Genomic DNA, 991,228 nt, shown 5'->3' on the forward strand with positions numbered 1-991,228 from the left:
CACACAACAATTGCTTTTCCCATCCAGCAAAAACAAAAGGTATATAACTTTCCCATATACTTGCTTTTTCTTTCTTTTGCTGTTCATCTGTAATTCACTCCTGAGCTGTGTACAGGAAGCTCAGTAGTTCGTTCTGCTAGCATTACTTTGGAGCCCATAGAGCTGCATTAGATGGCCATCTTAGGCTTGGAACATCACTACTGCCCACAATGCAACAGGAGGGTTTTCTCACTCTCCTCTTCCAGCTGGACGATATGCCCCTTATCAGTATTCATTCATTCATTCATTATAAATTGCCGCCCACTGTAACCCCACAGTCAATTGCAAGGCTAGCACCTTATGCTCCTAATAACCCAATCCCCGCTGGCATTCTTTATACTACTATAGTATGTAGAGTGGTCTTCAAACTGTGTGTCCCCAGAGCTGGCAAAACTACAACTCCCATCATGCCTGGACAATCAAAGGCTGTTCGGTCATGCTGGGAGTTGTAGTCTTGCCACGGCTGGAGACACATAGCTTGGAGACCACTGTAGATGCAATACTAGCATAAAGTATGCCAGCTGGGATCAGGTTATTCAGAGCAGATCCTGATCCCCTGCCAGTGTTCTTCATGCTAATATAGCATGTAAATATTGCCCGCTGTGTGCTCCCCCACCAATAAATGTATTTATTGTTGAAAAACACAAAGGGTTCCCTGTATTTTATTCTCAGCCAGATACCAACCAAGCAGCAACATCCTGACATTACTAGGGCGGGTAAGGACCATTATTACTGGCCCTCCACAGCCTAAAGAATGCCAGCCTGTTACCGCCTAGGCCCAGGAGCACCATATTTGATGCTCCGGGCCTGTTGGTACCAGCTCTTGCCCTGGGGCGGTGGGTACCAGGGTAATAATTGGGGTTAGCGCTAGCTGCTTTTGGGGCTAACGCTAAGCCCTGGCTTAGTAATGGATTCCGTCTATAAGACAGCTTCCACTACTAAGCCTGTAAAAAAAAAAAATACACAACACGTTTTAAACATTTTTAATTCCTAAAACACTCCCCCACAAGCCCTCTTTAACCATTTTATTATAGAAAAATATGGCTATTGCAGTAATTTTTCTCTGCTATTCTCCTGACGGGCATCACACTGCTTTGTCTTAACGGCAGTGTGAAAGTTACGGTTTGCTAGTGTAGCTTAGATCCATTGTCTATTAGAGTCTAAGGCTACTTTCACACTGCTGTTATAACACTGCAGTGTGATGCCTGGAGAATAGCAGGAGAAAAATTTCTGCAATAGCCGTCTTTTTCTCCCACTATTCAATGCCAATGGCGCCCGGCGGACCCTATTATAGTCAATGGGATCCATCAGGATACATTGTTGCTTCTTGTGCTCCAGTCTTGCTAACGTCCTTCAAAAGGTTAAAAAAAAAATGCAAGTATGATGGCCGTTAGCGACTGAGCACAAGGGCAGTGTGAAAAGGGCCTAACTATGATGTGATAGAGAAGAGCTGCAGTGTAAAGCAGTCGGGGGAGGCAGGACAATAGTTTGAGCATCTGATGGGACAGCAAGTGGATTTCAGACTACACCAATGTTTCCCAACAGGGTGCCTCCAGCTGTTGCAAAACTACAAATCCCAGCATGTTCGGAAAGGCTGTCCAGGCATGCTGGGAGTAGTAGTTTTGCCACTGTTGGAGACACAGTTTGGAAAACACTATTACATGTTTACTACAATAAACAACGCTGGTATCGCTATGATGAAGCTGCAAGATTCTCCACCTGCACTCAACATATTACAGCAGTGGTTTCCAAACAGTGTATCTCCAGCCATGGCAAAACTTGCAGCTTGCATTTCTATTGGACCAGGGGAGGGTGGGGAGAGGGACCTCATTAGGATGTGAGGGGATATGCATATGGAAGGGAGTGGGGTGATACTTTATTATAATTTCCTCAGTGTGGAGAGCAGGGGGAGGGCAGCAGCTTACAGGAATTAGGAGAGGAGGATCGAGGGAAATGTAGTCTTTTATGAGTCTGCTTCTGCCTCCTTCTTTGGAAGGCAATTACAGGAAAACTGCTGAACTGATTTTGACCAAAGACATCTTGCTGGATAGGTCTTTACAAGATCGATCAGATAGGTGAAGTTATTTTTTTAAGTATCAGTGCTGCATATCTCCTTTAAGACATCTGTTAAACATAGCCAAATGCACTCAGTACTTATAGCAGTTGTATGAAAAGATCACTTGCCACCTCACTTGCCAAGATGCTGTGTTTGGATTGTCAGCCATTTTACCCCTTAAGGACCAAGCCCATTTTCACCTTAACCCCTACAGGACCCATGACATACCGGTACATCATGAGTCTGCTCCCGTTCTATTACGCGGGCCACAGCGTGTCATAGCGAGTCGGGCCCGGCCTCTAACAATGGCCAGGATTCATGGCTAATAGCGCAGCATTGATCGCGGTGCTGGGCGCTATTAACCCTTTAGACATGGCGTTCAAAGTTGAACACCGCATCTAAAGTGAAAGTAAATCATTGCCGGTTGGCTCAGGGGGCTTTTCAGGATGTCCACAGCGAAATCACGGCATCCCGAACAGTTGTGACACAGCAGGAGGGTCCCTTACCTTGCCTCCTGGTGTCCGATCGCCGAATGACTGCTCAGTGCCTGAGATGTTTGGGACACTGGATGATTGTGACCTGTGCCATTAAAATGATTAAGATCAGTTCTAGCATCAGTTTCCCTCAGGCACATGCCGGCTGGAACCTATCCCGGACTGGTATATGTGAACCCAGCCTTACTGAATACAGATAAGCTGCAATACCAGACACAGCCATAGAAAAGAGTAGTTGTGTTTCTGAAAAAAAAAATGTGATTCTTTTCTGTAATTACACAAACCTCTTTAAACACCTATGATCTTAATTTTATGAGATAAAAAAAAAAAAACTGCCTTTTCTGGAAATGGTGCCATGGGTTTAATGCACATACTTTAAGGATCTTTGCCATATCAACAGTTGCAATACAATAAATCAGAAATTAGTTTAGCTGTATACATTAATAATTTTACTACAAAGCAGTAATGCAAATGCAGAAGCAATATAGAACACTGCTCAATGGTATTAATCAAATTATCATTGTAAACATTTTTTTTTAAACATAATATTTTAAGGGTTAATTGGAGAGTAACTTTCGGTGTTCCACATGGAACATTATTATAGATGAATGGACCACACAGGCTGTTTATGTACAGATGTGATCTGAGCTAATGAACCCCAGGACTAACTCCCATGTTGAGGACACAATAGATGTATTCATTTGGGCAGTGGCAACTACTAAACATCTTTGATAACAGGGATTTGTAACTACGGAACCATGTTTATCATGAGACAACAATTCTGATGCACATTCCTATAAATATGGAAACCAACTGTGCAGTAATTCTGTACCCCACCAATTATTTTTCCCATTCCTCTATTCCCAATGGATTTCAGATATGTAGAAAGAACACTGCAAGATTCACAATAGTTATAGTGTATCTAGTACTTCTAGCATTATAGAAAGTTGTTGTCAGAAAAAGACCACATGATCCATCTAATCTGATCTTCTCCCATTTAATGTTTATTTTTGGATACAAACATGCTTCAATGCACTTACTGTAGATTTAGTTGGAAGGTGGGCGTCCAAATTGACTGGTATTGTACATCCTAAAGGCGTTTCAAGCATTTATCTTAACACTTGTAAAACTAAAGACATGAAAAGTATATGGCCACATTGCAGTTCCTAACTTTCAGCTGCAGAGGGCATTGTTGCCTCAGCAGTTCAGCAGCATGCACTTATACTCTGAACTTCAGTAGAACAGTAGCTAGGGATGAGCGAATTGAATCTGACGAATGCAAATTCGTAACAAATTTCAGGAAAATTTTATTTGCAATGAATCCGAATATGGCCACGACCCAGGCTCCAGGGCATCTAAAATGGTCGACATGGGGCAAGGAATCCTAGGAAGGTGGGAACAAGGGTCGGCAGGATGACCCTGAATCACATGCAGCATGCAGCCTATGAGCAGCCAGCCACCCCTGTGATCTTACAGCCCTATATAAAATCGCCAGCCATCTTGTGGCCAGTCATATCAGCGTTCTATTACAGAGAGAGAGGGACAGACAACAGTGTTTGTTGCAGAGAAAAGCATTTTTACAGCAGCGATTCACCTCCCAGTCACATCAGCATTCTGTTGCAGAGAGGGACAGAGAGCAGTGTTTTGTGCAGAAAAGCTTTATTACAGCCGCGATTCACCTCAAGCCAAAATCCAGCCTAGAAGCACTGATAGGGAAGGGAGTGGGATTGAGAGAGTGCAATTTTGGGTGTAGTACACAGCGACTGCGTACTGCAGCACGGGTGTGTACAACAACTGAAAAGCTAACAGTAGCCAGCCAGTTAGGGTGAGCAGGGCACTAAAAGCATATTGTCCTCTATTAAATGTAACCTGTGCATACATCTAAGTGGTGTACCATTTTGTTCCTGTTAAAGTCTTAAGGGCTTAGATACTATGAAAGGCCAGGCAAAAGTACACACCTGCTGGTTTTGTAGACAAGTACTGTTTTAAGCGTAGTGGAGCGTATTGTACTCCCCTCATATACGCACTAAGTATGTCAGGCAGAGAAGTGCCAAAATGTGCACAGAGGAGTGGCAGAGGCCTAAATACATCAGGCAGAGGTCGCAGCAGACTAGGCACGAGTGGCAGCAGGGGTCGCAGCAAGAGGCCTGAGCTCCCATTATCAGCTAGCGATCATGTCTAGACCAGCAACCCATGTGCTATCATCGATTGGTTATCGATTGGTCATCCACTTCATCACAAGTGACATCTGACACCCCCCAGTCAACAGTCGGTGGGTTCCTCAGACACAGCCCTCAGTTGACACAGCCCGGGAGCAGTCCCTGTCCTCCCATTGCCTCTGTCCTATGCTTTTCCTTCCCCCACAGAAGTATCTTATGCTGTGGGTTCAGCTCCACTATTTAGTGAGGATGATCTACTAGAGGACAATCAGCAGCTACTGCCCAGCCAAGAAGTGGAGGAGACATCAGTGATGAGGAGAGTGGCGTGGGAGTTGGTGTTGCGAGCGTTCAGGTTCCTGAAGCAGACACTGTTGAGGAACCTGAGGAGGACATCAGTGTTGTGCAGACACAACTCAATGATGATGAAGCCGATGGCACTTGGGAGCCAGGTGCAGAAGGGGCTTCATCATCATCAGGAGAAGAGGGTTGCAGGTTGCCTGTGAGGCAGCAGCTGAACCAGCAAGGTGGTAGCATGGTTGGCAGTCAGCATGGTGGCAGAAGTGTAAAATCTGGAGCCAAACGTGCCCAGGGCAACCTACCTTCCCGCAAGGTCGTGGAACAGGTGATCCTGGAGTCGGCGACAGCAGCGGTCAATCAGTGCAGACTGTTGGTGGGAAAATCAGCTACTCGGCGGTGTGGCAGTTCTCCATTGGGCATCCGGAGGATATTAACCTGGCCACGTGCAAGATGTGTTGGCAGAAGGTGAAGCGTGGCCAGGGTCCCAATGTTGGCACCACGGCCCTGCGTCAACATATGCAGCGTCACCATAAAGCGGCCTGGGAGAACTGTGGCTCCGATGTAGTCGTCCAATCTGCTGCATCACCCAGTGGCACGCCACTCCCTGTTTCAGCCAGCCAAAGCGTGACCACCGCAGCCGAAGGAAGCTGTGTGTCATACCCATCTTCTGTTGCTACAGATGCTCCTGCTGCGAGTCAGTGATTCCGCCAGCAATCCATCGGCAAAGCCATGTCCAAGAGACAACAGTATGCACCCACTCATCCAACAGCGCAGAAGCTGAATGTGTTCCTGTCCATGTTGCTGGTGCTGCAGTCCCTCCCTTTTCAAGTGGTGCACTCTGCACCTTTCAGAGAACTGATGGCTTGTGCCGAGCCGAGGTGGAGAGTCCCAAGTAGTCATTTCTTTGCGAAGAAGGCAGTACCAGCCCTGCACAATTTTGTGGAACCAAAGGTGAGCCAGTCCTTGAGCTTGTCAGTGTGTACCAAAGTGCATGTTAGCGACGATACATGTCAGGGACAATACATGTCCTTTATGGCCCACTGGGTGAATGTGGTTCCTGCACAGCCACAACACCTGTGGGCAGGTCACACCGCTTCTGCCTCCACGCTCTCAGGCCGTTGGTCCTGTGACAGTGTGCAACTCCACCTCCTCATCCTTAATCGTGTTCTCAGCCTCCACTGCACGGAGTGCATGGACTGCACTCAGTGCCCCTCCAGCATACTATGAGTGCAGGGCACGGCGGTGTCACGCTGTTCTTCAAATGATTTGCCTTGGCAAACGGAGTCACACAGGGGCAGAACTGCTAAAAGTCATTCATCAAGAAATCGAATCATGGCTTACACCATGAAAACTAGAAATGGGAACCATGGTGACCGACAACAGGAAGAACATCTTGTCTGTGCTGAGACAAGGAAGCCTGAGACGTGCGCCTTGCATGGCACACCTGTTCAATCTGGTTGTCAAGTGGTTCCTGAAGTGTTCCCCCCATCTGCAAGACATCCTAACAATGGGAAGGAAACTTTGCATGCACTTCAGCCACTCGTACACCGCAAAGCACACCGTCCTTGAGCTGCAGCGTCAGAACGGCATCCCCCAACATAGTCTGATTTGCAACGTTTCCACATGATGGAATTCTACCCTCCATATGTTTGACCGACTACACAAACAGAGAAAAGCCATCACTGATTTCTTGATGATCCAAGCGGATAGGGGGACTCCCCTGTGTAACTTCAATGTCAACCAGTGGAAGCTCATACGGGACGCCTGCCGTTTGCTATGGCCCATTGAGGAAGCCACCTTATTAGTCAGTCGCTGTACCCACTGTAAAAAAAAAAAAGGGCTGCATAGTCTAATATGCACGGGCCTATTTTTGCTCCCAGTCCAGTCCTGAAAGTAAGTGTATTACAGGAATTTCCCAACCTTTATCTCTACAGTTGTTTCAAAACTACAGTTCCCATCATGCTCTTCTGTCTGCATCATGGCAGTTGTAGTTTTGCAACAGCTTGAGAGTTCATATGAGGGGAGTGGGTACCTCATTCATTGTTTTAAGGGACACAGAGGTATAATTCGCTTCAGGGCACAGTGGCAATATAATATTTGGGGGCCCAGCATGTGTTAGTTTTATACTCAGGGGCACAGTGTGAGGCATCATTATAATTAGGGGCACAATTTGTGGCAGTATTATACTCATGGACAGGTGTGTGGCAGCATTATATTAGGGGCAGGTGTGTGGCAGTATTATATCAGGGACATAGTGTTTGACATAATTCTATTTAAGGTATACAGCATGTGGCAGTATTATATTTAGGGGCACAGTGTGGCAGTATTATACCAGGGGCACAGTGTGTGGTAGTATTATACCAGAGGCATAGTGTGTGGCAGTATTATACCAGGGACATAGTGTGGGGCAGTATAATACCAAGGGCACGGTGTGTGGCAGTTGAAGAACGATGATGACTTATTAAGTACTAGTTATGTTGTACAAAAGGCATTGCCTATTTCTGCCATTGCACTGTGGCCGCTAGCTGTGAACCAGGTCTTAGCTCTTTGTGAGTGATGGGAGGTTAATACACATACATTATAATAAACTTCACTTTTTTAGCTTTCTTAGACTTGTCCGAGTATTTTTTTTTATTTCTGTTTGTGAAAAATAGTGTAAACAAAATGTGGATTACATGAGATTTGTTAAAGGGGTTGTGTAGTTCTTTCCAGTCTCATCACAGTGCTCTCTGCTGACACCCCTGTCCATGTCAGGAACTGTCCAGAGTAGGAGCAAATCCCCATAGCAAACCTCTCCTGCTCTGGACAGTGACAAAGAGGTGTCAGCAGAGAACACTGTGGTCAGACTGAAAAAAACAACAACAAAGAACTCAACTTCCTCTGGAACATACAGCAGCTGATAAGTACTGGAAGGATTAAGATTTTTAAATAGAACTGATTTACAAATCTGTTTAACTTTCTGGAACCAGTTGATTTGAAAAAAAAAAAATGTTTTCCACTTTACAGTGTAAAAAGCCTTTTTCTGATTATCAGGATGCAGAGAACTTGCTGGGGGTCATACGGTTGCAAAGGATGAGGCAGAGATGGAGTCAGGAACACAGGACATTGCACACTAACAGTAACACCTTCACTTTGGGACTCCAGTGAACCTGTCGTTCAGGCAAACGTGGAGCAGATGTGGCTGCTTTAAAAAAAATGTTGCACAAAAGTGGTTGGCTTAGTGACAGCTTTTAGGTACGTACACTGGATCTTTCACCCCTTGCTGTAAAATGCCATTTATAAACGGCGCTGCATCACGGCAGGGTTATAAAGCAAGCTCAGGAGCTGAGCTTGCATCATACCCGCACGGTCCCAGCTGGTATCAGCAGCCAGGACCCGTGGCATTAACTCTTTAGATCAAAGTTGATCGCCACGTCTAAAGTGAAAGTGAAAGCTTCCCGAAAGCTCAGTCGGGTTGATCGGTACCACAAAATTCCAAAGTTCAAAATAGCTTATTTTTTGGTCACTTTTTATACCATAACATTTTTTATAAAAAGCGATCAAAAAGTCTGATCAAAATGGTACCAATAAAAACTTAAGATCATGATGCAAAAAATGAGCCCTCATACTACCCCGTAAGCAGAAAAATAAAAAAGTTATAAGGTTCAGAAGATGACAATTTTAAACAAATTCATTTTCGTGCATGTAGTTATGATTTTTTTTCCAGAAGTACGACAAAATCAAACCTATATAGGTAGGGTATCTTTTTAATCGTATGGACCTACAGAATAAAGAGAAGGTGTCATTTATACCGAAAAATGTACTGCGTAGATATGGAAGCCCCCAAAAGTTACAAAATGGGTTTTTTTCTTCAATTTTGTCGCACAATTATTATTATTTTTTTGTTTTGTATTAGATTTTTGGGTAAAATGACTGATGTCATTATAACGTAGAATTGGGTACAAAGCTCTTAAAGCAGCAGCCATAGCTCTTAAATTGGTCCACAGCTCCTGAGTGAGTGTTCAGGGCAGGCAGAAAGCCCTGGGGACAGCCAGCCCACTGTACATTTGCTTAGTCTATCCAATGGCTGGTCCAGACCTGGTTGGAGGACTGTGATGAAGAGCTGAGAAAAAAATGCTTGTAGATACCAAATCAACCCAGCAGGAGGGTAGTATGAAGTGACCTCAACATAGTCCTTAAAGGGTAGCTCCCACCATCCAATTTTTTTTTTTTTGCTAGCCCGTCCCCCCCCCCCCCCCGCTACGGCACTAGCCCGTTCCCTCCTACCCCGCCCCCCCCCCCGCCCCGCATACCCCGTTCCCTCATTACACTTGCAGTTACTGCAGAGTCCGGCAGCAGGCGTGCAGGGACAGCGGCGGCAACGAGGCGGCGGTGGCGATGTGCGGGAGGAGTGGCCTCCCAGCCAGTGGCCGGGGAGCCAATGCGCTCGCTCCCGCCTGTCTGATTGACAGGCAGGGAGCGAGTGCAGCCTAACTGAAAAAGGACTGATTGCCACTCCAAAATCAGTCCTTTTTCAGTAGCCGGTTTTTAAATGTAAATTAGACCTTTTTAATGAAAAAAATAATAATAAAAGTATATTAGAGATATGTTGTAGTACATAAGTACTACAACATATCAAAAAATAAAGTTGGTGACAGTGCCCATTTAATGTCTTGGAAGCACCTCTCTTTCTCTGGTGTTCACATCATAGTCATTACTAAAGCCTATGCACATAAGGTGTACCCTGGAGGGAAACCATAAAAATTTTTTTTTTAAATCAACTGGTGCCAAAAAGTTAAACAAATTGGTAAATTACTTCTATTCAAAACTTGCAATCCTTCCAGTACTTATACTGGAAGTACTTAAGTATATAGTCATGGGTATCATTTTAATCGTATTGACCCACAAAATAAAGAACATATGTCATTTTTACTGTAAATTGTAGGGCGTGAAAACACGAACTTTCAAAATTTGCTAAATTGCTGTTTCCTTTTTAATTTCCCCACACAATTAGTATTTTTTTGGTTGCACCATACATTTTATGGTAAAATGAGTGATGTCATTACGCAGGACAACTGGTCACTCAAAAAACAAGCCCTCATACTGGTCTGTGGGTGAAAATATAAAAGAGTTATAATTTTTAGAAGACAAGGAGGAAAAAAGAAAATGCAAAAATAAAAATGGCCTTGTCCTTAAGGTTAAAATGGGCTTGGTTCTTAAGGGGTTAATACGTAAAAATTATTGTTGTTAATCTAAGAAAATAAAGAGGGTATTTGAAAGTGAGCAGTTATTTGCCAATAGAAAAGTAATTTAAAATATTTTAACCCCTTAAGGACACAGCCCATTTTGGCCTTAAAGGGGTATTCCAGGAAAAAACTTTTTTTATATCATCTGGCTCCAGAAAGTTAGACAGATTTGTAAATTACTTCTATAAAAAAAAAATCTTAATCCTTTCATCAGCTGCTGAAGTTGAGTTGTTGTTTTCTGTCTGGCAACAATGCTCTCGGGTGACATCTCTGTCTGTCTCGGGAACTGCACAGAGTAGAATAGGTTTGCTATGGGGATTTGCTTCTAAACTGGGCGGTTCCCAAGACACGTTCCCAAGAGCACTTAGACAGAAAAGAACAACTCAACTTCAGAAGCTCATAATTACTGAAAGGATGAAGATTTTTTAATAGAAGTAATTTACAAATCTGTTTAACTTTCTGAAGCCAGTTGATATATATAAAAAAAGTTTTTCCTGGATAACCCCTTTAAGGACACAGCCAATTTTATTTTTGCAATTTATTTTTTTTCCTCCTCTCTTTCTAAAATCCATAACTCTTTTATATTTCCGTTCATGTTTTTTGCGTGACCAGTTGTACTTTGTAATGACATCACTCATTTTACCCTAAAATGTATGGTAAACCAAAAAAAACTTTTTTTGTGTAAGGAAATTTAAACAAAAATCATAATTTAGCAAATTTAGGGGGGGGGGGGTGTCGTTTTCACACTGTACACTTTACGGTAAAAATTACATGTTTTCTTTATCCTCTGGGTCAATATGATTAAAATGATTCCCATGGTTACATATTATTCTATTATGGTACTGCTTTTAAAAAATGGAAATAATTGCCCTATTTTTACCACCTTTATTTTTAGCATATAAGTGACTTTCTGATCACTTTTTATGAAAAAGTTTGATGTGACAAAAAAGCTGAAATTCAGGACTTTTTTTTTTTTTACGGTTACATTGTTTGCTGTACGGGATCATTAAAGCGTACCTGTCATAGTGCAAAAAAAAGTGATATGTTACTCAGGGCCCAATCCTGATCATGTGCATATAATTTTTATGTGTCTCGGACCTAAATATCCAGAGATATAAGCATTTATCTGCTGGTGAGTTACTTTTTCATTGTGCAGGCTGGAGGGGGTGTGTCAGTCTGTCTCCCTCACAGGAGCAAGCCTGGGCAGTCAGCCAATCAGTACTCTCTACTCTGTAACCCTTTCCTCTCTGGTTTTATGCTGTGTGATGTTACACAGAGAAAGATACTTGGAGCTTGCCTGCAGTAATCAGAAGTCATTATGGTGAATCCATAACAGGATAAAATGTATAAATATAAGAATAGATCTTTATAAAATTAGTGCAAGGATTTTTTTAGATAAAAGTACAGCATTTTTATGAATGCATAGCTGTCACTATGTGTGTCATTCATCTTTCACAGACTCCTGAATATTTGATCAACTCCTTTGTCATTCAGGAGTCTGAGAAAGCTTTGACTACTTCAGCATGCTGGGAGTTGTAGTTTAGTAACAACTGAAGCTGCAATAATAACTGTGTTAGAGCAGTGTTGCCTCCAGCTGTTTTAAAACTACAGCTCCCAGCATGTCCATACATCCTTTATCTGTAGTTTTGCATACACAATAGAAATCTCCTATACTGGATACCGGTATGCTTTACAGCCGGTATCCAGTATGCTGTAAAATCTAGACTAGTCTGTCTGGCTAAAAGACAGGCGACCCCTAGTGGTGGCTATTTTGAGCTTGTATTTCAGGTGAAAATTAAAAAAAAAATGTAACAGGTGTATATTGTGAAATGTCATATTATAATGAGTCTTGTAATATATGAAAAGTTTTTAACAATAACAGTGCCTTTAAACTTTTTTAGTCCCCATAGGGGACTATTTATAGCAATAATTAGATTGCTTATACTGTTCAGTGCTTTGCATAGGGCATAGCACTGATCAGTATTATCAGCGACCTTCTGCTTTGGTCTGCTGGAAGGCAGATCAGTGGAGAAGACCCCGGGAGACGGACGGAGGCAGGTGAGGGGAACTCCATCCGCCATCTTGGCTGCTCTGATCCCCACGTCAGTGCAGTGGGCGATCAGATCAGCCATTTTAAGTGTCACACTGCCGCAGATGCCGTGATCTGTATTCATCATGGCATCTGAGGGGTTAATGGCATACATCAGCACGATCGAACACTTAATACTCGGTTTCCACACAGATTATGGTAAAGGACTCTTGTAACAAGAACTGACTAAGCAGAGTGGACACCTTTTACATTTTTAACCAGAAGATGGTTTAACCCCTTAAGGACCAGGCCAATTTTCACTGTAGGACCAGAACGTTTTTTTGCACATCTGACCACTTTCACTTTAAGCATTAATAACTCTGGGATGCTTTTACCTTTCATTCTGATTCCGAGATTGGTTTTACGTGACATATTCTACTTAATGTTAGTGGTAAATTTCTGTAGATACTTGTATCATTTCTTGGTGAAAAATCCCAAATTTGATGAAAAAATGTAAAAGTTTGCATTTTTCTAACTTTGAAGCTCTCTGCTTGTAAGAAAAATAGACATTCCAAATAAATTATCTTTTGATTCACATATACAATATGTCTACTTTATGTTTGCATCATAAAGTTTACATGTTTTTACTTTTGGAAGACATCAGAGGGCTTCAAAGTAAGCAGCAATTTTCCACTTTTTCACAACATTTTCAAAAGCGGAATATTTCAGGGACCAGTTCAGTTTTGAAGTGGATTTGAAGGGCCTTCATATTAGAAATACCCCACAAATGACTCCATTATAAAAACTTCACCCCCCCAAAGTATTCAAAATGACATTCATTAAGTGTGTTAACCCTTTAGGTGTTTCACAGGAACAGCAGCAAAGTGAAGGAGAAAATTCTAAATCTAAATTTATTACGCTCGCATGTTCTTGTAGACCCAGTTTCTGAATTTTTACAAGGGGTAAAAGGAGAGAAATCTTCCTAAAATTTGTAACCCAATTTCTCTCGAGTAAGGGAATACCTCATATGTGTATGTCAAGTGTTCGGCTCAGAGGGGAGCCAGGACAGCAAAAAAAAAAAACACATGGGATACTATTTTGGAAACTACACCCATAAAGGAACGTAACAAGGGGTCCAGTGAGCCTTAACACCCCACAGGTGTTTGACGACTTTTCGTTAAAGTTGGATGTGTAAATGATTTTGGTTTTTTTCACTAAAATTTGACATTTTTACAAGGGGTAATAGGAGAAAATGCTCCCTGAGTATGGAAATGAAGAGGAGTATGAAGAGTATGAAGAGTATGAAGAGGAGTCCCATTTGACTTTTGGAAAGCAAATTTTGCTTAAAGTGTTTTTGGGGGACATGTTCCATTTAGGAAGCCCCAATGGTGCCAGGACAGCAAAAAAAAAAAAAAAAAAAAAAAAAACACATGGCATACTATTTTGGAAACTAAACCCCTCAAGGAACATAACAAGTAGTACAGTGAGCCTTAACACCTCACAGGTGTTTGACGGCTTTTCGTTAAAGTTGGATGTGTAGCTGATTTTTTTTTTCACTAAAATGCTGGTTTTCCACCAAATTTTACATTTTTAGAAGGGGTAATAGGAGAAAATGCCCACCAAAATTTGTAATCCCACCTCTTCTGTGTATGGAAATACCCCATGTGTGGACGTCAAATGCACTGCGGGAGCACTACAATGCTCAGTAGAGAAGGAGTCACATTTGCAAATTTTGCTGAAATGGGTGGGGGGGGGGGGGCATGTCGCATTTAGGAAGCCCCTATGGCACGGGACTCACCCTTGGGTATATTTGTCTGGATAAAATTTAGAGGGAGGCCTCTCTGGTTTTTCCGCACTGTCCCACAAGCGGACGTGGATCTGGCAGCAAGGGATGTGAACAGAGGGATGCTGGTATAAAAGTTGTCCACGTACACGTGGTAACCCTTATCCAGCAATGGGTGCACAAGGTCCCAAAGGATTTTCCCGCTAACACCCAGAGTGGGGGAACAATCTGGGGGTTCAATACGGGTATCTCATCCCTCATATACTCTAAACTTGAAAGTGTACCCGGAGGTACCCTCACAAAGTTTATAGAGCTTCGCGCCCGCTTCAAGGGAATATAATGGCGGAAGATGAGTCTCCCCTCTAAACTGATAAGAGACTCATCGACCGAGAGCTCCCTGAGGGGTACGTAGGCCTCCAAAAATTTGGAACCAAAGTGATCGATGACCGGCCTCACTTTGTAAAGCCGGTCATAGGTGGGATCACCTCGGGTCTAATTATCAGTGTAATGGAGGCATTTCCAAATGGCCTCAAACCACCTCTGTGCCATGACCATATTGTAAAGCGGGGACGTTGTGTGTGATTGTGGGGGGGGTGAGTATGTAGTGTGTGTGCTTGGTGTAATTGAAACTGTATGGGGGGAAAAAAAGCGCTGCGGCCCAAAAAAAATGGGGGGGGGGGGGGGCAAATGCAGCTCCCTGAACCCCTAATAGGGCTGGGGTCATGCTAAAAAAAATTGTGGCGGACACTTTAGGTCCTATTAGGGGGTCGGGGGGGGGGGGGGTTTTTAAAAACTTTTTTTACCCTATTTTTTTTTTTTTACTTTAACCCTACCTGTCCCTTGCTGTATTCTTTCCCTGCTCTAACAAGGGGTCTTCATCAGTTAGGGGCTCCGATCTTCACAGGGGGGGGGGGTCCCTGGCTCCTTCTCGCAGCTCTGCCCGCTGAATGAACTCAGGGGGCTAGCAGAGCCACGAGAAGGGGCCACTAACCCCTCCCCTGCCGGCTGCTATTGGCCGGACGATCTCAGCGATCCTGGGGGGGTGATGAAAATCGCCACCTCCCCATAGATACAGTGGGTGATAGGGGGTGTATCCTACACCTCCGATCACCATGCATCTCCGGGTCAGCGGGTCACCCGCATCACCGGAATCTCACCGGAATCTCACCGGAATGCCCCCCTGGGCATTTGCACGGGGTGCCTGCTGATCGATATCAGCAGTCACCCTGGTCCGGTACCCGCCCAGCGAACGGCACGGACCAAAATTCCCACCGGCGTACAGGTACGCCCTTGGTCCTTAAGTACCAGGGAGCAAAGGCGTACCTGTACTCCCTTGGTCCTTAAGTGGTTAATAATAAATGCTACTAATATGTAAAGTATATGAACAAATATTTTACTGAATGTTTTTTCTATTTCTTCCTGCATTGTGTTATGCCTATGTACAGTTATATCATAGTGATCATATAGATGCAATTGTGGTGGCCCAGTACGGGAGGTGCTACCCCGTACCCTTGCTGCCCTGTCCGGCAGCCTCCTTCAGTGTCCCCTGGGCTCCCTTGTACTTCTTTCCCCCTGTACATATGTTCTGCATTGTAATGTATTATAAAATGTCTTGTGGCTTTAAGAGTCCACGAGGACTTCTCTGTTCTTTGTTGTCTATGGACATTATCTCCATCCTCCTCTCCCGTTTCTGTTTCAATTGGTGTGCCAGCTTTTGATGTTCTGATCCATGACTTCTCGTCAATCTGGCAAAAGACTCGGCAATTTTTGTCTCAAGCCTCCTCTCGCATGAAAACCCAGGCCAATAAAAAAAAATCTCCTCCGTCTTTTTCTCCCTGTGATAAAGTTTGGTTATCCTTCAAGTACATTTGTTTCAAAATTCCCAGTTACAAGTTGGGTCCTCGCTTCCTGGGTCCGTTCGAGGACCTGCAAAGAATTAAGCCAGTCTCATATTAACTCCGTTTGCCACCTTCACTTCGTGTTCAAAACTCCTTCCATGTGTCAATCCTCAAGCCTCTGGTAATTAACCGTTTTTCTCAAAAGAACACTACTTCCCGTTTATGGTTCCTCAGATGTGTTTCAGGTTAAGGAGATCTTGGCCACGAAGACGGTGCAAGGTAAGAAATTCTTTTTAGTCAACTGGAAGGGATTTGGTCCTGAGTAGAGATCCTGGGAGCCAGAGGAAAACATCCTGGATTGTGGTCTCCTCAAACGTATTCTCAGCCCCAAAAGGAGTGGGAGACCAAAGGGCGGGGAGGGTACTGTGACAACTTGCGCTCCAGCCACTCATTCTGGCCGTGATTGCATTGTACCCTTCTCGTCCCCAGCTGGCGGGGCAGGGATTTGCATTGCGGGATGCACCCCCATGCAAATCCCAGCCCATCACTCCCCTCTGTCCTCTGCTGCTTCCTCTCAGCTCCAGCATGCGTGCCACCGCCTCCTTGGGCGCGCGTGCTGGAGCTCTAAGATTTAACGGTCCAGTGCGCCCGTAATTATCCGTTGCACCTGTCACACTGTTATAAGTTTCTGCACCTCCCACTTACCCCTGCCGGATCTTTGTTGCCATAGTGCCTTAGAGAAAGCATTCCTGTGAGTTGCCCTGCTGTTTTCTGATCTCATTGTTCCGTGACCTGACCTTGCTTCTTTGCCGCCTGCCTACTGACCTCCTTCTACGTCCTGACTATGCTCCTGTGCCGCCTGCCCTGACCTTCTGATATCCTGACCTCAAGTTGTTGTATCCTACCTGTGCCTCAAACCTCCTCAGCGGCCTGTGGGGTCGAGTTGTGCCAGGAGTAGAGACCTGGGTGCCGCTGCAAGTCCATCCCGCTTTGCGGCGGGCTCTGGTAAAAATCAATGGCACCTTAGACCCCGCATTCCTGGTACGGCCCGTGTCTTCTGCCACACAGGTCCAGCGGATCCACTACCACAAGTGTTCCTGTCTACTGAACCGTGAGTGTCACAGTGGACATCCACCAACCATCCACTACTCCATCCATCTGGACCATTCAGGGTTGCATGGCACTCATGAGTGAACCGGACTGTTTGAAAATTAGTCTTCATGTATTTTTCTGCCCAATGCAGCCGTTTCTGCTTGTGAGCATTGGTTAGTGGTGGCCGAATAGAAGGTTTATGCACAGTTGCAAGATTCTGGAGGTCTCTACACCAGAGGCACCAGCAGCTTCAACTATCTGTTTGCTGCTATGTAATGGTATTTTAGCAGCTGCTCTCTTGATCCGATGCATGGATCTGGAAGAAATATTCCTCAATGTGCCTTTATCTGCAAGAACCCATCTGTGCTCTGAATCAGCCACAAATCTCTTAATAGTGCAATGATCACACTTAAGTTTTCGTGAAATATCTAATGTTTTCATACCTCGTCCAAGGCAATTAACTATTTCACACTTTTCGGCAGCAGAGAGATCCTTTTTCTTCCCCATATTGCTTGAAAATTGTGCTCTGCTTAATAGTAGTTTTTACTTAAATAGGGCTCACCTGGAAATCTAATTATCACAGGTGTCCGAGATTATTTTCAGTGATCAATCTACTGAACCTGGATGGTCCAGATGGATGGAGTAGTGGATGGTTGGTGGACTGGAACACTCACGGTTCAGTAGACTGTTCACTGAAAACCGTTAGAGCCCTGAGACACAAAGTATTTTTTTTTACTTCATACTTTTATTGAAGAACCTATTATTTTTTTCCCCCTTTTTAAAGGTTATACTATGCTGCAATACATTTGTACTGCCGCACATTATGACCTGATGAGCTGCACACAATACAGCCTGTGCGATTCAGCCTGTGGCTGGATCTCACAGGCTTCTGTAGCAGGCAGACAGGAGGTTATCATCTGACCTCCTGCTGCTGTAGCAACCAACAAGGACCCGCGATCATATTGTGGCGCCGCCGTTGGTGAACAGGGGGAGCTCCCCCTGTCAGCACCATAGATGCCGTAATCAGGATTGATCACGGCATTTATGGGGTTAATGCTGCCGGGACCGGTGCGATCGCAGCCCCGGCAGCTGCGGGTCCCACCACCGAGTCACACCACCAATCTTCTGAGCGTGGCAGAGCAGGAGTTCGTCAGGACATATGCATATGTCCCAGCGCGTGAACATGTTGGGTGCTGGGACGTATGCATACGTCCTATAGTGGGAAGGGGTTAAGCCATAGTTGGTTGCATGGTCGCATGGTAGGACCCATGAGGTAAGGAGCACATTTGACTTTCAAGACATCATTTTAGCCCGAATAAATTATAGGCCGTGCTTCATGCCTGCAATGGTTTCTAATTGCCAGAACAATACCGCACCCCCAGAAACGCAGTATGGATGGGGCCTTCGTAAAATAATATTTTATAAAATGTATATATATCTATAAATTTTTTTATTTACAAGTGTTTAATTTTACTGTTAACTGATCTGAAGACAGATGTGCGTTCCTTTGTCAGGTCTCCCAGCAGCCAGCTCCCAGAAGCTATGAGCTGTGACTGTACAGGTTAAACTGCTGAGATCAAAGTTTACTTCAGTCCCAACAGTGCGGCAGAGCCCTGGATGTGTATGATAATTGAGCTTCTTCCACCATTTCGTGGGTACACTGGGCAGTATCTACGAGATCACCATGACATATATACCTGTCATGGTGCGGCACTGTACATCCACCCATGACATGTAAACACGTCAGGGGCGTACCTAGAGCATTTGGCACCCGGGGCGGACCCTTTGTTTGGCACCCCCCCCCCCCACACACACACACACGCACCTCCCCTTAATTACACCCCCTCCCCCCAGGGGCGGACTGATAACACTCGGACCAAAAAAAAGGCAAGGGCCCCTGCTAGGCTCTGCAGCTCGTCAATCTTCTGCCACGCTCCTATTCCACCCAAATCCCACGCACAATACATTTTTATTTATATACCGTATTTATCAGCGTATAACACACACTGGCATATAACACCGCGCCCCCATTTTAACAGGGGAATTCAAGTAAAAAAAATAAAATGTTAAATGAGTGACTTGGACTAAATGCCACATCATCCCCCCAACTTTGTTTTCTTCTGCACCTCAGTTTGGTCCCATCCCCTCCAGTTCCACATCATTCCTTCCCTTTTATCAGTCCCTGTGCCACATTTAACCCCTCTCATCGCCACCCCCCATGTCTCATCATCCCCCCATGTCTCATCATTTCCCCCTGTCATAGACCACCACTAGCCATACAGACATTAAGCATTTAGTGCCTTCCCCACCATCATTTCCCCGTGTCTCATCATGTCCCTCATCATTCCCCCCTCATCATCCCCCCCACCCTGTCTCATCATCCCCCACCCTGTCTCATCATGTCCCCCATCATTCCCCCCTCATCATCCCCCCCACCCTGTCTCATCGTCCCCCACCTGGTCTCATCATGTCCCTCATCATTCCCCCTCATCATCCCCCCACCCTGTCTCATCATCCCCCACCCGGTCTCATCATGTCCCTCCTCATTCCCCCCTCATCATTCCCCCACCCTGTCTCATCATGTCCCCCATCATTCCCCCTCATCATCCCTCCACCCTGTCTCATCATGTCCCTCATCATTCCCCCCTCATCATCCCTCCACCCTGCCTCATCATCCCCCCTCATCATTTCCCCCTGTCTCATCCCCCCATCATTCCCCCCCCCCTCATCATTTCCCCCTGTCTCATCATCCCCCCATCATGTTCCTCCTATGGCATCCAGTGGTCTTCAACCTGCGGACCTCCAGATGTTGCAAAACTACAACTCCCAGGATGCCCGGACAGCCAACTGCTGTCCGGGCATGCTGGTAGTTGTAGTTTTGCAACATCTGGAGGTCCGCAGGTTGAAGACCACTCTTCCCCTTTCCTTACTTGTCTGCGCTTCGGCTGTCTTGCAGGCTGCGGGGTCAGTGAAGCAGATGAGTTATGTCCTCTCCCGGCTTCTCTGTGTGGCATCACGGATGTCACTTTTCGGCGGCGACTACAGGAAATGAAAAGTGACATCAGTGATGCCGCACAGAGAAGCCGGCAGAGGACTTAACTCATCTGCTTCACTGACCCCGCAAGACCCTCCGCCTGACCTGACCTGCCGAAGCGCACCCAGGTAAGTAAAATAAACGAAACTATAAAAAGCAGGAAAAAGGAGAATGATGAGGGAGGTTCTCCCGCACTATACACAGGTAACGGGGGATAGTGCGGGAGACGCTGATTAAAAGGAAGGGCAGATCCGGACAAGGTAGGGCTAATTTTAATCAGCGTCTCCTGCACTATCCACCACACCAGTACCTGTGGATAGTGCAGGAGAAAACAAGTGACAGAGCAGGGAGGATATGCCGCTGGTCACTGACTTAAAGTGGCCGTGGCCATGCTGTTAATACTTAACAAGCAGACGCTGCTGCGGCCGCTTTAAATCAGTGACCAGAAGACTCATCGGCGTATAACACGCAGGCAGACTTTTTGCCTTAAATGTAAGTTTTAAAAGTGCGTGTTATATGCCGATAAATACGGTATGTAAGAAACACTTTAAAGTAGGTAAATTTCAATGACCAATAATACTGGTATACAAGAAGTAAATATATGCCACCACACAATAACTGAATAATACCGCCATACTGTACTGAATAAAATCACTATACACAGACCAGTATACTATAAAGAATCTGTATACAATATAAGTGATTATATACAGGACCATATGGTGGTAGATATCATCTGTACACAGGATGTGTATTCCATATAAGTGATCACAGTTACATTTTGGGACTCACAATTACGTCTTTTCTGATCAGCGGCGTCCTCTATCCTTTTCTTCTCCTTCCGGATAAGACCGCCATGTGGATTTCTTAACATCTGCAGGAAAAACATGTCTGACTCTGCATTTTTTAGTGCCCTCCCCTCCTATACACAATCTGCCCATCTATAGGCCCACAAACTGTAATAGTGCCCTCCTTGGTGTCCTGCACAGTAAAAGGGCAGGTAGGTAGGTAGCCAGGTAACCCCCTCTTTCTCATAGGTATATGCAGAGTTACACCCCCCCTCTTTCCCATAGGTATATGCACAGTTACACCCCCTCTCTTTCCCATAGGTACATGCAGAGCTACGCTACACCCCCTCTTTCCCATAGGTATATGCAGAGTTACACCCCCCTCTTTCCCATAGGTATATTCAGAGCTACACCCCCCTCTTCCCCATAGGTATATACAGAGCACCCCCCCTCTCCCTCCCTTTCCCATAGGTATATACAGAGCACCCCCCTCTCCCTCCCTTTCCCATAGGTATATACAGAGCACCCCCCCTCCCTCCCTTTCCCATAGGTATATACAGAGCACCCCCCCTCTCCCTCCCTTTCCCATAGGTATATACAGAGCACCCCCCTCTCACTCCCTTTCCCATAGGTATATACAGAGCACCCCCCCTCCCTCCCTTTCCCATAGGTATATACAGAGCACCCCACCCCCTCTCCCTCCCTTTCCCATAGGTATATACAGAGCACCCCCCCCTCTCCCATAGGTATATACAGAGCACCCCCTCTCCCTCCCTTTCCCATAGGTATATACAGAGCACCCCCTCCCACTCCCCCCTCTCCCATAGGTATATACAGAGCACCCCCTCTCCCTCCCTTTCCCATAGGTATATACAGAGCACCCCCCCCTCTCCCTCCCTTTCCCATAGGTATATACAGAGCACCCCCCCTCTCCCTCCCTTTCCCATAGGTATATACAGAGCACCCCCCCACTCTCTCCCTTTCCCATAGGTATATAGAGAGCACCCCCCCTCTCCCTCCCTTTCCCATAGGTATACACAGAGCACCCCCTCACTCCCTCCCTTCCCCATAGGTATATACAGAGCACCCCCCCCTTCCCCATAGGTATATAAAGAGCAGCACCCCCTCACTCCCCCCCTTCCCTATAGGTATATACAGAGCACCCCCCCTTCCCCATAGGTATATAAAGAGCAGCACCCCCCCCCCTTCCCTATAGGTATATACAGAGCACCCCCCCCCCCTTCCCTAGGCAGGGTTAAAAAATAAATGAAAAAGGATGCTCACCTGATGTCCCACGCAGCGATCTCCTCAGCTGCAGGGCCTGCGTCTTCTCCCCTCCACAGTACAGGCGCCGATGAGTGATGTCACCGGCGCCTGTATTGCATGCTGCGTGGGGGCGGAGGTTACGTCTCCTCTGTGTGAGCTTCAGATGCGGCTCACACAGAGGGGACGCCTTCTCCTGTATGTGCGTGTATCGCACTTACAGGAGAAGGCACCGCTGTCTGCTGGGGATCTGGGATGAGTGTCCCAGATCCTCAGTAGTTGCGGCGGCGGGTCAGTCCGCCCCTCCCCCCCCCCCCCTTGGTACGCCACTGATACACGTAATAGATCTTAAAGGGGTTAAATATAAAGAAAGAAGCAGATGAGAAAAAGAAAGTCTGGAGCTTCTCCACTTTTCAAATCTATTAGTACATCTATTAAAAACCTGCATGTTTGAACACACTCTTATAGTATCACTGTCCCTTCAGCTGAGGATAATTTCAAAGATAAAACAAAATAGTTTACTCTATTGTATACTATAAGCATATTGCAGTATAATCAGTCCTCTGAATACATATATTCTATAAAAGGTTTCATGATTATATGGAACTTATTAAGTTAATTCAAGGAAAAAAAGATGCAATTAAATGATTTGTTTACCAGATTCCTCAACTGCCTCGTGCTGGAGTAGAAAGCAGTAGAAAGCATTTTTGGTGTATACTTTTCACATGCCCCAAGGGAAGTGGTTGTGGAATAAAATTTAGAAAGTGGTTGTAAAAATGTGTGGTTTTATCTTAACCTTAAAAACATCTCAGGTTATTGGGATTAGCCATTGCCACTTTCTTGCATGCCTTCAATTAGCTGCATAAAAGCAAAAGCCACAGCTTTAGGACTGAAAATAGATGGACTGAAGTGACGCAGATTCCACTAGATGAAAGAGCAGATTCCAGAAGGGTAATTAAAAGCAACTGAGAAACTAGTATTCAATACAACGTTTACTCACCTGAACAAATAAACCGAGAACTGTAACGGGGCTTTAATACTGAGATGTGGGAACGAGGCAAAGGGTTTTACTCAGGTCACAGGAAGGCCCAGTTATACAAGAACACTAAATCTGTTTGTTTCTACACTGCTTTGAGTCAGTGGGAGTTCAGCCAGTGAGATGAGGCCAATATCATTGAGGGGGTTATTCTATAAAAGTGAGTGGTTGGAAGCTGTTTTCAACTGTCTATTCAATTTTTTTTACATTCTTTATGCAATAAAGAAAATGTAAGAAAATAAGGGTGTAAAAAGGTGGCACCAGAATGTGGCATCAGTCCTACATACCCAATAACACACAGAACATACAGATTACAATATTGTAGAAAATGGAGAATGGAGTCCAGCTCAGTTGCAAGTAAAATCCAATTTATTGGCATACACATGCAGGAACAGAAGGGGTTACGCGTTTCAAGCGCTAAAAGCGCTCTTAATCATCCGCCATATACAAAGGAAACATGGGTATATATAGGCGGAGTAATGGCAATCGATCACAGGTCAGGGTACCGGATGCCATTAACTCCTTACACATCTTTCAACATGATAAAAAGAAAAGAAATATCTCACAATATATGTTACAAAACAGGCAATAAAAATCATAGAAAATAGTGAGAATTTAGACATGGGTAAAAAGCAATGTCTGGATGTATGCTAAATAGGGAGAACAAGAGGTATATAAATATTTGTAGTGTGAATTGCGTATACACCTGAATTACACAAGACCCTTCAAATCCACTTCAAACCTGAACTGGTCCCTGAAAAATTGTGAGTTTGAAAATTTTGTGAAAAATTGGAAAATTGCTGCTGAACTTTGAAGCCCTCTGGTGTCTTCCAAAAGTCAATTTTATGATGCAAACATAAAGTAGACATATTGTATATGTGAATCAAAAAAAAAAATTCTTTGGAATATCCATTTTCCTTACAAGCAGAGAGCTTCAAAGTTAGAAAAATGCTAAATATTTAATTTTTTCATCAAATTTGGGGATTTGTCACAAAGAAAGGATGAAAGTTACCACAAAAATTTACTCCTATGTTAAAGTAGATTATGTCACGAAAAAACATTCTCAGAATCAGAATGATAAGTAAAAGCATTCCAGAGTTATTAATGTTTAAAGTGACAGTGGTCAGATTTGCAAAAAAGGGCTTCGTCCTAGAGGTGAAAATGGGCTCTGTCCTTAAGGAGTTAAGGGGTTAAACCCCACGGGCATTTGACAGATCTTTGGAACAGTGGGCTGTGCAAATGAAAAATTTTCATTTTTCATTTTGACAGACCACTGTTCAAAAAAATCTATCAGACACCTGTGAGATGTAAATGCTTACTGCACCTCTTATTAGGGGTGTAGTTTCTAAAATGGGGTCACATGTGGGGGGGGGGGGTTCACTGTTCTGGCACCATGGAGGCCTAAACGCACATGACCTTCAATTTCAGCCAGATTCTCTCTCCAAAAGCCCAATGGTGCTCCTCCTCTTCTGAGCCCTGTAGTTCACCTGCAAAGCACTTTACATCCACATGTGGGGTATTTTCTGACTCTTTTTCTGGCTTTTTCTCCTATTACCCCTTGTGAAAATCATAAAATTGGGGTAACAACAGCATTTTAGGGAAAAAAAATATACATTTTTTTTATTTTCACCTCCAACTTTAACTAAAATTTGTCAAACACCTGTGGGATGTTAAGGCTCATTATACCCCTTGTTACTTTACGTGAGGGGTGTAGTTTTCAAAATGGGGGTCACATATGGGTGTTTTTTATGTTTATGTCAGAACTGCTGTAACTACCAGCCACCCCTGCGCAAATCACCAATTTAGGCCTCAAATGTATATGGTACACTCTGTTTACACTAACATGCTGGTGTAGACCCAAAATTTACCTTTTCTTAAGGGGTAAAAGAAGAGAAAAAATATGTAAACCAAAACTCTTGCCTTGAAATATGAGAGTAAGTTTGCTCTGTGCAGTGATGACAGCAGGGTGCCGCAACCGAGATCACGGGGGTCCTTTGGAGAGGGGATAAGATGTCTTGGTGCGTAGTACCCCTTTAAGAGGGAAAAACATGATATATATTTAACCCCAACCCAAATGTACCTTATTTTTATTTTCTACCTAAGGTACATAAAGACCGGAAAAAAAAACACCTGGTAGTCCGATAGTTGCCAGATGTTTATCTGAATATATAGACCATCAGTTAAAGAAATGTGTGGTGTCTTTACCAGCATACCTCAGAAATAAAAGGGCATTTATTAACCCTATTGAAAGATATCATACTGGAAGAGGACTATATGTGGGCAACACTAGATGTTGCTTCATTGTATAGTAACATACCACATGACAGAGGAGTGGAAGCTGTGTGATCTTTTTTAGTGGAAGATCCCTTGATGCCCATACATCAGAGGAACTTCATTTTGGAGGCCATTAAAGGAGTAGTCCAGTGTTGAAAAACATCCCCTATCCCGAGGATAGGGGATAAGTTTCAGATCGCGGGGAGTCCGACCACTGGGGGCCCCGTGATCTCCTGTACGGGGCCCTGGCTCGCTGGCCAGATTGCACGTGTTGACCACCAGACGAAGGGGCAGCCGACACGCCCCCTCAAAAAAAGCGCTATGGCAGAGCCAGAGATTGCCAAAGGCAGCGCTGCATCAGTCCCCCCAAAAATTTGAGTTCCTGGATTTAAATATCTATATTCAGGATGGCTGTTTGCATACTGCCACCTATTTTAAGGAGGTGGATGCAAACAGATACCTTGACTTTAACAGTTGCCATCTGAAATAATGGAAGAAGAACATTCCATTCGGTCAAATGAAAAGAATCCGAAGGAATTGTTCTTCCACACAAAAATGCCAGCAATAACTAGATAACCTGGAGGATCGTTTTAAACAAAAAGGGTATCCCAAACCCCTTATACAAGGAGCACGCCAGAGAGTGGACGAATTAGAGTGCTTGCTTGAAAAATAATAAACTGGGTAATGCTGAGGGTGGTTATAATGATGAATTTGATTCTGTTTTTCTAACTAGGTATAACACTTCACACACCAATATTTTTTTGAATTTTTTTTTATTTTTTTGTATAGGTAATATCACCAGCTCATATTATTGTGCCATGATTACTGGCACCATATGTAGTCCCCCAGTTATTCTTCTTTAGTTTGTTTTTCCGTGTCCTGTGCAGTATTTCTTCCAGAAGTCCACTTGATGGCCCACATGGTGGTCTACACCCCGAAGTCATCAATTTTTACTCTAAGAGAGAGTGTGCAGCTGTTTCTGGAGACGGTCAACAATAACCTCTGCATGGTGGAATAATAGGTCACGATGTTTATCAGGATCAGTAGAAGCATCACCCACTCGATGATTATGATGGGGATTTCACGGATCTCGTCCCAGTCTTCATCATTATAGAATAATTCCTTTAATGTTTCATATCCAAAATAGAAAATTGTGCAGACAAAAGTCAGGCCACAGCAGGTGCATCTACTATGGTGGATGACTTTGTTTGCTCCTGGTAATTTATACATCTGGATGGACTGCCCAAGGTAGTATAAGGCTTCACATGTAATTGAAATTATCATGCTGACAAAGTGTATCCTGGGATATTCTTTGGAGGAAAATACATGCATGACAGCTGTGCCAAAACAGGAGGCCCACACAATGGCCAGCAGGATCCTCTGGATCAGGACCTGATGACCCCTGAACCCTTCAGTATGCATAACCATATACTTATAAATAAGAAAGGTTAGTACCAAAGTGCCAATGGACGTCCCTATGAATCCAATTCTGAATAATATGCTTTCGGGAAAGAAATTTCCCACGTCACTGTGAAGGAAAAGAAACCAATGTTATTATGGATATTTCCTCACTCCCAACCCATGAAATAAGAATCATGTGCTTGTTTATCTTATCAGTGGTGAGGTTGCATGGCTGAGGACGACCGTCATGATGTAGCTGGTGGCAAGCCAGGCCGCACACCAAAACACCAACAGGAGGGGGACGAACCCCAAACCTTTTAGCTCCATTTCAGACAAGTAGAAGAAGAAGACGCTAAACTCACTAATCTCACTAATCTCACTGTAACAATCTACAGACTGAAGGCTCGGGCGGCTGTCAGTGGAATGTCAGGACTCCAGCTGTCTATGACATCACATGGGACATGTCAGAATGACTGCTTGTTTCTTGGAGCTGTGATGATTTAGTATCTGCTATAGACAGAACCTGATGTTTTTACTATGGACCTTACAGACCCCAGAACCCAAGTAATTAGTGCAGGGGCTCCATTTTGATCATCTCATATTTCACATTATTTGAGTTCCAGGGCTCAGATACATTTGCACCCTCTATAGCAGTGGTCTTCAAGCTGTAAATCCCCAACCGCTGCAGAACCACAACTCCCAGCATGCCCAGACAGCAACTTCGCATAAACTTTTCTTATATATAGAATCCCTGAAATCTCCAAGGATAAGCCTCTAAGGGTCTTGTTCCATCTTAATGTTATACCTTTTTTCAATAACATCGATGATTCCAAAATGTATGAATATAGGAATAATTCCATATAATATACAAAAAGTTAGCATCCTCCATCTGACATTTTGGACAGTTTGCATCCTGTCTGAGGCCCATACGCTTCAATCCCCATGGAGTACATCCTATACAAAATCTTAGACTGTACCATTGCATGGGCCTTACTATATGATGTAAAGTTCAAGTTTACAAAGGCTCTGCCCAATGAATCTGAATGTAAACCCCCCCCCCCAAGTCCCTTTCCCATCTACCCTTGATAGCATCAACATTTTATAAATTTTTGGCATGGGTGTAGGGACAGGGGGCCCTCTCATTAATTCAACAAGGGGATGTGAATGTACTCTCCTCAACTCTCCTTTTATTGATTTATGATCTGCGTTACTTATTTGTAAAAAAAACAATGTTTCTGATTGTCTGCCACCCCATACTTATGGGCTATCTCTTCAAACGACTTTATTTGACCTAAAGCGTATAATTGATTTACATAAATAAGCCCCTTTTCATCCAAAAGAGTGAATCTTTAAGTTTAAGGAATTCTTTAAGTGCTTTATTCGACCATAATGAAGTAAAGTCAAAACTCCATGTGATTTAAAAAAAAATGTAAGTTCCTCCCATATTTTATTATATAGATATGCATGGGTGTAGTGAGTATCCCAGCTTCCAAAATCTCAAAAATATCCTTATAACGACCCATTAGGGTATGTTCACACTACAGTGTGTGAACGGAATCTCCGCTGGCTGAATTCAGCGAGCGGAGATTCAGACTGGCAGCGGCGGTAGGACTGGGCGGCACTGAGCCGTCGCCATTGACAGCTATGCAGCCGCTGAAATTCCGCAGTGTGAATGGGTCTCGTGGAGACCCATTCACACTAATGTTAAGTTCCCACCGCGTAATTCGGCTCGCGGAATTCCACCCGTGGAACTCTGCGGGAATTCCGTAGTGTGAACATACCCTTAGAGAGAAAAAATAGGACTACATTTTCCCTCCTTCTCATAATAGTCTGCAATTTAAGTGCTAAAAAGTACCTAAAAAAAAATAAAAAAGTGCCCAACCCCCATCGTGCTCAGCTAACGTTAAAGAAACATATTTCATTCGCGTGCTTTCCTGCCCCAAAGTAGTGAATTTAATAAAGAAATAAGAGCTTGGGACCATTTTTCTGATATCCATACAGTATAGAAACATAGAATGTGTCGGCAGATAAGAACCATTTGGCCTATCTAGTCTGCCCAATAATCTGAATCCTATTAATAGTCACTGGGACACCACAAAAAAGCACTGAAAACATACAGATATAAGTATCTCAGATAATAGAGATAGAGAAAAATATGTAGTAGTATGCATCGCCAAACAAATACATATTCACAAAATAAACTAGAATAAATGGGTATAAATATCCTACATAAATGCAATAGTTTAAAGGGGTACTCCGGTGGTCAACGTGTTTTTCCATTTTTGACTTACCCTATCTGTTTTGTTTCATTTCTATTCTTGTTGTTTAGGTGACTCTATTTCCGTTCTTTGTTGTCTTTTTATCCCCCACTTTGTTTTCCTATCTTTGCTTCTATTTCCTGTTTCTTGCTGTGCTGAAAACTACAAATCCCAGCATGCCATCTGCCTTGTTGGTTTGGGGCGGTTCCTTTTTTTTTTTGTCTGTTTGTTCCGCCCTTTACCCATCCTACTATTTTCCCGGGTCAGCCCCCTTATACACAGCACACTAACATATCCCTGGTTGGGATACACTGTCATACACACACAATAGGGACTACAACTCCCAGCATGTGTCATTCAGGAGTCTTCAGTCTGTGGTATAACACCAGCATGCTGCCTCTGTAGTCTTCTGGGGGTTGTAGTTCACCACACCTCTGTAGGGCATACACCAGTGTTTCCCAACCAGGGTGCCTCCAGGTGTTGCAAAACTACAACTCTCAGCATGCCCTCACAGCCTTTGGGCATGCTAGGAGTTGTAGTTTTGCAACAGCTGGAGGCACACTGGTTGGGAAACACTGGTGTAACATGATGTGTATGCTGAATAGGCTAGAACAGTGTTTCCCAACCAGTGTGCCTCCAGCTGTTGCAAATCTACAACTCCCAGCATGCCAAAGTCTGTCAGGACATGCTGGGAGTTGTACATTTGCAACAGCTGGAGGCACACTGGTTTGTAAACACAATCACACACACACACACACATAACAGGGACTACAACTCCCAGCATGTGTCATTCAGGAGTCCCCCCCCCTCCCCCTTCACATATAGAGATCATTCCCAGTATGAGATTTATTCCCCTGCAGTCCATACATCCCCAGCCCATGCACCTTATCATCCTCCCCTTCAGATAACACTTATCTTCTCTGTGTTCCTTCTCCTGTGCAGACCTGCATCTTCAGAAGACAAAGCAGGGGGAGGGGAGGTGAGAAGCTGTGTACTCAGCTGGATGAGATGAGGGGGCGTGGCTTGTTTCTCATGCAGACAGAGAAAAAAAAAAGCTATGACATGTTGTCCACCTCAGACTCAGAACATGGCCGACTGTGGACAACAGTAAAAGAAAACCCTCTGAACTACAGAACTTGCTGCCCAACAAACAGGTAAGAAAAAAACATACATGCTGCCAAAACATATAACACATGTATATTGCAAAAAAACTAAACTTACAAAGAAGATGCCATATAATCAAAAAAATTTACCACCGGAGTACCCCATTAAGTGAAAATGTAATTGCTTGGTGATCGTGGTAGGTCCAGGGGGCTATTCTAAAAAATATTCAAAAATTAATAATAAAGAATTACATCTTGACGTTTATTTAAGCCTGATGGAACACGGGTAGAAAGCTTGAGAATCCAAAAATTTCTCGGTTCAAAAGCTTTCACCTGTGATCACCACCTCTTTTAGAAGGATTAACACATTCTATAGCATTGCAATGAAGGGAAGAAAAACTGCCATCATGTACCTCAGCACAATGTTTAGAAACTGACGAAAAATTTCTAGATAAAAAATGAGGTATGTCAGACAGGTGTTTACGCAATCTCACTTTCAGTGCATTTGTTGTACATCCGACATATTGCATATTAAAATATTGGTTCATTCAGCAGAGCTTACAAAATCCCATAATACGTAAGATATATACAGTATATATATATATATATATATATATATATATATATATATGTATATATATATATATATATATATATGTAACCAAAGAATAAGTTGGCCAGCACTATTGATTCCAAACTATTATACGGACCTGGCTTACAGGTGCAGGCTGCTGGGCTAAATATACAGCAGCAGGAGAATACAGCAGCACACTGCTAGCACAAAGATATAGATAAAACATGAGTATATAGATGAAACATGAGTATATAGATAAAACATGAAAAGCTATAAAGCTGTAGTGCAACAAATGAAAATATGAAATTATGAAATTATGAAACAGTAAGGTACTTAGCTTGCAAATTTGGCGGCCAAATAGCTTGGACCCCACCCACCTCTATCAGGTGTATATAAGGTGCCTTGGATGTTTCAGATCCTGCAATGCCTGCTGAACTGTTCACACAGAGGCATACTCATAGTGTAGGGTCCGTCTCAAAATGAGGTCACCTTACCGTGGTGGGACGGTCCAAGATATTTGGCCACCAAATTTGCAAGCTAAGTACCTCACTGTTTCATAATTTCATATTTTAATTTATTGCATTACAGCTGTATAGCTTTTAATGTTTTATCTATATACTCATGTTTCATCTATATACTCATGTTTTATCTATATCTTTGTGCTAGCAGTGTGCTGCTGTATTCTCCTGTTGCTGTACATTTAGCCCAGCAGCCTGCACCTGTAAGCCAGGTCCATATAATAGTTTGGAATCAATAGTGCTGGCCAACTTATTCTTTGGTTGTATTACACATATGGGGGAGTTGCTACCTCCATGTTGGCTCTTGCACCCCACCCACCTCTATCAGGTGTATATAAGGTGCCTTGGATGTTTCAGATCCTGCAATGCCTGCTGAACTGATCATACAGAGGCATATTCATAGTCTAGGGTCCATCCCAAAATGAGGTCACCTTACCGCGGTGGGACGGTCCAAGCTATTTGGCCGCCAAATTTGCAAGCTAAGTACCTCACTGTTTCATAATTTCATATTTTCATTTGTTGCACTACAGCTGTATAGCTTTTCATGTTTTATCTATATACTCATGTTTCATGTTTCATCTATATACTCATGTTTTATCTATATCTTTGTGCTAGCAGTGTGCTGCTGTATTCTCCTATTGCTGTGTGTATATATATAAATATATATATATATATATATATATATATATATATATATATGTATATAGGAATGCTCTTTAACCCCTTAGGGACCTATTTTTACCTCAATGACTCAGCAAATTTTCGTTTTTGCATTTTCGCTTATTCCTCCTTCCTTTTTAAAAATCCTAATGCTTTAAATTTTGCACCTACAGACCCATATAAGGGCTTGTTTTTTGCATCACCAATTGTACTTTGCAATGACATCACTTATTTTATAATATAACCTGCGGTGAAACCAAAAACAAATTATTTGTGGGGTGAAATAAAATAGAAAATGCCATTTTGTAACTTTTGGGGGGTCCTGTTTCTATACAGTCCAATTTATGGTAAAAATTACCGTATTTTTCGCCGTATAAGATGCACTTTTTCTTCCCAAAACTGGGGGGAAAAAGTCGGTGCGTCTTATACGGCGAATACACCCCTATCACGGCGGTCCCTGCGGCCATCAACGGCCGGGACCCGCGGCTAATACAGGACATCACCGATCGCGGTGATGCCCTGTATTAACCCTTCAGACGCGGCGATCAAAGCTGACCGCCGCGTCTGAAGGGGAAGTGACACTAACCCGGCTGTTTGGTCGGGCTGTTCGGGACCGCCGCGATTTCACCGCGGCGGTCTCGAACAGCCCGACTGAATAGCCGCTTTAGTGCTTACAGGACACCGGGGGGGACCTTACCTACCTCCTCGGTGTCTTCTCCGTTCAGGGATCCCCTGTATGGCCGGCGCTCTCCTTCCTCGTCATCACGTCGTCGTGCGTAACAACGTGATGGCGGCGACGGAGAGCGAGGATACCCGGCCGGCAGCAGAGACGTTCCGGAGCGACGGGGACACGGCAACAGCGATGGAGCGACATCCAGGGCAGCGGTGACGGGTCCGGAGCGGCGGGGACACGTGAGTATTACCTCCTCCTGCAGTGGTCTTCAATCTGCGGACCTCCAGATGTTGCAAAACTACAACTCCCAGCATGCCCGGACAGCCAACGGCTGTCCGGGCATGCTGGGAGTTGTAGTTTTGCAACATCTGGAGGTCCGCAGGTTGAAGACCACTATTGGGTTAAAAATCTTTATTTTTTTAGATTTTGTCTCTAAAAATTGGGTGCGTCTTATACGCCGGTGCGTCCTATAGGACGAAAAATACGGTACACCTTATCTTTATTCTGTAGGTCCATACAGTTACAAGGATACCCAATTTATATAGGTTTTATGTTATTTAAAAAAAATTATAAACTACATGACCAAAATTAGTATGTTTAAAATTGGCATATTATGACCTATGAGGGCTAATTTTTTGCACCATCATCTCTAGTTTCTATAGGTACTATTGTTGTTTTGATGGGACTTTTGATCGCTTTTTATTAATATTTTTATGGTATATCAAGTGACCAAAAATGCACAATTTTGGACTTTGGTATTTTTTTACATGTACGCCATCAACTATGTGGTTTAGCTAACCTAATATTTTAATAGTTCAGACATTTACACACGCGGCGATACCTCATATGATTATTTTTATTCTTCATTACATTATTTTATTTTAAAAAAAAATGGGGGGGGGGAAGGGGCTGATTTAAACTTTTAATAGGGAAGAGGTTAATGAACTTTTATTTTTTTTTTTAAATGTACCGTATATACTCGAGTATAAGCCGAGTTTTTCAGCACGATTTTTGGTGCTGAAAACGCCCCCCTTGGCTTATACTCGAGTGAACTCTCCATCTGTCAATCCAGCCATCGGCTGTCCGGGCATGCTGGGTGTTGTAGTTTTGAAACCGCTGGAGGTCTGCAGGTTGAAGACCAATGCGGGCTTCGTCATCATCCAGCCCCCCCCTTTTGTTTTGTACTCACCTCCCCTCGGTGGGAAGTTAGGGTGAGCTGGTCCGGGCCATCTATGCTGCAGGGACCATCCGGTGGGGACAGTTAGTCATTGCGGGCTGTCCGTTTTCACCGGGGGGGGCCTCTTCTCCATGCTTCGGGCCCGGCCCCAGAGTAGTGACATTGCCTTGACGACGACGCACAGGGACGTTCATGCGCAACGTCCCTGTGCGTCATCGTCAAGGCAACGTCACTACTCCGGGCCTGAAGCGCGGAGAAGAGGCCCCCCCCCCCGGTGAAAATGGACAGCCCGCAATGACAAACCATCCCCACCGGACAATCCCTGCAGCATAGATGGCCTGGACCAGCTCACCCTAACTTCCTGCCGAGGGGAGGTGAGTACAAAACAAAAGGGGGGGGGGGGCGGATGATGACGAAGGCTGTCCGGGCATGCTGGGAGTTGTAGTTTTGCAACATCTGGTGGTCCGCAGGTTGAAGACCACTGATGAAGGGATTGACAGGCAGTGATGATGAAGGGGGGGGGATGATGACGAAGGCCGCAGTGGTCTTCAACCTGTGACCTCCAGAGGATTCAAAACTACAACTCCCAGCATGCCTGGACAGCCGATGGCCCTGCATTCTCAAGAGGTAAATTTACCAACATATTCAATGGAACAAATAATTTTCACATAAAAAAATTATAATTTCCAAATGAAACAAAAAAAAATCCACAAACAACCCTACCACTTCTACTTCCTGCACTTTATTTTTTGCTATATCTTATGAAATTTTAATTCAAATAAACCACAAATGCTTCTGGTATGAATATAATTAAACAAGTGCTCTATGAATCCAAAACTGAGTCCCACATTTTTGTGGCACTAGTCTTTATTAATATTTCACTTTTTAAGTACCCTCACTAACAAGTTAACAAGTGTCTTTAAGTGTCTTTAAAGAATTAAAGGTTTTTTTCTAGTAACACAAAAATTTAGCAACCCCATAAAGGAGAATTCCAACCAGATGAATTTACATTCATATAGCTGCACATGTTTAAGGTACATAACTTTGTAATGCACAAGTGTTATCTTTTCTGAGCACATACCATGTTTCTCTCAGCTTTTCCCCCAGGTAAAGAGTCCAGTAGTTCTCATCACACATAATGACTGTTGAGCACCAGTTTGCTTGGCCCGACATGTCACTTTGTAACATTATGTGGTGCCAAGGGGGGGAGGGGGGTGCAAGAAATACCTGATCATTTTGGGATGCCAGGGCACCGTTAGCCTATACACAGTCTGAGGTTGGAGACAGCTTCTCCTGGGCCAGACACGGGGAGTAAAGAAACACACCGATGTCGAGTTATGGATAACTGACTTTTACTGAGCAGGGTGCAGATGTTATTATATCAGACAGTATGGAGCAGAGTGATGGGGATACAGTGTAACCCTTTGGGAGCTATGTTGCCCTGCTGGGACTTATGGTGTTTTTCACCCAATTGATTAATACTGACATGATATGAGACTGAAGATTCTCCAGGCCGGCTAGGGTTCTGACAAGGTCCTGTTACTTTCTCCGTCAGGGCTTGGCTATCCACTGTACAGAGGATCACTTGCAGAATGGCTGGATAGGATTCCTAAAGAGATTTGTTCTTTGACTTCCCTCTGAGCTTCTCCACACACCACTTCACTTTGTTACCACACTTGTACACTCCTTACTCCTGAACTTAACTGAGGAAATTCCTCCCCCCACTACACTATATACTATTGAATTAAGGGGTTCCCATTGGGTAGGCAGAGTCACATGGCTTACACTGCTCCTCTGCTCTTAAAGGTACAATAAAGATAAATAATATATCTTACAGTGCATATAAGTAATGTCAAGAAACGTAATAAAATATAGGATAAAGTGCTTAAACAGAGTAAATAGAATGGACAGTCACTTAGGCTCATCACCTGTGCCCGAGGAGATCCACAGCCCACAGGACAGCCTTTGGTGCAAGAACACCACAATTACACTCCCTTCTCCTCAGCTCAGAGTGCCAGAGCTACAGTATGCAGAGTGTAATTGTCATTGATTGACTGAGGTACACACAGCTCCCTCATCTAAATTCACTGCTTACTGTATTTACTGCTTCTCTAACCATGGGACCTGCTCAGCTTTCTCTCATGGCAGCTGCTCCCTGCAGCTCACAGGAAACAAGCGAAGGAGCTAATAGTCTTTGTAGGCTTTTGAAACAAATCAGCTGGTGTATAGTGAATTCAAAAAGTCTTTAGACAGTTTCACTTTTTTCACATTCTGTTATGTTAAGGACTTGTGGTAAAATAAAAAATTAAAATTCCGTAAAATTATTCTTCAAAAAAAGAACTAAAATTTCACATGAAAGTACATACCATATAGTCACCTAACAGGAGGTTCCTGAGCGGGACCGCCCTTTTTAGGGCGGCCACCCCGCCTAGGCTTTAGGGTTAAAGAATAGGGCAATTTAGGGACAGTGTAGATCCTTTAGGCCCACGCCTTGTTCCCGCCCCCCCCCCCCCACTATAGGGACCCCCTTGGTTAGGGACTGTCCCACCTACTACCGTTCACCCTGTTCAGTTTGGGCTTTTGTGGAGATGGGGGTGAACTATAACTATCCATCCCCCCCCCATCCCTACAATACCTTCCACTTTTACTCAGGACTGTATCTGTATACATACCCTGCCGTTGGTTTTAATACACCCCTTACTCATGACAGACTTAGGCGCCTCTCTCTACTGTACTAATGTTGCACTAAATGCACAATGTTGACAGCTACATTTACATAAAAGTAACTTTATCTCAGATGAATTGTCGCAGCTTATTTCCCTTTTTAAAAAACTGGGGTTGGTTGCGACAATTTAGTAATGTATTAATAATCTCAGTGCCCATGAATGTAGAAATTGGTGCACGGCTAAACGGCCTATAAGCCCTAACTTTAAAATCGTCATAATCCGGAACGGAGGCTTCAGAATGAATGCCACTGTATATCCTTATTGGACACGCCCCCTCTGTTCAGCGCGTCACAGAGAACGGGCGCAGTGGCGCGCATATAACCTCCGGCCCTTGCCGGAAGTGACGACAGACGCCGACAGTTCACACACCGGAGTGAACAGAGCTGGATGGAGCCAGCTCCCTGCGCCACAGCAGGTTGTCGCGCCCGCCCCGCAAACCAGGGATCCGTGAGTAAACTTTGGATCAATGATGATATGTGATCCAGACTTTCTCCTGCAGGGCGCAACCTTGAATAGTGTATTTTTGCTTTTCTTACAGGTGGACCAACGGATAGAGTCCTGGCTTATAACACAGGGACAGAGTCTTGTTATTTATATATACCTGCTGCTTTTCCCTATAGGATTTATAGTGATATGAGAGTATTGTTATTGCAGATATATGACCTGTTGCCTACGCCAAGGACCTCTTTAATACTTCCTTTGATTTGATATACCGATTGTATATACATAATACCTGTCAATCTGACTTCTTTGTACATATTATATGCCTCCCTGAGGACGCCATATAAATTTATGGCAGAAACGCGTCGGTGGTATAATATAATAGTGGTATGATATGCTGCTAACTTTGGTAACCTATAGTTACTAAGTAGCTGTGGCACAGTTTGAGCGTCTCCTCCGATCCTGGAAGGTTACTGCTCCTGATGGTCTACATCTATTCTATTTTTTAATGGTGTTGGAATCAAACACGTTTTTTTTTGGGTGACTTTTAAATGACCCAAATAAAAGTTAATTTTTATGCACTACCCTGAACACTTATACTTTTTCTGTTCTTTTGACATATTCGAATGCTGGGTGGAATTACGCTTAAGCGTGGTCTGACGTGGGACCTAACATATTTACGTCTAGTTGATTAACCATGATTGGAGTCAGATTAGACATGATTTGAAAAGGTACACTCCTGTATACAGTATATAAGCTCTCACCATTGACAATGCATATCAGAGCAAAAATCAAGCCATGAAGGATAAAAGTACTGCCTGTAGAGCTCAGAGACTGCATTATTTGGATAGGAGGTTGGAATCGAAAAGTCCCTCTTTAGGCACTGCTTCTCCCAACGAAATTGATAAAACAGATATTCATTAAGATTCTGTTTATTGATAATAAAACCAATGACGCGTTTCGGGTTGAAAACCCTTCCTCAGATTGGCATAACGGGAACAGTACATAGACAGGTGTATATATACATAATAAAAAAACGCCAAAGATTAGGTGGGTGGGGCTAAAAGGGGGAGGGGTGACCGATCCAGGTAAATCACATGATTAGGACCAGTGTATAGAAAAAAAGGGGGAAAGGATTGGGAAATCTAGTATAAAGATATCATTTTTGATAACATGATTAAAATATGGTGTTTAGGAAATGACCAACTAGGACATTTCTATTAAAAAAGAAGGGGAAGTGAAAATCATGCAGTTCATAACGGTAAGAACAGGAGAACGAAACTGAGGCTCGCACCGCACTGTAGTGAGGTAAACTTGTCAAGGTGTGCGATGATGAGGCTTGCGCGCAATCTGAGGTGATGTAGGTACACATCAGGAAACTCCTCCAGGATGTGAATGGATGGAGTTGGCACGTGATGTACAACTTCATTATTCTCCCGGAGTGACTCGGCTTTCCTGGATTCGGATAATGCTAGCGAAAGGAAACATTCAAAGGTAAGCTCAACAATTTTTGCGTTTGATCAGCGTGAGGTAATATGAAGGGAGTGGTAAATATCAAAAGTATAAACTAACTTGAGGTTTAGTCAAGATACTAAATTCTTGAAAATATTTGGGCGGATCAACAGAAGCATTAACGGGAAATGCATAGCGGAGGTGTGTATTTAAAAAGGACATTATACTTACAATACCAGAGTGTACCACAGATGTGTGGTGGAAACACTATGTAGAAAGGAAACAACAAGAAGCAAAAGTGTTTATAATTAATTAAAACTGAGATTAAGAGTATCGGTAAGCTGTGAATTCGAAATGTTAAATAAGACAAAGGTGTGAGACCTGAGTGTGGCAATAATATATAGTTAGCAACACTATGTATTAAAATATAATATATATATATATATATATATATATATATATATATATATAATATAAAAAAATGTGTAGAAAATGTAAATATATATATAGCATAAATAAATATATGGGTATATATATTGGTAAAAATAAAGATATATTTATCTTTGGTATATAGTAAAAATATATAGTATATAATAATATAAAAAATAGTATAATGGTAAATAGAAAATTAAGTATGAATATTTAAAATTGTATAACCATTTATAAGAAAAATATTTATGTGACACATTCTATACAGTGGCGTCTCCAGCATTCAAATTTAGGGGGGGCACATGGGGGGCCAGTGACAAAAGTGGGGGGGCAATTTTAAAATGTGTGTATGTGTATATATATATATATATATATATATATATATATATATATATACACACACACACACATATATATATATATAGATATATATATATATATATATATATATATATATAAACACACAATGATTTTTTTTCCGTTTTTGCCATAGATTTTTGGGTAAATGGTGGCGCAAAAAATAAGCCATCATATGGACTTTTAGGTGCAAAATTGAAAGGGTTATGATTTTTAAAAGGTAAGGAGGAAAAAACAAAAGTACAAAAACGGAAAAACGCTCGGACCTTAAGGCGTTAAAACTTTTGGACACTACCATCAACTTTGATAGCGGCATCTAAAGTGTTAATGCCAGACATCAGCCTGATTGGTGATGTCTGGCATTAGCCGAGGGTTCTAGCTAATGATTTATACAACACAATGGGAGCAGGCACTACACATACGCCTTGTGTCCTTAGGTCTCATTTACACGGAGGGATCCCCAGCATATTTTACGCTGCGGATCCCCCGACAATGCACACATCGCGGCTGCTCTCGGCCTAGTTCAGAGAGCAGGAGGAGCGGCCATGATGTGCGCGAGTATATACATCAAAGCGTGTCTGCTCGTAGTGGTGGATTGCCATTATGAGCAGGCACAGATAGAGGCAGCACTGTAGGGTCCATTGTCGGCGGATCCGCAGCGTAAAATACACTGTGGATCCACCCCTGAATGAGCCCTTAGGATACGCTAACATGTACAGGATCTGCTGCATATTTTCTGCAGCTGATTTTGCTACCTATTGAAGCTAATGGGTTGCAAAATCAGCTGCACAAAATATGCAGCAAAAATATGCAGCAGATCCTGTACATGTGAATGTATCCTTGAGGGGTTAATGAGGGGTTAATGTGTTCACATAATGTCCTTCCAGAGGGGTCACTTTCCCTCCTCCAGTGTCCACAGGTCTCCAACAGGTCACATTACCAGAACAATTTATGGAAAAATCGCGGCAAAAATTGCGCAGTTTTACCGCGATTTACGAAAAATCGCGGTAAAAGCGCGCAATTTTTGCCGCGATTTTTCCCAAAAATTGTTGAGATAATGTGGCCTGTTGGTGACCTGTGGACACTGGAGGAGGGAAAGTGACCCCTCTGGACTGCTACTATACACATCACCCAGCCCCAGGTTATACTGCTGATCAGGGGGGAGAGAGGGAGGACACGGGAAGTCACTCACCTCACATGAAGCGGCCGCTCTGCTGTGTGACCTGTCACCTCTCGGCCCGTCCTCTCCTGTGCTGGGGGCGGAGCCATCAATGTATCGGGACATCCCTATTTATTTTAAATTGGGGGGGCCCAAGGGGGGCACGGCCTGATCTAGGGGGGGCCATGGCCCCCTCTGGCCCCCCCCCCTAGCGACGCCACTTATCCGGAATCCCTTCGATCGGGGTAACCGAAAATTCTTTAAAACAGCTCTTATGTTGAGTCGTAGCGTGCCGGGATATGCTATGCAGGACGAAATTATTGACAACATTACTTCTGTGCTTATTTATTCTGTTCCGTAGGCATTGCGATGTGCGGCCGATATATTGTAGTCCGCAAGTACATTCAATTAAATACACTACGAAAGATGACCCACAGTCCAAGAATGTTGCTATTTTATATTCTTGTGCCGTAATATTGGAATGAAACATTTTCTTATGGGTAATAGACATGCAACATTTGCATCTGGATTGGCCGCATTTGTATGCACCTTTCAAGATCTCTTTGGAAAAAATTATTCCGGGACTAATAGAGTCTTTTATGGGGTTGTTTGTGGAATTTTTGAAGTGACTGGGGGCCAAAATATTTTTTAGTGTACAAGCCCTTTTGCATGTGATCCGGGGTCTTTTAGGAATGATAGAACGCAGGTAATTGTCCTGCAGCAATATATGCCAGTATCTAAAATTTGTTTAATTTTGGCATGGTCACTAGAAAAGGTGGTTATGAGGTTGCATTGCCAGTCAGTTGTAGGATTCGCCTGTTTTTTATGTTTTTTAGAGGCAAGGCATGCGTCTTGTGTAAGAAGGCTTGTCTTGTTTCTAGATGTTGCAATTAATGATTTGGGGTATTTTGTGGCTTTAAATCTTTCTGCTATGACAGTGCTTTGCTTATTGTAATCATTGAGGGTCGTACAGTTGTGCCGGATCCTTTTGAATTGTCCGTATGGAATATTAGCCAACTATTTCTTGTAATGATTACTTTTAAAATGCAAATAGCTGTTGCTGTTAACTTGTTTAAAAAAAAGATTTTGTTATAATTTGTTTATCTGGGGTATGTGTAACAACTACGTCTAAAAACTCCACATTATTTATAAAAACAGATTAGGTGAATGTGAGGCCCCAATTATTAGAGTTAATATGTGTAAGAAAGTTATCTAAAAGTAAAGTAGAGCCTTTCCACACAATAAAAATGTCATCAATGAAGTGTTAAAATAACAAAACATTTTTAAAAGTGGTTGTTTAAAAATGCCATTTTCTTCAAACAGTCCAACAAATAAATTTTGAAAACTTGGGGCGAATCTCGTCCCCATCGCCGTAACCCCATGCTTTTCATAAATGACTTGGTTGAATTCAAAGTAATTATGTTTTAAAATGAATAAAATCGCTTCCAAAATAAAATTCCTTTGTAAAACAGGCATGTTTGTATCCAAAGTGAGTACCCAGGTCATGATTGATGACAGTGTATAATGAATTGACATCCATTGCAACAAAAACACAGTTTTGTTCCCATTTTACTTGTTTGATAACTTGGATAAATTCTGCTGTGTCTTTCAGATGAGATGGTAACGAGATCACATGTTTCTGTAACAGTATATCTACATAATGTGAAAGATTACTTGACAGTGAATTTATACCCAAAATAATGGGTTTGTCTGGTGGTTTAGTAATGTTCTTGTGTATCTTGGGGAGAAAATAAAATATTGGTAATGATGGTTCTTTAATTAAAATATAGTTCATTACTTGTTTGGTTAAAATCCCCTTCTCATATCCTGAGAGAAGTAATTTTCTGAGCAGTGATGAGTATTCCTGAGTCGGATTATAGTTTAATGGTTTATAAAAACTATTGTCCGACACTAGTCTCTCAGCCTCAGCTATATGATCAGTTTGATTCATAAGTGTCAGAATCCAGGCTGACGGATGGTGAGGACACTGGAGGTGGATCCTCTGTGCCAGAGAGGTGATGGCGTGGGCCATACCAGGGGAACGGAGTCTAAGGGGTAACTGGTATTCACCAGAGCCCGCCGCAAAGCGGGATGGACTTGCTGCGGCAGGTAACCCCCAGGCCATTCCCCCCGGTAGCGAATCAACCCCTCTGGCGGCTGAGATGACGAGGTACAAAAGGACAAGGCAAGGCAAGGTCAGGCGTAGCAGAAGGTCAAGGGCAGGCGGCAAGGATCGTAGTCAGGGGCAACAGCAAAGGTTCTGGAAACACAGGCAAAGGACACACTGGAAACGCTTTCTCTAGGCACTAGGCAACAAGATCCGGCAAGGAGAGGAAGGGGAAGTGGGTTTATATGGGAATGGCAGTGATTAAACTTGATTGGGCCAGGCACCAATCAGTGGTGCACTGGCCCTTTAAATTTCAGAGAGCCAGCGGACGCCCCCTAGAGAGCGGGGCCGTGCGCCGGGATGGGACAGAGGAAGGACAGGGCAGGTGAGAAGTGATATGGGATGCGATCCGTGAGCGGGCACGTCCGTCCCGCGGATCGCATCCCCTCCGGTGACAGGGTAGCAGCGCTCTCGGTCAGCAGCGCCGACCGGAGCGCTGCAAGCAAAGTGATGCCGCGAGCACTCCGGGGAGGCAGCGGGACCCGGAGTGCTTGGCGTTACAATAATTACTATGCCTCCACCCTTATCAGCAGGCTTGATTACTATGTCTGCATTTTTAGCCAGGGATTTTAGTGCTCTTATTTCCAATTTAGTAAGATTTGAATTAGGGGAAATACAGGTTTCTTGTGTAAGTTTATCTATATATGCTAAAGCCAGATAATAAAATGTATCTAAAAAAATTACCCCTATGGTGAATCGGGTTAAAATCAGACTTTGGCTTGAGGTGGGTAGGAATGGGGGGTGGAATAATAGAATTAACAAAGTCGGAGGTAGTCGGAAGCATGTTGTGTGATGACATTGGCAGATCGGTGTCCTTTATTGCAAAGTGTCTCTTAATGGTGAGTTTTCTCACCCATCTGTTAACATCCCAAAATAAATCAAAATCCTTACTTTTATTCACTTCAAAAATTCCACAAACAACCCCATAAAACACGCTATTAGTCCCAGAATTGCATTTTAAAAGTAATCATTACAAGAATTGATTGACTAATGTGCCATACGGACAATTCAAAAGGATCCGGCGCAACTGTACGACCCTCGAGGATTACAATAAGCAAAGCACTGTCATAGTAGAAAGATGGAAAGCCAAAAAATACCCCAAATCATTAATTGCAACATCTAGAAACAGGGCAAGCCAGATGCAAATGTTGCATGTCTATTACCCATAAGAAAACAACATTTTGTTCCAATATTACGGCACAAGAATATAAAATAACAACATTCTTGAACTGTGGGTCATCTTTTGTAGTGTATTTAATTGAATGTACTTGCGGACTACAATATATCGGCCGCACATCGCAATGCCTACGGAACAGAATAAATAAGCACAGAATTAATGTTGTCAATAATTTCGCCCTACATAGCATATCCCGGCACGCTACGACTCAACATAAGAGCTGTTTTAAAGAATTTTCGGTTACCCTGACCGAAGGGATTCCTGAGTGTCCCAATAGATTCGAAAAACTTAGACAAAGAGACATATTGGATATTCAAACTACAGTGCCTAACTCCATCAGGCCTTAATGAATATATAGAATGTGTCACATAAATATTTTTCATATAAATGGTTATACAATTTTAAATATTCATACTTAATTTTCTATATACCATTATACAAAGTTTTTAAACTATTATATACTATATATTTTTTTACTATATATCAAATATTAATATATCTTTATTTTTACCAATATATATACCCATATATTTATTTATGCTATATTTATATATATATATACATTTTCTACACATTTTTTATATCATATTATATACATATTTTTTTTTATATTATATTGTATAATATAGTGTTGCTAACTATATATTATTGCCACACTCAGGTCTCACACCTTTGTCTTATTTAACATTTCGAACTCACAGCTTACTGATACTCTTAATCTCAGTTTTAATTAATTATAAACACTTTTGCTTCTTGTTGTTTCCTTTCTACATAGTGTTTCCACCACACATCTGTGGTACACCCTGGTATTGTAAGTATAATGTCCTTTTTAAATACACACCTCCGCTATGCATTTCCCGTTAATGCTTCTGTTGATCCGCCCAAATATTTTCAAGAATTTAGTATTTTGACTAAACCACAAGTTAGTTTATACTTTTACCTCTCCCTTAATATTACCTCACGCTGATCAAATGCAAAAATTGTTGAGCTTACCTTTGAATATTTCCTTTCGCTAGCATTATCCGAATCCAGGAAAGCCGAGTCACTCCGGGAGAATAATGAAGTTGTACATCACGTGCCAACTCCATCCATTCACATCCTGGAGGAGTTTCCTGATGTGTACCTACTGTCACGATTCGGCTGGCTGGAGGTGGATCCTCTGTGCCAGAGAGGGATTGGCGTGGACCGTGCTGGTGGACCGGTTCTAAGTTGCTACTGGTATTCACCAGAGCCCGCCGCAAAGCGGGATGGTCTTGCAGCGGCGGTAGCAACCAGGTCGTATCCACCAGCAACGGCTCAACCTCTCTGACTGCTGAAGATAGGCGCGGTACAAGGGAGTAGACAAGAGCAAGGTCGGACGTAGCAGAAGGTCAGGGCAGGCAGCAAGGATCGTAGTCAGGGGCAACGGCAGGAGGTCTGGAACACAGGCTAGGAACACACAAGGAAACGCTTTCACTGGCACAATGGCAACAATGATCCGGCGAGGGAGTGCAGGGGAAGTGAGGTATAAATAGGGAGTGCACAGGTGAACACACTAATTAAGCCTGCTGCGCCAATCAGTGGCGCAGTGGCCCTTTAAATAGCAGAGACCCGGCGCGCGCCCTAAGGAGCGGGGCCGCGCGCGCCGGGACAAGACTGACGGAGAGCGAGTCAGGTACGGGAGCCGGGATGCGCATCGCGATCGGGCGCCTCCTGCATCGCGAATCGCATCCCGGCTGAGAGAGGTATTGCAGCGCACCCGGTCAGCAGGTCTGACCGGGGCGCTGCAAATGCGAGGATGTTGCGAGCGCTCCGGGGAGGAGCGGGGACCCGGAGCGCTCGGCGTAACAGTACCCCCCCCCTTGGGTCTCCCCCTCTTCTTGGAGCCTGAGAACCTGAGGACAAGACTTTTGTCTAGGATGTTGTCCTCAGGTTCCCAGGATCTCTCTTCTGGGCCACAGCCTTCCCAATCCACCCAAAAAATGTTTTTTCCTCTGACCGTCTTGAAGCCAGAATCTCCTTCACGGAGAAGACGTCAGAAGAACCGGAAACAGGAGTGGGAGAAACAAGTTTGGGAGAGAAGCGGTTAATGATGAGTGGTTTAAGGAGAGAGACATGGAAGGCATTGGGAATACGAAGAGAAGGAGGAAGAAGGAGTTTGTAAGAGACAGGGTTAATCTGGCACAAGAGTTTGAAAGGACCAAGATAGCGTGGTCCCAGTTTGTAACTGGGGACACGAAAGCGGACATATTTAGCGGAGAGCCATACCTTGTCTCCGGGAGCAAAAATGGGGGGAGTTCTTCTTTTCTTATCGGCAAATCTTTTCATCCGGGATGAAGCCTGTAAAAGAGAATTTTGGGTCTCTTTCCATATGGTGGAAAGATCACGAGTCACTTCATCCACAGCGGGCAAACCAGAGGGCAAGGGGGTAGGGAGGGGGGGAAGAGGGTGACGGCCGTACACCACGAAAAATGGGGACTTAGCAGAAGATTCGGAGATTCTGAAGTTGTATGAGAATTCGGCCCATGGTAGAAGATCTGCCCAGTCATCCTGGCGGGAGGAAACAAAATGCCGTAAATAGTCACCCAGGACCTGATTAATTCTTTCTACTTGCCCATTGGATTGGGGATGATAAGAAGAAGAGAAGTTTAATTTAATCTTGAGCTGTTTACAGAGGGCCCTCCAGAATTTAGACACGAATTGGACGCCTCTATCCGAGACGATCTGCGTGGGCAAACCGTGAAGACGAAAAATGTGTACAAAAAATTGTTTTGCCAACTGAGGCGCTGAAGGAAGACCAGGAAGAGGAATAAAATGTGCCATCTTGGAAAATCGATCAACGACCACCCAAACAACTGTGTTGCCACGGGATGGGGGTAAGTCTGTAATAAAGTCCATACCAATCAGTGACCAAGGCTGTTCGGGGACAGGCAGAGGATGAAGGAGACCAGCAGGCATCTGGCGAGGAGTCTTATCCCGGGCACAGACAGTACAGGCCCGCACAAAATCAACAACATCCGTCTCCAGAGTCGGCCACCAATAAAAACGAGAGATGAGTTGCAAGGATTTTTTGATACCCGCATGGCCTGCGAGGTGGGAGGAGTGTCCCCATTTGAGAATCCCGAGACGCTGACGTGGAGAAACGAAGGTCTTCCCTGGAGGAGTTTGCCTGATGGAGGCTGGAGAAGTGGAGATCAGACAGTCATGAGGAATGATGTGTTGCGGAGAGAGCTCTACTTCCGAGGCATCCGAGGAACGAGAGAGGGCATCGGCCCTAATGTTCTTGTCGGCAGGGCGAAAATGAATTTCAAAGTTAAAACGGGCAAAGAACAACGACCACCTGGCCTGGCGAGGGTTCAGCCATTGGGCAGACTGGAGATAGGAGAGATTCTTGTGATCAGTGTATATGATAACTGGAAATTTTGATCCCTCCAGCAGATGCCTCCATTCCTCAAGCGCCAATTTAATGGCCAGTAGTTCTCGATCCCCGATGGAGTAGTTTCTCTCCGCCGGAGAGAAGGTCCTAGAAAAAAAACCACAAGTAACAGCATGCCCGGAAGAATTTTTTTGTAGAAGGACAGCTCCAGCTCCCACTGAGGAGGCATCTACCTCCAATAGGAAGGGTTTAGATGGGTCAGGTCTGGAGAGCACGGGAGCAGAAGAAAAGGCAGACTTGAGATGTTTAAATGCGTCTTCCGCTTGGGGAGACCAGGACTTGGGATTGGCATTTTTCTTGGTTAAAGCCACGATAGGAGCCACAATAGTGGAAAAGTGTGGAATAAATTGTCTGTAATAATTGGCGAACCCCAAAAAACGTTGGATAGCACGGAGTCCGGAGAGGCGTGGCCAATCTAAGACGGCAGAGAGTTTATCTGGGTCCATTTGTAGTCCCTGGCCAGAGACCAAGTATCCTAGGAAAGGAAGAGATTGACATTCAAACAGACATTTCTCCATTTTGGCATAAAGTTGATTGTCTCGAAGTCTCTGAAGAACCATGCGGACATGCTGGCGGTGTTCTTCTAAGTTGGCAGAAAAAATCAGAATGTCGTCCAGATAAACCACAACACAGGAATATAAGAGATCACGAAAAATTTCATTAACAAAGTCTTGGAAGACGGCAGGGGCGTTGCACAGGCCAAAGGGCATGACCAGATACTCAAAGTGTCCATCTCTGGTGTTAAATGCAGTCTTCCATTCGTCCCCCTCCCTGATGCGGATGAGATTATAAGCACCTCTTAAGTCCAGTTTGGTAAAGATGTGGGCACCTTGTAGGCGATCAAAGAGTTCCGAGATAAGAGGTAGGGGGTAGCGGTTCTTTACCGTGATTTTATTAAGTCCGTGGTAATCAATGCAAGGACGTAGGGAGCCATCTTTTTTGGACACAAAAAAAAATCCAGCTCCGGCAGGAGAGGAGGATTTGCGGATAAACCCCTTTTTTAAATTTTCCTGGATGTACTCTGACATGGCAAGAGTCTCTGGAGCAGACAGAGGATAGATTCTGCCCCGGGGTGGAGTAGTACCCGGGAGGAGGTCAATAGGACAGTCATAAGGCCTGTGAGGAGGTAAAGTCTCAGCTTGCTTTTTGCAAAACACGTCAGCATAGTCCATATAAGCCTTAGGAAGACCGGTTACAGGGGGAACCACAGGGTCACGGCAGGGAGTACTGGGAACCGGTTTAAGACAGTCCTTGAGACAAGAAGTACCCCAGTTCTTGATTTCTCCTGTGGACCAATCAAGGGTTGGGGAATGGCGTTGAAGCCACGGTAATCCAAGAAGAATTTCGGAAGTGCAGTTGGAGAGGACCAAAAATTCAATTTTTTCGTGATGAGGTCCGATGCACATTAGGAGAGGTTCCGTGCGGTAACGCACGGTACAGTCCAATCTTTCATTGTTAACAGAATTGATGTAGCGGGGTCTGGCGAGACTGGTCACCGGGATGTTGAACCTGTTGATGAGAGAGGCCAAAATAAAATTTCCTGCAGATCCGGAATCCAAGAAGGCCATAGTGGAGAAGGAGAAGGTAGAGGAAGATATCCGCACAGGCACAGTAAGGCGTGGAGAAGCAGAGTTGACATCAAGAACTGTCTCACCTTTGTGCGGAGTCAGCGTACGTCTTTCCAGGCGGGGAGGACGGATAGGACAATGCTTCAAGAAGTGTTCGGTACCGGCACAGTACAGGCACAGATTCTCCATGCGGCGTCGTGTCCTCTCTTGAGGTGTCAAGCGAGACCGGTCAACTTGCATAGCCTCCACGGCGGGAGGCACAGGAACGGATTGCAGAGGACCAGAGGAGAGAGGAGCCGGGGAGAAAAAACGCCTCGTGCGAACAAAGTCCATATCCTGGCGGAGCTCCTGACGCCTTTCGGAAAAACGCATGTCAATGCGGGTGGCCAGATGAATAAGTTCATGCAGGTTAGCAGGAATTTCTCGTGCGGCCAGCACATCTTTAATGTTGCTGGATAGGCCTTTTTTAAAGGTCGCGCAGAGGGCCTCATTATTCCAGGATAATTCGGAGGCAAGAGTACGGAATTGGATGACGTACTCGCCAACAGAAGAATTACCCTGGACCAGGTTCAGCAGGACAGTCTCAGCAGAAGAGGCTCGGGCAGGTTCCTCAAAGACACTTCGAATCTCCGTGAAGAAGGAGTGTACAGAGGCAGTGACGGGGTCATTGCGGTCCCAGAGCGGTGTGGCCCATGACAGAGCTTTCCCAGACAGAAGGCTGACTACGAAAGCCACCTTAGACCTTTCAGTAGGAAACTGGTCCGACATCATCTCCAAGTGCAGGGAACATTGCGAAAGAAAGCCACGGCAAAACTTAGAGTCCCCATCAAATTTATCCGGCAAGGATAATCGTAAGCCGGAAGCGGCCACTCGCTGCGGAGGAGGTGCAGGAGCTGGCGGAGGAGATGATTGCTGAAGCTGTGGTAGTAGCTGCTGTAGCATCACGGTCAGTTGAGACAGCTGGTGGCCTTGTTGCGCTATCTGTTGCGACTGCTGGGCGACCACCGTGGTGAGGTCGGCGACAACTGGCAGTGGGACTTCAGCGGGATCCATGGCCGGATCTACTGTCACGATTCGGCTGGCTGGAGGTGGATCCTCTGTGCCAGAGAGGGATTGGCGTGGACCGTGCTGGTGGACCGGTTCTAAGTTGCTACTGGTATTCACCAGAGCCCGCCGCAAAGCGGGATGGTCTTGCAGCGGCGGTAGCAACCAGGTCGTATCCACCAGCAACGGCTCAACCTCTCTGACTGCTGAAGATAGGCGCGGTACAAGGGAGTAGACAAGAGCATGGTCGGACGTAGCAGAAGGTCAGGGCAGGCAGCAAGGATCGTAGTCAGGGGCAACGGCAGGAGGTCTGGAACACAGGCTAGGAACACACAAGGAAACGCTTTCACTGGCACAATGGCAACAATGATCCGGCGAGGGAGTGCAGGGGAAGTGAGGTATAAATAGGGAGTGCACAGGTGAACACACTAATTAAGCCTGCTGCGCCAATCAGTGGCGCAGTGGCCCTTTAAATAGCAGAGACCCGGCGCGCGCGCGCCCTAAGGAGCGGGGCCGCGCGCGCCGGGACAAGACTGATGGAGAGCGAGTCAGGTACGGGAGCCGGGATGCGCATCGCGAGCGGGCGCCTCCCGCATCGCGAATCGCATCCCGGCTGAGAGAGGTATTGCAGCGCACCCGGTCAGCAGGTCTGACCGGGGCGCTGCAAATGCGAGGATGTTGCGAGCGCTCCGGGGAGGAGCGGGGACCCGGAGCGCTCGGCGTAACACCTACATCACCTCAGATTGCGCGCAAGCCTCATCATCGCACACCTTGACAAGTTTACCTCACTACAGTGCGGTGCGAGCCTCAGTTTCGTTCTCCTGTTCTTACCGTTATGAACTGCATGATTTTCACTTCCTCTGAAAGGCTTCTTTTTTAATAGAAATGTCCTAGTTGGTCATTTCCTAAGCACCATATTTTAATCATGTTATCAAAAATGATATCTTTATGCTAGATTTCCCAATCCTTTTCCCCCTTTTTTTCTATACACCGGTCCTAATCATGTGATTTACCTGGATCTGTAACCCCTCCCCCTTTTAGCCCCACCCACCTAATCTTTGGTGGTTTTTTCATTATTTATATATACCTGTCTATGTACTGTTCACGTTATGCCAATCTGAGGAAGGGTTTTCAACCCGAAATGCGTCATTGGTTTTATTATCAATAAAAAGAATCTTAATGAACATCTGTTTTATCGATTTCGTTGGGAGAAGCAGCGCCTAAATAGGGACTTTTCCATTCAAACCTCCTATACTTCTTGCATCGCAGCACTCCCGGATCTCCATTCTTAAAACCCCATACCTAAACCGTCGGGGTGATATGCGCATACTTATTGCGCTCAAGGTGAGCACAATACCTACCTATATTATTTAAATCTTTGCATATTGAGGATAACGCACTTGGCACCTTGTGTTGTGTTCTTTTTATCTCCCGTTTCCATTAGCATTGTATGGAGAAACAGATCTGAGGAAGGGTACAAAAACATTTCTTCTGCCCTAAAAGTTTCCAAGAGCAGAGTGGCCTTCTTAATTCTTCAATAAAATGAGTTTAGAATTACCAGGATTCTTCCTAGAACTGGCCATCCCACCAAACTAAGTAATTAGTTTAGGAGGGCCTTACTAAGAGAGGTGGCAACGAACCCAAAGGTCACTCTAGCTGAGCTCCAAAGATTCTGAGTGCACATTGGACAAACTCCTAAAAGGTCAACCATCACTGAAGCACTCCACCAACCTGGACTTTATGGAAGAGCAGCCATGTCATGGTGATGTCAGGCACATTAGGCACATTACCGATGCAGTGGGGAAGATTGTAGCGGTGGCCCTGGATGTGACAAGACTAAAGGGGTATTACCTTTTTTTACATTATTAGAAACCTAAGGGGTTGCCCAATTACTGGGCAAGTCCTTTCACCCCTTTTGCGTTTTTATGTTTTCCTGTACACCTTCTAAAAACCATACCTTCCTTTTTATCCATCAACAAAGCTTTTTTTTTCAACAAAGTTTTTTTTTTGTTGTTTTGCAGGACTAATTGTACTTTTTTAATGACACCTTTTATTTACCATAAAATGTATGGCAACACAAACCAATTATTTTGCTACTTTTACGCCATGCAAATAACAGTAAAGCTGACATGTTATCTGCATTCTGTGGGTTAGTACAATTTCAATGAAACCCAATTGATATAGTGTTTGGTATTTTTTTTTTTAATTTGTAAGATCAATTCAATTCATAACATAGACTTATAGGGCCAGTGTGCACTCCTTATTGGATTCCTAGCCAATTCCTGCCAGGCACCGCATGTAAAAGAGCACTCCTTCCTTCCTGTGGTGCCTGAGCAACATTGTAGTTTACTACAGTGAAGGTCCCTGTCTGCTGTGCTCCAGTATCTGCTGACTACTTTATTTCAGTGTTCCAGTTTGCTGCACTTGAACTTTCCTGCTCTGCTGTTGTTACAGCACCTGCCTGCTAAAGTCACCTAATTCAGCTCTGCTGCGTCAGACGCCTTCTATTGCATCTGCCTGCCCCACTCTGCAAGTTTGACCAGCAGCGACGTGTGGCACAGTGGGTCCACACCTGTGGGGTGTGACATACAGTAGTCCCTCAAGTTACATTATCCTGTTCCATTGGCACCGTGATGAACATTGTACATTGAAAACATTGTATCTTGAGATCAAAACTTTATGGAAAACTGGTGATTGCTTCCAAGTTCTTTAAAATGTCAACCTAAAATAAGAAAAAATCTATATTAAAGAAAATTGACAAGATAACTAATACAAATTATGCAAGTCCTTACATATAAAAGTCTAAAATAGCTACTAGAAGCTGTAAATCATTTTATACATGCAGGGCAGGAGCTTCTTCAGGATCCTATACAGTATGCACAGCATAGCAGTCATACAAAATGGAGCCACCTCATAGTCGTGGCACAGGTTAAGAGCAGTACAATACTGTACTATACTGTTGGGAGGGGCTACTAGGCAGCAAATCAGTTCATACACTTCAATAATACAGGGGTTCTACCAGTTGAATTCCCACTCTGTATGGTCAGATCTTTCAGCCATTCACACAAGCCACTGTTCCGAACTGTTTCTGGCATTGAATTTTGAGTATGGTTTCAAGTTACAATGGACCAGGAAAGACAATTGTGAGAATATTGTAATATTCCTCTATCCTTTTTGGAAAACTCTCTCCTCTTGAAGGTTAAGATAATGTGGACAAATGTACTATCTCAGCAGGACAAAACTAGAATAAGGACAGCAACTTATTGGTACATGTGGTACAGATGACTCTGTTTAAGGCCAAGCCATAACTACTCCAGTCTTCCCAACAAGAGCTGAGTTGAGAGACATGTGGCTTTGGCAAAGGCCATGCCAGAACAAACTAGAACAGTTTTAAGAAGAAGATTGTCTGGCACAGAAACCCTTGCGAAGAATGGATGCTCTACTAAATTAAATCCAGTGCAAAACAACATACCATGTTGCAGTCTCTTATCCCCAATATTCCGGTATTTATATCTGTATCTGTATTTATATCTGAGTCTGTAACATGGTTGGATAATTAAAGGGGTTGTGCGCTGCCCTGACTTTCGGAGCTCCGCTCACAGCGTCCGGAAGTTCATTACTCCGAACGCTGTGTTATGCCCGGCCCCTCGTGACGTCTCGCCTGCCCCCTCGTGACAGCGCCCCCTTCCCATAGACTTTCGTTGAGGGGGCGGGCGAGATGTAACGAGGGGCCGGGCGTGACGTCACGCCCGGCGGACGCGAACACGGAAGCCCGCACACTGTGTTCGGAGTAATGAACTTCCGGACGCTGTGAGCGGAGCTCCGAAAGTCAGGGCAGCTCACAACCCCTTTAAGAATTACTCATTTCTTACAGCTGACATCACATCATTGTATTGATTATACCTCACAGCTTAGCAGCTGTAGCCCTGGCTTGGTACCCCGGTGGAATGGATCGTGGAATGTCTTCAGAAGGTGCCCCTGGCTGTTGATGGGGTAAAATTTACTTTTGGTTTTGACATCTAGATGTATCCCAGGTAATAATACCTCTTCCATCTCTGGAGTGGGTTTTTTGGTGGCCAGTGCAAAATGACGTTGTAACGTCAGGCATCTTGTGAACCCACGTAGGTCCAAAAATAGCCCAAATTTGTCAAGGTTATTGTGAGGTCAGTAGGACAGACCCTTTTGCAGGAGCAGGTTTTCACCAGAATTCAGAATGTGACTGGATAAATTAAAAATCTTGATTGTTGATCCAGTCTCTGAACTGTTGGCTAGGTCTATTGTGGGGAGGGCACCACTGTTTCTTTAGGATTTTTGCATCCTGTTCTTCTGACTCCTCCCCTTCTGCCTCTTCTAATTTTCCTCTTTGGGTCTTTTTTGGGAAGAAGTTCATAATTTTCATCTTCACCAGGGTCCTGTGTCTCATGTCTAAAAAATAACGTTCATTTCTATGGGGGGATAGTGGTGCCGGTGATAGAGCGATAAAGTCCTTTTCAGTATTGGAGGTGTGGTGTCCTCCGGGACGTGATTTATGGGATCTCCGATCAAGGAGAACCCACCAACAAGACAGGCTGGTTCAAATGACAATCCCGGTGGCACCAGTCCTCTGGAAATTAGTATCTCTCTCTTAACAGTGCATAACTCACCCCTGAACCATGCTCTGGAACCTGCCACAGTGATTGACAACACATCAGCTGGAGGTGTGGCATCGGTGCCCTTTCTGAAGCCACTCACTTCCAATTGCGTAGTCAGAGAAGCTACTGTGCACTACGCACCCATCCCATCAACTGTCTCTTTGAGTCCGTTCTCCAATAAATCACGTCCAGGAGGACACCACACCTGCAATACTGAAAAGGACTTTATCGCTCTATCACCAGCACCACTATCCCCCCACAGAAATGAGCGTTATTTTTTAGACATGAGACACAGGACCCTGGTGAAGATGAAAATTACGAACTTCTTCCCAAAAAAGACCCAAAGAAGAAAATTAGAAGAGGCAGAAGGGGAGGAGTCAGAAGAACAGGATGCAAAAATCCTAAAGAAACAGTGGTCCGCTCCCCCGCAATAGACCAGGCCAACAGTTCAGAGACTGGATCAACAATCAAGATTTTTAATTTATCCAGTCACATTCTGAATTCTGGTGAAAACCTGCTCCTGCAAAAGGGTCTGTCCTACTGCCCTCACAATAACCTTGACAAATTTGGGCTATTTTTGGACATACATGGGTTCACAAGACGCCTGACATTACAACGTCATTTTGCACTGGCCACAAAAAATCCCACTCCAGAGATGAAAGAGATATTATTACCTGGGATACATCCAGATGTAAAAACCAAAAGTAAATTTTACCCCATCAATAGCCAGGGGCACCTTCTGAGTACATTCCATGATCTGGTTGCTAATGAGTTTCAGATCCTGCCAGATAAGACCCCCTGTGTATCCCAGGAGGGAAAACTGACCCCAGTGGAAAACAGAGCCCTAAAATCCCTGAAAGAAAACACTAACATCGTGATCCACTCAGCGGATAAAGGAGGGGGGATTGTAATACAGGATCTGGAGGATTATCATAAGGAGGCAATGAACATCATGGGAGACACTACATACTACCGACAAGTACAGGGAGACCCCTTTCCAGAGCTGCAACAAAAAATATCCATCCTGGTGAATGAAGGTCTAAAAAAGAAGGTGATCACTAAGAAGGAGAGGAAATTCCTACTCATACCCAGCCCCAGTGTACCATACTACTACCACCTACCCAAGGTACGCAAGAACAAGCAATGCCCCCCGGGGAGACCGATTATCTCGGGAATTAATAGCGCTACCAGCAATATGTCTCAATACCTAGACCTCATATTGCAGCCCTATGTCAAAAAGCTGCCCAGCTACCTGAAGAACTCGGACGATTTGATCACCATCCTAAAGAGCCAGGTATGGGAGGACGATGTGGTGCTGGTGACAATGGATGTCACAGCGCTCTATACCAACATCAGGCACGACCTGGGCCTGGCAAGTACTCTAACACATCTGGAAGGGGACACATGGATTCCCCCTGCACAGGTTTCATTTCTTATGGAGTGTCTCCAGATGATATTGGAAAATAACTTTTTTACATATGACGGCAGGACATACCACCAGACGAGAGGCACAGCGATGGGGACCCGTGTGGCCCCCTCCTATGCTAACCTCTTTATGGGGTGCTTCGAGGGAAGCTTCATTACCCCAACCCCCTCTTTTCCAAACACGTGTCTAAATACCGGAGGTATATAGACAAGCTCTTCTTTCTTTGGAAGGGGGATATTGATTCTATCTCCACCCTAGTGCAGCAAATCAACGAAAACACCTGGGGTATCAAACTGACCCCCAATATCTCCAGAACATCCATAGAGTTCCTGGATTTACGGATAACTCACACTGAGAACCGGATTATTACTCCACGTTTTTTAAACCAGTGGATTCAAATAGTTATATTCCTTTCCAGAGCGGACATCACAAGAAATGGAAACGTAATATTCCATACGACCAATTCCGCAGGATCAGAAAAAATTGTGTCGAAGAAGAAACATTCAAAGAACAAGCAGAAATCCTGAAAGGTCGCTTCCACGAAAAGGGCTATGCCGAACAGCTGGTTAGGGATGCATACCAGAGAACCCTCAAGTTGACTCAGGAAGATTGCTCCTCTGCTTGGGTGGCTTCCCCGGGACCAGCAGCGATGGATCTTGGTGCCTCCCCAGTTCACCCCTTGGAAACAAAGGAGAATGAAACTACACCAGCACCCAGATCTCCTGGCCCCAGAAAAAGGAAACAGGCAAAGTCAGACAGAAGTAATCCAACATTGAATTTTATTACCACATACTCTCGATGTCACAGAATTATACAACAAATCATCAACAAACACTGGAATGTTCTGAAATCAGATCCTCATCTCTTTGGAATAATTCCAGATAAACCAAGGTTTACGTATCGTAGGGCTCCTACTTTACGCAACCTGATCGCCTCTAGCCGTGGTAAGAAGTAGAAGAAACATCTAACTAAAGGGGGTACCTTCAACACCATGACCACGAAGAATGGAGCCTTTAAATGTGGCCATCCCAGATGTTTATGCTGCACTACCATCTGCCATAAGCAATCAACCATTATGAGCCCAGCCACAGGTGCCACATTCCACCTTAAATCCCGCATGACCTGTCAATCATCTTACGTGGTCTACCAGATAAATTGTATGTGTGGCAAGCAATACATTGGCCGGACCACACAACCCCTACACATACGTTTGAACCAGCACAGGACAAATATAAGAAAAGGTTTTCTCCTCCACAGCTTATCCAGACATATCAGTATCCATCACAAGGACATCCCTAAACCAATTACCATCATACCAATTGAGCAGATCCCCACTGGTGCAGACAACAGGTCTGGGATACTGAATAAAAAATAAATCGTTCTGGATTTACTCCCACCAGATGCTTCACCCCAGGGGTTTGAACGAGGCAACTGAGCTCATCTGCTAATATCCAGCTACAGACATTATTACTCTCCTTATGTCTGTCCCTCTGCTAAACCTACACACCCACCTTAAATTATCTGGATTAAATAGGGGGGCTTGGATTGCCGGCTCCTATGTCTCCCATTCAGAGGTTTGTCCCTGCCGTGCCTGAACAGCGGCGCAGCGCTCATACTACTGGCATCTCCTGTGTACACTGTCGTACAGCACCACTGCCCAGTATGCGGTGCATGAAAATATACAAGGTATAGAATGTATCCTATTTTGTTTCCCGAACAGGGCCTTTGTAACATTCTGTGCCCCACATGTTTGTATCGCTTACGATCCTTATATATTATATATGTATTTGTCTGCTATTTTTTGCATTATTGTGCATTTCGTGATTACGAGCACCTATTTTTGTGGGCTTTTTCCCTCTAAAACACAAGCCCTACCCCCCAGCCCTTACGACTAGACCTGAGGAAGAGGGGAGCGTGTCCCCTCGCAACGCGTAGTCCCTGCTTTATTCCAAATAAAGTGTATCTTTTACTTCCACACGGCGCCTGACTTAATTTCCTCATATATATATATATATAATTGTTACGCCTAGCGCTCCGGGTCCCCGCTCCTCCCCGGAGCGCTCACGGCGTCTTTCTCCCTGCAGCTCCCCGGTCGGTCCCGCTGACCGGGAGCGCTGCACTGTCATGGCCGTTGGGGATGCGATTCGCACAGCGGGACGCGCCCGCTCGCGAATCGCATCCCAGGTCACTTACCCGTTCCCGACCCCTGCTGTCATGTGCTGGCGCGCGCGGCTCCGCTCTCTAGGGCGCGCGCGCGCCAGCTCCCTGAGACTTAAAGGGCCAGTGCACCAATGATTGGTGCCTGGCCCAATTAGTTTAATTGGCTTCCACCTGGTCCCTGACTATATCTGACCTCCTCCCATGCACTTCCTGGCCGGATCTTGTTGCCCTTGTGCCTAGTGAAAGCGTATTGTGTGTCTAAAGCCTGTGTACCAGAACTTCTGCTATCCACCCTGACTACGAACCTTGCCGCCTGCCCCCGACCTTCTGCTACGTCCGACCTTGCTGCTGTCTACTCCCTTGTACCTGGCCTATCATCAGCAGTCAGAGAGGTGACCCGTTGCTAGTGGATACGACCTGGTCACTACCGCCGCAGCAAGACCATCCCGCTTTGCGGCGGGCTCTGGTGAAAACCAGTAGTGACTTAGAACCGGTCCACTAGCGCGGTCCTCGCCTATCCCTCTCTGGCACAGAGGATCCACTACCTGCCAGCCGGCATCGTGACAGTAGATCCGGCCATGGATCCCGCTGACGTCCCTCTGCCTTATATCTCTGATATCACCACGGTGGTCGCCCAGCAATCCCGACAGATCGCCCATCTAACCCACCAGCTGTCGGAAGTATTCACCATTGTGCACCAACTTCAGTCGCAACTTCAGCAGCAATCATCTCCTCAGCCAGCTCCTGCACCCCTTCCGCAGCGAGTGGCCACTCCTAGCCTCCGCCTGTCCTTGCCGGACAAATTTAATGGGGACTCTAAGTTTTGCCGTGGCTTTCTTTCGCAATGTTCTCTGCACTTGGAGATGATGTCGGACCAGTTTCCTACTGAAAGGTCTAAGGTGGCTTTCGTAGTCAGCCTTCTGTCTGGAAAAGCTCTGTCATGGGCCACACCGCTCTGGGACCGCAATGACCCCGTCACACTGCCTCTGTACACTCCTTCTTCTCGGAAATTCGAAGTGTCTTTGAGGAACCTGCCCGAGCCTCTTCTGCTGAGACTGCCCTGCTGAACCTGGTCCAGGGTAATTCTTCCGTTGGCGAGTACGCCATACAATTCCGTACTCTTGCTTCTGAACTTTCCTGGAATAATGAGGCCCTCTGCGCGACCTTTAAAAAAGGCCTATCCAGCAACATTAAAGATGTTCTGGCCGCACGAGAAACTCCTGCTAACCTGCATGAACTCATTCATCTAGCCACGCGCATTGACATGCGTTTTTCTGAGAGACATCAAGAGCTCCGCCAGGAAAAAGACTTAGATCTCTGGACACCTCTCCCACAGTCTCCACTGCAATCTGCGCCTAGGCCTCCCGCCGAGGAAGCCATGCAAGTGGATCGGTCTCGCCTGACCCTGGAAGAGAGGAATCGCCGTAAGGAAGAGAATCTTTGTCTGTACTGTTCCAGTACCGAACATTTTTTGGTGGATTGCCCTATCCGTCCTCCACGTCTGGGAAACGCACGCTCGCACCCAGCTCTCGTGGGTGTGGCGTCTCTGGATGCTAAGTCGGCTTCTCCACGTCTCACGGTGCCTGTACGGATTTCTACTTCAGCCAGCTCTTCCCTCTCAGCCGTGGCCTGCCTGGACTCTGGTGCTTCTGGGAATTTTATTCGGGAGTCCTTGGTGAATAAATTCCGCATTCCGATGACCCGTCTTGTCAAGCCACTCCACATTTCCGCGGTCAACGGAGCCAGGTTAGATTGCACCGTGCGTTACCGCACGGAGCCCCTCCTAATGTGCATCGGACCTCATCACGAGAAAATTGAATTTTTGGTCCTTCCCAATTGCACTTCCGAAATTCTCCTTGGACTACCCTGGCTTCTACACCATTCCCCAACCCTGGACTGGTCCACTGGGGAGATCAAGAGTTGGGGTCCCTCTTGTTCCAAGGACTGCCTTAAACCGGTTCCCAATACTCCCTGCCGTGACCCTGTGGTTCCTCCTGTATCCGGTCCCCCTAAAGTCGTTAGGGACTCTGCCTGCCACAGAAAATGCCTCTCCCCCCCTCCCAGTCCCTTCAGGCAAGCCTCTGTGTCCCCTCATGGCTCCCGTCCTTGTGTCTCCCTGCCCCGTGCCAAGCTTCACCCTCTGCCCTCCCTCCCCATTCCTACTCCTGCTGTACTGCCTGCCATTGAGGAAACCATCCATTCCTTCCCGGTGTCCTCATCCCAGGGGAGGCAGTCACCGGACAAAAAAAAGGGGAGACCTAAGGGGGGGGTACTGTTACGCCTAGCGCTCCGGGTCCCCGCTCCTCCCCGGAGCGCTCACGGCGTCTTTCTCCCTGCAGCTCCCCGGTCGGTCCCGCTGACCGGGAGCGCTGCACTGTCATGGCCGTTGGGGATGCGATTCGCACAGCGGGACGCGCCCGCTCGCGAATCGCATCCCAGGTCACTTACCCGTTCCCGTCCCCTGCTGTCATGTGCTGGCGCGCGCGGCTCCGCTCTCTAGGGCGCGCGCGCGCCAGCTCCCTGAGACTTAAAGGGCCAGTGCACCAATGATTGGTGCCTGGCCCAATTAGTTTAATTGGCTTCCACCTGGTCCCTGACTATATCTGACCTCCTCCCATGCACTTCCTGGCCGGATCTTGTTGCCCTTGTGCCTAGTGAAAGCGTATTGTGTGTCTAAAGCCTGTGTACCAGAACTTCTGCTATCCACCCTGACTACGAACCTTGCCGCCTGCCCCCGACCTTCTGCTACGTCCGACCTTGCTTCTGTCTACTCCCTTGTACCTGGCCTATCATCAGCAGTCAGAGAGGTGACCCGTTGCTAGTGGATACGACCTGGTCACTACCGCCGCAGCAAGACCATCCCGCTTTGCGGCGGGCTCTGGTGAAAACCAGTAGTGACTTAGAACCGGTCCACTAGCGCGGTCCTCGCCTATCCCTCTCTGGCACAGAGGATCCACTACCTGCCAGCCGGCATCGTGACAATAATCTTTGGTGTACTTTATAAATATACATGTTCACAGGTATAGGAGGCGTGTTCTCTTTTGTATATATGAACGCATCATACTTGTAGTATTCGGTTTTTGAAGGTAGATGCATCCACATACTACATGTATATATTGTTATATCTGTTCAATATTTATCTACTGCCAGAATATACATTTATGAGATTTTTTATATGTGCCTCATTTAGCAGGTGACGTAACCATAATCTATACATGCGGCCATTTAGTGCACTATTCTTAGTGATTGTTTCTATTTGTATTTTTATGTGTATTATGCATTATATGGTGTTGTGTTGCTTATTTGCAGGTACAGGGAGTGTGGAGATCCAATAGGTATTACCTATGAGCATATTGCACTAATTGGAATCCACCCCTTCTCCTATTCCACACCTATTTATAAGATTCTGTGTCAAATGTTTAGTTGTATGAGTAAGGCCTCCTGTATCACCCTATGATGTCCTGTTGTTTTGCATCGGATTTTATTTTTCCTTAAGGACCACAGGTTTTTCCGTTTTTGCACTTTCATCTTTTCCCCCTCACCTTTTAAAAATCATAACCCTTTCAATTTTGCACATAAAAATCCATATGATGGCTTATTTTTTGAGCCACCAATTCTACTTTACAGAGACATCAGTCATTTTACCCAAAAATCTACGGCAAAACAGGAAAAAATCATTGTGCGACGAAATTGAAGAAAAACGCCATTTTGTAACTTTTGGGGGGCTTCCGTTTCTACGCAGTAAATTTTTCAGTAACAATGACACCTTATCTTTATTCTGTAGGTCCATATGATTAAAATGATACCCTACTTATATAGGTTTGATTTTGTTGTACTTCTGCTCATTTTTTGTGCCGTGATCTGAAGTTTTTAGCGGTACCATTTTTGAATCGATCGGACGTTTTGATCGCTTTTTATTCATTTTTTCATGATATAAAAAGTGAACAAATTCGTTATTTTGGATTTGGAATTTTTTTGCGCATATGCCATTTACCGTGTGGCTTAATTAATGATTTGGACTTTTATTAGGGAAAGGGTTAAATGACATTTATTTCCTTTTTTTGCACTTTTTTGCAGTATTATAGCTCTCATAGGGGGCTATAACACTGCACACACTGATCTTATACACTGTTAAAGGGGTACTCCGGTGCTTAGACATCTTATCCCCTATCCAAAGGAGGGGGATAAGATGCCTGATCGTGGGAGTCCAGCCACTGGGGACCCCCGTGATCTTGCACGCAGCACCCCGTTTGTAATCTGTCCCCGGAGCGTGTTCGCTCCGGGTCTGATTACCGGCGTCAACAGGGTGGGCGGCATGTGGCGTCACGCCTCCGCCCCGTGTGACGTCACACTCCGCCCCTCAATGCAAGCCTACGGGAGGGGGCGTGATAGCTGCCACGCCCCCTCCCATAGACTTGCAGTGAGGGGCGGAGCGTGACATCACACCGGGGCAGAGGCGTGACGTCACACACCGCCCGCCCTGTAGTCGCCGGCAATCAGATCCCAGAGCGAACACACTCCGGGGACTGATTACAAACGGGGTGCTGCGTGCAAGATCACGGGGTCCCCAGCGACTCCTGCGATCAGGCATCTTATGCCTGATGTGGTATCGCCGCGTGTGTAATGTACAAACTATAAAAATGTATTGTTAATTAAACTGCATGGTCAATGGCATACACGTAAAAATAATTCCAATGTCCAAAATAGCGTATTTTTTTAACTTTTTATACCATTAAAAAATGAATAAAAAGAAATCAAAAAGTCTGATCAAAACAAAAATGGTACCAATAAAAACTTCAGGTCACGGCGCAAAAAAAAATGCGCCTACATACATCCCCATATGTGGAAAAATAAAAAAGTTATAGGGGTCAGAACAGGACATTTTTAAACGTATAAATTTTCCTGCATGTAGTTATGATTTTTTCCAGAAGTACGACAAAATCAAACCTATATAATTAGGGTATCATTTTAACTGTATAGACCTACAGAATAATGATAAGGTGTCATTTTTACAGAAAAATGCACTGCGTAGAAACGGAAGCCCCCAAAATTACAAAATAGCGTTTTTCTTCAATTTTGTCGCAAAATAAGTTCTTTTTCCGTTTTGCTGTGTATTATTGGGTAAAATGACTAATGTCACTGCAAAGTAGAATCGGTGGTGCAAAAATGAGCCATAATATGGATTTTTAGGTGCAAAATTGAAAGGGTTATGATTTTTAAAAGGTGAGGAGGAAAAAACAAAAATGAAAAAAAATTTAAAACACTGAGTCCTTAAGGGGTTAAACTTCAGAATTTACCGTATATACTCGAGTATAAGCCGACCCGAGTATAAGCCGAGACCCCTAATTTCAACCCAAAATCCCAGGAAAAGTTATTGACTCGAGTATAAGCCTAGGGTGGGAAATACCTCATCCCCCCCTGTCATCATCCAGACCCGTCATTAACATCCTCATCATCATCCCCTTGTCATCATCCCACACATCCCCCCTTCATCATCCTCTTATCATCCCACACATACCCCCTTCATCATCCCCTTATCATCCCACACATCCCCCCTTCATCATCCCCTTGTCATCATCCCACACATCCCCCCTTCATCATCCCCTTATCATCCCGCACATCCCCCCTTCATCATCCCCTTATCATCCCGCACATCCCCCCTTCATCATCCCCTTATCATCCCGCACATCCCCCCTTCATCATCCCCTTATCATCCCACACCCCCCCCTTCATCATCCCCACCCCCCTTCATCATCCCCACACCCCCCCTTCATCATCCTCTTCTCATCATTCGCCCTCAGTGGTCTTCAACCTGCGGACCTCCAGAGGTTTCAAAACTACAACTCCCAGCAAGCCCGGGCAGCCATCGGCTGTCCGGGCTTGCTGGGAGTTGTAGTTTTGAAACCTCCGGAGGTCCGCAGGTTGAAGACCACTGCGGCCTTCAACATCATCCAGCCCCCTCTCACCCCCTTTAGTTCTGAGTACTCACCTCCGCTCGGCGCTGGTCCGGTCCTGCAGGGCTGTCCGGTGAGGAGGTGGTCCGGTGGGGAGGTGGTCCGGGCTGCTATCTTCACCGGGGGCGCCTCTTCTCCGCGCTTCCGGCCCGGAATAGAGGCGTTGCCTTGACAATGACGCAGAAGCACCTATGCGTCGTTGTCACGGCAACGTGACTATTCTGAGGCCGGGCCCGAAGCGCTTAGAAGAGGCCTCCCCGGTGAAGATAGCAGCCCGGAACCAGTATCCCACCGGACCACCTCCTCACCGGACAGTCCTGCAGGACCGGACCAGCGCCGAGCGGAGGTGAGTACTCAGAACTAAAGGGGGTGAGAGGGGGCTGGATGATGTTGAAGGCCGCAGTGGTCTTCAACCTGCGGACCTCCGGAGGTTTCAAAACTACAACTCCCAGCAAGCCCGGACAGCCGATGGCTGCCCGGGCTTGCTGGGAGTTGTAGTTTTGAAACCTCTGGAGGTCCGCAGGTTGAAGACCACTGCGGGTGGGGGAGTTCACTCGAGTATAAGCCGAGGGGGGTGTTTTCAGCACGAAAAATCGTGCTGAAAAACTCGGCCTATACTCGAGTATATACGGTAATATAAATCTTAAATTTAAATTTAAAAATATTTATGTAATCTTTTCAAGACTGAGGCCCTATGGTCGTTGACGTCATATATTACCTGTGGAATTACCACAAGAATCCAATGAAAGAGCTTGGAGCAATAACAATGAACCATAACTGATTAAATGAAACATTCGCATGTTCACAGTCAGGGGGGGGCAGAGAGGCAGGGGCTTGAACAGGGGCCAGCTCGATACTCTCCAGAATGGGTACTCACAATTTTTTTTTTTATAAATTCAAATTAAATAAAATTAAAATTTCATAAAAAGATCTCTTTATTCTTTTTAACTTTGACGCCATATGGTCTCCCTGCTGCCACATCCATACACTCTGCGACAGTGATTCTAATAGCGATGCCTGTAATCTGCATGTTATACTGTATAACAGTATTATTTTACTAACACAGCACACTCCCTATGCGTTTTAGGACAAGGCAAAGGGTTCTACACCCCTTTCGAGGCTATATGGTCTCCTCATGCTTCCACCACCTCCAGGCTGTGTCATTCAGCCACTATATGGTCTCCTCGTGCTGCAGCAAACTCCAGGCTGTGTCATTCAGGCACTATATGCTATATGCTTCTGCCACCTCCAGGCTGTGTCATTCAGCCACTATATGGTCTCCTCATGCTGCCACCACCTCCGCGCTGTGTCATTCAGCCACTATATGTTCTCCTCATGCTGCTGCCACCTCCACACTGTGTCATTCAGCCACTATATGGTCTCCTCATGCTGATTCCACCTCCAGGCTCTGTCATTGTGCCGCCATATGGTCTCCTCATGCTGATGCTGCCACCTCCAGGCTCTCCCATTGTGCTTCTCTATGTTCTCCTCATACTGATGCCACCTCCAGGCTCTGTCATTGTGCTGCTCTGCGACAGTGATTCTAATAGCAACCCCTCTTATCTGCATGTCATACTGAAAAACAGTATTATTTCACTAACCAAGCACACACCCTATGCGTGTTACAGCAAGGCATAGGTGTTCTGCACCCCTATTGAGGCTATCTGTAGGCCAGAAATAGCTGTTTTTAATAGCAATTCATTGCGAATAAATTTGGACCGAAACAAATTTTTTCGGAAAATTCGGAGAATCGTGTAGATGTAGAAAAAGTTGTGGAAAAATGCTTCACTTACACCTACAATGATAAATACCCCCAATATCCTCTGGTACCGGACCACATGTCTCAAAAACAAATTGGCTAGAGTCTTGGCTGATGGAAGCTTCTTCAAAGGAACAAGATGACACTGTTTACTGTACCTGTCCACCACTACCACCACCCACAAAACAGTTTTGCCCTCAGATGGAGGAAGATCTTTCATGAAATTAATCAATATATGTGCTCATGCCTGCCTCTTACAGATTCTTCACACAGACTGCTTCCTGTACCTCTCAACCTCTTACAGGCTGTTCCTCCCTGTTTCCTTGCACTGAACACAAAGTTAAGTGCAGGGAGGAGATAGAGGGGACTGTGTAGTTGTAACAGCCAAACAGTTGGCTCTATGTTTGAGCAAAAATCTGCCCAATCATTAAAGATGTTTTCCTGGAATTGGCATTTATCACCTATTGACTGACACCTGTAGGACCCTTAACAATTAGGAGAACGGTGTGTTTTCTGTTTATATGGGGTGGAAGTTGAGCATGCATGCTGCTGCTTCTTGCAATTTGTATGGGATTGCCAAAAATAGCAGAGTTCTTTATTTGAGATGGAATGGAATGCTGCATGAGACATAGTACCCCTATGTAATGTCCATTTATTTGTTTTTGTGTTTTTTATGTCTTGGGGTCTGTTCAGACATTAGTTTTTGTCTGTCTGGGGAATAGTTAATTCTCAGAGCCAATTTTGCAACTTGTGTCTGGCTTTAAAACCCTTGCTCTGCTGGTGATTTGAGCAATTCTGACAATGTCTGCTTAATCATTCACCTTGTCTTTATATTGTAATATTTCTGAGTTTTTAACTATGGTTAATAGTCCTGTTTTGTTATGAATTTTAGTCTGTAGTGCATTTGTCAGTTTTTAGGATTATTGCATGTCCGTTCTGCTTTTGTCTTGTATCTTAGTCTGTGTTTACACTGTGAGTATTCTTACCTGTTTCTCTCCACATTGTGCAGTTTGATTTTGTGGAGCCTGTTCAGACTCAGTTTTTCAGTCTAGGGTTCCGTGTTTTATATTTCTGTTTTCTGCTAGGTCAGTATCCTGATCAAACGGTGGGGTGTGCCCTGCTGGCTAGTAGTCTATCTGGAGTTAGTATTGTTGTCCCTCCGAGTGGGGAGTCTAGTTTGTTTTTTGTATGTGTCCAGAGTGTATTGCTTATCTTTAGAGTTTATAGTACATGCACTGATCATAGAGTACATGATCACTGATCTAGTGTTTCCTGTGTGCTTTACGATTGGTCTATAGTGTCATATGTGCTTACTCACTGATCTGTGTCCTCTGAACTTATTCTATTTATGTTAGTTATCTGAGCTCAGTGTGAACAGTGTTCTATGTTCCTGATCAGTTTGGTGTTTAACATTCAATTCTTCCGTTCATCCCCTACATCTCCTGGATTCTGCTGCATACTTGTTCCACACCTAGTCTTGTTCATTTAATCATGCCTGCTATTTATCTGTATTCTGGTTTATGGACTGTTCGTTAGTACACTGCATCTTGCCCTGTTTGTGAGTTTAGATTTTGTCTGGTGTATCTTGTTGTTTGGTAGTTTTCCCATTCTGTTTCTGGTCTGTCACCAACTATGTATATTGTTATTTGTTTTTACATCCACTGCACTTCAGCACAGGTAGGGACCGGCACTGTTGTCAATCTGCTGTTTACGGCGGATGGGCAAGTAGGCAGGGAGAGTGTTGTTAGGGACAGCTTAGGGCTCACTCTTCCTTTCCCCCCAGTCGGTCATGACACCCTACCCTTAAGATCAAAGGTTCCTAGTGGTTATGCTAAAATGGCGTGTTGTATTTTTAGTGTTGGGGTACAGCTACAAATAAGCAGTCACTCATGATGCCCGGGTAGTGTTAACTACATTGCTCCAAGGTACAGCAGTTCTCCTGGGCCAAGTGCTGGAGAATAACACCACCAAATGCAGGGTTATGAAAAACTGTATTTTACTGAGGTCCAGGATAGATGTTGTAATCGTTAACAATGCTGATCAGAGCAGGGAAAATGCAGAGTAACTCTATGGATCTGTTTGCCTTGCTGGTACTTGCAGTACTTTTCACTTGGCTGAATTTTAGTTACTGTAAACTTTAGACTTTGACAAGAATGGTACCTATAAAAACTACAGTTCACAGCACAAAACAATTTGCCTTCTTACAGCCCAGTATACAGAAGAAGAAAAAATGTTATAGGGGTTAAAATTGTGCAATTTAAAGAATGTATATTCTGTAAAAAATAAAAAAAGGTTAGACTTTTTTCAAAGTAGAAATATTTTAGAAAACCATTTAAAAATTGGTATTGTTTTAATCACATTAACCCACAAAATAAAGAGAACATGTAAGCTCTATCATAAGGTGCACTGCAAAAAAAAAAAAAAATCCCATAAGTCTCAAAAAATTCTGATTTTCCCCCACAAACAGTAATGTTTTTGTATTGCTGTACCTTTATGTAGTAGAATAAAAGGTGTCATTACAAAGTACAATTGGTCCTGCAAAAACAAGGCCCCACATGGTTCCATGGATGGAATAATAAAATATTTATGGCTCTTAAAAGGAGAAAAAAAATGAAAACGCAAGAATGAAAATTAAAAGAGTAATGTCTCATAAAAGGTGATGAGGAAAAAAAGAGAACACAAAATGAAAATTGTGTCTTTAAGGCCAAAGTGGGTTGTGACCTTAAAGGGCTCAAATAAAGACTTATGATTTTCTACAGTGGAGATGTTGTATATTGTATATCCAATAGAGTGGAGATGTTGTATTGGATATTGTATAAAAGTATACAATATGGTGCAACCTGCCCTTCAAAAAAGAATGCCTTGTACAGCCATGTCAAAAAAAAATGGAAAAGTAACTGTAATAACTGCCAGAACACAGTGAGGAAAAACAGAAAGATTGTTAAGGGTCCCCAAGGCCACAATTGGCCAATTCCTCAAGGTTAATGAAGTTTTTCTTTTTTGCAATATAATTACAATGGCAGCTTTAGAGCCCAGCTGCTTCTTTGTCACGGTAAATATAGTAAATGTATTCCTCCATATTTGATTCCTTATTTGGAAGGAAGTAGGCCAATTTCTGTGATTATTGGCAATAAGTGTTAAAACAAGACTCTGAGGAGTGAAAATGTGTAAATCACCCTCCAGTTGGTGAACTAAATAGCTTGTGCTTACATTAGGAACTATTGTTATAAGGCCTCTAACAAAGCAAACCCATGGCTTAGTCCCAACTCACATATTAGGCACTACACAGCCACTGAGTTAAGAGAAGCGTCAGTCTTCTGCTCCTAATTTAATAGGACAAAGAGATGTGTGTGACGGTCTAGGTCACTAGGAGTTCAGTCATTTTTACATCAGAGCACATGCAGTGAAATATCTGATTGCACTAATAGCTTTCATTACTTTTAACATGTATTCACTTAGCCAAACAGGTGAAACTGATTTGTGCCAGGTTTTACAAGCCCAGGGGCTGAGATAGAGATGAGGTTTTGCTGTGACAAGCTCGAGCTTCTTCTGGTTCCCATCCCAGTTTGATATTTGTGAGAAATTCAATTTGAGAAAGCACCCTTTTCAACTTTCAGGCTAACTAGGATGCTGGAATCAAAACCAGATGTACTTATCAAGGCTAAAAATAACAAATATGCTGGAGGACCACCAGAGCAAGGGATAGAAGGAATCTCATGAAATTCTAGAACAATACATAATAATGTTCAGCAAACCACTAAGTCTAAAGTGAGACAGTTTTTTTTTTCCCCCTTTCTGAAATTCTGAATAGTATCACAATATTGTGCAGCCGTTATTTGAGATTGTTTAAGTGAAACCAAAGCCCGTCTGTTCTCCTCTTGTGCTCTCTTGCTCCCTTACAGGGCAGCCAAAGACAGGTCTGTCCAAGTGTGCCCATAGCAGGGGATGGTTTGTTTTGGCAAAAGGAGCAGGTGCCTTCCAAGTTCCAAGATCTGAAGTGTCAGCAGTGACCTCAGGTCTTGGGTGGCCAGCTTCACGCTTTCATTTCCCCCCTGTCAGCCGATACTTCTGCCACCCACATACAATGGAGAATTTTAACAAGTTCAGAGTCCACAAAAATTATGCATTTTTGCTTGCCGCCCATGATTTTGTTACTTTTTAATTGTTTAGTGTAGATAATAGAATATCTATGCACAAATAAAAGAACAACAGGAAAAAAAAAATATTTTATTTTTATTTTGTTTTTATATTCTTCTCATATGGAAATTAAACAAATGCATGGTTTGTGGCTAAGGAAAATAATAGCCTGAAGGAAATGATGTATGTATTGCTATTGGTCGAGAGATCCAATAATTTAGATATGGCAAGAATTATGCTGTAGGGGGGCTTCTTGCATTAAAGGTCTTTGGAAGAGAACACAAGGGTTTTCAGTCAAAGTCAAATTTCCTGAAAAACTTGTGGTTTTGAGCAACCGCTGTACTGAGATTACTTTGTAATATCCTAAAAAGAATTGTCAATTAAAGTAATTTGGAAAGATATGAGTCTCATTTCTCAAAACTGTCTAAAAGAAAAACTATGTCGACCATTTACAGTTTTTCTTGAGGGGAACCTGTCATCAGTTTTATGCTGCCCAAACCACAGGCAGCATGAAACTGGTGCAGGCAGCGCTATGCTCGGACACGATAAATTACTTTTATATGCTCAAGTGTTTCATAGTTTAAAAATACCACGAGATCTGGTTGTGTTTTTTGCAGCTGCTTTTTACCCCTTAGGGCTGAATGACGTGTCTCTGTCTATGCAAGGATAAAGGGAGAGACATGTCACTCAGGCCACTCCTCATGAGTACTTACCAGGGTTCTGTCGGCATTTCTAAACTATGATTACTCTGATACGCCTGAATGTTTTTTTCAGAGCTGCTTTTTTTTTCAGGGCTGATTTTGTTTTTCCCCCATTGAAGTAAATGGGTGCTGCAAACAGCTCTTCTTTTGGAGCCGATTTTGTGATGTATTTTCAGCACAGTTTCTGAACGTATTCCTGTGAAGTAAGTTGGAGCTGAGAACGGGATTTCTTTTCAGGACTTCTTTTGCAGCATTTTTCTTAAACTCTGTGAACATAGTCTTTTACTGAGTGAATATTGCCCTATACTGAGTGAATATAGCCTTATACTGTGTGAATATGGCCTTATAATGAACAAATAAATCCTAACGGAAAGATTTTCATCTATTTGAAAAAATAACAGTGACTAAAATGAGCACCAAAAATACAGGGTGGGCCATTTATATGGATACACCTTAATAAAATGGGAATGGTTGGTGATATTAACTTCCTGTTTGTGGCACATTAGTATATGTGAAGGGGGAAACTTTTCAAGATGGGTGGTGACCATGGCGGCCATTTTAAAGTCGGACATTTTGAATCCAACTTTTGTTTTTTCAATAGGAAGAGGGTCATGTGACACATCAAACTTATTGGGAATTTCACAAGAAAAACAATGATGTGCTTGGTTTTAATGTAACTTTATTCTTTCATGAGTTATTTACAAGTTTCTGACCACTTATAAAATGTGTTCAATGTGCTGCCCATTGTGTTGGATTGTCAATGCAACCCTCTTCTCCCACTCTTCACACACTGATAGCAACACCGCAGGAGAAATGCTAGCACAGGCTTCCAGTATCCGTAGTTTCAGGTGCTGCAGAATGGGCAAAACAAAAATTGGAACAGGACCCTCAGTTTACGCAGAAGATTTTGTTCAGTGATGAGGCAAACTTTTATGTGAATGGTGAAGTTAACAAACAAAACCACTGCTATTGGTCTGACACTAACCCACATTGGATAGATCCCTCCAAGACGGTTGGAACACAAAAATTTATGGTATGGTGTGGTATATGGGGTACAAAGATAGTGGAGCCATTCTTCATCAATGGAAACCTCAAGGCCACTGGATATGCGAAATTGCTACATGATGATGTGTTTCCCTCTTTATGCACTGAAGCTGGCATGTTCCCTATGTTTTTCCAGCAAGATGGTGCACCACCACATTATGGGTGTCAAGTCCGAGCATTCCTAGATGAACAGTTTCCTGGAAAGTGGATTGGTCGTCGTGGGCCAGTTGAATGGCCCCCAAGGTCTCCCGATCTGACCCCCTTAGACTTTTATCTTTGGGGTTATCTGAAGGCAATAGTCTATGCTGTGAAGATACGAGATGTGCAGCACCTGAAACTACAGATACTGGAAGCCTGTGCTAGCATTTCTCCTGCGGTGTTGCTATCAGTGTGTGAAGAGTGGGAGACAATCCAACACAATGGGCAGCACATTGAACACATTTTATAATGGTCAGAAACTTGTAAATAACTCATGAAAGAAAAATGTTACGTTAAAACCAATAAGTTTGATGTGTCACATGACCCTCTTCCTATTGAAAAAACAAAAGTTGGATTCAAAATGGCCGCCTTCCCCCCTCACATATACTTATGTGCCACAAACAGGAAGTTAATATCACCAACCATTCCCATTTTATTAAGGTGTATCCATATAAATGGCCCACCCTGTACATTCTGTGAGCATAGCCTAAGGATCCCAGAACAGAGGTAAGTCAAAAATTATCAATATATTCTGTACAATATATTAAGCTGGATACAACATTCTCCATTAAAACCAAATGTCACATTTCTTTTGGCGCTCAGAGTACTTTTCAGTGCTGAAGTAAATTAGTGTGGGTTAGTGAGTAAAGGACGGGAGTTGCAACTTTTGTGCGACTTTCAGAGAAAAATTGCACATCATGAATCGATCACCACTGCATAAAACCAGTCTAAAGCACTACACATGGTAGTTCACTTTCAGATATGATCTATTGCAAAAGTCGCACAAAAGTCGCAGGAGAAGTGACATTTGATGCGATAATTTTAGACCTAAAAAGCTTGATGAATTCCCTTCCATGTAACTAAGTTACTATAACTATTTTGCTTCTGTCAGTCATCTGTCATGTGAACATACCCTCAGATGTGTTTACAGGGGTTATCCAGGAACAGAAAAACAGAGCTAATTTCTTTCAAAAACAGCTCTACATCTGTCCCCAGGTTATGTGTGGTATTACAAGTTGGCTTCAGTCACTTCAATGGAACTGAGCTGCAGAATCACACCAAACCTGGAGACAGACAGAAAGAAATTAGCTTTTGAAAGAAATTAGCTCTGTTTTTCTATTCCTGGATAAACCCTTTAACTCTTTGAAGGATAGTACGCTATAAGTTAAAGTATACCTGTTGTTTTTAGGTAACTTTTTACAGAATATGTGGTAATTTCTGTAAATATAGAAGATAACCTCTTTATGGCAGCACATCCACAGAATTGGCAGCAGCAGTATGGAGGAAATAATAGAGCGTTTCTGAGCTGTGAATCAAGCACTGGGGAGAGATCTAATACTCATAGTAAGCTTCTGTACTCTCTGCAGCCTCCCTGTCTGCCTCCTGCTCTCTAGCAACCCTCCCTCTTCTCTCCTCATTTCTCCTTAGACTTCTATGAGCAGCATGTAGCTGACACCCCAGGATAGACTTTTTTTTTAGAATAAGTAATGGGAGTGGGGGTGGGGGGGGGCACAAAATTAGCGTGAAACATGGAGAAATTCATTTTTTGTCATGACAGATATTACAAAGTTTCCTATACTCTATTGTACTGCAAATTTTGTTGAAATGACAGAGACCTGTACAGTGAGTGCTTGTAGATGTGTGGACTGTTTTTGCAGTGCACTTAACTAACTTGTTGTTAGTGAAGAATGATGATTAATCAGATGCATCCAAGTCACGGCATAATCATGACACTTTGCATTTAGGTATTTCCTTTAATCATAGGACCTAAACGACACAGGACACTCATGTACTCTCTTGCCAACTGTCACGATTCGGCTTACAGGTTGTGGATCCACTGTGTCAGCGAGGGATTGGTGTGGACCGTGCTGGTGGACCGGTTCTAAGAGGCTACTGGTGTTCACCAGAGCCCGCCGCAAAGCGGGATGGTCTTGCTGCGGCAGTAGCAACCAGGTCGTATCCACTAGCAACGGCTCAACCTCGCTGACTGCTGAGAAGGCGTGGGACAGAAGGACTAGGCAGAGGCAAGGTCAGACGTAGCAGAAGGTCGGGGCAGGCGGCAAGGTTCGTAGTCAAGATGGATAGCAAGAGTTCAGGTAACACAGGCTTGGACAACACTAAACGCTTTCACTGGCACAAGGCAACAAGATCCGGCAAGGGAGTGCAGGGGCAGTGAGCAGATATAGCCAGGGAGCAGGTGGAAGCCAATTAAGCTAATTGGGCCAGGCACCAATCATTGGTGCACTGGCCCTTTAAGTCTCAGAGAGCTGGCGCGCGCACGCCCTAGAGAGCGGAGCCGCACGCGCCAGCACATGACAGCAGGGGACCGGGCAAGTAAGTGACTTGGGATGCGATTCGAGAGCGGGCGCGTCCCGCTGTGCGAATCGCATCCCCGACGGCCATGTCAGTACAGCGCTCCCGGTCAGCGGGAGTGACCGGGGCGCTGCAGGGAGAGAGACGCCGTGAGCGCTCCGGGGAGGAGCAGGGACCCGGAGCGCTCGGCGTAACAGTACCCCCCCCCCTTAGGTCTCCCCCTTTTTTTGTCCGACAACTGCTTAACCTGGGACGAGGACACCGGGAGTGAATGGAGGGTTTCCTCAAAGGCAGGCAGTACAGCAGGAGTGGGAATGGGGAGGGAGGGCAGAGGGTGAAGCTTGGCACGGGGCAGGGTGACACAAGGACGGGGGCCATGAGGAGGCACTGAGGCTTGCCTGACAGGACTGGGAGGGGGGGAGAGGCATCTCTTGTGGCAAGCAGAGTCCCAGTTCTTGATCTCCCCGGTGGTCCAGTCAAGGGTGGGAGAATGAAGCTGGAGCCATGGCAGACCGAGGAGGACCTCAGAGGTGCAGTTGGGGAGGACGAAAAATTCAATCCTTTCGTGGTGGGGTCCAATGCACATTAAGAGGGGTTTTGTGCGGTAACGCACGGTGCAATCCAATCTAACTCCGTTGACCGCGGAAATGTAGAGCGGCTTGACGAGACGGGTCACCGGGATGCAGAACTTATTCACCAAAGACTCCAAAATGAAATTCCCAGAGGCACCAGAGTCCAAGCAGGCCACGGCTGAGAGGGAGGAGTTGGCTGAAGGAGAAATCCGCACGGGCACCGTGAGACGTGGAGAAGCAGACTTTGAACCAAGAGATGCCACACCCACGTGAGCTGGGTGCGTGCGTGCGTTTCCCAGACGTGGAGGACGAATAGGGCAATCCACCAAGAAATGCTCGGTACTGGCACAGTACAGACAAAGATTTTCTTCCCTACGGCGATTCCTCTCTTCCTGGGTCAGGCGAGACCGATCCACTTGCATGGCCTCCTCGGCGGGAGGCCCAGGCGTAGATTGCAAAGGATGCTGTGGGAGAGGTGCCCAGAGATCTAAGTCTTTTTCCTGGCAGGGCTCCTGATGTCTCTCAGAAAAACGCATGTCAATGCAGGTGGCCAAATGGATAAGTTCTTGCAGGTTGGCAGGAATCTCTCGTGCGGCCAGCACATCCTTGATGCAACTGGATAGGCCTTTTTTAAAGGTCGCGCAGAGAGCCTCGTTATTCCATGATAATTCGGAAGCAAGAGAACGAAATTGGATGGCGTACTCGCCCACTGAAGAATTACCCTGGACCAGGTTCAGCAGGGCAGTCTCGGCAGAAGAAGCTCGGGCTGGTTCCTCGAAGACACTACGGACTTCAGCGAAGAAGGACTGGACTGTGGCTGTAGCAGGATCATTGCGGTCCCAGAGCGGTGTGGCCCAAGACAAGGCCTTTCCTGAAAGAAGGCTCACTACGAACGCCACCTTAGACCGTTCTGTAGGAAACAAGTGTCACGATGCCGGCTGGCAGGTAGTGGATCCTCTGTGCCAGAGAGGGATTGGCGTGGACCGTGCTAGTGGATCGGTTCTAAGTCACTACTGGTTTTCACCAGAGCCCGCCGCAAAGCGGGATGGTCTTGCTGCGGCGGTAGTGACCAGGTCGTATCCACTAGCAACGGCTCACCTCTCTGGCTGCTGAAGATAGGCGCGGTACAAGGGAGTAGACAGAAGCAAGGTCGGACGTAGCAGAAGGTCGGGGCAGGCAGCAAGGATCGTAGTCAGGGGCAACGGCAGGAGGTCTGGAACACAGGCTAGGAACACACAAGGAAACGCTTTCACTGGCACGATGGCAACAAGATCCGGCAAGGAAGTGCAGGGGAAGTGAGGTGATATAGGGAAGTGCACAGGTGAAGACACTAATTGGAATCACTGCGCCAATCAGCGGCGCAGTGGCCCTTTAAATCGCAAAGACCCGGCGCGCGCGCGCCCTAGGGAGCGGGGCCGCGCGCGCCGGGACAGGACCGAGGGAGAGCGAGTCAGGTACGGGAGCCGGGGTGCGCATCGCGAGCGGGCGCTACCCGCATCGCGAATCGCATCCCGGCTGGAAGCGGAATCGCAGCGCCCCGGGTCAGTGGATCTGACCGGAGCGCTGCAGCGGGAAGAGTGTAGCGAGCGCTCCGGGGAGGAGCGGGGACCCGGAGCGCTCGGCGTAACAGTACCCCCCCCCTTGGGTCTCCCCCTCTTCTTAGAGCCTGAGAACCTGAGGAGCAGACTTTTGTCTAGGATGTTGTCCTCAGGTTCCCAGGATCTCTCTTCAGGACCACAACCCTCCCAGTCCACTAAAAAAAAAGTTTTCCCTCTGACCTTTTTAGAAGCTAAGATCTCTTTGACAGAGAAGATGTCCGAGGAGCCGGAAACAGGAGTGGGAGGAACAGATTTGGGAGAAAAACGGTTGAGGATGAGTGGTTTAAGAAGAGAAACGTGAAAGGCATTAGGGATACGAAGAGAAGGAGGAAGAAGAAGTTTGTAAGAGACAGGATTAATTTGACACAAAATTTTGAAAGGACCAAGATAGCGTGGTCCCAACTTGTAGCTAGGGACACGGAAGCGGACATATTTAGCGGAGAGCCATACCTTGTCTCCAGGGGAAAAAACGGGAGGAGCTCTTCTTTTCTTATCCGCGAACTTCTTCATGCGTGATGAAGCCTGTAAGAGAGAATTTTGGGTCTCTCTCCATATGATGGAAAGGTCACGAGAAATTTCATCCACAGCGGGCAGACCAGAGGGCAAGGGGGTAGGGAGGGGGGGAAGAGGGTGACGGCCGTACACCACGAAAAATGGGGATTTGGAGGAAGATTCAGAGACTCTGAAGTTATACGAGAATTCGGCCCATGGAAGGAGATCTGCCCAGTCATCCTGGCGGGAGGAAACAAAATGTCGCAAATAATCACCCAAGACCTGGTTAATTCTTTCTACTTGTCCATTGGACTGGGGATGATATGCAGAAGAAAAATTTAATTTAATCTTGAGTTGTTTACAGAGAGCCCTCCAGAATTTAGACACGAATTGGACGCCTCTATCCGAGACGATCTGCGTAGGCAACCCGTGAAGACGAAAAATGTGTACAAAAAATTGTTTAGCCAACTGAGGCGCTGAAGGAAGACCAGGAAGAGGGATGAAATGTGCCATTTTGGAGAATCGATCAACGACCACCCAAATAACAGTGTTGCCACGGGAAGGGGGTAAATCAGTAATAAAATCCATACCAATCAGAGACCAAGGCTGTTCGGGGACAGGCAGGGGATGAAGAAAACCAGCGGGCTTCTGGCGAGGAGTCTTATCCCGGGCACAGATAGTGCAGGCTCGCACAAAGTCCACAACATCCGTCTCCAGAGTCGGCCACCAATAGAAGCGGGAGATGAGTTGCACAGATTTCTTGATGCCCACATGACCTGCGAGATGGGAGGAGTGACCCCATTTGAGGATTCCGAGGCGTTGGCGTGGAGAAACAAAGGTCTTTCCTGGAGGAGTTTGCCTGATGGAGGCTGGAGAAGTGGAGATCAGGCAGTCAGGTGGAATGATGTGTTGCGGAGAGAGTTCAACTTCTGAGGCATCCGAGGAACGAGAGAGAGCATCGGCCCTAACGTTCTTATCGGCAGGACGAAAGTGAATCTCAAAATTAAATCGGGCAAAGAACAGAGACCACCGGGCCTGGCGAGGATTCAGCCGTTGGGCAGACTGGAGGTAGGAGAGGTTCTTGTGGTCGGTGTAAATAATAACTGGAAATCTTGATCCCTCCAGCAGATGCCTCCATTCCTCAAGTGCTAATTTAATGGCTAGAAGCTCTCGATCCCCGATGGAGTAGTTCCTCTCCGCCGGAGAGAAGGTCCTAGAAAAAAAACCACAAGTGACAGCATGCCCGGAAGAATTTTTTTGTAGAAGAACAGCTCCAGCTCCCACTGAGGAGGCATCAACCTCCAATAGGAAGGGTTTGGAAGGGTCAGGTCTGGAGAGCACGGGAGCCGAAGAAAAGGCAGACTTGAGTCGTTTAAAGGCGTCTTCCGCTTGAGGAGGCCAAGACTTGGGATCGGCATTTTTTTTGGTTAAAGCCACGATAGGAGCCACAACGGTAGAAAAATGTGGAATAAATTGCCTGTAATAATTGGCGAACCCCAAAAAGCGTTGGATAGCACGGAGTCCGGAGGGGCGTGGCCAATCTAAGACGGCAGAGAGTTTGTCTGGATCCATTTGTAGTCCCTGGCCAGAGACCAAATATCCTAGAAAAGGAATAGATTGGCATTCAAACAGACATTTCTCAATTTTGGCATAGAGTTGATTGTCACGAAGTCTCTGAAGAACCATACGGACATGCTGGCGGTGTTCTTCTAGATTGGCAGAAAAAATTAGGATATCGTCCAGATATACAACAACACAGGAGTATAACAGATCACGAAAAATTTCATTAACAAAGTCTTGGAAGACAGCAGGGGCGTTGCACAGGCCAAAGGGCATGACCAGATACTCAAAGTGTCCATCTCTGGTGTTAAATGCCGTTTTCCACTCATCCCCCTCTCTGATGCGGATGAGGTTATAGGCACCTCTTAAGTCCAGTTTAGTAAAGATGTGGGCACCTTGGAGGCGATCAAAGAGTTCAGAGATGAGGGGTAGGGGGTAGCGGTTCTTAACCGTGATTTTATTAAGACCGCGGTAGTCAATGCAAGGACGTAGGGAGCCATCTTTTTTGGACACAAAGAAAAATCCGGCTCCGGCAGGAGAGGAGGATTTACGGATAAAGCCCTTTTTTAAATTTTCCTGGACGTATTCAGACATGGCAAGAGTCTCTGGGGCAGAGAGAGGATAAATTCTGCCCCGGGGTGGAGTAGTGCCCGGGAGGAGGTCGATAGGACAATCATAAGGCCTGTGAGGAGGTAGAGTCTCAGCTTGTTTTTTGCAGAAAACATCCGCGAAGTCCATATAGGCCTTAGGGAGACCGGTTACTGGAGGAACCACAGAGTCACGGCAAGGGTTACTGGGAACCGGTTTTAGACAGTCCTTGGAACAAGAGGGCCCCCAACTCTTGATCTCCCCAGTGGACCAATCCAGGGTTGGGGAATGAAGTTGAAGCCAGGGAAGTCCAAGGAGAATTTCCGAGGTGCAATTGGGGAGGACCAAAAGTTCAATCCTCTCGTGATGAGATCCGATGCTCATTAGAAGGGGTTCCGTGCGGAAACGTATGGTACAGTCCAATCTTTCATTGTTTACACAATTGATGTAAAGGGGTCTGGCGAGACTGGTCACTGGGATGTTGAACCTGTTGACGAGAGAGGCCAAAATAAAATTTCCTGCAGATCCAGAGTCCAAGAAGGCCACAGTAGAGAAGGAAAAGGCAGAGGCAGACATCCGCACAGGCACAGTAAGACGTGGAGAAGCAGAGTAGACATCAAGGACTGTCTCACCCTTGTGCGGAGTCAGCGTACGTCTTTCCAGGCGGGGAGGACGGATAGGACAATCCCTCAGGAAGTGTTCGGTACTAGCACAGTACAGGCAGAGGTTCTCCATGCGGCGTCGTGTCCTCTCTTGAGGTGTCAGGCGAGACCGGTCGACCTGCATAGCCTCCACGGCGGGAGGCACAGGAACGGATTGCAGGGGACCAGAGGAGAGAGGAGCCGAGGAGAAGAAACGCCTCGTGCGAACAGAGTCCATATCTTGGCGGAGCTCCTGACGCCTTTCGGAAAAACGCATGTCAATGCGAGTGGCTAGGTGAATGAGTTCATGTAGATTAGCAGGAATTTCTCGTGCGGCCAGAACATCTTTAATGTTGCTGGATAGGCCTTTTTTAAAGGTCGCGCAGAGGGCCTCATTATTCCAGGATAATTCTGAAGCAAGAGTACGGAATTGTACGGCATACTCGCCAACGGAAGAATTACCCTGGACCAGGTTCAACAGGGCAGTCTCAGCAGAAGAGGCTCGGGCAGGTTCCTCAAAGACACTTCGGATTTCCGAGAAGAAGGAGTGTACAGAGGCAGTGACGGGGTCATTGCGGTCCCAGAGCGGTGTGGCCCAAGACAGGGCTTTTCCAGACAGAAGGCTGACTACGAAAGCCACCTTAGACCTTTCAGTGGGAAACAGGTCCGACATCATCTCCAGATGCAGGGAACATTGGGAAAGAAAGCCACGGCAAAACTTAGAGTCCCCATCAAATTTATCCGGCAAGGATAGGCGTAGACCAGGAGCGGCCACTCGCTGCGGAGGAGGTGCAGGAGCTGGCGGAGGAGATGACTGCTGAAGCTGTGGTAGTAACTGCTGTAGCATAACGGTCAGTTGAGACAGCTGTTGGCCTTGTTGCGCTATCTGTTGTGACTGCTGGGCGACCACCGTGGTAAGGTCAGCGACAACTGGCAGAGGAACTTCAGCGGGATCCATGGCCGGATCTACTGTCACGATGCCGGCTGGCAGGTAGTGGATCCTCTGTGCCAGAGAGGGATTGGCGTGGACCGTGCTAGTGGATCGGTTCTAAGTCACTACTGGTTTTCACCAGAGCCCGCCGCAAAGCGGGATGGTCTTGCTGCGGCGGTAGTGACCAGGTCGTATCCACTAGCAACGGCTCACCTCTCTGGCTGCTGAAGATAGGCGCGGTACAAGGGAGTAGACAGAAGCAAGGTCGGACGTAGCAGAAGGTCGGGGCAGGCAGCAAGGATCGTAGTCAGGGGCAACGGCAGGAGGTCTGGAACACAGGCTAGGAACACACAAGGAAACGCTTTCACTGGCACGATGGCAACAAGATCCGGCAAGGAAGTGCAGGGGAAGTGAGGTGATATAGGGAAGTGCACAGGTGAAGACACTAATTGGAATCACTGCGCCAATCAGCGGCGCAGTGGCCCTTTAAATCGCAAAGACCCGGCGCGCGCGCGCCCTAGGGAGCGGGGCCGCGCGCGCCGGGACAGGACCGAGGGAGAGCGAGTCAGGTACGGGAGCCGGGGTGCGCATCGCGAGCGGGCGCTACCCGCATCGCGAATCGCATCCCGGCTGGAAGCGGAATCGCAGCGCCCCGGGTCAGTGGATCTGACCGGAGCGCTGCAGCGGGAAGAGTGTAGCGAGCGCTCCGGGGAGGAGCGGGGACCCGGAGCGCTCGGCGTAACAACAAGTCTGACAACATCTCCATATGCAGGGAACATTGAGACAAAAATCCACGGCAGAGTCTAGAGTCCCCATCAAATTTGTCCGGCAGGGACAAGCGGAGGCTAGGAGCGGCCACTCGCTGCGGAGGAGGTGCAGGAGCTGGCGGAGGAGATGGTTGCTGCTGTAGCAGAGGCAGAAGTTGCTGTAACATGGCGGTCAACTGTGACAGCTGCTGTCCTTGTTGGGCAATCTGCTGCGATTGCTGAGCGACCACCGTGGGAAGGTCAGTGAGACTTGGCAGCGGCACCTCAGCGGGATCCATGGCCGGATCTACTGTCACGATTCGGCTTACAGGTTGTGGATCCACTGTGTCAGCGAGGGATTGGCGTGGACCGTGCTGGTGGACCGGTTCTAAGAGGCTACTGGTGTTCACCAGAGCCCGCCGCAAAGCGGGATGGTCTTGCTGCGGCAGTAGCAACCAGGTCGTATCCACTAGCAACGGCTCAACCTCGATGACTGCTGAGAAGGCGTGGGACAGAAGGACTAGGCAGAGGCAAGGTCAGACGTAGCAGAAGGTCGGGGCAGGCGGCAAGGTTCGTAGTCAAGATGGATAGCAAGAGTTCAGGTAACACAGGCTTGGACAACACTAAACGCTTTCACTGGCACAAGGCAACAAGATCCGGCAAGGGAGTGCAGGGGCAGTGAGCAGATATAGCCAGGGAGCAAGTGGAAGCCAATTAAGCTAATTGGGCCAGGCACCAATCATTGGTGCACTGGCCCTTTAAGTCTCAGAGAGCTGGCGCGCGCGCCCTAGAGAGCGGAGCCGCGCGCGCCAGCACATGACAGCAGGGGACCGGGACGGGTAAGTGACTTGGGATGCGATTCGCGAGCGGGCGCGTCCCGCTGTGCGAATCGCATCCCCGACGGCCATGTCAGTACAGCGCTCCCGGTCAGCGGGAGTGACCGGGGCGCTGCAGGGAGAGAGACGCCGTGAGCGCTCCGGGGAGGAGCAGGGACCCGGAGCGCTCGGCGTAACACCAACTAATAGGTAACAAACATATAAATCCTGCAGTAGTTACTGTCTATGAAACAAGTGCAGCAATTGTGCTCGCTTCATAAATGGTGAGTAACAGCTGTTATCAGCAGCCTGGAATCACTGTTAATAGCGATCACACTGATGTACCTCACCAACCCTTTAGATGGCATTATCAATGGAGATCATGGCATCTAAAGGCTAAAGTAGGTTCGTTAGTAGGCAGGGAAATGGGAGTGGGTGATAATAGTGTGCACTCCTTCCCTTCCCAGTCGTGACATTTTAGCAGGCCCATATACTGCATTTGCCTTGTTCCTTTGGTGGAGCAAATGCAAGGCTTGACTCAGCTTGTCCATGATTTAGCTGAAAGACTTCAGTAATATGAGTCATCTCAGTCTCAGTCAGTATTAGTCCAGATCTTGACTCAGAGGTTACAAGATCAGAAGCAGTTAGTTTAGAGCTTGCTAGCCAAAATTCAGGAGCTGGAGTCTGCCTGAACTCAGGTGTCTTCTGTTCCTGCTTCAGTTACTGTGGAGCCACAAGTTGAACTCCCTGGCCGATTTTCTGGTAATCACAAGATGTTCAAAAACTTTTGTGAGAGCTGCAAATTGTACTTCAGGTTAAGGCCTTAAACATCTGGTACTGAGGTCCAAAGAGTGGGTATCATTATGTCTCTTTTGCAGGGGGATCCCCAGGAATGGGTATTTTCCAGAATTCCTCCAGAATTGTCCTCAGTGGATGCCTTATTTGCGGGTTGGGTCTCTTGTACGCTGAACCGGACCATGCTGCATATGCTGAGAGTCAACTGTGTACAGCAAGGTTGCAGACCAGTAGAGGAGTACTGTGCAGATTTTAGAAAGTGGTGCGTTGCTTCCAACTGGAATACTCCTGCCTTGATTTGTCAGCTTTGATTGGGATTATCTGATACCTAAAAAGACATGCTGGTGACTTACCCCTCTCCTGACACCCTTTACCAAGCCATGACGTCAGCTGTCCTTTTAGATAGATGTCTATGTGAGCGCAATCGAGAGTGTGACTCTTTACCTGTCTATAATAACTGACATGTGCCTGAGGTGCCCATGCAAATAGGGTCAATTCGTGCCCCAGAGGAGCACAGAAGGTTTAGTAAACTAAACAGCCTGTGTTTTTACTGTGGGGAGAATACACACTTTATTGCCTCCTGTGTCAAGCATCCAGGTCCAAGTGGCAATCGTGGAGACCACTTGGGTGCACAGGTATGTCATGCCTCTCAGAGAGCTACGCATGGCAGAGTTCTTCTCGGGGGCATGGTTCCATCTAGTGTACAATCTGACTTAACATCTAAGAGTATTGTAAAGCCTGCTTTGCATCAGTCTCTGACTGAATTGGTGTCATGTGACACCATGGGCAATAAGAGTGTGGAGAGTACTCCTTTTGGCTTGCAGTCAGAGGGAAGTAGTGAGATTCTGGAGGATGACTATGAGGACACCATTGAGTGGTGTGATTTGGAGGATGAAGATACAGATGAGGACATTGATGGTCCATCTGTGTCCAAGTCAAGACCTCTTTACTCTCAGGTTGTGAAGGGTCCGGTGGCCCCTCCTAAAAGGGGGGGGGGTACTGTCAGAACCTATAGGGTTAAAAGGTTCTGACAGGTTCTTTGTTCTTTTTTGTTGCTGGGTTACGCCCGACTGTCTGGACTGGTCAGCTGACCTTGATTGGAGCACCTGCTCTGGCTCCATATAGGCTGGCAGTCTACTCCCAGTCTTTGCCTGCTAAAGAGCTCAGTTTGTACTCCTAGCTAGCTTTCTACTGTTTCTGTAATATCTGTCATTTTGACCCTTTGGCTCCACTCTCTGACTCTTCTCTGGTATTTGCGATTTTGTCCTTTGACAGCTCCTGGTTTTTGACACGGATAGTGGGCTTTGACTAATTGTGAGTGTGTTAGGTTTGCTTCTGTTAATCTGTCTGCTCCCTACTGTACCTTGACCTGTGTCTGTATTTTATTATTTTGATAGTTGACTCCCCTCACTTGTCTAGTCACTGTGGCTAAGGACCCATTGTCTAGGGTGGGTACGTAAATAGGCAGGTATAGGAGAGTGGCGAGACTAGTGTGCACTCCTTACCTGCCCAGTCGTGACAATATATTTTACTTATTTATATATATATATATATATGTATATGTATGTGTGTGTGTGTGTGTGTGTAAAAGCCCCTCCCTTAATACAAAAATAGAAATTTTCCAAAGTGTCTAAATATTTTTAAATATGTACAAGTGTACACACCTCTTACATCTTGTAAATTTTCATGAGCAGCTCATATCCTTAAAGCAAGAGTAGGGCACTAATCCCATGGCATTAATTGGGGAACCCAACCCTAAATCAGTCCTCAGTGTACTTATACCTATATTTAATTTTTTAAAAATGGCCCCTGAAAATCCCACCACTAAGGGTCCCCATACCTACTGGGACACTAACCAGTTCTGCAGCAGCATCAGGCCAGTCTATGAGTAATGGACAAGAGATGACTCATGAACAAGGCTGCAGACACATCAATCCCCTTTTACCACAAGGGAGGGAAATGCCCTCTTCCCCTGAGATGATTTCTAACACTGTGAGCTAATGAGAAGAGGTATTTTTATAATAAATATAGGTGATAGAGGCCTAAGGTAAGTAACACATTCATTCTTTTTTTTAATTTTATTTTATTATTTTTTTTTTGGGATCAGACAGGCATGCTTTAAAACAAGTATAAGATGAAAAGAAAAGTGAATATATAGTTAAAAAATACTATAATAACCCATTGATTAAGAGAGAAGTTTATTGTTGTAAAAACATTGGGAGGAATTTATCAAAACCTGTCCAGAAGAAAAGTTGCTGAGTTTTCCATAGCAAACAATCAGATTGCTTCTTCATTTTTGAAAAGGCCTGTGAAAAATGAAAGAAGCAATCTGATTGGTTGCTATGTGCAACTGCACCAATCTCCCTCTACACGGGTCTTCCCCATTATATTTTGATATAAGTTTAAATTACCCGTTTTCATGGATCTGTGGGTGAAGAACCATTATTTCTCTGAAGGTATCTGTTACGCCTAGCGCTCCGGGTCCCCGCTCCTCCCCGGAGCGCTCGCCACATCCTCGCTACTGCAGCGCCCCGGTCAGATCTACTGACCGAGTGCGCTGCGATACCGCCTCCAGCCGGGATACGATTCGCGATGCGGGTGGCGCCCGCTCGCGATGCGCACCCCGGCTCCCGTACCTGACTCGCTCTGCGTCGGTCCTGTCCCGGCGCGCGCGGCCCCGCTCCCTAGGGCGCGCGCGTGCCGGGTCTCTGCGATTTAAAGGGCCACTGCGCCGCTGATTGGCGCAGTTGGTCTAATTAGTGTGTTCACCTGTGCACTCCCTATGTATACCTCACTTCCCCTGCACTCCCTCGCGGGATCTTGTTGCCATTGTGCCAGTGAAAGCGTTTCCCAGTGTGTTCCTAGCCTGTGTTCCAGACCTCCTGCCGTTGCCCCTGACTACGATCCTTGCTGCCTGCCCCGACCTTCTGCTACGTCCGACCTTGCTCTTGTCTACTCCCTTGTACCGCGCCTATCTTCAGCAGTCAGAGAGATTGAGCCGTTGCTAGTGGATACGACCTGGTTGCTACCGCCGCTGCAAGACCATCCCGCTTTGCGGCGGGCTCTGGTGAAAACCAGTAGTAACTTAGAACCGGTCCACTAGCACGGTCCACGCCAATCCCTCTCTGGCACAGAGGATCCACCTCCTGCCAGCCGAATCGTGACAGTAGATCCGGCCATGGATCCCGCTGAAGTTCCACTGCCAGTTGTCGCCGACCTCACCACGGTGGTCGCCCAGCAGTCGCAACAGATAGCGCAACAAGGCCACCAGCTGTCTCAACTGACCGTGATGCTACAGCAGCTACTATCACAGCTTCAGCAATCATCTCCTCAGCCAGCTCCTGCACCTCCTCCGCAGCGAGTGGCCGCTTCCGGCCTACGACTTTCCTTGCCGGATAAATTTGATGGGGACTCTAAGTTTTGCCGTGGCTTTCTTTCACAATGTTCCCTGCACTTGGAGATGATGTCGGACCAGTTTCCTACTGAAAGGTCTAAGGTGGCTTTCGTAGTCAGCCTTCTGTCTGGGAAAGCTCTGTCATGGGCCACACCGCTCTGGGACCGCAATGACCCCGTCACTGCCTCTGTACACTCCTTCTTCTCGGAAATTCGAAGTGTCTTTGAGGAACCTGCCCGAGCCTCTTCTGCTGAGACTGCCCTGCTGAACCTGGTCCAGGGTAATTCCTCCGTTGGCGAGTACGCCATCCAATTCCGTACTCTTGCTTCCGAATTATCCTGGAATAATGAGGCCCTCTGCGCGACCTTTAAAAAAGGCCTATCCAGCAACATTAAAGATGTTCTGGCCGCACGAGAAATTCCTGCTAACCTACATGAACTCATTCATCTTGCCACTCGCATTGACATGCGTTTTTCCGAAAGGCGTCAGGAGCTCCGCCAGGATATGGACTTTGTTCGCACGAGGCGTTTTTTCTCCCCGGCTCCTCTCTCCTCTGGTCCTCTGCAATCCGTTCCTGTGCCTCCCGCCGTGGAGGCTATGCAAGTTGACCGGTCTCGCTTGACTCCTCAAGAGAGGACACGACGCCGCATGGAGAATCTTTGCCTGTACTGTGCCGGTACCGAACACTTCCTGAAGGATTGTCCTATCCGTCCTCCCCGCCTGGAAAGACGTACGCTGACTCCGCACAAAGGTGACACAGTTCTTGATGTCAACTCTGCTTCTCCATGCCTTACTGTGCCTGTGCGGATATCTGCCTCTACCTTCTCCTTCTCTACTAAGGCCTTCTTGGATTCCGGATCCGCAGGAAATTTTATTTTGGCCTCTCTCATCAACAGGTTCAACATCCCTGTGACCAGTCTCGCCAGACCCCTCTACATCAATTGTGTTAACAATGAAAGATTGGACTGTGCCGTGCGTTACCGCACGGAACCCCTCCTAATGTGCATCGGACCTCATCACGAAAAAATTGAGTTTTTGGTCCTCTCCAATTGCACTTCCGAAATTCTCCTTGGACTACCGTGGCTTCAACGCCATTCCCCAACCCTTGATTGGTCCACAGGAGAGATCAAGAGCTGGGGTACTTCTTGTTTCAAGGACTGTCTTAAACCGGTTCCCAGTACTCCCTGCCGTGACCCTGTGGTTCCTCCTGTAACCGGTCTCCCTAAGGCTTATATGGACTATGCTGACGTATTTTGCAAAAAACAAGCTGAGACTTTACCTCCTCACAGGCCTTATGACTGTCCTATTGACCTCCTCCCGGGTACTACTCCACCCCGGGGCAGAATTTATCCTCTGTCCGCCCCAGAGACTCTTGCTATGTCTGAATACATCCAGGAAAATCTAAAAAAGGGGTTTATCCGCAAATCCTCCTCTCCTGCCGGAGCTGGATTTTTCTTTGTGTCCAAAAATGATGGCTCCCTACGTCCTTGCATTGATTACCGCGGACTTAATAAAATCACGGTAAAGAACCGCTACCCCCTACCTCTTATCTCAGAACTCTTTGATCGCCTTCAAGGTGCCCACATCTTTACCAAACTGGACTTAAGAGGTGCTTATAATCTTATCCGCATCAGGGAGGGGGACGAATGGAAAACTGCATTTAACACCAGAGATGGACACTTTGAGTATCTAGTCATGCCCTTTGGCCTGTGCAACGCCCCTGCCGTCTTCCAAGATTTTGTTAATGAAATTTTTCGTGATCTTTTATATTCCTGTGTTGTTGTGTATCTGGACGAGATTCTGATTTTTTCTGCCAACTTAGAAGAACATCGCCAGCATGTCCGCATGGTTCTTCAGAGACTTCGAGACAATCAACTTTATGCCAAAATGGAGAAATGTCTGTTTGAATGTCAATCTCTTCCTTTCCTAGGATACTTGGTCTCTGGCCAGGGACTACAAATGGACCCAGATAAACTCTCTGCCGTCTTAGATTGGCCACGCCCCTCCGGACTCCGTGCTATCCAACGTTTTTTGGGGTTTGCCAATTATTACAGACAATTTATTCCACATTTTTCCACTATTGTGGCTCCTATCGTGGCTTTAACCAAGAAGAATGCCAATCCTAAGTCCTGGTCTCCCCAAGCGGAAGACGCATTTAAACGGCTCAAGTCTGCCTTTTCTTCTGCTCCCGTGCTCTCCAGACCTAACCCATCTAAACCCTTCCTATTGGAGGTTGATGCCTCCTCAGTGGGAGCTGGAGCGGTTCTTCTACAAAAAGACTCTTCCGGGCATGCTGTTACTTGTGGTTTTTTTTCTAGGACCTTCTCTCCGGCGGAGAGGAACTACTCCATCGGGGATCGAGAACTACTGGCCATTAAATTGGCACTTGAGGAATGGAGGCATCTGCTGGAGGGATCAAAATTTCCAGTTATCATTTACACCGATCACAAGAATCTCTCCTATCTCCAGTCTGCCCAACGGCTGAATCCTCGCCAGGCCAGGTGGTCTTTGTTCTTTGCCCGTTTTAACTTTGAAATTCATTTTCGCCCTGCCGACAAGAACATTAGGGCCAATGCTCCCTCTCGTTCCTCGGATGCCTCGGAAGTAGAGGTCTCTCCGCAACACATCATTCCTCCTGACTGTCTGATCTCCACTTCTCCAGCCTCCATCAGGCAAACTCCTCCAGGGAAGACCTTCGTTTCTCCATGCCAACGTCTCGGGATTCTCAAATGGGGTCACTCCTCCCACCTCGCTGGCCATGCAGGCATCAAAAAGTCCTTGCAACTCATCTCTCGCTTCTATTGGTGGCCGACTCTGGAGACGGATGTTGTTGATTTTGTGCGGGCCTGTACTGTCTGTGCCCGGGATAAGACTCCTCGCCAGAGGCCTGCTGGTCTCCTTCATCCTCTACCTGTCCCCGATCAGCCTTGGTCTCTGATTGGTATGGATTTTATTACAGACTTACCCCCATCCCGTGGTCCTGAAGAGAGATCCTGGGAACCTGAGGACAACATCCTTGACAAAAGTCTGGTCCTCAGGTTCTCAGGCCCCAAGAAGAGGGGGAGACCCAAGGGGGGGGGGTACTGTTACGCCTAGCGCTCCGGGTCCCCGCTCCTCCCCGGAGCGCTCGCCACATCCTCGCTACTGCAGCGCCCCGGTCAGATCTACTGACCGGGTGCGCTGCGATACCGCCTCCAGCCGGGATACGATTCGCGATGCGGGTGGCGCCCGCTCGCGATGCGCACCCCGGCTCCCGTACCTGACTCGCTCTCCGTCGGTCCTGTCCCGGCGCGCGCGGCCCCGCTCCCTAGGGCCCGCGCGCGCCGGGTCTCTGCGATTTAAAGGGCCACTGCGCCGCTGATTGGCGCAGTTGGTCTAATTAGTGTGTTCACCTGTGCACTCCCTATGTATACCTCACTTCCCCTGCACTCCCTCGCGGGATCTTGTTGCCATTGTGCCAGTGAAAGCGTTTCCCAGTGTGTTCCTAGCCTGTGTTCCAGACCTCCTGCCGTTGCCCCTGACTACGATCCTTGCTGCCTGCCCCGACCTTCTGCTACGTCCGACCTTGCTCTTGTCTACTCCCTTGTACCGCGCCTATCTTCAGCAGTCAGAGAGGTTGAGCCGTTGCTAGTGGATATGACCTGGTTACTACCGCCGCTGCAAGACCATCCCGCTTTGCGGCGGGCTCTGGTGAAAACCAGTAGTAACTTAGAACCGGTCCACTAGCACGGTCCACGCCAATCCCTCTCTGGCACAGAGGATCCACCTCCTGCCAGCCGAATCGTGACAGTATCACATACACAAGCATACAATGATAATGTCTCAGTTAGGAATGCCAATCTGAGATATCCAAGGCATAATAAATAATGAATAGAAAGGGTAAAAGTTCTTTCAGCTCACTTCCTCCACGGTCTGCACGGACTTGAGCCCGGCCTGGCTTGGTACTTGTGCGTAAATGAAGAAAGAGTAGTCCAGCATTGCCTTAAAACGTAGATCCTTTATTAGACTTTTCTTTAAAAATGCAGAGCACACACCATTCACCTTCACCTGGTCAGCAAACCTCCCCTATGGACGCGTTTCGAACGCATGCGCGTTCTTGATCACCACACCACCTGTGTGCTCCCTACCTCCTAAATACTTGATTTAGTAGGGGAGAAGCACCCGTTTGGCGAAGACTTGCATGAAAACACCCTTTGTGTGCCTTAAAACTTCACTCAAAAACAGGTAACATTAAGATTACGATTGCATGAAAAACTATGTTATTTTCATTCATTTACACTATGTGCAATTCCGTGGCCTTGATGCCACGTGACTTTTGCACTAGCGGAAAATTCAGCAAGGAGTCGCTACATGTGAACAGCTTCCAACATTGGTGTGCATTTTTTAATATAATTTGATTTAATTTAGTTTAAGGTGCATGTTGTGTTCACAGGGAGGACTTACATGCTGTTACAGTGTTCTTTTAGCTATTGGGAGCAGATTGTGGCATTAATGGGAAGTTGTATAGCAAAAATCTTATAGTGCAACATCAGTTCTTTGCGTATGTTCAAACCGTGCGGACTCCTGGTGCATAAAGTGTACTGCCAGAAGGCCTCCCGGCTGAACAATTTCCTTTGTGTATCGCCACCTCTTACAGGTTTTTTAACCCTCTCTATACCATATGCTACGAAACTGCTTACGCTTCCGTTGTGAGCTTGTGAGAAATGCAGAGATGCACCGGATTTATTTCTATTACTTTCAGTTTTGTCCGCGTCGTATAAATGTTCGCGGATCCTGACTTTTAATGGTCGTGAGGTGCATCCTACATATCTCAAGCTACAAACGGTGCATTCTATTACATAAACAACATTTGTTGCATTACAATTTATGTATTGCTTGATACTGAACCATTGATTTTCCATATTGCCAGCAAAATCTTTGCACACTTTAGCGAAATCACATAGTTTGCAGCGATTGGCTCCAAACTTGTAGAAGCCCTTGTTCCGCAGCCACGTATTTACACCCTGCGTTTCCGAAACCACCAGACTAGGTGATAAACTGTCTTTTAAAATGCGAGCCTTTTTTGGGACTACGGCCACCCCTTGTGCCAGGAGACCTGCCAGGATTTCATCATCTTTCATAAGATACAAATGTTTGTGGATTAACTCTTTGATGTGTTTGAAATAGGGATTGTACGTGATGGCAAGAACTGGTTTTTGTGTTGTGTTACGTTTTCTATTAGATTTTTTCTTGTTGTTGCTGGTCACTAGGTTATCTCGGCTTTTATTTTCTACAATGTTCATGGCCCTACTAAATTGTTTGTGAGTGTACCCCCTTTTGAGCAACCTGTTCTCCAATTGTTTTGCCTCCTCTAAAAATGTGGAATGTGATGTGCAGTTGCGTTTCAACCTAATCAACTCTCCTACTGGGATGGCTCTTATGGTTTGAATGGGATGGTTGCTGTTGGCTCGTAAGATTGTGTTTCCTGAGATGGGCTTACGATATGTACAGCTTTGTATTGGTTGTCCTGGGATGCCTGTGAGTTGCAAATCCAGGAAATTAACAGTAACTAAATCTACATGTTGTGTGAATTTTAAATTAAACTGGTTGTTGTTAAGGTATTCCATGTACAGTGGTATGCAAGAGGTGAAGATCCCCGGGGCTCCGGTTCACGTGTAAAAAAGGTGTGTTCGAGCGCTCACTCCTGTAGAATAGCTTGGCTGGGATCGTGGCAGTAAGAAGTAGCCGGACACGGTTAAAGATATAATAACCGGATTTTATTTGTATAGATCACAGATAACGCGTTTCGAGGGGTGGGACCCCCTCTTCATCAGATCAATGATCATTGATCTGATGAAGAGGGGGTCCCACCCCTCGAAACGCGTTATCTGTGATCTATACAAATAAAATCCGGTTATTATATCTTTAACCGTGTCCGGCTACTTCTTACTGCCACGATCCCAGCCAAGCTATTCTACAGGAGTGAGCGCTCGAACACACCTTTTTTACACGTGAACCGGAGCCCCGGGGATCTTCACCTCTTGCATTCTCCAGACGTCCAGGAATCCCAGGACGCCACGGTGTGAGCTGCACCCCCTGATTTCACTATTCCCTTTGCAACGGGATACAAGCGCGATATGGTGTTGTGCCCACTGCACAACACCAGAAGGTGAGCAAGTTTTTTTCACCTCTTTGTCTTTGTTATATCTGAAAACTTTTACGGCACATTGTTGCGCTTCCCTTTTGTGTTTCCAATTTTTTCTGCATATCGAGCATGTACAGTGGTATGGAAGACATATCACCCCTCCAAATGAGAAGATCATCTATGAATCTTCCATACCACTGCACATGGGTGGCAAATGGATTGTGATGGAGAAGATGGTGATTTCTTCCCAGAATGACATTGTAAGGTTTGCCAATGAGGGAAAATGTCTCGCCCCCATTGACACTCCACTCCGCTGAATGAAATGTTGGTTGTCAAAACTGAAAAAGTTATGTGACATTAGAAACCATGTGACCTGCTTGATAAATTCGCAAAGATCACTTGTGTAGTTGCTGTGGCAGTCTAAGTGGTGCTCTAAGGCCTGCATGGCTACTGGCCATGGTATGCAGGTGTATAGTGACACAACGTCGCAAGTGATCCAACACCATCCAGACTGCCACTGCAAACCACACAAATCTCACAACACATCCCTCGAATCCTGCAGGTATTCTGGCACACGGCGAACAAGTGGCTGCAACATTTGGTCCAGCCAGAGAGATAATCTCTCTAGTAAGGAGCCCCAGCTGGATACTATAGGACGCATAGGGGGCGGTATGACCCCCTTATGCGTTTTGGGCAGGGTATACAAGAAAGGCATGACTGGGTTAATCTTAATGTTATCTGTTTTTGAGTGAAGTTTTAAGGCACACAAAGGGTGTTTTCATGCAAGTCTTCGCCAAACGGGTGCTCCTCCCCTCCTGAATCCAGTATTTAGGAGGTAGTGAGCACACAGGTGGTGTGGTGATCAAGAACCGCATGCGTTCGAAACGCGTCCATAGGGGAGGTTTGCTGACCAGTTGAAGGTGAATGGTGTGTGCTCTGCATTTTTAAAGAAAAGTCTAATAAAGGATCTACGTTTTAAGGCACTGCTGGACTACTCTTTCTTCATTTACGCACATAATAAATAATACTTTAGATTTTTTAATGCTTGTTCAGTTATTTTAGATGACATCATTACTGTCTGAACCCATTTGTAGATAATGATGGTAAAGTATGCAATCCCTTTATACTGATTATCCAGAATTATTTTCTGGCCACCCCTCATGAAAATAAAGCCTTAATTAATTTCCCACAACTTTCCTGAAATCTCTCCTGACATCAAAAACACTTGATGGTTGGTTGCAAGTCTGTAGAATAATAATGTATATATTCTTCTGGCATTTTTCATAGATTGATTAATGGGCTTTCATTTTCTTACAGCTAAAGAAGTAATATTTAGAGTGGTCTTGGTAAAGAGAGTCTACAGAACGTCTTCAAATTCTCCACAGGCGTATTTATGGAAAATGTTACAGAAAGTATAAACAAAACCACAATCAGTGTCCACTAAATGTTACATTTATTGCAATCAGTAAGTTTGATAGCTATTACAGTAAGGAATTCTAGAACACACATTACAAGCTGGGTATAAATAATGCTAAGTAATATAAGGAGGAGACGGAGCACGGAAACAGCGTCATTTTGTATATCGGCGGCTGTGTGTCTCAGAACAGTAGCGGCTCTTTAGATCATAATTATAGGTTAACCAACATTATGTCCAACTGATTGATAACACCCAGGATTTACATGCGACAGAAACCACTATATTATGGGCAATAACCACATTCCGGAGAATAATCAGCAGATGATGAGTTACTTAAGCCCTTAAAGACGCATGGATTTTTCATTTTTGCGCTTTTGCTTTCTCCTCCTAGCCTTCTAATAGCCATAACACTTTCAATTTTCCAAGTACAGACCCATATGAGGACTTGTTTTTTACACCATTAATTGTCATTTTTGCAACAACAAAAAACTATGGTGAAACAAAAAAAAAATTGCTGGTAAAACTGAAGAAAAAACTACATTTTGCAACTTTTGGGGGCTTCCATTTCTATATAGTGCACATTTAGGTGAAAATGACATATTATAACATTTTCTTTTTTCTGTAGGTCCAAATTATTACAACGATACCCAAATGATAAAGGTTTTGTTTTATTTTACTACTTTTAAATATTTATACCTTTTATATTTTTCCATTTATGGAGCTATTTGATGGCTCATTTTGTGCCCTGTGGTCTGTTGTTTTTATTGATACTGTTTTTGTTTTGATGGGATTTTTTTAATCACTTTTTATTATTGTTTTTCTGGTATATGAAGTGACCAAAAACACGCAACTGGACCTATTTTACTTTTTATTTTGGGGGGGGTAAAACAATTGACCATCTGGTTTAACCTTTTAAGGACGCAGGGCGTACCTGTATGCCCTGCGCCCTAACCCGCGGGTCAGTCCCGGCGGCTAATGAAAGCCGGGACCCTGGGCTAATAGCGTGCAGCACCGATCATTGTGCTGTGTGCTACTAACCCTTTAGACACAGCGTTCAAAGTTGATTGCCGCGTCTAAAGCAACAAAAATACACTCTCGGCAGCTCAGTCGGGCTGATTGGGACCATCGCGGTGAAATCGCGATGTCCCGATCAGCTAGAACATGAGCGGAGGGTCTGTTACCTGCCTCCAGCGCATCCAATCGGTGTATTTTTGGTCACTTTTTATATCATGAAAAAATGTATAAAAAGCGATGAAAAAGTCCGCTCAATACAAAAAAGGTACCACTAAAAACTTCAGATCACGGCACACAAAATGAGCCCCATACCACTCCGTACATGGAAAAATAAAAAAGTTAAAGGGGTTAAAAATGACAATTTTAGGCATATTCGTTTTCGTGCACATAGTTATGATTTTTTCCAGAAGACAAAATCAAACCTATATAAGTAGGGTATCATTTTAATCGTATGGACCTACAGAATAAAGAAAAGGTGCCACTTTTACCAAAAATGCACTGCGTAGAAACGGAAGCCCCCAAAAGTTACAAAATGCCATTTTTTAGCACAATGATTTTTTTTTCCGTTTCTCCATGAATTTTTGGTAAAATGACTAATGTCACTGCAAAGTAGAATTGGTGGTGCAAAATTTAAGCCATAATATGGAACTTTAGGTGCAAAAATGAAAGGGTTATGATTTATAAAAGGTAAGGAGTGAAAAATTAAAGTGCAAAAACTGAAAAACTTAAGGGGTTAAACAACATGATGTTTTAATTTTTCAGACATTTACCACATAATAGCATATACGTTTATATTTACTTTGTTTACATATTGATCAGTGTTATTGGCGCTCCATTGCTCTATTGCTACAGGCTACTGAGTCTGTCTGCAGCTTTGGAGCACGGATCAAACGGCAGGGAAGCTGATAAGAGACGTCCTTACACCTGATCGGGACCCCGCAATTCCACAGCGGGTGTCCCAATCATCTACCCTGAGTTGCCGGGAATTGTTTTCGGGGACTTCTAGGTGCCCCTATCAACTTTGATTGTGCCCTCTAAAGGGTTGATTCCAGGCATTGGCCCAATTGGTGATGTCTGGCATCAGCCACAGGTCGTGGCTGCTGTAGCAAGAACCAACAGGTATAAAGCATGCTCTGCTCCTTAACGTGCTTCATAGAATGGGAGCGGGCGTAGGATGTACAAATACGACAACACTTGTGTAACTAACTTTTATGATTTTAAAGATTGCATTAATAAGACCTTTCTTTTTTCCAATATGCAAGGTATTTTTAAGTACATGGTATACTCACTAAAACTTCAGTCAGTACTTAAAGCATACCTGTCAGATTCCCCCCAAAAAAAAATTAAATGTATGTTACTCAGTATCTAATCCTGACCATGTACATTTGTATGCCTCTATCACCTATATTTATTATAAAAATGCCTCTTTTTAGTAGCTCACAGTTTTAGAAATCCTCTCGGGGAAGGAGGTGTCTCCCTCTCTTGTGGTGGTGGGAGGTGATTGGTGTGTCTGCTTATGCAGTCTCGTCTATGAGTCATCTCTTGCCTCATTGACAAGCTGATGCTGCTGCAGGACTGATCAGTGTCCAAGTAGGTATGGAGACCCCTGGTGGTGGGATTTTCAAGAGCTTTTTTCTTCATTAAATATTAAAATAAATTAAACAATCATATTACAGAAAGTCTTTAGTTTTTATCAGTAACAACATATAAAAGGTTTTTGGATCTGACAGTGCCCCTTTTAAGGTAACATTTTGGTAAAAGTTTGTAAAGTAAAAATCTGTAGGCCTTTATCATTTGTTTATTATATATTTCCTGTACACAAATCTGCCATAACATTAATCTCACCGATGTTATATTGTGAATGTCCAACTTGAGCCCCCTCAAAAAAACAGGACTCCACATGACCTGAAGCTCTAAAGGTGTCCTATGGTATCAAACACCAATACATTAGCAGCAGATCCTTTAAGCCCTGTAACTTTAAAGGTTGGGCATAGATTGAGAAGCCGCCAGGCGCATTCCAACATAGCCATGATGACAGACACTTTCCCTGGCACAAAACTGCTCCTCACGTGGGGGGGTATGGTAGGCAACCAATTAGGAGACAGGAGCACCAAGTCAATCAGGTGCAGTGCTAAAACTCACACCTTCAGATTTTGTACTGCTCTTCTCTCCCTGTTCTAACCCCCTGGCCTGTTTTTGGACTTACCTTTCGGCTTTTTAATTCTGTCCTACTTGTATCTGTCTGGTTCTAATCCAGTTTGTCTTCTATCCCTCTAGAGGCCCATTCCCTTAGTCAGAGCAGGGACCAACACCCAGTTGGGGCCACTGTTAAGGGCAAATTATTCAAAAAGGTAGGGACCATGGCTGTGGTGAAAGTGGGGCTGCACTGTTGCCTCCTCAACATTACAAAATTCCCAAATTTCATAACCTTACAAGTAAATTTCACAACTATATATACCTACAATATATGAGACAAAGAACAACACCATAATATAATTCATAAAAACATATACACATAAGACACAGCAGTGAGTAATAATTTGCTTTGTGAGAAAGCAGGGCAAAATGGCTTGAGGAGTGGGGGGTAAGGACTATGTTGTCATCACTCACATAGATACCTACTTGCATAAGGTAGGTATCCTGTATATTTGTCTTTGCTTGGCATGATTTGTATATTATGGATAGCTTGTGAAGGTAGTGTTGGCATTTGAGAGATCATAATACATTTAGTACTGCTCATACTTGATATTTGGTGGAACATGTGTTCATGCTATACAGTATTTATTTATACACTAGGCACATTTTTACAACTAAGTGTTGCAAGTCAATAGTAATAATAACTGAGCCAGTATGTTGCCCATGTCTGAAGTCCTTCTTGACAAGATTGTTGTTTTACATGTGAATACATTTATATATATATATATATATATATATATATATATATATATATATATACATATATTTCTCAATGAATTAAAAATATGTGTAAAGAAAAGTTCACATTGCATTTTGATTAAACCCTCAGTGTATATGCCAGTAAAGCCTCCCATGAGATATGTCTCATGTACTATAGACTTTCTTAACCCAGACATATACAAAAATATTGGATTGGTATAATATATGGGCCTGCATATTAAACTTGACATCATGTGCAGTTATTATATTACTGTTCTGCAGTTTTCCCTCTAAGCTGTGCTTTCTGAAATGGAGAATGAGATCAGTAGCTGCTTTATCTGTCTGCAAGTTTTGGAATTGTGACTTTTATAATTTTCACAAAACAAAGAAAAATGCAGTGATACAAGGGTAACATGATGCACCCATAGTGAGCAGCACAAAAACATAACATATAAAATGATAGTTTTTTTTTATTTTACTTGTTAACCAAATGCCCCCATTATTCCTTGTTTTAAACTGTCAATAAAAAAATAAAAAAAACATTTGGCATTACATAGAGACATGTCAAACGGGGAAGGTAATTGGTCCCATAGAGAACCAAACATGGCATAAAGAGAAAAGGTGTGTTGAGACTGGCCAGAGCACGCACACAATGTGGGAGATTTATCAAAACCTGTGTAGAGGAAGAGTTGTGCAGTTGCCCATAGCAACCAATCAGATTGCTTCTTTTATTTAAAAAAAAAATGAAAGAAGAAATCTGATTGGTTGGACTAGAAGGAGGGCAGGTAGAAAGTGGTGGAGCTAGTTTGCCTTCCAACACATTTATTTTTTTTTTACTTCTTTTTATTCCCAAATTTCATATTTTGGTCATTTTGTGTGCTCTAAAAATTTTTTTTTAAAAGCGATCAAAAAGTCCAATCAAAACAAAAAGATCACGGAAAAATTTCAGAGTAATAGGGGTTGGAAGAGGACATTTTTAAACATGTTAATTCATGTACAAAAAGTTATAATTTTTTAAAAAGAAGTAAAACAAAATAAAACTGAAAAGTCCTCTTCGTAGAATCAGAAGCCCCCAGAAGTCACAATATGGGGGGGAGTGTTTCAATTTTTCCCCACAAATATTGTCATTACAAAGCCCTCATATGGGTCTGTAGGTGGAAAATTTAAAGCGTTGTGATTTGTTGAAGGTGAGATGGAAAAAACAAAAGTGCAAAAATGAAAAAACACAATGTCCTGAAGGGGTTAAGAAACTAGGCACTGCACATCACCTGGCCAATATCATCCCTACAGTGAAGTCTGATGATGCAACATTATTTTGCAGAACAGGTTTTTAGCAACATTAACCAGGAGAATGATAAGGATCAAGAATAAAAGATGAAAAATGCAAAGTACAGAGATAACCTTGATGGAAACATGTTCCAGATCACTCTTTTCCCTTACACTGGGGGGGGGGGGGAAGATTCACATTCCTATAGAACAAATCTTAAGCAAATAGCCAAGTAAAGTCTATGTATGTGCTTGAATAGCCTAGCCAGAGACTATGAAGAGACCTATCAATGTATTGGGGGAGATTTATCAAGGGATTTAGAGTTTTGTTTTTATTTTTTTTGCTTACAAAAGTGTGGTGCACCACGGGGTGTGAAGGTAATGGTGTATGGGGCAGATGTTGTAGCCCAGGGGAAGATGTTGTAGCCCAGGGGCAGATGGTGTTAACCCCTAAATGTTCGTAATGCCAGGGCATGGTTTTACCGATAACCACCCGAACGGTAGCACAGCTAGTCCTAGTTAGGCAGTGCAAATAAGAGTCCATTGCCAGGTCAGGGTTAACGGTAGCTTTACTGAGGTAGACAGATGGTACAGTCTTTACAGCTAAGCCAGGATCCCAGAGAGGTGACCAGTAACACAGGGGACCTCGCAGCTTGCTGGGACTTGCAGTGACTTGGACAGACTTAAGGACAGCCATGCTGACTATAAAAGACTTGACTTGACTGAAGATAGTGACAGCAGACAGAGGTGACTTGACTTACTGACTTGTGGGATGCATATCCCGTACTAGGACATCACAAAAGTTGCAAAAAAAAAAAAAAAAACAATCAGCCCTACCTAAGAAATTTTCAGTTTTCACTTTGCAGTTGTCAGAATTTAACATTGCGAAAGTCACACGTAAGCAAATACAAATTGCAAACCCCCTTCAGACCTGTCTTACAAACTTGCCTTTGATAGCAATTTTTAAAAAGTCACACAAAAAGTCGCAACTACGACTTTTGTGCGACTTTTTGTGCAGCTCCGCTTCCTGGCCATCCGCTCGCATCTATCACCCACCTGTTAGCTGTTGCAGAACTACAACTCCCAGCATGTCCTTACAGTGAGGACATGCTGGGAGTTATAGTTACAACAGCTTGCGGGTGGGTGGTAGGTATGGGAGGGTGGCCGGGGAGTAGAGCCGGCCGACACGAATATAAAATTACAGTATTGTAATTTCATATTTCACAGGCTAGACCTGTGATTGGTCCAGACATCCTGCCCAATCACAGCTGCCAGCAGGAAATATGAAGTTACAGTGCCGTAACTTCATTTCTCCCACTGGGAAGCCAAGGAGTGGAGCACAATGCAGCCCGTTTCCCTGGCTTCCTTGTCACCCCTCGCGCTGCTCTACTACAACTCCCAGCATGTCCTTACAGTAAGGACATGCAGGGAGTTGTAGTGGTACATCACGGGCAGGCAGAAGATGTGCGGGCAGGTGACAAGCTTGTCACCCACCCGCACATCTTCCTCCCGCCCACACCACACAACTACAACTTCCAGCATGCCCTTACTGTAAGGACATTCTGGGAGTTGTAGTCCTGTGGCGGGGGCCGGGTGATAAACTTGTCACCCGCCCCCGCTGCACGACTACAACTCCCATGACAAGCACATCTCTCGCCTGCCTGTGTCACAAGACTACCTACAACTCCCAGCATGTCCTTACTGTAAAGGCATGCTGGGAGTTGTAGTCATGTGGTGGGGCAGGTGACAAGCTTGTCACCCGTGCGCACATCTCCCGCCCACGCTGCAAGACTACAACTCCCAGCATGTCCTTACTGCAAGGGCATGCTTGGAGTTGTAGTCGTGCGGCGTGGGCAGCAGAAGATGTGCGAGCGGGAGACAAGCTTCCCTGACTTGCTTGTCACCCACCTGCACATTTCCCACCAGCCCGTCCTTGCAGGACTACAACTCCCAGCTTGCCTCTAAAGTGAGGACATGCTGGTAGTTGTAGTCGTGCTGTGCAGGCAGGTGATGATAAATGTACTAACCTATTTTCCATGTTTCTTTTCATTTCAGATCTGTGTATCCTGTGGACTACTTCGGATTCGGTGGACTACTGCGATGACCAGCGTTGTTTTTTTTGTATAATGTTAATAAAATGATAACGAGGGCTTGTTGGGGAGTGGTTTTTTTTCAAATAATTTTTCTTTTTTAAAAACGTTTTTTTTATTTTTTTATTTACCTTACAGGCTTAGTAGTGGAAGTTGTCTTATAGACGGAATCCATTACTAAGCTGGGGCTTAGCGTTAGCCCTAAAAACAGCTAGCACTGACCCTCAATTATTACCCCGGTACCCTCCGCCACAGGGGTGCTGGGAAGAGCCGGTACCAACATTCCCTGAGTGAAAAAATGGCGCTCCTGGGCCTGGGCGGTAATAGGCTGGCGTTATTTAGGCTGGGGAAGGCCAGTAACAATGGTCCAAGTGGTAAAAAAATTTAATAAACACACACGTAATAAACACACAAATGTAATAAACACACACTGACGAAATGCATTGGTGTGAGACGTATGTTGGGGTAAGTGCAGGTGGTGTATGGCTCTGCATTGGTTACCCCCTCTGATCTGTCTTCTATGTTCATCCAACATCTTGAGCTTTCTTACTGAGGTTGTCTGTATCCCTGTTCCATGGTTGCACTTATTAATGTAGTTTATGCATGCTATTATATTATTTTGTATACCAATGTTTAAGTCTACATTTCCCTGCTGTTTATCCAGCTATGTGCACTGTGCGCCTTTCATATTGTCTTAACATTTCTTTTTTAAATGGATTACCAATAAAGTTTTGTACATTTCTGTATACTTGCTGTTGCTGATCAATTTTTTTTGGGTGGTGGTTATCCTTATGGTTTCTCAGCAACATACCCCTACTTAGTTTTTCATTTTGTGATAACATATAAGAAAAACAAAGCAAGAAAAAAAATGCCTGTAGAACTCGCTTACCATATCAACAATGATAAATGTCCCTGTATGTGTTTATTTATTGGTGACACGTGCTTGAATAGACTTGTGGGAAAATGTCAGTCGGGGACCTCTTCATCACAGATAGAGGATAACTAAACCCCATGGGTGTTAAATGTACTCAGAAATGCTAAAATCATCAAGAAGGATCTTGGGAAACCCAAACTCATCTTCATATATTTAACTTCTATAAATAGCATAAACAACAAAGAATTAGTTTTTTGAACACTTCTGGGTGTATAATATAGATTTTTTTGCTGTCGATCACAAAAAATCACTTTAGACTTAAGCTATTTTACTGTCATATTTAAGTCTATTATTACTACACTCACTGCATACAATGCCTTTTGAAGTTCAGGACATGCACTCACTGCAGGTTGGGTAACTTTTGTGGAACTGATACAGCTTGAGCAAATCTAGGCTGGCTAGATGCTGCCTGGAAAGGCTATAACAGTGGCCTGCATATGCAGATAGTACATATTACATTAATATCAGCTTGCATTTATTTTATTGCGATTGTTTTATGTCATAGCATTGCCTTATGTACGTTATAAGTTATACACTCAGGACGATTGATGATAGCAGAAATATTTTGCCAATGTCACAACACGGTGATATATTCTTCTACATTTGTGGCAAGTACATGCCTGTAAGATGCTCAGTGATGGGACTTGTTAATAAAGCATATGAACTGTACGTTGGTTGTATTATTAGTGATTAAGACAAGGCCTGGGCTCCAATCTTAGAGACAGGCCTGGACTGGAAACAAAAATAGGCCCGGGCATTTTAGACTATGCAGCCCATTTTTTATGGGGTCCGACTACTGTAACCACAGTTTGTGGTACAGTTTTACCTATCATCACCTAGTTAGACACAGTACACTTGTATAGTGACTCACACAGGACTGCTCTGCCACCTTTCCTTTTCTCCGTTATCTGGTCCAGACACCATGACTTCTTCCAGCTATATCTTCCCTCTGCAGCGTGTGATGTCCAGACATAATTGGTTACTGACTTTGTCAGCAGATCCTCATTCTGTATATAAAAACAATAATCATTATAAACCTGCCAGATACCGTAGTGCCCCTTGAATATAACCCTGCCAAACATTTTGCCCCTGAAAATACTGCAACACACTGGCCCTGATTTACTAAGAGTGTTGTGTAGTTTTCTTTGGGGATTTTAATTCCCTACAATTTCTTTTTCCACAGTATTTACAAAGATTTCCCAATTTACTTTTTTTTTTTTTTACACATGACCCGATCTGTGGGGTTTTCCTCAGCTCAAATCCACCACATTTTATGTGGAAACCTTAGTAAATATGTTGGTTTTTTGTGAAAATGTCAGGCATACGCTCCTTTTGGTAGCCACATCTCTTTCCACAGCTGCCACGCCCCTTTTTCTGGTTTTCTCAGTAAAATAGAGAGTTGGTCAGTTTTTTTCCAATTCTGGCGCAAATTATGTCACAGACCAAATTTCTGTTGCAATGCACCAGAATCTGGCGCACAACCCGGCAAAACATGTAGGGTTTACCCTTTTACTGTCCTCCTTCAGACCTCTCTGCTACCTCCTCCCCCCAGACCCCTCTGCCCCCCTCTCAGACTCCTATCTCCTCTCCCAGGATCCTTAGTCAACCCCTAGATTCCTCAGTCACCTCAGACCCCTCAGTCCTGCTCCAGAATCCTCACTCGCCTCAGTCCTTCTCCTGACCCCTCAGTCACCTCAGTGTCCTCAGACCCCCTCAGTCCTTCTTCAGACTCCTCTGTTCCCTCCAGATTACTCTGTGCTCCTCCAGCCTCTCAGTCACCCTCAGACCCCTTAGTCCTCCTCATCAACCCCCTGTCCCCTCCTCCAGACCTCTTTGTCCTTCTTCTTCAATCTCCTCTGATCCCCCACATATCATTCTCTGTCACTTTCTAGAGGCAATGTGGGCGCAGTAGTTGGCACATCTGATTACTGGCATGGTGCAACTGAGTATCATCTGGTCCGGCGGATGATCTCCTCCTGTTCGGAGCAGCCAGAAAAGGGACCAAAGAGCAGACATGCCTAAGCCCAGCACGCTCGCTCCCAGCTGCCTTTGCTACTTTTTAACCAGCTGCCTTTGCTACTTTTTGCTACTTACGAATGCCCTGATGCCCTGGTACTTAAGGACCCAGGCCGGACCAGGATGACTGCTAATATCTATCAGCAGGCACCCCATGCAAACCCCTGGGTGGTGATCACCGCAAATCGCTGGTCAATTGAGACCGGTGATTTGCGGTGATTCCAGGTCAATCGGGTCTCTGGTGACCCAGAAAAAAAGGGTGAATGGGGCTGTCAAGGCATCCTGGGAGTTTTGCAACAGCTGGAGGCACCCTGTTTGGGAAACACTGCTGTAGGGTATTTTAGTGATGGATGCAAATCCTCAAAAAAGGCCTCAAATGAGCATGGCTCTCTCACTTCGGAGCCCTGTCGTATTTCAAGGCAACAGTTTAGTGCCACATATGGGGTATTACCCGTATTCAGGAGAAATTGTGTTACACATTTTGTGGGGCTTTTTCTCCTTTTACCCCTTATGAAAAGGTAAAGTTGGGGTCTACACCAGCATGTTAGTATAATTTTTTTTTATTTTTTACACTAACATGCTGGTGTTGCCCCATACTTTTAATTTTCACAAGCAGTAAAAGGAAAAAAAGACCCTCAAAATTTGTAATGCAATTTCTTCTGAGTACGGAACTACCCCATTTGTGGGTGTAAAGTGATCTGCAGGCGCACAACATGGCTCAGAAGTGAGAGCGTGTCATATACATTTGAGGTCTAAATTTGCACAGGGGTGGCTGATTTTACAGCGGTTCTGACATAAACGCAAAACAATAAATACCCACATGTGACCCCATTTTGGAAACTACACCCCTCACGGAACATAACAAGGGGTAAAGTGAGCCTTAACACCCCACAGGTGTTTGATGAATTTTCGTTAAAGTTGGATGTGAAAATGGAAAAAAAAATCACGAAAATGCTAGTGTTACCCTACATTTTTCATTTTCACAAGGGAGAATAGGAAAAAAGCCCCCCAAAATTTGTAGCCCCATTTCTTCTGAGTAAGAACATACCTCGTATGTGGATGTAAAGTGCACTGAGGGCAAACTACAATGCTTAGAAGAGAAGGAGCGCCATTGGGCTTTTGGAGAGAGAATGTGTCCGAAATTGAAGGCCATGTGTGTTTACAAAGCCCCCATAGTGCCAGAACAATGGACCGCCCCCCACATGTGACCCCATATTGGAAACTTCACCCCTCACAGAATTTAATATGGGGTGCAGTGAGCATTTACACCCCACAGGTGTCTGACAGATTTTAGCAACAGTGGTCCGTGAAAATGAAAAATTACCTTTTTTTATTTGCACAGCTCACTGTTCCAAAGATCTGTCAAACACCAGTGGGGTGTAAATGTTCACTGCACCCCTTATTAAATTCTGTGAGGGGTGTAGTTTCCAAAATGGGGTCACATGTGGGGGGGGGAGGGGTCCACTGTTCAGGCACTATGGGGACTTTATAAACACACATGGCCTTCAATTTCAGACACATTCTGTAACACCAGCATTTTAGTGAAAGAAATCATCTTTATCACTTTCATGTCAAACTATAGCGGAAATCTGTCAAACACCTGTAGCGTGTTAAGGCTCACTGTACCCCTTGTTACGTTCCTTGAGGGGTGTAGTTTCCAAAATAGTATGCCATGTGTTGTTTTTTTTTTGTTTTTTTTCTGTTCTGGCACCATTGGGGCTTCCTAAATGTGACATGCCTCCAAAAAAACATTTCAGCAAAATTTGCTTTCCAAAAGCCAAATGTGACTCCTTCTCTTCTGAGCATTGTAGTTCGCCCGTAGTGCATTTGACGTCCACACATGGGGTATTTCCATACTCAGAAGGGATGGGGTTACAAATTTTGGGGGGCATTTTCTATTACCCCTTGTAAAAATTTAAAATTTGGGGGGAAACCAGCATTTTAGTGAAAAAAAATAATTAATTTACACATCCGATTCCGACCCTGTGGCTTGTTAAGTCACACTGTACCCCTTGTTATGTTTCTTGAGGGGTGTAGTTTCCAAATAAGTATGCCCTGTTGTTGTTTTTTTTGCTGTTCTGGCACCGTAGGGGCTTCCTAAATGGGACATGCCCCCCAAAAACCATTTCAGAAAAACTCACTCTCCAAAATCCCATTGTTGCTCCTTCTCTTCGGAGCCCTCTACTGCGCCCGCCGAACACTTTACATACACATATGAGGTATTTCCTTACTCGAGATAAATTGAGTTACAAATTTTGGGGGGCTTTTTCTCCTTTTACTTCTTGTAAACTTTCAAAAACGGGGTCTACAAAAACATGTGAGTGTAAAAAATGTAAGATTTTGAATTTTCTCCTTCACTTTGCTGCTATTCCTGTGAAACACCTAAACACTTTCACCTTCTGAATATCATTTTGAATACTTTGAGGGGTGCAGTTTTTATAATGGCGTCATTTATGGGGTATTTCTAATATGAAGGCCCTTCAAATCCACTTCAAAACTGAACTGGTCCCTGGAAAATTCAGATTTTGAATTTTTTTTTGAAAAATTGGAAAATTGCTGCTGAACTTTGAAGCCCTCTGATGTCTTTCAAAAGTAAAAACATGTCAACTTTATGATGAAAATATAAAGTAGACATATTGTATATGTGAATCAATATATAGTTTATTTGGAATGTCTATTTTCCCTATAAGCAGAGAGTTTCAAAGTAAAAAAAAAATGCAACATTTTCAAATTTTTCACCAAGAAATTATGCAAGTATCGACAAAAATTTACCACTGACATAAAGTAGAATATGTCATGAAAAAACATTCTTGGAATCAGAATGAAAAGTAAAAGCATCCCAGAGTTATTAATGCTTAAAGTGACAGATGTGCAAAAAATGCCCAGGTCCTTAAGGTGAAAATGGGCTGGACTCTAAGGGGTTAAGTGGCCCTGCCTTGGTTAAATGAACTTAGGGCCGGAGAAACGGCCAAGAGAGAGCACCCCTCCTGCACAACTATGCCATGCAAACACATGCACCAGATATACAGTCATGGCCGCAAATGTTGACCCCCTTGAAATTTTTCAAGAAAATGAAGTGTTTCTCACAGAAAAGGATTGCAGTAAAACATGTTTTGTTATACACATGTTTATTCCCTTTGTGTGTATTGGAACTAAACCAAAAAAGGGAGGGAAAAAAAGCTAATTGGACATAAGGTCACACCAAACTCCAAAAATGGTCTGGACAAAATTATTGGCACCCTTTCAAAATTGTGAATACATAAAATTTCTTCAAGCATGTGATGCTCTTTTAAACTCACCTGGGGCAAGTAACAGGTGTGGGCAATAAAAAAAAAATCACACCTGAAAGCAGATAAAAAGGAGAGAAGTTCACTTAGACTTTGCATTGTGCGTCTGTGTGTGCCACACTAAGCATGGACAACAGAAAGAGGAGAAGAGAATGGTCTGAGGACTTGAGAACCAAAATTGTAGCTAATCTCCTTGGGCATGAAATGTGTCAACCCAGGATAGTCCGGATGGTGGATAATCAGCCCTAACAAAGTTCCAAAGATATTCAAGCTGTCCTGCAGGCTCAGGGAGCATCAGTGTCAGCGCGAACTATCCGACGACCTTTAAATGAAATGAAACACTGTGGCAGGATACCCAGGAGGACCCCACTCCTGGCACAGAGACATAAAAAAGCACGACTACATTTTGCCAAAATTAACTTGAGTAAGCCAAAATCCTTCTGGGAAAATGTCTTGTGGACAGATGAGACCAAGATAGAGCTTTTTGGTAAAGCACATCATTCTACTGTTTACCGAAAACGAAATGAGGCCTACAAAGAAAGGAACACAGAACCTACAGTGAAATATGGTGGAGGTTCAATGATGTTTTGGGGTTGTTTTGCTGTCTCTGGCACTGGGTGTCTTGAATGTGCAAGGAATCATGAAATTTATTTTTTCAAAATGGTGTGCAACCAAATATTAAGTTAAGGGTGCCAATAATTTTGTCTGTACAGTACGACCCAAAACCCATTGGTAATCCTCAGATTTCCTGATGCCTTGCACACATTCAAGACACCCAGTGCCAGAGGCACCAAAACAACCCCAAAACATCATTGAACCTCCACCATATTTCACTGTAGGTACTGTGTTCTTTTCTTTGTAGGCCTCATTCTGTTTTTGGTAAACAGTACAATTATGTGCTTTACCAAAAAGCTCTATCTTGGTCTCATCTGTCCACAAGATATTTCCCCAGAAGGATTTTGGCTTACTCAAGTTCATTTTGGCAAAATGTAGTCTTGCTTGTTTATGTCTCTGTGTCAGCAGTGGGGTCCTCCTGGGTCTCCTGCCATAGCGTTTCATTTCATTTAAATGTTGATGGATAGTTCACGCTGACAGTGATGGTCCCTGAGCCTGCAGGAAAGCTTGAATATCTTTGGAACTTATTTGGGGCTGCTTACCCACCATCCGGACTATCCTGCGTTGACACCTTTCATCAATTTTTCTCTTCCGTACACAGCCAGGGAGATTAGCTACAATTTTGATTCTCAAGTCCTTAGACAGTTCTCTTCTCCTCTTTCTGTTGTCCATGCTTAGTGTGGCACACACAGAGACACAATGCAAAGACTAAGAGAACTTTTCTCCTTTTTATCTGCTTTCAGGTGTGTTTTTTATATTGCCCACACCTGTTACTTGCCCCAGGTGAGTTTAAAGGAGCATCAATTGCTTGAAACAATCTTATTTTTGCACAAATTTGAAAGAGTGCCAATAATTTTGTCCAGCCCATTTTTGGAGTTTGGTGTGACATTATGTCCAATTAGCTTTTTCTCCTTCCTTTTTTGGTTTAGTTCCAATACACAAAAATGGAATAAACATGTGTATAGCAAAACATGTGTTACTGCAATCCTTTTCTGTGAGAAATACTTAACTTTCTAGAAAAATTTCAGGGGTGCCAACATTTACGTCTGACATTACATTTATTCCCCACTATGGGGACCGTGTGCTTGCGAGTGTCATAAGCTGAGCACAGCAGCTGGCATCTCATACAGATCCCCCCCGCAAGTGCACAGTCCTCATAGCGGGGAATCAATTACATTACAGCCGCAGTGCGAATAGCATTGCAGCCGCAGAGCTTCAGCTATCACAGCAGGAGACATCCTTTTGCTGTGGTAGCCAAACTCACACTGAAGGGAACAAAGTTTGAGACAGCATATTTGTGGTCACGTGACACGTGCACATACACACTCTCCCTCTAAGCCCCCCAGGAACCAATGGTAGGGGGCAGGTGTGCACGTGTCAACCAATGGAGCTGTCTTAGTCCAGCAATGGAAAGTGCTGAGTCATGTAAAACATTCCACAGCAAAACACCAAATATGGCACTACTCCGCCTATGGTTTCAAGAAGCCTATGCCAATGTGATTAAAACTGGTGAATTCTTAGGGTATGTTCACAGAGGCATTTAAGTGTCTTTAAAGTTATTGGGAACTTCAGGGGTTAAAACTACCTCTTATAGTAGAGCTTTCTGTAGAAATGTATCTGTATAATGTAGGGACCTGCCAGGCGGCTGTCCTGCATTTATCTCCTGTGGAGTGTTCTTTATCCATTACAGTACTTACGCAATACATTTCCGTTTTAAATTATTTTTATTGGAATTTTTCACATAAAAAAATTATCAAACATAACAAAAAAGCATGTCAATCGTAAATAACAAGAGTTACTGTATATTTAAATATTGCCTATTAGTTCATAGGAAATATGATTGTGTAGAAATAACTAAAAGAAATATAAGAAATAAGAGAATACACAGCCTCTCTTATGCTTTTAAAAGGCACAGGACTGGTTTATACTAGTCAACAGATTGTTTCATTAGAATATCTAGAAAAAAAAGTCTGCATGTTTATTTTTGTTGGCTGTTTAAATCACAATAATGTGAAAAGTCCCTATGACTATCATGGCAGAGCAATGAGATCAGATCCATTAGGCAACACATGCCAATAGATTGTACATTTTTTTTTCTTTTACAAGCTAAAAATAAAAGTCCCTAACATGTATGTGTCAGAGGCCTGATTATATTGAAATAACGCTAAAATGGCTCTCTCTGATTCTTTAGCATTAATTCTATGATAAAACGTTCATAAGTGAAAGAGTAGTCTGCTTCAATCTTAGGAAAATAAGTTCTTGTGTGTCTAACACCATACATGCATGAAAGATGTTGTAGAACACTTGCTCAGCCTGCACCTTCACCCCTTCCCATCCCACCAACACCCCCATGAACAACTGTTTGTCAGAAGAAAACCCCTCTAAGACACTGTGGTATAGGGTGTGATGCAGGGCAGATGGAATTACCCTAGAGGTATTAACCCCGTGTATTTGTGACACCAGGGCATGGTTTATCCTCAATACCACACGAAGGTATACCGCTGGATCCTGGGCTAGGCACAGGGGACAATAATGACTCCGACGCCAACTTACGGACAATGGTAGCTTTACTGAGTGACAGATAATACAATCTATACAGTGTAGCCAGGCCCCAGAGGTGACCAGTGACTTCAGAGACCTTAAGGACTTTCTGGATCTTGCAGTGGTTTTGGACAATATAGTGCAGGCCACGTTGACTTGACAATAGATTAAAGTGACTGACTTGACTTGACTGGAGACAGACTAAGCTGTGACTTTAGCTTACTTGTAGACTTCTAGCTTGTGGCTCCAGACTTGACTTGAGGCCTCCTATGACTCCAGACACACTCTTAGGCTCGACTGCACCTCAGCAAAGATTCCTCCAAGCAAAGACTCAAGAGACCCCTCCCAGGGCTTTTATGGGGGAGACTTTGGTGGGGTGGTCACCCTTAAGTCACCTGGTCACTGATACCTCCTGGGTAACAATCACATGACAACTGGTGATCACATGTTAACCTTTCATAAAGATACAACAGCAGGGGTACGGGGTAACAACTCCTGTACTGGGCCACCACAACACCATTGTCAGTACTTACAGTATTTTGCATGGAATCAGACATGCTGAAATCCAGCATTAATGATCCATAAAAATAGAAATGGAGCAAAAGTTACTACTGTATGCTAACAATGATAATACAAGTGATGCACTAGATGACTATTTATTATATTTAAAGGAGTATGTATAATCCTTCCAAATATGAAATGAAGACTAAACTAAAATAATAAATTTAATTAAATAAATTAAGAAAATTGAGCATTAGTAAGGTCTTTGATCTGAGACCTGAATTAATGGAATGATAAAGGATGGTGCTTGAGAATACATCTAGAGTTCCTCATCAGCTACCTGATATTCTCATGGCTCAGACTCTCAATAAATAAAAGAGCATTATTAATAGTAAAGGAATATTCCCATTACAAGAAGTTATCTCCTATCCCCATTATAGAGGAGAACAAGATATATGTTGGGGGCCTCACTGTTTGGACCCCAATATTATGAAAAAAGAAGTTAAATGTCTGCCAGAATGAATGGAGCACACTGCTCATAAGAGCCCAGCAATAAATTCACTCTCCATGGGGCTTCCAAACATTGCCAAGCACTGAGCTCAGCAATGCTCGGATGCCTCATAGAGAATGAATGGAGTGTTGGCCACATATGTGCGGTGCACTCCATTCATTCCAAGGTGAATTTTCTCCCCATTCTTAGAATCAGTGGGGTCCCAGCGGTTGGATTACCACCCTTGTTTGCATAGGGGATACAGTGTTGATACATAAATACCCCTTAAGCATGCATAATCTTCAGCCAACCCTGGTGGGACTCACAGTCATGCTATGTACCTGTATACCCTTTGACACCTTTTCACAGAAAGTCTTTAAAGCAATAAACACCTCTTTAGGTGGAGGGTTCCCTAACCCTCAAAGGGGGCTTCCTCCAAGTAACCATTTATAAAATATCAATTTGATATGCCACACACATCTTAGGGAGTCCAGCCAATTTCCTAGTCCAGATAACTGTTCTAGGGCACTATGCATGTGATCAGGCGTTAACATATATAACATCACACAAAAGTATAATAAGCATGAAGGAAGTATATGGCACAATGGCAGGGAGAGAGGACCCTGTCTGTGAGGCCTTACAAGGATTTGCAAACAGTCATGGTTGGATCCTACCAATAAGGCATTTATGGTATATATGTAATTCTGATTATAGGGTTACTTACTTTTATCGCTAAGAAAATCCACATTGGTAACTATGTTGTAAGATTTTGACTGTAAAAAGAAAGTGCAGTTTAGAAAATAATGTAATGATTGTCCCTACTGTTCATATGTTTATCATGTGAATATCTACCATCTACACCTGTTTTATATATGATGCTGGGAAAGCTTGACCTTTTCTAGACTCTACCATCTGGATCCCAGTGGCTTCTTATTTTCCATGAGAATCTACTATGCCTTACAGGTATATTTATATTAAAACATTTGTCTGACGGGTGACATAAGACTGGGTCCATCTTGAGAACATCTAACAGCCTTAGCTCCTGCTGTTTCCCATTCCCCTCCAGAAAATCATTCCAGATGAAATGGTGGGAGGTAGAACACAAAGGTAGAGTCAGGTGTCTGGACTTGCTGGGGGCTGATACTTGATGCCAGTGTACAGTATGTAACTCTGTGTCCAATGTATTTTTGCAGCTGAGAGCACAGTTTGCAGTCTTAGTTCAATTAGACAAAAATGAATAGCCAAAGATGACCTTTCCTGCCTCACAAGGGGAGATGGGAGGGGAAATGTAAAATGTTACATTGCAGAATATTACAAGTTCTCCAGGCGAGAACAGAGGTCACAAGAGATCAGGAAGCAAGAAAATGAGTTATACCAAAATGTTAATATTTTAACTATAAACATGGCAGTAAACATAGAAACACTAATCATAAAATATTATCTATACAAATAAATATTATGCAATATAGTATATATTTTTATTCTTTATATAGTGCATATAGTAACAAATTATTATTCAGATCATTATGCAAGTAGTATTCAGAAATTTCTTGTATCATGGATTTTTCACAAAGAGGGGAACATTTACTAACCCAATGTGTAGAATTATATTATAGTACATTCTATGGGTGTATGCATATATTATAGGGTTTTATATGTCAGATAAATACTACTGCATTTAAAGCAAACAGCTACTTTTTCAAGGGAAAACTGGGGCCAGACAAACATTTCCCCTGAGCTGGCCTGCCCCAAATCCTGATAAACAGCCACACTTTCACAGCGTATAAAATGGATGCGATTACAAGGCTACCCTATTTCCACTTACCCAATTTGGCACTTGTTACAAATTGAGACTGAAACACCCTTAACATAGTGACAAAAAATAGAAAAAAAATGTGTAGCTCACAACCGCACTCAATGTAGATAGTTCTTCACAGGCAGACAGACTCATATGAGGTGAAGGGGAGCATGGATCCCAGAGCGGGCCGCATCCCGTACGATCAGTAGTAAAAAAGGAATGTATGACATCCAGCTCTCCCATAGTTAGTTAATTATGGGATAGCTGAATGTCATCCATTCCTTTTTACTACTACACCCTTAAGATAGTCCACTTACCTTAGACACACAGCCCCCTGCCACCACTTTTTGAATATGGACAATGGCTGAGATTTGTCAAAACCTTTGTAGAGGGACCTGGTAGCTAGCTATGTAGGTAGGTAGCTATGTAGGTAAGCAGCCAGGAAGGTAGCTATGTAGGTAGGTAGAAAGCTATGTAGCTAGGTAGGTAGGTAGCCAGCTATACAGGTAGGTAGCTATATAGGTAGGTTGGTTGGCAGGTAGCTAGGTAGGTAGCTATGTAGCCAGTCACTAACCCCCACCCCCAGATTCCAGGATGTGTACGAAAACAGCTGAAAGCAACATTCACTCACCTGGGCCTGGGGATTAGGGACAAGTGTCCTGGATTCCCATTAACAATGTGAGCACCTGTGCTTGACCCTGTTCCCCTGTACGTACCCTGTGCCCCTGTTGCCAACACCCCCATGCCCGCACAAGTTGCACTCACTTCATTGAAGGTGAGTGACTGCTGCTATCAGCCACCATGCAGATGTCCATCATTAAATTAATTAAGTGATCAATAGCAATCTGGGCACTTAAAGAGTACCTGTCATCAATCCATATTTTCTAATCTAACTCAGATTATATTCCCTAACTACTCCTAACACCCCTACTGCCCTTAAAAAAAACAATTTTCGAGCTTTAAAAAGCTCGACCTTTCCCCTTGCTCACATTGTGTGATCTGCCAGCAGGAGAGAGTGAGAGTTTCCCAGCAGAGGCAATGTCACTGAAGCCTAGGAGAGCTGTGCCTCACCATGCCCCACACGCACTTCCTGAGTTTGGTCTCCTGCCAGGCTGGGAAGAGACCGAACTAACTGTTTGACTTGCGTCAGGGAACAGAATAGAGCCACCTAGTGGTCGTTTTTTCACATTAAAAACATATAAAGGTTGAGAATTTTAACAGAAAGTAAATAGCAAAGTGACTTATAATTACATATGGAACAATATATAAAAAGTTTAGTTTGATAAAAGGTACTCTTTCACCCATTTTTTTGCCCTATAATGTCTTGGGGGGAATACATGAACAGAAAATAGCATATATTTACGTAATTTCAAGTTAACCGTCCTTGTAGGGAGCGCAGGAGCGGCATTCTCTTCAGACATATTGAGAAATGGCTGGTATAAGCGACACATTGCAAAGTAGCAGAATTGTGTTTTCAACTATTTCTAACTATATGCACTAACTTGGCTCTGTCTACAGAAAAAAAAAATATGGCAAGAAGACATGGTTCCCCATTTACTGCCGACTAGAAGCTTGAGCCTGTTAGAATCCCAACCTCAACATCCCTACTTTGTATGGCACCTAAAACGTATAGCTTTAATTGAATATAATATAATAAAGTGGATTTTAATCATTGGCCATTAATTATTTTTTAAAGCCTTGTGTTCGTTGTCAGAGCTTTTTTTCTAGGAATTGTAAAACTACTCAGTGTGATGCAGAGTATGCTAAAACTGGTGTACACTTACACCAGATGGAACTAGGGAGAGCCAAATGTATTACAAACTCACTATAAACCCATTATGTATACATGAGGTAACCTGACCATTATTTGCTTCAATTTCTCTTTATAAGTCTTATAAATAGCCCACTGAATGAGGGAATATATTGCATGAAGGGAATATAAATGCTTATATATTTTCAAAAAGTCAGAAATCTATATGCACAATTCATCTTACATTTTCATTAATACGTGAATTGTACCTGGCATCCTGCAGCTGAACAAACTTACAATGCACACTTTCTAATGATTTGATACATTATATAACAAGAGCGCCTTTATGAAAAAGGTGAAGCTGCCAGCGTATTATTTCTCAGAACTAGTGCAGCTTGTATTCAGAACGACAGCATTATGTAGCGGCAAATCATATATTATAATGTATAGAAATCTTATTTATAATTTGTTGTCTGCTGATAGTTGACAGCAGACTCTAGAGTATATACAATACAGTTTATTTTCTAAAGATTAGACCACCAAAGGCTGCTGGAAACATTATAGCATTCTTTTTATACAGTTGGGTCCAGAAGTACTGTATTTAGAGAGTGACTTTAATTTTCAGAATGTAGCCTCTGTACAGCACCACAATGAATCTGAAACAAAGATAGACATATGTTATTTCAGTTTTAATTAAGGTTTTCATCAATAAAATTGCAGCCATCTTTACATAGTCCATCCATTTTCATTGGCTTAAAGGGGTTCTATGGAAGGAAAAATTGGGAAAATGTAAAATTTTAAACCAACTGGTTCCATAAAGTAATACAGATTTGTAAATTTCTTCTATTCTAAAATATTAATCCTTCCAGTACTTATCAGCTGCTGTAAACTACAGAGGAAGTTGTGTAGTTCTTTCTAGTCGGATCACAGTGCTTTTTGCATTTTTAGCTTTTCCTTCTCCCTTGTAACTTTTTTACAGAGCCATATGAGGGCTTGCTTTTTGCAGGATCAATTGTACTTTGTAACCACATCCTTTTCATAATGTTGTACTACTTTAAAACTTTGGATGGATGAAAGTTGATGAAAGTTTTGAGAGATTTCACTGATGCATTTATAAAAAAAAATACACTGCATGAACATAGTAGTCTTAAATAGTTATTGAAATCACTATTTTATAACCTATATAATTGTTTTACTTTTCTGTCTACAGAGCTATATGGGGCTCATAATTTGTTCCATAATTATACTTTTTGATCTCTTTTTATTTCATTTTTTTGTTGAATGTGATGTGACCAAAGAGGTGAAATTTTGAACTTGAAATTTTACATCTATGTCATTTGTCATAAGATTTCCATTACATTATAATTTCATGGTTCAGACATTTCCACATATGGAGATAACAAATATTTTTTGGGTTTTTTTTGTCAAAATTTTTTATTTGAAAAACAGGAAAAGGGGTTAATAGAAGTTTTACAATTTTTTAAATGTTTGTTAAAACTTTCCTTTTTTAGACTTTTTAAATTCCCCTAGGGAACGTTTATAAATAATTATGCAATTGCTTAATAACCCCTTAAGGACAATAGATGTAAATGTGCATCCTAATGTGCTGTGGTCGCGTCATCAGCAGCCAGGGAACCGCCGGTAATGGCGGACATCAGTGATCATGCTGATGTCCGCCATTAACCCCTCAGATACCATGATCAATACAGATCACAGCATCTGCGGAAGTGCAGCGATTGTAATGGTTGATCTAATCGCCAGCGGGACAGCCGCGGGGATCAGATCAGCCAAGATGGTGGACGGAGGTCCCCTCACCTGCCTTCACTGCTCTCCCGAAGTCTTCTGCTCTGATCTGCCTTCCAGCAGACTAGAGCAGAAGGTCGCTGATAATACTGATCAGTGTAATGCCTATGCATAGCACTGAACAGTATTACCAATCTAATGATTGCTATAGTTAGCCCACTATGGAGACATAATGAGTTTTAAAAAAAAATTAAAAGGTAAAAAAATAAAAAAAAGTGAAAAATCCAATAAAAATTTTAATCATCCCTTTTCCCCATTTTACTCAAAAAAGTGTAAAATATAATATGTTAACCGGTTGCCGTCTAAGGACGAGCCGGCTCGTCCTGAGAGGCAACCGTTGTATGACGCGTGCTCCCGACTCGAGCCCACGTCATACCAGCCGGCCCCATCTGATTACCCCCCCGCAGCGCAATCGCGGGGGGGACGATCCGCTGCAGAGGTAGTCAGAGGGCTTACCTCTCGTCCTATCCTTTCCTATAAAAAAAAAAAAACATTAACTCTTTCCTTATTAAAAGTTTAAATTACCCCCCTTTTTCCCAAATTCCATATAAAAAAAATATATCTATGATAAAAATAAACATGTGGTATCTCCATGTGAGTAAATGTCTGAACTATAAAAATATATTGTTAATTAAACCACACGTTTTTTTCAACCATACGGTGTATGCGCAAAAAAAATCCAAAATAGAGTATTTTTGGTCCCTTTTTATACCATTAAAATTTTTTTTAAAAAAGCGATCAAAAAGTCTGATCAATACAAAAATGGTACCGCTAAAAATTTCAGATCACGGTGCAAAAAATTAGCCCTCATAGCGCCCTGTACACGTAAAGATAAAAAAGTTATAGGGGTCAGAAGATGACAATTTTAAAAGTATTAATTTTCGTGCATGTAGTTATGATTTTTTACAGAAGTAAGACTAAATCAAACCTATATAAGTAGGGTATCATTTTAATCGTATGGACCTACTGAATAAAGAGGTGTCATTTTTACCGAAAAATTTACTGCGTAGTCCCCCATAATGATATTTTTTTTTTTTGTTGCGCTGTAGATTTTTGGGTAAAATGACTGATGTCATTTCAAAGTAGAATTGGTGGCGCAAAAAATAAGCCATCAAATGGATTTATAGGTGCAAAATTGAAAGGGTTATGATTTTTAAAATGTAAGGAGGAAAAAACAAAAGTACAAAAATGAAAAAAACATTGCGTCCTTAAGGGGTTAAACATATTTGATATTGCCATGTGCATAAATGTCCGATCTATCAAAATATAATGTTAATGATTCCGTACGGTGAACGGCGTAAACGTAAAAAAAAGGCTAAATTTGCTGCATGAAGAAAATGAAGAAAATAAATGTCATTGGTCATTGGTCAATGCAAGCCTACGGGAGGGGGCGTGATAGCTGTCACGCCCCTTCCCGTAGGCTTGCATTGAGGGGCGGCGCGTGAAGTCACACGGGGGTGGAGGCGTGACATCAAACGCCGCCAGCCGTGTGATCGCCGGTAATCAGAGCCAGAGCGAACACGCTCCGGGGACTGATTACAAACGGGGTGCTGCATGCAAGATCCCAGGGGTCCCCAGTGGCGAGACTCCCGTGATCAGGCATCTTATCCCCTATCCTTTGGATAGGGGATAAGATGTCTTAACACCGGAGTACCACTTTAACCCCTTAAGGACCCAGCCCAAATATACCTTAAGGGCCCGGCCATTTTTTGAACATCTGACCACTGTCACTTCAAGCATTAATAACTCTGGGATGCTTTTACCTTTCATTCTGATTCCAAGACTGTTTTTTTTGTGACATATTCTACTTTATGTTAGTGGTAAAATTTTGTCAATACTTTTATCATTTCTTGGTGAAAAATTCCAAAATTTTATCACAAAATTGAAAATGTTGAATTTTTTTTACTTTGAAGCTTTCTGCTTATAAGGAAAATGGATATTCCAAATAAATTATACACTGATTCACATATACAATATGTCTACTTTATGACTGCATCATAAAATTTACGTGTTTTTACATTGGAAGACATCAGAGGGCTTCAAAGTTCAGCAGCAATTTTCCAATTTTTCACAAAATTTTCAAAATCGGAATTTCTCAGGGACCAGTTCAGTTTTTAAGTGGATTTGAAGGGCCTTCATATTAGAAATACCCCACAAATGACCCAATTATAAAAACTGCACCCCTCAAAGTATCCAAAATGACATTCAGGTGTTTCACAGGAATAGCAGCAAAATGAAGGAGAAAATTACAAATCTTCATGTTCTTGTAGACCCAGTTTTTTAATTTATACAAGTGGTAATAGGAGAAAAAGCCCCCAAAATTTGCAACCTAATTTCTCTCGAGTAAGGAAATACTTCATATGTGTATGTCAAGTGTTCGGCGGGCACAGTAGAGGGCTCAGAAGGGAAGGAGCAACAATGGGATTTTGGAGAGTGAATTTTTCTGAAATGGTTTTTGGGGGGCATGTCACATTTAGAAAGCCCCTATGGTGCCGGAACAGCAGAAAACCCCACATGGCATATTTTTACAAAGGGTAATGGGAGAAAATGCCCCCACAAATTTGTAACCCCATCTTTTCTGAGTATGGAAATACCCCATGTTAGGACGTAAAATGCTCTGCTGGCGAACTACAATGCTCAGAAGAGAAGGAGTCACATTTGGCTTTTTGAAAGCAACTTTTGCTGAAATGTTTTTTTGGGGGCATGTCGCATTTAGGAAGCCCCTGTGGTGCCAGAAAAGTAAAAAATACCCACATGGCATACTATTTTGGAAACTACACCCCTCAAGGAATGTAACAAGGCATACAGTGAGCCTTAACTACCCACAAGTGTTTGACGACTTTTTGTTAAAGTTGGATGTGTAAATTAAAAAAACTTTTTTTTTACTAAAATGCATTTTTTTCCCTAAATTTGACATTTTTACAAGGGCTAATAGTAGAAAACGACCCCCAAAATTTGTAACCCCATTTCTTCTGAGTATGGAAATACCCCATGTGTTGACGTCAAGTGCTCTGCTGGCGAACTACAATGCTCAGAAGAGGAGGAGCGCCATTGAGCTTTTGGAAAGAGAATTCGTTTGGAATGGTAGTCAGGGGCCATGTGCGTTTACAAAGCCCCCCGTGGTGCCAGAACAGTGGACCCCCCCACATGTGACCCCATTTTGGAAACTACGCCCCTCACAGAATTTAGAATTTAGAATCACAGAATGCAGTGAGTATTTACACCCCACTGGCGTTTGAAAGATCTTTGGAACAGTGGGCTGTGCAAATGAAATCTGTCAGACACCTGTGGGGCGTAAATTCTCACTGTACCTCTTATTACATTACATGAGGGGTGTAGTTTCCAAAATGGGGTCACATGTGTCGGGGGTCCATTGTTCTGGCACTATGGGGGCTTTGTAAACACACGTGGCCTTCAATTCCGGACAAATTTTCTCTTCAAAATCCCAATGGCGCTCCTTCTCTTCTGAGCATTGTAGTTCACCCGCAGAGCACTTTACATTCACATATGGGGTATGTTCTTACTCAGAAGAGATGGGGTTACAAATTTTGGGGGGCTTTTTTCCTATTTCCCTTGTGAAAATGAAAAATTTAGGGTAACACCAGCATTTTAGTGAAAAAAAAATGTTTTTCATTTTCCCATCTAACTTTAATGAAAATTCGTCAAACACCTGTGGGGTGTTAAGGCTCACTATACCCCTTGTCACGTTCCGTGAGGGGTGTAGTTTCCAAAATGGGGTCACATGTGGGTATTTATTTTTTTGCGTTTATGTCAGAACCGCTGTAAAATCAGCCACCCCTGTGCAAATCACCAATTTAGGCCTCAAATGTACATGGTGCGCTCTCACTCCTGAGCCTTGTTGTGTGTCCGCAGAGCATTTTACGCTTACATATGGGGTATTTCCGTACTCAGGAGAAATTGCGTTACACATTTTGGGGGTATTTTTTTCCTTTTACCGCTTGTGAAAATAAAAAGTATGGGGCAACACCAGCATGTTAGTGTATTTTTTTTTTTTTTTTTTTTTTTTACACTAACAGGCTGGTGTAGCCCCCAACTTTTCCTTTTCATAAGGGGTAAAAGGAGAAAAAGCCCCCCAAAATTTGTAGTGCAATTTCTCCCGAGTACAGAAATACCCCATGTGTCCCTAAACTGTTTCCTTGAAATACAACAGAGCTCCGAAGTGAGAGAGCGCCATGCGCATTTGAGGACTTGATTAGGGATTGTATAGGGGTGGACATAGGGGTATTCTACGCCAGTGATTCCCAAACAGGGTGCCTCCAGCTGTTGCTAAACTCCCAACATGCCTGGACAGTCAGTGGCTGTCCAGAAATGCTGGGAGTTGTTGTTTTGCAACAGCTGGAGGCTCCGTTTTGGAAACACTGCCGTACAAGACGTTTCTAATTTTTATTGGGGGGGGGGGGGCAGTGTAAGGGGGTGTATATGTTGTGTTTTACCCTTTATTATGTGGTAGTGTAGTGTAGTGTTTTTAGGGTACTTTCGCACTGTCGGGTTATGGTGAGTTTCCAGCTAGGAGTTTGCGCTGTGGCGAAAAATTTGCTGCAGCCCGAACTTGAAGCAGGAAATTTACTGTAAACCTGTCTGTGTGAATGAACCCTGTACATTCACATGGGGGGGGGGGGGGAAACCTCCAGCTGTTTCAAAACTACAACTCCCAGCATTACTGACAGACCGTGCATGCTGGGAGTTGTACTTTTGCTACAGCTGGAGGCACATTGGTTGGAAAACCTTCAGTTATTTTCTGTTACCTAACTCAGTATTTTCCAACCAGTGTGCCTCCAGCTGTTGCAAAACTACAACTCCCAGCTTGTACTAATCACCGAAGGGCATGCTGGGAGATGTAGTTATGCAACAGCTGGAGGTACCCAACTACAATTCCCAGCATGCTGAGACAGCTGTTTGCTGTCTGGGCATGCTGGGATTTGCAGTTTTGCAACATCTGGAGGGCTACAGTTTTTAGACCAGTGCACAGTGATCTCCAAACTGTGGACCTCCAGATGTTGCAAAACTACAAATCCCAGCATGCCCAGACAGCAAACAGCTATGTGGGCATGCTAGGAGTTGTAGTTTTGCAAGATCTGGAGGGATATAGTTTACAGACCACTGTATAGTGGTCTCAAACTGCAGCCCTCCAGCTGTTGCAAAACTACATATTCCAGCATGCCCAAACAGCTTTCTGGGTATGCTGGGAGTTGTAGTTTTGCAACATCTGGAGGGCTAGAGTTTAGAGACCACAGTGTCAGACTGTAGCCCTCCAGATCAACTTACCGGCTTCCGTAGGATCCCGGGAGCCGTCCTCTTCTGACGCACGTCACGACGCCCGCCGATTACCGTCGCCGGAGCCTTCGGATTGGTAAGTAGACGTTGGTACCCGGTCCCCTTCGGTTCCCCATTCTGCCCCGCCTATTGTGGGTGGGCAAGACGGGGAAAACGAAAGTTAACCACCCCGCCACCGATCTGCTATTGGTCATCACCTCTGACGATCAATAGCAGACCAATAGCAAGGATAGGAGGGGTGGTACCCCTGCCAGCTCACTCCTATGCCTTCAGGGGGATCGTGGCTGTCTTAGACAACCGCGTTCCCCCATATATTCTAGGTCACCGGGTCACCATAGACCCGTATGACCCGGAGTCGGCGCAAATTGCAAGTGTAAATTCACTTGCGATTTGCGCCGATCACCGACGGGGGGGGGGGCTGATGACCCCCTGGGCATTTGCGCGGGGTGCCTGCTGATTGTTATCAGCAGTCACCCCGGTCTGGTCCCCGCCCGGCGCGCGGCAGGGACCGAAATTCCCACGGGCGTATGGATACGCCCTGGGTCCTTAAGTACCAGGACGTCAAGGCATATCCATACGCCCTAGGTCCTTAAGTGGTTAAGGAGTAAAACAAAATACTTACAGGTATGCTTTTTTTCTTCTATAACAATAATGACTAATTCATAGAATTACACCCTTTGGCTGAACAACCTACAAAAGTTTTTTTTTTTTTTTTGACAATTGTGTAGCAGTGTTTAAAGGAGTAGTCCAGTGGTGAAAAACGTGTCCCTATCCTAAGCATAGGGGATAAGTTTCAGATTGCGGGGGGTCCGATCGCTGGGGCCCCCTGTGATCTCCTGTGCGGGGCCCCGACAGCCCACGGGAAGGGGGCTTGTTGACCACCGCACGAAGTGGCGCTGACACGCCCCCTCAATACAACTCTATGGCAGAGCCGGAGCGCTGCCTTCAGCAATCTCCGGCTCTGCCATAGAGTTGTATTGAGGGGGCGTGTCGGCCGCTGCTTCATGCAGTGGTCAACACGCGCTATTTGGCCAGCGAGCAGGGGTCCCATACAGAGAGATCACGGGGGGCCCCAGCGGTCGGACCCCCCATGATCTGAAACTTGTCCCCTATCCTTAGAATAGGGGATACATTTTTCACCACTGGACTACTCCTTTAATACTGAATGAGAAGCTGAGAGTGAGTACATACTGTATAGACATATTCTGTGCTTAGCCAGATAAGAGATTAGCCCCATGGCAGCTAATATGGCCAACTGGAAGTGGTTTCTTCTTGTGTTAGAAACTAAAGTCAAGAGAAGTCTGGAGAGCAAACATCTGAGTTTACAACAGTTGTTTGAAAAATTAGTGTGTTTTTTGTAATGTCTAATATTCATCTTTATTAAGTACCCTCAGAAAGGTAAAGTGCAGTGAAATATGTTGGCACTACATAAATAAATATTATTATTATTTCTACAAAAGATATAGACAAGAACTTAGCAGCAGCTCTAGGATAACAATAGAATGCTGGCTACACCAGCAAACAATACCGTGTAAACAAACTGAATAGGAAGTAACTTCTTGGGGATGCACCAGTCCACACCAACAACCAGACACCAATAAAATCTAGCATGGATCCATTCCTCCATCCAAACCCAAACCTGCTGCCAGAAACACTTAAATCAAAGCTGCCAGAAACACTTAAATCAAAACACAAGAGATAATGACATGGTGAGTGTAAATCCTCCATGTGTAACAACAACACAAATTCTACACACAATTACGACACATAAAGATTCAGAAACCGTGCCATTTTAAAGTTTTACAATTTATAGTGAATAAATATCTTAGACATTTGTTTCCTATGGAACCTTTATAGGAAGTTCTTTGCATTTTATGAATGGTAAATGTCCATTTACTCCAGTTATTAAATAAAGCATACTAAAATTTACTGTAACCATGAAGATAGGAAGTCATTAAAGGAGAGATGTTATGCTGTATTTTAGTTGACTTATTCTTTAACACTACTGGGAGCTCATTAGCAACTAGGAAAACATCAAAACGTGAGAGGTGTAGAGAAATAAATCTACCATGTTAAGAGCAGAAAGAGAGGTAATGTAAGGTAATCCAGATGTAGTTTTCATAAATGTTTTCCAGACTTGTTCAATAAACAGGAGTACCCAATGGATGGATTCATGTTGTAGAGATGGTTCAAACAATCTGGAAAGTGAAGCAATGCATTAGGTAAACAATTTTGCACTGCTGTAACTGCCTTTTGCCTACTATATAGATAGATAGATAGTAGTGTTGAGCGTGAATATTAACAATGCTAATTTTTACAGCAAACATCGGCATTTTGCGATTTTGCGAACATTCAGACTATAGTGATATATATTCATAATTATGAATAATATTTTTTGCGAATATGTGAATTTATGTGAATTCATGCAAATATTCGCCAATATGGGAATATGCAAATATTCACGACTATCGGCACTTCCAGTCAGACTACACTGATCCCTCTCTTCTTTTAGGTTAAAGATATAATTGCGCATGCGCACTGTGCAAATTTCATGCAAATTTTCGCATGGAAAAAAAACAAAAACAACAAGCGAATATGCGAATTTTGCAAACATAGGACGAATATTCGTCCATATATTTGAGAAATATCGCAAATTTGAATATGGCCCCTGCCACTCAGCACTAATAGATAGATAGATAGATAGATAGATAGACATGTGTAATGAACTTAAAGGGGTTATCCAGTATTAGAAAAAAAATAGCTTACTTTCTTTCAGAAACAGTACCACTCTTGTCCTAATTTTGTGAGTGGTATAGGTCTATTAAAGTGAATGAAGACGAGTTGTAATACCACACACTGACCATGAAGACAGGTGTGGCGTTTTTGGAAGAAAGCAGCTTGTTTTTCAAATTTTGGGTAACCCCTTAAGGACATGCGCCGTAAATGTATGGTGCTGCATAGCACCTCTTAGCGATCGTGCTGATGTCTGCCATTAACCCCTTAGGTGCCGTGATCAATACAGATCACAGCATCTGCGGCACTTATAATGGCTGATCTGATCGCCTGCGGCACGCCTTTTTGTCACATCAAACTGCAATTTTTTTTTTTATAAAAAGCGATCAAAAAGTCACATATACGCAAATCTGGTACCAAAACAAACGACAGATCATGGCGCAAGAAAATGAGCTGTCACAAATCCCTGAATACTGTAAAATAAGAAAGTTAGAGGTGGTCAAAATAGGGCAATTTTAAACATACTGATTTTGTAAAAAAAAAGTTTGCGATTTTTTAAAAGCAGTATAATAATAGAAAATTATGTAACCATGGGTATCATTTTAATCGTATTGACCCAGAGAATTAAGAAAACATGTATTTTTTACCATAAAGTGTAATCGCGAAAACGAAGCCCCAAATTAGCAAAATTATGATTTTCGTTTAAATTTCCTTACACAAAAAAAATGGGTATGAGTTTACCATACATTTAAGGGTAAAATGATTGATGACATTACAAAGTACAAACGGTCATGCAAAAAACAAGCCCTCATATGGGTCTAGAAATGAAAATATAAAAGAGTTATGAATTTTAGAAGGCGAGGAGGAAAAAACAAAAATGCAAAAATTAAATTGGCTGCGTCCTTAAGTTGAAAATGGGCTGAGTCCTTAAGGGGTTAAAGTGGTACTCCGGTGGAAAGCATTTTATTTATTTTTTTTCATATTAACTGGTGCCAGAAAGTTAAACAGATTTGTAAATGACTTCTATTAAAAAAATCTTAACCCTTCCAATACTTATCAGCTGCTGTATACTACAGAGGAAGTTGAGTTTTTCTTTTCTGTCTGACCACAGTGTTCTCTGCTGACACCTCTGTCCATGTCAGGAACTGCCAGAGTAGGAGAGGTTTTCTATGGGGATTTGCCCCTACTTTGGATAGTTCCTGACATGAACAGAGATGTCAGCAGAGAGCACTGTGGTCAGACTGAAAAGAACTACACAACTTCCTCTGGAGCATAAAGCAGCTGAAAAGTACTGGAAGGATTAAGATTTTTGAATAGAAGTAATTTACAAATCTGTTTAACTTTCTGGCACCAGCTGTTTTGGAAAAAAAATGTATTTTCCACTGGAGTACCCCTTTAACTGTCACTTTGAAAGGCTTCTGGCATGTTATAGTAACAGGGTCAAAAGTTTTGCTTAATGGGGAGCCAAATGTTCTTACCCCCATCAATCACTGAAAAAGCAAAAGGGGCAGAAGTACCTAGCTAAATACTGTGCCCCTTTGGCTGTGATTATCTTTGTTTTGCACTCCTTGGAGGCATACTATGTTCTGATGTAGCGGATTTGTTGTAATATTTTCCATGCCTAATTCATGATTCTGTAGAATGTGTACAGATTCTTAGAAACTCCTTTAGATGGATGGAACAATTTCAGCAGAAAATCTATGGCCCAGATTTCCTATTGTAAATGTGGCGAAATTGTCATATGCATTATGTAGACAAGTAAATGATGAAGCACTCACCTAAAAACTGCAATAAAAAGGCTTTATTCGGGATACCTCAGTACGAACAAACAGAGACAGTTACACAGGCAGCAGAGTGGAACAGGTAAGCCGGGCTCGAATAAGTTCCGTAGTGCATGAAACATGTTGCCCCTTTGAGCATCCCCCGCCTCACCTGTTCCACTCATCTCTGTGTACCTGTCTCTGTTTGTTCGTATGGAGGAATCCCAAAAAAAGCCTGAAGTTTTTATTGCAGTTTTGGGTGAGTGCTTCATCATTTACTTGTCTACATAGTGGATATGAACTTACCTGCTTTTGAATGGAGATGAGTAGTGTTGAGCGGCATAGGCCATATTCGAATTCGCGAATATATGGACGAATATTCATCATATTCGCGAATATTCGCATATTCGTAATATTCTCGTTTTATTTTCGCATATGTGAATATTCGCGTGTGCGAAAATTCGTATATACGAAAATTCGCATATACAAAATTAGCATAAGTGAAAGTTCGCATATGCGAAAAGTAGCATGTACAGATTTTCGCATATGCGAAAATTCGCACACCAGTCTCACACAGTACTATTAGAGCCTTCTTACACCACATAAGCTGGAAGCAGAGAGGGATGATCACTGTGATGTGTACTGTGGAAAAAAAAAACAAAAAAAAACCGAATATTCGTAATTACGAATATATAGCGCTATATTCGCGAATATTCGCGAATTTGCGAATATTTGCGAATTCGCGAATATGCGATATTCGCAAATAAAATTCGTATTGCGAATATTCGCGAGCAACACTAGAGATGAGCACCGCAGCCCTGTGTTTGATCAGCTACATGTATCTTTACTGATAATGTGGTATTATCTGCATAACTAGATTCTATGGACCTGGAGGTCTAAACAGTAGTGCCAGACTTTCATTCTGTCTTTTTGTGCATTGGAATCTCACATAACTTGCACCAAAAAATCTGGCTTACATGCTATGCACCATATTTACTATGTGTTTTAGACACTTTTCCAGCAGCATTCAACAAAGCAGGCATGGCTCCTGCAAAAGGGGTGTTGGTTTTGGCAAGATGCGACATAGTGCAACAAAATTGCACAACAGTTCTGGTGCAAAGATTCTGGCACTGTTTAGGACCACTAATAGTATAAACTTAGACTTAATGTGCCAGATATATTAAACAGCCTGAGCATATTTAATACATTTGGCACCTTCTTAAATGGGTACTTACTTAAATGGGTAATTAAAAATCTTAATCATTCCAGTACTTATAAGCTGCTGTATGCTGCAAAGGATGTTATGTAGTCAGGAACTTTCCAGAGCAGGAGAGATTCAATATAAAGCTTTGCCCCTGCTTTGGATAGTTACTGACACGGACAGAGGTGGCAGCAGAGAGCACTGTGGTCAGACTGGAAAGAACTACACAACTTCCTTTATAGCATACAGCAGCTGATAAGTACTCGAAGGCTAAAGATTTTGAAATAGAAATTATTTACAAATCTTTTTAACTTTCTGGCACCAGTTTATTTAAAGAAAAAATTCCTCCAGAGTACCCCTTTAAATGGTCTAGTCCAAATATGCACTAAGAATCAGACATGTCAGTAGATCTTGACCTGTATGTAAGTGTAACCCTAAATATCCTCTACACATTCCCTTATGAATAGCTCGGAACAATAAAAAAAAGAATAGCTTTTAAAGATTTGGACATCTTCATGTAGGAATCCATTAACAGAATATAGCTTTCTATTACTGCTATAAACAGTGAGTACAAGTAGGTCTGTTTGTAATTATATTTCCATAATATGTTTTTTTTCCATTATCTTTGAAAGTCAAGGAACTAGAATAGCAGTTTCATTTTTTACTTCATTTTTTTTACATTTCATTTTTTATAAAACATTTTTCTCACAATCTTTAAGAACTGTCGTCTGTGTCAATATTCCCCTCTACTCCCAAATATGATGTAAAGATGGCAGACTAAAAGAGAGAAATAACTAATTTTGCCTGTTAAGTCCAGGGTGCATTTCATTTTTACAACTTGTATGTATCCTAGCTTGTGTTGCTGCTTAGAAACGATGTGTGAAGTTGCTGAATTTCTTCTTTCTTCTGCCAATATTTTTGTATGAAATAGATTAAGAAGTGCCTAACATCCCGCTGACCCTTAATACCACATTCTGATTCCTTGTTTGCTGCTGGGCCTTAAATGAGGCTCTATATTTTGCCCTTGAGCTTTCGTGACACAAGTACCTGATCATAAATTTTTACAACCACATTCCACCACGGATTTTTTTTTCACCATTTTTCTATTACGCAGTAACTAGATAATGCTTTGCTTTCTTTAGCCTTATGCTTGTGGGATCTTTATTGCAGATGCTGGTGATATGTAAAGTCTTTTGAAATAATTACTGTGTGGAGCATAGCTGAGCCCCAGTCTTTCTCAAATGTCTATTTTGCCTTTAACAGTTTTAGTACTAAGCCAGAATATTTGAAAGAACAGTCATACTCTGTCATTTATTTATTGGTGCATGTTTCCATTAGCCTTGAGAAAGTTGGGAATATCTCTGGAAGTTGCAAGACACCATATAACATCATTTGGTTGGTGCAATGTTGCTTTTTAAGGTGTCCTAAGTGCTTATATCATAAAGGCTATGTCATTGTAGTGCAGTCAATAGCTCTTTAGGAAATATTACTATTAATGAGAGTTTTACAGTAAAGAAGCACAGGGAATAATATACGTCACACATTGGCCACCGTTGATGTACATCCGAAAGCACAAGTTGATGATCGAGTCAGTATTTTACCCCTAAAGTTAGAGAAATCATTGATTGTTCAAGACCACAAAATTCAATAAGTGAAACAAATGTAAAAAACTTTACACAGAGTACAGTCCATAGTCAACAGATCAGAATAAGCATGTTATATATAAACTGGATAGCCAATGATGAACCTATATTTTAACCCCCTAAGGACTCAGGGTTTTTCAGTTTTTGCACTTTCGTTTTTTCCTCCTTACCTTTTAAAAATCAAAACCCTTTCAATTTTCCACCTAAAAATCCATATTATGGCTTATTTTTTGCGTCGCCAATTCTACTTTGCAGTGACATTAGAAAAAATCATAACTACATGCAGGAAAATGTGTATGTTTAAAAATGTCATCTTCTGACCCCTATAACTTTTTTATTTTTCCACGTACAGGGCGGTATGGAGGACTCATTTTTTGCGCCGTGATCTGAAGTTTTTATTTGTATGATTTTTGTTTTGATTGGACTTTTTGATCACTTTTTATTCATTTTTTAATGGTATAAAAAGTGACCAAAATAAATTTTTTTGGACTTTGGAATTTTTTTAAGCGCACGCCATTAACCGTGCGGTTTAATTAATGATATATTTTTATAGTTCGGACATTTACGCACGCGGTGATACCACATATGTTTATAGGTCCATAGGGACCTATAACACTGCACACACTGATCTCCTATGCTGATCACTGGCGTGTATTAACACGCCTGTGATCAGCATTATCGGCGCTTGACTGCTCCTGCCTGGATCTCAGGCACGGAGCAGTCATTCGTCGATCGGACACCAAGGAGGCAGGTAAGGGCCCTCCCGGTGTCCGATCAGCTGTTCGGGACGCCGCAATTTCACCGCGGCGGTCCCAAACAGCCCGACTGAGCAGCCGGGTCACTTTCAGTTTCGCGATCGGTGATGTGTGGTATTAGCCGCGGGTCCCGGCCATTGATGAGCGCCGGGACCGACGCGATATGATGCGGGATCGGGGGCGATCCCGCTTCATATCGCCGGAGCCGGCGCAGGACGTAAATATACGTCCTGCGTCGTTAAGGGGTTAAAAGATTACTATTGTTTCAAAAAACTTTTGGATGGTTCTCCGACACGTTTGGAGCAATCCTGCTGCTGAGTTTCTTCAAAAAGTGTGAAAGCGTACATACAGCCGTGGCTGTAAATGTTGGCACCCCTGAAATTTTTCAAGAATATGAAGTATTTCTCACAGAAAAGGATTGCAGTAACACGTTTTGCTATACACGTTTATTCCCTTTGTGTATTGGAACTAAACCAAAAAAGGGAGGAAAAAAGCAAATTGGACATAATGTCACACCAAACTCCAAAAATGGGCTACACAAAATTATTGGCACCCTTTACTTAATATTTGGTTGCACACCCTTTGGAAAAAAAACTGAAATGGCTTCCTATAACCATCAATAAGCTTCTCACACCTCTCAAGTCCTCTTATTGGAAGGGTGCCTTTTCCCAAAAGCAATTTTAAGATCTCTCCACAGGTGTTCAATGGGATTTAGATCTGGACTCATTGCTGGCCACTTCAGAACTCTCCAGCGCTTTGTTGCCATCCATTTCTGGGTGATTTTTGACATATGTTTGGGGTCATTGTCCTGCATTGACCCAAGATCTCGGACGCAAACCCAGCTTTCTGACACTGGGCTGTACAGTGCGACCCAAAATCCGTTGGTAATCCTCAGATTTCATCATGTCTTGCACACATTCAAGGCACACGGTGCCAGATGCAGCAAAACAACCCCAGAATATCATTGAACCTCCACCATATTTCACTGTAGATACTGTGTTCTTTTCTTTGTAGGCCTCATTCTGTTTTCGGTAACCAGTAGAATGATGTGCTTTACCAAAAAGCTCTATCATGGTCTTATCTTTCCACAAGACTTTTTCCCAGAAGAATTTTGGCTTACTCAAGTTCATTTTGGCAAAATGTAGTCTTGCTTTTTAATGTCTCTGTGTCAGCAGTGGGGTCCTCCTGGGTCTCCTGCAATAGCGTTTAATTTCATTTAAATGTTGACGGATAGTTTGAGCTAACACTGATGCTCCCTGAGCCTGCAGGACAGCTTGAATATCTTTGGAACTTGTTTGGGGCTGCTTATCCACTATGTGGACTATCCTGCATTGACACCTTTCATCATTTTTTCTCTTTCGTCCACGCCCAGGGAGATTAGCTACAGTGCAATGGGTTGCATACTTCTTGATAATGTTGCGCACTGTGGACAAAGGCAAATCTAGATCTCTGGAGATGGACTTGTCACCTTGAGATTGTTGATATTTTTCCACAATTTTGGTTCTCAAGTCCTCAGACAGCTCTCTTCTCCCCTTTCTGTTGTCCATGCTTAGTGTGGCACACACAGACACAAAATGCAAAGACTAAGTGAACTTCTCTCCTTTTTATCTGCTTTCAGGTAACATTTTTATATTGCCCGTGCCTGTTACTTGCCCCAGGTGAGTTTAAAGGAGCATCTCATGCTTGTAAGAATGTTACTTTTCCACAATTTTGAAAGGGTGTCAATAATTTTGTCCAGCCCATTTTTGGAGTTTGGTGTGACATTATGTCCAATTAGGTTTGTTTCCTCCCTTTTTTGGTTTAGTTTTAATACACACAAAGGGAATAAACATGTGTATAGCAAAATGTGTGTAACTGTAATCCTTTTCTGTGAGAAATACTTACTTTTCTTGAAAAATTTCAGGGGTGCCAACATTTACGGCCATGACTGTAGAATAATTGATGCAATTTTAAAGGCAAAGATTGGACGCAACAAATGTTGATTTGATTCCAATTTTTTTCTTCTTTCCATTTACTTGGTATTTTGTTAACTAAATTATTTACACTTCTATTTTTGATTCTTACTACACAGCATTTCCACATCTGCCTAAATTTTTTGCACAGTACTGTATCACAAATAATGGTCACTAGATGTCATATTTGAAATCCAGAAGGCATTTTTACACCAGCATAGAGCAATTGGCATTTGCCTCATTTTTTGCCTTTCTATAGGTCAATCATACTCCAAAGTAAAGCAATGGTCTAAAAAAAAAAAAAAAGTATGTTTTTTTCTTTCTCTTGCCCATCCTTGCTGCTTGGCAAAATGGATCAGCTACATGATTATATTAATTATTATTATCTCTTACCTAGCTAAGATAACCTTTAAAGAGGTACTCCAGGGAAGTATATTTATGGAAAAAAAAGCTCCAAAGCCACACACTTCCTGGATATGTTCCCTGTAAACTATCCTGCCTGATATATATGGCTTCTGCTGCCTCTGTTGTTTTCTCTGGCTGCTTGATATTCTTTACCATGCTTCTCTCCCCTTGCTTCATCTCCTAGCAATCATTGCAGCTTTGCTTTGCCAGAACCCATGCTCCTGCTCGGCGCAGGATTGAGAGGTTCAGTGTCTGATTGGCTGAGGCTGCACACTCTTCCCAGTTCTCTGCACTAAAGAGAGCATGACTCATCACTGTAGGGCAGAAACCACATGGCTTGTGTCTCACCATTTCAAATCCCATAGAAAACCTCTTCTGCTCCAGACAGTTCCTGACACAGAAAGAGGTGGCAGCATAGAGCACTGTGGTCAGACTGGAAAGAACTACACAACTTTCTCTATAGTATAAAGCAGCTGATAAGTACTGAAGGGACTAAGATTTTTAAATAGAAGTAAATTACAAAACTGTTTAACTTTCTGGCACCAGTTGATTTGGAAAAAAAAAAAATTCCCACCAAAGTACACTTTTAAAGATTCTGTAGGATAAATTTAGTATGGAAGGGACATTTAGGTAATCTAAGCATGACTCTGAACTAAAGGACAAGTGACCACAAAGTCTCCAAAATATCCTTAGTTCTAGACACTAAAACTAGGGTAAAAGTCATTTCAGATCACATGATTTACTGTTTTGCAGCCATGAGCCAATGTCATTTAGAGTTATATTATTTAATAACCAATCAAGGTTTCATTGAGGGTGTGAGCTTTTATTGCACTTAGATACCAATATCTTTTTGTTTATTAATTATAATATTCATGCTTCCTTAATAAATACAAAGCAGAATATATGTCACAGCAAGCGCTCCGTTCCCGCACCCTGACCATGAGCGCCCACTGTCTCCCGCTCCTGCTGGGACCGCGATTCGCTGCCCGGCTCTCTGCTTCCCCGCGCACATGCCCCCGCCTCCTAGGGGGCGCGTGGTACCTTCTCTAGATTTAAAGGGCCAGTGCCCCACTAATTGGTGTCTGGTCCATCCCATATGTTATTTAACCCCTTAAGGATCAAGCCCATTTACACCTTAAGGACCAGGCCAATTTTATTTTTGCATTTTCGTTTTTTTCCTCCTTGCCTTCTAAAATCCATAACTATTTCATATTTCCATCTACAGACCCATATAAGGGCTTGTTTTTTGCATGACCAATTGTACTTTTCAATGAAACCTCTCATTTTACCATAAAATGTACGGCAAACCCAATAAATATTTTTTTAGGGAGGAAATTTTAATGAAAACCACAATTTTGCACATTTTGGAGTGTTTCGTTTTCACACTGTACAATTTATGGTAAAAATGACATGTGTTCTTTATTCTGTGGGTCAATACTATTACATTGATACCCATGGCTAGATACTTTTATATTTTCATCTGAACTTTTTATCGATACCAAATCTGTATATATAAAACTTTTATATAATTTTTTATTATATATTTTTTATAATATGACAAAAAAAAAGCAGCATTTTTGGACTTTTTAACATTTTTTACGTTTACGCCGTTCACCGTACGGGATCATTAACATTATATTTTGATAGGTCGGACATTTACACACACGGCGATACCAAACATGTTTATAAAAAAAAACAGATTTTACGCTTTTTAGGGGGAAAATGGGAAAAACTGACAATTTTTATTTTTATTGGGGGAGGGGATTTTTCACTTTTTATTTTTTACATTTTTCAACTTTTTATTTTTACACTTTTTATGTCCCTATAGGGGACTATCTATAGCAATCATATGATTGCTAATACTGTTCAGTGCTATGCATAGGACATAACACTGATCAGTATTATCGGTCATCTTCTGCTCTGGTCTGCTCAATCTCAGATTAGAGCAGGAGACGCCAGGAGATGGACAGAGGCAGGTGAGGGGACCTCCGTCTGCCATTACAGATGATTGGATCGCCGCTGCAGCGCTGTGGGCGATCCGATCATCTATTTTATTATGCACATTGCTGCAGATGCTGTTATCTGTACAGATCACAGCATCTGAGGGGTTAATGGCGGACATCCGCACGACTGCGGATGTCGGCCATTACCGGCGGGTCCCCGGCTGCTGACCTGCCATGTATGACTCGAGCACCGCTCCGATGCTTGTGGTCATACACAGGACGTAAATGTACGTCCTGGTGCGCGAAGTACCGCCAAACCAGGACGTACATTTACGTCTGTGGTCGTTAAGCCAGCTCAGTGACACCTTAAACTCCGCTCCCCGATATGGTCCGAGCCATCACCACATGGGTTAGTAGGATCCACATCCAGCATCGTAACAATATATTAATATTCTCAATAATTTGTTATTGGACAAAAACAGCTAAATGTATTTGGATTTAAAAAGGGAACTGGGTGGACATCTGATCATAAAGCAGAACATGGCAGGTTGACAGACTGGGGGAACCATAGTATAAGGTAGCTTGCATCAGGCTTGAGTTGGTAATCCACATTGTTGACCTTATAATCATGCACATCAGCATGGCAAAGGAAGTTGGAAAAGGAATATATATATATGTATATATTATTGATAAAGGATTTATAAAAGGGTATCCTAATGATAAAGGATACCGCCAATGATAAAGGGGATATAAGGAACGTATATAATACTAATATAGGATATATAAATATTGTATACTATTCCTCCTTCCTTCCTTTTCTAAGTGTTAATAACTTACTCTAGTTTCCCTTTGTAGATTGTACGGTTTAAGTAATTCCCAACACAGGGTCAATAATACAAAGGTTTATTCACTAATACAGTATATAACTTTAGCTAACATATATACATATCCGTATAATATCAATGTATCTCCGTGTTTACAACAATGGCTAAGACACTTCAACACATTAACATTATACTATCACAATTTAACCCAATACAATATCTTACCCGCCCACCTAATTACACACCAATACACAAGCACTCAATCCAGAACAGCTTTCTGTCCCTAGGGCTATAGGAGTTAGTGATCGTAATGAGAGGGTCAATGAACAGGGATGGAAAGGGTTAATGCAGAGTCTTGGTAGAGAAAAGTGGAAAGGAATTAGTGCTTGGGATTGGAGGGTAAAGGATTAGACTATGGAAGCCAAGAGAGAGTGGAGGTTACTAAGAGAGAGAAGTTGGGGCAAAGGTAGAGGAGGAAAGAGGGTGCCCAGGATTATACTTAGCAGGTGTTGGGAGATGAGGCAGGACAGTAGTCTATCTTTCTTGGGCCTGGATCCTCACTGCCTCATGGAGTTGCTCCCCGTGTTGGTGACTGCCTCTCAGGAACACTTCCTCCCTCTCATCCAGCTTGGTATATATATCTAACATTATACAATGTCCTAAGACCCTCCTATCTGGCCAGATATCCCCAGGCACCAACACAGGTTTGGTGGGCACATACCAGAGACAATGCCACCTGTGCTTTGGCCTCACTATGACCTGGCTAGATATCCCAAGGCTACCATGATATGTGTATGGAACAGGTTAGGTGGGCCCATTCCAGAATGTTATACAACATCCCAAAATATGCCCCTGGTCTAATGGCCATTATATTGTGTTTTATGACATGCCCCAAGTAATGTAAGAATCATTCCTGTTTGTACCACATTTCTATAGACATTCTTATAAAGGTCATTTATAGGGCATAGGCTGATGTGAGATAGATCGATATAAATATGATTATATGACTCTTCCCTTCACAATTGTGTATACCCTGAGTAGTCCCCCTGATGCTCTTTCTTTTTTTCCCGACCTGATGCTTGAAAATAAGGCCAAAAAGCTCAGTCTTGGTTTTACCAGACCAGTGAATCTTGTTTCTCACAGTCTTAAAGAGTACCTGTCACAAAAATGTTTAAATATTGTTCCTTATGTAATTATAAGACCCTTTGCTATTTATTTGCAACCAAACGGGCACTAGGTGACTCTGTCCTGTTTCCTGCACCAGTCAAACAGTTAGTTTGGTCTCCTCTTAGCATGGCAAGAAACAAAACTCAGGAAGTTTGTGTGGGGCATGGCGAGGCACAGCTCTCGCAGGCTTCAGTGATGACATGCCTGCTGGGGAACGTCCAATTTCTCCTGCTGGGAGAAGCTTGATGAGAGCACATGCATGGTTGACAGTCGAGGTCATACACTGGAGAAGCAGCAAGGGACAGAGGGATCAAACAGAAGCAAGGTCAGGATAAGCAGCTCAGGTACATAGATCAGCAGGACAGATAACAGACACCTTCCCTAGCACAAAACTACATTACTGCTCAGGCAACAGAGAACAGATGGAACTGTGTTATCTAGCCTGGGAAGGGAATCAGGAGAGTGTGCTGGTTCTATAAGAGGTGGCTTGAGAATGCACCTCTATGGGACATGCCAAAAACTGTCACAGCATACAAGCAGGAGGGAAGACTATCCAAAGCTTACAGTGAAGCAGCGGTACATTCCACACTGGAGCAGATGCCAACAACCGGTATTACACACATGATCTTTGGAGCTTAGCCAACCTTATATAGACAGAGGTGTGTCTTTTCAAATTATGTCAAATCAACTGAGTTTACCACAGATAACTCCCATCAAGATGTAGAAACATCCTAAAGATGGTCAAAAGAAATTGGAGGCCCCCCAAAGCTAACTTTTAAGTGTCACAGCGAACGGTTTAAATACTTATGTTCTCAACTCAACTACAAAAATAGCCAAATGACACACACCCTGTGACATACATAAACGTCAAATGTCTGTACAGTGTAAAGTGCCTCTGAGGAGCATAATTAACCTGTATTTCATTTTAACACTTTTTTTAACCCAGTCAACAACAAGTTTTAAGGGCTCAGATGAGCAAAACCAGCCAGCCAATGGAGAAATGTAACATCACTCCACTAGGTATGTTTTTATCTTCTATGTTAAGAGTTAGAAGCTCTGGTTTAAAATTCAACAGGTTAATTCAATTGTAGAGATTCCCAGGCTCCAGTTAAATATAATACACATGAGAGTAGCAGCTCCGGACCCACAAGACTCTGATGCTGGGATTGCATTTTGTTTGTGCTTTATTATATGCATTACTTACTATTCCATATATTTTCTTCATTTTCCACAGTTTAGATTTCATTATCTCTACATAAAAATATAAAGGATTGCTTGGAAAACCAGCAGGGGTATGGCATCTGGAAAAAGAGGCCTACCACTATTTCAGACTAACCTTATTAAACCTTCATTTCAGAAATGCATTTACTACTCATCATTATTCACTTGGAGAATGTAAAAATGCACAGCTTATTCATGTTGTATGAAAAATGTTATTTTAGAAGGTGCTAAAAAGCTGGTTTTAAGCTTTAAAATCTGACAAGCATGATATCCATAGCAAAGTTGAGCCCACTGTGTTTTTGAGTAAGCCAAATACATTACAGACAGACTGGTGATATATAACAGGTCACTACGAGGTTTCCATGACAATGCCGTGCTGTTCTAAGTAACGCATTTACTGGATATCAATTTCTACTTCAGACTATTTTTCATTAGGATACATGTTATATTTCATTATAAAGTACCATGCCACACTGAGGAACGTTAACTTAAAGACACTCTTGCAGTAAGATTCATACTTTGTTTCCATGGTGACCTTGTGTATTTTGGCAGACTTTAATATTCTAACAAGTAGCTAAAATAGTAATTCGACCTCCGCAAACCATTGCTACATTTAAACGTTTAATATTACAAATCCAAACAGTAAAATGTGCCCAGGAATATTGTAGGGTATTACAAGTTAAAATACTTGTGGTGTCAAACCTCAGAGAAGTACAAAAGAATGCAACATTATAAGATACATTTTCTATTCATCGACAATTATGAGATTTAAAACTTATTTTTATATTCTCTACTATATTATTTGGTGAACAACAAATTAAGCATTTGCTGGTTATGGATATGACCTGTACATGGTGACAGCTGTATTACAAAAAACAGATGGTACAGCACCTCAACCTAAGAACACATACATTTGGAATGTTGGGACTTTAGAAAGGCTTATTATTGTAAACCAGTTTGGGAAATGTAAAAAGATTAATCAATACAAAGTTATTCAGCTGGCAAATTATCAAAATTAAATAACAAAATATTTGGTGGATTTTACCAAACAATGGGGGAGATTTATCAAAACCTGTCCAGAGAAAAAGCTGCTGAGTTGCCCATATCAACCAATCAGATTAACGGACGTTATTTTGTGACGGAAGATAGTAAAGGAAGAAATACTGCATGCACTATTTCTTCCATTCATTCTCCCGTCACAAAAGAACGTCCGTTACTCATACCGGACTATAACGGATTAAAACCGATAATGTAAAAATCCCATAGACTATAATGGGATTTTCTAACGGACGTATGGGATTTTCTAACGGATGTTTAATGGCCGATTTTCAAGGTTTTCATAACGGAACATCAAACGGATCTTTGAAACGGATTAATGTTATAGTGTGAAAGCAGCCTTACCTGTAAATGCTTTATAGAAAAAAATAAACTTGTTAAAAGGATACATACATCATTTTACAGTTCATGTCTAAATATATTCCATACAGAGCTACTTTGCAAACACTATGTAACATGCCGTGGTAAGAACATCAGTATGTTGGATGTATTATAGCTTATGGAAAAGGCAGTTGTCATGGTAAATTTGGGCCAAAGGGTGCCTTGATACATTTCTGGAGTGTAATAATACTACAGGTTATAGTTACTAGATTTTGGAGAAGTGTTGTTAATCCAGGGATTTATTCTAATTGCCAAATTTGGAGTTGTGAAGAACTCTTTCACCATAAAATGGGCCTATTGGTACCCTTAATCTGCCCCAAAGGTTAAAGGATAGGGAATAAGTTTCAGATCGCGGGGGGGTCCGACTGCTGGGGCCCCCCATGATCTCCTTTCGGGGCCCCAGCAGCCCGCGGGAAGGGGGCGTATTGACCATTGCACAAAACGGCGGCTGACACCCCCCCTCAATACAGCGCTATTGCTGAGTTAGAGATTGCGCAAGGCTAGCGGTGATGGTGTATTACATTCACTAGGCTGGGTGCTCTGCACCCGATCCAGTGAATTAGGATGGCTGCCCAGGCGTGAGTGGCAATGCTGTAAGCATCAATGCTCACCATGTTAACTAAGCCAGGTGTTCGGCACTATGACTATGAAGTTAAAGGGGTATTCCAGGAAAAAACTTTTTTTTTATATATCAACTGGCTCCAGAAAGTTAAACAGATTTGTAAATTCGTAAAGTACTTATGAGCTTCTGAAGTTAGGGTTGTTCTTTTCTGTCTAAATCCTCTCTGATGACACCTGTCTCGGGAAACGCCCAGTTTAGAAGCAAATCCCCATAGCAAGCTTCTTCTAAACTGGGCGTTTCCCGAGACAGGTGTCATCAGAGAGGATTTAGACAGAAAAGAACAACCTTAACTTCAGAAGCTCATAAGTACTGAAAGTAATTTACAAATCTAATATAGATACAATGGAGAGGCTCCTGTCTGTCTGACCGTCACTGAAGACCCGAGCAACCCAACAAACACCTATACCTAAGGTGTATAAAATAGGGAAAATATGTTGAAAGAAAATGGGGCTCAAAGGTCAAAGATATTTGGTTTAAAATAATAATTAATATTTATTAGTATAGAATAATAATAGATTAAATAGGGAATGTACAGGGCCCTTGTACTCCCCTAATTAATTTCAATTAATGCAAAATAATAAAATATAATGAAAACAACAATGAATATATCAACTATAAAAATATTCTGCGACTTGAGCCTTTAATATCTGTATAGCAATCTAATAATCCTGTGGAACAACAATTTTCAATGCAAATGTTCATTCAATTTTTCCTGTTCTCAGTGATCTTCAATATAAGGCAGATACAATGTAGCAGCTACAGATATACAGTTAATCAATTGATGCAATGGTATTGTATCTATCCAGACAGTGATAACCCGATCCAACCGATGCAATGTAGCGCTTGGTGATCAGTAGCAAGTTGATTAACAGTCACTCAAGATCACTCCTTATGAATCTCTGTGTATATCACACATTAAAAAGTCATATTAAATTTAGGATTTTCCTAGTTTGACGACGGAGAATATGGATTTTATAAAGACAGGAGACGAGTATCAAATGCATTATCCTTCTTTATTCAGCCCAATAGCAGAAAGAAATGCAATGTAATGTAATAACAAAAGAAAAAAGGGGTAGTGCTGGTCACCCAGCAACCATCTACACCCCCTTTACATTCCAACCAATCCTATTCCGACTTGCTCCATATTAACCGAATCCAGCTCCACCTCCTCCTCTTTCTTTATGCAGCTATCCCACCGGAACCAAACTGCAGTCTAGGAGAAGGCCAAAACCGTCCGAAACAGCAAACACGAATCCCACGGCGGATCCAACCAGCAACAAATTCAGGAACTTGTCCCCACTTAGGAACCGCTGGAACGCGAACTATCCACCGACCTCCCACGAACAGAGAGGTCCGAAAACCGGATCAACAGATAACTTATCCACTGGTACTTGATCGGGTGCAACGTTCAATACCCTAGAAAAGAAAACAAAACCATGACAGCGATGGAGATAGGGAGGGTTGATACTCGCTTCCTGTCTTTATAAAATCCATATTTTCCGTCGTCATACTAGGAAAATCCTAAATTTTATGGCAGACAGGAGGCTCGTATCAAATGCATGTTCAAAGCAAATAACAGCAATATCACACAACAAAATTACAACACTGACATAGAAACATGACTCTCTGTTCGAAAGTAAAACGTGCAAAACGTGTTTTCCGAAGACCAGTCTGCTGCCTTCAAAATGTCTGACAGAGAGCCTCCTGCCTGAGCCACCTTGGTAGCCATGGCTCCTCTAGAAGAATGAGCTTTAAAGATCGAGACATCAATCCCAGCCAGGACCATTGTTTGGCGAACCCAACGCAGTTGTGACGTGATAAGCTCATAGGCCTTAAGACACCGCACCACACACAACTTAGGGTGTCCCGGAAAACTCAGATAGAAAACCGTTCTCAGATCGGTCTTCGTCCGTCGTGAAATGGAAAAGAGTACACCCAGGGGCGTAAACTGCCTCCTCGATATATCCAATGCCTGAACATCCGACACGCGTTTGATAGAGATCAAACACAACAACATGGTCAGTTTAAATGATAGAAGCTTAAGAGGTAATTCCTCATTATCCTCCCAAGAAGAAAACATACGAAAAATCAAGGAGACATCCCAAGTAGATCGATACCTAGGTGTAGGAGGACGCTTAAAGCGAATGCCTCGCAAAAGACGGCACACCAACGGGTGTCTACCCAACGTCCCTCCCTCTATTTGGGAATGACGAGAAGAAATCGCGGACCTATAAACATTAATAGTCCCATAAGCCTTCCCGGTGTCAAAAGCCTCCGCCAAAAAATTCAAGACTCCGGACACAGGGGAATGAATGGGATCCATCTGCCGTTGTGAGCACCAATGAACCCATAATCCCCAGGCAGATCTGTAAGCCGATCTGGTACCTGGAGCCCATGCATCTCGCATGAGGTCTCTAGCTGACTGTGAAATTTCGACACCAAGTTCAATGTCTTGCATGGGAACGAATACGGATTTCTTGTGTTTTATCAAGAACCCCAGATCTGTGAGAAGGGAACTTGTCCATTCCACGTGTAGTATCACCTGTTGAGGGGATTGAGCCATGATCAATATATCGTCGAGATATATGATAAGTCTCACTCCCCGACTTCTGAGAAGAGCCATAACCGGCCTTAGAAGTTTGGTGAAACACCACGGGGCAGACGAGAGTCCGAATGAAAGACATGTGAACTCCCACTTTTCGTCATCCCAGAGGAACTGCAGATACTGCTGGGAAGAAGGGTGAATCGGTACCGTGAGGTACGTGTCTTTTAAATCGATCTTCGCCAGCCAGTCATCGGGAAGGAGAGAATCCCTGAGTAGATGTCTGCCCTCCATCTTGAAGTGGCGATACGACACATACTCGTTGAGATCTCTTAGATTTATGACGGGCCTGTGGCCTCCGTCCTTTTTCTTCACCAAGAAAAGGTTGCTGAGGAAACCCGGCTTGTCCATAGGTACCCGGGCGATGGCGTTTTTGTTTTGCAGGTCCGCGACCTCCTTGCAGATCAGAGCTCTGTCTGCTACTGAGAAGCAAATTTGTGTCGGCCATCTGGACTGCACTGGTGCAGACACGAGGTCTATCACGTATCCCGAGACCACCTGCAGCACCCATGGGTCTGAAGAAATCATGGACCAATGGTGGATAAAATACCTCAGTCTGCCCCCCACAGGGGCCGAACAAGAACTCTGAACAGTCCAACCCACCTGTGTTCCTGCCTCTGGAGAAACCTCTGTAACTGCCACATGCCCTCCAGGGCCTTCCTCGGGTGGGATAAAAGGGGTTGGTGGCCATGGGTGCAGCAACTGCCTGTGGTTGAGGTCTGTCCTGCACATACTGTACGGAGGGTCTAGCATAGGGTCGAGAATAGGCACCCCTGCCGGAAGGTCGACCCTTTCCCCTTCCCCTGCCGAAAACCTTAGCAGATTTCTTTAGCGAGGACTGAGCCTTATCCAGGCTGGAGAATAACCCTACGAACTTATTAATGTTCTTGATTAGGGAATCCCCAAACAGAAGGCCCTCAGCGGATGGGCCCGGCTCCTCGGTAGCCAGATGAGTCAGCTGAGGATCAAGACTCATCAGTATAGAGCGACGTCTTTCAGCCGACATTGCTGAATTTGCGTTGCCCAACAGGCACGTGGCCCTCAAGGCCAAGTTCCTGAGGACTCCAGCGTCCACCGATCCGCCCGTCGCCACAGCCTGTTCAGCCAAGTTTAGAATCTTGGTAAGGGGTCCCAAGACGTCCAACAACTTGTCCTGCACGGACATGAAGGACCTGAACAGACCCGTCTTCGGGTTCTTACCCGATTTAATTAAGTACTTAAGTATTGGGTCCAATTCAGGAGTAACTGCAACCCTGTTGGCCACCGACGGCCGAGGACATTCCGATCTTAGTTTTCTACGGTTGCCTCGATCTCAGGGCTTCCGCAGCCACGCCTCCACATATTTAGCCACCTGCGGTAGCAGGGACCATTCTCCAGACCTCGGGTGTTTGATGTCATCAGGGTCGAAAAATGGTACCCCTAGGGAGTCCAATATGGCGTGCGGACTGTCTGTAGTAGCAGAAGACCCCGAAGGATCACACTCCACCTCATCGCCTACCTCCCCTTCTTCGCTGGCGCTAGAAGAGGGTATCGATATTTCATAATCCGCCTCAGACTCCACCTCCGATTCGTCCACATAGGAATCGGGTTTCGTCCTCTTAGCAGAGCGGGTTGCCCGGAGATCATGCTCTTCCTCCCGGGTGGAGGGTCTTAAACCCGATTTCGGGTTGGCGCCCACATGTGAAGGGCCGCCTGATATTTTTTGGCTATCTCCCACCGTCTGTTGTGTTGTGGGAGAGGTCATTTGATCTGAACAATAGTGGCGTTTCCTGTCAGATTTGCCGGATTTCTGAGGCTCAGAAACCGGATTAGGTACGGGTGCCATGGACGGCAGATCCGTGTAGGCCAATACAGCCTCTTGGCGGGATTGAGACACCGCCAGAGAAATAGAGTTAGAAATATTTTCATTCATAACCGCCATGGCGGACGTAAGAGCAGAATGAATGGACTGGTGCACTAGCTGATGAATCTCAGCAGCGGACATAGAGTCGGGTGTATGTGCAGGGCTGGGGCCATCCCCCAAGGTCACCTCCAACTTTTTGTCAGTCATATTGCCACTGAGATAGGAAAATACAGTACAGTACGGGTCTGTGAAGAGAGGGAAAAAAGGGGGGACGGGACCGTAAATAACTGTTTACTTCACAAGCAATACACAGGAATCGCAGGCTTGCCGTACAGACAGCTGCAGCACAAGCACACAGCAGGCTAATAAAAAACTGCCCCCAGAACCTGAGGAACAGCCGACACAGCTATACAGATAGACAGCTGTAAATCGGCGAACCAGCAGGGACACAGCTCTGTCAGCGGCTGCTGAGACACTCGCGCAGCCGTGTGCAGGTCCGGTCGTAATCAGCGATACAAACACTGAGGAACGTTCCGCTGCTGAAGAAAAAAAACGAGGATGGTTTTGAAACGCGTCCAGCGATCATAAATATGCGATATTGAGCCTGACGATATAGAACACTTGCCTGACATTAACAGTGATCATCCGACAGATCCAAGACATCTATTACAGTGCGCCATCTCCCGAGCGCGCGACCTGTGCACGAGAAACGCCGCCGGGTTATTCACTTTGTATACCGCATACAGCCGTTACATTAATTGCAAGTAAGAAGCCGTTCGGGCCATCTACAATAAGGACTTTGTGCCTGCTGACCGCCACCATTCCCAGCTGGTCCGACTAAGGGACTCCGCTTGACAGCGCTGCAGTCCCCCCAATTGGGGCACACCACCAAGTGCTGCTTACTTAGGAGTTGGCCGAGACTCCAGCAGTGCGATCCCTGACTGAGGCAAGGCACCGGGCGAAAGATCCTATACAGCCGGCATATAGGACTACACTTAAGGGAGATCCGTGGTACCCCGGGAGTGGTGAGCATTTTATGGAGTTTATTGCAAATTGGCTGATTTAATATGACTTTTTAATGTGTGATATACACAGAGATTCATAAGGAGTGATCTTGAGTGACTGTTAATCAACTTGCTACTGATCACCAAGCGCTACATTGCATCGGTTGGATCGGGTTATCACTGTCTGGATAGATACAATACCATTGCATCAATTGATTAACTGTATATCTGTAGCTGCTACATTGTATCTGCCTTATATTGAAGATCACTGAGAACAGGAACAATTGAATGAACATTTGCATTGAAAATTGTTGTTCCACAGGATTATTAGATTGCTATACAGATATTACAGGCTCAAGTCGCAGAATATTTTTATAGTTGATATATTCATTGTTGTTTTCATTTTATTTTATAATTTTGTATTAATTTAAATTAATTAGGGGAGTACAAGGGCCCTGTACAATCCTATTTAATCTATTATTATTCTATACTAATAAATAGGAATTATTATTTTAAACCAAATATCTTTGACCTTTGAGCCCCATTTTCTCTTAACATAATTTACAAATCTGTTTAACTTTCTGGAGCCAGTTGATATATATAAAAAAGTTTTTTTCCTGGAATACCCCTTTAATGTTTTTGGAGGCCTGGAGGTAAGCAGTGATGCTGTATGCTTTGCCCATCACTTCACTCGCTGGGCCAGGCATTCAGAACTGATTCCACAATTCAGAATTTTAAGAGAAAAGCAAGGCATACAATTGTGTCTGCTTCACTGCTTATATAGGAACAAGGGGGAGATTGATCAGGACCTGTGATGAGGAAATGCTGACCAGTTGCCCATAGCAACCAGATTTCTTTTTTTCAGAGGCCTTTTCAAAAATGAAAGTCACAATCTGATTGGTTGCTAAAGTTTTGAATAATATGTGAAAGAAATAGTGCACTGCCATTGAAGATGGTGGCTACATCTGTACTCTAAAACTGTCCACAGACATGAGATTTTTGAGCAACAGCTGGATGATCAATTGATAATTTTATCTGATTCCAGGAGAAAGGATGCAGTAAAATATGATCAGAAGCAGGGAATGCCAGGAATATTACATTTGTATTGTTTAGTTCTCAGATCAATCATACATGTTTTAGCTATCAGCTGAAAAAAATCTTAGCATATTATGTTCATAAAGTCAACATTGCCAATGAATGGCTGGTAACTGGGGAAACAGGAAGATCTGTTGAATTAGATCTTTTATTTCTATACATTTTATGCATTTATAACTACGAGGAGTCTGCAGTCAAATAATATTTACTTAAAGTGGTTTTCCAAGAACAGTAAAACTAATTCTTTCCCAAAACAGCACCACCCCTGTCCTTTGTTGTGTGGTATTACAGCTTGGCTCCATTCACTTTACTGAAACACCACACACAACCTGAGGACAGGGGTGGTGCTGTTTTTGGAAGAAATCAGCTCTATTTTTCCAGTTATAGATAACCTCTTTAACCCCTTAAGGACTTAAGGACCAAGACCATTTTGACCTTAAGGACCAGCCCAATTTTATTTTTGCCTTTTTTGTTTTTTCCTCCTCGCCTTCTAAAATCCACGACTCTTTTATATTTCCATCTACAGACCAATATAAGGGCTTGTTTTTTGCTTAACCAATTGTACTTTGTAATGAAACCTCTCATTTTACCAAACAATGTACGGCGAACCCAAATCATTTTTTTAGGGAGGAAATTTTAATGAAAACCACACTTTGGAGGGTTTCGTTTTCAGACTGTACACTTTCCGGTAAAAATGACATGTGTTCTTTAGTTTCTGCGTCAATATCACTAAAATGATACATATGGCTAGATACTTTTCTATTTTTGTACTGCTTAAAAAAATCTCAAACTTTTTGTACAAAATCAGTAATATAAAATCGTCCTATTTTGACCCCCTATAGCTTTTTCATTCTGTTTATGGAGTGGTATGAGGGCTCCTTTTTTGTGCAGTCATCTTTACTTTTTGAGGGTAAAATGGGAAAAAGGGGACAATTTTCGTTTTTATTGGAGGAGGGGATTTTTCACTTTTTTTTACGCCATTTTCACATTTTTTTTCTACACTTTTTATGTCTCCATAGGTGACTATCAATAACAATCAGTTGATTGCTAATACTGTTCAGTGCTATGCATAGGACATAGCACTGATAAGTATTATCGGCTATCTTCTGCTCTGGTCTGCTCGATCTCAGACCAAAGCAGAAGATGCCATGAGACGGCCGGAGGCAGGTGAGGGGACCTCCAGCCGCCATTACAGATTATCGCATCGCTGGGGTCGATCCGATAATCTATTTTAACATGCACATTGTCGCAGATGCCGTGATCTGTATTGATCATGGCATCTGAGGGGTTAATGGAGGACATCCGCATGATCGCGGACCTGGAATAGACTTGCAACTTTTTGTTAGGAATTTGCAACTTGTTTTTGTCTACTTGCGACTTTCGCACATCATAAATACCTGACCACTGCAAAGTGAAAACTGAAATTTGCTTAGGTAAGGCTGTTTGTAACTCTTTGCTTTCCCACAAAAGTCTGACCCCTTTCTGTCATAGTTAGCATTAACCTATTACCAATTTGTGATACACTAGCTGTTCTGTGAGATCACATTAGACAGGCTGATTTTGGGCACCCATAAATCTGTACATTGCTTTCCTTTCCTTGGACCGTTTTTGGTAGATACTAACCACCACATATTGAAAACATTCCTATAAGAATTACTTTTTTGGAAATACTATGACCCAGTTTGTTAACCATGAGGCTCTGGACCTTGTGGAAGTCCTTCAGATTCTTATGCTTGCTTGTTCTTCCTGCTTTAAACACAAGAACTGACTTTTCAATGGCTGCCTAATATACCTCAACCCTTGACAGGTGCACAGTGTTATTATGTTATTCACTTCAACTGTTCAATTTAACATATTTAGCACTATATATATATATATATATATATATATATATATACACACACACATATATATATATACACACACACACACACATATATATATATATATATATATATATATATATATATATATATATATATGGCTGCCTAATATACCTCAACCCTTGACAGGTGCACAGAGTTATGATGTTATTCACTTCAACTGTTCAATTTAACATATATAGCATTATATATATATGTATATATATATATATATAAATATATATATATATATATATATATATATATACACCGTATTTATCGGCGTATAACACGCACTTTTTAGGCTAAACATTTTTTAGGGGGAGAGAAGCGGCGCCGACAGCCAGGGGGAGAGAAGGGGCAGTGGCACCCATTGCCGTTGCCATTGCCTCCCCCCATCCCCGGTTGCATAATTACCTGTTGCTGGGGTCGGGGTCCGCGCTTCTTCAGGCCTCCGGTGTGCGTCCCCTGCGTCGTTGCTATGCGCTGCGTGGTGCAGTGCATAGCAACGACGCAGGGGACGCACACCGGAGGCCTGAAGCAGCACGGACCCCGGCAACAGGTAATTATGCAACAGGGGATGGGGGGAGACAACAGGGCAGCGGCGCCGGCAATATGTGCCGCTGCCCCTTCTCTCCCCCTGGCTATCGGCGCCGATAGTCAGGGGGACAGAACGGGCAGCGGCGCCGATAGCCAGAGGGAGAGAAGGGCCGGCAGCAGGGCTCTAGACCCCAAGAAAGGCAGGGGGAGAGAAGCCGGCAGCGACGGCCTCTCTCCCCCTGCCTTTCTTGGGGGTGTATCGGGGTATACACGCGCACACACGCACCCTCATTTTACCATGGATATTTGGGTAAAAAACTTTTTTTACCCAAATATCCTTGGTAAAATGAGGGTGCGTTTTATAGGCCGGTGCGTGGTATACCCCGATAAATACGGTATATATATATATATATATATATATATATATATATATATATATACTCTATTGATTTACTTATACTTTTATGATATATCCCACAAGTTGACTTGTTCACGATACTTTGTTCTGCTCAATATTAAAATAATGGCTGAGTAAACATTGGAGTCTCTCTCATACCATTAGTGAAACAACTAGCAGAGAATTCTCTGTCGTCTGTGGGGTCTGTCACAGGGTATGAGAACTGGCACAGATCAGACTGTGGCATTCTGTCAGAGCTCAAGATTGATTACCCTGCCTATGGATCCAACTCTGTGTTCATGTTCATGTCTCACCATAACGGTCACAGGAATAGAATTTCTGTCTGTAAATTGTCCAATCATGTTCATTGCTCCAGTGTCCTGGGTGCTAATCTTGCTGTGAACTGGAGTGATAATTTGTTTTAAAGAAACCCAGAACTGCATGAATCACCTCTGCATAAATCTGCCATTCTTTAATAGGGGAAATATGCTTTTTTCTGTCTTTCGTAAGAGAAGTTCAAAATAGCTCATGTTCTCATGACAAATATCTCAAATACGACAGCAACAAACTTTCAATTTTTTTTTAAATTTTGCTTGGAATGCAACAACTTCTATGAGTATCTCAAAACACTGCATGGCTCACATGTTACTTTTTATTACATATACGTATGAAATGTACTTTATTAAATGTTTTTATATTATTACATACAAATTAGATTTTTACTATCCCATATATCATGACAGGCTTTATGAAATTAATTTTATATGAAAAGGCAGATGTTACAATAACAAATAATGTTTCACTGGATGCATTAACCCCTTAAACCCTTGAGGACCAAGCCCATTTTGACCTTAAATGGTAACTCTCAATAAAACTAATTTTGCTATTGCACTCCTTATGGTAAATAAAATATATTTCTAATATACTTTATTTTAAAAAATATGAAATTTTCTATGTTTTATTTGTGCTTAAAAAAACTCAAGTGCACATTTTCCCCCATCTCATACACAAACTTTGGACCCCCCTCCTCTGCACTCCAGGCTTCACTTCCTGTGTTTTGGCTTCTGTCCAAAGTCTGTGTATGAGATGGGGGAAAATGTGCACTTGAGCTTTTTTAAGCACAAATAAAACATAGAAAAATAAAAAATTTTAAACAAAGTATATTATAATTTTTTTAAATTAACCATAAGGAGTGCAATAGCAAAAATCAGTTTTAATGAGAGTGACTATTTAAGGACCAGGCCAATTTTATTTTTGCATTTTCATTTTTTTTCCTTCTCGTCTTCTAAAAATCGTAACTCTTTTTATATTTGCATCCACAGACTAGGGTGAGGGCTTGTTTTTTACGCAACCAGTTGTCCTGCGTAGTGACATCACTCATTTTAACATAAAATGTATGGCGCAACCAAAAAACATACTATTTGTGTGGGGAAATTAAAAAGAAAACCGCAATTTTGCTAATTTTTGAAGGTTTCGTTTTCATGCCATACAATGTACACTAAAAATGACATATGTTCTTTATTCTGTGGGTCAAGACGATTAAACATGTGCAGACTACAATGGTGCAGACTACAATGGTGATGAGAGGTGCAGGGGAAGAGGTGCTTGGGGTGTTATAGGGGTGATGAGAGGCGCATGGGGAGGTTATGGGGGTGATGAGGTGCATGGGGAGGTTATGGGGGTGATGAGAGGGGGGTTATGGGGGTGATGAGAGATGCAGGGGGGTTATGGGGGTAATGAGAGGTGCAGGGGGGTGTTATGGGGTTGATGAGGTGCATGGGGGGTTATGGGGGTGATGAGAGGGGGGGGTTATGGGGGTAATGAGAGGTGCAGGGGGTGTTATGGGGGTGATGAGGTGCATGGGGAGGTTATGGGGTGATGAGAGGGGGTATTTTGGGGGTGATGAGAGGTGCAGGGGGTGTTATGGGGGTGATGAGAGATGCAGGGGGTTATGGGGGTGATGAGAGATGCAGGGGGTTATGGGGGTGATGAGAAGGGGGGTGATGAGAGATGCAGGGGGGTTATGGGGGTGATGAGAGATGCAGGGGGGTTATGGGGGTGATGAGAGATGCAGGGAGGGTTATGGGGGTGGTGAGAGGTGCAGGGGGGGTTATGGGGGTGATGAGAGGGGGGGTTATGGGGGTGATGAGAGGGGGGGTTATGGGGGTGATGAGAGGTGCAGGGGGTGTTATACGGGTGGTGAGAGATGCAGGGGGGGTTATAGTAGTGATGAGGAGAGATGCGGGGGTTATAGTAGTGATGAGGAGAGGTGCGGGGGGGTTATAGTAGTGATGAGGAGAGGTGCAGGGGGGTTATAGTAGTGATGAGGAGAGGTGCGGAGGGGTTATAGTAGTGATGAGGAGAGGTGCGGGGGGTTATAGTAGTGATGAGGAGAGGTGCGGGGGGGTTTATAGTAGTGATGAGGAGAGGTGTGGTGGGTGGGTTATAGTAGTGATGAGGAGAGGTGCGGGGGGTTATAGTAGTGATGAGGAAAGGTGTGGGGGGGGGGTTATAGTAGTAATGAGGAGAGGTGCAGGGTTGGTTATAGTAGTGATGAGGAGAGGTGCGGGGGGGTTATAATAGTGATGAGGAGAGGTGCGGGGGGGGGTTATAGTAGTGATGAGGAGAGGTGCGGGGATGGTTATAGTAGTGATGAGGAGAGATGCGGGGGTTATAGTAGTGATGAGGAGAGGTGCGGGGGGGTTATAGTAGTGATGAGGAGAGGTGCAGGGGGGGTTATAGTAGTGATGAGGAGAGGTGCGGAGGGGTTATAGTAGTGATGAGGAGAGGTGCGGGGGGTTATAGTAGTGATGAGGAGAGGTGCGGGGGGGTTTATAGTAGTGATGAGGAGAGGTGCGGTGGGTGGGTTATAGTAGTGATGAGGAGAGGTGCGGGGGTTTATAGTAGTGATGAGGAAAGGTGTGGGGGGGTTATAGTAGTAATGAGGAGAGGTGCAGGGTTGGTTATAGTAGTGATGAGGAGAGGTGCGGGGGGTTATAATAGTGATGAGGAGAGGTGCGGGGGGGGGTTATAGTAGTGATGAGGAGAGGTGCGGGGATGGTTATAGTAGTGATGAGGAGAGGTGTGGGGGGTTTATAGTAGGGATGAGGAGAGGTGCGGGGGTTATAGTAGTGATGAGGAGAGGTGCGGTGGGTGGGTTATAGTAGTGATGAGGAGAGGTGCGGGGGGGGGTTATAGTAGTGATGAGGAGAGGTGCGGGGGGTTATAGTAGTGATGAGGAGAGGGGCAGGGGGTTGTAGGGATGAGAGGTGCGGGGGGGTTATAGTAGTGATGAGGAGAGGTGCAGGGGGTTGTAGTGATGAGAGGTGCGGGGGGTTATAGTAGTGATGAGGAGAGCTGCGGGGGGTTATAGTAGTGATGAGGAGAGCTGCGGGGGGTTATAGTAGTGATGAGGAGAGGTTTGGCAGGGGTTCTGGGGGTGATGAGGACACAAAGGATAAGAGGTATTATATTTAGTTGGTATAGTGTGTGGCAGGATTATATTTAGTGGGTACAGTGTATAGCAGTATTATATTCAGGGTACAGTGTATAGCAGTATTATAGTCAGGGTACAGTGTGTGGCAGGATTATATTCAGGGTACAGTGTGTGGCAGGATTATATTCAGGGCACAGTGTATAGCAGTATTATATTCAGAGTACAGTGTATAGCAGTATTATATTCAGGGTACGGTGTGTGGCAGGATTATATTTAGTGGGCACAGTGTATAGCAGTATTATATTCAGGGTACAGTGTGTGGCAGTATTATATTTACTGGGTACAGTGTGTGGCAGTATTATATTCAGGGTACAGTGTGTGGCAGTATTATATTCAGGGTACAGTGTGTGGCAGGATTATATTCAGGGTACAGTGTGTGGCAGTATTATATTTAGTGGGTACAGTGTTTGGCAGTATTATATTCAGGTTACAGTGTGTGGCAGGATTATATTTAGTGGATACAGTGTATAGCAGTATTATATTTAGTGGGTACAGTGTATAGCAGTATTATATTAAGGGTACAGTGTGTGGCAGGATTATATTTAGTGGGAACAGTGTGTGGCAGTATTATATTCAGGATACAGTGTGTGGCAGTATTATATTCAGGTTACAGTGTCTGGCAGTATTATATTCAGGGTACAGTGTGGGGCAGTATTATATTTAGTGGGTACAGTGTATAGTAGTATTAGATTCAGGGTACATTGTATGGCAGTATTATATTCAGGGTACAGTGTGTGGCAGTATTATATTCAGGGTACAGTGTGTGGCGGGATTATATTTAGTGGGTACAGTGTATGGCAGTATTATATTCAGGGTACAGTGTGGGGCAGTATTTTATTTAGGGTACACTTTCTGGTAAGGTTATAATGATTACTGTCTTCATGCAGAGGATGAGGATCTGCTGACAGTGAGGAGCCAATGATGTCTGGATATCCGACTCTGCAGAGAAGATGGAGCTGGAGGAAGACCTTGTCTCTGGACCAGATGAAGAAAAAAAGATAACAGAGAAGATATCACTCAAGTCAGAAGACGTCACTCAGGTCACTGATATCATTGTGTATTCGTTCACAATAGAAGTGGTGCGGCACTGCTAATGGTGTCCTGGGGTGTGAGACGGCAGATTGATGCTAGTGTAGCTATATTGCTGGAGGTGGTGCTCAGATAAAGCAAGCAGTATACAGATCAGTCCGTAAGGAAAAGAAGATATCGGCACTCACCAATTCAGCTTGCAAGTCTTCTTTATTGAAGCATACTTACATAAAGGGTACAGAAGAGAAGGGTAGTGGGGGGATAGTGAATGGCCATTCACTATCCCCCCCCACTACCCTTCTCTTCTGTACCCTTTATGTAAGTATGCTTCAATAAAGAAGACTTGCAAGCTGAATTGGTGAGTGCCGATATCTTCTTTTCCTTACGGACTGATCATTGTGTATTCCCCTGACTGTCCCATCAGAGCTGTAGTCACTTGTAAGTTCTGCAGTGATGATGGGTAAAACTGTGTCCAATCTGTGTCTCTCCAGCTGTTACAAAACTACAACTCCCTTTGCCTGAGGCTCTCCAGAATGAAGGGAGTTTTAGCTTTCCAACAGCTGGAGAACCATTACAACCCCCCCAGCAGTTTGCCAGAAGCTGATGTTTGTACCCCGCAGGAAGCCGTGGCCGGCACCCCCCCTCCATGAATGCTCTAATCTAATTAGGAATATATATCTAGAAGATAAAATAAAATTGGGGGCAGGCCACGGGGGTTTGGGGGGGGGGGGGCCCAGGCCTTGAGTTGTGTAAGGGGCCCTGAAATTTCTGATGGCAGCCCTGGACATAGCACTGATCAGTGTTATCGGTCATCTTCTGCTCTGGTCTGCTCGATCTCAGACCAGAGCAGAAGACCCGTGGAAGGCAGCAGAGGCAGGTAAGGGGACCTCTGTGCACCATTCTGGATGATCGGATTGTGAACAGTTGTCCTGCATAGTGACACCACAAATTTTACCATAAAATGTATGGCACAACCAAAAAAAAATACTATTTGTGTGGGGAAATTAAAAAGAAAATCGCAATTTTCTAATTTTTGAAGGTTTTGTTTTCACGCCATACAATGTACACTAAAAATGACATATGTTCTTTATTCTGTGGGTCAAGATGATTAAAATGATACCCATGATTGCGTACCTTTCTATTATTGTTGCACTTTAAAAAAATCGCAAACTTTGTAATCAAATTAGTATGTTTAAAATCCTTCTATTTTGACGACCTATAACTTTTTCATTTTTCCATATAAGCGGCTGTATGAGGGCTCATTTTTCGCGCTATGATCTGTACTTTTTATTGATACCACATTTGTATATAAAAAACTTTAAATAATTTTTTTAAATACATTTTTTTTGTTTTTTTTACGTTCACGACATTCACCGTACGGCATCAATAACATTATATTTTAATAGTTCTGACAATACCAAATAGTTCTGACAATGTTCGCGGCAATACCAAATATGTGTATCAATTTTTTTTTTTTACACTTTATGGGGGTAAAAACAGGAAAAAAAGGACATTTTAAATTTTTATTGGCAAGGGGATTTTAAATTTTTTTTTACTTTTTAACTTTTTTTTTTACACTTTAATAGTCCCCATAGGGGACTATTTATAGCACTCCTTTGATTGCTAATACTGTTCAGTGCTACGCAAAGGGCATAGCACTGATCAGTGTTATCAGTCATCTTCTGCTCTGGTCTGCTCGATCTCAGACCAGAGTAGAAGACCCGTGGAAGGCGGCAGAGGCAGGTAAGGGGACCTCTGTGCACCGTTCTGGGTGATCCGATTATCCATATTTCTGACCACACTCCCGCAGATGCCATGCTCTGCCATCTGAGGGGTTGATGGCAGACATCCGCGCAATCGTGGATGTTGGCGATTACCGGCGGGTCCCCGGCTTCGATCAGCAGACGGGACCAGCTGTGCATGATCCGAGCATAGCTCTGATGCTCGCGGTCATGTACAGGACGTAAATATACGTCCTGGTGTGCATCACCTGGACTTAAATACCGCATCACCAGGATGTAAATTTACGTCCTTGGTTGTTAAGGGGTTAAGGACTCAGGGTATTTCCACTTTTGTGCTTTCCACCTACAGACCCATATGAGGACTTGTTTTATGCGCTACCAATTTTACTTTGTAATGACAGTCATTTTGCCAAAAAATCTACGGCGAAACCCAAAAGAAATTATTTGTGGGTGAAAATTGAAAAAAAACACGCAATTTTTTACATTTTGGGGGCTTCCGCTTCTACGCCGTGCACTTTACCGTAAAAATGACACCTTCTATTTATTCTGTAGTTCCATACGATTCAAATGATACCCAACTTATATAGGTTTGATTTTGTTTTACTACTGTTAATTTATAAGTTTTTGCACGAAAATTAGTATGTTTAAAAATGTCCTCTTCTGACCCCTATAGCTTTTTTATTTTTCCGAATACGGGGCGGTTAGGGGCTCATTTTTTGCACTGTCATCTGAAGTTTTTATTGGTACCATTTTTGTTTTGATGGGACTTTTTTAAATCTCTTTTTATAAAAAATTTTAGGGTATACAAAGTGGCCAAAAATATGCTATTTCGGACTTTGGAATTTTTTTTTCGTGTACGCCATTGACCATGCAGTTTAATTAATGTTATATTTTTATATTCTTAGTTATACTTTTATTAGGAAAGGGGTTGAATCACATTTGTTAAATCACATTTGCTTGTTTTTTTACTTTTTGTTTTTTATACACATTTTTAGCCCCCATAGGGGACTATAACATGCAATCTTCTGATTGCATACACTGTTCAATACTATGCCATAGTATAGCATTGATCCGTGTTATTGGCGGTCTGCTGCTCCAGCCTGGATCTCAGGCATAGAGCAATAGAGCGAAGAACGGAAAGCGAGGTGGAAGGTAGGGACCCTCCTCGCATCCTCTCAGCTGATCGGGACACTGAGCAACACTGAGTTGCCGGGAAGCATTTTTTGTTTTTCATTTTAGATGCGGCAATCAACTTTGAGGGCCACGTCTAAGGGGTTAATACCGGACATCACCACGATCGATGATGTCTGGTGTTAGCCAAGGGTCCCAGCCATTGATAGCTGCCGGAACTGACCCGCTATGATGCAGGGTAAGCTCGTGACCCCTTGTCATAGCAGTGAAGTGGGCGCAGGGCGTATAGGTACGCCCTGCATCCTTAAGAGGTTAAACATTTAAAATAATCATTTGATGAAAAACCAAATCATAAACTGAAAAAATGCAATCTAAAGGTATGTTCAGACTACGTAATTTGGACGAGCAAAGATTCCATCAGGGGGCCGCTGCCGAAATACTTTGGCGGTAGGACCGCGTGGCACTGCGCCCTCACCATTGCTGGCTAAGCAGTGCTCACGGACTTCTGCGCAAAGAATGAATAAAGAAAGCAAAGAAATAAAGAATTGTCCGTTGCTGAAATTCTGTAGTGTGAACAGATCTGCAGAAGATGAAGAGATGTGAGGAGTTCACATCACAGAATTCCGACGTGCAATTCAGTGAGCGGACTTCCACGCTAATTACTCAGTGTGAAAATACCCTTATGCTTAAAGAAGTTTTCCGAGATTTTATTTTATGTATGTTTTAACCCCTTAAGGACCAAGCCCATTTTGACCATAAGGACCAGATCATTTTTTGCACATCTGACCACTGTCACTTTAAGCATTAATAACTCTGGGATGCTTTTACTTATGAATTTGATTCTGAGATAGTTTTTTCATTATATATTCTACTTTATTATAGAGGAAAATTTTCATTGATACTTGCATCATTTCTTGGTGAAAAATACATGAAAAAATTGAAAATTTAGCATTTTTCTAAATTTGAAGCTCTCTGCTTGTGAGGAAAATAGACATACCAAATAAATTATATATTGATTCACATATAAAATATGTCTACTTTATTTTTGCATCATAAAGTTTCTAAGTTTTTACTTTTTGAAGACATCAGAGGGCTTCAAAGTTCAGCAGCAATTTTCCAATTTTTCACAAAATTTTCAAAATCGGAAGTTTTCAGAGACCAGTTCAGAAGTGGATTTGAGGGGTCTTCATATTAGAAATATCCCATAAATGACCCTAGTATAAAAACTTCACCCCTCAAAGTATAAAAAAGGATATTCAGAATGTTTATTAACCCTTTAGGTGTTTCACAGGAATAGCAGCAGGTGTAAAGGAGAAAATTCAAAATCTCAATTTTTTACACTAAAATGTCCTTGTAGACCAAGTTTTTTTATTTTTACAAGGGGTAAAAGGAGAAAATGCCCTCCAAAATGTGTAACCCAATTTCTCTTGAGTAAGGAAATACCTCATATGTGGATGTAAAGTGCTCTGTGGGTGCACTAGAGGGCTCAGAAGCGAAGGAACGACAATGGGATTTTGGATAGTGAATTTTGCTGAAATGGTTTTTAGGGGGCATGTCGCATATGGTTCCATAACATAAAAAAACAAAAACAAACATGGCATACTATTTTGGAAACTACACCCCTCAAGGCATGTAACAAGGGGTACAGTGAGCCTTAACACCCCACAGGTGTTTGATGACTTTTTGTTAAAGTCGGATGTGTAAATGGAAAAAAAAATTCCACTAAAATGCAGTTTTTTCCCCCCCAAATTTTACATTTTTACAAGAGATAATAGGAGAAAATGCCCTCCCAAATTTTTTACCCCGTTTCTTCTGAGTATGGAAATATCCCATACAGTGGGTATCAAAAGTTTGGGCACCCCAGGTAAAATTTGTATTAATGTGCATAAAGAAGCCAAGGAAAGATGGCATCAAATTACAGATTAGACATTCTTATAATATGTCAACAAAAGTAAGATTTTATTTACATCATTTACACTTTCAAAATAACAGAAAACATAAAAATGTCACCTGCAAAAGTTTGGGCACGCTGCAGAGTTAATATCTTGTACTGCCCCCTTTGGCAAGTATCACAGCTTGTAAACGCTTTTTGTAGCCAGCCAAGAGTCTTTCAATTCTTGTTTGAGGTATCTTTGCCCATTCTTCCTAACAAAAGTCTTCCAGTTCTTTGACATTTCTGGGCTGTCTGTCATGCACTGCTCTTTTAAGGTCTATCCATAGATTTTCAATTATGTTGAGGTCAGGAGATTGTGAAGGCCATGGCAAAACCTTCAGTTTACGCCTCTTGATGTAATCCCCCGTGGATTTCGAGGTGTGTTTATGATCGTTATCCATTTGTAGAAGCCATCCTCCCTTTAACTTCAGCTTTTTCACAGATGGCATCAAGTTAGCATACAAAATTAGCTGAAATTTTATTGAATCCATTTTTCCTTCTACTCATGAGATGTTCCCTGTGCCACTGGCTGCAATACAACCCCAAAGCATGATTGATCCACCCCCATGCTTAACAGTTGAACAGAGGTTCTTTTCATTAAATTCTGTTCCCCTTCTTCTCCAAATGAACCTTTGCTCATTCCAGCCAAAAAGTTAAATTTTAACCTCATCGGTCCACAGAACTTGTTTCCAAAATGCATCAGGCTTCTCTATATGTTCATTTCCAAAGTTCAAACGCTGATTTTTGTGGTGAGGACGTAGAAGAGATTTTCTTCTGATGACTCTTCCATGAAGACCATATTTGTATAAGTATCTCTTTATAGTGGAATAGTGTACCACAACTCCAGTGTCTGCCAGATCTTTCTGTAGGGATTGTGCAGTCAAACGTGGGTTTTGAATAGTTTTTCTCACAATCCTGCAAGCTGTTCTGTCTGATATTTTTCTTGGTCTTCCAGATCTTGAAAGTTCCACTGTTCCTGATGACTGCCATTTCTTAATTACATTCTGAACAGAGGATATTGACATCTGAAAACGTTTTGCTATCTTCTTATAGCCTTCTCCAGCTTTGTGAGCGTCAACTATTTTCAGTTTCAGATTTCTAGACAACTACTTAGAATAACCCATGGTGCTTATTGTTGGGGCAAGGTCAGATGAGTATGGGCATTTAAAAACTTTGAGATTGACATCACCTGGTCTTCCCAGATGATGATTGAGAACAAGCCATGACACTGGCAGGTCTCAGCTTTGCAAAGGGGGCAGTGCATGCTATAAATTCTGCAGGGTGCCCAAACTTTTGCAGACGCCATTTTTTTGTTTTCTGTTATTTTGACTAAAATCTAACTTTTGTTGACATATTATAAGAATGTCTAATCTGTGATTTGATGCCTTTTGGAGATTTTTATGCACATTAATACAAATTTTTACTTGGGGTGCCCAAACTTTTGATCCCCACTGTATGTGGATGTAAAGTGCTCTACAGGGTGAACTACAATGCTCAGAAGAGAAGGAGCACCACTTGGCTTTTGGAGAGGGAATTTGTTTGGAATGGAAGTCGGGGGGCCATGTGCGTTTACAACGCCCCCGTCCTACCAGAACAATGGACCCTATTTCGGAAACTACACTCCTCATCGAATGTAATAAGGGGTGCAGTAAGCATTTGCACCCCACTGTCCTTTGACAGATGTTTGGAACAGTGGGCTGTGCAAATGAAAATTTAATTTTTCATTTTTATGGACGACTGTTAAAAAAATCTGTTACCCCTTGTGAAAATGAAAAATAATGAATAAATGATAACATTTACATTTTCACGTCCAACTTTAACGAAAATTCGTCAAACACCTGTGGGGTGTTAAGGTTCACTGTACCCCTTGTTATGTTCCGTGAGGGGTGTAGTTTCCAAAATGGGGTCACATGTGGGTGTTTTTATTTATTTTTTATTGCGTTTATGTCAGGACCGCTATAACGATCAGCCACCCCTGTGCAAATCACCTCAGATGTACATGGCGCTCTCACTCCTGAGGCATGTTGTGTGTCCGCAGAGCATTTTATGTCCACATATGGGGTATTTCTATAAAGAATAAGAAATTGCGTTACAAATTTTGGGGGTCTTTTTTTCATTTTACCTCTTGTGAAAATAAAAAGTATGGGGCAACACTGCCTTGTTAGTGTAAATTTTTTTTTTTTTCAATAACAGGCTGGAGTAGACCCCAACTTTACCTTTTCATAAGGGGTAAAAGGAGAAAAAGCCCCCCAAAATTTGTAACGCAATTTGTAACCCAAGAGGACATAGTTTAATATTAGAGGGGCAAAGGTTTAAAAGTAATATTAGGAAGTATTACTTTACTGAGAGTAGTGGATGAGAATAGTGGATGCATGGAATAGCCTTCCTGCAGAGATGGTCGCTGCAAATACAGTGAAGGAGTTTAACCCCTTAAGGACGCCGGGCGTATCCATATGCCCCCGTTTTAAAGTCCTTAAGGACTTAGGGAATATGGGTACGCCTGTGGCAATTTTGGTCCCCGCCGTTCGTCGGGCAAAAAAGGGTGAATGGGGCTGTCCGAGACAGCCCCATTCACCCTTACCCAGCAGGAGTGAGGTGGCACTGGTGCCGCCTAACGATCACGTGATTGATCGGTCGGAACGACCGACCAATCACGAACCAGCTGGGCGGTGATCGGGGCGCCGGTTGGGGCCGGCAGGGGTCTCCTACCTTGCCCTGGTCCGGCAGGGTCCCCTCTGGTGTGGTGGCGGCAACAGGAGCAGAAGGATCCGTGGCAGCGGCGGTCCCGGCGGCAGGATACAGCAGGAGGTGAGGCCTTTTCACCTCCTGCTGTTGCTTAGCAACAACTCTCGGCATGCAAAGCCAAATGGCATGCTGGGAGTTGTAGTTATGCAACAACTGGAGATCCAACTACAACTCCCAGCATGCCCTTTGGTAGTCTGTGCATACTGGGGGTTGTAGTTATGCAACAGCAGGGGCACATTTATTCTATGAAAAAGTGTGCATCCAGCTGTTGCATAACTATAACTCCCAACATGCACAGACTACCAAAGGGCATGCTGTAAGTTGTAGCAGTGTGCCTCCAGCTGTGGCAAAACTACAACTCTCACCATGCCGTTCGAATTTCAATGCATGCTGATTGTTGCAGTTTTGCAACAGCTGGAGACACATTGGTTGTGAAACAGAGTTTGTTACCTAACTGTTACCTAAAAGTGTTTTGCAACCAGTGTGCCTCCAGCTGTTGCAAAAATACAACTCCCAGCATGCACTGAGAGACTGTACATGCTGGGAGGCACACTGGTTGCGAAACACTGAGTTAAGTAACAAACTCTCAGTGTTTCGCAACCAATGTGCCTCCAGCTGTTGCATAACTACAACTCCAGCATGTATGGTCTGTCAATGCATGCTGGGAGTTGTAGTTTTGCAACAGCTGGAGGTTTCCCCACCCCATGTGAATGTACAGGGTACATTCACACGGGTGGGTTTACAGCGAGTTTTTGCTGCAAATTTTCCGCCGCAGCTCAAACTCCCAGCAAGAAACTCACTGTAAACCCACCCATGTGAAAACCCACCCGTGTGAATCAATGGCTGTCCGGCAATACTAGGAGTTGTTTTGCAAAAGCTGGAGGTTCCATTTTGGAAACATTGTCATACAAGAATTTTTTTTATTATTATTTGGGGGGGGGGCGACGACTGTGTAGGGGTATATGTAGTGTTTTACCCTTTATCATGTGTTAGTGTAGTGTTTTTAGGGTACATTCACATGGGCGGGGGTTTACGGCGAGTTTCCCGCTGGGAGTTTGAGCGCAGCGGAAAATTTGCTGCATCTCAAACTTGCAGCTAGAAACTCACTATAAACCCCTGCCCGTGTGAATGTACCCTGTACATTCACATGGGTGGGGAGCCTCCGGCTGTTGCAAAACTACCATTACCAGCATGTCCTTTGGCTGACCATCCATGCTGGGGGTTATAGTTATGCAACAGTTGCAATGTATATAAAAGACAGGCGGGCTCAGCATCATATAGAAAGGGGTGCTATTAAGCGTACCAAACAACAATTACTATACCAAAAAAGAAAAAGAAATACGCAATATAATGCACACTCACGGTAGCTATAATCCAAAAAATATCATACAGTCCTGTCCCCACAACACTGATATTATGTATACAACCTGAGTATCCTTCATATATAGCACAGGGGACTAGCAGTGGAGGACAATAGATGGAGTCGTACGGCAGGTGCCCCCCTAGAGACTCCCCGCGTTCCGTTGCCCGTCAGCAACTTCCTCACCCCTGAGAGTTGGGAGTTTTAGTTATGCAACAACTGGAGGAGAACAGTTTGGAGACTACTGTGTAGTAGTGTCAAAACTGTAGCACTCCAGATGTTACAGAACTACAACTCCCAGCATGCGTGTACTGTCTGGGCATGCTGAGAGTTGTAGTTTTGCAACATCTGGAAGGGCTACAGTTTGGATACCACTGCACAGTGGTCTCCAAACTGTGGCCCTCCAGATGTTGCAAAACTACAACTCCCAGCATGTGCAGACAGCCTTTGGCAACTCCTAGAAGGCAACAGTGAAGATCACTTACCACTAATCTTCACTGCTGCCTCCGCCTCCTTACTGCCGCCGATCCCGCCACAATCGCCGGTCCCGCCGCCTCATCCTCCTGCACTCCGGTACTTGCCGCCATCTCCCCCCACTCTGTTCGACATCCAGGGGCGGACAGAGCGGGGATGTCAACTTTTATCCCCCCCGCCCCCAACTGCCATTGGTCGGTTAGTCATAACAGACCAATGACAGGGCATAGGAGTAGGTGCAACCCTGCCACCTCGCTCCGATGCCTCAGGATGATCGAAGCAGCTCCGATCCTCCCTATTTCCCGGGCTATCGGATCACCAGAGACCCGATCAGCCCGGAATCCCCGCAAGTGGCATGTCATTGGTCAGTCACTTACTGACTGGCCAATGACAACGATCAGCAGCAGGGGACCATTCTGATTGGTCCACAACCACATAGTTACATCGGTCAGCTGTGATGACATTTCTATCACCATGCCATGGTACATGGTGATAGAAAATGTATTGGACGTTTATGAACGTCCATTTACGTTAAGTGACAGGAAAAATGGACGTTCATAAACGTCCATTTGCAGGAAGGGGTTAATAGCAAGGCCAGATTTAGCCCCAAAATTAGAGATCAGGGACATGATAGGACCTATGGAGTGGTCATAATCTCTTGTATATAGAAGTAGGTCATCTGCATATAATGAAACTCTCTCCTCGACATCCCCCATGAAAAGCCCACAAAGTCCCCCGAGTAGTGCAGCAGAGAGGCCAGTGGCTCAATTGTTATGGCAAAGCGCAGGGGTGATAAAGGGCACCACTGCCTGGTTCCTCTGCCAAGAGCAAAACGTGTGTATAACTCCCCATTTGCCCTGACTCTGGCCTTCAGCGCACATAAAGTAGGCACATCTAGTACCCATAACCGCCCAGAGGAACTCCTACTTGACGCTGTCAGCATCAAGTGAGATGACCATTATGCTCCACTAGTGAACCACCAATGACCCATAGGACGGCTGTTTAAATACTGCTATCAGCTTTGACAACTGCAGCTAAATGGTTAATAGCCAACTTCTATCTGAGAACGTTCTGTGATGGCTATTAGAGTATGGAATCGGCTTAAACCCTGAGCCCTCTTCATACACCCTTATCAGCTCCATGAAGTAATAGATTATTAAGGGGTTAAGGTTTAGGTGTAATGTTTGAGAAATCTTTTTCCCTATAATGGACATTAATAAGAAGATTAATGGGAAGATATAACCGGTTCATAGGAAAAGTGGCACAGTTGCTCCTAAAATGAGCCATTATGTCATTAAAAAGTTTTAAAACATTACACACTTTTTTGTAAAGTAAAAAGGGTAAATGTGGTAATTTCCGACTGCTGGGACCCCTCAGCAATCTCCTGCACAAGGCAACGGCTCTCCTCATGCAAATCGTTGCCGACATGAGACCTGGATATACAGCACATGTGTATCTCCTGCTCTTCTATAGAAATGAATGGAGGGGGGTGTTGACCACCACTTTGTGCCGTGACCAACCAACACTGCTCTGCACAGAGCGGAGAGCTGGGACACCCAATAGGAGATCACAGGGGGGTCCCATCAGTCGGACCACCGCAATCAGACACAGATAAGTTGTTAAGTACTGAAGTTCCCCTTTAAGATCTGAGGTGGCTTTGAGAGATCTGTATATAAAATTTCCCAAAGATCTCCCCATTTTAAAATGTGCACTCAAAAATGATTTATTCACCTTTTTTAATTTTTTGACAATATATTTCTAGGGTAAAATGAAGGTGGTCATTACTAAGTACAATTGTTCCTGCAAAAAACAAGCCCTCATATAGTTCTGTAAATGGAAAAGTTATATTTCTTAGAAGGAGGGGAGGAAAAAATAAAAATGCTAATATTTAAATTTCCTGGGTCATCACAGCATAGAAAAGAATCAGCAGGTGTGTGTATCGCCTTTATTTAATTTATAAATCACTTGTTTGGCTTTTACAAATGCAAGCTTTTAGGGGAAAAACGTGTTTCAAAAAATAAATGTTTCTGTTAAATTTCTCTTTATTATTCCGTTTGCTCACAGTTAATCTCCAAGTTGGTCAGCCACACCATATCATTTTCTGTCCTCGATGGAATCACGCATGGATTTCCGTAACATTTTCATTTTGGTAAACCAAAATAAAGCAGCTAGAGAAATATATATACATGTGGAAGACCATAATATTATTATTATTGCATTTTTTCAGAAATGGTTATGAAATGTTTATATTCACACACACACACAATTGCTTGCTAAAACTGGGAAGCGTGGGCACCAGATGTGTCCAATTATATCTATATATGTGGTCCTCAGGTATGCCAGCAGCAGGGACTGGCTCTTTGTTCCATAGCTTGCAGCAGGCGGCTACCACACTTTTGAGCCCTGCCAAACCTTACCACATGGAAATGTACTAAATGGAATGGCCAGAGTAAAACAGGAAAGTTACTTAAGCTCATAAAGTCTTATTATAGTAATGATGATTTAAGTACTGACCAACTACAGTTTTTTCTTTCTTCTCCCTCTTTTTCTTGATGTGCGTTTGGTACGCACGACCAATGAGGCTCATAAATATGAGGTAAGAGGGTTAAAGGAGAACCGTTATAAGGATTTAATACTGACCATATAAATCAACACAGTGTGGTTTGTTCACATGCCACGATTGCCTGTATGATCTTCATAAGATATCACTCGTGTGTGTCTTACATCAATAATACAGTTGTATAGTTTTCAATGTAAAAATAAAGGGAATGTCTGGGAATAGAAAAAGTTGTCTTCTATTCATTGTACCAGAGTAATTTTAACAGTATGCATATTACAAATTGTTGTAGGTTAAATATAATTTAAATATATGTAATATGAAGGTTATTAAATATAAAGGGGGAGATTTATCAAAACCTGTCCAGAGGAAAATTGCTGAGTTGCCCATAGCAACCTATTAAACAGCTTCTTTCATTTTCAGAGGCCTTTTCAGAAATGAAAGAAGCGATCTGATTGGTTGTTATGGGCAACTCAGCAACTTTTCCTCTAGACAGGTTTTGATAAATCTCCTCAAAAGTGCTTATAAATTTTGGGGTACGTTCACAAAGAAAGAAACTCCACTAGGATATTCTGGTACAGTAGAAAAGTACACACTGAAGAATTTCTGGAATTTAAAAATCCAGACTTTGCCCAAAAAAAAAAAATATGAATATGTTCACTCAATCTCAATGCAGACAGTCCGCACAGTCCTAGCGTCAAAAAATTTAATTGGTGCTAATTGCTAAATATCTCTGGGCAGACATTCTGTAATGTAAATGTGCCCATATTGACCGAGTGCTCTAATGATTCTAAAGACACATGTAGAATAAAGCTGGCCACACATAAGATGGTTACCTGCCCTGACCTCTTTATAATTATGTTTATTTTTAAAAGGGGATGGGTAAAAGCTTCTGTCAGGCAAAAATAGATTAACTCTTGAGTCTCGCAAAAAAAAAAAAAAAATTTTAAACTACACTGCTCAAATTTTTATATATATATATATATATATATATATATATATATACACACACACACATATATATATATATATATATATATATATATATATATAAATTAAGGGAACACTTAAAGGGGTACTCCAGTGGAATTTTTTTTTTTTAATGAACTGATGCCAGAAAGTTAAACAGATATGTAAATTACTTTTATTAAAAAATCTTAATCCTTCCAGTACTTATTAGCTGCTGAATACTACAGAGGAAATTCTTTTCTTTTTGGAACACAGTGATCTCTGCTAACATCTCTGTCTGTTTTAGGAACTGTCCAGAGCAGCATATGTTTTCTATGGGGATTTTCTCCTACTCTGGACAGTTCTTAAAATAGACAGAGATGTCAGCAAAGAGCTTTGTGTTCCAAAAAGAAAGGAATTTCGTCTGTAGTATTCAGCAGCTAATAAGTACTAGAATGATTAAGATTTAATAGAAGCAATTTATAAATCTGTTTAACTTTCTGGCACCAGTTGATAAAAATGAATAAATAAATAAAAGTTTTCCACTGGAGAACCCTTAACGTATGGGTACGTCATGACACCCTTGTACTTAAGGACCCATGACGTACGCGTACGTCATGGAGCATTCCGGCCCCCGTCACGCGCCGGGCGGGGATCGGACCGGGATGCCTGCTGAAATCATTCAGCAGGCATCCCGTGCAAACGCCCAGGGGGGTCATCAGACCCCCCCATGTCGGCGATCGTGGAAAATCACAAGTGAATTCACACTTGCGATTTGCGCGATTCCGGGTCATTCCGGGTCTATGGTGACCCGAAATATAAGGGGAATCGCGGGTGTCTATGACACCTATGATCCTCCTGAAGGGATAGGAGTGAGGTGGCAGCGGTGCCACCCCTACTATCCCTGCTATTAATCGCCAGAAGTGACGACCAACAGCAGATCGGGGGCGGGGGGGGGGGTTAACTTTCATTTTCCCCGTCCTGCCCACCCACAATAGGCGGGACAGAACGGGGAAACCGAAGAGGACCGACGGTAGAAGATCCACTTACCCATCCGGAGGCAGCGGGCACCGGAGATCGGCGGGCGACGATGTCAAGCGGCTGGATCCTACGGAAGCCGGTGAGTTGCCTAGCAACATCTGGAGGGTACAGTTTGAGACCACTAAACAGTGGTCTCTAACTGTAGCCCTCCAGATGATACAAAACTACAACTCCCAGCATGCCCAGACAGCTGTTTGGGCATGCTGGAATATGTCATTTTGCAACAGCTGGAGGGCTACAGTTTGAGACCACTATACAGTGGTCTCTAAACTGTATCCCTCCAGATTTTGCAAAACTACAACTCCTAGCATGCCCAAACAGCTGTTTGCTGTCTGGGCATGCTGGGATTTGTAGTTTTGCAACATCTGGAGGGGCACAGTTTGGAGATCACTGTGCAGTGTTCTCTAAAACTGTAGCCCTCCAGATGTTGCAAAACTGCAAATCCCAACATGCCCAAACAGCTGTTTCGGCATGCTGGGAGTTGTAGTTGCGTACCACCAGCATGCCCTTCGGTGATCAGTACATGCTGGGAGTTGTAGTTTTGCAACAGCTGGAGGTGCACTGGTTGGAAAATACTGAGTTAGGTAACAGAACCTAACTGAAGGTTTTCCAACCAGTGTGACTCCAGCTGTTTCAAAAGTACAACTCCCAGCATACACGGTCTGTCAGTACATGCTGGGAGTTGTAGTTTTGAAACAGCTGGAGGTTTGCCCCCCCCCCCCACCACACAGGCATGTTTACAGTAAGTTTCCTGCTTTAAGTTTGGGCAGCGGCAAATTTTTCGCCACAGCGCAAACTCCTAGCGGGAAACTCCCCGTAAAAGACCAGTGCGAATGTACCCTAAAAACACTACACTACACTAGCACAAAATAAAGGGTAAAACACTACATATACACCCCCTTATACTGCCCCCCCACCCCCCCCCCCCCCCAATAAAAATGAAAAACGTATTGTATGGCAGTGTTTCCAAAACGGAGCCTCCAGCTGTTGCAAAACAACAACTCCCAGCATTTCCAGACAGCCACTGACTGTCAAGGCATGCTAGGAATTTAGCAACAGCTGGAGGCACCCTGTTTGGGAATCACTGGTGTAGAATACCCCTATGTCCACCCCTATGCAATCCCTAATTTAGTCCTCAAATGCGCATGGAGCTCTTTCACTTCGGAGGCCTGTCGTATTTCAAGGAAACAGTTTAGGGCCACATATGGGGTATTTCCGAACTTGGGAGAAATTGCACTACAAATTTTGGGGGCTTTTTCTCCTTTTACCCCTTATGAAAAGGAAAACTAGGGGGCTACACCAGCTTGTTAGTGTAAAAAAATAAAAATTTTACACTAACATGCTGGTGTTGCCCCATACTTTTTATTTTCACAAGCGTTAAAAGGAAAAAAGACCCCCAAAATTTCTAACGCATTTTCTCCTGAGTACGGAAATACCCCATATGTGGGCGTAAAATGCTCTGCGGGTGCACAACAAGGCTCAGGAGTGAGAGTGCACTATGTACATTTGAGGCCTAAATTGGTGATTTGGGTGGCTGATTTTACAGCGGTTCTGACATAAACGCAAAAAAATAAATACCCACATGTGACCCCATTTTGGAAACTACACACCTCACGGAACGTTACAAGGGGTATAGTGTGCCTTAACAACCCCCACAGGTGTTTAATGAAAATTTTCAAAGTTGGATGGAAAAATGAAAAAAAACTAAACATTTTCCACTAAAATGCTGGTGTTACCCTTAATTTTTCATTTTCACAAGGGAAAATAGGAAAAAAAAGCCCCCCAAAATTTATAACCTCATTTCTTCTGAGTAAGAACTTACCCCATAGTGCCAGAACAATGGACCCCCCCCCCCCCACATGTGACCCCATTTTGGAAAATACACCCCTCACGTAATGTAATAGGGGGTACAGTGAGCTTTTTCACCCCACAGGTGTCTGAGAGATTTTTGGAACAGTGGTCCGTGAAAATGAAAAATTTTATTTTTAATTTGCACAGCCCACTGTTCCAAAGATCTGTCAAATGCCAGTGGGGTGTAAATACTCACTGAACCCCTTATTAAATTCTGTGAGGGGTGTAGTTTCCAAAATAGGGTCACATGTGGGGGGGTCAACTGTTCTGGCAGCACGGGGGACTTTGTAAACGCATATGGCCCCTGACTTCCATTCCAAACTATTTTTTTCCCAAAAGCTCAATGGCGCTCCTTCTCTTCTGAGCATTGTAGTGCGCCAGCAGAGCACTTGACGTCCACACATGGGGTATTTCCATACTCAGAAGAGATGGGGTTACAAATTTTGTCCTATTATCCCTCGTAAAAAATTTAAATTTGAGGGAAAACTAGCATTTTAGTGAAAAAATAAATCATTTACACATCCAAATTCAACGAAAAGTCGTCAAACACCTGTGGGGTGTTAAGGCTCACTGGACCCCTTGTTATGTGACTTGAGGGGTGTAGTTTCCAAAATAGTATGCCATGTTTTTTTTTTTGTTTTTTTTTTTGCTGTCCTGGCACCTTTGGGGCTTCTTAAATGTGACAAGCCCCCCAAAAACCATTTCAGCAAAATTTGCTTTTCAAATACCAGATGTGACTCCTTCTCTTCTGAGCATTGTAGTTAGCCTGCAAAGCACTTTACATCCTAAAATGGGGTATTTCAATGCTCAGAAGAGATGGGGTTACACATTTTGGGGGGCATTTTGTCCTATTATGCCTTGTAAAAAATTTAAATTTGAGGGAAAACTAGCATTTTAGTGAAAAAAAAAATCATTTACACATTCAAATTTAATGAAAAGTCATCAAACACCTGTGGGGTGTTAAGGCTCACTGGACCCCTTGTTACGTGCCTCGAAGGGTGTAGTTTCCAAAATAGTATGCCATGTGTTTTTTTTATTTAATTTTTTTGCTGTTCTGGCACCATAGGGGCTTCCTAAATGTGACATGCCCCCCAAAAACCATTTCAGAAAAACTCACTCTCCAAAATCCCACTGTCACTCCTTCCCTTCTGAGCCCTCCTACTGCGCCCGCCGAACACTTGACATACACATATGAGATATTTTCTTACTCAAGAGAAATTGGACAGGTAAAGAAGAAAGCGTAGTGGCACTCAACAGGTAGGTTACTTCATAGGTAGCTTTATTCCATAAGAAGGTGCATTGACATGGGCGGCATCAGGTCCAGCCGGACCGGGACGCCAGTGCGTTCGCTTGCTGGGTTACAATTGTTTCATGCTTGCGCGCTTCAACAGACCCTCCCTCTCACCGCTTCCCTCACCTGTATATGAACACCTACAACAGGCGACGTCAGAGGTGGGAGGGATTACAACAAGCATCAGTTTAAAACCAGTTACAAAAAAACTACATTTAAAACCAACATACAGTTACAAGAAGGTGCCCAAGTCTATTCTGTCATTAAGACCTACATTATCCTGTGCCCGTGTTTTTAAAATCCAACGGGCCTCCACTTCACGTAACTCTTTAACAATATTCACTCCTTTTCGCAGGGTTAACCGTTTGATTCCTGTAAATTTTAACACACTTGTGTTTCCATCATGGTCTTTTTTAACGTGCTCAATAAGGCGCGGGGACCCTTTACCTGAATTTACAGACCAGACGTGCTCTCTGAACCGAGTGTTCATGGCACGTATGGTACTCCCAATATAGAACTTACCGCACGTACATATGATTGCGTACACCACATAACTGGTTCTGCAACATATGTACTCGGTTATCTCTTTGGTTACCCCGCCCACTGTCACATTTTCTCCGGATGAAAACTGAGGACACCATTTACATCTCTTACATTGAAAATTACCTTTAGCTGACATTTTCTTTAACCAATTTTCAGAACTCACTTCTTTAAACTTACTGCTGACTAATTCATCCTTTAAATTCTTCGTTCTTTTGAACGTCACTAATGGTCTTTGTAATCTGACAGCTCCTAACTGGATGCTGATGCTTGTTGTAATCCCTCCCACCTCTGACGTCGCCTGTTGTAGGTGTTCATATACAGGTGAGGGAAGCGGTGAGAGGGAGGGTCTGTTGAAGTGCGCAAGCGTGAAACAATTGCAACCCAGCAAGCGAACGCACTGGCGTCCCGGTCCGCCTGGACCTGATGCCGCCCATGTCAATGCACCTTCTTATGGAATAAAGCTATTTATGAAGTAACCTACCTGGTGAGTGCCACTACGCTTTCTTCTTTACCTGTATGATTTTGGACAGTCTGTACTTCCAAGTAGTTGAGCACCTCCATACGCAGTCCCCCTTGCGAATCACTTCCGATCAACACAGAGAGAGATAGAGCAGTGCCGATCAGCTGTTTCTACCTACCAGAACTTGTGCATGAATCTTGTTTCTCTTTGATCTGAGCATGCTCGTAACAGCCTTGTCTGTTAACCCTCTGCTGAACAAATGGAAGTTGCTAATGCAAGACCGCAGGGCGGCAGGACGCCAGTGCGTTTTTTCAACAGTGCAATGAAAGAGACCCGTGCCAATTCATGAGTACTAAAACTCTTGAATTCAAGATCACAGTTCTCTACGAAAAGGAGACACGTTTATTCTGGACTCTTAGCTCCTTAAATTCGTACCGCGAAAGCGGGCGTGTACCACGTGGTATAAGAGGCTACAAAGAAGCATCCCAATTCACAGATGATGCTGCTTTTATGACCAGATGGGATGAGCTCCATAAAATGTACTCAATGAATATGTTAATACTCATCTTGGAACGTAACACAGAGGAGTACGCATCCGTGACGGCTGAACTGACTCGATTAAAGGCGGAATTACAAACTCGCTTATCTACTGCGGCTTATGAAGACTTTTCTAAAAAAAAAAACAGAGAAGAAACTGATTGTCCTACAAAAGACCATTAAAGAAATTAAGCGGGACAAGTTCCTACGGGATCGGGAGGACTATGAGTCTAATAACATCTTCATCAAAAAAGGAAAAACCCAAAAAAAGAAAAGTGGGAAAAATACGATCAAAAAGAAATTAAATAAAAAATTTCCCGACTCATGGACAACTGAGTCGGATTCAAGTACCACAGATGAGTCCGACTTATCCATAGGGAATCTGAATATCAAGTCTCCAAAAAACGGGGAAGGACTGTCGCATCCACAAAGAAAAAAAAGAACAAGAAGGGGCGGAAGGAGTAGCAAAATTCAAAACGAAACAAAAACGGAAGAGAGTGTCATGGCAAAATTAAATAATGACAAAGAATTTATAATAGATTCACATACTCTTTCTTCCGCTAGCAATAGTAATAAAGATGCACCAGCAGTAATTAACCTGTCAGATGTTAATTTAGATCCTTCTGTAGCTTCTCTATTGTCCAAAGGCTTAAATTATTGTGTCAGTGAGCTATTTCATTTTGAAGACTTCGAAATTGATCTATTCAAATGTGTCAGGAAACTCAATTTGAAAAAATTATTTTCCCAACAGGTGAATGCACAACCAACTAGCCAGACTAGGAAAGAAGGGGAAATCCCTGTTGTTGTAGGACCACTAGGTTTTAGCATGCCCGGTAAACTGTCAGACACAGATAGGGAGTGTGTATATACCTTGCTAGAACTGCTAGATGTAAGCTGCTTAGATCCAACGGAATTTGAATATCAGGATTTTAGAGGTGGCAATAAATCGAAATTTTGCCCCCCCCCCCCTTGATACCTGGAACCAGTTTGGATCAATTCAAGGAACGAGTCCTCGCTGATGTAAGGGCATTGGTATACCCACAGGCATCCCCCAATTTGACAATAGAGGAGCGTAAAGCTCTTCAATGGTTAAAAATGCAAGGCAATTTGATAATAAAAAAAGCCGATAAAGGGGGGAATGTAGTGGTGATGTCAAGATCCTACTACATACAGGAGGCAACTCGACAACTAGGGGATACTGATACTTATCAGAAACTTAAAAATGATCCAATTCCCCATCTTAAGTCCAAACTGCAGTCATTCTTGCGAAAGCAAGTGGAGTCCGGTGTACTTTCTGAGAAACTGGCTGAGCGGTTATTCCCTGATGAAGTAAAAGACCCGAACTGGTATTTCCTGCCCAAAATTCATAAGACCCTGGAGAACCCACCCAGGAGACCTATAGTCTCCGGGGTGGGTTCTCTAACTGAGTCTTTGTCCAAATATTTGGATTGGTTGCTGCGCCCCTTATTAAAAGATGTGCCTTCTCTAGTGAAAGATACCAACAACTTTTTGGCTGCTCTGGGTGACATCCCCTGGCGAGAGGGACTCCTTTTAACATCTATAGACGTGGAGTCCCTTTACACCCGTATACCGCAGGGGGATGGAACCGAATGCATCCGAAAAGTCTTGGAAAATACAGACAAGAGTAATAGGTACATCAACTTTGTCTGTGAAGCACTTACATTTGTTCTAGGGAATAATGTATTTAAGTTTGGCGAGCAATGGTTCGCACAAAAACGGGGAGTAGCAATGGGCACGCCAGTAGCGTGTACTTTCGCTAATTTGTTCCTGGTCCATTTTGAGGACAGATTTGTATTCTCCACACAAAACAAATATTTAAAATACATTCGATGTTACCTGCGGTTCGTAGATGATATTTTCATGTTGTGGGAGGGCACACAGTCTGACTTCGAAGAATTTGTGACATGCCTAAATCGCAACGACATGAATATGCGATTTACGTCTAAATGTAGTGACACTGAACTTGAGTTTCTGGATTGTAAGGTGGTGGTAGAAAACTGTCAATTAGTTACAAAAGGTTATAGAAAAGAAACTGCAACCAATTCAATATTACATTTTGACAGCTACCACCCCGTTCACACCAGAAAAGCTACCCCTTATGGGCAACTATTGCGTTTGAAACGGATCAATAGCTCCCCAGAGGCGTTTGAAGAACAAGCTACTGCTCTGATGCAGAGATTGTCGCTAAGAGGATACCCGAGGGAAGTCCTCTGCGATGCGCTGGATAGAGCAAAAAAAGTAACTAGAAATGATCTGCTCAAGGGTAGCAAGAATAAGAAAAATTATAGAAAGGGTAATGCTGATAAAACTAGTGAAAAGTTTTGTTTTTCATTCAAATATAGCCCCCTGTCAGATTTAATTAGAAGTTCGATCCCAAAAAATTGGAGCTTGATCGAAAGAGACCCACAGTTAGGAGCTGTCAGATTACAAAGACCATTAGTGAAGTTCAAAAGAACGAAGAATTTAAAGGATGAATTAGTCAGCAGTAAGTTTAAAGAAATGAGTTCTGAAAATTGGTTAAAGAAAATGTCAGCTAAAGGTAATTTTCAGTGTAAGAGATGTAAATGGTGTCCTCAGTTTTCATCCGGAAAAAATGTGACAGTGGGCGGGGTAACCAAAGAGATAACCGAGTACATATGTTGCAGAACCAGTTATGTGGTGTACGCAATCATATGTACGTGCGGTAAGTTCTATATTGGGAGTACCATACGTGCCATGAACACTCGGTTCAGAGAGCACGTCTGGTCTGTAAATTCAGGTAAAGGGTCCCCGCGCCTTATTGAGCACGTTAAAAAAGACCATGATGGAAACACAAGTGTGTTAAAATTTACAGGGATCAAACGGTTAACCCCGCGAAAAGGAGTGAATATTGTTAAAGAGTTACGTGAAGTGGAGGCCAGTTGGATTTTAAAAACACGGGAACAGGATAATGTAGGTCTTAATGACAGAATAGACTTGGGCACCTTCTTGTAACTGTATGTTGGTTTTAAATGTAGTTTTTTTGTAACTGGTTTTAAACTGATGCTTGTTGTAATCCCTCCCACCTCTGACGTCGCCTGTTGTAGGTGTTCATATACAGGTGAGGGAAGCGGTGAGAGGGAGGGTCTGTTGAAGCGCGCAAGCGTGAAACAATTGTAACCCAGCAAGTGAACGCACTGGCGTCCCGGTCCGGCTGGACCTGATGCCGCCCATGTCAATGCACCTTCTTATGGAATAAAGCTACCTATGAAGTAACCTACCTGGTGAGTGCCACTACGCTTTCTTCTTTACCTGTATGATTTTGGACAGTCTGTACTTCCAAGTAGTGAAATCCAAGTAGTGAAATCTGTGAAATCACACTGTCCACTCAGGAAGAAACACTGATTGACAATCAATTTCACATGCTGTTGTGCAAATGGAACAGACAACAGGTGGAAATTATAGGCAATTAGCAAGACACCCCCAATAAAGAAGTGGTTCTGCAGGTGGTGACCACAGACCACTTCTCAGTTCCTATGCTTCCTGGCTGATGTCTTGGTCACTTTTTAATGCTGGCGGTGCTTTCACTCTAGTGTTAGCATGAAACAGAGTCAACAACCCACACAAGTGGCTCAGGAAGTGCAGCTCATCCAGGATGGCACATCAATGCGAGCTGTGGCAAGAAGGTTTGCTGTGTCTGTCAGCATAGTGTCCAGAGCATGGAGGCGCTACCAGGAGACAGGCCAGTACATCAGGAGACGTGGAGGAGGCAAACAACCCAGCAGCAGGACCGCTACCTCCGCCTTTGTGCAAGGAGGAGCAGGAGGAGCACTGCCAGAACCCTGCAAAATGACCTCCAGCAGGCCACAAATGTGCATGTGTCATGACTCAAACAGTCAGAAACAGACTTCATGAGGGTGGTATGAGGGCCCAACGTCCATAGCCCAACACTGTGCAGGACTTTTGGCTTATGCCAAAGAACACCAAGATTGGCAAATTTGCCACTGGCGCCCTGTGCTCTTCAAAGATGAAAGCAGGTTCACACTGAGTACATGTGACAGACGTGAGAGTCTGGAGACGCCGTGGAGAACGTTCTGCTGCCTGCAACATCCTCCAGCATGACTGGTTTGGTGGTGGGTCAGTAATGGTGTGGGGTGGCATTTCTTTGGGGGGCCGCACAGCCCTCCATGTGCTTGCCAGAGATAGCCTGACTTCCATTAGGTACTGAAATGAGATACTCAGACCCCTTGTGAGACCATATGCTGGTGCGGTTGGCCCTGGGTTTCTCCTCATGCAGGACAATGTTAGACCTTATGTGGCTGGACTGTGACAGCAGTTCCTGCAAAAGGAAGGCATTGATGCTATGGACTGGCCTGCCCGTTCCCCAGACCTGAATCCAATTGAGCACACATGGGACATCATGTCTCGCTCCATCCACCAACACCACAGACTGTCCAGGAGTTGGCGGATGGTTTAGTCCAGGTCTGGTAGGACATCCCAGGCACATGCCCAGGCATTTTAGTGAGGTCATACGGGCACGTGGAGGCCACACACACTACTGAGCCTCAGTTTGACTCATTTTAACCCCTTAAGGACTCAGCCCATTTGGGCCTTAACACCTTAAGGACCGGGGGTTTTTCCGTTTTTGCATTTTTGTTTTTTGCTCCTTGCCTTTAAAAAATCATAACTCTTTCAATTTTACACCTAAAAATCCATATGATGGCTTATTTTTTGCGCCACCAATTCTACTTTGTAATGACGTCAGTCATTTTTCCCAAAAATCTACGGTGAAACAGGAAAAAAAATCATTGTGCGACAAAATTTGAAAAAAAAAACGCTGTTTTGTAATTTTGGGGGCTTCCGTTTCTACGTAGTACATTTTTCGGTAAAAATTACACCTGATATTTATTCTGTAGGTCCATATGATTAAAATGATACCCTACTTATATAGGTTTGATTTTGTCGGACTTCTGGAAAAAATCATAACTACATGCAGGAAAATTAATACGTTTAAAATTGTCATCTTCTGACCCCTATAACTTTTTTATTTTTCCGTGTATGGGGCGGTATGAGGGCTCATTTTTTGCACCGTGATCTGAAGTTTTTAACGGTACCATGTTTGCATTGATAGGACTTATTGATCATTTTTAAATGATATAAAAAGTGACCAAAAATGCACTATTTTGGACTTCGGAATTTTTTTGCGCGCACGCCATTGACCGAGCGGTTTAATTAATGATATATTTTTATAATTCGGACATTTCTGCACGCGGTTATACCATATATGTTTATTTTTATTTACACTGTGTTTTTTTTTTATTGGAAAAGGGGGGTGATTCAAACTTTTAATAGGGGAGGAGTTAAATGATCTTTATTCACTTTTTTTTTTTTCAATTTTTTTTGCAGTGTTATAGGTCCCATAGGGACCTATAACACTGCACACACTGATCTTCATCATTGATCACTGGCTTCTCATAAGAAACCAGTGATCAACGATTCTGCCGCATGACTGCTCATGCCTGGATCTCAGGCACTGAGCAGTCATTCGGCGATCGAACAGCGAGGAGGCAGGAAGGGGCCCTCCCGCTGTCCTCTCAGCTGTTCGGGATGCCGCGATTAGCCGCGGCTATCCCGAACAGGCCGACTGAGCTAGCCGTCCACTTTCACTTTCACTTTTAGCCGCGCGGCTCAGCTCTGAGCGCGCGGCTAAAGGGTTAATAGTGCGCGGCGCCACGATCGGCACTGCGCACTGTTAGAGGCGGGTCCCGGCTTCACTATGACGCCGGGCCCGCCGTGATATGACGCGGGGTTACTGTGTAACCCCGCGTTATATCAGGAGAGCAGGACCAAGGACGTACCAGTACGTCCTTGGTCCTTAAGGGGTTAAGGACTCAGACAATTTTATTTTTACGTTTTTGTTTTTTCATTTTTTTTACTTTTACACTTTAATAGTCCCCATAGGGGACTATTTATAGCAATCATTCGATTGCTAATACTGTTCAGTGCTATGCATAGGACATAGCACTGATCCGTGTTATCGGTCATCTTCTGCTCTGGTCTGCTCAATCTCAGACCAGAGCAGAATACCTTTGAAGGCAGTGGAGGCAGGTGAGGGGACCACCGTCTGCCGTTCTGGATGATCCGATCGCCGCGGCAGCGTTGCGGGCGATCCGATCATCCATTTTAGTGACCGCAGTGCTGCAGATGCCGTGATCTGTATTGATCACGGTATCTGAGGGGTTAATGGCGGACATCCTCGCGATCGCAGATGTCGGCCATTACTGGCAGGTCCCGGCTGCTTTCAGCAGCCGGGCCCTGCGGCGCATGACCCGAGAATCACTCCGATGCTCGCGGTTAAGTTTAGGACGTAAATGTAAGTCCTGGTGCGTTAAGTACCAGCTCACCAGGACGTACATTTACGGTACATCCGGGTTAAGGACATTACATCAAAATTGGATCAGCCTGTAGTGTGGTTTTCCACTTTGATTTTGAGTGTGACTCCATATCCAGACTTTTATGGGTTGATAAATTTGATTTCCATTGATAATTTGTGTGTGATTTTGTTGTCAGCACATTCAACTATGTAAAGATGAAAGTATTTCATATGATTAGTTCATTCATTCAGATCTAGGATGTGTTAACTTAGTGTTCCCTTTGTGTTTTTGAGCAGTGTACATTCACCCCACTGGATTCAATGAAATTTGTGTGAGTATTCTGTTGTATACATCAATATACCATTACGTTGGTTTGCCAATGTATACCCAGGGAACACCATCCATGAGGTGAGTTGAGCCTCTTGTCTCACATTGCCCTCCCCAGGACTGCAGGACATGTCCCTGCAAATAGATCTGCGGCTAGGGATGAATGTACATTGTGGTGTACATTCATCACTGAGCAAAGATCTATGCAGCAGGGCACTCAACTTATCTGTAGGTCCTCAACACAGTGTGGAGCAGCATGTCTGCTCAGAGGAAGGGGAAACAGAAAAGTATGTAGTGTGTGTCAGGGATGTATGCTTGTGGAAAATGAGAATTTAAGACAAAAGAGAAACTGTATTTGTTGACCAATCACAGATTAGCTTCTATTTTGTATTCTGCCCTTAAAAAATGAAAGCCAAGATGTTATTGGTTGTTATGGGCAACAGAGAAATTTTTTGATTGTGTGTTAGTGGTGTGTGTGATGTACAGTATATGTAGTGTATGTATATTGTGTGTTGGTGCATGCCTGTAGATAACTATATGTACATATAGATAGGTAATCTGTGTTACCAGCAAGTGTCAGGCAGGGCCGGACTGGGTGTGAAAACCAGCCCTGGAAAAAATTACATACCAGCCCCATAGTGTTGCGTCATTATACCAGCACGTCGTCATTTTCTTGTTCATAAAAGTTAAAATCATGCATTTTAAAGCATATTAGTTTCCCCCACATTAGGTGCAGTATAGTTCCCCCCACATTAGGTGCAGTATAGTTCCCCCCCATATTAGGTGCAGTATAGTTCCCCCACATTAGGTGCAGTATAGTTCCTCCACATTAGGTGCAGTATAGTTCACCCCACATTAGGTGCAGTGTAGTTCCCCCACATTAGGTGCAGTATAGTTCACCCCACATTAGGTGCAGTATAGTTCACCCCACATTAGGTGCAGTATAGTTCCCCAACATTAGGTGCACTAAAGCTCCCCACATTAGGTGCAGTATAGTTCCCCCACATTAGGTGCAGTACAGTTCCCCCCACATTAGGTGCAGTATAGTTCCCCACATTAGGGGCAGTCACTGAGGACAAGCAGGGCTCTGTACACTGAGGACAAGCAGGGCTCTGTACACTGAGGACAAGCAGGGCTCTGTACACTGAGGACAAGCAAGGCTCTGTACACTGAGGACAAGCAGGGCTCTGTACACTGAGGACAAGCAGGGCTCTGTACACTGAGGACAAGCAGGGCTCTGTACACTGAGGACAAGCAGGGCTCTGTACACTGAGGACAAGCGGGGCTCTGTACACTGAGGACAAGCGGGGCTCTGTACACTGAGGACAAGCGGGGCTCTGTACACGGAGGACAAGCAGGGCTCTGTACACTGAGGACAAGCGGGGCTCTGTACACTGAGGACAAGCAGGGCTCTGTACACTGAGGACAAGCAGGGCTCTGTACACTGAGGACAAGCAGGGCTCTGTACACTGAGGACAAGCAGGGCTCTGTACACTGAAGACAAGCAGGACTCTGTACACTGAAGACAAGCAGGGCTCTGTACACTGAAGACAAGCAGGGCTCTGTACACTGAGGACAAGCAGGGCTCTGTATACTGAGATCAAGCAGTGCTCTGTATACTGAGATCAAGCAGTGCTCTGTACACTGAGGACAAGCAGGGCTCTGTACACTAAGGACAAGCAGGGCCCTGTACACTGAGGACAAGCAGGGCTCTGTACACTGAGGACAGCCCCCCCCCAATCCTCAAGTAGAAAAACAAATCCACCCCCCCCCCCCCCCCCGCCCACATCTCCCACCTGCCAGCTAGCTGTTGGAAGACTAAACTCCCAGCATGCTCTTATAGTGAGGGCATGCTAGGAGTTGTAGTTCTACTAGCTAGCCAGTGGGAGGTAGATGCGGGCAGATGGTCGGGGAGCGGACCTCACAAAAAGTTGTACAAAAAGTAGCAGTTTGCGACTTTTTGTGCACCTTTTTTTTTTAAATGCTACAGCACGTCTTGTAAGCCAGGTCTGACCTGGCTTAAATTTGAGACTTTTTTTAAGGGGGTTTGGACTGGGACCAAAAATACACTCTGACATTTAAGAATAAGCAGTCCATTTTTTTTTTTGGTGGGACCTCCACCAATCACCTCGCTTCAAGTTGCTCTCCAGCTGTTGCAAAGCTACAACTCCCATCATGTCTGGAGCCTCAGTTATTATGGTATGCAGTTTTGTAACAGCTGAAGGCCACAGATTGGAGTACAGTGTCCCCATCATCACTGCAGAACTTACAAATTAAAGCAGTGATGGGACAGTCAGGAGAATACACAATGATATCACTGACCTGAGTGATGTCTTCTTTGTTGTCGTTCCTTTTCCTCTGGTCCAGATATTTCCTCTGGTCTTCTTCCAGCTCCATCTTCTCTGCAGAGTCTGAGGCCCAAACTTCATTGTCTCCTCACTATGTCAGCAGATCCTCATCCTCTGTATGATGACAATAATCATTATAATACTGCCAGATACTGTGCCCTAAATAAAATACTGCCACACACTGCACCCACTGAATGTAATACTGCCACACACTGTACCCACTGAATATAATACAGCCATACACTGTGCCCTGAATATAATACTGCCACACACTGTACCCACTGAATATAATACTGCCATACACTGAGCCCTGAATATAATACTGCCATACACTGCGCCCTGAATATAATACTGCCATACACTGCGCCCTGAATATAATACTGCCATACACTGCGCCCTGAATATAATACTGCCATACACTGTGCCCTGAATATAATAATGCCATGCACTGTGCCCTGAATATAATAATGCCATGCACTGTGCCCTGAATATAATACTGCCATACACTGAGTCATGAATATAATACTGCCATACACTGCGCCCTGAATATAATACTGCCATACACTGCTCCCTGAATATAATACTGCCATACACTGAGCCCTGAATATAATACTGCCATACACTGCACCCTGAATATAATACAGTCATTCACTGTGCTCTGAATACTGCCATACACTGCGCCCTGAATATAATACTGCCATACACTGCGCCCTGAATATAATACTGCCATACACTGCACCCTGAATATAATACTGCCATACACTGCGCCCTGAATATAATACTGCCATACACTGCACCCTGAATATAATACAGCCATACACTGTGCTCTGAATACTGCCATACACTGCGCCCTGAATATAATACTGCCATACACTGCGCCCTGAATATAATACTGCCATACACTGCGCCCTGAATATAATACTACCATGCACTGCGCCCTAAACATAATACTGCCATTAGTCTTTGGATTAGCCTTTGGATAGGAGATAAGTTATAGATTGCGGGGGGTCCAAGCATTGGGGGGGAGATCTCCTGCACGGGGGCCCAGTCATTATGCCAGAAGCCGACGTCTGACCCCACAGGAAGCCGTGGTCGGCACGCTCCCTCCATGTATCTCTAAGGAGTATACGGAGTGGTGTGTTGGCCGGCACTTTGTGCGGGGTCAGCATACCTCTTTTCCAGCTGACTGCAAAGGCCCGTACTGGAGATGGCGGGGGTCCCAGTGCTTGGACCCCCCCACAATCTATAACTTATCCCATATTCTTTGGACCCCGCATCTATCAATCATGCATATACACCTCCCCCTTATCCTTGGTTTCCTCCGCCTCACACCTCCCCAAACCCCCCCATCCTTGTTAATCCTCACCAACACCCCCCAGCCTCCCCCCCTTCAATCATAAATATATACCCCTCCCCTCATCATTGATCCTAACCCCCAGCCTCCCCCCCCATTAATCATAAATATACACCCCCCCCTCATCCTTGGTCCTAACCCCCCAGCCCCCCCCATCAGTCATAAATATACCCCCCCCCCCCTCATCCTTGGTCCTAACCCTCCAGCCTCCCATCAATCATAAATAAACACCCTCCCCTCATCCTTGGTCCTAACCCCCCAGCCTCCCCCCCATTAATCATAAATATACACCCCCCCCTCATCCTTGGTCCTAACCCCCCAGCCTCCCCCCCATCAATCATAAATATACACCCCCCCTCCTCATCCTTGGTCCTAACCCCCAAGCCTCCCCCCCCCATCAATCACAAATATACACCCCCCCTCCTCATCCTTGGTCCTAACCCCCTAGCCTCCCCCCATCAATCATAATTATACACCCCTTCCTCCTTGTTCGTCACCCCCAGCCTCCCCCCCCCCATCAATAATACATATACAACACCCCCCCTCTCCTCAGTCTTACCTTAATCACACGCAGATCCGTCCCGTGCTCGGCAGCAGTTCCGGGCTCCCAGCTTAACGGCGTGAAGACGCAGGGGGAATGACGTCGCACGTGACTCCCCTGCGCTCCCAGGGCTGGACAGGGTGGCAGACAGAGCGGGCGGACACAGACCGGAGCAGGCAGCAAATTTTCAGCCCCCCCCCGGACTGCGGACCTGGCCGCCCCTAAGCAGGCGCTTGGTCCGCCTAGTTATAGAGCCGGGCCTGCAGGCGGACTATGCGGCCGCCTGTGCAGCCCGCTGGTTCTATTTTCATGTAGGGGCCTGGAGCCCCTACGTTAATCCGGCCCCAAAGCGGCCCCAGGCCCAGCGGCCCACCGGGATAGATCCCGGTATCCCGGTAGGCCAGTCCGGGCCTGGTGTCTGGGACTGCTCCATAGTTGCTGCACAGGGGACTTCCGGCAGTGTATTTATGTAAGTGTCTGTAAGAGCATTTGTATATACATTTTACATGGAAATTCTCTCCATTATCAATCTGCCGTATCTGGAAAGGATGCACTGTTTTTACTTTTCCTCTCGAAAAGCAGAAGAATTGGTGTCCCCTGTGTGTACAAACATAGTGTCAACTTTAACCCCTTAAGGACTCAGCCCATTTTGGCCTTAAGGACTCAGACAATTTAATTTTTAAGTTTTCATTTTTTCCTCCTCGCCTTCTAAAAATCATAACTCTTTTATATTTTCATCCACAGACTAGTATGAGGGCTTGTTTTTTGCGCGACCAGTTGTCCTTTGTAATGACATCACTCATTATATCATAAAATGTATGGCGCAACCAAAAAACACTATTTTTGTGGGGAAATTAAAACGAAAAACGCAATTTTGCTAATTTTGGAAGGTTTTGTTTTCACATCGTACAATTTATGGTAAAAATGACGTGTGTTCTTTATTCTGAGGGTCAATACAATTAAAATGATACCCATTATTATATACTTTTATATTATTGTTGCGCTTAAAAAAAATCACAAACTTTTTAACCAAATTAGTACGTTTATAAGCCCTTTATTTTGATGACCTCTAACTTTTTTATTTTTCCGTATAAGTGGCGGTATGGGGGCTCATTTTTTGCGCCATGATCTGTACTTTTTTTTGATACCACATTTGCATATAAAAAACTTTTAATACATTTTTTATAATTTTTTTTTAATAAAATGTATTAAAAAAGTAGGAATTTTGGACTTTTTAAAAAAAAATTTCGTTCACGCCGTTCACCGTACGGGATCATTAACATTTTATTTTAATAGTTCGGACATTTACGCACACGGCGATACCAAATATGTCTATAAAAAATGTTTTTTACGCTTTTTGGGGGTAAAATAGGAAAAAACGGACGTTTTACTTTTTTATTGGGGGAGGGGATTTTTCACTTTTTTTTTACTTTTACTTTTACATTTTTTTACATTTTTTTTTTACACTTGAATAGTCGCCATAGGGGACTATTCATAGCAATACCATGATTGCTAATACTGATCTGTTCTATGTATAGGACATAGAACAGATCAGTATTATCGGTCATCTCCTGCTCTGGTCTGCTCGATCACAGACCAGAGCAGGAGACGCCGGGAGCCGCACGGAGGAAGGTGAGGGGACCTCCGTGCGGCGTTATGAATGATCGGATCCCCGCAGCAGCGCTGCGGGCGATCCGATCGTTCATTTAAATCGCGAACTGCCGCAGATGCCGGGATCTGTATTGATCCCGGCACCTGAGGGGTTAATGGCGGACGCCCGCGAGATCGCGGGCGTCGGCCATTGCCGGCGGGTCCCTGGCTGCGATCAGCAGCCGGGATCAGCCGCGCATGACACGGGCATCGCTCCGATGCCCGCGGTTATGCTTAGGACGTAAATGTACGTCCTGGTGCATTAAGTACCACCTCACCAGGACGTACATTTACGTCCTGCATCCTTAAGGGGTTAAGGAGTACCTATCATCAACTAAACTGTCCCTAATCCCCCCCCCCCCCCCATCTGACCCTGACACTCACTAATGCTATCCTTGTCTTATTTTCTACTTAAAAATGCTCATAAATACCTTTTTTCCCCCACTAAGGCTGCTCATTTCTTCTGCTGTGAGCAAGGGGGAGTGGCCGGCAGGCACAATGCCCTCTGAAGCCTGGCCGGGCTCTCTCTCTTTCTCTCTCTATATATATATATATATATATATATATATATATATATATATATATATATATATTAGTGTTTCACAGCCTCCAGCTGTTGCAAAACTACTACTAGCAGCAGGAGGCACCCTATTTGTGAAACGCTAATGTTCAAACGTATGCCCATCACTTACTTGGATTAAGAAGATCTCAGATCACAGAAAAGGAAGGCAGACCAGATCCTCATTCAGAGCAGCGCTGCACTGACATATTGCCAGCGTGCGTCGGCTCTCCTCAGACAGTAGGAGCCTGATGACGCAGCCGGACATGTCAGGAGTGCTCTCTGCTCTGCAGCGCGCACAGTGCAAGCTTTTTCCTGTCTGATTGACAGGCAGGGAGCAGCGCTGTGCGCTTAATGTGGCCCGGCCGCAGTCTGAGATTTCTGACTCATGCCAGGCCAGGCCAGGCATGAGTGCAAAATCTATAAAAGATTATCTAGCGAGACCCCCTGGTGGATTTTCAAACATAAATTTCTCAATAAAATATAATTTATTTTTATATATGCATTTAGGAAAGTGTCCCAAATGCATTAATGTAAAACATATCAAACGTTTTGTTCATGATAGTTACTCTTTAACCCCTTAAGGACACATGACGTTCTCATACGTCTCCATTTCCATTTCCATCTGGAGCGGAGCCAGTGCCCGATGCCTGCTGAAATCGTTCAGCAGGCATCGGGGCATATCGCCCAGGGGGGTCATGATGACCCCCCATGTCGGCGATGGCCGCACATCGCTGGACAATTCAGTCCAGCGATCTGCGGCGGATTCCGGGTCAATCGGGTCTCCAGTGACCCGGTGACCCGGAATTATTGGCTGATCGGGGCACTCTCTGAACAGCCAGAGCCAGCAGGGGTGAAGTCGCACTGGTGCCACCTCACGATCGCCCTGATTCGTCGGCCGGATTACCGGCCGACCAATCAGGGCGCCTGCTGCGGGTGTCACTCCCGCAACCCGCTCCGCCCCTCTTCCGGAGGACGTGAGCGGGTGCGGGACGTGCACCCCGGGTGCTGGGGACCCCGATCCCCGGCGATAATGTTGGGATCGGGGCCCCAGGAGCAGCGGCGGCGGCGACGTCGAGGAACTGACCTGATGCGGCTGGATCGTTGGAGGTGAGTGACAGCCTCCTGCTGTTGCTTAGCAACAGCTCCCAGCATGCAAAAAGGGCATGCTGGGAGCTGTAGTTATGCAACAGCAGGAGGCAGACCACCACAACTTCCAGCATTCCCTTATGGGCATGCTGGGACTTGTAGTTTTGCAACAGCTGGAGGCACATTCTTTCTATGGAAAAGTGTATCAAAAAGATGGACCTCAAGTCCGGGATGAGCAAATAGGATTAATGTATATATTAAAACATAACGTTTAATTCTATCTAATAAAATAATATATTAAATTCTATGGTCAATAGAAATCGAACTAGGCAGCTCTGGGTTCTGCAGGGCCCAGCCAGCCCAGGGCTGCCACCCACTTGGGGTATGTATATAGCAAGAACCACAACAAGTAGGACTATGATGCGAAATGCCAACGCGTTTCTGCCAGTTTGTATTCACTGGCGTCCTCAGGGCATCAAGAAATTATCTAACACAATTGACCATTGGTTAAGAATATATAAAGGTCAGCATAATTCTAAACATCAATATTTATGCCACCTCAGGGCATCAAGAAATTATCTAACACAGTTGACCATTGGTTAAGAATATATAAAGGTCTCTCTGATTCTAAACATCAATATTTATGCCAGCAGTTGTGGCTTGGTCATGTATACTGTGACAATCGATTCAATTAGACCAGAGACTCTGCAAGAAAATATTTATATGCTTTCCCTAGTTTACTCCTGCAAGGTGAAACAGCATGACAGGTTCCTGCAAAGAAAAATAGGGGGACAAAGGGAGAAGTCTAGCCCTATTAATGGTCTCTGTTTCGGTCTTCTCCCTGTAAGAAAGATAATCCACATTTACTAATTGATCCTGTGAAGAAAAGGCACTAGAGCTGTACACAAACAGGTCCAGTCCTACTCACGGTTTTGAAGTGTCACAGCAGCATACGACGCTGTCCTGCTGATCAGCAGGACGCCTGTTTCGGCATCTCTCATCTAGTGCGGTGAGTTGGCGTCTGACGTCACGTCCGCCCGCTCTGCCTTTATACAGCGCGAGACGCCGCGCCTCCCATGACGCGACCTGGGAGGCGCGGTCCGGCTCTGCCTATCCGCGCTGCCACAACAGAAAGCACGCGGGCGGGGCGGCAAATGTAAACAAACTAACGGGGTTATCTGGCAGATAGACTCCGACAGGATACTAACGCTGGCTCGTGGTATAGAGATTATTAGGTAAGTAAGCTAGGATGTATATCGGTCATTTAGATGAGACAGATAAATAATTAAGATAGATCCTAAACATATCCACAAAGGGGATGTATTGGATTAGCATATATTAAGCATATATGCTAGAAATACCTCAGGCACAGCCACTGGCAAGCCCTAGGACACGCGGCGCAAATAGAAAAAATTATTATGAAATGGGGGCAGAACCCCAAGGGTTATCGTATATTACTCAGGAGAATACTCCGAGGTGGCAATTAGGAAGGGGGGGGGGATCCCTAAATGGTAAGGGAGGGGTAATAGCGGGGCCCTAAGGAGCCTATCATGGTCCTGGAAGGCCCTACACTGCCAGCCCTAAGCCTAGGCGGGGAAATCCGCATGTCTCGAACAGTTCCTCCTGAGGCGGAGAAACTGCCCCTTGGGAATCCCCCTTTTAAGGGGGGCTGGGTGGCAGCTCTCCCACCTCAGGAGGCTGTTCGTCGACGTTGGTTTGCGGTATATGGTGCTCTGTAGGGAGAGATCACTGTCTATCAGTATTTTGATATCAAGAAAGGCCAGTTCTTTGGTCTGGGTTTCATAGGTGAAAAACAAGCCCAGATTGTTCTTATTGATCTCTCTCACTAGTAAGTCGAACTCTTCCTCAGTACCATTCCATAAAACAAAAATGGAAAATGGAAAATGGAAAAGTGTACCTTCAGCTGTTGTATAACTACAACTCCCAGCTTGCACAATCAGCTAAAGTGCATGCTGGGAGTTGTAGTGGTGCATCTGGTGGTTGCATAACTACAACTCCCAGCATGCCCGTTGGCTGTCTGACTGCTGAGAGTTGTAGTTTTGCAACAGCTGAAGGCACACTGAGTTAAGTAGCAAACCAGTGTGTCTCCAGCTGTTGCATAACTACAATCCCCAGCATCCCCAGCCAAAGTAGTATGCCTCCAGCTGTTGCATAACTACAAGACCCAGCATGCCCTTCTGCTGTCCGTACATGCTGGGGGTTGTAGCTTTTGCAACAGCTGAAGGCACACCAAACTCTGTGTTTCACAACCAGTGTGCCTCCAGCTGTTGCAAAACTACAACTCCCAGCATGCACTGATAGACCGTACATGCTGGGAGTTGTAGTTTTGTAACAGCTGGATGTCCCCCCCCCCCCCCCAATGTGAATGTACACTCACATGGGCGGAGGATTGCAGTAAGTATCCGGCTGCAAGTTTGAGGTGCGGCAAATTTTCTGCTGCAGCTCAAACTGCCAGCGAGAAACTACTGTGAACCCCCCGCCCGTGCGACTGTACCCTAAAAACACTACACTAACACACAATAAAATAAAAGTAAAAGCACTACATATACACATACCCCTACACAGCCCCCCTCCCCTCCCCAATAAAAATGAAAAACATCTGGTACGCCACTGTTTTCAAAACGGAGCCTCCAGCGGTTGCAAAACTACAACTCCCAGCATGCACTGATAGACCGTACATGCTGGGAGTTGTAGTTTTGCAACAGCTGGATGTTCCCCCCCCCCCCCCCCCCCAATGTAAATGTACAGGGTACACTCACATGGGCGGAGGATTACAGTAAGTATCCGGCTGCAAGTTTGAGCTGCGTCAAATTTTCTGCCGTAGCTCAAACTGCCAGCGAGAAACTACTGTGAACGCCCGCCCATGTGACTGTACCCTAAAAACACTACACTACACTAAATAAAATAAAAGTAAAAAACACTACATATACACATACCCCTATACAACCCCCCTCCCCTCCCCACTAAAAATGAAAAACGTCTGGTACGCCACTGTTTCCAAAACGGAGCCTCCAGCTGTTGCAAAACAACTACTCCCAGTATTGCCAGATAGCCGTTGACTGTCTAGGCATGCTGGGAGTTTTACAACAGCTGGAGGCACCCTGTTTGGGAATCACTGGCGTAGAATACCCCTATGTCCACCCCTATGCAAGTCCCTAATTTAGGCCTCAAATGCGCATGGCGCTCTCACTTTGGAGCCCTGTCGTATTTCAAGGCAACAGTTTAGGGCCACATATGGGGTAATGCCGTACTCAGGAGAAATTGGGTTACAAATTTTGGGGGGTATTTTCTGCTATTACCCTTTTTAAAAATGTAAAAATTTTGGGAAACCAAGCATTTTAGGTAAAAAAAATATATATTTTTTTACATATGCAAAAGTCGTGAAACACCTGTAGGGTATTAAGGTTCACATTACCCCTTGTTACTTTCCCCGAGGGGTCTAGTTTCCAAAATGGTATGCCATGTGTTTTTTTTTTTGCTGTTCTGGCACCATAGGGGCTTCCTAAATGCGGCATGCCCCCAGAGCAAAATTTGCTTTCAAAAAGTCAAATGTGACTCCTTCTCTTCTGAGACCTGTAGTGCGCCAGCAGAGCACTTTTCATCCCCATATGCGGTGTTTTCTGAATCGGGAGAAATTGGGCTTCAAATTTTGGGGGGTATTTTCTGCTATTACCCTTTTTAAAATTGTAAAAATTTTGGGAAACCAAGCATTTTAGGTAAAAATTTTTTTTTTTTTTTACATATGCAAAAGTCGTGAATCACCTGTGGGGTATTAAGGTTCACATTACCCCTTGTTACGTTCCCCCAGGGGTCTAGTTTCCAAAATGGTATGCCATGGTTTTTTTTTTTGCTGTCCTGGCACCATAGGGGCTTCCTAAAGGTGACATGCCCCCCAAAAACCATTTGTCGCTCCTTCCCTTCTGAGCCCTCTACTGCGCCCGCCGAACAATTAACATAGACATATGAGGTATGTCCTTACTCGAGAGAAATTGGGTTTCAAATACAAGTAAAAATATTCTCCTTTTTACCCCTTGCAAAAATTCAAAAATTGGGTCTACAAGAACATGCGAGTGTAAAAAATGAAGATTTAGAATTTTCTCCTTCACTTTGCTGCTATTCCTGTGAAACACCTAAAGGGTTAATACACTTACTGAATGTCATTTTGAATACTTTGGGGGTGTAGTTTTTATAATGGGGTCTTTTATGGGGTATTTCTAATATGAAGACCCTTCAAATCCACTTCAAAACTGAACTGGTCCCTGAAAAATAGTGAGTTTGAAAATTTTGTGAAAAATTTCTAAATTGCTGCTGAACTTTGAAGCCCTCTGGTGTCTTCCAAAAGTAAAAACTCATAAATTTTATGATGCAGACATATTGTATATGTGAACCCCCAAAAAATATATTTGGAATATCCATTTTCCTTACAAGCAGAGAGCTTCAAAGTTAGAAAAATGCAAAATTTTCATTTTTTTCCATCAAATTTTGGGATTTTTCACCAAGAAAGGATGCAAGTTACCATAAAATTTTACCACTGAGTTAAAGTAGAATATGTCACGAAAAAACAATCTCAGAATCAGAATGAGAACTAAAAGCATTTCAGAGTTATTAATGTTTAAAGTGACAATGGTCAGAATTGCAAAAAACGCTCCGGTCCTTAAGGTGTAAAATGGCCTGGTCCTTAAGGGGTTAAATGTGTGTTTAACCTTAGTCAAGCAGATAAACACTTCTATAGTATCAGTGCCTTTCACTCAAAATCATTAAATATTCTAATAGTTTTCTACAGGGATTTAGCACAATTCATCCCTTCTGAACGGACTATCCCTTAAAATGGGCACTGTCAGATACAAAAACTTTATATATGTTGTACATCTTGGCAAAACATTAACCTTTCTAATGTAATACTTGGGAAACTTTTATTTTCTTTTTATAGAAATCATGGCTTATATAATCATGGTTTTGCCCAAGTTGAAGCACAGGCATGGACAAAGTCCAATAAGTGAGGATGGGCTAGCACTCCTCTGTCTGATAAGACAGGAGAGAGCACAGAGGAGTCCTATCAGACAGGAGAGAGCACAGAGGAGTCCTATCAGACAGGAGAGAGCACAGAGGAGTCTTATCAGACCGGAGAGAGCACAGCAGAGTCCTATCAGACAGGAGAGAGCACAGAGGAGTCCTATCAGACAGGAGAGAGCACAGAGGAGTCCTATCAGACAGGAGAGAGCACAGAGGAGTCCTATCAGACAGGAGAGAGCACAGAGGAGTCCTATCAGACAGGAGAGAGCACAGAGGAGTCCTATCAGGCAGAAGAGAGCACAGAGGAGTCCTATCAGGCAGAAGAGAGCACAGAGGAGTCCTATCAGACCGGAGAGAGCACAGCAGAGTCCTATCAGACCGGAGAGAGCACAGCAGAGTCCTATCAGACAGGAGAGAGCACAGAGGAGTCCTATCAGACAGGAGAGAGCACAGAGGAGTCCTATCAGACAGGAGAGAGCACAGAGGAGTCCTATCAGACAGGAGAGAGCACAGAGGAGTCCTATCAGACCGGAGAGAGCACAGCAAAGTCCTATCAGACAGGAGAGAGCACAGAGGAGTCCTATCAGACAGGAGAGAGCACAGAGGTGTCCTATCAGACAGGAGAGAGCACAGCAGAGTCCTATTAGACAGGAGAGAGCACAGAGGAGTCCTATCAGACAGGAGAGAGCACAGAGGAGTCCTATCAGACAGGAGAGAGCACAGAAGAGTCCTATCAGACAGGAGAGAGCACAGAAGAGTCCTATCAGACAGGAAAGGGCCTAGAGGAGTGCTATCAGACAGGAGAGAGCACAGAGGAGTGCTATCAGAAAGGGGAGAGCACAGAGGAGTCCTATCAGACAGGAGAGCACACAGTGAAGTTCTATCAGACAGGAGAGAGCACAGAGGAGTCCTATCAGACAGAGGAGTACTATCAGACAGGAGAGAGCACAGAGGAGTCCTATCAGACAGGAGAGAGCACAGAGGAGTGATAGCCCACCCTCACTTACTGGACTTTGCCCATGTCTGTACTTCAGTTTGGAGACAAAGCCAGGGCCAGATTAACGTAGGGGCGGATGAAGCGGCAGCTCCAGGCCCCTGCATTAAAATAGGCCTGGCAGCCTGCACAAACGGCCCACACAGACCGACCGGCGCCCACGACAACAATGTTAACATGGCCCGTGGGCCACTGCGGCCTGCCGAGGACATTTTCGCGCCTGCCGCCACTGCCTAAGGACATCCCTGTGTCCAAAAAGATGTTTCTGCGGCCCCGCATTTACTTTAAAAACGCAAGGACCGCCAGGAGGTAGCCCACGCAGGGACGTCACTGACGTCCTGTGCGTGCGCCCATAGCAACGGAGCACGGAGGAGCGGAGCAGCGATCAGGACGTGCGCTGGCCAGCATGGTGAGTGTTACCAGCGGCACGTCAGCTTCGGTGCTCCGACCACCACTCCTCCGGTCCCGGGACGGGACCTACTGCTATGGCCAGACCGGAGGAGTGGTGGTCAGAGCACTGAAGTGGGGCAGTACACAGGCATACAGCCTCCAGCCATACACTGTATATGGCTGGAGGCTGTATGTCTGTGGGGGAATAAACTGCACCTAATGTGGGGAACTATACTGCCAAACTAATGTGGGGGAACTATACTGCACCTAATGTGGGGGAACTATACTGCACCTAATGTGGGGGAACTATACTGCACCTAATGTGGGGGAACTATGCTGCACCTAATGTGGGGGAACTATACTGCACCTAATGTGGGGGAACTATACTGCACCTAATGTGGGGAACTATACTGCCAACCTAATGTGGGGAACTATACTGCCAACCTAATGTGGGGGAACTATACTGCACCTAATGTGGGGGAACTATACTGCACCTAATGTGGGGGAACTATACTGCACCTAATGTGGGGGAACTATACTGCACCTAATTTGGGAGACTATACTGCACCTAATGTGGGAGACTATACTGCACCTAATGTGGGGGAACTATACTGCACCTAATGTGGGGGGAACTATACTGCACCTAATGTGGGGGGAACTATACTGCACCTAATGTTGGGGGGGACTATACTGCACCTAATGTTGGGGGGGGTCTATACTGCACCTAATGTGGGGGGAACTATACTGCACCTAATGTGAGGTGAACTATACTGCACCTAATGTGGGGGAACTATAGTGCACCTAATGTGGGGGGAACTATAGTGCACCTAATGTGGGGGGAACTATAGTGCACCTAATGTGGGGGGAACTATAGTGCACCTTATGTGGGGGGAACTATACTGCCAACCTAATGTGGGGGGAACTAAAGTACACCTAATGTGGGGGGGGGGAACTATAGTGCACCTAATGTGGGGGGGGGAACTATAGTGCAACCAATGTGGGGGGGAACTATAGTGCACCTAATGTGGGGGGAACTATAGTGCACCTAATGTGGGGAACTATACTGCCAACCTAACGTGGGGGGAACTATACTGCCAACCTAATGTGGGGGGAACTATACTGCCAACCTAATGTGGGGGGAACTATACTGCCAACCTAATGTGGGGGGAACTATACTGCCAACCTAATGTGGGGGGAACTATACTGCCAACCTAATGTGGGGGAACTATACTGCACCTAATGTGGGGGAACTATACTGCACCTAATGTGGGGGAACTATACTGCACCTAATGTGGGGGAACTATACTGCACCTAATGTGGTAGAACTATACTGCACCTAATGTGGGGGAACTATACTGCACCTAATTTGGGAGACTATACTGCACCTAATGTGGGAGACTATACTGCACCTAATGTGGGGGAACTATACTGCACCTAATGTGGGGGGAACTATACTGCACCTAATGTGGGGGGAACTATACTGCACCTAATGTTGGGGGGGACTATACTGCACCTAATGTTGGGGGGGGGGTCTATACTGCACCTAATGTGGGGGGAACTATACTGCACCTAATGTGAGGTGAACTATACTGCACCTAATGTGGGGGAACTATAGTGCACCTAATGTGGGGGGAACTATAGTGCACCTAATGTGGGGGGAACTATAGTGCACCTAATGTGGGGGGAACTATAGTGCACCTAATGTGGGGGGAACTATAGTGCACCTTATGTGGGGGGAACTATACTGCCAACCTAATGTGGGGGGAACTAAAGTACACCTAATGTGGGGGGGGGAACTATAGTGCACCTAATGTGGGGGGGGGAACTATAGTGCAACCAATGTGGGGGGGAACTATAGTGCACCTAATGTGGGGGGAACTATAGTGCACCTAATGTGGGGAACTATACTGCCAACCTAATGTGGGGGGAACTATACTGCCAACCTAATGTGGGGGGAACTATACTGCCAACCTAATGTGGGGGGAACTATACTGCCAACCTAATGTGGGGGGAACTATACTGCCAACCTAATGTGGGGGGGAACTATACTGCCAACCTAATGTGGGGGGGAACTATACTGCCAACCTAATGTGGGGGGAACTATACTGCCAACCTAATGTGGGGGGAACTATACTGCCAAACTAATGTGGGGGGAACTATACTGCCATCCTAATGTGGGGGGAACTATACTGCCAACCTAATGTGGGGGGAACTATACGGCCAACCTAATGTGGGGGGAATTATACTGCCAACCTAATGTGGGGGGAACTATACTGCCAACCTAATGTGGGGGGAACTATACTGCCAACCTAATGTGGGGGGAACTATACTGCCAACCTAATGTGGGGGGAACTATACTGCCAACCTAATGTGGGCAGAACTATACTGCCAACCTAATGTGGGCAGAACTATACTGCCAACCTAATGTGGGGGGGGGGGACTATACTGCCAACCTAATGTGGGAGAACTATACTGCACCTAATGTGGTGGAACTATACTGCTGACCTAATGTGGAAGAACTATACTGCCGACCTAATGTGGAGGAACTACAACCTAATATGGGGGAACTATACTGCCAACCTAATGTGGGGGAACTATATTGCCAACTTAATGTGGGGGGAACTATACTGCACCTAATGTGGGGGAACTATACTGCACCTATTGTGGGGGAACTTTACTGCACCTAATGTGGGGGAACTATAGTGCACCTAATGTGGGGGAACTATACTGCACCTAATGTGGAAGAACTATACTGCACCTAATGTGGGGAACTATACTGCCGACCTAATGTGGGGGAACTACAACCTAATGTGGGGGAACTATACTGCCAACCTAATGTGGGGGGAACTATACTGCCAACCTAATGTGGGGGAACTACAACCTAATGTGGGAGGATCTATACTGCCTACCTAATGTGCAGGGAACTGTGCTGCGTACTTAAAGGGGTAGTCCACTTATCAGATATATAAGTGTGCATAGGAATTTGTTCATATTTTATTTTATTTTTTAACTATAGTCCGGCCCTCCAACGGTCTGAGGGACAGTGAACTGCGGGGCCATCACGGGGACGCGGCGACAGCGATGGAGGGCGACATCCAGAGCAGCGGTGACTAGCGGTGGCGGTCCGGAGCGGCGGGGAAAGGTGAGTACAACTTCCTATTCTTTACATATAAAATGTTTTTGAATCTGACTGCCCATTTAAGGCTTAGGTTCATACTGCATATAATTTGGCTTGTATTTTAATTTATGCGTGATTTTCCCAGAAGGACGCAGGGTTTTTCCGTTTTTGCATTTTTCCTTTTTTCCTCATCACCTTCTAAAAATCATAACGCTTACAATTTTGCCCCTAAAATTCCATATTATGGTTTATTTTTTGCGCCACCAATTCTTTTTTGTAATGACATCAGTCATTTTACCAAAATATCCACAGCGAAGCGGGAAAGAAATTCATTGTGCGACAAAATTGAAGAAAAAATTCCATTTTGTAATTTTGGGGGCTTCCGTTTCTACGCAGTGCATTTTTCGGTCAAAATGACATCTTAGTATTATTCTGTAGGTCCATACAGTTAAAATGATACCCTACTTATATAGGTTTGATTTCGTATTACTTCTAAAAAAAAATCATACCTACATGCAAGAAAATGTATGCGTGTAAAATTGTCATCTTCTGACCCCTATAACTTTTATTTTTCTTTTTCCGCGTACGGGCCGGTATGAGGGCTCATTTTTTGCGCTGAAGTTTTTATCGGTACCATTTTTATATTGATCAGACTTTTTGATCGCTTTTTATTCATTTATCATGATATAAAAAGTGATGCTATTTTATAGCTCTGACATTTCCACACGCGGCGATACCACATGTTTATTTTTATTTACACAGTTTTTTTTTTTTATGGGAAAAGGGGGGGTGATTCTTACTTTTATTAGGGAAGAGGTTAAATGATCTTTAATAACTTTTTTTTCACACTTTTTTTTTTTGCAGTGTTATAGCCCTCCCCCCCCCCCTCCCCTAGTGGTTATTACACTGCTCACACTGATCTGCTACACAGATCATTGCCGTGCATTGACACGGCAAAGATCAGTGTTATCGGCGGTCGATTGGTCAAGCCTGGATTTCAGGCTTTGAGCAATCAATTGCCGATCGGACACGACGGAGGCAGGTAAGGGGACTTCCGCTTGCGTTCTAGCTGATCGGGACATCACAATTTCCCCGTGATGGTCCCGATCAGCCCGACTGAGCTGCCAGGAAGCTTTTACTTTAATTTTAGATGCGGCGATAAACTTTGAATGCCGCGTCTAAAGGGTTAATAGCGCACGGCACAACGATCGGTGCCGCACGCTATTAGCCCAGGGTCCCGGCTTTTATTAGTCGCCGGGACCGACCCGGTATGACCCCGCCGTGACCCCGCATTATATACTGGGACCGGGCGCAGGGCGTACAGGTACGACCTGCGTCATTAAGAGGTTAAGGGGGTACTCTGGTGAAAAACAGGGGTACTCCGGTGAAAAAAAAATTTCAGCTCAACTGGTGCCAGAAAGTTAAACAGATTTGTAAATTACTTCCTTTTAAAAATCTTAATCCTTTTATTACTTATCAGCAGCTGTATGTTCCACAGGAAGTAGTTTTTTCTCTGGAGTTTTTTCAGTCTGACCACCGTGCTCTCTGCTGACACCTCTGTCCGTATCATGAACTGTCCAGAGTAGGATAGGTTTGCTATGGGGATTTGCTTGTACTCTGGACAGGTCAGACTGAAAAAAACTCAAGAAAGAAAAACTTCTTGTGGAGCATACAGCAGCTGATAAGTACTGGAAGGATTAACATTTTTAAATAGAAGTAATTTACAAATCTGTTTAACTTTCTGGCACCAGTTGATTTGAAAAAAAAAATTTGTTTTCCACCAGAGTACCTCTTTAACAAATAAGGTCACATAACACACACAAAAGACACAATAAAAAAATAATACCAACCACCAAAAACAGCACATCTACAAAAACCTTTCACAGTGTATACCAGGTCTAACATAGGTGCATGTTTGTGACTACTTAGGCCACACACTGTAAAAGGAAAACTGTCAAACACAGAGTGTGCAAAGTATGGCAACCAGGTGCTCTACAAATATTGATGCAGCAATAATGTTATAATAAGATGACTAAGGACTGACAGAATGGGTCTGAAATGCGTCAGGGATAATCTTCTGTGTTTTAAACATGAACTTTTACATCTGGACCAATAAATGCTGGTGGTATTTACAGATACAGCAAGTGTTGGACAACATTATTAATATTTAAATTACATTTTGTGGACTGCTTGTAAAATAAAATAGCAGTAGAAAAATATATGTTGAGTGTGCCCAGCCTAAATTTAAAAGCAGCAATGTTTTCCTTATATATATGCCTGTGTTTAATACTTTCAACAGCAGGTGGCACTGTAAATATCAGGCCATAACAAAGTCCTTTGCTTATCCTCCATATGTAAAAATATTCTTTATATGCTGTATGTTTGAAATGTCGGATAATGCATGTCTGACATATTTTCACATGGAATTTCAATAGGTCAGTTATTGTTTATTTCTGTGGGCAATAGTTGCATCTCCCATCTGTTTGCTTCTTAAGAGTATGTCTTGTCTTCTTCTGCTTCTCCTATCCTCCTCATTTACAATAAGAACACGGGGGGGAGATTTATCAAAACCTGTCCAGAGAAAAAGTTGCTGAGTTGCCCATAGCAACCAATCCGATTGCTTCTTTCATTTTTAAAGAGGCTCTGAAAAATGAAAGAAGCGATCTGATTGGTTACTATGGGCAACTCAGCAACTTTTCCTCTGGACAGGTTTTGATAAATCTCCCCCATGGTGCTTTCCCCCCTGCTTGTACCACACTGACAGCCTTCTTCTGTAGAGTAACCTGAGCTGCTGTTTAGTAAGAGGTACAAGCAGGATGCTCCTCACTTTTCTCATTAAAAGTTTTTTACTTCAATAAGAACAAAAATAAACAGACAATAAGAATAGCATATACAGTTGATATACAAGATAGACAAGGGCCTAAAACACAAAGAATTAGAATTTGCGGTACAAGCAAAGTGCAATAAGAAAACAAACTGCCCAGAGGTCAGGAAGGAGGGGCTACCATGACGGAAGCCCTGCATGCAAAATGGCAATCATGAAAACTGAGGGATCAAATACATAGCAAAACATGCCCTGACTAAGTAAAAGTGATTGTACAGTGAAAAAAAAGAAGGATCTAAATGTCTGAAATAAATGAGACAAACTGACTGGACAAACATACGAGTTGGGGACAAAACAAGGAGAGGGAGAGAGGAGAAGGGGAGATAAGAGATGAGAGAGGGGAAGGGGAGGGGGAATGGGAGATTAACGGGGGTAAAGGGGCGGGAAAGGGCAACCCTGGGGCCGCTGGAGTTCCAGGGTAAGAGAGTGTCCGGTAACCCGGGGAGGCCTGGAAGGACATCCATGGAAGCCATGTTCTACCACAGCGATCAGTTTTTGCTGGTGTCAAGGCAATCATTTCCTCTATGCGCTGCAATCATTTCCTCTATGTGCTACTTCGGCAAGCCACTCTCCAATAATGGGAGGATAAAGTGACTGCCACCTATAGGAAATTACGGCATTGGCTGCTTGCAGCAAATGGCACAGCAAGTACATCTTAAAGGTGACATAAATAGCAAGGTTGCCTTTGGTGATCTCGGAAGCATCGTTCCCTTAACTTCACGAATGATACCAGGTGGAACCTGGTACCAAGAATTTTGTAGTTGGTTTTCTTAAGATCTATTGCAATCACTGATTTATAGGAGAGGAAGAAACATTTCTGCCATTGAGCAGGGGTAAATTGTGTATTCAGCTCTTCCTCCCAGGCCGCACAGAATGGGGCAGGGCAGAAGAGCTGTTAGGCTGGGTTCACACCACGTTTTTCAAATACGGTAACCTTATACGGTTTTCCGCAAAAAAACGTATACGACCGTATCCGAAACCGTATGCATAGAGAATGCATTGTAAACCGTATTCCAAATGTTGTGTACGGTTGCATACGTTTTGCCTTGGATACGGTTTTGCCGATTTTTGAACCGTAGGCAAAAACGCTGTGGACCACGTTTTTGCTTCCGGTTGGAAAACCGTATGCGAACCGTATGCGGTTCTTTTAACATTGTTGTCTATGAGAACCGTACACAGAATTTCAGAATACGGTTGCACACGGTTTTTCTAATCCGTTTTTGGAGTTGACACATGCGCAGATTGGAATTTCAATAGAACAATAATAACTTTATTAAATTGCTGGAAAATTTATTCCAACAAAATAGCAAAACCCTTGGCAAAAACTGATGCAAACGGATAGAACCGTAGGGGGAAAAACCGTATACGTTTTAATTTGGAGTCATACGGTTGTATACAGTTGCATACGGTTTTTGACATACGTTTTTTAGCGGAAAACCGTATACGGTAACCGTATTTGAAAAACGTGGTGTGAACCCAGCCTTAGACAACATCACCCTATGAAGGAAACTGATTGCATGTGGAGGGGAAGGAGGTGCGAGACATAATGCTTAAAAGGGGGTAAAACTACGGTGTAGTTTGCTACGAGATTTAACAAAAGCGTAAAAATGTTGCAGCTGAACAAATTCATAGGGTTAGCGGGTTCTGGACATATAAACCATGTCCAAAATTATTTTTCAAATTCTATTTAATTGGCAAAAATATTAAATATTTAGTTTTTTAATTTTAACTCATGGATGGCATTGTTTCTCAGGGCTCTTTTGATCACTGAAAACAATCTCTGACACCTGTGATAATTAGATTGAGCCCAATTTCGGGAAAAAGGTGGGTATGGGGAAGAAAAAAGAATCTCTCTGCTGCCGAAAAGAGTGAAATAGTTCAATCCCTTCAACAAGGTATGAAAACATTAGATATTTCATGAAAACTTAAACTTGAGCATCGCACTATTAAGAGATTAATGGCTTATTTAAAACACAGATGGGTTCGTGCAGATAAAGGCACACTGAGGAACATTTCAGTCAGATCCATGCATTGGATCAAGAGAGCAGTTGCTAAGATACCATTACATTAGGGCTGCACGATATGGGGGAAATGAGCGATTGCGATTTTGGGTCTAAATATTGCGATGCGATATAATAAAAAAAAATTTGTGAAATCCCCCCATTTCATGTCCATTCGCCTCCATTGAACATCTATCCACCCATTTTATGCCCACCGCCTATTTCACATCTCCCCCTTGTCACATTCTCTTCCCCCGTCACATTCCCCCCTTGTGACATTCTCCTCCCCCTTGTCACACCCCCCTGTCACATTCTTCTCCCCCTTGTCACATCCTCGCCCCCCCACATTCTCCTCCCCTTGTCACATCCCCCCCTTGTCACATTCTCCTCCTATGTCACATCCCCCCATGTCACATTCTCCCCCCCTTGTCACATCACCCCCTTCCGTCACATTCCCCCCCTTGTCAAATTCTCTTCCCCCTGTCACATTTTCCTCCCCCTTGTCACATTCTCCCCGCCTTGTCACATTCCCCCCACCTTGTCACATTCCCCCCTGTCACATTCCCCCCCTCCCCTCCTGTCACATTTCCCCATCCCCTTTTCACATTCCCCCCATCCCCTTGTCACATTCCCCCCTTGTCACATTCCCCCCTCCCCTCACATTCCCCCCTTGTCACATTCCCCCCCCCTTCTGTCACATTCCCCCCCCCCCCCCTTCTGTCACATTCCCCGCCCCCCTTCTCCTGTCACATTCTTGTACTGCAGCAAAATACACTGAGTTTCCCGGGCTGATTTCAAATCTTCTGCGGGACCCGGGAAACCTAGTGTATTACTGCAGTACAAGACCTCTCTCCATCAGCTAATCACTGGCTTGACAGGTGACACCACTGCGGCCAGTGATTGGCTGAAAAGGGAAAGGTCCTACTGTACTAAGAGAGGACACCTCGGAGCGCACGGAGGCGAATCTGCAGTGACTGGGACTAGGTAGGCAGAAGTTTTTTTTTATTTTTCTCCCTGCGCCCCTTAGCTCAGTTTTTTTCTAGCAGGGTGCCTCCAGCTGTTGTGAAACTACTACTCCCAGCATGCCGGACAGCCTTTGCCAGTTCGGGCATGCTAAGAGTTGTAGTTTTGCAACAACTGGAGGCGCCCTGGTTGGAAAACACTGACTTTTAGTATTGCAATTAGTTTTTACCTGCTCTGGCCGGCCCCCGCCATGGGAGCCAGCCCGAGCTGATAATCGCATGTTTTCTCGGGGGGCCTTATCATCATATCGCAATAATCGCGATTCGATTGCTTTTGCGATATATCGTGCAGCCCTACATTACATAGCAGCAAACAGATATTTGAAGCTGGCAATGAAAGAAGGTAAATGGCACTCACCAGTGTCGTAGTATAACAGACTTGTTTATTCCATAAAGTGCAGCATAATAACAGACAAGGCAAGGGAGGACTTGGACGCCGTCCACGTAGCGGTGATAGCTATTTCGTGTGCGAGGCACACTTCCTCAGACCACTGAGTGGTCTGAGGAAGTGTGCCTCGCACACGAAATAGCTATCACCGCTACGTGGACGGCGTCCAAGTCCTCCCTTGCCTTGTCTGTTATTATGCTGCACTTTATGGAATAAACAAGTCTGTTATACTACGACACTGGTGAGTGCCATTTACCTTCTTTCATTGCTGCATTCATATGGACTGTTTTCAAATAAATTGAGCACCCCAGGTCGGATTCACTGCAGTTGCTACCTTCAACACAGGTGCATATGAACTTGCCAAAAGCCACAATAAGCAGTGCTGTGCCGAACGCTATTCCTGCATTTACCAGATATTTGAAGCTGCTGGTGCCTCTGGAGTCCCACAAACATCAAGGTGCAGAGTCTTCCAGAGTCTTGCAACTGTGCATAACCCTTCTATTCGGCCACCACTAACCGATGCTCACAAGCAGAAATGGCTGCAATGGGCAGAAAAATACATTTAGACTAATTTTCAAACAGTCCTGTTCACTTATCAGTGCCGTGCAACCCTGGATGGTCCAGATGGAGGGAGTAGTGGATGGTTGGTGGACAGCCACCCTGTTCCAACAAGGCTGCAATGCCAGCAAGGCGGTAGTGGAGTCATGTTTTGGGCCAGAATCATGGGCAGAGAGCTGGTCGGCCCTTTTAGGGTCCCCGAAGGTGTAAAGATGACCTCTGCAAAGTATGTGGAGTTTCTTACTGACCACTTTCTTCCCTGGTACAGAAGGAAGAACTCTGCTTTCCATAATAAAATAGTTTTCATGCATGACAATGCATCATCTCATGCTGCATAGAATACCTCTGCATCAATGGCTGCTATGGGGATAAAAGGAGAGAAATTCATGGTGTGGCCTCCATCCTCCCATGACCTCAATCCTATTGAGAACCTTTGGAGCATCCTCAAGCAAAAGATCTGAGGGTGGGAGTCAGTTTACATCCAAAAAGCACTCTTGGAGGCTATTCTGACATCTTGAAACAAATTCAAGCAGAAACTGTCCAAAAACTCACAAGTTCAATGGATGCCAGACTTGTGAAGCTGCTATAAAAAAAAAGGGGTCCTATGTCAAAATGTAACGTGACCTGTTAAAATGTTTAAATTTACAATGCCATTAAAACTAATTTTTGATATTGCAATCCTTAAGGTAAATAAAAAATCTGTATACTTTGTTAAAAAAACAAAACAAAAACAAAAAAAAGTTTTCTATGTTTTATTTGTGTTTAAAAAAGCTTCCACTAGGTGTCTCCTTACTTGTCCAGAGCACATTTCCCCACCATCTATTGCACAGACATTGGACTCCTGCTGGCCTGGCAGAAGTCCAAAATCAGGAAATGCTAAGGGGGGGGGGGGTGCAGCCAATCACAGCTCAACAGCTCATCTCACACTGAAAGTGTTTTTATTAGAAAAATACAAAACTTAACAAATACAAAAAAAAAAAAGCTTAACCAGCTATAACATAAATCAAAAACAAAACCCTGCCTAACCTGCCAGCCCAGCTTTTCAAAACGAAAACAAAATTACACTGACACACATACCGAAAATGAACATAAAGATAGCACAACTTGGCTTATAAAAATATAAACATAAAATTTAGCACTACCCGGCTGTAACTCAAAAACCATCCATACTCGGGAAACACAATAAGAAAACAAAAACAGAAAACATAACTGCAAAAAAAATAAAAAAAATAAAACACATATCAACACAACAACTGGTCCGACTGCCATAACTATAATGCTAATAATATGAAACAATATAGATACAAAACAATATACAAAACAATATAGATACAACATCCCATGAATAGAAATAAATACAATATAGTATATAAACATAAATAAATGCACTCTACAGAAAACCTACAAAATCAACAGAAAACCCTAGGAAAAGATGCAACCCCACCCTCAGAAAATCCCTCAAAGGACTGTCTTACCTCCTCTTCCTCCAGGAGGGATAAATTCAGCTTCCAATAACCTTTATCCATCCGGGGGGTCTCTGAAACATTCAAGGAAAACAAAAATTATACAGATGGACATTTATCAACGGGTTTAGTCAGGTTTTTTTTACTATAATTGTCGCAAAACTGTCGCAACTGCAACTACGTGTGTTTTTGTGCGCCAATTTGCATAAAGAACAAGAAAAGCAAGAAAATTCAAACTTGCTTACGTAGTAAATTTTTCAAAATGGATTTGCTTTAGTCCGGTATTTATCAACTGCGACAGTCGCAACTGCGCAAAAAAAAGTCGCAACAAGGTTAAAAATTGACTAAATTTACTCCAGCTCAAACATGGAGCAGAAAAAGCTGCTACGAAAGTCAAAATTGCTTACGTGAAAGAAAATTATCAACAGGCTGAAACCAGTTAAATAAGTCACACATAAGCAAAAAAAAAAAAAAAAAAAAAAAACAAAATTAAAAGGAAGTTAGGAAAAATTACAAAAAAAAAAAAAGAATACATAAGCAAACATTGATAAATGTCCCTCACAGTGGTCTGAGAACTCCACCTCAACCACAGACACTGCGGAAGAGACAGCTTCCTCCTTTAAGCAAAACTGTCTAACCTAGACCTGCAGCTAACTCAATGAAAGGTGAAGCCCGCGTGGCCTGAGGGGCTCCGGATGTGGGCATCCTCTAGGCGAGCTTCCCTAACCATATTATTAATGGCCACACATGCATAAGTCAGCAGATTATTGGAACCTCTCCTATCTTGGGACCCAGTGACATTATTGAAGTCCCCTCCAAAAATCACTTGCCGACTCATAAAAAGAAAGGGCTTAATCTTCATAAAGAGATCTTTACGGCCCCACCTGGTTTGTGGGGCATAGATGTTAATGAGCCGGAGCTCTTGTCCCTTCATGAAGACATCTAAGATCAGGCCCCTCCCCATTTCTAATTCAATTACCTGTCGGCATTCAACAGGAGTGGTAAAAAGGACTGCCACCCAACTATACGGTTCAGCCGCAAGAGACCAGTGGGAGGGACCGCGCCTCCACTCTCTTCTGGCTTTTACCAGAGAGGCTAGATCTGACAACCTGGTCTCCTGTAAAAAGAAAATGTCAGCTTTAACGCGGCAGAGAAAATCAAATGCTGCAAATCTAGCTGTATCTGACTTTATGCTGGCACAATTAATATATGTCAGAATCAATGGGGAGAGTGCCGCCATACAGGATGATTAGACTGCCACACTCTTTACTTTTGCTTTCCCTTCTTTTTAGCCCCCTCATCCCCTGAAGACGACGAGAAGTCAGGACCACTTGGACCTTTTTTTGGACTCAGATTGGTCCATATGGTCCCCGTCTCCGTCCAACCCCGGTCTAGCCCTGCCCTCCGAGGAAGGTGCCTCGACAGGACAGGGCCCAGTTCCCCCCCAGAGTCTCTTTCTCCCTAGGCACCCCACCCTCACCTTCCCCCTCCAAGGAGGGGGAGGAGATGGGATCGAGGATGAGGTACCGGTTTGACAGGTCAATCAGAGGGGGGCAGTCAGGCTTCCGTTTTGGACCTGGCCCGTAGTACAAGGAACAGAGGGCTCAGACCTCTTCTTTATTCTTTTTCTTTTGCCCTTATCTTTCTTTTTGGGCCTCTCCCCGCTCTCCTCATCCACACTTTCATAGTGGGAAGAATCAGAAGGGTCAGCCATATTGCCGTCCTCTCTGCTCAGCCTCCTGATCTCCTCATCCAGCATGTTCTCCTCCAGGGCTTCAGAGGTTACAGGGCCAGCTTCAGGAACAGGGGCTGAAGCTACCCCCGCCACCTGGGCACTCTCCAGCTCCCTACCCCTTCTACGATTTTCCTCCCGCCTTAGTTTGGCTGGGCCCTTTTTCCTCCTCACAAGCCCTGTTGCACCCCCATCCCTGCCCATAACCTCCCCAGCCGAGGCAACTTCACAGCTCTCCTCAGCGGGAGCGGCCGCTGCACGGGGGAAGGCGCTAGGACAGCGGATAAAAGGGTGCCCAAGGACACCACACAGGTGGCACTGGATCTGCCTACAGGATGTGGCCAGATGACCCACCCCACCACACAAAGCGCAGACCTGTACAGTACAGGCTGCGCTAAAGTGGGTGGGGCTGCCACACCTGTGACAGACCTTAGGCTGCCCCTGGTAGAAGACCTGGATCCTATCACGTCCAAGGAAGGCGGCTAACGGAATGTGGGCAACCGTACTCCCTGAACGCTTGAGTTTGACGGAAAAGGTCCAGGCCCCAAACCAGATCCCGTGCTCATCCAAGTTTTTCTTGGGCATGTCCGTCACATCCCCATACCATCAGAGCCAGATCATGATGGCATAACAAGAAAGTGACTTGTTACGGGTCAAAACGGTCACTTTCTTGACCGGGCTCGTTCTTTGCCACTTCGTAGTTTGACCAGAAGAGTTTAAGACCCTCTGGCCGAACGAAACTGACATCAAACTCGGACGAACCATAGGGGTGAATCAGGGCAAAGATGTCACTCGCCCTTAATTCAATCTGAAGGAGGAGCTCAACCACTTTAGCGCGAGGTGGACACGAATTCTCGCCCCTCCAAATCAGACGGACCACATTCCTACGGTTATTGTCCTGCCCAGGTGTCGGAAGGGACCAGACCACCTCCCCATTCTGCTCTCGGAAAGCCCCCAAACCATGCCTCTCTATCCAGAAAGACAGGTCCACCTCACTCCTCCCCTCTACCTGGATCGACCTGTCACCCTTGCGCTGTTGCAAATGGCCCCCAGAAACGGACGGAGATGGGGACCAGACCCAGAATCATAATACCACCATTCACACCACGACTTCATCATCTTTCTTCCCATTCATACCACCACTCTCACCATCTTTCACTCCCCTGACACTCCCACATGCACTCCTCTCATCCACAGCACTACTACACCCATCATTCCCACATCCCACATTCTTAGGGTCCTGTCAAACATATCCTGGGCTGGCTGGAACTTGTAGTATAGGTGGTTTTATAATGTTCTTTGCTGGCTTAGCTCCTGCTGGGGTTGATGCTAACGGCTCCTCCCCCATGTTCGATGTCCCTTCTGGAGTCTGAAGCTGCCCCACTGGGCGCACCCCAGCTCCACCCATACTCTCTGACACGCAGGGAATCCCCACCATGCCAGCTTTGCCCATCCGCATGGGCTCTGCAGCGGACTCAGATGCCCGGACACTCCTCCCCATAACAGAGAAGTGCCCCGCAGCGCCCACTGAACATATAGTACTCGGAGGACCGCCCCCTGAGCACACAGACCAACCTCCCCCCTCACAGGGGAGTGCCCCGCAATGCCGGTAATGCCCACAGTACTCGGGGAACTGCCCCCCAAGCACACGGACATGCCACTCTCCTTCACCAGCACCCGGACACTCCCCCTCCCTCAGGGAACCGCTCCCCGAGCAAACAGCAGCATAGCTCGCCTCTGGTGCTTGGACACGCCCCCCGCAACCCTGGGGCGATCCCACAGCACTAGAGCCACCCATCACAAGCCCGACAGGATGAGCTGGCTTTATAGCGTCCTCAGCCATCTTGGACACCATGCTATACCCCCCTTGCTGGCCTCGGTCCACGACAGGAACGAGATCTGGCAGTTTGGGGAGCCCAGCAGCCTGAACCAACTTCATAGCTGGCCCAGACTGCTTGAAAGGATGAAAGACAAAAGACACAGTTTCCTGAACTTTCTGCTTCTTCTTTTTCCTTTTTCTTTTTCTTACTAAATCATGCTTGCCAAGATCTTCACCAAAGGCAAAATCCTCCAAGCGGGTGGTGGATGACTCTTGCAGCACAATAGCTCTCAGCAAACCCCCACTAGCCGGGTCCTCTTCACAACTATCCTCCATCTCAACATCACTGGGAGGTAACACCACTTGATAGGGCTCAGGGTAGCTATCTTGGGGGGGCTGCACTAGGGGCGACATCCCCCTCACTCTCCAAAGCTTCATTAACACTAACACTGACTCTCCGTCACCTTCCTCCTCACTGCTGTCCTCACGGCTGTCTGCACATGATTGCATCTCTTTAAAACTGTCGTCATTAGATAGTTTTTCTTTAACTCCTTAAGGACAAGGCCCATTTTGGTCTTAAAGGGGTTATCCAGGAAAAAACTTTTTTTTATATATCAACTGGCTCCAGAAAGTTAAACAGATTTGTAAATTACTTCTATAAAAAAAACTTCATCCTTTCAGTACTTATGAGCTTCTGAAGTTAAGGTTGTTCTTTCCTGTCTAAGTGCTCTCTGATGACACGTGTCTCGGGAACCGCCCAGTTTAGAAGAGGTTTGCTATGGGGATTTTCTTCTAAACTGAGCGGTTCCCGAGACACGTGTCATCAGAGAGTACTTAGACAGAAAAGAACAACCTTAACTTCAGAAGCTCATAAGTACTGAAAGGATTAAGATTTTTTAATAGAAGTAATTTACAAATATGTTTAACTCTCTGGAGCCAATTGATATATAAAAAAAATGTTTTTTTCCTGGAATACCCCTTTAACCCCTTAAGGACGCAGGACGTAAATGTACGTCCTGTGAGGTGGTACTTAACGCATCAGGACGTACATTTACGTCCTATGCATAACCGCGGGCATCAGAGCGATGCCCGTGTCATGCGCGGCTGATCCCGGCTGCTGATCGCAGCCAGGGACCCGCCGGCAATGGCCGACGCCCGCGATCTCGCGGGCGTCCGCCATTAACCCCTCAGGTGCCGGGATCAATACAGATCCTGGCATCTGCGGCAGTTTGCGATTTGAATGAATGATCGGATCGCCCGCAGCGCTGCTGCGGGGATCCGATCATTCATAACGCCGCACGGAGGTCCCCTCTCCTTCCTCCGTGCGGCTCCCGGTGTCTCCTGCTCTGGTCTGTGATCGAGCAGACCAGAGCAGAAGATGACCGATAATACTGATCTGTTCTATGTCCTATACATAGAACAGATCAGTATTAGCAATCATGGTATTGCTATGAATAGTCCCCTATGGGGACTATTCAAGTGTAAAAAAAAATGTAAAAAAAAATAAAAGTAAAAGTAAAAAAAAAGTGAAAAATCCCCTCCCCCAATAAAAAAGTAAAACGTCCGTTTTTTCCTATTTTACCCCCAAAAAGCGTAAATTTTTTTATAGACATATTTGGTATCGCCGCGTGCGTAAATGTCCGAACTATTAAAATAAAATGTTAATGATCCCGTACGGTGAACGGCGTGAACGAAAAAAAAAAAAAAGTCCAAAATTCCTACTTTTGTAATGCATTTTATTTTAAAAAAAATTATAAAAAATTAATTAAAAGTTTTTCATATGCAAATGTGGTATCAAAAAAAAGTACAGATCATGGTGCAAAAAATGAGCCCCCATACCGCCGCTTATACGGAAAAATAAAAAAGTTAGAGGTCATCAAAATAAAGGGATTATAAACGTACTAATTTGGTTAAAAAGTTTGTGATTTTTTTTAAGCGCAACAATAATAGAAAAGTACGTAATAATGGGTATCATTTTAATCGTATTGACCCTCAGAATAAAGAACACACGTCATTTTTACCATAAATTGTACGGCGTGAAAACGAAACCTTTCAAAATTAGCAAAATTGCGTTTTTCGTTTTAATTTCCCCACAAAAATAGTGTTTTTTGGTTGCGCCATACATTTTATGATATAATGAGTGTTATCATTACAAAGGACAACTGGTCGCGCAAAAAACAAGCCCTCATACTAGTCTGTGGATGAAAATATAAAAGAGTTATGATTTTTAGAAGGCGAGGAGGAAAAAATGAAAACGTAAAAATTTAATTGTCTGAGTCCTTAAGGCCAAAATGGGTTGAGTCCTTAAGGGGTTAAGGACCAGACCAATTTTATTTTTGCATTTTCGTTTTTCCCTCCTCGCCGTCTAAAAATCATAACTCTTTTATATTTCCATCCACAGACCCATATGAGAGCTTGTTTTTTGTGTCACCAATTGTACTTTGTAATTACATCACTTATTTTACCATAAAATTTACGGCGCAACCATGAGAGAAAATTGAAAAGAATTTAACAAATTTTGGAAGATTTTGTTTTCATGCTCTACACTTTCTGGTAAAAATGACATTGTTTCTTTATTCTGTGGGTCAATGCGATTAAAATGATACCCATGGTTATATGCTTTTCTATAACTGTACCGCTTAAAAAAATCTCAAACCATTTTAACAAAATTAGTATGTGTGAAATAGCCCTATTTTGACCACCTATAACTTTCAAATTTTTCCGTATATGGGGCGGTATTTAATTTTATCACTACCACGCTTAGGTTTTACTTTTTATAAACTTTTTATTCATTTTTTGGAATAAAATGTGACAAAAAAGCAGCAATTGTGGACTTTTATTTCTTTACGTTTACGCCGTTCACCGTACAGGATAATTAACAATATATTTGAATTGTTCAGACTTTTATGCACGCAGCAATACCAAATATGTGTATTAATATTTTCTTTACGCTTTTTTGGGGGTAAAATGGGAAAAACTGACGTTTAACTTTTTTATTGGGGGAGGGGATTTTTCAAATTTTTTTATTTTACATTTTTTTACTTTTATTTTTTACACTTTAATAGTCCCCGTAGGGGACTATTTATAGCAATCATTTGATTGCTAATACTGTTCAGTACTATGCATAGAGCATAGCACTGATCAGTGTTATTGGTGATCTGCTCGTCTGCTCGATCTCAGACCAGAGCAGAAGACCCCGGAAGACAAGTGAGGGGACCTCCGGCTGCCATGCTGGATGATCGGATCCTCGCAGCAGCGCAGTGGGCGATACGATCATCCATTCAAAGTACTGCACTGACGCAGATTCCGCGATCTGTATTGGTGACGGCATCTGAGGGGTTAATGGTGGACATCCGTGCGATCGCGGATGTCCGCCATTACCAGCAGGTCCCTGGCTGCTAATAGCAGCCGGGACCTGCCGCGCATGACACGAGCACCGGTCCGGTGCTAGCGGTTATGGCGCCGCGTAAATGTACGTCAAGTTCGTTAAGTACCACGTCACCATGTTGTACATTTACGTCCATTGTCGTTAAGGGGTTAAAGATTCCTGCACCCCCAGCGATGTTCCTTCTGGCCTCCTCCACCTCAGCAACCTCTACCTTCAGAGCCTACACCTGAGCAGTAAACTTCTGCCTCTTATCTGCAGAGGCATGGTCAGCCTGGTAGTGTGAAAACTTCAGGTCTTCCCTCAGGCTCCTTTCTGCCCAACTCTTCATACTCTGCCATCTTGGCCTGGATTCGTGACCCATACATTGCCAGAGACTCCCTTGGACCCCGAACACCCCATTGCTGGGGTTCAGGGGTAGCAGACGGTCCGCTATTCTTGGCTGTAGCCTTGCCTCCTTCGGGTTTGGACGGAGGAGCGGGCTCCGCATTGCTGAAGGCCCTGCTGGAAAACCTCGCCCCGACCTTGGAAACAGCTGTAGATACTGTCTTCCCCCCTCTTGCCAGCCGAGAACGAGAGGTAGAAGCCCGGGGCTCCATGCAGGAAAGCCCTCCACAGGAGCCTGCCACACTCCTGGGAAAGGCTGATGAAACACCTGCTCTGCTCTTCTCTGCTTGAAGTCTGTGGAGCTCAAACAGGGATACACCCACACGCTGCACACACTGAACTGCTCTGGGCTGTGTGTAGTAGAGTGAGGGAGGACGTTCTCCCCTGTATGGCTCCAGATGATGTCAGAACTGCCGGGGAATGCCCCTTCCCAGTCCGTGAATCTGACTGAGTAGAAAATACAGAGCAAGGTGGGGGGGGGGGGGGGGGGGGGAGGGGGGTCTTCATGATGGGGACAGTGAACTGGGAGGATTATAAAATGTAATACATAAATTTAGGTGCACTACTGTGGTAGATCTAGACAGTAACAAATGACTAACCCTTAAAGTGATGTTAAAATTGAGACATTACCAAAGGCCAGTGGGCAATTACAGCGGCATTAGGTTAAGCACACATACAGTGGGAGGAGGGTGGAAGGCTATGAGCTCCACCCAAGTAGGCTGATATGATGCCGACCTCACAGGTGCACCAAAATGCTGCCTATAATAGTTTGCATTAGATTTTGAATTTATACACCTCCAAATACAAGATTTGAACAACAAGAAAAAAAAGTTTAAAATGGCTGGAAATGCTCAACCCCAAATGCAGTTGTGTATTTATGCTGGGGGAGGAGATCCTGCTCCTGTGATCCGTTGCTATGGGAAATCCCCAGAATAAAATGCATACAATGGGGATGCTTGCAGCAGACTACAAGTGCCACAATGGCATCCTACACCCGGTGAAAAGTGTGGATGTGTAACATAGAATAATACATAAATTTAGGTGCACTACTGTGGTAGACATAGACAGTAACATGCCACTGACTGTCCAGGCATGCTGGGAGTTTAGCAACAGCTGGAGGCACCCTGTTTGAGAATCACTGGCATAGAATACCCCTATGTCCACGCCTATGCAATCCCTAATTTAGCCCTGTCGTATTTCAAGGAAACAGTTTAGGGCCACATATGGGGTATTTCCGTACTCGGGAGAAATTGCACTACAAATTTTGGGGGGCATTTTCTCCCTTTACCCCTTATGTAAAGGAAAAGTTGGGGGCTACACCAGCCTGTTTGTGTAAAAAAAAAATTACACTAACATGCTGGTGGTGCCCCATACTTTTTATTTTCACAAGCGGTAAAAGGAAAAAAAGACCCTGAAAATTTGTAACGCAATTTCTCCTGAGTATGGAAATACCCCATATGTGGGCGTAAAATGCTCTGCGGGCGCACAACAAGGCTCAGGAGTGAGAGCGCACTATGTACATTTGAGGCCTAAATTGGTGATTTGTACAGGAGTGGCTGATTTTACAGCGGTTCTGACATAAACGCAAAAAAAGAAATATCCACATGTGACCCCATTTTGGAAACTACACCCTCACAGAATGTAACCAGGGGTATAGTGAGCCTTAACACCCCACAGGTGTTTGACAAATTTTCGTTAAAGTTGAATGGGAAAATGAAAAAAAAAAGTTTTTTCACAAAAATGCTGGTGTTACCCTACATTTTTCATTTTCACAAGGGAAAATAGGAAAAAAGCCCCCCAAATTTTTTAACCCCATTTCTTCTGAGTAAGAACATACCCCATATGTGGATGTAAAGTGCTCTGCGGGTGCACTACAATGCTCAGAAGAGAAGGAGCGCCATTGGGCTTTTGAAGAGAAAATTTGTCCGGAATTGAAGGCCACGTGTGTTTACAAAGCCCCCATAGTGCCAGAACAATGGACCCCCCACATGTGACCCATTTTGGAAACTACACCCCTCATGTAATGTAATAAGGGGTACAGTGAGCATTTATGCCCCACAGGTGTCTGACAGATTTTTGGAACAGTGGAAAATGAATATATGTAATCTTTCATTTGCACGGCCCACTGTTCCAAAGTTCTGTCAAACACCAGTGGAGTGTACATACTCACTGCACCCCTTATTAAATTCTGTAAGGGGTGTAGTTTCCAAAATGGGGTCACGTGTGGGGAGGTCCACTGTTCTGGCAGCACAGGGGGCTTTGTTAACGCACATGGCCCCCGACTTCTATTCCAAACAAATTCACTCTCCAAATGCTCAATGGTCCTCCTTCTCTTCTGAGCATTGTAGTTCACCAGCAGAGCACTTGACGTCCACACATGGGGTATTTCCATACTCAGAAGAAATGGGGTTACAAATATTGGGGTCAGTTTCTCCTATTACCCCTTGTAAAATTTGGGGAAAAACCTGCATTTTAGTGAAACATTTTTTTTTTTTCCATTTACACATCCAACTTTAACAAAAAGTCGTGAAACACCTGTGAGGTGTTAAGGCTCACTGTACCCCTTGTTACGTTCCTTGAGAGGTGTCGTTTTCAAAATAGTATGCCATGTGTTTTTTGTTTTTTTTACTGTGCTGGCACCATTGGGGCTTCCTAAATGCGACATGCCCACCAAAAACCATTTCAACAAAATTTGCTTTCCAAAAGCCAAATGTGACTCCTCCTTTTCTGAGCATTGTAGTTCGGTCTCAGAGCACTTTACGTCCTAACATGGGGTATTTCCATACTCAGAAGAGATGGGGTTACAAATTTTGGGGGGCATTTTTTCCCATTACCTTTTGTAAAAATGGTAAATTTGGAAAAAAAAAATAGTGAAAGTTTTTTTCATTTACACATCCGACTTTAACGTAAAGTCGTCAAACACCTGTGGGGTGTTAAGGCTCACTGGACCCCTTGTTACGTGCCTTGAGGGGTGTAGTTTCCAAAAGGGCATGCCATGTGGGGGGGGGGGGGTTCTGCTGTCCTGGCACCATCGGGGCTTCCTAAATGTGACATGTCCTCCAAAAACCATTTCAGAAAAACTCACTCTCCAAAATCCCATTGTCGCTCCTTCCCTTCTGAGCCCTCTAGAGCACCCGCCGAACACTTGACATACACATATGAGGTATTTCCGAGACAAATTGGGTTACAAATTTTATGAAGATTTCTCTCCTTTTACCCCTTGTTAAAATTCAAAAACTGGGTCTACAAGAACATGCGAGTGTAAAAAATGAAGATTTTGAATTTTCCCCTTCACTTTGCTGCTATTCCTGCGAAACATATAAAGGGTTAACACACTTACTGAATGTCATTTTGAATACTTTGAGGTGTGCAGTTTTTATAATGGTGTAATTTGTGTGGTATTTCTAATATGAAGGTCCTTCAAATACACTTCAAAACTGAACTGGTTCCTGAAAAATTCTGAATTTGAAAATTGCTGCTGAACTTTGAAGCCCTCTGATGTCTTCCAAAAGTATAAACAAGTCAACTTTATGATGCCAACATAAAGTAGACATATTTTATATGTGAATCAATATTTGGAATGTCTATTTTCCTTACAAGCAGAGAGCTTCAAAGTTTGGAAAATGCTAAATTTTAAATTTTTTCATCAAATTTTGGAATTTTTTACCAAGAAATGATGCAATTATCAATGAAAATTTACCACTAACATAAAGTAGAATATGTCACGAAAAAACTATCTCAGAATCAGAATGAAAGTCAAAAGCATCCTACAGTTATTAATGCTTAAAGTGACAGTGATCAGATGTGCAAAAAATGGCCGGGTCCTACACTGAAAATTGTCTGGGTCCTTAAGAGGTTAAGGCGAAAATGGGCTTGGCTCTTAAGGGGTTAAGACAAGAGCCCTATTGGAGAAAAACACCCTGTAGGACACATTTGGTGGCTTTACATTTTACTATATGGAAAGTAGTATCGGACATGTGGTCATGGATAAAATTGGGCTCCTTACTTTTAAATCCGACAGAATCTGTCATACTGTTATCTCACTCCTCCAAGAATCCTGCACCCAAAGTCCTGAGTACTTTCATAAACAATATTTTCTACATTCTTCAAGAAACATTCAGAAATATGATTTTAAAGGAGTTTCTCAACTTGAAAAGTTATCTTGCATCCACAGGATAGAGGATTACAATTTGAACGTGGTTGATCCAACCTCAAGAATCAGGAGCCGAGCCTCCCGTTAAAATGAAGCAGTGGGTCACACATGTACTTCACTTCTTCCTTCAGTCTCTATGGAAGCAACAGACACAGCCATATGCTGTACTCAGTTTTCTCCAGCAGCTACCATAGAGAATGAATTAAGTTGCTCCACTTTAATGGAAGACATAGGTTCTTGATCTCGAAGGGATCTCAACAGTCATAAATGTACATCCCGGTGCTTAACATCCAGTACGTGAAGCAAGCACAGGATTAATAAACATATTTAGTATCGCTGCATGCATAAATGCCCAAATGGGGTAAACATTTTAAAAAACTTCAAAAATGTATGCTTTTTCGCAATAACACATTCCAAAAATTTTTCATAATAAGTAATAAGCAAGTCACATACAGTGGGGCAAAAAAGTATTTAGTCAGCCAACTATTGTGGTGCAAGTTCTTCCAGTTATAAAGATGAGAGAGGCCTGTAATTTTTATCATAGGTATACCTCAACTATGAGAGACATAATGACAAAAGAAAACCCATGAAATCCCATTGTCTGATTTTTAAAGAATTTATTAGCAAATTATGGTGGAAAATAAGTATTTGGTCAATAACAAAAGTTCATCTCAATACTTTCTTATATACCCTTTGTTGGCAATGACAGAGGTCAAACGTTTTCTGTAAGTCTTCACAAGGTTTTCACACACTGTTTCTGGTATTTTAGCCCATATCTCCATGCAGATCTCCTCTAGAGCAGTGATGTTTTCGGGCTGTCAATGGGCAACACAGACTTTCAACTCCCTCTAAAGGTTTTCTATGGGGTTGAGATCTGGAGACTGGCTAGGCCATTCCAGGACCTTGAAATGCTTCTTACGAAGCCACTCCTTCGTTGCCCAGGTGGTGTGTTTGGGATCATTGTCATGCTGAAAGACCCAGCCACGTTTCATCTTCAATGCCCTTGCTGATGGAAGGAGGTTTTTCCTCAAAATCTCAGTATACGTGGCCCCATTCATTTTCTTTTACACGGATCAGTCGTCCTGGTCCCTTTGCTGAAAAATACCCCCAAAGCATGATGTTTCCATCCCCATGCTTCACAGTAGGTATGGTGTTCTTTGGATGCAACTCAGCATTCTTTCTCCTACAAACACAACGAGTTGTGTTTTTACCAAAAAGTTCTATTTTGATTTCATCTGACCGTATGACATTCTCACAATCCTCTACTGGATCATCCAAATGCTCTCTAGCAAACTTCATATGGGCCCGGACATGTAGTGGCTTAAGCAGGGGGACACATCTTGCACTGCATGATTTGAGTTCCTGGTGGCGTAGTGCGTTACTGATGGTATCCTTTGTTACTTTTGGTCCCAGCGCTCTAGAAATCATTCACTAGGTCCCCCCGGGTAGTTATAAAATTTTTGCTCACCGTTCTTGTGATCATTTTTGCACCACAGGGTGAGATCTTGCGTAGAGCCCCAGATCGAGGGAGATTATAAGTGGACTTGTATGTCTTCCATTTTCTAATAATTGCTCCAACAGTTGATTTCTTCACACCAAGCTGCTTGCCTATTGCAGATTCAGTCTTCCCAGCCTGGTGCAGGTCTACAATTTTGTTTCTGGTGTCCTTCGACAGCTCTTTGGTCTTGGCCATAGTGGAGTTTGGAGTGTGACTGTTTGTGGTTGTGGACAGGTGTCTTTTATACTGATAACAAGTTCAAACAGGTGCCATTAATACAGGTAACCAGTATAGGAGGAGACTCTTAAAGAAGAAGTTACAGGTCTGTGAGAGACAGAAATCTTGCTTGTTTGTAGGTGACCAAATACTTATGTTCCACCATAATTTGCAAATAAATTATTTAAAAATCAGACAGTGATTTTATGGATTTTTTTTCATTATGTCTCTCATAGTTTAAGCATACCTATGATGAAAATTACAGGCCTCGCCCATCTTTTTAAGTGGGAGAACTTGCACAATACGTGGCTAACTAAAACATTTTTGGCCCCACTGTATACACTAAACACAATCAAAAAATCAGCCCCCAAACAGTCCTGTATACAGAAAAATGAGAAAATTATAGGTGGTCAAAAAAGGGCATTTGAGTTTTTTAAAGCATTACAATAATTTTAACCCCTTAAGGACCAGGCCATTTTATACCTGAAGGACCGGAGCGTTTTTTGCAATTCTGACCACTGTCATTTTAAACATTAATAACTCTGGAATGCTTTTAGTTATCATTCTGATTCCGAGATTGTTTTTTGTGACATATTCTACTTTAACTTAGTGGTAAAATTTTATGGTAACTTGCATCCTTTCTTGGTGAAAAATCCCCAAATTTGATGAAAAAAATGAAAATTTTGCATTTTTCTAACTTTGAAGCTCTCTGCTTGTAAGGAAAATGGATATTCAAAATATATATTTTTTGAGTTCACATATACAATATGTCTACTTTATGTTCGCATCATAAAATTAATGAGTTTTTACTTTTGGAAGACACCAGAGGGCTTCAAAGTTCAGCAGCAATTTTGAAATTTTTCACAAAATTTTCAAACTCACTATTTTTCAGGGACCAGTTCAGTTTTGAAGTGGATTTGAAGGGTCTTCATATTAGAAATACCCCATAAAAGACCCCATTATAAAAACTACACCCCCCAAAGTATTCAAAATGACATTCAGTAAGTGTATTAACCCTTTAGGTGTTTCACAGGAATAGCAGCAAAGTGAAGGAGAAAATTCAAAATCTTCATTTTTTACACTCGCATGTTCTTGTAGACCCAATTTTTGCATTTTTGCAAGGGGTAAAAAGGAGAACATTTTTACTTGTATTTGAAACCCAATTTCTCTCGAGTAAGCACATACCTCATATGTCTATGTTAATTGTTCAGCGGGCGCAGTAGAGGGCTCAGAAGGGAAGGAGTGACAAATGGTTTTTGGGGGGCATGCCGCATTTAGGAAGCCCCTATGGTGCCAGGACAGCAAAAAAAAAAAAAAAACACATGGCATACCATTTTGGAAACTAGACCCCTCGGGGAACGTAACAAGGGGTAATTTGAACCTTGGTTTGAATGCTTGGTTTCCCAAAATTTTTACAATTTTAAAAAGGGTAATAGCAGAAAATACCCCCCATAATTTGAAGCCCAATTTCTCCCGATTCAAAAAACACCCCATATGGGGGTGAAAAGTGCTCTGCTGGCACACTACAGGTCTCAGAAGAGAAGGAGTCACATTTGGCTTTTTGAAAGCGAATTTTGCTCTGGGGGCATGCCGCATTTAGGAAGCCCCTATGGTGCCAGAACAGCAAAAAAAAAAACACATGGCATACCATTTTGGAAACTAGACCCCTCGGGGAACGTAACAAGGGGTAATTTGAACCTTAATACCCTACAGGTGTTTCACGACTTTTGCATATGTAAAAAAATATATATATTTTTTTACCTAAAATGCTTGTTTTCCCAAAAATTTTACATTTTTTAAAAGGGTAATAGCATAAAATACCCCCCAAAATTTGTAACTCAATTTCTCCCGAGTACGGTGATACCCCATATGTGACCCTAAACTGTTGCCTTGAAATACGACAGGGCTCCAAAGTGAGAGCGCCATGCGCATTTGAGGCCTAAATTAGGGATTGCATAGGGGTGGACATAGGGGTATTCTACGCCAGTGATTCCCAAACAGGGTGCCTCCAGCTGTTGTAAAACTCCCAGCATGCCTAGACAGTCAACGGCTATCTGGCAATACTGGGAGTAGTTGTTTTGCAACAGCTGGAGGCTCCGTTTTGGAAACAGTGGCGTACCAGACGTTTTTCATTTTTATTGGGGAGGGGAGGGGGGCTGTGTAGGGGTATGTGTATATGTAGTGTTTTTTACTTTTTATTTTATTGTGTGTTAGTGTAGTGTAGTGTTTTTAGGGTACAGTCGCACGGGCGGGGGGTTCACAGTAGTTTCTCGCTGGCAGTTTGAGCTGCGGCAGAAATTTTGCCGGACCTCAAACTTGCAGCCGGATACTTACTGTAATCCTCCGCCCATGTGAGTGTACCCTGTACATTCACATTGGGGGGGGGGGGGGAACATCCAGCTGTTGCAAAACTACAACTCCCAGCATGTACGGTGTATCAGTGCATGCTGGGAGTTGTAGTTTTGCAACAGCTGGAGGCACACTGGTTGTGAAACACCGAGTTTGGTAACAAACTCAGTGTTTTGCAACCAGTGTGCCTTCAGCTGTTGCAAAAGCTACAACCCCCAGCATGTACGGACAGCGGAAGGGCATGCTGGGTGTTGTAGTTATGCAACAGCTGGAGGCATACTATTTTGGCTGGGGATGCTGGGGATTGTAGTTATGCAACAGCTGGAGACACACTGGTTTGCTACTTAACTCAGTGTGCCTTCAGCTGTTGCAAAACTACAACTCTCAGCAGTCACTGACAGCCAACGGGCATGCTGGGAGTTGTAGTTATGCAACCACCAGATGCACCACTACAACTCCCAGCATGCACTTTAGCTGATTGTGCAAGCTGGGAGTTGTAGTTATACAACAGCTGAAGGTACACTTTTCCATAGAAAGAATGTGCCTCCAGCTGTTGCAAAACTAAAAGTCCCAGCATGCCCATAAGGGAATGCTGGGAGTTGTGGTGGTCTGCCTCCTGCTGTTGCATAACTACAGCTCCCAGCATGCCCTTTTTGCATGCTGGGAGCTGTTGCTAAGCAACAGCAGGAGGCTGTCACTCACCTCCAACGATCCTCGCCGCACAGGTCAGTCCCTCGTCGTCGCCGCCGCCGCTGCTCCTGGGGCCCCGATCCCAACATGGACGCCGGGGATCGGGGTCCCCAGCACCCGGGGTGCACGTCCCACACCCGCTCATGTCCTCCGGAAGAGGGGCGGAGCGGGTTGCGGGAGTGACACCCGCAGCAGGCGCCCTGATTGGTCGGCCGGTAATCCGGCCGACGAATCAGGGCGATCGTGAGGTGGCACCAGTGCCACCTCAACCCTGCTGGGTCTGGCTGTTCGGGATCAGCCAGTAATTCCGGGTCATCGGGTCACTGGAGACCCGATTGACCCGGAATCCGCCGCAGATCGCTGGACTGAATTGTCCAGCGATCTGCGGCCATTGCCGACATGGGGTGTCATAATGACCCCCCTGGGCGATATGCCCCGATGCCTGCTGAACGATTTCAGCAGGCATCGGGCACCGGCCACCGGCTCCGCTCCAGATGGTTGGGGGGGGGGGGGGCGGTAAAACACATGACGTTCTCATACGTCATGTGTCCTTAAGGACTCGGAAATGGAGACGTATGAGAACGTCATGTGTCCTTAAGGGGTTAAATTATCTAAACACATATGGACCCACAGAATAAAGAAAATATGTCATTTCTACCCTAAAGTGTACAGCTTCAAAACAAAACCCTCCAAAATTAGCAAATTTGCAGTTTTCTTTTCAGTTTTTCCACACACCTAATTTATTTTTGTTTTGCCATACATATTATGTTAAAATGGGAGGTGTCATTACAAATTACAATAGGTAGCACAAAAAACCAAGCCCTCATAGGGATCTGTGGATGGAAAAATAAAAAAGAGTTATGGCTCTTAGGAGAGGAGAAAAAAAACTAAAATGCAAAAATAAAATGGGATGGGTCCTTAAATGGGCACTGTCATTAAAATAATTGTTTTGCATATGATACAGCAGGTAAAATAAAAAAGATTTATAATTTACTCCATTCCTGGAGATCAAACTCAGGAAGTGCAGTCTGGCCATAGGCAGTGAATAGCACTCACTCTCCTTGCCTGTGTATGAAAAGTTTGAATAACCCCCTCCTTTTCTTACTTTTTAAATAAAATTGTGTAAAAAAAACCCACATACATAGGTGGTATTGCCACATGCGTAAATGTCCAAACTATTAAAATATAATGTTAATTAAACCACATGGTCAAATGACATACTTGTAAAAAAACATACTAAAGTCCAGAATTGCATATTTTTGGTTACTTGAATAAAAAGTGATTAAGCAGTCACATCAAAACAAGTATTGTATCGATATAAAACACAGATCATGACGCAAAAAATTTGCCCTCATACAGCCCGCTATACAAAAAATGTATTAGAGTTATAGGGGTGAGAATATGGTAGTTTTAATTACACAAATTTTCATACAAAATAAAGTAGTAAAATAAAACAAAATCTATACAAATTGGGTATCATTTTAATTGTACGTGTAGTATGGGGTGTGATGAAGCAGATGGAATTACCCTAGGGGAAGATGCAAAGGCAGAAAGAAAAAGATGGGCACTCTCTGGTGCAAAATGGTCGGAACCCACCACTTCGTGGTTGGTGCATCCTGGGGTATGTTGCTCTGCTTATGGTGGCAACAACAAACAGCAACATACCCCAGGACGCACCAACTTGATTTTTTTGTGGACCTGAGGAAGGCGCGTGCCTGCGCCGAAAGGCGTTGTCCGAAATCTTTTAATTTCATCCTGTGCTATCGTGGTGTTCTTAGTCCCGTCATCAGCAGAAGCGCTCCATCCTTTTCCCTCCTTTTTCTCTATTCACTCCGCTCCTAGGGGCAGATGGCATTAACTCCTTGTATTTGTGACACCAGGGCATGGTTTATCCTTAATACCAACCGAAGGTATACCGCTGGATCCTGAGCTAGGCACGGGGGCAATAATGACTCTGACGCCAAGTTACGGACAATGGTAGCTTTACTGAGTGACAGATGGTACAGTCTATACAGTGTAGCCGGGCCCACGGAGGTGACCAGTGACTTCAGAGACCTTAAAGGCTTGCTGGGACTTGCAGTAGTTTTGGACAATTTAGTGCAGGCCATGTTGACTTAACAATAGATGACAGTGACTGACTTGACTGGAGACAGACTAAGCTGTGACTTTAGCTTACTTGTAGACTTGTAGCTGGTGGCTGCAGACTTGACTTGAAGCCTCCTATGACTCCAGACACACTCTTAGGCTCGACTGCACCTCAGCAAAGACTCAGGAACTAAGAGCAAGAAGAGACTCCTCCCAGGGCTTTTAATGGGGGAGATTCTGGTGAGGTCCCATTGGTCACCCTTAAGTCACCTGGTCCCCGATACCTCCTGGGTAACAATCACATGAAAACTCACATAACAACTGGTGATCACATGTTAACCTTTTTTAAAGATACAAGATTCTTGTACACATAACATAGGGGATAATATACAATTACAATAGAACAGATGCAAGGGGGGCCCAAATGTTGATAGAATTCTTCATTGCCTTGTCTACGGTTAAGTTTACTGTAGAGGATTTTCTACTGTAGAATCGAATTTACTAACTCCGTTTTTTTGTGTGCAAAGAATGCGCAAATGGCATTTAATTGCGCAAATATACACCACTTCGGAGGACAAGTACCAAAGTGTCTATTTTTGGCACAGTAAGGACTGCTACTCCCATCATGGACAGACTCTGCCCATGATGGGAGTTGTAGTCCAGGGGCTGAGGTGCAGATCGCAGCAGGTCATTATTGTTACGCCGAGCGCTCCGGGTCCCTGCTCCTCCCCGGAGCGCTCACGGCGTCTCTCTCCCTGCAGCGCCCTGGTCGGTCCCGCTGACCGGGAGCGCTGCACTGATATGGCCGTCGGGGATGCGATTCGCACAGCGGGACGCGCCCGCTCGCGAATCGCATCCCAAGTCACTTACCCGTCCCGGTCCCCTGCTGTCATGTGCTGGCGCGCGCGGCTCCGCTCTCTAGGGCGCGCGCGCGCCAGCTTTCTGAGACTTAAAGGGCCAGTGCACCAATGATTGGTGCCTGGCCCAATTAGCTTAATTGGCTTCCACCTGCTCCCTGGCTATATCACATCACTTCCCCTGCACTCCCTGGCCGGATCTTGTTGCCTTGTGCCAGTGAAAGCGTTTAGTGTTGTCCAAAGCCTGTGTTACCTGAACTCCTGCTATCCATCTTGACTACGAACCTTGCCGCCTGCCCCGACCTTCTGCTACGTCTGACCTTGCCTCTGCCTAGTCCTTCTGTCCCACGCCTTCTCAGCAGTCAGCGAGGTTGAGCCGTTGCTAGTGGATACGACCTGGTTGCTACTGCCGCAGCAAGACCATCCCGCTTTGCGGCGGGCTCTGGTGAACACCAGTAGCCTCTTAGAACCGGTCCACCAGCACGGTCCACGCCAATCCCTCGCTGACACAGAGGATCCACTACCTGTAAGCCGAATCGTGACAGTAGATCCGGCCATGGATCCCGCTGAGGTACCGCTGCCAAGTCTCGCTGACCTTACCACGGTGGTCGCTCAGCAATCGCAGCAGATTGCCCAACAAGGACAGCAGCTGTCGCAGTTGACCGCCACGTTACAGCAACTTCTGCCTCTGCTACAGCAGCAACCATCTCCTCCGCCAGCTCCTGCACCTCCTCCGCAGCGAGTGGCCGCTCCTAGCCTCTGCTTGTCCCTGCCGGACAAATTTGATGGGGACTCTAGACTCTGCCGTGGATTTCTGTCTCAATGTTCCCTGCATATGGAGATGTTGTCGGACTTGTTTCCTACAGAACGGTCTAAGGTGGCGATCGTAGTGAGCCTTCTTTCAGGAAAGGCCTTGTCTTGGGCCACACCGCTCTGGGACCGCAATGATCCTGCCACAGCCACAGTCCAGTCCTTCTTCGCTGAAGTCCGTAGTGTCTTCGAGGAACCAGCCCGAGCTTCTTCTGCCGAGACTGCCCTGCTGAACCTGGTCCAGGGTAATTCTTCAGTGGGCGAGTACGCCATCCAATTTCGTACTCTTGCTTCCGAATTATCATGGAATAACGAGGCTCTCTGCGCGACCTTTAAAAAAGGCCTATCCAGTAGCATCAAGGATGTGCTGGCCGCACGAGAGATTCCTGCCAACCTGCAAGAACTTATCCATTTGGCCACCCGCATTGACATGCGTTTTTCTGAGAGACATCAGGAGCTCCGCCAGGAAAAAAACTTAGATCTCTGGGCACCTCTCCCACAGCATCCTTTGCAATCTACGCCTGGGCCTCCCGCCGAGGAGGCCATGCAAGTGGATCGGTCTCGCCTGACCCAGGAAGAGAGGAGTCGCCGTAGGGAAGAAAATCTTTGTCTGTACTGTGCCAGTACCGAGCATTTCTTGGTGGATTGCCCTATTCGTCCTCCACGTCTGGGAAACGCACGCACGCACCCAGCTCACGTGGGTGTGGCGTCTCTTGGTTCAAACTCTGCTTCTCCACGTCTCACGGTGCCCGTGCGGATTTCTCCTTCAGCCAATTCCTCCCTCTCAGCCGTGGCCTGCTTGGACTCTGGTAATTTCATTTTGGAGTCTTTGGTGAATAAGTTCTGCATCCCGGTGACTCGTCTCGTCAAGCCGCTCTACATTTCCGCGGTCAACGGAGTTAGATTGGATTGCACCGTGCGTTACCGCACAAAACCCCTTTTAATGTGCATTGGACCCCACCATGAAAGGATTGAATTTTTAGTCCTCCCCAACTGCACCTCTGAGGTCCTCCTCGGTCTGCCATGGCTCCAGCTTCATTCTCCCACCCTTGACTGGACCACCGGGGAGATCAAGAACTGGGACTCTGCTTGCCACAAGAAATGCCTCTCCCCCCTCCCAGTCCCGTCAGGCAAGCCTCAGTGCCTCCTCATGGCCCCCGTCCTGGTGTTTCCCTGCCCCGTGCCAAGCTTCACCCTCTGCCCTCCCTCCCCATTCCCACTCCTGCTGTACTGCCTGCCGTTGAGGAAACCCTCCATTCTTTCCCGGTGTCCTCGTCCCAGGTAAAGCAGTTGTCGGACAAAAAAAGGGGGAGACCTAAGGGGGGGGGGTACTGTTACGCCGAGCGCTCCGGGTCCCTGCTCCTCCCCGGAGCGCTCACGGCGTCTCTCTCCCTGCAGCGCCCCGGTTGGTCCCGCTGACCGGGAGCGCTGCACTGATATGGCCGTCGGGGATGCGATTCGCACAGCGGGACGCGCCCGCTCGCGAATCGCATCCCAAGTCACTTACCCGTCCCGGTCTCCTGCTGTCATGTGCTGGCGCACGCGGCTCCACTCTCTAGGGCGCGCGCCCAATTAGCTTAATTGGCTTCCACCTGCTCCCTGCCGGATCTTGTTGCCTTGTGCCAGTGAAAGCGTTTAGTGTTGTCCAAAGCCTGTGTTACCTGAACTCCTGCTATCCATCTTGACTACGAACCTTGCCGCCTGCCCCGACCTTCTGCTACGTCTGACCTTGCCTCTGCCTAGTCCTTCTGTCCCACGCCTTCTCAGCAGTCAGCGAGGTTGAGCCGTTGCTAGTGGATACGACCTGGTTGCTACTGCCGCAGCAAGACCATCCCGCTTTGCGACGGGCTCTGGTGAACACCAGTAGCCTCTTAGAACCGGTCCACCAGCACGGTCCACGCCAATCCCTCGCTGACACAGAGGATCCACTACCTGTAAGCCGAATCGTGACAATTATCCAGAGACCCGCTGCGATCCGCAATTAACTGTAAAAGCCGGCGGTACATGCGGCTCCACTGCGTTGCTGCTGGCTCTTATAAAACACTACCGGAACACGGGAGCTCTGATTGGTGAAAAGCTATTAAAAATACTATCACAGACTGATTTGATATTTACCTCAGAAGCTACTCTCAAATCATAAATTCAAAGAAACAAAATAGCTAAAATTAATCTTATTACAAAAATACAAAAACACAGACACTAAAGTTAAAAATAAGTACCGGTTACAAACAACACTAAAGATACTGGTAAGGTCAATCCCTGTATATACATCTATACCCAACACGTTTCCCCATATTCAAATGTTTAACCATGGTTCATCAGGGGTTAAACAAGAAAAATGTATATATGTACTTAGACCGTCTACAATAGTTACAAGGTATATATCACTCACTTCCACTATGGAAAAGGAGGACAAGCAATTGTGGCGGCACAAAACGTAAGCATAGATAAAAAGCACATAGAGTTGGACTAGACAATACAATACATTGATTTTTCAAAGGATTGTGGTCCAAGTTGTCTCTCAATGTTGATTCAATAAATCTTTCGGCCTTAATGTAATAAAGTGGTCCCACTTCCCTGGAAAGGATGTTTTTATAGATGTACAATTGAGAGGGGTATTGATGTAAAAATCCTCCACCTCACAGGAAAAAAGAATCTATAAAGAATCTCAAATATCCATCCCTTATGGTAAGGAGACAATAGATACCATCAATTCAAATATAGATATACCGATCAAATCGCCACCAGGTCAATATAATAAATTTGTAAGTCGGGATCACTAGAGATAGTATGTATATTACATAAGGGATCACAAGTTGAATCCACAACACGGTATCAATTAGGGATCGACCAATATAGTTTTTTTAGGGCCAATACCGATAATCGGTGGAGGTTAGGGCCGATAGCCGATAACTTATACCGATATTCCGGTATAAGTTATCGGCTATTTATCCCCCCGCGACACCGCTGCAGATCATTGATTTAAAGCGGGCGCTTTAAATCAATGCACTGCAGTGGCTTTTGCGGTGCCATAGGCTGCCGCCACCCGCTTCTCCCCCTACCTGTCAGGGTGGTCCGGGCCATCCATCCTTCCTGTAGTGTCCGGCAGGCATTCCGGATGGAGGGTGAACCTGTCCGGGCTGTCCTTCTCAGGGGTCCTCTTCTCCACTCCGGGCAGGCTCCAGCCTAGTAACGCAGCATAGACGCCGCTGCGCAGCGACGCACCTGACATCACGGCGTAGCGGCGTCTCTGCAGCGTACTAGGCTTGAGCCTGCCCAGAGTGGAGAAGAGGACCCCCCCGGAGAAGGACAGCCCGGACCGGTTCACCCTCCACCCGGAATGCCGCCGGACATTACAGGAAGGATGGATGGCCCGGACCACCCCCATTACGGGTAAGTAAAAAAAAATTTATTGACTCAGAGGGTGGCGGTATAGCGGTATGGGCAGAAATCCATACCGTGGGAGAAAAAAAAACGGTATCCGGTTCATACCGGTATACCGCCCAGCACTACGGTTGGGGGTGTGACGCGGTGCGGTTGGGTCGGGGGGGGGGGGGGGGCGGTCGTGGTGCGGAGGGTTGGGGGGGGGCGGTCGCGGTGCGGTGGGGGCGGTGCGGGGGGCAGGGCATTATCGGCTTATCGGCAAGGTAATTGCCGATACCGATAATGCCCATAATCGTGATTATCGGCCGATAATATCGGCCATACCGATAATCGGTCGATCCCTAGTATCAATGAACCCTAAAATAGTAATTGGAGGAAACAGAGTCCAAGGATAAAGTAGCTCTGACAGAATGAAGCCCCTTCAAAGGATCCACCACTATGGCCATCAATATCAGTGCCACACAGGTTCTAGTAACTCGACCGCCGTCACATATGACCACCTCCCGGTACACTTTGCAGTATCAGCCAGATACCAACCAAGCAGCAACAGCCTGACGTTATCAGGGAGGGCAAGGACCATTGTTACTGGTCCTCCCCCGCCTAAATAACGACAGCCTGTTACAGCATAGGCCCAGGAGCACCATTTTTGACGCTCCGGGCTTGTTGCTACCCGCTCTTTCCGGAACCCCTGTGACGGTGGGTACAGGGGTAATAATGGGGGGACAGCGTTAGCTGATTTGGGGGATAACGCTAAGCCGTCACATATGACCACCTCCCGGTACACTTTGCAGTATCAGCCAGATACCAACAAGCAGCAACAGCCTGACGTTATCAGGGTGGGCAAGGACCATTGTTACTGGTCCTCCCCCGCCTAAATAACGACAGCCTGTTACAGCATAGGCCCAGGAGCACCATTTTTGACGCTCCGGGCTTGTTGGTTCCCGCTCTTATCGGAACCCCTGTTGAAGGGGTTACTGTATTGTATGTATCCATCACACAGTGTCTTTATCCTGTCAGCATTTAATGTTATCTCTTTGCTCGGAATGTAGCCGCGAAGGTTAATTAACCATATTAGTACTTCCTATTCTTACATGTGTTATGGCTTTCTCGATCATCTGTCTCTCCCATGAATTCTCTCAGAAACCTCCGTATACCTAATATTATAGGCTAGAGATTATACCAAATATTTGAGTGACGGAAGGAGGGGCGCAACCCTATATTATGTGCTTACGGACTACTGAATAAACTAGAGTGAATTTGACCAGACAAACTGTTGTTACGTATTATTTCTGGTAGATTCATTCTCCTGGATCCAGATAAAGACTTAAATCAAGCTAACCACCGAAGTTCGGTACCAGGGGTACTTAGATAAGATCAGATTTCCTTACAATCTGGGGGCTCGTTCGGGATCGAGAAAGTCATCCCCGGATCCGTATGAGGGATATCTGTTTTATCCTCTGGCTGATCCGAGGGCACTGACAGCGTCTCGATCCAAGTAAGTAGAAACTTCGGGGGGTTGCTGTGTCTGGGACACAGAGTGTCAGGGACACAATAGACAAAGGCTCAGGGAGTCATAGGTGATTATAAGAGGTGCTCCGGGAGCCCCATATCACCTTAGTCAGAGATAAGTGCACTTAAAACTAAAAGAAGCTGTTCAGGGAACAGAAGGTTACAAGCTTGATTTAACTCTTATATATATATGTAGTTTGTAATAATAAGAAATTTTAGAAGTGATAAGATCATTTGTTTGTGTGAGACATTGACCGGGTGGTAAGTGTACGGTCAAATCTCACTGTGATTTTTTTTGTACTAACATCATTGACTGTGTAAAATTGCATGCGTTGTGGAGAGCTGCAAGACGCCCCACCCCTCTGGCTAGGAGAGAATCTGTTGACCCAGAGACCGGTGAATGCAAGTGGTGGCTCAAAACAGCACTAGTCGATAGGGGTTTTGGGAGAGTGAGCAAACATTAAGACACGAGTCCACTGATCAGTTGACAGGAATTGTCGGAGCCTTTGCGGTTCAGTACAGCCAGTCCTGACAGTGATTGTATGATCGCACTCCAAAACCAAACATACTAACATGGGAGCAAAAGGCTCTAAAACTAAGTACCCTAAACCAGAGCCAGGGGAAACTTGCAAATGTTATGTAGCCCGTGTTAGTCCAAAAAAACTATTACCTGATCAATCCATGGGTAGACGATTTAGCAGGCTGGACTGAGGTAATGGATGCTGCAGATCCATTCCCCAGAGACGGTGACAATAGTGTGTATCATATGGATATGGTCAAAGGACTATGTCTGGGCGATAAGGCAGCCTGGCCGCATTTCGATGCGGACCCTTCCTGGGACATGGATTATATGTCCAAGGGAGGGGAACAGTGGCTAGAAATAGCCCCCCATTGGTATGATGCAGGTAATAAGAAAAGGAATAAGAACTACAGCTGTCCCAAAGATGATAGGTCCCTTCATGAGATAGAACGGGAAATAAGTTTGAAAGGGAGAGACCAGAAATTTCCACCACCACCCCCTTCACCGTATAACAGACCCCCTCCAGTAGTGCCTCAGTACCCAGTGTTGACTCCAGATGAAGAAGATGCAGTCACAGCAGTCATAACTAGGAGAGCTCCCCAGCCACAACCTTTAGCAGAATTAGCATGAGAGAAGGGAGCTGCAGGAAGAGATAAGGACGCTGGTGCTCAAGGAGTTACTAGTGGGGGAGTCCAGACCCGCAGTATGTCTGATAAACAAGAAGCAAGTGAAGAAGTTAAAATGTTTTCCCCTTTTCTAACAGCAGGACAGCATCTTATAAAAAAGCCCATAGATCTAGAGACCATTGACAGGGAATACATTACAGATCACACTTTCAGCATTATACCTGAGTGTCCCATGAGTCTTCTTGGGAGAGATCTGTTTGTAAAGCTGGGATTGCAGCTCACAGTTGAAAACAACGGTATCAGTATATACTCTGATGCTTTGCCCATTGTAACTCCACTGATTTTTAGAAACATACAGGAACACCCAGAGCCAGGGGACATAGACCCATCACTGTGGGCAAATGGGGACTATGACACAGGGCTCATTGATTGTACACCATACAAAGCTACCCTAAGGGAAGGCAGTACACCTGTATATCAGAAACAATACCCCCTTTCTAGAGAATAACTTGATGGACTTAGGCCAATGATAGAAGAATTCCTTAAAAAAGGAATCCTGGAAGAGGTGATTTCACCCTACAGCACGCCCGTCAATCCAGTGACAAAGGCAGATGGTACTACCCGCTTTGTACAGGATTTGAGGGCAATAAACAACATCATTGTGCCTATTGCTCCTATTGTCCCAGATGTCAATTCACTTCTTTCTGCCATTCCTGCAGACGCTGTCTATTTCAGTGCGATAGATCTGAAGAATGCTTTCTTTTCTATCCCAGTTGATAAGGTGACCAGACCACTTTTTGCTTTTTCCTTTGACGGACGTCAACTGACCTGGTGCAGAATGCCCCAGGGATATGCTGATTCACGTGTTGTGTACAGCATAGTCCTCCAAGCCACATTAAAACCATGGTACTCCCCCAAGGTTCTGTGCTGCTGCAATATGTCGATGATTTGTTGTTATGTAGCATGTCAGCGGAGGCCAGCATTTAGGATGGTTTATCACTGTTACAATGGTTATCAGGATGTGGTCACAAAGTGGCACTTAAGAAAATGCAATGGTGTAAAACGCAGGTGAAATATTTAGGGTTTGTCCTCACGAAGGGAGAAAGGAGAATCAGCACAGAAAGGGTCAAGTCTATTGCGGGCCTGGTCACCCCGCACACCAAGAAAGAAATGCTTTCCTTCCTTGGTATGATAAACTACTGTAGACAATGGATCCCTGATTGCTCCTACTATGACAATGTTCTGAGGCAAGCCACTCTGGAACAGAGTCCAGATTTGGTGAAATGGTCTCCTGGAATGTATGATGCATTTGATTATTTGAAATGTTCGCTCATGTCGAGTCCGGGGCTTGGCCTCCCTGACTATAAAATGCCTTTTCACATGTTTGCACACCAAAATTGTAAAACCATGGCGGGGTTACTGACACAAGAACATGGAGGCAAGTTACGTCCTTGTGCATTTTTCTCAAAGGTGATGTCCACCTCTGTACAGGGGATGCCGGCATGTCTGCGTTCCCTTGCAGACTGTGCAATGATGGTAGAACTGACAACTCCTATTACCCTGGGGACACTTGACCTTCCTGCACAACACACATGATGTTGTAGGCTTACTCAAAGGTGTACATACACAGCATATGTCAGCACAAAGATTGGTGCTATCCAATTTTGCAGAAAAATCCAAAAACAGGATTGATCTGCAAAGAGGGGAAGCTGTGCATACCAAAACACAATGCATCTGTCTTCATTGCACATTTTTATACAGTTTCAGCTCTGCTAATCCTACATTCCTCACACTGCTTCACATGCTTTTCCATTCTCAACCTTGAGTCTCTCTACTGATGTTTCCACGTCACTGATGCCAAGCAGTTAGTCACAGACTACATACACAGATGCATAACATGTTTGAGAAACAATCCTAACAACCCATTGATAATTCCTCACCAACACCTTGACTAACCCACTACACCATTTACTCACTTGCAGGTGGATTACACGCATATACCTAAAACAAAAGGGAAACAGGAATATGCATTAGTGATAGTGGACATGTTCTCCAGATGGCCAGAAGTCTTTCCTACAAAATCAGAGGATGCTAAAACTACAGCCAAAATCCTGACCCAACAGATAGTCCCAAGGTGGGGCCGTCCTCTGGTCATTGAATCAGACCGTGGGCCGGCCTTTACCTCAAAGCTCAACAAGGAGATAGTAAGACTGTTACAGGTGGAGTGGAAATTCCATTTTCCATATCACCCAGAGACTTCAAGGGTCGTGGAACGGATGAACAGAACAGTGAAAGACAAACTTAGGAAGGCCACTGCTGGAACATTCGAAAAATGGAAACAAATCCTGCCCATAATACTTGCAGAGATCAGAATGACACCTAATAAGAAGCTAGGGTTGTCACCATTTGAAATTCTAATGGGTAGGCCCTTCCCTACACCCTGGGCACAGCGCCCCCTAGTGATACAGGAAGGGGATTTGGACCTGATCAGAGATGAGTATGTTATTAATCTGATCAAGGTCCTCAGTAAAACTGAAGAAAAAGTTGCTTGTAAATCTCCCTCTCTTCCACAGGAACCAACTCACCCATTCCGGGTAGGAGACCAGGTGATTGTCAAGGGCCTCCAGAAGGGAAAGAAGCCAGGGAGCTTCATCTACGGACAACCCACCGAGGTAGTCTCCATCACCAAAACAGCGGTCCTCACTGAGCAGTCACCCACCTGGATCCATGCCACAAGGATCAAGCTGTTAAAGAAAAGAGAGGTACTAACGGAGGCAGACAGCCTTGACCTCGAAAAAGGCGGAAAAGGGGTAAAAACGGGGGCAGACAGTCCTGACCCCCAACTAGGCGAAGAAGGGGTACAAACGGGGGCAGACAGCCCTGACCCCCAACTAAGCGAAGGTCTCCATGAGTTCTGGCAGTTAATTTCTAATAATGACACTGATTGCGGAACCTGGAAAATGAAATACCCTTTGCTAACAGAGACCCCACACTCAGGGGCAGGTATACACATATACCCAGGGAATTACACATGCTATAGGGGAGAAAAGGAAGGTGTCAATAGAAAGAACTTTACAAAGGGATATTGTGCTAGTTATAGCTCTGTAGAAGTGTCACTCACTCAGAACCAAGTTTTTTCAATAGGTGACATTTACTGGATCTGTAGCGATGGTAAAGTAAGGTTCAAGCTAGAGGGCAAGTGGAAAGGAGAGTGTGTTCTAGCTAAAGCCATTATGAACATTCACATATTCACAGAAGGGGGAGAACACGTAAATTCTGCCACAAAAAGGATAAAGAGGTCAACACCTGCAGGTAGCTTCGATCCACATGTATACATAGACACAATAGGGGTCCCAAGAGGGGTCCCTGATGAGTTCAAAGCCAGGAATCAAGTAATTGCGGTCTTTGAATCTATCCTTTCTATAATCACTGTGAACAAAAATGTAGACTGGATTAATTACTTTTACTATAAACAACAAAGGTTTGTAAACTACACAAGGGATGTGTTACGAGGTGTTGCAGAGCAGCTCCAAGCTGATTCAATTATGGCATTTCAGAACAGAATGGTCTTAGATATGATTCTGGCAGAAAAAGGTGGGGTGTGCAAAGTGCTTGTGGATCCTACATCATGCTGCACCTTCATACCTAACAACACTGGTCCCAATGGTAAAGTAACTATTGCAATACAAAAGTTAGAGGACCTGTCTAAAAAAGAACTCAGGTATTACAGATCCCTGGGATCAAAATTTTGGATGGTTTACTAACTGGAAACATAATTAACACAATTAGCTATTATAATTTTGGTAATCATTATAGTTATTGCTGCATTTTCTCTATGTGTGATACCATGTATTAGGAGGTTGCTAGAAAAGGGAGTCGCCAATGCCACGGCCACATTTTACCAGGCCATGCCCTCATTGGCTAATGAAGACACTACACCCAGTGGATACATGCAATACCTAAAACTCTACATAGAAAGGAAGGTAAAAAAAGGAGAACCGTATAGTATAAAATAATATAAGGTTCTAAGAGGGGATTGAAGGGGTTACTGTATTGTATGTATCCATCACACAGTGTCTTTATCCTGTCAGCATTTAATGTTATCTCTTTGCTCGGAATGTAGCCGCGAAGGTTAATTAACCATATTAGTACTTCCTATTCTTACATGTGTTATGGCTTTCTCGATCATCTGTCTCTCCCATGAATTCTCTCAGAAACCTCTGTATACCTAATATTATAGGCTAGAGATTATACCAAATATTTGAGTGACGGAAGGAGGGGTGCAACCCTATATTATGTGCTTACGGACTACTGAATAAACTAGAGTGAATTTGACCAGACAAACTGTTGTTACGTATTATTTCTGGTAGATTCATTCTCCTGGATCCAGATAAAGACTTAAATCAAGCTAACCACCGAAGTTCGGTACCAGGGGTACTTAGATAAGATCAGATCTCCTTACACCTGTGACGGTGGGTACAGGGGTAATAATGGGGGGATAGCGTTAGCTGATTTGGGGGATAACGCTAAGCCCCGGCCTAGTAATAGATTCTGTCTACAAGATGCCTTCCACTACTTAGCCTGAAAATTCAATTCTAAAAAACACAACACATTGAAAAAAAAAAACACTCCCCCACAGCCCTCGATAACCTGTTCATCGTCGCAATCCACCAAATCTGACATGGTCCTCCGCATTCATGTATCTAGTACATTTTTTTGCTTCCACACACCAGCAAAAACGCAAGAAAAAAACGCAGGAAAAACTGACAAACGCAGGAAAAAGCTGGGACAGTTTTTCTGGCGTTTTTGCTGATGGACAAAAAGCCTCAATGGAATCCTGGCCTCAAAGCAATAGAACAAAACCCTATGTCCTCTTTTCCTGTGAGGTAGAGAAGGAGTGCACGGTAGAGCGAGGGGGGGGGGGGGGCGTTTTATATTTGCATAAGATTTATCAAAAGAGTGCACAGCTTTTGTAAATTCTGAGCAAGACTGTAAATTAGACAAGAAGTATAAAAGGGGTAGATCTGTGTCTACAATAGACACCTAATGATAAATCTCCCCCAATGTGTCTTTTTTACTGAAAAGTGCACTACGTAGAAACTGTAGTCCACAAATTAAAAAAAAAAAGGCTTTTTTTTATTTTTCAATTTTGCCCCACAAATATAATTTTTGGTTTCACCATAGATTTTGTGTTAAAATTAGTGATGTTATTACAAAGTAAAATTGGTGGCACAAAAAACAAGCCTTTGTATAGGTCTGTATGTGCAAAACTGAAAGTGTTATTGCTGAATTCCTTAAAGGGGTACTCCACTGTAAACATCTTATCCACAATCCAAAGTATAGGGGATAAGATGTTAGATCGCGGGGTCCCGACACAGGGGACCCCCCGCGATCTCCACTGTGGCACCCTTGTCATTTGACGCAGAGTGACCTCCACTCCGTGCCTGATGACTGGCGATGCCGGCTGCCATGTCCCCTCCATTCACATCTATGGGAAGAGGCGTGATGACTATCTACTAGCCGTCACACCCCCTCCCATAGACATGAATGGAGGTGTAGTGGTGTGACATCACGAATATTACAGATGCCGCCGCTGCTGGCCCTGAAATCGTGGGGGTCCCCAGATGCGGTACCCCTATGATCTAACATCTTATCCCCCTATCCTTTGGATAAGAAATAAGATGTTTACAGAGGAGTACCACTTCCACCTAGTTGCCATCCCATCGGTTAAAAACACATGATGTAAATTTCACCATGATAAAAAAGGTTCACATAAGTCATATATTTTTTGCTCATTCGTAGTATCTATTTTTATAACTTGTATGAAAATCTTATGTAGTTTTAGGTTAAATCTATGCAGAAATATATACAGAGACATAAATTTAGACAAGTCCTTCCTTGTGTCAATGTGGGCCGCAGTGCCCTGCTACAGCCACAGATTGGTCGAGTGGGCAGGTCCTTGTACCAACTGTAAAGGCCTTATTGCCTGTAGATCATCTACAAGCTCTTCCTTTCTATGCAAATGGAACCTATGGCATACCTTTTGGTATGTCACTTAAGGCCATGTTCACATGACAGAAATTCCGCAGCAGCAGAGTCCCATTGATTTAAATGGGATTCTATTGCACTGTTCACATGGCACAATTATCGTGCCAGATGTTTCTGGTGTGGAAATTCAGATTCTGGCGTCTTCAGACAGAATAGACATGTCTATTCTTTCTGTGGACTCCACAAGGAAATTCATTGCCATCTATGATGGCGCATTTTCTAGCAGTCCAAGTGCCAACATGTTCTGCCAATGCTCCCATGTGCACTGTGTGAACATAGCCTAAGGGCTAATTTATTAATTCACTTGCAACATGATATTTATTTTGTTATAACAATGACTTCCTGGGAAAAACTACTATTTTAAATGTGGCAAAAAACCTTAAAACTCAAAATGTATACGAGAGAGACATGTCAAAGATTGTGACCGCTCAGAGTCTAAGGCTAGATTCAGACTACGGAATCTCCGGGCAGAAAATTTCTGCCCGGAGATTCCGAGTGCGGCCAGCGCTGACTGAATCAGTCAGCGCTAGGACCACGCGGACACGGCAGTCTCCAATAGACTGCAATGTGTTCCGCGCGGATTTCCACCTGAAGAAAGAGCAACGCCTTTCTTCAGGTGGAAATTTCCAAGCGGAAGTTCCGTTTACAAATTCCGCCTCACAAATTCCAAAGTGTGAATTTGTTAACGGAAAACCACTCACTATACTATACATTTTAGCAAGTGGAATTTCCGCCTGCAATTTCAAAGAGAAATTGCAGGCGGAAATTCCGTAGTCTGAACCTAGCCTAAGAGTTCAGACCCCCGATTGACCTCTAGATATTGTCAGGAGAAGCATGTGTTAGTGCGCTTCACTCACCTGCTAGCTGTGATCTCTATCCAGCAGCACTAGAGGGGCTCCGTTATAAGGGTTAATGAACAAAGTTTGAATAAAATGAATTCAAAACACACCTTACTCAGTGCGATTAGGGACCCCTCAAGCATCATTCAAATGATCTGTAACCCAAAAGCTGTCATCCAAATGGTGCCTGTCACTGGAAAGGGAGATGGTGCAACTAATCTAGGCAGCTAGCCTGGCAGCCTCACACATCACACCATCCCTATTGCCACATTTTTCTTTAGCTGTTGGATCATATACAGACAACAACATTCTTGTTGTTTTCAACAGATAGGACATGTGGAGCACAAGTTCCTATTGATCATGACTGAAGTAAAATAAGGTTGGCAAGTAGAACAAGTGAGACAGCCAGACTAGCCCCCCAGATTTGCCTTTAGATTCCCCTTACTGGTGCAACTGTTGCCATCTGGAAGTTCTTTATGAAGTATCGGTGGTATGTGTATATAGCACAAAGAACCAGATGGTTGCCCTGCTTGCCCTCACAACCCTTCCAAATATCAGTACTAAATTTTACAAAGAAGAGTAGTGATTTTTTTGAAATATTAACTTGCATTTAAAGAACTTGTCAATGTGAAAAGCCTAATAAAACTCAAGCCTAACTGAAAAAGCTTTAGCAGCACCAAATTCTGTATAATTTTCCTTTGATTCTTGTCCAGCTAGTTTTAAGCCAGACATTATAAAAAAAAGTTCCACCTGTGCAAAGAGCAGGTGTTCATACGTCATCTAAGCTCACAGGTCAGCAGATTACAGGCACATGACATCAGTGTGCATTCAGACTAAGTTGCAGGTTAAAGGAAATTCATTAACCATGACCAGGATACAATTCCTGCGCAGATGATATGCAATCCTGGTGCAATGCGGAGAAAGGCTTGAAAAGGCAAACAAATATAAAATCCTACAATATACTGTATAACAGTAATACTGTATAAGATTATATAGACTTAAATCAAATACAATTCATGGCTACAGCATGTTCTTAACATTTGCATTTGCTAGGGCTATAGAAGTCTTGCAAAAGGAAGTGTTGGTACACAACACTGACAGATTAAAGGGGTACTACCGTGCTGACAACTTATCCCCTATCTAAAGGATAGGGGATAAGTTGCCTGATCGCGCGGGATCCCGCAGCAGGGGACCCCCGCGATCTCGCACGCAGCACCCCGCTTTCATCAGGTCCTGGAGCAAACATCGCTCCGGGTCTGATGACTGCCGATCACGGGGCCGGAGTATAGTGATGTCACGGCTCCACCCCCTCAATGTAAGTCTATGGCAGGGGGCGAGACAGCTGTCTCACCCCTGCCATAGACTTGCATTGAGGGGGCGGAGCTGTGACGTCACGATCACCGGCCCCGTCATCAGACCCCATCGCTCCGAGGCCTGATGAGAGCGGGGTGCTGTGTGCGATCCTTTAGATAGGGGATAAGTTGTCAGCATGGTAGTACCCCTTTAAGGCCACATTTATGCTGCTTTGTACACATGTCAGATATATACAGTCGTATGCAAAAGTTTAGGCACCACTGACAATTTCCATGTTTTTCATTCATAAATAATTAGATGTTTGGATCAGCAATAAAATTTTGAGCTATCAAATATCTGAAAGACACAGTAATATTACACTAGTTAAATGGCGGTTTTCACGGCGGGGTTTGGGAGAGCGGGATGTGCGGCAGCCGTAACACACATACTGTTTTCTCCACAAGGTGCCTCCAGTTGTTTCTCCACTACAACTCCCAGCATGCCCTGACAGCCAAAAGATGTCAGGGCAAGCTGGGAGTTGTAGTGGTGAAACAGATGGAGGCACCCTGTATAAGTGAACTAAGGGCGGAAGTGTCGGCCCCAGTAGGCATCAGTGACGTCGCGCCTGCTGGGGAAGTCTGTCTGGTAGTGAGCACACTACCAGGCAGACAAAAAGGCATTTTTAATATAGCAAAAAAAAAATCTAAAAGGCAGGGAGGGGGTTAGGGATAGATGGGCAATAGGCGGGGACAGAATTTTTTTTTTTTAAAAGAATGGTGGGAGCTACTCTTTAACCCCTTAAGGACCCGAGGTTTTTCCATTTTTGCATTTTCGTTTTTTCCTCCTTACCTTTAAAAAATCATAACTTTCAATTTTGCACCTAAAAATCCATATGATGGCTCATATTTTGCGCCACCAATTCTACTTTGTAATGATGTCAGTCATTTTACTCAAAAATCTACGACGAAACGGAAAAATAAAATCATTGTGAGACAAAATTGAAAAAAAAAAAACGCCATTTTGTAAATTTTGGGGGCTTCCGTTTCTACACAGTACATTTTTTGGTAAAAATGATACCTTATCTTTATTCTGTAGGTCCATACGATTAAAATGATACCCTACTTTTTGTCGTACGTCTGGAAAAATCATAACTATATGCTGGAAAAAGTATACGTTTAATATTGTCATATTCTGACCCCTATAACTTTTTTATTTTTCCACGTATGGGGCGGTATGAGGGCAAATTTTTTGCGCTTTTTATTCATTTTTTTCATGACATAAAAAGTGACCAAAAATGCACTATTTTGGACTTTGGAATTTTTTTGCGGGTACGCCATTGACCGTGCGGTTTAATTAACAATATATTTTTATAATTCAGACATTTCCGCATGCGGCGATACCACACGTTTATTTTTATTTACACAGTTTTTTTTTTTTATGGGAAAAGGGGGGGTAATTCAAACTTTTATTAGGGGAGGTGTTAAATGATCTTTATTCACTTTTTTTTTTGCAATGTTATAGCTCCCATAGGGGCTATAACACTGCACACACTGATCTTTTACATTGATCACTGGTTTCTCAAAAGAAACCACTGATCGATGATTCTGCCGCTTGACTGCTCATGCCTGGATCTCAGGCACTGAGCAGTCATTGGGCGATCGGACAGCGAGGAGGCAGGTACTGATCCTCCGGCTGTCATGTAAGCTCTTCGGGATGCTGCTATTTGGCCGCGGCGATCCCGAACAGCTCCCTGAGCTAACCGGCATGGTTTCACTTTCACTTTAGACGCGGCGTTCAACTTTGAATGCCGCGTCTAAAGGGTTAATAGCGAGCGGCACCACGATCAATGCCACGCGCTATTAGCCACGGGTCCCGGCCGTTGTTAGAGGCGTTATAGATCGGGAGCGGACTCATGACGTATGCGTACGCCATGGGTCCTTAAGAGGTAAATGAACTGGTGCCAGAAAGTTAAACAAATTTGTAAATTACTTCTATTAAAAAATCTTAATCCTTTTAGTACTTTTTAGCAGCTGTATGCTACAGAGGAAATCTTTACTTTTTGAATTTCTTTTTTGTGTTGTCCGCAGTGCTCTCTGCTGACACCTCTGTCTGTGTCAGGAACTGTCCAGAGCAGCATAGGTTTGCTATGGGGATTTTCTCCTGCTCTGGACAGTTCCGGATACACAAAAACACAACAAATAACACAAAAAATGTATTAAAAAAATATTTCCCTCTGTAGCAAACAGCTGCTGAAAAGTACTGAAAGGATTAAGATTTTTTAATAGAAGTAATTTACAAATCTGTTTAACTTTCTGGCACCAGTTCATAAAAAAAAAAAAAGTTTGCCACCGGAGTACCCCTTTAACTCCTTAACCCCTTAAGGACCGGGGTTTTTTCCATTTTTGCATTTTCGTTTTTTTGCTCCTTGCCTTTAAAAAATCATAACTCTTTCAATTTTGCACCTAAAAATCCATATGATTGCTTATTTTTTGCGCCACCAATTCTACTTTGTAATGACGTCAGTCATTTTGCCCAAAAATCTACGGTGAAACGGAAAAAAAATAATTGTGCGACAAAATTGAAAAAAAAAAAAACGCTGTTTTGTAACTTTTGGGGGCTTCCGTTTTTACGTAGTACATTTTTCGGTAAAAATTACATCTTATCTTTATTCTGTAGGTCCATACGATTAAAATGATACCCTACTTATATAGGTTTGATTTTGTCGTACTTCTGGAAAAAATCATAACTACATGCAGGAAAATTAATACGTTTAAAATTGTCATCTTCTGACCCCTATAACTTTTTTATTTTTTCGTGTATGGGGCGGTATGAGGGCTAATTTTTTGCGCCGTGATCTGAAGTTTTTAACGGTACCATTTTTGCATTGATAGGACTTATTGATCGCTTTTTATTCATTTTTAAATGATATAAAAAGTGACCAAAAATGCACTATTTTGGAATTTTTTGCACGTACGCCATTGACCGAGCGGTTTAATTAACGATATATTTTTTATAACTGGGACATTTCCGCACGCGGCGATACCATATATGTTTATTTTTATTTACACAGTTTTTTTTTTTTATGGGAAAAGGGGGGTGATTCGAACTTTTAATAGGGGAGGGGTTAAATGATCTTTATTCACTTTTTTTTTTGCAGTGTTATAGGTCCCATAGGGACCTATAACACTGCACACACTGATCTTTCACATTGATCACTGGTTTCTCATAGGAAACCAGTGATCGATGATTCTGCCGCTTGACTGCTCATGCCTGGATCTCAGGCACTGAGCAGTCATTCGGCGATCGGACAGCGAGGAGGCAGGTAGGGGCCCTCCCGCTGTCCTGTAAGCTGTTCGGGATGCCGCGATTTCGCCACGGCTATCCTGGACAGCCCACTGAGCTAACCGTCAGTCTTTACTTTCACTTTTAGCTCAGCTCTGAGCACGCGGCTAAAGGGTTAATAGCGCGCGGCGCCGCACGCTATTAGCGGTGGGTCCCGGCTTCACTATGACGCCGGGCCTGCCGTGATATGATGCGGGGTTACCGTGTAACCCCGCGTTATATCATGGAAGCAGGACCAACGACGTACCAGTACGTCCTTGGTCCTTAAGGGGTTAAGGACTTAGGACATATGAGTACGTCCTAAGTCCGGTCCCTGTATATAACGAGGGGTCCCGGCGGGATGGTCCCGGCGCCTATTCACAGCTAATAGCGCCCGGCTGCGATTGTTCGGCTATGTGCTATTAACCCTTCCGATGCGGCGCTCAAAGCTGAGCGCCGCATCGAAAGTGAAAGTATGGTAAATACTTCCTGGCTGCTCAGTCGGGCTGATCGGGGTCATCGCGATAAAAATCGCGATGCCCTGATCAGCTACCCGGAGAGAAGAAGGTCCCTACCTTCTTCCGTCGGCGTCCCGACTCTGATTGATTGCTCCATGCCTGAGTTACAGGCTGGTGCAATCAACTGCCGATTACACAGCTTGTTGCCATGCAACGGCAAGGCAACAATCTGTGTATGCAATCAGCCATTGCAAGCTCATTGGTCCCTATAGGAGCTATGAGTTCGCAAAAAAAAAAGTGTAAAAAAAAAAAGTAAACCCTTTAAGGTATTTCCTTCTGAATTAAAAGTTTAAATCACTCAGCATTTCCTAGTAACAAAATAAAAAAGTGTAAATAAAAATAAACATATGTGGTATCACTGCGTGCGGAAATGTCCGAATTATAAAAATATACCACTTTTATAACCGCACATTCAATGGCGTACGCGCAAAAAAATTCCAAAGTCCAAAATAGCACATTTGTGATCACTTTTTATACCACAAATAAGTGAATAAAAACACAGAAAAATAAAAAAGTTATAGGGCTCAGAAAATGACAATTTTAACCCCTTAAGGACCCAGCCATTTTACACCTTAGGACCCGGCCATTTTTTGCACATCTGACCACTGTCACTTTAAACATTAATAACTCTGGAATGCTTTTAATTATCATTCTAATTCCGAGATAGTTTTTTCGTGACATATTCTACTTTAACATAGTGGTAAAATTTTTTGGTAACTTGCATCCTTTCTTGGTGAAGAATCCCAAAATGTGATGAAAAATTTGAAAATTTTGCATTTTTCGAACTTTGAAGCTCCCTGCTTGTAAGGAAAATGGATATTCCAAATAAATTTTTTTATTCACATATACAATATGTCCACTTTATGTTTGCATCATAAAATTGACAAGTTTTTACTTTTGAAAGACACCAGAGGGCTTCAAAGTTCAGCAGCAATTTTCCTATTTTAAAAAAATTTCCAAAATCACAATTTTTCAGGGACCAGTTCAGGTTTGAAGTGGATTTGAAGGGTCTTCATCTTAGAAATACCCCACAAATGACCCCATTATCAAAACTGCACCCCCAAAGTATTCAAAATGACATTCAGTCAGCATTTTAACCCTTTAGGTGTTTCACAGGAATAGCAGCAAAGTGAAGGAGAAAATTCAAAATCTTCATTTTTTACACTCGCATGTTCTTGTAGACCCAATTTTTGAATTTTTACAAGGGGTAAAAGGAGAAAATGTATACTTCTTTTTGTAGCCCAATTTCTCTTGAGTAAGCACATACCTCATATGCCTATGTTAAGTGTTCGGCGGGCGCAGTAGAGGGCTCAGAAGCGAAGGAGCGACAAGGGGATTTTGGAGAGTACATTTTTCTGAAATGGTTTTTGGGGGGCATGTTGCATTTAGGAAGCCCCTATGGTGCCAGAACAGGAAAAAAAAAACACAAGGCATACCATTTTGAAAACTAGACCCCTTGAGGAACGTAACAAGGAATAAAGTGAGCCTTAATACCCCACAGGTGTTTCACGACTTTTGCATATGTAAACATTTTTTACAAAATTTCACTAAAATGTGTGTCTCCCCCCCAAATTTCACATTTTTGCAAGGGTTAATAGCAGAAAATACCCCCCCAAAATTTGTAACCCCATCTCTTCTGAGTATGGAGGTACCCCATAAGTTGACCTGAAGTGCACTACGGGCGAACTACAATGCTCAGAAGAGAAGGAGTCATATTTGGCTTTTTGAGAGCAAATTTTGCTCGGGGGCATGTCGCATTTAGGAAGCCCCTATGGTGCCAGGACAGCAAAAAATACCCACATGCCATACCATTTTGGAAACTAGACCCCTTGAGGAACATAACAAGGAATAAAGTGAGCCTTAATACCCCACAGGGGTTTCACAACTTTTGCATACGTAAAAAAAAAAATTCACTAAAATGTATGTTTCCCCCCCAAATTTCACATTTTTGCAAGGGTTAATAGCAGAAAATACCCCCCAAAATTTGTAACCCCATCTCTTCTGAGTATGGAGGTACCCCATAAGTTGACCTGAAGCGCACTACGGGCGAACTACAATGCTCAGAAGAGAAGGAGTCATATTTGGCTTTTGGAGAGAAAATTTTGCTCGGGGGGCATGTCGCATTTAGGAAGCCCCTATGGTGCCAGGACAGCAATATAACCCCCACATGGCATACCATTTTGGAAACAAGACCCCTTGAGGAATGTAACAAGGAGTACAGTGAGCATTTACCCCCCACTGGTGTCTGTAGGTTTTTTGGAACAGTGGGCTGTACAAAATTTTTAATTTGCACAGCCCACTGTTCCAAAGATGTCAGACACCAGTGGGGTTTAAATTTGCACTGCTCCCATCATTACATTCCGTGAGGGGTGTAGTTTCCGAAATGGGGTCACGAAGTGGGGTTTTGTTTTTTTTGCGTTTGTCAAAACCGCTGTAACAATCTGAAGGGCCAGATGTTACAGAACTACAACTCTCAGCATGCCTGGACAGTAAGGGCATGCTGAGGATGTGTAGTTTTGCAACATCTGGAAGGGCACAGTGGTCCCAAAACTGCGGACCTCCAGATGTTGCAAAACTGCAACTTCCAGCATGCCCAGACGCCAAGGGCTGTCTGGGCATGCTGGGAGTTGTAGTATACAGGGTCCCAATACAGCCATGCATGTCGCTTTACGGCGACGTGCATTGCTGCAAAGGGCCCGACTGCAGCTGAAGATCCACTCACCTTTCGCCGCCGCCTTCATCGCCGGGATCCGGGTCTTCAGGGACGAGGTAAGTACCGGGGCCGGGCCCCAGCACTCCCCCGCCACGTCCTCCGGTCTTCCTCCCGTCCTCTCCGGACTTCCCGGGGCTGGGCAGGGCGGGAGGAAGTAACCCCCCCCCCCCCCTGCGATTGGTCGGTTAGCCAACCGACGGATCGCAGGGGATAGGAGGAGGTGGCAGGCTTGCCACCTCGCTCCTAGCCTCCAGCATGGTCCTGGCTGTCTGTGACAGCCGGGATCATGCAAAATTACCGGGCGGTCGGGTCCCAGAGACCCGATCAGCCCGGTATTGCCGCAGATCGTAGGGGCGATTTCCCTTGCGATTTGCGACGATCGCCGACATGGGGGACCTACATGGCTCCCCTCGGCGTTTGCCCTGGATCCCTGCTGAAGGATTTCAGCAGGGATCCGCTTCCGACCTCCGCTGGGTGAGCGGCAGAGACCAGGAAAAGACCATGACGTATGCATACGTCATGGGTCCTTAAGGGGTTAAACGTATAAATTTTCCTGCATGTATTTATGATTTTTTTCTGAAGTAATACAAAATCAAACCTATACAAGTAGGGTATCATTTTAACCGTATGGACCTATAGAATAAAGATGAGGTGTAATTTTTACCGAAAAATGTACTGCGTAGAAACGGAAGCCCCCAAAATTAACAAAATGGCATTTTTTCTTCAAGTTTGTCGCACAATGATTATTTTTTCCGTTTCGCCGTGGATTTTTCGGTAAAATGACTAATGTCATTGTAAAGTAGAATTGGTGGCGCAAAAAATAAGCCATAACACAGATTTTTAGGTGCAAAATTTAAAGGGTTATGATTTTTTAAAGGCAAAGAGGAAAAAACGAAAATGCAAAAACGTGAAATCGCTCAGTCCTTAAGGCGCCACCAATTCTACTTTGCAGTGACATCAGTCATTTTACCAGAAAATTTACGGCGAAACGGGAAAAAAAATCATTGTGAGACAAAATTGAAAAAAATAACCGCCATTTTGTAACTTTTGGGGGCTTCTGTTTCTACGCAGTAAATTTTTTGGTAAAAATGGACACATTATCTTTATTCTGTAGGTCCATACGATTAAAATGGTACCCTACTTATATCGGTTTGATTTTGTCGTACTTCTGAAAAAAATCATAACTACATGCAGGAAAATGTATACGTTTAAAATTGTCATCTTCTGACCCCTATAACTTTTTTATTTTACCGCATATGGGTCGGTATGAGGGCTCATTTTTTGCGCCGTGATCTGAAGTTTTTATCGGTACCCTTTTTGTATTGATCGGACTTGTTGATCACTTTTCATAAATTTTTCATGATATAAAAAGTGCCCAAAAATACACTATATTGGACTTTGGAATATTTGTGGTCACGCCATTGACCGTGCGGTTTAATTAACGATTTCTTTTTATAATTCGGACATTTCTGCACGTGACTATACCACATTTTTATTTACACAGTTTTTTTTTTAAATGGGAAAAGGGGGGTGATTCAAACTTTTAATAGGGGAGGTGTTAAATGATCTTTATTCACTTTTTTTTTGCAGTGTTATAGCTCCCACTGCACACACTGATCTTTTACATTGATCACTGGTTTCTCATAGGAAACCAGTGATCGATGATTCTGCCGCTTGACTGCTCATGCCTGGATCTCAGGCACTGAGCACTCATTCGGCGATCGGACACCAGGAGGCAAGGTAGGAGACCCTCCTCGTGTCTAACAGCTGTTCGGGACGCGGCGATCCCAAACAGCTCCCTGAGCTAACTGGCATGGTTTCACTTTAGACGCAGCGTTCAACTTTGAACGCCGCGTCTAAAGGGTTAGTAACGCGTGGCACCGCGATCACTGCCGCGCTATTAGCCACGGGTCCCGGCCATTGTTAGAGGCCGGGCCTGACCCACTATGACGTGGCCCTGCGTTATAGAAAGGGAAAGGACTCAGGACGTACCAGTACTTCCTTGGTCCTTAAGAGGTTAAATGAGGTTTATTGGATGACCAGAAAATCTGACAGGTGCATAAATTTGGGCACCCTTGTCAATCATCGTGCTGATGTCAACCATTAACTCCTCAGATGCCATGATCAATATTGATCATGGCATCTGCAGCGGTTCCGATGGATAAACTGATTGCCCGCTGCGGGGATCACATCAGCCAACATAATGGATGGAGATCTCCTAAGGCTATGTTCGGACAGAAAATCTCCATACGGACATTCTAAAAACTGTGGGAATGCCCGTCTGAGAGATTCATTCTTTTTGCTGACACGGAAATTCAGCTGTGTGCACAGCGTAGCAGATCCTGGCTCTGGAATCACCGAGCAGAATTCCGCACAGAAATTCTGAGGTGTAAATATAGCCTTACCTTCCCCCTCCCTCAAAAAATTTCCCTCTTTAAAAAATAAAATAAAAATGATGTACTTGATTTCGCTGTGTGCGGATCTATTATGATCTATTAAAATATTATGTTAATGATCCCGTACGATAAACGGCGTAAATGTAAAAAAATTGTCTAAAATTGCTGCTTTTAGGTCACATCACAGAAAAAAGTCATGTATGCAAAAAAGGTACCAATGAAAACTACAGATCATAGCACAAACAATAAGCCCTTATAAACCCCCATATACGGAAATGTAGAGTTAGAAGGGTCAGAATAGGGCAAAACATGCTAATTTTGTTTAAAAAGTAATTTTTTAACCTCTTAACGACGCAGGACGTATATTTACGTCCTGCGCCGGCTCCCGCGATATGAAGCGGGATCGCGCCGCGATCCCGCATCATATCGTGTCGGTCCCGGCGCTCATCAACGGCTGGGACCCGCGGCTAATACCACACATCGCCGATCGCGGCGATGTGCGGTATTAACCCTTTAGAAGCGGCGGTCAAAGCTGACCGCCGCTTCTAAAGCGAAAATGACCCGGCTGCTCAGTCGGGCTATTCGGGACCGTCGCGGTGAAATCGCGACTTCCCGAACAGCTGACCGGACACCGGGAGGGCCCTTACCTGCCTCCTCGGTGTCCGATCGGCGAATGACTGCTCCGTGCCTGAGATCCAGGCAGGAGCAGTCGAGCGCCGATAACACTGATCACAGGCGTGTTAATACACGCCTGTGATCTGTGTAGAAGATCAGTGTGTGCAGTGTTATAGGTCCCTATGGGACCTATAACACTGCAAAAAAAATGTAAAAAAAAGTGTTAATAAAAGGTCATTTAACCCCTTCCCTAATAAAAGTTTGAATCACCCCCCTTTTCCCATAAAAAAAATAAAACAGTGTAAAAAAAAAAAATATAAACATATGTGGTATCACCACGTGCGTAAATGTCCGAACTATGAAAATATATAATTAATTAAACCGCACGGTCAATGGCGCACGCGCAAAAAAATTCCAAAGTCCAAAAAAGCGTATTTTGGTCACTTTTTATACCATTAAAAAATGAATAAAAAGTGATCACAAAGTCCGATCAAAACAAAAATCATACCGATAAAAACTTCAGATCACGGCGCAAAAAATGAGTCCTCATACCGCCCTGTACGTGGAAAAATAAAAAAGTTATAGGGGTCAGAAGATGACATTTTTAAACATATTAATTTTCCTGCATGTAGTTATGATTTTTTCCAGAAGTGCGACAAAATCAAACCTATATAAGTAGGGTATCATTTTAACCGTATGGACCTACAGAATAATGATATGGTGTAATTTTTACCGAAATATGCACTGCGTAGAAACGGAAGCTCCCAAAAGTTACAAAATTGCATTTTTTCTTCGATTTTGTCGCACAATGATTTTTTTTTCCGTTTCGACGTGCATTTTTGGGTAAAATGACTAATGTCACTGCAAAGTAGAATTGGCGATGCAAAAAATAAGCCATAATATGGATTTTTTGGTGGAAAATTGAAAGGGTTATGATTTTTAAAAGGTAAGGAGGAAAAAATTAAAGTGCAAAAACGGAAAAACCCTGAGTCCTTAACCCCTTAAGGACCAATGACGTACCGGTACGTCCTTGGTCCTGCTCTCTTGATATAACGCGGGGTTACACAGTAACCCCGCGTCATATCACGGCGGGCCCGGCATCATAGTGAAGCCGGGACCCGCCTCTAATAGCGCGCAACGCCGATTGCGGCGCCGCGCGCTATTAACCCTTTAGCCGCGCGCTCAGAGCTGAGCCGCGTGGCTAAAAGCGAAACCGAAAGTGGCCGGCTAGCTCAGTCGGGCTGTTCGGGATAGCCGCGGCTAATCGCGGCATCCCAAACAGCTGACAGGACAGCTGGAGGGCCCCTACCTGCCTCTTCACTGTCCGATCGCCGAATGACTGCTCAGTACCTGAGATCCAGGCATGAGCAGTCATGCGGCAGAATCGTTGATCACTGGTTTCTTATGAGAAACCAGTGATCAATGATTAAGATCAGTGTGTGCAGTGTTATAGATCCCTATGGGACCTATAACACTGCAAAAAAAAAGTAAAAAAAAAAGTGAATAAAGATCATTTAACTCCTCCCCTATTAAAAGTTTGAATCACCCCCCTTTTCCAATTAAAAAAAAACATAGTGTAAATAAAAATAAACATATATGGTATCACCGCGTGCGGAAATGTCCCAATTATAAAAATATATCATTAATTAAACCGCTCGGTCAATGGCGTGCGCGCAAAAAAATTCAAAAGTCCAAAATAGTGCATTTTTGGTCACTTTTTATATCATTTAAAAATGAATAAAAAGCGATCAATAAGTCCTATCAATGCAAAAATGGTACCGTTAAAAACTTCAGATCACGGCGCAAAAAATTAGCCCTCATACCACCCCATACACGGAAAAAGAAAAAAGTTGTAGGGGTCAGAAGATGACAATTTTAAACGTATTAATTTTCCTGCATGTAGTTATGATTTTTTCCATAAGTCCGACAAAATCAAACCTATATAAGTAGGGTATCATTTTAATCATATGGACCTACAGAATAAAGATAAGGGGTCATTTTTACTGAAAAATGTACTACGTAGAAACGGAAGCCCCCAAAAGTTACAAAATGGCGTTTTTTTTTTCAATTTTGTCGCACAATGATTTTTTTTCCGTTTCACCGTAGATTTTGGGGCAAAATGACTGACGTCATTACAAAGTAGAATTGGTGGCGCAAAAAATAAGCCATCATATGGATTTTTAGGTGAAAAATTGAAAGAGTTATGATTTTTTAAAGGCAAGGAGCAAAAAACGAAAATGCAAAAACGGAAAAAACCCCGGTCCTTAAGGGGTTAAAGTAGTACAGTAATAGTAAAGCATGTAAACATGGGTATAATTTTAATTGTACTCCAGAGAACAAAAGGCAAGCAGCACCAGCAACTTATATCTGAATCCACCTATGGACCAAGGGCAGCTGTGGGGGTCTGAGTTCAACAACCCGCGGCGATGCTAGGACGGAAGGTAAGTTTCAGTAAATAGTACGATCAAAGAAAAAACAAATCCTGCACATCGCACAGTACGGGTATCGCGGCCTCAGATTCCGGACCTCCATCCGAGGAGGTCCGGAATCCGAGGCCGCGATACCCGTACTGTGCGGTGAGTGCAGGATTTGTTTTCTTTGATCATATAATTTTAATTGTATTGACCCATAGAATAAATAAAACATTGTATTTTTATCGTAAAGTGTACAGCGTAAAAAAGGAAACCCAAAATTGCATTTTTCTTTTCAATTTCCCCACAGCATATTTTTTCTTCTTCTTTTTTTTGGGTTGTGTCATAGATTTTATAGTAAAATAAAAATACCTTGTGATCTATGTATTACTGTGATGAGTCTTTCTGAATTTCTCTGAGAGGCTGGGGGTGTTTCCCTTGGAGTATGATATGCTCCTCTCTCCCCCTCCCCTGTCATGAGGTCTGCACAAACATTTTTTTTTACTCGTTTTATTGAAGATTGAATAAAGCATATACAAAAGCTCCACGCAGTGGTCAATTGCATGACAGTATAATGGAATATATAGAAAAACAGAAAATGTACAGTCACACAGGATCACGGAGATTCATCATCCTGTCAGTGTAGAGCAACAGCAGCATAGAAAAACCCAACCAATTAACACAGAACAAAACTAAAAGCACTACCACATAATGAAACAAATCATGAGCAGGGACCCGTTGCATAGATCAGCTACTGTAAAAACGAAGGGTTAGGGAAGGAACCTCAAAAACCTGTTGATTTCCCATAGCAATGGAGAACAGGGTGGCAGGAAGAAAGCAGAGTTACAGAAAGGAGAGGAGAACAGAGATATAGAAAGGAAAAAAAGGGGGTTAGAAGGGAGAACCAAGAGCACCAGAGGACAGTAAAGAAGTGAATGCTGAGGGGGAGTATCTGGTAAGGGGAGAGTTACACCAGGTGTCCCATACCTTGAGGAACTTGTCAGGGCATTTCCTATGTTTAAAGACCAACTGTTCATAAGGGAGGAAAGCATTAGGTGGGCGGGGGTCCATCCAGCGCAGAGCTACTGCCATTCTGGTTAAAAACAAGGTCTCCCTAAGAAAAATCCTCATGTGATGTTGCCATGATTCCTCAGGGAGCAGACCAAACAGGCATATCAAAGGATCCATAGGGATTGGGAGAGAAAGAAGAGAGGATAAGAAATCTACAATTTCGTGCCAGTATGTCTGCAGAAGGGGGCATATCCATATCATATGCCAGAAGTCAGCCTTAGGCGAATGACATCTGTGGCAGGCATTGGAAGACATCTGTCCCATTTTATGTAAACGTATCGGAGTAAGATGGTGGATGATATAAAGTTGAATCAATTTATTATTAGCAGCTGGAGAAACTGTTAAGTGAGAGGATAAAACCTCCAACCAGTCCTTCTCCATGAGTGAAGGGACGCATGCCTTCCAATAGGCCTCTGCCGAGTCAGTAATGTTCGCAATTTTGGACCTAGTGAGATGCGTGTAAAGCACGGAAATTAACCCCTTATTGGCTTTCTCTGGTCCCAGGGAGAATGCCAATAAGGAGATATGTCGATATGGGTGGTCTCTGGGAGGCGAATTGAGCAGTCAAGGCGTGTCTCAGCTGTAGATATCTGCAAAAGGCCTCCCGTGGGACCCCATAGTCAGTTTGGAGTTGAGTAAACTATTTCAAAACGTTCTGCTGATACAGGTCCCCCACCCCATGAGTCAACCAAAAGGGAGGATCCAAAGCCTCCGTCTGGTGGGGGAAATGATGGTTGTGCCAGAGGGGCAGGTCATCTTTTATGTCAGTGAATGAGGTAAGTGTTTGCGCCTGACACCAGACCTGCAGTGCCAACTTATGTAGGGGAAGGAGTTTACGTGTGCGGGGGGGGGGGCACCTTCCAAAAAGGAGCGCATGGAAGTGAGCCCCAAAAAGGAAGCAAGGTGGAGCTCTGCGCACGGCGAGGTGTCCGAAGAGACCCAATGCTGAAGATAACGCAGTTGGCCTGCCAAGTAATACAATTTAAAGTCAGGGAGAGCAGACCCTCCGAGATCCTTAGGTATCTGTAGGGTGGAAAGATTAAGTTTGGACTTGCCGGAACCCCAAATGTAAGAGGGAAGTAGAGAGTCAAGAGATTTAAAAAAGGACATAGGGACAGGATTGGAAGAGTGTTCCAAAATATATAGTATTTTGGGGAGGACAATCATCTTTACTAAATTCACTCTACCCGGGACCACCAGAGGGAGAGCCCCCCAAACCTGAAACTTACATTTAACATAATTCAGAAGGGCCATAACATTAACCCGAAGAGGTTCCCTGTTCATGACAATACCCAAATATTTAAATTGGGACACTACAGGCAAACCACATAGAGTGGAGGGGCCAGGTCGCTGCCGGAGAGGCATTAAAAGTAGATTTCGCCCAATTAATGCGGAGGCCATGAAAATTCCCAAATCTATCACAGAAATAGCATAAGGGAATGTGTCACTAGGCCTAGACATGAACAGAACCATTTCGTCGGCATATAAGCCGAGGCGGTCCTCCCTCCCGTCTATAGTAATGCCATGGTAAAACGGATCCTGGCAAATGAGAAGGGCCAAGGGCTCCACCGCCACCGCAAAAAGAAGCGGCGACAGAGGACACCCCTGTCGAGTTCCCCTACCCAAGGCAAACTGTTCCGAAAGAAGGCCATTAACAAGTACACAAGCCCGGGGAGAGGAATACAAAATGAACACCCATTTGATGAAACGGGGACCAAAGCCAAAACGTGCTAGGACTTCCGCAAGATAAACCCATTCTACAGAAACAAAGGCCTTGACAGCATCAAGAGAGGCCAAGGCCCAATCCTCATTCAGGGCTCCTCCAATTTGGATCGCGACCTGGACCCTCCGGATATTCTCAGAGGTAGATTTACCGGGCATAAAGCCCGTCTGGTCCCCATGTATAATAGAAAGTATAACTTTGTTCAACCTAGTTGCAAGAATTTTCGTGAGAATCTTATAATCAACATTGACCAAAGAGATGGGTCTATAAGAACCACACTCAAGGGGGTCCTTATCAGGTTTCAAAAGTACCACCACATTAGCATCATATAAAGAAGATGTAAGGTGTCCGGGCTCAGAGGCATAATCATACATGGCTTTTAAAAGGCAATTGTAAAAGAGAAACGTACCGGGAATAAACCTCTACTGGCAAGCCGTCAGGGCCGGGCGCCTTACCATTCTGCACATCACCAATAGCATCAGATATCTCTTCCACCATAATAGGAAAGTCCAAGAGGGAGACCGAATCAGCGGCCAACACCGGGAAATGAATTGTGTCTAGAAAGCAGGTCAATTCCTCTGAAGAGTATCGCACCTGAGAGGCATATAGGGTGGAATAGAATTGGGCAAAGCGCTGAGCGAGGTGGGTTAACAGTTTACTGGACTGGTTACCATTAGAGATGAGCGAATTTACAGTAAATTCGATTCGTCGGGAGCTTCTCGGCTCGGCAGTTGATGACTTTTCCTGCATAAATTAGTTCAGCTTTCAGGTGCTCCGGTGGGCTGGAAAAGGTGGATACAGTCCTAGGAAAGAGTCTCCTAGGACTGTATCCACCTTTTCCAGCCCACGGGAGCACCTGAAAGCTGAACTAATTTATGCAGGAAAAGTCATCAACTGCCGAGCCGAGAAGCTCCCGACGAATCGAATTTACTGTAAATTCGCTCATCTCTAGTTACCATGCTCAAAATAGAATTGTTTAGAAAAGAATAATTTATGAATAATTTTTTCATTAATATGAAGCATATACTGGCGACCAGTAGTAAGCCAGGCATGCTTATTCGCCTATGTAGGATCAGCTACATATGCAGCTTCTAACTCAGAACTGGTGCGGGCCAGCTCCGTCTCCCAAACAGCAGTCTCCTTTTTTATATAGGAAATAGTGGATTTTAAGCAACCCCGGAGATAAGCCTTTAGTGTGTCCCATAGGAGAGCAGCAGGCCCTGAGGGTTGATTAATAGCAAGAAACGTTTGAAGTTGATCAGGTATCCGATCATGCGTGCCAATCAACTGTAACCAAAAGGGATGGACCTTCCACCTGCAAGTATAGGTCTCCTGGGACAACGATATCTCCACCAACAAAGGAGAATGGTCGGAGATAGCTCGGGCCTCAAGAGAGGTATGCGTGACTAAAGCATAAAAGGAGGAATTACAAAATGCCAGGTCGATACATGAAAGGGAATTACTTCCAACTGAGAAACATGAATATTGTAGAAGGGTGAAGGGGGGAGAGGGAGAAAGTACTCATCAGCGGCTCAGGAATCTCAGGAAGACTGGTGGAGCATCATCAGTAGAAGGCCTCAGAGTCGAGGGTATCCCCACTGTCTGCGCACCCAATCAGCAGCTTCTCCCGGATCACTGAAGAAGAGGGTACGGTCGCCATCAACAAGACGTAATCTAGCCGGATAAGCCATAGAGTAGGAGATCCCGAGGTCCCGCAGCTTTCTTTTCACCTCCACAAAAGGTAGCTCTGCAACGTTGCAAATCTGCTGAGAAATCGTGAAAAATGGAAATCTTGGCATACAGTTAAATTAGGCAACTCACAGTTAACATCTTTTTTCATCAGCATCATCCACTTTCCTTTTCTTGTCCTCCATGACGGCTTCTTCCAGCCAAAACACATCTCTTCTGCATTTGCAGTACAAATCTTAGGATCCACTTTTTCCAGTGTCCTCCCCTCAATCTCCTCTGTTTTAGGCTCTGAAGCTGTTATAATGCCCCCCTTGGTGTCCTGCACAGTAAAGGTTGGTAGAATTATAGGTACCCCATTAAGTGGGTAAATCCTCCTGCCACAGTAGGCAGGAATATAGTCAGGTAGGTAAATATGTTGGTAAGCAGGGAGCAAGGTAGGAAGCTAGCTTGGAAGGTAAATAGGTATGTAGCTGGGTAGGTAGGTAGCTATACAAACACTTTGGGGAACCAACAAGTCTACAGTTTGAATTTAACCAGAGCCTTTGTTCTTGGTGCTGCAATCGTGGAAATGTTTGCATTGTGAATCTGTGAATCTCTTCAGATGGTCGTCTGCACAGTGGACAGTTCCAGTGTTATCTTCCACACTTCTCCCTATGTAGGTAAGCAGCTGTGTAGATACGTAGGTAGCTTGGTACATAAGTAAACCAACTTCCGCCTACGATTATATTACGCAGGCACCCAGGGAGTATGCCCGCACCATACCGGACAGCCCTCAGATGATTGCTGTACCTGTGACTGCCGCTAACATCCGGCATAGCATGCGGGCAGCTATTAACCCTTTAGAGCGCTGCTGTCAGAGCTGACAGCGTCGTCTAAAGGGACCTTTTAGCCATCCTTGGTGGTCTAGTGGGGTGATCGCCCCGTGAAGTGCAATTGCGCGCTGGGGAGGGGGGAGGGTGTGTGTGCTTGTCTTGGGGGGGTCGGTGTGATCCACTGTGGAGGTAGCTGGAGAGCTTACCTCTCATCCCATTGGCTACCGTTAATGTTTACTTGATCAACCAAATGAGCACAAATCACACAGATCAATTAGATGTTAGCGGTCAGAAAATAAAAAAAAAATTAAAATTTGTAAAATATGCCAGAAAATTCGGTATTGCTGTAATCACAAGGTGAAGTGCGTAACAAAGAAAAAACCCAAAATTGAAGTTTTCATTTTCAATTTCACCTCACAAATAATTTTTTTTCCCCGAGCACAACTTATGTCAAAATGAAATCTCTCATTACAAAAAACAATAGGTCCCGCAAAAAAAGATGCCCTCATATGGGTCTGTAGATGGAAAAATTAAGAGTTATGGCTATTATAGGGCAAGGAGGAAAAAACAAAAATACAAAAAACAAATAAATAAACTAATAAAGACCTTATTTATGTACCATTTTTGTTGAAATTGTTTTGTGTACCAGGACAAGTGAATTTTCATGAAAGAAAAAGATTGTGCTCCATTTTAGTCCTTTGGACAAGTATTTTTTTTATTTGAACACCCCTGTGGGTATGTAGGTAGGTAGCCAGATAAGCTGCTATGTAAATAGGTAGGTAGCAAGGTACATAGGTAAGTATGTGGGTTGGTATGTAGCTAGGTAGGTAGCCAGGTAAATAGCGATGTTGGTTTGGTAGCCAGGTAGATAGTATTGTTGGTTAGGTAAAGGTAGGTAGTACTGTTGGTTAGGTATATGTAGACAGGTAGGTAGTATTGTTGGTTAGGAATAGGCAGCCAGGCAGATAGTAATGTTGATTAGGTGTCGGTAGGTAGCATTGTTGTTAGGTATGGGTAGTATTAAGGATTAGGTACAGGCAGCCAGGTAGGTAGTATTAAAGGGGTACTCCGCCAGAAAACATCTTATCCTCAGCAGCGGGACCCCAGTGATCTCCGTTGCGGCACCCCAGTTATCCATTGCACGGAGCAAACTCTGCTCCATGCTAGATGATTGGCATCTATAGTTGCCACACCCCCTCCATTCATGTCGATTGGGAGGAGGCGTGACGGCTACGTACTAGCCATCACACCCCCTCCCATAGACATGAATGGAGGGGGTGTGGCGGCTGTAGTTGCCAGTCATCCGACACAGAAGCTCCAAGATTCCGTGTTCCAGACGCTGCCGGAGATAGCAGGGCTCCCCAGCGACGGGACCCCCATGATCAGACATCTTATCCCGTATCCTTTGGATAAGGTTTTTTTTCGGCGGAGTATCCCTTTAAGGGTTAGGTATAGGTAGCAAGGTAGGTAGTATTAAAGGTTAGGTTAAGATTGCAAGGCAGGTGGTATTAAGGGTTACGTAAAGTATTAAAGGAGTACTCCGGTGCACACTTTTTTCATGTTATCCCGTCCGGGCTGCAAAATAAAAGAAAACACACTTTATCTTACCTGCCAACGAGCCCCCGGAGCTACGGTACAGGTGTTCGGTCCCCGGGCTGTATTCTTTTTACTTCCGGTTAGCCCAACACGTCACACAGAGCTTCAGCCTATCACTGGCCGAGGCGGGACATTGCTGCGGCTAGTGATAGGCTGAAGCTCCATGTGACGTGTCGGGCTAACCGGAAGCAAGAAGAATACAGCCCGGGGACCGAACACGTGTACCGGAGCTCCGGGGGCTCGTTGGCAGGTAAGATAAAGTGTGTTTTCTTTTATTTTGCAGCCCGGACGGGATAACATGAAAAAAGTGTGCACCGGAGCACTCCTTTAAGGGTTACGTAAAGGTAGCCAGCCATTCAAACCCACCACCTCCCTGGCCCTCCATTTGCAGAACGCAGAGAAAAAAAACAAAAAAAACCTTATGCTTACCTAAACATGGTCCCACAGTTCCTCCACAGGCTGTCTGCGTCCCCCTGCCTCCACACTGGAGGCGCCAATGAGTGATGTCATCGAGGCCTGCACTGCGTTGAGGTCTCTTCTCTGTGTAGGCCACAGATGACTGGGGCTCAGACTGAGAAGAGGCATAGTAGGAATGCCGCTCAGGAGATTGAGCTTTTAGTGTCCTATTCACCATTAGGGAAGGAGTGGTGGTTCTGTACCTATGCTTTGGTGGCCTGTGCCCTCTCTGGGCATGCGCCGGAGTCGCCATCGCGTAGGTACACCACTATACACAACTGCACTTTTTGTGAAGTAGCATAGGAGGAGAAATCATGCAACGTGTAGGATTTATTGTTTTTTGTTGACATGCACCATATTTATCAAGCTCCCTGTAATAGTATGATAACTAAAATAAATTAATTCAAAACACAATTTCAAAAGACAACTATGATAAATGTCCTGTTTTCCCGGCAGCCGCTAAACACAACGGGTCCAGAAAGGGACCAGCACAGAATGAAGACGGACAGGAAACGCTGGGGACCCGGTACATGCGCCTCAACGTTCCATCTACAACAAACAGCTCTGTACCCCTCTCCACTGCACTAGCGCCTCCAACATACCACGACGATAACTTCCCGCGCTCCAGGAGAGGCTACACACTGGCGCCACGTGACTACACATGGTCATGTGATCTTCTGACGTAAGGAGGTCCTTGCAGCGAAAGGGGAACTAGAGCTCCCGGATGTCACACTGCTGAGCATCCATCTGCTGAACTGACGCTGCACACCTCGCCGGCCGCTCTGCTGCACTCAGTAATGACCGCCATGCACTGCCAATAAAAACTGCTGCTAGGCGGGGGACATACGGGTCACTCGTGTCCTGGACCAATGCTGTGCACTATACAGATGGGACCGGCTAGCCTAGTGTTTCCTGCGTGCCTCCAGCTGTTGTAAAACTCCAACTGCCAGTATGCTGGGAGTTGTAGTTTCGCAACAGCTGGAGGCACACTGGTTGGGAAACACTAGGCTAGTCTATACTACAGACTGCATATAGGACCTATTATTCTACATTATATACATGAGACCAGCTTGTCTATACTACAGACTGCATATAGGACCTATTACTCTACATATGACCATCTACTATTCTATATTATACATTGTATACATGTGACCACCTATTCTATATTATATACATTGTATACATGTGACCACCTATTCTATATTATATACTATGCAGTACATGTGACCACCTATTATTCTATATTATACATTGCATACATGTGACCACCTATTCTATATTATATACTATGCAGTACATGTGACCACCTATTATTCTATATTATACATTGCATACATGTGACCACCTATTCTATATTATATACTATGCAGTACATGTGACCATCTATTATTCTATATTATATACTGTGCAATACATGTGACCATCTATTATTCTATATCATACACTGTATACATGTGACCACCTATTATTCTGTATTATACACTGTATACATGTGACCATCTACGACTCTATATTATACATTGTATACATGTGACCATCTATTCTATATTATATACTGTGCAATACATGTGACCACCTATTATTCAATATTATATACTGTGCAATACATGTGACCATCTATTAGTCTATATCATACACTGTATACATGTGACCACCTATTATTCTGTATTATACACTGTATACATGAGACCATCTACGACTCTATATTATACATTGTATACATGTGACCATCTATTCTATATTATATACTGTGCAATACATGTGACCACCTATTATTCAATATTATATACTGTGCAATACATGTGACCATCTATTATTCTATATCATAAACTGTATACATGTGACCACCTATTATTCTGTATTATACACTGTATACATGAGACCACCTATTACTCTATATTATACACTGTATACATGAGACCACCTATTACTCTATATACACTGTATACATGAGACCACCTATTATTCTATATTATATACTTAGCAATACATGTGACCACCTATTACTCTATATTATACACTGTATACATGAGACCACCTATTATTCTATATTATATACTTAGCAGTACATGAGACCACCTATTATTCTATATTATACATTGCATACATGAGACCACCTATTACTCTATATTATACACTGTATACATGAGACCACCTATTATTCTATATTATATACTTAGCAGTACATGAGACCACCTATTATTCTATATTATACATTGCATACATGAGACCACCTATTACTCTATATTATACACTGTATACATGAGACCACCTATTACTCTATATTATACACTGTATACATGAGACCACCTATTATTCTATATTATATACTTAGCAATACATGAGACCACCTATTATTCTATATTATATACTTAGCAGTACATGAGACCACCTATTATTCTATATTATACATTGCATACATGAGACCACCTATTACTCTATATTATACACTGTATACATGAGACTACCTATTACTCTATATTATACACTGTATACATGAGACCACCTATTACTCTATATTATACACTGTATACATGAGACCACCTATTACTCTATATTATACACTGTATACATGAGACCACCTATTATTCTATATTATATACTTAGCAGTACATGAGACCACCTATTATTCTATATTATACATTGCATACATGAGACCACCTATTACTCTATATTATACACTGTATACATGAGACCACCTATTACTCTATATTATACACTGTATACATGAGACCACCTATTATTCTATATTATATACTTAGCAGTACATGAGACCACCTATTATTCTATATTATACATTGCATACATGAGACCACCTATTACTCTATATTATACACTGTATACATGAGACTACCTATTACTCTATATTATACACTGTATACATGAGACCACCTATTACTCTATATTATACACTGTATACATGAGACCACCTATTACTCTATATTATACACTGTATACATGAGACCACCTATTATTCTATATTATATACTTAGCAGTACATGAGACCACCTATTATTCTATATTCGCTTGTTGCCTTATAACTTGTATCTGCTTTAGGGACCAGGCTGTAGCTGATGCACCTGCAGTCTACATCCTCCACCCCTCCCCTCCTATCTGTCACATTCTCATTGTACAGGGACACTTTTTTTTCTTGCCCAGAAGGGTGTTCCTTATGACGTAGGACGGCTTCTTCCTCTTCAAACTTTCCTTTACACTTTGAATCTCCGAGCAGCTGCAGTGCCTCTCATCTTACCTGTTGTTTCCTTCTCCATTTAGTGTGACTTGGCTGCATTGAGAGCACTCACCTCTTAGCTGAAAGCATGGCACTCAACGTAGGAAATGGATCCAAGACTCCCACAGATAACGACAAGGCCAGAAAAGTGGCCCTTATCACAGGCATCACCGGACAGGTAAGGTTTCTATGGTTACCCACCTGACCTCTCAGTTCATTGTTTGCTTGGTGCTATGCCAGACATCTACAGTCTGTGGTTATTATCTCCAGTACTTGTGTAGGGTACCATAAAAGGTACATGCACAGTAAACAACTGTAGAGTAATACCATTTTCACTGGTTATGGATATCAAAGGGTTAAATGGGCACTGTCACCAACTTTTTTTTTTTTTTGATATGTTGTAGTACTTATGTACTACATCGTAGCTCTAATATACTTTAATAATTTTTTTTATTTTTTATTAACATACTGTATTTTACATTTGAAAACCGGCCACTAGGGGGTCTCCCTCCTAGTGGCCGGCTGCAGCCTGGCGTGACGTCATGTCTGAATTTGGACCGATGCCGGCCGGGCAATCGGTCCTAATTCATTCAGGCTGCGCTCGCTCCCGGCCTGTCAATCAGACAGGCGGGAGCGAGCGCTGAGAACAGAAGAAGCGCGCATTGGCTCCCCTGCGCCCGGGCCTCGCAAGCCGACCCCACCTCCTGGCATCCCGTCGATGCTGCCGGACTGTCCTGCAGTTTTGTATGAGGGGGGGGGGTGTATTATAGAGTTGATTGGCGCGGGGTTGGGTGTATTACAGCGTTGATTGTTTATTGTTAGGGGGGGGGGGGAGTGTATTATAGAGTTGATAGTTGATTGTCGCGGGGGGGGGGCGTGTATTATAGAGTTGATTGCCGCGGCCATGGAAGGATATTGTTTTTAACACAGGGTGCCTCCAATTGCTTCACCACTACAACTCCCAGCATGCCCTGACAGCCAATAGATGTCAGGGAAAGCTGGGAGTGGTAGTGGTGAAACAGCTGGATGCATCCTGTGTAGATGAACTAAGGGCGAAAGTGTTGACCCGAGCAGACATCAGTGACGTAGTGCCTGCTGGGGAAGTCTGCCTGGTAGTGAGCACACTACCAGGCAGACAAAAAAAGCATTTTTAATATAGTTTAAAAAAAAAATTAAAGGCAGGGAGGGGGTTAGGGATAGAAGGGCAATAGGCAGGGACAGAAAAAAAAAAAAAAAGGATGATGGGAGCTACCCTTTAAGCATTGTAACATTTCATCCCCTCTCAAATATGATCTAATGCAAATTGGTGCTTACACTCACCTGCTAACAGTTATTAGTCTTGGTTCACACAGCGCAGTTTTCTTGTGTTTTGGTGAAAAATATTACCAAAACACAAGACCATTTTTATTATAAAAATACATCTTTTCCTTAGCGCAAACTGTTAGAAATTCTCTCAGAGGAAGGGGGCGTAAAATTACGCCCTGAGTCCCGGTCCTGCGATATAACGCGGGGTCACACGGTGACCTCGCATCATACCGCGGCGGGCCCGGCGTCATAGTGAAGCCGGGACCCGCCGCTAATAGTGCGCGGCACTGATCGCTGTGGTGTCGCCGTGTGCGGAAATGTCAGAATTATAAAAATATACCACTTTTTTAACCGCACGTTCAATGGCGTACGCGCAAAACAATTCCAAAGTCCAAAATCGCGCATTTTTGATCACTTTTTATACCACAAAAAAGTAAATAAATAAGTGAATAAAAAGTGATCAAAAAGTCTGATCAGAACAAAAATGGTACAGCTAAAAACTTCAGTTCACGGCGCAAAAAATTACCCCTCATAGCGCCCTGAACACAGAAAAATAAAAAAAGTTATAGGGCTCAGAAAATGACAATTTTAAACGTATAAATTTTCCTGCATGTATTCATGATTTTTTTTCTGAAGTGATACAAAATCAAACCTATACAAGTAGGGTATCATTTTAACCGTATGGACCTACAGAATAAAGATAAAGTGTCATTTTTGCCGAAAAATGTACTGCGTAAAAACGGAAGCCCCCAAAACTTATAAAATAGTGTTTTTTCATCAATTTTGTCGCACATTGATTTTTTTTTCCCGTTTTAACCTTAGATTTTTGGGTAAAATGACTAATGTCATTACAAAGTAGAATTAGTGACGCAAAAAATAAGCCATCATATAGAATTTTAGGTGAAAATTAAGAGTTATGATTTTTTAAAGTTAAGGAGGAAAAATTGAAAATGAAAAAACGGAAAAAGCACGGGTCCTTAAAGGGTTAAACAACCATATTACAAGTCTTTAATTTTTATCAGTAACAACATATGAAAAGTTTTTGGGTCTGACAGTGCCCATTTAACCCCTAAATGACATAGGACGTAAATGTACGTCCTGGTGCCCTGGTACTTAACACACCAGGACGTACATTTACATCCTGTACATGACCACGAGCACCGAAATGGTGCTCATGTCATGCACGGCAGGTCCCTGCTGCTATCAGCAGCCCCAGGGACCTGCTGGTAATGGCGCACATCACCGCAAACCCCTCAGATGCTGTGATCAATACAGATCATGGCATCTGCAGCAGTGCGGTAACTAAAACAGATGATCGGATCGCCAGCGGCTGAATTAATCTTTTGTGCAGCTGTTTAAATTATCTCTGAAGGCTGCACGTTGTCCTGCGTAAATAGGGGCTGGCAATGATAACTATAATTGGCCGCATGATTGATAACATCGATCAGCGAGTTTGGCACTCATTATCCAAGAAATCCTTTTATATTTTAGGTAACCAAAATAATGGGTGTATTTGCTAATGTAATCTTGACTGTTTGTTCTTGGGTTTTGTGTCGCACGCTTCATGCGCCAGAGTTTGCAGCCAAAAAAATCTGACTAACTCTCTATTTTACTCAGAAAACCTAAAAAAAGGGCATGACCTCTAAAGAAAGGGTGTGACAGGCAAAAAGTGGCGTTTCACTGACCTAAAATATGGTGAATTTGAGCTCAGGAAAATTTGACAGCTCAGAGCAGTTTTAAAAAAAGCAAAACAAAGGAAAACATTAGACAATGTACCTGTTGGAAATCAAACCACAAAAAAAAAAACTACACTCTACTTTCAGTAAATCAGGGCCAATGTGTTTTCCCATACAGTGCTTGATACTGTCAACATAGGCATAAAAAAGTAACCAGTGGCAACATGAAATCACAGCCTTAGGCCATGTTCACACACAGGCCATTTTGATCATTTTTGTAGCTGTTAAAAAAATTGAAATTTTTGGGATTTTTGTTTAACATTTTACAAATTATTATTATTTTTTACCCAAAATCTGAGTAAAATAAAGGGCATTCAGATTAATTTATTGGCCAGTTTTCCAGTGACTACAATGAAACATGTTATTATAAGAAATATCTGGGGAATTTTTTGTTGCATAAACATGCAGTTTTTCAGGGCTACAAAAAAATGTCTAGTTTTACTGTGTGTGTATGTGGCCCCAGGATGCCCTTAAAAGCTAGAGGCCACAGCTAGAGTTCACTAAATAAATACTGTAGCTGCACCTGGTGTTGCCATTGTCTCAAGAAGCAAGGGACAGATTTATTAAATGAGCTTTTCTTTGCTGCCCATAGCAACCAATCAGAGCTCTGCTTTCATTTCTCATATTGCTCTGGTAAAATGAAGGCTGAACTGTAAATGGGCAACAAAGAGAATTTTACAGCGTGGTAAGTCAATCCAAGTCCAGGTAGTGCTCAACAATTTTTAGGATCACTAGTAGAGATGAGCGAACTTACAGTAAATTCGATTCGTCACGAACTTCTCAGCTCGGCAGTTGATGACTTTTCCTGAATAAATTAGTTCAGCTTTCCGGTGCTCCGGTGGGCTGGAAAAGGTAGATACAGTCCTAAAAGACTCTTTCCTAGGACTGTATCCACCTTTTCCAGCCCACCAGAGCACCGGAAAGCTGAACTAATTTATGCAGGAAAAGTCAGCAACCGCCGAGCCGAGAAGTTTGTGACGAATCGAATTTACTGTAAGTTCGCTCACTAGCACTGTGTGTAAGAGCGCCCTTAGGATATGTTTCACTGTGCAGCTATTGCCTGCGGACAAAACACAGCCTGCATGGGATGGCCAGTGGAACATGATGTTGGGCATGGAAAAATATGTATGAGTGGCTTTCGACCTGTATTGTGATAATGGACCCAGATAAGTCTGATTTGTCGAAAAACTGATCACAAAGTGAACCTTGTTGGTACCCCTTGAAAAAAGTTGTAATTTGTGGGGAAACCTGTGGCAATAGATATTCAGTTCCTTGCAGCAACACCACACAGGAAGCATTAAAGCCCTATCAAATGAATGACTTGTATGTGTGATACGGGACAGGCTCCTTTTTCTGATCTGCATTGTGGATGTGTAATACCAAAATACTATTCTCATAGCTTGCTATTGGCTAATACCAGGGATTTCTCAACCACTTTAAGGGATCCTGTTATCATTTATATGCTGCCTGAACCACAAGTCATTGGGGTGGTTCCAAGCAGCTTCTCCCTTCCTTACCAGCCTAGTACACAGCCGACATGAATGGAGGGGGCGTGGTGTGACGTCACGAACACGGAAGCCCCAAGCTTCCATGTACAGAACGCTGCGGTGCCGGCTCGGAGATCATGGGAGGTCCCAGTGGCCAGACCCCCCGCAATCAGACATCTTGTCCCCTATCTGACATCTGGGTCCAAATAGGGTATACAGACAGAAATACTCCTAAATAGACAATCCTTTTCAATAGCGTAAATGACAGAATATGTACTTCTCAAACGAGACATTGTCCACATGTACAGATTCATACAATATCCCATATCTGTATTGGTGTTCATATCTCTTGCATGTGACCTAGTGAATGAAATTGTGTTCACCTTTTAAAACATAGAAAATAATTTTCCTGAATAAGGTGATTGATCTGTTTGTCGATGGTATCGGGCTACTTAGTCACCTCAGCAAAGTCATTAATGCCATGACCTACATGCTTAAAAGGTCAGGTTAACCCATTAACACTGTTCTGAATCACAAGACAAGAAGAAAGAAAAGAAACAGGGCAAGTTTGGCCACACATGTATGCAGATAGATAAATTTCTCCCATTGTCTATCTAACAACACTTTCTTGACGTAAATTGGGCCAAAAAAGTAGTAGTGCATTTAGACAAGTTTATCAAAATTTGACACCAGAAAGAATGCCTTCATTTCTGTCCCAAAAGGGGGTGTCCATGTAATGTCTAGATTTAAGACACATTAATCATCTAGTGAAAGTTCAGATGTCTCAATTTTTCTCCCAATGTAGACTGTAATGAAAATGGTCAAAAAGGTTTATGCAGTTAGACAGATTTCTGATGTATCTGATTGGAGAGTATGGCACAGTTATTAAGTGCCCGTCACCAGAATAATAAATAAGTTTAAAATGAGGACAGACAGGCCCAGATTTACTAAAACTGTATAATTCTTAGACATTTTAAACTTAGACTAGTTCGTCTGAGAATGTGCCATGTTTATCACAGTGTATCATACTGTTTGATAAATCTGCCGTATTCTTAAACTGTCAGAACCAACTATTAGCTGGCATTTAATGGTGAAAAGTGTCACCTCTTAAGCAACACTTTATTTATTAAGCTACAACCATTTCGGACATTGGAGAAAAATGTACTCATAATAATAGTTTGTAAGGTCGAAATAAGACAAGAGTCCATGAAGTTCAACCTAAAACCCTACTGTGTTGATCCAGAGAAAAGCAAAATCCCCCCATTTGGCTGAAGCCAATTGCTCCATGACAGAGGAAAAATTCCTTCCCGACCCCAATATGGCGATCAGAATTAATCCCCGGATCAACATTCTATCCCCATAAATCTAGTATCCATAACCTGCAATGTTATTACTCTCTAGAAAAACATCTAGGGCCCTCTTTGAACTTGTTTATTGAGTCAGACATTGCAACATCATGTGGCAGAGTTCCATAATCTCACTGCTCTTACAGTAAAGAATCTCTGTATGTGATGATGGGGAAACCTTCTTTCTTCTAGATGTAGAGGATGCCCCCTTATCATGCTTACCAGCCTAGATATAAGAAAGTCTTTAGAAAGATCTCTGTACTGTCCATTCATATATTTGTACATTGTAATCAGATCGCCCCAGGACGTCTTTTCTCTAAACTACATAACCCCAAGCTTGATTACCTGTCTTGGTACTGTAATCCTCCCAAGCCATTAATTACCTCTGCACACTCTCCAGTTCGGCCATGTTCTTTTTATATACAGGTGCCCAGAATTGGACACAATAGTCCAAATGCGGCACTAGTCCCCCCAATATTTCCTGCATACAGTAAAAGCACAACAGCTAATATGAGATCTTTACAATCACGTATTAACAGTTCTTTTACTCTGGCATTTACATTTGAAGAATCCCAAATGGAAACCACTCTTTTGACTAGTTCTGGACAAATCTTAGCTCAGTTGAAGAGCTATAAACCTTTGGTGACAATGCCAAATGTTCTTCAATGTGTGTCTGTCATTTATCAGTCACTAGACCTGTCTGGTTCCTATCTGTTGTAGATGTGTTATATATCCCCTATTCCTTTGAAGCTGTGGCTATGTGACAGGTAAAGGCAACCAGCAGGATTGCTCCAGGTAGCATAGCACAGAGAACATATGCAGTACTGGTAAAAAAAATAAAGAAAACGTTGACTACCACAAAGGGTTGTCCCATCTGGGCATCTCATGTTGGTAAGTCCTATAGGGCATGTGGACATCATATAAGGGGATGGGGGTATCTCTCACTCTGCAACAGTAGTTACCACTTTAGTGGTCTTTGCATGTCTTTGTATTAAATAGCCGGTCTTTCGTTTGACTGCAGGGAAGTGTATGGTTGCCTATGGCTTCCCTTGGCAATTACAACTAATCACCGGGATACCATTTTAAATTCCATGCATTTTGTCACCACAGCAGGATGATATTTAAGCCACAGACATAGAACTGAGACTAAAATCACCAACTGCAGCAATATTGAGTCATCCATAGTAATTTTACACCATTACTATGTTGTTGCCCTGTAATGACAATAAGATATAGTGGGGAACCCAGATCCTGGCAATGGAAGTATGGTATTGTTTTTCTATTTTATTTATTTATTTTTACATTATTCATTTATTTAACCCTAGTCTTAACCTGTTAAAGACCAAAATATGATCCTTTTTTAAGTCCTTTTTTTTCCTCTTCCTCCTCTCCTTTTTAGGCTGCTTTCACACTATAAAATTAATCCGTTAAAAGACCCGTTATAAACGTCCATTAGAAAAACTTTAAAAACGGATATTAAACATCCGTTACAAAATCCCATTCAAGTCTATGGGATTTTTTGATTATCCGTTATGACCCGTTATGGCCCGTCATGAATAACGGACGTTAGTTGTGACAGAAGAAAAAACGGCACATGCACTAATTTTTTCTTCCGTCACAAGAAAGGGGTAGATCAAAGGCCGTTATTTTTAAAGGGGTACTCCGGTGAAAACCTTTTTTCTTTTAAATCAACTGGTGGCAGAAAGTTAAACATATTTGTAAATTACTTCTATTAAAAAATCTTAATCCTTCCTGTACTTATTAGCTGATGAATACTTCAGAGGAAATTATTTTCTTTTTGGAATGCTCTCTGATGACATCACGAACACAGTTCTCTCTGCTGACGTTATTATAATAATATTAACACTTTATTTATTGTTGTCCTTAGTGGGATTTGAACCCAAGTCCCCAGCACTGCAAGGCAGCAGTGCTAACCACTGAGCCACCATGCTGCCCTTAGCATACATCTGCTATGCATGGTTGCTAAAATGGACAGAGATGTCAGCAGAGAGCACTGTGCTCGTGATGTCATCAGTGTTCCAAAAAGAAAGAAATTTCCTCTGTAGCATTCAGAAGCTAATAAGTACTGGAAGGATTAAGATTTTTTAATAGAAGTAATTTACAAATATGTTTAACTTTCTGCCACCAATTGATTTAAAAGAAAAAAGGTTTTCACCGGAGTACCCCTTTAACATTGAAGGCTATGGCTGATGGATGATCCTTTATGTCATCCGTTTGCACCCAGTTTATAATGTCTGTTATTACTTCTGAGCATGCTCAGAAGAGGTGACATCAGCAGACTCCTGCAGTGCTGAGGGAGGACTACTACTCCCATCATGGAACAGACTTGTTTCCATGATTGGTGTAGTAATTCCCTGTATGCGGGAGTCTGCCGGTGGCTGGGGAGGCAACATTAGTGTTTGTACCACAACCCCATCACCCCCATCATGGAACAGACTCTGTTCCATGATTGGGGTTGTAGTACAGGGGCTGAGGGATGAGACCTGATGCGATTAGAAGTTATGAGGGATGTTATAACGGGTCTTAACGGATGAATGTGCCCGATATTTTGACGGACATTATTCAGCCGTCAGCACCCGTTATTTCCTCCGTTATTATACATCCGTTTTTACACAGAAAATGAATGTTTAATAACAGATGAATGCTCTTAGTGTGAAAGGAGCCTTAGGGTCCATACGTAACCCTTTATTCTATCTAAAGAGCACTGCAAGGGCTTGTTTTTTTTATTTTTATTTTTATTTTGCAGGGCCAACTGTACTTTTTAATGACACCCTTCACTTAACCACAAAGTGTAATATGAGGGGGGAAAAAATTTGTGGAATGAAACTGATGGAAAAAAAAATTCAACTGTGTGGTAAAACGTTTAACTTTATTCTGCAGGTCAGTTAGATTATAGCAATGCCTACTTTATTTAGTTTTTGTTAGGCACTTCTAAAATATAACAAGTTTTATTTTGCATGGCCATTATCTTACTCCTCAAGTGTTATGTTTCTAAAAATACAGGTGATCAGGGATGGCTCACAATATTTGCCAATTGATTATAAAGCCGAATGAGTACAGTATCCACCTATACCCTCAGGCATAAAAGAAAAGCAAACAAAATACAGTAGTTCTAGAACTCAAGGCTTATTTAATATTGGAATATAAAGATTAAAAACTATGCATTATGTTATTCATTCTTTCATATAAAAAAAATCATTATTTCAAAGGGTTTTTCTCACATCAACTAAACTTGAAGGGCACATCAAGTAACATATTTTTGCAAAGTTATTATTTTAGCAATTTTGTTTCCTCTTGATGTTTCTGCTCCTTTCCTTACCTTGTCGACAGCTTGTTGCCTAGGATGTAGATCACCACTCCACTCTAGAAGAGGTGGGTAGGCTATTGTGTGTGTGTGTGTGTGTGTGTGTATATGTATGTGTGTGTATATATATATATATATATATATATATATATATATATATATATATATATACATACATACATACATACAGTGGGGCTAAAAAATTGTCAGCCACCAATTGTGCAAGTTCTCCAACTTAAAAAGATGAGAGGCTTGTAATTTTCATCATAGGTATACCTCAACTATGAGAAACATAATAAGAAAATAAATCCATGAAATCACAGTCTGATTTTTAAAGAATTTATTTGCAAATTATGGTGAAAAATAAGCATTTGGTCACCTACAAACAAGCAAGATTTCTGGCTGTCACAGACCTGTAACTTCTTTAAGAGTCTCCTCTGTCCTCCACTCGTTACCTGTATTCATGGCACCTGTTTGAACTTATCAGTATAAAAGACACCTGTCCACACCAGAAACAAAATTGTAGACCTGCACCAGACTGGGAAGACTGAATCTGCTATAGGCAAGCAGCTTGGGGTGATGAAATCAACTGTGGGAGCAATTATTAGAAAATGGAAGGCCTACAAGACCACTGATAATCTCCCTTGATCTGGGGCTCCATTCAAGATGTCACTCTGTGGTGTCGAAATGATCACAAGAACGGTGAGCAAAAATCCCAGAACCACACGGGGGACCAAGTGAATGACCTGCAAGAGAGCTGGTACCAAAGTAACAAAGGCTACCATCAGTAACACACTACGCCACCAGGGACTCAAATCATGCAGTGCCAGATGTGTCCCCGTGCTTAAGCCAGTACATATCTGGGCCCATCTGAAGTTTGCTAGAGAGCATTTGGCTGATCCAGAAGAGGACTGAGCTAATGTCATATGGTCAAATAAAACCAAAGTAGAACTTAAGTAAAAACTCAGCTTGTTGTGTTTGGAGGAGAAAGAATGCTGAGTTGCATCCAAAGAACACCATACCTACTGTGAAGCATGGTGTGGAAACATCATGCTTTGGGGCTGTTTTTCTGCAAAGGGACCAGGATGACTGATCCGTGTAAAGGAAAGAATAAATACGGCCATGTATCTTGAAATTTTGAGGGCATTGAAGATGAAACGTGGTTGGGTCTTTCAGCATGACAATGATCCCAAACACACCGCCCGGGCAGCGAAGGAGTCCTGGAGTGACCTAGCCAGTCTCCAGATGAACATACCCTTATGCCTGAGAGCATTTGGCTGATCCAGAATGAACATACCCTTTGCTAGAGAGCATTTGGCTGATCCAGAAGAGGACTGAGCTAATGTCATATGGTCAAATAAAACCAAAGTAGAACTTAAGTAAAAACTCAGCTTGTTGTGTTTGGAGGAGAAAGAATGCTGAGTTGCATCCAAAGAACACCATACCTACTGTGAAGCATGGTGTGGAAACATCATGCTTTGGGGCTGTTTTTCTGCAAAGGGACCAGGATGACTGATCCGTGTAAAGGAAAGAATAAATACGGCCATGTATCTTGAAATTTTGAGGGCATTGAAGATGAAACGTGGTTGGGTCTTTCAGCATGACAATGATCCCAAACACACCGCCCGGGCAGCGAAGGAGTCCTGGAGTGACCTAGCCAGTCTCCAGATCTCAACCCCATAGAAAACCTTTGGAGGGAGTTGAAAGTCTGTGTTGCCCAGCAACAGCCTCAAAACATCACTGCTCTAGAGGAGATCTGCATGGAGAAATGGGCCAAAATACCAGCAACAGTGTGTGAAAACCTTGTGAAGACCTACAGAAAATGTTTGACCTCTATCATTGCCAAAAAAGAGTACGTAAAGTATTGAAATTAACTTTTGTCATTGACCTAATACTTATTTTCCACCATCATTTGCAAATAAATTCTTTAAAAATCAGGCAATGTGATTTTATGGATTTTTTTTCTCATTAAGTCTCTCATAGTTGAGGTATACCTATGATGAAAATTACAGGCCTCTCTCTCATCTTCTTAAGTGGGAGAACTTGCACAATTGGTGGCTGACTAAATACTTTTTTACCCCACTGTGTGTGTATATACTTATACATATATAGTCCAAACAAGAAGCGGCACTCCAAAGTACAAGAAATAAGTGACTTTATTCTCAAGGCTTGAGAAAGGCCTCATGGTGAGGCTGAAATGTCACTGAAGGAGGGTTTTGGAGTTTAAACCCGTTGAAGATGAGCACCCACCTAGGACTCAAAGTCCCTGCTCTACAGTGCTTGCCCTCTTCCCTATTTTTGCTATATATATATATATATATATATATATATATATATATATATAGAAGGAGGCAGATTTGCCACATGAATGTATGTGCATGAATATTTAACTTGACCTGCAAGTTTAGCTATGTTAGGTAAGATAGAATACCCCATTTGTCAATAAAAAAAGTTCCAAATAATGAATATATTAGAAAAAAACAGATATAGATAATTTCTAGCATTTCAGAGTAAAATACAAATTACTACAGATATTTCATATATAATAACAAAAGAGCTCCCAGTCCATTATAACTGGTATCAGTGTATACAGAATAGTTCATATATGGCCATAATAGTTGAATAATTGCTCCCAATGGTATATTACCCTGTGTAGTTGTTGTCAGATAGGGTTAAAAGTCAATAGGATCTACTAATAGCCAAACACAGACAAAAAGCACAAGCATAATTGCAAAAGGACGTTAGTGTACCGCTCACCACTTCTGAAGTTCGAGATACGACCCTTACTCTTGTCCCTGTGTTGAGACACGTGCACATGTGTAGTAGCAGGCATAAGGGTATGTTCATACAGGCGGGTTTGCAACGAGGCAAATTTTTTGGCCCTCTCCTTCATGAGGCTTCCCACCCTTCCTCTTTCTGAGGAATTAGGTTTTTGCGGTTATACAGTCTGGCTGGCGCTATGTCCGAACCCAGAACTAACCCACCCTATAGACATGGCCCTGGTCACCTATTATGCCTGTTTAACGTGCAACACTAAACTGCTCTGTGGTTTTGCAGAACCCAATTGTTCTGCCTGCACCACTATGCGTCCTGGACCTTTTGGTATATCTGCCCAGGACATTCCCCCAATTGTGGCCGCTCTCATAAGTGTCCTAGGGGTTTCTCCTCTGGTTCATCTCCAGAGTCTGGAAGCAAGCATAGGCGCTCTCCTCATAGGTATCGCCACTCTTCCTCTGCACCCCGAACCAGGGGTTGCTTTCCTGGTCGCAGCTCTGGGTCTCCAGATCTCCGTACCAGGTCAGTTTTGCCTTCTTCCAAGGCTGCCTCCACCCGCTCCAACTCTCCTGGGGAACTGAAAGATGAGGCTTCAGGTTCTGCCTCTGACTCAGAGGACTGAACAGACATGGCCGGCATGGTGGACACCTTGGTCTCGGCCATAAGGGACACATTTCATCTAAAGGACCCAGGAACTTCGGACGCAGCTCCAGAAGTCTCCTTTCACCACTCCCATCCCTCTCCTAAGGTGTTCAGCTCTCACGCTGAATTTGTTACCTTACTGGAAACGGCATGGAAGCATCCTGACAAGCGCTTTCAAGGAACCAAGGCGTTTCAAGCTCAATTTCCCTTTGCCCAGGAATTTATTGTAAAGTGGACATCTCCACCAGCTGTGGATCCACCTGTATCCCGCCTCTCTAAAGCAACTACTCTGCCTTTGGCAGATGCGGCTTCTTTCAAGGACCCGGCGTATAAGCGGATTGAAAATCTAGCAAAATTTCACTTTTGAAGCAGCAGGTTCATCCTTACTTCCTGCCTTTGCTTTTGCTGGGGTATCAAAAGCCCTTTCTGTCTGGGCTTCCCAACTCCGCCAGAACATTCTATCTGGGTCACCTGCGGAGGAACTGGCGGACCTTGCACTTCAACTCTTTAATGCTGGGGACTACTTGTGCTTTGCTTCTATGCAATTGGCCCGTGGTACGGCTTTTGCCAAAGATAATCTGGTGGCTCTTCCTAGTTCCATGTGGCTCAAGGCCTGGAACGCTGGTGCCACTTCTAAGAAATCTCTCACGGAGCTTCCTTTTACTGATTCTCGACTGTTTGGAAAACGCCTTGATGAGATTATCTCAGAGGCGACTGGCGGTAAGTGTTCTTTATTGCCACTAAATGAATCTCGCAGTACCGACTCCCGAAGGAAGTCAACCTCTTTTCGTTCCTTTCGGACCTATGGTTCCAATAGGATGACCGGACCGGCACCATCTAGGGACAAGAAGGTCCCTTCTTTAAGGCCCATCTCTCCTGGAAATAAGATAATCACTCCAGCCGTTTCGGCCTGAAGGGTCGCCCCACCCGTAGATTTATCTCAGGTGGAAGGACGTTTGTCACTCATCCAGGGAGCCTGGTCTGCTCACCTGCAGGACTCTTGGGTGAGAGATGTTTTTATCATCAAAGCTCCTCCAGCAGAGCCTTTTTCAGGTTTCTATTCCAACCTGTTTGGGGTCCCTAAAAAATGGCGGTTCGGTCCACCCGATCATGGATCTGAAGCGCCTCCACCGCCACCTACTTCTCCTTCATTTTCGTATGGAGTTCCTCCGTTTGGTGGTGGTGTCCATGGATCAAGGGGAGTTTCTTTCCTTGGTAGACATCTGTGATGCATACCTCCACATTCCTATTTTTCCAGCACATCAGCGATATCTTCGCTTTGCTCTCCTGGAGGGCCATTTTCAGTTTGTGGCTCTTTCCTTCAGACTAACTGCTGCTCCAGAGGGTCTTCACCAAGGTCCTGGCGTCAGTGATTGCCATTCTGCGAGCACGGGATGTGTCAGTCATCCCCTACCTGGATGACATCCTGGTCAAAGGCGCCAACCTGGGCCCAGAATCAGGAGAGTCTCCGCCTCACTCTACAGACCCTGTCGGCTGGTTAATCAGAATAAGCCTTCTCTTCTCCCTCTCAGTCCCTAATTTTCCTGGGACTGCAATTTGGTTCGGCGTCCGCCCTGATTTTTCTTCCGCCGGACGAGCGCCTGGCCCTATTATCAGGGGTTCGGAGTCTCCGATGTCCTTTTCCCGTTTCCATTCGGGTCTGCATACAAGTCCTGGGTCGAATGGTGGCAGCTATGGAAGCTTTCCTTATGCCCAGTTTCATTTTTGACCTCTTCAGAATTCTCTTTTTTTTCCCGAATGGACAAATCTCCACTGACCCTCCATTGGAGAATCTTTCTCCCTCCCAAGACTCGCCAGTCCCTCCTGTGGTGGCTTTGGTCCTCTCTTCTTCATCAGGGAAAATCCTTCTGCCCCTCTACTGGCAGGCCATCTTGACGGATGCCAGTCTCATCAGTTGTGAAGGAGTTTTCAGAGATCGGACGGTTGCAGTCTGAGATCATGTCTCATGGAGCTATACAGTGCTTCCACATCGATGGATGCAAAGATGGTGTCTGCATCCACCGATATGCCATCGAGTTTTAACAGGAGGTTTGCCGTGTCCCGTATATATGAGGGAAGAGAAAGAACGAATGGGCGTAATATTCTGTCCAGATAGACTCCAACATTTTGGGTCAAACGTCCCACTCCTGACACTATGGGTCTCCCTTTCAAAGGGGAGAGCCCCTTGTGTATCTTTCTCTTGATGACAAAATTTTTTTTTCCATTTTATTTTTCTCACAAAGAGGGAGATATCCTTTACCCAAGAGAGAGAATCAAAATTGGTAGTGGGTACGAAGGAGAGACCCCTTTTTAGGACACTCATATGTGAGCCAGAGAGAGTCATTTTGGATAGATTTATTACTTCCGTTGATCTGCCCCCCATCTCTTCTGACTCCTGTTCCTCAGACTGTAATCGCTGAGGGGGGGTGGGGGGGGGTGGCTGTTGATAAAAAAAAAACCGGCTCCCCTCTGCCTCTTGGTCGTCTCCCTCTCCTATATCTTCCCCGGTAGGGGCGATATTTACCTCTTCTTTTTTTTTTTTTTTCTCCCCCTGGTTCTCTATCTGTGTCCGAGCCCTCTACCTCCGAAGAGGAGATCTCTATATCCTTCTCTCTTGCTTCTTTACTCAAAAATGTATAGGCCCTCCTTTCCTTAAATCCTTGTAGATCCCTACATAACTGTTGATGCTTCCTGTCCTTGAGTCAGAACTGAAACCTCTCAATGGTAGCCTGTAAAATAGATTCCTTTTTGACAAATTGTGGGTCGGATTTGAGTTTCACCGCCTGCTCCCGGAGATCTTCTAGTTTTCTTGCTTTAGTTTCCCAAGATGTTCTTTCTTCCTCTAGGAGTAATGTCATAAATCTCAGGGAGCTGGCGATGGCCTCCTTTTCCCACTTTGCCTTGTTTTATATCATTCTCAAGTGATTTGATTTCCCACCAGGATAAAATATAATCCTTATATTCAATCAATCCTTATATTCGTCAATTCTCTAAATAGGCTTTTTAAGTTGGTGCTTATGGGTCGTTGTGTATATTCCCGCTCGGAGAAAACTTCTCCAGCCTCCGAGACCCAGCTGTCCACATCAAGGGCGCTTGCCAAAAAACTCGCCATTAGGCGCTATATGCTGATTCAGCAATAAACACAAATAGATAGCTTACTATAGTCACTACAGGCTATCTTGTTTCCCCCATATATCAAATATCAAAACAGTAAACAGGGGTATGACTTACATGTATAAAATGCTGTTTTATTGGTTATATTCTTATTAAAAACAAACATATAACCCCTTAGACAGAACAAAAAATATATTCACCTGTGACCGCATATGGGAATGAGATATTCACAGAGAATAGAAAACATAAAGTAATACTGATAACATCCACCTCCTTACAATATTGCACCTCAGTTGGTCACTTTCACAGTCTCCAGATAGTGACCTATTGCACATAAAATTATATTGCTCTTATACTATATTGCACATACCTTTAAGCCTACCAAGTCAGTTCGAACCTTAAGATTGGAGATATCATACAGGCAGGGACAGCTGATGTATCCTGTCCCTACACTCCCTGTCTGTCCCGAATGTGTAGTGCAGGTATGGCCCTAGTATAACCTTCCCCTTACTGTCTGGCACGTAACCATACAACTAATAAGGACGACCCCTGTGCCCCAGGACCCTCACCCTACACTGGTACAGTCCTGATAAGTGTATACAGTTTAAGGGAAAAACAAAGTGCAAGTGCTAAGGTGCAAATATAAAGTCACAATTCACATTGATATATAGAAAAACCGCATGTAGTACAACATGACCTTATCTCCTACGTGGCGTTTCGCTTCCATGCAGCTCGTCAGGGAGATCTGCTCTCAGGTAAACATGTCCATGCAGGGTGGAGTGAAAAGGGAAACAAAAAAGGACAAGGTGCGCTCCTAGTGCAATAAGTTTTAAAACGGTAAGCCCCAGGGTAAAGTAAGATGTGAGATTACCAGATAGTGTTGTGCTGAGGGCACAACACCTGTAGAGGCCTGTAGACCCGCTTGAGACGATGAGGGTGACCGCTGCTCCGGATCCTTTCTGAGTGACCATAAGTCCTCAGCAGAAAAGGCAAAATTTTGGCATCTGGATGCCGTAAAACAAAGGATATAGTCCAGGCGCTGGTCCTCACAATGGATGGTGTCAGGAGTCAGGTTTAGGTAAAATCAAGGTTCCTTTATTGCTAAATAAATAATAGCAATAAAGGAACCTTGATTTTACCTAAACCTGACTCCTGACACCATCCATTGTGAGGACCAGCGCCTGGACTATATCCTTTGTTTTACGGCATCCAGATGCCAAAATTTTGCCATGCAGGGTGGAGTGGCTATGGCAACTATTTTCCCCCTTCGCTGTCTTTTTAAATCTCATTTTTAAATACTGTTTATTCCATGTGTTATGGGATGCAAAGCAACAAAAACACCAGTTCCGTTTACTTTTTTTTTTTAGTTTTTTTTATAAATATATTTTTATGTATTTCATTGTGCAGGATTAAGTTATAGTTTACTAGTACAGACATTTCTACAAGCGACAATACCAATTATGTTAAAGCGGACCTTTTGGTGTTTAAACAAAGGCCATGGGGGAGATTTATCAAAGCCTATGGTGCAGTCACCCATAGTAATCAATTAGATTGTTTCTTTCATTTTTAAAAAGGCCTTAGAAAAACTAGAAAATGTAAGAAGCAATCTGGTTGCTGTGGGCAACTTCTCCACTTTTAATTGACACCTCCACTCCGGTGGAAAACTATTTTTTTTTCTAATCATCTGGTGGTAAAAGTTAAATAGATTTGTAAAAATCTTATTCCTTCCAGTACTTATTTGTGGTGCATTAGACTGATGAATGACAGCCATGGGAAGGCATAGAGAAGTTTAAGAGTTATGGTATATTCAGACATTTGGAAATTACCAAAGATTTACCATACAACACGCAAATGGGGATATCAAACCTTATCTACACATAGGAGGAAAAAGTCTATGTGAAAATGTAAGCATTCTGCGACTGTCAAGAAATCTTGCTCGTTTTCCCTGTGGATTTCTTCCCTTTTAATTTTCACAGGTTGAAAATTGCAGCAACATCTGCAGCAGGAAAAGTCTGTAAAAGAAAATGTGTAAATAATTGTGTTGTCTTACTGATTGAAAAAGCTTTTAATATATGCAAATAAATAGACTCTTAGGGAATCTTCAGGTCAAGTTAAACCTTCAGCTAAGTGCTCCATCTAGAGGTAGTTAGTGGTATAACATTTGGAATGTGCTGCTTATGTTCTCAATGACAAGAAGTTAAGTTGTTGAAGAAATCGATATTCTGTATAAATACCGTACATACTTACAATACTGGACTATAGCCATGCTGAAGATATAACTGCACTTGTACTTTTAGTGTTTTTATTTTTATTTCCTGGTTTATCCTTTTAAAGGTATACTTGTAGAATAATACATTAAAATATAGCAATTCTTTTAGATACGTTTATGTTTGGAATAACTCCCTTTAGGAGCCAGAGTATTTGCAATGGAAGTAGTTTTTAGCAGTCATTCTGTGTTATTGGCACATCAGAATCCAGCTGTAAATGAAGCAGAGGTATGGAAATCTGCTTAGATGCTTAGAACATGTGAATATTGGCTCAGAGATTTAGCATTCTCAAGATTCAGGAAAGCTAGTACGGTCTAAAAATTGCTGATATTTGTAGTTTGATCAGTAGTTAACATAATTGGTCCTGGGTAAATGGGAATTTAAAGGGGTATTCCAGGAAAAAACTTTTTTCAATTTTTATTTTTTATTTATTTTTTTTATATCAACTGGCTCCAGAAAGTTAAAAAGATTTGTAAATTACTTCTATTAAAAAATCTTAATCCTTCCAATAATTATCAGTTGCTGAAGTGGAGTTGTTGTTTTCTGTCTGGCAACAGTGCTCTCTGCTGACATCTCTGCTTGTCTCTGGAACTGCACAGAGTAGAAGAGGTTTGCTATGGGGATTTGCTTCTACTCTGGACAGGTTTCATCAAAGAACCCTTAGAAAGAAAAGAACAACTCAACTTCAGCAGCTCATAAGTACTGAAAGGATTAAGATTTTTATTAGAAGTTATTTACAATTCTGTTTAACTTTCTGGAGCCAGTTGAGATATATATATATATATATATATATATATATATATATATTTATTTATATTAAAAAAAAGTTTTTTTTCCTGGAGAAACCCTTAACGACCACTGACGTAAATGTACGTCCTGGTTTGGTGGGACTTTGCACACCAGGACGTACATTTACGTCTTGTGTATGACTGAGCATCGGAATGGTGCTCGTGTCATACACGGTAGTTTCTGGCTGTTAGCAGCAGCCGGGGACCCGCCGATAATTGCCGACATCCGTGATCGTTTGGATGTCCGCCATTAACCCCTCAGATGCTGTGATCAATACAGATTCATGGCGGCAGGAGGTCCCCTCACCTGGCTCCGGCCGTCTCCCGGGGTCTTCTGCTCTGGTCTGAGATCAAGCAAACCAGAGCAGAAGATCACCGATAATACTGATCGGTGCTATGTCCTATGCATAGCACTGAACAGTATTAGCAATCAAATGATTGCTATAGATAGTCCCCTATGGGGACATAAAAAGTGTAAAAAAAAAATAAAAAAAAGGGAAAAATCCCATTCCCCAATAAAAATAAAAATTGTCAGTTTTTCCCATTTTACCCCCAAAAAGCATAAACATTTTTTTTAATAAACATATTTGTTATTGCCGCGTGCGTAAATGTCCAAACTATCAAAATATAATGTTAATGATCCCGTACGGTGAATGGCGTAAACGTAAATTTTTTTTAAGAAGCCAAAAATGCAGCTTTTTTGTCACATTTTATTCTAAAAAAAATTAATAAAAAATTATCTAAAAGTTTTATATATGCAAATGTGGTATCAATAAAAATTACAGATGATGGTGCAAAAAATGAGCCCTCATACCGCCCTATATATGGAAAAATGAAAAAGTTATAGGTGGTCAAAATAGGGCGATTTTAGATTTTAGATTACTGATTTTGTACAAAAAGTTTTAGATTTTTTTTTTTTAAGCGGTACAAAAATATAAAAGTATCTAGCCATGGGTATCATTTTTATCGTATTGACCCACAGAATAAAGAACACATGTCATTTTTACCGTAAAGTGTATAGTGTGAAAACACAACTCTCCAAAATGTGCAAAATTGTGGTTTTCATTTAAATTTCCTCCCTAAAAAAAACAATTTGGGGGTTCGCCGTACATTTTATGGTTTAATGAAAGGTTTCATTGCAAAGAACAATTGGTCACGCAAAAAAACAAGCCCTTATATGGGTCTGTAGAGGGAAATATAAAATAGTTATGGATTTTAGAAGGCGAGGAGGAAAAAACAAAAATGCAAAAATAAGGTTAAAATGGGCTTGGTCCTTAAGGGGATAAGGACATCAGTTTAACCCTTTCACTGCTAAGGCTGTATAGTAATAATAATGATAATAATAATACACAGTAGACAGTTGGCCATTTATGCTGAAATCAGCAGGTTTTCACAAGATTTATCTAATACAAATGGGGGTCTTTATTGTAAAGCATGAGTGTGAGGGCGTAACTGCAAGTGACATCAGTGACCCTAGAGCTGAAGGTAGGAACCTTTCTTCATGTTAGCACCCCATCCCCATTTGTTATGTTTTGTAATCCACAAAATTAAAGTTTTCCCCCATCATTCTGCATTAATATCCCATTATGAAAAAACTGAATTTAAAGGAAATCTGTCATCAGAATCACCCGCACTAAACCTGTTACACAGGCTTGTAGTGCGGGTGATCCTGATTAAAATGCTTCTTACCTCATTAAACATGGTTCAGCGGTTCGTCAGATATCTTTAGTTTTATGTTATTCCCTGGCTTGTGACTCAGTGGGAGGTCCGCATCAGCGCGGACTCGGCTATACGTCATTTTAGCCGGGCGGATCGGGCGCCCGGCTCATGAATATTCATGAATGTATCATCGCAGACTAACTCCTTGTTTTTGGTCATGTGGGGAGCGCCGCGCATGCGCCGCGTTCTGTACACCCGGAAGCGGCGCTCTCCCCCCGGCTTCACTCGAGCAGAGGCCCAGTACAAGTAAGAAGACGGCCTGGATGAGCGAAAAGCCGGGGGTGGGAGGAAGGGAGGGACGGAGGGTGTTTTTATGCACAAACTGATGGCACATGCAGGATATATATAGATATATATGTGTGCATACATTCATGCGTGCATATATATATATATATATATGTGTGTGTGTGTGCATATATTCATGTTTGCATACATATATATATATATATATATATATATATGTGTGTGTGCATATATTCATGTGTGCAAACATATATAAATATATATGCATATATTCATGTGTGCATACGTGTGTGTGTGTTTGTGTGTGTATATATATATATATATATATATATATATATATATATGCTTATATTCATGTGTGCAAATATATATATATATATATATATACACATGTGTGTATGTGTGTGTATATATGTGTTCATATATATATATGTGAATATATTAATGTTTGCATACATATATATATGTGTGTGTGCATATATTCATATGTGCATACATGTATATGTGTATATATATATGCATATATTCATGTGTGCATACGTGTGTGTGTGTGTGTGTGTGTATGTATATATATATATATATATACACACACACACACACACGTATGCACACATGAATATATGCATATATATTTATATATATTTGCACACATGAACATATGTACACACACATATATATATATATATATATATATATATATACATACACACACACACACACACACACACACACACACACACACATGTATGCACACATGAATATATGCACATCTATATACATATATATGTGCATATGAATGTATGCAAGTATATATGTATATATGCACACACATGAATATATACACACACATATATGCACATATATATATATATATACATGTGTTTGTGTGTGTGTATATATATATATATATATATATATATATTCACACACACATAAATTTATTTGTACATGCATATATATCGTTATATATATGCGTATATACTAGGGATCGACCGATATCGTTTTTTTAAGGCCGATACCGATAATCGGTGGAGGTTCGGGCCGATAGCCGATAACTTATACCGATATTCCGGTATAAGTTATCGGCTATTTATCCCCCCTCAACACCGCTGCAGGTCATTGATTTAAAGCGGGCGCTTTAAATCAACGCACTGCAGTGGCTTTTGCGGTGCCATAGGACGCCGCCGCCACCACCACCCGCTTCTTTCCCCTACCTGTCAGTGTGGTCCGGGCCATCCATTCTTCTTTCCTGTAGTTCCGGGTGAAGGGTGCACCGGTCCGGGCTGTCCTCCTTCTCCGGCGGTCATCTTCTCCACTCCGGGCAGGCTCCGGCCTAGTATGCTTCATAGACGCCGCTGCGCAGTGACGCCCGTGCACAGCGACGCACCTGACATCACTGCGTAGCGGCGTCTATGCAGCGTACTAGGCCGGAGCCTTCCCGGAGTGGAGAAGAGGACCCCCGGAGAAGGACAGCCCGTACCGGTGCACCCTCCACCCGGAATGGCACCGGACACTACAGGAAGGAAGGATGGATGGCCCGGACCACCCCCAAGTTTATTTATTTTTTATTGACTCGGAGGGTGGGGGAGGGGACCGACCGGTATAGCGGTATGGGCAAAAATCCATACCGGTATACCGCCCAGCACTACGGTGGGGGTGCGACGCGGTGGGTCGGGGGGGGGGTGGTCGCGGTGCGGCGGGTCGGGAGGGGGCGGTCGCGGTGGGGGCGGTGCGGGGGGTTTGGGGCATTATCGGCTTATCGGCAAGGTAATTGCCGATACCGATAATGCCCAAAATCGTGATTATCGGCCGATAATATCGGCCATACCGATAATCGGTCGATCCCTAGTTTATACATATGAGTATACATATGCGTGTATATATATTTATATATAATATTATATATGCGCACATGTATCTGCACACATATACATATATACTTTAAAAAAAAAAATTTTTCTTTATGTATAAAATATATCAATGTAATTATTGAAATGTGTATATATTTATCTGTATTTTTAAATAAAAATCTACCGTATATACTTGAGTATAAGCCGAGTTTTTCAGCACGATTTTTTGTGCTGAAAACACCCCCCTCAGCTTAAACTCGAGTGAACTCTCGGCCCTCAGTGGTCTTCAACCTGCGGACCTCCAGATGTTTCAAAACTACAACTCCCAGCAAGCCCGGACAGCCATCGGCTGTCCGTGCTTGCTGGGAGTTGTAGTTTTGAAACCTCTGGAGGTCCGCAGGTTGAAGACCACTGCGGCCTTCGACATCATCCAGCCCCCTCTCACCCCCTTTAGTTCTGTACTCACCTCCGCTCGGCGGGACGTTAGGGTGCGCTGGTCTGGTGCTCCAGGACGGTCCGGTGGGGAGGTCGTCCGGTGGGATAGTGGTTCCGGGCTGCCATCTTCACCGGGGGGCCTCTTCTCCGCGCTTCGGGCCCGGTCCCGGAATACTCACGTTGCCTTGACAACGACGCAGAGGTACGTTCATTACTAACGTCCCTCTGCGTCGTGGTCAAGGCAACGCCTCTATTCTGGGCCCGAAGCGCGGAGAAGAGGCCCCCCGGTGATGATAGCAGCCCGGAACCACTATCCCACCGGACGACCTCCCCACCGGACAGTCCTGCAGCACCGGACCAGCGCACGCTAACGTCCCGAGGTGAGTACAGAACTAAAGGGGGTGAGAGGGGGCTGGATGATGTCGAAGGCCGCAGTGGTCTTCAACCTGCGGACCTCCAGAGGTTTCAAAACTAAAACTCCCAGCCATCGGCTGTCCGGGCTTGCTGGGAGTTGTAGTTTTGAAACCTCTGGAGGTCCGCAGGTTGAAGACCACTGTATCAGACATTGACAAGCGGTGATGATGAAGGGGGGGCTGATGACATGTGGTGATGATGAAGGGGGGGTGTGGGATGATGACAAGGGGATGATGAAGGGGGTGGGGATGATGACAAGGGGATGATGAAGGGGGTGTGGGATGATGACATGGGGATGATGAAGGGGGGATGATGACGAGGGTGATGATGACAGGTGGTGATGATGATGATGATGATGAGGAGGGTGTTGATGACAGGGATTTTGGGGTAAAATTAGGGGCCTCGGCTTATATTCGGGTCGGCTTATACTCGAGTATATACGGTATATTATATAGAAACTTTATTATATACACGTATCGGTATCTGCCTATTTGTGTGGAAGTATGTCTGTTTGTCTGTGTATGCGTATGTATGTATGTATGTGTGTATGTATATATATATATATATATATATATATATAGATAACATCATAAATAATATTTTTAGTATGAGCATAGATTGGGTGGATGATGGGAGTGAGTACAGAGGGACGATGTGGTTAGTATGCGATATGTGAGGATGATGGGAGTGAGTACAGAGGGACGATGTGGGTAGTATGCGATATGTGAGGATGATGGGAGTGAGTACAGAGGGACGGTGTGGGTAGTATGCGATATGTGAGGATGATGGGAGTGAGTACAGAGGGACGGTGTGGGGGTAGTATGCGATATGTGAGGATGATGGGAGTGAGTACAGTGGGACAGTGTGGGTAGTATGCGATATGTGAGGATGATGGGAGTGAGTACAGAGGGACGGTGTGGGTAGTATGCGATATGTGAGGATGATGGGAGTGAGTACAGTGGGACGGTGTGTGTAGTATGCGATATGTGAGGATGATGGGAGTGAGTACAGAGGGACGGTGTGGGTAGTATGTGATATGTGAGGATGATGGGAGTGAGTACAGAGGGACGATGTGGGTAGTATGCGATATGTGAGGATGATGGGAGTGAGTACAGAGGGACGGTGGGGGTAGTATGCGATATGTGAGGATGATGGGAGTGAGTACAGAGGGATGGTGTGGGTAGTATGCGATATGTGAGGATGATGGGAGTGAGTACAGAGGGACGGTGTGGGTAGTATGCGATATGTGAGGATGATGGGAGTGAGTACAGAGGGACGGTGGGGGTAGTATGCGATATGTGAGGATGATGGGAGTGAGTACAGAGGGACGGTGTGGGGGTAGTATGCGATATGTGAGGATGATGGGATTGAGTACAGAGGGACGGTGTGGGTAGTATGCGATATGTGAGGATGATGGGATTGAGTACAGAGGGACGGTGTGGGTAGTATGCGATATGTGAGGATGATGGGAGTGAGTACAGAGGGACGGTGGGGGTAGTATGCGATATGTGAGGATGATGGGAGTGAGTACAGAGGGACGTGTGGGTAGTATGCGATATGTGAGGATGATGGGAGTGAGTACAGAGGAACGGTGTGGGTAGTATGCGATATGTGAGGATGATGGGAGTGAGTACAGAGGGACGTGTGGGTAGTATGCGATATGTGAGGATGATGGGAGTGAGTACAGAGGGACGTGTGGGTAGTATGCGATATGTGAGGATGATGGGAGTGAGTACAGAGGAACGGTGTGGGTAGTATGCGATATGTGAGGATGATGGGAGTGAGTACAGAGGGACGGTGGGGGTAGTATGCGATATGTGAGGATGATGGGAGTGAGTACAGAGGGACGGTGGGGGTAGTATGCGATATGTGAGGATGATGGGAGTGAGTACAGAGGGACGGTGTGGGGGTAGTATGCGATATGTGAGGATGATGGGAGTGAGTACAGAGGGACGGTGTGGGTAGTATGCGATATGTGAGGATGATGGGAGTGAGTACAGAGGGACGATGTGGGTAGTATGCGATATGTGAGGATGATGGGAGTGAGTACAGAGGGACGGTGTGGGTAGTATGCGATATGTGAGGATGATGGGAGTGAGTATAGAGGGACGGTGTGGGTAGTATGCGATATGTGAGGATGATGGGAGTGAGTACAGAGGGACGGTGTGGGTAGTATGCGATATGTGAGGATGATGGGATTGAGTACAGAGGGACGGTGTGGGTAGTATGCGATATGTGAGGATGATGGGAGTGAGTACAGAGGAACGGTGTGGGTAGTATGCGATATGTGAGGATGATGGCAGTGAGTACAGAGGGACGGTGTGGGTAGTATGCGATATGTGAGGATGATGGGAGTGAGTACAGAGGGACGATGTGGGTAGTATGCGATATGTGAGGATGATGGGAGTGAGTACAGAGGGACGGTGTGGGTAGTATGCGATATGTGAGGATGATGGGAGTGAGTACAGAGGGACGGTGGGGGTAGTATGCGATATGTGAGGATGATGGGAGTGAGTACAGAGGGACGGTGTGGGTAGTATGCGATATGTGAGGATGATGGGAGTGAGTACAGAGGGACGGTGTGGGTAGTATGCGATATGTGAGGATGATGGGAGTGAGTACAGAAGGACGGTGGGGGTAGTATGCGATATGTGAGGATGATGGGAGTGAGTACAGAGGGACGGTGGGGGTAGTATGCGATATGTGAGGATGATGGGAGTGAGTACAGATGGACGGTGTGGGTAGTATGCGATATGTGAGGATGATGGGAGTGAGTACAGAGGGACGATGTGGGTAGTATGCGATATGTGAGGATGATGGTAGTGAGTACAGAGGGACGGTGTGGGTAGTATGCGATATGTGAGGATGATGGGAATGAGTACAGAGGGACGGTGTGGGTAGTATGCGATATGTGAGGATGATGGGAGTGAGTACAGAGGGACGGTGTGGGTAGTATGCGATATGTGAGGATGATGGGAGTGAGTACAGAGGGACGGTGTGGGTAGTATGCGATATGTGAGGATGATGGGAGTGAGTACAGAGGGACGGTGTGGGTAGTATGCGATATGTGAGGATGATGGGAGTGAGTACAGAGGGACGGTGTGGGGGTAGTATGCGATATGTGAGGATGATGGGAGTGAGTACAGAGGGACGATGTGGGTAGTATGCGATATGTGAGGATGATGGGAGTGAGTACAGAGGGACGGTGTGGGTAGTATGCGATATGTGAGGATGATGGGAGTGAGTACAGAGGGACGATGTGGGTAGTATGCGATATGTGAGGATGATGGGAGTGAGTACAGAGGACATGTGGGTAGTATGCGATATGTGAGTATGATGGGAGTGAGTATAGAGGGACGGTGTGGGTAGTATGCGATATGTGAGGATGATGGGAGTGAGTACAGAGGGACGGTGGGGGTAGTATGCGATATGTGAGGATGATGGGAGTGAGTACAGAGGGACGGTGTGGGTAGTATGCGATATGTGAGGATGATGGGAGTGAGTACAGAAGGACGGTGGGGGTAGTATGCGATATGTGAGGATGATGGGAGTGAGTACAGAGGGACGGTGGGGGTAGTATGTGATATGTGAGGATGATGGGAGTGAGTACAGAGGGACGGTGTGGGGGTAGTATGCGATATGTGAGGATGATGGGAGTGAGTACAGAGGGACGGTGTGGGGGTAGTATGCGATATGTGAGGATGATGGGAGTGAGTACAGAAGGACGGTGGGGGTAGTATGCGATATGTGAGGATGATGGGAGTGAGTACAGAGGGACGGTGGGGGTAGTATGTGATATGTGAGGATGATGGGAGTGAGTACAGAGGGACGGTGTGGGGGTAGTATGCGATATGTGAGGATGATGGGAGTGAGTACAGAGGGACGGTGTGGGGGTAGTATGCGATATGTGAGGATGATGGGAGTGAGTACAGAGGGACGGTGTGGGGGTAGTATGCTATATGTGAGGATGATGGGAGTGCGGCGCTCCCCACGTGACCAAAAACAAGGAGTTAGACTGCGATGATACATTCATGAATATTCATGAGCCAAGCGGCCGCTTCTCCCAGCTAAAATTACGTATAGCTGAGTCCGTGCTGATGCTGCGGACCTCCCACTGAGCCCCAAGCCAGGGAATAACATAAAATTAAAGATAAAGATATCTGACAAACCGCTGCACAGTTTTTAATGAGGTAAGAAGCGTTTTAATCAGGATCACCCGCACTACAAGCCTGTGTAACAGGTTTAGTGCGGGTAATTCTGATGACAGATTTCCTTTAAGACATTTTTGCAAATATATTAAAAAGGAAAACAAAAATTGCAATGACATAAGTATTCATACCCTTTTTTATTACTTAGTTGAAACTCCTTTGACAATGATCACAGCCTCCAGCCTTTTTGAGTATGATGTCAAAAGGTTTGCTCACCTGGGTTTGAGGATTTTTTGTCATTCTTCTCTACAATCCTCTCAAGCTCTGTTAGGTTAGATGAGGCTGCAGGTGGGCAGACATTTTCAGGCTCAAGGATATGTACATAGTTGTCCCTAAGCCACTTCCATATTGTCTTGGCCCTGTGCTTAGTGTGGTTGTGGTGTTGGAAGGTGAACCTAGAGTTAGACCTAGAGCACTCTGGATCAGGTTTTCATTAAGAATATATCTCATTCAGCTTTCCCTTAACCCTGAACATTTTACCTGTGTCAGCCATTTAAAATGTTCCTACAGCAAGAAGCTGCCGCCACCGCACTTGTCTGTATGGTATGATTGATATTGGTCAGGTAATGAGCAGTATATGGCTTTCCCCATACATAGAATTGAGGCCAGAAACTTTAACTTTTTATCAGATTTTATCAGAACAGAGAATCTTGTTTCTCATAGTCTGAGAGCCCTTAAGGTTCTTTTTATTTTTTTTTATTATTTTTTTTTGCCAACTTAGGCAGGCTTTTATGAGTATTTTACTGAGGAGAGGCTTACATAAGCCCAGATTGTGGAGTGCTGCATGGATGGTTGACCTTCTGGAGGTTTCTCCCATCAGCACTTTCCACACCCCATATGCTAAATAGGGATGATGATAATTGATGATAATTTGATGCCATTTACTTTTACTTTTTTGCTCTTGATATGCTAAATAATCAATTAATTCACAACTGAGTGATCTCCATTAAACAGTTTTAGGGTACGTTCACGTGCATATTTTTACTGCAGACTTCAAATATGCTGATGCAGATCTGCAGCAGAAAATACGGACCCATAGGGTACGTTCACACATGCATATTTTGCTGCTGATTTTCTGCAGTGGATTTTGCTACCCATTAAAGTCAATGGGGAGCTAAATCAGCTGCAGAAAGTCTTTTGCAAAACATGTATGTGTGAACGTACTCTTAAAGCGGCTCCAGCAGCATAATGTTGTTAGTTGGTGCAAGTTTAGTTAAAGAAGTAGTCCGGCGCGCACTTTTCTCATTTTATCCCATCCGGGCTGCAAAATAAAAGAAAACAAACTTTCTCTTACCTGCCAATGAGCCCCCGGTACACTCCGGTACAGGTGTTTGGTCACCGGGCTGTTTGCTTCTTACTTCCTGTTAGCCCGGCACGTCACACGGAGCTTCAGTCTATCACCGGCCGCAGCGATGTCCCGCCTTGGCTGGTGATAGGCTGAAGCTCCTTGTGACGTGCCGGGCTAACAGGAAGTAAGAAGCAAACACTGTACTGGAGTGTACTGGAGCTCCGGGGGCTCGTTGGCAGGTAAGAGAACGTTTATCTTTTTTTTTTTTTTTGCAGCCCGGACCGGATAAAATTAGAAAATTGCGTGCCGGACTTCTCCTTTAAGTCAACAGCCTGCAGAGAGAGAACTGAAGTGCTGAGACGCAGCTGGGAAAGCATTGGACCTGATATAGCAGTGTTTTCTGACATGAAAGAAAGGTGAAGCAGATTAGGTCAATATAAAAATAGCTTCTGCTATACTTTAGTTATGGCGGACGGGTGAGTGGCTAGGGTCCCACCCCATTGTGAATTTTTAGTGATCAGAAGACATGGTATTCGTATTTTGTGCCTTAATATTTTTGATAAGATATAGTTTTATAAAGCACTCAACTTGACTAAAGGATAATGTTAACTGAAGTAGATGAAATAGCAAAGTCTGTGACTCTGAGGAATATGATAAAATAAAGCTAGAACCAATTCACTGGTAACTGAGAAACAAATGTATTTTAAAACACTGGAGCATTTTCCTGGCAGCATTTTATGCCAGTTTTATTTCTTCTTCTGCTCCATTGGCTGAGCAGCTGAAAGTACTGTAATAACCGGAAACCAGGGCATTTATGATCAAGTTCCTGTTATTGACTTGCTTGAAAGAAATGCCAAGATTTTGCAGACGCAGCACAGTAGACTCACTGTAGGAGCAATGTGTAAATGTTGTTTGGTTGCCTAAACTATTTCTTCCTATTAAATTAGACCAATCTGGATATTTATATCAAAAACAAAATATATTGATGGTTAATCGACTGCTTTCAGATAAAATTACTCTCCTTCTGAAAGGTTTAATATTATTAATATACCGTAATTACAATTATTCTATAGATATTTTTTCAACCACTGTTTCCCACTGCCCTTGTGGTAATATATTTTTAAATAATGTCAAACCCCCCCCCCCCAAACACACACCCCATTTTTACAGCTTCCAAACCCTGCCACTTAAAGGGGTACTCCCCTATTCTTTGGATAGGGGATAAGATGTCTGATCATGGGGGTTCGGCCGCTGGGACCCCTACGATCTTTGTGCAAACACCCAGCATTCTGAACATTAGACATTACCGGAGGGGGTGGGACATAACGTCACGACCATGGCTGCCTGAACCCAGCGTTCTGAACATTATGTTCAGAATGCCGGGTGCTTGCACAGAGATTGTGGAGGGTCCCAATGGCCGGACCCCTGCGATCAGACATCTTATCACCTATCCTTTGGATAGGGGATAAGAAATCAAGGGTGCCTCCTGGAAGTCCTCTGAGGCCTATGTTGGTTAAATTGTTGCACTACCGTGGCAGGGATATGCCTGGCCAGGGAACAACAACCTCTCACTATGGATGGACAAACCTTGCCTGATTATTCTGCGGAGGTCTAAAAGCGGAGGGCCACCTTCATGGCCGTTAAGAGGCGGCTGAGAGCTTTGGATGTCTCCTACTCAATGCTATATCATGCTCGCCTCCATGTGGTCGCTCTGGGGACCACACATTTCTTTGATGGGGCGGATGCGGCCGCCAGATGGCTGGACTCAAATGAATCGCAAATTTGCCGGCGGGCTCGCCAGGGCTCTCTGTGCCCTGTCCCGGAATTACTTAGGTTACCGTTGTAGTGTGAGACTATCTTACTATTGATGCATTTATATGCTAATTGGGGGCCAATTTTGTACAGATTTTTGCTATGTTACTGTCCTGTGGTGGTGGGGGGTTATTTTTACTGCCACACCTACACTGTATTACATTTTAGTATTTTAGTACTACACTGTTTTTATTTTAAGGGGTGTACCTACTTAGTGAAAATTGCAGAAGTGTGCTTGTAGGCGTATGCGTTTATCTCTCGTATGTTTTGCTATCTGCTGATCTCACTTACTTCGTTGTGTTCATCTTTTTTCTTCTCCTTGGATGCCTTCTTGAACGTTTCCTTGTGTGTGTATCAATGCCCCTATGTGCCGCATGCCACGGCGTCTTGGGTATGTGAGTTGGGGTTCTGTTGTTTGTTTTGTTTGTGTTTTGTCCACCATAATGTGTCCTGGGTGTTTTCCTTCTATTTGGCTTCTGTGTGCACGTTTTTCCGTTTGGGTATCACTTGGTGTCCCTGTATTTGTGGCAGCTTCATTTGGGTTATAGCTTGGTATGGCGTGCTTTAACTTATTGAGCTGGAATGTGCAGGACATGGGTGAACCTTCTAAAAGATATGCAGTTTTCAACTCTGTGAGGCACCTCCATCCTGCAATTGTCTGTCTCATGGAGACTCATTTAACAGTCCAGACCACCTCCGTGCTCCATAAGGTGTGGGTTGGCCACTCGTTCCATTCTACTTTCTCCTCTTATGCTGGGGGGGGGTCAGCATCCTAGTTCATAAAGCTATTCCGTTTAAGGTCTTATCTACTTCCATTCACCCAGAAGGCTGATTTGTTAGATGTCTCACCAACTGTTGACTATAGTGGGCGTTTATATCCCCCCCATATTATGGGGTCATTCTACAACGTATTCTGACTATAATCTCTGGGTTCCTTGCTGCCCTGGTGTTACTCTGTGGGGGATTTAATACATTTCTGGATACCTCCCTGGATAAATTTTGGAGTGCGTGGTCCTCTCCTCCATCTAGGCCTACGGGCTTGGCATGGTTCTTGGGGAAGTGGGTTTGATAGACCTGTGGCACCATCGCAATCCCTCCTTACTCCAGTTCTTCTGCTATTCCTCTTCTTATGGGACACTCTCCAGGATAGGATAAATATGGCTCTTGGGGATACTGATATGGCTAGTATATGGTATGGGAGGTGGAATATCTGGCTAGGGGTTTGTCGGATCATTCTCCTGTTGGATTGAAAGTTCAGGTAGTGGATTGTGTTGGGGGCTCACCTGCCATGGAGGCCGAATCCGTTCTGGCTTTAATTGTTATGTACCTCGGAGATAGTTGCTACTGAGTTGCATGAGTATATCTCTCTTAATGCTGGTTCGGCGTCAGTCTCTGTGGTTGGCAAATCCCTCAAGGCGTTTTTGCGGGGTCTCTTTATTAGGGACATCAGTATCCATAAAACCATGACTAGGGAAAAGGAGGAGCACCTGCAGCAGGCGGTGGTGAATGCAGAAAGTGGATATGTACTTGTCCCATCTGATGCCTCACGACTTGTATGGGTACGTGCTCAGACAGTGTATAAGCAGTATCTTGAGGAAACGGCTGATCATAAGCATTTCTTTGTTGGACAGCATTACTTTTGACAGTGAGGATGGCACGGGTAAGCTACTTGCTTCTATCCCTAGAGCCCAGCAAGGGGTGGCTTACATTGGTTGCCTTCATGATGCTCTTAAACGAGAGAGAGGTTACTAATGATGGGGGTATTTTAACCCCTTGGGGACGGAGTATATAGCACTTTATAAATAATAACCAGACCCTTGTTCATAAATGATATTTAAGACCAATTATTTATTGGTATGCATTAACATTTTTAAACCAAATTGTGATATCCACTCGTGATCACCAAAAATTACCAAAAATAATGAGGCGATGGATCGCTAATTAATAAATACCTGCTATATCATGTAGCAAATAGAGTCAATATTGACTATTGTTTGCGGCAATCACTTGAAAGTTGAGAAAGTGACGTATCACTGTCCCCCAGGCTGCACAGACAGAAGGGACGTCACACTTCCATTCCTCAGTTTGCCAACAAAAGACGGTGTGGTACACATATTTGTAACACAACGCCCTGTTACATAGATAACAATGTCTAGTACTTGGCAACTCTGGGTTAAACTCTCCAATTATTCAGGTATAAATCATCCATATTCACCTCGTGCAGAATAATGTGAGAAAGAAAACGATAAAATCCACATTACAGTTTATGATCCATTAGTTGCGACGCGTTTCTCCCCTAGATGACAGGATTTATCAAGGAACATAGAGGAAGAGTCCCATAGATAAGGACTAGTGTCAGGAGTTACAACTGGCTCAAAGTCAGCATTGGTCTACCTCACTCCTAAAGACTGTCTGAAAGATAAACAATGGCGCCCGATAAGGGCTGTGGGACACAGAGCCCATTTTGACCCTAAGGACAGGAGCATTTTTTTGCAATTCTGACCACTGTCACTTTAAGCATTAATAACTCTGGGATGCTTTTACTTTTGAATTTGATTCAGAGATTGTTTTTTTGTGACATATTGTACTTTGTTAGTGGTAAATAATTGTCAATACTTGCATAATTTCTTGGTGAAAAATGTAAAAATTTCATGAAAATTTTGCATTTTTCTAACTTTGAAACTCTGCTTGTAAGGAAAATAGAAATTCCAATTAAATCATATCTTGATTCACATGTACATGTATTCACATGTATATCTACTTTATGTTGGCATAATAAAGTTGACATGTTTTTACTTTTTGAAGACATTAGAGGGCTTCAAAGAAGAGCAGCAATTTTCCAAATTTTCATGAAAAATAGATTTTTTCAGGAACCAGTTAAGTTTGAAGTGGATTTGAGGAACCTTTCTGTAAGAAACCCCCCATTATGGACCCCAGTATGAAAAGTGCACCCCTCAAAGTATTCTAAATTACATTCAGAAAGTTTAACCCTTTAGGTGTTTCACAGGAATAGCAGCAAAGTGGAGAAAAAAAATCTAAATCTACATTTTTTTACACTAACATGTTCTTGTAGACACATTTTTATACTTTTTACAAGGGGTAAAAGGTGAAAAAGACTCCTAAAATTTGTAGACTAATTTCTCTCGAGTATGGCAATACTTCATATGTGGATGTTAAGTGCTCTGCGGAACCACAACATGGCTCAGAAGGGAAGAAGCAGCTTTGCGATTTTGGAGAGAGAATTTAGCTGGAATGGTTTTTGGGGGACATGTCGCATTTAGGTAGCCCCCATGGTGCCAGAACAGCAAAAAAAAAATACATGGCATACTGTTTTGGAAACTACATCCCTCAAGGAACGTAACAAGGGATATATTGAGCCTAAACACTTCCCAGGTGTTTGATGACTTTTCGTTATATTTTGACATGAAAATTAAAAAATTTGATTTTAAACACTAAAATGCTGGTGTCCTGCAAATTTTTCATTTTCAAAAGGGTTACTCAGAGAAAAATCACACCAAAATTTTAAGCCCAATTTCTCCCGAATAAGGAAATACCCCATACGTGAATGTAAATTGCTCTGCAAACGCACTACAGATTACAGGTCTCAGAAGAGAAGGAGCGCCATTTGGCTTTTGTAGAGTGAATTTGGCTAGAATTGAAGTTGGGGGCCATGTGCATTTAGAAAGCCCCCATTGTGCCAGAACAGCGGAAACCCCCCCACATGTGAAACCATTTTAGAAACTACACCCCTCAAGGAACGTAATTAGCATTACAGTAAGAACTTACACCTCACAGGTTTATTGAACAGTGGGTTGTGAAAGTTAAAACTTTGATTAACACAAAAATTCTGGTGTTAACCCAAATTTTTCATTTTAACAAGGTGTATTTGAACAAAAATCCCCCCAAAAATTGTAGCACAATGTCTCATGAATAAGTAAATACCTCATATGTGGATGTAAATTGCTTGGCGAGCGCACTACAGGTTTCAGAAGAGAAGGAGCGCTGTTTGGCTTCTGGAGAGATAATTTCGCTGGAATTGTAATTGGGGGCCATGTGCATTTTCAAAACCCCCATGGTGGCAGAACAGAGGATTCCCCCCCCCCCCCCCCCCAACTGTGCCATCTTTTTAGAAATTACACCCCTTAAGGAACGTAGCAAGTGGTACAGTAAGTATTTACAACTCACAGGTTTTTTGAACAGTGGGCCGTAATAATAAATAATCTGATTTTTAACTCCTAAAAGGACGTAGGGCGTACCTGTACGCCCTACGCCCGGTCCCGGTGTTTAAAACGGGGTCATGCCGTTCACACCGGGTCGGTCCTGGCTGCTAATCATAGCCGGGACCCTGGGCTAAAAGTGCGCGGCATCGATCGTTGTGCCGCACGCTGTTAACCCTTCAGACGCGGCGATCAAAGTTGACCGCCCCATCTGAAAACACAAGTAAATGCTTCCCGGCAGCTCAGTCGGGTTGATCGAGACATCGCGATAAAATCGCGATGTGCCGATCAGCTGGGACGCAGGCGGAGGTCTCCTTACCTCACTCTGCGGCGTCCGATCGTCGATTCATTGCTCCAAGCCTGAGCTACAGGCTTGAGCAATCAAGCCCCTATCTGACTTATCAGTGCAAAGCTATGGCTTTGCAGGGATCGGCATAGGAGATCAGTGTGTGCAGTGCTATAGCTCCCTATGGGAGCTATAGCACTACAAAAAAAAAAGGGAAAAAAAAAAAGTTAACAAAGGTCATTTAACCCCTTCCCTAATAAAAGTTTGAATAACCCCCTTTTTCCCCATAAAAAAAACTGTGTAAATAAAAATAAACATATGTGGTATCGCCGCGTGTGAAAATGTCCGAACTATAAAAATATATAGTTAATTAAATCAATGGCGTGCACGCAAAAAATTCCAAAGTCCAAAATAGTGTATTTTTGGTCACTTTTTATATCATGAAAAAATTAATAAAAAGTGATCAAAAAGTCCGATCAATACAAAAATGGTACCGATAAAAACTTCAGCACACGGTGCAAAAAATGAGCCCTCATACCGGCCCGTACGCAGAAAAATAAAAAAGTTATAGGGGTTAGAAGATGAGAATTTTTAACATATACATTTTCCTGCATGTAGTAATGTTTTTGTTCCGAAGTACGACAATATCCAACCTATATAAGTAGGGTATCATTTTAACCATATGGACCTACAGAATAAAGATAAGGTGTTATTTTTACCGAAAAATGCACTGCGTAGAAACGGGAGCCCCCAAAAGTTACAAAATGACATTTTTTCTTCTATTTTGTCGCACAATAAATTTTCTTTCCGTTTCGCCGTGGATATTTGGGTAAAATTACTAATGTCACTGCAAAGTAGAAATGGTGGCGCAAAAAAATAAGCCATCATATGGAATTTTATGTGCAAAATTGAAAGCGTTATGATTTTTAGAAGGTGATGAGGAAAAAATAAAAATGCAAAAGCTGAAAAACCCTGCGTCCTTAAGGGGTTAATAGTGAATAGCTACTGTTGCACAAAATATTTCATTTTTAACTGGGATTATAGGAGAAAAAGCCCCCCAAAATTTGGAGCCCAATTTCTCCTGTGTAAGTAAATACCACATATTTAGATGTGACATGCTGTGTGGGTGCACAACAGGGCTAAGTAGTGAGAGAGCCTCGAGCACCTTTGAGGCCTAAGGTAGGGATTTGCCCTGCAATGCAGAGGTTCTGACCTAAAATAAAAAACCCAGCAAGTGACCTGAATTTTGAAATGACACCCCTCAAGGAACATAACAAGGGGTACAGTGAGTATTTACACCTCATAGGTTTTTGGATCAGTGGGCTGTTAAACTGAAAAATGTGTTATTTTTCACAAAAATGCTGTTGTTAATCGGAGAAAAATCTCCCAAAATTTTTAACCAAATTTCGCCTGAGTAAAAAAAATACCCCATATGTGGACTTAAGATGCTGTGCGGGCACATAACATGGCTTAAGACTCATAGAGCAATGTATGCATTTGTGGCCTATGGCATATCAGTAGCTGACGGTTACATACATTCAGAGGAAAGTAAAAGAAAGGAACACCCACATGTGACACCATTACAGAAAGTACACCACCTGAGGAACCTTTATAGAGGTAAAGTAGAGATTTGGAACGGTCAGGTGTTTCTTAATTTATTTTCCAGGTATGGATGAAATGTATTTTTGGAAAAATTTTAATAAAAATTTTCCAACTGATATGCTATCTGTGTTCGGAGTATGATGATCCAGAGCATAGGCAGAAGTAAAACGTGTGCCCGCCACAAACCCTATGCTCTGCTTCATCATTATGGGAATGTTTTTTTTGGGTGGCCATCCCTAAACGGTTACCTGAAAATGTGCACACTGCTCAGGGGAGGAGAGAGCTCTGCGCATTTGAGGCCTGACAGTTACATACATTCAGAGGAGAATAAAAAAAAAAAACAGCCACATCTGACACCATTTTGAACTGACAGGCGTTTCCTAGATTTATTTTCTAGGAATGGATGAAGTGTATTTTTTTGAAAAATGAGAATTGCAATTTTCATAATGATTTGCAAATTGGGTACCCAGAATGATGCCCCAGAGTATAGCCAAACGTTAAAATTATGCCCGCCCCAAACCCTATACTCTGATTCATCATTCTGGGAATGTGATGTGTGGCCGTCCCTATTTTGTTACCTCAAATGTGCACACCGCTCAGGTGTAGAGAGAGAGAGCTGCACATTTGAGGCAACCTGAAAACCCCCGATGGAAATTACTCTGATACATGAACCAATACCACCAGAGGTCTTATCAGGGCTATTATGTTATTGGGTTTGTTTTTTCTTTTGGGAGGTTAGAATGTACTGTGGACAGGTACATTAGGGTCAAATCAAGGGGAATTAAAATGGGGAAAGATGATTTTAAAATATAGTGCTCCGTGGAAGTGTGATACTCCCTGAAGCAATTTTTAATGCAGAGGCCCGAATGATCGGGGCAAGTGTTGCATTGAGTGGTGGTGTCCTAATGTATCCCCCTCCTGCTACACATTCTGCATTTTTTTCTGGGATTGTCCCTTCTTTCCAGTGTGGGGGACCTCACCTGGAAAGTGTTGGCCTGGGACGATCCTGGCACCTCCTGTTCCAGAAGTGCTCGGGGCTGCTCCCCCCTGACCGCCAAAGATCAGTGACTTTATGAGCACTTTCTGGAACTTGAGAAATCTCACTGTGTTGCCAGCACTCCAATATAGTACAAATGCATTGTACATGGCAACCTGGACCATGTAGATTGCAACCTTTTTGTACCATGCCCGGGTTTTGTGCGTGGCATCATATGGCTTGAGGACTTGATCAGAGAGATCAACTCCCCTCATATACTGATTGTAGCCCACGATACAATCAGGCTTGATGATCGGTGCCGCGGACAGGGGTGCTGCTGTTCCCATGAATTGTGTTGAGCATAAGGGCATCCCTCTTGTCCTTATAACTGACCAGCAACAGGTTTTCATGGGTAAGGGCATGGAACTCACCCCTGGAGATTGGTGCCTGGAAGGGATAGGTTGGGAGGTCTCTCTGATTTTTCCGCACAGACCCACAAGCGGACGTAGATCTGACTGCGAGGGATTTGAACAGAGGGATACTAATGTAAAAGTTATCTATGTAAAGGTGGTAAAACTTATCTAGTAGTGGGTGCAAAAGGTCCCACACAAGTTTCCTGCTGACACTCAGAATGGGGGATATTCTGGGGGTTCAATACGGAATTTTCGACCCTCTAACCCTGTAAGTGTACCCGGAGGTACTCTCACAGAGTTTATAGAGTTTCACGTCATATCTCGCCTGCTTGGATGGGATGTATTGGTGTAACATGAGTCTCCCCTTAAAACTGGTAAGAGACTCATCAATTGAGACCTCCCTTTGGGGAACGTAGGCCTCCAAATACTTGGCCGCAAAGTGATTTATGACTGGCCGTATCTTGTACAGTTGGTCATAGGCACAATCAGCTTGTGGGGGACATGCTGCATTGTCATTGAAATTTCTTTTCTGTATAGCCTCAAAACTTTCCCGTGCCATGGCCATACTGTAGAGCAGGGTCGGGTAAAGGACATCCCAGCTCCAGTACTGCCTGACGCTTGGTTTTTTGACTAGGCCCATATGTAGCACGAGGCCCCAAAAGGTCCTCATTTCAGCTGCCTCGACGGTGTGCCATCCATTGGGCCTAGCCAAAATCTAGCCCGGGTGAGCGGCAACAAACTGTTGGGCGTACAGGTTTGTCTGTGTCACCATCATGTTGACAAAGTAGTCACTGAAATAATGACTAAAAAAGTCTATTTCAGTGAACCCGGCGATGTCAATTTGGATTCCTGGGTTGCCAACACACCCAGAAATCACGGGCTCAAAGTTCTCTGGGGTAGTCCAGACAGGTTCACCGTTAGAGGGTACCGGTGGACTTTCTTGGTGGGCCAGCATACTAGTACTGGTGACAGGATCGCTAGTACTAGTATGGGGCACAGGGTCAGTTGCATGGGTGGGTTGTGGTCTCGCACGGCAGTGTCTCCGCCGCCTTGGGGGCTCATTATCAGAACTTGATGATGAGGAGAGCAAGGAAGAGACCAGGAAAGTGGGGTCTTCCTCGCCCACACTGGCTCTTTCAGAGTCGGAGGCAAGTAAAGCATAAGCCTCCTCTGCTGAAAACGCCCTGCGAGCCATTGCCTAACATATATGGGGGGGGGGGGGGAGTGTATATGTGTGTGTGTGTGTGAGTGTTTTACTTTGTGTGTGTGTGTGTGTGTGTGTGGGGGGGGGGGGGGGGGGGTTCTACTGTATACCAAACCTGACGAAGAAAAAAAGGGTGTGCTTCTAACGCAAAAAATCCTGCGCCAGAGAGCATATACCTGATCAGTTGTGTGTGCCATTGATTAGGGCTCAGTGGCGACAGGGGGTGCAGAAGACACAAAAAAAAGGGGGGGGGGAGGGGAAGTGGAATAAAAAAAAAGCACCTGCCTGAACCCTTAAAAAAAACTGTTATATATTACGGTCACCGGTCAGGGCAGGTGCACACAGGGCTACGGTTGGTCCACACAGCGCGGACCTACTGCTGGTGGCACGAACCGCAAATCCCCAAAAAAGGTGCTAAAAAAGAAAACAAAAAGCTTATTAACCCCCAAAAAACGCAGTGGGTGGGCGATTTGCTAACAGTGACTGAACGCTCTTTATAGGGAAGAGGGTCCATACAAAGTTAGCGAATAAGGGGGAAAAAGAAGCTTACACCCCAGAAAAAATATATGCGGGTAAGCCGCAGCACCCTTGTAAGACGCTCTCAGCCGGGACTTTTTTTTTACTTATAGGAAGATGTCCCTGCCTACCAACACTATCCCTAGTCACGATTTTGGACATTATCGGTATCGTCAATTACCTTGCCGATATGCCGATGATGCCCCCGCCCCCGGCCAGAGACAACCGCCGCCGCTGCCCCATTGCCTCCTCCATCCCCAGTTTTATAATTACCTGTTCCCGGGGTCCGCGCTACTTATGGCTTCTGCGGCATCCTATACTGCTATATTGCTATGCATATTCGTGAATAAACACTTAAGGTGATTTTGCATCCATCCATGTGTGCCTGGATTTCATCTACCTATTTTGTGGTTGAACTCAGGACCGGCAGGGGGAGAGAAGCGGGCGGCGGCGGTCTCTGGCCAGAGGATAGGCAGGGGGGGCAGCAGCGGTGGTGATTGGACTCAGGAGGAACCCAGGACAGGCAGGGGGAGAGAAGCGGGTGGCGGCGGCGGTCTCTGGCCCCGCAAAAGCTGCTGCAGTTTGATTTAAAGCGCCCGCTTTAAATCATTGGTCTCCTGCTGCTTCTGTGGGTCCGGGGTGGGGGGGAGGGGAGGGTGGTCGAGGTGAGAAATAGGGGATAACTTAGACCGGAATATCGGCTATAAGTTATCGGCTATCTGCCTCAAAGTTCACAGATTATCGGTATCGGCCCTAAAAAATCAAGATCGGTCGATCCCTAATAATAGCATCCAAAATCTGTCAGGGGATGAAGGTGTGGGGGAAACCGCTTTTTCCTGCAGAGAATGCAGATAGTCTGAATAAAAGTAAGACTAGCTGTGAACATAAAGAGCCAAAATTAGTACAAGATAATACTGTTTGAAGCCATTGGAATGTAGAAAGTGCAGGTTTTTATTTGTCCACAGATGTTTTTTTTTACCTTCATTAAAAAAAGGAATGGGAGAATCCAGGAATATTTACCTACCAAGAGCATTAAAAAAAATAAAAATACTTGTTTGACTCTACCCATATTGCTAAATGGGACAAGCCACCCAAAATTGATGTGACAATTGGCAAGGTGTCTAGAAAGGGAGCCTTGCCATTTTGTGCACACTTAAGCACCCAATGGATAAGAAATCTGAAAGCTTTCTTGAAAAGGCCTGGGAGGTGTCCACAGCAGCATTTTAAGGCCCCTTACACAATGCCATTGCTCCCCGGCGAGAACGGCTGTCAAAGCTTCTTTCTTTTTCTTTTTTTTCCTGACTTTAACAGCCGTTCTCATGACTGAAAGCAAAGTCAAACAATGGGTCCTAGAGGCTCCCATTTACTATTATGGAGGTCACATGGCGCCGTTATGAATAGCTGGAGAAAAAGACGGCACATGCAGTAATTTTTCTCCCACTATTCTGCCCAACTCTTCAGGCAACCATCACACTGCCGTGCACTAACGGCAGTGTGAAAGAAGCCTAAGTCACATGTAGAGCCTGCTGTGAATAGATCAGCTAACAGTTATCATCCAAAACAACCACGTGATCAGTTACTGAATTCTCAGCCTTACTCACGCGGCTTACATGCCGGCTGCCAGAACACTCAGCCTGGACCTTCTAACTGTACTTCTTACTGGTGTCATGTCTTCAGCATGACAATGGAGGAAGCTAATTCTAAGGGTGTAATACAGTGTCACACTGTCACATTTAGCACCTGTCCTAACAGCATTCTATTGTTTTTATATGTGGTGGGGTATCATGTTATCAATGCAACAGGACCACCTATAGGCCCAGTATATTGTGGCATCTCTGGGTCATTGTAACCAAATGCCAATGGAAAGGAACCCTACTTATTTTCCCCAGCGATCTCCCCTGATGACGTCACCACCTCCGTAGACAGAAACGTGTATACAGTACAGTCTCTCAGTTTAGGTGGTTGTTTCTTGGAGTGTGTTTGCTATCATATAACATGCTCAAGGATATGTAGAATCTGACATTTTGGCTGTATACCATTCTTCAATGAGTGGGCGGCACAAAGGTTCACGTGAAATCACATTACTGATAACGTATAATTAACTATTTTATTGTTTATTAAAAGCTAAGTTTTAACAAGTACTTTTCTGTCACTTAGCCATTAGTTTGTATATTTTGGGCAATATTCCTAGCTGGAAGAGTCTACATTCAATCCCACTGAAAGGTTACACTTCCACTGCTTTTTTACCAGCTATGACTAAATCCCCCCTTGAGGAGGGGGTGGTTGGGGCTAAGAGGGTGCCCCACTTTGTCCACATGGTGCTTTGGGTGGTTCTACGCTGCCTTTTTGCTACTTGGCTTGCTTATGATACCCTGGACTTGCCCATTCTGCTGTCCTATTTGAAATTGTTTCTCGAAGTGGATAGGCTGGATGCAGAGAGACAGAAGACCTCGAGCACTAAAAGATTTTTTTCGAAGTAGTACACTTTAATTGTGACTGACTTTAAAGGCCCAGAGGATTTCCGATGTCGCTTGCCCTTTTAGTGCTGCGAAATGGTATAATATTGAGGCTGTGAGGGGTTCCTTAACCCCTCAAGGACGCAGTCCATTTGGGCCTTAAGGACGCAGACAATTTAATTAAGTTTTTGTTTTTTCCTCCTCGCCTTCAAAAAATCATAACTCTTTTATATTTTCATCCACAGACTAGTATGAGGGCTTGTTTTTTGCGCGACCAGTTGTCCGTTGTAATGCCATCACTTACTTTACCATAAAATGTATGGCGCAAAATGTATGGTGAAATTCAAAAGAAAACCGCAATTTTGCTAATTTTGGAAGGTTTTGTTTTCAAGTTTTCTTTATTCTTTGGGTCAATACGATTAAAATGATACCCATGATAACATACTTTTCTATTACTGTTGCGCTTAAAAAAAAATCGCAAACTTTTTAACCAAATTAGTACGTTTAAACTCCCCCTATTTTGAAGACCTATAACTTTTTCATTTTTCTGTGTAAGCGGTGGTATGAGGGCTCATTTTTTGCGCCATGATCTGTACTTTTTATTGATACCATATTTGCTTATATAGAACTTTTAATCAATTTTTTATACATTTTTTGGGGAATAAAATGTTATAAAAAGCATCTATTTTGGACTTTTTTTATTTTTACGTTCACGCCGTTCACCGTAAGGTATCAATAACATTTTATTTTAATAGTTCAGATATTTACGCACACAGCGATATCAAATATGTATATAAAATATTTTTTTAACACTTTTTGGGGGTGAAATAGGGAAAATGGGACAATTTACCTTTTTATTGGGGGAGGGGTTTTTTCACATTTTGAAAAAAACTTTTTTTACTTTTATTTTTACACTTTAATAGTCCCCATAGGGGACTATTTATAGCAATCACTCGATTGCTAATACTGTTCAGTGCTATGTATAGGACATAGCACTGATCAGCGTTATCGGTCATCTTCTGCTCTGGTCTGTGGGAAGGAAGATCAGAGCAGAAGACGCCAGGAAGGGAGCGAAGCAAGGTGAGGGGACCTCCGTCTGCCGTGCTGGATGATCGGATCGCCACAGCAATGCTATGTATATGTTAGTGGCCACTCTTTTAACAACACGTGCCAATACAGATACCGCCTTTTTGTTATTGTGCCTGGTATTGTTCAACATGCTCTTCTATGGCCTTTGTTTTGCATATATATGTAATTTTATTTTTTGGTGTATATATTATATACACAAAATATATTTATAGCTCTTAAAACATCACTTTTTGTAGCAGTTACATTAGCACATAGGATAGGGAAGTTGGAAGCTCTGTCTATACACAGACCTATACAGCTCTGCTTTGCCAGCCCCCCATCCTTCTGTTATGAGCAGCAGAGAGAGGTTCAGTGTCTGATTGACTGAGGCTTCACACACCTCCCAGTTCTTAGCACTAAATAAAACTTGACTCATCAGTGCAGGGTAGAAACCACATGGTCTGTGTCTCTCAGGATGGTGGGGGCCAAAAGGATGGGCTATGAGTTTACCCTGGAGTACCACTTTAAGACAGATCCAGCATTGATTCCCAAGGTTGTGTCTATATTTCATTTGTCACAGAATGTTGTATTACTGTCTTTTGTACTCATCCATCTATTGATGGGGAAAAGCTTTTTCTCAATCATTAGTTAAATTATTTAGGCAAGCCATAAATCTGGCTTATGCCTCATCAGGGCTTGTTCCCCTTTTTGATCTCAGGGCTCACCCCACTAGGTCAGTGGCCTCTTCTTAAGCTGGGAGGAGAGGAGCCTCTGTGGATCAGATTTGCATGGTGGCTACCTGGTAGTCCCCTCATACTTTTTTTTCCCATTACTACAGGGTAGATGCTGGGAATTCTTATTCTCTGTTCTTTTGGCTGTAAAAGCGTACGAACTTTAATCCCAACCTAAGGTCTATCTCTGATATTTTTCTCAGGTGGTTTTGTAAAAAGGGAAAGGGAAAGCCGGTAATTATCTGTGATTATGTTTTCCCAAGCCATGCCAGCATTGGGGGCATTCCCAACCTATGTTCTTCTGTGTTATAATTTATTTCAGAGCACTGGTGTTGGGTTCACCTTTAGGAGTTATATTTTGACTTTGTAAGGTGTAAGTTCCTTATATTATGTTATGTAATATATTTACTAATCTGTAAGGAAGGTTCTGGTTCGGAGGCTGGAAGAAGGTACTTCCTTTCCTATCCCTAAGGGCAGAGACCCTCTCTAATGTGATTCTGATAATGAAAGTACATTAGGGAATTGCTTTATACTACTGCAGATTTTTATATGGTCATGAAATAGAGACATTCTTGTTTTAGTATTTGCTGTTCTAGCGTATTTAATCTCTTAAGAAAAACTGATGTAAATGTAGTTCCTGATGCACGCAGGAGCTGCACTCACTTCTTGCATAGCTAATAGTACCTGAGGACCAGCTGGTAATTGATCAATATGATCATGGCAATACAGTGCTTTAAATGACTGATCAGATCGTCCACGGCACGACTGCAGATCAGATCCCCTCACCTGTCTCCTGCTGTCATCACAGGGTGGTCTTCTCTGGTCTGCTAGAAGGTAGACCAGAGAATAAGATCATCGATAATACTGATAATAGCAATTGTTAGCACTGAACAGTATCTACAATCTAACGATTGCTATAAATAGTTCCCTATGGGGACATAAAAAGTGTTTAATAAAAAAAGTGTAAAAAAATGTTTATGATCCCGTTCAATGAACAGTGTAAACATAAAAAAAAAAGACCAAAATTGCTGCTTTTTTGTTACACATACGCAAATGTTGTACCAAAGACTACAGGTCACCCTGCATAAAAGGAGCCCTCTCACAGTCCATATACGGAAAAATTAACAAGTTAGATGTGGTCAAAATAGGGCAATTTTAAACTTCCTTTTTTTTTTACGAAATACACATGTAACCTTGGGTATAATTTTGATTCTATTGACCCACAGAATAAAGAAGACATGAAATTTTTACCGTAAAATGTACAGTGGGAAAATCAAACCCTCAAAAGTTAGCAAAACTGTTTTTTTGCTATACAGTTAATGGTAAAATAAGGGATATAGTTTTTAGTTTTTTTCGCTATACATTTCATGGTAAAATAAGTGATATCATTACAAAATATTTTGCCGCCTATGGAAATTCCGGCCGGAGATTCTTCTATGTGAAACCGGCCTCAGGATAAATTTACATGTGGTGGATTCACTGGAAAATATACCTGTTTTTTTGTTTTTTAGCAGGTATGTGGATGAGATTCTTACACATTTTCCCACATAATGCCTAACTTTTCCACTTGAAATTAATCTGCGGATATAAAAGCTCACAGCTGTTAACTTCTAATGACATTTTTAGAAGATTTCACCCCTTCAAGAGGACCTGTGTCATAACCCATCTGGTTACCACTGTTAAAGTATTTTTACTGCTTGTCACGGCCAGCATAGGTTTGAGATCCAGGGGGTATCTCTTCATGACTGTTTAAAAGCTAAGTTATTGCTTGTTCACCCCAATTTGCAGGTATCCACAGTTTGGTAATTTGTTAGACAAAGGTTTTGCTTCAAGAAAGCACCATATTCTTGATGGCCAAGTTTCTTATTAATGTTAAAGTCCAGTATATCCTGTGTGTGGGCGGTATTAATTTTGGCAGTAAATACTAAGACATTAAACCCTAGAACCTAGACATAGAAATATTTTCTCCCCCGAATAACCATCTATTATCTAAGGTTTAGTAGAGTAGTTAAATATCCTATGCCAAAACAATTTTCTTCAGAAATGTGATAAAATAGAGTAAACTTTGGTTGGCCAGTTTCATTTTTTTTCTGATTTCCTGACTGAAATAATCTTGTGCCAAAGGGCACAAACCACTGTTTGAGTAACGTGTGTTTTTGTAATTTATTTGAGAAAAAAAAAATCTTGCCATAAAGAAAAAAAATAAAATAAAAATCATTGTGCCACATGCCACACAAGAAAAGGTTCATTTCTTTCATTGAAAGGTAATTTGGCAAATAGGCTATAAGCCAAAATGCTGCATGTGCCATTTAATTCAACTCTTCTCTGGCTATCCATAAAATGTTCACTTTCCAGCCAACGCAGAAGGAAAATCTCAGTTGTGGCATAAATATAGCACCTTCCCTAATGCAAGAGAGAACGTTTACAGCACATAGTAAATTAGATCGAATAAATATTTCTGTAACCATGAACTGAGAGAGTGAAAATAAAATTACGGTATGAGAATATATAGAAAACTGCTTGTTAAGAGCACCATTTTGTCACAGTTGAAGGGAAAACCTATTCCTATTTACAGGTTTAGGGTTGTGAATAAAAACACTGTGCAGTGTCCAAAACTGCACAATAAAACAATTTCTGCTCTACATATTGTTTAATAGAAGTTGAAATGGGCTTGCTGTGCTCTAAATTGGGTGTCTAGACAGGCTTGTATTGACTTGCATGCTATGGAAACCAGCTTTCCCTTTGAGCATATAGCTGAGATGTTTCAGGTAGGATGGCGTAACTTTCAAGCAGTATTATGTGCAGGTAGCTGCTGAAATCTACTGGGACCCTAAAAGTGCCAAACTGCAAGAGGTTTCTTAATCTGCACTGCATATAAACCCATCAAGCAAAAGCTCTTTGTTTTGATTTTTAGTCTCGTACATCAGATGCTACGTGTTATGTTTCTTTCTTGGAACACAAATCAAGATGCAATGTTTTGCCAACAACTACATTTTGGTAAAAAGAATAATGTGGTCATAGGCAGAATTTGATGTGTCCCATATTAAATGTGAATGCTGAGTAACTGCTTTTTAAAATCACTCATCCGAAACACAGCTGCGTTAGTAAAGAAAACTAGAAAGGGTGCCACAATTGGCGAGCGGAGGAGAGAAGGTAGTTGGCTGCTCTCCGTGAGAGGTAAACTGTTTCCTAGTGCCCAGCTTCAGTCAAGAAGAAAGCTATAAAATTCAAAGCCACGGAAAACATATCACCTTCACAAAGGATGCTTTTCAGACGTCCACTCTGTGATACAACTTGGGTGAGGATATATTTGTCACTGGGGGCACTTGCTTTATCTATACTCTGGTTAACAGATAAAGGCCGCCTGTACCACATCCAGGACAAAGTGTACAGTGCATACAGAGTGCATCTCTACATCTGTAGGATCCAGCTTGTCTGTAAATTATATAGGATGAATCATTAATTTCATAGTAATAATGACTTTCCTCAGTGAATAAATAAACCGTAAACATCTAGCCACACCATTAGAGCTTATTCCATATCCACAGGATTAGTGTATGATCATGGTGGGTCCAACCGCAGATGCCCATTGCGATATGGCAGAATGGAGCAGCAGTCACATCTGTGGGCTACCAAAGACAGACAAGTGCATTGCCCCCTTATCTGTGTACTGTGCTGCTGCTAATGTGTTGTTGCCAGATGCCACAGGACACCTTCAGATGTCTTGTGGAGTCCATATCTCAGTGGATCAGAACTGTTTTTGAGGTACATGTGGTCCTACACACTATTTGGCAGGGGGTTTTAATTCTAGGGCTGTTTGGCATATATATATATATATATATATATATATATATACAGTCCATATAAAGCAGCACATCCAGTTTTGGGTGAGGTGGGTGCAGGCACAGTTGAACCTCGGTGCTCTGGTTCCTCTTGATAGTTAAAGTATGACGGCAGCACACCAAAGTAGTGAATCAATAAAGTGTTACTTTATTCCAGGGATATAGAGACAACGTTTCAGCGGTCTCTCACCGCCATTTTCAAGACTTGAAAATGGCGGTGAGAGACCGCTGAAACGTTGTCTCTATATCCCTGGAATAAAGTAACACTTTATTGATTCACTACTTTGGTGTGCTGCCGTCATACTTTAACTATATATATATATATATATATATATATATAATATGTCTGTGTGTATATGTATCCTGATAGCGGTTGTCTTGGGCTATAAACTTTCGGGAGATTTGAACAAATATTCTACTGCCGAAAGCACATTTGCAACTATGATTGAAGGCTGTTTTGAAGAGGACCTGTGGCCAAACAAAATAATGAAATTTCATATTAGTAAATAGCTTAGAGTCTCCTGACCACACACCTTTTTAGGCGGCATTCACATTACGTTTGCAGCCTACGTCTGCCGGCTGGGAAATTTAAAAACCGGGAGCTCCAGTGTCCCAGCTGGACCGGCGCCAAAACCCATTCACTTTAATGAGCCAACCGCAGTCAGTGACTCTGGTATGCAAATGTTTGTCCGGTTTTGTGTCCGGACCTAAAACCGTAGTACACTATGATTTTAGGTCCAGTCACAAAACTGGGTATGGGGCAAAAATGATCAGTATCTGACTCCGGTCGGCTCAATAAAGTGAATGAGAAGCTTCGCGGGTTCGGTTGGGATACGGTTTTGAAATCTCCCAGCCGGTCCCAGCAACCGTGTTACGCCGAGCGCTCCGGGTCCCTGCTCCTCCCGGAGCGCTCGCAGCGTTCCTCTCTCTCTGCAGCGCCCCGGTCAGACCCCCTGACCGGGAGCGCTGCACTGACACTGCTGGCGGGGATGCGATTCGCATAGCGGGACACGCCCGCTCGCGAATCGCATCCCAAGTCTCTAACCTGTCCCGGTCCCCGGCTGTCCCATCCTGGCGCACGCGGCTCCGCTCCTTAGGGCGCGCGCGCGCCAGCTCTCTAAGATTTAAAGGGCCAGTGCACCAATGATTGGTGCCTGGCCCAATCTGTCTAATTAGCCTCCACCTGCTCCCTGTCTACTTAACCTCACTTCCCCTTCACTTCCTTGCCGGATCTTGTTGCCTTTGTGCCAGAGAAAGCGTTTACAGTGTTTGCCTTACCAGTGTACCTGACCTTGCTATTGCTATCGACTACGAACCTTGCCGCCTGCCCCGACCTTCTGCTACGTCTGACCTTGCCTCTGCCTAGTCCTTCTGTCCCACGCCTTCTCAGCAGTTAGCTAGGTTGAGCCGTTGCCGGTGGATACGACCTGGTTGCTACCGCCGCAGCAAGACCATCCCGCTTTGCGGCGGGCTCTGGTGAATACCAGTAGCAACCTAGAACCTGTCCACTGACACGGTCCACGCCAATCCCTTGCTGACACAGAGGATCCACATCCAGCCTGCCGAATCCTAACAAACCGTAGGCTGCAAACGTAGTGTGAATGCAGCCTAAAAAGGTGTGTGGTCAGGGCACTCTAAGCTATTTACTGACACAGTCCTCTTCAAAACAGCCTTAAATCATAGGCTGCAAACATAGTGTGAATGCAGCCTTACAGTTTCTTAATACACCCTTTCGTTCTCAAGATGTGAAGGTTCATAATTTGTAACACAATTGTAACCATATACCTCAAGGGGAATACCAGGGTTACTGGTACATGATATAATGTAGATATATTAATATTAATATATTAGGCTGTGCTTCAATTATTGGATTTTACTAAAATTTGCATATGTATAAAATTTGCACCTCCTGTCACAGGGCGCTTGTGGCAGGAATAAATGCACAATTATAAAGATATTGGGGGAGATTTATCAAAGCATTTAGTAGATTTTTTTTTACTTAAAATTGTCACAAAAAAAGTCCCAAGTGCGACTACTGTCTTTTTTCGGGGACTTTTTGATTGTGCAGTGTCCTAAGCAAAAAAAAAAAAATCTTGCTTACCCAAGCAAAAAGTGATTTTTGACTTGCATAGGTCAGAGATTTATCAAGCGCGAAAGTCACAAAAAAGTCGCATGGCATGAAAAAACCTACTAAATTTACTCCAGCTCAGACATGGAGCAGAAAAAGCCACTATCAAAGTAAAAAAAAAAAAAATAATTGCTTACATGAAAGAAATTTACCAACAGACTGAAACCAGTTGATAAATACATTGCACATAAGCAAAAAAAATAACTAAGAAAAGGAATACATAAGCAAACATTGATAAATGTCCCCCATTATAAATAAAATGACAAAAATGAAAAGGACATATAAAAAAATATGATGGACAGTCAATTCTTTAAATCCAGCATATGTATAAGGATATAGGGGGACATTTATCAAAGCATTTCGTAGGTTTTTTTTTGCTTAAAATTGTCGCAAAAAAGTTGCACGTGCGCCTACGCTCTTTTTCCTTCGACTTTTTGCATGTTCAGTGTCCTAAGAAAAAAAAAAATTCTTGCTTACCAAAACAAAAAGTGATTTTTGACTTGCAGTGGTCAGAGATTTATCAAGTGCGAAAGTCGCAAAAAAGTCGCATTGCATGAAAAAACGTACTAAATTTACTCCAGCTCAGACATGGAGCAGAAAAAGCCACTACCAAAGCAAAAAAAAAAAAAAAAAAGAATTGCTTATGTGAAAGAAATTTACCAACAGGCTGAAAGCAGATGATAAATACGTCACACATAAGCAAAAAAATTGTAAGAAAAAAATAACAAAAAAAAGGAATACATAAGCAAACATTGATACATGTCCCTCATATAGTTCTGTAGAGATTATCTCAATATACAGTTCATATGCAGGGATTTCCCCTATAGATGATATCAATAAATATCTGCCGGTATTACCTGCAAAGTCGGACGCCCAGTAAGGAGTGCTGTTGCTGATGATTTGGTCAGGCACGCTGTATGAATAGCGCTGGCAGGCACATCTGCAGTTGGTTTGGATGCACCGGACCCCGTATAAACCGCAGATAGTTGGAATAGATGAAACTGTGCAAAGCGAGAGGAGCGCGGGCAGGCACTAATGTTCCGGCTGGGTCCAGTAAAAGATACGATGCAGATCGTAGAAAGCGCTGGCAGGTGCTGACACTCCGGCTTTTATTCATATGCCAATTTTAGTAAAATCCAATAATTGAAGCACGGTCTAATATATTATCTACATTTTACCATTTACCAGTAATCCTGGTATTCCCCTTGAGGTATATGATTACAATTATGTTACTATTTTCTATTTAACACCTAAGGTATAGGTGTAAAACCATAGTACACCTCAGAGAATTAATTGTAAGCTTCACTTCCCCAAAAAAATCTTTTCTAAGGTTCATAATTTGTCTGACAATTTAGGGTATCATTTAGAAGGGCGCGAACTTAATTTTAATGATGGGAGTGAATATCAGGTGATGGATGGGGTTATGCATTGAAGGGTGTGTATTAGGCAGGCATGCCCCTCAATGTAAAACATTCATGCCCCCTGACTGAATTGCTAAAAGAAATCAGAAATAAAGCGCTCCATGGTGTAATAAAAGAGAGACTTGTATGGTGAATGTGCAATAGGCAAGGAGCTCACCTGGTTATGTTGTGTAACCTCATACACAACAATGGTGAGCGCGTATAGTATCCGCAGCCAGCCGGGCTGATCAATGCAGAGTGTGGGAAAGGCTTCGATGGAATACCGGCTTTCGGGTGGCGCAGGACACAGATAGGAGCATAAAGTAAGAAGCAAAGTAGTTTATTCTCCCAACATGCAACGCGTTTCACTGCTACAGCAGCTTCATCAGGCATAACAAGGAACATGTGAGAGGTGAATTTATCCAGACAGTGAAAATATACGTAAGGGAATGGGTGGGAACAGGGAGTAATGACTGGGGGAGGGGGAAGAGGGAGCAGGGAATGTATCCTCACTGCTGGGCAAATTACACCATACAGAAAGATATTATAAAAAGACATATATAGAAATTACAGAATTCATGTATAAAAATTCATAAAAACATGATAAAAAATCATTATAAAAATATATGCATACAGGTATAATAAAATACAAAAATGGTGAATGAGAATAGAGAACTGAAAGGTTAGCGAGCGTTCTCTATAGTCTCATTCAGACCATGCGCTATTAAAGTGGAGAGTGTATATATCCAATATGATTTGCGGTTAATTAAATACTGAAAGCGGTTTGATCTATTGGATGGAATCGATTCTAAAATAATTAAACGTAAAGAAGACATATCACTTTTGTGCACTAAAGTGAAATGACGTGAGAAGCTATGGAGTGTGAATTTGTTCCTAATATTAGATCGATGTTTTGACATGCGGCAACGTACTGTTTGGATCGTGCGTCCGATATATTGAATATTACTGCTACATGATAGCAGATATATAGCATATTGGGTACTGCAATTCAAGTTTTCTTTAATATTAAAACATTTTTTTGTATAAAAAGAATGAAATTTATCGACAAATGGATCCATCATGCTACAACATAAGCAGCGGGTTTTATTACATGGTGAACAGCCCATAGTGGGGGATAAAGGTATAGTGCTAATTGGTAAGGAATTTTTTTATCTGTTGGGAGCAAGTAAGTTTTGGAGGTTTTTGGATCTCCTGTATGGGATACCTGGTTTAGAGGGGAATATATCCTAGAGTATCGGATCACTCCGAATAATATGCCAATTACGTTTTAAAATATTGTGCATCTCAGGGGCCGCTCTATTATAACCAGTGATGAAATTATATTTGAACTGATTACTTTCTTTTTTCTGTGGTATAGTAGTAGTGAGATTTTTCTGGGTTTTATTTTTAACTTTGTGGTATGCTTGTGTTAATAATGAATTTGGATAGCCTTTTAATAGAAATCTTTGTTTTAATATTTGTGCCTGTAAAGAAAAATCACGGTCAGTGGTGCAATTTTTGCGAATTCGAAGGTATTGTCCATAAGGGACTCCTCTCAACCAACTGGGGTAGTCTAAAAAACTATTAACATCTACGGTTTTGAAGTGGGTTTTGGTGTGTATTTGACCTGTAGAATTGGTGATTTCTAAATCTAGAAAATTAATAGTTATAGGGGAAAAATTAATAGTGAATTGTAAACCCCAAGTATTGGAATTAAGATGGTTAACAAAATCATGAGCTTGTTTTTCTGTGCCTGTCCAAATGAAAAATAAATCATCAATGAAACACCGAAAAAATAAAATAAAACAAAGATTTCTATTAAATGGCTATCCAAATTCATTATTAACACAAGTATACCACAAAGTTAAAAATAAAACCCAGAAAAATCTCACTACTACTATACCTCAGAAAAAAGAAAATAATCAGTTCAAATATAATTTCATCACTGGTTATAATAGAGCGGCCCCTGTGATGCACAATATTTTAAAACGTAATTGGCATATTATTCGGAGTGATCCGATACTCTAGGATATATTCCCCTCTAAACCAGGTATCCCATACAGGAGATCCCAAAACCTCCAAAACTTACTTGCTCCCAACAGATAAAAAAATTCCTTACCAATTAGCACTATACCTTTATCCCCCACTATGGGCTGTTCACCATGTAATAAAACCCGCTGCTTATGTTGTAGCATGATGGATCCATTTGTCGATAAATTTCATTCTTTTTATACAAAAAAATGTTTTAATATTAAAGAAAACTTGAATTGCAGTACCCAATATGCTATATATCTGCTATCATGTAGCTGTAATATTCAATATATCGGACGCACGATCCAAACAGTACGTTCCCCCATGTCAAAACATCTAATATTAGGAACAAATTCACACTCCATAGCGTCTCATGTCATTTCACTTTAGTACACAAAAGTGATATGTCTTCTTTACGTTTAATTATTTTAGAATCGATTCCATCTACTAGATCAAACCGCTTTCAGTATTTAATTAACCGCAAATCATATTGGATATATACACTCTCCACTTTAATAGCGCATGGTCTGAATGAGACTATAGAGAACGCTTGCTAACCTTTCAGTTCTCTATTCTCATTCACCATTTTTGTATTTTATTATACCTGTATGCATATATTTTTATAATGATTTTTTATCATGTTTTTGTGAATTTTTATACATGAATTCTGGAATAATATCTTTCTGTATGGTGTAATTTGCCGCCCAGCAGTGAGGATACATTCCCTGCTCCCTCTTCCCCCTCTCCCAGTCATTACTCCCTGTTCCCACCCATTCCCTTACGTATCTTTTCACTGTCTGGATAAATTCACCTCTCACATGTTCCTTGTTATGCCTGATGAAGCTGCTGTAGCAGTGAAATGCGTTGCATGTTGAGAGAATAAACTACTTTGCATCTTACTTTATGCTCCTATCTGTGTCCTGCGCCACCCGAAAGCCGGTATTCCATCGAAGCCTATCCCCACACTCTCCCTTGACTGAATTGTCAGACAAACCATAAACCCTCATATATGGGGAACAGTAGGGTATATCAAGAAACTGCAAAAAGGTGTTTGACCAGGGTACCCTAAGCTATTTAATGACAATTTTGAGTTAAGCTCAGGTCCTTTTTAACTGGTTAAGCATTGACTTTACAGGGAAGTTACCTCCAATAAGTGGCAGCAGAGAGAAAACTCCTCCTATTGGATGAGAGCTACTATGTATACTCTTTTGTAGGAAACATTGCATGTTCTATAGAATTCCTTGGCGATCACCTCAAGGAGATCTACTCTGTGTGGAACATGCTTCAGCTGAGCTGCAGAGCGGTGAAAAGGCTCTGGTGATAACTATAGTGGTGCGATTTCATTTTAATGTAAGAATTCATTTCACTTTGAAAAAAGCTTTGACAGCACTTTATTGAAAAAAAAAAAAGATGTGCTAAGCTTTTGTAACAGTTTATCCACAATACTTTTAGATGATATTTTGATTTGTATGTTCTATTCTACATGACTTCTACTTGTCCCAGGACTGCACGTTGGGTCTGTTATCTGTATACACGGGGCTGGTAATTGTTCCAGACATTTCTAACGTGTGGATTTTGTGCGTTAATCACAAGGTCTTGGGGTTGTAGTAATATGGTGCTGCCAGATTAATTTGGCTTGGCTTTATGACTGCTGATGTGTAAGGTCCCATGGGTGTACATGCAGATTTATCTTTCCTTGTGCCCTCACCCTACACTGCGCATTGTTTGCGTCACAGTTATCCCTATATTCATAAAGTAAGAGGGGGTTATGAACATATAAACTTTTTTTTTTTTTATGATTTGTAGAAGTGACCACATCTGTTTCTGATTAACAAGAAGCTATAAAATGTAACTGCTGCAATGAAATGTGCGGAGGAATCGGCATTGTGTACATCTGTCTCACTTGGAAGTCATCTGGTTTGTAGCCGCTGTTTGCTCCACCTTTTTTTTTTTTTCACCTTGAAATCTACATCTTCACATCCTCAGTGCTTCATTGCAAACTACTTTTTTTTTCTTTGCATTAAGAACAAACTACATCTTCTGTGTTCCGATTCCGCTTTTTGATTGTTAATTTCCTTTCTTGCACTGTAACCTTCCAGCATAAAAGGTAAGCTTTGCTGTTTACTCTTGGGATTTTGTCAACAGATGTCTGTTCTCCATGTCTCCAGGCTGTTTGGTTACACCTTGTACCTGCTGTATGCCTGTTGACTAATAAAGAAAATTCCCACTAGCTATGGGAGTTTAAGAATACTGTGAAACCTCAAAATAATGTATAGCTGGCTATATATGCACCTGTTTCAAGCATTGGAGGCTGCACTATAGGCTTAGGCACAAATTACATTGATGTATATTTTGCTTCCAACCATGACTAGCTGTTTTGTGGTAAAATTCCAAAAACCTGAAGGCATACACAATAGGCACAGAAACACTTGTATGGCTATAAGGGCTCATGCCCCTGCAATTATACATCTTATCCCCTATTCTTTGGATAGGGGATAACATGTATAAAGCCGGAATACCCCTTTAAAGAAGACCTGCAGCCAACTCCAAAAAATGCGATTTTGCCATCAATACATAAATTAAAGGTGCCCTGGTTATGTACTTTTTTTTTTTTTTTTTTTTTACTGTTTCTTAATCTGTCCTCCACATCAAAAAACCCTCCCCATGTTTGACAATCCAGGAAGTCAGTCAGTCAGATAGGTGGAACTAACTTTTTTTTAATAATGGGAGTGATTATCAAGGTGGAATATGTAGTCATGGGGTGTGTATTACGCATTCTCACCAAACAGTGTAAAACATTCACACTCCCTGACTGTATAATCTCACCCATATCCGATATGGTTCACACCTTTCTGACTGCTTTTCTGAATGGTCAGAAACACTATAAGCTCTCATATCTTGGGAATGTGAGGCCGTATCAAGAAACTGCAAAAAGGTGTGTGTACAAGGCTCCCTAAGCTAGTGATTGGAAAGTTTTGTTTTTTTTTTTTTATTGGCCAGAGGTACGGTACTCTATAACCTAAGCTCAGTAGTTACATAGATATTTATGTAAGATGTTTTGCAAGGACTTTAATTTCTTAGGATATTTGACCCTTTGAGTTTAAAGGGTCATACACTCTAAAATGACATATTACTTTAAGAGGTTTTTCAGGCAAGAATGATTGATGGCCTATCCTTAGGATAGGCCATTAAAGGGGTATTCCGGCTTTATACATCTTATCCCCTATCCAAAGGAGAGGGGATAAGATGTATGATCGCAGGGTACAAATAGTGAAATTTATGAAAACTGTCTTTTTTGACCAAGACAACTTACATATAGGGGCTCTGAGTGCATGCTATGTGAAGCAGTTTTTGTTTTGTTTTTTAGATAGTTTTCTTAAACTACCTGCAAATATGGCAAACAACATTTAAGCCGTTTTTGCACAAATTTTGGTGTATTTTGTTTTTTTATTCTCCAAAATAAATATGTGATGTATTCCTTTTTACTGGTCTTAATATGATCCTTTTCTTATCTTCCCCTATCCCTTGCTGCTGCCTTTCCTTTCTTGACACACAGGAAATGCCAATTGTGAGTTGACCATATAAGGAAAACAATAAAAAACCTGCGCTCAGAAGCATTGGTTAAAATAAAGTATAAAAGGGGGAAGTAATATATCAGAACTCACTCCACTTTGGGGGGACTGTACTTAACTTCCAGGGGCCCCTTCCCGTTCAGCAATCACAGAATCCACACCACTGGCTTTCTTGGATCCACATGAGCGTTTGGTCTGATGTATAACCATAAGATTTATTGTATAAAGTACATTACAAAAAGAGAGAGGCATTAGCAACGCGTTTCTGAGGATATGGCAAACTTCCCCCTTCCGCAGGCTTAGTTAAAATAATCATTAAACAGCACATTTATACTTACTGACTCATTGTTCCTCCCTTCCCTTTTTCTGTCCGCCCATGCTTGTTTAGGGCGGGTGTAAACAAATGCCATGTGTTCACTGGCTTGTAGTGACGTCATGTCCGTTCAACTGGCTTTCAAAAGGTCTTCTAACACGTATCGGCAACGTTGTCAGTCCCAGTTTCCGGTGTTCCGACACGTGAGGACCAGGACATTACTTCCTGCAGCTGGAACGCACAAGCATATCACGGAACCCATCCCCCAATATGGGTCGCAAGTCCTCTTATTCTGTGCTCCCAGCCTCCGGAACTGTGCATGTCACATTAAAAAAATCCCAACGCATATATGTGACATAAATATATATATCACCTATGTGTATATATCCAAAGTCTCCATTCTTCACACTAGGAATAGTAGGAGCAATGTGTCCTTACAAACAACCCTACAATAATCATAATTATGAATAAATATATATATAGTCATATAAAATTGTGAAAACATTTAATTGTGAAAAGAAAAAAATAGAAGTAATAATTATAGTAACAATAATGATATGAATACAAATTATTTATATTATATAACAATCTAATTAAGATGTACTGGAAATTCTAAAACCCAGACTCCAAGGACTCATTGAGGCCATATGGAGCTAAAGTGTTTAATCGGTATATCTAGTACATCTCTCTGTGGCATAATCGGGTGTAATTCCCATATGTAATGGATTCTATAGGGGTAATTTTTAATCCATTTGGGTTGCCCCTATGGCACTGAGAAAAGTGCCTGGAGACACTATGCAACTCATACTTGTTATTAATGATGGATCAGTGTTTATTGAGTCTTTGCCTGATCTGATTAATGGTCCGGCCTATATCTGAGTCCACAGGGACATTCTAATAAATACATTTAATATTTAGACTGACAATTAAAATAATGGCTAATTTTATAGGGTTGGGTCTCTCCCTCTATATAGATCTGAGTGGTTTTGTGGGCCATGTAGATGCAGCACTTACACCGGACAGAACCACACCTATACACCCCCTTTATATTGGTAAAACTAGATTTTATAATTTTCTTCTGTCTATGAGGCACCGACGTAGTTATCAAGTTCTTCAAAGTACGGGCTCTCCTAAAGTTACATGTAGGTTTATTACTAATATTCTTACCCAAGATGGGATCACTGAGGAGGATATTCCAACTTTTTTTTCTAAAATCTTCTGAATATCAGAATTAAATGTATTATAATTAGTGAGGAAGGCTGTATCGTAAGATCCTTTCTCTCTCGGTTTCTGTATAGTATTATACGATCTATCAAGACAATCCTTTTGTGTCATATTCTCAACTTTTCTTTGGGCTCCTTCGATTAAGGAACGCGGGTATTTGTAAGTTGTGAGTTGTGGCAGGCCACCACTGCAGACAATGATTGGCTGAGCAGGCTTTTCCTATATAACGAGCTAAGCACCAAGATCTGCATTGGTTGGGGATCAGGGAAGGGTAAATAAGGTTATGTTCACACAGCAAAATTTTTGAAATATTGATTCACATATACAATATGTCTACTTTTATGTTTGCATCATAAAGTTGACATGTTTTTACTTTTGGAAGACATCAGAGGACTTCAAAGTTCAGCAGCAATTTTCCAATTTTAAATTTTTTTTTCAAAATCAGAATTTTTCAGAGACCAGTTCAGTTTTGAAGTGAATTTGAAGGGCCTTCATATTAGAAATACCCCATAATTGACCCCATTATAAAAACTGCACCCCTCAAAGTATTCAAAATGACATTCAGAAAGTGTGTTTCACAGGAATAGCAGCAAAGTGAAGGAGAAAATTCTAAATCTTAATTTTTTTTACACTCGCATGTTCTTGTAGACCCAGTTTTTGAATTTTTACAAGGGGTAAAAGGAGAGAAATCTTCCTAAAATGTGTAACCCAATTTCTCTTGAGTACGGAAATACCTCATATGTGTACGTAAAGTGCTCTGTGGCTGCTCTAGAGTGCTCAGAAGGGAAGGAGCGACAATGGAATTTTGGAGAGTAAGTTTTTCTGAAATGGTTTAGGAAGCCCCTATGGTTCCAGAACAGTAAAAAAAAACAAATGGCATACTATTTTGGAAACTACACCTCTCAAGGCACGTAACAAGGGGTGCGGTGAGCCTTACCTCCCCATAGGCATTTGACGACTTTTCGTTAAAGTTGGTTATGTAAATTATATATATTTTTTCACTAAAATTGTGTTTTTCCCCCAAATATTTTTTTTTACAAGGGTTAATAGGAGAAAACGCCCCCCAGAATGTGTAACCCCATGTGTGGACATTAAGTGCACTGCGGGCACACTAAAATGCTCAGAAGAGTAGGAGTCACATTTGGCTTTTGGAAAGCAAGTTTTGCTGAAATGTTTTTTGGGGGCATGTTGCATTTAGGAAGCTCCTATGGTGCCAGAACAGCAAAAAAATAAAAAAAAATAAAAAAAAATCATTTTCACATCCAACTTTAACAAAAATTCTTTAACCCCTTAAGGACTCAGGGTTTTTCCGTTTTTGCACTTTCGTTTTTTCCTCCTTACCTTTTAAAAATCATAACCCTTTCAATTTTCCACCTAAAAATCCATATTATGGCTTATTTTTTGCGTCGCCAATTCTACTTTGCAGTGACATTAGTCATTTTACCCAAAAATGCACGGCGAAGCGGAAAAGAAAATCATTGTGCGACAAAATCGAAGAAAAAACGCCATTTTGTAACTTTTGGGGGCTTCCGTTTCTACGCAGTGCATATTTAGGTAAAAATTACACCTTATCATTATTCTGTAGGTCCATATGGTTAAAATGATACCCTACTTATATAGGTTTGATTTTGTCGCACTTCTGGAAAAAATCATAACTACATGCAGGAAAATTTATATGTTTAAAAATGTCATCTTCTGACCCCTATAACTTTTTAATTTTTCCACGTACAGGGCGGTATGAGGACTCGTTTTTTGCGCCGTGATCTGAAGTTTTTATCAGTATGATTTTTGATCACTTTTTATTTATTTTTTAATGGTATAAAAAGTGACCAAAATAAGCTTTTTTGGACTTTGGAATTTTTTTGCGCGTACGCCATTGACCGTGCGGATTAATTAATGGTATATTTTTATAGTTCGGACATTTACGCACGCGGCGATACCACATATGTTTATTTTTTATTTTTATTTTACACTGTTTTATTTTTTTTATGGGAAAAGGGGGGTGATTCAAACTTTTATTAGGGAAGGGGTTAAATGACCTTTATTAACACTTTTAAAAAAAAATTTTTTTGCAGTGTTATAGGTCCCATAGGGACCTATAACACTGCACACACTGATCTCCTATTCTGATCACTGGCGTGTATTAACACGCCTGTGATCAGCGTTATCGGCGCTTGGCTGCTCCTGCCTGGATCTCAGGCACGGAGCAGTCATTCGCCGATCGGACACAGAGGAGGCAGGTAAGGGCCCTCCCGGTGTCCTGTCAGCTGTTCGGGACGCCGCGATTGCACCGCGGCGGTCCCGAACAGCCCGACTGAGCCGGATCACTTTCAGTTTCACTTTAGAAGCGGCGGTCAGCTTTGACCGCCGCTTCTAAAGGGTTAATACCGCACATCACCACGATCGGCGATGTGTGGTATTAGCTGCGGGTCCCGGCCGTTGATGAGCGCCGGGACCGACGCGATATGATGCGGGATCGCAGCGCGATCCCGCTTCATATCGCGGGAGCCGGCGCAGGACGTAAATATACGTCCTGCGTCGTTAAGGAGTTAAACACCTTTGGGGTGTTGAGGCTCACTATACCCCTAGTTACATGTGGGTGTTTTTATATATTTTTTTGCGTTTGTAACGCTGTAACAATCAGCCCCCCCTGTGCAAATCACCTCAAATGTACATGGCGCTCTCACTCCTGAGCCTTGTTGTGCGCTCGCAGACTATTTTACGTCCACATATGGGGTATGTCCATACTTGGGAGGAATTGTGTTACATATTTTGGGGGTCTTTTTTTTCCCTTTTACCTCTTGTGAAAATGAAAAGTATGGGGCAACACCAGCATGTTAGTATAAAAAGTTAAATTTTTTTTACAATAACATGCTGGATTAGACCCCAACTTTACCTTTTCATAAGGGGTGAAAGGAGAAAAAGCCCTCTAAAAATTTGTAAGGAAAGTACTCCCAAGTACGGGAATACCCCATATGTGGCACTAAACTGTTGCCTTGAAATAAGACAGGGTTCCGAAGTGAGAGAGCGCCATGCTTGTTTGAGGCCTAATATAGGGATTTGCATAGAGACGGACCCGTAAGAAAGAATTCTACTTGCCTCTGATACCAAAATTACCCTACGGCAGTGTTTTCCAAACAGGGTGCCTCCAGCTGTTGCAAAACTCAATGGCTGTCCGGCAATAATGGGAGTTGTTTGGCAAAAGCTGGAGGCTTCGTTTTGGAAACTGTGCCGTACCATACGTTTTTCATTTTTATTGGTTGGGGGGCTGTGTAACTGTGTAGGGGTATATGTATAAGTACTGTTTTACTTTTTATTTTGTGTTAATGTAGTGTTTTTAGGGTACATTCATATGGGCTGGGGTTTACAGCGAGTTTCCCGCTGAGAGTTTGAGCTGTAGCGGAAAATTTGCTGCATCTCAAACTTGCAGCGAGAAACTCTCTGTAATACCCTGTACATGGGGGGGGGGGGGGGGGGGCTCCACTGTCGAAAAACTAGCACTGTGTTGTCCACAGTGCTCTCTGCTGACACCTCTGTCCGTGTCAAGAACTGTCCAGAGCAGCATAGGTTTGCTAAAGATTTTCCTCTGCAGCATACAGCTGCTAAAAAGTACTGAAAGGATTAAGATTTTTTTTATAGAAGTAATTTACAAATCTGTCTAACTTTCTGGCACCAGTTCATTAAAAAAAAAAAAATAGTTTTCCACCAGAGTACCCCTTTAACTCACTGTTTTGCAACCAGTGTGCCTCCAGCTGTTTCAAAACTACAACTCCCAGCATATATGGTCTGTCAGTGCATGCTGAGACTTGTAGTTTGCAACAGCTGGAGGCACACTGGTTGCAAAACATTGAGTTAGGTAACAGACAATGTTTCCCAACCAGGGTGCCTCCAGTTGTTGCAAAACTACAACTCCCAGCATGCCCAGACAGCCGAAGGGCATGTTGGGAGCTGTAGTTATGTAACAACTGGAGGAGAACAATTTGGAGACCACTTTATAGTGGTTTCCAAACTGTAGCCCTCCAGATATTGCAAAGCTTAAACACCAAGCGTGCCCAGACTGCCCAGGCGTGCAGGGAGTAGTAGTTCGGCAACATCTGTAGGGCCAGATGTTGCCAAACTACAACACCCAGCATGCCTGGACAGTCCCGGCATGCTTTGAATTGTAGTTTTGCGACATCTGGAGGGCTACAGTTTGGACACCACTGTATAGTAGACTCCAAATTGTTCTCCTCCAGTTGTTACATAACTACAGCTCCCAACATGCCCTTCAAACTGTAGCCCTCCAGATGTTGCAAAACTACCACTCCCAGCATGCTGAGACTGTCCAGACATGCTGGGAGTTGTAGTTCTGCAACATCTGAAGGGCCACATGTTACAGAACTACAACTCCCAGCATGCCTGGACTGTCTGGGCATGCTGAGAGTTATAGCCTTGCAACATCTAGAAGGGCACAGTTTGGAGACCAGTGCACAGCCAAAGGCTGTCTGTGCATGCTTGGAGTTGTAGATTTGAAACACCTAGAAGCAGCAATGAAGCTCATTTTATGGTGATCTTCACTGCTGCATCTGACACCGGCCGCTGCATCCACTTGCCTGTGCCGGTCCTCCACTGCCTGCCGCCGGTCCCCCCCCGCCACGCTTGCCCCCTCTTCCGTCGCCGCGATCTTCCCCTGCTCTGCCAGGACTTCCAGGGGCGGGGAGAGCAGGGGAAATGAACTGTTACCCCCGACCCCCCCTCCCCCGGACCTGTCCTGCGATTTGCCGGTCAGTTATGACCAGCCAAATGCAGGGGATAGGATGAGGTGCTCCTATCCTTCAGGATTGTCAGAGCTGTCTCTGACAGCTCTGATCATCCCTATTTTCCTGGCGATTGGATACCAGAGACCCGATCAGCCCGGAATCGCCACAAATCGATGATCTGAATTGATCGGCAATGTGCAGCGATCGCCGACCGAAATTCCCACGCGCATACAGGTACGCCCTGGGTCCTTAAGTCCTAGGTACTTATCGTACTGGAAGGATTAAATGGGTACTCCGGTGGAAAACTTTTTTTCTTTAAATCAACTGGTGCCAGAAAGTTAAACAGATTTGTAAATTACTTCTATAAAAAAAAATCTTTACCCTTCCAGTATTTATTAGCTGCTGTATGCTACAGAGGAAATTCTTTTTTGTCTTGTCCACAGTGCTCTCTGCTGACACCTGATGCCCGTATCAGGAACTGTCCAGAGTAGGAGAAAATCCCCGTAGCAAACCTATGCTGCTCTAGACAGTTCCTGACACGGACAGATATGTCAGCAGAGAGCACTGTGGACAAGACAAAAAAGAAATTCAAAATGAAAATAATTTCCTCTGTAGCATACAGCTGCTAATAAGTACTGAAAGGATTAAGATTTTTAAATAGAAGTAATATACAAATCTACAGAACAGCAGTAGCCAGCGATAAAAGTAACTTCACCTTTATTTTCATCCAGATTAAAAACATCGACATGGATTCATCTCAGACACAAAGACAATGGCATAAAACTCAGGATATGTCCAGCATGACGCATTTCAGGTCGTGACCTTTCGTCATATGCATGATGGGTATTGGGGAGATGGAAATATATATAGAGCTCTATACATCTTTCCATCTCCCAACTACCCATCTTGCATCTGATGAAAGGTCACATGACCTGAAACTCGTCATGCAGGAAGTATCCTGAGTTTTATGCCATTGTCTTTGTGTCCGAGATGAATCCATGTCGATGTTTTTAATCTGGATGAAAATAAAGGTGAAGTTACTTTTATCGCTGGCTACTGCTGTTCTGTATCTTTGCTGGAGGTTTTTCTGCCGTGCGATAGGATTGGGTGAGCTGACGCCTTCTGCCTTATACATAATTTACAAATCTGTTTATTAAATGAATCAGTTCATTAAAAAAATAAAAAAAATAAAGTTTCCACTGGAGAACCCCTTTAAGATTTTTTAATAGAAGGATGTAATCACACAGGATGTAAATGTCGTTTGAATGGATGATCAAATTGCCCGCAGCGCTGCCACGGGGATCAAATCTTCCAACATGGCAGCCTAAGGTCCCCTTACCTGCTCCGGCCGTCATCCCAGGGTCTTCTCCTTTGGTCGGACATTGAGCAGAGCAGAGAAGATGATCGCTGATAATACTGATCAGTGCTGTGCTTATTCATTGCACTGTTCAGTATCTGCAATCTATTAATTGCTATAAATAGTCCCCTAAGTTTAAAAAATTTTTTTTTAAAAGCCCCTCTCCCAATAAAAATTTTAATGCCCCCTTTTTCCCATTTAATCCCAAAAAGCGTAAAAAAATATAAAAAATTATAACTAATAAACATTTGATATTGCCGCATGGATAAAATGTTAATGATCCCGTACGGTGAAGGGATTAAACGTAAAACAAAAAGATGTTTTTTTTAAATTGCTGCTTTTTTGTCACATTACATAAAAAATAAAAAATGAAAAGTGATTAAAAAGAGATATATATGCAAAAGTTGTACCAATAAAAAGTACAGATCACAGAATAAAACAAGTCATTTGTACCGTAAAGTGTATATTATTTATTTTCAATTTCCCCACACAAATAATATATTTTTTATTGTGCTGTACATTTTATGGGAAAAAGAGTCATGACATTACAAAGGACAATTGGTCTTGAAAAAAAAAAGCCATTATATGGTCCATGAATGAAAATATAAAAGAATTATGATTTTTAAAGGCGAGGAGGAAAAAACGAAAGTAAAATTTGCATGACCTTAAAGGGGTACTTCACTGGGCAGCGTTTGGAACATTTAGTTCTGAACACAGTGTGCGCGCTGTGGGGTTCGGCCGCGCCCCCTCATGACTTCACACCCCCTCAATGCAAGTCTATCGGAGGGGGCGTGGCTGCCTGACGTCACGAGGGGGGCGTGGCAGATCCCTGCAGCCCAAACCTTGGCCAGTGGAGATCCCCTTTATGGCCAAAATGGGCTGTGACTAATATAAGCTACACGTGGGCTACAGACAATGAACATACAGGTTCACTAGCCATACTGTGCTCTCAACCCAACTTTGTATACTTTTCTATGGCTTGCAGTTTATATTAGTTGATACAATAACATCTTTATAATGTCTCTCTACATTTTTTCTTCTATCACATCACATTCAGTCATAACATTTGGCATTATAGAGGTATTCAACTGTGTGTGTGTGTGTGTGTATATGTGTGTGTCTCTCTTTGACTTCTATTATGTACCTTATAACAATAGCTACATGTACTTTTGTTACTGATTAGCATTTTTTGAGGCAATGATGTGCCTTTCTACCACACTAGAACTACCAGATGTAGTTTGAAGGGGTTATCCATTATAAGGTGATTTTAGTACATACCTGCCAGGCTATCCTTTTGCGAACTGGGTATTTCCTGTTGGAGTTTGGTCTCTTAAACTTCACATCCCATAGTTCCATGTTTGTAAGTGTGAAGTTACATACCTCCCTCCCACACATCAGCCACTCGAACCATTGCAGCACAAATGAGCTGCATCCATTCAAAAGACCAGTGTGTTTTCAAATCAAGGTGCCTACAGCTGTTGCAAAATGATCTCTCCCCCACCCAGCAGTTGCTCCACTCATTGAAGTAGGTCTGGCTTTCTTTGCACAACTGACTAGTGAGGTCATGTCTCGATGCACTCCAATCTGGGAAATCCTGAGACCTGAGTAATTTTCTTTGCTGAGTAAATAAATATTGGAGTGAAAATCACATAAGAATTGTGAGACCACGCTCACACACAGGTACAGACACTATATTATAAACTGCAATAATTTTACAGCCCTGTAGCATAGTCCCAATAAAATAAAAAATCCTCGAATACCCCTTTAACCTCATTAAGATTTATATCTAGGTCATGTATATTGTGTTGTTTCACAGTTCTCCAGTAGATGGCACCATAAGTGTGCATGTTTTGTTTGTTTTATTTACATTGCACAGCCAGGCAGTGCATTTGAAGATACAAGTATTTGTCAGTTTATATTCTCTAGAATGTTTCTTATGTAGATTATTGTAAACCGTCCTGTGAAACCATTTGTGTTCTACGTTCTAGGTGGTTTATTAAACCTGGCAGACAGTAATGGACATGCTTAGGAAGGATCTTCGCTTCTCTTGGGTCTAAATGGCTATGTTGTGAGATTACCATAATACTGTGGCTAGCTTTTTGTGAACTTGTATTTCCTGTTTGAGTTTTCTTTTTTTTTTTTGCCTACAAATCCGATAATTCCATTTTCCTCCCTAACACATCAGCCACCCCACCCATTGAAACATTAATGAGCAGCATCCATTCAAAAGACCTGTGGTTTTCAATCAGGGTGCCTACAGCTGTTGCATTAGTTGCCGATGGATCTCTCTCCCACCAAGCGATCACTCCACCCATTGAAGCAGACAGGCTCCCTGTCATCAGCTGACTAGCAAGTCAGGTCTCGGGTGCATTGCAACCTGGGAAAAATCTGAGACAACAGTCATTTTGTATGCTGCTAAAAATAAATATTGGGGTGAAAATCACAGAAGAATTGTGAGAAAACCGTCACACACAGGTACAGACACTATATCATGAACTACACTAACTTTACAGCCCCTGTAGCATAGTCAAATAAAAAAAAAATCCTAGAATACCCCTTTAATCTTATACTATTTACTTAGTAAACTGGACTTAAAGAATCACTCCAGGATTTTTTTTTTTGCTTATAAAATGCAGCCCTAGGCTATTATTAAAGGGGTACTCTGGCCCTGAAACATCTTCTCCCCTATCCAAATGATAGGGGATAAGATGTCTCACTGCGAGGGTCCCGCTGCTGGGGACCCCCGCAATTTTGTATCCGCCAACCACTTGTTTAAGCTGCACGCCGCGGTGCAAGCTCACAAACAGCTGGGTGGCGACCATGGGGCCGGAGTATCGTGAAGTCCCGACTCCACCCCCGTGTGACATCACCCCCCGCCACCGTCATTCTATTCAGATTTTGGCTTACAAACTGCCCTGTGTGACACCTACATTTCACATGGATTGTTTTGGGATTGGTTGTGGCATTTGATCACTGCACCTGGTCTAATCAGGCTGCTGATGCATTTTCTTATTCAAAGTGTATTTTGAATTATTTTCTGTAAGAACAGTGAAAATATGAAACTCTCTACTACATGATATTGTGATGTCTGACTCTAGGGATTAAATATGCAGAGGTTAAGACAATAGATATGGAGAATTCACACTAAGATGGGCCATAAATTGTCCTGTTATGGGAACATAGACTAGGGGGGTTTATGTGCAGCATTGCACCCTAGTGTCTGTAGATGACACTAGGGTGCAATGCTCTGCAGATACCCCCCATGTGTGTGTCCATATGTAATGCAGCAGTAACAGTGGCAGGGCGCATTAAACAGCAGGAAACTGGTCTACGGCGGCAGTAGTACGGGTGAGGGCCTCCAGGCCAGGCTGAGGCTCCATAAAAGGGAGGCACAATGTACAGAGCGTCCACAAGCGGTGGGGGAGGGTAGGAGAGAAGCAGCAGCACGCGTGATTGGTGAGCAGGGGGTCAGCTGAGGATGGGACAGGGACTTGAACAGAGGCTGTGGCGCTCCGGCGGTGCGGCCTAGCATCTGACTGTGTGCCTGCAGCAGCCTTATGACCGCCGGTGCCCAGAGAACGAATTGGACGATTATTTGATAATGGAATTCGTCGACAACTATTCCCGTTATCGAATTTCGATTTTATCGAATAATCGTTGCAGCCCTACTTTATACAGATACATAGGTACATTTTTTTAATACACTTTTTTTTACACTTCACCCTATGACAGATTTCCGGTGGGGTGCAGATGTTCTGCTTCTTCCAATAACGAGAAACTGTCTTTTCCCGGGAAATCAAATATTTTTACCAAAATACTATTGCCGCCATGTTTTCTGTCTGTAGAATGTTGTGTATAGTGTATCAATGACATGATGGGACCTGTGTTGTCTGTGTCGCTTGTCTCATTTGTCTGTATTCCTTTATTTAAACTTCTTGTAGGGAACCCATGTGTTTTTCTGATGTTACTCTTGGATAGCAGTATATTCCATGCGATCTGTGCTTTTTTGCCTTCCTGTTGTGGAGTCATAAACACTATCCTTATGGAATACATATTCAAATGAGCACATAAAAAATTTTGACAAGGCTCCGAAAGCAAGTATTTTCCAGAATAAGTCAAATTCCAGGACGGGGAGCCACATGTTCTGGGCCGTTCACATGGGTGTTTTACCTTTTGTGTGGTCCACTGTGATCCAAAATGAACACACACAGTTTGATTTCAGAGAAATTTTAAACATTTTTATCAGCAAGGATATGTCTGTGTTTCCCCAATGCCTCTAAAATAATAAATAGGGCTCGATTAAAAATATCCTGCTGTTTTGTGTATACAGCTCTCATGCTGAACTATGAATCTACTTGATGGTTACAAAATATTGTCAATATCTTATTGGTGGGGTGTGGACACCCAGGTCCCTCCTATTAACTGTTAACCAGAGCCACAATACGTGGAGCTGGAAGCAGCTCTGTACATTGTGTAGTGGGTGTGCTGGCTTGCTGCAGCTCAGCTGTTATTGTAAATGTGAGTGTAGCTGCAGTAACTCAAAACGGCCACGATACAATATACAGAGCTGTCTGCTTCTAGCTCTGTTCACTTGGGTGGGACTTTATCATTGTTGGTGTAGGTAAACGATTTTTGACCTTTATTTTTTGTGGTGTAGAAACTCAAACTTTCTCATTCAGCTCCATTGGGGGACACAGGAACCGTGGGTATATCTTGCTGCCACTAGGAGGCTGACACTAGGCATACAAAAAAAGAACTCGGCCCCTCCCAGCAGGGTATACCCCACCTCCTGCCTTAGAGACACTCAGTTTTAGCTTAGTGTCAACACGGTCCTGGATTGCTCCAGGTCTGGTCTTTTATTATGTTTTAGTGTTAGTGTTTAGACTTTTTCTTCTTTTTTATTTTTTCTAGGTAGGGGCGACAGGAGCATGGCGCTACCTGTTTCCCCACATGCGACTGAAGGGCACGGTTCCATAGTGTATGGTCCGTTAACCCTTCCTTGCCACCGGCCAGCACCAGGTTGTACCTTGGATCCGGCTCACCTATTGCCTCTGCTCGCCACGCTTAAAGAAGCCTGGCATGATGCAGCAGGCTTAGGCTGGTGAAGACTTCTGGGGACAGAGCTTCTAAGGAGGTAAGTATATCTTCATGCTCAGGGGAGTTTCCCTACACCCCTTCCCCCTCTCCATCTCTAGGGCTCCTCAAGGGGGGACAGGTCTTTATTAGTTGGGGGGCTCCCTTAAGGTTGTGGGGTAAGGGCAATTGGGGGAATCTGTGATTGGGGGCACTGTTGTCTCTGTGGGCTGCAGCCCCTCGCACCGTGAGACAGCTGCCGGCCCCCCAAGACGGCATTGCGGCTGTCCAGACTAGCTTTTACCGGCAGCCGTGCCCGCAGTGGAGGCGGCTGCCGGCCCTTCTGTGGCGGGGCGGCGTGTTCGGCCGGGAACCAGGCCGCTAATTTAGCCCACGGCTTCGGCCTGGTGCCGGCCGAGTGTAGCTCTGCCCCGTGGGCAGTCTCAGCTGGGTTCTGCAGCCGTCCTCACAGGGAGGCGGCTGCGGGCTTCTGCACGGGGCATGGTTTGACCGGGAACCAGGCCGCCGCTTATCTGCAAATGGCCTGGTCCCGGCCGAGTGTGGCTCTGCCCCGCGGGCGGTCTTGTCTGTTTTCCGGCAGCCGTCCCCACAGAGGGAGACGGCTGCCGACTCCATGGGGCTATTCGGCCGGGAACCAGGCCGATACTTTAGGCCGTGGCTTCGGCCTGGTCCCGGACGTATGTAGCTCCGCCCCTTCCCGCGCTCTTTGAGCTCCAAAATTTAGCGCCGGCACGGGGAGGACTGGTTCAGCCTATCAGGGCCAGGCTGTCTCAGCCTCTCCCATGCTAGCGTGCGCATATTAACTCCGCCCCTCAGGTCACAAGACTCAAGGAGCCGAATAGCTCCTGTCCAGCGCTGTCCTCAGACGCTGCTGCACGCTGCTCCTGTGGGTCTCCTTTCCTGTTTCCAGCCAGCTGTCCTGTGTTCCGAGGGTGCGGGGACGTCAGCCAGGAACCTGGGTGAGATAATTCCAGTTCTTCTGTCACTATTTGGCTGTGCTTGGTAATGTCTACCCCCAGCATTGAACCTTCCCTCAGACAGGCGGCCCCTGCTTTGGTCACTTACTATGCTTGCACAGTGTGTAGGGTAAAATTTTTGGGGTGTTCGGCTGTACCCACTTGTTCTGCCTGCTCTTCCGCACGCCCTACTACCCCTGCCCAAGATACTCCTTCGGGGTCTGTGGCCCCTGAACCGGCCCCGGTTTGGGTGTCTTCCCTCTCCCAAACTATCTCAGACCTGACGCAGGTTTCCAAGGAGGTGGCTACAGCCTTAAGGCAGTCTTCCCTACGTCCCCCTCGGGAAGCAAGTTTGGCGACTTCGGACCGTCGACTCTCCCACAGACGCCCATGTTTTTTTTATCCTGACTCCTCTCCTGACAACAGGCGCCGCTAGCGCTCCAGATCTCCCGCTCCTAGGCGGCGTTCCCGGTCACGCGACCGCTTTCCTAGGGGCCGTTCCCCGAACCGCCATTCTAGATCCCGGTGACCCAGATCAGGAGCCTCCACTAACCGTTCCCGATCTCCGGGTGAATTGGCGGACTCAGAACCTCATTCGGATTCTGAAGAGCTGTCCTCCATGTCTGACTTTGTGGATGGCCTGGTGTCTGCAGTCAGGGACACTTTCCATCTACAGGACCCTGGATCCTCGGACCCTGCTCCTGAGGTTTCCTTTGCCCGCACTCCTCGTTCTCCTAAGTCTTTCCATACTCATAAGGAGTTTGATGTGCTTCTGAAGACCGCCTGGAAGCTTCCAGAGAGGCGCTTCCAAGGCACTAAAAGGTTAAAGACTTTGTGTCCATTCCCTCAGGACCTTATTTCTAAATGGACTGTTCCACCATCTGTGGACCCCCCAGTCTCCCGTTTGTCCAAATCCACCACTCTACCGTTGGCGGATGCCGCTTTCTTTCAGGATCCCGCAGACAGACGGGTCGAGAATTTAGCCAAATACGCATTTGAAGCAGTGGGATCCTCCCTGCTTCCGGCCTTCTCTTCCACGTGGGCTTCTCAGCTCCATCAAGGTCTGTTGTCCGGGGCCTCCCCGGATGATCTGGCTGAGATTGCTCGTCAGGTGTCAGACGCAGGCGAATATTTATGCCAGGTTTCGTTGGAGTCTGCTCGCTGTGCGGCAGTCGCGTCTGGCAACCTAGTCGCCATTCGTCTCTCCATGTGGCTCAAAGCTTGGAACGCAGATTCGGCTTCCAAGAAATCTTTGACGGCAATGGCCTTTATTGGCGGTCGCCTTTTTGGGAAACGGCTAGACGACATCTTCTCTGAGGCTACGGGAGGTAAAAGTTCTTTGCTTCCCCAGAACAAGGCTCGCCGCACTGCGGCTCGTGGGGGTTTTCGTAATTCAACCTCCTTTCGGTCCTTTCGCCCCCTGGGTCAGGGGCGCCAGGAAAAGTCGAGCCCATTGCAGGGTAGGCAGGGCCCGTCCTTCAAACTTCGCTCCTCCTGAAAGCAGGATAATCGCTCCAACCGCTTTCCCACTAAATCAGGAACCCGCAAACCTGCCTCGACCTGAAGGGGCGCCCCCACCCGGGACTCTGCCTCGGGTGGGCGGTCGCTTACTTCTTTTTCGGAACGTCTGGTTGGCACAAGTCCAGGACTCTTGGGTTCGGGACATCATCTCCAACGGTTACCGAATCGAGTTCGCTTCTTTTACCCGGGATCGTTTTTTTCGATCCCGGCCTCCTCGTTCACCTACTTTGGCCGCAGGTTTTCATTCTGCCATTCGCACTCTGCTACAACAGGGTGTTATTGTGCCCGTTTCACCTCAGGACCGTTTCAGGGGTTTCTATTCAAACCTCTTCGTGGTGCCCAAAAAAGAGGATTCAGTTCGTCCGATTTTGGACCTGAAACTCCTCAACCAGCATCTTCGCCACTTCCGTATGGAGTCACTACGGTCGATCGTAGCATCCATGGATCAGGGCGAATTCCTGTCTTCAGTGGACATTCGGGATGCGTATCTCCTCATCAACGTTTCCTCTGCCTTGCCGTTCCACAGGGTCAATTTGTGGCTCTGCCCTTCGGCCTGGCCACAGCCCCCCCCCCCCCCCCCCGGGTTTTTACCAAGGTCCTGGTGGCTGTCATGGCCATTCTCAGGTCCCGGGGGGGTGTCTGTCCTTCCTTACCTGGACGACCTGCTCATCAAGGCCCCGTCCCGGATCCAGAACGAGGAGAGTCTCCGCATCACCCTGCTGACCCTAACCAGCTTTGGGTAGCTGATCAACGAGGAGAAGTCCAACCTTTCACCCTCCCAGTTTCTGGTCTTTTTGGGCCTACGGTTCGATACCAGGAGTGCCCAAATCTTCCTCCCTCCGGACAAGCGGAGTGCGCTGCTGTCAGGCGTTCGTCACTTGAGACGCCCGCCTCCAGTGTCCATTCGTACTTGCATGGCAGTGCTCGGCAGCATGGTGGCGGCCATAACGGCGGTCCTGATTGCACAGTTCCGTTGTCGTCCGCTTCAGTGGGCTATTCTGTCTCTGTGGGACGGATCCCCCCCTGTCCTTGGACCACCGAATCCGTCTGCCCACCTCGACCCGCCAGTCTCTTTTTTGGTGGCTACACTCTCCCCTCCTTCAGAGCGGCCGCTCGTTCCTACCGTTGAACTGGCTGGTTCTTACCACAGATGCGAGCCTCCTCGGTTGGGGGGGGGGGGGGGGGATGTTCTCCTGGACCGGACGGTCCAGGGCCGGTGGTCACCTCAGGAAGCCAGGCTTCCTATCAATGTCCTTGAGATCCGGGCGATATTACTTTGTCTCCGACACTGGGAGTCTCTTCTTCGGGGTCGCCCGGTTCGCATTCAGTCCGACAACGCCACGGCCGTGGCGTATCTCAACTGCCAAGGGGGCACTCGCACCAGTGCCGCCATGACCGAGGTGTCCAAGATTTTGACCTGGGCGGAACGCATGGTTCCGTCCATATCAGCGATCCACTTTCCGGGGGTAGAAAATTGGGAGGCGGACTTTCTAAGTCGCTCGTCTCCCGATCCTGGGGAGTTGTCCTCTTCACCCGGAGGTGTTCCAGTCCATTTGCCGTCGTTGGGGGATTCCAGACGTGGACCTATTTGTGTCCCGCTTAAACCGGCAGGTTCCAAGCTTCATGGCAAAGTCCAGAGATCTTCTGGCGCTGGCCGCGGACACCCTCGTCATTCCCTGGTCTCGGTTCACTCTCCCATATCTGTTTCCGCCAATTCCCTTCCTTCCCCAAGTGCTCAGGAAACTCAAGGCGGAAGGCCATTCTAGTGGCCCCTTATTGGCCCCGCCGATCTTGGTACGCCGACGTGGTTCGGCTCGTGGCGGACGTTCCCTTCCGACTGCCAGATCATCTTGATCTTCTGTCTCGGGGTCCTCTTTGCCATTCCAATTCACAGCCGCTGCGTTTGACGGCGTGGCAGTTGAAACCGCGGTATTGAAGGCTCGCGGTTTCTCATCTGCGGTTATTCGCACTATGCTCAGGGCACATAAGCCATCCTCAGCGAGGATCTATCATAGGACTTGGCGGGCTTATTTTCGGTGGTGTGAGGCCCGCTCTCTTTCCTCAGTTCGTTTTTATCTGCCAAACCTTCTGGCGTTTCTGCAGTCGGGTCTTTAGACGCGCCTGGCTCTTAGTTCCCTCAAGGGTCAAGTATCGGCGCTGTCTATTCTTTTTCAGCGGCCTCTGGCTTCTGACTCATCGGTTCACACCATCCTCCAAGGAGTTGCTCACGAGATTCCTCCCTACAGGTCTCCTACCCCCCCTTGGGACTTGAATTTGGTTCTGAGTGCCTTGCAATCCTTTCCGTTCGAGCCTATCCGCAATATTTCTCTCCATTTCCTTTCCTGGAAGGTCGCTTTTTTGGTAGCTGTGACCTCGATCCGTCGGGTGTCGGAATTGGCAGCTATTTCCTCCCTTCCTCATTCTTCATCAAGACAAAGCAGTACTTCGACCGCTTCCTTCTTTTTAACCGAAGGTGGTTTCGTCCTTTCGTTCTCCCTTCCTTCTGCCCTGCTCCGTCTCATCCTAAGGAGCGTTCTCTCCACAATCTGGATGTGGTACGAGCCTTATGAGTTTACCTCAAAGCCACCTCTTCTTTCCGACGGTCGGAGTCGCTGTTTGTCCTTCCGGAGGGCCGACGCAAGGGTTTGCCAGCTTCTAAGGCCACCATCTCCAGATGGATCCGGTCCGCCATTTCCGAAGCATACCGTTCCAAGGGGAAGGATCCTCCCTTCCGGGTTACGGCTCCCTCCACTCGCTCTGTGGGGGCCTCTTGGGCGGTCTTAAACAGGGCTTCGGCCCTACAGGTGTGTAAGGCGGCTACTTGGTCTTCGGTGCACACGTTCACCAAGTTTTACCAAGTGCACACTTCTGCATCCGCCGACGCCTCTTTAGGGCGTATGGTTTTGCAGGCAGCGGTGGCTCTGCCGTCTGCTTGATTCTGGGTTACATGGTTTTCCCACCCCCGGGGACTGCTTTGGTATGTCCCACGGTTCCTGTGTCCCCCAATGGAGCTGATTTGAGAAAAGGAGATTTTTTACATTTAACGTAAAATCTTTTTCTCAGAAGCTCCATTGGGGGACACAGCTCCCACCCTGTGTTGTTAGTTGTGATCTGAGTTTTGGTTGACTGTCAGTCTGTTGGTTTGTGGTTTTGACTGGCCGCCCTCTCAACTCTGTATTTTTCGGTTCCTCCTATTGCTTTGGGACTAAAACTGAGTGTCTCTAAGGTAGGAGGTAGGGTATACCCTGCTGGGAGGGGCCGACTTCTTTTTTTGTATGCCTAGTGTCAGCCTCCTAGTGGCAGCAAGATATACCCCCGGTTCCTCTGTCCCCCAATGGAGCTTCTGAGAAATAGATTTTACGGTAAGTGTAAAAAAATCTCCTTTTTCTGACTTTTTCTCTCATTGGGCAAAATTTTTTGACACACACCAAAAAGCTAAGCCATGTCTTGGCTGATGTATGTTTTGGAGGTGCTTGCATATAAACTCGCGACAATTTAATAAAAGTTGCCTTTGATAAATCCATGACTACTGCAGAACAATCGTGCCACACTACATTCAGGTTGTTTTCTTTAATAAACTTAAATGCATTGTACAAAAAATTGCAATATTTTTTGACCAATTGCGCAAAACTTTGTGACATTTTACCACCAAAACAAAAAAACAAAAACCCAGTGTAAATAATTGATGAATCCCCCAATTGTGTATTGTGAGTGCCATGGCTGTGCTAAACAGCTGATCAGTGGGTGCCAGGTGGCAATGGTTGCTAGAAGAATGGCAACTGAATGTTAACCGCCATGGTCATAAGAGGTTAAAAACTGTATTACGGTAAGTATTTTTTAAGTATTAAACGACTTCTTTGAAAATGCATTAGAATTGGCTTTTATTGATCATGGTAGCAGCAGTCCCTGCTCCTGTTATTTTGTATATGGATATTAACAATGCTCTGTACAGTATCCTATAGTATTCTGGTACCCAAGTGCCAGGATATATATATAGCATATATAGGTTTGCAATTACCTTCGAAGCTGTGCATGAAACACTTTTACTGTATCAGTTACCAATACCACACAATTTCTATATAAAATGTGTAAAATATGACCACCTGGCATGGCAGATCAAAACCATATGCCTCCGCCGTGATCCTAATTGACAGGGTAAAACTGTTGATTTTGTTTTTCCATTAGTAGTGAGCTGGTCTACAGGTAGTATATACAGTATCGCACATAAGTCCACCTTTGACATTTTTGTAAATATTTTATTCTATCTTTTCATGTAACAACGCTGAAGAAATGACCCTCTGCTACAATGTAAAGTAGTGAGTTCACAGCCTGTATAACAGAGTTTAATGTTGTGTCCCTCAGAATAACAACACACAGCCATTAATGTCTAAACCTCTTCCACTCCTCCATGACAACATCACAGAACAGGTGGATGTAAGAGACCTTGCACTACCCACCTTCTATTTTAAGATGCCCCACAGTGTATCAAGTCTGGAGACATGATTGGCCAGTCCATCTCCTTAAATGGGTACTCCGGTGGAAAATATTTTTACTTTCATATCAACTGGCTCCAGAAAGTTAAATAGATTTGTAAATTACTTCTATTAAAAATCTTAATCTTTCCAGTACTTATCAGCTGCTGTATGCTCCACAGGACGTTGAGTTGTTCTTTTTTTTTTGTCTGACCACAAGTGCTCTCTGCTGACACCTCTGTCTGTGTCAGGATTTGTCAAGAGTAGGAGCAAATCCCCATAGCAAACATATGCTGCTCCGGACAGTTTCTGACATGGACAAAGGTGTCAGCAGAGAGCACTGTGGTCAGACAGAAAAGAACAACTCAACTTTCCTGTAGTATATAGCAGCTGATAAGTACTGAAAGGACTAAGATTTTTTAATAGAAGTAATTTACAGATCTGTTTAACTTTCTGGCACCAGTTGATCTGAACAAAAGTACCCCTTTAAAGGGGTACTTCCGTGGAAAACTTTAACTTTCTGGCACCAGTTGATTTAAAAAAAAAAAAAAAAAGGTTTCCACGGGAGTACCTCTTTAAAGGGGTACTTTTGTTCAGATCAACTGGTGCCAGAAAGTTAAACAGATTTGTAAATTAAAATAATGATAAAGCAATACCGGTGCTAAAAAAATAAATGGTAATGTTTATTAAATAAATAATGAACAAAATAGAATAAATACGAATAATATAGGATATGGTAAAATTAATTGTCCATGAGAAATAGCGATGATCTCCTGCAGCTCCGGTGATATCCTCCTGAAGTTAAGGTGGAGGATCGGAGGTGCTAGGGGAATAAAGACGTAATTGATGTAAAAAGATACAGCAGCGGGTATAGATGTAAGAAATTGTAAGTTTGCGTGTAAAACGTACCTAGCTGCAGGGAATGTAGCAGAGGATTTTAGCAGCTCTCATGAGGGAAGCGTCAGTTTCGATGTAGGTAACTGTAATAATTTGACCTGTGGATATTCAAGTTAGATATTTCTGCTATTGTTGCATATTTAGTAACTAATAAGTATCAAGATTTGTAAAGTCTATTAAAAAATCTTAATCCTTCCAGTACTTTTTAGGGGCTGTATACTAAAGAGAAATCTAAAAAAGAAATGCATTTCCTCTGATGTCATGACCACAATGCTCTCTGCTGACCTCTGCTGTCCATTTTAGGAACTGTCCAGAGCAGCATATGTTTGCAATGGGAATTTTCTCCTGCCCTGGACAGTTCATAAAATGCACAGCAGAGGTCAGCAGAGAGCACTGTGGTCATGACATCAGAGGAAATGCATTTCTTTTTTGGATTTCTCTTTAGTATACAGCCCCTACTGGAAGGATTAAGATTTTTTAATAGAAGTGATTTACAAATCGGTTTAACTTTCTGGCACCAGTTGATTTAAAAAAAAAAAGTTTTCCACGGGAATACCCCTTTAATCCTTTAGGTGTTTCACGGGAATAGCTGCAAAATGTAGGAGAAAAATCAAAATCTCCATTTTTTTTTTTTACACTAAAATGTTATTGTAGTCCCATTTTTTCTTTCATTTTTCTCTCCAGTAAGGAAATACCTCATATGTGGATGTAAAGTGCTCTGTGGGTGCACTAGAGGGATCAGAAGGGAAGAAACGACAATGACATTTTGGAGAGCGAACTATGCTGTCCCATTTAGGAAGCCCCTATGCCAGAACAGTAAAAAAAAAAAAAAACATGGCATACAATTTTGGAAACTACACCCCTCAAGGAACATGACAAGGGGTACAGTGAGCCTTAATACCCCACAGGTGATTGATGAACTTTTGTTAAAGTGGGACGTGAAAATGAAAAATTAGATTTTTAACACTAAAATGCTGGTGTTACCCCAAACTTTTCATTTTCACAAGGAGTAATAGGAGAAAATGCCCCCCAAAATTTGTAACCCCAGTTCTGACGAGTAAGAAAATATCTCATATGTGGATGTAAAGTGATCTGTGGGTGCATTAGAGGGCTCAGAAGGGAAGGAGTGACATTGGGCTTTTGGAGAGCGAATTTTGCTGAAATGGTTTTTGGGGGGCATGTTGCATTTAGGAAGCCCTTATGATGCCAGAACAGCAAAAAGATAAACACATGACATACTATTTTGGAAACTACACCCATCAAGGAACGTAACAAGGGGTACAGTGAGCCTTAACACCCCACAAGTGATTGACGAACTTTCGTTAAATTGGGACGTAAAAATAAAAAAATATTTTTTTCCAATAAAATTATTACCCCAAATATTTCATTTTCACAAGGGGTAATAGGAGAAAAAGACCCCAAAAATGTATAACCCCATTTCTTCTGAGTATGGAAATGCCCGATATGTGGATGTAAAGTGCTCTGCGGGTGAACTACAATGCTCAGAAGAGAAGGAGCGCCATTGGCCTTTTGGAGAGAGAATTTGGTTGGAATGGAAGTCGGGGCAATGTGCGTTTACAAAGCCCCCATGGTGCCAGAACAGTGGACCCAATTGGCCCGGAATCGCCGGTCTGAATTGACATGGGGGTGGGGGTGGGTGTGTCTCAGGAACCCCCTAGGCATTGCCACGGGATGCCTGCTGATAGACATCCGCAGTCATCCTGGTCCGGTCCCCATCCAGCACGCGGTGGAGACCCAAATTCCCAATGGCGTAACTGTCCTTAAGTACCAGGACGCGAGGGCATACCTGTATGCCCTCTGTCCCCAACAGGTTAATCATACTGATTTTGTAAAAAAAATAAAATAAAATGTTGAGATTTTTTTAAAAGCAGTACAATAATAGAAAAGTATGTAATCAGGGGTATCATTTTAATCATAATGACCCACAGAATATTAAAAACATAAAATTTTTACCGTAAAGTGTAAAGGGTGAAAATGAAACCCTACAAGATTTGCAAAATTGCAGTTTTCTTTTCAATTTCCGCACACAAATAATAATCTTTTGGGTTGGCCGTACATTTTATGGTAAAATGAAAGGTGTCATTACAAAGTACTCCCTTTTGTTGCCAAGGTTTAGACATTAATGACTGTATTTTGAGGGGACAAAATATTAAACACAGGCTGTGCACTCACTACTTTACATTGCAGCAGATTTTCATTTCAGTGTTGTCACAAGAAAATATATAATAGAAGATATGACAAAAATGTGAGGGGTTTACTCACTTATGTGAGATACTATATTAACACCTTAAGGACCAAGGGTGCACCTGTATGCCCTGATCCCGCTCCCATGCTATAATCGCTGCCAAGACCCATGGCTAATGCCAGACATCACCGATCACGGTGATGCCCTGCAATAACCCTAAGTTTCATTGCTGCTTCTAAAACAAAACGAAACCGTTCACAACAGCTCAGTCGGGCTGTTAGGGACCACCACGGTGAAATCGGGGCATCCCGAACAGCTGGGAGGGTCCCTACCTGCCTCCATCTCTGTCCGATCGGCACTCTTCTGCTCCATGCATGAGATCCAGGCTGGAGCAGCAGAGTGCTGATAACATTGATCAATGCTATGCTATGTCAAACATGCGGCCCACAATGAATCTCTTTGTGGCCCAGCATCCCTATGTCCCGAAAAATCTTTTCAGGACACAAGGATGCCCCAGTTACCTCTCTGCGGCCCCGCATTAACTTTAAAAATGCAGGGGCCGCCGGGAGGTCACTGACATCCCATGCGTGCACCCATAGGAGAAGAGCAGAGCGGATCAGTGAGGAGGACACGCGGGTACGGTAAGACACCACTCACCAGCACGTCATCTTCAATGTTACGACCACTGCTCTGGAGGAATAATGGTCGGAACACTTAAGTGGGGCAGTAAACAGGCATCCAGCCTCCAGCCATACACTGTATATGGCTGAAGGATGTATGTCTGAGGGGGAACTGTACTGCACCTAATGTGGGGAACTATACTGCACGTAATGTGGGGGAACTATACTGCACGTAATGTGGGGGAACTATACTGCACGTAATGTGGGGGAACTATACTGCGCGTAATGTGGGGGAACTATACTGCGCGTAATGTGGGGGAACTATACTGCGCGTAATGTGGGGGAACTGTACTGCACCTAATGTGGGGGAACTGTACTGCACCTAATGTGGGGGAACTGTACTGCACCTAATGTGGGGGAGCTTTGCTGCACCTAATGTGGGGAACTATACTGCCAACCTAATGTGGGGAACTATACTGCCAACCTAATGTGGGGGAACTATACTGCTAAACTAATGTGGGGGAACTATACTACCAACCTAATGTGGGGGAACTATACTGCCAACCTAATGTGGGGGAACTATTCTGCCAACCTAATGTGGGGGAACTGTACTGCACCTAATGTGGGGGAACTGTACTGCACCTAATGTGGGGAACTGTACTGCACCTAATGTGGGGAACTATACTGCACGTAATGTGGGGAACTATACTGCACGTAATGTGGGGGAACTATACTGCACGTAATGTGGGGGAACTATACTGCACGTAATGTGGGGAACTATACTGCCAACCTAATGTTGGGAACTATACTGCCAACCTAATGTGGGGAACTATACTGCCAACCTAATGTGGGGGAACTATATTGCTAAACTAATGTGGGGAACTATACTACCAACCTAATGTGGGGGAACTATACTGCCAACCTAATGTGGGGGAACTGTACTGCACCTAATGTGGGGGAATTGTACTGCACCTAATGTGGGGGAACTGTACTGCACCTAATGTGGGGAACTGTACTGCACCTAATGGGAACTATACTGCCAACCTAATGTGGGGGAATTGTACTGCACCCAATGTGGGGAACTATACTGCCAACCTAATGTGGGGGAACTGTACTGCACCTAATGTGGGGGAGTTATACTGCACCTAATGTAGGGACCTATACTGCATCTTATGTGGGGAACTATACTGCAAACCTAATGTGGGGTAACTATACTGCCAACCTAATGTGGAGAACTATACTGCCAACCTAATGGGGGGGGGAACTGTACTGCCAACCTAATGTGGCGAACTATACTGCCAACCTAATGTGGGGGAACTATACTGCTAAACTAATGTGGGGGAACTATACTACCAACCTAATGTGGGGGAACTATACTGCCAACCTAATGTGGGGGAACTATACTGCCAACCTAATGTGGGGGAACTGTACTGCACCTAATGTGGGGGAACTGTACTGCACCTAATGTGGGGAACTGTACTGCACCTGTGGGGAACTATACTGCAAACCTAATGTGGGGGAACTGTACTGCACCTAATGTGGGGAAAGTGTACTGCAGCTAATGTGGGGGAACTGTACTGCCAACCTAATGTGGGGAACTATACTGCCAACCTAATGTGGGGGAACTATACTGCTAAACTAATGTGGGGGAACTATACTGCTAAACTAATGTGGGGGAACTATACTACCAACCTAATGTGGGGGAACTATACTGCCAACCTAATGTGGGGGAACTATACTGCCAACCTAATGTGGGGGAACTGTACTGCACCTAATGTGGGGGAACTGTACTGCACCTAATGTGGGGAACTGTACTGCACCTAATGTGGGGAACTATACTGCACATAATGTGGGGAACTATACTGCACATAATGTGGGGAACTATACTGCACGTAATGTGGGGGAACTATACTGCACGTAATGTGGGGAACTATACTGCCAACCTAATGTGGGGTAGCTATGCTGCACCTAATGTGGGGAACTATACTGCCAACCTAATGTGGGGAACTATACTGCCAACCTAATGTGGGGGAACTATATTGCTAAACTAATGTGGGGGAACTATACTGCCAACCTAATGTGGGGGAACTGTACTGCACCTAATGTGGGGGAATTGTACTGCACCTAATGTGGGGGAACTGTACTGCACCTAATGTGGGGAACTGTACTGCACCTAATGTGGGGAACTATACTGCCAACCTAATGTGGGGGAATTGTACTGCACCCAATGTGGCGAACTATACTGCCAACCTAATGTGGGGGAACTGTACTGCACCTAATGTGGGGGAGTTATACTGCACCTAATGTGGGGACCTATACTGCATCTTATGTGGGGAACTATACTGCATCTTATGTGGGGAACTATACTGCAAACCTAATGTGGGGTAACTATACTGCCAACCTAATGTGGCGAACTATACTGCCAACCTAATGGGGGGGAACTGTACTGCCAACCTAATGTGGCGAACTATACTGCCAACCTAATGTGGGGGAACTATACTGCAAACCTAATGTGGGGGAACTGTACTGCACCTAATGTGGGGAAAGTGTACTGCAGCTAATGTGGGGGAACTGTACTGCCAACCTAATGTGGGGAACTATACTGCCAACCTAATGTGGGGGAACTATACTGCCAACCTAATGTGGGGGAACTATACTGCCAACCTAATGGGGGGAACTGTACTGCCAACCTAATGTGGCCAACTATACTGCCAACCTAATGTGGGGGAACTGTACTGCCAACCTTATGTGGGGGAACTGTACTGCACCTAATGTGGGGGAAGTGTACTGCAGCTAATGTGGGGGAACGGTACTGCACCTAATGTGGGGAACTGTACTGCCAACCTAATGTGGGGAACTGTACTGCCAACCTAATGTGGGGAACTGTACTGCCAACCTAATGTGGGGGAACTATACTGCCAACCTAATGTGGGGGAACTATACTGCCAACCTAATGTGGGGGAACTGTACTGCACCTAATGTGGGGGAACTATACTGCCAACCTAATGTGGGGGAACTATACTGCCAACCTAATGTGGGGGAACTATACTGCCAACCTAATGTGGGGGAACTGTACTGCACCTAATGTGGGGGAACTGTACTGCACCTAATGTGGGGGAACTATACTGCCAACCTAATGTGGGGGAACTATACTGCCAACCTAATGTGGGGGAGCTATACTGCCAACTTAATGTGGGGGAACTATACTGCCAACTTAATGTGGGGGAACTGTACTGCACAGTTTTGTGGAGGGAGGCATGGGGCCTTGTGCAAAGGGGGCATGGAGTCTTGTACAAAAGGGGCATGGGGTCTTGTGAAGGGGGTGTCATGGGGTCTTGTGAAGGGGGTCATGAGTTGTTGTGCAGGGTGGCATGGGATCTTGTGTAGGGTGGGCATTGGTTCTTGTGCAAAGGGGTCATGGGGTCTTGTGCAGGGGAAGCATGGGGTCTTGTGCAAGGGGGCATGAGTTGTTGTGCAGATGGGCAGGTGTTGTTGTGCAAAGGAGACAATTTTTTTGTTGGCCCATTTTAGCCTTTGAGTTTGACAAGCTTGGAGTATGCAATCAGAAGATTGCATGTAATAGCCCCTATGGGGACTAAGAAATGGTGTAAAAATAGTAAAAAAATAAATAAATAAATGTGATTTAACCCCTTCCCTAAAAAAAAGCTTGAATCTCCCCCCCTGTAAAATGTAAGCCTAAATAAACATAAAAATATGTGGTATCACTGGGTACCTAAATGTCCTAACTATAAAAAATATAATGTTAATTAAACCGCACGGTCAATAGCGTATATGTAAAAAAATTCAAAAATCCCAAACTGCGCATTAATGGTCATTTTGTATACCCTTAAAAATGTATAAAAAAGTTTATCAAAAAGTCCCATCAAAAAATGGTACCAATAAAAACTTCAGATCACGGCACAAAAAATTAGCCCTCGTACATCCCTGTATATGGAAAAATAAAAAAGTCAGAAGATGACAATTTTAAACATACTAATTTTTGTGCATGTAGTTACATATTTTTTTTATAGTAGTGAAATAAAATAATACAGGGATGTGGAAATCCTATCGCCCGACGCCCGGGACAAGTAGTTTTGGGCGCCGGGCAGGTGAATTTGTTTATAGATTTAGCCCTGTATCGGGCTAGCAGGGACAGACAGACTTCCCCCTTATTTTTCTTTACTGCCGGTGTGAGGCGCAGGAGCGGATGCAAGTCTACACCTCACACCGGCGCTCAGAGTGTATGGAGGGGGCGGCGGCCCCCAGCTGACCGCAGAGCCCGAGGTCGCACGTTCGCATTGCATAATTGAGCAACGCCCCCTTATCTAATCCTCCCGGAGGATGGAGGACGCAGCTGCACATAACACAAGAAGACAGGGGGAGAGAAAGGATGTCCACAGCTCGGCACACAGCTCCTCCCCTCCCCCGCACACAGCTCTATCCCTCCCCCTCCCCCTGCTCTTTCTTCACAGGACCTAATCCACTACGGGGAGGCTGCATGTTTGCACGGGGAAAACACAGAGCGGGGGGGGGGGGGGGGGTGGAGAGAGGAGAGGACGTCCGGTGTGAGGGGAGGTTTTCAAACCCATGTAACCTTACACCGGCCGGGACTACAGCTCTGATGTCCACTCATGGCCGGCTCAGGTGAGGAGGCAGAGAATGCAGGCGACAGGAAGGGTGGTTGTATATGTAGGGTGTGAGTGTATGTGTGTATAATGTCTGTGTGTGATGTGTATGTAATGTATGATGTGTGTATAATGTCTGTCTGTATGATGTGTATGTAATGGATAATGTGTGTATGATGTCGATGTGTATGTAATGTATGATGTCTGTATGTGTGATGTGTATGTAATGTATGATGTCTGTCGATGTGTGTATGTATGTGATGTATGATGTGGGGTGGGCAGTGGTGTATGCATAGTGTGAGTGTATGTGTGATGTGTGTATGATGTCTGTGTGATGTGTGTATGTAATATATGATGTGGGGGGGGGTAGTGGCGGGTGTATGTGTGATGTGTGTATGATGTCTGTGTGATGTGTGTATGTAATATATGATGTGTGGGGGGGGGGTAGTGGCGGGTGTATGTGTGATGTGTGCATATGTATGGTGTGAGTGTATGTAATGTATGATGTGGGGGTGGGGGGGGGGGGGGCACTGCCGCCACCGCCAGTTGTGCCATCTAATTTTATTTATTTTTAGTGGTTTCTGGCCACCCGCACTAAATTGCACCCCCAGAATCCCATCCCCTTCATACTCACCCGACGACCAAGAGCCCCACGGATGCCCGCAAACACGCCCGAACCAAAACTACCACTTCCAGCATGTTACACTATAACCTAAACTGTAGAACTATAAAGTGTAACATGCTGGGAGTTGTAGTTTTGGTTCGGGTCAGCTGCAGAGCCATAGGCTGCATCAGGGCATGCTGGGTGTTGTAGTTACTAACTGCAATTCCCAGTATTCCCTGAAACAGCCTATAACTCTGCAGCTGACACAAACCAAAACTATAACTCCCAGCATGTTACACAATAACCTTAACTGTACTACTATAAATTGCAACATGCTGCAATACCCACACAACCATAGGCTGTATCAGGGCATGCTGGGAGTTGTAGTTATCTAGTAACTAAATGCAACTTCCAGCATTTTCTGACACAAAATGCACCACATAAACTGGATAAGCAGAACCCCCCCCCCCCCCCCCAAGTAACACATAAGTCCCTATGAAGACTGAAAAATAGTGATTAAAATATTTTATAAAGTGCGTATATATGTGAATAAGCCCCTTTCCTAATAAAAGTTTCCAATTTTCTTTAAATAAAAATAATGTACAAAAATAAACATAAGTGGTATCGCTGCATGTGGAAATGTCCAGACTATTAAAATATAATGTTAATTAAACCGTACGGTGTTAATGTAAAAGAATAGTCCAGAATTGCTCATTTTTGGTAACTTCATATGAGAATTTTTTTTATAAGGTGATCAAAAAGTTACATCTAGACTTCTCTGGGCTTGGCTCGGGCGTAAAAGGAGCTACAGCTCTCCGGCCGCTAATAGCCTGGCATACTGCGATCACCGTGGCCGCTATTAAACCATTAGATCACCGCTGTCTAAGTTGACAGCAGTGTCTAAAGGGATCTTATTATATCCATCCCTGGTGGTCTAGTGGGGGGGGATCAGACTATTTTGGTCGAAATTATTTTATCTACCAGGACAAGTGCATTTTCTTGAGGGACAAGTAGATTGTGTTCCGCTTTAGTCCCTTGGACAAGTAGTTTTTTTTTAATTTCCGCACCCCTGTAATACCTATATAAATTAGGTATCCTTGTAACCGTATTGACCTACAGAATAAAGATAAGGTGTCATTTTTACTGAAAAGTGCACTGCGTAGAATTGGAAGCTCCCAAAAGAAAAAGAAAATTACTATTTTTGAAATTATGCTCCACCGTAAAATTGGTGGCACAAACCAAAAAAAAAAAAAAAAAAGCTCTCTTATGGGTCTGTAGGTGGAAAATCATTAATTCAATCATTGTTATGATTTTTAGAAGGGGAGGAGGAAAAAACGAAAGTGCAAACATGAAAAATGGCCCTATCCTTAAGGGGTTAAAGCGGTACTCCACTGGAAAACATTTTTTAATCAACTGGTGCCAGAAAGTTAAACAGATATGTAAATTACTTCTATTTAAAAATCTTAAACCTTCCAGTACTTATCAGCTGCTGCATGTTCTAGGGAATGTTCTTTTATTTTTGAATTTCCTTTCTGTCTGACCACAGTGCTCTCTGCTGACACCTCTGTCCATTCTAGGAACTGTCCAGAGTAGAAGCAAATCCCCATAGCAAATCTCTCCTGCTCTGGACAGTTCCTAAAATGGACAGAGGTGTCGGCAGAGAGCACTGTGGTCAGACATAAAAGAAATTAAAAAAGAATGCAACAGCGAATAAGTACTGGAAGGATTAAGATTTTTAAATAGAAGCAATTTACAAATCTGTATAACTTTCTGGCACCAATTTAAAAAAAAAAAAAAAAAAAATGTTTTCCAGGAATGTACCCCTTTAACTAGAGAATGGGAATGAGATGATGATTATGACATGGTCATCATTCAACTGCACCAATTCTAAATGAAAACCCAGGCTGGCTCTGTGGCAGGGCAGCTGGGGCGGACTTCTGTTTTCTGGTGTTGTACCAAGGCTGTCCACTCATCGCACTGTGGTGTAGAGTATATTGGTTTGTAAAACCATGTGGTAAGTTTGGGATTGATCTTACTTATTCTTACATACCAGGGTTTCTGTAAAATGTATTCTGTGCCACTCTTCATTCTCTTTCCTGGTAATGCTATGCATTCACTAATGGAAATCCTCTGTGTTAGATATTCCTTCCAGAAGTTTTTAGTCCTTTTATGTAGTTTCTGCATAATATTGTATGCTGATGTGCCATCTATGGCTGTGCTCCAGGGCTCAATTAAACTCTGGAAGTAGTCATTTAGTGCGACTACTTAAAGTGACACCGCATCTTACACACTAATAATCACTCCGCATGCCGTCATCTTAGGCCCACTCTATGATTAGTCACATCTTGATAAGTGAATCTGTGTAGGTTGTTTAAGGTTTTCAGTTCTTGTTTGACAGAATGGTTTAAGGAAGAAAAGTAACAATGGCCTTCAGTGTGTACTCCTGGAAACACCCAGAGGCATTTAGGAGTGGTACCAAATATCTAGGTTAAGTGTTTACTAACCTTTTAAATTACTGTTAGCATGTTTGATTCATTATTCGGTAACACTCAAATAATAGCACTTCTGTAGTAACATCTCCAAATGACATTCAGCTTGTCATTTGTTTTGCTTTAAAATGTAAGTTACTTTTATTGCTTACAACAGTTATGGTATAATTTGATCAGTGTCAAAAGGGCATAACAACAGCATGACAGCTCTTGCCTTTATGTAATGCTATAGCAACAACCTTAAAGTCTTGTGTGGATTAAAAATAAATATTTTATTGAAATTGTATTCTAGTTTTCATATGTGTATGAATAAAACTGTATAAAACTGAATAAAGCTGTATAACTGAAGCAGAGTACTCCCTAAACTGTGGAAATATTTGCAGCATAACCTTAATAACTGTATATAGACAATGTGTCACGTGTTATGATTCAACATGGAACTTAGGCTACTTTCACACTGCTTTAGCACACGGCAGTGTGACGGCCATCTGGGGGGGGGGGCAGGGTAATAACGAGAGAAAAATTACTGCTTCTTTTTCTCCCCCTATACTTGTCAAAAACAGTGACACCCCGCGGCCCCCATAGTAGTAGGTGGGAGCCGCCGGAACCTGTTGTTGCCTGTTGCTCTCTATCACGAGAACGACAGTTAACCCCTTCCCTCTCGGGCCATTTTTAATTTTTGCACTTTTGTTTTTTCCTCGTCACCTTCTAAAAATCATAACAGTTTAAATTTTCCACCTACAGACCCATATGAGGGCTTATTTTTTGCGCCACCAGTTTTACTTTGTAATACCATTAATCATTTCACCACAAAATCGAAAACAAATATGCCATTTTGTCAATTTTGGGGGCTTCAGATTCTACGCAGTGCACTTTTCGGTACAGAGAACACCTTATCTTTATTCTATAAGTCCATACGGTTACAAGAATACCTAATTTTATATAGGTTTGATATTATTTTACAACTTAAAAAAAAATTATAACTACATGCACCAAAATTAGTATGTTTAAAATTGTCCACTTCTGACCCCTATAACTTTTTTGTTTTTCCGTATATTGGGATGTATGAGGGCTCATTTTTTGTGCCATGATCTGAAGTTTTTATAGGTACCATTTTATTTTAATGGCACCTTTTTTATCACGTTTTATTTGTTTTTTTTCCAGTATATGAAGTGACCAAAAACACACATTTCTGGACTTTGGAATTTTTTTTAAGCTTGTGCCTTTGACTGTGCGGTTTAATGAACACTATATTTTAATAGTTCAAACATTTATGCACGCAGCAATACCACACATGTTTAGGTTTGTTTTTTATTTGAAAAATTGGAAAAGGGGGGATTTAAACTTTTATTCGAGAAAGGGTTAATGCATATTTACAGTGCCTTGCAAAAGTATTCACCCCCTTGACTTTTTTCGTATTTTGATACTTTACAGCCTTAAGTTCAATGTTTTGTTAATCTGAATCTTATGTGATGGATCAGAACACAATAGTCTACATTTGTGAAGTGAAATGAGAAAATAAAACTAATGTTTAGAAATAGAAAATAGAAAATTGGAATGTGCCTACGTATTCACCCCCTTTGTTGGGAAGCCCATAAAAAGCTCTGATGCAACCAATTACCTTCAGAAGTCACATAATTATTGAAATGATGTCCACCTGTGTGCAATCTAAGTGTCACATGATCTGGCATTACATATACACACCTTTTTTGAAAAGCCCCAGAGGCTGTAACACCTAAGCAAGAGGCCTCAGTAGCCAAACACTGCCATGATGACCAAGGAACTCTCCAAACAAGTAAGGGGCATTGTTGTTGAGAAGTACAAGTCAGGGTTAGGTTATATAAAAAAAATCTAAATCTTTGATGATCCCCAGGAGCACCATCAAATCTATAATAACCAAATGGAAAGAACATGGCACAACAGCAAACCTGCCAAGAGATGGCCACCCACCAAAACTCACGGATCAGCCAAGGAGGGTATTTATCAGAGAGGCAGCACAGAGTTCTAAGGTAAACATGGAGGAGCTGCAGAGTTCCACAGCAGAGACTGGAGTATTTGTACATAGGACGACAATAAGTCATAAGCCCCATAGAATTGGGCTTCATGGCAGCGTGGCCAGAGGAAAGCCATTACTTTCAGCTAAAAACAAAAAGGCACGTTATGAGTTTTCAAAAAGGCATGTGGGAGACTCCCAAAATGTATGGAGGAAGGTGCTCTGGTCTGATGAGACTAAAATTGGACTTTTCGGCCATCAAAGAAAACGCTATGTCTGGTGCAAACCCAAGACATCACATCACCCAAAGAACACCATCCCCACAGTGAAACATGTTGGTGGCAGCATCATACTGTAGGGATGTTTTTCAGCAGCTGTGACTGGGAAACTGGTCAGAGTTGAGGGGAAGATGGATGATGCTAAATACTGGGATATTCGTGAGCAAAACCTGTACCACTCCGTGCATGATTAGAGGCTAGGGCGGAGGTTCACCTTCCAGCAGGACAATGACCCCAAACACACTGCTAAAGCAACACTTGAGTGGTTTAAGGGGAAACATGCAAATGTGTTGGAATGGCCTAGTCAAAGCCCAGATCTCAATCCAATCGAAAATCTGTGGTCAGACTTAAAGATTGCGGTTCACAGCAAACCATCCAAATTGAAGTAGCTAGAGTAGTTTTGCAAGGAGGAATAGCAAAAATCCCAGTGGTAAGATTTGGCAAGCTCATATAGACTTATACAAAGCGACTTGGAGCTGTGATTGCCACAAAAGGTGGCAAGTATTGACTTTAGGGAGGTGAATAGTTATGCACATTGACTTTTTCTGCTATTTTGTCCTATTTGTTGCTTGCTTCACAATAAATAAAAATTTTAAAAAAACATCTTCAAAGTTGTCGGTATGTTCTGTAAATTACATGATCATAATCCTCAAACAATCCATGTTAATTCCAGGTTGTGAGGCACCAAAATACAATAAAAATGTCAAGGGGGGGGGGGGTGAATACTTTTGCAAGGCACTGTATTAACTTTTTTTTTTTTTGTCCCCATAGGGGACTGTACCATGCACTGATCAGTGCTTTTCCATAGGAGATCATTGATCAGTGTTATCAGGGCTCCATTGCTGCAGCCTGGCAAAGCTGAATGCAAGCCTGGAGCTCCGATCGGATGGCAGGGAGGGAGGTAAGAGACCTCCCCCCCCCCCATCCTCTCAGCTGATAGGGATGCCGCTGTTTTGCCGTGGCAGTCTGATCAGCCCACTGAGCTATCTGGGAAGGGAATTAACTGCTTTTAGATGCCGCAATCAACTTTGATCATGGTGTCTAAAGGTTTTATGCCAGACATCAGCCCAATCGGCGATGTCCGGCATTAGCGTCATACAGTGGGAGGCCGCAGTGGACTTACATATACGTCCATTAGCGGAAAGGGATTAAAGTCACACAAAACAAAAAGAATAGATACTTTAACAGACGTTCTTGATATGACTTTTGCTTATTAGGGGTTTTTGCAGCCCCTCAGAATTTTTTTGTCATGTCAGGTTAAAGACAACACAATAAATTTTTTCCCCCAGACACTACATTTACAACAAGGAACCCTTTAAAGAGTTCCACAAATCCTCCAGTATCATATGTCTGTGATAGAATAAAATGTAACTTTTATGATATTTTTGTAAGAAAAATAATTGTGATCAGGTGAGTTAGAAAACAAAAGATTAAAACTACAGTCTCAATTGGTCTCTTATTTTCTGGTATGTTCCTTGTCCAGTTAAGTAGAAGAGCAAGTTTTTTTTTGTACACAATACACTGAACGTAACCACTATTCATATCATCCAATGTAAAGCACTTAATGTATATATTTAAATGAGCTAGCAACTGGCTCAATGATAGGAATCAGAGGGTGAATGGAACTGGTTGGGTGACAGTTACAAGTGGGGTACCACAAGGGTCAGTACTGGCTCCACTTCTTTTCAATATGTTTATTAATGACCTTGTAAAGGGATTACATAGTAGAATTTCTATATTTGCAGGTGAAACTAAACTGGGAAATTTGATCACCACAGAGGATGATAACATAATATTACAGAGGGATCTGTGGAAGCTGCAGGCTTGGGCTCAGACATGACAAATTAAGTTTAATGTGGATAAATGTAAGGTTATGCATTTGGGCCATAAAAACAAGTACATGATAAAACATTAGGTAAAACCTCTACTGTAAAAGACTTGGGGGTACTGGTGGACAGGAAGCTCAATTTAGTGACAAGTATCATGCCCTATATGTTAGTTGGAAATGCCCCAAAAAATTTGATAAGGTCTGTGTACCATGGTTGATGTTGGAAATTTCTACTGATCCTCCAGTTCGGGGGGCCTCTCACATTTAGGGTGGTTATGTGGGGAACTGGTGAGCTTCTAGGGTGTGTTTGGATGTGTATGTGTGAATCGTCTTGTCTGTAGTGTGGTCTGACTGTGTTGTTGGTTTGGTCAGATTGCTCTTCCTCCTCGCAATTGTACCTGTTCACTTCTTTGCATATTTGACCCTTTGGAATGCATACAGTGGGGTGCGGGTGGGAAGGGTTTCCAGAACTGTATGTGTATGTGGTTCAGTTGATTGAGAAAAATACATTTAAAAAAATAAATTTGTGAACAGTGCCAGGCAGCTGCTGCCAAGGCTAACAAAGTCATGGGATGTATTAAAAGAGGGATAGAGGCTCGTGACAAGCAGGTCTGTGGAGTCGGTAGATAAATGTTCTGACTCCGGAGTTTTTTCTACTTCCAACTCCGACTCTCCGACTCCTCTGTATTAATATGCGAAGGTATTTTATACATGCCTTGAAGGAAAGAAAGGCAACATACATGTCATTACCACAGGACTACTGGCTGGGAAGCTAACAGTCTACTGTATTGAACAGTTTGTGTGCTGATCTGCTGCTGGAGATAGGGCAGCGGGAGGATCCAGGAAGGGGCATTTATTATAAAACATGATTTCCCTATTAGAATCACATAGTCATGTTTAAAGGGGTACTCTGCCCCTAGACATCTTATCCCCTATCCAAAGGATAGGGGATAAGATGTCAGATCGCTGGGGTCCCGCTGCTGAGGACCCCCGGGATCGCCACTGCAGCACCACGCTTTCATTACTACACAGAGCGAGTTCGCTCTGTGCGTAATGACAGGCGATACAGGGGACGGAGCAGCGTGACGTCACGGCTCCGCCTCCCGTGACATCACGACCCGCCCCCTTAATGCAAGTCTATGGCAGGGGGCGTGATGACCGCCACGCCCCCTCCCATAGACTTGCATTTAGGGGGCGGGCCGTGACATCACGAGGTGGCGGAGCCGTGATGTAACTATGCTCCGGCCCCTGTATCGTCCGTCATTGTGCACAGAGCAAGCCTGCTCTGTGCAGTATTGATAGCGCGGTGCCGCAGCGGCGATCCCGGGGGTCCCCAGCAGCGGGTACCCCGGCGATCTGACATCTTATCCCCTATCCTTTGGATAGGGGATAAGATGTCAAGGGGCAGAGTACCCCTTTAAGCTAACAATCGAGTTTACAAGTTTTTATAGCCTTAGCTGAATGGCAGCAGTTTTTTTCCAATGGTTTACAGCTTCAGTCTTGAACTATTGACCCTCCATTCCCTTCACTTATACAAGTGTCTCTAGTCCTGCAAAAAACATATTTACTTAATCCCTTACCAGTGAGAGGCTAGGTTACCCATGGGTTCCCTGTTAGGGAATGGAGGGTCAATAGTTCAAGACTGAAGCTGTAAACCATTGGAAAAACTGCTGCCAGTCAGCTAAGGCTATAAAAACTTGTAAACTCGATTGTTAGCTTAAAGGGGTACTCCGCCCCTAGACATCTTATCCCCTCTCCAAAGGATAGGGGATAAGATGTCAGATCACCGGGTTCCCGCTGCTGGGGACCCCCAAGATCACCGCTGCGGCACCGCGCTATCATTACTGCACAGAGCACGCTCTCTCTGTGCGTAATGACGGGCGATACAGGGGCCGGAGCATCATTACGTCACGGCTCCGCACCTCGTGATGTCATGGCCCTCCCCCTCAATACAAGTCTATGGGAGGGGGTGTGGCGGTCATCACGTCCCCTGCCTTAGACTTGCATTAAGGGGGCGGGCCGTGATGTCATGAGGGGCGGAGCCATTACATCACGCTTCTCCGTCTCCTGTATTGAAATCGCTCTGTGTAGTAATGAAAGCGCGGTGTTGCAGCGGCGATTCCGGGGGTCCTCAGCAGCGGGACCCCGGCGATCTGACATCTTATCCCCTATCCTTTGGATAGGGGATAAGATGTCTAGGGGCGGTGTACTCCTTTAAACTTTAAACATGACTATGGGATTCTACTAGGGAAATCATATTTTATAATAAATGCCCCTTCCTGGATCCTCCCACTGCCCTATCTTCAGCAGCAGATCAGCACACAAACTGTTCAATACAGTAGACTGTTGGCTTCCCAGCCAGTAGTCTTGTGGTAATGACCTGTATGTTGCCTTTCTTTCCTTCAAGGAATGTATAAAATACATTCGCTAATTAATACAGAGGAGTCGGGGAGTCCGAGTCGGAGTTGGAAGTACAAATAACCCCGGAGTCTGAGTCGGAACGTTTATCTACCGACTCCACAGCCCTGATTGCCGCTCCTAATTGTGCGTTGTGTGCCATATAGTAAAGCACAAGAAAAGCATGCTTCTTCACGGTCACTTAACGTGTTTGTTTTGCGGTTACGTGAGGCACTGCATGCATTGATCTTTATTCTTACAGTATTTGTGAATTGGGACATTTAAACTTGCTTTTTTTTATTCCAATCTAAATTTAGTAGGAGTCGTGCATTGTTTGCCGACTCGGACTCCAGGTACCCAAAATTTCGTCCGACTCCTCGACTCCGACTCCACAGCCCTGGTGACAAGGACATAGTTTTGACTCTAAATAAATCACGAGTCAGACCACATATGGAGTGTTGTGTCTAATTCTGAAAAGTGCTCAAATAATAGATATCAAGGACCCAAGTGAGGTGTGGACTTAACACACGTTTTTATATATACTGCAACCCCACCTATTAAGACTGAGTAAAAGGTCCACTTGTTATCCCTCACTATAATTATCTAAAACTTAACTTTTATTTGCTAAAATCATATTAGTGAGCATCATCTGCACTGGAGCACTATTGTATATTGTTGTCCTATTGGACAGACACCTTGAGTTCTGCACAGCACACCTGCAGTGTGTGCTGATAAACAGTGCTGATGCTGTTATTAAAATTCCTCACAATGCCCTCCTAACATGTTTCGTTACAGATATGACGTCCTCAGAGGTTAAGTGTCTAATTCTGGGCACCTGTATATAAAAAGGACATGCCTGAACTGGAGAGGGTGCAGAGGAGGGCGACAAGGATAATTGATGTAATGGGAGGATTACAGTACCAAGACAGGCTATCAAACTTGGGGTTATTTAGTTTAGGGAAAAGACGTCTTAGGGGTCATCTGATTACAATATACAAATATATGAATGGACAGTACAGAGATATTTCTACTGATCTTTTCATTCCTAGGCTGGTAACCATGACAAGGGGACATCCTATACGTCTAGAAGAAAGAAGGAATTCTTTACTGTAAGAGCAATGAGAATATGGAACTCTCTGCCACATGATGTTGTGATGTCTGATTCACTAAACAAGTTCAATGGGGGCCTGGATGTTTTTCTAGAGAGTAATGACATTAGACTAACATTAGAGGTTATGGATATTAGATTTATGGGGATAGAACGTTGATCCAGACGTTTATTCTCATTGCCATATTGGAGTCAGGAAGGAATTTTTCCTGTCATGGGGCATCGACCTCATGGTTTTTTTTGCCTTCCTCTGGATCAGCACAGTAGGGTTTTAGGTTGAACTCTATGGACTCTTGTCTTTTTTCAACCTTACAAACTGTTACTATGTAATTTTGTGCACTGATAACATCCTAAATACAACTTTTTAATCCCGGGGACAAGGTTTATTCAATAGGACAACAGTTTTTATTGTTTTTATTCCCCTCACAAGGGCATAAATGGGGATATCATGTACAGTGTTTAGTGGTTCAGTGTTTCACCACTATAGCGTGGCTTTATCAAGGAGACAACTGACAGCAATGCTTTATATTGGTCAGAATTCCTTCATTAAGTAGATGATATGAATTGTGGTGTACAATAAGTGTATTGTGTGCAAAAACAACTTGCTCTTTTACTGAACTAGACCAGGAAAAAAATAAGACCAATTGAGACAGTAGTTTTAATCTTTTGTTTTTTTTACTGACCTGATCACAATTATTTTTCATACCTTTCAAATATCATAATAAACGTTACCTTTTTGCTATCATAAACAGATGACACTGGAGGATTAAAAAAAAAATTCTTTTAGGATTTCATTGTTGTAATTATGTGCTCAGGTTGGCTTAAAAATAAGTTATTCTCCCCTGCCCCATTCCCCATTTTCACCATTCTGACAGTGCCTGATTCCAGGTTAGCAGTACTTCCTTTCTTCTACTTTTACAGTTCTTAGCATAAATATTCAACCTTTTGGACTTTTTTTTACACAAAACAGTCTAATATTTGGAAATTGTGAGTGTATTACATGGAGTTCTAAATTATTTACTAATAAAAAATAAATAAAAAACCTGTTGATGGAATAAGTATTCACCCTCCTTACTGTAAAACCCCTAATTGGTAAATAAGGTCCATCTGTCTGCAATTTAATCTCGTCACAAATACACCAGTTCCGTAAAGGCCTCAAAGTTTGTTAGAGAGAACTAAAAAAACAGTAGCATAAAAACCAAGAAGCTGACCAAACAAGTCAGCATTAAGGTTTTAGAGAAGTACAAAGGTTGTAAAATAATATCCCGAGCTTTGAACTTTTCACGGAGCACCATAAAATCTCGGAGCACTATGAAATCCGTCATCAGGGAATGGAAAGAATATGGCTCAATAGCAAACCTACCAAGGCTAGGCCACCCACTCAAACTGTCAAGGCAGGCAAGGAGAAAATTAATCTGAGAAGCAACCAAGTGGCCCATGGTAACTCTGCAGGAGCAACAACTGAGTTGGAAGGATCTGTTCACAGGACAACTATTAGTCATGTACTCTACAAATATAGCTTTTATGAAGGAGTGTCAAGAAGAAAGTCGTTGTTGAAATTGAGCCACAAGAAATCTTGTTTCGAGCTTGCCGCAAGGGCTAGAGGGTGCACTGGTGAGATAAGACTAAAATTAAACTTTTTGGCCTTAGTGCAAAATTCTATGTGTGGCGGAAATCCAATACTGCCCATGACCCTGAGCACACCCTCCCCACAGTGAAATATTGTGGTAGTAGCATCATGCTATGGGGATGCTTTTCTTCAACTGGTCAGAATTGATAAATAAATGCACAGAGCCAAATACAGTGCCATCATTGAATAAAATCTGATGGAGTCTGCTAAATACTTGAGATTGGAATGGAGGTTTATCTTTCAGCAGCACACTAACCCTAAACATCAACTCAGAAGATCTATAATGGAATAGTTTAGATCAAAGCAATTTAGTGTCCTAAATCTATATAAATCTGTAGGAGGACTGGACAATTGCTGTTCTCAGATAATCTCTATCCAATCTGACAAACAATTCAATCTAGCTGTGCAAAGCTGGTAGACACTTAACAAGGCACTGTACATAAAAATTCTTGGGCGCCATAGTCAGTTATGCCCCCCTCCAAAAGATCTCATATCTTGTAGCCCAGATTGTGCCACCCAATCAGCCACCTTTAAATCCAGATTGTCTACTATCCAGATTTGTATTCTTTGTGTCATCCACATCTCTCAGACCCAAATAACTCAAAAAAATGTAAGCATCACAGTGTAAGACTATGTACAGTCATTTATAATGTTGTCTGCAACTTAAAGCTTCAAGAGATGGAGGCAGAGTAGCAGGATGAGCTGGCCAGTAGGCAGTTCCTCTCTCTTCTCTTCTCAACTCTGGCCAGAATGTCCCAGTATTCAGCTCTCCAATAAGCTGACTGCCTGGCTAACTAACAGATGTGTAACCAGGAAAGAGACTGGCAGACATAGCAGGAGAACTTGCACATCTGGGATGACTAATATTTTAGCATTCTGGGGCAGGCAATACATAGCAGCTGCAAAGCCTGCCTCCATTGGAGGTACACCACAGCCTCTCATACTGAGATGCCAGCACTATCCTGCTTTCCAAAAGCATATTGACTTGAAAACTTTCATGGAGCCTTTACAGGTGCAAATAATTCGACTTGTATATTGTTAGCTTATTCTACAACACTTTTCCTGCATCATTATTCCTATTGACACTTAAAATCTGATTTTCCATTTACGTATAGTCTAGGTAACCGAAGAACTTGTAAGAGAGGAACCCACAGGATTAAAAGGGAACAAAAAAACTCCATGGCAGGCCCAACGTTGTCATCTTTCAGGTTCTACCGTAGATGTTGCATGTCTAGTTTTATACTATTTAACTGATTAGCCATCAACTATAATGGCTCATTTTACGGGCAATACTTAACCGCTGTAAAATAAGGAACATGTTGAATTGCAGACCAGAACATTTTAATCTAAAGCTTCTACCTCTTTCACTATTATGTTCAAGAAATTCTGTTCAGACAGAGGGTCTTCTGTGTAGAGATGTAATAAAGCAAAATGTTCCAGCAAAGAAATGATGTTCTACTTCTTATAAATTGGACTTGAACATAGCCGAGTGGAGCTGCGGCTTTCTTGTAATTAAACAGGGGCTTGATGTGGTTTTGGGGCTGTGGTTTGTTTTTGTTACAGTTACTATCACAGGAACAATTGTGTGTTACAGCTGGATCAAGGCAGGCAGGTTTTAACATGGTTTAATGTGCATGGGGAGATCTGTTCTGGATAGACATATAGAAGTGCGTACTTGTGGTACATGTGGGCTCCAGCTATTCTATACTCTGCCAGCTTTACCTCTGTGGGAGTATTCCGTGAAGTTGGGCAATATTGCTTTTCATCTTTTAAAATATAGGCTTCTTTACAGCTATAAAGATTACAAATTTATGCAAGTGTCATACTGCTTTCAATTGTCACATTGTTAAAGGGTGATTGTTGCAAGGCGGTCTGCAGTACCCAGAGGAAGTGCCAAACCTTTTCAAAGAAGGGATCACAAAGGAGATATTCAATGCACTGAATGTGGCAACACTTGTTAATGGGAGAAGTAGGTAACTAACCCGACAGGTTGACATAACAGGCTATTTGACTTTTATGCCAGTCAACTGCTCCAAGAATCACATGTGATTCCTCTGTAGCAAATAACTTCAAATGGAAGCATTGATAGATGGAGTTCATAAGTGATGCATAAAAGTGTCAGAAGTACGCATTTCTCACCACTTTGTTTCAGATAATGTAGCTGGCATCCCTCCTAACAAGATTTTATAAGGCTGTGTTAATGTCCGTTTTAAAACTAATTCTAATTCTAAATAAATTTATATTCGATTTCAAGAAAAGAAAAGTACTACATGAAACACCTCTTGGTTACACAGCAGACTCCTTGACGGAAACTGAGGGACCACATTTAAATGTCAGTGGAGTCACTGTTTAAGTCGGTGTTATCTGTTGCAGGTGTGGACAGAGCTTAAATACAGTGGGGATCAAAAGTTTGGGCACCCCAGGTAAAAATTTGTATTAATGTACATAAAGAAGCCAAGGAAAGATGGAATAATCTCCAAAAGGCATCAAATTACAGATATTTTTATAATATGTCAGCAAAAGTTAGATTTTATTTCCATCATTTACACTTTCAAAATAACAGAAAACAAAAAAGGCATCTGCAAAAGATTGGGCACCCTGCAGAATTTATAGCATGCACTGCCCCCTTTGCAAAGCTGAGACCTGCCAGTGTCATGGATTGTTCTCAATCATCATCTAGGAAGACCAGGTGATGTCAATCTCAAAGGTTTTAAATGCCCAGACTCATCTGACCTTGCCCCAACAATCCGCACCATGGGTTCTTCTAAGCAGTTGTCTAGAAATCTGAAACTGGAAATTGTTGACGCTTACAAAGCTGGAGAAGGCTATAAGAAGATCGCAAAACGTTTTCAGATGTCAATATCCTCTGTTCGGAATGTAATTAAGAAATGGCAGTCATCAGGAACAGTAGAAGTTAAAGCAAGATCTGGAAGACCAAGAAAAATATTAGACAGAACAGCTTGCAGGATTGTGAGAAAAGCTATTCAAAACCCACGTTTTAATACACAATCCCTCCAGAAAGATCTGGCAGACACTGGAGTAATGGTACACTATTCCACTACAAAGAGATACTTGTACAAATATGGTCTTCATGGAAGAGTCATCAGAAGAAAACCTCTTCTACGTCCTCACCACAAAAATCAATGTTTAAACTTTGCAAATGAACATATAGACAAGCCTGATGCATTTTGGAAACAAGTTCTGTGGATCGATGAGGTTAAAATTGAACTTTTTGGCCAGAATGAGCAAAGGTACATTTGAAGAAGGGGAACAGAATTTAATGAAAAGAACCTCTGTCCAACTGTTAAGCATGGGGATGGATCAATCATGCTTTGGGGTTGTATTGCAACCAGTGGCAGAGGGAACATCTCACGAGTAGAAGGAAAACTGGATTTAATAAAATTTCAGCAAATTTTGGATGCTAACTTGATGCCATCTGTGAAAAAGCTGAAGTTAAAGAGAGGATGGCTTCTACAATGGATAATGATCCTAAACGCACCTCGAAATCCACGGGGGATTACATCAAGAGGCGTAAACTGAAGGTTTTGCCATGGCCTCCACAATCTCCTGACCTCAACATGATTGAAAATCTATGGATAGAGCTTAAAAGAGCAGTGCGTGAAAGACAGCCCACAGTTCTCAAAGAACTGGAAGACTTTTGTAAGGAAGAATGGGCAAAGATACCTCAAACAAGAATTGAAAGACTCTTGGCTGGCAACAAAAGCGTTTACAAGCTGTGATACTTGCCAAAGGAGGCAGTACAAGATATTAACTCTGCAGGGTGCCCAAACTTTTGCAGACACCATTTTTTTGTTTTCTGTTATTTTGAAAGTGTTTGGCTTCTTTATGCACATTAATACACATTTTTACAAACTTTTGATCCCCACTGTATATATATGCTTTACTTCTAAATTTTTTTCATTAAGAAATACACATAGAATATACATGAGACAACAGTGATTCTTGTTGTAGGTAGAACAAGAGTCTATATACAGTGGTCCCTCAACTTTGTTTCCATAACTAAAATTGTACGTTGAACTTGAGACCAGAACTCTATGGAAAAGTTTAAGTGGTCCTGAAGCCTCCCAAAATATGAACACAATGGAGATAGAAGGCATTGACACATATCATAGATCAGAACCGCCTATGGCATTTTATATTAATTATGCCATAAGACTATTGTATAAAATATTGTGCCAATAGGCCATTGCATCTTGAGGGACTACTGTACTATTTATCTACTGCTTTTCCACAGTTAAGCTGAAGTTATTATCAGGTATGAGCAGGGAAGGAGTGCACACTATTCTCGCCCACTCCCCTATCCCTGCCTACTTACGGAACTGCCCTAGGCGACGGGTCCATAACCACGGTGACAGTCTCTCCCTAGACATGTGAGGGACGTAACTGTCAAAATAATAAAATACAATAACACAGGTCAAGGTACAGTAGGGAGCAGACAGACTAACAGAAGCAAAATGAACACACTCACACAATAATTCAATGTCCACTATCCGCGTCAAAACCAGGAGTTGTCAAAGTACAAAATTGCTAATACCAGAGAGAAGTTGAGAAGATAAGCCAAAAATCTCACAGATACCGGGTAAACAAGAATAAACAGGGTAAATTGCTAGCTACTGGAGTGGGACTCTTTCACAGGCATTGAATGAGAGCAAACTGCCAGGTTAAATAGGCAACCCCGCAGGTGCTCTCATCAAAAGGTCAGCTGACCAGCCAGCCAGCTAATCATAACCAGGCAACAAAAACAATGGTTCTGACAGTTAAATGGCCTTTCCCACAGTAAGAATTTACACCAATCGGTCAAAGAGGATTATCATGTGACAGTCAGTTGGTGGGATATGTTAGGCAACAAGTGAACTTCCAATTCTTGACATTGATGTGTTGGAAACAGGAAAAATGGGCAAAAAAAGAAAATTTATTTGACAAGGTTAGAATTTTGGTTAGAATGCTAGACAGCATTGTCAGAGCATCTCTGAAACAGTAGGTCCTGTGGGGTTTTCCTGGAATGCAGTTGTCTAAAGGAGGACAACCATTGAACCAGAGACAAGGCCATGGTTCTCAAAGGCTCATTGAGTCATAAGGGTTGTGATTAGAGATGAGCGAATTTACAGTAAATTCGATTTGTCACAAACTTCTCGGCTTGGCAGTTGATGACTTATCCTGCATAAATTAGTTCAGCTTTCAGGTACTCCGGTGGGCTGGAAAAGGTGGATACAGTCCTAAGAAAGAGTCTCCTAGGACTGTATCCACCTTTTCCAGCCCACGGGAGCACCTGAAAGCTGAACTAATTTATGCAGGAAAAGTCATCAACTGCCGAGCCGAGAAGTTTGTGATGAATCGAATTTACTGTAAATTCGCTCATCTCTAGTTGTGATGTATACTCTGTCTTGTCCCACAGAAGAGCTCCTGTAACACGAAATGCTGCCAAAGTTATTGATGGCTATAATACATAAGTGTCAGAATGCACAGTGTATTACAATTTGTGCCTGGTCTGCAGCAACATAAACCCATATACAGCATTGTCCATGATAACCCCTGTCCAAAACTACTTTAGAGCATGAAAATTGAACCATTGAGCAATGGTTTAGTCTGATTTTTTTTAAAAATGTTCTTCACATTATGTGAGAGAAGGCAAGCCGAAGGAAGTAATGTAATGCTCTGGGTCATGTTAGGTGCTTACAATTGGGTGCCGACTATTGTGGATGTTACTTTGACACATACCACCTACCACCTCTTCATAGCAAAGGTATTCCCTAATGACAGTGTTCTCTTTCAGAAGGAGAATGCCATTCCACACTGCAAAATGATTCAATAATAGTTTGTGGATTATTGCAAATAATTAAAAGTATTGACTTGGCCTCTAAATTTTCTCAATCCTGTGGAGCATCTGTAGCATTTGCTGTAAAATCAGGTTATGTGTATTACAGTGGTGAACAGTAGGTGAACAGGTCTAAGCTGTGAATCAAGCCTGATTGACTGATCTAGCTTATGTAGTCTCTCTCTCACTCTCTCTCTCTCTCTCTGCTCTCTAAACTCACTCCCCCTCCCATCTCACTCCTTATTCTTTCCCTCATCATTGACTTGAAACGCAGCATGTAACCTGATTTCTTGAGGGCTGCTAGTCCATTATGTAAACACAAGACAGAACTGAGCAGTTTTTTCCAATGTGAATGAATGTTTACCAGGCTGTGGGGAGAAGAAAGAACTTTTCTCTGATAAGCTTTTTTTTTTTTACAAGGTTTCTTATATTCACTTATACTGTTGTTTTATGCTAGATCTGTAATGATCGTGAACAATTAAGATTTAGTTCAGACTAATCCATGGACATTTATGGTACAGTCCTCTGTATCTCACCTAGGAATAATAAACACTGGATGCCCCTGTAAATCTGTGCACAAGCCATAATAAAGTCATAATAAATAAATTATCGATACAAAGACCTTAATTTGGATGAATTATTTATTTCCTAGCTAAGTACCCAGCGTTGCCCAGTTTTTCCTACCTATTCCTTGGGGTGGGGAGCAACATAGGAGGAAGTACTTGTCCTCATATCCCATCCTCATATCCCCACCTCACATCCCGTCCTCCTATCCCGTCCTTATATCCTGACCTCATATCTCGTCATCATATCCTGTGCTTATATTCCGACCTCTTATCTCCACCTCATATCCTCTCCTTATATCCCGTCCTCATATCCTGTTCCCATATCCCGACCTCCTATATCATCCTTATATCCCGTCCTCAGGTGGGGTTAAGTTGTGTTGAAGAGATTGTTGCCCGATAATAGGAGGCATGGTTTTGTGGAAGTGGGCATGACTTGCAGGCCAGACCAATGCACAAAAAGTTTAGAAAATAAGAGGTGTGGCTTAAATGGTTGGCGTGGCTTTGTGGGATGGGGTGTGGCCAGACTGACTCACTCACCTACATGCAGGGCAGAGCTTGGAGAAAGGTACTGGAAGTAGGTTAGGGTTAATTTAACTATCATATATTTTTATTTGACATAAAAGTAACGTGTACTAAGTTTCATCCAATTATCTCCAGCCACTTGGTAGTTATGCTGGAGCATACATTTCCCATAGTGTTGCATGGGACCCTCACATGGGAACCCCGACCCTCGCAAATTGGAGTGGGTTAGGGTTAATTTATCTATCCTATGTAACGTGTACCAAGTTTCATGGAAATATCTTCAGCCGTTTGGAAGTGATGTTAGAACATACACATGTTGAGTTTTATATGTACACATTATATATATATATATATATATATATATATATATATATATATATATATATAAACAAATTAATCAATTTATACCAATACCCTTCCTTCTTTACCATTTTAAGAAAGATCATATCTATTTGGTTTCCTTGTGTCTTTGCTGCATTTTCCTTTCTTTTTGTTGACCAGTTGGAGAAGGTTAGAGGACAAAGATTTGGTGAAAAATGCATTAGCACACAATTTTTGTTATGAATGCATTTTCCCAGAGGGCATGACTTAATGTAAAAAACAGAAATCCCCCAGCAATTGGTGTATGTGTTTTGTCTGCTATCACTTGAGACCATTTGGATGCCGCTTTGAGCTCTTCTGTCAGACAGGACACAGGTAGGTTGAAAAGTCACATTAGGATCTCTTAGAATTAAGGATGTAAGATGCTTCCTTTTGAGTGTTTAGGGAGACATTTTCAAGGAGCTGTCCAGTGAAGGTTCAGATCACGGGTCACAAGGTTTCCTAACACAGGACATCCACCCATCTTTTAATTATTTTCTGCGATGAACTGTGGAAGTTCAGCACTTTTCTGGAACCAGTCCAGGATTCAGGACCCTTTATCAAATGCCAAACATGTGCAGAGGTTTGCTCTAGTAAGAGTTCCTTCACTATGTGCACTTTCCTGTCCCTCAGTATAATCAGAGGGAAACAGCATTTAAAGGTTTCATACAAGTAAGGATAAGATAAGAGCTCATTTTATTGTATTTTAAAGCAATTTTACGATTGACAAAGCTTCACACTTTCAAGCGTGTGATATCAAAAAATAACTTTTTTTTAACCTAAAATGTACACAAGATTGTTCGGACACAAAATAAATGCAGTGCATTCGGAAAGTCCTCAGACATTTTCTAATTTTTGTTTTAGTTTTTTTTAAACTTTTGTTATTTGCACTCCATACCCAATAATGAAAATGTAAAAACAGAATTTAAAGAAGAACTGCAGGAGGGTGTTTTTCTATTTATGCGTATTATGTCAGGGTATAAAAATATTGTCTACGGAAGCACCCAGGCCCAAAGTGTCAGACTGCAGCTCAGTGAATCGCAAGCCGCAGCAATGTCCCGCCTCGCCCAGAGCTTTGCTGCACTGCAGTATGACGCACTGGGCCTGGGTGCTCCCATAGATGACAGTCACGCTGCAGCTTCAGGAAGACAATCGCTGCAGGGGACCTGAGCAGAACATCGGAGGCACCGCAAGAGCACTGGAGGTTGTCCCAAACTAATTTCATTTAAGAATTATGAAGGCCACTGTGCTCTTGGGAACTTTAAATGCAGCAGAAGCTTTATGTACATTTCTCCAGATCTCTTTGAACTCTACAAGCACTTATTTGGATCTAATATACATTGCCAGCTGTGTCTTTCCAAATCCTGTCCAATCACCTGAATTTACCACAGGTGACTCCGATCAGGGTGTAGAAACATCTCAGAGATGATCCCTAAGTAAATGTGAAAAAAGTGGGCGGGTCTCAAAACTTTCTGAATGCATTGTTCAATAGTGACCATTGCGTTGCACGTTCTGCATGACCATTGCATTTTGTAACAACATCAGACAGTATCTGTGAAGGGGCAAATCCAAATTTATGATAGTTTCCATATACCATGATGATACCAAACTGCTAGTACATGCAAGTGATATCAGCTATAGCCTCAAAACCACTGGCAGGTGATCTCAATAACATTGATTATCCTGTGACAAGGACAAGGTAGGTAATATAAGCAACAAGTGAACAGTCAGCACTTGAAGTTGATGTTTTTTTTTTTTTTTTTCCCCTTCTGACGGGGGGGGGGGGGGGCGGATGGGGGGGTTAGGCTTGTATAATATTTTGATGATATGTTATCTGTCTTTATGTATTTTTGTACTTGCAATACATTTATTTAAAAAAAAAGATTAAAAAATAAAAGTTGATGTGTTGGAAGCAAGAAAAAATGGCATGCGTAAGGATTTCAGCAGTTTTTGAGAAATATTGTAAGGGCTAAACACCTTGTTCATAGCACTACAGGCCTTGTGTGATTTTTCCAGTATGCAGTGGCTGCTACATACCAAAAATGGTCCAAGGAAGGACAACTAGTGACAAGGTCAATGGTGCCTGAGGCTTGTAGAGCAGAAGCTACATTGTCTGGTCTGATTTTACAGAAGAGCTATTGCAGCACAAATTGCTGAAAAAAACGTAATGCTGGCTATGATAGAACGGTCAAAACACACAGTGCATCACATTCTGCTGCATAGCCATAGACCAGTGTAGTCATACAGTTTCCCGTCCTTCCCACAGAGTTCAGCAGTACTTTTCATGTTAAAAGTTGTAAAAGTAATGCCTGACTTTAGCACAGTGCTACATTGCCTTTTCAATTATTATTTTCATATCCATAGCTGCATTTCTAGTGCTACTTTAAACAGTTCATTTCACTCTAAGCCCCATTGACTTTTTTTGTGAACAGAATCTGCAATAAAACCTATGATGCAGATGTGAATACAGCCTAACACAATACCAGAAAAAGATACTTCAATGATCTACAGTGTTTCTCACTCATTTGTATAGAGTGTAACTGTGTACCCATAAAAAAATAGAGTTTATTGAATAATGTGTTTAGGTAGGTAACAGCACTTTTAATAGAAATTTAGGGGGAGATTTATCAAAACCTGTCTAGAGGAAAAGTTGCTGAGTTGCCCATAGCAACCAATCAGATTGCTTCTTTCATTTTTGAAAAGTCCTCTGAAAAATATAGTAACAAAGTAACATAGTTCATAAGGTTGAAAAAAGACCAGAGTCCATCAACCAATTCAACCAATATCCCTTATGAGTCCCTACGGAGTTGATCCAGAGGAAGGCAAAAAAAACTCATACTCGAGGTAAAAATTCCTTCCCGACTCCAAATATGGCATCAGAATAAATCCCTGGATCAACCTTCTGTCCCTATAAATCTAATATACATAACCAGCAATGTTATTATTCTCCAAAATGCATCCATCCCCCTTTTGAACTCTTTTACAGAGTTCTCCATGATCACCTCCTCTGGCAGAGAATTCCATAGTCTCACTGCTCTTACAGTAAAGAACCCCCGTCTGTGCTGGTGTAGAAACCTTCTTTCCTCAAAACATAGAGGATGTTCCCTTGTTAAATATACAATCCTGGGTATAAATAGATCAGGGGAGAGATCTCTGTACGGTCCCTTGAAATATGTATACATAGTTATTAGGTCACCCCTAAGCCTTCTTTTTTCAAAACTAAATAACCCCAATTCTGATAATCTTTCTGGGTACTGTAGTCCTCCCATTCCCCGTATTACTTTGGTTGCCCGTCTTTGAACTCTCTCCAGCTCCACTATATCTTTCTTATACATTGGTGCCCAGTACTGTACACAGTATTCTATGTGTGGTCTGACTAGTGATTTGTACAGCGGTAGAATGATTTCCTTATCGTGGGCATCTATGCCCCTATTGATGCACCCCATGATTTTATTTGCCTTGGCAGTAGCTGCTCGACACTGGTCACTACAGCTAGATTTAGTGTTAACTAAGACCCTTAAGTCCTTTTCTACATCAGTCGTCCCAAGTGTGCTCCCAATTAATACATAATCCCAGCCCGGATTTTTCCTCCCCATGTGCAGAACCTTACATTTATCAGGGTTGAACCTCATCTTCCACTTCCCAGCCCAAACCTCCAACCTATCCAGATCCATTTGTAATAGTGCATAGTCCTCTATAGTGTTTACCGCTTTACAGAGTTGAGTATCATCTGCAAAGATTGCTACTTTACTATTCAACCCCTCTACAAGGTCATTAATGAATATATTAAATAGAACAAGACCCAAGACTGACCCCTGTGCTACCCCACTAGTAACAGTCACCCAATCAGAATAAGTACCATTAATAACCACCCTCTGTTTCCTATCACTGAGCCAGCTACTTACCCACTTATGCACATTCTCCCCCAGCTCCATCCTTCTCATTTTATGCACCAATCTTTAATGTGATATTGTATCAAATGCTTTTGAAAAATCCAGATGTACGACATCCAGCGATTCCCCCTGGTCCAGTCTGGAGCTCACCTCCTCATAAAAGCTGATCAGGTTAGTTTGACATGACCGATCCCTCATAAAGCCATGTTGATATGGAGTCATACATTTATTTTTATCAAAAATACTCAAAAATAGCATCTCTTAGAAACCCCTCAAACAATTTACATACAACCAAGGTTAAACTAACAGGGCTATAATTCTCGTGGTCGCCATTTGACCCCTTTTTAAATATTGGCACCACATTTGCCATGCGCCATGTCCTGGGGAACCTTCCCTGTCACTATAGAGTCCCTGAATATTAAAAATAGGGGTCTGTCTATTACATTACCTAATTCCTTTAGAACACAAGGGTGAATGCCATCTGGACCTGGTGATTTGTCTATTGTGATTTTTTGTAGGCGGCACTGTACTTCTTCCTGGGTTAGACAGGTGACCTGTACAGGGGTGTTTACCTTATCTTGCTGTATTTCATTTAATTTTCCTCGGTGAATACAGTGGAGAAGAATTTGTTTAACTATATAAATAGCAAAAAGGTTAAAAATGAAAGTGTTGGCCCTTTAAAAAACAATAAAGAAGAAATTATAAACAGGGATCAGGAAAAAGCAAATATATTAAAGAACATTTTGGGGTTAGTTTTACTTTCTTTGGCAATGAGTCTTTCTGTCTCTATTTTTGTGGCTTTTATCTGCATTTTACATATTTTAAATTTTTCTCTATAGCTTTTTAATGCTTCTTCACTGTCTTCCTGTTTTAGTAGTGTAAATGCTTTATTTTTCTCATTTATTGCCCCCTTAACATTTTTATTCATCCATATTGGTTTTCTTTTGTTCCTGAACCTTTTATTCCCATAAGGTATATATATCTTACAGTGAGAGTTTGATATTTTTAAAAGTCTCCCATTTAGTGTCAGTATTCTTGTTTTTGAGGACATTATCCCATTTTATATTGTTAAGGGCTTCTATGAGTTGATCAAACTTTGCCTTCCTAAAGTTCATTGTTTTTGTGACCTCTCGCGAGATTCCCTTATTGAAAAACAATTTATAATGTGTTATATTATGATCACGATTTCCTAGGTGTCCTTCTACCTGCATATTAGTTACTCTGTCAGGTCTGTTGGTTAAGAGTAAGTCTAGCCCTGCATCATTTGGGACAGATAATTGTCTTTAGCTATTGTCAGAAACCTGTTTCCTTTATGAGATTGACAGGTCTCAGTCTCCCAGTTTATATCAGGATAGTTAGTCCCCATTATTATCACATCATTTTGATTCGCTGCCTTGTTCATTTTCCTCAGTAATTGATCTTCTGCCTCTTCCATTATGTTTGGTGGCTTATAGCAAACCCCTACCAGAATTTTATTTTAATTTTTATCACCATATATTTCTACCCATAATGACTCCACATTATCATTTCCCTACCGTATATCATCCCACAGTGCAGCCTTCAGACTGGATTTTACATAGAAAAACCCCTCCCCCTTTCTGTTTTGTCTGATCTTTCCTGAATAGACTATAACCCTGAATGTTGACCGTCCAGTCACAGCTATCGTCCAACCAAGTCTCCGTTATACCCACTATGTAATAATTCTCCTCTGACATCAACCACTCCAGTTCGTCAGTTTTATTGGTCAGACTTCTGGCATTAGTCAACATGCATTTCAATGGTGTATGTTTTTTTTTTTTTTTTTCCTATGAAACCTATCCGTATTAACTATTCTAACCCCTCCCTCTGCTCCACCCCCAGGTACATTAATAAGTCCCCCCTCTATGTTGTAACTATTAGAATTAAATTCTAAGTAGACCTTGTGAGTTAAAGTCTCTACAGTGTTAGGAAAGTAACACTCACGGTGATCTCAAACTCCTGCTTTTAAACTCTCCATTTTATAACTCTCTTTCACTGCCTCTCTTCCAAAGCCCACTCAGACAGAGAATGCTCAGAACTTAGTCCCAAACTAAGATTTATACACCTGTGACCAATCTACCGCTCCCCCTAGGGGTAGAGTACAGAAAAAAAAGGGACAAGGCTGTTTAAAATTCTATCAGTGATCCCTCTATGTGCAAATGTAAGTACTCACACAAGTCACTCAAATTTCACAGATTCGCTCCGCACAGTAGATATCTTTCTGTTTTATAACTCTCTTTCACTGCCTCTTTCAAAGCCCACTCAGACAGAGCTCAGAAAGAAGCAATCTGATTGGTTGCTGTGGGAAACTCAGCAACTTTTCCTCTTGACAGGTTTTGATAAATCTCCCCCTTAGTGTTCAGGAAGAGGCTCTTGCTTTTTTTTTTGTTTTGTTTTTTAAATAATAAATTTAGGTTCTGTTTCAGGAAATAGAATTACTGCTCTTCTTAGGAGTAACGTTTTTGACCAAATATTGGAAATCTGAAAATGATCATGCTTGCCCTTCTGTTGCCGACCACAGAATGCTGGCAGCCTGTTGATTGTAGCTGTAGACTGGGATGTGTGAAACCATCGTAAAACTAAATCTATAAGCAAGCTGACGATTTTAACCAAGGATGAAAAAATATTCACATAAAAAAGGCTAAAACATAGATCAGGCAAGTGCATTTTTCTGTCACTTTTACCTGGAAAAAAATTGCCACAGGAAATAAAACAAATTAATTGCTCGATTTGTCAATTAAGTTGGCGATTGCAAATAGCTCGGTGACAGGCAGACAGGCTTAAAGTACTCCCACGAGAAAAGGCAGACAGCAACCCAACATCTGCAGAATGGTATTTATAGAAATGTTAAAAAAGGTCTTTGTGACTCCTCCACTCTAGAAAACTGCACTGCCAAATAAAGTTCTTATACAGTATTGGAAAACTATTTTCCAGACATCTGCTGATCTGTCTTGCTGCTTGATCACTTGGAAGATGGCATGGTTGTTTTTAGATTTAGAATAACATGAATTTCAAGACTACTGTTAGGGTACGTTCACACGTACGCAGATTTGATGTGCAGGATTTGATGCACAGGATTTTCTGCTGATGTAAACTATATGACTGAGCACCGTTTCTAATCTGCAGTTACAAATCCTGCGCATCAAACCTGTGCAGGATCCTGTATGTGTGAACGTACCTTTAAAAGCTGTTTCACTACAAAAAGTATATAACCAGGACTGGAATAATCAAGCCTAATATCGAATCCTAAAATGGTAAGTATTGTGTTTTTTTATCTTGGGACCACACATTGGTGGAGTCTTGGAGCCTTATTAGGTGGGGGTTTAGAGGGGCCTATTTATTTCATATGGGGACACAGCAAGGCCAATTTGGTTTATATAGGGACACAGAGGGGCCAAACTACTATTTAGAGACATAGAGGGAACAAACTACTATATGGTGGCGCATAGGGGACCTATATACTATATGAGCAAAGTGGGGACCTGTCTATTATATGGGATACAAAGTGGACACTTTTACGGTGTGGGACTTCACAAAGGGGATTTTTTTTTATAGAAGTAAGGGATGCTTGAGAGAGGAGCCTAAAATGTCAAATTTGGCAGAGACAAGTCATTGCCAGGAGAAGTTTTCATAATGGCCCTGGCTATTTTGTGATATGTTGTTGTGGTGTGGCAGTATTATCTGTCTCTTGCATTCTGGTACTATTGATAATATTGGTCTCTGTATACTGGATTTGGCCAGTTACAGTATGATGGTAGTATGTTTGGTGATTATATAAACTCCTTGTCTATGGTATTATCATTCATAACAAGTTGTCTTACTAATGTTATCGATATAAATATAAATCTTCTGGGATTTTCATGTACAACCACCTCTAGGATGTACAGAGAATTGTCCGAAAATATCCAGTGGCAGTGAAAATGCCTTGTTGAAGTCCGAGAAGAATGAACAGGCTGGTGTGTGATAGACAGACAGACAACAGTAATTGAATAATCACCAGTTACAACCAACGTATGCAGGAAACCAGCACTGAATGCACAACATTTTAACCCTTGAAGCAGATGGGCTACAGCAGCAAAAGACCACACCAGGTGGTGGTGTAATATTGTGGGGGACATTTTCTTGGCACAGTTTGAGACCCTTAGTACCAATTGAGCAAAGTTTTACTTGATAGCCAATTACTGTTTGAGACAGGACACTGCTGGGAGAAGAGACGAGCAGCAGGTGACCGAAAGATGCTGTAATAGATGCCACAAGGGTCTGTTAGGTTAGTATCACTTTTTATTTTTTACAGCAGCCCAGCAACATCTAAAAACATTTTTAATCTATATAGAAACTCAATGGTCCTCATTTACTATTGCAAACCCAACATGTTTTGTCGGGTTGTGCGCCAGAAATTCTGTCTGCGCCAGAATTTGCGCCAGAATTGATAAAAAAAATAAAAAAAAAACTTGACTAACTCCATTTAACGAAGAAAACCCAAGAAAGGATTGTCAATGTCGGGAAAAGGAGGCGTGGCCATCGAAAAGGGGCGTGTTCCTGTCATTTTTACAAAAATCCAACATATTTACTAAGGTTCCCACAGAAAATGTGGTGGATTTCAGCTGAGGAAAGCCTACAGATCAGAGCATGTGTAAAAAAAAAAAATGTAGGGAAAGTAGAAAATGTAGGGAAACCTTAGTAAATACAGTGGAAAAAAATTGTAGGGAATTAAAACCCACAAAGAAACCTACACTCCACTCTTAGTAAATCAGGGCCAATGTGTGTATGTATGTGTGTATGTTCCAGCATCAATCCCAAACGGCTGAAGATATATCATGAAACTTGGTACACATGTTACTTATATGCCAGCAACAAACATAGGATAGGTGATTTAACCCTTACCCACTCCCATTTGCGAGAGTCAGGGTATTTGTTTAACCCCTTAAGGACTGAGCCCTTTTTCACCTTAAGGACGCAGCCCTTTTTTTGCAATTCTGACCACCATCACTTTATGCATTAACCCCTTAAGGACTCAGCCCATTTTGGCCTTAAGGACTGAGACAATTTAATTTACGTTTAAATTTTTTCCTCCTCGCCTTCTAAAAATCATAACTCTTTTATATTTTCATCCACATACTAGTATGAGGGCTTGTTTTTTGCGCGACCAGTTGTCCTTTGTAATGACATAACTCATTATATCATAAAATGTATGGCGCAACCAAAAAACACTATTTTTGTGGGGAAATGAAAAAGAAAAACGCAATTTAGCAAATTTTGGAAGGTTTCGTTTTCACGCCGTACAATTTACGGTAAAAATGATGTGTGTTCTTTATTCTGAGGGTCAATACGATTAAAATTATACCCATTATTACGTACTTTTATATTATTGTTGTGCTTAAATAAAATCACAAACTTTTTAACCAAATTAGTACGTTTATAATCCCTTTATTTTGATGACCTCTAACTTTTTTATTTTTCCGTATAAGCGGCGGTATGAGGGCTCATTTTTTGCGCCATGATCTGTACTTTTTTTGATACCACATTTGCATATAAAAAACTTTTAATACATTTTTTATAAAAAAAAAAATGTATTAAAAAAATAGCAATTACATTCACGCCGTTCACCGTACGGGATCATTAATATTTTATTTTAATAGTTCGGACATTTACGCACGCGGCGATGCCAAATATGTCTATAAAATTTATTTTTTACGCTTTTTGGGGGTAAAATATGAAAAAACGGACGTTTTACTTTTTTATTGGGGGAGGGGATTTTTCACATTTTTTTTACTTTAACTTTTAAATTTTTTTACATTTTTTTTTTACACTTGAATAGTCCCCATAGGGGACTATTCATAGCAATGCCATGATTGCTAATACTGATCTGTTCTATGTATAGGATATAGAACAGATCAGTGTTATCGGCGATCTTCTGCTCTGGTCTGCTCGATCTCAGACCAGAGCAGAAGACGCTGGGAGCCGGAAGGAGGAAGGTGAGGGGACCTCCGTGCGGCGTTCTGAATGATCGGATCCCCGCAGCAGCGCTGCGGGCGATTCGATCGTTCATTAAAATTGCGCACTGCCGCGGATGCCGGGATCTGTATTGATCCCGGCACCTGAGGGGTTAATGGCGGACGCCCGCGAGATCGGCCGAGCATGACACGGGCATCGAATGTACGTCCTTGTGCGTTAAGTACCAGGACGTACATTTACGTCCTGCGTCCTTAAGGGGTTAATGACTCTGGGATGCTTTTACCGATTAGTCTGATTCCAAGATTTCTTTTTTCGTGACATATTCTACTTTTACACAGTGGTACATTTTGTCATTACTTGCATCCTTTCTTGGTGAAAAATCCCAAAATTTCATGAAAATGTTGCAGGTTTCTAAATTTGAAACTCTCTGCTTGTAAGGAAAATGGATATTCCAAATAAATTATATATTAATTGACATATACAATATGTCTACTTTATATTTGCATCATAAAGTTGACATGTTTTTACTTTTGGAAGACATCAGAGGGCTTCAAAGTTCAGCAGCAATTTTCCAATTTTTCACAAAATTTTCAAAATCGTAATTTTTCAGGGACCAGTTTAGTTTTGAAGTGGATTTGAGGGGTCTTCATATTAGAAATACCCCATAAATGACCCCATTATAAAAACTGCACCCCCCAAAATATTCAAAATGACATTCAAAAATGTGTTAACCCTTTAGGTGTTTCATAGGAATAGCAGCAAAATGAAGGAGAAAATTCATATTTTTTACACTCTCATGTTCTTGTAGACCCAGTTTTTGACATTTTACAAATTTGTAACCCAATTTCTCTCGAGAAAGGAAATACCTCATAGGTGGATGTCAAGTGCTCTGTGGGTGCACTACAAGGCTCAGAAGGGAAGGAGCGACAATGGGATTTTGGAGAGTGAGTTTTTCTGAAATGGTTTTTGAGGGGCATGTCACATTTAGGAAGCCCCTATGGTGCCAGAACAGCAAAAAAAAAAAAAAAAAAAAAAACAACGTAGCATACTATTTTGGAAACTACACCCCTCAAGGAAGATAACGAGGGGTCCAGTGAGCCTTAACACAAGTGTTTGACGACTTTTCGTTAAAGTCGGATGTGTAAATAATTTTTTCACTAAAATGCTGGTTTTCCCCCCAATTTTACATTCTTGCAAGGGATTATAGGAGAAAATGCCCCCCAAAATGTGTAACCCCATCTCTTCTGAGTATGGAAATACCCCATGTGTGGACCTCAAGTGCACTGCTGGTGCACTACAATGCTCAGAGGAGAAGTCACATTTGGCTTTTGGAAAGCAAATTTTGCTGAAATGTTTTTTTTTTTTTGGGGGGGGGGGGGGGGGGGGCATGTCCCTATGGTGCCAGAACAGCAAAAAAAACATCACATGGAATCACTATTTTGGAAACTACACCCCTCAAGAAACCTAGCAAGGGGTACAATGAGCCTTAACACCCCACAGGTGTTTGACAAATTTCCGCTAAAGTTGGACAGGAAAATTTAAAAAAATTAGATTTTTTCACTAAAATGCATTTTCACAAGGGGTAATTGGAGGAAAAGCCTCCCAAAATGTGTAACCCCATTTCTTCTGAGTATGGAAATAAGTGTGGATGTAAAGTGCTCTGCGGGCGAACTACAATGCTCAGAAGAGAAGAAGCGCCATTGAGCGTTTGGTGAGAGAATTTGGTTGGAATAGAAGTCGTGGGCCATGTGCGTTTACAAAAAACCCCGTGGTGCCAGAATAGTGAACCCCCCCCCCACATGTAACCCCATTTTGGAAATTACACCCCTTACAGAATTTAATAATGTGTGCAGTGAACATTTACACCCCACTGGCGTTTGACAGATCTTTGTAACAGTGGGCTGTGAAAATGAAAAATGAAATTTTCATGGACCACTGTTCCAAAAATCTGTCAGACACCTGTGAGGTGTAAATGTTCACTGTACCTCTAATTACATTACGTGAGGGGTGTAGTTTCCAAAATGGGGTCACGTGGGGGGGGGGGGGTCCACTGTTCTGGCACTATGGGGGCTTTGTAAACACACATGGCCTTCAATTTCGGACACATTTTCTCTTCAAAATCCCAATGGCGCTCCTTCTCTTCTGAGCATTGTAGTGCGCCAGCAAAGCACTTTACATCCATATATGGGGTATGTTCTTACTCAGAAGAAATGAGGTTACAAATTTCGGGGGCTTTTTTTCCTATTCTGTACGGTAACACTAGCATTTTATTGAAAAACTTTTTTTTTTTTTTCATTTTTACATCCAACTTTAACGAAAATTTGTCAAACACCTGTGAGGTGTTAAAGGGGTACTCCGCCACTATACATCTTATCCCCTATCCTTTGGATAGGGGATAAGATGTATAGGGGCGGAGTACCCCTTTAACACCTCACAGGTGTTTGACAGATCGCTGTCAGATCGCTGCGGTCCCGCTGCTGGGGACCCCCGGGATTGCCGCTGCAGCACCCTGCTGTCATTACTGCACAGAGCGAGTTCGCTCTGTGCGTAATGACGGGCGATACAGAGGACAGAGCAGCGTGACGTCATGCCTCCGCCCCTCGTGACATCACCGCCCGCCCCCTTAATACAAGTCTATGGCAGGGGCGTGGTGACCGCCACGCCCCCTCCCATAGACTTGTATTGAGGGGGGCGGGCTGTGACATCACGAGGGGCAGGGCCGTGACGTAACGATGCTCCGACCCCTGTACTGCCCGTCATTACATGCAGAGCGAACTCGCTCTGTGCAGTAATGACAGCGAGGTGCTGCAGCGGCAATCCCGGGGGTCCCCAGCAGCGGGACTGCGGCGATCTGACATCTTATCCCCTATCCTTTGGATAGGGGATAAGATGTCTAGGGGTGGAGTCCCCCTTTAAGGCTCACTCTACCTCTTGTTACATTCCGTGAGGGGTGTAGTTTCCAAAATGTGGTCACATCTTGGTATTTATTGTTTTGTGTTTATATCAGAACCGCTGTAAAATCTGCCACCCCTGTGCAAGTCACCAATTTAGACCTCAAATGTACATAGTGTGCTCTCACTCCTGAGCCTTGTTGTGCGTCCGCAGAACATTTTACACCCACATATGGGGTATTTCAATATTCAGTAGAAATTCCGTTACTAATTTTGGGGGTCTTTTTTTTTTCCTTATACCGCTTGTGAAAATTAAAAGTATGAGGCAACACCAGCATGTTTGTTTAAAAATATATATTTTTTTTATGCTAACATGCTGGTGTAGACCCCAACTTTACCTTTTCATAAGGGGTAAAAGGAGAAAAAGCCCCCCAAAATTTTTAACACAATTTCTCCTGAGTACAGAGGTGCCCCCATATGTGGCTAAACTGTTTCCTTGAAATACGACAGGGCTCAAAAGCAAGAGAGCGCCATGCGCATTTGAGGCCTAAATTGGGGATTTGAATCCGCCACAATAATACCCCAAGGTAGTGTTTCCCAAACAGGGTGTCTCCAGCTGTTGCAAAACTCCCAGCATGCCTTGACAGTCTGTGGCTGTCCGGCAATACTGGGAGTTGTTGTTTTTCAACAGCTGGAGGCTCTGTTTTGGAAACAGTGCCGTACAAGATGTATTTGTTTTTTATTTGGGGGGGGGGGGGGGGCTGTGTAGGGGTATGTGTATATGTAGTGTTTTTACTTTTTATTTTGTGTAATGTAGTGTTTTTAGTTTCGGTTTACAGTCAGTTTGAGCTGGGAGTTTGAGCTGCGGCTGAAAATTTGCCATATCTCAAACTTGCAGCAGAAAACTCACTGTAAACCCACCCGTGTGAATGTACCCTTTACATTCACATGGGGGGGCAAACCTCCAGCTTTTGCAAAACTACAACTCCCAGCATGCACTGACAGACCATGCATGCTGGGAGTTGTAGTTATGCAACAGCTGGAGGCACATTGGTTGCGAAACACTGAGCGTTTGTTACTTAACTCGGTGTTTTGCAACCAGTGTGCCTCCAGCTGTTGCATAACTATACCTCCCAGCATGTATGGTCTATCAGTGCATGCTGGGAGTTGTAGTTTTGCAACAGCTGGAGGCACACGGCTACAACTTCCAGCATGCCCTTTGGTAGTCTGTGCATGCTGGGAGTTGTAGTTATGCAACAGCTGAATGCACACTTTTTCATAGAAAAAAATGTGCCTCCAGCTGTTGCATAACTACATGCCCCAGCATGCACAGACTACCAAAGGGCATGCTGGGAGATGTAGTTTTGCAACAGCTGGAGTTCCAACTACAACTCCCAGCATTCCCTTTGGCTTTGCATGCTGCGAGTTGTTGCTAAGCAACAGTAGGAGGTGAACGGGACTCCTCCTCCTTCCGACCGATCATTCACGTGATCGTGAGGCGGCACCCGTGCCACCTCACTCCTGCTGGGTAAGGGTGAATGGGGCTGTCTCGGACAGCCCCATTCACCCTTTTTTTCCGTGTCACCGGGTCACCAGAGACCCGATTGACCCGGAATAGCGGCAAATCGCAGGTCTGAATTGACCGGCAATTTGTCGCGATCGCTGATATATTGGCGATATGCCAGGATGGCTGCTGATAGATATCAGCAGTCATCCCGTTCCGATCACCGCGTCCAGAGACGCGGTGATCCAGGAAAGCTGCGACGTAAATGTACGGCACTGTGCGCAAAGTACTTCTTAGCAGCGCCGTACATTTACAGCGCTCATCCTTAAGGGGTTAAAGTTCCATACAAGTCTATGAGAAATATATGTTACTGCATAACTTCCAAACGGGTGGAGATATTTCAATTATACTCAGTCACCTGTTACTTATATGTCTACTAAAGATGTAGAATAGTTAACGCCCTAACCTACCCTCATTTGCGTTGGTCGGGGTTTTTGTTTAAAGTCCAATGCAAATCTATGTAAAATATATGTTCTAGCATAACTTCTGTGCAGCTGGAGATATTTCGTTAATACTTGGTCACATGTTACTTATGGCAAATAAAAATATATAATGGTTAAATTAACCCTAACCTACCCCATGCAAGTATATAGGACTTCTGGTACCATACTCAACAAGCTTCTTCTGCATCTTCTGGTGAATGTATCAGCCCGGCTGGCAAGCCATACCCTCCACGCATTCCATGCCCCTTCTTGAAAATAGTCACCCACCCTTTAAGCCACACCCCTTTAATTTTCATCTTATGATATCTTCATCTCAACTCAGCCCCACCTGAGGATGGGAGATGAGGATTAGATATGGGGACGGGATATGGGGTCGTGATATGGGGACGGGGAAGAGATATGAGGTCTGGATATGGAGACTGGATATAAGGATGTGATAGTTTATAAAAATAAATAAAAATATATGGGAACAGTATATGGGTACTGGATATGGGGATGGGAAATAAGGACAGGATATGAGATGGGGTCAAACTGGATATGAGGACAAACATTTTCTCCTTTGTTGCTTTTCTTCCCCCACAAGTATAAGGTAGGAAAAACTGGGCACCACCGGGTACTCAGCTAGTACCTGAATAACCCTTTAACCCCTTCAGGACGGAGCCCATTTTGGCCTTAAGGACCGGAGCGTTTTTTGCACATCTGACCACTGTCACTTTAAACATTAATAACTCTGGAATGCTTTTAGTTATCATTCTGATTCCGAAATTGTTTTTTCGTGACATATTCTACTTTAACATAGTGATAAATTTTTGTCGATACTTGCATCCTTTCTTGGTGAAAAATCCGTAAATTTGATGAAAAATTTGAAAATTTTGCATTTTTCTAACTTTGAAGCTCTCTGCTTGTAAGGAAAATGGATATTACGAATACATTTTTTTTGGTTCACATATACAATATGTCTACTTTATGTTTGCATCATAAAATTGACGTGTTTTTACTTTTGGAAGACCCCAGAGGCCTTCAACGGTCAGCAGCAATTTTCCGATTTTTCACAAAATTTTCAAACTCAGTATTTTTCAGGGACCAGTTCAGGTTTGAAGTGGATTTGAAGGGTCTTCATATTAGAAATACCCCATAAATGACCCCATTATAAAAACTACACCCCCCAAAGTATTCAAAATGACATTCAGTCAGCGTTTTAACCCTTTAGGTGTTTCACACGAATAGCAGCAAAGTGAAGGAGAAAATTCACAATCTTCATTTTTTACACTTACATGTTCTTGTAGACCCAATTTTTGAATTTTTACAAGGGGTAAAAGGACAAAATTTTTACTTGTATTTGTAGCCCAATTTCTCTCGAGTAAGCACATACCTCATATGTCTATGTAAAGTGTTCGGCGGGCGCAGTAGAGGGCTCAGAAGGGAAGAAGCGACAAGGGGATTTTGGAGAGTACATTTTTCTGAAATGGTTTTTGGGGGGCATGTTACCTTTAGGAAGCCCTTATGGTGCCAGAACAGCAAAAAAAAAACACACATGGCATACTATTTTGGAAACTAGACCCCTCGGGGAATGTAACATGGGATAAAGTGAACCTTAATACCCCACAGGTGTTTCACGACTTTTGCAATGTAAAAAAAATATATATATTTTTACCTAAAATACTTGTTTTCCCAAAATTTTTTTATTTTTAAAAAGGGTAATAGCAGAAAATACCCCTAAAAATTTGAAGCCCAATTTCTCCCGATTCAGAAAACACCCCATATGGGAGTGAAAAGTGCTCTGCTGGCGCACTACAGGTCTCAGAAGAGGAGGGGTCACATTTGGCTTTTTGAAAGCAAATTTTGCTCTGGGGGCATGCCGCATTTAGGAAGCCCCTATGGTGCCAGGACAGCAAAAAAAAAACCACATGGCAGACCATTTTGGAAACTAGACCCCTCGGGGAACGTAACAAGGGGTTAAGTGAACCTTTATACCCCACAGGTGTTTCACGACTTTTGCATATGTAAAAAAAAAATTTTTTTTTTACCTAAAATGCTTGTTTTCCCAAAAATTTTACATTTTTAAAAAGGGTAAAAGCAGAAAATACCCCCCAAAATTTGTAACCCAATTTCTCCCGAGTACGGCGATACCCCATATGTGACCCTAAACTGTTGCCTTGAAATACGACAGGGCTCCAAAGTGAGAGCGCCATGCGCATTTGAGGCCTAAATTAGGGACTTGCATAGGGGTGGACATAGGGGTATTCTACGCCAGTGATTCCCAAACAGGATGCCTCCAGCTGTTGCAAAACTCCCAGCATGCCTGGACAGTCAACGGCTGTCCGACAATACTGGGAGTTGTTTTGCAACAGCTGGAGGCTCCATTCTGGAAACAGTGGCGTACCAGACGTTTTTCATTTTTATTGGGGAGGGGAGGGGGGCTGTGTAGGGGTATGTGTATACGTAGTGTTTTTTACTTTTTATTTTATTTTTTGTTGTAGTGTAGTGTTTTTAGGGTACAGTCGCACGGGCGGGGGTTCACAGTAGTTTCTCGCTGGCAATTTGAGCTGCAGCAGAAAGTTTGCGGCAGCTCAAATTTGCAGCCAGATACTTACTGTAATCCTCCGTCCATGTGAGTGTACCATGTACGTTCACATTGGGGGGGACATCCAGCTGTTGCATAACTACAACTCCCAGCATGCCCGTTGGCTGTCGGTGACTGCTGAGAGTTGCAGTTTTGCAACAACTGTAGGCACACTGGTTATGTATCACTGAGTTTGTGACCTAACTCAGTGTTTCACAACCAGTGTGCCTCCAGCTGTTGCAAAACTACAACTCCCAGCATGTACGGTGCATGGTGTACGGTGACTGCTGAGAGTTGTAGTTTGCAACAGCTGGAGGCACACCGGTCGTGAAACACTGAGTTAGGTAAAAAAAAACTCTGAGTTTCACAACCAGTGTGCCTTCAGCTGTTGCAAAACTACAACTCTCAGCAGTCACCGACAGCCAACGGGCATGCTGGGAGTTGTAGTTATGCAACCAGCAGATGCACCACTACAACTCCCAGCATGCACTTTAACTGTTTGTGCAAGCTGGGAGTTGTAGTTATACAACAGCTGAAGGTACACTTTTCCATAGAAAGAATGTGCCTCCAGCTGTTGCAAAACCATAAGTCCCAGCATGCCCATAAGGGAATGCTGGGAGTTGTGGTGGTCTGCCTCCTGCTGTTGCATAACTACAGCTCCCAGCATGCCCTTTTTGCACTCACCTCCAACGATCCAGACGCATGAGGTCAGTCCCGCCGCCGCCGCTGCTCCTGGGGCCCCGATCCCAACATTAACGCCGGGGATCGGGGTCCCCAGCACCCGGGGTGCACGTCCCGCACCCGCTCACGTCCTCCAGAAGAGGGGCGGAGCAGGTGCGGGAGTGACACCCGCTGCAGGCACTCTGATTGGTCGGCCGGTAATCCGGCCGACGAACCAGGGCGATCGTGAGGTGGCACCAGTGCCACCTCACCCCTGCAGGCTCTGGCTGTTCGGAGCCGTCAGAGACGGCCCCGAACAGCCAGTAATTCCGGGTCATCGGGTCACTGGAGACCCGATTGACCCGGAATCGCCGCAGATCGCTGGACTGAATTGTCATAATGACTCCCCTGGGCGATATGCCGGGATGCCTGCTGAACGATTTCAGCAGGCATCCGGCTCCGGTCCCCAACCGGCTAGCGGTGGGGGCCGGAATTCCCACGGGCGTATGGATACGCCCTCGGTCCTTAAGGACTCAGGATGCAGGGCGTATCCATACGCCCTATGTCCTGAAGAGGTTAAATAATAAAACAGTATGCAGTAATCTTCTAAGCTGTCTCAAATTCTACCTGCAGCATGATCAAATTTTTCACCCACAGAGCCAAATGAGGGATTGTTTTTTTTTTATTTTTTTTTGTACGACTAATTGTACTTTATAATGATACCTAAAGAAAAAAAAAAAAAAAAAAAAATTGTATTTGCAGATAAAATAAAAAACTAAAAATGTAACTTCGGTAATTTTGGTGGTTTTAGTTTTCAAAGTGCCCTTTATGGTAAAACTGACATGTTATCTTCATTCTGTGGGTCAGATTACAACAATACCAAACTTATGTGGCTTTGTTTCATTTTACTATGTTACTACTTAGAAATAATATGCTTGCAGTTGCCATCTTCTGACTTGTGTGAAGGCACATTTTTTGTGCTGCGATCTGTAGTTTACAACAGTACCATTTTTTGTTCATTTTTTATTCCATGTTTGTGGAATGTAATAAAAAAATTAGCAATTTGCTCATACAGATGAATGTAATACTATAGTATTACATTAAAGGGGAACTCCAGTGGAAAAAAAATGGTTTCAAATCAACCAATGCCAGAAAATTAAACAGATTAGTAAATTACTTCTAGTTAAAAATCATAACCCTTCCAGTACTTATCAGCTGCTGTATACTACAGATATACTAAAGAGAAATTTGTGAAGTTCTTTCCAGTCTGACCACAGTGCTCTCTAGTGTCACCTCTGTCCATGTCGGGAACTGTCCAGAGCAGGATTTGCTCCTACTCTGGACAGTTCCTGACACGGACAGAGGTGTCAGCAGAGAGTACTTTTGTCAGACTGAAAAGAACTATACAATTTTCTCTGTAGTATACAGCAGCTGATAAGTACTAGAAGGTTTCAGGTTTGGAAATAAAAGTAATTTACAAATCTGTTTAACTTTCTGGCACCAATTTATTTGAAAATTTGTTTTCCACTTGTTTCCACTGGAGCTCCCCTTTAATCCCTTATATTGGCCTACAGGGTTCTGACTGCTAGAACAACGGATCGGCTTTCCTCAATCTGACCCCTGAGCCACCAATGACATGCATTTGTAATGCTGCTTTTATTACTGATTGCGTTATTAAAACAGCTAAAATAGCTAGCAACAGAGATCACTCTGTGTCTATCACCGGCGGCTATCTATATAGGGAGAGCCGAAATATGAGCCTTCTCTATACCTCCTTAACAAGGGGTTAAATGTATTTAAAATATGTGGTTACCGTATATACTCGAGTATAAGCCGACCCGAATATAAGCCGAGGCCCCTAATTTCACCCCAAAATCCCAGGAAAAGTTATTGACTCGACTATAAGCCTAGGGTGGGAAATACATCATCCCCCCCCTGTCATCATCCAGACCCCCGTCATTAACACCCTCATCATCATCACCCTGTCATCATCACCCCGTCATCATCCCCTTGTCATCATCCCCTTGTCATCATCCCCTTGTCATCATTCCCTTGTCATCATCCCACACCCCCCTTCATCATCCCCTTGTCATCATCCCCACCCCCCTTCATCATCCCCTTGTCATCATCCTCTTGTCATCATCCCCACCCCCCTTCATCATCCCCCTGTCATCATTCCACCCCCCCCTTCATCATCCCCTTGCCATAATCCCCCCCTTCATCATCCCCTTGTCATAATCCCCCCCCTTTCATCATCACCACATGTCATCATCATGGTCTTCAACCTGCGGACCTCCAGATGTTTCAAAACTACAACTCCCAGCAAGCCCGGGCAGCCATCGGCTGTCCGGGCTTGCTGGGAGTTGTAGTTTTGAAACCTCTGGAGGTCTGCAGGTTGAAGACCACTGCGGCCTTCGACATCATCCAGCCCCCTCTCACCCCCTTTAGTTCTGTACTCGCCTCCGCTCGGCCCTGGTGCGGTGCTGCAGGACTGTCCGGTGAGGAGGTCGTCCGGTGGGATAGTGGTTCCGGGCTGCCATCTTCACTGGGGGGGCCTCTTGTCCGCGCTTCGGGCCCAGAATAGAGGCGTTGCCTTGACGATGACGCAGAGGAACGTTGGTAATGAACGTACCTCTGCGTCGTCGTCAAGGCAACGTGACTATTCCGGGGCCGAGCCCGAAGCGCAGAAAAGAGACCTCCCCGGTGAAGATGGCAGCCTGGAACCACTATTCCTCCGGACGACCTCCCCACCGGACAGTCCTGCAGCACCGGACCAGCGCCGAGCGGAGGTGAGTACAGAACTAAAGGGGGTGAGAGGGGGCTGGATGATGTCGAAGGCCGCAGTGGTCTTCAACCTGCGGACCTCCAGAGGTTTCAAAACTACAACTCCCAGCAAGCCTGAACAGCCGATGGCTGCCCTGGCTTGCTGGGAGTTGTAGTTTTGAAACCTCTGGAGGTCCGCAGGTTGAAGACCACTGAGGGCGGAGAGTTCACTCGAGTATAAGCCGAGGGGGGTGTTTTCAGCACGAAAAATCGTGCTGAAAAACTGGGCTTATACTCGAGTATATACGGTAATTTATTTGTTTTTGTTTAGCTATCTATATGTCAAGATACAACCTGAAACTTTTTTGCATTCTCCACCTGATCTCTATGGACAGCATACAGTGGAGGGTGACACCTGTATATAGATTGCACATGATCATATCATTCACATCAGGTGATGGTCACAGCTTCTCTTCTTCCCTTCCCTGCATGACCCCCTCACAGGTTACAGAGCATTCCATGAAAACTCTCCCTAAGGGTATGTTCACACATACAGGATCCTGCGCAGATTTGATGTACAAAATTGCAACGACGATTGCTTACTGGACGACGAGAGGGTTCTCACCTGCCTCTTTGTTGTCCATTCGGCGATCTGCTGTTCCAAGCCTTCTCAGCAGTTTAGAGCAGCAGAATGCCGGGAACACTGATCAGTGCTATGCTATGGTATAGCATTGATCAGTGTAAGCAATCAAAAGATTGCATGTTATAGCCTCCTATGGGAGGGGGCATTACATAGACTTGCATTGGTGGGGCGGGGCATGATGTCACACGGGGTCGGAGTTGTGACATCAGGATACTCCGGCCCCGTGGTCATCACGCTGCACACTCGGAGCCTCCAGCGCTGTGGAGAGCTCACAAAGGTCCGTGCTGTATGACAGATTGTGGGGTCCCCTGCGGGACCTATCCTTTGGATAGGGTATAAGATGTATTAGGGCCTGAATACCCCTTTTTATGTGCTGTTTCTGGTTGTTGCACAGTCATTATAATAAGGTGGTTTATATGGCACAGTGTGATGTAAGAGTTCATGTAATCTTCTGACTTGCATTGCAGAGTAGAAGACAATAGTGCTAAGGTTTTTTTTTTTTTTTTTTGCTGCAGCCATCTGTAACATATCCCTACAGGCCAATACACTGCAGTGCGTATTGATGGATCACATAAGCTGGCTGGGCTGTATGCAGAAGATTTACAACACAATTAAAAAGCTGTTTTCCACTCCTTTTTGTTTTATGGGCATTCACTGAAACAAATTGCCCAATATATACAATTTAGCAATAAATGTATGTTATTCAATGGCATTCTTGCTGTGCAGAATCACTTCAATGACAGCTTTCTGAAGGTAACGTAATGAAGTCATTTCTTTTTTGGCATGGCATAAAACCTAAAACAAGAACACTACAGTACACTGTTTGACTCGGACACTTTGTTATTAACCTGATCAAAACTACTTTTGAAACTGTAGGCAGAAAGAGGGAAGGAATAAATGAGACTGGGAGGTTTCCTGAGTATTTCCTGTAGTTTCCGGGATGTGGAGTCATTTCTGAACGGCTATTTAAGAAAGCCGAGATCTGTTGGAAACCCTGTGAATTTAAAGAATATAATGTGTAAAAACTTGTGCTTGGTGTTAAATCTCTCCACAGCTTATAAAGTTAGCAAAATTTATCTGTGTCCAAGTGATTTGGAGCAGCAAATAGGGAAAGTGAGGACTTTTCACTTTTGTTAATGTAATGTACCTCGACACTTAAAAGACTTCTTTGTAAAAGGACATGCAATGGCTTTCTTTTTTCTTTTATTCCCCCTTGGCCTTCCTGAACTGACTCCAGGGTTTATGTCCTCTGAATTAAAGCAATATGGATTGAGCAAACTTATATGAACTTTGGTGATGCCAGTATTTTGAAATATTATATATCTGTATTACTGCTACGTTACATGCTCCAAGAGAGTAAGCGCAGAGCTTAAGAATAAGGCTGCATTTGTTTTCTTTTTACAGCCAGTCAATAAAATGTGTGTTATGAACCTTTTTCTAATCGTGATACTGTGCTGCTTGTTCTCGCTTCTGAGCAGAAACCATTCCCACCAGTGCTCTTAAATGTGCCTTTTATTATGCCAAGAAACTTTTTTTTTTTTTTTTGGTGAACAAAATCTTAAACTTTTTTTGTTTATATAGCCTGGTTCACTACTATATATGTATATAGTATATGTGTAATGTTATGCTATGTGCAGTAAGACATATGTTAGGACAGACCGTATGGATTGTTTAAGAGTAATAAGGCTATCAAAACTGCAATAACCTAAAATGAATGCATAATGTAAATTGAATGCAAATTGATACCTTTCCTTTCTTGAAGTAGTTTGCAATAGTACTTGCAGACTGCTTGTTGCCTTCTTTTCCATTGTTCCATAGTCGTACTCCTTTCAGTCTGTCTGTTGCTTTTATTTCTAGTCATTCAACCCCAGGACACTTAGTGAGGTCAGGTACTGATGATAGGTGATAAGGGTTAGCATGCAGTTGTCACTTTTCATCCCAATTGTTTGAAGTTTTTGTATTCTTTTTTTTTTTTTAAATAAAGGTAGCCACATTATATAGAAGGTTTAAAGGGTAGTTCCCACCATCCTATATATTTTTTTTTCTGTCCCTGCCTATTTCCCATCTCTCCCTAACCTCCACCCTGCTTTATATATTTTTTTTAACTATATTAAAAAAAGTCTTTTTGTCTGCCTGGTAGCGTGCTCACTACTAGGCAGACTTTCCCAGCAGGCAGACGTCACTGATGCCTGCTGGGAACGGCACTTCCGCCCTTAGTTTACTATACAGGGTGCCTCCAGCTGTTTCACAACTACAACTCCCAGCTTGCCCTGACATCTGTTGGCTGTCAGGGCATGCTGGGAGTTGTAGTGAGGAAACAGCTGGAGGCACCCTGTGTTGAAAGCAATAAGTTAGGGCCATGGGTGCAGCACGACGATACCCTGTTCCCTCCAGCGTTAAGCTGCCGCCCCCCCCCCCCCGTGTTGACACCCCGATCCCCGCAACCCCCGTGTTGAAACCCTGAGCCCCATACGTACAAACTGCAGAGTCCAGCAGCATCAGCGGCGTGCAGAGGCCGTATCAGCGTCATGCTGCGGGAGGAGTGGCCGGCGTCTGAGGCCAGGGAGCCAATCAGACAGGGGGGAGCGAGCGCAGGCTGATTGAATTAGGACCGATGCCTGGCTGGCATCAGTCCGAATTCCGGCGTGACGTCACGCCAGCCTGCAGCCGGCCACTAGGAGAGAGACCCCTAGTGGCCGGTTTTCAAACGTTAATTTAAACATTTTAATAAAAAAATAATAATAATGAAAATATATTAGAGATATGTTGTAGTATATATGTACTACAACATATCAAAAAAAAGTTGATGATAGTGCCCATTTAAACAACCTTTTACTGACCATTGTCTGATGAACAATAATTTTGCAGACATACACATTATAGTCTATATTGGCTGTTACAATTGTTTAATCTGACCATACATGATTAATGACACTGGGTGATGGATAAATGATCCTTCTTGAAACAGTATAAGAACATTCTGAGAACACTATTCCATAATTAAAACAACCTTCGGCTGCGTTGACACGGCCGTCTAGACCCGTCCCGTTCTTCTCCTGTCAAAAATAAAAATGGACTGTAAAAAAACGGACAATAACTGATGCAAACGGATGTTTTCTGTTTGGATCCGTTATTGTTCAGCTAATAAAAAAAAAAACTTTTCGTTCTGAGCATGCTCAGAAGTAAACACGGATCAAAAACAGATTGAAAAAACTGATGCAAACGGATAACATTAAAGGCTCATCCGTTTTCCAAAGACTTTAATCCATTTGTCTCACAAATACCTTCTATCTCTTCACTTGTTTTGCCATTTTGTGCTCTAAAGGGGGCATGTCCTCACTCTGCATGACTCCTCTTCCTCCCTGATCTGCTGGTTTGTTCTGGATCTCTTCATCCAATCGCTGTAGGCTGCTGTGTAACCCCCTTCTCTCTGTTTTCATGCTGCAGTCTGATAGGACAGGAGTGAGCACAGAGGAGTGCAAGTCCCACCCTCACTTACTAGAGTTTGTCCCTGCCTGTGCTTTCTCATGGAAAAAGATGAAGATGAAGGTGAAGCCAGAATGGATTATGTTCTGGAGGGTATAGGGTTCCCTAGTATATTGTTTATTAGAAAGGTTAATGTTCTGCCAAGATGTACAACATATAAAATGTTTTTGAATCTGACAATGCTCATTTAAGCACATACAGTTTGTGTTTATCTGATGCTCTTTGAATCATACTAAAGACTTATCACTTAACATTTACATGTACCTACAATCTCTGCTGGCTGATATAGGGGGCTCCCCTATTCTTGTCTCTTCTCAAACAGTAATAGGAGTGTAACTGTACTTATGAACCGCACCGGACATCTTACTTTTCTTCTGCCTCATAGTTCCATTGTGCGATTTCAGTCAGTTTAAAGGTCACTGTCACTCATAGACCATTATTTATGGTTGTTTTTGGCTTCTCCTTTTGGCGCATGTGTAATGCAAAATAGTCCGCTGTGACCTGCAGTACCACAGACCATGTAAAAAGGGCCTTCCTTGGAATGAATGTAGGAATAGTAATAGATCCGGTGTGGCCAAAGAGACAGCTTCTCTCACAGGTCAATGTCATCTATGCTGTTATGATGATGTTGTTGCTTTCTGTGTGCTATTTTGCAAACCAAAGCATCCAAACATTTGGGACTTTAGTTTGCCAAGAATTTCCTCTTATTCAGAGAGTAGTGACATTTTGAAATGGCTCAATAGCCCAAAAGTATCCACATCTGTGGCAGTAAGTGGGATGTCTTTTGTCCGTTGTTGTAATGTATAAACTTATCAAAGGACTGAACATGTTTTGGGGTATTCTTAACCAATTTTCCCACCAGTACTTCCATGTTAAATGTTGGCTCCTTTTTATGGAGGTACCTTCCTCCTCAAATAACAGAAGAGAGGTAAGATGATGTGGGGGTTGTCAGTAAAACCCGGACTTGGGTCCAAAAGATTAAAACTTGATATTTTCACATTACAGCAAAAGTAAATGGAATAAAAATAATTAAAGGGGTATTCCGGGCAAAAATATTTTATCCCCTATCCAAAGGATAGGGGATAAGGTGTCTGATCGTGGGGGGGGGGCGTTGTTGGGTGGGTTTGGCCGCTGGTGAGACCCCACCACGCGATCTCCCTGCAGCACCCGCATTCTATGTGGGGGCTGAATCTCCAGTTTCGGAAACCTCCAGGTTTCTGGGACTGGGCTGGGCACGCCCCCTCCCATAGACATGAATGGAGGGGGCGTGGCGTGATGTCACATCCCCAGTCCCTGAAACCTGGAGGTTTCCGAAACTAGAGATGCAGTCCCTGCATATAATGTCGGTGCTGCAGGGAGATCACCGGAATACCCCTTTAAGGATATAGTAAAGAATGCACTCTAACAATGTCTCAGAATCATCTGGTCATTGAATTCTTACACACACACACATATATATATATATATATATATATATATATATATATTATTTTTTTATTATTTTTATTTTAGATCATTAATGGACAATAGAAAATTAAATCCATTATGTCCACTATATAACTTTAATACATTTGATATGTTTATACTTACTATAATTGATCTAATGTCTTAGGGTGTGAAGAAAATTAATATTTTATGTGTAAGAGACATGGTAAGAGTCCATTGTTTACTGTATCCTAATTTATCCCTGGCATATTTCTATCCTATTTAGTCTTGCTGTATTCTGATGAAAATAGCAAGTTTTAAACTTCTGAGTCTGTTTTTTTTACTAACAAACCCCACCACATCTTATTTCTCTCCTGTTATTTGAGGAGGACGAAACCTCTATAAAAGGAGCAACATTTCAGCATGAAGATACAGCTGAGGAAGGAAGTTAAAATACCCCGAAACACACTCAGTTCTTTGATAAATGTAAACTTTACAACAACAAACTTTCATTGTACCATAAACAGATGTATCACCCACTGCCATAGATGTGGATGAACTATTGGGCTATTGAGCTCGTTCAAAATGCCATTACTCTCTGAATAAGAGCCCCAGATGTTTGGATGCTTTGGTTTGGAATATAGTATAAAAAAAACAGCAATCAACATTATAACAGTGTATTCAGCATTGACCTGTGCGAACAGCTTTCTCTCTGGATATGCCTGAAGCACTATGGGCCATATCAGATCTATTTCTATTTTAATTTGAGCCTGTTTCTTTGGAGATGTCTGTGGTCCTGCAGGTCACAGCGCAACTATCATCATTACGCATAGAGTAGAAGCCAACAGCAACTGTAAATAACAGTCCACGAGTGACAAAGGGGGAGATTTATCAAAACCTGTACAGAGGAAAAGTTGCTCAGTTGCCCACAGCAACCAATCAGATCGCTTCTTTCATTTTTAACAAGGCCTCTGCAAAGTGAAGGAAGCGATCTGATTGGTTGCTATGGGCAACTGGGCAACTTTTCCTCTGTACAGGTTTTGATAAATCTCCCCCAAAGTCTTTTAGACTGTCTGAAAGCGCACAACAGTGCCATGAGGCAGAAGAAAAGAAAGACATCCGACGGGGTCAGTTAGTACAGTTACACCCCTATTATTGTTTGAGGAGAACCTACCAGGAGAAGCTGATTGGCACACAACTTAGTGGAATATGGCTGCCCCCATACTAATGTACAATAAAAAAAAAAAATACAGTTTAGTTAAATACCCTAGGTGGCACATTCCCTTGAAGAATACATAAGAATTTATAATTGAGAACTGGAATAGAAAAAGTATTTCAGCACTAGACTTTGGACTTTCATATGTTAAAATCCTTTCCCCTCCTCCTGAGCTCCTTTTTTCTTCTCTAGGTCAGCAAGTTGAAAGTGTTTACCTTAAATTAGTGAATACATGCACACCCACCTTGGCTTAATATATATGGTCAAACATCATCAAAGTTGATAGTCTTTGCGGAAAAGAGAACTTTAGCTCTGGACAAACAAACCTGTGTACTTTATCACATCTAGCACTACTGGAATGTTCCTCCTTCCCTGATTTCATTACTGGCTTTTGGCACAGGCAAGAAACTGGAGTCAATGCTTCGATTATAGGCATCGACAATGCCCGCATTGCTGTGCCCTTTTTGAAAACTGATACCCAGTACAAAATTGTGGCCTATGGGTGCCGGCAAAGTTCCACATCAGGCTGCTTGGTGTGTGTTGCATTGCCAGACAGTAAATCAGCTGTGCTGTACGTCGGCCAGACACTAGTAGCACTTGCTGCCTGTTTCCATCTCATTGCAAATCCCGGGCCTATCACTCGATAGACCTGGAAAGGAAGTAGTGAGGAAGCAAGTGCCACTGCTAGTTCATAATGTTCCAGTGTGGTTGGAAAGTCTGAGAAATAGCTTGGGTGAGAAGAACAAGACCTTATTGACAGGGTTCAATCCTGGTCAGGTCTGTTTCACATCAGTGTATTAAATCCACACAGCTCTTCCTCTCCCCTTTTACCCTATGGCTTAAGCACTTCTACAGTTTAATATTTGTATTTCCAAGGATAGACTATAAAGCAATGCATTTTTCTAATTTACCTAAAAATGAGGTGACTTGGGACTTCTAATGTGAAAATGTAATTGTGTATAGTCAACTAAGCTAACTGCTTTGATCTAACTCTTTAAATAAATGCAAAACTCTGCTCAGATATTACTTGGTTGTTTTGTAGCCATCACGTTTTTGACTAATATGACTTTCATTATACCAAAAGGAGGTTAAAGGGGTACTCCAGTGGAAAACAATTTATTTTAAATCAACTGGTGCCAGAAAGTTATAGATTTATAAATTCTGTAAAAAAAAATCTTAATCCTTCCAGTACTTATCAGCTACTGTTTATTACAGAGAAAGTTCTTTTCTGTCTGACCACAGTGCTCTCTGGACAGTTCCTAAAATGCACAGACGTGTCGTCAAAGTAGGAGAAAATCCCCATAGCAAACCTATCCTGCTCTGGACAGTTCCTGACATGGACAGAGGTGTCAGCAGAGAGCACCGTGGTCAGACAGAAAAGAAATTCAAAAAGAAATGAACTCTCTGTAATAAACAGCAGCTGATAAGTACTGGAAGGATTAAGATTTTTTTTATAGAAGTCATTTCCAAATCTGTTTAACTTTCTGGCACCAGTTGATTTAAATTAAATTGTTTTCCACCGGAGTACCCCTTTAACAGACGTCTTTTGGAACAGCTCATTCAGTCAGACCTTTATGCCATAATTGTCCTTTTGGCATTCATTGGTTAGATTGACTTGTGCTATTTGGCACTATAAAAATACAGTACATGTAGTAAACAAGTCCTTCCTTCCTCCCCCCCCCCCCCCCCCTTTCATTCCTTCCTTCCCTTTCACTTTCTATTTTTTTTTCTGTTTTTAAATACCGTATCTTAGTACATAAATACAATATTTTGCTTTAGATTTTCATTTTAACTTCACTTACATTACGTTGTCATTCTCCTGTTGAATACTTTCTTATTTTTGAGAAGTTGCTGTGCGCAAGCATGGCCCTCTCTATTTAAGACTATAGCAGTTAACCCCTTAACCCCTTAAGGACGCAGGACGTAAATGTACGTCCTGGTGAGGTGGTACTTAACGCACCAGGACGTACATTTACGTCCTAAGCATAACCGCGGGCATCGGAGCGATGCCCGTGTCATGCGCGGCTGATCCCGGCTGCTGATCGCAGCCAGGGACCCGCCGGCAATGGCCGACGCCCGCGATCTCGCGGGCGTCCGCCATTAACCCCTCAGGTGCCGGGATCAATACAGATCCCGGCATCTGCGGCAGTTCGCGATTAAAATGAACAATCGGATCGCCCGCAGCGCTGCTGCGGGGATCCGATCATTCATAACGCCGCACGGAGGTCCCCTCACCTTCCGCCGTGCGGCTCCCGGCGTCTCCTGCTCTGGTCTGTGATCGAGCAGACCAGAGCAGGAGATGACCGATAATACTGATCTGTTCTATGTCCTATACATAGAACAGATCAGTATTAGCAATCATGGTATTGCTATGAATAGTCCCCTATGGGGACTATTCAAGTGTAAAAAAAAATGTAAAAAAATGTAAAAGTAAAAGTAAAAAAAAAGTGAAAAATCCCCTCCCCCAATAAAAAAGTAAAACGTCCGTTTTTTCCTATTTTACCCCCAAAAAGCGTAAAAAACATTTTTTATAGACATATTTGGTATCGCCGCGTGCGTAAATGTCCGAACTATTAAAATAAAATGTTAATGATCCCGTACGGTGAACGGCGTGAATGAAAAAAAATTTAAAAAGTCCAAAATTCCTACTTTTTTAATACATTTTATTAAAAAAAAAATTATAAAAAATGTATTAAAAGTTTTTTATATACAAATGTGGTATCAAAAAAAAGTACAGATCATGGCGCAAAAAATGAGCCCCCATACCGCCGCTTATACGGAAAAATAAAAAAGTTATAGGTCATCAAAATAAAGGGATTATAAACGTACTAATTTGGTTAAAAAGTTTGTGATTTTTTTTAAGCGCAACAATAATATAAAAGTATATAATAATGGGTATCATTTTAATCGTATTGACCCTCAGAATAAAGAACACATGTCATTTTTACCAGAAATTGTACGGCGTGAAAACAAAACCTTCCAAAATTAGCAAAATTGCGTTTTTCGTTTTAATTTCCCCACAAAAATAGTGTTTTTTGGTTGGGCCATACATTTTATGATATAATGAGTGATGTCATTACAAAGGACAACTGGTCGCGCAAAAAACAAGCCCTCATACTAGTCTGTGGATGAAAATATAAAAGAGTTATGATTTTTAGAAGGCGAGGAGGAAAAAATGAAAACGTAAAAATTTAATTGTCTGAGTCCTTAAGGCCAAAATGGGCTAAGTCCTTAAGGGGTTAAGGACCAGGCCCATTTTGGCCTTAAGGACCAGACCAATTTAATTTTTGCATTTCTGTTTTTTCCTCCTCGCCTTCTAAAAATCATAACTCTTTTATATTTCCATCCACAGACCCATATGAGGGCTTGTGTTTTGCGTCACCAATTGTACTTTGTAATTACATCACTTATTTTACCATAAAATGTACGGCGCAACCAAACAAATATTATTTATGTGGGAAAATTGAAAAGAAAACCGCCATTTAGCAAATTTTGGAAGGTTTGGTTTTCATGCTGTACACTTTCCGGTAAAAATGACATGTTTTCTTTATTCTGTGGGTCAATCTGATTAAAATGATACCCATGATTATATGCTTTTCTATAATTGTACCGCTTAAAAAAAAATCTCAAACCATTTTACCAAAATTAGTATGTTTGAAATTGCCCTATTTTGACCACCTATAACTTTCTCAATTTTCTGTATATGGGGTGATATGAGGGCTAATTTTTTGCTCCACGATCTGTAGTTTTTATCAGTACCACTTTTGCTTAGGTTTAACTTTTTTTTACTTTTTTATTTTTTATTTTTCATTTTTTTACTTTTTTATTTTTTTTTACACTTTTTATGTTCCCATAGGGGACTATTCATAGCAATCATTTGATTGCTAATACTGTTCAGGGCTATGTAAAAGACCTCACTGCTCAGTATTATCGGTCATCTTCTGCTCTGGTCTGCTCGATCTCAGACCAGAGCAGAAGACCCCGGGAGACGGCCGGAGCAAGGTGAGGGGACCTCCGGCCGCCATGCTGGATGATCGGATGACCGCAGCAGCACTGCGGGTGTTCCGATCATCCATTCAAAGTACCACACTGTATTGATCACGGCATCTGAGGGGTTAATGACGGACATCTGCACGATCGCAGCCCGAACCTGCCGGGCATGACGCGAGCACCGCTCCGGTGCTCGTGATATGGCGGCGCGTAAATGTACGTCATGGTGCGCTAAGTACCACGTCACCATGGCATACATTTACGTCCATTGTCGTTAAGGGGTTAAGGAAACACCTGTGCATGGAGCTTGATCACAATAGAATATAGTGATTCCTCAACTTACAATCAAGAGAATTCAGCTGGTACTGGGACAACCTGGCGAGGTTCCTACGTACCAAGGCAAAAAATCGGATAATAGGCTGAGAGGCGCACACCCGAGGATAGTATGAACAGATACTGTATTTATTAAGTCATAAAACAGGTAGTTCAGACAGGACAACGTGTTTTAAAGGAACATCAAAGGCTTCAAAGACCTGAAGAAGGATGTTCCTTTGAAATGCGTTGTCCTGTCTGAACTACCTGTTTTATGACTAACTTGAACTTGAACCAGACTCAACAATGCTATGGACAGTCAAGATCTGCGAAACATGTCAATGGCTGGAAGAACTGAACAATCAAAATGGGCATTCACTGGTAAAACACACATGTATTACTGAAGCGTATGCACTGAATTCCTTTCTGGTAACGCCCCCTACAGTACAGGGAGGTATTACATCTTCTGTACTACTCTTAACCTATGCCAGAGTTAGCTGCTCCTTTGGACACCATGTAAGGGCGGCTCCATTTTACTTTTTAAGGACACTGTATGTAATGTACAATACCCTGAAGAAGCTTCTGTCCTCTACATAGACAGTGATTTACAGCTTCTAGCAGCTATTTCTTACTTTTATATGTAAGGATTTGCTTTATCTGTATTAGATATCTACTTGTTTTTCTTTAATCCTCACTTTTTCCCATTTTTGGATGACATTTTGGAGGCTTTAGAACCAATTACCAGGTTTCCATAGAGTTATGGTCTCAACATACAATGGTTTCAACATAGAATGGTCGTCCTGGAACTGATTAATATTGTAACTTGAGGGACCGCTGTACTTGAGGATTACTAGAAGTTTGACAAATCTTAGTGAAAAGTTTTATCGGTGGGGTCCAGGCAGTGAATTACCGGTAAATGTTTCAAAAAAATCCTTTGTTATAATTGATAAAATTTACTGTATACTAAGTTTCTGTGTACGGTTTAGAGTTTGTTTTTTTTTGGTGGTTTTTGGAATGTTTTGTCCATGCAAAGTAACATGTTCATTAGGGCTGAAACCACTAACCGATTAATTGGCAACTAATGTTGTCAACTATTTTCATAATCGATTTATCGGTTGGTGGATTAGTTGGTCGGCCCATTTTTAAAGTTCACATACATTTAGCGATTATCACTATGTATATATGCAACTGTGGTCCTCGGCAGCCTTTTTAGTGAAGAGGGGGCCCACACATGATCTTCAAGTAAATGAAATTATACTGAAAAGAATAATACATCTTTAAATATAATAAAACTACTCCTCCGCAAAACTCAGCATCTAGCCGACCTCACAAACTCTCTTAACACACAATGCATTCCTTATCTAAAACACAGGAAGACCTTTAGTCTGATCCCCTCCCCTCAATAACACCCTCCCTAATCTAACTCACCAATTATCTTGTAATCCACTATGGTCATTATTATTCGATTAGTCGATTAATCACAACAATAATCTGCCAACTAATTGGTTAGGAAAATAATCATTAGTTGCATCTTTAATGGACATATATCCATTTTCTGTTAATGATCCCCCTATTCCACTCAACCTTCTTGACTACATTTTGTTTGTTATTGTATTTTACATTGTTGTATTTAAGCTTCTTTAAATCTCACAAAAAATGGGCAGTAGAAAATAAATGCAGTTGAAGCGAGTAGACTTATATTTGCTTTGGCCGCTTCGTCCCCATGCTTGATAAAGTCTGGAAGGAAAAGCCGAAACGTTGTTCTTGAGAAATAAATCTATCGAAAAGAAATCTACCATTGTGGTACCATTGCCAACCTTTATATACTACAGTCTTACCTACATGGGAGTCACTGAATAGTTGTATCTATTAAATACCCTATATATATTTTATTAAACTTGGTAAAAGTCTTTATCTGTGTTTTATACATAGACCTCGTTTCTGGCTAAACAGAAAAAAAGAGCAAAGGGAATATATTTTATTATTTCCCTCTTCAAAAAAAGAGCAGAGTTGAAATGTTTAATCTGTGCTTTACAGCAGGTCTGGCTAGGTAACTGCATCCCTGGACCCTGCTAGAAACTAGCGAAAGCCACAAAACCCATATTTTATCTTGGGCAGCTCTGATCAGTAAAACCAGGTTCAGGTTTGTTTTAAGTTGTTAACTGTGTCTTCCCTGGAGATCTAGCTTCTGAATATCTGCAGCTCAGCATGTGGTTAAACATTTTAGTTGGCAGAGAGTGTGCGCACCTTTCTGCAGTACGATTTCTATATCACTGTATTACATAATATCAGTTCCCATACAGTGCCTCTGCACATTTCTCACAAATGTTCATCTTTTTTCTTTTTTTCCTCTTTTTCTAGGATGGCTCTTATTTGGCTGAGTTTCTACTGGAAAAGGGCTACGAGGTAAGTGACTAGAGTTAGTACAGGCTGATGAAATCACTTGTATGCAGCAGCCTACAGAACTTCCTCTGTTGCTGTCCTTTCTCTGTATTTTCCATTCCAAGTCCAGATAACAAATCAAAGCTTCCAAAAAGAATGTGCAACATGGCCTGTAATCACGCCAGCTTATTGTACTATTTATCAGTGAGGGTCCGCTAGTGGATTCCCTTGTCTCCTCAGGGTATTACTGCTCCGTACATTTCCCGCAAGGTCAGATAAGCAGCAACCTGCACAGGCCAGAGCTGTAGAAAAAAATTACAGAATAATTTATGATGTAATGCAGCACTTAAAAAAAACATGTTCCCAATGAAGTCACTTTTATTTGATAATTGCACTAGCAACAAAAACACACACACTCATACATACATATGTGTGTGTGTGTGTCATTTTATTAAATTTATTCTTATTGTTTCCCCTTATTTATCCTTTTAGTATGTAGCATATATGCTGCTAAATGTTATTTTATGCTAGAAGTTTAAATCAAGATAATCAATATGAATAAGTTTATAGGGGTCAAAAACAAGCCCTCTTACTCGTATGGCTTTGTGGATAGCAAAATAAAAGGCAAATAAAATGAAATACAAATGACATAAAATAGCAAAAATAAAATTTGTGTCAGCAAGGCCAAAATTCACTGTACCCTTAGAGTGTAATCCCTTAAAGGGGTACTCCAGTGGAAAATAATTTTTTTCAAATGAACTGGTGCCAGAAAGTTTTATACAGATTTGTAAATTACTTCTATTAAAAAAATCGGAATCCTTCCAGTGCTTATCAGCTGCAGTATTGTCCAGGGGAAGTTGAGTTGTCCTTTCCAGTCTAACCACAGTGCTCTCAGGAACTGTCCAAAGCAGGAGAGGTTTGCTCTAGGGATTTACTTGTCCTCTCGGCAGTTCCTGATACGGACAGAGGTGTCAGCAGAGAGCACTGTGGTCAGACTAGAAAGAACTCCAGAAAGAAATACAACTTCCTGTGGCGCCTACAGCAGCTGATAAGTACTGAAAGAATTAATATTTTAAAATAGAAGTAATTTACAAATCTGTTTAACTTTCTGGTACCAGTTCATTTGGAAATTTTCTTCTTTTTTTTTTTTTTTTTCCGACTTGAGTACCCCATTAATGCATTCCAATATACATGTAGCACTTTAACTACTTCACACTGTTTAGCATAATCTGCAATATGGCATTACTGTAATATATTACAGAGAATAGGGCTCAGTGTTGACCCCCTGTGGTACCCACCCAAGCATTCTCATTTTATGTATCAAACTTTTATGGGGCCTTTTAAGATCTACGACATTTAATGACTTAACCTGATCAGTCTAGAACTTAACCCCTTAAAAAGCAGAAATAATAAAGACATACATTATTTAAATCAAGAAAGTTCAAAATCTAGTTTACTTTACTTCCTGTCTCAGTGTTAACATAAGTGCCCATGCGGCTGAGAGGGTCACCACTGCAGCGACATATTGGTTGAGTAGGAATTTCCTTCTGTTAATATGAAGACCAGGAAGTGCTGCAAATTTGAATGGGCACTGTCAGAACAGCAGATTCAGCAGAGTCTTCTCTACTGGAGAATGTGTTAAAAAAGAAGTAACAAAATAGTAAATATAAGGTAAAGCTGAGGGCAATTGAAGAGACATACACTTGTGTCGCTGAAATTAATTTAGGGTGTATTCAGATGTACAGTATCCTGCAAATATTTGATGTTCAGGATTTGAAGCTGCAGAGGATAATATAAACTAAATGACTTAAAGAAGATGTATAGTGGACATAAACTTATCCCCTATCCACAGGATGAAGACGTTTCTCTGATGTTTCATACCCATCACATCAACTGTTCGAAACACTGCTTCTCTAATCATTTCCATGGGAGAGGCAGAGACACACCGCCTCTGCCATAGAGATGAATAGAGGGGGCTTGTTTTCACCAGCTTCGAGCTGGTCTTTCTAGTGAAGCAGAGCCAGGGCCCCATAAAGTAGATTGCGGATAGGGCCTACGTTTTTGTCCACTCGACATCTTCTTTAACACAGTATCACAGCTGCAGCTTCAAATCCTGCAAATGAAATATGTGCAAGATACTGTACGTGTGAATACACCCTTAAAGGGGTTATTCACCATAAGATGATTTTAATATGTACCTGGCAGACAGTAATGGACATGCTTAGGAAATATCTGTGCATATCTTGGGGCTAATTGGCTATGCTGTGAGATTACTGTAACACTGTGGCTATCTTTTTTTTTTTGTGAACTTAGGGTTCGTTCTCTCAAACTACACATCCCATAGTTCCTTGTTTGTAAAAGTGAGGTCAATTTCCTCCCTCCCACACATCAGCATCCCCACCCAATGAAACGTATATGAGCTACAGCCCATTCCAAAGACAAGGGTTTTCTAACCAGGGTGCCTACAGCTGTTGCAAAATGATCTCTCTCCCATCCTGGCATCCAGGCTCCCTTTGCACACCTGACTAGTGATATCAGGTCTTGGCCACTTCAACCTGGGAAATCCTGAGACCTGAGTAATTTTGTATGCTGTTAAAAATAAATATTGAAGCGTAAATCACAGAAGAATTGTGAGACCACCGTCACACACATATACTATATATAGACACTCTATTATGAACTACACTAACTTTACAGCCCCTGTAGCTTAGTCAAATAAAAAAAGATCCTGGAATACCCCTTTTAAAGTGCATTTTATTAATTTAAAGCCTACCCTGTTTTCAAAGCCAGTTGTAAGCATTTTCATTTAATTAAATATAAGGGAGGTGATTTCGCATGCCTCACTACATCTTTTACTTACATGATTATTTTATTAGCAGATTGGGAAGTTCTAGTGCTAGACTGCAGGTGTACAGAGCAGTGCACTATGGTAGCTCAGAGGCATACATTTATCAGAGCTACACTGTTGTGTGTTCACACAACTGATTTTTCTCTCAGAAAAGTCCACTACAGACTCGTGGCTAACTCGATCATGGATTATAGCCTCACTCAATGGGGCTAATTCGCATCAGGTAACCCAAAACCACATGGATTATGCATCTAGAAGTGATATCACATTTTTAGTACTGCAGATTCCATGTTCTTTAGTCCTTACTGCCTTACTGAATTTTTTTTTTTTCGAAATCTTAATCCTTCCAGTACTTATCAGCTGCTGTATGCTCCAGAGGCAGTTGTATAGTTCTCTTCAGTCTGACCACAGTGCTATCACTGTCCATGTCAGGATCTGTCCAGAGCATATGCAAATCACCACAGTAAACCTTTGATGATCTTGACCATTCCTGACAGGGACAGAAGTAGCAGCAGAGAGAGCACTTTGGTCAGACTGGAAAGAACCACACAGCTGATAAGTACTGGAAGACTTTAACCCCTTAAGGACTCAGCCCATTTTGGCCTTAAGGACTCAGACAATTTAATTTTTACGTTTTCATTTTTTCCTCCTCGCCTTCTAAAAATCATAACTTTTATATTTTCATCCACAGACTAGTATGAGGGCTTGTTTTTTGCGCGACCAGTTGTCCTTTGTAATGACATCACTCATTATATCATAAAATGTATGGCGCAACCAAAAAACACTATTTTTGTGGGGAAATTAAAACGAAAAACGCAATTTTGCTAATTTTGGAAGGTTTTGTTTTCACGCCGTACAATTTATGGTAAAAGTGACGTGTGTTCTTTATTCTGAGGGTCAATACGATTAAAATGATACCCATTATTATATACTTTTATATTATTGTTGCGCTTAAAAAAAATCACAAACTTTTTAACCAAATTAGTACGTTTATAATCCCTTTATTTTGATGACCTCTAGCTTTTTTATTTTTCCGTATAAGTGGCGGTATGGGGGCTCATTTTTTGCGCCATGATCTGTACTTTTTTTTGATACCACATTTGCATATAAAAAACTTTTAATACATTTTTTATAATTTTTTTTTTAATAAAATGTATTAAAAAAGTAGGAATTTTGGACTTTTTAATTTTTTTTTCGTTCACGCCGTTCACCGTACGGGATCATTAACATTTTATTTTAATAGTTCGGACATTTACGCACGCGGCGATACCAAATATGTCTATAAAAAATGTTTTTTACGCTTTTTGGGGGTAAAATAGGAAAAAACGGACGTTTTACTTTTTTATTGGGGGAGGGGATTTTTCACTTTTTTTTTACTTTTACTTTTACATTTTTTTACATTTTTTTTTACACTTGAATAGTCCCCATAGGGGACTATTCATAGCAATACCATGATTGCTAATACTGATCTGTTCTATGTATAGGACATAGAACAGATCAGTATTATCGGTCATCTCCTGCTCTGGTCTGCTCGATCACAGACCAGAGCAGGAGACGCCGGGAGCCGCACGGAGGAAGGTGAGGGGACCTCCGTGCGGCGTTATGAATGATCGGATCCCCGCAGCAGCGCTGCGGGCGATCCGATCGTTCATTTAAATCGCGAACCGCCGCAGATGCCGGGATCTGTATTGATCCCGGCACCTGAGGGGTTAATGGCGGACGCCCGCGAGATCGGCAGCCGGGATTAGCCGCGCATGACACGGGCATCGCTCCGATGCCCACGGTTATGCTTAGGACGTAAATGTACGTCCTGGTGCGTTAAGTACCACCTCACCAGGACGTACATTTACGTCCTGCGTCCTTAAGGGGTTAAATAGTTAAGTAGAGATAGTTTACAAATCTTTATAATTTTCTGGCACCAGTTGATTTTTTTCCCTCCATAGTGCCCCTTTAATTTCACTTGTGAAACTGTGTTAAGAGGCAGCATTTTGCTTTGAATTTAAAAGCTAGTAAGTGACTGACCTAACTGTATCCTTGGCTTCTCCAGCAAATATAGGGTTATACAGGGCAGCCAGCTCTGTTGTTCACCAGTATTCCAGCTTCTGTTTAGGATCAGATATTAGGAGTCTTAGTGGCTGGGAAAGTACAAATCACTACTTTTGGCAAAGATGACTGTTCATTTGAGGTTGAAACAGAGATAAGTTGTGCAAGCTGATGGATTTGTCTCTTGGACAATTAAATATTCCCATCTGGATTGAGGGGAGGGGGCACTAATCTGTTCTGCAAAGATAAATTAAGTGTTCTTACTAAAATTGGTACTATAGTGTCAAAATATGGGTAATATTTCAACTCCAATAAAATGTTAGAGAGAAAAGTATGTTTTTCAACACGTTATTTCTCTTCCTTCACAGAGACAAATTTACATTTTATCTGGCAGTATAGTCCCCCCACATTAGGCTGGCAGTATGTTCCCCCACATTAGGCTGGCAGTATGTTCCCCCACATTAGGTTGTAGTTCCCCCACATTAGGCTGGCAGTATAGTCCCCCAAATTACGTTGGCAGTATGTTCCCCCACAGGCATACAGCCTTCAGCCATACAGTATGGCTGGAGGCTGTATGCCTGTGTACTGCCCCATTTCAGTGTTCCGACCACCGCTCCGGCCATAGCAGGGACGCACCGCTGGTAAACACTTACCTAATACCCGCGTGCGACCTTGCTTCTTCTCCGCTCCTCTGCTCTCGGTTGCCATGGGCGCACGCATGGGACGTCAGTGACGTCGTTGCGTGCGCCTGCTCCCGGCGGTCCCCGCGATTTTAAAGTAAACGCGGGCCGCAGGGACTTAACAGAGGCATCCTTGTGTTCTTTCGGAGCACAGGGATATCCTGAGGCAAAAACACCCGGCAGGCCGGGTAAATGCGCTCCGCGGGCCGCAGTTTGAGGACCCCTGCTGTAGACCATATAAGTAATTACAGGTACATACTCAAAGGGGTGTCTCTGATCGGAGTCGTTCACTTTTCTCTTTCTTCTCCATATGTCCTGGGTCATCATGAAGATTTCTCCCGATTACAACTCGCCTCCACCGAATCTGCCAGACAAATATTTTAGGCTTCTCGCTACAACAAAGTCCTCAACTCTATACAAACCACCTATATGTATTACACTGCCCCATATAGTATTAGATCCCTCTGTGCAGCTGTATAGTATTAGGTCCCTACATTGTCCCTATAGATTAGCAGGCCCAAAAATTGCAACAATAGGTTATTATGCCCCTCACATTACCCCATAGTATATTCTACTCTTTACATTACCCCAAAGAATATTAGGCCCCCCACATTGCCCTCCATTGTATATTACCCCCCTCATATTGCCGCCATCTTATATTATCCCCTCATAGCATGAAAAAAAAAACACTCCCCTCTTCTTCGTTCCCCTGCAACTGCTGTCGCTCCTCTTCTCTCTGCTGTCTATGCGGACAGCCTCTTGATAAGCCGCTGCCACACAGGAAGCCCGGGCTGGAGTGACAGAATGAAGCTGCTGGCTCCTCCTGTCACTCCATATTGAATGTTGTGTGCGTCTCAATGGCGCACACAATGCTGCTGGGCAGGAGCAGTGAGGAAAGAAGTGCTGTGTGAACTGCACTTGTTCTTTTTTTCTTTTGAAAGCAGCAACAGGGCGGGAGTGGGGAGGGGGGTGATGGACCAGCCTGGCAGGGGGAGAGATTTCTTTGAGGGGATGGAGCTGCACCCCTATATAGAGGGATGCAGCCTATGCCTGGCACTAGGGGCGGACACGGACAGCAGAGGGCCCCTGTGCAAAGAATGTGCCTGGGCCCCCTCTCCCTCCCCCCCCAAAAAAGTACTATGCCATAAAATTGCACTGCACCTCACATTAATCTGCATTAAGTGGGCACCAGTTCCCCCACATTAGATAGCACAGCATAGTTTCCCCACATTAGGTAGCATAGTTTCCCCACATTAGGTAGCGTAGCATAAATTCCCCACATTAGGTAGCGTAGCATAAATTCCCCACATTAGGTAGTGTAGCATAAATTCCCCACATTAGGTAGAGTAGCATAAATTCCCCACATTAGGTAGTGTAGCATAAATTCCCCACATTAGGTAGTGTAGCATAAATTCCCCACATTAGGTAGTGTAGCATAAATTCCCCACATTAGGTAGCGTAGCATAAATTCCCCACATTAGGTAGCGTAGCATAAATTCCCCACATTAGGTAGCGTAGCATAAATTCCCCACATTAGGTAGTGTAGCATAAATTCCCCACATTAGGAAGCACTACCCCAAAACACTCACACTCACTCAGCCTGCGCTACTTACATCACACACACTCACTCACTCACTCACACGGCCTGCGCCACACACACACTCACTCACTTGCATGGCCTGCGCTACACACACACACACATTCACTCACTCACACGGCCTGCGCTACTTATATCTGCCTGGGGGACTTGCTGGCGGAGGTGCACGCTATAAGTGACGTCATTGCACGCGCCGCGCAGGACGTCGCCAGCGACGTCCTGGTATAGGAAAGATTGCAGGGGGGAAACACGAGAAAAGAGACGAAATTTTCTAGAGCAATAGCCTCAGACATACCGAGACAAGGCTATAGGGCCTAATAAGGGGCCAGAGAGAGAGGGTGGTGGAGAGCGACTCCATAAAAATTTATTGGGGTGAATCGGGGCCAACCATAGTTTTTCCACCTCCATCCAACGACTGTATGCCCGGTATGTGGACCATGCAGCCAGGTGACGTAGGTGAGCTGCCCAATAGTACTTAGTGACATCCGGTACAGAGAGACCCCCCGCTGTCCTACTCGCTAGCATAACCGACATCGGGAGGCAATGCCTCTTACCATCCCAAATAAAGCGGAAAATGGCAGACTGAAAAGCCTGACAATGCTGACAACGGACCGAAAGCGTTTCGAAAAAATATAGTAACTTGGGAAGAATAGTCATTTTGACTGCCGCCACACAACCGAAAAAGGAGATGTAGTGAGTTCGCCATTTATCCATCAGTGCACGTAGCTGCTGGAATAGGGGAGTATAGTTAGTAGAATAAAGAGAAGAATAACTAGAGGTGAGACGAACGCCAAGATAGGTGATAGCAGAGGGAGACCACCGAAAGGAATAGGAAGCCCGTAACTGTGCAGACAGAGGTGGGGGAAGATTCAGAGGTAGCACTTCAGTTTTAGAGAGGTTAATCTTCTAGCCAGAGACAGTACCGTAGGAACGTAAGACCCTATAAGTTGGGCAAAGAGAGTAAAGGTTTAGTGAGAGTGAGGAGGACATCGTCAGCAAAGAGGCAAATTTTAAATACCTTATCGTGGAGAGTAACCCCCGTGATGTCCGCTGATCCCCTGATCATGGCAGCAAGAGGTTCAATGCATAGGGGAAAAATCAAAGGGGACAGCGGACAACCTTGCCTAATACCGTTATGGATAGGGAAAGATTGAGAGGAGGCATGGGGAAGCTTGAGAGGCCGTGGGAGAAGAGTAGAGGCCCCGCAGTGCAGTGAGGAAGGCGCCCGTGATCCCAAATTTTCTAAGAGTGGCAAAGAGGAAAGGCCAACCCAATCTATCAAAGGCCTTTTCCGCGTCCAAGTTGAGGACAACTGCTTGTTCAGATCGCCTATTCACAAGATCAATTAAATTAACCACCCGCCTCGTGTTGTCACCCCCCTGTCTGCGGGAGATAAAGCCCACCTGGTCTTTATGGATAAGAGATGGGAGGAGGCAACCAAGGCGGGCAGCCAGAACCTTAGAAAATAGCTTAAGATCCGTATTAAGTAAAGCAATGGGCCTGTAGCTAGAACAGTCATGCGGGTCCTTCCCCGGCTTAGGAATCAGGGTGAGCAGAGAATGCACAAAGGACTGCGGGACCCCCTCCCCCCCCCCCCCCCCCAGAAAAGAGTTGAAAAGAGAAACCAGATGAGGAAGGAGCAAGGCAGAGAACGTTTTATAATAAAGAGAAGTAAACCCATCAGGCCCCGGTGAATGCCCTGAAGGAAGTGACTTTAGCACCTCTTCCAGCGGGACCGGTGCATTAAGCATGTCGCGGTCCGCGGAAATGAGAGAGGGGAGATGGCATTCCGAAAGAAACGAGTTCAGAAGTGCATCACGTTCCCTAGGGTCGGAGGGGAGTTGGGAAGGGAGAGAATAAAGTTTAGAGAAATAGTCAGTAAAGAGGCGAGAGATAGCGTTTGGGTGATAGTGGAGAGTATCCGAGGGATCCTTCAAAGCTCAGGGCATCTGGGCGGCAGCTCGGTCCCTTAAACGTCTAGCTAAAAGCGTATGGGCCTTATTACCCTTCGCATAAAACCGCTGCTTGGCATAAAGAAGCTGCCGCTCCACCTTATGGAGAGCCAGCTCGCCCAGCTGGGCACGAGCCGCCACCAAACGCCTCAGGATCGAAAGAGAGGGGGAATTGATACGGTCAGTTTCCAGGGAACGAATCTCTGTCTGCAACTCTCGATACCGGGCCAAGCCATCACGCTTGAGACGGGAGCCCAGAGCAATACAATGCCCTCGGACAACCGATTTGTGAGCTTCCCAAAGAACCGCCTGAGAAGAGACAGATCCCTGATTGAGGGAAAAGTAATCGGTTATTGAGGCCTGGATCGATTCTCGGGAGGGCAGAGACTTAAGCAAAGAGTCGTTGAGACGCCAATGATAGTGCCGAGAAAAGGGAGAAAATGACAGAAGCAGAGGGCCATGATCAGACCATGAGATAGGATCTAGGGAAGCAGAGGAGAGCATGCTCACCATGGGTAAATTGCCAAAAAGATAGTCAATGCACGTATGCAGTTTGTGAGGGTGGGAATAGAACGAAAACGATCTATCAGTGGGGTGATTAATCCGCCATAAATCATACGGGGATGAGGAACGTATGAACTGTCGGAACAAAGTAGCGAGGCGCAGCTGTGTCGGGGGGACCGGAGCACCCAGAGCAGAGTGGCGATCCATGGTGGGGGAAAAAAATAAGGTTAAAATCCCCTCCGAGGAGCCAGGCCTATGGAGGGTATTTGTGGAGTCGCGTGAGAACCCAACGCAAGAACGGTAGTTGAGACGTGTTAGGGGCATACACATTACACAATAGAAGTGGTTTTCCACCCAGAAAACCCTCCACCACTACGAATCTCCCATTAGGGTCAAGGAAAGAAGAGGAGACCTGGAGGGGACAGGATCTCGAGATGGGGATTGCTACCCCGGCCTTTTTCCTCCCCAAGGAGGCCAAGAAAGCAAGTGGGTAGAGATGATGTAGGAATTGAAAGGAGCCAGAGAGGTCTAAATGTGTCTCCTGAAGAAAGACGATATCAGCCCTCTGCGTTACCAACTCCCGTTGCAGGAGGTGCCGTTTGGAGGGGGAGTTGAGGCCCTTCACATTCAGTGAGACACATCTAGCCATAGTCGAGGATGTAGGAAAGCACTAAAGCTAAAGTAGAGAGTAAGCTTACCCAGAGACAGCACAGGAGATTCCAGGACCGGAAGCCTCCGCCACCAGAACGAAGGGGAAAGGAAGGCTCAGAAGTCTCCAGAGACCTGAAAAAGAAGTAGGGACGGGGAGGGAGAAAAGGGAGGTACAAAAGGAGACGGGAAGACAGGACAAACAACGAAAAACAAGACAAATAATGATAAGAACAGGAAAATAAGGACTGAACCAATAACCAAAAGGTCATCGAGGAGGCATAAATCAGAAGTAATACAAGAACATACAGGCACCCGAAGGGCACCTCTGCGTTTGGGAAGGCCTCAGTGGGGAGATGAGAGAACGCCATCAAGGAAGAAAAGCCGACACAAAAAGGACCACCCCACGAGGTCATGCCAAAGGCAATGAAAAAAAAAAAGTAAAAAAATGCAAATACCACAACAACTAAGAAATGCAAATGTACAGGAGAACCACTACCACCCAGTAACACATGAAGGGGAACAACCAGAAAGGAAGGGGCAGTCCATAAGACACAACAGGATGCAGCACAGTTCACAATCAGGAATCAGCCGGCATCTCACGCTCAGGTCACTGGAGGCGCATGAGGAGTGCCAGGTTTGTCAGAGACAGGAGACTTCCCATTCCTACCAGACCGTCTGCGACGAACCGGTTGCCACACAGGAGGAAGAGGTGGAGGGGGAGGGGAAAGTCCCCAGTCCATCACCTGGGGCACAGGAACCTCCAAGGCAGAACAGAAGGCCGGAATATCCGAGTAAGCCCGTAACACAGCAGAGCGTCCATCCCTGCGAGCCTGCAGGGCAAAAGGAAAGCTCCAGTGGTATGGAATTTGATGTTGCCTAAGGATGGCCAACAGTGGTTGGAGCATGCGTCTTTTTCGAAGAGTGATCCAAGAGAGATCCTTATACAGTTGGATGGGGGCCCCATTAAAATTAAAGGATCTCTGAGCACGTGCTTTTGCCATAATAGTCTCCTTGAGGCGAAAGTCATTGACATGGCAGATGACATCCCTGGGAGGGCCATTGGCAGGTCTGGGGCGAGGAGCATGGTGGGCCCTGTCCATCATAATCTATACAGGAGGGGATTCACCAAGGAGAAGGTTAAAGATAGCCTCCAGTGTGCCCAGGAGGGCTTCGTCCCGAGTAGTTTCAGGGAGACCCCGAACACGGATGTTGTGGCGGCGGCCCCTATTGTCCAGGTCTTCTAGATGGTTATGCATATCACTGAGGAACTCCGATTGAGCCGCCATCGTGGAATGCAGTTGCGCAACATAGTCCCTGGTAGAATCATGGGTCTCCTCCAGCGTTTCAACCAGGTCAGAGACATGCTGTAAATCCTTACGCATAGAAGCTATCTCCACCCGGCAGGCGTCTCTGACTTCAGCAACAATTGAGCGGAAGTCCTCCTTGGATGGAATGAGCGATAAAAGCTTAGAAAAATCAATAGGAGCTGGAGAAAGAGCCGGTCGGCCAGAGGGCTCCAGATCCACTCCAGGCGTGTCATCCCAAGCCGAGGATACCCCCCCCCCCCCCCCCCCGCAGGGCGTGAGCGGGAGCCAGGCATCCGAGCAGCAGATGGCACAGCCGCCAGGGAATCAGTTGCGCCAGACCCCTGCAGTGGGGTGAGCAGGTGGGGTGCCCCAGGTGGTTTATGGGCTAAGGAGTCACCCAAATCCCCCAGGAGCAGGAGGGGTGAGGGAGCAGCCCAGTGCAGGGTAGCTTGCAGGGCCCCTGGGGAGGCCGGCAGGGGTGCCTCCACAACAGAGGGGGCAGGTAGGACAGGAGGCAGGGGGGAGGAGATGGAGGATCCCCCAACAATAGCAGCCCAGGTGGAGATAGGGGGATCCCACAGCCCTTTATGTGGAGGGCTGCGTTGAGGAGATGGAGGGCTGGGAGTAGAAGAGGACTGTGCAGGAGGATTCGTGCCAGGGAGAGCACAACTGTGCCCCTGAGTCTTCAGCTCTCACCTTCTCCGGCGCAGGGAGCCGCGAGGAATCCAGGACTCCAACCCCCACAGCAGCAGTCTCGGATGACGAGCCGGGCCGTCCGTCGGCGGAAGCAGGTAGGCAGAGGGCACCAGGGTCCGGGAGGTCCCGCGGGGTGGCGTGCACAGCCTGTGCAGGAGAAGGTACCGGAGGTCCGGGCCGGGAGCGGAGGCTGTAGGCAGGGCTTCCCCCGGTGGTTAAGGCCGCAGGTCCCGCAGTGAGTGCCGGTCCCAGGTATTTCCTAATGCCCCCGGAGGCTGAAGGTGGGTGGGCAGTAGTAAGTGGTCTCCTAGGGGTCCTCCGTGAGGATTTTCCCATAAAGCAGAAGGTGTTGCAAGCTAATGTAGCAGGCAGTGGACCTCGTGGCAGCGGAGCCCTAGCACCACGCGGCCATCTTCTTCGGCGTCACGCCACGCCCCCCAAACACAGTGTTTTCTAATCAGGGTGCCTACAGCTGTTGGGAACCTGAAGCAGGACAGGCTCTCTCTGATTATCTGACTAGTGATGTTAGATCTCGATTGCACTGCAACCTGGGAAATCCCGAGATAGAAGCTATTTTCTATGCTGTTAAAATAAATATTGGGGTGATATTCACAGAACAATTGTGAGGCCACCGTCACACACAGGTAAATTCTAAATCTGTTTAACCCCTTCCCGCAGAATGATTATATAAATGTCATGTTATGCTGGTAGTTCACGCATCATGATGTTTATATAAGTCATTCAGTTAACCCGGCGATCGCGGCATCGCACGGGTTAACTGGCAGAAGTCAACTTCTGCAAGCCCCCCCCCAGGACCATCTTTGGCTGGTCCTGGTCAACAATCACAGTGTCTCATCTGACTGGGGGGGGGGGGGGGGGTTAAAGTTAATTTCTCCTGCTCTGCCCACCCCTAGAAGTCGGGCAGAGCGAGGGAAGAGGATCCCAAGAGCTGGGGAGGACTGCGGTACATACCTGGGACCGGCGGCAGGCACAAGTGTTGGAGGCAGTGGCGACAGGCAAGTGGAGAAGGCAGCGGCGGCATCAGAGGCAGCAGTGAAGATCGCTGTAAAGTGATCTTCACTGCTGCTTCTGGGAGTTTCAAAACTACAACTCCCAGCATGCCTAAGACAGCCAAAGGCTGTCATGGGCATGCTGGGAGTTGTAGTTTTGCAACATCTGGAGGGCCACAGTTTGGAGACCACTGTGCAGTGGTCTCCAATCTGTGCTCTTCCAGATATTGCAAAACTACAACTCTCAGCAGTCCAGGCATGCTGAGAGTTGTAGTTCTATAACATCTGGCCCTTCAGATGTTGCAGAACTACAACTCCCAGCATGCCTGGGCAGTCTGGGCATGCCGGGAGTTGAAGTTTTGCAACATCTGGAGGGCTACAGTTTGCTACACAGTGGTCTCCAAACTTTTCTCCAGTTGTTTCAAAACTACAACTCCCAGCTTGCCCATCGGCTGTCTGTCGGAGTTGTAGTTTTGCAACAGCTGGAGGCACACAGGTTGGGAAACACTGAATTAGTAACAAACTCTGTGTTTTGCATCCAGTGTACCTCCAGCTGTTGCATAACTACAAACCCCAGCATGCACGGACATCCAAAGGGCATACTGGGAGTTGTAGTTTTGCAACAGCTGGAGGTTTGCCCTGCACCCCTCATGTGAATTTAAGTTTCTTGGTGCAAGTTTGAGATGCAGCAAATTTTCTTCTGCAGCTCAAACTTCCAGCGGGAAACTCACTGTGAGCCCCCATCCATGTGAATGTACCGTAAAAACACTATACTACAGTACACAAAATAAAAAGTAAAACACTACATATGCACATACTCCTACACAGTCCCCCCTCCCCAATAAAAATGAAAAACATCAGGTACGGCACGGTTTCCAAAACGGAGGCTCCAGCTGTTGCAAAACAACAACTCCCACTATTGCCGGTCAGCCATTGACTGTCCAGGCATGCTGGGAGTTTTGCAACAGCTGGAGGACCCTGTATGGGAATCACTGCCGTAGAATACCCCTATGTCCACCCCTATGCAAATCCCTAATTTAGGCCTCAAATCCGCATGACGCTTTCTCAATTCGGAGCCCTGTCATATTTCAAGGCAACAGTTTAGGGCCACACATGGGGTATTTCCGTACTCTGGAGAAAATGCCTAACATTTGGGGGGGGGTAACTTTTTCTCCTTTCGCCCCTTATGAAAAGGTAAAGTTGGGGCCTACTCCAGCATGTTATTGTTAAAAAAAAAAAAAAAAAAAAAAACTTGTTGGTGTTGCCTCATACTTTTCATTTTCGTAAAAGGTAAAAAAAAGAAAAAAAGACCCCCAAAATTTGTAACGCAATTTCTCCTGAGTACCGAAATACCCCATATGTGGACCTAAAATGCTCTGTGGGCGCACAACAAGGCTCAGGAGTGAGAGCGCAATGTACATTTGAGGTGATTTGCACAGGGGTGGCTGATCATTACAGCGTTCTGACATAAACACAAAAAAAACACCCACATGTGACCCCATTTTGGAAACTACACCCCCTTAAGGAACATAACAAGGGGTATAGTGAGCCTTAACTAGCCACAAGTATTTGAAGAATTTTAGTCAAAAATGAAATTTTTTTTTTTCACTAAAATGCTGGTGTTATCCCAAATATTTATTTTTCACAAGGGGTAATAGGAAAAAAGCCCCCCAAAATTTGTAACACCATTTCTTCTGAGTATATAAATACCCCATATGTGGATGTAAAGTGCTCTGCTGGTGTACTACAGGACTCAGAAGAGAAGGAGCGCCATTGGACTTTTGGAGAGAGAATTTGGCTGGAATTGAAGGCCATGTGCGTTTACAAAGCCCCCATGGTGCCAGAACAGTGGACACCCCCCCCCACAAGTGACCCCATTTTGGAACTACACCCCTCACAGAATGTAATAAGGGGTACAGTGAGCATTTACACCCCACAGGTGTCTGACAGATTTTTGGAACAGTGGTCTGTGAAAATGAAAAATGTAATTGTTCCAAAAGTCTGTCAAACACCAGTGGGGTGTAAATGCTCACTGCACCCCATATTATATTCTGTGAGGGGTGTAGTTTTCAAAATGGGGGCACATGTGGGCAGGGGTCCACTGTTCTGGTATCATGGGGTCTTTGTAAACGCACATGGCCCCCGACTTCCATGCCAAACAAATTATCTCTCCAAAAGCTCCTTTTCTTCTGAGCATTGTAGTTTTCCCGCAGAGCACTTTACATCCACACATGGGGTATGTCCATACTCAGAAGAAATGGGGTTACAAATTATGGGGGCATTTTCTCCTTTTACCTCTTGTAAAAATAGTAAATATGGGAAAAAAAAACATAAGTGAAAAATAAAATGTAATTTACACATCCGACTTTAACGAAAAGTTGCCAAATGCATGTGGGGTTTTAAGGCTCACTCTACCCCTTGTTACATGCCTTGAGGGGTGTAGATTCCAAAATAGTATGCCATGTTTTTTTTTTTTTTTGCTGTTATGGAGCCATAGGGACTTTCAAAATGCAACATGCCCCCTAAAAACCATTTCAGCAAAATTCACAAAATCCCATTGTCGCTCCTTTGCTTCTGAGCCCTCTAGTGCACCCACAGAGCACTTTACGTTCACATATGAGGTATTACCTTACTCAAGAGAAATTGGGTTACACATTTTGGGGGGCATTTTCTCCTTTTACTCCTTGTAAATATTCAAAATCTGGGTCTACATGCACATGTTAGAGTAAAATATTTTGATTTTGAATTTTCTCCTTCACTTTGCTGCTATTCTTGTGAAACACCTAAAGGGTTAACAAACATTCTGAATATCATTTTGTATACCTTGAGGGGTGCAGTTTTTATAATGGGGTCATTTATGGGGTATTTCTAATATGAAGACCCCTCAAATCCACTTGAAAAATTCAGATTTAGAAAATTTTTTGAAAAATTAAAAAATTGCTGCTGAACTTTGAAGCCCTCTGATGTCTTCCAAAATAAAAACATGTGAACTTTATGATGCAAACATAAAGTAGACATATTGTATATGTGAATCAATATATAATTTATTTGATATGTCCATTTTCTTCACAAGCAGAGAGCTTCAAAGTTAGAAAAATGCTAAATTTTCTAATTTTTCATTACATTTTTGAATTTTTCACCAAGAAATGATGCAAGAACTGATTAAAATTTACCACTATGATAAAGTAAAATTTGTCACGAAAAAACATTCTTGGAATCAAATTTATAAGTAAAAGCATCCCAGAGTTATTAATGCTTAAAGTGACAGTGGTCAGATGTGCAAAAAATGCTCTGGTCCTTAAAGAGGTACTCCGCCCCTAGACATCTTATCCCTTATCCAAAGGATAGAGGATAAGATGTCTGATTATGGGGGGTCCCACTGCTGGGGACCTCTGGGATCTCGACTGCAGCACCCCTTTGTCATTACTGCACAAAGCAAACTTGCTCTGTGCATAATGATGGGCGATACAGGGTCCGGAGCATTGTGACGTCAAGGCTCTGCCCCCTCGTGATGTCACGGCCCGCCCACTTAATGCAAGTCTATGGGAGGGTGGCGTGATGGCCGCCACGCCCCCCCCCCCCATAGACTTGTGTTGAGGGGGCGGGCCGTGACGTCACGAGGGGCTGAGCAGTGACGTCACGACGCGCCGTTCCCTATATTGCCCGTCATTACGTACAGAGCGAGTTTGCGTTGTGCAGTAATGACAAAGGGGTGCTGCAGTGGGACCCCCGCGATCAGACATCTTATCCCCTATCCTTTGAGGCCAAAATGACCTCTGTCCTTAAGAGGTTAACTTTCTGGCACCAATTGATTTAAAACAAAAAAATTAATAAATTCCCCCTGAAGTACACCTTTAACAGTGATCAGAACAGTGCAGCTTTAATTCCCCTAAGGGACAAAAAAAAGCAGAAAAAAAATTAAAAGGTAGTATGTAATGCAAAAATGTTACCTGTTAAAAATAATTTAAGCCTCCACACAATGTGGTCGGCTGCAAAATAAAAATGTTATTGCCGTCAGAATATGGCAACACAAAAAGAGGAAAAAAATAGTTTTCATTGATTTTGTTAACATAAAAAGTATATATAATGGGTATCTCCATAATCATACCGACCTGTGGAATAAAGATAGCATGTCAATTATACCACATGGTGAACACTATTAAAAATTAAAAAAAATGACGGAATAATTTTTTCTCCTCTTGCCTCCCCCACCCCAAAAAAAAATAATTTTATAAAAAATGATTAAAAGGTTATATGTACTCCATAATAGTCATAGTAATAGAAAACTACAGCTTTTTTCCACAAAATGGAAAATAACAAAAATGATGTCAGAATATGGCAGCACAAAAAAAGTTTTTTGCTTTCTTTTATTTTTAAATAATTTTGTTGTTCAAAGGGAAAAAAATATATAAAAATTTGGTATCGCAATAATTGTAACGACCTCCAGAATGAAAATAACATGTTATTTTCATCAAATGGTAAACACCAAAACATTGACTGAACTGAATATGGTGCTTCATTAACATTCTTATAAAAAGTAAGCCCCTAAATCCATGTGGCCCTCCTTTATCTCTGAGGTCTGTGTGCGAGTCGGGCGGCGCGCGAGGGACACACATGAGATATTTTTAAGAACTGCAGACTAGGGGTAATTAATATTCAGTTGAAAAATTTCTGTTAATACTTACTGTGTTGAAGAAAAAAAAAAGGATTAAAATTTGCAATAAAGTTGACAAAAGGTTAAAAGGTTAACAATGTTTCTAAATACTGTTGTGACTTCTTTGAGGTGTGCAGATTTCGAATTGAGGTGATATAAGGGGGTTTCCAGAATCCAGGCCTCTCAAATCCACTTCAGAAATTAACCGAGTTCGAAAATCTCCTTTCAATGCAAAGCCCTATAATAGAAATACATTCACCAAATGATGTCAATATTGTAATGATGACATATTGTAAATGGGACTTATTTGCTAATTTATATTGATTCACTATCTTTCTTAGTAGCAGATTGCAAAATAAAATGCTTGTTTTTTTTATTTTTTTAAGTTTTTAAGTTTTTGACCAATTATAATTGAAGGTATTAACCAAAACTTAACACTAACCCAAAGTAAAATGTCTCATGAAAAAACAATCTCATAATCACTTGGATAAAGCTATAGAATCCCAAAGTTATTAGTAGTTAATGTGTGACAGGCCAAATTAGAAAATTAGCCTTGGTCATTAAAGGGGTACTCTGTCGCTTAGACATCTTATCCCCTATCCAAAGGATAGGGGATAAGATGCCTGATCGCGGGGGTCCTGCCACTGGGGACCCCCGTGATCTTGCATGCCGCACCCCGTTAAAATAAGTCCCTGGAGCGTGTTCGCTCCGGGTCTGATTACTGTCGATCACGGGGCCGGGGCATTGTGACGTCACGGCTCCGTCCCCCTTGTGACCTCACGCTCTGCCCCCTCAATGCAAGCCTATTGGAGGGGGTGTGATATGCCCCATCCCATAGACTTGCATTGAGGGGGCGGGGCATGACGTCACACGGGAGCCAGAACCTCCAGCGCTTCCGGAAGCAGATACAGGTGGGTGCTGCATGCTATATTGCGGGGGTCCCCAGCGGCGGGACCCCCTGCGATCAGACCTCTTATCCCCTATCCTTTGGATAGGGGATAAGATGTCTAGGGGTGGAGGACCCCTTTAAGGCCAAAATAGGTCGTGTCATTAAAGGGGTACTCCCGTGGAAAACTCTTTATTTTTAAATCAACTGTTGCCAGAAAGTTAAACAGATTTGTAAATCACTACTATTAAAAAAATCTTAATCCTTCCAGTAATTTTTAGGGGCTTTATACTAAAGAGAAATCCCAAATGAAATGCATTTCCTCTGATGCCATAACCACAGTGCTCTCTGCTGACCTCTGCTGTCCATTTTAGGAACTGTCCAGAGCAGCATATGTTTGCTATGGGGATTTTCTCCTACTCTGGACAGTTCCTAAAATGGACAGCAGAGGTCAGCAGAGAGCACTGTGCTCATGACTAGAGATGAGCGAACTAACAGTAAATTCGATTCATCACGAACTTCTCTGCTCGGTAGTTGATGACTCATCCTGCATAAATTAGTTAAGCTTTCAGGTGCTCCGGTGGGCTGGAAAAGGTGGATACAGTCCTAGGAGACTCTTTCTTAGGACTGTATCCACCTTTTCCAGCCCACCGGAGCACCTGAAAGCTGAACTAATTTATGCAGGATAAGTCATCAACTGCAGAGCCGTGAAGTTCGTGACGAATCGAATTTACTGTAAGTTCGCTCATCTCTAGTCATGACATCAGAGGAAATGCATTTCTTTTTTGGATTTCTCTTTAGTATAAAGCCCCTAAAAAGTACTGGAAGGATTAAGATTTTTTAATAGAAGTGATTTACAAATTTGTTTAACTTTCTGGCACCAGTGGATTAAAAAAAAAAAAAAAAAAAGTTTTCCACAGGAGTACCCCTTCAAGGGGTTCGAGGGGTATTCCTATATTTAAACATAATTATTTTTAGTTTCAACAATAAAAGGATTGAGCAGTTGGACTTCAATATGCCTAATCCTGCTCCTGCCCTCCCTGCTTGTTCATAATCATCTGCCGAGGGAGTGATGAAAGGTCACCATTCACATTAGATGTCCCAAAATCCTTGTGATGGCCATACAGATTACAGATCTCAGCTAAACCGAAAGCCCATTTTCACAGTAATGGTAATTACTGTTGCAATGGATTTATTTCTGTATAATATTAATACTTTCCTCATGCCTAGGCTAAAAAAGGATGAGAGAGCGCTCCAATGTGAAAGTATATACGGGCACTTGATAAAGGTAATCAGACAAATGCCTACTCACAAGATCATGTTGTGCAAGCTGGAGGCATAACGCTCGAATAGCTTTGTGACTGCAGATCCTGGCTGGATGTGCAGTAGAGGGTGGTTCCTTAGTGGGCTGCTGCTGGCTTCCTCTGCTCACATCATGTAGTTGCAAGATAGAAGGCGTGTTGAAAAACAAGGTGGACTAGGAAGGATTAAAGCGCTGTCCCGGATCCAAGGTAAGAGAGAGACTTTTTATTTATTTTAAAGTTAAACATGTAACTCGTTTCAAGGGCGAGCTGCCCATGTCTGAAGAGGGCAGCTCACCCTTGAAACGCGTTACATGTTTAACTTTAAAAGAAATAGAAAGTCTTTCTCTTACCTTGGATCCGGGACAGCGTTTTAATCCTGCCTCACCCACTGTGTTTTTCAACACGCCTTCTATCATGCCTTTAGGAGCCTTAAAGGGGTACTCCGGTGCTTACACATCCTATCCAAAGGATAGGGGATAAGATGCCTGATCGCGGGAGTCCCGCAGCTGGGGACGCCCGCGATCATGCACGTGGCACCCCGTTTGTAATCAGTCCCCGGAGCGTGTTCGCTCCGGGCACTGATTACAAACGGGGTGCCGCGTGCATAATCGCGGGGGTCCCCAGCAGCGGGACTCCCGCGATTAGGCATCTTATCCCCTATCCTTTGGATAGGGGATAAGATGTGTAAGCACCGGAGTACCCCTTTAATGCCCTAGCGTTTTTTTTTTTCTTCATCTTTTTTCATTGTTGCTTTCAAAATGCGATAACTTTATTTTTTATTTTTCCATTAACAAGGCCATATGAAAACTTGTTTTTTGCAGGACTAATTGTACTTTTTAATGCTGCCATTTTGAGGTTCACATATTTTATTGAATCATTTTTATTACCTTTTTTTTCATTTGTTTTCTGGTCAAACGGAAAAAAAATATTATGAATTTTCTGCATAAAAAATTTACGCCATTCCCCTTATAGTGAAAATATCAATACAGCTTTTTTTTTTCTTCTTTTTATCTACATTGCCATATAAGAAAATGATGATAATAATGTGTCGCCACATTAAAAGATTCATGACTTTTATATTTTTCAACTGATGGTGCCGTGAGGGCAATGACATTTTAATTGGTTTCTTTTCCCCGTTTTGGGAGAAGAATTAACAAAATTCTGCTATCTTGGATCTTTTTTTTAACGGGAGGGATATAAAGAAAAATATATTTATTTTTTGATTTTATTACATTTTTTGGGTGGTTTGTATAATAATTTTTTTTTTTTTTTGTTGTTGCTAGTCCCATCAGCAATCACCATTGTGCTGGTGTAATACACTACACCATGCTGCAGCCAACTGATCAATGATCATCTTGGGGGTGGCCCTGGTTACAGCGTAGTTAATACAGACATAAAAGGGGGAAAACTTGTGAGATTTTAGACAGCAAAATTGATACCTTCCATACAAGTTCTAAAAATATAGCACTTTGTTTAAAAAAAACAAATAAATTATATAATAAGAATTTTAAAATTAGATTTTAAAAATTATTTTTTAACTATTAACTCTTATGTGATAATACCGATTCCAGTGTTTTAAGTACATTTTTTGCCTGAAATTGTTGGTTGGAATCTAAATTCCACATAGTTCTGGCATTAGACAAAAACAAAGTTACTGACTTTCCTTAGCAACATATTAACTATGTAAGACTGGAGAAGCTGTTGTTTTAGATCTCTTATAGCTATACCTTTGCCACATATCTGAGATAAGTATGGTATAATATTTACTATGTATTATTTTTACGGTATTTTGTTTTAAAGCGAATCAAAAATTGATATACCATATTTTATTGTAAAGGTCACAGCATTAATTATGGTTCAGGTTATTAATTTTATTCTTATATTTTGTATACAGTTGATTTATTTGGGGTGATTTGTTTATTTTTATTATAAAGTTTATAGTTTCTGTAAACAAAGGAATAAACTCCCCCCCCCCCCCCTTCCCCCCCGTGTATGATGTGCCTCTTGTCACATTTAGGCCACCATGCACTAAACTTTCCTAATATCTCTTAAAGAATACTCATTTGTTGATGAGGACTTCTATGAGTTGTCTAGAAGGAGTTAACTGTCTGTGTCAAGGCAAAAAGATCATCTTATCTCACATTCTTAGCCAGATTATCCCTTTTGCACACATTTTGGCTTGTCATAATGTTTATATTACACCTGTATTAGCAGCAGACAACCCCAGCTTTCATCAGTCCTTACATTAATACTTGTTGTCATAGATTAGCCAGTTGACAAGTTTTTCTTTCTCCGCGTACATTCCTTCTAAAGGGAGAGAACAAAACAGAAGGGAAAGAATGCGACAGCTACCACACTACGCAGAGGGTCTTTGAGTGTTTGCTGTGAGCGTGATTTGCTACAGTGCCAGTCTACTGGCAGAGTGGTTTTTCCTGCTGTCAGCTCTAGCTGAAATCTTTCATCACATTGCAGAAGGATGATACACATGTCAGTTCATGGGCTGCTCTGGACGTGACTGCCGAGTGTCTAACACAAAACCCATGAGGAGATGAGAACACTTAATCAGGGCTTTTGAAGGGAAAAATAATGTTTTCAATGGGTGAATTTTCCTTTGTTCTATGCTGGTGTTTGTGTCTGTTACCTTTCTATTACTATATTCTATTTACATGTACATATCAATAAAGTTACAATTGAAATGTCGGTCTTCATTGTCATGGGTGATATCTGTGCAAATTATTTCCTCCAGATTTTCAGCATACCTCTCTGGTTGTAATTGATTTCTGTGAGCATGTCATATTTTGTCTTCTCTACACTTATATCCAGCCTCAGACAAATCATTAGTTTCTTGTAATCTTACAATATGTAGTTAGCTTTCGACTTTTTTTTATTCCACCTCGGTATCGTTACAAATTTATGGCTTTAGAGCTGTATTGCAGGAGTGACTTGTTGCACATTCCAAGAAGACTATCTACATGGACCTGTCAGTCACAGGGGATGAACCTTGTTTTATGGTTTGTCTTTCACAGGTGCATGGCATTGTACGTCGATCAAGCTCTTTCAACACTGGGAGGATTGAGCATCTCTACAAGAATCCACAAGCTCATATAGAAGGAAGTAAGACTATTTCTTTGTTACAATGCTGTTGTAATCATGTTTTCCAAAAAGAGGGAATTTCCCAAAAATATTTCTCCCTACATGTTTATATTGATACCGTCAAGCCCATGTATGCTTGAAATATGTATTAAAGGGGCCTTCTAGGGAACAAATTATTGATAGCCTATTCACAGGATAGGCCATCAATAGCTGATTACCAGGGTGCAGCTTGCAGCACCAACCGTAAACTATGTAGAGGTTGTGCCAGGTTACTACACTGCAGCTACTAGGAAATCATGCAAATAAAGACGTATATGAGAAGACCAGAACGTGGTGGTCGTGAGTACATTTCTTATGAATGCATACAAATCTGGTGTCATATGCTCGCCAAGAAGTAACACACTTGCCCAGGTATAACCATTCCTAGTTGCTGTATATGGTGCACGATAGCACCATTTACCTGTGTGCTAACATTGGTGGAAACTAATGAAGATTTAATAGTTGTGTAGAGTAATCACAAGTGATTGAAGTACTACAGTGCGGCTCCCAAATAAATGAGAACTGCAGTACTTGGGGCCACCACTCCAAACCCCACTGATTAGCAATTGATGACTTGTCCTGTTAATAGGCCATTCGTTCAGGCTGGGATATTTCTCCAATCCAGGTCGGACTCATTTATTGTAGCAAAATAAAATAATTAAAAGAATAATTAAAATAATTAAAGAACAATGACTCGTTTCAGGGAGTTTTCCCCCCCCCCTTCCTCAGATAGGCACATTTTTATTTACACCAGGTGAGCAGCCATCTGGCTGAGGCTATCTGTTTGGTCCCTTAACCACTTAAGGATCCAAGGCGTACCTGTGTTCTATTATAGCGGTTCGGACCCGTGGCTAATAGCGCGCGGCACAGATCGCGGTTGATCACCACGTCTAAAGTGAAACTAAACTAATGCCGGTTAGCTCAGGGGGCTGTTCGGGACCGCTGCTGTGAAATCCGCGGCGGCGTCCCGGACAGCTGTAGGACACGAGGAGGGTCCCCTTACCTGCCTCCTGGTGTCCAATTGTCGAATGACTGCTCAGTGCCTTAGATCCAGGCGTGAGCAGTCAAGTGGCTGAATCATCGATCAATGGTTTCCTATGGGAAACCATTGATCAATGTAAAAGATCAGTGTCTGCAGTGTTATAGTCCCCTATGGGGGCTATAACATTGCAAAAAAAAAAAAAAAAAAGTGAGATAAAAAAGTCAATAAAGATAATTTAACTCCTTCCCTAATAAAAGTGTGAATCACTCCCCTTTTCTCATTTAAAAAGAAAAACAGTGTAAATAAAAATACATATGTGGTATCGCCGCATGCGGAAATGTCCGAATTATAAAAGTATATCATTAATTAAACCGCATGGTCAATGGCATATGCGCAAAAAAATTCCAATGTCTAAAATAGCGTATTTTTGGTCACTTTTTATATCATGAAAAAATGAATAAAAAGCGATCAATAAGTTCAATCAATACAAAAAGGGTAGTGCTAAAAAACTTCAGATCACGGCGCAAAAAATTAGCCCTCATACCGCCCCATATACGGAAAAGTAAAAAAAGTTATAGGGAACACAAAATGACAATTTTAAACTTATACATTTTCCTGCATGTAGTTCTGATTTTTTTTTCAGAAGTACGACAAAATAAAACCTATATAAGTAGGATATCATTTTAATCGTATGGACATAAAGAATAAAAATGTACTGTGTAGAAACGGAAGCCCCCAGAAGTTACAAAATAGCTTTTTTTCTTAAATTTTGTCGCACAATAATTTTTTTCCCCGTTTCGCCGTAGATTTATGGGTAAAATGACTGATGTCATTACAAAGTAGAATTTTTAGGTGCAAAATTGAAAGAATTATGATTTTTTTTAAAGGTAAGGAGGAAAAAACAAAAGTGGAAAAACCCGGGGTTCTTAAGGGGTTAAGGAGGGTCACTGTATACCAGGGAATAAACGAGACCACATGCAAGACGCTGTCCTCCAGTCTTTTATTTTTACAGAAAAAGAAAAAAAGGATTTTCACCAGGAATAACACTTGGCTGTCTGTATTTGCTGAAGACATTCATATGGTGTCATTGATCTGGCATGTGCGCATTAGTCCTTTTATGGACTATAAATGCATTTGCAAAACTCTAGTATTTTTGCAATTTTTGGTTAATATTTTTTAAACAATTTTATAAACAATACATCTTTCCCACCTTTAGACATGAAGTTGCACTATGGGGATCTGACTGATAGTACGTGTTTAGTGAAAATAATTAATGAAGTAAAACCTACAGAAATATATAACCTGGGAGCACAGAGTCATGTAAAGGTAAGTCATTGTTTCCTTTTTGGTCCCGAAATGGTACGGTGTAATGTAGGTTAGCTCATGAAGGATGTGTGTTTTCATAATTGGTCATAGTTAGCAATGTTGCATATTATATGACAAATGAGTGATGGAATTCGGAAGGCGTAGTCAAACAAACTGGCCTTATATGTGGAATCAGTTATAGTTACCCCAGTTATGTCCATGTTATTGCAAATAAGACTCACCAGGGGTTTCATTGCTAATGCAAAAAGTGCTTGAGATAAAGGAAACCCTTGGTGAGTTAGTCTCTCAACAAAAAATGGAGTGAAAGCAGGAAAGGGAATCTTAAGATAGCCAGCAAGTTTTGAGTAAACGTTAGCTAGACCATCCACAAAGCCAATGTAAATAAGGACACCAAAAAGGTAGGGCCATGAAAGTGTCAAAGACTTTTTTGATAACAATTCATTATACCTTGAGTGGACTCGAGGTTGTGGAGGCCCATTGCACACTATTGAAAATCTTGTGAATGTTATTAGGGGCCTGTCTACCCACAATAAAGCCCACCTCCTCACTGTAAATTAAACTGGACAGAAGGAAGCTTTACCGACTGGCCAAGACGGAGATTAAGAGTTTAATATCAGGGTTGATAAAGGAAATTTGACGCTAGTTAGCAGGGAGAAGAGAATATTTATTAGGTTTGGGTATGACAACTATAGAAGCTTGCAAGAATTCAGGGGGCACACAAGAACCAGAATGCAATGGGCTTACTGAGTTTTAAGTCAAAGATAGCAATAGCAATCTCCTTCTCAGTGACAGTAACGTTAAGAGAATCTCAAGCAGAAGAAGAGCGAGAAAACGAAGAAAGAAATCTTTAGCAAAAAGACATTTTTATAGACAAAAGAACAAAAGGTATGAAATGATTAACCTGATGCCTCTGCCTTAGCATGAAAGTCAGTAATTTATCGGGCTTTTTGCCCATTTATAGTAGGTAGTCCATCTTAATGCTGTAGAGAGAAGACAGGCTTAGAGAAGAGTGGCCGAAGAGCAACATAAGCAAGGAAAAACAGAAAAGAAAAAACTAAGTAACAAAAAAATAAAAAATAGGCATATAGGGGTACATTTATCATTGGCTTTACACAGGGGTCAAGTCCTGGGTAAAAAGTGCAGGAGCTCAGTTCCCATGCGTTCCTGCAGGACTTGAGCCCTGGCTTTACACCACTTTAATGGTCTAAATGATCCTGCAAATTTTGCAATTTTCGGTAGAACATCTTTCAAAGTTGTCTACTGTTTGATGCACCGTACACCACTTTTTGCAGTGGCACTGTATTTATTATTTGTGCAAATTAAATTTAGAAGTGTTTTTTGCGCAAACCTACACCACCTAATAGGACAAATACAAAAATGTCAGATGCCAAAGCACAAAGCTTAAACCTATCTCTGCAGCTTACTGGTTTCTATAATTTCACAGAATTTATCAAGTCCTGTGCACCTTTTTGGTAAATTGAGCAACTGTGCAAACAATACACCAAGCAAACGGGTAAAATCTACTCTACCTTACACCAACATTGATAAATGTCTCCCATAATGGACAAAACAATCTTGCCTGGTCCTGATTGAGAGAGAACATTGTGGAAAAACAACAAAGCCAGGAGACAAACTAAACAAAAGAGTCAGCCCACATATGAGACATCTAAATACTTTCCAGCCGAAGATGTCATCTGGTGAGATATGGAGATCCAAAAGATATTATTATAGCACAGAGATACAAACTTCATCCCAGTGCTTGGGTTTGAGAACGGTGGTGTTTATGTGGAGTTTTCTGGCGCTGGCAGACTCACTTAGTCTTTGTAGGTTGGGGCAGTAGAGGAGCAGGATCGTCGTAGGGGATGCTTTCACGGCGGAGGACCTCCATAGCCTCAGAGGGAGAATGTGTGAGACTTAAGCTGAAACTGTAGACTAAATGGATACCCTCATTGACAACTACCTGCTGCAGAATATGTTGGCGCTATATAAATAAATGTTATAATTTAGTAATCAAATATAATTGATTTTTTTTCCTTGTAGCAGCTTTTTTTTTTCATCCGGCAACCTGCCAAACTTACAGCCATATTGGTGGTCTGTCTGGTATTTGCTTCTTGGTTCTATTAAATAACACTGCTGTAGTGCAGATATAGCAGGGCTCATTTGTCAAGGATACGGAACAACAACAATTCAAATAAGGGAAAAAAAGATGTTACGTAATACATTTGTTACAATTCTACTCTCTCTAATGTTTATTCTATTTGGTTCTCTCTCGCAATTCTACTCTCCATAAAGTAGTCTATTTAATAAATGGGCTACATTATATTATATGACATTACAATTTCAGAGAATACTGCTCTGTGGAAGTTTTTAGAGGGCACTGCGGTGTGGGATTGGAATGTTGGGTAGGGATTATTATTGTGGTCCAATGGCTGTGTAACCATGAATTACAGGATGAGCAGACATTGTGGCTAAAATTTCCTGTGGTCATAGCCGGGCAATGTTTTTTTATGTCGTCTGTTTACCGTAAGCTATAAATCTGATTTGCATTGTATTTTAAAGATGTACATGTGTTTGTTATAATATATATCTTATAACAATCTGTATCTTTCTTTCAATATATTTTACAGTGCCTTGTAAAAGTATTCACCCCCTTGACTTTTTAATATTTTTTTACATTACAGCCTTAAATTCAATGTTTTTGTTAATCTGAATTTTATGTGATGGATAAGAACACAGTTGAAGTGAGAAAATATATGAATAAAACTATCGTTTAGAAATAGAAAACAGAAAATTGGCATGTGCGTACCTATTCACCCCTTTGTTAGGAAGCCCTTAAAAAGCTCTGATGCAAGCAATTACCTTCAGAAATCACATAATTAATGAAATGATGTCCACCTGTGTGTAATCTAAGTGTCACATGATCTTGCATTACATATACACACCTTTTTTAAAAGGCCCCCTAGAGGCTGCAACACCTAAACAAGAGGCGTGAGTAACCAAACACTGCCATGAAGACCAAGGAACTATCCAAACAAGTAAGGGACAATGTTATTGAGAAGTACAAGTCCGGGTTAGGTTATAAAAAAAATCAAACAAAAAAACGTGGTCTCAAATGTCTGAAGGTGTTCAACCCCAAATGCAGTTGTGCATTTATACTGGGGGAGCAGATCCTGCCCTTGTAGTCTGTTGCTAGGGGCGATCCCCAGCATAAAAATGCATATAGTGGAGGATGCCTGCAGCGGACTACAAATGCCACAATAGAATCCTACACCAGATGAAAGGTGTGGATGTGTAACAATTAGAATAATACAATACAGGAATTTAGGTGCACTACTGTGGTAGATGTGTACAATGACATTGGCTATCCCTCAACACTGATGTTAAAATTCTGACATTCGCCAGTATATCCTTATATGAAGGACATACCAGAGCCCGCACATCAACGCCAAAGTTTCTCAAATGGCACGGGACCTTTGCCACGCTGGAGGGTACCTGGAAGAAGACTATGAGTCGGCTTAATACTGCCGTAATTGCCCACTGGCCCCTGTTTTGCTTATCACGCACAGGTAGGTTTAGCGTTAGGTCCCGTGCCATTTGAGAAACCTTGGCGTTGGTGTGCGGGCTCTGGTATTTCCTTCATATAAGAATATACTGGCGAATGTCTTAATTTGAACATCAGTGTTGAGGGATAGTCAATGTCATTGTACACATCTACCACAGTAGTGCACCTAAATTCCTGTATTGTAGTATTAAAAAAAAAATCCAAATCTTTGATGATCTGCAGGAGAACCATCAAATCTATCATAATCAAATGGAAAGAACATGGCACAACAGCAAACCTGCCAAGAGACGGCCGCCCACCAAAACTCACAGACCGGGCAAGGAGGGCATTAATCAGAGAGGCAGCACAGAGACCTAAGGTAACCTTGGAGGAGCTGCAGAGTACCACAGCAGAGACTGGAGTATCCGTACATAGGATAACAATAAGTGGTACGCTCCATAGAGTTGGACTTTATGGCGGAGTGGCCAGAAGAAAGCCATTACTTTAAGCTAAAAACAAAAAGGCATGTTGTGAGTTTGCAAAAAGGCATGTGGGAGACTCCCAAAATGTATGGAGGAAGGTGCTCTGGTCTGATGAGACTAAAGTTAATCTTTTCGGCCATCAAAGAAAACGCTATGTCTGGCGCAAACCCAAGACGCCACATCACCCAAAGAACACCATCCCCACAGTGAAAAATGGTGGTGGGAACATCATGAGGTGGGGATGTTTTTCAGCAGCCGGGACAGGGAAACTGGTCAGATTTGAGGGAAAGATGGATGGTGCTAAATACAGGGATATTCTTGAGCAAAACCTGTACCGGAGGTTCACCTTCCAGCAGCAGGACAATGACCCCAAACACACTGCTAAAGCAACACTTGATTTGTTTAAAGGGGTACTCCGGTGGAAACCTTTTTTCTTTTAAATCAACTGGTGGCAGAAAGTTAAACAACTTTGTAAATTACTTCTATTAAAAAATCTTAATCCTTCCTGTATTTATTAGCTGCTGAATACTACAGAGGAAATTCTTCTCTTTTTGGAATGCTCTCTGATGACATCACAAACACACTGCTCTCTGCTGACGTTATTATAATAATAAGTCTTTATTTATTGTTGTCCTTAGTGGGATTTGAACCCAAGGCCCCAGCACTGCAAGGCAGCAGTGCTAACCACTGAGCCATCATGCTGCCCTTAGCATACATCTATGCATGGTTGCTAAAATGGACAGAGATGTCAGCAGAGAGCACTGTGTTCGTGATGTCATCAGTGTTACAAAAGGAAAGGAATTTCCTCTGTAGCATTCAGCAGCTAATAAGTACTGGAAGGATTAAGATTTTTTAATAGAAGTTATTTACAAATATGTTTAACTTCCTGCCACCAGTTGATTTAAAAGAAAAAAGGTTTTCACCGGAGTACCCCTTTAAGGGGAAACATGTAAATGTTTTGCAATGGCCTAGTCAAAGCCCAGATCTGGTCAGAATTAAAGATTGCTGTTCACAAGCACAAACCATTAAATTGAAGGAGCTGGAGCAGGTTACAAGGAGGAATGTGCAAAAATCCCAGTGGTAAGATGTGGCAAGCTCATAGAGACTTATCCAAAGCAACTTGGAGCTGTGATTGCCACAAAAGGTGGCTCTTCAAACTATTGACATTAGGGGGGTGAATAGTTATGCACATTGACTTTTTCAGTTATTTTGTCCTATTTGGTGTTTGCTCCACAATAAATAAATAAATAAAAAACATCTTTAAAGTATACAGCAACTGATAAGTACTGGAAGGGTTAAGATCTTTAAATTGAAGTAATTTACAAATCTCTGTAGAAATATATATATTAGGGCTCAGGGTTTGAGACAACTGGACAGGTTGTGTCTAAAGTAATATTTCAATTTATTGATTGTATATAATGTGACAATTGAATATTAGATAAAATGTAAATAGCAGCAACTGCGTCTCACAGGGCCCTTGTGTAGGCGCAGCACCAACTATTAAGAACTATAGCATATGTATAGTGCAGTATATAAAATATAAAAATATACTTGTAAAAAATTATAAAAGATATAAAATAAGAATATAGAGACCACCATAAAAATATATATAGAGAGGGATCTGGGTGGGAGAGTCTTAGACCATCTTCTATGGTAAATAATCTATTTAAGCACTTCAACGTTTAAGTAGAAGATAAACTTGATATTTGTAGACAATATTCAACATGAACAGCTAGTGTGCAGTCACTGTTAATATGCATGCATATTTGTATGATACTTTGTATCTCACCGCTCCCGGACACTGATGCGCTGAACTTCACGGGGATGCTGCGATCTCCTCCTGATGCGCTGTGTAATCCTGCAGTGTATTAGCACTGAGTAGCTGTCTTGGTAAGCGGCAGCATCACCGGAGACTCGGCCGTCTCCCACAGTGGTGATGTTGGTAGATGGTGGGTTGCGGGTGGTGTTGTCGCAGCGGTTCTGCGGATGCGCACGTACATGTGCCGGTGGAGTCCTCGTGGCAGCGAGGCGCGGATGTCTCCTTCACCGGGTGTCGGGTGATTGACAGTTTATTGTCCGGTATCGGACTGCTATTGACTTAAGCAGGGCAAATATACTGGTGGTCTCAATAGGTATTGAGGGGACGCTGGACGCGTTTCAGGACTGTCTCAGTCCTTTCTTCAGCAGCAAAGAATCAAAGAATTTCTTTGTGGGAGACGGCCGAGTCTCCGGTGATGCTGCCGCTTACCAAGACAGCTACTCAGTGCTAATACACTGCAAGATTACACAGCGCATCAGGAGGAGATCGCAGCATCCCCGTGAAGTTCAGCGCATCAGTGTCCGGGAGCGGTGAGATACAAAGTATCATACAAATATGCATGCATATTAACAGTGACTGCACACTAGCTGTTCATGTTGAATATTGTCTACAAATATCAAGTTTATCTTCTACTTAAACGTTGAAGTGCTTAAATAGCCGGACTCATCAGAACGGTTGCTACGGGTTACTAACCTTATGGTTGCCATTGGTTACCACAATACCAGAATCGGTCTATATGAGCAGGACTTTTTTTATGAGAGGAGATTATTTACCATAGAAGATGGTCTAAGACTCTCCCACCCAGATCCCTCTCTATATATATTTTTATGGTGGTCTCTATATTCTTATTTTATATCTTTTATAATTTTTTACAAGTATATTTTTATATTTTATATACTGCACTATACATATGCTATAGTTCTTAATAGTTGGTGCTGCGCCTACACAAGGGCCCTGTGAGACGCAGTTGCTGCTATTTACATTTTATCTAATATTCAATTGTCACATTATATATAATCAATAAATTGAAATATTACTTTAGACACAACCTGTCCAGTTGTCTCAAACCCTGAGCCCTAATATATATATTTCTACAGACAAACTACAATCTGACACCTTGGGTATAAGTGTCTAATTAGGTAGCCCGGGTTTATTTGGTGGGTAGTCAGACAAGAGCCTCTCCAACTCTTCTATATAATTTACAAATCTGTTTAACTTTTTGGCACCAGTTGATTTAAAAAAAATATGTTTTCCACCAACGTTGTGTGAACCTAGTCTAAGGTTAGGTCCACACATGAAAACAAAACTAGGGATCGACAAATTATCGGTTTGGCCGATATTATCGGCCGATATTCACGATTTTGGACGTTATCGGTATCGGCAATTACCTTGCCGATAATGTCCCGCCCCCCGCAGCGCCCTGCCCCCACCACACCACAACACTCCCCACCGCCCTGGCCAGAGACTGCCGCTTCCCCATTGCCTCCCCCATCCCCGGTTTTATAATTACCTGTTCCCGGGGCTCGGGTCCATGCTACTTCTGGCTCCTGCGCGTCCTGCATTACGCAGTGCGCTGCGCAATGGCTAGTGACGTCCTCAACGCGACGTCACCATTAGTGCGCACAGTGACAGCTCAGGACGCTGCCAGAGCCAGAAGTAGCGCGGGCCCCGGGGACAGGTAATTATAAAACCGGGGATAGGGGAGGCAATGGGGCAGCGGCGTTGGTTGGACTAAGGACCGGCAGAGAGAGAGAAGCGGGTGGAGGCGGTCTCGCCCGCTTTAAATCTTCAAGGGGGGGGGGGGGGGGAGAGGTGGAGAAATAGTCGATAATTTATACCGGAATATCGGTATAAGTTATCAGCTATTGGCCTGAAAGACCACAGATTATTGGTATTGGTATCGGCCCTAAAAAATCCATATTGGTTGATCCCTAAACAAAAATGTGTATTTTTAATCCCTTGTTGACATGTTTTATGCAGTGGTTTTGCATAAATGCTCACATTGAAATCAAATGGAAAACCACTTCAAAATCAGTACCAAAATAGCACAGCACATTCCACGTTCATTTTGTTGTGTTTTTTTTCAGAGCAGTTTTCCTCTCTGTGACTGTAACCTAAGAGTAAAATAGACTACAAATTGTTTGTTAATATCCTGCAATTATGTGTAAAGAGAAGCAAATATTTATAGTAACTTATTGTCATTTCAAGAATACATTTGAAAAATAAATGACAATCAATATAGTGTAATGGTTAATATTGACCTTGTTTTTTTTTTATTAAATTCTGGAAGCCTGCAGTTTTCGAGAAGCGTGGGACAAGAGGTGGCAAAATGTGTCCGGTCATTTTGGAAACCACAATGCAGACATTATGGTATTTCCACATGAATCCCTTCTGTGCCCACCCTAATTAGAAATTTTGCAACATTTACTGACAGACTGTCCAGTGGGAACCGTTCTTACTGACTCATTCCATTGGCTCCACAGCACTTCTTTTCCCTGACTTGTGTGACAGGCTGAACTCTGAGAGCTGGGTTCCTACAGCGTCTGTGAAATGAAGTGAAAGAGATCACGACTCTTGGCAAAACTTTAGAATGCTTTACTCAGAGTTTCTTGGAGAATTAGAGGTTTTGTCTGTTTCAACAAGTTATGTTTGTGAAGTCAATTTTCCATGAAATCTCAGTGAATCGTGTGTTTTACTGTGAATATAAAGCAATGGCTTATTTTCATTTTCACAGAGCAGGGAATGGCAGCATAAACACTACATTTCAGGGAGTACTGTCAGGTTTGCCAGTCTGTGACTGCTGATGACTCACAACCCAGCTGGAACTCAGATACCGATACGCGTTGGGGGTGCTCTGGACCTCCCCCAACCTACTTCGGCTTCTTGTGTTATTGGTAGCAGAAATAAAGTTTTTCTTAAGAATGGAGTGAAATAATGTTACTGTTTGGAAATTGTCAAAGAGAAAAAACACAATGATATGTTTGGACGGTGTACACAGATGACGGGTGCAGTTTTTTTTTTTCTTTGTGCGTGTTTGTTTTGGCTTTTATTTGTGCAGAATAACGTTTTCTATCACTCTCACTTCCAGTCAGTTTTTTGTGGGCTGTGTAGAAGGCAAGGAAAATAAAATAATAGGAAGTTGGTCTGGTTTCCTGAAGGAAACCAATGAAGATGAAATTGGTTCTTGGAATGAATACACAAGGTCTGGGAAGGACTGACAGAAGAACTCACTCTGAATCATAAATAGTAAGCACTGTGACTCAGGGTATGCTGCACAGAGACGGGTTTGATGTAACATGGTTGACGCAATGTGGGAGAAAGCAAGCTGACTTCTACTTGGGAGTTTCTTAAAATAGCGTGTCTCAGGACCATGACTTCACCATAGAGGGGATTGGAAGAACAAGTTGTGCACTGAGCAGGTTGAGCCATTCCTAGGGGTGTGGATAAGGTGTGTAGTGACCTGTATTCATCCATGTCTGTATGGAAAGTCTTCAACAGTAGTTCATTCATAGCGCAGGACTTTCCAAGTATTAGATGTAATTCTGAGTAAAGTTACATTTATGACTTATTCTTGGGAAGTTTTATGGTGTCTATCTGTTTGGTTGCTATATTTCTTTTTCTGTGCTACTGTACTAGACGTTTTATTTAAAATAAAAAAAATGTACAATAGCAAAACAATTATAGTTTCCTGGATAACCCCTTTCGTAAAACTTAGTTTGAATGCCAAAATATGGCAGTATTTTAGCACATACTTTGGGATGTAACCTTCCTGAAACAGTATCATTTGCTGTATTTGACAAAAAAAAGAAAAAAATTAAAACATTCATTTAAAAAGCCCAAATGAAAAAAAAAAAAAAACTTTCTCATAGGAAAAAAGTCTAAAAGCTTTTTTGTAGCCTAATTTCTTTTATTTTTTATTTTTTTTTAAATAACCAAAAGAACAGTAGCAGATGTGACGGATCCTAAACATTTTTACTTTTTAAGAGATTCTTGGATCTAATATGAGGAGATTTAACCCCTTAAGGACCAAGCCCATTTTGACCTTAAAGGGGTACTCCAGTGGCAAAATATTTTTTTTTTAAATCAACTGGTGCCAGAAAGTTAAACAGATTTGTAAATTACTTCTATAAAAAAAAAATCTTAATCCTTCCAGTACTTATCAGCTGCTGTATAATACAGAGGAAGTTCTTTTCTTTTTGAATTTCTTTTCTGTCTGTCCACAGTGCTCTCTGCTGACACCTTTGTCCATGTCAGGAACTGTCCAGAGCAGGAGAGGTTTGCTATGGTGAATTGTTCCTGCTCTGGACAGTTCCTGACGTGGACAGAGGTGTCAGCAGAAGAGCACTGTGGACAGACGGAAAAGAAATTCAACAAGAAAAGGACTTCCTCTGTATTATACAGCAGCTGATAAGTACTGGAAGGATTAAGATTTCTAAATAGAAGTAATATACATATCTGTTAAACTTTAACTAAATCTGTTAAACTAAATCTGTCACCAGTTGATTTAAAAAAAAAAAAAAAAAAAAAAAAAAAAAAAAGGTCTTCACCTTAAGGACCAGGCTATCTTAGCGTTTTCGTTTTTTCCTCCTCGCCATCTAAAAATTATAACTCTTATATGTTCACCCACAGACGAGTATGAGGGCTTGTTTTTTGTGCAACCAGTTTTCCTTTGTAATGACATCACTCATTTTACAATAAAATGTATGGCGCAACCAAAAAAAATACTATCAGTGTGGGGAAATTGAAATGAAAACCGCAATTTTGCAAATTTTGGAATGTTTTGATTTCAAGCCGTACAATTTACACTAAATTGATATGTTTTCTTTATTTAGCAGGTCAAAATGATTAAAATGATACCCATGATTACTACTTTTCTATTACTGGTGCGCTTAAAAATTATCGCAAACTTTTTTTACCAAATTAGTACATTTAAAATCCCTCTATTTTGACGACCTATAACTTTTTCAATTTCCCCTCTAAGCGGCGGTATGAGGGTTCATTCTTTGTGCCATGATCATTACTTTTTATTGATAACTTGATATCACATTTGTGTATATAAAACCTTTAATAATGTTTTTATACATTTTTTGGGAATGAAAGGTGACAAAAAAGCATTTTGGACTTATATTGTTTTTAAATTCACGCCGTTCACTGTACAGGATCGTTAACATTATATTTTAATAGTTTGGACATTTACGCACACGGCCAAACCAAATATGTTTGTTTAATTATTTTTTACACTTTTTGGGGGTAAAATGGGAAAAAGGGACTATTTAAATTTTTATTGGGGGGAGGGGATGTTTCACATTTTAACTTTTTTTTTTATATACACGTTTTATATCCCCATAAGGGACTAATAATAGCAATCATTTGATTGCTAATACTGATCAGTGCTATGCATAGGGCGTATCACTGATCAGTATTATCGGCGATCTTCTGCTCTGGTCTGCTGGAAGGCAGATCAGTGCAGAAGACACTGCGAAGGCGGCAGAGGCAGGTGAGGGGACCTCTGTCTGCCATATTAGCTGGTCTGATCCCCGCAGCCAATTAAATCAGCCACACTGCCGCAGACGCCGTGATCTGTATTGATCACGGCATATGAGGGGTTAATGGTGGGCATCCGCGTGATCGCGGATGTCGGCCATTACTGCTTGAACCTGCCGTGCATGACCAAGCATGGCTGTGATGCTCACGGTCATGTATAGGATGTAAATGTACATCCTGGTGTGCAAAGTACCTCCGCACCAGGATGTACATTTACATCTGTGGTCGTTAAGGGGTTAAACCTGTCTTTAATTTATTAATGTTCAATTAGAAACTAAACTAAAGAACTATTGTTAAGCATTGTTAAAAGCAAAAAAAAAAAAAAAAAAATAATAGTAATAATTTTTTATACACCTGCTTGAAGTAATGATGATGGTATCATATTAAGCTTTTCGCAGTCCTCATAGATAGCTACATAATAGAGAATAAACTGTATGTGTGAAATGATTGTGTGTGAAGGTTTAGGTGGAGCTTGTGGTTATCAGACCACACAAAGCATTGCCTATTGTCACTGTACCATCCATCTTCTAATTAGTGTATGGTTTTTCTTTATTACAGTGAGTAAGAAAGCAAATATTGTTCTAATAATTATAGACCATTTATCTGCAATGACTAGACGTCACATGACCATTAGATAAATATACATTCTGGGCCGCGCTGTGCTGGGAGTCTGGAGCCATGTGATACGGCAGTGATTTGGTTTATTTCAAGGCTAGGTTCCTACAGTATTCATGTTTGGTGGTTTGAAAGCTTTTAAATACTTGCCATTTCCTTTTGTCATAAATATACATCGTACAATCAGTTTGAAATACCTTTGTTGTGTGTCTGTACTTTTCCACCAACAGACTACAACTGGCCAATCTCCTAAATTGTATCTCTATAGATCTAGATCCAGCGCAACCAGTAAAAGGTTTCCATGATTTCTTTCAATATTTATTTTTTGCCAGTCTGGTTTACTTATCTAAATATGGAATTATCATCTGGAAATGTATGCCATATCCTGTGCATATGCCATAAATGTTCAATATATACTGGTTTCAAATCAAGATTAAAGGTCTCCCGACACCACGTTGTTTGCCTAACTCCTATTAACATCAATCGGAGGTATTCAATTTGCGTAAAACAGCCGCATGTCCACCTCTGGTTGCCGCAATCAGATAGATTGGTGGATGCTGGGGGCCTTTGACTTTGAGATAGATGCAGGTTCCAAAGGTGATATATTGAAGATGTATGCCATATCCTGTGGATGTACCATAAATGTCCTAATGGTAATACCCCAATAATTTGTTTTAAATTTTACAAATTGGCTGCTAAAAAGAAATAATTAAAGAAATCATGGAACACACATGACAAATAATTTAGTTTATATCATTAAGTTTAATACATTTATGAGCAAAGTGGCAGCATATCACCAATTGATGTACAATTTAGGAAAAATCAAAGTGGCATATCATGGTCAAAGTGCAAAAAATGACTTGCTCATACATTTTTACATCAGTTTTTTGCATCAAACAATGACCGTTGTTTGGATTTTATTTTAATCTAAATGCATCACAAAAAACATATTTTTCCAGGATCTGAAAGGGGTACTCCAGCCCTAAGACATCTTATCCCCTTTCCAAAGGATAGGGGATAAGATGTCTGATCACAGGAGTCCCACAGCTGGGGACCCCCGCAATCTCTCATGCAGACACCCACCTGTGGTAGCTGCACAGAGCGATGTTCGCTCAGTGTCTGAAGGGTCATGACTACGGGGCCGGAGTTTCCTGAAGTCTTGATTCCGCCCCTGGTGATGTCACCCCCCCCACAATGCAAGTCAATGGGAGAGGGGGTGACGGCCCCGTAGTCGTGACCCTTCAGACACGGAGCGGACATCGCTCTGTGCAGCTGCCACAGGTGGGTGTCTGATTGCGGGGGTCCTTTGGATAGGGGGTAAGATGTCTTAGGGCTGGAGTACCCCTTTAAAGGAAAACTATTAGATATTTTCTCCCTCACTACCCACAGTACTGGTGGATAGTGCGGGAGACGCTGATAAAAACGATCCCTACCTTACCCGGATCCGCCCGGCCGTTCGCCCGTAATTGTAGTTTTATTATATGTGGAAATCTTGCTGTAACTGGCATGGGCGGGGCTTCTGCAGGTTGACTGGCACTGACGTCAGCGCCGCTTATGAATATTCATCCCCCCTCCCTCCAGCTCTCCCTCTCTTCGCCGCTCCTAACTGGAGGGAGGGGGGATGAATATTCATAAGCGGCGCTGACGTCAGTGCCAGTCAACCTGCAGAAGCCCCGCCCGTGCCAGTTACAGCAAGATATACACATAGAATAAAACTACAATTGCGGGCGAACGGCCGGGCGGATCCGGGTAAGGTAGGGCTCGTTTCAATCAGCATCTCCCGCACTAGTGCGGGAGAAAATATTTGACAGTTTTCCTTTAATAGAAAAATGGCTGGTAATGCACACATTGATCTAGATTTAGGAAGATTGTCTGGCAATCAGAGTTATGGCACTTTAGGGTTGCATATGTGCCAATGTGCATTATTTTTCACCAATCACACCACCAATGTAAAAATTACACTTCCAAAACCAGTAGAGAAACCTGTATAAAATGTACCATAAAAGTGCCCTCTTTTAAAGTTCGTAAGCAGACTTGTCTAGGTAGATGTAAAATCAAGCAAAAAACATCATAAAATCTTGATAAATCCATCAGGAAAGGCGTAAACCTCCTCAAAATGCAAGAAACTAGGAAATCTGTCCCAGTGTATCAATTAACGGCCATTATTTCCACAGGATTGCATACAACAATGTAAAATTATGAGGGAAGACATTTACTTGCAGCCATATTATAATATATTTTCGAAAGCATGAGCACCACACTGCCCACATTTCATGACTTCATAATATATTTTTTAGAAAGTTTCCATTAGCAAAAATATTGCCTATGATTGTGAAATGATTTTTACCCCTAAAAGAAAAGTTGACTATAAAATACTGTGTTTTAGTGTCAGTCTGGTTTTCTGTTGAACAGTCTTACATTTTAGGGAACGCATCTGTCAGTTAAAAGCGCTACATTTTACTGCCACTACAATCTTGTGTAGAGTGATCTGGAACTAGACACCTAATGCGAAGATCTGTACACTTACAAAAAAAAATGCTGTATTCTTTAAATTAAGTAAAAAGGTATCTAACTTTTTATAGTTCAATATTCCGATCACTTCTGTATCACAGATGTTCTGCGTATTTGCAGGTGATGATTGATGGTGCTAGTGAATGTGCTGCTAGGTGATGAATCTCTGCTTGGCAAATAGATGGCAGTAGAGTGTCACAGACAAGTACATTGCATTAGAAATGTGGATTCAGAAATCAGATCACATGTACAGGCTCCAGTATAGGTATCACCAGTGCCCCCTGTGATGTACAGAATAATCTTCACACAAACAATAGAAGACAAGAAACATTATTTTTGTAAATATTAAGTTTATTGAGGAAGGAAAAATCTGGAGTCCGCATTTTTGGAAGCGATGTGTCCAGTCAAACACACACATTATTATTACTTTTTCTATATTTATTTGAGTGTGTGTGCGTATATATATATATATATATATATATATATATATATATATATATATAATATTATTATTATTATTATTATTGTATTTGTTTATTTATTTTTTATTATGAATGTCTTAAGTGGTTATGTTTTATAAGTTGATGACTATATATTGTTTTAAAAATTTCCTTTTGTATCAAATATTCTTTAAGTCAGGGAATTGATATTATGTTTAGATTATATAAAAGTTATTTACTACTATGTGACTCATTCTTATTAAGGGTAGGAAATAAGAAACGAACATTTACTTTGGCAGTTAAATGTTTCTTTTAAATGTTTCTAAATAAAGTGAAAAATACATGTATAATTCTGAAGTGAAAATGTTAATATTTTTGGAGTTACTATTTTGCTTTAGTATAGCTGTAAAACAGAACCATTCATGCAAAAAAGAAACATAATTGTCCTGTTGTTTTCTAGAAATATCTTATATGCACAGTGTACCTGGTTACTGCCTCACCTGCTGGCATCAGTGAATAATGATAGGATTGAATGCATCGAAAATATTAGGCAAAAGTCGTTTTAGCACCTTGATTTAATATCTTTTTTTTTTTTTTTTTTTTTTACCATAGTGCAGAGTTTTCCAAACAATGTGTCTCCAGCTGTTGCACAACTACAACTCCCAGGATGCTCGGACAGCCTTTGGATATCCAGGCATGCTGGGAGTTATAGTTTTGCAACAGCTGGAGTCACGTTGTTTGTCTATGGTTGTGCATTATGGCAGTATTTTTTAAAGTACCAATTACTAGAGCTTCAGAAAGTGTTTTATAAATATATTATTCATTTATTTATTAAGTTATTTATTATTATTATTATTATTATTCTATAACATCTCCCTGATATGCTGGGCATTGTAGCTTTACAACATCTGGAGACACATTTGTCTATGTCATGCATTATGGCAGTGTTTTTTTTAAAGTACCAAATACTATAGCTTAAGAAAGCATTTGTTGTTGTTATTAGATATATGGATATTAGATATATTTTTAACTTCTTCTGAGTTGTAGTGTTTAATAAAACTATTATGTCTTTTGTATTTGGGTGTGCATCACTTTAGTATTTTTTCTTGCTTTTTTTAATATATACCGTATATTTTTGACTTCAGCTGTGACATTCTATAGCTGAAAAACCGTATCTAATGAGTTTGTGGATAGAAAATAAAGGGTTGCAAAGGGATGGTATAGGGTAGCACTACATTATGCTATACAACTGTGCAAATACAAGGACTTCATAGATATTCTAAAAATGTTTGTTTATAAAGTGTCTGATTTATTGTTTATGTATTTATAATAACTGGGTGCAAGCTTTCTATTCATTTTAAATGATCTACTTTATCTATTTTACTAAGTAATCTGTCTATAAAATGAAAGAGTGTAGTAAGCTTGAGGTTTTTGATGTTTTCCTTGTTTGAGTGTCCTTTTTTTGCCCCAGAGAGATTAATATGAATTAAGGAATGTATGATACCACATTTTTACAGTCAAAGCCCTGCTAACCTGAGAATAAATGCTACATATTATCTTTTCTCTCAACAAGTGGAGATTAAAAATGACTTTGTGTCTTTAGGCAAGTGTTAATATTGCTGCTCAGGCGTTGTATGTATGGAGGGCCATATGTTCAAACTAAAGGCAATGTACTTCCTTTTAACTGGGTAGTAGTAATTGAAAAGCAGGGCTTTGGAGCAATCCTGTGTTGTTCTACAGCCTTCTAATCTTTTAGGAGATTTTTTATTTTTTTCGATAAACCTGACAAAAAGATTTTCCCAAGATGAGCCAAATCCCTGTCCAAAGGATCCAGACCTTTGATAGTAATAAGGAAGGTCCTGGCACCCGAAGAAGCAGTAAAATCCTCTTGTGTGTGGGTCTGTGGTTGTTCAGTTTTTTGTAGAAAACCCAACTTGTTTCCTGTTTTGAACTCAGAATGTTTCTTTCTTTTTTGTTGCTAGCAAATATAGATTTTTTAGAGGTGATATATTTAACATTCACAATAGTCATTTATTATATACTAGATAATGCCAGTAATTATTTGTATTATAGTAATTACTAGCATTTTAAAACTTCTCTATGCTTTTTATGTGTGACCATATTACTACATTTATTTTTTAGACTTTTTTGTTGCAAGTTGGTACAAACTAAACCTGGAGCATTGAAGCTCATGGTTAAAGGGGTACTACAGTGGAAAACAGTTTTTTTTCCAAATCAACTTGTGCCAGAAAATTAAACAAATTTGTAATTTACTTTAAAAAAATCCTAATCCTTCCAGTACTTATCAGCTGCTGTACAGTACAGAGGAAGTTAAGTTGTTCTTTTCAGTCTGACCACAGTGCTCTCTGTTGACACCTCTGTCCATGTCAGGAACTGTCAGGAGCAGGAGAGTTATGCTATGGGGATTTGCTCCTACTATGGATAGAGGTGACATTAGAGAGTTCTGTGGTCAGAGAGAAAAGAACAACTCAACTTCCTCTGTAGTATACAGTAGCTGATAGGTACTGGAAGGATTAAACATGTTTTAATAGAAGTAATTTACAAATCTGGAGCCAGTTGATATGAAAAAAATATTTTTCCTCCGAAGTACTCTGCTGTGCCACCTCCTCCCACAGACTTGCATTAAGGGGTGGGGCCGTGACGTCACGAACCCCTGTCGAACGCTGAGCTGCAGAGTGCCCCTTTAACTGTCTTACCTGCCACTCTAACTCCAATGGAGGGATTAGTACAGGGTCTTAAAGGGGTTATTTTAATTGGGGGGGGGGGAAAGGGTCTTTTTGAACCACTCTTGTGTTTAGCATTGCAGCAGAAACTGCAAAACCACAGACTGCCTTGTATTACAGAGGCGCTGTTCCTTTAAAAAAAATAATAATAATAATAATAATAATTTTCAGGGCTGACTCCTTCATAAATGGCTCAAGCATACAAATTGGTAATTAATGTTCTGTAGCAAAAATGGTAAAACAATGCTTTCTAAATCCATCGTGTAAATAGACAGGCTTGAGTTGGAGTTGGTACATTTCCTCCGATGCCCAGCTCAACTTTTTTTTTTTTTATTCTGTACATCTCCTTTAATCTGTTGTCCATGAACCTCATTGGGGAAAATTAGACTTTTTTCTTTTAACTTCAACTTAAAATCCATGATAAATCCTACATGCAGACAACAAATCATAACCATATTACTGCGACCAAGTCACCTATACACATCGTAGATATTATTTCTTACATTGACGTTATTTGTTAATTCGAATAATTGTAGACCCTCCACAACTCAATAGGCTTTACCACACCGACATGACACAAGAAATGTAAACCCTGCTATTGACTGTTTTCTGACTAAGTCACCCGCAGTCTGGAGTGAACAGCCACCTTTAGTTGGGTTTATAGGCTGTGCTTCTCTAAATTTAGCTGTCCCATCAATAAAAGCGTATTATGGGATTTCACATAAAACAACTTTATAATTAAAGACCAGATATTTTTATCACTGTAAAATAATTTTACCATTAATTATTAATTCTCTTATATGGAAATGTTTTAATTGGCCGGACTAAATATTTCCAATATGACACTTGCAATATAAATTAATACTACAGCATTTTACCTCCAGCGTGTGCCTATAAGAAAAACATATTAAGTGACTAGAGATTTGTAGGATAGCTAAACCTCAGTGATGTTTAACAGCTTTCCCATGTGGTTGCATTCACACAAGAATCGCCCTTTCTCATAAAGCTTGACAAGATTTCTAGAAGCACATGATGTGCCCTTACATGTTTCGCAGCATGACACCATTACAACAAGATCCATAAAATAATTTGAGATGAGCACCCTCAGTAACTGAGTGCTTTCAAAGTCCTGTGTGGTATAATTGGAAACAGGCAAAAGATGACTAGTCAGGCAGTAGTCTTGGTTTGTAAACTTTGGCATGAATTTTCTGGGTTATTAAGATCTCATAGTAAAAAGCATTGTGTAAGGGAAAAGTAACACATATGCTTTTATAGAATTCACCTTTGCACTTTTGGAATGAAACACTAAAGCATTCTACATTAAAAGCAAGATGTTTTTAGGTTTGCTAGTTGCAAATTTAAGTGTATACTAATCTGCCAGTAGGTTCTAATAGATAACATTTTTGAATTCCACATCAATAAAGAAAATTATTTGTGTTAGGAATGGAAGGGAGATCGTTGACACACAGACACAGTGGCTGGCAGCAAGCACAATTTAGTAGAGAAAATAGCTGGGGAGAATAAAAATGCATAAAAGTTTGTAGGCTCTGTGCATTGCCAGATTACATAGATTTGAGCACCATGAGCACCAGTATGGCTGGAAGGAAGTAACTCCATCTTGTGTCAAGAGCTGAAAATGGAAAAAGCCTAGAATATCAACTGCAAGACTGAAATTGGCTGCTTTACATAAGAAACTGGAAGCAATGCAAAAATTTTAATTTTGGTTTGAGGTGTATTTTAAAGTGGTATATCAGTGTGGCCAAAAAAACCTTACATAATTCATATGGTTCCCTGATGCTTGTCTCTTCTGCCTGCATCCAAGACGAGAGCTCCAAAAAGGAACTGCCCGCTCAGCCAATCACTGGTTGAGATGGGACACCGCTGTGGCCACTGGTTGGCTGAGCAGGCAGGCACTGCTCAGAGCTCTCATCTTGGAAGAAGGCGTAATGAGTGGTGGAGGACTGAAGGAAGACGAATGGGATTTGTTTATTGCCCCGGCAATATGTATTTTTTTTTTTTTTTGCCCACACTGGAAAACCCCTTTATGGAATTTGAGTAATGGAGGACTTTAATTTTTAATAGTCACTCAAGGTACAATGGCCTCAATCTTCAATATTTTCTTTTTGTTAACCTTTACTGGGCCTTTGTAACTTAAAGGAGTACTCCGCCCCTAGACATCTTATCCCAGGACCCCCGGGATCACCGCTGCGGCACAGCGCTATCATTACTGCGCAAAGCGAGTTCGCTCTGTGCGTAATGACGGGCGATAAAGGGGACGAAGCAGCGTGACGTCATGGCTCCGCCCCTCGTGACATCGCAGCCCGCCCCCTTAATGCAAGTCTATGGCGGGGGTGTGGCAACCACCACGCCCCTCCCATAGACTTGTATTGAGGGGGTGGGCCATGACATCACAAGGGGCGGAGCCGTGACGTAACAATGCTCCGGCCCCTGTATTGCCCGTCATTACGTGCAGAGCGAACTCGCTCTGTGCAGTAATGATAGCGCTGTGCCGCCCTGTGGATAGGGGATAAGATGTCTAGGGGTGGAGTACCCCTTTAAAACCAAATTCTACTTATAATGCTCTAGAGAGTCTCAATATACAAATCTACAGTTCATGCAAGTGGTGGAAAATTCTTCCAGTTGTGGAAAAAATTACAGTAATTAAGGGTAAGTAGAGCCAATAAATAGGTACAGTAAAATGCTTGCTCTGTCAGGCTAAAATAACCTCTCTAGGGTGCTCTATATGTTCTGTACTGCTATTTACCTATACCAGGCACTGTAGAGAACATAAAAGGTGATCAAGTTTTTAAGTAGATATTTGTATTAGTTGTTGTAGTTTCCTTTATTTCTTGTGTTTTATTTTGTGATTACATTTTGTTGGCTTTAGAACACATTATTTTTCCACAACTATAGTTATAAGTTGAAACATTTTCAAGTTTACCATGGCCGACCCAGAACAAATTAAATTGTACTTTAGGTACTTTAAAATATAAATCTAATACAACATAGTTGTATGCTACTCTTAACTCATATGTAGATGTTGCTAAATTTCATCGAACACATTCTAGAAGTCAAGTTAAGCTGGTTTTTGAGTGACAGTCAGTTATTGAGTGCTGATATTTAGACATCTGTATTGTTTTCAAAGTTTAAAAGATTTCTGTAGAGGAATGTTTTATAGTAATTCTTACATGATTGAGCAATTGTCACATTATTGAGCATCAATCAAAATGTCTGTCAGATTTCTCTTAATGGCAAGCCATTCCTGCTGTAGACATTTTTATTGACATTAAGAAAAACTTAAGAGACAAGTGTTTTATTTTCTCTCAAAAGACTTCAGTTCACCCCGGCCCAGATTGAAATAAATAAAATGTATTTTGAATTGAGTTTTCCAATTTGATGCTTACACAATAAAGCAATTTTTGGGGCTCTATACTATTCTTTTTTGTGCAAGTATTCCTGATGAAAGTACTTCAAATCACTACTACTCCTTGCATGGGGAGTTGGGGAGTTGCCATTTACGTGCCAGTTTTGATTTCTACAATGTCCATAAAAATTGTAATAAATATAACAAGCCAATAATAAACTTTAAAGGGACTTTCCGGCGTTTAGATTTTTTTAAAACTTTTTACACCCCCCAAACAGAGGCACTCCTGCCCATGGACTTTATCTGGTATTGCACTTCAGCCTTTTTCAACTTAAATTGGGATAAGTTTCAAAAACAGACATCACCTTTAGGCAGGGTGCTTTTGGTGGACCTTATTTATATTTTATTATATTTTTTTTTAATCCTGGCCAACCCCTTTTATTGGTGAACTATACTAGAATAATTTTATGCAATTGTTTTACATAAGACCCCACTTTTGCATATTACATTTACAACATTACATAGTTTGTCTATATTAAATATCAAATATTTAATATGTTTTATAATTTACAAACAGTACAAAACGTACAAGGTTTTATTTTTCCCCCAGATGTGTGTATAAAGAGAAAAATACCTGTGACTAAATGATGATATAGATTATATTACAAAGTAAGTGCAAAGTAAATGCTTTACCCTATTAGGATATTCTTTTTATGAGTCCATAAGGTAAAGATTGTTACAATCTGTTATGTTATTCCACAGTACCCCTTTAGTTTACAAGCTGCTTCTAGGATAATAAATGTCTATTGTAAGACTTTTAAATTAGTATTGTAATTTTGTTCACATACCAGTCCCAGACACTGAGCCATCAGTAGACTGATCTATTCCTTGAAAGATATCTTGAAAGTTATATACAACCCTACAGTAGCCGCTTTCTAAAACTGTCAGTGAGATGAACCACAACCACTAACGCAAACCTGCCAAGATCCAAATGCTTGGTTATTGAAGAAAACAAGAATGGGTTTTTGTGTCGCATAGCAATATGTGTTTAAAAATGCATGCTGGTGTTCATTTGTTAATCTTGTAAACTGATCATCATTGTACAAAGTGTCTGTAGAAGGGTAATGTAAAAGTTCTGCCACTTCAGCATTTTAACGATATTCAACTCTGTTTTGCTTTCCTAAATTAAGCTGGAATGATCTCAAAAAAGTTAAATTTGTTGATCTTGGACTAAACCTGTCCTATTTCATCCAGAGGGAATGGTTTGTAGTGTGCCCTAAAATGTAAGAAATCTGATAAGCATTGAAACTGGATGTCCTCCAATGCCAGGACTGAACTTTACAACTAACCTGACCACCTGTACTATCACTGAACATTTTAGTTTGCATCTAGGTCTTCTCGTCGTTTGCCTTTAAAAGTACAGCACACATGTTTAGTAGAATCCTACTTCTGTTAGATGCTGTGTATACAGGGCTCAAGTCCTGCAGGAACGCATGGTAATGTAGTTTCTGTACTTTTTTCATAGCAAGAACACTGTTCCCATTAGCAGGAGTCCTGCAGGACCAGCCCTTGAGTGGAAATCTTGGGTGAATTCACACACTTTTTCCCCGCAGTATTTGACCACTGTATGTATTTATTTATACATTCAAGAAAGAGGTAACTGGTGAATGGTCAGCAGGGTCATGAGTGCCCAGGACTTATTGTTGTGACTGGGAACAAAGGCAAGCCTTCTGGTTTTATTATACAGAAAAGCTACTGAAAATTGCTGAAAATGTTTGCTTATTATGAAAGGTAGGTGTTGGAACAAACAGTTTCTCACAGCTTGCAGAGTATGAGCCACTAACCAATTAGATTGCCCATTCTTACCCTTGTCCACCTCCAAGTGTCTACAATAGGCAAGTGAGCATCAAAATTAAATCATAAAGCAGTGGAAGCACATGGTATGTTCTGATGAAAAAAACTTACTTATAACTCACCGGTTACACGTGTGTCGCTTACCTGGGGAATAGATTGACCTTCGGTCCTGGCATGTGAATGTTACTTTAACATAAACCACCTACTTAAACATCGGGTGGGGGGTTGGGTTTTGTGGCAACAGCTGGAGGCACAAAATGGGTCGGGCCACCGGCAGATCCACAGCGTGAAATACGCTGCAGATCCGTTATGTGTGACCCTACCCTAAAAGGGCCACTGGTGATATATTGTAACCACATGCCAGAGGACACTTTCAGAGGTCTTGTGGAGTCTGTGCCTTGATGGGTCAAAGCTGGTTTGGTGACATAAGAGGGGCCTTTACAAGATTATGACTTGTTTCTGTATAATGACACATTAATAGAGCAATGCAAATAACAGATGTGGAGAAACAGCTTCTGTCTTGGGAGTTCCTCTTCCTGTGCAGTTAACACAGGAACAGGAAGTTACTCATGAGTGGTCTCTGGCAGACAATTCACATCAAACTGCTAGACAAAATGAGTAGGTATGTGTAGTGGGGAATGTGGCTGGCATTGTTAAGAAGATCACTTATGTTTGACACTATTTAGGAGCATTGGGCCTGCAGATTTTAGAACTGACATATAGCTTGTAGTGCCTCTTCAAATTAAGGTTCTGGAGCTGAGGTATGCATTTTAAGCCATCCTTTATTATATCCTATATTAAGACATACATCCAGATAAAACTCAGTAACTACAGTATATGCAGTTTGAGAACTACTTTAAACTATTTTGCCCAAACTAGAAAGAAAACGTGTTAGGTTCACAGCACTTTACACAAACAGCCCTAGGACCTGACACGTGAGGCAAAAAGTGTTTTGACATTGTTCTCCTATGCACCATGCAATGCTGCATAGAGCTAAAAAAATAACTTGGACAACTCATACTAAGGGGGCAATGAAATTCAACAAATGGACTTGGATCATTTTTGTATATACATACATAAATCTAATATATATATATATATATATACACACTGCTCAAAAAAATAAAGTGAGCTTTAAGATAAAACATCCTAGATCTGAATGAATGAACTAATCATATGAAATACTTTCGTCTTTACATAGTTGAATGTGTTGAAAACAAAATCACACAAAAATTATCAATGGAAATCAAATTTATCAACCCATGGAGATCTGGATATGGAGTCACACTCACAATCAAAGTGGAAAACCACACTAATGGCTGATCCAAATTTGATGTAATGTCCTTAAAACAAGTCAAAATGAGGCACAGTAGTGTGTGTGGCCTCCTTGTGCCCGTATGACCTCCCTTCAATGCCTGGGCATTCTCCTGATGAGGTGGCAGATGGTCTCCTGAGGGATGTCCTCTCAGACCTGGACTAAAGCATCTGCCAACTCCTGGACAGTCTGTGGTGCAACGTGGCATTGGTGGATGGAGCGAGACATGATGTCCCAGATGTGCTCAATCGGATTCAGGTCTGGGGAACGGGCAGGCCAGTCCATAGCATCAATGCCCTCCTCTTGCAGAAACTCCTGACACACTCCAGTCACATGAGGTCTAGCATTGTCTTGCATTAGGAGGAACCCAGGGCCAACCGCACCAGCATATGGTCTCACAAGGGGTCTGAGGATCTCATCTCGGTACCTAATGGCAGTCAGGCTACCTCTTGCAAGCACGTGGAGGGCTGTGCCCCCCCCCCCCCCCCCAAAAAAAAAGCCACCCCACACCATTACGGACCCACCACCAAACAAATCATGCTGGAGGATGTTGCAGGCAGCAGAATGTTCTCAACGGCGTCTCCAGACTCTGTCATGTCTGTCACATGTGCAGGGTAAGCCAAGCAGTCATAATCACATGTTGGATATATGACATGCAAAGGAGAGTAAATGTGATCTGAGTCAGAAGATCAGTGAGTCTTATCAAAAGAGTAAACTAGAGAGATTTCATGAGATGTCATGAATAAGAAAAAATAAGTCTTGGACAACCCATTTAACTTTTAATATGAGCTCCTGCAATAACATTATGTAGACTCTGTATATGAAATTTTCCAATCTGTGTCATTTGTTTATTTTGGCAACACACAGGCTGGGCAGATCTGCCTTTTTTTCCTCAAAGAGAGGGTAATTTAATACCTGTATAATTTTTCTCATAAGAGAATACATTTTGCAAATATTTTTATATTGTATTTAAATTACAAAGATGACACTTGCACTTTCAAGTGGAAAGAAGAATTACTTGGCAGATTTAAGTTATTTCATGTTTTCACTTTATATCAGTAACTATAATTTTCTTGTAAGTTTGTATCTGGTAGGGAGTTGAACACTTTTAGTACTTCAGGCTAATGATTAGTTTTTATAGTTACTTTGATTCCCCTTACATAATTTTTTTTTATTTTTTATAATGGTTTAATACTGACTCTTATATGGTTCTGGTTCTTACAAAGATCTAGATAGTAGGCCTAGGGAAGTGCTTCCTGGAAAATAATATGGAAAGTAGTGTTTATCCAATAAGAAGACAACCATCCCTCTTCTGTCATTATATAAGTAGCTACCCTATAAATTAATGTATAACATGTTCTAGAACCTTGAGACATCACTAGGTTTATCAGCCAAACCATAGAAACCATCTGTAGACTGCACTAGTTCAGTTCTTTTTCTGTATGCAACTCAAGTGCTAAATCCTAACACGCCTTCTTGCTTGTCCTCACCCCCCGCCCCTCTTTAATTGACTTACAGGGCTCTGTATGTCGATTAAGGAGATGCAGGGAGGTCAGGGCGAGCAAGGAGGCATGCCAGGTTGTGGCATTTGAGCAGCTTAGTACCACCTATTTGACACGTTGTTAAGAAATAAAAAGGCACTTTTGTATGTTTAGCAGCCACCATTAGCTTCAGAATAGGTACAGTTTGCTTTTAAACCCTGATAGGTAAACAGTGTCTAAAGCTTTTTGGATCAAATACAACTGACCGATTGCTTCCCTTTATCCTCTTAATAACAGCTAATACATCTTTTTACTGCAATAAAAAATATATATGGCACTTGGCGACAATAGAAAAATGAAAATAATATTGCTTGAACCACAAAGGTGTACTCCGGTGCTGAACATCTTTTCCCCTATCCTTGTGGAAACAGCCGCGGTGCTATGCAGGATATCGTGGGGACACAATCGGACACTTATCCGGAGTACCCTTTTAAGCCTTAAATGCATGCCAGGGGAAGCAGTTAATATCAATTGGTATAGTAGTATTATTTATTTATGTACACTACGCACAAACGTATGTGTGCCCTATAAATGGTAACTGAATAATGGGGGTTTAACATTTTTCCTTTTTTTAAATGATAATGATGTTTGAAATTAATAGAGCATAAAAAAAAAACATTAAAATTATCCTTATAGAACTTACAATTTTGGACATCAATTACTATATTATAATTTATATTAAATAGCAGTCATTTAAGCTGTTTGCTTTTAGACTAAATTCTATATAACTCAAGAGAAACAAGCATTCAGTCTATATGTAATCATAGACACGTCCTAATATTGGTACTGGGCAATGGCTTTTACATGACCTCCTCATTTTAGAACAGTAGAATTTTAAATAGTCATGGAAAAAATTATTAATGAGTTTCCAATCATTTTCTTTTCCTGAGGGAACAGTTTCCATGTTTCTCTCACTTTCTATTATATGATAGTAATGTCTATATTTATACCCACAGCCTAGAAGCAGGTGTCTATATTTGTCACTGTATCTAAAATTACATATATTTCCAGCCATTGGCGATTTTTAATTCATTCTTATTGAGATATATTTAGTCCCTGTTTCAAGCACTTGCTTTTAAATTGTCTATTTTGCTTTAAGCACTTACTCCATACAAACAGCATTGACTTTTGTCTAACTCTGGAGCTGCGCCAAGCTATTTAAAGAAAAAAAAAGTGACAGCTGGGATATTATATTGAGCTGCTTATACTTGGTGCTATATGGCTGCTTTGTTTTGTGTAGATTGTGTTTTGACTTGCATGTTCCTGACAGCCATTGAAGCATTAACCTTTTTATTGGGCTTGGAACATGCCTGCAAGAGTTTGACCCTACCAAGCTATGGAGCTGTCACACATTGTTCTCCAGCACTGTGTCTGCAACAGTCTTTTATTCTGAGGTTACATTTTGTAAACTTGTTTCTTTAGTAGATCTGCAAGTTTTTATTATTTTTCTTTAACATAAGTATCTGATTGAATAGTTAAACAAATTGCATGCAAAGCATTGTGGTAATCTATAGCCTGGTAAAGAATTGTATGCTTAAATATAGAACCACTTATTTTTATAGAAATGTGTAGCTTTTCATATTAAATTGAATACTTGCTTTGTCTGATTGTTATAGTAAACACTGTTGACTTTTACACTTGTGACCTACTCTTTCTGTTCTAATATCCTCCCTGCAGCAGTACCATTACTTGCGCCTTTTTCTACTGTAGATGCAGTAGCCTGTCCCTTCTTTAACATTTATTTCTTGCACATTCCACCAACACTATTTGCTTAGTTCTTTATTCTCCCTCACCTGATGTAACCCAAATTAGATGTTTACATATGCGGCTTATGTGGCATCAGTGGTTCCAATCTGTTACCTTTCTTTTGCAGCTTGATATCTGATATTTGCAAATGTGCTTCATCATGAGTTATGGAGGCTTAACTTGTCTGAATACTTGGTTGTATACTACCTTCTGTACATGTTGTACCCCCCACAGCAGTCTTTCATGTACAGTGGGGATCAAAAGTTTGGGCACTCCAGGTAAAAATTTATATTAATGTACATAAAGAAGCCAGGCAAAGATGGAAAAATCTCCAAAAGGCATCAAATTACAGATTAGACATTCTTATAATATGTCAACAAAAGTTAGGTTTTATTTCCATCATTTACACTTTCAAAATAACAGAAAACAAAAAAATGGTGTCTGCAAAAGTTTGAGCACCCTGCAGAATTTATAGCATGCACTGCCCCCTTTGCAAAGCTGAGACCTGCCAGTGTCATGGATTGTTCTCAATCATCATCTGGGAAGACCAGGTGATGTCAATCTCAAAGGTTTTAAATGCCCAGACTCTGACCTTGCCCCAACAATCAGCACCATGGGTTCTTCTAAGCAGTTGTCTTGAAATCTGAAACTGAAAACAGTTGGCGCTCACAAAGCTGCAGAAGGCAATAAGAAGATAGCAAAACGTTTTCAGATGTCAATATCCTCTGTTAGGAATGTAATTAAGAAATGGCAGTCATCAGGAACAGTGGAAGTTAAAGCAAGATCTGGAAGACCAAGAAAAATATCAGACAGAACAGCTCGCAGGATTGTGAGAAAAACAATTCAAAACCCACGTTTGACTGCACAATCCCTCCAGAAAGATCTGGCCGACACCGGAGTTGTGGTACACTATTCCACTATAAAGAGATACTTGTACAAATATGGTCTTCATGGAAGAGTCATCAGAAGAAAACTTCTTCTACGTCCTCACCACAAAAATCAACATTTGAACTTTGCAAATGAACATATAGACCGATGAGGTTAAAATGAAACGTTTTGGCCGGAATGAGCAAAGGTACGTTTGGAGAAGAAGGGGAACAGAATTTAAAGGAAAACTGTCATATGTTTTCTCCGGCACTATCCACAGGTACCGATGGATAGTGCAGGAGATGCTGAACATTTTGAGTCCTACCTTGCCCGGATGCGCTGCGCCGTTCGCCCGTTATAGCAGTTTTTCTGTATATTTAAATTAGCTGCTAACTGGCACGGGCATCTGGCACTGTGACGTAATCACCGCCCGGCCCACAGCACCGCCCGGCTAATGAATATTCATATAGTGTCTTACACTCTCCTTCTCATCTCGGCCGATACTGCGCATGTGCGGAATTTCCTACTATAGCCCGAAGTGGTCTTCAGCGATACTTCATTAGTCCGGAGCAGCGCTGGAGTAAATCCCGCACATGCGCAGTATCGGCCGGGATGAGAAGGAGAGTGTAAGACATTATATGAATATTCATTAGCCGGGCGGCAGTTACGTCACAGTGCCAGATGAAGGCAGTAACCCCGCCCGTGCCTGTTAGCAGCTAATTTAAATATACAGAAAAACTGCTATAACAGGCGAACAGCGCAGCTCATCCGGGCAAGGTAGGACTCAAAATGTTCAGCGTCTCGCGCACTATCCTCCGATACCTGTGGATAGTGCGGGAGAAAACATATGACAGCTTTCCTTTAATGAAAAGAACCCCTGTCCAACTGTTAAGCATGGGGGTGGATCAATCATGCTTTGGGGTTTTATTGCAGCCAGTGGCACAGGGAACATCTCACGAGAAGAAGGAAAAATTGATTCAATAAAATTTGTGAAAAAGCTGAAGTTAAAGAGAGGATGGCTTCTACAAATGGATAATGATCCTAAATATACCTCAAAATCCACAGGGGATTACATCAAGAGGCGTAAACTGAAGGTTTTGCCATGGCCTTCACAATCTCCTGATCTCAACATAATTGAAAATCTATGGATAGACCTTAAAAGAGCAGTGCGTGACGGACAACCCAGAAATCTCAAAGAACTGGAAGACTTTTGTAAGGAAGAATGGGCAAGGATACCTCAAACAAGAATGGAAAGACCCTTGGCTACAAAAAGCGTTTACAAGCTGTGATACTTGCCAAAGGAGGCAGTACAAGATATTAACTCTGCAGGGTGCCCAAACTTTTGCAGATGCCATTTTTTTGTTTTCTTTTATTTTGAAAGTGTAAATGATGGAAATAAAATCTAACTCTTGTTGACATATTATAAGAATGTCTAATCTGTAATTTGATGCCTTTTGGAGATTTTTTTTTATTCTTTCCTTGGCTTCTTTATGCCCATTAATAAAATGTTTTACCTGGGGTGCCCACACTTTTGATCCCCACTGTATATGGCCCACTTGATGTATTGAGGCGTCCCCAATTTCCTCACAGTTGCTTCATTATTCTTAGGGTAGAGCCACTACTATTTTTATTCTGCTTTAAATATATAGACCCTTTTACTTTTTCCACATTTTGTTATAACCTTTTCTAAAAAAAAATAATAATTTCTAAAACCTCATTCTAAAAAAGTCACTCTACCCTCAATATCCCATAATGACAAAGCTAAAGCACTAAAAAATGTTAAAATATTTCCTAATGTATTAAATAGAAACATAGGATGTGTTGGCAGATAAGAACCATTTGGCCCGTTTAGTCTGCCCAATAATCTGAATCCTATGAATAGTCCCTGGTCCTATCTTATATAAGGATAGCCTTATGCTTATCCCATGCATGTTTATACTCCTTCACTGTATTTGCAGTGACCACTTCTGCAGGAAGGCTATTCCATGCATCCAGTACTTTCTCAGTAAAGTAATACTTCTCAAGTTCTCTTCTCCTCTTTCTATTGTCCATGCTTAGTGTGGCCCACACAGACATACATTGCAAAGACTAAGTGATCTTCTCTCCTTTTTATCTGATTTCAGGTGTGATTTTTATATTGCCCACATCTGTTACTTGCCCCAGGTGAGTTTAAAGAAGCATCGCATGCTTGAAACAATCTTATTTTTCCAAAATTTTGAAAGGGTGCCAATAATTTTGTCCAGACCATTTTTGGAGTTTGGTGTGACATTATGTCCAATTTTCTTTTTTTCCTCCCTTTTTTGGTTAAGTTCCAATACACACAAAGGAAATAAACATGTGTATAGCAAAACATATGTTACTGCAATCCTTTTCTGTACTTCATTTTCTAGAAAGATTTCAAGGGGGCCAACATTTACGGCCATGACTGTACATATATATGGCTGGACTGGTGTGTGTATATTTATATCAGCCTGACCACCTTCTTGAGTGGAGTGGTGGTCTGTAACTTAGGCAACAAGCTGTCAACAAGGGGAGAAAAGGAGCAGGAATATAACGAGGAGGCAAAATTGCTAGTTTAATATATTTACAAAAAATATCTGTCTTGATGTGGACTAAAAGTTTAACTGTGTGTGCTGAAATAGGTCTATGCCTTTTAAGAATACCTCAGTAATTTTTTCTATTTAGCTTTCCCTCAACCCTTGCCAGTCTGCTTGTCTCAACCTCTGAAAAACAGACAGCAAGATGTTACCAACACCATTCTTCACTGTAGGGATGGTATTGGACAGTGCCTAGTTTCCTCCGAACATTACACCTAGAATTGAGGCTAGAAAGTTAAATGTTGATTTCATCAGACAAGATAATCTTGTTTTACTTTTTTCAAATTCAAGAACGATTTTATTGAGTAAAGCAAAAGTACCAGGATGAAAGAAAAGCATAATAAGGCATTGGCCTGGTAGGCCACAATAGAATGGTAAAACATGTAAAATAGAACATTAAGACACCAAACAGTAACCAATATACCAGAAGAGCAATCCGGTTGGGATAAAGGTACAGGAGAGAAACTTCCAGTGCCTAGACCAAAGTGCAAAAGTAGTGGAGAAAAGGGATCAGAGCAAGCAAGGGCTAGAATGCTCTAGACAGTAAAGAATGGGAGAAAAGGAGGTACTTAGGCTAAATGTAAGAGACCTAAAATAACTAGTAAAACAGAACAAAGAAAGACAAGACAAAACACAAAAAGAACAAGGGGGAGACAAAAAGAGAGAGAGGGGGAGGGGAAGGAAGCACAAGAGAGGGAGGCCAGACAAACCGACACAAGATAAAGGAAACCCAGCCAGGGCAGCGGCCGTCCCGAGGGCGACCTCGGGCAAGAGTGACGGGGAAGACGGAACAGATCCATACACGAAGGCGTTAGCACACTGACTGGTAACCAGGAGAGGAGCAAAAACTAGACCACTGGAGCCAAGTGTCGGCTAGTCTGGCACGGCAGAAGGCCGGAAGGGAGTCTGCTCTGAGGGACAACAACAAGCCATAAATGGTGGAGATTGAGTGACGAGGGTACGAGGAGGCCAAGCACAGGCGTTCAAAGTGTGTAAGGCTACGATGTTGTGTGAAATGTCCAGGAAGGCTAGAATAAAAATGTTGCAGCTGTAAATAAGCAAATGGAGCGCGTTTAAACAATGGGCGATCACTCAGTAGAACATCCAGAGGCTTAAGCTTACCTCCAGCCAAGACATGATGGAAACGGAGGGGGTTGGACAAAGTAACTTCAAAGAATGCCCCACTGAGGGATGACCCAGGTGGGAACAGGGGATTATCAATTATTTGGAGAAGGGGAACCCAGCGGTCAATGAGACAAGCAACCGGTCCCGCTAAGTGTAGGGTAGCCATAGTATGGCGGCTGGTGAAGGACGTGGAGAGGCAATTGTATAACGCCGAGGACCAAGTCCAAGGCAGAGTAGGGAGTGCTGCAGGACAGATGGCCTGAGCCAGCCCAACCCAGAGTTTGGCTGCGCTGTTGTGGAACAGATCAAGGACTCTAGCATGGGCACAGGCGAGATAATATAAATGACAGTCAGGGAGACCAACCCCACCCAATGCTTTAGGTCGAGTCAGGGTAAGACAATTAAGCCTAGGGCACGCTGAGGCCCACGCAAAGGACCCAAAGCACGACTGGAGTTTCCGCCAATACTGGGAGGGAATGTGGATGGGAATCGTTTGCAATAAGTAAAGAAGGCGAGGCATCGAGGTCATTTTAAGTATGCTAATGCGGCCAAACCATGAGAAGTCTTTGCGGTTCCATGACTCCAATTCCGACCTGAATCGTGCCAGGAGTGAATAAAAGTTATGAGAGAATAAGCGGGAGATCCGAAGGGATCACCATTCCCAGGTACTTAATACCACTATTAGGCCAACTGAACGGGAAGGCCGATTGCAGAGAGGACACTGTACGACCAGGTAAAGAAACATTAAAAGCCTCTGACTTGGAGAGATTGATTTTGAAAGTAGACCAGGCTCCAAATTCCGCCAGGCGGGACATCAAACACCGGAGGGACACCAGCGGATCGGTGATATATACTAGAAGATCATCCGCGAAGGCGGAACATTTGTGCGTGTAATCCCTGATCTCCACACCATGAATATCACTGTCTGCTCGTATGCTAGCCAGAAGATGTTCCATCACCAGAACGTACAGGAGGGGAGAAAGGGGGCAGCCCTGTCTCATGCCATTGTGGATAGAGATAGAGATATGGTGTAGAAAGGGAGCCATTTATTTTTAAGCGGGCCTTAGGGGTGCTGTATAGTGCTAACATTTTTGCAGAGAGGTTAGGGCCTAGGCCAACATGTTATAAGGTTTGTGCCAGGGAGGACCAGGAGATCCGATTGAAGGCCTTTTCGGCATCAATAGAAAGGATCATCGTGGGCAGTTGACGACATTGCGCATTATGCTTGTTTTACTTTTTAATACATTTTACAAAAAAAATATTGAAATTCTTTTGTCACTTTGTCATTATGGGGTAAAGAGTGCAAAATCATGGAAACAATTCTATTGTATTCTGTATTGAAGCTGATTTTATAAAATATTGACTCATTTTAAGGATATGGATGCCTTTTGTAAATATATTTATTTTATTATTGTACCTGTTATGGTCTAAAAACATTTTATAGGTCCTTATTAATAATTTATCTAGATTTCTCTTTAACAGCCTTTTTGTTTTCACTTATATTGCTGTAGTGTGCTGTTCCCAGTGAAATCTGTCAGAAGCAGTCTCTGGGCTTAGTCTTCAGCACTCATCTGTTCTCTCCTGAACTTCATTCTTAGCAGATTTATTACTAGAGTGAAGTTGTCCTTTGTTTGTCAACTTTATTCTGGTTATAATCCGCTTAGAAGGCTATTTCTATTGGATAACACTGTGCCCAATACTTTAGGTAAAAGCATAATGGCCGTAGAGGAGAACATAAACTAAAATTTTAATTATGACCTATTAGGACAATATTTTTGTATCTTAATAAGTACAAAGCCATAATAAAAAAATGCATTCAAATGCACCCATAACCTTTACATTTAATGCAAACGTTACTATTAAGTCTTAAAAAACACTCTTTCTTCAATTGCGTACTTGATGCGCCATAAAGGTAAAAAAAAAAAAAAAAATGATATGGAGTCAAATTGTAGCAGCCACATTTTTTTTCTCACTAAAATCAGCAATCGTTGGTAGTACTATATGTCTTCCCATTTTGCAAGACTGTGAAACCTAGTAGTCTGTTCAAAGTCTCATGTTGCCCAAGGTGACAAACTCAAGTACTTGTGGTTTTAAGCCATCTTTTTCACTGCCTTCTCATACAATGTAAGTGTAACCAAACAAATGAATGTTGTTTTCCTTAGTCTGGCAGTAGTGGTTGGAATACATTCCAAAGAAAAATGAGGAGTGCTCCTAAGCTGAACCAGGTTAAATATATCCAAGAACAGCATTGCATTTCATAACATTATAAAATGTGGATTTGGTTGATTTATTAGTCTTGTTAGTTCAGTACTGCTTTTGAGAGAAATGCCTAATTGTTAGCAGACTGGATATTTGTATGTGTGTGGCTGGCATGGGAGTAGCAGATCATTAACCTCTTCTTTCTTTATGTTATTTAGAAAAAGGTGAACATTCAATCCCATTAAACAAGTACTTGGATTTATCATATTGGACAGCTGGAACATGAGCTCTACTTGACTTCCCTAATTTTTTGTTTTTATCCCCTCTCCTTAATTCTTTGTAAATTTGGCATCCTGTATAGGTTTAGTGTAAGTGTTGTAGACATTCATATTAGGCTTTGGTGAGCAACTTTGTCCTTCTTCAGTAGACTAACTCTCTAGCCTAAAATATGGTACATCTGGCATGCATGAGAGGCCTCGACCCTCCCTGTCTACTTTACATAAGCCCTGCCCACTTGTCAAACACTTTCCAATTTTTTTGATGCCTAAAACCATGCATACTGTTTTCATAGGTACAAGCAAGTCGAACCGGCTCTACCCCGGGCTTCAGCGCACGGACAGGACCAGGACTGGATCCAGAGAAATGCAAAAGAAGAAGAATGTCCAGCGCACACACGTATAAAACTGAGCTGCTTTATTGCATAGTTGCCATGGGAAACATCGGACACTCAAGTAACGTGACGCGTTTCGGCCAGCAAGGCCTTAGTCATACACGTATGTATGACTAAGGCCTTGCTGGCCGAAACGCGTCACGTTACCTGAGTCTCCGATGTTTCCCATGGCAACTATGCAATAAAGCAGCTCAGTTTTATACGTGTGTGCGCTGGACATTCTTCTTCTTTTGCATACTGTTTTCATAAGTTCTTCCCATTGTGTTTACAGGATTAGAAAACAGTAAATAAATTAGGGCTCAGAGTCGTGAATATTGGAAGAAATGGTTTAATACATAAATATAAGATACAAATATATTTCTATTTGTGTTCTGTAACTCACAGGGCCCTTGTGGGTAAGCAGAAACACTATAATAACTATAATAGATAATATAACAATAATACAATATTTAATATGGCAAAAAAAAATCTATATATTAATAAAACGTGTAGTAAAATGTGATTTAAAAAATATAAAATAGGAAAGCGGATGTCAAAAAGTGTCCACACATCTGTAGTTGGTTTGACCTGGATTTGATATGTGCAGTATATATATATATATATATATATATATATATATATAGTAATGTCTCTGTTATAGTTTATAGTTCCACATTTGTAATCCAGGTGAGTTTTTTCACTAGAGTCTGTATCCAATTAGATGATATATAGGATAGGATACAGCGCTTGTAACAATGTTAACTATGCAGTGATAGTATGTATATCTTAGTATCTTGCAGCTTTGTGCTATAATAAGCCAGTGTCCCGGTTCTCTAGGCAGAGAACTCGCTGTTAGAGACTCAGCCGTCTCACAAATAAACAGCGGTGATCAGCGGTGATAGCGGGCTTCGGTATTACAGACTGCAGAGCTTCTTAAATATACATTGGTAAGAATAGTACCTTCTATGCGGGTCCTAGCCACAGGTAGAGTCCCCACTCTCTATGCAGAGAGCGCGCTGCTAGAGACTCGGCCGTCTCAGGTCTGCAGCGGCGATGGTGGGCTTGGTACCAGTGGACTGCAGCAGTTTTCTTGTAGGTAGCAGTTGGAAGGGCCAGCGGCGTCCTCGTGGTGGAGTAGCACGTACTGTCATATGCTGATTAACAGGTTCGGTAGAATTTCGTACAGAGCTAGATCCTATTTGGCAAACCTGATAATGTGGCACTTGGGTATATAGTAGGTTATGGCTGGACACGTTTCAGGTCCTCCATAGGACCTTTCTTCAGCAGTTAAATAGGATTCAAAAACAGTTTACTAGGCCCCTAGGATTTTCCCCCCTATTAAAAGCCTTAAAGGGGTACTCCGGTGCTTAGACATCTTATCCCCATCCAAAGCATAGGGGATAAGATGCCTGATCGCGGGAGTCCCCTCCCGTAGGCTTGCTTTGAGGGGCGGAGCCTGACCTCACACGGGGGCGGGGACGTGACGTCACACGCCGCCCGCCCTGTAGTCACCGGTAATCAGTCCCGGAGCAAACGCGCTCCAGGGACTGATTACAAACGGTGCCGCGTGCATGATCCCGGGGGTCCCCAGCGGTGGGACTCCCGTGATCAGGCATCTTATCCTTTGGATAGGGGATAAGATGTCTAAGCACCGGAGTACCCCTTTAAATGGGTACTCTGGTGGAAAAAAACATTTTTTTTAATCGTCTGGTGCCAGAAAGTTAAACAGATTTGTAAATTACTGCTATGTAAAACATTTTAGTCCTTCCAGTACTTATCAGCTGCTGTATAATACAGAGGAAGTTCTTTTCTATTTGAATTTTTTTCTCTCTGACCACAGTGCTCTCTGCTTAAACCTCTGTTCATGTCAGGAACTGTCCAGAGCAGGATAGGTTTGCTTTGGGGATTTGCTCCTACTCTGGACAGTCCCTGACATGGACAGAGGGATCAGCAGAGAGCACTGTGGTGAGACAGAAAAGAGATTCAAAAAGAAAACAACTTCCTCTGTATTACAAGCAAACAGAAGAAATGTCCAGCTCACTCCCTGGCCCGCAGCACCTGGACTGGCGTGGGCAATGCCTTCAATGGAGAAATGCAAAACAGAGGAATGTCCAGCGCAGGTAGATGGAAACTGATGCTATTGCAAAACTTTAGCGCATAGGTGACAGAGAAACAAGTGACGCGTTTTGGCCCTAGCGTCCTCTGTAGTATGCAGCAGCTGATAAGGATTAAGATTTTTAAATAGAAGCAATTTTCAAATCTGTTTAACTTAAGTGATTTAATTTGCTGATATGATTTACTGTGAGAAAGTGTTTGCATATATCTATAATACAGATCATGTGACATTTGTGTGAGCTTGTTTTGTATATTGTAGATAATGTTCAAATTGAAAGTAGATTCCACTCCCCAACCCTTTGAGGATATGCAGCGTGCATGTATGTTATTGTGCCCTGATACTAAGGCCATAGCGACCTAAATGTATGTCGTGGGCTTCCGAGAACACCATCTTCTAACCTGATCCTGCTGATGAATATCTGCAGGGCTCGAGGATGTGATAGTGGGGTGTCCAAAGAGTAAAGATGGCCGCCGGAGCTCTGCTCACCAGCTTCTAGTCTATTCCTGCACTGTCCTCATTTGGTCTGCCTACTGCTATGCATATCACTGCTCAGTATTAGCAATCAAAACACTGCTATTAAATGTAAATAAACCCCTCCCTCAATAAATCATTGTTTTTTCCTCATCACCTTCTAGAAATCATAGCGCTTTAATTTTGCTCCTACATACCTAAATGGGGGCTTATTTTTTGCTCCACCAATTAGGGCTGGGCGGTATGCCGGTTCATACCGAATACCGAAATGTTTGTGCTGCACGATATGAATTTTAACCCATACCGCAATACTGGTTTGGCCCCTCCCCCTCGGGAATTCATGAATTATCAGCCCAGCGCTGCGCTGTCCCCACATCGGGGAACTAATCATAGGTGACCCTCGAGCGCAGTTCTGCCCCCCCCAATTAATTATCAGCGCTGCGCTGTCCCCTTCGGGTAAATACTCACATATCACCCGCAAGCGCTGCCCTCCTGGTCCTCCTTTTTGTTGCGGCCGCTGGCGCTGGAGCTCTATACTGTGCAGTATCCCTATGCCCGGGCTGGAAAAAATAAAATAAACTTTAACTCACCTATCATTGGTCCAGTACCGGCCTCACCTGCTTCCTGGGGACAGGAACTTCGGACAGCCATCAGGCTATCACCAGCCGCAGCGATGTTCTGCCTCGGCCTGTGATAGGCTGAGCCCACTGTCATGTAAGAAGGGGTAAAACATGAGTATCGTTTTAATCGTATTGACTCTCAGAATAAAAATATGTCAGACAAAAAAACAAGCCCTAATATGGGTCTGTGGATGGAAGACTAAAAGAGTTATGGTTCTTATAAGCGAGGAGAAAATAACAAGAATGCAAAAATTAAAAAGTGTCTGTGTCCTCAAGTGATTAAGATTGTTCCATTTAAAGTATTTATTCAGTTTTGTGCACCTTATTCTCAATTTATATTTTGCTGCATCTATGTTTCAAAGTCATCTGTCAGCAATTTCAAACCATCAAAACAGCTGCCTTTCCTATACAGCAATTGGGGAAGAGTGGATAGATACCTGGTGTTTCGCTCATGCAACTCACATGACTGGGAAAAACTTGTTTAAAGGGGTACTCTGGCCCTAAAACATCTTATCCCCTATGCAAAGGATAGGGGATAAGATGTCTGGTCGCGGGGGTCCGGCCGCTAGGGACCCCCACAATCTGTCATTGCGCACCTAGCTTTGTGAGCTCTCCGCAGCGCTAGAGGCTCCAACTGTGTAGCGTGACATCACTAATCCGCCCCCATGTGAGGTCACGCCCCGCCCCCTAAAAGTTGGGGGGACCCCCGCGATCAGACATCTTATCCCCTATCCTTTTGATAGGGGATAAGATGTATTAGGTTGCCTTCTAAAGACGAACTGGCTCATCCTAAGATGGCAAAAAGTCGAGCCTGGGCCATACCATGCTGCCCTGAACCGATTCCTGTAGCAGGGGGCTGTTACTAATAGCCAACATGTGACAATTGCCGCGGCCGGCTATTAACCCTTTAGTTCGCTGCTGTCAAAGCTGACAGCGGTGTCTAAAGGGACCTTTAACCTTTTAAGGATCAAGCCCATTTTCACCTTAAGGACCAGAGTTTTTTTTTACAAATTTGACCACTGTCACTTTAAGCATTAATAACTCTGGAATGCTTTTACTTTTCACTCTGATTCTGAGATTTTTTTCATGAAATATTGTACTTTAACATAGTGGTAAATTTTCAGCGTTATTTGCATAATTTCTTGGTGAAAATTTTTAAAATATGATGAAAAATTCAAAAATTTAGCATTTTTTTAACTTTGAAACTCTCTGTTTATAAGGAAAATAGACATACCAAATGATTTATATATTTATTTCCATATACAATATGTCTACTTTATATTTGCATCATAAAGTTGACATGTTTTTACTTTTGGAATACATCAGAGGGCTTGAAAGTTCAGCATCAATTTTCCAATTTTTCACAAAATTTTCAAAATCTGAATTTTTCAGGGACCAGTTCAATTTTGAAGTGTATTTGAAGGGCCCTCATATTAGAAATACCCCATAAATGACCCCATTATAAAAACTGCACCACCAAAGTATTCAAAATGACATTCCGAAATTGTGTTATCCCTTTAGTTGTTTCACAGGAATAGCAGCAAAGTGAGGGAGGAAATTCAAAATCTTCATTTTTTTACACTCGCATGTTCTTGTAGACCCAGTTTTTGAAATTTTACAAGGGATAAAAGGAGAAACATCCCACCAAAATTTGTAACCCAATTTCTCTCGAATGAGGAAATGCCTCGTATGTGTATGTAAATTGTTCGGCGGGCGCAGTAGAGGGCTCAGAAGGAAAGGAGCAACAATGGGATTTTGGAGAGTGAGTTTTTCTGAAATGGTTTGGGGGGGGGGGGGGGGGAGGCATGTCACATTTAGGAAGCCCCTATGGTGCCAGAAAAGCCAAAAACTTTTTTGAGGAAACTACACCCCTCAAGGAACATAACAAGAGGTACAGTGAACCTTAACACCCCACAGGTGTTTAACGACTTTTCGTTAAAGTTGGATGTGTAAATATTTTTTTTTTCACTAAAATGCTGGTTTCCCCCAAAATTTTACATTTTTACATGGGGTAATAGGAGAAAATGCCCCCCAAAATTTGTAACCCCATCTATTCTGCATATGGAAATTCCCCATGTGTGGACGTCAAGTGCACTGCGCACTACAATGCTCAGAAGAGGAGGAGTCACATTTTGGCTTTTCGAAAGCATATTTTGCTGAAATAGTTTTTGGGGGTATGTCGCATTTTGGAAACTACACTCCTCAAGGAACGTAACAAGGGGTTCTGGGAGCCTTAACACCCCACAGTTGTTTGATAAATGTTCATTAAAATGGGATGTGAAAAGGAAAAATGTGATTGTTTACACTAAAATGCTGGGGTTACCCCAAATTTTTCATTTTCACAAGTGGTAATAGGAGAAAATGTCACCGTAAATTTATAAATACATTTCTTTGGAGTAAGGTCATACCTCATATTAGAAGTCAGGTGCCTTGAGCATTCACATGAAGCCAGAACGGCGGGACCCCCCCTCAAGGAGCATTACAGGGGTTACACTAAGTTACCAAAGTTGTGTACAGTGGGCCCTAAAATGATAAAATAGGTGATGTTTCCAGAATGATGACCCAGAGCATAGCCAAAACTAAAAAATTTGCCCACCCCAAACTCTGCTCTGAATCATCATTCTGGGAATGTGATGTGTGTGGACAGTCCCTAACCTGTTGCCTCAAATGCGCACCCCACTCAGGTGGAGAGAGAGTGCTGCACATTTGACATAACATAAAAAAGTCACAGATAATAGTGACTCAGTGACACATGACCCATTTTTGGGGAAAAAAAGACCCCCAGAGGTATTATCAATTTTTTTTATTTTTTTTTATGAAAGATTTTTTTGTGGCAATTAAATGGTTTATTGGGTAAAAATTTGGAATGTACTCTGGACTTGGTACATTGGGGTCAAATTATGGAACATTAAAATGAAAAGGGAAAATTTAGTACTGCATGGAAGTGTGATACTCCCTGAAGCAGTTTTTAATACAGAGGCCCCGATGATCGGGGCAAGTGTCACATTGAGTGGTGGTGTCCTTCCGTATCCCCCTCTTGACACACTTTGCATTTTTTCTGGGATTGTCCCTTCTTTCCAGTTTGGGGGACCTCACCTGGAAAGTGTTGGCCTGGGACGATCCTGGCTCCCATATTTCCAGTTACATGGGAACTCTGGCCTGCTCTTTCCTGGTCGCCAACGATCAGGACCTTTAGGACTTCTTCTTGGAACTGGAGGAATGTCCCTGTTTTGTCAGCGTACTGGGACAGTACAAAAGAGTTGTACATGGCAACCTGTACCAAGCAGACCGCAACTTTTTTGTACCATACCAGTGTTTTCCGCATGGCCATGTATGGCTAAAGGACTCGATCAGAGAGATTAACTCCCCCATATACTGATTGTAGTCCAGAATACAATCAGGCTTGAGGACCGTTTTTGTGGTAACTCGCACCAGGGCTGTGGAGTCTGTAGATAAATGTTCCGACTCCGGAGTTTTCTGTACTTCCAACTCCGACTCCTCTGTATTAATATGCGAATGTATTTTATACATTCCTTGAAGGAAAGAAAGGTAACATACCTGTCATTACCACATGACTACTGGCTGGGAAGCCAACAGTCTACTGTATTGAACAGTTTGTCTGCTGATCTGCTCCTGAAGATAGGGAAGTGGGAGGATCAAGGAAGGGGCATTTATTATAAAACATGATTTCCCTAGTAGAATCCCATAGTCATGTTTAACCCCCTAAGGACACATGACGTTCTCATACGTCTCCATTTCCGAGTCCTTAAGGACACATGACGTATGAGAACGTCATGTGTTTTACCGGCCCCCCGCAACCATCTGGAGCGGAGCCGGTCCCCGATGCCTGCTGAAATCGTTCAGCAGGCATCGGGGCATATCGCCCAGGGGGGTCATTATGACCCCCCATGTCGGCGATGGCCGCAGATCGCTGGACAATTCAGTCCAGCGATCTGCGGCGGATTCCGGGTCAATCGGGTCTCCAGTGACCCGGTGACCCGGAAATATTGGCTGATCGGGGCTGTCAGAGACGGCCCCGAACAGCCAGAGGCAGCAGGGGTGAGGTGGCACTGGTGCCACCTCACGATCGCCCTGATTCGTCGGCCGGATTACCGGCCGACCAATCAGGGCGCCTGCTGCGGGTGTCACTCCCGCAACCCGCTCCGCCCCTCTTCTGGAGAACGTGAGCGGGTGCGGGACGTGCACCCCGGGTGCTGGGGACCCCGATCCCCGGCGCCCCTGTTGGGATCGAGGCCCCAGGAGCAGCGGCGGCGGCGGAGACGACGAGGGACTGACCTGGTGCAGCGAGGATCGTTGGAGGTGAGTGACAGCCTCCTGCTGTTGCTTAGCAACAGCTCCCAGCATGCAAAAAGGGCATGCTGGGAGCTGTAGTTGTGCAACAGCAGGAGGCAGACCACCACAACTCCCAGCATGCCCTTATGGGCATGCTGGGACTTGTAGTTTTGCAACAGCTGGAGGCACATTCTTTCTATGGAAAAGTGCACCTTCAGCTGTTGTGTAACTACAACTCACAATCAGCTAAAGTGCATGCTGGGAGTTGTAGTGGTGCATCTGGTGGTTGCATAACTACAACTCCCAGCATGCCCGTTGGCTGTCGGTGACTGCTGAGAGTTGTAGTTTTGCAACAGCTGAAGGCACACTGAGTTAAGTAGCAAACCAGTGTGTCTCCAGCTGTTGCATAACTACAATCCCCAGCATCCCCAGCCAAAGTAGTATGCCTCCAGCTGTTGCATAACTACAACACCCAGCATGCCCTTCCGCTGTCCGTACATGCTGGGGGTTGTAGCTTTTGCAACAGCTGAAGGCACACTGGTTGCAAAACACTGAGTTTGTTACCAAACTCGGTGTTTCACAACCAGTGTGCATCCAGCTGTTGCAAAACTACAACTCCCAGCATGCACTGATAGACCGTACATGCTGGGAGTTGTAGTTTTGCAACAGCTGGATGTTCCCCCCCCCCCAATGTGAATGTACAGGGTACACTCACATGGGCGGAGGATTACAGTAAGTATCCGGCTGCAAGTTTGAGGTGCGGCAAAATTTCTGCCCGTGCGACTGTACCCTAAAAACACTACACTACCACAAAAAATAAAATAAAAAGTAAAAAACACTACATATACACATACCCCTACACAGCCCCCCTCCCCTCCCCAATAAAAATGAAAAACGTCTGGTACGCCACTGTTTCCAAAACGGAGCCTCCAGCGGTTGCAAAACTACAACTCCCAGCATGCACTGATAGACCATACATGCTGGGAGTTGTAGTTTTGCAACAGCTGGATGTCCCCCCCAATGTGAACGTACAGGGTACACTCACATGGGCGGAGGATTACAGTAAGTATCCGGCTGCAAGTTTGAGCTGCGTCAAATTTTCTGCCGTAGCTCAAACTGCCAGCGAGAAACTACTGTGAACCCCCGCCCGTACGACTGTACCCTAAAAACACTACACTACACTAACACAAAATAAAATAAAAAGTAAAAAACACTACATATACACATACCCCTACACAGCCCCCCTCCCCTCCCCAATAAAAATGAAAACGTCTGGTACGCCACTGTTTCCAAAACGGAGCCTCCAGCTGTTGCAAAACAACTACTCCCAGTATTGCCAGATAGCCGTTGACTGTCCAGGCATGCTGGGAGTTTTACAACAGCTGGAGGCACCCTGTTTGGGAATCACAGGCGTAGAATACCCCTATGTCCACCCCTATGCAAGTCCCTAATTTAGGCCTCAAATGCGCATGACGCTCTCACTTTGGAGCCCTGTCGTATTTCAAGGCAACAGTTTAGGGTCACATATGGGGTATCGCCGTACTCGGGAGAAATTGTGCTTCAAATTTTGGGGGGTATTTTCTGCTATTACCCTTTTAAAAAATGTAAAATTTTTGGGAAAACAAGCATTTTAGGTAAAAAATATATATATTTTTTTACATATGCAAAAGTCGTGAAACACCTGTAGGGTATTAAGGTTCAAATTACCCCTTGTTACGTTCCCCGAGGGCTCTAGTTTCCAAAATGGTATGCCATGTGGTTTTTTTTTTGCTGTTCTGGCACCATAGGGGCTTCCTAAATGCGGCATGCCCCCAGAGCAAAATTCGCTTTCAAAAAGCCAAATGTGACTCCTTCTCTTCTGAGACCTGTAGTGCGCCAGCAGAGCACTTTTCACACCCATATGGGGTGTTTTCTGAATCGGGAGAAATTGGGCTTCAAATTTTGGGGGGTATTTTCTGCTATAACCCTTTTTAAAATTGTAAACATTTTGGGAAACCAAGCATTTTAGGTAAAAAAAAATATATATTTTTTTACATATGCAAAAGTCGTGAAACACCTGTAGGGTATTAAGGTTCACATTACCCCTTGTTACGTTCCCCGAGGGGTCTAGTTTCCAAAATGGTATGCCATGTGTTTTTTTTTTGCTGTTCTGGCACCATAGGGGCTTCCTAAATGCGGCATGCCCCCAGAGCAAAATTTGCTTTCAAAAAGCCAAATGTTACTCCTTCTCTTCTGAGACCTGTAGTGCGCCAGCAGAGCACTTTTCACCCCCATATGGGGTGTTTTCTGTATCGGGAGAAATTGGGCTTCAAATTTTGGGGGGTATTTTCTGCTATTACCCTTTTTAAAAATGTAAAATTTTTGGGAAACCAAGCATTTTAGGTAAAAAAAATATATATTTTTTTTTTACATATGCAAAAGTCGTGAATCACCTGTAGGATATTAAGGTTCACTTTACCCCTTGTTACGTTCCCTGAGGGGTCTAGTTTCCAAAATGGTATGCCATGTGTTTTTTTTTGCTGTCCTGGCACCATAGGGGCTTCCTAAATGCGGCATGCCCCCCAAAAACCATTTGTCGCTACTTCCCTTCTGAGCCCTCTACTGCGCCCGCCGAACAATTAACATAGACATATGAGGTATGTGCTTACTCAAGAGAAATTGGGTTTCAAATACAAGTAAAAATTTTCTCCTTTTTACCCCTTACAAAAATTCAAAAATTGGGTCTACAAGAACATGCGAGTGTAAAAAATGAAGATTTTGAATTTTCTCCTTCACTTTGCTGCTATTCCTGTGAAACACCTAAAGGGTTAATACACTTACTGAATGTTTTTTTGAATACTTTAGGGGGTGTAGTTTTTATAATGGGGTCTTTTATGGGGTATTTCTAATATGAAGACCCTTCAAATCCACTTCAAAACTGAACTTGTCCCTGAAAAATAGTGAGTTTGAAAATTTTGTGAAAAATTTCAAAATTGCTACTGAACTTTGAAGCCCTATGGTGTCTTCCAAAAGTAAAAACTCATAAATTTTATGATGCAAACATAAAGTAGACATATTGTATATGTGAACCAAAAAAAAATATATTTTGAATATCCATTTTCCTTACAAGCAGAGAGCTTAAAAGTTAGAAAAATGGTAAATTTTCATTTTTTTCATCAAATTTTGGGATTTTTCACCAAGAAAGGATGCAAGTTACCATAAAATTTTACCACTAAGTTAAAGTAGAATATGTCACGAAAAAACAATCTCGGAATCAGAATGATAACTAAAAGCATTCCAGAGTTATTAATGTTTAAAGTGACAGTGGTCAGAATTGCAAAAAACGCTCCGGTCCTTAAGGTATAAAATGGCCTGGTCCTTAAGGGGTCAAAGTTTAAAGGGGTACTCCGCCCCTAGACATCTTATCCCCCGGGATCGCCGCTGCGGCACCGCGCTTTCATTACTACACAGAGCGAGTTCGGGGGACGGATACAGAGCGATACAGTGGACGGAGCAGCGTAATGTCATAGCTCCGCCCCTCGTGACATCACGGTTCGCCCCCTTAATGCAAGTCTATGGCAGGGGGCGTGAAGACTGCCACGCCCCCTCCCATAGACTTATATTGAGGGGGCTGGCCGTGACATCACGAGGGGCAGAGCCATGACGTTAACGGTGCTCCAAACCCTGTATCGCCCGTCCTTACGCACAGAGCGAACTCGCTCTGTGCAGTAATGATAGCGCGGTGCCGCAGCAGCAATCTCGGGGGTCCCCAGCAGCGGGACCCCGGCAATCTGACATCTTATTACCTATCCTTTGGATAGGGGATAAGATGTCTAGGTGCGGAGTACCCCTTTAAGCTAACAATCAAGTTTACAAGTTTTTATAATTTTTTCCAATGGTTTACAGCTTCAGTCTTGAACTATTGACCCTCCATTCCCTTCACTTACACAAGTGTCTCTAGTCCTGCAAAAAACATATTTCCTTAACCCCTTATCAGTGAGAGGCTAGGTTACCCATGGGTTCCCTGTAACAGCAGAACACAACACTATGGAAAGTATAAGTATTGCCGCTCCTAATTGTGCGTTGTGTGCCATATAGTAAAGCACATGAAAAGCATGCTTCTTCACGGTCACTTAACATGTTCGTTTTGCGGTTACGTGAGACACTGCATGCATTGGTCTTTATTCTTAAAGTAGAGAAGTCATTAATTATAACTTTTTGTGAATTGGGACATTTAAACTTTCTTTTTTTTTTTCTTTTTTTTTTTTTATTCCAATCTAAATTTAGTAGGAGTCAGTGTCGGTGCATTGTTTGCCGACTCCGACTCCAGGTACTCAAAATTTCGTCTGACTCCTCGACTCCGACTCCACAGCCCTGCTTCCAACTCCGACTCCCCGATTCCTCTGTATTAATATGTGAATGTATTTTATACATTCCTTGAAGGAAAGAAATGCAACATACATGTCATTACCACAGGACTACTGGCTGGGAAACCAACAGTCTACTGTATTGAACAGTTTGTGTGCTGATCTGCTGCTGAAGATAGGGCAGTGGGAGGATCCAGGAAGGGGCATTTATTGTAAAACATGATTTCCCTAGTAGAATCCCATAGTCAAGTTTAAAGGGGTTCTCTGCCCCTAGACATCTTATCCCCTATCCAAAGGATAGGGGATAAGATGTCAGATTGCCAGGGTCCCGCTGCTGGGGACCCCCGGTATTACCACTGCGGCACCGCGCTTTCATTACTGCACAGAGAGAGTTTGCTCTGTGCATAATGATGGGCGATACAGGGGACGGAGCAGCGTGATGTCATGGCTCCGCCCCTCATGACATCATGGCCCAACCCCTTAATGCAAGTCTATGGCAGGGGGCGTGACGACCCCCACGCCCCTTCTCATAGACTTGTATTGAGGGGGCGGGCCCTTGACATCATGAGGGGCGGAGCCGTGATGTAACGATGCTCCGGCCCCTGTATCGCCCGTCATTACGCACAGAGCGAACTCGCTCTGTGCAGTAATGAGTGCAACGTGCTGCAGCGGTGATCCCAGGGGTCCCCAGCAGCGGGACCCCGGCGATCTGACATCTTATCACCTTTCCAAAGGATAGGGGATAAGATGTCAGATCGCCGTGGTCCCGCTGCTGCGGCACCGCGCTATCATTACTGCACAGAGCGAGTTCGCTCTGCGTAATGACGGGCGATACAGGGGCTGGAGCATCGTTACGTCATGGCTCCGCCCCTCGTGATGTCTAGGGGCGAAGTACCCCTTTAAGCCAACAATTGAGTTTACAAGTTTTTATAGCCTTAGCTGAATGGCAGCAGTTTTTCCAATGGTTTACAGCTTCAGTCTTGAACTATTGACCCTCCATTCCCTTCACTTATGCAAGTGTCTCTAGTCCTGCAAAAAACGTATTTCCTTAATCCCTTATCAGTGAGAGGCTAGGTTACCCATGGGTTCCCTGTAACAGCAGAACACAACACTATGGAAAGCATAAGTATTGCCGCTCCTAATTGTGCGTTGTGTGCCAAATGGTAAAGCACATGAAAAGCATGCTTCTTCACAGTCCCTTAATGTGTTCGTTTTGCGGTTACATGAGGCACTGCATGCATTGATCTTTATTCTTACAGTAGAGAATTCATTAATTATAACTTTTTGTGAATTGGGACATTTAAACTTGCTCTTTTTTTTTTTTTTTTTTATTCCAATCTAAATTTAGCAGGAGTCGGAGTCTGTGCATTGTTTGCACTCCGGTACCCAAAATTTTGTCCGACTCCTCGACTCTGACTCCGACTCCACAGCCCTGCCACGCACAGGGACAGGTGAGCTGCCGTTACCATAAATTGTGGACACCATAAGGTTATCCCTCTTATCCTTATACCTGACCAGCAACAGGTTTTCATGGGTAAGGGCATAGGTGTCTGAACAGTTGGGTGCGCAAGGTCCCAAAATGAGTTCCCCGCTAACACCCAGAGTGGGGGGACGTTATGGGTGTTCAATACGGGAATCCTGTCCCTCATATACTCTAAACTTGCAAGTGTACCCGGAGGTTCTCTCACAAAGTTTGTAGAGTTTCACGCCATACCACGTCCACTTTGAGGGAATATACTGGCAGAAGATTAGTCTCCCCTTAAAACTGATAAGAGACTCATCTACCGAAAGATCCCTGAGGGGTACGTAGGCCTCCCAAAATTTGGCCCCAAAGTGATCGATGTCCAGCCTCACTTTGTAAAGACGGTCACAGACGGGGTCACCTCGGGGGTGGGGTGGGGGGGGACATGCCACATTATCAGCGTACAAGTTCGTTTGCTTCACCATATGATTGACAAAGTCGTCACTGAATTAATGACTAAAATAGTCTATTTCAGTGTATCCAGCCGTGTCAATCTGGATTCCTGAGTCGCCAGTCGTAATCCGTGGCTGATATCCCTCTGGGGGTCTCCAGACAGGTTCACCTAAAGGGGGCTCCGGTACACTTGTCTGGGGGATCGGACTCCTATTACGAGCGGCATGGACACTCATACTAGTGTCGGCCTCTGGGTCACTATCATGGGGGGGGGTGGCCTGCTAGATGATGAGGAGGACGAGGAAGAACATAGAAAAGTAGGATCTTCCTACGGAGGCAAGTAAAGCGTATGCCTCCTCCGCCGAATATGCCCGGCGGGCAATCGCCTTTTTTCTGCGTTGGGGGGGTGGAGGGGGCGATGAAGTGTGTAGTGTATGTGTTTGGTGTAACTTATATATAACGGTGTGTGATTATAAATCACACACCGTTATAAGAAAAAAAATAATAAAGCTGGCCAAATGCAGCGCCCTGAAGCCCTAATAGGGCCCGGGACGCGCTACAAAATCTGTGGCGGACCTATAAGGGGGTCGGAGGGAAGGGGGAGTTTTTTTTAACTTTTTTTTTAACCTCCTACCTGTCCCTGCACTGAAACTCACCCTGCACTAAAATCACTTCTTCAGCCCTGAGGGGCACAGTTCTTCACAGAGGGGGGGGGGGTCTCTTTCTCTCAGCTCTGCCCACTGACTGAGCTCAGTGGGTGAGCAGAGCTGAGTGAAGGGGACATTAACCCCTCCTCTGCCTGCTGCTATTGGTCGTTCAACCAATAGCAGCGCTCCTGGGGAGGTGACGAGATCGCCACCTCTCCCTAGCTACAGGAGGTGATTGGCAGTGCTTAGTATACCGCTGATCACCTTCCAATTCTGGGTCATTGGGTCACCCGTATTACCGGAATTGCTGCAGACACCAGGCCCCGCCCCCCCGCAGCGCTATCACGGGAGAGCAATCCACCTTAGAGGTAGCCGGAGGGCTTACCTCACCTCCTGTGCTGGTAGCGACTCTGTGATTGATAGTCTGGCTGGACCAGGATTTTTCAATCGAGTGCAGAGCACAAAGATCAATGTAGTTCTATGGAATTACATTGATCTGTATGAGGAATCTAATGATTCCTCCTAATAGTCCCCTAAGTGGACTAATAAAGTATTATAAAAAGTTGAATACAAGTTTTAAAAAAAAACATCCATTAACCCTTTCTGTATTAAAAGTTTAAATCACCCCCCCTCCCAAATTCCATATATAAAATTTGAAAACATAATAAAAATAAACATGTGGTATTGCCGCGTACGCAAATGTCTGACCTATAAAAATATAATGTTAATTCAACCGTACGGTCAATGGCATATACATAAAAAAGAAAATAAATTGCGTATTTTTGGTCACTTTGATTACCTTAAAAAATGTATGAAAGGAAATCAAAAAGTCCCATCAAAACTCTTTAAAATTTTCACCTAAAATTCTATATGATGGCTTATTTTTTGCGTCACTAATTCTACTTTGTAATGACACTCATTTTACCCAAAAATCTACGGTGAAACGGGAAAAAAAATCAATGTGTGACAAAATTGATACCTTATCTTTATTCTGTAGGTCCATACGGTTAAAATGATACCCTACTTGTATAGGTTTGATTTTGTATCACTTCAGAAAAAAATCATGAATACATGCAGGAAAATTTATACATTTAAAATTGTCATTTTCTGAGCCCTATAACTTTTTTATTTTTCAGGGCACTATAATGGCTCATTTTTTGTGCCGTGATCAGAACAAAAATGGTACCGCTAAAAACTTCAGATCAGACTTTTTGATCACTTTTTATTCACTTTTTTGTGGTATAAAAAGTGATAAAAAATGCGCTATTTTGGAATTTAGAATTTTTTTGCACGTACGCCATTGAACGTGCGGTTTAAAAAGTGGTATATTTTTATAATTCGGACATTTCAGCACGCGGCGATACCACATCTTTATTTTTATTTACACTGTTTTTTTTTTTTATTCTTGGAAATGCCGGGTGATTCAAACTTTTATTAGGGAAAGGGATAATTGAAAGGGTTAATGATTTTTTTTTACACTTGTCTTATGCAATATTATAGCTCCCATAAGGGGCTATAACATTGCATTTACTGATCTTTTACACTGATTGATCCATCTCCATAGGTTTGAATCAATCAGTGTTTTCGGCGATTAATTGCTCAAGCTTGGATCTCAGGCTTGAAGCATTCATTCGGCGATCAAACTGCAGGAAGGAAGGAGACCTTCCTCCTGTGCTACAGCTGTTCGGGATGCCGCGATTATACCGCGGCGATCCCGAACAGCTCCCTGTGCTAGCCGGGCACTTTTACTTTCGTTTGTAGCCGTGCAGTGGCTAAATGGTTAATAGCGCACGGCACCGCGATCAGTGCCGCACACTATTAGAGGCGGGTCCCGGCTTCACTATGACGCCGGGCCCACCGCAATATGATGCGGGGTCACCTTGTGACCCCGCGTTATATCGCAGGATCGGGACTCAGGGCGTAAGTTTACGCCATGGGTCCTTAACAGGTTAAACATACAAATGTATGTGCAAAAAGTTATAATTTTTTTACAGAAATAAAACAAAATCAAACCTATATAAGTTGAGTATCATTTTAATCATATGGACCTATAGAATAAAGATAAGGTTTCATGTTTACCGAAAAGTGCTCTTCGTAGAACCGGAAGCCCCCCAAGAAAAAAAATGGTGTTTTTTTTTTGCCCCACAAATATCTTTTTTTCTGGTTTTGCCTTAGATTTTGTGGATAAATTATTGATGTCATTACAAAGTACAATTGGTGGCACAAAAAACAAGCCCTAATATTGTTCTGTAGGTGGAAAATTGAAAGTGTTATGAAGGTGAGAAGGAAAAAACAAAAGTGCAAATATGAAAAAAAAAACTGTGGTTCTTAAGGGGTTAATCACCTGACTGCCACCACTCCAAGTGCCCAAGAGGCAGGCTCTTTTCATTTGGTGCCCTGAACTATCTCTATTGAGAGCACACAGCTCCTCCCCCCCTGCTATGGTTACCCGCTCTAGCAGTCTTCTGATAGGACTCTTAATCTGTGAATCATCAATCACAGCTGAGTGGGGTCCAGGGGAAACTCAATAAAGACAGTTTCATGCACCTACCCAGAAGTGCCTGCTTCTGCACACTTCCTGTAATGACAAATTCCCTTTAAAGGGTAAGTGTCATGATCTCTATATGTAATACCTGCAGTTGAAAAGGCATTAGACAGGGCAACACAATGGCTTTACATGGCTGATAGATTTGGTTTTCTGTCACCTGTTGAACACATGTAGCATTTGTTGTGTGGGTTTTTTTTGTGTTTTTTTTTTTTTCCTTACTGAAATCATCAAGTTAAACGGGGAGACTTGGGCAAATCAGATAGGACAGTAATCTCTAGAGAAGGAGTACTCAACTACTTAGAAAGGTCTGCCATCAAGTGAAGGTCTGAGCCGAACGCTATGGGCCTGGTTAACATCTTGTAGCCATGCAAGAAAGAGGTGCTTCTGTTGCAGAACATTATTGTTACTCTTATAAAAAGTTGTCCCTTCATTAACTCACTATGCCCCCTATTGAACAGTGCCACTTTGTTCCCTAATGAACTGTGCCACTTTGCATCCCCAATGAACTGTGTCACTGTCCTCTAATGACCTGTGCCACAGTGCCCTCTAATGAACTCTGCCACTTTGCCCCAATGAACTGTGCCACTATGAACTATGCCACTATGCTCCTAATAAACTGTGCCACTGTGTCCCCTAATGAGCTGTGCCACTGTGTCCACTAATGAACTGTGTCACTGCCCCCTAATGAACTGTGTCACTGTGTCCCCCAATGAACTGTGCCATTATGCTTCCCTAAAGAACTGTTCCACTGTGCCCTTAATGAACTGTGCCACTGCCCCTCCTAATGAACTGTGCCACTGTACATTTAAATCATTATTTCCCAACCTGTGACACCAAAACAGTTGAATACAGTCACAGTGGATACCTCCTCTCACCTGTGTCCTGAACTGTCTGGAGGTGGTGGAAGTCAGGAAAATTCACTGCCAGTTGACTACTGGTCTGACCATGGACAGAGTGAGCTCTTTGTATAAAAAAACATACATTTATTGTCATCTTCTTGACATCATGGCAGACAGTACATAAAACATGAAATCTTCATATAAAGGTAGTCCTTAGCACAAGTAAATAATGTAGGAGGGTTATGTAGGCATGTCCATAAATCTTGTCTCACCAGCTGGGATTTCTTCCTAAGTACTTTATCCAGCATGTTGGATCCATCTTGAAATGTCCATCAATATTGCCGCCTCTGTTAGCTTCCTCTAGCTGTCATCCTCCTTGTAATAGAGGGCTGAACAGGACTTCCTGGAGACCTTCATCCGTTCCTTTCTCTATCCTGGCTTTCTCTGGAGCAACTTAAATGGTGTGTGTCCATCATGATTGAAGGTGTGTCCTTTATAAATGGGGGCATGTTTATCCTAAGTGATCCTGTGTCTACTATCCATAAATATACAAATATGGTTTATTAAAAGTATATATCTACTCCTAGTGGGTTGGCTGAATATATATATATATTTAACTTTTGGGTGTATACATTATGTTATGTCATGTTTTTATCTGATTGGATACTACTAGCTCTACAAATATGGTGCTTCTCTGAAGTCCCGATGTGACTATTCTCCTGCTACATATATACTGAAATAGTATATAGTGTATCATGTTGTCTATCTATAGACCTGATATCCTTTGACAACTAGTGAGCACGTGGCATGTACTTAATAACCTTGGTTATTATGAGATATTGAAAAATGACATACTTTTTATCACTACCCCTGTTCTAGAGTATGGAAACAGAAGCGGCTCAATGTTTATGGCTGCATGTTGGTAAGTGGCACTAAAGAGCACAAGCCCTAACAAATATAGGAAGTGTTATGAAGACCACTGAGGGGTTGGAGTGGCATAGATATTCAGGAATACGGTAGAACAAATACTTTTATAATCCTATATTTATCAACCTTTAGCATTGATATATCTATAAATTTTGCCCTTGCCTGTACACAATATATTGTTGACCACACAGAATACTAACAAAATGTATTATTCGGCATGCAGTTTGTGGAGAGTTAAGGAATGCAGTCATTCTTGGCACTTTATGTGTGAGCTGGGATTTACTTTAATATAAAGATAAATTATGCTTGTCTACAGTGTGAACAACTGTGTCTAAATGATTCCACACACAGGGTGGGAGATGCCAGAAGGCTGCATGGCACTTACTTATGACAGGCTTAATCAGGGCAAATTCAGTTTTTTAGACAATGAAATATAATTTGCCTTCCGTGTCCTTCATATTGAATCATACTATAGTATTTTCTATTGGCACCCTATTGGCAAAGAAAATATTGCCTAGGTTATGTCCATTTAGATTATGGCAACTTTAAGTACACTGTCAATTTTTACATGGTGGCTGCTGCACTAGTGGCCATATTGTCCACTATAAAGCAGTTTTTTTTGTTTTTGTTGGGCAATGCACCTGCCTAATTGTTGAAGCTATAGACTAGAAGGTGAGGGAATCCTTACAGGGGTACTTAATAGGGATGTAAGAAAAAATCGATTTGCGCGATTATCGCGATTTTTCATTTGGCGATACTGAATCGATCCAAAATATTTTTGAATCGATCCTTTTAGGGATGTGGAATTTGTATCTCCTGACGCCCGGAACAGTATGTCTTAGGCGTCAGGAGATACAAATTCCACATTTGTGGAGCCGGGCAGGCTGGATCTGACGCGGCGGCACTCTGGGTGTATGGAGCGGGCTTTGACTCGTGCCCGCTCCGTACTCTGCGGCCCCCGGCTGATTTCAGTAGCCGGGGGACGCTGATCCATCACCGCCGCTAATATCCAGCATGCGCCGCTCAGCAGTCTGTATGGAGTGGGCTCCGTACTCCTGCCCGCTCCATATTCTGCAGCCCCCGGCTGTTTTCAGTAGCCAGGGGACGCCGCTAATAGCCAGCAGGTTGCGATTGCCACAGCTGGCTATTAACCCTTTAGATCGCCGCTGTCAAAGCTGATAGAGCCTGGCTTGACTAGGCTCTATCAATGGATCACAGATGAATGGAGTTCAATAGAATCTATTCATCTGTCTGAGGAATCTAATGATTCCTCCTAAAAGTCTAATAAAGTGTATAAAAAAAAATAAAAACAAAAGAAAGAAGTCCAGCGTCCAAACTCGGAGGATAATGTTTATTTCACCAGATGGCACATACAGGAACACAGGTACAGGTACAGTGACGAGTTTCGGCCTTAAAACAAGGCCTTAGTCATACAAGGGGTATAGTACACAAAGACCTCTTTATATATGTGGGTAGGCGAACATGACGTCACGAAACACACCTGCGATCTCGGGTGCGTCCCACCCACATGCAAAAACCCTTAACAACCGCTACTGCAATATACATAATAGATATAAACGCTAATTAAAAACATGTATCAAATATAAAATAAAAACAGTAAGGGTAAATATGGGAAACGATACCTTTATTACGTTAGTATATTTTACTAAAGGAAAAAAAGGACATTACTTCTTTAGTTTTCTTTTCATACGACAGTAAAATAGGTATACCGCATATCCCAAGTGTACGCACATAGAGATATTAAATACATGCATGTGCACTATGAGATTATGCTATTGCACGGAATCTGGGGATCAAATGTAGCAGCCATACAGGGTTTTTCCGAGTACCTAAATCGGAATGAGCTTAACTTAAAATTCACAGTGACTGTGGAGATTGAAACCATCAACTTCTTGGATTTGCGCCTCTGGGGTGACAGAGAAAGTGGCCGAGTTTTGTCATCTACCTATAGAAAGAGTTCTGCTCTTAATTCCATTCTTCATGCCGATTCATGTCACCCCAGACATGTTATACAAAATCTCCCTACGGGAGAATTCATCAGAGCACGGCGCATTTGTGCTCGGGAAGTTGATTTTAGGGAAGAGGTTGTCTCTATGGGCAACCGCCTTAGCGCAAGGAAGTACCCTCAGTGGACAATAGATAAGGCTCTGGCGGTGGCAAGCAGTAGAGACCGCAAGTCCCTTATAGGTGCTACTAGAGATGGGCATGGTGGAGCACATAACGGTGAGGAAGATAATACTAATTATTATAACAACGGAAATAGTAATGCTATTCCTAAAAATAAGAGTAACCCACCAGTTATTTTCTCCACTCAATACAGTGTAGATTTCCACACCATTAAAAAAGTCATTAACAGATACATGCCCATCCTTACCAGTGATCCGGATTTCAAACAAATTCTGACAGGTGGTCACAAATGTGTGTCTAAAAAAGCCCCCAATATTGGCCAACGTTTTTCCCCTAGTTTGTTCCAGGATAAACTTTATACCAAACCTACCTGGTTAACCTATATTGGTTCATTTAAATGTGTGGCTAGAAGATGTATATGTTGCAGTTTCATCCAAAATTCTACTACATTTGTGTCTACTGTAAATAATGTCACTTTTCCAATAAAGCAGTACATAAATTGCAACACGACCGGTGTCGTATATCTTTTTACATGTAGAAGTTGTCAGATACAGTATGTTGGGTGTACTACGAAATCTCTCAAAATGAGGATTCGTAAACACATTTCCGATGTACCATATTTCTTATCTAGGAATGTCTCAATGGTATCCAAGCATTGTGCGGAGGCACATGCTGGTGATACCTCACATCTTCAATTACAGGGGATCGAAAGAGTCACGGTTCCAGCAAGAGGTGGAAATCTCAAACATAAAATTCTGGACCGTGAGATCTTTTGGATCCTCAAATTGGGGACTAGATATCCACAGGGCCTCAATAGGAGAATGGATACAATCCTACATTATTAAAGAACACTGGATTTGTTTGATATTATTTTTATGGTCCATTAGTATGATTGTTGTTTAGTATTTTTACATATATTTATCATTAATAATTTTGGTTTCCATAAAAATATATCAAACAAATAATGTGTTAGATTTTTATAATCTACGAAGAAAATTCTTCCTCCAGTTTGTCTATTAACACATTTAATCTTATTTTGTATTGTTCGATCTGCTACGGTTCCGTGCAATAGCATAATCCCATAGTGCACGTGCATGTATTTAATATCTCTATGTGCGTACACTTGGGATATGCGGTATACCTTTTTTACTGTCGTATGAAAATAAAACTAAAGAAGTAATGTCCTTTTTTTCCTTTAGTAAAATATACTAACGTAATAAAGGTATAGTTTCCCATATTTACTCTTACTGTTTTTATTTTATATTTGATACATGTTTTTAATTAGTGTTTATATCTATTATGTATATTGCAGTAGCGGTTAAGGGTTTTTGCATGTGGGTGGGACGCACCTGAGATTGCAGGTGTATTTTGTGACGTCATGTCCGCCTACCCACATTTATAAAGAGGTCTTTGTGTACTATACCCCTTGTATGTCTAAGGCCTTGTTTTAAGGCCGAAACGCGTCACTGTACCTGTGTTCCTTTATGTGCCATCTGGTGAAATAAACATTATCCTCCGAGTTTGGACGCTGGACTTCTTTCTTTTGTTCTTATCTGTTTCGGGCCAGGTCCACGCCCGATTTGTGCGCACCTGGGGTGAGCTGAAGCATTCTTTTGTTTCTTCCAAAAAAAAAATAAAGTTTTAATAAAATTGTAAAAGACATTGTTTTTGAGACAGAATCTGGATATATCACGATGTATCGTCACCTAGATGGTATTGCAATATATCGGGATATATCGAATCGCCACACTGGTATCGCAATTCGAATCATATCGCCAAATTCTTGGTGATTCACATCCCTAGTACTTAATTACTGGTGAAGGTTCACACCTAGCAGCTGCACTGCCATGCAATAGATCTGTCTGTTTAGAACATTATTACCCTAATGTTGAATAAATGGGTAAAATGAGTTACTGAAAAGTGTAGGATGTAAATCTACTGTTCCCAGTATGACTTGAAAACTGCCACATACTGTTGTCCTAAATATAATACTGCCACAGTGTTTCCTGAATATTATTCTGCCATATACCATACCCCTAAATACAATACTGCCAAATGCTGTACCTTCCAAATATAATATTGTGAAATGCTGTGCCCAGTGTCCCTTAAAACAATGAATGGTGTCTTGGTGCCACCTCAAACAATAAGCCGAGGCCCCTAATTTTACCCCAAAAACCCAGGAAAAGTTATTGACTCGACTATAAGCCTAGGGTGGGAAATACATCATCCCCCCATGTAATCATCCAGATTCCCGTCATCATCTCCCCCCTTCATTATCACACCTGCATCCCTTCATCAGTGGTCTTCAACCTGCGGACCTCCAGATGTTGCAAAACTACAACTCCCAGCATGCCCGGACAGCCATCGGCTGTCCGGGCTTGCTGGGAGTTGTAGTTTATAAACATCTGGAGGTCCGCAGGTTGAAGACCACTGATGAAGGGATTGACAGGCGGAGTTCACTCGAGTATAAGTCGAGAGGGGCGTTTTCAGCACGAAAAATCGTGCTGAAAAACTTGGCTTATACTCGAGTATATACGGTAATACACATACACAATTAAAATACATAAGGGTCGCAGTCAGGTCTTGGGCCTGCCACATACACTTACCAAATTTTCTTGTCGTCTGCATATCTTCATTGAAACACCTGTACTAGTTGAGGCAGGAATATTAATCAGAACTTCGCAGGCTAGGAATAAATGATATGAACATACACTGAACTTCTATAGGATTATAGTGTTCTGTACTAGAACAAGAAAGGGAGGGGGCTGCAAACCATATTTCAGGTAAAATCCCAAAGTCATTATAGCCAGACATGACAGCATGCTGCTGGATTGTTACATAAAATCTGGCATGCTGTGGACCTAGTGACAATAAGGTAATTGTTAGAAGCTGCTAAGCTGAGAAATAACTCTGCCTGGTTTCATGAACCAAAGCTACAGTTGTAAAAGACAATGTTATTTTCTAGTTCAGTGGTGTTTCCTCAAGACCAGCCAAAAGCCAGTAAGGTATGCTATGCGTATTAAAATAAGATGAAACTCTCTCCCCCCCCCCCCCCCCCCACACACACTTTTTCCCCTTATAGAACAGATCTAGAATATTTCAATATTTCAGCAAAACAAATTTATGAATTACTGTCCCCTAAGCCGAAGCTTATCATACAAAGAAAGCACAACTTTGTATATGGTATTGAGGGAAAAAAGCAAATTGTTTTGTTTTCTGTTTTTATTTTTTTTTTATTTTTTTTTGGGAAAATTGCTTATTGCCACTTTAGCAAGTACAAGAAAACAATTATGAAAGGTAAAACATAGCCATTAAATAAATAATCAATAAAATGAAGCAGTCTTCAGTGTATGCAGTATGAGATAACCTTTTTCACTCAGGGACTACCATACAAATCTAATAACATTTACAGAAGAAATCCCCAAAAAGAGGAGAAATGGAATAAGTCACGTGAGGGTAATAAGGGTATCTACCACAATTTAACCCCTTAAAGGGGTAGTCCAGTGGTGAAAAACGTATCCCCTATCCTAAGGATAGGGGATAAGTTTGAGATCGCGGGGGGTCCGACCGCTGGGGCACCCTGCGATCTCTCTGTACGGGGGCCAGGCTCTCTGGCCAGATAGCGGGTGTCGACCACCGCACGAAGCGGCGGCCGACACGTCCCCTCAATACATCGCTATGGCAGAGCCGGAGATTGCCGAAGGCAGCGCTCCGGCTCTGCCATAGAGTTGTATTGAGGGGGCGTGTCTGCCGCCGATTCGTGCGGGGGGTCAACACGCCCCCTTCCTGCGGGCTGTTGGGGCCCCGTACAGGAGATTGCGGGTGGCCCCAGCGGTCGGACCCCCGCGATCTGCAACTTATCCCCTATCCTTAGGATAGGGGATAAGTTGTTCACCACTGGATATCTCCTTTAAGGACGCAGCCCTTTTTCACCTTAAGGACTGAGCCCTTTTTCGCAATTCTGACCACCGTACGCACCACTTTACGCATTAATAACTCTAAAACGCCTTTACCGAATATTCTGATTCTGAGATTGTTTTTTCGTGACATATTGTACTTTATTTTGGTGGTCAATTTTCGTTGTTACTTGCATCCTTTTTTGGTGAAAAATCCCGAAATTTCATGAAATTTTTGAAAATCTTGCATTTTTCTAACTTTGAAGCTCTCTGCTTGTAAGGAAAATGGATATTCCAAATAAATTTAATTTTTATTCACAAATACAATATGTCCACTTTATGTTGGCATCATAAAATGGACATATTTGTACTTTTTGAAAAAATTAGAGGGCTTTAAAGCAGAGCAGCAATTTTCAAAAAATTCATGACAATTGCAAAATCTGAAGGGACAGATGTTACAGAACTACCACTCCCAGCATGCCTGGGCAGTCTGGGCATGCTGAGAGTTGTAGTTTGGCAACATCTGGAGGGCTAACATTTGGGCACCACTGTAACAGTGGTCTCCAAACTGTGACCATCCAGATGTTGCAAAACTATAACTCCCAGCATGCCCAGACAGCCTTTGGCTGTGTGGTAATCTCTAACACCCTTCCTGTCTCATCATTGGTTCAGCCTGCTGCTTTGTTCCACCTCCTTGCAACTGTGGTGCATTAGATTATTTTCTTTGCATGGACACAAATCTGTAACATGTCTACCATGCAAATAAATGCATAAAGAGCTGACTTCTATTACAGCAAGAGCAGAATGAAAAGGCAAAGACCATTTAACAAGCAGTGAGAATAACATGATGAAAATTCCATCTAATCCAGTGGTTGTCAACATGGGGTACTTACCAGTTCTTCAGGGGGTACTTCAGTAATTGCAGTCTGGGCAACTTTTAAAGAAATGGTAGGCTGACGTCACTGCACCGAGGAGTGGAGCAGGAGGACAGCAAAGGGGAAGTGCGGGCACTGGGCTGCTGTGGGTAGTAACTACCATCAGCACCAAAGCGGAACAGTATGATGGCCTACAACTATATATGGGGGCAGTTTGGGGGCACAGAGGGGGCCTAACAACTTTATGGGGACGCAAAGCGGGTACTATTACTGTGTGTGACAATAAACATGGGGAGTTTGTAAATAGGTGGATATTTGACTGCAGAAAGGAGCCTAAAATGTTTGTTTGGCTGATTCTGTGGCGAAGTCTTGTATGGGAGAAATATTAATGGCGGTCTAGGCCAGATAGTGAAGAAAAGAAAAGTAAACAACTCCAGTTAGAGAAGACATCACCTGTAAATCGGGGGGCTGGGGAAATAGGGAGAGGAACAGGGGGACTGTTATAGAGGAAAGTAAAGTATATTAATTATACTATAATGATTACAACATGTCTTTAATATGGGGGTAAATTTTTTGGGGAATGGGCTGTCAAGGGGTACTTAGGCAAAAAAGATTGAGAACCACTGATCTAATCTACATGCATCTCGTTATAAAGCACTTAGTACTACTGTGTTAGCTATTGTACTATGAAGTGTATTAAAGGTAGAGCCCTGTCCTTAGTGGCTAGCACATCTTACAGTGCCTAGTAACCTGAGGATGATGATTTAGCTTTTTCCTAGCCTCTAGTTTTATGTTAGTGGTATAGTGCTTATTTAGAACTGTTTATTGTAGCTGTGCAGTGAAACAGTTCTTTTACTGCTGTTTTTTAGTAAAGAGGCTTTTTGTCTTAGATTCTTAAGTACATTTCCTTTTAATCAGCTCTTTAGCATAAAATCATCTATTGATGTCATTATTGGGGAGACGTGGAACATTTAAAAGGGGAAAAGAGCAGTTTTATGTCATGAACAAGTTCAGTATACAGAAAGGTAATTGTTCTGTGTAAACAACCTGTACATTATGCTGCAGAATTGTTTAAATTGCAGAAAGAACTTTGATCAATGTAAATTTCTTCTCCAGCTAAATGGCCTATTAATTTAACTTTAATTAGCTATGTAATAATCTCTTTGGTCCTAATCTATACAACTCTGTTAAGGTAAACTTGTAAACCACAGAACTGTTGCTTGATTCCACTCATGTTACTTCACTGTTGACATAGCATCCTGTACACAATGTCTGGGATTCCTTCCTGCTGCTGATACTTGCATGTGTTGGTTTATGTTCACATTGATATACCTAGAATATCCAGGGATTAGACAAAATGTATTACAAGTTTAATGATGTTCAGTTGTCCAAGATATTCTGTTTATATACTAGGATTGTAACACATTGCGCTCCAGCCGCTTGCGCTGGCCGTGAGTGCATTGTCTCACTCTCCCATGCTGCCGGTGGGGCTGGGATTCGCATCGTGGGACGCGCCCGCATGCGAGTCCCAGCCCGTCACTTATTACGCTCCTCTGCGGCCTCCTCCACTAGCTCTCAGCTCCGGCGTGCCGTAGCTCTTAAATTTAAATGGCCAGTACACCCATAATTATTTGCAACACCTGACACTATTCTATAAGTCCCTGCACCTCCCAGTCTACCCTGCCAGATCTTCAGTGCCATTTGCCTGAGATCAAGCGTACCCTTTGTCTGTTTGCCTAGCCCATGTTCTGACCCTTCCGCTACGTTATTTGACTACGCACCTTTGCTGCCTGCCTTGGCCTTCTGCTAAGTCCGACTTCGTCTCTGCCTCATCCTACTGTACTTTGCCTTGCCCAGCTACTCGTGTGGTCCAGTCGTATCGGGGGTAGCGACCTGGGTGTCGCCTGCCGCATCAAGCCCATTTTGCCTTGCAGCGGGCTCTGGTGAAGACCAGCAGCACCTTAGACTCCACTTCCCGATACGGCCCGCGTCATCAGCCACACAGGTTAGTGGATCCACATCCAGCGTCATTACAAGGATACTTTGACAGAAACCTAACAACTGTCTTCAAATCCATTAACAAATGTACAAACTTTGCACTTTTTGTTGCAAAGCAGTGTAACTCTGGTCACTGCCACCAAATTCTAGCACCATTGTCTAATTTGGTAAAGTTAAAAGCAAGTCTTCTTTTTTAAAGACCAATAGAAAAAAATGTGTGTGTCATTTATCTGTATTTTGTAGTTTCTGCTTTGGGTCCTGTTCAGACATTTAGGTTTGTGTCTGAACAGTTTCTGTGTTAATTCTCCCTGGGATGGTAAAAGTTAACCTTCCTGACTTCAGCACTGGGAGGATATATAAGGCTTCTTCAGGTTCTGTTCTTGGCTGGTTAATAGACCTGTACTCTGACGATGTTTGTTTTATGTTCATTATATCTGTTTTAGCACATATATCCCGAGTTTTAACCATGGTTTTCTGTCCTGTTTGACATATATTTTAGCTTGCCTTGTTTGAGTACTTGGTCGAGTTTTTTTATTCTTGTATTGTTCATTCTGCTTTGTGTTTCCTTAGTCCGTATTCAGACTGTGTGTTTTGTCAGTCCTGTTTTGACCTTGTTTGATCCTGGATCTCCTAGGATAGAATGCCTGAGCCTTGTGCTGTCTATCTAGGAGAGCGTTAGTCTTCTGTTTGCTTTTATTTAGGATTTCTGTTTCCTCTTAGGCTAGTTTCTTTCACTGTGGAGTGTGCCCGCTAGCTAGGAGCCTATTTGGCTTTAGTATTGATGTCCCTCCATGATTTGGAGTGGGTTACTAGTGTGTTTCTTGTTCTGAGTCCAGTGTAAACAGTGCTCTTGTTATCCTGACCTGTTTAGTATTCTGACATTCAGTTAACCTTTTTGTCCCTTGCATCTCCTTGTTTTGTCTGCTGTATATTTATCCTCATATCTAGTCTTGTTCATATTATATCTGCCGTTTTATATTTATATGTGTATGTATACAATCATGGCCTTAAATGTTGGCACCCCTGAAATTTTTCAAGAAAATGAAGTATTTCTCACAGAAAAGGATTGCAGTAACACGTTTGCTATACACATGTTTATTGCCTTTGTGTGTATTGGAACTAAACCAAAAAAGGGAGGAAAAATAGAAAATTGGACATAATGTCACACCAAACTTCAAAAATGCACTGGACAAAATTATTGGCACCCTTAAAGGGGTATTCCAGGCCAAAAGTTTTTTCTATATATCAACTGGCTCCGGAAAGTTAAACACATTTGTAAATTACTTTGATTAAAAAATCTTAATCCTTGCAATAGTTATTAGCTTCTGAAGTTGAGTTGTTTTATTCTGTCTAACTGCTTTCTGATGACTCATGTCCCGGGAGCTGTGCAGTTCATATTGGGATATTCTCCCAGCATGCACAGCTCCCGGGACGTGACATCATCATTGAGCAGTTAAACAGAAAACTTCAGAAGCTAATAACTATTGAAAGGATTAAGATTTTTTAATAGAAGTAATTTACAAATCTGTTTAACTTTCCGGAGCTAGTTGATATATTAAAAAAAGTTTTTGCCTGGAATACCCCTTTAACTTAATATTTGGTTGCACACCCTTTGGAAAAAATAACTGAAATCAGTCGCTTTCTATAACCATCAATAAGCTTCTTACACCTCTCAGACGGAATGTTTTACCACTCTTCCTTTGCAAACTGCTCCAGGTCTCTCTCATTGGAAGGGCTACTTTTCCCAACAGCAATTTTAAGATCTCTCCACAGGTGTTCAATGGGATTTCAATCTGGACTCATTGCTGGCCACTTCAGTACTCTCCAGCATTTTGTTGCCCTCAATTTCTGGGTGCTTTTTGACGTATGTTTGGGATCATTGTCTTGCCGGAAGACCCAAGATCTCGGATGCAAAGCCAGCTTTCTGACACTGGGCTATACAGTGCGACCCAAAATCCGTTGCTAATCCTCAGATTTCATGATGCCTTGCACACATTCAAGGCACCCAGTGCCTGAGGCAACAAAACAACCCCAAAACATGATTGAACCTTCACCATATTTCACTGTAGGTACTGTGTTCTTTTCTTTGTAGGCCTCATTCTGTTTTCGGTAAACAGTAGAATGATTTGCTTTACCTAAAAGCTCTATCTTGGTCTCATCTGTCCACAAGACGTGTTCCCAGAAGGATTTTGGCTTGCTCAAGTTTATTTTGGCAAAATGTAGTCTTGCTCTTTTATGTCTCTGTGTCAGCAGTGGGGTCCTCCTGGGTCTCCTGTTTCATTTAAATGTCAATGAATAGTTTGCGCTGACACTGATGCTCCCTGAGCCTGCAGGACAGCTTGAATATCTTTGGAACTTGTTTGGGGCATAACTTTGAAAGGGTGCCAATAATTTTGTCCAGCCCATTTTTGGAGTTTGGTGTGACATTATGTCCAATTTGCTTTTCTTTCTCCCTTTTTTGGTTTAGTTCAATACACACAAAGGGAATACACATGTGTATAGCAAAACATGTGTTACTGCAATCCTTTTCTGTGAGAAATACTTCATTTTCTTGAAAAATTTCAGGGGTGCCAACATTTACGGCCATGACTGTTATATATCTGTTTGTTGGTTATTGTATACCCATTATGTTCCTGACTTGTTCCCTGACTTTGTACAGATCCCTTTGTTTTGTTGACTTTGTTGCACATTCACTTTAGCTCAAGGAAGGGACCTCCAAGTTTATCGATCTGTCATTTAGGGCGGATGGGCAAGTAGGCCTTTTAAGTGCTATGCACGTGTTGTCATGATTAGCAGGGAGAAGTGAGCCCTAAAGCTGTCCCTAAGACCACTCTCTCTGCCTATGTGTTTTGAGTCCATTCTTACTTGTGGTTAGTATTAACCATGCCCATACAGCCAAAGTACTCCGTAAGGTACTTAAGGGGCAGTCCAGATGGCAAAAATTACTGATATTTTGTCCCTTTTTCCAGTTGGAATATCCTGTGACAGGCAAGAAGTGAAGAAAAACCTTTGTCTGCTTTCTCTCCCCCCCCCTTTCCACAATAGAGACGTGAATCATGTGACACTTTGTACTGGCTTTCAGCATACTCATCTTTGACGACATGCCCCTTTCTGATGTTATACTAGCAAAGCCACGCTCCCTTGCTAAATTCCTCTACCCAAGCCACCCCCCTTCTCTATCATAGCTTATCTAGCCACACCCCTTCTAACATCATATCAGAAAGCCATGCTCATTTCTACCATTCTTTGCAGTGAGGAATCTGGGAAATGTAGTTTTAATGGCGTTTGCAGGAGGAAGGAACAGAGGAAAAAGGAAGCTATAGGCAGAGATATGATGCCAGAAACAAGCCAGGGGGACTATGCAAGTACATTCCACATTATAAGGTGTACTTTATGTTTTCCTTAGGTTCCCTGATAACCCCTTTAAGCTTCTTTTACTACAGGTGCTCTTTAGTGCTATTGTTAAGAGTAGATAGACATTTTCATTATGCAAAAAAGGAAGAAGGGCTGAAATGGCTCACAGTGCAACCACCCACAATAGCTAATGACCGAGCTGACCAGAAAATGCACCTATACCTGTGGTCCAAGATTGCAGAATAAATAAAAGAAAAAATTAATAAAAAAAAAAAATCTAAGTTAAATAATGGATATATGTACACAATCAGTAAGACATAAATATCATAACATTTAATCTATATACATACATTTAATTACATAGTGCATAAAAATAAAATGCTCACAGGGCCCATGTGGGTGACCAAAAGATGGTCATAAAAGGTGGAAAAAATAATCACCACAAACAATCCAATGTAGTGCACTATAGGCTAAGCGGACATAAAATGTATAGAAAAAAAGCTGACAAATGCAAAGTAGCTTATTTCTCCAACAATGAAATTGAGTCCATATAGGGTACTAAGGCACATATCCAATATAATATGTATTCCTGTGGAGTAAAATGTCCTGCAGGTAAATTGTCCTGCAAAGTAAATTGGGAACAAGGGTTCATATAGGGAGAAAAGCAATGGTGCATCCACTAAACAATGTCTGTCTCTTGCTGAAAGCTCTGCAAATGAAAGTTGTGGTATAAAGTACCGCTCACCTTTCCTGCGTGTGAACCCTCTGGTTCTTGTAACTGACGCAGCTACAAGAGGGAATCCCGTGAACCGTCCGCTTGTGCAGACCTTGTTGCCGGATATGGTGAAGAATTCTTGCTGGAAGGTAGTGTGATCTGGAGAGTGTAAGAGCAGGTAAGCCATTGGTGGATGCAGGTAGAAGCAGATGACCTCGTGGCAGGCGCAGATCGGCAATAAGTTTATAGGTTTTAAACTTTTTATTACTAATTGCTGATCAGCGCTTGGCGCACAACCTTGCCACGAGGTCATTCGCTTCTACCTGCATCCACCAATGGCTTACCTACTCTAAGGCTGGGTTCACACTGTGGAACTTCTGGGCAGAATTTCTGCTGGAGACCAAGCCGGCGGCGCGTGGACTGCATTGCCGTTCCCATAGATGTTAATGCCTTTCTGAGCAGATTTCCCAAAAGATCTACCCAGAAATGCATTGCTGTCTATGGAGACAGCAATGCAGTCCGCGCGGTCTTAGTACCGCCAGCTAAATATCTGGCAGAAATTCTGCCCAGAGATTCCGTAGTGTGAACCTAGCCTAACACTCTCCGGACCACACTACCTTCCAGCGAGAATTCTTCACCATACCCGGCAATGATGGATTTATCAAAAGCCAGGAGTAGATTCTAGAAAAATATGCTAGAAGGAATTTTCGGTCCTTCATAACATAACAGTATATGTACTCTCTATATAACAAAGCTATAAAGACAAAGCACAGTTCATCACTTTTCTTTTAAATTATTATAGGTTGCTCTTCAGCTTCACTATTCCTTCAAATTGTTCTGTTACAAATAGCCTTGTGATGACCAATATCAGCCTATATGTAATTTGTGGTTAAAATGGGAAATTTTTTACTCTCCCGTCATTTATCAGGAAATCCAATGTTGGCATGTATCCACATTGGATATGATATACATAAAAAATAACTCTTAGTGTCCCGATAATGCTATCTAATAATTTGCTAAAATCTACAAATTGTTTACCATAATCTTATAAGGTCATAAAAACAACAACCAAAAAAACAATAAATATGTTTCGTGGAGTTACTGCTACGTGATAATTAAGAACTTCCCAATACAATTACACAACTGTAAAATATGCAAGTCAAGATTAGAGTTTTGGCTTTGTGTGTCTTGTTGCCAGTGAAGAAAAGAGAGGGGCTTAGTGTTTGGGGCTAGCTATTGTATGTCTATCTACAAGGAAATGGCTGTGCTCCGCCACAGAGCTTTAAGACAACATTCTTTTCAAGTGATCTAATATTGGGCAAGTAAGAATCCATCACCCAGGGTGTGTGGTTTGAGAGGTCAGTAAAAGCAATCGTATTGTCACTTGCCTTACAATACTGCTGACTGCTTGGCGGACTATGCACTTGGGTAAAAGCCAAGACATAATCTTTACCCCCTTCGTGCTGACAAAACCAGTGGATAGCCATACTCTCACTGAACGTATAGTATTCACATCTGTTTGTATTAATCTTTTATGGTCGTTTCTTTAATGCTGTACATTATTTACCGTACTTACAGATGGCATGCTTACAATAAATCAATAAAAATCTTACACAGCAACTGTGTGCATCATTCTTAGTTGATTTACTAGACTATACCGACTATACTAAAATACTGAGGCCAGTGATTGGCTGCAACAGTGATGTGGGTTTACGGACATGTCATTGCTGTAGCCATGGAAAAAATCATAGTGGCCATGTTAAACGTGGCAGGGATGTGCGTGGGAGTGTAGGCATATATATATAATTTTTTTTTTTTTAAACACAATCTTAAAAAAAACACTTGAACACTGTTCTATTTTTTTTTTTTTAATGTTTACCTTTTTTCTCTGTTTGTCAGGAAGGGGTAGGTGTCAGTAAAATGTGTTGGGAAGGACATTTAGAAAAACATAATACTTGTGTAGTGGTGTGACAATACAGTTAAAAAAGAATGCCCTAGATTTATCATGCGGACTGATCTGCCCTATCTCTGTCAAATTTTACACCAACTATGAGTTGGCTTAATCTCATTCAGAAGTTTGTGCCATAATTATTTTGTGTTTGCAGTCAAGCCACATTAAATAAATAACCACGCTCCTTTTTTAGAAAGGTGCAAAATTGTCCAAAACACATAATAAATGTGGTGCCCAGTATGTGTGCCCAAATTCTCATATATTTGCAATAATAAAGCTGTCCCAGTATGCGCCACAAGCCAATAGATATGTGCACATTTCTGTGAACAGGATGTTTAAACCCCTGGGCATCACAGTAACCATGGGAAATGATGTGAACAGGAGTTTATATATTGTAAAAGCTTGTGGTCCATGCTGGTTACTGCAAATATAGTATAGATTCAAATTAAGAGATGTACCAAGATAAACACACCCTCATCACAATGTGAATAAAAAAAGAAAACTGCTAGTTTTATTGGGGGGTTTTTCTAGACACTTTTTCCATTCCACTAGACCGTATCAGAAGGTCTATACAAAAGGGCGTTAACTTGAGTAAGCCATCCACAAGGTGGCATAAGGAATAGAACCGTGCCTGTCATATATTCTGCCTGCCTTGTTTAATTGTAAGCCAGAAAGTTTGGAAGGAACCTGTCATCACTTTCATTATATCTGAACCACGAGTAATCAGGGCGGTCCCACCATCCTTTATTGATAGGTCTCTCTCTATACCCTCAGGCTATATTCACACCGCAGAAATTCTGCTATTCCGCTCAAAGTTTTGCGTAATTTCTATATGCCAAAATCCAATTTAGAAATAATTTAGACATGTTCAATGTTTTTACAGAATCCGGAAAGAAGAATTAGCAGGCACAGCTGGAGGCACACTGTAGGGTCCATCATTTGCGGATCTGCAGCGTAAAATATGCTGCGGATCCGTCCGTGTGAAGTACCCTTATTGTGTATTTTCCCCATTGACAGGAATGGGAAAGTGAAAGTATGCAGTACATCTGTAGTGTTGCGGATTTTTTTTAATGGCTCTGGGAAAAAAAAATCTGTTTAATAAGGAATGATTTAGGCTGTTGAACCAAATGTCTCCTTTGAACCCTTGTCTTATATCCCCACTATTTTTTTTTTATTTTTTTGTTATTTTTATGTTTGTAATTTGTGGTGAAGGTGAAAGTGTTTTAGTGCACTTTTATCTTTATATTTATGTACAAAATGTAGGTTTTTTAGTTATTTATATAATTCATAGTAAACAAGAGAGACCTGAGCTTCTGTTCCATTTTTTTCTATAATCACTCAAAATATTACAGTATAGCATTTACCCACATATTATAGTACTGAATGTATTTGTAATGTATATCTTTTTTTGTATATTTCTCCATCTTGTCACATTGCATATAATCATGTGTGGAATCTTTTCTCCCCTGTTTGATGTCACTTTGATAGTCGGTGGTGGGAAGTGTCTGGAATGTTTGCACAAGTCACTTCATCAGATGAATAGTCTTCTTTAACGCTAACACAGTATCAAAATGCCATCACAGTTTAAGAACTTGCCTCAGAGTATGAAAAGAATCACTTCTCTATATGAAGTATGCCTTCACCTTTTTTAATTTCGTCCTGGAAATTGCTCACCTTTCCATCACGTCATGTGCATGATCTTTAGCTTCACGCACCGCGTGCTTAATTGATGCCACGTTGTGGCTGACTTGCATTTGAACTGGTGGGGCAAACACTTTTCTAACTTTTCCACAAACTTTTTTAGAAAGGTCATCACTTCTACGACTGCTGTTTACCTCATGCATGCTAAGTAAGAAAAAATAATTATGCAGACTCCCCAAAATAAGAGGAAAGCTGTGTAAAAGGCTCATATAGCTTCAGCTAAACAAACCATTAATTCATTGGAGGAACAACCCTCGGTTTGCACAGTGTTTTCACCATTATAGTCTGCTTATCAAAGCACTTTATCAGAAGCTGAGGGATGTGGGGTTAACCACTTCACTCAGATTTTACTTCCCAGCTAGCAGTCTGTCAGCAGACAGCTGTTTTTTTCAGTATGAACACTGTGTACAAAACCAGTTTTGAGAGTTCGACAAAAAAATATATTATACTGCGGGTTAAGTAAGGGTGCCTGGTTTCAGTGACCTTTCAAACAAGCGAGGTCATCCAAGTGACACTGTGTCATTTTAGAATGGTAGGAAGGTGTGCTTTGTATGGCACACTCGGATATAATTTACATTTGACAATTGCTCATAAATTGGGTCTGTCCCCGGTCTCCATAGTTCTACGCCACTGATGCCACTGATCTTACATAGAATTAGAGCAGGCATTAAAATTGGTTACGTTTGCAGCAATGAAATAAAAAGTTGTACATTTTGCTGCAGAACGTCAACGTATGATTTACTGTTGTTAATAACGTGCCACTTAACTTGCCCTGAACCTTGAGTTGGCTCATATGTTCCTCCTCCTCTGTGTATTAGCAGGAGGTGCATGTTTCAGCACTCTTGGAGCTAATAGTAATAACAGGGAGGCAAAGTTCTATTTTTTTTTTTTCTTCATAGATACATTCTTCATATTCTTAAAATAATCCAGCAACCACTGCAATATGTTTTATTCAGCACCACACGTCTATATGAAAATATGAAATGTGAAATTTAATAAAGGAATTATAAAATTCTGTGTAAATAGATGCCATGTCATGTGCAGTACTTCACCCCACTTTTCATATGTTGGTTCCTCTTACAGAACTGAGTGAGTATTGTGATTGGTTCCTGGCTGGTGGTCCGTAGACAATTATCATTTGTTACAGTATCTTGTGACCAGGTGTCTGAAATCTGATGTACATCAATTTCAGTCCCCTATTGCCATGCCATTGCAGTAAAGACAATTGAGGGTGGTTTCACACTACATTTTAAAGATACGGGCCCGGACCTGGCCCATATCTCATTCATTTAAATGAGCCGACTGGAGTCATATAGTGACTCCAGTCGGCTTATTTTTGCCCCGTATCCCGTTTTGTGACCGGACCTAAAACAGCAGCATACTGTATCTTCAAAACAAAGTGTGAACCCAGCCTTACTTTCATATGTTGTTGAGTGTCTGGTATTGCTGCAAGACACTGATCACATATCAGAGGGGCACTGTTGATTTAAGTTTTTGAACATGCTATGGAACCCCATTTTTTGCTTTGTACTATACCAATGCAAATAAAACAAATTAAGGTTTAATAACATTTAAAGAAATAAAAAGATCCTTTATATTTATAGGACATACCACTATCTAGCTTTCTGTATACTGTATGCAAAGCTATGTAATGTAGTCATAGTATTGGTGCTCACTGTAAATGTAATTTTTCTCCTTGCAGAATAGTTTTTTTCCCCTTGATTTTTTTCTTTTTTGTGTACTGTGTATATTGAAGTTAACCCCGAATGGGAAATCTTTTCCTAACCCCCCACAGTAAGGTGATCATAGTTAATTGCCAGCAATTGTCCCCATTACTAAATAAAGGACCACCATTAGTTTTGATTAATCCTTAGATTACAGAAATAGCAATGGATTCTTGGCCAACTTCGCGTCAGGATGAAAAATGACCTTGTATAAAGAATTATGAGCAACTTATCTATATCATATAAAAATAGTCTCCTACTTATTACACTAATTTCTAGCAGGAGAGAGATTTATTTTCAGCAAACGTAGTGTTTATAACTATATTTGGATTAGGCCCATGTACAATTACTGTTGTACTGAAGACTGTCGCACACTAGATAATTACAGCGGAGATGGTTGGGCTTAGATTCTTATCAGCAAACAGCTAATTTTATTAACACTTTGTTATCTTAATGCATTTTCTGTAGCCAGACCATAAATCTGTCGTCGGCAACTGTGTTCTATCATTTAATTATACTCAGCTGATTTTTCTTCTTGGCTTCTATGTGGGAGTCTCAAGTTCTTTGGTATTTCTTCAACCAACCTAATTTGGAGTTTAAGTTGGGAACTTGAGCTTGGAAATCAGTGATTCATAGTTAAATATACAGATCTCCATAGATCACCTTTGTCATGGTATTTTATATTTCTCTTGCATACAGCAGAATTATGTTCTGTTTGGTGCATATGGTACTATATATTTTGTTGTGTGTCTGTGTGTATATATAAATCAATATAATAATCTAATATACCATCAAATGGAGCCTGGTCAACAACACTCAGCATAAATGAGCCAGCTAGTGTGACTCCCTACTAAAAAGCCAAATGCCTTCTGCTGTGCCCTTCCATAATACACTCACTGTGCACACTGATCTAATGTGTACTTGAGCCTTCTAACAGTTTCTATCTTTATTGTATTCAGCAAACTAACTATAATATGGATGTATATAACCTTTAAAAGCATGAAAGCAAAAAAATGTATATTGCTCACCTCTACTCGCAGTAGTACATGACCATAGTTGTTACATGGATGGAAAATCAAGTCTTTTTATGTAAATAATAGAACTCTGATAACTTTTTTTCTTAAATCAGACAGTTTTTGAGAGTTTCAGAAGACAATCAAACTTTCCCTCCTTCCCCACACCCCCACATCTTGAGAGACGGTGAGGTTTAAAAGTTAAATATTTAGCACTTTGGAACAAAGTCCTTAAAGCAGAACTTCGATGTTGGTCCGGCGGCATGATATGTGATTAAATTTGACTTGCCGGCTGCTAAAACAAGCATAATATGGATTTGCCGAAAGTCCCAAGCAAGTCTATGGGACTTCTGGAAAATCTGTATCCTGCTCGCTTTAGATTATTAAATGACTTAAAGAGTACCTGTCACCAAATAAAACTTTTAATATAGTGTTCCTTGTGTAATTAGCAGACACTTTCCCATTCACTTGCTTTTAAAATTATCAACATAAATATGTTTAAAATGTAATAGAAAAAACGGCCACTAGGTGGTTCCGTTCTGTTTCCTGCCACAATTAATACAGTGAGTTTGGTCTCTTCCCAGCCTGGCAGGAGACCAAACTCAGGAAGTGTTTCTCTGCACTGAGCTTGATTGACAACTGCACAGAGCCTTGCTGAAAGCTGCAAAGAGCCTCATTGAAAGCTTCAAAGAGCCTCACTAAAACATGCTTAGAGCCTCACTGAAAGATGCACAGAGCCTGATGTCTTCTATTCATAACAGCACTGCAACGATGTGAGGGTAGGAGTGGTCCCCCAGCAGGCTTCAGTGTTGTCATGCCTGCTGGGAAATGCCCGCTTTCTCCTGCGGGGAGATTGCACTATGTGAGCAAGAATAAAGGTATGATGCAGAGCTTTTTAAAGCTCTGAATTTTTTTAAGGGTGGGAGGGGTGTTAGGAGTAGTTAGGGAATATAGCCTGAGTTAGTTTAGAAAAGTTTATTTTGTGACAGGTACTTTTTTAAATATTTAAAATGATACAGTTTATCATTGTCATCTTTAATATTTTTATATCATAGACCTTTATGGCATATCCAAAGCATAATACAGAAGTTTAGGATAAGCAAGGGTCCCATTGGGAGTCCCATGACCCCTGTTTACTAATCAGGCTGGCAACTTTCCCAGTACAAGCCACAAACCAAAGTATACTATAGTTTATCCAGCACGTCATTTTGAGTGGGTGATATCTCTGTGATGTTCCACAAATCTCATTGCATTCAGTATTAGCCAGGGCCACATGTAGCACATTAAACGGTAAAACGTAGTATTACTTAAGATAGTACCAAATAATGATAAATATATTAAAACAAGAAATGTTATCTGATTTATACCCTTGTAGTCATACTCACTTTTGCACTTGACCAGATCTCATCTCATCCCCAATCTTACTATTCTTTATCCTAGCCCTAACCCAGCTCTCTGCTACCACTGGGATCTCCTATTTCATAACATGCAACCGGTACACTCATCCTTTACGAGTCACTTCTCAACTCCTCCTCTTTGTCTAGTCACTGGCACATCTCACTGCTCTGATTTATCATAACTCCTTGAACCCCCCCTTTCCCTGTGAAATCAAGAATGGGACCCCCCAGCTCTTCCTGCTGCATGCAGGTATTCAGGTAATTCTGGTGCTCTCATAGACATGCAGGAAGTGTATCCGGACCCACCTCTTAATGCAGTGGAGAGAGTCTGGCCCCATTCTGAAGATCACAGGGGGTCCCACGATATACTGTGAATAGTGGATACATTTTTAAGTGCTGGAATACCCATTTAAGAATTAGAAGTCTTAACACTAGTAAGAAGAAAGTCTAATATTTTAGCCACATTTCTCATTGTGTCCTTTAATTCTTATGTTTTACGGGAAAAGGAAAATCTGGTTTACTAGAAGTTTTGTGCTTTTGTTTGTACTTTTAGGTACCTTCAGGTAATATCCAGTGACATTTCTGTTATCTATCATCTCCAAGACTTAACTTGTCATTAATAGAAAGCAGCATGTGTGCATCCTGCAAACTCATTTCCTTATTTAAAGTGGGCATCCTTCCTCTAGTGAGATAGGTTTCCTCTCTCTATATAGAAGTAAGCATCAAACCTTTTGTAAGTCCTTAAAGGCGCATTCCTGCCAATTGACCTTTTGTCCCAAATCCCTAAGATGCATTGTTTAGTCATTCTCGTACAGCTTCATAATGTGTTGTAGCGAACACTTTTTGTTAATTATATTTTTGAAAGGATGAAACATTTTCCTGTCATAAGTCACCGAATTAGGAAAGTAGTAAAATCTAGCCAGCTCCAATATTCATGTGTGCAAGATGTATTCTATGCATTCAGAATTTAATATTTCAGGGTATTTTAGACTGACTGAATGTTTAAATAAGTTACAAATATATTGGGGGATTTTTATCAAAGGATTTAGACTGGTTTTTCCTGTCGCATTTGTCGCACAAATGCGACAGGATTTGTGGATTTGTCGCACAGAAAGTCGCAGTCTAAATATGTGTGACTTTTTTGCAACTTTTTCTTTAGAGGATTTTTAGAACATGTTGCATTCTAGTCTATTTTAGACAGAAAAATGCATTGGTGCGGAAATTATCAAAAGTGACTTTTCGCCGAAAACAGTACGCTGAAATGTCAGACCATACTGAAGCAGGTTTGAATATAGTCTAAACCGTAGATCCCTAAGTCTGTACGCAGAATTTATCAAGCCGTGCGACTTTTAATAAATGAAGTGCACAATAGACCAGCCTAATGCTCTATATTGATGCAGGAAATAGACAACTTTGAGAAATCTCCCCCATTATCTTTAGGCCCAAAATATATGTATGAAAATAATCTCAAGGATCCCTTTCAGGAAATAAAATGAACAAGGAAAAAACATAAGTAGGGTTTATACTAGTCATGTACAGAATTTGTATTTTTTGTAATACAAACATATACAGCAAAAAAAAGACTTATGGTATGGTATGGTATTACTGATGGATAGAGTTCCACAAGTTTACTGCAGGAGTAAAAATCCGTAACAAAACAAAATTACCGTAGTCTGTTAGTAAAAATAAATTTTAACCAGCATATACATCCATATTTGAGATCTTTAGCCATACAGTTATGGGTTGCTACTGTGTATGGCGCCCATGCAACTGGTTGGACACCAGTGGTTTATGTGTTCTGGACACACAAACAATGTCATTCCTTGTTGTGTATTTGCCATATTTTCTGCTTGAGGACGAAGGTCAACATAAAATTTTTTTACATGTTTAGGTCTGATCTATAGATATTTTTTGTGATATCCTTTGGAGATGTGCATTTGTTCCTAAGAGATATTTAAAATAAGATTTTTTCCCCCCAAAAGGCAACATTTTTAAATATAAAACAGATGTTATACCTAGATAGTACCTTATGATTTTCCATACTAGCAAAATGAATTTTCCTGCCTTATGAACTTTATACATGAGTTAAATTCAACATTAACCTGCATTTGGCACGTATTAATGTCACCAGAAAGGTCATACGTTATCTCACTGTTTCAGGTCTGAACTTAAGTATAGTTGAGCAAACCTTGCCTCTTGTCAGTGCAACAGCTGAACACTGTTCTGAGAACATCTAATCATTTATCCAGGACAAGTGTAAAATGTGTTCTGATATGTGCATTGGAAAACCACAGCTGCTTCTCAGTCTCTTTAGAGTTCTCAATCATTGTCCTGTTTCCTGTTCCCCATAATACCTTGTAAGACACCTTAAAGTATTTCTGTCATTAAAAACAAGTTTTGACCTGTCGATCAGAGATGTCAAAAGTTGTTGATCGCACTACGTCTCACTGCTGAGTCCCGCTGCGATCGGGAATTATAAGCCAGGGAAGCAGACTGCATTGCGCTTCACCCACCGACTGGCCAAGAGATCTGTAAATGTCTTTTCATAGACTTCTATGCAGAGAAATGTATGGATCATTTGGCGAGCCAAGGAATGGGGCGCAATGCAATCTGCTTCCCTGGCTAATTGTTCACAATGGCAACGGGTCTCTGATTGACAGGTCAAATGTTTTTAACAACACTGATGCTTAACCCCTTCATGACCCATGACATACATGTATGTCATGGGTCGGGTAGTCGGATAGTCGGGCATGACGTGGGCCTGCCTGTTTATGACATACGTCGGAGATTGCTCTGATGTCCGCCATTTAACTGGTTAAATACCGTGAATCTATGCAGATGATGGCATTTAAACGCTAAAGGCCACTATTCCCTGGTGTCTAGTGGTCACATTGCCTCCCCCCACCCCCCAGGTGTAATCTCGTAGATACAATGGGGGAGATTTATCAAAGGATTTAGACAGTTTTTTCCTGTCTAAAATTGTCGCACAGAAAGTCGCAGTCTAAATATGTGTGACTTTTTCGTGACTTTTGCTTTAGAGGATTTTTACAACATGATGCATTTTAGACAGAAAAAGGCATTGGTGCAGAATTTATCAAAAGCGACTTTTCGGCGACAAGTCGCATCGGCTGAAAGTACGCTGAAATGTCAGACCATGCTGGAGCAGGTTTAAATACAGTCTAAAAGCATAGATGCCGAAGTCTGTGCGCAGAATTTATCAAGAGCCGTGCTACTTTTGATAAATTAGTCACACAATAGACCAGCCTAATGCTCTCTAGTTTGGTCTATATTAATGCGGGACATAGACAACTTTGATAAATATCTCCCAATGTTTTGCTAGGGAAGCCCGGGGCCTTACTTCTGCTACTCGGGCTTCATTGCTGACGGCTGCCTTCGAGCACAGAAAACACAGATCAATGAAATGCAATAGCATTACACTGGGACAAAAAAAGTTAAAAAAAAATGTTTTTACAAATATAACCCCCCCCCCAAATAAAAGTTTAAATCACCCCCCCCCCCCCCCCATTTTTCCTTTTTTCAAATAGAACACTGTAAAAAAATTGCGTAATTGTTCAAACTATTAAATTAAGGTAACTGATCCTGCATGTTAAATGGCGTAAAAACTAAAAAAAAATTTCCAAACGCCAAAACTACAGCTGATTACACAAAAAATGAAACCTAACAAAGCTCTGTAGGTTGAAAAATAAACAAGTTATAGAGTTATATCTATTTGAATTTTTTTTTATACGAAGAACAAAAAAAAATAAAAAATCCAAGTTTGGTATCATTCGTATTGCACTGACCCATAGAATAAATTTTGCATTGTGAACTCCGAAAAAAAATTTGCCCCTCAGAATTGCGCAATTCTATATTTTTTTCATTTTTCCTTACATATTTTTTTTCCTGCTCTGTAATACATTTGTTTTTTAGCTCTGTAATACATGTTATGATGAAATAAAGTGAGTGAATGAAAAGTCCAATTTGTCCCGCAAAAAATAAGCCCTTATACAACTTTTGCTGGGTCATGAAGGGGTTAAAGTAATCATTAAAGTGTACCTCTCTTAAAAATGTTCAATTTTATAATCCTCACAGTTCACTGCTCCCATCATGATAAACCACCCACCCCCTGCCATTATTTTTATTAGTTTTTAGTTTTCTACCTTCATATTGCTCTGTATTTTCTGCTCAGGCTCAGTCAGATTTACAGATTGGGAAGGGGCATTACCCAGCAGGCATGACATCATCTGAAGCCATACAGGGGAGAACTTCCTCCCTCACTCTGCTACACACAGCCTAGAGCACATCATTGTGAAATGAGCTATGATTGGATAAGGCTGCACACACCCCCCCCTCAGCATTTCCTGCTTTTGGACTTCTGCCAGGCAAGCAGGAGTCCAAAGTCTGTGCAAAAGATTGGGGGGGGGGGGGGGGGGAATGTGCTCTGGACAAGTAGGGAGACACTTAGTGGCAGCTTTTTTAAACACAAAAAATTGAAAACTAAACAAAGAATATTAGAAAGATGTCTTATCTACTAGAAGAATTGCAATAGCAAAAATTAGTTTTAATAAGAGTGCCCATTTAAGTATGGCTGAACAGGAACAAAACAAGTAGAATAGTCAACACCTTGTTTTTTTTTTGTTTTTTTTTTTGTTTTTTTTAAGCATGACATTCTAAGAGCTTCATTGGGAAGGCAATTATCTGAATATACTGTACCCATTCATATATTTATAACCAAGAACAGGATTTGATCCTATTCTGTAAGTTTAGAAAAGCCTATACTTAGGCTGGGTTCACATTAGTGAAAGGTTTTACTTTAGCGGTGCATGTCTGTGTAATTACATGACAGTGCGCTCAGCCTATCACGGACCGGGGCAGGACATTGACATGAAAGGGGGGGGGGGGGGGGCGGCTAAACATATGAAATAGGGGAAATGGTAATTTTTTGTATTTTATAACGATCGCATATTGAAATGGCAGTATTTACCTCCATAATTGCAACCACACATTTTCCCCCTCAAATCATGCAGCCCTAGCTTGAACCCACTAGCATTATGTATTGTTATGTCTATATGGGCAATTTTGCTGTTGGTTTTTAGAGAAAGTAAAATGTGCAGCATTTGTTTCATTGTGGCAACACAAATCAGTGAAAGTTCTATTAAGAAAGAAAAAAATTCCCTTTTTTTTTTTTGCAGGGGGTTAAAGTACAATGCTATCTGGGGGAAGCAGGAAGGGAATTTTCTCATGGGCTGGGAGATTGCAGTTTGGAGCAGAGTGTTGAAGCTTGTGAAGATTTGAGGCAGGAAGTGACTGTGTGGCTGTGTTATCTAGAGTTCATTCCTTTATGTGATAACAGATTGGGGATCTGTCTCTGGAATAGTCATATACTGTGCGCGTACAGAGAATAGCCACACAGAGTCTAGAGGCAAACAGGCTGGTCTGTTCCAGAATGTCATTCTCCTCTTATACCGGCTGGAGGGCTGATGCTTTTTTATATGTGCAGGCTTGGCCTGACATGGGACATAAAAATGTTAAAAGTATATTTTATTCTTGTTGTATTTCTTTATTCCTTGTCATATCTGTATTAGTCGATCCTGTGTTCAAGGATAAACCCAGATGTTGAACCTGGTTTATTAATGCCTTCATTAAGCCCTCTCTTAATATACTGTAATTAAGCAATTTGTCTCCATCTTTTATTGTCAGACACAGATGTGGTGATTGGTGGTGCAGGTAATAGTGTAGGGTATGTTGGTATTAACCCTATGTTGTCGTGACGTCAGGATGCGGTTTCCTTAGAGTAATGGTCCTACCACCAACCGTCCCAGAAACGGTAGGGAGAAATAATTGAATGTCCACAGCAGATATTGATGAAAACCGGAATAAACTTTACTTCATATTTTATGCAACTGCAAGAAAAAAAAAGTCTTTGTATAGAGGACCGTAGTTCAGGTTCCTCACAGGTTTGCTGGGACTTCTAAGTACAATGAGCTTTGATTTGCTAGCCACTGTGCTACTGGTTTGAAGATAATTGAGTTGCAGTAGTCACACAGGATTTTAGTAGTTTTGAGCTGATGAATCACGGTTTAGTGGCTGCGGAAGATAAGGCTTCAATCCTAGCTCGAATTGATGATTTGTGCTGAGATGTGCTTTCTTTAAAGGACAACTGCAGCGCAATATACACTTATCCCCTATCTACAAGATAGGGGATAAGTGTTTGATTGCGGGGGGTCCGAACGCCGGGACCCCCCGAGATCTCCCTAACGGGGCGCCGCCATTAGTGCTCATAGTGAGCGCTAAGGCCCGTAGCGTCGACCTAGAGGTCGACGGTGACGCCCCGTCTCCTCCCCGTCCCCATACAGTTCTATGGGGGAGCCGGGAAGGCACAAACGCTGCCTCCCCGCCTCTCCCATAGAGATGCATGGAGGAGGCGTGCCGGCCGCAACGTCATGCTGCGGCAGGCACGCCCCCTGCACGGGAGAACCGCGGCACAGCCGTGGCCCCGTACAGGAGATCGTGGGGGGTCCCAGCGGTCGGACCCCCCACGATCAAACACTTATCCCCTATCTTGTAGATAGGGGATAAGTGTATATTAAGCTGCAGTTGTCCTTTAAGTGCCAGGAACAAGAGAGATAATTTAGTGGCAGCAGCCCCCTATATATTAAGGGGGTGGGACAAAGCTAATTGGACAGCCAAACCTGTCAGTCCCGACCCCTGGAACGATGGGTACATCACATGACCCAAAGGTCCCCAAACCATAGCACAACACAAACCAAAGGCACGTGACCTCTAAGGTCCTATACAGAGGTATCCTAAATTAATTATATATATAAATATATACTTTAAATATTACCATATTAAGAGGTGACTAGGGGTTAGCCCTTCAGGAGAGCCCATTACCATGGAGGGACTCTGGCTGAGGGGATTCCAGACAAAAGGGACAGGACATGTCCTGTACCGGGATACCACACAGACACAAATGGTGCTTTGCTCATTTCTGAAAACAATAGAGTAGATTTACTATGAAAATGCACCAAAACTGTCATAACGAATAGTAGTAATTTAAAATATGAAACATTATCCTATTGGCTCTGGCCAACACTCATGAAATATGTAAGTCATATTCAATTTGAAAGCTATATACTAGTTGCTAGAAGGATAAGTTGACTCAGCTGACTGAGTATGGAGTGGCTTATTTCCCAAAAGACAGACTGCCGCATGATATGGGCATGAGTGGCCTGTGATTTCTATAACGATGGCCAAGACTCATGTCCACAGGGTTAACACTACAAGACGTGCCCATCAGACATGGTACATTGTACTGTCCACGGCACAATCTCTTAAACACAGAGGAAAGACAGATGGGTATATACCCATATATATATATATATATATATATATATACCATTCTAGGAACATTTCCAAATAGTTAATGTCTTGGCAAAATCGTTATAGAAACAGCATGTCAATACGTGCTATTTTGAGATGCAGTAGTGGTGCGGCTTTGGCCTAATGCTCTGCTGACATTTGCCTTCGTTGTTTCCTATCACCTTCTATTGCTGTTTGACGGAATAATTTGGCATGTAGAATCATTATATTAGGAATAGTGCTTAAGCTTGCTCCTTCTTTCTGCTTCTGCATCAGAAAAAAAAAATCTCTACTATATCTCTGCAATTTGGGTAGCCCTCAGGATGCCATCTAATATAATTATATAATGATGATGGGGCATAGCTAGGGTAGGTTGGGGAGAATATATGCCAACGAGCCACTTTGCCTTGACCTGGGTATATAGCTATATAGGGTAAGGAAAATTTTGGTTCAAAGTATGATTTATTTAATAACAGTGCAAATAATGCTTGGTGCAATAACAAGATAGTGGTCTGAATTATGATATATTGCTCCGATGTATTGCCATACAAATGTCCGCAAGAAAAGAAGCCATTGACTTAAATAGCTTCAATTTTTCCTATGATTCTCATTTTATCACAATCACATAAAAAAACAAAAACTTCCATCAAAGAAAACTTGCAAACATGACAGAAGGAGAAGCATATGAAATTTAAGTTGTGTCTGTGGCCTTAACTTTGGATATATTTATTTGGATGGGAGGAGGTTTGTCTACACACAAATATTAGTGATTTCAATAGCCCATAAGAAGGATGTATTTTTCTGTTATGCAAATGTTCTTGCCGCTCATTCTGGTGGAGAACCACTGCATGTCATCGGAATGATACAATAACTGTGGATGCCCCCTTGGGCTGTAGGTTACATGTATCCCTAAAGGTTAACTGAATGCTTCCACAGTGATGGATTCAATCTGTGTAATCTCTATTTCCACATCACCGAGCACATCATGAGCATATCTACACAAATGTAACTTGCCATACATTTGGTGGTGAAGATAACTTAACAAATGCTGTGAGTGTGACAGAACAGTTGGGGAAGAGTTGACTTCATCCTGGTAGCAGTGTGATAAATGGAGGAAATGTCCTACAGACAGATGAGGTCTGAAAGGGTGCGAAGAGACCTCCACCTGACCTAAAGGGAATTGACATATTCACACACCAGGAGGTCCTTAAAGCAAACCAGGTGGCAAACTTCTGTCTTAGATATATACTCAAGTTTTTCCTGTACACATGTTATAAAGAAATCCATAGAGATGAATTCTCGTAATATATTGCGTTAGGAAACTGGTTAAAAAAAATACCTATTTTGTTAAAGGGGTAGTTCGGGACTATTGTATTCGTTATTTTTATTGCATAGATTGTACAATAGAAATGTATTACCTTTGATTATTGCATATCTGTGATCTAATGGCGGAGATTTCATAGCTTCCTGTTAGGTCCCATTTATGCTTTGCAAGGACGGACCATCACAGGCTGCATCATTTGTTGGGGGTTGCATGTAATTGTACTGAGACAGAAGTTGCACCATATATGTGCTGTCACAGTACATGTAGAGGACTGGAGGCAGAGTCCTCTAGTATATATATATTATTCCCCATTATCCTTACATTCTTGTCATATGAGTTAAATGTTTAGTTTTTTTTCAGTATACTAATAAACCCAGCATATGAATCATACTTATATTTGATTTTTATCCAGTCTTCTTTCCCAGATTTATCAATAATGACACCAGGCCTGGCATTGTGTGAAAGCTGTGAATCATTATAGCACGTTATTTATTAACGTGTTCCAATAAGCAAAAAAATATATTTTTTTTTGCTTCTGGTTTTCAATATTGGAGGAATTGGCTGTCTAATACTAAATGTAACTCATGCCAGTTTCTTTGTATGTCCTACCTCACCTTGCAGTTCTCATAAACGAAGGTGGTGTATTTCCTCATAAATTATTAATAAGGATATTTAATTTAACTATCATGTGGGGTGTTTCTTTGTGTGCCAATGATGTTCCTTATTTTGTCTTCATGAGACAACTTCAAATTGACTTACTGTGAGTAACAAAAATTTTGTCTAAGGCAGGCACAAGGGAGCATGGGCAGATCTCAGAGGGGAGACCAGAACCTACCCCCTTGGCATGCTGGATAGGGTGGGAGAAAAGGCAGGAAAAGGAAGTACAGCATGTAAAGGACTGTACATAGCTGCAACATTCTAGGAGAAAGAGAAAAATCTGAAAATGATTCATGAGAAAATGTGTCTAGGTATCTGCTGTCTGGATATTTGACTCGTATCTGCCATCAGAAAAAAAATTCTAGTTTTATTTAGGATTTATGTGGCCGTACCGAGTTCTCTTTACTTATCTTGATGTTTCCTTCAGTGTTTTGTGTATGCAAGACATAAAATAAACCAATTGAATTTTTTGTAGTCATCACATTATATGTAAAGGGATTCTCTGTTTTAGTTAAAATGAAAAGTTACAGCCTGCTAGGCCTGTCAAATAACAAAATATACTATACTTAACTTATTCAGTCCAACCAGCCCGTTTACGTGCATTGATGACTTAATTGCCCTTCTCTGCTAGTGACATTATGTACAAACTTTAACCAACTTTTTGTATGTTTGTCAGTGAAAACAACTCATTTTATAGCAAAACATTAATAAACCAGTGTATGATCTTACACGGTCAGTGCCAAAAGTCTGTACAATCTGATTGATATATGTACTGCAATATCCTTCATTAAACATGAGCCGTATTCGTAAATCGTACATACGTTTGTGAATTTTTGTGACGAATATGCAACTTTATAATAAAAAAATCTGTTTCAAAATGTTTTAGTAAAAACATTGTATATATATTTTACACATTTCTTACAGTCATGGCCGTAAATGTTGGCACCCCTGAAATTTTTCAAAAAAATGAAGTATTTCTCACAAAGGATTGCAGAAGCACGTGTTTTGCTATACACATGTTTATTCCCTTTGTGTATATTGGAACTAAAACAAAAAAGGGTGGAAAAAAAGCAAATTGGACATAATGTCACAACAAACTCCAAAAATGGGCTGGACAAAATTATTGGCACCCTTTCAAAATTGTGGATAAATAAGATTATTTCAAGCATGTGATGCTCCATTAAACTCACCTGGGACAAGTAACAGATGTGGGCAATATAAAAATCACACCTGAAAGCAGATAAAAAGGAAAGAAGTTCACTTAGTATTTGCATTGTGTGTCTTTGTTTGCCACACTAAGCATGGACAACAGAAAGAGGAGAAGAGAACTATCTGAGGACTTGGGAACCAAAATTGTGGAAAAATGTCAGCAATCTCAAGGTTACAAGTCCATCTCCAGAGATCTAGATTTGCCTTTGTCCACAGTGCACAACATTATCAAGAAGTTTGCAACCCATGGCACTGTAGCTAATCTCCCTGGGCGTGGACGGAAAATTGATGAAAGGTGTCAACGCAGGATAGTCCGGATGGGTGGATAAGCAGCCCCAAACAAGTTCCAAAGATATTTAAGCTGTCCTGCAGGCTCAGGGAGCATCGGTGTCAGCGCAAACTATCCGTCGGCATTTAAATGAAATGAAACGCTATGGCAGGAGACCCAGGAGGACCCCACTGCTGACACAGAGGAATAAAAAGGGCAAGACTACATTTTGCCAAAATGAACTTGAGTAAGCCAAAATCCTTTTGGGAAAACGTCTTGTGGACAGATGAAACCAAGATAGAGCTTTTTGATAAAGCACATCATTCTACTGTTTTCCCAAAACAGAATGAGTCCTACAAAGAAATGAACACAGTACCTACAGTTAAATATGGTTGAGGTTCAATGAGGATTTGGGGTTGTTTTGCTGCCTCTGGCACTGGGTGCCTTGAATGTGTGCAAGGCATCATTAAATCTGAGGATTACCAATGGATTTTGGGTCACACTGTACAGCCCAGTTTCAGAAATCTGGGTTTGCATCCGAGATCTTGGGTCTTCCAGCAGGACAATGACCCCAAACAAAGAGCACCCAGAAGTGGATGGTAACAAAGCGCTGGAGAGTTCTGAAGTGGCCAGCAATGAGTCCAGAGCTAAATCCCATTGAACCCCTGTGGAGAGATCTTAAAATTGCTGTTGGGAAAAGGCGCCCTTCCAATAAGAGAGACCTTGAGCAGTTAGCAAAGGAAGAGTGGTCCAACATTCCGGCTGAGAGGTATAAGAAGCGTATTGATTGTTATAGGAAGCGACTGATTTCAGTTATTTTTTCCAAAGGGTGTGCAACCAAATATTAAGTTAAGGGTGCCAATAATTTTGTCCAATTTTGTCCAACCCAATTATGTCCAATTTGCATTTTTTCCTCCCTTTTCTGGTTTAACTCCAATACACACAAAGGGAATAAACCTGTGTATAACAAAGCAAGTGTTACTGCAATCCTTTTCTGTGAGAAATACTTCATTTTCTTGAAAAATTTCAGGGGTGCCAATATTTACGGCCATGACTGTACTTTTTCTTTATTTTGTGTAACATTTTGAGTATGCACTTACATTCTATACTTATGAATCACTTAAGCAGGCAATGTAAACTGAATTCAAGTCTGAGAAAGGCCCCTAAGCCTGACAGCCCCTAATAGCTGGTTTTCAACATACCTGTTGTTTTATTCATGCAGACATATAAGCAATTATCAGAGGTTTCTGGCAGCAACTTAAAGTGTACCTGTCAAATCCCCAAAAAAACATAAAAACTGTTCTATGTTACTCCATTCCTAATCATGTGCATGCAAGTTTTATGTCTCTATCACCCATATTTCACTAAAATGAATAGTATGTGTTCACTGTCTTTTCCATCTTGTCAAAGGGAGGGGGCTATTTATGCTGTACACACACAAAATGATTATTGGGGATTGCTTGTACTCTACCACCAAAGACAATATGGTAAGTGTATAACTTAGATCTTCCTTTGTCATTCATGTGTGTCATTTTTAGGCAGTCCTGTAATGCTGGGACTTGTAGTTTTGTACATAGAGTGTTTGGAAAAGTCTTTTTACAGCAGTGTTGCCTTCAGCTGTGTGCCTACTGCTTTTGCAAAAGTACCAGCATGCCCAGATATCCTTTGACTGTCCAGGCATACTTGGAGTTGCTTTGCAACAGCTGGAGGCACGAATGGTAAAACTCTGTGTTACAGCAGTGTTGCTGCAGGCTGTATTTCTCCCGCAGCCATCTTGTGTCCATGACTCTTGGCTCATGCGGATGTGGACTCATCAGTAACCCAGGAGTTATGGGGACCACTATTTGTGATATTTTCAAAGGCAGTTTTCTTTAATAATAACTTTTTTTTTTTTTAAAGTATATTAGAAAAACTTTTGTTCTATAAGACAGGATAGAGCGCAGAGGAGTCCTATAAGACAGGAGAGAGCGCAGAGGAGTCCTATCAGACAGGAGAGAGCACAGATGAGTCCTATCAGACAGGAGAGAGCACAGAGGAGTCCTATCAGACAAGAGAGAGAACAGAGGAGTTCTATCAGACAGGAGAGCACAGAGGAGTCCTATAACGCAGGAGAGAGCACAGAGGAATACTATCAGACAGGAGAGAGAACAGAGGAGTTCTATCAGACAGGAGAGAGCAGAGAGGAGTGCTATCAGGCAGGAGAGAGCACAGAGGAGTACTATCAGACAGGAGAGAGAACAGAGGAGTTCTATCAGACAGGAGAGAGCAGAGAGGAGTGCTATCAGGCAGGAGAGAGCACAGAGGAGTGCTAGCCAACCCTCCCTTACTGGACTTTGCCCATGCCTGTTCTTCGGCTTGGACCAAGCCATGATTTTATAAGTCATAATTTCTATAAAAATAAAATAAAATAATCTTATGAAATATATTAGAAAGGTTATTGTTTTGCGAAGATGTACAACAAAGAAACATTTTTGTCTCTTGACAGTGCCCATTTAAGTACAGTGGAATATATAAATATAAAAGAAAGAACTATGAGGCACTGAGGTCTATCATGAGAAGTCCTGGGCACACTGTGTATGATTCTCATCACCTCTATCTGCTTTGCGTAATGGACCCATCAATGTGTCAGTGTAAAATGATTCATGGTTCCAAGAACCCTGTGGAAAGGTATCTGCCAATTTGTAAAATCTAACTCCTCCTAATCAGTGCAAGGCAACAGGATGTGAAGTTCCTGCCCTACACCTGATTAAAGCCAAATGTACACAGAACAGCTGGGATGGAGAGGAAGCATCCAGCCTCTCAGCTGGAGACAGACGGGAGAAAAAAAAGACACAATTCCTAATACCGAGCAGTACAGGGCAGACCTTAGAGGGTTAACAGGTTGATGTTAATGCAGCCATTATTTAGCTTTTATTATTTTTCACTTTCAACAAGGTAAATGTAGATTGTAATTTTTTTTTTTTACGCAGCTACTGCATGAAAGAATGTTACCATATGTGTTCCTACATCAGTAGTGAAATGGACACTCTTCGGTGTTAAATTGCACACGGTCTTGTCCTGGCAATATTGACACTTGTCAAAGCTCCAACCTTTAAACTAAAGCTTCATTGCCTTGTATTACCAGTGCCCATCTGTTTTAGTACGGAATCCTGCCTGCTACAGAAACATTTTGTATGTAAACAGATTTATGTAAGCACCTACAGAGGAAGCGCTTATGTATTACGGGTATACTGATATTCCATTTTTATCCAGTCTCCTTCTAGATTTGTTAATAATGATACCAGGCCTGTCATTATGTGAAAACTGGGAATGGTTGTTACTAACGTGTTCCATGAATAAACATAAGTGTTACTGTTTTAAAGTTTCTTCCAGTTTTAAATATTTGAGAAATTTGCTGCCTAATACTTAGTGCAAGTAATGATGGGTAGTCTTCAAATGCACCAGATTTATCAGGGTGGCTCAGGCTGTAGGCATCTGTTGATTGTCTAAGTTTAAAAGACAAAAGTGCTACCTCGTGTGACACCTTAAGCATTGGAATTAAAAATAGGTGAGCCAAGCGTTAATTCACCTAAAACTGTTGTGAAAATTCCGGCACAACACGTAAGTGCACTTGGTCATTTAAGGCTGCTGCACATTCCTCCTCACACTCCCAAGCATGAAAAATAGATTCCAATACCACTCCAAACTCCACTGAGGATAATTGGGGCTGCAATGAGGTGATCCAGGTGTGATAATGAAAACTTTTTATTAAAACATGCTACCCGTTATGAAATTGGACCAGTTTCTTTTTCAGTCATGACAAAAATAACTTAATGCTCAGAATAAATACCCACAATTCCAATCATATGACAGGAAATGATGTCAACATATCTTGATGTCATTTCCTGTCACGTGATTGGAATTGTGGGTATTTATTCTGAGCATTAAGTGATTTTTGTCATGCCTGAAGAAGAAACTGGTCCACTTTTGTAACGCGTAGCATGTTTTAATAAAATAAGTTTTCATCATCACCCCTGGATCACCTTATTGGCAGTGCCTATTATCCTCCGTGAAGTTTTGAGTGGTATTGGAATCTAGTCTTAGTTTAGACCAAGTATAGGGCTAAGCATACATCTGCGTATGACATCTTTTCAGCTAGGATCCATTCATGCAGTACATGCAAACTATTTTCTTTTTTAGGGTCTATTCACACATACAGTATTCTGCGCAGATTTGATGCACAGGATTTCAATCTGCGTTCAGTCATTCAGTTTACATTGAAATCTGCATCAGAAAATCCTGTGCACCAAATCTGCGCTGAATACTGTACGTGTGAATAGACCCTTAACCCCTTGGGGACAAAGCGTTTTCCTGTTTATGTACCTTGGTTTTTTCCTCCTCACCTTTTTAAAATCCTAACTTTCAATTTTGCACCTAAAAATCCATATGATGGCTAATTTTTTGTGCCACCAATTCTACTTTGTAATGACATCAGTCATTTTACCCCAAAATCTACGGCAAAATGGAAAGATGATATTTTGTAACACTTGGAGGCTTCCGTTACTACGTAGTAAATTTTTGGGTAAAAATGACACCTTATCTTTATTCTGTAGGTCCATACGGCTAAAATGATACCCTACTTATATAGGTTTGATTTTGTCGTACTTCTGGAAAAAATCATAACTACATGCAGGAAAATTTATACGTTTAAAATTGTCATCTTCTGACCCCTATAACTTTTTTATTTTTCTGCGCCATGATCTGAAGTTTTTAGTAATACCATTTATGTATTGATCGGACTTTTTAATCACTTTTTATTCATTTTTCATGATATAAAAAGTGACCAAAAATATGCTATTTTGGACTTTGGAATTTATTTGCGCATACGCCATTGACCGTGCGATTTAATTAACAATATATTTATATAATTCGGACATTTCCGCATGCGGCGATGTCAAATATGTTTATTTTTATTTTCATTTACACTGTTTTTTTTTAATTGGGAAAAGGGGGGTGATTTAAAAAAATATATATAAAGGGACTAGGGTGACATGTTCGGCAGTTTTAATAAATATTGGTAAATCCAACTATATTGTTGACCTTTCTACATCTTAGTCAACATTTTATGTATGTGGTGTAATGACGGATCGCTTGATGAAATATTGTTACCCACGTGGTTATGAGTGTGCCCAGAACTGCTGGCTCAGTTTTGTGTCTTCCTGAAATGAAAGTTCTTTGTTCCAGCTTCATAATGAAATACATAACAGTTACCTCTCTGTGGGGCTATCATAGGAAGGGCATGAGGCCACTTGATGTCTACAGCTAGCAGTGCAGTTTAACATTTAAACCCAAAGTCATTTTTTTCAAGTGACAAAGAATCATGGAGGCACAAGGAGGGCAGCTTAAGTTGGGAAAATCCCTAAAATCATTGATACAGACCTTTACTTGCAATCTAGTCCCTTAGGTGGTGGTGAGCAGCATATATACATAACAGATCATCTATAAGAGGGCAGCTGTGATTGATTCTTAAAACTTCTTTATTAAATATGATTTTACAGTTTACGGTATAATGTTCAATTATAGGTATTGTCCAAACATTTAAAGACCCCCCCCCTTCCCCCACTGAATACACAATGCACACGGGGCCTACAGCAGTAGTTGTAGAATATATATACAAATAGGTCAGTAAAATAAAGTGATAGAGTGTAGTGCACACACACAGGCCTGTATCAAAGATCTGTGTGGTATGGAACTGTAATCATGTTCTAATGGGCCCTTTATATTAAAAAGATTTTCTCATCTCGCTAAACTATTCCCCTCATCATAGGCTTGCTTGATAGATGGGTCTTCAGGTTGCTTTTGAAGGTCTTGATGGTGGGTGAGAGCCGGATGTGTCGGGGTAGCAAGTTCCAATGTATGGAGGAAGCCTGGCAGAAGTCATGGTGAAGGTCATGTGAAGTGCTGACTAGGGGAGAGCATAGGCTGACAGCTAGAGATAATCGGAGATTATGTGCTGGGCGATATAGAGAGATCAGGTCGGAGGTGTATAAAGGGGACAGGTTGTGGATGGCCTTATATGTCATTGTAAACAGTTTAAATTGAATTTGTTGGGCAATGGGTAGCCAGTGAAGGGATTAGCACAGGCAGAGGAGAAGCAAGGTGAGGGGTGAATTAGTCGGGCAGCAGAGTTGAGGATGGATCTGAGGGAAGCAAGTGTTTTTAATGGAAGGCAGCAGAGGAGGTTATTGCCGCAGTCCAAGTGGTAGATGATGAGGGCATGTACCAATAGTTTAGTTGAGGAATGAGTGGATTCATGCTATACTTGAGTAGAAGGCAACAGGCAGCGGTAAGGATATGGATGTGTGGTTTGAAAGAGAGTGCGGAATCAACAGTGACCCCATGTCAGCGGACTTGGGGTGCTGAAGAGAGTGTAGAGCCATTGACTGTGATTAATAGACCAGTTGGGGGGGTTGGAGCAGAATGGGGGGAACATGATGTTTTCACCATGTTGAGTTTGAGAAATCGAGAGGAGAAAAAGAAGATAGAGCTGAGCTGGAGGAAGGTGAACTCAGGACCAGAGAGCTAGAATATTAGTGTCAACAGCATAAGCGTGGTACTTGAAGCAATGGGATGCTAAATTCTGTCCCAGGCCAAAGTTGTAGATGGAGAAAAGTAGGGGCCCCAGGACAGAGCCTTGGGCGACTCCCCACAGAGAGAGTTAGGTGAGGAGGTAGCATGAGAGTGGGGGACTCTAAATGTGCAGTTGGTGAGGTATGAGGAGATCGGGGAGAGAGCTAAATTGTGGTCTACTGTGTCAAAGGCAGAGGTGAGTTCAAGTAGAAGAACAGAGTATTAGTGTTGGGCTTTTGCGGTCAACAGATCATTGGCCATCATGGTTTGGGTGGTTTCAGTAGAATGGTGGGGACAGAAGCCAGATTGCAGGTGGTCAAAGAGTGAGTTGGATAAGAGGTGGGTGGACAGTTCAAGATAGACATGTTGTTCAAGAAGTTTTTAAGCAAAGGGAAGAAGCGAGATGGGACTGTAGCTGGACAGGGAGGATGCGTCCAGAGATGGTTTTTTGAGGTTGGGTGTGCTGGTTGTATGTTTGAATGATGAGGGAAAAGTACCGGTGTTAAGTGATATGTTGAATAGATGGATTAGGGCCAGGATGAATACTGTAGTCAGGTTAGGGATGAGGGGGGATGGGATTGGGTCACATGCACAGATGGTGAGGTGTAAAGGGGAAAGTTTGGAGAGCTTGTCTTTAGTAATGGTGGAGAAGGGAGTCATTGGGAAGGTACAATGGGTAGGTGTGAAGGTGGGTTGTGGGGACTGTAAAGTAAAGCTTTCCCTGATGTGTCGATCTTGTGTCTGAAGTACCGTATGTAGCCAAATTGTCTGCTGAGATGAGAGACATGGGTGGTGGTAGTGGTGGACAGAGGAAGGAGTTAAAGGTGTTAAAGAGTTGCCTGGGGTTGTGGGAAAGAGAGGATATGATGGTAGAGAAGTAGTTCTGTTTAGTTGAAGTGAGTGCAGACTTGAAGGTGAGGAGTGCTTGTTTGTATGCTGTAAAGTCTTGGGGAGTGGGTTTTCTTCCAGTAATGCTCTGCAACCCTAGAGGCTTTCCTAGGTTGTTTAGTCACATCAGTGTGCCAGGGCTGTCTATTGATACGTCAAATTCTGTTGTGTGTGAGAGGGGTGACTAAGTCGAGGTCTGAGGTGACTGTAGTTTTATAGAATGTGGTGGGTGTGTCAGTGTCATAGAGAGAAGATATTGTGGAGAATGGTAGAAGAAAGTCTGAGAGTCTGTCAATGTTGAGATGTTTGAGGTTTCTCTGAGGTTGGGCAGGGTTCTGGATGGGGGATAGTATTAGCAGAAAAGAGAATGTCAAAATCTTAAGGTCAGAAACATGGGATGGTTTGTTTGAAAGGTTCGATATGGAGCAGGGGAGGATGAAGGTTAGATCAATTGTGGGACCCTCTTTGTGAGTGGCCCTGGAGGACCACTGTGAGAGGCCAAAAGTAGGTTAGCTATAGAAATTTAGAGGCAGTTGACTGGGATGTGTTGATAGGGACGTTGAAGTCGCCCATGATGATAGTGGGGGATGTCTAAGGAGACCATGCAGTTGCTATGGGGTCGTTGGAGGTGGTCCTTTTCCTATTAATTGGAAACAGAGCAGAACTCCTCTCTTCAGGGAATTGCATTGTCAGCAAGTTAATGGAGGGAGTTATTGACCAATCTGAGAGGAAGGGGAAATAAACATCAAACATGTCTCTACTGGGGGAGGGGGGGGTGTAAAAGGAGACCCGTTTTTTATGGGGCCCCCTTTTTTCTATGTACATTTAAAGTTTATAGTGAGCTATAAATGTGTTCTTCAGTGTCCTAAGCAGTACACCAGAAAAGTTAAATAGAGTAGCCCTCTTCTTGTGTCTAGAAGGGAGGGTCATCTAAGCACAGGTAAAAAAGCAGAAGTGTGTGTGTCCTGGGAAAAAAGTGTGGGAACTCACCCAAGATTTCCATTCAAGGGATGGCCCTGCAGGACTCCTGTAATGGGAACGGTGTTCCTGCTGTGAAAAAAGTGCAGGAACTCAGTTCCCATGAGTTCCTGCAGGACTTGAGCCTTGGTTACTAGCCATCTAATAATCCATCAGTCCCATAGATAGCAAATGGAATGCCAGTCCTTTCAGACTGGTGACCTGGAACTCTAATTCTTGGGATTGTTTGGGATTGCAGTGGTAGTGTGATTTTTGCTTGACTTAAAAAGTGGACGTACATTTTGACTTTCTGTATATGCCATGCAAAAAGAAAAATAGTTTACAGGACTTTTTGACCCTTAGGAATTGATAGCCCTGCCAACAACATGTGCTCACACATTTTTAATGAGGAAAAACCCTTTAGTTATTTCCTAAACCAATTTTCCCTGCATGAATAGAAAACTAAAGTGTGTATTAATTCGTAATGTGTATAAAGGCACAGTGCCTTTAGAAATGAAACCATTAGTGTAAATTGCTGTTCATCCGCCCACACATCTCTTAATGAGTTGGGCCCGTTTTGTGTTGCCAAAAAAAGGTGTCCGCATCTATTAAGAGATGCTCCCTTCTTGTGTGACATCACGGAACTAGCCTGGGTCTATTATGGAACGCTGAGGTGTGCTGTATTTTTAGCAGCCTCCAGTTTATTTTTGGAAAGCAGGTGGTATGTTGAACAGGTCCTGAAGCCTTGTTGTTGTGTATTGTGTTAGGAAGAATGCTGGTAACTATCCACCTCAACGGCAAGTATAGCTGTTCAGCTGAAGAGAAATAAAGTGCATAGAACCTTATGTGTTTGTGTTTCCTATTATTGTTACATTTGTCTTTATTACAGGTGATATAAAACAAATACTTTCATATCATACATTAACATGTTCTGTAGGCTGGTTTTCCCTGATGTTTAAAAGCCTTAAAATAAGTATTTATTATCTCTGCATGATCAGTTTCTAGCCGTAGGCTCTTCTTGTTCGGTACACTGCAGTGTATAAAATACCCTTTTTTCCACTTTACTTTAACCAAATTTAAAAGGATATTCTAAAAAGTTCTCAGCAAACAATTTTCCAGCAAATACTTTTACATTTTATAAGAAGTATCCCATTTTCAGCCATACTTTTAAAATCAGTTACTCACTGTTTTTAACACCCCTATCACCATCAACTTCTAATCTTTGTGTTTTTCTTTTGATGCATGAGTTGTGTGTTTTTAGTGTTAGCATTTGATGCACTAAAAAAAAAAACAACAACACCGTGCATTAAAATAAAAAACAACTTGCACTATATACAACATATTTTATGTAGGGCTGTAGTTTTTGTTAACCCCTTCCCTTTCGGGCCATTTTTCATTTTTGCACTTTTGTTTTTTCCTCCTCAACGTCTAAAAATCATAATGCTTTCAATTTTCCACCTGCAGACTCATATGAGGGCTTTTGTTTTTGCGCCACCAATTTTTCTTTGTACTACCATTAATAATTTCACCACAAGAATTTATGGCGAAACCAGAAAAAAAATATTTGTGGGGAAAATTTTTTAAAAATGCCATTTTGTTAATTTGGCGGGCTTCTGATTCTACGCAGTGTACATTTCAGTAAAAATGGCACCTTATCTTTATTCTGTAGCTCAATACGGCCGCAATAATACCTAATATATATAGGTTTTATTTTACTACTTTAAAAAAATATATAACTACATGCATCAAAATGTAAATAAAACTTAGCACACGACTTTGAAGTTGAATAAAGGGTTACTGTATTTGCAATCCAACAAAACAATGACGTTTCGGTCCACACTGGACCTTCCTCAGACCGGATTGCTGTGGAGGTATGAGAAAATGAAAGGGGTATTTTTTTTATATCAACTGGCTCCAGAAAGTTAAACGGATTTGTAAATTACTTCTATTAAAAAATCTTAATCCTTCCAATAACTATCAACTGCTGAAGTTGAGTTGTTCTTTTCTGTCTTGCAACAGTGCTCTCTGCTGACATCTCTGCTTGTCTTGGGAACTGCACAGAGTAGAAGAGATTTGCTATGGGGATTTGCTTCTACTCTGGACAGTTCCCGAGACAGGTGTCATCAGAGAGCACTTAGACAGAAAAGAACAACTCAACTTCAGCAGCTCATAAGTACTCAAAGGATTAAGATTTTTTTATAGAAGTAATTTACAAATCTCAAATCTTGAAGCAAAGAGGAATAGTAGAAAAAGTCGGCAGACTCACCATAAACTTCTTTTCCAGGGTAATTTCCAGAAGAAGCTCGAGCACCGAGCGAAACAGATTTCTAAGTGACAGCTCTCTAAGTACACTCAGCCTTTCATAAGGTGCACAGGGCCCCTTTACTAGCCCCCCAGCTGCCTTCTTAACAGCTGGTAACCCTGTGACCTTGTTGCTGGGTGGCCAGTCAGGTAAAAGGAGGCATTCCTCCTGTGTTTAGCCACCTAGTTGCCACAGTCAAATTGATCACGACATCTAAGTGGTTATATGGCTGAGACTGAAATTAACTCCATGTGAGAGATACAGAAGTACATGGCTCACTAGAAGGATTGACTCTGGTTCAAATACTGTAATTTGTCATTTGACAGACTTTTATCACTTGAAAGCAGAAATCTTCAATACTACTGAAAATAATTTGTCATCATAAAAAAAAAAAAATATATATAATAATTTGCTGACACCAAATTATTCCTTGGTATATGACTCATGGCATTGGTCATCAGTTTGTACCAGATAGGTTGGCACCAGTAATATGGATATGGTCTCCTGAGACAATTATGTGCAATATACATGCGTGTTCTTTGAGATAAAGAAGTTATTCAGTTAATTACTATGTTTATTTTTTATTTGTCGGTTCTTTTAAAATAGTTTTTTCATTGTACCAAAAAGCAGTTTAACACAAGCTGGCTAGTACTCAGATTATTTATCTCACATTGCCATTTTAAATGCTTTATCATGCACATTTCCACATTTATGTGTGCAGTGGGAGATGTTGTGGAAGCTGGGTGGGCACATGATTCACAGTGCAGTGACAGTCGACGACTACATAGCTTAACATGGAGAAAAATTCCATTTGGTTGAGACTGCCTGGGAGTAGTGTACAGAGGGCACAGCGCTGGATTGATGATCTCTGCAAGATGCTTTGCAACTAGCCAAACATTATCTGCTTAATTTATCACTTTTTTAAGCATTTCACTCCTACATTAGGACAGCAAATAGTTCATGCCTGAAATCCTGAGACCTTCACTGCGCCTTTTCCAAGTGGGACCCTTATTTATTTTCCAGCCTACATAATGAATGTGTTATTACACTGAACCAAGAATCACTATGATTTATGGTAGAAATACACAGTGTGACCATAAAGTAAGCATTTCTTTTTTTAGATTAAGTGTAATTTTTGTTTAAACATTTTGCACCTTTTTATGTTATTCATTGGTTTATAATCACTTATTTTATTACTGTGTCCAGTCAGCCTGAGGATTTTTTTTTTAATTCTCTGGCCATGAAATATGTGACCTAGGATTGATAAAATATATTGTACAGAAATAATTGTTTTAGTGTTATTTCGAAATGTCAGGATGCAACATCAGTTGAGATTTGGGAACGAAGTGCTTCCCTGGAATTTTTTTATTTTGAGAACTTCACGTTCAGGGTTCTTATATATATATATATATATATATATATATATATATATATATATATATATATACACACACACACACACATATATCCTGAGCATGCGCCAGGAACAGCATCCTTGGTCTCTACGATACTTTCCCTGTGACCTCTCATGTGACATTGTTGCATTACATCACTTCCGGTAAGAAACCACTCGCACCGGAAGTACCATGACAGTTCATCATTTTCTCAACATAAAGCAAGGGGTCAGCTGCCAGGTGAGTGATCACGTCCTCCCACCAACTTTTTGCATTATGATCTTAAAGTTCATCTATGTACACAATCACTGTATATCACTTGTACTATATATGTACATTACACTTTTTGATGCTATATACCAGTTTATGTCACGATTTCATTGTGAATGTACCTGATGTTAGTTATGTTTTTGTGCACCATTGTTTGTTTACATACCAACTACATACCAATTACTTATTACAATAGTTAATTTTGTGGGTGGACCTGCGTGACCTTAAATATACCCTCCTTTTACACCATTTGTTGCTTTACAATGGCGGCGTTAGGTGGCAGAAATGTAGCTCACTGAGGAGTGAATAAAGACTACACTTTTTTCATCCTACTGGAGTGCCACTGCTTCTCTATTTATACTAACTTTGGATCTCTGACCTGAATTGACAACAGGGGGCACCCGTGTATCCTTTCATCTGGAGTGCTGCTTCTTTCTACAGTATGTATGTATATAATACTAGCTGAGTACCCGGCGTTGCCCGGTTTTTCCTTCCTAAACCTTGTTGGTGAGAAAAATCAACAAAGGAGGAAGCTGTTGACTTCATATCAAGTCCTCATATATTGTTGTCATATCCCGTCCTCAAATCCCGACCTCATATCCCATCCTTATATATCCTGACCTCCTATCCCGTCCTCATATCCTGCCCTCATATCCCGCCCTCATATCCCGACCTCATATCCCGACCTCATATCCCGACCTCATATCCCGACCTCATATCCCGACCTCATATCCCATCCTCATATCCCATCCTCATATCCCATCCTCATATCCCATCCTCATATCCCATCCTCATATCCCATCCTCATATCCCATCCTCATATCCCATCCTCATATCCCATCCTCATATCCCATCCTCATATCCCATCCTCATATCCCGTCCTCATATCCCGTCCTCATATCCCGTCCTCCTATCCCGTCCTCATATCCTATCCTCATATCTCAACCTCATATCCCATCCTCATATCCCGTCCCCATATCCCTACCTCCTATCTCAACCTCATTTCCCGGCCTTATATCCCATCCTCATATCCCGACCTCGTTTCCAGACCTCGTTTCCTGTCCTAGTTTCCCGTCCTCGTATCCCGCCCTTGTATCCCGTCCTTATGTCCCATCCTCATGTCCCATCCTCGTATCCTGTCCTCAGGTGGGACTGATATGTGATGAAGATATTGTAAGCTGAAAATAGAAGGGGACGTGGCTTTGTGGGACTGGGCGTGATTTGCAAGCCAGACCGATGCCCAAAAAGGGTAGATAATAAAAGGGTGGGGCTTATCCTGTTGGGGGCGAAGGGCGTATGCATACGCCCTTGCGTGCTGGTACTTAAGGACGAAGGGCGTATCCATACGCCCGTGGGAATTTCGGTCCCCACCGCGTGCCGGGCGTGGACCGGACCGGGGTGACTGCTGATATCTATCAGCAGGCACCCTGTGCAAATGCCCACGGCGGTCATTAGACCCCCCCCCCCAAGTCGGCGATCGGCGCAAATCGCAAGTGAATTCACACTTGCAATTTGCGCCGATTCCGGGTCATTACTGGTCTATGGTGACCCTGTGACCCGGAATAGAAGGTGGATCACGGTTGTCTAAGACAACTACGATCCCCCTGAAGCGATAGGAGTGAGGTTTACTTTCGTTTTCCCCGAACTGCCCACCCACAATAGGCGGGGCAGGACGGGGAAACGACGGGGGCCGAACGCCGAAGGTCCACTTACCTCTCCGGAGGCTGCGGGCGACGGTGATCGACGCGGGCGGCGTGCGGCAGAAGAAGACGGCTCCCTGGATCCTACGGAAGCCGGTAAGTTGCCTAGCAACATCTAGAGGGCTACAGTCTGAGACTGTAGCCCTCCAGATGTTGCAAAACTACAACTCCCAGCATGCCCAGACAGCTGTTTGGACATGCTGGAATATGTAGTTTTGCAACAGCTGGAGGGCTGCAGTTTGAGACCAGTATATAGTGGTCTCTAAACTGTATCCCTCCAGATCTTGGAAAACTACAACTCCTAGCATGCTCAAACAGCTCTTTGCTCTCTGGGCATGCTGGGATTTGTAGTTTTGCAACATCTGGAGCGTCACAGTTTGGAAATCTATAAACTGGTCTATAAACTGTAGCCCTCCAGATGTTGCAAAACTGCAAATCCCAGCATGCTCAAACAGCAAACAGCTGTCTCACCATGCTGGGAGTTGTAGTTGCGTAACCTCCAGCTGTTGTATAACTACATCTCCCAGCATGCCCTTCGGCGATTAGTACATGCTGGGAGTTGTAGTTGTGCAACAGCTGGAGGCACACTGGTTGGAAAATTCTGAGTTAGGTAACAGAACCTAACTGAAGGTTTTCCAACCAGTGTGCCTACAGCTGTTGCAAAAGTACAACTTCCAGTATGCACGATATGTCAGTACATGCTGGGAGTTGTAGTTTTGCAACAGTTGGAGGCACACTGGTTGGAAAATACTGTTAGGTAACAGAACCTAACTGAAGGTTTTCCAACCAGTGTGCCTCCAGCTGTTGCAAAAGTACAACTCCCAGCATGCACTGTCAGTGCATGCTGGGAGTTGTGGTTTTGAAACTGCTGGAGGTTTGTTCCCCCATGTGAACGTACAGGGTACATTCACACGGGCAGGTTTACAGTAAGTTTCCTGCTTCAAGTTTGGTCTGCGGCAAATTTTTCGCCGCAGCTCAAACTCCTAGCGGGAAACTCACCGTAACACGCCAGTGCGAATGTACCCTAAAAACAGTACACTAACACTAATCACTAATGAAGAGTAAAACACTACATATACACCCCCTTACACTGTCCCCCCAATAAAAATGAAAAACGTATTGCACGGCAAAACGTAGCCTCCAACTGTTGCAAAACAACAACTCCCAGCATTTCTGGACAGCCACTGACTGTCCAGGCATGCATGCTAGGAGTTAAGCAACAGCTGGAGGCACCCTGTTTGGGAATCACTGGCGTAGAATATCCCTATGTCCACCCCTATGCAATTCCTAATTTAGTCCTCAAATGTGCATGGCGCTCTCTCACTTCAGAGCCCTGTCGTATTTCAAGGAAACAGTTTAGGGCCACATATGGGGTATTTCCGTAATCGGGAGAAATTGCACTACAAATTTTGGGGGGCTTTTTCTCCTTTTACCCCTTATGAAAAGGAAAAGTTGGGAGTTACACCAGCCTGTTAGTGTAAAAAAAAAAAATAATAATAATGTTTACACTAACATGCTGGTGTTGCCCCATACTTTTTATTTTCACAAGCAGTAAAAGGAAAAAAAGCCCCCCAAAATTAGTAACGCAATTTCTCCTGAGTACGGAAATACCCCATATGTGGCCGTAAAACGCTCTGCGGATGCACAACAAGGCTCAGGAGTGAGAGCGCACCATGTACATTTGAGGCCTAAATTGGTGATTTGCACAGGGGTGGCTGATTTTACAGTGGTTCTGACATAAATGCAAAAACATAAATACCCACATATGACCCCATTTTGGAAACTACACCCCCCACAGAACGTAACAAGGAGTATAGTGAACCTGAACACCCCACAGGTGTTTGACGAATTTTCATAAAATTTGGATGGGAAAATGAAAAAAAAAAGTTTTCACTAAAATGCTGGTGTTGCCCTAAATTTTTCATTTTCACAAGGGAAAATAGGAAAAAAGCCCCCCAAAATTTGTAACCCCATTTCCTCTGAGTAAGAACCATTGGGATTTTGAAGAGAAAATGTGTCCGGCCACATGAGTTTACAAAGCCCCCATAGTGTCAGAACAATGGACCCCCCCCCGCATGTGACCCCATTTTGGAAACTACACCCCTCATTTAATGTAATAAGGGGTACAGTGAGCATTTACACCCCACATGTGTCTGACAGATTTTTGGAACAGTTGTCCGTGAAAATGAAAAATTTTATTTTTCATTTGCACAGTCCACTGTTCTAAAGATCTGTCAAACGCCAGTGGGGTGTAAATACTCACTGCACCCGTTATTAAATTCTGTGAGGGGTGTAGTTTCCAAAATGGGGTCACATGTGGAGGGGTCCACTGTTCTGGCACCACAGGGGGCTTTGTAATCGCACATGGCCCCTGACTACCATTCCAAACGAATTCCCTTTCCAAAAGCTCAATGGCGCTCCTCCTCTTCTGAGCATTGTATTTCGCCCGCAGAGCATTTTACGTCCTAACATGGGGTATTTCCATACTCAGAAGAGATGGGGGTTCCAAATTTTGGGGGCATTCTCTCCCATAACCCTTTGTAGAAATGGTAAATTTGGGGAAGAAACTGCACTTTAGTGAAATTTTCTTTTTTTTTTTACACATCCGATTTTAACGAAAAGTCGTCAAACACCTGCGTGGTTTTAAGGCTCACTGGACCCCTTGTTACTTGCCTTGAGGGGTGTAGTCTCCAAAATGGTATGCCATGTGGGGTTTTCTGCTGTTCTGGCACCATAGGGGCTTCCTAAATGTGACATGCCCCCCAAAAACCTTTTCGACAAAATTCACTCTCCAAAATCCCATTGTTGCTCCTTCCCTTCTGAGCACTCTACTGCGCCCGCCGAACACTTGACATACACATGAGGTATTTCCTTACTCGAGAGAAATTGGGTTACAAATTTTTGGAGGCTTTTTCTCCTATTACCACTTGTAAAAATTCAAAAACTGGGTCTACAAGAACATGCGAGTGTAAAAAATGAAGATTTTTAATTTTCTCCTTCACTTTGCTGCTATTCCTGTGAAACACCTAAATTTTTAAAAAACTTACTGAATGTCATTTTGGATACTTTGAGGGGTGCAGTTTTTATAATTGGGTCATTTGTGGGGTATTTCTAATAGGAAGGCCCTTCAAATCCACTTCAAACCTGAACTGGTCCCTAAAAAATTCCGATTTTGAAAATTTTGTGAAAAATTGGAAAATTGCTGCTGAACTTTCAAGCCCTCTGATGTCTTCCAAAAGTAAAAACATGTCAACTTTACGATGCAAATATAAAGTAGACATATTGTATTTGTGAATCAATATATAATTTATTTGGAATGTCTATTTTCCTTACAAGCAGAGAGCTTCAAAGTTAGAAGAATGCAAAATTTTCAAATTTTTCATCAAATTTTTCACCAAGAAATGATGCAAGTATCGACAAAAAATTACCACTACCATAAAGTAAAACATGTCACGAAAAAACAATCTCTGAATCAAATTTATAAGTAAAAGCATCCCTGAGTTATTAATGCTTAAAGTGACAGTGGTCAGATTTGGAAAAAATGCTCCCGTCCTTAGTGTTATAATGGGCTCCGTCCCCAAGGTGTTAAAATATGGGCCTGTCTTTGTGAGATGGGGTGTGGCTTGCAAGCCGTATTGACACATTCACCAGTAGATGGAGAGCGGAGCTTGCGGCGTAAGGTACTGGTACCATATACTTGCAAGGAACTTGAAACAAAAACCCATCTTTTATATAAGGGTGTAGGTAAGGGTTAATTTAGGTATCATATATTTTGATTTGACGTATAAGTAATATGTGTACCAGGTATTATTGAAATATCTCGAGCCGTACTGAAGTTATGTGGGAACAAACATTTCCCATGGATTTGCATGGACTTTAAACAAAAACCTCGACCCTCACAAATGGGGGTACTTAAGTGTTAAATAACTATCCTTTATTTTAAGTGGACATATAAGTAACATGTGACCAAGTATTGTCAAAATATCTTCAGCCGTTTGGAAGTTATGCAGTAACATATATTTCCCATAGACTTGTATGGGACGTTAAACAAAAACCCCGACCCTGGCAAATGGGGGTGGGTAAGGGTTAAATTACCTATCCTATGTTTGTTGTTGACATATAAGTAACATGTGTGCCAAGTTTCATGTTAATATCTTTAGCCGTTTGGACGTTATGCTGGAACATGCGTACGTACACACACACACACACACACACACACACACATACATACATACACACATTGGCCCTTATTTACTAAGAGTGTTGTGTAGGTTTCTTTGTGGGTTTTAATTCCCTACAATTTTTTTCCCCGGTTTTAACTAAGGTTTCCCTACATTTTCCACTTTTCCCTACATTTTGCTTTTTTTACACATGCTCTGATCTGTAGGGTTTTCCTCGGCTCAAATCCACCACATTTTATGTGGAAACCTTAGTAAATATGTTTTTTTTTTTTTTGTGAAAATGTCGGGAACACGCCCCTTTTCGAAGACCGCACACCCTTTTCCTGGCGGCAGTTCCCCTTTTTCGGGTGTTCTTAGCAAAATGGAGAGTTTGTCGGGGTTTTTTTCAATTCTGGCGCAAATTCTGGCCCACACAGATTCTTTAGCCCTGTGCACTCAAATTTGTACCTGTCCCACTTGGGGCTCACAATCTAAATTCACTAATCAGTATGCTTTGGAGTATGTGTGTGTGTGTATGTAGATATATATATAAAAAAGAAGATTGCAGCAGCACACATTGGTCAAAAAATTGAGGCTCTTAGCGCACTTTTTTGATCAAAAACGTGTCCCCCATCCACCACGGGGAGGTGGCCTCATTTAGGATGGGATCCTAACACACATTCTGAGCCTAACACTCAGATACCAACTCACCTCTGCTGGGCATATAGCCTCTGACTGGGTGACATGCTGGATCCATATACAATTTAAAACACCACCTGGGAGAAAGGGGGAGGGGTGCACAGCTAAAGAGGGTGCCATTCCCCCTGTGTAGACATAAAAACAACCCTGAGAAGAGCTACATGTAAACTGAAAAAGAACAAATGGAAACCACTAACAAAGTATTGAAAGATGTCCTTTTAGAATAGTTTGATATCCATTATTTATTATTAGACACAGTTGACCCAGCCCTATCAGTATTCAAACATATGGAAAAGGGTTTTCCCAGCCAGTCAACCCCCTAAAGAGGCACTCTTAGTCAGAACTCACTTTCTCTATGCTTTTCTGTGTGACTGACATTAAAGGGGTACTCCATTGGAAAACATTTTTTTTAAATCAACTAGTGCCAGAAAGTTAAAGAGATTTGTAAATTACTTCTATTTAAAAATCTTAACCCTTCCTGTACTTATAAGCTGCTGTATTCTCAACAGAAAGTTCATTTATTTTTGAATTTCCTTTCTGTCTGACCACAGTGCTCTCTGCTGACACCTCTGTCCATGCCAGGAACTGTCCAGAGCAGGATAGGTTTGCTATGAGGATTTTCCCCTACTCTGGACTGTTCCCGACATGGACAGAGGTGTCAGCAGAGAGCACTGTGGTCAGACAGAAAGGTAATTCAAAAAGAAAAGAACTTCCTGGTAGCATACAGCAACTGATAAGTACTGGAAGGATTAAGATTTTTAAATAGAAGTAATTTACAAATCTGTTTAGCTTTCTGGCACCAGTTGATTTAAAAAACAATATTTTCCAGCCGAGAATAGATAAACTGAGGTTGGTTCTACAAGGTGGCTGGCTATTAACCCTTTAGATCGCCTGCGTCTAAAGGTGCCTGTATCCAGTCCCTGGTGGTCCAGTCGGGGGGTTTGCCCAGTCAGATGATTCCTCCTGAAAAGTCCCCTAAGGGGACTAAAAGTGTAAAAAAAAAAAAAAGTTTAAAAACACACACATTAACCCCTTCCTTATTAAAAGTTTAAATCACCCCCCTTTTCCCAAATACCATATAAAAAATGTATAACCATAATAAAAATAAACATATATGGTATCACCACATGCGTAAATGTCCAACCTATAAAAATATATCGTACATTAAACCGCACGGTCAATGGCGTACGCGGAAAAAAATTTCAAAGTCCAAAATAGCGTATTTTTGGTCACTTTTCATACCATAAAAAAATTAATAAAAAGCGATCAAAAAGTCAGATCAAAACAAAAATGGTACCGATTTACTTCAGATCACGGCACAAAAAATTTGCCCTCATACCGCCCCATAGGCAGAAAAATAAAAAAGTTATAGGGGTCAGAAGAGGCCAATTTTAAATGTATTAATTTTCGTGCATGTAGTTATGATTTTTTCCAAAAGTACGACAAAATCAAACCTAAATAAGTAGGGTATCATTTTAATCGTATGGACCTTCACAATAAAGAGAAGGTGTCATTTTTACCTAAAAATGTACGGCGTAGTAACGGAAGCCCCCAAATTTACAAAATGTTTTTTTTTCTTCAATTTTGTCGCACAATGATTTTTTTTTCCATTTCGCTGTAGATTTTTGGGTAAAATGACTGATGTCATTACAAAGTAAAATTGGTGGCGGGAAAAATAAGCCATAATATGGATTTGTAGGTGCAAAATTGAAAGGGTTATGATTTTTGAAAGGTAAGGAGGAAAAAAGAAAGTGCAAAAACAGAAGAACGCTTGGGCCTTAAGGGGTTGAATGAAATTTTGGAACTTGACAAATGTTTGCTGCTTTGTACATACAGAGAACACAAAAAAAAGTTGTGCTGTACCTAAGTCAAAAGCTTATCTGTTCATAGTGAATGTTCAACTGTGTGGCTAGTCATCATCACAACCAACGTTCCCACCATAGCAATATAGTTGCTTTAATCTTCATAATATGTTGATACATTTTCAGAACAATGAGATAATCTGACAGCTCTTTATGATGTGCTATTCAAAAGGTAATTGCTCACTGACAGCAATAATAATGTCTTTCTTCCATCTTATTATTTTGGTATGTTCCGTGACTATTTGACCCCTGTTTTTTTATGTCTTGTTTGAATGTCATTAACCTAAAGAGTGTTAAAGGCTATAAAACCTTTTCTACTGATTTGTGTTACCTTGTTTTCTGAATGCAAAATTAAACATCTTTCTAGAATAGTCTTCTTAAAATGTCCTACCATTTAGTTACTGCTCACAGGACGTTAAAATAAACCCATCAGATGGACATACAGTTTTATTTTTTTCCAGCCATTATTGGGCTTTTAAACATCAATTTTATTGCCAGAAAAATGTCCAATGTACTGTCTGTGAACAAAGAGCCATAGATAGCATCAAGGAGAGGAAGGGGTTACAGAACAGTTCAGATAGTAGACAGATGGAATAGAATCCTTGGCGGACAGCTCACAGAGGCTGTAGAGAGAGCGGAAAGCACATACAAAGCATTCTGCAGAAGAGAATAATGCAGGCTGTGTAGAAGTGTACAGAAAAAATTGAGCTGAAACCGCAAACTGCAGAGGCTGTAGAAGAAACAAAGCAATGCAAAAAGTACAATAAGTACAAATTTTTTTTATTATTTTTTTTTATTACGGTGTTCATAGTCTTTAATCTTAAAGGGGTATTCCAGGCAAAACCTTTTTTTATATATATCAACTGGCTCCAGAAAGTTAAACAGATTTGTAAATTACTTCTATTAAAAAATCTTAAAGGACAACTGCAGCGGAATCACACTTATCCCCTATTGACAGGATAGGGGATAAGTGTTTGATCGCGGGGGGTCCGACCGCTGGGACCCCCCTCGATCTCCCTAACGGGGCGCCGGCATTAGCGCCCATGGTGACGTAGCGTCGACCCGTCTCCTCCCCGTCCCCATACAGTTCTATGGGGGATGCGGGGAGGCACAAATGCTGCCTCCCCCATAGAGATGTATGGAGGAGGCGTGCCGGCCGCAACGTCATGCTGCGGCTGGCACGCCCCCAGCACGGGAGAGCCGCGGCTCCGTACAGGAGATCGCCGGGGGCCCCAGTGTTCGGGCCCCTCGCGATCAAACACTTATCCCCTATCTTGAGGATAGGGTATAAGTGTTTGTACCGCTGCAGATGTCCTTTAATCCTTCCAATAGTTATTAGCTTCTGAAGTTTTTGGTCTAACTGCTTAATGATGATGTCACGTCCCGGGAGCTGTGCATGATGGGAGAATATCCCCATAGGAACTGCACAGCTCCCGGGACGTGAGTCATCAGAGAGCAGTTAGACAGAAAACAACAACTCAACTTCAGAAGCTAATAACTATTGGAAGGATTAAGATTTTTTAATAGAAGTAATTTACAAATCTGTTTAACTTTCCGGAGCCAGTTGATATATAAAAAAAAAGTTTTGGCCTAGAATACCCCTTTAACCCCTTAAGGACCAAGGACGTACCGGTACGTCCTTGGTCCTGCTCTTCTGATATAACGCGGGGTTACACAGTAACCCCGCGTCATATCATGGCGGGCCCGGCGTCATAGTGAAGCCGAGACCCGCCTCTAATAGCGCGCAGCGCCGATCGCGGCGCCGCGCGCTATTAACCCTTTAGCCGCGCGCTCAAAGCTGAGCCGCGCGGCTAAAAGTGAAAGTTCCCGGCTAGCTCAGTCGGGCTGTTCGGGATAGCTGCGGCTAATCGCGGCATCCCGAACAGCTGACAGGACAGCGGGAGGGCCCCTTCCTGCCTCCTCGCTGTCCGATCGCCGAATGACTGCTCAGTGCCTGAGATCCAGGCATGAGCAGTCATCCGGCAGAATCGTTGATCACTGGTTTCTTATGAGAAACCAGTGATTAACATAGATCATCAGTGTGTGCAGTGTTATAGGTCCCTATGGGACCTATAACACTGCAAAAAAAAAGTGAAAAAAAAAAGTGAATAAAGATCATTTAACTCCTCCCCTATTAAAAGTCTGAATCACCCCCCTTTTCCAATAAAAAAAAAAACACAGTGTAAATAAAAATAAAAATAAACATATGTGGTATCACCGCGTGCGGAAATGTCCGAATTATAAAAATATATCATTAATTAAACCGCTCGGTCAATGGTGTGCGCGCAAAAAAATTCCAAAGTCCAAAATAGTGCATTTTTGGTCACTTTTTATATCATTTAAAAATGAATAAAAAGTGATCAATAAGTCCTATCAATGCAAAAATGGTACCGTTAAAAACTTCAGATCACGTCGCAAAAAATGAGCGCTCATACCGCCCCATACACGGAAAAATAAAAAAGTTATAGGGGTCAGAAGATGACAATTTTAAACGTATTAATTTTCCTGCATGTAGTTATGATTTTTTCCAGAAGTCCGACAAAATCAAACCTATATAAGTAGGGTATCATTTTAATCGTATGGACCTACAGAATACATATCAGGTGTCATTTTTACCGAAAAATGTACTACGTAGAAACGGAAGCCCCCATAATTTACAAAACAGCGGTTTTTTTTCAATTTTGTCGCACAATGATTTTTTTTCCCGCTTCACCATAGATTTTTGGGCAAAATGACTGACGTCATTACAAAGTAGAATTGGTGGCGCAAAAAATAAGCCATCATATGGATTTTTAGGTGTAAATTTGAAAGAGTTATGATTTTTTAAAGGCAAGGAGCAAAAAACGAAAATGCAAAAACGGAAAAACCTCCGGTCCTTAAGGGGTTAATCCCTGTTAAGTGAGTGTCCTTAACAGAAAGAAAATTGTGCAATCCAGTGAAATGATGTGCCCAACCTTGCTGGAAACATAACTTTACTGCAAAATACTTGCATTATTACATTTCTGGAGACCATAATAATTAATTTAATATACTGGGTGTTACAGCAAACTCTATTGTAATTCATGTATAAAAAGAGAATGAAAATATTCAACCTTTATAAATGGTTCATATACTTTTACCATAATTAAAATAACCCATAAGATTACTTTTATGTTTTTTCTATGTCCTGTGTTCTGTATCTCAGATGTTCATGAACATATAATTGAGGCAAGTTTTTCTGTCCTATGTGCAGCATATTACACATACATGGTAAGATATTGGTGAACCCAATAATTTTATATATGTTTAAGCCACTTTAGGAAAACAAAACAATATTATTAGGCCACTAGTTTCCAAACTGTTTCAAGACCCCATAAAAGCTACAGGAGCCTATAAACCCTTCCATATTTTAGGTAATAACCATGGTATTCTTAGTCTTGTGCTGATAATATGTTATAGCCACAGTTGCCTTAAAGGGGTACTCCAGTGGGAATTATTATTATTTTTTAAAATCAACTGGTGGCAGAACATTAAATAGATTTGTAAATTACTTATATTAAAACTTAACCCTCCCAGTAACTGGAAGGAACTGTCCAGAGCAGGAGAAAATTCCCATAGCAAACATATGCTGCTCTGGACAGTTCCATCAGGTGTCAGCAGAGAGCACTGTGGACAAGACAAAAAGAAATTCAAAAAGAAAATCATTTCCTCTGTAGCATACAGCTGCTTAAAAGTACTGGAAGGGTAAATATTTTTTAAAAGAAGTAATTTACAAATCTGTTTAACTTTCTGGCACCAGTTGATTTAAAAAAAAATAATAATGTTTTCCGCTGGAGTACCCCATTAACCCCTTAATGACAATGGACGTAAATGTACGTCATGGTAACGTGGTACTTAACGCACTATGATGTACATTTACGCGCCACCATGATCGCGAGCACCGGAGCGGTGCTCGAGTCATGCGATTGTGCAGATGTCTGTCATTAACCCCTGAGATGCCGTGATCAATACAGATCACGGCATCTGCGGAAGTGCGGTACTTTGAATGGATGATCGGATTGCCTGCAACGCTGCAGTGGGGATCCAATCATCCAGCATGGAGGCCGGAGGTCCTCTCACCTGGCTCCGGCCATCTCCCGGGGTCTTCTGCTCTGGTCTGACATCGAGCAGACCAGAGCAGAAGATCACCGATAATACTGATCAGTGCTATGTCCTATACATAGCACTGAACAGTATTAGCAATCAAATGATTGCTATGAATAGTCCTCTATGGGGACATAAAAAGTGTAAAAAAAATAAAAATAAAAATAAAAAATTTAAATAAAAAAGTAAAAAAAATTGAAAAATCCCCTCCCCAATAAATAAGTAAAACGTCAGTTTTTCCCATTTGACCCCCAAAAAAGCGTAAAAAAAATTATTATTATAATTAATACATATATTTGGTATCGCTAGGTGCGTAAAAGTCTGAACTATTAAAATATATTGTTAATTATCCCGTATGGTGAACGGCGTAAACGTAAAAAAAAATAAAAGTCCAAAATTGCTGCTTTTTTTGTCACATTTTATTCCAAAAAAAATGTATAAAAAATTTCTAAAAAGTAAAATCTAAGCAAAAGTGGTACTGATAAAAACTACAGATCATGGTGCAAAAAATTAGCCCTCATGTCGCCCCATATACGGAAAAATGAGAAAGTTATAGGTGGTCAAAATAGGGCAATTTCAAACATACTAATTTAGTTAAAATGGTTTGATATTTTTTTTTAAGCGGTACAATTATAGAAAAGCATATAACCATGGGTATCGTTTTAATCGTATTGACCCACAGAATAAAGAAAACATGTCATTTTTACCGGAAAGTGTACAGCATGAAAACAAAACCTTCCAAAATTTGCTAAATTGCGGTTTTCTTTTCAATTTTCCCTCAGAAATAATGTTTCCCTCATAAATAATAAAAATGTTTGGACTTGCACTCGGTTTTGGAAACTTTCTCCATAGTATCTGGGCTAAAAGTAAATACAGCTAAATCGGAGGTGATGTTTTGTAATGTGTCAGATCGGGTTCGACAGTTAGTGTTACTTAATTTTGGGTACAGGGATTCCTCTAGGGGCCTTACTTACCTGGGAGTTCGGCTAACCGACTCACTCGCCACCTTATATCAAGCCAATTATGCCAATTATGTATAAAACGCTGAAAGAGGATCTGTCGAAGTGGGACTACCCATATATATATCATGGATGGGGAGGGTAACTGTAATTAGAATGGTGATATTACCGCGTTTGTTATATTTGTTCAGAACGCTCCCTATACCGATTAGCAAGGGGGACCTAGATGCCTTTCAAAAGATAGTATTTCAGTATATCTGGTCTAATAAGAGACCTAGGATTAGGAGGGAGGTAATGCACTACAATAAGAGGCTAGGAGGAGCATCGGTTCCCAATCTCCTTAAATATTACAACGCAGCGCGCAGCGCTCAATTGGCCCAAATTAATATTAAGCGGGGCGCCCCGAGGTGGGTAGGTCTGGAGGAGGCGCTGGTTGCTCCACACTCTTTGTCTGTCTTGATGTGGTCCAATGCTCCAATAGCGTCCCGCCTGCCCTCCTCAGCACAAATTACGATGTATGCTTTGTCTCTCTGGCGTCAGGTCCGTTTTAAATATCTCCTGCAGTCTACTCCGTCTCCGTTGCTTCCATTTCTTTCTAACTCTTCCTTTCTTCCTGGCTGTACTCCCCTCTGCTTTCGGTGGTGGCATGGGAAGGGCTTATTCTGTATGCACCATTTCCTGAGGGGTCAATCATTGCATACTCTGGAATCTTTGCGCCAACACTACGAGTTACCCATGTCAGAGTTTTTTAGGGCCTGCCAGATTCTCTCTTACTATAACTCTTGTATCCCACATCGCACACCCGTCACTGCTACTTCCTTTGAGAGACATATGTTGTACACTTCTGCTGCGACGGGTTTACTTTCCCTCCTGCATGCCCACCTTAATTCTCCACCGGCAGAGTCGAAGTTGAAATTTATGTTGGATTGGGAGAGGGATACCAATATGTCTCTAACGATGTCACAGTGGAGAGAGTGCTGTACGGCTATAACTAAGGGCAGTTGGCAGGTATCCCTGATGGAGACATCGTTGAAAATACTTCACCGCACGTATAAAGTCCCTGCACTCCTACATGCCATCTATCCTTTAATCTCACCTTTGTGTTTTAGGGGCTGCCAGTCCAGGGGTACAATGCACCATACATGGTGGACCTGTCCAGTGGTGCAGTCATTCTGGTCGCAGGTTCTAGACATGCTCTCCTCCATATTGGAGGCTCGGATCCCACGCACCCCTGCTTTTTGCCTGTTGAGTCATAAACCCTCCCAAATGGTATTTCGCACATTCAAGTTCTTCCAACATGTCCTTATGGCGTCCCGCATCCATATTGCGACGCAGTGGCAGAAAGCAGATTTACACTTCTCTATAGTGATAGACAGAATTAATACTATCATGCTCAATGAAAAGTTGTCGGCCATAAGGGAAGATCGGGTAGAGGGCTTTAATACTCTGTGGGAACCATGGTTAGCCTCCTCATACTGTCCCAACATGTCCCACACCTTTACGCTTTATTGAGGCTTGCCGGGGTCTGCCGGGGGGGGGGGGGTTGGGGGGAGTATGTATGTTTTGTTTAAATGATGTCACTACTCACCTGAACGCCACGAGTCCTTTCATGTTCTTTGTATTTGATGCGGGTAATCCGCTCCGTGGATTTTATATTACTATCTGACTATGCAAACCTGGAATGTTTGTTTATTGTTGGATCTGCGGATCCTTTGTTCTTACCCATGTTTCTATACTGTGTTTGTATTACATGAATCTTCAATAAAGCTTCATCGTTTGATGGTTAAAAATGTTTGGTTGCGCCGTACATTTTATGGTAAAATAAGTGATGTCATTACAAAGTACAATTGGTGACGCAAAAAACAAGCTCTCATATGGGTCTGTGGATGGAAATATAAGAGAGTTATGATTTTTAGAAGGTAAGGAGGAAAAAACGAAAATGCAAAAATAAAATGGGCCTGGTCCTTAAGGTTAATTGTTTTGGGATCTACAACCTGTTCAGCTTGGGTTGAAATGTCAGTATGATGGTACTTTTATTTGTCTTTAAGCTAGGCTACTACTTTATTTTGTCACATTGTTAACAGTCAAGCAAGGGTTGTATGAAAGAGCAACAAGTTTTCTTTATTGGTCGATATAAAAATTACATAATCAGAACAAACAGCTTAGGACTAAGACCATAATGTTTGAAATGTGTGTGTTTGTTCTGCCATTTTGTAATTTTTATATTGACCTTCAATATATTGACTCGCATATTGACGGCCGTTGTTTTTTTTGCGTCGAACAGACTGTGAGTCGGAGCACAACTGACACTGCTGGGTCCTGACTGATCCCATTGATTTTAATGGGATCAGTTGGGTGTCTGGTACTTTACAGGAGTTGAGTGGCAAAAAAATAGGTCATGCACTTTTTTTTTCCACGCTTAACACCCGTCCTTTCGACAGACTGACCGATGGAGCTCCCTTTACCAGAGCATATGAACAAGTCCTTCCCTGGGCTGGATTAACTGGTGCTGTTACTGTGGGTTGGCTCCCCCAAATCTGCGCATGGGACATTCCTACAGAGAGGTGTGTTTTTCTATGTCCCTAAAAGTCCGTATAAGTACCTATCCCCAGTCAGATTCTTTTACATCATATTGGGTGTAGCAGACATGGACAAAAAGAAACCTACAGAGCCCTGGACTGAACATGCACGGAAGTAGTTCTGTGGTCATATCATTATGGAGGAAGACCCTGGAAGTGATGTTCACTTAATATTCTATTTATGCTATTGAAATTATAACAAAATGTGTTCACCGTTCATATATAAGATGAACGTAGATGCAACTATATATACAAATTCTTCGGCAAGCTTGGTTCTTGCCCCATGCGGTGCTTCTCCATAGGTGACGTCAGTAGATCTTCCTTTTTTTTTATTACTATGGGGACACTAGAGTACCATAAGCAGAATGAAAACCAACCTTTGTGGACCAGTTTTTCCAAACTGGTGGGCCTCTAGCTTTTGCAAAACTACAACTCCCAGCATGCCCGAACAGCCGAATGCTGTCCGTGCATGCTGGGAGTTGCAGTTTTGCAACAGCTGGAGGCACACTGGTCTGGAATCACTGTTGTATATGTTTATCCTTCAATAATAGGTTTGTCCTTTAATAGTAGATGAGAATTTAAGACCGAGCTGACTAAATGATTGTTACATGTGTCTTTGTGTACATGTGACTAAGTTTTTAGCATGCTGTGCCAACAACAACAACAACCTTGCAGTGCAGTACTCCCGTTTGCAATGAAGATGGCATCGCAGGACAAGATTGTGTGCCTGCAGAACCCTAGTGCCACCAACATCAAGGGAATCTCAATTCCGAGTGGATGAAAGGGGTCATCCCCATTTCTTTTGCATTAATCACTTCCCCAGCGTTCTGCGAAGAAGAAAACTGGCTCGGCGCCCCCTAAAGTATGACACAAACACAATTCCCCATGCAGAGCTGAGGCTATAAAACAAATGGAATTTTCATGTCAAAAATAATTTCTCTCTGGAACTTGTGATTAACTTTGTGACTTTCATTGTTTCAGCAACCCTGCCATTAGTGGTTTCCTTCTCCCTACGACTAGCATCAGCGGTTACCATAGTAATCTCTGTTACATAGTGTCGTTGGACGCAGGGTCTAGATTTTATTTTGCTGGGAAAATATATTGTTTTTCTTTATCGTAAATTGCAGTTTTACGTTGTGCTACAGAGACATTTTCACATGTAAGCCTGTTCTGCTGGTGGAACTGCAGAACAGAAAAAAAGAACTTCCTCCCACATTTATTCTTAGTCTGAGATTCCCATGGCACAAATAAGGAAAAATGAATTGGCTATCTCTTACATCTCTCTTATTCATGTCCTCCAGTAAGCGAGTACCCTCCCACTAGTCTTCGTTTTTCCCATCTAGTGTTTGCTGCTTACGAGCTAGAAGAGGCCAGCATAATTCATTACGTAAACCATTTCCAGCCGTTCATCAATCCTATCCGTGACCCCTTTTTTTAATAAAATCCTTAAACTTTTCAACTTAGCTTTTTTTTTGTTTTGTTTTTGTTTACATTTGCATTTATAACTTATTTAGATGTTAGGAAACAAAATACAGTTTCTATAAAGTTTTTTTTTCTTGTGTAGTGTTCTGTGAATTGCTGTTTTTGAAGATGTTTGGCCAAAATAAAGCTTGGTTCACATTGTGCTTTATACATCAGATGTTCCCATTGACTTTCTCCAGCCAGACATCTTTTTGGCATACTCTGTGTTCAGCCTGTAAACCTTTATCCAGTCTCATGGATAAAAATGTATCCCCTATCTGAAGGTCCGAGTGCTGGGGCCCCCCACAATCTCCTGTTTGGAGCCCCAGCTCTCCCCGGGAGCGGCGGGTCACGACACCCGCCCGAAGCAGGGGCTGCCACGCCCTCTCCATATATCTCTATGGGAGAGCCGAAGATAGCCGAACAGCTCTCCCATAGAAATATATGGAGGGGGCATGGCGGCCCCCGCTTCGGGCAGAGGTCGTGATAAGTTTTTATCCATGAGACTACTCCTTTAATGTTTTAGCTGTATTGCAAAATGTAGTTAAAGAGGTAGTCCTTTTTATTCTCTGGATAGGGGAAATATGTGTCTGATCTTGGGGTGTCCGACTCCTGGGGCCCCCGCAATCTCCAAAATGAGGCCCAAATGTCCACATGTATGGAGTGCAAGGTCCACATTACCCCTCCATGCCTACTCTGAGAGGGCCGGAGATAGACAAGTGATGTACTCATGTATCTCTGGCACTCCTATTGAGATGCATGTCAACCTCACACTCCATACACGTGGACATTTGGGCCAAGTTTTGGAGACCGGTGGGGGTTTGGGTTGGTCCCAGCATTCAGATTCTCCATTATTAGACACTTATCTTCTATCCTGTACCCCTTTAACTATGTTTTTCAATATACATTTTTTTTCTTACAAAGCATATCATTTTTTTACAATATAAGTCGAAGCAGATGTCTGCAATTTAATAGACCTATAGTTGCATACAACTGGAGTATATGTTTGAGACATGCAAATCATGATGTACAAGGTGAAAAATACACACTGGGTGGGTGAGAGGGGAGTGATAGATGACTATCATCCGCTTTTCTGCACCGCCTAGAACAATGACAACTTTCTATGGTTAGTTAATGAGCTGTAGATGTCAAGCTGTAATATTGACTTGTGTAACTTGTTGGCTTGGGATATTTCTTTTGGTAGAAATAAAGGATTTTCTTTAGGTGTATGTGATTTTCATTAGGTGTGTGTATTGTTTTTGCTGTCATATTTGCAGTAATCCAAATACAAACTACTGGATACGAAAATAACGTGAATCTTAATATACAGTCATGGCCGTAAATGTTGCCACCCCTGAAATTTTTCAAGAAAATGAAGTATTTCTCACAGAAAAGGATTGCAGTAACACATGTTTTGCTTGACACATGTTTATCCCCTTTGTGTGTATTGGAACTAAACCAAGAAAGGGAGGAAAAGAGCAAATTGGACATGATGTCACACCAAACTCCCAAAAATGGGCTGGACAAAATTATTGGCACCCTTTCAAAATTGTGGAAAAATAAGATTGTTTCAAGCATGTGATGCCCCTTTAAACTCACCTGGGGCAAGTAACAGGTGTGGGCAATATAAAAATCACACCTGAAAGCAGATAAAAGGGAGAGAAGTTAACTTAGTCTTTGCATTGTGTTTCTATGTGTGCCACACTAAGCATGGACAGCAGAGATTAGAACTGTCTGAGGACTTGAGAGCCAAAATTGTGGAAAACTATCAACAATCTCAAGGTTACAAGTCCATCTCCAGAGATCTAGATTTGCTTTTGTCCACAGTGCGCAACATTATCAAGAAGTTTGCAACCCATGGCACTGTAGCTAATCTCCCTGGGCGTGGATGGAAGAGAAAAATTGTTGAAAGTTGTCAACGCAGGATAGTCCGAATGGTGTATAAGCAGCCCCAAACAAGTTCCAAAGATATTCAAGCTGTCCTGCTGGCTCAGGGAGCATCAGTGCCAACGCAAACTATGCGTCAAAATTTAACTGAAATGAAATGCTAAGGCAGGAGACCCAGGAGGACTACATTGCTGACACAGAGACATAAAAAAGCAAGACTACTTTTTGCCAAAATTAACTTGAGTAAGCCAAAATCCTTCTGGGAAAACGTCTTGTGGACAGATGAGACCAAGATAGAGCTTTTTGGTAATGCACATAATTCTACTGTTTACTGAAAACGGAATGAGGCCTACAAGAGGCCTACAGTGAAATATGGTGGAGGTTCAATCATGTTTTGGGGTTGTTTTGCTGCCTCAGGCACTGGGTGCCTTGAATGTGTGCAAGGCATCATGAAATCTCAGTATTACCGATGGATTTTGGGTCGCACTGTACAGCCCAGTGTCAGAAAGCTGGGTTTGCATCCGAGATCTTGGGTCTTCCAGCAGGACAATGACCCCAAACATAAGTCAAAAAGCACCCAGAAATGGATAGCAATAAAGCGCTGGAGAGTACTGAAGTGGGCATCAATGAGTCCAGATCTAAATCCCATTGAACACCTGTGGAAAGATCTTAAAGGAGAACTACGGGATTAAAAAATGTATCCCCTAGTTAAGTTTCAGATCCTTCCCCGGGCTTTTAAATCACCTGTTTTTAATGTTATTGATCATATGCCTGACGAAGAGCTCAGCACGAGCTCGAAACTTGAAGTTGCACAATAAAGAACTAACCTGTCATATGGACTGTTGCCTGCATCTGTCCAAGGAGTAAAAGCGCCGTATGGTAATTCCTGTTTTCCTGGATTTTATCCACCACTTTTCAAGTTTCAGATCGCGGGGGGTCCGACCGCTGGGGCCCCCCACGATCTCCCGTACGGGGCCGCGGCTCTCTGCACACGCCCTCCATTTACTGCTATGGGGGAGCCGAAGCGATGCCTTCGGCAATTTCCAGCTCTCCCATAGCAGCGTATGGAGGGGGCGTGTCGGCCGCTGCTTCGTGCGGTGGTAAACATGCCCTCTCTAACCAGAGAGCCGGCGCCCTGTACGGTAGATCGCGGGGGGCCCCAGCGGTCGGACCCCCCGCGATCTAAAACTTATCCCCTATCCTTAGGATAGGGGATACATTTTTCAATCCCGTAGTTCTCCTTTAAAATTGCTGTTGGGAAAAGGCTCCCTTCCAATAAGAGAGACCTGGAGCAGTTTGCAAAGGAAGAGTGGTTCAACATTCCGACTGAGAGGTGTAAGAAGCTTATTGATGGTTATAGGAAGTGACTGATTTCAGTTATTTTATCCAAAGGGTGTGCAACCAAATATTAAGTTAATGGTGTCAATAATTTTGTCCATCCCATTTTTGGAGTTTGGTGTAACATTATGTCCAATTTGCTTTTTTTCTTCCCTTTTTTGGTTTAGTTCCAATACACACAAAGGGAAAAAACATGTGTATAGCAAAACGTGTTACTGCAATCCTTTTCTGTGAGAAATACTTAAAGGGTACCTCTCGTCAAATAAACTTTTGATATATTTTAGATTAATGAATGTTGAATAACTTTCCAATAGCATGTTAATGAAAAATTTGCTTCTTTCTATTGTATTTTTCCCGATCAGTCCTGTCAGCAAGCATTTCTGACTCATGCTGGAGTCCTAAACACTCAGAGCTGCCAGCCTGCTTTGTTCACAGCCAAACAGGCTGTGAACAAAGCAGACTGGCAGCTCGTAGTGTTTAGGCATGAGTCTGAAATGCTTGCTGCCAAGACTGGTAGGGAGACCCCTAGTGGTCATTTCTTCAAAGTGGAAAATTAAGTAGAAAGAAGCATATTTTTTAATAGCATGCAATTGTGAAGTTATTCGGCATACATTAATCTATAATATATCAAAAGTTTTTTTTGATGAGAGGTACCCTTTAATTTTCTAGAAAAATTTCAGGGGAGCCAACATTTATAGCCATGACTGTATAAAGTAAATGCACCTTTTCATAACCTCAGATTGGCTCTGGCAAATAATGTTAGATGAGATTACCCCAATTCCATTATTCCTCATGTTTTATATATTATTAAATGTATTATTATTCTTTTAGATCTCCTTTGACCTGGCAGAGTACACAGCAGATGTTGATGGTGTTGGCACATTACGTCTTCTTGACGCTGTAAAAACCTGTGGCCTTATTGAGACTGTGAAGTTTTATCAAGCCTCAACCAGTGAACTGTATGGCAAAGTACAGGAAATCCCACAGAAGGAGACCACTCCATTTTATCCTCGCTCTCCATATGGTAAGTGAGCATTTAAAGAGTACCTCTCATGATCTTGTTAAATTTTATAATCCTACCAGTTTACTGCCACCATCATGATAAACCACCCCTTGCCTTCATTTTTATTATTTGTTAGTTTTCTACCTTGATATTGCTCTGTATTATTCTGCTTAGTCTCAGTCAGATTCACTGACTTGGAAAGGGCGTTCCCCAGCAGACGTGACACCTTCTGAAGCCATACATGGGAGAACTTCCTCCCTAACTCTGCTACACACAGACCATAGAAGTTCAGTGTGTGAGATGAGCTCTGATTAGATAAGGCTGCCCACACCCTCTCATCATTTACTGCTTTTGGACTTCTACTAGGCCAGCAGGAGTCCAAAGTCTGTGCAAAAGATGGGGGAAAATGTGCTCTGGACAAGTAGGGAGATACCAAGTGGCAGATTTTTTTAAACACAAATAAAACATAGAAAATGTAATTTCTCTATCGCCTCCATTGGGCGACACAGACCGTGGGTGTATGCTGCTGTCTCTAGGAGGTATGACACTATGGCAACAAAAAAAGTCGGCTCCTCCCAGCAGGATATACCCGCCTCCAGGCCCTGAGCTAATCAGTTTAAGCTTAGTGTCTGAAGGAGGTGGACATGATCTGTATTTCTCTAGACCAGGTCTTATGTTTTTTTATTTTCCTAGTTAGGGAATCAGTTAGTTTTTTATTCCTTTTTCTTTCATGTTTTCAGGTGGGGACTCAGGAACTGCGGCTCACTGTTTCCCCATTGCGAGTAAGGGGGCACAGACATTGCGTATATGCGCTGTTAACCCCCTCTCACCAACGGTCAGCGCCTGGGGTTGTACCTCATGGGTCTGGGTCCCCCTATTCCCTGCTCGCCTCGCTCACACACGGTAGCTCGGCGTGATGCAAGTAACAGAAAGCTGACTCAACACCTTGCAGAAGACTCCATTAGGTAAGTTCTTCTGACTTAGGTGAGTATATATTTTCTCCCTTAGGTGCTGACTTGCAACCTCTGGAGACCCTCATTTTTTGGACCACCTTCAGGTCTAAGGGGCTGGCCTGTGTTGGGGCTCTATCTTTATTCAAAGCAGGGGCGAGCAAGGGCATTTTGGGAAAGAAGGGGTTAATTTTTACTAAGAGTGTGTGTGTGTTTATACTATGCGGCTGTCAGCCGCAGCGCTTACTATGCGGCTGACAGCCGCGGCATCTGTACTGTGCGGTGCAGGGAGCGCCTACTTACTTTCTGTTTCGGCAGCAGACAGCTGCCGGCGGACATGTGTATCGCCCGCTCACTTGCCCGCGGGCGCAGACGCGACCGACATGTGCGACGGGGGCAAGGAGCGGGTGCCATTACTATTCTTCACGGCGGCCGGGGTGCTATAGCTCCGCCCACAGGGCCGCCGGGGCTTACTGGAGGCGCGAACCGCCCTCCAATCAGTGCCGTGCGCACGATTTTCGGGGGCAGAGGCCAATTAGACAGTGTCTCTGCTCCAGGCTCGCCCCTCTATGGCTATTGGCTGGCCTGTTTCTCCCTCTCTTTCACTCAGAGCGGAGTTCTCCTCACAGCAGCTGCCACAGGGGACACAGACTCGGGTGAGAGTTCTTTTTTCATTATGTCCGTACCCAGAACTGTTCCTCCCTCTAAACAGACAACTGGAGCATTAGTTTCCTATTTTGTCTGTAAGACCTGTAATTCCAAAATGCCTGGTTCTGCTGAACCCACTTGCTCTGCCTGCTCCTCTGCTGCCCCAGACCCCATGGTACCCCCGGATGCTCTTTTAGTTCCGGTGGATTCGGCCGCCCCTCTAGCCTGGGTTTCTTCCCTATCCCAATATATCGCTGACTTGACTCAAGTCTCCCGTTCGGTGGCTGAGGCCTCCCGTGACGTGGTATCTGCCTTGAAGAAGTCTGCCCTGCGCCCGCCCTCTAAAGGGACCCGCTCCCCTTCTCCACATACCTCACGCTCTCACAAGCGTACTAGGGGTGCATCTTCTGACTCTTCCATTGAGTCTTCCAGGTAGACGTGGGCGTTCCCCTCGTGGGTCCCGCCCCCGGGTCATCTGGTCACAAACGTCTCTCCTCCAGAGGACATTCCGCAGTCGCCACTCTGCCTCGCCAGAGCCTCATCCCCGATCAGGGTCGCCCCCCTCCAGGGCTGCCTCTACTCGTTCACATTCTCCTGGTGAACTGGCGGATGAGGCTTTTGAATCAGCATCTGACTCGGAAGACCACGCGGATTCAGTTAAAAAGGTAAACTCATTGGTTGCGGCCATAAGAGACACCTTTCACTTAGAGGACCCAGGATCTTCGGACGTGACTCCTGAAGTATCCTTTCATCATGCTAAACCAGCACCTCAAAGGTTCAGCACTCACGCTGAATTTGACACCCTTCTGGAATCTGCATGGAAACATCCAGACAAGAGGTTCCCGGGAATGAAGAAGGTTCAGGTGCGTTACCCATTCAACAAGGACCTTGTCTTTAAGGTGGTTTCCCCTCCCTCAGTGGACCCACCAATTTCCCGCCTCTCTAAGGCTACCACACTGCCACTGGCAGATGCAGCTGCTTTCAAGGACCCGACGGACAAGAAGGTGGAGTCCTTAGCGAAGTTTGCCTCTGAAGCAGCAGACTCTTCTCTACTTTCCACCTTCGCCTCGGCTTGGGTGTCCAAAGCCCTATCGTTGTGGTGCTCAAAACTCCGTCAGGGTATCCAGGCGGGATCCCCCCCTGAGGATCTGTCTGCCTTGGTTTTCCAATGCTCTAAAGCTGGGGAATTTCTGTGCACAGCTTCCATGCAGTCAGCCCGTTGTGCTGCCTTTGCTGTGGGTCACCTGGCGGCCCTCCGCTGTTCCATGTGGCTTAAGGCTTGGGATGTGGATGCCGCTTCCAAAAGGTCTCTCACCGAGCTTCCTTTTACTGGTGTCCGTCTTTTTTGCAAGCGCCATGACGAGATTATTTCTGAGGCGACGGGGGGGGGGGGGGGTTAAGAGTTCCTTGTTGCCTCAAAATAAGGCTCGCTCTACTTCCCAGAGGAAGTCCTCTTCCTTTTGGACTTTTGGCCCCAATAAGGGGTCGGGGCAGGCGCCTTCACGGGACAAGAAGGCTCTCTCGTTCCGGGCGCGCCCGTCTTGGAAGTCGGACAACAACCGTTCCTGACGTTTTGCGGCCAAATCAGGCAACCGCAAACCCACTTCCGCATGAAGTGATGCACCCACCCGCAGATTTTTCTCGAGTGGGAGGTCGTCTCTTATTTTGTCGAAACATCTGGACCACACACATTCAGGACTCTTGGGTCAGGGATGTGGTGTCCAATGGTTACCGAATTGAGTTTGCCTCCCTCCCGAGGGATCGTTTTTTTTCAGTCCCGGGCTCCCCGGTCTCCTTCTCTGGCGAAGCAGTTTCAAGAGGCTCTTGTCCCCGTTCCTCCAAGGGAATGTTTTCGGGGTTTCTATTCCAATATTTTTGTGGTCCCCAAGAAGGGCGGTTCGGTGCGGCCAATCCTGGACCTCAAGCGTCTCAACCGTCATCTTCTCATCCGCCACTTCCGAATGGAATCCCTCCATTCGGTAGTGGCATTCATGGAACAAGGGGAATTTTTTTCTTCGGATGACATCAAAGATGCCTACCTCCATGTTCCAATATTTCACGGCCATCAACGGTACCTCCGTTTTGCGGTTCCGGAGGGGCATTTTCAATTCGTAGCCCTCCCTTTTGGTCTGGCCACTGCTCGCTCCTCGGGTCTTTACCAAGATCCTTGCGCCAGTGATAGCCCTGTTGTGGTCGAGAGGAGTCTCTGTGATCCCTTACCTGGACGACCTTCTCATCAAGGCTCCCACCAGAGTCCAGACCCTGGAGAATGTGGATCTCACCCTCCAGACCCTGGATCGCTTCGGGTGGATGGTCAACAGGGACAAGTCTGTCCTTTCTCCCACCCAATCTCTGATCTTCCTGGGACTTCAATTTAACACGGCCTCTGCCCGGATTTGCCTTCCGCCAGACAAACATCTGACTCTCCTGCCAGGAGTCCGCTCCCTTCAGGCCCAGGTCCCAGTTTTCACCCGCGTTTGTATGGAAGTCTTGGGTTGGATGGTAGCAGCCATGGAGGCCTTACCCTTTGCCCAGTTTCATTACCGTCCCCTTCAACTGGCGATTCTCTCTCGATGGGACAGATCTCCTCTGTCTCTCGATCGCAAGATTGCTTTCCCTCGTCGGATCCGTCAGTCTCTGCTCTGGTGGCTCCGCTCCCCCTTTATTCTTCAGGGGCGATCATTTCTTCCCCCTCCACTGGCAGGTGGTTACAACAGATGCCAGTCTGTCGGGCTGGGGCGGTGTGTTCAGGGACTGGACGGTTCAAGGCCTCTGGTCTCCCGGGGAAGCCCTGCTTCCGATAAACATCTTGTAACTGAGGGCGATTCTTCTTTGCCTTCTTCATTGGGAGTCCCTGCTTCAGTCCCGCCCTGTCCGCGTCCAGTCGGACAACGCCACGGCCGTGGCGTACATAAATCGGCAAGGCGGCACTCGCAGCGCGGCAGCCATGGCCGAGGTGACAAAGATTCTCATCTGGGCGGAAAACAAGGTTCCGGACATTTCTGGTGTGCTCAACTGGGAAGCGGACTTTCTCAGCCGGTCTTCAGCCGACCCCGGCGAGTGGTCCCTGCATCCAGAGGTCTTTGTGCAGATCTGCAACCTCTGGGGCATTCCAGACGTGGACCTCTTCATGTCTCAGCACAATCAGAAGATCCTTCCGTTTGTGGCGAAGTCCCGGGACCCCCTGGGCTAGCTGTGGATGCCCTCGTGATTCCTTGGATGAGGTTTGCTCTGCCCTATCTGTTTCCACCCCTTCCGCTCCTTCCCAGGGTTCTGAGGAAGCTCAAAACAGAGGAAGTTCCCGTCATTCTGATAGCTCCAGATTGGCCCCGAAGGTCGTGGTACGCCGACGTGGTCAGGTTCCTGGACAACACTCCACTACGCCTTCCACTTCGTTCGGACCTACTGTCTCAGGGTCCTCTTTGCCACTCCAATTTACAGTCGCTGCATTTGACGGCGTGGTGGTTGAGACTGCGGTTTTGAGAGCCCGCGGTTTCTCTTTCCAAGTCATTCGCACCATGCTCAGGGCTTGTGAGCCCTCCTCGGCGAAAATTTACCACTGTACTTGACGGTCTTATTTTCGTTGTTGTGAAGCTCAGGTTTTGTCTCCTGTTACTTTTTCTGTTCCCCATCTTCTCTCTTTCTTGCAGTCGGGTTTGGAACTGGGTTTGTCTCTCAGTTCCCTTAAGGGTCAGGTTTCGGCTCTTTCTATACTTTTCCAGCGTCCTCTGGCTTCTAATTCTCATGTCCGGACCTTTCTTCAAGGACTGGCGCATGCTGCCCCTCCTTCTCGGTCACCTTCTCCCCCTTGGGACTTGAATCTGATCCTGGGGGTCATCCAAGGTGAACCTTTTGAACCCCTTATGGAGGTGTCCCTGTGCCTCCTTTCTTGAAATCATTCAGCAGGCATCCCGGCACATCGCTGAGGGGGGTCCCAATTCAAACCGGCGATTTTCGGCGATTCCGGGTCATACGGGTCTCCGGTGACCTGGAAAATAAGGGGGATAGGGGGTGTCCAAGATGGCGTTGGATGCCCCTTACCTGCGATCGGCGGCAGGCGGCGATGACGTGCAGCCGGTGAGTAGTTGCCTAGCAACATCTGAAGGTCTACAGTTTGGAGACCACTATACAGTGGTCTCTAAACTGTAGCCCTCCTGATGTTCCAAAACTACAACTCCCAGCATGCCCAGACAGCCGTTTGGGCATGCTGAGATTTGTAGTTTTGTAAGTTTTAGAGGGGTACACTTTGGAGATCACTGTTCAGTGGTCTCCAAACTGTGGCCCTCTAGATCTTGCAAAACTACAACTCCCAGCATGCCCACACAGCAGTTTGCTGTCTGGGCATGCTGTGATTTGTAGTTTTCCAACATCTGGAGAGCCACAGTTTGGAGATCACTGTGCAGTGCTTTCTAAACTGTGGCCCTCTAAATCTTGCAAAACTATAACTCCCAGCATGCATGAACAGTAAACGGCTGTCTTGCTATGCTGGGAGTTGTAGTTGCGTACCTCCAGCTATTGTATAACTACATCTCCCATTGTGCCTTTCGGCGATCAGTACATGCTCGGAGTTGTAGTTTTGCAACAGCTGAAGGCACACTGGTTTGAAAATACTGAGTTAGATAACAAAACCTAACTGAAGGTTTTCCAACCAGTGTGTCTCCAGCTGTTGCGAGAGTACAATTCCCAGCATGCTGGGAGTTGTAGTTTTGCAACAGCTGGAGGTTTGCCCCCCCCCCCCATGTGAGCGAGTTTACAGTAAGTTTCCGGGCGAGTTTACAGTAAGTTTCCTGCTTCAAGTCTGAGCTGCGGCAAATTTTCTGCCGCGGCGCAAACTCTTAGCGGGAAACTCACTGTAAACTCCCGCCCGTGCAAATTTATACTAAAAACATGACACTTACACATAATGAAGGGTAAAACACTACATATGCACCCCCTTACACTGTCCCCCCCCCCCCCCCCCCCCCCAAATACAAATAAAAAACTTATCCAAAATGGAGCCTCCAGCTGTTGCAAAACAACAACTCCCAGCATTTCCGGCCAGCCACTGGCTGTCCAGGCATGCTGGGAGTTTAGCAACAGCTGGAGGTACCCTGTTTGGGAATCACTGGCATAGAATACCCCTATGTCCACCCCTATGCAATGCCTAATTTAATCCTCAAATGCGCATTGCTCTCTCTCAGTTCGGAGCACTGTTGTATTTCAAGGAAACAGTTTACGTTCACATATGAGGTATTTCCATACTTGGGAGAAATTGTGTTACAAATTTTGGGGGGCTTTTTATCTTTTTACCCCTTAGGAAAAGGAAAAGTTGGGGTCTACACCAGCCTGTTAGAGTAAAAAAATAAAACATTTTACACTAACATGCTGGTGTGGCCCCATACTTTTATTTTCACAAGAGGTAAAAGGAAAAAAGACCCCCAAAATTTGTAACGCAATTTCTCCTGAGTACGGAAATACCCCATATGTGGACATAAAATGCTCTGCGGACGCACAAGAAGGATCAGGAGTGAGAGCGCACTATGTATATTTGAGGCCTAAATTGGTGATTTGCACAGGGGTGGCTGATTTTACAGCCGTTCAGCCATAAACGCATAAAAATAAATACCCACATGTGACCCCATTTTGGAAACTACGCCCCTCATGGAACGTAACAAGGGGTATAGTGAGCCTTAACACCCCACAGATGTTTGACGATTTTTTGTTAAAGTTGGATGGAAAAATGAAAATGCATTTTTTTTTTTTACTAAAATGCTGGTGTTACCCTCAATTTTTCATTTTCACAAGGGAAAATAGGAAAAAATCCCCCAAAATTTGTAACTCCATCTCTTCTGAGTAAGAGCATACCCCATATGTGGATGTAAAGTGCTCTGCGGGCGAACTACAATGCTCAGAAGCGAAGGAGCGCCATTGGGCTTTTGAAGAGAAAATTTGTCTGGAATTGAAGGCCACGTGTGTTTACAAAGCCTCCATAGTGCCAGAACAATGGACCCCCCCACATGTGACCCCATTTTGGAAACTACACCCCTCACATAATGTAATAAGGGGTACAGTGAGTATTTACGCCACACAGGTGTCTGACAGATTTTTGGAACAGTGGTACATTAAAATGAAAAATTACATTTTTCATTTACACACCCCACTGTTCCAAAGATCTGTCAGACGCCAGTGGGGTGTAAATGCACACTGTACCCTTTATTAAATTCTGCACCCCTTATTATAGTTTCCAAAATGGGGTCACATGTGGGCTTTGTAACTGCACATGGCCCCCGACTTCTATTCCAACCAAATTCTCTCTCCAAAAGCCCAATTGCGCTCCTCCTCTTCTGAGCATTGTAGTGCGCCAGCAAAGCTCTTGACATCCACACATGGGGTATTTCCATACTCAGAAGAGTTGGGGTTACACATTTTGAGCACATTTTCTCCTATTACCCCTTGTAAAATGTAAAATTTGGGGAAAAAACAACATTTTAGTGGAAAAAAAATAAAAATAATAATTTACACATCCAACTTTAACAAAAAGTCGTCAAATGCCTGTGGGGTGTTAAGGCTCACTTGACCCCTTGTTACATTCCTTGGGGGGGTGTAGTTTCCAAAATAGTAGGCCATGTGTTTTTTTTTTTTTTTTTTTTTTTGCTGTTCTGGCACCATAGGGGCTTCCTAAATGTCACATGCCCCCCAAAAACCATTTCAGAAAAACTCTCTCTCCAAAATCCCATTGTCGCTCCTTCTCTTCCGAGGCCTCTAGTGCACCCACAGAGCATTTGACATACACATATGAGGTATTTCCTTACTCGAGAGAAATTGGGTTACAAATTTTGGGGGGCTTTTTCTCCTATTACCTCTTGTAAAATTTAAAAAACTGGGTCTACAAGAACATGCGAGTGTAAAAAATGAAGATTTTGAATTTTCTACTTCACCTTGCTGCTATTCCTCTTAAACACCTAAAGGGTTAACATACTTACTGAATGTCATTTTGAATACTTTGAGGAGTGCAATTTTTATAATGGGTAATTTATAACCTGTATGGGGCTGCTCTGTTCGAGCGTGTTTTGTACCCAGCACATCAACTGGTGTTTCACGCCCCCTCCATTCATCTCTGTGGGAGAGGCAGAGAAACAGGAACGCTGTGTCTCTGCCTCTCTCATAGAGATAAGTGCAGGGTGCATGTTTATACCAGCTGACCTGCTGTATGCGAAGCGTCCAACGCAGCAGCTCAACTGGGGCCCCATACGGGAGAACGCGTGGGGTCCCAGCGGTCGTACCCCAGCGATAAGACATTTATTCCCTTTCTGCAGGATAAAATTTCTTAGCGCTGGACATCATCTTTAAGGTAATTTAGGCACATACCTAACTTACAATAGAGAATTTCTCACATAAAATAGTTTTAACTTTGGATAAGCACAATAGGATTATTTCTTCCTGCAGGGGTCTCTTCTATCAGCTGGTTCTCTGTTCACGTTTCTAACAGGAACAAAACACTGGCATTATTCACTACACCACAGTGGCATTATCTATGTGTTGCTTGACTTGACATGCCGTTTCCATATCAAAAACCATACGGTTACACTTAAAATAAAGAAGAAAAATCTGTGAACCATGCAAAGTTACTTCCTTCTTTACAATTCCATGTTAAAAGGGTACTCCAGTGGAAAACATTTTTTTTTTAAATCAACTGGTGCCAGAAAGTTAAACAGATTTGTAAATTACTTCTATTAAAAAATCTTAATCCTTCCAGTACTTATCAGCTACTGTATGCTCCAGAGGAAGTTATTTGTTTTTTGAATTTCTTTTCTATCTGACAACATTGCTCTCTGCTGACACCTCTGTCCATGTCAGGAACTGTCCAGAGCAGGAGCAAATCCCCATAGCAAACGGTGGAAAACTTTTTGTTTTTTAATCAACTGGTGCCAGAAAGTTAAAAAGATTTGTAAATTACTTCTATAAAAAATCTTAATCCTTCCAGTCCTTATTAGCTACTGAATACTACAGAGGAAATTCTTTTTATTTTTGGAACACAGAGCTCTGTGCTGACATCATGACCACAGTGCTCTCTGCTGACATCTCTGTCCATTTTAAGAACTGTCCAGAGTAGGAGTAAAAACCCCTAGAAAACATATGCTGCTCTTGACAGTTCCTAAAATGGACAGAGATGTCAGCAGAAAGCACTGTGCTGGTGATGTCAGCAGAGAGCACTGTGTTCCAAAAAGAAAATAATTTCCTATGTAGTATTCAGCAGCTAATAAGTACTGGAAGGATTAAGATTTTTATATAGAAGTAATTTACAAATCTGTTTAACTTTCTGCCACCAGTTGATTTAAAATAAAAGTTTTCAACGAAATACAAAAAGTCCCTTGCCAGACATCTTCTTTAGGCCTCCAAGACTGTTATTCCTAGACATTGGAAAAGTCCTGATCCCCCTTCCCTTGAGGAATGGACAGCAGAGGTAACGCACATTAGCCATATGGAGGAACTTTTGACTGCCCACCCTGAAGAGGCTGTTAGATGGGCTGCTACCTGGCTTCCCTGGTCCCCCTTTCTGTTCCTCTCCAGAATTTCGGCTCCTTTGCTAAGGCCCAGGTGTTTGGATCTGCTCTGTCTTTTCTGGTGCATTTGCCGGGTGGCCATCGTTGGCCGGTCTCCGCCCTGGTTGGTGTTTGCCTGTTTTGTCCCAATCTTTGTTCTCTCTCTCTTTAGGTCTCTTTGGTCCTGTTTGTGTTTCTCTTTTCTTTAGTGCTCTCCCACTATCTGTGTTGTTTAGCCTATGCTTCATTTTCATCTCCGGTGAATTGCCGGTGGTTTCTGTGTCACCTTCCTTCCCATGTCTATCTGCCTGGGTAGATCCCGCTCCTTCTCCGCTTTATTTCTTCACCCATTACCCCTGCACTACGACCCCGGCTTCAGGGATGTTGGTTAATTGCTCATTATTCTCGAATATTTAATTGCCACATGGTTTAATTGACTTATCCTTCTGCTGTTAGTATATCTTGTTTTGGCCTGATAGGCCATTGTTCTGTTGTTCTATTGCCTTGCTAATGTCATTGTCATTTTTTCTTGCTGTTTAATAAAAGTTTTTGAATTTGAAAAAAAAAAAAAGGTTCCCACCTGAGTACAACTTTAAAGTTCCTATTAAAATCCATGGGAACTTCAGAACAGGACCCAAGCTTACTATGGCTCAGAGAGAGACATAGCACAGTGTGTCAGGCATTCAACAAGCATTCAACAGTTCCACCATGGCACCCCTCATTACTATCAAGCATTTTACCATTCCCCATGTGCTAGCTCCATACTTTCTACATCTGTACAGTACATCCTCAAATGGCATTTCATTACATCCTGTTTGCCAAGTGTCTTGTTCTTGTCAAAGATAAATTGGATTACCATGTTCTGACCCAAATATCTTTATTTTTATTATGTACATCTATAGAGCTTTGTGATGGCTTGGTTATGTTTGCTTTTTATTTCAATAATGTGAAATAAAAATTTTTATGTTTCTAATACTTTTTTTGTTTTATATTTTAAAAACAATTTTTAGCACATTCATGATGGGTCCGTGGATGCCATGACAAGAGTGTTGCAAACAGTGGGCCCCCTTTTCTTAACTATCTAGATTCTATGGTTGCTATTGACCACAGCATCTAGAGGATTGAGGGCCAACAATTAAAGGTTTTTTTTTTTTAATCAACTTCTTTTTAAAATCTTAATCCTTCCAGTACTTATCAGCTGCTGTATACTATAGAGGAAGTTGAGTTATTTTCTGTCTGACCACTGTGCTCTCTGCAGACACCTCTGTCCATGTCAAGAACTGTCCGGAGCAGGAGAGGTTTGCTATGGGAATTGGCTTCTATTCTGGACAGTTCCTGACACAGACTGAGAGTGTCTGTGTCAGGAACTGTTCAGAATAGAAGCCAATTCCCATAGCAAACCTCTCCTGCTGCGGACAGTTCTTGATATGGACAGAGGAGGTGTCAGCAGAGAGCACTGTGGTCAGATAGAAAAGAACAACTCAACTTTCTCTGTATTATACAGCCATTGTTTTGGGAGCCTTAGTCCTGTACTTCTTGGTTAAGCAGTTGTTCGGTACTACAATTCCCAGCTCTTTATCACACTCCTCCCACCCTGCCTACTCCCCTCTCACAGCAATCCCACCAGTTCCCTTTCCAGAGTTGTTGCAGAACATCTCTTCTTACAGTAGACTATCTACTATCTATTAAGTTGCAGCACCTGCTGTATTCATTGCCTTTCTGCTCCTATACAAGGCAGCATGCTGTATAGACACTTAATTCTCCCTAACTGCAGAGTATGTTGACAGCATAGGATGATGCGTCATCTCGGGAGAGAAATAAGAGCTCGGGAGCTGAAGACAACACCACATTAAAAATAAAAGAACTTCACAGATTCCTGTCATGCATTATCAAGCTGAAGCCAGTACAATTTGTGAAAACTCTATATAAGTAACAATTAAAAAAAGGGATTTGCAGCAAAGGTCTCCAGACAAAACTATATCTTCTTTTTTATTTCCATATTATGAAATCATCATAAATCCAGTGCAGTAACGTGAAGCATTTTGGCTTGTTATAAGCTTTACCATAGACAGAAGTCTATGAATGCGACCCAGTCCGAAATGCATGAGATTTTACTGCACTGGATTTATGCTGATTTTATAATATGGAAACTATTAAAAACAACAAATTTCATCTGGAGATGTGTTCTTGGAATCCCATTTTTTTAAAAATGGGTATAGGAAAGCCTGCGGGTGGCTTTCCACTTTCTGTGCATGAAAGCAGAATTGGTAGCAGGTAGGCTGGCTGCACACACCTCCTAGTGTGTGGACTTTTTATTCACTATACAGTGATCCCTCAACTTACAATGGCCTCAACATACAATAGTTTCAACATACAATGGTCTTTTCTGGACCATTGTAACTTGAAACCAGACTCAACATACAATGCTATGGAATCTGCGAAATGTGTCAATGGCTGGAAGAACCGACCAATCAGAATGGATATTTCACTGGTAAAACCCCTGTATTACTGAAGTGCATGCACTGTCTGGTGTCTGGTAGCGCCCCCTACAGTACAGGGAGGTATTACATGTTCTGTACTCTTTACCTGTGCCAGGGTTACCTGTTCCTTTGGACATCAGGTGAGGGCGGCTCCATTTTCCTTTTTTAGGACATTGTGTGTACTGTACAGGACCATGAAGAAGCTCCTGTCCTCTACATAGACCAGTGTTTCCCAAAGAGGGTGCCTCCAGCTGTTGCAAAACTACAACTACCAGCATGCCCGGACAGCCAAAGGCTGTCCTGGCATGCTGGGAGTTGTAGTTTTGCAACATCTGGAGGCACCCTGGTTGGGAAACACTGAAATAGACAGGGATTTACAGCTCCCAGCAGATCTTTATTACTTTTATATGTAAGGATTTGCTTTATCTGTATTAGTTATCTACTTATTTATCTTTAATCCTCACTTTTTCCTATTTTTGGATGACATTTTGGTGGCTTCAGAACCAATTACCAGGTTACCATAGAGGTATGGTCTCAACATACAATGGTTTCAACATACAATGGTCGGCCTGGAACCAATTAATATTGTAACTTGAGGGACCACTGTATTACCAATTGTCTTCAACACACGCTTGAACACTGCTTCATAGCTTTATGTTTTTTAAGATAAATTTTAAGTAATAGGATGATTGTAATGATATGTTCATTCTTCATATTTTACAGGTGCTGCCAAACTCTATGCCTACTGGATTGTGGTTAATTTCAGAGAAGCCTACAATCTGTTTGCAGTTAACGGGATTCTTTTCAACCATGAGAGCCCACGTAGAGGTAAGACGATGAATTGATTTCTAGGTGTTATCCAGCTTTTTTTTTTTTTTATTGGCCTCAAATCCATTAAAATAACGATCTAACAGTTACTTACCTCTATACTCACACCCTGATCCCCCTTACAGGCTCCAGGGTCAAGAGTGCGCAGCAAGGGGCCGTAGGCCAGTCTCAGTGTTGGGAGCCTTGAAAAACCAGAGTTCGGCCCGTCACTTCTGAGGCCACTGATCGGCCGCCCAATAACGAGATGTCTGCTCCTAATAGAAAGCAGGGTCATTCCCTACATTTATGTCTATGGGAGGGGGTGTGACAGCTGTGAAGCAGAAGTACACAGCCGCCACATCCTCTCTAATAGACATGAATGAAGGGGGCATTGCATGACGTGACTAACACGGAAGCCCGGGCGTTCACAACATAAATGTTCTGGCACAGAGATCGCAGGGGGTCCCAGCGGCCGGACCCCCCCCCGCGATCAGACATCTTATCCCCTATCCTTTGAATAGGGGACAAGGTGTCTAGGGGCCCCTTTAAAGGTGTTATCCAGGACTAAAAAACACAGATGATTTCTTCAGAAAAGATACCTGTCCTCAGTAAGAGTGTGGTATTGCAGCTCAGTTCCATTGATGTTAGTGGAGCCAAGTTGTAATACCTCATACAACCTGAGGACAGGTGTGGTGCTGTTTTTGGAAGAAATCATCTCTGTTTTTCTGTTCCTTTTTAACCCCTTAAGACTGGGATTCCACTTGGCAGTTGTTGTTTTTTTGGTTTTTTTTAAACTGCCACTGCAGTTTTTAAGCCAAAACCAGAAGTGGATCCAGCAGGAGGAGAAGTATATACAGTTGGCAATACAGTTGGAATCTGCCTCAAACTTAGGGTATGTTTCACATTCCGAGCGGAGATTCCAACTGCAGTAAAATTCATCAGGATTTGGACTACGCAGACCTGCACCAAAAGAAAAAACATGATAAAGGGATACTCTGGTGGAAAACCATTGTTTACATATCAACTGGTTCCAGAAAGTTAAACAGATTTATAAATTACTTCTATATAAAAATCCAGTACTTATTAGCTGCTGTATACTACAGAGGAAGTTGAGTTGTTCTTTTCTCTCTGACCACAGTGCTCTCTGCTGACACCTCTGTTCGTGTCAGGAACTGCCCAGAGTAAGAGCAAATCCCCATAGCAAACCTCTCCAGCTTCGCGACAGTTCCTGACATAGACAGAGGTGTCAGCAGAGAGCACTGTGGTCAGAACACCAGTGGAGATCCTTAGGGGGAGATTTATCAAAGGATTTAGACTGGTTTTTCTTGTCTAAATTTGTCGCACAGAAAGTCGCAGTCTCATTATGTGCGACTTTTCTGCGACTTTTGCTCTAGAGGATTTTTAGAACATGATGCATGCAAGTCTATTTTAGACTGAAATGCATTGAAAAATGCATTGGTGCTGAATTTATCAAAAGCGACTTTTCAGCGACAAGTCGCATAGGCTGAAAGTACGCCGAAATGTCAGACCATGTTGGAGCAGGTTTAAATATAGACTAAAGCATAGATCATGCAGTCTGTGCGCAGAATTTATCAAGAGCTGTGCGCCATTTGATAAATTAGGTGCACAATAGACCAGACTAACCCTCTGTAGTTTGGTCTATATTGATTCGGGACATAGACAACTTTGATAAATATCCCCCTTAGAGTTACAGACCTGCTGTTATTTATTGCTGAGTATCCACTCATATCAAGTGATACCAAAGGCTAGTTTATAATAAATGCCAAACACAAAACCAACTTAGTAATTATTGGGAAGGAGGAGCAGTTTCCATTAGACAGTACATGTATTCAAGCAAACATGAAGATAATAACTTGTTTGGAATTGGTACATAATAGTATCTATTGATGTACGGGATGGAAACACCCTACCTCCATGTGTGGACCATTCCTTGTTCCACAAATTATGTCAAGATGCTTAGCATCAGGAAGTCCTTGGTGCCAGCTTCAAGACAGTATGGGAAAACAATTGCTCCAGTGTTATAGGCAACCAGTATTTCCCCCTTTTCTGGTTCTCCAAAACAATGATTACTTGTCCTCTATCTGTGATGAACAGAAATGTTGCCTAAATCCCTTATATAATGCTGAATGCCCTCTGTTTCACAACCAACCTCTGCAGTAGACACACCCTCGTAGCTTTTCCCTATAAGATAAGAGGCTGGCTGGAGCATGCACACATTGGACAACAACAGACAAAACCATGTATACATTCCATGAACAGGCGGGAACACAGTGTGGGAAACAAAGCAAACCGCATAGGACTCTACATCAAAATGTAATCGCCCTTCAGAACGCTGTGAAATACAATCTACCAACTCACATCGTGGGCTGCATTAATTAGACGTAAATGCAAAAAAAACCTAAATCTGAAAATAGTCACTTATTATGGGAAATGGAGAGAAAGCAGAAGGGGAAAATGTCTTTGTGGCATCTTGTAACTTCATAAATCAGCTTGTGGGAGAACATTACGTCTGTGGTCCCTAAATAATAATTCTTCTATAGAAACTTGAAAAATATCACCTCTTATTTTAAACCTTTGTGGTCTCGTGCAGAAGTGTGCAGGAGACCAAGTTCAGGGATATGTGAGTTGTAGATTCCTCTGATGGATATACACTGCTCAAAAAAATAAAGGGAACACTAAGATAATACATTTTAGATCAGAATGAATGAACTAATCGTATGAAATACTTTTATCAATGGAAATCAAATTTATCAACCCATGGAGGTCTGGATATGGAGTCACACTACAACCAGTGTGGAAAACCACACTACATGCTGATCCAACTTTGATGTAATGTTCTTAAAACAAGTCAAAAGGAGGCTCAGTAGTGTGTGTGACCTCCACGTGCCCGTATGACCTCCCTACAATGCCTGGGCATGCTCCTGATGAGGTGGCGGATGGTCTCCTGAGGGATGTCCTCCCAGACCTGGACTAAAGCATCCGACAACTCTTGGACAGTCTGGGGTGCAACGTGGCGTTGGTGGATGGAGCGAGACATGATGTCCCAGATGTGCTCAATCGGATTCTGGTCTAGGGAACGGGCGGGCCAGTCCATAGCATCAGTGCCTTCCTCTTGCAGGAACTGCTGACACACTCCAGCCACATGAGGTCTAGCATTGTCTTGCATTAGGGGTAACCCTGGGCCAACCACACCAGCATATGGTCTCTCAAGGGGTCTGAGGATCTCATTTCGGTACCTAATGGCAGTCAGGCTACCTCTGGCAAGCACATGGAGGGCTGTGCTGCCCCCCCCCCGCCCCAAAGAAATGCCACCCCACACCATTACTAAGCCACCGCCAAACCGGTCATGCTGGAGGATGTTGCAGGCAGCAGGACATTCTCCACAGTGTCTCCAAACACTGTCACATGTGTTCACTGTGAACCTGCTTTCATCTGTGAAGAGCACAGGGCGCCAGTGGCGAATTTGCCAATCTTGGTGTTCCCTAGCAAATGCCAAACGTCCTGCACGGTGTTGAGCTGTAAGCACAATCCCCACCCGCGGGCATCTGACCCTCATACCACACTCATGGAGTCTGTTTCTGACCGTTTTAGTGGACGCATTCACATTTGTGGCCTGCTGGAGGTCATTTTGCAGGGCTCTGGCAGTGCTCCTCCTTGCACAAAGGTGGAGGTAGCTGTCCTGCTGCTGGGTTGTTGCCCTCCTACGGCCTCCTCCACGTCACCTGATGTACTGGCCTGTCTCCTGGTAGCGCCTTCATGCTCTGGACACTACACTCACAGACACAGCAAACCATGTGCCATCCTGGATGATCTGCACTACCTGAGCCACTTGTGTGGCTTGTAGACTCCGTCTCATGCTGCCACTAGAGTGAAAGCACCGCCAGCATTCAAAAGTGGCCAAAACATCAGCCAGGAAGCATAGGAACTGAGAAATGGTCACCACCTGCAGAACCACTCCTTTATTGGGGTGTCTTGCTAATTGTATATAATTTCCAACTGTTGTCTGTTCCATTTGCAAAACAGCATGTGAAATTGATTGTCAATCAGTGTTGCTTCCTGAGTGGACAGTGTGATGTCACAGAAGTGTCATTGACTTAAGTGATTAAGTGTTCCCTTAATTTTTTTGAGCAGTGTATCTTCTATAAACAAACTTATTCATGTAGTATAATATGTTAGCAGTAGTTTATCCACATTTATTATGTTCATGATATCCATTCTACATTGGGTTAAGTGCTTTAGGAAGGATCGAATGTGCCAGCTTGGATGGAAGTCATTTGTGTTTGGCTAATATTGATACACAGTACTGCAGCGTACATGACATTATAGGAAAAAATATAAAATGTTTCTGACATTTCTGGAAACTGCTAAATGGAAAAGAATGTACAGAGTAGAACCTAAAGTAATTGTATATATTTCCTCCTTAGTAAACAGCTGATATTGGGTGATTTCTCTTTGGCAAATTTAGCATTGAACAAATAACTATTTAGGGCCCGTGCATACTACCGATTTTATATTCGTAGAATTCGCTTGCATTAGAATCCTGTTAATCTCAGTGGGACTGAGAGAACATAGAAACTCGATGTAGAGTTTGCCCTGGGTGGAATATAAAGCCATGACCTCTGTGCTGCAATGCAGCAGTGCTAATTACGGAGCATACTGCATGCCACCCAGCTTTCCCAGTCTCCTGAAGCCCCTGCAGGGATAAGCTGCTCATTCTTTTTGAACTTCAGTGCTGCCATACCCTCTCCCTGCCTGTACACTGATGTGTTCTCTCCCCTTCACTCTTCTCTCAGCCAGCAGTACATTTTCTCTCAGTTGCCTCTACACACAAGCAGTGTGTACATAAACAATTCCAAGTGCCCCCCTTTCTTAATTTGCATTTGATATGCTTAAAGACGTGTTTCCTTTTATGACATTGATGGCATATGCATAGGATATTCCATAAATGTCTGATAGATGTGGATCCCATCTGTGGAACCTGCACCTCCCTCAAAAATGAGAACCCACAAGTTAGATATATGAGTTTTTATATTATTTTTTAAGTCGCTGCCTATTGTTTAAGAAATCTTGAAGTCTTGCCGTTTTCACTCTGGCCATTGAGCCTAATAATAGGCTGTCACTTCCTGACCTGTAAGTATCAGTTATCAGCATTATCATCACAGGCAGGATTAAATGAAAGGGGAAACCTATAGGCAGATAAGGGTGGGTTCACACTACAAATGTTCCCTCAGTGTCACATATACATTAGCAACCTGTCAAAATGAGATGCAAATATGTACAGTCATGGCCGTAAATGTTGGCACCCCTGACATTTTTCAAGAAAATGAAGTATTACTCATAGAAAAGGATTGCAGTAACACATGTTTTGCTATACGCGTTTATTCCCTTTTGTGTGTATTGAAAAAAAGCTAATTGGACATAATGTCACACCAAAGTCCAAAAATGGTCTGGACAAAATTATTGGCACCCTTAATTTAATAGTCGCTTCCTATAACCATCAATATTCTTACACCTCTCAGCCGGAATGTTGGACCACTCTTCCTTTGCAAACTGCTCCAGGTCTCTCTTATTGGAAGGGCGCCTTTTCCCAACAGCAATTTTAAGATCTCTCCACAGGTGTTCAATGGGATTTAAATCTGGACTCCTTGCTGGCCACTTCAGAACTCTCCAGCGCTTTGTTACCATCCATTTCTGGGTTATTTTTGACATATGTTTGGAGTCATTGTCCTGCTGGAAGACCCAAGATCTCAGACACAAACCCAGCTTTCTGGCACTGGGCTGTACATTATGACCCAAAATCTGTTAGTAATCCTCAGATTTCATGATGCCTTGCGAACATTCGAGGCAGAAAAACAACCCCAAAACACTATTGAACCTCCACCACATTTCCCTGTAGGTACTGTTCTTTTCTTTGTAGGCCTCACTCCGTTTTCAGTAAACAGTAGAATGATGTGCTTTACCAAAAAGCTCTATATTGGTCTCATCTGTCCACAAGACGTTTTCCCAGAAGGATTTAGGCTTACTCAAGTTCATTTTGGCAAAATGTAGTCTTGCTTTTTTATGTCTCTGTGGGGTCCTCCTGAGTCTCCTGCCATAGTGTTTCATTTCATTTAAATGTTGATGAATAGCTTGCGCTGACACTGATGCTCCCTGAGCCTGCAGGACAGCTTGAATATCTTTGGAACTTGTTTGGGGCTGCTTATCCACCATCCGAACTATCCTGCATTGACAACTTTCAACAATTTTTCTCTTCCGTCCACGCCCAGGGAGATTAGCTACAGTGCCATGGGTTGCAAACTTCTTGATAATGTTGTGCACTGTGGACAAAGGCAAATCTAGATCTCTGAAGATGGACTTGTAACCTTGAGATTGTTGATCTTTTTCCACAATTTTGGTTCTCAAGTCCTCAGACAGTTCTCTTCTCCTCTTTCTGTTGTCCATGCTTTGTGTGGCACACACACACACACAATGCAAAGACTAAGTTAACTTCTCTCCTTTTTATCTGCTTTCAGCTATGATTTTTATATTGCCCACACCTGTTACTTGCCCAAGGTGAGTTTGAAGGAGCATCACATGCTTGAAACAATCTTATTTATCCGCAATTTTGAAAAGGTGCCAACAATTTTGTCCAGCCCATTTCTGGAGTTTGGTGTGACATTGTGTTCACTTTGCTTTTCTCCTCCCTTTTTTAACTTAGTTCCAATACACACAAAGGGAATAAACATGTGAATAGCAAAATTTGTGTTACTGCAATCCTTTTCTGGGAAAAATACTTAATTTTCTTGAAAAATGTCAGGGGTGCTAACATTTACAGCCATGCCTGTATGTGCAAAGGCCCGATAGACTTCAGTGGCCTGAATGTAGTCAACTTATAACTAAACTTTAAAATGTATATGTATTCGTTTTTGGAATCTAAAGCATAGCAAATCACGCTTTAGTCTCCCTGTCCAAACGCATGTATGTTTGAAATGTAATCGCTAGCCAAAAAAATCTATTGCCCCCAAATATGTCAGCATCCCATTTTAACAGGCTGCTGACATATTTACCACTGAGGGCACATTAGTGGCATGAACCCGCTCATACACAGGATCTAATGTTCATAACAGGTGTTGGTCACAGCTATCATACTTTTGCCTCCTTATGCAATTATTATTTTTTTTAAACTGTAATGTTTATTAAAGGGTTTTTTCAAGTACACAAATCCAAAAAACAAGAAAAACAAGGAAATGGCAACAGAGGGGCCGTAGCCCAATACATTCTGAGAAATGCAGTAGAAATACAGGGGGCTAGCCCAAGAACACATAGCATGAACAAGTTATAAGCAGGCAGTAAGGCCAAGGCAGGATAATAAAGGCATTAAGAATCATGGAAGGCCTCCGTTACCAATATGTAGCGTACCTGGGACTACCGCAGTAATCCGTGGAGTGCCTAAGTCTGCGTGTTACCACGCGACAACAATTCCAGACACAAGGCTGGAAGAACCACATACAAAAAAAAAGGGGGGGAAGGGGAAACAAACAGTAGACACACAAAGACATACACACAACACACAACAACCACATAAGGCATGGTAGAAAGGGAGAGAAGAAAAAGAGAAAGAAAAGAGGAAATCAGGGTGGTTGCCTGTCAATGAAACGATCCCAGGGTTCACAGACCGAGAGAAATAATGGAACAGAGTTATTGAGAGAGGCCGTCAAGAATTCTAGAGAGCGGATCTCTCTAATATGAGCCAACAGGACCAAATCAGGGGGGGAGATTTTTTTCCAATACTTGGCTATAAGGGTCTTGGCAGCTAAGATAATATGTTGAAAGAGTTTGAAGGGTTTCTTAGATAAAGAAGGGTCAGAGAGGTGGAGGAGATAAATAAGGGGGTCTAAGGGGACCAGGACACCCAAAACCTCACGCAGCAACCTCTGGACCTTAGTCCAATATTCCATTAAAAGGGGGCAAGATCAGAATATATGGAATAGTGGACCCAGTCCCACCCCACAATGCCAGCACTGGGGGGGTATATCAGTGTTCAGCCTATTCAATAACTCAGGAGTGTGATACCAGCCCATAATCAATGTATACTAAGACTCTTTATAGGCTATACAGATTGAAGCCCTCTCCCAGATAGCCCGCCACTGAAGGGTGATAGTAGGGTTTAGGGCAGTCTCCCAACGTGCCATATAACGGTGAGAGGGAGGGGTCCCCTCAGGGGGATGGAGAAGTAAGGAGTAGATATCAGAGAGAAGTCCCCTCGCCTGAGGTCCACCCCGGCATAGTCGCTCAAATCCAGTAGGTAGAGAAACCACTGTAGACCCAGTTGAGGACAACATGTAATGCTGCAACTGCAGGTAGTGGAGACGCTCAGAGGGGGGGTGATCCCAGCGAGACACCAGCTGGTCAAAGGGCAGGAGAGAGGGTCTACTACATCCGCCCAACAGAAAAGGCCCCTAGAACCCCATTCCCTCACCATAGCAGAAGACAGACCAGAAGGAAAGTTAGGGTGATAGAGGAAAGAACACAGAGAGGAAGAGGGGAAAGACAGCTTAAATTTCACAGAACAATAACCCCAAACATATTTAGAAAAAGTCATGGGACCCAGCAGAGGGGAGAGAGAGACAGTAGATGTCAGAGGAGAGTGTTAGGGTGTATGGGGGCCAACCAAAGTTTTTCCAGTTCCATCCAGCGGCTGTATGCATGGTAAGAACACCACGACGCAAGATGGCGCAGATGGGCATCCCAATAGTATTTAATGACATCTGAGACCGCTAAACCTCCCCACGCCCTGCTAGCCATCATAAGTCATGGGTAGGCGATGTCTCTTCCTGCCCCAAATAAAATGAAAAATGGCTGATTGAAGGGAACGCAGGGCAGACAACGGCACTCGGATCGGCAACGTTTCAAAAAAAATAGAGGAGTTTTGGGAGAATCATCATTTTGACTGCCGCAATAAGCTCAAAAAAGTATATGTTTTGTTTATCCCACTTCTCCAGGAGGGCACGAAGATCCCGAAAAAGCGGAAGGTAGTTAGTGGAATATAAAGAAGAGTAGCACAAAGTGATGTGAACCCCCAAGTATTTTATAGCTGAGGGGGACCATTTAAAAGAAAAGTTGGAGTGCAAGAGAGTGGAGGTAGAAACGGGAAGATTGAGGGGAAGGTCCTCTGACTTAAAGATGTTAACCTTATAACCGGAGACCATACCATATTCATGCAAGACTCTATACAGGTTAGGGAGAGAAAGCAAGGGTTGGGAGAGTGTGAACAGAACATCATCAGCGAATAAGCCAATCTTAAACTCTGTCATGCAAAGAGATGCCAGCAATGTCCAGGTCCCCCCTAATCATGGCAGCCAAAGGTTCTATGCAGAGGGAAAAGCGGACATCCCTGACGGGTGCCATTGGACAAGGGGAAAGTCGTAGAGGGAGCATGAGGAAGTTTGAAAGAAGCAGTGGGAGAGGAGTAGAGTCCCCCCAGTGCAGTCAAAAAATTACCCGTGATACCAAATTTCTGGAGGGTAGCAAATAGAAATGGCCACCCCAATCTATCAAACTCCTTTTCGGCATCAAGGCTAAGGAGCAGTGCCTCCTCGGATCTCCGATTGACCAAGTCCACCAGATCTACTACCCTCCTGGTGTTGTTGCCACCCTGGCGGCAGTGGATAAACCCATCCTGATCCTTATGGATAAGGGAGGGGAGAAAGGCACAGAGTCTAACCGCCAACACCTTAGAAAACAGTTTTAAATCCGAATTAAGAAGGGCAATAGGTCGGTAACTAGAGCAATCATGTGGATCCTTACTGGGTTTAGGTATCAAGGTAATCAAAGAGTGTAAGAAGGACTGCGGGATGGCCTCCCCACCCATAAAAGAGTTGAAAAGGGGGACAAGCTTAGGTACAAGGACAGAGGAAAAAGTCTTATAGTACAGGTACGTAAAGCCATCCGGGCCAGGGGAACGAAAAGCAGGTAGGGATTTGAGAACCTCCGAAAGTTCTTCCCCTGGGATAGGTGCATTGAGAACCTCCCGATCAGCCCCCGACAGAGTGGGCAGGCTGCATCTGGAGAGATAAGAGTCAAGAGTCAAGCTTCTCGTTCCACCAGATCGGACAGGAGTTGAGAAGGAAACATAGAATGTGTCGGCAGATAAGAACCATTTGGCCCATCTAGTCTGCCCAATAATCTGAATACTATGAATAGTCCCTGGCCCTATCTTCTATGAAGGATTGCCTTATGCTTATCCCATGCATGTTTAAACTCCTTCACTGTATTTGCAGCGACCACTTCTGCAGGAAGGCTATTCCATGCATCCACTACTCTCTCAGTAAAGTAATACTTCCTGATATTACTTTTAAACCTTTGCCCCTCTAATTTAAAACTATGTTCTCTTGTGGTAGTTTTTCTTCTTTTAAATATGCTCTCCTCCTTTACCATGTTGATTCCCTTTATGTATTTAAAAGTCTCTATCATATCCTCTCTGTCTCTTCTTTCTTCCAAGCTATACATGTGGTACATGTGGAAGCGAGTAAAGTTTGGTATAATAGTCAACAAAGAGGCAGGAGATATGAGTAGGATGGTAATGAAGAGTACCAGAAGAGTCTTTCAAAGCAGAAAGAGAATGAGCAACCGTACGGTCGCATAAGCGCCTGGCTAACATAGTATGGGCTTTATTGCCCTTCTCATAAAAACTTGTTTAGCGAACAATAATTGTCGCTCCTCTTTGTGCAAAGCCCAACTGCGCCCGAGCGGCCACCAAGCACCGTAGCAAGGGAAGAGAAGAGGTAGAGCGTAAGAGAGCTTCAAGGCACGAAATCTTCCCGCAGAGTTCCCAGGAGCGAACCAGAGCATAATGCTTAAGCCTAGAACCCAAAGCTATAGAGTGACCACGGACAACAGACTTATGGGCCTCCCAGAGGATCACCTGAGGAGAGACCGAGCCCTCCTCCCTATGCAATTATGTATGCACAGGACAAAGAGCATGCCTAGGACATTCTTCCATTGAAGTCAATGAGAGTCAGCTCCAGACTATTGTTTACTATGAGACATGTGGCTGTTGTAGAGCATCTCTCTAAATGCTGTTAAATATGTCTGTTGTCAATGCTCTAAAAACTTTTTACATCTTGTAGTACTACTGATAAGATAACTTTTTTAAATATACATTTATTAACAAAAATTTTAATTTTACTAAAAAAATAAAAAATGAAAATAGCCGCCACTAGGGGGTCATCTGTCTTTATGCAGACAAATTGCTCTGTATTTTGCAGCATACTGGATACCAGCCGTAAAGTGTGTTGGTATCCCGTATAGGAGATCACCATTGCACCACTACAGCCTTCAGCTGTTCCTATACTTCAACTCCCATGATGGGAGTTGCAGTTTTGCAACAGCTGGGGGTACAATCTTTGTACATCTCTGTTTTAGAGCTGTGTATTCTCTAGCTGTCTGCCTCCAGCCATTGCAAAACTACAGACAAAGGATGTGTGGGTATGCTGGGAGTTGTAGTTTTGCAACAGCTAAAGGTAACACTGCTCTAACACAGTGCTTTATAAACACTGCAGCTCCAGCTGTTGCCATGCAAAACTACAACTCCCAACATGCTTGAACAGCCAAAGCTTTCTCTGACTCCTGAATGACAAAGAAGCTGATCAGACATTCAGGAGTGACAGCTATGTTGATTAGCATCCAGCTTTACTAGGAACAGATAGAAAATGTATGCATAAAAACTACTTTGCAGTGATTTGCAGACTGCCAGGCTAGACTCAGAGCAGATGAGCCATCCACAGTGAGGGAGAGAGATGGAAAAAAAACCTCCACAAGGCAAGAACAAAAAGCAAGTGAGCAACATAAAAATGCTATTTGTTAGGGATATAGGTTGTAGACACATAAAAATATGTACATGATCAGGAATTGAGTAAATCACTTTTAATTTTTTTGCATATGACAGGTACGCTTTAACCCCTTAGCGCATATGGACGTTTATGAACGTCCTTATGCGCATCCCCATATATAATGCGCGCTCACGAGGTGAGCGCGCGTCATACCCGGTGGGTCACGGTTGCTATAAGCAACCGGGACTCATGCTAATGCCGGACATCGCCGATCGGCGTGAACTCTTTAGACGCGCCGATCAAAGTTGATCGCCGCGTGTGAAAGCATCCCGGCTGCTCAGTCGGGCTGATTGGGACCATCGCGATAAAATTGCGATGTCCCGATCAGCTACGATGCAGCAGGAGGTCCCCTCACCTGTCTTCTGCGCGTCCGATCGTCGATTGATTGCTCCAAGCCTGAAATCCAGGCTTGAGCAATCAACCGCCGATAACACTGATCCCTGCCATTGAATGCAATGGCAGTGATCAGTGTATTGAATCAATGTACTGCATGTTATAGCCCCCTATGGGAGCTATAACATTGCCAAAAAAAAGTTAATAAAGATTATTTAACCCTTTCCCTAATACAAGTTTGAATCACCCCCCTTTTCCCATAAAAAAAAAAGGTGTAAATAAAAATAAACATATGTGGTATGGCCGAGTGCGTAAATGTCCGAACTATAAAAATATATAGTTAATTAAACCACATGGTCAATGGCGTAAGTGCAAAAAAATTCCAAAGTCCAAATAGCATATTTTAAAAAGCGATCAAAAAGTCCGATCAAAACAAAAATGGTACCACTGAAAACTTTCGATCACGGTGCAAAAAATGAGCCCTCATACCACCCAGTATGTGGAAAAATAAAAAAGTTATAGGGGTCAGAAGATGACCATTTTTAAAATATACATTTTCCTGCATGTAGTTATGATTTTTTTCCAGAAGTACGACAAAATCAAACCTATATGAGTAGGGTATTATTTTAACCGTAAGGACCTACAGAATAAAGATAAGGTGTCAGTTTTACCGAAAAATGTACTGTGTAGAAACGGAAGCCCCCAAAAGTTTTAAAATGTCGTTTTTTCTTCCATTTTGTCGCACAATCATTTTTTTTTCCGTTTTGCTGTAGACTTTTGGGTAAAATGACTGTCATTACAAAGTAGTACAAAAAATAAGCCATCATATGGATTTTGAGGTGCAAAATTGAAAGGGTTTTTAAAAGGTAAGGAAGAAAAAACGAAAGTGCAAAAACAGAAAAACGCTCCGTCCTTAAGGGGTTAAGGTTCATAGTGACATATACAGTAAAATCTCCCTTAGTGGACACCTCCCAATAGGGGACACCTCCCAATAGCGGACACCTCCCAATAGCGGACAGTTTTCAATTCCCTGGCAGAGTCCCATAAGACTTAATGTATTTGCACCCTCCGAATAGGGGACACGCCAAATAGCGGATGCAGACACACACAAAAGGGGACAAAACACTCCCATTAGGGGAAAAACACTCTCAATAGGTGACAACCAGGCTTATATGCTGGCCCTACCTTGTACACAGGGCCACCGTCAGGAGGTAGAGCCAATACCCCAGTAGCCACCTCTGCACCCTCCTGCAGAAGCCCCAGCACAGAAGCAGTGGTCTCCTGCTTTTGTATGTCCGCCGGCCACATCATTCACCCCCCCCCCTGCTTCCCTGATCCCCCCCCCCCCGTGTCACTTTATTACCCCGTGTTCTATATAATTTCCTCTTGATCCCCCCCCCCCCCCGTGCTATTTAATTCCCCTTTATTACCCTCTGTGCAAATTTATCTGCCCATCTTTACCACCATCCGTGCCATTTCATTCCCCCTTTATTCCCATGCTACCTTATAAAGAGGGGGTAATGAATTTACACAGAGGGTAATAAAGGGGGAATTAAATGGCACAGGGGGATCAAGAGGAAATGATGTGGCACAGGGGTAAGGGGTGGATCATTTGGCACAAGGAACTGGGGAGTAAGGTGGTGCAGGGTATAAAGGGGGATGAAATGGCATGGGGGGGGGTCAAGAAGAAATGATGTGGCACAAGGTATAAGTGGGGATGAAATGGTACAGGGGGGTGATAAGTGGGGATTAAATGGCACTGGGGGATTCTACTGTAATATTCCTTTTCATCATGTTTTATAGGTAATTACACTCTGGAGTGAGTACAGTACAGTATTCCATCATTTAGAAAGATTTTTGAGCTTTTTTCCCCAATAAGGGACATCTCTCTCTCTAAATGTATTTATCCATACTTGTTTTATTAAAAACTCTAAAACTTACAATACCCTTGAAAGTTGTTTGAAGGCCAGGCATATTATTTTCAGCTATTTATAAACTATATAAAATGCTTTACATTCACTTGATTTTTAATAATAAATTTTATGTTTTTACTATACTATGGCCAAAAGAGACGGACTGTGTCTATATCACATTTCCAGATTCCCAGGCTCCATGTTCATTACATGTGCAGAAATATTCCCAGGGTAAGGTGCTGATGACATCATTGTAAAGATTTCTTTTTGGCTGGCTGACCTCTCCCATGCCATGCTTATTAACAGACATGGAGATTTTTATAAAAAAAAAAAAAAAAAGCCTGTAAAAGTTATTCTGTATCTTTCCTTAAGATCAAGATTTCTACTGTAATTTCTCCTAGGTGGAGAGCATGTTATGCCATATTGTTCTAGAAGAACACGAGTTTCTGTTCTGTGAGGTCCTCGTATTACTGGATTACTACTCTGCATGTTCTGTCATTTGTTTTTATCAGATGTTTGCAAGCACTGTCTAATAGGAAGCAGATCCCGTGATTTATTATTCTTACTCTACAGAAGCATGTGTGGTATCCCGGCTGCAACATAGGATAGTAATGTTTACAAAGTAAAATCATCTGTTTTGTCATACAAACAAGATTGGAATTTCCTTAAAGACCTGTCAGCAATTCCTAGACCATATTTAATGTGTTTTGTGAAGGGAGTACTCATCCTTTGAAAGAGCACCTATTCCTCTCACCTGGGCAGACGACTCCTGAATTAAGCTTACGAGTAATTGACCCGAGAGCAGTGACCTGCCTTGGCATGTAGCTCCTGTGGATGCGTCACAGGAATAAGGGAGCAGTGAGGACGAGAAACAGCAGGGCCCGGAATGGCTAATGCAGAGGATCAGGGCAGGTGAGCATGATTTGTAAATTTAAAAGCACCCCCACTGATTCATAAACATTTTTTTGTCCTGGAATACTCCTTTAAAGATGTGCATGTTTTTTTCCCAGTTTCGCACTGCTGTTTAGTGTTAAAATCATAGCTCCAATGGGGTTACAAATGGGTTCCCATATCAAATTGTCATACCACTTTCCTTTACAAGTTTGTAGAAAATTAAACATTTGCATTTTGGCAGAAGACACAGCCGAGGGGCTATTCCTTGAATGGATTGGAAAACTAAAATTTGCTCCTTAGCTGGTAGTGGTGTGAAAATCATAAACATACTATACTCACATCTCCCAGTCCCCCACAACTGATAGATCAATGCCTCCGGGGTCCCTGTGACCTCCCGATTCCACAGGAACTGGACCACCTTTCAATATCCACAGCGGTGCCCTGCCTCAATCATTGATTTGCTGATTGGATTTTGCCAGTTTCTGTTTGGTCGGGATGTCACAGGAACCTGGAAAAAGTGAAGACCAGTAGAGGATTGGGAGCATCAGAGCGACAATGGCTGGGGTTTGGGAGAGTTCAATATAGCTTGTTTTTTTATTTTTATAAGTCTGGAACTCCACTGAGGTTTTTTTTGCAAAAACGCCATTAAAAACGCCAATTCTCCCGCACTGCGTTTTTTCAGTGAAAAAACGCCAAGGCCAGATGTTAGCTGCAAGTCAATAGTAAATTACAAAATGCCAGATTCACTTGGCGTTTTACAGTTTGGCGTTTTTCAGCCATTTCGGGCTCAGAGGCTGGATTTTCAAATCGCCCGACAAAACCTAGTTTGGCATTTTTTGCCCTGAAATCGGGCGTTTTCCTCCCATAGAAGTCTATGGGAGAGCAAAAACGCCAAGAAAAACGCCATGTTGGTTTAAAATTTTGCGCTTTGCAGGCAGTTTTTATTCTTTTTTGGACTTTAGCAATCCCAAAAAATTATGGAGATACCTTTTTTATTAAAATTTCGTAGGGTACCATAAAAAAAATTATAAAAAAGATACAGTAGTGATGGAAAAAATAGTATCTAACGAAATTTATCTTTTTTATTATGAACTGTTTATTAATTTTTAAACAGGGATCTATTTATGTTAGCGGGTAAAGCACTAAAAATGTAGTCAACAATAATAAAAATGTAGTGTGTGTGTTTTTCACTTTTTTACATTTTTTAGGTAGTACACACTGTTCCATGATGGGAGTAGTAGTACCTGTTCTAATTGACAGATCGCCCGTTGCGATCCTCTTGTATAATGTATAGATGCGGAGGCCGCTCTTCTATGGTCCCTGCACTGCCATATATATATATATATATATATATATATATATATATATATTCATATTTCCCGCAGAGAGCTGTGATTGACCAGATGCTTCCAGCCAATCACAGCTCTCTGTGAGAAATCGGAATGTGTATATATACGGCGTGCAGGGGACCATAGGAGAGCGCCGGCCGCATCCATACATTATACCGGAGGATCACAGTGGGTGTCAGGAGTTATACCCGCTGTGATATTTCCTACTACTACTCCCAACATGGAGCACACTCTGCTCCATGCTCGGAGCTGTAGAACCTGCATTAATAGACAGATCGCAGTGATTGTCAGAAGTTACACTCGCTGTGATCTGTCTATTAATGCAGGTACTACAGCTCCCAGCATGGAGCAGAGTGTGCTCCATGTTGGGAGTAGGAATACCTGCAGTAAGTGACAGATCACAGGGGGTATCACTACAGACACCCGCTGTGATCGTCCTGTCTATAGCAGAGATGCAAAGCGGCTGTATACAGTGCTCGCATCCCTGCTCTGCACTATACTCCGGCCGGGCACTCATTCATTCATTTTTTCCTCAGAACTGTAATTGACTGCAACCATCCGGCCGATCACAGCTCTGGGCGGAAAATATGAATAGAACATCACTCAGAGTACAGAGCAGAGGTGCAAGTGCTGTATAGAGCCGCTCCGCTTCTCTGCTATATAATGGACGATCGCATCGGGTGTCAGACTGACACGCGGGGCGATATGTCTATAGTACAGTTACTACTACTCCCAGCATGGAACACACTGTTCCATGCTGGGAGTAGTAGTACTACATAAAAAATGTGGAAAAAAAAGTTAAACACACACACACACTTTACAAAAAAATGTATTAAAATGTTGTTATAAAAAATAAACATTTAGTAAAATACATGTTTACATCGCTACTGCATCCTTTTTTATTTTAGATTTTTGGTACCCAACTATTTCGTTAAAAAAAAACGCCAAAGGGGCTAAAAATGGCAAATTCCACACAAAGGTAAAAACGCCAGAAAAAAACGCCAAAACGCAGGGAAAAACTGTGGCAGTTTTTCTGGTGTTTTTATGCGTAAAAATCACAGGGCAAAAATCTCAGTGGAGTCCTAGCCTTAATATGTGCTTATAATTCAAAGAGAGTCGTAGTGGTGCTCTCGCTGTGAGGTTCCCTTTCCTCACTGTTCAGACCTCTTGCAGCAAATGATGCGAGTTCTTGCAAACAATTTTATTTTACTTCTTATAAATAAGTTTTACAAACAACACCACTTTCATCATGTGTTCATTTGGGCTCTCAGCAATTCACTTGCGTTAAGTCTTATATTCTTTCCTTGTCCTTGGTGCTTTTTCTTCTTGTACCCGAAGACTCTGTTCCAACCATGGTGCAAATTATTAGTTTTCTCCATATAACCCCTTTAGTACTTTTACGGCTGCAGCCCACTTGCAGACTTCAGGTTGCTTTAAATGGCATTAATGTTCCCTTTTACAGCTATGGAACCTCAAGGAAGTTAAATTTTCAGTATTTTTTTTTCTGCAGAGAGCAGTTCAAACAAGCTATTTTAAGTAGTCCTTAAAACTGGTAATTCACAACAATGACATCTACAATTGTTAGAAAACTTTTGTACATTAGGCATTGTTAGGAAACTTCTTAGAGGGGTACTCCACTGGCCAGCATCCAGAAGTAAATGTTGCGAATGCTGTTTTCGCGCTGCATGGGTCTGCCACACCGCTCGTGACATCACGGCCATGCCCCCTAAATGTAAGTCTATGGCAGGGGGCGTGACGGCCGTCATGCCTTCTCCCATTGACTTGCATTGAGGGGGCGTGGCCGTGACGTCACAAGGGGCATGGTCGACCCCCCAGCGTGAAAACAGCGTTCGCAACATTTACTTCCGAACGCTGGCCAGTGGAGTACCCCTTTAAGTTGCAGAAAATGTACATGAGACTCACTCCTACTAGCCAAGACCACATGGACGCCAAGTATTGGAGGGCTCCTTCTAATGGGGATGAAGGTTGTGCAGAGGGCTAGCTCTTACAGCTTTGAAATAAATGCTTGATATTGTTCTGTTCCTCTTGTCCCATAAGCCAGTGACCATCATAATGGTTCACTTTTAGTTTGTGAACGCTAATAGTGTAAGTGTTGGACGATTAACGGTCTAAATGGTTGGTCCTGTCACTTTTATTCTGTGCATGAACAGATTATAAATAGAGAAGATTAAAGTAATGGAGCTTGTATATCTCTACATTTAAGTAATGCCAGACAAGACATAGTGCGCAGTCATTTATTCACAGTGTATAGAAATCAGTGAAGTTAAGTGAGAACAAATGAAAAAGCCGACTGCAAGAAGACTGTTTGTATATGCACATTCCATTATTTTGACACAGCGATAAGCGACTGGAACATGAAGGTTCTGATATACAGTACATATGGCGTCAGACTCTGGCATCGCTGTTAACTCTGACAGAAGCCAATTTTTTTGCTTGCTGGGAGAATTGTTTCACCCTACCCCTACCAGCTTTCTGCATTGCAAAGTAGAGGAATTTAGACATATCAAATCACTTGTAAATAGAAAGCGGCTTGATAGAGTTCTAAATCAAGTCATGTATATTTATAAAGACCGGTGTTTTATATGCACTATAAAACTTTGCTTATCTTAAATTATAACTGTATTATGAGCATGTCTGGCTGGATCTTTTGTCTGACTGATGTGTTGTGCAGAAATTATTTTTCATGATAACTATTGTTTTATAGACCATAAAAATAATTGTATTAATGATGGTAACTTTTAATCTAAGCAGCATGCTACTATCTCAAAGTGTATATTTATCTTATAACACAACAACATTTTCATGTGGGTTTAAGAATTGGAATATCTGGGTTTTGTTTCACTCTGAAATCAGCAACAATTCCATCCCAAACTGCATCCCATTGTTTCCACTAGTAATCTGTATCACCAACCATACAACACAGATTTTACAATGTGGAAACCATGCTGGATAGTCAGGGCAATGGGGCTAAATCTACCAAGTCAGAAATCTGAGGTTATGCCCTGAAGTAGATACCAACTAAAAATATAATTCAGATATTGGTGGGTATGACCACAGATTCTTTATCTAAATATGCAATTACATTTTTCAAGTAAACAAAAACTGTTCTGGGAAGAAGGCCCTAACATTATGATGTGGTAGCAGGTACCGTGGTATAGCTGACATTAAAGTGGGTTTTAGTACGTACCTGACAGACAGTAATGGACATGCTTAGGAAGGATCTGTGCTTGTCTTGAGGCTAAATGGCTGTGTTGAGAGATTATTATAACGCTGAATCTTATTTTGAATTGGCTATTTCCTGTTGAAGTTCGTTCCCTCAAACTACAAGTCCTGTGATTCCTTGTTTGTAAGTGTGAGGTCACTTTTCTTCCTCCCAAACATTAGCCACCCCACCTATTGAAACACACCTGTGATCTCTTTTATGCACTAGACCAGTGTTTTCTGACAAGGGTGCCTCGAGCTGTTGCACAACTACAATTCTTGCAGAATGATTTTCCTCCCACCCAGCTGTCGCTCCACCCATTGAAGCAAAGACAGGCTCCCTCTGAACATCTGACTAGTGATATAATGTCTCGGGCCTCAATGCAACCTGGTAAAATGTCATTTTGTATGCTGTTAAAAATAAATATTGGGGTAAATATCACAGAAAAGTTGTGAGACCACCATGAAATACAGGTACAGACACTATGTTATGAACAAAACTAACTTTACAGCCCCTGTAGCATAGTCAAATAAAATAAAAATCCCAAAATACCCCTTTAAACTTCCAAAACACTTCTACACAAGTTATTAATTGAGACAAAAATTGGCATTTCCTTTTTGTTTTCTCTTTTTTTTTTTTTTTTTTTTTTTACATATTTATCTAAAACAGCCCCTGGTAGGTTGTTGATCCTTTAGGGTAAGGGCTGGTGCTTATATGTGTGTGTGGGCCTCTGAATGGTGGCTTGCTCCAAGGGAAGGGACTGTACTTTAAGTAGGATGAGCTACTAAAATGCCACTTAGGGCATGTTAAACGATAGGACACATTGCAGGTGATTCCCTCATAAAATGGTCAAGGACCTGAAGGGAACTAAATGCATTGGTTGTTTTTGGTTCTGTGATTTACCTGCTGTGATACTGCCCCCAAAAATTGACTTTACGCTTACCTTTGGATGTTGCTGATTGTTGTAGATTGTGACTCTGCATGCAGCATAGGAATTATATGGATCCTTTTAAAGGGTGCTCTTTATATTAACTCCCCCTAGTTATATCTTTGAAGACTTTTGGCTGAATATATTCACTGTGATTCATAACAAAACAACATCCAGGCAACAACATTACATAGTGTGGTTTTATGACAATTACTGGCAGGTCTAGTTATGTGAATTTCCTTCTTTGAAAACTATGCAATTGTCTTTTTTTTATGTTCTAGACCTGAAGTTTTGGATAGGTGCCATGTAGATTGTCTCCGTTTACATGGCAGAAAATACATGTAAGTGATTGGCATCTTGGCAGTGTTCCATGAGTTTCACTATTTATTTGATAGATGCAGTTGTTAAATAATATGCCCTGAAAATAAAATTATGAGGGTGTCATAAAACAGGGTAGTTAATGCGGCCGTAAAAAACTTTTGTGAGGTGCTGTAAATAGTGAACACCCTGAGCTCTGTGTTTATATTACTGGAGCAGTATGAACCCGCAAAGGGAAATGGTAGAAGTGAGCTCCTGGTTATTTAGGAGCAGAGGATGAATACTTGAAAACACCACAACCCCCTGTGCTCTGCTCGTATCACAGTACAGACAGACCTCTTATCGGAGCAATATTGGTATGAAAGAATATTTATTGCTTGATGTGCACTGCAACCAACTGTTTCTATTAATCCAATGCATCTAAAATATAAAATACACAAACCTTGCATATGATTAGACACAAAGGTCTCACGGGACTGCACAACCTCATAGCTATCAGCTTGTCCCCTATCCTGCCAAAGTGAAGGAATCCTCTAGTAACCACAAATAATACACTGCGAAAAACACACTGAACTAGAATTGGATTACCAAAATATAACACATTTATTGAAAATACATATTGTACACTACATAACATGCAATATATTAAAAAGGCAAAAGGTACCCAACATAATATATGGGGGTAGGAAGTGCAGTAATATCATGCAATCATATATATCGACAATTCATATAAAGTTCCAAACGGAACCCCCTGAAGAAGGAGACGAAACAGCTGTAGGGGTTGTTGGTGGTTTAAGTGGTGCAGTCCCACATGGGTAAGATTCATTTCTATTGATTTCTTTATGGCAATATTTTGAGACTATAACCTAGTGAGCTTTAGGTCATAAATGAGCAGACGCTCTGGGCATTTTAGCTGAGGCTAGGTCCATGAGGCAGTTTACACTTCAAGCACCTTACAGCAGCACAGGCACTTTACATGAATTGTCGATATATATGATTGCATGATATTACTGCACGTCCTACCCCCATATATTATGTTGGGTACCGTTTGCCTTTTTAATATATTGCATGTTATGTAGTGTACAATATGTATTTTCAATAAATTTGTTATATTTTGGGAATCCAATTCTAGTTCAGTGTGTTTTTTGCAGTGTATTAAACCTTGCATATGATCTGATTCAGAAGCCTGCTTTATTTACCCTCAATTGAAAACCTGAAAAAATCTGTATGTCAAGAAAGTTAAAATGGTTGTAAAGCATTTTCTTCCCTTTTTCCTTGAATTTGAAGAAAAAAAAAAAAAAATGCTCCCCTGTCCAATCTCCACAACCGCTGTTACACTGGTGCCCAGTCCCTGCTGTTCAGCAATTCCTGGTCCTTGTCTTAATAGGATGAAATGCCTGCTCAGCCAATCTCTGCCTGATGTCGGCCACTCCTGTGCCCAGTGGTTGGCTTTTTTTGTGTGTTGAGATCTTGCTAGAAAGTGGTGGACATATTTATTTACACCTTTATTTTGAATTTGGCACCTTTCTCCCCACTAAAGCTGTGCGAAATTTGTCTCCACTTGAGACCCAGCGTAATGTTATTTTATGGCACTGGGTCTCACGCTGGGTACAGATTTTGCGCTGCGTAGAGCAGGGAGAAAGGTGCCTTGTCGAGGCATTAAGGTGCCAAATTTAAAATAAGGATCATTTAGAAAGATGACTGTGCTGCACAATAGTCATTTGTCTTATCACCATTGGAGTTATTTTAATAAGGGGGGGGGGGGGGGAAATATATATATATATATATATATATATATATATATATATAGATAGATAGATAGATAGATAGATAGATAGATAGATATACTATAGACAACAGATGATATACGTAATTTCTTGATGAAGATTCCAAATGTATTGCATGTAGCAAAGCTCGTGATTAATCTTGAGGGTTTGTCCAGTACTTTTTAATATATTTCTAACCTCATTTTCCTATACACGACTTACTGTATATGGCACTTAGTACATTTTGCATACAGAATGTAATCTCTCAATCCCTTTACCCATTTTTGCTCATATTTTCTCTTTGTTCTCACAATCAAATTAGGAAAGCAGATGTAACCTGTCACAATGTTTTGGATTATGGAAGTAACAGGAGTTCTTGGGAGCAACCCATGCATTTGTTGCCCTGGTCAGGATTAGACTTTAAACTCCATCATTGCATAACTTATGAAGGTCAATATAGGAAACTATTTCCTTGCTGTTGTACAGGCAGTGTACAGGCAGCAGTGCTGATTTTGTTACTTGACTGTGGTTTATCCGTAGCAGTGCAAATAAGATATGTAAACTAAAAGATAAAAATTAGTTTCAATGCCAATTTTCATAATAAGTATGTGATGAAATCTACAGTATTTTGCTCCTATTGGTTTGGTATATTTTTGTAGGTTCAAATGTTGTTCTGTTACTGAGCACTAAATACATCCAGACAGATATCTGATTAAAAAAAATTATAGCTTCTTGCATTTGCCACTAGTTTGAGCTTTCAAGCTTTCTGGGAACTGAGTTATTATTGGGTTTAATGAGTTGTATATATTTACCTGTTGTAAGCTTCCCCTAATGTGAGTACACATCCTAACAAGCAGCAATACAGAGAACATTATAGAGTAGTACTGAGTAGTGTATGTTCTGAATCAAGCACTGAAATGAGCTATAGCAATCACTACAATCTGCTGAATTCACTTTCTATGCCTTTCACACTGCCTTTATCTTTCTCCACTCCATAAACTTTTATGGGAAGCTGTTACCTTAGCTGGTCCATATCGAGATGGATTTGAAAAATGTTTTTAGTTTTTTAGTTTTTTTGTGTGAATTATGAATTTAGGTAGTGGCAGAAAAGGAGCCTAATAAATGTAGAAAGGGGAGTTTTCCTCTGAAAAGATCCATCACAGCTTCTCATACATTTGCTTGTACGATTTATGCAAGGTTTGTTATCCAGGAATAGAAAAACAGAGCTAATTTCTTCTTTAAAAAAAAAAAGTACCATATATGTCCTCCAATTGTGTGTCTTATTACAACTTGACTCTATTCATTTCTGTGGAACTTCGCTGCAATACCACACACAACCTGAGGGCAGCGGTTTTTGAAGATAACCTGTTCTTTTTTTGTAATCCTGAATTAACCCCTTAAAGGAGTACTCCACCGCTGGGGAACCCTGCGATCTCCGTGCCGGCAGCGGCGGCATCTGGAACACTGAGCTTCCATGTTCGTGATGTCACACCACGCCCCCTCCGTTCAGCTCTATGGGAGGGGGCGTGGCGGCTGTAGTCACCAGTCATTTGGCACAAATTGGAGTTTGCTCCGTGCACCGAATGTCAGGGGTGCCGCAGTGGAGATCGCGGGGGTCCCCAGCAGCGGGACCCCCGCAATCTAACATCTTATGCCCTATCCTTTGGATAGTAGATAAGATGTTTCCAGCGGAGTCCCCCTTTAAGGATTCAATATTTGACAGTTTTGGTGGTCTATCATGTCATGCGAGGAAGCTTATTTTTCTAATGATTTCATAAAAACGCAGTAAGAAATTTCTGAAAAAAATAGTAACTGCATAGGCATTTCAATAAACACAATTGTGGTCGTCTCATTTTGGTACAATATTGTATTAAGGTGTACACTCAGATAAGGAAAGATTGAGCTTATTACTGCTTCAGTATAATAAATAGTTTCATTTTCCAATTTCCTCTCTGTATCATTTTTTCAACATCTCTGCTTGCATTTATCCGATAGAAACTTTCAGTGTTTACATCCAGCAAATAGAAGTCTGTCCTGATCATGTTATGAAGTTCCAGATGTACGGCTGACAGCAAGAGACAGATCTGAGAACTGTCCTGTAATTCAAACATAGACAAGTCAACTCCTTAGATGTCCTAGTCTCCTTGGATCAGTGGTCTCAAACTGTGGTCCTCCAGATGTTGCAAAACTTCAACTCCCAGCATGCCCGGACGGCCGTTGGCCAATGGCTGTTCAGGCATGCTGAGAGTTGAAGTTTTGCAACATCTGGAGGATCACAATTTGAGACCACTGCCTTAGATGAAGGTGAACTCCATGTAATCCTTATCACTGAATCCATCGTCGCACAACTGCATTATATAAACTCTTTCCACAAGCTGCGTTTCCCATAAAAAAAAGTCTTTTCATGACCTTAGATTTCAGAACCACCGTTTGCTGACATGGTAAATAGATTTATTGAGGCATGTAAAACATGTAGTTTGCAAATGTCTATATTTAACCCAGACATATTTAGAAATGCTTTGAAGTTGCAGCTCCGCTCATAGATTGGGGATTAGATGTGACACGTTATTTTCAGATCAAATAATAACTGTGGTCGTATAGGGTGATGCGTCATATGCATATTATTTTGGTTGGCAGCAAAAAATTCCTTACAAGACACCAATGGAGGACACAGATGATTAACCCTGTATGCCCCAACAGTAAAATCACTAAATACTAACTATGTTTTGTTTGTTTTTTTGCTATGGGAAACTTGCATTGATATGGTTTATTACTTCCAAGATATGATATCAAAAGATAATTCAACATAAATAAATAAATACATGAATAAATAAAAAGTGGTGTTTCAAGATGAGGCATGAAACCAGCAAAAGGGCAGTTATAATATACCAGCACCAATCACATTTGGTTTAAAGGGGTTCTCTGGTGGAAAACATTTATTTTTAAATCAACTGGTGCCAGAAAGTTAGAGATTTTTAAATTACTTCTATTAACAAATCTTAATCCTTCCAGTACTTATCAGTTGCTTTATACTACAGAGAAAGTTCTTTGCTATTTGAATTTATTTTCTGTCTGTCCACAGTGCTCTCTGCTGACACCTCTGTCCATGTCAGGAACTGTCCAGAGTAGGAACAAATCCCCATAGCAAACCTATCCTTCTCTGAAAAGTAATTTACAAATCTATTTAACTTTCTGGCACCAGTTGATTTAAAAAAAATTGTTTTTCACCGGGATACCCCTTTTGAAGGGTTGTCCAGGGAGCAGGAAAAGTCCTACTTGTTCTGCTCCTTTGCTCTGCCCTTCCATTTCTTGGTCATCTCTGTAGAATACTGATCTCAAACGGAAGCTTGTCCCAATCGTCGCATGTTTCCACATGTTGCAGCAACATCGGTAACATCATGCAGCTATTGTACAGGGTGGGCCATTTATATGGATACACCTTAATAAAATGGGAATGGTTGGTGATATTAACTTCCTGTTTGTGGCACATAAGTATATGTGAGGGGGGAAACTTTTCAAGATGGGTGGTGACCATGGCGGCCATTTTGAATCCAGCTTTTGGTTTTTCAATAGGAAGAGGGTCATGTGACGCATCACACTTATTGGGAATTTCACAAGAAAAACAATGATGTGCTTGGTTTTAACGTAACTTTATTCTTTCATGAGTTATTTACAAGATTCTAACCACTTATAAAATGTGTTCAGTGTGCCGCCCATTGTGTTGGATTGTCAATGCAACCCTCTTCTGCAACGCTTCACACACTGATAGCAACACCGCAGGAGAAATGCTAGCAAAGGCTTCCAGTATCCATAGTTTCAGGTGCTGCACATCTCATATCTTCACAGCATAGACAATTGCCTTCAGATGACCCCAAAGATAAAAGTCTAAGGGGGTCAGATCGGGAGACCTTGGGGGCCATTCAACTGGCCCACGACAACCAATCCACTTTCCAGGAAACTGTTCATCTAGAAATGCTCGGACCTGGCATGTTCGCTGAGTTTTTCCAGCAAGATGGTGACCCACCACATTATGGGTGTTAGGTCCGAGCATTTCTAGATGAACAGTTTTCTGGAAAGTAGATTGGTCGTCGTGGGCCAGTTGAATGGCCCCCAAGGTCTCCCGATCTGACCCCCTTAGACTTTTATCTTTGGTGTCATCTGAAGGCAATTGTCTATGCTGTGAAGATACAGGATGTGCAGCACCTGAAACTACGGATACTGGAAGCTGGTGCTAGCATTTCTCCTGCGGTGTTGCTATCAGTGTGTGAAGAGTGGGAGAAGAGGGTTGCATTGACAATCCAACACAATGGGCAGCACATTGAACACATTTTATAAGTGGTCAGAAACACGTTAAAACCAAGCACATCATAGTTTTTCTTGTGAAATTCCCAATAAGTTTGTTTTGTCACATGACCCTCTTCATATTGAAAAAACAAAAGTTGGATTCAAAATGGCTGACTTCAAAATGGCTGCCATGGTCGCCACCCATCTTGAAAAGTTTCCCCTCTCACATATACTAATGTGCCACAAACAGGAAATTAATTTCACCAACCATTCCCATTTTATTAAGGTGTATCCATATAAATGTCCTATCCTGTACATAGCATGTGTATGGGATCGGAACAAGCACCCACCGCCTCCCATCTCGGAACAGTATACTTCCAAGACGACCAGGAAGCAGAACAGATAGGACCTTTTCTGCTCCCTGGAAACCCCTTTAGGGTAGGTTCACACGTGCTGTATTTTGCTGTGTTGTTGCTGCTGTGTATTTTCCTACTCATTGACTATTTTTATTTGCCATAAAATTGTATCTTACCCCCAGTATTCCTGGGCAATCATTTATTTCATTATTACAAGCTGGGTCAATTCATCCCTAGTCAGATTGTGATATTACATTATTATGTCATCACATACCCTTTACACAAAGCTGTGCAACAAAAGAGCTGTAAAATTTTATATCAACTATACTTACTTACCTTTGCTTAAAGGACATCTGCAGCGTGATTAACACTTATCCCCTATCCACAGGACCGCTGGGACCCCCTGTGATCTCCTGTACAGTGGCTGTCCCGTGCAGGGGGCGTGCCGGCCGCAGCATGACGTTGCAGCCGGCACGCCTCCCCCCCTGCAGCGTTCGTGCCTCCCCCCCTCCCCCATATAACTGCATGGAGACGGGGCCCCGTTAGGGAGATCGCGGGGGGTCCCAGCGGTCGGACACCCCGCAATCAAACATTTATCCCCTATCCTGTGGATAGGGGATAAGTGTCATACCGCTGCAGTTGTCCTTTAAAGATTTTCGCAAATCTATAAAATTCATTGTGTCAAATTTGGATTGCAGCCCCAAAGAAATGCAGTTTAATATTACCCTCTAACTAGGTTGTATAACCCTGCTCTATTGAAATTTCTTGGAAAGTGGCCCATATCTAAAAAGATGATATCATTACACTGAAAACATATTGTAAACTGACATTGATAAGAGCTCAGAAAACTCCAAAAGGTGATCAGTAGTATGACATCTGTAGTAACTCTCCAGATATGTCTCCCTCCGCTTCCTGCACACTTTGTATCACAAACAAATGGTTTTATATTTGTTGGACTAAGCTTGTAGAAAAGTGGCGCGGAGTAATCAGGAATGTGTTGAGAATCAGGAGCCCGCACCTGTATTTGTATTACCTGGTTACCCTAGAAACATAACATGTAGGAAGAAAATGGCTTGTCTAATGACATATACATTATGTGTTGACTGATACACAGCATGTAATGGAACCTGGGAGCAGGTAGCAACTGTATTTCCACCACCAAGTAAATATTTACTTTGCTGCTGATTTTTGCATTTAGATTTTACAAAACCTCCAAAGTTCTGACATTTACCTGCTGTTTCCATGTTAGAGGTTATCACTGACACCTCTTCAGTGCGAAAAATATAACTGATGTCATTCATGGTCTATGTTACATATCCACTGATATATTATTCTCTGTTCTAAGCTATTAGTCATATAGTTATAAGAGGTTTATGGGAAAAGAACTATAAATGTATGGAGGCATCAGTGGACGCTATTAACCCCTTAAGGACTCAGGGTTTTTCGGTGTTTGCACTTTCGTTTTTTCCTCCTCACCTTTTAAAAATCATAACTTTCAATTTTGCACCGAAAAATCCATCTGATGGCTTATTTTTTGCGCCACCAATTCTACTTTGCAGTGACATCAGTCATTTTACCCAAAAATCTACAGCGAAAGGGCCAAAAAAATAATTGTACGACAAAATTGAAGAAAAAAACGCCATTTTGTAACTTTTGGGGGCTTCCGTTTTTATGCAGTACATTTTTCAGTAAATGACACCTGATCTTTATTCTGTCGGTCCATACAATTAAAATAATACCCTACTTATATCGGTTTGATTTTTTCGTACTTCTGGAAAAAATCATAACTACATGCACAGAAATTTATATGTTTAAAATTGTCATCTTCTGACCCCTATAACTTTTTTATTTTTCTGGGTATGGGGCGGTATGAGGGCTCATTTTTTGCTTCATGATCTGATGTTTTTAGCGGCATCATTTTTGTATTGATCTGACTTTTTGATCACTTTTTATGCATTTTTTCATGATATAAAAACTTTGGACTTTGGAAATTTTTTTTGCGCGTACGCCATTGACCGTGCGGTTTAATTAATGATATATTTTTTATAGTTCGGACATTTACGCACGCGGTGATACCACATATGTTTATATTTATTTTTATTTACATGGTGATTTTTTTATGGGAAAAGGGGGGTGATTTGAACTTTTATTAAGGAAAGGGTTAAATCACATTTATGAACTTTTTTTTTTTTTTACACTTTTTTTTTTGCAGTGTGATAGCTCCCATAGGGGGCTATAACATTGCAGGGGGCTATAACATTTTCCGGGGGAATGTGACAGAAGGGGGGGGGGGGGTATGTGACAGAAGGGGGGGGGGATGTGACAAGGGGGGAATGTGACTAGGAGGGGAATGTGACTAGGAGGGGAATGTGACAAGGGGGGGGGGAATGTGACGAGGGGGGGAATATCTTTCTTGTACACTGGTGCCCAGTACTGTACACAGTATTCTATGTGTGGTCTGACTAGTGATTTGTACAGCGGTAGAATTATTTCCTTGTCGTGGGCATCTATGCCCCTATTGATGCACCCCATGATTTTATTAGCCTTGCCAGCAGCTGCCCGACACTGGTCACTACAGCTAAATTTACTGTGATCCAGGGGCTGGTAAATGAGAACCAAATTGACTTTATCCCTAATAGATCTATTTTTCAAAACGAGTTGGAACCTTGGGGGAAAAGAGTCTGGTGAATATTCATAATAAATTAAAGGAGATAAGAGGTAGGGGTGAGAAAATGGTAATCAGAGCTAAATGGATCTGGGAAGGTATTCATATTAAATCTGAACAATGGGATATAGGAACAAAAAATGCTGGTTTGTTGGCATTCAATGCCTCTTTTAAAATAATGCAGTTCATATGTATCCATAAGGTCTACTATTAACCAAAAGATATGAGTAGATTTAAAAAACGGAATTACATTGCCTAGAACAGGCGGACTTTATACACATTATATGGGATTGTGGTGCGATTCGTGAATTCTGGTCCAAAATTTTACAGTATTTAAAAGCTAAGGAAATTATACAATATATGCTCCCTGTATCGTTAGCCCAGGCTTTTTGGGATTTAGAAAGGCATGTGGAAGAGGGGGCAAAATTGAGGCCAGAGTCTTTATTTGTGCTAAGACTATTATACTGAGAGTATGGTTATCACAGAAAATCTTTATTTTCTGGCATGGCTAAACCTGGTAGAGAAGATGAGGAAATATGAACTACTGGATAGCAAATGGTCAAAGAGTCTGGATAGAATTCAAAATACTGGGAGAAAGTGGAAGGTATAACACTGACAAATTTTTTTTTTGTTTTTTTCCCCTCTGGGTAGAAAGGTTGGGTAGGATGGGGGTTAGGTAGTATTTCATTTAATTTGTTTTTGTTATCCATATGGATATCCATATAACCCAGCAATCCAGGACATCGGGACATGGTAATAACATTTATTTTACCCTATATATAGGGTCAAATCTGCTGGCAGGTTCCCTTTAATGACTTTCCTAACAAACTACCAGCAATGAATAAGTGAAACTATGTCCAGCATCTTTTTTTTCACTTTTTTTTTTTCTATACATAATGCACAAAAATGTGCACTACTTTTAGTCCTTACAGTATATAAAAATTTTAAGCAGTTTTATATCAGCACTAGTTATAAACAAAAGGAGGACACAAACTGTAGTGTATACAAGTGTCTACTACTCAAGATAGCATTAGATGCAGTTATCTGTGCATGTATCAGTAAAGATGGCTTTGTCGGGGTGATATCCAGATGTTCAGTTAATTTACCTCAATTCAAAACTTGCTGGCATATTAAATTGCTATATAGACTTATTATTGTAATTAAGGGACAGTTTGTTTAACCCCTTAAGGACCAAGGGCGTACAGGTACGCCTTTGCTCCCTGGTACTTAAGGACCAAGGGCGTACCTGTACGCCCGTGGGAATTTCGGTCCCTGCCGCGAGCCGGGCGGGGACCGGACCGGGGTGACTGCTGATATCAATCAGCAGGCACCCCGCGCCAATGCCCAGGGGGGTCATCAGACCCCCCCATGTAGGCGATCGCCGAAAATCGCAAGTGAATTCACACTTGCGATTTTCGGCGATTCCGGTGATGCGGGTCACGTGTGACCCGCTGACCCGGAGATACAAGGTGATCGGGGGTGTAGGATACACCCCCTATCACCCTCTGTATCTATGGGGAGGTGGCGATGTCGTCACCCCCCCAGGATCGCTGCTATTGGCCGGACGAACGTCCGGCCAATAGCAGCCGGCAGGGGAGGGGTTAACGGCCCCTTCTCGCGGCTCTGCTTGCTCCCTGAGTTCATTCAGCGGCCAGAGCTGCGAGAAGGAGCCAGGGACCCCCCCTCCGTGAAGATCGGAGCCCCTCACAGAGGAAGACCCCCCTTAGAGCAGGGAGAGAGTACAGCCCCAGGGACAGGTAGGGTTAACCAGTAAAAAAAAGTAAAAAGTAAAGTAAAAAAAAGTGTAAAAAAAAAGTTAAAAATTTTTCCCCCCCCCCCTGACCCCCTAATAGGACCTAAAGGGTCCGCAACAATTTTTTTTAGTGTGACCCGGGCCCTATTAGGGATTCAGGGCGCTGCATTTGGCCATTTTTTTTTTTTGCTGCAGCGCTTTTTTCCCCCCCATACAGTTAGTTACACCAATCACACACACTACATACTCACCTCCCCCCCCCACACACACACCCGCCACCCCCGCCACCAACCCCCCCCCACCACCACCACCACCACTGTAGAAAAAAGGCGATGGCTCGCCAGACATTTTCGGCAGCGGAGGCATATGCTTTTCTTGCCTCCGACCCCGAATCTGTCAGTGAGGACGATGAAGATCCAACATTCCTGTGTTCTTCATCGTCCTCCTCATCATCTAGTACTGATGATGAGTCACCTATACGGCGGCGGAGACGCCGCCAGGCGAGGCCACGCACCCCCCATGATAGTGGCCCAGTGGCCGGCACTAGTGCGAGTGGTGATGCTGCTCGTACTAGGAGTCCGACCCCCCAGACAAGTTTACCAGAGCCCCCTTCCGGTGAACCTGTCTGGAGACACCCAGAGGCTTATCAGCCACGGGTTCCGGAGTTTGTTGGCGACTCCGGAATCCGGATTGACAATTCTGGATTCACTGAAATTGACTATTTCAGTTATTTTTTCAGTGACAGTTTTGTCAATCTAATGGTGGAGCAGACGAATCTGTACGCCAGGCAGTTCATCGCCCACCATCCTGATTCTGTTTTGGCCAGGCCCAATGAATGGTACGCCATTGATGCAGCAGAGATGAGGACATTTTGGGGCCTCTTGCTGCATATGGGCCTGGTCAAAAAACCAAGTGTCAGACAGTACTGGAGCGGGGACATCTTCTACCAGACCCCGCTTTACAGTATGGTCATGGCACGGAGGCGGTACGAGGCGATTCGGAAATGCCTGCATTATGCAGATAATGCGGCATGTCCGCCCCGAGGTGATCCCGCCCATGACCGGCTTTACAAAGTGAGGCCGGTCATCGATCACTTTGGGGCCAAATTTTTGGAGGCCTATGTACCGCTCAGGGACCTCTCTGTTGATGAGTCTCTTATCAGTTTTAAGGGGAGACTCATCTTCCGCCAGTATATTCCCTCGAAGCAGGCGCGGTATGGCGTGAAGCTCTATAAACTTTGTGAGAGTACCTCTGGGTACACTCTCAAGTTTAGAGTGTATGAGGGACGAGATTCCCGTATTGAACCCCCAGATTGTTCCCCCTTTCTGGGTGTTAGCGGGAAAATCGTTTGGGAGCTTGTGCACCCTTTGCTGGATAAGGGTTACCACGTGTACGTGGACAACTTTTATACCAGCATCCCTCTCTTCACATCCCTCGCCGCCAGATCCACGTCCGCTTGTGGGACCGTGCGGAAGAACCAGAGAGGCCTCCCTATAAATTTTCTGCAGACACCTATGCCCAAGGGTGAGTCCCGTGCCCTTACCCATGAAAACCTGTTGTTGGTCAGGTATAAGGATAAGAGGGATGTCCTTATGCTGACCACTATTCATGGTAACGGCAGCTCACCTGTCCCTGTGCGAGGTACCACAACACCGGTCCTCAAGCCCGATTGTATTCTGGACTACAATCGGTATATGGGGGGAGTTGATCTTTCTGATCAAGTCCTCAAGCCATACATGGCCATGCGCAAAACACGGGTATGGTACAAAAAAGTTGCCGTCTACATGGTACAGGTTGCCATGTACAACTCTTTTGTACTGTCCCAGTACGCTGGCAACACAGGGACATTCCTCCAGTTCCAAGAAGAAGTCCTAAAGGTCCTGATCTTTGGCGACCGGGAAAGAGCAGGCCGGACTTCCCAAGGAACTGGAGTTATAGGTGCCAGGATCGTCCCAGGCCAACACTTTCCAGGTGAAGTCCCCCATACTGGAAAGAAGGGACGATCCCAGAAAAAATGCAGAGTGTGTAACAGGAGGGGGATTCGGAAAGACACCACCACTCAGTGTGACACTTGCCCCGATCATCCGGGCCTCTGCATTAAAAACTGCTTCAGGGAGTATCACACTTCCATGGAGTACTAAATTTTCCCTTTTCATTTTAATTTTCCATAATTTGACCCCAATGTACCATGTCCAGAGTACATTCCAAATTTTAACACCATAAAACCACTAAATTGCCCAAAAAAACTCATCTAAAAAAAAAAAAAAAAACTGATGAGACCTCTGGGGGTATTTTTTTCTCTGGGTCATGGGTTACTGAGTCACTATCATCGGGGACTTTTTTTGTTGCCTCAAATGCGCAGCGCTCTCTCTCCACCTGAGCGGGGTGCGCATTTGAGGCAACAGGTTAGGGACGGCCACACACGTCACATTCCAGGAATGATGATTCAGAGCATAGGGTTTGGGGTGGGCATATTTTTTAGTTTTGGCTATGCTCTGGGTCATCATTCTGGGATCAAAACCTGTTTTATAATTTTATGTCCCACTGTACCCCATTTTAGTTATTTAGTGTACCCCAGTTATTTACCCCATGTAATGCCCCTTGAGGGGGGGTCCCACTGTTCTGGCTCCTTAGGCCGCAACGCAGAAGCTCAAGGCCCCTGAATGCGACCTGCTCCTCTCAGACCAGTGTGCAAGCTGTTTACGCCCAGACTTGAGGTATGTCCTTACTCCAAAGAAATGTATTTACAAACTTACGGTGACATTTTCTCCTTTTACCACTTGTGAAAATGAAAAATTTGGTGTAACCCCAGCATTTTAGTGTAAAAAAATCCAATTTTTCATTTTTACATCCCACTTCATGAATATTTATCAAACACCTGTGGGGTGTGAAGACTCACTGTACCCCTTGTTATGTTTCTTGAGGGATGTAGTTTCCGAAATAGTATGTCATGTGTTTTTTTTTGCTGTCCTGGCACCATAGGGGCTTCCTAAATGTGACATGCCCCCCGAGCAAAATTTGCTCTCAAAAAGCCAAATATGACTCCTTCTCTTCTGAGCATTGTAGTTCACCCGTAGTGCACTTCAGGTCAACTTATGGGGTACCTCCATACTCAGAAGAGATGGGGTTACAAATTTTGGGGGGTATTTTCTGCTATTAACCCTTGCAAAAATGTGAAATTTGGGGGGAAGCACACATTTTAGTGAAAAAATTATATATTTTTTTTACATATGCAAAAGTTGTGAAACCCCATGTGGGGTATTAAGGCTCACTTTATTCCTTGTTACTTTCCTCAAGGGGTCTAGTTTCCAAAATGGTATGCCATGTGTTTTTTTTTTTGTTGTTCTGGCACCATAGGGGCTTCCTAAATGCGACATGCCCCCCGAGCAAAATTTGCTCTCAAAAAGCCAAATATGACTCCTTCTCTTCTGAGCATTGTAGATCGCCCGTAGTGCACTTCAGGTCAACTTATGGGGTACCTCCATACTCAGAAGAGATGGGGTTACAAATTTTGGGGGGTATTTTCTGCTATTAACCCTTGCAAAAATGTGAAATTTGGGGGGAAACACACATTTTAGTGAAAAAATTATATATTTTTTTTACATATGCAAAAGTCGTGAAACACCTGTGGGGTATTAAGGCTCACTTTATTCCTTGTTACGTTCCTCAAGGGGTCTAGTTTCCAAAATGGTATGCCATGTGTTTTTTTTTTTGCTGTTCTGGCACCATAGGGGCTTCCTAAATGCAACATGCCCCCCAAAAACCATTTCAGAAAAACGTACTCTCCAAAATCCCCTTGTCGCTCCTTCCCTTCTGAGCCCTCTACTGCGCCCGCCGAACAATTTACATAGACATATGAGGTATGTGCTTACTCGAGAGAAATTGGGCTACAAATATAAGTATAAATTTTCTCCTTTTACCCCTTGTAAAAATTCAAAAATTGGGTCTACAAGAACATGCAAGTGTAAAAAATTAAGATTGTGAATTTTCTTCTTCACTTTGCTGCTATTCCTGTGAAACACCTAAAGGGTTAACACACTTACTGAATGTCATTTTGAATACTTTGGGGGTGTAGTTTTTATAATGGGGTCATTTATGGGGTATTTCTAATATGAAGACCCTTCAAATCCACTTCAAACCTGAACTGGTCCCTGAAAAATAGTGAGTTTGAAAATTTTGTGAAAAATTTAAAAATTGCTGCTGAACTTTGAAGCCCTCTGGTGTCTTCCAAAAGTAAAAACTCATAAATTTTATGATGCAAACATAAAGTAGACATATTGGAAATGTGAAAAAAAAATTTTTTAATTTGGAATATCCATTTTCCTTACAAGCAGAGAGCTTCAAAGTTAGAAAAAAGCTAAATTTTCAATTTTTTCATCAAATTTTGGGATTTTTCACCAAAAAAGGATGCAAGTTACCACAAAAATTTACCACCATGTTAAAGTAGAATATGTCACGAAAAAACAATCTCAGAATCAGAATGATAACTAAAAGCATTCCAGAGTTATTAATGTTTAACCCCTTAATGACGCAGGACGTATATTTACGTCCTGCGCCGGCTCCCGCGATATGAAGCGGGATCGCGCCGCGATCCCGCATCATATCGCGTGGGTCCCGGCGCTAATCAACGGCCGGGACCCGCGGCTAATACTACACATCGCCGATCGCGGCGATGTGCGGTATTAACCCTTTAGAAGCGGCGGTCAAAGCTGACCGCCGCTTCTAAAGTGAAAGTGAAAGTGACCCGGCTGCTCAGTCGGGCTGTTCGGGACCGCCGCGGTGAAATCGCGGCGTCCCGAACAGCTGATCGGACACCGGGAGGGCTCTTACCTGCCTCCCCGGTGTCCGATCGACGAATGACTGCTCCGTGCCTGAGATCCAGACAGGAGCAGTCAAGCGCCGATAATGCTGATCACAGGCGTGTTAATACACGCCAGTGATCAGCATTAGAGATCAGTGTGTGCAGTGTTATAGGTCCCTATGGGACCTATAACACTGCAAAAAAAAAGTAAAAAAAAAGTGTTAATAAAGGTCATTTAACCCCTTCCCTAATAAAAGTTTGAATCACCCCCCTTTTCCCATAAAAAAAATAAAACAGTGTAAAAAAAATAAAAAATAAACATATGTGGTATCGCCACGTGCGTAAATGTCCGAACTATAAAAATATATCATTAATTAAGCCGTACGGTCAATGGCGTACGCGCAAAAAAATTCCAAAGTCCAAAAAAGCGTATTTTGGTCACTTTTTATATCATTAAAAAATGAATAAAAAGTGATCAAAAAGTCCGATCAAAACAAAAATCATACCGATAAAAACTTCAGATCACGGCGCAAAAAATGAGTCCTCATACCACCCCATACATGGAAAAATAAAAAAGTTATAGGGGTCAGAAGATGACATTTTTAAATGTATAAATTTTCCTGCATGTAGTTATGATTTTTTCCAGAAGTGCGACAAAATCAAACCTATATAAGTAGGGTATCATTTTAACCGTATGGACCTACAGAATAATGATAAGGTGTAATTTTTACCGAAATATGCACTGCGTAGAAACGAAAGCCCCCAAAAGTTACAAAATGGCGTTTTTTTTTCGATTTTGTCGCACAATGATTTTTTTTTCCGTTTCGCCGTGCATTTTTGGGTAAAATGACTAATGTCACTGCAAAGTAGAATTGGTGACGCAAAAAATAAGCCATAATATGGATTTTTAGGTGGAAAATTGAAAGGGTTATGATTTTTAAAAGGTAAGGAGGAAAAAACGAAAGTGCAAAAACGGAAAAACCCTGAGTCCTTAAGGGGTTAAAGGGACAGTGGTCAGATGTGCAAAAAACGCTCTGGTCCTAAGGTGTAAAATGGCCTGGTCCTTAAGGGGTTAATGGACTGGCCAATTCTCCTCCTTGGTATCTTGTTGGAGATTGCTAATATTTGAGGGCTCTTTAAACATTATTAGTTTATATGTTTTAAGTGTATATTGAAATAGGTACAATAAAATAGTGTTAAAACAGACACCCACATGATGATACTGGCATGACACAAGATAAGACATTGTGTGCTTTACAAATCCATGTAGTTAGAGGCATAACTCAAGTGGAGAGTTGGGAAGTCAAGCTGCTGAGCACAAAAGAACAGATTGTTTCCCTTCCACCCTTGAGGTCTGCCTGTTTTTCAAGAACTGTGAAGTATTATGTTAAAGGTGCAGAAAGATTACAATTTAGTCAATATTGTCAAATGTATCACAGATAGTAAAATGATAACCTCAAGTACAAATTCATGTTTTAACCACTTGTTAAACATTAATTATTTTTGACCCGCTATCGGTCGGGAAGTTTTTGCGATTTGTAAAGCAAGTCTTCTTAAGTTAAAGGTAAAATTGCACCTACTTAGCATGCACCTCTACCGTGATTTCATCTAGGGTCAAGGGATTCTGCTGGCTGCAGCACTTTGGGCCTCTAGCAAGTCTAGTGGTTAATTCTCTGATAATGTTAGCTGGTTGGGAAAGGGATTGATCATATGGTTGCGCTGGACCATGGCAGACAAAGTCTGTTTAAATGAACTGCTAGGGGATATGACATGAAAGGTAAGGAGGATGAAACAGTCAGGTAGCTGGCAACAGGTTTCCTTCAAATATAGATATATTAAAGCAATAATAGAAAAAGATGAATAGATAACAATTCACACCTGCACGTAGATATTGTTATTCTTTATTTAATTTTATTTCACAAAGACAAGATGGCACAGCAGGGAGACAGAAGACCAGAGTGAGGAGCATGGTATGGCCACATCCGTTTTCTAGCGCAAGGTACTTCTTCCGGCCTCCACTTCTTATTGATCCCGTAATCAAAATAGATTGTGGGACTTAAAGCTGATCAGGACACCAGCAGTAAAATCGAGGGGTCCCGATCAGCTGAGATGTCAATACGATCAGCGCTCCAATACAGCAGGAAGCCATGGCAGCGTGACGCAATGAAGCGCCAATGGAACAGCATTGTTCAGTATTTGCAATTTAAAGATTGCATGTAATGGGGTCTAAAAGCTAATAAATGGGACCCCAATAAACATATGTGGTATCGCTGCATGCGTAAATGTCCAAACTATTAAAATATAATGTAAATTAAACAGCGCAGTCAATGACGTACATATATAAAAATACTAAAGTCCAGATTTGCATATTTTTGGTCACTTCATATAGCAGCAAAAAATTTATAAAAAGCTATCTAAAAGTCACTTCAAAACAAAAATGGCACCGATAGAAAAAACATATCACTGCACAAAAAATGTGTCCACATGCATCCCCTTATACGGAAATAAAAAAGAGTTATAGGGTCAGAAGAGGATAATTTTAAGCATACTAATTTTCGTACAAAAAGTAACTTTTTTTTAATATTAAAATAAAACAAAACATATACATTTGGTGTCATTTTTATCTATGAACCTACAGAATTTAGATATTGTTTCATTTTTTAGCATAAACTGGACTGCATAGAAATGGAATCCCCAAAAGTTGCAAAACGGCAGGTTTTTTTTTCAGTTTTTTTTGTTATAGATTTTGTGGTAAAATGAGTGATATCATTAAAAAGTACAATTGGTGGCACAAAAAACAAGCCTTTATATGGGTCTGTAGGTAGAAAATTGAAAAATGTTATAGCTATTAGAAGACAAGGAGGAAAAAAATTAAAGTGCAAAACTTAAAAAAAATTAAAAAAACAATGCCCTCAAGGGGTTATAACTCAATAATGCAAACAAAAATAAACATGTTTGGTATAACAGTGAGCATTAATGTTCAAACTTTAAAAATATAACAAGGGGGTTATTCACCATAAGGTGATTTTAGTACTTAGCTGCTGGACAGTAATGGGCATGCTTAGGAAGGATCCGTGCTTGTCTTGGAGCTAAATGACTATGTTCTGACTCCACCATAACCTTGCTGCTATCTTTTTGTGAAATGGCTATTACCTGTTGGAGTGCCCTCCCTCCAACTACAAATCCCATGATTCCTTGTTTGTAAGTGTAAGGTCACTTTTCTCCCATACATTAGCCACCACACCCATAAGAGCACACTTAAACTCCCTACCATGCTGTACTGTGATCAATACACCAGTGTTTTCTAACTATGGTGCCTCCTGCTGTTGCAAAACTAGAATTCCCTGAAGAATTAACTTCCTCCCACCCAGTGTTCACTCCACCCATGAAAGCAGACAGGCTGCTTTAAATACCTGATTAGATGTGACGTAATATCTCAGGCCACACTGCAACCTGGGAAAACCTGAGAGGACAGTCATTTTGCCCCAAAAAACATTGGGACAAAGATTACATAAGAATTGCGAGACCACCATCAAACACGGGTACAAACACTATATTATGAACTACACTAACTTTACAGCCCCTGTAGCATAGTCAAATAAAAAAAAGAATCCTGGAAGACCCCTTTAACCCCTTAAGGACTCAGCCCATTTTCAGCTTAAGGACTCAAAACAATCTTCGTTTTTGCATTTTTGTTTTTTCCTCCTCATCTTCTAAAAATCATAACACGTTCAATTTTGCACCTACAGACCCATATAAGGGCTTGTTTTTTGTGTCACCAATTGTACTTTTTGTAATGTATTTAATTATATTATAACATAATCTGCAGCAAAACCCCCCAAAAAAAATTTTGTGGAGTGAAATGAAGAAAACAATTGCCATTTTTAAATTTTTTAGGGCTTCCGGTTATACGCAGTGCACTTTTAGGTAAAAATTACACATTATCTCTATTCTGTAGGTCCATACGGTTACAGGGATACCCAATTTATGTAGGTTTTATTTCTTTTACTACTTTAAAAAAATTATAACTACATGCACCAAAATTAGAATGTTTAAAATTGTCATCTTCTGACCCCTATAACTTTTTTATATTTTTGCGCGTATGGGGCTATATGAGGGCTTATTTGTTGTGCCGTGGTCTGTAGTTTATCAGTAGCATTTTTTTTATGGGACTTGGACTTTTTGATTGCTTTTTAGTAATATTTTTATGGAATATAAAGTGACCAAAAATTCACTATTTTGGACTTTGGTATTTTTTTTACTTGTATGCCATCAACTGTGCGGTTTCGCTAACCTTATATTTTAATAGTTCGGACATTTACGCACGTGACGGTACCACATATGATTTTTTTTTCTTTTATTACATTATTTTATTTAAAAATATGAAAAGGGGCATTTAAACTTTTATTGGGGGGGCTTATTCACATGTATTCTTTTTTTCTTTTTTTTTTTACCACTTTTTACTTATTTTTTTTAGCCACCTAAGGGGGCTATACTAAGCATTCTTCTGATTGCATACACTGTTCAATGCTATGTCATTGCACATCATTGATCAGTGTTAGCGGCGCTCTGCTGCTCATGCGCAGGAATGGAGTAGCAGATCGCCGATTGAACGACGAGAAGGCCTGTCGTCCAGTAAGCTGATCTGGACATCGCGAATCTGTCGCGATAGTCCTGATCAGCTCTGCTGAGCTGCCGGGATAGTTTTACTTTCAGTTTAGATGCCGCAATCAACTTTGATCTCAGCATCTAAAGGGTTAATGCAGGGCATCAGCCTGATCGACAGTGCCCAGCATTAACCGTGGGTCCTGGCTTCCCGTAGCAACCGAGACCCACGGGGTTTAACCCATTCTCCGCTTGTGAGAATGGTTTAAAACCCGTTAGCGGGACACAGGACGTACAGGTAAGCACTGAGTGCTTAAGGACTCGCAAACAGGGGTGTACCCTTATGCCCTGCATCCTTAAGGAGTTAATGAAACTGCATGTGAATTAGGGCTAGAGATGAGTGAATCGAAGCTAAAGAAACCTGAATTCGTTAAGAATTTCATGAAATATTCGATTCGCAACGAATGCGAATATCGCGCGAATCACTTCATTAAACTCCATTTACTGTGGTCCAGGCTCCAGGGCATCTAAAATGGCGGATCCACATGTCAGTACATGGGCAAGGAACGCTGGGAAGGGAAGTAAGCGGGATGACCCTGAATCACATGCAGGATGCAGCCTATCAGCAGCCAGTCACCCCTGTGATTTCACAGCTCTCTATATTCGGCAGCCATTTTGCGGCTCGTCATATCATTCATTACACTGCATAGAGATAGGACGGACATTGCTGTGTGTGTGTGTTACACAGAAAAGCTCATTCCAGCAGCATCCTAGTCACATCATCTTTCTGGTGGACAGAGAGCAGAGTTTTTTTTCACTGAAAGCTGAGCCATTAACCTCCCAGTCACTTTCTTCAGCATTGTATTATAGAGAGGGGTAGATAGCTGTGTGTTGCCTCATACATTTCAACAAGCTGCCTCAACTTCATAAACCTTAGCAGAGGAGGCAGGAATAATTTTTCAGCGCAATTATGTGTCTTTGTTCCACAACAAATCTGCTGGTTATACTAGTCTGTAAACGGTATAATACCCAGCAGTCCATTCCTAATAGTCTTTGACAGAGTTCAATTTTGTGTTTAATACACAGCTTTTTGTGTTGCTGCACTGTTGTGTACTGCTGGTGTTGTTCAAAAATATGTGTTTTTTTTTAGCGTACTGTAGTGCATTTTTATGCCCTCATAAGTGCATCCCACATACATACATCTAAGTAGTGTACTATTTTCTACCTGTTAATCTGTGAAGGGCCTAGATACTGTGAAAGTCCAGGCAAAAGTAATCACCGGCTGCGGTTCTAGACAAATACTGTTTTAAGCATAGTGAAGCGTATTGTACTCCCCTCATATACGCACGAAGTATGTCAGGCAGAGAAGTTCCAGGACATGCACAGAGGACTGGCAATGGCCTAAATTCATCAGGCAAAGGTCACAGCAGACTAGTGGCGAGTGACAGCAGGAGTCGCAGCGAGAGGCCTGAGCTCTCGTTATCAACTAGCGGTAGTGTCTCGACCAGCAACCCATCTACCGTCATCGATTGGTTAACATGGTTATCCACTTCATCACAAGTGACATCCGAAACCCCCGGTCAACAGTCGGTGGGTTTCTCAGACACAACCCTTAGTTGTCATTGCCCAAGAGCAGTCCCTGTCCTCCCATTGCCTCTTTGCCTCTATCCTATGCTGTTTCCTTCCCTAAAGTAGTATCTTATGCTGTGAGTTCAGCTTCACTATTCATTGAGGACAATCTAATAGAGGACGGTCAGCAGCTACTGCCCAGCCTAGAAGTGGAGGAGACATCTGCCGCTTCCCCCGCTAGGCGGGCAAGTAGTGATGAGGAGAGTGATGTGGGAGGCGGCGTTGCCAGCGTTCAGGGTCCTGAAGCAGACACTGTTGAGGAACATGAGGAGGACATCAGTGACGTGCAGACACTTGTTGATGATGAAGGGGCTTCATCATCATCAGGAGAAGAGAGTTGCAGGTTTCCTGTGAGGCAGCAGCTGAGCCAATAAGTTGGTAGCATGGTTAACAGTCAGCATGGTGGCAGAAGTGGGAATTCTGGAGCCAAACGTGCTTCGCGGCAGCCTACCTTCCCTGGAGGTAGTGGAACAGGGGTTCCTGCATAACACGTTTTCAATCTGGTTGTGAAGCGGTTCCTGTGGTGTCCCCCCCCCCCATTTGCAAGACATCCTAACAATGGGAAGGAAACTTAGCATGCACTTCAGCCACTCGTACACCACAAAGCACACCCTCCTTGAGCTGCAGCATCAGAACGGTATCCCCCAACATAGTCTGATTTGTGACATTGCAGTCCCTTCAGGCCCTTTAAGTAAGCCACATTATTAGTAAGTTGTCAGGATTACGGGATGAACAACGTCATTCCACTGCTTCATCTACTACAACACGTGTTGGAAACAATGGCTGGTCAGGGCAATGGAGACGTGGCGCCTACATCTCACGGCCACATGAGCCCTGTGGGGGCTGAACTGGAGGAGGAGGGGGAGGGACACAGTGGAACAGTGACACAGTTTAGTGTTCACCAAATGGGCAGTTTTTCTAGTCATCTGACTGGAGATGAGGAGCAGGAGCAAATGTCACGATGCATGCTCAGTTGCTTGCGTAGTGGCAGCCAAATTGTCACCACTCAGCAGAGGGATGACTTCTGAATCTATACCTTATTAGACCCTCGCTACTGGCACAAAATGGGGGCCTTTTTCACACCCACTGAGAGGGAGGACAAACTGACCTACTACAGAGACATCCTACGTCCATCCTCTCACAGGTCTGACTCAGGGGACCCCCTGCACTCACCTTCCACTTCCATGCCTGCTGGAGAAGGGGTGGGGGGCAGTAGCAGGACCAGCTCCATCAACAGCAGCCTGAGTCTACAGTTGCTGATGAGTACCTTTTTTCACCCGCATAGTGAAGCAACTCATCAGCAGCAGGTAGACCTGGAGCAGGACCTGAACCAGCAAGTGGTGGCATACATTGACATGCCCATGCCAACACACCTTGAAGATCCGCTGGACTTCTGGGCAGCCAAACTTGATTTGTTGCCGCAACTAGCAGAGTTTGCCCTGGAAAAGCTGTCCTGCCCGGCCAGTAGTGTGCCATCAGAGTGGGTGTTTAGTGCTGCGGGGGCCATAGTCACCCCAAGGAGGACTTGTCTGTCCATGAAAAATGTGGAGAAGACTGACCTTTGTGAAGATGAATAAGGCATGGATAAGCCAGGATTTCCACCCACCAATACCTGATGCATGAGAGTAGATTGACCATGGTGCCACACCAACACTTCACAAATATGGATAGTGCAAAAACAGATTTAAGGCGCTGTTCCACAGTTACAAACATTCGTCTGAATCAGACCTTTTTTCACCCACCTTGGTCACCGGGTACTGGTATTGCCACCCACTGCACCACTCTGTCACCGGGTTACTGTCAGGACTCTTGATGCTGTTTCAGCCAACTCCAGGCTGTGCCATTCAGACACTACAGTGGTCCCTCAACATACGATGGTAATTCGTTCCAAACGAGCCATCGTTTGTCGAATCCATCGTATGTTGAGGGATTCGTGCAATGTAAAGTATAGGAAGCTGTACTAACCTGTCCCCGCCGCTCGAGATGGTGTCCCCGCCTCTTCCGATGGTGACCCCGGCCTGCGCTGGGCTCTCCGCTGTCTTCTCCAGTCCTCTTCTGTCTTCTCCGGTCCTCTTCTGTCTTCCGCAAGGCCTTACTGGGCCTGCGTAGCGACGTCATTACGCCGCTGCGTAACGCCATTCCTATTGGATGACTTGCGCAGCAGCGTATTGACTTCATCGGAGAGGGCCGAGAAGACACCGGAAGACCAGCGCTGGACCCGGAGGGCACCCCGGAGCATCGTGGAGGGGTAAGTAATACTTACCGCACCACACGGGGAACATTAAGCTGCTATCCGGCAGCAGCTTAAGCATTTGGCGCAGCCGGATAGCACTTAATGCGATGGCACCGACATAAAAAAGCATTGTATGTCGATGCTGACATCGACATGCGATGGCCTCTGAGAGGCCCCATAGTATGTCGATTTCATCATATGTCGGGGCCATCGTAGGTCGAGGGGGTCACTGTATATGGTTTCCTCATGCTTCAGCCAACTCCCAGCTGTGTCATTCAGCCAATATATGTTCTACTGATGCTTCAGCCAGCTCCAGTCTGTGTCATTCAGCAACTACATGGTTTAGTGATGCTGCTGGGCCTAGAACATTATCTATATATGTTTATGGTAGCACTAGATACCATACATCTTCAATGAAAATTTCAAAATTCATCAATTAATCTTATGTACTTATGCTGCTGCCAGCTCTAATATGTGTCATTCAGCAACTACATGATTTAGTGATGCTGCTGGGTTTTGGACATTACCTATAATACAGTCATGGCCGTAAATGTTGGCACCCCTAAAATTTTGCAAGAAAATTAAGTATTTCTTACAGAAAAGGATAGCAGTAACATGTTTTGCTATACAAATGTTTATCCCTTTGTGTGTATTGGAATTAAACCAAAAAAGGGAGGGAAAAAAAGCAACTTAATATTTTGTTGCATACCCTTTGGAAAAATAACAACTGGCACTAGGTAACATACATCTTCAATAGAAATGTCAAAATTAAGTCCAGGCTGTGCCATTCAGCCACCATATGGTCTCCTCATGCTTCAGCTACTTCCAGGCTGTGCCATTCAGCCACTAAATGGTTTACTGATGCTGCTGGGCCTGGGACATTACCTTTAATTCCTATCCCAGGCGGTGTCATTCTGCCAGATTATGGTCTCCTCATGCTGCCAACACCTCCACGCTGTACCATTCAGCCACTATATGGTCTATCCTCATACTTCAGCCACCTCCAGGCTGTACAATTCAGCCACTGTATGGTCTCATGATTCAGCCACCTCCATTCAGCCAATGTATGGTTTACTGATGCTGCTGGGCCTGGGCCTACAAATTTTTATGGTAGCACTAGCTACCATAAATCTTTAATTTAAATTTCAAAATTCATCTTTTAATCTTAGGGATTGTGAAGCCCTAGTGTCTACTCCAGGCTTTGTCATTCAGCAACTTTATGGTTTAGTGATGCTGCTGGGCATGGGACATTACCTTAAAAGGTTTATGGTATCACTAGCTACCATACATCTTCAATTTTAATTTCAAATTGTGAGGACCTATTATCTCCTCCTTCTGTCAACTCCAGGCTGTGTCATTCAGTCACTATATGGTCTCCTCATGCTTCAGCCACAACTATGCTGTGTCATTCAGCCACTATATGATCTGATGCTGCCAACACCTCCACGCTGTGTCATTCAGCCACTATATGGTCTCCTCATTCTGCCAACACATCCACGCTGTGTCATTTAGCCACTTTTTGTCTTCTCATGCTGCCAACTCTCTGCTTACCGGAGTACCCCTTTAATGCTATGATATTGCATAGCATTGAACAGTGTATGCAATCTTCAGATTGCATGGTATAGCTCCCTATGGGGAATAAAAATAAAAAAAAGTGTAAAAAAAAAAAGTTTATAGAAGTGAATTAACCCCTTCCCTAATAAAAGTTTGAATCATCCCCCTTTTCGCATTTTTTTTCAATAAAAGCATGTAACAAAAAACAAACAAACATAATCATATGTGGTACCGCTGCGTGCATAAATGTCCAAACTATTAATATAAGATATTAAAATATAAGATAAGTCAAACCACACGGTCGATGGCGTATACGTTAAAAAAACACCATAGTCCAAAACTGTGTATTTTTGATCACTTCATATACCATAAAAAGTGATTAAAAAGTCTCATCAAAATAAAAATGGTACCGATAAAAACTACAGATCATGGTGCAAAGAGAATGAGCCCTCATATAGCCCCATATGCAGAAAAATAAAAAAAATTATAAGGGTCAGTAGAGGACACTTTTAGACATACCTATTTCGATGCATGTAGTAGTAGTAAAATAAAATAGGTATCCTATTTGGTATCCTTGTGACCGTATGGACCTACAGAATAAAGATAAGGGGTCATTTTTACAGAAAATTGCATTATGTCGAAACAGAAGCCTCAAAAGTTACAAAATGACTTTTTTTTTTTTGAGCTTTTTTTTTTTCAATTTCACCACACAATGAAGTTTTTTTTTTATTTGTTTTGCCACAGATTGTTATAAAATAAGTGATGTCATTACAAAGTACAATTGCTGACACAAAAAACAAGCTCTCATATGGGTCTGTAGGTACAAAATTGAAAGCATTATCATTTTTAGAAGGGGAGGAAGAAAAAATGTGCAAAAACGAAAATTGTGGTAAACTGTGGATAGGAGATAAGTTGATTTTCGCTGGCGATCTCCTTTAACTGACTTCATTGGCGGTGTGGAATATTCTGCTTTTCTGTGACTAAACAGTCATACTCATAAATGTTATCAACTGCAAGTGGCGCCAGCAACAAATCCTTGCCTATAACCATAAGGTTTATACTATGTCCTGACATAATGATATCATGATTTGAAGCATTTTTTTATTCATTGCAGGATAGAGGTCTGTTCAGAGCAAAACCTACACCTTTAACCCCCTAGAGGTTCGTTTTCATTATTTCCTCCTCATAACTTTTTTTAATTTTACCACCTACAGACCCATATGAGGGCTTGTTTTTTGCATGACCAATTGTACTTTTTAATGACGCCTTTCATTTTATCATAAAATGTACCGCTAAACCAAAAAATTATTTGTGTGCAGAAATTGCTAAGAAAAACTTTTGAGGGGATTTGTTTTTACGCAGTGCACTTTATGGTAAAAGTGACAAGTTCTCCTTATTTTGTTGGTCAGTACAATGAGAATGATACCCACTTTAGGAAGTTTTTCTGTTATTGTACTATTAAAAATGCTAACTTTTTTTTACAAAGTTAATATGCATAAAATTGTCCTTTTCTGACCCCTATAACTTTTTTTTATTTTTCCTTATGCCGGGATGTATGAGGGCTCGTAAACATTATAAAATTAAGCACACAGCCAAAATGTTAACTTTTTTCTATATTTTTGTACAGTGGGGAAATGAGTGATTTTATTTTCAATTAGAGGAGGGTGTTCCATATAATTTTAGAGACATTTCAAATTTTTTTTTTTTTTTTTTTTTACACTTTAAAGGGTTATCCAGGAATAGAAAAATAGAGCAAATTTCTTTCAAAAACTGCTTCACGTCTGTCTCCAGGTTGGGTGTGATTTTACAAGCTCTATTCACTTCAATAGAACTGAGCTGCAGAACCACATCCAACCTGGAGACAGACGGGGAGCGGTTTGTGAAAGATATTTGCTCTGTCTTTCTATTCCTGGATAACCGCTTTAAGTCCCTATAATGGGCCTTTTATGTACAGTCATTAGATTGCATTCACTAAATTTATGCCCAGCATCATTAACACGTTAAATAAAATTATCTGTCTAAAAACAATGGAAAGTACTGTATATGTAGCAATCTAAACTTGTATGTTCATAAAAAAAAAAAGTAATTGATTTACTTAGGAGATCCAATAATTACAAAAGGTTCATTAATTTGCTTTCTTCATATTTGTAGAGATTGTGGTAGCATGTGAGTTATCATGATGACGATGTCATGGAGACCATTTTGTTTCCGGCCAAACATGAGGTTAGACTGTGATTTAAATAGACTATTGATATTGTTTTGCAATCCTGCCTCAGGGTTCTTTGATCTCATAAGAAACAAACTGGTACTTAAACTGTTCCAGTTGGCAGTTGGAGAAAATGAAGAGAAATTTTGATTACATATTTTCAGATTAGTTATTGGTACCATATATAGTGAAGTCCCTATAGATTTCTACCAAAATGATAAAATGTTCTTCTGTAGAGTTCGTCATCTCAAAGGAGGAATCACTATGCTTAAAGGGGTATTCCAATAATTTTTGTTTATTTGCCTATGCTACAGGGGCAGTAAAGTTAGTGTAGTTCATAATATAGTGTCTGTACCTGTGTGTGACTGTTTTCTCACAATTCTTCTGTGATTTTCACCCCAATATTTATTTTTAACAGCATAAAAAATGACTGTTGTCTCATTTTTCCCAGGTTGCAATGCGGCCGTGACCTGACTCACTAGTCAGCTGATGACACGGAGCTTGTCTGCTTCAGTGGGTGGAGGGATCGCTTGGTGGGAGAGAGATCAATCTGCAACTAATGCAACAGCTGTAGGCACCGTGATTGAAAACCACAGGCCTTTTGAATGGATGCAGCTCATTTATGTTTCAATGGGTGGGGTGGCTGATGTGTGGGAGGAAGGAAAATGGAATTCTGGGATTTGTAGGCAAAAGAAGAAAACTCAAACAGGAAATACCAGTTCACAAAAAGCTATCCACAGTTTTATGGTAATCTCACAACATAGCCATTTAGCCCCAAGACAAGTGTAGATCCTTCCTAAGCATGTCCATTACTGTCTGTCAGGTACGTACTAAAATCACCTTATGGTGGATAACCCCTTTAAGATTAAACAGAGCCATGCAATGGTGTGCCTATAGAGCCTCTTTTGGCACCACACTATATGCTGCCTCCTCCATGCTGCCTGTATCTATTTTGCCGGGTCACATAGCCCTATTGATGCAGTCCTGGATGACCAATGCCCCAAGTGGAAGTACTGTAGAGCTGGAGGGTAAAGGGCCAGTTCACAAGTTTTACTAGGAAATGTTTACTGGTACAGCACATCACGTTGGAAACACCCAAGTTCTAACTCTGGCCTTTCCAGCTTCTGATTGCCCACACCCTGCCTTCTGGTTTCAGTGTAGTCTCATTTCATCTTGATGGAGAGGAGGAGGGACCGGTCACAGAAAGTAAAAGAAGAGGTGGGGGAGGGGTATGTTAATGGGGGTGTGGACGGATGGGGACATGCTATGAAGTGAAAGAACATGGTATGGGTGCAGGACATGCTGAGAGGGGTACATTGTGTGTATGGATAGAGGCCATGCTGATAGGCAGGGACATGGTTGGATAGATGGGGACATTCTGAGGGGGGGTGGGGGTACACCGTGTGGATATATAAAGGACATGCTGATGGACAGGAACACGGTGTGGATGAATAAGGACATGCTATGGGGAATGATATGAATGAATGGGCACATTCTGAGGAGAAAAACAAAGTATAGATGGCAGGGCATGCTACCGGGTGACAAGGTGTGGATGGAAGGGGAATATGATGGGACACTTGGATGGATAGGGGATATGCTGAGGAGAGGGGACATGATGGGGACATGCTGAGGAGAGGTGACATGATGGGGACATGCTGAGGGGGGATATGGATGGATTGAGGTGTGAAAATGTATACATGAGATTGTATGAGATTGTGATTTTGAAATCACTTGTGGGTGTAGTGGGGAGGCAGGTTGACTTCTTGCACCAGGGCCAATGAATCTTTAGCTTCACCCTGCTTTTACAGTACTGGCCTAGATTAGGTGTGGCCTCATTAAAGAAATTTTGTTTTGGAGGGGTTACAGTTAATAAGCAGGGATCTTAATACTTAAATAAAATTGAATTTCTAAATTATGCCAATGGAGGACCAGGATCACATTGTTACAGTCTTGTACTGCAATCTATTTGGCTCTGGCTACACTTAGGTGCAGTGTGTAAGTAATATCCTGGTCTTCACTCTTAACGCCTATGAATACTTTTAAAAAGGCATTTGGTTTTCTTTCTTTGTATTTATGTTGTATACTAGATACGAAGTCATCTACCAAAGACAAGTATACTTATAAAATGATAAATGCTTTATTGATTGCTCATTAAAAAAATATATATAAAACAGTAATTGGTATTCTCATACAGAGAACTTCAACAGGCAGATTGTGTCTCCAATACTTGTTAGTATTACTGCATAATAGCCATCATAACCTTCAGCAAAACACGGGAAATGGGACTCAAATACAGAAGGCTAATGCAAATAGCAATTACAAACATGTAAAAATACGGACATACAGTGCCTAATACATATATCCCTTGTGGAGATAGCAACCGCAACCCATATATATGACTAAAACACACTCAATAATATAGCCTGTAAATCACGTTTACCCATGGCTGTAAAGTGGAGACACTGGCTGCTTGGCTCCGAACGCACGCTTTCGTGTCTTTCCAAATTATTCTAACTGGAGACCAGGATCACATTGGTACAGTCATGTACTGCAATTTATTTGGCTCTGCCTACACTTGGGTGCAGTGTGTAACTAATATCCTGGTCTTCATTCTTAACGCCTATGAATACTTTTGAAAAGGCATTTGATTTTCTTGCTTTGTATTTATGTTGCACAAATCATTTTTTCTTCATAGGTCTTTATTAAAAATTGTGCTTATTTTTGCTTCCACAACTTCTGCAGCTTGCTGTGTGAGCTCTATTTTCTCTCTATACTTGCAAACAGCCTCTATGATTCCCCCCATGCAGACTGGCTTTTGCGTGCTCTCCTCTCTTTCTCCAGCCTGTGTGAGATAGCAGAAAGTCCTTCTGGTAGGAAACTTTTAAAGAAGACTATTTATAAAGTTGTTTCAAAAAGTTGGACCACAGCATAATTTAGCACACTTAACTCTCATATCATCACAATTTATGTTCAAACTTTCCTGTTAAGGTGAATGAAGATCTTGCTTTAGCTTTTTGTTGCTTATTTATTATGTCCTACAGTATAAAAACAAGTATTCAAACTTGTTCATCGACTATGCCTGGTATTTAACGAACAGATTCGGTGATAACCTACAATCCAATTTGTAGATTCAGCATAGAAAAGCATAATGGTACACTGTGCAGTGCCAAACCGAATATACAACTTCCAGCAAGTATTGTACATGGGTCCTAGTCTAATTAATAGGACTCGTGTGTAAACCTGGATTGTCCTCTATACTGTGTGCAGATGTGTGTCTCTGTGATCAGAATGACATTGGTGTGGATGGGGACATGCTGAGAAGAGGGTGCGTGGTAGGGATTTGCTTCACTTGATAGTAGCGAGTAGAAGTGAAATGACAGACTCAGCCCATAGACAAGAGTTTTACTTTTTCGGAAAAGTGTTGTATTTAAGTTTGTTCCATGTTGTTCCAGTTGTGTTAATTTCTTTCCCCTGAGAAAATCAACAGAACATGTAATTTGACAAGGAGTACCCAAGGCTTTGCATGAAGCTGTGGGTTACATCATACCTCTCCCACTCTCCTGTTTCCAAATTCGTGCCCCTTGCCCAATGTTATAAATTTTTTACAATGGTATGAGAAGGATATTGTTGTTCTCACTATTTTGAGTGAACATGTTTTACTTGTGGAGCTTGAGGTTTTTTCTTTGAAGTTTTGAGCAGTATTTTAAAGTGTGTGTTTAAAAATGAGCCATTGCTTAAGGGTGGTACAGTAGATATCCCTAACACATCTTCCTTATGAATGGCTCTTTTGAGCCTTAGCATTCCTTTATACATGCTTATTGGATATGAGTACCTGCAGTTAAAACGTGTTGCTTTTGGCAAGACTTGGTGAGCAAATGAAGCATAATCTCTCTGATCTCTGTAGTCTAGTCGGTCAACCATGACATTCTCAGTGTCTTTTCTTACTACGCCCTGTCTGAAGTGAGCCAGGTCTCTACAGGGAAGCCAACGTTTGCCATGTGAGCATAAGCAGATTGGGTTGGTGGAAATAGTGACTTGCTTGGGTTCATATATGGTTCAGGGTAAATCAGCAAATATATGTCAAGGGAATATATGTAATATTTCACTCTCATTACTTTATTGGTATTAATAAAAGTACACACTGAATGGAACTTTTGTCTAGAAAATTTAAAGGGCTTATCCAGGATAGTTTTTTCCTTGAAACAGCACCTCTCTTGAAGTGAAAGGAGCAGAGTTGTAATACCACACACAGCCTGAAGACAAGTGTGGCACTGTTTTTGGAAGAAAGAAGCTGTGTTTTTGTATAGAGAGAATGGGGTAGATTTATCAAAAACTGTGCAGAGGAAGAGTGGTGCAGTTGCCCATGGCCACCAATTGGATTGCTTCTTTTATTTTTATAGAGACCTGTGAAAAATGATAGGAGCAATCTAATTGGTTGCCATGGGCAACTGCACCACTCTTCCTCTACACAAGTTTTGATAACTCTCCCCCAAGGTATTTCCCTACACAATGTTGTAATTCACCAATTGTACTTTTTTTTTATGGTGGCCTCATAAACATTCTTATCAAATGTAAATTTTTACTCAATAGTTGGTCAGATGTTTTGGGCAGTTTAATGAATGAAGCCAAGTTGTAATATCACAGCTATATATTTTTAATCCTGGAAAACCCCTTTATTTCATGTCCTAAAAATAAATAAATATGCTTAATACATAACTTGATTTGCCAGGTTATATTTTTATATTTTTTATATTTTAAATATTTTTTTTATTAAGCTCTTCTAATTCTGATACTTCTATTGGTCCAATCACTGGAGATCAGGTTTTCATAATCTCAATAGCATTTTTATACATTACCTACAAATCATTCCTAATTATTATGGAATATTGAAGACATCTAGAACTCTTAAAGGCCAAATGTTAGGTTTCCACAGAGGTCAATGAGTTTTTGGGTGTTTCTGGTCATAGGGTTATGTGTGTTTTGGAAACTACATTTTTCTTAGGTTGGCAGCTAGATTTTTTACATTTGGTCAAGTGACAAAATTAGATCTTTTTAAGTCTAGGTCTTTGCATGACCATGTTTTGTTTTGTTTGAGTCCTAATGATTTCACATTAACTGTGAAAGGATGGAAGGAAATAATTTTCTGAAGAGGCAACTGAATGGTGGGCAAAAGCTTATAAGTCATGCATGCCTCTACACAGGGGGTAGCTGTGAGAGAAATTAGCTGGTGTAATGCATGTGCTTGGCACTTAAATGGTGGTGTATTATTTATTCTAGACAGAGACTTTTTGTTAAGAAGCATCCCTTAGTTACTTCAGTATTTTGTACCTTTTCAAGAAACCTATTCTATGCTTTCTTACCCAAATAGCATGGAGATTGTATTGTAGAGTTTATATGGCAAATGTGCTCTTTTAAAAAATGTGCACAGAAAAAGTAATTTGTTAAGAATTTTATTGCTGAGCAGCTGTAACCATAAGTTACAATTGCGCTGTTCAGTTCCATTCCTAGAAGACCACAAGTATGTATGACCTTATTTAAATAGATGTGGCTATTCATGATTTTAACTTGCACACAATTAAACCAATTTTTATATGTTGAACTCTAATATATCTCAGATATTGAGAATGTCATCATTCTCTGGGCATTTGTTACATAAATAATTGTAATACATACATCGAAACCATACTGACACCTAATGTTTAAATGGTCTAAAGTTCATAAAAAAATTGAATTATTATCATTTTAAGGCTCAGTTTACATCTGTATTAGAGGCTCTGTTTGGAGCCTCCATCATAGACTCTTTCATATTTGATGGGAAGAATAGTGTAGTATGCTGTACTATTTTGCTTGTCAAAATGATGGGCATCAAGATGGAACCCAACTGTCCCCATTGTTATAAGATTTAACCGGCCTAACTTGCCAGTCATCTTGGAGAAGTAGAACAGTCTGTCATGTGATCCTTCTGCTTTTGCCATATCATTGGGACATACAGGGATTTAGAAATCCTATCGTGTGAAGCCCGGGACATCAGTTCCGGACGCCGGGCAGGTGAATTTTTCATACATTTAGCCCTGTATCGGGAAAGCATGGCTGGACCGACTCCCTCTTTATTTTTATAATGCCGGCACTCAGGGTGTATGGAGTAGGCTCCTGGCTCATGCCCGCCTCATACCCGGCAGCCCCTAGCTGTTTTCAGTAGCTGGGGGCCGCCACTAATAGCCGACATACGGTGATCGCCACAGCCTGCTATTAACCCTTTAGATCGCTGCTGTCAAAGCGGGTAGTGGGAGGGCTTACCTCTGCATCCATTGCTTCCTTGTGGATCTGCATTTGATTTAGCCTGCCTTGAGCAGGCTCAACCAAATAAACACAGATCAATGGAGTTCAATAGAACTGCATTGATCTGTATGAGGAATCTAATGATTCCTCCTAATAAAGTGTAAAAAAAAGTTTAAGTTTTAAAAAAACATCTATTAACCCTTTTCATATTAAAAGTTCATATCACCCCCTTTTCCCAATTTCCATATAAAAATATGTAAACATAATAATAATAAAAATAAACATATTTGGTATTAGCGTGTGCATAATTGTCCGAACTATTAAAACATAACATTATATATCCTGTATGGGCAATGGTGTTAAAGTAAATTAAAAAAACAACCAAATCACAGAATTGTGTTTATGTTTATAACATCATATCCCATGAAAATGAAGTAAATTTTTTTTCAAAAAGTCAGATCAATACCAAAATGGTGCCGATACAAACAGCAGATTACGGTGCAAAAATGAGCCCTCATACAGCCCAGTATACGGAAAATAAAAATATTATAGGGGTCAGGAATATTAAAAAAAGTTAACATTTTTTTTATATTAGTAAAACATGAAGGAAACAAATTTGGTATTTTTGTATATCAAAATAACATGTAAGTTTGACCACAAGGTGAATGGCGAAAAAAAGAAAACACCCAAATTTTTACCTCGCAAATAATTTTTGTTTGTTTCGGAGCATAAGTAATGGAAAAATGAAAGGTGTCATTACAAAGTACAATTGGTGCTGCAAAAAGAACAAGTAGAGATGAGCGAACTTACAGTAAATTCGATTCGTCACAAACTTCTCGGCTCGGCAGTTGATGTCTTTTCCTGCGTAAATTAGTTCAGCCTTCAGGTGCTCCGGTGGGCTGGAAAAGGTGGATACATTCCTAGGAAAGAGTCTCCTAGGACTGTAGCCACCTTTTCCAGCCTACCGGAGCACCGGAAGGCTGAACTAATTTATGCAGGAAAAGTTATCAACTGCCGAGCCGAGAAGTTCGTGACGAATCAAATTTACTGTAAGTTCGCTCATCTCTAAGAACAAGCACTTATATGGGTCTCTAGATGTAAAAAATAAGAGTTATGGCTATTATAGGGCGAGAAGGAAAAAAACAGAAGTACAGAAACTGATAAAGAACTTATTTACATACTAAATAATTTTTTCTACCAGGACAAATGGATTTTCATGAGAAACAAGTAGATTGTGTTCCGTTTTAGTCCCTTGGACAAGTAGTTTATTTTATTTTTATTTCCACACCCCTGGACATAAAGCATTGCCTTCTCACAACAAATGTCAGAAACCAACACCTTGTCTTGATCACCAATCTTACAAGCAAAGTGCAGTTTTCTTACTAAGTCTAGTCATTGTGCATTTTTTGGGCTCAAGCATGTGCTTACCACATATGTAGCAGAATATATCACCGCTGTTGCGACACTCTTAAAACATTTCTCCTGTCACCAATAGTCTATAACTAGCTTACTTATAATGTAACGTACATTAGGCAGTGCTATGACTTGAAGCAATCTAAGTACAAACTGATATGAACATAATGTAGGAGATTTTTCAAAATTTGTGTAGAGTAAAAGTTGACCATTTGCCCATAGCTATCAATTAGATTACTACTTGGATAAATGCAGCTACCAAACAAGAATCTCCATGCACTGGTGATTTATTCCATAGTGTATAGAAGAATGACAATTTTCGGTAGTCTCTCGTTACCATTTTCAATGTTGTATTTCTTCTATGCACTATGGAAAAAAACTCACCATTGCATGTATATACTTGTTTGGTGTTCTGCATTTATCCAAAAAATATTGCTTTGGATTGATTTACCATGATCCTACCTGCGTGCACCCGCTACTGATTAAATACTCTGGATGTGCTGCTTCTATCTTTGTTTTTAATCAGATTACTTTTTTAATTTTTAAAAAGACCTTTGAAAAATAAAAGGAGCACTCTCATTGGTTGCTATGAGCAACTGATCAACTTTTCCTGTTTTACAGATTTTGATAAATCTCCCCAAATGTGTATAATCTAGGTAAGCACGCTGCTAAGATAGCATTTCCATGCAGCGTCTATCCATCTGTGATACCCAAGCAGTACCAGTTCCCCAAAAGTTACGCAACCCACCCTGGGTGCATGTCCTGAGCTTCAAAAGGCATTGTATAAGGTTCCCGGAATATTAATGGTGTACTGTGGTGCTGTACAGCTTATTTTCTATCCAAAGGATAAGTGTCTGATCACAGGGCCCCCCGTAATTTTCTGCATGGCACCCCAACTCTCCTCAGGAACAGAGCATGTCAACCCCTCCATGAAGCAGCTGCTATGGGTATCCAGTTCTCTCATAGAGATACATGGAGGGGGCGTGTAGGCCACAACTTGGTGGCGTGGTCGACACACTCCATTCAGGCAGAGAGTCTGGGCACCAGTCATAAAATCGCGATCTGAAACTTTTTTTTGGATACTGGACCCCTTAAGTAAACTCAAATGTACAGGTGTATGCACGAGTTTGTTTTCTACTGTAGATAAAGAAAAAGAGAAGGCCCAAAGAGGCGCCTAGTGCATTACCCTAGAAAGCAAATAGCACCCCACAAAAAGATGGCCGCTCACCTGGAGCGTATCTTAAATACGCATGTAACCTCAATTGAGGTAATGATGTAGGAATCCGTGCAAGCGCGTAGGTCTCAGGATGAGTCCAAAGGAAATCCTGGGAATGAACTGATGCATCTGAACTAATGCATCTGACAAAAGAATTTCATTCTGAGACCACTAAAGAAGTATTTCCCATCAAATCACACATAACCTGTGAATCCCATTATCTTATATATCTTCTGCAATGTACATGCGGCCTGCAATGCGTAGGCCGCACAACACAGTGTTTAAGAAACCAGATCAGTAAACACTGGAGCAGCATGGCACTCAAATATCAACTCCACAGTGTGTCGCGCCACGCCTCTGTATACCATGAGGGCAAGTTCTCGGAATTTAAAGTACTAGCTATGGAACAGATAAACAAAGATGTCCCCCAGCGTTTTAATATGCTTAGACAAAGGGAAAATTTCTGGATCTTTAAACTACGTACACTACAACCCCTTGGTTTCAATGAATTTATTGAAAGTAATCTATAAATAATTTTTATTATCGATCTATTACTATTTTTTTTACACACATTTTAATACATACATATCCTTTTTTCTATACAATTCTATATTTATATATTATATTATATTTATTACAAATCCATTTTAGATATATATGTGTATATGTTTATGTGTGTATATAGGTGTGTATACTTGCATATACACATGTTTATTTATATACCAATACCTACGGTTATGTTCACTGTGTTTATCTATGAATTGAGCTATGTATATATATATTTATATTCATCTATTTTTATATAACTGCCCCTTTTTATCATGTGGATTATGCCCCCTTTTATAATTTTTTTTAGTATTATTATTATTATTCTTATGTACTATATATACAAGTGTACCATGCTCCCTTTTATTGTGCCCTTTCAGTGTGCCAATTCTCGTGCCCAGCTATTAATATTGCTACTCTATGTGCCCTGTCAGCTTAATTCTATTCTAATTATTTGCATCTGCAATTATGCACCTTATATAAGACATCACAACCATCTTAATAATAATGCATTCAACCATCTATCTTATAAGACAAACCATCCTGTTTTTTCATCGCCTTCAGCCACACACAAACAGAGCAGTGCAAAGCCGTGCACTTTCTCTGTAACACTCCAGAGACCCGCTCCTTAGTGACGCGTCCCTGTTTACACACACGGCGCATCTCCGCTCTGCTTACAAAAAGAGCGGAGACACGTGCCGTCTGTTTACACTGCAGTGGAGTGCACGACGATGCTAGCACAAGGTGCGCATCAAGCCTCTTTCCGGTCTTCGAACCGGACAGAGTGACTACAAACCCCGCTGATTATAAAAACTAAAATACATTATTCTTTCTTTTACTGTGAATCACTAGTTCCCTATTGATAGGTAACCAATATAAAAGTCAACTAAAGCGTCCACTATCTACCGTGTATACTCGAGTATAAGCCGAGTTTTTCAGCACGATTTTTCGTGCTGAAAACACCCCCCTCGGCTTATACTCGAGTGAACTCTCCACCCTCAGTGGTCTTCAACCTGCGGACCTCCAGAGGTTTCAAAACTACAACTCCCAGCAAGCCCGGGCAGCCATCGGCTGTCCGGGCTTGCTGGGAGTTGTAGTTTTGAAACCTCTGGAGGTCCGCAGGTTGAAGACCACTGCGGCCTTCGACATCATCCAGCCCCCTCTCACCCCCTTTAGTTCTGTACAGTACTCGCCTCCGCTCGGCGCTGGTCCGGTGCTGCAGGACTGTCCGGTGGGGAGGTCGTCCGGTGGGATAGTGGTTCCGGGCTGCTATCTTCACCGGGGAGGCCTCTTCTCCGCGCTTCGGGCCCGGCCCCAGAATAGTCACGTTGCCTTGACGACGACGCAGAGGTACGTTCATTACCAACGTCCTTCTGCGTCATCGTCAAGGCAACGCCTCTATTCCGGGCCCGAAGCGTGGAGAAGAGGCGCCCCCGGTGAAGATAGCAGCCCGGAACCACTATCCCACCAGACGACCTCCCCACCGGACAGTCCTGCAGCACCGGACCAGCGCCGAGCGGAGGCGAGTACTGTACAGAACTAAAGGGGTTGAGAGGGGGCTGGATGATGTCGAAGGCCGCAGTGGTCTTCAACCTGCGGACCTCCAGAGGCTTCAGAACTACAACTCCCAGCAAGCCCGGACAGCCGATGGCTGCCCGGGCTTGCTGGGAGTTGTAGTTTTGAAACCTCTGGAGGTCTGCAGGTTGAAGACCACTGAGGGCGGATAGTTCACAATAGGATGATGACAAGAGGATGATGAAGGGGGTGGGGATGATGACAAGGGGATGATGACAAGGGGATGATGAAGGGGGGTGGGGATGATGACAAGGGGATGATGAAGGGGGGGTGTGGGATGATGAAAAGGGGATGATGAAGGGGGGATGATGACAGGCGGTGATGATGAAAAGGGGATGATGACAGGGTGATGATGATGAGGGTCTGGATGATGACAGGGGGGGATGATGTATTTCCCACCCTAGGCTTATACTCGAGTCAATAACTTTTCCTGGGATTTTGGGGTGAAATTAGGGGCCTCGGCTTATATTCGGGTCGGCTTATACTCGAGTATATACACTATATATATTGGACCCTATAAAGGTTATTTCTGCACTTACCACTCTGACCCTGTGACCTTGCCACCATTTTGTTTTTAATTGCCATGTGTATAAAACGCCCTCTGTTTTACTGTACTGCACTAATCTGTCTAATCTGAAGAAGTCGTATGCTAACCCCGAAATGCGTTGTTGTTTTCTACAATTAAAGCTTTATCTTCCTTCACCTCCATGATCTGGTCGAGACATCATTCGGATTTCCGAGCGCCTGGGTAAAGGTCCTTTTTTCCTTGTTGCATCTGTTTTATACTGTGAGACACTTATTTTAAGGACCTTCAAATGCTTCAAATTTTTTCATTTGGTGGAAAGTAAAAAATAATATGAACAAGCTAGCTAATTGATTATGTGCAGAAGGGACACAGCAAAGTTCATATTTTAAGTTCGAAGTTAAAATTTTGTATGACACTGACATCATAACATAATTTAGCAAAATCTTTTGGACTTTATATTCAGTACTTAATTTGGTCCAAATATTTTAACTGTCATTAGTGGCATTAGTTCACTAAGCTTTTGGCTTACTTGTGACATCCATATACTCTTTTTATGACGCATACTGTCAGAGTGACTGCCATCACAGAAAGTCTCACCATACAGTAAGCCACCAAGTGTATGTTGCCAAAGGAACATGATCCCCTCCTTTTTATTGTGCATCATGCAGTATAACAAACTGGACGTCCAGTCATTTGCCAAGGGTAAAAATACACAGGTAGATTGTGTAAGCACATGGGTACTGTAAATACTTTTTATGAGCAAAAGTTTAATTTCCTTTAAATCCCACTTACCCATAAAACTGTGCTTTTTGTTTGTTTAAAATGTACCTTTGATATATAATACCATTAGCACCATTTAAAACAGCCCTTGTCTGTGCAATGATATAATATGTTTGGCACGTTCTTTTTGCATAGTTATTCAGTAGCACATCTGTTTGCTTTGAGTTTTGGCATATTTTGCCTGGCAGAGGCTCGCTGTTTTCAGAATATTCATTTAAGCACAGAAATGCCATTCCTAACACCTATTAAGCTGAGCACCTATATCACAAAATTTTCTGGGGGAAAAAATGGCAATATTTTCTATTTAATTTGTGTGTGTATGTATGTGTGTGTGTGTGTGTGTGTATATATGTATATATATATATATATATATATGTACACACACACACATATGTATGTATATAGAGGTAGAGGGTAATGCTGGATTAAATCCAGTTGTAATGCTGATTGATGAATATGTCCATTTTAAGGTCAGTTGTGGTTGAGATGAGCAGTAAAAAAAAATAGTTTTTCACCCGACCACTATCATTCCTACAGTATAGCATGTTGGGGGCACCATCATGTTGTGGCGGAAGTTTTTCTGCAGTTGATACTGGTCACGGTTGAAGGAAAGCTGAAGTACAATGATATTCTTGATGAAAACCTGATGCAGAGTTCTCAGGATCTCCGACTGGGCTGAAAGTTTGCCTTCCCAAGAAAATTATTGAAAGCACATAGCCAAGACAACACAGAGGTGGCTTAGGGACAACGCTGACTTACCTTGAGTGGCCAAGCCAGATCCCTGACTTGAACCCAATGGAACATCTTTGGAGAGACCTGAAAGGAGTACTCCGGCCCTAATACACCTTATTCCCTATCCAAAGGATAGGGAATAAGATGTATGATCGCAGGGGTTCCGCCACTGGGGACCCCCGCAATCTGTCATTCTGCAGATGACTGTCATTAGGAGTGTGAAGCGTGACGACCACAGGGCCGGAGTACCATGACGTCACAACTCCACCCCCATGTGCGGTCACACCCCGCCCCCTCAATGCCAGTCTATGGCCATCATGCCCCCTCCCATAAATTTGCATTGAGGGGGCAGAACATGATGTCACGCTACTCCGGCCCCGTGGCCGTCACGCTTCACACTCTGAGCCTCCAGTGCTGGGGAGACCCCACAAAGGTCGGTGCGGAATGACAAATTGCGGGGGTCCCCAGCGGCGGGACCCCCACCATCATACATCTTATCCTCTATCCTGCTGAAGTTGAGTTGTTCTTTTGTGTCTGCCAACAGTGCTCTCTGCTGACATCTCTGCTTGTCTCTGGAACTGCACAGAGTAGAGGTTTGCAATGGGGCTTTGCTTCTACTCTTGCCAGTTCCCGAGACAGGTGTCATCAGAGAGCATTTAGACAGAAAAGAACAACTCAATGTCCGCAGCTCATAAGTACTGAATGGATTAAGATTTTTTAATAGAAGTAATTTACAAATCTGTTTAACTTTCTGGAGCCAGTTGATATATAAAGTTTTTTCCTGGATAACCCCTTTAACTAAGTACTGAGCAAAGGGTCTGAAGTCAATGTAATATTTAAGTTTTTACTTTCAATAAATTTGGAAAGGGTATAAAATGCAAAATCATGGGAGGATTTTAACTTACTTTTATTCTAGCACAAGTCTGCAATATAACAAAATGTGGAAAAAATGTACTGTACACAAAGCATGTGCCATCTCTCACCTTTTAATAGCCTCTACTTTTCCTGACAGTACTGTTCAGAAAGCCCCTCTGTTTCAAAAATAGCTGTCTGAAGTAATTTCATCTCATGTACTGAATTGTGACAGATTTGGTTTAAAATAAAGTTTTTATTTCAAAGATAAGTAAAGACTAAATATAGTTTAACTGCTGAAAATAGAGAAACAGTCAGTCATATGCATTGTTTTGTTATGATGGATAGGCATCTTCTTATGCCAGTGGTTGGCATAGAAAATTACAGTATGTCATTTTACTTGTTGTTTTCCCCATTTGCAAAGCTTTGATAAATATTTTGCAATTATTTTTATATATAATATTATTATTACCAATAACTATCAATAACCTATAATCCATAAACTATTATTTGTAATATATACTTACAGTGGGGATCAAAAGTTTGGGCACCCCAGGTAAAAATTTGTTTTAATTTGTATAAAGAAGCCAAGGAAAGATGGCAAAATCTCCAAAAGGCATCAAATTACAAATTAGGCATTCTTATAATATGTCAACAAAAATTAGATTTTATTTCCATCATTTACACTTTCAAAATAACAGAAAACAAAAAAATGGCGTCTGCAAAAGTTTAGGCACCCTGCAGAATTTATAGCATGCACTGCCCCCTTTGCAAAGCTGAGACTTGCCAGTGTCATGGATTGTTCTCAATTATCATCTGGGAAGACCAGGTTATGTCAGTCTCAAAGGTTTTAAATGACCAGACTCATCTGACCTTGCCCCAACAATCAGCACCATGGGTTCTTCTAAGCAGATGTCTAGAAATCTGAAACTGAAAATAGTTGATGCTCACAAAGCTGGAGAAGGCTATAAGAAGATAGCAAAACATTTTCAGATTTCAATATCCTCTGTTCCGAATGTAATTAAGAAATGGCAGTCATCAGGAATAAAAAAAATGGCAGTCATCAGGAATAGTGGAAGTTAAAGCAAGATCTGGAAGACCAAGAAAAATATCAGACAGAACAGCTTGCAGGATTGTGAGAAAAACAATTCAAAACCCACGTTTGACTGCACAATCCCTCCAGAAAGATCTGGCAGACACTGGAGTTGTGGTACACAATTATACTATAAAGAGATACTTCTCCAAATATGGTCTTCATGGAAGAGTCATCAGAAGAAAACCTCTTCTACATCTTCACCACAAAAATTAAGGTTTGAACTTTGCAAATGAACATATAGACAAGCCTGATGCATTTTGGAAACAAGTTCTGTGGACCGATGAGCTTAAAATTTAACTTTTTGGCCGTAATGAGCAAAGGTACGTTTGGAGAAGAAGGGGAACAGAATTTAATGAAAAGAACCTCTGTCCAACTGTTAAGCATGGGGGTGGATCAATCATGCTTTGGGGTTGTATTGCAGCCAGTGGCACAGGGAACATCTCACGAGTAGAAGGAAAAATTGATTCAATAAAATTTTGGCAAATTTTGGATGCTAACTTGATGCCATCTGTGAAAAAGCTGAAGTTAAAGAGAGGATGGCTTCTACAAATGGATAATGATCCTAAACACACCTCAAAATCCACGGGGGATTACATCAAGAGGCGTAAACTGAAGGTTTTGCCATGGCCTTCACAATCTCCTGACCTCAACATAATTGAAAATCTATGGATAGACCTTAAAAGAGCAGTGCGTGACAGACAGCCCCGAAATCTCAAAGAACTGGAAGACTTTTGTAAGGAAGAATGGGCAAAGATACCTCAAACAAGAATGGAAAGACACTTGGCTGGCTACAAAAAGTGTTTACAAGCTGTGATACTTGCCAAAGGGGGCAGTACAATATATTAACTCTGCAGGGTGCCCAAACTTTTGCAGACACCATTTTTTTGTTTTCTGTTATTTTGTGTAAATGATGGAAATAAAATCGTAACTTTTGTTGACATATTATAAGAATGTTTAATCTGTAATTTGATGCCTTTTGGAGAATTTTCCATCTTTCCTTGACTTCTTTATGCACATTAATACAAATTTTTACCTGGGGTGCCCAAACTTTTGATCCCCACTGTATGTATATGTGAGATTGGCAGTTATAAAGATAAAAAAATAAATAAGCAGCACCCTTCATGATATCTGTTGCTGTACCTTACTTCAAAATGTCTAGCCTTCACACATTCCTGTCCAAAAGACACCATAACAATGCATTTTATTTTGTCTTCCATGATGCAGTTTTTGTGGCTTCACCGCCCCCCCCCCCCAAAAATTCACTGCCCAAATTGATCAATGTATGGGACAATAACTGAATAACTGTGTGATTTTCCCATAGCAACCAATCACAACTCAGTTTTCAGTTTCCCAAATCAGACATTGATAAATTTGACTACTGTGTATTAGTACATTTGTTTTTAATATTCAGCATTGGAAAGGGCGGTCCAGTTGTCATACCACATGAGTGATGCTTTATCAATGCTTTGTGATTGAGCGAATCTTGAGCGATCATTGCGCCCAGCCACATGCTTTTTACTCTTCTGGCAGTTGTTTACTCTTAACAATTTCATAAGATGTAGAAAAGAAACACACCGTTCTCTGAAGTTTTCCATTATTCATTTGCTCGGAAAAAAAAATTCAATATTTTATAGGACTTTGCCAGCTGCTTTATTAACAGTTAAAAAGTGTATTCCTACTTGTTCTTATTTCTAAAGCTAGGGTGGTCTTAGATGTCTGTCTTCCATACTAGTGTTTCCCTTTGTATAACCTTTTGCATTTTATGTTTATAAACTGACATTCCAATTGATTTTCCTTGGCCTTCTGCCTAGATTGAATATTGAAGCAGCGAATTAGGAATGCTTAAGAAGTTTTAGAGAGAAAAGACGTGAAAGTGGAGCTTGGGACTCTGGCAATTGAAGCTTCTTAGCTTACTCAAATGATGAACGAGATGCCATGGTTATTGAAGGGGGGAGGAAGGCTTCACAGGAGAATTGAGGAATAAAAGAAATTACTGTGAGGTGGAGAACTAATGGTATTCTGCCAGACATTATGTCCTTGGCGGGACAATTCTAACAATATCTTTTATCTTTATTTCAGGGGCAAATTTTGTAACTCGAAAAATTAGCCGTTCAGTAGCTAAGATTCACCTCGGACAGATGGAGTGCTTCAGCCTTGGAAATCTGGATGCCAAGAGAGATTGGGGTCATGCCAAGGACTACGTTGAGGTAGGATACAGGCCAGAATCCCTTCATAAAAAGTCATTTTGTTAGGCTGCATTGCTAAATAAAACTGTCTGACATACAGGGGGTATCTTTTTTTGTGGCAGTAAGCTATCCCAGTTGTCTTCTCACTTTCTTACATGGTGCTTCACTAGAATATAGTTACATTTTGACTTGTACAGTGACATTTTCATCTAAACTCAGACATTTTAAATATATGAATAGACTGCATTATTTACACTGATCTAATAATCCTGTATATTATCAGAATTTCTTACTCTATAAGTAGGAATTATTCTTATAACACAAGACAGGCCAAAATAATTTTTTGCTTGAATTACCCTACCCTGTTATAGGATTCACACCTGCTTTAGCAATAACAATGCATATAACGCCTTTCCTTCATATAATTGTTAAAGTGCTCCATATCTTAAGTAGAGGTCAATTTTATTTCTTAGCAGTTTCCTGAGTTCTACTTAAGAGGAAATTTATGATACAATCCAGCAGTTATGAGTATTCTCATACTTCACAAACTTTGTCAATTCGAGGAAGGCAACCCACTGATTTACATGAAAGTAGGAAGGAAGCAGCAAGCACTCCTCCTCCTACAATGCAAAGTAATGTGTTAATGTCTAAATTTGTGTATGACTCTCTGGAGAGAAACTATACTACTAAAAAAGCACTATCATTGCATTAAATGTCTTAAGTTTTTGGTGACTTTACTGGTAGAACAAAACAAAATTCTAATGTTTGAATGTGTCCATAATCTGTAGCTAAGTACACCAGAAACAGAATGTATCCCTGATCTATGGCTCAACATCCAGGAATTTTTAGTTAAGTGTGGCTGGGTTGATATTTAGATTAATTTAATAAATGTGCCATTTAAAGTGAGCACTATTCAGGATAACCCAACATTTAGAATATTGATATCAGCCCTGTCCCCACTGTAGGAGAGAGAATAAACTTTGACATACTGTGCAATGTGCCTGCTTCCCTAAATACCCCAAGTTAGCCCCTTGCCCTGCGGTTGCACCAGGAATGGCTGATTGTGGCACTGCATGCCACTGGGACTGGTGCTTGGCTTTCTCCTAGCCGCCTATCATGCTGCACAGATAAAATAATTTGGCTATGTATTAGGAGGTAAGAAGGATGTGGCAGTGCGTTAGGAGGACTATACTACAACCTTTAGGGCGTTAGGAGGACTATACTACAACCTTTAGGGGTCACCCCCCAAGGGGTTAGCCCTAAACTAGAAGCCCCCCTAAAACTTAATTTTATTAGATCATTTAAAACATTTGAGCTCTGATATAGTGATTTAAAAGCACAGCTAGTTATTGTCTTAGTGATATACGTGCATCCAAGAACCCTTTGGTATTGTTTATGTGCTTAAACAGCACTAATATGAGGATGCCGTTAATATATCAGATGGACACTGATAGCTGCTTATTAAAACATAGATATCCTTCCGCTGCCCGACGTTTCGTTGGCTAAGCCAACTTTATCAAGATACAGAGGCTAATGGCCTTTCGTTTGGACCTCTCTCCCTTTTATGTCCTCTGCCCGTGATGTCAGAATCCACTGCATCACTGTGCGCTGTCTAATCAGCCTATCTCCGCTCGGATGGCTTCACTCACCTATCCTGTCATTCCACGTCACTACATGTTGATGCCCTGCCTACCAATCACCGCTCTCTCTTCACCGCTGTACCTCTACGTGTATATGATGCGCGGCGCATGTTTTCGCACTTAGTGCATATCACTCGCCGGTCCATCCCACTATGCATGTCAGTCCAGAGTCTCCCACTGCGCAAGTCCGCTGCGCATGTCAGTGGACTTGCACTGACTTGTGAGAAATACCAGGACCTGCGCCTGCACGTCCACCCGGAATGCTACGAAGGTGAACTCCGCGCATGTCTGTTGACTTAGTTTTTAAAAAAAGCTGATGGTAAATGGAAAATTCTGCGCATATCTGCGGACTTAATTATTTACATAATTGCTGATGGTGGATATTGATAGTCAGGTCCGCATCTATTCTTAGACCAAAAAACCGCGGACTTGGTTATTATTGCGAATGCTGATGGTGATGTAGGTGATAGGATCCACACTTGCTTTGCAGGTAGTGTTTGTGATACATTCTTCATCCCTGTACAGTTGGAATGTATTACTTTATCCAGAGACTTTTACTTTCAGTTTTTGCTGAGTGTCAGGGACTTCCAAACTTATGCAGCAAATGGGCACCCAGAAACTCCAAATATCCAGGGCTTAAAGGGGTACTCCGTCCCTAGACATCTTATCCCCTATCCAAAGGATAGGGGATAAGATGTCAGATCGCCGTGGTCCCGCTGCTGGGGAGCCCCGGGATCGCCGCTGCGGCACTGTGCTATCATTACTGCACAGAGCGAGCTCGCTCTGCACGTAATGACGGGCAATACAGGGGCCGGAGCATCGTGACGTCACAGCCCGCCCCCCTCAATACAAGTCTATGGGAGAAGGGGTGGCGGTCGTCACACCCCCTGCCATAGACTTGCATTAAGGGGACGGGCCGTGATGTCATGAGGGGCGGAGCCATGAAGTCACGCTGCTCCGTCCCCTGTATCGCCCGTCATTAAGCACAGAGCAAACTCGCTCTGTGCACCAATGATAGCGCAGTGCCGCAGCGGCGATCCCGGGGCTCCCCAGCAGCGGGACCACAGCAATCTGACATCTTATTCCCTATCCTTTGGATAGGGGATAAGATGTCTTGGGGCGGAGTACCCCTTTAAAGTTGAATTGTCTGCATGCTCAGGTGCAGCACATTTGTCATTGGGTCCCTGGCCATAATATAAATGCTGGGGGAAAATGCTTTAAGAGTCTAGTGGGGTTGGGCTCTATTGATCCCTAATAGGGGGAGTGGTGACCCTCTCTGGATGGACATCTATGTTCTGTCCCATCAGTATACCTTAACAATATGTTCCTGTGAAGTCAGTGTGTAATCTGTGTCTCATAGATTTTAATGGCAACCCATGCTGTATCAACTGATTTTTTGCTATGCGGATTTGACATCACTGAAGCAGAAAATTAAGTGAAAAGCATTCATGTCACCAGGGAATGTTTTGTCAGAAAATAACTTACTTAAAAGTTAACTGTTGTTTCAAATGACTTTCCTCCATGTGATAGCCTGTGAGATTCCTAACCTATTTGTACATCACTTACTTTATTAAATGGGATTCCTTACACTAGAAAAACCAGTAGGTGTCTCCATTCACTGCTTGTTAGTGGAAATACATCTCTAGTAACATCACCACAGAACACAGGCAGTGGGGGTTGGTCTTAGCATGTGCTCTGTGCAGGAGAAGAGGGAAAGTGCTTGAGAGATCCTGTTTTGTGTACCTGTCACGATCACACCCTATCGGTCCAGCCAAGACGCTAGAGAGAGTGTGATGGTGCAAGGGTTAAAGCCGCCAGACCTCTGGGTATCCACTACTAGTCCCAGCAAGTCACCAAAGTAACCCTTAGATAAACGTGTTTTACCAGAGCTGCCTTCAGAAAGGTGAGCTCATATATTTAGAGATCAAAGACCAGAGCTGATTAATTAAACATTTAATCTGATAAAAGGTATCACAGTGCTATATATATAAAAATACAGGAACAAATGACATACAGGTATAAAAATATATAAAAGAGTTTTGCAAGACAAGTTCAGAAAACAAAAGATGAAGTTCTTGCAGCATGATGGTATCAGTCCATGAGAGAGTTCCAGCTGTTCTTAGGATGGTCTTGTCAGCTTGTTGCACAGCCTTCAACAACCTGAGTCTAGCATTGTTTTAAATATCATATCTGCTTTCTTGGGAGGGAGACTCAATTCCCCCCTCCCCTCTGATCCCACCAGGGGGTCTTCTCTCTTCCTGGCACCTTATCTGATTATAGGATGGGACCAGAGTGCATGACTTCAAAAAAGCCTTTGACTTCAAAGGAAATGTAAACAAACAGACAGACCCCCAATACACAAAAGGACACCGTCCGAATGACCTCTCACCCATGTCCTGGACAATCCATCACACACAGTTATACTTTATAATACACATATAGGATTTTAATAATCAGGCCTTGGGCCTCACAGTACCTGCAAACTGAACCAGTCTGGCTGCCGAAGTGGGTCTACTCTGTGAAAGGTAAATCAAGGCTTTCCACTCATCACTCACCAAAAATAAAGCTCAAGGCAGCTGTGCATTGTGTGAATACTTCTGGATGTCCACAGTACTGCAGTGTGATCTCCCTTAACTATAATATACCATTGATTTTCTTGAAATTGACTCTTCTTCTGACTGACTATACAGGTAGGAAGAATGTGTCTCCAATATAGCTATAGGGAAGATTTGATAAATAAAGTATTAATAGCTACACCTTAAAAAAATAAGACCAAACCAAACCAAGTTATTATCTGTATATTTAAAATGTACTTACATGACACACATACTTTTAATTTTGCTTTATTGTCATTTAGTTATTGAGCAAATGTTCCCCAAGGTTATTGTGGGTAAATTACAAAAATAATTGATAAGGGCTCACACTTTTCAGCCATGGTGCAGTAAAAAAATCTGCACAAGCATGTTAGTTTATGCAAAATATGTAATTGAAGCGTTAATTTATTGTTAATGGTATGGTCCACCATTTTTTATTTGCAGTTTCCACCATTGAAGTGGAAAAAAAAAGCAGAATTAACTAAATCAATTGGACAGAAGATCTTTACTAATCATATTAACATTTGTTTAACACCTGGGCACTGCGGTTTTTATGCTGTACAGTAATACATGTGCTATCATTTAGTGCTTTGTATCAGGTAAACTGTGATCCTCTTTCTACTGTACTGTGTCCAGGGCTGCCATCAGGAATTCCAGGGCCTCTTACACAGCTCAAGGCCTGCCCCCCCCCCCCCCGCCACCAGGCCCCCCACCACCCCTCCTCTCCCTGTGGCACGTGCTGGATATTATTATTAGTATCGGGCTCAGAAACATATCACTCCTGCAGTGACAAAATAATACCATCATACTGTAAGAAAATAAAACCACAATACACAAACCAGTATCATTAATAACACCCCTATACAAGGGGCATATAATTGCACCATTACCACTGATATATTGTTATTGGATAAAAACCACTGTACAAAAACCAATACCCCTCTAAGGGTAGGGTCACACACAGTGCATCCGCAGCATATTCTGATGCGCTGCTGACAGTCACAGAGCGACTGCAGAGCGAGCCCCTACTGTGGCGGGGTAGCTCTGTGTGTCAACCCGTGACTACCGGCGGGAAACACACAGCTACGAACGGACACGCAGAGCTACAGGAAGCACGCTCTGTGACTGTTGGCGGCGCATCCACAACATCAAAAATGCTGTGGATGCGCTGTAAGTGGCCCTACCCATAAATTGACCGTACAGAATATCACCAGCTGTACCCAGGTGCTGCAGACTGTATAAATGATTACAGGTACATACTCACAGGTGGTGTCTTCTCTGTTCGCAGTTGTTCACTTTTCTCTTTCTTCTCCATCTGTCCTGGGTCATCATGAAGACATCTCCCGACCACAACTCGTCTCCACCGAATCTGCCAGACAAACATTTTAGGCTTCTCGCTACAGCAAAATCCTCATCTTTATACAAACTCTCTATAGACAGGGCCCTCTGTCTCCGTATAGTATTAGGCCCCCTTACATTGCTCCAATATAATGTAAGGCTCTCTCACATTGCCTCCTGAGTAGCAAGCCCCTCACATTACCCCCATAAAGTATTAGGCCCATATTAATTAGGCCCTAAAGATTATTAGGCCACTTTACAGTGCCACCACAGATGATTAGGCCCCTTCCATTGCCCTAATAGATTATTATGCCCCCTTACATTTCCCCAATAGATTATTATGCCCTCTTACATTGCCCCCATAGATTATGCCCCATTACATTGCCCCCATAGATTATGCCCCATTACATTGCCCCCATAGATTATGCCCCATTACATTGCCCCATAGATTATGCCCCATTACATTGCCCCCATAGATTATGCCCCATTACATTGCCCCCATAGATTATGCCCCATTACATTGCCCCCATAGATTATGCCCCATTACATTGCCCCCATAGATTATGCCCCATTACATTGCCCCCATAGATTATGCCCCATTACATTGCCCCCATAGATTATGCCCCATTACATTGCCCCATAGAATAGGAAAAAAAACACCACTCACCTCTCCTTCGTTCCCTCGCAGCTCCTGTTGTTCATCTGCTGTTTCAGCCTCCTGTGTGGACAGCGTCATTAGGAGCCGCTGCCGCACAGGAAGCCCGGGCTAGAGTGACAGGACGCTGGCTCCTTCCTATCACGTGTGCCGCCGCCGCGGCACTCATTCAACACTGTGTGCGTCTTAAAGGTGCACTCAGTGTTGAAAGTTGCGGCTGCTCGGGAATTCAGGACAGGTGTCCCAGATTCCCTGGCGGCCTCCCCTTCACCTGCGGGCCCGGTCGCAGGGGGTGCGACGGGCCCACAGTTGAAGGGTCCGGTTACTCCACTGCAGGGACCGTGCCACTACGGTTCCTAGCATGGAAGTTACCGACAGGGCGCCGCCATAGGGCTCCGGGCCCCTGGGGGGGCCCGGGCCCCTTACTGGAGTACCGGCTGCACCCCCCTGATGGCGGCCCTGACTGTGTCACTACTTCAATCCAATATGTGATCAAAATAGTTTCCACTATGTACAATAGTGTAAACATTTTATGGTTGTTGCAATATTGAGAAATGGCTGTTAGTGGTGTAGTAAAATTATAATGTACCAATGGGCCCCTGGATATACAGTTGTTAACAGTGATTTTCTAGTGCACATGTGATGCCCTGCCGTAACAAAGACCATTTCACTCTCTGAATGGCTAGTCATGACTACTCCAAGAAATATCAGCTATCCACTGGAGAGACCTTTGGCGATCAGCTGTCCATCAGGCCATCTTTGATAAAGGGTGCGTCATTGGAAAACAACCCTGTAGCACCTGTTTTGCTTTGGTAAAATAGCTTAGACTAGAAATTGTATAAAATGTGTGATTATTCTTTAAGACTAATGCAGCCAAACTAGGGATGACAGATTTCCATTTTACATTGTCAACTTTTTATAACAAACAAAAGAGTTATTACACAGTGCATGCAGGTTTCTTTGACATATATTGTCTGTGGTTACCTGCCCACAGTTCTTCCATGCTGAGATGATGAAGAAACATCAGTAGATTTTGACTTGTTTGGTGACTGACATGGCTGATCTGTGGAACCGATTAGATTATCTTATCACCACCACCATGGAGCACATGTGAAGATTTTCAAGGGTTATGCAACTTGATAGCTTAGGTTATTTGCAGAAGTAAAAAGTATCCTGCATACATAAAATTCTTTACACATTTTTTTATCGCATATATAGGGTTTATTACTCTCCTAATCGACGGGCACTCAGTGGCCATTGCTTTGATCACTGGACTAAATAGAATGTAAAACTGCATACACTTGTATTTTGGTGACTTTTATACAATTTTCATTAAAAGTTATGTTTTATGCCCTTCCTGAAATACTTATTGTTTAGATCTTGCTGGAAGTTTGTACTCTTTGGTCTTACACTACATATTTTCCACCATAAAAGGGGGCTAAGTGCTTTTAGGCACAAACCTATGACAGCACTAGTTGTATGGAGCCATAATACAGCACCTGTAAACATTTGTGTATGTTTTTGTCTCAGATTTCATAAATGGCATGCTCCATTGGGATATCCTATTTCAGAGGTATTCAACACTTTTATAAGTCTATAATTGATGCTTTTGAGAGCAAAATATGGTGACAAACAAATGCGTTAAACAAATGTTAACACAAATGTTGTTCACTAGACTAGAGTGTTTTTTTCTAAGCCCTCTTGTTCCCTAGTTATTGGTGCCATTAGATGCAGCCCCAGTATGCTACTGAAGGCTTGGGTAGTTAAGGAGGCTGTAACCTCTCTTTAGTTCTCATTGGGGAGAGCAATGTCTTAGAGAATAATTTGTGTCCTTAATGTTTGATTAGAACAGATTTGGACCTTGCATGATCTGACCTACTTTCCATATCAAACAATTTGCATGATGTGTTTTTTTTTAGCACACAGTACATATTTAAGATATTCTAGATATCGTAAGAAACGGATCCCATAGAATAGTAAACCTGCATATTATTATTTAATGTAATAGATTTTTTAAATGATGTCCAAAGTGTCAAGGTCTGTGTAACTTTGTAATATACCTCCAGTAGAAGTGCCTGCTTTCTGATTGATCAGAACATAGGGGCCACAATCCAGGGCTCCTCTCATGCTCCTACCACTGTTTACAGCTGTAGTCTGCACACACAAATAGTTTCGAGGATATGATTTTGTATATATGGAATACTGTCTGTCTGTGTCTGTTTTACACCCATAACCACTCAATCCGCAATCCTCTGTTGTATGTCTCAAAGTGATAGCATTTTCACATCTTGGCTGGAGTTGTGGGTAAAAGTCTGGCCTTCATTGTCCTCTGATGGACACATAAAAATGCCATTCACTTTACAGAAGGATGGACGTTCCGGAATCCCCCCTGGACAGGACCGCTCGCACGTTGACTAATTTTGATGATGTCTTTCATTGCTGCTCATGTTTTCATTGCATCTTTAAGCTGTGAAAATAAACAATCAGCAGCTGTTCCCGTGCTCCCTTCTTCTCTTAGTTCTAGGAGTCATATCCCAGTTAATCACTCTGTGAAACCTTAGACATAATCACTGGAGTAATAAACCCATTGCTGCATACCCCCACCCCCACTAATGGTTTGAGGAATGGAAGCACAAGGTTTATGGTTTAATAACTTATTTTCCACTGTATATTATAATGACACAGTACGATGGAATTTACAAAAACTATGTCTTACGTTACATACAATATACTTAAAGGGGTATTCCAGGAAAAACTTTTTTTTATATATATATATATATATATATATATATATATATATATATATATATCAACTGGCTCCAGAAAGTTAAACAGATTTGTAAATTACTTCTATTAAAAAATCTTAATCCTTTCAGTACTTATGAGCTTCTGAAGTTAAGGTTGTTCTTTTCTGTCTAAATCCTCTCTGATGACACCTGTCTCGGGAAACGCCCAGTTTAGAAGCAAATACCCATCGCAAACCTCTTCTAAACTGGGCACTTCCTGAGACAGAGAGGATTTAGACAGAAAAGAACACCCTTAACTTCAGAAGCTCATAAGTACTGAAAGGATTAAGAGTTTTTAATAGAAGTAATTTACAAATCTGTTTAACTTTCTGGAGCCAGTTGATTTATATAAAAAAAAGTTTTTTCCTGGAATACCCCTTTAATGTTACATCATTTGATGAAAGACCTTTCTTTATCATACTGTCATAGACATAGATAAGAGTCGTTGGACTTTCCATCTTTCTTTATTTTTTTTTTTTAAGTCTGAGTTCAAACATACAGTAGTATTGTGGTAGTATTTTTAGGCAAAGGCAGAAATGGCCTTGAAACACAGAAAAGGCTGCAGGTCTTTCTTTTATAGTGTGTCAGCTCCATTCCTGGTTTAAGCTAAAAAATACTGTAAACCCAGGCCATATGGGATTATTCAGAAATACTGCTTGTATGACAAATTGAAGAGGGTGATTTATTTTTTATTTTAATTTTTTTAAATCTGCTTGAAGGAGCTGTCCACCATAACAACTTATTCCATATCCACAAAATAAGGGATAAGTGTCTGATCATGTGGAGGGGGATTCAACTGCTGGCACCCCCTGCAATCTTGAGAAACTTAATTCATTATCTAGGTTTGCTGCAGGAGTACAGCACTTGGGTAGGAAATAAATGGAGTCTTGGTTCGCATGCTTGACAGTCAGACCATCCTAAGAGGAGACTCTAGTTCCCATTATAAAGATTGCAAGGCATCCTAGCAGTCAGACCCCCACTATCAGACACTTGTTCCCTATCCTGTGGGTAGGGAATAAGTTGTTATGGTGGGATAACCCCTTTTGCAATACAGCTATATGCAATGTAGAGGTAGTAGTCCGACCCAAAGCCTGGTACCTGAGGGTCCCATAGATCCAAGCCACGTAAGGTTGAGTTTACACTGTGTTTATGCTGTAATTCATAGGTCATTGACATCCTGCCAAGAAAGATATGCTGAGATATAGTGTGCCGACTTTAGCAGGCGTTGGTTATTTTATTGGTCTGAACATAAGTTACCCAGTGACTACGTTTGGGCCACTTTCAGCTGGTATACACTAATCTAACAAGACTCTATAACACAGCAGAGCACACTATTAAGGCCCTCACTGGGCGACTACTTCCGAACATTGAAATGAATTAGAATCCGTATGCAGTATGCCACAGTATACATCAGCATCTTTTTTATTGGCGGGATGCCGATGGATACCTGTGATGTTGTGATGTACTGTTTACATACACAATCACAAATCCATTTAGAATATTTGAAAAAAGCTTTACCATATGCTTACATTTCCTGTCCCATCAGTAAGTAGATGTGACTGATCTCGTGGCCACCCCTTCAGCTTGAACACGCTTCTTCATACATTGGTGGTCTTTCAAATTAACTGGGTTGGTTACAAATGTTAATTCTTGCAGTGATTCCTTTCAAGTTTATGGCTTCCAGATTCCATAACACTGTTCTTTAAAGGAACCTGACTTATTAAGTAATTATCTTTATTGTTCTGTCTCTCCTTTTTTGTTTTTTATTCCCTTAGGGGGATATTATTGAATATTGGGTTATTTTTCATACGATTATGTGTGGAAGCCATTTATTCTCATATGCATTCATATAGTTTACTTTGATTTTTAATATTCCATACCATAGATGCAACATACTTTATCACTGCATTAGTGATCTCTAATATAGCGATTAATAACATTTGACAGGTCTGGAATAAGGTCAGGGTTAGAAGACTTTAGCCATGTGGCTAGACACCCACCCTGTTTTAACTATTCCTATCTTGAATAACACATTAATAAAGATAGATTAGAAAATGAAGGTTAATGAATAGTTTATGCCTTGGTCCCCAATGACGTCTATTGGAGTACATCTGCCACACCACTGTTAAAGCAGTCCATACACATACAATAGCTATACATACAAATATATACTCAGCTGAGTGAATATGTTTTTTTGTTGGGGAGAGAGGAATAAGCTGCAGAAACCTTTGATGGCAGCTAACTGTAACAGAGAATCATGCTTGTTGAGATCCAACATTGTTGAGATCCAACATACCGAATCTTTCTTTCCCCATCTGCTATCAAGGGATAGGTTAGAACATACTAGTTAGCTTTAATTTTAGTGGGATTGATGAAGTGTCGACAACAAGCTGTGACTAAAACAGCTATGTGACACTGTTTCTCAATGGAAATATTGCAAACTGCTGTTTTTGCCATTAAAATTGCAGTGTAATACATAGGTCATCAATGTCAGATTGGTAGGGGTTAGGCACTGTGCACCCCTGCCAATCGGCAGTTGGCCAGAACTGTGTTGCCAGCATACACAGTGAATGGAGTCTGAAGCAGACAACTCTGTACATTGTGCAGTGGCCTACCTGGGTTACAAGGGGTCAGATCCCATTAAAGTAAATGACAACCGAGTTGCAATAACCCAGAATGGCCACTGCACAATGTATTGAGCCATCTGCTTCCTGCTTTGTTTTACTGTGTATAACAGCTCCACAGCTAATTGACAGAGTGCTGGGTGTCGGCACCCCCTGGTCTGATATTAATGACCTATCCTGAGAAAGGTCACCAATACATTTTGCCCATAAAACCCTATGTAATCCAACTATGTTAACACTATTTGTAATGACTGCTTGGGCAGTTGTGTTATTGTCACAATTGCACAAATTGATCTATGCTGTACCATAATTTCCTACAGTGTGTAGCTGTCTTGCAGTACCTACAGTCATCTTTCAGCCATTGCCATTGTATGCTAACAATACAGTGCTTTAATTCACAATTGAGTTGAAGAAATTGTTCTGATTTGACCTATATTTTCTTTACTGGTTTGCTGTGATGGCCATTTCTAGACCTCATTATGTGACAAGTCGTGGAGCTTCTTTTTCTGTTAAAAGAAAGAAAAGAATAACAATTCCCCTATATAGAAATGAATCCTAATCCACAGTGGGTACTCATTTACTGCCAATATCACACAGCTTACTAGTATGCCCCTTGACCTTAAGGTCCACTGCTTGCAAATTGACATGGCTGGTGTCTGACCTTCTCTGCATGAGCTGGTTATTGTAATACACACAGTGTTCTTGGGTGGTGTAGGTTGAGATCAAGTGACGTCTTGTGTATCCTTCTGTTTGTGGTATAGCAAAGACACATGTAGATCCTCATGTAGCTTGGATATCTGCAGAACAATGGAGTTAATTGGTTTAATTCTTCCAAGACTAGATGGTAACTTCTTGATTTAGGCTTGGTTCTGTTCAATTATGGGCAGTTTCTTTTAGCTCCAAAAAAAAGTAGGATTATTGTTTGAAATGTTCTACTTCTTTGGTAAGTCCATCAAATCAGTTTGCTATATATTGCCAGATATTTAGTCTTTCGTATTACTGGGACCAGATTTAAAGAGGATGCCCCATCATGGACAATCTATTTAATATGAGCCTGTTTTAATAACACAGAGCTGAAGAATTTCATTTTTGGTTGTAAAATGTTGACATACCAAGAAACACGGTGCAAAGTATTTGAAATGCTAAAATGGAAATACGGGGGATTTTTTTTTTTTCAATTACTATTTTGTACCTTTCTAAAATACAAATTTCCAGTGTGACAATCAAATTGTCAAAAAATACAAAATCCACTATTTAGCAGCCCTATGCTTGCCTGGCCGACAGGCTTTCTTTAGCAGACATTGGCCTCTCCCTGTGGGAATCTTTCAGACTGCTTTCTTTCCTTCTGTTTTCTGTCTCTTTCTTCAAAATGGCTTTAATTTTCCACAGTTTAAGGGAAAATGGCTACAGAGGATATTTCATGCCCAGTGACGACTGGACATTTATTTTTTTTTTTTTTTTTAGAATCTGGGTTTCAGCATTCCCAAATGTAGAAGATATGTCTGACAAGAAAATAAGAGCAGAGTGCTGCATACATATAATTTATTTGCTCTGGATAAAAATAAGTACAGTACTAAATACAGTATTATAAGTTCAGTACTATACTTTTGATCTTGCACCAATTAAAATCAAAATTCCAATAGTCAGGCACTTTTTTCTTGTACAGCGCTACAAAGTTTAGTAATACCAGAAGCAGTAGCCAAGAGGACTCTGGTTGTGAAAGGGTGTATGCCAATAACTTATTGCCTAATAGGTGTTAAATAGCTGATCATGATCGCAAAGGACAGAACAGTACAATGCATGTACATGTTTAGTAGTAGTAATCTTTTTTTTTTTTTTATTCTTTTAAGAACCGTCAGATGAAGGTCTATAGTATGCAGGCCATTTATGTCTAAAATCAGTATAGAGAGAAGGATCCACGGCACCAGGTATTCTCATGCAAATAAAAGCTTCTTTATTCAAGCATAGCGGGACATTCAGAGAGGTGGAACAGGGCGTGACAATCGCTAGTTTCGCGTCACGTGACGCTTTGTCAAGGCATACTGGGAGAAAGAGCCCCGTCTATATCCTCCCTCTAGCTAATCACGTAGACACAATTAAAAACACATATAACATACAAGATTATAAATCTAGTATAAAAATGAAGACAAGTCATTCTGATCATTCAGGCCGAGAGCACCTGTTGCCCCGGTCCAGATGATCCACTTCGCCTCAGCCTGCAATGTTTTACCTTTCTTGCTGTCTCCCCTCTTGTGTCTAGTAATGATTGGCTAGAGAGAGGATATAGACAGGGCTCCATCTCCTCCCAGAATGCTTTGACAAAGCATCACATGACGCAAAACTAGCGCTTGTCGGCGCTGTTCCACCTCTCTGTATTTCCTGCTATTCTTGAATAAAGAAGCTTTTATTTGCATGAGAATACCTGGTGCTGTGGATTTTTCTCTCTATACTGATTGTAGATATGTCTCTCTTCATGCACTGAGCGTGAGATTCTCTTGGGATCAAGCCTCTGATCCGTAGCTGTTGCCCTCAGTACACGTGGGACCGCATATTTCCCTGTATTTGATTAACTTGATCTCTGCACACCTGTGATAATGGAAGAAACGGCCGGCATGGAAGGTATGTCTGAACCGGAGACAGATCCCCTAAAAATTGCAGCTATAAATGTGGGACAAGAGGATGTAAATTAGTAATTGCAACACAGAAGATGAAGGTATGGTTTTAAGTATGCGCACCCTGGAAAATAAAGTTTTCACATTATCAGAGAAGGAATTGAAACTATTTTGGACAATTAATACTCTAAAGTCCTACATGGAAGCTAATCACTCCCCCAGGTGTCTGCGCATATACAAGGAAATCTCACAATTCTGTGATAAGTCTTTTGTTGCTAAATGGCAACAGGCTCATATGACACATGCTATGAACCTTACTAGCCTGGTCTTGGATCGTTCTAATGTAGAGTAAACTCTAATACAATCTTCTCTGGAACTTGCAAAAAAGGAAATGAAAAACCGTCTGACAGATGCACAATGGCAGACACGACTAGTACCGGTACAAAACAAAATCAAAGAAAAGAAGCGTGATAAATTTTTACGAGACAAATTGGACTTTGATACTGATCGGGTGTTAAACTGGAACTCTCAGCAACAACAGAGATCGAGACAACAGCTGTATGCTATAGAGGAGCTGTATGCTACAGAGGAAATTCTTTTCTTTTTGAATTTCTTTTTTTGTCTTGTCCACAGTGCTCTCTGCTAACACCTGATACCCGTATCAGGAACTGTGCAAAGCAGCATAGGTTTGCTATGGGGATTTTCTCCTGCTCTGGACAGTTCCTGATACGGGCATCAGGTGTCAGCAGAGAGCACTGTGGACAAGACAAAAAAGAAATTCAAAAAGAACAGAACTTCCTCTGTAGCATACAGCTGCTAAAAAGTACTGGAAGGGTAAAGATTTTTTTCATAGAAGTAATTTACAAATCTGTTTAACTTTCGGGCACCAGCTGATAAAAAAAAAAAATGTTTTCCACTGGAGTACCCCTTTAAGAGAAACCCAGGAAGCCTCAAACCCAAAATGGAATACTGGACCTCTGACTCAGCATCTGACCCAGAGCAAAATCGCAGTGGTCGTCCCTCACAAAGCACGATGAGAAGTACTGGTTCCTCTACATCGGCAGCCCATTAAGGTGCAGTACCCACCGAGGGGGGTGTAGGAAGAAGTCATCCACCCTTAGGGCCGGGAGTAAAGCGGAAGCAGGTCTCTTGGTAGATGTAGGAGAATCTGCTTCCCACAACTCCGGGACAGAAGTTGAGGTCAGTGACATTATTAATTTGTTTATCGAAATGCCTGAATTTCTGCTTAGCCAATAAGTTCAATGAAGTTCAATTCCACATTGATTTAGCTAAGTCACTACGTAAACTCAATTTACAGAAAATGTATAAAAATAAAACTGAGACTGTTTCCCTGTTGCAGTCAGGGGAGGATCCAGCTGAAATTGGCCCTCTTGGATTCTTACCTGACCTGCAACCTGTCATGACCGACTGGGGGGACAGGGAGAGTAAGCCCTAAGCTGTCCCTAGTGACACTCTCCCTGCCTACTTGCCCAAACACCCTAAGCGGTGAATTGACAACCTGGAACTGGTCCCTCCCTGTGCTACAGTGCAGTGGCATAAAAACAAATAATAAACATAGTTGGTCACAGGCCAGAAACAGAAACTGGAACCTACCAAACAACCTGATATACAAGACAGGGTACAAATACTAACAGGGCAGAATATAGTGTATTAACAAACAGTTAATAAACCATATATCAGATAAACGGCAGACATGATAAAATGAACAAGACTAGGTATGCAACAAGAATGCAGCAGAATCCAAGAGATGCAGGGGATGGACGGAAGAACTGAAAGCTAAAACACTAAACTGATCAGGTAACATAGGACACTGTTCACACTGGACACAGATAACAAACATGAACTTCATAAATACGGATACAAGAAAACCAAACTCTACAACGTAGGCGAACAGGACAGGATTCTCACAGCATTAACACAGACCAAACAGAATAGACATACATCCTAAAAACCAACAAATAACATAGACTAAATCTACAATACAATACATATTTAACCATAGCTAAAACTCAGATAAAATTTCACAAGATAATACAAAGTGCATGCTCCAGCAGACTTGGAAGTATATTAAACAAACAGACATCATAGTAGCATTATTGCACAAAATAACCAGCAGTTAAAATAGACACACCCGAGATCTCATTGGTTCAGTAACCATTCCCAATCCAGGGAGAATAGCAAACTGCTCAGAACAAACTAGTGTGTGAATACACACCTAAACAGAAAAATGCAAAAACAAATAAACGGACATTAAACAACAATTGGAAACGGACCAGAGAGTGGTGGTGGAGCTTTTTGAGTTACTTTGTGAAAATTATATTGAGATTTCCAAAGAACGCAATGGTCCTCATTTACTAAAGGCTTCCAGACAGTTTTTATCGGTTTCTGCACCGAAATTTCTGTCGCAGTGAGCGTGTGACCAAATGTGTGCTCAAAATTTACACTGCAAAACCAACAGTTTTGCAAACACTCAGAGTATTTTTTTGAACCGAGAAAATTGGCATGGTTTTTGTTAAGAGGCGTGGTCCTGACAAAATGCTAAAAACACTCCGAGTTAGTTGGAAAACACTCTGTAAATTGTGTGAATTGTGTTTGCTGAAAAGCCGACAGCCAAGAGGATGTGTTAAAACTGCCAAGAGCGAGTGATTTTGGAAAAGGCATAGCTTACCGTGGTGGGAAGTGCTTAAACTATTTTCTTTTTTTCTTTTATTTTCATTGTTTTACAGTTCTACACAAGGATTTTTAGAATATGCAATGCATTTTAAACTTTAAAATATGCCTTTAATTGTATATATGTTTTATTTTCTTTGTGCGGGGGGGTTAAAGGGGTACTCCGCCCCTAGCATCTTATCCCGTATCCAAAGTATTGGGGATAAGATGTCAGATCACGGGGGTCCCGCCGCTGGGGACCCCCAAGATCTCCGCTGCAGCACCCCGCTATCATTACTGCACAGAGCAAACTCGCTCTGTGCGTAATGACGGGCAATACAGGGGCTGGAGCATAGTTACGCCATGGCCCCGCCCCCTCAATACAAGTCTATGGGAGGGGGCGTAGCGGCCATCATGCCCCCACCCATAGACTTGTATTAAGGGGGCGGACCGTGATGTCACGAGGGGCGGAGCCGTGACGTCACGATGCTCTGGCCCCTGTATCGCCAGTCATTACGCACAGAGCGAGTTTGCTTTGTGCAGTAATGAAAGCGGGGTGCTGCAGCGGAGATCACCGGTGATCTGACATCTTATCCCCTATCCTTTGGATAGGGGATAAGATGCTAGGGGCGGAGTACCCCTTTAAACTCCTATATCAGATGGTCTAAGTCCCTTTAATTTTTTTAGTTCTATTTTGTTGCTTAATTCCAGTTAAATCTTGCTTGTTTGGTTTGGCACATGCTATTGATGAGTATGTGCGACACATTTTCAAACCTGTGCGCGACAGAAAATGTACCGACACATGCGACACATCAAATCAGCTCCCAGAAAAAGAGGAGTGAAATCTAAAACACTCCAGAAAGAACACTCAGATTTTAGCAAATCAGGGCCAATTTGCCCAGCGGACTGGGACCGCGATGGGCACACCAGTGGCAACAACTTATTCTATCTTATTTCTAGCACTGTGGGAGGAACTTTTCATTTATTCACCTAGTAATCCATGCAAAACCAATATAATACACTGTTCAAGGTACATTGATGACTTCCTGATTGTTTTGGAGGCTTTGAAGGTGAGGTTTTATGACTTTGTCACTTACATCAACACAAATGATTTAAACATGCAGTTTACATCCCATATTTCTGATACAGAGGTCCAATTCTTAGACGTCACATTAACAGCTTCCAAATCTGGCCTTACAGTGAAAGGATTCCGTAAACCAACAGCTACCAACTCTCTTCTACATTACAGTAGCTTTCACCCTGATCACGTAACTAGGTCATTATCGTACAGTCAATTCCTCCGTTTGCGATGGAATAATTCAGAATACGCATCTTTTCTTGTCATGTGAACTAATGCAGAGGCTGAGGGATCCTGGGTATGAGGAACAGGTGATTCAGGATATATTTTCTAGGACAAGGGTTAAAAGAGAGAAGACTTGGTGTTCAAGAGGGGAGACAGCAAGAAAGGTAAAATGACCCAGGCTGTCTTTTCCTTTGAACACAGCCCTATGACAGATATCATCAGACAAACTATACGCAGGAATTGGCATATTATTCAGGCCGATACTGACTTACGGACTATTTCAGCTGAACCTCCGGTGGTGTCATTCTGTAGATCACGGAATCTCAGGAATGAGTTGGTCTGGAGTCACCTTCCACAGGTCCGCAGCAACAGATACAGCAGTCTTCAAAAAGTGAATTTCAAATGTAAGCATTGCTCCTTTTGTAAACAATTTGAGGACTCTGTTAGCATCCAATTGGGCTGTATTAACCATATTATAACAGACTTCATCACTTGTCGCTCTGACTTTGTTGTGTATGCCATGTTATGTCCTTGTTGACTATTTTACATTGGTAAAATGATCCGCCCTCTTTTTCATAGATTTCGGGAACACATTAACTCAATCAGGACTAGTAAAGGCTGTACTCGTTTGATTACATATATCAAAGATGTGCTCAATGGAAACAGCAATGTGTTAAAGTGTCTAGGTTTACAGAGGATTATGCATACAGATGGGGGCTTGGATCGTCATACCAAATTATGCAGGCTGAGGCGAAGTGGATCATCTGGACAGGGGCAACAGGTGCTCTTGGCCTGAATGCCTGCCAGTATGCCTTGACAAAGCATCACATGACCCAAAACTAGCGCTTGTCGGCGCTGTTCCACCTCTGTGTATGTCCTGCTGTGCTTGAATAAAGAAGCTTTTATTTGCATGAGAATACCTGGTGCCGTGGATCCTTATCTCTATACTGATTGTGGATATGCCTCACTTTATACTCTGAGCAAGGTATTCTCTTGGGATCAAGCCTCTGAGCCATAGCTGTTTCCCCCAGAACATGTGAGTGGTACGGGACAGCATATCTCCACATGTTCTATTTATGTCTAATCTTTGACAAATCTGTCTATTTTATCATGTGATATATGGTTTCAAATTGCTTGTCAATCCTTATGATACTTATGTTGTCTGGACTGTTTTCCCACTGAGGGTTTGAAAGGAAAATTCAACTGATAACACTTATGCCCTATACATAGGGGATATTAGGTGTCTGGGGGTCCAACCAATGGGACCCCTTAAGAACAGGGACCTGACTATTACATCATAATGGAGCAGTGAGCTACGGGTGCTTCCCACTGCTCTATTCATTGTCTTAGGAGCTGCTGGAGATAGCGAAGTACATCGCTGGGCAATCTCTGGAAGCTCCCTAGACAATAAATGGAGCACTATTCTGTCAGGAGACTCTGGTCCCCATTCTCGTGATTAGCGGGGGGTTCCATCCAACTTGACCCCACATGATCATACATATATCACCTATCCTGGGCATAGGGGATAGGTGGTATTTGTTATATGTATTTCTACCCCCCTATTTTCTTATTGACAGAACAAAGGGAGGCTTCGTGTTTGGCTTAAATTGATTTTGTCTGTGTGTATTTTCTGTGATAACTTGAAAATTCCTTTATAGTTTTGTCTCAAATTTAACATGATAACATATTAGGGGGTGACACATAACCCTATTAAATTTGGCTGAAGGAGATGACTACTCCTTTTATATGTTCTAGTTTAGGCATTGGCAGCCATTGGCACTGCAGATATTTGGACTACATCTCCCATGATGCTTTTACAGCATTTTGACTGCAAGAGCATCATGAGAGTTGTAGTCCAAAACATCTGCAATGCCAAATGTTGCCTATGCCTGTTCTAGTACAAGGAGTTAGATCATTCTAATATTTTAGGTAGTGACTGTACATTGGTGTTGGGTCCACAAGTAGTTGACAGACATTGCATCAGTCCATTATTGTACGTAGTGACTGTTCAGTGGTTTGGTCCATAGTTAGCTAACAGATAGTTAGAAGTTAGGGAGGTATACAATGCCTCGAACAAAAAAGAAATCTCATAAACAAATAGTTAAATAAGGTGCAGGAAGAAGGCAAGATGAGCCAAAGAAAGGGCACATAGCCTCCAAGAAATGAGAAAACCAAGCCTGTACAGGAGATCGGTTATCGGTTATAGGTTAAGATTAGAGCGATTATTAACTGAGCTGTGAGGTCTACTGTTCACCGAACTACTAGTTCCTAATCTCTTATTATTCTATTTTATGCTTATTTATTGATTTCATGTCTACACTTGGTGTAAGTAAATGTACCATTCCATATGTCTCACAATTCTATTGAGATTTTTTGTTGCTGTGTTGCTCTCATTTTGCACTACACATCTGTTCAGATGATTCTGTAATAGTCTTTTATTGCCCAAAAGTGTTCACAAGTCTTGTGTTTGCTTGTTTTTTATTATATATAGTTGTTGTTATATGTTGATATAGTACATATTGTATAAGTATGTGTAAAGTAAGGAAATCAGTGGTTTTCAAATTGTTTGTAGTTTATACACTCAGTAACCTACATGGTACCTTTGTTCCAGAATGCTAGGGATATCACTAAGATATAACATCCATGTTATTTGAGAATCTGAAAAATTCAGTCTTTCATCTCCTGGTATGTGTCTGGCATGTTGTTCTATGAAGTAAGAAAATAACCAGAATTCACATGAGTTTATCCACTGAATCTATTGCAACGTATAGACAGTTTTACAGTACTAATAAAAAAAAAAGATTTTTTGTTAAAATTATATTGTATCTGTAAGATACGTGAATCACATGAGAAGGGTTATCATGTAGTTTATTTCTCCTTTATTATCTAATTCACTTATTATAAGCCATTTAGGATCTACAAGCATATAATATTGTATAATGCTAGTCAGTGTCTTGCATAACAAATGTTAAATCATTAACGTTAACCTTTGCCATTCTGGAGACTATATCTTTTTAAACATTTGAGTTTTCATAAGGCAGTAGTCCTAGTTAAACATATTATTTTATCAGGCTTTATGATAAGCTCAGTGCATCTTCACAATGGCCAACACAACAATCCTCCTTGGTATAATGCAGTAGTAAAAATGTCAGGATGTGTTTTATTGCTGCAGTGCTCACTTGTAACATTAGTGTTGTGTATTTGTTTTGTTCTGTCATTCTGCTGTTATTGTGTTTTTACTTTTTTCGTTCTGTATGCATAAACTTGAGCACCTACTAATGTTATTCCTGAGGGTTACAAGTGGTGATCAGCAAAGGTTATCCAATCCTGGCAGCCTTGTGGGCACTCGCTTACATCCTTTTCCTCTCAGGGACCATAGTACATCTCCTAGTCTGTCCTTGTGATTACAATTGATTAAGCCTAAAGGGGAATCAGGGATTTCTTGTTTTATAGATAAGACACACATTTCCTAAATGGTCATATGAAGGCAGTCTGTCCAGTCTGTACTTGGTAAAGTTTCCAAGTCTGCCTTTTCCCCTTCCCATAATGTGTCTGAATTTTGTCATTTTGGTTTTGTGATGGGAGGTCCTACCTTGCGTCACAGACTTAAACAGCAACAGTGCTTTTTCTGTTCTCTCTTCAACCTCCTCCCCAAAGCTGAAATAAATCAAAGTTGGTTGAGACTCAGTCGTAATAAATCAAGACCTGTCCAAAACTGGAGCCTGCTCAGTCAAAATGTCATTGCTTGGCTTTCACTGAGGATTAATTAAAGGCCTGATATAAAGCCCAGATGTGCTTCAGGAGAGTAGCAGGCTGTTAAGTTCAGGCAATACTGCTTACAGTCTCCCCATGCATCTGCCCACCCAAGACTATGGAGGAGGACAAGGTAGTTATGATGGTGATGAAGGAGGAAGGGGGAGGGACTCCGTATATTCCCAATGTATTTTATGGTGTCTAGCTCTCAGGAAGTAAAGCAAATTTGTCCCATACAGCAGTAAAATAGGGGGGAAAAAAGAAATAATTAAAATAATTGAGTTTGCTAACTCCAGCTTGATTATAATTGTTTAAGTGATCATTTATCAGAGAGTCCCAGCAGTGGGCAACGGAGACTGACATTACTTATAAGGTTCCAGATGTACTGTGAAGGTGTTTGATCTGCATTATATGTGTTAATCATAGGTAGTATGAGGACCAATCTTATAACTAACTAAAAGTACTGGAGTCCTCAACTCTAAATTAACAAAGTGGTATCGTTGGAACATATATTTTCCTTATTGCTGGATTATAAAACGTGAAATCATGGTATGTTAAAACATATATATGTATTGACAATGTGCACACATTTAGCCTATAGCTACCTTTAACCCAATCTATGTGATAAACATCAAAATTGCATGTAGTGTAAGATGAGGCTTGTCACCTGTATAGGCCAAAACCAATGCCATAGCCAGTTCAGAATAGAACATACCTTCTATACCTTTTATGGAGCCTGTGAGGTTTGGAAAATGGACCAAAAGGATCTCTTCAGCTGCCATGACTGACAGCATTGAACATGAATAGGTAGCGAAGATAAGGACATACAAAGGTTTTATTAAAGCATTAATAACAGCAGAATCTGACTGTTCATAAACATAAATAGAAATTTACATACATCAGAATAAGTACCATGTTCAAATGTTGTAGAGAAAGCCACATAACAGCAGATATGTGGCCATCCCTGCATACCTACACACACAAGTACGCCAGTGCCCACCCTGCCCCCCTGGGATAGAAGGAGATAGGAGTCCGTACTATCAAGAGAACTCATCTTCCATCCAATGATCTGAGGCAGCAGTTAGGCACTATAGATTGCAGAGGTGTGTAGGTCTGAGTGAATGGCTTGGAAAATTCTGTAGTGCCCAGGAGAAGCTCCACCTTAGAAAATTCAGGTATCACCTCTAGAGTACCAAAATGTGCTTTAACGCATCTCCCAATTGGAAATACACAAGAAAAGCAGTACAAGGGATATTACATTTAGTTGGCATATCAACAAAGGATAAAACGTTGTTTTCCTCACCGAACAAGTGCGTAACAGATTTAATTCCATGCTACCCCAAAAGCTGGCAGTCAGCAAATTATGTAAATGAGACCAGTGTACATTTGCCCACAAAGGGGCTCTCAGAGAGACAGCGGAATATGGGAATCACTTGGTCACCAAAGACCCAACTCCAGTCACCGTTTAAATAGCACCAAGGAAACTGGAAATCTATACAGTGCGCTAGTGAAACTCTAATAAGATCCCATGAGGGCCCCTGCCAGAGCAGTAGCAAAATCAAGGTCTATCCATCTGGCTGCATAGACCAACTGGAATGCCAAGAAATAGTTATACAAATTAGGAGCCGCTAGACCACCTTGGAGTTATGGCACCTGTAGAAGAGCCAGACTAAGTCTAGGAGGTATGCCCTGCCAGTAGAAGGACAATCAAAGGTTAGGCTGGGTTCACACTATGATTTGTAACTACGGTTCCCGTATACGGCTGGGAGGAGGGGGGCGCACTCAGCCGTATTCGGGAACCGTATTTAATGCATGTCTATGAGCCGACTGGAGTGAACCGCAGCCTCCGGTCGGCTGCTTTTTCGGCCGTATGCGGTTTCCCGACCGCAGGCAAAAACTTGGTCGACCACGTTTTTGCCTACGGTCGGCAAACCGCATATGCCCGAAAAAGCAGCGGACCGGAGACTGCGGTTCACTCCGGTTGGCTCATAGACATGCATTAAATACGGTTCCCGAATACGGCTGAGTGCGGGCGCCGCGATTAAGACCCGCCCCCCCCTCCTCCCAGCCGTATACGGGAACCGTAGTTACAAATCGTAGTGTGAACCCAGCCTTACAGAATGATACTTAAATGCTAGATTTTATTCAAATTTACCACATGTCCTGTTTAATACAGAAGTACTTCGCTTTAATAAAACCAAATATTGAGTCTGGAGTAGATTTCTCACCTCTACAGTGTGCTGTTAATTATTTTATATTTATATTTTGTCTATTTTTTGTATAGATTGTTATAAAGTTCTGGATTTCAAGTTATAACCTCTTAAAATAAAAAGTAATAGTCAAATAGATTTCATAACTGAATTATTAGAATCATTCTATACAGCAGAGCTGTTAATGTAATATAAGATTAGTGTTGGCTTCTAGTATTGTTTAACATTACATTAATGCTTTACAAATCCTTTTAAAAATTGTAGTTGTATTTGGAACATTTCTTTAGGGCTTGCAGAGGAGTATCTCTGTGAATATACCAAAACAACGTATTAGAGTTTGTTCTCCAACCTCATGGGAGCTGAGTGGGTGGCTGTGAGTCCTTGCCTGTACAATAATTCTTTTCCACAAAAAAAGATAAGCAGATACTATGGAAAGAAAAACTTTGCTTGTTTCTACTGTGGTGGTTTTTACAAACGAGTTCATGTATACTCAGATATAAAGATCTGTTTGTGTGTGTGTGTGTGTGTGTGTGTTTCTTAAGAAGCATAATCCATCATTGTTCCAGATAAAATACATTCATCCAATAGACTAACATGTCTGACACTTTTCGGTTACAGTTCGACCTTAGTCATAGGCCTATTATATTATATTCTGCGAGTGAGATATTAGTTTTACATTCACGCCCCCCCCCCCCCCCCAATATTTTACTTACAGAATTATATAGATATAATCCCAGTATGGATACTGGAAGGGGAGAGTGTTGGAAGCTCAGCTCTCATAAAGACTATAAGGAGAGGGTGTTACTGATTGGTCCTGTTCAGGTCGTACCCTGCACTTATACATGTGCGGAATCATGCAAGCTCTTAGCTGGGGAACAGGAGTGTTACCCTCATCATCCCCTACACCCACTTTCAGGGTCATTTGAGAGGACATACATCTTTTAAGATCCTGCTGCCTGAGGTTCACATGCTAGCTCACAAAACACCCCCTTATGTAAATAACGCCCCTCAGCCCCTTTTGCACACAGTATTATAATGTACTATTTGGCCCTCAATAAGCTAAATCATCGGAGTGGTGGAAATTACCTATTATCTTGGGAATGTGTCAGGGGCGAGGGGGGGTTTGGGGTGACGGGGGTTGTTGAGGGTTGTGGGGGAAAGGTTGTCTTGATAAAGTTTAAATAGCACTACACTCAGGACACCCTAAGCTAAAAAATTTAAATGCATGTTTGGGGAGGCCACAGGTCCTTTTAAAAGTCTGCTGTAAAGCTGGAATTCCACTTTTTTTTTTCTGCTGCGGACAGATGTTAGCTGTAAATCAATGAGAAATTGCAAATTCTTTTTTCCACTTTTCAGTTTAACGTTTTTTTAATCCTTTTGGCGTTTTTTCACTCTTTTTTTTAGTGTTTTTCAGCTCCTTGACGTTTTTGCTAATTCGCAGCATGTTGATCCTATGGCGTTTTTTCCCCTGAAATTGTGGCGTTTTTCTCCCATAGAAGTCTATGGGAGTAAAAAAAACGATAAGAGAAAAACGCCATGTGGGCTTTAACTTTGGCGTTTTTGCAGGCAATTTTTATTCTTTTTTGGACTTTAGCTATTAAAAAAAGTGATGGAGATACCTTTTTTAATAAAATTTCGTAGGGTACCATTAAAAAATGATAATAAAGATACAATAGTGATGGAAAAAATTGTATTCAACTAAATTTATCTTTTTTTATAACAAAATTTTTATAATTTTTTTAACAGGGATCAATTTATGTGTGCGGGCAGGGAACTAAAAATATAGCTGACAAAAATAACAATGTAGTGTGTGTGTGTGTGTGTGCTTCACTTTTTTTCCTTAATTTTTTAGGTAGTACTACCATTCCCAGCATGGAACACACTGTTCCATGATGGGAGTAGTAGTACCTGTACTAATTGACAGATCACCCCGGGTCCGTTGCTATCCTCCTCTATAATGTATAGATGCGGCCGGCCGCTCTTCTATGGTCCCCTGCACTGCCGTATATATACACCTATTCAGATTTACCGCAGAGAGCTGTGATTGGCCAAATGGCTCCAGCCAATTACAACTCTCTGTGGGAAATATGGATAGGTGTGTATATATATATATGTCAGTGCAGGGGACCATAGAAGAGCGGCTGACCGCATCTGTACATTATACAGGAGGATCACAGCGGGTGTCAGGAGTGACATCTGCTGTGATCTTTCCTTAACTGCAGGTACTACTACTCCCATCATAGAGCAGAGTGTGCTGGGGAAAAAACCAAGTGGAAACCTAGCCTAAATCTGCTGCCAACCTGGTTGTAGCAGACTCCACAGGACACCTTCAGCATTCTTCTGGAGTCCATATCTCAAGAGGTCAGAGCAGACTGAGTTGGGCCTCCACATTTTCAGACAGAGGGTTTTAATGTTATGGCTAATCAGTTCCTTTTAACATGAATGATTTTTTTTCTATATTAGATGAGGCTTAAAAAACATTACATAAATATTTCTTTAGCATACTCCATTTCAAAAGCTAAGCATCCTTTCAAAATTATTTATGTAAAACGCTATTTTATACAGTACTACATTTGTTTAAAAAGCTGTAGTTTTATTTAAATAGAACCATTTTGTTAAAAGCTGAATGTGATTATAGATAGTAAAGATATACAAAATGTCAAAAAAGGCCATTCTTTTCATTAGCAATTGTGGTAAATGTGTCAAGGAGGGAACACTCAGCAATTTTCATTTGTTTCAATTTATATTTTAGAAAATATGTTGTGTGTGGAGATCTTAGACCTGTATCTGCTTTATTTTGATACTTGTTTTTAGTTAAAAACTGATATAAGTAGAATGTTTTATGAGAAAATTTGAAATGTGCTAAAACGACTGTAAGATAGTAACATTCATTTTGTATAAGTTGTGTGAATGCCCCCCTTAGTCTGTTTATGGCATAGGAGATGGTAAAAGTTTGATAACTTATTTAAGTAGCTTTAATGTGAAGGCTATATCCTTCCTGATGGGCAAATCTGCCTAAAAATGTTTAGTTTAAAGGGGTACTCCGGCCCTAAGATATCTTATCCCCTATCCAAAGGATAAGGGATAAGATGTCTTATGGCCGGAGTACCCCTTCAAAGCAAGTGAACTGACAGACTAGAGCATTAGAAGACAAACAAACTTAAAGGCACCTGTCTTAAAACACATTTGCTAAATCCATCGCCAACCCATTATATACAGGTATGTTCTATAAAGTGAATAGAATACTGCCATAATCATCCTTACAGATTAACCATCAGTAAAAAGATATTTTTGAATAAAATATATCCCAAATCCTAAGACTGTAAAGAGCACCTTGGTTTACGCTTGCCTGCATAGCACTTTATCTACTTCAAAACAAAAAGCTGAGCTTGGTGACTCTTCTTGCTGATCCACATTATCAAATTGTCCCGTCTGATTAGTTTTCTTTATGAGCTTTGATTTTTAGGCCCAGAGATATCAAGCTGTCTTAGGAATTCTGTCTGTGGTGGACGGCGCCAGGACCGCTCAGATACGCTGTCTCAATAGACTGCAATGCATTTCAGAGCAGATTCTGTTGAGAAAAGGAACATTTTTTGGGGATCTCAAATTCCATAGTGTAAATGGTACAGCAGAATCCCATTGAGAAAAATGGAACACTGCTGCACTGTATATTAGCTTTTTTTTTTGTATTTCAGCTTTTATTTCTCAAGTTGCTCTGATAAAATGAAATGTGATTGGTTGCTGTGGGCAAATTAGCAATTTTTAGTCCTCTGACACACATTGATAAATCTGTCCTTAGTGTTTTCATCCATTTATATTCTTATGACACTTTATTTAACTTAAGGGCCCGAGGTTTTTCCGTTTTTGCACTTTTGTTTTTTCCTCCTTAACTTAAAAAAATCTTAATTCTTTCAATTTTGCACCTAAAAACAGAAACAGAAAATAATAATTGTGCAACAAAATTGAAGAAAAAAATGCCATTTTGTAACTTTTGGGGGCTTCCGTTTCTACGCAGTAATTTTTTTTTAAAAATGACACCTTTTTTTTTTATTCTGTAGATCCATGCGATTAACATGATACCCTACTTATATAGTTTTGATTTGTCGTACTTCTGAGAAAAAATCAACTACATGCAGGAAAATTTATAAGTTTAACATTGTCATCTTCTGACCCCTATAACTTTTTTATTTTTCTGCATACGGAGCGATATGAGGGCTAATTTTTTGCGCCGTGATCTGATGTTTTTAGCAGACCCTTTATTGTATGATCGGACTTTTTATAAATTTTTTCATGATATAAAAAGTGACCAAAAATACGCTATTTTGGACTTTGGAATTTTTTAGCGAATACGCCATTGACCGCGCAGTTTAATTACGATATATTTTTATAATTCGGACATTTCCGCACGTGGCAATACCACATGTTTATTTTTATTTACACTTTTTTTTTCTTTATGGGAAAAGGGGGGTGATTCAAACTTTTATTAGGGAAGGGGTTAAATGATCTTTAACTTTTATTTTCCCTTTTTTTTTTTTTTTTTGCATTGTTATAGCCCCCATAGTGGGCTATAGCACTGCACACACTGATCGTTTACATTGATCATTGTTATCCCATAGGATAACGTTGATCAATGTTTCTGCCGCTTGACTGCTCATGCCTGGATCTCAAGCACGGAGCAGTCATTCGGCGATTGGACACACAGGAGGATGGTAGGGACCCTCCTTGTGTCCTCCAGCTGTTCGGGATGCCGCGATTTCGCCACTGCGGTCCTGAACAGCCCACTGAGCTAGCCGGAGGTAGTTTACTTTCACTTTGGATGCGGCAATCAACTTTGAACGCCGCATCTGAAGGGTTAACGGTGCTGCACACTATTAGCCACGGGTCCCGGCCGTAGTTAGAGGCGTGGCCCCGCGCTATAGAAAGGGAGCGGACTCGGGGCGTACAGGTACGCCCTGGGTCCTTAAATAGGCACTGTCAGATACAGAAACTTTTGACATGTAGTGAAGTATGCAGAACCAATAGGTTTTGCAATTGCTTGAAAAAGCCAAAGAACTGCCCCCCCTGCCTGCTTGGACACATACTAGTCCTGCTGTGTCCATGCGTCATCACCTACATCATGGACACAGTTCCTTGATTGACAGCTGTGAGCGCAGGGCTCACAGCTGGAGTAAAAATCCTCCCAGTGTCAGCTTGTGTCCTGCTACTGTCAGTGAGGACAAGCTGGGAGATGTAGTTTTGCTAATGCTAGGGGAGATGTGAGCAGACAGCATACTGAGGGAGGGGGCGGAGACCTGAACAGTGAGGCCACGCCCCTTCCCTTTGAGAGGAATTCAGACTAGTAAGCTAAATTAAAAGTGTAATAAAATAATAAATAAAGGTGCTAGACACATAAAAATCTGACGGGTATGCTTTAAGTGGTTAAAATAGAGAAACAGAAACCTAGCCACACATCCACAATTTGTATTTTGATCTACTTGCTTCTCAGCATAATTTCAAAAATTAACACGATGTTAGTATACTTTATTTAAAATATTGGTCTCTACTATCGGACCAGTATGACCATGTTTTGTTAATTTTTTTCTTCATTGTGAAATAAAATTTAAAGGGTTGTCTTATCAAACAAGCTATTTCAAAATGTAGCCGTTGAGGGGATCAGCTGATCACCATATGTCCTATTAAAGGGGGTTATCCAGGAATAGAAAATAACGGCTAATTTCTTTCAAAAACAGCTCCACGTCTGTCTTCAGGTTGGGTGTGGTATTACAACTTTGCTTTATTCACTTCAATGGAACTGAGCTGCAGAACCACACCCAACCTGGAGACAGACAGGGAGTGGTTTTTGAAAGAAAGTAGCTGTGTTTTAAAGCTTCCCTGGATTTAGAACGGTCCGCCAGGCAAATCTTTAGAATAATAGCTGTGCATTTAATAGATAAATGGGTTGGGTCTGCCAGAATGGGAGCCGCTCATATGATGGACGATAGTAGGCATCCTGAATTGGGTATGGCCGTTGACCTATTAAAATGTGTGGACTGGCGTTGCCTTCATCTCCTCTTATTTGGACACCACAGACTGATCTTGCATGTTTAGTATTATGAGCTCTGAGTTTATTAATTTTGTTATATTTTGATTCTTTTCTCTTTCTTCCCTTTATTATATTTAGAAAATAGTTTGTTTACTAAAAAAAAATGGATCATTTTTAGACTTTCTATTGAGCCACAGCAAGCAGAAATGCGTAAATTATTATTTTTTATATATATTAGGAAAGTTTTTTTTATATGAAATACCGGATCATATAATTAGGAAAATAGAAGTCAAGGTAAAAACTATATACTAAGAAAATTTTGTCTGGATAATGGTATATTGTAATATGTATATTTGCAGACCTTTATTAACAAATAGGCTTCAAAGCAAGATTTTTAGTTTGTATCAGGTGACTGTTAGTACAGGCTCTGTAAAGTATGCACAAGGGCACTGTGAGTACAGTTTATCTTGGCCTCCAAAATGTTTTTTTGTCCAATAAAATGCAAACCGTGTACTGTATATGTGTGTTTAGAAGCTAGCAAGCAGGACAAAATCTTCAAAATTTTGTGGGAAGATAAAAGTAAAAAAAAATCATGCAACAAAATAACTGGCTTATTGCTCGTCCACACATACCACTTTCTGACCTGTGCTTATGCCAACATAACTGAGAATGGATTTTGCGGGATATTAAGGTCAGTATCAGAATTAGGAAGGGAAAAAAAGGACTTTTATCATTCTGGACTGCTTTTTTTTATCATTATTCAAGTTCAAGTTTAACTAAGTGAATCGCAATTGTGGAAAAAAAATTTTTTTTTCAAATTCAAAAAGTTTATTAATAAAACCAAGTAAATACAAAGATGATGTGAACGAACCATACATCGATCAGTGGCCTGGTAGGCCCAGAGCAATGGAAACAACATAGTAAAACTGAAATAAAACTGCAATAAGTCAAAAACATGTGGTCATCAAAAAGCCATCTATTTGCCAGGGCCGGTGGGTGAGAGGGAAAGGGAGGGAGCAGGGTGAGGGACAAGAACAATCAGGGAGGAGGAAGAACCCCCCTAGGAATACAAAGTGGAGAAAAAAACTGACAAAGAAAAATCACAGTAATAAAGTAAGGACAATGTTCAGATCAGAATGAGAGAGGAATTAACCAACATGACTACACAAGGACAAGGAAAGAGTGACGACGAAAGAGTGAAGACACATTACGGGACAAATAGACAAACTTAAAACAAGGAGACTCTGCTGGGGGCGGATACCGAGTGAAGCGCAGCTCCAACTGACAAATCGGGGTGAAAAATATTTTTATAAATAAACTGATTACTTGTTTTTGCTTCAGAAGCCACAGGTAAACCCACCCTGCCTATAAAGGGGTACTCCAGTGTAAAACAATTGTTTTCTGATCAATTGGTGCCATAAAGTTAAACATTTGTAAATTACTTCTATTTAAAAATCTTAATCCCTCTAGTACTTATCAGCTGCTGTATACTACAGAGGAAGTTCTTTTCTTTTTGAATGTCCTTTCTTTCTGACCACAGTTCTCTCTGCTGACACCTCTGTCCATGTCAGGAACTGTTCAGAGCAGGAGAGGTTTTCTGTGAGGATTTGTTTCTACTCTGGACAGTTCCTGACATGGACAGAGGTGTCACCAGAGAGCCCTGTGGTCAGACAGAAATGAAATTCAAAAAGAAAAGAACTTCCTGTGGTGCATGCAGCAGCTTATAAGTACTGGAAGGATTAAGATTTTTAAATAGAAGTAATTTACAAAAGTTTTGGCTTTAGATTAGTATTAGTGATCTGTATGCAAGGGACAAACATACGTACACATATGCACCTCACTCCTATATTTTGTAATTTGGTAGATTTGCCACTCAGTATGGGAATTATCAGATATAAGATCACATTAGTCAAATTTTGAAAAAAGTGGTCTTTATTTTACTTACGAAACCATACTGACAAGTTCACTTTTTATTCTGTTGCTTAAAGGGGTATTGCAGGATTTTTTTGTATCTGACTATGCTACAGGGGCTGTAAAATTAGTTCATAATAAAGTGTCTGTACCTGTGTTTTATGGTGGTCTCACAATTATTCTGTGATTTTTGCCCCAATGTTTATTTTTAACAGCTTACAAAAAATACTGTCGTCTCAGGTTTTCCCAGGTTGTAGTGTGGCCCAAAACATTACATCACTAGTCAGGTGTTCAGAGGGAGCATGTCTTTGCTTTAATGAGTGGAGTGACCGCTGGGTGGGAGGGAGATCAATCTGTAAGTATTGTAGTTTTGTAACAGCTGGTGGCACCGTGGTCAGAAAACACTAATCTATTGCATTAAGTAGATCACAGGTGTATTTCATTGGGTGGTATGGCTGATGTGTGGGAGGGAGAAAAGTGACCTTACACTTACAAACAAGGAATCCTGGGACTTGTAGTATTAAAGGGGTACTCTGCTGGAAAACATTTATTTTTTCAACTGGTGCCAGAAAGTTAAAATTGGAAATTACTGCCATTTAAATATCTTAATCCTTCCAGTAATTATCAGCTGCTTTATGCTCCACAGGAAGTTCTTTTCTTTTTGAATTTCCTTCCTTTCTGACCACAGTGCTCTCTGCTGACACATCTGTCCATTTTCGGAATTTGCTTTTACTCTGGACAGGTGTCAGCAAAGAGCACTGTGGTCAGACAGAAAGGAAATTCATAAAGAAAATACATTCTTGTGGAGCATACAGCATCTGATAAGTACTGGAAGGATTAATATTTTTAAATAGGAGTAAATCTGTTTAACTTTCTGGCACCAGTTGGTTTAAAAAAAAAAATGCTTTTCCGCGGTGCCCCTTTTAGGAAACAAACTCCAACAGGAAATAGTTAACAAAAAGATAGCCACAGTGTTATGGTAATCTCACAACATAGCCATATAGCCCCAAGAAAAGAACAAATCCTAAGCATGTCCATTACTGTCTTGCAAGTATGTACTTTGAGGTTCTCCTCTTAAAGGGGTAGTCCGGCTCTAAGACATCTTATCCCCTAAGACATCTTATCTTATCCCCTAATACATCTGATCTTATCCCCTAAGACATCTTATACCCATCTTATCCCCTACCCAGCTGCTGGGGACCCCCGTGATCTTTCACGCAGCACCCCATTACCATCAACCCCCGGAGCATGTTCGCTCCGGGTCTGATGACTGCCGATCATTGGGCCGGAGTATTGTGACATCACGGCTCTGCCCCTGTGACGTCATGCTCCGCCCCTCAATGCAAGCCTATGGGAGCGTGACAGCTGTCCCAGCGGCAGGACCCCCGCAATCCGGCATCTTATTCCCTATCCTTTTCCGTTAGAAAAATAGCATTTTTCTAACTTTGAAGCTTTCTGCTTGTAAGGAAAATGTATATTACAAATAATTTTTTTTTATTCACATATGCAATATGTCTACTTTATGTTTGCATCATAAAATTGATGAGTTTTTACTTTTTGAAGACATCAGAGGGCTTCAAAGTTCAGCAGCAATTTTCCAATTTTTCACAAAATTTTCAAAATCAATATTTTTCAGGGACCAGTTCAGTTTTGAAGTGGATTTGAAGGGTCTTCACATTAGAAATACCCCATAAATGACCCCATTATAAAAACTACACCCCCCAAAGTATTCAAAATGACATTCAGTAAGTGTTTTAACCCTTTAGGTGTTTCACAGGAATAGCAGCAAAGTGAAGGAGAAAATTCAAAATCTTAATTTTTTACACTCACATGTTTTTGTAGACCCAATTTTTTAATTTTTGCAAGTGGTAAAAGGAGAAAATTTTTACTTGTTTTTGTAGCCCAATTTCTCTCCAGTAAGCACATACCTCATATGTCTATGTAAAGTGTTCGGCGGGTGCAGTGGAGGGCTCAGAAGGGAAGGAGCGACAAGGGGATTTTGGAGAGAACATTTTTCTGAAATGGTTTTTGGGGGGCATGTCACCTTTAGGAAGCCCCTAGGGTATCAAAACAGCAAAAAAAAAAAAAACATGACATACCATTTTGGAAACTAGACCCCTCGGGGAATGTAACATGGGATAAAGTGAGTCTTGATACCCCACAGGTGTTTCATGACTTTTGCAAATGTAAAAAAAAAAATACCTAATATGCTTGTTTTCCCAAAAATTTTACATTTTTAAAAAGGGTAATAGCAGAAAATCCCCCCCAAAATTTGAAGCCCAATTTCTCCCGATTCAGAAAACACCCCATATGGGGGTGAAAAGTGCTCTGCTGGTGCACTACAGGTCTCAGAAGAGGAGTAGTCACATTTGGCTTTTTGGAAGCAAATTTTGCATTTGGGGCATGCCACATTTAGGAAGCCCCTATGGTGCCAGGACAGCAAAAAAAAAAAAAAAACCCACATGGCATACTATTTTGGAAACTAGACCCCTCGGGGAACGTAACAAGGGGTAAAGTGAACCTTTATACCCCACAGGTGTTTCACGACTTTTGCATATGTAAAAAAAAAAAAAAATGTTACCTAAAATGCTTGTTTTCCCAAAAATTTTACATTTTTAAAAAGGGTAAAAGCAGAAAATAGCCCCCAAAATTTGTAACACAATTTCTCCCGAGTACGGCGATACCCCATATGTGACCCTAAACTGTTGGCTTAAAATACGACAGGGCTCCAAAGTGAGAGCGCCATGCCCATTTGAGGCCTAAATTAGGGATTGCATAAGGGTGGACATAGGGGTATTCTACGCCAATGATTCCCAAACAGGGGCCCTCCAGCTGTTGTATAACTCCCAGCATGCCTGGACAGTCAGTGGCTGTCTGGTAATGCTGGGAGTAGTTGTTTTGCAACAGCTGGAGGCTCCGTTTTGGAAACAGTGGCGTACCAGACGTTTTTCATTTTTATTGGGGAGGGGAGGGGGGCTGTGTAGGGGTATGTGTATATGTAGTGTTTTTTACTTTTTATTTTATTTTGTGTTAGTGTAGTGTTTTTAGGGTACAGTCACTCGGGCGGGGGTTCACAGAAGTTTCTCGATGGAAGTTTGAGCTGCAGCAGAAAATTTGCCGCAGCTCAAACTTGCAGCCGAATACTTACTATAAACCTCTGCCCATGTGAGTGTACCCTGTACATTCACATTGGGGGGGAACATCCAGCTGTTGCAAAACTACAACTCCAGCATGCGCTGACAGACTGTACATGCTGAGAGTTTTCGTTTTGCAACAGCTGTAGGCACACTGGTTATGTATCTCTGAGTTTGTGACCTAACTCACTGTTTCACAACCAGTGTGCCCCCAGCTGTTGCAAAACTACAACTCCCAGCATGTACGGTGCATGCTGGGAGTTGTAGTTTGCAACAGCTGGAGGCACACCAGTCTTGAAACACTGAGTTAGGTAAAAAAAAAAAAAAACTCAGAGTTTCACAACCAGTGTCCCTTCAGCTGTTTCAAAACTACAACTCTCAGCAGTCACCGACAGCCAACGGGCTTGCTGGGAGTTGTAGTTATGCAACCAGCAGATGCACCACTACAACTCCCAGCATGCACTTTTGCTGTTTGTGCAAGCTGGGAGTTGTAGTTATACAACAGCTGAAGGTACACTTTTCCATAGAAAAAATGTGCCTCCAGCTGTTGCAAAACTATAAGTCCCAGCATGCCCATATGCCTCCTGCTGTTGCATAACTACAGCTCCCAGCATGCCCTTTTTGCATGCTGGGAGCTGTTGCTAAGCAAATGCAGGAGGCTGTCACTCAGCTCCAACTGCTGATCCACGCCGCTTCAGGTCAGTCCCTCGCCGCCGCTCCTGGGGCCCCGATCCCAACAGGGACGCCGGGGATCGGGGTCCCCAGCTGCCGGGGTCCTCTTCCCGCACCCGATCACGTCCTCCGGAAGATGGGCGGAGCGGGTTGCGGGAGTGACACCCGCAGCAGGTGCCCTGATTAGTCGGCCGACAAATCAGGGCGATCGTGAGGTCGCACCAGTGCCACCTCACCCCTGCTGGCTATGGCTGTTCGGGGCCGTCAGAGACGGCCCCGAACAGCCTGTAATTCCGGGTCACTGGAGACCCGATTGACCAGGAATCCGCCGCAGATCGCTGGGCTGAATTGTCCAGCGATCTGCGGCCATCGCCGACATGGGGGGGTCATCATGACCCCTCTGGGCGATATGCCGCAATGCCTGCTGAACGATTTCAGCAGGCATCCAGCTCCGGTCCCCAACCGGCTAGCGGTGGGGACCGGATTTCCCACGGGCGTATCCATACGCCCTGTGTCCTGAAGAGGTTAAAGGGGTACTCCGGTGGAAAACTTTTTATTTTTAAATCAACAGGTGCCAGAAAGTTAAACAGATTTATAAATTACTTCTATTAAAACAATATTAATCCTTCCAGTACTTATTAGCTGCTGAATATTACAGAGGAAATTCTTTTCTTTTTGGAACACAGTGCTCTCTGATGAATCACGAGCACAGTGCTCTCTGCTGACATCTCTGTCCATTTTAGGAACTGTCCAGAGCAGCATATGTTTGCTATAGGAATTTCTAATTTGCTATATCTCCTACTCTGGACAGTTCTTAAAATGGACAGAGATGTCAGCAGAGAGCACTGTGCTAGTGATTCAGCAGAGAGCTCTGTGTTCCAAAAAGAAAAGAATTTCCTCTGTAGTATTCAGCAGCTAATAAGTACTGGAAGGATTAAGATTTTTTTAATAGAAGTTTTTCACCGGAGTACCCCTTTAAGAGTTCCAAAACAAAGATAACATGTTAAAATATATTATTAAAAGGGTATTCCAGGATTTTTCTTTTGACTATGCTACAGGGGCAGTAAAAATAGTGTAGTTCATAATATAGTGTTTTTTGCCCCAATATTTATTTTTAACAGCATACAAAATTACTCATGTCTCGGGATTTCCCAGGTTGCGGTGCGTCGAGACCTGACATCACTTGCCAGGGTGCCAGTCCTGCTTTAATGGGTGGAGCGACAGAGAGGTAATTTTGCAACTGCTGTAAGCACACTGATTAAAATAACACTGATCTTTTGAGCTCATTTGTGCTGCAATGGGTGGGGTGGCTGATGTGTGGGAGGGAGGAATGTAACTTCACACTTACAAGCATGGAACTATGGGATGTGTAGTTTAAGATACCAAACTCCAACAGGAAATACCCCGATAGCCTGGCAGGTATGTACTAAAATCACTTTATGGTGGATAACCCCTTTAATACTTAACATACAATTACCAAAATAATACAAACAGGTCTATTTAAAAAAAAAAAAAAGTAAACTGTGTTTGGGTCCAGTTTTGAGTTCTTTTCTTTTATGTTAAATACTCTAATTATTTATGTAAAAGAATTTGACATGCATCTTTAGCTAATCCTGGTACAGCGCCATTTTGCTGTATTGCTGGCTGTGTTGTGGTCATGGCTAGATGCCTCTCTATGAAAATATAGTTACAGGTGGCCAGAGGATAGGAGGCACTTCTTAGTCTAGTATATACACAAGTAAAGAAGCCTGTGCCATGTATGCATATTTCACTAAAAACATATCCTGAGTTTTTGTGACCAACTTAAATCTACGTCTCCTGCTTTTTCAAATTTGCCGCATGTTTTAAATGTTTTTTTTGAGATGTGGTTGGCTTAATTTAATTTCGTCTGTTCATTAATTCTCCCATTCTGACCTTCAAAATAAATGTCCTTTCACACAAATCCAATTTAGCTTCAATATACCTTATTCACACTGCCTTTTATTGCACGCTTCAGTTTAGCCAGCTGTAACATTGCCCAGCTGCCTCAAGTTTCCCAATTTAGCTCTGGAAATGATTTCAGTATGGCACAACCCCTCCACTGGCCAACTTGGAAAGAAGCTTGAGTTTGTGGAAATGTCCTGAAATGGCCACTGATTTTGGAGCAGGGGGATGTGTGTATGTGTGTATTTGCATGTATGTATGTGTATTTGCATGTATGTATGTGTATTTGCATGTATGTATGTGTGTGTGTTTGCATGTATGTATGTGTTTGTGTTTGTATGTATGTGTGTGTGTGTTTGTATGTATGTGTGTGTGTTTGCATGTATGTATGTGTGTGTGTTTGCATACATACCAGTCACGATTAAAAAAGCATGAGCGTCTTGTAAAAAAGAAAAAAAAATAGAGTGACAGAAAGTCAGGTCTTTGCCTTGCACTTTTGGCACCCTCATGGGGACGTCTCCTCTTGGCCTAGTCTTAATTGCAGCACTGATATAAACAAGGGGTTTAGTGTGAAACTTTGTAAAGGCAGCTGGAGGTGAGCTGGCAATGTGAACCAGGATCAAGTTCAGCACTCAGGAAAAAACAATCTAGTTTTATCTTGAAAAAAAATATATAGGAAAAAGAAAAAGAACTTGCAGCTGTGTTTTTAGGAAAGCATGCTTAATCAAAAGTGACTATGGCAATGGCTGTTGTGTTTTATATAAGCAAGTGAATTTGTACACACTTATTTCATTTAAATTGATAATATGGAACTTTTAACAGTTGAAATGTCAGCGTGCGTTTAGCTCACATATAAATCAAATGTCATTAAAAGCAGAATCGTCTTGGCAGTTTGGCATGAAAACGACAGCTTGGGTCGTGTGTCCATCCTGTTTGTTGATCACAATGACTGGATGTCTCATGATGGGCTGATAATGTGTGACTGTTTTTTTGTTGTTTTTGTTTTTTTAGCACAATGTCATGCAGTTGGCTTCTCATGCAGACATATTATTCACAAATCCAAATGAAAGATGATAGGGATTGCCTTTGTTAAAGGGGTATTCCGTGCAAAAATATTTTATACCCTATCCAAAGGATAGGGGATAAGACGTCTGATCCCGGGGGGCCCGCTGCTGAGACCACCCGTGCAATCTCCCTGCGCGGGTGCTGAATCTCCAGTTTCGGAAACCTCCGGGTTTCTGGGACTGGGGACGTGACGCCATGCCCCCTCCATTCATGTCTATGGGAGGGGGGCGTGACGGCCGTCACGCCCCCTCCCATAGACATGAATGGAGGGGGCATGGCGTGACGTCACGTTACGTCCCCAGTCCTGGAAACCCGGAGGTTTCCGAAACTGGAGATTCAGCACCCGAATAGAATGCGGGTGCTGCAGGGAGATCGCGGGGGGGGGGGGGCTCAGCAGCAGGCCCCCCACGATCAGACACCTTATCCCCTATCCTTTGGATAGGGGATAAAACATTTTTTACCCAGAATACCCCTTTAAGAATTGTGCTCATACGAAGCATAATGGCTGTGAAATTATTTATTATATTAATATAATTAGCTTTTCATTTCTTTACAATATTTTATAAACAAATTACAACCAGATGTGTAGCATGAAATGTATATATTGATCTCAGTTGAGATTTAAATTAGAAAGTTAAATAATAAAAAAAGGCAAAATTGAGGGTACACTTACTGTAGCAGTAAACAGTAAATATTTTTTTTTTTAAATGATGAAAGAAAGGAGAGACAAACAAATGGTAAGAAGAAAAGTGCAGAACAGTTTTGGCTGGGATAAATTTTAGTGGGACTATCCAGTTAGTATAGTGCCTGGCATTTAAAAGAGTTCTGCAACACAATCCAATAATGCAAGAATTTAAAGACTTTGGGGGAGATTTATCAAAACCTGTCCAGAGGAAAAGTTGCCGAGTTGCCCATAGCAACTAGAGATGAGCGAAGTTACAGTAACAGGATTCGTCACGAACCTCGGGGCTCGGCAGTTGATGACTTCTCCTGCATAAATGAGTTCAGCTTTCAGGTGCTCCGGTGGGCTGGAAAAGGTGGATACAGAGAGAGAGAGAGAGTCTCCACCCCACCGGAGCACCTGAAGGCTGAACCAATTTATGCAGGCTAAAGTCAGCAACCGCCGAGCCGAGAAGTTCGTGACGAATCATATTACTGTAACTTCGCTCATCTCTAATAGCTACTAATCTGATCTCTTCTTTCATTTTTCAGAGGCATTTAAAAAAATGAAAGAAGCCATCTGATTGGTTGCTGTGGCAACTCAGAAACATTTTTTTCTGGAGAGGTTTTGATAAATCTCCCCCTTTGTTATTACCCATAAAGTAAGCTGTAAGGTCCTCCATCCACATCACCGTTTGAAGCTTCGACGATATTAGAGGAAGTCGCCCCCTGTGTCCACATATCTGGGATGCAGGCTGTGGCTGCATTCATCTAGTTGTGGATTACCAATTTCCAGCAGGAGAACAAGGGTTTAGATTGAGCTGGAACAATCTGCGGAGAATAAAAGGGGAATGCTTGTAAATTTAGATCTTATACATCAGAGAAAACTGGTCAATTTATGACTATCCCAAAATGTGTTATAGCGTACCTTTATCTGTTCCAAATCTCCAAAAATTTAAGGAGGAATTGAAAACATTGAAATCTGCTATACAGAGAAAAGAGTCACAGGGGTGAGTTATATGTTCAATGGGTATGATAGTTTGGTGCTGAGACTAGTGTATATAGATTATAGGATATGGTGTTAGAGCTTTGGAAGTAATGTGTTCCTCACCAAGCTTCCTATGCTCATAAAAATAAGGAGAGTCTATAAGGAGGCCAAGAATCGCTATGATTCCTAGTTAGTATTATTAGAAATTGGACATCTTTTAAATGGATCTCATATAGGCTTTGAAGAAAAAATAGGATGCCGAAAATAAGAGAAAGGGGAAGATATCAGATCCAAGTACAAACATAAGTAAGCTATGGTCGGTGTTCAAGCAACAAATAGTACTTGGTAGCTTTAGGAGCCAGAAGACTGCATGTAGTGAGCATTTATTGAGGGCTGGCAGGCAAAAGGGGATTGGGGGGCCCTTGATCTCAAAATAGGTCACGGTCCAAGAGGTGGGACCTGTATCTGTTTATGGTATTAAATGCTGTTGAGTGGCAGTTTCTGCCACTATGTAGAACAGGGGTCTCAAACTGTTGGCCCTCCAGATGTTGCAAAACTTCAACTCCCAGCATGCCCGGACATTCCCAGACAGCATTGGGAATGCTGGGAGTTGAAGTTTTGTGACTTCTGGAGGGCCACCAGTTTGAGACCTTTGATGTAGAACCTTTTTCTCTACTTGGACAAACCCTTTTATTATAACTTTTACTATTGTGAAGCTAAACAAGAGTATTTTGTACACAGGTCCCATAAAATAGATTAAGTATAATCTGCATCAGGATTGTATTGTCAGTAAATAGTATATATAGTATTTAAAGGGGTATTCCAGGCAAAAACTTATTTTTATATATCAACTGGCTCTGGAAAGTTAAACAGATTTGTAAATTACTTTTATTAAAAAATCTTAATCCTTCCAATAGTTATTAGCTTCTGAAGTTGAGTTGCTGTTTTCTGTCTAACTGCTTTCTGATGACTCAAGTCCCGGGAGCTGTCCAGCTACTATGGGGATATTCTCCCATCATGCACAGCTCCCGGGACGTGACATCATCATTGAGCAGTTAGACAGAAAACTTCCGAAGCTAATAACTTTTGGTAGGCTTAAGATTTTTTAATAGAAGTAATTTACAAATCTGTTTACATTTCCGGAGCCAGTTGATATATAAAAAAAAGTTTTTGCCTGGAATACCCCTTTAAAAGCTTTGTGACATGTACACAAAATTACTTTTACTAGTGGTCATTTTACCTAAGGAATATTTTATTAAATACTAGATTCACTATTTTCTCCTTGTTATATTTATCATTTTTATATTTTTGTTGGAGTAAATGCCAAAAATGACACCTCCTAGTGAAAAGGCATAAGTATCTTGACCCAGCTCTCCCTAAATGAATGCTTAATGCTTCCCTGCCCAGGAAATATTCAAAGCATCCCTTTTAAACTATGGGTGCCCACCTCTTCTATGATTTAATGTTCTATCTGAGGCCAATGGTCATTTTTCATTAGGTTTAGCATTGCAGCCTGTGCTTGTCAATTAAAAACTTTATTGCTTGGTTAACGTGTAGCAGGCAGGTTAGAGATGAGGTGCAATAAGAGTAGAGGCGATAAATTCCTTTTTCATTCATTTGCCTTAAAACATTGTCCACTTTTGTTACCATATACTGAAAGATTAAAAAATATATAACTTTATAGCCTGAGCTCTGCTAGTCTAATGTAAAGCTCTGAATTGCTTATGCTTTTTCATTTTACATAAACAATAAAATACTGTCGTCCTGCAGAATGCTGTTAGGGGGAGCTTAGCAGCTGATCACCTATTTATTGCATTTATTGAGTTTAGTGTGGAAATTCTTGTTTATTTGGCTCCTAGGCTTCCCCCAAGTGGTGGCTGCAGGTAGTCCGACATTTATATTACCCATCTTTCTACTCTCTGCCAAAACGTCAAATGTCTTGGCTTCCATTGCAGCGTTTATACACATTTCTGAAAGAGTTCATCTATTCTAGGATGCAAAATGAATACTTAAAAACTTAAGCATGACACTAATGGTGAACCAGTGGTTCTCTTGCATTCCATAAACTATGATATCACATTGTGTGTCAGACTCTGATGGCAAATCAGTGGACTGTGTTATGTTAAACTCTGAAGAAAATGCTAATATCGCCAGTGTTATGAAATTCCCCACCATATTTGGACAATCCTCCTAGTTTGTACCCTAAACACTGCCAAGAATCTAATTGGCATGGGGAAAATGCCACTCAAATCTAGACATACTTTTGACTGGGAGTGTAAAGGGAAGTCTGTCTATTTTAAAATCCATTTGCTGTACATATGCCTAATGCATACAATCCACTTACTCCGACAGCATCTTATTACATATATAGTATAATAAGACATGTTTAGACTACAGAAAATAATGTTAAAGATATAATTTCATGTTTAGTTTATTAATGTTATTATTGTAGTTACTATTTCCTTATGTGTTTTGCAGCGTTAGAAGTGAAGTTGAATCGTGTACCTTATTTATTTTTATTTTTATTTTTTATATTGATTTTCAATCACTTGGTGTCATTTATCAAAAATATTGGAAGACTATTAGAGATAAGTGATAGTGAACATTACAGTTCTAAATGTTTTCTATTAGTTCTATGAAAATAAAAGCAGAAATTACATTGTAATTGGTAACACCACCAATTTTTGGTCATACAGAAATTAATAAAGGACACTTTTAAGTTACTACCTTGACCTGACTATTATTTAATCATAAAATATAAATTTTTATCTGAAATATTCTTACTTAAAATGTTGCAGTTTTCACACTAAATTGGGGAGCACACAAAAAAGCTTGACATTTACCATTTCTAGAGATCACTTTTTAGCTTTGCTGTGTAGGCCAGGATAAGTTCAGCAGAGCCATATCTTTATTATTAGAAGGTGGGTATATTTATGACACATGACATTGTACTGCTGGAGACCTATACAAGGTAACTCCTCTGCCACTCCCTGTTCTTTGAGGGAGAGGACTGTACTCTTTCTCATTCTTGAGTCTATAGTTGTCAATAGACTTAATTGGTACCCATTAGGTCCTATTCATTTTGAGCTGAAGCACACCCTGCAGCTTTACACGAAGAAAGTATTTGCCTCCGCAGTGGTCTGTCCTAGGCCTTTTTGTTTTTCTTATAAAATAAGATAATAAACATATTTTTTTTCTACATAAATGTTATTCATGAAACTAAAATTAAATACATAAGATTATTTGATGCTGACCTGTTGTAGAGATATGTCAAGAGTTTTTGTTAGGGTCTGGGAGGTCAGACTCCCGCAATTTGTTAAAACAAGCCAGGAGAAGCACTTAAAATCCAGACCCACATGGTGTGTTGTTCTTTTGCCATCTTTTCTCCCTTTAGTGTATGTTGGTTGCTTCTGTAAGAGTAAACACAAAATGCCTTAAAAACGGCATCTTAGAAGTAAAAAATACGGATGCAGTTTTTTTTCTTTCTGGCCATAGAGCGTTGTGTGAAATCACAGCTTAAAGAGTACTAGTCATCAAACCATATTTTCTAAACTAATTCAGATTACATTCCTTAACTACTCCTAACACCCCTCAAAACATTTTCTGAGCTTTAAAAATCTCGGTATCATATCTTTCTCCTTGCTCACATTGTGTGAGCTCCGTCAGAAGAAAGTGGGCATTCCCGAGTAGGTGCGACGTCACTGAAGCTTGCAAGAGCTGTGCCTCGCCATGCCCCGCACGCACTTCCTGAAATTTGTCTCCTGTCAGGCTGGGAGGAGACTAAACAAACTGTTTGACTTGAGCAGGAAACAGAACAGAGCCACCTAGTGGCTGATTTTTCAATCACATTAAAAACATATAAAGGTTGAGAATTTTTATTGCAGGTAAATTGCAAAGTGTTTTATAATTACATAACAAACAATATATTTAAAGTTTAGGCTTGTGGCAGGTACTCTTTAATGTTTGTAATACATCTGCCTAAAAATAGCTAACTTCATGTGTAAATATGTCATGACTAATATAAAAAACAATAAAATTGTTACATATGCTAAGCTAAACAGACTCTAAATGTTAATTGGTTTGTAGGTAAAAGTTGTATATTAATGGGAAAACAAGTCTCAATCACACTAAATGCTAGAACAAAGCCTGGCCACAGGGACCCCACAACTCTCTAGAGCTGATCATTGCCATTCCTGGACATTTTGTGAAACATGTTGTACATGTTGTTAATAACCAGTAAAGTAAACGAGAGTTACAGAACCACCATTTTTGAGATGATGGGGGAGATTTGTCAAAACCTGTTCAGAGAAAAAGTTTGAGGCCTTCTTAAAAATGAAAGAATCCATCTGATTGGTTGCTATGGGCAAATCAGCAACTTTTCCTAAATCTCCCCTGGTGTCTTTATATTGATGTTGCAGATGTTGCAGATTGACATGCCCTTTAATTTTTTTAGTCAGTTGAACAGATTATAACATTATCCTAGTGGGTCATGAGACTTTTGATAAATTTTGTGTCAACAATTTCAGTTCTGTTAGCAATAATAAATGATTCTAATAATTTTAGGCTGCTTTCACACTATAAATTTCATCCGTTTAAAAGATCCGTTTAATGTTCCGCTATGAAAACTCTGAAAATCGACCTTTAAACGTCTGTTAGAAAATCCCATACGTCCGTTAGAAATTCCCATTATAGTCTATGGGATTTTTACATTATCCGTTTTAATCCGTTATAGTCTGTTATTAATAACGGACGTTATTTTGTGACGGGAGAATGAACGGAAGGAAAACTGCATGCACTATTTATCCTGTTACTATCTTCCGTCACAAAATAACGTCCGTTATTAATAACTGACTATAACGGATTAAAACGGATAATGTAAAAATCCCATAGACTATAATGGGATTTTCTAACGGACGTAAGGGATTTTCTAACGGACGTTTAATGGCCGATTTTCAGGGTTTTCATGACGGAACATCAAACGAATTGTTAAAACGGATGAATTTTGTAGTGTGAAAGCAGCCTTACAAGGTAGAAGATAATCTAAAAATATCAGTGATATTTTTTTTTTTGTTGCTTATATTAGGCCAGCATATTTAGCAGCACTGTTTAGCAGCACAATCTAGTTTCCGATCACAACACATACATGCATGAACCTAATAGGAAGCCAACCAATCTATCAGTATAATTTTTGTAGTATGGGAAGAAACAGGAGCATTTAGAGAAAACCCACACATACACAGGGAGAACATAGAAACTCCGTGCAGATGTTGCTCTTATCCGGATTTGAACCCAGGACCCCATCGCTGCAAAGCCATAGTGCTAGTTTTGTACAGAACAGAAATAACTCCTCACTTGTTAAAGTCTTGGGGAAAAAAAGCTGTTCGAGGATATTGAATGCTTTTTATCCCTGAGTTTGTCTTAGAAGGGTCAGTGGTTTTCGTTTCTTTTAATGGTTCATTGTTCCAACTGCATAAACTATAACCAGTCATTCACAATAAAGCCCTTTTAGATTTACAGCCAGCAAAAATGTTCTTCAGATAAAGTGGCGGTAATTAAAGGCTTGGTTTTACTTCCATAATAAATGCATTGTTTGAAGTGCCATATTTTTCCACTCGATTAAAATGGTCTCTCTGTATGGTAATCGGCTCTTTCAGGTATACACACCACATACATTGGCGAGCTGTCTCTGTGGCATTAACACAGAGTGAGTGTGAGAAAGTAATAGCGAGCTACTTCATGCTGTTGGCAACTGATGCTACACATTCTAGTCGCCTACTTAAGTTTATGAATATTATCGCAAGGACTTGAGAACACGTTTAGCAAGATGTATGATAAGCATGTATTGATGCTGAAAATGTTCTGATCCGTCGTGAGATAAAACTTCATTGTGTTTTATTGTTTAATGTTTCTAAGTACTTTGAGCCCACCATAGTATGTTGCATTAAATAGTTTAATTATGTGGGCAGTATGGTAAAAATGGTGAATATTCGTGATTGTCAATACTTTGTGTGGACTCGCCAATATTTAAAATGAGGAAGAATAAGGCTGGGAACATATCTCTTGAGAAAATCGTATTGTTCCCTTCAGTTTTACAATGATATTCCAATGTCATCCAGAATGGATGATAGGTGAAGTAAAGACTTGGGTTCACTAAAGAAAATAATCCTGAGTGCCCACCCTCCATCTGTATAGAACGTGGGAGTTATTACTGTTAACTGCATTGTAAACTTACACATAGACCCTAGTGACAAGTGCTTGGTACAAAGTCAACTAGTGTGGTCTTTCTGGTAGTTTTAAATTGTTACTAATATTGATCCAGAGCTTGGATCCCTTGGAGGATCCTTTTCTAGTCTTATGGACTAGTCTGGACCTGCTAATAGGTATGATACGACTACAATATGTTTTTTGTGCTTCTTTTCTGAAATGGAAGATAATGCTCTGGTATGGACATGAATTGATGTGAAGTGCATTTGATGTGAATGCATTGCCACCCATCCCCCTTGTGAAATATTGGGTTAACTGAACCATAGTTAAATGCTATTTTAATGGCAGACAGAATTACTAATGATCCTGAAAAGTTATTGTAATAGACTAGGATATATTGCAAAATGAATTCTTTGATGTTCCTCTCATGTAACATAGCCTTACCCCTTTTGTACAATAAATACTCATGGCGAATGTAACGTATGGCCTAACTGCTCATCTGATATGTTGGTGGTGCCTTCTCACACAAGCCTTTACCAGACATGATACTTTTTTAAAATGATGGAAATGCTATACTCTGGTGTTAGCAGTCAGTGTCTCCATTCTACTGGATTTTTCATGGTTGTCTTATGGCAATGTTGGTCATGAATAAGATATATTACCACCTAACAGCTGAATAAATGTCAAGTAAAACAACTCCTTTGATGCACACAGTTTACTTACAACCAAGAATGGAGATCTAATATCTGATGTGCATATACAGTGTCTCACATAAGTGAGTCCACCCATCACATTTTTGTAAATATTCTTTTATATCTTTTCATGTGACAACACTGAAGAAATGACCCTCTGCTACAAATATTCATGTCTAAACCTTGGCAACAAAAGTGAGTACAGCCCTAAGTGCAAATATCCAAATTGTACTCAACATTTAAATATTTTGTGTGGCCACCATATTTTTCAGCACTGCCTTAAAGTGGTATTTCGGCTTCATACATCTTATCTCTTATCCAAAGGAAAGGGGATAAGATGTATGATCACGGAAGTCCCGCCGCTGGGGACCCCCGTGATCTTGGTGCATCCCCTGGCATTCTGTGACGGGACCCCTGCGATCATACATCTTATCCCCTATCCTTTGGATAAGGGATAAGATGTATAAAGCCGGAATACCCCTTTAAGCCTCTTGGGCATGGAGTTCACCAGAGCTTTACAGGTTGCCATAGGAGTCCTTTTCCACTCTTCCATGATGACTTCAAGGAGCTGGTGGATGTTAGAGTCCTTGCACTTCCCCAACGTCCATTTGAGGATGTCCCCTCAGATGCTCAATAGGGTTTAGGTCTGGGAACCTGCTTGACCAGTCCATCACCCTTACCCTCAGCTTCTTTAGCAAGGCAGTAGTCATTCTGGAGGTGTGTTTGGGATTATCATGGTCGAATACTGCCCTGCTGCTCGGTCTTTGAAGGGAGAGTATCATGCTCTGCTTTAGTATGTCACAGTACATGTTGGTATTCATGATTCCCTTAATAAACTGTAGTTCCACGGTGCCAGTATTACATATGCAGACTCAGACAATGACACTCCCGCCACCATGCTTGACTATAGGCAGAACACACTTGTCTTTGTACTCCTTACCTGATAGCTGCCACACACGTTTGACACCATATGAACCAAATAAGCTTATTTTGGGCTCATTGGACCAAAGGACATGATTACATTAGTCTGCTGGTCTTTAGCAATCTGCATGTGGGCTTTTTGTGCATCATCTTTAAAAGAGTCTTACATCAAGGATGACAGCCATGCAGACCAATTGTAGTGTTTGGTGTATGGTCTACGCACTAACCAGCTGACCCCAACCCCTTTAACCTCTGCAGCAATGCTGGCAGCACTCATACATCACTCAATTTCCCAAAGTGAACCTTTAGATATGACGCTGAGCACAATCACTCAGCTTGTTTAGTTGACCATGTCGAGGCCTGTTCTGAGTGGATCCTGTCCTGTTAAACCACTGTATGGTCATGCCCACCATGCTGCAACTCAGTTTTAGGGTCTTGGCAGTCTTTTTATAGCCTAGGCCATCTTTAGAACAACAGTTCTTTTTCAGATCCTGAGAGGGTTCTTTGCCGTGAGGTGCCATGTTGAACTTCCAGTGACCATTATTTCAGACTGTGAGAGTGATAACAGCCCCCATAGCTTGATGCCTTTAGACGTCTTTACTGTTATGGTTCTTGAAATGCTTTAGTTAGTGATAAAAATAATTAGTTTTTATGTTATAATGTGATCTAATTTTTTTCTACTAAACATGTATTATATTTTTTTATTCAATGTTTATTACAAGTTTTTAGAGCCCAAAAGAATAAAACCACCTGGTAAGGAAATAGCTCAGAAAAACATCTCTAGAAAAGCATTGTTTTACTTCAATATTTTTCAATGACTAAGGTGTGGACATGTCCTTTACAGTACAGGATTTAATGTAAGCTGTGATAATGGTCAAAGTTATCCATGGATATATTCTTCAAAATGTCCTAGATGTGGTAATGTGTTCTTAGGTAACATTATCTGAGTGCACTAGGCAGATGGTTGCTTTTAAGAGTACAGTGAACTCTTATATTTAGTGTCTGGGAACCACTGAAGATAGCATAGCATGTAATGTGATGTCACCAGTTTAGCCAGAAATATGCTAGTGATGCATGATATGTTTCTGGGACAGATACCAAATTCTGCATTCTTTGTTTTCAACTCCAATGCTACTGTGTTATCCTGCTAATAATAAATATTCACTAGGAAGGTAGGCATGCTTTTAATGTGTTTCATTATGGTATGTGCACCTTTTGCACCATATCGAAGTGGCTGAAAGCAGATAATCAGTTTTATGATCATCCGTTGTGCCAACTATGAATTCACAGGATGCCATTACTTGTGCCATTGTGGGATACATGTATATGTATATTAGAGCTACACGTGGCAGTGTTATGGTGCTAAAGCATCTGACCATGATTAGAAAGAAGGATTTGTGTGTTTTCTCCCCAGAAGCAGTTATGTCTCTCCTTGTGTTACATCTTTTTATCTTAATTTTTTTAATCCTTTTATTCTCTAATCTCAAACAGCTTCTTTAGGGTTCACATAAGGTCATTTTCTGATGATACTTGTATGTAGCATAGTCACAATGGTACAGATTTTCTTAACATATTTAAAAGAAACCTGTAAAGTTGAACTTCCACTCTGATCTGCCAGCATCATGTTATACAGAAGGTGGACCACAGCAGATAAACCCCTTCAGGCAGGGGTCAGTCCTGGAAGAAAAAGTGTGGGAACTCACCCAAGATTTCCACTCAAGGACTGGTCCTGCAGGACTCTTGATAATGGGAACAGGGTTCCTGCAGTGGAAAAAGTGCAGGGACTCTGTTCCCATGAGTTCCTGCAGGACTTGAGCCCTGCCTTTAGGACCATTGTGGCCTTTGGACCAATTTGACTTTGGGGTTCTTTGATGTATCCAGGAGAGAGTTTAGTTTTTTGTGACATATTCTGCTTTATGTTAGTAAATTTTGGTTGATACAAAATTCTGGAAAAATTTACATATTTCACATTTTTTTATTCTTAGCTTAGGCTGCTTTCACACTATAAAAACACTTCCGTTATGAACGCCCGTTAGGAAATCGGCAATTATACGGCCGGTACAAAAGCACTAACGGGCATTAGAAAATCCCATTATAGTCTATGGGATTTTTCTAATAGCCGTTTTAACCCGTTATCGCCCGTTATTAATAACAGTCGTTATTTTGTGACAGGCGATAGTAGCTGGAGAAATAGTGCATGCACTATTTCTCCCGTTCATTCGCCCATCACATAATAACGTATAACTGCCGATTTCCTAAAGGGCGTTCATAGCGGAAGTGTTTTTATAGTGTGAAAAAGCAGCCTTAGAAGAAAGGTAGTCATGCAACATTTTCCAAACGTTTAAGAAAATTTCTAAATCTGATTTTTTTTAAGACCCAAATCTGTTCTGAAGTGGATTTGAGAGGTCTGTGTATTAGGAATCCCCATAAATCACCCTGTTTTAAAAACTGCAGCCCCCAACGTATTCAAAATGTTATTTAGGAAGTTTACTAACCTTTTAGGTGTTTCACAGAAATTAAAGTGAAGGCAGAAATTTTTTTGTAGATATTAAAATTTAGTCCATTTCTTCTTTAAAGGAGTACTGCAGCCTCATACATCTTATCCCCTTTCTGCAGGATAGTGGATAAATGTCTGATCGTGGGGGTCCGAATGTACCCCTGGCTATCTTCTGTATGGGGCCCCAGTTTTGCCTCTCCCATAGAGCTGAATTGAGGGGGCGTGCTGTCGACCTCTTAGTGAGGTCGACAATACAAACTTTAGCCGGGCAGAGCTGCGGCAGTTCCGGGGCCCTGTGCGGGGGGGTCCCAGCGGTCATACCCCCTGCGATCAGACGCTTATCCTCTATCCTGTAGGATAGGGGTTAAGTTGTCTATGGCTGCAGTACTCCTTTAAGGCCATGTTCAAACGATGGAATATTTGCATAATGTCTGCTGCAAAGAGCGGTTGTCAGCAGAACATGCCGGCTTTAGGATCGCTCAGGAATTTGTGATCTTCATAGTAGCTTGCGCAAATTCCACCATGTATTCGTCCAGTAGGATCCCGTTAAAAGCAATAGGACTAGGCTGCAATGAAATTTCAATGCAAAATTTTTCCGCCTGATTCCACTCAATAATGCTGTCATATAAACATGGCCTAACACAGCACCTCAATGCCGTGACTCAAACACTGTCATCAGACATGAAGGAGACCTTGTGACATTTGGGCCTCCCTTTAGATAGAATATTTATTTATTTTTAACAAACAGTAATTTTGGTGAGCATTTGTTTTTACATTGTTCACCGTGCAATATAGATACATTGTTAATTTTACTATACAGGTTGGTACAATTATGGCAATACCTAATTTATTTATATATTTTTTATGGTTTATTACATTTACATTATATAATTTTTTTTATTAAAAAGAAATCATATTTGTGCTTCGTCATATTCTGAGAGCCATCATTTTTTAAGTTGTGTAAGCACAGGTGTTTTGTTGGATGAGTTGACATTGGTCAGTATTTTAGGGTAAATATGACCTTTAGATAACTATGTATTTATTTTTAGAGAGGAAGGAATAACGAAAAGCAGTAATTTGTATAAGTTTATTTTTATGGGGATCAGTATATAGGTTAAATAACATGATTTTTCATTCCTTATTTTACTTAAGAGGAGATGCCAAATATGTATCTTTTTAATAATTTTTTAAAACATCATTTATAATGGGGAAATTAGAATTGTGTACTATTATTTGTTCTTATTTGTTTTAACCTTTTTTTACTTATATTTTATTTTTTATTGTCCCTTTAGGGGACCAGATTGTGAGAAATTTTGATCCCACATATACTACGCTGCAGTACAAGTTTCTATTGCAGTGTATTATGTCTCTTAGTGTTAGGCTATGTTCACATCTGTTAGTGTTAGGCTATGTTCTGCCCAAATTCCGTTCTGCAAAGCATGCTGCGGAAGTTTTGCAGAATTTGCGTGGAATTTTGGTGGAATTTCTGTGCGCGCATAACACAGAATTCTGCTGAAATTCAAAGCCACATTGAGTTCAATGGAATTTTGCCCTTAATTCTGTAAAATTTGAAGACTGGTCTTATATTTTTGCACAATCCAGAAAGCAGCAGCATAAATTCTGCTGTGGGAATGGGACAGTGTAATCCCTATTCATCTCAATGTTAATGTAAATTATACATTTTTCTGAATTTTATGGTGGAATTCTGCATGGAAATTCGCTCGTGTGAATATAGCTTACACTGACAGACATGCCGATCAGACTCTGCGTCAGACAGAGCCTGATCAGCTTCTGTAGCAGGCAGATTATAGGCTGTTCTTAGGCCCCTGGCTAACCACCTAAATTCCACTGTCGTCATTGATCACAGAATTTAAGAGGTGTAATGACCCGGATTAGTGAAAGCTCCAATCCTTGTCCTTACAGTGGGATGCAGACAAAATATTGTAGCCAACTCCCCTCTGATCCTATTCCCCTCTGCAGTGCTAATGCTGCCAGAGGGGTACTGCATGTATATGGCAGCTAAGAGCAAGGCCTACTCCCAGCCAAAGTATACATTTAGTCAGCAGTCGGGAAGCAGTTGATATGTTGTTTTGTTTAAAAACATTCCATGGAACTTGTAATTTACACTCATTCTGGGTTTAGGAGTCCAGTGGGTGGTCCTATTCAGTGTCTTACAGTATTCTCTGTATGTGTAATTATACAATAAAGACTGTCAGTGACTGTTTGGGCCACCCAAAGGACAAGTCTAGAATGAGCAGAAATTTACACAACTAAAATTCAAGTGTCCCTGAATCTTTTCCCACAAAAATTATCTATCAATCTACTTAATAAATCCTGCTCTGTCACAATCTATATGTAGCTAAGATAGCAAGTTTAATGTGGCCATTTCCCTGTATGATAGCATTCTGGTGTAAATATACTGATAAAATGTACACCATATTTGCTAAGCCCCAACACCACATGACCAAATGTGTCAAAAGAAATGGCTATTTGTCAGGATTTTCTACAGCCCTTGTGTTTTAAACCTATGCTGTATTGCTCAATAGGGTTTGTGCAGTACATAACACTTGGCTAAAGTATTGATGGGTTTTCCCCAATGTGTTTGTCTAATATTGTCTCTCAATTCTACACACAAAAAAATAACAAAGACATTGAGACATTAAAGGGGTTATCAATAGGGGAATAGAAAAACAGAGCTAATTACTTCTAAAAACAGCACCACACCTTTCCTCAGGTTGTGTGTGGTATTACAACTTGTCTCTTTTTACTTTAACGGAACTGAGCTGTAATACCATACACAGCCTGAGGACATTTGAGGTGCTGTTTTTGACAGAAATCTGCTCTGTTGTTTTATTCCTGGATAACCCCATTTAATGCTATCAGCCTTACCTGAGGCCCCACTGAAAATTATTATATGCAGTGCTGCCATAGCAGTATAGAGTAGGGATCGACCGATATCGTTTTTTTAGGGCCGATACCGATAATTGGTGGAGGTTAGGGCCGATAGCCGATAACTTATACCGATATTCCGGTATAAGTTATCGGCTATTTATCCCCCCTCGACACCTCTGCAGAGCATTGATTTAAAGCGGGCGCTTAAAATCAATGCACTGCAGTGGCTTTTGCGGTGCCATAGGCCGCCGCCGCCACCCGCTTCTCTCCCCCTACCGGTCAGGGTGGTCCGGGCCATCCATCCTTCCTTCCTGTAGTGTCCGGCGGCATTTCGGGTGGAGGGTGCACCGGTCCGGGCTATCCTTCTTCTCTGGGGGTCATCTCCACTCCCGGCAGGCTCCGGCCTAGTAGCACAGCATAGACACCGCTGCGCAGTGACGCCCGTGTGCAGCGACGCACCTGACGTCACGGCATAGCGGCGTCTATGCTGTGTACCGTAGCGGCGTTTATGCCGATACCGATAATGCCCAAAATCGTGATTATCGGCCGATAATATCGGCCATACCGATAATCGGTCGATCCCTAGTATAATGAAATGAACTCTGGTACTGAATGAGGTGTGCCTAGAGAGAACCAACAACATTTTTACAATAGACAGCAATTCATGGGACTCAATGGCAATATGTTGCGTTTTAAAGGGGTACTCCCGTGGAAAAATATATATATATTTTTAAATCAACTGGTGCCAGAAAGTTAAACAGATTTGTAAATGACTTCTATTAAAAAATCTTAATCCTTCCAGTACTTTTTAGGGGCTGTATACTAAAGAAAAATCCAAAAAAGAAATGCATTTCCTCTGGTGTCATGACCACAGTGCTTTCTGCTGACCTCTGCTGTCCATTTTAGGAACTGTCCAGAGCAGCATATGTTTGCTATGGAGATTTTCTCCTGTTCTGGACAGTTCCTAAAATGGACAGCAGAGGTCAGCAGAGAGCACTGTGGTCAGGACATTAGAGATCAGTTCTTTTTTGGATTTCTCTTTAGTATACAGCCCCTAAAAAGTACTGGAAGGATTAAGATTTTTTTTTTTTTTAGAAGTGATCTACAAATTTGTTTAACTTTCTGGCACCAGTTGATTTAAAAAAAAAATTTCCCCTTTAAGTGAATTTCGTGACACCCATGAATAGTCCGATTTTGGCAAAGTTTTCTTGACGTTTTTGGTCCTTTCAGACTTTGTTGACATTGGAATGTTGAAGACGAATGTGCTTCTTCCGCTTGTTGTTTATGTTGATTTTACTAGCAAAGTTTATTGGACCAGGTAAATTTAATGTATCTTCAAGGTTTCACAAGCAGATCTATTACTGATGAATAACTTGATGTTTTGCTGGATATGGTCTAAGATTTTGTTTTACTAATAGTTATTTTCTATATTCTGCATTTTTTTTATAATTTTTTTTGTTGGCCCCTTATGCTGCCTATACATCTGTATATATGTATGTAGTATCTTATAATACCCTTTATTTACTGTATTTGCCTGTCAAGCAGATCAGTGATCCAGAGGATTGAAGGGTGCAGAATAACGTGTAATCCTTGTGCTCCGAGGTCTATATAATTAGCTTAGGGCAAATATAGCTATTAAATGACTGAATGGGTCTGCACTTGGCTGGGGCTCTAATAACTGCACTCACTGAATGTAATTATGGGGACGTTTACATGTGGATAGGGATGCTAGACGTGTTTTCTATCTCAGTTGCTGTAAAGCTGGGAACATTTACACCTCCTCCTGGGAGGTATACATTTTCCATCATGTACAAGTTTGCACCAGACTCAGTCTGAACTTTAGAATAAATATAATTTAAATTTTTTCGCCTAGGGTCGAATTTAACCTGGGGGATCGAGGTTTAAAATAAATGAATATAATTAAAATCCTAACTGCTTAATTTACAAAGAATGTTACAACAAGGACACACACAAGTATAAGTAGACATTACTGGACACCGATAGCAGCAAATGGAGCACAAAGCGTAGCATTTAGGGAGAACAAACATAATGCTGAAAGCCGAGGGCTCAATTAATATATAATAATAGTCTGTAATTTGCAGCTTTAAACTCATTTCTGTACAAAGCAGATTTGTTTTTGATTTCCAGACTCAAAATACAGACACAGTGGAATATATGTAGTTGCATAATGAATGAAAATGTGTTAAAACTTATGTCTCCAGGAGTAAAATGTGACTTAAAATCAGTTGACTTTAGAGGAATATTTCATCAAAGACTTTGCAGACAGTGGTGAAGCCTGTCGCAGTATACTGTAGTTCTTATAGACCTGGCACTGCTGAAGCTCATACCATGTGCAGGAGGCTGGTGCTGTCTTTAATTATAGCTTTACAGCAACATGAAGGTGCCTCTGTCTGAAGCAACTTTCAGCACAATCAGAGGCTTGTATAGTTTAATATAGTAAGTGTGTGGTATAAAGTCATTTTAATGACTTCTGGTTCTTGTATGATGAAGAAGGGTGAGGTGGTGAGAGCTGAGGTTACTCATCTGCCCAGTTTCAGTGAAATACACCCAAGATCGAAAGAAGTAAAGGACCTTTTATGCAGGGCAATTATCATCCGAACAGGTCGATTGTAGCCCTGTTTAAAAGACCTAGCTGACATACAAGCAATTGCTCATTTGTCATCAAGCCCTAGAAATCATTGTTCTTTGACCATACTTCTCCCTGTGCGGCCGACAGTGATGTAAGCGAAGGGCTGCATAAAAGATCCTGCAGTCGTCTATGCTTTTTGACACTAAGCCATTTAACGGGGGGCCAATCTGCTAACTTGGCGCTTGCGATGGCCTTGGTCTGCCTGTCTAAAAGGACCCTAAGACATTATGATGTGTTGTATCACCACTATAACCAATGTCAAGTCTGTACATACCCTAGAGACAGACCTTATTGGCTATAGGAGAGCTGGATCTAGCACTGGTGGGCCCCATCCTTTTTGCTGCTGTAGATGGCAGGAACCGGTCCAAGATTCCCCCTCTATAACTGCATTTTTGGCAAACTGTAGGGGGTTTGGAAAAGGAACCAAACACAAGGCCATTCTGTCCTTGATGGCAAGACCCGTGATAGTAATGGGACACCTCATTTGGTTTTTGCCCCTTTTCTCTATATGCTACTATTTTTAATGTTGATTTAAAATGAATGATCACGTTTGGTGAACACCGTATTCAGCATACATAATAGAAATTCCTCCAGCAAGAATACACCGAATACAATCAAAAGACACAAGAGAATTCTCTACAGTTCTTGAAGTCTAGTTAAGTTAGAAAGAGTTGTCATCCACATCCAATTGCTTGTCTACTGCCTGCTTACAAACCCAACCAGAGCAATGCTAACAGCAAACATGTAAACAGCTGTTGAGAGAGAGAAATCTCTTCACAGAGTCAGACATGATGCCAAGTCCATTGCTGCCATGTGTGCTGTGTAATACTTGTCATCTCAAGTGAGCCATTAAAAGGTTTCCCCCTAATGGTGCTTTGAAGTGCCATGACAGCTTGAGAGCATCTATAAATTGCCCCAAACAGCGTTCAGACCCGGTTAGCTAATTGCTCGCTCTTTGACTTATTAGGAGTCAGTGAGTTAAATAATTTGTCGCATGTGTGGCTTAGAATAAATAATGTGACTTGCCAGTATACTAGCTGCTCTTTCTGTGATGTATTGGAGCCCTTTTGAACGTTGTCATTTGCAGCTAACAAATACTTTTACTAGATAGTACAGTTCCCAGTTTACCAGCCTGTGAAAATGGAAAGATGAGACATACAGTCCAATGTAAACATAAATCTACAATCATGTAGTTTGCCTTTAGCGCAGTCTTAGGCTATGTTCAAATGACAGATTTTTCTGGATTTGGAAGGGAATCCATGGCAGAAATACCCTAATGTTTTCTGCTGTGGATTTGAACTTTAATATATTATGGTTTCTCATTTAGGTGAGCTCCATTCAGTAGAGTTTATTTTTGTTTTTCCTTTACTCAGTGTAAAGATATGAACTATGGCATGCATTCTCATTAAAATCAATAGGACATGAATACGCAGCAGAACACACGTGAAAAATCTGTCATCTGTATGTTACTTAACATCCTTTATGTTTGTATAACATTTACATGTAACGCTGAGGCCACATGTAGTGTTTTGGTCACTATTTTAGCTAAAACCAGATGTGCAATAGAGAAAAATAAAATGGAAATATTAATACCTGCTTTGGACCCATTTCTGGCTTCTGGTGTACGACTAAGGCGACCAAGGTTGCTGAAACGCGTCACTTTACTCCATGATCCCTGTTGCTGTTTGCTGTGTGAATTCACAATAAATCATCTTCTTGCATCGTGCTTTTGTGCTGGACATTCTTCAATTTTCTACCATTTCTGGTTTTGGCTACAAATACTGACCAAATACTCATTAAAATACCATGTGGGATCCAGACTGTTGCAAAGAAATCTTAATATCGCTTTAGACAGTTGTAAATGAAAGACTATGGCTTACAGATGTTACTGCATGGCATCAGTCAATTGCATCCAGTAAATGTCTTTATACCTGTATCACTTCTTATACCTCTTTATGCACCTGTACTTTGGAGATTAAAAAGTTAATAAAGCAATTCTCCGCTGCTACCGTGTCCTTTTTTCCGGTGAAGCGTCCAGCACTCAAATCCGACCTGAGATGATTCCCTGCCGGGAATACCCCAAACATCATTTATCCTAGATATCAAACAGTGGCATCTTTCTCACGTAGGCTACTATATCCGTTTAACAGTTACATGATATGTACATAAAATGGTTGCCAAAATAGCCTATAGGTGACAGATGCCAGTGTATGGCATCGATGATGGCATTCATCTGAGCGCTTAGAAATTTTGGAGTATCTTCCTTGACCAAGGGGTTTTTCCCAGCATGAAAAAACAAGGCGAGACCAGCCCATGGCCTCTTTATCTAGTGGCTGTAAGTCAAATCGGGTAGGCAGATGTGAATGGGCACAGAGATGGTTATGGGCTGGACTAACTTGGGCTCTTGCTGTTCTGAGGAACGCACCCTGGACTTTTGTGTATGACCAAAAAGTGTTATATCTCGGTGCTGCAAAGGACTATGAAGATAAAAGGGATTTTCCACAATCCTGATGTGAAGACCTATGTCTTCTAAGTTTTTATTACACATCTATTTTCCTTTTGACTGGTCCACTTTAACACAATGTTTTATATTTTACAGCTATGACTCCAGGAGAAATGTCCATAAAACAATAGAGAATAGAAAATGTAACACTCAGCTATTACAAATAGTTGTTTTTAGTTTGTTTCTTGAATGCAGGTATTTGAATCTGAATTTGTACAGAATTTGAGTGTCATATTAGCATTACGTCATGTGTACAATACTAGTTTAATCTCCTTAAGTATACTTTCTTAGGTAAAGCAGATACTGCCATTTACTGTTTTTTACAGGTAGATTTTTTGCGTACAATAACTTAGCACCATAGTTACGAGTAATGAAGTGAGGATTTGGATATTACGTTTATATGAGCAGGCAACGTTTAAAGCATGATCTGGTTTGGTAAACCTGTTTTCACGTTATAACTCCCCTGCCAGAATCTAATCGGGGGGTCTGCACTTATTATAAAGAGCCCATTGAAGTCAGTGCATTTCAATGAGCAGCTACACAAATTCAATATCTGCATGGTGTACAAAGGAGCATACTTACTTCTGCCAAAGTTAAATGGATAATCTAGAATTGTACTTTGTAGAAACCCCAGAAACAAAAAATGTAATAAAATAAATAAATAACAAGCTATGTAACATAAGTAAGAGTTCATCGTGTTCAACCTAACTGTTTATGGAACTCTTCTTTTTGCCTACACCATCACCCTCCTTCTAAATATAGTGGAATGAATAATGGACCCTTCTTTGTGATATTCGTACGCCCTTATATGAGAACCCATGGGGCTCCAATAGACCATAATAGTGTACTTTTTGCCTCTAATCTGTCCAGTTAAATTAAGTAGTAGTAATAAAAAAATAAAGGAGGAATATCCTAGTCGACTATTATAGTCCCCAGAATGGTATACATTTAAAAAAATAAAAATAAAAAAATAAATAAAAAATATTTAATCTGTAGTTAGTGAATATGGTCGAATACGCCACAACCCTAAATCGGGGTTGTACAGTGGGCCCTTTTCCCAGCATTTGTGGCAATCACTTATGTAAGCTAAACAGGGTCTTGCACTGGTTATTCCTTTGTTTTGTGTACTATGTGTATACGGTTTGCGTGTAATGTTAATTCATGTGTTTTTTGTGATCTTCCAGTGTAGTCTAGAGACATGAATATAGCTGCCAAGGTTGTAAAACAATGTGTTGCAGATGGATGGGAAGTAGTTGCTGTAATTTTTTGCTGCCTTTACTTGTTACATTTATGTTTAGGGCAGTTTTCACCTTGACTTTATAAGTACAAGCTATTTCTGAATGCGATTTTTCATTTGTTTCCATAATGTCTCTTTATCTTCGGTGCTTGCATGTTATCACTAGGGCTACACACAATAAAAGTGCCAGAAACTCTAAAACAGCCAAGGAGACATGTTACAAACAGCAACCATCTGGAGTGCTTTGTCGGCTCATCTTCCTTGCAATAGGAATATTGTCTGCTTCAGGGGGACTTTGGAGCAATCACTGGTAGTGTTAGGACATCATTTTAGGCATATAATAAGATATACAGTAAAACCTGTCCAAAAAGACCACCTCTTTGAGAAGAGCAGATTTTGTGTGATGGGTTTTCAGTCCACAATTTATTCAGCTTAATGGCCATTTTCTTTAAGGGCCCATTCACACTACCTATTTTCCAATCAGAATTCCACTCAGAAATTACAATGCAGCAGCTTCTCGTTGTTTTCAATGGGATTTTGCTGCACCATTCACACTACGGAATTTCTGCAGTGGACATTCCGCCACGGAAATTCTGGATCCCAGACTCCGCCAAAAGAATTAACATGTGCAGGGCATAATTTACAGTGTAAAATAATAATGCTTTTATGTTAAATGCCATCTGTGCCTGTCATGTATCTCACATGGTTTTGTTTTTTGAATATAGGCATTAGTGACACAATAATATAATTTTTAAATGTTTTATAATGTTGCTGTTTATGTTTTATTTATTTTTTTTAATAACCTTTTAACAAGCTCTGGCTTTTTCACAATTTATAATTTAATAAAAGTTTCTAATAATTACATTGTTAAATGATATCGTTAAATAGTATTTGGTAATGGTCAGGTTTCTATAAAAGAAAAAAATGATTAAAAAAATAAAAACCAAGAAAAAAAAAATCCTATTACCGTAATTGACATCTCTAAATCCTCCAACATGTGTATAACAGTGTAGCGTATATTTGTTGTGTGTTTGTGTGTACATGTGCTGCATATATCCTTTAGGGACTTGTTGCGAAGGCTGGCTTGTGACATGACTTCACCTTTTGTCAACCACCCTGGATAATGTTAAATGCAGCATGTTTCAGAGCTAGCACAGAACAGTGGAAGCTTTGTTTCATGCACCGTGCATATATTTATCTGGTCTGGAACAGGCATTAATCTTTAATTACTGTATAAACATGTAAAACAGGTGTGGAATAACTACACTTCCAAATATGCAATGTTTATCTACTTACTGGGTGTATGTGTCGGCTTTGCTGTTTGAAGGGTTTCACCTTGCTAAGTCCAGTGCATTTAGAGGGGAGAGGACACAGAAATGACCAAATCCCACATTAAAGAAAAAACGCCGGTTATAAATTATGCAAAAAAACAACATCCTTCTGCTAAGGTTTGTGAGTATAGGTTGGGATCTTGAGCAGTTTACGGGAGAAAGTGGGTTATTCAATGCACCGTGCAACCTCGGCCTTCGTTTTCTCATAGGCCTTGCACTGGAAATGTGGTGTGAGGCGACATAAAGCAGCATTTTCTAGCTGCCATGAAAAAACAATGAGGGCTCTGTTACTTGGGAGCCGCATTACTGCAGGCCTGCCTCATTGGATGGAATGCCTACTGAAACCTAGCTTTAAAGCTCTTGGCCTTCAAATGAATTCATTTTACTCTATTTTTGTTTCCTTAACCTCAAATTTTTTTTTTTGTAGGCTTAACCTATGTGAAGCCCCTTTGTTTTACAGAAGCAGGACATGATTTTGTTACTTACTGTGGAGAAATTAGTAGTAATCAAATAATAAAAATTGCTTGGCCTGTGCGGTTTCTACGTACTGTTTTTTATTTGATCATGTAACAACATTGAGACATATCTACTTAGCAGTGCTACTTGAGCAAGAAAACTTGTTTATTAAATCCTCAACATCATAAACGTTCAATGTGCGTCACTGCTTTGCACGCCCCTCCTTACCAATGTATGGTATTCCCTACAATCTTTTATGGTATACTAGTTATGTGCTGTGTAGGATTAGGCATCCTATCCATACCTCTAAAAAAGGAAAACTGTGAAATACATTTCATATATTACATATTATTTGCCTTTGCTATTATGTAGTGAGTAGTAAGGTATTTTCTTATGTACTTCTTATTGTATGAAGTTCAGTTTTTGATGGATGTTACATAATGAATAGGCAGCTGGTTTTAGCAAGCAACATGTAGGGTGTGTATATGTGTGTGCGTATATATATATATATATATATATGTATATAGTTAGGATCGATTTATGGTTACTTTGTCTCATTTCAAAGTTTACAATAAATTCTGAAGTTTAGGCCTTGTCTTCTGTAGTACATTGACCACTCAACCTACGATGGCCCCGACATACAATCATTTCAACATGCGATGGCCTCTCAGCAGCGCAAACTGCTTCAGCTACCACCGGATAGCCGTTTACGGTGCCCCGTGTGCTCCGGTGATGGTCTCCTACCTGTCCTTGGGGCTCCGGCACGTCATCTTCGGGATCCCCTGCATCGTCAGCACTCTCCATCGTCGTCATCACGTCGCTACGCACACCCTCCTGCCATCCAATAGGAGCGGCGTGCGTAGCGACGGAGAGCGAGGATGCAGGGGAAACAGAGGCTTTGCCGGAGCGTCGGGGACACCCCGGGGACGCGGCGACAGCGATGGAAGGCAACATCCAGGGCAGCGATGACGTTCCGGAGCGGCGGGGACACGTGAGTATAACCTCCAATACCAGTGGTCTTCAACCTGCGGACCTCCAGATGTTGCAAAACTACAACTCCCAGCATGCTGGGTGTTGTAGTTTTGCAACAACTGGAGGTCTGCAGATTGTAGACCACTGTCCTATACTTTACATTGCACGGATCCCTCAACATACGATGGTTTCAACAAATGATGGTCCATTTGGAACGGATTACCATCGTATGTTGAGGGACCACTGTATTTGTTATTCACTCAATAAATATGAGCATCAACTCTTAAAAATATACTTAAAGAAATGTAAAAAAAAAAAAGCACAGTATATTATACTAGATTCGATCAAATAAAAATGGTGTTTGGGGATGCATGGTCACCCTAGAAATTGTTCGGCCCATCTGCATTTACAAGAGATGGGATTTATAAATATATATAGGACCATCAGTATGATAAGTTGCATAGATCTTGATGATAACTAAATGCAGTTAAGGAATCCCCATAATGTCCTTGTCTCTAATGACTCTTACCAATAAACCATCTCCATTTTCAGTTCCCCTTAAATATTTAGGTAAGGTATGAGTGTGTGTCAGACTTGTAGACTAAATGAGCCCCATCTTTAAAACTCGGCTGTAAGTGGCTCCTCTGAAGTGTCTGAGTTATTTAGTTTTACCAGTCAAAGTTAAGCATACAGCCTATACATTTCTTTAGGCAGCATTTCTTGTGAAGGTTGAAATAAACAAAAAATGTAATCTATCATCCCAAGACAGAAAATGGCTATCTGACTTCTATAATCCATTTCCCAGGTTCTCAGGTCTAGAGCCATAAGGGAAAACAGAGGTTATCTAGACAGGGCGATAAGAAGCAGAAGCTGTTACTTTAGTAACTAAATCTAAATGTCTCTCTCTTTTTTTTCTTGTTACAAGTCATAATAACCCTTTAGAGAAGCACGTCACAGTTCACTTTACAGGCTGAATAATCTCAGCCGTTATGAAGATCTAAACATTTCAGGTTTCCGAGAATAATTTTTTAGTGCATATGATGTGCATACCAAAGATAAACTATATGTTCAAGGTATAAACCTGGTGCAATGAAAGAGGCTTGGATCCGGGACAGATTTGGACTTGAGTCTTTTGGAAATGTCAGCATTTGGATGCAGCCTATACTTTGTATAAGATGTTGTCTGTTTTATTAGCACTTTCATTACTAGAGCGTTATAGAAATAGAAGAAAAAGCATCACATAGTCCTGAGACTGCTAAAGGTTTGCTCTGTGCCCTTACAGTTTAGGGCTCGTTCACATTGCCGTCGGACTCCATCGAAAAGACGATAGTTTAGCAGAGAAAAATATAGTGCATGCACAATTTTTCTTCTCCACTAAACTCCAGTAAGTTACCGTATCCCCGACGGACCACATTAAGGTAAATGGCATCCATAGGGACCCGGTGGAGTCCGTTGTGCTCCTACCCTCTTTTGGTCCTTTTAGGACGGAACACAAAAGCATTGTGAATTTAGCCTTATAGCCACGAAAAAATTATTTGTACGTTGGTCACCAAAATGTACAGTTTACTCATGATGTCTAAGGAGCCCAGAAAATATCCTACTGTCTGTGATGCCTTCAATGCTTAAATGCTTCAATGCTCACTCCCGTCTCCAAGACTTCACTCGTGCTGCACCGGTTCTCTGGAATGCTATCCCTCAATCCCTCAGACTCAACAACAACATCCATAGTTTCAAACGTGGCCTGAAAACACATCTCTTCAGACAGGCCTATAACATTCTTTAATTGGCCCCAACATATCCCCAACATATCCCCACAGCTCTTGTTTGAATAGTTATTGTGTAATATTATGTCTGATACTTGTCTTTGTTTGTACCCCATAATTGTAAGCTCTGCAGAATCTGTAGGCGCTATATAAATAAAATTATTATTATTAATTATTATTAAAGGTTTACTCCACTGGAAAACATTTTTTTTTAAATCAACTGGTGCCAGAAAGTTAAACAGATTTGTATATTACTTCTATTAAAAAATCTTAATGCTTCCGGTACTTATCAGCTGCTGTTATGAACCACAGGAAGTTATTTTCTTTTTGAATTTCCTCTCTGCCTGACCACAGTGCTCTCTGCTGACACCTCTGTCCATTTTAGGAACTGTCCAGAGTAGGAGAAAATCCCCATAGAAAACCTATCCTCCTGGACAGTTCCTAAAATGGACAGAGGTGTCAGCAGAGAGCACTGTGGTCAGGTAGAAAGGAAATTCAAAAAGAAAAGACCTTCCGGTGGATCATAACAGCAGCTGATAAGTACTGGAAGGATTAAGATTTTTTAATATAAGTAATTTACAAATCTAATCTGTTTAACTTTCTGGCACCAGTTGATTAAAAATTTTTTTTTCCAGTGGAGCACCCCTTTAAACCAATGACCTCCGAAGTAGGCTGAATTCCTTCGGGCGCTGAGAGACCACAGGTACCAAGTAAAAGTAATCGACATTTATTCCCAATATGCAAAGCGTTTCGCGCCCAAGTGCTTCATCAGGCATACAGACAAGTAAACAGGAAGCACATATATAGCAGCAAAAATTAGCCCCTTCCTAGTATAAAGAACTATTTACCCTAAATATGACAAATAATTCTCATATCCATACAAATGCCAAATGCAATAACAATTAAAATATATGTACAGTCATGGCTGTAAATTTTGGCACCCCTGAAATTTGTCAAGAAAATAAAGTATTTCTCACAGAAAAGGATTGCAGTAACACATCTTTTGCTATACACATGTTTATTCCCTTTGTGTGTATTGGAACAAACTGAAAAAAGGGAGGAAAAAAAGCAAATTGGACATAATGTCACACCAAACTCCAAAAATGGGCTGGACAAAATTATTGGCACCCTTAATGTAATATTTGGTTGCACACCCTTTGGAAAAAATAACTGAAATTAGTCGCTTGCTATGACCATCAATAAGCTTCTTACACCTCTCTGCTGGAATATTGGACCACTCCTCCTTTGCAAACTGCTCCAGGTCTCGCTTATTGGAAGGGCGCCTTTTCCCAATAGCAATTTTAAGTTCTCTCCACAGGTGTTCAATGGGATTTAGATCTGGACTCATTGCTGGCCACTTCAGAACTCAACACTTGTGGTCCGTTGCTAAGGGCGATCCCCAGCATAAAATGCATACAATGGAGGATTCCTGCAGCAGACCACAATGGCATCCTACACCAGATAAAATGGTGTGTATGTATAACAATTAGAATAATACAAAACATGAATTTAGGTGCACTACTGTGGTAGATGTAAACAATGACATTGGCTAACCCTCAAAACTGATGTTAAAATTGAGACATTAGCCAGTATATCCTTAGATGAAGGACATACCTGAGCCCGGACACCAACGCCAAGGTTTCTCAAGTGGCGCGGGAGCTAACACTAACCTACCTGTGCATGATAAGCAAAACCAGGGGCCAGTGGGCAATTACGGCAGCATTAAGTCCAGCTCACAGACTGCTCCCGGGTCACCTCCAGTGTGGCTAGGCACACATACAATGGGAGGAGGGAGACAGGCTATAAGTTCACCCAAGTTGGCTGATATGTTGCCGGCCTCACAGGTGCAAATTAATGTTACCTATAGTGATGATACAGGCGCATTAGTATAAATTTTACAACAGAAACAACAAAGACATGGACTCAAATGGCAGGCGGTGCTCAACCCCTAATGCAGTTGTGCATATATATTGGGGGAGCAGATCCTACACTTGTGGTTCGTTGCGAAGGGCGATGCCCAGCATAAAATGCATACAATGGAGGATTCCTGCAGCAGACCACAAGTACCACAATGGCACTACTCCATGCTTAATGTGGCACACACAGACACACAATGCAAATACTAAGTGAACTTCTCTCCTTTTTATCTGCTTTCAGGTGTGTTTTTATATTGCCCACACCTGTTACTTGCCCCAGGTGAGTTTAAAGGAGCATCACATGCTTGAAACAATCTTATTTTTCCACAATTTTGAAAGGGTGCCAATAATTTTGTCCAGACCATTTTTGGAGTTTGGTGTGACATTATGTCCAATTTGCTTTTTTTCCTCCCTTTTTTGGTTTAGTTCCAAAACACACAAAGGGAACAAACATGTGTATAGCAAAACATGTGTTACTGCAATCCTTTTCTGTGAGAAATACTTCATTTTATTGAAAAATTTCAGGTGTGCCAACATTTACGGCCATGAATGTATATATTTTGAGAAGGTGAAAGGCATTGTGGTGGATGGGCGTTATGTGTCACCAAGGCTCCTGGCTTTGGTGAGCTTGTTTTTATTCAGTGTCTGTGCTACGATGCAGTCTGACACTGTGGCTGTAGTATGGCTGGAAGGCCAATCCGGGACGGCTCTTGCTGGGAATGACCAAGTGCAGGGTGGGGGTCATTCCCCACAATCCAGGCCGCCTTTTGTTGGCCTTAAAGGCAACCTGTTTCACGAGCTGAGGGGGATTTGCTAGTTGCAGCTCACACTGCGAGAGAGCGCTGTATTTGCGGTCCTTTACTGTGTTTGCTCCAAGGTTGAAAGCTGGTGAACAGTCTGCGTTGAGGCTTGGAAAAGACTTGCTTGATGCCGCATGGCATGGACTCAGGTGTGAACAAACACCTAAGGAATACAGGTGGACTTTTGTTACGTTTTCTTTGGTTCAGCATTTAAAGACTGTTTGCTGTATGTTAATTGTGAATAAAACACTGAACTTTGATTTGAAAAGTACTGTTTCCTTGCCTCTATACCGCAACTGCAAAAGCGAGTCATCACAATATATCTATAATATTTTTTTTTAACACACATTTTAATAAATGTTCTGTATACATATATTTTAGTTGTTACATATTTTAATTGTTATTGCATTTGGCATTTGTATGGATATGAGAATTATTTGTCATATTTCGTTCTTTATACTAGGAAGGGGTTAATTTCTGCAGCTATGTAAGTGCTTCCCGTTTCCTTGTCCGTATGCCTGATGAAGCGCTTAGGCGCAAAACGGATTGCATATTGGGAATAAACGTCGGTTACTTTTACCTGGTACCTGTGGTCCGAAGGAATCACACCTAATTTGGAGGTCATTGGTTTTGGTTGTCTATTGTGGAAGGCAGCAGTGAGACCCAACATTCGCTTTCTACCTTTGTTGTGCTGGGGTTGCACAACCAACCTTGGTAGGCTCCCATGCACACCTAGCGGTTTTGAACCAGTTAGGCGGTAATTCACTATGAAGCACTCTTTTTATTTTTTATTTTTTATTTTTTTTTGCCTTTTTAGTTCTATGCTTAAAGGCATCCCAGAGAACTTTCTGCCCCTCTCAACGGCCAGCTGGTGTGGCCTTTTCTCTGCTTAGGCTTTCATGCAGCTGGATATGCTGTAGTCCATACCTGACCTGTTTTGGTGGCTTAAGGTGGACCTACACAATTTTTGGCAGGGAGTTTTAATGTTATGGTTGATTAGTGAATAATATATGTGTGTGTATAATTATATATATTGCTAAATTATTCTCCAAGTCAATAGCAAATCTAGAAACATAATGAAGGTAATGGTTAACCAAAAGTCTTCACTTAGAACTTGCTGTCTCCCATTCCTGGATACTAAAGCATTTAGGTAGTATAATATGAACTTTATTCCATTCTTACGTCTTGGGATCTCTAGATGTTATCTATTTATTGCCAAATTGAGGCAGAGTCAGTTTACTTTACTAGTGTCATTTTTAATGTTCAGTCAGAAATTGCTGTGACAGGAAATTTCCCTTTAGGACAGTGGGCAGCCTGTGCCATAACATGAGCCGCTGCTGTGCATTCCTTTACCGTGAGCCTTGTTTCCTAACTGATGTTAGCTAAGTCATGTAGAAAGCAAGTCTCCTCTTCATCACTATTACTTTAGACACTTCTATACTATCAGTCCAATTTGCCTGAAATCCCCCCTTTTGTTTATGTTAGTCTGCTGATCTGCTGTCTAGCCTAAAGTATGTAATGAAAGTAAATGACCGGATTGTTAAAGTGAAACCCTCCCAGCAATCGGTCTATATCTGTCATGTCACCTTCACATACAGTGGTATTTCATGAATGTGAATTCTGCGATCGGTAAGCTGCTAGGCACACACATGGTCCAGCAGTAGAGCATGTGTTCTCCTTCTATACTGTTATTGATGATTATAAAGACAGAGCAGTAATAACTGGTGAAGCCCGTTGGTCAACCATGCCAGGTATTACCATGATGGCAGTCTTTATGAATGGACACTCAAGCAGTTAAACACCTTAAGCTCTAAAGTAAGTTTAATATTTGCCTGCCTAAAATATATTTGTGAATACCTTTTATCTGCCTCATCTTTTTTTCTGAAGGTATGTTTACATGGTATGCTGCAGATTTTCTCTCCAGTTTTTGCAGGTGTAGTGCAGTACCTCATCCACATGCTGCAGAAAAAAATCTGCATGGATATGAACTGTGGTGCAGATTAAGGATGCTTTTACATTACACTTGTGCCCTCCCTGACACAGGACACCAAAATGTCAAAGTGGGATGCCGACTTATGCATGTATGGAGAGGCATGGGCTCCATTGCTTTCGATGACCTGAATGAAGTCAGCTATGTTCAAGTGGTTTTCCAAACATAAAGGAATTTTGTCTTGGACTGAAAGACGTGGATTAGAGCACAAAACTTGTATGTGCTCAGAAAAAGGACCTGAACATCGTCAGTAGATGACAACTTTCCCATCATTGAAACCAATGAAGCCCATGCCTCTCCATACTTGTCATTTTGACATTTTGCTGGCCACAGAGGGCACAAGCACTGTGTTAAAGGGGTACTACGGCCCTGAGACACCCTGAGATATCTCACCGCGGGGGTCCCTCCGGTGGGGACCCCCGCAGTCTTGTATTCGCCACCCACCTGTTTGAGCTGCCCGTCGCGGTGCCAGCTCACAAACAGCCGGGTGGCGACCATGGGGCCGGAGTATCGTGACGTCAAGACTCCGCCCCCGTATGACGTCACCCTCCACCCCAGCTATGCAAGTCTATGGGAGGGGGGTGACGTCACACGGTGGCGGAGTCGTGATGATACTCCGGCCCCGTGGTCGCCACCCGACTGTTTGTGAGCTGGCACCGTGGCATGCAGCTCAAATAGGTGGGTGGCGAATACAAGATTGCGGGGGTCCCCTTTGGATAGGGGATAAGATGTCTCAGGGCCAGAGTACCCCTTTAAAACACTCTTAAATGCAATAAATTTCCATGTTTGGACCATTAAAATGAATGTGGCTCGTGCAGATATATGTTTGTATTCCATTTTGACACTTTGACAATGTATTGTGCAACTGAGGATGACACACAAATGTGGTGTCAAATCACCTTAATCTGCACCATGTCAATTTATATTGGAGATGCACAAGAATCCGCGTTGGAAGACAAAATCTGCAAAAAATCTTGGTTACCTACAAATGTAGCAACAAAATCTGCAGCTGTAGATTTTCAACTCTTTGACAATTTTTTTCTTTTTAGGGTATATTGGTACAGTACTCTACACATATTTGATGCGCAGAATTTGAAGCTGTAGTTTTGATGTTGTGTTCAGTCATTTAGTTTACACTGAAATCTACAGCATAAAAATATGCAGCTTCAAATCCTGTTCATCAAATATGTGCAGATTACTGTCCATGTGAATAGACTCTTAGGGGAGATTTATCAAAACCTGTCCAGAAAAAAAATTGTCCAGTTGCCCATGGCAACCAACCAGATTGCTTCTTTAATTTTTAACAAGGCATCTGCAAAATCAAAGCAGCGATCTGATTGGTTGCTATGGGCAACTCAGCAACTTTTTTCTCTGGACAGGTTTCCATAAATCTCCACCTTAGACTCCACACCAAATCAACATCATTTGGTGTAAATTCAATGATGCAGATTTATCTGTGGAAGCAAATGTTTACTGTACCTAAATGTAGACCTAAGATGCAAAAGTGTATGTGTTGAGGGACATGGCCTGTATAGGCAGACTAATATGCTTCACTCTGCACCCAAAAGTGTGCCAGAAAATTGGCGCACTTTATACCAACTGATGTATTTGTATAAGTTTTATCCTTAGACTGTCTAGTCCAGGTTTAGACCAACAGCCTGATACATTTTGATGAGTCTGGCACATTCATAGACTGTCTAGTCTAAGTTTACACTGCCTAAGACAGTGTTTACCAACAAGGGTGTCTCCAGCTGTTACAGTTCATTTCCCCCCGCTCTGCGCACCGATCGAAGTCGGTACAGAGCGGGGGGAACACGGGCGGCGAGGGGGGGGACATGGCCCGGCCGGAAAGTGCGGCTGAGAAGGCTGCAGTGAAGATCGCGATAAGTGATCTTCACTGTGGCCTTCTAAAAGCTGCAAAACTACAACTCCCAGCATGCACCCACACAGCCAAAGGCTGTCTGGGCATGCTGGGAGTTGTAGTTTTGCAACATCTGGAGGGTCACAGTTTGGAAACCATTGTGTAGTGGTCTCTAAACTGTGGTCCTCCAGATGTTGCAAAACTACAACTCCCAGCATGCACTGACTGTCTGGGCATGCTGGGAGTTGTAGTTTTGCAACATCTGAAGTGGCACAGTTTGGAGACCACTATATGGTGGTCTCCAAACTGTAGCCCTCCAGATGTTGCAAAACTACAACTCCCAGCATGCCCAGACAGTCAGGGATGCTGGGCGTGTAGTTGTGCAATATCTGGCCCTTCAGGCCACTGTTCTTCCCCAGTTGTTGCATAACTACAACTCCTAGCATGCCCAGACTCTCCAGGCATGCTGGGAGTTGTAGTTCTGCAACATCTGAAGGGCCAGATATTGCAGAACTACACGCCCAGCATCCCTGACTGTACGGGCATGCTGGGAATTGTAGTTTTGCAACAGCTGTAGGCACACTGGTTGGGAAACACTGAGCCTGAGTCTGTTTCCTAACTCAGTTATTCCAACCAGTGTGGCTCCAGCTGTTGCAAAACTACAACTCCCAGAGTGCACTGACAGACCGTACATGCTGGGAGTTGTAGTCTAGCAACAGCTGGAGGCACATGGGTTGGAATCACTGAGCTAGAGTCTGTTTTCTAACTCACTGGTTCCCCACCAATGTGCCTACAGCTGTTGCAAGACTACAACTCCCAGCATGTACGGTCTGTCAGTGCATTCTGGGAGTTGTCATTTTGCCACAGCTGAAGGGTACATTCACACGGGCGGGTTTACAGTGGGTTTCCTTCAAGGAAACTTACTGTGAACCCCTGCCTGTGTGAATGTACCCTAAAAACACTACACTACGCTAAGAAATAATAAACAGTAAAACACTACACATACACCCCCTTACACGTCGCCCGCTCCCCCCCCCCCAATAAAAATGAAAAACGTCTCATACGGCAGTGTTTCCTAAACGGCGCCTCCAGCTGTGGCAGAACCACAACTCCTAGTGTTGCCGGCAGGGGTGTTACTGTCCTGGCAGGCTGGGAGTCTTGAGGCATCCTTGAGGCTGTCAGCTGGAGGCACCCTGTGGGAGACACTGCTGTAGGGTTTTGGTGGAGACAAGCCCCATCCTTGTTACCGGGTCCACCCCTACTGCAAATTCCTAATTTAGGCCTCAAATGCGCATGGCGCTCTCTCACTTCAGAGCCCTGTCGTATTTCAAGGTAACAGTTGTGGGCCACATATGGGGTATCTCCGTACTCGGGAGAAATTGCGTTACAAATTTTGGGGGGATTTTTCTCCCATTACCCTTTGTAGAAATGGTAAATTTGGGGGGAAAAACTGCACTTTTGTGAAAAATTTTTTTTTCATTTACACATCCGAATTTAACGAAAAGTCGTCAAACACCTGTAGTGTGTTAAGGCTCACCAGACCCCTTGTTACGTGCCTTGAGGGGTGTAGTTTCCAAAATAGTATGCCATGTGTTTTTATTTTATTTTTTCTGCTGTTCTGGCACCACAGGGGCTTCCTAAATGCGACATGCCCCCAAAAACCATTTCAGCAAAACTCACTCTCCAAAATCCCATTGTCGCTCCTTCCCTTCTGAGCCCTCTACTGCGCCCGCCGAACACTTGACATACACATATGAGGTATTTCCATACTCGAGAGAAATTGGGTTACAAATTTTGGGGGGCTTTTTCTCCTTTTACCCCTTGTAAAATTTCAAAAACTGGGTCTACAAGAACATGAGAGTGTAAAAAATTTTGATTTTGAATTTTCTCCTTCACTTTGCTGCTTTTCCTGTGAAACACCTAAATGGTTAACAAACTTACTGAATGTCATTTTGAATACTTTGAGGGGTGCAGTATTTATAATGGGGTCATTTATGGGGTATTTCTAATATGAAGGCCCTTCAAATCCACTTCAAAACTGAACTGGCCCCTAAAAAATTCCGATTTTGAAGATTTTGTGAAAAATTGGAAAATTGCTGCTGAACTTTGAAGCCCTCTGATGTCTTCCAAAAGTAAAAACATGTCAACTTTATGATGCAAACAAAGTACACATATTGAATATGTGAATCAAAATATTATTTATTTAGAATGTTTATTTTCCTTACAAGCAGAGAGCTTCAAAGTTGGAAAAATGCAAAATTTTCAATTTTTTCATCAGATTTTTGAATTTTTCACCAAGAAATTATGCAAGTATCGACAAAAAATTACCACTAACATAAAGTAGAATATGTCACGAAAAAACTGTCTCGGAATCAGAATGAAAAGTAAAAGCATCCCAGAGTTATTAATGCTTAAAGTGACAGTGGTCAGAATTGCAAAAAATGCTCCCGTCCTTAGGGTTATAATGGGCTCCGTCCCCAAGGAGTTAAGCCCTTAAAGGGGTACTCCGGTGAAAACCTTTTTTCTTTTAAATTAACTGGTGGCAGAAAGTTAAACATATTTGTAAATTACTTCTATTAAGAGGCACGTCCTAATATGCTGCCTGCTAGTGAAAACTGGCAGGCAGCATATAACTGCAATGCTTTGGAATACTAAGTATTCCAAAGCATTAAAAAGTGTAAAAATAAATAAAAGTGTAAAAATAAATAAAAATTTTATAAAAGTGTAAAAAATAAATAATAATAATAATAAATACATATATATATATATATATTTATATATATATATATAATACATTTATTAAATGAATTTAATTTAAAAAAATGCATAATGTGTAGGATCGCATTGGCGAACATCCGCAGCATGTAATATGCTGCGGATGTCCACCATGTGATCCTATACATTATGCAGCAGTCATGGTAATGAGCTCCCTGCTGCGGCTGGGTAGCTTTGTGTGTCCACTCATAGCGGTGGATTTCCCGCCGGCAGTCATGAGCGGACACACTGAGCTACCCAGCCGCAGCAGTGATGGATATATTCGCCATGAGCGGGTGCTTATTCCCACAACATGTAGGATATATCCATCAGGAGCCTTAACTGTCACAGACAGACGCGTTATACTGCCAGCCGACCAAGGACCAATCAGAGAGGTCCCTGGTGCAGCCAATAACTTGTAGGGGTGCGGTATATAAATTGGGTCACTTGTGGGGGTGGGGGTACTGTTCTGCCCTGAAAGCCAAATGGCGCTCCTCTCCTTCTGAGTCCTACCACGCGGCCAAGGAACCATATATGGCCAAAGCGGGGGTATTTCCGAACATGGGACAAGCGGCTAAATAAAATATAGGGTGCATTTCTTTCAATATCAGAAGTGATGTACAAAAAATATGCCCCCCAAATGATGCATTTGTGAAAAATTGCAAATTTCGAATTTTTAACACTGACTTTGTAATAATTCCTGCCAAAAAACTATGGTGTTAAAATACTCACTGTACCCCCTAGCGAATACCTTGAGGGGTCTAGTTTTTAAAATGGGGTCATTTGGGGGGGGATATTCCTATGTTCTACTACCTTTTTAATTTCTGCAAACTTTGCATAGCACACAAAAAAAGATGTACTTTTCAAATTTTCTAAATTTCAAGTTAAATTGTTAAGCTTCTAACTAATTTAAAATGTTAATTAAAAACAAAAAAATTATGTCAAAATAAAGTAAACATCTGAAAGTATAAGTTTCATAAACTATTTGGTCAGTATGTATAAATATATGCAACCTATTAGTGTTAAAATAGCAAAAAATCATAATTTTTTGTAAAAATTTCATGATTTTTTGCATTGTAAAAAAAAACTACAAATGATATCGGCTTACTTTTACTATGTACATGAAGGACAACTTGTGACAAAAAAACAATGTCAGAATTATCATGATTGGCAAAATGTTACCAGATTTATTCTCTAATAAAGGCAGACATCCCCGATTTGAAAAAACAGGCCTGGTCTTTCAGGGGCGTACAGGTTTATTTGTATTGGTCCTTAAGGGGTTAAAAGAAAAAAGGTTTTCACCGGAGTACCCCTTTAAGGATTCAGCCCATTATGGTTTTCGTTTTTTCCTCCCCACCTTCAAAAAAATAATCTCTTTTATATTTTCATCCACAGACTAGTATGAAGGCTTGTTTTTTGCGCAACCAGATGTCCCTTGTAATGACATATGTATAATGTTATAACTTTACCATAAAATGTATGGCGCAACCAAAAAAATACTATTTGTGTGGGAAAATTAAAAAGAAAACCTCAATTTTGGAAGGTTTTGTTTTCACGCCGTACAATTTACGGTAAAAATGACGTGTTCTTTATTCTTTGGGTCAAAACTATTAAAATGATACCAATGATTACATACTTTTCTATTACTGTTGCGCTTAAAAAAAATTGCAAACTTTTTAACAAAGTTAGTACGTTTAAATTTTTATGTTCACGCCGTTCACCGTACTGTATCATTTTTTTTTTCACTTTTTGGGGGTGAAATGGGGAAAATAGGACAATTTACATTTTATTGGGGGAGAGGATTTTTCTATTTTTTTTTACTTTTTTAACTTTTATTTTCACACTTTAATTGTTCCCATAGGTATCTATTAATAGCAATCATTCAATTGCTAATATTGTTCAGTGCTATGCATAGGGCATAGCATTGATCAGTGTTATCGGTCATCGTCTGCTCTGGTCTGCTTGATCTCAGACCAGAGCAGAAGACCAGTGGGAGGCAGGTGAGGGGACCTCCGTCTGCCGTTCTGGATGATCGGATCTCCCCGGCAGCGCTGTGGGCTATCCGATCATCCATTTTAGTGGATTTTGATTACAGCATCTGAGGGGTTAATGGCGGACATCCGTGCGATCGCGGAAGTCAGCCATTACCTGAGAGTCCCTGGCTGCTATCAGCAGCTGGGACCTGCCACGCATGACCCGAGCATCGCTCCGATGCTCTCGGTTATGTATAGGACGTAAATGTACGTCCTGGTGCGTTAAGTACCACCTCACCAGAATGTACATTTATGTCCTGCGTCGTTAAAGGGGTACTCCGGTGGAAAACTTTTTTTTAATTTATTTTTTTAATCAGCTGATATCGGAAAGTTAAACAAATTTGTAAATTACTTCTGTTAAAAAATCTTAATCCTTCCAGTACTTTTCTTTTTTCTATTTCTTTTCTGTCACAACCACAGTGCTCTCTGTCCATGTTAGGAACTGTCCAGAGCAGGAGAAAATCCCAATAGCAAACATATGCTGCTCTGGACAGTTCCTGACATGGACAGAGGTGTCAGCATAGAGCACTGTGGTCGTGACAGAAAAGAAATCCCAAAAGAAAAGAATTTCTTCTTTAGTATACAGCCGCTAATAAGGACTAAGATTTTTTAATAGATGCAATTTACAAATCTGTTTAGTTCCGAACGTTGTATGCGCGTGCTGCGGGGGTCGGCCATACCCCCTCGTGACTTCCCCTCAATGCAAGTCTATGGAAGCGAGCTTGGCGGCCGTCACGCCCCCTCCCATAGACTTGCATTGAGGGGCGTGGCATTACAGCACAAGGGGGCGTGGTCGACCCCCCACAGCACACACCCAGCACTCGGAACTAAATGTTCCGAACGCTGGCCAGTGGAGTACCCTTTAAAGCCAAAATGGACTTGGTCCTTAAAGGGGTACTCCGCTGCTAGACTTCTTATCCCCTATCCAAAGGATAGGGATAAGATGTCTGAACACGGGGATCCCGCTGCTGGGGGCCCCTGAGATCTCCCGCAGCGTCCATTATTCTAAACAAACGCCGGGTTCAGGAGAAGTGGTCGTGACTTCACGGACATGCCCCCTCCATTCATGTGTATTGGAGGGGGCGTGGCATGATGACGTGGCCCCCTTCCATAGACATGAATGGAGGGGCGTGGTGTGATGACATTACAAACATGGCCTCTGGCTCCTAGCGATCTGAACAAAAGCCATGGAAAAATTAGGCAACCATCATGATGCTGAAGTTATTTAACATTTATTTTAGAGATGGATACAGTAATGCAAATGACAATGATGTTAAAGATTGATCATTTGTAGAATTTCCTTCAGCCATTACACCTACATTTCATATAGAATAGGTAAAAATCCAAAGTTTTTGTCATGTAAGCAGATTTACCAAGATAACCTACTATTGTTTTTTTGTTCCACTTTTTTTCATCTGGAGAGCTGTCTCATTGCCTTATCCAGCTCCCTCTATTTCTGTTTATCTAGAGTGTAAAGTTCAAATATATTAAACGAAATGGAGACAGACTGCCAGGAAGAGGTTTAACAAATGCTTGTATAAAAAAAAATCAACAGCAGGAGTCCAAATAGCAAGCAATGAAAAAAACAATATTTTATATATCAGAGAGATTGGAGAGTGTTCACAGCAAATAGAAACAAGAATATATAGCTTTAGGCGTGACTTATTATTATTACTGCTATTGACATCACTGTTGTTGGGCTATATTAGAGAGACACCATTTTACTTTTTTTTCTTAATCAGATTAAAGGGGTATTCGGGTGTTCTAAAATAATAAAATTGCTGGGGCTAGTGGAAAAAAAATTATACTTATGTCCCCTGATCCCCTGTTACTCGTGTTCAGCTCCTTCCAGTCCCCCAATGCATATCTGTTATGGCTTATTCTAAAGTGAGAGGTTATAGCCAGACTGATCTGAGCAGTCCAGTCCGACCGGTGACTAGTTCCTTTGTAAGTCTGTGGAGCCTGTCTCCTATGGGTCTGTTTGAGCTGGGTGGGAGTCGTACACCTCTCACTTCTCCCTGTAATTTCTTGTAGTATTTCAATGGGAATGTCAGCACTTAGACCCCAATCGGTCAAAACTTTTGACATGTCTATATGACATGTCAACAAATGCAACACTTTAAAGGAGTTGTCCAGTGGGACAGCTGTCACGCCCCCTCCCATAGGCTTGCATTGAGGGGGCGGAGCATGACATCACATGGGGGCGGGGCCGTGACATCACAATGCTCCGGCCCCCGTGATCGCCAGTAATCAGATCCGGAGTGAACAGGCCTCGGGGACTGATTTTAATGGGGTGCTGCGTGCAAGATCACGGGGGTCCCCAGCGGCGTGACCCCCGCGATCAGGAATCTTATCCCCTATCCTTTGGATAGGGGATAAGATGTCTTAGCGCCGGAGTACCCCTTTACATCCTTTTGCCCAACCATCTGCCAAAAAGCTGACTACATTTGTAGCTAAATTTTACTCAACAAATGATAATTTTTGTTGAAATTGTCCATTTTTATCAATTTTAATCTTTGTGTGGGAACTTATACACTGCTATAAAAGTTTGGTGGTCTACAGCGAGCGCTCCGCTAATGTAGACGCAGTCAATTGTTGGCTATATGGCTGTTCTCATCTTAAATGATTAAGTACATTCAGTGTATAGAATATTTTAGTAAATATTAAAAACATTCAATCAGAACATAGCCACCAAAAAGTAAATTGTCTTTGATTTGCCAATATTTGGCAGCTCTGACGAGGTATGTTGGGTATTTGAATAACTAGAATATACAGCTATGTGGATAGCGCTACTGGTATGGAGCCATACACCTGAACAGAATTATAAAGCATGGGTACACATCTTATGTGTAGCTTTCAGTGGTTCCGGTGGTTACTGCAGTCAAGACTCAAATACTATTATGCTGTTCTTAATGTTTCACCCTTTCTTTACTCTTGCATTTTTTCCAAGTTTAAATCCAGTCTACTCTAATGTTTGTTTTTCTTTAAGTGTAGACAATTTAGTCTAGAATGCTAAGTGACAATAAGTTGGGCTGTACATTTCATCATTTCTAGAATATGGTGGTATAATTAAATTAATCAGCGTGTGTTTACACTATTAATGGTAGTAATGGCAACTGTTTAAAAGCCAATGTTTAATTTAAAGAGTTTCACTCCAGAATAAAAAAAATAAAAAAAAGCTGCAAAGGAATGAGATAGACATAACTCACTTAAAAAGCCCAGTGTATTCAAGAGAAAAGAAAACTTGGACAAAAATATTGGAAATCAGGAATACTCTCTTGAGCCAAATCCAGTTGCTGTCTCTTTTTTTTTTTATTAATTATTTTTTCTTTTTCTTTCTTTTTTATTCATACAGTGGTTGGAATGAACATTAGTTTAAAATATACAATTCAGTAAACATAGTACAGTGTACATGGAGTGATCAGAGTTTTCCTTACATAACCTCTTTAATTTATTTTTATATGTATACTTATTTCCAGATAGCCAAAAATGGTTAAAATTTATATTTAAAATATATAAATGTTTCCTTGTTTAAACTATAGGTGCCCATACACAATGTGCTCGGCTTATTGTCTAAAATCTATAATGTCCTCCTGACTCTACACCAATAGAATATGTCTATTGAAAGAAGGGTGGGGCATGTTGGTTTTTGACTGTTTGACCCTGTTGTTTTGGGAGAGATAAACTGCAGCCAGAGCTGTCTGACTGCAGCTTACCCCTCCCTTCCCTTTAAAGTAAACAGGAATGTTCGACCGCACTGAACTTTCATGTGTATGGGGATGTTGGGAGAGAGAACTGTTTGGCTGACACTTATTAAAAGTGTATGGTCATTTTAAAGGGGTACTCTGCCCCTAGACATCTTATCCCCTATCCAAAGGATAGGGGATAAGATGTCTGAATGCAGGGGTCCCACCGCTGGGAACCCTCACGATCTCTCCTTCGCTCCGTGCCTGATAATGGGGATAGATGGGCCGGAGTATCGTGTCATCACGGTCCCGCCCCCCTCATGACGTCACGGTCCCCCCCTCAATACAAGTCTATGCGAGAGGGCATGGTGGCGTCACGCCCACTCCCATAGACTTACATTGAGGGGGTGGGGTGTGACATCACAAGGGGGCGGGGCTATGGCATCATGATACTCCAGCCCCTGTATCGCCCGTCATCAGGCACGGAGCAAAGTTCACTCTGTGCAAAAGATGACAGGGGGTGCTGCAGGAGAGATCGTGGGGGTTCCCAGCGGTGGGACCCCTGCATTCAGGCATCTTATTCCCTATCCTTTGGATAGGGGATAAGATGTCTAGGGGTGGCGTACCCCTTTAAAACCTAACTCGGTGTAATCTGAACCTCCAGTTTGTTTGTCTGTTACTTCTGGCTTGGTTGGCAATGTGCAGCCGGAAAGATTGTGACTTTAGAATCAGACTACACAGGTGTCTAAAAATTATACACATAAGTCTGTAAAATATATAATATATAAAATAGATATTTTAATCAAGTGTGTTCCCAAAGTTCCTTCATTTTTTTTTTTTATATTTAGATATAAGATTACCTTTCTTTGAAGTAAAGCCACTTATCCCAAGCTTAGTAACTATAACATTAAAGGGGTATTCCAGGCCAAAACTTTTTTTTATATATATCAACTGGCTCCGGAAAGTTAAACAGATTTGTAAATTACTTCTATTAAAAAATCTTAATCCTTCCAATAGTTATTAGCTTCTGAAGTTGAGTTGTTGTTTTTCTGTCTAACTGCTCTCTGATGACTCACGTCCCGGGAGCTGTGCAGTTCCTATGGGGATATTCTCCCATCATGCACAGCTCCCGGGACGTGACATCATCATTGAGCAGTTAGACAGAAAACTTCAGAAGCTAATAACTATTGGGAGGATTAAGATTTTTTAATAGAAGTAATTTACAAATCTGTTTAACTTTATGGAGCCAGTTGATATGAAAAGAATTGTGCTCCACCGGAGTACACCTTTTAAATTTGGGTGCCAAATGTGCTCTTTGAACCATGGCAATTTTATTTAAGAAATAACAAAAAAAAAATCACAAAATTTTAGAAAAAATTTTAAGCATTCATTTGGACACTGAGGCTGCCAGCCAGAGCGACAATATTCTACATACCAGATGAAAGAAAAGGATGAACGTGGATTATGTTAGCAGTGCAACAAATAAAGTACTACCATGGAGCAATGGAAACATCAAAGTAAACCATATTTTAAAAATACATTTATTTAAAATGTCAACACATTTAAAGTATAAAAATAGATCCTATCAAGTCAGGAATATAAGTCCCGATGAAAGGCGAGTTAGGTGAACCAGTCTTTTTAATTTTGGTTTACCTAGATTATGCATATTGCCCATAATAACCATGCTTGGTGAAAAACTGACCAGTTTACCTGTTTTTACACCAGCCTCTGGCAGTTGGGTTTTTCAGAATTCACTCTTCTCCACTTTTTTGTTGGATTTTAGACAAAAAAAAACTGATTTTGGAAAAATGTTGGGGTATGCCCATTTTTGATATGCCACGTCCCTTTGTAGGGTTTTCTCAAACTCTCCAAGTGATTTTTGAGAATGTATTTTTTTTTTTTTTGTCCAAACATGTCGCAAACAATGTCGCACAGGCGTGCACCTAAGTTTAGTCTACAAAACCCTTGTTCGGCTTAGTAAATGAGGGCCATGGAGTTTAAACTTTTGAGAGGTATGGTTTAAATCTGTAAAGGAGTTTTCCCGGTATGACTTTGGGACCCACTGGGTTTCCAAACAAAACATCTGTATGGGCACCTTACACATGACAGTATTTTCACAAAACACGGAAAAGGTGGGAATATTTCAATTGCAGGTTTATTCTGTTCAAGGTTTTGCCTTACAAATACTTCTACAAAATTAACCCAATTTCTGCCATGTAAAAGTGACTAAAATCTAAATTCTTCCAACAGTACCATAGAGGAACACCCCCCTGCTAAATTTCCTTGAAACGATTGTTTCCTATGATCTTGGAGAATAACTGAGAGAGAGCTGGCATTGAACTGCAGGCGGCATACTATTCTGCAATCGTTATAATTGTTCCTTGCCATCATATAAAAAGAAGTGTCCTCAGCGGATAGAGGGAGCACAACACTTCTTTGAGAGGATAAAAGATCATATGATTTTTCTGTTATTAATCCTGGCTCTCAGCTATTTAATTGTGACAGATGTGGCTCAGCGGGAAACCAAATGAAAAGCTTTCCCTGGCACTGGACATTGAGCGGCTGTTGATGTCACTTAATATTTGGTGACGAGTAAAACAGAACTTACACTAGATTAGGCAATGTACTTTGTGTCTGCATGGCTGTCTAAAAAGGGACTCAAAATTCTGTTATTAATAAAAGCAAAATTCAACTTTTAGACTGGAAAAAAAAGTTTTTACGTTGATGCTTGTATTGTTTGCCTGTTCATCTCTGCTGTGACGTTCATTATTTAACTGCTGGGAATATTTTAGTGTTGTGAGAAATGGTCCCCACCAGAGTCTACTTGGGTGTTCTACGGTCAGCATGGTGCTTTAAATACTGAATTCCCATCGCACACAGGGAAAGTGAAAGAGGCCAGAGAGCAAACTCTGTATAGATCTCACTGTGGACAAGTTAGGGTAACAGCAATTTCTAGCTGAAAGAGCTAAAGTAATGACACTTAAGTGAGATTGGTCTTCGAAAGCAGTTGTTGGTCTGGATCCAATAATGTATCATTTGCTACGTCTGGAAAAGATCATTGGGATAAAATAAGTGAACTCTTACCCTGCTGTGCACGTGTTTCTTATGTGTGTGTATGTTTTGCTATGTATTCTCCACGTTTTAGTCGTACAGGTTCAGTCCTGATGCTTTCCCAAACTTTCACTTCTCAGATTTCCTAATCTATTCATTTGTTATAATTATTATTGCATGTTTCTTTGCCTTTACCACAGTTTAAGGAAATAGTGGAGTCCTTAACTGTTTACCCAGAGGCAAAATTAACAGGTGCATCAAAAATTCCTATAAGCGATGTTCATCCAATCTACTGAAGGCCTGGCTACCTTCCAGTCGCTATAAACAAAACATCTTTGTCAAGTAATTGAAAACGGACCAGGATTACAATTAGAAACGGCTTTATGTGTAATGTCCTGGTGACTGTAAGGTTCTGTGCTCACATTGTAAGGTGGGAGCATCAGTACAGCAAGGTGCTAGCCGGTTTTCCAGCCAGGGCAATAGAGAACCTCTTTCTTTATTGATGGGAATGCTGCCCACAGCAACTGGCACCCGTGTGAACTATCAGAGAATTACAGAGTCATATTACCATAGTGATAACACATCTTAAGGCTATGTAGGGTAACCTGCCTAAATCCATTTATCATTACATCTTTATGAGGTATTACACAGTGTTCTGTAGTGGACCTAAAAGCCTTATTGTGCCAGCTTTAAAGTGTTTGATTTTGGGGAAGTGATTTCAACCGTAATGGCTGAACGAGTGCTCCTTTATATTTTAACCTATTACACAACATGGCCAAGGCACGTTTTCTTCCGGGAAAGACAAGGAAGTTTGTTATGCTATTATCTCTTATTTTTTAGTACTGTTATTGCAGGGAGCAGTGGTCATTTTTAAACAACAAAGACTAAAATGGCAGCTCTACCAAAAATATTCAGTAAAGTTTACTTTTCTTTCTGCCCCTTACCCATTGAAGATTGGTGTGTTTGTTTGGCCAGTACTCCATAAGCCGTAGACTGTGCTGTCAAATAGATCAATGCTATAAAGTACTAATAATGTTCGGATCTACAGTACCTGGTTACATTCTTTGGAAAAAAAATAAAAAAGGAACTCTTTCAGCTTTGTTTTTTGCTTGGCTGGATTATTCATAGAACTGGAGATAAATATAGCCATCATAACAAAACATTCTTCCTGTGACACATCAATAAGCATTTGTTGTGTATATGGCTCCCATCCATATTGCATTCATGTCACACTTGTAATCCTGCTCCGAGGAGCCCGAAATGACCTTTACTATGAGCATTACCTGTTGGATGCATGTGAAACAAGTCTATACTGGAAAGATGTACATGTCATCATCCGAACACACAGTACAGGAGAGATTAATCCGCCGCTGCTGCTGAACCTATAATGGAGGGGAATAATCCTTTTAACACGCTCTGTGCTGGATTGCTTTCACTTGTTATGAAATGGTTCTGTCATTGCTGATGAGTGAAAGCTTAATAGCTGAAATGTAAAGCTGCAAATAAGAAGCCAATTTTAGCTATAGGAAGAGCTTTCTAGAACGCTGAAATCTTGGCATTGATACCAGCAAGGATGATTAGCAAACCAAGTCGGAACAATGAAATCTGTTACAGGTGTTTAGAAGTTGCTTTCTGCTGCAAAACTGTAAAAGTAATAACTCAAAGTACTTTAGTAGTTCTAGGCCTTAAACGGGTGCATGTGTTGTCCTGACAGTGATTTTTACCTGTACGTTTTAATATAAAGCACTGTAGCCACAAATATTATTTGATTCTTGTATATTTGGTTTTAACTCACTATTTCCAATGTCAAGTAAAATAGTAATACAGTATATTTAGACTATTTTAGTAATCTGTCCAATAGCTATTACACTTCATTATGCAAGTTCAAGTACAGTCTGAAATAATCATGACCTGTGCGAGACGCTTGAATTAGAGATATTACTATTTGTAATCGCGTATTGTGTCCAGTAATAGTTTTGTTCACATTAATATTGTTTCCAGCATCTGTAAATGCATTTAAATGGTGAGAACAGCTTTGTGCAACCTGAAAACTAATTTCTCTTATATTTACATGCTAGTGTCCAGGCACGTTACCCACCAGTGCACGGCTTGGTCATGTAGAGTCTCAGTGGATCCAAATGGACATTGATTTTCTTACTACATTCATGTGTCGCATGATGTGTATTTCTATTGCATTATCTGGAGATTTCTACTGCAGATGTGCAATTTGAAAGGATGTTGATCCATCCAAATCTTAGCCACATTATTATTCAATGGGACTAATCCTGGTCTTTCCATGCAACATGCTTCTTATTTCTGCAGCAGTTTGTTTTCTTTTTCACGATGGCAAATCTCTGGCCTGAAATCTTTCATTGCATGTGAAGATTATTGTGGAAACACAATTTACATGCATGAGATGGTAATTGTTGTCAGCTTTGCTGTGTATCATGATAAATCTTACAAGTGTGAAAAGATCTTATAATAGTAACTAGGATGTAAACCTTTATGGAAGTTTACACTGGCAGTGTTATTTGGGCATTATATAGCATTGTGGACACTGCATAGCACTGTTATTAAATACACTTTCCTCATATAGGCTCTGTTTCTCTTATTCTGACATATAGTAGTAGGAGTATCCACACAATATTTTTCTTCGTGACGGCCACAGATTTTAATCCAGCCCAGCTTAAACTATACTCCAGTTCGGGACTTTTTGTGTTGTTTATCATGGCTCCACTTCCATCCTGCCCTAGTAAAAGAAATAAAACCTGTCTAAACTTTATCCTGGCCAAAATGAGGTACAGTTCCTGTATGTTGAGTATTCCCTTAAAGCAGCTAATATATATTGCTTTGCATTTAGCAGACCAATAAACTAAACTCTAAATAGAAGTGCATGCACTGTTGATAGAATGAATGTACTGTATATCTATGTGTGTATGTGCATTGTCTTAGGACCCTAATTTTGCTAACGGATTTTCTTTAACGTAACACCTATTCTGGGTTTATCTAATCTGAATCCATGTGTATATTTGCTTCTAGTAGTTTGGAAGAAGTGCAGGCTGGAGAATATTTCATGAGGACATATTATAACAGGGTTGGAGGGATCCTTGCAGGATTTATTTCTGGAGTATACATGTATTCTATATTTAGTTTCTAGACTCCTAGACTTTGGGTGTATATACTATCCCGATAATGAAAGGGTATGACATACCTTGAAAAGAATAGCATGGTAATACTTGGCAAGAATGATGGATCTCTGCTGCACTTGAAGGGATAATTGTGCACAACTAGTTTGAAAGCTGGTAAATATTTAAGGGTCAGAGGGTTAAATGTCAAAGCCACAGCACTTGGGCTCAACTCCATAAAGTATTGAGAATGACTTGTAATTAAATCCAGGGGATATTTCACCAAAGGGAAATAAATTTGACAGCTTACAACCAATACAGGATTACCACCTCTCAGAGGTTAGGGATCATGCTAGTAATTGTAGGTGGTTTACAGTTGTTAACATAGCAGCATGTGCTCTAGTGATTGCTTAACCATACACGTGAAAATAGTGACCAGTTTCACAATTGCCAAACTAAGCACAAAGAATTCCAGAAAAACTCAAAACATTGGCAAGTTATCCTAATTCGAATACAGTCACAGGTATCCATAGCTTTTCTTTACACTAAAAGTAATAATAACTACAGCAAAAAGTAATAATTTTATTATAGCAAAGGCTGGCTTTGATTCATAAACCCCACTAGGTCACTAACCGATTTGTTGTAATTCTGAAGGGAGCGGAGTATAAGGGTGTCACATAGGGCAGGGTATAGTACGGCCCTGAGCTCACACAGAATCCCTTTCTCTGCCTACTTGAATATCTGCCCTAAGCAGTGGTTTCACAACTAGGTGCCAGTTCTTCTGCTGAACTAAAGTGCAGGGGCATCAAGTTAAAACAATAAACAGAACTGTAGACTGGTAGGGGAAACAGATCAAGATATAAAGAGTTAAACTATAACAGACAAGGAACCAGGAAAATATATAATGGCAGGCATGCAAAGTAGTAACAAACAAAAATCATGGCAGGTATATAGGGGCAGGTATATAGTGTACTGACTAACAGCTTCAGGACCAAAGCAATATACAGCATGAATGAGAGAAAAGGCAAATCAGGTTATCAAAAGATATAGCGGCACGTTCACCAGGAATGAAGGATCAGTCAACAGGTTGACTGAAGTCAGGGCACTTTACAGATCAGGATACACTAGTACTGAATCACATAAGACAAAACACAGCAAGGACCAGGCATAGGGGAAAAAAAGAGAAGCAATGAATCAGGAACCATACTGTGGCGGAGCACAATACATACAAATATCATACATATCAAGAGTCTATACAGTTCAAGATACACAAATTCTGGATTACACATACTAGACACCAAAATAACACCTGGTATAAACATGCAAGGCCTGGGCAGGTGCAGTAGTTACATAGGGATTATGCATGTTATGTCCTTAACTCCCACTTTGGGTTGTGGATTTGCCCACAGGATATCTTCAGGTTGCTACTCCTTGAGTAGTATCCATTAATAATGGCTGATATGTAGGAGTACAGGAAAGCATTATTGTGGTACCAAGAAATGAAGGCAGATATCGCAAGGGTTGAGGGTGGTAGAAATCTTGAAGGGCATGATGAGACTATTAGCAAACAGAATAACATGGTTAGAAACAAAAGCTGCAACTAAGACAAGCAGCAACAAACACACCAATAACCAAGCAAACTGTTTGGCATCTATACCCACAGTGTCCCAAATAAAATAAATGTAAAATAAACAATGCCGTGCTTAAAGTTACTAGAATATGGTCTCAGTTACAACACAATTGTTGCTCAAATGAGAGTGTATTTATTGCTCAAATAAAGGTAAAATGCCTTTTAGGGTGTCACAGGGCCCTTGTGACCCACTTAGGGCAATATAACATAAAATGCACTGCTCAAAAAAGAAGGGGAGCACTAAGATAAAACATCCTAGATCTTAATGAATGAACTAATCATATGAAATGCTGTAATCTTTAAAGGGGTATTCCAAGCCAAAACTTTTTTTTATATATCAACTGGCTCCTGAAAGTTAAACAGATTTGTAAATTACTTCTATTAAAAAATCTTAATCCTTCCAATAGTTATTAGCTTCTGAAGTTGAGTTGTTGTTTTCTGTCTAACTGCTCTCTGATGACTCACGTCCTGGGAGCTGTGCAGTTCCTATGGGGATATTCTCCCATCATGCACAGCTCCCGGGACGTGACATCATCATTGAGCAGTTAGACAGAAAACTTCAGAAGCTAATAACTATTGGAAGGATTGAGATTTTTTAATAGAAGTAATTTACAAATCTGTTTAACTTTCCGGAGCCAGTTGATATATATAAAAAAAGGTTTTGCCTGGAATGTGCTGACAACAAAATCATACAAAAATTATCAATGGAAATCAAATTGATCAACCCATGGAGGTCTGGATATGGAGTAACACTCAAAATCAAAATGGAAAACCACACTACAGGCTGATCCAACTTTGATGTAATGTCCTTAAAACAAGTCAAAATGAGGCTCAGTAGTGTGTGTGTCCTCCACGTGCCCGTATTACCTCCCTACAATGCCTTGGCATGCTCCTGATGAGGGGGTGGATTGTCTCCTGAGGGATGTCCTCCCAGACCTGGACTAAAACATCCACCAACTCCTGGACAGTCTGTGGTGCAACATGGCATTGGTGGATGGAGCGAGACATGATGTCCCAGATGTGCTCAATCGGATTCAGGTCTGAGGAACAGGCGGGCCAGTCCATAGCATAAATGCCTTCCTCTTGCAGCAACTGCTGACACACTCCAGCCACATGAGGTCTAGCATTGTCTTGCATTAGGAGGAACCCAGGGCTAACCGCACCATCATATGGTCTCACAAGAGGTCTGAGGATCTCATCTCGGTACCTAATGGCAGTCAGGCAACCTCTGGCAAGCACATGGAGGGCTGTGAGGCCCCCCAAAGAAATGCCACCCACACCATTACTGACCCACCGACAAACCGGTCATGCTGGAAGATGTTGCAGGCAGCAGATCGTTCTCCATGGCGTCTACAGACTCTGTGACGTCTGTCATGTGCTCAGTGCACACCTGCTTTCATCTGTGAAGAGCCCAGGGCACCAGTGGCAAATTTGCCAATCTTGGTTTTCTCTGGAAAATGCCAAACGTGCTGCACGGTGTTGGGCTGTAAGCACAACCCCCACCACTGGATGTCGGGCCCTTATACCACCCTCATGGAGTCTGTTTCTGACCATTTGAGTGGACACATGGCCTGCTGGAGGCAATTTTGCAGGGCTCTAGCAGTGCTCCTCATGCTCGTCCTTGCACAAAGGCGGAGGTAGCGGTCCTGCTAACGGGTTGTTGCCCTCCTACAGCCTCCTCCATGTCTCCTGATGTACTGGCCTGTCTCCTGGTAGTGCCTCCATGCTCTGGACACTACGATGACAGACACAGCAAACCTTCTTGTCACAGCTCGCATTGATGTGCCATCCTGGATGAGCAGCACTACCTGAGCCACTTGTGTGGGTTGTTGACTCCGTTTCATGCTACCACTAGAGTGAAAGCACCGCCAGCATTCAAAAGTGACCAAAAAATCAGCAGGAAGCATAGGAACTGAGAAGTGGTCTGTAGTCACCATATGCAGAACCACTCCTGTATTAGGCGTGTCTTGCTAATTGCCTATAATTTCCACCTGTTGTCTGTTCCATTTGCACAACATCATGTGAAATTGATCGTCAATCAGTGTTGCATCCTGAGTGGACAGTGTGATTTCACAGAAGTGTGATTGATTTGGAGTTACATTGTGTTGTTTAAGTGTTCCCTTTATTTTTGTGAGCAGTGTTTAACCTTATAAAACCACCTCAAAAATACTAAATAATCACCCTGTTGCTTTTTTAGACTAAAATCTGAATGTCTTAAGAACTGAAATCAATGGTCCACATATCCACATAGTCAGTATTTAGGGCAATAAGTCCATTAGTTCACATTGGGATGAGAGTGAATATTGCACAAATGCCCTTTACTTAGTTCAATATAAATCCTCTTACCCGCTCCTCCGTATTATATCAGATTAGTAAGTTGTAGATTCAAACGGTGCACTGGACCTCTCGCCTCTCCTACGGTCAAGAAGGGTGCCTCGGCTCTAATGATGTCTCCCCTTTTGCGGCTCATAAAATTAAGCCTGCACAGCTCCGATATGTTGACCGCTCTTTTCACCTACTACAGTTGAGCTGGCGCAGCTGTGACACACGAAAAGGCATTTTACCTTTATTTGCACAATAAATTCACTTTTATTTGAGCAACAATTGTTGAGACCTTATTCTATTAACTATAAGAACCATATTCCTTATTTTACACACCAGAACAGACTGGAACTTTTGGAAGGAAACTAATAGCTCAGAGTGTGCACTGTGAGTAGGATCCTTATAAAGTCTGGGGCACATTAGCTTGGGTTGGAGGCATTTAATGCTCACTGGCCCTTTAGAAGGTCAGGAGCTGATCCATGTACATGATACCCAAGTGATGCAGGAGAATTGGGAGTTTGATTTGGACACTAGACACTTCTGTAGGTAAACTGGAATATTTTTATATTTATCACAGCCTAGTTGAAACCACTGTGTGGGCCACTAAGGCTGGGCATACACTTAAAGGGGTAGTCCAGTGGTGAAAAACTTATCCCCTATCCTAAGGATAGGGGATAAGTTTGAGATCGCGGGGGGTCCGACCGCTGGGGCCCCCTGCGATCTCTCTGTACGGGGCCCCGGCTCTCCGCCGAGATAGCGGGTGTCGACCCCCGCACGAGGCAGCGGCCGACACGCCCCCTCAATACATCTCTATGGCAGAGCCGGAGATTGCCGAAGGCAGCGCTTCGGCTCTGCCATAGAGTTGTATTGAGGGGGCGTGTCGGCCGCCGCCTCGTGCGGAGGTCGACACGCCCCCTTCCCGCGGGCTGTCGGGGCTCCGTACAGGAGATCGCGGGGGGCCCCAGCGGTCGGACCCCCTGCGATCTGCAACTTATCCCCTATCCTTAGGATAGGTGATAAGTTGCTCACCACTGAATCACCACTGGACTACTCCTTTAAGATAGCTGTCAGCTAGGGCTGGGTGGTATGACCAAATGTGTGTATCACGGTATTTTTTAAACTTTTGGCGGTTCCACGGTATATAACGGTATTTCCTAGCCCCCCCCCCCCAATATTAATTATCAGCCCACATGCCCATCAGGGTAAATACTCGCATATGTCACCCGCATGCGCTGCCCTCCTTGTCCTGTTTGTTGCGGCCGCTGGCACTGGCACTCTATACTGTGCGGTATCCCTATGCCCGGGCTGCAAATGGTAAACAAAATAAACTTTAACGCACCTACATCGGCTTTACGCTGGGGACGGGAACGTCCGAGAGCTGTCAGCCTATCACTGGCCGCACCGATGTTTCGCCTCAGCTGGTGATAGGCTGAGCCCACTGTCATAAGCCAGCTTCTTACATGACAGTGGGCTCAGCCTATCACCGACCGAGGCAGAACATCGCTGCGGCCGGTGATAGGCTGACGGCTGTCCGACGTTCCCGTCCACAGGAAACAAGTGAGTCCGGTACCGGACCAACGGGAGGTGAGTTAAAGTTTATTTTGTTTATTTTTTGCAGCCCGGGCATAGGGATACCGCACAGTATAAAGCAGTGGTCTCCAACCTGCGGACCTCCAGATGTTGCAAAACTACAATTCCCAGCATGCCCGGACAGCCAACGGCTGTCCCGACATGCTGGGAGTTTTAGCTTTGCAACATCTGGAGGTCCGCAGGTTGAAGACCACTGGTATAGAGGTTCTGCGCCGGCGGCTGCAACAAACAGGACAAGGAGGGCAGTGCATGCGGGTGACTTGTGAGTAGTACCTGATGGGGACAGCACAGCGCTGGGCTGATAATTAATTGGGGGGGGGGCAGAACAGCGCTCTCAGGTCACATAGGATTAGTTCCCCGATGTGGGGACAACGCAGCGCTGGGCTGATTCATTCATTCCCGAGGGGGGAGGGGCCAAACCGGTATTGCGGTATGGGTTAAAATTCATATCGTGCAGCACAAAAATTTCGGTATTCGGTATGAACCGGTATACCGCCCAGGCATACTGTCAGCTAGACGCTCATTTGGCCAACAGCTATCTCTGCCATTTATCCCATGAGCATGCATGTGTTCTTTATGAAGAATAAGAAGGAAGCCACTGCCAGACATCCCTATCAGCACAAGAGAGAACAAAAAAATCAGGAAGTAGAATCAAAAATGCCTGATTCTTGTCTTCCCTTCACTTGGCAACTGAATCTTTACCAGCTGGAAATGTGAGAAATGTGAGAAAGTGAACAATTGTGATGTTTTCTGAAGCTTGTTTGTGTTTCCTTAGATTTTAGCAAATATCACTGAACCCATAGTGTAATATGTGAACACTGCATGTACTCTTAGTTTAGCAATATTTTTAAGTGCAGAACTCCCCAATATATTATGTAATGGACCGTAAAACTGATCATTAGGTTCCAGAGTTTTTGAAGGGCACTAGACATCCACATTGCTGATCTTATTTTTCCCCCAGTTTTATGCCTATACATTGGAAAGTGCAGAATGGGCATTTTAGGAATGGTTGTTATGTTACCAATAGTCACATTCATGGAAAAGTTAACATGTAAGGAAATGGATACTGCTTTGGAATTGAAGTAACAATATTTGGATTTGGGGGAAATTGTGTACTTTGATAGGCCATTTAGTACATCCAAAGTTGTTCGAACACTAGAGAAAATGTCACTTCCTGGCTAGACAGGATGTGCTACAGGATGAAAGATATCCCTGCTCTATTGTCTCCTTTAAGCTCTTCACAGCATGCGCAGCTCATTAAACGGTACGGAGGTAACTGAGCATCTAATGATAAGTCCTATATCATGTCCCACATTATTGTCACCACTTAGGAATGCTTGAAGCAAGGGAGGGGAGAGGAGCAATGTAGTGATTTGGAACATTAAGCTGAATTCCAGCGTGAAACGAGACATAACTTACTCTTCTCCTACGCTTCACACACTATCTATGCTTTGTATAAAAATATTGTCATTTCATTGTCATTGAAGTGCATTCTGCTGAGAAAAATCAATTAGGTCTATAAACATCAATGGCAATTTAGCATTCTTTATCTCTAGAATAGCTATAAATGAAATACATTGGGGGACATTTATAAAAAGCATACATTTCTAGCCCGTATAATTGGTCAGAATGGTACATTTTTACATACCGGTATATACCGTACATAATCCAAGATCACATAAATGGATACACTGATACAAGTAATATAAATGGGGTACTGGTGCTAAAACAAAATTGTTCCAAAAATGTCAAAATATACAAGATATCACATTTTAGATCGAGGAAGGAAAAAGAAGAGACCAGCGGAAGATGCTTCATACTTTACCCAGGTGACTCAGGATCCCTGTTGACGGATCAGATGGAAAAACAAAATAGCTCTCATAAAATGACTGCTCACCTGGAGCTAGAGAATAACAAGTGTATCATCCCTTTTAGTTGGGGTATCATAAAGTGGAAACAGCTACTAGCCCTAGGTTCTAGAGGGTGGAGATCCAATCCTGATGTTCAATTGTAGAAGGGTGAGAGAAACGTGACCTCCTTAGTCAGGTGCTGCTAGTCTCCAAATGGGGCAAAGTATCCAAACCAGAAATGGTATAAGGGGTTTTAACAAAGTATTTGATACATAAAACAAAAATGTGGGTTAACAGAATGTGTTTTGAGGATAAACTCCTCCTTCTTTAGGTCAATATTAGTACTGATCTGAAGAGGAAGAGTTCACCCCTGATATAATAGCAAAAAAGAAGACCCCTTAACCCCTTAAGGTCTCAGGGTTTTTCAGTTTTTGCACTTTCGTTTTTTCCTCCTTACCTTTTAAAAATCATAACCCTTTCAATTTTCCACCTAAAAATCCGTATTATGGCTTATTTTTTGCATCACCAATTCTACTTTGTAGTGACATTAGTCATTTTACCCAAAAATTCACGGCGAAACGGAAAAAAAAATCATTGTGCGACAAAATCGAAGAAAAAACTCCATTTTGTAACTTTTGGGGGTTTCCGTTTCTACGCAGTGCATATTTCGGTAAAAATGACACCTTATCATTATTCTGTAGGTCCATACGTGTTACGCCGAGCGCTCCGGGTCCCCGCTCCTCCCCGGAGCGCTCGCTTCTCTCTCGCTACCGCAGCGCTCCGGGCAGCTCCACTGACCCGGTGCGCTGCGATACCGTCTCCAGCCGGGATGCGATTCGCGATGCGGGTAGCGCCCGCTCGCGATGCGCATCCCGGCTCCCGTACCTGACTCGCTCTCCGTCTGTCCTGTCCCGGCGCGCGCGGCCCCGCTCCCTAGGGCGCGCGCGCGCCGGGTCTCTGCGATTTAAAGGGCCACTGCGCCACTGATTGGCGCAGTGGTTCCAATTAGTGTGTTCACCTGTGCACTCCCTATTTATACCTCACTTCCCCTTCACTCCCTCGCCGGATCTTGTTGCCATTGTGCCAGTGAAAGCGTTTCCTTGTGTGTTCCTAGCCTGTGTTCCAGACCTCCTGCCGTTGCCCCCGACTACGATCCTTGCTGCCTGCCCCGACCTTCTGCTACGTCCGACCTTGCTTCTGTCTACTCCCTTGTACCGCGCCTATCTTCAGCAGTCAGAGAGGTTGAGCCGTTGCTAGTGGATACGACCTGGTCACTACCGCCGCAGCAAGACCATCCCGCTTTGCGGCGGGCTCTGGTGAAAACCAGTAGTGACTTAGAACCGATCCACTAGCACGGTCCACGCCAATCCCTCTCTGGCACAGAGGATCCACTACCTGCCAGCCGGCATCGTGACAGTAGATCCGGCCATGGATCCCGCTGAAGTTCCTCTGCCAGTTGTCGCCGACCTCACCACGGTGGTCGCCCAGCAGTCACAACAGATAGCGCAACAAGGCCAACAGCTGTCTCAACTGACCGTGATGCTACAGCAGCTACTACCACAGCTTCAGCAATCATCTCCTCCGCCAGCTCCTGCACCTCCTCCGCAGCGAGTGGCCGCTTCTGGTCTACGACTATCCTTGCCGGATAAATTTGATGGGGACTCTAAATTCTGCCGTGGCTTTCTTTCCCAATGTTCCCTGCACTTGGAGATGATGTCGGACCAGTTCCCTACTGAAAGGTCTAAGGTGGCTTTCGTAGTCAGCCTTCTGTCTGGAAAAGCTCTGTCATGGGCTACACCGCTCTGGGACCGCAATGACCCCGTCACTGCCTCTATACACTCCTTCTTCTCGGAAATTCGAAGTGTCTTTGAGGAACCTGCCCGAGCCTCTTCTGCTGAGACTGCCCTGTTGAACCTGGTCCAGGGTAATTCTTCCGTTGGCGAGTACGCCGTACAATTCCGTACTCTTGCTTCAGAATTATCCTGGAATAATGAGGCCCTCTGCGCGACCTTTAAAAAAGGCCTATCCAGCAACATTAAAGATGTTCTGGCCGCACGAGAAATCCCTGCTAACCTACATGAACTCATCCATCTTGCCACTCGCATTGACATGCGTTTTTCCGAAAGGCGTCAGGAGCTCCGCCAGGATATGGACTTTGTTCGCACAAGGCGTTTTTTCTCCCCGGCTCCTCTCTCCTCTGGTCCCCTGCAATCCGTTCCTGTGCCTCCCGCCGTGGAGGCTATGCAGGTCGACCGGTCTCGCCTGACACCTCAAGAGAGGACACGACGCCGCATGGAGAATCTCTGCCTGTACTGTGCCAGTACCGAACACTTCCTGAAGGATTGTCCTATCCGTCCTCCCCGCCTGGAAAGACGTACGCTGACTCCGCACAAAGGTGAGACAGTCCTTGATGTCTACTCTGCTTCTCCACGTCTTACTGTGCCTGTGCGGATATCTGCCTCTGCCTTCTCCTTCTCTACTATGGCCTTCTTGGATTCCGGATCTGCAGGAAATTTTATTTTGGCCTCTCTCGTCAACAGGTTCAACATCCCAGTGACCAGTCTCGCCAGACCCCTCTACATCAATTGTGTAAACAATGAAAGATTGGACTGTACCATACGTTTCCGCACGGAGCCCCTTCTAATGTGCATCGGACCTCATCACGAGAAGATTGAATTTTTGGTCCTCCCCAATTGCACTTCCGAAATCCTCCTTGGACTACCCTGGCTTCAACTCCATTCCCCAACCCTGGATTGGTCCACTGGAGAGATCAAGAGTTGGGGGCCCTCTTGTTTCAAGGACTGCCTAAAACCGGTTCCCAGTACCCCTTGCCGTGACTCTGTGGTTCCCCCTGTAACCGGTCTCCCTAAGGCCTATATGGACTTTGCGGATGTTTTTTGCAAAAAACAAGCTGAGACTCTACCTCCTCACAGGCCTTATGATTGTCCTATTGACCTCCTCCCGGGCACTACTCCACCCCGGGGCAGAATCTATCCTCTGTCCGCCCCAGAGACTCTTGCTATGTCGGAGTACATCCAGGAAAATTTAAAAAAAGGCTTTATCCGTAAATCCTCCTCTCCTGCCGGAGCCGGATTTTTCTTTGTGTCCAAAAAAGATGGCTCTCTACGTCCTTGCATTGACTACCGCGGTCTTAATAAAATCACGATAAAGAACCGCTACCCCCTACCCCTCATCTCTGAACTCTTTGATCGCCTCCAAGGTGCCCACATCTTTACCAAACTGGACTTAAGAGGTGCTTATAATCTCATCCGCATCAGAGAGGGGGATGAATGGAAAACGGCATTTAACACTAGAGATGGACACTTTGAGTATCTGGTCATGCCCTTTGGCCTGTGCAACGCCCCTGCCGTCTTCCAAGACTTTGTTAATGAAATTTTTCGTGATCTCTTATACTCCTGTGTTGTTGTATATCTGGACGATATCCTGATTTTTTCTGCCAATCTAGAAGAACACCGCCAGCATGTCCGTATGGTTCTTCAGAGACTTCGTGACAATCAACTTTATGCCAAGATAGAGAAATGTCTGTTTGAATGCCAATCTCTTCCTTTCCTAGGATACTTGGTCTCTGGCCAGGGACTACAAATGGATCCAGACAAACTCTCTGCCGTCTTAGATTGGCCACGCCCCTCCGGACTCCGTGCTATCCAACGTTTTTTGGGGTTCGCCAATTATTACAGGCAATTTATTCCACATTTTTCTACCGTTGTGGCCCCTATCGTGGCTTTAACCAAAAAAAATGCCAATCCCAAGTCTTGGCCTCCTCAAGCGGAAGACGCCTTTAAACGGCTCAAGTCTGCCTTTTCTTCGGCTCCCGTGCTCTCCAGACCTGACCCATCTAAACCCTTCCTATTGGAGGTTGATGCCTCCTCTGTAGGAGCTGGAGCGGTCCTTCTACAAAAAAATTCTTCCGGGCATGCTGTTACTTGTGGTTTTTTTTCTAGGACCTTCTCTCCGGCGGAGAGGAACTACTCCATCGGGGATCGAGAGCTTCTAGCCATTAAATTAGCACTTGAGGAATGGAGGCATCTGCTGGAGGGATCAAGATTTCCAGTTATTATTTACACCGATCACAAGAACCTCTCCTATCTCCAGTCTGCCCAACGGCTGAATCCTCGCCAGGCCAGGTGGTCTCTGTTCTTTGCCCGATTTAATTTTGAAATTCACTTTCGGCCTGCCGATAAGAACATTAGGGCCGATGCTCTCTCTCGTTCCTCGGATGCCTCGGAAGTTGAACTCTCTCCGCAACACATCATTCCTCCTGACTGCCTGATTTCCACTTCTCCAGCCTCCATCAGGCAAACTCCTCCAGGAAAGACCTTCGTCTCTCCACGCCAACGCCTCGGAATCCTCAAATGGGGTCACTCCTCCCATCTCGCAGGTCATACAGGCATCAAGAAATCTGTGCAACTCATCTCTCGCTTCTATTGGTGGCCGACTCTGGAGACGGATGTCGTGGACTTTGTGCGAGCCTGCACTATCTGTGCCCGGGATAAGACTCCTCGCCAGAAGCCCGCTGGTTTTCTTCATCCTCTGCCTGTCCCCGAACAGCCTTGGTCTCTGATTGGTATGGATTTTATTACAGACCTACCCCCATCCCGTGGCAACACTGTTGTTTGGGTGGTCGTTGATCGATTCTCCAAGATGGCACATTTCATCCCTCTTCCTGGTCTTCCTTCAGCGCCTCAGTTGGCTAAACAATTTTTTGTACACATTTTTCGTCTTCACGGGTTGCCCACACAGATAGTCTCGGATAGAGGCGTCCAATTCGTGTCAAAATTCTGGAGGGCTCTCTGTAAACAACTCAAGATTAAATTAAACTTTTCTTCTGCATATCATCCTCAATCCAATGGACAAGTAGAAAGAATTAACCAGGTCTTGGGTGATTATTTACGACATTTTGTTTCCTCCCGCCAGGATGATTGGGCAGATCTTCTACCATGGGCCGAATTCTCGTATAACTTTAGAGTCTCTGAATCTTCCTCCAAATCCCCATTTTTCGTGGTGTACGGCCGTCACCCTCTTCCCCCCCTCCCTACTCCCTTGCCCTCTGGTTTGCCCGCTGTAGATGAAGTGACTCGTGATCTTTCCACCATATGGAAAGAGACCCAAGATTCTCTTTTACAGGCTTCATCTCGCATGAAAAAGTTTGCCGATAAGAAAAGAAGAGCTCCCCCCATTTTTGCTCCCGGAGACAAGGTATGGCTCTCCGCTAAATATGTCCGCTTTCGTGTCCCCAGTTACAAACTGGGTCCACGCTATCTTGGTCCCTTCAAAGTCTTGTGCCAAATTAATCCTGTCTCTTACAAACTTCTTCTTCCTCCTTCTCTCCGTATTCCTAATGCCTTTCATGTCTCTCTTCTTAAACCACTCATCATCAACCGTTTCTCTCCCAAATTAGTTTCTCCCACTCCTGTCTCCGGTTCTTCTGACGTCTTCTCAGTGAAAGAGATACTGGCCTCCAAGACGGTCAGAGGAAAAAAGTTCTTTTTGGTGGATTGGGAGGGCTGTGGACCTGAAGAGAGATCCTGGGAACCTGAGGACAACATCCTAGACAAAAGTCTGCTCCTCAGGTTCTCAGGCTCTAAGAAGAGGGGGAGACCCAAGGGGGGGGGTACTGTTACGCCGAGCGCTCCGGGTCCCCGCTCCTCCCCGGAGCGCTCGCTTCTCTCTCGCTACCGCGGCGCTCCGGGCAGCTCCACTGACCCGGTGCGCTGCGATACCGTCTCCAGCCGGGATGCGATTCGTGATGCGGGTAGCGCCCGCTCGCGATGCGCATCCCGGCTCCCGTACCTGACTCGCTCTCCGTCTGTCCTGTCCCGGCGCGCGCGGCCCCGCTCCCTAGGGCGCGCGCGCGCCGGGTCTCTGCGATTTAAAGGGCCACTGCGCCGCTGATTGGCGCAGTGGTTCCAATTAGTGTGTTCACCTGTGCACTCCCTATTTATACCTCACTTCCCCTTCACTCCCTCGCCGGATCTTGTTGCCATTGTGCCAGTGAAAGCGTTTCCTTGTGTGTTCCTAGCCTGTGTTCCAGACCTCCTGCCGTTGCCCCCGACTACGATCCTTGCTGCCTGCCCCGACCTTCTGCTACGTCCGACCTTGCTTCTGTCTACTCCCTTGTACCGCGCCTATCTTCAGCAGTCAGAGAGGTTGAGCCGTTGCTAGTGGATACGACCTGGTCACTACCGCCGCAGCAAGACCATCCCGCTTTGCGGCGGGCTCTGGTGAAAACCAGTAGTGACTTAGAACCGATCCACTAGCACGGTCCACGCCAATCCCTCTCTGGCACAGAGGATCCACTACCTGCCAGCCGGCATCGTGACAATACGGTTAAAATGATACCCTACTTATATAGGTTGGATATTGTCGTACTTCTGGAAAAAATCATAACTACATGCAGGAAAATGTATATGTTTAAAAATGTAATCTTCTGACCCCTATAACTTTTTTATTTTTCCACGTACAGGGCGGTATGATGGCTCATCTTTTGCGCAGTGATCTGAAGTTTTTATCGGTATGATTTTTGTTTTGATCACTTTTTATTAATTTTTTAAAGGTATAAAAAGTGACCAAAAAACGCTTTTTTGGACTTTGGAATTTTTTTTACGCGTACGCCATTGACCGTGCGGTTTAATTAACGATATATTTTTATAGTTCGGACATTTACGCACGCGGCGATACCACATGTTTATTTTTATTTTTATTTACACTGTTTTATTATTTTTTTATGGGAAAAGGGGGGTGATTCAAACTTTTATTAGGGAAGGGGTTAAATGACCTTTATTAACACTTTTTTTTTACTTTTTTTTTGCAGTGTTATAGGTCCCATAGGGACCTATAACACTGCAGACACTGATCTCTTACACAGATCACTGGCGTGTATTAACACGCCTGTGATCAGTGTTATCGGTGCTTGACTGCTCCTGCCTAAATCACAGGCACGGAGCAGTCATTCGTCGATCGGACACCGAGGAGGCAGGTAAGGGCCCTCTCGGTGTCCGGTAAGCTGTTCGGGACGCCGCGATTTCACCGCAGCGGTCCCGAACAGCCCGACTGACTAGCCGGGAAACTTTCACTTTAGAAGCAGCGGTCATCTTTGACCGCCGCTTCTAAAGGGTTAATACCGCACATTGCCGCGATCGGCGATGTGTGGTATTAGCCGCGAGTCCCTGCCTTTGATGAGCGCCGGGACCGACGCGATGTGATGCTTCATATCGCGGGAGCCGGCGCAGGACGTAAATATACGTCCTGCGTCGTTAAAGGGGTATTCCAGGAAAAAACTTTTTTTTTATTTTTTAGATGAACTGACTCCAGAAAGTTAAAAAGATTTGTAAATGACTTCTATTAAAAAATCTTAATCCTTCCAATAATTATCAGCTGCTGAAGTTGAGTTCTTATCTGTCTGGAAACAATGCTCTCTGCTGACATCTCTGCTTGTCTCAGGAACTGTACAGAGCAGAATAGGTTTGCTATGGGAATTTGCTTCTACTTTGGACAGTTTCCGAGACACGTGTAATCAGAGAGCACTTAGACAGAAAAGAACAACTCAACTTCAGCAGCTCATAAGTACTGTAAGGATTAAGATTTTTTTTTATAGAAGTAATTTACAATTCTTTTTAACTTTCTGGAGCAATAGGAATGACACTAGGATCATAAAAGCATACTTTTATTGGTATACATTTAAAATATTGGCACACATTAAATAAAGAATTTACAATGAAAAAGGATACAAAAGGTTATGTTTTATATATATTACAAACCCAGCTGATCCTAGGTATTGGATATATTACTAGAGTTTGGCTATACTGGCCCTTCTAGTCCCTTAGGACCCCCTACCTGTTACTGCAGGGAGGCCTTCCTAGAGAACGCCAACCTGCAACAGGAACCTCCTATCTCTCCCTGGTTCTGGAGGGAATGGAAGTACCGGGTGCAGTATGTATAGAAAGTCACTAGCAATTAGCTAGCTGGTTTGCAAAGAACCTCAACTAAATATTCGGTAAGCATACAACTTGTAAGCACATCAGTAGTAATACAATGATTGCATACAACATTGGTACAATTCAAGCCACGTAATTCCAACGCATTTCGTTGTGGCGCATTTCAAAGTGGCGCAACTCTTCAGGGACAAGTGCATAGGGGGCAGGAGTATAGTTTCTCCCATCACCTATCTCACTTAATAATTTATACAGTCGTGATATGGCAAACAGAGGTATAGATAGTTTACTGGTGTGCTTGGATAAGAAGGCCCAGGTAGGATTAATATGTAGGTAGTGGTCCAAGGATTGTGTTCCCTCTTGTAGATAGATAAATGCCATCCTGTGGGTAGATAGAGATGATATATGTAGAGGAGTGTTTAGCTTTGTGCATATTATTTAAAGATAGCTCCTGTAACCTACCTCTGGTTGGTGCGGCAGGTGTGTAAGTGCAGGGCGGTCGGGGCACAAATACAATCGCTTATTAGAGGCTGCTATCAGTTGTTTGGGGCTGATATAGGGGAGCCTACCAAGAAGTATTTTACAAATGCATAGTCTGATAGACATACCATTGGTGGGGTAGGTATGAAAGAGGAGAGAGGGTAAAGGATAAATATATTTACCTTCTATATGAGGGCACATTATATGGTCACCCACAAGAAGATGATCCATAACCATAAAGTAAGGGCAATACCTGTGGGTGATTGGTAGGGTGTAAACATTTAGATAGCATATACAAGGCATATAGGGTTAGCATATATGTAGATAGTGCCTACCAGATGGCGTCCTTTAAGAGGTGTTGGGAGCCATGGAGATACCAGATTACCTGCCTAAGGAATGAGGTAACAATTACCTAAGGTGCAAAACCTTAGAGAAGAGGTGAGGATAATATGCTGAGAACGACTTACAGTTAGCTCGATAGATGAGCAGCATCTGCAGGGACCAGGATGGCGCGGCATCTGCCAGGTGCCGACCTCACTGACTTTAAATATCCCCGGCATCCACGTACAGGGCGCGCAGGGACCGGAAGGGAAATCACTTCCGGTTTGCGCATCACAGTGGAGCGCACGGTTGCAGCGCTTCACTGTGTGTGCGCAGGTCGGATATGGCTTGCGCTTCACACTGGAGAGCACAGGGAAAAAGGCGTGCGCTTTGCGATGGAGTGCATCGTGTATGCGCGTGCATGCCTAGGCCAAGTATGGCTTGCGTTCCACACTGGAGGGCAAACTAAGGGAGCGCACGGGGTCAGTGCTCAACTATGTGCGCATGGCAGGGCAAGTCCGGGTATGACCTGTGTTTCATTTAGGAGCGCAATGATAGTAATACTTTAATGGTATTAGATGGGCAATGTTTTAAAGTGGAAGTACCCTATATAAGTATAGATAAAGGGTACCATATATTATAATAGTAGTAATGGTTTAATGGTAGTAGGTAGGCACTGTTTTAAAGTGGAAGTACCCTATGTTAGTATAGATGAGGGGTAGCGTATTTTAAAGTAGGGGCCAAAAGTGAGGTTGGGGCCAAAAGTGAGGTTGGTCCCACACAGATATGTGAATATGGAGCCAGTTGCTATATAAAAAAAAATTATAATAATTCCTGGATAACCCCTTGAAGAGTGGGTTTAAGGCCCATCAACTATATATACCAGAGACCATGGGCAAGGAACTGGGTATATACCCTAGATATGTAATAAATCAATTTTCCAGTTTCCTGCAGTGCACACTGGATATTAACACAAATCAATGCTGCTAGTTATAACACTAACTATGTCCCCTCTACATGTTTTGTTGCCATAGCAACATCTACAGGAGGAAATTGGGCATCCTAAAGATGTTGCTATGGCAACAAAATATGATCACATCCAGTGCTTGTGTTTTTAAGTCATCTATCACTGTTTGGTATTATATATTTAGTTTATTCATAGGCTTAATAAAAGCTATGTTTTAGGGGTGGGGTAATAATATAGGGTATTGGCCTTGGGCTCCTTGCCCATGGTCTCTGGTATATATAGTTCACCCCAGAAACGTGTTATCTGCTGCCCCACATTTGTTGTTTAATGTATTAATACTATGTTGAAACCCCCATACAATTGTTTGGATACTTTTCACCATTTATAGACCAGCAGTTCCTAAATAAGGAGGTCACTTTTTGGAATAGAAATTTCAACTCAAGAGAGTATGCAAAATATGATATCCAAGTGTTCTCCACTGTATTTGTTGGGTAACTTGTATTGCTAGAAGATGGAACGTTTTACTACAGTAAATAAGTCAATGAAACAAGTACTAGTTTATTTCCTTCTCTTTGTGTGTATCCAGTAGTCTTTATTACCTGTGAAATACCTTCTGTTGCACTAGTCTTTTCTTTCTTCATCTTTATTTTTTATTACAGTCATCAGCATCATTATAAGGTTTACTTCTACCCAAAACAGGATTAGGTTACATGACAATTTATAAAGTACTTTACCAAGTGGATTTCATATTATAACAACCAAATAAAGATATTTCCATTCCTAGAGGAACGTGATCTGTTCCTGTATAACTCATTGATTACGATTACGGTTATTATTATTTTAGTAGGATTATATAAGTGATCCATTTTTCTGGCCCCCTGGGTCCCCCATTTTCTTCCTTGCCCCTAGGCCTCTAATGTCTTCTGTGTGTATGGGTCACCCTTTTCCGAGAAGTAGGAGCTGATGTGGAGATCCTGTCCAGACCTGTGGGAAAGAACAGCTATTAATACTGTACGTTTCCCACTGATTCTGAAAGGAACTCCCAACAGGAAGGTTTGCACAGACTGTAAGACATAGCTTCTTGCATTTAACTTTTTGGTTTCCATGCCATTAGTCCTCTGAAGAACAATAACTTATCTGTCGCACATTTTGGTGTCACAGCTATGTTCCCATGCATGCTTTTATCACAGGGCTGTTTTGCACACAAACAACACTGCTTTTGACCTTTTATAGAAATAATTCTTTACTTGAATATCAAACATATTTACCCAATGAGAGCAGTAACACAAAGAAAAATGGAGCTACTACAAAATACGGTATAAAATATATACAAATGTTATTAAAGGGGTACTCCCGTGGAAAACTTTTTTTGTTTTTTGTTTTTAAATCAACTGGTGCCAGAAAGTTAAACAGATTTGTAATTCACTTCTATAAAAAAATCTTAATCCTTCCAGTACTTTTTAGGGTCTGTATACTAAAGAGAAATCCAAAAAGAAATTAATTTACTGTGATGTCCTGACCACAGTGCTCTCTGCTGACCTCTGCTGTCCATTTTAGGAACTGTCCAGAGAAGAAGAAAATCCCCATTGCAAACATATGCTTATCTGGACAGTTCCTAAAATGGACAGCAGAGGTCAGCAGAGAGCACTGTGGTCATGACATTAGAGGCAATGCATTTCTTTTTGTTTAACTTTCTGGCACCACTTGATTTAAAAAAAAAATTCCACGGGAGTACCCCTTTAAGACATAGTGGTACATAATAAAAGCATGTAAAAAGGAGGAATGACACAGAATAGACTGTACTGGGACTATACCATATATCATAAGGTCAGTATAAGGTCAGCAAAAATGAATATACAAAAGGATAGTATATACAAGCATAAATAGATACTGCAAAACTAACTACATGATATATTAAAAAGAGCAGCTACTAGGACAAATCTGCAGATAGTGAACAAGTAAAAAGTGCAGGAGCTGTAAAAGTAGAATCCGTCCATGAAAGGGCAAATTACATATAGCTACAATCGGTATACTAACCACAAAAGAGCCAAGCATTGGCGCAAGTCCCAGGATGTTGCCACCCAATGCATGTTTCAGCCCAAGAACTTCATTTGGGGGTCAATATTTTCGTCCACTCCTGGTTGAAGGTCTTACGTCTGAAACTCGTGATGGAGTGGCGGCATCCTGGAACAAAAAATAATCCAAGCTTGGTATAATTGCAATTGTACTTACTAGGGATGCACCGAAACGTAAATTTTTGGCTGAAACCGAAAATTTAAAATGCATTACCCGCCCCCTTTTTTTTAAATAAAATATCGTTTTTGTTACATTTTTTTTTTTTTACTTTTTTGGGGATGTGTTTGGGTGTTTGGGATTTTTTTTTGCATTTACAACATTCACCGTGCAGGAACAGAAACATTATAATTTATTAGTTGCGACAATCACGCATGCAGCGATTACAAATATGTTTATTTTTATTTATTTTTCATATTTTTTTATATGGAAAATGGGAAAAGTAGGGCAATTTAAAGGGGTACTCTGGCGCTAAGACAGGGAATAAGATGCCTGGCCGCAGGGGTCCCGCCGCTGGGGACCCCCGTGATCTTTCATGCCGCACCCCGTTAGAATCAGCCTGATTACTAGTGATCACAGGGATGGAGCATAGTGACGTCACGGCTCCGCCCCGTGTGACGTCACACCTCCGCCTCCTCAATGCAAGCCTATGAAGGGGGCGTGAAAGCTGCCACGCCCCCTCCATAGGCTTGCATTGAGGGGGCGGAGTGTGACGTCACACGGGGGTGGAGCCGTGACGTCACTATGCTCCATCCCTGTGATCACTAGTAATCAGACCCGGAGCGAGCACGCTCCGGGGGCTGATTCTAACGGGGTGTGGCGTGGAAGATAACGAGGTCCCCAGCGGCGGATAGGGGATATGATGTCTTAGCGCCGGAGTACCCCTTTAAACTTGTCATTTGTAAGGGGTTAATAGGTGTTTTTTAACTTTTTTTTTTATTATTATTATTATTTTTTTTTTTTTTTTTTACACTTTTAGTCCCTTAGGGGACTTTTAGGAAAATTTATTAGATTCCTCATACAGAACAATGGAGTCCCATAGAACCCCATTGATCTGTGTGCTCTGCGATCATTTGGTTGAGCCTGCTTAGCCAGGTTCAATCAAATAAAGAGCCACGGACCGGACAGAACAATAGCTACCTCCATAGTGGATTGCCCCCCTGCAATCTTCAGGGGGGGGGGACTACCAGGGAGCTTTTACAGCTCCCTTTAGATGCTGCTGTCAGCTTTGACAGTGGCGATCTAAAAATAGCCGGCCACGGCGATCGCTGCATGTCCGCTATTAGCAGTGCAACCCCCCCCCCCTGGTACAAGAATTAGCAGGGGACTGCGGGGCATGGCAGATGACGGACATGATGACAGGTCAGCGTCATATCCTCAACTGATCCATGACATGTATGTAATGGGTCGGGAAAAGGTTAACCAACGCCCCCCCAAAACTTTCGGCAGAAAATTCAATCAGCCGATAATGCAGAAATTTCAGTGCATCCCTAGTACTGACCCAAAGAATAAGGGAAGCATGTCAGTTTTATTGTAGTGTGAACCCCGAAAAAAGTATTGCCCCACGATATTGCGCAATTCAATTTTTTATTTTGTTTTACTTTACATATATTTTTTTTCTGTCTCCGTAATAAATTGTGATGAAGTTAAGTGCGCCAATGAAAAGTACATTTTGTCCCGCAAAAAATGTCACATAAAAAAATAAAACCAATTCAACTTTTTCAGTTTAATATGAAAAAAGTTACGGGTCTTAAAAGTGAAAAGGAAAAAAAATGTATGCCACTTTTTTTTTTTTTGCTGGGTCATGAAGGGGTTAAGGCTATAAAAACATCAGTCTTAGTAAATCTGCAATGAATTAAAATTAATTGTGACATAGTGATCATTAACTACATGTAACTGGGCTTACAATATTTGTGTTATGGTTAGTAGTTGTATTGTTGGTTTGTACTGAATCATTAATACTATAGTGTACATTCTCACTGCAGTATAAACAAGTATGCTAGCCTGACTGTGTTTTATGGCATCAAATGCTGTCTGTCAAGCTGTTTCTATATTCCATAAATACATAAATATGACCTAGGCCGAACAAGATAACTATTTAATTGAGCACATTAAACAGGACATACATGACAGAATTGCTGCTGATCTTCTGTGCAATTTCTAAACTCACTCTAGAAGCCAGCACAGAAAGAGGTTAAATTGTTATAAATTATGTTATGAAGTATTTGTTATTCAAATGAATAGCAATATATAGGGTTTCTTAAGCCAGACCTATGGTGATCAGCTGACCAGAATTACTGGCTTATTTAAAGGGGTACTCCAGAAGGGGAAAAAAGATTCAAATCAACTGGTCCAGAAAGTAATACAGATTTGTAAATTACTTCTATTTAAAAATCGTAATCCTTCCAGTACTTATTAGCTGCTGAATACTACAGAGGAAATACTTTTCTTATTGGAACACAGAGCTCTCTGCTGACATCACGAGCACAGTGCTCTCTGCTGACACCTCTGTCCATTTTAAGAACTGTACAGAATAGGAGAAAATCCCCATAGAAAACATATGCTGCTCTGGACAGTTCCTAAAATGGTCAGAGATGTCAGCAGAGAGCACTGTGGTCATGATGTCAGCAGAGAGCTCTGTGTTCCAAAAAGAAAATAATTTCCTCTGTAGTATTCAGCAGCTAATAAGTACAGGAAGGCTTAAGATTTTTTAATAGAAGTAATTTACAAATCTGTTTAACTTTCTGGCACCAGTTGATAAAAAAAAAGTTTTCCACCGGAGTACCCCTTTAACAGCAAAAGCCCAGCTGTGGTTGTCAGCTAGGCCCCTGCTGTAATGGCTGGGATCAGGAAAAAATGCCACCTTTACTATTTAGCATGTTAGATGCTGCTGTCAGTAACAACTACAGGGGCATGGCCTCATAGCTTACCAGGCAGACAATAATGCTTTGAAATGCAAAAAAAAATTATATAATAAAATGTCCCAGGGGTGGTGTGTGGGTAACCTGTTAAGTCACTGCTGCCCAGGCTGTATCTACACCTAATGACAGCCCTACTCAGGCATGATTGACAGCCCTACTCAGGCATGATTGACAGCCCTACTCAGGCATGATTGACAGCCCGGGACTGCCAACATCACTGCTCTACTTCATCTTCTCAGGGAGCAGAGCATTGATGGGGGTCGTGCTTTAAAACATCAGAATATGTGAAAAAGCAGATTTTACCCTATATAATGTCCCCTCTCATAGACTTGCATTGAGGGGGCGTTGCCGTGATGTCACAAGGGGCGTGGCCAACCCCATTCAGCGCGTAAACAGCATTTTGAACATTTACTTCCGAACGCTGGCATGGGGAATACCACTTTAAAGGAAAACTGTCACTTGTTTTCTCCCGCACTATCCACAGGTACTGATGGATAGTGCGGGAGACGCTGATTAAAATGAGCCCTACCTTGTCCGGATCTGCGCCGCTGTTCTCCCGCAATTGTAGTTTTACTATATGTTGAAATCTTCCTGTAACTGGCACGGGCGGGGCTTCTGCTCTGACATCAGCTCAGCTTATGAATATTCATCCCCCCAGTTAGGAGCGGCGAAGAGAGGGAGAACTGGAGGGAGGGGGGATGAATATTCATAAGCGGCGCTGACGTCAGTGTAGAAGCCCCGCCTGTGCCAGTTACATGAAGATTTCAACAGATAGTAAAACTACAATTGCGGGAGAACAGTGGCGCAGATCCGGACAAGGTAGGGCTCATTTTAATCAGCATCTCGCGCACTATCCATCAGTACCTGTGGATAGTGCGGGAGAAAACAAGTGACAGTTTTCCTTTAACCCCTTAACAACGCAGGACGTAAATGTACGTCCTGGTGAGCTGGTACTTAACGTACCAGGACGTACATTTACGTCCTATGCATAACCGCGAGCATCGGAGTGATGCTCGCGTCATGCGCGGCAGGTCCTGGCTGCTGATAGCAGCTAGGGACCCGCCCGTAATGGCGAACATCCGTGATCGCGCGAATGTCCGCCATTAACCCCTCAGATGCCGTGATCAATACAGATCACGGCATCTGCAGCATCAAGGTACTTTAAATCGATGATCGGATCGCCCGCAGCGATCCGATCATCCGCCATGGCGGCCAGAGGTCCCCTCACCTTGCTTCGGCCGTCTCCCGGAGTCTTCTGCTCTGGTCTGCGATCGAGCAGACCAGAGCAGAAGATGACCGATAATGCTGATCAGTGCTATGTCCTATACATAGCACTAAACAGTATTAACAATCGAATGATTGCTATAGATAGTCCCCTATGTAAAAATAAAAGGAAAAAAAGGAAAAAATAAAAGGAAAAAAAATTTGGAAAAACCCCCTCCCCAATAAAAACTTAAATTGTCCCATTTTCCCTATTTCACCCCCAAAAAGTGTAATAAAAAAAAAAATTTTTATATACATATTTGGTATCGCCGCGTGCGTAAATATCCCAACTATTAAAATAAAATGTTAATGATACCGTACGGTAAACGGCATAAACGTAAAAAAAAAAGTCTAAAATAGCTGCTTTTTTATAACATTTTATTAATTAATTTAAAAAGTATTAAAAGTTTTATATAAGCAAATATGGTATCAATAAAAAGTACAGATCACGGCGCAAAAAATGAGCCCTCATACCACCGCTTATACGGAAAAAGGAAAAAGTTATAGGTCTTCAAAATAGGGGGATTTTGAACGTACTAATTTGGTTAAACAGTTTGCTATTTATTTTAAGCGCAACAGTAATAGAAAAGTATGTTATCATGGGCATCATTTTAATCGTATTGACCCAAAGAATAAAGAACATGTCATTTTTACCAGTAAATTGTACGGCGTGAAAACGAAACCTTCCAAAATTAGCAAAATTGCGGTTTTCTTTTTAAATTCCCCACACAAATAGTATTTTTTTGTTGGCGCCATACATTTTATGGTAAAGTGAGTGATGGCATTACAACGGACAACTGGTCGCGCAAAAAACAAGCCCTCATACTAGTCTGTGGATGAAAATATAAAAGAGTTATGATTTTTTGAAACCGGGGAGGAAAAAACGAAAACGTCAAAATAAAATTGTCTGAGTCCTTTAAGGTCCAAATGGACTGAGTCCTTAAGGGGTTAAAGGATCTATTGCTAACATTGATGCCTGATACCACTGAAAACCTTCTGTGGTCTTGTGGAGTGCACACCTCAATGTGGCAATACTAGTATTAATGTTATGGCTTTTTTATGTGTATGTGTGTAGTCAAGTATGCAATCTGACTATTAAATAAGAACAGTGGCCCAGATTTATCAAACTTTGTGAGGGAAAAACTGGAGTGATTTTCCCCAGCAACCAATCACAGCTCAGCTAACGAGCTCTGGTAAAGTGAAACCTGAGCTGTGATTGGTTTCTGTGGGAAAATCCCTCCAGTTTTTCCCTCACAAAGTTTGATAAATCTGGGCCAATATATTTTTTAGGAGATTACGCCAATGTTGGGATGGAAAGAATACACTTAGGTAGATGTCAAATATTTAGGTGAAAGACAGGTTCATGTATGGATTCATCAAAGAGAAGCTTGATGTATAGAAAGTGCTCCAAAAGCTCAGGCCCTCACTTATTGCTCTGGCTTCTGGGATTTTAGCAGCTGTAGGTTAAATATGTTTCCAAGTATACACATATCACAATATTGCCGTATGGCAGCCCCTCGCACGGCACTCAGCAGATGAGTCATATTTCATTTGTGATGTGCGCTGTGTGGTTCCTCGGGGTGTTTTTGATCTAGTTACATTGAGGCTCTTGATTTGGGCTCCTGGCTGAGAAGACAGAACTAACAGCGCAGGGTGGCACTGTCTGCCGTCAGGATAACTAAGATCACATACCTTCTATTTATTTTGGATCACAGCCAATTCTTAGCTTTGCGACACTTTCGTCTTACTAATGAGAACATAAAGAGCTTTTTTCTTACTTTTTTTTTTTGCTGAAAAATGTGTTATGCAAGAAAATGAATACAAGTTCAGAGGAAGTCTAGCAGATGAAGCAAAAAAGTTGGACTTCCTGTATTCGGAATTTTAACCTTTCCCAAAACTTTCCCTATTGTAAAGCTGAAACATGCTCTTATCAGCTAGTAACATATACCAGCAGCTGGATATCATTAGAGCTTTCTGTCTAAATCATTCCTCTTCATTAGGTTGTTCATGACAGCTTTTACTTCACACAAAAAAATGTTACTTATGTTCAGATTTATCTAAGCCTTGTCCCACACAGCCTAAGAAAGCTAGGCCATGACACACATTAACATTTGTAGAAATCTGAAAATCAGAACTTTAGGAAGAGCCGGGCAGAACACGTCTTTTGTGATATATGTGTTGTAAATCACAATGCACTAGACTGACTCATCTTTACTTATTACTATCCCCTGAAAAGGAAAAATGGGAATTTTATCTGATGAGTATATTGGAAAGCAAGACTGAGAATGATGGAAAAAGTCTCGAAAGATAAAAGAAAACCTTTTATTAGTATATATTATACAGTATTCGATGTTGACTCAATTTTCTTTCTGAAGAAAGGTCACTTATAGAGTACAGTGGTCCCTCAACATACGATGAATTTCAAGAGGGAGAAGAAAATAGAGACAGGGGGCGCTCCCTTATTACGTATATATCAATCTCGGTGTGAACCCTCCACCACACCTCGGTGGTATACTGACCTTGTGGGGTATGCGTAATAGCAGTCCGCAGGTGGGTATGTAGGTTGGGGTGTTTAGGTTACAAACGTGTGGGGCTGCTGCACTCCTTACCATCACTGGGCTCCCTCAGGGGGTCCAGTATATAATATAGACAATGGTATGAAAAAATGACGGTATTCAGGGGAGGCGCTGCTCTTTTTGGAGGACAGTAAATGAACTCAGGCCGGCACAGGACAAAGCTAATTTTTATTCAGTAATTTCGGACAACGCGTTTTGACATTAAGCCTTCCTCAGGTCCATAACAAGGATACACTTTTTGTTGTAGGTATAGTGTGAGTGTACTGGTCTTGGTCCTGTCTATGCGCGGTGCCGGCGAAGAGTGTATCCTTGTTATGGACCTGAGGAAGGCTTAAAGGGTAGCTCCCACAATCCTATTTTTTTTTCTGTCCCTGCCTATTGCCTAACCCCCTCCCTGCTTTTAATTTTAATTTTTACTATATTAAAAATGCCTTTTGTCTGCCTGGCAGTGTGCTCACTACCAGGCAGACTTCCCCAGCAGGCACCACGTCACTGATGCCTGCTGGGGGGGACTTCCGCCCTTAGTTCATCTACACAGGGTGCCTCCAGCTGTTTCACCACTACAACTCCCAGCTTGCCCTGACATCTATTGGCTGTCAGGGCATGCTGGGAGTTGTAATATTGAAACAGCTGGAGGCACCCTATGTAGATAAACTATTAGTTAGTTACATGCGGCGCTAGCCCGTACCCTCCGTCTCCCTCCCCCATGCCATAACCCGTTCCCTCCATCACAAACCCCCCCCACATACCCCGTTCCCTCATTACACTTACTGCAGAGTCCGGCAGCGGGCGTGCAGGGACAATGGCGGCGGTGGCGGCGGCGATGTGCGGGAGGAGTGGTGTCCCAGCCAGTGGCCGGGAAGCCAATGCGCTCGCTCCTTGCCTGTTTGATTGACAGGCAGGGAGCGAGCGCAGGCTGAATGAAAAAGGACCGATGCTCGGCCGCATCAGTCCTTTTTCAGGCGTGACGTCACGCCAGGCTGCAGCCGGCCACTAGGAGGGAGACCCCTAGTGGTCGGTTTTCAAATGTAAATTAAAGCATTTTAATAAAAAAAAATAATAATAATAAAAGTATATTAGAGATGTTGTAGTACATATACTACAACATATCAAAAAATAAAGTTGGTGACAGTGCCCATTTAATGCCGAAACGCGTTGTCCGAAATTACTGAATAAAAATTTGCTTTGTCCTGTGCTGGCCTGTGTTCATTTACTGTCCTCCAAAAAGAGCAGCGCCTCCCCTGAATACCGTCATTTTTTCATACCATTGTCAACATACGATGGTAATCCGTTCCAAATGGACCATCGTTTGTTGAAGCCATCGTATGTTGAGGGATCTGTGCAATGTAAAGTATAGGACAGTGGTCTACAACCTGTGGACCTCCAGATGTTGCAAAACTACAACACCCAGCATGCCCGGACAGCCAACGCCTGTCCGGGCATGCTGGGAGTTGTGGTTTTGCAACATCTGGAGGTCCGCAGGTTGAAGACCACTGGTATAGAAAGTCGCCGCTGCCCTGGATGTTGCAGTCGCCGCGTCCCCGTCACTCCGGAACGTCTCTGCTGCCCGGGATCGTCGCTCTCACGTCACCGTTATCACGTCACTACGCACGCCGCTCCTATTGCATGACGGGACGGCGTGCATGGCGACTTGATGACGACGATGGAGTGCGCCGAAGATGCAGAGGATCCCGAAGAGGACGCTCCGGAGCCCCGAGGACAGGTAGGAGACCATCACCGGAGCACATGGGGCACCGTAAACGGCTATCCGGTGGCAGCTGAAGCAGTCAGCACTGCTGGATAGCCGTTTATGCGATGGCCCCGACATACAAAAGCATTGTATGTTGATGCTGCCTTCAACATGCGATGGCCTCTGAGAGGCCATCGCATGTTGAAATTAACGTATGTCGGGGCCATCGTAGGTCGGGCGGTCACTGTAAATGAATTATTACAACAAGTGGTCAAACAAGTAATTTTAATGAAGTGCAATACATAAAGGGGTACACTGTAGGGGAAAAAAATATTTGAATCAACTGGTGCCAGATAGTTTTTTAAATTTGTAAATTCCATTATTTTAAAAAAACTCAAGTTTTCCAGTGTAAATCAAAAATAGAGAAACAGAAACATAGCCACACACCCACTATTTGTACACTGCTCAAAAAAATAAAGGGAACACTTAAACAAGACAATGTAACTCCAAGTCAATATCACTTCTGTGAAATCACACTGTCCACTCAGGAAGCAACACTGATTGACAATCAATTTCACATGCTGTTGTGCAAATGGAACAGACAACAGGTGGAAATTATAGGCAATTAGCACGATACCCTCAATAAAGGAGTGGTTCTGCAGGTGGTGACCACAGACCACTTCTCAGTTCCTATGCTTCCTGCTGATTTTTTGGTCACTTTTGAATGCTGACGGTGCTTTCACTCTAGTGGTAGCATGAGACGGACTCTACAACCCACGTAAGTGGCTCAGGTAGTGCAGTTCATCCAGAATGGCACATCAATGCAAGCTGTAGCAAGAAGGTTTTCTGTTTCTGTCATCGTAGTGTCCAGAGCATGGAGGCACTAACAGGAGACAGGCCAGTACATCAGGAGACGTGGAGGAGGCTGTAGGAGGGCAACAACCCAGCAGCAGGACCGCTACCTCCGCCTTTGTGCAAGGAGGAGCATGAGGAGCACTGCCAGAACCCTGCAAAATTGCCTCCAGCAGGCCATGTGTCTACTCAAACAGTCAGAAACAGACTCCATGAGGGTGGTATAAGGGCCCGACGTCCACAGGTCGGGGTTGTACTTACAGCCCAACACTGTGCAGGACATTTGGCATTTGCCAGAGAACACCAAGATTGGCAAATTCGACACTGGCACCCTGTGTTCTTCACAGATGAAAGCAGGTTCACACTGAGCACATGTGACAGATGTGACAGAGTCTGGAGATGCCGTGGAGAATGTTCTGCTACCTGCAGCATCCTCCAGCATGACCGGTCTGTTAGTGGGTCAGTAATGGTGTGGGGAGGCATTTCTTTGGGGGGCCGCACAGCCCTCCATGTGCTTTCCAGAGGTAGCCTGACTGCCATTAGGTACCAAGATGAGATCCTCAGATTCCTTGTGAGACCATATATTGGTGCGGTTGGCCCTGGGTTCCTCCTAATGAAAGACAATGCTAGACCTCATGTGGCTGGAGTGTGTCAGCAGTTCCTGCAAGAGGAAGGCATTGGTGCTATGGACTGGCCCACCCATTCCCCAGACCTGAATCCAATTGAGCACTTCTGGGACATCATGTCTCGCTCCATCCACCAATGCCACGTTGCACCACAGACTGTACAGGAGTTGGCGGATGCTTTAGTCAAGGTCTAGAAGGACATCCCTCAGGAGACCACCTCATCAAAAGCATGCCCAGGCATTGTAGGGAGGTCATACGGGCACGTGGAGGTCACACACACTACTGAACCTCATTTTGACTTGTTTTAAGGACATTACATCAAAGTTGGATCAGCCTGTAGTGTGGTTTTCCACTTTGATTTTGAGTGTGACTCCATATCCAGACCTCCATGGGTTGATAAATTTGGTTTCCATTGATAATGTTTGTGTTATTTTGTTGTCAGCACATTCAACTATGTAAAGATAAAAGTATTTCATACGATTAGTTTATTCATTCAGATCTAGGATGTGTTATCTGAGTGTTCCCTTTATTTATTTGAGCAGTGTATTTGCTTCTCAGCACAATTTCAAAAACGAACAGAATGTTAGTATACGTTTTGATCAAAAAGTACAAGCCCCCTCGCCATGTCAAGCCACCTAATCATAGTGGGTCCTTAACCTAACACTGGCATAGCGCTGGGCGACTACCACTGCTTCTGCGACACCAAACCCACAGGGGGAACAACCCAGTTGTCAGGCAAGACCCACTGCTGCCCAACCAAGTCCCAGGTGCCAGGCCACTCCACCCCTCAGACAAAGCATGACAGCAACAATGGCCACCACAGAGCACCACACCAGTGTGAACACCTACCATGTGTTCTCTGTCAGAGGGCTAGGAGAATGCTAGGAGGAAACCCATATGCAGTCTCCTGCTTATTAAAAACGCCTGGGCCAAATGGGTGGAGTGGAATGCTGGCTATGAAAGACTTGGTTTTTGAAGTTTTCCAGGATCATAGAATGCGGGTGCTGCACCAAGATCGCAGGGGTCCTAGCGGCAGGTCCCCTGAGATCATACATCTTATCCCTTATCTTTTGGATAGGGGATAAGATGTCTATGGCAAGAATAACCCTTTAAAGGCGTACTTCTGTGGAAATTTTTTTTTTTTTTTAAATCAACTGGTATCAGAAAGTTAAACAGATTTGTAAATTACTTCTATTAAAAAAATCTTAATTCTTCTAGTACTTATTAGCTGCTAAATACTACAGAGGAAATTGTTTTCTTTTTGGAACACAGAGCTCTCTGCTGACATCATGACCACAGTGCTCTCTGCTGACATCACAAGCACAGTGCTCTCTGCTGAGATCTCTGTCCATTTTAGGAACTGTCCAGAGCAGCATATGTTTGCTATGGGGATTTTCTTCTACTCTGGACAGTTCTTAAAATGGACAGAGATGTCAGCAGTGAGCACTGTTGTCATGATGTCAGCAGAGAGCTCTGTGTTCCAAAAAGAAAATAATTTCCTCTGTAGTATTCAGCAGCTAATAAGTACCAGATGGATTAAGTTTTTATAATAGAAGTAATTACAAATCTGTTTAACTTTCTGACACCAGTTGATTTAAAAAAAAAAAAAAAAGTTTTCCACCAGAGTACTCCTTTAAGAAGACTGGTCAATCTATTGTTGGCCATGATCCATATTATTAAACAACTCCGAGGGAATATATTGGGTCTTCTAGCAATAGCTAATTTAGCTGCTCCTATAGAGATGAGCAGGAGTGATTGCCCACTCAGCCAATCACCGGATGAGACGGGTTTCTGTGTGGTAGATAGGAGATATTTTTTCTCAATCTCAGTCCAGAGATATGGCCAAATATCACATGTACTAGATCATAGTAAATATATTCAGATTTAGATTGCAGATGCATGTTCTTATTGTTAGGTTGAACAGACCTTTTTGTGCTGTGTGTGACAAGTTTTATACTGTAATTTGTTACAATATATGTAGCTTTATAGTTTGTAAACACTAAAATACTTGCTTCACATAGAACGTTTTTGAGACCTTTCATCAGTATCTAAAGAAAGTCTTAAAAATGACTGTGAATTCACTATAGTAGCATGTAAGGGTGTGCTAGAGGTGTCTCAAAGCAGCAACTTCTTGGACAGTGAAGTTGTGAATCACTCCGTGTCTGGGAGTAAAACTGCAGATCTTGTGTTTCATCCTCCTGACACCTTCTTGATGAGATTTCCATACCAAAGGGAAGAGAGGACATTCAGCGGTATTAAAACGTTCGAGTTCCTCCCCCTCTTTCAGAGTCAGCTCTGTTGCAGCCTTGACCATGATTTTCAGTGTGAGATTACATAGGGCCCCTTGCTTGGTGATTAATGTATCTGAGGGCTCATACCCTCCTAGATCTTCATCCCGCACTGCTTCCTTATCATGGCGTATCATTTCATATATTCAGCTATGGGATGATCTAGGAAGAGGCCCTCTGGCGCCATCAATTTTCTGTCCTTTGTGTAAGTATCAAGGGACTGGTGCACAGGAACTGCCAGCAGTTTCGCCTTCTGCAGCTATGTCATCGAGAGTAGTTGAAGACTTCCTTCCTACTGAGGCCTTAGCACTCCATAAATGTGTAACTGTGAGGCTAGAGGCTCAGATAGGACCAAAATGTGTCATTCATTTTTAACCTTGTGTTTGCTACTTAATATTGTTGTTGAAGGTAAGCCTAATAAGGATGTTACCACTCACAGAATATGAAAGATCTAATGGATTGAAACTGGGAGAACAACTTATTCTTATGGATACAATTGATTTAAAGAGTGTTGTCTCCCAAAAAAGAACATATTTAGCATATCTACAGGCAGACAGTGAATGTCATGAATACTGGCCATTTTCTATCAATGCTTGTCTATGAGCTCTACAGAAACAGCTGGGCAATATAAGTGAGGTTGGAAATGCATTGCTGTCTCTCCATTCAACCTATGTCTGGATGTATCAGCTGCTTCCCCAGTGCATTAAGGGGAGAAATACCTGGCTCGATTGCCCCATGTTGTAGGCCCAGCATATAGCCGAAGAATGTGTAGATGCTTTACATTTTTGATAAACTGTTGCATGTCACCCTTTGTAAGCAGAAGGATGTGTGGCCAACAATGAGACCATATGTGGGGTCCTGCCTTCATTATAATCAAGCGATATAAAGGCTCTTTAAACAAGCACTGATCTATAAGATTGGCATTCTAGTAGTGCAGCAGTTGGCCCAAAAAAGTTGGCTGATTGGCTTGTGGGTTTTCCTCGTATCAAGATGGACCAAAAGATGAGCACTGTAGAGCCAGGCAAATCATGGCAAATAGCAGTCAGAAACAGGGACATGGAAGTGAAGTTTAAGGACACAGGGGGACATGTATCAAAATTTTGCGCAATCCCTTTTTTTTGCGCATTTTTTTGCGCGCGTTTTGGTAGAGCATATCCTCCAGATGTGGCTGAATCGGGGTACCTTGGAGTGACATCTATAGTACACATGAATTTATTACCTGCGTACTTTTCCTTTGCACCAAAAATTTTGACGCAAGTGCGTCTTTTTCCCCATAAATATAAGCCAACTTTAACTGCACGTAGCAATCCTTTCTATTTCTGAAGGAAAATTCTACTAAGGAACCACCGGAATGTTATTACTTTCCTATCTCAATTCCTCATTTGGTTTGCTTTATATTGCTTTTTACTCCTTGGCTATTTCAAATAATTTGCATATAGAATATTTGTTTACAGTTCAGTTATTCATTAGATCACGTATATTGTTATTTTATGATCCAACAATTTAATACATTTACATAGGAAATGTTTGATAACTTATCATTGCACAAGCTCCGTCACATTAAAATAGCTTTGTAATCCACTTAACACTGTAGATCATTCTCCTTTTATTTTTACAATTTACTGCTTTCCGTTATACTTTTCCCCAGTGCCCGGTAAGATGGTGGCTATCACTGATAGCCAGCCATCTTACCATGCGACCACGGGGGGTTTCATCCCCCCCCCCCCAGCGATCGCTGCTATCAGCTAGTCAAATCTGACTAGCTGATAGCAGCGCGGTGTGTGAGTCCGGATCACGGGGATCGGGACACACACCGCTCTGCTAAGTGTCCCTTACCCGTCCCCCAGCGTCACTTACCCAGCCATGCGGTGTCCTGAGCAGTCCCGGTGCGAGCGGCATCCTCCAGGCGGTCCCGGGGGTGGTGCGTCCCCGCGGTGAGTTTGCAGCAGCAGGGCAGCATCTTCATAGGCAGCAGTGAGATCGCCGTAAAGCGATCTCACTGCTGCCTCTGGGAGTTTCAAAACTGCAACTCCCAGCATGCCCAGACAGCCTTTGGCTTTCTGGGCATACTGGGAGTTGTAGTTTTGCAACATCTGGAGGGCCACAGTTTGGAGACCACTGTATAGTGGTCTCCAATCTGTGCTCTTCCAGATGTTCTAAAATTACAAATCTCAGCATGCCCACTCTGTCGAGGCATGCTGGGAGTTGTAGTTCTGTAACATCTGGAAGACCAAAGATTGGAGACCATTATACAGTGGTCTACAAACTGTGGACCTCCAGCTGTTGCAAAACTACAACTCCCAGCATGCCCAGACTGCCCAAGCATGCTGGGAGTTGTAGTTTGTCAACATCTGACCCTTCAGATATTGCCGAAATACAACTTCCAGCATGTCTGGCCATGCTGGGAATTATAGTTTTGCAACAGCTGGAGGCACACTAGTTGGGAAACATTGTTCGTTTCCTAACTCTTTCCCAACCCGTGTGCCTCCAGCTGTGCCTCCAAACTATAATGCCCAGCATGCACTGACAGACCATGCATGCTGGGAATTGAAGTTGTGCAACAGCTAGAGGCACACTGGTTTGGAAACACTAAGTTAAGTAAAAAACTTTCAAGTGTTTTGCAACCAGTGTGCCTTCAGCTGTTGCATAACTACAACCCTCAGCATGCACGGACTGCCAAAGGGCATGCTGTGAGTTGTAGCAGTATGCCTCCAGCTGTTGCATAACTACAAGTTCCAGCATGTCCTTCTGCTGTCACTGCATGCTGAGATTTGAAGTTTTTGCAACAGCTGAAGGCACACTGGTTGCGAAACACTGAGTCTGTTTCCGTGTTTCGCAACCAGTGTGCCTCCAGCTGTTGAAAAACTACAACTCCCAGCATGCACGGACAGCCAAAGGGCATGCTCGGAGTTGTAGTTTTGCAACAGCTGGATGTTTCCCCCCCCCCCTCCCCCCAATGTGAATGGACAGGGTACACTCACATGGGCGGAGGTTTACAGGGAGTGCTGCAAGATTGAGATGCAGCAAATTCGCTGTCAACCCCCGCCCGTGTGACTGTACCCCAAAAACACTACACTACACTACACTTAAATAAAATAAGTAAAAAACACTATATATACACATACCGCTACACAGCCCCACTCCCCTCCCCAATAAATATGAACAACGTCTGGTACAGCACTGTTTCCAAAATGGAGCCTCCAGCTGTTGCAAAACCACAGCCATTGACTGTCCAGGCATGTTGGGAGTTTTGCAACAGCTGGAGGCACCCTGTTTGGGAAACACTGGCATAGAATACCCCTATGTCCACCCCTATGCAAAACCCTAATTTAGGCCTCAAATGCGTATGGCACTGTCTCACTTTGGAGCCCTGTCGTATTTCAAGGCAACATTTTAGGGTCACATATGGGGTATCGCCGTACTCGGGAGAAATTGCCTTACAGATTTTGGGGGGCTTTTTCTCCTTTTACCCATTATGAAAAGGAACAGTTGGAGTCTACACCAGTATGTTAGTGTATAAAAATAATATTATTTACACTGACATGCAGGTGTTGCCGCATACTTTACATTTTCACAAGAGGTAAATGGGAAAAAAGATCCCCATTTTTTGGGACACAATTTAGCCGGAGTACGGAGATACCACATATGTGGGCGCAAAGTGCTCTGCAGGCGCACAACAAGGCCCAGAAGGGAGAGTGCACCATGTACATTTGAGGTGATTTGCACAGGGGTGTCACAGATGTTAAATGAAGAATAAGGACATTGGTATAATTGATGTGTTATAATTGGGTGCAAAAAGTGGTATTATTGTGAGATTAAAACTCTACATAATGAAGAAAAAAAATTCTAAAACTAATAACGAGGACACACTTACTGTTTAGGTGCAGATACGCTGCAGACAAAGCTCCTACTAAATAGACCTGCGGTGTAAATTTATGCTCTGAGGAGAATTCTAAATTTAAACGCAATTCAAGAAAGTAGCTGCACAAGAATGATAAATTTAACGCAGCTGCGCCAAATTTAGACAACAGGCAGAGGGGTAAAAAACTTCTATTATACACTGGAAATGATACATGTCCCCCACAGAGTGTAAATATGCACTCCCGCTGTATGAAGTACATTTAGTGGCTGGGCGTTTCATACCTGGTAAGTCCTGGATGCTATCAGCAGCCAGGACCCACAACTAATACCAGGCATCGGCCCAAGCGGCAATGTCCGCTATTTTCCCTTTCTGCTTAAATCAAAATTGATTGCGGCTTCTAAATGCGGAAAAATTGCTGCCTAGCTCAGGGTGCTGATAAGCACCACCATGACAAAATCACAGGGTCCTGATCAGAGAGGACAGGTGGAGGTCTGCAACCATGCTCTATCCTGTCCAGGCTGTATTAATGGAACACCGATAACACTAATCAATGCTAATAATAAATATAAACATGTGGTATCACTACATTTGGAAATGTCTGAATTAATGAAATATAATATTAATTAACACAATAGAAGAGAACAGTGGGAGCACTCACAGTTAGGAAGTGACTTCAAGTGGTTTCTTTCCATAAAGAAACCACTTGAAGTCACTTCCTAATCGTGAGTGCTCCCTCTGTTCTCTTCTATTGTGTATGCTTTGAACTGTCCTCATTAAGGGGTTGAGCACGGGAAGATCTTCATGAATGGTCCCACTTTCGAGTTTTGCTGCTGTTGCTCAAGTGCACATTGTAGAAAATTATATTGTGGTTTTGGTAGTGCAGACCCCTGTTCCTCCACCACAATAATATTAATTAAACCATGCGATCAGTGGCGTAAGCATAAAGAATACTACTAGAAGCCCAGAATTTTGTATTTTTGGTCACTTCATAAAACAGAAAAAAAATTATTAAAAAGACCCATCAAAAAAAAAATGGTTATAAAAAATTATCCCTTAAACTGCCTTTAGGCATCAAAATTAAAGTGTCATAGGGATAAGAAGAGAACAATTTTAAGGATACTAATTTTCATACAAAAAGTTATATATTATTTTTTTTATTGTAAAATAAAAAAAAAACTTATATATTTGGGAATCCTATGGACCTACAAAATAAAAGTAACATGTAATTGTTACCAAAAAGTCCACTGCATAGAAAAGGAAGACCCTAAAATTTGCTAAATATCTGTCTTTTTTTTATTTTTTATTTCGTCCAACATATAATTTTTTTTTCATTGCAGATTTTCTGGTGAAGTTAGTGGTGTCCATAGAAAGTACAATTGGTCGCACAAAAACAATCCCTCATATGAGTCTGTAGGTGGAGAATTGGAAATACAGCTTTCACACAAAATAAATCCTGCTTGTCCAGCACTGACTTTACAGTAGACTTCCCTATCTATATAGGTGACTTACTACCAGCCACCCAACACAACAGTTAACAAATGTGTTATTTACACAGGTACAGTCATGGCTGTAAATTAAGTATTTCTCACAGAAAAGGATTGCAGTAACAAATGTTTTGCTATACACATGTTTATTCCCTCTGTGTGTCACACCAACCTCCAAAAATGGGCTAGACAAAATTATTGGCACCCTAACTTAATATTTGGTTGCACACCCTTTGGAAAATTTTACTGAAATCAGTCGCTTCTAGGGTGTGATTTTTATATTGCCCACACCTGGTGAATTTAAAGGAGCATCACATGCTTGAAACAATCTTATTTTTCCACAATTTTGCACGACTGCCAATAATTTTGTCCAGACCATTTTTGGAGTTTGGTGACATTATGTCTAATTTGCTTTTTTCCCCTCCCTTTTTTGGTTTAGTTCCAATACACGCAAAGGGAATAAACATGTGTATAGCAAAACATGTGTTACTGCAATCCTTTTCTGTGAAAAATACTTCATTTTCTAGAAAAATGTAATGGGTGCCAACATTTACAGCCATGACTCTAAATATGCCCCTTTTAAGACTGGGTTTAGAGGGTCGCCATCGCCAACCTGTGCTTCCCTGAGCTACCCTGAAAACCTGGAGTGGCCCTGGAAGATGATAAAAGGCCCCACGCCAAACCTGCCTTTCATCCAAAAATAAAAAATAAAACAGTCTCAATAACAGGACTTACCAAAGCAAGCTAAGTCTCACAAAGGATTTAACGGTTTCTGGATTCCCCAAATCTTACCAGCATTTCCTGGATGAGATATGTGCTCCCGAAACCTGGCATCCACATACGCCATGTACCTTAGAGAAATATAGCGATCCCCGATGACCTTTCCTGTCACTTTCACAATATATATTGAAAGCTGTAAAAAGACTTTCTAACAAAAAGCTTTACTAGGTAGCTCTTGTATATAGGTGGATGGAGATGCAGCCTCAGCAGTTGTGCGATTCCCCAAAGAGTGATTCAAAATACAGCAATGGTGGGATATGTAATCTTCTGTAGGATCTACTTAACTCATCCCACGTACAAAGATTCTTTTTTCAGTTTACAGTTTCTAAAGTTGTGTACCATCATGTGTCGGTTTGGCTTGAATTAAATCTCAGTGGTTTGTAGCTTTATCCCAGACATTTTATACCTTCCAGTTCTATTGTTAGCAGAACTGTACATTTTTAGCATGGGTGCCAGGGCACAATAGCAGCCTGGTGCAACACTTGTGCCTTTGATCTACATTAATAAGAAACAAAAGAGAAATGAATGTGTGGTAATAAGAATGCATTTGCATGGCTATGTCTAAGGTGTAAGCAGAGGAAAAGTAATGCACATTTGTAGCTATTGTACCCAAATAAGTATAAAATCACACCAGATACCCTATTATTCCTGAGCTGCCCGGAATACCTAACCAGTTTTGGATTGCTTTCTGGGCATTAAAAAGGCAACATAGCAGCCTATTTCCAGATTGCATCTAACATGTCATTTGGCTGCAACAATGACCTCATCATGGATAAGATATCATTACGGTGGAAGCATCTCCTTAAGCAAGTGGCTTGGAAGAAGGAAACATTGAAAATAGACAACATATATAACCATTTAATAACCATTGTAGTTTATATAACTGACTTTACAGACAGTAAAGCCTGAAACAAATACCTGTGTTCTGACCTTACAAGGAAGAGTCATTTGCCTTAAGGGAGTGGTAACTAGTGCTCTAATGTACAGACACAATGCAGAAAGATAATCTGTGTAAAAACAAATAGAGGGTCAAAGCTTAGAAATGAATGGTCTATTTGACAAGTCGTTTTAACACATGGCTGCCATTTCAGTGGTGTATGAGGCTTGCACAAAATTTGTCCATTTAATAAGAGGATTTAAAAAAAAAAAATGCTGGATACCGTTAAAGGGATTTTCTAGGAAGACATTGATGGATTAATTTTAGAATAGGCCATCAATGTTTGATTGGTGGAAGACCAACCTCCAGAACCCTTTACCACCCACCAGTCACCCTTTAAAGATAAGTTTCATGGAGAAATATTTGCGACTATTATGCCCAGGCTGACAGAACATAAAACAACAAACAGGGCTCCTGCTGCTCCCTCGGGGTCCCGATTTTGCCACTCCAGACCTCCAATGTCCTCTTCTTTCTGGTACCCATGTTCAACACGTCACGCTGCAGGCTACAGCGACGTTGCACTTTGCCCGGCAGTTGGTTTAGTGCATTTAAATATGGTGACAAATGCCGGGATCGCTCTGCCACTGCGGCTGGCAATTAGATGAGCCCGCAGTATCACTATGTAATTTTTTCACCCAAAATATACACAATTTTTAATCAATGTATATTACAAATATACATATAATGGTATTATGTACATTATATCAAAAGTTTTTGTTGGCGACAGGTACACTTTAATGGAACAGTGTTTGTGTGGTCTGTTGATTCAGAGATACATGTAATATATTTCCTGTTCTGTTTAATGTATTTCCTCACATTTCTTTGTGTTTGTACATATACGCGAAACAAGATTGCAATTGTGCTGTTTTCAGTTACAGAATAGAATTAAACATGTGTTCATGGAAAAAAAAAAAAAAGGAAATAAAGAGGTCATCCACCATAAGGTGATTTTAGTATGTACCTGGCAGGCAGTAATGGACATGCTTAGGAAGGATCTGCGCTTGTCTTGGGGCTAAATGGCTAGGTCACGAGATTCCCATAATACTGTGGCTAGCTGTTTGTGAACTGGTATTTCCTGTTTGACTTTTCTTTGTTTGACTACAAATCCAACAATTCCATTTTCCTCCCTCCCACACATGAGCCACCCCACCCATTGAAACATAAATGAGCTGCATCCATTCAAAAGACCTATGGTTTTCAATCAGGGTGCCTACAACTGTTGCATTAGTTGCAGATTGATCTCTCTCCCACCAAGCGATTGCTCCACTCATTGAAGTAGACAGGCTCCCTTTCTGACTAGTGAGTCAGGTTTCGGCTGCATTGCAAGCTGGGAAAAATCGGAGACAACAGTCATTTTGTATGCTGTTAAAAATAAATATGGGGGTGAAAATCACAGAAGAATTGTGAGAAAACCATCACACACGGGTACAGACACTATATTATGAACTACACTAACTTTACAGCCCCTGTAGCATAGCCAAATGGAAAAAAAATCCTGGAATACCCCTTTAAGGAGCAGGCTAGGTGGATCAAGTGGTCTTTTTCTGCTGACAGTCTCCTATGTTTCTTTGTCTCTACCTTCAATCATTCCCCATGTGCGAAAGTCACAAATGCCTGCTGTGTTTCTTCGACATGTGCTTTCGTGGTTTGGCACACATGTTGGAATCAAGACAGAAAATGGCTAATGACTTCTGTGGCATTTTGCTGGGCATACGTACTGTGTGTCCCTACTTTGGAGACAGTGTTTTGAGAACCATCATCTGGAATAATTCAAGGGCATCTTTTGTGCCAGTAGCTCTAAGCACATGGTATGGTAACTAGAGTTGTTTTAGTGGTGTGGCCAAAATAATAAAGGGTAAATTTACTTTCGGGAGAATACATCTGCAGCGTTTCTGTGGCACATACATCTGTGTTTCCATGATTCAGGCTCCTGAATAATGGCAGATTAGTTCTTATTGGGCTCATAAAAGGTAGTTGGTTGGCCCACCTGCTTTTATATTATATTTGTATTAAACCTATTCCCTTGAATATTACGGCCCGGTAGAACAGACAAAGAACAGAGAGGAGTGGACCGATTCATGATCTTGATCCTGAACTAAACCAAATCTAATAAGAACAGTGTTTTGTCTTGTAAAAAGTAAACTTACAGTACTTTCTTTTTAGGATAACATACAGAAGCTAATTTTAGTTCCTTGATCAGATTGACCTTGTCTTTAACCCTGGCAAACATTACCACAACACGCATCCAATAGACAATTGTCTGCATACCAACATCACACTGGAAACAGATGTGGATATACAGCAGAGGAAAGAAGACACAGAAAGAAAAAAAAGCAGGGGCTGGAGGATTTAGAACCTGAGGCCTCAGATATTAAGCATATGCAACAATGTAACTACACTATTAGTGCTGAATTTGGTAAGTGTAAGAGATAGCCATGCTGTTCATTATGGTTATTGATAGTCTGGTGGTTCTTTTATCATTTCACTGTCTTGGACATAGTCTTTTATAACCTTATTGAAATCTGACAATTCCCCTCATAATACTTTATTAAACACAATAGTTGTGAAACACCTTTTTTTCTTAAAAGGGTACTGCCTCATTGATCAGTATGGGCAGTGAACTTGAAAATAAGGCCTGCATAGGGGTTATTCAGGGTGTAAGCATTTATCTGAAACCTGGGGGACTCTGTGACTAAACAGCTCCATAGCCGCTATAAATGGCTGCTGCTGTAACTTAGACAGTTATGTCCCTCTCCACCTTTTGCTGGATAAAGTAAATTGCTGATATCTGAAGACAACACAAGAACAAACAACAAAGTTTGGGTTTTTAGGAGCATAGCTGTGACTTAACCGCTGGTCTGCTCATGAAGCACGCAGATGTATTCTTTATATGACTGGGTATATGAAACAATCATGCTTTTTAATTTTTTTACAGTCTCCACAGTTTTAATCTTCAATGTTAAATATAAGACGGAGAGGGTTTTCTGGCCAGCCATAGTTAAAACTTGGAGATACATTGAGGGTTTGGCCCAGTCTCGAAGAGTGTAACATTGGTGGTCCTTGGCAGTATACATTTCTTTCGGCAAGGCTAACTACAGAATGAGTTTGAGCAGCCAGAGTTCACAGCAGAAAGGCAGAAGTTTTCTTAGGTTACAAATATTAAATACGGGTTGCGTTCTGGTGCCCTTGGGGAGGCTTTCTGGTTTCTGAAACACTAGTGACTGCAAACTCCACAGGCAGGGAGAGCAGAAATAAATTACGGAGTGCTGTAAATGAGGGAAAAACACATTTCCTGTCTCGCAGTACAGTATGGATTTGTGTTCTCTACCTTTTCTCTTTTTGGGAAACCTAACCCAGCATTATGTTGCTTTCACTTTAACAGATCTTATTAACTCTTAAAGCATTCAGATGCTTTCACCCCTTCCATCTCTTGCAACATAGGCTAGAAATGTGTATGTGTGTGTGTGTATATATATATATATATATATATATAGATATCATTTTTTTTTGTGTGTGTGTTAAATAAATTATACTACTTGGCATTACTTAAAGGGGTTGTCCAGCTTTCAAGAACGTATCCCCTTTCCACAGGATAGGGGATACGTGTATGATCACAGGGGGTCTGAGTACTATAACACCCCCCCCCCCCTTCGATCTCCAGAACAGGGCCCAACTCTTCCTGCTGAGTATTCTGGCCCCCCGCCTTTTCAAGACAAACTAGTCCGTTGTAGGGATGTCCCCCTCATCCAGTCACTGACTGGGGTGGGACACTGCTGTGGCCGGTGATTGACTGAACAGCCTGTCACTACCAAGACTAGTTAGTACCGTATATTCTGGAAGGTAGGCGCAGTTCTAGAGATCACAGGGGGTCTCAGCGGTCAGACTCCTGCATTTAGAGACATATCTTGTGGATAGGGGATACATTTTTAAAAGCTAGATAACCCCTCTAATATATTGTCACATATGGATGATATATGTTAAGTGCACACTCTGTGTAACATGCAGAGGGGGATTTTAAAAATAAATTTACAGATCAGACTAATCTGTACGCAGTCAGACCTATGTCATGGTTCAAAATTCAAGCCAGGTTGATTTAAATCATTTTTTTTTTTTTTTTTTTGGGGGGGGGGGGGGGGTTACCAAACTATTGGCATTAGAAAATACAAATTCGAAAAACTAAGCGCACCCTTTTTCCTATAGTCATACTATTTAAATAAAGTAGGTTAAAGGGAACCTGGTGGATGTATGAACCATGTCGTTTTGGCAGCATTAAGGTAATGTCAAGTTTCCTTTTAAGTGAAGTAGCAACATTAGAACTACAAAATCAATTGTGCAACACCTTAGAACACATATACAACCTAATTCCATTCAATATCTAAAATCCATCTCTATATCCTACATCACTCATATCATGTTCACTGAGATTTAGAGCCAAGGCGTTATTTGGTGGGGTCTTTACTATGTCAGGCAGATTCTGTTCGGTAAATTATGAACATAAATCCCCCCATGACCCCAGTTCTTGAGGCCTAAACCTGTCATACATACTACTTTTTTCAGCTTGTCATGTCTGGGTGGCACAGAAAGACTGTCCTGGGCCAGCCGAAAATGTAAACTTGACACAGATCTCCAAACAGTTTTTGTTTTCTGTCGTTCTTGTTCTATGATGTCATGTATATCTGTGGACGGGATAGATATGTATTTAATGTAGAAGAAAGTTTAGCTGTTCATAAGCAGATAAAACCGTTTGATACCCGTGTGCTAAGTGACCGTTCTTCAGTCAATGTTGTTTAATTGGCTCCAAGTTTATTCCAAGTTTGTTTAAACGTCTATATACACATCCAGGCCTCTAAATGTGTATGTTTGACTGAATCAACCTGGGCATTCGTAGGCAGGAAAGAAGCACACATACAAAAAGTAACTGTTAAAATCCGTCTTCTAAAGAAAAAGATAAGGTAGTTAGCAGTTCCTTTCTGTTCATATAGACATTTTATAGTTCCTGAGAGGTCTGTATAGAATTTATGTACATTTTGTACATAGCAGGATTTTTTTGATATTCCTCTTTTTTTTTTACTGTCTCTATTAAATGTTGTACTGTATTAGATAAAAATCCTCTGCACAGGTGTTGATAAATCTCCCCCAATGTCCCAGATTTACTAGAAATTTTCACAGTGCAAATTTAGATGGACATTCTTCAAATGTGCCAGATTTATCAATATGTCTCAGGTTGACAGATAAATCTGGTAAATCTGTATACTGTCTGGTTTAGGTTTACACCAACTCTTGGCCTCACCCACTTTTGTAGAGGCCATACCACTTTGCCGGACCCATTGGAAATGTGTCAGACAAGTGTGTAAAACTAGTCCTAATATATAGTCCAGTGTCATCCAAATTTCTTAGGCATTTATAATCAATGTGCTAAATTACACTAAATTAACATATTTCTGGCTTTATCATTCTAAATTATATATTCAATAGAGATATTGAATATTTTTTTTTCCGCTTAAAAATGGTATTAATAAAATAGCATTAAAAAACTCATATTAAATCCAAATGTTGTCTTTGTTAGTGTTACTTAAATATATATTGTGATACTTCAGAAATGAAAGTTCTACTTATAGGAAAGTTTGAATATTCGCAAAATTGTGCATTGTTGATGGAAAGAAATGAGGGATGCCAGTCAAAGCTGTACAGGTTCTCTAAATCTGTCTACAGCCAACTAGATTAGAAGAAGGACTTTCAAATAAAATTTGTTTTAAAAAGGGCTTGGTCCTTCGGTCACTTTTCAATTATCTAAACTCTCAGAACTCTGCCAGTGAACTGTTTTTGACATTTGAGAACCAGTCCTCTGAAAATGAAAGACCTTACCGCTCCCCAAAGCTGTAATGTTTATTTTGGTACAGAACAGGATTTAACTTTCTAACACTGTAGTTTCACATTCATCATGGGCAGGTCAAGAAGGAGAGGGGGTTCACAGAACAGGTAAACATATCAATTCGACATGATCACATGACCATGGCAGTCAGTCACAGCATGGAGATGACATCATACTGTACCTGTGGACCTTGACTGGATGCCACTGATGGCTGCAGGGTACACATAGAGTATTACAATCAGTGGGCGTCCAATATGGCTACTGCATATTTAAAGGCACTTGCTAAGACAACAAAAAAAGACACTCAAGCATCTTAAAAACACCAGTTGTTGGGACTGGGAGAATATATCACTTAAGGGCATGAAAAGTTTTATAAGTGTATGATTTTTTTTTGGTACATTTCTAGTCTTTAACCACTGAATATCTAGGGGTCTGTTTACAAGGCCTTACCTCAAATTATTTATCCTGCGTGGTCCTCATTATACTGTAACCTCATTTCTTAGTCTAAATAAGATCTTGATTACAGAAAAGCAATAATTCTGTTCTATAATTCATATTTTACATGGCAGTCTTTACGCATTTTGAGCACTAATAACAAAGATTACTTGACCCAACGTTACCTAACTTGGAGGCACATACTGTATATAAATCCAGACTACACTATTTTGTTTCCCATACATTCCATTGGCTACTAATTACAAATGTCTTCATCCCGAGATGTGTATGGACAGGACACATTGGTACATTTGACCCAGTGGGTAATAAATCAGTGCTGTCACTACTCTGTTGATATAGAGACTGGAGTAGAAAAGCAGGACTTAAATTGCCCCTAATTCTGAAGTAATAGAAGTCTTGTAATTTCACTCTCATTGGTGGTCTTCTGTATTGTCTGACACAATTTGACTGTGTAATTCGAGCTGATGTGGAGACATTTTGGTTGTTTTGTTGTGTGCACAATGCAGTTCAAATAATAATAAGTGACTCAAAAAGTATAGAAATAATAGGCAGTAAGATGTGTGCATTAGCTTCTATTAAGTGATATCAGTGATTTATGATATACATTACATTACAGCACATACATTACACCTACAGTAGCTTTTAGGACATCCCTGTGTAAATCAAAAGCATTAATATGGTGTTAGCCCATTTGGTTGCACACCCTTTGGAAAAAATAACTGAAATCATTCGCTTCCTATAACCATCAATAAGCTTCTTACACCTCTCAGCCGGAATGTTTTACCACTCTTCCTTTGCAAACTGCTCTTGATCTCTCTTATTGGAAGGGCACCTTTTCCCAACAGCAATTTTAAGATCTCTCCACAGGTGTTCAATGGGATTTAGATCTGGACTCATTGCTGGCCACTTCAGAACTCTCCAGTGCTTTGTTGCCATCCATTTCTGGGTGCTTTTTGACATGTTTGGGGTCCTTGTCTTGCTGGAAGACCCAAGATCTCGGACGCAAACCCAGATTTCTGACACTGGGCTGTACAGTGCGACCCAAAATCTGTTGGTAATCCTCAGATTTCATGATGCCTTGCACACATTCAAGTCACCCAGTGCCAGAGGCAGCGACTCAGACCCAAAACATAATTGAACCACAGCCATATTTCACTGTAGGTACTGTGTTCTTTTCTTTGTAGGCCCTATTCCATTTTCGGTAAACAGTAGAATGATGTGCTTACCAAAAAGCTCTATCTTGGTCTTATCTGTCCACAAGATGTTTTCCCAGAAGAATTTTGGCTTTCCCAAGTTCATTTTGGCAAAATGTAGTCTTGCTTTTTTATGTCTCTGTGTCAGCAGTGGGGTCCTCCTGGGTCTCCTGCCATATCGCTTCGTTTCATTTAAATGTTGACGGATAATTTGCACTGACACTGATGCTTCCTGAGCCTGCAGGACAGCTTGAATATCTTTGGAACTTGTTTGGGGCTGCTTATCCACCATCCGGACTATTCTGCATTGACACCTTTCATAAATTTTTCTATTCCATTTTCTATTCTGTCCATGCGCAGGGAGATTAGCTACAGTGGCATGGGTTGCAAACTTCTTGATAATGTTGCGCACTGTGGACAAAGGCAAAACTAGATCTCTGGAGATGGACGTGTAACCTTGAGATTGTTGATATTTTTCCACAATTTTGGTTCTCAAGTCCTCAGACAGTTTTCTCCTCCTCTTTCTGTTGTCCATGCTTAGTGTGGCACACACAGACACACAATGCAAAGAATAAGTTAACTTCTCTCCTTTTTATCTGCTTTCAGGTGGGATTTTTATATTGCCCACACCTGTTACTTTCCCCAGGTGAGTTTAAAGGAGCATCACATGCTTGAAACAATCTTATTTTTCCACAATTTTGAAAGGGTGCCAATAATTTTGTCCAGACCATTTTTGGAGTTTGGTGTGACATTATGTCCAATTTTCTTTTTTTCCTCCGTTTTTTGGTTTAGTTCTGATACACACAAAGGGAATAAACATGTGTATAGCAAAACATGTGTTACTGCAATCCTTTTCTGTGAGAAATACTTCATTTTCTTGAAAAATTTCAGGGGTGCCAACATTTACGGCCATGACTGTGTGTGTGTGTGTGTGTATATATATGATATGGTAAATTAGAGTAGCCGTATTAGTCCAGTGATGCAGATTCTAAATCATAAAATGTTGCAGTATCTTGTAATACCTTTTTTTTTGGACTAACAGCATTTTGTAGAGACATGCTTTCGGGATTCCTCCCTTTATCAAGTCAAAAGCAAATCTCATAAAAACAAATCTGTTTAACTTTCTGGAGACAGTTGATATGAAAAAAAACTGTTTTCCACCGGACTACCCCTTTAAGGGGTTATATGGTGACATATTCACTGGAATAGGAGGTAATATTACATAATATTACAGGTTTCAGCAGTAAGTGCTCTGTAATAAGAATTTCTTGACTCCTAGGTAATATATAAGTGCCTTACTGACTTTTAAGTGCTGGAGGTGCGCATATATATACATATATATATATATATATATATACACACACACACACACACAGAAACACACACTGCTAGCACTGCTTTTAAAATCATACGGTTGCTGCTTTCCAGCGCTGAAGTGAGGATTTTCCTTTCCCTATAAATTCTCTTATTACATTTTATTTATATTAAACCATTCTCTGGTTAGTAAAATACAAACAAAAGTTCAGCTTATAACACAGGTAATATTGAAAAGTCTCATGGCGCTATATGCAAACTGATCATAATGAACTTTTCATATATAAATGTGTTAAATGTGATTTATACATCTTTTACTGCTTCTTTAATTTTTCTCCGCAAGTATTCTTTCATCACTGTCAGCCTTTTTTTTCTATTTTTTTATTTCTTGTCCATGAGTCCTTTATGTGCAATTTATTTTATACGCGAAGCCCTGTGCCTACAAATCTGTCCTAGTTCATCTGTTTGTGGCAATTTATGAACTCTATAAAATGTCATGTAGAGTCACTTTTTAATGTGTTCTAAGTAATGGCTAGATGGGTCCAGTAGGGAATTAAAGGGAGGGGGGAGCCCGTGAGCAGTCCATTATTTGACTATTTATAACCAGAGAACAGCCATTGACAATGTTTGGCAATTTTACAGCTGTGAGCCCTGGCCATTGTGCTTTTGAATGTAATTTATTAGGCAAATAAAACTCTTATTGGTAATGGACCCTGGTAAAGCTGCCTGGGTTGGCAGCCTGTGAAAGTCAGAAAGTTTCATAGTACCTGTTCAGTACCTTAAACGTCTGGACACTGATATTTTACACTTACTTCATGGGACTCACAATGTTTATTCTGTTGCCTTCCAGCTTTTGATTGGGTTGTGACCAGTGAGGACCGAGCAGAGGGGTGGAGCGGAGCACAAGTAAAATGAGTTTGCTCCACGTAGACTTAAATCCATATTTTATGAGGCATGGCATTCAGTAAAGCCGGTTAGTGGAGAAAGTGACGGGACAGTATTGACATGCCTTGGTTTTATAACATCTTCTGATAGCTAGTGTAGTTAGGACTTAGCACATTTGACCAGCAATAAAATGAAGCTCTCTTCTAACTATTGCCTTAACCCCTCTTTCGTCTCACATCTGATCCTTATAAAATGGTTATAAATACTATGAAGATTAACTCTAAACTGTTTTTATTGAACTCTGACAACATTTTATTAGCAAAATCCCTTTCAGCCCTCTACTTGCCCTGGTATATATTACGGTGTGAATGCATAATACTGTTGTTTTAGTAATGCGTGACTTTTTTTTTTTTTCTACAGCAACTATTTTAGCAATTTTTCTGGCAGACGTTATGTAACGTCTGATAAAAAAAAAAAAAAAAAGTATGGAGCTGCTTAGCCATGGATATTTAAGCAGTGATTCTTTTCTTAAGTGAGCTGGTGCTATACGGTCTCCCTCCTTAAGTCACAATTGTGTGTATACAGAGTGATGGTAACAAATAGTGATTTTCCCAAGGAAATGTAAATGAAGTATAGAACGGCATTACCGCATCTGTTTATCACAATTTCTAATACAGGAATGTATACTGGACAGCAGTGCTTCATGTTACTGTAATATTTATTGCAGTCACTGGGGATGACTTCTGTGTTAATATTTTAGTGTCTATGAGAGTCTTATTAAATGAGACAAACATATAAATGCTACTAGAAACAGAGAAACCTCCAGGCTATAAATATTTTTAAGTCTAAGCTGCCCCCCTCTTTATAGGAATTTTTTTTACATTACTAAAAAAAAAGGTGACATGGATACATACCTATGTTGATCTTCTTAAAAGTACTGTATATACTCGAGTATAAGCCGACCCGAATATAAGCCGAGGCCCCTAATTTCACCCCAAAAACCCAGGAAAAGTTATTGACTCGACTATAAGCCTAGGGTGGGAAATACATCATCCCCCCCCCATGTAATCACCCAGACCTCTGTCATCATCCCCCCCATCATCATCACCGCCTGTCATCTTCCAGACCTCTGTCATCATCCCCCCCCCTTCATCATCACCGCCTGTCATCATCCAGACCTCTGTCATCATCCCCCCCATCATCATCACCGCCTGTCATCATCCAGACCTCTGTCATCATCCCCCCCCTCCCCCCCTTCATCATCACCGCCTGTCAATCCCTTCATCAGTGATCTTCAACCTGCGGACCTCCAGATGTTGCAAAACTACAACTCCCAGCATGCCCGGACAGCCATGGGCTGTCAGGGCATGCTGGGAGTTGTAGTTTTGAAACCTCTGGAGGTCCGCAGGTTGAAGACCACTGCGGCATCCGTCATCATCCAGCCCCCCCCCCCTTTTGTTTTGTACTCACCTCCCCTCGGCGGGAAGTTAGGGTGAGCTGGTCCGGGCCATCTATGCTGCAGGGACCGTTCGGTGGGGAGGGTTAGTCGTTGCAGGCTGTCCATTTTCACCGGGTGCCCTCTTCTCCACGCTTCGGGCCCGGACTAGTGACGTTGCCTTGACGACGACGTACAGGGACGTTGCGCATAAACGTCCCTGTGCGTCGTCATCAAGGCATCGTCACTAGTCTGGGGCAGGCCCGAAGCGCAGAGAAGTGGCCCCCACGTGAAAATGGACAGCCAGCAACGACTAACCATCCACACTGGATGGTCCCTGCAGCATAGATGGCCCGGACCAGCTCACCCTAACTTCCCGCCGAGGGGAGGTGAGTACAAAACAAAAGGGGGGGGGGGGCTGGATGATGACGAAGGCCGCAGTGGTCTTCAACCTGCGGACCTCCAGAGGTTTCAAAACTACAACACCCAGCATGTTTTGCAACATCTGGAGGTGCGCCGGTTGAAGACCACTGAGAAGGGATTGACAGGCGGAGAGTTCACTCGAGTATAAGCCGAGGGGGGCGTTTTCAGCACAAAAAAATCGTGCTGAAAAACTCGGCTTATATTTAAGTATATATGGGAAGCTTATTTGAAAAAAAAAGTTTCACTTCAAACACCATAATGCCAAGTGTCCACTAGGTGTTCCTTAACCATTGAAGTGTTGTGAGATTTCAGCAGTAAACCCTTACAGACCTCCTCCCCTCTACTCCAGTGACAACTTTGCAGACCCCTGACTAGCATGTCACAAGGGACCGCAACAGGCATCACTCAAGAGTGGATTAACGGAAGCCATGCTGCTGTAGGAGATCTCTACAACGTCAGTGTTCCATCAAGGTTTCTGCTGCATGCTGTGCTGTTCTCGCTGTCACAAGAGACCGAAACCCCCTTGAGCCCCCAATACAGGGTGAACACAGACTTCGAAATGATATTGCCAGGGTGTTCTAATTGAAACAAATCCCATGATGTACCGGTAACTTAGTCGATATTTTTTTCGGTAATGTGAAATCCAAAACGGTCAATTCTTTCTGTGTTAGAGCAGAGGACTAGACATACTTGCTAAGTCGAGTCTTTGGGTGAGATTTACTGACGCAGCAGAGTTGGAGAATAAGAGAGTGTTGATCAACACCTCTGTAGTGTTTTTCTAATTATCGCAGCTGCTTCTCTGGGGCCCAGTAAAAATGTTCACTGTTGGTTTGGAATAGTGTCTGAGCTGCTTTTTTGTGTGAATATTGGCCTTTGCAAGTGGAGCGCCTGCCTAATATGGTATCCTGAAGTCATGTCCAACCTTTATACATTATATGGACAGTATATGTCTTGAGAGAGCTTACTGAAACAGATTAAACTGAAGTTATATTACCCTATATAAAGGAAAAAGAAGAATGGTGTCTGGTAGATTTGTGACTTCCTCAGAGCAAGAAAGAACAGTTCACAGACTGAGGTTTTGTGTTCTGGGATAGCTGCTCTCTCTCTGCACGGAAAAACATGCTTGTGGAATAAAAAAGAAAAGTCTAGTATGTGCCATGACCTCCAGCAAACACTAGTAGAGTCAAGAAACCAGGTTAATACTAAAATGTTATATATAGTACTTAGTATATTTACTCTCTATCTCTAAATAGCAGCTAAAAATCAGCTGCTGTATACCTACAGAGAAAGTTGTATATTTCAAAGAAAAACATTTTTTTTTAAACCAACTGGTTTCATAAAGTTATACATTTGTAACTTTCCTCTTTTTAGAAACAAATTCTGAACTATCTTCCAGCTGCTGTATGCCCTGAAGAAAGTTGTGTAGTTCTTTCTAATCTAATACAGAGCTTTCTGCTGCCATCTCTGTTCTTATCAGGAACTGTCCAGAGCAAAGCTATGTTCCACTTGGAATTCTGCACAGAGATTCCGCTGCAGCAGAGTCCCGTTGAATTCAGCAGGATTCTGCTGCGCTGTGAACACTGCAAAGTTTCCATGCCAGATGTTTCTGGTGCGGAAATTCCAAATTCTGCATCCATTAAAAGAATTAAAAGAATGAACCTGTTCATTTTTCCTTTAGACTCTGCATGGAATGCATTGCCAAAGGATAGGGGATAAGATGTCTGATCGTGGGGGACCCGCCTCTGGGACCCCCTGTGATCTCCCTGCAGCACTTGCATTCTATGCGTGCTGTGTCTCCAGTTTCGGATCCTCCAGGTTTCCGGAACTGGAGATGTGACTTAGCGCCTCAACCCCTCGTGACGTCACACCATGCCCCTTCCATTCATGTCTAAGAGAGGGGGCATGATGGCGCAGCACCGCATAGACATCTTATCCCTTATCCTTTTGATAGCGGATAAGATGTTTTTGCCCAGAATACCCCTTTAAAGGGGTTGTGCGCTGCCCTGCCTTTCGGAGCTCCGCACGCAGTGTCCGGAAGTTCATTACTCCGAACGCTGTGCCCGCGTCCGTGTTCGCGGCCCCCTCGTGACGTCACGCCCACCCCCTCAACGAAAGTCTATGGGAAGGGGGCGCGACCGCTGTCATGCCCCCTTCCCATAGACTTTGGTAGAGGGGGCGGGCGTGATGTCACGCCCGGTGGCCGCGAACACGGAAGCCCGCACACAGCGTTCGGAGTAATGAACTTCCGGACACTGCGTGCGGAGCTCCGAAAGGCAGGGCAGCGCACAACCCCTTTAATGTCCGCATGGTGGCATTGTGCGGACATTCCGTATTGTGAATATAGCCCGAGGGAGGTGTGATCTGTGGGTTTGCTCTTGTTCTGAACAGTTCCTGGCATGATATATATATAAAACCACATGTAGAAGGCAGCACAACCAAAGCGAATCCGTAACGGTAAGGGGTGCCAGTGGGGTAACAGTCCCAGTCGTAGACATAAACAATAAGATTAATAATGAAATACTTAATTTCCAGCACCAAATTGCATTGTAAGGTGTTAACTTTCTGTACTAAAAAGAAAGAAAGAAATATATTAAAAGCTACAGGGCCCATGTCCTCAGTAGGATACGGTGGATTTCTACCTCGGTGTCACCAGTAATATATAATTGGCTGGGCAATTGCTGGTGAATGAGCATTGATTGCACATAATCTCTGCTGGAAGCGATTCCTGGCCGGTCATGCCACCTCCCTATCAGCTGCGCTATTAAATACCGTGGCTTTGCCCCTATCGGACTCTCATCAGCACAGTTAGTCCATTTTACCTTCCAAGGAAGTGTGCTGTGAGCCAGCTGGAGCACGCAACATGTAGGAGCTGGAGAAAGTCATAATTAAAACAGGCGACTGCTCCAGTACAGACAGGAAATAAAAGGAAGACTGGGCCCTTCAATGGATTAAATTAGATGTTTCAAATTCAGACAGTATCAGGAAAAGAAGACTAATGTTAGAAAAAAGGTAACACTAAGTTCATTCAGCCGTGCTCGTTTTTTCTTCTTCTCCTCCCCTCTGCCGCTACACAGGCTTCTGCTTGGCATTCCACAGAGCTCAGACAGCCCACATTTGTGTTACTGACTTCAGGGAGACCTTTGGTGGAAGTGAGGATAGAGTGGGGGTGTCTATCCTGAATCCCATCCAAAATTCAGAACTTTACCATTGTCAGAAGCACTGCACTACTTTTCTTTCTCGCCGGCTTCATGCATTTTAAGCTTTTTCGCAGACGCAGCAACTGAGACGTGCAGTTTTGTCATGCTGGACAGATGTGGAACTCACAATTAACCACTTAGATACACGAGTAAACATGAACTAGTTTATCGGCTGTTGTCCGTAAATAACACCGTCCACAACACTTAAGAAATGTAAAGGACTCTTGGGATCCTTCAATGGTATCTGCACCAAGTCTGGATTATATTAATGGGTTATATGTTTTTCTGTCCTTCAGAATAAATGAAAGTTATGTATGGCCAAGTTGTTATGAATGGCCAGGTTGCTTAATTGCGAAATGTGCAAAAATATATTTCTATTTCTATCAACTGGCTCCAGAAAGTTAAACAGATTTGTAAATTACTTCTATTAAATAATCGTAATCCTTTCAGTACTTATGAGCTTCTGAAGTTAAGGTTGTTCTTTTCTGTCTAAGTTCTCTCTGATGACACCTGTCTTGGGAAACGCCCAGTTTAGAACAGGTTTGCTATGGGGATTTGCTTCTAAACTGGGCGTTTCCCTAGAGACGTGTCATCAGAGAGCACTTAGACAGAAAAGAACAACCTTAACTTCAGAAGATCATAAGTACTGAAAGGATTTAGATATTTTAATAGAAGTAATTTACAAATCTGTTTAACTTTCTGGAGCCAGTTGATGTATAAAAAAAAGTTTTTTCCTGGATAATTCCTTTAATCTTTCGAAACAAAAAAAAGATTATGAATCCAGTGGATACAGGTTAGTGCTGTACTTATACTGCCCTGCACTATGGTCACTTACCATACATAGAAATATCTAATAGAGCTAGAAATGTAGAAAGATGCAAATGCACGGTAGTTTCAGTGATGAAAAAAAATGTTTTTTGTATTGTGGGAAATCTCTTTTCATATACAGTGATCCCTCAACTTACAATGGCCTCAACATACAATAATTTCAACATACAATGTTTTTTTCTGGACCATTGTAACTTGAAACCAGACTCAACATATAATGCTATGGACAGTCCAGATCTGTAAGACATTTCACAACTAGAGGAACTGACCAATCAGAATGAGCATTTTACTGGTAAAACCCCCTGTATTACTTAAGTGCATGCACTGACCGGCTGTCTGGTAGTGCCCCCTACAGTACAGGGAGGTACTAGAAGTTCTGTACTACTCCTTACCTATGCCAGGATTAGCTGCTCCTTTGGACACCAAGTAAGGGTAGCTCCATTTGGGACACTGTATGTACTGTATAGGACCCTGAAGAAGCTCCTGTCCTCTACATAAACCATTGTTTCCCAACTAGGGTGCCTCCAGCTGTTGCACAACTACAACTCCCAGCATGCCCGGACAGCCGTTGGCTGTCTGGGCATGCTGGGAATTGTAGTTTTGCAACAGCTGGAGGTACCCTGGCTGGGAAACACTGACATAGACAGTAATTACAGCTCCCAGCAGATCTTTCTTACTTTTATATCTAAGGACTTGTTTTATCTAGATTAGTTATCTACTTATTTTTCTTTAATCCTCACTTTTTCCTATCTTTGGATGATATTTTGGTGGCTTCAGAACCAATTACCAGGTTTCTATATAGTTATGGTCTCAACATACAATGGTTTCAGCATACAATGGCCGTCCCGGAACCAATTAATATTGTAACTTGAGGGACCACTGTATGTCCTCTTTCCAACAACCGGATACTCATATTCATTCTATTGTGGCCAAATCTTTACATCTGTGGCCAGCTTTCGACATCTCCGCATGTGTGGCCAGCTCTGCGGACAGAGGAGAACGTGGTCTATGACATCCCAAGCTCTAGGACATATTTTGTCATAAACAACCAAAGCTATTTTTCTCTGCAATATTTTCCAAATTTGGAACAAATGGATAATCTAAGCACAGGAAATAAGAGCACAGATGGCCGGACTTAGCTTTTTACATTTAATAAAAATTAACTTGTATAAAAATTAAATTGCCTGTTAGTCACAGGCACTTCTGCTGGCAAATGAACTTGAGTTTGGAGTTCTTATATGTCCTAAAGAAAATCTACAGCAGCTGCAGCCTTTTGCTTATACAGGTATGCTGTATATTGGGTCTCTGATGAACATGTTACCGTATATACTCGAGTATAAGCCGACCCGAATATAAGCCGAGGCCCCTAATTTCACCCCAAAAACCCAGCAAAAGTTATTGATTCGACTATAAGTCTAGGGTGGGAAATACATCATCCCCCCCCATGTAATCATCCAGATCCTCGTCATCATCCAGACCCCCGTCATCATCCCCCCTTCATCATCACCGCCTGTGAATCCCTTAATCAGTGGATTCAACCTGCGGACCTCCAGATGTTGCAAAACTACAACTCCCAGCATGCTCGGACAGCCATCGGCTATTCGGGCATGCTGGGAGTTGTAGTTTTGAAACCTCTGGAGGTCCACAGGTTGAAGACCACTGCGGCCTTCATCATCATCCAGACCCCCCCTTTAGTTTTCTACTCACCTCCCCTCGGTGGGAAGGAAGGGTGAGCATGTCTGGGCCATCTATGCTGCAGGGACCGTCCGGTGGGGAGGGTTAGTCGCTCCGGCTGTCCTTTTTCACCGGGGGGGGGGGCCCCTCTTCTCCGCTCCAGGCCTGCCCCGGACTAGTGACGTTGCCTTGACGACGATGCACAGGGACGTTCATGCTCAGGGAGGCTGCCCGGACCAACGCACCCTTCCTTCCCACCGAGGGGAGGTGAGTAGAAAACTAAAGGGGGGGGTCTGGATAATGACAAAGACCGCAGTGGTCCTCAACCTGCGCACCTCCAGAGGTTTCAAAATTACAACTCCAAGCATGCCCGGACAGCCGATGGCTGTCCGTGCATGCTGGGAGTTGTAGTTTTGCAACATCTGGAGGTCCGCAGGTTGAAGACCACTGAAGGGATTGACAGGCTGAGAGTTCACTCGAGTATAAGCCTAGGGGGGCGTTTTCAGCACGAAAAAATCGTGCTGAAAAACTCGGTTTATACTTGAGTATATACGGTAATCTGTAAAATCTGGCTGATAATTTTCATCCTATAGTTCATTTATCTGAAAATATGAATTTCAAATTTTTCCTTTTGCATTTCTATGATAGCCATGCTAACTGCAGAGGAACATCCTGTGTCAGGAATTTTCAGCAACCGCATAGAAATCGCCACCAGTGTTCGAAAATACACATTATGTAAATGGCTTGCGCTTTTTCCATGCCTAACAGATGTCTGCCTCCTTGTACTTATGTTACATCATACCTGTCTTCTCAGACACTGCTTTGGTGTTCATTTTCAGAAAATTAGGCATGAAATTTGTCTGGGACACGGATCTATGAGTTCAAGTGTTATACAGCTGTTGGGCAACTGTACAACACTGCAGATCTTGGATTCTCCCTACAGAGAATGACACTTTTACACTATTAGTATTTGATAACTCATCACATGATATGCACTAAATCTGCTCTAAGATTGCAAAATACCGTAAATATGTCATCAAGTTCTGATATTGGAGGCTGTGGCTGCAGGCTTGGGTTTACTTGCCAACATCCATACGGCCATTTTTTTTTTTATTAATATTTACTGTATGCAACCATAGTCTGGGATCATCTCCCCATTCTGTGTGCACATGCAGTAAATATACTATACAGATAATCATGGCGTATGCTGTGCAGGTTCACAGCATACTGTACATCTGATGGACACCAAAGTGTATTTTTCCATCCACAGTGTGCAGCAGTTTTCTAAACGGACATCTGCAAAAGAAGTATGTGGCATCGTATCATTTTCTTCTTTTTTTTTCTTACACGAGGGCCGATGTATGTTTTATATCAGGGTACATGTGGTGCATACATTGAGAGATTTTTAAACCCCTGTGCCTGGCATAGACCCTTAAAGGACATCTGCAGCGTGATTAACACTTGTCCCCTATCCACAGGATAGGGGATGTGTTTTATCGCGGGGGGTCCGACCGCTGGGACCCCCTGTGATCTTCTGTACGGGGCCGGTCGGACCCCCCGCAATCAAACACTTATCCCCTATCCTGTGGATAGGGAATAAGTGTCATACCACTGCAGTTGTCCTTTAAGATAATGTGAACAGAGCCTCACGTCAAGACTTCTCTGCTATGATGCACTGAGGTGCATAGGGCCCACATTACATGGCCACACTGCCTCACTAGCCTACTCTTCTGACAGCACACCCCAGCGTGAGCATCTAAAGCGGTGTTCATGATGCATCAGTAACAATTTAGTAAAGGGGGCTCAACTATACCTAAATGTGCAGAAGATTCGGGGGTGCAGCTCCAGTGAAAAAGGCAACTGAGAAAAAGTAATCACTGGTAACAAAGCGCACACCACCAATAATATAATGAAAAATTACAAAAAAATCTTTATTTGTACACATATCGACAAAGCCATATGAAGAGAGACATTTAAAAACACTTAAAATAGCTCATAATAGAGCATAGCACAACCCTGGGGAAGGGCCATGAACCCCCTCCCACAGGTAAGGGACCCCGTCCACAATAAACACTCTGTACAATGAAATGACAAAGAGTAACAATATATCACAGCCACCTGTCCTGCCCCTAAATAAAAATAAAGTTGTAATACTAAAGACAGTGCTAAATAATACTTAGGCAAGGGACAGATGGACTTCCAATGGGTAGAGGGACGGGGTCACGCCAGAGCCCCACGCGTTCCGTCGCAAAGCGACGGAACGCGTGGGGCTCTGGCGTGACCCTGTCCCTCTACACATTGGAAGTCCATCTCTGTACAGAGTGTTTATTGTGGACGGGGTCACTTACCTGTGGGAGGGGGTTCATGGCCCTTCCCCAGGGTTGTGCTATGCTCTATTATGAGCTATTTTAGGTGTTTTTAAATGTCTCTCTTCATTTGGCTTTGTCGATATGTGTACAAATAAAGATTTTTTTGTATTTTTTCATGATATTATTGGTGATGTGCGCTTTGTTACCAGTGATTACTTTTGCTCAGTTGCTGTCATGATGCATCAGTGGCTTGTGTTTAACATATGCCAATATATGTTTGACAGAGGCCATGATGGATGCCATATCGAGGCATATGTCAACTGTTGGCAATGATGTCATCAGATTAACATACCTTATATGCTGTATGAAATACACAAGTAATGAATGCCTTAATAGTGTATGCAGACAGATGCTACTGTATATATAACATGTGTTACTCATAAGCTATAATGGCATATACATTTAAAGGGAACCTGTCACCTGTTTCATTCTGCCTAAACCATGTTTGGCCATGTCAGAGAAATCACCGTTTTAAAAAGCCACCAGGAACCAGTTAGTAGTCACCGGGGAGTTATATAAGGATAGACACATTATTTAAGGCCAGCAGGGCAGGGAGCAACCACAAGGACTACCAACTCCCCTCTCCTCCCTCCCAAGGGACTACTCACCCTGGTCTCGGCGGAGCGTTTCAGACTAAATCATAGTATTCCATGACCCCGATCACTGTGCCTGTTTCATGCTGCCTGTGGTGTGGTTTAGAACCAACCACAGTTAATTTTATCTTATTCTGGTCCAATATATGTTAAAAGAACACTATTTTGGCTTCCAATTGACTAATGTAACGCTGTAGACCCATTCAACATGTACAATGTGACCTTTCAGTGTGTGTATGCTAAAGAAAGGCCATAAATGCAGTGTGTAGATAAGCTTAAAGGGGTACTCCGGTGAAAAGCTTTTTTCTTTTAAATCAACTGGTGGCAGAAAGTTAAACATATTTGTAAATGACTTCTATTAAAAAATCGTAATCCTTCCTGTACTTATTAGCTGCTGAATACTACAGAGGAAATTATTTTCTTTTTGGAATGCTCTCTGATGACATCATGAGCACAGTTCTCTCTGCTGACGTTATTATAATAATAATATTAACACTTTATTTATTGTTGTCCTTAGTGGGATTTGAACCCAAGTTCCCAGCACTGCAAGGCAGCAGTGCTGACCACTGAGCCACCATCCTGCCCTTAGCATACATCTGCTATGCATGGTGTCTAAAATGGACAGAGATGTCAGCAGAGAGCACTGTGCTCGTGATGTCGTCAGTGTTCCAAAAAGAAAGGAATTTCCTCTGTAGCATTGAGCAGATAATAAGTACTGGAAGGATTAAGATTTTTTTAATAGAAGTCATTTACAAATATGTTTAACTTTCTGCCACCAGTTGATTTAAAAGAAAAAAGGTTTTCACCGGAGTACCCCTTTAAAAAATACTACACTTCTTAGATTGAAAAAAGTCCATACTTATGATTCAAATAACATGAATGTAGAATCTAATATTGTAGTCTCTCTCTTTGGAGCCTCAAAATTTCTTAGTCTGAGCAAGAGAAAGAAAGAACCATTCTGCTATTATACTGCCAACATTCCTATTAAAATGCATCAGGAACTTGAAGGAAATATGTTTTAGCAGGCATATCCTTTTCATTTACCTCAAAACCTACACACAGGGCCCAGAAAGGGAAGGTAGCAGGAAGGAACAGTTTTCAGAATAATCTGCCCACTTGCATTTAGCAAAGCAGTCAGGAAAACATTTTTTTTCTTTCGGCTATATTTCTTTTCCTATGTAATGTTGTTTTTATGTTGTTTTACCAGTTACTACCCTGTGTTGCCTTCTTGACCTATGACAAACTTGAGGGGCTCTCAGGCACTGCTTTGCTGTATTCGTTCTTACTGTACTTACCTTTATAATTTAGTCTTTAAGCAGAGATCCTGAACAGCCTGGTACAAAAAGTAATCCTTACAGAAAGAAGACTCAACAATGCAGTCACCATTTGATGCCTTGTATCTTATTCTTTATTCCATAAATTAGAAGAAATCTATCGTGTATAAGACGTGAGAGACAGACTGTGCATGAGGGAGGTGTTTTATTTTCACCTGTCTGTCTCTCACCTGTTACATGCTATGGATTGCTTCTACGTTATGGGATAAAGAATAAGATACAAGGCAAGAAACGGTGAGTGCATTGTTTATTCTTCTTCTGTGTGTGCAGATTGTCATTGTGGCTTATTGTGGAAAGTAGTGTACCATGAGTTGATGTGGATTTGTAGGAGAGCCAGTAGTGCTGGGTACCACTGGCGTATGGCCATCATAAAATCCCCCCATGTTTTTATAATGAAGTCAGCGCATCTATCAGCTGCTTGTTGCAGGTACAGCTTCTCTGACCCCCCGATTATCTGTTATCGTCAAGGGGAGACCATGTCTGTTTATGCGTGTCTCTTTGAGAAGATGCTGTGTAGCTTTACATGCTAGCCATTCAAATGAATAGCTGCCCATATAATAATAATATAGGAAAATGCTAGGTTCACTAAAGCCGCCCTAGGTTGTACTCTTACTTAATAGTCCCTTAGGAAATGTATGGTTAAACTGGCTTTTACCATTCCTATTGCCAATGGGTTATATCTCTACACACCCTGACACTGTTCAGTCAAGGTTGTAAGTATACGACTATGTAAGGACCCTTTTGACAAGGATAATGATTGATGATGCCCAATGGTCACTTAATTCATGGATTTCCAGGAGTAACAGAGGAATCGTGTCACAGTAGAGAGTTCTAGAAAAGAATGCTCCAGAACATGTATTTAATAGGAAATATAAGTAATTACTAAAACAGTTTGAATGAACTAAAACAGGAGAGATGACAGATGTTCTTTAAGATACTGTGGTATGACCTTCTAAACCTCCCCTGGACACCCCTTCCAAAGAAAGATGCAGTACAAACAACTTTTAGTAATTCCTGTAGTATCTGTCTCACAGTAACAGCTTAGATTAGCATGTGTTATGTGCAGTAGGGAATAAAAGAGCCGGAGAAAGCCTCAAGATGATCCACACTGCTCCCACTGGGGCCCTATTATGCATGCTGTCTGACCGTGGATAGGGGATAAGTTTTAGAGTACTGAGGTATGCCTTTAAAGGGGTACACTCTGGTGCCAGAAAGTTAAACAGATTTGTAAATTACTTCTATTAAAAAATCTTAATCCTTCCTGTACTTATTAGCTGCTGAATACTACAGTTGAAATTATTTTCCGTTTGAAACACAGAACTGTCTGCTGACATCATAAGCACAGTGCTCTCTGCTGATATGTCTGTCCATTTTAGGAGCTTTCCAGGGTAAAAAGAAATCCCCATAGCAAACATATGCTGTTCTGGACAGTTCATAAAATGGACAGAGATGTCAGCAGAGAGCACTGTGCTCGTGATGTCAGCAGACAGTTCTGTGTTTAAAAAAAAAAAGAATTTCTGCTGTAGTATTCAGCAGCTAATAAGTACAAGAAGGATTAAGATTTTTTAATAGAAGTAATTTACAAATCTGTTTAACTTTCTGGCACCAGTTGATTTTAAAAAAAAAGTTCTTCACCGGAGTACCCCTTTAAGGCCATGTTTACATGGCATAAAATATGCGGAATGTCTGCCCAGGCGGACATTCAGCACATTTGAATATTCCAGCGGGTGCTACAACCCCATAGACCCCATAGACGGCAACTCATAGACAGCCATGCATTTCCGAGCTAAATCCACAAAAAGAAAAGACAAGTCTATTCTTTTTGCGGACGCTGGAATCGGGATTTCCAATGCAGAAACATCCGCTGTGACAATTCCACCGTGTGAACAGTGCAGCAGAATCCCATTGAAATTGATGGTTGAATGTCTGTGCAGAATATTCTGGCGGAATTCCGCACAGAAATTCCTCCGTGTGAACATACCCTCAGGCTTATTCTCTTCTCCCAGAAAGCTCAGGAGGGCAGCTGTCCCTGGTGTAAAAACTACATGTAACTACGGCTGCTTAGTGCTTTATATAACCCTTTCCTTGCTGTTCTGCAGTTTTGTTTTGTTTTTTGTTTTTTTTACTCCACATGTGTACTTTATGATTCATCCCCTAAGACAGTGCCAGCCTGTACTCACACCAGCACCAGGTCATGACATAGCAGAGAGGAGAAAGTGATGTGCAAAGAGTAAAAGAGAAATAGCTGTGCACCATGTAGGGGACTCAGCAGTAGGAGCACTACAGTAATAAATATTATCTATGGACATTCACTGTATGTAGATGAATGAATAGACATTCTTGTATTAAAAGAACCCACAATCTCCAGGAGCTGTCATGAAATCTTGGCTGAGGGACAAAATTGTATAGGAAAGTAAATTAGGAAGTCTCTGTTCAGTGTGGAACTGCATCAATTTCCCAAGGAACCACTTCGAATTGAAGGGAAGGATGGTTTGGTAGACAGATAAGATAGACGCCATTAAATGAAGAACAATAGGAAAACAAATTGTGCATGTGTAAAACAGTGCAGTGGGCTTGGAAGGACTAAGAACTCATTTTTTTGTGAGAGGGGGAGGCATGTTTGAATTGAAAGCAACAAGAAATGCTTCTTTAAGCTATAATTCTGCAGCAGATAATAAATTAAATGAAACCTGCCCTGATCGCCATGATTCTACTTGATGGGCAGCATAGTCATAGCAATAATTCTTTGGGCATGTCTAATAACCACCTCCTGGTGTGGTAGTGCACATCTTGCATCATGTGTGGGTCTTAAAGCTTCAAGGAGATGATTTACTCTTCCCCTGGTGAGGAGGACTAAAATATGTGAACAATGAAGGTATTTGTAAAATAACTAACCATAGAAACTCATTATTTCTTCTGAACACATGTATTGCTTGAGGCAGGCACTATATGAATATACTGTGTGTCACTGCATGGTATTGAGGTTTTATAATCTTTATAATTCAGACAGCATATTTTCTTCAAGTAACTGCAGACAACATCTTTCTAGGAGAGACTACAATTGCCCAAGGCTTCCATATTTTAGGTAGTGTTAGATAGTTTCCTACAAGATACAATTTCAGGGAGAGTAACAATATTTTAAAGTAACAGTTAAATATTAAATCTAAAGAATAGTACCCAAAATGATGAAGGGGTTAGCCCACTTTTTGCTAAAATTTATATTGTGCTGTGTGCAGGAAAATAAATTGAAAAATAAAACTATACTTGCCTATGCCTGGTCCAATGCAGCTCCTGTTAAGCTTGTCCAGTCCACTGACCTAGTTTTTATATATTTTCCCACATCGCAGGATAAAAAAAAATTATCAAAACCATGCATAACCCCTTTATTAACAGTTTTTCTATACTGTTTTCCAATAGTGAATATGGACATCATATAAGGGTAACCTGCAGCTTGAGACCTTCTCTGATAGTTGTCATTGAGAACTACAGGAAATACCAGCTTCTGCCTTAGAGGGCTTAAAGAGTACCTATCGTGATCTAAACTGTCCCTGATTCTCACTGACACTATCCCTGTGTTTCGTTTCATTCAAAACCCCCTCTTTCTATCTGATTTGTGGTCTTCTTGGCTGCTCATTCAGCTGTCCTAGTGTGAGGCTATGAACACAGCAGCCGGCAGCTCTGAATCTTCTCCTCTCTGTTTTCAACTGCATGTGCAGAGAGAAGAAAAATCGGAGCACAGGTAGTAAAATAAGGGCATGCAGTAAGGCAGAGTCAGGAGTATGCCCTGCTGTGCTATGACCACAGTGCTGGCTCCTGCCTGTCTGATTGACAGGCAGGGAGAAGTGCTGAGCTTGTCTGCGTCCCGGCTGCAGTCTGAGATTTAGGACTCCAGAATGAGTCAGAAATCTATAAAAAAGGGTTTGCGGCCAGGACTGGTAGGGAAACCCCTAGTGGTCATTTTTTCAAAGTGGAAAATTAAATAAAAGAAGCATATTTTTTTAATAACATGCAACTGGAAAGTTATTCTGCATACATTAATCTATAATATATCAAAAGTTTTTTTTGATAAAAGGTTCCCTTTAATGCCCATTAATTTGAATGGGCACTGATCCAGCATGTTTGGCAATGTCTGACAACACACAGCAGCCCCTTTAATCCTTGAGATGTCCAGTTATCACATTTAAGACTTCCAAATTCTTGTGCATGAAATAAGACTTTGTATACAAAATACAGAATTAAATGGGTATCCACCCTTTGGAAAAAAAATCTGAAAATGTCAAACAACATGTAAACTTTACTCTCCTGTCTGATTCCAAAGCAATACAACACAGAAGTTCCAGTGGGCACCTGGGTCTCTTTACTAGTGGCAAACAAGTGTCTGCTGCAGCCAAACAGTGGCCTCTATTACTAAAGCAGAAGAAGGAAGACTGTCCAGCGCTACAGGTTTAACTCAGCATTATTGTAAATGACGGACATGTAAAATCACACAGGTGATGGTACACCTAGAAAAACATCAGAAGTGTTTCCAGCGCATGCACACCATTCGTCAGTGATGTCACTCCCTCCACAGATGCCGACTTAAATATCCAAATATGGGAGGGCAGGAGTTACAAACTCCCTTTTTTAATATGGCATCAAGGAGGCAAGTGTTACAAATATACACATAATTAATGTAAAAGTAAACACAAAAGCACTAAAATGACAAATGACCATGAAATGAATAAAGCAAAATAATATTCATGAATTCTATTAACTCTAAACATGTACATTAATGATACCAACGTGTTACCACTGCTTCATAGGAGTTAATAATGAAGCAGAAATTTGCGTCGGACATTCTTGCCCCCCAGGGGCACGAATGCCTAAAAAGTGCTACCAAAAATGAAAAAAATTTGTATTACTGGTATCACCACTCAGTGATGGGAGCTATGGTGCCAGTAGGATGGTGTATGACCGTTGATGTAATGGATTGACTGCAGTGGTCCTTTGTTAGCCACTAACAAGCAAAGTACAGGCACCCACTGGGGCTTTTGCATTGAGTTGGATTCATGACATTTAGGTAGCTTATTTTTTTTTTTCAGAGGTGCATAACCCCTTTAATTATTGCTAACCAAACGAACATAAGAAAAGGTGGGGAGTGGAATCTAGGTTTTTATTCTATTCATTTTTTGAGACGTATCCTTTAACGTTTAGTTAGTAACAACTATTTATGTATCATATTAATTGAACAGGTTAGTGAGATCTGAGGCTAAGACAATATCTTCCTCAAGCGCCCTCATCTTACTACTGATGAAATTCTTTTGTGATATTTTGGGCTGGTTACCTCCAGTAAGCCTGTACCATGGGCTCATTTATCTTTCAGGTGTTATAATAATTGACCCCAATCAGTATTCCATTATCTTAAACTGAGCAATTATCCACATTGTCACTTTTCTATTTGCTCTTTTGACCCTGGGGTCACAGAGGCCTAGGGTAACCAAATCCCACAAAATTATTCCCTTACCTGTCATATAAATAGTCATCCCAGCAAAATGAGACCCAAGGGGGCTTTTGCCAAGGTGTTGAGAAGGCCAGTCTAACTCAATCCTTTATTCTGCTCGGTAAGGAATGCAGTACTGTTCTGGCACTCTATCAAAATAAAACAACGTTCCATTTTTCCTTTTTTTGTAAAAAGTAAGAGAGAGGGAGAACCCCTGTACTCACAAACACTTCTTTGTGGACTGCTTTATTGAAATTTCCATTCAATTCTTCCATCTGTTAGCTGTGCTTACCACCATTACCAGGGAAAGAATTCAGCACCCTCCATTTCAGGGTCTAGGATCATAAAACTGTCTGGATTATTTCAGTTATATTTACAACTAACTTAATATTACTTTTCTAACAGGTTTAAAGCTTTTAATGCCACCACGTTCATTATTCAGGCTAGTGTTTCTTATGGATTTCTCCGATATATAATATGTTTTCTTTTATTCATGGAATGTATTTTCAGAGAATTTATTATTACATGTTCTCATATGTGACATGTTAACCCATCATTTAGGTGCCTACAGGAGTATTTTATTAATTCACATGGCAGAGACCTCTCTAACAGCATACATTTTTAATAATATTGATTGCTCAGGATAGATGTTGGCTGTATAGCAAACATTAAAGGGGTATTCTGGGTTCAGAAATATGTATTTTTTATTACACTATCACCCCAAGATATATAATTTACTAATACAGTAAATCCCCGCCATAGTACACAGCTCAAAAAAATAAAGGGAACACTTAAACAACACAATGTAACTCCAAGTCAATCACACTTCTGTGAAATCACACTGTCCATTCAGGAAGCAACACTGATTGACAATAAATTTCACATGCTGTTGTGCAAATGGAACAGACAACAGGTGGAAATTATAGGCAATTAGCAAGACACCCCCAATAAAGGAGTGAATCTGCAGGTGGTGACCCAGGCCACTTCTCAGTTCCTATGCTTCCTGGCTGATGTTTTGGTCACTTTTGAATGCTGGTGGTGCTTTCACTCTAGTGGTAGCATGAGATGGAGTCCATAACCTACACAAGTGGCTCAGGTAGTGCAGCTCATCCAGGATGGCACATCAATGCGAGCTGTGGCAAGAAGTTTTGCTGTAGTGGCCAGAGCATGGAAGCGCTACCAGGAGACAGGCCAGTACATCAGGAGACATGGAGGAGGTCATAGGAGGGAGACAACCCAGCAGCAGGACCGCTACCTCTGCCTTTGTGCAAGGAGGAGCACTGCCAGAGCCCTGCAAAATTACCTCCAGCAGGCCATAAATGTGCATGTGTCCACTCAAACGGTCAGAAACTGACTCCATGAGGGTGGTATGAGGACCCAATGTCCACAGGTGGGGGTTGTGCTTACAGCCCAACACCATGCAGGACGTTTGGCATTTGCCAGAGAACACCAAGATTGGAAAATTCGCCACTAGCACCCTGTGCTCTTCACAGATGAAAGCTGGTTCACACTGAGCACATGTGACAGACGTGACAGAGTCTGGAGACGTCATGGAGAACGTTCTGCTGCCTGGAACATCCTTCAGCATGACCGATTTGGCAGTGGGTCAGTAATGGTGTGGGGAGGTATTTCTTTGGGGGGCCGCCCTCCATGTGCTTGCAAGAGGTAGCCTGACTGCTATTAGGTACCGAGATGAGATCCTCAGACCCCTTGTGAGACCATATGCTGGTGCGGTTGGCCCTGGGTTCCTCCTAATGCACGACAATGCTAGACCTCATGTGGCTGGAGTGTATCAACAGGTCCTGCAAGAGGAAGGCATTGATGCTATGGACTGTCCTGGCGGTTCCCCAGACCTGAATCCAATTGAGCACATCTGGGACATAATGTCTCGCTCCATCCACCAATGCCACGTTGCACCACAAACTATCCAGGAGTTGTCAGGGGCATGCCCAGGCATTGTAGGGAGGTCATACGGGCACATGGAGGCCACACACACTACTGAGACTCATTTTGACTTGTTTTAAGGACATTACATCAAAGTTGGATCAGCCTGTAGTGTGGTTTTCCACTTAAATTTTGAGTGTGACTCCATATCCAGACCTCCATCGTTGATAAATTTGATTTCCATTGATAATTTTAGGGTGATTTTGTTGACAGCAAATTCAACTATACAAAGATGAAAGTATTTCATACGATTAGTATATTCATTCCGATCTACGATGTATTATCTTAGTGTTTCCTTTATTTTTTTGAGCAGTGTACAGAAGACGTACTGTATTTGCACCTGCCAAATAGCAAACACTCCCAATTGTGGATGCCTTAACTTCCCAATGTGGACAAACAGGTTTATCTGCCTACCCTACTACACTAAAATAAACCCGCTCGCAGGTGGAAATGGACTGGCCCGCTAAAGGGGTGTTGGGCAGCCGGCCACTGCATTAGAGAGAGAGGAGGATGCAGTAAGTATGGCATAGTAGGAAAGAGAGAAGATTTGAAGCAAGGGGCACTAAAAGCTGTTTACTGCATGCAAACACTGTGTTTCGCTTGCAGTAGTATTTGGGCCAACAACCGAGTGAGGGAGAAAAATAAAGGTCAACAATGAAAGCAATTAACGCTGAAAGAGACAGTGGACATTATTCAAGAAAGTGAAGGTGCAAGCATAATAAATTATAACTTTTCCTAAATCATTGATTCAATTGTTGAGTTTTTAACCCTTATTACAGTGCAAAAGTATTTCTTTAAAATATTAATTTTTCTCGTGTTTTATAGGTAATTGCATTCAGGAGGAAATACAGTATTCGGTCATTTAGAGAGATTTTTTAACCTTTATTTCCCCAATAGCGGCCACTTTTTTCTTCCAGTAAGTGTCTGCTATTAGATTTCTGCTGGACTTTATATCGGACAAATGGTAAAACACATATTTGTACCAGGGTGAGAGGGAACCTGGCAATGCAGTAGGACACGGAGTTTATGTCTATATCCTATGTCTATAAGACCATTTTGCAGGTTTAACTAGTTAAGCCAGTTTATATTTAATGTCTCACAAATTACTAATGCAATCTTGTACTTGTCTAAAGGGGACACATACATACTAACCACCAACATGCAGTTGCTTCCACACATCAAGGTACCACAAGGACAGTCATTCTTTAGACTTTCCACACCAAAAATTGTAAAGCATTGCTGCAGTTACATCCGCACCAAATTATGCAGGTTATATAAATAGGGAAAAAGTCAATTGGGCAGATTTATTAACAAAATTAAATCTCTGCCCAGTGATCACAGGGGTGACCAGTGGGCGCTAGGACCAGGTGGGACTGCAAATAGAAACAAATACATTTCTGAGCAGATCCAGAAATAATGATCTTTCAGGGGAAGTCCTCAAAGATGCATTGCCGTCTATGGGGACAGTAATGTGGTCCTTGTTCCCACTGCTGTCGGCACTGGCTGCCCTCAAGATCTCCATGCACAATCCCAGCTAAAGATTCCATTGTGTGAACCTAAGTTAATTCTCTACAGATTTTCAGCCAGCAAATCCACTGCAGAAAATCCACAGTATATCCAGAACATCCCCTACTCCTCCTCAGTCATATGATTGAAGATATAGTAAAACTTTACTTTTACTTTGGTATTACATAAAAATATATAGTACATATACAGATGCAAGTGTATTGAGCAAAATCATCAGTGGGCCCTTCCTAATACTAAGTGTGGATGGGGAAAGTGAATGTTAAAATGATAAATGTGGCAGACTTCTCTTACCAACGTGTTTCGCCCTTCAATATGGAGGGCGCCCTTCAATACAGTCACTGCCTTCTTCCCCACGGATGAGCGACACTTGTGTATCATCGTTTCCAGCTATTGGAGTTCCATACATTTGTGCAATGGCTTATCTTGGAACTCTGTGATCGCTCATCAGGGTTTTGCTTCCCTAATCCCTGTAGCATCTTTACTACTAGGATGTATCTGTCTGGTTGGTGACCTTTGTATGAAATTATGGTCACATTCTAACAGGACATGGTTGCTCAGGACACATTTCTAGGGCACTATTGGCTATAATTTATCATTGATATGAGCCGACCTGGGTGAATTTTTCTGCATCGTTAAGTTCCTGGATTGCCACTCATGTCTGAAATTGCATACATTGGATATGATGTGTAATATTGTGTTTAATGCAGTTAATGTGGTCATACATAGTACATTATAGTACAATCTGTTATCCAGTGTAACCATTTGTTATTTAATGTAACCAATTGTCATCTTTTGCTCTATACCATTATGGGCACCAACTTACTTGGGATACAGGCTAACTCTGATGTTATCTCTTTCACTTGACTTATTTTTTCCTGTATTACTGTATCTGAGTCTTCTATTCTATATAGGACATATCTAGTATCATACACTTATTATTGCTATTTGAAGTATCTGTATCATGTGACACCCCATGGTTTACTCTTTGGTTTCTTGTCTAATCCCTGATGAGCCCTCCATATTGAAGGGGGAAACGCGTTGGTAAGAGAAGTCTGCCACATTTTTCATTTTAACATTCCCTTTCCCCATCCATACTTAGTATTAGGAAGGGCCCACTGATAGGTAGGGTCAGTTATAGGTATTCACTTGTATCCCTTTCCCCACCTTTCCCATGGCGGTGTGTGTTTTTAATGATATTGTTCTATACACTTGCATCTGTATATGTAATACCAAAGTAAAAGTTAAGTTTTACTACATATTCTACTTTATTGGTGTATGTTTTTCATGTCAGTAATTTTATTCATATTTCACCAAGGGTTCTATTCATCAGGAAGTTTAGGGTACCTCATATCACCCCTTTCATTGTTGTATTTCGGTCATATAATTTGCCTGCTCCATTAATGGACTCCATTTTTAAGATAATATGAGGACTGTAAAAAGATCTTTTTTATTCTGACCAGTTTATTCTTCTATCAACGATTCAGGCAGCTTTGACTTAAGTTTCACTGGGAAACAGAGAGCAGATTTTCTTTTAGAAGGAATGCAGAATCGGCACAAAAAAGTGCAACAAAATTATTTGATGGAAATTGTTGTAATCCAAGAAAAGTTTAACATTCTGCCTGTTTTATAATCCCCAACAGTTTACAAGGATTGGATTTGGTATCAGTTTTATGCTTATTATAATTATCCCGTGCAGTTACCAAATGTAGAATTAATTTCTTTTTCCATTAAGTATGATATATGATGTAATGTATAGTATCCATAAATTTACATTGCAGGTTTTGAAGCCAACCTGTGTATTAATGCTTGAAAAGAGAATATTAGCATTTAATAGCTATAAGTATGCTGAGGGGTATTGAATGTTTGGTTTTAAGAGATATAAAAACTATTTGCAGCTGTGAGGGAATATCTCACCACGGTCATTTGGCCTTTCTCTTTAAAGAGTTATTGCCTTTTTTCTCACTTAAAGGATGTCAAGGGACGAGTTCCATGTAATGTTAGCTCATCATGTGTTTGTAAGCACATAAAATGCAGACACTTTAATACGAGCTCCCTTTTAACTTATGTAGTGTTGGAGCCTCCTGCTGCACTGTTTAGTATACAGAAGACAGATGTACAAGCTTTAACGTCAACTACTTCACATGGGAACCTTCAAGGAACCATGAGAATCCTTTCAATTACGCGCAAATACCTAATGCCCGAGGAGTCTGTTCTGTCCTAAAACAAAGAGCCTTTACTAAAAATCACTACAAGAAAGCTGCCGTATGTTCTGGCATTATTCTATACAAAAATTCTTGATACACACAAAGGCCTGAGTTCATTGTCATATAGCACATAATACATCCAATATCTTACACCTAAACATAACAGGAGGAGAGTTATTCAGTCTGGCACTACTGTTGGGATGCATTCACACCACGTTATTGCTGTCTATTTAATTTTTATCAAAAAACTTGAGCATAAACGGATGCTGCTGTAAGCCATGGGTGTCAGAAAGTTAAACAGATTTGTAAATTACGTCTATTAAAAAATCTTAATCCTTCCAGTACTTATTAGCTGCTGAATACTACAGAAGAAGTTATTTTATTTTTGGAACACAGAGCTCTCTGTTGAATCACAAGCACAGTAGTCTCTGCTGACATCTCTGTCCATTTTAGGAATTTCATACAGCACAGGAACTGGCTTCTCACTGCCTGCTTATGTGATACTATAGACCACTCCCTTTTGGGGTTTTTTGAGATCCCAGTAACTCCATTATTATCTCTCCTCCCCACCTTCTCCATTTACCTTGTCAAAATCTAAATCTTAATTTGAGGCACTCGGTATGGGCTTAGGCCATCTCAGTTTATTTTCTGGCATATAACATTTCCTTCCTTTTTATTCGTCACTTCCCCTCTTTTCTCTTCCTTCCCTACCGCTCTCTCCCACCTCTGTATTGCAAGCAATCTATATTTCCCCATCAATCTTCACTTAATACCCCATGATGTGAAAATGGCATTTTAGAATTTTTTGCAAACTTCTTAAGAACTACAATTCTGCATGGACGTAGCTACTGAGACCTTCTGCTATGCTAAACCTTGATTGGAGTCACCTGTGATAAATTTAATTGATTGGACATGATTTGGGAAGCCACATTCCCATCTATATAAGGTCTCACAGCTGAAAATGTATATCAGAGCAAAACTGAAGCTATTGGGGGGGGAAAGAACTATGGTGCTCGGAGACGGAATTTTGTCCTGTTAAACTATGTAATCTTACCGAGGGTCTTGGTAAGTGATCAAGAACCAAGTTGTCATTCTGGTTGACCTCCAGATATCCTATGTACAGATGGGAGAAACTTCCAGAAGGTCAACCATCACTGCAGCACTTCACCAATCTGGGCTTTAAGTCAGAATGATCTGAAATAAGCCTCTTCTTAGTAAAAGACACATGCGGGAAACAAGATTCTCTGGTCTGATGGAACAGAGATTAAAGGTGTTGACCTCCTTTTAAGGTGCAATATCTGGAGAAAACCGGTCACTGCTCACAATCTAGTGCCTTCCCTACAGTGAAGCATGGTGCTGGTGGCAGCATCATGCTGTGGGGGTGTTTTTCAGCTGCTGGGACAGGAAAACTGGTCAGGGTTGAGGTAAATCTGAATGGAGCAAGCTACAGAGATATTCTTAATAAAAACCTGATCCTGCTTGGAATCTCAGACTGGGCGCAACCTAGCCAACACAAGAGGGGCTTAAAGGGGTACTCCCGTGGAAAACTTTTTTTTTTTTTTTAATCAACTGGTGCCAGAAAGTTAAACAGATTTGTAAATTACTTCTATAAAAAAAAATCTTAATTTTTCCAGTACTTTTTAGGGTCTGTATACTACAGAGGAAATGGTTTTCTTTTTGGAACACAGAGCTCTCTGCTGACATCATGACCACAGTGCTCTCTGCTGACATCTCTGTCCATTTTAGGAACTGTCCAGAACAGCATATGTTTGCTATGGGGATTTTCTCCTACTCTGGACAGTTCTTAAAATGGACAGAGATGTCAGCAGAGAGCACGATGGTCATGATGTCAGCAGAGAGCTCTGTGTTCCAAAAAGAAAACCATTTCCTCTGTAGTATTCAGCAGCTAATAGGTACTGGAAGGATTAAGATTTTTTAATAGAAGTAATTTACAAATCTTTTCACAGGAGGTGTTTAATGGATCCAGCATGACACCCAGTCAGAGGCTATATGCCCAACAGAGGTGAGTGTTAGGCTCAGAATTTGTGTTTGGGTCCCATCCGAAATGAGGCCACCTCCGCGTGGTGGATGGGGGACACGCGTTTTGATCAAAAAGTGCGCTAAGAGCCTCCATTTTTTGACCAAGTGTGCTGCTGCAATCTTCTTTTTTTGTATAATTTACAAATCTGTTTAACTTTCTGGCACCAGTTGATTTAAAAAAAAAAAAAAAAAAAAAAAAAAAAAAGGTTTTCCACGGGAGTACCCCTTTTGAGGACAACTTTGTGAATGTCCTTGAGTGGCCCAACCAGAGCCTGATTCGAACCGAATAAAACAACTCTGGAGAGACCTGAAAAGTGTCTTCCACCAACGTCCCCCATCCAACCTGAGAGCTAGAGAAGATCTGCAAAACATGGGGGGTGTGCAAAGCTTGTGGCATTATACTCAAGACAGGAAGCTGTACCTGCTACTAAAGGAGCTTCAACGAGGTACTGAGTAAAGGGTCTGCGTGTTTATGTCAATATTCATTTTATTTTTTTATTTTCAATAAATTAGCAAATATTTCTATAATTTAACATTCTGTTTTTACTTTGTCATTATGGGGTAATTAATGCAGATTGGTGGGATTTTTTTTTTATATTAAACAACAACAAAAAATGTGAGAAAAGTGAAATGGTCTGAAAAGTTTCTGAATGCATTGTATATTGTTGATTTAAACCTTTCAAGAAACAAATGAAAAAACAAATGCTATTTTTATATTTGGATAACTTTTCCAAATTGCTTTGGGCGAGAGATCTACATTGTCTCCCGGTATAGCTGAAGAGGTGGGACACCACCAGAAAGCTTCAGGAAATCATAATTAGCATCTGTTCACATTACAGCTTTCATTGGTCATAGATCATTGGTTACATTGACAGTCAGGTTTTAACCTGTAACTAGGAGCGATCGTTGGATAGTAAAGGGTAGCTGCAGGGAGAACCGCTCATATTGGACTGCTAGCTACAGGATGTCACAAAACAGTGTTACAGGGCTTCAGGGAAGTTTGAGAGAGAATTCTCTCCCTATAGACTGTAGCAGGAACAAAACAGTTATTGAAGAAAAATAAGCGAGTTGCAAATAAGACCGAGAAGTTATACTTTTTATTTTTTGTGTGTAATATGTTTGATTCACTAATGTAGAACCTGTTTTTATTTCACACAAAATATAAATTTTTTTGAGAGAGGAGGGCATTGTGATGTCATATAAAGTCTGATAATTGAGTTGTTTAACAAACCTAATTAGTTTTTAGTATTAGTATTATTATCACCACATAAGATGTTTCCATAAAATATTAACTGAACAGCTGTAAAAAATACAATTCTCTTTTAAGTTTTAGCATAATAACTGTATTACACTAAGCTTAGATATTCTGTGCCGATCTTGTGTGCCAGGTATAATCACATAAAGTCCATACTTCACAATAAACAATGGTTGTGGCCACATTATGTAAATATGAATGAAACTTGACGGCCATGACGTCACGAGCCTCCGACACTGAACCCGACGCTGTAAAATGACAGGCTGGGTGCAGCGGGGAGATAGCTGGACAGACAAAGAAAACAAAAACAAAGAATCATCTTATCAAAATAAGATATGGCATAGGGATATCGACCGAGCAGACATCTTATCCCATATGCTTTGGATAGATTCTAGGGGCGGAGTACCCCTTTAAGTGTTGGTCCATTTTTAACTACTGCTTAAAGTATATTCGGTAAATGCTTAAATAGCCATTCCGCATGTAATCATTCCCGTTGCTGTCAGATTGATCTGGCAATTACATTTGTATCTGCTTGAAGAATTCAAATGCCTCATGGTTGCACTTCACATCCATCAGCTGACTGCAAGCTGCAGTTTACCAAATCTGTCCTTGTTCATACTCATATTTCTAAAGATTTATATAGTATGGCTGTAAGCACAGTGTAAATTATTGCAGTTTGTCCAAAAAAAGCAAACTCCATTACAGAGGCACATTAGTACCCACAAAAGGTATACCTCTTATGAGAAGGGTAATGTCTGCCTAATGGAAGTAAAGTTACACACTGGGCTTTGTGCATGTCGTGAACTCTCTTACATGGATAAAAGTCAAAATGTGAGTACAGAACATTTCTGCAGCAGCTTTGGGCTGGGATTAACTCGGATCACCTCGTCCCCTGCTTTTAATGAAATTCTCCCCCTTGTATTTTCTTGTTTGGAAGGGAGTCCAAAGTTATCTCATGCTAATTTAGTTAGGCAGTGCCCTCAAGGGATGTCACAGGCCTCTATGACCCTTCCAGAGAGACTCCGTAAAGGGATGAGGAGAATTAGACATTCCTGAGAAATTGCAAAGTAGCAACCCCCAGAGATTTCACATAGAAACCAGCTCCAGACAAACTGCCAGAGACCAAAGTCACCTTTTCAGCACTTCCTTGACATCGTTCCACCAATCCCATCTGGCTTGCCTCAAAGGTCAGCAGTGGGACTGAGAAGGTGGTAGCAGACATTGGGGAGGTCCTTTTAATTTCTATATAAAAATGATTTAAGCAGAACAGCATATGTGCGAGACGTATCATCTGCATTCACATCGAGGCTGTGCTCCACAAACAACATACTAGTTAGTGCCAGAAAAACATGACATCAAGCAAATGTGGACAGATCATGTTGGGTTTTCTCTATGAAAATCATTTTTATAAAATTTCAAAGGGAATCCCTCATTTTGAATTAGATAAAACACAAAAGCATAAAAAATAATTTACGTCTCATAGTCTGTAACACTGTTACTGTCTTTCAGCACGGTGACACTGTTACTGTCTTCCAGCTTGCATTCATTTCCAATGTTAATATATTGGGAATAACAAGAGTACCCATATGAGTGGCGGTAAGTAAAAGTTACTGTATATGACAGCCAATCACACACTGCACACTACTGATTGTTCATACACAAAACTAGTTGCCTCTTATTGTTTGATGTATGTAGAAAAATAACACTGTAAATTGTACTAGCATTAAAGGGGTACTCCGCTGCCCCAGCATTCAGAAACTTTTGCATGCCCCTCCCATAGACTTGCATTGAGGGGGTGTGGCGTGACATCACAACCCCTGCAGCCAATGTTCTAAATGCTGCACAGAGATCTGCGGGACCCCACGATCAGACATCCCCTATCCCAGTGGTTTTCAACCTTTTTCGTGACTGTACCCCCAAAGGGTGAAAGTATGTCTGCGGGTACCCCTTGCTTGTAAATTCGCGCTGAACTTACATGTGAGGGGTACCTGTGGACAAATTAGGTCATAAAATTACTTATTTTCATAATGGCGTGTGCTTACCTTTATACTAATGCGATACTTAATCCCATCGTGCCATTATTCCCCCCTCCCTCTGATCCACTTTTTCCGCAGCTAGGACCCCCACGATCTCTGTGCAGTACCCAGCGTTCGTTTAGCAGCAGGGGTTGTGATGGCATGGCTACCCCCAAGCCCCCTCTCATAGACTTGAATTGAGGGGACGAAGCTTGAAGTCACGAGGGGCGTACCCATGACGTTAGGACCCCTGCCTCCCGCTACAAGCGTTCGGAACAAAATGTTCCGAACGCTGGGGCAGTGGAGTACCCTTCAGCATTGTGTGGTGAATTTTGCCAGCGTGTTTCACCAGTAGACCTGCCATTGCTTAATGCAGTTTTCTGTATGTTATGCTTTTCACACAAGCACAAAGCATTCTGCTGTTTTCTTCATGGTGAAAATGTTAAGCCGTAAGGTAAATATGTCCTGCGCACTAGTGATATCTTATTGGAGCTTCACTGCTGTGTTAGCTGAAGTCACCTGTGGATTTGTTCTCTTTGTCAGAAAGTGACTCAGCTGCCAGTTTACAGATCATGCTGTCACCACCACACAACTAAAGCTCTCTTGTCTGTCATTGCCCCATCACACTGCTCACACATTCTCTTAGAACTGTGTAATAAATGCCTTGACGCTGTAATCAATGGAAAGAGCTTAATGATTGTTTTATCTAGACTATAGACTGATATGCATAGATTGCTTTAGTCTCATGAATCTGTCAGCTGGGTAGGTATATATGTTACCATGGGTAAAACTGGACATATGCTGTAGATTGTTGGTTAAACCTGCAGATTCCAGTGGGACCAGCAACCATCTAATGTGTATAATGGACTTTTACCTCAAGCTTAATGGCAGATCTCAGGGAGAAAAGAATTGGCAGATGGATTTCAGCTCCCTGATGCTTTTGTACTGACGAGTAGGAAATAACCACCGAAGATGTCTGGCTTTGGCTTTTTTGACTCTCTCCATTGAAAGTGCAGAACATACATGTATATTGTTAGATTAGGTCGGAAGAGATAAGTGTTGGCCTACAGATAATATCCATGACCAGCTTGTGTGTTTATGTAAACTCTGAACTTACTCTTACTCTGTGTCTACTGTCCAGATTCACACATCTTTCCTTGGGTTTTCTGTCTTGTCTCTCTGTTGTCATCATTACCCCTTTCTTTCCTGCATGGTGGGTCTCCTATTTCCTGTTTCCTTCTTCCTCTAGACAATGTATCCTCAGTCCACTGCTGTTATACGTCTTTGATGCACACAACATTTTTAGCTTTTGCATCTGCACACCAGTTGTTTTCTGACTTTACCTTGTGACCTTTTCCCTTCATGTTTCACTCTTCTTCTTCCGTCATGTCTTTTTATAGCACCCTTGGCTGTAAAGATGAACATTTGAGATCTCAGAGCTGTTGAACAATGGTTTATAGTAAGCAATGCTGCAACATGGGTTCTCCAGTTAAGGTGCAAAAATGCATTTTATTTTTACAATTTTGTTTTTAAGCTGGGATCTACAATGCACAGTTCCACTTGTCGACAATGTGGCACTGTATTTTTCATCATGTGAAAAAAATACAGTGGTTACAGATTTAATTTACCCTTTGAACATGACATTTTTTTTTTCATTTATTAAACTCTTGGATCACATTGAAACAAATAGATTTCAGTGATCTCACCTGCTTGGGACAGAGCACTTATTTAATAATAATCCAGCATTGTACTCAAGAGGGTGAGGCTGAACGTAGTGCTCGCTACAAACAGCAGAAGCCAAATATTCTTCCAGACGAGTTGCGTCATATGTAGTGGTGTTATCAATAAGAGCATTGAGACGAGCTAATGACCTGGTATGTAGCAACGATCCAACACGTGACTTTCGAGTCTGATGTTGTTTCTTGTGGGAAGGTTGTGGGTTTTTCCTGGCACATATTTCAGTGGCTGCACTCTGGATACCACAACCTCGACCCAACCCATTGGGTTAAGTGGTGAGTAATACTGTCAAACTGAGGCACCTTTTATGTAAAATGATAACTTGTTTCATTTGATGAAAAGATGAGTTAAGAGCTAGTTTAGAACTAGTCGAGAGGTATAACTGGAGAATGTACTGACTGGATAGCATCAAGTGAACTTGGAACAGTCCCTGTATACTTGCAGGTATGCTATCCCAGACTAAGCTCATTGCTAAGGCAGATGTAAGAGTTTCCGGTGGTTCAACCCATGAATAAACAATCTCAAATGCAAGCAATAAAATAAAAATACATGAACATCTTCGTGCAGGAGAGTTCAGGACAAACAGTGCCGGGGCATATCACTAGACATCAGCAGCTGATTCACACCAATGGGCATTTCTTCAGGCCCAGAGAATGATCCTACTGTCTAGAGAGCTAGAGAGACCACATCTGGAATATTGGCCCAGATTCATTAATCTGAGACAAAAGCTATCTGAGTTGCCCATAGCAACCAATCACAGCTCAGCTTTAATTTTTAAAATTGCTCCGGTAAAATGAAAGCTGAGCCGGAATTGGTGCTATTGGCAAATCAGTTGTTTCAGATTGATAAATCTGGTTCTCTGTGTTCACTTCTGGATACCTTACCTATGAAACAACATTGATAAAATAGAATGGGTCCAAAGACGTTCAGAAAGATAGAAGGAAGCATAAAAGACTTGAAGGGAAACTCTGGTACTTTTGTTCTTATACTGTACTAAAAGCTGTACAGCAGGGAGATACATTGTTCAGGGACAACGGTTTAATGATACTGAATAAATCCGTTTTACTTGATTTTCGGACTAGTTGATGTATAGCGAGAAACACTAAAACAGCTTTAAAGAAAAGTGTATGCACTAACATAGGTGTTTCCTCTATTGAGGCAACCCATACATCTGCTAAGAAGCACTAGAAAGGGGCCTAAAGTTGAGGCTTTGTTTCCACACCCACATTTTTTGAGACTCATCTTGAGCTCAAGAAAATTTCGGACTTACTTTGAACCTTGTTATTATATTTGGGTAATTAGGCCTGTTTATAACATTTATTTGCCTATATAATAACAAAATCTATAGCTAAAAAATGGCTAATTTCGAAGGAGCTGTTTTGGGGACGAAATATGATCCAAAATATGGATGGCATGTAAAAACTGTAAAATTAACCTGGGTGTGCACAAAAAGTTGTTTTCCTATTAACTTTAGAGGTTTTTTTTTCTGGCCCATTCCCTTTTTAAGTAGCAACATAGCCTGAGAGGAAAACAAATACTATGTATATCTCTCCTGGGCACTATAATGATGCAAATATATTTGTTTGTTTGTGGGTACGGTCACACGTACAGGATCCTGCGCATATTTAATGTGCACTATTTTAAGCTGCAGATTTTATACTACAGATTTCAATGTGAACTGACTGAACACAGCGTCAATTCTGCAGCTTTAAATAGTGCGCTTCAAATAAGTGCAGGATCCTGTATGTGTGACCCTACCCTGTCACTATAATATTTATATTAAAAGTTTCCTGTGAACAGTAAGGTATACAGAGGGGAATATATCAGACATTAGGGGAGAGTTATCAAAACCTGTGAAGAGGAAAAGTTGACCATTTGCCTATAGCAACCAATCAGATTGCTTCTTATTTTTCAGAGACCCTTTCAAAAATTAAAGGGGTATTCCAGGCAAAACCTTTTATATATATATATATATATATATATATATATATATATATATATATATATATATCAACTGGCTCTGGAAAGTTAAACAGATTTGTAAATTACTTCTATTAAAAAATCTTAATCCTTCCAATAGTTATTAGCTTCTGAAGTTTTCTGTCTAACTGCTCAATGATGATGTCACGTCCCGGGAGCTGTGCATGATGGGAGAATATCCCCATAGGAACTGCACAGCTCCCGGGACGTGAGTCATCAGAGATCAGTTAGACAGAAAACAACAACTCAACTTCAGAAGCTAATAACTATTGGAAGGATTAAGATTTTTTAATAGAAGTAATTTACAAATCTCATTCAATGAAGATGAAAGAATAAGTCGGCAGACTCACCAGGCTTCTTTCTTAAGGTAACTTCTTTATTATACTCACATAAATATCATAGTGCTGGGGGGGAAGAGAGCGATCACGGTGGGGGGGTATTCACAGTCTGGCAAAAGATGCTGTTTCACTCGCTATGCGAGCTTCCTCTGGCCTGAGGAAGCTCGCATAGCGAGTGAAACAGCGTCTGTTGTCAGACTGTGAATACCCCCCCACCGTGATCCCTCTCTTCCCCCCCAGCACTATGATATTTATGTGAGTATAATAAAGAGGTTACCTTGAGAAAGAAGCCTGGTGAGTCTGCCGACTTATTCCTTTATCTTCATTGAACAAACTTTGTTATCTGTACTATAGTCAGAGCACCACCATAACTTTGAAGAAATTCCCCAGCAGTCCCTATAACCATCATCCAAGTGTGTACAGTAGCAGCGCCGAACACACCTCTCCTCTTTTAGTATTTATAATTTACAAATCTGTTTAACTTTCCGGGGCCAGTTGATGTATAAAAAAAAGTTTTGGCCTGGAATACCCCTTTAAATAAGCCATCTGATTGGTTGCTATGGGCCACTGGTCAACTTCAGGTTTTGATAAATCGCCTCCATTGTGCAAAGAAAGAGTAAAGTAGTTGCCTGTGGCAGCCAATCAGGTTTCAGCTTTCATTTATTTTATTTCATTTTTTTTGGCCTCTTAAAAATGAAAGCTGGAATGTGATTGGTTGCTATGGAATACTGCTCCTTTGTTAATTGTTTGATAAATCTTACAAGTTTACAAGTTTGATAAATCTGTCTGATTTTGCCCATAGCAACCAATTACAGCTTAGCTTTCATTTTACCAGAGATGGTTAACATAGAAAAGCTGAGCTGTAATTGGTTGTTATGGATGTAACCAGAGGGTGGTTGTTTCAGGCACATTGATAAATCTGGGCCCATGTACTTTTTGCATATTTGTGCAAACGTTTATCTTCTCAGTCTGTCCAAGCGCCATCATTTTTTCTCTGTATTGTACAAATAACTCACTTTTTACATTGTTGAGAAAGACATGAAACATATGCTTTGACAAGTGAACTTTTCTTCAGGCATGCATCTGACGTAGTAAAGCTCTATACAAACATCTTCAGTTGCTGATGGAACAATATTTTGACACTCTATGAAAGCAACCAGCTTTGTATCAATATATAAGCAAATATTAGCAATGAGGTTTTCAGTCGAATTGTCTTCTTCAGTATAATCTCAGAGATAAGTAAAAAATGGAAGTACGGTAGATGTAGATCAGCTCACCGCGTCTTCATACACTACAGGCACTGATAGTAAGATCCAGAAGCACGGATGCAGGGAACCGCTCTCCCCTGATAGATGCAGACAATTGGGAAGGATGGATCCAGCTCCCGGGAAAAAAAAAAATCCGGTAAAACTTAATGTTTAATAGTGCACATTAAAAATGGTGTGCCACCGTAGCGGCAAGTGACATGTCACTCAGTAAAAACACACAGCTGAAGGTATTCCGTGAGAACGGAGAGAAAGAAACCTTGCAGCGGCGCTCACTAGGCAATATTCTTGGAGTAGAAACAGAAGGAAGGTATATCTTCGATGGTAAATAACCGATACGGACAAGTAAAATAATAAAAATCAAATGCGGTTTAAGGAATCAAATGAAAGTATCCTTGTTACTTCACTTGCACTGGTTTCCACCGGAGTAACAGCACAAGTTGCGCTCCCTATCTCCCTCTCCCCTTTTTCTTTTTTATATGTGCAGTAAAAACACACAGGGAGTGAAACGCCAACACGTTCCAAGCCTAAGATTAGGCTCGAAACATTTCGGCGATGACTACGAATTTAGGCTCGAAACGTATCCGCGGTTCACTCCCTGTGTGTTTTTACTGAGTGACATATCACTTGCTGTAACAGTGGCATACCATTTTTAATGTGCACTATTAAACGTTAAGTTTTACCAGATTTTTTTTTTCTTGGGGGCTGGATCCATCCTTTCCACTTGTCATAATCTCAGAGACCATAGACTGAAATCCACCCCACCCCCTGACATCTCAATATCATGTAAGTAGGACAATGCCACTGCCTTGTGTCACATGGTCATTTACCCTTCAGTATGCACAACATGGGATCAACCATAAAAATCTTTTAAAGTTGTTTTAGAACAAATATCCATATCAATTTATTTTCATCATATCCTTTATGGAATGCTGGAACACCAAGGAAAACAATATGTAAGTACATGATGATTTTTCCCATGACTACCAGTTCTATGTAGAAGCCAAGTGCTTTGCAGAGCACAAGAATCATCAATGGTGGGAAGGACTGATTCACAAAAATAGATAAGCAACACCAAAGTATTAATTGAAATGAATTGGTTGTTTTGTCAGTAACCTTAATAAACCCTAATGAATTTAAACAATCATTTATCGTAGGCACAATGAGGCATGTAATTATATTTAATTGTATACTGTAGGTAAAGAAAGCAATCCTGCCCTATGTGACAGCTACATAAAGATTTCTTTGTTGTGGATGTGATTAACCATAACTGGAGCAGTGTCAGACAAACATTAGATACATTATTATGCACAGCGTGACCTCTGTCATTTTTGGAGACTGAAACAAATTACTTGTTCTTCCATGTTTTATATTTGTGCTGGTATGATTGAGATCTAGTGATTGTGGAAGATCACAAGTCCCTTAGGTTTGGTAACCTGGCACTGTTGTCCGTTCTTATTGTAGGGAATTGCCAGAAGAAATGCATTTTATGTTTAAAGCCTGTACAGTACTTAGAAGCGTTCAGCTCCTCCTACTCCTGAGGAATAGATGATAATGCCTGGAAAATTAGCTCTCTGTTGTCGAAAAATTGGGCTACTTAGCTATCTCCGACAATATGAACATTTTCCCATGAAAAAATTATGTTTTTCATGGGAAACAATGGAGCATTTGTCTGACTTTCAATAAATTTTTATTGAGGTTGTTTTCAGATAAAATGTACAACAGGCGCCAACATGACGCAAAAGATTACAAACATAAAACATCTAACAGAAGTTATAGATCCTGAATACACAATGCGATCATACATAGTTCACCAAGTAAAGACTCATAATAACAAACTAGGACTAGATTAGATGACCCAACCTGCACCCTGAAATGTTTCTGAAATAGCAAAGGTCATATATTGTCCGTTAAGGCCTTCGCCCCGGTACGCAGTGCTCTTAGCCCGATATCACCATGACTCCATAAGGGAACCCTTCACTCTAAATGTCTCTGCAGTAAATGGAAGAGATCCATAGGTGCTCTCTCCTGGAGAAGGATTTGTATTTGCCTGAGCCTAGTGATAACATTTTTTCATAGGAATATGTTGTATTCAATTTACTCACTACAACTTCTATGGAAGGGATGGTTATGAGATTTCCAGTGGCTCATGACTGCTATCTTTGCAATTATACAAGTAAGACAGAAGAGATCTCCATGTGGGGGGGTGGTACAGTTTCCATTTTCAAGAACAGTAGGGCTGACTCTGGGGACCAGTGAAAGGCACAGTCAGAGACAGTGCTCAGAATTTGTTGACAAGCTACCCAAAAAGGTTGTAGCATCAGACAGGACCACAGGATGGGGAGGAGTGAACCCCTATGACTGCAACCGTGCCAACAGAGTTCCAAGGATCCCAAATAGGCTTTGGCTATCTTTATCGGGGTGTAGTACCATCTTTAAATTGTTTAAGCGCTTTCTAAATGGATGGAGCATTGAAAAGCTTTGTGCATGTGTGTAAATGCCTGACTCCATTCCACCTGAGTGATAGAAGTGTTTAAATCTCTGTTCCAGAGGCGTAGTGGGTAAGAGATATGACAAATGTCAGTGCCCATCAGAGCTGAATAGATAGGTTTGATGAAGCATTTGTCTTGCCCCACAAGAAGACTTCATTTAGTTAGAACAGATTGTTCTAGTATCTTAAGGGACTTTTACCCAGACCAAATATTGTCCGAATGAGTTCTTGTAGGAATGCTAGTTCCCAATAATCGTCCCACGTAAAAGGGCCAGCGATCAGCTGATGAACAATGCTTGTTTCTTGGCTGATGGGGCTATTTAATCATCATTAGTAACCTGCTATTACCCCCTGTAAACAGGGAATGTGTGGCTGGCAATAAAGAAATGAAAGTGCCGATGATCCAGTGATTGTTCACGCAAACACCTTACAAAAAGTCGCAAGTCTGCTCCAGGTCTGACCTGAAGTACAAAACTTCCATAAGTGAGCAAATTTGAAAAGTCACAAAAAACAGTGTCACAAAAGTCTCAGCTACGACTTTTGTTTTGCTAATGTGGTCCAAATTTATCAACCCTCCGTGATAGTATAATAAATATGTAGCACATTAGCAAAACTAAAGTAAACAAAATGCCTTCAGAAGTTGTTTACCAAAGCAAACAATGATAAATGTCCCCGTATACAGATTTGTAAATTATTTCTGTTTAAAAATCTTTACCCTTCCCGTACTTATCAGCTGCTGGCTACTAAAGAGGAAGTTGTGTAGTTCTTTCCAGTCTGACCATAGTGCTCTCTGCTGATGCCTCTGTCCATGTCAGGAACTGTCCGGAGTAAAAGCAAATCCCCATAGCAATTCCTCTTCTGCTCTGGACAGTTCCTGACACAGACAGAGGTGTTAACAGAGAGCACTATGGTCAGACTGGAAAGAACTACACAACTTCCTCTGTAGTATACAGCAGCAGATAAGTACGCGAAGGGTAAAGATTTTTAAACAGAAACAATTTACAAATCTGTATAGGGGAACATTTATCAGTTCTGGAAGGATTAAGATTTTTAAATAGAAGTAATTTAAAGATCTGTTTAACTTACTGGAGCCAGTTGATTTGAAAACAACACTGCTCCATTCTGAAGCACGTCACTGGTCCCCGTTCTCAAAATCAGCCATCTGACTCCCCGCAATCCAACTCTTATCCCTTATTCAAAGGATAAGTATTTTAAATTGGAATACCCCTTTAAGCTGTTCTGTATATTGGAGTTAAATATGAACCCCTTTGAATGACTCTATTTGTTGTTTAAAATTATATTTATTCAGTCACCGGAGAACGAAAATTCATGAATGTTATCTCCACATGCTTTAATTCGTATATCCATCCATCTGACATAGCAGAACATATGTGATTTATAAACATAGACGTACAGTACAACAGGCAGCACCGTAGCCAGGTTACTCCTGCTATTTTTAACCATTACATTTGCTGAAATAAAAACATTTACTTGAAAAAATCCATTTTAGTTGCTAGATAATCAGTGTGTGGGGGAGCCGAGCGCAGTGCCCACTAAATCAAAGCTTGAGTGCTTATGGGAACAATAATTGTATTTTTGTTTTCAGTGACTATAAATATTAGGTAATAGGAAACGGCGGTGGTTTATTCAGATTGCATTTTTTACTTTAGTGAGTGGAATGTGTATTACCAATCTTTCAGTTTTGTTGGCTTGCAGCACTGTCTGGGTGGATCTTAATGGAGCCTGCATGTTATGAGTTCTAAATGACCTTCTGCTTATCATACTTGCCATACTATCATAATCTGCTTTGGGATTACGTACGTTGCATCCTGTGTATTACGTTGCTGCATGACTCCAAAGAGGAAATAATCTTGATTAGAGTTTCTAATTGTATTCTATCTGTTTTCTTCACACTGACATATCAGCTCTGCAGCGACTAAATGATGTTTGGATTCCCTTCTTGGCAATATCAAGTCCAGGAAGTCTTCATAAATCAAACGGCCGCTTTTCCAAGTGAAAGTGTTTGTTGGTATACAGTGCGCTTGTGTAGGAAGATTTACATCATTCAGTAGTTTGACTATTTCACAAATGGAACAGTGCTAGTCAAAGAAAAGGGGCCGACACAACAGATAGCAGACTTAGAAGCATAATGTAAAATAAATTTATCATAATTGCATAGTAAAAAATTATAATAATATATAAATACCGTATTTTTCGTCATATAGGACGCACTTTTTCTTCCCCAAAACTGGGGGGGAAAAGTTGGTGTGTCTTATACGGCAAATACACCCTGTCCTATCACGGCGGTCCCGGCGGCCATCAACGGCCGGGACCCGCGCCTAATACAGGACATCGCTGATCGCGGTGATGCCCTGTATTAACCCTTCAGACGCGGCGATCAAAGCTGACCACTGCGTCTGAAGCGAAAGTGAAACTAACCCGTCTGCTCAGTCGGGCTGTTCGGGACCGCCGCAGTGAAATTGCGGCATCCCGAACAGCTTACAGGACACCGGTAGGGACCTTACCTGCCTCCTCAGTGTTCGATAGGCGAATGACTGCTTTGTGCCGGGATCTCCTGCATATCCGGCGCTCTCCTTCATCGTCATCACGTCGTCGAGCACGCCGTCCCGTCATCCAATAGGAGCGGCGTGCATAGCGACGTGATGGCGGCGACAGAGAGCGAGGATCCCGGGCAGCAGAGACATTCCGGAGGGTGGGGACACCCCGGGGACACGGCGACAGCGATGGAGGGCGACATCCAGGGCAGCGGTGACGGGTCTGCAGCCAACGACTGTCCGGGCATGCTGGGAGTTGTAGTTTTGCAACATCTGGAGGTCCGCAGGTTGAAGATAATTTTACATTGTATTTGGTTTAGAATCTTTTTTTTCTCTAGATTTTCCTCCTTTAAAATTGGGTGGGTCTTATATGCCTGAGCGTCTTATACGGCGAAAAATATGGTACTTCTAAAATGGCAGTCCTTATGTCCCCTACTCATGTCAACTTTTCAGCTCTCCTGCTAGTTTAGATAGTAAATCTCCATAGTTAGGAGACATTTTATGCAAGCAGCTGTTGTCACTATATTGTTCCAAATTTCATTTGGTTTTCCCCGAAAACAAAGTAAATAAGTTTATAAGTTAAATCAGAGAAGTGTTAATTATAGAGGAGGATTTTATATGGGGATCTAAAGCAAAAATATGTTGAAGTAAGATGCACCAAAACGCAAGCCTCTTTAAGGGTCCCTGTATAATAGTTTTCCAGGTGCTGAGACCCCCAAAATCCCTAAAAGGAAAGAGCAGCAGTGTTTAGTTGAGCGTTGTGCCTGTTTAGTTCAAAACATCACTCGGTTCTTCTCTGTGGGAGTCATGAGCAGTGCAAGGAGTGACAGAAAGCCCATTAAAAAATTTTGGGGTTTCCTATCAATCTGTGTACTGCTTGCAACACACTTAAAGCAGAGCCAAGCCATGATGATGACAAGCTATGGCAAGGTTCACATCTGCATCAAGCTCTGTCCAGGGCCGCTCTGTACGCTGAATCTGTTTACATCACCGGAGTTGAGCAGAGAAAAAAAATACTGCAGGTCCCTTTTATTTCATTTCTCAACTCTTGAAACAGCAGACATTAGGAGGAAACCGTCCAGACTCCATTTAAAGTCAGTGGGACCAGTTGGAGCCTGTTGTGCAATAGACCATCCAGGCCCGTTGTTTGTCCACGGAACGGACTCTGCGATGGAGCATATGAACAGAGTTTTAATGCAGATGTGAAGTTGGCCTAACCCAGGCTGGGCACATAGCTGCCTGTTCAGCACCCAGACTCAATCAAAACTTGCTATGACATGACACATTTTTATTTATTTTATTTTATTTTTAGAGATTTATTTAAGATACAGATACATTTGTTGCATCTTTGTTCATATGTTACAATCTACTACAGATCTGTGCCATCTTTGCTGCAATCTATGAGCTGGCATAGATTTCTGCTATAATTTAAGCCAATTTTCTTGCATGAATAATGGTAAATGTTTTGGGCCATTGAAGGCCATAGACATCTTATCCCCTAGATGTCTGATCGCAGGGGGGGAGGGCCCAACGCTGGGACCTCCCGCAATCTCCGTGCAGCACCCGTATTCTATGCTGGGCTGCTGCTCCAGTCTTGGAAACCTCTGTGTTTCCCGGCACTGGAGATGTGACGTCACACCACACCCCCTCGTGACATCACATCACGCCCCTCGTGGCATCACATCACGCCCCTCGTGACATCACGTCACGCCCCCTTGTGACATCACACCACGCCCCCTCCATTCATGTCTATGGGAGGGGGTGAGATCGCAGGGGTCCCAGCAGCGGGCCCCTCGCGATCAGACATCTTACCCCCTATCCTTTGGATAGGGGATAAGATGTCTATGGCTGGAATACCCCTTTAATGTCCGATTCACACTTTAGAAAAGTGGTACGAGCAGCACAAGGCAAAATTTTGGCACAACATTTTTTTCACAAAAATATGTGGCTTTTGTGTGCCAAAACACTGGAGAACAAAGTATAATGCATATCCTCTCAGTCTTTCCTTGTTGTTCAGTTTCCAGATTTGATTTAAGAAACTTCAATCAAAAAATTGATGTGACCCAATATCTATTGGTGATCCGCTCTATTATAATTTTTATAGTTCTCTAATGATTTATTTGGCCTGAGAGAGTAGGACAGGATGATGAAAGGCATGGTTGAATAAATATTTACCCTTGTAACGCCCTTTCCACCTAATTAAAATGAAATGAGTAATAAAATATGAAAAAAAAAACACCATAAACATTAGTGCTACAAATAATAATCATAATAATAAAGAAATGAACAAACATGAATACCTGATATAAAATATTTATATAATCTGTGTTGTCTTGTTTGTAACAGTCTATAAATTTCATATGTAATTCAAAATGATAATGATATCTTGGAGTAGTATCGGAGTAAGGTGGGAAGCTGTTTTGCTGCTTGAGTACAGAAGCGCGTGGAAAAGAGTCTGAGATAAAGCAGTTAAACAGAAGTTAGATTAACGAGACGTGTTTGTCATGGTTGATAACACAGTTAATAAGTTTTCCTGCGCTGATGCTGAGGGGAAGAAGGGGAAGTTACATGAGAGTCTCTTCAAGCACTAAAATGTCTGAGGACAGAAGTCTGTGGAAAATGGATTCAGTCTTTGTTAATCCACTTGAGGTTTTTCTCCTTCACTAGTCCAGGTGTGAAATGCAGATGAATGTCTCCGCAGTGGGTGTTTCCCTCATGTATATTATAGCAAAGCCATGGGATTTTCAATTCTTTCTTGAAATAGCCTTTATCACTTGAATGGGCATGTAAGGGTTTTTTTATATGTTGATTTCTTTTTGGCAGTAGACATAGGTAAGGCTTGCAAAACAGGTGTCTTAGTCACGTAGCTTTACAGAACGCATTAACCTGGCATGTTTCCCCTGCGCACCTCAGTAGTTGCGTGTTTTCCTCTCTATAACTGTACAGTTATTCTCTACAAAACTAATAAGACAGATATCTAAATAAAGAGAGAGACCCTCCATAAACACTCACTAACCTTCTCTAACAGTGCCTCAAAGAAAAACTCAGCTTTTCAGCACGTTATACCTAACATAGTAACCCCATAATTATAAAGTACTGTACATAAAATGCTAACAAATATTTTCTTTTACGTATTCTGTACTGATATTCAGTAACATTATTTTTCTCATCTTGAAGGGGTACTCCGCTGCTCAGCATTTGGAACAAACTGTTCCGAATGCTGGAGCCGGCGCTGGGAGCTCGTGACATCATAGCCCCGCCCCATCATGATGTCACACCCTGCCCCCTCAATGCAAGTCTATGGGAGGGGGCGTGTCAGCCATCACGCCCCCTCCCATAGACTTGCATTGAGGGGGCGGGTGTGACATCATGAGGGGGCAGTGCTATGACATCACAAGCTCCCGGCTACAACGTTCGGAACAGTTTGCCCCCAAACGCTGAGCAGCAGAGTACCCCTTTAAGCTGTAGATGTCTGACATGTTTCCAATGATAAACAGTGGAATTTTATCACTTCTAAAATGACGGAAAGGTATACATGTACCTGCACCAGACACTGCCCCATACATCTGAATTATTTTTTTTCTTTAACAGTCGCATGTACATTTTGCGGAACAAGATTTCTGCCTAAGGGTGCCTTCACACTACGGAATTCCGCGTTCTGAACTTAACATTAGTGTGAATGTTCATTCTTTGCGCGGATTCCGTGAGCACCGCATAGCCATCAATGGTGACAGCTTAGTGCAACTTCTGCGGCGGCGGCGGCCAGCCGAAATCTCCGCTCGCGGAATTCAGCGAGCGGAGATTCCTCAGTGTGAATGCACCCAAAGAAATGAGTGCAACAAATCTGCCACTTACTGTAATTGGTTTTAAAGCTTCTATTTCAGGAATGCTAACTTTATCTTTTTTTTTTTTTATTTCTTTTTTTTTTTTTTCGCTGTATTAGGCCGGTAAGTGTAAAATAAACAATTAATTTTGCTGCCAAAGGTAGCAGAAAGTTCATGTATTTTTCTTAATCCAGCAAGAAAGAAAACGTTATTGGGAAAAGCCAGTCCAATTCTTAAAATATGTGACCTATCTAATGCGGTTAAAAGATAGCCAAGAGGTTGCGGTGATTGTATCTGAGATTGTGGCCTGCCGTGTCATGGGTCATGTGGTTCAGCATGTGAACAGGAAGGTGAGAATTGGTGAACTTTTGCCTGAGCTGTGCAGTCCATCAGGGAATAAATGGACCAGATCAGCTCTGCAGCTGTATAAGGAGGTAAACGGCTGAGTAGCTCTCACACAGAGGCCTTTGTGCTCTGGACATGATCTAGCATTATGATGGGCTTCAATATTCCTTAGCTTTATAGCAATTACTAAGCCATTATCACACTAAAACACTGGATCATTTATCTTCTAATTTCAGATGTCACCTGTTCTTCATTTACGTCTCAATAACCATTAATTCTACTCGGTGGAATTTAAACAAAGTTTTTCTCCTCTGTTAAGACTAGTAAAAGATCCAGTAATGATAAATAAATCAGCCACTATGTAGCGTTCTCAGACTGAGGTCTGGTACAATGTGAACTATTAGAGGAAATGCCTAGAAATTGGTAGGTCAGGGGCCTGGGAGAGTCTGTCTGACCATTGTTGTAACTACAGATTTCTGGCACTCGTTCCAGACAAGTAACTCGTACGCTATGCAAATTTCAGACGCGGCATAAGCAGTGAAAACAAACATTATCCAATGAGGGTTGAAAGTCGATGACTATTTCCTTTTTATTATGAACAAAGATTAAAAAAAAAAAAAAGTTTTGTGCGGACTTTTTTTTTTTCTCCTCTCAACTTCCAAGCTGAACTGTCTTATTGAGAAGCCTAGAAAATAGCCTGAGTGTGCGCTATATATAACACAAATTTCTCCGAGGCTAGCAGTGTACTATGGGAAACATTTACTGCAGATAACTTCTTTATATTGTTACTTTGAATCCAAGTTTTAATATCTAAAGGAGACAGAGTTTTTTGGCAAGCTCTCGTCTGTCCTTATAAATAAAAATAGCAAATAACTTTAACAAGGCATTTTGTAAGGACCATGTGACCATGCGTGGAAATGCTTATACTTAGAATATTAGTTTATACTTGGCTTGTTACTGTGACTAATGTCAATGATATCTTCCCTTTATGCTCCATATGGTGGGATTTTTACATTAAGATACGTATCTGAATGATACATAGTATTGCACAGTGTTAAAGTAATGCATTGTGACAGCAAGTATTTAAGACCATATACGATGAATATAAATGAAGGAATTCCCCCTGATCCTACCAGCATTTCAAAGTTTTATTGTTTTCATTATTGGAACTGTATCTGGAAAACACCTACATGACATAACAGATGAGCAGCACCACAAAAAAGAATAGTCCACTTACTTATGGGGCATTACTGCCAGATCCCGTCTTCCATGGACCCGTTACAATATTCAGAGAATAGAGGAACAGCAGCACTAATCCTCATTTGCAAAAAGGGAATAAGAAAAAAGCTTTATTCCACCAAAAAAAAGTGCATCGTTGTAGAAAATCCCCATAACAAACCTCCTGCTCTGGACAGTTCCTGAGACAGACAGAGGTGTCAGCAGAGAGCACAGTTGTCAGACAGAAAAGAACAACTCAACTTCAGCAGTACTGGAAGGATTAAGATATTTTAATAGAAGTCATTTACAAATCTGTTTAACTTTCCGGAGCCAGTTTAGATTTTTTCACCAAAATACCCCTTTAAGAGGGCTTATGTTTCTGCACCCAAGCCATTTTATGCCCCCTAAAAATAGTTGTTTTCAAAGGAGAATTTTTGGGAGACCTTTTATAAATTTAGAAACATAAATGGCCAAAAATAAGCCCCTGGTACATTTTTTTTATGACTGTAACAATTACTTCTGTAAACAGAAATCTGTGCAGAAAGGGCAGTTTGCTCCTTAAATAAATGAGATTATATGGCCGTTATAGGTGTTTTTAAGTGTAAGATGGCAAGTTCTATAAGACCTAAAAAGAACATAGCAGAAGGAGGAATCAATATGGACACGAAGGTAATAATTCCATGAAGTTTTTTTTTCTTTCTTCCGCGCAAAAGTATTCATATATAACAGTCAGACCTAATATAAAGAAATCAGGTTGGTAATTGTGGTCTGATGAATCAATAATGAAGGATTGGGTTCAGGATTACTCATATCATTGACTCTTTTTGTCAGCTTGGATGTTAGTTTAGGTGATCCTGTATATCTGTATGTGTTGTGTGTGTATTTAAAGGGGTACTCCCGTGGAAAACTATTTGTTTTTTTAAAATCAACTGGTGCCAGAAAGTTAAAGGGGTACTCCGGTGAAAACCTTTTTTTCTTTTAAATCAACTGGTGGCAGAAAGTTAAACAGATTTGTAAATTACTTCTATTAAAAAATCTTAATCCTTCCTGTACTTATTAGCTGCTGAATACTACAGAGGAAATTCTTTTCTTTTTGGAATGGTCTCTGATGACATCACGAGCACAGCTCTCTTTGCTGACGTTATTATAATAATAATAAGTCTTTATTTATTGTTGTCCTTAGTGGGATTTGAACCCAAGGCCCCAGCACTGCTAACCACTAAGCCACCATGCTGCCCTTAGCATACATCTGCTATGCACGGTTGCTAAAATGGACAGAGATGACAGCAGAGAGCACTGTGCTCGTGATGTCATCAGTGTTCCAAAAAGAAAGGAATTTCCTCTGTAGCATTCAGCAGCTAATAAGTACTGGAAGGATTAAGATTTTTTTTAATAGAAGCCATTTACAAATATGTTTAACTTTCTGGCACCAGTTGATTTAAAAGAAAAAAGGTTTTCACCGGAGTACCCCTTTAAACAGATTTGTAAATAACTTCTATTAAAAAATCTTATTCCTTCCAGTACTTTTTAGGGGCTGTATGCTAAAGAGAAATCCAAAAAAGAAATGCATTTCCTCTGATGTCATGACCACAGTGCTCTCTGCTGACCTCTGCTGTCCGTTTTAGGAACTGTCCAGAGCAGGAGAAAATCCCCATAGCAAACATATGCTGCTCTGGACAGTTCCTAAAATGGACAGCAGAGGTCAGCAGAGAGCACTGTGGTCATGACATCAGAGGAAATGCATTTCTTTTTTGGATTTCTCTTTAGTATACAGACCCTAAAAAGTACTGGAAGGATTAAGATTGTTTTTAATAGAAGTGATTTACAAATCTGTTTAACTTTCTGGCACCAATTGATTTAAAAAAAAAAAGTTTTCCACGGGAGTACCCCTTTAAGCTCATCCCTACGCTATATTGATCTTGGCATCCATACTCCGATTGTCATATATAGATCGCCATATCACTGCAAGGATCTCCTGGTGTGCTACATGCCAAGCAGTGTTTCCGGGATCACTGAGAACTGTACATTGGCTTGTGTCTGAGCCATCGTGTAACTATCCAAGGTAAATATCAGGTCGATACAGCCCTTTGTTACGTGATTATGTCAGATTGCTATGTGCATCACAAGGCCGATTAGCTACATGGCATCTCATGGAATCAGGCATTTCCTTTGTAAACTAGTGTCACCTAAAAGAAGAATATTGGTGAGTGCTCACCACGCCTGACATGGGGGTAATGCATTCATCTCCTTGGATACAGATGAATTGGATTGGACTGTAATGCATTCAAGTGCTGGATACATTGCCAGACAAGTGACACTACACTAGAGAACCTTTTAGGAACATTTCCTCTCAGGTTGCAGTTGTTACAACAGGCTGTTTTCTCTCTCAACATGCCCTAGCTGTAAAGAACAATTTGTCTGTGTATTTTCAAAGCAAACAATTGGAAACCTAACTCTCCTCTCCATTAATGTTCAGCACCCTATTGTCCTGTGTGTGGTAATCTGAATGACAACACTTCAGGCGCGCATGTGATCACATTGCTCCGACGGATATTTCTAACATTTGATAGGGATTATAATGGATAGGGAATTTAGTTTTTCTATAAAATTCCTAATAGCACCAATTCTTGTTTACTAAAAACATTTGTCTTCTACATTTTGTGGTCCATTCAAAAAGTAAAAGAGACATATTCTATTCATTTCAATGGGCTCGTCCATCCATTTAACTGGAATCCATTTTATTGCTAGATTGAAATGTACAAAAAAACATATTTTTTGCATATATTTTACACATATATATTATATACATATATATTTTATATTGGATCAGGAATGCACACGTGTGACATAAACGGCAGAAACACTTTAGTGTTAATGTATTTTTTGTCTGCTCATATAATGCCACTATGACAGAAGACAGTACATTGGCTGATAGTAGGGTTGCCACCTGACCAATATTTTGCCGGCACAGCTGGTATTTTGGCCACCCTGCTGGTATTTTTATATTCAAAGTACCGGCAATGCAATGGCCGGTATTTATCCAACCAACCCTCCCATTCCCAGAATGTCGCACCATAACCTATACCAGTGTTTCCCAACCAGAGCGTCTCCAGCTGTTGCAAAACTACAACTCCCAGCATGCCCGGACAGCCGTTGGCTGTCCAGGCATGCTGGGAGTTGTAGTTTTGCAACAGCTGGAGGCACCCCTGGTTGGGAAACAGTGACCTATACTCCTATACTACTATGTAGTCCAACATGCTAGGAGTTGTAGTTTTGCAACAGCTGGAGGCACCCCTGATTGAGAAACAGTGACCTATACTCCTATACTACTATATAGTCCAACATGCTAGAAGTTGTAGTTTTCGTTTGAGCCACAGGCTGTATCAGGGCATGCTGGGAATTGTAGTTAGTAACTAACTGCAACTGCCGAATTTATTAAAAAAAAAAAAAAAGCGATCAAAAAGTCACAGCAAAACAAAAATGGTACTGTTAAAACCCACAGATCGGGGCACAAACAATGATCACTCATACAGGCCCGTATAAGGAGAAATGAAAAAGTTATAGGAGTCAGAATAGGACAACATTTCCCCTGCATATGTGTATCCTGTGATGTCACGCATATATCATTAATTATGCAAATTAGCATGGCCGGTATTTTTTGTCAAGAAAGGTGGCAACCCTAGCCGATAGTAACTAGCTACATAGATCGATTTTAGTTGAGTAAGCATTAAAATGGTTGACTGGCATCTAAAAGTTGTTTTTGTGCCAGTCTGTCATAAAATGAAACCCTACATTCAATGCTGTCTCCAGCGGCTTCAGTGATCAGAACACAGATTTACAGAAAGTCCCATTGACTTGCATAGGACTTCCAGCAAATCTACATCCTGATGATCCAGTGAAGTTTCATGCAAGTCTCTGCTACCAGAGCCACCAATGGCTTTAAAAACAACTTATACTCATCTGCCCCCAATCCTCCATTCAGCACTTCCTGCTTTTCTATTCAGCACACAGGAAATGTCCGCTCAGCCGATCACTGGCCGTAACCGTGTCCCACTTTAGCTACTGATAATAAGTTGACAGATTTTAAGCAGATTTATAGCTGTTAAAGTGTTACTGTCAAGCTGGCCGGTGGCAGGATATGGTTAAAGGAAAACGGTTACCTGTTCACCCGGACTATAATGCGATACACCGGGTTATAGTGCGGGTGAACAGGAGACCGATGTGGGGTCTTGGACTGCTATACCTACCTGCAGTCCGGAGCACCGATCCCCCGAAGGTCCCCCTCTTCCAGCGCTGACTTGCGATTTGATCCGGCTAGATTAAAATATTCATAAGCGCCGGTCACTTGAGCACTCACGTGACCAGCGCTTATGAATATTTAAATCCAGACAGTGGTCCCGCCTCAAAGCACAAGTCAGCGCTGGAAGAGGGGGACCTTCGGGGGATCGGGGCTCCAGACTGAAGGTATTTATAGCAGTTCGAGACCCCGCATCGGTCTCCTGTTCATCCGCACTCTATAACCTGGTGTAACGATTTATAGTGCGGGTGAATGGGTGAACGTTTTCCTTTAAAGGGGTACTCCCATGGAAAAAAAATTTTTTTAAATCAACTGGTGCCAGAAAGTTAAACAGATTTCTAAATCAGGATGAAAAATGCAGGAGCCAGCGGTATGATAAACTTCACCTTTTATTGTAATGCAAGTTAAAACTTCAACATGGACGTCTCAAATACAATCGATAAAACCTCCAGGACAAGCAACATGACGCGTTTCAGGTCGTCACCCTTCATCAGATGCATGATGGGATTGGGAGAAGTAGGATGTCTTATACCTAGCAAGGTGAATCAGGTGAAAAACACCTGTTAATCACTAATTGCGTAGTGAAAAGAACTCTTCCCAGTCCCAACTGTGCACAAAGTAGCAAATACACATTGTGCGTTTGTATTGTTACATAAGAACAAACAGAAAAAGAAACAAAATTCAATAAATGAAAAAAGAACAAGGATTACATGAGAAGCCTTTCCAATAGTGAGTGTCCTGCAGAGATAAAACAAACTTAGTAAATCACTTCTGTTAAAAAATCTTAATCCTTCCAGTACTTTTTAGGGGCTGTATACTAAAGAGAAATCCAAAAAAGAAATGCATTTCCTCTGATGTCATGACCACAGTGCTCTCTGCTGACCTCTTCTGTCCATTTTAGGAACTGTCCAGAGGAGGAGAAAATCCCCATAGCAAACATATGCTGCTCTGTACAGTTCCTAAAATGGACATCAGAGGTCAGCAGAGAGCACTGTGGTCATGACATCAGAGGAAATGCATTTCTTTTTTGGATTTCTCTTTAGTATAAAGCCCCTAAAAAGTACTGGAAGGATTAAGATTTTTTTTTAATAGAAGTGATTTACAAATCTGTTTAACTTTCTGGCACCAGTTGATTTTAAAAAAAAAAGTTTTCCACGGGAGTACCCCTTTAAACTAAAAGTGCAATTCTGTTACGCAAAACTAGATTCCCAAATGTCCAATCCTGGAAGTCTAATTCAAGTGTATAAAACTTCCAGGATGGGAAGTCCAGCAGTCTGTCTGATCACGTGACTTGTGGCCCTAGTCTCAGGCAACGGGATTGCACTTTTAGTTTAACCATGTCTGCCATCCTAACCTGTGTCTGCCATCCTAATACTAACGCTTTAAAGTAGATAGATTTATGAGGAAAAAATCATATAGATATATACATATTAGATTGATAGGTTGACAGTAGATATCATGTAGGTACACAGGTAGGGATTATCCAGGAATAGAGAAACAGAGCTCATTTCTTTCAAAAACAGCTCCCTGTCTGTCCCCAGGTTGTTGGTGGTTTTACAACTTGGCTCCATTTACTTCAATGGAACTGAGCTGCAAAACCACATCCAACCTGGAGACAGACGGGGAGCGGTTCGGAAAGAAATTAGCTCAGTTTTTCTATTCCTGGATGACGCCTTTAAGTACATACTTTTTAGGATATTAGGCTGTTAATATGAAAGAGATATCTATCTAATATCTCTCACATATCAATTTGTCTTTTAAATATCTGTTACCATCTAACTAATACATATCTGTATCTATCTACTTATCTATCTATATCGCCCTCATTTATTATCTACCTCTATCTAATCTCTAATATCTATCTAGTTGATAATACATCGATGAATATATCTGGTATTTGATGTAGATAGATAAACAAAATCCAAGCGAACAGCACGTCCAGTAGGGTAAAAAACACAGGGTGGTGCTCGCAGAAATAAAAGCCATGTCAGGGACTCTCCAATAAAGTAGAAAAGGATAAATGCAGCGCACAAAATCTTCAGGTGAAATAAAGGTGGTTTAATTGCATTATACTAGTGTACAGAGCAATGGATGGATATTAAATAGTTGAGATATAGATAGGTACATATTAGATGGGTACATAGATTTTGATAAGAAGATGGATATTAGATAATGATATAGATAGATATGTACATATTGGGGGAGATTCATCAAAACCTGTGCAGAGGAAGAGTGGTGCAGTTGCCCATAGCAACCAATCAGATGGCTTCTTTCATTTTCCACAGGCCTCTTTAGAGGCCTGTGGAAAATGAAAGAAGCCATCTGATTGGTTGCTATGGGCAACTGCACCACTCTTCCTCTGCACAGGTTTTGATAAATCTCCCCCTTTATGTATACAAATATAAGGTACATAGGTACATAGATATTAGATAGGTAGGCGATATAACATGTTTATACTTTAGAGCTGAAGAATAATAGGATCACAGGACACACGTTATATATTTTGGCTGATAGGGGTTTTACTGACAGGAAATACCAGAATACATATAAAGCATCTCCCAGGGTAGTAAGTGTACAGAATCATAAACTGAGAAATTAAAATGTAAAAAATATTAAAAACACATTTATGTAAACCTATTTTATTAACCCCTTAGCTGACCATCCTTACAGCACTATTAATCTATATTACCCTCTGCTTGCTACTGCTGTGTAATAAAAATATCTATGTTTATTGACATAGTAAGACCTAAATATACCAATTGAGGTGCCTTGCCAAAGGATTTTGCATTTTAAAATGTACATTCTGTTGTGTTTTCTTTCTCTACAACAATTGTTTTATATTTTTATTATAATTCCTTTTATATCTCCATTAATTACGGGGCACTATACATATACTGGAGAGTTAAAATATGGAAGACAAAAAAAGTACAGTAAACATGAATGAAATTAATAGACTGATACATTCATATTAGATATAAAGTAATAATTATTATAATAGTAATAGTAGTAGTAGTAGTAGTAGAAATATAAAAAAAATATATATATTATTTTTAATTTTTTTTATTTGTATTTTTTTCCTTTGGAAAATGTGCGTTTCGTAAGGATTGCTCCGGAGAAGAGTATAACACTAGGTGGACCTTGGGGGATAAGTGGTATGTGTATGTATAGAGAATACTCAATGCTTTTGAATTGATGTAGGTTGATGGTATAAATAACCCTTGGTGTTCACTACTTGGTGGATCTCATTAGCTCCTCTTTCACACCTCGGACTTTGTTGTATAAACACAGGGATGAAAGCAGGACTAGTGTGGCTGAATAATTCAAGACAAAAGGGACATTTGGTCAATTGAATCTGTCCCTCCCAGTAATTGAAAACTATTGTTTCATCTTAAAAATATGAACTGTAGTGTTTGTTACTACAAATGTAAAGACTGTTACCACTAAATATACACTGACAGCTCTATTGCTTCACTGTGTCAATGGCAGCCATGAACATCTGACGAGAGGAGGCTGTGTACCTTGGTGGAGAGGCTGAGTGTGTATGTTAAATGAAAAGGAGTTGTTTGAAAATTGCCAACACCTTGCACATGGCATTCCCAGGTACAGCTGCCCCAACACAGTGCTCTACATTTTATCCCTGCCAAGCTAAATACATTCCCAAGTTTCTCATATGTTTGTGTTGCTAGGCTTCATAGTCTGTTGCTAGTTTTTTTTCCATTGGATTTAATAAAAATAAGGTTGTCATAAAGTTGCATGAATTCTACAAAATGTAATATCGACTAGGATTCCCAGAATGTGATTGTTAACGAAGAGCAGAATAGCAAATACTAAATTCTAAATCCATATAATAATAAATGACATGTTATCTGGCCTTGTCAACAATGCCAATTCAAAAGTTACATTCAAATTCATATTGGGCTTCAAAATCTCACTAAAATTGTGTTGATCTTAGATATTATTATGATTATTTTTTTTTAAAAGGCATAAAAAAAAGCATACTCACCTGTCCCCGGTCCCCACTGCTCTTGGATTCTTAAATCCTTTGAAGCTCTGTCCCTGCAGGAACTGTCTGCGCAGCCTATCACTAGCTAACACTGGTCACCACTGTAGGCATTAGTTTGCTTAGTGTGCAGCAGGATGAAGCCTTGAGCATTGGGGACTAGGAGCGATTGGAATGGCAGGGGATTGAGTCGAATGAGTATGCTCAATGTTTTTTTATTCCAACATACAGGGCAATTTGTAAAAGAGAAGAAAAAAAAGTGTCTCTGGACAACCCATTCGGTTGGGTTGTCCAACCCGGCTTGACAAGCACAGCATTATGATATGTACAATATTGCTCAAGAAAATAATTCTAACAAGTCTCAGCCAGACATGGTAAGAGTAAAACAAATCATTGTAAAAACTGCACCACAAGGTTTTCTGCTATTAGGCTGGTATCACACAAAGCAAAAAAATAAACACAAAACTTTTTTTGAGCCACTCAGAGCCAACAAAAATGAGAAATCCTTCCTATATACAGTATAATTTTTCCAAAAGATCACCTATTTGAGCAGACCATTCCCTTTTCCAGACCAGTTTTGACATAATGCATTTTCAGACCATCAAACATTTTGCACAGTGGTCTTTTTCTTTGAAAAGATTACCCTCATACAAGACCAATTTTTAATGCTAATTTGGATGGTCTTCTCAAATAGGTTTTACTGTATTCTCAATTCCTTTTAAAACTGAAGCCTATTGGCTCACCAATGACACCTGGACCATTATCTATATAGGGCCATCCAGGATACTACCACTTGGCTGAATGCCATATTGTCTGTGGGTGTTATGAAAGCCATACGCTGGACCAAAGCGACACATTACAGGTTTGCTAATAAGCTTGATAAATTGCCAGCATGTATGCTCCATCAAAGACAGACCTTGAATTTGGTCCATGGCATCCAGCTGTGCCCAGGCGTGAAGACACCCCACCCTCATCGTATCTATTCAGCATTTCACTAATACTATACGAAACTATATTCTGAATCCCCACATCCTCCCAATCATTCTGCCAAATTGCTTGAGTATCTTAGAGACATACCACTTTCCATGCTTTCTGATGTGGCAAGAGGTTCCCTTAATGCCAGTATAACTTTGGAGGAGGCAACGGAGGCTATTTCTATGTTGAAGCTAGGAAAGGCTCTGGGACCCAATGGGCTCTCGGCAGCCTATTATAAGAAGTTTTCCCATATTTTAGCTCCACATCTCACTAAGGTGTGCTTGTCCTTTTCTGACCTCTTGTCCCTCTCTACTGAGTATCTTGATGCAGTAATCTCAGTGGTTCCTAAACCCCTTAGAGATCCACTTCAAATAGCCAATTACAGACCTATATGGTGGATTAACATGAAAATCTTTACCTCGATTCTGGCTATCCTTTGGGGGGTTTGTCTGTCCCTCATCTGTTGAAATATTACTATGCTGCTAGACTTGCTCAGCTAGTATTGGTTAATGCTCCCATGGGAGCCCCATTGTGGGTGCGCTTGAAGTCTGACTTAGTGAAGCCATATTCCTTAGCTGCACTGATGTGGTCCTCCTCTTTTGTTGCTCATCTTGTCCCCTCTTCTGCTCTTTTGGTTGTGTATGCATTTTCCCTGTGGCGGCAGGTCCGTTTCCCCTTTTCTCTTCAGTCTACACCCTCAACTCTTACTCCGCTGCTTTCTAATCCTCTTTTTCCTCCTGGCCTGTGTTCCACTGATTTCTCTTGGTGGGTGGCCCAAAAGCTAACTGTTTTAGCTGATTTCCTGGCCAACAAGTGACTCCTTTCTAAGGAAGCATTGGTTGCACGTTATTGTCCCCCAGATTCTGAACAGTTTTGCCTTGGACAAGTCTATTTTTTGCTACACTCTCTGGTTCCTTGAGGTGTGGCGATCTTCTCTACGGTGATACAGTCTACAGCCTGATATTCACCCCTGAATCAAGGCCTTCTGTTGTTACTATATACCCATTTTAATTCGCCCCTCAGGACCAGAAATTGCAGTTTCTGTCCCAGTGGGAAGCTGATTTTGGTATTACAATGGTCTTACCTAGGCAGCAAAGTTGTTGTGAGGTGCTAAGCAGGGGGAGCTGGCAGATCTCTCTTACGGAGACATCCCTAAAGATTTTACACAGAGCCCTCTCGCCTTCATGCTATGTTTTAATCCTCCTCACCCTTTTGTTTAAGGGTATGCTCGCAAATTGGAAATATGTATCATACCTGGTGGGGTTGCCCCATATCTCATGGTTTTTTGGGACATGACTTCGAGCGCATACGGGAACTTACCGAATACTTGTGCCCATTTACTCCATCCTTTTGTCTCCTGTGCAATAAAAAAAATCCCATATGTCCTTTAGACATTTAACCCCTTTAGCACGCAGCCCTTTTTCACCTTAAGGACTGAGCCCTTTTTCACAATTCTGACCACCGTCGCTTTATGAATTAATTATGCGAAAATGCTTTTAACCAAATATTCTGATTCTGAGATAGTTTTTTCGTGACATATTCTACTTTATTTTGGTGGTAAATTTTCGGCGCTACTTGCATCCTTTTTTGGTGAAAAATCCCCAAATTTAATGAAAATTTGGAAAATTTAGCATTTTTCTAACTTTGAAGCTCTCTACTTGTAAGGAAAATGGATATTCACAATAAATGTATTTTTCTTCACAAATACAATATATCCACTTTATGTTGGCATCATAAAATGGACATATTTTTGCTTTTTGAAAAAATTAGAGGGCTTCAAAGTAAAAAAATTCATGAAAATTGCTAAATCTGAAGGGACAGATGTTACAGAACTACAACTCCCAGCATGCCTGGGCAGTCCAGGCATGCTGAGAGTTGTAGTTTGGCAACATCTGGAGGGCTACCGTTTGGGCACCACTGTAACAGTGGTCTCCAAACTGTGGACCCTCCAGATGTTGCAAAACTACAACTCCCAGCATGCCCAGACAGCCTTTGGCTGTATGGGCATGCTGGAAGTTGCAGTTTGGCCTTCCTAGTGGTTGCCACAGTAAAGATCGTTTTACTTTCACTTTCAATTCCCCCCCCCCCCCCCCGTCGATTCCCTACCTGATCCAGTATCCAGCAGTCTCCAGCAAAGATCCCGGGTCCCCAGGCATCTTCTCCTGCAGGTACGGCCTCCATCTTCTTCCCACGATCCCCTCAACATCCAGAACTCCGTTCTGACTAATGGCAGGGGATAGGAGGAGATTGCAGCTCTGTGACCTCACTCCTATCCCTTAGGCTGATCGGGGCTGTCGCTGACAACTCCGATCAGCCCTATTTTCCGGGTGATCGGGTCACCAGAGACCCGATCAGCCCGGAATTGGAGAAAATCGCATGTCTGAATTGACATGCAATTTTCTCCGATCGCTGACATGTGGGGGTCTCAGAACCCCCCCGGGCGATGTGCCGTCATGCCTGCTGAATAATTTCAGCAGGCATCCCGATCCGGTCCCCAACCGGCTAGCGGCGGGGACCGGAATTCCCACAGGCGTATCCATACGCCCTCAGTCCTTAAGGACTCGGGATGCAGGGCGTATGTATACGCCCTTTGTCCTGAACAGGTTAATTTGCAAACTATATATTGCTGGCTGCTCGTATTCATATAGCATCCAAATGGAAACAATCCACCTTTGTCCTATGATGCGGTAGTGGCTAGGGTAACTACTATAGCACTTTGAGAAAAACTTACTGTTATGAGGCAGGATTGTGCGGGTGGTATGGGAGCCATGGCTCTCTCCTTCATATTGTTCTGACCTGAACTACTGCATGTCTTTATATTGAGCTATGTGTCCTTATCAGATTTCTTATTTCTAATATGACGTAATGGCTTGTTTATAATGTTATGTTTTCTTTTTTCATACTTTGATTGATATGTGTTCACCTGGGATAATCCCATGTCATTGTTATACTATTAGCCTGTATCTCATATGCATATTTTCAATAAACTTACTTGGTTGAATACTAAAACTGAAGTCTATTTTGTTTCCAAACAACAATCTGCCGAAAACCCAATCGGTCTGGTTTGCCCATAACAACCAATCACAGCTCTGGTAACATGAAAGCTAAGCTGTGATTGGTTACTATAAGCGAATCACAACAGATTGATAAATCTGGGTCTATGTGTGAAACCTTCCTTCATTATTATTAGTATTATGTAAAATCACATTTACCTGTAGGTAACTTTTGGTGGTTGCTGTAAAAACATAAATCTCTTTTCATATTAGCAATAGTATCTGTTCCATTAAAATCGTGTAGTCTGCAGCAATATAGTTACCATAATCTGACAGTCCCATAAAAATTTGATGACCTCTGTTTTACTTATCACTAACCTTGTGTGTCCTGTTTCAAACAGGAGATAAATAATCCTAATTTAAAATGCTAATTATTCATTACAGAATAATCTTGGACATTAGAGGCACTATATCACTGACATTTTTTTGTAAAAAGGCAATTTATGTTATGTAGTGCATAAAATGTGGTTAATAAAAAGATTTCTTATTTAACGTTCCTTTAGACGAGATTCGGGTCCGGCACTGTGTGCGTTAAAGGGGTACTCCGGCCCTGAGACATCTTATTCCCTATCCTTTGGATAGGGGATAAGATGTCTCACCGCGGGAGTCCCGCCGCTGGGGACCTCCGCAATCTTGTATTCGCCACCCACCTGTTGGAGCTGCACGCCGTGGTGCCAGCTCACAAACAGCTGGGTGGCAACCACGGGGCCGAAGTATCGTGATGTCACGACTCCGCCCCCGTGTGACGTCACCCCCAGCTATGCAAGCTATGGGAGGGGGCGTGACGACTTGTCACTCGTGACGTCACGATACTCCGGCCCCGTGGTCGCCACCCGGCTGTTTGTGAGCTGGCACAGCGGGTGATGTCATGAGTGATGTCATGACTCCGCCCCCTCTCATAGACTTGCATAGCAGGGGTGGGGGTGACGTCACACGGGGGCGGAGTAGTGATGTCACGATACTCCGGCCCTGTGGTCGCCACCCGGCTGTTTGACAGCTGGCACCGCGGCGTGCAGCTCAAACAGGTGGGTGGCGAATACAAGATTGCGGGGGTCCCCAGAGGCGAGACCCCCGTGGTGAGAAATTGTATCCCCTATCCTTTGCATAGGGGATAAGATGTCTCAGGGCCGGAGTACCCCTTTAACTATTCCAATGGACAGGTGTCTTTCCACAGCGTTCCCAATATAATCAACACATGTTCCCAGCAAATGGGTGGTGCTCACTATTAAACAACATAGAGTTTATATAAAACATCCAATCAAGAAAAGATGAATAGGGCTCTCACCAAGTATGCTTCTGAAGAATCTTTTATTGGAAAAAAACAGGAATACAGTGCTGAAAGACACAACAGGACGGGTGTACAGTCTATACTATATGTATTATTAGAACCGGCCACCAATATGTAACTAAGTAATACTAATATTCTTTATATAGAGCTAATGTTTTCTGCACTGCGCTTTACAATTCATACATATTAAAACAAAATCAAACATTACATAGAAATAAGCAAATCAAGATTTCAGGCAATAGAGGTAGGAACCCTGCACACATACACAGTCATAAATATATGCAAAAATATTTTTTCCTTGCGGACTGAGGAGCTCCTGACTGCTGTATTGGGCCTTAAGAATGGCAAGAGCCCCGGCCCTGATGGGTTTACGGCCCGCTTTTATAAGACCTATCAGGAGATGCTAGTGGAGCCCCTGTTGGCCTCCTATAACACCATTGCTGATGGTGCTTCCTATCCTCCTCAGTCCCTGATGGCGCACATCGTAGTCATTCCTAAACCTGAAAAGGATGCTGGCCATTGCTGTAATTATAGCCCCATTTCCTTACTTAATATTGATCTTAAGTTATATGCCAAGCTGCTGGCGTCCTGCCTTGGTCCCCTGCTCCCCTCCCTGGTGCATACCGACCAGTTCGGTTTTGTTATGGGTAGGAAGGCTAGGGATAACACCTTTAAATCTGTTTCTCTCATCGCTGCCGCCAGATCTCACAGTGCCCATATGTGCTTGCTCTCAGTTGACGCTAAAAAAGCATTCGATTGTGTTAGCTGGGACTTTTTGAAACTAGCATTAGAAGCCCTTGGCATGGGTCCTGCTTTCCCATGTTCCATTATGGCGCTGGTGTCGCTGGTGCGACAGCGCAGGTCCGTGTCAATGGTACGCTTTCCTCCCCCTTCTCCATACACAATGTATGTATTAACCAGACAGGGGTGTCCCCTTTCCCCCCTTTCTACATGTCCTCACCACGGAGTATCTGGCTGTGGCGCTGAGACAGAGCCCTTCAATCCCAGGTTTGGTGCTCCAGGGGACTTCTTATAAATTGTCCCTATACGCCGATGACCTATTCTCTCTGAATTTTCGCCATTTGGTGCCCTCTCTAATTTGATAATTAACACCCATAAGTCAGAACTGCTCAATGTTTCTTTGACTCCAGAAACGCTCTCTTGGCTCCCCTCTCAATTCTTTAAGCTTCAACACCGTTCCCTCTGCTATTTTGGAGTGTACCTCGGGGCGGACTTGAATGACTTGTTCTCCCTTAACTTTTTCCAACTGTTGTCTGTTATTAATAGGGACTTGAAGCAGTGGCGCCTCCTTACCCTGTCCTGGTTTGGAAAAATGTCCGCTCTTGAGATGGATGTGCTTCCTAGGATATTGTACCTTATGCAGACCTTGCCCATCCACATTCCTGCCGCCTTCCTGACCCTTCTTCGTTCAACCTGCTACAGATTTTTATGGTCCCCTGGGGGCCTGAGACTGGCTGATGCTGTCCTTATTAGGTGCAAGGAGAGGGGGGGAGCTGGACTCCCTGACTTCCGTCTCTACTATATGGCCATGGTCTGCACCAGGGTCCTGGATCTCTGCCATCATTCCCATATGAAACAGTAAGTAGCCCTAGAGACTCATTTATCCCCCCTTCACCACACCGCTCTGCCCTGGATCCCCCTGAGCACCGCCCAGCGGGTCTAGATCTCTCCTATCTCACCAGGGTCCTGCTTCCTATCTGGGACTCTGCTGTGGTCCGCTGGCAGCTATCTAGTAGGCCGGGGTCCCTTAATCCCGCTCTTTGGTAAGCCCCAGTTTGCTGAGTCTTCCAGTATTAGCACTCTCCTGGGCTCCCGACTGGCTTGAACCCACGCATATGGCAAGCGTTATGGGGCACGGGCCTCATTACTGCCTCTCCTAACTCCCCCACAGAAGGTTGCACCAGTTCTACTCTTCCCTCCACCAAAGGGACCAGCTTCATAGACCGCTTACTGTTTTTTTTAGCAGATGTGTGTTCTCTCTTGCCCGCCTTCTCATACAATTTCTCAGATCTACGGAGCGCTGCGATCGAAAATGGAGACCGCAGATCTAGGGGTTTCCTTTTCAGATATTGAGATTTCTAAGATGTTTGTGCTCACTCACAGGACTTCTCGCTCATCCTGATCTCAGGAATGTAATTTAAAAATTCTTTCCAGGTGGTACAGATGCCCGGATCAGATACACGCATTGTTTCCTGCAGTCCCGGACACTTGCTAGCGGTGTTCTAGAGCTGTAGGTTCTTTCCTTTCATATGTGGTGGGACTGTTCTCTCATTCGTCCATTTTGGGAATCTGTTTTCAACCTATTTAACAAGATCTGCCCAGATAGTGTTGTCTCCTCACCTGCCATCGCCCTCTTGTCTCTCTACCCTACCTGCATTCAGCGTGCCAAAGGGGGTCTCTTGGGGCATTTTCTGAGTGCTGCATTGCTGTGATCCCACGCCATTGGAAGCCTACCACTCCTCCTTCGAAATTGGAGTTTGTTGAGACGCTTAATAAGTTTTGCAGAATGTAGGAACTGGTAGAGTACAATAAGGATAGACATGGAGTTTTTTTCAGTATATGGCACCCCTAGCACTCCTTGTTCGTCTGTGTCTTGTCCCCCCCCCCCCCACCCCGTGTGTCATTGTTATGGTCTGTTGTCTGTCCTTGTCTTCCTCTACCCTTTTCTATTTCTATACCGTGGAGGGATTTTTCCTTTTTTATCCCTCGCTTGCCTTTTTCTTCCCATGTTGTATTGGACATGTTGACTGTGTGATCTATTCAGTTGGACCTGCAAGTCCGTTGCCAGTTTACCTCATTTCATGATGTATAAGGAATATGGTCTGCACAATTGCTGTTTCTCATTTCTTGTATTATTTCATGTGTTGAAAAACCAATAAATATAGATTTGCCATAAAATATTTTTTCCAAATTTTTGACATACTTGGATCCACTAGAAGCATCTGGGATCAGAGACATCTTAGAACCCATCTGTTTAACCATCTAGATGTTACAGACAATAGGGATCAGACTACCGAGGTGGGTAAATAACGGCTGCCCCCTGTGATCTGATCGCCACCCTACCTCACAATGCAATAAGGAGGTGTAAGGCATTAAGGAGGTCACCAAAGGCCTAGTAAATGCCATCATAATAGACTTAGTGCACCCTGTCAAGTTGTCCAGTCACAGTGCCCTAAACTGTCATACAAAAGTGCTGTAGTGTATTATATTAGCAACGGTGCCCCCTAGTGGTAAAGTACTCTATTGGGACTTAAAAATAAAAGTAAAAACCCCTATTCCATTTACAATTTTCAAAAACAAATAATTTTATGATTTCGCTGTGTCTGTATAGCATTGTATTATATATCCTTCATGATAAACACCATAAATAATTCACAGTGTAAAAATTACTTCGTCAACTTATTTCCCCCCAAAAATGTAACAAAATAATTAAACAGTATTATGTATCCAAAATGGTACTGATAATAACTACAACTTATCCCCACAAAAACAAGCTTTCTAACAGAATATGGTGCACCATATGTCAGGAAATAGTATAAAATAATCTATTCAAAGACAATGTCAGACAGTGTGGGGACATGCCCCTACTGGTAACACCCAGTTGGCTATTTAGTTGAACATTTCTAGTAAGAATAATAGAGGAATGTTCCAGAATTGTTACTTCATGGGGAATAGAAGTATTTACAATCTGGTGAGGAGAGGCAACATGCAAAAACTGAAAACTCAGGTCTTATTCTAGTTATAGCTATTATCCTAATAAAATGTTAAAATATGTTGTCATACATACAGGAGGGTCTACAACTTGTAGGGCCTTTGCACTGGAGAACTACTTTAGCTGTTTTTGTGTTTGCCAGTGACACAGGCACATACTGGGTGTCTGTTTTGGTTCTTTTCTGGAAGGGAGGAGGGATTCACCTTGGGGAGTCACCTTGTGTGTCTCTGTGAGTTGGGCTGTTGTACTCCAGGGGTCAAACAATTGGCCCTATTTCTGCATTAACCTATAGCTCTGTTTGGAGATTCTGATTCTTTGATGTATGTCTTTTTGCTAATTATTTTTTACCTCTGTACAGCTGAGCATATTCTATTTCATTGCTTTGGCACTCTTGGTGTGCCCACCTGGAGTGTTGTTGTTTTGTTTTGTATTATCTTAAATTGCCAAAAAGAAATAATAAAAAAAAAGAAAAGAGACCTATTTCCCTCAAGCTCAACCAGGGAAAGATCTGTAGTTTAGCATTTTTCTGCCAACATGTTGCAAATCCATTGATCCCTTTGTTTTGTTTTTTGTCACTGTAAGTAATCATATTCTACTGAAAAAAAATACTCAATAAAAAAAATCTTTACTCGTCTTTCCTGCTCTACTGCTTTTTCTGTTCTGACGGAGCCCAGTCTGACGGAGTGTGCAGCACTTTCTGGTGTCTGCACAAGAAATTGGCAATAATTGACCGCAGTGGTAGCCCAGAGTATGCTTTTTTTTTATATACACTATCTTTAAATAATAGAAGCATGTGGCCTCATGTGTACTAATGGAATGCATTATGTTGAGCAAAAGTATTAAAAGCTGACAGTTCTATTCCTCTATGGTATATCATGCTCACTTGTGCTGTGTTTATTTTCTCTGCAGGCTATGTGGTTGATGCTGCAAACAGATGAGCCTGAAGACTTTGTGATATCTACAGGGGAGGTCCACAGTGTTCGTGAGTTTGTGGAGAAAGCTTTCAAGCACATCGAGAAAACCATAGTGTAAGCAAATGACATAACAACAAGACGTCATAAATGTTGTCCAAGCACTGTAGCAATGTATAAAGTCAATTACAGACTACGTAGAATGAAATACAGTGCAAACATATGCTTCACAGAGAGAAGTAATGGCACCAGACATTAAATAACAGCACAAGATATTATCTTAGTACAAGAAATTCTGCTCTGTTGTGTACATTTTTGGGTTATTTATGGCCACATTTTATCATAAATAATATTAAATTGCTCTGCACAATGATATTTCACTTTTTTCAACCTTAAAGGAGAAGTATCATATCCGACCGCAGGGAACCCTTCAAACTTCTGCATGGAACCCCGGCTCTCCCCCCACGAAGCAGCAGCCAACATGCCCCCTCCATGTATATCGATGGGAAAACCAGAGATAGCCGAACGCTGTATCTTTAGTTCTCCCGTAGAGATACATGGAGAGGGTGTGTCGGCCATGATCCCGTTCCCAGTGTGCCAGTGTGTACCCAACTAGCTAGGTATCTTTCAAGTGTTCCTATTTATTTGTCAGTGACAGCAGATTTCTTAGGCGGTGGCTTATATTTTCAAAACACAAACGGATCTGGCAGTTGAAATTCAATATGCCTGATTCTTCTCTTCTCTAAAATTGAGAGACAGCAATACACATTAGGAGGGTGGCCGGTCCCGATTGGTTCGGTCAATAGATTTCTATAAGGGCCTTAAGTGTCTAAATATCTGAATTGTAGCTATACTGATAAGATGGCTGAACCCACTGATTTCGGCAGATTCAGATGACGATCTGATGTGCACGGGTTCTTACTCACTCTTCTCGGGTGACAGATGTTCGGGGAAAGATTTCAATTTGCTTAAATGGGCACTCTCATTAAAACTCATTTTTGCTATTGCTCTCCTTATGGTAAATAAATAATCTTTCTAATGTAGTTTGTTAAAAAAAAAATTACGTTTTCTATGTTTTATATGTGTTTAAAAAAGCTGCCACTAGGTGTCTCCCTACTTGTCCAGAGCATATTTTCCCCCATCTTTTGCACAGACTTTGGACTGGCAGAAGTCCAAAATCAGGAAATGCAGTCTGGAGGGCTGAGGGTGTGTGTGCAACCTTAACCAATCATAACTCATCTCACACTGAACTGCTCTAGGCTATGTGTAGCGGTGTAAGGGAGGAAGTTCTCCCCTGTATGGCTTCAGATGATGTTTCGCCTGCTGGGGAACACCCCTTCCCAGTCTGTGAATCTGACTGAGACTGAGCAGAAAATACCAAGCAATATCAAGTTAGAAAACAAAAAAATGAATAAAAATAAAGGCAGGGGGTCGTTTATCATGATTGGGGCAGTGAACTGGGAGGATTATAAAATTTAATAAGATTGTGAGAGGTACTCTTTAAAAGGACATTGCTTGTCGCTGTGAGAGCTGGTAAGACAGACAGTTAATTTTTTTATTTTTTTCCCCTGCCTGAAAAAGGTAGCCCCATAAGTGGATGCCTTCAGCCTACCCTTTATCCCAGCCCTGCTTTGCTGGATATACACATTATATTTTTTATGCTAAATAATTTTTCATGTATTTTTAATTAAAATGACTTGTCAGTATGTCAGCAAAATGGTTACACCCTTGTCCTGTCCTTTCACAATCCACTGTTGGCTCAGTTTGCATGTCCCATTAACAACGATGAATATATCTTAGTAATCTTAGCATACGTCATTAATCATTCGTAAGGCCAGGATTGCTTTTTAGGACATTTCGGCAGACGTAACTAGTAATATTCCATATTGAAGAATTATACCACCAGTCTTTAATTCACAGGGGGGGAAGAGGGTTAAATGCTACTTCAGTCTGTCAGTGCATAGATACTTGTGGAAGTCTCTGTTTGTAATAAAATCCCATTCCTTCACAAAAATTTTGGTGAACTATGAAAATCAGGGTTGACCAAAACTTGAAACTAACTGCTACTAACAGCATCTTCCCTGGCTGGCAGCTAGGCTTTCATGTTTCTACAAAGTCACTTTTCATAGTAAGTTTAACGTTTAGCAATCCTCTCTAAAAATAGCCATGTTTGTCCCAGTGAGCAGGATTCATTCCTAGGTGAAAATGCAGCCATTGACCTGCTATAAAATGACAGGTGAAAGGAATGACCTTAAAGGGGTACTCCGGTGCCAGAAAGTTAAAAAGATTTGTAAATTACTTCTTTAAAAAAATCTTAAATCTTCCAGTACTTATTAGCTGCTGAATACTACAGAGGAAATGATTTTCTTTTTGGAACACAAAGCTCTCTGCTGACATCTATGTCCATTTTAAGAACTGTCCAGAGTAGGAGAAAATCCCCATAGCAAACCTATGCTGCTCTGGACCGTTCCTAAAATGGACAGAGGTGTCAGCAGAGAGCACTGTGCTCGTGAGGTCAACAGAAAGCATTGTGTTCCAAAAAGAAAATAATTTCCTTTGTAGTATTCAGCAGCTAATAAGTACTGGAAGGATTAAGATTTTTTAATAGAAGTAATTTACAAATCTATTTAACTTTCTGGCACCAGTTGATAAAAAAAAAAACGGAGCAGCACTTTAACTAAGTCATTTAACTATTGACTTTGAATTGGTTGTTTGCTCGTCCAAGAGACTAGTTGCCAAAAATTTGATCCGCTGTGTTAGGTGTCGAATTTTTGGCCAATAATCTGTTTATGGTAAGAAGGTAGATTACATAGATATCAGTTGGAAATGCAGTTGTAGGCTGATACATTGGGGGAATAAACACATGATGCCCTTGGATGATTGTTTCTTATTTCCATGTTCCAATGCTGCATGTTGTTTATTATTACATTTATACTTTTTGATGTCAGGAAAATAAAAAGCAATTATAATTGTACAAATATAGAATGCGGGTTACTGCTCCCATCTGGGCATCTATAGCATATGCACAGGATATGATATAAATGTCTATTAGATGCAGTTCCCACCTTTGAGCCTCCTCCCACCTGCTTGCAGCTGCTGGAGGTGGTTAAAATGGCCAAAAACAGCAAAGGCAGTTGTTCTACGCAATTTGAGTAATTGGCATTGGTGGTAATGGTAGCATTGCACTGAGCTATACGATTTCCATAACTCCTAAGTTGTAGAAATAGTGTAGCCAGTGGTAATACGATGTTTACCCTGCTTCCATTAACCTCTATGGGAGTCACAATAACTGTGCATGGCTTCCCAACAACCTCCAGCAGCCACCAGAAGGCTGGAGAGGATTGTGGGTCCTTGATCTTGAGATAGGTGAGGGTCTCAGAGGTTGGACCTGTGTTTATTGGACATTTAGATGGGCCATCAATGTCCATATGGAAATACCTCTTTAGGGTTCGTTCATACGAGCGGACCCACATCATATTTTACGCTGTGGATCCTCCGCTGAAGGACCCCTGCATGGTGGCTTTACATGTGCCTGCTTGGAGAGGCAATACACCCCTACGAGCAGACACACTGCGATGTGCGAGTCTCAGCGTGCATGCGCAGTATACCCGCACATCGCAGCTGCTCTCTGCCTAGCTCATGGAGTAGGGGGAGCGGCCGCGATGTGTGCGAGTACACTGTGCATGCGCGGCGACTCACGCATCGCTTCAGTGTGTCTGCTCATAGTGGCGTATTGCCGCTCTGAGCAGGCACATGTAAAGCCACCATGCAGCGGTCCTTAAGTGGCGGATCTGCAGTGTAAAATATGCTGTGGGTCCGCTCATGTGAAGGTACAGGATCCTGCACAGATTTGATGCGCAGGATTTGTAACTGCCTATTAGAAGCTGTGCTCAGTCATTTAGTTTACATTGAAATCTGCAGCAGAAAATCCTGCGCATCAAATCCTGCGCATGAAATCTGCCTACGTGCGAATGTACCCTTAAAGAACAACAAACAAAACAGTGCATTTTACTATGTTTTTTATTACTTCACTGCCCCCCCACCACCACCACCATAAAAACTGAAAAATGCTTCTCTTTCAACCCCTTCCTCACCTCAAGTTTATATTTAGTGTCATTTGTATTTGAAACCATGGTTCGCGAGTTAGAATAAACTGTGCACCTTTTGCTTTTTTCAGCTATATTAATTTTACTACCATGAAACATTGATTATTTTTCCACATCTCCTATGGCTGCACATTTATTATTTCGATTTCCTAGAATTGATTTTCCCGCATAAAATAAGTACCGTATTTTTCGCCGTATAAGACGCACTTTTTCTTCCCCAAAACTGGGGGGGAAAAGTAGGTGCGTCTTATACGCCGAATACACCCCTATCGCGGCGGTCCCTGCGGCCATCAACGGCCGGGACCCGCGGCTAATACAGGACATCACCGATCGCGGTGATGCCCTGTATTAACCCTTCAGACGCGGCGATCAAAGCTGACCGCCGCGTCTGAAGGGAAAGTGACACTAACACGACTGCTCAGTCGGGCTGTTCGGGACCGCCGCGATTTCACCGCAGCGGTCCCGAACAGCCCGACTGAATAGCCGGGTTAGTGCTTACAGGACACCGGGGGGGACCTTACCTGCCTCCTTGGTGTCTTCTCCGTTCAGGGATCCCCTGTATGGCCCTCGCTCTCCTTCCTCGTCATCACGTCGTCGCGTATGTGCGTCGGCGTGGGTAACGACGTGATGGCGGCGACGGAGAGCGAGGATACCCGGCCGGCAGCAGAGACGTTCCAGAGCGACGGGGAGACGGCGACAGCGATGGAGCGACATCCAGGGCAGCGGTGACTGGTCCGGAGCGGCGGGGACACGTGAGTATTACCTCCTATGCAGTGGTCTTCAATCTGCGGACCTCCAGATGTTGCAAAACTACAACTCCCAGCATGCCCGGACATGTTGAAGACCACTATTGGGTTCAAAATCTTTATTTTTTTAGATTTTGCACCTATAAATTGGGTGCGTCTTATACGTCGGTGCGTCCTATAGGGCGAAAAATACGGTAACTATTGCAACCATCACTGCCGTAGTTTTGTCAAACTGGGTTATGGCTCCTAGTAAATGCTGTATATTGTGTACATAATGCCCCCTATTTATTAGAAATTACTTCTTTATCCACTAAATATTTGTTGTGGATGCCTTGCATAGGCACTCATATTAGTATCTTGGTGTTTATTCATATTATTATGCCAAACATTTAAGAACGGTCATTATGGACGTTCATAGTGTATCAGATAAGGTTATTATATTTCCCTTTGGGTGCACAAAATTAAAATTTAGTTGTAAAATAAAATGATTTATGTCTGCAAATGTAATAATTACCGTAGATTAGTGACGGGTTCAGTAACAGACAATTATGATATTACAATGCAGTTGGTTATGAGGTGCGTAAGTGCCAGTTTTAGTGCTCTGATCACATTGCCCATGTTTTTGTTGGATTTTAGTTATTTTTTTTACACATTGTAAATATTTACCCACAATTTGAGCTGAATAACAAAATGGTTTTATATTGTACAGATGGAATAGATAAAAACCTTTCATGATGGTAAGGAAGGGGAGCTTAGGTTGATCAAAAAGCTTCTGCTAAATGTAAAAACAGGAAAATGTGTATTACAAGTAATTGAAATGAAATGAAAAGATAAAACAAAATAAATTGCTGTCTGTCAGTGCATAAAGAATTTTTGTTGTTTTTTTTTTCTTTTTATTATTTACTACATTTGTAATCTTTTTTTTTTTCTCTAACACAGTACCCAAATGTTAATGTGCTTACAACACTTTACGCCTTAGTTTCCAATTAAAGTTTACCAATCTTAGATCTTTCACACATGGCAAGAATGTGACAATTTGGGAAATTATTCTAGTGGCAGGTCTTCTCCTTTGTTCCATTTGATAATGAGTTTACGCTCTCCTAGGGAGATGGGTTTGACGCCGGGCTTTGTGGGAGGGGAAAGAAAGTGGCCAAATGTTTCTACCCCAGTCTTTGAATGTAGCTGTGTGCTCATCATGTTTGTCTTTTTTACAGGTGGGAGGGCAAGAATGAAAATGAAGTGGGCCGCTGCAGTGAGACTGGAAAAGTCCATGTGAAAGTTGATCATAAGTACTACAGACCCACTGAAGTCGTAAGTAGGAAATTCTACATCTCCCCTACTGCCGGATAATTTGATTGCCCGTGTGTTTGGCCAGCTGTCCAGGGTCTAATTGACCCCCTGCTACCAGCCTCTGATAGTCAAGCTGTGTGCAGTCTCACCCACATGACCCCAGTAAATAGTAAGTAAAGAAAATAAAGCAACATTTGAAGACTAACACAACAGGGCACATGAGGCTTCTTTTAGATTAGGGAAAAGGCTGTTTGAAATGCAAGTGAAATTCTCAACTCGCAACTCACTTTTCAGTGAAACAATCCAGTTGGTCATATTAATGAAAATGGGCACCCAACTCTGGACTGAACCCGCTTTCTTCTCCCAGCTTAGTTATCGAATTCTCTTCTGTCTGGACAGACTAATAAACATGTCCCATTACTTTCCTAGAACAGTTTGCGGTACATTCTTTGCTATTTAATAACTAGCCAGTTATTAAGGGAAATTCCATAGCAGCATCCCTAGCTAGACATAGGAGGTTCCTAACATTTTAGTCATAGTGGCATGCCTCATCTCTTCAATAACACTGAGATTTAGTAGACTGAAGGTGAGGATATGTTACTTATTTTATGTAGGTATAGGGCGCATTATTGGAAAATATTTATGTGTCTGTAAATTGAGTGATTTACAAAATGTTTCTTATGGCATACATACACACGCAGGTCCATAAATATTTGGACATCAACACAATTCTAAAATTTTTGCTCTATACACCACCGCAATGGATTTGAAATGAAACGAATAAGATGTGCTATAACTGCAGACTGTCAGCTTTAATTTGAGGATATTTGCATCCAAATCAGGTCAGCGGTGTAGGAACTACAACAGTTTGCATATGTGCCTCCCACTTGTTAAGGGACCAAAATCATGAATGAGACAGAATAATAATCATAAATTAAACTTTCACTTTTTAATGCTTGGTTGCAAATCCTTTGCAGTGAATTACAGCCTGAAGTCTGGAACGCATAGACATCACCAGACATTGCTGGGTTTCATCCCTGGTGATGCTCTGCCAGGCCTCTACTGCAACTGTCTTCAGTTCCTGCTTGTTCTTGGGGCATTTTCCCTTCAGTTTTGTCTTCAGCAAGTGAAATGCATTCTCAATCGGATTCAGGTCAGGTGATTGACTTGGCCATTCCATAACGTTACACTTCTTTCCCTTAAAAAAAACTCTTTGGTTGCTTTTGCAGTATAAAATTCAAAAAAATAATTCTAGAAAATTCTAAAAAATTATTCTAAAAATTAAATGGGAGCTCAACATAAAACATGAATTACCAAGCCGATGATACTGTGTTGCACATAAACCAAATGTGCCAAAAGGATAACCAACAATAAATATAGGAAAACAGTCCTACTAGGCTGGGGATGAAGGTAAAAATATAAAAATGTAAAAGAGAATAAGAGGAATAAAAGAGAGTGAAAATGAAGTAAAGAGATGGTGTCCAATGATAAAATAATATTTAATAGGTACATGCACAGTCTTCAGCAGGGCCCTTGCCTCAGACTGTCAATAAATAAAAATGCTATAAAATAAGCTAAAAGATTAATGCAAAAATATTTATACAGTATTTCTCATATAAGAGTGTTCATGCAATACTAGATGCTACCCCTTGGAACAGGTCAGGGAAAATAGGACATTCGGCAATTTAGGCAATTAAAGTGCTGCAGGTGCTGGAGTTAGTATAGTCTTTCCACAATTAAAAGTCACTTGATATGGTCATTGTTTTCTCTGCAAAGACAGCTATGTGTCTGGATTGTAATAATGTCAGTTGAAAGTATTTGGTGGCAGAATTTTTGCAGAGCTGGAGGCCCCCTTTTTTGAGCCCACTTTACCCTGTCGGCACAGAGCTAGGTGTAAGCGGTCTCAAAGCTGGGGGTTTACTGTTGTATAATCAGATGCTCTGATTAATAGCCTCAGAACCTCACTACCACCGACATCGCGGGGACCAATGTGCGGGGTTCTGAGCGCAATGATGTTAGACACAATAAAAGAGAGTTCACAATTTCTAATCCTTCGGAACCTCGCTAGTGCCCGGCGGCGCGGGGACAAGTGCATGGGGTTCCGAATGAGCTGTCATGTGGCACTATGTGCCTCTTATCGGCTTCTTCACTGTAGCTAGCTAGCGGAGCGGGGGATGGTTCCTGATGAATTTTGGAATCCGTGCAGAAGATTCCTAGGTAATACTTTTGGTAAAAGTATGTATGCTGAGCCTAGGCCTTATGTACTTTTACTTTGGCATATTACATTGGAAACCTGAGGCATTTAGTCACTATTTCCCCTATTGCCATCAGAATAGGCAGGGGGTTTCTGATTAAGGTCTTCCATTCTAGTGTTTATATAGCACCTACATAGTAGGGTACATAGATTATCCTTATTTATGTCATTGCCCTTGTCCCCAACCGGGCTGGCAATCTCATTTCCATTTCTGAGATGCACACTACAGTCAATTTTGATAGAAAGGCTGATAACTTATTTGTATGTTTTTGCAGTGTGGGAGACAAAAAGAGTGGAAGAGCAAACATGGCAGAGCCTACAAACTCAATGCATATGTTGCTCTGCAATGCAGACCACTCGATTATCTAAACTGTAGCTAGTGTGTACTTTATCAGGACGCTATTTGTCCACAAGTTCTACAGAACTCAGCTGTTTCTGTCCAACTCATCATAAGAAATAATATTCCCTCAACAGTAATTATTATAAAACACCTTGAAGTTCCATGAACTGCAGACCAGTACAAGTATACAACCACAGAACTCCTCTTTAACTGCTAATATTCTTAGAATTTACAGTGCATTTCCCCATATGTATTGTCCTTTTGGCAGATGTACTTATTTTTATTGTGACCTGTTCCTTCAGCAGGAATAAGGTTTTTCTATGAAAAGAAACAGCATTGATTGAAGCATTATGGGAAAGTCTGCCCGAGACAAACATGTTCCCATGCTAAAATCAGAATGTACAAGACATTTACATAAATTCCTCATACAATAATGTCTGACTTCTTCTGTAACATTTCACTAATGTTTTTTGGCTGGTGATCATTATTTGTGTGGACTAAGTTATGTCTATGTTCTGATACTGTTATGTGTCTGATGTTACATCTTACTATCTCTAATGCAGTGTACCATCTGTCTAGCAGACAAGCAGTAAAGTCAGTAAAGTCTGCTTTACTGAATTTATGAGTAAATGTCTTTAAAGTATTTTCCTGAGAAAATGATCATTCACTTCTCTGGGAGCTACACAGTAGTAAGCTGGCCCCACCACTATACAATGCACCGAACCATAGCTTCTGGATCTGTAGACTGTTTACATTTGGGTGCCTTGGCTGTGTTAAACAGCTGATCGGCAGGGGTGTTGGGACCTCACAATCAGCTATTGATGATCTCTACGGTGGACGGGCCATCTATGGAAAATTCCTCTAAAGAGGACCTTTGATCAACACAACAATAATGAGATATTACTATTATTAAATAGATTAGGGTGTCCACACCCTTTTACAGTTTCAATATATGCCCCCCATTCCTGAGATATGTGGCTTTACAGTCATGGCCGTAAATGTTGGCACCCCTGAAATTTTTCAAGAAAATTAAGTATTTCTCACAGAAAAGGATTGCAGTAACACATGTTTTGCTATACACATGTTTATTCACTTTGTGTGTATTGGAACTAAACCAAAAAAGGGAGGAAAATAAGCAAATTGGACATAATGTCACAACAAACTCCAAAAATGGACTGGACAAATTATTGGCACCCTTTCAAAATTGTAGAAAAATAAGATTGTTTCAAGCATATGATGCTCCTTTAAACTCACCTGGGGGCAAGTAATAGGTGTGGGCAATATAAAAATCACACCTGAAAGCAGATAAAAAGGAGAGAAGTTCACTTAGTCTTTGCATTGTGTTTCTGTGTGTGCCACACTCAGCATGGACAACAGAAAGAGGAGAAGAGAACTGTCTAAGGACTTGAGAACCAAAATTGTGGAAAAATATCAACAATCTCAAGGGTACAAGTCCATCTTCTAGATTTGCCTTTGTCCACAGTGCAAAACATTATCAAGAAGTTTACAACCCATGGCACTGTAGTTAATATCCCTGGGTGTGGACAGAAGAGAAAAATGAATGAAAGGTATCAATGCAGGATAGTCCGGATGGTGGATAAGCAGCCCCAAACAAGTTCCAAAGATATTCATGCTATCCTGCAGGCTCAGCGAGAATCAGTGTCAGCGCAAACTATCCGTCGACATTTAAATGAAATGAAACGCTATGGCAGGAGACCCAGGAGGACCCCACTGCGGACACAGAGACATAAAAAAGCAAGACTACATTTTGCCAAAATGAACTTGAGTAAGTCAAAATCCTTCTGGGAAAATATCTTGTGGACAGATGAGACCAAGATAGAGCTTTTTGGTAAAGCACATCATCTTTACCAAAAATGCAATGAGGCCTACAAAGAAAAGAAAACAGTGAAATATGGTGAAGGTTCAATGATGTTTTGGGGTTGTTTTGCTGCCTCTGGCACTGGGTGCATTGAATGTGTGCAAGGCATCATGAAATCTGAGCATTACCAACAGATTTTGGGTCGCACTGTACAGCCCAGTGTCAGAAAGCTGGGTTTGTGTCCGAAATCTTGGGTCTTCCAGCAGGACAATGACTCCAAACATACATCAAAAAGCACCCAGAAATGGATGGCAACAAAGCGCTGGAGAGTTCTGAAGTGACCAGCAATGAGTCCAGATCTAAATCCCATTGAACACCTGTGGAGAGATCTTATAATTGCGTTTGGGAAAAGGCGCCCTTCCAATAAGAGGACCTGGAGCAGTTTGTAAAGGAGGAGTGGTCCAACATTCCGGCTGAGAGGTGTAAGAAGCTTATTGATGGTTATAGGAAGCGACTGATTTCAGTTATTTTTTCCAAAGGGTGTGCAACCAAATATTAAGTTAAGGGTGCCAATAATTTTGTCCAGCCCATTTTTGGAGTGACATTATGTCCAATTTGCTTTTTTTCCTCCCTTTATTTGTTTAGTTCCAATACACACAAAGGGAATAAACATGTGTATAGCAAAACATGTGTTACTGCAATCCTTTTCTGTGAGAAATACTTCATTTTCTTGAATGATTTTAGGGGTGCCAACATTTACGGCCATGGCTATATAGTTTGTCTGACAATTAAGGGAGTAAGTGAAATAGGTGACCTTAATTTTAATAATGGAAGGGATTTTCAGGTGATGGGCGGGAATATACATTCAGAGAGGTGTATTAGACTTACACACCCCTCAATGTACAACATTTACACCCCTGACTGTATAATCACATCCACCACCTGATATTCACTACCATTATAAAAATAATGTTTATGCCAATCTGATGATTCCCTGAAATTATTAGGGCACCCTACCATAAAAATAATTGACGGTAGTAAAATCTTGTTTTTTGGGGGGTGTCTGCAGGTTTTCTATAAGTACCTATTCCCTTATATACTTGTTTTGTTTTTGTTTTGTTTTTTAAATCAGTCATATTTGTTGCAGATGTAATAGACAAAACAGATACAGTGGATTCCCTCAACTTACAATAACCTCAGGTTACAATATTTTTGAGGCAGCACGGTGGTTCTCCACTTGGTCACTGACTGTATGTTGGTGCAAGGTAATATATTGTAATTAATACAATGTATGATTATTAGAGTAGTATATGTATAAGTTGTATATGATGTAGCATAGAATGTCAATCAGGAGATCATATTTATCCAGCCTGGTTTCCTCATTTGTCATGATACTTATGTACATTGACCTTTGCCATGTAGGTCCTTCCAGTTTTTAGGGTGTTATGTCTTTTATGGGTTAGAGGATTTGTTTTTTATTGTTTCTTATTGTGATAGTTTGGAAATATCTTTTACACTCTAGTTAGTATATTACAGTAGAATTTGTCCTTTTGGAAGCAACTTGTAGGGTATATACATATTGGCCATGATTTACTATTGTAAACCCGGCCTAGGTTGTGCGCCAGAATTTGGCACATTGCGCCACAAATTGCGTCTGTGCAGGAATTTGTACCAAAGAATGTAAAAACCGACCAACTCTCCATTTTACTCAGAAAACCCGACAAAGGGGTGTGGCCACCACCCAACATATTTACTATGGTTTCCACAGATAATGTGGTGGTTTTGAGCTCTGGAAAACCCCACAGCACATATCACGTGTAAAAAAAAATACCAAAAAATAAATAAACGTAGGGAAACATTAGTAAATACAGTGGAAAAATACTTGTAGGGAATTAATACCCACAAACAAAACTTTACTCCACTCTAAGTAAATCAGGACCATTGTTATTGTTTTTGTTACTTTGTGGTATTTAATATTTCCAACAAAGGAGTTTGTTATAATTACAATATTTTCAAAATACTATAGTCTTGCCTGGACCATTGTAACTTAATACTCCATAACCATAATCTTTGTGCGAACAGCTCGATAATTCTGCCATCATAGTGGGCATTTGACTGGTAAAACCCATATATTACTGAAGTGCATATAGTGATTTGCTGTCAGTAGGGCCTCCCTACAGTATAGAGTGGTACTTTATTGCTCATTACCTATGTCAGGACTAGCTGCTCCTTTGCACACCAGGTGAGGGTAGCGCAATTTTTATATCTCAGGTTCACTGTGCACAATGTACAAGAATCTTATGCCCTCTAGTTCAAGGATGAACAATGTATGTTAAAATCATTGTATCTTGAGACAAGAACCAATACAGATAAACCTAAGCTTTACATATAAACATAAGAAATAGCTGCTAGAAGCTGTATATAACATTGTACATGTAAAGCTTAGGTTTATCTGCATTGGTTCTTGTCTCAAGATACAATGATTTTAACATACATTGTTCATCCTTGAACCAATAAATATTGTAACTATTGAGGGATCACTGTATAGAAGTAGGTTGACAAGTTTGAAGTCTCAATGTTTTTTCTCCTTAGCTGATCAAAGGTCCATGGGCACTGTATTCTGCTGACTGATTTTCAGTGCAGCTTACAGGAACTTTGATTCACTTATTTTTGGATTACACTAATGGTGGAAGCTCACAGTGACCATTTAGTACCGTATTTTGTGACATATAAGACGACCCCCAACTTTTACAGTTAAAACATAGAGTTTGGGATATACTCGCCGTATAAGACTACCCCTCTACCACGATACAGTACCTTACCATTGTTCCCCAACACTAGGTTGTTAGCATAGTTCCCCCACACTAGGTAGGCAGCATATTTCCCCCCACATTAGGTTGTCAGCATAGTTCCCCCACATTAGGTTGTCAGCATAGTTCCTCCACATTAGGTTGTAGATCCCCCACATTAGGTTGTCAGCATAGTTCCCACATTAGGTTGTGAGCATAGTTCCCCCACATTAGGTTGTCAACATAGTTCCCCCACACTAGGTTGTCAGCATAGTTCCAAACATTAGGTTGTAGTTCCCCCACAGCGTTCCAGCAGTGGCCATCCCCCCCGCGATCATACATCTTATCCCCTATCCTTTGGATAGGGGATAAGATGTTTATGGGCGGAATACCTCTTCAACCCCTTAGACACCACAATCAAAGTTGATCACGGCGTCTAAAATAAAATAAAAAAACACTCCTGACAGCTCAGCGGGGCAGATCAGGTGAAATTGCAATGTCCCAATTAGCTAAGAGAATGGAGGGAGGGCCCTTGCCAGCCTCTTGCAGTCCAATCAGTAATCCAAATCTCCAGTGAGCCATGGCAGGCTTGAGCAATGGAACACCAACAATAGTTGTCAATGCTAAGCTATGTCATAGCATTGTTTAGTGAATGCAATCTATAGTAAATAATAGTGTAAAAAATGTAAAAAAAAAAAAAAAAAAACTTTTCTAATAAAACATTGAATGACCCCCCTTTTTTAATAAAAAAATATGTAAACAAAAAGAAACATATGTGGTATCACTGTGTGCGTAAATACCGTACTATAAAAATCTAACGTTAATTACACCGCATGGACAAAAGTGTATACAAAAAAAATACCTAAGTCCAGAATTGAGTATTTTGGTCACTTTGTATACCCATAATATTTTTTAATAAAAAGCAATCAAAAAGTCCCATCAAAATAATAGTGATATGATATAAATTACAAATAACGGTGCAAAAAATAATCCCTCACATCATCGCATACTGAAAAATGAAAAAGTTATAGGGGTCAGAAGAGGACAATTTTAAACATGCAAATTTTCGTACAAAAAGTTATAATTTTTTAAAAGTAGTAAACTAAATTAAACCTATATAATTTGGGTATCTTTTTAATCGTATGGACCTACAGAATATAGATGAGGTATTTTAAAAGTGCACTGTGTAGAAGTGGAAGCTCTCAAAAAAAATAGCGTTTGTTTTTTCAATTTTGCCCCACAAATAAAAAAATTTGGGGTTTTGCTGTAGATTTTGTGGTGAAATGATTGATTTAATTACAAAGTAAAATTGGTGGCGCTAGCCCTTTTTTAGGTCTGTAGGTTGAAAACTGAATTATTGAGATATACTGAGATATGATTTTTAGAAGGTGAGAAAGAAAAAAACAAAAGGGCAAAAATGTAAAAACCCTTAGTCTTCTAAGAGGTTAAATAATGCATCTAAAAGCATGTAACACTGCAGAAAACAAGGCAAAGTATAGTAAGCAGATGGGCCCAAAGCAAGGATTACTGAGGATTAAGCATGACTCTTTAGATAAGGTACCATTGCAAGTCACTGCATGTAATAATGCAGTATGGAAGATACTGATCTTTGGAACCATTGATTTATTATGTAACTATATAATTTACAAACAAAAAACTGAATTATTCATATCACATTGAATTAGAACTGCAGTTTTATGCAGCTTTAGCCCACACTTATGAATATTTGTGTATCTCTAAATGAGCTTATTTGGGTCTAATTTCATAGTCTAAATGTACTGGAATACCGTACTATGATTGGAGGACATTAGGTTGTGACACCCCACCCAAAGTCCCTACTTATTAATTTTCAATAGCAACATACCTACATCATTCATACCGGTAGAGTATGTAAAGTTATTGTAAGTAGCGCCTACTGTTTAAGCAAATATTTGGTTGGTAGCATAGATGAGAGGATACATTGTAACAATAGTGAGCTCTTTGAGGGTCTCATGATTGATACTGACATCAGAGAATGGCTTGACCCCTCCCCTGCTGAACGAGCCAGGTCTTTAGGCCCCTCTGCTGCGATTAATGGATTTAGTAGAGGAGGTAAAGACTCTGTTTAATGCCAAAAGAAATAAGAATGGATATATTTTACCCTCCAGGAAAGTTGAAAGCACTGGAAAGTTGGAATACATAAATCAGAAGTAGAATTCGTACAGCTAAGGTCATTGCTGGTTCTCTGTTGGTATTTATAACTCGCCCTTCCCCTGAAGCAATGCAAAAGTGACCACATACTGAAAAATGCTTGCTTGTAATAATAATAATTCCGTTATTTCTACAGAGCATTTTACATAGTCACAGCATGCCAAGTCAATTTCAAATGTTATTCATTTACCACTTGTGAAGGAGTCCACAACAAAAAGCCATATTGAGGAGCTGTACACAAAAGTCTAAGGTACAACTGTACTACCATCTCCACTAGAGTTCATGTGTCATTACATTACATGTTGGAATACAGCGAACAAAAGACAAAATTAAAAAAATCTCAAATAAAAAATCTGTAAGAAACCATGAGCCCCCTTCTGTATTCTGTTGCTTATATACCGACAATTAGGATAAGGGAATGAGGGCTTACCTTGATTGACATGCTGGATCCCCCTGTTGTTTGTTCTCTATCAGCAGTAATCTGTAAACCTTGAACCTTTAATCTACTGCTGTGGTCCCCTTGATCTCTGATTAGTTCTCAGTCTGTTTATTGGTTAGTATTAGAAAACTGGTTTGGCTTTAGCATTAGTAAATAGAGATGTGTCAAGTATTAGCCGGAGCTCGGGGAGTCCGAAAATGTTCCCCTGCGTTTGGGGGTAATTGTGCCAAATTCCTATTTTCCTAACAACTTTAGTAATTGATGCTGTCAAAGGTCAATGAAGATCAAAAAAAAATAATAATACACTTGTAAAAATAAGACGTTAGGTTTAAATGAAAAGAAATGTTAAAGGGAAAAAAATAATTTCTCTTCCTTTTAAATTGATCATTGAAATATATGTGCATTAAAGGGGTACTCCGGTGAAAAACTTTTTTTTTTTTTTTAATCAACTGGTGGAAGAAAGTTAATCAGATTTGAAAATTACTTCTATTAAAAAATATTAATCCTTTAGTACTTATTAGCTGCTGAATACTACAGTGGAAATTCTTTTCCATTTGAAACACAGAGCTGTCTGCTGACATCACGAGCACAGTGCTCTCTGCTTACATCTCTGTCCATTTTAGGAACTGCCAGAGTAAAAGGAAATCCCCCATCCTAAAATGGACAGAGATGTCAGCAGAGAGCACTGTGCTCGTGATGTCAGCAGAGAGCTCTGTGTTTCAAAAAGAAAAGAATTTCCGCTGTAGTATACAGCAGCTAATAAGTACAGGAAGGGTTAAGATTTTTTAATAGAAGTAATTTACAAATCTGTTTAACTTTCTGGCACCAGTTGATTTAAAAAAAAAAAAGTTTTTCACCGGAGTACCCCTTTAAGATTAACCCCTTAAGGACCAAGGACGTACCGGTACGTCCTTGGTCCTGCTCTTCCGATATAACGCGGGGTTACACAGTAACCCCGCGTCCTATCATGGCGGGCCCGGCGTCATAGTGAAGCCGGGACCCGCCTCTAATAGCGCGCAGCGCCGATCGCGGCGCCGCGCGATATTAACCCTTTAGCCGCGCGCTCAAAGCTGAGCCGCGCGGCTAAAAGTGAAAGTGAAAGTTCCCGGCTAGCTCAGTCGAGCTGTTCGGGATAGCCGCGGCTAATCGCGGCATCCCGAACAGCTGACAGGACAGCGGGAGGGCCCCTTCCTGCCTCCTCACTGTCCGATCGCCGAATGACTGCTCAGTGCCTGAGATCCAGGCATGAGCAGTCATGCGGCAGAATCGTTGATCACTGGTTTCTTATGAGAAACCAGTGATCAGCATAGGAGATCAGTGTGTGCAGTGTTATAGGTCCCTATGGGACCTATAACACTGCAAAAAAAAAGTGAAAAAAAAAAGTGAATAAAGATCATTTAACTCCTCCCCTATTAAAAGTTTGAATCACCCCCCTTTTCCAATAAAAAAAAAAACACAGTGTAAATAAAAATAAAAATAAACATATGTGGTATCACCGCGTGCGGAAATGTCCGAATTATAAAAATATATCATTAATTAAACCGCTCGGTCAATGGCGTGCGCGCAAAAAAATTCCAAAGTCCAAAATAGTGCATTTTTGGTCACTTTTTATATCATTTAAAAATGAATAAAAAGTGATCAATAAGTCCTATCAATGCAAAAATGGTACCGTTAAAAACTTCAGATCACGGCGCAAAAAATGAGCCCTCATACCGCCCCATACACGGAAAAATAAAAAAGTTATAGGGGTCAGAAGATGACAATTTTAAACGTATTAATTTTCCTGCATGTAGTTATGATTTTTTCCAGAAGTCCGACAAAATCAAACCTATATAAGTAGGGTATCATTTTAATCGTATGGACCTACAGAATACATATCAGGTGTCCTTTTTACCGAAAAATGTACTACGTAGAAACGGAAGCCCCCAAAAGTTACAAAACAGCGTTTTTTTTTCAATTTTGTCGCAGAATGATTTTTTTTCCCGCTTCATTGTAGATTTTTGGGCAAAATGACTGACGTAATTACAAAGTAGAATTGGTGGCGCAAAAAATAAGCCATCATATGGATTTTTAGGTGTAAATTTGAAAGAGTTATGATTTTTTAAAGGCAAGGAGCAAAAAACGAAAATGCAAAAACTGAAAAACCTCCGGTCCTTAAGGGGTTAATATGTACTTTAAATTTTAATCCACTCAAAGACCCTGTTTTCCAGACATCATCACAATGTGTTTTAAGGCTGTGTTCACACGGTTGATTCCATGCAAAATGTCTGCCCATAAAACACAGGTGCGACATTCAGCACATTTGAATGGGCGAGTGGGAGCTAGGACTATTAGGTCTATTAGATGACGCATTTCCAAGCGGAATTCCACAAAAACAATCGACATGTCTATTCTTTCTGCGGATGCCAGAATCAGGATTTCTGTTCCTGTTGAAATCAATGGGACTCTGCTGTAGCAGAATTTCTGATCAGAAATTCTGCGGTGTGAACATCGCCTAAGTGAAGCATGCTATGCTGTTCAACATCTTAAAAAATATATCGGGATTATTTGTGGTGTATAATGCATACATATATAATATATATTTTATCTGTCTATTTATTATTGGGATATGCCCCATTGCAGCTATTGAGGTGAACAGGCAAACGCATGCTTAAATAGTGTCCTTTTGGTTGGCATACGTTTGGCCCAGATATGTCTATCCTGTCACATATGCAGTATTATTCTGGAATCACACATGAGACTTCTGGTACAATTTTTGATACTTTTTTTTGTCGCCAAGGCCAGGAGTGAATCTGTATGAAAATGCATATTATGTTGTATCCACTCCTGATTCATTCAAAAGCTGCTATGAAAACTACATCAAAAATTGCATGTGTGATGGCAGCACTATTTATCGCATCTGTATACGTGATGGGAGAGATTCATCAAAACCTGTGTAGAAGAGGAGTGGTGCAGTTGCCCAACCAATCAGATTGCTTCTCTTCACATTTAAGATAAGATCCATATTTTAGATTTACATAAAAAAAAAAAAAGTTAGAAAAATCATATAGCTGTGTGCCAGAAATCTACTTCGGAAATGAGCTGGAATTGCAAACCTTATGTCAATTTTTAGGGTAAGTGATGTTAAATCCGCATGGTCGTGCAAGGTAATGCCCTATCCCGCTAAGTTCTGCCATTGGCATGGGGGAGGGGGGGGGGGGGGAATTCACAAATTATTGAGGTTATGCAAAGTTTTGAAACTTTTGTATGCCAAAAAACAGGCATACAGCATTTCTAAATTCCCCCATAGAATAAACAAAGTCGATACCGACAGTAAGAATGAGCTTGAGTAAAGGAGGATAAACAGAATGGGGGTTCAAAATTGTTAAGGTGACATGTTATTTATGAATTTATGAATTTTGGGGAAAAGGCACCTTTATTTAAGATGACATGAAAAAGAATTGACATGAGATACAAAAAATAAAGGATTCATTTGCAAAAGGCCAAATGCTCAGGCAGCGTCATTCCTCTGGAGAAGGAATGATTTTTCAGGAGCCGTCAACTTGTCCAGACTTTTATAATTTAGGCAACATAGGTGTAATTAATATAGCAAATGAGACGTCCAAAACAGCTGTGTCTGCAACTTTAGAATAGTATTCCACTTGTTCTGCAGCATACTTGGGAAAGAGCAGAATGTGAAGATTCTGCAGTATTTCAGTCCTCATGGGCATACCTATGACAACCACATATGGATGGAACAAATTAGAATTATTTACTATAAAGAGTCATTTATTTTTGTGATTTTTATTTTTTTTCATTCTCAGTCTATCAATAATGACAAACATGTGAACCCTTTTTTGGCTATTCTATTATAGTTGTCTAATTAAAAGTCATATATATATATATATATATATATATATATATATATATATATATATATAGCTAATTATTCTTTTTTTTGTAAATCCTGCTTTTTAAACATGGTCAATGTATTTTTCCATTTATAGACCACTGCATACTTATAAATTGTCCTTAATCTCCTTAACTTTCCTGACCCTAAATATTTTTAGGTTTCCGTATACTGAAATCTGTGTGGTCCTTCCTTTCTTTAAACTTTTGCTCCTTTGGGAGTTTAGAAAAAATTGTGAATTTCTCAAAGCAGAGATAAGTTAGTAACATTTCCATTATAACATTACCTGACCCTTCTGGATTTTTTAAAGAGAATCAAAAAGATATCCAAAAAAAAAAAATTTATTAAAATGTATTTTCTTGTTTATTACAATTTAGAAATATATCATTGGTGTCATTCCATTCATCGTCTTCTGTGGGAAAGACTTTTCTTTAAAGGGGTTTTCCAGAAAAATGTGAAAAGTTTAGTATGTGCCTTCCCATGCATTAACACAATAAAGACTGGCATGCTTTCCTTCCCTGGTTCTGCCGATTACAAACTCTAGTCTTGTTCTTGCTTTTTCTGATGATCTCCCACTCAGCCAATCACCTTTATCATTCCCTATGTCCTACTGTACCACAGTGATGAAGGTGATTATAGACTATTTAAAAAAAAAAAAAAAAATGGTTTTCTTATGGAAAAAAAAAACCTATAAACCCCCCTTGCTCCATTACCACACCCATTATCTCCGTTTTTGGTTCCCTACCATACTACTCTTCTATATGTCTTTGTTACACAAGGACCTTCCCACTCAGTCAAGTTGGAAGTTCCTTCGTACAACAGAGACACAAGGAAGGCTGGGCACTGACACTGGAATAGTGGGAGGGGGTTAAGTGTTGTTTTCTATCTTAGCACATTTAACCCCTTAAGGACTTATCGTTTTTCCGTTTTTGCCACTTTAATTTTTTCCTCCTTACCTTTAAAAAATCATAACCCTTTCAATTTTGCACCTACAGACCCATATGATAACTTGTTTTTTGCGCCACCAATTCAACTTTGTAATGAAATCAGTAATTTTACCCAAAAATCTACATTGAAACCCAAAAAATATATATATGTATGTGGGACAAAATGGGGAAAAAAAGCCATTTTCTGAATTTTGGGGCTTCCGTTTCTACGCAGTGCATTTTCCGGTAAAAATGACACCTTATCTTTATTCTGTAGGTCCATACGATTAAAATGATACCCTACTTAGGCTAGGTTTCCACTTGGTTTTTTTTCTGGCAGTTTTTGGAAAACTGCCACTGCAGTTTTTGAGCCAAAGTCAGAAGTGGATCCATAAGGGATGGGAAGTGTAAGTCCTTCCTTTATATGTCCTATTCCTTTTGAATACACTTCTTGCATTGGCTCAAAAACTGCAGTGGCAGTTTTCCAAAAACTGCCAGAAAAAAAACCAAGTGGAAATCGAGCCTTACATAGGTTTCATTTTGTTTTACTTCTGGAAAAAAATCATAACTACATGCCGGAAAATTTATATGTTTAAAAATGACCTCTTCTGACCCCTATAACTTTTTTTTTATTTTTCTGCATACAGGGATACATGAGGGCTCATTTTTTTCACCATGATCTGAAGTTTTTATCGGTACCATTGTTTTGATGGTATAAAAAGTGAAAATACGCTATTTTAGACTTTGGAATTTTTTTACATGTACACCATTGATCATTTGGTTTAATAAATTATATTGTGAATTCAGGTAGAAAAACAGACATGGTGCACATCTACAATCTTGTATAATGATCTGATTGCTTCTCAGCATAATATCAAAAACTAACAGGTTGTTAGTATACATTTTTGATCAAAAAGTACAAGCCCACTCGCCACGTCAAGAGTGGGTCCCTATGTTTTTATAGTTCGGACATTTACGCACGCAGTGATACCCCATATGTTTATATTTATTTATGTATTTTTTTTTATTTTTTTTTAAATGGGAAAAGGGGGGTGATTAAAACTTTTATCAGGGAAGGGGTTAAATCCCATTTATTAACTATTTTTTTATTTATAGTTTTTACACTTTTTTTTTTTTGCAATGTTTCGCCGCAGTGGTCCTGATCAGCCAGACTAAGCTGCTGGGAATATATATATTTTTTTTACTTTAGATGTGGCGATCAACTTTGATCGCCGCGTCTAACGGGTTAATACCGGGCATCACAGTGATCGGTGATGTCCGGTATTAGCCACGGTTCTCGGCTACCGTTAGCCACTGGGACCGACCCGGTATTATCACGTGACCCGGCATTATATCGCAGGAGCGGGCGCAGGGCATACAGGTACATCCTGCATCTTTAAAAGGTTAAAGAGTACCTGTCATCAAACCATATTTTCTAAACTAACTTAGATTATATTCCCTAACTACTCCTAACACCCCTCCTCATCTTAAAAAAAAAGGTTGTGAGCTTTAAGAATCTCTGTTTCTTAACTTTCCCCTTGCTCACATTGTGTGAGCTCCTGGCAGGAGAAACTGGGCATTCCCCAGCAGAGGAAATGTCACTGAAGCCTGTGAGAGCTGTGCCACGCCATGCCCCGCACGCACTTCCTGAGTTTGGTCTCCTGCGAGGCCGGTAGGAGACCAAAATAACTGTTTGACTTGGGCAGAGAACAGAACAGAGCCACCTAGTGGAGTTTTTTTCAATCACATTAAAAACATAAAGTTTAAATTTTAACAGCAAGTAAATTGCAAAGTGCCTTATAATTACATAAGGAACAATTAAAAGTTTAGTTTGGTGACAGGTACTCTTTAAAAATGTTGGAAATTTCCCATTAAAGAAGTCCACTTTTGGGGGGAAAAAAAGTAGTGAACTTGTAAGGACAACTTAAAATGGCACCAGTAGTGAAGAATATTATCTTAGACATGCTCTTTTATATTTGCACATAAATTATGCACATTATGGTGCAATATTTTCTATGAAATTTCCACTCATGGTTATAATTTTTGCTTCTTCATATTTTGAAAATAATGACTTATTTTACTAAGTATTTATGGTAAATACTGTATGAATTATGCTAAATATTTTTATAATGCAAGATTTTATTTGGGTAAGGTTTTTTACTGTGCTGGAATGACAGAGATATCTAGTAAGTCAAAGAAATGTAAATATGTAGAATAAAATGTAGAATTTCTACTTAGTAAGGGATACTAGAATGAATATGTTGATCCAGTAATGACTTTTGGCCCAGTTTTCCAGTCTTTCTCCCTGTCAATCCTATACTTTTTTTTTTTTTTTTTTTGCTTCCCAAGAGATTAATTTTCTTTGGGAAGTCTAAAGTTCAGTTTAAATAAAATACAAAATATAATGGTAGAGAGACGTGACCTCTGGAAATAATCTACGTGGGGAAGAGGGCATAGCCTAATTTGTCCTTTGCTTCTGTCATGAAATCGGAGAGGTACAACCATACTTGGTATCACATGCATTAATATAAATACCCTCATAGTCTTGCAGGCCAACACTTAATGGTGCTTTTATGTATGTAGCCTAGGACACTCAATTCTTTATGCAGCCTCCAGATGTCAGAACATAAATAGAAAATGTTCACATATTGTTTGTATGAAACATCATTGATTAGATTACTAAGAACAACACTGGGGAAAGTTGTGCTTTCGGGATATAGTATAAGTACTGTTCAAACACTAGAAAAGTACTTATGGTGTTAACGATTCTTACTCTGTATCTTACCACTGTGTTATTCATGCCTGACTGGTAGAGTACTGGAAGGTGTTGTCCGCTTTAGATAATATTAGGAAATTCAAAACTGTCCTTTATTACCCAGAGAGGACACTGGATACAAAGACGTCACTCTGGAGGTCTTCACAGGTAGAACATGGATTTAAAGGGCCTCAGTGTAATTCTTGATTCCCCCTATGGTGAAATTGAACATTATCTGCCAGATTCTCTGACACCTAAGGCAGAGCTTACAATGGGGTTTCCACTATATTTAGTGTGTACATCTGGAAAGCTCCTAACATATAGTTCATGCTAAACATAAGGAAAGCCTAAAGGGTGTCATTTTGGCCTCTCTCTGGCTGTTATATGTACTTATCATGGAAAATATGAAGTGTATAATGACACAATAAACTTTACTATTTTCATAGACTGGATCCGATAAATATTTACATTATCAGCTTATGGGTAACGCAAACCATTTTATGGCATGCGTAACAGGCATCTTTGTGGTGGGTATGTTGTAAGTTCTTTAATAGTTTTCCTTTTTTTTTTTTTACAGTGGACCTCCAGATGTTGTAAAACTACAACTCCCAGCATGCCTGGGCAGCCAAGTTGTAGTTTTGCATCATTTGGAGGGCCACTGACATAGAACATGGGTGCCATTATAATCTATGAGTGATGGATGCGTTAAATGGATACCTAACAGTGCCATCCATCATCCAGGAGGCCGTACTGACATACGTTTAACAGAAAAGGCATGAAAAAGCTTCCGATGTATACGTTAAATAGATTTCCTTTTAGTCTATAAGTGATGGGTGTTACTGTTAGGTACCTGTCACAAAGCTTACAGACGAAAAATGCAGTGTGAACACAGTCTTACAGTTGATGTTTGACGCTAACATACATTGCATTGTCCAACACAGGCAACCCTCTTTAAGTTATATTCATTGGGTTTCAGCCATATTGGGGGAGATTTATCAATCAGCCTGAAACTCTAATGGTCAGGTTTTTCCCATAGCAACCAATCACAGCTCAACTTTCATATCTTAATGAGCTCTTGTAAAGTGAAAGTGAAAGTTGATCAGGCTAATTGATAAATATGGACCATTATGTCTCCGAACCTCACCAAGATAATAAATTCCATGCTATAGAAACGCAGTTTCTGGCCATTTCTAATATGCTTTTATAAAGTCTTTGAGGATATTGAACTACTTTCTGTAGTTACCAATAATGATCCAACCACTAGGATTTCCACCGATCCTTGATGGGCAAAAGTTCTAGAGAGGTTGTGTATCTATATTAGTATCTATATTACTGCTGAAAATCCTAACCACTCTCACTTGGCTGTTCCATACATGCCATTGAGTTGTATTGAGTGACAGGGCATATGAATGATCACCAGTCCATATGCATCCCACCCACCATAGACAAATGAATGGTTTTGGACTGGGCCCTACTGATTTATCATTTATCTCTAATTCTGTGGACAGATATAATATCTTAATAGCCGGACTACCCCTTTTAATAACATATTTTGCATTGTAGGAGACGTCACATGCCAGATCAGTATAGAAAAACGTATCCCCTATCCGTAGGATAGTGGACAAGTTTTAGATCGCGGGGGGTCCGAGCGCCACAGCGCTCGGACCCCCCCGTTATCTAAAACGTATCCCCTATCCTACGGAAAGGGGATAAGTTTTTCTGTACTGATCAGGCATGGGACGTCTTCTTTTCTTGGACATCCATGGCCTTGCTGCTATTCATTGCATTTTCTTTTGCTTTTCACACCTCTGTCCTGTGGTTGAGTCGTGTTTTTGTGTGATACTGTGTCCTGTAAGAATTCCGATTCATACTTCAGGTACTGCTGTCTTTCAGTGTGCTGAATGAGTAGAATTCTCTGCAAGCAGAAGGAAATCCTCAGTGACTACTAATCTGTAATGTAAAAACCAGCACACATAAATTAGCTTTTTTGGCAGATTGCACTTACAAGAGGCTTTAGCCTAAGCTATAATAGTGACTATATGACCTATTTTTCATTGGATGGGAGGATCTGATATATGATGGATAAGGTCATTAGTATTAGGAGCCTTCAGTGGGTCTGGAATGATACAGGCAGACCGTTGTGTTTCGATTTCCTATACCATCACATCCAAAATGTTCCCGTTTAAAAGAATATCAGTTTAGAATTGTAATTTCCATCTGACGTTGTCCATGATGTGTTCCTTCACGATGACATAAACCAGATACTGTGCTTTTAAGTGAAAAAGACTGCGGGATGAATTGTAAGCCTGCTGAGTTGTTAGTTGGTCTGGAGATGACACCACATCCCAGTCAAATCGAGAATTATTAAAATGATGCAACGGTGTCGGGATTCCTATTGACCTTCACTACTATTGTAACCTAAAGCAACTTTTTCTGTTGCCTTATTTGTTAGAACACGAGGCCAGGTGCATTTTTATTTTTTTTACTTTTACATCCTGCTTGGAAAAATGGAAACTGGAGCGAGACAAATTTCCTGATGCAGAAAATCCCTTTCAGATTATAATGGTGAAATTTTAGACAGGTTTCACAAAACGTATTTGAGTTACAGGTAAACAAACAAAGGAGTAAATGAAATTTAAACCGCACAGTATGATTCATATTGAGAACTGGATCACACTCTTCATATATCAGATATGTGTAAGTCATCCAACTTGCAAATTAATACAGTTTCAGAAACCAATTGCCGTTATCCAAAGTAAACAGACCGCAGTCAGATTCCTTGTCTTAGCGATTGAGCTGTCACTTACTATAAGAACATTTCGCGTTGTGGCAGTTTTGGCAATCTCAATTGAAACATACAAAGCAAATATGTTGGCTTTGGTACCATTTACATTTTCAGAGGGATATAAGAATGTTCTTTAATAATTGACATAAATAAAAATTGCATCCAAATGCTTTGGGCACATGAGTAAAATGTAGCATACTGCCACATGACTATAATATTTACTTGTAAAATTGAGCTATCAAGGAAGGTGACCGTGTTCCCTCTAAAGTTATAATATCAACTGTGCAGTATATTCGATAATGTGTAAATGCAGCATATTAAATCTGGGTCGTACCACCTCAAGTGCTTTAACTTTGACATTACTGGGCTGTATTCCCATGTGATATATTTGATGTAGAAATTGCTAGAATAGACAGATGAAACGTTAGGATAATTCCTCAGTACTAGCACTTTAAATGGAGTTGCACATATGTGGGGGTTATACAGGGCTCAAGTCCTGCAGGAACGCATGGGAACAGAGTTCCTGCACTTTTTCCACAGCAGCAACACTGTTCCTATTAGCAGGAGTCCAGCAGGACTAGCCCTTGAGTGGAAATCTCGGATGAGTTCCCACACTTATTTCCAGGACTTGACCACTGGGGTCATATAAATACGTAGCAGACTATATGGCGCTGTATATGCCAGTGGTTTGTGACCATTGTAAAACAAGAAAACTGATACTTGGGTGACTGTTCTATCACCAAGTGTCCGATGTTGAATTAAAGGCCCATATACATATTATTGAAAAGTTTGCTGAACTCACTAGGACTAGCCACCATCTAATACCTGTGGAGGCCTCCCAACTCTATAATGTTTGATTTTAACTGCCTGAAATGGAAAGATGAGCCGCTTTCACCTTGGAAGCAAGCTTAGCTGCCTAAGAACAAAAGAATTGGGCAAATTAAAAAGTTGCAAGGCCACCATGCATATAAGATGGTCTGTCAGTCATGCTTAAATCTGTAGGTTCTGTCTACACATGCCTAACATATATGGCTAGCTTAACTAAAGTCTTGGTAAGTGCTTGGTAAATTGAATAGTATAAAATGTGTCTAAATGTGTATATATAGCTGCATAGCATAAATTAGTAATACATTGTTAAAAGACCACTTGTCTTCATGTGTTACTGTCATTTAAAAAGACATTTGAAAAGTTTTGACCAGTTTGGGTGCTCAGACCCCTCCGATATTACAATCTCTATACATATAATTTCTATAGAATTAATCTCCTGCAGCAAGGAGAGAGACTAAGAGAAAACCACTTAGTTAGTTAGTTGAGTACTTCTTCTAGGTCATTCTTGTGATTAGTGGGGTCTCAGACCCAGACCCTTACTGGTCAAACTATTGAAATGTCTCTGACATTCTGAAATTTATTTTATTTATTTTTTTATGAATGTAACCCTTTAATTACTTATGAATTTGAGACATGGCATTGTCTGAGATTACAATTTGCAGCCATGACATATATATAAACATGAAATATTTTGGGACCTATTTCTAATATATGACACTGTCTTTCAGATTACATTTAACATGGACAATAACACATACACACATGCAAAAGTTAAGTATATGATCTGACCGTCAATATTCTGCACGCTCTTCTTGTGGCTGTCAATTTATAAATTGAGCAATTGGCTTAATATTTTGCAAGCATTAAATTTACAAACCACTGGTAACATGTTCTATTCCAAAAACCTGTTGACCAGGCATTGTGAGCCTAGACCAGAAGAGTGCAGTACAGTATATGATTTCTAAAGAGTAAAATATAGAACGTTTATGATGTCATTTTGTGACGTTTTGTAATGTATCTAAAAATAGCATGGTACTTGTGGAATATTTACTCAATTTATAAAAATGTTGTCTGGTTATAAGAATTGACCTTGTTTCATAAAAAGCTGTGAGCAAATGTTTTATGTGTCCTTTTAAATCCTGCACTCTCTAAACAGCCTAAAAAGTCTATGCAGTTTTGGGAAGAATTAGGAATTAAAAATAGATAATTCATGCAAATATGAGTGTTATGTGGCAAAACTGTATGTCCAGCCACATGTACCTATGGGTGAGAACTTTCCCTGTTGTGTACTTTCCCGGATACTTTAGTGACACTAATTAGAAGTTGATTAGGAAACAGTTTGACCAGCTAATTATCCCCGCACTGGACTGTGTAGGGCAGAGGGCCACCATCTACCATTTGCCTCAGGTCATTGTGCTCTCAGCAGTGCTGTCGACATTTAATGGATGGTCCCGGTCTACTCCTAGGCTTCCTGTCACACTATGGTATTTTAAATATGATGGCAGCTCTCCAGTACTTGTCCTCTAACCTCTTGATGCATGAGCTACTCCAACCCTGTAGAATACAACAAAACCTAGTACCTGTCTGCCAAAAAAAAAAAAATACAATGAGTCAAGCACAAGATTACAGACGGAAACAACATCTTCCTGTATACCAGTGTTTTGTCAAATAGTCAGTCCAGACCTGAATGGATCACTGACAATGCACATACATATTTGAATGTGGCCTGTAGATGCCCCTGTCCATTAGCCTGACTGGGTAATGTCATATTGTTCTCATCAAAGTGTTCTATCATGTGATTTATTGTCATCTATAGTATGATTTCATGGCTTGGTGAAGCCCCTATTTATAAATCTATTGGACATACCTTCTTAAATTTAATGACTCACCGTACCTCTTCCATACATAAACCCATCAGCTCACTTCTTCAGTATTGACAGACAAATTAAGTTTGGAGCCAGGAAGGGAAGAGACCCCATTAGCCGTTTTTTTTTTTTGGGGGGGGGGGGGCAGTTACAAGGGTTGTTAAAGTCTGCATAAAACTTTATGTATCTCATTTCTCATAATTCCATTACTGAAATGATTCCCTGGGCTTATTATGAGCTATATATAACTTAAGCCTTCATTTTCAAATCATTTCACTATTACTAAGGTACAGTATTTTAGAATGCATTATATGTATCCATGATATAGATAGGATCTTATGCAGTATTATATATCACCTGACAAATATTCCGTTTTTTTCCACCCGAATGAAAGCTTAGTGCTGTGACACAAACGAAGCCTGATAAATGCATCATTCCACTAGGGGCCACAATGAAGTAATGGCAACATTTTCAGTCCAGCTCCAGGTGATTGATGCTCTTAAAACACCAGTGAAGATTTAGAAATAACATTTGACTTTCAATAGGGGTAATTGTCAATGCTGTTGGCTGCATCCCAGTGATAAGATAATCAGATAGGAAAACTCCTCATTCTTGTTACAAGAATGTCACTTAGGACAAGAGAGAAGGTGAATATGAGGACAGTAAAGCCCAACTAGAACTTCAAGTTACATTGATCACCCAGATTGCATTCAGAAATGGATTTTGACACAGGGATTTGGCATGTCTGGACGGCGCACAGTCTGCTAGAGCATTCAGGAAAAAATAAACCACGTGGATGTGCACCCAGAGATTCCCACATCTTGTTTAGTGCTCAAAATATTTCTATGGCAAAAAATAGATTTTCATAGGCTTTATAGATGTCTAGGGTTAAGCAATGATATAAAAAGCAAATTGTGTACAACGTAAAATATTTTTGCACTTCAACCTCTTATTTTTTATTTTTTTTGTCAGTTGTCAGGCCCTTTTGTTCTTCGACTCTGGGGCTGACTGCTGAGTCTACTTCTAAGTTTATCCTGATGCTGATGAACAAGAAAGAGGAGCAAGCATTAGAAGATTGTTCCCTGCTCCAAGGATTGCTGGGATGTGTAGTGTGCGTGTCACTAACGCTCAACTGCAGTAATAGTAGAGTAGAGTTGAGTGAGTCTACAGTAAGAAATGAAATGAATCGGCCTTTAGTTTTATAAAAGTAATTTCACATAATCTTATTTTCCTGAGAAGTCTAAAATGAGACTCCCCTGTCTCACTGCAGGCATCTCTGGGTAATCGTAACACGTGAAGAGCTGTACTACTTTTATATGAATAGCAGCAGCAGATACAGCGATCGGCACTCCCTTCACGGCTAGCAGCTAGGCATGTGTAACAAACTGGTGTATGCACGAGAAATGTCCCAATATAGCGGTGCACCGTATAGCCTCTGTTCAGGTGCTAACACCCCCAAAGAAGAGCTTCACTATCATAGGTACAAATGCAGCATAAGGAGACGTACAGGGGAGCACTCAAAGAGTCCACTCACGGTTACGGTGCCAGGATCATCTTTATTCAGGTGCAGTTAAAACATCAGCTGGACGCCAGGTTCCCGTAGCAGCAACCCTGCTACGGGAACCTGGCGTCCAGCTGATGTTTTAACTGCACTTGAATAAAGATGATCCTGGCACCGTAACCGTGAGTGGACTCTTTGAGTGCTCCCCTGTACGTCTCCTTATGCTACTTTTATATGACAATGCATCGATGGCTGATTCATTAGATGTGGGTTGAGCGGATCTTATTTTCGATCTGTTCTTATTTACGTATTCCATGTTTTTACAGTCATATCATTTGTTGCAATGTTTTGGGGATTTGTAAGAATATTTGGCTGTCCTTAGCTCCAATATATGGTTGGGTCATAATATAGCATGGAACCAGTAGAAATATTTGCTTTTTTTGTTTTCTTGAACAAATTCACGAATCATGAAAAATTGGTACATTTTGATATTTTCACTGAGACAAGTTGATATTCATGTAACTCCTGAAAACTGAACATCATCTTGTATTAGCATTCCCGTTAACTGAGTAAGGTAAACGTTTAAAAAAAAATCAGATGAAGGCATAAGTGGCGCTATTTCCAGAAAAAAAATAGAAAATGACCTAATATAATTTCTAAAACCCAATCCTGGTCCTTTCAAAAATATTAATAAAATGATGGTTACTTCCCTACATAGTTACATAGTTTGTAAGGGTGAAAAAAGACAAGATTGCATTGAGTTCAACCTAAAACCCTACTTTTTGTTCCAGAGGAAGGCAACAGACACCCTCCCAACCCCCCCCCCCCCCCCCATGAGGCTGATGCCAATTGCCCCATGGCAGAGAGAAAATTCTTCCCTACCCCAATATTTTAAAAACTTAAAAACTTTGGCCCTGATTCATCACCAATGTGCCAACATTTTTCAATTGTCAAAACACATTGATACATACAAGAGATAAATGGAAAAAGGCACTATAAAATATACAGAAAAAGAGAGTATTAGTAAATGAACCCCAAAGTCTTATGCAAAGGTAAAAAACTAACAAAAACAGCTAAAATTTTCTACACCAAATCTTGAGGCCAATTAATAACACAAATCATGTTTAAAAACAGGATTTATATTCAAGGAGTATCAGGATTTCTCAGTGTATGTTGTTTTCTAATTGTGAATAATTCAACCCGAAAGACTGGAAACATTAGGGCGAAGCATAGCATATCATAGTGGACATGAGCAGCTGAACTTGTGAACCCTGTCCAGGAGTTTAGGATTACTGTGAAATAAATTTAATTAAAAGAGCATTTAAGCCGTTTATTTGCTTCTTCAATTGCTTAGAAGTATAACAAACTAATAGAATGTTTTGGTTAAATAATCTCTTGTTAAGCAAATCCATGATACGTAATGAATATTGTAGAATGTTGGTGAAGCGGTCCCCAAATTGGCAGGGATTTAGCACTTCCAATAAGTCGGTGACTAACAGTCATAGAACAGATGAAGCATCTCGTATGTGTGAGATGCTGAGGGCATTACTATAATATTCTTCATTGTATGGAAGGGAAGTAAGCTGTCGGAGGACAGAACAAAGTGAACTCCTGTGTGTTCTTGGCCAGGCAGTTTGGCAATGAGATGTAAATTATTCCACTCCCTTCTATACTAATAGTACATGACCAGTCTGTAGCCTCCATAAAATGTTTTGCCAGATTCACACAAACTATTTTTTTTAGCCCTCCAACATGGATTGCATTTTTGTGGCTGTTGTATATTTTCTTTTCATTTGAACCGTAGCAAAACAATATCTATAGTTGTACCTGCTATAGGAGGGGGTGGCAGTGGTCCCCGTGTGTTTTTGGTAATCTAAATGCTTTCTTTGGACAACACTGTTAGTTATTTTTAGAATGTCTGTGTAGCGTAGGTGTAAAGTGACTTGTTGTTCACCTAAAAATTATAGTTTTATAAAGTAATGTATAAAACTGACTACAACTGATGAAGGACATCTTGTGGCCTCTCCTGAAATGTCTGTATTAAAATTCTGGAGATTTTTTTTCCTATAGCTTTGTGTTGTGCCGTCATCTGCTATTTTTTCTAGAAATGTATGACTAAATAGTCATCTGGGTGTTACCAGCTTGGGCTGTGTTCCCTATACTATATGAGTTCATCCAATCAGAGCTGGCAGTGTAGAGACATGTTACCAGCTTGTAACACCAAGTTGGCTATTTAGGCCTACATTACTAGTTAGAAAAACAGCTGAAGGGGAAGACTGTGCTTTCTCTGTCTCCTTTCCCCATTCAAAATATAGGAACACTCTACTAGGTGAGGAAATCAGGAGATAACTGGACTGAACAAAAGTTCACTGAACAGCTATATTGTGTGTGTGGGCAGTCTAAGGACCCTTTACAGGGGTGACACTGCCCTTATAATAAGTGCTAATCAGACAGAATGTTCATTTACTCAATACTCATCCCATTGAAAGGGACCTTCATTTAATAGGTTTGGACATCTTCTCCCATGAAATGTTTTTTCAATGATGCACTCATATTGCAGTGAAAAGTTTCTGGGTAGTCTTCACTGGAAAGAAATTTAGAATTCCACAAGGGGTATTCCAGGAAAAAAACTTATTTTTAAATATCAACTGGCTCCAGAAAGTTAAACAGATTTGTAAATTACTTCTATTAAAAAATCTTAATCCTTTCAGTACTTATGACCTTCTGAAGTTAAGGTTGTTCTTTTCTGTCTAAGTCCTCTCTGATGACACCTGTCTCGGGAAACGCCCAGTTTAGAAGCAAATCCCCATAGCAAACCTCTTCTATACTGGGTGTTTCCCGAGACAGGTGTCATCAGAGAGCACTTAGACAGAAAAAAACAACCTCAACTTTAGAAGGTCATAAGTACTGAAAGGATTAAGATTTAGAAGTAATTTACAAATCTGTTTAACTTTCTGGAGCCAGTTGATGTATAAAAAAAAAGTTTTTTCCTGGAATACCCCTTTAAAATCATGCACTCTGTTATACTAATTGGACTTAAAAGTAAGTTGGTGGCATATGGAGTTTTTTTTTTTTGGGGGGGGGGGGGGATATCGTATCATTGCATGGTGTGTTGGACTTCATGTATACAGCAGTATTCTCTTTTGGATGCATTGCCTGTGTTATTGAAGGAGTTTTACCACCATAGACACATATTCCCTATCCTGTTGATAGGAAATAAGTGTCTGTGTTTAAAGAGGTACTCTGGTGAAAAAGTTTTTTTTTTTTAAATCAACTGGCTCCAGAAAGGTAAATTACTTCTATTTAAAAATCTTAACCCTCCCAGTACTTATCAGCTGCTGTATCTTCCACAGGAAGTTCTTTTCTTTTAAAATTTCTTTTCTGTCTGACACAGTGCTCTCTGCTGACACGTCTGTCTGTCTCAGGAACTGTGAAGAGCAGGAACAAATCCCCATAGCAAACCTATTGTGCTCTTGACAGTTCCTGTGACAGAGTTGAAAGTAATTTTAAGGGTGCCACTATCAGTAAAAACTGTCAGGTGTGCACTGGACAAAGATGAGTTTTTTGGCTACAGTTTTACAAAGTGCTTTTCTGTCCCTCGCGTGACTTTCGACCACAGCTACTTCTATCTGTTGATGTTTTGCCGGTCTTTGCATGCTGAGAGCTGATCTCAGAAACAGTAGACCTTGACACGCCCATCAACTATGCCACTGAGCTCACAGATGCCCTAACCAAGCACTCTGAAACTCTGCCATGTTGGACATATCACGTCCTTGACACAAACAACTTTTTGGAACTGCGCAAGCAATAAAGTTTATCAACATCAATATAAGCAACTGAAAAAAGGAGTGTGACTGGAAGTTCAACTTGACAATGCAAAAAATACTAACTGTGTGTGACTATATCTGCAAAATAATAATTAATCATGATTGATTATTGTGTGTTCAATAGCTGTTCAACTATCAATCTACCTTTATCTAATGTGTATGACTGTTTAAATAATAGAAACCAAAGTTTAGGCTTAACCTCTTCAGGACGCAGGGTGTATGCATACACCCTGCATCCTGAGTCCTTAAAGACGTAGGGCGTACAGGTACACCCATGGGAATACCGGTCCCCGCTGCTAGCCGGTCGGGGACCGGACCAGTATGCCTGCTGAAATCATTCAGCAGGCATCCCGGCACATCGCCAGGGCGGGTCCTCAAATCAGACGACGATCCGCGGTGATTCCGGGTCATATGGGTCTCTGGTGACCCGGAAAATAAGTGTGATCAGGGGTGTCTAAGACACCCCTGGTCCTCCTGAAGGGATAGGAGTGAGGTGGCAGGGGTTAAAGTTCGGTTCCCCCGTTTTGGCCACCCACGGTAATCTGGGCAGAATGGAGGAACTTGGAACTTGGAGGTCCCTTACCGGCGGCGGGCGGCGATGACGTGTGGCTCCCTGGTACAGACTACGGAAGCCAGTGAGTAGTTGCCTAGCAACATCTGGAGAGCTACAGTTTGGAGACCACTATACAGTGGTCTCTAAACTGTACCCCTTCACATGTTGCAATACTACAACTCACAGCATGCCCAGACAGCCGTTTGGGCATGCTGGGATTTGTAGTTTTGCAAGATTTAGAGGGGTACAGTTCGGAGATCACTGTGCAGTGGTCTCTAAACTGTGGCCCTCTAGATCTTGCAAAACTACAACTCCCAGCATGCACACACAGCTGTTTGCTGTCTGAGCATGCTGGGATTTGTAGTTTTGCAACATCTGGAGGGCCACAGTTTGGAGATCACTGCGCGGTGGTTTCTAAACCGCGGCCCTCTAAATCTTGCAAAACTACAATTCCCAGCATGCATGAACAGCAAATGGCTGTCTCACCATGCTGGGAGTTGTAGTTGCGTACCTCCAGCTGTTGTATAACTACAGTTGTAGTTGTAGTTTTGCAACAGCTGGAGGCAAAATACTGAGTCAGGTAAAAGAACCTAACTGAAGGTTTTCCAACCTGTGTGCCTCCAGCTGTTACAAAAGTACAACTCCCAGCATGCTTGGTCTGTCAGTTTTGTAACAGCTGGAGGCTCCCGCAGCTGTTACAAAACTGTACAGGGTACATTCACACGGGCGGGTTTACAGTGAGTTTCCTGCTTCAAGTTTGAGCTGAGGCAGAAAATTTTCTGCCGCAGCACAAACTCCTGGCGGGAAACTCATCGTAAACCCCCGCCAGTGTGAATGTACCCTAAAAACACTACACTACACTACACTAACACATAATGAAGGGTAAAAAACAACACATACACACACCTTACACTGTCCCCCCAATAAAAATGAAAACGTATCATACGGCAGTGTTTCCAAAAAGGAGCCTCCAGCTGTTGCAAAACAACAACTCCCAGCATTTTCGGACAACCACTGACTGTCCAGGCATGCTGGGAGTTTAGCAACAGCTGGAGGCACACTGTTTGGGAATCACTGGTGTAGAATACCCCTATGTCCACTCCTATGCAATCCCTAATATAGTCCTCAAATTCGCATGGTGCTCTCTCACTTTGAAGCCCTATCGTATTTCAAGTAAACAGTTTGGGGCCACATATGGGGTATTTCCGTACTCGAAAGCAATTGCATTACAAATTTAGGGGGGGCTTTTTTTCCCTCTTACCCTTTATGAAAAGGAAAAGTTGGGGTCTACACCAGCCTGCTAGTGTGAAAAAATAAAAAATGTTACACTAACATGCTGGTGTTGCCCCATACTTATTATTTTCAAAAGAAGTAAAAGGAAAAAAAGACCCCCAAAATTTGTAACGCAATTTCTTCTGAGTACGGAAATACCCCATATGTGGGCGTAAAATGCTCTGCGGGCACACAACCAGGGTCAGGAGTGAGAGCGCACTATGTACAGTCAGGTCCATAAATATTGGGACATCGACACAATTCTAATATTTTTGGCTCAATACACCGCCACAATGGATTTGAAATGAAACGAACAAGATGTTCTTTAACTGCAGATTGTCAGCTTTAATTTGAGGATATTTACATCCAAATCAGGTGAACGGTTTAGAAATTACAACAGTTTGCATATATGCATCCCTCTTGTTAAGGGACCAAAAGTAATGGCACAGAATAATAATCATAAATCAAACTTTCAATTTTTAATACTTGGTTACAAATCCTTTGCAGTGAATTACAGCCTGAAGTCTGGAACGCATAGACATCCCCAGACATTGCTGGGTTTCATCCCTGGTGATGCTCTGCCAGGCATCTACTGCAACTGTCTTCAGTTCCTGCTTGTTCTTGGGGCATTTTCCCTTCATTTTTGTCTTCAGCAAGTGAAATGCATTCTCAATCGGATTCAGGTCAGGTGATTGACTTGGCCATTGCATAATATTCCACTTATTTCCCTTAAAAAACTCTTTGGTTGCTTTTGCAGTATGCTTTGGGTCATTGTCCATCTGCACTGTGAAGCGCGCCCAATGAGTTCTGAAGCATTTAGCTGAATATGAGTAGATAATATTGCCCGAAACACTTTGGAATTCATCCTGCTGCTTTTGTCAGCAGTCACATCATCAATAAATACAAGAAAAGCAGTTCAATTGGCAGCCATACATGCCCACTATGCCATGACACTACCACCACCATGCTTCACTTATGAGGTGTATGCTTAGGATCATGTTCCTTTCCTTCTCCATACTCTTCTCTTCCCATCACTCTGGTACAAGTTGATCTTGGTCTCATCTGTCCATAGGATGTTGTTCCAGAACTGTGAAGGCTTTTTTCGATGTCGTTTGGCAAACTCTAATCTGGCCTTCCTGTTTTGGAGGCTCATCAATGGTTTCCATCTTGTGGTGAACCCTTTGTATTCACTCTGGTGAAGTCTTCTCTTGATTGTTGACTTTGACACACATACGCCTACCTCCAGGAGAGTGTTCTTGATCTAGCCAACTGTTGTGAAGGGGGTTTTCTTCACCAGGGAAAGAATTCTTCGGTCTTCCACCACAGTTGTTTTCCTTGGTCTTTCCGGGTCTTTTGGTGTTGCTGAGCTCACTGATGCGTTCCTTCTTATTAAGAATGTTCCAAACAGTTGTTTTGGCCACACCTAATGTTTTGGCTATCTCTCTGATGGGATAGTGACAGCTCTTCGGATCTCATCTTGAGAGTTGACAGCAGCATATTCCAAATGCAAATAGCACACTTGAAATGAACTCTGACCTTTTATCTGCTCATTGTAATTGGGATAATGAAGTAATACCACACACCCAGACATGGAACAGCTGAGAAGCCAATTGTCCCATTACTTTTGGTCCCTGAGCAAGTGGAAGGCACATATGCAAACTGTCGCAATTCCTACACTGTTCACCTGATTTGGATGTAAATAGCCTCAAATTAAAGCTGACAGTCTGGCGTTAAAAGCACATCTTGTTCATTTCATTTCAAATCCACTGTGGTGGTGTATAGAGCCAAAAATGTTAGAATTGTGTCGGTGTCCCAGTATTTATGGACCTGACTGTACATTTGAGACCTAAATTGGTGATTTGCACAGGGCTGGCTGATTTTACAGCGGTTCTGATATGATGTGTGACCCCATTTTGGAAACTACACCCCTCACGGAACATAACAAGAGGTATAGAGAGCCTTAACACCCCACAGGTGTTTGACGATTTAGATGGGAAAATGAAAAAAAAAATTTTTTACAAAAATTTTGGTGTTACCCCAAATTTTTCATTTTCACAAGGGAAAATAGGAGAAAAAAAAAATAAAATTTGTAACCGCATTTCTTCTGAGTAAGAACATACCCAATATGAGGATGTAAAGTGCTCTGCTGGTGAACTACAATGCTCAGAAGAGAAGGAGCGCCATTGGGGTTTTGGAGAGAAAATTTGTCTGGAATAGAAGGCCATGTGTGTTTACAAAGCCCCCATAGTGCCAGAATAATGGACCCACCACATGTGACCCCATTTTGGAAACTACACCTCTCACAAAATGTAATAAGGGGTAAAGTGAGCATTTACGCCCCAAAGGTGTCTGACAGATTTTTGGAACAGTGGTCCGTGAAAATGAAAAATTTTATTTTTCATTTGCGCAGCCCATTGTTCCAAAGATCTGTCAAATGCCAGTGGGTTGTAAATGCTCACTGCACCCCTTATTAAATTCTGTGAGGGGTGTAGTTTCCAAAATGGGGTCACATATGGGGGGGTCCACTGTTCTGGCACCATGGGGGGCTTTATAAACCCACATGTCCCCCGACTTCTGTTCCAACCAAATTCTCTCTCCATAAGCTCAATGACGCTCCTTCTCTTCTGATCATTGTAGTTCGTCCGCAGAGCACTTGACGTCCACACATGGGGTATTTCCATACTCAGAAATGGGGTTACAAATTTTGGGGGGCATTTTCTCCTATAACCCTTGTAAAAATGTAAAATTTGGGGAAAACCAGCATTTTCGTGAAAACATTTTTTTTTTCATTTACACATCCGAATTTAACGAAAAGTTGTCAAACACCTGTGGAGTTTCATGGCTCTCTGTACCCCTTGTTACATTCCTTGAGGGGTGTAGCTTCCAAAATAGAATGCAATGTGTTTTCTGTTCTGGCACCATAGGGGCCTCTCTAAATGTGACATGCCGCCCAAAAACCATTTCAGCAAAATTTGCTAAAAAAGACTGCATTTTTTTGAAAAAAGACCTCTGATGTCTTCCAAAAGTAAAAAACACTTCAACTTTATGATGCAAACATAAAGTAGACATATTGTATATGTGAATCAATATATAATGTTTTGGGATGTCCATTTTCCTTATAAGCTGAGAGTTTAAAAGTTAAAATGCAAAATTTCAATTTTTTCATCAAATTTTGGAATTTTTCACCAAGAAATGATGCAAGTATCGTCGAAAAAGTACCACTAACATAAAGTAGAATATGTCACTAAAAAAACATTCTCTGATTTAGAATGAAAATTGAAAGCATCACAGAGTTATTAATGCTTATAGTGACAGTGGTCAAATTTTCAAAAAAGAGCTGCGTCCTTAAGGGGTTAAATCTCATTATTGCATTTTGAAGTGCATCTGGAAGGGTTGTTGCTAATCTACTACTATCGTCTTCTAAACTAAAGTATTTTAGGGAATATAATAAGATGCTATCCTTGCTGCCACCCCAATGCACAAACAAAAGTAGAGAGATCCCTGTCCATTAGAGCTTTTAATCTAAATGGAAGAGAAGAAGTGGCACAAAAGGTACATTGTGCTAGTTGAGTCTAGGGGATCAGCACCTTGTGATGGTAAGTGGAAAATAAATAAAGCTCCATGAACCAGATACCGAAACTGGCATGAACAGCGAGGAATATTTAGAAAACCATGCACTGTCATAGTCTTCATTTAAAGAGAGCTGTAAATTAAACATACAAAAAGTGCTTTAGTCAGAGATGTTCCACAGTCAGTCATATACCTACAAGGAATACTAATATTGGGACTGCTTGAAAGTTGTGGTTACAAATCCACGGCTTGTTGACCCGTCTCACAGCTTCTCCTCGGTGTAGGATGTACTTTGCAGAAAGTCTGAGTAATGCTGGGTTTAACTTTGTGAATATTTCCAAAACCTTTGCTTATGGTGTAATATCAAGGAACAGACAAGCTCATTGTCTGCCATTGATTCCTAACATTACACCAAGCAATTGTTCAAAGCTGAACTATGAGGAGTATGTGCAAGCGTTATTTTTGGCTCTCACCAAGGCTCCCTATGTTCCGGTTAACCAAGAGCACAGTTTCTTTGGTTGTAAGGATTCCAGTTGAGTTGGAATTCTTTTGAAGCTTTAACATTGAGCCTACAGGAAGTTTCTGAGTTTATTTGAATTTGAGTGAAAAAAAAAAACCTATTAATGTCTGTGTATTCCAATATTGCCCTTTATGCTAATTCATTCTAATATTTTACATTTACAGCAGGTTAGGGATGAATAATAAAACATAACACTTGCTTTATAAGGATAAGGAAGCAGTCTGATGAGTTATTCTTACGGAAGAAAACACTCTTTGTTAATCGTAAACTTGAAAATGATTGCCAAAAGCAGCAGTCTTGATGTGGCTTCCCTCAACTGGGATTTCTCATACAAGTAATCCTATTGCACATATAATATATTCCATCACCATCATTTCCAGAAAATCTTTCTGCAACCTCTTGTTTCTCGGAAGTTCACGGACCTTTAGTGAAATAAGAAGTTCTGTGACTTGAACTGTCATATAGTTGCTTGTAAACTGGTTAAATGGCAAAATTGGGTATATTATCTATATCCTGCTATTCCTAGACATGCTGTTCTTAGATTTGTGTAGACATAACCTAGAATAGCGCTGCATTTAATATCTACTTGAGAACGCCAACCCTCTAGAACACTTCTCGCTGCCATTATGGGTGGTCATTTTAAAGAAGTTTCTTGAATAGAATTGATGATTATGAAAATAAAACTAATCTAGCTCCCAACATATCTGTCTTTAGGTTATGTCATTTTTTTCCAGTTGATGGTTACCACTGGTCAGGAATCACCAAGGTTAGGCAAGAGATGCTCAAGAAAAGAAATGTTACCCCTGGGGTATTGCAGTGCAGTCAATGTGCTTGACAAAATGTAAAAGCCTACTGCTGTATGTGTGAAGGCCTCTTCAGCTATACACTTTCTGCTGCTGGATCATCCATAAGTTTATAAGAATGCAAAAGGGGATTTCTATGGTTTTGAAGTTATCTAACTTAGAAAACAATTTTTAATAGTATACCTGGGCTAGAATTCATAGAGTGGTCTCCTTTTTTCATTATTCCATCTCTTGCTCTGGATGAAACCACCATATCTGTGCATATTTTAGATGGCCATTGAAGCAATCATTTATTTACCTTGGAACCAGGCTGCAATATAACTGAACTCTGACTGCCGGTTACCCCAGTAAACTGTTTGTAAGGGACCCCGGTAGTGGGACACCCTGTGATCAGATTATACCTCATCTTTCTTACAAATAATTATCTAAAATGCATAATCAACCAGATCGATGCTCCAATAAGGGAGCTATTAAATGGCGGCATTATCATGGTGGCAGGGCTGTACAATTGATTAATGGAACATTTTTACGGCCCCTTACTTCCATGATTGTTGGCCACATTTCTACTATTACACAGGGAGATGATCAGCTGACAAAGGAGCGTTTTCTTAATTTTTGGGCTAATCGCTGAGCCTGTTTCTCAAGAATAATCAGCCTCTTTGGCCGATAATTGCTCTGAGTAATAGGGACTTAACACTGAAACTCCACATAAACTATTAGAGGCTGTACAACCACTTACATGTATATAAGCTGTCTATCAGTTTATCTACAACCCTATCTACAAAGAGATAAGGGAAGTATATCATATAGAATATGAAGTGACAAAGTGTGTAAAATACTTATATGATCACTCTGAGCACCCGGTAAAATACTTGTCTATTTTTTTTTTTTTATTTTTTTTTTAGTGGCTAATGGAAGTGTGTGTTCAGGGCAAAGGCCAGTTTAGTGTAAAGACAAGAAGAAGCAAGACAGAACCCTGAGGGAGGGAAAAGAGCAATTTTATACAGCTAGATAAAGTTGTCACACAATCAATTATATTGTATGTTGCTTAGAGGCAGACAGCAATTTTAGCTGCTGATTGACATCTAAGAGGCTGTGTTTCACAATGTACCATGCATCAATTACTAGGAATCCTGTGCTTATCAGCCCGAAAAGCTAATGTGAATTCATCACAAAACCTGTGCACTAAGGTGAAAGCTCCCCTGAGTGATGACCTCAGAACGCTGCACTTATCCAACAACTTGTTGAATTGTACGGTTTATTTCAAACCGGATATATATTCCAGATCTAAAGAGAGAATACTACATTATAGTACATTGCCTACAACCAAAAAAAACAGTATAAATGCCATTCAAAAATAAAAACACTGTATTGAGGTAATTACTATACCACATACATTAGTTTTCTGCCATAAAAAATATTTAACAAAAGTTCCCCTTGCCACTTTCAAAATCAATTTGAAGCGACTTAATTTGATGCACTTTTAACTAAGGACAAACTTGTAAAATATTTATTTCTGGTAATTCAGCCTCATTGTACTTCTCATACAAATTAAAGGGAGTGTCCACCTTGGTCAGACCCCTTCCATGCTCCCTAAATGGTCATACGCAGGTATTGAATGGGAAACCTCTATTAGAAAAACCCATTTTAGCCAGAGCAAAATATAACATATACCCTGGTAGTATCAGCTAGTAAAAAGGGTTGAGACAGAAAGAATCCCCACAAACACCTTATTGCCTGGGGATCTACATAATAAAAAGGTGGGACAACTGTGTGAACTCTTGAATGAAAAAGTGCATAATTTTTATACCAACACGTGTCACTTGAACATTTTGCTTTCACCCTATACTGATACATTAATGCAGTCAACAATTAAAATTTTCACATGGAGGGTTTCTAAGGATCTGTGACTTAAGGGCAGAAAATCATTATAGGCTTATAAGTGGAGGTGGTAAGTACATGAAGCGTGTAATGGAACAATCTGTCTTCTACAGTTTAGGTCTTTTAAGCTCTTTATAGTCTCCTCCTGAAGGCGTAAACATTATTTGTTTTTCAGAAACCTCTTCTGAGCTGCAACCCAATGGATCCTAGTAGGGATGAGCAAATCGCATGTGACTAATCTGAATTTGCTACAAATTTCAGGAAAAATTTGATTTGTAATGAATGCGAATATCACTGCGTTTCAATTACCCGAATCGCTTAATTAAACTCCATTTAATGCGGACAAAGTTCCAGGGGCCGGGCATCTAAAATGGAGGATCCACATGTGAGGACATGGGGCAAGGAATCCTGGGAAGGCGGGAACAAGGGTAGGCGGGATGACCCTGAATCACATGCAGCATGTAGCCTATCAGCAGCCAGCCACCCCTGTGAGGTTACAGCCCTATATAATCGGCAGTCATCTTGCGGTGTCATCGCCAGTTAGGGTGAGCAGAGCACTAAAAGCATATTGTCCTCTATTATGTGTAATCTCTACATACATCAGTGGTGTACCATTTTGTTCCTGTTAAAGTCTTAAGGGCCTAGATACTGTGAAAGGCCAGGCAAAAGTACACACCTGCTGCTGTTGTAGATAAATACTGTTTTAAGCATAGTGGAGCGTATTGTACTCCCCTCATATACGCACTAAGTATGTCAGGCAGAGAAGTGCCAAGATGTGCACAGAGGAGTGGCAGAGGCCTAAATTCATCAGGCAGAGTTCGCAGCAGACTAGGGGCGAGTGGCAGCAGGAGTCGCAGCGAGAGGCCTGAGCTCCCAGTATCATCTAGCGGTCGTATCTCGACCAGCAACCCATCTGTCGTCATCGATTGGTTATGAACCAGGGAGAGAGTCATCGATTGGTTAACGCGGTCATCAACTTCATCACAAGTGACATCTGAAACCCCCAGTCAACAGTCGGTGGGTTCCTCAGACACAACCCTTAGTTGGCATGGCCCGGGAACAGTCCCTGTCCTCCCATTGCCTCTGTCCTATGCTATTCCCTCCCCCCACAGAAGTATCTTATGCTGTGGGTTCAGCTCCACTATTTGGTGAGGACTATATACTAGAGGACAGTCAACAGCTACTGTCCAGCCAAGAATTGGAGGAGACATCCGCCGCTTCCTCCGCTTGGTGGGCAAGTAGTGATGAGGAGAGTGGCGTGGGAGGTGGTGTTGCGAGCGTTCAGGCTCCTGAAGCAGACACTGTTGAGGAACCTGAGGAGGACATCAGTGATGTGCAGATACAACACGATGATGATGAAGCCGATAGCACTTGGGAGCCGGGTGCAGAAGGGGCTTCATCATCATCATCAGGAGAAGAGGGTTGCAGGTTGCCCGTGAGGCAGCAGCTGAGCCAGCAAGGTGGTAGCATTGTGACCGGTGGGGGTAAAAACTTCCCCTGTAAGGCAATACTCTTGCATTATTAATTCCCTTCTTGGCAAGTTTTACTCAACCTAAAAAGAGCGGCCCCACACAGGAACCTCTCCCTATTTCCACCTACAAACACTGTCATTTGACAGGGTTTTTAGGTGGAAATACGGAGAGTTTCCTGTGTGGGGCCACCCTTTTTAGGGCGAGTAACACTTGCCAAGAAGGGAATTAATAAGGCGAGAGTAGGGCTTTACAGGAGAATTTTTTACCCCCACCTGCTACAATGGACAATACATTGTTCCCTTCCACCTTTTCGAGGAAATTGTTACTCGTCTTAAAAAGGGCGGCCCCACACAGGAACCTTTCCCTATTTCCACCTAAATACCCTGGGAAATGGCAGTGTTTGCAGGTAGAAATAGGGAGAGGTTTCTGTGTGGGGCTGCCCTTTTTAGGGAATTAATAATGCGAGAGTAGGGCCTTACGGTGAAAGTTTTTACCCCCACCGGTTACAATGAACCATACGTTGTTCCCTTCCACCTTATGAGAGGTCTTTGCATCACATCAATACTTGATGGTGTAAGTGGCACATGGTGTTTTTTGCACACCTTTCCTTTTGTTTGATTTAAAAAAATGTTTGGGTACATACATTTTATCCTAAGAATATTATTAACCCCTTAAGGACCAAGCCCATTTTGGCCTTAAGGACCAGACCAATTTTATTTTTGCATTTTCGTTTTTTCCTCCTCGCCTTCTAAAAATCATAACTCTCTTATATTTCCATCCACAGACCCATATGAGGGCTTGTTTTTTGCGTCACCAATTGTACTTTGTAATTACATCACTTATTTTACCATAAAATGTACGGCGCAACCAAACAAATATTATTTATGTGGGAAAATTGAAAAGAAAACTGCAATTTAGCAAATTTTGGAAGGTTTTGTTTTCACGCTGTACTCTTTCATGTGACATGTGTTCTTTATTCTGTGGGTTAATACGATTAAAAGAATACCCGTGTTATATGCTTTTATATAATTGTACCGCTTAAAAAAAAATCTCAAACCATTTTAACAAAATTTGTATGTTTGAAATTGCCCTATTTTGACCACCTATAACTTTTTAAAATTTTTCCGTATATGGGGCGATATGAGGGCTCATTTTTTGCACCATGATCTTTAGTTTTTATCAGTACCACTTTTGCTTAGGTTTTACTTTTTATTCATTTTTTATTATTTTTTTTAAATAAAATGTAACAAAAGGCAGCAATTTTGGACTTTTTTAAATTTTTTTACGTTTACGCCGTTCACCGTAAGGGATAATTAACAATATATTTTAATAGTTCATACTTTTACGCACGCAGCGATACCAAATATGTGTATTAAATTTTTTTTGACCCTTTTATGGGGGTAAAATGGGGAAAACGGACGTTTTTTTTTTTTATTGGGGAGGGGATTTTCACATTTTTTTACTTTTTTTTTATTACACTTTTTATGTCCCCATAGGGGACTATTCATTGCAATCATTTGATTGCTAATACTGTGCAGTGCTATGTATAGGACACAGCACTGCTGCTCAGTATTATCGGTGATCTTCTGCTCGATCTCAGACCAGAGCAGAAGACCCCGGGAGATGGCCGGAGCCAGGTGAGGGAACCTCCGGCCGCCATGCTGGATGATCGGATCCCCGCGGCAGCGCTGCAGGCGATCCGATCGTCCATTCAAACTACCGCAATGCCGCAGATGCCGTGATCTGTATTGATCACGGCATCGGAGGGGTTAATGGCAGACATCCGCACAATCGCAGATGTCCCCCATTACCGGCGGGTCCCTGGCTGCTAATATCAGCCGGGACCTGCCGGGCATGATGCGAGCACCGCTCCGCTGCTCGCGATCATGTCGGCGCGTAAATGTACATCATGGTGCGCTAAGTACCACGTCACCATGACGTACATTTACGTCCATTGTCGTTAAGGGGTTAAAAGGTTTTGCGCAATGCAAATCCTCAATACTTACGCTGACACTAACACTTTTACTTAAGAGACCGTTTTCTTATGCCTACCTGCTTCAGCTACTATTCTGATCCTACCACCCGCCCAGGTTGTCATTCAGCCACTATATGGTCTCCTCATGCTACTGCCAACTCCAGGCTGTGTCATTCAGCCACTATTTGGGTTCACTTTTTAGGTTCATCTATTTGAAATCTTCAATTTAAATGTTAAAAAATATCTTTAATCTTTTCAATTGTAAGGCCCTATAGTCTCATCAGGCTGTTGCCACCTCCAGGCTGGGTCATTCAGCCACTATATGGTCTCCTTATGCTGCCGTCACCTCCGTGCTGTGTCATTCAGCTAATATATGGTCTCCTCATACTGATACCACCTCCAGGCTCTGTCATTGTGCCGCTCTGCAACAGTGATTCTAATAGCGACGCCTTCAATCTGCATGTCATACTGAATAACAGTATTATTTCACTAACCCAGCACACACCCTATGCGTGTTACAGCAAGTGTTCTACACCCGTATTGAGGCCCTCTGTAGGCCAGAAATAGACATTTTTAATACAGATTCGCCCCAAAGAAATTCGGACCGAGCCAAGTTTTTTCTGAAAATTCGGAGAATCGGCCAAATCAAATTTTTCTAAAATTTGCTCATCTCTAGATCCTAGCAAGGGATTATGAATTGTTAAATAGTAAATATGCATTCAAAAAGAAGTATTTTTGTAAGCATCAGCTAAGAGAGTTTTTACATTGCGATAAATACAGAAAATGCTTGACTATAGATTCTATTAAAGTAACTATTTAACATAACTTTTTTGTATTAACATAATGTATGTAGAATATTTTTTAATAAAAAAAAATTACCTTGTTGAAGTTGGCAGTGATCAATGAACATTGTGCATTTGTTGCCTTCCTTGTAGAGATGTCGGCCTAGTCAGTACGTGAAAGTATTTCAGTATGTTACTGTCCTCTGAGTATTTTCCTCCTTGTCAGACTTGTCCTTTTTATGTAAAGTATCATCACTCTGCAAAGATAGGAGATTGGAAGAATATGAGCTCTGAGAATTTAGTAGAGATAAGGTAAACCCAGGCGAGTTTTACAGGAGAACAAAAAAAAAAAAAAATATTCTTCATACAAAAAAAATGTTTAGGTTTTACCCCAGGCAACAGTTTGACCTACACATGACTTTTTCGTTTAGCATTGTGGTATGCGGAGCAGAGAATCGAAAGAAGCAGAACTGAAAACTCTCAGATTATCATCTCTATCTCGCTCTGAAGGCCACGCCAGCCTCACTACACAGTCAGATTGTTATGTAAAGTTGATAGCTTTCTGACTTTTACTTTGCATAACAAAAGAAGTATATCTTTTCTCCTGTAGGCCTTGAAAATGTCGTTCATGAATGGATACTTTTCCTTGTCATAACTAAACACTAAATACTCTCAGTTTTGGCCTCTGCTTTTTAAATTGTTTTTTGTTGTCTTTTATTTTTATTTTTTTAAATAGAAATTTGGTTTTTAAAGGGTCTATGGTTACACTTAATAATTGTGCATTAAGACGTATGAATAGATTGTGACATGAAATTAACCCTATTCCTTATGCTCTATTGGAGAGACCTATGTGGTCTTCAGATAAGAGCCCCTTCTATAAGCCATTGGCTTACCTTTTAAAATCCACCTACAGAGTGCTGGGAGGGTGACCCGGGGTTTTCAGCCCGGGGAGCCACATTTTCAATGGGGTTGTCTCTGATGTTATAACCCCTCTAAATCCAATATTTTCTGAATTGTTTTGTTTTTAACCAAATATTTTTTTCCTATGCGCTTAAAGGGTTACTCCGCCCCTAGACATCTTATCCCCTATCCAATGTCTGATCGCGGGGGTCCCGCCGCTGGAGACCCCAGCGATCTCGGCTGCGGCACCCCAGACATCCGTTGCATGGAGCAAACTTCATTCCGTGTCGGATGACTGGCAATGTGGGCAGAGGCTTGTGACATCATGGCCACGCCCCACTTGTGCCATCACGGCCACGCCCCCTCAATGAAAGTCTAAAGGCGTGGCCGTGACGTCATGAGCCTCCAGCGCTGCACTCGACGCTCTAAACAAACACCAGGTGCAGCAATGAGATCGCCAGGGTCCCTAGTGGCAGGACCTCCGATCAGACATCTTATCCCCTATCCTTTGGATAGGGGATAAGATGTCTAGGGGCAGAGTACCCCTTTAAGATATGTAGAATTCCATCAGTTCTTTTCTCCAAGTATGGCATGCAAATTTGAATACTTGTTATATGTAAGTTCACCATTTATATGGTAAAGAAATAAAATCTAAAAAAGCCCACTGCATAATGATAAGCAATAGGCAGTTCACATAGTTAGAGGGATACTCCACTGGAAAACATTTTTTTTTTTTTTTTTATCAACTGGTGCCGGAAAGTTAAACAGATTTGTAAATCACTTCTGTTTAAAAATCTTAATCCTTCCAGTACTTATTAGCTGCTGTATACTACAGAGGAAGTTTTTTCTTTTTGAACTTCCTTTCTGTCTGACCACAGTGCTCTCTGCTGACACCCCTGTATTTTAGGAACTGTCCAGAGCAGGATAGGTTTGCTATGGGGATTTGCTTGTTGTCTGGACAGTTCCTAAAATGGACAGAGGTGTCAGCAGAGAGCACTGTGGTCAGACAGAAAGGAAATTCGAAAAGAAAAGAACTTCCTCTGTAGTATACTGCCGCTGATAAGTACTAGAAGGATTAAGATTTTTTTTATAGAAGTAATTTACAAATCTGTTTAACTTTCTGGAACCAGTTCATAATTTTTTTTTTCAGTGGAGTACCCCTTTAAGAGCACAGTAGAACCTGTAAGGTGGTATACGGAGTCCCTGCAGCTTAGAACTACAGGGTTATAGGCACTCCAGTATGGTTCCGATATTATATTGAGGTTATAGCTCCACATTTATTTATAGGGAGAATTCCTCTGTTATAAGCATCAAAGGGAATTCTGCCGAATTATTTTCTTCTTTTGAATTCGGCGCAAAGTGCAGATTATGAAATAGTCCGCATCTTCACAGGATGTTGTTCTGCTGTGCCCATTTACAGACAGAAAAAGTTTCTGAGGATAAGAACAGAAAAGGTCTTTATATCATAGTAAATTCCTGCCGGGGCATTGCCTGGATCAGTGGTCTTCAACCAGCGGACCTCCAGATGTTACAAAACTACAACTCCTAGCATGCCCGGACAGCCGTTGGCTGTCCGGGCATGCTGAGAGTTGTAGTTTTGCAACATCTGGAGGTCCGCAGATTGAAGACCACTGGCCTAGGTCTTATTTTCGGGGTAGGACTTATTGCAGCCCACCCCGATAATCCAGCTAGGGCTTATTTTCGGGGTAGGGTGTATTTTTGGGGAAACACAGGGCCTTATAGATAATATCACCCTGAAAGCAAAGCAAAGGAAAAGCAGGCATGTAGGCATTATATAGGAAGTTAAATAACACACATACCTGATGGATGATCCTCCAAGTAGTCAATATAACTTCTAAATTCAGGTTTGCAGAGCTTTTAAAGCAGCAGAGTTCAATTTTATAGTAGAACAAATGTATAAACGTAGTTCTATGTGTAAAAAATAATGAACGTATATAATTACCTAAGAAATGTCAGTCTCTATGATCCAGAGCTCCTGTATCCCAGATGAAGCAAAAAAAAAAAAGCGGGAGCGCAGATGAGTGAAGTCAAAAACCTGTACCCACCACTCTACTGAGGAGACTGTGCTGACATCTATTATTAGGTGTCAGCGGAGTCTAAGGAGACAATATTGGACTACAACTTTCCCTATGGAAAGCCGTAGTCTGAAGGTATGACATCTGTTTTTGCCTTTGTCTGGAGGGTTGCTTTAAGGTGTTAATGAGACATTCAGATGTTTTTTCGTTGTATTACATTATAATGCACGCTAAGTACTAAGTGGAGAAAAAAAATATGAATTTTAATGATAAAAAGATACGGTACATCAACAGAAGTTTGTCATTGGTTTCTGAATAACAACAGGTGTTTTTTTTCATGTCGATTACAAATAAGAGTTAACAGACAAACCAACTTTTAATGAAGATATTCCATTTAATGATTTGCTGGCAAAGATGTTGTACTTTTGATTTAAAGAGAACCTATCAGATCCCCAGGACCTCACACACCGTCTAGGCCAGGACCTGAAAAATAAAGAGAACAGCATTTCAGTTCTCTATACGTCCCTCTGATCTAAGCAAAGCCTTATAGAGCAAAAAGAAAGTCCTTTAAAGGGGTACTCCGGTGAAAACCTTTTTTCTTTTAAATCAACTGGTGGCAGAAAGTTAAACATATTTGTAAATTACTTCTATTAAAAAATCTTAATCCTTCCAGTACTTATTAGCTGCTGAATGCTACAGATGAAATTCCTTTCTTTTTGGAACACTGATGACATCACGAGCAAAGTGTTCTCTGTTGACATCTCTGTCCATTTTAGCAACCGTGCATAGCAGATGCATAGCAGATGCATAGCAGATGTATGCTAAGGGCAGCATTGTGGCTCAGTGGTTAGCACTGCTGCCTTGCAGTGCTGTGGACTTGGGTTCAAATCAACAATAAATAAAGTGTTATTATTATTATTATTATAATAACATCAGCAGAGAGAACTGTGCTCGTGATGTCATCAGAGAGCATTCCAAAAAGAAAAGAATCTCCTCTGTAGTATTCAGCAGCTAATAAGTACAGGAAGGATTAAGATTTTTGAATAGAAGTTATTTACAAATATGTTTAACTTTCTGCCACCAGTTGATTTAAAAGAAAAAAGGTTTTCACCGGAGTACCCCTTTAAGGCCCCTTTCACACTACAGGTGTCATCCTGTAAAAACCTCCATCATGAACTCCTGTCAAATAGTCCTGAAAACGGGAATCAAAAAATCCTATTCATGTCAATGGGAGTTTTTGAACATCCTTTTGCATCAGTTATGTCCGTTTTTACTAATGTCCGTTATTTTTGACGGCACAAAAGATGGTGCATGAACAAATTTTTGTTCCATCAGAAAACATGGTAGAATAACGGCCGTTAAAATTTAACATTGAAGTCTATAGGAAATGGTTGTTTACAAAAACATCCGTTATCTTTTATTGTCTATTTTTTTCACCGTTTATCTTTCCCATCCGTTATTGTTTAATAACGGAAGTAAAAATGCAGAATGATACCTGTAGTGTGAAAGGGGCCTAAACTGGAGTGCCCAGGGAAGGTTCTCAACTTTTTAATATACTTTGTTTACATTTTTGACAGTTGTACAGGAAACCTATATGCTGGCGGGGTGTAACGCATCACTCAAGCCGGCCCGGTAGAAGCAACTGCCGGGACCACCCCAAGGACTACTCACCAAGGTCCTGAAGGCATTTATTTTCTAACTAGGATTACTTGGAGTAAATCCTAGTGTCCCGGACTGGTGATGCCTGTGCTGGATTTATGCTGTCTGTGGTTTGGGCAGTATAAAACTGGTGACAGGTTCCCTTTAAGTTAGCTTTCAGTAAATGCTGTTTGTAAATTGCTATTTCTGATTTCAGGTAAGGAGTGTTTATAGTTGTATCCAATGCTCACAACAACTGTATATTGTTAAAGGGGTACTCCGCCCCTAGGCATCTTATCCTCTATCCATAAGCAGGGACTCCCGCGATCTCCCTGCTTCACCCGGCATTCGTTTAGAGCATCAGGTGCAGCAACGGAGGCTCATGACGTCAAATCCACATCCACGGCCTGCTCATGATGTCAAGGCCACGCCCCATCAATGCAAGTCTATGGGAGGGGGCGTGACGGCCCTCCCATAGACCTGCATTGAGGGGGTGCGGCCGTGACGTCCCGAGCAGGGCCGTGGATGTGACTTCACGAGCCTCTGCCCGCATAGCCAGTCATCCTGCTGTCTGTGGTGCCCCAGCCGAGATCAGTCTAGAGCTGGGGACCCTGTGATCAGACATCTTATCCCCTATCCTTTGGATAGGGGATAAGATGTCTAGGGGCGGAGTACCCCTTTAATTGTATGCTACAATGTATCAATCTGGAGTTCGAACTGTTTAGATCACAGAGCTTTGTCTAGACAGGGTTAGATATCTACGGGCTTGCAGACTATGTATGAAAACAGGAGAATTCTCAGTCACTGACAGAAGAGTAGTATTTTGAAAATGGAGAGGAATTAAAATGTAAAGTATATTAAAAAGTTTTAGAAATGTGATAGCGGCTTTCCTTTGGCTCTAAAGTATAGGATACCCCAGTTCACTGGTAGAATGCATACCCCTATCATACTTTTTCAGCACTCAAGGAGTTCCTTTACAATACACAGACATTAGTAGAAATGGATATATTTTGTAAACATATAAAATCTCAGTTCTGTTGGAAAACCCATAGATCATCACAAACGAATGTGTCTATTGCACTTTAGTTGATGCAGTCAGGTCCTTGCTGTCTTATTTTCTGCTGTATTGTTTACTTTAAAAAGTATTTAAAACAATGTTATAAAAATATTCCCACTTGTGGCTCATCAATTCACATAACCTAGTCCCACACGGTAGCCCAATGAAACATTTATCTAGCATACCTGTTTATATATAGTTAATAATATACACATTGTTTGGGTCATAGATCATCACAAAGAGTTATATAGAAAATTCTGGAGGTAAAAGGGGCAATTGCAGTTGTTTTCCCATGGGGGCAACAAGTATATATTTGTATTTGTCCCATTTAGGCTTCTTTCACACTGTCGTTGTCAATTCAGACCGTCGATCTGCGGCGATTCCGGGTCATACAGGATTGGAGTGAGGTGGCAGGGGCGCCACCCCTCCTATCCCTGCTATTGGTCGGTCAGAAGCGACCGACCAATAGCAGATCGGGGGCGGTGGGGTTAAAGTTCGTTCCCCCCGCTCTGCCCACTCACAGTAGTCTGGGCAGAGTGGGGGAACTGTACTGTGAGTGGCAGTGGAGGTTCCTTACCCGTGGCGGACGATGATCCTGCGTGCGGCGGCGGTGATCCTGCTGACGACGGAAGCCAGTAGATGAGTGGTTGCTTAGCAACACCTGGAGGGCCGCAGTTTGGAGACCACTATACAGTGGTCTCAAAACTGTAGCCCTCCAGATGTTGCAAAACTACAACTCTCAGCATGCCCAGACAGCTGTTTGCTTTTTGGGCATGCTGGGATTTGTAGTTTTGCAACAGTTGGAGGGCTACAGTTTGGAGATCATTGTGCAGTGGTCTCTAAACTGTGGCCCTCTAAATCTTTCAAAACTACAACACCCAGCATGCATGAACAGCAAACGGCTGTCTCTGCATGCTGGGAGTTGTAGTTACATGCCTCCAGCTGTTGCATAACTACATCTCGCAGCATACAAAGTAAAAACAAAAGGAAAAATAGCCAGCACAACAACCTAATACACAGGTGCCCGCTGCTGTGGCATATACAAAATGTACAGAAAAGAAAGTTGCAACAGCACTTTAGGTCAAAAAATGGAGGCTCTCAGCGCACTTTTTGATCAAAATGTGTCCCCCCATCCACCACGCGGAGGTGGCCTCATATCGGATGGGACCCTAACATGATAACTCACCTCTGCTGTGCATATAGCCTCTGACTGTGTGACATGTTGGATCAGCCATTGACTAAACCACCTCCAGTCTGAGAGGGGTGGGGTGCACGGCTAAAGAGGGTGCCACACCCCCCAACTTACAAAGTAAAAACAAAAGGAAAAATAGCCAGCACAAAAACCTAATACACAGGTGCCCGCTGCTGTGGCAAATACAAAATGTACAAAATGTCAAAAAATTGAGGCTCTCAGTGCACTTTTTGATCAACATGTGTGTCCCCCATCCACCATGCGGAGGTGGCCTCATATCGGATGGGATGTAGTAAGAAAAAATGACCTAAAGGTAGGCGCTCAGAAGTCCATAGAATTTCACAGCCAGATCATGGAAGTGAGTTCAGTTCAAGATTTACTTGTTCATAGCATCAAGAACGCGTTTCGGGGTCAGCATACCCCTTCTTCAGATTGACAGATTTGTACAGTACATTGACATGTTGGGCTTTTTATACACACATAGATTAAAAAACAAGATGGTGGCAGGGTCAGGGGTCAAAGTGGCAACATGCATGGATAAAGAGTTTAATACAAAAAATTATGATATATTGATAATTTGTACAATTAGGGTGCAAAAACAGACATAGAGATGGGCAAAAATCCATAAAACAATTCATTTGTTATGCATATCTTAGAAATGGTTGTTTGTTTATTCTCCGGTTCAGGGATGAAGGAGAGGCTTGGTGCGCACTTATACACGTGCTAGCCGTGCGCTTATTTTAAAAATTGTTATATTTTACATTAATATTCATATTTATATACATTTTAATTCTATATGTCAATCTTTTTTTACCATCCATTTTATTCATTTTATATAATAATTCTTTATATATTATACCCCTCTTATACATATTTGTTGCTCATAATATATATTTATTTATTATTCTTTTAGAAATACACATTTTCCATACTCAGATGAACTTCTCTCCTTTTTTATATACATACAATTATACACCAATATGATATTGTGTCATCCTCAAATATTTTTCCTTATAGTTAATTCCTTTTGTGAATTTCTCTTCTTTCATTTATTAATGTACTCATTGGGGGAGATTTATCAAAGGATTTAGACTGGTTTTTCCTGTCTAAATTTGTCGCACAGAAAGTCGCAGTCTAAATATGTGCGACTTTTCTGCGACTTTTGCTGTAGAGGATTTTTAGAACATGATGCATGCAAGTCTATTTTAGACGGAAATGCATTGGAAAATGCATTGGTGCTGAATTTATCAAGTGCGACTTTTGTGCGACAAGTCGCATCTGCCCAAAATACGTTGAAATGTCAGACCATGTTGGAGCAGGTCTAAATGCAGTTTAAGCTGTAGACCCTGAAGTCTGAGCACAGAATTTATCAAGGGCTGTGAGACCTTTGATAAATTAGGAGCACAATAGACAGGAGACTACCACATACGCTGGTCTATAAGCATGCCCAGAATACACTAGATTAGTAAATGTCCCCCATTATGTGCTTTTCATTTTGGTGATTCCTTCTTTTTCCTCACTCTCTTCTTACTTTTTTATCTATAACTATTAATATACCATCTACTGTTGTTATTATTTATTTTTCCCACTGTTCATGATATTCCCTTTCCCTAAAACCCCATTTGTCCATATACTAGTTATTTATTAATATTTTAACCAGTGTTGTTTTTCTACTGTACAGACAAAACTAGTTATACATTTGTATACTATTAAATTCCAATTGCAGCCATCTACTTATTCCCCTATTAAATTTATATGTAATATTTTTATCCACATGTTCACAGACGAGCTGTACACTCGATCTGTAGCTTTGTATTAGCCAGGGACCCGCTTCATAGCGACGCATCCCTGGCTGTGTGTACTTTGCTGTCGTCACCCTGTTTGAGAGCGGAGCCGTGGACTCCTGTACAGCCAGAGACCCGCTCCGTAGCGACGCATCCCTGGCAACCTGCACGCCGTTTTTCTCTGCTTTGTTTATAAACCATTTCTAAGATATGCATAACAAATTAATTGTTTTATGGATTTTCCCCCATCTCTATGTCAGTTTTTGCATCCTAATTGTACGAATTATCAATATATCATTATTTTTTGTATTAAACTCTTTATCCATGCATGTTGCCACTTTGACTCCTGACCCTGCCACCATCTTGTTTTTTAATCTATGTGTGTATAAAAAGCCCCACATGTCAATGTACTGTACAAATCTGTCAGTCTGAAGAAGGGGTATGCTGACCCCGAAACGCGTTATTGATGCTAGGAACAAATAAAGCTTGAACTGGACTCTCTTCCATGATCTGGCTGTTAAATTCTATGGACTTCTGAGCGCCTACCTTAAGGTCATTTTTTCTTACTACATCCAGTCCACTAACAGGATTTCCCTTTGGATCCATCCTGAGACCTACGGGCTTGCACAGAATCCTCCTTTTACCTCAGATAGAGGTTACATGCATATATAATATACGCTGAGCAGCCATGTATCAGACCCCTTATTCACCCCCACTTTTTTGTGGGGAATCCATTATTCCTTAGGGTAATGCACTAGGCGCCTCTATGGGCCTTTCTCCCTTTTTTCTCTTTTCTACAGACTCATATCGGATAGGACCCTAACATGATAACTCACCTCTGCTGTGCATATAGCCTCTGACTGTGTGACATGTGGGATCAGCCATTGACTAAACCACCTCCAGTCTGAGTCTGGGGGGACACATTTTGATCAAAAAGTGCGCTGAGAGCCTCCATTTTTTGACCTAGAGTGCTGTTGCAACTTTCTTTTTTGTACATCTGGCAGCATGCCCTTCGACCATCAGTACATACTGGCAGTTGTAGTTTTGCAACAGCTGGAGGCACTCTGGTTGGAAAGTACTGAGTTAGGTCACAAAACCTAACTCAAGGTTTTCCAACCAGTGTGCCTCCAGCTGTTGCAAAAGTACAACTCCCAGCATGTACGGTCTGGAGTTGTAGTTTTGCAGCAGCTGGAGGTTTGCCCCCCCCCCCCCCCCCAAATGTGAATGTACAGGGTACAGTCACACAGATGGGTTTACAGTGAGTTTCCTGCTTTGAGCTGCGGAACAGTCTCCTCTGCCGCAACTCAAAATCCTGGTGGGAAACTCACCGTAAATCCCCGTCTGTGCGATTGTACCCTAAAAACACTACACTTCGCAAAATAAAGGGTAAAACACTACATATACACACATGTACACTGTCCCGTCCCCCCCCCCCCCCCCCAATAAAAATTAAAAACCTCTCGTACGGCAGTGTTTCCAAAACGGAGCCTCCAGCTGTTGCAAAACAACAACTCTCAGCATTGCCGGACAGCCACTGACTGTCCAGGCATGCTGAGAGTTTAGCAACAGCTGGAGGCACCTGGTTTGGGAGTCACTGGCATAGAATATTTTTGGTGGCGGAGCCAATTACAACGCTTGCATCCGGGTCCCCCCCCCCCCCATTGCAAATCCCTAATGTAGGCCTCAAATGCGCATGGCACTCTCACTTCGGAGCTCCATATGGGGTATTTTCGTACTCTGGAGCAATTGCGTTACAAATTTTGGGGGACTTTTTCTCCTTTACCCCGTATGAAAAGGAAAAGTTGGGATCTACACCAGCCTGTTAGTGTAAAAAAATTTATTGTTTTTACACAAACATGCTGATTTTGCCCCATACTTTTCATTTTCACAAGAGGTAAAAGGAAAAAAAAGACCCCCAAAATTTGTACGGAAATACCCCACATGTGGACGTAAAATGCTCTGCGGGAGCACAACATGGCTCAGGAATGAGAGCGCACTATGTACATTTGAGGCCTAAATTGGTGATTTGCACAGGTGTGGCTGATTTTACAGCGGATCTGACATAAACGCAAATAAATACCCACATGTGACCCCATTTTGGAAACTACACCCAGTCACGGAACGTAACAAGGCGTATAGTGAGCCTTGACGAATTTTCGTTAAAGTTGGATGGCAAAATGAAAAAAAAAAAATTCACTAAAATGCTGGTGTTACCCTAAATTTCTCATTTTCACAAGCACTTGACTTCCACACATGGGGTATTTCCATACTCAGAAGAAATGGGGTTACAAATTTTGAGGGGTATTTTCTCCTATTACCCCTTGTAAAAATGTAAAATTTTGGGATAAACCAGCATTTTAATGAAGAAAAAAAAATGGCATTTACACATGCAACTTTAACGAATAGTCTTCAAACACTTGTGGGGTGTTAAGGCTCCCTGTACCCCTTGTTGCGTTCCTTGAGGGGTGTAGTTTCCCAAATAGTATGCCTTTTTTTTTTTTTTTTGCTGTTCTGGCACCATAGGGGCTTCCTAAATGCGACATGCCCCCCAAAAACCATTGTCGCTCCTTCCCTTCTGAGCCCTGTACTGCGCCCGCAGAACACATTACACCCACATATGAGGTATTTCCTTACTCAAGAGAAGTTGTGGTAAAAATTTTGGGGGGATTTCTCTCCTTTAACACCTTGTACAAATTTAAAAAAACATGCAAGTGTAAAAAATGAAGATTTAGAATTTTCTCCTTCACTTTGCTTCTATTCCTGTGAAACACCTAAAGGGTTAACAAACTTTCTGAATGTCATTTTGAATACTTTGAGGAGTGCAGTTTTTATAATGGGGTCATTTATAGGGTATTTCTAACATAAAAGCCCCTCAAATCCACTTCAAACTGAACCACTCCCAGACAAATTCCGATTTAGAAAATTTTCTCGAAAAATTGGAAAATTGCTGCAATACCTTGAAGCCCTCTGAGGTCTTCAAAAAGTAAAAACATGTCATCTGTATGATGCCAACATAAAGTAGACATATTGTATATGGGAATCAATATATAGTTTATTTGGGATTTCCATTTTCCTTATAAGCAGAAAGTGTCAAAGTTTTTTTTTTTAAATGCAAAATTTTAAAATTTTTCATCAAATTTTGGAATTTTTCACCAAGAAATGATGCAAGCATCTGCGAAAATTTGCTACTAACATGAAGTAGAATATGTCTTGGAATCAGATTGAAAATTAAAGATTTGAAATCTGATTACTGTCGACCACAGGGCCGGAGCATTGTGACATCACGGCTCCGCCCCCGTGTGATGTCACACTCCGCCCCCTCAATGCAAGCCTATGAGAGGGGACATGACAGCTGTCACAATGCTCCACATTCCGCGGTCTGATTATAACTGGGTGCAGCGTGCAAGATCACGGGGGTTCCCAGTGGCGGGACCCCCACGATCAGGCATCTTATCCCCTATCCAAAGGATATCCAATAAGATGTCTAAGCGCCGGAGTACCCCTTTAAGTGAAAGTGACAGTGGTCAGAATTGCAAAAAAGGGTTGGGTACTTAACCCCTTAAGGACGCAGGACGTAAATGTACGTCCTGGTGAGGTGGTACTTAACGCACCAGGACGTACATTTACGTCCTGTGCATAACCGCGGGCATCGGAGCGATGCCCGTGTCATGCGCAGCTGATCCCGGCTGCTGATCGCAGCCAGGGACCCGCCGGCAATTGCCGACGCCCGCGATCTCGCGAGCGTCCGCCATTAACCCCTCAGGTGCCGGGATCAATACAGGTTCCGGCATCTGCGGCAGTGCGCGATTTGAATGAATGATCGGATCGCCGGCAGCGCTGCTGCGGGGATCCAATCATTCAGAACGCCGCACAGAGGTCCCCTCTCCTTCCTCCGTCCGGCTCCCGTCGTCTCCTGCTCTGGTCTGAGATCGAGCAGACCAGAGCAGAAGATAGCCGATAACACTGATCTGTTCCATGTCCTATACATAGAACAGATCAGTATTAGCAATCATGGTATTGCTTTGAATAGTCCCCTATGGGGACTATTCAAGTGTAAAAAAAAAAGTCAAAAAATGTAAAAGTAAAAGTTAAAAAAAAGTGAAAAATCCCCTCCCCCAATAAAAAAGTAAAACGTCCGTTTTTTCTTATTTTACCCCCCAAAAAGCGTAAATTTTTTTTTTATAGACATATTTGGTATAGCCGCGTGCGTATGTCCGAACTATTAAAATAAAATGTTAATGATCCCGTACGGTGAACGGCGTGAACGAAAAAAAAAAAAGTCCAAAATTCCTACTTTTTTTATACATTTTATTTAAAAAAAAATTATAAAAAATTTATTAAAAGTTTTTTATACGCAAATGTGGTATCAAAAAAAAGTACAGATCATGGCGCAAAAAATGAGCCCCCATACCGCCGGTTATACGGAAAAATAAAAAAGTTAGAGGTCATCAAAACAAAGAGATTATAAATGTACTAATTTGGTTAAAAAGTTTGTGATTTTTTTTAAGCGCAACAATAATATAAAAGTATGTAATAATGGGTATCATTTTAATCGTATTGACCCTCAGAATAAAGAACACACGTCATTTTTACCATAAATTGTACGGCGTGAAAACGAAACCTTCCAAAATTAGCAAAATTGCGTTTTTCTTTTTAATTTCCCCACAAAAATAGTGTTTTTTGGTTGCGCCATACATTTTATAATATAATAAGTGATGTCATTACAAAGGACAACTGGTCGCGCAAAAAACAAGCCCTCATACTAGTCTGTGGATGAAAATATAAAAGAGTTATGATTTTTAGAAGGCGAGGAGGAAAAAATGAAAACGTAAAAATAAAATTGTCTGAGTCCTTAAGGCCAAAATGGGCTGAGTCCTTAAGGGGTTAAAGGGGTACAAACTGTTCCGAACGCTGGAGCCGGTGCCGGGAGCTCGTGACATCATAGCCTCGCCCACTCATGCCGTCATGCCCCGCCCCGTCACATCCGTCACGCCCCCTCTCATAGACTTGCATTGACGGGGCGGGCATGAAGTCATGAGGGGACTGGGCTATGACGTCACAAGCTGCCGGCTCCAGTGTTCGGAACAGTTTGTTCCAAACGCTGAGCTGCGGAGTACCCCTTTAAGGTTAAATTGCTACTTATTGCTGTGTCAATAGTTATATGAAAAAGTTGAAGAACATTTATTTTACACGGTGATTGTTTATATACATCTGGAAACAAACTTTACCCCCTCAAGGACTGACCTATCTTAGGCCTTAAGAACCAATAAAGTCTTTTTCAGATTTTCATTGACTTATTTCGAAGCTCTAACTTTATCCTTTCATCAACAAAGCTGTATAAGGGTTTGTCTTCTGTAGAACAAGTAGAACAAGGTCACCATTTTCTGGGCCCAATAATAGTTCTCTCTATATCAGATCATAGTGATCATAGTTCTATGTGCTATGGTTCTGAATATTAAGAAAACTAATTCACCATCTCCAGGCTGGGAGTGATCGGCAAACACTTTTAACATAGGTGAATGTGATCTGCTTTGGCAGGCACATATTTTTGGTATATTTGATAGCTTTATAAAGACATTGCCTGACATATTCTTTACATATTGTACAAACATGATAAATATAGTCGGTATTAATGGTGTATCTATCGCCAGTGCTGGTGCTGTATGGGTACTGCCATGAATACAACAGGTCCTGGCATGAAAACATATGTATCACCTCTTGTAATGGTATGGAAAGTTTGTTTTCTCTCTCCTGAGGCACGTGTGACTAGTCAACGTTACAATCTCACATTTGTATTAGGTTATATTTGCATAACTAACACAGTTCATTAATAACTCCATGGCATGCTCACTTCCTCTGTTCTCACTTAACAGGTCTCATTTTTGGAGATTTCAACCTTGCAGTCAATAAAACTAATTCCTGTGTCACATGCCAACTTCTCTCAGTGGGGCAACTCTCATAAACAGTCCAGTTTTAGGTCACATTAATGGAGTGCTTCCTGAATTACATAGCTTTTAAAAATGCAAACATTTTTCCTGCTTATATATTTTGGATATGTTTTGAGGATTTAAAGTGGGATATTCCTCTTAGTGGATGATTGGCGTTGTTCATTTTCTACTAAGATGCATTTGGTGTGTTGTCTTTTTTTACCAAGTGTATATAAATAGTGTTATCAGATGTTTCAACTGATACCTATAATATCGCATTTCTTAATACAGTGGTCCCTCAAATTATAATATTAATTGATTCAAGGATGACCATTGTTTGTTGAAACCATTGTATGTTGAGACCTTAACTCTATGGAAACCTGGTAATTGGTTCTGAAGTTAAAGGGGTATTCCAGGTCAAAACTTTTTTATATATATCAACTGGCTCCGGAAAGTTAAACAGATTTGTAAATTACTTCTATTAAAAAATCTTAATCCTTCCAATAGTTATTAGCTTCTGAAGTGGAGTTGTTGTTTTCTGTCTAACTGCTCTCTGATGACTCACGTCCCGGGCGCTGTCCAGCTCCTATGGGGATATTCTCCCATCATGCACAGCTCCCGGGACGTGACATCATCATTGAGCAGTTAGACAGAAAACTTCAGAAGCTAATAACTATTGGAAGGATTAAGATTTTTTAATAGAAGTAATTTACAAATCTGTTTAACTTTCCGGAGCCAGTTGATATATAAAAAAAAAAAAGTTTTTGCCTGGAATACCCCTTTAATTGGTTATGAACTGTCAACCAACTGTCATCCAAAAATAGGAAAAAGTGAGGAGTAAACAAAAATAAGTAGATAACTAATACAGATAAAGCAAGTCCTTACACATAGAAGTAAGAAAGATCTGCTGGGAGCTGTAAATCACTGTCTTTGTAGAGGACAGGAGCTTCTTCAGGGTCCTATACAGTACACGCAATGTCTTAAAAAAAGTACCTAGTGTCCAAAGGAGCTGCTAACCCTGGCACAGGTAAAGAGTAGTACAGAACATGTAATACCTCCCTGTACTGTAGAGGGCGCTACCAGACAGCCAGTCAGTGCATGCACTTCAGTTATACAGGGGTTTTACCTGTAAAATGTCCATTCTAATTGGTCAGTTCTTCCAGCCATTGACGCGTTTCACAGATCTGGACTGTCTGTACATTGTATGTTAAGTCTGGTTTCAAGTTACAATGGTCCAGAAAAGACCATTGTATGTTGAAACTATTGTATGTTAAGGCCATTGTAAGTTGAGGGATCACTGTATATTTAGTTGTAATTTTTTTTTTTTTTTTTTGTAGCATGTCCTACAGATATCCATATTGACTAATTTTTCAACAAGAGTCCAATGATGTTTACAGTCCTTTATATTATCTGTCCTGACTTTTGGCCAAGGTCTAGGCACATTTCTCTTTTCATCCAAAAAAATGTCGTCTTCCCATCTGGAATTAGAAGAGAATATAGACTGTGTAACCTGTAGCTTATCAGATCATAATTCATGCAGAAACATTAAGTTTTTCATGAAATGCGAGGCCCTGATTATGTGGGAGGCAGTGACCTGTCTACGTGTGGGACTCAGTTGCAGAATCGTAATGTGAGGAGGGGAGTACAGACAGGCTGAAAGCAACAGGCCAAAAGTGCAAGCTATGAAGTCTCCCAAATACACAGAGCAGTGATGTGGGGCCCCTGGTAAACAGATACATAAAGAGGGAATCACATTTGTTTTTTATTTACAAACCGTGTTTACAGTTTGCAATATTTCTTACTCCTCTTTCTTCTAAACAGAGATGTATTGAGATAGTCGATCTCTTATCCTTTAATGACCAATCAGACTTGCATTCTCCAACTATTTTGTCTTATTGCTGACAAAACAAATATATTTAGTTTTTTTCACCTTAGACTCTGTTCACACATAACATTTTGGTCAGTGTTTTAGCCAAAACCAGGATTTAAAAACACAGAAGAAGGTGTTGGCTACACTTCCGATTTGGCTAAAAATCCTGATTAAAATACCTAAGAAAAGCAATACACGAGTAGAGAAAAGTAGATTGCACTCACCCAGTAGTAAAGTTAAAGGGGTCATCCAGGAAAAACCTTTATTTATATATATATATATATATATATATATATATATATATATATATATATATATATCAACTGGCTCCAGAAAGTTAAACAGATTTGTAAATTACTTCTATAAAAAAAATCTTCATCCTTTCAGTACTTTTTAGCTGCTGAAGTTGAGTTGTTCTTTTCTGTCTAAGTGCTCTCTGATGACACGTGTCTCTGGAACCGCCCAGTTTAGAAGCAAATCCCCATAGCAAACCTCTTCTGCTCTGTGCAGTTCCAGAGACAAGCAGAGATGTCATCAGAGAGCACTGTTGCCAGACAGAAAAGAGCAATTCAACTTCAGCAGCTGATAATTATTGAAAGGATTAAGATTTTTTATTTGAAGTAATTTACAAATCTGTTTAACTTTCTGGAGCCAGTTGATATAAAAAAAATAAAAAAGTTTTTTCCTGGAATACCCCTTTAAAACATCCTCTTTATTAGATCATCACTTAAAATATTCCGAAGGAAGGGTAGAGAGATGCGGTCAGCGTGAGCTGACTGACCGGCCGAGGCTCACGCTGACCGCATCTCTCTACCCTTCCTTCAGAATATTTTAAGTGATGATCTAATAAAGAGGATGTTTTAACTTTACTACTGGGTGAGTGCAATCTACTCTTCTCTACTCGTGTATTGCATATACCATTTCTGGACATTTGATTGGCACCCCCTGAAGTATACTCATTCATAACTTTTGCGCTGTTCCACTCCACACGCTGTGTCATTAACCCCTAGCGTTCCAGCATTGGTGCCCGCCTTGGTTTTCTCAGCCATAGTATACCTGAGAAAAGATTGCATATGCATGGGTGATAATCCAGGTAGATCGTAGCCTGCTTGTAGCCCTACTGATCACTTCTGTTGTTCCACCGATCAGTGATACTGGAATGGCAGCCATACTGATGACCTCACATCCCCTCTTGGCCTTTTAGTGGCATGTTCACCAATGCCTGGTGTCCGGTAAAGTATTCAGCATCCAGTCCCAAGAGTACACTCTGTATTTGTTGCCATCTGCTAAAGGAAAGATTCAGCCTTCAGTTCATGGAGGTCATCAGTAGACGCAGTATATGGTAGAGTGGGATAGCACTTATAAAAGAAGCCTAGTCAGGAAAGAACAACATCCCCAAATGGTTCCTATACTAACATAAAAATGTTTCATGTTTATACTGTCTATGTAGTTTTAGATGACAGTATTAGATGTAGCTTTTTCGGTGTGGGAGGCAGGTTCAGCTTCTGCTCCCTGCATAGCATGTGGACATTATAAGAATTATAACTTCCATCTACACTTCTGATTCTTATTGGAAAGTTAACAATAGGCCAGAACATATTGGACCAGATTTACTAAAACTGACTAATCCTTAGACAATATAGACTTAGACTAGAAAGAATAAAAATGTGCCAGTGTATTATGGTGTTTGATAAATCTGTTACCTCTAAACTATTAGTTGGTTTAAACTGCGGCAGAATTCTGGCACATGTTATGCATGGTGTATCACATTGTAAGCCACATGCCCCTTTGCTGACACGTCTTTTGTATGACACAGCAGACAAGTGTCTCAAACTAATAATAAATGTGATGTAAGTAATGTAGGAGTTTTGCCGCAAATGACACTGAAAATCTGGCACATTTGCAATAGTATACATGCCCCATTATTTAATAATATTTATATTTAATATTTAACGCTGTTAAAGGGGATATTCCAGATTAGAAAAACAAGCTGCTTTCCTCCAGAATTAGTGCCATTCTTGTCCTCAGTCTGTGTATGGTATTGCAGCTCAATTCCATTGTAGTGAATAGTGCGAACTGCTGTTTTTGAAAGTTTGCAGCTATGTTTTTCTTATCCTGGATAGCCCTTTATGGATGGCCATCTGGCAATGCTACCTGACTTTCCGATTATAATGCATGGGATGGGCTCCATACCAAGCACAGCCAACGTGACTAGGTAAACTGGCAGCATAACTGCAGCTCCTTCTCTATGATTGACTAGGATTCCAGAGGCATGCCGATTAAAGTTTAAGGGAACATTATGGCTTCTTTTACACTGCTGTTATGACACAGGAGAGCTGGGGAGAATAACGGGAGAAAAGATACTGCTTGCGCCGTCTTTTTCTCCCGCTATTCCCATCAAAAAACAACGGTGCCCGACTGATCCCATAATAGTAAATTCAGGCATCGGGACCCATTTTTGCCCATCGTGCCCTGTAACGAGAATGGCCTTGAAGGCACAAAAAAAAAACCTTTAATGGCTGTTCTTGACGGTGTGCAATGGTAGTGTGAAAGAGGCCTAACACATACAGGATATGCTTCATATTTTGCTGCATATTTTCTGCAGCTGATTTTGCTACCCATTGACCTCTACATGTGAACGTACCCTAAGGGCTTGTTCACATGTGTGGATTTGCTAGTGAAATCACAGCGTGTTTCCCAACTGTGAGTTTATAATGGGGCTGGGCTCTCCCCGGCAGATTTTCGTCAGTGAAATTTTCTCATTGACTTTAAAGGGGTCTCTGGCAAATTTTCTGCAGGGGAGAATCCACTGTCACAAATCTGCAGTGGACAGCCGGCCCCCATTCAAACTCGCAGCTAGTACCACAATGTGAGTTTGCTAGCAGATCCGCCCTTGTGAACGAGCCCTAATGGTGAGGTTTTTTTTTTTTGTTTGTTTTTTAGAACAGAGAACAGTGTCATTGTGCCAAAAAACTCTATTCTGAAATCAAATGATTTTGTTTGTATCTGTATATTCCCACTTGTTCCATTAATAAGACCCCTTTAATCCTTTTCCTTGATATATCTCAAGTTAAAGTTTTCGATACATATTTCAAATCATTTACATTGTCATTGATGTCTTAAGTCAAAACCTGTTGCTCAGTGGCAAATACAGTTATATATGTTTTAACATGTTGTTTTAGTACTTAGATTTATCGTGTTACAAGTTTTCTATTTTAGGATTAGGTGGAATCTGGAGCCTATTATCATGAAACTAGTGACAGTGTCACCGGTGGAACATAAGGCTCCAATCAGTGGCTTTAATAAACTGCAGTAGGCTGATGTGAAACGTACCCTGGAGTGACTGACTCTTAAACTGTTTGTATATGTCAGCCCAGGGATGGTATGCATCACCTCAAATTAAACACAAAAGTCCTTTTGTTTTGCTGGGTGTCAGCTGGGGGAGGTAGATGCTCGACATGACTCTTTCTGCTGCACAAGGCATTCTGCAGTCTGTAGCTATATACACTTGGCAGTCAGTGTACTCATTCATATGGAGCAGAGATATGTTTGATAGGAGAAGCAGTTTGTCAGAGTGGCCTCTTGCTGTCAGTCAGAAGTTTCACGCTTTGCACTTGCACTATGGACAGTATGTGTAATGCGCTGGGCTAGGGGCTCTATGACTTCATTCGCGAACAGATTTAATCCCAGATAATAAAACACCCTGCATTTTTATCCCTTCATTTTCTCTCTTTCTCTCCTGAAACTAGATGTCACTTTGACTTCAATCTGTAAGTCTTGTGTGTACCGGCTGCCACAACAAAGGTAGTGCTTGAAAGGTTTGACATAAAATCTGATTTATCATCCATTTTATTTTGTTTCTTGATTCTTAGTAGAATTCCTAAGAACTCTTCCCTGGGTTCATTTGGAATTTTGTAGTGAAAAATGCAAAAATAGGTATGTTATGATAACTGGAATATAAATTCTATATACATTAAAAGAGTTTTCCCTAAATAAACAAATATGGCTCACACATAAAATAATAAATGTCAATATACTGTACTTACCTTTAGAATTCTTCACCATTCCATTCTACCTCAACATCTCTGCTAATGCAATATCAGTAGTTACATTAGGTAAGACATCATGTGAGTGGGCAAGCAATTTAAGCATAAATGTCCCAGATGGGATTACCCCTGGGGTGTTCCAGGAAAATACTTTTTTTTTTTATATATCAACTGGCTCCAGAAAGTTAAACAGATTTGTAAATTACTTCTATTAAAAAATCTTAATCCTTCCAATAATTATCAGCTGCTTAAGTTTAGTTGTTCTTTTCTGTCTAACTGCTCTCTGATGACTCATGTCCCGGGAGCTGTGCAGTGCTCTCTGCTGACATTTCTGCTTGTCTCAGGAACTGCATAGAGTAGAAGAGGTTTGCTATGGGGATTTGCTTCTACTCTGGACAGTTCCCGAGACAGGTGTCATCAGAGAGCACTTAGACAGAAATGAACAACTCAACTTCAGTAGCTCATAAGTACTGAAAGTATTGAGATTTTTTAATAGAAGTAATTTACAAATCTGTTTAACGTTCTGAAGCCAGTTGATATATTAAAAAAAGTTTTGCCCTGGATAACCCCTTTAAGTCCTACCTACTCCACAGATACTAAAGTTAATCAGTGTAGTTAGTATTTCGTATGACAAAACGTACAATAACAAACGTATAAAATATTATTTTATAGAACAATGTCTACTTTACTAATCACTGATTTTCATTCACCAATAAAATCTGTATACTAGAGTGAAGATGAATTTTCAGCTTCACTGAGAGATCAGGTTAAAGTTGCTGCCCATAGAATTCTATGGAGAGTATGGGAAGGAGGGAGCAGCTGCAGAGGGATATATTACAACATTTCTTGTCTTTCTTATCTTTGATTATGAAATAGATTTCTGGAAAATTGTTTATAATTGACAGTACACTTAAACCGATACATATGGATTCTGGTATTGGTTGAAAAGAAATGAAACAAACTACTATTTTCCTATAATACAATTATCTTTGTTCTGACCTTGAGGCTGAGGGATCCAATAGGGTGTTGTATGGTTGATGCTCCATCACTATTTTTGTTTCATTTAGTTTTTTAGGGGATTTTTTTCCTAGCTAAAAATCAGTATTTAAGAAATGGCACTAAATGGGATTCCAGTATGTGCATTTAATTTCTTGCCTGAGTCACAGCTCCCCCGTCTTGTCAGCACTCACAAGGCAAGGGTGCTGATTGAAAATTGTGCTCGGAGTTATTTAACCTGTACTTTAAGGAATCTCACATCATATGCTGGGAATTTTCTGTACCTCTATCCTTTTTTTTATTATATTTTTCAGTAAATACTAAAATCTTAAATGGGTACTAAAGTGATCCAAATGGGTCATTGCTAATGTTTTGCACTTCATAGTATTTTATAGACTATATTCAGCATTCCATTGGAGGAATACGTCAGGAGGAGTCCAATATGAACCTGCAATGGAAAGCTGCAATGTATGCTACTGTGGCTTCTGTTTTCTATAGGTGACCATATACACAGTACAAAAGTATAATGTTCAGGATATATTTTCTTACTGGATGCCTCTGAAGAAGAGGAATCAATTATTGTTTCATGTACAGTAAAAATACACTGTAGAAGTGCAATGGATACCAAGAGGACACCTTTTGACCCCTATCGGGTGAATGGGGGGCATATGGCTATGTTTGATGCACGTGAAAAAAAGCCTATAGATCTCAGTACACACATAAAAAAATGAAATATATAGCAAGCGTTAGTGAAGCCTATACTAAGACCAGCATAAAGAATGGCTATAAAATATAGCCTGAAACATTACATTTATTACTGCAATAGAATATGCATGTCACGGCAGCTGTACATAAATGGTTAGAATAAAGGTATTAAAACCAATTCATTTTAGAATGCTATCTCTTTAATTGTAAGACATAGATGACACACCAAAGTCAATGCTACACAGCTTTTATTAATGTGCAATACTGATTGTTTACTAAGTGGGTAGTTTCCTTTTGTTTGAGACATTGACTTATGGCAAAATCACAGATGATGGATTTGTCACGTTAATTTCTGTGACTGCAAATCAGTTTCATTCATCGGAATGGGGTTTGTTCTGCAGCATGTGTCAGCTGTAGGCTTCATTCAGATGTACTCTCACAAAAAACTGAGGCCAAGATATAGAATCAAGAATAAATATATCACTCTTTATTGAAAAACATGTTAAAAACAACATACATAAAATTACAGAAAAAATGGATAGGTGATCAGAATAGACATACTGAAAAACCAGGTGAGTATATCCCAAATGTGTCTAGAAAGGCTTCACTGCATGGCCAGTGATTTAGAATCAGTAGGACAACTCCGTGTTTCAGGCCTACTATCACTATGCATGGATTAGTATAGGGAGATAGTCTCCAATAAAATGCATGAACAGATAGAGGCAGCAGAGAGACATGTAGCTAAAATACAAATACAATTACTATTACTTAGAGGGGAGAGACTGACAGTATATTAAACAGTAGATAGTAACAGGTAACCCAGTCATGCACTCTTATCAGGGGATATCTCCCCTACCCCAAACGTGTTTCGCTTGTCGCTTCATCAAGGGGCGTGTGATTCAGAATGAATGCCCACTGCAGCAGGTCCTTTCCTAGTACAAGCAAATATAAGAAACTTTGTAGTATATCTTATCTGACAAAATGCTTCTTTCTCCTGTTATCCCCCACTTCCTGCTATTGAAATCATCATTTAACCCCTAGACGACATTGGGCATACATGTACGCCCTTGCTGTACACCATTAAAGGGGCACTCCGGTGGAAAAAAAATATTATTTTACATCAACTGGTGCCAAAATGTTAAACAGATTTGTAAATTACAAACATCTTAATCCTTCCAGTACTTATAAGCTGCTGTATACTAGAGAGGAAATTCTTTTTGAATGTATTTTCTGTCTGACCACAGTGCTCTCTGCTGACACCTCTATTCATGTCAGGAACTGTCCAAAGCAGCATATGTTTGCTATGGGGTTATCCAGCTCTGGACAGGGATCTGTAGTTTTAATGGGCACCACATTTGTTTTGAGGGGACTTTGTGATTGCATTTTCTAAAAAAAAATTCGGCAATATGAAGTAACCAAAAACTAGCAATTTGGTATTTTTTTTTATGTTCATGCCATTGACCATAGAACAGCATAAATCAGTGTTATTGGAGCTCCATTACTGCAGGCTGCTGAGGCTGCCTGCATGTGAAGGAACACCAATCGAATGGGACCGATGTAGATAAGAGACCCCTGCCTATCTCCCCTATTCTTTTACAATTTTAAATGCCGCAATCAACTTTGCGTGCACCATCTAAATGATAATCCCGGATATTGGCACAATCAGCAACGTCTGGAATTAGCTGTGGGTCCTGGCTGCTGATAGCAACTGGGATCCCCCAGGTTTTAAGCATGCATAGATCTATAGCGTGCTTCATACAACTGGAATTGTCTGAACAACTAAATTATAATGTTTTTCATCCCCCATAGTGAACAGCATAAACAAAAAAAAAATTTTTAGATTTTTGGTCACATATCATCTATCAGATGTATCAGAAAAAAATCTGTAAAAAGTGATCAAAAGGTCTCACTAAAACTAAAAAATAAATAAAACTACAGATCATAGTACAATAAATAAGCACTCCTCGTATATGTAAAAATAAAAAAATATATAGGGGTCAGAATATGACAATTTTAAGCATACTGATTTTGTTTAAAAAAAAAAAAAGAGTAGATTAATAATAGAAAAAACATAATTGGGTATCATTTTGATCTACAGAATAACAATTATATTGTTACCATTATGTGCAATGCATAATAACGCCCCCCCCCCTCCCCCCCCAAAAAAAGAAAGTTGGAATTGCAGTTTTCTTTTAAATTTTTATGGTAAAATGAAAGTTGTCATTACAAAGTACAATTGGTTGCACAAAAAACAAGCCCTCATATGGGTCAGTGGATGGAAAACTTAGTTTTGTCACTTATAAGGCAAGGAGGAAAAATTATAAATGCATTAATGAAAGTTAGCTGTGTCCTTAAAGAGGTACTGGGGTGAAAAACATTTTTTTTTCTGTCTGACAACGGTGCTCTCTGCTGACACTTCTGTCCATTTTAGGAACTGTCCAGAGCAGAAACAATCTCCATAGCGAACTTAACCTGCTCTGGACAGTTCCTGACATGGACAGAGGTGTCCGCAGAGAGCACTGTGGTCAGAAAGAAAAGAACAACTCAACTTCCTGAGGAGCTTACAACCGCTGATAAGTACTGGAAGGATTAAGATTTTTAAATAGAACTAATTTACAAATCTGTTTAACTTTCTGGCACCAGTTGAATAAAAAAAAATTGGCGTATTTTAGATGCCGCAATCAACTTTGCGTGCACCGTCTAAATGATAATGCCGGATATTGGCCCAATCAGCAACATCTGGCATTAGCTGTGGGTCCTGGCTGCTGATAGCAACTGGGGGGGTAATTTTTTCCTCATACTAAAAAAAACTCCTGGTGTCATAATTGTCTTTTAATGAAAAGACTCGGCATTATTACTATATGAATGAGTTCTGTAGTTTTCTAAAATAGTCATTCAGATGTATGGGCAATTGAAGAAATGTCTGTAACAAGTTCAATGTGCTTAATAAAATAGGAGGATGAACAATTACATTTAAAAAACATATGAAACATTAACAAAGTTTTATTAAAGCACCAACATTTTTTATCATCCATTACAATGATATGCTTCTAATCTTGACAGTTATAAAAGGGGTATTCCAGAAATTTGTTTTCAATTTAAAGGGGTACTCCGCTGCTCAAAGTTTGGAACAAACTGTTCCGAATGCCGGAGCCAACGCCGGGAGCTCACAAAGTCATAACCCTGCCCCCTCATGATGTCACACCCCACCCCCTCAATACAAGTCTATGCCCCCTCCCATGGACTTGCATTGAGGGAGTAGGGCGTGACGTCATGAGGGGGCGGGGCTATTGTGTCACGAGCTCCCGGCGCCGGCTCCAGCATTCGGAACAGTTTGTTCCAAACGCTGAGCAGCGGAGTACCCCTTTAACTGTGCTTATCGCAATGCCATGCCCGATATCTCTGTGTTGGTGCCATGCCGCACTGCACTTCCTTGTCTCTGTCTCACAAGGGCCATCCCACTGAGCGAGTTTCCACCTCAGCCACTGATTGACAGAGCAAGAAGGTCCTTGGCCGTCACAGACACAAGGAAGTGCCGTACAGCTGGGGACCGTGGAGGGTAATTATAGGGGTATTATTCTATATAGCTCTGCACTGAATCTCAGGAACTCCCCTTTAAAATTCTAGAATTTTTACTAGGTGCCTCATGTAGATAAAAAAAATGCTGTACTATAAAAGTGTCTGTCTCTTTGAAAGTAATGTTATCTACTAGCCACAGAACCTGTGAGGGTCAGACTACTGGGATCCCCACCAATCATGAGAACTGAGATCCCTTGTCCCCTAAGTCAGTAGCTGTGCACTCTCTAAAGGACGTCTGAACATTGACAAATGCTGAACTGCTATATTTGGAATTCCTATAGAGAGGGAATGGAGCAGTGGCAGAGCATGTCCACTTCATTCACTTTAGGAACAAGATGGTCTCTGTTCTCGTGGTTGGTGATCCCAGCAGTGGGACCCCCACCGACCAGCGAATTATCTCCTATCCTGTGGGGTTATCCCTGTTTCAATCATAGGATAACCCCTTTTATACATCTGAGCATATATTAAGATAACTGCTATAAGTAGTATGGTAAAGCAGCAGTTCTTAACCGTCACATAGTCTGCATTATACAGTACGTGCATAGAATGTATTTCATTCAGTTCCTTCCTCTCATGTATATTATATAGTTACATTTTGTTACTCAGTATTAGCCCTTGTATTGGTGCTGTCCGGTAGATAAACATGTATCAAAGACATGTTCTCCTAGTAATGAACCCTATAATCCTCTAATGTGCTGACTTGTAAAATAGCACAAATTAGTCTGAATATGTTTAGCACGTATGTGTCGGTATGGCAAGAAGGTGTCACTTTTAGATAAAAGTCACTCCATGTGTTAACCTGCAAGTGCGACAGATGTTCTTACACTTGCACACTTACTTTGGTGGAAGATGCCTTACAACACTTTCCTAATAGATTCTTTAATCACTCCTTAGGAATGGGAGTAACTGTGCAGATGGCCACACACATAGAGATTTTCTTTGTGACCAAATCATCTATTAGGAGTATGTGTGATTTTAACCCATTACTTCAGGTAGGCAAAGACGTGCCATGGGAATGTGTCCTAAAATTAAATTCTGTCCCTTAGTGATATGCAGCGCAGTTGCCATATAAACATGTATACAGTTCCTAATGACTTAATGTTTGTAGGTGACCAATGTGACAACTTATGTATCTGGGAAAAACACATTCCTTTTAGTTTTTGAATAGTAATGTCATAAACAAATGTCCGTATTTTGGGCATCCATTATTTAGTTGAGAGCAACGCCATGCAATGTGAGGAAGAAACTACATCCCTGGCATTCAAATCCTATTCAAATCAGTTTTATCTTCTTTATGTATTATGTACAGATTAAGTAGAACATATTCACTGAGCCGTTACTGCCGTTACTGCCCGTGCTCTATACTTGATAACATGATGAATTCTATTTAGAATGTTATTAAAGTAAATGTTTTATTCATTTACTTATTATTTTATGTATTCATCTTTTGCCTTTCTAGAAGAGCAAATAGGAATGGGTAATGCACCAATTAATATTATATAAAGGAGTAGAAGGTCTTTAGGGGAGATATAGATATATCTGTACACTTTGGGCCATATACATCATGATATGTAATAAAAGATACCTAGAAGGGACATTTCTACATAAAAATCTCTTGAGTTCTAATTCACGGAACACGTGGCGGTTTATGGTACTTTTTCAAACCTATAAGGATTTTGGAGGGTATTCACATTAGAGGCATTTTATTTAATGCAAATGCCTTATTAGTGTGTTTTAAAAAATAAAATGGAAACCAGATATGGGATGTTTTCTGTGGATAATTACATATATATGTGTAAGATAAAGAACTCCAAATGAAAGAACAATAAAATAACTTCAGACCTGCCCCTCCATGGCTATTTGAAACACAAATGCGCAACTTGAAGCCATCCCTGAGGAAGGAGATCGCAATCACCAAAAGACGTAGGAGTTTTTTTTTTTTAGACAATTCCTTTTTTAGACAATTCCTGGTAGTGATGTCATTGTTTTGTTCTGTAGCGCAACATCAGTCGCCTCCGTCGGTTAAGATGCCACTGGCCGGAGTGTTTTCCCAATCTTAGACACTGGACTTACTATCCTTCTTTCTACATGAGTATAGATTGGATTAGATGAAAATACTACCAAATGTCTGAGAAGGCAGCTAACAGATCATGCCACTTACCTTTAGACCCATTTTCTGTGAAGCTTCAGTTTTTGAATTGTGGGACATGACCCTAACTGCTGACTAATTGTCCTGCACCTGGTTTGTTGGAACAATGTATCAACCAAGAAGGAATTGAGTGTATGGAATGTCAGTGTATGCTTGGCATACTCTATACGTGTTATAAATATATAATATTATTACATGCATATTCACACAGATATATATATACACATATACAAACAGCCCGTCATTGGAGTCCTATGTGGTATACAAGTATTGCCATACATATACACTCTGCTTAAGATATCCTACATATATAGATATCCGACAAGTGTATTATTTTTATTTACAAGTGTATAATTATTATTTTTTTTTTAGGTTATATATAGTATTGTAGTAGATGTACTCAGAAACAAATCAGTGTATCCGCGTATGGCGATTCTTTGTAGAAATCGCATTTATATTGTCTTGGTTCCTTTGATTGCACTGTTTTGTAGTATCCATCTTAAATGTTTATTCACTTACCTTTGGAAGCTTTATATAATCCAGCATATATAGCATCACTACTGCTGCTATTGGCTTGATAAGCAGCTACAAATTGCCTTAGTATTGATACATGCAGTGCAGGTCATACTAATGCATCATTGTTTATCACTGGGTTATTAGTAGTTATCAATGCACTGTATGATAATGGCAAATTATATTTAACAATAGTGTTAACATGCAATTTCACTTGCATAAAACTATGGCTAGATATCATACTATATATATATATATATATATATATATATATATATATATATATATACATATATATATATATATATATAATTTTATTTTTTTTATTGTTTTTATTTATTTATTTATTTATTTCCAAACTTTTTTTTTTTTTTACATGTTATATTTATTTAATTTGAATTATTCCTGGTGGAACCCCTGCAAACACTGATCTTTGTAGTACTGCCATATTCCTCACTGCCATAAAGAGAATGCATTCATCCTGATCAGAGCTTGCCCAATATAAGTTCTTTTTCAGAAACATAATAAAGGAATTTTATTTTAAAGACAAGAAAACAAAAGAAAAAATGTCAATCCCCCATACTGATACTTGGGTTGGATTTAAATCCATAACCCCAGTGTTGTTATCATGTACAATGAGCCCATACAGGTTCTAGTTTTAGATGATAAAAGGCAGATCCTGATATTGTTGCTCGTTCACGTGAACCTCAGTAAACACCACTAGCTGACTGCAGCCATCAAACTTTTTAGTTATGGGCTCACTGGCCAAGGCGAGTTACCACTACCTCTCACATGCCCTGAGCAGGCACAAGCAGGATTCACTGCTCAACCGGGACTAGGCAACAGTAGGGCAGCATTGTTGAGGGAACCGGCAGGGGAGCATTTTTTTTTCTAGACCGGCCACAGTTCCTAACTAAAAATGTTGTGGGGTCAAACAACCCCTTTAATGCTTTTCCAATATAGTGTCACTTCAAGTAAAAAGCATATTCTCCTCAGTCTGCCCTGTGCAAGAGACTTCTAATGTACTGTCTTTGAATTATCACGATCCACATGTGTGGCCAACTTAGTCAAGTGGGACTGCTGTGAGGGTTGCTTCATATTTTATATTTAAGCTTGTTGTATGTTCTTAATCGTTCCTGTCAGTCTGGGTTCAGTGGCAAGAAAATGCTAATAGTGATAATTTTATAAGGTTTAAATTGCTATTTTCTTATAATTTTGATTTGTTATGTTTGGGATAGTTTTCATCTTGTATTGACTATTTCATGTTTTAGATCATAACATATTAGGATGGATTTGCAGCTCTTGGGAGGGAACCTTTGCCTGCACTGGGCTGGATGCCATATCATAAGCTGTAATGTTTCTAGAGAAGATGTTTGGTGAATTAGGAAGTGTTAAGAGGAACAGACAGGTTAATAGTTTTTAAGAAGCAGCATATTTTCAGAGTGGCATTAATACTACAGCACACTGCCCTATCATATAGCTAGTGCACAGCACAGGTAATCTGTTTATTAGCGTGGTTTTAAATTTACGCGCTTGGTTCTTGCTGTGAGCAAGAGAGCTAATGTTAAGAAATGACTGTCACCATCAATATATCTGTTATAGAAGACTCTAATTCTTTCAGCATGTTCATATGGTTTCATAAAGCCCCTGATGCTGGGTAAATCCCCCTGGTGTTGTAAGACAAGATTGCTGCTAGAAAATGTTTAGGCTTAGCCCGTTTCTTCTCACCACTGGAACCATAAGGGACTATGGGAAACAGTGTTTATACTAAGCTTAAATTGATTGGGCAAGTTTAATGCAAGCAGGTCAAAGGTACAACTGCTTAGCTAGTCTCATCAACCACTCAGGTTTCAGGCTGAGTTTATAAGTAGAGGCCGGGAAAGATAACATCTGGCTGGGAGTACATGTGCAGCAATTTCATCTGTGATTGAATGGCTATTAATGGTGGGGAGGAGCGAGCCGAGAGCAGCTTCATTTCTGAGTTATGGGACTTCACAGATAAGATGAATAGGCAAACTTTGATCACATCTGGCTTTCTTATCAAACCATTTGATGGAAAGCTTTTCTCCAGTACAGCCCTGAACAAGATGTCCTTGCTGAATGAAGAAGAGCAGACGAGTTAGTACTGGCAAAGTCAAGTGCATGTCCCAATATCTATCCTTTCAAAGCTTTAGCTTTAGTCTCATGACATGATATAAACTCTAGTTTCCAGTGGTGTTGTCAGTTACATATTGGAAGCCACAGATAAGGAATCCTATAGTGTACATCATTCTTTAGTTATTTTTAGGTGCTTAAGTCAATTGTATTTTAGTAATATAAACATTCTGCCAATAAACATGGATTGAGAAAATTACCAAAATTGGCTTCATTGTACAGGTACTTTATTCGACAAAGCCAAAGGGAGAGTGAGAGCATGACATTCCAGCCTCTCTCCATATGCATATTACCGCTGTATACAAGACTATGTTGTCGCTCCTCTGCTGGGCATGTTCGCCCTTCCACTCCAATCTGTTTTGCATTCTTGGGTAACCTATTTGGCAGCATATTTAAGCAGTTATATGAAGGAACAGCATTCTGGTGAAGAATATTGAGTGGCAACAATGTGACCTGTATAAGTTCATTAGGTCAATTGAATAGAAATGGAGTCAAAACAATTTTGCCCTAAAGGATAAGTCCCAGAGTGTCACATTTTTCAGGCTTTACCCTTGGTCTAGCCATCCCCTTAATTACATTTATAAACACACGTGAACTATAGGTCTACTACGAGAAATAAACCGTGCTCTAGTGCTCTTTTCTTTCTGTGTCCTTTTGTTGGTCAGGTCATGGACCAAACGTCCAAAGCCTTCAACCATCAGCATATCTCAAAGTTGGATGAGTGGAGGGTTGTAGGAGAAGCTGCATTCCCAATCGTGGGAACAGAAAATCAGTCCTGATCGGACACTATTGTTGCCTAATAACACATAAACAGACATGAACAGAATTGTTGGTACCCTTTTGTTGAAGACTTAAAAACCCCAAATGTTCCCTGAAATTATTTCATACTGACACAAGTAATAATGTAATAAAAATTTACTGAAAATTACCTGATTAAAAGCAGACCTTGCTTTTGAATTGTGGTTCAATCGATTCGTTTTGAAAAACAAAATAATAATACTGACCTGGACAAAAATGATGTTACCCTGAGCTAAATATTTTATTGCACAACCTTTTGAGGCAGTCATTGCAGTCCAGCAATTTCTGTAACTCTCCATGAGACTTCTGCATTTGTCTATAGGTATCTTGGCCTACTCCTCATGAGATACTGCTCCAGCTGTCTCAGATGTGAAGGTGTCATCTCCGGGCTGTAAGTTTCAGCTGCTTTCACAGTTGTTCAATAGGATTCAGATCAGGGCTCATAGAAGAATAGCCCAGTGTTTTGCTCTTAGCCATTCTTGGTGGTTCTTAGCTGTGTGTGTTTTGGGTCATTATCCTATTGGAGGACCCATGTTTAGTGACTGAGACCAAGGTTCCTGGTCAGCACTTTTCACTCCAGAATGCTTTGATAGTCTTAAAATTAAATTTTACCCCTGTGTCAGATGCAGCAAAGCAGCCCTAGAACATAGCTGAGCCTCCTCCATTATGTTTTGGGGCTGCTTTGGGGCTCCCATGGACCTTGAAATTCTAAATCATGCAACTGTAGTCACATGCACATCAAGCTGCTTGAGAATGCTCTTATAGCCTTTACCTTTAAATGGGCAATGTCAGATCTAAAAATAAATTATGACTAGGATTCCACTTGGGTTTTTTTCCTGCGTTTTTTTTACACAAAAAAACATCAGTGCAATTTCCTGCGTCTGGCGTTTTTTCATTTGAGTGGCCCCTTTGACATTTTTTTTCAAAATTTTTTGGGTACCAAAAAAGAAAATAGGATGCAGTAGGTATGGGAAAAAATGTATTTAACAAAATTTTTATTTTTTATAAGGAAATGTTAATAAATTTTTTATAAAGTAGTAGTGCCTGTACTAATAGATATATCACCCTGAGTGCGATCGTCCTTTCTATTGCAGAGATGCAGAGCGGCTTTATACAGCGCTCGCATCTCTGCTCTGTACTTCGGGACAGCCAGTGATGTGAATAGAACATCACTCATTCATATTTTCTGCTCAGAGTGGGGATTGGCCAGATGGTTGCAGCCAATCACAGCTCTCAGAGGGAAATATGAATGAGTGATGTGAATTTCTATTCATATCACTGGCCGGCCAGAGTATAGTGCAGAGATGCGGAGCGCAGGAGAAAGCCGCTCCACATCAATGCATTAGATAGGACGATCGCATCAGGTGTCAGGAGTGACACCTGCTGTGATCTGTCCTTAACTGCAGGTACTACTACTCCCAACATGGAGCACACACTGCTCCATGCAGGGAGCTGTAGTAACTGCATTAATAGACATAGTGTAACTTCTGACACCTGTTGCGATCTGTCTATTAATGCAGGTACTACAGCTCCCAGCATTGAGCAGAGTGTGCTCCATGTTGGGAGCAGTAGTACCTGCACTTAAAGAGGTATTCCGGGCAAATCCTTTTTTTATATACATCAACTGGCTCCGGAAAGTTAAACAGATTTGTAAATTACTTCTATTAAAAAATCTTATTAGCTTCTGAAGTTTTCTGTCTAACTGCTCAATGATAATGTCACGTCCTGGGAGCTGTGCATGATGGGAGAATATCCCCATAGGAACTGCAGAGCTCCCGGGACATGAGTCATCAGAGAGCAGTTAGACAGAAAACAACAACTCAACTTCAGAAGCTAATAACTATTGGAAGGATTAAGATTTTTTAATAGAAGTAATTTACAAATCTGTTTAACTTTCCGGAGCCAGTTGATATATGAAAAAAGTTTTGGCCTGGAATACCCCTTTAAAGGGGTTATCCAGCATAAGTTGATTTTAGTATGTACCTGCCAGACAGTAATGGACATGCTTAGGAAGGATCTGCGCTTGTCTTGGGGCTAAATGGCTATGTTGTGCGATTACCTTAACACTGTGGCTAGCTGTTTGTGAACTAGTATTTCCTGTTTGATTTTTCTTTTTTTTTTACTACAAATCCCACAATTCCATCTTCCTCCCTCCTAATTTCAGCCACCCCACCCATTGAAACATAAATGAGCTGCATCCATTCAAATCAGTGTGGTTTTCAATCAGGGTGCCTACAGCTGTTGCATTAGTTGAAGATTGATCCCTCCACCCATTGAGGCAGACAGGCTCCCTGTCATCAGCTGACTAGTGAGTCAGGTCTCGGCCGCATTGCAAGCTGGGAAAAATCTGAAACAGTCATTTTGTATGCTGGTAAAAATAAATATTGGAGTGAAAATCACAGAAGAATTGTGAGAAAACCGTCACACACAGGTACAGACACTATATTATGAACTACACTAACTTTACAGCCCCTGTAATATAGTGAAATAAAAAAAAAATCCTGGAATACAGATTTAAGGAAAGATCACAGCAGATGTCACTCCTGACAGCCGCTGTGATCCTCCTGTTTAATGTATAGATGCGGCCGGCCGCTCTTCTATGGCCCCCTGCACTGACGTATATATACACATATTCATATTTCCCACAGAGAGCTGTGATTGGCTGGAACCATCTGGCCAATCACAGCTCTCTGCAGGAAATATGAATAGGTGTATATATACGGCAGTGCAAGGGGCCATAGAAGAGCAGCCGGCCACATCTATACATTATACAGAAGGATCGCAACAGACCCGGGGCGATCTGTCCGTTAGTACAGGTATTACTACTCCCATCATAGAACAGTGAATAAAAAGTGAAAAACACACACTACATTTTTATTACTGTCGGCTACATTTTTAGTGCCCTGCCCGCACACATAAATTGATCCCTCTTTAAAAATGTTGTTATAAAAAAAGATAAATGCCGTTAAATACAATTTTTTCCATCGCTACTGTATCTTTTATTTTTTAATTTTTTTTTAATGGTACCCTACGAAATTTTATTAAAAAAGGTATCACCATCACTTTTTTGGATTGCTAAAGTCCAAAAAAGAATAAAAACCGCCTGCAAAAACGCCAAAGTTAAAACCCACATGGCGTTTTTCTTGGTGTCTTTTTACTTCCATGGATTTCTATGGGAGAAAAACGCCACGATTTCAGGGGAAAAAATGCCATAGGCTCAACATGCTGTGATTTTGCAAGACCGCCAAGGAGCTGAAAAAGAGTGAAAAAATGCCAAAAGGATTATAAAATAAAGAAAACGGCAAACTGAAAAACGCGAAGTGGAAAAAGAATTTAGCGTTTTTTCATTGATTTACAGCGAACATCTGTCTGCTGCGTTTTTTGGATGAAAAAACGCCATGCGCCAGAATTGGCGTTTTTCCAAAAGAAAAACCAAGTGGAATTCCAGCCTAAATGTTGTACATCTTGGCAAAACAATAGTTTTTCTAATATACTTCTTTCACAAAATGTTCACATTTTATTAAAGAAAGCTGCCTGTAAAAATCACACCACTAGGGTTTACCATACATCCCTGGACACTGATGAGTCCCATAGCAGCATGAGGGGTGTCCAAGGGTCATGGACATGAGATGGCTGATTGATCAAGCTTCAGGAGGAACACAGCCTGTAGCAGCACTGCTGTACCACACATAGTTTTACCAATCATATGCCTCCAGCTGTTTCAGAACTATAACTCCAAGCATGCCTGGACAGTCAAAGGATGTCTGGAGTTTGGAGACACATGTGATGCTTATTGTAGGACACACCTTAAATGGGCACTGTCAGATACAAAAACTTTTGATATGTTGTAAAGCATGTATAACCAATAGGTTTTGCAATTGCTTTTATTAGAAAATTTTCAGTATAGCATAATGAAAAGGCCAGTCAAAAACTGCCCCCCTTGCCTGCTTGGACACATACTGGTCCTGCTGTGTCCATGCATCATCACCTACATCATGGACACACTTCCTTGATTGACAGCTGTGAGTGCAGGGCTCACAGCTGGAGGAAAAATCCTCCCACTGTCAGCTTATGTCCCACTACTGTCAGTGAGGACAAGCTGGGAGTTGTAGTTTTGCTAAGGCTAGGGGAGATGTGAGCAGACAGCATACTGAGGGAGGGGCGGAGACCTGCACAGTGAGGCCACGCCCCCTCCCTTTCAGAGGAATTCAGACTAGTGAGCTAAATTAAAAGTGTAATAAAAAAATAAAGATGCTAGACACATAGAAATTAGATGTACATGGTCAGGATTAGGTACTGAGTAATATATTTAAAAGAAATGTTTTTTTGTTGGATCTGACAGGTACGCTTTAAGTAAACATGTCCCTATTATCAAGTTACTCTCTTTTCTAAGGGTACTATCATTTTTGTCCAGACCAATTTCACTATTTTGTTTTTCAAAAGCAAAGTAAAATTTTTCATCAGTTAATTGTTAGTACATTTTTATTTAGTATAACTTTTGTCAGATTTAAGTTATTTCAGGGAGCATTGCGGGTTTTTATGTCTTTAACAGAAGGGGACCTACAATTTTGTCCACGTTTGTAGTATAGTATGGCTTGAAACCTGTGGAGTAACCTGACATTCTGTTTAGCTGGATGTATCTTTTAGTGACTAGTTAGTCCTTTGTTGTAATTAAGGTATTAAAGGGGTATTCCAGGAAAAAACTTTTTTTTTTTTTTAAATCAACTGGCTCCACAGATTTGTAAATTACTTCTATTAAAAAATCTTAATCCTTCCAATAATTATCAGCTGCTGAAGTTTAGTTGTTCTTTTCTGTCTGGCAACAGTGCTCTCTGCTGACATCTCTGCTTGTCTTAGGAACTGCACAGAGTAGGAGAGGTTTGCTATGGGGATTTGCTTCTAGTCTGGACAGTTCCCGAGTCAGCTGTCATCAGAGAGCACTTAGAAAAGAACAACTCAACTTCAGCAGCTCATAAGTACTAAAAGGATTAAGATTTTTTAATAGAAGCAATTTACAAATCTGTTTAACTTTCTGGAGCCAGTTGATATATAAAAAAGTTTTTTTTCCTGGAATACCCCTTTAAGATCATTTGTTGGAACTGGATTGAACAACTGATCAAAACTACTGTTAAAGTTGGTGAGCAAAAGTGTAATAATCTAAGTTGTACGATAAGAAAGGTCCTGCATTACTCTCATAGATGGTAGCTATGTCCCCTTTAACACATTACAAATAAAATTTTACAACAATACCAATACCGCATAAGCATATTTCTGTGTTATTTGTATCAGTACATACAGTACCAAAATGCCAACCAGCTTACATACACTTAGCAGCATTTCAGCAGGCTTCTAGATGTAAATGATCACACAATGCTATAAAGCAGAGTGAAGATTACCAAAAAAGGGGTACAACTGGAGTGCTGAATAATTTGTTAGTCTCAATTGTAGACCCATTGGTTGAATTTGTTGATACAACATGGCCAAATGAGGGAGAAAACTGTGCAAAGGAATAGTTCGAAAACTTGAAACTATCAATGTTGAGAGCTATTAAAAGCTGTGTATTAAACTGGTTGTGTAGGCTTGACAGCCTCTTGTAAAATATCCTATTAAAGGGTAAAGATTAATAGCATTGTATAATAGAGGGGGTGTTCCTGTGTCAGCAACAGCTGAGCACTGTGTCAAGTATGGTTATCTTCTCTGGAGAATCAGTGGAATCAATGGACTCTCAAGTGTTAAAATGACTCCCCATTGCTGACTGATTTCTGTAAATCCGATACACTGGAACACACATATAACACACACTGGCGTATAACACACATCCTCTTTTTAACAGGGAAGTTTGAGTTAAAAAATGAAATGTAAAACAAATTACTTGGAATTTCAGGACTTAAATGAGAAGTATCATAGATAGGGGATAAGTTTTAGATCGCGGGGGGTTCGACCAACTCTAAAAGACCATTTTGTTTCAATTTTCTAAGGTTGTCTCAAAGGTTTCTCTGTACTTATATTGTATAAGTTGCATGTTGTTTTTTAGTTACCTTGTAGACTGCATCATAAAAAATGACAATACAAGCCTTAAAATTAGCACTGCTTCTCTAAGCCTGCCAATGTGGTATTACTATTTACAGTGGGGCTTTGTGAAAAAATAAGTCATGCGTGTAATAGCATGATAATGTAACATTTTGGTGGAACATACCATGGATCTATTCCAGGCCTGCCTGATTTTTTTTATATATATTTTTTATACATAATGTTCACTTAACTATTTAGATGTAATTTAATACATTTATTTCACATTAAGAATGAACTTGGGTGGAAGTTCAAGGGTACAATTTGTTGTGTTTTTTTGGAATATGTTGTAATCAAGTCTTGTTTTTTTCTTTTGTATTTATTTCATGCCACCAATGTCAGTGCAAAGCAGCGGAATGTCATTCTACCACAAGCCAAAAGCTGCTTGTTTTTCGTTAACATTTTTATTATTTTTACCCACCTCTGAATGTGGCAGATGTTGCGGAATAGAAAAGATCTTGAAATCTTAAATGCATTTAAAGCCTATCTCTGACAGCAGTCACCTTCTAAGAACTCCTACAACTTGATAGACAAGAGTGCTGGGGGTTAAAGAGAAAATCTGTGTAATAATACCTCTATTACATGTAACCTACAACCACTGGGACTGTTTAGTAGGAGAACCGCAACAAAAAAAACTTGCCAGATATCTGAATCCTTTTTTATTTGCTTGGGAAAGAGAGTGTATGTGGTACCTTAATATGGAGTCAGACATAATTCCTGCTTCTTTTAACTGCATTTAAAGATATGCTTTACAGCAGCCTAATGGACCATTGGAACCTATGTGACACCTATGTGATCACCTGCAGCGAATGGTATAGCCTGTGTTATCCATATATAATTGTGTCACCTTTCTTTGAATTCTTGCCTTTGAAAATAAAGAGGTGTCTGCTAAAAAGCGATCTCTACTGGAAGTGTCAATTTATTATTAGGCTCAGTAGCCAAAGTGAAGTTAAACACATTGGGGGAGATTTATCAAAGCTGTCTATGTCCCGCATCAATATAGACCAAACTACAGAGCTGGTCTATTGTGCGCCTAATTTATCAAAAGTTGCACGGCTCTTGATAAATTTGCCGCACAGACTTCAGGATCTGTGCTTTAGTCTATATTTAAACCTGCTCCAGCATGGTCTGACATTTCAGCGTACTTTCAGCCAATGTGACTTGTCGCCGAAAAGTCGCTTTTGATAAATACAGCACCAATGCATTTTTCCATCTAAAATAGACTAGAATGCATCCTCTAAGGCAAAAGTGGCAAAAAAGTTGCACATATTTAGACTGCGACTTTCTGTGCGACAAATTTAGATAAGAAAAACCAGTCTAAATCCTTTGATAAATCTCCCCCATTGTGTTAAACCAGAAGCCTTCAGCTCCATACAATGTATAGTGGCTATGCTGAGTTACTGCAGCTTAATATAGGGAAAAAAAACTTGATTTAAATATTAGTTTATTCCTTTTACGGACCCTTAAACACTGTTTATGGGTTTTTATATTGAGCCCATAGCCTTTTTCATCATGGCATTTTTTATTACGTGCAACATTTTAGAGCTAATGACATTGCTTCCACAAGAGAATATGGAGCCTTACATATAACCAATATACAGTTTGCCTATGGGTGCATCATATGGAACTGAGAGACTGTGCGTTCCGTCACACAGTACCAAACAGCCTAAAGCTGGCCAGACACACAATAATAGATAAACGTTGCCTTAATTTGGATTTGGCCTGAACAAATCTCCATCTAAAATATATGGTGGCCTTCAAACTCTCCCCCTTCCTCATCAGACTACATGAGCCAAGTGTGCATGTGGAAATGAGGAGAGGGGGCTGTATGGCCAGCTCTACTGTAGTCAGATCTAGAATATTAAGATGTGAGCAGAGATTGTATAGTAATTTTATCAGATTCACTACATTTAGAGTCTGGCCCAATAAACTGCTGTGTCTATAATTATAAGTTAACAAGACTATTAACACTTTCAAGTTAACTTACAGGGGTCAAATTAATAACCATGGATGTTTTGGGGGAAAAAGTTCATGTAAAGTCCTTCAAGTCAGAAGGAAATACAGAAATATTAGTAGAAAAACTGAATGCGGCGTTATAGCATCTGTGGCCATGAAGGGTTTTAGTGTGTAATTCTGGAGAGGGCTTTTAAACCCTTTATCCTTGGAAACCTTATTTAGATGCTCATTTTGTTCTACCTTAAGCCTCAGTGAAAAAGTTTTAAGTGAAGAAAGATCGTGTCTAATCCAGTGCGCCTGTGTCGGGTTATTACACCGAATGAAAGATTCAGTCAGGTGAAACAAGTGAGTATATAAAATGAGGATTGTAAAAGTCTTATGCTTTACAAATCATGTGGGCAGACTAATTCAGATAATTTCATGGCAGGCATATAATCCAGCAGTTTGTTAAAAATGTGTTTTTAATTTAAAGGTCTTAGAATGTCAAATGAAAATGCAGATCGACTTGGTTACCATCACTACAGTATGTAAATATTCCCCAGTGGAACTAATTATTTCCCATAATTATGGGAATGTTTAAGTTACTGGTTTATAAAAAAAAAAAAATCTGCATGACAAATACAGAATATTTGATATTAATGCGGCCGTATTATACTATGAAGACTGGACAAGTGCCATACACATTTTAGGAACAAGTAATAGGAAGCGCTCATTTTGTGTTTCAATAATTTTGCCGTTCCTCTATTATGTGTAAATAGAGCAGCACATTGTGGTCTCTCTGATTATTTCATTGCTAGTCTCGTAGATCCTTCAGTATCTTAAGTATTCAAGGTCCCGGGTCAACTGGAATCCTGGCAGACTGTCAGACACTCTGGGCCGGGGTGGAAAGGAATGAAGTTAAGCTATGTCAGTAAGAAAAGGGAGTTGCTGAACCATAATTAACTACTCCTGTGAAATGTAATGGGAGCCTATAACTCAGCCCATTCTGTTTATGTCATTAAATCACCAATGACATCGAGATCCTGAAATTAATTGGGAATGGTAATATACCGATAACCATAACTCAACTCCCTCTATCCATTAATCCAATTAAGCCATTACACAAATTATTTTCTCCGAGTGAAATGATGGGTGGAGATTTGGAATGACCTCTTCCAGCTTAAGTCATAGTAAAAGTACTCACATATTCACACATCACATCACATATTCAAGCTGTGGACATTTCTATATATGAGACACTGTGCATTAGAACAAACACAGTCCTGCTATAACATAGCTATGCCATAGCCTATAATAAATATATATATATAGTGAAACGGTGACAGAAATGGTGGTCAGGGATCACTGTATTCCCCCAAAGTACCTGGCATACCAGGTATCAGGAAGCGCACATCTTTTTTTAGGGAAAGATGAATGAGATATGAGGAATACAATTGAATTCCTAGAAAACCAAAGCTGCTGAAGACTTTGGTAAAGTTTGTTTCAGGCCTGGATTTTTTTGGATATAAGGTAGGTTGGTAGTGGGGTCTTCTGGCCAGTCCAGGATTTTCAGTGTGGCCAAAATCAGCACAGGTGCTGAAGATAACTGGTTAATGAGTTTTAAAACAAGGTGTAACTCATTCTGCACGCTAAGACTGGGAGGAACCTGTACCTCTAATGTCAGTTGGAGTCCTGATGTCTGCACACTCTAAAAGGGACCTTTTTTTTTCCAATTAAAAAAAAGTTTATTGACAATACTTCAAGAACATTACACAAAAGCAATGCAAAGGTAACGGAGGGGTCCAGAGGCCAGGGAAGGCCTAAAGGGACAATAAGCACAACAACTGAGTTATTGTAATTAGGCAGTGCAACAAGCATATAATGCGTACCACATAAAGGAATGAGTAAAGCAGCGGGATCAATGAGAGAAAGAAAAAGGCAAATGAGCCAGGTACCTGGGGTACCTACAGCTATTAGCAAGGCTGTAGAAAAGAGCTAGCCTGGAGGAAGAGATAGGGAGCCAGGTCACGCCACTTAGAGCATAGGACCTTTTTTTAATGTGTGTGAGTTATACATTTGATGACTGTTTTGTTGGGTGGCTGGTAGTAAGCCACCTGTATGAACAGGGAAGATTATTGTAGAGAAAATTATTTTATAGTTAGTACTTGGACAAGCAGGGATTTATTTTGTGTGACTGATGTATTTTTTATTTATTTTTTTGCAAAAAAAATATCAACAGGAGAAGCCCTGAAGGTGGTGCAAATATCACCACACCAGGGTTTCAATGCCTGACGGGGCTAAAGGCCCCTTTGTCACATATAAACTTTTAAAAATGGTACACGGTAGAAGGCCCTATTAGCAATAATGTACTAAGGCTCAGAACTGGAACTGGGATAAAGGGAAAACATTTTTTTGATTTGCTCCTGAATTCACAACACTTTTGGAAGGTGGCACCAAAGTCGTTGAAAATTTAGGGGTGAGTAAACTTTTTCTTTTTGTACCCCGGTTACTGCCTGTAGTAAAACATTTTAAACTACCAGAAAATCCCTTTAAAACAATTATTTTACAATTTATACTGTTTTCAGCTTTCCAGACTTCTCACAGTCACTTCTGCAATTGATTTTTGGAGCCAACTCATTCTCTTCTAAGCTTGTTCAGGATATCAGTGCAGTTTTGGAACAGCATGGGAAATGTGTCCTTGACTAACACCATTCCGTTTTATTTTTGCTATGTTTCTTGAAATGTCCATAAGAAAATCTGTGTTCACAACTTTATTGAATCATCTGATGTTGCCTCTTCCAACTTCCATGATAAGTGTCTGCCTATGAAGATATTTAAAAGTCCCTTGTGCCTAATTCTTATTGGCCTCTGTAGTATGTTTCTTGTTGTTTTATAAGGAATTCAACAAATTTGTTCTCATGAGAAATGAAATAGTGTGGAAAACTTGCTGCATCAATGAGAAAAACCTTTAATTTTACATAGTGATCATTCTCGATGAATTCGGGGACACTGGAGTACATCAAGTAAAGGGCGCTGAAATTTAATTGAACTACAGGGTGGGCCATTCATATGGATACACCTTAATGAAATGTGAATGGTAGGTGATATTAACTTCCTGTTTGTGGTACATTAGTATATGTGAGGGGGGAAACTTTTCAAGATGCGTGGTGACCATGGTGGCTATTTTGAAGTCGGACATTTTGAATCCAACTTTTGTTTTTTCAATAGGAAGAGGGTCATGTGACACATCAAACTTATTGGGAATTTCACAAGAAAAACAATGATGTGCTTGGTTTTAATGTAACTTTATTCTTTCATGAGTTATTTACAAGTTTCTTACCACTTATAAAATGTGTTCAATGTGCTGCCCATTGTGTTGGATTGTCAATGCATCCCTCTTCTCCCACTCTTCACACACTGATAACAAAACCGCAGGAGAAATGCTAGCACAGGCTTCCAGTATCCGTAGTTTCAGGTGCTGCACATCTCGTATCTTCACAGCATAGACAATTGCCTTCAGATGACCCCAAAGATAAAAGTCTAAGGGGGTCAGATCGGGAGACCTTGGGGGTCATTCAACTGGCCCACGATGACCAATCCACTTTTCAGGAAACTCTTCATCTAGGAATGCTCGGACCTGACACCCATAATGTGGTGGTGCACCATCTTGCTCTAAAAACTCAGGGAACATGCCAGCTTCAGTGCATAAAGAGGGAAACACATCATCATGTAGCAATTTCGCATATACAGTGGCCTTGAGGTTTCCATTGATGAAGAATGGCCCCACTATCTTTGTACCCTATATACCACACCATACCATCAACTTTTGTGTTCCAACAGTCTTGGAGGGATCTATCCAATGTGGGTTTGTGTCAGACCAATAGCGGTGGTTTTGTTTGTGAACTTCACCATTCACATAAAAGTTTGCCTCATCACTGAACAAAATCTTCTGCGTAAACTGAGGGTCCTGTTCCAATTTTGGTTTTGCCCATTCTGAAAATTCAGTGCGCCGATCTGGGTCATCCTCGTTGAGATGCTGCAGTAGCTGGAGTTTGCAAGGGTGCCATTTGTGAATAGCTAATATCCGCCGAAGGGATAGTAACATAGTTAGTATGGCTGAAAAAGACATAGTCCATCAAGTCCAACCAGGGAATTGAAGGGAAGGGTGTAAGGGGATAAGGGGAAGGGATGTAGTTTTATAATTCTGCATAAGCATTAATGTTATTTTGTTCCAGGAATGTATCTAACCCTGTTTTAAAGCTGTTAATTGTTCCTGCTGTCACCAGTTCCTGAGGTAGACTGTTCCATAAATTCACAGTCCTTATGGTAAAGAAGGCGTGTCGCCCCTTTAGACTAAACCTTTTCTTCTCCAGACGGAGGGAGTGCCCCCTCGTCCTTTGGGGGGTTTAACCTGGAACAGTTTTTCTCCATATTTTTTGTATGGGCCATTTATATACTTATATACGTTTATCATATCCCCCCCCTTAAACGTCTCTTCTCAAGACTAAACAATTGTAACTCCTTTAATCGCTCCTCATAGCTAAGATGTTCCATGCCCCATATTAGTTTTGTAGCACGTCTCTGCACCCTTTCCAGCTCCGCAGTGTCCCTTTTATGTACAGGCAACCAAAACTGAACATATTCCAGGTGAGGCCGTACCAATGCTTTATAAAGGGGGAGTATTATGTCCCTGTCCCTTGAGTCCATGCCTCTTTTTATACATGACAATATCCTGCTGGCTTTGGAAGAAGCAGCCTGACATTGCATGCTATTCTGAAGTCTGTGATCCACAAGTACACCCAGATCCTTCTCTACCAGTGACTCTGCCAGTTTAATCCCCCCCTAAGACATACGACGCATGCAGGTTCTTAGTACTCAGATGCATAACTTTACATTTATCCACATTGAACCTCATTTGCCAAGTGGATGCCCAGACCCAGTCTCTCCAAGTCATCTTGTAACTTATGCACATCCTCTATAGACTGTACTGTGCTACAAAGCTTGGTGTCATCTGCAAAGATAGAAACAGAGCTGTTAATACCATCCTCTAATTGATAAATAAATTAAACAACAGCGGGCCCAGTACAGAACCTTGGGGTACACCACTAATAACCGGGGACCAATCAGAGTACGAATCATTGACCACCACTCTCTGGGTACGATCCATGAGCCAGTGTTCAATCCAGTTACAAACTAAAGTTTCCAAGCCCAAGGACCTTAACTTACCTGTCAGACGTCTGTGAGGGACAGTATCAAATGCTTTAGCAAAATCCAGAAACACTATATCCACATCCATTCCTCTGTCAAGGCTTCTACTCACCTCTTCATAAAAGCAAATTAGATTGGTTTGACAACTTCTATCCTTAGTAAACCCATGCTGGCTATCACTTATAATACTATTATCCCCTATGTATTCCTGGATGTAGTCCCTTATTAGTCCTTCAAACAATTTACCCACAATGCACGTTAAACTTACCGGTCTATAATTGCCTGGCGAAGACCTAGAGCCCTTCTTGAAGATTTTCACCACATTCGCCTTGCGCCAGTTCCTTGGCACAATACCAGACACCAGAGAATCTCTAAATATCATGAACAAGGGTACAGATATTACTGAACTTACCTCTCTAAGAACTCTTGGGTGTAGTCCATCCGGTCCTGGAGATTTGCTTACATTTACTTTACTTAACTTACCTTGTACCATCTCTACATTAAGCCAGTTCAGTACATTACATGATGTGTTACCAGCACTGACCTGTCCAATGTCAGCTTCTTCTTCCATAGTATATACAGAACTAGAGAACCCATTCAGTAGCTCCGCCTTCTCTTGATCGCCCGTGACAACCTCCCCATTATCATTAGTAATGGGTCCTATATGCTCTGTCCTTGGTTTTTTTGTATTTATATATCTAAAAATATTTAGGATTAGTTTTGCTTTCTTTGGCCACCTGTCTCTCATTTTGAATTTTTTCTGTTTTTATTAAATTTTTACAGATTTGATTAAGCTCCTTGTACTGTTTAAATGTTATAGCTGATCCCATCAGATTTGAATTTTTTGAAGGCTATTTTTTTGTTGTTTATTGCTCTTTTAACATCATTTGTCAGCCATGTAGGATTTAGTTTTAATCGTGTATATTTGTTCCCCTTTGGTATATATTTAGCTGTATAGTTATTTAGAGTTGATTTAAAGATGTCCCATTTACCTTCTGTATCAGTATTTGACAACACCTCCCCCCAGTCTATGTCCTGTAGTGCAGATCCCAGCCCAGGGAAATTTGCCTTTTTAAAGTTATATGTTTTTGCCTTCTCCGTCTGTCTTTGTTTTCTACATTTTAAGTCAAAAGTAACTATATTGTGGTCGCTATTACCAAGGTTTTCCCGCACAGTTACATTACCAACCAGCTCTGTGTTGTTGGAAATTATCAGATCCAACAAGGCATCACTTCTTGTTGGGTCCTCCACAAACTGGCCCATAAAATGATCCTGCAATAAATTTAGGAATTGTCGCCCCTTTGTAGTTTTAGCCAGCCCCCGGCCCCAATCTATATCTGGATAGTTAAAATCTCCCATTATTACCACTGTACCTGCCCGGGCGGCCCTCTCTATTTGATTATGCAGCCGACCTTCTATCTCTTCAGTGATATTAGGGGGTCTGTAGATTACACCAAATACTATTTTTTCAATATTTCCCTCCTTTTGTAATTCTACCCACAATGATTCCACCTCCTCAGAATCATCGCACACTATGGCATCGTTCACACTGACTTTCATACCACTTCTAACATACAGACAGACTCCACGACCTTTTTTGTTCATTCTATCCTTGCGAAACAATGTAAACCCCTGCAGATTAACAGCCCAGTCATGCGAGGAGTCCAGCCATGTCTCAGTGACCCCAACTATATCAATATGTTCCTCCAGTATCAAGGCCTCAAGCTCCCCCATTTTATTTGCTAGGCTTCTGGCATTTTTGAACATACACTTTACATTTCCATTAAGTTTTACACATATAGTCTCACTAATGGGATTTTCTGAGTTATTGGGGTTAATGTTATTATTTGAGTTATAAGGGCTAATTGTACTATTTAAGTTATTGGGGCTAATGGGATTTTTTGAGTTATTGGGTCTAACGTTATTATTTAAGTTATTGGGGCTAATGGGATTTTTTGGGCTACATTTATTTTTACGTCTGGTTTGTAACCCATGGACCCCCTTATCCACTGCTCTTAACCTCCCCCCACAGGACTCCTCCACCCACCATTATGTCCTGACCCCTCTCTAACCTATCCATCCCATGCTCGACTTATGCCACTCTCCAGTGACATGCGGCGAGTGCTACGCTGTGGGCTCTTGCTGAATGAAGCTAGGACAGCCACTGATGTTTCTTCATTAGTGACAGATTTCATGCGTCCACATTTTGGTAAATCCAAAACTGAACCAGTTTCACGAAACGGTTTGCTAACTGTAGCATGGAAGATGGGTGGTCTCGTAGGGTGTCTTGCATTGAAATCTGCGTTCACCAGACATCAACACAATTTCTATCCACTCCTCACGTGTTAACCTCGACGATATGTCATTGCTGTAAACAAAGAGAAACTTGTAAATAACTCATGAAAGAATAAAGTTACGTTAAAACCAAGCACATCATTCTTTTTCTTGTGAAATTCCCAATAAGTTTGATGTGTCACATGACCCTCTTCCTATTGAAAAAACAAAAATTGGATTCAAAATGTCCGACTTCAAAATGGCCACCATGGTCACCACCCATCTTGAAAAGTTTCCCCCCTCACATATACTAATGTGCCACAAACAGGAAGTTAATATCACCAATCATTCCCATTTTATTAAGGTGTATCCATATAAATGGCCCACCCTGTAGATAGTTTTTTGGAATGTGATGAGTAATGATGTTTTTAATCCATGCTTTATATGTTCCTGTATGTAGAAATAATGCAGGTATTACAACGTACTTACCAACAGTCCCAATTGCTGGGGCAATCCCCAAACCTGGCCACAAAACTCTGTCAACAAGGGGGTAATTTGGGGGCATTCTTGGACATTTTAGTGGGGGTAGCTTGAATAGGCAGATTCAAAAACTTTTTATGTTGGACATCTTGGCAAAACATTAACTTTTCTAATAAACTTCATAAGAAAATGTTATTTCCTTTTTATAGAAATCATGGCTTATAAAATCATAGCTTTGTCCAAGCTAAAGCACAGGCATGGAAAAAAGTCCAGTAAGTGAGTGTGGGCTAGCACTCCTCTGTGCTCTCTCCTGTCTGATAGCACTCCTCTCTGCTCTCTCCTGTCTATTAGCACTCCTCTGTGCTCCCTCCTGTCTGATAGTACTCCTCTGTGCTCTTTCCTGTCTGACTGCACTCCTCTGTTCTCTCTCCTGTCTGATAGCACTCCTCTGTGCTCTCTCCAGTGTGATAGCACTCCTCCGTGCTCTCTCCTGTCTGATGGGACTCCTCTGTGCTCTCTCCTGTCTGATTGCACTCCTCTGTGTGCTCTCTTGTCTGATTGCACTCCTCTGTGTGCTCTCCTGTCTGATAGCACTCATCTGTTCTCCCTCATGTCTGATAGAACTCCTCTGTGCTCTCTCCTGTCTGATAGGACTCCTCTGTGCTCTCTCCTGTCTGATAGTACTCCTCTGTGCTCTCTCCTGTCTGATAGTACTCATCTGTGCTCTCTCCTGTCTGATAGGACTCCTCTGCTCTCCCTCCTGTATGATAGGACTCCTCTGTGCTCTCTCCTGTCTTCTAGTACTCCTCTGTGCTCTCTTCTGCCTGATAATACTGCTCTGTGCTCTCTTCTGCCTGATAATACTCCTCTGTGCTCTTTTCTGCCTGATAATACTACTCTCTGCTCTCTTCTGCCTGAAAATACTCCTCTGTGCTCTCTCCTGTCTATTAGGACTCCTCTGTGCTGTCTCCTGTCTTGTAGTACTCCTCTGTGCTCTCTTCTGCCTGATAATACTCCTCTGTGCTCTCTTCTGCCTGATAATACTCCTCTGTGCTCTCTTCTGCCTGATAATACCCCTCTGTGCTCTCTTCTGCCTGATAATACTCCTCTGTGCTCTCTCCTGTCTGCTAGCACTCCTCTGTGCTCTTTCCTGTCTGATAGCACTCCTCTGTGCTCTCTCCTGTCTGATAGTACTCCTCTGTGCTCTCTCCTGTCTGATGGAACTCCTCTGTGCTCTCTCCTGTCTGATTGCACTCCTCTGTTCTCTCTCCTGTCTGATAGCACTCCTCTGTTCTCTCTCTTTTCTGATAGCACTCCTCTGTTCTCTCTCCTGTCTGATAGAACTCCTCTTTGCTCTCTCCTGTCTGATAGGACTCATCTGTGCTCTCTCCTGTCTGATAGAACTCATCTGTGCTCTCTCCTGTCTGATAGAACTCATCTGTGCTCTCTCCTGTCTAATAGCACTCCTCTGTGCGCTCTCCTGTCTGATAGGACTCCTTTGTGATCTCTCCTGTCTGATAGCACTCCTCTGTGATCTCTCCTGTCTGATTGCACTCCTCTGTGCTCTCTCCTGTCTGATAGCACTCCTCCTCTGTGCTTTCTCCTGTCTGATAGCACTCCTCTGTGCTCTCTGCTGTTTGATAGTACTCCACTGTGCTCTCTCCTGTCCTATCAGTCAGGAAATGTGCTAGCCCACCCTAACCCTCAATTCTTTGGAGCACTGCGCCATCACCATTGACGGCTATGCAGAGCTTGTGGAATTCGGTGCAAAGAATGAACATGTTCATTCTTTGCGCGGAACAAATTGAAATTGCTTAGTGTGAACGAGTCTCGCGGAAGACCCATTCACACTGATGTTATAGTTCATCGCAGGTGGAATTCCGTGGAAATTACGTAGTGTGAATGTAAACACTTAAATGGCTATATCTATGTTTAACCTGCAGATAAGTTTTTTTTTTTCTTTCCCTTTTCTCTCCTTCTTTCCTTTTTTGTCTCTTTCTCTCTTTTATCCTTGTTAAGGGAGGGGGAAGATGAAGTAGAAAAGTAATTTGACCCTAATAGTTGTAGGTAGCTCATGGTGTGATTTGATGGTTTTGACCGGTCCTTAGGGAGACATTGGGTCGGACATGATACCAAGCCTAAAATAGGGGATTGTCAGGGGGGAAGGTTGGGGGGATTTATATGTTTGAAGTGGACTATTTATATGTATAATTATTTTTTATACTGAATAAAATAATGAAAGGAAGAAAAACTGCAGATAAGTCTTAAATGTCTATAATGTGAATACGCCTTTAATTATACCATCTTTATATGCAGGTTTTGGTTGATGTCATAAAATGAATACATGTTTAGCCTTCATTACAAAACAGACATTTATCAAACTTTGTGCAGAGGAACAGTAGATCAGTTGGGCCATAGCAACCAATCAGATTTCCGTTTTCAGATAAAAGATGGAATATGTTTGGTTGCTATGGGCAATGGGGTTTTTGGGTTTTTTTCTGCACAAGGTTTTAATAAATCCAGAATCCTTAGCGTAGACCATTAAAGTATGATCTCTCTCTGGCAGAATGGAGGGACAGTGTTGATCACTGCAGTACCTGACACAGTAGTGTATATAGTAGTGTGACAACACAGCTCGGATCAGTGTTGAGGTTGTCAATGTAATATTATGTAAAGATCCTTGATTATCGAGTGACGGATAGTGACATAAACTGTAAGCAATTCCTGCAAGTGCAGGAGCCTTAAGCAGAATGCCCATTAGACAGTCTTTCTGTAGCACTTTATACAGAAGTCAAGGTACTTTGATGACAACCTGTATTCTGCTGATGGGTCCTCAAGTCAACCATGCAGAATATAAAAGTCTGCAGCTCTGTAACTTATTACCCAATCACTTCTGCTGCGAATATGAGAGATGAACATACAGTTCAATGTGTGGCATGTGTGGTCTTCCAGTAAGTAAATTCCAGAAACCAGATCTCTTTATAGTTCAAGTGACACACAGCATGACCCATATCAAACAAGTCTCATTGCTAGACATATAACTTCTTAGAGTATTCTGCATAGTGCTGTATCTCTTACCTGTGACTGCCATAACACCTTGCTAGAGTGTGGTCAATGCTAGCATTATTGTATATTAGAGAATTACTCTTAAAATGCAGCAGAAAAAAATGCATCATCTACTATTGGCATGCCTCAATACACCATGCTATACAGCAAAATACCTATCTAAGACAAGGATAAAAGAATGGAAAAGTGGACGCTATTGGCACTGGCTATTGTGTCAAGGGGTTGATAGTCTACTGTTGGTAATGTAAGCCAGAATGGCCATGTTACAGTACAGTTTATATTAGTCCTGTTGGGCATTCGTATACTTTTACAACTCAGCTACATTCTTTCCTATTACTTTAACAATATATTAAAGTTGTACATATTACCTTGGTATTAACACAATGGATTTCTTTCCCCGAGATGTGTAATAAGAATGTTGATTGATATAACCATAATTACTTGTTATTAATGGGACACGCCGCCTTAATGGGGATTATCTGAAGTTCTCTGACATAAGTTTACTGGCAATTTGTTTGGGAGTCACTCTTTTGTTGGCAACAGATTCCTTTAATGCTTAAAGCATACCTATCATTTCTCAGAAAATAAAAATAAAAAGTTATATGTTACTCGGTACCTCATCCTGTTCATGTGCATATAACTTTTATGTGTCTAGCTTCTGTATTTCTTTTAAAATCAGCTTTTATCAGATCACACAGAATTTTCATCTTCTCACAGGCAGGGGGTGTGTCCCTCTCTTGCCCTCACTGTACATGACTAAACTTCCTCCCTCACTGTGTGTCACTGAGCTATTAGCTGCCCTCCTCATGTAATCCCCTTAATACTGGGCTGGCACACTGTAACAATCACCTTCCATATCTCCTTACTACTGGGGGTACATGTTTCTGTATGAGGGGGAACATGCTGTTACTTCTGCTCCTTCTTCTCCTCTATGCTGTGGATGGAGCTGTGCACTGAATCATTCTCCCTCTCTCACTTCATGCTGCTGAGAGCTGGGGAGGTGTGAGGGGGTGTGGCCTCCTCTCAGCCAATCACAGCAGCTCACACACTGCCTGCTCTCATCAGTTCTCTGTGTTCGGCAATCTTCACACAGGGAGCGCACACAGGCTTGGAAAGCCTGAAAAAATAATGAAATAGTATTAGCAATATACTTATTTTCTATAGCTCTATTGTTTTTAAAAATATAGTTTTGGTGATAGTGGCCATTAAAAGGGGTACAAAGCATAGGGGATAAGATGTATAATCACAGGGGTCCCGCCACTGGGGACCCCTGCAATCTGTCACTCCGAACCCACCTTTGTAAGCTCTCTGCAGCGCTGGAGGCTCAGAGTGGGAAGCGTGACGACCACAGGGCTGGAGTATCGTGATATCACGACTCCGCCCCATGTGATGTCACGCCCCCTTAATGCAAGTCTATGGGAGGGGGCGTGACAGCCTCCCTTAGCGTAGACCATTAAAGTATGATCTCTCTCAGGCAGAATGAAGGGCAGTGTTGATCACTGCAGTACCTGACACAGTAGTGTATATAGTAGTGTGGCAATGCAGCTCGGCTAAGCCCAGCTTTACTTAGCTCTGCTGATCAGTGTTGAGGTTGTCAATGTAATATTATGTAAAGATCCTTTAAAATGATTATCGTGTGACGGATAGTGACATAAACTGTAAGCAATTTCTGTAAGTGCCTTAAGCAGCATGCCCATCAGACAATCTTTCTGTAGCACTTTATACAGAATTGTATGGGGGCGTGACGTCACGATACTTCGGCCTCGTGGTCGTCACGCTGCACACTTGGAGCCTCCAGCACTGCGGAGAGCTCAAAAAGGTGGGTGCAGAATAAAAGATTGCGGGGTCCCCAGCAGCGGGACCCCCGCGATCATTCATCTCATCCCCTATCCTTTGGGGCCGGAGTACCCCTTTTAAGGGGTACTCCGGTGGAAAACTTCTTCTTTTTTTCAAATCAACTGGTGCCAGAAAGTTAAACAGATTTGTATATTACTTTGATTAAAATCTTAATCCTTTCAGTACTTATTAGTTGCTGAATACTATAGAGGAAATTATTTTCTTATGGAGCACAAAGCTCTCTGCTGGCATCACAAGCACAGTACTCTCTGCTGACATCTCTGTCCATTTTAAGAACTGTCTAGAGTAGGAGAAACTCCCCATAGCAAACATATGCTGCCCTGGTCAGTTCCTAAAATGGACAGAGATGTCAGCAGAGAGCAGAGTGCTCATGATTCAGCAGATAGCACTGTGTTCCAAAAAGAAAAGAATTTCCTCTGTAGTATTCAGAAGCTAATAAGAACTGGAAGGATTACGATTTTTTAATAGAAGTAATTTACAAATCTAAAAAGAATAAAATGTGAAGCTCACAAAAAATTATTAGTCGAGGCTATATGGAGTGTACTTACACCAAAAAGTACAGATAATAAATAAATATTTGAAGAAAAATGTGGATACCAGAAGCCTCTAGACTAATACCATAAATGGTACATGATGATTATAACATAATGTAGATGAAATGGAACTGAGCTTCACTTTAATGATGGAAAACGAGATTTATTATAAAAAATGATTGTACAAGATGAATAGCATTAATAAAAAAAGGAGAGTAAAAATTGCCACACCATTACCGCTATCCATTACCAGCATCCTCATATCCTGGACACCATTCCTTTAAAGCTCCGTGAACTCCACAAATCCACTCTGCAAATCCAGTATTCCACCTTGCCGTATCCTACTCACCTGGCTGACGTCAGACACCGAGATACCTTCCACGAGGCTGCTTTCACCTCTGGAGCAGATCCATCTACCTCCAAGGCTGATTTTTCATCTCCGGAGCAGTCCATCTATCTCCGTGACTAGTGACTTCTCCTAGGCCTGTGGCAACCGGGCCCATCGCTGCAGCGCATGCCAGCGCTGTATACAGCCTTTACAGCAAACACCACCTGTCTCTCGGACGTCCAGCCATATGGCTATATACCATGAACTGTTTCCATCTGCAGAAACTGGTAAATATATGAGATGTCCTTGATCACATTTTGAACTATATATTATATACGGATACGGAGTGAAAATTGAACTATGCCGGTTTACTAAATATCGGATTAGCAGATGATCCAACTTTATAGCGGCTATTTGAGATTATTTTATTTTACATTGTTTGAGATTATTTTGTTCTATATTATTTATATTACCACCCCACAAGGGCCCTATGGAAGGAGGTTTTTTTTATTAATGCTATTCATCTTGTACAATAATTTTTTATAATGAATCTCTTTTTCCATCATTAAAGTGAAGCACGGTTCCATTTCATCTACATTGTTATAATCATCATCATTATGGTATTAGTCTAGAGGCTTCTAATTTACAAATCTGTTTAACTTTCTGGCACCAGTTGATAAAAAAAAAAAAAAGTTTTCCACCGGAGTACCCCTTTAAGTATAGCAAAGTACTACCAATGGTAGCCTATATGAACACTTATAATGACATAATATACATTATACTGATTATATGATAAGTGAATAAAAATAACACAAAACATTATACAGTGCAGAAAAGTTAGGCATACATACATTGAGGCAGACCACACAACGGCTGTTGGATCCTTGATCAGAGGGGCCATAGCTCTGGTGGTCTCTTTGCTGCTGAGTGTTGAGAACCTATACAGGGCTTCCAATTTCTGTAGAATCTGTTTTGTTAGCAGGCAAGGGGGTTAGGAATTAGCACAACGAACATGGAAATCACATTGCGGGGAAAACAGATTCCAAGTCCTTGTTGTCTCTATTTACTGCACAGTTGAATGTGCTCAGGAGACACTGACTATAATGCTCTTCAATGGGAATAATGACGGGAAGTGATGAAAAATGATCACTGCTTTATCTCATGCATTTCCAGTTCTGATAACCTTTACATGTATATATGAGAATATTACTATCATATTAGCTGCACGCTTTGTTTACTGTTCTTTTCATTTGTAGATTATCTAATCTAATCCAAGGGAAAGTCAAATCTCCATGCCATGTGTGAATTTCTGTATGTACACAATGCACCTTGATAATCCAGATGTCTGTTTGTTGGGGATTCTTCCATTATGAAGTCCCTTTATTTAGCCTACTTAAGAAAGCCTGGGCCTTAAGGGACAGCTCAGGGAATTCAGTAGGTGATGTTTAACACTTTGTTTTTGCAATGATGCTGCTGAGGAAATAAGGATATGGCCACTACATCTGCTGGTAATAGCTGATTGTGGAGTGTTCTAGAAGCAGCCCCTTTTTGATAAGCTTGCCAGTGGAGAACCTGTCACGTGGGTTAGAGATAAAGGGGTATTCCGTGATTTTTGGTTCTTTGAATGTAAGACATAGGCAGCAAAGTTGGTCTAGTTACTATTATACTTCCCTTACCTTTGGTCGCTGGTATGGAATTTCTTTGTCTTTTTTCCCCAGAAAGTTCATCTTCGGCATCCTACAATGAGTGTTGTCTCGGAGCTTTTCCAGCTTGCTGTGCGTCCCTAGATAATACATAACAAGTCAGGTGCTGAAAGATGACTTGGCTGCTTTCTCTGTTGTGTATGAAGCCAGCCCCCTGATGACATTATTGGTGCAATTGTGCATGCATTCATCATCACTCAGATCCACAGCTTGTGTGTCAGGTTGGGCTGTGCTGCAATGGGTGGGGAAACTAATGCATGGGAGGAAAATTAGTTACCTCCCACCTTGAAACAAAGGATCCTGGGGATTGTAGTCTGAGGGAGGCCACAGAAACAGGAAGTAGCCAGTTCCCATAAACAAGCCAGCAGCATGATGGGGGACACAGGACAAAGCCATCTGCCACCAACACAAGCACAGATTTCTGGTAAACGTGTCCATTACTGTATGTCACTAAATTACTAAAGTCACCTTATGTTGAATAACCCCTTTAAAGGTAGAATTATTTTTATATTTTAATGTGCTTAGAGTCGGATTTAAAAACAAACAAACAAAAATGTTCTTACCTTGATGCTGTTTTGGAACTGAGCTAGGAAATGCCTGCTAAACCAATCACTGGCAACAGTGGTGACCAGCCTTTACCATTGAATAGTGACCACGCATTTCCTGTGTGTGACGCAGGAAGCTCTCATCAGGGGATAGGGAGCATCTAGGGGATAGGCAGCAGGTGAGTACACTTACAGTGTGAAGCCCGCACCAAACACCCAGCACAGCTAGAGGTGAGTCCAGCATATTTATTAGGTGCTGCTACCATGTCCACCTCTCATGATTGACAGGGTTATTCCTAAGCACAGTGATATGGAGAAACCTGTTAATCATGTATCAGGGGTGGAGGAAGCGCCACCTAATGAATATGCTAGACTCATCTCTACCAGTGCATGCTGAAAGCTTAAAACTGTAAGTTCTGCCAACCTACTTTCCATATCGACGTTAGTGACAGATCGCTGGAAATAGTGTGTCTATCACTTTATATTATGCTGCTGTCGGAGCGGAGAGCATTGTATCCAGCCATAGCTTTTCCATTTAAATAAATCATTTTCTGAACAGCCCCTTTAAATTGCTTCAACATTTGCATAAAATACAACCACAACACATTTGTATTACAATTACATTCTCTTAAAAATTGAAAAAAAGATCAATATATGTTCCGTGCAATTTGTCTTCACATTTAAAAGTGAATCCAGAAAAAGCAACCGGATGATTTGCTATGGTAACTTCTATTATATGCAAATGAATTAACATCAGTAAATGCTTAAATAATTGGAAACAGACAATCGCACGCTGAACTATCTTTCAACTCCATCTGTGTTGTGTTTTTAGCGTATGTCATTTTTCTTTTTGTTTTAGTTAACAAGTGGATTCTGCGCTTTTAGATTAATTGCATTTTTGCCAGAAATGTGCCATTCATTTGTAATACTTCAAATGAAGCAATGGAATGAGGAAAGATTAGCTCTGAGGCTTTCTATCTCAGTGAATATGTGTATTGCATTAGTACAATTAAATGAATTTATTGTACAACGTATGTATAATGTAGGACATGTTCAGTCACATAAACAAGTATACAGTATTGCTTTCTGTTTGCACGGTTTTCTGTTCTCATGGTTCCAAGTCTAAGTATCAAATAGTAGAATACTGACATTTTTATGCAAATGGGGGATCTCTTGTGGGGATACCATATGCTAAATCCATCGTAGATTAAAACCACACGACTACCACAAGTGGAACGGTTTGTGCTTTATCTCCGGGGGTATTTGATATATAAAGTTGCCTTTGTGTCAGGAGGAATTTAAATGCATGAAGTCTTCTTAACACGAAATAGTTTTGGCCTTCAATTTATGTTAAGTATATACCTGTAAAATAACTCTGTTCATGGCTCTCTTCTTTAGGTCAATGCATTCATAAAACAAAAGTGTATTTCTTTTAATTTCATAGAATTGACCAATAGGTGTTTTTTTTTTTGTTTTGTTTTTTACATGTAAAAGGTAGAAGTATAAAAACAGACAGCTTTTTAGTTTATTGGCTTTTTCAGTAAATATGAGAACTATAGACCTTTCTGCATTAAAGGTGACTAATATCAGTAATAGGGGCTGCAGAGCCCTATGCATAGGGAGCAGACCTCTGACTTGTAGGTCTCATCCAGTAATTCCCATTATATGTAGTGTTTTCTTGGTGTTAAGGGGGTACTCCGTTGGAAACATCTTATCCCCTATCCAAAGGATAGGGGATAAGATGTTAGATCTCTGGGGACCCCCACGATCTCCGGGCTGGCAGCGGCGGCGTCCAGAAAACAGAAGCTTGCAGCTTCCGTGTTCGTAATGTCATGCCACGCCCTCTCCATTTATGTCTATGGGAGGGGGCGTGATGGCTATGTACTAGCCTCCTCCCATAGATGTAAATTGAGGAGGCACGGAGGCTTGCATCACCAATTATCGGGCACAGAGCAGAGTTCACTCCATGCACCGAATTACAGGGGTGCCGCTGCGGAGATCGTGGTATGAAAAGTATGACAATGGCAGGACAAGGACAGAGGCTGCAGGCTTGCACAAGTGCCACACAGCTTTTTAGAGGGGTCAATGAGATATGAGATAACGCATTTAAGTCTTACAACTAAGGGGATTATACATCTTCTTCAGTGCAGTGTTTTAAAATTATACATGCATGCTATAAAAAAAAGCCAACCTTATCATCAGTTCTCATTACCATCCTTCAGGATCAATGAGAAGAGTGTCCACATTTTACTATCATCATTCTTGGCCAAATCATTTCTTAAAGGGTTTGACCGGTGATACACAATTTTTACGTCGTCAAGACAATGGAAACTAGGGAGGTCTGATCAGTGGGGCCTGGATACCATCTGGCAGGGGACCAGGTAGACTTTTGCCAGCATGAGGCCTTTTAAATATATTTTCTGTCCCTGGACAAAATTGTAGATAAAAAAAAATTATAATAATAATAATTCTGGCTGCCTAAAGGTGCAACTAGATGTAGTTTACTGCATACAGTGCAATTATTGAGTTTACTAGCAGAATACCCGGGCATCCTACCTAAACCTTGGGAAGAAAAAGCTTTCATCCTCATATCCCATCCTCAAATCCCCACCTCATTTCCTGTCCCCTGCAGTGACCATTCTCTCCACATATCTCCCTCCATTTGGAAGATATCCTAGGACATACATACACACACGTTGAATTTTATGTTCATAAATAGATAGATAGTATAGCAGTATGCAGTAGTCTTTATTCTAAAATTCTTCTATTGGTGGCTACAGGCCACCTGAATTACCTTTTAAATTTAAATTTTTTTCTTCAGGGGATTTGTACCTATGTTTTAGAAAAACAGTTCAGACTGCTATAAAGATATATTAAGAAACTTATCAGCTTAGAATTTTGTACTTGTATGGCCAAAATAAATAAATGTTACCAAAGAATGAATATTCCCTTTAAAACTTTATGAACAATATTTCTTGATAAGAACATTGTCCCTCATAGAACCAGACTTTTATTTTCGATTTTTAGGTTTCGTTGTTTTCTGTGGAGAAGAATGAAAAGTGTAGACACAGATCTGACTGAACAAGCAGTCCCCAATTGGGAAGTTTTATTGAGATTGAACCACCCACACAAGTTCTCAGGAACTATTGTTTGTCTTTGTAATTCTGTAATCTCTCCCCAAGTAACAGAACTGTGAAATTGATAGGCGGAATGGTGTCACCAGTGGCATGCTATCATTTCCAGGACTGCTTCTGTTATTTTGGGCGGTCAGCATAACAAAGAATTGAACAGTAAAGACCGAGCTGTTAATAGAGTCTGTACTGGAAGGGAGATAAGTGGACTCACCTCTGTGTAGTATGATGTACTCTTAGTGTGTGTTCACACTGCATATCCAGTGTACGCCAAAGGTATGCATCAAGAGGATTTTGTCTTGTCAGCACCAGCAAGGGTGCTGACAGAAAATTGTCCACTAAATTATATAAAGTGTACTTTAGGGAATAGCACACCACATGGTTAAGATTTCTGTATTTATTTCACTATAGTTTGCAGTAAATACTCAAATTTAAAACAAGTACTAAATAATATTTACAATCATAGGAAGTGTTATTTGTTTGTTTGTAGTATTTCAGTAAGGCTCTGTTTAGACTGTGTTGAAGCCTTCCATTGGAGGACTACTTAAAGGACAAGTATCATGTAAAAATAACTGATCCCCTATTCTATTAGGGGATACATTTTTAGATCGCGGGGGATCTGAACGCTGGCCCCCCCCCGCCCCCCGCGATCTTCCATATAGCTCTATGTTCGGCAATCTTCGAGTCTCCCATAGAACTATATAGAGGGGGCGTGGTGGTGCCCGCTTCAGGCGGGGGTCGCGATGCGCCGCTGTAAAGGAGAGCCGGGGCTCTAAACAGGAGATTGCGGGGGTCCCCAGCAACCAATTTTTTTACACAATACTTTTCCTTTAAGGGGGATTTATCAATGGATGCCTTCCTCCAGTCAATGCCACTGTATTGTCCCAATGGGCTTTTATATATTAAAAAAAAAAAACATACACAACGCGGTATATTTTTGCACAATGCCTCTGGGTAAAAAGGTGTATCCAAATACTCTATTCTGTCCAGCAAAAACAAGCTATACAACATATACCTCAGAGGCCAAAATGATGAATATTGTTTCCTCTTTTTTGGGGGTGGGGTCAGTTTATCAAAACCTCCCTAGAGGAAGAGTGGTATAGTTGCCCATACCAACCAATCATATTACTTTCATCTCATACAGTCTAGTTTATGTTGTAATTGTATCTTGTCCAGGGAAGTGGGGATCTTGGACTTTTTTTTACTCTTTAATCTACAAATCGGAGGACAGTATAGGTAGGCCCTTCATTGGAGAAAAAAAAATCTCTACTGGCTACCCAAGTCACATATCTTCTTTGTTCTGTGCAGGGAAAAATGCATACAATTGTTTATTACATATAAAGGTGTCCAGATGAAAACCATACTACATGCTTCCTTTACTTACTGGAGATGTTTGAACAACATATACAATGCCTTTTGGTGGAGTTGCCTATAGGTTCAATATTTTGCATCCAAAAGCAACTCTCCCATGTCTGGCTTCTCACATGAGCTAGTTATCATACTTTTCCATAGACCTTTTATCCAATTTTAAATAGGGGTTACGTCACCTCCACTTGACAACTGCCAGCCAACTTACACATCAGAACCCCTTGTTAATTGATAAGGATTCTGGGTTACTCAGAAGCCATGATAGGATTGATGGCAGATTGTGGACACCTGGGTTTCCATTCTTTGAGTGATGACCCTTCTTCATGGTCGACTCTCTGGTAAGCCCTTTTCACCGTTTTGTCTAGTTGTGGTGGTTTTGTCTAGTGAGCAGTGGAGGAGAATAGTTCCATCCCCTTTTCACCTACTTCCACCTCTTCCTAACCCTGAAGAAGTATAATTTTCTGGTAATGACTTTGAGGCAGATGGGTGGTTTTGTTTAATATTTTATTAAAATTTGTATTGGGGGGAATCATTAATCTCTTATCTCTTCATCGGATATTGATCTTTTACTTTGACCTGCACTGAAACATTGGTTTGAATAAAGCAACACTAATTTACCCTGAATTTTCTTTGGCAAGTCTATTTTCTGGGGACCATTTGGAGACTTTCCGGTAATAATGTTGTCCTGTCATATTTCTGACTTGGAAACGCTGTCTTATCTCCTGAGGGGGCCGTCTGGCATCATTAAGAGATTCAATGTTATTCTGCATTATGTACTGTTGATTCTGTCTCCTAGCATATCTGATCTGCATAGTGTGTGAGTTTCTAACTTACAACTGGCTTTAGGAACTCATAATCCTACTTATTAAGTAAGCAAATACAGTGCTATGTGAAGAGAAGGAAGAAGTGTGTGATTTAGGGTGGTTCTCTAAATGCTCTTAGGATTATCACTTTTTTTCTTGTTGTCGTATTAATCATGTTTTCCTAACCTGTGTGACAGGTGTGATGTCAAGATGAGTAGCAGTGTATAAGTCGGGGATGTGCCAGCCATTGCCTACGTGCAGAAATAGACACTGCCACAATCAGCTTCAGCTTTTGATTAGATTTTTTTTTCGTTAGTCAAGAACATGACTATAATTATTTGAAAGTGCCAAAGGCACGGACAAGTGCCAGGAAAACTGTAACTTAGCAACTTATATGTCTGCATTTATTTATCTCATGTTGTGCATACTCTTTCCATCTGATAACAAGTCCCAGTTACTTTGCTGCTTTTAATACGCCTTGACGTGCAATTAAATGCAGATTTTGTACTTGCACTTCACTTCACTATACCATTACACTTGGCACTTCATTTAGATCTTGTATTTTCATCCAGGGCAATGTGTCAAATGAACAGCTGCACATTTGTGAATAAAAAGTGTTGCTTGATATAAATGAGGCTAAAGACTTGAGTTACTCCTACCATCTTGTTTTCTATTTGAAACCGTTTTCCTATAGTCAGTAAATAAGCTTTGCTCTGCTGCAAAAGAAAATGGGTTTTACAGTCTGTAATCAAAAAGTGCAAACCTTTGGGTTTAGCTTTAAAGGGGTACTCCACTGGAAAACATATTTTTAAAATAAAAATACTCAACTTTTTTTTTTAAGGGGTACTCCACTGGAAAACATTTTTTTTTATCAACTGGTGGCAGAAAGTTAAACAGATTTGTAAATTACTTCGATAAAAAAAAGATCTTAATCCTTCGAGTACTAATCAGCGGCTGTTATGATCCACAGGAAGTTATTTTCTTTTTGAATTTCCTTTCTGCCTGACCACAGTGCTCTCTGCTGACACCTCTGCCCATTTTAGGAACTGTCCAGAGTAGGAGTAAATCCCCATTGAAAACCTCTCTTGCTCTGGACAGTTCCTGAACGGACAGATGTGTCAGCAGAGAGCACTGTGGTCAGGCAGAAAGAAAATTCAAAAAGAAAATAACTTCCTGTGCATCATAACAGCAGCTGATAAGTACTGGAAGGATTAAGATTTTTTTATAGAGGTAATTTACAAATCTGTTTAACTTTCTGGCACCAGTTGATTAAAAATGTTTTTTTCCAGTGGAGTACCCCTTTAAAAAAGAAAAAAAAGAAAAGGTTAGTGCCTCTTATAGAGTATGTGGACAATCTCCTGTCCAAATACACTATAAACCGATTTACTTACAATTTTTAGTGTGGATGTATTACCAAGCTTCACCATAAATGTATTACCTTATATGGAAAATATTAAATATGTTTTAGTTATGGACTTAAATTATCGAACTATGAAAATATTGATGGTCTTCTGGTAAACATAGACATGTGACATGTATAAAAAGCAAGATGAGTAGCCTCCCCTCCACCTTTAGGCCACTGGACTTTACATCCTAGGTCTTGTGACTTGTCAGGTAAATGCCTGTATTTAAAAAAAAAATAACTTCCCTTTTTTAGGGCTCCTTCACATACATCTAGTTTCTGCCATATTTGCCATCTTGCCAAATCAAAACACTGCATGCAGGGTTCTTGATGTGGCAAGTTCATGCCAGATGGTCCATAGGCCCAGTGCTATGCCCCGTTCCAGCCTATGGGACAAAGAATAGGACTCAGCATACAAAAGATTCCACATGGGTTATACAGGTTTCCATCTATTCCCTTTCCAGATCACAATGGCAGATCACAGAATTATGTGAACCCCACTTTAGCAAGACGTAGCCTTCAATTGGACTTTTAATAATAAGGACATTGCTATCAATGAGTTATTTGAACACACTTTGCATAGATCAACAGTACAAACAAATAAAAGAAACTTTGTAATATATCTTATTAAGCAAAAATGCTCCTTTCTCCTGTTATAAAACTTTTCCCCTCTCCTGTGAGACTGTTTTCCACTCAGAAAATCAGCTCAGCTTTAGCCTGTGTCTGCAAGACAAGACAATACAAGTCTATGGAGAGGAGGAGGGAGTTTCATCCACCAGCTCTGGGAGAACTGCAAATTATAGATGAAGCCTGCAGAGTAGAAATCTGCTGAAAAATACCATATACAAGTCAGAAATAGTGCTGCTCCTCATGTTCACAAACAGGGCAGCTGATCCTGAAAAGTCACCTGAAATGACAGGTACACTTTAACATATGTTGACATACATGTTTATCCAAAGTTAGTTCATGTGCTTGGCTATCTGTTGTATACCTGGAAATGGAAAGAGAATTATATTTCCATAATAAGACTAAAATGAAATAATAAATAATAAGTTGCAAAGAAAAAAATGTTGATACCCAAATGTAAGAAATGAACATTTGTAACTCATTACATATAGTTTGCAAGTGATATTTGATATTAGTAATGTGGCATGGCGTGTTACTCCTACTGTTTAGTTATTGTTTATAGCTTAGTTATTGTTTATAGCTTAGAGGTGTAAATTCTGTAAAGATCACGTCAAAAATCGGTAACATATTAACAAGAACAAACTCCAAAAGAAATGTCAAATACATATAAAGTAAACATTTAAAATCAGGGAGGATTTTTTTCTTTTTTATGAATTCTGAAGGTTCTCCTTTAATTTGACCTAGATATAAACTATAACAGAGGGGAAAAAAGATGTATGCAAATTAGATGGATTTTTTCATGCCCCAGAGGCAGCAACCTTTCACTACAGTTAGAAAAATAAACCTCTGTGGGTAGCTACAGCATTGCAAAAGGGAATGTGTCCAGGTTTTAAGCTCAGTTTGCAAGAATGTGAATGTTTATAACAAAGTTTAACCTTTTTGTCTTACTAAAAGAACTTCACTACTATTGCACTTGAATGTGTAGAGGGTTCATTTAGATGTTGCCTTAGGTATCCATCTTAAGTGTCCGCTATAGCAGTGAACAAATATATAACCATCAATGAACTGAGTGACAGCAGAGTCAACTTATTGTTCCTCCTGTCCAAAATAAATAAGCTGGGGTCAGTCACTTTGGAGCCTAAAGTTTTAATTTCTTTGGTGCCCACACTTTATACAGTATTTTACCTATACATATTGGTGAATTTGGCCCATTATTGCAATATTTATGAGTAGAGCACAAAACCTGCTAAAACTTAAGGGGACATAACATTTGGTAAAAAAGTGGCAATAAAAAAAAGTATTTACCGTATATACTCGAGTATAAGCCGACCCGAATATAAGCCGAGGCCCCTAATTTCACCCCAAAAACCCAGGAAATGTTATTGACTCGACTATAAGCCTAGGGTGGGAAATAAATCATCCCCCTGTCATCATCCAGACCCCCGTCATTAACACCCTCATCATCATCATCACCCTGTCATCATCTCCCCCTCATCATCACCGCCTGTCATCATCATCCTGTCATCATCCCCCCCTTCATCATCCCCCCATGTCATCATCCAGACCACTGTCATCATTCCCCCCTTCATCATCACCGCCTGTCAATCCCTTCATCAGTGGTCTTCAACCTGCGGACCTCCAGATGTTGCAAAACTACAACTCCCAGCATGCCCGGACAGCCATCGGCCACTGCGGCCTTCATCATCATCCAGACCCCCCCCCCCCCCCTTTAGTTTTCTACTCACCTCCCCTCGGTGGGAAGGAAGGGTGAGCTGGTCTGGGCCATCTATGCTGCAGGGACCGTCCGGTGGGGAGGGATAGTCATTCCGGGCTGTCCATCTTCACCGGGAGGCCCTATTCTCCTCTCCGGGCCCGGCCCTGGACTAGTGACATTGCCTTGACGACGATGCACGGGGACGTTCATGCGCAGGGACGGACGTCCCTGTGTGTCGTCATCAAGGCAACGTCATTAGTCCGGGGCCGGGCCTGGAGCGGAGAAGAGGGCCTCTCAGTGAAGATGAACAGCCCGGAACGACTAACCCTCCCTACCGGACAGTCCCTGCAGCATAGATGGCCCTGACCAGCTAACCCTTCCTTCCCACCGAGGGGAGGTGAGTAGAAAACTAAAGTGGGGTCTGGATGATGACAAAGGCCGCAGTGGTCTTCAGCCGATGGCTGTCCGGGCATGCTTGGAGTTGTAGTTTTGCAACATCTGGAGGTCCGCAGGTTGAAGACCACTGAGAAGGGATTGACAGGCGGAGAGTTCACTCGAGTATAAGCCGAGGGGGGCGTTTTCAGCAAGAAAAATCGTGCTTATACTCGAGTATATATGGTATAAGGCATCAACATATTATGGTGAACAACAATTTGAAATCCACAACTTAAAACAGTTCTTTCTGTAAATAAGCATATGTCCAAGATAAGCTGAATCGGCAAAAATTCTGACCAAGCATGATACAGTATACTGCCTAATCATACTGTTAAAACATTCTTCTATACCTGTGTACCATTTTTTTAAAGATTATACAACACCTTATTTACACAACTCTTGACCTTATATCACAGTAGTACTATATTAGGTGCTCTAATTTGGCAGCCACTGAGAGCTCACCTTATGCCTACCCTCAAGACAAATGTATTGTCCTTATGTAAAGTAGGCTGCACATAGACACCACTGGAACGTTTCCAGTTTTTTTTTTTTTTACCTTTTATAAGTTAAGGCGTTTCCTTACACAGTTCAAATAAAGGGCAGATTGCATATGATGATTCTTTTTGGTGTTTTAGAGTATGTGAACTGTCATAGAGGCGCCTTTAATGTTAGGATGTAAATTACCATTACTTAAGGTGTGATAGATATCAGCTAAAGGCAAACTACCAGACAGTTTGTGTCCTCTTGTGTTGTTAGCGCTAGCTGGAACAGGTCTTTCTGCTCAATCCATGCATCAGTAAAATGCTAATTATCTCAAATTAACTCCTGGGGATTTTTCTTTTGTTGCCTTTTTATACCTTCCACATATAAATGTAGAAAAATACCACTAATAACTACAGAACAGTTCTTAGTAAATAATTAATTACTCTATTACATTTTCTCTGTTACAGTTTATTGCTCACTGTTGTCTCAAACAACTTCCCTCCATTTGTTAGCCTTTTGCAATCTGTAACATAATGTCCACTGCCTGATGATAGGATCAGTCTGTCTGTAGTAATTGGACAACTCAGGACACAACTTAGGAACTGATGCAGGGCTTAGCTACTGCTATGTGCAGGAGAGGGGAAGAGACTGGACTCTGTACCTGCACTGTCTCCATCCTCCAGACCTGTGGTCTCCAAACTGTGGCCCTCCAGATGTTGCAAAACTACAACTTCCAGCATGGCCGTAAGCCAACAGCCTATGTTGAAGGCAGCCCAAGCATGCTGGGAGTTGTAGTTTTACATCTGGAGGGCCAAAGTTTGGAGACCACTTCTCCTAATAGTTTAAACTGTCCCTGAAAGGTAAATCAAGGATTCCTTCTTATTGCAGCAGGCATTCAATGCTCACTGTAACCTCTTCCTCCCTGTGCTGCTGCTTGCATTCCTGTTCACATAGCACCTTGTTAAGCTATTACACCAGTCTTTCTCCACATGCCCTCTATAATAATATACTTGAAATATTTCCCCATTATAGTGCCAGCCTGCTAATTCCAGTGTACTTCAACCAGCATTGTGGCATGGCACAGCAATAAGGAGTTTGTTCTATACTGTGAATGGCCAGACAAGTAAGGGAAAGAAGAACCTGGGTGTACTACTGGCAACCCATCTTGGTCCCATCCCCTGAAATGATAAGAATTAAAAATAGATGAGCACCATGGAGGGAGCTCTTAGAGGCTCAATTACAGCAGTACATTAAAATCACCCTTTCGCCAAGTTTTCAAAATGTTTTTGTAAATCAGCAGGTTCTATTTTAGCTGACCATACACATTAAAGGGGTACTTTGGCCCTAAGACATCTTATCCCCTATCCAAAAGATAGGGGATAAGATGTCTGACCAGGGGGGTCCCGCCGCTGGGGACCCCCGCAATCTTGCATTCAGCACCCACCTTGGGGAACATGCATGCCGCGCTGCCAGCTCAGAATCTAACGTGTGACGACCACGGGGCCGGAGTATCGTAATGTCATGAAGCAAAGCAAAAAGGGTCGGCACTCGGGAATTTGGCGGTGCTCGCGGACAACAGGATACTGATAAGGTAAAGAATTCCCGGCACTCACTAGATTTTTTGCAAATAGTGACGTGTTTTATTCACACGGTGTGAATTACAACTCACAAGTATAACGCGTTTCGGCCAATGCCTTTCTCAGACTGACAGTGTCAGTCTGAGAAAGGCATTGGCTGAAACGCGTTATACTTGTGAGTTGTAATCCACATCGTGTGAATAAAACACGTCACTATTTGCAAAATATCTAGCGAGTGCCGGGAATTCTTTACCTTATTGTGATGTCATGACTCCACCCCTGTATATTTCGGCCCCGTGGTCGTCACACAGCAGACTCTGAGCTGGCAGCGCAGTGTGCAGCTCCCCAAGGTGGGTGCTGAATGCAAGATTGCTGGGGTCCCCAGCGGTGGGACCCCCCGGTCAGACATCTTATCTCCTATCCTTTGGAGTACCCCTTTAAATAAATCTCAACTGAACTCTGATTTTAGCAGGACCAGCTGGCCATCTAATGTGTATGGGGCGGAGTACCCCTTTAAGGCAAACTATTGAATTTGCTCCAAAAAATCTGCACAGATAATCAGCACTAAATTAACACTAATTTTGTTGATTTGCACTCACATGGCTCAATCACTTACAGGCCCTTCAATTCCATCATTGTTGGCCGCACATGAAACACTTATGGAGGGAAATGTTTCGGCACAAAAGATGGCTGTGTTTTCTCATTCTCCAATAAATCGCTGACCCTTTTACACACATGTAAAAAGTCTTCTAGAGATAGTATAGACTCCACCTTGTCTGTCATCATGTCAGTACATTGTAAGTTATTCATGCAAATAATTGATATGATTTATATAAAGAATGCTGAAATCATGCAGTCACTGGTTGATATATTTAAATCCCTATTCCCCTAGAGTTTGTTTCCCCTTCAGGTGAGACCAGAGTCGTTATCTCTGCACACAAAGAATAAGAAATTGTTTAATCGCCTTGACTACATTTATTAAACATTGTATAAGAATGTCACATTACAGAACAATCCAGTTCAGCTGCATCAAATAGGACGATTGCCTAATTATAAAGTACCGAAATATTTTTGTTCAACAATATACGCTTTATTTCCCTATTGCTTTCTGGTCATTAGTCTTCTTACATGTATTGTTGCATTAGTAAAGCTGTGTGCACATGATGATTGAAAAATACGACTATTGTAATGATCCTGAGCATTTCTAGAACATTGGTGTTTAGAACCTTTAAATTTTACAGACCCTTACTTGGGTCAAGGCTTCTGTCTTGATAGTCATGTGCTGCTGTAGTTTAAAAAAAAAAAAAATGCTAAAATGTCCTTTCCTGTATAACATCTCTAAAGAATATATAGAAATGATTAGGTTAAATATAATTTTTTAACTCCACAACAGAAGATAAAGAAAGCAGAGCGCTCACCATTCCATAATAGGCAGGTCACGTCGATGGAGTGATCCCGGCACCGGGCATGGGTCTGAGCAGGCAGGCTGCCGCCTCCCTGCTCGGACCCATGCCCGGTCCCGGGATCACTCCATCGACCTGACCTGCCTATTATGGAATGGTGAGCACTCCGCTTTCTTTATCTTCTGTTGTGGAGTTACATATGTTGCGGTTTGTTTCTTAGTGTGTAGCGCTCACCTTGTTTCCACTACACTCACCTGAGTCAGACATCCAAAGGTTAATTGCACAGAATCTATACAGCACGGTGGTGCTGGCTTTGACTTTGTTCTTCGTGATTAAAATATAATTTTTTATTGGTCCTGCTGCTGGGTTGTTGCCCTCCTATGCAGCAGCAAAAATGCTACAAAATATGGCACATGACCCTACCCTAAAGGGCTATACCAGCAGCATAAATTTGTTTATATTATGGAGGGAGCACTCATTGCTACTTACAAGGCATGTTGGTCATGCTCTGCTACTTTTAAGGCAAGTTGTCTCTGCCCACAACCTGCCAATCACTGGAGCAATTTTGTCCTGTCCCGTTCCCCCCCCCCCCCCCCCCCCACCCCGGTAATGAGACAGCTCATCTTGGAAGTACCAATGAGTGATGACCAGCAAGGGATGATAATGTGTGTATACGTATATATATATGAAAACCAATGTAGAAAAAGAACAAGTGGCACTGCTAGTAACCACAGGGTCTAAAAGCAAAGGATACACATCGGAGGTTTACAACAGATAGGTACTTGCACAAGGGGTCCCATCAGCGGTGCTAGGTGAAACAGAACGGAATCAGTAAAAGAGCAAACAGAGAACAAAATCACACCTGCACTCACCGCAAGGGTACCGCAATTCCGGCCTCACTCAAACGGTGCCTTCAATCCACGATCGGGCATATCAGAAGTGGAGCGCTCAGAGAAGGCGACTGCCGGCGGTTTCACGCAATTACTATGCGCTTCATCCGGCCTCCACTGTATGGTCTTGCCCACCTTGAGGCCTGATGAAGCGCATAGTAATTGCGTGAAACCGCCGGCAGTCGCCTTCTCTGAGCGCTCCACTTCTGATATGCCCGATCGTGGATTGAAGGCACCGTTTGAGTGAGGCCGGAATTGCGGTACCCTTGCGGTGAGTGCAGGTGTGATTTTGTTCTCTGTTTGCTCATAAATATACATATGACACTTGTAACAGGACGCTGGCGCATTTCGGGTCTGAAGGACCCTTAGTCTTGGGAGCTGATTCTCTACGACTTGTTAACAAATATATATATGTAGATTCCCGATAATTTGACCCTGCCCCTATGTTGACCCAGCTGTAATTTATGGTGATTTACAACTTTTGTGAATGATGTAGAAGATATGGAGAAATTTGGGGTGAATTATAAATTGGACAACCTTTTCGGAAACGTGTTTGAAACAGAGTTCTAAGTGGAAGAACAATGTTAAATAAACACAAGAAAAATAATCCCCGAAAGCCTCAAAAGTAACATATTAATTTGTATCTCATTCTCTGGCTGAGCGAATTGTAAGATGTTGCCAACCGTGAAAGAGTGAGATAGTAACACAATCCAGATAAGAGCATTGAGATACTGTAACCCATTCAGCGCTGCACTGGTTCCTTTCTTCTTTACTGAAAAGCCCATTAGTAACATTAAGTAAATGCATTATCCTAGTCATTCTAGTTTAGCTGCTGCATTTAAAGGGTTACTGTGCAAAGTGTAATAAAGCTTTCATCAAAGTAATCTGATTATTTTCCACACGGTTTTCCTGAAAGGATGTTATGATTTGCTAGATGTTTGGTGGCTGGTGATAAATTAGACTTTTATGATGTCATGTGAAAGACCACAGCTTGGACTTCCTCCATTGGGCATGCTGCATGAAAAAATACATTGGAAATGCGCCTGTAGTGTGCTGTCACTTTAGTGGAGGGAGCCGCAACACCTACATATGTCTATGAGACAAGTCTAACAGCATAAGGTGCCTCTACATGGGGAATCTTGATATTCCAAATGTAGAATCCGTTATAACTGGCCGTAAGCCGTACTTATTGCATATATTTTTTATAAGGATGTCCTCTCCGAGCCTCTGTGAAACTACAATTTTACCATGTTATTTATAAATTCTTGCAAAAAATTTAATTGTAAAGCATTGAAATCAGGAACACATTATATGAACTAAAGTGAAACCTCTCAAAAAGACCACCTCTTTAAGAAGAACTGACCATCATACATTTTGCTGTGCCCCTTTTTTTTATTGGAGAAGACCACTTAGGTTTAGATGGTCATGTCAGAAAGGTTCCACTGTAATAGGTTGCAGTAGATATATAGCAAGGTATGATAGCAGGCACAGATATAGCTATAGTAGTCATTATTATAAAATGTACTTACTATAATAACACACTGTCAGCACTGTGTTATCAGTGGTCATTTGTCGCACCATGGAAGCATCTTTTGCATAAAACCGGTGGTAGGGGGCTTTCTGGATGCCCACCAGCCACTTGTTCAGGATATTTAGGCTTAGGGCTGATTTTATATGAAAGTGTAGCCCAGGGTTTTGCTTTCTTTTGTTAGTTACTCGTGACCGTTATTTACATTCCCTCTATAGTCAATCTACAAAGTTACTTTTATTTATTACTAGAACAGCTGTGTTAAATGCAATATGGCCACCATCACTTGTTCTGTAGGGTTTGGTATTAAGCCTATGATATCTTGATGTAGCACTTGTGGTTAACAAAAAAGGTTTTTAACTGCAGTGCTGTCATCAATTTTTTTTATTATTTTTGTTTGCTTTGCCATTGTGAAAGTCAGATCTTTACACTTGCCCATTTTTCTTTCTTCTACCAATTCAACTGCAAGAGTTGACTGTTCACTTATTGCCTAATATATCTTACCCCTTGACAGGTGCCATGTTCTTAAGATCGATGTTATTCGCCTCACCTGTTAGTGGATTTAATATTTTTTATTTCTCAGAGCTTCCAACCTTTTAAAAAGACAAAGGTCTTATACACTACACTGTAATATACTAATACAATACATATCTGTTATAATGTTATAATATTCTGTTTGTAAACAGCACAGGCTATCATGTTTCTCTATGAGTACATCTGCTTATATTTGGATCTAAAACAAAATACAGACAGCGCTCTGTGGTGTAATAACGTTAGGACATATGTCAGTGTGGGAAAGGTGGTGCTTACCACGTGAAGTTACACTCCACCAAGTGTAACTATGGAACAGAGTGTGCGATGTAGGTGCCTGCAGCCGCTCCACGTATGTATATAATCCATTCCATATATTCACCCATGATGGAACACGTTTCACAATAAGACTGCTTCAGCACGCCTGATGAAGCAGTCTTACTGTGATACGTGTTGCATCATGGGTGTATAAATGGAATCCTTCCCAGTGCTTTGTGTCCAGCACCCTTTACTCCCGTCGCAGGTTTGGAGGAAGTGTTATGTCGTGGATTATATTTGCATCTGTTCACTGTTAATTTCTCAAATGTTCCTAAAAAAAAATGTTATTCTCCAATCATGTGGATCATCTGAGAAAAATGCATTTGCCATATCATCCTCATCATGGGAATAGTTTTTGTGTGTGTGTGTCTTTCCTGGTGAACATTCCATAACAATCAGAACACTCCTCAAAATGTAGATATACAGTATCTTACATTTTTGAAAATGTTTTATTATATCTTTTCATGTAACTGAAGAAATGATACTTTGCTACTATGTAAAGTAGTGAGTCCACAACCTGTATAACAGTGTTTAATGTTGTGTCCCCTTTAAACAACTCAACACACAGTCATTAATGTCTAAACCTTGGCAACAAAAGTTAGTGCACCCATAAGCAAAAATGCCCAAATTGGTGCAAAAATGTCAATATTTTATTTGGCCACTATTATTTTCCAGCACTGCCTGAAGCCTTTTGGGCATGGAGTTCACCAGTTCTTCACAGGTTGCCACTGGAGTCCTCTTCCTTTCCTCCATGACATCATGGAGCTGGTGTATGTTAGATACCTTGTGCTCCCCCACCTTCCGTTTGAGGATGCCCCTCAGATGCTCAATAGGGTTTAGGTGTCTGGGGGCATTCTTGGCCAGTCCATCACCTTTACTCTTATCTTCTTCAGTTGGGCATTGGTCATCTTGGAGGTTTGTTTGTTATCATGTTGGAAAACTGCACTGCGGCCTAGTCTCCAAAGGGAGGAGTTTATGCTCTGCTTCAGTATGTCATAGTACATGTTGGCACTTATAGTTTCCTCAATGAACGGTAGCTCCCCAGTACCACCAACACCCATGCAGGCCCAGACCATTACACTCCCACCACCACACATGACCAAGGCAAGATACGCTTGTCTTTGTACTCCTTACCTGGTTGCCTCCACACATGCTTGACACCATCTGAACCAAATAGGATTATTTTAGTCTCATTGGACCACTGGACATGGTCCCAGCAATTCATATCCTTAGTCTGCTTGTCTTTAGCAAACTGTTTGCTGGCTTTCTTGTGCTTCATCTTTATAAGAGGTTTCCTTATTAGATGACAGACATGCAGAACAATTTGATACAGTGTATGGCGTATGGTCAGAGCACTGACAGGCTGACCTTCCACCCCTTCAACCTCTGCAGCAATGCTGGCAACACTCATACGTCTGTTTCCCAAAGATAACCTCTGAATATGAGACTGAGCGTGTGCACTCAACTTCTTTGGGTGAGGCCTGTTCATGGTGAGGCCTGTTCTGAGTGAAACCACTGTATGGTCTTGCCCACCTTGCTGCAGCTCAGGTTCATGGTCTTGTCAATCTTCTTATAGGCTGGGCATCTTTATGTAGAGCATAAATTTTTTTCAGATACTCAGTGTTCTTTGCCATGAGGTACCAAATAAATTCAATTTAAGACTGCCAAAAGCTGTGACGCCCCTTATTGGTACTGTAATAGCCATTGCTGTGATTCAATCATTCGCATTTAGAGGTTCTATAGACAGTTTCCTGTCCACTGATCTGACTGTTATTAGAGCTTGAGACACTAGTTGCCAAGAAGGATTTCTGTCCTAATGGGTTTTACCACATTTGTACCCACCTAAACTAGAAAACTGTAACGTTATTAACCCTGTAAAAAATAATAAAAATAAAACCGCTCTAGAATTGCTGTTTTATTTTTGTCCTCCCCCCCCAAAAAAAACTAATTAGAAGACTTCCGGTTCCGGCACGAGCATGTGAGGAGCCCAAAGTCAGAGCTCCTGCACCCCGGACCTCATACCCGTGCTGTACCAGCCGCCGCGAGGGGTACTTACCTCACCATCCTGCAGCCAGAGGTTCAGGAGTGTGTCAGGAGTACCGGAGGACCGGTATCCTCATTCCGCTGGCGGTGGCAGCAATAGCATTTCGGCGGTCCCTCTCTGCTTCCCCCCTGAGGACTGCCATCTTCTGCCTGCGCAAGGAGCGCTGCTGCTCAGATGCAGCCGCCCGCACACAGCACTGCGGTACCGGACGGGGGCACTCACGGGAGACGGGGACAGCTCTCTCAGTAACTGGCAACCCCAGTGCTTATGAGGGGCTGCGATTTAGCACAGCCACGCCGCATAGAGGACCAGGAGTGCCTCCTCCACAACCTCTTCAAGTTTCGCCCCTCCATCTATCTTTATAACTGCTTGAGTGGCAGACTGCAGCATTACCATATAGTGCTCATAGGCACTGAGAGGGTCTGGGGGCCCAGCTTCATCTCCATCCACACTACTATTGACAGTGACTTTTTACTACTTCAGCTGGCCCTGCCTCATGGACCGTTTTCTCAGTAAAGGGTCCCAACATGGGGCTCCCCAGCAACAGCACCAACTGTTTCTGGAGGGAATGGCTTTACCATCCTTATCCGATGAGCAGCATCAGGAGCTCAATGCAGATGTGACAGCGGAGGAAGTGGCAGATAGTGTCCGCTCCCTAGCCTGGGACCAGATGGTTACCCCGGCGAGTTTTACAAACCCCTTGTGGATCAGGTGGTACACTTCCTGACAGCATACTTTAATGAAATATTGTGTATGGGTGTGCTATCTCCAGCAGCGAAACTAGCCTACATTAAGGTACTCCCCAAACCTGGAAAGGACCCCTTAGATCCTAGTTCCTATTGCCCCATCTATCTGATCAACCAGGATGTGAAGTTGTTATCCAAAATCCTAGCTGATCATCTAGCCAGATTTTTGCCCACACTAATAGGTGACCAACAGGTAGGGTTCGTGAAAACCTGCTCGGCGGTCACGAATATGAGAAAAGTACTAGTGGCGATGGATAGTCTTCGAGACCAGTCCCAGACAGCCGCCCAGCCTGCTTTGCTCGCCTTAGATGCTGAGAAAGCTTTTGATAACCTTTGTCAGGACTGGCTGGGACTGGTCCTGTCCAAATTTGGGATAGCGGGAAGATTCAGCTCCTTCATAGAGGGCTTATACGAAGGTCTTATGGCTAGCATGCATACACCAGGTATACTGTCCACTCCACTCACGCTAGCGAAAGGTACACGCCAGGGTTGCCCCTTGTCGCCTTTATTGTTTGATCTAGCGATTGAGCCTCTGGCTCGATTTCTGATCTCTACTGATCTCTACAGGGGCATAAGTGTCGGCACCCAGGAGCTCAAATTGTCTATGTTTGCAGATGACTTCCTTCTTTACCTCAGCAATCCCAGAGCAGCTCTTCCTAAGATTCTTGATTTTTTATCCTATGCAGGGAGTTTTACGGGCTACAGAGTTAATGCAGCAAAGAGTATGCTCTTGCCTCTGGGTGCGGCGTCCCACGGGTGGCTTCCTGATGCGAATGTGCTGGGGTGGCGATAGCCCCCTCTTTCATTACCTATTTGGGCATTCGCATTGGGAAGACTCCTGACACGCTCTACTCCCTCAACTATACCTCCTCTAGATTATGGGACCTATCGAAGGAAGCCCCACTTTACACCCTGGATGAGGTTATAGGCAGCGAGCCACATCCGATTTGTATGTAGCTTTCTGAGGCCGCTTTCTTAAATATGACTCCAAACGTGTGTGACGGACATTGGAAAGGTGGACTAGGGAAACCGACATTGCTGACATTATGCTACATGGTTGGGAGGTGATGAGGAAACACGTTTTTAATGAGAGGTGGAGGGATACTTATTTCAAGGTTGCTCATGCTGCGTTGTATGGTTTTAATATTTTGCCCTCTCCTTCTTTCCCGGATAGGATCGCTCACTGTCCTAAGTGCAAAACCCTGCTCACTAACTTGTACCTTTGGGGCCTGGGAGTGTACCCACTCAGCGGATTACGGGCGTCTCATACAGTCATATATATGGGACCATTGGATGGTGCGGATACCATTTACACCACAGTCATTACTCTTCCAGCTACGCCCACCGGAGGGAGGAGAGGAGGGGGGGGGGGAGTTTCCACAATTTCTTCATGTTGTTCTTTTAGTGACACTTCGGTGTCTTTTCGCCAAATGGTTGGACACCACTACTCCAGATTTGCCTGTGCTGAAAGCCCAATTGAAGTTATTTCTAGCTGTAGACCTGTTAGATGCCGAGCAGCACTCTGACACAGAATGTTTTTTTTCTTCTGAAATAGAGATCTTTCATTGTTACTCACTTTGACTCTCAGGGGATCGCCAAAATTGTCTGGCCTTTTAGATACACAGCCTGGTATGGTATTTCATCTCTGCGAGGTTCTCTAGGAGTGTTACATTTACCTGATGTGCTATGACTACTCTCTATTACCGTTTTTGATTTTCTTTGGATCCCCTGGGACTCAAAGGAGCAGTCACTGGGCTCGATTGCGGTTTCTGGGACAAGGAACCGCGCTCGGCACCCGTTTGCCATGTATGGGGGACATGGGATAGTGTTACGGCTCCAGCTTGCCATTAGACCCTACTAATTACCTCGGACTGTCTTTTTACTGGTGGATGCCAGCTTTGTTCCCTGGGACTGCATCTCCTTTTTGAGGACATTATATGATTGTTATTAAGTCGAGGGAGGGGGGGGGGGGGGGATTGTAGCACTGGGTATGCTATTTGTTCCTGGTTGGGATCTTTATTGCTCTCCTCGAGATCCTGTGGTTTCTACTTTCTTATTTCTGCATTTTATATATTTAAGCTGTTTTGTTTATTGTTTATGAAAATTTGTTTAATAAAAATATATTTATAAAAACTTATTAGAAAGTGATAAAAATAGGCATAGGTACTTTAAATGATACCAATAAAAACTAGGAGTTATCCTGCAAATTATACTTACATAGCTGCGAGACAATAAATTATACTGCCATGTGAACACCGTAAAAAAAAAAAATGTAATGAATGAATGAATGAAGCAGCTCTAGAATTGCTGTTTATTCATCCTCCTAGATGATGACTAAAAGTTGTCCTGCATAAATATAGCCTGCACACAGCTCCTTCAATAGAAAAAAAATTTTTATGGATAATGTGTGGAGCAGTTTCTTTTTAAGTGTTTTTATTGTGCACATATAAAAAATAAAAATAAAAAATACACTATATAAATTACCTATTTCCATAATCATAGAGAAATAGATATCAAAATGATCATGTTAGGAAGATCAGCATGGTGAATGGCATAAACTTATACTGAAAAAACAATGGCAGGGTTGCAGTTTTGTTTTTTTCTAGTCCCCCGCCCCCCATAATAATAATAATAATAATAATAATAAAGTTCAACAAATTATTTATACCCCAAAGTGATGTCATTAATAGATACATTTTGCAAAAACAGCCAGCATAAGGCTACGTCGAGAGAAAGAGAAAAAAAAGATTTGGCTCTCTGAAAGTGAAAATTATAAAAACGGAATTAATAAAAACACGAAATCACTATCTAGAAGACCTAAAATAGTCAGGCCACTAAGGGGTTACTAAAGGGATATTTTATGAGCTTGTGTTGATAAATGCGTCCATTGCATCCTTAGCACTGGCAGTGTGGAACATGCAGTGCAGGGGCCAGCTCCCCGTGCCTCACTCCATTTACTATTTTATCTCCAGTGTCAGTATGCTTGTCAGAGGCAGTGCTGACTGACTCCATTTCCCTGAGGTTGAGCTGAAGCATTGTTTGATTCCTGATGGAATTCTCTAGGCCTCCACTGGCGGACAATGTTGCTGATTCCTGACTTCCTGAGCAGACCAGACAGCTTGCTGTTTTCTTGTCGTCTCTTATCACCCCTGTCATTACAGCACCGAGCGGCTTTCTGCTTTAATTTGTGCTGATATCCCAGATTTTCAGGGGGCACACCGTATGTGTTGTTGCTGTCCCCGTGTATCGCTTTTTCCACTGTGCCATTCTTGTTTTCCTTTCCTGTACATGGCGAAATTAGAGATTTCCGTAGTCACAAGATAAGAACTGTCTGTCTTTTTGTAAGGGATATATATATTTGTATATATTCTAATTACCACTTACAGCAGTTGTCTTCTTTCATTGTAAGTGATATGCGGTGTATGTAGCGTTTTCCGTGTAGGCCATAACTACCGCAGGTTTCTACTAGGAGTTAAATCCCCTAAAATTCCTTCATTCCCTTGATACCCTGACTGTTCCACTGCGTGAGATTTCTAGGAATGCTGAAAAAGCACGAGACAGTCTCTTTGGCCTGTGATATTTAGTACTCTTTGTATGCAGTCAGTCATCGTTGTAGGATAAAGAATACCTTATACAGTAAAACTTCTTTGAGGCGACCACCCAATATTGGCCTTTATAGTGGTCTTTAGGGGTATGGTCTTCTGAAAGAACATGTCTAGTATGCTTAATATGGTGAAACTGAAAATCTCTCTTAAGAACACTGGTCTGGATAATGGGTGGTCTTCTGGAGAGGTTTCGCTGTATAGTGTGTTATGTAGTTTTTGTTTACTAAATAAAATGTCATCTGTATTTTGTAATGTCATAGAGTAGTGGTCTCAAAAGTGAGGCCCTCCAGATGTTGCAAAACTAAAACTCCCAGTCCAGGGAGTTCTAGTTTTGCAACATCTGAAGGGCCACACTTTGGAGACCACTGTCAAAAGCTCTCAAAAATTTATCTGAGCCGGAGGGCGTGAAAGTAATGACACAGCCACGCCCCCTCCATTCATGTCTATGGGAGGGGGCGTGTTGTCCGACATGCCCCTCCCATAGACATGAATGGAGAGGACGTGACGTGATGTCATGACGTCATGACCACTGCTGCAGGAACCCGGCATTTGTTTAGAACGCTGGGTGCTGTGGAAGATCGCGGGGGTGCCTCAGCAGCAGGACTCCCGCGATCAGACATCTTAACCCCTGTTCTTTGGATAGTGTATAAGATGTCTAACAGTGGAGGACCCCTTTAAAGGAAATCTGTCACCAGTGTCACCTGTACTAACTTGTCGATACCGACAAACGTCAGTAAGCTCCGCCCGTGCCCCAAGCCGGCTGCCGAGACTGGAGCTAACGGAGGAAATTACCAAAGATCCCCGCCACGGAACAGGACAAGGTGAGTACTGTTGTCATCAGTGTCACCTGCACTACCTGTATCGGTACGGACAGGTTAGTGCAGGTGACACTGGTGACAGATTTCCGTTAAGATTTGCTTGTAGTGTATCAATGCATGGCCTTCAGCACTTCCCTACATTGTCACTTGCATCAAGTTATGGGTTACTAGGCAATATCCAAAATATCTTTAGGAGTTGCCTTAAAAGCAAAGCAACAGAAATAAGGGCTTCCTATTGAAACTTTTGCTGACTTTTATGATTATGTATTTACAAACACAACTATGGTACAAACAATGGGAGCTGTTAATTAATGATAAATCTTATACATTGGTCCTTATTTACTAAGAGTGTTGTGTAGGTTTCTTTGTGGGTTTTAATTCCCTACAATTTATTTTCTACGGTATTTACTAAGGTTTCCCTACATTTTCCACTTTCCCTACATTTTGCTTTTTTTACACATGCTCTGATCTGTCTGGTTTTCCTCAAATCCACCACATTTTATGTGGAAACCTTAGTAAATATGTTGGGTTTTTGTGAAAATGTCGGGAACACGCCCCTTTTCTGAGACCATGCCCCTTTTTTTGTTTTCTAAGCAAAATGGAGACTTAGTCGGGTTTTTTCAATTCTGGCGCACATTCTGGCGCAGACAGAATTTCTGGCGCAATGCGACAGAGTCTGACGCACAACCCGACAAAACATGTCGGGTTTGCAATAGTAAATGAGGGCTATTATGTACTACCTTATATCAGTATTACTATTGAAGAACAGTGCATTTAGCCACTTCTGTCCAAAACATGACTGTCAACTGGTAATAATGGGTTACAGGTATGTAACAGTCAAATAATAAATAAATAACCATGTCGAGTTAGTTGACACGTGAACTGTCTATTGTAGGCACCATTGGTAATACGTTTGTTTAGCCTTACAATCTTCATAGACAACTATTAGCAGTAGAATGTATTGCACTACAGAGCGGACTTTATCTGCCCTGCTTGTGCCACCCCGATTGACTGTAGGTGATGGTGTTGTGAAGGTGGGGTGTTTATAAGCAATATTTTGCCGGTAGAGTTTTCCTATCTTAATGCTTCATCCAGAAAATTCTCCCTGTAATATCCTGTAAATATGAAATATAGTATTAACCCATAACGACGCAGGAAGTAAATGTACATCCTGGTGCGGTGGTACTCAACGCACCAGGGTGGTGCTCACGTCATGAACGGCAGGTCCCTGCTGCTATCAGCAGCCAGGGATCTGCCAATAGTGGCAGACATGAGCGATCGTGCTTATGTCCGCCATTAACCCCTCAGATGCCTTGATCAATACAGATCACGGCATCTGCAGCAGTGCAGTCAGCACTGGGATCCGATCATCCATAATGGTGGACAGAGGTCCCCTCACCTGCCTCCGTCCGTCTCCTGGGGTTTTCTGCTCTGGTCTGAGATCGAGCAAACGATCACCGATAATACTGATCAGTGCTATGCCCTATGCATAGTACTGAACAGTATTAGCAATCAAGTGATTGCTATAAATAGGAAAAAAAAAAAGAAAGAAAAGTTAAAAAAAATAGAAAAATCCCCTCCCCCAATAAAAATGTAAATTGTCCCTTTTTCCCATTTTACCCCCAAAAAGTGTAAAAAAAAAAAGCATAAATATATTTGGTATCGCCGCGTGCGTAAATGTCCGAACAATCAAAATATAATGTTAATGATCCTGTACAGTGAACGGCGTAAACGTAAAAAAAAGTCCAAAATTGCTGCTTTTTTGTCACATCATATTCCAAAACAAAAAAAAAAAGTATTAAAAGTTTTATATACGCAAATGTGGTATCAATAAAAAGTACAGATCATGGCACTAATAATAAGCACTCATACCGCCGCTTATATGGAAAAATTAAAAATTTATAGGCCTAATTTGGTTAAAAACTGAGATTTTTTGGTTAACAAGTTTAGTTAAGAAGTTTGAGATGTTTTAAAAGCAGTACAATAATAGACAAGTATGTAACCATTAGTTTCATTTTAATCGTATTGACCCACAGAATAAAGAAAACATGTCACTTTTACCGTAAATTGTACAGCGTGAAAAAGAAACCCTCCAAAATTAGCAAAATTGTGATTTTTCTTTTCAATTTCCCCACACAATTAGTATTTTTTTAGGCTACGCCATACGTTTTATGGTAAAATGTGTGATGTCATTACATAGGACAACTGGTCGTGCAAAAAACAAGCCCTCATACTAGTCTGTGGATGAAAATACTTCATATATACTCTTGGGCTGTTCTAGCCGGCTAAAACCTACATGTGTTGATATGCTATTGCTTTATTTTGTGCCTATTCTCTATGTTTTGTGACCTGTTTCTAGGTCTGATGACCCTCTGTGCTAATTCTTATGGAGTATTTTTGTTTGACTTGTTTCTTATTTGACAAATTCAATAAAAATGACAGTTACAAAAAAGTATACATTATTTATATTCTGTAGGTTGATACGATATAGATTGTTTTTTTAATTTTATAACTTTTTTTAAAATAACTTTTTGTACACAAATTAATATGCTTAAAATTGTCCTCTGACCCTACAACACTTTTACTTTTCCGTATACAAGGCCATGACTTGTAGTTTTTATGAGCACCATTTTTGTTCTGATCCCTTTCTATAATTTTTTTCTACTATATGAAGTGACCAAAAATTAGCAATCCTGGACTTTGGTATTTTTTTCACATTTACACCATTCACCATGCAGTTTCAAAAATATTTTATTTCAATAGTTGGGATTTTTCAGCACACGGCGATGCCACATATGTTTATTGATCAATGTGATCAGTGCTCCATTGTTGCAGGTTGTAGAGGCTTCCTGCACTTGGACGGGATGGAGGGCAGGTAGCAACCGAGACCCACTGGGTATGAAGTTCACTGCACTCCTGATCGTACTTCATACAGTGTTAGCAGGACTAGAGCATACATTTACGCCTGATGTCCTGAATGAGTTAAAGGCTATGGATATTTTTACACTCATTATTTGGTTATTGCTCATTTGTTCCCTAAATGTGTATGAAGAAATGCCACCTGATGGGCTTTCTGCTCCACCTCTCCCTTCTTTCACAGTGTAACTTTGGTGGAAAACACTTTTTTTTTTTTTTTTTTATCAACTGGTACCACAAAGTTAAACATATTTGTAAATTACTTAATCCTTGTAAAAACCTTAATCCTTCCAGTGCTTATCAGCTGCTGTATGCTTCAGAGGAAGTTCTTTTCTTTTTTGAATTTCTTTTCTGTCTGACCACAATGCTCTCTGCTGACACATTTGTCCATGTCAGGAACTGTCCGGAGTACAAGCAAATCCCCATAGCAAACCTGTCCTCCTCTGGACAGTTCCTGACATGGACGAAGGTGTCAGCAGAGAGCACTGTGGTCAGATAGAAAAAAAATTCAAAAAGAAATGAACTTCCTCTGTAGTATACAGCAGCTGAAAAGTACTGGAAGGATTAAGATTTTTTAAATTGAAGTAATTTACAAATCTGTTAAACTTTTTGGTACCAGTTGATAGCGATGCTGCTCCCGGGAAAACATGTGATTATCTGCTCGGGTCGGCTCCCGTGGCGGGGGGCCGGCCAGAGCAGGTAAAGACATATACTAAAAGTCAGTGTTTCTCAACCAGGGGGCCTCCAGATGTTGCAAAACTACAACTCTCAGCATGCCCGGACAGCCAAAGGCTGTCCAGGCATGCTGGGAGTAGTAGTTTCACAACAGCTGGAGGCCCCCTGGTAGAAAAACACTGAGCTAAGTGTAAAGTGACAAGGGGGGAAGAATGTGACAAGGGGGGGATGTGACGGGGGGAGGGGAATGTAACATGGAGAGGGGGAGAATGTAACAAGGGGGGATGAATGTGACAGGGGGGGATGAATGTGACGGGGGGGGAAGAATGTGACAAGGGGGGGGGAATGTGACAAGGAGGGGAAGAATATGATATGGGGGGGGGGAATGTGACAAGGGAGGGGGAATGTGACAGGGGGAGATGTGAAATTTCAATGCAAAAAATTGTACCGCTTTTGGTACAAATTTCCAGACAGAATCATACCGCCAGGGAGGTTAAAAAATTATATCTCTGCATCTGGAAACTCTGTAAGTAAAATATCACATTATTTATTCAGTATGAGAAATGCTGAAAATAAAAAAGGAAAAAGCTGTTTCTTTTTGGCAGCGTCACTTAAAATGCAACATAAAGTGATTTCAAAGTTACCTCTGCACCCAAGTTGTAACAATAAACAATAAAAACTACAACTACAAGTTCATAAGGTTGAAAAGAGGCAAGAGTCTATCAAGTTCAACCTTTATTCCTATTGTGTCCCTACTGTGTTGATCCAGAAGAAGACAAAAAAAGGCTAGATCCCTGGATCAACGTTCTGTCCCTATAAATCTAGTATCCGTAACCTGTAATGTTTATTACTCTCCAGATATGTATCCAGACCCTTTTGAACTTTTATCGAATTCCCCATGACCACCTCCTCCGGCAGAGAATTCCACAGTCTCACTGCTCTTACAGTAAAGAACCCCCGTCTGTGCTGGTGTAGAAACCTTCTTTCCTCTAGACGTAGAGGATGCCCACTTGTTATTGATACAGTCCTAGGTATAAATAGATCATGGGAGAGATCTCTGTACTGCCACCTGATATATTTATACATAGTTGTTAGGTCTCCCCTAACCCTTCTTTTTTCTAAACTAAATAACCCCAATTCTGATAATCTTTCTGGGTACTGTAGTCCTCCCAATCCCTGTATTACCCTGGTTGCCTGTCTTTGAATCCTCTCCAGCTCCACTATATCTTTCTTGTACACTGGTGCCCAGTACTGTACACAGTATTCTATGTGTGGTCTGACTAGTGATTTGTACAGTGGTAGAATTATTTCCTTGTTGTGGGCATCTATGCCCCTATTGATGCACCCCATGATTTTATTTGCCCTGGCAGCAGCTGCCTGACACTGATCGCTACAGCTAAATTTACTATTAACTTAACTTCTCAGCCCATACTCCAACCTATCCAGACCCATCTGTAACAGTGCACTGTCCTCTACAGCTTTGTTGTCAGAAAATTAAAAAAAAGTTAGAGATGACAGGATATAGCAACATAAATTTTGAGCGTAAAAATGCTTAGAGGACACTAAGGAGATACATCAATGGTGATTGCCAGACTCATCTATTTACACTAATATATTTACACTTACTGGCCACTTAGGTACACCTGTTCAATTGCTATTTAATACAAATAGCTAGTCAGCCAATCACAGGACAGCAACGTAATGCATTTAGACATGTAGACATGGCCAAGATAACATGCTGAAGTTGAAACTGAGCATCAGAATGAGAGAGAGAGGATTTTAAGTGACTTTTAAGCTGGCATGGTTATTGGTGCCAATTGGCTGATCAGAGGATTTCAGAAACTTTACTACCACTTGAGTTTCATGCACCATCATTTGTAGGGTTTACAGAGAATGGTCTGAAAAAGAGAAAATATCCTGGTTCTCCATTCCAGCTGCAACATTTAGGTGACATGGTTAGAATTTAGTGTAAACAACATAAAAGCATGGATCCAGCCTTCCTTCAATCAACAGTTCAGAGTAATGGTGTGGGGGACGTTTTCTAGGCACACTTTGGGCCCTTTAGTACCAACTGAGCCTACCTGAGTATTGTTGATGACCATGTCCATCCCTTTACAACCACAGTGAACACATCTTCTGCAATTTCCAGCAGAATATTGCACCATGTCACAAAGCTGACATCATCTCATACTAGTTTCTTAAAGGGGTACTCCGCTGCTCAGCTTTTGGAACAAACTGTTCTGAACACTGGAGCCGATGCCGGGAGCTTTTGACCTCATAGCCCCTCCCCCTCATGATGTCACACCCTGCCCCCTCAATGCAAGTCTATGGGAGGGGGCGTGACAGCTGTCACGCCCCCTCCCATAGACTTGCATTGAGGGGCGGGGCATCATGAGGGGGCAGGGCTATGACATCACGGGCTCCCGGCTCCAGCGTTCGGAAAGTTTGTTCCAAACACTGAGCAGGGGAGTACCCCTTTAATTATGACAATGACCATACTTTGCTCCAATGGCCTCCACAGTCACCAGATCTAGATTCAATGGAGCATCTTTGGAATTCGCATCATGGATATGCAGCCAACAAATCTGTAGAAACTGTATGATGTCATCATGCCCATATAGACCAACATCTCTGAGGAATGTTTCCAGCACCGGGTAGAAAGTATGCCAAGAAGAACTATGGCAGTTCTGATTGCCAAAGGGACTAGCAAGGTGTACCTAATAAAGTGCCCAGTGATATTATATAGTAACGGATGTTACCATACATGATTTTACATAGAAATGAATAGTATGTGTTCGTACAGAACATACATGCACAGGTCATTCATATGCTATACACTTTTCATATGAGATGACATATTATTATAATGTGATGAAGTGATCACTATAGATCATTGCTTGTAAGCTGCTTGGAAATGGCTCCATTCAGATGCTGCAACCTTGATGGACTCTGAATAAATAAAACTGAGAACTTGGAGTGTGGCTACTTGCTTCAGAAGGAATTGTTAAAGGGGTACTCCGGTGGGGGGGAAAAATGTCATATCAATTGGCTCCAGAAAGTTAGACAAGTTTGTAAATTATTTCTAATTAAAAATCTTAATCCTTTCAGTATTTATCAGCTGCTGTATTCTACAGGGGAAGTTGAGTTGTTCTTATCAGTCTGACGACAGTGCTCTCTGCTGACACCTCTGTCCATGTCAGGAACTGTCCATAACAGGAGCAAATCCCCACTGCAAACCTCTTTCTCTTGACAGTTCCTGACATGGACAGAGGTGGCAGCAGAGAGCTCTGTGGCCAGAGAGAAAAGAATTGTACGACTTCCTCTGGAGCATAAAGCAGATGATAAGTACTTGAAGGATTAATATTTTTAAATAGAAGTAATTTACAAATCTGTTTAACTTTCTGGCACCAGTTGATTTGGAAAAATAATAATAATAATAATGATTTCCACCGGGGTACCCCTTTAAATTGGAGGTTTGAGTCCAGCCCCCCAGATGCTTTACACCCAGTTATCCTTTTTCCATCTAAGCTTTCACTGTTCCTACTTCTTTTAAAGAAAAAACAGCATGTTAACTGCTGTGTCTATTGGCAGTAGGAGGGCACCATTCAAAAATAGCTTAACTGCTTAACTGCTGTCTTTGTTGACAAGGTGAATTCTTTTTTACAATGTAGGTTATGTTTTGTTAGCTGCATGAGACCCTCAGCTAATGTAACAGCTCTACAATTGACATGTATCATAGCATCACATGACAGTAAAAGAATTCCTACAGGGGGCTCACATTGCGACCACCAACATTTTATTTGGTTTAAGACATCTGAGTCTAAACAAGGGGCAGAGTATATATGATATAGTAGGATAAGGACAGAGGCAATTATTAATATTAAGGAGAGGGTTCATTATGTGTTGGGAAATAATAAACACATAAAACATTATCTATATGGACAGAAGAAAAAGAAGAAGAAAGAGAAGGCATCTTTTTCCTATTCTTTTCTTGTCTTTTGTGGCGAGTCTCCAAACAATGTAATTTCCTGCACTTTGCTTTGTAAAATCCTTCACTCAATGAATTGTTACGTTACTAATGTTCTTTATAGAATGCTGAGATGTAATACAAAGGTCCATAAAGGTTAAACACAATAGCCAATAACGTGCATGTTCTGGCTCACTGATAAGGACTGACTCTTAACTGGACTCTTGGGGATTGTTATGTGTAAAATACATATTTAACATTTTTATGTGTGCGTTTTATAATGGAACAATAATAAATGAAACAAAAATATGGATAGTACCTTAGATGTCAGAAACAGTCCATGTAACTCTTGACAACCAATCAGAGCTTTGTTTTTATTTAGAAAATGCTGGGCTCTGTTTGGTTGCTATGGGCAACAAGGCTAATTTTTTTTTTATTGTTTAGTCTCTTTTGATTGATGAAGCTCAGTGTATCTCAATGGAAGAGAATCATGTCGTGCTGGTTAAAGCACTTGGCATTATTTATAACAACAGAACAATTGATAGGTGACTATTAAAGGGGTTATCCACCATAAGGTGATTTTAGTACGTACCTGACAGACAGTAATGGACATGCTTAGGAAGGATCTGCACTTGTCTTGGGGCTAAATGGCTATGTTGAGAGATTACCATAACGCTGTGGCTAGCTTTTTGTGAACTGACTATTTCCTTTCGGAGTTTGTTCCCTTAAACTACAAGTCCCATGATTACTTGTTTGTAAGTGTGAGATCACTTTTCTCCTTCCCACACATCAGTCACCCCACCCATGGAAACACACCTGTGTTGCCTTCCATGAAATAGACCAGTGTTTTCTAACCAGGGTACCTCCATCTGTTGCAAAACTGCAATTCTTGGAGAATGATCTCCCTCCCACCCAGCGGTCACTCCACCCATTAAAACAAAGACATGCTCCCTCTGAACACCTGACTAGTGATGTAATGTCTTGGGCCGCACTGCAACCTGTGGAAACCTAAGACGATACTCATTTTGTATGCTGTCAAAAATAAACATTGGGACAAAAATCACAGAAGAATTGCAAGGCCACCACGAAACACAGGTATATACACTATATTATGAACTGCACTAACTTTATAGCCCCTGTAGCATAGTCAAATTAAAATAAGTCTGGAATACTCCTTTAATCCCTTTCTGCCTACTCCAAAGATACATTAATAAGATGCATGGTCCCTGTGGTAGAACCCTGTTAAAGATGACCTGTGGCCAACCCCCAAAAAATATAGAGTTATACAGTCAGGGGGTGTAAATGTTTTACACTGAGGGGCGTGTATGTCTAATATACTTCCCCTGAACGTATAATACCACCCATCACCTGTATTCACTCCCATTGTTAAAATTAGCTTCACACCCATCTGACTGATTCCCTTAATTGTCAGACAAACTATAAACCCTCATATCTCATGAGGACATATGTTAGCAAACTGTAAACAGGTGTGTTGCCATGGCACCTTAAACTATTTAATGACAGTAATATCTTATTTTTTTGGGGGGTTGGTAACAGGTCTTCTTTAATGTATGTACTCGGCCTAGCATTCATCTGCTCTTAATGGGGTACTCCACTGGCCAGTCTTACGGCTGTGCGCGCACTGTGGGGGTCGGCCATGCACCCTCGTGACTTCAATACAAGTCTATGGGGGGGCGTGACTTACATTGAGGGGTCGTGGCCTTACGTCATGAGGGGGCATGGCCGACCCCCGCAGCATGCGCACCGCGTTCAGAACTAAATGCTCCGAACGCAGCTGGAAGGCTGGCCAGTGGAGTACCCTTTAAGGGGAGAGGAGTCTGTCAGCAGCTTATCTTTCTGAGAACAAAAGGATTGTACAATTGAAATTCAACATGCCTAATCCTTCTCACACCAATCTTCATCTGTTGGTGAAAAGTCCGGAGGGCCACACCATATATTAAGTGGAAGGCTAATCTCACTTAAAATAGCAGGCTCATTCTACACATGTGTACGGAGGCCTTTAGTTCCTGACTATTGCATGCCTCAATAAATGCATTTAGGTGTAGCTTACTTACTTACTTACTTCACTGTCCAAATAAATGTCCTCCATGGCAGTTAGGAGATAAAGAAGTAGATCCTAATTCCTGACACACTTATGTAGAATCACTAATGGATGAGGAGATGTGTTTTTGTATATGGGACACCCAGAGATATGATCAGATGATAATTCATGTAGCTCAGTTGTAGCATTATTACTATGACGAACATAACACATAACGGTGCATTCACACTACGGAATTCTCGCGGAATTCCACGAGCAGAACTCCGCGAGCGGCATTCCACGGTGTGAACTTAACATTAGTGTGAATGGGTCTCCGCGAGACCCGTTCACACTGCGGAATTTCCACGGCAGACAATTCCGCCACTGAAATTGTTCCGCGCAAAGAAAGAAAATGTTCAATGGTGACGGCTCAGTGCCCCGCAGCCCTAGCGCCGAAGTTCCGCTCGCGGAATTCAGCTGCGAGAATTCCGTAGTGTGAACGGGGCCTTAGAGGCCATTAAAGGGGGAACTACGCCCCTAGACATCTTATCTCCTATCCAAAGGATAGGGGGATAAGATGTCTGATCGTTACACGGCTGTGCCCCGCCTGTGACCTCACAGCCACGCCCCCTCAATGCAAGTCTATGGGAAAGGGCGTGACGGCCCTCCCATAGACTTGCATTGAGGGGGCATGGTCGTGATGTCACAAGTCTCCGCCCCACATCCTTTGGATAGGGGATGAAATGTCTAGGAGCAGAGTACCCCTTTAACTCTGTAATATATCAGTAAGAAGGTGAATGTACAGCCATGTGAGACAAGACAAACAATGTGTACATTTATATTTGCCAAACTCATGACCTTTTCTCTCTACAGTGGTATACAGGTCATAGATGGTTTAGTGGGGTGCCCGAGGAGGTACCGTCTATTTGCTTAACCCTTTAACGACGCAGGACGTATATTTACGTCCTGCGCCGGCTGCCGCGATATGAAGCGGGGTCGCCATGCGACCCCGCATCACATCGCGTCGGTCCCGGCGCTCATCAACGGCCGGGACCCGCGGCTAATACCACACATCGCCAATCGCGGCGATGTGTGGTATTAACCCTTTAGAAGCGGCGGTCAAAGTTGACCACCGCTTCTAAAGCGAAAGTATCCCGGCTAGTCAGTCGGGCTGTTCGGGACCGCCGCGGTGAAATCGCGGCGTCCCGAACAGCTTGCAGGACACCGGGAGGGCCCTTATCTGCCTCCTCGGTGTCCGATTGACTAATGACTGCTCCGTGCCTGAGATCCAGGCAGGAGCAGTCAAGCGCCGATAAAGCTGATCACAGGCGCGTTAATACACGCCTGTGATCAGAATGAGAGATCAGTGTGATCAGTCCCTATGGGACCTATAACACTGCAAAAAAAAAGTAAAAAAAAAGTGTTACTAAAGATCATTTAACCCCTTCCCTAATAAAAGTTTGAATCACCCCCCTTTTCCCATAAAAAAATAAAACCGTGTAAATAAAAATAAAAATAAACATATGTGGTATCGCCGCGTGCGTAAATGTCCAGACTATAAAAATATATAATTAATTAAACCGCACGTTCAATGGCGTACGCGAAAAAAAAATCCAAAGTCCAAAAAAGCTTATTTTGGTCACTTTTTATCCCATTAAAAAATGAATAAAATTGATCAAAAAGTCCGATCAAAACAAAAATCATACCGATAAAAACTTCAGATCACGGTGCAAAAAATGAGCCCTCATACCGCCCTGTACGTGGATAAATAAAAAAGTTATAGGGGTCAGAAGATGACATTTTTAAACGTATAAATTTTCCTGCATGTATTTATGATTTTTTCCAGAAGTGCGACAAAATCAAACCTATATAAGTAGGGTATCATTTTAACCATATGGACCTACAGAATAATAAGGTGTCATTTTTACCGAAAAATGTACTGTGTAGAAACGGAAGCCCCCAAAAGTTACAAAATGGCGTTTTTTCTTCGATTTTGTCGTACAATGATTTTTTTTTCCGTTTCGTCGTGAATTTTTGGGTAAAATGACTGATGTCACTGCAAAGTAGAATTGGTGACACAAAAAATAAGCCATCATATGGATTTTTAGGTGGAAAATTGAAAGGGTTATGATTTTTAAAAGGTAAGGAGGAAAAAACGAAAGTGCAAAAACGGAAAAACCCTGAGTCCTTAAGGGGTTAAAGAGGCACCATTTATTTTCTTGACAGTTATCTACAATATCTACCTTCAGAACGTGCATGTTTAGATACACTGAAAATGATTGTTTAGTTGTAAAGAAGAAAAGTGGTGATGTAGCTGATGCTGCTTATCTCCACAGGAACAAAGGGTTGTGCTTATCAAATCCACTCCGTTTGATTACCTGAAACATGAATTTTTTATTTTCTGGACAACTGATTGTATTTCTAATGGGATGTAAACATTCTCTCTTACCCCAAAACATTTACATGTATATTTGTGAACGATATTACTAAATTTTACCATTATAAGCCTTTATGACCAGTTGATAAAAGCAGGCAATGTTGGAAATGAAAGGACTTTTCTGTCCATCTATAGCTGGTATAGCTGTTGTTGATCCCAGCTTCTCCAGAGGAAACGGTTGTTATATGCTTGGAGAAGGAACACTTCATTGCATTACACAGAAAAAACACAAGTATTGGGAGTTTGTATTTATGACATAAAATGGAGAGATTGTTACAATTTATTATTCCAGTCAAGGTTTTCCAGCATGGATTAGGTCTCCAGAATCCGAGCTTGTTAGCCAGGCCGGTTTTATTGCAGTTGTTACAAAATATCAATTACAATGATTGAATTAGCCCAAATACATTTTCAGACCATATCTTTCACCTAAATAGGCAGAGTAAATGCAGCGCTCACACCCTGAAGCAGCGCTCAGGAAGCGGGGTATTTACATTGAAATACTTTACATTTTTCACGAGTGTTTGAAACGTTGTCACAGCACTGCACAATGTGTCCCTTTGTCTTCGGCACTAGGAGAGTGCGGCCATATTCTTTACTGTTTCAAATTGATTTCAGTATTAATAATTTTATAGATTATTGCTTAACAGGATGGAATGATACTTTCATAGCTGATTTAAAGGGGTTTTCTTGCATATGCAGTAACACAAGGGAAAAGGCTTATAATCACCTTTTCTGGCAGCTGCATGTTCTATTCTACTTCTCCAGCATAGCCGATCCAATGCTCCCCCATCAGTCTTTTGCTGAAGCAAAGATATGACCACTTAAGCAATCACTAGTCATGTTGACCATGTGCTGTACATACATGACTCAATATAGGGATATGTCGGCATTTCCTTGGAATCTGCGGTGGTGCACGAGGTAGGTTAAAACCACAGGTAGAGAAAAGATGATACCCAGCAGTAATGCAAAGTGAGATTTATTATGCCATAGTGTGGTACAAGGATGCGTTTCGGCGTGAGAGCCTTCCTCAGCTGTCTGCCAGACAGCTGGGGAAGGCTCCCACGCCGAAACGTGTCCTTGTACTGTTATGGATAATGGAAACAAAATGGAGATCATTCTTCTAAGATGGTGGTTGAATCCTGTAATATCCTGTAATCCTATGACCATCCCCTTTTGGCACATAGAGAATATGATGCAATGCTAGGCCCTACTGGCCCTACTGAAGGATATATCTTGTGTGTACGCTATACAATAAATCAAAGAACCATTTTGACTCAATCCTGTGTCAATGTGATTTTTCTCCGTGCACGTATTATCTAATTTAGTTCAGGACATCAACCTAGAGCGGTCACTTGGAACGCATCCAAAACAGTACCACACTATGGCATAATAAATCTTCACTTTGTATTACTCGTGAGTGCCAAGGGCAGCAGAAGAGCAGCTTTGCCCCCCTTGCTGGTGAGGATGTCCCTGACAACCTTGTTACATGCTACCTTCTAGATAGCAGTTGGGCATTAGTGGGTATTAGTTGCATGGGCTATTGGTGCCATTTCTACCACCCATTATTTCTTGCATGCACCTGTATCATGGTTAATTCTATTGTTATATACAGGCCCGGTAGTGTTTTGCACATGTGTCTTTTGTTCATATAATACTACAGGGAACCTCCCTTTGGGTCATTTGTGCCTGCTAGGGGCTGGTGTATAGTAGGATTGCAATCCTCCACCAGGTTTTTTGTACATGTTTTTAAGTGGTTTTAAATATTTGTGCTATTATTGTTGTTTACAATAACGATTACATTTTGTACTTTACACATTTTTTGTGGTGTGTATCTTTACATAGTGGCTAGCTTTGCTTTTTCTTTACCTATTGTGTCTACAGATTGCACCCACCATTTAGTATTGAAGTGGTGCCTGTCCCTTTTCTTGAGATTTTTGAATAGAAGTAATTTACAAATCTACAAATTTACAAATAACTTTCTGGCACCAGTTGATTTAAAAAAAATATATATAATGTTTTCCAGTAGAGTGCCCCTTTAATTATTAGGCAGGCTGGGCATATTAGTGTAAAATTACATTTCACCAAAACCACCCCTTTAACATCAAATAATAATATATTGTAAAATTCACAAAGGTCTAAGGTCTGTAGAGCATCCACGAGTTTACAAACTAGTTCATGTCTGTAGAATGAAGAATGTTTTATAGGCCCTGAGTAGCTACAGATTGTCCTAAACCATGAAATTAATCTTAACCCTCAGGCTGCAGAAAGTCTTTTCAGGGACAGTGTTCATTTTAGGGTGAAAGGTACTGTCAGGGCTAGGCTCCTGTAACTTATTACTAAACAGCCTCCACCATCCAAAAAACAGAGGATACAATTCTCAGTCACAGACAAGATTGTTTAGTATTTAGGCAGTGTTATGTTATTTATTGTTGTCCTGTCTGACATGCTTTTAGTTTTTTAATTCTATTAAAAAATATTGTTTATTATTATTTATTTATATCATGTTGATTACCATACCGCATCTAATATCCTCTGAACAAGCACTACAATACAGTTCAGGGTTTTACTAAGATGATGAATGACTAATCATTTTATAATGGATGTTCTCTTTACTATATATCAATTCTGAATTTACAATTTTTTTTTTTTATGTCAACTGGCTCCAGAAAGTTAAACAGATTTGTAAATTACTTCTATTAAAAAAATCTTAATCCTTCCAGTAGTTATCAGCTGCTGAAGGTGAGTTGTTCTTTTCTGTCTTGCAATAAATTCCCATAGCAAACCTCTAATGCTTTGGACAGTTCCTGAGACTAGCAGAGGTGTCAGCAGAGAACACTGTTGTCAGAAAGAAAAGAACAACTCAACTTCAGCAGCTGATAACTACTGGAAGGATTAGGATTTTTTTAATAGAAGTAATTTAGAAATCTGTGTAACTTTATTGAGCCAGTTATTGAGCCAGTTTAATATTAAAATGATATAAAAAAAAATCTATGTATCAAAGTGAGTGATCTTTAAGAACACATAATGTTATTGACCTACCTGGCATAACTGATATATAGATAAAGAAAAATACATATATAGTGTGTAACTAGAGGGGATATAAGGCTCCCTGTAACCACTCCCCCTGAGTTTTTTTTTTCCTGTGAGCAGGACTATAGGACTTTTGGTGCACTCCTTGCTGTTAACCTCTTAACCCCTTAAAGGGGTTATCCAGCATAAGGTGATTTTAGTATGTACCTGGCAGACAGTAATGGACATGCTTAGGAAGGATCTTCACTTGTCTTGGGGCTAAATGGCTATGCTGTGAGATTACCATAACACTGTGGCTAGCTGTTTGTGAACTTGTATTTCCTGTTTTCAGTTTTCTGAAAACCTACAAATCCCATAATACCATTCTCCTCCTTCCCACACATCAGCCACCCCACCCATTGAAACATAAATGAGCTGCAGACCTATGGTCTTCAATCAGGGTGCCTACAGCTGTTGCATTAGTTGCACATTGATCCCTCCACCCATTGAAGCAGACAGGCTCCCTGTCATCAGCTGACTAGTGAGTCAGGTCTCGACTGCATTGCAAGCTGGGAAAAATCCGAGACAGCAGTAATTTTGTATGCTGATAAAAATAAATATTGGGGTGAAAATCACATAAGAATTGTGAGAAAACCGTCACGCACAGGTAAAGACACTATATTATGAACTACACTAACTTTACAGCCCCTGTAGCATAGTCAAATAAAAGAAAATCCCGGAATACCCCTTTAAGGACACAGGGTTTTTCAGTTTTTGCATTTTCGTTTTTTCCTCCTTACCTTTTAAAAATCATAACCCTTTCAATTTTCCACCTAAAAATCCATATTATGGCTTATTTTTTGCGTCACCAATTCTACTTTGCAGGGACATTAGTCATTTTACCCAAAAATTCACGGCGAAACGAAAAAAAAAATCATTGTGCGACAAAATCGAAGAAAAAACGCCATTTTGTAACTTTTGGGGGCTTCCGTTTCTACACAGTGCATATTTCGGTAAAAATTACACCTTATCATTATTCTGTAGGTCCATACGGTTAAAATGATACCCTACTTATATAGGTTTGATTTTGTCGTACTTCTGGAAAAAATCATAACTTCATGCAGGAAAATGTATACGTTTAAAAATGTCCTCTTCTGATCCCTATAACTTTTTTTTATTTTTCCACGTACAGGGCGGTATGAGGACTCATATATTTCGCCGTGATCTGAAGTTTTTATCGGTACCATTTTTGTTTTGATCTGACTTTTTGATCACTTTTTATTCATTTTTTAATGGTATAAAAAGTGACCAAAAATACGCTTTTTTTGACTTTGGAATTTTTTTACGTGTACGCCAGTGACTGCGGTTTCATTAACAATATATTTTTTTATAGTTCGGACATTTACACATGCGGTGATACCACATATGTTTATTTTTATTTACACTGTTTTATTTTTTTAATGGGAAAAGGGGGGTGATTCAAACTTTTATTAGGGAAGGGGTTAAATGATCTTTATTAACACTTTTTTTAAACTTTTGTTTTTGCAGTGTTATAGGTCCCATAGCGACCTATAACACTGCACACACTGATCTTTTACACAGATCAGTGGTGTGTATTAACATGCCTGTGATCAGTGTTATCGGCGCTTGACTGCTCCTGCCTGGATCTCAGGCACGGAGCAGTCGTTCGCCGATCGGACACCGAGGAGGCAGGTAAGGTACCTCCCGGTGTCCTGTAAGCTGTTCGGGACTCCCCGATTTCACCGCGGCGGTCCCGAACAGCCCGACTGAGCAGCCGGGATACTTTCGCTTCAGACGCGGCGGTCAGCTTTGATCGCCGCGTCTGAAGGGTTATTACAGGGCATCACTGCGATCGATGCCGCGGGAGCCGGCAGAGGACATAAATATACGTCCTTCGTCGTTAAGGACGTAGGGCGTACCTGTGTTTAAAACCGCATCACACCGGGTCGGTCCCGGGTCGATCGTTGTGCCGCACGCTATTAACCCTTCAGACTCAGCGATCAAAGTTTATCACCGCGTCTGAAAGTGAAAGTAAACGCTTCCCGGCAGCTCAGTCGGGCTGATCAGGACACCGCGATAAAATCGTGATGTCCCGATCAGCTAGGAAGCGAGCGGAGGTCTCCTTACCTGTCTCCGCGGCATCCGATCTGGCTTTGATTGCTCCAAGCCTGAGCTACGGGCTTGAGCAATCGAGCCCCTATCTCGCTGATCCATGCAAAGCTATGGTTTTGCAGGGATCAGCATAAGAGATCAATGTGTGCAGAGCTATACTTCCCTATGGGAGCTATAGCACTGCAAAAAAAAAAAGTGAAAAAAAAGTTAACAAAGGTCATTTAACCCCTTCCCTAATAAAAGTTTGAATCACCCCCCTTTTCCCATAAAAAAAAAAACAGTGTAAATAAAAATAAACATATGTGGTATCCCCGCGTGCGGAAATGTCCGAACTATAAAAATATATTGTTAATTAAATCGCTCGGTCAATGGCGTACACGCAAAATAAATTCCAAAGTCCAAAATAGCGTATTTTTGGTCACTTTTTATATCATGAAAAAATGAATAAAAAGCGATCAAAAAGTCCGATCAATACAAAAATGGTACCGATAAAAACTTCAGAACACCGCGCAAAAAATTAGCCCATACGTGGAAAAATAAAAAAGTTATAGGTGTTAGATGAGAATTTTTAACATATAAATTTTCCTGCATAAGTACGACAATATCCAACCTATATAAGTAGGGTATCATTTTAACCGTATGGACCTACAGAATAAAGATAAGGTGTTATTTTTACCGAAAAATGCACTGTGTAGAAACAGAAGCCCCCAAAAGTTACAAAATGAAATTTTTTCTTCAATTTTGTCGCACAACAAATTTGTTTTCCGTTTTACTGTGGATTTTTGGGTAAAATGACTGTCACTGCAAAGTAGAATTGGTGGCGCCAACAATAAGCCATCATATGGAATGTTATGTGCAAAATTTATTTATTAGCCTCTCAGGAGAGGCTTATGTCTGTTCCTCCTGGCCTCTATATTAGGAGGCTGGATTGATCTCAGCCTCCTGGAGCTGATCGTTACTGGTACTCCTGGTCTGTTTCTGCGTTGCACTTTTTTTGTTTTGCTGTTTTTGTTGTTGTCCAATGTGGCTTTATCCTCCATCTTATCATCTATTTTTGTTCAGGATTTATTTGTAGATTCAAAACCTTTTTATTCCTCTGTGGATTTGCAGAGATCTGGGAGCAAAGCTTCTGCTAAAAGAAGACACCTAGGGGGCAAAATGGTGACAATCCGCTGCCTGATGACAGCGACTACACAACTTGTCTGTCATACCGACCTATCCCTCCGCCCTCTGAAGGGACAACTATTAGGGACGTGTATATTTGAGTTAAAGACTCTATTTCTGTCTCATCTCTTCTAACGAATATGATTGCCAGAGTTAAGAAAGATAATATATCCTTCTGGAAATACTTAAAAAATGTATTCAGCAAGTGTAGACCGAGGGTCAGACTGCTGTTTTTGGGAGGCCCCATCCACTTCTGTGGGCCTTGGGCCTTTTTTGTGGATTGAAGGCCTCACCAGTCTTAAAAGGCTAAGTTAAAAAAAAAGTGAAAAGGCTCTGGCGGTCTCCTAAAGTCGATATAGCAATTGCTAAGTTGTCCAAGGGGGCTTAAAATTAATTCAGCTAGTGCAGACCAAGGGTCAGACTGCTGTTTGTGGGAGGTACCATCCACTTCTATGGGCCTAGGGCCTTTATGTGGGAAAAAGCCAGTGCACAGAAGCTTTCTTAGATTGCAGTAAAAATTCAAGGAATTCTGCATCACCTTCAATTCAGAGGACTTCCCTTTGGCATAACATCAATCCCATGTGCCAAAGTTATTGCCGCTATGTTGGTGATTATCTGGTGACTGGAAATAAGAGTTATCCTAAACCTGACCTCTGGCAGATCTTTGCCAGCTCTCTACAGTTGTCAGAATTACCTCCTTTCAGATTAGGCTGGATTATTAATCTGGACAAATCAGATTTAACCCCGAATACATCCAGCAATCTCTAGCATTCAGAATAGACTTTCAGTCTATGACTCTTCATCTCTCACCAGCTGGGAAGGACATTAAAGTGGTCTTGGTTTCTTTAAATTCCTTGTTTTCTAGGCTTTTTCTCTTTGCCGTTTGCATCCTCGCCTCGTCGGAGATCGTTCACACATGGAACAGAAGATTGTCTGACATAGACCCTTCATGTGCTGTCCACAAACACAAGAAGACCGGTAAGTTGGTGGCGGACTTACAGGATGGTCTTCAGAAGAACCACTATAGATGATTCTCACAATGGATGCTTCAGGCTGAGCCGAGGGATGTATAGGAGGCTTCCTGTGCAGTAGAACCTGGTGTCTTAGGGCACACAGCTCTGCCACATCATCTCTCAATCTGACACCTTGGAGATTGATAGGTCCAGATTTAAAGCTTAGGGTTTTTTCGGGCCGAATATGGAATATGCTTTCCCACTCTAGGAGTGAGGCTATTAATAAGACATGTATAGAGTTATAAGGATTTTTCTCTCCTGATGTTCTGACAGGAAGATTGATTTATCTTCACCTTCTGTCCCTAAAATACTGGAGTTTCTAAAAGATGGCTGATAAGGGCCTTTCTCTAATTACAATAAAGTACAGCCGGTTGCTAGATCTGCATTTTTTGCAGGTAGCTTTTCCAAATCCCAGAAATAAAGAATTTTCTAAAGGCCGTGACGGGACTACAGTTTAGAAGTTCGGAGGCCCCTGGGTTTATCTGTGCGGTAAAGCAACTGTTTGCTCCTCTATGTTTGAGCCTCTTGAGAAACAAGCTTCTTCCAGGAGCCTGAACAACCTCTTAAAGTTGTCTTTTCACGAGCTGTCACTTCTGCCAAAAGAGTGGGAGACCTGCAGGCCTCTCAGCTAGAGAACCTCACACTACGTTCTGTCTGATAAGGGTTTACTGAGATTTTTGCCATCTTTTACTCTGAAAGTCTCTACTTTCACTAATGGTACCCAGAGGATAGTTCTTCCACAGTACATACCTGAGGTCTCTACTGGTAAAGATAAGAATGTGAAAACCTTGGATCTGCTCAGATGTGTTAAAAAAATTTATCATCATGTAAGGATAAATCCCTTTTAGGAAGGAGAAAAATCTCTTTGTGGTATAGCAGGGCACAAAGCGCGGTAAGAAAGTTTACAGACCCACAATATCCAGATGGTTGTGAATCTCTTTTTGACTAATGACTGACATGGATCCGCCTGTATTTACAAATGACGCTCTACCTGAATGGTCGCTGCCTCTTGGGCTAAACGAGGTTCAGCCCCTTTGAAGTTTTTTTTTCAAGCATTACAGACTTGGGGATTTATATTCCAAAAATCTCCCTTTCCAAAGACTGCAATAGATGTTGTTATATTATATTTCCACCCCGGGGTTATGCTATGTAAATCCCCATCATTGTGCTGCTGGCAGACGACAGGGAAGTGTAACATTTAAGTAGTTAATCTTGTTTCCCTTAGTCTGACAGCAGCACAAGCTTCTCTCCCTCTTAATGTTGCTTTTTAGTGGTTACATGGAGCCTTATATCCCCTTGTGGGGGGGGCGCTCTAGTTAGGCTGCATTCACATCTCGTTTTTGCAATACGTTCCCGTATAAGGTTTTTTGTAAAAAAAAAAAAAAAAACTATGTCTCAAAACCGGACCGAACCGTATATATAGACCTCTCTACTGTTTAAAACCGTATACGGTTTGAAAACGGATGTCCAGTTGCATACGGTTTAATAAGTTTTTTGGGGAAAAAAACGGATATGGTTTTATGTTTGTCCTTAATTAAATAAAGTTCTTCTTGTTCTATTTGTGGGAAGAACTTTCGGCATGTGCAAACTGCAAAACCATATTGTGCAAACCGGATGGAACTGTACGCACATACGGTTCAGTACGGTTCCCATAGACCACCATTTTTACAAAAACGTATACGGGTTGTATCCGGTTTTTCACCCGGACATAAAACCGTACTAGCCTACGGCTTTGTGTATGGGAAAAAAACAGATAAAACCGTAAATGATGCAAAATGTACACAACCAATACTACGGTTGGCATATGGTTTTCTATGACATGTCTATACATATGGTTTGCAATACGGTTCCATACGGTTTTTTCACTGAAACCGTATATGGGAACCGTATTGCAAAAACGAGATGTGAACGCAGCCTTACTCAGGTTGTCTTTTATTAAAATTTTCCTAAGGTCCTGCAAGCTCACAGGGGCGGAGATACCCCATCATTGTGCTGCTGTCAGACTAAGGGAAACAAGATTAACTACTTAAATCTTACACACACATATATATATATGAAAAATCTAAAAAAAATTGCAGTATCTGGTAATAAGAGACAAGCTTTCGGGATTCCTCCCGGACTCCCGAAAGCTTGTCTCTACAAAATTCTGTTAGTCCAATAAAAAAGGTATTACCAGATACTGCAACATTTTTTGATTTTGCATCTGCATCACTGGACTAATACGGCTACTCAAATTTACTATATATCCACTCTTTGCTTGTCAGTTCAGCAGAGGGAAGGTTGCTCTAGAAAACCGTATATCTCTCAACCTTGTGACATTGGTTAAAAAAAAAAATCTTCCCAATCTTAGCAGTTTCAACTTTTTGCCTGGAGCACATGTTTTTGTTTAAGTTCGGGCATTTCATTTGTTATTGTGTTTGTTTTGTGATTTACTTCTGTTTTAAACAAAGCAAGACAATAATTTGAAGCAGTTGATTCAGTAACCTGACCACTGAGCTCTCTAGTGTTCTTCTGCTGTGGTTTAGGCAGAGAAAGACTAGAAATCTGACCAGATTTATCTGTCGGCTCTTCACATAAATGGAGACCATGAACTGTAACCCAAGTAATTTCATTTATACTGAGGAGAGATATGTTTGTATCTTTGGGTTTTCAGCAGTGACACACAGAGATTTGTGGTCAGGATGGTGGAGGCTGTTGAGTAATAAGTTACAGGAGCCTAGCCCTGACATTACCTTTCACCCTAAAATGAACACTGTCCCTGAAAAGACTTTCTGCGGCCTCAGGGTAGAGCTTGATTTCATTGTTTAGGACAAATTGTAGCTACTTAGGGCCCATAAACTGTTTTTCATTACAGAGACATGGATTAGTGTGTAGAAAAAGCGACCTGATTCAGCGATGATAATCCAATTGTTAAAAAGCAACAAAAATTTTATTTTATTTCATTGTCAGAAATGACACTTGTCGTAATAACTAGTCTCTCTGGCTTGTTTAGTGTGCTGTGCTTTCAGCTGAGGTTTTAGCTACAGATATATATATAGAGAGAGAGAAGTCTAATCACTGGACTATGACATCTACTCCAAACTAGCAGCTAGCAGGTTTTATATATATATATATATATATATATATATACACATATATTTATATATTTTTTATTTATTTTATATGTAGATGCCAAATCACAGAACTATTACGGCTACTCCAAATAAAAAGTAGTAGAAATAAGGAGGTGCCCGCAGATTCTGGAACCCTGGTCAGGGGATCTTCCTTCAAGCAGAAAAAATCGCTCTCCACAGCACCATATGTAGCAAAAAAAAGGAGATTTATTCCATAAAGGGTGTCATTGGCTGCTGTTTGTAATGACACCCTTTATGGAATAAATCAACTTTTTTTTTCTCTCCCCCCCCCCCCTCTCTCTCTCACTCTCTCTCTCTCCCTCCCTCTCTCTCCCTCCCTCTCTCTCCCTCCCTCTCTCTCTCTCCCTCTCTCTCTCTCCCTCTCTCTCTCTCTCTCTCTCTCCCTCTTTCTCTCTCCCTCTCTCTCTCTCTCTCTCCCTCTCTCTTTCTCCCTCTCTCTCTTTCCCTCTCTCTCCCTCCCTCTCTCTCTTTCCCTCTCTCTCTCCCTCTCTCTCTCTCCCTCTCTCTCCCTCTCTCTCTCTCCCTCTCCCTCTCTCTCCCTCTCTCTCCCTCTCTCTCTCTCTCTCTCTCTCTCTCCCTCCCTCCCTCTCTCTCCCTCTCCCCCCCTCCCTCTCTCTCTCTCCCTCTCTCCTATATATATATATATATATATATATATATATATATATATACAGAGAGAGAGAGAGAGATATCTTGCATTTAAAGTGTTTAGTAATCATGTAGCACTTGAGTTCTATTCTTCATCCACTACTGATCTAGTCTCGAAAGCCTTCCAGTTTTTTATTGTAATTAATAACTACAGCCTATTATTTTTTAACTTTTTTTTCCCTAACAACCACTGTGGTTCCCACCAGTGAAAATAGGAATATACAATAGGTTCCTTCGAGTAATCCCAAAAACGCTACAAAAAACTCCATAATATTGTGTATGTAGATTTGCATCTGGCCACAGCATTTTTGACCAGAGAAAAAGTGCAAATAAAGATAAAGCTAACTAAATAACGCAGCATAGTGCTGCCTGTGGAAACAGCCAGAGGAGAAGAAACACGTGATACTGATTTCTACAGATCCTGACAGCCTTGTTTTATTTTTCCCCATAGTATATGCAATATGCACCCTACTGTTTGGTCATTACAAGTTTCATTGTGTCATCTAAACCTGTAAGGATGACTGTTGTTTTCCTTATTGGAGGTTGAGATATGCTTACTCCATTTATGATGGTGAAACCTGATATATTTTAATAGTATGAAAGTGATTCCATAGTGTAACGAGTGCTTCTTAAACATTTTTTTTGCACCCACAGGACTTTCTCCAAGGAGACTGCAGCAAGGCAAAGCAGAAGCTAGGCTGGGCACCAAAGGTCCCATTTGATGTAAGTATTCTACTTTGCACTTCAATATTTATAACCCCTTGTGACACCTTAAATACAGAGCAAAAATGTAACCATTCAATCTGTTATTGGCATTTTTTCAAATTCCCATTTAGCCAAATATTTTCATTTTCAGGTTATATTTGTTTGGTTTATAGAATATTTTGCTTTAAAGCGTTCCTGTCATTCTGGGTGACTTTTCGGGATAAGCTGCCCTGTGTTCATCAGAAGCAGCACTTTTTCTGGACATTAACTTGTTTATGGCATTTGTCAGTAATTTTTCGTTTTATTAGAGGTGGTGGATGGAGCCTAAAGTCTATGGTGTCTTCTGTACATTGCATACAGAGGAGGAGCAGCAAGAAAGGCATGATAAAGTGACAGTAAGCAGTCTAAACTGTGTATAAAACCCCTGGGTGAAATCTCTTGCTTACGGAGTTGTCTCTTTGTTGTCTCCATTTGTGTCTCTGCATCTCCTGTCTGTTCCCAGCTTCCTTTCTCCCCTCCCATAGACTTGTATTGCTTGTAATGTGATCCCTGAGCTGCAGGACTTACACACTGGAAGGAACTGAACTGGTTTCTCTGCGTATTTGACAGTTTAGCACAAGAAAGAGAGAAAATGAAAGGGGTACTCCGTCCCTAGACATCGTATCCCCTATTCAAAGGATAGGGGATAAGATGTGTGATTGCGGGGGTCCTGCAGCTGAAGACCCCCGCGATCTTGGCTGCAGCACCCCAGACATCCGGTGCACAGAGCTAAGTTTGCTCCATTCCCGATGACTGGCAATGTGGGGCGGAGGCTCCTGACGTCACAGTCACACCCTGCTCGTGGTGACACGGCACACGCTCCCTCAATGCAAGCCTGTGCATAGACTTCCAATGAGGGGGCGTGGCCGTGACATAACGAGCGGGGTGGGGCTTGACCGTGACGTCACCAGCCTTCGGTGCTGCACCCAACGCTCTAAAGGAACGCCGGGTGCAGCAGGGTGATTGTAGGGGTCCCCAGCGGCAGGACCTCTGCGATCAGACATCTTATCCCCTATCCTTTGGAAAGGGGATAAGATGTCTAGGGACAGAGTACCCCTTTAATAATGGAAAAAGGAAACATATTTGTCTATAAGAAATATAACAAAGCTTCTTATATTTGCTTGTAGTATTGATGGATGTGTGCAAAGTGTGTTGAAACAATAGTGCCTATTTAACACCAGCAGCAGAAATGTGCAAGCAAGGCTGAAGAAAAATTGAGATATGGGCACACTACACATTTAATATACAAATTTGCAGTGTTATGAAGTTTTCCAAACTTTTTCCTAAAAAAAACAAGGCATGCTGGGAGTTGTAGTTTTGCAGCAGCTGGTATAAATGGTCACACAATTTTATAATGTGTTTGAGAAGATGAACTATTTTTGTAGGTAGATTGTTGCCAGTTTTGCTTTTGTGTGATACTTGTTACTTTTATCGCAATACAAATGTGGTGACAAGGGTAATATAGAATTTTCGGAGATAGTTACTAGGGTAATATAGAATTTTCGGAGATAGTTACTATATGACCTGAGCTCTTGGCATGAAAGATGTGTAAGCTCTATTGTCCTCATGCATTGTGCCTATGTAGTTGTTGTACACGACAGCATAACATGGCGAGGCTTGTTTAATAAACAAGTGCAACAGAAATGAATAAACACTGTGGTTATAGTTTAGCCAAATAGTCTTACACAGCATGCATCCAGAATAACTGTACTGTACACATTACTGCGTGTAATGCCATCACTCACTTTACCAAAAAATGTATGGCGCAACTAAAAAAATAATATTTGGGTGGGGAAATTAAAAAGAAAACCGCAATTTTGCAAATTTTGGAAGGTTTTGTTTTCACACCGTACAATTTACGGTAAAAATGACCTGTTCTTTATTCCTTAGGTCAATACGATTAAAATGATGCCCATGATAACATACTTTTCTATTAATGTTGTACTTAAAAAAAATCGCAAACTGTTTAACCAAATTAGTACATTTAAAATCCCCCTATTTTGAAGACCTATAACTCTTTCATTTTTCAGTATAAGCGGCAGTATGAGGGCAAATTTTTTGCGCTGTGATCTGTACTTTTTATTGATACCATATTTGCTTATTTAAAACTTTTAATACATTTTTACATTTTTTGGGAATAAAATGTTATAAAAAAGGAGCTATTTTGGAATTTTTTTTTTACGTTCACGCCGTTCACTGTACGGTATCATTAACATTTTATTTTAATAGTTTGGATATTTACGCATGCCGCGATACCAAATATGTATATAAAATATTTTTTTTTACATTTTTGGGGGTGAAATAGGGAAAATGGGACAATTTACGTTTTTATTGGGGGAGGGGGTTTTCACATTTTATTTTACTTTTTTTTATTTATTTTTTTTACTTTAAGTTTTTTTTTTACACTTTAATAGTCCCCATAGGGGACTATTTATAGCAACCATTCGATTGCTAATACTGTTCAGTGCAATGCATAGGACATAGCACTGATCAGTGTTATCGGTCATCTTGTGCTCTAGTCTGCTCAATCGCAGACCAGAGCAGAAGACCTGTAGAAGGCAGCTGTGGCAAGTGAGGGGACCTCCGTCTGCTGTTCTGGATGATCAGATCGCCGCGGCAGCGCTGCGGGCAATCCGATCATCCATTTTAGTGATCGCAGTGCGGCAGATGCCATGATCTGCATTGATCACGGCATCTGAGGGGTTAATTGCGGACATCCGCGCTCCGATGCTTGCGGTTATGTATAGGACGTAAATGTACATCCTGGTGCGTTAAGTACCAGCTCACCAGGAAGTACATTTATGTCCGGCGTCGTTAAGGGGTTAAAATATTTTATATTTTTAGGTATCCAATAGGAAAAAGAAGAGGAGCACTCACCAGACCTTGAATGCAGATAGACTTTATTGACCGGAACGATCAAAGGCACATCGGGGGGAGGTGGTACAGACAGGGGAGTGTAACTTAGAGACGCGGGGGTATCCTCTCGGTGACGGACCGTTGCATGCCGAAGCGCTTCTCCAGACCGGGACTTGATCAGTCCCGGTCTGGAGAAGCGCTTCGGCACGCAACGGTCCGTCACCGAGAGGATACCCCCACTTCTCTAAGTTACACTCCCCTGTCTGTACCATCTCCCCCCGATGTGCCTTTGATCATTCCAGTCAATAAAGTCTATCTGCATTAAAGGTCTGGTGAGTGCTCTGCTTCTTTTTCCTATTGGATACCTGTTCACACTGTCTTACAGCGTAGCAGCACCTGTATGTACCTCCAGCAGATGCAAGGGGAGAAGTCATTAAGGGTCCCAACTTTTCCTGTCCTCAAGATACAGAAGAGTGGTGCCGAGCTTGCTTCGTTATATACATTTTATACTTTTAGGTGAAAAAAATGTTGTCTCTGCAGGCATTGCCTGTGTGTCTCTGTGCAGAGACAAAAAAAACAGGAAGTGTGGATGGGAAAAGTAGGGCTCTGTGCAGGCTCCTGGCTTGTCAATCAGCCTGCTTTGTGAGCCGGGGGCGTGTCTCTCTGCACAGGCAATAGCTGCAGGGACAGCATTTTTTCACCAATTTTTAACCAATGTATATTACAGATAGATATATAAAATGGTATCATCTAGATTATATTAAAAGTTTTTATGTAATTATGATAAAAAAAATTGTTAATTTTAGGTGATAATAGGGATGGTGGAGGGGGAGGGGTGAGGTTACCAAAACCCTCATTCCCAGATTATGACATTGGTCATGTTTTATTATTCTTAGTAATAACAATAGTCAGTCATTGTATAAATCCTTATTTTCTATTTATCATATCTTTCAGTCTATAGTGAGATATGTCAGTAAACGTAGAGTAGACTGTAACTCTGTTTCCATGTACATTAACCTCCCATATTGACAATAACACTGATTTCTTGCAGGAACTAGTAAAAGAGATGGTGGAAGCAGATCTCTGTCTGATGAAAACCAATCCCAATGCCTAAAGTAGCCGTTGGCCTGAACCTTTCCGAATCAATAAGGCGGCTTGTTAAATCACTCCATCCAGTCAGTCCTTACATATAGATAAAGATATATTTCAAAGTATATTTGTTTTCTTGCCTGTGCACATATAACTGATATACAGTGCTCGCAGGCATTTCCCTTTTTTTTTTTATTGTAGCAAAATGTTGTTGAGGTTTTTATTATGTTTTCCTGTTAATGTTGGGTTTCTTTTGCTATTCATCCTTCTGCCATTAAAAGTAATTTTACCATGATTGTTCTGGACTCAAAAATACAAATCATGTTTTCTTTTTCTATTGCTTTCACATTTGTTCTTTCTTAATAAACTGCATTGTAAAAAAAAAATAATACTAAAGACTCATCATTGTGATTGTGTCCATATCAACAAGCCAAAAAAAATATTACTAATAATAAGTCTATGAATGGTTTATATGAATGTGGTAATGACAAGTGTTTTGTCATGTGATCAGCCCCAGTGTCGGTTTATAGTTATATTTCAGCACAAGATACAGCTTTACAGTCAAATAATAGCAGATTGCTTTATGAGCCACTACACGGTTAACAGGTATTTGGTCTCTGAACACGTCATTGTTTTCCAGTATACATATTCTAATGGATGATAAAAGACCTAATGCTAAATAGTCAAAATGAAAACACATGAGTATTAACCCCTTCCCGACCCATGACATACATGTACATCATGACCAGAAAGGTTTTCCCGACCTATGACTTACATGTACGTCATGCAGATACTGGTCGCTACTCGTGGCATCCCGCTGTGCCCGGTAAGATGGTGGCTATCGCTAATAGCCAGCCATCTTGCCTCGGGACCCAGGGGGGTTTTGTCCCCCCCCCCCTCACTGTAATCGCTACTATCAGCTAGTCAAATCTGACTAGCCGATGGTAGCATTTTGAAAAAAAAATCCTGAGCAGAGCAGTGTGTATGTCCCGATTACGGGGATCGGGACACACACACACTTCTCTGCTAAGTGTCCCCAGTGTCCTGTCCCCTTTCCCCGATGTCCCTTACCGGTCCCGAGTTCCTGCAGCTGTGCCCTCCTGCATGCTTCACTTCCGGGTAAAGTGAGTGCAGTAATTTTTATTATTTTTTTTTGTAAATGAGCTCCCCCTAGTGTTCTAAACCTGCTACTGCATCTTGTGCTTGGCAGGCACTAGGGGAAGCTGTTGTACAGAAGTAAAAAAAGAAAAAAAAAATATACATATACACACACACACACACACACACACATATATATTCAGAATTCAAGTGGTCCCTAAAAACAATTAGATTTTGAACTTTCGTAGAAAATTTTAAAATGTCTAATGTCGTAAAAAAAAAAGTATAAGAATGTTTAACAAATGATGCCAGCATAAAGTAGACATGTTGTGGATGTGAATTAGTAACTAAAAATTTATTTGGCATGACTATTTCTCTTACAAGTAGAGAGTTTCAAACAGAGAAATAAAAAAAAATTCAAATTTTTCACAATATTTTAGAGTTGTTCACAAAAAGCTTCATGTATCAACAAAACTTTACCACTAATATAAAGTATAATATGTCTCGAAAAAACTCTCTCTGAATCACTTTGCCAGGTAAAAGCAGTTCAAAGTTATTACCACTTAAAGAGACACATGTCAGATTTTAAAAAACAGACTGGGTCCTAAAGGCCAAAACTAGCTGGGTCATGAAGGTGTTAAGAAGTGTGTATAAAATGCATTTTAACATAAAACTGGCATAAAAATTGGTACAGGTTCCCTTTAAAGCATACCTATCATATCACAGAAAAAAAATAATGCTTATATGTGTTTCTCATCCGATCATGCATATGCTTTACATGTCTTTATGTGTCTAGCTTCTGTATTTGATTCACAAATCCCTCTCTTCTGTTGCTCACTCATTCTGACATCCACTGCTCAGGAAGGGCTGTGTCCGAGGCAAGTACAGGAGCCCACCCTCACTCACCATACATTCACTTCCTCCCCTAGTCTGCTGTTCTGTGCTTGGTCTCTTCATTCAATCGCTGCAGGCTGCTCTGTAACCCCCTCCTCTTTGTTTTCATGCTGCAGTCTGATAGGATAGGAGAAAGCACCCTAGCAGGAGACCAACCCTAGCACTCCTCTATGGACTTTGTTCATGACTGTGCTTCAGCTTGGAAAAGACAATGCTGCAGCCAATCAGGTTTATGTTCTGAATGGTATGGGGACCCCTAGTGGTCTTTATTTATAAGCCATTATTTATATAAAAAGGAGATAACATTTTGTTATGAGGTATATTAGAATGGTTAATCTTTTTCCAATATGTACAACATATAAAAAGTGTTTGAATATGACAATGCCCATTTAATATTAAAGATAATCTGTCGGCTCTATATCAGGCCCAGAGCTCCAGTGTTAAGGAGGCAGCACATCTGCACACTTTCTCCAATCTCGTTCTTTCAGAAGGTGGTATGAATCTTAGGCTCAGGGGGTATGAGTCTATTAGGATTTGCACCCCCGGAGGCATAAATGATTGCCCCCATGAAGTTAAAATTCACATCCACTTAAGGTTATTGGGGTAAATGCACAAATTTGCAAAATATTAACATCTCTATATGTCAGGAAAATGAGGGTCATATAAACAAACTGATATAAATGACTTGAAATGATTTTTTTCACAGTGTTGTCCTTTGATGTATCATATTCAAACATACATGCACACACTATTTTTACTCAGTTTTACTTTTAGGACTTTGTACAGCTCTGTGTTCCCTGGCAGCTTGAATAAAGTAGGTTTGACACTACAGATCAGTGTTTCCCAACCAGTGTACCTCCAGCTGTTGCAAAACTACACCTAGCATCGCCGAACTGCCATAGGAAACACAGCTTTAGAATAAAGGGATTAGCCAGCATTAGTAAAACAAGAAAGATTTTTCATACTTTGCACAGTTCAAAAAATGAGTCCTGTAATTTTGAGCATAGGTATACCTCAACTCTGAGAGTCATAATGAGAAAAAGAATCCATAAAATCACTTTGTCTGATTTTTAAAGAACTTATTTGCAAATTATGTTGGAAAAAGTATTTGGAAAATAACAAAAGTTCATCTCAATAATTTGTTATATTCCTTTTGTTGGCAATGACAGAGGTCAAATATTTTCTGTAAGTCTTCAAAAGGTTTTCTCACTCTGTTGCTGGGATTTTGGCCTATTCCAACATGCAGATCTCCTCTAGAGCAGTGATCTTTTGGGGCTGTCGCTGGGCAACACAGACTTTTATCTCCCTCCAAAGGTTTTCTATGGGGTTGGGATCTAGAGACTGGCTAGGCCATTCCAGGACCTTGAAATGCTTCTTACGCAGCCACTCCTTTGTTACCCGATGGGGGGGGGGGGTTTGAGATCATTGTCATGCTGAAAGACCCAGCCATGTTTCATCTTCATTGCGCCTGCTGATGGAAGGAGGTTTTCACGTAAAATCTCACGATACATGGCCCCATTCATTCTTTCCTTTACACGGATCAGTCGTCCTGGTCCCTTAGCAGAAAAACAGCCCCAAAGCATGATGATTCCACCCCCATGCTTCACAGTAGGTATGGTGTTCTTGGGATGCAACTCGGCATTTTTTCTCCTCCAAACATGACAAGTTGAGTTTTTACCAAAAAGTTCTACTTTGGTTTCATCTGACCATATGACATTCTCCCAATACTCTTCTGGATCATCGAAATGCTCTCTAGCAAACTTCAGACAGGTCCAGACATGCACTAGCTTAAGCATGGGGACATGTCTGGCACTGCATGATTTGAGTCCCTGGTGGTGTAGTGTGTTACTGATGGTAGCCTTTGTTACTTTGGTCCCAGCTCTCTGCAGGTCATTCACTAGGTCCCCCGTGTGGTTCTGGGATTTTTGTTCACCGTTCTTGTGATCATTTTGACACCACGGGGTTAGATCTTGTGTGGAGCCCCAGATCGAGGGATATTATCAGTGGTCTTTTTTGTTTTCCATTTTCTAATAATTGCTCCCATAGTTGATTTCTTCTCACCAAGCTGCTTGCCTATTGCAGATTCAGTCTTCCCAGCCTGATGCAGGTCTACAATTTTGTTTCTGGTGTCCTTTGACAGCTCTTTGGTCTTGGCCATAGTGGAGTTTGGAGTGTGACTGTTTGAGGTTGTGGACAGGTGTCTTTTATACTGATAACAAGTTCAAACTGGTGCCATTAATACAGGTAATGAGTGGAGGACAGAGGAGACTCTTAACCCCTTAAGGACTCAGGGTTTTTCCGTTTTTGCACTTTCGTTTTTTCCTCCTTACCTTTTAAAAATCATAACCCTTTCAATTTTCCACCTAAAAATCCAGATTATGGCTTATTTTTTGCGTCGCCAATTCAACTTTGCAGTGACATTAGTCATTTTACCCAAAAATGCACGGCGAAACGGAAAAAAAAATCATAGTGCGACAAAATCGAGGAAAAAACGCCATTTTGTAACTTTTGGGGGCTTCCGTTTCTACGCAGTGCATATTTCGGTAAAAATTACACCTTATCATTATTCTGTAGGTCCATACGGTTAAAATGATACCCTACTTATATAGGTTTTATTTTGTCGCACTTCTGGAAAAAATCATAACTACATGCAGGAAAATTTATACGATTAAAAATGGTCATCTTCTGACCCCTATAACTTTTTATTTTTCCACGTACAGGGCGGTATGAGGACTCATTTTTTGCGCCGTGATCTGAAATTTTTATCGGTATGATTTTTGTTTTGATCGGACTTTTTGATCACTTTTTATTCATTTTTTAATGGTATAAAAAGTGACCAAAATACGCTTTTTTGGACTTTGGAGTTTTTTTGCGCGTACGCCATTGACCGTGCTGTTTAATTAATGATATATTTTTATAGTTCGGACATTTACGCACGCGGTGATACCACATATGTTTATTTATTTATTTTTTTACACTGTTTTATTTTTTTTCTGGGAAAAGGGAGGTGATTCAAACTTTTATTAGGGAAGGGGTTAAATGACCTTTATTAACACTTTTTTTTTAAATTTTTTTTGCAGTGTTATAGGTCCCATAGGGACCCGGTTCTAAAGGGTTAATACCGCACATCGCCGCGATCGGCGATGTGTGGTATTAGCCGCGGGTCCCGGCCGTTGATGAGCGGCGGGACCGACGCCATATGATGCGGGATCGCGGCGCGATCCCGCTTCATATCGCGGGAGCCGGCGCAGGATGTAAATATACGTCCTGCGTCGTTAAGGGGTTAAAGAGGAAGTTACAGATCTGTGAGAGCCAGAAATCTTGCTTGTTTGTAGGTGACCAAATACTTATTTTTCACCATAATTTGCAAATAAATTCTTTAAAAATCAGACAGTGATTTTATTGATTTCTTTTTCTCATTATGTCTCTCATAGTTGAGGTATACCTATGAATAAAAATACAGGTCTCTCATATTTTTAAGTGGGAGAATGTATGTACAACTGCTTCTGCAAAACCTACTTCTTTAACCAACAGCCTACTTCTATGTAATGTGTATAGCAATCTAAGCTGGGTTTTTATGTCAACGTGATGAGAAATATGGCTTTGAATTCACACTTGCGATTTGCGCCGATTCCGGGTCATACGGGATCTATGGTGACCCGGAATATAAGGGGGATCGCGGTTGTCTAAGACACCTACGATCCCCCTGAAGGGATAGGAGTGAGGTGGCAGGGGTGCTACTCCTCCTATCCCTGCTATTGGTCATCGGAAGCGACGACCAATAGCAGATCGGGGCCGAGTGGGGGGGTTAACATTCGTTTTCCCCGTCCTGCCCACCCACAATAGGTGGGGCAGAAAGGGGAAACCGAAGAGGACAGACGGCAGAAGATCCACTTACCCATCCGGAGGCAGCGAGCGACGGTGATCGGCGGGCGGCGATGTCGTGCGGAAGAAGAGGACGGCTCCCTGGATCCTACGGAAGCCGGTAAGTTGCCTAGCAACATCTGGAGGGCTACAGTCTGAGATCACTATACAGTGGTCTCTAACCTGCAGCCCTTCAGATGTTGCAAAACTACAACTCCCAGCATGCCCAGACAGCTGTTTGGGCATGCTGGAATATGTAGTTTTGCAACAGCTGGAGGGCTACAGTTTGAGACCACTACACAGTATCCCTCCAGATCTTGCAGAACTACAACCCCTAGCACGCCCAAACAGCTGTCTGCTGTCTGGGCATGCTGGGATTTGTAGTTTTGCAATATCTGGAGGGTCACAGTTTGGAGATCACTGTGCAGTAGCCTATAAACTGTAGCCCTCCAGATGTTGCAAAACTGCAAAATCCCAGCATGCCCAAACAGCTGTCTCGGCATGCTGGGAGTTGTAGTTGCGTACCTCCAGCTGTTGCATTACTACATCTCCCAGCATGCCCTTCGGCGATCAGTACATGCTGGGAGTTGTAGTCTTGCAACAGCTGGAGGCACTCAGGTTCTGTTACCTAACTCAGTATTTTCCAACCAAACTGAAGGTTTTCCAACCAGTGTGCCTCCAGCTGTTGCAAAAGTACAACTCCAAGTATGCACAGTCTGTCAATACATGCTGGGAATTGTAGTTTTGAAACAGCAGGAGGTTTGCCCCCCCCCCCAAGTGAAAGTACAGGGTACATTCACACGGGCAGGTTTACAGTAAGTCTCCTGCTTCAAGTTTTGGCTGCGGCAAATTTTTCGCCGCAGCCCAAAATTCCTAGCGGGAAACTCACCGTAACACGCCAGTGCGAATGTACTCTAAAAGCACTACACTACACTAACACAAAATAAAGGGTAAATCACTACATAAACACCCCCTTACATTGTCCCCCCCAATAAAAATGAAAAACATATTGTACAGCAGTGTTTCTAAAACGGAGCCTCCAGCTGTTGCAAAACAACAACTTCCAGCATTTCTGGACAGCCATTGACTGTCCAGGCATGCTTGGAGTTTAGCAACAGCTGGAGGCACCCTGTTTGGGAATCACTGGCGTAGAGTACCCCCATGTCCACCCCTATGCAATCCCTAATTTAGTCCTCAAATGCGCATGGCGCTCTCTCATTTAGGAGCCCAGACGTATTTCAAGGAAACAGTTTCGGGCCACATATGGGGTATTTCCGTACTCGGGAGAAATTGCACTACAAATTTTGGTGGGCTTTTTCTCCTTTTACCCCTTTATGAAAAGGAATAGTTGGGGGCTACACCAGCCTGTTAGTGTACAAAAATTACCAATTTTACACTAACATGATGGTGTTGCCCCATACTTTTTATTTTCACAAGCAGTTAAAGGAAAAAAGACCCCCAAAATTTGTAACGCAATTTCTCCTGAGCACAGAAATACCCCATATGTGGGCGTCAAATGCTCTGCGGGCGCCCAACAAGGCTCAGGAGTGAGAGCGCACCATGTACATTTGAGGCCTAAATTGGTGATTTGCACAGGGGTGGCTGATTTTACAGCGGTTCTGACATAAACGCAAAAACATAAATACCCACATGTGACCCCATTTTGGAAACTACACCCCTCACGAAATGTGGCAAGGGGTATAGTGAGCCTTAACACCCCACAGGTGTTGGGAAACACCCCAAAATTTGGATGGGAAAATGAAAAAAAAAAATTTCACTAAAATTCTGGTGTTACCCTAAATTTTTCATTTTCACAAGGGAAAATAGGAAAAAAGCCCCACAAAATTTGTAACCCCATTTCTTCTGAGTAAGAAAATACCCCATATGTGGATGTAAAGTGCTCTGCGGGCGAACTACAATGCTCAGAAAAGAAGGAGCGCCATTGGGATTTTGAATAGAAAATTTGTCCAGAATTGAAGGCCACGGATGTTTACAAAGCCCCCATAGTGCCAGAACAATGGACCCCCCACATGTGAGCTCATTTTGTAAACTAAACCCCTCATGTAATGTATTAAGGGGTGCCGGGAGCAATTACGCCCCACAGGTGTCTGACAGATTTTTGGAACAGTGGTCTGTGAAAATGAAAAATTTTATTTTTCATCTGCACAGCCCACTGTTCCAATGATCTGTCAAATGTCAGTGGGGGGTAAATACTCACTGCACCGCTTATTAAATTCTGTGAGGGTGTAGTTTCCAAAATGGGGTCACATGTGGGGGGTCCACTGTTCTGGCACTACGGGGGCTTTGTAAACGCACATGGCCCCTGACTACCATTCCAAACTAATTCTCTTTCCAAAAGCTCAATGGCGCTCCTTTTCTTCTGAGCATTGTAGTTCGCCCGGAGAGCATTTTATGTCTTAAAATGGGGTATTTCCATACTCAGAAGAGATGAGGTTACAAAACTGCACTTTAGTGAAAACATTTTTTTTTTCATTTACACATCCAATTTTAACGAAAAGTCGTCAAACACCTGTGGGCTGTTAAAGCTAACTGGACCCCTTGTTACGTGTCTTGAGAGGTGTAGTTTCCAAAATGGTATGCCATGTGGGGTTTTCTGCTGTCATAGGGGCTTTCTAAATGTGACATGCCCCCCAAAAAACATTTCAGCAAAATTCGCTCTCCAAACTCCCATTGTTCCTCCTTCCCTTCTGAGCCCTCTACTGCGCCCGCCGAACACTTGACATACACATGAGGTATTTCCTTACTCGAGAGAAATTGGGTTACAAATTTGGGGGGGCTTTTTCTCCTATTACCACTTGTAAAAATTCAAAAACTGGGTCTGCAATTGAATTTTCTCCTTCACTTTGCTGCTATTCCTGTGAAACACCTAAAGGGTTAACACACTTACTGAATGTCATTTTGGATACTTTGAGGGGTGCAGTTTTTATAATTGGGTCATTTGGGGGGTATTTCTAATATGAAGGCCCTTCAAATCAGCTTCAAAATTGAACTGGTCCCTGAAAAATTGGAAAATTGCTACTGAACTTAGAAGCCCTCTGATGTCTTCCAAAAGTAAAAACCTGTCAACTTTATGATGCAAACATAAAGTAGACATATTGTATATGTGAATCAATATATAATTTATTTGGAATGTCTATTTTCCTTACAAGCAGAGAGCTTCAAAGTTAGAAAAATGCAAAATTTTCAAATTTTTCATCAAATTTTTGAATTTTTCACCAAGAAATTATGCAGGTATCGACAAAAAATTACCACTACCATAATGTAGAATATGTCATGAAAAAACAATCTCGGAATCAAATTTATAAGTAAAAGCATCCCAGAGTTATTAATGCTTAAAGTGACAGTGGTCAGATTTGCAAAAAATGCTCCCGTCCTTAGGGTCATAATAGACTCCGTCCCCAAGGGTTTAAAGGGGTACTCCTGTGGAAAACTTTTTTTTAAATCAACTGGTGCCAGAAAGTTAAACAGATTTGTAAATTACTTCTATTAAAAAGTCTTAATCCTTCCAGTACTTATTAGCTGCTGAATACTACAGAGGAAATGGTTTTCATTTTGGAACACAGAGCTCTCTGCTGACATCATGACCACAGTGCTCTCTGCTGACATCTCTGTCCATTTTAGGAACGGTTATTTTCTCCTACTCTGGACAGTTCTTAAAATGGACAAACATATGCTGCTCTGGGCAGTTCCTAAAATGGACAGAGATGTCAGCAGACAGCACTGTGGTCATGACATCAGCAGAGAGCTCTGTGTTCCAAAATGAAAACCATTTCCTCTGTAGTATTCAGCAGCTAATAAGTATTGGAAGGATTAAGATTTTTTAATAGAAGTGATTTACAAATATGTTTAACTTTCTGGCACCAGTTGATTTAAAAAAATAAAAATAAAAAGGACATCTGCAATGAGTTTTTATGTTCCCCCTGTGTTTGCGTGGGTTTCCTCTGGGTACCCCAGTTATGCTCCCACACTCCAAAACATACTGATAGGTGAATTAAGATTGTGAGGCCCAATGGGATCAGAGACCAATCTGCGTGTACAGCACTATGGAATTTGTGTGTGCTATTTAAATAAAGAATGATTATTAAGTCTATAAGACCGTCCTATCTGCAATCAATATTATTACTAGGTAATAATTTCACACACAGCATTTTGCAGCATTTGCCATTGACTGTTGTCATTTTAAAAGCTTGTTATCTGTTTTTTCATACGCAAGTTTTTTTTGCATTTGTGATGTCATTACAATTGGGTCTGAATTCATGTAGCATTTTACAACATCTTTAGTAGCACATTTTTAAAAATGTGCTAAGAGTGTTATTATGCCCACACATACACTAGACTATGTATTGAATAACAGCAACACTTACACTAAGCTGTGTTCTGTCTTCAACATTTACACTAGACTGTGGACCGACTTCCACATTTACACAAGACTGTGTTCTGTCTTCAACATTTACACTAGACTGTGGTTCGACTGCAACATTTACTTTAGACTGTGAACTAACTTCCACATTTACACTAGACTGTGGACCGACTGCAACATTTACGCTAGACTGTGGACCGACTTCCACATTTACACTAGACTGTGGTTTGACTGCAATATTTACTTTAGACTGTGAACTAACTTCCACATTTACACTAGACTGTGGACCGACTGCAACATTTACGCTAGACTGTGGACCGACTTCCACATTTACACTAGACTGTGGACCGACTGCAACATTTAACTAGACTGTGGACTGACTGCAACATTTACACTAGACTGTGGACCGACTGCAACATTTAACTAGACTGTGGACTGACTGCAACATTTACACTAGACTGTGGACCGGCTGCAACATTTACACTAGACTGTGGACTTACTGCAACATTTACACTAGACTGTGGACCGACTGCAACATTTACACTAGACTGTGGACCGGCTGCAACATTTACACTAGACTGTGGACCGACTTCCACATTTACACTAGACTGTGGACTGACTTCCACATTTACACTAGACTGTGGACCGACTGCAACATTTACACTAGACTGTGGACCAACTGCAACATTTACACTAGACTGTGGACCGGCTGCAACATTTACACTAGACTGTGGACCAACTGCAACATTTACACTAGACTGTGGACCGGCTGCAACATTTACACTAGACTGTGGACCGACTGCAACATTTACACTAGACTGTGGACCGACTGCAACATTTACACTAGACTGTGGACCGACTGCATCATTTACACTAGACTGTGGACTGCAACATTTACACTAGACTGTGGACCGACTGCAACATTTACACTAGACTGTGGACTGCAACATTTACACTAGACTGTGGACTGCAACATTTACACTAGACTGTGGGCCGACTTCAACATTTACACTAGACTGTGGACCACTGCAACATTTACACTAGACTGTGGACCGACTGCAACATTTACACTAGACTGTGGACCACTGCAACATTTACACTAGACTGTGGACCGACTGCAACTTTTACACTGGACTGTGGACTGACTGCAACATTTACACTAGACTGTGGACCGACTGCAACTTTTACACTGGACTGTGGATTGACTGCAACATTTACACTAGACTGTGGACCGACTGCAACATTTACACTAGACTGTGGACTGCAACATTTACACTAGACTGCGGACTACAACATTTACACTAGACTGTGGTTCGACTGCAACATTTACTTTAGACTGTGAACTAACTTCCACATTTACACTAGACTGTGGACCGACTGCAACATTTACGCTAGACTGTGGACCGACTTCCACATTTACACTAGACTGTGGACCGACTGCAACATTTACACTAGACTGTGGACCTACTGCAACATTTACACTAGACTGTGGACCGGCTGCAACATTTACACTAGACTGTGGACCGACTGCAACATTTACACTAGACTGTGGACCGACTGCAACATTTACACTAGACTCTGGACTGCAACATTTACACTAGACTGTGGACCGACTGCAACATTTACACTAAACTGTGGACTGCAACATTTACACTAGACTGTGGACTGCAACATTTACACTAGACTGTGGGCCGACTTCAACATTTACACTAGATTGTGGACCACTGCAACATTTACACTAGACTGTGGACCACTGCAACATTTACACTAGACTGTGAACCGACTGCAACATTTACACTAGAGTGTGGACCGACTTACACATTTACACTAGACTGTGGATCGACTTCCACATTTACACTAGACTGTGGACCGACTTCCACATTTACACTAGACTGTGGACTGACTGCAACATTTACACTAGACTGTGGACCGACTGCAACATTTACACTAGACTGTGGACCGACTGCAACATTTACACTAGACTGTGGACCGACTGCAACATTTACACTAGACTGTGGACCGGCTGCAACATTTACACTAGACTGTGGATCGGCTGCAACATTTACACTAGACTGTGGACCGACTGCAACATTTACACTAGACTGTGGACCACTGCAACATTTAAACTAGACTGTGGCCCGACTGCAACTTTTACACTGGACTGTGGACCGACTGCAACATTTACACTAGACTGTGGACCGACTGCAACATTTACACTAGACTGTGGACTGCAACATTTACACTAGACTGTGGACTACAACATTTACACTAGACTGTGGACCGACTGCAACATTTACACTAGACTGTGGACCGACTGCAACATTTACACTAGACTGTGGACTGACTGCAACATTTACACTAGACTGTGGACTGCAACATTTACACTAGACTGTGGACCGTCTGCAACATTTACACTAGACTGTGGACTGCAACATTTACACTAGACTGTGGACTGCAACATTTACACTAGACTGTGGGCCGACTTCAACATTTACACTAGACTGTGGACCACTGCAACTTTTACACTAGACTGTGAACCGACTGCAACATTTACACTAGACTGTGGACCACTGCAACATTTACACTAGACTGTGGACCACTGCAACATTTACACTAGACTGTGAACCGACTGCAACATTTACACTAGACTGTGGACCACTGCAACATTTACACTAGACTGTGGACCACTGCAACATTTACACTAGACTGTGGACCGACTGCAACTTTTACACTGGACTGTGGACCGACTGCAACTTTTACACTGGACTGTGGACCGACTGCAACATTTACACTAGACTGTGGACCGACTGCAACATTTACACTCGACTGTGGACTACAACATTTACACTAGACTGTGGACCGACTGCAACATTTACACTAGACTGTGGACCGACTGCAACATTTACACTAGAATGTGGACCGACTGCAACATTTACACTAGACTGTGGACCGACTGCAACATTTACACTAGACTGTGGACTGACTTTACACTAGACTGTGTATGGTGGCCCCCTGACTCTCCTCCTATAGATGATGTTAATGGGCAGAACGGTCAGGCATACTGGATTTATTGTTCTGGGAGAGATACGTCAGCACCAGAGCTGTCTGGATGCAGCTTCCCCTCCACATCGAGAAGACGTGAATACTCAACCATGCAGTAAGGATGTCCTTACCCGTTAGATGGACGTCAGTGGGACTAGGCATTCATATACTGTGTATAGGTGTGTCCTGACTTTTCATGTGACTGTAGGGACACAAATATCTGACAGCCACTTCTTCCCCTCTATTTAATGTATTTTAGTATTTTATTATATGTTATATGTTTTTGAACAGTCCAGCATTGGTTTTATTTCTAAAAAGGAATCACCCTTCTACTGAAAAACTCATGCAAGTGTGTTAAGGGAAATATATACGCGTAGGCCTGAGATAGTTCCCCCCTCTGCTCATTGATTAATATGAACATTCAGCTGACCAAATCATGCATGTGGAGGGGTGAATAGCTGACAGCTAGCTAAAGTCTATACCAGTGGTCTTCAACCTGTGGACCTCCAGATGTTGCAAAACTACAACTCCCAGTATGCCCGGACAGCCATCGGCTGTCCGGGCATGATGGGAGTTGTAGTTTTGCAACATCTGGAGGTCCGTAGGTTGAAGACCACTGGTCTATACCATTCTTTTAGGCTGCTATTCCAGCTCCCACAACAGAACAGGTAGAAATACGGTGGGATGTATCACTAACAGTAACAGAGAAGAGTTTTCATTCTGCAGTCTAAGAAAGGTTAGGGAATACTGTATACGTTTTTATGGTCTCTCAGGTTTCTTTCTCAGAGGCATATTATATATATATATATATATATATATATATATATATATATATATAGAGCCACATGTTACAGTGTTTTATTTTGCATTTATTATTCCTATACCAACACAGATAGCAGAATTGCACAAGCTCTGGTTTTAAGCTTAGTGTGTATGCAATGTGGGAGTTTTCTCAAAATTTTTTTGTAGAGAGGCTTACAATATAAAATTGCGCAATTTTTTCACTCTGCCATAGTGCAAGGACAACCTACATAAATGAAAATCTTTCCCGTATACCTTTTTTCTCTTCCGTGTTTTGGACAGAGCCCTGGTTTTATCTTAAAAATCCGGATGCAAGAAGAAAACTACCGTTTTAGAGTCAGTATTTGTGAACCAGAAGTAGCAGAAAGTTTACTTCAGAAAAACAGTTTAAACATCTTCATCATAGTTTCTCTGTGCTTGATCTGCTCCTGGTTTTGGCTATCCAGATACTGACTAGAATACAAAAGGATAAGCCCACTGGCAGCTGTCATGAGCAGACAATTTGTAATAGAGCTAGCCCTGTCACCACATGATGCTCCTATCCACACACACTGCGTCTCTGCTTGACAAGTACTCACCATTAGACAGTCCATGTAGTAGATGAAGGGATCTGCTCTGCGGGGGTGAGGTCAGACCTCAGTGCTGGAGTACATTGTGCAATAGAGAAGGAGGGGAGAAGCCCCCGCGCAGCATTGCTTAGTGGCTTTAGCATGTCTGTGACGTGAAAGACAAGACGTTCCTCTGCGATGTCATGATGTTGCATAAAGACATGTTCATTCTACTGGACTGAGGCATTTCCGGGTTCCTTGAGGGCCCACCTAAAGGTCTCCTCCATTAAAGGGGTACTCCAGTGGAAAACTTTTTATTTTTAAATTTTTTTTTTTTTATCAACTTGTGCCAGAAAGTTAAACACATTTATAAAGTACTTCTATAAAAAAAAATCTTAATCCTTCCACTACTTATTAGCTGCTGAATACTACAGAGGAAATGATTTTCTTTTTGGAACACAGTGCTCTCTGCTGACATCATGAGCACAGTGCTCTCTGCTGACATTTCTATCCATTTTAGGAACTGTCCAGAGCAGCATATGTTTTCTATGGGGATTTTCTCCTACACTGGACAGTTCTTAAAATGGACAGAGATGTCAGCAGAGAGCACTGTGCTCATGATGTCAGCAGAGAGCTCTGTGTTCCAAAAAGAAAAGCATTTCCTCTGTAGTATTCAGCAGCTAATAATTACTCAAAGGATTACGTTTTTTCCACCGGAGTACCCCTTTAAAGGGAACCCCAGCATTTTAATTTCGCTTAAAAACTGAACTGATTTTTCTCTTTTTGGGGACCAACCATTAGGAGCAAACCCAGCCTGATACTGGGCAAAGCACTAGGCTATAGCTCATGGATATCACAGACATAAGTCATCTTTCCTACCCTTATAGGACTTGTGCAAACAGTTTTGGACAAACAGTGGAAAAAACTATATGTCCTATTAAAAGAAATTAGAGGCATAAGGTAATAATATATCACCCTGTAAATCAGTGTTTCCCAAGCAGGGTGCCTCCAGTTGTTGCAAGACTACAACTCCCAGCATGCCCGGACAGCCTTTGGCTGTCCGGGCATGCTGGGAGTTGTAGTTTTGCAATAGCTGGAGGCACCCTGCTTGGGAAACACTGCTGTAAATAAAGTCTTATTTTACAATAAAATATATTTTAAAAAATTCCCTCCATCGGCCTAATACTGTATGGTGGTCTCAGGACGGAAGGACACATAAGAGCTGATCCTGACATGTAGGGGGGGGGGGGGGTCAATATTTATAATATAAAGAAAGAAGAATCTTTGCTACTAAAATCACCCGTTTCTGACAGTGTCACAAATTGAGACTGAGAGAACTACATGCAGGGCAATGGATGGATGAACACTGTTCCCAAGATTATGAATGGGAAAAATTATGTATAATATGACAAATCCATTGCCTACAAACCTCAGGCATTCAGCATAAGGCAGTGTTTCCCAACCAGGGTGCCTCCAGCTGTTTCAAAACTACAACTCTCAGCGTGCCCGGACAGCCAACGGCAACACTGGCATAAGGACATAAATGGCCATGAACACCTTGACCATTTTCATCTACTGACTTCAAGGCTCAGCTATCAGTTACCATATAATAAACAATAAAATAATATGTCAGAAAATATTGTAGAAAGTTCTAAAGAAATATTCTTCCATTTCTGCGGGCAGATAGGACCTACAGTGGTGGGTATGGTTATAAGTCATAAGGAACAACAGGTCCTTCTTGACCATATACCTGACTAGCTGTAGACTTATCAAAGCAGTTTCCTTCCAGCTGCGGTTGCCGATGACGTGATCTCTAGTGATGAGCGGAATTGGCCATATTCGAATTTGCGATATTTCGCGAATATACAGACGAATATTTGTCCTATATTCGTGAATCTCGCGTATTCGTTATATTCATTGTGTATTTGCGTATTCGTTGCATATTCGTGTAATCGCACATGAAACTGCAAAAAAAAAATGCTGCTGTGAGGAATCTTATACAGTGGTCCCTCAACATATGATGGTAATCCGTTCCAAATGGACCATCGTTTGTTGAAACCATCGTTGGCTGTCCGGGCATGCTGG

The 991,228-nt window shown here is 42.0% G+C and overlaps 1 protein-coding gene and 4 long non-coding RNA genes across 8 annotated transcripts; 1 reads left to right on the forward strand and 4 right to left on the reverse strand.

Annotated features, from left to right (window-relative positions):
* The first annotated feature begins 258,382 nt into the window (after nt 1-258,382).
* GMDS (GDP-mannose 4,6-dehydratase) lies at nt 258,383-974,887 on the forward strand. 3 transcript variants are annotated; one of them, XM_056521038.1, is made up of 12 exons: nt 258,383-258,528; nt 261,014-261,147; nt 399,984-400,028; nt 423,163-423,250; nt 425,467-425,576; nt 544,862-545,054; nt 558,357-558,461; nt 624,236-624,363; nt 820,746-820,864; nt 826,814-826,910; nt 970,481-970,549; nt 974,478-974,887. In XM_056521038.1, the coding sequence occupies exons 2-12, from the start codon at nt 261,058-261,060 to the stop codon at nt 974,538-974,540; spliced, it is 1,107 nt and encodes a 368-aa protein (XP_056377013.1). In that variant the 5' UTR covers nt 258,383-258,528; nt 261,014-261,057; the 3' UTR covers nt 974,541-974,887. The 3 variants fall into 3 exon arrangements, with proteins under 3 accessions (XP_056377013.1, XP_056377016.1, XP_056377014.1); XM_056521041.1 differs by lacking the exons at nt 970,481-970,549; nt 974,478-974,887 and adding an exon at nt 850,741-850,871; XM_056521039.1 differs by lacking the exons at nt 258,383-258,528; nt 261,014-261,147 and adding an exon at nt 393,141-393,231.
* Nucleotides 388,029-393,945, reverse strand: LOC130273752 (uncharacterized). The gene is made up of 3 exons (XR_008844112.1): nt 393,647-393,945; nt 388,940-389,085; nt 388,029-388,187 (listed from the first exon to the last, which is right to left on the reverse strand). It is a non-coding gene; the product is annotated as an uncharacterized LOC130273752 (long non-coding RNA).
* On the reverse strand, nt 664,522-868,433 carry LOC130273750 (uncharacterized). 2 transcript variants are annotated; one of them, XR_008844110.1, is made up of 4 exons: nt 868,337-868,433; nt 868,022-868,181; nt 668,157-668,312; nt 664,522-664,745 (listed from the first exon to the last, which is right to left on the reverse strand). It is a non-coding gene; the product is annotated as an uncharacterized LOC130273750 (long non-coding RNA). The 2 variants fall into 2 exon arrangements; XR_008844109.1 differs by lacking the exons at nt 664,522-664,745; nt 668,157-668,312 and adding an exon at nt 727,925-728,332.
* On the reverse strand, nt 708,962-726,655 carry LOC130273749 (uncharacterized). The gene is made up of 3 exons (XR_008844108.1): nt 726,528-726,655; nt 726,396-726,449; nt 708,962-711,793 (listed from the first exon to the last, which is right to left on the reverse strand). It is a non-coding gene; the product is annotated as an uncharacterized LOC130273749 (long non-coding RNA).
* LOC130273751 (uncharacterized) lies at nt 922,249-923,385 on the reverse strand. Its single transcript, XR_008844111.1, has 3 exons — nt 923,285-923,385; nt 922,695-922,801; nt 922,249-922,590 (listed from the first exon to the last, which is right to left on the reverse strand). It is a non-coding gene; the product is annotated as an uncharacterized LOC130273751 (long non-coding RNA).
* Nucleotides 974,888-991,228: the final 16,341 nt, after the last annotated feature.

Source organism: Hyla sarda, chromosome 5 (genome assembly GCF_029499605.1).
Source record: "Hyla sarda isolate aHylSar1 chromosome 5, aHylSar1.hap1, whole genome shotgun sequence".
Classification (NCBI taxonomy): domain Eukaryota; kingdom Metazoa; phylum Chordata; class Amphibia; order Anura; family Hylidae; genus Hyla; species Hyla sarda.

What these genes read in the sequence shown, in the direction of transcription:
- GMDS (XM_056521038.1), top strand. Translation starts at nt 261,058, where the DNA reads ATGGCACTCAACGTAGGAAATGGATCCAAGACTCCCACAGATAACGAC. An exon ending in TCACAGGCATCACCGGACAG is followed by an intron (nt 261,148 to 399,983) that starts GTAAGGTTTCTA and finishes CTCTTTTTCTAG; the next exon opens with GATGGCTCTTATTTGGCTGA. An exon ending in TACTGGAAAAGGGCTACGAG is followed by an intron (nt 400,029 to 423,162) that starts GTAAGTGACTAG and finishes TGTCTTTCACAG; the next exon opens with GTGCATGGCATTGTACGTCG.